Consider the following 1140815-nt stretch of genomic DNA (forward strand, 5'->3'; position numbering starts at 1 on the left):
GGCGACAGAATTTAAGGATTGTGGGGCTGCCCGAAGGAGTTGAAGGGCCGAGGCCGACTGAGTATTTTGCCGCGTGCTGGCGAAACTATTGTGGGAGGGGGAGGATCCCTGGATCGGGCTCATCGGTCGTGGAGGCCTGTACCAAAGGCGAGTGAGCCGCCAAGAGTAGTGACTCTGTGCTTCCGGAGGTACAGTGTGTAAGAGAAGGTCCTGTGCTGGGCCAAGCAGAAGCGGGTGCTGCAGTGGGCTGGAGCTGGTATACGTGTATACCAGGACTTTACGGTGGAGCTGGCGAGGAGGCGGGCTGCTTTCAACCAGGTGAAGAGGGCACTGTACATTAGCAAGGTGCTGTGCGGCATTGTATATCCAGCGAAGCTGAGGGTGACTTACAAGCTCAAGGACTTTTATTTTGGAACGGCGGAAGCAGCGGAGGAGTTTGCGAAGGCAAAAGGACTGTGGCAGAACTGAGAAATGGCCATGTGCCGATGTAACCACATGGCTGTATTTTCTTCTTTTTTGTTTCGCTGCATGCGTGTGTGTGGGCTAAAGGAGCCAATGTTGTATATATTTGGACAAGGGAAGTGATGGGACTTTCACTCGAAGTGAGGGCTCTTTGGGGTGTAGGTGGGTATGCGGGGTGTGTGTGCTAAAAGGAGATTTCTGGGCTTTCCTATGGTTGGGCAAGGGGGATAGGGCCCCGGGCGGGGGCCTCCGCGCTGGCCGGTTTAAACCGGCCAGTGAATGGGAGTGAGGTGGGGAGAGGGGCTGCGGCCATCGGAGCCTGGCAGAACAGGGTCTGAGTGGTCTAGCCAGGGTGGAAAGTTGGGGGGAAGGAACCGAGGTTGGGGGGAGGAGCTTTACAAGAGGCAGTGCATGGGGAGGGGGGGGGTGCAGTTTACAACTCTTGGATATCATGTACGGTACTCTTTCAGAGTTGGATGGCGTTGAGTCTTTGGGGGGGGGGGGGGGGGGGGGGGAGTGGACTCTATGGTGACCATGGGCAGTCCCGGGCTCCTTTTTCTTTTTCTCCTTCGTTTTCAATTTCCACCGTGGGAGGGTTTGTTTTATTGGATGCATATATTGACAGGTGGGCCATTGTTTGGGGTGGTGGGAGAATGGGATCGTTGTTATTGTTAAGGGGATTGATTTTGTATTTGTTACCGTTTACTGTCTGTGGGTGGGGAGTAAATTTTGAACGAAAATGTGAAAATGGAGAATAAAAACATTTTTAAAAAAAAGAGCTTCCAAGTTTCAATCAGGAAATGGCACTAACTTACACATTGCCGCAGCTATTTCTTCTCTTGCAGCAGACAAGAAATAGTCAGCCCCATTAAGCATTTGCTGCAGGTTTTACAGAGTACAGCTAAACATTATTTTGTCCATCTGAGCTTCCCCCTTTCAAGGCCACCTGAGAGCAGGAGTTTGCTTATGAATGTGTAATTGAACTAATCTCAGGAAATATCAACAGATTGGAAGAGTGTAATTTGATCGAGTGACAGGCTTCCTGCTTCAAGGTTCTGCTGCATTATTGCTGGATCTGGAAAATCCCCCTTTCATGTGTGGGAAAGAGATGGCTTATTTGTTATGGACTGGCAAATTCAAGACAGTCGCATAAGTAACTGGTGAAAAATGTGATAAAGGGGGACACGAGTATTGTGGGATTTGGGCTCCTGCCCTCTCTACCCCAATGTGATGGATTATGTTCAAGTAAAATGCTTGTATTAACAAATAATGCAAAATATAATAGTTCACTGTAGGTAAGTGAGGAAAGGAATGAGGGCCAATGTTTTTCAAGCAATCATGAGACTAAGTAGATGTTTAAAATATAGCATGCAATAGTATAAAGTGCTGGGTACCTGAGAACACTTTACAAGGTTGTAATTTAAATAAGTTGTCAGATACTATGATACCACACAGGCAAGTTTGTGCATCAGGGGATGTAATTACAGTGCTTAACTCAGTCCCGGGTTCTTTCTTCTATAATGCAGTTCATTGTACAATTTAATAATAATAATTCTTACCTTTATGTAGTGGCTATGCACTTCTGGCAGTGAAAACGATGAGGTGGCAAGTCCGAGAAGCAAGGGTACAGCTGCCAATTATTTGTTGGACCTGGAAGTATGCATCATATGACAAGACCCATTTTATTCCAAGGTACATTTTAAGTGTTTCACTGGTTTCACATCATTGATTTGCAGGACACAATGATTATATTTCATAGTAACCAATTCTATTATTTTGTCTCAGAAGTTGTCACGTGCGGTGGCATGTGGTGCAGTGGTTAGCACTGGGACTGCGGCGCTGAGGACCTGGGTTCGAATCCCCGCCCTGGGTCACTGACTGTGTGGAGTTTGCACGTTCTCCCCATGCTTGTGTGGGTGTCACCCCCACAACTCAAAGATGTACAGGTTAGGCGGATTGGCCACGCTAAATTGCCCCTTAATTGAAAAAAAATTAATTGGGCACTCTAAATTTTTTTTTAAAAAGTTGTCAAGTGCAAAGAATATGGCCTTGTGGTTAATATTGCCAACAGAACAAATGATTGAAAACAGAATAAAACTGTGACCCCACCAATTATGCATGTACAGAAATATAATTTGTACACTTTATAATGATACCTGAATTCATAATAATGAACTGTGAGTTACTTCTTAATAAACTTAAATTTTTTATTTTTTAAAAATAATTTTTATTGAAATTTTTACAAAATATAAACAACTCAACTCTATTAACAAAACAACCGCGGTATCACCCCAAGAACAATTCCCACCCAACTTCAAAAGCAACTACAAACGAAAGAAAAAAACCCCAAAAGATCACCCAACGACAAAAGGGAAAGAGATAACACCCGCCACATCCCACAGACCCATGTACACAGTTCTCCCTCCCCCGATCCAAACCCCCCCCCGGGTTGCTGCTGCTGCCGGCCTATTTCCCTACCGTTCTGCTAGGAAGTCCAGGAAAGGTTGCCACTGCCTAAAGAACCCTTGTACTGATCCCCTCAGGGCAAATTTCACCTTCTCCAATTTAATGAACCCCGCCATATCATTGATCCAGGCTTCCACGCTTGGGGGCCTCGCATCCTTCCACTGATGAAGAATCCTCCGCCGGGCTACTAGGGATGCAAAGGCCAGAACACCGGCCTCTTTCGCCTCCTGCACTCCCGGCTCCACTGCAACCCCAAAAATTGCGAGTCCCCAGCCTGGCTTGGCCCTGGATCCCACCACCCTCGACACCGTCCTTGCTACCCCCTTTCAAAACTCCCCCAGCGCTAGGCACGCCCAAAACATATGGGCGCGGTTCGCTGGGCTCCCCAAGCACCTAGCACACCTGTCCTCGCCCCCGAAAAACCTACTCGTCCTCGTCCTAGTCATGTGGGCCCTATGCAGCATCTTGAACTGTATGAGGCTAAGCCTCGCACAGGAAGAGGAGGAATTCACTCTCTCCAGGGCATTCGCCCACGTCCCCTCCTCAATCTCCTCCCCCAGCTCCTCTTCCCATTTACCCTTCAGTTCCTCCGCCGAGGCCTCGTCTACCTCCTGCATCACCTGGTATATGTCTGAAATCCTCCCTCCTCCGACCCACACCCCCGAGAGCAACCGATCCCGCAACCCTCGTGGGGGCAGCAAGGGGAACCCCTCCACCTGCTGCCTGGCAAACGCCCTAACCTGCATGTACCGAAACATGTTCCCCGGGGGGAGCCCAAACTTCCCCTCTAACTCCCCCAAGCTCGCGAACCTCCCCTCCACAAACAGGTCCCTCAGCCTCCTAACCCCTGCCCTGTGCCAGCCCAGAAATCCGCCATCAATGCTCCCTGGGGCGAACCGATGGTTCCCCCGTATCAGGGCCTCCATCGAGCGCCCTACTTCTCCCCTATGCCGTCTTCATTGCCCCCAAATTTTGAGGGTAGCCGCTACCACCGGGCTCGTGGTATACCTCGTTGGAGGGAGCGGCAACGGCGCCGTTACCAGTGCCTCCAGGCTCGTGCCCACACATGACGCCGCCTCCATCCTCTTCCATGCTGCCCCATCCTCGTCCATTACCCACTTACGCACCATCGCTGCGTTGGCAGCCCAATAGTACCCACAGAGGTTGGGCAACGCCAGCCCCCCCCTATCCCTGCCTCATTCCAGGAACACTCTTCTCACCCTCGGAGTCCCATGCGCCCACACAAATCCCGTGATACTCCTGTTGACCCTCCTAAAAAGGCCTTCGGGATAAGGATGGGGAGGCACTGGAACAGGAACAAAAACCTCAGGAGCACCGTCATCTTAACGGACTGCACCCTCCCCGCCAGTGACAGCGGTAACATATCCCACCTCTTAAAGTCCTCCTCCATCTGCTCCACCAACCTTGTGAGGTTGAGCTTGTGCAGGGCCCCCCAGCTCCCCGCCACCTGGACCCCTAGGTACCTGAAACTCTTCCCTGCCTGCTTCAATGGGAGCCTACCAATCCCCTCCTCTTGATCCCCTGGGTGCACCACAAACAACTCACTCTTGCCCAGGATCAACTTATACCCCGAGAAACCCCCAAATTCACTAAGAATTCTCATCACCTCCAGCATCCCCCCCACCGGGTCCGCCACATACAGCAACAGGTCGTCCGCATACAGCGACACTCGATGCTCCTCCCCACCCCGCACCAGGCCCCTCCAGTTCCCCGACTCCCTCAATGCCATGGCCAGGGACTCAATCGCCAACGCGAAGAGCTGGTGTGCCAGCATCCTGCTCGCCTTTTCCTGGTATTCATACACCGCCCCCTGTGCTTTCCTCGACTGAGCTTCCGCCTTTCTGGTAGTCAATAGGTCGAATCTGGCCTGAAGGCTCTGCCTCTCCCCCAGGAGTCCCTCCTCTGGAGCCTCCACATATCTCCTATCCACCCGCACCATCTCCCCTATCAGTCTCTCCCTCTCCCTCTGCTCTCCCCTCTCCCTATGGGTTCGGATGGAGATCAATTCCCCCCTCATCACTGCCTTCAATGCCTCCCAGACCATCCCCACTTGGACCTCCCCGTTGTCATTGGCCTCAAGGTACCTCTCGATACACCCCCGAACCCTCTTACCCACCTCCTCATCTGCCAGCAGCCCCGCCTCCAAGCGCCAGAGCGGACGTTGGTCCCTCTCTTCCCCCAGCCCGAGGTCCACCCAGTGCGGGGCATGATCTGAAATGGCAATGGTGGAGTATTCCGCATCCTCCACCCTCGAAACCAACCCCCTACTTAGGACAAAAAAATCAATCCTCGGCCTCATGTACGTGGGAGAAAAATGAGTATTCCCTGACCCTGGCCTCGCAAACCTCCAGGGGTCCACCCCCCCCATCTGGTCCATAAATCCTCTCAGCACCTTTGCCGCCGCCGGCCTCCTACCCATCCGGGACTTGGATCGATCCAATGGGGGGATCCAGTACCGTGTTGAAGTCCCCCCCCATGATCAGGCCCCCCACCTCCAGGTCCGGAATGCGGCCCAACATACGCCGCATAAACCCTGCATCGTCCCAATTTGGGGTGTAAACATTCACCAACACCACCCGCTCCCCCTGCAGCTTGCCACTCACCATCACATATCTCCTGCCACTGTCAGCCACCACATTTAACGCCTCAAACGACACCTTCTTCCCCACCAGGATCGCCAACCCCCTACTCTTCTCATCCAGCCCTGAGTGAAATACTTGGCCCACCCATTCCTTCCTCAGCCGAACCTGGTCCACCACTCTCAGGTGTGTCTCCTGGAGCATGGCCACATCCGCCTTCAGTCCCTTCAGGTGCGCAAATACCCGGGCCCGTTTGACCGGCCCATTCAGCCCCCTCACATTCCAGGTTATCAGCCGGATCAAAGGGCTCCCTGCTCCCCTCCCTAGCCGATTAGCCATAACCCATCCCTTGCCCACCCCCGGCCATCGTCCCCCGCTCTGCCAGTTTCCATTGGCGGCAACTCCCCCCCCCCCCCCCTCCAGCACCCCCTGCGTCCTCCAGCTCCTTCCTGACCGTTTCAGCAGCAACCCGGTACCCCCCCCCCCCCCCTACCCAGGCTAGGACCCCTCCTAGCCGCACCCCTCCCTCCATAGCACTCCCGTGAGCCAGCTAACTTCTGCTGACCCCGGTGACTCCCGCCCTACCTCCGACTCCTCCCCACGTGGGACTACCTCTCCTCCATCGTGTCCGTCAACGGGTCCTCCCCCCCCCCCCCCGCTCTTGCGCGGGAAAAGAAAACAGCCAGCAACGACCCGCGCTTCTCAGCCCCGACCCCGCCCCCACCATCTCCCAGCGCGGGAAACCCGCAGAAAGCCCGCGCTTTCGCCCTGCCCGGCCCCGCCTCCCCCAGGCCTACTCCCATTGTCAGTCCCCCCCACCAGATCCCCGAACTCCCCGTTTACCCCTCTGCCCTGAACCCGTCCACCCGACCCCTGCAGAAAAACCCATATAGAAAAGACAAATCAAAATCACCCCACCCACCCTAAGGCCAACCCACATCTTACATTAAACCAAGCAAATACAAATACAGTATTATACAGCATCCCCCATCTTAGACCCTCAGTTTGAGTCCAATTTCTCGTCCTGCACAAAGGCCCACGCCTCCTCCGAGGACTCAAAATAATGATGCCGATCCTTATAGGTGACCCACAGACGCGCCGGCTGCAACATGCCGAACTTCATACTCCGTCTATGGAGCACCGCCTTCGTCCGGTTAAACCCGGCCCTCTGCCTCGCCACCTCCGCACTCCAGTCCTGGAAGATCCGCACCTCCGTGTTCTCCCACTTGCTGCTCCGCTCCTTCTTGGCCCACCGGAGCACACACTCACGATCCACGAACCGATGAAACCGCACCAACACCGCCCGTGGCGGCTCGTTCGGCTTGGGCCTCCTAGCCAAAATTCTGTGGGCCCCCTCTAACTCCAGGGGCCCCTGGAAGGACCCAGCCCCCATCAGCGAGTTTAACATAGTCACCACATAGGCCGCTAGGTCCGACCCCTCCAACCCCTCCGTGAGGCCCAGGATCCGCAAATTCCTCCTCCTCGACCGGTTGTCCAGCTCCTCGAACCGCTCCTGCCATCTTTTATGGAGTGCCTCGTGCATCTCCACCTTCCCTGCCACGGCCACGACCTCATCCTCCCTTTCGGAGGCCTGCTGCTGCAGCTCCCGGATCGCAGCCCCCTGAGCTGCCTGGGTCTCCATCAGCTCCCTGTTGGCTACCTTCAGCGACTCCAGCAGCTCCAACTTAAGCTCCTGGAAGCAGCCAGCGCAGCAGAGTCGCCTGCTGCTCCTGAGCCCACTGCCTCAGCTCCTCAAGGCCTCCGCCGGCCGCCATTTTGTCTTCCTTCCCCTGCTTTTTCGGGGGTGCTTTCTCCGGTTTTCTCCTTACCCTACTCCTGGTCCGGACCATAGGACCATTGGGGTCGACTCCTGACCTCTTCCCACGTCGGGATTTGCCGCCACAGCTCCGTTGGGGGCCCTGAAAAGAGCCCCAAAGTCCGTTCTCAGCGGGAGCTGCCGAATGTGCGGCTTAGCTCCTCATTGCCGCCACTGGAAGTCCTTAATGAACTTAAATTAATGATATGATCATTAATCCCATAATTATTGCATTTCAATAGTATCGTGCATAGTGATAGCTGGATTCACAATTACTGTCAGTTCAGAAACAATGAGAGACTGTTCTTCTGATGTTTTGTGAGGTGAGGTGTTGTAGTAGCAAAGTAGGATGAGCTTTCCTCTGCATCATTTCTGATGCTTAATCATTGTACTGATGGGAGGTAGCAAGTGTTCAGTTTACCAGCACACAATCCCTTATCTTGATTATCCATCACCCCTAAAAGAAAAAGTATGCAAATTACACAGATATACATGGCTGCAAGTTTTCTTTTCAGGTGTTTGTATCAGGTAGATATGTACATATCTGTACATGTACATAGGTCCCTTAAGGTAGCAGGGCTGGTTAATACTGTGGTTAAGAAGGCATATGGTATACTTGCCTTTATTAGCCAAGGTATAGAGTTTAAGAGCAGGGAGGTTTTTGTGGAATTACATAAAACGTTGGTTAGGCTACCACTAGGAGTATTGTGTGCAGTTCTCGAATCCACATTATAGGAAGGAAATGACAGCATTTGAAAGGGTGCAGAGGAAATTCATCAAGAGGTTGCCTAGGCTGGAGAGTTTTAGTTATGAAGAGAGATTGGATAGGCTGTGGTTGTTTTCCTTGGAGCAGAGGAGACTGAGGGGGGGACATGGCTGAGATGTATAAAATTACGAGGGACATAGATAGACAGGAATAAACTTTTCCCCTTGGTGGAGGGATTAATGACCAGGGGCATAGATTTAAGGTAAGGGTCAGGAGGTTTAGAGGGGATGTGAGGAAAACATATTTCACCCAGAACTCACTGTCTGAAAGGGTGGTGGAGACAGAGACCCTCCGTAGCATTGAAGGAGGATTTAGATGTGCACTTGTGATGTCAAGGCATATAAGGCTGTCGGCCAAGTTCTGGAAAATGGGATGAGAAACATTAGGTAGTTGTTTTTGACAGGTACAGACACGATGGGCCGAAGGGCCTTTTCTGTGCTGTAGACCTCTATGACTCTATAACTGGAAGGACAGGTGTCACAACTTGGGTTGATTTGTCAACATACAGATATTTATTTTATGAATGCATAATTGAACAGTGTTTTTAGAGGGCGTCTTTCTGTTTGTGTTAATCAGAAATGAAATACTAACTGCTTTTAAGATCAGAGCAGCTGAGACAATAAAGCCACTCCTTTTAAACTGATTACTTTTTCAATATGTTTTGCAGGACATTGAATTTTGCAGAAATGACAGAATAAATAGGTACTGCCCGTATGTAAATCAAATACTGCCCCAGGAGGCAATTTGATTGTACAGGGTCCCTGTTCGGAGCAAAACATGCATTTCTGAATGACATTAAGAAGCATATGAGTAACTGTATATGTGCTAATGGTGACTATGGGTGATTCCTGATCCCCTTTTGTCATTTGTTTATGTTAACGTGCAGGCTAATGTTTGAAGTTTGGTGGGAGGATGGGGTCGTTGTTATTGATATGGGGATTGACATTACATTCGTTACTGATTATTGTTTATTGTTGGGTGTAAATGTGGGAGAAAATGTGCAAAAGGAGAATAAAAAAATATTTTAAAAAAAGAAGCATATGAGAAACTTTAGAAGCCTAACAGCCTGTATTTATTTAGTACTCAATATCCTGCATTGTCAATATTTTGTTTTTCATTAAAGCAGCACGCATCCATATTAATTTGCTATGCCTTTTAAACTATTGTTCAATCAGAATAACAAAAATTAGCAAAAAGAGAACAAAATTCTGCCAATTGCAAAGTCAATGACATTCAGAAGAAACATTTTCCACTAAAATATCAACAATGACAATGCTTGGTGGTAAAATAAAATGCAGAACAACCTGGAACTGATTAAGAGGCAACTTTGTAATTTGGTGTCTCCATGTTTCGGATCCTGATTAACACATCAGCATTTTATGATCATATGATCTTGAGTCAGGACAGCTCTGTATTCCCAAATACTGAACACCATGTCCTGCTCACAGATCAGCGAATTTTAAATTTACATACATTGGAGCAGGATTTTTATCTTGGAGGAATAAGCAGACATTCCAATGTTGCAATCGTGCTTCCTAACCTGCAGTACCTACCAAAGGGAACCGAGGAAGGGTTGGTAGAGGCAACAGGCCCAAGGCAGAAACAGAAGCAGGAAAATGCTGAGGCAGCCAGGTTAAAAGGCTCACTTCCCTCTTGCCCTCACCCTCCCTCACTCCACCTCATCCCCATATCTCACAACCCACCACTCAGCCTCCACTATAAATTGAACTCCAGAGCCCCTAATAACATTGGGAAGAACTTGAAAAGCTCACAAATCTGTCAAAATAAAGAGGCATAACTTTAAATCCACTCGAAAAATCATATTCTTCTTAACAGCTCATTAACCTGTCAAAACAATCAAGCCCACATTTCCCTTGACAGTTGTACCAACAACCCCAGCTGAGTTGAATCCAATAGTAGGTTTGGAATTCAGCTAAGCATTCATAATGAAATTCCATTGAACAACTCTGTGAATAATCCTCTTAAATGGATTCTGTTAAAGCCTTTGAAAACAAGCAGAAGTTCAACATCTGTCAAAGATTTGAATCACCCAAACAGATGGCTGAGCTAAACCTCAAGGATAATCTCAAAGGAATGGCCACATTTCATACTATCATCTCCAAGACTTCATGGCTGGATAATGCAGATGAACACTTTTTCCCAGGGATAATATACTCTAATGGATCTGAAAACTTTCCCACTTTCACAATGCTTCATTGGTCTTTGACAACTTCCCATATATCAGAACCTTTCTGGAGATTTCCACCTTGCCATGGTGGAGAGGCTTGAGTGTTCTGTTGATCTTGAGAGCAATGCCATTGAGAGTCTTAAACTCATGGCAGCATCACTCATGACAGTAAGTTTGGTGGGGAGGAACCAGACAAAGCACAATCCAAAACAAGTCCTCCGCAGCGGATCTGGCAGAAGATATTCACATGTTATCAATGGCTGCAGTGGTAGGGAAATCCCCGATCGTCAAGGATCCCTCACCACTGGATTTGGACCTAATTCTGTCGAGGTCCTTCTGTCTACTGATATGCAATGGCATTCCCATATTAAAAGATGTTCTGCACAAGGCATCTACCGAGAGGAAATCAACCCCCCCCCCCCCCCCCCCCCCCCCCCCCCAGAGACACACAAACAAGCCCTGCGGCGATCAGAGAGTGGTGATGGGACAGGGCCATGAGATCTGGAAGTCCCTTGGACTGGCACATAGGCGGTGAAGTTTGATTCAGTCATTGTGCTTTTGGAATAGGAACAGGACAGCGTTCAGCAGCTTTTGTCATGAATGATCAGCCCTCTTTAGGAGCCTCACTTCTCACCCGGCATGGGGAAAGGGCTAGAAAAGGTGCCCTAAAAATAGTCTGTTTCATCTCCAACCTGGCTGGTAAATCACACACAGTGGGTTTGCCTACCTGTGGTCAGAAAATCAAAGTGAAATTCAATTTTGGAACCTGGAATGTATGAATTCTCATGGATAATGAGCAAGATAATTGACTGGAATGGAGAATGAAATGTCAGAAGTGATGTCATAGCAACCACATTACTTAATGATTACAAACCTTTTCAAAACAAAGTTATTCCCCGTTGCTGAAAATGACCAGAGCCAGGAATGGAGGTAGAAATCCTAGATTCAGATCCCACTCACCATTTCTAAAACTCGCCTGTTGAACCTTGCCCCTGTTCTTCAAAGAAAAGGCTCTAGCTTTTGAAAATATGTTCAGCCACTGCAAACTGATTCAGCTCATGGTTACATCACTGATGTGATTAGCAAGGGCATGCATCTCCCATGAAGGAAGCTAAGTCAATGTGCTAATTAGCCTGTGTCTTCCAGCAGAACGCTCTGGAGTGGGCGGCATGGTAGCACAGTGGTTAGCACTGTCACTTTACAGCTCCAGGATCTCAGGTTCGATTCCCGGCTTGAGTCACTGTCTGTGTGTAGTCTCCCTGTGTATGCGTGAGTTTTCTTCGGGTGCTCCGATTTCCTCCAGTCCAAAGATGTGCAGGTTGGCCGTGCTAAATTGTCCTTAAGTGTCCAAAAAAGGGTAAGTGGTGTTACTGGTTACGGGGATAGGATGGAGGTGTGGGCTTAAGTAGGGTGCTCTTTCCAAGGGTCTGTGCAGATCCGATGGGTCAAATTGCCTCCTTCTGCACTGTAAATTCTATGACAATAACAGTAACCTTTTCACACATTGCCTACTCCCTAAGTCATTGGTAAAACATTTTATTTTGCCGGTGCACAAATAAAGGACAAAAACAGTCAATCGATAAATACAAAACCTATATTGTACTCCTTATCTCAATGTGCAAGTGTCACCAATGTTAAGTACATAGATTGCTCTTACTTAAGATTAATAGCTAGATTGATATCTCAAAGATAATTATTCGGTTTATAATACATAGTAATTCAAATACCAATTTTGTAGAGATCAAAACTCCCAATTATTGATGGCAAGGGTGGGAGATTCTGGTGGTGCGATAGTTTTTTGAGAATGGGTCTCTTGAGATCTCTTGGAGTACTAGCAAGAGAGAATTGAAATATTTGTCTCCCAATTTCTGGTTTATATCCGACAAGAAATATTGTTTATATGTTTGATTCTGTTAAATATCCTTTTCAATCTCCTTCATTTTCTCCCATTCTTCTCTGAAAGCACTTGCTCCTGCTTGGAAACATTTGCAGAGGTTTGAGAGAGCGGATGCCTGAAGGCAGTTAGATGATGAAAGAATCCTTTCTAACATTCACGCACACGGGGCTGGATTTTTCTCCATAACATCTGATTAAATGAACCTATCTAGTGGCAGGAGATCAAGGGTAACTTGGTGGGAAAGTTTACTGGTGTGTTCTCGACTCCTAAAATCCTCAATTCTCTTTGTCCTCTGCAGCAGGTTAGGTAGTCAGCTACCCCATGACTTCTCTGTCACATGTAAATATTGTGGGTAGATGAGACCCAGAAACACATTAATTTCTTTGCATTGATTCCAGGAATAACCAAGAGAGGGATATTGGTAGACCATGGGCTGGCAGCAATAAATGATTCACTGAATGCCCCATTTTCAGTTCCACTACTCACCCGATAAAGACCTCAGCCCAGTTTAAGACCTAAAAGGAAAATTGGAATTGTTTGTGCTTCTACCCTTTTTAGACATTCATCCTCGTATTTTTGGTACTGTCATGCATCTCCCAGTGCAATACTACTCGACCTTGTAGCCCGGCAGTGGCTCCCAGTGGAGCAGGCCTCCCCTTGATGGCAGAAATGCCACTGGCAGCCTGTCTTGTACAACTGATGGCCTCCACCCCGAAATTCAGGAACATAGGCTGGATTGCTAGGGTCTGCTCTGTTCCTCTTCCAACAGAATCCCCACCCTGGAGAAAAATCAGGGCAGCATTTTCCAGTGTAGTCAGTGCAGAGTTGTCAGGAGTGGGAAATGCTAACTGAGTTTCCTTTCCTTTGTAGCATGCAGCTCAATTGTGGTATCCTCATTGCTAATCCAGCTAAGATCAGCTAATTCAACACCGATCTGCAATCTGTTAACCTACCTGGTCCAATAAAGTGACACAACAGCTAGTACATTTATCTATTGAGTGATTGGAGGAACTGGTGAAAAATTGCTTTACTGCAAATCAAAATTTGTCAATTGGAGCACTTGCAAGATAGGTAGTTGTCTCAGGAACGGAGAATTCAGCCGATAGAGTATAACATGTGCTTTGTTTGAATTTGGTGATCTCTACACTGTGACATATGCACAGATAATTAAATGGGTTATGTTGGACAAGCTTCTCAATGCCTGCATCTACTATACGAATGACATTTTCTATCCACGCAAAGCATAAAATGAAGCTATTTATGTTATTTCTAACATTTATGACCATTAATAACATGAAATTAAAATACTCTGATGATCTCAGTCCAGCAATGCATTGTTATTTCCACAGTGATAGGGTAATTTGATGCTTCCACATTGCCGATTGAGAGCCACTGGCGAGTAATAAAGATCTGGAATCGAGGCTTGCACAGTATACTGACTTCTGCAGATGGAGTTGTGGAAATGTATCCTGCCCCCAGTAAAACCATCCCACCTAGAGAATCTGTATTGCAGTTAATTGTAAGTATATAGGAAAGCAGGTTCCAATAATGATACAAAACTGTTGACCATTAGCCATGTTTATTCTTTTTTTAAATCAAATTAGTTTATTTTTCATAAGTTGTTACAAAACAGTGACACATTAGCAATCTGAGTGAATAAATAAGCCAAAGTTACTAACAATCAAGCAAGGGTAGTACTTGAAAATACATTTTGTCAAGAAGGTTTAACAAATTTTAATGCGTGTTCACTAAATGGCAATGTTGCTATTTATTACATTCAGTTTTGGAGAAAATATGGAGAATGTCTTCCAAAATGAAGGCACACAATTTTTAATATAGACATCAATAAATGTAAGTTAATTTCGCGCAACTGTGTTTAGTTTAGCTATCTAGGTACACTATCTGTATTAGATTTTGTCTCTTTGGGTGCAAGTTGATTTACATATTCATATACACTTCTCTTTTGAAACCATAATGTGGGAAATAGAAAATTACATTCTTTTGTATAATGTATGTTACATTCAACTGAATTATATATTTTATGAGGCATTCTAATCACTCATTTTCAAACATTAGTTATTGCTTGGGTGGGTTATTATTTTATAAAATTGTTTCAAATAGTAATCTTGTGACAATATTGGAAGAAAACATCATGTCAATAAATTGGAAAATTACCAAACAATCAGGTTTCTCTCATTTCAAACATACTCACTTCCAGGAGACACATTACTTTGAAATGTCAGAAAGAATAAACCACATTCACATTTAATTTAAGAAATACTTTGTCTACCATGTTGTGTTTTGCACATCATATTACGCTAATAACATAAAGCTTCAATGCCATTCAATCTCCTGCTCCATTATACAGAGTATATAATTAAAATATTACAATCACTTCAGCCGAGTTGAGATATTAAATTCAGAACATACTTTTTTTTGTTATTATTTCATGGAATGTGGCCATCGCTGGAAAGGCCAGCATTTGTTATCCATCCTAATCGCTCTTGAACTGAGAGGCTTACTCAACCATTTCAGAGAGCAGTTAAAAGTCAGCCACATAATATGGGTCTGCAGTCGCATGTAGGCCAGACCAGGTAAGGATGGCAAATTTTCTTTCCCAAAGAACATTAGTGAACCAGATGGGTTTTTACCACAGTCGATGATAATTGTCATGGTCACCATTACGGAGAATAGCACTATATTCCAGATTTGTTCACTGAATTTAAATTCCAGCAGAGATTTGAACCCATGTCCCCAGAGCATTAGTCTGGGCCTCGGGATCACTAGTCCAGTGACTGTACCATTATGCCACCAACTTCCCCATTGAGAGAAATTTATATCAGTTCAATATCAATATTAAATCAGTTGTCTGAAATGATGTACAATTGTTGCTTTTATAATTCTACTTACAATTGTCCACCCTGAGTTTAAATGGTATAGTTACGTAATTAACTCATGTCTTTTCATATTAAAATAAATAAAATTATCGTAGTACATCATACTTTTGTACAAAAATATCTACATGCAATTCATCAAAATGATTCAGTTATATATAACTAAAAGCCCAATTTTGCAATCACAGTTAAATTGGGGGCTGTGAGTGCACACACCCGCCAGTAGTGCAGGGATTGGAGTGGGGTGATGAGATTGTGCTGCATTTTGCAATGGGGAACCCTCCCTCTGATTTGATTAGGTTACTGGCACAGGAAAAGGTTGTTCCAAGAGCTTGTTCTGCTGAACTCTGTTGTTGGAGAACAAGATCCAGTGAGACAGCAGTTCTTAAAGGGCCGAGGTTCACGATAAAAGGAAAGGTTGTCCAGAAAAGTAAACTAATTGTTCACAATAACACAAATGGAGAAATGTACACAACACAATTCCCTTTAAATCTAAAAAAAATGGGGCTCTGTAACATGAGGCGCAACACAAGAAGCATGGTAGTAGAAGTAAGATAAAAGTGGGTGCACTCCTCAGTTTTTGCATACATTTCTTTTGGGGCCCATCAACAGCTCTCAAACGTCAATTTGAATTAGAAGCCTGCTCGCCAATTATTTTTTTCACACCATCTTTCATTTTGTCTAAATTGTATAGTATGCCTACATTGAAAGTGACGGCAGCGCAGCTACAACATCCAATAGATAGATGCCCAGACGATCAAAATGTGCTGTTTCTTTGTCATGAGGGACTATCTTACTGGAGTCAACAGCCCTCTCTTAAACCTGCACAGTGGAACAAACTGTACTGATTTCCACCAGCAGACAGCCTTTATAGGACCGAGTTGACTCCCTGGATGACTGAGAAGACAACCTACTCGATGGTTCACAGGCCCTTAACAGGAAGACTGTGACTCCAGTTTTCCACCAAAGGAAACAAGAACACGGTCTGGCAGACTGGTCAAACCACCTTTCTCTGTTGCTCAAGGATGGTAAAAGTGTCTTTGGTGGTGGGCGGAGGGGGGCTATCATCACCCCACCTAGCCTACACACCTTTGGACTGTGGGAGGAAACCCATGCAGACACAGGGAGGACTTGCAAAGCCCACACAGTCACCCAAGGCCAGAATCGAACCCAGGTCCCTGGGTGCTGTGAGGCAGCAGTGCTAACCACTGTGCCTTGTATGTAGCCAATCCCTATATGTAGTTAAATGTTTGGAAGTTCCTAGATGGTTTGTTTCCAGTTAAATACACAAAGAGACTTTCTAGTGATCCTTCATCCGACAATAAGGGAGTGGCACCTGTTAAGGGAGAGGGAGGGTTTCCAAAGATGGAGGAGTCCTCTCAGCACTCGGGGGTCCTGATTGCCAACTGGAAAATTCTGACAAACTGGTTCGCCGGCTGATGATGAGAAATTTTGTCTTGACTGACTTCTGAAAATTCAGCCGAATTCTTCCACTGTCGGCACCAGTCTGGTGGGGTTCTGCAGTGGTTGGCAGAGCAGGTGTCAAGATTCATGCTGCTCTGTTGCATGCACAACCTTGCGATCATGAGGGTACAGGCCTTGTCACCAGCTGTGGCAAAGGATGAGGAAGAGAGGAGGTGGAAGGGAAGGAAGGGGTGCAAATGGAAGAGGTGGGAGAGAAAAAGGGAGGAGGCAACCAATATCGCCCCATTTTGCTCGGGCTGTCTGTGATTGACTCATCCAACTGTAATACTAGCATTTGGTCATTCACAACCGTCTCATACCACTTTCCCTTTGTGACTGACCATTCACTGCATCCGCTTGGCATAATTCAAAAATAAAGATTGAACCAAATGTATAACTCAAGTCCTGCCATGTTGCTCTCAGATGTGCCTTTGCCTATCCTAATGCTCCTGTGCAGTTCTACCTTGGTGGCTGCAGCATAGCTGGTGAAATGCTGCTGATTCTCAGTGGGGAAGGATGCAAAGAGCCTTGGTGGGTGACCTGGAGCATCTTTGGGCCTTGAAAGCCCAGCTTAGGACTGCATCATCTCAGCAAGGGTGGTACCACTCTGGGCTGGCCAGCTGACAAACAACAGCACAAGCACTGGTGGAGTGGCAGTGATAGGAGGACAAGTGTTGACATCCTGAAAAGGGACAGAAGATTGGTGTTCCACAGAGTCACCGCCAGTCCTCCAGTGCACTCCTCAGCAATTTGAGTAAATTGTTCCTGGATTGATATAAGACTCTGCAAGTCCCTTTGAACAGTACTATTTATAGCCAAGATGGCAGCAGTGTGAACCTCCACTGGAGACCCTAGATGTTGGGTGGCTCCTTCATGTTCAACAATGATCAGGTAACAAAGAACAAAGAAAAGTCCAGCACAGGAACAGGCCCTTCAGCCCTCCAAGCCTGTGCCGACCATGCTGCCAGTCTAAACTAAAATCTTCTACACTTCCTGGGTCCGTATCCCTCTATTCCCATCATATTCATGTATTTGTCAAGATGCCCCTTAAATGTCACTATCGCCCCTGCTTCCACCACCTCCTCCGGCAGGAAGTTCCAGGGCACCCACTACCCTCGGTGTACATTGTATCTGGATTCACGAATGTGCTTTGGAATAGGTCACGCTGGAAAGGATAGACTTCAGGTTCAGTGTAAAGCCTTCGACCAAATTGGTGCTGGAGTCCTCATGTTCTTTCCCACTGACCCAGGTTTTCTGGTAGACCTGCCAATTCACCAAGCATTCACTGTACATACCTATCAGCCTTCTTCCATAGGCTGAAGTCCGCATCTGAGTCCTCCACCACAGTACTAGTGTGCAACCTCAGGTGTAAACTGGCACCTTTGTACTCCTTGTTCCTTGCCCTGGCGGCAAGCCATTTATGTTCAGTCTCTCAATAAATACAGAAACTACCTGTAAAGTACAGGCAGCATCAGTATCAGTCCTGGGGGCTGAGACTGTGAAATGAGTGACTGTCTTTGTACTCCTGGACTACTTTCTCCTCTGCCACTACATGGTTAAGTTGTAGTTATTGGGTATTTGAAAGGAGAAAGGCCCAAGGGCAGGGTTGTGGAGCGGGGAGGGGCAGCAAGAGGTGCATGTGTACTTCATCTACATCTTATAAATCAGAAAAGATTGTGGGATGAGGGGAATATAAGAAGAATTATCTCCACTACCCTGTTTGAAGGTCCATTCATGTATGAACAGTTTGTGTGGCAGTGATAGGAGGACAAGTGTTGACATCCTGAAAGAGAGCCTCTTGACACCAGTCCTCCGTTTCCTTTTACGAGATGGAAACTTGTTGCCGTGCAATACTTTTGTTGAAAGTAATTATCTCAATCTGCCTCTTTCGTGACATTCACTGTCTTAATTAATTCTGTAAGAAGTCTTACAACACCAGGTTAAAGTCCAACAGGTTTGTTTCAAATCACTAGCTTTTGGAGTACTGCTCCTTCCTCAGGTGAGGAAGGAGCAGTGCTTCACCTGAGGAAGGAGCAGTGCTCCAAAAGCTAGTGATTTGAAACAAACCTGTTGGACTTTACCCTGGTGTTGTAAGACTTCTTACTGTGCTCGCCCCAGTCCAACGCTGGCATCTCCACATCTTAATTAATTCTGGAAGCTGGTCTACCTTTATTGCTAAATAGTTTATGTACCTGCAGTTTCTCCTCATAATTCACTCCTTTAATGCTGGAGGTTAATTTTGTGGATCTTCCTTAAACTAATTCCAGGGTCCCATCATCTGATGTAAAGGCATCAGAGTGGGTGCAAAAAAATTCATGGGAATGGATCCAGGAATGGGGAACTTCAGTTATGTAAATAAATTGGAGAAGCTGGGACTGTTTTTGAGGAAGAGAAGGTTAAGAGGAGATTTGATGGCGATTTTCAAAATTGAGAGTGCAGACAGAATAGATAGGGAGAAGCTTTTCCTGTTCACAACGGAAGGCTTGAGAAACAAAGGACCTTCCACCATCTTCATTGTTGTTTGCTATAGCCTCTGTCATGGATTTGTCAATGAAGGTAAGGACTGTACCGCATAGGGATACATAATAATAATAATAATTGCTTATTGTCACGAGTAGGCTTCAATGAAGTTACTGTGAAAAGCCCCGAGTCACCACATTCCTGTTCGGGGAGGCTGGAACGGGAATTGAACCGACGCTGCTGGTCTTGTTCTGCATTACAAGCCTTAGCCCACTGTGCTATGGAAAAGCAGCTGTTGTCTGCCTCCTGCTAGTTTTGTTACTGCCACTTTGTCCTACAAGAGGTGGGGAACTGTGTTAGTGACAGTATGTGAAAGCTATGGGCCGGGATTCTCTGAGCCTGCACGTGTGATCGACACGGCGCCGGTCGGGGATGTTGAAAGAGGCCCCTACAGCGATTCTCTGCGATCGACCGGCCGAGTTCCGCCGCCGTTGTTCAAACCTGGTTCCACCTGGCGGGAGCTCGGACCCGCGGCTGCGCTGGCCATCCTGGTGGGGGGGGGGGTCCTCCACGACAGCCAGGCCCGCGATCGAGGGCTACCTATCGGCGGGCGCGCGCGATCCGGGGGGGGAGGGGGCCCAACCTTCTTCCGTGCGGGCCACTATGTCACAACGCCATGTTGCGCAGTGCTGGCGCGGAAACGGCCACCAATTGCATGTGCAGGCGCAGAAATGGCCCCCACGCACATACGCTGACACGCACCGGCAGTGCTGGCCATGCTGGCCCCCTGTGGGCCACTGCATCGATGGGCCAAGAGGCCCGTTGGCACCGGTGTGAAACACTCCGGTGTTTACGCTGGCATCAACATTTCGCTGGGATTTTGGAGAATCCCGGCCATGAGGTGTATGAGGCTTGCAGCAGTGAGTGTGAGTCTCAGGTAAAGGCTATGAATTCTTAGTGTCAATTGGGATCGATGGAGATTGTTGTTGGGTGAATGACAGGAGTGAATTGCATTGAACAGCATGTGAAATTATTGGTGCAGTTGGCGAGACGTAGCATTTAAAGATACATCCACTGACCTTGACCACTTGTACCAGATCACTGACCTTCTTGTGGCACTGCAGCCAGATCTTTTCGGCGGGAATTCAGCTGTCGGAGTGGGCGGAGCTACAGAGTCGAGCGGTGAGTATTTAAACTAGCTGCTTCGAGTCTTTTCGGCGTGAATTCAGCTGTTGGAGTGGGCGGAACTACAGAGTCGAGCGGTGAGTATTTAAACTAGCTGCTTCGCTGCTGAAACAGCGGCCATAGGGTCTTTGGGGATAAATTTGAAGAGTGACATCACAGCAAAGCAGTGACCTGATTGGCTGGTAAGGAAAGTGCTCCAATTAGCAGTAGCTGGGAGAAACTTAACTCTTCGTGTGTTGGTAAGTATTGTGATTGGTAAGTAAAATCTTTATTCCTTTCACTTATTCATTATTTGATATTATGTTTGTAATCAATTAAGGTAAAGTGCAAAAATGGTAGGCGATCCCAGACCCATGTCATGCTCCTCGTGCTCAATGTGGGAGTTCTTCATGTGCGGGAAGTGTGTCCAGCTGCAGCTCCTGTTAGACCGCATGACGGCTCTGGAACTGCGGGTGGACTCACTTTGGAGCATCCGCAATGCTGAGGAGATCGTGGATAGCACGTTCAGCGAGTTGGTCACACCGCAGATTAGGATTGGTGAGGGAGACAGGGAATGGGTGACCAAAAGGCAGAGAAAGAGCAGGAAGGCAGTGCAGGTGTCCCCTGTGGTCATTTCCCTCCAAAACAGCTATACCGTTTTGGATACTGTTGCGGGAGATGACTCACCAGGGGAAGGCAGTAGTAGCCAGGCTCATGGCACCGTGGCTGGCTCTGCTGCACAGAAGGGCGGGAAAAAGACTGGCAGGGCTATAGTCGTAGGGGATTCAATCGTAAGGGGAGTAGACAGGCGTTATAGTCCAACTCGGGAAGGGGCCAGACTGGACCTGGTATTGATCCCGGCCAGGTGGTTGAAGTTTCAGTCGGTGATTACTTTGGGAATAGAGATCACAATTCTATAAGTTTTAGAATACTCATGGACAAAGACGAGAGTGGTCCTAAAGGAAGAGTGCTAAATTGGGGAAAGGCAGAGTATAACAAAATTCGGCAGGAGCTAGGGAATGTGAATTGGGAGCAGCTGTTTAAGGGTAAATCCTCATTTGAAATGTGGGAGTCTTTTTAAAATTTTTATTTTTTAGTGTATCCAATTCATTTTTTCCAATTAAGGGGCAATTTAATGTGTCCAATCTACCTAGCCTGCACATCTTTGGGTTGTGAGGGCGAAACCCACACAAACACGGGGAGAATGTGCAAACTCCACACAGACAGTGACCCAGAGCCGGGATCGAACCTGGGACCTCGGCGCCGTGAGGCTGCAGGGCTAACCCACTGCGCCACCGTGCTGCCCTAAATGTGAGCGTCTTTTAAGGAAAGGTTGATGAGAGTGCAGGACAGACATGTCCCTGTGAAAATGAGGGATAGAAATCGCAAGATTAGGGAATCATGGATGACGGGTGGAATTGTGAAACTAGCTAAGATGAAAAAGGAAGCATACATAAGATCTCGGCGACTTAAAACTGATGAAGCTTTGGAGGAATATCGGGAAAGTAGGACAAATCTCAAACACGCAATAAAGAGGGCTAAAAGGGGTGACAAAATATCTTTGGCTAACAGGGTTAAGGAAAATCCCAAAGCCTTTTATTTGTATAAAAGGAGCAAGAGGGTAACTAGAGAAAGGATTGGCCCACTCAAATACAAAAGAGGGAATTTATGCATGGAGTCAGAGGAAATGGGTTAGATTCTTAATGAGTACTTTGCATCGGTATTCACCAATGAGAGGGACATGACGGATGTTGAGGTTAGGGATGGATGTTTAAATACTCTTGGTCAAGTCTGCATGTGGAAGGGGGAAATTTTGGATATTCTAAAAGGCATTAAGGTGGACAAGTCCCCAGGACCGGATGGGATCTATCCCAGGTTCCTGAGGGAAGCGAGGGACGAAATAGCTGGGGTGTTAACAGATATCTTTACAGCATCCTTGAGCATGGGTTAAGTCACGGAGGACTGGAGAATTGCTAATGTTGTCCCTTTGTTTAAGAAGGGTAGCAGGGATAATCTAGGGAATTATAGACCTGTGAGCTTGACGTCAGTGGTAGGCAAACTGTTGGAGAAGATACTGAGGGATAGGATCTATTCACATTTGGAAGAAAATAGACTTTTCAGTGACAGGCAGCATGGTTTTGTGCAGGGAAGGTCATGTCTTACAAACCTAATAGAATTCTTTGAGGAAGTGATAAAGTTAATTGATGAGGGAAGGGCTGTAGATGTCATATACATGGACTTCAGTAAGGCGTTTGATAAAGTTTCCCATGGCAAGTTGATGGAAAAAGTGAGGTCGCATGGGGTTCAGGGTGTACTAGCTAGATGGATAAAGAACTGGCTGGGCAACAGGAGACCGAGAGTAGTGGTGGAAGGGAGTGTCTCAAAATGGAGAAGGGTGACTAGTGGTGTTCCACAGGGATCCGTGCTCGGACCACTGTTGTTTGTGATATATATAAATGACCTGGAGGAAGGTATAGGTGGTCTGATTAGCAAGTTTGCAGATGATACTAAGATTGGTGGAGTTGCAGATAGCGAGGAGGACTGTCAGATAATACAGCAAAATATAGATGGATTGGAGAGTTGGGCAGAGAAATGGCAGATGGAGTTCAATCCAGGCAAATGCGAAGTGATGTATTTTGGAATATCCAATTCAAGAGCAGACTATACGGTCAATGGAAGAGTCCTGGGGAAAATTGATGTACAGAGAGATCTGGGAGTTCAGGTCCATTGTACCCTGAAGGTGGCAATGCAGGTCGATAGAGTGGTCAAGAAGGCATACAGCATGCTTGCCTTCATCGGATGGGGTATTGAGTACAAGAGTTGGCAGGTCATGTTACAGTTGTATAGAACTTTGGTTAGGCCACATTTGGAATATTGCGTGCCGTTCTGGTCGCCACATTACCAGAAGGATGTGGATGCTTTAGAGAGGGTGCAGAGGAGGTTCACCAGGACGTTGCCTGGTATGGAGGGTACTAGCTATGAAGAAAGGTTGAGTAGATTAGGATTGTTTTCGTTGGAAAGACAGAGGTTGAGGGGGGACCTAATTGAGGTCTATAAAATTATGAGAGGTATGGACAGGGTGGATAGCAACGAGCTTTTTACAAGAGTGGGGGTGTCAATTACAAGGGGTCACGATTTCAAAGTGAGAGGGGGAAAGTTTAAGGGAGATGTGCGTGGAAAGTTTTTTACGCAGAGGGTGGTGGGTGCCTGGAACGCTTTGCCAGCGGAGGTGGTGGAGGCGGGCACGATAGCATCATTTAAGATGCATCTAGACAGGTATATGAACAGGTGGGGAACAGAGGGAAGTAGACCCTTGGAAAATAGGCGACAGGTTTAGATAAAGGATCTGGATCGGCGCAGGCTGGGAGGGCCGAAGGGCCTGTTCCTGTGCTGTAATTTTCTTTGTTCTTTGTCCTTGTTCTTCAGAGGTCAACTCCTGATATTGGGCAGGATCTTACCAGAATTTGGCAAAGTGTCAGACTCGGATAGAAAACAATTGCATTTTCTCACCAAGCCTTGAGCCTTTTAGACAAAAGAATGAGCGTGGTTTACACTGTCACACTGGCAGGGCAGGGCATTATAGAGTCGGAAACCAGGTCCAAAGAAATCGGGTGCAATCTTCAAAGGGTGTCCCGATCAGCACTGCTGCCTAACAGCCCCCAGTCCCCATCACAAAGATCTCGGGGCCAACCCTGCATCACAAATATCCTCTTCCCCTCTCGTCCTGTCCATTGGCAGCATTAAACCCCCTCTGTCAACACCTCAGAAGTATAGCCGGCACCCTCCTCCCCCACCCCCATGGGGCTCCGACTAGAGCCTGCATCTGGCGCTGCCCCTGGCACAGGTTAGCACTGCCCAATTGGCACTATGTTATCCTGGCAGAGAAAACCTGTGCCTGGCATTGCCTGACATGTCCCTCTTTCCGCCCCCCCACCCCCACCCCTGGGGTCTATACCTATCTCTGCACTCCGAAGGGATCATCTTAACTACCTTACGCCTGGCTTACACTGGCTTAAACCTTGTCGACGTTGCCAAACAATGCGGAGCACCAGAGTTCATCCCAAAGCTGGTTATCATCACCCTCCATCCCATGCGCCAGGCCCGCTGTTACTGCCAACCCAGGGCCCGCACCTCGTAGTGAGGCAGGTAGGAATCACAATGGTGGTTTCAATTGGGGGTGGCGCAGGGAGGGTGTTCATGGGAGGGCGTGTTTGGGGGCAGTGGGAATGGGATGTGACGTCCGTGCCCACTACTCGGTGAACCTGGAGGTGATCAGTCCCGTGTTCATTGACCCCGGCGCACAGGTTGAGCAGCCTCCCGTGCCTTCCTGGGTCTGATGTCCTGCCCATCCTCGCCTTCCCCTGCATATTCCTCATTGGATGAGGACTGGCGTCATCCTCCTCCTCCAGCAGGTCGCTCCTCTGCTGCGAAATGTTGTGGAAGACGCAGCAGGCCACCACGATGTGGGAGATCTTCCAGGCGCTACACTGGAGGGGCGCAGACCTCCAGGCACCTGAACCGCATCTTCAGGATGCCGAAGCACTGCTCGATTATGCCCCTAATTGCTGCATGGGTGTCGTTGTCGTGGGTCTCGGCATCGGTCTGTGGCCTCGGATAGGTGTCATCAGGCACGGTGCAGCGGCTAACCCCTGTCGTCCAGGAGCCAACCCTCCAGTCGGGGGATGGTGGAGGGTGCCTCAAAGAGGCAGGGACTGTTGAGTGTGCCAGAATGAAGGTGTCATCCACATTGCCCGGGTATCGAGCGCAGACGTGCATGGCGCGCAGCTCATAGTCAAACTCCAGCTGCACATTCATCAAGTGGAACCCCTTTTGTTTTGTGAAGACTGGCCTGTCATCTGCAGGTGCTCGTAGAGCGCATGCATCCCATCGCTCATCCTTTGCACCCAGGGCATCTAGACAATGGCAGTGAACCCCCGCTGCCCAGGCATCCTGGTGGTCTCGGTCCACATTGAAATGCATGCATTATGCCGCCTGGGCATATAGGGCCTCCATTATGGTGCGGATGCACCTGTGCACCAAACTCTGAGATTCCAGACAGGTCCCCATTTGACACCTGGAAGGACCCCATGGCGTAAAAGTTCAGGACGACCGGCAGCTTGACAGCCAGCGGAAGTGGTGTCCTCCCCCATTCCCCCGTGGTGCCAGGTGCTCCATGATCTGGCAGATATGTTGCACTGTCCCCCTGCTCAACTGGAGTCTTTGATAGCATGCCCGGTCCGGCAGGTTCTCGAATGACAGGCGCTGCTGGTATACACAACGCCTCATGCGGCATCTCCTTTGCACCTGGTCCTCGGCCTGTTGGGCGACCAGCTCTCCATCCTCAGTGGCTGCCTCCTGTTCCTCTGGGGCGGACTCTGCTGCTGCAGCTTCTTCTTCCTTGAACAGCTCCAGCTCATACATACACAGTGCATCCCCCAGGGCAGCGGCGAAGCCAGAGGAATGCCACCATTGCTAGTTGAATTCCACTATCCACTGTCTGCAGAGTGTGAATGGCCGACATGTTAGCAATCTTTCCGGTGAGAATTGCGTTTCCCGAATCTTGTGGGATTTTCAGCTTATGCCGCTGATCCCACTGACTCGAGTGCATGCTCAAAATCTCCCACGACAGTGATCTCACTGTTTCTCCCGAGTCTGTGTAGGAGTTTTCCTGATCCTGTGTGGACAAAGTATCTCTCCTCCTCTCTTTACCTCTTGCAGCAAGATCACCAAGTGCAGTGTTGGAACACTTTGAAGCCTACCCTTTGCCAAATTTTTCATTCTTACATAGGAATTAGGAGCAGAAGTGGACAATTTAGCCCTTCGAGCCTGCTCTGCCATTCAATCAGATCATGGTTGATCTCTTCCTGGTCTCAAAGCCACCTCTCTGCATGTTTTCCATGTCCCTTTAACCCATTTTTAAAATCAAAAATATATCTATCTCTTTCTCGAAGCCATTTAATGATTCAGACTGCACCGCAGTATGGGACAGCGAGCTCCACAATTTCACCACGTTCTGCGAGTAGTTCCTCCTCACCTCAGTTCTAAATCTACCACCTCTCAACCTATATCTGTGACCTCCCGTTCTAGATTGCCCCACAAGGATGGACATTTGGTCTACGTTTACTTTATCAATCCCTCTTAGTAATTTATACACCTCAATTAGATCCCCTTTCATTCGCCTAAACTCCAAAGAGTACAAGCCCAAATTGTTCAATCTTATGTCAACCTTTCAACCCCAGTATCAATCTGGTGAATTTCCTCTGAACTGCCTCCAATGCCACAACATCCTTCCTCAAGTAAGGAGACCAAAACTGGACACAATACTCCAGATGTGGTCTCACCAACACCCCGTACAATTCCATCAACACTTCTCTACTTTTATACTCCAGTCCTTTTGTAATAAACACTAACATTCCATTTGCCTTATTATTACATGCTGTACCTGCAAACAGACTTTCTGCGATTTATGAACAAAGACACCCAGATCCCTCTGCCCAGAAACATTTTGAATCTGCTTCCCATTTAGATAATAATTTGCCTTTCTATTTTTTCGGCCAAATCACGCTTATCTACATTAAACTCCATCTGCCAAATTTTGGCACATTCTCCTAGCCTATCTATATCCGTCCGTAAACTCTTTGTCTCCTCTTCACTACCTGATTTCCCACCTATTTTAGTATCATACGCAAACTTTGTTATGTTACATCCTGTCCCTGCTTCAGATCATTTGTATAGATTGTAAACTGTTGAGGTCTGAGGACTGACCTCCGTGACACCCCACTAGTTACAGTTCACCAGCCAGAGAAGGGACCATTTATCCCAACCCTCTGCTTTTTGTCAGTCAGCCAATCCTCAATCCAATCTAGTACTCTACCCCCAATCCCCTGCAATCCCACCTTCTGGATCAGTCTTTTATGTGGCACTTTGTCAAACCCCTTCTGGAAGTCTAGATATACCACATCCACATGTTCCCCATTATCCACCTTGCTGGTTACATCCTCAAGTTTGTCAACAAGTATTACCCTTCATAAAACCATGCTGACAATGGTGGATTGTGCTTTGTCTTTCCAAATGTTCAGTCATCTCCTCCTTAATGTTTGATTTAGGCAACATCCCCACCACAGAGATCAAGCTAACCAGTCTATAGTTTCCTACTTTTTGCCTCTCTCCCTTTCTGAATAGGGTCTTTCCCAAGTCAAAATCATTTTTATAATGATGTCCAGAACCTGCTTTGGTCAAAATGCTTTTCCCCTTTAAGAGGTGAAGACCGTTTTTTTTTTCTTTGAATTGATGTTGATGGGCCTACGTATTACAATTCCTGGTACAACACATATCTTCTGAAAAAGTAACTACAGTATCACAGTTCGCCTGGTTCGGTCCTTTGAACATCACAATTTCAGACCATGATGTTAATGTAAATCAATCTGTGAAAGAATTCCTTAACTTTCTCCAGAATGACATACCTTCTAAACCTGGACTTGCACCACCTTTTAAGAAATACACCTATCGTGCATTAAAAATCAAGCACATGGAGCAAGACAAATGATCTTGTTGTGAGTTTGGATAATGATGATCAATGTATGTTAAAAGGGACAAGCACACTGAAGGAAGCTGGTGTGGTCCATGAAACTGAAATGGTGTTTTTTAAGAGTGAAGATTATGAAACCTTCAAAAAGAACTCTAGCAATCTGGTGATGAAAGTAATCAGATGATATTCTAAGTTTCTTCAATAATTTTAATGAGCTCAAGTATTATATTCTACAGAATATGTTGAAAAGAAGTATGTTTAACAAGGATCCAATAGAGAAACTCATCTAATAAAATGAACTTTCAATATCTTTTCCAGTAAAAATGTTGACAGTAAAGATGTCCATTTAAATTTGACTGGCCTAATAATCTCTTCCATGATCTTTTTGCCACAGAAAGTGCTGAGCAGTAGCAGTACTTTCCCTGCAATAAAGGGGGAAAATTGAAAGTCTAGTCACCTGCTTGGGATTTCTAACAGAGCAATTTTTGAAGAGGTCCGAGAACAGGTGATCTCCATACTTTCATTGGGAAATGGGTGGGATGTAACTCTTAAATACTAGCTGAAATCAACAACTACGTTTTTATATGCCAACATCAAATTGCGAACATGGTTTCAAATAAATGAATATAAATGAAAAAAAATAAGAGGTAAAGACTGGTTTGAATTCATGACAGTCTCTCATGATTTTGCAACTCCTGCTCAAGTGTGCAGCCAATCAACAATGCACTTAACTGTGACTGCACAATACAATTGTTTAATAAGCAGGGATCAGAAGCAATGAGTGCAGTATAGTTGCACATTGTAATCCTCAAATCTGTCTTTAGGGATTATCAAATTTCCTGGCCATAGAGTTTAGTGTGGGTTATCCATCGTCCATCGTATTCAAACATTAAAATTCAGGCAGAAGTTTTTTTTATATTACAGCCTCATTATCTCCCTGCAAATTGCTGATTACAACATTATAACTAATAGTTTAGTGGAAGGACACTTCATTTTTAACTTTTTGTTGCAACTTTCTCAATTATTTTCTATTTTTTTATATAAATGCTTCCCTCAAAAATGGTCTTTTCATGCCAGTCATCCTCAGGCTGGATTGATGGGGCGAACATTGCTCTACAGTTGGTCAGCCTGTGTTTCCTGCTTACTCCAGCTCAAGAACCAAACTCCATTCTGCATTCAAGGCAACCACGTCAAGGGATTCCAACATTCAAACTGCGGCAAAAACAGGAAATACTGGACAATTGTAGCAGGTCTGACAGTATCTGTGGAGAGAGAGAAGGGAGCTAACGTTTCGAGTCTGGATGACTCTTTGTCAAAACCTTTTCAAACTGCAACAGTGACCGTATCAAACATTTTCATTTACTTAACAATATTGGGAACTTTGATCACATACGTAGAGCAGTACACTGTGCGCATGTCTTTGCTACACATAATCAATTACGATCCTCCAAAAGCACTACATAGTTAAGATTCTCCAATATTTTCATAGCGTAAAATTAAGTGGTTTACAAAACTAAAAAAAATTATGATCCACCTTAATTCATATATCATATATGAAATAAACTTAGAGATTTGTCTGTATATTACCAGACTTCTCTGGTTGCTTAATGTTATATTGTGTTGAGGTAACCAGAGATCTCAGAGCTGAAACATAGGAAGGTCTGTGGAATGGTGCTGGCCACCTGGTACTCACTAACCCAACAGATGGGCTGTCGCCTTCAGCAGACATAAGAGGCTGCAGCTCCTGCTGCTCAATCAACTCCATGGTGTCCTCATCAGTGCTTTTTTCACCAGCTGTACAAGGAAACTGGAAATGGATGGGATGCCGTGGCACTGGCAGGGCAGCTGAAGATGTGCGTTCCTCCAGCATAAAGTTTGAGGTCCTTGGCTGAAACACTGCGTCGGATCCAGGTGGCGAGACCAGGCTCTCCAGTGACGATGTACTTTGCTTCCAGGCATATTGCAAGTCGATCGGCACAATCTTGTTGGTTTCCGAAGACACGCAGGCTGGAAGATCACCCTGATCGCCTTTCCAGGGAAGCTCTTTTTCAGCAGAAGTAGGAGATGGTGGAATAATTCTGGGGCTTTGAGGATATTCAAAATTTCCTGCAGATAGAAAAGTTAATGAAGTGAAGGCAGTGAAAATGGTTCTAATTGCCATTCTAAACTGAAATATATATTCTTACTGCAAAGATTTTGTAAACAAATAAACATACACACTGAGGGTAAAAGCAGGATAAAATTTTTTACAAAGGCATAAATAAGATGGAAAGTTACAGCTTCAGAGTTAAAGTCATGTTGGAGCAAATTAAGATTGAATGAGTAAGACACTCATGAAAGATCAACAGCATTTTACAGAATTAAGGAAGAGAATAAAACATTCAATTGCTACCGATACTGGTGAATCCAAAAAACAACTGTGAATCAAATGGACAATGTAACCTGAAAATTTCAGAATCAGTTCCGAAATGGCAAAACAATAGGGCAGAATTCTCCCACCTGGGACTAAGTTCCGTGGAGGGAGCGGTGTCGAGGATTGCTTCCTGCTGCAGAGACTGACGGGGAAATATGCCATATATTCCAGCTCCAACCTCAATAATTATCCATCCGGGGGTATAATGCCATATTCTGTGGCAGGGCGGCTTCATTGAGTGCGACCCGCCAACATATCTGGATGCCATATTTAAAAGGTGCTCAATATCACTGAATGACTATTGGAGTCAGAAGATGGGCCTCCTCAGGAAAGTGGATGGATCTCTTGGAACAGACTAGGAACATGGATGGCACGGTAGCACAGTGGTTAGCACTGTTGCCAGGGTCCCAGGTTCGATTCCCGGCCTGGGTCACTGTCTGCATCTGCACGTGTCTGCATGGGTTTCCTCCGGGTGCTCCGGTTTCCTCCCACAAGTCCCGAAAGACGTGCTGTGAGGTGAATTGGACATTCTGAATTCTCCCTGAGTGTACCCGAACAGGCGCCGGAATGTGGCGACTAGGGGATTTTCACAGTAACTTCATTGCAGTGTTAATGTAAGCCTACTTGCGACAATAATAAGATTATTATTATTATTACTAAGGTTGCATGATGGATCATAGAATCATAGAATTTACAGTGCAGAAGGAAGCCAATCGGCCCATCATGTCTGCTCTGGCCCTTGAAAAGAGCACACGACTTAAATCCACACCTCCACCCCACCTCCGTAACCCAGTAACCCCACCTAACCTTTTTGGACACTAAGGGAAATTTATCATGGCCAATCCCCTTAACCTGCACATCTTTGGACTGTGGTAGGAAACTGGAGCACCTGGAGGAAACCCACGCAGACATGGGGAGAACAATTAGGACACTAAAATATTTGTTTCTTGGCGGTTGTTTTGCGGGATTTAAGGAGCTGGGAGCGAAGGATGGGCTGGAGCAGGGGGAATATTTAGATACATGCAGGTTCGAGACTTGGTCAGAAAGGAGATACAGAGCTCCCAGTAGAGCCGACTTCCACATTGCTGACGACAGGGGGACTGGAGAAGGGGGTAGTATCGGTGGTTTACGGGGCTATTTTGGAGGAGGAGAAGGCGCCGCTAGAAGGGATCAAGGCAATGTGGAAAGAAGAGTTGGGAGAGGGTATGGAAGAGGGGTTCTGGTGTGAGGTGCTCCAGAGAGTGAACGCCTCCACCTCGTGTGCGAGGTTGGGCCTGATACAGCTGAAGGTAGTGAATAGAGCACACCTTACAAGGGCGAGGATGAGCCAGCACTTTGATGGGATAGAGGATCTGTGTGAACGTTGCGCCGGGGGGGGGGGGGGGGGGGGGGGGGGGGGGGCTAACCACGTTCATATGTTTTGGTCCTGTCCAAAGCTGGTGGATTACTGGAAGGAGGTTTTTAGGGTAATCGCTAAAGTGGTGCACATGAAACTGGATCCGACCCTCGGGAGGCCATATTCGGGGTGTCGGACCAGCCTGGGTTGGAAACGGGTGCGGAGGCAGATGTTGTAGCCTTCGCCTCGTTGATCGCCCGAAGGCGGATCCTGTTAGGTTGGATATCAGCCTCTCCATCCTGTGCCCTGGCATGACGGGGGGACCTACTGGAATTCTTGATGCTTGGAAAGGTCAAATTTGAACTGAGGGGAAGGATGGAGGGGTTCAACAATTCATGGGTGTCATTCATTATGCACTTTCGAGAATTGGATCATATCGAACATTGGGGGGGGGGGGGGTCGCTGGGAGGGTTGGGGGGGAGAGGGACTGTATGTGTTAATGGTGACGATGGGTGATTACTAATTCCTTTTGGTTATTTGTTTATGTTAACATGCGAGCCAATGTCTGGGGTTTGGTGGGATTTTGGGATCATTGTTATTGATATGGGGATTGACATTACATTTGTTACTGATTATTGTTTATTGTTGGTGTAAATTTGGGAGAAAATGTGAAAAAGGAGGAGAATTACAAATATTTTTTAAAAAAGACATGGGGAGAATGTACAAACTTCACACAGCCAGTGACCCAAGTGAGAATCACACCTGGGACCCTGGAGCAGTGAAGCAACAGTGGTAACCACTGTGCTACCAGATCTTCTCGATAACACTGAAACTGGAAGATCTACTGGATAGATGCTCCCCCCTACCCACTTCTCTGGTGTTCCAGGGTCTAGGGTTGTTGGTGGCCTCCATACCAAACTCTGGAGGCAATGCAGAAACTCTTCATGTAAGTCCCGACTTCAGCACACCATGTTGTTCCAGAGGTTCATAAGATATAAGCCGTGATTTTCATGTGAATAGTGGGAGGGGGTGAAAACGAGAACCACGTCAGGCGCTAAATAGTTTGGAATGCAACCGGCCCGCTCCCATAGGTGAAATAGGGATCTCGCCGTAGCGAGGAACCAATTATCACCACTTAATAATCAGTAATGAATGTAATGTCATATTTCCATCCAAGCACACAATTAACGGGAGAGATTTAATATCCAACGACCTCCTGTCATTCATCGGCCGCTGCAACAAGTGGTCACGCTGCCACTAATCAGTAGTACTTTTGAAAAACGTGAACCTGATGGATGGGCTTCTGAGGGGAGCCGAGGAGGTGAGTAGCCATCTTTGCTCTGCTGACAGGCAAAGAGCCCGAGGGGATCGGACTCTTGGGGGGCTGGGCCTCCTTCTGCCCCACCGACCACCCATAACCCTCACAATCTGCCGAGGCCTCTGTCCATGCGGCTGAAGACTATTGCAAATAGGGAATTGGCAATCGTGGTTAAGGGAGCACTTCATACAACCCAAGTGGATTCCTGTGGCATGTGGGAGTCATTGCCTAGCATCCCAATCACACCTTGGTGTCTCCCCAGGATGCACATCTGAGGTGGAAGCAGCCAGCTCATAACCTTGTCCCGTGACCTTCAATGCCCCTGGCAGGCGTCCTCTGGGGGCTCTGGGGGGCGGAGGGCACCGGTGCACCTGTCGATGGCACATGCACAGCTGTGTTGGCCTGTCCTGTGTGCTGACATAGAGATGCAGCCTCATCAGAGGGGTACTCGGAGGAACTGGTGGCCACCATCACCATTCCATGGGACGGGTCTGGGTTGGCACACAGCGCCCACTCCTCTTGGTCGGTGCCCACAGGGCCCTGGGGTTCACCTTGGGACAGAGCGGCAGCTGGCTCGAGCCCTGGCTGTCCATGCATAATCTGACTAGCCCTCGTGGCGCCCCGATGTCTACACCAAGGAGTCGACGCCCTCGACACTGTTCCTCAGTGATTGGGCCATGCTGTGCAGCAACTCAACAATGTCCATGTTCGTCTGGGACAGGCTCCGCAGTGCCCCGGCCATTCCTATCTGAGAGCGGGGCATGTACCACAGTGCCTCATCAAGGTCAGCCTGGTATTGCGTAACATCCCCAAGTGAGTCGGAAATTCTGCCGAGACCCTCAGCCATGGCTGTCACCCTGTGCAACGCCCTGGACACCTTCACTCATGGTGCTGATGTTGTGCACCAGGCTCTCCACTGCTGTCGCCACCCCAGAGCGGTGTTGGTCTCAGTGCCATGCATTGCCAATGATATCTCCTGTGCACGTAGTCTCTGGACTCCTCCAATCGGCTATGGACCAGCTAGAGTGTCGCTAACAGCTTCCTCTGACTGTCCTGACCGCACGCTAACATCTCCATCAGCTCCGAGTATACCTGTACCAGAATCAGGCTGGGACCCGACCGGGTCCTGGGATCCAGCAGACCTCCGACTGCTGTGTCACCTGGGGGTTCCTACCTCCACCGTGATGTACATCAGCAGCTGTGGTGCTCACCAGATTGTGGCCCAGAAACCTGACAAACGTTTCCCGCCAAGGTGCATATATCTGCACTCGTGGAGGGTGGGAATGAAAGCTGTGGCACATCGATCATGTCTTCCTCAGAGCTCTCCTTCTAGGTGTTCTCATAGGAGGCTGGAGAGGGGGCCATTCTGGATGGGCCGGTGCTGCCGACTGGCGGACCTGTGGGAGAATAGATATATGGTCAGTGGGAGGGATGGGTCAGTTAGTAAGGCAATAAAAACTCACATGTGACTGGTCCTCTGGGCGGGGCCCTGGTTCCTCACCTGTGCGGCTTCCTCCAACCTCTTCATTGGTGATCGCTCTGTCCTCGGCAATCCCGTCACCTCAAGGGTCCATTCCTCGAAGGTGGTGAGAGTTCCTAAGTCCAGCAACCCGTCGCCAGTCTGGGCCCTCTCCCGGCGATTGTGGGAGAGCTTCTCCTGCGGAGACACAGAGAGAGCATCATTAGACAAACGCATGGTTCAAAGTGGTGGGGTTGGGAGTGTGAAGGAAGGGCTGGGGGGGTTTGAAGAGAGAAAGGGGGTGAAGGGAGGGCTGTGGAACGCATGCACCGTGGGGTGGTTTTTTGCGTGGGGTGGAAAGGACTCGGGGTGGGGGAGGGGGCATTGGTGTCTCCTCACCCATGTTGCCTGGTGTAGGTTGTTGACTTTCTTCCAGCACTGGAGGCCATCCCTCCTGGTTACGCTCCCAGAGCTTACAACCGCCACCACCTCATCGCAGGCAGCACTGGCTTTCCTGTAGCTCACCCTCCTGGACTCTTAGGGGAACAGGACATCCCTCCTGGCCTCCACCGCGTCTCAGAGTCTGGCCAGGTCCGCAATGCTGAATCTTGGGGCCGGTCTTCTCAGTGCCATGGTTGCAAACTGACTTGGGTCGGCTGTGCAAGAGCTCTTTCAGTGCTTCTGACCTTGTTAGCAGGAGACAGGCAAGTGCAGTCCCGGCCAATCACTGGCGAGTCTTCACGTGCGGTGAGAAGCCCGTGGGGCTTCGTTAAGTGGACCAATTATCGGCCTTGCTGGGCCGAGCACCGGGAAGCTCGCGGCAGTTCACGCTCGCGACCACAATTGGAAATCTTTCCGGAGAATCGTGCCCATAGAAGCAGAATTAGGCCATTTGCCTATAGAATCTGCTTTGCCATTCGATTATGGCTGATCTCATTCTGGTCTGAACTCCCCTGTCCTGTCCGTTTTCCATAACCCTTCAACCCATTACCACTGACATGTATTCCTGCTGGCTTCGTAGAAAATTCGGTGTTCGGAGTCGGGGGCTTCTCGCCAGGCCTTCATCTGTACCCCATTAGAGGGATGCAAATCAGTTTCATGCCGGCCAGTAGAGGCTTTTCTGATCTGCTATGGTGGGCATAAACGGAAAGTTCATCTCGAAATTCACGCTGGTGTAAAGTTGATTTTTCAACCTCTTGCCAAATTCTTGCCCTCACTCCCGCCCGCCATTGAACTCACTGGTAGGAGCATAGTAGAATTCCACCCAGTGAGTTTAAGGTGCACATTGTCATTATTGTGCAAATCATCCATCAATTTGTTGGAAGGAAGTGATACCCCATGAGTTGCAAATTGCTATGAGCCATTGCCGATTTGTGTCACTCCCCTGCAAATCTGATGAAAAACACAAACTTGCATTCAATGCGCATCAATTATCAACTAAATTTGTTGCAGAAAGTTCGGACTGATAATTTAAAAAATAAATAAATTTAGAGTACCCAATTAATTTTTTTCCAATTAAGGGACAATTTAATGTGGCCAATCCACCTAGCCTGCACATCTTTGGGTTGTGGGGGCGAAACCCACGCAAACACGGGGAGAATGGGCAAACTCCACACGGACAGTGACCCAGAGCCGGGATCGAACCTGGGACTTCAGTGCCGTGAGGCTGCAGGGCTAACCCACTGCGCCACCGTGCTGCCCCTCGGACTGATAATTAACCCTTTCAACGGGATTAATTTTCCTGAAATTTGCCACTCCATGGAGATCTTGTAACTCCGTGGACAATGCCTTTGTGACCCACGTCGCCTGAACTTTGTGACCGACCATTTTCGCTTACCGTTAATGCGATAAGTGAGCCTGTTTGATCCTCATGATCTCACTTGCTTTGTTATTCAATGTTACATTTCTGCTCAGGACTTCAGCTGATGATTTAAGATCTCACTGCATCCGTTGAAAAAAAATCAAGAGGTTTGTCCTCGAACTCACCATGTTTAGTCTTCAAATGTCTTTGAAGTTTTGAAGGTTTTAATCTTTCATTTGCTAATACTTCCCTGCATATAACATACATGGGCTTTGTATCCTGATTTTCAGTGGCACAATTAATAAAACCATACTTCAAGAAATCATCTTTATACTGCGGTATTCCCAATTTCAGCTTCTTCTTAATGGGTTGTTCATGAGAGAGCCTGAAGCTCACACCAACACTGCTTTGTCCTGCCGTGGACTCTCCTGCGCAGCTCTCTCCAGCAGATTCAGTTGTGGGATCTTGGCCTGTTTGTGCCTCTGGCCCTCTCTTCCTTATTACAAAATGATTCATCTTCAGCTTTTCACACAGTCCTGTTGCCTTGCTTGCTAGCAGCTACAAAATGGAGCAATCACTCCATCACTGAGACCAGGAGGAGGCAGCCTGCCCCACTGGGGCAGGTTTCGGCTGGCATTTAAAAATGTCGGTCACAGCTGTTGGGCAATTCTTCCCGCGATTGGGGACGCCGCAACCGCTTGCTCCGCGACCCTCCCGAAACCTGCCCATTACCCACCAGTAGGTCGCGACCTTGAGTTTGAAAATGACTGGTCTACTCTTCCTTCCAATTTACGGCCAATCTCCCACTATTTTCCAAACCCACTACTCCAGTCAACCTTGGGGCTGGACCGAGCAGATCGGCAGAAATTGCTCCCACTTGGAAAAAAGGACCAAGAACGACGGTCACAGATTCAAAGTGATTTGCAAAATAAGCAAATATGATATGAGAAACAGGTTTTTCACGCAGCGAGCGGTTAGGGTCTGGAATGCTCTGCCTGGAAGCGTGGTGGAGGCAGCTTCAAACAAGGCATTGAAGAGGGCATTAGGTTATTGTTTGAATAGAAATCATGTGCAGGGGTACGGGGAAAAGGCAGGAGAATGCTCATTTGGAAAGCCAGCGCAGACACCATGGACCGAATGGCCTCCTTCTGCGCCATAACAATTCTGTGAATTGTTGCTGGCCCTGGATGTAGCTCAAAGCTGATCATTCAGTTGCGTTCTGCAAATAGGAATTCTGATTGAACAGAACACTGCGAATTCTCACCGAGAGGTGCAGCCTGAAATCCCAGTGAAAAGCAGCAGTGTCAGCTCTGAGCAGCTTCTGTGACCAGCAGCATGCAAGCCAACCCAGTAAACCACCTAAAGCTGCCAACTCAAAAATAGCCTAACAATAATCTTGTGAGACATATTTTATCAGCCCCATGGCAACCGGCTGGAAGGCAGGAGGAGTCGGAATATAGCAAGGAAAGGCCTTGGGGAAAAAAAAGGCTGACCAGCATGGTGGGAGGACCACACACTGACACGGTGGGAAGGTAATTAAGTCTGTTGAACACGCATTTCACTGAAATGTTATTTCTAATTTAAAAAAAGACTGCACAGGAACAATAGTGCTTTAGAAGCTCAGGTATGAACAAGGCCCAGGGAAATAGCTGCACTCAGTTTCCATGGATCACATCCAGCTGCTCTATTCTAACCACTGCCACCTCAGAGATGGCAGTCAGCACTGACTGGAGTCAGGACTGACCTCCTGCTTATCCTAGAGGTCAGTGCTGACTCCGGTCAGCAGCCATTGTAAAAGCTAGCAAGACTTGCAGATTTAGCAGAAGTGTGGGCATTGGCAGTAGCAGTCAGGAGCAGGGGCAAACTTGCCAACACATACGGGAATTCTGCTTCAGTGCATGATGTGATCCCTGGAAACTGAGTGCAGCCATTTCCCTGGGCCTTGTTCACTCAGGCTTCGAAACCACAGTTAGGAGGATCATTAGAGTGTGAGAGAGCTGCAATCACAGGCTCTGGGGCAGCAGCAACCTGAGGGCCAACGGGAGCTTCAGCCTCAGGGAGAGTGCAGCAGGAGGGCGCAGAACGACAACGCAACCAGCCTCATGTGTGTTGTTACCCATCAGAAAACGTCTGCTATCAGAGGCTCAGCGTTCTTAAAATATTGGAGCAACAGTATCACCGATGACTCTGCCTATCTAGGACAGCAGTCACAGATCTGTATACCACGATACCACGAGGGGCTGGTTTAGCTCACTGGGCTAAATCGCTGGCTTTTAAAGCAGACCATGGCAGGCCAGCAGCACGGTTCGATTCCCGTACCAGCCTCCCCGGACAGGCGCCGAAATGTGGCGACTAGGGGCTTTTCACAGTAACTTCATTGAAGCCTTCTTGTGACAATAAGCGATTTTCATTTCATTTTCATTTCATTTCATTTCATGGAGGATGAGTTGAACCCTATGGGAAATGGTGGCCACCCATGCGTGTGGCACTGATGGCCACTGTGGTATTGAATTTGTACACCTCATCACTGCATCAAGATAGCCATGTTAAAGAAAGCCAGCCAATACGTATGCTTTTATACTGATCCAGATAGTCAGGCTGAGAAAGCTATTTAGAATAGCTTTCACAGCTATTTCTGGATTCTGGGGCACACAAGGTGTCAGCAACTTTAAAAAAAATTAATTTACGGGATGTGTGGGCGCCGCTGGTTAAGCCAACATTTATTGCCCATCCTTAGTTGCCCTTCTGAAGGCGGTGATGAGTTGCCTACTTGAACCGCTGCTGTCCTAGAGGTGTAGGTATACCCACTGTGCTGTTAGGGAGGGAGATGCAGGATGTTACCCCAGCGACAGTGAAGGAATGGCAATATATTTCCAAGTCAGGGTGGTGAGTGACTTGGAGGGGAACCTCCAGATGGTGGGGTTCCCAGGTATATGCTGCTGTTGTCCTTCTAGATGGTAGTGGTCATGAGTTTGGAAGGAGTTATCTAAGGAACCTTGGTGAGTTACTGCAATGCATCTTGTAGATGGTACACAAGACTGCCACTGTTCATCTGTGGTGGAGGGTTTGATTGTTCGTAGAAGAGGGAGCAATTCAGCGGGCTGCTTTCTTGAGTGAAGTTGGAGCAAGTGGAGGGTATTCCATTACACTCCTAATTTGTGCCTTGTAGGTGATTGACAGCCTTTGGGGGGTCAGGAGGTGAGTTACTCGCCATAAGATTCCTAATCTTTGATCTGCCCTGGTAGCCACAGTATTAATGTTGCTAGTCCAGTTCAGTTTCTGATCAATGGTAAACCCCGGGAGTTGGTTGTGGGGGCTTTAGTGATGGTAATGCCATTGAATGTCAAGGGGCGGTGGTTTTAGATTCTCTCTTGTAATAGATACTCATTGCCTGGCACTTGTGTGATGCGAATGTAACTTGCCACTTGTCAGCCCAAGCCTGGATAATGTCCAGGTCTTGTTGCATTTGGACATGGATTGCTTCGTTATCTGAGGAGTCATGAATGGAGCTGAACATTGTGCAGTCATCCGCAAACATCCTCACTTCTGACCTTATGATGGACGGAAGGTCATTGATGAAGCAGCTGAAGATGGTTGGGCTTCAGACACTACCCTGAGGAACTCTTGCAGTGATGTCCTGGAATTGAGGTGATTGATCTCTTAACCACCAAAACCATCTTCCTTTGTGCCAGGTATGACTCCAACCATCGGAGAGTTTCCCCCCTGATTTCCATTGACACCAGTTTGCCTAGGGCTCCTTGATGCCATACTCAGTCAAAGGCAGCCTTGATGTCAAGGACAGTCACTCTCACCTCACATTCAGCTCTTTTGTCCATGTTTGAACCAAGGCTGTAATGAGGTCAGGAGCTGAGTGACCCTGGAATATACCCAGGTTATACTGAGTAAGTGCCACTTGATAGCACTGTTGTTGACTCCTTCCATCACTTTGCTGATGTTGGAGAGTAGACTGAGAGGGTGGTAATTGGCTGGGTTGGATTTTTCCTGTTTCATGTGTACAGAACACACCTGGGTAACTTTCCACATTGCCGGATAGATGCCAGTGTTGTAGCTGTACTGGAACAGCTTGGCTAGGGGTGTGGCACGTTCTGGAGCACAAGTCTTCAGTGCTATTGCTGGGATATTGTCAGGGCCCATAGCCTTTGCTATATCCAGTGCCTTCAGCCATTTCTTGATATCACGTGGAGTGAATCGTATTGGCTGAAGACTGACATCTGTGATGCTGGGATCCTCCGCAGGAAACCGAGGTGGATCATCCACTCGGCACTTCTGGCTGAAGATTGTTGCGAATGTCTCAGCCTTGTCTTTTGCACATATGTACTGGGCTCCTCCATCGTTGATAATGGGGATATTTGTGGAGTCACCTCCTCCGGTGAGTTGTTTAATTGTCCACCACCATTCACGGCTGAATGTGGCAAGACTACTTGCTCCTTATGCTGTTTGACACACAAGTAGTCCTGTGTTGTAGCTTCACCAGGTTGACACCTCATTTTTCGGTATGCCTGGTGTTGTTCCTGGCATGCTCTCCAGCGCCCTTCATTGAAACAGGGTTGATCCCCTGGCTTGGTGCAATGGTAGAGTGGGGGATATGCCAGGCATGAGGTTGCAGATTGTGGTTGAATACAATTCTGCTGCTGCTGATGGCCCACAGCATGGATGTAGAGTCTTGAGTTGCTAGATCTGTTCGAAGTCTATCCCATTTAGCACAGTGGTAGTGCCACACAACACGATGGAGGGTATCCTCAATGTAAATGCCTGCATGTTGTCATCAAAGCTCCCACAGGTCAGCCTGTGGCCTCCATCAACAGGAAGAACTTCCACTCACTTAATATACAACTGATCTGTGACCATCCCAAATGGTTCCTTCTGGTGGGTGCACGGTTCCCAGGAAGCAGTCATAATGCCTATATACTAAGGCAGTCCCAGGGGCCAGACCTTTTAAGGTCTCCTGTGTGACCTCAAGGAGGGTACTGATTGACAAGTGCTACGCACTGAAGACGTGGCTTTAGGAATCGTAGTGCTGCTGCATGGGGAGATTCAATAGGCAGGATTCTTCATTGGCCGATGCCAAAATCAGGAACGGCGATCGAGCGGAGAATTGCTCACGACGCCGAAATCGTGGCAGGCACCAATTTGATGCTGAATCACAGTACTCCGCCTCCTTGAAAATGGCGTCAATGCGACGCATGCTGCGCGTAGATGCAACATCATTTGCATATCATTAGTGGGCCCACCCACGATGCTCCACCTCCGATGGGCTAAATTACCGACGGCACGGTCCATGTGTGATCTCTCAAATCGTGAACCTGGCGTGGTGGCTGCTGAAAGAGAGAGAGGGCACACCAACAGTGTCCAGCCATACTTCACCGACAGTCGTGTCACTGACTGGGGGGCTTCTGCCAGGGCTGGAGGGAGTAGTGGGGGGTAGCTAGGAGATGGGGTGTGAGGTTGGGATTGGGGTGGACGTGTACACAAGACCATTATCGCAGCTGGCAAGGCAGCCAAGCAGCTGTGCATGCCGCTGACAGTCCGCTATAAACCTGGTGCCCTGGGCCGTATAGGTGACTCCCCCCCACGGAGCAACCCACTGGGAGCCCTCTGGCTCTAGCACAGCTTGTCCCATCTTTCCGGCCCTGATCAGTGTGTGTGTGGGGCGTGTATTGTTGAAGCGCGGCTGCAGCTTGACATTCCTCTGAATGTTCATCATGGACCCGCCGATTCCCGCATCATTTTCCATGCGATTTGATGGTGTTCCACGCAGCGCCGATGCGAGCCCCTCACCGGTAACAGAATCGGTGCGAGTTGGTGTCGCTTTTTCTGTCGTGAAAGTCCACGGATTCTCTGTTGGCGTCAACACTTATAGTCTCAGAAACGGAGAATCCAGCCCAAAACCTGTTTTTTTCCTTTATTCTTTTACGGGCTGTGGGCGTCACTGGTTAGGCCAGTATTTACTGCTCATCCTTAATTGCCCTTGAGAAGGTGATGGTGAATCACTGCAGTCGCTGTGGCGCCCATACACCCACAGTGAGAAATGAGTTCCAGGATTTTGACCTAATGATACTGAAGAAAGATGATATAGCTCCAAGTAAGATAGTGTGTGTCTTGAAGGGGAGCTTGCAGGTGGTGGTGTTCCCTTGCATCTGCTGCCCTTGTTCTTCTTGGTGTTTCTGTCCTGGGTTTGGAAGGTGCTTGTCAAAGGAGCCTTGGTGAGTTGCTGCAGTACATCTTTTAGATGCATTAGTGGTGGAGGAAGTGAATTCTGAAGTTTCTGGATGGGGTGCCTATCAAGCAGGCTGATTTGCATTGGATGATGTTGAACTTCTTGAGTGTTATTGGAGCTACACTCATGCAGGCAAGTGTGGAGAATTTCATCACACTCCTGAGTTGTGCCTTGTAGATGCTGGACAGGCTTTGGGGAACCAGGGGGTGAGTTGACCACCACTAAGTTTCTAGCTTCTGGCCAGCTCTTGAAGCCATAGTAGTTATATGGCTAGTCCCATTCTGTTTCTGGTTAATGGTAACCTCCAGGATTTTGATAATGGGGGATTCAGCAATGGTAACACCATTGAATGTCAAGGGGAGATGGTTGGATTCTACCTTGTTGGAGATGGGCATTGCCTGGCACTTGTTTGGCACAAATGTAACTAGTCACTATTGGTGCAAGCCTGAATGTTGTCTAGATCCTGCCGTACATAGACAGACTGTCTGCCATGAAACGGCTCAAACAACTAATTAGTAAACCATTGGGTTTCCAGAGAGGCAGCTCAGATGCCTAGATTGATCTGGTGGAGTCCTTCAGAATGCCCCAATAAGTGTATTGCCTTTTGTGGTGTGCTGTACTCTGCATCAAAGGGGAGATTCTTTGATCAATGAGGATATTGTAGAGTACAATACCTTCTCCAACAATGAGATTAGGGAGGAAGATGCTGATCTGGTGTTGCAAGGTTAGAATCCCACAAGCCACAAGCAGGGCACAGTGAGATATAAAGGAGGCTTGTGACACACTAACACTTTACAGATGACTCTTAAGGATAGATCCATGTATGCCGATAAAGCTGCCTTTTGCAGTTCTGCGCAATTTATTTTATTACCTATACTACTACCTCCACCCACTAAGATATTAGACTGCAACATGGGGAACACGCTGGCCTCACGCAGTGTGATCCTTCACAGTGCACCTTTTGAAGGAACCACAATAAGGCTAAAGGACAAGGAGTCCACAAGAAATAGAAAGAGTCATCTTGCCTTGTAGCAGTCCACATTTTTTGGTGAAAAAGAGACTGCAAAGCACCATGCATTAACAAAATATAAACCCATGAACCCCAAATGCAAAGATGATGTCTCTAAATTTCTTATACATGCCCTTCAATTGTCAGTGGAGGCAGGCTGCTAACCAAGCTACCGGGTGACTTTGCAGGACCTGGGCAGTTGTCTTCTGGCTGTCTGAAGCCTGGAAGATCCGGCATATTGAGACCTTCTTAAACAAGTGCAGGAGGCATCTCAGTCATTACGGCCTCGAGAGGAACTGGTGTCATTGACAGAGAGGCTGAGGAGCCACTGTCCATGCCAGGAGCACCATGAGAGGGCCCCAGTTACATCAGGCGAGCACTCCTTTACCATTTTAGGGCACCTTTACCTCTCTCTGCTCCCTCGAGAACCCTGGGGATCTGGTGGTGAGCTCAGACACCTTGCCCACCTATGCTGCAGGCAGCCTGACCATCCATGATTATGTATTCTGCATCCCACTCAGTAGCAGGAGTCAACTCTGATGGATCCAGGACCTTCTCCAGAAAGGCTGGCACCTCTGACAAGCAATACTGCTGTCTAGCAATTGCTAATGGCTTGGTGGGCATGCCATTTTTTACCAGTCTCATTCACATCAAGTACCTTGTAATGCTGTTGGCTAAGCAATGTGTGATGTGCTCACCACAGCAGAAAGCGTATGGTCATTTACCTTCTTGTACCCCTGCTGCCCAATTAGAGGGACAACTCCACAGCTGCTGACCTCTTGTGCGATCTCGGTTCTGTCTTGAGTGGTCTGCCGGGCCAGGATCCTCCTCCCGTCACAAGGGAAGAGGACCTCCCTCCTTTCCCAAGCAGCTGGCACCTGGCACTCACACTGGCACCTTTTACCTTTGTCTTTCTCTCAAGGTCATCCTGGTATTTTAACCCCCTAACCATTCTCCTCCTTCTCAGTTTATGTTGGCATATTCTACTCTTCTTTCCTTCCTCCACCTCTCCCTTGCCCATTCAGGTACTTTCCCCATTCCACAACCTGTTTGTTTATGCTGACACCTTTCGCACTCCCTCCTGTAGTTCGTCCACTCTTTTCCAACTGGACACAATGCTTCTTTCCCCTGAGTGCCACTGGGCAACTAGCTGCTGCAGCTTGCATATGATCCCATAAAACTGGCTTGAGTATCCCTGGCCACAGCAGTGATTCATTCCTTAGAGCAGCATTAGATTGGAGAGGAAGCATTCTCACTGCACCCGGAGGATCAAATGTATATGCAAACGTGTGCACTCTGGCTTCACCCCTACATTGAGGTTGTTACAAATGCCAACCCTTTTCACTTTCAAACTGCAACCTCATTCTGGGCTGTAATTATACTACAGCTGGTTTGAATTCAAATGGGTGTGAGATAGCCTCCTCCAGGGGGCACGTACCAATTGGCTTGAGTGCACTCTGATGCCAGATTGGAATCTAACATCCAAATTATATTGCTATTTTTCGTGCCAAAATGCACCCAAAAATAGTTTGCATTAGTCCAGTTTTGGCCATGTAACTCTCATCTTAGTCTATTAATAAAATGCATTGAATTTAAAATGCAGCTGTTTGCAAAATGCACAATGAAAAACTGCATATATACTTTCAACTAGGCTAATATGTGAAACATTGGCAAGTCTAGAAAAATCTTAATTTCAGTAAAGATAACTTGGAGTGAAAATAATAATTTCTCGTTTATGACTCTAAGATCACTTAGAGCCATAAAACAGGGTATTTCAGGAATCTAAATGTATAGTCTCCATTTTAATTTGTTTTTAAAGTTCAGATGGTCTTTTCATTCAATAGCCTGATTTAAAATAAAAGGCAGATAGAAATAAAATGGTAAAAATGCTAGTTTAAAAAAAATTGATGTTAGCTCAGTGTTACATATTATGTCTTAGAATATATCACATTTTGGATGCTTCCCAGAGATAGTTGAAGGAGAAAAGCAGAAGAGCTCCAGATTGATGGAAAAAGGAGATGAAGATAATTGACCCGCAGCAGAAGGAAAAATCGATAATTGCATTATTTACTGTTGATGTGTTTGCTGCAGCTCTTTTATTTCGATGGACAACTGCGAGTCTGTTGAATTAGTTCTGATCTTGTGAAGATGAACGAGACCAGGCCGCACTAGCTGAGCGCTCTGTGAGAGGATGGGTTCATCATTCTGAAATTTCCAAGGGGGCTCCTTCTTGAAAACCTCCAATTCTGTGCCATCACTGGTGTGGCTAGTGACTGAAACAAGACTGAGTTATCCTCAAAAGATCTTCACAATATCAGAAACAAAAGGGATACGCAACATGTGAAACCACTTATTTTTCAATCCAAATTAAAACAGAACGTTGCAAGGTTAAATTGACGATAATGATATGTTGAGGTTCAGGAACATAGCTAATGAGAAACTTGCTGTAAATCCAACAGAAGTATAAGTCATTGAGAACTGTGTCATCTCTACTCCCAGTTGCAGAGGTAACCAAAGATAGAATTTAAATACAAGGCTGGTTTTGTAAGGTTGCGACAGAGTCCACACTGAGAAAAACAAAACTTACTTTATTTAACACGTTAACTATGATGTACAGCTCAAGTAGTTCCATTCTGGGTCTTCTCTAGTCGATGCCTTACTGGCCGACTCTATTTATACAAAGACACATGAACCTTGTTAAGGGTCCCCTGCCCCCTTATTGAGGGAGCTTGTATTTTGCAAGCTCCATGCGGTAGTGGATCATCCATACCCTGTACGACCCATGTGGGATATACAGTTGGCAATGACCTTTGACTGGACTTCTTCGAGGCCCATACTCCAGTTCCCGGTGACAAATAGGAGACTTGGAAGCTTTTGAAAGAGTCATTTTTGCTGTTTTCAGGTTGGGAAATCTGGCAACTGCCAGCAGTAGCACGTTTTTAGTTACCACCATCGGGAAATCAGCACTCCAAAGTTTAATGAGGGAATCTAATTCTCAAATGTGAAGAAAGTCTGCCATAATGAAGTTATGATTATGGACTCAGTGGTTTAACTTCAAAAATTAAAAGACTTTTGAAATATCACCAAGGAATGGAGAGAGAAGATTGACATCTCAAAAATCAAAACAAAAGATCATTATTTACATATTTGAGTATTGAACCTAGGAGCAGGAGCATCTGATGCTATATCTGAAGTACTTATATAGCACAGTAAGAAGCCTTCCAACACCAGGTTAAAGTCCAACATGTTTGTTTCAAACACTAGCTTTCGGAGCACTACTCCTTCCTCAGGTGAAGTGCTCCGAAAGCTAGTGTTTGAAACAAACCTGTTGGACCTTAACCTGGTGTTGTAAGACTTCTTACTGTGCTCACCCCAGTCCAACGCCGGCATCTCCACATCATACTTATATAGCAAACAGGGCTATTCTGAAAGGGATCCTGGTGAAGAGTTTATCAGTATGGTTGTCAACAAGATCTAGTGGTTGCAATCTTACCATATTTTTTCAAAGTGTCAGGCTCAAACTGAAAACCGGGGCAGGATTCTCCGAGCCAAAATCATGCTCGGTGGGGGGGTGGAGAATGGGTGTCGATGCCAAAATCCGGAGCGACGCTGCTCCTGCATTTCTCCGGTCACTGGAGAATCGCCACCAATCGCACGCGTGTGGTTAACGTGGCGCCGATCGGGGGCCATTGAAAGAGGCCCCTACGGCGATTCTCTGCCGGCAACTGGCCTGGTTCCCGCCGGCGTGGTTCTAACATGGGTCCACCCGGCGGGTACTCGGAGTGGTGGCTCCGGGTTGAGTCTGCGGTCGCCCTGGCGAGGGATGGGGGGAATCCTTCGCAGCCGGGGGCCCACAGGACGGCCAGGCTCGCGATCGGGGGCCACTGCAAATCATCCCTAGTGGTTATTATGGAACACATAGTGCAGCTAGAAATATCTCCAATCTTATTAATCTCCAAAGTCTTATCAATGTGGCAAAAAAATCCTTGCAGACATGTGAATGGAACATATGAATTGCTCAGTGAGATTGTCATTGATTCTGTCACACAGTGAGGAAGTATTTTTAGTTTGTGAACCAGTATTCATGAAGAACCTCAGGATGCTCAAATTGGATGCACAAAATAAATCTCCTTATTCCTATTTCTTGCAAAGTTAGCTCTTTAATTCATTACCAGCAGCAGAACTGTGCTTACTAATGATAACATCTTGGGATTATACCTCTACAATGGGCAAGAGCGGGTTGTGGGGTAGGAGTAATTAAATACTTATTATTGAGGAATGCGCCCCCAATCCGCGATACATATGTATGCACCTGCCACATTTTATAATGGTGATGAGTATTGTGCCATCTGAGTGCCATGCCGTGGAGAGGTGGGACACTTCATTAGATTATTTAAACTGGGCTCCACTGTACAATTGGATACCCAATTTAAAATTTGTGGATTTCCCAGGGAACAGGAAATCTGGTAGTGAAAGGAAGGCAGGAGCTGTTGGCTCCCCAGGTAAATGCCTTTTCCAGCAGCCCTTGAGGGCCATGGAGGAGGAGCAGGAATGTTCCCCTCAGCTCCTCAAGAAAGCTCTTTAGCTTCCTTTCTGTCAATCATAACATCTTTCTTCCTCCACCTGCTGCATTTCCAACCTGACCACCACTCTTAGCCCTGCCTCGATTGGTGGAATTTTCTTTCTTGATTGCTGGGGGCTGTCCCCAAAGGACCTAGTTGCAGCCTCTTGCATCTGGTTTACCTCCCTGCTCCCAGCCAGGCTGTCAATTCGGCCGGTTGCTGGGCAACAGGTAGAATAAGAAAATGACAATGAGGCTCTGATGGTAAGTTTGGTAGGAGCTCCACCCCCCCCCAGCCCTAGCCAAATCCATCGGTCATTTGCAGCTTCTCTGGCACATTCCCTGCCTCCCCGTAATTATGTGGACTTAACTGTCTAATTTACTTTGCAAATTCATTTCATACCTGAAAATTTTCTTTCTTGTAAGTTCTCATTCGCTGCTCTTGCCATAAAGGTGATGCCCTCATCATCTTCCTGTTCTTTCACCTTTGTAGCTGTATCCTTTTCTTCATCTTCTGAGTCAGCTTCTACAAAAACTGGAACTAGGAGCAGTGGAAGAAAAAATTAGTGGCTCCAATGGCCTGTATATCAGTTTTAAACAAGGAAGAATCGAAAATCCAATTACCCGCACTCATGCAGATGATTAAGGATCAGAGTTTTTAAAGTAAATTTTACAAATAGAGGATCTTAACTACCATCATATGTTTCACTAAAACATTACCTCAAGTTATTGTAGTACTGTTCTGTATGGCTAAGTGTAAATGTATCATCCACTCTAGAGCTAAGCCATAAGATCAGGGAGATGTTAGATGTGACATATTGAGTTACTGATCTCCACAAGGATTGGTGAGAGGAATTGGCTTTAGCACCATCGGTCAGCTAACGTGATACCGGTGCCTCTGGAGCAATCCTGCACTTTTCAGTGCCTGTGGGAGGAGGAGGAAATTTGCAAAAACAATCATATTCTAACTCTTATGAATCCTCTTTCCTTTTGTCATTGCAAACAATTTGAAGCTGAAAGAAGAATTTTCAGTTTTTGCAATACTATGAAACACCAAGAGGCAAATGTCAAGACATTATTTTTGTTGATAATTGACATTTTAAAATACAGGAGTTGTGCTAGATTTGAATACTGCAATCAATATTGAAGGAGTCATTGTTCTGAATCATCATCCTATCATCTCATAATACCATCCTGTGCTGCCTGATTGTTTTATTGCCATGTGTGTTTATAAGAAACACCTCCACATGAGCAACAATTTGGGTAAGTTGCATTTACTACACCATCTCCTCTGGCAAACTTTACTAACAGCTGAGTGACAGTCATTGTAAATCCAAATTGTTAAAATGTCTTAGGTTTTATCGACAAAACATAGAAGTGATGCATACAGACAATAATTGTTTCCAGCAATGGCTTCTTCTGACAGGTGAATGAGTTTAATTATATCCAGTGTAACTGGGAAACACTTCGAAATCACAAGCTGCAATCCAACATCAAAGTGAAATACAGTGTAGCATGTCAAAGATGTCAAAATAGGGATCACTGGGTCAATTTTTAAAAAGGCATTTAATGACCTTTGTCAGGCAGTCCATTACACAAAGAGTGAACAATGTGTGCAATAGACAAGAGACAGCAAAAATCCTGGAATTACTTTTTGAAAAATATATTTATTTTAAACATTTCATATTAAACAAAACCATCCAAAACAATCAAACAGAAATGCACAATAGTCCAAAGAGACCAAAAAGCAAAAGCACTGTGGTAGTATGACTAGGGGTATTACGGTACCTGGGAGTGTGAGCTGCCATTCGTGCAGAGGACTCGCTGCCCATTGGCCCAGGTATCGTGTGCCTCTTAGCCCAATTGGCTAAGAGGAAGGTAGCACCGCCTACGAGGCGGGGTAAAAGAACCCGTGTTCCCCGGCAGCCAGCCATTCTGTACGTCTGCTGCCGGGTTAACTTTGTGCTAATTAAAGACTTTCGTTCGGACTTCACCTACGTTTTGTGTCCATTGATTGTGCATCAATTTAATTAGCAGGATTTTAAAGGATGGAGCTTCGCATCAAGCTGGAGTGTCTTCGCCTCAGTCCGCACACAGCAAATGCAACAGCCGCATTTAAGCATTGGCTGGCTTGCTTCAATAGTTACCTGAGCACAGCCAAAAACGTCCTGACGAGGGAACAGAAATTGCACATCCTCCACTGGTGCGTTGGCACCGCCGTGTACACGCTCATAGAGGACACGACAGACTACGACGCAGCTATGGACTTACTTAAAGAACATTTCATACGGCCGGTTTACCAAGTCTACGCTCGGCACTTACTAGCCACAAGGCAGCAGATACCTGGTGAGTCCCTGGACGAATTTTACCGTGCCCTCCTCATGCTGGGGAGGTACTGTGGCTGCCCACAGGTGTCTGCTGCTGAGCATACCAAACCTCTGATCCGAGACGCCTTAGTTGCAGGTATGCAGTCCTCGCAGATCCGCCAAAGACTGTTGGAGAGAGAAACTTTAAGCCTCACGGAGGCACGGGCCCTCGCCTCCTCCCTAGACATTGCAAATCGTAACGTTCGCGTGTACGCACCCGACCGCCCGGCGGCCCCGTGGAATGTGACCTCTCTCACTCCCACGGACTCGGACCCCCCCAGGCCTGCACAGCAGGGCATCCCGATAAACCCGCGGGGCCCTGCTGCTATTTCTGCGGCCAGGCAAAGCACCCCCGTCAGCGCTGCCCGGCCCGTTCCTCAACCTGCAAGGGCTGCGGTAAGAAGGGCCACTTTGTGGCCGTTTGCCAGTCTAAAGCGGTCGCTGCGGTCCCAAGCAGCGACTGCGGGTCCTCCCCCCTGCTCTCCTCAGGGGCCCCGTGCGGCCCGCGGACCTCGCTGCCCCCACCACCACGTGCGAACCCCGGGCGCTGCCATTTTGGACCCCCAACTCCACGTGCGGGGAACGCGCGCTGCCATTTTGTCCACCCCATCACGTGCGGCCGACGGGCGCCACCATCTTGGATCGGCACCGAGGACCCCACAGGTGACTACTCCCTGCCTGATGACGACTCTGAATTTCTGCCATGACTCGCCTCAGTCACATTGGACCAGTCGCGGCCTCGTACCCTCTCCACAGCGACCACGAAGATCCTCCTCAATGGCCACGAGACAAGCTGCCTGCTGGACTCCGGGAGCACAGAGAGTTTCGTCCACCCCGTCACGGTAAGACGCTGCGCTTTTCCTGTTTACCCGGTTAAACAAAAAATCGCTCTGACCGGTTAAAACAAAAAATCGCTCATAGCAGACCTCACCGTCCAGGGGAGGGAGTTTAAAAACTACAAGCTATTCATCCTCCCTCACCTCTGCGCGGCAGCACTCCTGGGGTTAGACTTCCAGTGTAACCTCCTGAGCTTAACATTCAAATTCGGCGGCCCTATGCCCCCCTCACTGTCTGCAGCCTCGCGTCCCTCAAGGTCGATCCCCCGTCCTTGTTTGCAAACCTCACCCCGGATTGCAAACCCGTTGTCACCAGGAGCAGACGGTACAGTGCCCAGGACCGGACCTTCATCGGGTCCGAGGTCCAGCGGCTTCTGAAGGAGGGGGTCATCGAGGCTAGCAACAGCTCCTGGCGAGCACAAGTGCTGGTGGTAAAGACCGGGGAGAAGAATAGGATGGTCATAGACTACAGTCAGACCATCAACAGGTTTATGCAGCTGGACGCGAACCCTCTCCCAAGTATCTCCGACCTGGTCAACAGGATCGCGCAGTACAAGGTCTTCTCCATGGTGGACCTCAAGTCCGCCTACCATCAGCTCCCCATCCGCGCGAGTGACCGAAAGTACACTGCGTTCGAAGCGGATGGGCGGCTCTGCCACTTTTTAAGGGTTCTCTTCGGCGTCACTCACAAACGGGGTCTCGGTCTTCCAATGAGAGATGGACCGAATGGTCGACCACTACGGTTTACAGGCCACCTTCCCGTATCTTGATAATGTCACCATCTGCGGCCACGACCAGCAGGACAATGGCACCAACCTCCGAAAATTCCTCCGAACTGCAAAACTCCTGAACCTGACCTACAACAAGGACAAATGCGTGTTTAGCACCAACTGTCTAGCCACCCTCGGCTACGGAGTGATAGCCATCCTCGGCGTAACGGAGTGATAGGCCCCGACCCGGAACGCATGCGCCCCCTGATGGAGCTCCCCCTTCCCCACTCCCCCAAAGCCCTCAATCGCTGTTTGGGCTTCTTTTCATATTACGCCCAGTGGGTCCCCAATTACGCAGACAAAGCCCGTCCCCTCATCCAATCAGCCACGTTCCCCCTGTCGATGGAAGGCCTTTAGCCGCATCAAAGCGGATATCGCAAAGGTCACGATACGCGATATCGATGAGTCCCTCCCCTTCCAGGTCGAGAGCGACGCGTCCGATGTAGCTCTGGCGGCCACAATCAATCAAGCAGGCAGACCCGTGGCCTTCTTCTCCCGTACCCTCCACGCTTCCGAAATCCGCCACTCTTCGGTCGAGAAGGAAGCACAGGCCATAGTAGAAGCTGTGCGACATTGGAGGCACTATCTGGCCGGCAGGAGGTTCACCCTCGTCACAGACCAATAGTCAGTGGCCTTCATGTTCGACAACGCACAGAGCGGCAAGATAAAGAACGACAAGATCTTGCGGTGGAGGATCGAACTGTCCACCTACAACTACAACATCTTGTATCGTCCTGGGAAGCTAAACAAGCCTCCCAATGCCCTGTCCCCCGGCACCTGTGCCAACGCACAAGTGGACCGCCTTCGAACCCTCCACGTGGACCTCTGCCACCCGGGGGGTCACCCGCTTCTTCCACTTTATAAAGACCTGCAACCTGCCCTACTCCATCGACGAGGGACCAGACCGATGCTCCCACTGCTCCCACATATCTACTCCATTGCCCCCAGACTCTCAAGGCCGCCACCACCACAGGGCTGGTGGAGTACCGCGCTGGCGGGAACTGCAGAGGCGCAGTTACCAGCGCCCTCAAACTTGTGCCCTCGCAAGAAGCCGCCTCCATATGCACCCATGCCAAACCCCCCGACCAGCCACTTGCTAATCATGGCTATGTTAGCCGCCCAATAATAATTGCTAAAGTTAGGCAGCGCCAGCCCTCCCTCTCCCAACTCCGCTCCAGCATTACCCTCCTCACTCGCATGGACCTGCCCCCCCCATACAAAGCCCGCTATAACTTTATTGACCCGCTTAAGAAAGGACTGCGGAATGAAGATGGGGATACATTGAAATACAAATAGGAATCTCGGGAGGACCATCATTTTCACCGTTTGGACTCCACCAGCTAGAGACAACGGGAGCGCATCTAATCTCCGGAAATCATCTTTTATCTGATTCACCAACCGGGCCAAGTTCAATTTATGTAGCCGGTCCCAGTCACATGCCATTTGGATACCTAGGTACCTGAAACTGTCCCCTACCAATCTAAATGGCAGTTCCCCCAGTCGCCTCTCCTGACCCCTCTCCTGGACCGCAAACATCTCGCTCTTCCCCATATTAAGCTTATACCCTGAAAACCGGCCGAATTCCCCTAAAATTCCCATGATTCCTTGCATCCCCTCAATTGGATCTGAAACATACAGAAGCAGGTCGTCCGCATACAGTGAGACTCTGTGCTTCACCCCCCCCCCCCCCCCCCCCCCCCCCGGACCAGACCCTTCCAGACCCTTGGGGCCCTCAGAGCAATTGCCAGCGGCTCTATAGCTAGCACAAACAGCAGTGGGGAGAGGGGGCACCCTGTCTCTTCCCCCGGTGTAGTCTAAAATAGTCCAAAGTCATCCTGTTCGTTCGTACACTTGCCACTGGAGCCTGGTACAGAAACCTGACCCAGTCAATAAAGCCCCTCCCAAATCCGAACCACCCCAGAACCTCCAGTAAATAATCCCACTCAACCCAGTCAAAAGCTTTTTCCACATCCATTGCGACCACTACCTCCACCTCCCTACTTTCCTGGGGCATTATGATCACGTTTAACAGTCTTCTTACATTGGCCACCAGCTGCCTGCCCTTAACGAACCCTGTCTGATCCTCCACAATGACGTTCGGTACACAATCCTCAATCCTGGAGGACAAGATTTTGGCCAACAGTTTGCCGTCTATGTTCAACAGGGAAATCAGCCTGTAAAACCCACATAGCTCCAGGTTCTTGTCGCGTTTCAGGATAAGCAAAATCGTGGCCTGTGACATCGTCTGGGGCAGAACCCCTCTTTCCCATGCCTCATTAAACACCTTCATCAGTACCGGTCCCAATATCCTGGAGAACTTTTTGTAGAACTCCACTGGGTACCCGTCCGGTCCCGGGGCCTTACCTGACTGCATGGCCTTCAAGTCCTCCACTATCTCTTCCAACTGGATCGGGCCCCATTCCTTCTACCAGCTCCCCGTCTACTTTTGGGAAAGTCAGCCCCTCCAGGAAATGCCTCATCCCTTCCGGCCCCGCAGGGGTTCCGACCTGTACAACCTGCTGTAGAAATCCCTGAACACCCTGCTCACCCCTGCCGAGTCCCCAGCCAAGTTCTCATTCCCGTCAATAACTTTCCCTATTTCTCTAGCTGCCTCCCTCTTTCTGAGCCTCTGCGCAAGCATCCTGCTGGCCTTCTCACCATGCTCGTATATCACTCCCCTCGCCTTTCTGAGCTGTTCCACTGCCCTCCCTGTGGTTAATAAGCCGAACTCCGCCTGTAGCCTCCGCCGTTCCCTTAAATGCCTTATCTCTGGAGTCTCCGCGTACCTCCTGTCGACTTGTAGAATCTCCTTTACCAGTCGCTCCATCTCTGCCCTGTCCGTCCTGTCCCTGTGAGCCTGGATCGAAATCAACCCTCCTCTCACCACTGCCTTCAGCGCTTCCCAGACCACCGCTGCTGAGACCTCCCCCGTATCATTAACCTGCAGGTAATTTTGTCTGCATTCCCTCAGCCTCTCGCCCACCGCTTCATCCGCCAACAGCCCTACATCTAACCTCCATTGCAGGCGCTGATTGCTATCTTTACTAACCTGCAGGTCAACCCAGTGTGGAGCATGGTCCGAGATTGTGATCGCCAAGTACCCCTTGTCCACCACCCCTGCCATCAAGGCCCTACCCAAAACAAAGAAATCGATCCGACAGTATACCTTAGGCACGTGGGAGTAGAAGGAGAACTCCTTCATCCCCGGCTGCCTAAATCTCCATGGATCCACCCCCCCATCTGCTCCATGAACGCTTTCAGTTCCTTTGCTGTTGCTGGCACCCTGCCCGTTTTCGAGCATGATCGATCCAGGCCAGGATCAATAACTGTATTAAAGTCTCCTCCCATGATCTGCTTGTGCGAGTATCTTCCCCAACATCATAAATTCCATGTCATCTCAATTTGGCGCATATACATTAACCAGCACTATCTTCATCCCCTCCAGCTTACCACTAACCATAATATAGCGACCCCCCCACATCTGAAACTATTCTACCCACCTCAAATATCACCCAATTATTAATCAAGATCACAACCCCTCTAGTCTTTGTATCCAGCCCCGAGTGGAAGACCTGACTGAACCAGCCTTTCCTCAATCTAACCTGGCCCACTACTCTAAGGTGCATCTCCTGCAGCATTACCGCCTTCAGTCCCCTCAGGTGCGTGAACACATGCGCCCTCTTAACCGGCCCATTCAACCCTCAAATATTGCAGGTGATCAGCCTAGTTGGGGGGCAAAGTGCCCCCCCTCCGCCGATCAGCCATCCCCTTTCTTGGGCCTGCCTCCAGCCCATGCGCCGCGCCTCCTCCGGCCCGCCCCCCCCCGGCAGCCCCCGTCACCGACCTCCTCTCTGTCCCTCCACCGAAGTCCCTCCCTCGTCAGCAGAACAACTACCCCCCCCCAGCAACACCACTCTGAAACCTAACCCATACAATAAACTAAACATATGCCCACCCCCCCACTGCGCTTCTGTGAGTTATCTCACCCAGCTAGCTTGGTGGCCCCCGCCCCCAGCGCCAGAAAGTCTCCCACCTATTGTTCCCTCACTCCCCCCCCCCGCTCATACAAACAAATTCCCTTATCTAACAATCCCCACACAATCACCCAGCTGAAAAAACAAACAAACACCGAAACCCAAACAAGCACGTCTCCATCCCACAAAAGTGCACATCAAAGAAAAAGACATAGCCAACATCCACCAAAAAGAAAACCCCAAAACGAAAAAACTTTTTTCCCCCTTCTAAAACAGAACTCAGAAACAGAAGAGAAAAATAAACAAGTTCAAGAGTTCTCAGCCCCCCACCAGTCCTTTTTGCGAAGTCCAGCGCATCTTAATGATGCTGGTCCTCATATGTGACCCAGAGACGAGCCAGATACAGCAGTCCAAACTTCATCTGTTTCTTGAAGAAGACTGACTTAACTTGGTTGAAGCCTGCCCTTTTCCTAGCCCCCTCCACACTCAGGTCCTGGTACACCCGCAGGATACTTTGTCCCACTTTCACTTTGACCCACTGAAGAATACATTCCTTGTCCAGGAACCTGTGGAATCTCACCACCATTGCCCTCGGAGGGTCCACCGTTCGCGGCTTCCTCGCAGGTGCTCTGTATGCCCTGTCCACCTCCAAGGGTCGGGAAAATGTTCCCACCCCCAGCAGCTTTTCAAACATACCGGCTACGTATGCCCCAGCACCAGCTCCCACAGACCCCTCCGGGAGCCCGACAATTCTTAAGTTCTGCCGACGGGACCTATTCTCTAGGTACTCCACCTTCTCCAGAAGCCTTTTCTGCTGGTCCCACAGCATCCCCACCTCAAGCTCCACCGCTGTTTGATACTCCTCCTGCTCAGCCAGCGCCTTCTCAACTTTCTGGATCGCCCGATCCTAGGCGTCCAATCTGTGCTCCAGCCGATCAATCGACTCTTTAATCGGGTCCAGGCGGTCCCGTTTGTGCTTGGCAAAGCCGTCCTGGATGACCTGCATCAACTGCTCCATTGATCGCTGTGCCGACATACCAGGGATCCGGTCCTCGGTCATGCTGTCTCCTGCTGCAGCTTCAGCACAGCTCTTGCCTATCTTTCTATTTCTGCCTTTTCGTGCACTTCTGGTTCTTTTCTCTATACACCGATACGTGGAAACGGTGCCCAATTGCCTCAGCCTTCGAATTTACCATTTAAAACCGGAAAAAAATCTGGGGGAAAAGTCCAAAAGTCCGACCAGAGCGAGAGCCACCAAATGTGCGACTTACTCCTTCTTAGCCGCCACCGGAAGACTCACCTGTCATCAAACATGACTGGAGGTTGGACATACGGTTTATCCCCAGCATATAATGAGTATACGAAACAGTGTGAATCAACTGGGTTGATTCATTCTTTTTTAAAAAACCTGAACTAACATTTACTTTAGAATAATATAAACATTATAAATGTATTTATAGAGGCGATGAAAAGACCAATACATTTCCAATATAGGATGATGTAGGACTTTCTAGCTTGCAAATTACCCCATTAATTAATCTTCTGAGGGTTACCCTGCAAAGTTCCTCTTCTCAGAGATGAACAAGCACAACTTTAAAATATCTAATTCATATCAATTAATTACAGTGACTTATTTCTAACATTTGAGCGTGTCTCTAGCATAATCGTTGAATGAATTGTAGGATCCTTCTGGGTGAATTAAGTGGAAAGCATTCCTAATTTCTACTGTATTTAACTTGTGATATCACAAAATTAACACACTTCAACTTCAGGGTGAAAGGAGTACGACAGATGACAGTGCGGAAGTCAACCTTTGAAGCCTCCTGCAATAACCCTCACAAGGCCCACAGGGACAATCCAATAAATCATCCCGTGGTGATCGTAGAATACAAGCTCCCCCACTGATGGATGGAGGCCCATTGTTGAGGCTCATAGAAACAAACCTTGAAAGCTGGCCCAGATTGGAACCGGCATGATCACTAGTCCTGGGATCTTCGTGCTGGAATGTTGCGTTATGGCCTTTTCTTTTGGCTGAAAATAAACTGCCATTTTGATTCACCTTCTTGGGTCTCCTGAACTTATATATTGGCGACGAGGAAAAACTATGGCGATTCTGGACATCTGGGCCGTACTTAAATTCCTCAGCATGAGAGTAAGATTGGGATATTCCGATCCCGCCGATGTCTACGCTGTTTTGTACGGCTCACCCGCCCTGCCGACAGGGAATCCGCCACGGGGAGGGAGGTCACTTTCAGCGGGCTGGAAGAGTAAGGTTGGCGAGATATTTAAAATGCAGCTTTTTGGAAGGCTTGAGGCCTTTGATGCAGGTGTGGAAGATTGGGCCCAGTATGCTGAATGATGTGGTATTTCTTCTAGGCAAATGGTATAGGTGACGATCAGCATAAAGTAATAGTCCTGACCGCTTGCGGAGGTCCAACTTACAGTGTGATCAAAAGCTACACCTACCTGCAGCCCTGATTTAAAGACCTTTAGTGAACTCGTAGAGCTTGTCACAGATCATTACGACCCTTAAACCATGAGTGATCATAGGGAGATATAGGTTTGAGGCAGCACGGAGGCCCAGTGGTTAGCACTGCTGCCTACAGTGCTGAGGATTCGGTCCCGGCCCTGGGCAACTGTCCGTGTGGAGTTTGCACATTCTCCCCGTGTCTGCGTGGGTTTCGCCCCCACAAACCAAAAATGTGCAGGTTAGGTGGATTGGCCATTTGCAGGCTTTTAAGTATTGTAAAATAGAAACTATGGGTGGGATTTTCAGGTCCTTCTCATGGGTTGGATCTTCCGGCCCGCTGAAAGTAACCCCCCTCCCCATGGCGGATTCCCTGTCGGCAGGGCAGGTGAGCCATACAAAACAGCGTAGACTTCGGCGGGACTAGAATATCCCGCCCGCTGGTGGTCAATGGCGAACTCCTCCGCCACTGGATAACACACCGCCGAGTTGGGCGTGGGAGAAGATTGGATCCCAACCTTTGTTAATCCTGGGATCTTAACAAACTTCAAATGTGAAATTGCAGGTTTACTCTTTAGTCGGGATTTACCGGCTGTTTATGCCGGCGGGAATTCCGGTCCCATGCGGCACATGGATTTCCCGGCGACGAGGGGTGCTGTCAACGGGAAATCCCATTGACAACAGTGGGACAGGTAGATCCCGCTGGCAGACCGTCTCCCCCACCGAAAACCCCACAACAGGCTGGTGGGAGAATCCCGCCCTTCGTGTCTCCCAGAGATTGCAAAGGTTAATGCAGCTTTCAACTGCCCTCCAGGCTTTCAGTTTTCCTTTGGGTAGAGATTAACCTGACTGATTCGTGGATCCAACAAGTCTTTCATAATATATCTAAAAGGCTGCTGCTGGAAAGATAGCCCTGGGCTTCTTTCCATAAAAGTTTTTTTCTAAATGGGACGTTGGAATAAATATTTTTAAGTTCAGCACATTTTGTTCATCATGAAACCCTGAAACATTTTCCTTGTTGACTCCTAACTGCAGCAGTATGTATGGATCTATTGAACTATATAGGCCATCTGCCAATTTATCTGCTCTGGTTAAATAAAGTCAGTGAAAGAAGCACTGATCTCATGATGAGCAGTTTAAGAAAAAATCTCCCACAATATCTTAGGCTTCAGGAAGCTACAGAGGAAAGACTTTGAGAAAAGAAAACTTGTACTTTAACCTGTAATAGTATTAAATCACGTATACACCCACCTGTGTCATGCCAACTGACATTTCGCTGTAACTTATCATTAGGTACTTGGCCATTTGTACCTTCAGCATTTCTCTGTTGGAAACCACACAAAGAAGTGAATTAATTTGTCTTCAAAAAGATGCTCACACATAGACACGCACAAATAAAACACATGTAACATTGGGAGCAGAATTCAACCCATTTTACTGTATCAGTGGGTGAGATCTTCTGCTCTCACTGGTTGTGAGCTTGGAGGCAGGTAGGGTCATAGGGCGATGGCATAGTTGATCCTTGCTGCCTTTCAGCTTCAACCAAAATTAAGTTCAGGGCAGGAATGTTCATATCGACCATCCCAACCCACCACCAGACAATTAAAGACAATTGAGGTCCTTAAGTGGTCAATTTAATGACCACTCAACCCTGCTGGGCTTAACTCAGTGATAAGCAGGCCTGTCGCCATGTGATATGTATCGCATGTGAAACTTGTCACTTTGTGGGTAAATCCCTCAATTCCTGATCAAGGAACTGGACATTGGGAAGGGGGAGACCTATTGAAGCCACCTGCCTGCCCTTGCTTCCAACCCTCCTCCCCCCCCCATCCCCCTGCGACTCCCATGCTACAAAATCATCACCCCATCCCACCCCATTACTTACCTGTAGCCGGAGTCCTCTGCAATCCTAGGAGTACAGAAGTGTCCTTCTGCCAGCAGCCATGCCCGCCTCAGTGACGCTGCTGAGCACAAGAACTGCCAGCTTCTGAAAGGCCAGCAGCTCTCACTAGACGGGACTTCAAGCCCGGGTCTCAATTCTAGGGAGGACCCACCGGTGGCCTTGCTGGTTTGTGGTTCAGCGGGCCTTCCCAAAAGAGGCAATGCGAGTCTCTTGCCAGCTCTCCAGCTAGCAGGGCACCTCAACAAGATTCCACTCAGTATCTTTACTTGCAAGCTGTCTGTTCTTGGAGGAAATAGATTTATAAATTACACTTGTTTGGTTAGAATGAAAGGTTGTGCATTGTATAGAGTGGGGTGGGAGCTGCATTGTATAGAGTGGGATGGGAGCTGGTGGAGAGGGTCGTGCTGGAAGCCCCTATCAAAATGTGGAACCTGTAGAGCTAGTGCTTCTAATGGTGAGCTATCACAGTTCTTAAGAGAACATCACACACAAAAATGAAGGAGAAAAGTGAAAAGCTGACTTACACCATGCACAATTCAGGAAACAGACTGAATGCAAATCACTAAGATTCAAACTAAAATAAGACAGCTGGCTAAATATTAACTAACTTACTATAAATAGTAAGAGTAGTTTTAACCTAATTTGCACATCAGGAAACTGATGGGATTGAGTGCATCAATCGTTTTATATCCTGCCTGATTTTATTCTCTATTGAAGTCAATGTAGGACGGCTGTAAATCCAGCGCTCCACACTGTCCCATTGGTTTTCTGCCAGGCCAGTTGGATTAAGATTGCACCCAAAGATTCTCTCCTTAGTGGCTCAAAATTAAGAAATTTGAAACAAATCTGTCTTGACAAAGGTGACCAAAGTTCATAGAATTTAACCAGTTTTGATGAAGGATTAACCCTTTCTTCTTTCCAACTGACCTACTGTGCCTTTCCAGCATTTCCTGTTTTCTGACTCTGCTCTGAGAGCCTCTGGCTAAAAGCAGGCAGAACAAAAGAGCTAACTAACTCTTCTGAGGTTATCATCAGTGCCAAGAATGGCTGCTTTGATCTTGGAAACAGAGGCTCGCCAGTTGAGATTGTTCTTGGGATCATAAGAAAAATACACTCAATGCACAATATGCATTCTTTTTTTTAAATGAATTTAGAGTATCCAATTCTTTTTTTTTTCCCAATTAAGGGGTAATTTAGCATTGCCAATTCACCTTCCCCGCACATCTTTTTGGGTTGTGGGGGTGAGGCCCACGCAGACCTGGGGAGAATGTGCAAACTCCACATGGCCAGTGACTCAGGGCCAGGATCGAACCTGGGTCCTCAGCGCCGTGAGGCAGAAGTGCGAGGAACAATATGCATTCTAACAACAACTGAATAAACCTGAGCAGATTGGTCATAAAGTTGAAGTCACTGACTTTTGCAGTAGCCAATACGCCATTGGAGGAGGACAATGGCTTACTTTATGAATCGAAAGGCTTGATTTAATTGGCACTTACATGATGTCCTTGAAGAAAGAGAGAGAAAGAACTGTGGGCGGGATGCTCCGTTTGCCAACACCAGAATCGCGGTTGTCCGTCACCACGGACGTACAGTAGACACCATTTGCATATCATTAGCAGGCCTGACCTGGTATTCTCCGGGATCTCCACGATTCTCCTCCTCCGATGGATCGAGTTCCCAACGGAGTGGTTCACTTGTGCTTTCAAATATGTAACCGGCGGGGCGACGGATGAAGGAGAGAGAGGAGGGAGGACACAGAGAAGCGCGACTGCAGGCTGCCGGTCCGGACACTGGCCGGGCAGTGGGGGGCCCTGCCAGGGCCAATGTGATGGGGGAACAGGCCAAATGGCAGGGGTGACTGCCCACAGGACTGGGTCAGAGCCCAGGCATGGACTGCCATTACTGCGGCCACCTTGCTGCACTCCCACTGACTACCCATCTTGGCCCTGATTCTGCAAAGTGACACCGGCGTATGGGTGTGCCCACCGTCCATCCTCACCTCCACCGTACACCTCCTCCCCCCCCCCCCCCCCCCCCCCCCCCCCGGCACCACCCATATAGCTCACCCAGGGCAACATCGACAGTCTTCCCTGCGGGGGTCGTGGTGCATATCTCTGGTGAGGGCAGTTCCAGCGACAGTACCCCTCTTTCGCCAGTGCAAGAGGTCCCCAAATTTCCGGCCACCGACGGGGCCAGGGGTGTGGGAATGGGGGGGGGAGGGGGAATGCAGGGGCCAACCAGGGCCACCATGTTGCCGTTGGACCTGGTTGGGAAAGGTGGGTACACGCCATGCTAACATGTCGGCCTTTCATCCCCTGCAGACAATGGATATTGGAATTCAACCAGCAATGGTGGCCTTCCAGCTATTTGCCGCAGCCCTGGCTGATGCCCTGTGGCTGTACGTGCGGGCAGTGCTCGAGGAGGAGGAAGCTGCATCAGCGAAGTGTGCAGTAGCAGAGCGTGCTGCAGAGGGACAAGGGGCAGCCGCCCAGGATGGAGGGCGAGCTACCCAACAGTCCGAGGAGGAGGAGTTGCCAAGGAGGTGCCACATGAGGCCTCGTGTGTACCGGCACCGCCTGACATTCAAGAACCTGCCGGAGGGCATTCCGTAGAAGATACCGGCTGAGCAGAGAGACAGTGCAACATATCTGCCAGATGATGGCCCACCTGGAACCCCGGGGGTATGGGCAGGACATCCACTCCCAGTGGCCATCAAGGTGATGGTCGCCCTGAACTATTACGCAACGGGGTTTCCCCAGGCGCCGAGTGGGGACCTGTCTGGGATCTCACAGATTTAGAATTTAGAACAGTACAGCACAGAACAGGCCCTTCAGCCCTCGATGTTGTGCCGAGCAATGATCACCCTACTCAAACTCACGTATCTACCCTATACCCGTAACCCAACAACTCCCCCTTAACCTTACTTTTTAGGACACTACGGGCAATTTAGCATGGCCAATCCACCTAACCCCGCACATCTTTGGACTGTGGGAGGAAACCGGAGCACCCGGAGGAAACCCACGCACACACGGGGAGGACGTGCAGACTCCGCGCAGACAGTGACCCAGCCGGGAACCGAACCTGGGACTCTGGAGCTGTGAAGCATTGATGCTAACCACTATGCTACCATGCTGCCCGAAATCTCGGCGCACAGTTGCATCTGTGCTGTCACAGAGGCCCTTTATGCAACATGGTAGCACAGTGGTTAGTTCTGTTGCTTCACAGCGCCAGGCACCCATGTTCGAATCCCAGCTTGGGTCACTGTGCGGAGTCTGCATGTTCTCCCGCTGTCTACGTGAGTTTCCTCCGGGTGCTCCAGTTTCCTCCCACAAGTCCCGAAAGACGTTCTGAATTGACCCTCACTGTACCCGAACAGTTACCGGAGTGTGGTGACTAGGGGATTTTCACAGTAACTTCATTGCAGTGTTAAAGTAAGCCTACTTGTGACAATAAAGATTATTATTATTATTCCCAGGCGGGTCAATACATCAATATGGACCGACCCCACCAAGCTGGCCGGGTAATGGGGTTCACCCTCATCGCCGGGATGCCCCGGGTCCAGGTGATGATCGACAGGACACCAGCAGATGACAGGCCGCTCTACACAAACTGAAAGGAGTTCCACTCGATAAACGTGCAGCTGATATGTGACCATCACTTGTGCATCAATCACCTCTGCGCCCGATACCCAGGCAATGTGCACACTTGAGGATTCTTGACATGTTCGAGACGCCCCCACCCGACTAGAGGGCTGGCTCCTGGGTGACAGGGGTTATCCACTGAGGTCATGGCTGATGACAGACCGACGCGGAGACCCGCTACAACGACACCCATGTAGTGACCAGGAGTATGATTGAGTGGTGCTTCGGCCTCCTGAAGATGTGGTTACGGTGCCTGGACCTCTCTGGATGGGCCCTCCAGTATGATGCTGAGAGGGGTTGGGGGGGGTTCGGGGACTGGCCAGGGTCATGGGCACTGCATCCCCCCCCCACCCCACCACCCCTAGTCTGCAACCTCCTCCGTGATACATACCTGTCAGACTACGGGGTGAGGGCCCTGGATTGGCAGTAACAGCGGGTCAGGTCCATGGGATGGAGGATGATGACAACCAGCTCAGTGATGAGCTCTGGTGCTCCACATACTTTGGCAATGTCTGACTCCTGCCCACGGTAGCACTTTCCACCATCCATCTGGGTGATCCCTGCAGGCGAGCTGGCCATTTCATCACATGGTGCCACCGAATCCCTCAGGTGACAGTGGTGAGGATGGTCGTGAGGAGGGGGGGGGGGGGGGGGTCGCTGTAGAGCCCATTCCCTTCCCTCAATGTGCGCCCATTCCCCATGCCCCCTCCCCACCAGCCCAGACCAGCCCACCCTACACACCCATCTGACAGGGCACTGAGGCAGTTTGTAACAGTAATAACAGGTGTTTAATGTGAACAAATATATACAGATTTGTGCCCTAGCCCCTATAACTAAACTGTGTCCTGCACCCGTGCCAACTCAATTCTTATGGGCTCTAATGCTACGTCTAGGTGGTTCCGCAGACAGTACAGCAGGAGTGGAGGTGGCCTACTGTGATTCCTGCCTTGGGACCTGGATCCACATTGGTGAGCACCTTCTGGGGCGACCGGATGGGCCTGACTGCTGCTCGGTGGTCCCAGGTGGCGTGGTGGTGTCCTGTTCTTCCTGCTGCCCACCAGATGCGCCAGGGACAGGAGTGGGGTGGGAAGAGAGTCCAAGATGCTGCGCTGTTCTGGCACCTCCCTTGGCGTGACCGGAACGGGCCCCATCACCTCCTCCTCCCTTGTGGTGCCCGATGGCCCCTGGGTTACTCCATGGGATTGGGGTGCGAGCGGAGCTAGCCCCTGGTGCTTCGCCGGCACCTGGGGCTGCCAGTTCTGGCGGCCCGCCCTGGTTTCAACCATGTCCAAAGATGTGGAGGTTAGGTGGATTGGCCAGCTAAATTGCCCTTAGTGTCCAAAAAGGTTAGATGGGGTTACTGGGTTACGGGGATAAAGGGAATAGGGTGGAGGCGAGAGGCTTCGGTCGGGCGCTCTTTCCAAGGGCCGGTGCAGACTCGATGGGCTGAATGGCCTCCTTCTGCACTGTAATATCTATGATTCTGTTACGCACACTTGGGTCAATGGAACACAGGGAGTGGACCACCGGCGTCTGGGACTGCACCACATCACCCATTGACTGCCATCGCCTTCTGGGTTTATTTCGCATCAGCCAGTGACTGCGCCATCTCCATCTGGGACTGGGCCACCACCCTCTGTGTCATCACGTTGGCCAGCTCCTGAGCAATGCACCGATGTTCCCAACCATGGTTTGCTGTACCTGGGCCATGCTGAGGAACGCCCCTGCGATGTCCAGGTGGCTCTGGCACATGGTTGTCTGTGAGATGGCAACCCTACCTGGGCCTCAGCCAGCGCCTGCTCAGAATGCTCCAGACTTTGGGCATGCTGATCCATAGCCACGACCATCTCCCCTAATGCCTCCACCGTGGATGCTACCCGTGCAGTGTTGGCCTGGGTGGCACGCATTGTCGACACCGCCTCCTGCTGCTGCACACGGTTCGACTCCTCCAACTGCACCTGCAGCTGCTGGATGCTCGCTGACAATTCTCATGTAGTCCCTGGCACTGCGACTGCATATCCACAATCGATCAAACTGTCTGTTCCAGAAGCCCGGGATCTGTCTGGAAAATAGCTAGTTCCTGGGGTCGGCCTGCTCTCCAACCGTCCATTACCTCGGGTGATCCTACCTCCACCTGCTGTTACCGATCAGCTGCGTGGTGAGCACCATAGTTTCCCAGGAACCTCTTCGCTAACATGCCCAACTGAGGTGAGTGTGTCTGGGATGGTGGAGGGTATTGGAGTAGCTGAGATGGAAAATCATTGTCATCCTATGACCTGAGCCCCCTTCCTGGGCCGGGGTACAGTGTCACCCTCTTCTCTAGGAGGGTCTCCAGCTTGGTGTCTGCGAAATGTGGGGCTGCGCGTCTTACTACCATCTTGTTGGTTGGGATGGTGTGTGTGGGGAGTGAAGTGTGTATATGCGGCTGCAGCTTTCAGCCACCTGAGTGTCAATCGCGAAACCGGCAAATTTGTTTCTCATTGGAATTGATTGTGTTCCACGTGGCGCTGGTGCTAGCCCTTCAACAGTAGCAGAATTGGTCCAGGTGTGTCCAGTTTTGCTGACTTGAAAGTCCATGGCTGCGATTCTCCGCAACCACGGTGGGTGGGAGAATAGCGGGAGGTCCGCTCCCGCACCTCCCGCTATTCTCCCACCCCCCCCCCCCCCCCCCCCCCAAAATGGGGTGTCCGGTTTTCAAACACGCCGCTCGGAGAAACGCGGGTTGCCGTTTTTCCTGGCGGCCCGCGATTCTCCGACCCGGATGGGCCGAGCGGCCTGCCGTTCCCGATCTGTTCACGACGGCGGCAACCACACCTGGTCGCTGCCGTCATGAACATGGCACGCCAGGTAAGTGTGGGGCCTAGGGGGGGGGCGGATCGGGGATTGAGCACCACGACCGTGCTCGGGAGTGGCCTGGCCCGCGATCGGTGCCCACCGATCGTCGGGCCGGTGTCTCAAGGGGACGCACTCTTTCCCCTCCGCCGCCCCGCAAGATCAAGCCGTCATGTCTTGCGGGGCGGCTGAGGGGAAAGACGGCAACTGCGCATGCGCGGGTTTAAGCTGTCCAACCCGCGCATGCACGGCTGACATCATTAGGCGCCGTCGCAGCGTCATTCTTGGCGCGCTGAGCCTTGAAGCCAGGGACAAGGCCCGGCCGCCAAGTTTCCGGGTACGGGCGCCTATCCCCCGGGTAGGGGAGAATAGGGGGCCGGGAAAGGCTTCCGACGCCGTCGTGAACCTCTCCAGGTTTCACGATGGCGTCGGGCCTTGCGGAGAATTCCGCCCCATGGATTCTGCGTTGGCGCCAACACTTATGGCGCGATTCTCCGCTCCCCACGCCGGGTGGGAGAATCGCGAGAGGGACGGGCGACTCACGACTCGTCCCCCTGGCGCCCCCCCGCGATTCTCCCACCCCCCGCTCGAAAGAATCTCTGCTCGCCATTTTTCATGGCGACCGGCGATTCTCCGACCCGGATGGGCCGAGCGGCCTGCTGTTCCCAACAGGTTCATGACGGCGGCAACCACACCTGGTCGCTGCCGTCGTGAACATGGCGCTAAAAGCTGGTTTGAAGCTTGTGGGGGGCGGAGAGGGGAGTGAGCACCACGGCCGTGCTTGGGAGGGGACTGGCCCGCGATCGGTGCCCACCGATCGTCGGGCCGGCGTCTCAAAGGGACGCACTCTTTCCCCTCCGCCACCCCACAAGATCAAGCCGCCACGTCTTGCGGGGCAGCGGAGGGGAAGACGGCAACTGCGCATGTGCGGGTTTGAGCCGTCAGCCGTCGTGACGTCAGCGGCGCATGCGCAGGTTGGAGCCAGCGCGGCTGACGTCACTTAGTCGCGCCGGCCGCGTCATTCTCGGCGCGCCGCCTTGACGCAAGCGTCAATGCCTGGCGGCCGAGAGTTACGGAGGGCCGCTCTTAGCCCTCCGGGTGGGGGTGAATAAGGTGAGAGGAGCGGACTCCGAGGCCGTCGTGAAACTCGGCCGAGTTCACGGCGGCCGTCCCGATTTTTCGCGGGAGCAGAGAATTCCGCCCTTAGTCTCAGAAACAGAAAATCCTGCCATTCATAATTTTTGTAGAAGGTATTATCATCTGTAAGAACTATGCTGAAGTAAAATTGAACCATAACTAAATGCAATGTAAAAAGGGTTTCATGTCTTTTACATTCTTTGAGCCTGGAGCTCTGCTGTTATGCATGTTTCAACTTACTACTCATTAAAATGAAAGAAAATATGCACACAGAGAGGTAACATTGTATCATCAAACCTACTTTAAGTTTCTTTCAAATGGATTATTTTTCTTGTAGCAACAACTGTGGAAGACAATTTTTATCCTGAAAAAGTTTTAAGGCTTTAAAATATAATCCCGAGTATGGGGATTATATTAACCGAAAGGGAACTTACCCTTTTTTGACATTTGTGCTCTTTCTTATGTCTGCATTTGATCTTTGAAGAGTATACATTATGCTTGGTGGATTTGAATGACTCAAGACGACTTCTCATGTTTCGTTGGAAAACTTCCCTTTCTTGCCTTTCTTGTTCACCTTGAGCGATGAAGTGCCGGCTATAATTTCCTTGATACTGGTTTAACATGGAACCAACATTAATCATTATAAAAGCAAAAAGTATACATTGAGAGCGGCAACAACAGAAAATATTATTATTATTTTTTTAGATTTTCACAAAGTATCAATAACAGAAAATATTAACAAAAAACAAAAATAGTAACAATTAAGAAAAACAAAAAAGAACAAAGCCCCCCCCCCCCCCCGTTAAATACAAAAAGAAGAAAGAGATTAACACCCATCATAACCCAAGAACACATGTACACGCCCCTTCAACCCAGCCCACCAAAACGAACCCCCCCCCGCCCCCGGGCTGCTGCTGCTGCTGGCCTTTTTTTTCCCTACCGTTCTGCCAAGAAATCCAGGAAAGGCTGCCACCGCCTGAAAAACCCCTGTACTGATCCCCTCAGGGCAAATTTCACCCTCTCCAATTTGATGAACCCCGCCATATCGTTGATCCAGGCCTCCACACTTGGTGGCCTCGCATCCTTCCACTGAAGAAGACTCCTCCGTCGGGCTACTAGGGACGCAAAGGCCAGAACACTGGCCTCTTTCGCCTCCTGCACTACCGGCTCCACGGCAACCCCAAATACTGCGAGTCCCCAGCCTGGCTTGACCCTGGATCCTACCACCCTCGACACCGTGCTTGCTACCCCCTTCCAAAACTCCCCCAGCGCTGGGCATGCCCAGAACATATGGGCATGGTTCGCTGTGCTCCCCGAGCACCTAGTACACCTGTCTTCGCCCCCAAAGAACCTACTCATCCTCGTCCCGGTCATATGAGCTCTATGTAGCACCTTGAACTGTATGAGGCTAAGCCTCACACATGAAGAGGAGGAGTTCACTCTTTCCAGAGCATCCGCCCACGTCCCCTCCTCAATCTCCTCACCCAGCTCCTCTTCCCATTTACCCTTCAGCTCCTCCACCGAGGCCTCGTCTACCTCCTGCATCACTTGGTATATGTCCGAAATCCTCCCCCCTCCAACCCACACCCCCGAAAGCACCCTGTCCTGGACCCCACGTGGGGGCAAAAGAGGGAACCCCACCACCTGCTGCCTGGCAAATGCCCTTACCTGCATATACCTAAAAATGTTCCCCGGGGGGAGCCCAAAATTCTCCTCTAACTTACCAAGGCTCGCAAACTTCCCGTCTACAAACAGGTCCCTCAACCTCCTAACACCTGCCCTGTGCCAACCGCCATCGATTCTCCCTGGAACAAACCGGTGGTTCCCCCATACCGGGGACCCCATCGAGACCCCCACCTCCGCCCTGTGCCGTCGCCATTGCCCCCAAATTTTGAGGGTAGCCGCCACCACCAGGCTCGTGGTATACCTCGTTGGAGGGAGCGGCAACGGCGCTGTTACCAGCACCTCCAAGCTCGTGTCCACACAGGATACCACCTCCATCCTCTTCCATGCTGCCCCTTCCCCGTCCATTACCCACTTGGCAGCCCAATAGTACCACAAAATAGCCCCCCCCCCTATCCCTGCCCCGTTCCAAAAACACCCTTCTCACCCTTGGGGTCCCGTGCGTCCATACAAATCCCGTAATACTCCTGTTGACCCTCTTAAAAAAGGCTTTCGGGATAAGGATGGGGAGGCACTGGAACAGGAACAAAAACCTCGGGAGCACCGTCATCTTGACTGACTGCACCCTGCCCGCCAGCGACAGCGGCAACATGTTCCATCTTTTAAACTCCTCCTCCATTTGCTCCACCAGCCTTGTAAGGTTAAGTTTGTGTAGGGCCACCCAGCTCCTGGCCACCTGGACTCCCAGGTACCTAAAGCTCCTCTCCGCCCTTTTTAGTGGGAGCCTACCAATCCCCTCCGCCTGGTCCCCCGGGTGCACGATGAACAGCTCACTCTTACCCAGGTTGAGCTTATACCCTGAGAAGTCCCCAAAGTCCCTGAGAATCTTCATCACCTCCGGCATTTTTCCCACTGGGTCCGCCACATATAGCAATAAGTCATCCGCATAAAGCGACACCCGGTGCTCCTCCCCACCCCGCACCAGCCCCCTCCAGTTCCTCGACTCCCTCAACGCCATGGCCAGGGGTTCGATCGCCAACGCAAAGAGCAAGGGGGACAAGGGACACCCCTGTCTCGTCCCTCGGTATAAACGAAAGTACTCCGATCTCCTCCTATTTGTGGCCACACTCGCCATCGGGGCCTCATATAACAGCCTCACCCACCTGACAAACCCCTCCCCAAACCCAAACCTTTCCAGCACCTCCCACAAGTACCGCCACTCAACCCTATCAAAGGCCTTCTCCGCGTCTAGCGCCACCACTATCTCTGCTTCCCCCGCTACCGCCGGCATCATTATAACATTCAAGAGCCTCCGTATGTTGGTGTTCAGCTGCCTTCCCTTCACGAACCCCGTCTGGTCCTCATGGATGACCCATGGCACACAGTCCTCTATCCTTGTGGCCAAGATCTTCGCCAACAGCTTGGCGTCTACATTTAGCAGCAAGATCGGCCTGTATGATCCACACTGCAGAGGGTCCTTGTCCCGCTTAAGGATCAAGGAAATCAGCGCCCGGGACATAGTCGGGGGCAAAGCCCCCCCCTCCTTTGCCTCGTTAAAGGTCCTAACCAGCAGGGGACCCAGCAGGTCTGCATACATTTTATAGAATTCGACCGGGAACCCATCCGGCCCCGGCGTCTTCCCCGACTGCATGCTCCCTATCCCTTTGACCAGCTCCTCCAGCTCGATCGGCACCCCCAGTCCCTCCACCTGCCCCTCCTCCACCTTCGGGAATCTCAGCCGGTCCAAGAAGCCAAGAAGCGCCCCATTCCCCCACCCCCCCGCTAGGGGTTCAGACCGATACAATTCCCCGTAAAAGTCCTTGAAGACCCCATTGATGTCTGCCCCCCTTCGCACCACATTCCCTCCCCTATCCTTAACTCCACCAATCTCCCTGGCCGCATCCCGCTTACGGAGCTGATGCGCCAGCATCCTACTCGCCTTCTCCCCACATTCATAAACCGCTCCCTGTGCCTTCCTCCACTGAGCTTCCGCCTTTCTGGTGGTCAGTAAGTCGAACTTGGCCTGAAGACCACGCCGCTCCCCCAGCAACCCCTCCTCCGGAGCCTCCACATATCTCCTATCCACCCTCACCAACTCCCCCACCAGCCTCTCCCTCTCTCTCTGCTCTCTCCTCTCCCTATGGGTTCGGATGGAGATCAACTCCCCTCTAATCACCGCCTTCAATGCCTCCCAGACCGTCCCCATTATCGTTGGCCCCAAGGTACCTCTTGATACATCCTCGAACCCGCCCGCCCACCTCCTCATCTGCCAGCAGCCCCATCTCCAAGCGCCAGAGCGGGCGCTGGTCTCTCTCCTCCCCCAGCTCGAGGTCCACCCAGTGCGGGGCATGATCCGAAATGACTATCGCCGAATATTCGGCATCCTCCACCCTCGAAACCAGCCCCCTGCTCATAATTAAAAAATAGATCCCGGAATAGGCCTTATGCACATGGGAGAAGAATGAAAACTCCCTGGCCCTCGGCCTCACAAACCTCCAAGGATCCACCCCTCCCATCTGGTCCATAAACCCCCTCAACACCTTAGCCGCCGCTGGCCTCCTACCCGTCCTGGACCTGGATCGATCCAATGGGGGATCCAGCACTATATTGACCCCATTATCAGGCGCCCCCGTCTCCAGATCTGGAATGCGGCCCAACATGCGCCGCATAAAACCCGCATCGTCCCAGTTCGGGGCGTATACGTTCACCAGCACCACCCGCTCCCCCTGCAGCTTGCCGCTCACCATCACATACCTCCTGCCGCTGTCCGCCACCACATTTGACGCCTCAAACGACACCCTCTTTCCCACCAGGATCGCCACCTCCCGATGTTTTGCATCCAGCCCTGAATGAAACACTTGGCCCACCCATCCCTTCCTCAGTCTAACCTGGTCCGCCACCTTCAGATGCGTCTCCTGAAGCATGGCCACGTCCGCCTTCAGCCCCTTCAGGTGGGTAAACACACGGGCCAGTTTGACCGGCCCATTCAGTCCCCTCACATTCCAAGTTATCAGCCGGATCAGGGGGCTCCCTGCCTCCTTCCCCCGCCGACTAGACATAACCCTTCACCTGCCCACCACTGGCCAGCGCCCCCCGCTCGGCCCGTTCCCCACGGCGGCAAACCCCCATCCCGACCCCCCCCTGCATACTCCAGCTCCTTCCTGGCCATTCCAGCAGCAACCCTCCCCCCACCCCCAAGCTAGGACCCCTCCTAGCCGCGTTACTCCCTCCATAATACTCCCGTAAGTCAGCTGACTCCTGTTGACCCCGGCAACTCCCGCCACTTACAGAAAATATTATTAACTGTCAAACTGTATTAATAGTATAGAACCTCATTCTTCATGGCCCATTAATTGATTCAGCGTGTGTTATTTCTCTAATTAGATCCTGGATTCATATAATGGGTATTTTCTTTGTTCTTTCATTTTATGCTGTAAAATAGAAGGTCGGCTGGCATAGGCTGTGGGTATCCACACCACTGTGTTGTCCAACATTCCAAAAAGGTTATTCCCAATTCCAATTCATCGAGCAGCTCAAAGGAAGGAGGGAATATTTTCACTGTTGGATGTTGGGGAGAGGGGAAGTCAAATGGAAGAGTCCATTATCTGGCCTTTTTAGAGGAGTTGGTGAGACTCAGCAACAGGGTGTTGATTGGAAGTGAATGGTGACCATGTGCACCATAAATTAAAGGAGAAATATAAAAAAAACATTTATATTCACGGCAGCTGAGTTACCTGCGGATTAAAGACTCTGGGCACGATCCAATGACTACAATGAGCGGGATCACTTTTTGGCAAATCTGCACATTGGAGCGAGGCAGTAAACCTAAAATGGTATCCTTCTTTAATTGGGTGAGCAAGACCCCACGGGTTTGTAGGACATTTCTACAGAGCGAGAGAGGCAGCTGGGAGGGCTTGGCACTACCTAATTTATTATTTTATTATTGGGCTGTAAATATTGAAAAGGTGTGGTGGTGGCTCAGGGTGGCATTTTCTATATGGGGGCAGATGGAGGTGGGCTCATGTAGAGGTTCGAGTCTGAAGACCCTGGTCACTGCCCCGCTTCCGTTTTCCCCTGCAAAATTTACCTCAAGCTTGACAGTGGTGGCCACTTTGAGGATTTGGAGGCAATTTAGGCAGCATTTTAAGGTGGGCTCCATGTCAATGTTGGCCCCTATTTGCAAGAACCGTTTGTTTGCACCGTCTGGCTTGGACCTGTTGTTCAGGGCATGGGGAAGGGAGGGGTTGGAGAGGTTTGGGACATGTTTATTGAAAGGAGGTTTGCCAGTATGGAGGAGTTATTGGAGAAGTTCCAGCTCCCGAGGACTGATGTAATTAGATACTTGCCACCCTCTTGTCTCTGGCCAAGTTGGGTGTGGGAAGGATTTCAGATATATATGGCTGTATCCTGTCGACAGAACAGGTTCATTGGAGGAAGTAAAGAGAAAGTCAGAGGGTAAACTGGGTCCGATGTTTGATGGGGGGGGGGGGGGGGGGGGTGAGGCTCTTCACAGAGTTAACTCAACCTGCTCGTGCTAGGCTGAGCTTGATCCAGTTCAAGGTGGTGAAGACGGCACACTTGACCAGGGCACAGATGAGTGGTTTCTTCTCTGGGGTGGAGGATATGTGTGAACGCTGTGCTAGGGGACTGATACGCATATGTTTTGGTCTTGCCGTAAGCTTCCAATCTTTTTTAGCACCATGTTGGGGATTCAGCTGTGCCGTGCCTGCTGGTGGCTATTTTTGTTGTATCGGACCCGCCAGTGCTGCAGATGGGAGTGTGGGCAGATGTCCTCGCCTTTGCCTCGTTAATAGCCCGGAGGTGAGTTCTGCTCAGGTGGAGGTGCCTGGTACCGCCCAGTGCCTTGGCCTGGCTGAGTGATCTGATGGAATTTTTGTATCTTGAGAAGGTCTGGTATACTATGAGGGGGTCGTTGGAAGGATTCTACTCGAGGCGGCAGCCTTTCATCTCCTTTTTTAGGGAGTTAGTCACTGTCAGTTGCTGGGGGGTGATATGGGGCTGGATTCTCCGATTCTGGGGCTATAGCCCCACACCAGCGTGGGAATGGTGGTGTTTTATGCCAGAACAAATGGCGCAAAACAGCCACCGATTCCCCGTTTTGCTGGGGGCTAGCAGGACGGCAGCGCAGAGCACCTGGCATGCGCATGGCGGCGGCTGCTCGCGGACTCAGCCCACAAAATAGTTCCCCCCCCCTTTGGTTGGCTGGTGCGCCCCGGACCACCCCACCACAGTTCCCCAGCCACGAATAATTTCCCCCCCCTGCCCGTGGATTGGCCCTCCCCCAAACTGCGGCAGTGCTGGACTGAGTCCGCAGCCTCCACGCCGAGTTCCAGACGGGTGAGACCACACTTGTCCCTCGGCGTCGGGAACTCGGACGGTCGAGAGCAGAGCATCGGGGGGCGGGCCTCGGACAATGTCCTGAGGCCCTCGATACGTGGCGTGGCGTACCCGGAGAGTATGCCGCTTTGGAAGGGTGGAGCATCGTAAAAGCGGCGCCGCGCCCGATTTAGTCGGAATCGGGTATTCTCCGGGCGATCGCTGAATGCAATTTCAGAGAATCCCGCCCAGGGTTTTTGTTTGTTCACGGAGGTTGGGGTTGGAGGGGTTTATTTTGCAATGGTGATTTCTGTATGTTATTGTTTGGTTTTACCTTGTTATAATGAAAAACTTTGCTGAATAAAAATATATTTTTTAAAAAGTTTCTTCCTGCTACCACTAACATTTCACCAGCAGTGGGTGTGTCTTCCACAATGTCAGGAGACTGCTGAATCCTTTTGGCCTAGCTCACTGATGATTCAATGTGGGGGTGGGACTCCTAATTGGCTGCTCTCTGTCCGATGGAGTGACCTCCCAATGTCAATGGCACTGCTGCGGCAAACCAGCTCTTGCCCTTATTCCCTGACTGGTCCCGGTGTTCACAAAGCCCTCTCACCAGTTGCAAGATAAACCTGCTTTCCAGGTGTCCTCTCTGCTTAGTGCGGTCCCAGGACTGGCCGCTGCTCCTAGTGATGTTGAGCTGCCAGCCCTCCAATTAACTGGCAGCTCATGGGTAAGTGCCCATCCTTGAAAGGGATGGGAGACAGGTTGACACCTGATTAGTTGCCAATGTCCAAAAAATGCAGCCAGGGATTCCACAAACGGCCAATGCAAAGTTTTGCCCCCGGCTCTAGAGCTCGTTTTAATGGCCCCTGCCATGTCGCCACAATTCCAGCCAGAATATGCATTAATGCACAGCACCCTTTTTTAAAGGGTGCCCTAATTTCAGAATAACCCTACAACACCAATCCCCTCGCCAAACTGTTGGCAAGGCTGCCTCCTAGAATCACTGGCAATACCCCCCCCCCCCCCCCCCCCCCCCCCCCACCAATCGCAAGCAAGTCCCCCACAAGTGAACAATACACCTTTATGGGATCAGCAAATGCCACCCTTCCTTCAGGCCCCTCTCAGTCACCCCTTCAGGCTTGATCCCTTGACAGTGCCAATCAGACACTACCCCCGGCACTGCCAGTTTGGCAGTGCCAGGGTGCCATGGGATGGTGCCAGGTTGGCACTACTGGGGTGCCAGGGGGCAGCGGCAACAAACGCCTGTTCTTTCTAGGAAGCACTTTGGAACAAAGTAAAAGTGTCAATTAAAAAACTGCAGTTAGAAACAACACCTGCTTCCTAGATACTGGGGGGCAGTTTGTTGGCCTGTTCCAAAACCTGTTTGAGGCCAGCAACGAGGAGCAAGTTAAGAATAAAAAAATAAGATAGATGAGGAACCAAAGGACTGCACAACCCGGGGGAGGGGAGGATGGGACAGAGGGAGGGGGGGCAGGGGGAGGGGGGGAGGAGGTGGGACCATAGACCGACCAAGAGGGCGGCGAAATGTATATAGGACCAATTAAAAGAAAGAAGAAATAAACCTTTCTGTTCAATAAAGTAAATTAACGCGGGTAAGAAAAACGTGATGTATGTATACAATTATTTATAAATATGAGAAATGCCAATAAAAAGAATTTAAAAGAAAAGAAACAACACCTGCTCAAATGAAGAAGCACTTCAGAGTTAATGGACCATGAAGAGCCATATGAACAAAGAAAGCTAATACCTTCCTTTGAAATAACCTGGACATAAAACGTGATGGACCGTGAAATTGAATGCAAACAATACAATTCAAAAATTTTAGGCTTCTCAGCAAACACAAAGGCTTGAAAAAGTTAAGGGGAGTGAAATTAAATGTGAAAAAAGCACTTCCAAGCTTTCCAAAGAAGAAACTTTTTGCCTTTATCTGACGGGTCATTGAACTTGACATACTAGGAGAGACATCAAAGGGTTTAAGGCTACAGAGAGAAGACTTTCACCTTCATCTGACAAGACAATTGCACTTGACATGCTGGAAGAGAGTTTAAAAGTTTTCAAGGCTATAGAGGGAAGACTTGCCACATGAATGACCCCTGAACTGAGTCCCTCCAGCCCAAGCTCCCCAATCCCCACCTCCCTTGAAGGATCCCCCTTGACATTCTAGGTGCTCTTTCCAAGGGCCGGTGCCGAATGGCCTCCTTTTGTGCTGTAAATTCTATGATTCTAGACTCACCCCTTTGCTCCCCCACCGAGTCCGGGTGCCTGGTCCCCAATTTTAAGAACCAGTACTAATCGGCGCCGGCGGAACTTTCAGCTGGAGGTGGGCGGTAGCATCCCGGGAGGCCGTAGTGTTCTGCTTCAATCACGCTAATGAGATTGAAATGAATGCTAATGAGTTCTGACCAGGTTCTTCCATTTTTGAGCGAGAATCTGATCTCGCCAGGGCGAAGCGGGCCTGGAGACTCATGACGGGTTTGATGCTGGTGAGAATCCTTTTTTTAGGCCTCACACCTGATTCTACAAGCCAGCAGGAATCCTGGCTAGGGCTGACTACCCTGGAAAATTACTCCCATTATTTTTCTTTCTTTAGTCCTGGGACACTGAGATTCACTGTGATACCCGCAACATCCTCTCGCTAACATCAGGTAACAGGTAACAGGTGACAAACAAGCTTTTAACTATTCCTGTTCTGTATGGTTCCTTACACTACATTTACTAATCAAGGCGTTGGGTGATATGTGTGTCACTGCTATTTCTCAGGATTCCTCGTCTGGGTTATAAAAATGTCTTACTTACCCTTCTCCTTGGCTTGTATAGATTCTCTCTTAAGACATGGTGCATCACTGTGTCTTCACGATCTCTGCCACTCCTCACTGTGTCAATCACTTGTAAATCTAGACACACTGCACTGCCACTCTCCCTCCTGACATATGTAAACACAAATCATGCACTTCAATATAATACGTCTTTAATTAATTAGCATGTTTGTTAATGCAACATTGTAACAGTCAACTGGCTACAGCTCTGGAAGATTCTCAACTCCACTAGCAGCCTCCATGACAGGCAGTGATCGATCACTGCCGGGCAGCAGACATCTGCACTCACAGAGCAGGCTGTGACTTGCTCCTCCAGAGGAGATACAAAAGCAGGAGAAGGAGAAAATGGGTTAATTGGAAATGCAAAATAATTTCTCTAATCCCAGGTAAATTACTATTTTACATTTATATTTAAAAATGATTTGAACACATCCTAAACACTGAATTGCCACTTCCAATCAAAGACTGAAAACTACAAATAAAACAAGAGATTTAAATAACAATGAGACCTTAAAACATTCATTTTGATCCCACATTCACAATGGTTTATCCATTTTATTTTCAGCTTCATTTTACAATGATACAGACTTCCGGTGGCAGCATGTAGAGAGAGAGAGATCGTGCACTAGGTAGCTCCCACCAGGGTAATTGTTTTTTGGCTCTCCTTGCCTAGTTTTTTGTGGAGCCCCTGCAGAAGAAACCTTGGGCGCGATTCTCCGAGCCCAGCGCCGGGGCGGAGAATCGGCGCAACCACGACACGCTGCCCCGACACCATCGCGCGATTCTCCGAGGTGCGGAGAATCGGCGCCATTTGCCGCCAGTGCGTTTGGCCCAACTGCGCATGGGTTGGCGCGGCGCCCATTTGGCCCCCTCTGAGGGCCAGAATCGGTTGGCCCCGTGCCCGTTTTGCGCCGTTGTGAAGCGCAACGGCGTTCATGACGGCGTGAACACTTAGTCTCCATTTTGGAGGATGGCGCCACTTGTATCTGAAGATACAAGGTCCTGAATCAGAAAAATGCCAAGAAAGGCTGGGGTAAAAAGCCTGCATTCCGACATTTGTCAACAGATTCGGAGGCTTTGTGTGGCTCTGGTGACTACGGCTGCTCCTATCACGGCGGACATGCTTGCTGGCCTGCTATGATCAGCAATTTGAAAAGAAGTGGAGAGTGATGCCTATGAAAATTGATCGAGGGGACCCTGGGTCCCATCGATCGAAGGTGGAAAAGACCTCTGAGACAGCGAAGGGGCATGGCAAGGTGAAGGTGGGCGTGGAGAAGGCTTTATTGAGCATAGTGAGCAAATTGCCTCGTTGGAGGCTGAGACCTCCCTGGTAGCTGGTGAGAACAAGAATCTGAAGGCTAAACTTGATGACCTTGAGAACTGTTCGAGGAGGCATAATCTCAGGGTCACGGGGTTCCCCGAGGGTATGGAAGGCACGACTCCCACTGCATATTTCTTGCAGATGTTTGGAAAGATGATGGGGAGGGTGGACTCACATCCCCTCTGGAGCTGGACAGGGCCCATCGGGCACTCCGGCAGAAGTCCAGACTGAACAAACCACCACGGGCAGTCATCATTTAGTTTAACAGATTTCAGGAGAAGCAGCGGGTTCAGTGGGCAAAGGAACACCGAGATTGGAAATGGGAAGGTAACTTCATCAGCATCTGTCAGGACATTGGAACTGAACTGGCGAGGATGTGGGCAACCTTTAATAAGGCTAAGGCTGCCTTATACAAGAACAGAGTTCGGTTTGGGGTAGTCTATCTGGTGAAGCTTTGTGTAACCAACGAGTCAAAATTATTTTGATACACTGGAGAAGGCTGATGCTTTTTTAAAAAGCATGGATTTAGCTCGAGTTAATTGTGCTCTGTGGGGTCTTTGATTACTGTGGATTTGGAAGGACATTGAGGTATATTGTATTTATCTGTTGGTATTTCTTTGTTCTTGGGTGAGATAGAACATAGAACATACAGTGCAGAAGGAGGCCATTCGGCCCATTGTGACTACACCGACCCACTTAAGCCCTCATTTCCACCCTATCCCTGTAACCCAATAACCCCTCCGAACCTTTTTGGTCACTCAGGGCAATTTATCATGTCCAATCCACCTAACCTGCACATCTTTGGACTGTGGGAGGAAACCAGAGCACCCGGAGGAAACCCACGCAGACACTGGGAGACCGTGCAGACTCTGCACAGACAGTAACCCAGCGGCGAATCGAACCTGGGACCCTGGTGCTGTGAGGCCACAGTGCTAGCCACTTGTGCTACCGTGCTGCCCAAGATGGTTTTTCACATGTTGTATGTTTATTGTTGAGGGGTTAATGGTTTTGAGGAGTGTTATTTTATGTAATATTGTTGGAAATATATAGCTCCGGGACTTTGTAGGGGTGCTGGATTATGTTTTAATTTTATACTTGGGTCGGGCAGTAGTGTTCCCCTTTTCTTTCTTTACCCTGGGTGTGGGCTGCCCCGCTATACAAAGGTTAATAGAGTTAACCCGCCCTCAGCGGGGGAGCTCGTACTCCACGAGGTCCACAAGGAACATAATCACTCCCGCCCCGCAAGCCTATGAGGGATATTACATTCCTCTTCCCCAAAGTCCAAAGACCCCTCAACGATCGATGAGGAGAAGAAGGATGAGCAGTTGGAGGACGTCGGACTCTCTTCGGGTCCAGCAAACCGTCGTGTACCTGTTGCGCCGGATCAGCCGGCGTATACCTCACTGGTGAACATTGTCTGCGGCAGGAACGCTGTGGCGTATTATTGGCAGGAAGCGGCTGGAGTGTTGCATTGGCGCCCGAAACCTCAGATGTCTGCATTTCAGAATCAGAAACCACAACGTCGGGCATGTTGCCCTTGAGGTAGACTGGAGGCATCACAGCAGGCTGGCTCGGCAATGGAGCCAGAGGATCCAGGACAGGTTTCTTCCAAGGAACCTCACAAGGGAGCAACCTCAGTGAGCGAATCTGATCCAAATGCCGTCTCATCAGTTGCCCCTGGACCCGATCCTGGTAAGAGACTCTTCCTATTTGACGGATGACAATCCTAAAGAGCCAGCGAGCACCGCGATGTCGGGTGCAAAGTGTCAAAGAGATCGATGTCGAACTGGGCAACCCCCTTGCAAATTTTATGGCGCACCTTCGCATCTCTGCCAATGAAAATCAAACTCAGTCTGGTGCGAAACCCATGACCCATTAACACCTCAGCGGAGGCCATCCCAATTACTATGTGTGGCGTGATCTCACATGAGAATAAAATACACGCCATCTGGTGTCCATTGGGCCTGAACTCTATTTCTTTAGCCCCCGCTTAACCGACTGCATGGCCCCTCTCCCAATCATTCGATACAGGATTGTACAGGTAAGTGCGAACATGACGAATCCCGTTATTTTTCACAAAAGAGACCCAGTTATCCGTTACAAGCGCCTCAGGTATCCCATGGGTGGGAAAAGCAATCACTCGACAGTCGTTCGGGAGGTGATCGTCTCCATCTTGTGGGCCTCCAGCAGCCAATAGGAGTGGGCGCCCACCATGAAGAGAAACATCGAATCCAGGAATGGACCGGCGAAATCGGCATGTACGCGATGCCCAAGGGCGCTGTGGCCACTCTCAAAGCTGCAGGGATGCTGCTTCAGATTGAGCATTGTTCGGCCACCATTCCGATATCAATGTCCAAACCCAGCCACCAGATGTAACTTCCCGCCAGCATCTTCAGTTTGGCACTCCGGGGTGCCTGTTGTGAAGGTCCTTCAAACCCATTGCCTGGCCCTTCGCTGGGAGAACAACCTCGTGACAATAGGAAGATACCATCTTCCATGGCCAGCTCCAAGAACTTTGAGGAGAAAGCCTTCAACTCCCCTGGAAGCCATTGATGCTGCCCATCGTATAGCACCATTTGCCGCACCTTGGCAAAGACGGGGTGTGTTTGCATCCAGTTATGAACACACAATGCAGTGATAGGCAAGGAATCCATAAAATGCAGGACAGCGACCACTTAATCCGCCATAGTAGGTGTTGCGGATTCGGTCTGCAGAAGAATACGGCTCAACACATCAGAATGCATAATCTGGGCTCCTGGTTGGTGTTCGAAAGAGTATTGGTAAGTAGCCAATAATAAGGTCCAGACCTGAATCCTTGCAGAAGCAATCGGTGGTATTGCCTTGTCACGGCTTGTGATCCGTGACGATAAACAAATAGTACTGATGAAACTGCTTTACACCAAATACGACCACTAGACCTTCTTTTTCGATTTGAGCATACTTTCTCTCAACCGCAGCCAGTGTACGTGAGGCAAAGGTGATTGAACGTTCATGGCCATCACACATCTGATGGGGTAGGACTGCCCCAATCACATGCGGCAATGTATCGCATGTGGCGAATAATGGTTTTGAAGGATCGAAATCCGTCAACACCAGAGAAGACAATCGCCGTTTTACCTTCTTAAACTCCTCATCCTGGGCCTTGCTCCACTCCCAGGGTTACTGTTTCTTGAGGAGCAAGTGAAGGGGTCCAGGACAGTTGCCAAATTCAAAATGAAGCTGCCATGGTAATTGACTACCCCAAGAAAAGAACGAAGCTCTGTTGCGTCTCGCGGGGCAGGGGCCATTTTGATGGCTCTCACTTTCTCTGTGACCGAGTGCAGGCCGTCTTGGTTCATCCTATACCCCAAAGAGACAACTTATTTTGCGTGAAACATTTAATCCCTGCAGGGCAGGCAGGCTCCATATTCTGAAAAACCCTTCAACGCTGCTCAGGTTTCTACACATGTTCCTGGTCCATGGTGCCTGTAACTAGCACGTCGTCTAAGTAAACCGCAAGTCGCAGCAATCCATGCAGCATGTTCCCATGATGCATTGGAAGGCTGCGCCTGTCGAGGATACTCCAAACGGAAGCCAGGTATACTCATAGAGTCCCTTGTGCGTATTGATTGTGACGTACTTCCGTGCGGATTTATCAAGCTCAGTTGTAGATAAGCGCTGCTCATGTCCAGTTTCATAAATGTGCAGCCACTGGAGAATGTATCATAAAGATCCTCAATACGGGGTAAAGGATAACGGTCTAACCTCAATGACGTGTTCACCGTCAATTTATAGTCTGCAGAGGCGGACTGTCTTATCCGGCTTCATGATGGGGACCACTGGCGCCACACAACTGGCAAAGCGCACAGGTCTAATGATGCCCAAACTCTCCAAGTGACAAGTTCGGCCTTTACTTTCTCCACTGAAGTGTAAGGAACCCGGCGGGCATGAAAATACTGAGGCTGGTCCTCTAGGTCCATCTAGATCTTGGCCATGGCCCCTTTAATTGTGTCCAAGCCAGGCTGGAAAACCTCAGGGAACTTGCTCTGTACTGCACACAGATCGCCAGAACCAACTTGGAGGATATGTTGCCAATCCAACTGCAGCTGGTATAGCCTATCATGACCCAACAGGCTAGGGAGGCTTCCCTGGACAACAATGAGGAGAAGGTGAACTGATTGGCGCTTATAAACTACCGGAGTAAGGGTGGACCCCATAATATTCAGTCGTTCCCCCGTAAAAATGGCCAAACTAGCCGCTACGTCAGCCAAAGTCAAAGTATGTACACCCTGTTCAAAGTGCTCTGCACCACCACAGAAAAGGCAGCTCCCGCTTCCAACTTCATTTGGAACATATGGCCATTCGCCTGTTTCGGGACACGAATAGGAGCCACAAGGGGTGCTGCTAAACAGTTCAGCTGCATCTCAGCCTCATCCTCAGCCTCTTCTAGATCATCCAGATGCAAGGCCCGGCCCTGGGCTGACTCCTAGTTCGACCGGGGCGCCAGGAGTGCTCGTCCTCCTGTTGCCTGTGGTTACACCTCGACTGGCACGCACACGTCGCACACGGGCCGGAATCGCCTTCAGCCAAGTCAGGGGATGTTCCACATCTCGACAGCTGGCTTTTCGCACCAAGGCCGGAGTTGCTGCAGTGTCAGTCTGGGCCGCGGGGATACCTCCATCCCTTGTATTTCTTGGACGCCATGTTTCATGCTCTCTCAGGACAAAGAGATCTGTAGTGCCTGTTGAAAAGTCAGGGAGGTTTCGCCCAAAAGCTTTTTCTGCACTTCCATACCACCTCCCAAACAATTGCGGAGCATATCCGATAAAGCAGTTCATACTCACAAAACTCGGCTAACTTGCGTAGCCATGATATGAACTTGGTGATGGACTCACCGGGGGACTTCTCCACCGCGTTAAAACGATCACTGACGGGTTGGGTTAAAGTGTTGTGCCACAATTTGGCCAAATGAGTGCGTATCTGGCCTCGCCGGGTATATGAGTTTTCGGATCACCCCGAAGGTGTGCACTCCACAGGCGGTCAGCAGTATGATTGCCTGGTGCTCGTTCTCTTGATTATGTTGGCCCAGAAGAAGTAACACTCCTTTCTGCGTACTGGACCCGGTCTTCAACATGAGGGTCAAATGCATCAAATTGCCCAGACAGATGCATGACAAAACAATTGGTCATAACCTGGATTAGAACATCTGGGCAGTGGCTCAGTCGAGTAGGCCGTTGACAGCAAACCAGTTCACTCCTCGTCCCAGTGTAATAAGGACACGGGAGTCCAAACCGAGTAAAATAAAGAATTTAGCTTATTTATAATGGTATTGACATTACCTGGCAGATCCCTCTTGGTTTCCTTCTCTGGTCTGAGTCTTACTGGCCGATCTTTTATACAAAGGTTAATAGAGTTCCCCCGCCCCTCACCGTAGGAGCTCGTACTTGCGAAGGCCACAGGGAAGACAATCATTCCCACCCCCGTAAGTCCCCTGCAGGATATTACAGGTGGGAAGAGGGGTCTTTTCTTTTTCTTTTGGATGATATTTACATGGTTGGTTGTGTTTTTGTTATAGTGTTGTGTGTTACACCTGCTGTGTGTGATGTTTGTTTGTTATAAATTTAATATAAATAGAAAATCTTCAAAGAAAATATATTTAAAATTTTTTTACAATGAGGCAAACATTGCCACACCGAAGGCATGTCTAATAAAGTCATTTCACTAATTGAAAATAGGCAGAAGTGGGTTAAATAATGGCTGCCATATTTTGTCCTCTGTTGGTTAGCTGCTCTGGGAATTACTGAGATATTAATGTGCTCAAACCTGCAGCAGGAAATTGCTTTTAAACATCCTAACTATTGGCACTGGTACTGGTTCCAAGTAGGAAAACCACACATGTACATTGTGGCAAAACTCACATGATGCCATAAGGTATACTGATTAGTGGAAGGGGCAGTTTTGATCACATTTACATAAACTGTAGAATCGCGTAGTTTTCTTAATGGCTTATTCTTTGTGAAAGGTGGAGATGGAGTCGCAGGTGGACAGGGTGGTGAAGAAGGCATTCAGCATGCTAGGTTTTAGTGGTCAGAATATTGAATACAGGAGTTGGGACGTCTTGTTGAAGTTGTACAAGACATTGGTAAGACCACACTAGGAATACTGTGTTCAGTTCTGGTCACCTTATTATATGAAGGATATTGTTAAACTAGAAAGAGTGCAGAAGAGATTTACGTGGATGCTACCAGGACTTCAGGGTCTGAGTTATAAGGAGAGGCTGGATAGGCTGGGACTTTTCTCCCTGGAGCGTAGAAGGCTTAGGGGTGATCTTATAGAGGTCTATAAAATAATGAGGAGCAGGTAGATAGTTAACATCTTTTCCCAAAGATAGAGGAGTCTAGAACTAGAGGGCATATGTTTAAGGTGAGAGGAGAGAGATACCAAAGAGACCAGAAGGGAAATTTCTTCAGAGGGTGGTGAGCATCTGGACGGGCTTTTGAGGCAGTGGTAGAGGCGGGTACAATTTTGTCCTTTAAAAAGCATTTAGACAGTTACATGGGCAGGGTGGGTATAGAGGAATAAAGGCCAAATGCGGGCAAGTGGGACTAGCTTAGTGATAGAAACTGGTGGCATGGACAAACTGGGCCGAAGAGCCTGTTTTCATGCTGTAAACATCAATGACTCTATGACTCTAAATGGCACATTAAGCAGCTTAATCATTGCTTCAACATCAAAAGCAGTAGTCAATAAAAGCTGACGGCAGTAAATAAATTTTTGCATTTACATGATTCAATAAATCATGAAAACTAGTCACACAACTAATCTGCAAATATTACAAGTAGTCAACCTTAGTCATTAAGTCTCAGCTTCACATAAATAGCAGACACGAAAAAACACAATTATCCAATGTTTCCAATCTTATTATTGTTATGGCTATAGAGATTATTACTATAACAGACTGTAATATTCAATTATATACTATTTGAAACAGAATATTAAAACAAATCACGAGCAAAAAAATATGACAATGTTATAAGAATTGTTTTTTTATATATAAAATACATTTAAGAACATCTATTTCCATCTCCATAAACTCGAGGTCATATAAAACTCTACTGCCTGTGCCTTAGCTCACACCAAGCCTCATTTATCTCTCACCCCTGTTCTTGCTACATCCTTATCTGAAAAGTTTGATATAAATTTGCATTCAACAGCTATCATTTACATTCATTTGTTATCAACTACGCTCAAACGCATTCATTTAACAATTACGGTCAAAACCCATCATTTAGCTGTAATTGAACTTTACATGTTATGATCATAGTGTTTATTTTCCATATTTGTGAATTTTAATACTTTCAAACATTATAAACTGAGCTAACTTCAGGAAAAGCAGACCCTGTTTTAATGAAGTACTTGTTTTATTTATAACTGATAACTCGTGCAGCACAGCCTTGCCACCATAGGAACCACCCCCTCCCCCCTCCCCCTCCTGCTGTGCCCAACTACCCCCTACCCCTTCTGTGGGATTGCAGCGGTTCTCTCCCCATCAGCACCCTCCCTACTCCTTGCTGGAGGCACTTTGTTCCCCCACCAATCCCTGAACACTTTTCTCCGGCATCAGCCGCCCAGTGAAATTTCCCTCCGTCACCAACCCAACCCCACCGTCGGTATTTCAACGATTGGGGTGCCGCTTTTGAAAGATGCCCCAATGTAAAAGAATAAAATTAGAAACACCCCATTCCACGCAATTCCCCCCCTCCCCCCCCCCACTACAGAGCGTTATCCCAGCCCCCCACCAGTGAACTCTATCCTGCACTCTCCCCTATGCTCGACGGGTGCATAGGTGGGGCACCTGTCATGATTCATGGAAGCATGCCCTCAAATTGACATAAATGGACAATTTTACTTGGTTGACTATCAGATATAAAGGCATGATAATTTTTTAAAATTGATGCAAATGGGGATCTATTTGGTCAAACAATGCCATAATTAAAAAATTGTGATCCTCATTTTCAAGTCGCTCCAAGGCCTCACCCTTCCTTGTCTCTATAGTCTCCTCCCAGTCCGCAACCCTCAGATACATCTTGTTCATCCATTTCTAGTATATTCAGCAACCCTCATTTCAATCATTCTTCCATCGATGGCAGTGCCTTAAGTCACCTAGAACCTAAGCTAACAAATTCCAATTCTACACGTCTCTGCCTTTCTATCTCATTTTCCTTCTTTATGTCGCTCATTAAAACTTACCTCTTTGACTAAACCTTTGGTCATCTGATCTAATATTTGTTTATGTAGCATGTTTTATTTTATAATACTCCTTTGAAGCGTCTATATTTAGGGTGCTATACAAATACAAATTGCTGTTGTGCACCTGTCTAGAGAATGAGTAACACACTCTCAAATGCAAATTGTAAAATGCTGAACTCTCCAGCGCTGAAATATAGAAAGAAACTCATGCCAGCAGGATGTCTGTACTCACAGGAGGTTTGTTACAGATGTTTCAGAGAATGACGTTCTACTTGGCATAGATGCAAATGTGAATTTTCCTGATGACATGTGACCTCCCTTAAAAGATAAATCAAAGTTACACTTAATTTCAACAGGTCGCTAAATATATTCACTTAAGTCTCACAATCAAAAGTAAGGAAATAATCATTATGCATTAAATAACAGAACTGAATTTTCCTGAGATTTTCCCACTCTGCATGGCTCAGAGCTATAGTAGGCAATTCATCCATCCATTGTGACAGAATGTAAATTGATTCCTCTTGTTAAAGATGAAAAAGTGATGAAATGGAAAATGAATATATTTCCTGAACAATGTAGTGGGTAATTGCTCAGGGCCATGTGGAGCAGGCAAATAAGGTTCAATCTTGGGTCTGTGCCGGATTATCTGTTCTCAGCTGGGCTAATGATAGCCCCTTAATAAATAGACTCAGTGTTCTAGGCTCGGGAGAGGAAGTAACTCAGTCTGATTCAGAGATTTGTGTCGGAAAATTGATATGTATGAAAATCAGGTGAGGAGAGGTTCCATCTTTCCAATGGTACTTCCCATGATTGAAAACAGCCCACCAGCATTCCATGCACTAATGCACACATGAAGAGGTTAGCTGAGGTGAAGAGATGCCATGCATCTGTAGAATCTTTTGAAGAGAGAAAACATAGGGCGAGAGAGGTGGCATAAACAGTCCTTCTTTTGAGGTTCATCAATGTAACACATGCATTCTTAGTCAAAAGGCAAATGACCAGCCCCACCATACCAAAAACTTTACACAGTAACCTCCCTAGCTGAGTCCAGTATCTGATGGTCGCTCCCCCTCTGTTGGGAAGAATTTGTCAATGTTCAACGTCTCACTTCAACAGCTCACCTGTGATTAGGACTTTTCTCTCTGGAGAGTTCTAGTAGTGGGAGACCAACGTCCAGCGCCTTACCCTAAATTTATCTTTTTAAAATCTTAGTTTCACATGAATGCAATTCTGTTGCAAGTAAGTTCTTGTCAATGTTGTTTCTAAGTCTAGGTTTTGCTCTTTGCACAGTCAGTAATGTCATTGTCACATATGGGTATTTGACAAGTTTTTTTCCTTCACTCTATCTTATACAATGCAACAGGATATCATTAAACATCACATTGAATTTTTGACAACCTGAAAGTTACTTGTAAACACTTAAATTGTTAGTGTTCTAAACAATATACTGTACCATAGACATCTTCGAACAAATTTCATCCAATAAGAAGTGCCAATATTATAAACTATGGCAATTACAAAATTGGCCCAATAGAATGAAAAAATGGCTATTTTTGATGAAACAGAGATCATTAAGTGATTTGAGTATTGCCAAAAAATAGACATGCTGTTGAAGCTTTGTGTCTTGCACTCAACAGGACAGAATTGCAAGAATATCAAATCTCAAAGGGTAGAACAATTTATACTACATGAGAAGAGTGCTGTTTGGTTGGCAAATGGGCACTGATGTATTGACATGGAGAATGCATCAGGGGATAGTTAACTGCCAAGCTTTGGCAAAAAAATCAATGGTCTGACTAGTTAAGGCATTCTCATGGGGAATGAACAACAGAATGGCTTTTATTTAGTTGAAAATGGCACAATGTGTAGACATGTTCTTTCTATTATCAAAGGACACAGCTCTGTGTGAATATATGTACCTTCTAGCACACATAAGTGAGCCACACTGCAAGATAATTTTAAATTGGTTGTTAGTATAATTTGTAACAGAATCCTGATTGTGCTAAGAATTGCGCTAACAACTTAACTCAATGGTAATGGAGTTGTGCAGGAAAGTTGTGGCCATGATGCGGAGCCTCACTGTTTGACAGGAGGCTCCTTAATAGCCCACCTTTAGCTGCAGCATCGTCAGCTGATAGCAGATGGCATCCCTTGCCACAGAATCACATATGTTTCCCATGCATGCTGCCAGTACTTTCAATTAAAATTTTAATTGCAATCACATGTGAAATGGGAAAAAGCAAGAGAGCGGATGTGGTGCACACTTCTGGTTCAGCTGACAGCAAGAGCACACCACTGACAACACCCCACCCATGGCCTTGATTTTAAGGTCCAAGGTATAGGGTGAATCACCCTGTGTCCATTTCAAAGGAAATCCCCTTCACTTGACCCTTTTGAGTATAATCGAATGGACGTCCTGTTGCAAGGTATTGCCTGGTGATCCTGTAGCCTTTAACTCTTCGAGCAGAGATTTTACCCTCACCAGCCCTCCACTTGGTGGTTAACCCAAAGTAGTTATTTTTTCTGCCTGGCATAGTGGTACCAGTTGTGGAACCTCTTCCCCAACGCTCTTGATCTGACAAACCCTGAGAATCTGAGAGTCTGGGTACAGGTAATGCCGGTGGCCTCCTCTTTTGTGTTCAGGTGTTAAAAGTTGTCATCTCATTTTAAATAAGTTTCTATTTGGGCTTCTGTGTCCACAATAAGCAGGTCAGATGGGGTTGGCCCAGGGCGGATTTAGTATAAAATCACATGGCTTGTCTTGGTAAGGTCCCGTCAGATGTCTCATTCCCCTCTCCACACTACCTCCATTTCACTTTCAATAAAATTTTAAAATGTATCCATCTTAAAACATCCAGCAGTCATAACATGGTTAGATAAGTGGCTGAATGCCAGGGGATTATTAGAACTGAGCAGGCATCATAGAAGATCATATAATTTACAGTGCAGAAGGAGGCCATTCGGCCCATCGGGTCTGCACTGGCTCTTGGAAAGAGCACCCTCCCCAAGTTCAACACCTCCACCCTATCCCAATAACCCAGTAATCCCACCCAACACTAAGGGCAATTTTGGACACTAAGGGCAATTTATCATGGCCAATCCACCTAACCTGCACATCTTTGGACTGTGGGAGGAAACCGGAGCACCCGGAGGAAACCCACGCACACACGGGGAGGATGTGCAGACTCCGCACAGACAGTGACCCAAGCCGGAATCGAACCTGGGACCCTGGAGCTGTGAAGCCATTGTGCTATCCACAATGCTACCGTGCTGCCCATATGGGATTAGGTGGAGATTGGGCCATATGGGCCTGTTTCCGTGTCGTAATTTCGATGTAATATATTCAGACATTGTACAAGAACACAAACAAGACACAGAACCTTCATTGCAAACATAGTGGCCAATATTTCAATTTTGATTTTATGAACCAGAACTGAGGTGCTTATATCAGGTTTGGTAAGGGAATGGTGCCCCCTTTCCTGGGATCATCTCAACTGATGCAAAACTGATCTTTTAAGTGTTCCTCACAGAACTGTACTCCTTCCTTGTTTGCTCTGAGTTAAGTTGATGGTGTCAATATTTTGTTCAAACTATTGTCCAAGTCGGCACTGAGATAGCATCTGACTAAAGATGTAACAGTTCCTCTTGAATTCTTTTATCTGATATAGATCTTTTAAAATAATTAAAAGGGGGAAGCTTTTAAGTTTCCTTTGGACAGCTGTCAAAGAAATTGTAATGTAGGTCATATTTAATAATTCCATTCACAAATGTACAATTGGAAATTGCATTCAAATACAGGATAACCATCAAATGAAACAGTTGTGATTTTCACACACTACTGAACAAGGGACACTTAAAAGGCCCCGACTTGCTTGGGCAGTTTCTTAGAAATTACTGATAAAGTAACCAAGGTATTGAAAAGAGAATGCAAACCAATTGAAGTTGTGTCACAAAGGGAATGTCGCCTCTTTAAAAGTTCCCATGGCACAATGATTGTTTTATTTGTAATAGACTTAATAAAATATTTGTATTAACATAGCATTGAATCTAATCTGGATTCAAGATACTGTTTACAACAAATAGTTGCAGGGAGTAGCCAAGCCATTTAGACACTTGGCAGTGAGCTTATTTAAATTACTAAGAGGTCAGTAATAATGTGCAGTTTGGATTGAAATGGATCAGTTTGGGTTAATGTGAATTGCATGGTATGCATTTGCCTTCATACAAGACGGCATCAAGGGTGAGATACTCAAAGAGATATCATTGTGGCTTCTCACTAGTTACAAAGGGGTGGAATCTTCTGGTCCCACCAGTAGTGGTAAATTCAGCGGACTGGGAAACTTAATGTGGCCAAAAATTATTTTCCAATGGTAGGAGGAACTTACTTCTCGGGACTTTAAGGGTAGGGTTAAAGGCTTCCCGAAGAACAATGTCAGGAAGCCCTTTTGTTAAAAATATTTTTTATTCTTTTTTTCACATTTTCTTCAAAACTTACACCCACCAACAAACAGTAAACGGTAACGAATACAATGTCAATCCCCTTCTTAACAACGACGATCCCATCCTCCCACCAACCCCCAAACCCGCATGACAATATAAACATCAAATAAAAAACAAAAAGGAATCAGGAATCGCCCATAGTCACCATTAATATATATAGTCCACCCCACCCCCGCTAATATTCAAGGCCATCCAATCCCCGAAAGTGTATAATGAATGACACCCATGAATTGTAGAAACCCCCCACCCCCCTCCCAGACTGCTGTTCTACCAGGCTCTGATGACCGCAGCCCCGCCCCCCCCCCCCCCCACACTCCCGTTCACTGCCCAGCTTAAACCAGCCAGTGTGGAGGCCCCTGCCCGGCCTTACTGCCTTCCAATCCCCTCCTCCCTGCCCAGTCCCAGGAAAACAAAGAAATCCCCTTTAACACACAACTCCAGTGTAAACACACAAACTCCAAAGAACCATCATTGCAAAAGAAAATCCCAACTCTTACCTTGTCCAAATGGACAACGTCGACTGATTTAGCACAAATACCAACATACAGTGAAAAAATAAAGCTACATACACTCCTGCAAAACCCCAACCCTCAGCACAAGACCAATCCTCAGTCCCATTTCTCACTTCTGCCCCAGTTCTTCTGCCTTCACAAACACCTCTGCCGCTTCCACCGTCTCAAAATAAAAGTCTTTGGACTTGTAGGTTACCCTCAACTTAGCTGGGTATAATATGCTGCACCGGTGCGGTGTTATACATGACAATCTTCATGTATACAGTGCCATCTTCACTCGGCTGAAGGCCGCCCGCCTCCTCGCCAACTCCACAGTAAAGTCCTGGTATATACCAGCTCCAGCCCACTGCACCTCCCGCTTCTGCTTTGCCCAACACAGGGCCTTCTCCTTCTCGCGGTACCTACAAAAACAAATAGTCACTGCTCTTGGCGGCTCATTTGCCTTTGGTAAAGGCCTCCACGTCCTATGAGCCCGATCCAGTTCGTACCGAGAGGGATCATCTCCCTCCCCCAACTGCTTGGCAAAATACTCCATCGGCCTCGGGCCCTCCACCCCTTCGGGCAGACCCACGATCCTCAGATTTTGCCGCCTAGATCTGTTTTCTAAGTCCTCTATTTTGGCTCGCAGACCCTTGTTTGCCTCCACCACCCTCTGCAGATCCTTACCCATTGAGGTGAGTTGATCACTGTGTTGCGACAATGCTGCTTCCACTTCCTTCAGTGTCTCACCCTGCTCCCGCACCTCGGCCGATGTTCTCGATACCACCGCCCTCACGGGGGCAATCGCCTCCTCCACCAGCACCTTCAATGCTGCCATCATCTCCTTCCTCATCACTCCATGTGCTTTGTGAACTGTTTTTCAAGTTTCACGACCATCACCTTGGTCATCTTTTTCGCCGTGAGCCGTGCGGCCTCACCCGACGACCCAGCCTCTGCCTTCCTTCCAGTTCCTGAGCCGACCCTTCCACACGACGGCGAACCTTCATTAGCTCCCTTCTTCACGGCCATTTTCCTTTGGGTTTTGAACATCTTTCTTCCTGATGTCTTCCTGCACTTATTTAACCAAAAATTGCCCTTGCGACCAGGCATTAAATTCTAAAAAATCAAGCCTCGAGCAGGAGCCCTCCAATGTGCAACCTCCTCCTACATGCCGCCACTGAAAGTAGATTCAGGGAGCCCTTTTGTATGCATCTTCATGTCATATAGCCCCATTAAAAAGGGTAGCGCCTTCGTGGCAAGATAGATTACTTCCATGATTAACGATGAGTTGCCGCTGCATTGCCTGTTTGGGGAACATCTGTAAATGCCAGCCTACTCTTTTAAAGCAGTAGAAGATGCTTGGAGGATGACCTAGGAAGGGAGGAAGGGTTAGCGAGGGAGCGTGGAGCAGTAGCCAGGCAAAGGTGCATGCGGTAGTGTAGGCTGGCCTGAAATGTAATGCCCAGCCCTTCGATCCCATGCGGTAATAGTAGGGATGATGATGTCCTGCTTACCCCTGCCACGAGAATCAACAAACTCCTCATGGGTGCATATTTACTGAACAGTGCAAGAACTTGCATGTTCAGGCATCCCACCCCCTCCAGCTGAAATTACCCCCACTTCCGCTCCTACCACCATAGGTAGGCTCCAGAATGGATTATTCTGGCCATGATAACAACAAAGTTTAAGGTTATCAATTGACTCAGTGGGAGCCAATTATCTCAGTTAGCTCGATGGCCAGAGCTTGGTGCAGAATAACGCCAACAGTGTGTGGTGAATGTAACATGATAATTGACACTATGTCTTTGTAAGCGCAGTAGCGTTATCCGACCACTAGGGGGAGTAGCTCTGGGAATGCTCAGGAGCTTGTACAGGGCTCCACCCTTGGCTTCTCCCACGACTCCTCCCCCTAGTGCTGCTGTATAAATACCCTTGGCCAGAGGCAGCCTGCAGTTCACTGAGAGTTCATCAACGGGTAACAGGCAGGCTCTGTAGCAAGTCGATTAAAGCCTAGATTCATATCGGAAACACGTGTCTGGTGAATTGATGGTTCCATCAATTTAATCGACTTAAGAACAGTCAAGATCAATCATGGAATCAGCCCTCAAGCCTGGATGTCTGGAACTCGACCCGCAGGATGCAGAGGCTAAAGAAATCTTCTCCCACTGGCTGAGGTGCTTCAAGGCCTACCTGGCAGAAGCGAGCACAGCCGAAACAACAGAGGAACAGAAGTTAAGTCTACTGCACTCGAGGGTGAGCCACAGAATCTCTACACAGCTAAACTCGGCCGGTTCATATACTGCAGCGCTAGCAGTACTCGATAAGATATATGTGAGGCCCATTAAAGAAGTTTACGCACGCCATGTGTTCACGACTCGCCGCCAGCGGCCTACAGAATCACTCGCCAAATTTCTAAGGGAACTCAATAATTTGTCCAATGACTGTAATTATCAAGCGGTTACCGCGGCTGAACACAGAGAACTTGCTGTACGCGATGTTTTTGTAGCGGGCCTCAGGTCTAATAATGTGCACCAGCGATTGTTGGAAAAGGGGGCCCAAGACTTAGAAATGACTGTGGAAGCTGCTACCACGATGGAGGTCTCCTTCCGCAGCCTTAACTCGTTCCCCGCGGACCCCGCGACCCAATCATGGGTCCCCAACCAGCGACTCCCCCAGGCCTGTGCTACGCGGCCGCTCAGCCACCATGCTGCCCCAGCCAGCCACCATGCTGCCCCAGCCAGCCACCATGCTGCCCCAGCCAGCCACCATGCTGCTCCAGCCTGCCATTTCTGCGGCCAGAACCAGCATCCGCGGCAGCACTGCCCGGCCCGCAACGCGACCTGCAGCAGCTGCGGGCGGAAAGGCCATTACGCAAGAGTGTGCCTCGCTAAAAGGGCCCCAGCTTCCAACTCCCCAGCGGCACGAAGTAATCGCTCCCCTCACCCGCAGGCCTGCGGGGCCCGAAACGCTGCGGCCTATGCCCTGTTCCGCCCCCTCCAGCCACATGCGATCCATGGGGGCCGCCATCTTGGACGCCATCTTCCTCGCCGCCCGCTACGTGCGATCCACGGGCCCGACCTGCATCTCCGCGCTCGGACAACTCATCGGAAGAATACGACTATGAACTCAGAGGGCAGCTGATCGAGCCGCCGACTACCCGCAACTCTGCGCAGTCACTCTGGACCAATCACGCCCGAAGCATCTGCGAAATTCGATGGCAGAGGTCCGAATCAACGGGTACAAAACGCCATGCCTCTTCGACTCCGGGAGCACTGAGAGCTTCATACATCCAGACCTGGTAAGACGCTGTTCGCTCCTCGTTTTCCACGTGCAGCAAACTATCACGCTCGCTTCAGACTCCCATTCGGTCCAGATCCAGGGGCGCACCGCCGCGACACTCACAATCCGAGGCGCTAGCTACTCAAAATTCAAACTCTACGTTTTGCCCGACCTCTGCGCGCCACTCTTATTAGGCCTAGACTTTCAATATAATCTCAAGAGCCTCACCCTCAGCTTCGGCGGGCCCCTGCCCCCACTCACTATCTGCAGCCTCGCTACGCTGCGAATCCCCCCCCCCCCTCCTCTCTTCGCCAATCTCACAAAGGACTGTAAACCCGTGGCCACTCGTAGCAGGCGATACAGCCTGCAGGATCGGGTATTTATCAGAGCAGAGGTCCGAGGGCTTCTCAGTCAGGGGATTATAGAGGCCAGCAATAGTCCCTGGAGAGCTCAGGTGGTGGTCATTAAGACGGGGGAAAAATTCCGCATGGTTGTCGACTATAGTCAGACCATAAATAGATTTACGCTCCTCGACGCGTATCCCCTCCCCAGGATTGCAGACATGGTAAACCAGATCGCCCAGTACCGGCTCTTTTCCACGGTGGATCTGAAGTCTGCATACCACCAGCTCCCAATCCGCCCGGAGGACCACCACTACACGGCATTCGAAGACGATGGCTTCCCATTTCCTCCGGGTCCCTTTCGGCGTCACTAATGGGGTCTCGGTGTTCCAACGAGCAATGGACCGAATGGTGGGCCAGTACGGGCTGCGGGCCACGTTTCCGTACTTGGACAATGTCACCATCTGCGGCTATGACCAGCAGGACCACGACGCCAACCTCCACCGTTTTCTCCAGACGGCACAGAAACTGAATCTCACTTATAACAAGGAGAAATACGTTTTCCGCACAACCAGACTAGCCATCCTCGGCTACGTCGTGGAGAACAGAGTCCTGGGCCCCGCCTCCCCCATTGCCCCAAGGCCCTCAAACGGTGCGTGGGTTTCTTTTCCTACTACGCCCAGTGGGTCCCTCAATATGCGGACAAAGCCCGCCCCCTCTTTAGGGCCACACAATTTCCCCTGTCAGCCGAGGCACGCCAGGCCTTCGACGGCATCAAGGAGGACATCGCCAAAGCGGTCATGTGGGCAAAGCGGATCGAACTCTCCACCTACAATTACGACATTAAGTATCGACCCGGGAAGCTCAACGAGCCTCCGGATGCCCTATCCCGCGGGACATGCGCCAGCACGCAGATTGACCGATTGAAAGTCACCTCTGCCACCCGGGGGTCACCTGGCTCGTCCACTACATCAGGGCCCGAAACCTGCCTTTCTCCAACGAGGAGGTAAAAGCGGTCACCAGGGACTGCCCGATCTGTGCGGAGTGCAAACCGCAATTCTATAGACCAGACAGGGCCCACCTGGTCAAGGCTTCTAGGCCCTTTGAACGCCTCGCGATTGATTTCAAAGGGCCACTCCCCTCAACTAACAAGAAAGTTTACTTTTTAAACGTCGTAGACGAGTTCTCCCATTTCCCATTCGCTATCCCGTGCCCCGACATGACCTCCCACACAGTCATTAGGGCCCTGCATAGCATCTTCACCCTGTTTGGTTTCCCCAGCTACGTACACAGCGACCGGGGTTCGTCCTTCATGAGCGACGATCTTCGTCAGTGCCTGCTCGACAAGGGCATCGCCTCGAGCAGGACTACCAGCTACAACCCCAGGGGGAATGGGCAGGTGGAGAGGGAGAACGCAACGGTCTGGAAGACCGTCCTACTGACCCTCCGGTCTAGAAAGCTCCAAGTCCCCCAGTGGCAGGAAGTCCTCCCAGACGCGCTTCACGCTATTAGGTCGCTTTTGTGCACAGCGACCAATCAGACCCCTCACGAGAGGCTCTTCGTCTTTTCCAGGGGCACTACCACGGGGGTCTCACTTCCGGCATGGCTGAGGACACCGGGCCCCGTACATCTGAGGAAACACGTCAGGGCACACAAAACCGACCCCCTTGTTTAAAAGGTGCGCCTGCTCCACTCCAACCCCCAGTACGCATTCGTCGAGTTCCCTGACAGCCGCCAGGACACGGTATCGCCTCCAGAATCTGGCACCCGCTGGATCCAGCGCCCCCTCTAACCCCATAGAAGGACCTCTCACCCTACACCCCATGCTGCCGCCCCTTCTCGCTCCCGAGCTCGCTCCACCAGTTCCGCGCACCCGCGCCGGCCAGCCCCCAGCGCCCCCAGTCGAACCAGGAGAGTATGAAGCTCGGATACAACCCTCCCTGGAGTCCGCCATCGTACCCCAGCACACAACACCCATCCAGCCACTGCAAGAGGCTGCAACCCCGGTGCTCTGCAGATCACAGCGGACAATTCGACCACCGGACAGACTGACGTTGTAGACCACCACCCCCGCCGGACTTGATTTTTTTGCAGGGAGTGAATGTGGTGAATGTAACATGATAATTCACACTATGTCTTTGTAAGCGCAATAGCGTTATCCGACCACTAGGGGGAGTAGCTCTGGGAATGCTCAGGAGCTTGTACAGGGCTCCACCCTTGGCTCTGCCTACGGCTCCTCCCCCTAGTGCTGCTGTATAAATACCCTTATCCAGAGGCAGCCTGCAGTTCACTGAGAGGTCATCAACGGGTAACAGGCTGGCTCTGTAGTAAGTCGATTAAAGCCTAGATTCATATGGGAAACACGTGTCTGGTGAATTGATGGTTCCATCACAGTGCATATTCAATCCCTGTACTGGCTGAGGTATTTCTTGCAGCCTGCCTTCCCGCCTTGCCCCATAATGATATCGTGGGATAAACTTTTGGACAATAAGGATACTGCATGACGAGAGAGAAAATGATTTCATTTTTAATCTTATTAAGACGGCTGGATTTTCGAATCCGTTGGCTCTTTGTGAATGTTTACAATTACCCAGCATTCAAGTGCCATTGCTCAGAGCCCTGCGTATGTTCCTCGGGCCTTAGGAGAGATGCAGATTTGGCCATAAAACCTGAATCTGGCAGCCTGACATCACTCAAAGTGGACATCATCCTCAAACTTTTATTGATGGCAAACCAAAAAAAAATGTCCACCAACATTTAAACAGTTTCCTCAACATCAATTCTGGAACAAAGCTTGGCAAGGGTCTCTCATGGAACATTTAGTTATTATTTAAAAAAAAGAAGTCTAGTCAACCAAGTATTAACTAGTTAGAGGACAGCAACTCCAATGCCTTTGTATTCATTTCAACAAATCAAAGGTTCAAACCTGATCTTCATTCTTCTTACCAGACTTGATTGTCTTTCTGATTGACTGCTAATAAATTGTAGCTGAAGAGTGAAGAATTAAATAATAGTGGCAAATTTTCCAATCCTGCCCGCCCCACAATTGTCACAGGCGGGAGAGACAATTTAATGTACCATTAATAGGTCCGCTGACCTTGGGCAGGACCGGATAATCCTGTCCATCATACCACATTCTTTCAACAAAGGGCATCTTAATTTCCACTGTAGGCATTTTCGCTATCATTACAACCACAAAATCCTAGCCTCTGAGTGGAATCGTCAGCCCGTACTCCCCATCCATGGGATCAGTGGTGAGGGCAGAGAATTTTGCCGGAATCAAGAAAAAACGATTCTCGCCGGAGAGATCACGTTTCCAGATTTTTCCCCTCGCCTCGCCGCCGATGTCACAGGATTTTAATAGATTTGAACAAATTTTAATTTTACTAATGGACCCCCACTAAATGATCCCTCCTGATTACTGCATTATTCATTCATCACCGAGCTGACAACATGCTTGGCCAGGCGTGTGGTAGTCGAGCGGATTCCTCTAGGGGCGCAGAGATAAATACAGCTGCCAGGGGAGTGTAGAGGGACATTACTGGGCAGTGCCCTGGCACTGCACTGGCCCAGGTTGGCACTGCCAGGTTAGTACTGTCAACCTCTGCCAGGAGGCAGTGCCAGAGATAGACCAAAATGGCAGCCCCATGGAGGTGGGGGTTGCTTTGATGTGTGTTGAGTTTTGGGGGAGGGAGTGGAGATTGAGGGGGGTTTTCTGCTTACGCATGTCACGGGTTGCTGCTGAATGTCGGGGAGTGTTGCCAGTGATCAATGTCGGGGGCATGGCATTGCCAGAGATGAATGTTGGTGGGGGGTGGGGGGGATGTATTGGAAGAGCCCCCAAGACCTCCGTGATGTGGGCTGGGGTCCATTCAATGCAGCACTGATTGTGGCGCCCTCTAAAGATCTGTTTGGCGCTCGTTCCTTACTCTAAGAGGCCCTGCTTCACCAGAGTAAAGGCATAAACCACGGCCACTCTTTTTTTGACAAAGATTCCGTGATAAAACTGGGCTGTGTAACTGCAATGTTGCACATCAGTTATCTGTCTGAGCCTGACACTTTGCCAGATTCTGGTCAAATTCTGCCCAACATCCCTCCTGCCCGCCGCCAGTTGACAGACCTCCCCTTTTGTTTTGTTTTTGTCCCTTCCCCACTTTCCCTGACTTTGTATTTGCTTCAAACCTGTCACATCTCTAACCTTGGCCAGTTATGATGAAAAGCCGCCAATCTGAAAAGGTAACTTTTCTCCCGCTCTCCACTGACACCGAGTATCCAGACTGTTGAATGTTACCAACAAATTTTGCTCTTATTTCCATTTAATACCATGTCTGGGATTCTCCCCTACCCGGCGGGGCGGGGGGGTCCCGGCATGTTGGTGGCGTGAACCACTCCGGCGTCGGGGTGCCCCAAGGTGCGGAAGTCTCCGCACCTTTAGAGGCCAAGCCCTAACATTGAGGGGCTAGTCCCGCGCCGGAGTGGTTGGCGCTCCGCCGGCTGGCTTGGATAGCCTTTGGCGCCATTCCAGCCAGGGCTGAAAGGACTTTGTCGGCCGGCGTAAGTCCGCGCATGCGCCGGAGCATCAGCGGCTGCTGACGTCATCCCGGTGCGTGCGCAGGGGGGGTGGGATCTCTTCCGCCTCCGCCATGGTGAAGACCATGGCGAAGGCGGAAGAAAAAGAGTGTCCCCACGGCACAGGCCCACCCGCCAATCGGTGGGCCCCGATCGCGGGCCAGGCCATCGTGGGGGCATCCCCCGGGGTCAGATCGCCCCGCGCCCCCCCCCCAGGAACCCGCCGCCCCCCCACGCCGCCAATCCCGCCGGTCAGGTAGGTGTTTTGATTCCTGCCGGCGGGAGAGGCTTGACAACAGTGGGACTTCAGCCCATCGCAGGCCAGAGAATTGCCGGGGGGGCCCGCCGTCTGGCGCGATTCCCGCCCCCGCTGAATTTCTGGTGGCGGAGAATTCGGGACACGGCGGGGGCGGGATTGACGCCGGCCCCCAGCGATTCTCCGACCCGGCGGGGGGTCGGAGAATCCCGCCCGATGTCTCAATCTTATCAACAAGCCTCTTATATTATATCTTATCAAATGCCTGTTGAAAATCCATTCACACAATATTTACAGCATTTCTTTTATCTATACGCTCTGACGGTTTCCGAAAGAACTTGACAGATATGCCTTGCCTTTTACAAAGCTTGCAGCCCTTAAGTAACGCATTGCATTTGCAGTATTAATTTAATCTGTAACTGGACTCTAGGAGATCAAAGGAAGGAGTATAATCTAGGTAGTTGTGGACATCAGTGAGTTTGGAACCGAAGTCAGTGAACAGTCCAGGCTGAATTACTTGTTTTGGGATCCCGGACCCAGTGTCGGGTGAACTTCCAGATCTTAAACCAACGTCAAGTTGATGTCAGCGGAGCACTTCCAATGACGGTGGGCGGGAGGCAGCCGCACATTGGAGGGCTCCTGCTCGGGAACGGCATTATCGGGTTCTAACGCCCTGTCCCAGGGGTAACAGGGGCGGCAAAAACAGGGAGAAGGCACAGTAAAGGAAGATGTCGGGAACAAGTAAAAAAATGGCTGTGAAAAAAGCAGCTGAAAGTCCGTCGGGGAGTGGAAAGGTCACCGCGGGGACGGCAAGAAAAATGGAGGCTGGGGCATCAGGGGAGGCCGCATTGCCCACGGCTGAAGAAATTACTAAGGTGATGGCCGAGGAACTCGAAAGGCAGTTCACAAAACACATGGAGGCGATGAGGAAGGAGATGGGGGCGGTATTGAAAGTGCTGGTGGAGGAGGTGATTGCCTTGGTGAGTATTAATTGCAGTGGCGGAGGTACGGGAGCAAGGCGAGGCGCTGAAGGAAGTGGAAGAGACATTATTGCAGCAGAGTGAGCATCTTACCTCGATGGGGAAGGCGATGCGGAAGGTGATATAGATCAACGAGGGTCTGCGAACCAAAATGGACGACTTGGAAAACAGATTCAGGCGACAGAATCTAAGTATTGTGGGTCTGCCCGAAGGAGTGGAAGGCCCGAGGCCGACTGAGTATTTTGCCATGGTGTTGGCGAAGCTATTGGGGGAGGGGGATAATCCGTCCCAATATGAACTGGATCGGGCTCGGTCGTGGAGGTCTGTACCAAAGGAGAGTGAGACGCCAAGAGGAGTGACTCTGTGCTTCCGTAGGTACAGTGTGAAGGAGAAGGTACTAGAACATAGAACAGTACAGCACAGAACAGGCCCTTTGGCCCTCAATGTTGTGCCGAGCCATGTTCACCCTACTCAAACCCACGTATCCACCCTATACCCGTAACCCAACAACCCCCCCCCCCCCCTTAACCTTACATTTTAGGACACTACGGGCAATTTAGCATGGCCAATCCACCTAACCCGCACATCTTTGGACTGTGGGAGGAAACCGGAGCACCCGGAGGAAACCCACGCACACAAGGGGAGGACGTGCAGACTCCACACAGACAGTGACCCAGCCGGGAATCGAACCTGGGACCCTGGAGCTGTGAAGCATTTATGCTAACCACCATGCTACCCTGCTGCCCTGTGCTGTGCAAAGCAGAAGCGTGTGGTGCAGTTGGCTGGAGCTGGTATATGCATATATCAGGACTTTACGGTGGAGTTGGCAAGGAGGTGGGCTGCCTTCAGCCGGGTGAAGAAGGCGCTGTACATCAGTAAGGTGCGGTGCGGCATAGTATATCCAGCTAAGTTGAGGGTGACCTACAAATCCAAGGAATTTGATTTTGGGACGGCGGAAGCAGTGAGGAGTTTGCGAAAGCAGAAGGACTGTGGCTGAATTGAGAAATGGTCATGTACCGATGTAGCCTCATGTAGCTGTATTTTTTCACTGTGGCGGGTGTATGTGCTAAATGAGCCAACGTTGTATCTACTTGGACAAGGGAAGAGAGGGTGACTTTCACTTGCAATGATGGTTCTTTGGAGCTTGGGTGTGTATGCGGTGTTTGTGTGCTAAAGGGGATTTCTTGGTTTTCCTGGGGCCGGACAAGGGGGAAAGAGACCCAGGCGGGGGCATCCACGCTGGCCGGTTTAAGCCGGCCAGTGAACGGGAGTGAGTTGGGGGGAGGGGCTGCAGCTATCGGAGCCTGACAGAATAGGTCCCAATGAGTCTAGCCGGGGTGGAAAGTTGGGGGGAAGGAACAGAGGTTGGCGGGAGGATTTTTGTAAGAGGAAGTGGAGGGGAGGAGCTGGGGAGGGGGGGGGGGGGGGGGGGGGGCTTGCAATGCATGGGTATCATCTACGGTACTCTTTCTGGGATTGGATGTCATTGAATGTTAGGGGGAGGGGGAGGGTGGGAGGGACTCTATAGGTTAATGGTGACCATAGGCGATTCCTAATTCCTTTCTCTTTTATTTCTCCTTTGTTTGTCCCACCGCGGGAGGGTTTGTTCTATTTGATGCTTATATTGTCAGGTGGGTCGTTGCTTGGGGTGGTGGGAGGATGGGATCATTGTTGTTGATAAGGAAATTGACTTTGTATTTCTTACCATTTACTGCTTGTGGGTGGGGTGTAAATTCTGGAGAAAATGTGAAAATGGAGAATAAAAAATATTTTACAGAAGTTGATGTCAGATGCCTAATGGATTTTTTTAGGTTTGACCAATTGGTGTCTGGGGCACATATTCACCATCCAATTAAGACTCCCGAGCTGACAGGCCAATAGAAGGCCCTCCAGCAATGATACATTCGCAGTCTTACTGGCTGAGGTGGGAGCTTTTTAAAAATTCTTTCATGAGATGCCGAGTCCGGAGGTAGCGATTTCTGGAGTGTCGGAAGATCCGGAAGTTCAGGGTGCGAAAGAGACCGACGTAGGGGCTGGTTTAGCACAGGGCTAAATCGCTGGCTTTGAAAGCAGACCAAGGCAGGCCAACAGCACGGTACAATTCCCGTACCAGCCTCCACGAACAGGCGCCGGAATGTGGCGACTAGGGGCTTTTCACAGTAACTTCATTTGAAGCCTACTTGCGACAATAAGCGATTTTCATTTCATTTCATTTTATTTTCTCGGCCTTTGCCTCCCTGGTCGCCCGGAGACGGATCTTGTTAATGTGGAGGGACTTGAAGTCCCTGAGTGTAGAGACCTGGGTTAGTGACATGGCTGGGTTTCTCAGTCTCGAGAAAATAAAGTCCGCCTTAAGAGGATCAATGTTAGGGTTCATCCGGAGGTGGCAACCGTTCGTCGACTTTCTCGGGGAAAAGTAAAATGCCAGCATAGATAGAATTTACAGTGCAGAAGGAGGCCATTCGGCCCATCGAGTCTGCACCAACTCTTGGAAAGAGCACCCTACCCAAGGTCAACACCTCCACCCTATCCCCATAACCCAGTAACCCCACCCAACACTAAGGGCACTTTTGGACACTCAGGGCAATTTATCATGGCCAATCCACCTAACCTGCACATCTTTGGACTGTGGAAGGAAACCGGAGCACCCGGAGGAAACCCACGCACACATGGGGAGGATGTGCAGACTCCACACAGACAGTGACCCAAGCCGGAATCGAACCTGGGACCCTGGAGCTGTGAAGCAATTGCGCTATCCACAATGCTACCGTGCTGCAGATGCAGTATTCCAAGGGGGGGAGGAGCGGGCAGAATGTTGTTGTATGGTTGAGGTGCGTGAAGATTGGGCTGGGGGAGGAAATGTTTATTGTACCATGTTGATGTCATTGTCTATGTTACTGTTCTAAAAATTTTCAAATACCTCAATAAAATATTATTTTAAAAAACCAGATGGATGACATGTGACCTCCAACCAGCAGGTGGCGGTGCCGGCACACCATGCGGTCTCTCGACCAAGGTCACGTGACCAGTGACTGCCACATAACGGGAGACACATCCGGCAATCTTCAGAAGAAGATTGAGAGGGTAATAAGACATACTTGTGAATGGTCAGTGCTAGGTGCAGATTCCAGAGGAATAATAAGCAGTTTCTATGATAACGTGCTCTGTATCAAATTGCTATAAAAGATTCTGGTTTGGACAAGTCAAAGTGTTTGGTGGATTCCTTTGTCAGGTATAAAGGACCAAACACAACACCCCTCAGATGCTATTATGCCTCGTCCATGTTTATGTGAACCAATGTTAAATGACGCCATGCCGATATCTCCCAGGCGTGGGTGTTCATTCCTGGGCCTCGGGAGAATAGAACGGCAACATATTTAAATGAGCCTAATGGTTCACTTAAATATGTTAATCTGGATCTCACCCAGTAAGGGCAAGATTCAGATCGCGACGTCTCACAAGACCTTGTTAGATCTTGTGAGGCATTCCGCGCATTGCAGATCTCGCGATAGGCCTCTCGTGAGGTTTAGCGGCCTTGTTGTGTCACCGACAGTGCTGGGATGGTAGTGCTAGTGGCGGGGCCTCTGGGGAGACCCATTTGGAGGAGGATTCCCCTTATGTGTGCTGGGAGGGGCGATGCTACTGTTGGGAGGGGGGGGGGGAAAAGCCCCGATGCCTGTGGGGAGAGTTTTCTCCGATGTTTGTGCAGTTGGGAAATGCCCTGATGCCTGGGGAGGGAACCCCCTTGTCTGTGAGGGTTGGGTGGTGTTTATTTTTATTGCCCTCTAATGGTTGCATACCGATCTCCGTGGAACTGGCCTTGCTGGCTCTATCAGGCTCCACCTCGCCACAATGACAGCGAAAACCTGGAGAGAGAACTTGGTCATGCAGCTGAAGAGTTACCGAGCAATATTCTCGCCTCAGTGAGCATTCTGTGTACTGAGTGGAAGGCTCCACCCTAGGGGCAAGATTTTCTGTGTCCCCCCGTGTGTGTTTTGCGGCAGAAGCCCGGCAGTGGGGTCTTCTGCTTCCAGCACTGTCAACGGGGGTTTCACGTAGTTTGGGGAACCCTTGGCGGGGGTTTGCCATTGGTGGGACAGGAAGATCCCGCTGGCAGGAACACCCAGAAAATTCCAGCTTATAACTAGCCTCGGCTTAGGGTATTGTAATGCCAGCAGGCCCAATCGTACCATATATATGGCAGCTACATCACATCCGAAAACCAAATATATCTGAATACAGAAACACAATTGACACCAAAGGTTTTGGTTAAAGTCGACTCAACCTGTATATAAATTGCACTGCATCATCCCAGCTTGTGCAATATACCTCACACACATCTACTGTAATAGCATGTTACAGTATAAGGAAGGTGGTGAGCAGGTATATACAAAGGTAGGACTGTCTCCATAACTCTCTAAATTGCTCTTTAATAATTCTCTTTCATAAATGTTTTGAAGATATCAGGCGTTACCACACAGATGTAGCCAGCGTACAGATGTAATCAGGAAGTACATTAAATGAGTGGACATGGAGATAGCAGCTGGATTGGCTTATTCCAGGTCTCAGTACAGCCAGCGGTATTTTGCATAGCAATAGCAAAGACCTCATCAACCTCTGGCAAATGAAATAACGCATGACCCTGCGTCTAGAGTTCAGCACTTAGATTGCTTCAAACTTTCCATTAGAATGATTTTACTGTAAGTAATTTACATTAAAATAGCAAAGCACTTAGAGGGGTTGCCAACTGTTAACTATATAGAAACCATCAGTGATTAAAACAGTCTGTAGGCTACCATAGTATCACTTTACCCTATACTGACATTCACAGATGGGGTGTGCCACTACATCCCCATTACTTAAATGGCAAAACTTTATGCTGATCACAACTTTGAAGTATCCCTTTCCTCAGGGCTCTGCTGAACCTCAACATCAAACAACCAGGTTAATGTACAGGAGCAACTGGCACTCACATGGAAAGCATTGCAGAGAGGGTAGAAGAAAGTTAACTCAAAAACACAAGACATTTCACAAGTTACTGGTAGATTGGACCCAAATTATTACAATAAGCAAAAGATATGTTAGCAAGCAACGGTAAAACAGCAAAATTCTGAAATATACCTGTTATATTTGGCACTTAAAATGTAGAAACATATCCTTACTCATGGAGTTAAATGAACACTCTAATGAGTATTTGAAATTAATCCACTGATGGATGAGAAAATATTCCTTGCCAATTTGTTTGAAATCAAAAGAGGGCATTATGTTTGAGCTTGTAGGTTTTGGTAACCAAGATGGCGCTCAGCATAGGCTGCATTGTAAGTGATCCTGACACTATTTTGCTTCTAAAATGGTACCTGTAGCACTAGGGCAACAGGCATTACAGAGCCAAATTTTGTGGCCCTGTTCTTTACAGTCTGGGAGACATGTACTTAAAAGATTTCCTTTGCTACCTGCCCTACAGTTACAATCTTATCAATAGTGAAAAATCCATCTGCTCGCTTATAGGTTCGACAAGGTCAGAGGATAGAAAGTCCCTCTAGAAAGAGAGGAGGTGAAGGAGGGAGAGAAAGGGGAGGAGTGAGAGGATTGGAGGAGTGGACGAAAAGGGAGGGGGAGGAGTAAAAGGAGGGGAGAAAGAACAAGAGGAGTGAATGGAGGGGAGGTCAATGGAGTTGAGAAGTGGAGGAATCAGAGAAGGAGGCGGAGCTGGAGAGGGCCTCTCAGCAGGAAATCTCTTCCACATTGAGATCACTTCTACTGCCAGATAAGCCAGTGGATTAAAAAAAATAATAATTTTTTATTCTCCTTTTTCACATTTTCTCCCAAATTTACACCTAACAGTAAACAACAATCAGTAACGAATGCAATGTCAATCCCCATATCAATAACAACGATGCCATCCTCCCACCAAAGCCCCAAACAGTAGTCCGCATGTTAACATAAATAAATGACCAAATGGACTCCGGAATCACCCATAGTCACCATTAACACATACAGTCCCCCTCCCCCATCCCTCCCAGCTGCCTCCCGCCCCCCCTAATGTTTGATGTAATCCAATTCTTGAAAGTGCATAATGAATTATGCCCATGAATTGTAGAACCCCTCCATCCTTCCCCCTCAGTTCAAATTTGACCTTCTTAAGAGTCAAGAGTTCAAGCAGGTCCCCACCCACGCCAGGGCACAGGGTGGAGAGGTTGATCTCCACCCTAACAGGATCCACCTCTGGGCAATCAATGAGGCGAAGGCTACAACATCTGCCTCCAACCCTGGCTGGTCCGACACCCCGAATAAGGCCTCCCGAGGGCCCGGGTCCAGTTTCACATGTATCACTTTAGATATTACCCTAAAAGCCTCCTTCCAGTAATCCTCCAGCTTTGGACAGGACCAAAACATATGAATGTGGTTTGCGGGCCCCCCCCGCAACACTCACACACATTTTCTACCCCCTCAAAGAGCCGGCTCATCCTCGCCCTTGTGAGGTGTGCTCTATATGCCACCTTCAGCTGTATCAGCCCCAACCCCGCGCACGAGGTGGAGGCATTCACCCTCCGGAGTACTTCACACCAGAACCCCTCCTCCATACCCTCTCCCAACTCTTCCTCCCACTTTGCTTTGATCCCTTCCAGCGGTGTCTTCTCCTCTTCTAAAATAGCCCCGAAAACCGCCGACGCTACCCTCTTCTCCAGGTCCCCTGTCGTCAGCACTTCCTCCAGCAATGTGGAAGCCAGCTCCACCGGGAAGCTCTGTATCTCCTTTCTGGCAAAGTGTCAAACCTGCATGTATCTAAATACCTCCCCCTGTTGCAGCCCATAATTCGCTCCCATCTCCTTCAATCCTGCAAACCGACCACCAAGAAACAAATATTTTATTGTCCTAATTTCTTTCTCCTCCCATCTTCGAAAGCTTCCATCCCACCTCCCTGGCTCAAATCTATGGTTCCCCCGAATCGGCATTTCCCTTGACCCTGCTCCCAACCCGAAGTGCTGTCAAAACTGCCTCCAAATTCTCAACGAAGCTATTATTACCGATAAGCCAGTGGATTTGCCATCTCTGATTCACAAAGGAGATGCTGACAGCACTCTGTCAACTCTTGAACCAGATCTGCAACCTCAGAGCAGAGAGAAGATGGCACTGCCAGTGGCTATGATGGTAAATGAACCTTGAATTTTTTGCATCAGGATCCTACCAGGCTGGAACAGGCAACATAACTAACAGTTCACCCCCTTCAACCCCCCCACCCCATTGCTGCATCAACGAGATGATCTGGATGAGAGAACCAAATGTAACATTTCTAAGTTTGCTGATGACGCAAAATGGGGAGGAATTGTGAGTTATGAGGAGGAGTCAAGGAGGTTTCAAGGTGATTTCCACAAGTTGAGTGAGTGGGCAAACATATGGCAGATGAAATACAGCATGGCAAAATGTGAAGTTATACGCTTCGGTGCAAAAAACAGAAAGAAATAGTGTTATTTAAATGGTGATATATTTGGAAGTGTGGATGTACAAAGGGATCTGGGTGTCCTTGTAGATCAGTCAATGAAAGTGGAGAGATAGGTACAGCAAGCAATTTGAAAGGCAAATGGTATGCTGGCATTCACTGCAAGTGGATTTGAGTTCAGATACAGATGCCTTACTGCAATCACATAGGGCCTTGTTGAGACCACACCTGAAGTATCATGTACAACTCTGGTCTCCCTACCTAAGGAAGGATATACTTGCCAAAGAGGGAGTGCAGTGGAGGTTCACTAGGCTGATACCAGGGTTAGTGGGACTGTCTTATGAGGAGAGATTAGTTCTACTGAGCCTGTATTCACTCAAAGTTGGGAGGATGAGAGGAAGTCTGATTGAAAGGTATAAAATTCCAATAGGGCTGGACAGACTAGCAGCCAGCAGGGAGGACTATTTCCCTGACGAGGGAATCTAGGACCAGGGGACACAGTCTCAGGGTGTAGGGTAGACCAGAGGTTCCCAACCTTTTCCTTTTTGCAGACCATGGTCATCAAGAGCTTTTGCGGACCACAATGTATGCAGGCTGTTTGTAACATTATTTTTTACATAGTCTAAGGCTGACGGGAGTCAAACTTACATATCAACGGGTATTAAAATTGAGCTATTTTTAATAGTTTAATGATGCACACACACACGTACATTGTGGATTATATTAAACAAGGATGTTTGTGAAGCAAATTACATTGCGAAAAATAATGTGACATCAATTATGACACAAATGAGGTACACGTCAAAGTATTATTCTTTTCCCACAGACCACCTGCAGTACTGGCGCGGACCACAGGTTGAACCATTGGGGTGGACCATTTAGGACTGAAATAAGGAAAATTTTCTTCACTCAAAGAACTTGTGGAATTCTCGACCACAGAAGGCTGTGGAGGCCAAGTCACTGTGTAATAACCTCCATAGAGATACCCTGATTGATCTCCTCGTGTGACTCGTGGAATATGAGCTTCCTCCGTTGTGGGTGGAGGCCCACCCAGCTGGGGCTCATAAGAGCATAGTATAAAGGCTGGTCCAGACAGGGACTAGCATGTTGGTTGTCCGAACGGGACTTCACTCTGTATAAATAATTGCTGCCGCAAGCCCACATTTTGTGACTGTAAATAAATTGGTATTCACCTTACCACTCGGCTTCCTAGGTCTTGATACACTGAATACATTCAAGAAAGAGATAGATCATAACATAAGAACAAAAGAACTAGGAATCTGGCCCCTCGAGTCTGCTCCGCCAATCAACAAGACCATGGCTGATCTTTTGTGGACTCAGCTCCACTCACCTGCCCGTTCACCATAAACCTTAATTCCTTTACTGTTCACAAATCTATCTACCTTTGTCTTAAAAACATTTAACAAGGTAGCCTTAATTGCTTCACTGGGCAAGGAATTCCACAGATTCACAACCCTTTGGGTGAAGAAGTTCCTCCTCAACTCAGTCTAAATCTGCTCCCCCTTATTTGGAGGATATGGCCCTAGTTCTAGTTTCACCCACCAGTGGAAACAACCTTCCTGCTTCTATCCTATCTATTCCCTTCATAATTTTATATCTATCTATAAGATCTCCCCTCATTCTTCTAAATTCCAATGAGTATAGTCCCAGTCTACTCAGACTCTCCTCATAAGCCAATCTTCTCAACTCCGGAATCGACCTAGTGAATCTCCTCTACACACCCTCCAATGCCAGTACATCCTTTCTCTAGTAAGGAGACCAAAACTGTACACAGTACTCCAGGTGTGCACCCCCCCTCCCCCCCAGCACCCTATACATAACGTTCCTGTTTTTAAACTCTATACCTCTAGCAATGAAGGACAAAATTCCATTTGCCTTCTTAATTATCTACTGAACCTGCAAACCAGCCTTTTGTGATTCATGCACAAGGACACCCAGGTACCTCTGCACAGCAGCATGCTGCTATTATTTACCATTTAAATGGTAATCCTATCAAAATGGATGATCTCACATTTACCAACATTGTACTCCATCTGCCATACCCTTGTAGACTCCCTATGCTATCTATATCTCTCTATAGACTTTCAGTGCCATCTGCACATTTTGTTCCATCACTCATCTTAGTGTCATCTACAAACTTTGACAGATTACAATTGGTCCCCAACTCAAAATCATCTATGTAAATTGTAAACAATTGCGGATCCAACACTGATCCCTGAGGCATACCACTAGCCACTGATTGCCAACCAGAAAAATACCCATTTATCTTTGCTTTCTGTTAGCTAGCCAATCCTATATCCATGATAATACATTACCTGTAACGCTGTGCACCTTTATCTTATGCAGCAGCCTTTTGTGGAAATGGAAAGGAGGCCAGAATTAGAGTACAGATATCACATAGGGTTGTGGGGCTAGTGGAAGTTACAGAGATAGGGAGGGGTGAAGCCATGCAACGATCTGAAGGCAAGGATGAGAATTTTAAAATCAAGACATTGCTTGACCAAGACCCAATGTGGGCCAGTGAGTACAGGGATGAGAGGGGAATGGGACTTGGTGCTAGTTGAGATAGGGGCAGTTTTGGATGACCTCGAGTGGAGTGTAGTACATTGGAGATCAGCCAGGAGTTGAACTTAGAGGTAAATTAGCAAGCATTGCAAGTTTGTGTGCTGCCTGCATCACTTTGAATGGGTTTGGTTAAATCTTGTTTTGCCATCCATGCACCAGATTTCATGGGCGAACCAAATCTCTTTTTGTCCCATTTTGAAGTGCATGTTGTATTCGATTGCCATGTAATCGCTTGCATTTTTCTCCAATGAGGTAGGTTTTATTAAGTCTTCATGCTCTGTGAACTTGCAATGCTGGCATCATATTGCCATTGCTATATTTCACCCAGGGATTTCAATTTTACAAAGGTGATGCCGGTTTGAGGTACTTTATGTTGAACCTTTTGATTTTACTTGTTCAACAGGATTGTACCTAACAAATTACACCAATCTACAGTACACCTATATGGGGCCAATAAGTAGGATTGGATGACACAATGTAATGTAATATAATAGTGCCACAAGCAATGTTATACATTTTTCAAACAATAAAGCTGATGAATGCAACTACTTTGGAATAATGCAACTATGGTTAAATTTATCCACAGTTTCTCCTCCATCTCTACTATGACTTTGTGAAAAGATTGGAGCAACAACATTTCTCAGAATGCTTCTTGGCTTGTCAAACAAGGAGCTAATTCCTGCCTACATTCAGGTGAGGGTGAGCCAGACAGCTGCCAGCTTTCCCCAAGCAGGGATTTTCTCCACCTGGGGTCAGTCAGAAATTTCTCATCAAAAACTCATCGAGCATATGGTTGACAGTCTCTGGAAGCTGTGAAGACTGCTTTGTGTGGCCTGATGAGTAATGGTTTTTAACCTATGGGTATGACTCAATCTAGCCATGTGGTTTGCACAAACCCATCATTTGTCCTTGTATGGGTTAATATTTTTAACGTCAGTTATTTTTAGATTTGGTTGTGGGTGGTCTTGCTGCTTCAGCAGTTAAACGTTGACCCCCCTCAAATCAGAAGGTTATGAATGACATTTGTAATGTTACATGGTGTTGAAACTTGCCAAAACTGAGTTAGCTGAGCTTTGTTTAGTATTTGGCAAGGCAGGGGATTAATATGCTTCATCTGGTGGGGTGAGGCTGAAAGGGAGAGAAATGGACAGTGTCCTCAATCACTCTTCCTGTCAGTGCGTGAGTAGGGAGTTCAGGCAGATATATCCCATACAAAGGCTAATAGACATCTGGAGAAGGTTACCAGTGAAGGCCATTAATCCTCAGGCTGCAGGTGGGCCCAGGAGTAAACTAATCTTCCTGGGGCAGGAGAATTTATTTATGTACAACTCATGAACTGAAATCATTGTAACACTAACGTTACAGTAATAAAACCACACGGTGTCAGACATCAATTACTGTGATATCAATTCTATATCTCCAACCTTTAAGAACAATTTTATAGAAAAATTACTTATTTTTGCATGTTTACTTTCTCCTCACCCTGTCTGCCCCTATTCTTCCCAGTCAAAGGCGTATTTTTAACATTCATTGCTTTTCTAATCTTGTTCATCTTTTCTATTTCTTCCCCAAATGTTTAAATCTTTTATGAATTGTGGCTCTGTGGGATCATACTGTATATACTGGACATGGATCCTCCCCACACTAGTCACTCGGCTTGCACAGTAGTTAGCTCTGCTGCCTCACATCTCCAGGGACCCAAGTTCAATTCCGGCCTCGGGTGACTGTCTGTGTGGAGTTTGCACTTCCTTCCCGTGTCTGCGTGGGTTTCTCCGGGTGCTCGGTTTCCTCCCACAGTCGAAAGATGTGCAGGTTAGGTGGCGTGGCAATGCTAAATTGCCCCTTAGTGTCCAAATGGTTAGGTGGGGTTACTGGGTTATGGGGATAGGGTGCAGGCGTGGGCTTAAGTAGGGTGCTCTTTCTTAGGGCTGCTGCAGACTCAATGGGCCAAATGTCCTCCTTCTGCACTGTAGGGTTTATATGATTCTAGTCCTAGTTCATTGAAAGTTACTAATACAGTCAGGAATGTAGCATGAAGATGGAAAGAAGGGATAGTAATTTATTGTCCAAATGCATCTAGACATTGTATGACCAACAAATGGAAATGATGCAACTTGTGTTTGGGGGAAGAGCGTTAGCATGTTTTCCACTTTGTGATAGCTTGCTTATCATTTGCAGCCTACACTACTGGCTAGCAGCAATGAGAAGAATAGAGCAAAGTGTGTGAGCCTCTCCCTCTCAGTACACAGCATCTCAATCGACGAGTCCTCAGCTGTGCCTCCTCATGGTGAAACACAGCAACTGCGTCCCGAGGAGTAGGTTTGGCCCCCTCCCCTACCAGAATGTGGTCATGCCCTGGCAGTCATGAACCTATATCCCACCTGCAAGCGAATAGCTTCATTGCCCTGCGGATGCCTTGGGAGAGTTGAAGGCTAAGGGAGTAAATCCTGACGAAAAATCTGGAGTGGAACCCAAAGGCAGACTGATATCTAAGTTTGTCGGGCGCGATTCTCCGCTGCCCACGACGGGTCGGAGAATAGCGGGAGGGCCTTCCCGACAATTTTCACGGCCTCCCGCTATTCTCCCCCCCCCCCCCCCCTCCGGCCGCCCCCCGACACGAATCGCTGCTCGCCGTTTTTTACAGCGAACAGCGATTCTCCGCAGGCCAATGGGCCGAATACCGCGGAGTTTACAGCCATTTTCACGGCTACGATCACACCTGCTTTCAGCGTTCGTGAAAACGGCCGCAAAGTGCCCGTCCCGGACAACCATGGCACCGATTGGCACGGCCGCATCACGGCCGTGCCAAGGGTGGCATGGGCCTGCGATCAGTGGGCACCGATCGCAGGCAGCGGGTCCGATACCCGCGCACTATTTGTTCTTCCGCCGCCCCGCAGGATCAGTCCGCGGGGCGGCTGAGGGGCATGACGGCCCGAGCATGCGCGGGTTTGATGCGTCTGCGTGATGATGTCATCCGCGCATGCGCGGGTTGGAGCCGTCCAACCCGCGCATGCACGGCTGATGTCATCATGCGCGTCAGCCAGCGTGACGCTTGGCGCGCGGACCTAGCGACGGTCGCTAAGTCCGCGATGCCGTGCTTCACGGGGCCCCGCTGCTAGCCCCGACCGGGGGGGAGAATCGGGTCCCGGGATGGGGCGCGGAGACTGCCGTGAAACACGGCCAGTTTCACGGCAGCCTTTACGACTCGCCGCATTTGCGGTGAATCGCGCCCGTCATCTTTCCAGCAACTTCTGCAACCAAGCTGGTCTCAAACATTGCACTTTGCATATTTGAGAAGACATATTGCTGAAGCACACAACAGGACAAACACAAGAGTGCAACATTTTAAATGATTACAACAATTTGTACACTAGGAGAAAAGTGTGCACTTTGGTTGACAAGTCAACTTTGAAAAACCTAGCAGTTGCTACGGAGAAAACAATGAGGAACTATATGCTCCCCAAGCTCCCGAGTAATTCAATAAAGATGCAAGGCTTAAAATTATCCCTTTTGTTTGCAGAGAATGGGTCTCTGCACATTAATGATAGTCTCTTTTAAACAGCATAAATGAGCCATGTTACGATATCAACTGATTTTCTTAAATTGGGAATTAGTGTAGCTTTTAGCACACTCGGGATTGTTCAGCAAGTGGTGCTCAATCATGTGATCACAGTAGACATTTTGTTTGGGTATTGCATATGGGTTGGTTGATGATGGTCTGTACTCTGCCTATTATAAAAAATCAAAGGAACACGCTGTTTAATTCAATCAGCCAATTGCAAGGATATTACAGGAACGATAGTGGCGTTTGAGGGGCATCTTGACAAACACATGAATAGAATGGGAATAGAGGGATACGGACCCCGGAAGTGTAAAAGATTTTAGTTTAGACGGGCAGCATGGTCGGCGCAGGCTTGGAGGGCCGAAGGGCCTGTTCCTGTGCTGTACTTTTCTTTGTTCTTTGTATACAGCCCACATACATGGTATCACACCGACACTGTAATTCATACACAACATTGTTGAACTGTGTGGATAAGCAAGCTGTTTCACAATGCTACTATGAAGTGGCTACACAGGTGTTGTTTTCCACTAACTGAATGTTGTCGTCAGTCCAAAAAAGCATTCTCCTTCAAAACAATTTCAGTGCCAGATGCAAACGACAAGACTCTGGTGTAGGAAAAGCTGCCCCAAGTAAAGTCCAACAGACTGTTAGGCAGTATGCCAATATGGCTGGGTACAACTTTGTCAGAATATCCAGATGTCCAATTTGCCTCCTCTGGAGTCGGAAAGTAATGTTCCGACTTCCAGTGATGGGGCTGTGCTGAATGGCCGCACGGAAGGGCCAGAAATCTTTATGGGGAGGGGGCCGACGTCCTAGCCTTTGCCTCCCTAATTGCCCGCTGATGAATCCTGCTTGGCTGGCGATCAGCAGCACCACCCAAAGCTGCAGACTGATCTGTCGGAATTTTTCCAACAGGAGAAAATCAAATTCACCATCCAGGGGTCGAAAGAGGGCTTCCACAAGATGTGGAGGCCATTCACCAACCTGTTCTAGGACTTGTCTGTCGCCAACAGCCTATAATGCAAAGGGGAGGGGTGGGGGCACAGAGAGACCACAGAACATCAGAACAGTGGGACTGCTGAAGGGACCGAAGGCAAGAACCCCACTGACTACGCGGCCCAGATGCTGGGAAACCTGGTGGGAAGGAACAGCATCTCCATCAGCCAGAGATAGACAGGACGAACAGTTCACTCTGGCCAAAACCCAGGACCAGGGAACAGCCAAGGGCAATAATTGCGACGGTTCACCAGTACCGAGTGGAGAGAATCCTGAGATGGGCCAGACAGACGAGAACCTGCAACTGGGAGGGACATCAGATATGAGTCTATCAGGACATTGGGGCAAACCTGGCCAAGTGCCGGTCTGAATTCAACAGAGCGAAGGCGGCCCTGTTCAAAGGTGGGGTGATGTATGGGATGCTCTACCCAGCCAAGCTATGGGTAATCTTCTAGGGCAAGCAGCCCCTGCAGAAGTGGACGAGTTCATCCAATGAACGGGCTGGGAAAGCAGCAGCAGAAACAGAGGTGAGGCCGTCGCCCTGAGAGACTGAAAGACAATTTGTGCGGGACTGTATCGCCTTGTTCTCAGGCCAAAATCTAAGGCAGAGAGGAAGGGGCAAGAGCAGCGGGGTGCAGGAAAAAAGGAGAAAGCGGAAGAGGGGATAGGGAAGAAAAACAGCGGGTGAAGGAGAGGCCCAGTCTGATCCTGGGAGGGGGCGACCACCACACTAGCGGGAAAGCTAGCGTCAGGAAGTACGAGCGGGGGGGGGGGGGGGGGGGGGGGGGGGGGGGAGGGGGGGGGGGCGTGGCTCATCTCCCGCATGGGAGAGAGTGCCTGGCGATGGTGGGTGGGGGATAACCATAACAAGAGGGGTATAAACAGAGGGATAGAGAGTGTTGAGGGGAGGTGGGGAGGGAGGGAGGTGCCGAAACATAGGGGGAACAAAGGGACGGGATAGGGGGGAAGGGCTCCACCCTCGCTCTAGGCTGGCTGCAACAGGCCACACATGGCAACAAGAAACAAGATGGCACTTCAAGCAGCCATTTTGGAGGGTCCCCAAACAAAAGGAAACCCAGGATCTCTCCCCATGGAGGTTGGACACGGCCCTACCTGCCAAAAAAGTTTTCTGCGAGAAAATATCATAAGCCATAGACGGGTATATTACCAATAGCCAGAATGGGGAGGTCTCAACTTCCACATTCTGGGAGGTGCTGAAGGCTGTGATCAGGGGTGAGATTATTGCCTATAAAGTACATAGAGATAGGGAGGAGAGCACGGCTAGTTAGCAGCTAGTCAACTCCATACTGGAGACAGACCGAAGATACTCCGCGGTCCCTGGGGTGGAGTTTCTGGCAGAGAGGAAAATGCTGCAAATGGACTTTGACCAGCTCGCCACGAGGAAAGCAGTGTACCAACTCCGCCAGACACAGGGCACCTTCCACGAACACGGACACAAAGCCAGCCGCCTGCTGGTTCACCAACTGAGAAAGCAGACAGCCACAAGGGAAATAGCACAGATTAGGGACAACAAAGGCAGATTGGTATCAGACCCGGAAAAGATCAACGATATGTTTAAGGCCTTCTACCGGGGGCTGTACACCTTCAAGCACCCCGAGGGGAACTTGAGGATGATGCAGTTCCTCGATGGACTGGACATGCCAGTCGTAGGGGAGGATAGGAAATGGGGGCTGGAAGCATCATTAGAACTGGGGCAGCACGATAGCATGGTGGTTAGCATAAATGCTTCACAGCTCCAGCGTCCCAGGTTCGATTCCCGGCTGGGTCACTGTCTGTGCGGAGTCTGCACCTCCTCCCCGTGTGTGCGTGGGTTTCCTCCGGTTGCTCCGGTTTCCTCCCACAGTCCAAAGATGTGCGGGTTAGGTGGATTGACCATGCTAAATTGCCCGTAGTGTCCTAAAAAGTAAGGTTAAAGGGTCGGGGGTTGTTGGGTTACGGGTATAGGGTGGATACGTGGGTTTGAGTAGGGTGATCATGGCTCGGCACAACATCGAGGGCCGAAGGGCCTGTTCTGTGCTGTACTGTTCTATGTTCTATGTTCTATGTTCTAAGTCATGGAGAGCATCAACTATATGCAGGTGGGTAAGATGCCGGACCAGATGGATTCCCGGCAGACATCTATAAAACATGTGCAACGACACTGGCCCCACCTGCGGGAAATATTCACAGCTGTGCTAGCATGAGGCACCCTGCTCCCAATACTAGCACAATCCTCAATCGCGCTGATACCCAAGAAAGACAAAGACCTGTCATAATGCAGGTTTTCCAGACCCATCTCACTGCTCAATGTGTACACGACAATACTGGCCAAATTCCTAGCCAGGTGATTGGAGAACTGCGAACCAGAGAACGAAGAACAAAGAAAAGTACAGCACAGGAACAGGCCCTTTGGCCCTCCAAGCCTGTGCCGACAATGCTGCTTGTCTAAACTAAAATCTTCTACACTTCCTGGGTCCGTATCCTTCTATTCCCATCCTATTCATGTATTTGTCAAGATGCCCCTTAAATGTCACTATCGTCCCTGCTTCCACCACCTCCTCCGGCAGCGAGTTCCAGGCACCCATTACCCTCTGTGTAAAAAACTTGCCTAGTACATCTCCTCAAAACCTTGCCCCTCGCACCTTAAGCCTATGCCCCCTAGTAATTGACACCTCTACCCTGGGAAAAAGCCTCTGACTATCCACTCTGTCTGTGCCCCTCATAATTTTGTAGACCTCTATCAGGTCGCCCCTCAACCTCCATCGTTCCAGTGAGAACCCGCCTCATAGCTAATGCCCTCCATACCAGGCAACATCCTGGTAAATCTCTTCTGCACCCTCTCTAAAGCCTCCACATGCTTCTGGTAGTGTGGCGACCAGAATTGAACAATATACTCCAAGTGTGACCTAACTAAGGTTCTATACAGCTGCAACATGACTTGCCAATTCTTATACTCAATGCCCCGGCCAATGAAGGCAAGCATGTCGTATGCCTTCTTCACGTGTGTTGCCTCTTTCAGTGACCTGCGGACCTGTACACCTAGATCTCTCTGACTTTCAATATTCTTGAGGGTTCTACCATTCACTGTATATTCTCTACCTGCATTAGACCTTCCAAAATGCATTACCTCACATTTGTCCGGATTAAACTCCATCTGCCATCTCTCCACCCAAGTCTCCAAACCATCTACTCTCTGCCTTCTATGACCTAGCCAGTTCTGTATCCATCTTGCCAGCTCACCCCTGTTCCTGTGTGACTTCACCTTTTGTACCAGTCTACCATGAGGGACCTTGTCAAAGGCCTTACTTAAGTCCATATAGACAACATCCACTGCCCTACCTGCATCAATCATCTTTGTGACCTCTTCGAAAAACTCTATCAAGTTAGTGAGACACGACCTCCCCTTCACAAAACCATGCTGCCTCTCGCTAATACTTTCAAATGGGAGGACATCCTGCCTCGAAGAATTCTCTCCAGTAATTTCCCTACCACTGACGTAAGGCTCACCGGCCTGTAGTCCCTGGTGGTTGCAGAGGACCAGACGGGCTTTGTTAAGGGTAGGCAGCTAATGTCGAACATCAGACGCCTGCTAAATGTGATAATGACCCCCATCTGGGGAGAGAACACCAGAGGTGATCATCTCCCTGGACACAGAAGAGGCCTTTGACAGAGTCGAGTGGCAGCACCTCGTCGAGGTACTAGAGCAGTTTGGGCTTGGAGTAGGGTTCACCGCCTGTGTGAAACTCCTGTACAGCACTCCCATGGCGAGCGTGTGGACTAACACCACCAGTTCTAAGTACTTCCAGCTGCACAGAGACACAAGGCAGGGATACTCGCTGTGCCCGCTGCCATTCACCATGGCAATCGAGCCACTAGCGATCGCACTCAGAGCAGCGGAAAACTGGAAGGTGTTCCGGAGGGAAGACAGAGAGCACAGAGCCTCACTCTATGCGGATGACATGCTTCTCTACGTCGCAGACCCCAAAGCAGCATGGTAGGGATGATGGCACTCCTGAAAGAGTTTGGAGCCTTCTCGGGCTTCAAACTCAACCTGAGCAAAATGAAATCTTCCTGGTGAACCCGCAAGGGAGAGGGGGGATTGCCATTTAAACAAACACCAAACCAATTCTGCGCTGGGATCCAAATTGCCCACTACTGGACACGGATCCACAAATGAATCTGGCAAGTCTGGTGGAGGAAGTTAAAAAGGACCTGCAGAAGAGGGACACACTCCCTCTCTCCCTCATGGGGAGGGTGCAGATGATCAAAATGAACGCACTGTTCAGATTCCTCTTCCTGTTCAGATCCATACCAATCTACGTCCCCAAGGTCTCTTTAACACAGTAGACAAAATGAGCATGGCGTTTGTTGTGGGGGGGAAAGAATCCAAGGATCCCCCAAAAAGTCTTGCAAAGAACAAGAAGCATGGGGGGGGGGCCTGGCCCTCCCAAATCTTCAATACTACCACTAGGCAGCCAAGGCAGAAAGAGTGAGAGGATCGGTAAAGGAACCAGCAGCAGAATGGATAAACATGAAGGCGAGTTCCTGTATAGAGACATCACTCCAGGCCCTGGTTACAGCAGTCCTTACCAGCAAAGCACGCAACAAGCTCAGTAGAAATTACCACGCTCCAGATATGGAACCAACTAAGACAACACTTTGGTTTACCGAAATGTCCTCTATGGCCCCCATCTGCAACAATCACAGGTTCGCGCCAGCAGAAATGGACGCCCCATTAAAAGGTGGAGGCAGTACGGGGGGACACTGACAGTTAGTGACTTCTACACGTACAATAGACTGACAACGCTAGAAGAACTGATGGAGAGGCTTTAACTGACAGAGAGGGGGAACGGGTTACGCCACATGCAAGTCAAAAACTTCCTCCGTAGGGAAACAATGGCATTTGCGCTGGGTCAATCATTATTAAAACTGCTGGATGCGGGCAACTTAGTGGGGGTGAAATTGTGGGGACTTGTATGGGCGACTGTTAGGAAAGGCACACTCCCCACTGGCCGAGGCAAGAGAAAAATGAACAATAGCTAATGATTGAAATAGGGTGGGAACTCTGCAGCGAAGCACTGAACAGTGTCAACTCCACCTCCATATGCACAAGGCTAAGCCTAATGCAGTTGAAAGTGGTGCACATAGCACACCTAACTAGAACCCGAATGAGCAGGTTCTTCCCGGAGGTGGAGGACAAATGTGAATGGTGGCAGGGAGGCCCGACCAACCACACCCACATGTCTTGGGCATGTCCCAGACTTGTCAGGTTCTGAACAGTCCTCTTCGAGGCAATGTCCAAGGTTGTGGGTTGAGGGTTGAACCGTGCCCAAAGGTGACACAGTCTTTGGGGTATCAGACAAGCCAGAAATCTTTATGGCGAGGAGGCCGATGCCCTAGCCTTTGCCTCCCTAATCGCCCGCTGATGAATCCTGCTCGGTTGGTGATCAGCAGCACCACCCAAAGCTGCAGACTGATTTGTCGGAATTTTTCCAGCAGGAGAAAATCAAATTCACCATCCGGAGGTCGAAAGAGGGCTTCCACAAGACATGGAGGCCATTCACCAACCTGTTCCAGGACTTTTCTTTAGCCAACAGACTATAAAGCAAAGGGAAGGGGTGGGGACACACAGAGACCACAAGCATCAACGAAAGGGGAGAAGGGGAGAGGAAATAGGGAGGCACACATGCCGATCACACCCTGTGCGGTGGTGGTGGGGGGCACCCCCTCAGACCAAAAATTTGTAAATATGGGGAGCTGACAAGGATTGATTTATCATTGTGTTATATCTGTGTCACTATACCACCTTGCTATGTGTGATAATGAAAAACCAGCGCTGAAGGCCGGGGTTCGAATCCCGGCCCTGGGTCATTGTCCGTGTGGAATTTGCATATTCTCCCCGTGTCTGCGTTGGTTTCACCCCCACAACCCAAAGTACACCTTGCTTTGTATTAGTACCAACATTGAACAGTGATGTTTCCTTACTGATTAATGGTTAGTATGATATGTAGAGTGTTACGTAGTTAATTTTCAAATCTTTGTTACTGTGGACCATTTTTGCCGATAAAATATTACTCAAGTGACTTCTTGTGGGATTCATGCGCTATGTCTCAGATGATGATTATTGCATCACATTTCAATCAAACTTTGAAGCCTGAATTCTAGAAGTGTCAGCACCACAGAGGCAGCAGCCAAAAATCAAACACTCAAGAGCTGGGCTTCAGCACTGGGGTTATCCGCGCGAACAAATAGTGAGTGTGTGGATCAGGGGAGGGCACCTGAGCACGGTCTCCCTCATGTTTCCAGCAGAGGTCTGGAGTCTAGGGGTTCCTGATCTGTCCGGGGTGAGTGTGCAGAGCAACGTTCTCCAGCACAACTGACTCGGTAGATGGCACTGATAGGTGGGACACCTAAGGGTGGGAAAGGCTTTGGGGATTTGAGGGTCTCAGGGTGGAAGTCCTAAGTGATTGTCGGTTCTCTCTCCTTCTTGAATTCCTTACAGATATAATAATATGGCTGATTATGTCGGTCCCACAGAGGATGCCCTCGCGCTGCTGGTGGCAGCCCAGGCGGCCAAATGCCAGAGAAGGCAGCAGCAATGTTGATGCAGGCTGGAAGTGGAACCCCATATGCAGGGGACCGCAGCACACCCTGAAGACCCAGCCACCCATAAAGTCAAAGAGGAACCCAAAGGGTGAAGTCAGTGATGGCCCAAGGTGTACGGGTGTTATTGGTCTTTCGAGTAGATGATGGACAGCATATGCTGCAAGAGACTCCTTCTCAACAGAGAGAGTGCGGCATCTCTGCCGCGTCCTTGCAAACTTGGCACTTCATGGAGGAGGAGGATACACGCTCCTGGTGGCCGTGAAGGTCACTGCATCCCTGAACCTTTGTGCAACCAGTTCATTCCAGGGCTTGAGCATGGACTTGTATGGAATATCACAAGCTATAGCCTATAAGTGCATCCGTGAGACACGTATGTCCTGTACGCCCGGGAGCACATTTGATCAACTTTGAGCTGGACGAAGCCCACCAAGATGGATGCAGGATTCTTCACCATTGACGGGATGCCCCAGGTCCAGGGGGTAATTGATGGCATGCATGCTGCCTTGCATGCATTGGGACATCAGGGAGTATCACTTGAATTTAAATTCCACCAGCTGCCATATCTCCAGAGCATTAGCCTATCCCTTTGTATTACTAGTCCAGTGACATTATTACACAACTGCCTCATCCCTTCTTTTCTGTCACATGCTTTCAGATTATCTACAGAAGGTATCGACTTACATAACATAACTGACATACGAACATAAGAATAAGAGCCAGAGTAGGCCATCTGGCCCCTCGAGCCTGCTCTACCATTCAATAAGATTATGGTTGATCTTTTTGTCGACTCAGCTCCACTTACCCGGCCACTCACCGTAACCTTTTATTCCTTTACTGTTCAAAAATCTATCTACCTTTGTCTTAAAAACATTTACCGAGTTACTTTTTGGCCTTTGCCTTTGCAGGTGGCCCGGAGACAGATTTTTCTGGGATCGAGGGACTCGGAGCTTCCAAAGTCAGGGGTGTGGGTCAGTGTGGGTCATGACAGAGTTTCTCAAGCTAGAGAAGATCAAGTTCGCCTTAAGGGGTTCAATACAGGGGTTCGCTCGGAGGTGGCAGCCGTTCATCAACTTCTTTAAGGAAACTGACCGTCAGCAGAAGAGGGGGAGGGGGAATGGTGGGGGGGGGGGGGGGGGGGGGGCAGAAAGGGGAGGCATGGAAGTGGAGAAGAAAGGCAGGGAATCTAATATCTGGGTAGCTAGGAGTTAAGGCGGGGGGGAAGTCGGGTATGTTACTGTGGGGTTCTTGCGTGTGTCGGACCGTTCTGTTATTTAGAATGTTCATATGTTAAGATATTAAAATTATAAATGCCTCAATAAAATGTTTCCTAAAAATACATTTACCGAGGTAGCCTCAATTGCTTCAAGGTCCATGGATTCTTGAAGCACGTACATCCAGAGTATTGGGCTGGGGGGGTTGGGGTAAGTCAGGGAGAGGGGTGGGATGGGGGTGTGAGAGAGAGGGCTTAAGCGAGCCAGCTGATAGGAAGAAAGGGCGGGGTTGACCTAAGAGGGGGCTGCCCGTGATCGGCAAAGGGTCATCCCCAAAGAGCGGCCTTTCTAAACTTTAAACATCTGATTTTAAAAATTGGACTCACTCTTGCCGCACGGCTGTGCAAGCCAAATGTTTTATGGAGAGGGCAATGTATCATCAGGGCAAATTGTCTTGATAACAGGCCTAATTGACCATTTCAATATGGCAGGCGACAGCTCACCCACCCACCCACACCCCATATTATGGGGAGAGCATTGGGGGGTTGGAAGGAAAGGGTATCTGCAACAAACCCCCCCCCCCCTCCCCCCACCATGTGAAACATGCCTGTCAGTGGCACGGAAATTGTTTAAAATATAACTTTAGAGTAACCAATATTTTATTTCCAATAAAGGGGCAATTTAGTGTGGCCAATCCACCTATCCTGCATATCTTTGGATTGTGGGGTGAGACACGGGGAGAATGTGCAAACTCCACACAGACAGTGACCCGGGGCCGGGATCGACCCTGGGTCCTCGGCGCTGTGAGGCAGCAGTGCTAACCACTGCACCACCCCCGCAGCACGTAAATTTCAATCCCATTTCTCACTTCTACCACTCTGAATTATGAACCTTTACTCTCCCTTTCTGCAATCTATCAAATGATTAGGATTTCTCCTGGGTAAAATGTTATGAGCTGATACCATTTTCTTGCCCATTCTTACATTTTAAAAAAAAAATTGTGTGATGAATTTTGTGCCCGGCCTATAAAAGAGGGTGGGATTTTTTACCAGCCTCGTCTATGCAGCGAGGTCAGGTATTCTGAGGTTAGGGACATTATTGAATTTAAACCAAATTATTTCACTCAAATGACATCACCATCTGTGGAGCATTAAAGGTCATCCGTGTGTCATGGGCATGCTGGCTTTCAAACAGTAAAAAAAAACATGAGATAAGGTTTCAAAGCCTCAACAAAGAGCCAAAAACATAACAGGCTTGTGAGAGAATGCTGCAGGAAATAAATATTTGTTGAATAGTTGCCCAAGTCTCCCTCATGTTTAATTTATAAAACACGTGTGATTTTTCACTTGGTGGAGAGTCTAGCGAGTCATTTTAGTGACTTCATGTTCAAACAACTGATTGCTTGGTATTTCGGAAATCAACCTTTCCAACATATATCGTGTTTATTTTTAATCAAATTTTTAATCAGCATCAGAAATGTCTTCAGTGAAACATTAACTTAAACTCTCAGGTGACTCACATGCAGATATGTTGGCCCACGTGAAATGATGAAGCGATGTCTCTGGCATGGATTCAGGCAGAAAATACAGAAGTCTGAAGACCCGCACATCCAGACATAGGAACAGCTTCTTCCCCACAGCTACAAGACTCCTCAACAACTCTCCCTTGGACTAATCTGTTCCCTGTAAGTCACTATTCACAACGCCCAATGTTGCTCTTGTTCATGCATATTTGCTTTGTTTGGCCCTTGTTCTGCACTGTAACCAATTATTTATTTGTCAATGTATTTGTTGATTATTCTTTTTGTCTACTGTGTACATGCTGTGTACATTTCCTTGGCCATAGAAAAATACTTTTCACTGTACTTCAGTACATGTGACAATAAATCAATCAATCAGTTTGAATCTGGCACCAAGCCAAGAGGATCGCCAGGCACCCAGCAGTAGTGATGCCAGGAAGCAGGGGAAGCAACCAATCGCAGTGCAGTATTCTCACAGACAGCAAACCAGGAGGTAGAATGCATTGGAATTTTCACTTTCAATTATAAATTTTAAAGCAGAAAAATGAAAGATTGGGACATACATCTGTACTTAAGATAGAAGTTGAAAGGGGCGGCACACTGGCGCAATGGTTAGCATTGCTGCCACAAATTGCTGAGGACCTGGGTTCGATCCCGGGTCACTGTCCATGTGGAGTTTGCACATTCTCCCCATATTTGTAGTGGGTCTCACCCCCACAACCCAAAGATGTGCAGGGTAGGTGAATTGGCCACACCAAATTCATCCTTAATTGAAAAAAAAAAATTGGGTACTTTAAATTTATATTCCAAAAAAGATAGAAGTTGAAATATCACAAAAAAACCTCTGAAAAAAATCATTTTAAATATGTGAGTTTTCTTGGAGAAATTTGACATTCCACATAGAGAACATTAATTTTTCAGGGTCAAACTTGATAAGCCGTTAAAAACTCAGTTACACCTCATTCAACAAGATGTAATTCTTTTCAAGGATGTTTACAGCGAGAATAAGGGTGTTATAGGGCAGTTCTCGTCCATTCCGTGATTTCTATTTGATTACTTTTTAGGGAGACTTCAACAGTGCACCCTATAGGGAAATGTGTCATCACTGGCAACGACTACTGGATTTCCAGGTTTAGCTATGCATGGGAGGCCAAAACTTGCTGTCAGTATCAAAGGAGTAACAATGGTGAATACAAAGGATCACCATCATTACAACCTTAAGATTCAGGTTCCCCCCCCCCCAATTCTTACTCCTTTCTGCCAATGGCACGGACTCATGCTGGGTTGTGCTTCTGCACACCAGAAGATCTCTATTCCTCATCAACGTGGTCGCTCTTCACTTGTGATTCAGGAGCCATGGTGAGAACCATAGCAGAATCTGACTCTTATCCTCACATCCCCTTTCAGAGTAAACACTAAGCAGTGTGAAACAGAGCCTAATAGACATTCTTTGTCTATATACTGAGTTAACGTGCCCAAAGCTGGGGCGGAGGTTTGGAGCTACACAGTTGCTCTCAGTGCCCCAAGCTCAGAGACTTCAGTTGCAAAAGTATGCGCATAAGGGTGCTGGCGTGCTGCTGAATTAGACTTGTTATCATGACTTCCCAGTTGATTAGGTTCCAAATACATTATGAACCCTGAGTGGATGATGCTGAGCAATATGGGAGGGGCAGTTACAGATTCAGAAAAGAAAAGGTCTTAACTTGTCGTATAAACAGAACACACAAAAAATCATAGGCATGTGGATAATATTCTTGTCATAACTAACACAACTCAGTTGGGTGAACACACTACTGCCTGGACATGCATCATCTTTTTAATTGCTTTTTCTTTGCGACCTGCCCAACTTAATGTGCTTCAGTAGCAGCTCACAATCTGAAAACTGCAGAAGTTTTTGTGCATGAACTCCGAAGGGCCTTAACCAGTAGGCGTGTGCAACGATATGCGATCTACCTTGAATCAGCCAGGACAAGCGGTGAATGCTGGAAACTATGGATACTGCAGCAACACACACCTGCGATAATAATGGACTTTGGCCCTCGATTGTTGTGGCGTTCAAACAAAGTGAGCTCATGTCACCCCCAGCGAGAAAGGGATCAAGATCAACGATTTGCCAGCAACTTTGAAAAATAGCTGGTGCCCCTTACAATTGAAAATACTTTTCTTTCCACACATACGTGGCATGGTGTAGGTGTAATAATATCAAAGTCACAAATCTGATGTCTAAATAAGTAAGTGAAATTTTTCTGAAATTTTTCACTTCAGATGCATTCTCAAATAATGATTATGAAGGAACAAATTCTACAGCAATCAGTGCCTCATGAGACTATTGTTGACAACATAATAATGTTTTGTAGAACGCAAAGTTCTTTCAATTACTAGTAGATTTCCCACGGTGTCTATGTAAATCAAAGGGTATATCATAACAAGGGTATTAATAAATTGCACAAGTTGAATGAAGTGTTATTGGGCATGACAAGTGTTCATACGTTCACCTTACTTAACGTGATATAAAGTAGCTCTTAATGGTTTGTCTCACTGTGTATGCCTGAGAATATTTGGAGAGATTGCACCAGTCTGCATATAAAAGACATGACCATCTGGTTCAAGTCACAAGGGGTACTGTACACCCTGGTCACATTCATCAGATATGCAATGTGAGTCACAATCCCATGAAAGTAAGATGCTCAGGCAGCATATGGGAGTAATTGTCCTGAAAACATATCTATAACAAACATAATTTGTAACAATCTCTATTTTCCAAAGGTCTTCCCACTCCCTCCCATTTGCAGAGCATGTTCATATAATGAGATTGATGAATAATAAATGAAGAAATTAATCAATTAGAAAGAAGATAATTAAAGGGTTCCAATGAGGACCAAAATCTACAGTTCAATAATCTTGGGTGAGTTGAAAGACATTGGAGTGTATAATAAAAGTGAGAAAATTCACACAGGCATTGGTGCTTCAGATTGTAATTAGCAGTTTATTATAGTGCTTGAGCTCTGGCCAATTCAACAAATTCAGTCATCCGACAGATGTGACTATATCAAATATATTTCCGAGGATCACTCACTTATAATAAATAACCTGTCCTTTTGGATCACTCTTGCATGGAAACTTTAATTTACTGGTCTGAACCAAGAAGCTGTTTGTCTGCGAGTATGTTTTCTTCTTTCCCTTTAAGAATAATCACCATCTATTCTCTTCACTTGTTAGTCAGTTGTTTCTCTTGGGACGCATTCACACACAGCCCCCTTTAAGGTTGAGGGCAGAGGAGAGACAGTTCTCTGGGACTATTAATGGCACTCCATTATGCAGATTTTGCAACTCCCATTCATTTTGCTGATTATACCCTCACTTCTCAACAACCATATGTGCATTTTCTCATATGAGAGACTTATATTGTGTATCAAACAGAACAAATAAAACAAATTGTGCCTAAAAGAGCAAAATTGGACCACCCCATAGCTCATAAATATATAATGATCTCCTTTCCTTAATAACTTTGAAATGTTTTAATAATGGCCGGGCCCATGTTTACTAGAAGGAGCAAAACGACGTGTCAGTTTTAACCTCTTTGTCAAGGAGCCTCTGTCTGCAGTTAATGTCTCCATCTAGCGTCCAAGGCAAGAACTGAGGAAACATACCCGTTTGGTTGGGCAAACAATAATGCTCAGCACCTCTGCTGCTGACCTGGATGAAGAGTTTGAGTAACAGTAAGATTTTTTAAAAAACTGATCTTTTTGATTGAGTTCATCCAAAACTATACCTTACAGGTCAGGCAGGGGAATCCCGAATCAGCTGGCCTGGTCTTAATCCCACTGCAGTTCCTACTCAAAGCACTAGAGCAGAGTGATTGGGAAACTGGGAATATCAGCCACCTGGCCTAACTGTGGGGCTGCAATTCAACTCCAATGTGGCAGTGCAGGCGGGTGATGAATGGAAATCAGGTGGCAACAGATCAGATGCCTGAATATACACCACCCTGAAGTCTGTATAAAAGGAACGTCAGGTTGGTGGGTAACAGGTGGTCCAGTTTCCCAATCACTCTGCTCTAGTTCCAGTGTCTGTCGCAACCTTCAAGTTGGTAGTTTGACCTTCCGAGGCAGAATGGCCGATGAAAGTACCACTTTTTGGTGATAAAGTTCATTAAAATTGCTGAATCTTCAGGCCTGATTGTACATTCATTGGGCTCTGCTACCAGTGGAGAGCTTAACTGGAGTGTGGAGGGGGGGGGGGGGGGGGGGGGGGGGGGGGGGGGGGGGGGGGGGGGGGGGGGGGGGGGGGGGAGGGGGGGGGGGGGGGGGGGGGGGGGTAGGGGAAATGTGGTCATGTCTGCCCAATTCTCAGAAGACATTAAATCCTAGCATCAACTTTTAAGTTTGGCTTGGAAGTTGGATTTCCTTTGCTCATCCCATTGGGTTACTTGACCTTTATTCATGCATTCATTCCTGTTACATGAACCTCATGTTGCAAGACTCCATTCAAGTCAGACTTACACTGGCAAAGGAGTTCCTTTGCATATTTGCAATTGCCTAGATTTGGATGAGGAGCATGTTGACATGTTTTGCCTCGTGGGGGATCTAAGACTAGGGTCCACAGTTTCAAAAGGGGTCTCCCATTTAAAATAGAGATGAGGAGATAATCTTTGGCATTCTCTTCAGAGAGCAGTGGAGGGTGGGCCATTGGATATATTCAAGGCAGAGTCAGACAGAATTCTTGATCCACAACGGTGGAGGTTGTAGGGGGTGGGGGTGGGGTAGAGGCTGTAAAATGGAGTTAAGGCCACAATCAGATCAACCGCAATCTTATTGAATGGCATGGCAGGCTCGAGGGGCCAGATGGTCTACTCCTGCTCTTATTTCTTAAGTAATTTGAGAGGATCAGTAAAGACAGATGTGACAATTACTGTACATGCTACACATACAGGCCTTACTTATTTATCCTCATTTACCGTTTCAAAACAGTCCATTATGGGTAAATTGGAAGTAACCGGTGGACCCATTTCAGCAAGGAAGTTGACAATAGGTGTAAATCAGTAAGTTTCAGAGGAAACTGCACAGGTGTTTGAAGGAGACGTCAACTGGGGGACATATATACAAAACTCTGTGTTCTGTTTTCAAATACTTGAACTGACCAGATAAATTGAAATGGTCTTTCCAGGCCCCATACTTTCCTATGCTACTTATACCTAGGTCAATTCCTGATGGCCGATCTGGAGACCAGCGCTTCCAACAGGTGTGAAGATAATCAGTGTTAATCATCTTATGTCACCAGATCCTTCCTGAAACACAAGTAATACCATAGGCCAGGTGGCTGTCCTTGAGATGGATCAGGCAAGCGATGCGAGGCTTGTGTGCAAGGAGCAAAGGCACCATTATGTCCCCCCTGGAACGATGGCATCCACTCGATAGAACACAGCCTCCACGGCAGAACTCCTGAGAAGGCAGAGGATTGTACTGGCACCATCTAGCACCAGCATGAAGGTCATTAAACCAGGCTGACATTCCTTTAAATGATAGTCCGTGGACCTAGATTTTCCACTTGCTCCAATAGGCGAGCTGCCTGTGTGCAGTCCAAAGTTGTTCTGGTAGTTTCTGCTCTTTATTTTCTAGCCAGAAAGAGGTGAGAATGTGGAAACTGCTACCACAGGGAGCAGTTGAGATGAATACCACAGATGCATTGAAGGATGGGTTGGACAAACACAAGGAGAATAATAAATAGAAGAGCGGAAGGAGGATCATGTGGCGTACCAATGCCGACTTCGACCAGTTGTGCCGAGTGGCCCATTTCCTTGATGTAGATTCTACATAATTATTCAGATGTTCTGTTCACCTATTAATACTGCAGTTTGCGACTTCCGGTTGCGGCTATGCGGAGCTAAGCCGCACGTTCGGCAGTTCCCACTACTTAAGGACTTTTGGGCCTATTTGAGGGCCCCAAACGGCACTGTTTCGACAAATCCAGGTGGGAAGGTGTTTGGAGGAGCATTCCCCACAATTTATGGTGCGCACCCGGAGTGGGGCAAAGGAAAAGGCTGCAGCAGCTCCCCAAGAAAAGCGGGGGAAGAAGGACAAAATGGCAGCCGGCGGAACACCCGAGGACTGGTGGAAGTGGGCGCAGGAGCAGCAAGCTTCTCTTCTGCGCTGTTTTGCGGAGCTGAAGGCTGAGTTGCTGGACTCCCTGAATGCGACTACCAACAAGCTGCTTGAGACCCAGGCAGCCCAGGAGGTGTCCATTCGGGAGTTGCAGCAGCGGGTTGCTGCTGGAATGGCCAGGAAGGAGCTGGTGTGGGCCGGGGGGGTAGAGGAGAGGCGTTATCGCCATGGGGAACGGGTCGGGCGGGGCGCGTTGGCCTGGGGAGAGCAGTTGATAAGATATGGCTAGCCGGCGGGGGAGGGGGGCGGGTTGCCCTCTGATCCGGCTGATCACCTGGAACGTGAGGGGGCTGAATGGGCCGGTTAAGAGAACTAGGGTATTTTCTCATCTGAAGGGGCTGAAGGCGGACGTGGCTATGCTCCAGGAGACCCACTTGAAGGTGGCGGACCAGGTTCGTCTGAGGAAGGGGTGGATGGGGCAGGTTTTTCACTCAGGATTGGACGCGAAGAACCGGGGGGTGGCGATTCTGGTGGGGAAGAGGGTGGCGTTCGAGGCGGCTGAGGTGGTGTCGGGCACGGAGGGCAGATATAGAGGGCAGAAGCAGCACGGTGGCATTGTGGATAGCACAATCGCTTCACAGCTCCAGGGTCCCAGGTTCGATTCCGGCTTGGGTCACTGTCTGTGCGGAGTCTGCACGTCCTCCCCGTGTGTGCGTGGGTTTCCTCCGGGTGCTCCGGTTTCCTCCCACAGTCCAAAGAAGTCCAGGTTAGGTGGATTGGTCATGATAAATTGCCCTTAGTGTCCAAAAATTGCCCTTAGAGTTGGGTGGGGTTACTGGGTTATGGGGTTACTGGGTTATGGGGATAGGGTGGAGGTGTTAACCTTGGGTAGGGTGCTCTTTCCAGGAGCTGGCGCAGACTTGATGGGCCGAATGGCCTCCTTCTGCACTGTAAATTCTATGTAATATATTATGATGAAGGGTAGGCTGCAGGGAGAGAAGGTGGTGCTGGTTAACGTATATGCCCCGAATTGGGATGATGCCGGCTTCATGAGGCGCTTGTTGGGCCGCATTCCGGACCTGGAGGCAGGGGGCCTGATCACGGGGGGAGACTTTAACACAGTGCTGGATCCCCCACTGGGCCGGTCCAGTTCAAGGACGGGTAGGAGACCGGCGGCGGCCAAAGTGCTGAGGGGGTTTATGGACCAGATGGGAGGGGTGGATCCCTGGAGGTTTGGGAGGCCGAGGGCGCTCTCACGTCCATAGGGTTTATTCCCGAATAGATTTTTTCGTCCTGAGCAGGCGATTGATCCCGAAGGTGCAGGATGCCGATTATTCGGCCATAGCAATTTCAGACCATGCTCCGCACTGGGTAGATCTGGAGATGGGGGAGGCGCGGGACCAGCGCTCGCTATGGCGCCTGGATGTGGGGATGCTGGCTGATGAGGAGGTGTGTAGGAGGGTCCGGGGAAGTATTGAGGGGTATCTTGATACCAACGACACGGGGGAGGTCCGGGTGGGGATGGTCTGGGAGGCTCTGAAAGCAGTGATCCGGGGGGAGCTGATCTCCATCCGGGCCTATAGGGAAAGGAGGGAGAGGAGGGAGAGGGAGAGATTGGTGGGGGAGCTCCTGGATGTGGATAGGAGGTACACGGAGGCACCGGAGGAGGGGTTTCTGGGGGAACGGCGTAGTTTGCAGGCCTAGTTCGACTTGTTGACCACCAGAAAGGCGGAGACACAGTGGAGGAGGGCGCAGGGCGTGGTATACGAGTATGGGGAGAAGGCGAGCAGGATGTTGGCGCATCAGCTCCGTAGGCGGGATGCGGCTAGGGAAATTGGTGGAGTGACGGATAAGGGTGGGAATGTAGTGCAGAAGGGGGCAGAGGTAAATGGGGTCTTTAGGGACTTCTACGAGGAACTGTACCGGTCGGAGCCTCCGATGGGTGGGTGGGGGGGGCGGATGGGTTCCCGGTGGAATTTTATAAAAAGTATGCTGATCTGGTGGGTCCCCTGTTGGTGCGAGCCTTCAATGAGGCATGGGAGGGGGGGGGGGGGGCTTTGCCCCGACGATGTCGCAGGCGCTGATCTCTCTGATCCTGAAGCAGGATAAGGACCCCTTGCAGTGTGGATCATACAGGCCTATCTCGCTCCTCAATGTTGACACTAAGTTGCTGGCGAAGATCCTGGCCACCAGGATAGAGGACTGTGTGCCAGGGGTGATGCACGAGGATCAGACAGGATTTGTCAAGGGACGGCAGCTCAACACGAATGTGCGGAGATTGCTAAATGTTATTATGATGCCGGCGGTGGAGGTGGAGATAGTGGTGGCGCTGGATGCAGAGAAAGCGTTTGATAGAGTTGAGTGGGGGTACCTGTGGGAGGTGCTGGAGTGGTTCGGATTTGGGGAGGGGTTCATCAAATGGGTGAGGTTGCTCTACGCGGCTCCGATGGCGAGTGTAGTTACCAATGGAAGGAGCTCGGAGTACTTTCGGCTCTACCGTGGGACCAGGCAGGGGTGCCCCCTGTCCCCCTTGCTCTTTGCATTGGCGATTGAACCTCTGGCTATGACGTTGAAGGAGTCAGGGAGGTGGAGGGGTCTGGTGCGGGGTGGGGAGGAACATCGGGTATCGCTGTATGCGGACGACCTGTTGTATGTGGCGGACCCAGAAGGGGGAATGCCGGGGCTGATGGAGCTGTTAGCGGAGTTTGGGGGCTTCTCGGGCTATAAGTTAAATTTAGGCAAGAGCGAGGTATTTGTAGTACACCCGGGTGATCAAGAGGAGGGAATTGGGAGGCTCCCGTTTAAGAGGGCAGTGAAGAGTTTCAGATACCTGGGGGTGCAGGTGGCCGGGAGTTGGGGGACTCTCCATAAGCTTAATTTTACCAGGCTGGTGGAGCAGATGGAGGAGGAATTTAAAAGGTGGGACATGGTGCCGCTATCGTTGGCGGGTAGAGTGCAGTCCGTCAAAATGACGGTTCTCCCGAGGTTCTTGTTCCTCTTTCAGAGTTTGCCCATCTTTATCCCTAGGGCCTTTTTTAGAAGGGTGACTAGCAGCATCATGAGCTTTGTTTGGGCGCATGGGACCCCGAGGGTGAGGAGGGTCTTCTTGGAGCGGGGTAGAGATGGGGGGGGGGGGGCTGGCATTACCCAATCTCTCGGGGTATTATTGGGCGGCCAATGTGTCGATGGTGCGCAGGTGGGTGATGGAGGGGGAGGGGGCAGCATGGAAACGGATGGAGAGGGCGTCCTGTGGAGATACAAGCCTGGGGGCCCTGGTAATGGTGCCGTGGCCGCTCCCTCCTACGAGGTATACCGCGAGTCCGGTGGTGGCGGCTACCCTCAAGATTTGGAGGCAGTGGAGGCGACGTAGGGGAGAAGTGGGGGGCTCGATGGAGGCTCCGTTAAGGGGGAACCATCGGTTCGTCCCGGAGAACATTGATGGAGGATTCCAGGGTTGGCACAGTGCGGGTATCAGACAGCTGAGGGACCTGTTCATTGATGGGAGGTTTGCGAGCCTGGGGGAGTTGGAGGAGAAATTTAGGCTCCCCCCGGGGAACATGTTCATGTATCTGCAGGTAAAGGCGTTTGCTAAGCGGCAGGTGAAGGGATTCCCTTCGCTTCCAGCGAGGGGGGTGAGCGACAGGGTGCTTTCGGGGGTCTGGGTCAGAGAGGGGAAGATATCTGATATCTACAAGGTAATGCAGGAGGTGGAGGAGGCGTCAGTAGAGGAGCTGCAAGCTAAGTGGGAGGGGGAACTAGGGGAACAGATCGAAGACGGGACATGGGCTGATGCCCTGAGAGGGTTCATTCTTCCTCCTCATGTGCGCGGCTTAGCCTCATCCAATTCAAGGTGCTGCACCGGGCCCACATGTCCAGGTCTAGGATGAGTAGGTTCTTTGGGGACGAAGACAAGTGCGTCAGGTGCTCGGGGAGTCCAGCAAACCATGCCCATATGTTCTGGGCATGCCCGGCACTGGAGGAGTTCTGGAAGGGGGTGGTGAGGACGGTGTCGAGGGTGGTAGGATCCAGGGTCAAGCCAGGCTGGGGACTCGTAATTTTTGGGGTTGGGGTGGAGCCGGGAGTACAGGAGGCGAAAGCGGCCGGTGTGCTGGCCTTTGCGTCCCTAGTAGCCCGGCGGAGGATCTTGCTACAATGGAAGGATGCGAGGCCCCCAAGCGTGGAGACCTGGATCAATGACATGGCGGGTTTTATTAAGCTAGAGAAGGTCAAATTCGCCCTGAGAGGATCGGTACAAGGGTTCTTTAGGCGGTGGCAACCTTTCTTCGACTTTCTGGCTCAACGATAGGGTGCTGAGACAGCAACAGCAGCAACCCGGGGGGGAGGGGGGAAGAGGGGGGGATGATGACTATGTTTGTTTATTTAATTTTTATTTATTTTTCAGTTCTCTTGTTGTTCACTGGGTTTGGGGCGGTGGGGGGGGATGTGATACATGCGTTGATACGGTCTTGGGGGTGTTACAGTTATTATGGGGTTATTTTGTTGCATTTCATTGTTTGTTGTCTTATTTTCTGTAAAAAATTCCAATAAAAATTTTTTTTTTTAAAACCGCAGTTTGCTCTGGGCTAGCTCTACCCCAGCATCCAACCCACTCCCAGCTCAGATTTGAAAAAACAATGGTGTACAGTACCTGGTCAGCAAAGCTGATGGCATCACGAACATTGAGCTTCTGGTACACATCCCAAATATCATCCTTGATTCTATAGGCTGACTTGCGCATCAGGAGCTGGCTCAGGTACTTCTTGTCAAAGTGCTCCCATCTGCAAGAATAATTAATACGGGGTTCATCTATAAATATGTTTGAACCAAGTACTTGGAGTGATTCTTACTAATAATGTTGGGAAATGGAGAATTAGAGGGGAAATTAATGAAAAACAGCCTCAGCCTTTTTTTAAAAACATAGTGCAAGCTAGGACTGCCATATACTCCACGTTTTCCGAGAATCAGGTGGCTCTGGACTTGCACCTTTCCCCTGCCTGACACAGACAATCAAAAAGTGCGAGGCTGGAAGGAAACCCTTATGGCCACAGCGATGCCATTGGAAAAGTTCGGACTGAAGGGTGATATTGGAACCAGAAATTCAACCTTAGTTTTCTGAATAACAACAAGTATCGTAGAATCATAGAATTTACAGTGCAGAAAGAGACCTATTGAATCCACACCGGCCCCTGAAAATATCACCCCACCAAGCACTCACCTCCATCCTATCCCCATAACCCAGTAACCCCACCTTATCTTTTGGACACTAAAGGGCAATTTAGCATATCAATTCCACCTAACCTGCACATCTTTGGACTGTGGAAGGAATCCGGAGCACCCGGAGGAAACCCACGCAGACTCCAGACAGTCACCCGAGGCCAGAATTGAACCCGGGACCTTGGAGCTGTGAGGCAGCAGTGCTAACCACTGTGCCACCCCATATTTCAGAATAATGTAAGTATAGATTTTTGCGCAGATTATTAGTAAAATACTGGGAATTAAAATTATTGCTTTCGACTTTCTTTTTCCTTTCAGTTATATTCGTCCCATGGGCTCAAACTATTTGGATGAGAATGATCTCTGCTCTAGTTGCATTCACTTGAGGTTTATACATGTGATGCAGCAGGATCTCCTTCAAAGATGGCATTGGTTATACTGTGCTCACGTCAGAAACAATTACACTGTGTGTTTTTACTGTGAATTAGCCGCAAGTTTGAAGCAAGTATGAATTAGGAGGGCTGCAAGAGAAAAGTGAGCTTTAGTGACATGATCAAAGGAACTTCTGACATCTGGTCACAAAGTGGCATCAATGAGAGGTTTGTGTCCCACACCACCCACTCCCCCAGCTGCTATTCCCAGTGTATGTGATGGGGGGGATGAGAAAACTGCAGGAATGTTACAAAGACCTTCACTACATAAGCTCAGTTTCTCACTTATGTTGATCAATCTTCAAACAAACAAAATGTCTAACTACCATGATTAAAACAAAATACACATTTCATTTTGAAGTATATTTGCAATATCTTCTATATGCGCTTATTCAGATGATCCATTTTGATGATTAGAATTAATTGCCAATGATGTGGAAAATAAATGAAGTTAAATATAAATGTTGGTGAAACATAGGGCATTAATGCCCTGACACTATGATCTTGGATAAACTAGAGCTGCATGCAGCTGATCTGGTGAAAGCTCATAGACCTGAAACATTAGCTCCAGAATGAATTTTACTGGTACACTGAGGGTCCCACCACGGGGACCAAATCTGTGTGGGCAAATGGGCAAACGCCAGGACCGCAGAGGGGATTTTACCCATGGAAACCAAATAAGAGCTCCTCAGCAGGGGCTGCCATCCCATTAAGGACAGCGACCAGGCAGCTCTCCAGCATTGGCAGTGCCATCAGTAGAGGGGCCTCAAAGGGCTGGGGAGAAATGTTGTTGATATACAACATCATTGTATATGATGGGGGGGGGGGGGGGGGGGGGGGGGGGTGGTGGAGACATTGCCTCTGGGAGTCCCTTAGTGGGCCATTGAGCATCCAGAAAGGAAGGTCTCCTCCACCCCAACCAGATGATCTCTTCACACAGCAAGGGGGCTGTCCCAATACCAATGAAATACTGTCAGGGACAACAGGATTAAATGGCCACCTGCCTCAATTGGATGGGCAGCCAAGCTGCTGTCATGCCTGCATTTTACAATATCCTGTGGCCACCTGAAGATGTCAGACTTCACTCCTGATGCTTTACGCTGCTATTGTGCTTGTTATCCCTGTGCCAACCCATCTCCAGAAGGCTGATAAATTCCTGATCACATCTCTCTCCACAGAGGTTGCCTGCCCTGCTGGGTACTTGTAACATTTTCTTTTTTCCCCTGCATGCAAATGTGCTGCAAAAAAATCTTTGACAGCAATTTTGGGCAGGTAGTGCTGTGTTTCAAACACCCTGTGAGGAGGAAGGTCTGACAGGTAGACACACCAGGAAGCATGACTGGCTGACAATGCCAAAACCTGGCCAGCTCAATAGTATTTTAAGGGATGATTATGGTTGCCAACTGGAGGTTCCCGCCCCAGAACGTCCCTGGAAGATTGGCAACTCTCGCGATGATGCTCCCTCCCAAAGAGAAAACATCTTTCTCTTGTCTCTGTTTAGCCAGTTGAAGAATAACTGCAAGGAGCAACAAGTGAATGATCGCCCATTTTGATGATGTGAAGAACGATCTACATGTATTTAGCACCTTTTGTAGCCTTTGGTTGTAAAGCACTTTGAAGCACTCTATGTTACATGTTAAAGTACAGACACTGTTGTAATGCAGGAAATGTGATAACCAATTTGCACATTGCAAACTTCCACAGACAGCAATGAGATCATGATCAAACAATCTGTTTTCTTTTAAGTAATATTGATTGAGAGTTAAACACTAAATTCAAGAGCTAAACACTGGGAGAACTCCTTTGTTCTTCCTCAAAATACTGCCATGGACTCTTTTTCATCTAACAGACGCACCCCAGTATAAAAGTCTCATGTGAAAGGCTGGCCAGACTATGCTCAAAGGCTTCAAAGATTTGGTGATATTCACTTTAGCTCCCATGACCACTTGGGTAGCCACAGATTAACTGTCACTGCTATGATCTTCACAGAGAACAGGCGATTTAATAGAGGTGTTCAAAATAATGATGTGTTTGACAGACTAGATGGGGAGAAATGATTTTCACTTGCAGAATGTTCATGAGCCAGAGGACACAGATTTATGGATATTGGTAAAATGGGGGAGGAGATTTTTTTTGTTTTGGGCAGCATGGTAGCACAAGTGGCTAGCACTGTGGCTTCACAATGGGTCACTATCTGTGCGGAGTCTGCACGTTCTCCCCGTGTCTGAGTGGGTTTCCTCCGGATGCTCCGATTTCCTCCCACAGTCCAAAGATGTGCAGGTTAGGTGGATTGGCCATGAAAATTGCCCTGACTGACCAAAAAGGTTAGGAGGGGTTATTGGGTTACGTGGATAGGGTGGAAGTGAGGCCGTAAGTGTGTCGGTGCAGACTCGATGGATTGAATGGCCTCTTTCTGCACTGTATGTTCTATGTTCTAAACACAATAAGTCATGATGATCTGGAAAGCGATGTCAGAGAAGGTGGTACAAAGAGATTCAGTAGCATCTTTCAGAAGAGAATTAGATAAATACGTGCAAGGTAAAAAATTGCATGGCTACAGATAGAACAGTGGGGGAACGGGACCAATTGGACAGCTCTTTTCAAGAGTAGCACAAATACGATGGGTCGAATAGCCTCCTGCTCTGCTATGATTCTCCTTCCCAGAGGTTCATTTGAGGGAGAGAGAGCAAATAGAGCTCTTCTTAGGGCAGAGGCAGCAGCTTAAGCTGACTGGTGGATGTAGGTAGCAGAGACACCACAAGCAGTACATGATTAATGAGTTTGTGGAAGGAGCACTAATTGAGACATTATTCACCATGAGGACAGACAAACAGAAGAGGCAGGAAGAAATCTGAACTCAGATCTGGGCAGGTTACACGTCCATACCATGTTGCTAGTGTGTGGGAAGGGACTTATAGCCCTTAATCTTCTTTCAGAGTCGATGCAAGAGCACCAACTATTAGACTAATGTTTACTCATCTCAGATTCAGATATGGGGCCCCTTAAAAACTAACCTGAGGTCTCTTTCAAAATGCAGGGGCGATTTAATGGAAAGGTTTTTTGGAAGTGACTGGTAACTGCCATGAGCTTCCGGACGCTCAACCCAGTGAGGCTGTCACCGGTATCAAACATTCATTGGACCACTTAACGAGGCCCCATGGGCTACACAACACAAATGATGGTCCCGCTGGCTGATTCGCTGGGACCACGCCTGCCAGCAAGAGAGAGCAGCACTTAAACCTATCCTGCAGAGGAAACACCACACAGGCCGCAGCCATGCCACTGATTTGGGGATGCCGACCTGGCCAGATAGTTGGATGTGATCGAGTCCAGACAGGATGCCTTGTTCCCCCAAGGGGCTCAGAGGATCAGCCACAGGGCAGCCTTTGTTGCCAGGGAGAAGGTGGCAGGCTGGCAGCAGCTGTCAGTTCGGCGAACATCACCAGGAGCACCAGCACCTACTGCTGTAAGAAGATCAATGATCTCCACCGGCTCTGCCCATCAGCCCAGCACCATACTGTGCTCCGGCCCACATATGTCCAACAGTGCCGCTCCTGTTATTCCCTCCCATCCCCACTCCTCACATTCTCCTGCTCCGCCCCCTCCCTCCACAATGAACTAAGTGTGCGGCTCACAATTCCCCTCTGTGTACCCGCAAGTGGTCAAGCTGAGTGCCGATTAGTACTCCTTTTTATAATCGTAAACCTACGGTAGGGTTCCTGCGGGGAATCGAGGATGGGATTAGCCATCTTTGTTCACAGGCAAAAAGCCTGGGGGTGCTGGGCTTGCCACCACCCCAACGCTCGACGAGGGAGTGGGGGATCCTCCGCAGGACTGGGCCATCATGGGGGGGGGGGGGGGGGGGGGGGGGGCGGGGTGGCAACCATGTGTGGCACCACAATGACAACCCCTGGATCATGTGTATATTTTCCAGGGGCAACCCTTGTCCCTGCCCATCTGTCCCACCAACCACCCAGAACACCCACAGACTGCCTAGGCCTCTGGCTGTGCAGCTGAAGGCTTTTGCTAATCGGGAATTGGCAATTGTGGTTATGTGAGCACTTCACACATCCCAAGTGGATTCCTGTGGGCGGGTGAGTCAAGTAGCATATGGGAGTCATTGCCTAGAATCCCAATCAGATCGTGATGCCTGGAGGGTGTTTATTCTATTGTCTAATTCCCGACTCACCCGATGGTGCCGCTCCCCCCATAACCCCCACTCCCTACATAACCCCCCCCCCCTCCTTCGGTGCCCTCAGTGATCCTCGATGTACATTGCCCTCCTATCTCTACCGCAGGTTTAGTTGTCTCCCCAGGATGCACATCAGAGGTGGAGGCAGCCAGCTGCTTACCTCGTCCCATGGCCTTTGATGCCCCTGGCAGGTCTCCTCTGGGGGCTCTGGGGCCGGAGGGCCCCGGCGTACTTCCTGGTGGCACATGCACACCATGCTGCTCTGTCCCGTGTACTGACTGTGAGACGCGACCTCACCAGAGGGGTGGAACTTGGGGGAGCTGGTAACCACCGTCGGCACTCCATGGGGCAGGTCCAGGTTGGCACTCAGCGCCTCCTCCCGCTGGTGCCCAAAGGGCCCTGGTGTTCAGCTTGGGACGGAGAGGCATCTGGTTCGGGCCCGGCTGCCCCTGCATCATCTGGCTCTGCCAGCCGTGGTGGCCCCCTGATCCCTGCACCATTGTGTCGACGCCCTTGGTAAAAGCCATGCTCTGCAGTGCCTCGGCAATGCCCACCTGCAACTGGGACATGTCCCGCAGAACCTCATCAAGATCAGCCTGGTACTGGGTCACATCCCCCAGCAAGTCGGACATTCTACTGAGACCCTCAGCCATGACCCCCATGGACCACCTTCACTAAAGGTGCTGACATTGTGCACCAAGCTCTCCACTGCAGTTGCCACCCTAGCAGCCTTGGCCTCAGTACCACACATTGCCGACGACATCTCCAGTGCTCGTAGCCTCTCGGACTGCTCCATTCAGCTATGGATCTGGTTGAGTTTCGCTGACGTCCTGACCTCACCCTAACTCCATCAGCTCTGGGTAACTCTGTACCAGAGGCTCAGCATCAGGCTGGGTCCTGGGATCCAGCAGACATCCAACTGCTGTCTCGCCTGGGGGTTCCTTTCTCCACCTGATGTACATCAGCAGCTGTGTGGTGCTCACCAGATTGTGGCCCAGACGCCTGACCACTAACGTTTCCCACCGAAGTCCCTGTGTCTGCGTTGGTGGAGGGTGAGGATGACAGCTGTGATACCTCGATCATGTCTTCCTCGGAACACCCCTCTGAAGTGGTCTTCTGGGAGGCTGCAGAGAGGGCAACCCAGGATGGGTCGATGCCACTGACTGGAGGACCTGGACATGTGGGCCGTGATTCTCCTTTCCAGAGACTAAGTCCCCACGCCGGCGGGAAAACCAGCACCAACGACTCCGGCGTCACCGGGCCCCCAAGGTGAGGAATTCTCACCTGTCTCGGGAGCTAGGTCGATGGTGGAGGGGTTGGCGCCGCTCCAGCCAAAGGGACTGCGTGAGTTGGCGCATGCACCAAAGGGCTGGTGAGATCTCACGCTTGCGCGGAACCGCCGGCGTGTTTTGCCGCGTGCGCGGGGGCTCCTCTTCTCTGCGGAGCCCTACAGGGGCCGGCACGGAAGGGAGGAGTACCCCCACGGCACAGGCCCGCCCACAGATTGGTGGGCCCCGATCGCGGGGCAGGCCACCGTGGAGGTCCCTCCCGGGGTCGGATCCCCTTGCGTCCACCCCCCACCCCCGAGGACCGCCCCAGCCGACTTACCTGCCAGGTCCATATGTACCCCCCCCCCCCCCCCCCCCCCCCCGCCGGCGGGACTGTCCAAAAACGGACGGTTGCTCGGCTCGTCAGGCCCCAGAGAATTGCCGGGGGGGGGGGGGGCCTCTGCCAATGGTGCGAACCTCGCCCCCACCCGAAAACCGGCGCCGGAGAATGCGCCAGCCGACGTCGGGGCAGGACTCGCGCCGCCCCCCGGGGATTCTCCGACCCGGCGGGCGGCGGGGGGGGGGGGGGGGGGGGGGGGGGGGGGGTCAGTGGAAGGGATGGGTCAGTTAGTAAGGCAACAACAACTCACGTTTGATAGGTCCAGTGGTTCCTCACCTCTGCGGCTTCTGCCAGCCTCCACGTGGGTGACCACTCTGTCCTCGGTCGCCCCAGTCACTTCTGGGCCTGCTCCTCGAAGGGAGTGAGGATTCTTATTTACAGCACGTCAAGCCAGCCTGGGCCCTTGCCCGAAGACTGTAGGAGAGCTTTTTGCTGAGGAGACACTGAGAGGGCATCATTAGCCGCACACATGGTTCACAATGGTGGGAGGGGAGTGTGAATGAAGGATTGGGGGGGGGTTGAAGGGAGAGGTGGGTGAAGGGAGGTTTGAAGAGAGAGTGGGGGGTGAAGGGAGCGCTGGGGGTCGCCCGGCGAGTTGTGGGAGGGGAGGGGTTTGGATACTCGCGTGGAGGCGGAACGTTCTCGGGAGGGGGTGGAGGGGCTTTGGTGTCTATTCACTCGTGCCGCCCAGTGTAGGTTGTTACCCTATTTCCGGCATTGAAGGCCAGTCCTCCTGGTCACACTCACCGAGCTCACAGCCGCCGCCACCACCTTATCCCAGGCAGCACTGGCTGCCCTGTGGCCCACCCTCCGGGACCATTGGGGGAACAGGGCATTTCTCCTGGCCTCCCCAGGTCTGCATCGCCGATTCTTGGGGCCGGTCTCCTCGGCGTCCTTGTTGTGAGGTGACTGGGGTTGACGGAGTAAGTGCTGCTTAAGTGCTGCTCACCTTGTGAGCAGGGGGCTGGCGAATGCCATGCCGGCGAATCAGCTGGTGAGCCTTCATTTGCAGAGAAAAGTCCCAGGGGCCTCGTTAAGTGGACCAATTAACATTGAATAGCATTGCTGGCCTCGCTAGGCCGAGCGCTGGGATGCTCACGACAGTTCCCACTCGCTACCTTACTTAGAAATCTTTCTGGAGAATCGCACCCATTCTTTCTGAATCTATCCTGTTGTTATACCGTCAATTTACTGTGAGACCGTGAGAACGAGTGAACATTAGACTTTATTGTCCATGAACTCGCGTGCCAGAGTCGGCGGTACAAATGAGTGCTGCCCACAGGTGGCCGGTCTATATATAGCCCCGGTGAGGGCGGAGCCCACCTGGGTTCCAGTACAGTACCTGGAAGTAGACCATATCCTCCCTTCCAGGTCATAGGTCACATCGTTATACAGATAGCTCATGCATTAGGTGAATACATTCACCACACCTGTCAAATCCTGTCAGAATTTTACAAGTTTCGATGAGATCCCCTCTCACTCTTCTAAATTCCAATGAATATAATACACCTGATTTATTATCTGAATTTCCTTTCATAAATCCATGCTGACTTTGTCTGATTACACCACTGCTTTCCAAATGCTGTGCTCTGAAATCTTGATAATTGACTCCAACAACTTCCCTACTACCGACGTTAGGCTCACTGGTCTATAGTTCCCCGTTTTCTCTCTGACTCCCCTTTTGAATATGGGGGTTACATTCACTTGCCTCCAATCTATAGGAACCATTCCAAAGTCCAAAGAATCCACCAACGGATCTACTGTTTCTAGGGCCACTTCCTTAAGTATTTTGGGATGAAGATTATCAGGTCCTGAAGATTTGTGCACCTTCAATCCCATTAATTTCTCAGAAAACATTTCTTTACTAACACTAATTTCCTTCAGTTCCTCACTAAAGCTTGTGCTTGTCAGAACTTCCGGTACATTATTCTTGTTTTATTTGTGAAGACCGAAGCAAAGTACAAATTTATTTACTCAACCATTTCTTTGTTCCCTGTTATGAATTCCCCCCTTTATGACTGCAAGCGGCCTACATTATTTTTTTTAAAATATTTATTTATTTAGCTTTATAAATTTAGAGTACCCAATTCATTTTATTCCAATTAAGTGGCAATTTAGCATGGCCAATCGACCCACCCTGCACATCTTTGGGTTTGTGGGGGTGAGACCCACGCAGATACAGGGAGAATGTACAAACTCCATACGGAAATGACCCAGGGCCGGGATCAAACACGGGTCCTCGACGCCGTGAGGCAGCAGTGTTAACCACTGCGCCACCGTGCCGTCCCTACGTTATTTTTTATTAATCTTTTTCTCTTTACATACCTATAGAAACTTTTACAGTCAGTTTCTTGTTTCCCGCAAGTTTACTTTCATATTGTATTTTCTCCTTCTTACTCAATCCCTTGGTCTGTCGTTGTTGAATTTAAAACAGTCCTCAGGTTTATTGCTTTTTCTTGCTAATTTGTATGCCTCTTCTTTGAATCTAATCCTATCTCTAATTTCCCTTGTAAGCCATGGTTTGGCCACAGTTCCCTTTCTACTCTTGTGCCAATTAGGAATCAACAGCCTTTGGAGTTCACTTGCCTGTTCCTTGAATGCCTGCCATTGCCCGTCTGCTGTCCTTCTTTGCAGTAATGTTTCCCAGTCCGTCATAGGCAGCTTGATGCACTATCAATTACGACGAGACGAGAGTAAAGAGTAATCGAGGCTTTATTACGCAGAGATGTAGAGCGAAATGGCTGCAGCTCGGTGAGCACACACATTTATACTCCACCTACTGGGCGAAACCAGCAGGCAGGGATCTACCCCCGTACCTGTAGTACAGGGGCCTTACCGTAATACCCTCGTATGCAGTATACACAATACATCAGTGGTGACTACCACACAGTTCATGCCCCATACAGAATGACCCATCCCTCCACTGACCCATGTCCATTATCTCGCAGGATCTGCATCAGATGGTGCCAGCACATCCAGGGGCCCCCTTCCCCCGCCTCCAACCAAAGAAAAATCAGAGGGGAGCTCCGAGGAGACCTCCGTAATCGTGGCACAGCTGCCATCCCCACCCTCCACCAACATAGAGACACACAGCACGGTGGGTGACAGTCGTGGTCACGCTTCTGGGTTACATTCTGGTGAGCCCCACACAGTTGTTGATAAATATCAGGTGGAGGCCAGAATGCCTCTGAGGGGAGACAGCAGTCGGAGGTCTGCTGGATCCCGGGACCCAGCTGGATTCCAGTACGATGCTGAACCTCTGGACCAGGTTTACCCGGATTTGATGGAGTCAATACAGTGGAGCCATGATATTCAGAGGGGAAGGTCAGCAACACTCCAGCAGGTCCCTAGCCAATAGGAGGAGTCTCAGAGGCTACAGGCATAGGAGATGGCATTGGAAATGCGCGGCACCAAGCCAACACTGCGAGGGTGGAAACTGCAGTGGAGATCCCGGTGCACGACATCAGCATCATGAGTGGAGGTGTCCAAGATGTATTCAGTCAGATACGGCCATGCTGAGCGTCTTGACAGCATGTCCGACTCATGTCGCAATGTCCATTGGGCGGCTCCGGGATGGCACCCAGGTGTGATTGCTAACATGCCCCAATCCCAGGTGGACCTTTCTGAGGCGCTGCGGAGCATGGCCTAGTGGGCATTGCTGAGAAACTTCAGAGCATGTCTCAGTCTCAGGTGGGCAATACGGGAGCATTCCAGAGAATGTACCAGTCACTGAGGAGCATCGTCGAGGGCGTCAACACCATGCTGCAGACATTGGAGAGCCGCCAAGGCTGACAGAGCCAGATGATGCAGGGGCAGCCGAGGTTCCATCCAACTGTTCCTCCATCCCAAGGTGACCCGCAGGGCCCTACGGGCACCGATTGGGAGGAGTGCTGGGTGCCATCCCGGAGCCGCCCAATGGAGATGACGGAACAAAGCCACGTCCTGTGAGAAAGGGGAGAGGATGAAGGCCTGCGTGGTCGGACATGCCGGACACTCGCTGATGCTGCCTGTCTTCCATCCTCCGGCTGGTCCTGTAGGTCCTTCTCACGCTCGTCCTCTAGCTCCTCCTGGTCCGGCGCCTCCTTATAATTCCTTCTCTGAGGTGGCCGCATGTTTCTCCGCCTCCACCCCAGAACGTTGCCCCGCTGCTGTGCCAGGTTGTGGAGTCCCAAACAAAGCTGGTAACCCTCTGGGGGGGGGGGGGGGGGGGGGGGGGGGTCTACTGCAGCGCACCACCAGAGCAGTCAAGGTATCAGAATGCATGTTGAACAATCCGTTGCATGGCTCAATGACAGCCTGGGTGGCCGCATGGGCCTGGTTGCATTGGTTCTCAACATTAGTCACTGGCTTCTGTACTGGCGTCATTAGCCAGGTCCTATGTGGGTACGCCTGATCCCCCAGGAGCCATCCGGCAATCACAGAAATGTCTCCGATGCTGTGACCCAGCCCGAGTGTTCGGATGTTGGCTGCTCCGTCCGTAGTGTTGCTTCCTGCAGTGTTCAGGCACAGTGTCAAGGCACCATGGTCTGAATGGGATGCTAGGCAATAGCTCTCATATGCTACAAGGCACGCCTACACACGAGGATCCTCTTGGGAGCTGTGAAGTGGTCACTTAACCACGATTGTCAGTTCCCTGTTAGCAATAGCCTTCAGCCGTGTGGCTTCAGGCCACTAAGGTCAGTAGAGTTATGGGTGGTTGGTGGCGCAGGTAGGCATGGGTTGGGTTTGTCCCCGTAACAGGTAAACATGATCCAGGGGGTAGCAGAGCGGACCCACAGGCCCACAGGTGCTGAGACACCCCCCTCCCCCAGCCCAGGGGCGACCTTCCCGCTGATGATGTACCCCCCTCCTGCCAGGGCTTCCCCTCCCACCACCCCGAACTGGGGCAGCAACCCCAGTGCCCCCTGGCTCATTGCCCAGGAGCGAAGATGGTCTCTCGCCACCTCAGATCCCCACAGCACCCATTCTGCCAGCTTCACGTTTTTAAGAAGGTATATTAATCAGCGCCCGCGTGACCACGTGCTGGGGAGGCAGTTAGATCACGGGAGACTGTTAGATAGGGGGTTGTTTCAGTTAATTGTATGGAGATTGGCTTAAGTGATGATTATTGGTTTCTTGCCAATAATGCCATGGTGTAGGGTGACCTGATTTGGCCAACGGGATAGGGCCGGTTAAATCCAAACCGATCGGCACCCAGCGCAGTTCTTGATTTTGGCCTTTCCTGCAATCTAACAGCCGTGTTGCATTCTCGCTCAAGCCCACACCTGTAATAGAATCATAGAATGTACAGTGCAGAAGGAGGCCATTCGGCCCATAGAGTCTGCACGGCCCCTGGAAAGAGCACCCCACTTAAGCCCACACCTCCATACCATCCCCGTAACCCAGTAACCCCACCTAACCTTTTTGGACACAAAGGGCAATTTAGCATGGCCAATCCACCTAACCTGCGCATCTTTTGACTATGGGAGGAAACCTACGAAGAAACGAGGAGAATGTGCAGACTCCACACAGACAGTGACCAAAGCCGGGAATCGAACCTAAAGTTTGTGGAGTGTGGCATTTAACAAAGGTTATGGTCAACTGTTTGAAAATTTGATTACATTATCATAGAATGATAGAATTCCTACAGCGCAGGAGAAGGCCATTCGGCCCATTGAATCTGCATCGATCCTCCAAAAGAGCACCCTACCCATGTTAATTTACTGGTATGCTTTAGAATATGGTGGAAGCAAACTCTAGAAATGCTGTTATTTCACCACGTTGATTACGCATTGTCCTCAAGTGTGAATTTGTCCTATTAAACTCTATGTGATACCTCAGCAGTTGTGCCTGTTTAATAATCACCATTTCTGTGGTTCAGTGGGAATAAAAGAGTCCGCTTTTGGGCTCATTTAGCGGGCTGTTTCTCGGCACTTATTCAACGGCACTTTGCCGTTTTTGTTGACCCCGCGAGGCCACACTTACTTCTATTTCCTGCACTGATGAGCTCAGTTCGCCGGTGTAGGAAGACTACTCGCAGATCGGGGAGCCATTTTTAAAGGCAGCTCTGATCTTTTGACCCCCCTCAGCGACCCCACTGCAGCCTCCAGACCCCCCCCCCCCCCCGCACTTCACCCAACTTACCTCTTCCAGGTCCTTGTGACACCCCCTCACCCCAATTCTTATGGGCAAGGCAGCCCGGGGCCAACCTGTGGTAATGCCCCTGCCAGGGTGTCTGGATGGCAGTGCCAAGGTGCCAGCAGGCGTGCCAGGGTTCCACCCTGCTCGGAGTCCAACCGCCTGGGGGTCTCCAATGGCCTTGTAGATCCCTCCAGGTGGCGTTAGGACTGGTCCATGTTGCCTGGACCAGAACTAATGGCTCATTTAAATATGCTGATCTGGATATCCAGATCGCAACGTTCGGTTGAATCTCGCGACACGTCTCAAGCATCGCAAATCGTTTGCGAGATTCAATGGCCTTGTCGCGAGTCGGGCGTGAAGAGGCCAGTAAATCCCGCCCATGATATTCAGTTGCATAGTCTGCTTCTACATCAAGGCGATGACCATTTACAAATCATATGAAGCAGGATTGACCCCTGATCATTATTGAAAAGGTATTGTAGACGAGTCTCTTTAACGTTTCTCACGACAGCACTCACACCACAATAGGAGAATCCAGAAATGTAGATTTCCCTTTGTAGCTCTGTACCTATGAAAATGTAATCTACAGATTCTCACTTGTTTACTGACCGGAAATATTTATTTCTATTCAATGAACACAACAACAAAAATTACGCCGGCAATACAAATACAACACAATTGCATAACTTGTCACATTTCACCTACGTTTTCAATTAGCAAATAAAACTTAACATCATGCAAAGACTAAAATGTCCAGTAATGATGAATTAAAACTGATTAAAATCATTTTCTTTTATACTGAAGCTGAATTGTCCTTCAGGATGAAGGGGGTGTGCTTGGGATGGTTTTGCGGCACCATCTACCAGTCTAAGTTAGTACTGACATTAGACTGTAAACTGCTGCAGATTCACCAAAATGCTGAACAGCGCTCAACAGTATTTTCTAATAATCACATACTTTTTTTCACAACACCCAACACATTATTCCACACAGTTATTTATTAGATTCACTGATTATTTAACAGACTGATGTACCAGTTGCTCTCTCCGATTGTACTGGTTAGAAAGTCAGGAGCAGACAGTCACGCTCCTCACTAATGAGCTTGAGCATTTCTGACACTATTTACTATTTTAAGAAGAAAATGAAGAGTTGGGCCATAAAGCATGATATGCAATACAGTCTATGGATGAATTAATCAGCCAGCAAAAAAAAAGGATAGATCAGGCAGGAGGATAATTATCTATAACAGCACAACTCATTGATAAGCTGGGACGCTATGAAAAAATCTCTCGACATAACATTTATTTTGCCACGAGCCTAATGTTTGCTAATTGTGTTGCAAAAGTAACCAAGCAATTAACCAATCACACAACTAAATTATTTCCCAGCTCATTTTCTCTGTCATTGCAGTTTTACATTTAAAGCCAGCATTATAGCCAGCTGACAAGCATTGGTTAACAGAGGCATCAGTTCTGTCATCAGCAGCACTGCCTGCTGTCCCCTTGTTGTTCACTCAAGAGTTTCAGCCACTCGCCAGTTTCACTCCTCATTCCACTCTGCCCTCTCACTCACTCTTAGCCTCACACTCCCTTATTCCAAATTCTCAGATATTCAGCCTGTGCACAATGCTGCGGAAATATGAAATACACGTAGTACAGTTTAAATAGCAATGTGTCCTGCCATTGTTTATTTTATTCTTGTGTGGAGTTTGCACATTCTCCCCATGTCTGCGTGGGTCTCACCCCCACAACCCAAAGATGTGCAGGGTAGGCGGATTGGCCACGCTAAATTGCCTCTTAACTGGAATTTATTATTAAATGTCTACTATATTCCGTTTCAATCTCTTCGTGCATTTGTTTTCCCTCCTCTTTTTCAGGCAAACATTATCTTTCAGCTGGGTAGGACTCCGCTAATACTTCCCTTGAAGCCAGACAGTTGGGTGTGGACAAGGGCAACCGGAGGTGATCCGTTACATATTGCCCAGTCATATTAAATCAACTCATGTTGCCCTTTAATACTTAAAATAGCTAGAGGAAATATGTAATCACACAATGCAATTAGATAGGAATGGGTTTCATAATAATCCCCTAATATCTTCAAATAGGACCAGGAGGTCTGTAATCCCTCATACAATTAAATAGGAACAGAGATGTGTATTCCTCTAATACAATTTGGTAAGATTGAGTAAAATGAAATCCTCTAACATATTTAAATAGGATGGAGGAATATACAATCCCTGAATATGATTGATAGGACTATGCAATATGTACCAGTAATACTGTAATACAGGAGCAGAGAGTGGGGATAAAACTGTAACTAGTGGAGTGCCACAGATATGAGTGCTGGGGCCTCAACTATTTACAATCTATATTAATGGCTAGGATGAAGGAACCAAGTATATTTCAGCCAAATTTGTTGATGATACAAAGCTATTGGAACCAACAATTCTACGGACACGTGCTTGTAGGATTAGAATAGCGGTTTTAATATACTCACAACAGAGCCAGCCGGTTAGCCATTGAACTTTCGGTGAACTGGCCGGCTGACCATGTGGCACTGACCTTTTATACAGCAGCTTCCGGGGGAGGAGTCCTGGGCAGAGCCAAGGGAGAAGCCCCATACAACTCGAGCATTCCCAGAGCTACTCCCCCTGGAGGACAGGTAGTGCAACTGCACTTACAATACAGACACATGTATATACAGATTATAATCCGGTGTGAATCACATTCACCACAAAAGCTAGGTAGGAAGGCAAGTTGTGAGGAAGATACAAAGAGTCTGCAAAGGGATAAAGATAAGATAAGTGAACGAGCAGATCAAGTATAATGTGAGAAATTGTGAGGTTGTCCACGTTGGTGGGAAGAATAGAAAACGGAATATTCTTTAAATGGAGATAGAGATTGCAGAATGTTGAGGATCAGAGGGATCTGGGTGTCCTTGTACGTGAATTAAAAGACATTGGCATGCAAGTGCAGCAAGTGATAAATAAAGCAGATGGGATATTGGATGGGGATGGAGTATAAAAGTAGAGAGGTCTTGCTATAACTTTACAGGGCATTGGTGAGAATTCACCTGAAGTAGTTCTTATAGTTTTTTTACTGAAAAGTATATACTTGCATTGAAGACAGTTTAAGAAGGGTTCACGAGGTTAATTCCTTGGATGAAGGGGTTGTCTTATGAAGAAAGGTTGAGCAGGTTGGGCCTATACTCACTGGAGTTTAGAAAAATTAGACATGATTTTAAGAAACATATAAAATTCTGAGAGGGTTGACAGGGTTCTGATTGAATATTTCTCCTTGTAGGGGAATTTGGAACAAGCGGAGAAAGTTACAAAAAAAGGGTCTCCCAATTAAGACAGAGATGAAGAGGAATTTCTTCTCTCAGTGGGCTGCTAATCTTTGGAATTCTCTATCCCAGAGACCAGTGGAGGGTGGGTCATTGAATATATTCAAGGCTGAGTTAGACAGATTTTTGATCTACAGGAGAGCCAAGCATTATGCGGGGTAGGCAGATAAGTAGATTTAAGGTCATAATCAGTGGTGGAATTCTCCGACCCCCCGCAGGGTCGGGGAATCGCCCGGGGCCGGCGTAAATCCCGCCCCCGCCGTGGCCGGAATTCTCCGCCACCCAGGAATCGGCGGGAGCGGGAATCACGCTCCGCCGATCGGCGTGCCCCCACGGCGATTCTCTGGCCCGCAATGGGCCGAAGTCCCACCGCTGACAGGCCAATCCCGCCGACGTGGTTTAAACCACGGCGTGAGCGGGACCCCGTGGTCCTGGGGGGGGGGGCAATCGGATCCCGGGGGGTGCCCCCACGGTGGCCTGGCCCGCGATCGGGGCCCACCGATCGGCGGGCGGGCCTGTGCCGTGGGGGCACTCTTTTTCTTCCGCCGCCGCCACGGCCTCCACCATGGCGGAGGCGGAAGAGAACCCCTCCACCGCGCATGCGCCGGTGGTGACGTCAGCGGCCGCTGACGCTCCGGCGCATGCGCGGACCAGTGAAAGCCTTTCGGCCAGCCCCGACGCCGGGCGGCGTAGCGCCAAAGACCGTTGGCACCCCTAAAGGTGCGGAGAATTCCCCTGCCCCGCCAGGTAGGGGAGAATTTCGCCCCAGATCAGCCATGATCTTATTGAATGGCAGAGCCACCGATGGTTAGCAGAGCCATTCAATATGTTTTGCTCTTATACATTTAAGACTCCTTTACCTGAGCCCACTGATTCAAATTGCTTCCAATTTCCCCTTTGTTCTAGCCCTAAACTGACAACCTTCTCCAGATTCTCTCTTATCACTCTTCGCCGTCCCAAGCTCCTGCACCCTTGCCCCTATTCATACTAAATTTCTGACAACCAATGTCAGCAGTTACTGTTAACAGGCTCCAGTTAAACAACAGCCTGATTGTTTTCACATCTTCACATGGCCTTGTCACTCTTGCTCTGCAATCTCCTCCAGCTCCGCAACCCACTGAGATCTATGGGCTCCTCCAATTTTGACCTTTTGTGCACCCCCATTTTTTATCACTTAGCCATTGGCAGTCATGTCTTCAGCTCTCTGTGAACACCTTGGGATCATTCACTAGGTTAAAGGTGCTACCTAAATGCAAGTTATTGTTGCAATCTTCTAATAGAACTGAGAAATCCGTAATACATTTAGATAAGAGAGGGGGATTTCCTAATACAATTTGATGGTTAGCACTGCATTATGATTTAGTACAGCTAGATGAATCTTCATAAAGTTTTAATTCACAAATGTTGAACGGTAATTGGATATTGGATAAAATGTGTTAGGATTTATGTAGATTACTTTTGGTGTTGTTAATAAAATGTTTATTGAATTCTTATAATGCCCTCTGTTACTTTTATGGATCAGTTAAAATAAATGAGTTAATGTCTGTGTTAAAATAATAGATGAATGAATGAAAATAATAATGTCAACAGTAATTTCTAATTTTGTTGGCCTTCCTGTTTTAAAGTAATGTATTCTTGGTTAATTATACTATGCCTTGTGTTATACTTTGCTGCATAATTATTCTGTAATCAAGTTCAAAACAATGTAGTAGTAATTTATCAATCAGATGGCTATAACCCTGTTATAAATATTGCAGTACTATATCTGCAATATATTCTCTCATGTATATTTAAGATGCTTAAGAAAGCTAGCATGCTTACATGTGAAGTGAATTGCTGAGAAAGGGGGCAGATTTTCATCCCTTCCCCTACCATTTTGTGGCAATCTGGCAGAAAAGATCACTCGCCCCTTATAGAACATAAAAATATAAGAAATAGAGCAGGAATTGACCACAAGGACTATGGAGTGTGCTCCGCAATTCAATATGAACATGGATGATCTTGGGCTTCAACACCATTTTTCTGCTCACTCTTCATATCCTTAATTCTCTGAGAGACCAAGAGCGGTGTTGTGTTATGCTGCTTTGGATAACACAGGCTGCTACTTGATGCAGTCTTAACTAAATGATGCTCCAGACTCTGAAATGAGATCAATGTGTTTATTGAACTATTAACACAGTTCTCAAATGAGTTCTACTCTCTGCTAATCTAACTGTAGTAACTCAGTCTAACTGCACCAGCTTGCTCTAAGCCACGTGCTAGGGTGTGATGCTGCTGATCAACCCTGTCTAACTCTCTAGATGTCTGTCTGTGGAAAGAGGCAGGGTGTGAGTGCCTCATCCCTTTTATAGTGTTTATGCCATGCCCCCTTGTGGTGATGCCACCTCTGAGTGTCCTAACTGTCCATTGGTTGTGTCCTATTCTGAATGTTCATTGGTTGCATGTTTGCATATCATGACATCTCCCCCTTTTTTTAATAGATATATATACGTGTGAATGTGTCTATCTAATGTGACTGATTGAGGAATACAGAACAGAACAAACTAAACAAATGCTCATCAGTCCAGTCTCCGAGGCTTGTGTCTGATCCTCATTGACCGCAGTTGAGGTGGTGGAGGGAATGACGGTGTCTTGACAGTCGAGTGGGAGGCACGACTGGTGGCCTCGTGGTTCGAGGTGTCTGGAGGTGACAATTCGACATGTGGAAATGGAGGGGAAAGTGGTTGTGGACAATCAACTTTTTGCAGTGCCCTTCGATTCCTTCGCACAATGGAGGCATCAACCATACGTATGACACAGGATCTGGACACGGCCTGTCGAACAACGACAGCCAGAGCAGACCACCCACCATCCGGTTTCTTTATCCTGACCATGTCTGCCGGGGATAGCACATCCAGATTCTCTGCAGCACCGGAAGATGACCAAGGTTGGGCAGGTGTATGGCTGGAAGCGTCATCCGCAGGTCCCTGTTTATCAGCAGTTGAGCTTGCAACATGCAAGTGGACAAGGGAGCCGCCCGGTACGCAAGTAGTGCAAGGTGTATGTCGGAAACGGAGTCCGGGGCCTTGCGGATGAGCGGCTTAATGATGTGCACCTTTTTTCGACTTTGCCATTGGACTGCGGATAGTGCGGACTGGAGGTGACATGTCTGAAATTGTTGCTCTTGGCAATTGTGGACCATTCTCGACTGTGGGAGCACAGGCTATTGTCACTTATGATGGTGTTCGGGATGCCATGGTGTGAGAATGTCTCTTTACCCGCTTTGATGACGGTCCGGGAGGTGAGCTCTGGCAGCTTCAGCACCTCAGGATAGTTCGAAAAGTAATCGATGATTAAGATATAGTCGCGACCATTCGCATGGAATAGGTCAATGCAACTTTGGACCACGGAGAGGTCTCTAGGTCATGTGGTTGGAGCGTCTCCTTGCTCTGTGCTGGTTGGAACTTGGTTGATGCCGGGCCAGTAGACAGCTTGCCGGGCCCTGCGTCTGCACTTTTCTACGCCCAGGTGTCCCTCATGAATCTGCCGCAGCACCAAGCTCTGGAGACGTAGCGGGATGACTATCCTGTCCAGCTTGAGCAGGATGCCGTCGATCAGCGTCAGGTCGTCCTTGACATTGTAGAATTGAGGGAATTGCCCTTTCTGCCAGCCATTGCTGAGGTTGTGGATGATTCGCAGCAACAGGGGGTCTTTGGCCGTCTCTTCTCGGATGAGAACAATCTTCTCATCTGTTGCCGGGAGAGTGCTTGCACACAGTTGTACCTACAATTCAATGTGCTGGATGATCTCCAGTGGTTCACTGGGTGAGTTGACGGAGTGGGACAATGCATCGGCGATGATGAGCTCCTTGCCAGGTGTATACACCAAATTGAAATTATACCTCTGGAGTTTGAGCAGAATTCTCTGCAAATGAGGCGTCATGTCGTTCAGGTCCTTTTGGATGATGTGGACCAGAGGCCTATGATCCGTCTCAACAGTAAATATTGGCAAGCCGTAGACATAACCATGAAATTTGAGGATGGCGGTGACAAGACCTAAACACTCCTTCTCAATCTGCGCATATCTGATCTCAGTGGGTGTTATTGCCCGTGACACGTACGCTACTGGTACCCAGGATAACGTGTCATCTCTTTGAAGCAACACTGCCCCAATGCCATCCTGACTCGCGTCTGTGGATATCTTGGTCTCTCTGCAGTGGTGAGCTTGGCTTTCAGCTCCAGCCACTCTGTTCGGTACTCCGCCTTCCACTCAAAGGCGGTTGATTTTTTTCCACCAGGTTGCTTGGAGCCATGGTGTGCGTGGCCAAATTCGAGATGAACTTGCCAAGGAAATTGACCATTCCCAGGAAGCGCAGTACTGCCTTCTTGTCCTCGGGGACTTTCATTGCCTCGATGGCTTTTATTTTGTCTGTGTCTGTGTTGCAAAATCTGATAGCCCAGGAACTTCAGCGTGGATGTCCCAAAACAGCACTTGGACCTGTTTAGCTTTTTTTTAATAAATGTTTTATTCAGTTTTCATATTTTATATTGAACAAATTACAAATTGTTAGGAGAGAAAAAGAACAAAAAAACAAACAAACACGCAAAAATTAACATACATATTTACAGGTAAGCATCTTCGTAGTAGTAACTGCGCCCGCCCCCCCCCCCCCCCCCCCCCCCCCCCCCCCCCCCTCAACATGTTTATTTAGTTTGGTTTTGGGCCTTAGCTAGCCATCGAACCCCCGTACCGAACCTGTAGCCCCCCCCCCCCCCTCCCGCTACCTTCCCCCGACTATTCTTCCTCTTGTACATTGGCCACAAATAGGTCCCGGAACAGTTGCATGAATGGCTCCCACGTTCTGTGGAAGCCGTCGTCCGACCCTCGGATGGCAAATTTGATTTTCTCCATTTGGAGAGATTCCGAGAGGTCGGACAGCCAGTCCGCAGCTCTGGGCGGTGCTGCTGACCGCCAGCCAAACAGGATTCTACGGCGGGCGATCAGGGAGGCAAAGGCAAGGGCGTCCGCCCTCCTCCCCAGGAATAGATCTGGCTGTTCTGAAACCCCGAAGACCGCCACTATCGGGCATGGCTCCACCCTCACTCCCACCACTTTGGACATAACCTCGAAGAAGGCTGTCCAGTACTCCACGAGTCTGGGGCAAGACCAGAACATGTGGGCGTGGTTGGCCGGGCCTCTTTGGCACCGTTCACATCTGTCTTCCACCTCCGGGAAGAACCTACTCATACGGGTTCTTGTTAAGTGGGCTCTATGTACCACTTTTAGTTGCGTCAGGCTGAGCCTTGCGCACGTGGAGGTGGAGTTGACCCTATGCAGTGCTTCGCTCCAGAGTCCCCACCCTATCTCCATCCCCAGGTCGTCCTCCCATTTCCTTCTTGTTGCGTCCAGTACGGTGTCGTCCCTATCTACCAGTCGGTCATACATGTCACTACAGTTCCCTTTCTCTAGGATACTTGCGTCCAGTAGGTCTTCCAGTAGTGTCTGTCGTGGCGGTTGTGGGTACGTCCTTGTCTCCTTTCGTAGGAAGTTTTTGAGCTGCAGGTACCGTAGCTCGTTCCCCCCAGCTAGCTGAAATTTCTCTGTCAGTTCGTCCAGTGTTGCGATCCTGTCGTCCGTGTATAGGTCCCTGACTGTCAGTGTCCCCCGTCCTGCCTCCACCTTTTGAAGGTGGCGTCAGTCAGTGCTGGTGTGAACCTATGGTTGTTGCAGATGGGAGCCCTGTTCGACATTTTGGTCCGGCCAAGTTGCTGCCGCAGTTGGTTCCAGGATTGGAGGGTGGCTGTCACCACTGGGCTGCTGGAGTGTTTTTTGGGTGGGGATGGGAGTGCTGCCGTGGCGAGGGCCCGGAGGGAGGTTCCCATGCAGGAGGCCTCCTCCGCACGCACCCACTCAGCCTCTGGCTCCTGGATCCATCCCCTTACTCGCTCGGCTGTTGCTGCCCAGTGGTAGAATTGTAGATTCGGGAGGGCTAGCCCTCCCCTGGTTTTTGTTTTTTGTAAGACCTTCTTTGGGATCCTAGCATTTTTACCCCCCCCATACAAACGCCATGATGAGTTTGTCCAGCGCTTTGAAAAAGGCCTTGGGGATGTAGATCGGAATGGATCTAAACAGGAAGAGGAACCTGGGCAGTACGTTCATTTTGATCGTCTGAACTCTCCCCGCGAGGGAGAGCGGGAGTGTGTTCCATCTTTGCAGGTCCTTTTTAACTTCCTCCGTCAGGCTGGTGAGGTTCCATTTGTGGATCCCTTTCCAGTCATGGGCTATTTGGATCCCCAGGTAGCGGAATTTATGTCGGGCTTGATTGAACGGCAGCCCCTTTAGTGCTGCCCCCCCCCTTGCGGGTGTACTGGGAAGATCTCACTTTTGCTCATGTTGAGTTTGTAGCCCGAGAAGGCTCCAAACTCTTTCAGGAGCGCGATGATTCCGTCCATGCTGCTTTGTGGGTCCGAGATATAGAGGAGCAGATCATCCGCATAGAGTGAGACTCTGTGCTCTCTACCTCCCCTTCGGATCCCCCTCCAATTTTTTGCTGCCCTGAGCGCGATTGCTAGCGGTTCAATTGCTAGTGCGAACAGCAGCGGGGACAGTGGGCATCCTTGTCTGGTGCCCCTGTGCAGCTGGAAGTATTGGGAGTTGGTATTGTTGGTCTGTACACTCGCCATGGGAGCGTTGTACAGGAGCTTTACCCAAGCGGTGAAGGACCTGTTTAGCTTGAGGCCATGTTCATGTATGCGTCAGAATACTTTCTTGAGTCGCGACACATGTTCCTCTGGAGTTGTGGATCAGATTATGATATCGTCAACATAGACATGAACCCCTTCTATTCCCTCCATCATTGTTCCATGATGCGATGGAAAATCTCTGATGCCGAGATGATGCCAAATGGCATTCGGTTGTAGCAGAACTGCCAAAAGGCATGTTGAAGGTGCAGAGCCTTCTGCTGGATTCTTCAAGTTGGATTTGCCAAAATCCTTGGGATGCGTCCAATTTTGTGAAGAAGCACACGTGTGCCATCTCACTTGTGATTTTTTCCCTCTTCGGGATGGGGTAATGTTGCCGCATAATGTTTTTGTTTAGATCCTTGGGGTCAATGCAGATGCGTAGGTCTCCCGAAGGCTTCTTTACGCACACCATCGAGCTGACCCAGTCGGTTGGTTCAGTGACCATGGAGATGATGCCTTTTTATTGTAGACTCGTGAGCTCTGCCTTCAGGCACTCTCTCAGTGGAGCAGGGACGCGTCCTGGCTTGGCATCAAGCCGCAGTAGAACCTTGTACTCGTACGGCAGCGTGCCCATCCAGCGAAATACATCTGGGTACTGGGTTTGGATGCCGTCGATGCTGGCCTGAAGACCCAAATGGGATGGCGTTGTGGTGTAGACCCTTTGAACGAGGTTCAGTTGCTTGCAGGCGTGCGCACCTAGCAGGGACGCCCTGTCTGGTTTAACAATCTCGAAGCGTAAGCTTGCTTATGTGTGTCGGCTGGACACCTGCACATGGCAGGACCCCAGTGCCTTGATTGCCTTTCCATTGGAGTCCAGGAGTTTGCAGGCAGCTGGAAGGATTGTGGGGTCTTCTTGATGCTCTTGAAGTCCACCTGTATAATCAGGTTGGCGGAGGCACCTGTGTCCAGTTTTACCTGGATGGGGCAGTGGTTGACCGACATCACTGCATGCCATATGTCCTCGGAATCCACGGCCAGGATTGATTGGACTCGCGATGTGTCCGATGTGGCATATTCGCACTTCGTAATAATGCCCACTCGGTAAGTGTTGTCCAGGTATTCATCATCTGGATCCATCGCACTGCCTGGATCAGAGTCAGGCATTCGGTATTGCACACTTCTGATGCGCCGCTGTCAGAATTGGGAACGCTGTCTCCTGATTGGTGGTGCAGATCAGCACAGGGCTGCATAGTGGTTGGTTTACCACAGTTTAAACAGCGTTTGCCTCTTGCAGGGCAGTTTTTTTTAAAAAATGGGCGGTGCTGCAGTACGCACACGTCATGATGTCGGCGTCATGATGCTCAATACGTCGTTGCGCATGTGCGGTGCGGTTCTCGGACGTCTGTACCTGCACAGTGCGGTTTTCGGCCGCTTCGTGTTCCCGATCGCATTGCGCATGAGTCGGGCTCCAGGAAGAGCACGCAAAATGGCCGCTTTCGTCAATGTGGAGGCACTGCATCTGGGAGATGGTCTGAACACTCTCCACCTCGTAGGAGGCTTGTTTTTCACTTTCTGACATTTTTTACTGTGAATAGCGATTTTTAGAGTGCTCATGCACAGTACACGTTTCAATCGCGACTGGCAGGGTCATGTGCTTGATTTTCAACAATTGCTCTCGCAGAGGATCAGGATGGACTCCAAAAACGATTTGGTCTCTGATCATGAAGTCAGTGATGTCACCGAAGTTGCAGGGTTGCGCTAGCAGTCTAAGGTTAGTTAGATAGGAGGTGAAAGATTCGTCTTTACCTTGCATCCTCTGCTTGAAGATGTAACGCTCGAAGATTTCATTGGTGTCCACCTCACAGTGGCTGTCGAATTTGTCCTGGATGGTTGGGTACTTCCTTTTGTCCTACCCTTTGGAAAAGTGAAAGGAGTTGAAGATCTCTATCGCATGGTCACCCGCGGTGGTGAGTAGAAGAACTATCTTCCGAGCATCGGTCGTGCCATTGAGGTCGGATGCTACCACGTATAGTTGAAATTTCTGCTTGAATGATCGCCAGTTGGCACGAAGATTGCCAGTGGTCCTGAACTGATGAGGAGCCTGAATCTTGTCCATTGTGCCAGTATTCAGTAGCTGGTCGTCACGGATCTTGCTGAGTTGAACTAAATAGATTGAACAGTCACTCCTGGTATCATGTTGGATTCTGCTGCTTTGGATAACACAGGCTGCTACTTGCTGCAGTCTTAACTAAATGATGCTCCAGACTCTGAAATGAGTTCAACATGTTTATTGAACTATTAACACAGTTCTCAAATGAGTTTGACTCTCTGCTAATCTAACTGTAGTAAGTCAGTCTAACTGTACCAGCTTGCTCGAAGCCACGTGCTGGGGTGTGATGCTGCTGATCAACCCTGTCTAACTCTTGAGATGTCTGTCTGTGGAAAGAGGCAGGGTGTGAGTGCCTCATCCCTCTTATAGTGTTTATGTCATGCCCCCCTGTGGTGATGCCACCTCTGAGTGTCCTGACTGCCCATTGGCTGTGTCCTATTCTGAGTGTTCATTGGTTGCATGTTTGTATATCATGACAAGCGGAACATTCAGATTTTTTGGCTAAGGGTCAATTCGGGCAGGAAAAACAATAATACAGCCCGCCAGTGCCATTGGTGAGATTGCCCGCTGTATTTTTTAGAAACTTTGAGGAAAAGAATTCTTGCAAGAGTTTCACACTGCCTCCGTGGTGGTCGGAATCTGATTCGCCCATCCCACCATCAGCTGAGTGCCTCAGTTTCCGGGGAGCTCATTTAAATGCCACCCCAGCACTTGTTTCACCTCAGGGAACTGCAGCAGTTCAAGAAGGCAACGCACCACCACCTTCTGAAGGGCAACTAGGGATGGGCAATAAATGCTGGCCTCACCAGTGACAGCCACATCCCGGAAATTAATTTTTAAAAAATCCTGCAAGGAGAAAGGCCACAAGAAAGGCTGCTCACAGATTCTCAGAGGGAGCCAGACCCAAACGCTTGATGCTGTGGAGGAGAGGATTTACATCACCAACCCTACATAGGAGGTGGTTGCAGCGCTGGTAACCGCCAGCACCCTGCACAAGGTGACCAGAGTCCAGTGTAGGGAAATGATGAATGGCCTCTTCTGCTCAGCCAGGGTAAATTACTCTTCTTAACGATCTCCAGTCTCCCACTCACACACCCATTGCACATCCTCTGGGAGCTCACTCACTGCACCCTCAAGAGGCACCACCACTTGCTCTCCCACATGCTTTCTCAACTCCTTGGCAGCTCCTTTCATCACATCGCTGACTCCCGCCCACCAGCCATACTAGCCAGGCATCCTTGCCATCTGACCTGCATACAGTCTGTTTACACACTCCCCATATGTTCTCCTGTAGGACAATCTGGCTCACAGTAAAAAGGAGACAGCACAGATGGGCAGAGGAATTGCCAAGCTCAAAATTCTATCGCCACTAGAGGAGAGAGCCCTCCAGCTGGCTGTGGAGGAGAAGGACTGCTCATGCGCCAAAGGGGACATAAGCATTAAAAAGATAAGTGAAGACCCATTACACCAACATCCATCTCACCAACCTCACCTAAGTTTTATCTCTTATATCCTTATGCCATACACGAATGCCACTTCCCTTCTCTTGCAGGCACCACAAGGGGAGTAGCCCAGGGCATTCACCAGCAGAGCAATAGACACCAGCCCAGAGAGCAGCTTGGCCAATCTAGTTGTAACTTCAACCCCACTTTCCTGCCAGCCCACCATAACCTTGTTAATCAAGAATCTATCTAGTTCTGCCTTAATAATATTCAAAGACTCTGGCTGGGAATTCTTGCTGCCCCTAAAATGGAGAATCCTGCGTCGGCCCAAAATTGGGATCAGTGCTGGGCGACAGACCTATTGTGAATCTCCAGTCCCGCTTCACTGGCTCAAAAGGGGCTTACCGCCCAAAGCAGATGGGAAGTCTATAACTATGCACAACCCCTCATTTCCATATCATTAGCGGACCTGGCGTGATGGACCCAGAGGAAGCTCAAGGAGATAGGTCCATTGCCCACGTGCCCCTCTACTGCCACCAGGCTGCAGAGGGAGGGTCTTCCAAGGATCCTGGGGTTGGGTTGGGTTGGCTTGGGTCAGGGTCAAGGGGTTGACCTCAGGACTCTCCCCCATGATGGGGCCATCTCGCCCTGGGAAACCAGAGGATCACTCTTGGTATGGTGATTTCAGACAGGTCTCTGATCCAAATCATCATCCTTGTCTGTGTATCGTGACAACTTTGAAATGGCCTAGTCACTTTGAACTCCTCTGCTTGAGAACTGATGAGCAGATCAAACAGTTCATTGTAGATACAAGCCAGGAAACCTCAAGTACTTTCCCTTTCTCCACATCTTCTCACTTAGCCCCATGCTTTTAACACTGCAGATTTCTGAAGTCTCTGAGCCATCCTAGAATACTCACAACACTTGAAAAGCTTTCAAATCGTCTGAGAGCCTTTCAAATGTTTTGCCTTCATTCAATTCCATGGGCCAGTAACTTTAAGTAGCCCTGACTGACAGCTTAATGGTTTATACACAACAGGCAGGAGATTTGTTTATTTATTGTTCTATGTTCTATTAAGGGAATAGTGTAGATGGGCTTTAGAGTGGTTTCACAGGTTGGCGCAACATCGAGGACCGAAGGGCCTGTACTGCGCTGTAATGTTCTATGTTCTATGTTCCATTCACGGTTGAATCTATCTGAAGTTTCCCCCTTTATTCCTAACCTCAATGTTTATAAACATCCTTGACAATTACAGCCTACTTCAAAAATACTCTAAGTGCTTTCAGTTCCCCTTTTCTAACCGCAGTGTTTGGGTGTTCTCAGAACACTCGGAGATTTTGGGAGCAACTCTCCCAAAACATTTCCAAGTGTCATTTTGGGTGAGTTTGACGGGGTGTTTCCCATTGGTTCTTTGGATGAGATCCAGACCTGGATTCATCCATACTTAGTCGTTGGCCGTGATTCTCCAGTTTCGTTGCGCTCTCACTCGAGCGAAATGAGGCTGGTGATTAGCCGGGAGAGGCAGAAAACGAGAACCACACCAGGCGGCAAACAGTTTGCAATGCAAATGGCCCGCTCCCCTAGGCACAATCGGGATCCCGCCGTAGCGTGGCGAGAAACCAATTATTACCACTTAAGCCCCATATCCAAGCAATTAATGGGAGCCACCCCTTATCCAACGGTGTCCCATAATTCATCAGTCTCCCCAGCAAGTGGTCACGCTGGTGCCGATTAGTACTCCTTTTTAAAAACGTGAGCCTGGCAGAAAGGCTTCAGTGGTGAGCCGAGAAGAGGAGTAGCCATCTTTGCTCACAGGCGAAGAGCCCGGGGGCGCTGGGCTTGCCGTCCTAGTGCTCGGCGGGGGCTAGGAGACCCTCGGCTGGGGGAGAAGGGGAGCCTCTGCAAGGATGGGCTACCATGGGAGGGTGGGGGGGGGGCACTGGGGGGGGGGGGGGGGCAACTGCGCACGGCTCCATCATGCCAACCCCTGGATCGTGAGTGCCCATTCTGGGGGCAACGCTTGTCCCTGCCCGTCTGCCCCACCGACCACCCATAACCCCCACCGACTGAGAAGCCTCTGGTTCTGCGACTCGAGGTATTGCTAGTAGGGAATTGGCAATCATGGTTAAGTGAGTCCCTCACACAACCCAAGTGGATTCCCATGGGTGGGCGGGCCATGTAGCATGTGGGAGTCATTGCCTAGAATCCCAATCATACCTTGATGCCTGGACACTGCGGGAGGCAACACCATGCATGCAGCAGTGATCACGGGAACACCCAGTGGATGGTAAACAGCTCCGGAGACATGGCCAGAGTTGGAGGGTGGGTGAGTGCCACGGGGAGGGCACCATCGCCCAGTCCATGTGATGTTATGAGCAGGTGTCCAGGGTCTGAGGTCTGGTAAGGGGGGCTCGCTGCGGCTGGGTGTGCATGGGCAGGGCATTCCCGGTATGGGTGAGTGGGGGATCAATCAAGGATTGGAGGGTCCCGAGGTGGGAGCCACCGCTGTTCATCAGCCTCACCCCTTCTCCCAATGACTTACAGATTTTGAACGCTATGGCAAGGAATTTGGAATCAGAACTTACCCTAGTTATGCTGCTGGTGGCCTGGACAGCCAGACACCGGAGATGGCAGCAGCAGCGTCTGCATATGCTCAAGGCGGCGGACCATGTGCTGGACCCCGCCCCACACCCTGAGGATCTGGCCGCCCATCAGATTCAGGGAGGGACCCAGAGGGTGAGGCCCACGACGGCCCTGGGTGTCCACTCACTGCTGGTCATTTGAACAGATGACAGACAGCATGTGCCTCAGGGGGCTCTGCCTCAACAAGGAGACAGTGCAGCATCTGTGCCATATTTTTGCGGACGTAGCTCCACATGGAAGAGGTGGACACCTGCACCCAGTGGCCGTCAAGGTCACCGGGTCCTGAAGCTTTACACCTCAGGATCATTCCAGGGCCTGTATGGTATCTCACAGGCCACAGCCCACAGGTGCATCCGGGAGGTCATGAATGCCCTGTATGCACAGGCAGAAAACTACATCCTCTTTGACATAGACCAGGCCCAGCAAGGCACACAGGTTGGAGGTTTCTCCGCCATCGACGGGATGCCCCAGGTCAAGGGGCAATAGATGCCAAGATCATGAATGTGTGTGCATGCTTCCTGGGGAGCATGCACGACAGCTACATCCTGGGGCAGTCGGTCAGCCCCAGCCTTTTCGAGGAGCACCCCAGGTTGGGCGGCTGGCTCTTGGGGATAAGGGGTATCCGATGAGATCGAAGTGGAGACCCGTTATAACGAGGCCCATGTGGCCACCCGGGCTGTGATTGAGCGGTGCATCGGATTCTTCAAGATGCAGTTCCGATGCCTCGACCACTCCTGTGGTACATTCCCGGAGGGTTTCCCATGGTCCGCTGTGCCCTCCACAACCTCGCACAGCAGTGGGATATTGGTGATGGGATGGCCACATCTGAGGAGGAGGGTGAGGATGGTGAGGTCGTGCCGGACCAGCAGGGGCTGGAGGATGAGGCCAGGGAAAAACCGGAGGACCAGTCGGAGACAGCAGGACAAGGGCAGCTGCGAGGATCGGGGGGGGGGGGGGGGGGGTTGTGATGACCCACAGAGTGCCGAGCATCAGCACTCCTCAATCTATGCCAGAGTCTGACCCCTGCCTGTCTGCTGCGTACCCGCTCACACCCATCGTCTGCATGTGATGTGCCCAGGGGGTGGGGTGGGAAGTGTGAGATGCCGAGAGAGAAATGAAATGAAATGAAAATCGCTTATTGTCACAAGCAGGCTTCAATGAAGTTACTGTGAAAAGCCCCTAGTCGCCACATTCCGGCGCCTGTTCGGGGAGGCTGGTATGGGAATTGAACCGTGCTGCTGGCCTGCCTTGGTCTGCTTTCAAAGCCAGCAATTTAGCCCAGTGTGCTAAACCAGCCTCTATGGGCCAAGGGCTAGGAGATCGGTCTGCATTGCGGAAGAAAATGATAGAGGCGTCATACCGGTTATGATCAAGGGTTTTTATTGTAACAATTGCCCACTTTTCCAATGGTGCCGCCCTCCCACCACTCCTACCAGCCCCTCACCCCCTACCTCCCCCCCAATTTGTTCCCTCCTCCCTCTGTGCCCTCACTGATCCTCGATGCACTTTGCCTTCCTAGCTCTACCGCTACGTCTAGGTGTGTCCCCAGGATGAACATCAGAGGTAGAGGCAGCCAGCTACTTACCACCACATCCCATGGCCTTTTATGCACCTGGTGGGCGTCCTCTGGGGGCTCTGGGGCCAGAGGGTCACCATGTTCCGGGTGCTGGCTGCGAGACGCAGCCTCATCAGAGGGGTGGAACTTGGGGGTGATGGTGGCCACCGTCGACACTGCATGGCACAGGTCTGGGTTGGCACTCAGAGCCCTGCCCCCGCCTCCCATTCGGTGCCCGTAGGTCCATGGGGTTCACCATGGGATGGAGGGGCAGCTGGTTCGAGCCCTGACTGTCCCGGCATCATCTGGCTCTGTCAACCCTGGCGGTTCCCCATGGTCTGCACCATGTTGACACCCTTAGCGAAGCTACTCAGTAACTCAGACATACTGTGCCGCGCCTCCCCAATGAACACCTGCGACTGGGACAAGCTCCGCAGTACCTTGGCCATTCCCATCTGAGAGCAGAACATGTCCTGCAAAATGTCATCAAGGTCAGCCTGGTACTCGGTCACGTACCCAGCGTGTCGGACATCATGTTGAGACCCTCAGCCATTGCCATCACCGACAGTGCAGTGTCTTGGACACCTCCACTAATGGTTCTGACGTCGTGCACCAGGCTCTCCACGGCGGTGGCCGGCAACATCTCCTGCGCCCATAGCCTTTGGGGTTCCTCCAAGTGGCTTTGGACCTGCTAGAGTGTCCTTGACATGTCCCTCTGAATATCATGACCGCACTCTAACATCTCCATCAGCTCTGGGATGACCTCTTCCACAGGCTCAGAATCAGGCTAGGACCCTCCTGGGTCCTGGGATCCAGCAGCACTCCGACTGCTGTTTCACCTGAGGGTTCCTGCTTCCACCTGATGTGCATCAGCAGCAGTGTAGTGCTCACTAGATTGTGTCCCAGAAGCCTGTCCACTAAAGTTTCCCACAGAGATGTGTGTATCTGCGCTAGTAGAGGGTGGGGGTGACATCTGTGCCGTGACTATTATGGTGGCATCCTGGGAGCTCTCCTCTGAGGTGCCCTCCTCAGATTCAGGAGAGGGGCCACCCGGGATGGGCCGGCACTGTCAGCTGGAGGACCTGCGGGAGAATGAACATGTGGTCAGTGGGGGGGATGGGTCAGTCAGTAAGCCAATGACAACTCACGCTTGACAGGCCCTCCGGGTGGGGCCCGGTAGTTCCTCACCTCTGCGGCGTTGGCCAGCCTCCGTGTTGGTGACCACACTGTCCTTGGCCACCCCAGTCACCTTCAGGGCCCGCTCCTCAATGGTGAGGATTCTTATATCCGGCACCCCATCGCCAGTCTCTCGGCAATTGTGGGAGAGCTTTTCCTGAGGAGACATAGAGAGGGAATCATTTCTTCTTTTTAAAAAAGTACCCAATTCTTTCTTGTTCCAATTAAGGGGCAATTTAGCGTGGCCAATCCACCTACCCTGCACATCTTTGGGTTGTGGGGGTGAGACCCATGCAGACACGGGGAGAACAGAGAGGGTATCGTTAATCATATGCGTGGCTCATAGTGGGTGGGTGGAAGGGAGAGGGGGTGTGGAGGGAGCGTTGGGGGTTGCATGGAGAGTTGGGGGTGGATAGGTCTTGGGGGAAGGGAGATGGGGCTGATGTCTACTCACTTGTGATGCTCAATGCAGGTCATTGACCTTTTTCCAGCACTGGAGGCCAGTCCCCCTGGCCACACTCCCGCTGCTCACATCTGCCGCCACCACATCCCAGGCAGCACAGGCTGCCATATGGCTGACCCTCTGAGACCCTTGGGGGAACAGGACATCCCTCCATCTAGGAGCCTCCCCAGATCTGCATCCCAGAACCTGGGGGCCGGTCTCAATGGCCCAACATGGGCGCATGCTGCGAACTGGTTGGGGTTGGCTGAGCAAGTGCTGCTTGACCTTGTTTGCAGCGCGGGCTGGCCAGCTCACTGCCGTTAATCAGCTGGTGAGCCTACATTTGCAGCGTGAAACTCGTGGGGCCTCGTTAAGTGGACCAATTAATGTTGAATAGCTGTGCCGAGCGTCCAGAAAACACGCAGCAATTCCCACTCGCTACTAGATTGAGAAATCTTTCCGGAGAATCGCGCCAGTTGATTTGGCCCTTGGAGAGTTTCTCCCTGGTCTGACCCGGCTCCTCAAAGATCGGGGCGCCATTTTGATCTCTAAGTGTGCTTGGCAGTCCCCCACACAGGCAATTGCCCCCCACCCTCCAAGACATCAACATTATCACCTCTCTAGGTGAGGGAACCCCACTAAGGAGCTGCTGAGAGCCCCCCTTTGTAGTGGTCGCACCCCCCCTCCTTTCAGAATCACCCTTCACCCCCGAACTTTGAGGCCCCTTTTTACGCCCACTGTCATGGTCATGGCCTGCCTCAGCCCCCGACGCTTGACAGTGTCAACATGGCACCCTGGCAGTCAGTCTGGCAACCTTTCCTTGACCACCTGGGGGGATCCAATTGCCTCGGAGAACCCCGAGTGCCCATAATTACTGTTCTTCGCTTGTGGAGACCAGTACTAATTGGCACCCAGGTGAGGGCTTACCTCTGTGGGCGGTGACTCCTGGGCACCGGGAGAATACAGTGCTGACATATTTACATTAGTTATCATTATTTGGATCACGCCCAGTGATTTGCGGTCAGATGGGCGCCCAGCATAAAGCCAGATTTGGGCCTCTCCCGGATTCACCCATTGCACCCAGCGCTGCGCTGGACACAACACAGTGGCAGAATTGCGTCTGTGGTGTTAAAAAACCATGGGGAAAGGGAACGTACCTGAGGCTTCCTGGCTTGTATCCTCAATGAACTGTTTGATCTGCTCATCAACTGTCAAGCAGGCCACTTCATAGTTTCAATGGGGGGGGGGGGGGGGGGGGGGGGGGCATTAGTTTTAGTGGTGGGGGGGAAGAAGACCCTCTTTGCTGATGGGTTGAGGATGCTCCCCTTGTCAGCAGGAGTCACCATTTCCATTGTCGGGATGGGGCTGTCGCTGGGATCCTGGCACCCATTAAAAATGACACCTCAAAATCAGTAAGTGCAGGCTGGCTGGCGTGCTACCCCTTATGAAGATTTTAACATACTAAAGGCGAGGGAATCATATCTTGGCAATGCTCCTAGTGCCAGTGGGAACCATTCTGGTTTTCCTGCTGGTGGGAGCACTTTGTTTCAAAATGGGAGATTTACACCCTCTGCTTCCACTGCCATTGAGGAAGAGAGTTCCAGAGTCTCACTCTGAAAGAAAACATTTCTCCTCATCTCCATCTGACATGAGCGATCCCTTATTTTTAAACAGTGACCCCTAGTTTTAGATTCCCGACAAGTGGAAACATCCTCTCCACATCGATCTATCAATACTCCTCAGGATCTTCAAGGTTTCCATCAAGTCGCCTCTTACTCTTCCAGGCTCTAGTAGAATCAATCCTAGGGCTGGATTCTCCGCAGCCAAGCACCAGAATTGCGGAGAATCACGTTTCACACCGAAATCGGGCTCGGCGCTGGTCCGCCGATTCTCCGGGACCCAAGAATCGGCATGATCGCGGAGTATTCCACGTGGCTGGGGGCCCATTGCCAGAGGCCCGGCCAGCGATCCTCCACTCCCAACCGGGCGAGTTCCCGACGGCATGATTCTAACCACCGAGTGCCGTTCGGGAACTTCGCGTCCGCGGCCGCCCTGGTGGGGGGGGGCAAGGGGATCGGGCACTGGGGGGGGGGGGCCTAATGGGCAGCCGGGGGACAGATCGGGCCGGTCGGATGCAAGGGCGTGCGGCCCATCGGGGAGCCTACATTTCGCAGCTGCCTCCGCGGTCCGGGTCTACCATGGCGCTCGGCGCGGCGGGTGGGGGCCACCACCGTGCGCATGTGCGGACTTGACACTGGAAGTGTGGGGGCCCGTATCTGCAGCTAAAGCTGCGTGAATTACTCTGGGTCCCTGCTAGCCCCCTGAAGGTGAGTGAATTAGCTTATGTTTTTTTGAGGAAACTCCGGAACAAAATGCCAGCATTTTTACGCCGGCGCGGGGACATAGTCCCATTTTGGGAAAATCCAGCCCTTAACCTCTCCAACCTTTCCTCATAAGACAACCCATCCAATCCTGGCTTTAGTCCAGTAAACTTTCTATAAACTGCTTCTGACGCATTTACATCTTTCCTCAAAATAAAGAGACAAGTGGCACAAAAGCCAGTTACTACATTTGCTTTGAAGGGCTTTTGGAGATTGTGAAAACTTTATCAAAGGAAGTATTTTCCCTACTCTTCTTAGGAGAACTGCTCTTGCCCTAAAACAAAAATAATGGTAGATTATTAGGAATATGAATAAAAATATGTAGTTTTAAGTGCTTTTTTTCTTAAACAATTAGTTACTGAAATTGCAAATGTGACATTCAGTTGTGGAACCATTGCAATTATAATAAGCAAAGTTTTTGTTTCATAAATTTGAATGTGATTTAGAAATCTTTACACACAGCATAGATAATATTAGCAAAAAGATAATTATGAGAAATCCAACTCAGAGAATTATGATAGTGCAATAAACTACTGAACTGAAAGCAATCCAGTTCTGTTGCACTATCAGTCTCCACAAAATAATAATTTATGGTAAATTATGATTTATAAGAAATATAATTCCAAAGCATTCATATGATCACTTTCCTTCCCTTGAGTTGACGGAATAGAAATTCATGTAAATGAGATGTTTAGTTTGTTACTCACTTGTCTCTCCAATAATGGTAACCATGGTGACCGACAATGTCTTCTACAGCTGCCAGAATATGATCAAAAGCCTTTGAAAATAAGAAGCAAATATGGTGTCAGATTCCTAAGAACGGACTTGCTACTAAATGGTCACAAACCTAGATGAATCCCGCATGAGCCAACTGTCCAAAGTACACAGAGAATCAATGTAGGAGCAAAATACAGTCGCTACACTCGGGAGCAACAGTCTTAATTGCCAATAATCCTGTTGTAAACTCATTATAAACAAAATGGAGATCAGGTAACATTAAAGAAACATGAGATGCTAAGGCAACCTTAGTTTAACAGTGTGTTTCCATAGTGACAGAGAAGGCACTGTTTAACACATAGTTAAACAGCAAAAATGGATTTAAACTGCACGTGTGCTGAGGATTCACCTCAGCTGGTAAACTGAACTGATATCACACAGTTGAGGAGTACCAAATTACCATATTCCAGTCTCTGCTGCAAAGTCTTCCATAAATCATGCCAGACTGGGGACACCACAGAGGGAAAGGCAAGTAAAGGAAGTGACCAAATCCCAATTAAAAATGCGACTGAAGTTCTGTGCTTGTTGTGGAGGATGAGACTCCAGGGTTTGGATTCTCCCCCTGTTGCCAGGTTTTGGCAATGTGGTCCTCATGCTAGTCAAACTGCCTCAAACCTACTGCAATGTCCTTGCTGCACTTTTTATTAACCGTGCAGGTCAGGTTGGGAAACAGAAGACCGTTCTTCATTGTCAGACATGTTGAGGGAATGAATTAAAGCTTGGGCCCTCTGCTGCAGAGTTGCAATGGGGAACTATCACTGCCGAAGGCCTTTCAGCCATTGCGCACTGATAGGCTGGAGATTTTATAGAACACCCCTTGGGCTGTATGATTCACATTGAATGTATAAAGTGAATATTACATGTATGACAATTGTGTTGAAGCACTTCAGAGTGCAACTTGATCCATGTAGAAAATTTGAATATTATTGCACTTTCTTAATGGTAATTTTGAAAATCTTGTACAGAATTGTTAATGTGCAGAAGAAGGCCATTTGGCACGTTGTGTCTGCACTGGTTTAACATTAGCCGCTAGTGCAGTGACATTACCACTCTGCCATCATCTCCCCCTAATGTAATCCTCTTTTAGATATTTTATGAATCATGTATAGTTTTGCAAAGAAAATATCAGGACCCCACCCACCATCCTCATTTGAGGAATGTGCTCTCTGGCCATTGATTGGCTAATGCTTTAAAAATTGTGTTGGGTGAATATTTTCGGCATTGTATATGTTTATGACTCAGATTTGATCTTTGCGCCAAAATTCCTGCCCCCATGTGCCAACATATATGTAGTGCATGGCAGGTTGGAAATCAGCGATTATGAGAACAGAGGAAAATAGATTAATTTTAAATTAACCGGTAAGAAATTAAATTCACACCAACAAAACGTTCGGGCTCCTGGAAGAAAACCGACCAGGTTCTGTATACCTACACGTTCATGCAATTCTTCATTGAGTGTTGGCTTATGATGATCACTCCGCTTTACCTTCAGCCATTTAACAAGGGGTTTAATGGTCAATCCCTGGAAAACAAAATATATAGAGACGGGTTTGGATGGAAATGCTTGAATATGTACAACGTTGATTGTGCCGAAACACTTGTGAAACCACAGCCCATTTCACACAGATTGCTATCATCTGTTTGACGTATCCAGTTGAGACCAAATTCACCCTCTAGTATTTAATGGTAAGTTACTGTACATACTGGGTCATTCACATGGTGCATGAATCATACATGTTCTTTTACTGCTTCTGAACAGAAAATGCATAAGTACATAAGAAAGTAGCAGGCTATTTGGTCCTTTGAGCCATTCAATAAGATCATGGCTGATCTTCTATATTAGCTACACCTTCTTGCATTATCCCCACATCCCTTGATTCTGTTCTATTCTACTCTAATTTATCTAAGTGAGATGTACTGTTTAATCATAAACTGAGGAAACTCATCAGGCATGAATCTGGATGTGATGATTCATACCTGATTAACTCAGTGAGCTGTTACAATTGTTAGTCACTTCTTCCAGAGAAAGTACACATCTCACGTTACTAAACTCGAAGGACTATCCTTTTGTTGGATCCACAATCGTGAAGTGACATATTACTGTAAGAAGTGAATTCCCCACTGACTGAACGCAGGTAATGTACAGATTAGACCACTGCGCTATGCTCCTAACACAGATCAAAATCATTAATGGTAGCAAATGCTTTAGTTGCACTGCAAATATTCATTTAATACTTGTACCCATTTTACAATAGGGTGACTCAACAATCCAGAAGAACACGGCAAACTTCTCACCACTGTCAGATCATTGAGAACAGAGTTGTTGTATTTACCTGTTAACCAGCACCCTGTTGATGGAGGATTATTTTTCTGTATCACTGAGGAGATGCCCATTTTGTTACAAGTTTACAATAGAAACCTCTAAACAATGAAAATTAAAGTATTGGTGCATTTAAGGAAAACCTGGATAAAATTGAAGGGGGGGGGGGGGGGAAAGAGGAATAGAAAGATATTCCAGTTGAGTTTAATGCCCTGTTTATGTGCTGTAAATTCCACGCTTGTTATACTGCAGCTGGTGTGGCACGCAAGTGATGTGGAAATACTTTCAGCTGGTGTGAATCCCCAGCAATGTAAAATTACTTCTTGGATCTCACAGCCTAACAGAAATCCAAACTGAAAGTGTTTCGGCTACAGTCATAGTACATGTTTTGTGTTGCTCCAAAACCAAAACTGTGCTAAAGTTATTCAAAATGTTCAACTTTACTGCTGGAAAATGCTACTTCAATTCTTGAAGTGCTGAAAATATTTTCCAATGGCAATCAACTGGACAGACATTATTATGTCAAAAATAAAATCATCAGGGTTAAATTGATGGGTCAATGAATAAATGATATGTTGAAATCAGAGAGGTTTCTGTCTTGCTGAGCTGGCTGATCGCAACCAGAAACTGGCATTACAATTAGCATCAGAACCAGAGGGCAAAAAACATCAATCTTTTTTTTAATTATCCTGGACCCCTGAGAGAAAGTTGCACTTGTGGATGTCAGTTTGAATCATCTACAGTCCTCCGCACTACCAGCTGAACTATCGAAGGGTAGTACTTGTGGATGTCTAATTACAATTAGTACAGGCTTGACTTTGTTGCCTTCCACTGCTGAACAGCTTAAATGCTTCAGATGGCCACGCAAGCAAGCTACTCTGGAAGATTTCTGTGGCTCTGGGACAGTAACACATTAGAGATCAATATAAGAGTGGAGGAAGGGAAGAAAATCCACATGATCCTGAATCTCGTTTGTGTTCAGTGTCATTGTGAGTTAAGTCACGTTGGGAGCAACTATTTTAGTTTTGACTAATCACTGAATCATTCAGTGACTCATCTGTGTATCTGCAACGTGACAGGGCCTTCGAACAGGCACCATAGCAGCCAGGGCACCTGGCTGCTTTATGCTGTTGTCTGTTAGAAGAAATCTGGTGTGAATGGAACTTTAGTAATGCTTTTGGCTGCTTGATGCACATTTCACTTTCAATAAAGCTTAGTCCCGCATACAGTTAACAGGACAATGAACCCACAAACAGATGCTTGCTTATCTGCCCTTTCCATCATCCAATTAATGCCTTAAGTTTGCCGAGCTAATTGCAATATACAAGATGGCTATTTTTGTTTGTTTCTATGGAGATTCTTTAAGCTGCTGCACAGACCCACAATATTTGGAGCAGTTAACTCTGCAAATTGTTGAATAAAGTAATTCACATCAGAAATAAAACACCATTTGGCAAAAATGGGTAAGCAAACTGAAGGTTGACGTCAAGTACATTTTTAATATATTCAATATTTTCTGCTCCACTGCACGGAGCAGCATCGGAGACCTGGCGCCATGTAAATGACGCGGCGCCGTGGCGCACAACAGGTGACGCGGGCACACAGGTCGCCGACGGGGGACCATGGCGCCATGCCGAGCAGCACCCAGGTTCACACACCACGACCTGGAGACGCTGCTTGACGCCCTCGAGGAGAGGGTCTGTACCCCGGACCCGGCCGGAGGGTGCCAGCCAACATGGCCCGGCGTCTGTGGAGGGAGGTGGGCGCGGACATGAGTGCCACTGCGGTGACACCCAGGACTGGCGAGCAGTGCCGCAAAAAGCTCCACGACCTACTGAGGGCAGCCAGGTTGAGTACCCAGCAGTGAGCCCATGGCACCAACCCCCCTACCCCACACAAGTGTGACACCCATCCCCTCCCCAGGGGGATGGTACAAGCACAGCCATGAGGCACATGGCTGCAGCCACCCATACAAGCCGCGTTGGCCCTATGCACCCATGCCAACATAGACCCAACTACATGCAGTGGACCGCCTAACAATCCCCCCCCCCCCCCCCCCCCCCCCCCCCCCGAGGAAAAGAGTGGCTACTGTTCTATGATTCTATAACCAACGGGAGCGAGCCCGAACCGGAGGGGGTGAACCTGACCTGTGCCAGCTCACCGTGCACGAGCAGAGGGCACTGGACACCGCCGGTGCACCCGAGAACCGGGAGATTGCCAATGCCGAGGTCGGGGGCGCGCCACCAAGTGAGATCCCCCCCCCGCTGCCTGGCCCCCTTCCCCTCAGCCCTCTCCCCTCAGCCCTCTCCCCTCAGCCCTCTCCCCTCAGCCTCCTCACCCCGTACCGCGAACCACAGCCCCCTGCACCTGGCTGACAATGATGGTGTACTGTGTGTCACAGGGCCACGCGATAACCGACCTGGAGCACCCGGCAGACACCACCTGCATCCAGCGTCTGGACGGCCAGCCGACACAGACCAACCTGGAGCACCTGGCAGACACCACCTGCATCCAGCACCTGGACGGCCAGCCCACAGGGTCTCTAGCAGCGACGGGGAGGGCAGCTCCAACAACAGCCCCCCGGCCCAGTCCAGTGACAACACAACCACACAGGGCACCAGCACACAGGGGACAGACAGACATGAAAGACCACAACACGACACCAACACGGAGGGGACGGACAGACAGGACACGGCACCCCAGGGGACCCCTGACCACAGGTCTGATGAAGACACTGAGGTTGCGTCACAGCCATCTCCTCCACCCCCCGCCATCACAGAGACACTCACCTCGGTTGTCCAAGTTAGTGGTGAGGCATCTGGGACACTGTCTGGTGCGCACCACACAGCCGCTCCGGTACAGCAGGTGGAGGTAGGAGCAGCCGAGGGGCCAGGCGGGGAGGGGGCCCAGCCCAGCCACGGCAAACACCTGTCGCCCGGATGGGTCCCGGGTCCCTGGAGTTCCCCCGCCCACCCGTAGACCCGATGCAGTCAGGGACCCAGGGGCATGAGAAGGTGACGGCCGGCTTCCAGCACCTGCAAACGCAAGTGCAGGATCGCATCCACGTCCAGGAGCAGGAAATAGTGCCGGTCATGAGTGCCACACAGGCCAACACCGCACGGGGTGGCGTCCGCGGTGGAGACAATGGTGGCGACGGTGTCCGGAATGGGTTTGAGCCTGCAAGGCCTGGGGCTATCTCCGGGCACAAGGCCTCTGTGACCTGGGACAGGGCTGCCGTCGCACAGGAAGCCATGGCCCAGAGACAGCTGAACATCGCAGAGGCGCTCAACAACCTGGCCCAGTCCCAGCAGGCCACGGCCCAGTCCCAGCAGGCCATGGCCCAGTCCCAGCAAGTCACGGCCCAGTCCCAGCAGGCCATGGCCCAGTCTCTGCAGGCCACGGCCCAGTCCGAGCAGGCCATGGCCCAGTCTCTGCAGGCGACAGCCCAGTCCCAGCAGGCCATGGCCCAGTCTCTGCAAGCCACGGCCCAGTCCGAGCAGGCCATGGCCCAGTCTCTGCAGGCGACAGCCCAGTCCGAGCAGGTCACAGCCCAGTCCCAGCAGGCCACGGCCCAGTCCCAGCAGGCCATGGCCCAGTCTCTGCAGGCGACAGCCCAGTCCCAGCATGTCACATCCCAGTCCCAGCAGGCCACGGCCCAGTCCGAGCAGGCCATGGCCCAGTCTCTGCAGGCGACAGCCCAGTCCCAGCAGGCCATGGCCCACCATCTGCAGGCCACGGCCCAGGCCCAGCAGGTCACAGCCCAGTCCCAGCAGGCCATGGCCCAGTCTCTGCAGGCCACGGCCCAGGCCCAGCAGGCCATGGCCCAGTCTCTGCAGGCCATCACTGACAGCATCAGCGCCATTGGCTGGGTGATGGATGGCATTGTACAGAGCCAGACACAGATGGTGCACTCCCTGAGCTCCATGGCCATGAACGTCCAGACCCTGGTTGATACCAGTGGGGCCCCTCCAGGACTGGCAGCGCCAGGTGATGCCGGTGCCCCAGGTGCTGGATCCGCCTGCGCCCCCATCCCATGGAGAGCCCCGGGGGCAACCGGGCACCCCGGGGGTAGGAGGTGCTGGGGCCCCTCCCGGGTCCCCTTGCAGAGGGGTCCCGGAAGCCTGCACCACTTACCGCCCACCCACCGCCCCTGGTGCACCTGGTGGGTAGCGGGCAGAACAGGGTGGCACCACGCCATCGCAATTGCCTGAGGTGCGGCCTGGCCCATCCAGGCCAGGCTGCCCCAGGAAGCGGCCGCCGACGGGGACCCCAGTCACAGGGCAGGAATCACAGGAGTCCACCTCCAGTTTTGCTGTACCATCTGGGGCAACACACAGTCGTAGTCATAGGGCCCATAAGCCAGAAAGGTAGACACGGATGAGTGAGTTGACATGGGTGCAGGGCACAGATTAATTAGATGGGCTAGGGCACATATACAGGACGCCCGTTATTAAACACATTCCACACCTATGCGAACGGCCTCTGTAATCTGTCCAATGCGTGCGGGTGTGGGGCGGGGACTGTGTGCCAGTGTGTGCGAGGGGTGCTGCGATAGAGCTTGGGCTCTGGTGCGCATGACCACCCCCCCCCCCCCCATCCCCCACGGTTCCCCGACGCCAGCCCGCCCCCGGCCATACGACAGGGCCATGAGATGCAGTGTCAGGGCTGCGTGCAGAGTCCGCCCAGGTGGAGGGTCATGATGTGGCCATGAGTCAGACATTGTCGAATGATGAATGGCTTGGAGCCCATCGCAGGGCAGACTGTCATTATCCTCCATGCTTTGTAGCAGACCCGCGTACACCATCGACTGTGCCCCCATCCCATTGTGCCACAGGCAGATGTGTCGTGGAGGGGTAGTGTGCATGCGGGTGTTGTGGTTGTGGGGGGATTGGTGGGGGGGAGGTGAGGGTATTGTGGTTGTGGGGGGGTTGATGGGGGGGTGAGGGTGTGTTCTGGTGGGGTTGGGGGTGGGGGAGGTGAGGGTGGTCGTCCGTTGGGGAGGTGCCGAACCCGCTGCTTGTGCGCATACCCGTCACTACTGCCGCCCACCTTGGTCGCCGAAACGGGCAGCTACCAACGCCTCCTGTGCCTCCTGGCCCAGCCGGCGGTGCTGGGCAGCTCCGTGTTCCTGTCCATCCCCCATGTCCCGTGCATCGGCCTGGTCGCTGCATGGGTATTGTTGTAGCATTGCTCTGCGTAGGTGTGAGGCCTCCACATAGGCGTCACCAGCCACGACTGAAACGGGCAACCCCTGTCGCCCAGCAACAAGCCCCACAGCCAAGGGGGTGGGTGTCCCTCGAACAGGGCAGGGATGAACGATTGGGCCAGTATAAAGGAGTCATGCACACTGCCAGGGTACCTGGCGCAGATGTGCAGGATTGTCATCCTGTGGTTGCAGGCAACCTGCACGTTTATTGAATGTGTACCCTTCCTGTTTGGGCACATGGTCCTTTCCTCCGAGGTGGGCTGCATGGTGATGTGCACTCCATCGATTGCCCCCTGCACCATGGGCATCTGGGCAACAGCGGCGAACCCCACTGCACGGGCATCCATGTGGGCATGGTCCGCAAGAAACTGTATGTACCGGTCCGCGATGTCATACACGGCCTCGGTGACGGCCTGGATGCACCTGTGCACCGATGGCTGGGAGATGCCAGACAGGTCCCCACTCGGCGACTGGAACTGCCCCGTCGCGAAGAACTTGAGGGCGACTGTCACCTTGACGGCCACCGGGAGGGCATGTCCACCTCCGGTCCCGCATGGTTCCAGGTGTGTCATCAGGTGGCAGATGTGGGCGACGGTCCCGCGGCTCATCCGCAGTCTCCTCCTGCACGCCCTGTCCGGGAGGTCCTCGAAGGACATGCGGAGCTGGTACACATGGTGTCGCATCAGACGCCTCCATGGCCGTGGCACACCCTCCTCCTCATCCTCCACCTCGGCATCCCCGTGCTGTGGCTCCCGCACGGCGTGGTGCCCCTCCTGCGCCTCTTGGGCATATGGCCCTGCGGCCTGGGCGGCTTGCATGTGCCCCACTGCAGCCCGCTGCTCAACAGCAGGCTCCACCACCTCCCTCTCACACCCGTGCTCCAGCCACCCCGCCTCCCCCCCCCCCCCCCCCCCCCCCCCCCTCGGGCCCCCCCCACACCGCAGACACGGTCGACCGACTCCCTGTCCCGGGGTCTCCACCCCCAACGCCGTCGCACTCCCCTGCCCCCCCCAACACTGCCGCACACCCCCCCGCCCCCGGGGGGATCTCCCCATGCCATCACCCACCTCCTCCCGCAGTGTTAGCCAGCACGACTGGCTGATGCTGTTTTATAGCATGTTGGAACGGCGCCGGTGGGACATCCGGTAGTGCCGGCTGAACTTCGGCCCATCCGGCCCGGAAAATTGCTGGACCATCGGAGAATCGCCGCTACGGTGGTTTGCGGCGATTCTCCGTGCGTCCCGGTGCCATTCGCGCACGGCCGTTTTCACAAGGTTGGGAGAATTGCGTCCCGGCGTCGTGGCGCTTTGTGCGCCGATTCTCCCACTTGCCGTGCGTTCAGATAATCCCACCCCAGGATCTTCTTCAGGATGGCAGCCTGTGACTAGTAGTATTCTGCAGGGGTCAGTGTTGGAACCACAACTATTCATGATATACATTAATGATCTGGAAGAAGGAACTGAGGGCACTGTTGTTCAGTTTACAGATGATACAAAGATGTGTAAAGGGACAGTCAGTGTTGAGGAAACGTGGAAGCTGCAGAAGCATTTGGACAGGCTAGGAGAGAGTTCAAAGACGTGACAGATGTGATACAATGTTATGATACAATGCCCTTGGTTGGGAAGAATAGAGGCATAGACTGTTTTTAAATGGGCAAAGGCTTCGGAAATCTGAAGCACAAAAGACTTAGGAGTCCTAGTTCAGGATTCTCTTTAGATTAACATGCAGGTTCAGTTGGCAGTTAGGAAGGCAAATGCAATGTTAGCATTCATTTGACAGGGCTAGAATACAAGATAGGGATGTACTACTAAGATTGTCTGAGACTCTGGTTGTGAGGAAGTGAACAAACGAACAGGGTGGACTTTAGGACCATGAGGGTACTGTGTTCACAGACAGAACAAAGGAAAGCAGAAGTTTCATAGCTCGGGAGAGGGGAGCTTTGCCTCGTGGTGAGCATGGTGCAAAGGATGATGGGATTACAAATGCAAAGTGACCAATTAGGATATAGGGCCAGGTCAGGAGGTGTATAGAATGACCAATGGGAAGCTTATATGTGAATCTTACTGTGATTTTGAATATATCAGCAGAAGCTTCTTTGTATTCTGTCTCTCTTTATTCTGGGCTCTCAGAAGAGATTTTGAATCCATCAGACTGACCTTTGATTTCGTCGAGGCAATCGAACCTAATCAAATGCGAGTGATTAGACTGTTAGCAGAATACGAGACAGAGGAAAAGCGATATAAAGATATCGTGGGCCCATAATTCCTCTCTCGCCGTCTGAAAGCATTCCAATTCTGATTTCGCAGATGAAAGGCAAGATAGTCGAGAAATCCCGATTTCGGCACCAAATGTAGATTCCTGGTTAATTTGCTGTCAGTCTAGATTCAATAAAATCTGAGATGGATTTGCAGGTATCATATCATTTAATAATAACCAACTTGCAAGGATGACTCAATCCATAGGACCTCAGGACACACACACTGTCTTCTGAGAGCCCAGAATAAAGAGAGACAGAATACAAAGAAGCTTCTGCTGATATATTCAAAATCACAGTAAGATTCACATATAAGCTTCCCATTGGTCATTCTATACACCTCCTGACCTGGCCCTATATCCTAATTGGTCACTTTGCATTTGTAATCCCATCATCCTTTGCACCATGCTCACCACGAGGCAAAGCTCCCCTCTCCCGAGCTATGAAACTTCTGCTTTCCTTTGTTCTGTCTGTGAACACAGTACCCTCATGGTCCTAAAGTCCACCCTGTTCGTTTGTTCACTTCCTCATTCCCTCCTTTTATCATTTCATGATAACCCATCATTCCACCTCTGCAAAGATGACGTTCTTCGCTGCCATGACAGCAAATTAACCAGGAATCTACAGTTGGACCCCATTTGGAATATTGTGAGCAGTTTTGGGCCCTGTATCGAAGGAACGGTGTGCGGGCCTTGGAGGTGGTCCAGAGGAGGTTCACAACAATGCTCCCGGGAATTAAGGGCGTGTGTTGTAAGACAGCCACTAAAATCTCCAATGAGAATTAAAAGAGCAACATCTTTATCAAGAGAGTAGTTAGAATGCAGAACTCGCTATTGCAAGAAGTAGTTGAAGTGACTAGCAAAGATTAACTTAAGGAGAAGCTAACTAAACATGTGTGAGAAAGCAGTAGGGAGATATGTTGATGGCATGGGAAGGGGCTGAAATGGAACATAAACACTGGCATGTACCTGTTGAGCAGACTGGCCTATTACAATGCTATAAATGCTATGTAATTGTTATAACCTGCCTGCTTACCATTGGCTGGGGACTAATGACAATCCCACAATCCTATGGGAGTATGAGCTTCCCCAATGAGGGGGGCGGAGAAATCATTAGCAGACTCCCTGCATAAATAGAGCTGGCCAGTTTGGAACCAGAGGGAGAGAGGAGTTGGCAGCAAGGGAAATTGTTGCTGCTGTTGTGTGTATATATGTTATTGTAAATAAATGTTATTTCTTTGTATCCTGAAAACTCGTGCTGGATTCTTCGTGGCCCTCACAAAAGTAATACTATGTATGCGCGAAATAAGTAAATAACAATCAAATGAAGGATGAAGCGAGACAGCCGTAGCTGCAAACTAGCCCCACACATCCGCTGCAAAGTTTCCAACATCACATTGGCCAGGTAATACAAAAATAAGGACAAAAAGGGTAAGGGTTCTTTGAAGGGCAAACCTAGATTCCAATCAAATAATGCATCTCAATGGAAACATCAAAACGCTGTTGACAAATTGAAGGACTACTGCCAGTGCCACTGAGGAATATGAAACATATAACCAGACACAACTCTCACCTGAATTATCACTGTGAAAAATATAACTGTGATGGTCGTCGCAACAAAGTAGTCCTTTGCCTTGATAGTCTGTTCGTTGAGAAGAATCACCAATGCGAATGCTACTGCACCACGCAAGCCACCATACGTCATAACCACCTGGTCAATTCTGTCCAGTGGGACCAGACGGAAATGATTTAATATCCAGCTCTGCAGAATTACCCCTAAGAGTGAGAGATCAGTCAAATTAATCATGATTTTCTTTAATTGAGAATATGAACCATACGGATAAAAGTTACAAGATTCTTAGTTTCAAGGGTAAAGAAGATTACTTGTTATGGGCCAGGTTTTAGAGAACGCCAAGGTGTATCATGGAGTTCACCTGACCCACAACTTTTAATAGATTGTGGTATGGGGAGCATATGGCCCACTCTACAGGTGTGGTACAGCAGAAATGGAAAAGTATTTTTTAAAGCCAAACAATGTTTATTCTATGAACTCAAGTTAACCTTTTTGAAACATAGTGAACATCTTAGCAACCATTAATTCAAATACAACCCCCAAAGAATACAACACTAAGTAAACCATTAAACCTCCCTTTTTAACATCCATGCAACTTAAAAACAAAACCTTTCAACAGAAGCACATCAGGTTAAAGTCACTACTGTTAGTTTTAAACCAGGATCGATTTACAGTCTTTAGATTACAGAGAGAGATTCATACACCTTCTGGCTGCAGTTTGTGACCGCAGCTATCCAGCTCTGAAAACGAAACTAAATGAAACTAAAACACACCCTGCAGCCTGCTCAAAAACAAAAGTAAAAAGCTGACAGCCCAGCTCCACCCACTCTCTGACATCACTGCAGTAGTAAACACCCATTTCTTAAAGGTACTCTCACATGACACCACTACAACAGTTGAGTTAATATTTAGAAGGTTTACACTAGAATATGGAAGTTTGAGATTTTACCAATTTGTCCTAGAACATATATTGGTTTAAATGTTGCTGATATAAAGGCAGGTTTAGCTCACAAAATGTTAAATTTCAAAAGAGACTAAGCATCCAGGATATTGATATGGACTAGTAGTTGGGCTTCAAACAAAGCAGCAATTAAAAATTGTGTATTTTTACATACTACATCAGTATTGAAAAAGTGAAGGCCAGAGAAAATGTAAAGCTGAGCAAGGTTCAGTACCACTGAAATATAACATTCCCCACCCTCCTGAGGTAAGGGCCAATGCTCTATTAACCTTGTTGGTTGTGTATGGACACCCCGATTATTATTGCTCCTTCACACGTGTTAATTTCTCACGACTAAGAAAAGATTCTGAATGATCTATCATGGATTTGAAATGGAGGACCACATACTTCCCTACACTGAACTTCAACTGTTTCAGTTTTGCCTGCTCACTTAATGTTTAGACCTTTTTAAAAAGAATTCCTACTCACCATGCCTCCTAACCTCTTTCATCAAAAAACTGCATTTTATTCATTCTTTTATCTTATGTAATATTAACTATTGATTTATGATTGATCTCAGCACAGGAGAATACTTCCAACTCTCTTTCTGAATAGGAGATCAAACATGGTAATGAAAACAACATCCAGTATGCAGAGGCATTTTACAATCCTGGGCTATTCCTGTGATTTAACTAGAAAACAGGTCATAAGGGTGCTCTTCAGTTTGTGAGGGATGCAAGATCCACTCACAGGAGTGACCAATAAGGCTGAACCCAAACAAAATAGCGATCACAGATGAGTAAATTTATATGAGAATCATTACTGATGGTGTTTGTTCTTAGAACATTTCCTAAATGTTTCATTTAAGTCATATGTCTAAATTGTTCCATATCTTTCAGTCACAATTATTTTACAGAAAATAAACACTAAATGTTGCATCACTGATGGCAACTGTAAATTATAAACTGAATGAGTTTGTGACAGGCACCCCAGATTTTACAGTAAATAATTTGAAAACACATTTTCAGACAAACAGATGAACAATGAAATGGATTGAAAGCCACAATTGGACTAATCACATGCTGCATGCCTATTAGTTCCAAAACCAACCAACAAGCTGTTCTCTGCCTGAAAGTTAAAGGATAATAATTCTGACATCTACATTATGTATTAAAAAAACACTCACAAAAGAACTTCAGTCCATATTTACTGGGCGGGATTCTCCCAGCCCTGTGCCGGGCTGGAGAATCCCCACGAGTGGGCCACGCCGCCCCGACGCCGGCACGCAATTCTCCGCAGTGCGGAGATTCGGCGCCATTGGCATTGGCGTGGTTGGCGTGGTTGGCGCGGCGCCGGTCACGGGTCGCTCTACGCAGCCGGCCCGCCGATTCTCCGGCCCAAATGGGCCGAGCAGCCGTAGGAAAAGAGCCAAGTCCCACCGGCGCCGTTCTAACCTGCTCTGGGCCGGCGGGACATCACCGTGTAAGGGTCGGGTGGTGGCCTGTGGGGGGAGGGGAGAGGGGTGGGTCCGACCCTGGAGGGGGCCTCCGATGTGACCTGGCCCGTGATCAGGACCCACCGATCAGCAGGCCGGCCTCTATGGCTGGGGGCTGCCTTTCCTATTCGCCGGCCCGTGGAGCCCTGCCCCATTTTGCGTCACGGCCGGCGCGTTGAAGGAGTCCACTGCACATGCGCACGTTGGCGCCGGCGCCACTGTGCATGTTCTCGTTGGCGCTGACGCAACTGCGCATGCGCGGATCCCGTGACGCACAGTTTACGCCGGGATCTGCAGCTGGAGCGGCGCGAACCGCTGCAACGCCGTGCTGGCCCCCTGTAGGGGCCAGAATTAGACGTGGGAGCGGCCCGTTCACGCCATCGTAAAACACGACAGTGTTTACGACGCCGTGGACACTCTGCCACGGGATTGGAGAGTCCCGCCCACTGGAATCAAAAGTAGTAATAAAATCATAGTTAAGGGACATTAGGGGAAGTCCCAATACTCATCATAATGTCACATCTGTTAGGATAATACCCTATTTAAATATTGCTGGTGGGTATCTGTGTCAATGGAAGGAAAATACAACCTAGCTACCTTAGCTGATGGGGTACAGATGCGACCCCTCAGAAACAGTTCGATTCAGCACACACCCAATGGCCCCTTTTGAAACATGGGCACATTATAATCACGACAGAAATGTGAATCTTTGCGATGTAGACCACTTCCCTGGTCTTGATCTCCAAGCTGATCCACACTACTCTTGACGAAAAGGCATACTGACCTCCCAAGATGCCTCCAACCTCTCCAAGACTGAGGTTGCAGGGTATCCCAGCCCCACCCCTTCCACCACCCCCACCCACCCGGTATCAATCACCTTGCCAGAGCAGGTGATAACCTTAGCTTTTACAAGGGTGAGTGGGAATTCCAATGAAATACTTTTTTTCAATGCAAAGTCAAACTAAGACACTTTGGGCGCGATTCTCCCAAAGGGAGACTGAGTGCCGACGCCGGAGTGAAACCCGGAGTGTTTCACTCCGACGTCGGAGGCCGCTCCTCAGCTCCTCACCCCCTATTCTCTCTCTCCTCCCCCCCCCCCCGGGCTAGGAGCGGCGTTGCGAGAAACTCGGCCGTCGGGCCTTGACGCTTACGTCAAAGCGGCGCGCCGAGAATGTCGCGGCCGGCGGCGCCTAAGTGACGTCAGCCGCGCATTCGCAGGTTGGCTGGCTCCAACCTGCGCATGCGCGTTTGCCGTCTTCCCCTCCGCTGCCCGCAAGACATGGCGGCTTGATCTTGCGGGGCGGTGGAGGCGAAAGAGTGCGTCTCTTAGAGACACTGGCCCGAAGGGGAGGGTAGAGTCTCTGGTATTTATAAGATGCTCACGCGGGAGGAAGGGTCCCAGACGGAGGAACTGAAACTTAAATGGGAGGAGGAGCTAGGCGGGGAAATGGAGGACGGGCTGTGGGCAGAGGCCCTGAGTAGGGTAAATTCGACCGCGACATGTGCCAGGCTCGGGCTGATTCAATTTAAGGTCGTTCACCGGGCCCATATGACGGTGGCTCGGATGAGCAAATTCTTTGGGATAGAGGACAAATGCGCTAGGTGCGCGGGAGGACCAGCGAACCACGTTCACATGTTTTGGGCATGCCCTAAGCTGAGGGGGTACTGGGAGGGATTTGCGGGCGTCATGTCCAGGGTGCTAAAACAAGGGTGGCAATTGTTGGGGTTTCGGAAGACCCGGGAGTCCAGGGGGAGAAAGAGGCCGATGTTTTGGCCTTTGCTTCCCTGATAGCCCGGCGACGAATACTATTGGTGTGGAGGGACTCAAAGCCCCCGAAGACTGAGTTGTGGCTTGCGGACATGTCGAATTTCCTGGGTATGGAAAAAATTAAGTTTGCCTTGAGGGGATCTTTACAGGGGTTCGCCCGGAGGTGGCAACCATTTATTGACTTCTTTGCGGGAGAGTGAGCGTCAGCAGGGGGTGGGGGGGAGGGGGGGGTAGAGTAGAGTAGAGTAGGAGGGATAAAATGGCAGGTAGTACCGGTGGGAGACGAGCGGGCTTGTGCAGTATGTTACGATTGAAGTATTGAAAGTACATGGATGTTTGCACATTTTTGCCTTTTTTGCTTTCTTTCTGTTGATGTCTGTAACTGTTTACAAAGCCAAAAACTACCTCAATAAAATTGTTTATTTAAAAAAAAAAGAGACGCTGGCCCGACGATCGGTGGGCACCGATCGCGGGCCAGTAACCTCCTGAGCACGCCCGTGGTGCTCGATCATCCCTCCGCCCCCCCACAGGCCCCACACTTTTTTTTTTAAATAATTTTTATTCAGATTTTTACAAAATATCAATAACAGAAAATATTAATAACTGAGAAAATAAAAGAGAGCAACCCCCCCCCGTACATGCAAAAAAGAAATAGATTAACGCCCGTCATAAACAAAGAACACATATACACGTCCCTTCAACCCAACCCACAGAAACGAACTCCCCCCCCCCGGGCTGCTGCTGCTGTCGGCCTTTTTCCCTATCGTTCTGCCAGGAAATCTAGGAAAGGTTGCCACCGCCTGAAAAACCCCTGTACTGATCCCCTCAGGGCAAATTTCACCCTCTCCAATTTGATAAACCCCGCCATATCACTGATCCAGGCCTCCACGCTTGGGGGCCTCGCATCCTTCCACTGAAGAAGAATCCTCCGCCGGGCTATTAGGGACGCAAAGGCCAGGATGCCGGCCTCTTTCGCCTCCTGCACTCCCGGCTCCTCTGCAACGCTGAATATTGCGAGCCCCCAGCCTGGATTGACCCTGGATCCTACCACCCTCGACACCGTGCTTGCTACCCCCTTCCAAAATTCCCCCAACGCTGAGCATGCCCAGAACATATGGGCATGGTTCGCTGGGCTCCCCGAGCACCTAGTACACCTGTCCTCACCACCAAAGAACCTACTCATCCTCGATCCGGTCATATGAGCCCTATGTAGCACCTTGAATGTACGAGGCTAAGCCTCGCACAAGAAGAGGAGGAGTTTACTCTTTCCAGAGCATCTGCCCACGTCCCCTCCTCAATCCCCTCACCCAGCTCCTCTTCCCATATACCCTTCAGCTCCTCCACCGAGGCCTCGTCTACCTCCTGCATCACTTGGTACACGTCCGAAATCCTCCCCTCTCCAACCCACACCCCCGAGAGCAACTTGTCCTGGACCCCACGCGGAGGCAACAGAGGGAACTCCACCACCTGCCGTCTGGCAAACGCCCTTACCTGTATGTACCTAAAGATGTTCCCCGGGGGGGAGCCCGAACTTCCCCTCTAACTCACCCAGGCTCGCAAACTTCCTGTCTACAAACAGGTCCCTCAACCTCCTAACACCTGCCCTGTGCCAACTCAGGAACCCACCATCCATTCTCCCTGGAACAAACCGGTGGTTCCCCCGTATCGGGGACCCCATCGAGACCCCCACCTCCCCCCGTGCCGTCTCCATTGCCCCCAAATTCTGAGGGTAGCCGCCACCACCGGGCTCATGGTATACCTCTTTGGAGGGAACGACAGCGGCGCCGTTACCAGCGCCTCCAGGCTCGTGCCCACACAGGAGGCCCCACACTTACCTGTCGCGCGATGTTCACGCCGGCAGTGACCAGGTGTGGTTGGTGCCGGCGTGAACCGGTCGGGTTCATCAGGCCGCTCGGCCCATCTGGGCCAGAGAATCGCCGGTCACCGTGAAAAACGGCGAGCGGCGATTCTCTGAGCGGCGTCACGCAAAACGTGACACACCATTTTGGGGGGGGTGGGAGAACCGCGGGGAGTGCCAGGGCGGCGTGTCGTGATTCGCCTGGCCCTCCCGCGATTCTGCCACCCGGCGTGGGGAGCGGAGAACATTGCGCCCAATGTGCCTGTTTGGATGGGTGTAAAAACCCCTTTGCACTATTTGAAGCAGAGTTATCCTTGTGTCCTGACCTGCTGCTCTCTCTCCAGTCGCAACATCAAAAACAAATGAACTGCCCGTTCATTCACTTATTGTTTGTAAGAGCATGTTGCGTGAAGACCGACTGCTGCATTTAACTACATAGGATTAGGGATTGTACTTCAAGGCTAATTCATTGGATGTAAAGCACTTTGGGATGATAAGCACTAAATAAATAAAATATTCTCTTTCTATACTTAACTACATGGTTTGGAGTGGCTGTCTGAGAGACTTGATGGAAGGACGAGGAAAGACAAGAGTACTTACCGATTGCCCTGAAGGCAAATGTGAAGAGAAGTGTGAAGAGCACTAAACCTGTGTCCCAGGTCCACTTCGAAGTGTCAACAGCTGAGATTCCCAACAGCATGAAGATGATTGTTTCTGAACTGCTGGCTAAAGTCTTCATTGTATACTTGACAGTCGTACGGGATTTCTGTGAAATGTTAGCTTCCACATACTTTTTGCAACACAGACCACAGAAGGTGACCCTAGATGTAGAGACAAAAGTTTAGTTAGGCATAGCCCTCCAACACTCTGAAGTTATATTTAAGTGTAACATTGATATTTAAGGGGACCACAGTTTTGTACTACCAAACAACTATTTATATTTTACTTTACCATATTGTTTTCTCTGGAGAAATTTTGGATCTCACCTATTTGGAATTAAATTATGACCCTTCTTGATTCCCTCACCAGAGGAAACAGTTTCTCTCTATCTTATTGAATATTTTAAATGTTTTGCCCCCTCACTCTGACCATCCTTCAATATTCCATCATCCACGGAATACAAGCCAAATTCACCTACCCTTTCCTCATAATTTAACCCTTTAAAAAAAATTAATTTTACGAGATGTGGGCGTCACTGGCTAGGCCAGCATTTATTGCCCATCCCTAGTTACCCTTCAGAAGGTGATGCCTTCTAGACTTGTGCCTTGTAGATGATGGACAGGCTTTGGGGTCAGGAGATGAGTTACTCACCGTAGGGTTCCTAGCTTTTGACCTGTCCTGGTAGCCACAGTATTAATATGGCTAGTTCAGTTTCTGATCAATGGTAAACCCCAGGGTGTTGATTGTGGGGGATTCAGAGATGGTAATGCCATTGAATGTCAAGGGATGATGGTTCGATCCTCTCTTGTAGGAGATGGTCATTGCCTGGCACTTGTGTGGCACGAATGTAACTTGCCACTTGTCAGCCCAAGCCTGGATACTGTCCAGGTCTTGCTGCATTTGGACATGAACTGCTTCATTATCTGAGGAGTCATGAGTCATGGGGATGTTTGCACATGACTGCCCAATGTTCAGCATCCCCATTTCTGACCTTATGATCGAAGGGAGGTCATTGATAAAGCAGCTGAAGATGGTTCGACCTAGGACACTACCCTGAGTACATCCTGCAGTGATGTCCTGGAGCTGAGATGATTGACATCCAACCACACAACCATTTTCCATTGTGCCAGACCAACCAGCGAGAGCTCCCCCCCCCAAATTCCCATTGACTCCAGTTTGGCTAGGGCTCTTTGATGCTATACTCAGTCAAATGCTGCCTTGATGTCAAAGGCAGTAACTCTCACCTCACCTCTGGCATTCAGCTCTTTTGCCCATTTTTAAACCAAGGCTGTAATGAGGTCAGGAGCTGAGTGACCCTGGCGGAACCCAAACTGAGCATCCATGAACAGTAAGTGCTGCTTGATAGCACTGTTGATGACTCCATCCAGCACTTTATTTTTTTTTTTTTAAATAATTTTTATTGAGAAATTTTGATTTTATACAGCAATAACGCATCTTAGTGACTTCCGGTTGCGGCTATGACCAGCTAAGTCGCACGTTTGGCTGCTCCTGCGAGGAAGGTGTTTTCGGGCCGATTGGAGGGCCCCTAACGGCGCTGGAACGACGATTCCCGGTGGGGGAAGGTTCCCAGAAGAGAACCCTGCAAAATTTATGGTTGTCACCCGAAGTGGGGCAGAAAAAAAATTGGCAGCAGCTCCCCGAAAAAAGCGGGGGAAGAAATCCAAAATGGCGGCCGGCGGCGCACCCGAGGACTGGAGGAAATGGGCGGAGGAGCAGCAGGCCGTTCTCCTGCGCTTCTTCACGGAGCTGAAAGTGGAGCTGCTGGAGTCGATGAACGCGACGACCACCAGGCTGATGGGAGCACAGGCGACCCAAGAGGCGTCAATTCGGGAGCTGCAGCAGGAGATGGCTGTGAGGGAGGAGGAGGCCACGGTCCTCGTGGGAAAGGTGGAGGTGCACGAGGCACTCCACCGGAAATGGCAAAACCGATTGGAGGAGATGGATACCCGCATGAGGCGGAAAAACCTGAGGATCCTGGGCCTGGCAGAAGGGCTGGAGGGGTCGGACCTCCCGGGGTATGTGGCAGAAATTCTGGGCTCACTGATGGGGGCAGGGGCCGTCCCTTCGCCCCTGGAACTGGAGGAGGCCTACAGAGTAATGGCCAGGAAGCCAAGAGCAAACGAACCCCCGAGGGCGGTGCTGGTTCGGTTCCAGCGATTCAGTGACCGGGAGAGGGTGCTGAGGTGGGCCAAGAGAGAGAGGAGCAGCAAATGGGAGAACTCGACGGTGAGGATCTACCAGGACTGGAGTGCGGAGGTGGCAAAGCGGCAGGCCCGGTTCAACCGGACGAAGGCGGTGCTGCATGCCAAGAGAATCAGATTTGGGATGCTGCAGCCAGCGCGCTTGTGGGTGACCTATAAGGACCAGCACCACTATTTCGAGTCCCCAGAGGAGGCGTGGGCCTTTGTCCAGGAAGAAAAGCTGGACTCGAACTAGAACCAGGGGATACTTGGCGGTCGTTGCCGCTCTGGTACTTTAAGCTGGACACGTGGCTTTCGTTTGGTTGGATTTTCACTTGGCTGTATTTTTGGACCCCTTTTTTTTTCTCTCTACCAGGTTTTTTTCTTTTTTCTGTTATTTATAATGTTATGTTGGGGGGGCGGGGTGGGGGGGGGGGAGTGCCGGGGGTATGTGTTTCTTGTGGGGTTTCTTTTTATCGGTGTGGGATCGGGGACGGGGGTGGAACTGAAGATGGAGGGGTGGGGAGTGGCAGGGCGAAAGCGCGGGCTTTCCTCTGGTTTCCCGCGCACGGGGCAGAGGAGGGAGGAGGGTGGGAGGAAGGGGCGTGGTCAGCAATGGCTCCCTTTCCCGCGCTGGAGCGGGGTCAAGGAGGGGTGGTAAGGGGGGGGATGTCCCCCATGCCGGGAGGAGTCGGATTGTGGCAGGGGCAGCCGGGTCAGCGTAAACCAGCTGACTTACGGAAGTACTATGGAGGGTGCATCGCGGCTAGGAAGGGTCCTAGCCTGGGGGGGGGAGGGGGGTGGGGGGGGGGGGGAGGGGGAGGGGGGAAGGGGGGGCGAGCAGGTGACAGGATATGGCTAGTCGGCAGGGGAGAGGGGCGGGCTGCCCTTCGACCCGGCTGATCACTTGGGATGTGAGGGGGCTGAATGGGCCGGTCAAGAGAACGAGAGTAATCTCGCATTTGAAGGGGCTGAAGGCGGATGTAGCAATGCTACAAGAGACCCATTTGAAGGTGGCGGACCAGGTCCGCCTGAGAAGGGGGTGGGTGGGACAGGTGTTCCACTCAGGACTGGACGCAAAGAACCGGGGGGTGGCGATCCTGGTAGGGAAAAGGGTGTCGTTTGTGGCGGCGGAGGTGGTGGCGGATAAAGAGGGTAGATATGTCATGGTGAAGGGTAGGCTACAGGGGGAGAAAGTGGTGATGGTTAGTGTGTATGCCCCGAATTGGGACGACGCTGGCTTCATGAGGCGCCTACTGGGCCTCATTCCGGACCTGGAGGCAGGGGGCCTGATCATGGGGGGGGACTTCAACACAGTGCTGGACCCCGTGCTGGACAGATCGAGTTCAAGGACGAGTAGGAGGCCGGCAGCGGCAGAAGTGTTAAAGGGGTTTATGGAGCAGATGGGAGGGGTAGATCCCTGGAGGTTTGGGAGGCCGAGGGCGAGGGAGTATTCCTTTTTCTCCCATGTCCACAGAGTCTATTCTAGAATTGACTTTTTTGTATTGAGCAGGGGACTGATCCCGAAAGTACGGGAAGTGGAGTACTCGGCCATAGCGGTCTCAGACCATGCGCCACACTGGGTAGATTTGGAAATGGGGGAGGCGCGGGACCAGCGTCCGCTGTGGCGCCTGGATGTGGGGTTGCTGGCGGATGAGGAGGTGTGTAAGAGGGTCCGGAAGAGCATTGAAAGATATCTGGACACTAATGACACGGGGGAGGTGTAGGTGGGGATGGTCTGGGAGGCCCTGAAGGCGGTGATCCGGGGGGAGCTGATCTCCATACGGGCACATAGGGAAAGGAGGGAGAGACAGGAGAGGGAGAGGCTGGTGGGGGAGCTTTTGGACGTGGATAGGAGATATGCGGAGGCACCAGAGGAGGGGCTGTTGGGGGAACGGCGCAGTTTGCAGGCTAAGTTCGACCTGTTGACCACCAGAAAGGCAGAGACACAGTGGAGAAGGGCGCAGGGCGCGATTTATGAATATGGGGAGAAGGCGAGCAGGATGTTGGCGCATCAGCTCCGCAAGCGGGATGCGGCTAGAGAAATTGGGGGAGTGAGGGAGAGGGGTGGGAACGTGGTGCAGAAGGGGCCAGAAGTAAATGGGGTCTTCAGAGACTTCTATAAGGAGCTGTATCGGTCAGAGCCGCCGACGAGGGGAGGGGGGATGGAGGGCTTCTTGAACAAATTGAGGTTCCCCAAGGTCCAAGAGGAGCTGGTAGAGGGGCTGGGGGCGCCGATAGGGTTAGAGGAGCTAGTCAAGGGGATTGGGCATATGCAGACGGGGAAGGCGCCGGGGCCAGACGGGTTCCCGGTGGAATTTTACAAAAAATATGCGGATTTGGTGGGCCCTGTGCTGGTACGAGCCTTCAACGAGGCATGGGAGGGGGGGGCTCTGCCCCCGACAATGTCGCAGGCACTGATCTCTCTGATCTTGAAGCGGGACAAGGACCCCGTGCAGTGCGGGTCATATAGGCCTATCTCGCTCCTGAATGTGGACGCCAAGTTGCTGGCAAAGATCCTGGCTACCAGGATAGAGGATTGTGTGCCAGGGGTGATACACGAGGACCAGACGGGTTTTGTGAAAGGGCGGCAGCTTAATACGAACGTGCGGAGACTGCTAAACGTCATCATGATGCCGGCAGTGGAGGGTGAGGCGGAGATAGTGGTGGCATTGGACGCGGAGAAAGCATTTGATAGGGTGGAGTGGAAGTATCTGTGGGAGACGCTGGAACGGTTTGGATTTGGGGAGGGACTTATTAAATGGGTGAAGCTGCTCTATTCGGCCCCGACGGCAAGTGTAGTGACGAATGGTAGGAGATCGGAGTATTTTGGGCTCCACCGGGGGACCAGACAGGGGTGCCCCTTGTCCCCCCTGCTCTTCGCACTGGCAATTGAACCGTTGGCGATGGCACTGAGGGGCTCAGGGGGGTGGAGAGGGCTGATAAGGGGCGGGGAGGAGCACCGGGTATCGCTATACGCGGACGACCTGCTGCTATACGTGGCAGACCCAGAAGGGGGAATGCCGGAGGTGATCGAACTGCTAGCAGAATTCGGGGACTTTTCGGGGTACAAACTAAACTTGGGCAAGAGTGAGGTATTTGTGATACACCCAGGGGACCAGGAAGAGGGAATCGGGAGACTCCCGTTTAAGAGAGCAGGAAAGAGTTTTAGATATTTAGGGGTGCAGGTGGCAAGGAACTGGGGGACTCTCCACAAGCTGAACTCCTCCAGGCTGGTGGAACAGATGGAGGAGGAATTTAAAAGGTGGGACATGGTGCCGCTGTCGCTGGCGGGCAGAGTGCAGTCCGTTAAAATGACGGTCCTCCCGAGGTTTTTGTTCTTATTTCAGTGCTTGCCCATCTTCCTCCCTAGGGCCTTCTTCAAAAAGGTGACGAGTAGCATCATGAGCTACGTGTGGACGCACGGCACCCCAAGGGTGAGGAGGGTCTTCTTGGAGCGGAGTAGGGATAGTGGAGGGCTGGCATTACCCAATCTTTCGGGGTATTACTGGGCGGCAAATGTATCGATGGTGCGCAAGTGGATGATGGAAGGGGAGGGGGCAGCTTGGAAACGAATGGAGAGGGCGTCCTGTGGCAACATAAGCCTGGGGGCCCTAGTAACGGCGCCATGGCCGCTCCCTCCCACGAGGTACACCACGAGCCCGGTGGTGGCGGCCACCCTCAAGATCTGGGGGCAGTGGAGGCGACACAGGGGGGAAGTGGGGGGTCTGATGGAGGCACCGTTAAGAGGGAACCATAGATTCATCCCGGGGAACATGGACGGGGGATTTCAGAGCTGGCACAGGGTGGGCATCAGGCAGCTGAAGGATCTGTTTGTAGATGGGAGGTTTGCGAGCCTGAGAGAGCTGGAGGAGAAATTTGGGCTCCCCCCGGGAAACATGTTTAGACATTTGCAAGTGAAGACATTTGCTAGACGCCAGGTGGAAGGGTTTCCCTTGCTCCCCAGTAGGGGGGCGAGTGATAGGGTGCTCTCGGGGGTCTGGGTCGGAGGGGGGAGGATATCGGACATCTACAAAGTAATGCAGGAGGCGGAGGAGGCATCAGTAGAGGAGCTGAAAGCCAAGTGGGAGGGGGAGCTGGGAGAACAGATAGAGGATGGGACATGGGCTGATGCCCTGGAGAGGGTTAATTCTTCCTCCTCGTGTGCGAGGCTTAGCCTCATTCAATTTAAGGTGCTACATAGAGCCCATATGACGGGGACAAGGATGAGTCGGTTCTTTGGGGGTGAGGACAGATGTGTCAGGTGTTCGGGAAGTCCAGCGAACCATGTCCATATGTTTTGGGCATGTCCGGCACTGGAGGAGTTCTGGAAGGGGGTGGCAAGGACGGTGTCAAGGGTGGTGGGATCCAGGGTCAAACCAGGATGGGGACTTGCGATCTTTGGGGTTGGGGTGGAGCCGGGGGTACAGGAGGCGAGAGAGGCCGGAGTACTGGCCTTTGCGTCCCTAGTTGCTCGAAGAAGGATACTAATACAGTGGAAGGACGCGAGGCCTCCAAGCGTGGAAACTTGGATTAATGACATGGCAAGCTTTATTAAGTTGGAAAGGGTCAAATTCGCCCTGAGAGGGTCGGTACAAGGGTTCTTCAGGCGGTGGCAGCCTTTCCTCGACTTTTTGGCTCAGAGATAGGGTGCAGAGGTCGCAGCAGCAGCAACCCGGGGGGGAGGGGAGGGGGGGGGGGGGAGGGGGGGGGGGGTGGCAACAACGGTTGTGGTGGGTTATGTACGGTTGAAATGCGGGCAAATTTGCTCGCAGTTCATGTTTGATGTTGATTGTTGCTTTGTTTGTTTTTGGGGGAGGGGGGAGGGGGGAGGGACAACGCGCGTGCGAGTTCGGGCGGGGGGGGGATATTTGTTAAGAGGGAATATTTTGTAATATCCTATAGTTAGTTGGGGTAAATATCTTCATGTAAAAAATTCTTTCAATAAAAATTATTTTAAAAAAAAATAACGCACCTTAGTAAAATACCGAAAATAACAATAATATTAACAATCATATACATTCGCCCCATCCCCATGAACAACCCAGCATTTTAACAACAATGCAAATTAACACACTATAAAGTTACAGAATAAACACTACAATAATGCACCCCCCCCCCCCCCCCGGGTTGCTGCTGCTATTGACCCAGTTACCTATCTCTGAGCCAGGAAGTCCAGAAAAGGCTGCCACCGTTTATAGAACCCTTGTGTTGATCCTCTCAGGGCAAATTTGACCTTTTCCAATTTTATAAATCCCGCCATGTCACTGATCCAGGTCTCCACGCTTGGGGGCCTCGCATCCTTCCACTGTAGCAGAATCCTTCGACGGGCTACTAGGGACGCAAAGGCCAGGACCCCGGCCTCTTTCGCCTCCTGCACTCCCGGCTCCACCCCAACCCCAAAAATCACGAGTCCCCACCCTGGCTTGACCCTGGATCCAACCACCCTCGACACCGTCCCCGCCACCCCCTTCCAGAATTCTTCCAGTGCTGGGCATGCCCAGAACATATGGGCGTGGTTCGCAGGACTCCCCGAACATCTGGTGCACCTGTCCTCACCCCCGAAGAACCTACTCATCCTAGTCCCGGACATGTGGGCCCGGTGCAGCACCTTAAATTGGATGAGACTAAGCCTCGCACATGAGGAGGAAGAGTTGACTCTCTCCAAGGCCTCCGCCCAAGTCCCGTCCTCTATCTGCTCCCCGAGTTCCTCCTCCCATTTAGCCTTCAGCTCCTCCACTGACGACTCCTCCACCTCCTGCATTACCTTATAGATGTCAGACACCTTCCCCTCTCCTACCCACACCCCCGAAAGCACTCTGTCCATCGTCCCCTACGAGGGCAGCAAAGGGAATCCCTCTACCTGTCGCCTAGCAAACGCCTTTACCTGCAGGTATCTGAACATGTTCCCCTGGGGAAGGCCAAATTTATCTTCCAGTTCCTCCAGGCCCGCAAACCTCCCGCCAATAAACAGATCCCTCAATTTGCTGATGCCCGCCCTTTGCCATCCCCTGAATCCCCCATCCGTGTTCCCCGGGATGAACCGATGGTTGCCACCCAGTGGAGCCTCCATCGAGCCCCCTGTTTCCCCCCGATGCCGTCTCCACTGTCCCCAGATTCTTAGGGTCGCCGCCACCACCGGGCTCGTGGTAACCCTCTTGGGGGAGAGCGGCAACGGTGCCGTTACCATGGCACCCAGGCTCGTACCTCTACATGACGCCATCTCCATTCTTTTCCACGCCGCCCCTCCCCCCCTCCATCACCCATTTACGCACCATTGACACATTGGCTGCCCAATAGTACCCCAGAAGGTTGGGCAACGCCAGCCCGCCTCTATCCCTTCCTCGCTCCAGGAACACCCTCCTCACTCTCGGAGTCCCATGTGCCCACACAAAGCTCAGAATACTGCCGGTCACTCTCCTAAAGAAGGCCCTGGGGATAAATATGGGCAGGCACTGAAAAAGGAACAAGAACCTCGGAAGCACTGTCATTTTGACGGACTGCACCCTCCCCGCCAACGACAATGGCAGCATGTCCCACCTCCTGAACTCCTCCTCCATCTGATCTACCAGTCTGGTAAAGTTATGCTTGTGGAGAGCCCCCAGTCCCTGGCCACTTGCACCCCCAGGTACCTAAAGCTCTCCCCTGCCCTCCTAAGCGGGAGCCTACCAATTCCTTCCTCCTGGTCTCCAGGGTGCACCACAAACACCTCGCTCTTGCCTAAGTTTAATTTATAACCTGAGAAGGTCCCAAACTCGGCTAGTAACTCCATCACTCCCGGCATCCCTCCCACCGGGTCCGCCACATACAGTAACAGGTCGTCGGCATACAACGACACCCTATGTTCCTCTCCACCTCGCACCAAGCCTCTCCACCTCTCTGAATCTCTCAATGCCATCGCCAGCGGCTCGATTGCCAGTGCAAACAACAAGGGGGACAAGGGGCAACCCTGCCTGGTCCCTCGGTAAAGCCGGAAGTACTCCGACCTCCTCCTATTCGTGGCCACGCACGCCATCGGGGCCTCATATAGCAGCCTTACCCATCTAATGAACCCTTCACCAAATCCAAACCTCCCCAACACCTCCCATAGGTACCCCCACTCCACTCTATCGAAGGCCTTCTCCGCATCCAGCGCCACCACTATCTCTGCCTCCACCTCAATCGCCGGCATCATAATGACATTCAGCAATCTCTGCACATTCGTGTTCAGCTGCCTTCCCTTCACAAAACCTGTCTGGTCCTCATGCACAACCCCTGGCACACAGTCCTCTATCCTGGTGGCCAGGATTTTTGCCAGCACCTTAGCATCCACGTTGAGGAGAGATATGGGCCTGTATAAACCACACTGCTGGGGGTCCTTGTCCTTCTTTAAAATTAACGAGATCAGTGCCCGTGACATCGTCGGGGGCAAAGTCCCCCCTTCCCACGCTTCGTTGAGTGTCCGCACCAGCAAGGGGCCCACTAGGTCCACGAACTTTTTATAAAATTCCACCGGGAACCCATCCGGCCCCGGTGCCTTCCCTGACTGCATCTGCCCGATCCCCTTAACTAGCTCCTCCAGCTCAATCGGCGCACCCAGCCCCTCCACCTTCTCCTCCTGCACCTTCGGGAAAGAAAGCCCGTCGAGGAACCTCTTCATTCCCCCCCTCTCCCCCGTTGGCTCCGACCGGTACAGTTCCCCGTAAAAGTCCTTGAAGACCCCATTCACCTCTACCCCCTTCCGCACCACATTCCCACTCTTGTCTCTCACTCCAGCAATCTCCTTAGCCGCATCCCGCTTACGGAGCTGATGAGCCAGCATCCTACTCGCCTTTTCACCATGTTCGTACACTGCCCCTTGTGCCTTCCTCCACTGTGCCTCCGCCTTTCTAGTGGTCAGCAAATCAAATTTAGCCTGCAGGCTGCGCCTCTCCCCCAACAGTCCCTCCTCTGGTGCCTCTGCATACCTCCTGTCCACCTCCAGCATCTTTCCCACCAGTCTATCCCTCTCACTCCTCTCGCTCCTCTCCCTGTGTGCCCGGATGGATATCAGCTCCCCACGAATTACTGCCTTCAGGGCTTCCCAGACCATCCCCACCTGAACCTCCCCCGTATCATTCACCTCAAGGTACCCCTCAATACTTGCCCGGACTCTCCTACACACCTCCTCCTCCGCCAACAACCCCACATCCAACCGCCACAACGGACGTTGGTCTTGCACCTCTCCCATCTCCAACTCTATCCAATGCGGAGCGTGGTCGGAGATTGCAATGGCCGAATACTCGGCCTCCTCCACTCTCGGAATCAGTCCCCTACTCACCACGAAGAAATCTATCCGAGAGTAGACCCTATGTACGTGGGAGAAGAAAGAGTACTCGCGTGCCCTCGGCCTTACAAACCTCCATGGATCCACCCCACCCATCTGGTCCATAAACCCTCTCAGTACCTTGGCCGCCGCCGGCCTCCTACCCGTCCTAGAGCTGGACTGATCCAGTGAAAGATCCAACACCGTATTAAAGTCCCCCCCTATGATCAGACCTCCCGCCTCCAGATCCGGGATCCGTCCCAACATACGCCTCATAAAGCCCGCATCGTCCCAATTTGGGGCATACACACTAGCCAGTACCACCTTCTCTCCTTGTAGCCTGCCCCTAACCATCACATACCTACCCCCCTTATCCGCCACCACCTCCGATGCCTCAAACAACACATTTTTCCCCACCAGAATCGCCATCCCCGTTTCCTCACATCCAACCCCGAGTGGAAAACCTGCCCCACCCATCCCTTCCTCAGGCGGACCTGGTCCGCCACCCTCAGGTGGGTCTCCTGAAGCATTGCCACATCCGCCTTTAGCCCCTTCAGGTGAGCCAGTACCCTCGACCGCTTCACCGGCCCATTCAACCCTCTCACATTCCAGGTGACCAACCGGATCAGAGGGCGTCCCGCCCCCCTCCCCCGTCGGCTAGCCATAGCCCGTTGACTGCCCGCCCCAGGCCAGCACCCCCTGCTCGACCCCGTCCCCATAGCGACAACCGCTCACCTCTGTCCCCCCAGCCCCACCAGCTTCTTCTTGACCCTACCAGCAGCAACCTGGTATTCCCCTTCCCCCCCCTCCCTTCCCCCCCAGGCTAGGAACCCTCCCAGCCGCGAACCGTCCTCCATTGTACTTCCGTGGGTCAGCTAACTTCTGCTGACCCCGGAAACTCCCGCCAATAGCCCGACCCCTCCCGAAGTGGGATCATCCCCCAATCTATCCCCCCTCCTGGCACCGCTCCAGCGCGGGGAAGAACCAGTTAAGGCCCCGCCTCCCCCGTCACCATCTCCACCCCCCAGCCCCGCAGCACGGGAAACCAGAGGAAAGCCCGCGCTTTTGCACTGCCCCACCACACCCTTGTGATGCAGCTCCCAAATATCAGCCCCACTCCATACCCCCACTCCGGCATAGAATACAACATATCCCCCCCGACCCTCCCCTCAAGATACACAGCCCAGACAATGTCCCACAGCACAAAAACAAAAACATAGCAGAACACCCCCTCCGTAAATAACCATATCAAAATTGCTAAAGTACTAAAACAAGAAGAAAACAACAGAAGAAAAAGAGAACACAGCAACAGCAGAATCCAGCACTAATATCTTACAGCCGACCTCGCAACCCCCAACCCCTAGTTCAAGTCCAGTTTCTCCGTCCGCACGAAGGCCCACGCCTCCTCCGGGGAATCGAAATAATAATGCCGGTCCGAATAAGTTACCCACAGGCGCGCGGGCGGCAACATTCCGAACTTTATCTTTTTTCTATAAAGCACGTCTTTCGTCCGATTAAATCCGGACCGCCGCTTAGCCACCTCCGCACTCCAGTCCTGGCAGATCCGCACTACCCCATTCTCCCAATTGCTGCTCTTCACCTTCTTGGCCCAGCGCAGCACGCACTCCCGATCACTGAACCGGTGGAACCTCACCAGCACCGCACGCGGGAGTTCATCTTCCTTGGGCCTCCTGGCCAGCACCCTGTGCGCTCCCTCCAGCTCCAAGGGCAGATGGAGAGATCCGGCCCCCACTAGCGAATTCAGCATTACAGCCACATCGGCTGTCAGGTCCGATCCCTCCAGCCCCTCTGCAAGGCCCAAGATCCGCAGGTTTTTCCGCCTCATGCGGTGATCCAGCTCCTCAAAGCGTTCCTGCCACTTCTTGTGGAGTGCTTCGTGCCCCTCCACCTTACTCACGAGGACCACGGCCTCCTCCTCTCGTTCAATGGCCTGCGTCTGCAACTTCTTGATGGCAGCACCCTGGGTGGACTGAATCTCTGACAGCCTTCTGTTTGTTTCCTGCAGAGAGCTCAGTACTTCATCCTTGAATTCTTTAAAGCAGCGCAGGAGATCAGTTTGTTGTTTCTGGGCCCAGAGTCTCCATTCCTCTGGAGCTTTGTCGGTGGCCATCTTGGATCCCTTCCCCCGTTTTTTCTGAGGAGCTGCTGCTGTTTTTTCCACCTTTCCACTCCGAGTTCGAGTCATGGACTGCAGGGAAAGTCGTTCAGCACACCTTCCCCCACCGGGAGACGTTGAAAAATTTCCGTTTTGGGCTCTCAAAAGAGCCGAAAAATCTCTTTAAAACGGGAGCTCCCACATGTGTGGCTTATTGCTGCATAACTGCCACTGGAAGTCCATCCAGCACTTTATTGATGATGAAGAGTAGACTGATGGGGCGGTAATTGGCTGGGTTGGATTTGTCCTGTTTCTTGTGTACAGGACACACGTGGGCAATTTTCCACATTGCTAGGTGGATGGCAGTTTTGTAGCTGTACTGGAACAGCTTGACTAGGGGTGCAGCAGGTTCTGGAGCACAAGTCTTCAGTACTACTGCTGGGATATTGTCAGGACTCATAGCTTGTGCAGTATCCAGTGCCTTCAGCCATTTCTTGATATCAGGTGGAGTGATTGGTATTGGCTTCAGCCCTCTTTTCATTCTGCTGAATCTGCTTCCCCTCCTGGAAGGTCAATATATCCTTTCTGAGGCACAGTGACCAAAACTGAACACAGTGCGTGCGACTTAATGGCGTCATTGGTCCGAGGTGGTGACGCGACAAGGCCGTTAAATCTCACCAGAGGTCTCTTGCGAGATTTGCGACGCTCAGAACGCTTTGCAAGATCTAACGAGATCCGGATCTCACTGGGTGAGATCCTGATTAACGTATTTAAGTCAGCTCATTTAAATATGTTTACGCCGGATACTTCTGTGACCCAGGAACTAATGGCCTCGCCTGGGAGATCTTGCCAAAGTGCCCTTGAGAGCACTGGTCCACACACAACGTGGGCCAGGCGTAACGGCACTGCGGGGTCTCCCAGGCCATTGGGTGGTTGGGCTCTGGGTAGGGTAGTATCCTGCTACTCCCACCTTGACACTGCCATCCTGGCACCTTAGCACTGCCACCTGGGCACCCTTAGAGTGCCACCTGGCACTGCCAGAATGCCTGAGTGGTACTGCCAGGCTGGCAGGGGCACTGTCAGGGTGCCAGCACCAGGGATCGGGCCCTAGGGTGCCCTGCCCTTAAGAGGTGGGGGTGAGGGGGGTCTCGAGAATGTCCTAAGCAGTAAATTGGGGTAGTGGTGGTGGTGGGGGGGGCCGGGGGGGGGGGGGGGGGGGGGGAGAAATCGGGGGATCCAGAGGCTACAGTGGAGGAGCAGAGGGGCATCGAAAGATTGGGGCACGATCTTTTTAAAAATTCCAATTAAGGGGCGATTTAGCGTGGGCAATCCACCTACCCTGCACATCTTTGGGTTGTGGGAGTGAGATCCACGCAGGCAGGGGGAGAATGTGCAAACTCCACACGGACAGTGGCCCAGGGGCGGGATTGAATCTGGATCCTTGGCCCTGTGAGGCAGCAGTGCTAACTCCTGCGCCACCGTGCCGCCTTTTCAATACGGGAAATGAGGTAAGTGTGGCTTTGGCGGGGCATTCCCGACCGAGGCCCAAAAAAACAGCAGACTCCCGATAGATTGGGCGTTAGATCACGCCTGTATTCCAGCCAAGAACTAAGGTTCTAAATAACTGAGGCATAACTCTCCCCCCTTTATTTCCAAGCCCTTGAGATGGTGGTCAAAATTTCAATCTTTTTGCACCTGTCTATCAGCTTTGGCTGATTTGTGCCCATGAATCCCCAAATCTCTTTGCTCCTTCATTGTTTCCAGCTTCTCATTGTTTAGAAAATATTCTTTTGGGTCCAGAGACCTCACATTCAATTGAGTATTTTAAAAATTGCAAATAGATTAAAAAGGAAATGCAGATAGTGACTACCAAATAGATTGTTATGTTGACAATGGATTATGAAGACCTCGTTCACATGAAAATAAAAATGAGTGTATTTTCAGCCTGTTTTTATTTATAACCTACACTAGTGATTGTTAGTGATGACAAGTTGCACCATTAAGCTACGATAGGCACTACTTCCCTTGATTACATCATTGCCAAATCGGAATTAAGAGTGGTAAGAACACCGAGTAACTCTTCTGTCCCTCTTCAAGTTGGCCCAATAGGACATTTTACATCCACTTTGATAGGTGTGACCTGAGTTTAAGTTCTCATGTGACAGACAGCACTTCTGACAGTGCAGCACTCATTCAGAATTGTACTGAGATGTCACTCTGCCTTGGGCCTTGAACTCATAGCCCTCTAACTCAGAATCAAAGTCACAATTCAACTGAGAAAAGTGTTGGAAATGAAAGAGACTGTCCCTGGCGCTGTGAGGCAGCAGTGCGAACCACAGTGCCACCCAATTGCTGTTTTATTCTCTCTCCTTCCCTTCTTTTTTTGTTTTTATTTTACCTCCTTTTCCACTCAGGGTTCTCTTGTTACTCTTCTCCTTTTGCTTCTCTTTTCTTTCCTTACTCTTTAATTTACCTCTCTCAGTTGTGTGTCTGTTCCACAACTTTGTGTCTCAGTTTCCTCTGAGTTTGTTCCCTTCCCTTTATCCCCACAGCATCAAGCCTGAATGTCTTTCGAAGGCAAGCATTTAAAACACAATTCTCAAAAATGGGAGAAAAACTGTTACTGCATATCACAGGAGCTGCAGTCCAGTTCAGGTGCAACCGAGAGAGATCTCCAACTGGGGGATTGGTAAATGAGGCAGGAACAGTGACTTCCATCCTGTCTTTTAGCTCCAGCCATTTCTATGGCAGGGCCAAGGACAAGTTCATCTATTTTTCTCTTCCCTCGCCCCGCTGAGGAGTTCCAGGCCTCCTACCCTTAAGGTTAATAAGGTGGCCTCCCACAAACTCTGACAGGGGCTGTGTGTTGAACAACATGATTCTGGCATGATTAAATGTGAAGAAATTGAAGCAAGATCGACTTACGCCAAGATGGAGGAGAGAGAAACCATTTCAGCGGTGAGATGGGCCAGGTAAACAATCAGGAAGACGAAGAGTGGCTCAATGATGCGAACCCGCTTGGTGAAACGGCTGATGAGAGCCAGCACAAAGGCAAACACAATTCCTACAGCAGTTCCACCCAAGCTCACCACAAAGATTGAACCTAGAGAAACAAACAGGAACTGAAACACTTGTCTTGCCTTTTTAGTTTTCTAGTTTGTACTTTCAGTAACATTCAACTGCTTCTTTCCTGAGCTAAATAATTTTTAGGCAGTAATTAATTTCATGCTAACATGGCAAAACATTTTTTCCCAGGTGTACTATGATTAATGATAGACACTGCTACAATGGTTGTCTCTTTTTCTTGGATGATATCCAACATCTCCATGGTGACGTGCACAAAAGGATTTTATTTTGATGCTCAGTTAATTGTGTCACATCCTGACACTAACAATGTGTGAAACTCAGGCAATTGTCTTTTAATAGTTGGGAAAGTGGTCATCACTATAAACAGTCATGATTATTGTATCAGGTGGATTTTGTATTTGGTCATCAGATTTTGAATGGTGAAAGTGACTGGCCAATATGCATAATGAGCATTACATCTAGATTCCACTCATCAGGTGGTAGGAATTGCTGTCCTCTCTCTGTTTCTCAGAAGGCATGCATGCCCCTTCGCTCAGTCATTGATTCTGTCACAGATCTCAATCCCAGATCGGATACCTCCTGTGGCAGATAGTCAACCTGCCCCCAAGTCTAAGAACCGGCTGTTTTGAAATATACAAGAATCGCCCATTAACATTTCCCCCTTTGATCTCCTGCCATCTGTCCCTCTCTGAAATAGCTGACTATTTCATTCATACAGTGCATAAAATTAACTGGATTTTCTCACCTACACCCTTGACGTAATCCAAAGCCTGTATATTTTCTGAACCAATTCCAGCAAATGAATTAAACACTTTATAGAGCACCTGTGAAAAGAAAAGGAGAAAGAACAGATTGATAAGCCATCAGGTTCTCCTGTTATATTTGCCGTGAATGGAAACAATTAAGTGTCGTGTTCAACCATTTCTTTTGCTGTGCTTTCCACCTGTATGGGACTCCTGACCAGATGTGGAAAAATCACCTCATTAATGTTCATTCACACCACACAAATTAAAGAAACATACCTTCTGTGGATTTCTGCAAAACTGATGTCAAATTGCTCTCTAATTTTAAAAAACAGCTGAATTTACTGTCCATGCAGAAAGAGAAATCAAGGCTGGAAAATATGTTCTTGTTCACTCACGCTGGATTTTCTACCTCTGTTTATTGGCAGGGGCGGGAATGGCAGAGAGGGCGAAGAATCCCATGGGATTGATTGTCTCCACCTCCCGTCAATGGCCTACATGTAACGGGTATCCCAATGTTGAATGCCAGAATCCCCTTTTGAATATATTTAAATGCTATTACCAGACCTGTACACCTGATAGTCTTCCCATGTTAAATTGTCCATTCACATCAACATACGGGCATGCCAACTGGAATCACAACAAGTCTCCCACGGAATGCACCTCACAAGCAGAGCCCATGAGAAATGCACAGGTGAGTAGAGCCACCGGGGATAGAGGGCTATGCTCGGGCAATGTCCGCCCCAGCACCTCCAACAAGTACGCCCACTGCATCCTTCTCCGCATCCATTGCCACTACTACTTCTACCTCCTGCCCCTCTGACAACGTCATAATAACATTAAGCAGCCTTGCACACTCGCCGACAATTGCCGGCCCTACACAAATCCCGTCTGGTCCTTCCCTCTCAACCCCGGCACGCAATCCTCTATCCACAACGCGAACACCTTCACGAACGTCTTTGCATCAACATTGACCCATCCTGCTGCGGTCCTTTCCATTCTTCAAAATCAGCAAAATGGTGCCAGCGACAATGAGGGGGGGATGAGGAGAAGGAGCTCACTTCATTGTACATCCTCACCAACGGGGGGCCCAACTTTGCACCGAATGTCTTGTAAAACTCCACTGGGAACGTTTCTTGCTCCAAGACCTCCTCAGCCTGCATCACCCCAATGCCGCCCATCAACTTCCTCAGCCCACTTGGGGCCACCAATCCCTGCACCCTCTCCTCCTCCACCCTAGAGAACTGAAATGAAAATCGCTTATTGTCACAAGTAGGCTTCAAATGAAGTTACTGTGAAAAGACCCTAGTCGCCACATTCCGGCGCCGGTTCGGGGAGGCTGGTACGGGAATTGAACCGTGATGCTGGCCTGCCTTGGTCTGCTTACAAAGCCAGCGATTTAGCCCTGTGCTAAACCAACCTGTCCAGGAACTACCTCATCCACCTCCCCAGGCGGCTGTATGACGCCTACATCCTTCTGTAGAAGGCCTCAAATACTCCATTTACCCCCTCTGGGTCCAACACCACCGTGCCCCACTCATTCCTCACCCTACCAACCTCCCTTGCTGTTGCCTGCTTCCTCAACTGGTGGGCCAGCATCCGACTCGCCTTTTACCTTTACTCGTACACTGCCCCTTCCCTCTGTAATTGCCCACTGCCTTCTCCATGGACCCTTTATCAACTCCTCCTCTGGTGCCACCAAGTATATCCTATCCACCCTCAAAATTTCATCTACCAGGCTTGCTCTCTCCTCCCGTTCTACCCTTTCTCTGTGTGTCCGGATTGAAATAAATTCCCCCAACTTCCGCCTTTAGTGCCTACCACAGCGAGGAAGCCGTGACCTCCCCTGCATCGTTTTGCTCCGTATAAGCTCGATTGGCAGACCTCACTCTCCCGTACATGCCTTCGCTCTGCCAAAAACCCCACATCCAACCTCTGCTGTAGCCGTTAGGCCTCCCCTGGTGTCACTCGCAAATCTACCTAGTGCGGCGCGTGGTCAGAAACCACAATCGCTGAATACTCCAAGCCAGACACCCCTGCCAACAGCACCTTATCCATCACAAAAAATAGATCCGGAAGTAGACCCGGTGCACATGGGAGTGGTATGAAACCTCTTTCGCCCTCGGCCCCCCAAACCTCCATGAGTACTCCACCCCCATCCGTACGATCCATGAATTCCCTTCAGCTGCCTAGCAACTGCAGACACCTTCGACGCCTTAGGACTCGGCCGGTCCACCCTTGGATCCAGAACCGTGTTAAAATCACCCCACGTTATCAGCCAGTGCATGTCCAGGTCCAAGATCTTCCCTCACACCCACCTCATGAAGTCCATATTATCCCAATTTGGGGCATAAACAGTCACCAGGACTATCGACATCCCCTCCAGCTTCCCACTGACCGTCAACTACCCACCCCCCGGATCAGCCAACAGTGCTACCGACCTCAAATGCCACTTTCTTATTAACCAGTACCGCCACCCCCCTCATCTTCATGTCCAACCCTGAGTGGAACATCTGTCCCACCCATCCCTTCCACAGTCTCATCTGATCTCCCAAATTCAGGGCGTATCCTGCAAAAACACAACTTCCGCTTTCAAACTCAAGTGCGCAAAAACACTCAACTGCTTAACAGGCCCATTCATCCCTCGCAGATTCCAAGTAACGAGCCTGGTCAGGGGGCTCCCCTCCCCCCATCACCTACCGATCAGCCATATCCCTTTTTAGCCAGCTCCCCCCGGCCCACGCCAACCCCTCTTCAAGGCCCGCCCCAAGAAGTCTGCCACCATCTCTCTCTTCCCAACTGCGCCACATCAACCCCCCACTTCACTCCCGTTAACTAGCCCACCCAGCTAGCATGGTGGCCCCTGCCGGGGCCCTGACTACCCTTCATCCCCCCATAATAATAATAATCGTAATCATCTTTATCAGTGTCACAAGTAGGCTTACATTAACACTGCAATGAAGGTACAGTGAAAATCCCCGAGTCGGCACACTGTGGCGCCTGTTCGGGTACACAGAGGGGGAATTCAGAATGTCCCATTCACCTAATGGCACGTCTTTCGGATTTGTGGGAGGAAACCGGAGCACCCAGAGGAAACCCACGCAGACACGGGGAGAACATGCCGACTCCTCACAGACAGTGACCCAAGCCGGGAATCTGGTGCTGTGAGGGAGCAGTGCTAACCACTGTGCTACCATGCCGCCCATAGATGAAAGGTTCCAAGGATTCAAACTCGGATGGCTGAATTCAAAGTCCAGAGTGCTCACTATTATACCATGGATGCAACGGTCCACCCCTTCCCTGCAAACCTCCCAACCACCGGCAAACAAAGAAAAATAGAAGGCACACTCACCATCACTATTCCGCCGTCGTAACCTGCCCCAATCCACCCACCCAATGTGACCCGGAATTTACGCCGAACTCCTCTCCAAAGTTCACTGTCCTCACAATTCTCCCAGACCATGGTCTTTCATGACGTTTATCGCATTCTCCAGCGAGTCAAAATAAAATTCCTGCTTTTGGTGAGGCCTTGGGTGGCACGGTAGCATTGTGGTTAGCACAATTGCTTTACAGCTCCAGGGTCCCAGGTTCGATTCCCGGTTTGGGTCACTGTCTGTGCGGAGTCTGCACATCTTCCCCGTGTGTGCGTGGGTTTCCTCCGGGTGCTCCGGTTTCCTCCCACCAGTCCAAAGATGTGCAGGTTAGGTGGATTGGCCATGCTAAATTGCCCTTAGTGTCCAAAATTGCCCTTGGTGTTGGGTGGGGTTACTGGGTTATGGGGATAGGGTGGAGGTGTGGGCTTGGGTAGTGTGGTCTTTCCAAGAGCCGGTGCAGACTCGATGGGCCTAATGGCCTCCTTCTGCACTGTAAATTCTATGAAATTCTATGAAATCCTTCCTCTGCTGCTGAAATTTTGCCATTAAAGAATTCCACCAGCTGCTCCATCAACCACAGGGTGGTCAGCACTGCCTCCTTACTCTCCACCATCTTCTCCTGTGTCACACCACAAAACCTTTCTTCCTCCAGTTGCTGTCTTTTCCTCATGGCGCTGCTTGTCCGATGAGCCATACACCAGTCCAACCAGAAGAGTATTGCATTCCCTGGACACTTGTGATAGTCACCACTAGCTGTATTATATGTATTATGGTAAGACACATATACTAGAGGTACATGGGAAAATCCCTGCCTGGTGGCTCCACCCAGTAAGCGGCGTACAAATGTGTGTGCTCGCCGGTGCTGCAGCCATTCTGGTTCCAGCTACAGGAGGCACAACATCTTTGCTCAATAAAGCTTTGATTATTCCACTACTCTCGTCTTTGTGGTAATTGATAGTGCATCAACACTCATGCACGCTTTGCCATCAAACACCACACAATTTGGTGGGGAAGGACCAAAAAAAATCCACCTCGAGTGGGAGCCAAATGTGCGACCACTTACTCCATGGTCACCACTGGAAGTCTACATTTATCTTTCAAAAGCATCTTTAAAAACCTAAGTTACGGGCGTCAGTGTTACGCTGTGGAACCCACCCTTTAAAGTTTTTCCCATCAGTGAGGAATGACGGGAATGCCTTGGACCTTGGTGGGACCGGAAGATCCCGCCAGTGGCCAATGGTGAGCCTCCTCTGCCATGGGGTGGAGGGGGGACGGGGGGGGGGGACTATCTTTTAAACCTCAAAGTTAGAAAAGCCCCTCATGCTGAAACAGTATGGTATTTACAAATTCTTGAAAGTGAGAGGAACAATTCAGTGCTGAATTATGGGCAGTGCTGTGCTCTGAGTTCGGAACCTGATGTACCAGGTCACACAGAGACTATCCTGATTTTACTGACATCAACCTTGCAGGATATTACTCCGTTTGAAACTCTATAACACTCAAACGCCCTGATTACCTAGCGATGATCGCATTTCACAAATGTTAAATTCCAATCCCAAACCTTGTGACACCTGTGTTAGCACAACTGGTCCTTCAGCCATAGCTCTTGAATAACCTCAAAATAAAACACGGCTCTTAACAACAACCAGCTTAATGAATGCTTCAGGTTGCAGCTGACTACACAAGAGTCGTGTCAGAGCAGCAGAGCTGACATGGGATTGTGGAATGCCGAGAGCTCCAGAATAAAGCAATTTATTGACCAAAAGCTTGCTTAAAATTAAAGTCCTGTATCAGAGAAATTGTAAAACACCCTCAATAAGTATTTAATAACAGGAACCCCTCCTGGGAATTTTCAAAGTTATTTTGTTTACTGCATTTTTGGCCAATAGAGGGATTTATGAAAGCAGTCCTGGAGCGTGTCTTACAATAGCATGTAGAAGCTCTTAGTACAGAAGGTCTGGAGGCAAGAAATGACCATAATATGTAAGGATTTTCATCAGGCTTCCGCTCTGATAGGGATCAGAATGGGATGCCTTTTTCACTGTTACCTGTTCATCTTGATTCAAGGAGCTATAGATGTGTTCATAAAACTAGCCCATTCACACTTGATGGCCGGGAAGTGGTAACAAAGGGCACGATTTAATGGAAAACTTTGTAAGCGTGGTCGGGAACGAGAACTGCCGCGGGCTTTCCAGCGCTCGACCCGCGAGGCCTTCACCAGCAACAAACATTAATTGATCCACTTAACGAGGCCACACAGGCGTCACGCCGCAAATGAAGGCTGATTCTCCAGCACTGCGCCTGTCAGCTCCTCACCAACAAAGCAGCAATTAAACCAATCCCGCAGAACAAACCCAACACAGATCACAGCCATGCCACTGAGACCAGCCCCACAATTCGGGGATACCAACCTGGCCAGATTTTTTGACACATTTGAATACAGTTGGGTTCCCCCAAGGGACTCGGAGTGTCAGTCACAGGGCGGCCAGTGTCGCCTGGGAAGAGGTGGCAGCAGCCGCCAGCTTGGGGAACATCACCGGGAAAACCGGCACCTAGTACCACAACAAAATCAACAACCTCCACCGGGCCGCATGGGTGCATTGGCACCCCTTCCCTCACCATGCACCTGGCACAATCCCCGCCCGGCACCATATTGTGCCCCAGCCTATCCATGTTCAGCAGTGTCGCCTACTCCTGCCCCTCCCCACCCCACCCATACCCTGCTCAACCTCCCCAACCACCCCATTCCCCCTCCCTCCACGAGGAATGAAGCGTGCAGTTCACGGTGTTCCCACAGAAGAGGTTGGCCCACAACAGTTGGGAAAGGGCCCTGACGGGTGGCGGGGTGCAGACATCAGAGTCCTCACCCCCTACAAGGAACAGCCCTGGAGGTCGCAGGGCTGACCGAGGGCAGATTAGTCACCGAGATAGAGGTTGCCATATGGCGCAGAGGTGAGGATCCACTGGCCACCAGCCAGATGACCTGTCACCAGCGAAGAGACGCACATCTCAGTGGGCGACAGTATTGGTCAGGCTTTTCGGGCACATTCTGACGAGCACCACAAAATTGCTGAAGCACATCAGGTGGAGGCATGAACGCCCAGTCGCGACAGCAGTTGGAGGTCTGCTGGATCGCAAGACCCAGCTGGGTCCTAGTCAGATGCTGCACCCCTGGACCAGGTTTACCTGGAGTTGATGCAGTTGATAGGGTGCAGCCATGATATTCAGAGGGGGATGTCAGCGACACTCCAGCAAGTCCATAGCCGATTGGAGGAGTCCCAGAAGCTACGGTCGCAGAAGGTAGCGTCGGCAATGCGTGGCAACGAGGCCAACATTATTAGGGTGACAACCACAGTGGAGAGCCTGGTGCACGATGTCAGTAGCATGAGTCGAGGTGTCCAAAGCGTGGCTCAGTCAGTAACGGCATTGGCTGTGCGGCTCGACAGCATGTCCCAGTCGCAGGTGGGCAATGCCGAAGCGTTCCAGAGCACATCCCAGTCAATGAGGAGCATCGCCGAGGGCAGTGATATCATGCTGCAGACACTGGGGAGCTGCCAGTGTTGTCAGAGCCAGATGGCACAGGGGCAGCCAGGGCTCAATCCAGCTGTCCCTCCTTCCCGAGGTGACCCAAGCGCTCAAAGGGACCTGACCGGGGGAAGGCACAGAGTGCCAATCCGGAGCCACCCTACAGAGTGGCAACAGCGGTCATCAGCTCCCCAAGATCCTCTCCCCCTGATAACGGTGCATCTCAGAGGCAGCCCTGGAACATGGCGAGGCATATGCCACAGGGCCCCCAGAGGATTCCCATTAGGGGCAACAAAGGCTATGGGACGGTTCAGCAGCAAGCTGCCTCCACCTCTGATGAGCATCCTGGGGACACACCTAGACGCAGTGGTAGAGCACAGAAGGCTAAGCAGGTCAATGATCACTGAGAGTCACTGGGGCGGGGGGGGGGGGGGGGGGGGGGGGGGGGGGGGAAGGCTGGGAAGGGGGGGGAAGTGGTGGGGTGAGGGGTAGGGGTAGGGGAAGCGGGCAGCACCATCTGGGGCTAGGGGCAGTTGGGGAGACACATGTACAGCATTACAAAACATTGCACCGAGGAATATGACGCCTCGAGCACTTTCCTCCGCAATACGAACAGACCTTTAATCTCCTGCCCCAGCCCCCAGGGCAGAGTGGTCCTGGCTATTACCCCCAGGCAGCAGGCGATGGGTGTGAGCACGCACTCAGCATACAGGAGTCAGACTATGGCATTGATTGAGGAGCAACAGCGCTCAGCCTTCAGTGTGGGTTATCATCACCCCCCCACCCCCCCCCCCCCCCTCTCCCATCAGCAGTGACCCGTTGACAGACACAACACAGTCCCGTCACCCTGGGTTGATATGACACAGACCCCGGTAGGGTGGTGAGAGAGGGGGTGATGAGCGGGGGAAAGGCGGAAGGGGGGGAGAAGGAGGTGAGATGAAGGACAAAGCCATGTCCAACGTGAAGCGGCTGAGAATGAAGGTCTCTAGGGCCCTCTGGGCTTGCCGGACCCTCACTGCCCCCGCCTGTCCTCCATCCTCCAGCTGCAGGCCCTCCCGGAGCTCGTATTGCAGCCCCTTCTAGTCCGGAGTCTCGTTGTTCTCCTCCTTAGATGTGGCTGCATGTTCCTCTCCCTCCAGCATATCACCCTGTCGCTGTGCCAGGTTGTGGAGGGCGCAGCAGACCACCATGAAGCGGGCGGCCCTCTGGGGGCTGTACTGCAGTGCACCACCAGAACGGTCAAAATTGGAACAACATTTTGAGGATCCCGATGCACCGCTCAATGACAGCCCGGCTGGCCGTATGGCCTCATTGTATCAGGTCTCCACATCGAATATCCACATCAGCCTCCATTAGCTCCATTATTCCCCAAGAGCCAAACGGCCATCCTGGAGTGGTCCTCGAAGAAGCCGGGGATGTCCGACTGCCCAAGGATGTAGCTATCGTGCACACTCCCTGGGAAGTATGCACACCCGTGTATTATCTTCATGTGGTGGTCACACACGAGCTGGATGATCAGGAAGTGGGACCCCTTCCTGTTGATTTAGGGTACTCTGTGACAGCCTGGTGAGCCATCTTTTCCCCCCTGGATCTGGGGAATCCTGTTGATGGCAGAGAATCCTGCTGCCTGGCTTCTTGTTGGGCCTGGTCCATGTCAAAGTTTATAAAGTTTGCTACCCGGGAAAACAGGGCATCCGTGATGTCACAGATGCACTTGTGGGCTGCGTCTTGTGAGATGCCACACAAATCCCCGCTCAAGCCCTGGAATAAGACCCTAAGACCATAAATCATAGGAGCAGAATTAGGCCCCTCGGCCCATCGAGTCTTCTCCGCCATTCAATCATGGCTGATATTTTTCTCATCCCCATTCTCCTGCCTTCTCCCCATAACCCCTGATCTCCTTATTGACAGATATGTAAAATCAGGATCCTGATATGGCAAAGTTCTGACCACCGGGAGTGGGTATCCTCCTCTGTAGTGATCTTTACATGGGTACGTACATAGGGGTTAATGGGAAATTGAAAGATCACTAGGGGGCAGCACTGGCGGGTATAAAAGCAGATGCAAGCGGCTCTCTGCCCCTCTTGGTGATTAGACTGTGACGAGAGCAGGAACATTGATCTAGCTCAGGGTGACTAGTGTGGTCAGACATAGCTACTGTATATAAATGTTGTAACCTTTCAACTGGTATTGATTTTAAAGTAAGAACTCATGCAGTTGTTAAATTCTGTCACTCAATAAACCTTTCAATACCTCTGGACGACTTTGAGCCTTTTCATCAATGTGCAGAAAGCCTCTGCAGCAACTGGACTGAGTAACGCATGTTACATTCAGTAGTGTTACCAAACACACTACAGTAAGGTAACAAAAGATGGTATCAGGCTGGCTTTAAACGAATAATACTAGCTAGATTAGGTTAGAGAAAAGAAAGAAAAAGTACAGAAATTAAAGTACCGACTGCTCGACTGTGGAAGACTTCGCAGCATTTGGATCCTAGACAACCAACCGACGCGACGGAACACGTACAAGCTCCACATCAGCTGAAAACTATCAGTGACTTAAATAGTAACTGGACAATGTTTAAACAACAGTTCCAAATATACATGGCAGCTACTGACTTAGACACAGCCTCCGACGAGAGAAAGATTCCGTTGCTACGAGGAAGGGCAGGCCAGCAAGTTATAGACATTTATAACTCTTTCACTTACGTTGAAAATGAAGACAAAACTAAATTTCAAGTCATACTCGCAAAATTTGAAGAACACTGTAAAACAGTTTAATGAAATCCTGGAAAGATTTAACCTACGCAACAGGTTCCAAAAAAACGGCGAGACAATCTCTAATTTTGTTACAGATCTCAGATTAATAGCACAAGGCTGTAACTATGCTGACGTAACAGATTCCATCATCAGAGATCAATTAACCTATGGACTCTCTGATGAAAACTTAAGGGAATCACTAATGCAACAAAATGATCTAACTCTAAAAACCACCACAGCAAAGTGCACAGCGCAAGAACAAAAGAAACAGCAGTACCTTGAATTTCTTCAGAAAGAAAACGGGGAGAAATTCCTCCACGAGGTGGAAGAAGTTAAAATGGTGTCCTCTCCTCACAGGTATCTTGTTCCGGCCGCCAGCTCCAATTCAAATATGTACGCGCACAGTCAAAAGAGACGCGACCCGGCGAGATCCGTTTCTGCGCATGCGCAAGAAGCGGCGCATTCCGAACCCGAATTCCTAAAATACCGAACTCAGCCAGAGGAGCAATTTGCGCGTGCGCAATCGCTTCCTACGCATGGCGTCACAAACATCATGACATGCTACCGCTGTGGCAACGCCCACTTAAAAGGGAAATGTCCTGCACAAGGGAAAAGATGTTTAAAGTGCTCCAAACTGAATCATTTCACCTCCCAGTGTAAGCCAAAAGCAAAATATCACATAGTTACAGCCTTGTGCTATTTATCTGAGATCTGTGACAAACATGGAAACTTCAAGGTTCGCACAGTGGATACAATGAAAAAAACCAAACACCTGAAGAAAATGTTTCCGACCACGAAGATTTCCACTCCTGGGAGAACGCACACTTCATCGGAATAGTAGATTCGGCAGAGGAACTTCAAGCGCCGACCACGAATCATCAATATGTTAATGCCATTGACTCCAAAAGTGAATGGAGTGCCACGGTATAAGTGAACAACTTCCCAATTACGTTCAAGCTTGACACGGGGGCGTTCGCAAACTTGTTGACAAGCAAAGATCTCGCATCCATCCCAGGGACATAAGAGATGATACCTGCTGCATGTAAGTTAAAAGACTACAATGGCAGCCAGATCACCTCAAGAGGATCATACCACCTACAAGTAGTCAATAAGAGGGTCACGAAAGGACTACGCTTCAAGATCGTGGACGACAAAAAGACATTGCTGTTAGGTGCTCAAGCCTGCAAGGACTTGCGGCTGGTCCAGAGAATAATCATGCACACGAATGACTCATCACGACTAGACAATGACATCCAGCTGCTGCTCAACGAGTATCCTGACGTCTTTCGTGGCATGGGTACGTTACCATACAAACACAAAATCCTGCTCAAGGAAGATGCAAAACCTGTCATTCATCCACCTAGGAGGGCACCAGCTCCCTTGCGGGACAGGTTAAAATCAGAGCTCCTACGCCTACAATCTCAAGGCATAATATCAAAGGTCACACAGCCGACTGACTGGTTCAGCTCACTGGTGTGTGTCAAGAAGCCATCAGGTGACCTCAGAATCTGTTTAGATCCCAAAGATCTGAACAAAAATATTCGCAGGGAACATTACCCCATCCCCAAGTGAGAGGCGATAACATGCGAAATGGCAAACACTCACATCATCATCAAACTTGATGCTTCCCAATACTTCAGGCAGATGCAGCTCGATGACCGCCACAGAGTGCAGGTATGCACAGATAGAGAAGGAGTGCCAGGGGCTGATCACAGGTATAACAACATTTCACCACGATGTGTACAGCCTTCCCACGTTCCTAGTTGAGACTGATCATAGACCGCTGGTCAACATAATTGAAAAAAATCTCAATGATATGATGCTGCGCCTACAACACATGATGATGAAGCTGAGGAGGTATGACTTCCCACTGGTCTACACTCCTGAGAAGAACCTCAACATAGCTGACACACTGTCCCGAGCTATTGTCACTGACAGCTCAGCTCCTGCATCCATTGATGATGTGGAAGCTCAAGCACAGTTGTGCAGAGAGACTCTCCCGGCATCTGACGAGAAGCTGCAGCAAATTCGCCTGGCGACACGAGAAGATGTAACCGTGCTCCAGGTCATGCACAACCTTCAGCATGGCTGGCCCAAAACATCAAAACTGAACTGTTAATAGTGGACGGATTAATATTAAGAAATGACAGAATTGTCATTCCACTAACGCTCAGGTCAGACATGCTCCGCAGGATTCACGAGGGACATCTCGGAGTTAAAAAATGCAAAAGAGCAAGGCAATCCATATACTGGCCTGGGATAAATGCGGACATTACAAACATGATACTCACATGTGACACGTGTCAAAAACATCACCTGGCACAATGCAAGGAGCCACTCCAGCAGCATGAGATGGCTACGTCACCGTGGAACAAAGTTGGCATAGACTTAGAACATAGAACATAGAACAGTACAGCACAGAACAGGCCCTTCGGCCCTCAATGTTGTGCCGAGCCATGATCACCCTCCTCAAACCCACATATCCACCCTATACCCGTAACCCAACAACCCCCCCCTTAACCTTACATTTATTAGGACACTACGGGCAATTTAGCATGGCCAATCCACCTAACCCGCACATCTTTGGACTGTGGGAGGAAACCGGAGCACCCGGAGGAAACCCACGCACACAGGGGGAGGACGTGCAGACTCCACACAGACAGTGACCCAGCCGGGAATCGAACCTGGGACCCTGGAGCTGTGAAGCATTTATGCTAACCACCATGCTACCCTGCTGCCCCCAACTTGTTTCACTACATGGGTCGAAACTATGTTGTTATCATTGACTATTACTCCAACTTTCCGGAAGTAATGAAACCCCCGGATCTCACGTCGCGTCAGTTATCAAAGCCTGCAAGGAAACATTCTCGAGGCATGGTATTCCAAAAACAGTCATGTCCGATAATGGTCCTTGCTTTGCAAGGTGGGAGTGGACGGAATTCTCCAAGAAATACATCTTTAAACACATGACATCGAGTCCACACTTTCCCCAATCCAATGGCAAAGTAGAGAAAGGTGTACACATTATCAACCAACTCATGAACAAGGCTACTGACTTGAATTCCGACATGCACTTGGCTCTATTATCATACAGAGCATCACCGTTGAGCTCAGGGCTATCACCAGCTCAAATGCTTTTCAATCGAGATGTGAGAACAACGCTGCCAGCGTTACACTTCAGCAATCCGGATCACTCACAAATGGTTGACAAGACACAACACCAACGTCGCAAACAAAAGCAGCACTATGACCGGCATGCAAAATTGCTGCAACCATTAGCGGTCGATGACATGGTTCGACTGCGACACCCAGGTGGAGGATTGTCCAATGCGGCAACAGTGCTACGACAAGCAGCGCCACGATCATACACTGTAAAGTCCAATGAAGGTGTGCTGTTCAGACGCAATCAATGAGACCTGCTAAAGGTTCCACTTCCTGAACCTGTCTTTCTGACGTTAAATCTACAGGACTCACTCACTCGCAACACTTGACACCATCAGCCGGTGAACAGACAGACATTAAAACCTCAGTGTCTCCATGCCCGTTTAGGAGATCAACTCGAATCAGACACACACCCAACTGTCTGAACCTGTGAACATTGGACTGATGCAATCATTGATTTCTGTAATGCATTATTACGCGATACCAACTATGTTTGTTCCATTCTAGTAACAACACTGAAACTATGTTTAAAAAAAAGAAAAAAGGGGGGTTGTAATGACATGGGTATGTACATAAGGGGTTAATGGAAAATTGAAAGATCACTAGTGGGCAGCACTGGTGGGTATAAAAACAGACGCAAGCGGCTCTCTGCTTCTCCTGGTGATTAGACTGTGACAAGAGCAGGAGCATAGATCTAGCTCAGGGTGACTCGTGTGGTCAGACATAGCTACTGTATATAAACGTAACCTTTCTACTGGTATTGATCTTAAAGTAAGAACTCATGCAGTTGTTAAATTCTGTTACTCAATAAACCTTTCAATACCTCTGGATGAATTCAAGCCTTCTTCATCAAGGTTCAGAAAGTCACTGCTGCAATTGGATTGAGTAATGCATGTTACATACAGTTGTGCTACCAAACACACTACAGTAAGGCAACAAAAGATCCTCCTCCATGTGATGCCATGTCCTACAGATGTCACACCATCCCCTTGTTGAGGAGCTTCCTGCAGCACATGCTGTCTGTCATCTGTTTGAAAGACCAGTGACGCCTGTACACTTTGGGTCACCACCGGTTTCCCCCTCTTTGTCTCTCCCTGGCCTCATGGGCGGCCAGCCGGGTCCTCAGGGTGTGGGGTGTGTTCCTGCACCTGGGCCGCCACCTTGAGCCGACCAGCAGCACCGCGAGAACAGCCTCCAAGATATCATCTGTAAGGAATTAGAGAGGGTGAGAGACTGACAATCAGTGGTGTCTTCTACCCCGGCACCTTCCATTCCCCCATTGCTCTCCCCCCCTCCCCACATCCCCTGCCATCCAATACGCCCGGACCACAGACCGTGTACTCCAGACTCCAGCATGTAACATTATCTGGACTAGGCGCTGGTCTCCTCTCCGCTACACACACCCACCCTCTGGTCGTGGAAATGTCGCCGGTGCTGGGGCCCAGATCCTGGGTGTTCAGATGTTGGCCGCTGCGTCCCTGGTGTTGCTTCTGGCGTAGTGTTCTGGCACAGTGTCCAGGCATCGCGGTCTGATTGGGCTGCCAGGCAATAATTCCCTCATCGTCCGGGAGCCAAGATGGTTACCTCATCGGATCCCCAGAACAGTCATACCATCAGCTTCACGTTTTTAAAAAAGGTGTACTAATCGGTGCCCGTGTTACCACTTGCTGGGATGTGGTTAGATGACGAGAGTCTGTTAGATAGGTGGTGGTTGCCTTTAATTGTATGGAGATTGGCTTTAAATGGCGGGATCCTCATTTCGCCACCGAGAGGGCTGGTTAAACCGCAAACCAATCGGCGCGGTTCGCGATTTTGGCCTCCCCACAATCTAACAGCCTTATTGCGCTCTCACTCAAGCGCAACGCGGCTGTAAAATCGCGCCCAAAGTCTGGCTCCAAGGCCAAGCAGGAAGTAGCGTGGAACCTTGGAAAATAGCAAAAGGAAAGGGGGTGGGAGAAGAGGAGGACGTGCACAATGCTTACCCTAGATAAGTTATTCTATTGCAGCTTTAAAACTTGTATCAACCTGCCCAATGTGGAAAATTGCCCAGTCGATCCCACAAGGAGAAAACCCATTACCACCTGTTCAGAGACACTAGGGGTGGACAATAAATTCTGCTTTGCCAACTATTGAGCTGACGTACTATTCTTGTAAATGGAGAATCAGAATAAAATCCCCTCCAAAGGAGATCTGTACAAGGTTCTAAACTTTATTTGATACATTTTTTCTCCACTAATTTGAAGATGAGTTTTTTTTTGGAAGACACGACTGAATGTATGAAAATTAGCCCAAGTCATGCTCAGGAAATGCCTGGCATACGGGAAAACTGCAGAACAGTGAATAAGAGAAATTTTAAAATTGTATCTTGTACTGTTCCCCAATCCTCTACAATGATTGGCTGCTCAGCGCATGTTTACTTTGCTATTTTGCCTGTCAATATGGCCTGCAGTAAGCACAGGCTGTATGCTGGTCTCCAGTTAAGCAGAGCTTTGAAGTATCCCCATCATCCGCTTACTTTAAAGTATATCTGATGTCTCGGTGACATGAATCAGCGATTTCATATCCAGCTCAAAAATGGCATTTTACTGCTGCACTCAAACCAGGACTGACACTACTAATAGCTGCAAGGATCAAACACCTGTGATCGATGTGCAGCACAACTGGAGCATTCATTCGTGACTTTTGAATTCCATCCCTTTTGCGATAAAAGCAAACATTGCCACTAGTCTTTGTGATTGATTTTTGTACCTGTCCCCCAGCTTTTGAGCTGTGCACCCAAATGTCTTTGTTGTTCCACGTAAACTCCAACTGTTTGAGTGGAAGCTTCAGATTTCTCGAGATGAGCAAAAGATTATATTGTGAGCACATTTGTGCCAAAGATTAGAACTTTCCTGCTTCCGGCAGCTCGTCTGAGCAACTTCCACTGCCAGTTCATATAGCAGAGTTTAGCTCCTGTTTATTCCAGATACATTTTAATGCTGCCCCCTCTAAGTTTTTCTTCCTCCCCCACCCCAAGAGCAGACATTCTCTCCCTTTATCTTTATAATAAAATATCTGATGCTGGAAGCTCATTTGGCTGAAAAATCAGGTTCATAATGATGAAAAAGAATGCATTCTGCCACCATTTACAGACTTGCAAGATCTAACCCTGACCTCCGCAATCAGTCAGCTTCTGCTACCCTGAATAGATCAATTTATACTGGAGCATCTTCACCAAACTTCCATTACCGCTCCAGCTCTGTGGCTGAAACTGATTCAGTCAATTTAGCCTGCGCTATTTTTTTTAACTTCTGTTTACTGGAGTTTTTTCAATTGTCTGCACAAATTTGCACAAAACAAGCCAAAGCGAACAGACAGCTACAGGTGTCAACCTTCAATAGGTACAGCCCAGAATGATGGTCACTACAGTGTTAGGAATAACATGACCTGATGAATCGGGGACAAAATCCCCAATAGGTTTCCCCCACAAATAAGTGATCTGCCTGCACCAGAACAGGATACAGGCAACAATTTAGACCAGTTATTTTCAAACTCAGGGTCGCGGCCCACGGGTGGGTGTTGGGAGGCTCACAGGGCCGTCAGTCACGCCGATCCCGATCGTGGGAAGGAGTGCTTAATGGCCGCGACCGGCTTTTAAAAGACAAATTCAAGGACAGCACCTGATACAACCAGACCCATGTTAACAATCCATGGTTCTCCCACAGAGAAAGTAAAAAGAAGGCAAGAACAAGAGCAAAAAGTTGAACTCGTATAACCCCACTTCCCAGCCCAGAACCAAGGACAAAACAGATCATCAGATCAACAACACCGCCCTCCAATAGGGTAAAAGGCCACCTTGGGGGGGGATCCACCATATTACGACAAAACAAAGACCGGCCAACCAACCACCACATGGGCGTGCCTAACTCTCCGGAGGAATTAGCCAAGGATAAATCGTGGCTGGAGACTTCAACCAGGCCAACCTAAGGAAGGTCATACCCACACTCCATCACATATCCCCTGCCCCACCAGAGGTGCAAACACCCTGGACCACTGCTACACGAGATTCAAAGGAGCCTATCTCTCCATTCCCCGACCACACTTTGGCAAATCCGACCACAAGTCGGTATTCCTACTTCCGGCTTACAAACAGCAACTCAAGCTTGCTGAGCCAGTCAAGAAAACCGAGCAGTGTTCGAGGAATCTGAGGACATCCTCCCCGATTGCTTGGAGTCTGTGGACTGGCCCATATTCTAGACCGCGGCAGCTAACCTGGATGAGTACGCAACCACCGTCACAGACGTGTCGAGGACTGCGTACCAAAGTGTGGTACCTAAGTGTGTCGAGGACTGTGTACCAAAGAAGACATTACGGGTATTCCCCAATTGGAAACGCTGGCTTAACCAAAAGGTTCACTCCCTGCTGAAGTCCCGGACGGAGCCGTTCAAGTCTGATGACCCTGACCTATAGAAATCCAGGTACGACGTACGGAAAGCCATCAGTGATGCAAAAGACAATACCGCATCAAACTAGAGTCCCAGGCCAACGTCACTAACCCACGACAACTATGGCGCGGCCTGCACAAGATCACAGGCTATAAAGCAAGGCCAGGCGGAATACCTGGGACTGGAGCATCCCTGCCGATATCTGAACAAGTTCTATGCCCGCTTTGAGCAGTCAGCCAATGTATCAGTTCCACCTACCCCAACAGCCCTGGACACACCCATACCCACGATTACAGCCTCAAGAGGTGAGAGCTGCCTTCTTGAAAGTGAATCTGCAGAAAGCGACAGGTCCCGACGGAGTCCCTGGATGAGCACACAGAGCCTGCGCAGACCAGCTGGCGAGTGTATTTGCAGATATATTCACCACTTCACTCCTCCGCTCCGGGGTCCCCACCTCCTTCAAGAAGGCCACCATAATACCAGTACCAAAGAAGAACAAGGAAGCCTGCCTCAACGACCACCGACCGGTAGCCCTAACGTCTGTTATCATGAAATGCTTCGAGTGACTAGTCATGAGACGGATCACTGCCAGCCTCCCAGACGGTCTCGATCCACTGCAGTTTGCTTATCACTGCAACTGGTCCACAGCAGATGCTATCTCCCTGGCTCTGTAATTTGCACTCGAACTCCTCGACAAGGACATCTACGTGAGACTGCTGTTCATAGACTACAGCTCCGCCTTCAGCACCATTATCCTAACAAAACTAATGACCAAACTCCGCAATCTTGGACTTGACTCCTCCCTGTACAGCTGGATCATCGACTTCCTCACCAACAGACCACAGTCTGTTAGGAGAGGCAACAGCACCTCCTCCACAATAGTCCTCAACACCGGAGCCCCGCAAGGATGTGTGCTCAGTCCTCTACTGTATTCCTTATACACACATGACTGTGTGGCAAGATTTAACTCCAACTCAATCTATATGTTTGCAGATGATACGACTGTGGTGGGCCATGTCTCAAACAACGATGAATCAGACTACAGGAGGGAGATAAATCACTTGGTTGCATGGTGCACCGAAAACAACCTCTCTCTAAATGTTGGAAAGACCAAGGAACTGATCATGGACTTCAGGAAGCGTAGCACGACACACACCCATCTGCATCAATGGCTCTGAAGTGGAGATGGTCGATAGCTTTATGTCTCTGAGGGTCACCATCACCAACAGTCTGTCCTGGTCCACTCACATTGATGCAACAGTCAATAAAGCCCAACAACATCTCTACTTCCTACGGAAGCTAAAGAAATTTGGCATGTCTGCATCGACTCTCACAAATGTCTACAGATGTGTGATTGAGAGCATCCTATCCTGCTGCAAGACAGGCTGGTATTGCAACTGCTCGGTGCAAGATTGCATGAAACTGCAGACTGTGGTGAACTCAGCCCAACGCATCACACAAGCTTGCCACCCCCACAATGATTCTGTATACACCTCCCGCTGCCACAGGAAGGCAGACAGCATTATCAGAGACGCCTCCCACCCAGGAATTGTCTTCTTCCAGACCCTTCCATCAACCAGAAAGTACAGAAGTCTGAAGACTCGCACATCCAGACATAGGAACAGCTTCTTCCCCACAGCTACAAGACTCCTCAATGACTTCCCCTCGGACTGATCTGTTCCCTGTAAGAACACTATTCACGATGCCCTATGCTGCTCTTGCTCATGTATTTGCTTTGTCTGGCCCCTTGTTCCGCATTGTAAGCAATCACTGTTTTGTCGATGTAGCATTTGTCAATGTTCTCTGTTGATTATTCTTCTGTCCACTATGTGTGTACTGTGTACGTTCCCTCGGCCGCAGAAAAATACTTTTCACTGTATTTCGGTACATGTGACAATAAATCAAATCAAATCATGAAAGCTGGGCCCTACCTTCAGACCTACCCCATCTCAACATCACTCCGAATGTGGATTGTCCACTTCAGCACCTCCCACCGCCCAAGGAGCAACACAATAATGAATGCGACATCGGACCTGCCCTAGCCCAGCACCACCTCCACCTCAACAATAAAGACATGAAAGAACTAACTCCTAGGACTACCATGACCACTCTATCCAACACCTCCCCCCACCCCCCCTCCCCAACCAATGCGTGGCCTATCCAGTCCCGTGAGAAACACGGCAATAAAGAAAAACTCCAGAGAGGGATCACACCACCAGACTCACCACCACCGCCAAAAAAAGAGGATATTAAGGATGACCTCGCCACAAACATTCTGATAGCAGAATAACAGTCAAAGAGGGAAATCCAATTCAGGATAACTGACCAACCCCCCCCCCCCCCCCACAAAAAAGGTACGCTCAACAAATCCTAGTCCTCAACAGGATAAAATACAATCCAACTGGGCCCAAAGAAGAATAAGTGCAGCCAAAATAAAAGGATTAGATTGGACAACGAACATAGCGAGGACAAAACTAACCTGACCACCGACACCCACCACCCCTCACCCAGCTCCGGCTCTGCTCATTCCCCCATCAAGGATACAAAAGCATAAAGAAACTGCACACTCTTGCATAAAATATCCAGCTTAATGTTATACAGCCGTATTAATGTAGGATAATTGACGGTGCAAGGGCAGCACGGTAGCATGGTGGTTAGCATAAATGCTTCACAGCTCCAGGGTCCCAGGTTCGATTCCCGGCTGGGTCACTGTCTGTGCGGAGTCTGCATGTCCTCCCCGTGTGTGCGTGGGTTTCCTCCGGGTCCTCCGGTTTCCTCCCACAGTCCAAAGATGTGCGGGTTAGGTGGATTGGCCATGCTAAATTTCCCGTAGTGTCCTAAAATGTAAGGTTAAGGGGGGGGGGGTTGTTGGGTTACAGGTATAGGGTGGATACGTGGGTTTGAGTAGGGTGATCATGGCTCGGCACAACATCGAGGGCCGAAGGGCCTGTTCTGTGCTGTACTGTTCTATGTTCTATGTTCTAAGACATCACCACAAAGAATTCACTCTCTGGAAGCAGATAAAATAACCACATTAACAGACAGCATCGTTATCAAGGAGAAACGGCCAGAATCACAACTGAGAAGTGAAGCAGTCATTGAATAAAAGGTCACTTCACTAGTTCACAAAAAAAGCAGACACCAAGGATAAAGCAGGATCTATAACGGAGGCCATCCTTCAGGATCTTCAACAATTGGAATATGAGCTTCAATACTTCCAGCCTGCTGACTCGACCGGACCCAGGCAGTCAACAACCTTGGCTCCCGAGGGGGGCTGGTGGGGGGTGATAGCACAGCCGGCTCAGGCAGTCCCTACCCCTCTCGGCACCTGGAACAGGACCACACAGAGCCAGAGGTCGGAAGGCTACCTCGATCCCAGGCATCAAAGACAGGTTTAAATGTGCTCCATCGAATTTGAGCTGCCTGCCCTCCAGGATAAGATTCTGTAAACATAGCGGTCAGTTCTCAAACTCGGCCGGGAACCTCTCCACCATCTCACTGGGACCACTGGCTCATCAGTTTCGCCTCGTACACACCCCTCAGGAATGACGACAGACCGTGCAAAAGGACCCCAGCCGTGCGGAGGTAGGCTTCCACTAGAGATAATGCTCTCTCTATTTAAGAACCCCCCAGGCACCAGCGGTGCCTTCATAATGACACCTTGCAACTCCTGAAACTGGGGTTTGAAGTCCCGCATCACGGAGTCAAGCCATTCAGGCAGATTTAACTTCATCACTAGCAGCCATGATCCGCCAATGAACATCGCACCTTCAGGGCAGGATTCCTCTCAAAAGTATCTATGCCACCAAAGACAGGGCCTCACCCCAGCTGCTGCGAATCAATGAGGATTGAAGACTTTTATCTCAACTCAGTAAAACTGGAACACTAACCAACAACTCTTGATACATTACACTAATCAAGTTGAACAAGAAAAGACAAAAAAAAATATGCAAAAGGATAAAAGTAAAAATTGAAAGATGAGCAGACCTAGGGCTCGTGAAAACACAGCCGCTTGTGCACTCACATCACCTGATCCCGTGGCCTGCATTTTTATCCTCGAGGCAGGTCACAGGATCACCCTATAGTGACAGTAGGGTATGTAAAAATGGCTTCTTAAAATAAACTTTTTCATTAATAACTTTCCATTTCCTTTAAAAAAAACTAACTTTCACTACAGGGCAATAAAAATGTTAATTATTCAGACTCCTAAAATTTCAAAAGTTGAAACCGCAAGCAATCAAAGTCTCTTAATTTTGTACATTTATACACTGAAACTGACAGCAGAGATCAGAGAGCTAGTGTTGTCATTCAAGCAATGCTTTCTTTGGGGCTCAAGCGTTTTTGAAGGCTGATGGGTTTCTGGGATCCCAGTCAAACCTCATCATGTATTCTTGGCTGACAGCCCAGACATCCATTAGAGTATTAAAACACCTTACCCTTAGAGAAAATAACACTTGATTGATGGCTCTCGCTGATGATTGGCGTATTGATTGATTCTTTATTCTTAACAGTTCTTGTTTCATTTTGCTCTATCATATAAGGGGTTTTATTTATTATACTGTATTCCATCCCTATAAAAGGCCTATAGTCTAAATATAAGTCAAACATGGGGGGGGGGGGGGGGGGGGGTACACCCGAGCAACAGTCGGGCCCATCCAGGCCCGGTTGCCCCAGAAGACATCCGCCAACGGAGACCCAGGCCGCAGGGCAGAAATCACAACAAGCTGCCGCCACTCCTGCTGTATAGTCTGCGGACCCACCGAGATGTAGCGTGAGGGCCCATGAGGCCAGTAAATTAGATACTGGTTAAGTTGGCATGGGTGCAGGGCACAGTTTATTTACAGGGGCTAGGGCACAAACCTGTATATATTTGATCACAATAAACAGTTGTTACCATTGTTACAACCTGCCCTGGGTCTCTGTCTGATGGGTGTGAGGGGTGGGTTGGTGTGGGCTGGCCAGGTTTGCGGGGGGGGGGGGGGGGGGGGGGGGAATTGGCTGACCCATGCTTCTCCCCTCGAATGTCCCCACCACCACTACCCCAGGTATCTGATGGGATCGTCTGATGGAATGGCCAGCTCACATGCAGGGATCACCCAGGTGTATGGTGGAAAGTGCTACCATGGGCAGGAGTCAGACATTGTCAAACAAAGCGGAGCATCAGAGCTCATCACAGAGCGGGTTGTCATCATCCTCCATGCCATGGACCTGACCTGGTGTTACTGCCAACCCAGGGACCGCACACTATAATGCGGCAGGTATGTATCACTTGTGCAGTGGCACAGCCAACAATTCTGTGCAGCTCGCTTCTACTGTCGGGTGGGATTCAACCTCACTTTGGTGGAGCTTATGCAGTAGAGCATCCGGGTCTTTAGCATTAAAGGGAGCCTCTGTTTTCTACGCATCCTTACTGTTCCACTGTGAAGGGTAAGTCCAATTTCCTGCACCACTGCAATTGTCTTTTTGAGAGGTGCTGCCTTGCTGAATTCTCTGCTCCCCAAACAAGTTGCTCCATGTCAAGCGTTTTTTGAGTGAGCGACCCATCTAAATTAGTGGGAGGTGGTGGGGTGAGAATCCCCCACCTCCCCTCACCCAATCTGTGGGATGCCAGCGGGGCCACCAACAATACCACAACTGCGTGCCTCACTAGACTGGGGCTGTTGTCCTAATATGTTTAAAGGGCAAATGGAGTAAATGTTATTGCAGTACAGGGAAAAGCGAATCTCCTCAGGCAGAAATACATACCTTACATTTTAAAGCAGAATTGGAGTTGTCCAGTATCCACTTATGTAGTGCTCTAGCATGGTGGCCAATGAATATATGAAGTATTAACAAGGTCAGCAATATTTCAGACTTGGGCTGAAAAGCTCCATGGAACATAATTAATGGTTAGTTTGAAATGGAAAGAGAAGAATGTCAGACATACTGCTGAGCCTATCTACATGAAAGCAGTGAACTGTATGAATATTTTTCCAGTTGAAAGATTGTGTTTAATTAGATCTCTACAGAAAACATTGCCGATAATAGTGTAGCAGAGCCCTTGGCAACAAATGCAGAGTGAGGTGGAAGTGGATTTTAACATTCTTTCAGGAGAGTTTTTGATCTTGAAACCAAGTATTCAGAATCTGTAATTGGAATGCAGGCAGTTTGTGATAATGTTGCGAAATGAAAAGTCAGGAATATCTTTCATGGGTAATTCTTTCCTTTAATGAAAGCAGAACATGTTAGAAACAGAGAACATCTCTATTAGTATCTAACAAGAGAAAAGGCACACTTACAATAATATACTTTTATTGTCACAAGTATGAAGTTACTGTGAAAAGTCCCTAGTCGCCACATTCCGGCGCCCGTTCGGGGAGGCTGGTATGGGAATTGAACCTGCGCTGCTGGCCTTGTTCTGCATCACAAACCAGCTGTTTAGCCCTCTGAGCTAAACCAGCCCCTGGGGGCAATTCTCTGAGCCCCGCGCCAAGCCGGAGAATCGGCGCAACCACGCCACGACGCCCCGACGCCGGCACGCAATTCTCCGGGGTGCGGAGAATTGGTGCCATTATCGTCGGCTCGTTTGAGGCGGCGCCGTCCACGGGCCACTGGAATCTGCGGGAGAGCCAATTCTCAGGCCTGGATGGGCCGAGCGGCCACGCGGATACGACAGTCCCGCCGCCGCCGTTCATCCCTGGTCGCTGCTGGCGGGAACTCTGCGCGAAGGGCCCGGGGGGCGGCCTGTGGGGCAGGGGAAAGTGATCCTTTACTAGGTGGGGCCTCCGATGGGGTCTGGCCCACGATCGGGGCCCACCAATCGGTGGGACAGCCTCTCCCTCCCGGGCCTACTTTGTTCTGCGGCCGGTCCCTGAACACCGATGCCATGTTGAGTCGGGGCCGGCGCGCAAAAGTCCCCCGCGCATGCGCAGGTTGGCGCGGCCCAACTGCACATGCGCGGGTTGGCGTGGCGCCCATTTGCACCGGGAAGGGAGGCTGGAGCGGCGTGAACTGCTCCAGCGCCATACTGGCCCACTGTGGGGGACAGAATCGATTGTACTCAGGCCTGTTTCGGGCCGTCGTACTGCAGGTTCGGCCGTCCCCCTTCTGTCTTTTCCTGCTCCAGACGACCTGCTCCTGGGGGGGGAACACATAAAACGACAGTGTTAGACAGTCAGACTCATGCAGCCCAGGACGTGAGTAGGTGATGGCCTCAGTGAACATGGTGGTCAGTATGGGTGCTGGCATGTGGGGCAGGGTGGAGGTTTGGCTGCCCTGCAAGGGAGGGGGTGGGGGCTTACGGGTGTGTGGGGAGGGGTGTTGGTGTCAGGGGCACACTGCTGCCTCCTCACCCTGGTCACCCTGACGAGGTCAGGCAGTTTCTTTCTGGCACTGCTGGCCCGTCCGGACGGTGTTGCCCACAGCACTCATGGCCACTGCCATCTGCGCCCAGGCCCAGCAGACACTGACAGCTGGCAGCCTCCTTCTCGGGCCGGGGTACAAGGTCATCCGCCCCTCATCCACCACGTCCACCTGGGTCTCCAGCTCGGCATCGGTAAACCTCGGGGCTGTTCTCCTCACTGCCATCTTGTTGGTTGGGATGGTGTGTGTGGGGGGAGAATTGTTTATATGAGGCTTCAGTTTGTCAGCAAGTGGTCACGCTGGCACCGATTAGTACTCCTTTTTAAAAACGTGAACCTGGGGGAAGGGCTTCTGTGGGGAGCTGAAGAGGTGAGCAGTCATCTTTTCCCACAGGCAAAGAGCCGGGTGAGGGGTGGGGGGGGGGGGGGGGGGGGGGACCCGCAGGGCTTGCCACCCTAATGCTCGGCGGTGAGTGGGGGACCCTCCACAGGGGTGGGCCGTCATGGTAGGGTGGGAGGGGAGGCGCTGGGGGGGGGGACTGCTTGTGGCCAACATGCCAACTCCTGGATCGTGTGTACCCGTTATGGGGCAGCCTTTGTCCCTGGCCGTTTGTCCCACCCACCACCCATAACCCCCACAGACTGCCGAGGCATCTGGCCATGCGGCTAAGGCTTTTTAAATTCTTTTAAAATAAGTTAAGAATACCCCATTATTTTTTTCCAATTAATGGGCAATATAGCATGGCCAATCCACCTAACCTGCACATCTTTGGGTTGTGGGGTTGAGACACACGCAGACACGAGGAGAATGTGCAAAATTCAGTGACCCGGGGGCCGGAATCGAACCTGGGTCCTTAGCGCTGTGAGACAGCCCCAACACCTGTGGCCATTGCTAATAGGGAACTGGTAATTGTGGTTAAATGAGCACTTCACCCATTCCAAGTGTAGCATGTGGGGGTTATTACCCAGCATTCCAATCAGATCATGATGTCTGGATACTGTGCCTGAACACTCTGGGAGCCAACGCCACACGCGCAGCAGCCAACATTGAAACACCCAGGGAATGGGACACAGCTCCGTGGACATGTCCACATCTGGAGGATGGGTGAATGCCACAGGGAGGGGTCCAGGTGACGTTATGAGTGGGTGTCTGGGGTATAGGGTCTGGGGTCCGCTGCGGCCGGATATGTGTGGGCAGGGTGTTCGGGGTGGGGGGGGGGGGGGGGGGGGGAGATCAATGGGGAATGGAGAGTCCTGGGGTGGGAACCACTGCTGTCTGTCAGTTTAACACTCTCTCCCAATTCCTTACAGGTATTGAACGCTATGGCAGGGTTTTGGACCCAGAACTTACCCTAGTGGTGCTTCTGCTTGAGGAGGAGGACATCCGCTCCCATTGGCCGTCAAGGCCATTCCAGCTCTGAACGCTTAGGCCTCAGGATCATTCCAGGGCTCGAGCGGGGACCTGTGTGGTATCTCACAGACAACAGCCCACAGGTGCATCCGACAGGTCACAGATGCCACGGGTGGGAAACTACATCATCCTTGACATGGACCAAGCTCAGCAAGATGCCTGGGCAGCATGGTTTCCTTTTAATTACCAGACGATGACGTATGTGAGGACAGGGGTAGCATCAGCAGTACTGCTGATGGGCCACAGGCTCAGGACTTGGTTAAGCTGGACTTTTCCCAATTGGGTGGGAAAGTGGAAGTGCAGCAAGAAGTGCAGAAATGGCTCCATGACCGTCGGGTACCAGGGCGGAAGTTCCAATCAGGGGCCATAGTCTATGCCCACGACTTTGGAGATGGGGCACTCTGGCACACTGCATATTTGTCCTGTCTGCGCTGCTCAGGTTATTCATTGCAGCCAAAGAAGAAGCTGCTAAAACAAGGTAGCTTTTATTTTAAATTAGGCTCTTTTGTTAACCTGTTACCCACCCGACAATTTTAACACAAAATTAAAATAGCGTCTAACATCATTAAAAATTAAATGGCAATATAGCCATTTGTTTTCCCATTGTAACAGTGCGGATTGCTTGTTACAAAAAAGATCCTATTGAACCATTTATTATCAACAAATCATATCAACCCACTCAGCATATGATGCAAAGCCATCTCTCGCTACCATTCGCGTTGTCCGCTTTAATGGACTTATTTGAGTGAACAAACTAAAACCCTCCTTACACTTAACCTCATAAATTTTAATTTGGGGCCCCATGATTTTTAAACTCTTAACCAGTCGATCATTTTCCTGAACAATTGATCAGACCGGAAAAAATGTAAGAGGTCCTAAGATTTTGAGCTCCCCCTGCTGGCTTTACAACAGATATGAGTTGGGCAGATGCAGAAAGAAACTCTGGACTGTCTGCTGTTTAATCATAGGGTGCCCTGTCGAGTTACTTTATCTGAATTGCAAAGGGAAGCAGGCGAGGGCGCCTGATAAAGACATTCATCCAAACAGCCCAGAACGAGAAACCCTGAAAACTTATAAACGTTCTGTGCATCCGAAAGTTCTTCAAAGCCAATGCCAATGTGAACAAGAACAAAGAACAAAGAAAATTACAGCCTGCGCCGATCCAGATCCTTTATCTAAACCTGTCTCCTATTTTCCAAGTATCTACTTCCCTCTGTTCCCCGCCCGTTCATATATCTGTCCAGATGCATCTTAAATGACGCTATCGTGCCCGCCTCTACCATCTCCGCTGGTAAAGCGTTCCAGGCACCCACCACCCTCTGCGTAAAAATCTTTCCACGCACATCTCCCTTAAACTTTCCCCCTCTCACCTTGAAATCGTGACCCCTTGTAATTGACACCCCCAATCTTGGAAAAAGCTTGTTGCTATCCACCCTGTCCATACCTCTCATAATTTTGTAGACCTCAATCAGGTCCCCCCTCAACCTCCGTCTTTCCAACGAAAACAATCCTAATCTACTCAGCCTTTCTTCATAGCTAGCACCCTCCATACCAGGCAACATCCTGGTGAACCTCCTCTGCACCCTCTCTAAAGCATCCACATCCTTCTGGTAATGTGGCGACCAGAACTGCACGCAGTATTCCAAATGTGGCCTAACCAAAGTCCTATACAACTGTAACATGACCTGCCGACTCTTGTACTCAATACCCCGTCCGATGAAGGCAAGCATGCTGTATGCCTTCTTGACCACTCTATCAACCTGCGTTGCCACCTTCAGGGTACAATGGACCTGAACTCCCAGATCTCTCTGTACATCAATTTTCCCCAGGACTCTTCCATTGACCATATAGTCCGCTCTTGAATTTGATCTTCTAAAATGCATCACCTTGCATTTGCCTGGATTGAACGCCATCTGCCATTTCTCTGCCCAACTCTCCAATCTATCTATATTTTGCTGTATTCTCTGACAATCCTCCTCGTTATTTGCAACTCCACCAATCTTAGTATCATCTGCAAACTTGCTAATCAGACCACCTATACCTTTCTCCAGGTCATTTATGTATATCACAAACAACAGTGGTCCGAGCACGGATCCCTGTGGAACACCACTAGTCACCCTTCTCCATTTTGAGACACTCCCTTCCACCACTACTCTCTGTCTCCTGTTGCCCAGCCAGTTCTTTATCCATCTAGCTAGTACACCCTGAACCCCATACGACTTCACTTTTTCCATCAATCTGCCATGGGAAATTTATTAAACGCCTTACTAAAGTCCATGTATATGACATCTACAGCCCCTCGCTCATCAATTAACTTTGTCACTTTCTCAAAGAATTCTATTAGGTTTGTAAGACATGACCTTCCTTGCACAAAACCATGCTGCCTATCACTGATAAGTCTATTTTTATCCAGATGTGAATAGATCCTATCCCTCAGTATCTTCTCCAACAGTTTGCCTACCACTGACGTCAAGCTCACAAGTCTATAATTCCCTGGATTATCCCTGCTACCCTTCTTAAACAAAGGGACAACATTAGCAATTCTCCAGTCCTCCGGGACCTCACCCGTGCTCAAGGATGCTGCAAAGATATCTGTTAAGGCCCCAGCTATTTCGACCCTCGCTTCCCTCAGTAACCTGGGATAGATCCCATCCGGTCCTGGGGACTTGTCCACCTTAATGTCTTTTAGAATACCCAAAACTTCCCCCTTCCGTATGACAACTCGACCTAAAGTATTTAAACATCCATCACTCGCCTCAACATCCGTCCTGTCCCTCTCCTTGGTGAATACCGATGCAAAGTACTCATTAAGAATCTCACCCATTTCCTCTGACTCCACGCATAAATTCCCTTTTTTGTCTTTGAGTGAGCCAATCCTTTCTCTAGTTACCCTCTTGCTCCTTATATACGAATAATAGGCTTTGGTATTTTCCTTAACCCTGTTAGCAAAAGATATTTCATGACCCCTTTTAGCCCTCTTTATTGCGCGTTTGAGATTCGTCCTACGTTCCCGATATTCCTCCAAAGCTTCATCAGTTTTGAGTTGCCTCGATCTTATATATGCTTTCTTTTTCATTTTAGCTAGTCTCACAATTCCACCCGTCATCCATGGTTCCCTAATCTTGCAATTTCTATCCCTCATTTTCACAGGGACATGTCTGTCCTGCACTCTAATCAACCTTTCCTTAAAAGACTCCCACATTTCAAATGTGGATTTACCCTTAAACAGCTGCTCCCAATCCACAATCCCTAGCTCCTGCCGAATTTTGTTATACTCTGCCTTTCCCCAATTTAGCACTCTTCCTTTAGGACCACTCTCGTCCTTGTCCATGAGTATTCTAAAACTTACGGAATTGTGATCGCTATTCCCAAAGTAATCACCGACTGAAACTTCAACCACCTGGCCGGGATCATTCCCCAATACCAGGTCCAATATGGCCCCTTCCCGAGTTGGGAACACGTGTAGTGTCTCGGGTTTAGCCGCTGCCCAAATATATCAGTTCACTCACCCTCCCAGAGCGCAATTCGGCCGCTCCTGCTCAGCTCCTCCCACACACTGCTCCTGCAAGGTAAGGTTTTAAAATAGGAAAACTTACTGCTCCTGCTCAGCTCCTCCCACGCATTGCTCCTGCAAGGTAAGTTTTTAAAAATAGGAAAACTTACCGCTCAGCTCCTCCCACGCACTGCTCCTGCAAGGTAAGTTTTTAAAAATAGGAAAACTTACTGCTCCCGCTCAGCTCCTCCCACGTACTGCTCCTGCAAGGTAAGTTTTTAAAAATAGGAAAACTTACTGCTCCCGCTCAGCTCCTCCCACGTACTGCTCCTGCAAGGTAAGTTTTTAAAATAGGAAAACTTACCTTTCCAACAGCCCCCTGGTTACTGCTCTTGCTGTGGGCACTGTTACTTTTGTAGGCAAACATAGAAGTCATTTATTTTTACACAGCAAAGACTCACAAATTGCAAAAAGCACAGAATGTCTTTGTGACATTGAGCAAGGGACTAATATTGCTCTTCTTCAAAATAGTACCATGGGATCTTTTATCCATACCTGAGAGGGCAGGTTTAATACTGTGTCTGAAAGATGGCACTTTGACAGTGCAGCACTCTCTCTGTGTAACACTTAGACATAGTCCTCAATTAAGTGCTCGGGTCTGGGGCACAGTAGGTAAATGAAACTTTCCATAGCACTGGAACCCCCCCCCCCCCCCCAAAGATTTAAAAGAGCAAAAAGTTACAAGTGCTGAAAATCTGAAACGGCAGCAGGGAGGCTTGAATTTTCACCCCCGAATCTGCAGCATGGAGGCAGGAAAATTGCTCAAACCTGACTCAGGGAAAAGTGCCCTAGATGGTCTAATTTTCATTTTGGAGTGGAGTGGTGTTGTAAGGAAGGCAGCAGTGGGGCTGAGCTGTGCAAAATGCATGCCTTGATGATCTAGGACTTCATCCCAGTTGTAGAGAAAACAATAAAAAGAGAAACAATCCTGCAGCCCTGCCCTTCACACCCCTCATTCCCCCAACCCTGCTACTCCCATCTCTCTTATGCCCTCCATGCCAATCTATCCCCCCCCCCCAAGCACCCCCATGGTCTCTCATACCCTCCATATCAACCCATACCTCTCTACCCACCCCAGGTTCCTTTATAGGTCCTATATCAACATAGTGCCAACTGATGCAAATCTATGCCTCCCCCACCCACCACCTTTTGATCTTACACACTCCATGCCCATATCACCCAGTATCATTCAGCTCATTCCCCCTCATAACATATTTCATTCAAGTGCTTAATACCATATGAACACAAGCATTTGCATCCATAGCTCCACATCAAAGAATTTTAATCAATTAGAGCTGTCAACCAACTGTTAACTGACAGTCCCACCCCACTGTGATAATGATAGGTTGCAAATTCAGTCAAATATTACTAATGCTATAATTATAGCCAATAGTTTTATTTCAACAAACAGAGTTGAATGTAGACAGTTCCAATGCGGTTGACAATTCCATAGAGTTTGACAATTCTAATGAGATTTAAATTTACTGAGTGAGATGCTCGCAGCAATGCCATGGAAACCGATGACAGCTCGTCATCTGTCTCATGAGAAAATACCGTCACAGCATTCAGATTAGATTTTTACAGAGACAACGACAGTGTGTCACGAAGCTGACGTCACAATAATTGAATCAATTTGCAGCAGCATTACTGGTGAGTTTACCCCCCCCCCAACAAACAGTGATGTAGCAAGATCAGGTCAAAGTGCACAAACAATTCCAAAAGCTAAACAATGATATAAAAATGGCAGTCGCGCTAACATAGAATCAAAATAGCTAATTTTCTGTTTCTGTCACAACGGCAAGTAAAAATGATTATACTATACAAGATAACAGATATTGAAGAGGAAGGCAAAAGCCTGTTTTTACCAATCCAGGAGTTCTGTGAAAGGGTGTGATTCGATGATCCTGTTGCACACAGTGTGGATCCACCTTCCGGCTTATTTAAATACACAGACGCTAGATTCACCCGGTGCCTGGCCTCACCGGCTACTCCTGGGAGACCTCGCCAGGGTGCCGTTTAGTACTGCTCCACACAAACATGGATCAGTAGCGTCACCTGGGTGGTGTCTCCCAGGTCATTGGAGATGCCCAGGTGGACAGGAACAGGGCAGGTGGCACCCAGGCACCTTGGTACTGCCAGTGCCAGGGTGCCCAGCTGCCAGTTTGGCATTGCCAGGGGTCGGGCTTGCATATGGCCTTGCCAGGTGGGGGGATTCCTGATGGCGTCCCCAAGGTTGGGGTGAAGAGTGGGGCAGCCTTTCAAAATGGCACCCCGATCGGCGAGGAACCTTTTCTGCTGGCGAGCAATCCCTCTAAGTACAGCTTTGGTGGGAGAATCTCCTTGTGGTGAACCACTGTGTGCACCTGTATTAGGGGATGTAAGGTAGGACCTGCACTACAGGTTCGCCGGTAGCCCCTGCCGGCTAGCTCCGCCCACAAGGAGCCGTATAAATATGCATGTCCTCCTCTGATCTGCCATTTCGCCAGCTGCAGTAGGAGGCCACGTATCTGACTGCAATAAAGCCACAGTTGTACCAATCTGAGTCTTTTGTGCAATTGATCGTGCATCAATTTATTACAGTCAAATTTTCTAAGAAATGGATATCAGAATCAAACCAGATCGCCTGCAGCTGGGTCCGCACTTGCCTGATGCCAGAAAGGACTTTAATCACTGGTTAGCTTGTTTTGAGGCTGATTTAGGGGCTGGGTTTAGCACACTGGACTAAATCGCTGGCTTTTAAAGCAGACCAAGGCAGGCCAGCAGCGCGGGTTCAATTCCCGTACCAGCCTCCCCGAACAGGCGGCGGAATGTGGCGACTCGGGGATTTTCACAGTAACTTCATTGAAGCCTACTTGTGACAATAAGCGATTTTAATTTCATTTCATTTCATTTCATTCATCAACGCTGCAACCCCCACGCCGATGGAAGCTCAGAAGATTCAGGTCTTATACTCCAGGTTGAGCTCCAACGTGTTCCCGTTGATCCAGGATGCCCCGAATTACGCGGAAGCGATGGCACTCCTAAAAGAGAACTACGCACAAAAAGCAAACATGCTCTTCGCCAGGAACGTACTCGCCACTCGCTCTCAACTCCCTGGTGAGTCTATTGAATACTTCTGGCGGGCCCTTATCCCACTCGTACGGGACTGTGACTGTCAGGCCGTTCCGGCCACCGAATATTCCAATTTCCTCATGCACGACGCGTTCGTAACGGGGATTCCGCCGGACCCCATTCGACAACGACTGCTGGAAGGGGCCACGCTCGACCTAACGGAGAGGAAAAACTTTAGCACTCTCCATGATGGTCGCATCTCGTAATGTCCAGGCCTAACCGGCTCGCCGCGCGGCCCGCCCGTCCTACCCCTCCTGGACCCCGCAAACGACCCCACCGGCTGGGGCCCTGCCTAGTCAATACGTCTGCACCGCCCACCAATCCACGCAGCCCGGGGTCCCCACTGCTACTTCTACGGTCAGCAGAAGCACCCCCGCCAACGCTGCCCAGCCCGCACTGCTACTTGCAAGTCCTGCGGTAAAAAGGGCCACTTTGCAGCTGTGTGCCAGGCCCGTGCAGTCGCCGCTACCGCGCCCGCAATCACCCCTTTCCCCCGGCCGAACGCACAATGGGCTCCGCCACTTTCTCCCGGGGCCACATGTGGCCAGTGGGCGCCGCCACCTTCTCTTCCCAGGGCCACGTGTGGCCAGTGGGCACCGCCATCTTCTCCTCCCAGGGTCACGTGTGGACAGTGGGCGCCGCCATCTTCTCCTCCCAGGGCCACGTGTGGCCAGTGGGCACCGCCATCTTCTCCTCCCAGGGCCATGAGCGGCCAGTGGGCGCTGCCATCTCCCCCCCCCCCCCCCCCCCCTCAGTCCATGTGTGGCTCATGGGCCCCGCCATCTTGTCCCATCCCTGCAACATGTGCCCCATGGGCGCCGCATTTTTGTTACCCACAGGACCTCCGGACGCCGCCATCATGTCTCTCCCATGGGGCTGGAACATCAGACAGATCTGGGTCGCTGACGCTCCCCATCTGAAACCTCGGACGACCACCCGCAGCTTGCCTCGATGACACTGGACCAGTCTCGTCCTCACAACCTGGCCACCGCTTCGACGACGGTGAAAATCAACGGCCACGAAACCTCTTTCCTACTGGACTCCGGGAGCACCGAAAGCTTCATACACTCAGATACGGTAAGGCGCTGCTCCCTCGCGGTCCACCCCACCAATCAACGGATCTCCCTGGCCTCCGGATCCCACTCTGTCCCGCTCCGAGAGTTCTGCATGGTCACTCTCACTGTCCAGGGCGTAGAATTCAGCAGTTTCTGTCTCTACGTCGTCCCCAACCTCTGCGCTGCACTATTGCTGGGCCTGGATTTCCAGTGCAATCTCCAGAGCCTCACCCTCAAATTTGGCGGGCCCCTACCTCCACTCACTGTTTGCGGCCTCGCGACCCTCAAGGTTGACACCCCCTCCCTCTTGCAATCTAACTGCGGATTGCAAGCCCGTCGCCACCAGAAGCAGACGGTACAGCACCCAGGACAAGACCTTCATCAGGTCTGAAGTCCAGCGGCTGCTTCGGGAGGGTATCATCGAGGCCAGCAACAGCCCCTGGAGAGCTCAAGTGGTAGTAGTAAAGACGGGGGAGAAACACAGAATGGTCGTGGACTACAGCTAGACCATCAATCGGTACATGCAGCTTGACGCGTACCCCCTCCCACGCATATCTGATATGGTCAACCAGATTGCACAGTACTGGGTCTTCTCGACGATTGACCTGAAACCCGCCTACCACCAGCTCCCCATTCATAAATCGGACCGTCCATACACTGCCTTCTAGGCGGACGGTCGGCTTTATCACTCCCTTAGGGTTCCCTTCGGCGTCACTAACGGGGTCTCGGTCTTCCAAAGGGAGATGGACCGAATGGTTGACCGGTACGGTTTGCGGGCCACGTTTCTATACTTAGATAATGTCGCCATCTGCGGCCATGACCAGCAGGACCACGACGTCAACCTCGCTAAATTCCTCCGCGCTGCCACTCTCCTCAACCTTACGTACAACAAGGAGAAATGTGTGTTCCGCACGACCCGCCTGGCCATCCTCGGCTACGTAGTCCAAAACGGACTTCTGGGGCCCGATCCCGACCGCATGCGCTCCCTCATGGAGCTTCCCCTCCCCCACTGCCCCAAGGCCCTCAAACGCTGCCTGGGGTTCTTCTCCTACTACGCCCAGTGGGTCCCAAACTATGCGGACAAGGCCCACCCACTCATACAGTCCACTCAATTCCCCCTCGCGGCCGAGGCACAACACGCCTTCGCCTGGATCAGAGCGGATATAACCAAGGCCGGGATGCACGCAGTAGACGTGACACTCCTCTTTCAAGTAGAAAGCGATGCCTCAGATGTCGCTCTCGTCGCCACTCTAAATCAGGCAGGCAGACCCGTGGCATTCTTTTCCCGCACCCTTCATGCCTCTGAAATTCGGCACTCATCCGTCGAAAAAGAGGCCCAAGCTATCGTTGAAGCTGTGCGGCATTGGAGACATTACCTGGCTGGCAGGAGATTCACTCTCCTCATTGACCAACGGTCGGTAGCCTTCATGTTCAACAACACGCAGAGGAGCAAGATCAAAAATGGTTAAATTCTTGCAGTGGAGAATCGAGCTCTCCACCTATAATTACGAGATTTTGTATCGCCCCGGCAAGCTCAACAAACCCCCAGACGCCCTTTCCCGAGGTACATGTGCCAGCACACAAGTAGACCAACTCCGGGCCCTACATGGCAGCCTTTGTCACCCGGGGGTCACACGACTGTAACACCTCGTCAAAGCTCGCAATCTGCCCTACTCTGTCGAGGAAGTACGGACAGTCACCAGAGACTGCCAGGTCTGTGCGGCGTGCAAGCCGCACTTCTACCGGCCAGACCGCGCGCGCCTGCTGAAAGCCTCCCGCCCCTTTGGACGCCTCAGCGTGGATTTCAAAGGGCCCCTCCCCTCCACCGACCGCAAGACATATATCCTCAGTGTGGTTGATGAGTTCTCCAGATTCCCCTTCGCCATCCCATACCCGTATATGACGCCTGCCATCGTCATCAAGGCCCTCAACACAATCTTTGCTCTGTTCGGATTCCCCGCCTACATCCACAGTGACAGGGGACCCTCATTCATGAGCGATGAGCTGCGTCAGTTCCTGCTCAGCAGGGGTATCGCCTCCAGCAGAACGACCAGCTACAGCTCCCGGGGAAGCGGACAGGTAGAGAGGGAGAACCGGACGGTTTGGAGGGCTGTCCAGCTGGCCCTACGGTCCAGGAATCTCCCAGCCTCTCGCTGGCAGGAGGTCCTCCCTGATGCACTATACTCCATCCGGTCACTACTGTGCACCGCCACAAATAACACACTCCATGAACGTGTTTTTACCTTCCCCAGGAAGTCCACATCTGGGGTGTCGCTCCTGACTTGGCTCGCAGCTCCAGGACCCGTCCTGCTCCGTAGGCACCTCTGACTCCACAAGGCAGACTCCTTGGTGGACAGGGTACACTTGCTCCACGCCAACCCCCAGTATGCCTACGTGGAGTTCCCCGACGGCCGCCAAGATACTGTCTCCCTCAGGGACCTGGCTCCGTCAGGTTCCACTCCAACACACTCCCCCACCCACGCGCCACCCTCCCCTCCCCCGGCGCTCCCAACATTAACCCCACCAGGTCCATCCCTCCTTCCCCTGCCACGCAAGAGGACGATTAAGATTTTGGCACGCTCCCAGGGTCATCCGACTACTGGCCAGCACCAACACCGCCAGCGGCGACACCAGCACCGGCAGCACTGACATCGCTGCCACCGTTACCATCAAAGCACCGGATCGACTGAATCTCTGACGGGCACTGGACCGTCAAAATGGACATTTTTTTCCCTCCCCACTGTAAATTATTTGCCACATTGTATATAGTTCTACGCCACCCCTGCCGGACTCATTTTTAACAGGGGGTGAATGTGGTGAACCACTGTGTGCACCTGTATTAGGGGATGTACAGTAGGACCTACACTACAGGTTCGCCGGTAGCCCCTGCCGGCTAGCTCCACCCACAAGGAGCCATATAAATAGGCATGTCCTCCTCCGATCTGCCATTTCGCCAGCTGCAGTAGGAGGCCATGCATCTGACTGAAATAAAGCCACAGTTGTACCAATCGGAGTCTTTTGTGCAGTTGATCGTACATCACTTCTTGAAGGCAAATAAAACAGCAAAGTGCCATTGGATAGAAGGGTGTTTCTCGGCATTACAGCCGCCGAGACACACCTGCCAAACGCGTCGTTCAGTGGACTTTAACTTGAGTCTGTTGAATCACGGCCAGTCTTTCAATTAGGTCATATAAACTCTCCATAGCCTTCTATATCTCAACTAACTGTGGTTTATATTTTATAAATATAAAATGATACTTGAGAGTAGGACATGACACATGGGCCAGGAATTTCTGCCCTCGCACGCGTTGGGCAGGTTTGGTGGCGAGAGCTGAAAATATCACAAGATGGCCTTAGGTGCGTTTACTGTCGAGGTAACTGCGGGACGCGATCGTCCCCTCAGTCCGTCAGTGGTGAGCAGCATTTCCTGCCTTTCAATGTCGAGAACCACATTGCAATAAATTAGCATATCATTATCGGGGCCATCTGCTGGAATCAAACCCCCCACATCAAATAATACATCCACGCCGGTGTGCTGTCAGAACAGCGAGATGTACGTCTGGTTTCAAACAGCGTGCACCTAGCGAGCAGAAATCCAAAGGGATCTCGGAGGCGAGTACAGTCAAGCTGGCACAGCGCTTGTAGAGTAGCTCCATGTCTTCAGACAGAGGGGGGGATGGTGGTGAGTCTGGGGGCTGGGGATTAAGTGGAGGAGCAAGGGTGAGAGGGGAGAGGACAGAGGGTGAGTGGTAGGGGGCTGAGGGAATAAGGTGGGTTGGACAGGGGTGGGTTTGGGATAGGGGTAATTAGGAGGCTCAGGGGATGAGTGGGGGAGGAACAGGAGGTGAACTCTGTTGCTAAATGTTTCCTGGGTCTGGCAGGCATAACAATAATCTGTATTAGCAAGTAGGTTTACATTAACACTGTAATTAAGTTACACATTTCTCGGCACCAGTACTCAGAACCCAGTGCAATCATTCAATTTACTGTTTTGACCTGATGGTGCAGGTGTAATTTAACATCTCAACCCTTTGGGAAACAAACCTGGGCCAATTCATCATCAGCTCAGCGGAGCACCATGCAAAGCATGTTTTACCCTATTTTGAAATAATGTGGGATGAAGTGTCTATTTGTCGACACGGAAGTGTCAGCTTCTGATATACTACTCAGTATGAAGAACGAGCCCTTCCCGCGATAATCCTGAATAGAAAAATCTGGAATTTATACTAGTCAGCAAGCCCAGCACAAGGAAGACCAGCAGCTGTGTGACAACTGTTACCATTTAAATAATACCTGATTACATTAGATTGAAACATTGCTGTTTGATGTTCACTCCAGTTATTTTTGTGTCCTGTATTACAGCATTCATTTTAAATAGTTGGCAGCATCTGTACCGTATAACTCTCAGAACTTCAGCAAAAAAGCAGTAATCAGCTGAAACTGGAAATCTAGCCCAGCTCAACACAAGTCAAACTAAGCACATGCAAAAATCATACTGCCTAATTTGTGTTGGGATGATCAGGGGGTGAGACCATATGAAATAGGAGCAGAAGTAGGCCATTGGGCACCTTGATCCTGCTGTGTTTATTAATAAGATCATGGCTGATCTGTCTGTGATTCAAGTTCTGCATTTCATCTACATGAAATACATTATCATTTCACTTGTTCCCTTTCTATTGGTATCAACAGTGCTGTTTGTGCAAAATTCAATAAATAATTCATAAAATTGAGAGCATTGACCACATTGTTGACAATATGGAGCAAAGTAAACATTGAACATATTCAGCACCAGAGCTGAGTGGTCTTTGTGGAGGAACATCCGCTTAATCCCCATGAAAATAATTCAATTTAATCATGGCTGCCACTTCTCTGTTTTGCCTTTACCTTCTCTACATACTCATTCTTTCCCAAAATAAACAAGATCTTCCTTTTGAAAATCCTCCATAACTAGTTTCTATGCTGTTACCACTTCTGACGGCAGCATTTTCGACCACCAGGCAGATTATAATCAGATTCTTGAACTGCAACGGTTCAGGAATCAGCTCACCGCCATCTTCTGAAGGGCCATTACGAATGGGTTATAAAATGCTGGCCTAGTCAGCATCTCAAGAATGGATTCTTACACAACTGTACAGTCAAAGCGCAAACAGAACGGTAGCACAGTGATTAGCACTGGTTGCTTCACAGCGCCAGGGACCCGGGTTCGATTCCCGGTTTGGGTCACTGTCTGTTCGGAGTCTGCACGTTCTCCCCGTGTTTGCGTAGGTTTCCTCCGGGCGCTCTGGTTTCCTCCCACATGTCCCAAAAGGCGTGCTTATTAGGTGAATTGGACATTCTGAATTCTCCCTCGTGTACCCGAACAGGCACCAGAGTGTGGCGACTAGGGGATTTTCACAGTAACTTCATTGCAGCAGGCCTACTTGTGACACTAATAAAGATTTTTTTTTTAAATGAACAATGCCAGTCATTATTAAAACTCGCTACGCACAGGGTTGGAAAAAATCCGGAGCTCGTGACCAGATATTGATCCAAAAATGTACAGGGGCCAAGATCAAAATGTTTCCCTGCACATAAAAATATTTTGCATTGTCCACCTGACATCAGCACTTTGATATGTTGGCACGGTGAGATGAAGTAAGCCGAGAAGAAATTTATGTGGAACATAAACAACAGCGTAGATCAATGGAGCCTGGCCTGTTTCTGTACTGTATACATTTTACAATATGGTACTATCTAATGAAAATTAATTTCATAATATCGTGGCAAGTGAAAGGCTGAGAGATTCATGGAAGGCCTTCTTGAACTTAGCACAGCTGACAATGAGGGGGTGATACATATCAGAGATGCGGAGCAAGCCTGAAATGAAGGAGCCCCAAGATCTCAAGTGTTTTATCGGGCTGGAGTGAGTTACTGAGATAGGAAAGAGTGAGGCCATGGAGAACTTTGAAAAAAAAGAATGACAATTTTTAAATTGAAACATTTCTCTCACTGGAGCCAATGTGGGTTAGGGAGCAATGGGGTGATGGGTGGATGGTACTTGATGCAAGTTAAGCCACGAGCACACAGTGATCTGAATAAGTTTATGGAAAGTACAAGATTGGACGCTGAGCAGAAGAGCCTCAGTGAACCCATTCTTTTTCTTTCCTCTTACCACATCTGGAGGCACATGAATCAATCAAAGCATGTGTTTCCATTTGTTTCTATTCTTTCATGGGATATGGGCATTGCTGGCTGGTCCAGCATTTATTGCCCATCCCTAATTGCCCATGAACTAAGTGGTTTGATTGGCCATTTCAGAATCAACCACATTACTGTTTCCAGAGATAATTTATTTCTGGAACAGGTCGCTGGCCTATCATTAGAGGCTGTAGTTTAAGAGGTGGCACTTCACATTAAGCATGGCTGACCAGGTGACTCTCCCGCCCTAACCACCTGCCATAGGCGCATCAGAAAGATTTTCAGTATGACAGTCAACCTGTTTGGCCACATTACACATGCACTATCTGAGGCCATCAGGCCCTGGAGTGGGACCCAAATGCAGTGCTCTAGCGCAGAGGTAGGGTGGTTACCCACTATGCCACAATACTTTCGCAGTAAACCCATTAGCGGCGGTCAAAAGTTAAAAGCACAAATTTGGATACAGTTTTCCTCAGGCTTAAGTGGGTCGGTGCAGACTCGATGGGCCAAATGGCCTCCTTCTGCACTGTATGTTCAATAAAAATATCCAGAAATATGTAGCTGGTTGATTTTTCTTAGAGATGTGAGGGTTTCTTCCATCCTACTTCAATCTTTCTATCACTTTCAGTTGCGAAATGGTGTGAGTGAAATGGAATGAGAGCGGTTGCTGTTATTTCAGTGTGGTCTGACCTGGTTAATGATTGGAGGTTATGCAGACCAGGGAAGGCACCTCACATTGTACAGCTGCTCACTCTACCCATGCCCGCTTCTCAAGGTTGGGTGTCTCTTTTTGTAATTCAGTCACTCCTGCCGTGCATCTGATCAACAGATCTTTCTGTTTGTTCTCCCCTCCATGCGTCCCAGTGCCTTTTCCCTGCTTCTGAACTTAGCAAAAGCCTATTACGTATGTTACATTTTCCAGTTCTGACAAAAGAGCTGTAGCAATCTCAGATGGCCACCTGCAAAGGACCATGGGAATTATGGCCAACCCAGAACTCAGACAGATACAGAGCCTATGGTAACCAGACAGGTAACCAGACCTGATCGAAACCCCCCGCTCGTTTGCATTTTAATGGACCATTTTCCCAGGACAATAGAACTCCAATCAAGCAACCGGTACAGTCACAGACTGATCGGCGCCACTCCTTTTACTCAGAAACGTCAATTACCAAGGTCGATGACCGCTCAGGACCCCCACCCGCCCCTTTATTGGCCGAAATCGAAGACAATGATCAGAGCCCTGTCGAACTATTGGGTCCAAGTTTAAGGACCAACCCAAAGAGCGTGAAATCCCAGAGAGATAAAAGCGAGCACAGCCATGTGTTCAGTTTCTTTTGGATCCGGCCTGTGCAAACCAATTGCAGCAGGAACAACCAGCCAAGTTCAAGACCAATGATCGCTACCTGAAGGATGAGCCCAGCAGAGACAGAGCCACTTTCTTCAAACCAGCCAAGTGAAATCCAGATAAAGGCCTTATCCATTTGCACAGTGCCGGTCGCCCTGAAGTTAAGTATACGTTATTGTAGCTGATAGGTGTAGTTTAACTCGTAGTAGATATTGTGTTTGCATATCGAGGTAACTCTTGTGTATGTAAATAAACCATGTTTTGAACTAACTAACTGGTTGTGTGGTCATTTGATCGATATAAGGGAAGGCTTGTGGTTCACCAACATCATTAATATTAGCAACAGATCACAGCTCTAAAACAAGCAGCCAAATCTTCAGGACTCTGGGTCATTCGAGGCCAGATATACAACCGAGGGTGCATGTAGGAACTCTGCAGAAACTGCGATGTGCCCTTTCGCATGGAAATTGCCTGGGAAATTTCAACTTCCATTGGGTAACTCCCTACTCCCAGGATCCTCTGTGACCATCTCTGACTCGGAGCTAGAGTCAGGGACTTTGGACAATTCTGAGGAACTCACCTGAAAGTTAACCAGAAATTGTTAAACAAATTCAAACACAGGGAATGATTCTCAGGCCTTGTTATGCTCCCGCTCAAGTGAAACGAGGGTGGTGTGTTGCGGGAAAGGCCAAAAACGAGAACCGCGATGCAACCGGCTCACTCCGGTCGGTGAAATTGGGATCTCACTGTAGTGTGGCGAGAAACCAATTATCACCACTTAAACCCAATTTCCATACAATTAGTGAGAACCACCCATATCCAAAGGCCTCCTGTCGTTCAGCGATCTGCCCAGCAAGTGCTCACGCTGGTGCTGATTGAAAACAGTGAACCTGATGGAAGGGCTTCTGTGGGGAGCCGAGGAGGGGAATAGCCATCTTTTCTCATAGGCAAAGAGCCAGGGGGCGCTGGGTTTGCCATCCCAGTGCTCAGTGGGGGGGGTGGGGGACACTCAGCTGTGGGTGGGGGTCCGTCCGCACGGGTGGGCCACCATGGGATGGTAGGGTGAGGAGGCGCCGGGGGGGGGGGGCAACTGGGGGGCAACCGATCGGGGCACCATCATGCGAACCCCAGATTAATTTACCCATTCCGGGGACAACACTTGTCCATGCCCGTCTGCCCCAATGACCACCCCTAACCCCCACCAACTGCCAAGGCCTCTGGCCGTGCAGCAGAAGGCTATTGCGAATACGGAATTGGCAATCGTGGTTAAGTGAGCACTTAACACATCCCAAGTGGATTCCCATGGGTGGGTGGACCATGAAGCATGTGGGAGTCATTGCCTAGCATCCCAATCTTACCTTGATCCATGGACACTGTGCTTGAACACAACAGGAGGCAACACCACACATGCAGCAGCCAACATCCGAACACCCAGTGGGTGGGATACAGCTCTGGGGCCATGTCCACGGCTAGAGATAAGGTGGGTGCTACGGGGAGGGGGAGATGCCTGGAGAGAGATGGGTCAAGGGTTCGGAGGTCGGCCTACATTGCAGAACAAAGTGACGGAGGCATCATAATGATTGTGCACAAAGGTATTTAATGTGTTTTACAATTCCCCATTCTCCCAATGGTGCCGCCGCCTCCACCCCTCATCCACACCCCCTACCTACCCCCCTGACCCGGTGCCCTCAGTGATCCTCTTCATGCATTGCCCTCCCAGATCTACCGCTACGTCTAGGGTTACTCCCCTGAATGCACATCAGTAGTGGAGGAAGTCAGCTGCTTACCACGTCCCGTGGCCTTCGATGCCCCTGGCGGGTGTCCTTTGGGGGCTCTGAGTTGGAAGCACATGCACAGCGGAGCCACCCAGTCCTGTTTGCTGACTTCGAGGCGCGGCCTCATCAGAGGGTTGGAACTCAGGGAAGCTGGTGGCCATCGTCGCCATTCCATGGGTCTGGTCTGGGTTGGCACCCAGCGCCTCCTCCTCCCGGTCGGTGGTTACAGAGCCCCTGGGGTTCACCCTGAGATGGAGGGGCAGCTGGTTGGAGCCCCGGCTGCCCCTGCATCATCTGGTTCTGCCAGCCTTGGCGGTTCCCATGGTCTGCACCATTATGTCGAAGCCCTCGACAATGCGCCTCAGTGACTGGGATATGCTCTGCAAAACTGTATTAAGATCAGCCTGGTACTGGGTGACATCCCCCAGCGAGTCGGGCATTCTGCCGAGACTGTCAGCCATGGCTGTCACTGCCTTGGACACCTTCACTCGTGGTGCGGTGGCCACTTAGCAGTGTTGGCCTCGGTGCTACGCATTGCCGGCATCATCTCCTGCGCCTGTAGCCTCTGGGACTCTTCTAATCGGCTATGGAACTGCTGGAGTTCCGCTGACATCCCCCTCTGAGTGTCCCAGGCGCTCCCTATCATCTCCATCTGCTCCGGGTAACCCACTTCCACAGGCTCAGCATCAGGCTGGGACCCCTGGGTCCTGGGATCCAGCAGCCCTCCGACTGCTGTCTCGCTTGGGGGTTCCTGCCTCCGACTGCTGTCTCGCCTGGGGGTTCCTGCCTCCACCTGAAGTACATCATCAGCAGCTGTGTGATGCTCACCCGATTGTGTCCCCGAAGCCTGTCCACTAACATGTCCCACCGGGGTGTGTGTATCTGCGCTGGTGGAGGGTGGGGATGACAACTGTGCCGCAACTATAATGGTGGCATCCTCGGAGCTCTCCTCCGAGATGGTCTCCTGGGAGGCAGGAAATTTTGCTGCATGGGATGGGCCGTCAGCTGGAGGACCTGCCGGAGAAGTGGTCAGTGGGAGGGATGGGTCAGTCAGTAAGGCAATACCGACTCACATTTGACAGGTCCTCTGGGTGGAGCCCGGTGGTTCCTCACCTCTGTGGCGTCCACCAGCCTCCGTGTGGGTAACCGACCTGTTCTCGGCCACCCCGTCACCTCCAGGGCACGAACCCCAAAGGAGCTGAGGGGTCTTACGTTCGACACCCCTCCGCCAGTCTGGACCCCTCTGGACGATTATGGGAGAACTTTTCCTGAAGAGGCACAGAGAGGGCATTGTTAGGCACACGCGTGGTTCACAATTGTGGGAGGGGTGGGAGTGAAGGGAGCGTTGGGATGGGGTTGTGTAGTTGAAGGGGGGTGGGGGTAGAGGGAGGGTTGGGGGTTGCATGGGGCGTGGATGCTCCCTTGACAAGTGATGGGCTCAGGTTTGGTGCAGCAGCTAGAAACAGGGAAACAAATTACGTAGGGTTGGTTACATAACAAGGTGTTATAACTGTCTCCCTTGTGGGCTATATTAAGGGTTAAGAATGTAAAGTTTTGGTTTCAGTTTAAGGTGATTTGGGGGTTGTTCAGTTTAGTCTGCCCATGTGTGTTTCCAAACAATGCTTGAACTTTTGACTCAGTTGAAAGACTTCTCAAAGCAAGAATACACAGAGGTTACTGTGGAGAAAATTGCAGAAGGTGGAGCTATACTTGAAAAGGAAAATTGGTAGGGGGGCCTTTGAGAAAATAAGTGTAAGAGAAGCTAACCTGGAGGCTGTAGTCATTCTGTCTATTGTGCTTAATCATATGACTTGGTACTTTCTGCATCTTGAGGGAGGAAAAGAGGGAGTTCTGGAGAATTGGGTAAGACCAAGAAGATCTGTAAAGAGAGGACAAGTCCAATTACGGAGCAGACGTCAAGGGATTGTCTATGGGTTGGATTTTACAAGCCCCTGGCGGGCATGTTTCCCATGGGGCACACATAAAATAAGAGGGGAGCTAACAACGGGGTGAGTCCGCTGCTGCCTCCTTTGTATTATTCAGCCCTATTGGTGTCTGTTAGGTTGTGGCATGTGACCATCAACAATATCTATACTTGGATCAGCAGGTCATGTTGCTGGGGATATAGCACAGACCTGAGCTGTAACATATGTAGCCCAATCCAGAGTAAAAAAGGAATTGCCTTCCAGTGTACGGGCATGTTTAAAAGAATGATAGCCACAGTAACAAGATTAAACTGGACTAAATCTGTTGGATTGAGTTTAAGGTCAAAGCTCATGTTGTTTAGAATCTTCTTTGCTCAGTGTATCTGTTTAGACATTATTGCTTGAGTTTGTTTTCTTCAAATATATTTGGTAAATATTCTTTTGGTGTTTCAATTTAATTTTGGAACCATGCTGTTTATTACCTTGCCCCCCTTTACCCCAAGTTCTTCCACACATTATATTATTTAAATGATTAAGGCCTATCAAGCCAGATCCTAACAAATATGCGTCTTGACCAGTATTAATATAACTGGGATCATAACAAAGCTTAGGATAGATATGTCCTGGTGTTAAGCAAGATACAGAGAGGAGACAATAAGAAGAAGTCCATCGTTAAAGGCAGAGATCCTGTGGTGGGTTAAAGTTCACTTAACTAGGGTGGAGTCTGTTTGGAGCATGGGGAAACTGATGTCCAGGTTTCATGACAGGTGCGGAGAGTATGTGAGTCAAAAAGCTCTTTCAAAGGAAGAGTAACACAAGTAACTTTCTGTAGATTACAATGTGCAATATGCAATATGTAATTATAAAATAAATGTTTACTTACAACAGTTACAGCATCATTAAGGAGCGACTCGCCAAACACAATGATGAATAGAGTTTCATTAACATGAACTTCCTCAAACACAGCTATTACTGCCACTGGATCCACGGCAGATATCAGACTGCCAAAAAGCAGGAAATCAAGCAAATCTGCTTCCACTTTAGGATCTGAAAAAAATGAGCGAGGTATTGGAGAAAGTTACTTATACAATAAGTGATGGTGTTTCACAAGATATTCTACTACAGCATCTCATCATTCAAATAGAAAAAGAATGCAGAATAATGGGCAAGCTAATGGGGCTAAAGGTAGACAAGTCTCCTGGCCCTGATGGAATGCATCCAGAGTACTAAAAGAGATGGCTAGGGAAATTGCAAATGCATTAGTGTTAATTTACCAAAATTCACTAGACCCTGGGATGGTCCCGGCAAATTGGAAATTAGCATACGTGACACCACTGTTTAAAAAAGGAGGAAGGCAGAAAGTGGTAACGATCAGCCAGTTAGCTTAACTTCGGTAGTAGGGAAGATGCTGGAATCTATCATCAAGGAAGAAATAACGAGGCATCTGGCTGGAAATTGATCCATTGGACAGATGCAGCATGGGTTCATAAAGGGCAGGTCGTGCTTAATTAATTTAGTGGAATTTTCTGAGGACATTACCAATGCGGTAGACAATGGGGAGCCAATGGATGTGGTATATTAGGATTTCCAGAAAGCTTTTGACAAGGTGCCACACAGAAGGTTGCTGCATAAAATAAAGATGCATGGCGTTAAGGGTAAAGTAGTAGCATGGATAGAGGACTGGTTAATTAATAGAAAGCAAAGAGTTGGGATTAATGGGTGTTTCTCTGGTTGGCAATCAGTAGCTAGTGGTGTCCCTCAGGGATCAGTGTTGGGCCCACACTTATTCACAATTTACATAGATGATTTGGAGTTGGGGACCAAGGGCAATGTGTCCAAGTTTGCAGACGACACTAAGATGAGTGGTAAAGCAAAAAGATACTGGAAGTCTGCTGAGGGATTTGGATAGTTTAAGTGAATGGGTTAAGGTCTGGCAGATGGAGTACAATGTTGACAAATGTGAGGTTATCCATCTTGATAGGAATAATAGCAAAAGGGATTATTATTTTAATGATAAAATATTAAAACATGCTGCTGTGCAGAGAGACCTGTGTGTGCTAGTGCATGAGTCGCAAAACGTTGGTTTACAGGTGCAACAGGTGATTAAGAGAGCGAATGGAGTTTTGTCCTTCATTTCTAGAGGGATGGAGTTTAAGACTAGGGAGGTTATGCTGCAATTGTATAAGATGTTAGTGAGGCCACACCTGGAGTATTGTGTTAGTTTTGGTCTCCTTACCTGAGAAAGGGCGTACTGGCGCTGGAGGGTGTGCAGAGGAGATTCACTAGGTTAATCCCAGAGCTGAAGGGGTTGGATTACGAGGAGAGGTTGAGTAGACTGGGACTGTACTCGTTGGAATTTAGAAGGATGAGGGGGGGTCTTATAGAAACATATAAAATTGTGAAGGGAATAGATAGGATAGATGCGGGCAGGTTGTTTCGGGTGAAAGCAGAACGAGGGGGCAAAGCCTCAAACTAAGGGGAAGTAGATTTAGGACTGAGTTTAGGAGGAACATCTTCACCCAAAGGGTTGTGAATCTATGGAATTCCCTGCCCAGTGAAGCAGTTGAGGCTCATTCTTTAAATGTTTTCAAGGTAAAGAGAGATAGTTTTTTGAAGAACAAAGGAATAAAGGGTAATGGTGTTCGGGCCGGAAAGTGGAGCGGAGTCCACAAAAGATCAGCCATGATCTCATTGAATGGCGGAGCAGGCTCGAAGGGCCAGATGGCCTACTCCTGCTCCGCGTTCTTATGTTAATGAATACAAGTAGGGTTGCAGTCTCCAACTACTGAAGATTAATCTCACAGATCCTGCTGCAAGAAAACTGCGAAAGGTCTCGGGCTGTTTGACTGCCAATTATCCAAAATATTGAAGGTGGTTTGCTGTGTTGAAGGACTCATCAGCTATCCAATGATGAAAATGTGACAGCTGGAGTTGGAAGGTCATTTGCTGAAACCTCCTGGAACCTGTACAATCTTAAGTATATCCTCCTAATAATCTGTCTTTATTGTATAGAGTTCTGGTTTTGGTGCTCAGCAATTGTTTAAAAGAATGATAAACAAGGGAAGAGTTGCATTTATTTGGTACCTTTCACAACCTCAGGAAGTCCAAATGTGCCTTGAAGCAACAGTCGCTGTTGTCGGGTAATAAATACGACAGCCAATGTGTGCACAGCAAGTTCCCGCAAATTCAGTGGGATAATCAGGCATTCTGACTTTGATGTTGATTAAGCAATAAGTATTGGTCAGGATATCGGGAATAACATCCTTGCTGCAGTTCTGATGAAAGGTGATCAACTTGAAATGTTAACTCTGTTCCTTTCTCCACACCTGCTGAGCATTTCCAGAATTTTCTGTTTCTGTTTTTATACCAAGCGGAACTTGCCTGTTCTTCTTCAAAATCGCACGATGGGATCATTTACATCCACCATAGTGGGCAAACAATTTAATGTTTGAAAGACAGCACCGCTGTTAGTGCATGGTTCTCTAGGTACTGCACTGGGATGTTAGCCTCGATCTTTGCTGGAGTGGGATTCGAATCCTGAACTCTTTGCCTCAGAGGCAAGAATGCTACCATTGTCATGGATTGACACAATGACATACCGTAGCAGAAAATCTCTTATTGAATAATTCCATTTCTTTTTTCATTCTTTTCTTTGGATGTGGGTATTGCTTTAAGGCTAGCATTTGTTGCCTTTCCCTAATTTCCCATGAAATGAGTGGCCATTTCAGAGGCAGCTAAGAGTCAACCACATTGCTGTGAGTCTGGAGTTGCATGTAGGCATGATGGCAGATTTCATTCCCTTCCCTAAAGGACACTACTGAACCAGGTGGGGTTTTACAACAATTGATGATAGTTCCCCTTGGGTATGCTGGCGTTGCCGAATATGATAAATTATTATTGGGCGGTGAATATTGCAATGGTGAGGAACAGGGCAGTGGGGGAGGGGCGGTATGGGAATGGATGGAGGTGGCGGCATGTAGGGGAACGGGTTTGAGGGCGTTGTTGTTGTTGGTGCCTTTACCGTTCTCAGGTACTCTATGAGGCCCAGTGGTGGTGTCGGCCCAAAGGGTGAGGGGACAGTGCAGGTAGCATTTGGGGCTGGAAGGTGGCTCGGTGTGAGCACCTATCTGCGACAACCATAGGTTTGTGCTGGCGGGGCTGGATGCAAGGTTTCGGGGGTGATGGCAGGTGGGGATTAAGCGCTTTGCGGACTTGTTTATAGTGGGCAAATGTGCAGGGCTGGAGGGCTTGGAGTTGCCCGGGGGAATGGCATTTAGGTACCTGCAGATTCGGAATTTCATGAGGAGGAGGTGCCGTCCTTTCCTGGGCTGCCGCCCCTGGGGTTGCAGGACACGTTGCTGTTGAAGGATCATATAGGGAGGGGAAGGTGTCAGATATCTATGAGGAATTGATGGAGTAGGAGGGAGCCCTATTGAGGGATATTAAGCATAAATGGGAGGAGGAGCTGGAAGGGAGGTGGGCGCCAAGATGTGGGCAGAGGCCATGCGGAGGGTGAACGCGTCCCTGTTGTGTGCGAGATTAAGCTGTATCCAGTTAAGGTGGTGCGTAGGGCCCACATAACGTGGATGAGTAGGTTCTTTGTGGGGGTAGAGGACAGGTATGGGCGGTATGCGGGGCGGTCCACGAATCATCTCCAACATGTTCTAGGCGTGTCCAAGGGGGTTCTGGCAGGGGTGTTTAGACGTGATGTCTGAGGTGTTGGGTGTGGGGGTGGTTTCGAGTCCAGAGATAGCGATATTTTGGGTGTCAGAACACCCGGGAGTCCAGAGGATGAGAGAGGCCGACGTTTTGACCTTTGCCTCCCTGATAGCCCGGAGACGGATGTTTGCCAGGGTGGTGGGACTCGGAGCCGTCGAAAGTGGGAGTGTAGGTGAGCAACCTGGCAGAATTCGTGATGCTGGAAAAGGTCAAGTTTGCTCTGCGAGGGTCAGTAGAGGGGTTCACCCAGACGGAGAAGCCGTTTATTGATTTTTTTAAGGAGGATTGAGGGGTCAGCAAGGGGGGCGGGGGGGAGGAGGTTAAAATGGGGAAGACGGCATGTGGCAAGATGTTGGCGTCTGATGGGCAGGTGGGTTGTGGTTGTTTTATTGAGTTGCTTTGTTCTTCTGATATTTTGTGTATATATGTGAAAATGCCTTAAATAAAAATATTTTAAAAATAAACGATGATAGTTGCATGGTCACCATTATAGAGATTAGTTTTCAACTCCAGATTTTATTAATTAATTTATTTTAATTTCCACCACTGCTGTGGTGGGATTTGAACCTATGTCCCACAGAACATGAGCCTGCATCTCCGGATTACTAGCCCAGTGACACAACCCCCATGCCACCATCTCCCCTCAAACATTGTAGTGTTTCAATTGAAATCCATAAAAAATACCCCACCTGAAAAAATGTTTTCACACATCTGTTCTTCAATCTTAGCTTGAGCTACAACTTTGCCTTGGCTATAATTCAAAATAGGGGTGAAGTGCTGCATTTGTCTGTTCCCTTGCCTCTGCAGCGTGCTCCAGCTTCGATGCCAGTGCATTGTACCAAACATGATTCCCCATTAGTCATAGCACCTGATTCCGGTTAAAGTATCAATGTCAGTGCGAACAATGCATGAAGGAGGCAATCATTTAAACTGTACATTAGAAATAGAAAGGATTTTAAAAAATTGTTACGGAATTGTTTTATTTGTTTTACAAGTGTAAGATATTAGTTTGACAAAATGGACCATGTAAAAAGTGCTGAGTCTGAATGATTTATGATTGGGTCATGTTATTAAGCACACATACTACATCAAAGTCATCTTTCAGTTGAGAAAATTCAATCACAGCACCAGCTGCCGTTCAATATTTGCAACAACAAACATGACGTTTGGGCTGAAGACAAATTTGAACTGAATTAAATCAGTCAGCAATCATGTTAATGCACAACATTCTAAACTAATAAACTTTTAAAAATTAATTTGCGGGACTGGACCAGCATTTATTGCCCAACCCTAATTGTTCTTGAAGAGGTGGTAGCGAGCTTCCTTCTTGAACCGCTGCAGTCCCTGTGGCGTAGGTACACACACAGTGCTGCTGGGGAGGGAGTTCCAGGATTTTGATCCAATGACAGCGAAAGAAAGGCGATATATTTGCAAATCAGCATGGGAGTGACTTGGTGAGGTACTTCCAGGTGGTGGTGTTCCCATGTGTCTGCTACCCTTGTCCTCCCAGATAATAACAGCCGTGGGTTTGGAAGGTGCTGCCTAAGGTGCCTTGGTGCCTAAGGTGCCTTGGTGAGTTCCTGTACATATTGCTGCCACTGTTGGTCGGTGGTGGAGGGAGTGAATGTTTGTGTAAGGAGTGCCAATCAAGCTGGTTGCTTTGTCCTGGTTTGTATCAAGCTTCTTGAATGTTCCTGAAGCTGATTTCTAGCCTCTGGCCTACTCTTGTAGTCACAGTATTTATATGGCTAAGTCCAGTTCAGTTCTGCTCCAGTTCAGCTTATTGGGTTACCCCAGGATGTTGATAGTGCGGGATTCAGCGATGGCAATATCATTAAATGCCTCGGGGAAGTTGGTGAAGGAGGTGACTAGAAGTCAATCTTTACACAGTTTTGGACTTATTCACAAAGTATAGTTGCTTCCCTACTCTCCAAGCCACCATCAGCGTCAATTGTGCAAAGGTCATTATCTAATGCATGCCCCACCTGCAGGCACTTAAATTAATTTATACAATTCGCAAAATATTGCCTGGTTACATTTTATAATTGCTTTGAAATAATTGTTTTCTCTACCAACTGCTATATTTTAAGCCCATTTGGTGATTTCATACTGAAACAGGTAAAAGGATTGCAGGAGGAAGTTAAAGAAGATGAATGAGAAAAGAAAGGCGAACCACAAGAGAAGCGGAGGGGGGAAGGGGTGGCAGAAGGGGGTGGGGGGAAGAGGGAAGAAGGAGGAGACAGGGAACAATAGAGGGGAACTAGAGGGGGGGAGGGGAAGCAAAAATGATAGCCGGAAGGAGAGCACGGGAAACGACAACAAACTCGGCAAATACAGTAACAGAGAGCAAGGACAATACAGACGAAAGACGGGATGAACGGCCGAAGCGAGGTGAACGCGCAACAACAACGGCAGCGAAAACCGTCCTGGAGAAGCAAGTAACAACACCAACACCAGATCCATTCTTGTATTGCTCTCTCTGTGTTGGACATTGCTTTGCGCAAGTCGAGAAGACACAGCCGGAGTGAGGCACATCCAGAGTGGGAATTGCAACTTGGTAATTTGGTGCAGTGAGGTAATTTGGTGCAGAGTGGGAGAAGGTGCTTTTTCTCTACTGTTTTGTTCTCTCTCTTTCTTTGGTCTGTAACTTTTAATCTGCAGGGAGAGAACCAGAGAGCATCTGAGACCCTGGGTGAGTTCTCCCAATGAGCCAAAGAAGACACAGCCAGAGTGAGGCACAACCAAGAGTGAGTTTGGGAATTCGAAGCTGGGTGGGGAGGAGGTGTTTTTTAACCCTGGTAAGTGACTGGTAAGTAGTTTTTCTTTTCATTGTCTAATTTATTTATTTTTATTTTGAAATTGTCGTTGTATAAGTTTACCTAAGGTTTAAGACATGGCAGGAGATCCCAGACCCATGTCATGCTCCTCGTGTGCGAAGTGGGAGCTCAGGGACACGTCCACTGTCACTGGCACCTTCACGTGCAAGAAGTGTGTTCAGTTGCAGCTCGTGTTAGACCGCTTGACGGCTCTGGAGCTGCGGATGGACTCACTTTGGAGCATCCGCGATGCTGAGGAGGTCGTGGATAGCACGTTTAGCGAGTTGGTCACACCGCAGGTGAAAGTTACTGAGGGAGATAGAAAATGGGTGACCAAAAGACAGAGCAAGAGTAGGAAGGCAGTGCAGGTGTCCCCTGCGGTCATCTCCCTGCAAAACAGATATACCGCTTTGGATACTGTTGGGGGAGATGGCTCACCAGGGGAAGGCAGCAGCAAGGTTCATGGCACCATGGCTGGCTCTGCTGCGCAGCAGGGCAGGAAGAAAAATGGCAGGGCTATAGTGATAGGGGACTCGATCGTAAGGGGAATAGACAGGCGGTTCTGTGGACGCAATCGAGACTCCAGGATGGTATGTTGCCTCCCTGGTGCAAGGGTCAAGGATGTCTCGGAGCGGCTGCAGGACATTCTGGGGGGGGGGGGGGGGGGGGGGGGGGAGAGGCGGGGGGGGGCGGGGGCGCGCGGGTAGGAGGGTGGCGGATTCTTTGTTAAGTAGGGGGGTTTGACTTTGTTTTGATATAATTCAAATGTAGGGGGGGTTAAAATGTTTGTACTCTGAAAAATTTCTTCAATAAAAAGTATTTTAAAAAAAAAAGGATGTCTCGGAGCGGCTGCAGGACATTCGGGGAGGGGGATGGTGAACAGCCAGCTGTCATGGTGCACATAGGCACCAACGATATAGGTACAAAACGGGATGAGGTCCTACAAGCTGAATTCAGAGAGTTAGGAGTTAAACTAAAGAGTAGGACCTCAAAGGTAGTAATCTCAGGATTGCTACAACTGCCACAAGCTAGTCAGAGTAGGAATGTCAGGATAGATAGGATGAATACATGGCTCGAGAGATGGTGCAAGAGGGAGGGATTCAAATTCCTGGGGCATTGGGACCGGTTCTGGGGGAGGTGGGACCAGTACAAACCAGACGGTCTGCACCTGGGCAGGACTGGAACCGATGTCCTACGGGGGTGTTTGCTAGAGCTGTTGGGGAGGGTTTAAACTAATGTGGCAGGGGGATGGGAACTGATGCAGGAAGTGGGAAGATAGTAAAACAGGGACAAAAACAAAAGGAAGTAAGGGGGAAAGTGCAAGGCAGAGAAGACATAGTCAAAATCAAAAAGGGCGACAGTACAAGGCACAGTGACTGAGGGAAGCTCAGTGAATAGGCCCAGTAATACTAAAAGGAATACAACTGCAGATGTTAAGATTCAAAACAGAGGTATAAAAACCAACATAAGTGTACTTTACCTGAATGCTCGTAGTATTCGGAATAAAGTAAATGAGTTGATGGCGCAAATCATCGTGAATGACTTTGATTTAGTGGCCATTACTGAAACATGGTTAAAGGATGGTCACGACTGGGAGTTAAATATCCGAGGGTATCAAAGTATTCGGAAGGACAGAGTGGATGGTAAGGGATGTGGTGTAGCTCTGTTTTTTAAGGATGACATCCGGGCAATAGTAAGGGATGACATCGGTGCTATGGAGGATAAGGTTGAATCCATTTGGGTGGAAATCAGGAATAGTAAGCCAAAAAAGTCACTGATAGGAGTAATCTATCGGCCACCAAATAGTAACGTTATGGTGGGGCAGGCAATAAACAAAGAAATAACTGATGCATGTAGAAATGGTACAGCAGTTATCATGGGGGATTTTAATCTACATGTCGATTGGTTTAACCAGGTCGGTCAAGGCAACCTTGAGGAGGAGTTTATAGAATGTATCCGCGATAGTTTCCTAGAACAGTATGTAATGGAACCTACGAGGGAACAAGCGGTCCTAGATCTTGTCCTGTGTAATGAGACAGGATTGATTCATGATCTCATAGTTAGGGATCCTCTCGGAAGGAGCGATCACAATATAGTGGAATTTAAAATACAGATGGAGGGTGAGAAAGTAAAATCAAATACTAGTGCTTTGTGTTTAAACAAAGGAGATTACAATGAGATGAGAGAAGAACTAGCTAAGGTAGACTGGGAGCAAAGACTTTATGGTGGAACAGTTGAGGAACAGTGGAGAACTTTCCAAGCGATTTTTCCACAGTGCTCAGCAAAGGTTTATACCAACAAAAAGGAAGGACGGTAGAAAGAGGGAAAATCGACCATGGGTATCTAAGGAAATAAGGGAGAGTATTAAAATTGAAGGAAAAAGCATACAAAGTGGCAAAGATTGGTGGGAGACTAGAGGACTGGGAAATCTTTAGGGGGCAACAGAAAGCTACTAAAAAAGCTATAAAGAAGAGTAAGATAGAGTATGAGAGTAAACTTGCTCAGAATATAAAAACAGACAGTAAAATTTTTTACAAATATATAAAACAAAAAAGAGTGGCTAAGTAAATATTGGCCCTTTAGAGGATGAGAAGGGAGTTTTAATAATGGGAGATGAGGAAATGGCTGAGGAACTGAACAGGTTTTTTGGGTTGGTCTTCACATGCCAGTGACTGATAGAAATGAGGCTATGACAGGTGAGGACCTTGAGAGGATTGTTATCACTAAGGAGGTAGTGATGGGCAAGCTAATGGGGCTAAAGGTAGACAAATCTCCTGGCCCTGATGGAATGCATCCCAGAGTGCTAAAAGAGATGGCTAGGGAAATTGCAGATGCACTAGTGATGATTTACCAAAATTCACTAGACCCTGGGGTGGTCCCGGTTGATTGGAAATTAGCAAACGTGACACCATTGTTTAAAAAAGGAGACAGGCAGAGAGCAAGAAATTATAGGCCAGTGAGCTTAACTTCGGTAGTAGGGAAGATGCTGGAATCTATCATCAAGGAAGAAATAGAGAGGCATCTGGATAGAAATTGTCCCATTGGGCAGATGCAGCATGGGTTCATAAAGGGCAGGTCGTGCCTAACTAATTTAGTGGAATTGTTTGAGGACATTACCAGTGCAGTAGATAACGGGGAGCCAATGGATGTGGTATATCTGGATTTCCAGAAAGCCTTTGACAAGGTGCCACACAAAAGGTTGCTGCATAAGATAAAGATGTATGGCATTAAGGGTAAAGTAGTAGCATGGATAGAGGATTGGTTAATTAATAGAAAGCAAAGAGTGGGATTAATGGGTGTTTCTCTGGTTGGCAATCAGTAGCTAGTGGTGTCCCTCAAGGATCCGTGTTGGGCCCACAATTGTTCACAATTTACATAGATGATTTGGAGTTGGGGACCAAGGGTAATGTGTCCAAGTTTGCAGATGACACTAAGATGAGTGGTAAAGTGCAGAGGATACTGGAAGTCTGCAGAGGGATTTGGATAGGTTAAATGAATGGGCTAGGGTCTGGTAGATGGAATACAATGTTGACAAATGTGAGGTTATCCATTTTGGTAGGAATAACAGCAAACGGAATTATTATTTAAACGATAAAATATTAAAGCATGCTGCTGTGCAGAGAGACCTGTGTGTGCTAGTGCATGAGTCACAGAAAGTTGGTTTACAGGTGCAACAGGTGATTAAGGAGGCAAATGGAATTTTGTCCTTCATTGCTAGAGGGATGGAGTTTAAGACTAGGGAGGTTATGCTGCAATTGTATAAGGTGTTAGTGAGGCCACACCTGGAGTATTGTGTTCAGTTTTGGTCTCCTTACTTGAGAAAGGACGTACTGGCACTGGAGGGTGTGCAGAGGAGATTCACTAGGTTAATCCCAGAGCTGAAGGGGTTGGATTACGAGGAGAGGTTGAGTAGACTGGGACTGTACTCTTTGGAATTTAGAAGGATGATGGGGAGATCTTATAGAAACATTTAAAATTATGAAGGAAATAGATAGGATAGATGTGGGCAGGTTGTTTCCACTGGCGGGTGAAAGCAGAACTAGGGGGCATAGCCTCAAAATAAGGGGTAGTAGATTTAGGACTGAGTTTAGGAGGAACTTCTTCACCCAAAGGGTTGTGAATCTATGGAATTCCTTGCCCAGTGAAGCAGTTGAGGCTCCTTCATTAAATGTTTTTAAGGTAAAGATAGATAGTTTTTTGAAGAATAAAGGGATTAAGGGTTATGGTGTTCGGGCCGGAAAGTGGAGCTGAGTCCACAAAAGATCAGCCATGATCTCATTGAATGGCGGAGCAGGCTCGAGGGGCCAGATGGCCTACTCCTGCTCCTAGTTCTTATGTTCTTATAACTAATGTAATTGTTTCTCCGGCACCCAAATGTATATGCACCTCCCCAGTTTCCCCCCCTCCCCCCCAAAAACAGGTGCCTACTCATTTGTTAAACGTAATATTGTTAACTGTACAGAGTCGCTGTTTTTGAGCCAGTGTACAATATCCTACCAGTTTTTTTCTTCTTTATATATACATTTTAATCTGTGTACAAAACTGTAAATATACCATGTTCAAAAACCTAATAAAAAGCATTTATATTAAAAAATAGAGGAATGAGTCCTCAATACAAAGGGTGATTTTGCAATCCTGCAGTCACAGTCGGTGGGCTGTACTCATTGGTGCCACAGCAAAAAAGTAGACCATTCAGACTACAGTGCAGGTGCCAGCTCTCTGCAAGAGCAATTTAGCTAGCCCCATTCCCCCTACCCTCTTCTGTAAGCTCTGTAAAGTTGTTTTTTCCCCTTCAAGTGTGTATCCGACTCCCTTTTTAAAGCCATAATTGTGTCTGCCTCCACCATTTCAGGCTGAACATCCTAACTATTCAATGTTGAAAAAAGTACATCCTCATGTGTCTTTGGTTGTTTTGCCAATCAGCTTAAATCTGTGTCCTCTGATTTTCGATCCATCCACCAACGTAAATCATGTCTAGCTGTTCTGTCTCGACTTCTCACTGTCAAATCTCTCTTCAACCTTTTCAGAGGAGAACAACTCCAGCGTCTTCAATCTATCCATATAATTGACCTTCTCAGCACTGGAACCGTTATCATAAATCTTTTCTGCACCCTTCACATCCCTTCTAAAGTGTGGTGCCCAGAGTTGGACACAATACTCCAGTCGAGGCTTAACGATTGTTTTAGCAAGGTTTGCAATGATCTTAGCAGGAGAAGCAGAACCACAAGTCTACAGCTCTATATATCCCCTATGCCCCTTTGGGTGCAGTTTCCCTGCAGAGGTCATTTTCATCTTCAATGATAATGTGAAACTTCTCAGCATACAAGCTAAATCTGAGTAGGAGTGAAGTCCTCCCAGTTAATCCCTGTGGTGGGGAGACGGAGCTGACAGCACTGTCATTCAAGTTGTCCCAAACTAAGTGAAGGTACTTGAGGATCCAGATGGCCCACGACTGGGCCCGGCTCCAGAAATTGAACCTGGCTAGTTTGGTGGAAGAGGTGAAAGGGGACCTGAGAAGGTGGGACTCACTCCCGCTCTCCCTGGTGGGGAGAGTGCAGTCGCTAAAAATCAATGTCCTTCGAGATTCCTTTTTGTGTTTCGGTCTCTCCCGATTTTTCACCCAAATTGTTCTTCACCAAGGTGGATAAACTGAAATCGGCTTTGTGTGGTCGTTGAAGAATCCTAGGATTCGTAGAACCGTCTTGCAGGGGGGGATGGCACTCGGGAGGTCTGGCACTGCCAAACGTTGTGTATTATTACCGGGCAGCGAACATGGAAAGGGTGTGGGTTTGGCTTGGGGATCCAGGGGTGTAGTGGATGTAGATGGAGGAAGCATCATGTGTAGGGACGGCCTTGCAGGTGCTGGTTGCTGCCCCTCTCCAGTGCTCTCTGGCCAGGTTCTCGACGAGCCTGGTGGTGGTAGCATCATTGAAAGTCTGGAACAAATTCAGACACCATTTCAGGTTGAGGAGGATGTCCGTGTCTGCACCAATTTGTGGCTACCATGGATTCATTTCGGTGGGAGTGGACACTACCTACAAAACGTGGAAGAGGGAGGGAGGGGGTGGTGAGGTTTAGGGACATGCATGTGGAAGGTAGATTTGCCAGACCACTGGAGTCTGGAGGAGTAAATGAAAAACAAAATGGTGAAAGATATATAATGTGTGATATTGCCTATTTCACACAATTGCCAAGAATTAAAAGTCACCCCGAGGAGAGTAAGAGTGTGGAATTATGCATGACAAAATGAGACAAAGGACTGCCAAAAGGCAACTTGCTAAATTCCTTTTCTACCTGTTTCAGGGTTCTCTATTATCAAGAATTGAATGAAGCAGACTAACACTAACTGCAGCACAGTTCAGCATCTGTTAATAGAGCTCTTTCCTCAGTGCTCCGGCTCAAACCCGTCTGACTGACACATGATCAGATACCAAGCTCAATTCAATAAGAAACAGTGACAATTACTGGAGTAAAGGAGCATGCATAAATCCATTCCATAAACTTTATTTGCACAATTCTGATAAGAGAACAGGCAAAATGATGGACTCAACTTTATAAAGTTGATGAAAGAAAAGATCCCAACAGCCTGTTCTGGAAAGATGCAAACTTTTGGAACTATTAGTCCATTTACTGTTTAAGGCTCTAACATTGCCCTTTTTATACAGTGCAGATCTACCAGTGTGAATTGATCCATAATGGTCAATGTTATATTACTGGGTTCAGTAATATATATCGTTACTAGTTGCTAAATGTCCAGAAGGCCTGATGGTGTGATCCTGAAGAACCACGGGCGAAATTCTCCGACACCCAGCAGGGTCGGAGAGTTGCTCGGGGCCGCCGAAAATCCTACCCCCGCCATGTCCAGAATTCACCCACCTGCAAAAAGTCAGTGTGCTGCCAATCCCGGCGCCTGCCTCGGAGAAGACGGGGGCCGGCGGGAGGCTATGGGTTTCTGTGCTGCCGTTATTCTCTGGCCCGGATGGGCCGAAGTCCCGCCACTGAGAGGCCTCTCCCGCCGCCGTGGTTTGAACCACCTCTGTGCTGGCAGATTCGACGGTGCGGGCGGGCCCCCGGGGTCCTGGGGGGGGGGGGGGGGTGCGCGGGGTGATCGGACCCCGGGGGGTGGCCCCACGGTGGCCAGGCCCGCAATCGGGGCCCAACGATCGGCGAGCGGGCCAGTGCCGTGGGGGCACTCTTTTTCTTCTGCCGCCGCCACGGCCTCCACCATGGCGAAGGCAGAAGAGAATCCCCCAGCGCGCATGCGCCGGTGGTGACATCAGCGGCAGCTGAGTCACCGGCGCATACGCGAACCGGCGAAGGCCTTTCGGCCAGCCCCGGCGGCGGGCGTCAAAGGCTGCTGTTGCCGGTTTTGGCGCCAGTCGGTGTGGTGCCAACCGTTCCAGCGCGGGCCTAGCCCCTCAATGTGAGGGCTTAGCCCCTAAAGGTGCGGAGAATTCCGCTACACCGGGACTCCCGCCCCGCTGGGTAGGGGAGAATTTCACCCCACAAGTCTTCAACTTAAAGCAAACTAATTTATTAAGTAACAATTAATTATAATTGAGTTTGGCACTCTGTCGAACTATCACTAGCAATCAAGTAATTAAAAATTAATGTATTAACTAATTCAAAACGACGTGTGCTAACTATGCTGTGATCTATCTCTCATACGCTAATGCTGTCTAGTCACTCCTGGGTGGAAAGAGACCAAGATCCTCTGGGAGCTGATTCTTATAGTGGGATCTAGTGGTGCCCTCTAGTGGTAGTATTATAGTTAGATGTTATAATTAACCCTTTAGTTATCTACATATATACATATCATTACAGTAAACAGAGCAAGAGTCATGATAGACTGCAACTTACCCATGAGGCCAGCTAGTTTGACAGCCCAAAGCGCTGTTCCAGTTGTAAATGAATTCCAAAGGGTGCCGATTACTGCATACATCAGAATTGCACCAAAGTTGTCAAAGAAGAGTCTGCTGGGCATGAAGTACCCCGAGTCTAGCACAATGGGCGGCAGAAGAAATAGAAAGAATGTATCTGGGTCCAGCTGGTACTCTGGTTTCTTGGCAGCTGCAAGGACAATACCACCAAGGCCCAAACCCAGAAAGATCAGCAGGCAGCTTTCTGGCACCACGGTTGTCACTTTGCTTGAGAGATGGAACACTAAAAATGAACACACAAAGAAAGGTTAGTATGCATGTTTGTTGATTATCGATATAACCATTTACAAATGCAAGTTGTAGTCAGTGTAACTATAGTCTGAGAGGGTAGGAGTTGCATTCAAAATCGTTTCAGTTGTTATTTACAGCACAAAATGAGGCCATTCGGCCCATCATGTCCGCACCGGCTCCCAAAAGGGCTAACCAGCTAGTCCCATTCCTCAGCCCTTCACGTGTGATGTTGTAAAAACATCAATTTAAAAGGAACAATTTTAACATGTACCAAAAGTAGATGGGCGGAATGACCCCCTTTTGCACTGTAAGGATTCTATGAACTGCCTGATTCCTCGGGTGCTGTCCACATGGAGTGGTGTTAGTGGGATATGGGCATTGGGGCACAGAACAAATGAGCCATAAAGGAGGAGAAAAGTCACATTTGCACAGAGAGCAGAAAAGCTACATTGAGGGAACAAAAGTCAATGCAGTTGAGATGAACAAGGAGAAGAATGGAAGCTCAGAAATAAAACAGAAGGTAAGCCACAGCTAGTAAGACAGGAAAGATCTATGGCAGTGAAGGTTAGCAAATCTACTGTTTATTTTTTAGAATGCTTTAATATTTTGGGTATCCATCCTACCATTATTTTCCCATGGCCATTTATGGAGAGTGGATGAGGAAGCTTCTGATGTCAGCTTTGGATCAATGGTAGTCAGTGACTACCTTCCCTCATGCCTCGTGTCTTGTGAGACTGAAATGCTCTGTGATCAAACCTCTCTCCAGGGGCTTGAGCATATAATCTTAGCTGGCACTTCAATGCAGAACTGAGGGAATGCTGAAGTATTGTGGATACTGTCTTTTAGAGGAGCTGTAAAATGGACTTGTCCTCTCAGGTTGTGTAAAAGGTCTCATGGCACTAGGGGCTGTTTAGCACACTGGGCTAAATCACTGGCTTTGAAAGCAGACCAAGGCAGGCCAGCAGCACGGTTCGATTCCCGTAACAGCCTCCCCGAACAGGTGACGGAATGTGGCGACTAGGGGCTTTTCACAGTAACTTCATTGAAGCCTACTCGTGACAATAAGCAATTTTCATTTTTCATTGAGGAGGAGCAGGGTGTTCTCCTGGTGGTATAACCAATATTTATCCTTGAACCAATATCATTAAGACAGTTTGTGTGATTATATATCTCATTGGTGTTTGTGGGAGCTTACCGTATGCCAGCTGACTGTCATCGCATTTCCCAACTTTACAACAGTGATCACATTTCAAAAGATTACTTTCTAGGCTGAAATTCTCTTTGGGATGTGAAGGTCATTGAGAAGTTGCAGAGTAGATTTACCAGAGTGGTTCCAGGGATGAGGGATTTTAGCTGTAAGGTTAAGTTGGAGAGGCTGTGATTGTTCTCCTTAGAACAAAGGAGACTGAGAGGAGATTTGATGGAGGTGTACAAGATTATGACTGGTTAGATAGGTAGAGATGTGCGAAAGGGAAGAGTTTCAGATTCCTGGGACATTGGGACCGGATCTGAGGGAGGTGGAACCAGTACAAACTGGACAGGTTACACCTGGACAGGATTGGGTCTGATGTCCTAGTATTTGGTAGATTGTTTGTGGAGGATTTAAACTACATGGCAGGGGGATGGGAACCTATGCAAGAAGTCAGAGTAGGGGGAAACACGGACAAGAACAAAAGACAGAAAAGGGTTTAAGAGAAGTGATAGGAAGAGAAATCAAGGGCCTGAATCAAACAGGGGTCACAGTTTGGTTCCATCTTTAGGAGGACAAAATAATATACCAGAAATGATGGGGATGATGGTGTTTAGTGAGAGGGAGGAATTGAAGGAAATCGGTATTAGTAGAGAAATGGTGTTGGGAAAATTGATGGGATTGAAGACCAATAAATCCCCAGGACCAGAATAATCTACATTCCAGAATACTTAAGGAAGTGACCCTAGAATAGTGGGTTATCATCTTCCAAGATTCTATTGACTGCAACAGTTCCGACAGACTGGAGAGTAGCTAATGTAACTCCACTATTTAAAAAAGGTGGAGAGAAAACAATAAATTATACACCAGTCAGCCTGATGTCGATAGTGGTGAAAATGCTTGAGTCCATTGTAAAAGATTTAACAGAAGAGCACTTGTAAAACAGTAGCAGGGTTGGGCAGAGTCAGCATAGATTTACAAAAGAGTTGATTAATGATTTGAAAAGGGAACTGGATGGGCTCTTTAAGGAAATAAACTTTCAGGTCCAAGAGGATGGAGCAGAGGAATGGGACTGATTGGATTGCTCTGCAGTAAACCAGCTTGGGCTCAATGGGCTGAATGGCCTCCTTTTGTGCCATAATGACTCCATGGCTTGTGACGAAAAGTACTATGTCAATGTAAGTTCCTTTTCCACCAGTAAGTGAATCACATGTTTTTTTTTTACCCTGATGGTATAGCATATTCCTGCATTATTGGCACAGTTAAGATGCAGAACATTCTACATGCAAAACACTCAACTGTACCGAGAAGGTCATAGTGGATGGCAGATATGATAAAGATCTCCATTCACCAGGGAAATGGTAACTCATAAATTTGACACTTGATGGCTATCAAGTTAGCCTCACTTGCAGACTCACACAATGTAGTTGTCAAGATCTGGTTATATGTATTGAGATAAGACCTGTGTGAAACACGTTGCCGGGCACTGGGCATTACTCAGTTAACCTACAGGTTTTTCATCACGCATTCTGCCTTCAAAGCCAGCTGAGGTTGAAGGAAGGAAACATTTCCTCTTTCTTTTTAGTTTTATGGATCTGATGAGTAAACAGTTTAGAGAGACTCAACCTAGCTTTTAAATATAAAAAGAGTAAAAAGTAACATTAACTAAAATGGAAAACAGGTGGAGAGAAAAGGCAGAATGCAGGGTGAGCAGAAAATAAGCTTTTATTATTTTTAACTTTATTTTAATCATATAGGAATAATGTCACGGTGAATGAACTACTTCTGACATTTAACTAACAACATCCACTTTATACCGGATGATTCATTTATTAAACGTCACACTCTATTGTGAAAGCTCCATTCTCAAACTACATCTGAAGAGACATTTTAATATGGCCTATAATCCCTGTATTAATTTAAAAGCACATTGTTGTCTTGGTAACAGAATTTTAATGTTAAACATCATGTCACTTTTGCAGTCTGACAACGTTAATTGGCAATATGACAATATTGTTGTATCACTGCCTATATGTGCCACTAAAATTTATATACTTGACTAAAACCCCTACAAACGACACAAGGGTTCCTGTTACTGATTGCACATTCCAGAAGGTACCACTCCATATCAATCAGAGGTAACAGGTGAGGGCAGATGCAGGTTTAACCATTACCCCAAAGTCAAATTGCTGAACAGCATTGTCTCAACACATGTTGAATACTGCAGTTGTTATATTAAGAGAAACCAATCACTTAGGTAAGGTGGCTACCATTACCTAACACAAACTGCCACAATCAGATGAGGAGAACTTTGAGGAGGGTGCCAAATATAGCAAAGACTTTTCCGGGCAAACGGAGATGACTCAAGTCTGAAGCAACATCCTTCCACATAGTCCCACTGGACAACAGGTATTTTGTTTGTATACACAGGAAAGTAAATGTGAAAGACCTGCAGCTAAGTGTGATTTTCCTCAACATTACCCAGAGAGAGACAGTCAGGTTGGTGTTGCAGCTGCTTAACTTCAGTACTTCCCCTCATCCATTGTCATCCCGGTCCTGGTATCAGCCAGTCCTACACCTTATCTGGCGGCTACCACTTACTCACATCTCAGATGCCATTCCATCTCCAGTATGCCTTCAGAGTCGCCTCTGGCCTCCCGTATGATTGTTCCCTCCCTTAATCTCTACATCACAGGGGATTCTGACAGGAGGTTTCAATAGTCTACCATCCCTCATAGCCAGGGTCAACTGAATGGTTCTATCCACCTTGAGGGCTAATGGATCCTCAACGGCAGACGCTGGGGTCCGGTATTTATGCGAGACAGACTCCCTCGTGATCCCATGCACCCAAGCATTTATCCTTGAATCATAGAATTCCTGCAATGCAGAAAACCATGAGCCATGAGTTATAATAATCTTTATTTGTGTCTCAAGTAAGCTTACATTAACACTGCAATTAAGTTACTGTGTGTGGTAGTATGACTAGGGGTATTACGGTACCCAGTGGCGGACTGGGTCTAAAAATATTGGTTGCCAGGAGACAAAGGGGGCCCACCCACAACTACAATGCTATCATTTAATTTTCATAACGAATAAATAACATTTTCAAAAAATACATATGGAAAAATGGGTACAATTAAAATGTTTGTGGAAAAAATGTGTATTTCTTAGTAATTACAGTGTACATGTACTGTACATATTACTGGCAGTAGATACCAAATGTAAATACAGAATGTTATAATTGAATTTTTTATTTATTTTTTTAAATTTTAAGTAATTGGTTGATATTTTTAAATAGTTTACTGCACAATTTACACATTAACAGATAGTTCAAAAGCACAATAAAGCATTGCATGCAGTCCACTATATTAAGAGCAATCGTTTGTGTTCGCTAGATGATTGTGCAAATCTGCCAATAATTGCTTCTGCGTCCAATTCATCTAACAATTCCTTTTCAATGGATAGCAACATGTATGATTCCAAATTCCCCTCAGACAGCGAATTTCTTAACCTTGTCTTTATGATCTTTAGCTTTGAAAATGTCCTCTCACATTGGACTTGAGTAACTGATAGTGTGCAGATGACTTTATAAAGTTCATAAAGGTTATCATATGCCTTGTCATGAAGTCTGTTGGATGCCAGAATTTTTAGTACACACGATGGGCAAGTGCTGCAAATTTTACAATTGTTGCAACTGGAATCCATATTCTCACCATCATTAAGCAATAGCTTTAATACGTCAAAGTTTGATGCAAAAGAAAACAATTCCAATATTACTTGATCTTTGCTAATTTGTGGAAACAGCTTAATAATACCTTCCAATGCTTCATCTTCAAGGCCCTTCTCTGCAATAGTTTTAAACTTTGCTGGGTCCAAGCAGGACAAATCTTTATACAACTGTTTGTGATGTACAAAGCGTGATTCTAGTGACTGGACAATGCGATCCATTATTAGGTTAAACACATTTACTCGAAAATCAGCTAGAGAATCTGAAGAATTTCTTTCATCATCAATAAGCTCATCTGCCATTCTTTTCTTCTTCCTCTGCCTCTTAACTGGCAATGCTGTTTCCAACGCATCAATTTCCAATGTTTGATTTTCATCCATATTCATCTGTGAAATCCTGTCATTACATTTATTTACAAATTCCAAAGCCTTGCTCTGAACATTATCAAATGTTCTTGTCTGTTCCTTCAACTTTGTTGTAGCTGAATCTACCAAACTCCATGCAGTAAACATATCTAAACCACTTGTCTGTAGATAACTTGATAACAGGGTTGTAGTTTCAAATATATACAAGTAAATGCTGTCAATATGGTTTCAAACTTTAGAAGACTTTGAAGTAAAACATTTGCTTCATGTTTTGTTTTTGCATCAAACTTTTCTGAATCTTGTATCATTGATAAGCATGTCAATAGATTTACGAAAGTACTGGCTGCGGCATCATCAAAACGTCCAAATATAGTTGTTGCTGCATTGGATTTTCCTGACCATCTGGTCTCACCAATTAGCTTTAATCGTTTCATTTTTTCTTGTCCGAGATGTTTTCCAACAACTTCTATCCACACAGCCATTCTCCTGTATGATGCTTTCACAAAAGTTGCTATATTCTGGAGCAAATTGAAAAAAGAAACTGCAGGCACACAACATTTTGTTGTTTCAGTTATCACCAAATTCAAGACATGGGCAAAGCACAATATATGAACATGTTGATCAGCCACATCAGCAATTTTACTTTGTAAACCATTATACTGGCCATGGTAGCTTGCAGCGCCATCTGTGCTATCAGATAAACATTTTGGGGGGTCAATTTTAAGATGCTGTAATGTTTCAATCAATAGATCAAAAAGTCCCTGTCCTGTACCATCATTACTTGGCACAACTGAAAATAGTCGCTCACAGATAATACCTTTAAGCACATACTGAATAATAATGCTAAACTGATCGATGGATGAATTATCTTGTGTTGAATCAACCTGAATAGAATAATATTTTGCTTGAGAAACTTCATGACTAATTCTTTCTTGTATCATATTCCTCATAATTTTGATTAACATGTTTATAGTTGTTTTACTCAGGTATGTAACAAGTCCACCACGGACTTTACTTTGAGCCTTTCCTTGTTGCTTTAATCATTTTATTCTTTGTTTAGGCTTGTTTTGCACTGCAGAAACGTGAGCTGCCATAATGGGGTCATATTTTGCCATCAACTGCACTGTAGCTAAAAAATTGCCATGATTCAGAACCTGATTATCTAGAGTGTAGGCCGATTCATTTCTGTGACCTCGAAAAGGAAGTGCTTGCTTGCCTAACATCTTTATGATGTCTATAATCCTCATGTCAATACTTCTCTGCTTCAATACGTCTTCTTTCCTTTTAATTAGTGATGCTGCAAAAAAGATTTCTAAGATGCCATCATTAGCCACACTGATATATTGCTGAGCATTTCTGACATGTGTTGTTGTCGATTTATGTAAAGTCAAGCTCTGGCTAATACGCCTGTAGTCACTAAAGCCACGTACAAAGGGTGATGGATTACAAGTGTTGGGAAACTCAAAGGCTAAGCAGTATGAACAATATAAGCATCTATTTTCTTTGTTATATGTTAGCCATTTTCTTGGGACTGAGTCATTCATAATTTTCCTCTCATACAAACGAGCATCAAATGGCAGATCATCAAGTGGCTGAAGTGGATGTTCAGCAAAAAACTGTTTTAGCTTTGCTCGTGATGGACATTGGAAGATTCCAGTAATTGATCTTTCATTTTCTTGCGTAGGTTCATTTACAGGACGTGCTTCAGAAACCAAGTCATTTATGCTTGAAGGAATATCTGATTCCCTGTCACTAGTTGAAGCTATGTGTTCAGGTGTTGCAACTACAGGCAGTACAGATACCGGAACAAGGAAGCCAGAAAAAATATTGGGCCTGGGTTGATTAGTAATGGATGCACTTGTATTTGTCTCTACATTCAAAGTAGCTCTTCTCTGTCCTTGTAACTCGCATGTCATTGCTTCTTGATTATTTGTTGCAGAACTGGATATTGATGTGGATTGTGCTTGTGGTATTATAAACTCTGTAATAGGCCTGCATTGCTTGGCTGACTCCTTCCTTTCTGCTTCTTTTTGTTCATTGCGTTTTAGTGACCCAGATTTATGCTTTTTCTTTTCCATGCTGGTAGGGGTAATATTCCTGAAATAAAAACTTAATTAAAAATAGCCCACATTGGGAAAAATTAATATTGATGATTGCAAGAATAACTTGAAGGAACGCCAGATAAACCCCTACTTGATAAAAAATATAAAATAACTTACTTACACTTCAGTAGGCTATGTTCATTAGTCAATACTACTGTGGCCTATGCAGCTTCAGAAGAGGAGACAATCCACTGTCCAGTGTGCACACCAGCAAGCAACTGAGACAACTTTTGAAACTTAGAAGTTTAGTCCGACTATAGTAAGACATTAAGAATGGTCCCACGACCAAATTTAACATGTCCAGTTTGATACCAGTGTAGTGTTACAAGTCGCAACCCTTTGAGTTTACCGATCATGGCTTATCACATCAATATCTTTGACCTCATGATTCACGGTCAAAGGTACCGCTTCTCCTTTTCGGTGACCTCATGACCCTATGTACTGCTTGATATCCTTTCAAGTTGCCGACCATCTCAAATCACGAACTGTAACTTTATCTTTAAATTCACACACTCTTGCTGAAAACGTGGATTTCCAACTATGTCCGACCTGGGTGAACCAGCCTCCCCCCCCCTCCACTCCTTTTCACATCCGTTTAACACTGCTTCCTTCCTTCATACACTGAGTGATTATTTGTTTGTTTCTTTATTGCATTTTTATTTGGTATTGCTCTTTTTAAAAACAATTATATTTTATTAAGTTATAATACAAATCTCAGGAAAGAAGTTGGAGATTTATTTATCTAATTAATTATAATTTTTAAGGGCCCTTCAGAGATTCATGGGCCTCTTCTTGGCTCTCCGGGCCCCGGACCGATGTACCGGCTAAACCAAGACTACTGCTTGATATCCTTTGAAGTTACCGACCATCTCAAATCACGAATTGTAACTTTATCTTTAAATTCACAAACTCTTGCTGAAAACATGGAATTTCCTTAATTATGCCAGACCCGGGCCCCCCTATTCCACATCCTTCCACTACCTCCCCTGCTTCGTTCCTTTTCATGCACTGCTTATTTGTGTCCTGTTCTCTTTTTTTTCCTTATTCCTTTTATTACTAAAACAGTTGTCTGTGTTTGTTTCTTTATTGCATTTTTATTTGATATAGGGGGCCCACTTCATCAGGGGCCCACTTGCCATCGGGCATCTGACACCCTGGCCAGTCCGCCACTGACGGTACCTGGGAGTGTGAGCTGCCATTGGTGCAGAGTGCCTCTCAGCCCGATTGGCTAAGAGGAAGGTAGCTCCGCCTACGAGGTGGAGTATAAGAACCCGCGGTTCCCCGGCAGCCAGCCATTCTTCTGTACGTCTGCTGCCGGGTTCACTTCTTGCTAATTAAAGCCTTTCGTTCGGACTTCATCTACGTTTCATGTCCATTGATTGTGCTGTGAAAAGCACATTCTCCTTCACTTTGAGAATGTGGCAACTGACATTGTTAAGGGTTAACTCATGAGAGCCAATGAGTTTGACGGGAATGAGTTTCGGGAATGTTACATGGCACAATTACATTCTGCCTCAGGGATTGGCAAGGCTAACAGGAACCCTTCTTGCTCTGGTTGCATCATCCTGAGATCTCATCGCTGTCGGGCTTCCATAAATCTTTTCGACGATTGTAAACAGCATGAAAGAAATAATCAAACTTGAGGCCTTTTCTGGCATCAATCAATTCTCCACTGAGCAATGAGGTATCCCTATCTGCGGAGCTGAGCTTGTGTTAAGAAAATGAAAAGCTGGAGTAATTATTTTGTAAAAATACCCATCTCTCATGTAAGGCGGTCTTTTGGGGATCTCATCCAGCTAGCCCCTTAAGTCCACCTCCTTCAGTCTCATTAAACCTTCCCCCCACCTCTTGAGCCCCGCACCCACAGGCGCCACATACCCCCATGCCACTAACAGCTGACCAACTCCAGCACTCACTCAACTTTACTGACAACACAGGCAGCAGACTGAGACCGTGCTCTAAAAATGTTTGAATGACACAGGCAGCAGGTGTCAGGGCTACACACACCAGCCGTGGCCCCGTCCGGAGGCCCTCAACCAATTCCCCCCACCTGACAGCCTTGAAACCACCCCCACCGCAGTGCCCCCCCACCCCACCTCCGAGCTGGTTCTATCGGACTTTAAAGTCCGATTTGACTAAAGATTCAACTTTAACCTCGCTCAGAACATTATAATGCATTAAAATTAGTAAAATTAAAGCTTTTTCAAGGAACAGCTACTGCGTGTCCTTGATAAGTATGTACCTGTCAGGCAGGGAGGAAGTTGTCGAGCAAGGGAACCGTGGTTTACTAAGGAAGTTGAAGCACTTGTCAAGAGGAAGAAGAAGGCTTATGTTAGGATGAGACATGAAGGCTCAGTTAGGGCACTTGAGAGTTACAAGTTAGCCAGGAAGGACCTAAAGGGAGAGTTAAGAAGAGCGAGGAGAGGACATGAAAAGTCGTTGGTGGATAGGATCAAGGAAAACACTAAGGCTTTCTATAGGTATATCAGGAACAAAAGAATGACTAGAGTAAGATTAGGGCCAATCAAGGATAGTAGTGGAAAGTTGTGTGTGGAATCGGAGGAGATAGGGGAAGCATTAAATGGATATTTTTTGTCAGTGTTTACACTGGAGAAAGACAATGTTGTCAAGGAGAATACTCAGGTTCAGTCGACCAGGCTAGATGGAATTGAGGTTCACAAGGAGGAGGTGTTAGCAATTTTGGGAAATGTAAAAATAGATAAGTCCCCTGGGCCAGATGGGATTTATCCTAGGATTCTCTGGGAAGCCAGGGAGGAGATTGCAGAGCCTTTGTCCTTGATCTTTATGTCGTCTTTGTCAACAGGAATAGTGCCGGAAGACTGGAGGATAGCAAATATTGTCCCCTTGTTCAAGAAGGGGAGTAGAGACAACCCTGGTAATTATAACCTGTGAGCCTTACTTCGGTTGTGAGTAAAATGTTGGAAAAGGTTATAAGAGATAGGGTTTATAATCATCTTGAAAAGAACAAGTTGATTAGCGATAGTCAACACGGTTTTGTGAAGGGTAGGTCATGCCTCACAAACCTTATTGAGTTTTTTGAGAAGGTGACCAAACAGGTGAATGAGGGTAAACCGGTTGATGTGGTGTATATGGATTTCAGTAAGGCGTTTGATAAGGTTCCCCACGGTAGACTATTGCAGAAAATAAGGAAGTATGGGATTGAAGGTGATTTAGCGGTTTGGATCAGTAATTGGCTAGCTGAAAGAAGACAGAGGGTGGTGGTTGATGGCAAATGTTCATCCTGGAGTTCAGTTACTAGTGGTGTATCGCAAGGATCTGTTTTGGGGCCACTGCTGTTTGTCATTTTTATAAATGACCTGGAAGAGGGTGTAGAAGGATGGGTTAGTAAATTTGCAGATGACACAAAGGTCGGTGGAGTTGTGGATAGTGCTGAAGGATGTTATAGGATACAGAGGGACATAGATAAGCTGCAGAGCTGGGCTGAGAGGTGGCAGATGGAGTTTAATGCGGAAAAGTGTGAGGTGGTTCACTTTGGAAGGAGTAACAGGGATGCAGAGTACTGGGCTAATGGCAAGATTCTTGGTAGTGTAGATGAACAGAGAGATCTCGGCATCCAGGTATATAAATCCCTGAAAGTTGCCACCCAGGTTAATAGGGCTGTTAAGAAGGCATATGGTGTGCTAGCCTTTATCAGTAGGGAGATTGAGTTTCGGAGCCACAAGGTCATGCTGCAGCTGTACATAACTCTGGTGCGGCCGCTCCTGGAGTACTGCGTGCAGTTCTGGTCACCACATTATAGGAAGGATGTGGAAGCTTTGGAAAGGGTTCAGAGGAGATTTACTGGTATGGTTTACTGGATGGTGCCTGGTATGGAGGGAAGAACTTACGAGGAAAGGCTCAGGGACTTGAGGTTGTTTTCGTTAGAGAGGAGAAGGCTGAGAGGTGACTTAATAGAGACATAAAAGATAGTCAGAGGGTTAGATAGGGTGGACAGTGAGAGTCTCTTTCCTCGGATGGTGATGACCAACACGAGGGGACATAGCTTTAAATTGAGGGGTGGTAGATATAGGACAGATATCAGAGGCAGGTTCTTTACTCAGAGGGTAGTAGGGGTGTGGAATGCCCTGCCTGCAACAGTAGTAGACTCGCCAACTTTAAGGGCATTTAAGTGGTCACTGGATAGACAAATGGATGAAAATGGAATAGTGTAGGTCAAATAGGCTTCAGATGGTTTCACGGGTCGGCGCAACATCGAGGGCCGAAGGGCCCGTACTGCGCTGTAATGTTCTATGTTCTATGTTCTAATTGATGCAAATCAGGTTTGCGTCTCTCCTGGTGTGAATCTGATAACATCATCGTGGAAGGCTTGGGAACATCTCACCAGCGTAAATTCCGTTTCTGGCCTCTCACAATATTTTGCGGCCATGAGGAGATTTGTAGCAGCGGCTAACGGGTCAGTTAAATCCTGCCCTATGTGTCTGAAGGTGTTGGTTAAAGGAGGAAAATTGGTCAGGACCACGAATTGCACCTGATTCTGGTTGTTTCTTGGTGGCGAACGTAGGTTCAAAATTGTTTCCAATCACTTTTGGATTTGAAGATTTAGAATGTGAGTAATGCACTGTCACTGCAGACAGGGGGCAGTATTCTTTAGCAGTTGGGGCTGAAGTATATTCCACGTGCTATTATTCTGACTGGATTACTGCATGATTCATGACTGCACAGCAGATGGAGTACAGAATAGAAACAAAATAGAAAATATGGAGTTACCAATTGTGACTACTTCTCTTTGCAATGGTTCTACATGTACATAAAAAATACTTTTGTATTTAAAAGAAAAAGCTTATTTATGTTTGTAGAATTACAACACATGGTGAATTAGTTCCTGTAACTAAAGGGATTATGACTTTTATGCCACTTTGCAGGTTTAATTTGTTCAATCTCCTCAACCTTTATAATCAGCTGCAAAGTGCACTGGGCGAGATAACACGGAATATTTTCAAAAGTAAAGCAACTTGCAGAGCAGGTTCTCTGTTGACCTACCCACCCCACAGTGTACACATGTACACTAAAAGCACAGGGATTCCATCAAAGAAGACCTCATGTCAGCCATAGAAATTGCGCTGGCCCCCTTCAGAAAGGCACTTGAACAAATGGAGCGGAGACTGGTGAGCCAGGAGATGACAGTGCGGGAACTGGAGAGGCCGCCACAGACCAGGGCGATCGTATAGCCTCGCTTGAGGCAGAAGTTGCAACGTTGGTGACGACATAGAGAACATAGAACAGTACAGCACAGAACAGGCCCTTTGGCCCTCAATGTTGTGCCGAGCAATGATCACCCTACTCAAACCCACGTTATACCCGTAACCCAACCCAACCCCCCCCCCCCCCTCCCTCTCTTAACCTTACTTTTTACACTACGGGAAATTTATCATGGCCAATCCACCTAACCCGCACATCTTTGGACTGTGGGAGGAAACCGAAGCACCCGGAGGAAACCCACGCACACACAGGGAGGACGTGCAGACTCCGCACAGACAGTGACCCAGCCGGGAATCGAACCTGAGACCCTGGAGCTGTGAAGCATTTATGCTAACCACCATGCTACCGTGCTGCCCATACGCTTGAGGGGAAGGTGGAAGATTAGGAGAACAGGTCTCGCCACCAGAACCTAAGGGTCGTAGGACTACCTGAGGGCACAGAGGGCGGAAACCCGACAGAGTATGTCGCGCAGATGCTTGGAAAGTTGGTGGGAGGCACTTGCACCCGGCAAAGGCCCAAAGACAGAGAACCCCCACAGGCGATTATCGCTAAACCCCATAAATATCAGGACAAGGACCGAATTCTTAACTGAGAAAGAAGAACGTGATCCTGAGGATGGGAGGGACATATAATCCACATCCATCAGGACATTGGGGCCAATAAGGAGCATTATTTTAACACGCCAGAGGACAGACAAGTTCACCCAGAAAAATGGGCTGGGAAGATAAATAGATATATATGGGGCGCGATTCTCCGCCCCCCACGCCGGGTGGGAGAATAGCGGGAGGGCCTCCCGACATTTTTCACGCCCTCCAGCTATTCTCCCCCCCCCCCCCCCACGCCCGACCCACGCCACGAATCGCTGCTCGCCGTTTTTTACGGCGAGCGGTGATTCTCCGAGGCCGATGGGCCGAGCGGCCGGGCCTTCACACCCGTTTCAACACGGCAGCAAACACACCTGCTCACTGCCGTCGTGAAACAGGCGGCAGATGCCCGTTTGGGGCATCTGGGGGCCTGATTGGCATGGCAGTACCTCGGCCGTGCCAAGTGGGCCATGCATCCGTAACAGGCGCACTCTTTTCCCTCCGCCGCCCCGCAAGATCAAGCCGCCACGTCTTGCGGGGCGGCTGAGGGGAAAGACACCAACTGCGCATGCGCGGGTTGGCGTTGTCCAACCTGCGCATGCGTGGCCAACGTCATCGGCCGCGTCAGCTGGCATGACGCTTGACGTGCGGCCTTGACAACCGTCGTCAAGGCTGCGCCGCCGTGATGTACGGGGCTGCGCTCCTAGCCCCGCCCGGGGGGGAGAATCGGCCCCGGAAGTGGGCGTGAAGGCTGCCGTGGGTCACGGCCTGTCCCACGGCACCTTTCCGTTTTGCGGAGAATCTCGCCGATGGATTGTTAACAATGTGTCTTCATTCCGGTGGCGGCCATGCAGGAGTAGATCGCACATTTGATAGCTCCTGCCTGTGACGGACTTTTCGACCTTTTTCCCCCAGTTTTTCCAGATTTTCTGGGATAAATTGGTGAAGAATGAGACAGTGAGGAGAAATCCCCTTCCGGTGTGTGGAGAAGTGGCCGTGTGAGAAGACAAAGTCCTATAAGGAAAACGCAAGCAGAGCCGGTAACGCGGGAAAGCATGCCGAGAGCAAGGGCTGTGGGGAGATGGAGCAGTAGTGGTCGACGGAGCAGCTGGTGAAGTTTTTCGAAGATTGCTTTGCCAAGCTGAAGAAGGACACGCTGGACCCGATTAAGGCTTTGATTGATCAAGTTGTGCAGAATCAAGAGACCACGAAAGAGCGATCCAGGAGGTGAAGAAAAAGGTGTCCGAGCACAAGGAATATATAACCGTGCTGGAGACCAAGGTGGAGATGACCACCAGAAAGGAATGCAGGGGAAACTGAAGGACCTGGAGAACAGGTCCAGGAGGCAAGATGTTAGAATTGCCGGCCTCCCTGAAGGCAGTGAGGGATGGAGGCGAAGACTTATGTGACAGACATGTTGGAGAAGTTGATGGGGGCTGAGGTGTTTCCTCGGTCCCTGGAAGTGGATAAAGCGCACAGAGCCCTCGCGAAGAAGCCCCGAGCGAACGAGTCGCTGAGGTCAATGGTGGTATGCTTTCACCGATTCCTGGACAAAGAACACGTTCAGCGGTGGGCCAAGAAGGAATGGAGCAGCAAGTGGGAGAATTGTGAGCTGCGCATTTATCAGGACCTGAGCGTGGATTTGGCCAAGAGGCAAGCTGGGTTCAATCGGGCAAAATGACCCTCTTTAAGAAGGGGGTGAAGTTCGGGATGTTGCACCCAGCCCATCTGTGGGTCACACATGAGGAACGGGAGTTCTACTTCGAAGTACTACAAAGTATGGACTTTCATTAACGAAGAGGCTGGAGGCGAACTAAAAGACATGAGCCTTGAGAGTACTGTGTGGTGCGATTTGTTGTGCTGGGCTGTATAAGTATGAGTAGTGTTATGTGTAATAAGGGGCTGTTTGGATGGCTAAAGGTAACTTTGTCTTGCAGGGAGCTGGTTAGAGGGGGGGGGGGTTCTTTGGAGCTGTTTCTGTTTTTGCGTGTTTTTTATTCTAAAGTGGCTGTTTCTTCACTGTTTTTTCTGATGTTTGTTTAATGGGGAATGTGATGCTTTTAATATGTTTGACCAAGTGGGGGAAGAGGGGAGAGAACAATGGGGAGACAGACTGCTTGGTGCCAGGGGCGGGCGCTATCAAGTCAGCATGGGTCAGCTGACTCACGGAAGCACAGTGGGGGGTGCGAGCAGGTGTTAAGCTGGAGCTTGACTTGGGGGGTTGGGTTGCTAGTGTTGTTGCGAGGGGGGGGAGGGAGAGGGGGTGGGGCTGCTTTGCTGACAGGGGAGGAACTGTTACTAGGGGACAAATGGGAGGTCAGGAACGGCGAATGCCCGGGGGGAGTGCTAGAGGAGGCGGAGGGCGCGAGCTAGAGGCTGGCCTAAAAGGGGTGATGGCTAGGCGGCGGGGAGGGGGGGGGGAATTACATGGTACGTTTGAGGGCTGAATGGGCCGGTCCACAGGGCTCGCGTGTTTGCACATTTGTGGGTGCTGAAGGCAGACGTGGCAATGTTACAAGAGACGCACCTAAAGGTTACAGACCAGATGAGATTGAGAAAGGGGTGGGTTAGCCAAGTATTCCACTCAGGACTGGACTCAAAGACTAGGGGGATAGCGATCTTGATCAGCAAATGAGTGGCATCCGAGGCAGGTAGTATCGTGTCAGACAAGTGGGGTAGGTACATAATGGTGAACGGGAAACTGGAAGGGGATGCGGGTGGTACTTGTGAACATATATGCTCCGAATTGGGACGATATGGAATTTATGAGGCAGGTTTTAGGTAAGATACCAGGCTTATAGTCACATAACCTGATCATGGGAGGGGACTTCAATACAGTCATTGATGCGGAATTGGACCAGTCAAAATTCAGGACGGGGAGGCAGCCGGCTGCGGCAAAGGAATTGAAGGTGTTTCTGGAACAGATGGGGGGAGTAGACCCATGAAGTTTTGCACGGCCGAGGACGAAGGAGTTTTCCTTTTTTTCTCTCATGTCCACAAGGTATAGTCTTGCATCGACTTTTTTATTCCGAGCAGGGCGCTAATACCAGAGGTGGTGGATACTGAGTACTCGGCAATCGTAGTGTCGGATCATGCCCACATTGGGTGGATCTACGGGTTAGTGTAGAGAGAGGACAACGCCCGCTGTGGAGACTGGATGTGGGGTTGCTAGCGGACGAGGCGGACTGTGGGCGGGTTAACAAGTCCATCCAGAACTACCTGGAAACAAATGATACTGGAGAGGTCTCTGCAGTGACGGTTTGGGAAGCTTTTAAAGGCAGTGGTCAGAGGGGAATTAATCTCGATACGGGCCCACAGAGAAAAGGCGGGACTGGCCGAGATGGGTAGGTTAGTTGAGGAGATACTCTAGGTGGACAGGAGATACTCGGAGGCCCTGGACTCGGGGCTCCTGAGGGAGCGGCGTAGGTGACAGGCGGAGTTTGGGCTGTTGACTACAGGGAAAGCGGTGGAACAGTTGAGGAAGGCAAGGGGGGCGATTTATGAGTACGGGGAAAAGGCAAACAGAATGTTAGCTCTCCAGCTCAGGAAAAGGGAGGCGGCCAGGGAGATAGGTAAAGTAAAGAGTAGAGGCGGGAATACTGTCCTGGACCCAGTGGGGGTGAATGAGGACTTTATAGTGTAAGGACTTTATAGTAAGTTATATAAGTCAGAACTCCCGGCTGGGATGGAGGGGATGAGGCAGTTTTTGGATCAGTTGAGGTTTCTGAGGGTAGATGAGGATCTGGTGGAATGGCTGGGAGCCTCAATTGAGATTGAAGAAATAATCGAGGGGCTGGAGGGATGCAGTCGGGCAAGGCTCTGGGGCCTGACAGCTACCCGGCGGAATTCGCTGGTCCTCCCGCACACCTGTCTTCACCACAAAGAATCTGCTCATCCGGGCCACTGTCATGTGAGCCCAATGAACGACCTTAAATTGTATCAGGCTGAGCCTGGCACATGTTGCGGACGCATTGACTCTACTCAACGCGTCCGCCCATAGACCATGCTCTATCTCTCCTCCCAGCTCCTCGGTCTGCGTTTCCTCTGACCCCATAAGTTCCTTGTAAATGTCCGAGACACTCCCTTCTCCTACCCACCCTCTGGAAACTACCCTGTCCTGAATCCCCCTTAGCGGTACGAGCGGGAAGGTTGACACCTGTTTACATAGGAAGTCCCGCACCTGCAGATACCTGAATTTGTTTCCCCTCGCCAACCCAAACTTCTCCTCCAGCGTCCTCATACTCGGAAAGCTCCCCTCTATAAACATATCCCCCATCCTCTCAATCCGTGCTCTCCACCATATCCGGAACCCTCCATCTATACTTCCCGGGGCAAACCGGTAATTACTACAGATTGGGGACCACACCAATGCTCCCTCGGATCCCACATGTCTCCTCAATTGCCCCCAGACTCTCAGGGCCGCCACCACCACGAGGCTGGTGGAGTACCGTGCCGTGCAGGAATGGCAGAGGCGCAGTTACCAACGCCCCCAAAACTGGTGCCCTTGCATGAAGCCGCCTCCATAGGCTCCTATGCCGACCTCTCCCACACCACCCACTTCCTGATCATGGCTATATTCGCCGCCCAGTAGTAGTTACTAAAATTTGGCAGCGCCAGCCTGCCCTCTCCCCGACTCCGCTCAAGCAATACCTTCCTTACCGGTGAGGTCTTGCCTGCCCAAACAAAGTCAGAGATCACTTTGTGGACCCGTTTAAAAAAGGACCGCGGAATAAAGATGAGGAGACATTGAAACACGAACAGGAATCTCAGGAGGACCGTCATCTTCACCGTATGTACCCACCCAGCTAATGACAACGGGAGCACATCCTATCTCTGAAAATCGACCCTCATTTGGTCTACTAATCGGGCCAGATTTAATTTATGCAGCCGGTCCCATTCCCGCGCCACTTGAATGCCTAGTTACCTAAAGCTTCCCCCTACTAATCTAAACGGCAGCTCCCCCAATCGCCTCTCCTGTCCCCTCGCCTCGATCGCAAACATCTCACTTTTCCCCATATTTAGCTTATACCCCGAAAACCGGCCAAATTCCCCTAGAATCCTCATGATTTCTTCCATCCCCTCTAATGGGTCCGATACATACAGAAGCAGGTCGTCGGCATAGAGCGAGACTCTATGCTCCACCCCACCCCGGACCAGCCCCTTCCAGCCCCTTGTGGCTTTCAGAGCAATTGCCAATGGCTCTATAGCAAGTGCGAACAACAGTGGGGAGAGGGGACATCCCTCTCGCCCCCGGTGCAGTCTAAAATAGTCCGATATTGTCCTATTCATCTGTACACTTGCCACAGGAGCCTGATACAGCAACCTGACCCAGTAAATAAAGCCCCGCCCAAATCCGAACAGTTCCAGTACCTCCCACAGGTAATCCCATTCTACCCAATCAAAAGCCTTTTCTGCATCCATTGCGATCACTACCTCCACCTCCCTACCTTCCGGGGGCATCATGATCACATTTAACAACCTTCTTATAGTGGCCACCAACTGCCTACCCTTAACAAACCCCATCTGGTCCTCCCCAATAACACCCGGAACACAATCCACAATCCTGGAGGATAAAAGTTTGGCCAGCAGTTTGGCATCCACATTCAACAGGGATATCGGCCTGGAGGACCCACACAGCTCCGGGTTCTTGTCCCGCTTCAGAATCAGCAAAATCATGGCCTGTGACATCGTCGGGGGCAGCACCCCTCTTTCCCTTGCCTCATTGAACATCCTCAACAACACCGGCCCCAATATCCCAGAGAATTTTTTATAAAACTCCATTGGATACCCGTCTGGCCCCGGGGCTTTACCCGCCTGCATGGCCTTCAGACCCTCCACTATCTCTTCCAACCCGATTGTGGCCCCCAGCCCTTCTACCAGCTCCCCGTCTACCTTTGGGAAATTCAGCCCCCGCAAGAAGTGCCTCATCCCCTCCGGCCCTTAGGGGGTTCTGACCTATACAGCCTACTGTAGAAATCCCTAAACGCCTTTTTCGCCCCTGCTGAATCTCCAACCAGGTTCCCATCTAAGTCATTTACTTTCCCTATCTCCCTGGCTGCCTCCCTCTTTCTAAGCTGCTGTGCAAGCATTCTGATGGCCTTCTCTCCATACTCATAGATTACCCCCCTCGCCTTTCTCAGCTGCTCCACTGCCCTCCCTGTGGTTAACAAGCCGAACTCCGCCTGCAGTCTCCGCCATTCCCTTAAAAGCCCTGCCTCTGGTGTCTCCACATACCTCCTATCGATCTGTAATATCTCCTTTACCAGTCGGTCTGTCTTTGCCCTGTCCACCTTCTCCCTATGGGCCCATATCGAGATCAGCTCCCCTCTGACCACTGCCTTCAGTGCTTCCCAGACCATCGCTGCTGAAATTTCCCCCGTGTCGTTGACCTGCAGGTAGTTCTGAATACATTTCCTCAGCCGCTCGCACACCCCTTCGTCAGCCAAAAGTCCCACATCTAACCTCCAGTGCGGGCGCTGGTTACTGTCTTTACTAACCTGCAGGTCAACCCAGTGCGGAGCATGGTCTGAGATTCTGATCGCCGAGTACCCCGTGTCTACCACCCCTGCCAGTAAGGCCCTGCTCAAAATGAAGAAATCGATCAGGGAGTACACTTTATGCACGTGTGAGTAGAAGGAGAATTCCTTCCCCCACGGCTGCCCAAATCTCCATGGATCCATCCCCCATCTGCTCCATGAACCCTTTTAGTTCCTTTGCCATTGCTGGCACCCGGCCCGTTTTCAAGCTTGATCGGTCCAAGCCAGGGTCAATAACTGTGTTGAAGTCCCCTCCCATGACCAACCTGTGCGGGTCCAGGTCCGGTATCTTCCCCAGCATCATCTTTATAAACTCCACATCATCCCAATTTGGCGCATTCACATTTACCTGCACCCCCTCTAGCTTCCCACTAACCATAATGTAGCAACCTACCACATCCGAAACTATTCTACCCGCCTCAAACACCATCCGCTTATTGATCAGGATCGCGACCACTCTAGTCTTTGAATCCAGTCCCGAATGAAAGACCTGACTGACCCAGCCTTTCCTCAATCTAATCTGGTCAGTTACTCTAAGGTGCGTCTCCTGCAACATTACCACGTCCGCCTTCAGTCCCCTAAGATGCGCTAACACACGTGCCCTCTTGACCGGCCCATTTAACCCTTGAACATTCCAGGTGATCAGCCTAGTTGGGGGGCTCATTGCCCCCCCCCCCCTTGCCGATCAGCCATGCCCTTTTTTGGGCCCACCTGCAGCCCATTCTCCGCACCTCCACAGGCCAGCCCCCAGGCAGCCTCCGCCCCCAATGTCCTCTCTGTCCCTTGGCCCAAGTCCCTCCCTCGTCAGCAGAACATCCCCCCCCCCCAGTAACAACACTCTGTAACCCAACCCCTTTAATAAACCGAACATATGCACATCCCCACTGCGCTTTCGTGAGCTAGCCTGCCCAGCTAGTTTGGTGGCCCACATCGCTGGTGCCGGATAGTCTCCCACCTATTGTCCCCTCCCCACTCTTTCCCCCCCCCCCCCCCCCCGCTCATACAAACATACTCCAACATCAAATAATTCCCACACAACTGCCCGACAGAAACACATCAAAATCTAAACAAGCACACCTCCATCCCCCAACAGTGCAAATGAAAACCTTAACTCACTCAGCTCTGTCACTGGTCCCAAATCAATACAGAAAGCATTACAAAATGCTCCCACAAAACGAAAAACGAGAAACTTTTTTTTTAAAGAACAGAGAAACCAAAAGAAAAAAACATGAACGTTGCAGCAAAGTTCAAAAGTTCTCAATCTACCACCAGTCCTTTCCTTTTCACAAAGTCCAGCCCGTCCTCAGGCGACTCGAAATAAAAATTATGTTTCTCGTATGTGACCCAGAGACGGGCTGGTTACAACAGTCCAAACTTCACATTTTTCTTAAAAAGGATCGACCTAATCTGGTTGAAGCCTGCTCATCCCCTGGCCACCTCCACACTCTGGTCTTGGTAGACCCGCAGGATACAATTGTCCCACTTACAGCTCCGTGTCTGTTTGGCCCACTGTAGAATGCGGTCCTTATCCAAGTACCTATGGAATCTCACCACCATTGAAATGAAATGAAAATGAAATGAAAATCGCCTATTGTCACGAGTAGGCTTCAATGAAGTTACTGTGAAAAGCCCCTAGTCGCCACATTCCGGCGCCTGTCCGGGGAGGCTGGTACGGGAATCGAACCGTGCTGCTGGCCTGCTTGGTCTGCTTTAAAAGCCAGCGATTTAGCTGAGTGAGCTAAACCAGCCCCTGGGGGCCTCCCGTTCGCGGCTTCCTCGCGAGTGCTCTGTGAGCCCTGTCCACTTCCAAGGGTCGGGAGAATGCTCCATCCCACAGCAGATTCTCAAACATACCTGTGATTTATGCCCCAGCGTCCGCCCCTTCGGACCCCTCTGGGTGCCCAACGATTCTCAAGTTCTGCCGGCGGGACCTATTCTCTAGGTCCTCCACCTTCTCCAGGAGCTTCTTCCGCTGGTCTCTCAGCATCCTCACCTCCAACTCCAGCACAGTTTGATGTTCCTCCTGCTCAGCCAGCGCCTTCTCCACCTTCTGGATTGCCCGATCTTGGGCGTCCAATCTAAGTTCCAGCCGCTCAATCGACTCTTATCGGGATTCTGTTTAGCAAAGCCTTCCTGAATAACTTGCATCAGCTGCTCCGTTGACCACTGGGTCGACAAACCAGAGGTCCGGTCCTCTGTCATGCTGTGTCCCACTGCAGCTTCAGCCCAAGCCTCCTCTATCTTTCTGTTTCTGCCTTTATGAGCATTTATAGTAGTCCTTCTCTCCATGCACCGATGTGGGAATTCAGTGCACAATTGCCTCTGTCTTCATTTTTACAGTTCAAGTCCGGTAGAAAATCGGGGGAAAAGGTCCAAAAGTCTGTGAATCTTGGGTGAATTTGGCAATTTTTCGGGGTATAAATTGAACATAGGGAAAAGTGAGATGTTCGCAATCCAGGCAAGAGGGCAGGAGAAGAGACTGGGAGAGCTACCGCTTAGAGTGGTAGGAAAGAGCTTTTGGTATCTGGGAATCCCGGTGGCCCGGGAATGGGAGGCAGTGCACAAGTTAAACCTATCCCGACTGGTAGAATAAATGGAAGGGGATTTTAAGAGATGGGACATGCTCCCGCTATCACTGGCGGGGAGGGTACAGACCATGAAAATGACGGTCCTCCCCAGATTTCTGTTTGTCTTTCATTGCCTCCCCATCTTCATCCCAAAGGCTTTTTTCAAGCGGGTGAATAAGGATATTTTTGACATTGTGTGGGCGGGTAAAACCCCGCAAGTGAAGAAAGGGTTGCTGGAGCGCAGTCAAACTTCTGCAATTACTACTGGGCGGCTAATATAGCCATGATTAGGAAGTGGGTATGGGGGAGAGGTCGGTGTGGGAGCGGATGGAGGCGGCGTCATGCAAAGACACAAGTTTGGGAGCACCGATAACGGTACCTCTTCAGTTCTCGCCGGCCCGATACTACACAAGTCCGGTGGTGATGGCACCCCTGAGAATCTGGGGGCAGTGGAGGAGATATAAGAGAGTGGAGGGATCATCAGATTTGACCTCGATTTACAATAATCATCGGTTTGTACCGGGTAGGCTGGATGGTGGGTTCCGGAGATGGCAAAGAGCAGGAATTAGGAGGATGGGGGATCTATTTATAGATGGGAGCTTTCCCTGCTTGAAAGCTTTGGAGGATAAATTTGAATCGCCAGCAGGGAACGGGTTTAGGTATTTGCAGGTGCGAGACTGCCTGAGAAAGCAGGTTCCAGCCTTTCCGCTGCTGCTGCCACGGGGGATACAGGATAGAGTAGTCTCCAGTACCTGGGTGGGAAAGGGGAAGGTATCGGATATTTACCAGGAGCTTTTGGAGGCAGAGGAAATCCCGGTGGAGGTGCTTAAGGGCAAGTGGGAGGATGAGCTAGGAGGAGAGGTAGAGGCGGGTCTATGGGCGGATGCTCTAAGCAGGGTTAATACCTCCTCATGTGCCCGGCTTAGCCTGATACAATTTAAGGTAGTCCACCGGGCACACATGACAGTGGCCCGGATGAGCAAGTTTTTGGGGTAGAGGATAGATGTGCGAGGTGCGCAGGAAGCCCAGCAAATCATGTCCACATGTTTTGGGCATGCCCGAAGCTTGGAGGGTTTTGACAGGGTTTTGCTAAGGCAATGTCCACGGTGCTAAAAACATGGGTGGTGCCGAGTCCGGAGGTAGCGATCTTTGGAGTGTCGGAAGAGCCGGGAGTTCAGGGGCTGAAAGAGGCTGATGTCCTGGCCTTTGCCTCCCTGGTAGCCCGAAGACGGATCTTGTTAATGTGGAGGGCCTCGAAGCCCCCGAATGTAGAGACCTGGGTTAGTGACATGGCTGGGATTCTCAGTCTTGAGAAGATAAAGTTTGCCTTAAGAGGGTCAATGGTTGGGTTCGCCCGGAGGTGGCAGCTATTCATCGAAAATGTCAGCAGATGGGGGGGGGGGGGGGGGGGGGGGGGGATGTTGTTTTATGGTTGGGGTGTGTGAAGATTGTGATGGGGGTGGAAATGTTTATTGTAGCATGTTTATGTCATTGTTATTGTTATTATTATAAAAAGTTTCAAATACCTGAATAAAATATTTGGGAAAAAAACAATGTGTCTTCAATCTCTAGGCTGAACACTTGCATGACTTGAGAGGGACAGCAGAGGCACATCAAAACGAGAAGTTGAATGGGGGGGGGGGGAAAAACGAAACAGGAGGAGGGCAGTGGGAGCTGCTCCCGGCAGGTAACCACCCCATAGGCGTGCATGCAAGTACATGGAAGAGAAGGGGGAGGGCAGTGGCGCAGCTTCCGAAAGGGATGGAGTGCCTGGAGAAGAACTGGGGACCAAACCAACAAATCGGGGCGAGGGAGTGGAAGGATAAAGGGGGGTAAGGCAATAGGGGTACGGGGAATGGCAAGGGTAGATTTGGGGGAGGGATGGGGGGTGGGGAGGGTAGAAGGCTGGTTACAACAGGTCGCACATGGAGGCGGTCAGAATAAAGAAGACAATGGTGGCCATCTTGGATGGCCCACAAACAAAAGGGAAACCCTGGTGTGCAGGCGCACATTCAAATGGTAAGTATAGCTGACCCCACAGGAGAGGGGGGGGGGGGGGGGGGGGGCGAACAGAAACCCCCAAACAGACTATTCGCATGAAACGTGAGGGAACGTAACGACCCAGTGAAAGGATCTATAGTCGTTGCCCGTCTGAAAAGGGCTGACATAGTCTTCTTCCAGGAGGCACACCTGAGGGAGAAGAATTGACTGAGGGTAAGAAAAAGCTGAATAGAAGGTCTGAATAGAACAGACCTACCAAGTATGCTACGGAATGAGGGAGGCGGAGTGGGGGGAGGGTCGCTATACTGTTCAGTAAATGGACGACCATTACACCATCACAGGGATGAATATGGTGAGGGACCGAGGGGGGTTGGAATGTAATGGTCAGCGGTATCCTGGAAGGGGCACCAGTGGTGCTTGTGAATGTATAAGCCCTCCGAGGGAGAAGGAGTTCTCCTTCTTCTCCCAAGTCCACATAGTATACTCCAGTTTCAACTTCTTTTTAGTGAGTAAATCGGTGCTTGCAGAGGTGATCGGGGCGGAATACTCCACAATAGTAATCTCCAATCACACTCCATGGTACGTGGATGTGAGGTTGGAGATGGACCGGGCCCCCCCCCCCCCCCCCCCCCCCCCCCCCCCCGACCTCTCTCCCATGGAGGCTGGACTCAGCCATCCTCACTGACAAGGCTTTGTGAGAGAATGTCACAAACCATCGACAGGTAGGTAACCTGCAACCAGAATTTGGAGGTCTGACACCCTACATTCTGGGAGTCACTGAATATGGTGTTAAGGGTAGAAATAAAGCGTACACAGCACTCAGGGACAGGAAGACGAGGGTCACTAGGCAACGGCTGATTGACTCCATACTGGAGGTGGATTGGCGAGCGCGACCGTAGAACTACTGCAGACAGGAAAAAGCTACAAATGGAATTTAACCTGCTCTCCACCAGGGGACCAACTCCATCAGACACTGGGGACTTTCTCCGAACACGGGGACAAGGCTAGCCGCCTGCTGTCCCACCAGCTGAGAAAGCAGGCAGCCAGAAGGGAGATAGCACAGGTGAATGACAGGAACACTAAACTATTCACAGCATCAGATAAGATCAATAAGGTCTTTGCGACCTTCTTTCAGGAGCTGTACACCTCCGAAACCCCAAAGGGGGACTTGAAGATTAGGCGATTTTTCGATGGGTTGGAATAACAACTGTGGGGGGAGGAAAAGAAGCAGGGATTGGAAGCACACTAGAACTGGGGTAAGCCAGGGAAAGCATTAACTCCAAGCAGTCGGGGAAGGCACCGGGTCCGGATGGATCCCAGTGGCTTCTATAAAAAATTTGCGTCAGCACTGGACCTGCACTTGCAGGAGATATTCAATGACTCGCTATTGAGAGGGACCCTGTCACCCACGCTGGAATAGGCCTCGATATCACTGACCCCTAAAAAAGACACGACAGAATGCAGGTCATTCAGACCCATCTCACTCCAGAACACTGATGCCAAAGTCCTGGCGAAGGCCCTGGTTAAGCGGCTGGAGACCTGTCTGCCTGAGGTAGTCGTGGAAGATTAAATGGGCTTTCTCAAGGACGGATAATTAACAGCAAACATCAGATGCCTGCTGAACGTGATTATGACACCACTTGAGGAGGAGACACCAGAAGTGATCATCTCCCTAGATCATCTCTAGATGCAGAGAAGATCTTTGACAGAGTCGAATGGAGGTACCTCATGGAGGTACTGGAACAGTTTGGGTTTGGGCCAGGATTCACCTCGTGGGTGAAACTACTGTACAGCACTCCCATGGTGAGCGTCTGGATGAACATCACCAGCTCTGAATACCTAACGTAGCTAAAGGCAGTACACAGGGAGCACTTGGCCAGGACATGCATGAGCGGGTTCTTCCCGGAGATGGCTGAACAAATCCGAATGGTGCCAGGGAGGCCCAGCGACCCACACCCACATGTTCTGGTACTGGACCGCCTTTTACGAGGAGGCCAAGTCCAAGGTTGTTGGGGTGAGGGTGGAGCCCTGCTCACTAGTTGCAGTCTTTGGGGCATCGGAACAGCCAGAACTCTTTGCGGGGAGAAGGGAAGATGCACTAGCCTTTGCCTCCCTAATCGCTCGCCGGAGACTCCTGCTCAGCTGGAGATGAACAATGCCACCGAAGGCCACAGACTCAGTGGAATTCCTTAAACTGGAAAGGATAAAATTGTCCATTTGAGGATTGGAGGAAGGCTTCCACCACATGTGTAAGCAATTCACCAGCCTGTTCCAAGACCTGTTTTTGACCAACAACCAACAAGGGAGAGGGATAGGAGGGAGGGCCAGGAAAGAAACAGGCAACAGAAAAGAAAAGAGGGGTGTGGGGGCAGGAAAAGGGGAGGCGGGGGGACACCAACCAGGATACAGGGCAAGCAAGGCAGAGGAGCCAAGGGAGGGACAAAGGGCATGGAAGCACATGAGTGCGATCACAACAACAGCACCAAGGTATGCCTGGGTAGCACCAAACACACCCCTAGTATGTTTTAATACCAAGAGGCAACATATATAAAGTTAATACAGCATGGTTGTGGTAACCGATCACTGGAGGCCCAAAGTTAGGGCCCCTGCCTCTGTATACACGTTACCTTTGTATACATACCTGTTTATATTCCTATTTTTAAAAATTTTTTCCCATATACCCACTATGAAAATATCTCTTTATTACAGTGCGATATTCCTTGCCACTTTGTTATAAATACAAAACCAACAAAAATACTTAAAAAAAATAAAGCAACTTAATTTTTCTAAGGCTGTTTGAGCATTTAAAAAAAGCTTCGGGAAGTGCAAGCATTTTTACTTTGGATGTAACCTGCCATACTCTCAGTCACATTTTGCATTGTGCCATGAGGTGAAGTGATACTATGATAGTGAACAAGATCCCTGTCCAGTGAAGAGCAACATATCTTGTTTGGCTCTCAAAAGGCACAGGGCGAGATTCTCCGCAAATGCGGAGAATCGCAAAGGCTGCCGTGGGACAGGCCGTGACCCACGGCAGCCTTCACGGCCACTTCCGGGGCCAATTCTCCCCCCCGGGCGGGGCTAGGAGCGTGGCCCCGTGCGTCACGGCCTTGACGACGGTCGTCAAGGCTGCACGTCAAGCGTCACGGCGGCAGACACGGCCAATGACGTCAGCCACGCATGCGCAGTTGGCGTCTTTCTCCTCAGCCGCCCGGCAAGACGTGGCGGCTTGATCTTGCCGGGCAGCGGAGGGGAAAGAGTGCGTCTGTTTTGGACGCTGGCCCGACGATCGGTGGGCACCGATCACGGGCCTGTCCCCTCCCGAGCACAGTTGTGGTGCTCCCGTGCCAATCGGGTCTCTAGATGCCCCAAACGGGCATCTGGCGCCTGTTTCACGACGGCAGCGAGCAGGTGTGTTTGCTGCCGTGTTGAAACGGGCGAGAAGGCCCGGCCGCTCGGCCTCGGAGAATTGCCGCTCGCCGTTAAAAACGGCGAGCGGCGTTTCGTGGCATGGTTCGGGCATGGGGGGGGGGGAGAATAGTGGGAGGGCATGAAAAATGTCAGGAGGCCCTCCCGCTATTCTCCCACCCGGCAGGGGGGGGGGGGGGGGGGGGGGGGGGGGGGGGGGGGAATCTCACCCACAAAGTATAGAATCGTTCAGACTTGGAAACCAATTCTGTCCACAACTATTTTGATTAAATCAACCAATTCTGTCTTCAACCTTTGGTAATGTTACAAAGACAGGAAATGAAACATTGTATTCCTCACGAGTCAGAGTTTAATTACCTGTGATGCATTCCCAGCAGGGGTTATGGTATGGTGCCTTAGGACTGCTGCAATGACCTGTACCAAAGATGATCTAAAATCACTTTATCAATGTTCTGTTCTAAAGTGCTCATAGGGGGGGGTCAGTTAGCTCAGTTGGCTGGGCTGCTGGTTTGTGATACAGAGCGTTGCCAACAGCGTGGCTTCAATTCCCATACCAGCTGAGGTTATCCATGATGGCCCCGTCTGCTCGACATTGCCCCTCGCCTGAGGAGGGGTGACCCTCTGGCTAAAGCACCACCAGACAACACTCAAAGGGAAGAACAACCTATGGGACTGTGACAACATTTTCATCTCCCACGATGGAACCAAATTCAAAACCTGTGCATTCATTTTTTGATATTATAAAATAGTTTATTTCGGCACATTTATTTTAGAATTGTAATCAAATGTTCCAGTCCAGTTCATGTTTGGTATATAAAAATGACTCTTTCTTTAAGTGGGTCTAAATTGCCATATTAAGGAAAGGGAAAGAGATGGTAGGCAAAAGTGTAGTTGGATACACAGCATCGTTGAGGTTAATGAGGAGTGTAGAGCAATAAAATTAGGCACAATTCTTTACCATGGTAACGCTTTTGCGTTAAGAGGATTTATCACCCACACATCAGCATGGAACATATTGAGCCTCAGCTCCCCAAAGAAATATCCTTTTACTGTCAAGAGTCAGTATGCAACTGCAGAAATTATAATCAAGGATTGTAAATACCACTCAAGTATTTAAAGATAAAGGTTTTGCTCTTCAGTATTAACCCTCTAAGCACCCAAGGACATGTTTGCTCATCTGGATACTAACGGACTGTTGGATCTAGCAGTATTTTGCAGGTTTGGACATGTTTTCTGTTTCACAAATCTGATCATGCAAGACTTCTAAACCTGGCGTCCTTCTGGGGAAAACAAACAATCAAAATATTTTTGGGCCAATGAAAACACCTCAGTGAAAATATGTCCAAAGTAAGGGCAATGAGAGGAAGAATAGAAGTTAGATGAGGAGTTCAAACTGTAAGAAACAAAGGTTAAAAGGGTGGAATGGAGCAACCCAATTAGAAAAACAAAGCATAAAATTAAAAGGAGGATAAGAGAATAGTAGGGAATCAGAATGATATGTTGCCTGTATAAAAGTTTAATATTTAATAGTTTCAGGTTATTACAGTAATAAAATTATTCTTGATATTTAAATGACTTTATTAACACTCTATTCATGAGGCAAGATTTCCTTTATGAGTTACGTTTGTAGAAAGTATAAATCTCTTCCAAATAGTGTCCCATGCAGCCCATTGAGCCAATACTGACAGTTGTAGAGTGGTGGTCTCCAGACCCCCAGCTGTATGTTTCTCGTCGGCATGCTGGCCGCTGGCGGCAGGATTTTATCTTCCCACTGCTTGTCAATGGGATTTCCCATTGTAATCACCCCGCACTGCTGGGAACCGTAATGGCCGGAGAATTCCGGTCATAATCTCTCAGTTCTGGGGTGAAATTATCCGTCCTTGATGGCAGAAACGTAATTCGCGATCTGTCTGAGAATCGCGCGCCCAGCCAAATATGAGGTGCGTGCCCAGCTACCTACTGCTGGGGACAGGGGTGCAGTATGGAAGGCAACATATCGGGGGTAGTGGCTGAGAGGTGGGGATGGGTTTGGGGAGGAGGCATGTGGAGGGCAGAGCTGGGAGTGCAACCCAGGATCACGACATAATCTGTTGGATCTGGAAGGGCAAGGGGAAACTCATCTTGCTCTTCTCTTTTCCCCCTTGCAGAAAATGAATTTTGGTGCACCTGGCTGTTGCAAACGCACTGAGGCTGGAGGCACAGGGCCTGCTTGGCGAGGGTTTTTCACAAGAGGAGCCTGTCCCAGTAGAACAGGGCCCAGCTGGTGATGCTGGAGAGCCAGCAGTCCAACAGACCGAGGAGGAGGTGCAAAGGAGACACCTCATCAGGCCACGTTTATGCCGTCAGCACCTGTCCTTCAAAGACCTGCCATATCGCGTGTGCCACCAAACACTCCAGTTATCCAGGGAGACCGTGCGCCCCAGTGCTAGATGGTGGTACACCTGGCACCGCAGAGGTTTGGAGGAGGACATCTGCTTCCAATGGCTGTCAAGGTGGCGGTCGCTATGTACATTCACGTCTCTGGGTCTTTCCAGCCGCTGAGTGGAGACCTGTCTGGGATACCACAGACATCCGTATACAGGTGCATCTGGGCTGTGATGGATGCCTTATTTGCCTGAGCAGCGGACTATATCAACTTCGATCTTGACCAAGTCCACCAGGAATACCGGGCAGCAGATATGCCCCAAGTCCAGGGGGTAATAAATGGGACACATGGCTCCCTACAAGTGCCAGCTCAACAGCGGGTGCACTTCATCAATAGGAAGGGCGTTCACTCCCTGACTGTGCAGTTAGTATGTGACCACCAGCTACAAATCTGCACCTGATACCCAGGAAGCACCATGACTCTTACATCCTGGCGCACATGTTGGTTCCCGGCACCTTCGAGGCGCTCCGTTGGGTGAGGGGTTGGCTGTTGGGCAACAAGGGTTACCTGCTGAGATCTTGGCTAAAGACACCTCATCGGAGGCTCCTGACCGATGTAGAGACCCGTTATAACAATGCCCATGCATCAGCCAGAAGCCTAATTGAGCGGTGCATTGGTGTGCTAAAGATGCGCTTCTGATGCCTGGACAGCTCTGATGGGGCGCTCCAATATATCCTTAGGGGGTGTCGAACATTCTGATGGCTTGTGCATCCAACATAACATTGTGCAGCAGAGGGGGTGGGGGTGACATGCTGGAGGAGGAGGAAGAATGCCAAGCCTAATGTGACATGGAGGATGGCCAGGATGAACCAAGCATGGAATCTGGGCTGGCAAGACAGGCCACCCAACATGTGCTCCAGGGCCTCCGCTCACCATCACCTCCAGCTTTTCCAGCCTCCTACCCCACAGTCCCACACTTCAGGCCCCATGCCTTGGCAGTGTCAACCTGGCACATTGCACGCCAAGGGGGTGGAAAACTGGTGAGTACCCTCCCCACACCTGCCTCTAGGGTACAGAAGGGGGATCTTTCAGTGGAGGTGGGGTGGGTGGGGTTTAGGCTGGGCTGGAGGGACTCAGGGCAGGGGTCGTACCTGGGATGGGAGTTGTTTGGCTGGTCTTCCCATCTGTAGCCGTTAAAACCTTTAAACTGTCTTTCAGCTTGTAAATATCAAAGATTTCAGAAGAAAGTGAAAGTCTCTGTAGCCCTAAACTCTTTAAACTGTTTTTCAACTTGTCAAGATCAAAATTCTGTGAGATGAAGTTAAAAGTCTTTCCTTTAATATGGTGGAAACCTTTGAAGTGCTTTAATCACAGTTAATTTCATTGCCCTTTAACTTTTTCAAGCCTCAGTGCATGCCTAGAAATCTAAAAGCTTTGAGCTGCATTATTTACGTTCAGTTTCATGGACCATTGCCTTTTAAAAACTTGATTGATAGGTCCAGGCATTTGTTTTGTAAATTTAAAGTGTCCAATTCTTATGGGCAGCACTGTGGCATAGTGGTTAGCACTAGGACTGCGGCACTGAGAACCCGGGTTCGAATTCCATCCTGGGTCACTGTCTGTGTGGAGTTTATGCATTCTCCCCATTTCTGCGTGGGTTTCACCCCCACAACCCAAAAGATGTGCACGTTAGGTGGATTGGCCATGCTACATTGCCCCTTAATTGGAAAAAAAGAATAATTGGGTACTCTAAATGTTTTAAAAAGTGTCCAATTCTGTTTTTTCCAATTAACGGGCAATGGAGCATGGCAAATCCACCTACCCTGTGCATCCTTAAGTTGTGGGGGTGAGACCCATGCAGACAGAGGAAGAATGTGCAAACTCCACGTGGACAGTGACCCGGGGCTAGGATTGAACTGGATTCTCGGCGCCATGAGGCAGCAGTGCTAATCACTGTGCCACCATGCCATCGAGGTACAGGCATGTTAAAGGAAGGATTACCGTTGTTTATTTATATAGCTCTACAGGGGTCCATTAACTCTGCAGTGCTTCCCTTTTGAGCAACTGTTCTTTCTAACCACAGTTTTTTTTAAAAAGAGGCTGCCTCTTTTTTCTGAAGAACTTCCTAGAAAGACCACGGCAAAGAAACAACACTAACCTTCCTTTGAAATTGCCTGGACCTGTCAATCAAGAGTCTTTTAAAAGGCAATGGTCCATGATATTGAATGTAAACAATTCAGTTCAAAGTTTTTTTTCCCTCGCAAACAGAGAAAATAAAATGAAATAAACCAGCTAACAAGCAAATTTAGATGTTCACAAAGCAAGTCAACAAAATGAATTAAATTGGAAATCTTGCAGTTGAATTTGATTCAAAAGAAAGCTTGCAATAATAAATGACGGACAACTAGAAAGAAATATGTCCACTCAACCGGGACCAAAACACCGATGATTCCTTTGCTTTGCGTTTGAGAGAGAAATGATCCACCCTTCTGTGTTGGCCATATGTGGGAACATGTCTCAAGCTTAAACTGGATCACCTATACGTTTCACATCCATTCCAATTTTACTTTCCTGCTGAAGCCAATGGAATTTAAAATTGAGCAGCGAATAAAATCGGGAGTGATCTGATGCCTTCAGATTCCTGCCGGGCTAGTGGAGGAGATTTGGATTAAAATTGTCTCCTCGTGTCTTTTCCTTCCCTCTATTCCAAGTCCTATCTTGGGTGGCACGCTGGCACAGTGGTTAGCACTGCTGCCTCACAGCACCAGGGACCCGGGTTCGATTCCGACCTCAGGTAACTGTGTGGAGTTTGTACGTTCTCCCTGTGCCTGTGTGGGTTTCCTCCGGATGCTACGGTTTCCTCCCACAGTCCAAAGATGTGCATGTTAGGCGGATTGGCCATGCTAAACTGCCCCTTAGGGTGGGGTTACAGGGCAGGGATTGGGCCTAGCTAGGGTGGTCTTTTGAAGTGTCAGTGCAGAATCAATGGGCCGAATGGCCTCTTTCTACACTGTGGGGATTCTCTGATTCTATCGCTAGTCCAAGTCCTATCGCCAGTATTTTTCTATTTTAAACAAACCAATTCCAGAATGTTGCTTCCGATTACCCCGAGTGATTAACATATTCATCAAGCCTCCTCATGTCTTATTCACATTGCAACTTCAAGGCTGCAGGAAGAAGAATGAAAGGAGAAAACTGTGGGAAAGGAAAGAAAATGAGAAAAAGAGAGATAAAAGGAAGTTAAAAGTGGAAAGTGTCAAAAGAGGGGGAATAATAAATAATCGCTTATTGTCACAAGTAGGCTTCAATGAAGTTACTGTGAAAAGCCCCTAGTCACCACATTCCGGCGCCTGTGCGGGGAGGCTGGTACGGGAATTGAACCCGCGCTGCTGGCCTTGTTCTGCATTACAAGCCAGCTGTGTAGCCCACTGTGCAAAACCAGCCCGGAAAAAGCAGAGTGGGAGAGAGAAGGTCTTTTTAGGTCTGAAGAACAGTGCAGTTGGGATTTTCCAGCTGCGTCCACTGCCGGGATCTTCCAATCCTGCCTCAATAGACATTTGGCTAGTGCACCATGTCACCCACAGTGGGTCCGGCCATGGTGGAGCCGGAAACTCCTGGCTTGAAGAGAAATACAGCACCCTCTCTCCTCTTGCCAAAGCTTTCCAGCACCAACAAAACGACTCAGATCCGGGAGAATGCAGTCAAACATAAATTGGTAGGCTTTGGCTGAGGCAGAGTGTACACATAAGGAGATTCACTCTTTAGATTCATGTTGACTTGTCGGGCTGAATGGCCCACTCTCTGGGCTGTACCATAGCGTGTACTGAGATGTGTGACCTGTTTGTCTGCTTTGCTGGTGGCGCCATTTGAGGGAGTAATGTTGACTTTATTCTTTTTCCAGCAACCCCATGTGATCTTTATCATCCACCTGAATGGACACTTGGGGCTTTAGCTTAACATTCTGTTGCAGAATGATGCAGCATCTGTGATAGTGCAGCACACCCTTACTAATCCACTTTAGCATCAATTACTTGGTGCTCAGGTTCGTGAACACATAGTCTTCTGCCACCGAGACTGGTACTTTAGATATCTTATGACCACTCAGCCTTCAATTGCCATTTTCTGAGGAAATGCCAGCATCAAATGAGGGCATAAAGTCAATTGTTGTGCAAAATATGTACAAGTTCTTTATTTGCCCACTGCCACCTATTGTCTCACATTCTACAAATCCGGGTGACCACAAAAATGGCCTGAGCAGTGTGGTGGCCTTGCAGCAGAGGGTGAGGTGGAGGCAGACTGCTTGCTCATGCCTGTCTGAACTGGAGATCCACTGGCGGCCATCTCCACTGCAGCATTGCTAGGGGCAGCACCTCCAATACAGAGCTTGACTCTTCAGGTTCCATACCTGTCCATGGGGGAGTGCCTTGGAGGTAGATGATGCTGACTGAGTCACTCGAGAATTGGCCCCCTCAACACCATTTCTGGTGGCCTCACTCTTTTCTTGATGCTATTGATCGCAGGAGGGTCCACCAGAAGGGGAGCATCCACTCCATCCCTCTGTTCACCATGAATGCCACTGGCTGGTCTATGCTGTTGAGTATGTGATGAATGCTCTGCATATCAGTGTGTTGTTTTCACATCCGTTCTTGAGTGTTGCCACACATAGCTTTCGGCGAGGTCTGACAATCTCTCAATGGGTGAGTTCATGCACTCAAAGCACAGTTATTGTGGAGCACATGATGATTAGACTCCATTCCTATCCTCGGCAGTGCCTCAGGTAACATCGATATGCGGACTCACTCTGTCTAGCTTGTGAGATACAAGGCTCAGCATTTTCACCCTCTTAAGCCGGTCTGCACGAGAGGTGCTACATTCTTAAAGGAACACTGGCCACGGCCAGATTTGTCAGCCCTGAATCTTCCTCCGAGGTGATGTGCGCCTCACCATGTCGCACAACTCTACTAACATGAGGTGCAAGTATCTGAGCTGGTGAAGGGTGTGCTGATGAGATGCAAAGGTGGTCTCATAGCTGTCTTCCTCCTCAGAGGACTCAGAGACTTGATTCCCACATGGCAAACTGCTGCCCCTCTGCACGTGACCCTGTGGTGGACATAAGAGAGGATTGTGAGGAAAGATCAGTGCACACAGCAGATGTTAAGGCAGTTTACATGGAGGACAGGTCAGCTTCTGAAATGACAGCTGGTTGCATGGTTAGCATCTCCATGCAACCCCTGAACATGGAGATGTTGAGATGTTATCACCTTGTGTGCTGTGGAATCCCACCTCCCTGTCCCCTGCCTCCTTGCAGATGGACACTGGCCACAAAGAACGCTTGCTTCATGCAGCGAGTGACAACTGTCCGCTGCACCTATCCCTCTTCCAGACATGGCGTCTCCATTTTGGCAGTGTACATCTCCTGTTGTGCCTGCAAAGTTGGGAACAATGGCATAGCACAAGGACTAGCTCTCCACCTGAAACCTTTCACTTGCTGATAACATTAACATCATGCATTCCACTCCTATAACCCGTGCCTTTGAATCAGCCAAGCTCAACTGCACACCCCATTCCCATGGTGATTTGTCCCGCTTGTCACCCAAAGAATGTCCCTCTCTGACATTTTAGTGAGTGTTGACAGGGAAGCATACTATCTGTGCCTCCCCATTACTCACCCTGCCATATCTAATGAGGTACTGGAATTGGTTTTGACATTGAAGCAATGTCCTCTACACCGCATCTGCCACTGAACCTCAATCCATGCCCTCTCACTCTGCTGTGGGGCCCTCCTGTGATTGCCAGCAGGACTGCTCCTACGGGTTGTTACAACCACCAACATCATCCAAAAAAACAGGGAAATGCCACTGGAACAAATTTGGGACCCGGATGTCTTGCCATTGATGGGATTCCAATCCGGAATTGAAATTCCCAGCCATAAGAAACCAAAAAACATCATCTTAGGAACATAGGAAAAAGAGTAGGTCATTCAACCCTTCCAGCATTTTCCATCATACAATCAGAGTATGACTGAACTGATTCCCAAACTCAATTTACCCACATATTATTTGAATCCTTTAGCAAATAAAAACCTATTGATTACAGTCTTGAACATTACAGTGAGTCTTCACTTTATAAGTTATTTCTGGTTTTCCGGTTTGTGTTCGCCTTTATGTCATTTGCACTCTGGCTCCTCATCTACCGTGCACTGCACTCTGGGCCAATCATCACCAGGTTTTGATGCCAAAGCCACTGTCGTTGTCACAGAAGTTTAGGCTGTAGGGAGAAAGTTAAGCCCAAGAACCAGGAGCAGGCGCGCAAGACAGGAAGCCTGACCCAGAGGCTTGGCCGGGATAGTCACCGCCACTCTGCGATGCCCTGCTGGGTTCGGGATGGGAAGCTGCCAATCGCATAATGAAATGTGAGTAATCCTGTGGGGTGTGGGGGGGGGGGGGGAGAGAGAGAGAGAGAGAGAGAGAGAGAGAGAGAGAGAGAGAGAGAGAGGGAGAGAGAGAGAGAGAGAGAGAGAGAGAGAGTGGGTCAGCTGGTTAATCTGTGGCCACTCTGGCTCAATCCGCACACAGCCCGTGGCTCAATCAACATCCCCCACCACCAGCAGCCTGGCTTAATCTATGGTAACCCCCTGTGGCTCAATCAATGGGCAGGGAGAGTGGTGCGGCCCCCTGCAGACTGTCAGGAGGGGGTCCAGGCTCTGGGCCAAGGTGCTGCCTCAGATTGGGAGTTGGCCAGGAAGTGGGAAAGAAAGAGAAAGAGAGGGGGAAAGGAGAGAGCAAGAGAAAGGCACATCCATCGTCCTCTATGCCAGGTATGACTCCAACCATCGGAGGGCTCTCCTCCTGATTCCCATTGACTCGGGTTTTGCTCGGGCTCCTTGATGCTACACACAGTCAAACGTGCCTTTATGTCAAGGGCAGTCAATCTCGCCTCACCTCTGTAGTTCAGCTCCTTCTCCATGTTTGAACCAAGGCTGTAATAAGATCAGGAGCTGAGAGACCCAGGCAGAACACAAACTGAGCATCAGTGAGCACGTTACTGCTGAGTAAGTGCCATTTGGTAGCGCTGTTGACCCATTCTGTCATTTTGCTGACGACTGAGAATAGACCTCTGCTGGGTCTGCCCTGCCAATGGGACAGGACATACCCAGGGATGGTGATGGTGGTGTCTGGGGCATTATCTGTAAGGTATGATTCCATGAGTATGACCGTGGCAGGTTGTTGCTTGACGAGTCTGTGAGACAACTCTCCCAATTTTGGCACAAGCCCCCAAGATGCAGGGTCGACAGGGCTGGGTTTGCTGTTGTCATTTTCCGTGCTGAGGTAAATACCAAGTGGTCCATCCCATTTTATTCCTTTTTTGTTCCCTTTGTAGCAGTTTTACCCAACTGAGTGGCTTGCTAGGTCCTTTCAGAAGGCATTTAAGAGTCAACCACTTTGCTGTGGGTCTGGAGTCAAATGCCGGTCAGACCAGGTCTCCATCGCTTCAGGACATTTGAACCAGATGGCTTTTTACGACAATTGACAATAGTTTAATGGTGTGATTCCCTGAGCAGTAACCTGGGTCACTGGATTACTGCACCACCGCCTCCCATCCCTCTTCCCATCATGGGGAAAGAGGACCAAGACCAATACCATTGAAAATCAAATGATACGTTTCACATCTCGAAACGAAAGAGGGGAAGCTGTTTTTTGTGGACATAGTGGGTGAAATTCTCCTATGTCCCCTTTGGAAGATTCAATGGCTGACGGGTGGGGGTAGAATTCAGCGGGATGGCCAAAATTGATTTTCCACTGGCATGAATTCCCCATGTGATCTTCCCCTGGTGTTCCCCATGGCAGATTGGGAAATCTGTTGGTGTCCAACATGAAACTGATGTGCATCCAGCTAATTGGATGCAAATGAAGGGTTGACCACCCACACCTGATTTTCAGTGATGCCAATGGGCTAACACGCCATTTTAAAACACATCTGAAACAACATGGTGTGCAGATGTTAGGATTCACCTGAACAATATGTGGGGCTGCTTCCACGTTTGGGAAGGAGGCCGCTGGCAAGTCTGGACCCCGGAAAACCACAGCAGTGGGTGGGGGGAGCACCTACATGTGCACCCTCCAGATTTGGTGTCCTGGAGCCAGCCCACCTTCCAGCCACAGAATGTTCCTGGTGATCCGTCTTCTTTTTCAGGAGGTCCATCTTCTTTCTTCAACAGTGGGTCAGTGACGATGGATGCCTTTTCAATATGGCTCCCATGATGGCGGACTATGCGTCTTCAGGCTTGCCCTGCCACGGAATACAGTGCAAAACCTCCAGTTGCATATTTAATGAGGTTGGGGCTGGAAGATATGGTGTGTTTGCCACCAGCCTCTGAAAGGGGAAACACACCACCTTTCTGCCCTCGCCCCAGGACTTAGGCCCAGGATGGGAGAATTCCACCCAGGGATATGCAGAGGAAAACATAAATAATTGGTACTGTGAAAAACAGAGGAAAAGACTGCTTTGGTGACAGCCTCCAAGAGGGATGCTGATGAGAACTGGTTCCTTGTCAGAGACAAAACTTTGTGGCGATTTAAGGACCAAGGTATCGCTCGAATGGGCCTTGCTGTTCGAAGTCAGTTCGGAGATACTCAGAAGACTGAGTGAAGCAATTTGAAAGGACATTGGAAGACTCACCCTGCTATGACAGGGAGAAAGGGATCTCCTGAAAAGCCAGAAGCAGTTTGGAACTGAATCTTCAAGGCTATGAAATGAAAATTGCTTATTGTCACGAGTAGGCTTCAAACAAAGTTACTGTGAAAAGCCCCTAGTCGCCACATTCCGGCGCCTGTTCGGGGAGGCTATTATGGGAATTGAACCATGCTGCTGGCCTGCTTGGTCTGCTTTCAAAGCCAGCGATTTAGCCCTGTGCTAAACAGCCCCTGTGCTAAACAGCCCCTAAACATCTATGTATCTGCTGGGAGCATGATGTTACGGACAAATGGGTCATAAAATATTTTGGTTGTTTTAGTTAGTTAGTGGGGAAATACTTTTGCTTTAGTTTGGTGTATTCGCTGCCTGTTAAGTTAGTCGATGTTGATTTTAGCTTGTTTTAACAGTAAAATACTTGTAATGTGAAATCTTGACCTGCGGTTCTTTCTGTTGGTGACTGGGAAATTCATATATTTTTAAAGTTAGCGGTCTGTATGGGGATCATAACAAAGGCTGCTTCCTGATATCACTTCCAAATAGTCCAGCTCTAATTTTAAGATTGTTCCATTTATTCCCCATCAGAGAAAATAGTTGCTCCATGTTGAATCATATTGTCATTTTAAATACCTCTTCAAGCGTTATGATTTGTCAAATCTTTTGCTTGCAAACATCCAATTTATTGATGTAAATTATGTCAAATTACATTGATTATGCATTACGTAACTGTAACAACCAAAAGATATTTTGTCAAATACTGATGAAGAAAATAATTCATTAAAGTCAAATGGATTGATACAATAGAATCAGATAGGTGGAGAACCCAGAAAAATGATAATCTGGTGGAAATAATGGAGGGGATTTTCCAGCTGTTGTCGCCAGGGTGATCTTCCAGTTCTGCCGATGGCAAAAACCCACCATCTTGAAATGGATGGGAAAGCCCATTGACAGCAGCGGGACTGGAAGGTCCTGCCACCAACAGTGAGCAGTCTCTCCCTGCCGGGAAACCCACCTTGGGGAGAGTGGGAAATCCACACCTCCCCCCCCCCCCTATGTCTTTAGGCTCTACTGCAAACCTTGTTCCCTAGCCACATCTACCAACCCTCTCCCTGGCTAAAACAGATTGTTTGCAACTTTGGTCTCATACCTCTGCCTAAAATGAGCTTCCAACCACAGATCTGCCTATTTCCACCTCCATATAATCATACCTCTGGTGTGGGAGTTGAACTCATATCAGCTGGGAAAAGCTTATAAGAGAGGCATCATCTTTGAATAGTAGTAGGGTGGGTTCTCCATCCTGGGACGCCCAAAAGGCGTTCCCCAATGGGATGGAACATCAGGCGTCGGAGGGGAGCGGGGAATAGGGATCGGCGCCAGGCACCGATCTGAATGCAATGCTCCAACACTCCGCTGGCAGCGGGATCAAGGGCCACTATGCACGCTGGCGAGGGGATGTAAATAAATGCAAATGACCTATTGACCTATTTGCATCTATTTAGTGGGCCTGGCGCTTTATGCTCCAGTCTCCTGTGATTCTCCGGTCCCTGTGACTGGGAATCCCGTGGGCGCGGATCACTTATTGTCTCGACTAGTGTGGCCCTGGCGTAGTGGACCAAAGGGGCAATAGTTACCCACTTGGCCCACCACCATGTCCACCATGCCAGGGCCACGCTGGTATAGACCATCTGAGGGCCAACCTCCCAACAAGGCACAGCATGCCCACATCTCCTCTACCAGAATCCACCCCCTATTCTCCCCACCCCACTCAAGGGGCCCCTGAAATAGTGGGACCACCAAGGGGCCCATTAGGGTCCCCTGTAATAGGGGACCCCACAGGGGGCCCAGGTAGCCATGTAATAAGGAGACTCTGCACAGGGACCCCTGTATTAGAGGGAACCGCACACTTAGTGCATTCCATGCACTAAGTGCATTTCAATCACTCACGTCTGTGGTTCCACCGTACTTACCTCTCTTTGATGTGGTCAATTTTACAAACATTGGGGTTTCACCACTTAGGCCACTAAACCATGAAAGGAGATGAATGGATCAAAGCTGCAGATGGTTTGTAGAAGCTGTCAATCACAGACCACTATGAGAAAAATATGAATGACTTGCAGCTAATGGATCTGTGAGAACCAGACGCAGCTCAGAGCTGCTGTACTTCGAGGAATGTACATGTGTAACTTCACGTAAACTGTTACAGCTGTAATTCCTCTCAATGCCCTGTCTGAACTTCTCTCACCCCACCCTTCCCCACATATTAGCACCTATGCAAGATGCCATGGCCGGATGCCCTGGCCACTGAGGACACCATCCACCCAACCCCTGGGCTGCATGCGTCAGACTATCTAACGGTGTCGTTGTAAGTGTCCCCCACCCCCAGGAGAAGGCCGCACACAACCGCCAGGAGTGGTCGAAGATCGGAGGGGCACCAGCAGAACTGCGGCCCTTCACCATGCCCAAGCAGAGGGCACTGGACGTGGTCGGCAGCTTAGAGGAGAGGGAGGTCACCGAGGTGGAGTTCGGCGGCGGGCGAGAAAGTGAGACCCTGCTCAGTTGCAGGTTTCCATGACATGTGTGGATTACCCCCCACCTCTCACCCCCTCAACCCACACCTCCTTCACCCCCCCCCTCCCCCCCACACACCGGCCCGCTGTCTAATCATACATGTCGCCTTGTGTCTTACTGGACCTGCCGGAGATGGCGTCGGTCCAACCGGAGCCCCGGCCCCTAGCCAGAGCTGGTGCGCCCCCCCAGACAGCCGAGCACTGATGGAGAGAGAAGCCTGAATACCAGCCCTCCGCCCAAGACTCAGGACACCCCGGAGCTCGGGTCTGGGGATGACACTGATTTTCTATCACAGCTGTCTCTTAACACCCACCACCATCCCAGAGACTATCACCTCTGTTGGGCACATTAGTGAAGAGGCTCCTGGGACACTATCTGGTACGCACCACACATCGCATCCGATACAGCAGGAGGAGGTAGGAGCAGCTGAGGGGCCGGACAGTTGGAGGGCAGCCCAGCCCCAGGAACCAGCTGCCGCCCAAACGGATCCCGAGCTTCTGGAACACCCAGTCCCAGTTCAGGTGCAGTCAGAGAGCCAGGGAGTACAAGAGGGATTCACATTGGGCATCCAGCACCTGCATGCGCTGGGGGAGGAATCCATCCACATGCAGGAGCAGGTGATGCCGACAATGCATGCCGCCCAGGCCGACACCGCACGGGTGGCATCCACGATGGAGGCAATGGGGGCGACACTTTAGCTGTGGATCAGTGTGCCCAAGGGCTGGGGCATTCTGTACAGGCGGTGGCCGAGGCCCAGGACAGGCCTACCCTCTCACAGGCAGCCATGTGCCAGAGTCATCTGGACATTGCAGCGGTGCTCCTCAGCGTGGCGCAGTCACAGCAGGCCATGGCTGGGAATGTGGGCGGCATTCCGAGGCGCTGGCCGGCGTTACGCAGACACTGGGCGGGGTGGCTCAGTCCCAGAGGGAGGTGGCCCAGTCACTGGCTGATGTGGCACAGTCGCAGTGTGAGATGGTGAAGTCCCAGATGCCGATGGTCCACTCCCTGTGCTCCATGGCTGGGAGTGTACAGACTCTGGTTGAGACCACAACCGGTGTCACTGTGTAGAACCAGGAGCCAAGCTGCAAGGCCAGTGGGTGGTCAGCAAGATGGCCACCATAATGGCGGTCAGTGCCTGGGCACTGCCCCAGTCCTGTGGGGGGGCACCCGGCTGCTCGGCCTGTTTCCCCCCTCTCCTCTCCCCCAGCCCTGGCAGGGCTCCCTCCCATCGCAGCCACCATGGCCGGTGTCCGGGCCAGCAGCCCGCAGTCACTTCACTCCATTTCCTACCTTTTCTCTCTCACTTAGCAGTCACGACACCAGGTTCTCGATTTTGGAGACCACAAGTGAACCACACTGTTGGCCCATCGGAGGCGGTGAATCTCGGAGGCCCTGGAGAATAGGGGGCTGGATTCTCCGCGGCGCAATCGCAATCAGCGTGGGGGCGGAGAATTGGCGTCAATGACGAAATCCAGTCCGACACCGCTCCCACGGTTCTCTGGTCCCCAAAGAATCACCACAAATCGTGCGCGTGATCTATGCAGTGCAGTACGGTTAGGGGGCCATTGACAGAGGCACCCCGTGCGGTTCGCCGAGGAAAACTGGCTGAGTTCCCGACAACGTGGTTCTAACCACGTTTTGCCTGTTGGGAATGGCCGGTGGCAGCTGCAGACTCAATCCGCAGCCACACTGGTGAGGGGCGGGGGTGGGGGGGGGGGGGGGGGGGGGGGGGGGGGGGGGGGGTGGGGGATCCTTCACCGGGGGGGGGGGGGGGCAAGCGATCGGGCAGCACCGATTCGCAAGTGTGTACGATCTCGTGGGGACCTATTTCTTGCATCAAGGTCCACGGTACGAATCTGCCATGTCACTCGGGACGGCTGCCGCAGGTCGCCGCCGTTCGCATGCGCGGACTCCCGACCGGAAGTGCAGGGCCCCAAATCCGCAGCCCCGAGAAGCAGTCCAGGGCCCTGCGATAAACCTGCAGAATGCATGTTCAGTTGTCAACTAACCTAGTTGTAGATGAAAGAGGTGGGGCATTTTGATAGGAAGAATAAGGAGGCCACTTACTGCTTGGGTAATAAGAGTAATAATAGGGTAAAACAGCAAAGGAATCTAGCGTCTGTTAATGCTGAAGGTAAGTATATGAACTTCAGGCTGCACTTTCCTGGTGAATTAATGTCTGCAAATTTTTGACTTTCTTTTGTTGAACTTTAAGAATAGCTGTCAGTATCTTTCATGTTGACGCTAGTTCAGCACTATTACTGCAGCTGCCATTAAGCTGCCAGCGGCTCAGTGCATCAGCCAGTATCTAGAATATAGAGATCAGTTTAAGAGCGTGAAGCCTGCAATTAACGCCCTTCACAGGAAACAAAGAAACAAAATACCTCCATTGACGCTTTAGCACTTCATTCCAGCTGAAGTTCAATAATGAGAAATACAGCAACAGAAATGCAAGAGCATGGAAAGGTTGCGTAGAAACCACCCTTAATATAAAAGCAAATTACTGAGGATGCTCGCTATCTGAAATGTAAAAACAAAATGTGCTGGAAAGTATCTGGGGAGAGAGAGAAAGAGTTAACATTTTGAGTGCAATATGACTTGTTCAGAACTCTTCCAAAGAAGAGTCACATTGAAAGCAAAATGTTGGCCAAGAATTTCTGCGCCCATTCTTCTTGGGCAGGTTTAGTGACAGGAGTGGAAAATATTGCGAGAGTCCCAAATCATGTTTTGTCAGTGTAAAGACTCGCTGCAATTGTGTGTCTCCTTCTTCTCTCAATACCCCCCACCCCCCAATATATAATCAATTCATGTTGATGTGAGGGCACTCCAGCATGGATTATGATTGGTCTCCTGCAATGTGAACCTGATGGCCAGACCCACTGGGGGAGCTCAGTCCAAAGATGTGCAGGTTAGGTGGATTGGCCATGATAAATTGCCCTTAGTGTGTCTAAAATTGCCCTTAGTGTTGGGTGGGGTTACTGGGTTATGGGGATAGGGTGGAGGTGTTAACCTTGGGTAGGGTGCTCTTTCCAGGAGCCGGTGCAGACTCGATGGGCCGAATGGCCTCCTTCTGCACTGTAAATTCTATGAAATGTAACTGTATTTCACCAACCATCTGGAAAAGCACCGTACCGAGGCCCACTCTAGCCCTGTAACCAATCCAAACCTGCACATCTTTGGACACATAAGGGTCAATTTAACATGGCCAATCCATCTAACCTACACACATTTGGACTGTGGGAGGAGCACCCAGAGGAAACCCATGGAGACATGGGGAGAATGTACAAACTCCACACAGTCTCCCAAGATCGGAGTTGAACCCCGGATCCCTGGTGTTGTGAGGCAGCAGTGCTAACCACTGTACCACTATACCACCCTTGAAGGATGTAGTAGCCAAAAGCTGCATTTGGTTTCAGTGTTGAGCAAGATATAAATATAATTGCATTGTAGTACTAAGGTAGGCCATATAGAGCATGGATGCTACATTCTAGAGGATAGAAGAGCCCCAAGGTGATGAAGTGAATAGATTGCGTTTGTTAAGAGAGTTTGAATTAACTAAATAGTTTAGGGAAAATCAAAGGTTACAATTTTGAGTTATGGAAGGGTAGAACATGGCGAGATATTCGGAGGTGATTCTTTACACAAAGCATAGTGAACACTGGAACAGGTCTGTCGTCAACACCAATTTGCTGAATTTCTTCAAGTAAGACCTGAACCTGTTTCTTCAGGAGACTACGGTCACCTCCGCACAAAAGGCAGCTACTGTGAGAAATATCAGAGTGGTCTGCTCGAAATTGCATTAAACGACTTCCGGTGGCAGCGATGTCCGGGTGAGCCGCACATTCGGTGGGCTCTCACTCCGGCCGGGCTGAACAGCTGTTTCCCCGCGATAGCGGGACCACGGAGGCGGCAGAAAGGCTGCCGGGAACAGAAGAGGAGAGCGGGCTGCAGAAGATGAAAGTGTGGGAGGCCAGCAGGTGAGGAGGAAGGAGAGAGAGACGGAGGAAAGGAGGAAGCTGACCAGCAGGGTAAGATGGCGGACCCACGGACCTTCCTTCCTCCAGGACAAAGGGAAAAAAAAAAAGTTTGGAGTTGCTGAGGAGGGACAGCTTGGACCCACTTCAGATGCCCAGGAGGTAAAATTGAAGGAGCTGGGCGAAGGAAAGCGGCAGCGGAGGCGCTGAGGAGCGGGCTGCGGCACATGGAACAGCGGGATTCCAGAAAGCAGAAGAAGAAGGAGAAAAAGGGACAGAGACAAGGACCAGAAGAAAATTACCTGGGACCTAAGATGGCGGACACACGGACCCCGGACTCAGCAATCCAGCTGGCGCTGGATAACATGCTCCAGGTAATGAAGTCCAGTTTTGAAGCGCTGAAGCGGGACAGCTTGGACCCAATCCAGAAAGCGGTGGATCAGCTGAACCAGAGGCTGGACGCCCAGGATGTTAAAGTTAAGGAGCTGGGAGAGGCAGTGGAGGAGCAGGCGGATGCGCAAACGGTTGCAGCGCTAGAAGTGGACGGCCTGAAAGAGCGGCAGAGAAGACTGCTGGACAGAGTGGAGGAGCTGGAGAATAGAGTCCGCAGGAACAGTCTGAGGATGGTCGGCCTCCCGGAGGGGGCGGAGGGAGCTGATGCTGCAGCGTTTGCAGCAGACCTGCTGAAGCAGCTGATGGGGGCCGAAGCCTTTCCGCGACCGCTGGAGCTGGAGGGGGCACACAGGGTGCAGGCAAGGCAGGGGCGGCCGGGCGGACCCCCCCGCCCGATGGTGATTAGGTTCCACAGGTTCGTGGACAAGGAGCGGGTGCTGCAGTGGGCAAAGAGCGCCAGGAGCAGCACGTGGAATAACAGTGTTCTCCGCATCTATCAGGACCTAAGCCAGGAGGTGGCTCGGCGGCGAGCAGCCTTTAAGAATGTCAAGGAGGTGCTGTTCAAGAAGCACGTGAAGTTTGGTCTGCTGTTCCCAGCTCGGCTATGGGTCACGCACCAGGGTCAAGACCACTACTTTTCCGAGCCCGAAGAAGCGATAGATTTTGTGAGGGACCTGGGGCTGGTCCCGAAAGGAGGCCCCAAGGACGCGAGTTAGGGCCCGAGGATTTCTGTGGGGAGGAACGCCGAATGTGCCTGGACTGCTGCTCAACGGTTTGCTGGGCCAAAGGGGCCAAGCGGAACATTTGGGACTCTTTCCTTTGTTCATGGACATTTATGTGCTTTTTCTCTTTTTTCTGTGGTTTTTCCCTTTTTTTTTCCTGTTTGGGCTTTTTGTGCAGCTCGCGGAAGACACTGGAGCCGGCTTGCCCCAGTGGGTGGGGAGGAGGGCGGGGAAACAAGGGGAATGGGACAGGAAGGCGCCGGAGTGTTGAGTCACCGGGCTAGCAGATTGGTTAGTCAAGGAAGTCAGATGGGGGGGGAAGTTACAGCCAGTAGATGGCAGGGGTGGGGGTATCGGGGGATGGGGTTAGGGGAGGGGGGGGTTGTTCTGCTGACGGGGGAGGGACTTGAAATAGGCACTGGAAAGGAGGTCGAGGGTGGAGGCAGCTATAGGGCGGGCCAGGAAGGGCGCGACGCACGGGTCAGGGGCCGGCCCGAGAAAGGCTATGGCTGACCGGCGGGGTGGGGGGGGTGGGATGTGCACCCCGACCAGGCTGATCACCTGGAACGTCAAGGGACTGAATGGGCCGGTTAAGAGGGCGCGGGTGTTCGCGCACTTGCGGGCCCTGAGGGCGGACGTAATTATGTTGCAGGAGACACATCTGAAAGTGTCAGACCAGACCAGGCTAAGGAAGGGCTGGATTAGCCAGGTCTTCCACTCGGACTTGGACTCGAAGTCCAGAGGGGTGGCAATCATGATCAACAAGCGCGTGCAATTTGAGGCAGAGGGCATATCCGCAGACAGGGGGGGCAGATACCTGATGGTACGGGGCAGGCTGGAGGGGAGAAGAGTGGTGCTGGTGAATATATATGCCCCGAACTGGGATGACGTGGACTTCATTAAAAGAGTGCTGGGGAAGATCCCGGACTTGGATTCTCGCAGGCTAATAATGGGAGGGGACTTTAACATGGTCCTTGACCCGACTTTGGATCGGTCGTGTCCCAGAACGGGTAGACTCTCAGCAATGGCAAGGGAGCTGAAAGGGTTTATGGAGCAAATGGGGGCAGTGGACCCCTGGAGAGAGGGACAGCCAACAGGAAGGGGCTACTCGTTTTACTCGCACGTCCACAAAGTATATTCCAGGATAGATTTATTTGTACTAAGCAGGGACTGTATGGGGGAGGTAAAGAACACGTAATAAAAAATTACCTGCAGGTGAATGACACTGGGGAGGTCTCAGCGGCGACCGTGTGGGAGGCGCTAAAGGCAGTAGTGTGGGGGGAGCAGATTTCAATTGGGGCCCATAGAGCCAAGGCAGACCGGGCAGAGATGGACAGATTGGTCAGGGAAATGGGTCGGATAGATGAAGAGCACGCGGAGTCCCCGGGGGAGGTTTTACTCAGGGAGAGGCAGAGGCTACAGGCGGAACTGGGGGCACTATCCACGAGCAGGGCCGTGGAACAGCTTAGGAAGGCGAGGGGAGTGGTGTACGAGTATGGGGAAAAGGCTAGCAGACTGTTAGCGCAGCAACTTAGGAGGAGGGAGGCGGCCAGGGAAATAGATAGAGTGAGGGACGAGGGGGGGCGCAAAGTGGAGGATCCGGCAGAATTGAATAGGGTATTCCAGGACTTCTATCGTAAGCTGTATACTTCGGAGCCGCCAGAAGAACCGGAGGGGATGAAAAGGTTTCTGGATGGGTTAACATTCCCAACAGTTGGGGGGGGGCGAGTGGAAGAGCTGGGGGCCCCGATTAGAGTAGAGGAGATATTGGGGGGCCTAAAGGCCATGCAGTCGGGGAAGTCCCCGGGGCCGGATGGATACCCAGTAGAGTTTTATAGGAAGTTCTCGGAGCTGGTGGGCCCGGTCTTGGCGAGGGTTTTCAATGAGGCAAGGGACAGAGGGACCCTGCCGCCGACAATGTCACAAGCCACCATATCTCTGATATTGAAGCGGGGTAAAGACCCGGAGGTGTGCGGGTCCTACAGGCCAATCTCCCTGATTAATGTAGACTCCAAGCTCCTGGCAAAGGTACTGGCGGGTAGAATGGAGGACTGTGTACCGGAGGTGATTGGGGAGGATCAAACGGGGTTCGTGAAAGGTAGGCAGCTGGCGGCCAATCTGAGGAGATTGCTCAATGTGATAATGATGCCCCCGGTGGGTAGAGAGGTGGAGGTAGTGGTGGCTATGGACGCCGAGAAGGCCTTTGACCGGGTGGAGTGGGAATATCTATGGGAGGTGCTCGGACGGTTTGGGTTCGGGGAGGGATTGGTGGATTGGATCAAATTATTATATCAGGCCCCGAGGGCCAGCGTCAGGACCAACAGAGAAGTGTCGGAGTACTTTAGGTTGTACCGAGGGACCAGGCAGGGCTGCCCGCTCTCCCCGCTGCTGTTTGCGCTGGCCATAGAGCCGCTGGCGATTGCGCTGAGAGCCGCAGAGGGTTGGAAGGGGATGGTGAGGGGCGGGGTTGAACACAGGGTTTCTCTTTATGCAGACGACCTGCTCCTGTACGTGTCGGACCCAGTGGCCGGGATGGGAACTATACTGGGAATGCTGAGGGAGTTCGGCCAGTTCTCAGGATACAAATTAAATACGGTCAAGAGTGAAATGTTTGTGGTACAGGCAAGGGGCCAGGAGAACAGATTGAGAGGGCTACCGTTTAGGTTAGTTGAGGAACATTTCCGGTATTTGGGAATCCAGGTGGCACGAGACTGGGGCAGGCTGCATAAGTTAAATTTGGCCAGGGTGGTGGAGCAAATGAAGGGAGAGTTTCGGAAATGGGATGCACTCCCGCTGTCACTGGCAGGGAGGGTGCAGACTGTAAAGATGACAATCCTCCCTCGATTTTTGTTTATTTTTCAGTGCCTCCCGATCTTTATCCCACAGTCCTTCTTCAAAAGAGTTAACGGGCTGATCATGAGCTTTGTCTGGGCGGGAAAGTCTCCGCGGGTGAAGAAGGCGATGTTGGAGAGGAACCGCACCGAGGGAGGGCTGGCTTTGCCGAGTCTGGTCAATTATTACTGGGCGGCCAACATCGCTATGATAAGGAAGTGGATGGTGGGTACGGGGTCTATTTGGGAGCGGGTGGAGGCGGCTTCGTGCAGGGGCTCCAGTTTGGAAGCCCTGGTCACGGCTCCTCTACCGCTGCCGCCGGCCAAGTACACCACCAGCCCGGTAGTGGTGGCGACCCTGCGGATATGGGGCCAGTGGAGGAGGCATGTGGGGGAGATGGGGGCGTCTGTCTGGGCGCCAATCTGCGACAACCATCGGTTTGCCCCCGGCAGTATGGATGGGGGGTTCCAAGTATGGCGGCGAGCAGGGGCGGGAAGGGTGGGTGATATGTTCCTGGAAGGGAGCTTCGCGAGTTTGAGGAGCTTGGAGGAGAAATTTGGGTTGGTAAGGGGAAATGATTTTAGATACCTACAGCTGCGGGACTTTGTTCGTAGACAGGTCCCATCTTTCCCGCGCCTCCCGCCAATGGGGATCCTAGACAGAATAGTCTCTGGGAGGGACGAAGGGGAGGGTAGAGTCTCGGGTATTTATAAGGTGCTCATGAGGGAGGAAGGGTCCCAGACAGAGGAACTGAAACTTAAATGGGAGGAGGAGCTAGGCGGGGAAATGGAGGATGGGCTGTGGGCAGAGGCCCTGAGTAGGGTAAACTCGACCGCGACATGTGCTAGGCTCGGGCTGATCCAATTTAAGGTCGTTCACCGGGCCCATATGACGGTGGCTCGGATGAGCAAATTTTTCGGGATAGAGGACAAATGCGCTAGGTGCGCGGGAGGACCAGCAAACCATGTGCACATGTTTTGGGCATGCCCTGAGCTGAGGGGGTACTGGGAGGGATTTGCGGGGGTCATGTCCCAGGTGCTAAAAACAAGGATGGTGATGAGTCCAGGGGTGGCAATTTTTGGGGTTTCGGAAGACCCGGGCGTCCAGGGGGAGAAAGCGGCCGATGTGTTGGCCTTTGCTTCCCTGATAGCCCGGCGACGAATATTATTGGCGTGGAGGGACTCAAAGCCCCCGAAGACTGAATGGTGGCTTGCGGACATGTCAAGTTTCCTGGGGATGGAAAAAATTAAGTTCGCCTTGAGGGGATCTGTGCAGGGGTTCACCCGGAGGTGGCAACCATTCATTGACTTCTTTGCGGGAGAGTGAGCGTCAGCAGGGGGGTGGGGGGAGGGGGGGTGGGTAGAGTAGAGTAGGAGGGAAAATATGGCGGGTAGTACGGGTGGGAGGGTAGCGGGCTTGTGCAATACGGTACGATGGAAGTATTGAAAGTACGTGGATGTTTGCACATTTTTGCCTTTTTTGCTTCCTTTCTGATGATGTCTGTAACTGTTTATAAAGCCAAAAACTACCTCAATAAAATTGTTTATTTAAAAAAAAAGAAATTGCATTAAACAGGGAGTCACTGAAAAGGTAGGGAGCATAAAAATCAAATGTGAGGATATTGCCTGATGAACAAGAACCAATGGACAACAACCTCCGATGTATGGAAGATACTAACGACACGTGCGCTGCCAGCAAATGGTAACTAGGAACTTCTTGTTCACCTCTTTTCATGGGTTCAAGTAGAATTGCATTTATACAAGTCTTGTATTATACATCTCATAATGTCTTCAAATGCTAAGGCGTGACTGAACTTGAAATAGGCCGAATGGCTTACTCCTCCTCTTCCAAATGTTTTGGAATGCTGTGACTGTTGCACAGCGAACACGCAGAAACAGCAACAGGGTGAACTGTTCATTTTGTGGTGATGGTAGAATATGTTTGCCAGGATTACAGTGAACTGCCCACTCTACGAGGAATGGTTAGGTCTACCTGAAGAGACAGGTGGGGCACTTTAAACCTCTGCTGAAGTGTCAGCCTAGATTATATGCTAAAGTAGGGCTTCAACCCACAAGCCAATAAAGGTGAAGAATAGATTGCAGTACACAATCACAACAGCTCAGTTGGCAAATGCACTAACTAACGAGGTACAAAGCCATCTCATCCAGAAAGATTCCACGTTTAATCACCAGTCTGCGATTGTAGTAAATGTTTGGTTCCTGTCATGTATTGTTATACTTATCACCTGTTGGAAAACATATGTGCAGACCAGGTCAGGGAGGTTTGGCAGTGATATTCTCATTGATGAATAAACTATCTAAATGCACCATCTGCGCTCACACAGAAGGAATAGGCGCTTGGGTGAGATTTCAATGTAGACACTACCTGTGGAATTGTACGGGCTGGTGACAAAATAAGCTTACAGTTCAGGGTGAATCAGTTATATTAGGTACGGAGAATGGGACTGGACAGCAGATTCGGTGGAGACATTAGTTAGCAATGAAAATTGATCTTTCTATCTCTGTACAATCCTTCTTGTTCTTGTGTCAACTGTGCCTCCCCTATCATTTGCTGAAGTGTGTTTGTTGAGGTCTTTCTCAATGCGGAATAAACCCCTGAGAGCTCTGACCTTTAATGAGATTGGAAACTGAAATGATTAAAAGCTCATCTCCAAACAAAGGTTATGCCTGATAACTATCAGGAGAACACGGTGTGCGCACACACAGACTTAACACTGAGAAATACACAGGCTGCTGTGACCTCAGCAACAGCCAATTAATAACACTGGAAGAGAATGGGGATTCTATCATACATCTCTATCGCTGCAAATTTTACATAAAAGCTTACTTAAAACAAAAAGAATTGAACCTATTCCAAATTTCTGTAAAGAAAATAAATATGACTTACATATGATTTATCTGTAAGCTTTACAATGGTGATGCAGGTGTACAAATCACAATTTTTTTTTTTAAAAAGCAGATTTATTACACAAAGCTCAACTACCTTTTGTTCAGTTAATACCTCCTAGAAACCACAGTACAGATCCCCTCTTGTGGGATTTATTTTTCACTGGTTTCCCACCTGCCACCTAATGGACATTTCACCTTCTTGTGTCTGTGTCACACACTCAAATAGTTTAACCACAGTGAAACAAGTGTTTGTGGCTTTCTGAGTGGCAAATGCAATCCAAAATCTGAGTCCGACAGCAGCCAGCACGGTACAGAGTGACAAATTGATTTTGTAGGAGTTGGCCATGAAATGATTAATTTCCAATGTTCCAGTGAATGGGCAGGCCATTAACCTGGAGAAACACTTTATTAATGCTTGAAATACTGATCATCCTCGCCACTGTACTATCAGAAATCAAATTAACACTCCCGATGACCTACTTCGTGTCACTTGGCAATGGCAGATTAGATCTATAGATTTTTGTGGTCAGCAGCGACGCATTAATGCTTGCCGCTGACCTTGAATAATGCTGCCCACAAACATCTAGCAATCTCTCGGCTGTCGTTTTCATCTTTTTCAATGGCAGTTTAAACTTTGTTTTAGTGTTCTCAAGGGCAATTAGGGATGGGAAATAAATGTTTTTTTTTCATTAATTCCAAGTGATGTGGGTGTCACTGGCTGGGCCAAATTTTATTGAAGGGAATAGCTTGTTCGGCCATTTCAGCCAGCAATTTTAAGATTCAACCACATTGCTTGATCTGGAGTCATATGTAGGCCAGACCAGGCAAGGAGAGCAGATTACAGTGGGATTTGAACCCAGGGCCCCAGAGCACCACCCTAGGTCTTTGGATTATGGCTCCAACAACAATACCACTACGCCACCTCTCCCCTAACTGGCCTAGCCAGCATCGCCCACCTCCTGTGAAAATAATTTTTTTTTAAATCTGGCGCCAAGTCAAGCAGATGCCTTGACGCGCTTTAGCAGTGATGGCAGCCAGCATGTATCCAGTCAATCATATTGGACTGTTTTCAGTCAGAAAACCTGGAAGTTAAAAGCACCTCATTCTTCACTTCTAATTACATTTTGAAATAGTGAAATAGGATTTTGATTGGATTTACACAGAAGTTAAAATAAGGATCAACAAGATTACAAAAACATTGGCCGGAGTTTTCCGGCCATGCGCGGTGGGTTCTCCCACTGCGGATGCGGCCAGCCTTTCAAATCTGCGTTGACTTCCAGGGCACTGGAAGATCCTGCTGGTGGGAGGGTCCACAAACGCTGCCCATTATTTGTTTTCAAATGTGGAAGTTGTTTATCATTGTGGAGAAATTTGGCATTCCATAAATATAAAATTAGCCTCTGGGGCTAGTGACGGTGTTCAACAGTAATTATCGAAGTTAGCAACAGTGGCTGCCCTGAGGGTGTGGAGACAGTACATGAGGTTAGAGGGGGCATTGGTGTGGGCACCGATATATGATAAACACCAGTTCACTCCGGTGGGGGGGGCGCGGTTTCGGAGGTGGCAGTGGGTAGGGATCGAGAAATTTGAAGATCTCTTTATTGATGAGGGTTTCCCGAGCCTGGAAAAGCTGGAGGAGGAGTTTGAGTTGCCAGGGGGAAAATGGGTTCCAGTATTTGCAAGTGAGGGATTTTGTGCGGAGGCAGGTTTCGACCTTCCCGCACCTGCTGCCCCAGGGGCTACAGGATAAGGTGGTGTCGAGAACAGGAGTAGGAGAGGGGGAGGTCTCAGATATCTATAAGGATCTGATGGAGTTGGAGGGAGCCCCGAGATGGGAGGTGAAGAGAAAGTGGGAAGAAGAGCTGGGTGGGGAGTTGGAGGCCAGGTTATAGGAGGAGGCGCTGAGGAGAGTTAATGCATCCTCGTCGTGTGCCAGGCCTCAGCCTGATACAGTTTAAGGTGGTCCATAGGGCACAGACTATGGCCCGGATGAGCAGGTTCTTTGAGGGGGTGGAGGATAAGCGTGGGCGCAGTGCGGGGGGGGGGGGGGGGGGGGGGGGGGGTTCTGCTAACCATGTCCATATGTTTTGGGCGTGTCCAAGGCTGAGGGGTTTTTGGCAGGGTATTTCTGACGTCATGTCAGAGGTCTTACAAGTGAGGATGGTTCCGAGTCCAGAGGTGGCGATCTTTGGCGTGTCGGAAGACCCGGGAGCCCAGGGGTTGAGAGAGGTCGACATCCTGGCCTTTGTGTCCCTGGTGGCTCGGAGACGGATCTTACTAGGGTGGAGGGACTGGGAGCCCCCGAAGTCGGGGGTGTGGGTTAGCGACATGGTAGGGTTTCCCAGACTCGAAAAAATTAAATTTGCCTTGAGAGGTATGCTCGGAGGTGGCAGCCATTCATCGACTTCTTTCAGAAAAATTAAGCTGTCAAGTAAGGATAGGAGAACCTTTGGTTGGAGAAGGTGGCATTGTTGGTGTAAGCCATGTTGGCTGGGGTTTGTGCCCGGGGGAGTTTGTTGGTTATGTTATTGTGTTTTTGCTTTTGTTGAAATTTGATATTTAAAATTGATTAAATTATAAATGCCTCAATAAAATATTTTCTAATAAAGATTATGGAAGTTAGAATGCTGTTAACAGCCCAGTTACATCTGATTCAGCAAGGCCTAATTTTTTCAAGCTATTTTACAGAGACTAACATCGTAATAATGGATGTTTTTATTAATTCAATTGATTTCAGTATTGTTGAGAGGGAGTGGGGAAGTGCTTAACAATGCATCCTCAGGTGGATTTTCCAGCTTCAGTGACATCGAGAAGGCTCATCTTCCAGTCTCAGACTGTTCCTGGAGATCCATCGTCTTTTTCAGGAGGTCCGTCTTCTTCCTTCAATAATGGTCAGTAATGTTGGCCACCTATTGAATATGGCACCCTCAGATATGATTGAAGGATGCACTCAATCATGGTGCTTAACTCTTGGATGCATAATTAAAGAGGTTGAGGGCGGAAAATATGGCTTGGTTTCCTGTCAGCCTCCGCACTGGGTAATGCTCCCTGCCCCCGCCATGTAACTTGGACCCAGATGGCAGAATTCCACCCAGTGATATTGTTCACAGGCAGGTAGGCAAAGTACAGGTTAATGTCCGAATGATGACAACAAGTTAAGAAAGCACTGAGACGATGGATACATCTTCACCAGCACTGTGGTTCTGCATGTCGTCTTGGTCTGCTTGATTTTCACCAGTTGAGCACCAAATCAAAATCCTAATTTAGTAAGACCATATCCATTTCAAAGCTTTTATTAAATGAGTTTTCAGTGCTGTTCATATATTGGCCCAAGTATAAGTGCAGCAAAAGGATCATCATCAGTAAACTGAATGATACAAATTTCATTTGGTTTGGATTGAATAGAAATTACTCAACATAATCTTGATCTTCACCGTCACCATTGTAATACTACATAAATCCCAAGAACTCATTTTTTATAAATGTAAAAGTCTATTCCATTGCAGCTATATTATCAGCTGAACACATTTCATCCCAGTGATGGGCAGCTCACATTAATCAATGCAGCTGCAGTTAGTTTAAATATTTGATGACTCAGACCAAAGCTGAGTCACACAAGCTCAAACATAAGTAATAGGTGTTTTTTGGTGAAGATTGTAAATGCGAAATTGTAACAGCTACTTTCAATGATTTTCCTAGTTCGTGTCAGCTTGCCTGGCTTCCTATCCCTGTCTCCAACCTTCTGTCTCCGCCTCTTGCAACTAATTTCCATTACAGTTTGCTGTTTATTGTAGAATGAGTTCAGGGCTGCATTGCACTGTAAGTGCTGTGCAGCCCTTGATTTGGATTTATAAGGAGCAATTCCAGCCCAATTCTTAACTATGAGGATCTGGATCCAATAATGCCAATAGTCGCCAACTGTAATTTCAACTGTGATTGGAACAGTGAGGGGAAGAGTGTGGAAAAAGGATACTACAAAGGAATTATGAATTTTTCTCATGGAACAGATGGAATAGAAGTGCTGCTCCAGGCCAGTATGAGGACAGTTTAGATCTTCCCTGCTCCATGCTCTCTCCACTTTGTGTCCCATGAGATCCGCCAGAAACCACATCCATCCCCACCCTTCCCCGCCCCAGATGTGATTGCACTGGAGAGGGTGCAGAGGAGATTCACCTGGATGTTGCCTGGGATGGAGCATTTGAGCTGAGAAGAGAGACTGGATAGGCACGGGCTGTTTCTTTAGAGACCGAGGAGAGACCAGATTGAGGTGTGTAAGATTATAAGGGGTCTGGACAGGGTGGATAGGGAGCAGCTGCTCCCCTTAGTTGAAGGGGGGGGGGAGGGGGGGGGGCATAATTTTAAGGTGAGGGGCAGGGGTTTAGAGGGGACTTGAGGAAAATATTGTCATCCATAGGGTGGTGGGAATCTGGAATGTACTGCCTGGGAGAGTTGTAGAGGCGAGAAACCTCAACCTTAAAAAAGTAGGTGGATGAGCACCAGAAATGTCATAACACTTGAGGCTACGGGGAAGTACTGGAAAGTGGGATTAGTGTAGATTTAGCGTAGTTTTGTAGGTGCAGACTCGATAGGCCGAAGGGCTTCTTCTGTACAGTATGACTCTATGACATATACCTTGTTGCCGGTGGCATTTGGTGCTTCCTGCTAAGGGAGAATTCCCATTATTGTGGCATTTCAAATGAAGCTTTATATACATTCTTCATCTATGCATTTAAGATGCAGTGAATAGCATTGGCCTGGATTAGTGGTTGGCAGGTCAAGTAAAGAAACAAGATGAGGAACCTAGGGGCACTGTAACTCAATGTTGAGTCCAGAAGGTTATTAAAATGACAAGTGACCTGAAGCTCAGGGTCACACTTGTGTACTGAGTGACACCCGGTCCACATTTGATCTCACATTGTAAAGGAGACAACATAGTAAGCAGTGAATATGGTATACTAAATTGAAATAAATAAATATATCACAGTTTCACCGAGGAGGTGGTGTTTGGGGTCATGCACGATGGGAAGGGAGGAAGGAGGTGAAAGGCAGATGTAGCATCTCCTGCACTTGCACAGGAAGGTACCATAGCAAAGGGAGTGGGTGTTCAGGGTGTCACTGGCTACACTGGTCAAGACTTTGTGGTCAGCACTGAAGTGATCCAAACTATCTTTCCCAAAAGTTTGGATTTGTTATCAAGTTCATGGGGTCTCCAGGCATCCAGCAATCACAGTCATCAAGCTAAGTAGCCAATCAGATTGAAGTATTCTCACATATGGCAAACCAAAAATCAAATGCACCAATTAACCTCTACTTTTTATAAAATTTACAGAGACTGAAATAAATGATTGGGGCATTAAAAGCTGAAATATCATAAACTTAAAACATATCTTGGAATTTTCAGAATGGAGGTATTTGACAGTACACAAATATAAAAAATAATTTTCCATGGCCAGAGAGCTTCTTTCGCAGTAGTTATGATATAATACTCTGTTAAAAACCCAGACACACCTCATTAACAAGGAACAACCTTTTAGAGTTTTTTAAATAGTGACGATAGTAAAAGGGGATGTTCTCGTCCGTTCAGTGATTTCTCATAGATTGCAGTTCATTAGAACTTCAACAATGCATCCTGTGGAGAAGTATAGAGTCACTGACAGCGACTTCTGGTTTCTGCATTTAATTGCGCATGTGAGGGCTTCAGAAGTTATTGCCAGTTTCAAAGGAGTAATGATGACTAATACTGACAATTTTACTGCCATTGCAAATGCAAAATCCAAGCCTATAATTCTCCTTTCCTGACTCACTCTGGCCTCAGTAGCTTACACTGATCCTTCTTTTGTTTATTTCCTTGTCCCTCTCTCTCTCCACTGGTGCTGCCAGACCTGCTGAGTATTGCCAGCATCTGCAGTATTTTGCCTTTGTAAGTCAATGCAAGTGGTGATGGTGTGTGTGTGTGGGGGGGCGGGGGGGGGGGGGGGGGGGGAGGGGGGAGGTTGTAGCGGGGAGAGAAAGTGTCAATGCAAACAATCAGGAGACTGATCAGGTGCAAAGGGATCAAGGTGAAATAGGAACCTGGACTGAGAAATTGAAAATGCACGACAGTGCTGGTTGGCTGAATTTTATGCGGAGGGCATCTGCCAGACTCGGAATTCTTGCCCTATTTTCCCAACCCTCTCCCCACCTGCTCTATCAGAGGACCAGGAAAATTCACTCCATTGTGTCCTTAATGCTCACAGCTTTCATTCCTTTCAGAAATGTGATGGTTAAATGACTGCATTTTGACCTCCTTCATTCACCACGTGATAAATAATTTTCAGCACATTTCTTGCAAGTCTAATGGGCGAGATTCTCCGCACTCCCGACGGTGCGGAGAATAACGTGGCTCGTAAAATTTTACGGCCACGCTGTTCCGACGCCCTCCCGCTATTCTCCCCCCCCCCCACGCCCAACTCCCGACACGAATCGCTGCCGCCGTTTTTTTACGGCCGGCAGCGATTCACAGCTGATAGATGGGCCGAGTTCCCAGCCCTTTACGGCTGTTTTTACGAACGGCAAACACACCTGGTCTGGCCGTTCGTAAAAACGGCCGTAAACACTCGCATTTTATAACCATGGCACCGATTGGCACGGCAGTACCACGGCCGTGCCAAGGGTGCCATGGGCCTGCGATCGGTGCCCACCGATCGCGGGCAGCGGGCCCGATGCCCACGCACTATTTGTCCTTCCGCCGCCCCGCAGTATCCATTCGCGGGGCGGCTGAGGGGCATCCCGGCCCGCGCATGCGCGGGTTGGAGTCTTCCAATCCGCGCATGCGCGGCTGACGTCATATGACGCGTCAGCCGGTGCTAACTCGGGCAAGCGGGCTTAACGAAATTCGTTAAGCCCGTGATGCCGGAGCTTACGGCGTCGGGCTGCTAGCCCCGACCGGGGACCAGAATCGGTTCCCGGTCGGGAAGGGGGGGGCTGGCGTCAAACCCGCCCGGATTTGATGCCAGCCTTACGATTTCTCCCCATATGGGAGAATCTCTCCCAATATGTCCAATTGCAAACAGAAACCAAAACCGGAAACTGAGAAAGAAAACTGATTGTTCCACTTTCTAAGGAAACTAAGAGTGAAACCAGGATTGAAAACCAAAACATCTGGGAAGACTGAACATACAGTTGAAATCCTGTAAAAAAGACACAGAACCGTTAACAGGCTGATAATAACCCCAGGCAGGCTGAAGAAGACATAGGGTAGATCCAAAGTTTGAGAATAGGCAAATACACAGTTGCTGTAGCAGTTTCTGTTACTTGAAAGTAACATTGGTTGATCTACACCATCTGTAAGCAGAGTTGAGGAGGTTCTACAGACATGACAGGATGGCACAGTGGTTAGCACTGCTGCCTCACAGCGCCAGGGACCCGGGTTTAATTCCAGCCATGAGTGACTATCTGTGTGGAGTTTGTACATTCTCCCAGTGTCTGCGTGGGTTTCCTCCTGGTGCTCCAGTTTCCTTCCACAGTCTAAAAATGTGTTAGGTGGAATGGCCGAGCCAAATTGCCGCTTAGTGTCCAAGGATGTGTAGGTTAGGCTAAGCTATTATTGGGATAGAGCAGGGAAGTGGGCTTGGGTGGAGTGCTTTTTCAGAGGGTCAGTACAGACTCGATGGGCCAAATGGCCTCCTTCTGCACTGTAGGAATTCTATGTGCCATTTTTGCTGAAGACCATGCACATGAACATTGGGTTGGTTGTGCACTGCTGTTGGTTGAGAATTGGGCTAAATCCTAGATGAGGAGAAGCTGACATTTTTCATGAGGAAGAGAGATGCCGAGATTGTCCATTTGGGAAACATTGGGCGGGATTCTACGCTTGCCGATGCTGATTTCGTAATTGGTGATTGGGCGGAGAATCCTTTTTTACGACTGAATCGGGGCGGTGCCTGTATTCAGATGCTCCGCCCCCTCCAAAACGGTGTCATCGGGGAGTACGCCTCATGTCGTTGGGACGGCCTCAGGACGTTACCTGAAGGCCCTCCCCCGATGCTCCGCCGTCGATGGGCCGGGTTCACGATGGCGCAGTTCACCTGGATGCTGCGGACTGTGTCCAGCGTCGCCACAGTTGGGGGAAGGTGTGCCACTGGCCGGAGGGATATTGTAGTTGTAGGTGGAGAGTTCGATCCTCCACCTCAGAATCTTGTCATTCTTGATCTTGCCCCGCTGTGTGTTATTGAACATGAAGGCAACCGACCGTTGGTCAGTGAGGATAGTGAATCGCCTGCCGGCCAGGTAATGTCTCCAATGTCGCACAGCTTCTACGATGGCTTGGGCTTCCTTTTCGACGGAGGAGTGTCGAATTTCGGAGGCATGGAGGGTACGGGAGAAGAAAGCCACGGGCCTGCCTGCCTGGTTGAGGGTAGCGGCCAGAGCAAAGTCCGACGCATCGCTCTCCACCTGGAATGGGATGGACTCATCCACAGCGTGCATCGCAAGGCAATATCTGCCTTGATGTGATTGAAGGCCAGTCGGGCTTCAGCCGTCAGGGGGAAAATGGTGGATTTGATAAGTGGACGGGCCTTGTCCGCATAATTGGGGGCCCACTGGGCATCGTACGAGAAGAACCCCAGAAATCTCTTCAGGCCTTGGGGCAGTGGGGGAGGGGGAGTTCCAGGAGGAGGCGCATGCGGTCGGGGTCGAGCCATAGGACTCCGTGTTCCACAACGTAGCCGAGGATGGATAAACGGGTTGTGCGTAAAACGCATTTTTCTTTATTATAGATAAGGTTCAGGACTTTAGCGGTGTGTAGGAAGTGCAGGAGCTTCTCGTCATGGTCCTGCTGGTCATGGCCGCAGATGGTGACATTGTCTAAGTACGGGAACGTGGCCCGCAGCCCGTATTGGTCAACCATTCAGTCCAATTCTCTTTGGAAGACCGAGACCTCATTGGTGACGCCGAAGGGGACCCTGAGGAAGTGGTAGAGGCTGCCAAATGCCTCAAAGGCAGTGTATTGGCGGTCCTCCGGGCGGATAGGTACGCGGACTCCAAGTCAACTGTGGAGAAGACTCGATACTGCGCAATCTGGTTGACCATGTCAGATATGTGGGGGAGGGGGTACGCATCGAGCTGCATGTACCGGTTGATGGTCTGACTGTAGTCGATGACTATCCGGTGCTTATCCACAGTCTTGATGACCGCCACTTGGGCTCTCCAGGGGCTGGTACTAGCCTCAATAATTCCCTCTCGCAGGAGTCGCTGTACCTCCAGCCTGATAAAGGCCCTGTCCCGGGCACTGTATCATCTGCTCCTGGTAGCGACGGTGAGATTTGCGAAGAGCGAGGGTGGGTCGACCTTCAGGGTCGCAAGGCTACAGACAGTGAGGGGGGGCAGGGGTCCACCAAACTTTAAAGTAAGGCTTTGGAGGTGGCACTGGAAGACGAGCCCCAGTAATAGGGCAGCGCAGAGGTGAGGACGTAGAGTTTGAAGTTAGTGTACTCTATGCCTTGTACAATAAGGGTCACGACACAGTACCCCCGGATTTCTACTGCATGGTATCCGGAAGCCAGGGCAATTTTCTGGGTCGCGGGTAAGATTGGGAGGGAGCAGCGCCATACCGTATCCGGGTGAATGAAGCTGTCTGTGCTACCGGAGTCAAAAAGGCAGGTCGTCTCATGCCTGTTGATCCGGGCGGTCATCATAGACTTCGCGAGGTGGTGCGGCCGGGACTGGTGGAGTGTGATGGAGGCAAGCTTCTGAAAGCGGTTGGTCGGCCGGTCGGAGGTAGTGGCGGCCAGCGTACGGTCGGGTGAGCCAGGCTCCCGGGAGGCTGCGGAGTGGTCCCAAGATGGCGGCGCACATGAATCACGCGTGGCGGGAGGCATCGGCGATGGCATCCAAGATGGCGGCCCACGTGGGTCACAGGTGGCAGCGGCGATGGCATCCAAGATGGCGGCCCCTGTAGGTCGCTCATGGCGGTTGGAGGATGCGTTAAAGATGGCGGCCCCCATTGGCCGCACGCGGCAGCCCCCATTGGTCGCATGCGGCGGCCGAAATTGAAGATGGCAGCGAAAATGGCAGTGCCCACGGGTCGCACATGGCGGGTGGCGTGGCAGTGGGGGTATCCCAACAGGCAGCAGGCAACGCTGCTGGGCCTAGAGGTTTTAGCGGGAGATCGGGCCTGGCAGGCTTTAGCAAAGTGGCCCTTCTTCCCACAGTCACTGTAAGTTGCATTCCGTGCAGGACAGCGTTGTCTGGGGTGGTTGCCCTGGCCGCAAAAGTAGCACCTCCGCCCTCCGGCATTGGCGAGCCGCTGCGCGGCACAGGCTTGCGTCGCACCCAGGTCGGATGATGGCTGCGCTCACAAGGTCCACGAGGGTGTTGGAGGTGTAGGCCTCCATGTTCTGGGAGGCCACCTCCAGTGAGTTGGAGAGTTGCACTGTCTCTGGGTGGCCGAGTGTACCAGTAATCGCTGGTGGATATAATTTGATTTCATGCCCGCGACATAAGCGTCCCTGATCAGCAGGTCCACGTGCTGGGTAGCCAATATTGCCTGGCAATCACAGTTCCGGCAGAGTACATGCAAAGCACGCAGGAATTCTGCAAGTGATTCCCCAGGACGTTGCCGTCTCGTGGCAAGGAGGTGCCTAGCATACACCTTGTTAACCGACTTCACATATTGTCCCTTCAGCAGCATTATTGCCCCCGCATACAAGGGGGCATCCCTGATGAGAAGAAAGACTCTTGGGCTCACCCGTGCGTGGAGGATCTGCTTCTTCTTGAGGTCTGTGAAATCTTCAGTGAAGGATGCGAGGTACGCTTCGAAGCAGCTTAGCCAGTGCTCAAAGGTTTCTGTGGCGTCGGCTGCCTGTGGGTCCAGCTCCAGGCGATCAGGCTTGAGTGATGAGTTTATCTTAGAAGTTTAGTGTATTAAATTGATATGCCATCAATAAACACACGATGAGTGATGAACGTAACTGAGGCTTTAATACACTAAACAGCAAGCCTCCTGGCCTCTGGTCCAGAACTGGGTCGGAGACGGAGACTAGCCACCTTTACAAATGAGCCCGAGGGGAGGAGCCACAGGCGGAGCCAGTCAGGACAAGCCCAGGCATGTAACAACACAAGACAATACAACACAATGCAATACAGTGGTTTACCACAACCTACAACTCCAAAGACTTTTACTTCAAGACGGTGGAGACGGCGGAGGCATTTGTGAAGGCAGAAGGACTGGGGTAGAAGTGAGAAATGGGACTGAGGATTGGTCTTGGACTGAGGGTTGGGGGGGGGCCGAGGATTGAATGTAGCTCTACTTTTTATTTAATGTTTTTGTTTGTGTTAAATGGGGTGAAGTTGCCTATTTGGGTAAGGTAGGAAATGGGATTATTTGCAATGATGGTTTTTCTGGGGTTTGTGTGTTTGTACTGGGTTTGTTTGTCTGAAGGGGATTTCTTTATTTTCCTGGGACCGGGTAGAAGGAAAGGGATTGGAGGGGAGTGAGGCCTGGGCAGGGGTCTCCTTACTAGCAAGCTCAAGCTGGCTAGTGAACGGTAGTGTGGTGGGGAGGGAGGGGCTGCGATCATTGGAGCCTGGTCGAACAGGTTTCGATGGGTGTAGGAGGTGTCAAAAGTGGGGGCAGGGGACCGATACGGGTGAGGTGTTTTTGAGAGGAACTGAATGTGGGGATTCTGGGAGGGATTCAATGGCAACAAAGGGACAAGGCGGGTGCAGGGCCCGGAATTATGATGATAGTAGATAGGAAAGGGAGGGGGGGAAAGACCCTAGTCTGGATAGTTTCATGGAATGTGAATGTGAGGGGTTTGGGGGGGGGCACAGTGAAAAGGTCAGGAGACTCAGCTGAAGGCTCAGGAAGGGCTGGGCCAGTCAAGTATTTCATTTGGGGTTTAACAGCCGGTTTTGGTCAGTAAGGGAGTGAGGGTCTAGATGGAGAAGATGGTGGTGGACCGGGGGATAGATATGTGATAGTAACTGGAGCGTTGGAGGGAGGTTGGTGGTGTTGACAAATGTGTATGGCCCCAACTAGGATGATGCAGGATTTATGAGAAAGGTGCTTGGGCCCATTCTGGACTTGGATTCGCACAAGCTAATCATGGGAGGGGTTTGGAATCTGGTGCCGGCCAAGGATGGATAGGTCGAAGCTGTGCTTGCTTGTCCAGTCGGGGGGGGGGGGGGTGTAAGCTGCTGACTGGGTTTATGAGGGAAATGGGAGGGGTGGACCCATGGAGGTTCTTGCACCCGAGGGAGCGGGAGTATTCATTTTTCTCCTCGGCCCACAAGGTTTATTCGAGAATAGAGTTTTTTTGTAGTGGGGAGGCACTGCTGGCAGGGTTAGGGGATCAGAGTATTTGGCGATATTTTGGACATGGTCCTGGAGAAGGGGGTAGTGCAGAGACCGGGGTGAAGAAAGGATGTGGGGTTCCTGGAGTACCGAAGCTTTTGTAAGAAGATCGCGAAGGTGATTGAGGAGTACGTGGGCTTTAATTGTATGCAGGAAGTATCACAGACGATGGGGTGGATTGGATTGGATTTTGTTTATTGTCACGTGTACCGAGGTACAATGAAAAGTATATTTCTGTGAGCAGCTCAACAGATCATTTAGTACATGAGGTCTTCAGGGAGACCCTGAAGGCGGTAGTGAGGGCAGGAGGTGATATCGTTTAAGGTCAAGGCGGATAAAGAGGAGAGGGAAGAGCATCAAAGCCTCATAGAGGAGATGTTGGAAGTGGAGAGTGTGATGATATATCTGTGAATACGATTGTACACAGATAGCAATGCGACCTTCAACCAGCTGGTGGCTTCACACCTTGGTCAGGATGTGGCAGACTCATCAGTTGGTAGTAAGGCGTACACAAGGACAGTCGTACTTTGGGTAGTTCCAGAGAAACCTAGTCTGTGTAGCGTTCTGCATGTTATTCTTCCACATGTTAAATCATAAATCATCATTTTAAGAACTCATCAACAGTTCTGAGTGTCATTGCTACAGCAAGGCCACAGTACGCAACAGACAGGAGGTACGCGGGGGATGCAGATTAAGCCCTTTTGGACAGAAGGAGGGATCTTCGGGCTAGCTTTGATCGGTTATCCACGGGGAAGGCAGTGCGCCAACTGAAGCCGGCGAGGGGAGCAATTTACAAATATGGGGAGAAGGCGGGGCACATGCTGGCAGGCCAACGTCAGTGTTGGTGGCGGCGAAGGAAATTGTCCAGGTGCGGGATAGGACGGGAAAATTGGTGGTGGCCCCCGACCAGATTAATAAGGTGTTTGAGGAGTTCTATGAAAATTTGTATAGGTCGGAGCCACCGGGGGAGGATCAGGGAGTGCGGGAGTCTCTGAATGGATTCGAGTATCCGAGGTTGGAGGAGAAAGACAGGGCCACACTGGGGAGGTCGGTGGGAGAACAGGAAGTAAAGGTGGCAATTGGGAAGATGCAATCGGGGAAGGGGGCAGGGCCAGATGGGTTCCCAGTGGAGTATTACAAGAAATTTAGAGACATATTGGCGCCACTAATGGTGAGGATGTTTGAGGAGGTGATAGGAAAGGGGGTGCTACGACAAACACCGGGGTAGGCCTCAGTCTCCCTGCTGTTAAATAAAGATAAGGACCTGATTGAGTGTGGGTCGTACAGGCCTATATCGCTACTGAATGTTGACGCAAAGATACTGGCAACTAGGTTGGAGGGGTGCCTCCCGCAGGTGATAGGGGAGGACCAGATAGGGTTTGTGAAAGGAAGGCAGCTATTTTCAAATATTAGGAGGTTATTAAATGTAATCATGACGCTGGCTGAGTAAAAGGAGACTGAAGTGGTGGTTGCGCTAGATGCGGAAAGGCATTTGATCGAGTAGAATGGGGGTATTTGATGGCGGTTCTTAAGAGGTTTGAGATGGGGCCAAGGTTTACGGAGTGGGTACGGCTATTATATAAGGAACAGATGGCAGGTGTTCGTACAAACAACATGGGTTGGGGGTACTTTGCTCTGCACCGGGGGACCAGGCAGGGTTGTCCTATGTCCCCTCTCCTATTTGCATTACTGATGGAGCCTTGGTAGTCAGAGTCTGGAAGAAGATCCTGCAGAATGGACGGCAGGCGGGGAGGTTGGGACTCCCGAATTTATTATATTACTATTGGGCTGCGAATGCCAAAAAGCTGAGGAGTCAGGTTGGAGGGGTGAGTCCTGATGGGTTAGAATGGAGGGACTGTGTAGAGGGTCGGGGTTGAGGGCGCTAGCAACGGCACCACTGCCGATGGCCCTGGGCAAGTACTCTGGGAGTCCGGTGGTGGTGGCAACACTGAAGATTTGGAGGCAGTTGAGGCAACCGTTTAAGCTGGGGGCTGGGTCAGGGGAGATGCCGATCAGGGGGAATCATAGGTTTGAGCCGGGGCGGCCAGATGGGAACTTTCGGAGATTGGAAGAGAGAGGGATCAGGATATTAAAAGACCTGTTCCTGTGCGGACATTTTGAAATGTTGGAAGAGTTGGGGGAGAAGTATGGACTGGGGCAAGGGGAAGGGTTTAGGTACCTGCAGCTCTGAGACATTGCTCGGAAGGAGGTTCAGAGCTTCCCTATACCACCGACCCCCTCATTGTTGCAAGAGGTGTTGACAGGAGGGGGAATGGAGAAGGAGGTTGTGTCGGCGATCTATGGGAAGATTTTGGGGAGGACCAGGTGAGGACCAGGTGAGGAAGGTATTAAAGCCAAGTGGGAGGAATAGTTGGGGGAGGTTATGGAAGGAAGTTTTCAGTATCATCTCGGGGGTAATATACACGTGAACCTGGAACCAGGGCCCCTAGAAACCATTTTTGGGGTGTCAGACCGGCCTGAACTGCAGGGGGGTGCGGGGGCAGATGTTTAAGCCTTCGCCTCGCTGATTGCCCGGAGGCAGGTCCTGTTGGGGTGGAGGTCAGCTTCTCCACCCTGTGACTCAGCTTGGCGGGGAGACCTACTTGAATTTCTGACTCGCGAGAAGGTGAAATTTGAGTTCATGCGGATGAAGGAAGGGTTCTACAATTCATGGGGACTGTTTATAATGTACTTTCGAGAATTGGTTGCCATTGAACATTAGGGGGTGTGGGAGGTTGCGGTTATTGTTGTTTCTGATTACACTGTTTACCGATTGGCTGTTAATTTTTTTCCTGGAATGCATGGGTGGATGTTTTGGTCTGTATATTGAGGGTTTTTTTTTTCGGGGATTGTTATTGTATTTGTTTTTTGTTTGTCTTTTCTTTTGTAGTTTATTTGATGAAAATTTTGAAAATGAGGGAAATAAAAAGATTTATTAAAAAAGTCAAAACACATCACATGGTTTTAAACGTCCTCAGATCCTTTGATCCGCTGGCTTCAATTTATTTTAAAAGAAAAATAGCTTATAGTAGGCTATAATTGATAGGGTAATTGCTTCCAGGTAGCCAGATGTCTGGATTGTTTAGTTTCATTTCCCTTCACATTTTAATGCACCTCATGTATCCTGCTGTGAACTTAACTGCAATGTTTATAAACATCTAGCCATGATTGACAGCTCCTGGCCACATCAAAAACAGTCAAGTGCTTTCTGCTGAGAAAAAGGGAAAACAAAAGCACTTAACTCCGAGATATTTTTAAATATTGTATCCAGGGGGGATGCCCCTACTTTTCAGCAGGGGGAGAGAACCAGGCTTTGCATTGAGGGGGAGGGGGAGGGAGAGTAGCCACCAGACCTCACTATCGGGTCGCATGCTCAAAATGGCAGCCCAATAGTGGGCAAGGGAGAATGAATCACTTCTGGCCGCTGCTTCCAGTGGCAGTGCAAACCAGAAGCGATTGCGCTCCGGCGAGAGAACATAGTCTCCCCAAAACAGAGAATTCAGCCCCTTATATTTTATTGTTTCATCCAGGTACTTCATCTTAACATTCTTAGCTTCACAATCTTCTAAATCCGAATCCTTACATTTTCTCTATTGCTCAACTGTCTCCAAAAACCATGACAAGCTCTTTTCCCCTTCAACAGCTCCAAAGGAACTGAGTCCTTTTCTATTAGTATCATATAAGGTCTTAAATTCTATAACTTTACACGCAATCTGTCAAATGTAACTCCAAATTACACTGCAGCTGAAATGTGTAAGAACCTGGGGCGGGATTCTCCGCCCCGCTGCATTTATGCCCTGACCAGCCGGCGGGATTCTCCGTTCCACCAACCGGTCAATGGGGTTTCCCATTGCGGGGCAGCCCCACGCCGTCGAAAAACCCCTGGGCGCTGGCATAACGGAGAATCACGCCGGCGGAGAATCCCGGCACTGATTACCTTTTAAATTCAATCTCCTGAATGCAATGTGCTTTTCGTAGTAAAATCAATAAATAATTACAGACTCTGGGTGGCCAACGCCATTGGAAAGAAATTCTGCATTATTCAAAAACAGCTTCTCAAAACAAACAGTCAATGCAATGTTTCGGCCTTTTAATGCTTTTCTTGCCTCATTATGGGACCATTTTCATTTTATGAAGTTGCATTATAAATCTTGAGCGAGTGCTGAGGTTATTTTTGATGTTATTGTTGGAGAATGTGATTAGAAAACTGGGTCTTGCCAATTTTCAACCATCAGCAAGGGAGTGAGATTTTAGAAGTCGAGTGTGATGTTTTCTCTGCCTCACACGGGGTTGGAAAATCTGGAGCCCACCATAAAGCTGCTGTTTAAAATCTTCCACAATTTTCTAATTCAAGGAGTGGCATATTTCAAATGCTGCTTATTCTCCAGAAAATGTGTGGAATTCCAATTATTGCAAGTGCAACTTGCTACTACTGCACATAATCATTCAGCTTCTTGGAATGATGTCCCCAGGTCTTGTTTAATGTAAAGAAAGATATTAAGGGTTAACTCAAGTTGACAAGTCTGTGCATTGTACATGGTGCTTTCCTCTGGAGCCCTTGCTTGTCATTACGTAGCAGCAGTATTGCTCCTGACAAGTGGAATGGTAATTCAGAGTTGGCGCAGCCTTTGAAAAGCTACAGACAATTCCTGGAGGCATCACTTTTTTAAGCAGAGTGGGGTGGGGGTACAAGGTCGTAAGATCGAGCGAGTCGCAGCAACAGGAACGACGTCCAAATTCACTGATGCATCCATGGAGGTATTGCTGGATGAAGTCAGAGCAAGAGAGAAGTCAACTGCTGGACATTAAGGACAGGAAGCCCCAAAAGAGGTTAGCCCAGGCTGTGTGGAAGAAGTTTGCAGAAGTTGTCAGTGCGACCTCCAACACCTCAAGAACTGCAACACAGTGCAGGAAGTGAAGATAAGTCAAGGCACTGTACTAATTTATATTCTTTACCACTGATATGTATCATAAACTTCTTCTATTAGCACTTGAACGTCAGAGACTCTCACCTTAGTTTCGCTGAATTGTCACTTTCTGCCACTTTATACAATGGGACAAAGCACCAGAACACCCATTATGGGATGCATGTGCTTCTCCAGCATTATATGACATTCAATATTAAAACACTCCCCTCGATTTCTCTTAATTCTGCTTTTACTAAAATGTTGCCAAGAAACAAGAAGTAAATCAGTGAATTCAGTTTCCACCCTGTAATAGCCCTTACGAGACCCAGGGTGATACATGAATCAATCTACCCGGAGGACTGGTGGAATCCGGGCTTCCCCAGTGGTGGGCGGAGGTCCGCCCAGCTGGGGTTGGTTACCTTGGGGTTGGTAAAAGTCGGCTTACTTTCTGTAAAAGTTACTTACCTTCTTAGATCTCCTGGGTCTTCATACACCCCATGAAGATCACTTAAAATAAATAGATTTGAAAGGTTCTAAATTTTGAAATGTAGCAAGGTAGAGGGGAAGATTCAAGCCTTCATTCACTGCAAAGTTATCATTACCATAGCCATAGATATTAATGGCCAAATTACTAAATTGATAAATAAAATAACATTGAAGGATTAAATGGACCTTGAGCTCTGTGCCTGATTTTGTTCAGCCAACATAATAAATCTAGATTAAATGTGAAATAAAAATGTCATGATCAAGAAAGCAGTGACTCGGTTGGGGGGAGGGGCTTTGAATGGAACATTTACACGGTAAAATTTATTCTAAGCTTCATGGTAACACATTATTAAATTGCAATCACTACTTAACTGGCAGCTTCAATACTGTTTGATATTCAGAAGACATACTTGATTGGAATAAGATCATTTGAATAATCTAACACAAATTGGGGCAATGAACTTCAAAATGAGCCATTAAAATGTAGTTGTACGACAGGAAACTCAATAAGAACCCGAGTCAAATTGCAAGGACATTTCACGGTGGGACAGCGGTTAGCATTGCTCCTCACAGCTCCAGGGACCTGGGTTCAAATCCTGCCTTGGGTGACTGTCTGTGTGGAATTGTCACTTTCTCCCCGTGTCTGTGTGGGTTTCCTCCAGGTGCTCCGGTTTGCTCCCACAGTCCAAAAATGTGCAGGTTAGGTAGATTGGCCATGCTAAATTGCCCCTTAGTGTCAAAAAGGTTAGGTGGGGTTACTGGGTTACGGGGATAGGGTGGAGGTGTGGGTGCTTTTTCCCAGGGCTGGTGCAGATTCGATGGGCCGAATGGCCTCCTTCTGCACTGTAAATTCAATGATTATGCAAACATTTGTCATTACGTACACAGGTCACACATTAGCTTTTGAGATGCTTTGGGAACAATCAATCATCCACAGGGTTGCTCTTGTGACCAATTGGCCTATCAAATGAGACTCCAAGATTGCTCAGCTGGAGGTTTGACTAGGACCAACCTGATAGGGTAGGGAGGGAGACAGATGAAGTCCCACCATTTCATGTACATTCTGAAATGGACAAACACCGCAAGATGGTGGAACACTTTTGTTTCCCACGTACGTGAATGAACCGAGGGTACCTAATCATTGACATATGGTGCTCAATTCTCTATAGACATAACAACTGTACAATGATGCGACAATATTATACACTTTGAATAATATGTCCCTCTAGACCAGGGGTGGGCAAACTTTTCCGTGCAAGGGCCACATTCAGAAATTCACAATTCACAAAGGGCCGCATAGTATATTAAGTAAAATAATTACTTCACCCGGTTATGATTCTGGGCGCCTCATATAGAACATAGAACAGTACAGCACAGAACAGGCCCTTCGGCCCTCGACGTTGTGCTGAGCAATGATCACCCTACTCAAGTCAACGTATCCACCATATACCAGTAAGTAACCCAAAAGCCCCCCCCCCCCCCATTAACCTTTTTAAAAAAAAATTTATTTAAAAAAAAAAAATTTTTTTTTAAAAAATTTTTTTTTAATGACTTGGTGGGCCGCAGAAATACCTTTGGCGGGCCGCATGTGGCCCGCGGGCCATAGTTTGCCCACCCCTGCTCTAGACCTTTATATGAGAAATTCTCTCTCCCTGCTTTTCCCCGGACAGGCGCCGGAATGTGGCGACTAGGGGCTTTTCACAGTAACTTCATTGAAGCCTACTCGTGACAATAAGCGATTTTCATTTTTCATTTCATTTTCGAGTACAACTTTAGACTCTTTGCTCCCCATCAAGACCTTGAGCTGCCTCTTGGTACCTAAACTTTCTTGGGCTTGTAACACGTCAATGCTCTTCCTTGTTCTGACCTCAAGGAGGTGAAATGAGGTGAATTACTGCAAAGATACAATGATCAATAGATGACTATGTCATCACTTAACAAGAATTAACATCAGAAAAAATACTGAACGGAAATTTAAGCAGAAAAAAAGGATAGATCTGAACTACTTAAAAAGCTTTGAACAAACTTGTACACACCATTGCAATGCACATTGTACAACAGGTTGCACTAATGAAGAGGTTACATTAAAGCAAATAGTGGAACTTGTCATAAGTATATACCCCTTAATTTTTGAATGTATGGGGCTGGATTCTCCGATTTTGAGACAAAGTGCTGACGCCGGCGTGGGAACGGAGGCATTTTATGACCGAAAAAACAGCGGAAAATGGCCACCTATCCCCATCTGGTGGGGGGCTAGCAGGCATGCAGCATAGAGCCCCTGGTTGTAGCTGCAGATACGGCTGGAGAATTGGCGGATCCGTGGCCGCACATGCGCACAGCGGCGGCCTGCAGCGGCCGTGCCGTGCAACATGGCGCTAGCTGCGTCTGGACCCAGCCTGCTAAATAGTGACACCCTTTGGCCAGGCTCGCCACCCCTGGACCAGCGCCCACCAGTGCCCACAGCCCCCGCCAAAGCCCTCCCTGCCCGCGGACCGGCACTCCCGTGACAAGGCGAGACATAGTTTGCAGCCGCGATGCCGAGTTCCCAAAAAAGAATACCACACGCGACCGCTGCTGTCAGGAACTCGGTCCATCGGGGGTGGCGCATCGGGGAGAGGGCCTCAGGTAGCGTCCTGAGGCCATCTCGACGGTGTGCGGCGTACTCCTAGAGTACGGCATTTTGGAGGGGGCGGAGCATCGCAAAAGCGGCACCGACCCCGATTTCGCCACCAACGTGGATTCTCCGGCCGATCGCCGATCGCAATTTCGGCATCGGAGACCAGTGAATCCCGCCCATCGTTTTTCAACTTGCTACAAAACAAAAATTCAAAATGCAAGGCCACCTTCCAAGGCAAAGGTGAAAAACAAACTAATCACCGTCAGGGGAGTGCGAAGAGAGAGATATTTCCTTTATTTCAGAGCCACATTGAAACTCCTCACTGTCTCAGGGACAATTAAAATGCAATGCATGGATAGTGAAACAATGGGCATGATTTAATGGCCTTGCCGCACCCGACTTGGTGAGCAACCAGGCCATTTAATCTTGCAAGATTTGCGACGCTCAGAACGTCTCGCGAGATCGAATGAGATCTCACGAGATGTTGCGATCTGGATCTCACCCTCTCTGGGGAAGGTCCAGATTAACAAATTTAAATAAGCCAGTAGGCTGATTTAAATGTGTCTACGCTGGATTCTCCCGAGGCCCAGGGAGCTAACGGCCTCATCTGGGAGATTTTGCCATGGTGCCGTTTACCACTGTGGCGATAGGATGTTTTGCCGCTGTCGTTGGCTGAAAGAGTCCAGACAGTTAAGATGATGGTGCTGCCAAAGTTTCCCTTTGTCTTCCAAAATCTGCTGGTTTTTGTTGCCCAAAACTTTTTTTGGTAAGGATGATTTTGGAGTTTATATGGGTGGGTACGATACCCTGATCAGGAAAATATTTTGGAGAGGGACAGAGGAAATGCCAAACCTGCCGAATTATTACCGGGCGGCGAATGATGAGAAGGTCAGGAAGTGGGTAAAGTGGGGGAGAGGTCGGTGTGGGGGCGGATGGAGGAAGCCTCGTGTAGACAAACGAGTTTAAGAGTGTTGCATTGGCACCTCTTCTGTTCTCGCTGGTCGGTACTTCACGAGTCCGTGGTATCACGCTGAAGATATGGAATCAATGACTTCATTATGGGTGCCAATTTGTGACCTGGATTTTGTATTTAGAGTGCGGGAGAGGGCGGAGGGTGTGGATCGAGTGCTTTAGGGACTTGTTTGTGGTGGGGGTGGGGTGGGGGGAGGGGGCGTGGAGGAGAGAGTTGGTTACATTTCTGAAGCTACCATCCCTGCGCTGCAAGATAAGATTTTGTCCGAGGACGAGATCAGGATGGAGAGAGAGCGGTCTTCAGTGGAGGAAAGGAAATAGGGAGAGGAGCAAGGGGGGCTTGTAGAGGCCGGGCTATTGGATGAGGTCCTGCGGGTAAACGTGTCCTCCTTATGTGCGAACTGAGTCACAACCAATTTAAGGTGGTGCACAGGACGTGCCGGAAGATGTCAAGGATGAGTTGGTTCTTTCCAGGATTAGTAGATGCGGGTGGTGCACAAGGGAACTGGCAAATCATGTCCACATGTTTTGGGCATGCCCGCAGTTGGAGGAGTTTTGCGAGGCCTTTGCTGGAACTATGTCAAAGGTGCTGGTGATGAAGGTGGCTCCAAGTCTGTGGTGGCAATATTTGGAATGTCAGAAGATGCAGGAGTGCAGGTGGGGAGAGAGCCGACATGTTGGCCTTTGCCTCCCTGATAGCCAGGAGGCGGATACTGTTGGGATGGCGGGAATCAGAGCAGCCTAAAACAACAGTGTGGCTGAGCAACTTTGCGGTCTTTCCGCACCTGGAAAAGGTAACGTTTGCGATTAAAGGGGCAGATGAGGATTCTTCTCAAGGTGGAGGTTGTTCATCAACTTGTTTAACGAGTAGTTAAATGTCAGCCGGAGGGTTGGGGGGAGAGGGGGGGGGGGGCGTTGGGGGGGTTTCTTTTGTTGCTATAGTTGGAAGACAGGGCGGGGTTGGGGCAGCGAGGGTTGGGTGTTTGGAGTGTGATTTGTGAAGGTTGATTACTGATATTAAATTTCTTTTGATTTCAGTATAAAACTGAAAATGCCTTGAATAAAAATATATTTTTTAATTAAGTGCAGCGGCCGCGCCGTGCAACATGGCTCCGGCTGCCTAATAGTGACCCCCTTTGGCCAGGCTCGCCACCCCCGGACCAGCCCCCACCAGTGCCCCCAGCCCCCGCCAAAGCCCCCCCTGCCCGCGGATCGGCTCTCCCGTGACTGTGGCGGCATTAAAAAATATATTTTTAAAATAAGTGCAAATGAAAGTATTGGCTTTCAGTAGCTTTCTTTCCAAGAACGTCTTCTCCTTTCGAACTAAGATGACTCCTGTTCACTTTTGCAGCGCAAACAAGTCAGAATGCGTTGGTGAGATGCAAGATTGGAAGGCACGGTGAGATTCCGGTGAGCAGCTGTTTTAATGAACACCCATGAGATGTTAATTAATGCAAATGGCGTTCAGGCCACGGGGCAGCGGGTTCACTGACCTCCCATTAACCCACCATCGGGAGAATTGTAAACATTTTTTTAGACTGCTGGGTTCCTGACTTTTTAATCTATCGCTGGATTCTAGCCCCCCCCCCACCCCACCCCACCCCCCCACCACCCACCCCCCCCCCCCCCACACCCACCCCACCCCTCACCCCCCCCCCACCCCCACCTTTTTATTAATAATAACTAAGTAAACAGGCAGCAAATACAACTGGTGAACTATTATCTAATTCCTAACCCCCCCCCCCCCCCCCCCCCCCCCCCCCCACAAACACACACGATGGACAAACACAGAGGGGAAAGAGGGGTGTAAAGAAAAAATATCTTCAGATAGATGTCTTCCAGTGCATCTTTCTTCAGTCTAGACCTTCAGTTGGAGGTTTTGCTTTCAGTCTGCAATGGTTTTCACAATAGATTCTTCACGTTCTCAAATCTTCTGAGAGAGAGAGAGCAAGAGCAAGTGGGAGACCCAATCACTGCCTGACACTGGGCAGAATATGGCATTTGGCAAAGTCATTGGTCACCAGCCAACCAATCGAACCAAATCCCTCCAATCTCTGAGGTGCCAGAAAGTCTAAGTTCTTCTGTCAAAAGCTAAATCTCCGATAGCACAGTATACTATTTTGCAACTTTGAGTTCCTCACTTCCTCTGCTCTACTTAAAGATATATGTCCATTAAATATCTATGGATCAAAAGGATCACCACAAAGTAAAAGAAATGGGAAATAAGGGAGTCAACAAGAAGGTCCCTTAAAGCGGAAATTATATGTAAACATTTGCTGGCCACAACGATGTGTGTGACGAGTCTTAGTTACACTTGCCAACTCCTGCCTAAACTATTACCCCCGCACTCCTCAATGTTTAGGGGTATAAGATGGAGAAAATTATTTTCCCCACCTGACAAAGCAGGGCACATGGTATGGTTAGGGATCTTATCTTCACTCATTCCATTTCAGTCTGGGGCCAACCCAAATACCACCTGCCCTGTTTGAGTTCCCCAATAGTACAATAGTTGGTATTAAACCTAACATTCTCTGACCTCCTGCCACTCACCCTCCCTCCCCATTGACCAACAGCTTCTGATCCTCATTTACCCGCTGGCCTTTGTGCCTCACTTCACAACTTGCAACCTCTGACCCTTACACCCCCCCCCCCCTCCCCAACTTTATTAATTAATAAGAGTGTCTGTTGCACTGTGAATTTATTACTGACGGTCTTTGCTCCATTAATTAATTGATCTATTTGCACCTGCAGACCAATACATTTGTTCATTCACTGCTGATTACATGTCAGTCAGTTTTAGTGATCCCTTTTTAAATTTGCTAGTCTTGTCACATTTTGATTTTAGTAATGTTACCAGTGCTTACTTCATTTTGAGGTGATGCATTTTGGCAGCAAGGATAAGAAGAGGCAGTACACACTTCATCGTAAAGAGAATGCAGTGACGGAAGGACATGTGGGTTTGAGTTCATGTGCATGGTGAAAACAGCAGGACATATTGAGAGGCTTATCATTAGAAAAGCATGTGGGACCTTGGGCTGCATAAATATGGGTGCTGAGTGCTAAAGCAACAAGTTTTGCTGAACCTGTATAAAAATCTGATTGGGCCACGACGAGAGGATTGTGTCCAATTCAGGTCATCACAAGAAGGATGTGAGGGTCCTTCAAGGGTGCAGAGGAGATTTATCAGAATTTTAGCTACAAGGTTAGTTTAGAGAAGCTGTCATTGATCTCCTTGGAGCAAAGGGAATTGGGGGGGGGGGGGGGGGGGATCTGATAGAGGAGTAGAAGACTATGAAAGGTTGAGATAACATAAGCAAAGTTATTCCTATTGGCTGATAGTACCATGACTTGGGGACACCAACTTAAGGTTTTGGACAAGAGATTCAGGAGGGGATGTGAGGACGAACCTTCTTTGCACAACGAGTGGCAATGATCTGGGACTCATTGCCCACAAGGATGGTGGAAGCAGAAACAATTCATCATTTCAAAAAGGAAATTTGATAGGAACTTGAGGGAAATAAACATTCAGGGCTGCAGGGATACAACAAGGGAATGGGACTGATTGGATTGCTCTCGCAAGCCAGCATAGAGCCGATGGGTTGAATTACATCCCTTCTGTGTTAAATGACTTGACTGTTTTTTGCCTATATCCTCTTTCGATGTCAATGAATTGGGTTTAGTATTGGCATCTCTAGCTTTCGTTTCCCTGCTGTAATTTGATATTAAAACAATACATATTTGTTCTGTTTAAATTCTCCAGTTCATTTAGTGTTGGTAGCCTCCATTCATTGCTTTGCCATCATAAATCTTTGGGAAATTGAGATCTGGGAATGTGAATTCTGTGCATAACTGAGAGGCAGATATAGATATAATGACATTAAATATCAGAAGATGACTTGGTCAAATAATTATTGACACTCTGTTTTACACTATTATTGGGCTGAAACTACAAACTTCTACTCGGGGCCCGGCTAAGAAGCACATACAAGATGTATGTTTATTTAAAAAGCCAGAATCATAGAAACATGACAGAGTTTGCTGCATAAAAGATGGAAAAATAAATACTGAGCACAAGTATTTATACCTCCAATAGCAGAATTAAAAGGAAGCAGCATTCCTTATTTAAGATTTGCAGCAGTTTGATGAAAGTGCTTTTTTTTTATTATTGATGAGAATTTGTACCTGGGCTGAGAGTGGGAAAAAGCCAAAAGACTGAGAGAAAAGGAGAAAATGCAAGCCCTCTTCGCTCTGTGGTGCAAAGAGATTTCAGAACATGCAGGAAAGTTAGCAAAATATCAGTGTTTATCTAGCACCCTTTGCCTATCTCTAATTGTCCTCGAGAATGTGGGGTTGAGCCGCCTTTTTAAGCCGCTGCAGGTGCATCCAAAGTGGGGCCAGGAAGTTCCAGGATTTTGATCCAGCGAGAGTGAAGGAATAGTGATAAAGTTTCCAAGTCAGGATGGTGCGTGGCTTGGAAGGGAACCTGCAGGTGGTGATGTTCCCATGATGTTCCCACTTCTAGATGGTAGAGGTCATGGGTTTGGAAGGTGCAGTCGAAGGAGCCTCGGTTAGTTGTTGCAGTGCATCTTATAGTACACACTGTGTGTACTACACACATACAGCGGGATTCTCCAATAATGGGGCTATGCCCCCACCGGCCGGCGTGAAAACCGGAGCCAACCATTCCGGCGTTAACGACCCCCGAAAGTGAGGAATTCTCCCATTTCAAGAGGGCTAGGTTGGCGCCGGAGTGGTTCCCGTAGCTCCAGCCAGCGGCGAACGGCCCGGGTGAGTTCGTGCATGCGCGGAATGGCCAGCGTATTTCAGCCCACGCGCGGGGCTTCTCTTCTTCGCGCCAGCCCCCGGACAATATGGCGGAGCCTTACAGGTGCCCGGCGCGGAGTAAAGTAGGCCCCCACGGAACCAGCTTGCCCGCGAATCGGTAGGCCCCGATCGCAGGCCAGGCCACTGTGAGGGGCCCACCACTCCTCCAGGATGGCCCCTGCACACTCACCTTCCAGCTCCCGCCGTGTGGGAGGTGAGTAATCCACGCCGACGGGACTCGGCCAAACTCGTCGGCCACTCAGCCCATCGGGGCTTGGAGAATCGCCGGGCCTCAACCGGCGCCTGGCTCCCGACCGGCGCAGCAGGAATCCCGCCGGCGCCCGAAAAACAGCACCGGAGAATAGGGAAGCCGGCGTCGGGGCAGGATTCGCAACTCCCCCACCGGGGATTCTCCGACCCAGCGCAGGGTCAGAGAATCCCGGCCATAGAAGCTATACTATGTGTGGTGAAGAGAGTGAATGTTTAAGTTGGTGGATGAGGTGCCGGTCATGTGAACTGCTTTGTGTTGGATGGTGCTGAACTTCTGGAGTATTGTTGGAACAGCGCTCATCCAGGCAAGTGGAGAGTATTCCATCACACTCCTGAGTTGTGCTTTGTAGATAGCGGACAAGCTTTGAGGAGTCAGGAGGTGAGTTACTTGCTGCAGAATTCCCATCCTCTTCCCTGCTCTTCTAGCCACAGTATTTATGTGGCTGGTCCTGTTCAGTTTATGGTCAATGTTAACTGCCAGGAATGTTGATACTGGGGGATCCCATAGAATCCCTACAGTGCAGAAGGCCCATCGAGTCTGCACTGACCCTCTGAAAGAGTTCCCCTACCTAGCCCACTTCCCTGCCCTATCCCCATAACCGTACCTAACCTACATATCCTTGGACATGAAGGGACAATTTAGCATGGCCAATCCTCCTAATCTGCACATCTTTGGACATGAAGGGACAATTTAGCATGGCCAATCCACCTAATCTGCACATTTTTGGACAATGGGAGGAAACTGGAACACCCGGAGGAAACCCAGTGATGGTAATGCCATTGAATGTTAAGGGGAGATGGTTGGATTCTCTTTTGTTGGAGATTGTCATTGCCTGGGATTTGTGCAAATCTTACTATGAATATTTACTGTAAGCAGTGTTCCCATTCCCTGCAAAACATGATCATTCATTTCAGATCACTTCATGCTTTCGATTGATTGATTACAGAAGATGGCATATTTTCCTGCCAGCCTTCACAATGGGAAGCATTTCACATTCCCACCCCTGCCACAGGACGTAGACCCCAGATGGGAGAATTCCAGCCAGGGTGTTTGTCTGCCACCGTGCCACTTTCAGACCTCTTCTCATTTGCTGATCTATAGGTTTAGAGGTCCCATCACCTCCAAGGGGACAATTTTGCATGTGCAAGACTCAAAGGTGAGTGTTGGCATTCCACATGAACATATGAAATGAAATGAAAATCGCTTATTGTCACAAGTAGGCTTCAATGAATTTTCTGTGAAAAGCCCCTAGTCACCACATTCCGGCGCCTGTTCAGGGAGGCTGGTACGGGAATTGAACCGTGCATCTGGCCTGCCTTGGTCTGCTTTAAAAGCCAGCTCTTTAGCCCTGTGCTAAACCAGCCCCTTATGGAACAATCACAGTCCTGTCCTACTCTGCACCACGCAACAGAGGTTAACCGTACCTGCCATCAACCCTGTTTCCCCCATTCAATCTGATCATGGTGATCTTTGGCTTCAACTCCAATTTCCCGCCTGTTCCAATATCGCTTGATCCGAGACACCAAAGATTTGGCTAACTCAATCTTAAATATATTTTAATGGTGGAGCATCCACAACCCTCTGGGGTAAAGATTTCCAGGGTTCACAAGGCTTTAAGTGAAGACATTTCTCCTCATCGCTGTCTAAATGATTACTCCACACGTGCTCACTCTAGCAGGAGTCACTAGAATAGAAGCTTTAGCTAGCTCTACCAGGAAGAATGACTAATTACGATCCTCCTCTCAAATCAGAGGTCAAACTTGGAGAGCTTAAGATATAGTTGGATGCCATGGAGGACACCCTGTTCCCTGGAGGGACGTGGCACAGTCCCAGATGGACGTGGCACAGTCCCAGTGATCCATGGCCGCGTGCATCGAGACTCGGCCTCCAGGACTGGCAGCACCAGGTAATGGTGGAGCCCCCGGAGATCTCTCCGGCTGCATCCAAGGAGTAGCTCGGGGGCTACCCACCATCCGATGGGCAGCTGGCAGAACAGGGTGGCACCATGCCACTTGTGACACCTGGAAGATGGCCGAGCCTATCCTGGCCGGTTGCTCCAGAGGACAGTCATCAAAGGGGACCCAGGTCACAGGATGGGAAACACAGCAGGCTGCCTCCACATCAGATGTATCACCTGGAGACCCATCTGGATACAGCATTAGGACATGCAAGATTAGAAAGGTAGACAGCAGTTAGATTGGCATGGATGAAGTACACAGGTTAGCGTTAGGGGCGAGGGCACATACTTGTAGATATCACAGTAAACACCTGTGCATCGACGTTCTGAACTGCCTCGGTCCTCTATCTGCAGGGTGTAGGGATGGGCTGTGCTGGGTTCAGGGGATGTGCCAGGTTGGGGAGGCCGGTTATGTGGGCTGCGGATATTGGAGGACAGCATGGGTCAGAGCCCCCAGGACAATCGGAGCTACCCGCTCACCACCCCCAGAACCGCACCTCCACCCCAGACCACATCCCCACTCCTGCCTTTCCTGAAGGTCTGTGGGCCCCGTGTGATGGAGTGGCCAGCACACATGCAGGGATCACCCGGGTGAGCAATGGAATGTGACACCGGGGCAGGAGTCAGACTCTATCAAATGATGTGGAGCACCAGAGTCCATCGCACTGTGGGGCGTCTTCATCTTCCATCCATGGACCCGACCCACTGATACTGCCAACCCAGGACTAACATCCTGTGGTAAAGCTGGTGGGAAGCTTGGAGAAGGGTACAGTATGCGGGGTTGGGTCGGGAGGCTGAGCTGCCGGTGGCCAGGCCGGCTATTCAGTGAAGCTGGAGGCGATTAAGTTATCCTGTGCGCCTGCCCGGGCCGCATGCCCTGTCCATCCTTCATTCCTCCAGGTCAGGCAAGGTCTGGTGTTCCTCCTCCACCAGCATGTCACCCCTCTGCTGCACGATGTTGTGGAGAACGCAGCAGGCCACCACGATTGGGAGACCCACCTAGGGCTAGACTGGATTGGCCAGAGCAGGGCAGTCCAGGCACCTGAGCTGCACCTTCAGGGCACCGTTGATGATGCTTCTGTTGCTGCATGGGCATCGTTGTAGCGGTTTGCCACATCGATCCGGGGCCTGCGGACAGTTTCATTAACCACAACTGCAGTAGATAGCCCCTGTCACCCAACAGCCAACCCCTCACCCGAGGGAGTGCCTCGAAAGTGTTGGGCACCATTGAGTGCACCAAGACAAATGCATCATGCACGCTGCCTGGGTATCGAGCGCAGACGTGCATGATGTGATCAGCCAGTGGTCAGACACCAACTGTACATTCATTTTATTTTATTTTTTTATTTATTTTTTATTTTATTTATAAATTTAGAGTACCCAATTATTTTTTCCAATTAAGGGGGCAATTTAGCGTGACCAATCCACCTATCCTGCACATCTTTTGGAATGTGGGGGCGAAACCCACGCAGACACGGGGAGAATGTGCAAACTCCACACGGACAGTGACCCAGGGCCGGGATTCGAAAACTGTACATTCATGGAGGGAAATCCCTTCCGGGATTTGGAGGGCACCTTCTCATGCGCCAGTGCTCGTAGGGGGACATGTGTCCCACCGATCACACCCTGGACCTGAGGCATTACTGGTGATGAACCCCACTACCCGAGCAACCTCGTGAGCTCGGTGCATATTGGAGTTGATATAGTGTGTAGCCTGGGCACATAGGGCATCCGAGACAGCACAGATGCACCTGTGCATGGACATTTGTGAGATCACAGACAGGTCCTCATTCAGCACCTGGAAGGACCGGGTGACATCTGTCACCTTGATGGCCACCGGGAGTGAGTGATATCGCCCCCCAAACCCCCACTGAACCAGGTGTGCCATTATTTGTCAGAGATGACGCATGGTCTCCCTGCTTAGCCGCAGTCGGCGTTGGATGGCCAACTCTGCATCCTCACCAGCTAGCCCCTGTTCTGCAAGATCCTCCCCGACCAGCTACTGCTCGTACAGCCCTCAATATGTCTGCAACGACCACCATGGCCAGGCAGATGCCAACCATTCCTGGCTGGACTCCGAAATCCATTCTCTGCAGGGGGGTAAAGGACAGACATGTTAGCATGGTTGAGTAGGCCTGTGCCCACCCAGATCCAACGGGCTACACGGTGGCCCTGGTTTGCCCCGCCGCGCATGCCTCCCCCTCACCCATGTCCCCCTCCCCAACTCCCCCCCCCCCTCCCCAACCACCGCTTTCCCGACTCTGCCTTCTGCTCCCCTGGCCCCACTGGTGGCTGGCATCGGGGCGGGCCTCTAGCCGTCCCTGTCAGTAATGGTACCGATGGATGGCGCTACCGATGCCAACGATATGCTCTACGGCCCCTCTCCTGTGCCCTCCTGTGGATGAACCCTTGGGTGGGCCATGAGATACCCACCAGCAGGGTGGCACCTGTATGTGGGTTGGGGGCGCACCTTATGACACCAACTGGCACTGTGCTAGGTGGCATACATTCAGGCAGGGCCAATGGATGGGGCTGGGCGAGGGGATGGCCACTTGTTGACACTGTAGCTGCGTTGTGCTGTGGGTCCCGTGTGCAACGCATGGGTTGTGCCTACCTGTCCGGGGGCAGAATGAATGGGGGCAGGGAAGCAGTAGACAGGCAGTGTGCCAAGGTAGGTGATGAAGGCCATGGTGCATGCATCCGCTGTTTGGTGTGCGCTCTGCTCCCCCCCTGCAGTGGGGCAGAGCCTTGGATTGGGTGTCAACACCTGGTGGGCCACTGGCTGTACTGGACTACGCCCATTCCGTTGATGGGTACGGCTGGAGTGTCACCCATACAGCCTGTGGCATTCTGCACATTTACACAGTGGACTGTCGGAGTGTGCAGCCATATGGCTGCCCTGCAGGCAGCAGCAATGGCAGTCCACGGCCCATCTCCTCATCGCCCCCCCCCCCCCCCCCGCCCCTGGCAGACGCCCCTGCAGCCAAAGGCACAGCTGTCAACGACACCTTTGGGAACTTTTCTTACCTCCTCTCTCTCTCTTGGCAGCCACAATGCCTGGCCCCCGTTTTTAAATACCACAACTGAACTGTAGAGGCGTCACTTCTGCCTGGCAGAGACAGAGCATTGCAGGAGCCTGGAGAATACTGGGTCCCGGCCATTAATGATATGTTAATGAGTGCTACTGTACGTTTTGCATAACCCAAGCCGGCGCGGGGTGTGGAACACCACCATCAAGGCATTCCGTTGGGCGTCTGGCACTGACCTCGATTTTCGGCTGACGCCTGATTGCGATTCCGGTATCACAGGACGGAGAATCCCACCCGGGATCTTTGTGGTTCAGCATCATTCCAGTTGTAGATGTATCTCCCTGTTAGTGGGACCCTGCTCTACTCTCAGTGATCTAGTGATGCATTCATCTCAGACATTTTGGGAGCATCTGAAGGATGCTCCCAAAATTCACTTTTATTCATTGATTGATCTACGAGAGGCAGAGTACAGACTTGCAATTGAAATCCCAGTACTGACATAGCACACAAACACTTGTGTGCCAATGCATATTAGTAACTGTTTAAAATTCAGAGGCAACACATTTAGTGGCTCCCTGATCCTTTTACAGTCGATGGTAACAGATAAGATGAGTTTGCAATTGCTTCTAATAAATGGGCCCGTAACACAAACAATCCATCTACTTGGAAATCTTTCAGAGCTCAAGGAAAAACAAGTGTTTCAATAAAGAATGCTCCTCAGAGACTGTTTGCAAACCCCAAATGTTGGAACAATATTAAATAGAGTTTTACTCTGCATCCAGCCAACACGATGTTTAATGCCAAATATGCCGGCGGGGGCGGAGGGGGCACTGACATTTCTTTCCCACTCCTACACACATCACTGGGCTAAGCACAATATAGCTCTCAAATCTTGTTAGGTTTAGACTTGTCCACTTACCTGACATACTGTTCGCCCAAGGTGAAGCATAAAGTAAACAACACCCCCTTCAAAGTAGCTTATCATTTTCTACTCTCACCATCACAACACCAGATCTTGTTCCAATCCTATTCCTTTGCTTAACTTCTTCAGCCACTTTTATGGATAGGAAACATTCTATATAATTACTTTACAGTGTGTGTGTGTGTGTATGGAGATGCACCTAACATTCACATTTTGTACGAACTCTCTCACTTTTGATCATCCCTGGTGGTGCTAAATGGTGGTCTGGATCTGAAACATAGATCAAATTTGCCTAATCAGAGACAGGGATATTAATAGAGGGTATTTTTAATTGTGGCTGTCAGTCTCATTCGCAGGTTAGATATAACCAGTTCCTGAACAAACGTTCATCTCAGCTGCAACCGGTAAATAATACTGCGCAAGTGATATTTTTTTACATCCTCCAGGTGAGATTCCCAATTTAGTGGTACTTTTGTGCTGAAGATCTGCGCATGAGAAATTAGACTGAAGTTCAACTAACCCACATTTCACCCCCCCCCCCCCCACCTAAATGATGATATAAAAATAGAAAATCCATTCATTTCAATTTTGTAGATCACAACCAATGGTTTCTCTCTTGTACAATGTTATTGACAACCTTCACCAACTTGTTTGCCTTTTGGCTCATTATAAGTTAATGCACAATATATTTTGTAGCTGTTAAAATCTGAATCAGAAATTGACTCCATGCTTCAATATCAATAGCCTTATTGAAAAAAGAGGTCACAATTGGAAATGTCATAGTGCCTTCATTGCCATGTTAAGTGTTAAGAGTTGAGGAAAATTAAGATGAAAAAAAGAAAGTAAAACAGGGAACTGACTAGAGGCAGATGTATGGAGAAATGAAGAGATGCAAATTCACCTAACAGTGGAAAACAAGTATTTTACTTATGGGATTAGAGAAAACAATGGGGCGGGAGGTAACTTCAAAGTGGGGAGATAAGGAAATGGTCACGCACCTGCCAAACGCCAATTCCACAGGGTCAATATTATCAAAGGGACGGAAACAGTACAACTGTAAATCCCTAACCAGAAAGAAGAGGGGGAGAGAGAGAGAGAGAGAGACAGAGAGAGAGGACAGCTAACACCAGAACTGCATCAAGTTGCAGATATAGAGAGCTATTTTCTCATCGCGATGTGCATGGCGGCGATCCTATTACGCCAGGTGCATAGCAGGAGAGGCCAAAAACTGGTTTCGTGGCCAGAGCCAAGCCGCGCACAGTACGCCTGACCCGCTCCAACTGATGCGATCTGGATCCTGCCCTTGCTGGGCATGATCCAGATAAACATATTTAAATGAGTCATTTGGTTTATTTAAATTTGGGCAGCCCGTTTGAGGCTGCAGTCTCCCAGCTCTTGGTATTCACCGGCCAGGGGTGTGGGGGACACTCAACCGTACTTTGAGATCTGGGCATCCTTTAAAGATGGCACTCCAATCTCTGAAGAGCCGGTTTTACTGACGTCTTTAGTTTCCCCACTGTTGCAGGAAGAAAATTCTAAGTGTGGAATTTTTCAGTGAGTAACTCCCCAAGCTCCAAACAAAAACAGCATGGTAGCACAGTGGTTAGCACTGTTGCTTCACGGCGGCAGGTTCGATTTCCAACTTGGATCACTGTCTGCGGAGTCTGCACGTTCTCCCTGCGTCAGTGTGGGTTTCCTCCGGGTGCTCCGGTTTCCTCCCACAGTACAAACATGTGCAGGGTTAGGTGGATTGGTCACGCTAAATTGCTTCTTAGTTTCCACAAGTTAGGTGGGGTTGCTGGGTTACAGGGATAGGGTGCTTTTTTCAGGAGCCGGTGTAGACTCGATGGACTGAATGGCCTCTTTCTGCACTGTAAATACTATGATGCTTCCATGTGGGTGAATATAAATCTGGATCGCGTCCAAAGGCACGGCGGGATCACCCCACAAACCCACCCAAAATGATTCATACATGGAATTCCTCGTCGGCGCGATCCTCCGGTCTGCTGGCAGCGCACCCATTTCCCCGGGTTTCCCAATGGCATGGGGTGGCCACAATGGGAAACCCCATTACCTGTCTATGGGAAGGAGAATCCCGCTGCTGGTGGGGGCGCACTGCGCCGGACAACGCGTCTGGCCGACTGGAGAATCCCACCCGTGGTAATTCTTTGGGAGAATTGTGCCCATAGACTCTCAAAAGAGGCAGCCATTTTCTGCCTTCGCTGAACCTGAAGACTATTTCCCGGACGTGGCCACCTTAACTTGGTTGTGGTAATTACTCACTTAAAATTGGATGCTGTTTGGGAAAATGAGTATCTGAGAGTTCAGGTAAAGTTAGGTTGTTGGGCACCAAGGAATAGTTTCATGTAAAATTGTGTGTGTAGAGCCATCAGTATACTTAAGTGTCTTAGCGTATTATAACCCTTCTTGTCATGTGTGTCTTTGTCTTTCTTTCAAGTTAATAAATACTATTTAATTGTTCACCCAATGACTGGACTGTTTCCCACTGGGTTGTACACCATTCCTCACATTATACCAGAAAAACACATACACCACTACAAACCAGTGTTCCAAGTTACACTTCTGGGTTTTGGGATAGCTTAACATCAGCATGATTCGTAACAACTGCCAAAGGATTTTACAACTTCAACATAATTTCAAAGTTCAATAAGAGTCCCCCTATAAGGATGAGCTGCTGAGCAGGGTTGGGGAAATAGCTTATGTGTGAATCCTTGACAGCTGGTGGTAATGGAGACCAATCTAGAGATTTGTAACATTCAATGTTTATCCAACCATTACAAACAGAGTGACGTGAGCTCATAATAATCAGCCAATATATACTTTATATATTTTTTAATTCAACAACGTTTATATACAAAGGATTATTTCATAATATATTTCATTCACTGCAAATGCACAATTGGTTTATGACCGAAATGTTCCACAGAGAGGTGCAGTACTGACTGGCCCCATCATTTCATTAATGGTAGTTTCCGAACCTTAGCTTGGTAAAGATTTAGAGGCTTTAGACATGAAGCAGACAAATCAGGTGCTTGTATCTATTTCTGATATACCTTCAATTCACAGTGAGGCAGAGAGAGCGAGTGAACAGTAGGCTTTATTAGTCATGAACTTGCCTAGCCAGAGTCAGTAGTACAGATGAATGCCGCCCACAAGAGGCCGGCCTATATATGGCCCTAGTGTGGGCAGAGGCGAAGCCATACCAGGTTGACAGTACAGTACCTGGAAGCAGTTCATATCACCACTTCCAGGTCATAGGTCACAGGTTATGGTATCATGCATGCATTATGGTGAATACATTCACCACATTCACCCCCTGTTAAAAAAATCAAGTCCAGCGGGGTGACGTGGGGTCATTACATATTCAGTCTATCTGGAGGCCGGATCGTTCTCTTCGACCTCCGCAGCTCTGGCGGTGCGGCGGGCACAGTTGTCGCAGGTGGTGACTCCAGGGGCGTTGTGTCTGGAGCTTGAGCCTCAGTCCGGGGTGCTGGAGACGGTTGGGGTGCAGGGGTAGGGTGAGGGGGGTAATGGGTAGCGGCAGTGTCAGCGCGGGACAATACAGGAGACCCAGGGGGGCATCTGGGGTGCTGTGAGAGGCGGCGGGCAGCGGGGGGGGGGGGGGGGGGAATGTAGGCGGGGAGGGCGTGTTGGCAGGGGAACCAGCTGGCGCCAGGTCCCGTAGGGAGACCGTATCGTGCCGTCCGTCCTGGTGCACGATGTAAGCGTACTGGGGGTTAGCGTGGAGCAGCTGGACACTCTCGACCAGGGGGTCGGTCTGATGGCTCCTCATGTGCCTTCGGAGAAGGACTGGTCCCGGGGTTTGCAGCCAAGATGGAAGCGAGACCCCGGAGATGGACTTCCTGGGGAAGATAAACAAACAATCGTGAGATGTCTCGTTCGTGGCCGTGCAGAGGGGAGATTTGATGGAGTGGAGGGCGCAGGGAGGACTTCCTGCCAGAGGGGGATTGGGAGACTTGTAGACCCAAGGGCCAGAAGAACGGCCTTCCATACCATTGCGTTCTCCCTCTCCACCTGCCCATTTCCCTGCCGGTTATAGCTCGTAGCCCTGCTCGAGGCGATGCCTTTGTTGAGCAGGTACTGACGTAGTTCATCGCTCATGAACGATGTGCCCCGGTCACTGTGGATGTAGGCAGGGAAACCGAACAGCGTGAAGATGCTGTGCAATGCCTTTATTACGGTGGCTGAGGTCATGTCGGGGCAGGGGACGACGAAGTGGAAGCGGGAGTACTCATCGATGACGGTGAGAAAGTATATATTCCGGTTGGTGGCGGGGAAGTGGCCTTTGAAGTCAATGCTTATGCACTCAAAGGGCCGGGAGGTCTTTACCAGGTGGGCCTTCTCTGGCCGGTAGAAGTCCGGTTTGCACTCCGTGCGGACTTGGTAGTCCTTGGCCATATCCTTGACCTCCTCGGAGGAGAAGGGCACATTGCCGCGGGACAGAGCATCTGGGGGCTCGTTGAGCTTCCCAGGACAATACTTGATATCGTAATTGTAGGTGGAGAGTTCGATCCTCCACCTCAAGACTTTACCATTTTTTATTTTGCTCCGTTGTGCGTTGTCAAACACGAAGGCTACCGATCATTGGTCGGTGATGAGGGTGAACCTCCTACCGGCTAGGTGGTGCCTCCAGTGCCGCACGGCTGCCACTATGGCTGTGCTTCATTCTCAACCGAAGGGTGTCAGATTTCGGAAGCGTGGAGGGTCGTAGATAAAAATGCTACTGGCCTGCCCGCGTAGTTGAGTGTGGCAGCCAGTGCGACGTCTGATGCATCACTCTCTACCTGGAAGGGGATGGACTCATCCACCGTGTGCATTGCGGCCTTGGTGATATTGGCCATGATGCGGCTGAAGGCTGCACGGGCCTCATCCATCAGGGGAAAAGTGGTTGTTTGAATAAGTGGGCGGGCTTTGTCTGCATAGTTGGGGACCCACTCGGCGTAGTAGAAGAACAGTTCCAGGCATCGTTTTAGGCCCTTGAAGCTGAGGGGAGGGGGGAGTTCTGTGAGGGGGCGCATACGGTCGGGGTCAGGCCCTAGGACTCCGTTCTCTACGAAATAGCCGAGGATGGCTAGTCGGGTAGTACGGAAGAAGCATTTTTCTTTGTTGTATGTGAGATTGAGGGATTGGGTGGCCTGGAGGAGCCTCTGGAGGTTGGCGTCATGGTCCTGCTGGTCATGGCCACAGATGGTCACATTGTCCAAGTACGGGTATGTAGCCCGCAATCCGTACTGGTCCACCATTCGGTCCATCGTTCTCTGAAAGACCACGTCTCCGTTCGTGACGCTGAAGGGGACTCTGAATAAGTGGAAGAGCCGGCCGGCTGCCTCGAAAGCAGTGTACTGGCACTCTTCCGGGCGGATTGGGAGCTGGTGGTAGGCCGACTTCAGATCGACCGTGGAGAACACACGGTACTGTGCGATCTGGTTGACCATCTCCGCTATGCAGGGAGGGGGTATGCATCGAGTTGCGTGAATCGGTTAATTGTCTGGCTGTAGTCCACAACCATCCGATTCTTTTCCCCGGTCCGGACGACCACCACTTGTGCTCTCCAGGGGCTGTTGTTGGCCTCGATGATCCCTTCACTCAACAGTCGCTGGACCTCCGACTTGATAAACGTCATGTCCAGCGAACTGTACCGTCTGCTCCTGGTGGCGATGGACTTACAGTTAGGAGTGAGGTTCGCAAAGAGTGAAGGGGGTCGCAAGGCTGCACACCGTGAGAGGGGGGGCAAGGGTCCACCGAAGAGTAGGGTCAGGCTTCGTTGGTTACATTGAAAGTCCAATCCAAGCAGTAGGGGGGCGCAGAAGTGGGGGAGGACGTAAAGCTTAAAACGAACGTACTCTGCGCCCTGCATCGCGAGATTGGCGATACAGTACCCCCGGATCTGAACCGAATGGGACCCGTAGCAAGGGAGATTGTTTGGGAGGCTGGTCGGTGTAGAGGGAGCAGCGCCTTACTGTGTCGGAGTGGACAAAGCTCTCTGTGCTCCCAGAGCCGAAAAGACATGGGACGCGATTCTCCGCAAATGCGGCGAGTCGTAAAGGCTGCCGTGAAACTGGCCGTGTTTCACGGGAGCCTCCGTGCCCCCTCCCGGGACCCGATTCTCCCCCCCCCGGGCGGGGCTAGCAGCGGGGCCCCGTGAAGCACGGCATCGCGGGCTTAGCGACCGTCGCTAAGTCCGCGCGGCAAGCATCATGCCGGCTGACGCACACGATGACGTCAGCCGCGCATGCGCGGATTGGACGGCTCCAACCCGCGCATGCGCGGGGCCGCCCCGCGGACTGATCCTGTGGGGCGGTGGAGGGAGAAAGAGTCCGTCCGTTACGGACGTACTGCCCGCGATCGGTGGGCACCGATCGTGGGCCCATGCCCCCCTTGGCACGGCCGTGGTACAGCCGTGCCAATCGGGGCCCTGGATGCCCAGAACGGGCATGTTGCGGCCGTTTTTACGACGGCAGCAAGCAGGTGTGTTTGCTGCCGTAAAAATGGCCGTAAAGGCCTGGGCACTCAGCCCATCGGCCTGGGGAGAATCAGTGTTTGCCGTAAAAAACGGCGAGCAGCGATTCGTGTCGTGGGGCGGCCGTGGGGGGGGGGGGGGGGGGGGGGGGGGGGGGATAGCGGGAGGGCGTGAAAAATGTCGGGGACACCCTCCCGCTATTCTCCGACCCATCGTGGGCAGCGGAGAATCGCGCTCCTGGGGTCTCGTGCCCGTTGACCCTGGCGACCATCATGGAGTTCTTCAGCTGTTTTGGCTGTGACTGGTTGAGGGTGACTGCGCCCAGCTGTGGGTAATCTGTGTGGTCGGTGGAGTCACAAGGTGGCAGCCCCCATGAGTCGCACGTGTCGGGCTGGGGCGAAAATGGTGACCAAGGTGGCTGCCCACATCGGTCGCACGTGTCGGTCGGTGCCGGGGCCGGCAGCCAAGATGGCAGCCCCCATGAGTCGCACGTGTCGGTCAGTGTTGGGGCTGGCGACCAAGATTGCGGCCCGCACGATGTCGATGACGCATCTGACGGGGGCGTTCCGGGCAAGCACGCAGCCGCATTGCGGGGTCTGTGGAGCTGCGAGTCCATGGGTCAGGCCTGGTGTGTTTTTGATTTCTGGGCCTTAGGCCGGCCCAGACAGACTCTAGCGAAGTGTCCCTTTTTCCCACAATTGCTACACATCGCTTTGCAGGCTGGGCAGCGCTGCCGGGGGTGTTGCCCTGGCCACAGAAGGAGCACTGCGGTTCCCCGGGCTGGGCTGGTAGACGCGCGGCACAGGCCTGCGATGTAGTCGGGTCCGATGGGGGTCGTGATGAGGGTGTCCACGAGGGGTTCAGCAGGCCCGCAGGGAACGCGCTGAGGTTCTGGTAGGCCACCTTTCATGAGGTCGCTAGCTTTACTGTTTCCCGCAGGTCGGAGGTCCTGTTTTCCAGCAGGCGCTGCCTGATATAGTTCGAGCGGACCCCCGCCATGTAGGTGTCCCGGATCTGTGAGTTCATATGTTCCCCGCCGTCACATCTCGATAGCTGCAGTTCCTTGTGAGTAGAGTCAGGGATTTTAGATACTCGTCCAGTGATTCTCCGGCACATTGACGGCAAGTGGTGAGGAGGTGTCTGGCGAACACCTAATTTACGGATTTCACGAAATGTGCCTTCAGAGTTGCGACCGCCACCTCGTACGTGGCCGCTTTCTCGATCATTACAGAGATTCGATGGCTCACCCGGGTGTGGAGGAGTCGCAGCTTGAGAGTCTCTGTGGGAGGCGTTGAGGAGGAGTCGAGGTAGGCCTTGAAGCATTGGAGCCAATGTTCGAATATTTCCTTGGCTTCGGACACGCAGGCGTCGAGTTCGAGCCTGTCTGGCTTTAGAGCAGGTTCCATAGTGCTGTTTAGGACTAATAAATTGATATACCATCAATTCACAGTGAGGCAGAGAGAGCGAGTGAACAGTAGGCTTTATTAGTCATGAACTTGCCGAATGCCGCCCACAAGAGGCCGGCCTATATATGGCCCCGGTGTGGGCGGAGGCAGAGGTGGAGCCATACCGGGGTTACAGTACAGTACCTGGAAGCAGTTCATAATACCACTTCCAGGCCATAGGTCACAGGTTATGGTATCATGCATGCATTATGGTGAATACTATCACCACAATTTCCATAGCTAGTTTCTCCTGGGATAGGTCGCAGCCTGTTTCAGAGACCATCAGCAGAATTCTCCATCGGCTAGATCCTCCGGTGCGGTGGCAGCGCATCCACGCCCGCAGGTTTCCCGATGGCATGGGGTGGCCACAATGGGGAACCCGCATTGTCCGGCTGCGGGAACAGAGAATCCCGCTGCCGGTGGGGGTGCGCAGTGCTGGAAAACGCGGCTGCCGGATCGAATAATCCCGCTGTATAGATTGATGGATGTCACACCGCATCAGGCATGGTTGACCAGGAGACTCTCCTACTCTTACTCTCTGCCATTGGCATTTTGGAAAGATTTACAGGGTGATAATCCACCAGTTTCGTCATGTTATGAACGCAGTGCACCCTCTGTGACCATCAAGTCCTGAGGTGGTGAGGTTCTGGCTGAGGAGGCAGTGGCACTGCCCTCTGTGCCACAAGACCTCCCAACTTGGCAATGGCAGACATGAATTTTATTTATTTCACTTGCTTTTCTATCGTACAACAGTGACAATACATTCAAAAGTACTTAATTGGCTGCAAAGTGCTTTCAGATGTCCTGGGGTTGTGAACGGTGTTTTATTAATGAAAAACTTTTCCTTTCTTCAATCTCATTGGTTTTCTAAGTGTCAGAGGGCTTCTCTGTTTTGCGGAGTTCTGGGTTGTCAACAGTTCATTATTAAGAGCCTAGCCTATTAATATATTTCAGAAGTTATCTCAACAACAGGTGAAAATACAGACTCCAGTTGAGCCAATGAACAAAGTTTCGGTGTCCTTATCTGGGCAACATGACCTGACTTGTCAGGTGCGTTGGACTCAAACTGCTGTGCCAACAGATCTTGCTTTTCCTTCTGAATATCAATTACATTTCCCGCGCACCTGAATTTTCAAACAGACTTTATCTGAGATACCATGTCAAATGCTTTCTGAAAATTGATGCACATTACCTTCTACTGCATTCCCTTTATCTATACAGTCTCTGCTTCAAAATTTGCCATACAGGACTTGCCTTTAAGAAATCAATCTAAGCACCCTTGATAAGCCTGTGTGTCGCTGCAAATGCTCCCTCATTCTATCTACCATTATAGACTCAAAGTAGGCCTATTAATTGCATTAGACTAACTGGTTGACATTGCCCAGTATATCTGTCTCTCTCTTCTTGATAAAAGGTGACTACTTTCCCATTCCATGGGAAGAATTTAAGAGGAGCATTGAAAATAGTTGTTACTAGAACCTCTATTAATGCCTCCCTGATCTTTATCAGCTCCCTATGTTAAGTAACCAGGACTTAATGACTGATCACATGGAATTTCAGAATCAATTCATTTTTACACTCACTTCTAATAATTATTCCGTATCTTTCTCACTTTTTTCTTCTACTTTACTATATATTAAACACTTTCTCTACCATAATTTCATCCTCCACAATTAGACTCCCTTCTTCATTTGGTCCTTGTCCAACTATTATATTACTCTATATGTGATTATTTTTAAAAAAGCATAGGCTAGTTTTTATTCCTCCTTAGCTCATTTTCACCTCACCACAGCACTTTCTATATTCTTCAGAATTTTATTTAATATTATTGAGCACGATTTTCCAGAAAGATTTCTTAATGCGGATGCGGGCGGGAACTCCCGCAAGTTTCCCGGCGCTCGTCCGGCAACACTATTCAATTCGTTAATTGCTCCATTTAAGCAGGCCCCATGGACTTTATGCCGCAAATGAAGGCTCGCCAGCACCCTGCTCACAAGGTTGAGCAGCACTTAAATAGCGCTTGCACAACCAAGCCCACTCAGCTCACAGCCATGGGGCCAGGATGACCGGCCCCAAGGCTTGGAGACGCAGACCTGGGGAGACTCCTAGATGCGGTGGAGGCCAGGAGGGATGCCCTGTTCCCCACTCCCGTCACCCCAAAACTCCCTTTACATCAACCCATACCCCACCAATGTGTGCTGCACATGCAGCTAACGATGCCCTCTGGGTCTCCGCAGGAGAAGCTCTCCCACAATCGTCGGCAGAGGGCCCAAACTGGCGGAGGGGTGCCGGACATAAGAATCATCACGACCTTTTGAGGAACGGGCCCTGGAGGTTACGGGTGTGGCCAAGGACAGAGCAGTCACCAATGCGGAGGTCGACGTACGCCATAAAAGGTGAGGATCCACTGGGCCCCAGCCGGATGGACTGTCACACTTGAGTTGTTACTGCCTTACTGACTGCCCATTGCCTCACACTGACCTCATGTTCATTCTCCCGCAGGTTCTCCAGCTGACGGTGCCTGCCCATTCAGGGTGGCCGCTCCCCTGCATCCCATGAGACCACCTCGGAGGAGAGCTCTGAGGATGCCACAGTTGATAAGACCATAAGACCATAAGACATAGGAGTGGAAGTAAGGCCATTCGGCCCATCGAGTCCACTCCGCCATTCAATCATGGCTGATGGGCATTTCAACTCCACCTCCCAGCATTCTCCCCATAGCCCTTAATTCCTCGCGACATCAAGAATTTATCTATTTCTGCCTTGAAGCCATTTAGCGTCCCGGCCTCCACTGCACTCTGCGGCAATGAATTCCACAGGCCCACCACTCTCTGGCTGAAGAAATGTCTCCGCATTTCTGTTTTGAATTTACCCCCTCTAATTCTAAGGCTGTGCCCACGGGTCCTCGACTCCTCGCCTAACGGAAACAGTTTCTTTGCGTCCATCCTTTCTAAGCCATGTATTATCTTGTAAGTTTCTATTAGATCTCCCCTTAACCTTCTGAACTCCAATGAATACAATCCCAGGAACGCCAGCCGTTCCTCATATGCTAGACCCGCCATTCCAGGGATCATCCGTGTGAATCTCCGCTGGACACGCTCCAGTGCCAGTATGTCCTTCCTGAGATGTGGGGCCCAAAACTGGACACAGTACTCCAAATGGGGCCTAACCAGAGCCTTATAAAGGCTCAGTAGCACATCGCTGCTTTTATATTCCAACCCTCTTGAGATAAATGACAACATAGCATTCGCTTTCTTAATCACGGATTCAACCTGCATGTTTACCTTTAGGGAATCCTCGACTAGCACTCCCAGATCCCTTTGTACTTTGGCATTATGAATTTTCTCACCGTTTAGAAAGTAGTCTATGCTTGGATTCTTTTTTCCAAAGTGCAAGACCTCACATTTTCTCACGTTGAAATGCATCAGCCATTTCCTGCACCACTCTCCCAAACTGTCTAGATCCTTCTGCAGCCTCCCCACTTCCTCAGCACTACCTGCCTGACCACCTAACTTCGTATCATCAGCAAACTTCGCTAGAATGCCCCCAGTCCCTTCATCCAGATCATTAATATATATGGTGAACAGCTGCGGTCCCAACAGCTGTCACAGCTGTCATCTGTCTCCAAACCTTGGGGCCGGTCACCCTGGCCCCATGGCTGTGAGCTGAGTGGGCTTGGTTGTGCAAGTGCTGCTCAACCTTGTGAGCAGGGTGCTGGCGAGCCTTCATTTGCGGCATAAAGTCCATGGGGCCTCCTTAAATGGAGCAATTAACGAATTGAATAGTGTTGCCGGACGAGCGCCGGGAAACTTGCGTCCACCCCCGTAACCTCCAGGGCCCGTTCCTCAAAAGGTCGTGAGGATTCTTACGTCCGGCACACCTCCACCAGCGTAGAGACACGCACTGCACATTAGTGGTCAGGCTTCTGGGGTTGAATCTGGTCGGCAGCACACAGTCGCTGATGCACATCAGATGGAGGCATTAATACCCCGGCAAGACAGTGGTGGGCACCGATCGCGGGCCAGACATCTCCTGAGCACGCCCGTGGTGCTCGATCCTCCCTCCGCCCCCCACACACAGGTCGCGCGTTGTTCACGCCGGCAGCGACCAGGTGTGATTGGCGCCGGCGTGAACCGGTCGGGTACAGCAGGCCGCTCGGCCCATCCGGGCCGGAGATTCTCCGAGCGGCCTGTCGGAAAAGGCCATTTTGAGGGGGGTGGGAGAATTGCGGGGGGTGCAAGGGCGGCGGGGCGTGATTCGCCCGGCCTTCCTTCGATTCTCCCACCCGGCGTGGGGTGCGGAGAATCGCGCCCAGTGTCCATGCATCAAGATGTGATTAGGATTCAAGGTCATGAGCCCCATAAATAGCTTTCAGCCGCAAAGCCGCGGGCCTCCGCGCTCAGTGGGAGTTATAGGTGGTCAGTGGGGAACACATGGCCAGGGCTTGGCATGGCGGACCCGCGTAGGTCCAAACCCTCCCCCCCCCCAGTACTCCCATGGTGTCCCCCTCTCAACCCGAGCTGCACCCTCCCCAATTGCCCCCCCCCCCCCCCCACGCAGAGCATGTTGCAAAGGGACAACATGCCCAGTGCCCTCCGGGCTCACTGCCCGTGAGCAAAGATGGCTGCTCATCTCCTCGGCTCCCTGCAGCATCCTATGCACCATGCTCACGTTTGCTGGGGAGGTCACTGAATCACAGGAGGCGATTGCTGTGGGGTGGCTCTCATTAATTGTATGGAAATGGGGTTTCAGTGGTGATAATTTGTTTCTCACCACGCTACGGCAGAATCCCGTTTCACCTACGGGAGCGGCTGATTGCATTGCAAATAGTTTGGAGCCCAGTGCAGTTTTCGGTTTTGACCTCTCCCACTTTTCACCGGCCTTGTTTCGCGCGAGAGCGCAACGAAGCCGGAGAATCGCGCCCGTTATCTCTAACTTATCACGTACCTCCTTTTTTACTGTTCTGAACAATATTTAAGTTATTCTCTATCTATCTCATATTTGAAGATTTCGGACTTCCTGTTGCGGAATGTAGGTGGAGGTCGGTGTTTGGTGGCTCCTGCCAGAGCAGTCTTTTTTAGGCCATTTACGCCTAGTTTTCAGGGAACATTGGTTGATGAGAAGCTGTGGGAAGTTTTAGGGAATTTATAGAATGTCAAAACCCAGAAAGAAGAATCTAGGGAAAAAGGCAGCGAGCGAAAGTCCGCCGCAGAGCGTGGTGAGGGGTGCAGTCAGAGGAAAGATGGTGGGAGAGAGTCCATTGGGTGGGGCCACGCCCATCACAGAGGAAAAGATGGGTGAAGTGTTCAAGGGGTTGTTTCAAAGCATTTCGAAAGGCATTGTACGGAGCTGATGGTCTCGCTTAAGGAGTGGGTGGGTGAGAACCTTGCCCGGATGACAGAGGAGTTGGTAAGAACTTAGATGGCGGTGCAGGAGCAGGGGGAGAAAATGAAGGGGGTGGAGGAGACATTGTTGCGACACAGTGAACCGTTCACCTCAATGGGTGAGGAGCTGCGAGGGTGGCAGAGATTGACAGGGGACCGAGAGCCAAGATAGAAGACCCAGAGAACAGGTCACAAAGACAAAATCTGAGGATCATGGATGTGTCTGAGGGGGTGGAGGGGCGGAGGCCTACAGAATACCTTAGTGACATGCTAGTGAAGTTGAGGATCCCTCCCAAATTGGACAGGGGTCGGTTGAGCCAAGATGACATTGTATATCCGTAACGTGCGATTTGGGGTGGTCTACCCAGCGAAGCTATGGGTCACGCACAATGGCAGAGACGTATTTCGAGATGGCGGAGGAAGAGGAGTTTGTGAAGGCAGAGGCCTGCGACTGGACTGAATTTGGACTTTCATGATTTTTGACTGAGACTTTCCTTGGGTTTTTTCTCCTATCAATTTTTCCTTGTATGGGTGCTATGGTTAACTTTTATGGGCGTTGGAAGGGAGGTTAGTGGTGTTGGGTATGCCCCAAACTGGGATGATGCAGGGTTTCGCTGTTGGCTGGGGTGAAGAAAGCAGAGTTTTCGACGATCGTGATATTGGACTATGCTCCATATTGGGTGGGTGTAGTCTTGGAGAAGGGTCTGATCCAAAGGCTGGTGTGGAGGGTGGATGTGGACTTGTTGGCAGACCCAAAATTTTGCATCACGATGGGGAAGGTGATTAAGGAGTATGTGTAGTTTAACGGCAAGGGGGAGGTCTCGTCTTCGGTAGTTTGGGAGGCGCTGAATGCAGTAGTGAGGTCATCTCATTCAAGTCGAAGGCGGATGGGGAGGAGCGGCAATGGCTGTTAGAGGAAATTTTGCAGGTTGATCGAAGATATGGAGGAGGATCCCGGGCCGGGGCTATTGGTGAGGAGGAAGGGGTTGCAGGTGAAGTTTGATCTCCAGTCCACAGGCAAGACGGTTCGGCAGTTGAGGCGTGCAAGGGGGGTTGTGTATGAGTATATTGAGAAGGCCAGTTGATTGATGGGACAGGTCCGTCGGCAGGCAGCTGCGAGGGAGATTGTGTGGATTAGGGATGGAACGGGTGCTGCTGGAATAGGTCAACAAGATGTTTGAAGACCTTTACAGGGGTTTGTATAAGTCGGAGCCACCAGAGGATGAGTCGGAAATGAGGGAGTTTCTGGAATAACGAGTGGCCAGAGGTGGGAGAGGAGGAAAGGGTGATGTTAGAGGAGACATTGGGGGTGGAGAAAGTGCAGGCAGCGATAGGGAAGATGCAGTCGGGCAAGGCACTGGGGCAAATGGGTTCCCGGTGGAGTTTTATTTATTTATTCGAGTACTATAGATGGGTCAGTTTTTGTGCAGTGTGTGCAGGAGGGTTTTCTGACACAGTATGTAGACAGGCCAACAAGGGGCGAGGCCACATTGGATTTGGTACTGGGTAATGAACCCGGCCAGGTGTTAGATTTAGATGTAGGTGAGCACTTTAGTGATAGTGATCACAATTCGGTTATGTTTACTTTAGCAATGGGCAGGGATAGGTATATACCACAAGGCAAGAATTATAGCTGGGAGAAAGGCAATTATGATGCTATTCAGCAAGATTTAGGATGTATAGGATGGGGAAGGAAACTGCAGGGGATGGGTACAATCGAAATGTGGAGCTTTTTCAAGGAACAGCTACTGCGTGTCCTTGATAAGTATGTACCTGTCAGGCAGGGAGGAAGTTATCGAGCAAGGGAACCGTGGTTTACTAAGGAAGTTGAAGCACTTGTCAAGAGGAAGAAGAAGGCTTATGTTAGGATGAAGGCTCAGTTAGGGCACTTGAGAGTTACAAGTTAGCCAGGAAGGACCTAAAGGGAGAGTTAAGAAGAGCGAGGAGAGGACACGAAAAGTCATTGGCGGATAGGATCAAGGAAAACCCTAAGGCTTTCTATAGGTATATCAGGAACAAAAGAATGACTAGAGTAAGATTAGGGCCAATCAAGGATAGTAGTGGAAAGTTGTGGGTGGAATCAGAGGAGATAGGGGTAGCGTTAAATGGATATTTTTCGTCAGTGTTTACGCTGGAGAAGGACAATGTTGTCGAGGAGAATACTCAGGTTCAGTCGACCAGGCTAGATGGAATTGAGGTTCACAGGGAGGAGGAGTTAACAATTTTGGAAAATGTAAAAATAGAGAAGTCCCCTGGGCCAGATGGGATTTATCCTAGGATTCTCTGGGAAGCCAGGGAGGAGATTGCAGAGCCTTTGTCCTTGATCTTTATGTCATCTTTGTCGACAGGAGTAGTGCCGGAAGACTGGAGGATAGCAAATGTTGTCCCCTTGTTCAAGAACGGGAGTAGAGACAATCCTGGTAATTATAGACCTGTGAGCCTTACTTCGGTTGTGGGTAAAATGTTGGAAAAGGTTATAAGAGATAGGGTTTATAATCATCTTGAAAAGAACAAGTTGATTAGCGATAGTCAACACGGTTTTGTGAAGGGTAGGTCATGCCTCACAAACCTTATTGAGTTTTTTTGAGAAGGTGACCAAACAGGTGGATGAGGGTAAAGCGGTTGATGTGGTGTATATGGATTTCAGTAAGGCGTTTGATAAGGTTCCCCACGGTAGGCTATTGCAGAAAATAAGGAAGTATGGGATTGCAGGTGATTTAGCGGTTTGGATCAGTAATTGGATAGCTGAAAGAAGACAGAGGGTGGTGGTTGATGGCAAATGTTCATCCTGGAGTTCAGTTACTAGTGGTGTTCCGCAAGGATCTGTTTTGGGGACACTGCTGTTTGTCATTTTTATAAATGACCTGGAAGAGGGTGTAGAAGGATGGGTTAGTAAATTTGCAGATGACACGAAGGTCGGTGGAGTTGTGGATAGTGCTGAAGGATGTCATAGGATACAGAGGGACATAGATAAGCTGCAGAGCTGGGCTGAGAGGTGGCAGATGGAGTTTAATGCTGAAAAGTGTGAGGTGGTTCACTTTGGAAGGAGTAACAGGAATGCAGAGTACTGGGTTAATGGCAAGATTCTTGGTAGTGTAGATGAACAGAGAGATCTCGGCATCCAGGTACATAAATCCCTGAAAGTTGCCACCCAGGTTAATAGGGCTGTTAAGAAGGCATATGGTGTGCTAGCCTTTATCAGTAGGGGGATTGAGTTTCGGAGCCACAAGGTCATGCTGCAGCTGTACATAACTCTGGTGCGGCCGCTCCTGGAGTACTGCATGCAGTTCTGGTCACCACATTATAGGAAGGATGTGGAAGCTTTGGAAAGGGTTCAGAGGGGGTTTACTAGAATGTTGCCTGGTATGGAGGGAAGGTCTTACAAGGAAAGGCTCAGGGACTTGAGGTTGTTTTTGTTAGAGAGGAGAAGGCTGAGAGGTGACTTAATAGAGACATATAAGATAGTCAGAGGGTTAGATAGGGTGGACAGTGAGAGTCTCTTTCCTCGGATGGTGATGATCAACACGAGGGGACATAGCTTTAAATTGAGGGGTGGTAGATATAGGACAGATGTCAGAGGCAGTTTCTTTACTCCGAGAGTAGTAGGGGTGTGGAACGCCCTGACTGCAACAGTAGTAGACTCGCCAACTTTAAGGGCATTTAAGTGGTCACTGGATAGACATATGGATGAAAATGGAATAGTGTAGGTCAGATAGGCTTCAGATGGTTTCTCAGGTCGGCGCAACATCGAGGGCCGAAGGGCCCGTACTGCGCTGTAATGTTCTATGTTCTATTATAAAACTAGTGTACCCAATTCTCAAACACGGGGAGAATGTGCAAACTCCACAGGAACAGTGACCCAGAGCCGGGAGCAAACCTGGGACCACGGCACCGTGAGACAGCAGTGCTAACCACTGCGCCGCCGTGCTGCCCCCTGGTGGAGTTTTATAAGAAGTTTAAGGATACACTTCTTATCCTTAAACAAGGATATGGGTTGTTGATGGTGGAAATGTTCGAGGATGTGATGGTAAAGGGAGTGTTGCCGGAGACAGTAAGGCAGGCATCCATTTTGTTGTTACTTATAAAGGAGAGGGACCTGGTGGAATGTGGGTCATATGGGCCCATTTCTCTATTGAACGTTGATGCCGAAATATTGGTGGTGAGGCAGGAGGAGTATCTTCCAAAGGTGGTAGGGGGAGGATCAGACGGGGTTCTTCAAGGGCAGGCAGGTGCTGAATGTGGTGCGTTCTCTGGCAAACGGGAAGGAGTTAGAGGTGGTGGTGTCAGATGCTGTGGTAGTCGCCACTGATTGTATAATAGAGGTAATACGATAAGGCTCCTGTACTACAGGTACGGGGGTAGATCTCTGCCTGCTGGCTCCGCCCATTAGGCGGAGTATAAATGTGTGTGTGCACCGAGCTACTCCCATTCTGGTAGCAGCTGCAGGAGGCCACACATCTCTGCTTAATCAAGCCTCGATTACTCTCTGCTCTCGTCTCGTCGTAATTGATAGTGCATCAGATGCGGAGAAGGCATTTGACAGAGTGACTTGTTAGCAGTGTTGGAGAAGAAGTTTGGGATTGGACCTAAGTTTGTGGCTTGGGTGAAACTGTTATATAAGGATTCGACAGCATGTGTGCGGACGAATTATATTTAATTCATAGATTTTACAGTGCAGAAGGAGGCCATTCAGTCCATCGAGTCTGCACCGGCCCTTGGAAAGAGCATCCTCTCCAAACCACACTATCCCCATAACCCAGTAACCACACCTAACCTTTTTGGCATTAAGGGCAATTTAGCATGGCCAAGCCACCTGACCGACACATCTTTGGACTGTGGGAGGAAACCGGAGCACCCGGAGGAAACCCGTGCAGACTCTGCAGACAGTGAGCAAAGCCGGGAATCGAACCTGGGACCCTGGAGCTGTGACGTAACTGTGCTAACCACTATGCTACCGTGCTGCCGATATGAAACCCCCTTTCTGTTCACGTTGGTGATTGAGCCCTTGGCTATTGCGCTGAGGGGCTCGGACCTATGGAGGGGTATAATGGGGGGGGGGGGGGTGAAGAATAGGGTGTCTCTGTACGCAGATGATCTGCTGCTGTACATTTCGGACTGGGGCTCATCGGTGAGGGACATAATGGCGCTGCTTGCGAAATTTGGGGCGTTTTCGGGGTCTAAGTGTAATTGAGGGAAGAGTGAATATTTTGTGGTGTCTTCTCCAGGTGCAGGGGCAGGAGTGGAAGGGTTGCCATCTCAGGTAGCAACAATTCACTTCAGGTATTTGACACTGCAGGTGGCATGGGACTGGGCACAACTTCGTAAGCTAAATTTCACAAGCCTGGTGGGGAGGGTTTAGGGAGGATTTGGGGAGATGGGACAGTCTCCCTTTGTCAATGGCTGGCTGGGTGCATGCGGTCAAAATTAATATTCTGCCATGGGTTTTGATTTTGGTTGAGTCTGCTGGTCTTTTTCAAAAGTAATTCTTTCGAGGAGTGGATAGGCTGGTCTCGTTGTTTACGTGGGGAGGGAAGGTAGCCAGCATAAGTAAGGCAGTACTCCAAAGGGGACGGCAGTCAGAGGGCTTGGCTCTTCCACATCTGTTTCACTATTACTGTGTGGTGAATGCGGCGCTGGAGTCAGGAGACGGAGGCTCTGTGGGTGCAGATGGAAGCAGGTTCTGGTATAGGGTTGGGGTTGTGGGCGCTGGTAATGGCACCGCCACCATTCGCCCCGGGGAGGTATTTGGGTAATCCTGTCGTGGTAGCCACGCTGAAGATTTGGAGGCAGTTTCGGCAGCACTTCAAGTTGAGGGAAGGGTCGAGAGTGAAGCCGATAAGAGGGAATTACTGGTTTGAGCCAGGGAGGATGGATGCGAGGTTCCGGGATGGTAGAGGAGAAAGGGGTAAAGGAGAAGGCGGATTTTTTATTCGGAGGGCTAATTTACAAAGTTTGGAGGGTCTGGGGTGAAGTATGAAGTGTGAAGGCGGCTTCAGGCATATGCAGATGCAGAATTTTGCAAGAAAGGTTTCCCCAACCTTTTCGGTGGCATCGTCCTACTCGTTGCTGGAGATGAGTGGGGTGGGGTTGGAGAATGTGGTTGTTTCAGCGTTTTACGGCAGGGTTATGGAGGAGGATTACGAGTCTGTGGAAGGGATTAAGGCCAAGTGGGAGGAAGAGTTGGGCATGGGGCTCGAAGAAGGATTATGATGCAAAGTGCTGCAAAGGGTCAATGCCTCGACCTCATGTGCAAAATGTCATAATATACATCCAGGTATATGATGGTGTGCAGACAGGCAGTGATTGACACACAGGATGACCAGTGAACACACAGAACACAGCAGCCAATCATCAGACAGGACACGACCACTATAAAGCCAGAGGCACTAGTTTACCTGCGCTCTCGGGATCCAGCCTCTGAGACAGTCAGAGCTCGTGAGCAGCAACTAGAACAAACACCATGTGGTAGTAAGATAGTCTGGTCAGGTTAGCCTCAGGTCTCCAGTCAAGTCAGCATAGTGTCAACCCACAGTTAAAGCATGTATTATAGTTCAGTGTTCAATAAATTCGAGTTGCAATTCTTCAAGTGTTGGAAGCCTGTCTCTCTCACCACTGCAGTAAACGCACTCCTCTAGACCCAGCTTACCCAACACATCATGGTACCAGTGAGTTATGCTTGAGTTTGACGGACATACCTTGAGATAATCTGCCTTTGACCAGCGATCAGCTATCCGTTAACATGGCCAGCGTCTGCCCTCCTCCGCAGCGCCGGCAACCTCGGTGCAAACTGAAAGATTTTCAAGCAGAAGTTCCAGCTGTATCTTGAAGCCACCGACCTCGAGGCCGCATCGGATGCCAGGAAGATCTCTCTCTTCCTTTCTACAGCCGGGGACCACGCTATCCACATCTTCAACTCCCTCACCTTTGCTGAAGGCGAGGACAAGACGAAGTTTAAAACAGTCCTGCTGAAGTTCGACAGCCAGTGTGACATCGAAGTCAATGAGAGCTTTGAACGCTATGCGTTCCAGCAGAGGCTTCAGGGTAAGGATGAACCTTTTCAGTCCTTTTTAACCCATCTCCGCTTCCTCGCGCAGTCATGCAACTATGGCTCCACTTCTGATTCCATGATCCGGGATCAGATCATTTTCGGGATCCACTCCGATCCCCTTCGCCAGCAGCTCCTCAAAGTTAAGTAGCTCACCCCTTACCATCGCCATCAAGACCTGCATCCTCCATGAGCACGCTAACAACCGGTACTGCCATATCAAGGCGGCAGAAACGGCACGGCAAAACCCCCACGATGCAGAGCGGGTACAGGCCATCAAACAAATTTAGCGGTTTGGATCAGTAATTGGCTAGCTGAAAGAAGACAGAGGGTGGTGGTTGATGGCAAATGTTCATCCTGAAGTTCAGTTACTAGTGGTGTACCGCAAGGATCTGTTTTGGGGCCACTACTGTTTGTCATTTTTATAAATGACCTGGAAGAGGGTGTAGAAGGATGGGTTAGTAAATTTGCAGATGACACGAAGGTCGGTGGAGTTGTGGATAGTGCTGAAGGATGTCATAGGATACAGAGGGACATAGATAAGCTGCAGAGCTGGGCTGAGAGGTGGCAGATGGAGTTTAATGCGGAAAAGTGTTAGGTGGTTCACTTTGGAAGGAGTAACAGGAATGCAGAGTACTGGGTTAATGGCAAGATTCTTGGTAGTGTAGATGAACAGAGAGATCTCGGCATCCAGGTACATAAATCCCTGAAAGTTGCCACCCAGGTTAATAGGGCTGTTAAGAAGGCATATGGTGTGCTAGCCTTTATCAGTAGGGGGATTGAGTTTCAGAGCCATGAGGTCATGCTGCAGCTGTACATAATTCTGGTGCGGCCGCACCTGGAGTACTGCATGCAGTTCTGGTCATCACATTATAGGAAGGATGTGGAAGCTTTGGAAAGGGTTCAGAGGAGATTTACTAGGATGTTGCCTGGTATGGAGGGAAGGTCTTACAAGGAAAGGCTCAGGGACTTGAGGTTGTTTTCGTTAGAGAGGAGAAGGCTGAGAGGTGACTTAATAGAGACATATAAGATAGTCAGAGGGTTGGATAGGGTGGACAGTGAGAGTCTTTTTCCTCGGATTGTGATGACCAACACGAGGGGACATAGCTTTAAATTGAGGGATGGTAGATATAGGACAGATGTCAGAGTAGTAGGGGTGTGGAACGCCCTGCCTGCAACAGTAGTAGATTCGCCAAATTTAAGGGCATTTAAGTGGTCACTGGATAGACATACGGATGAAAATGGAATAGTGTAGGTCAGATAGGCTTCAGATGGTTTCACGGGTCGGCGCAACATCGAGGGCCGAAGGGCCCGTACTGCGCTGTAATGTTCTATCTATCTAACTAAATGCAGGGCCTGAGTCTGGATGAGGGCGGCCATTTCGCGCGCTTTTCCCGGGCTCCAGCGCATGCGCGCCATGACCGAGGGGACGGCGAGGCCGATGACCAAACCACGCAAGTGCGCACGTCGTTCGACCGCACTGCCCATGCGCGGTGGCGCACGGAATGTCCTGACGGCAGCGCCATGACGTGTTCCAACTGTGGCTCTGCCCATTTAAAGCTGCAACGTCCCGCAAAATCTCACGCTGTCTCCAGTGTGGCAAGCTTGGCCACTACGCAGCCCTTTGCAGATCTGCTTCACTGCCCAACACACAGCGATCCCAGCCACAGCGCAGGAGCGTCTGGTCTGTACAGCAACCGGTCACAGACTCCGACCCCGACAGTCTACCAGATCCCGACACTGAGGGCCTCACATCCCCATTCCAGGTGAGCATCATCACCGCATACGCTGCCTTTCTCAACGATGGTAAAACTCCCAATAATGAGCATTGATTCGGACGACGAGTGGTGTGCCACCCTTACGGTCAACAAGGCTCGCATATGCTTCAAGCTGGACACCGGCGCTTGAGCAAACCTCATTTCAAAGTCTGACCTTGACACCATCTGTGTCAAGCCAAGCATTCTTCCACCGGCCTGCCAGCTCCTCGACTACAATGGCAATGCCATTGCTGCCAGTGGCTCATGCCAGCTTGCGGTGTCCCATCGTTCTTCAAAAGTAACGCTGCGTTTTGAAATTGTAGGAACCAACAGAGCTTTCCTGCTCGGTGCTCGGGCCTGCAAACTCCTGAACCTTGTACAGCGGGTTCACATCATGTCGTCTGCTGAGGCAACGGCCTCGCCAGATGTTAACTTCCAGGCCCAACTCGATGACATCATAGCGCAATACCATAGCGTGTTCGAAGGCATGGGCACACTCCCTTACCGATACAAAATCCTGTTGAAGCCAAATGCCACCCCTGTGGTTCATGCACCGCGTCGGGTGCCGGCACCCCTTAAGGACCACCTCAAGCAGCAGCTGCAAGACCTCCAGGACCAGGGCTTCATTTCTAAGGTCACGGAACCCACGGACTGGGTTAGCTCCATGGTTTGTGTCAAAAAGCCGTCAGGGGAACTTCGAATCTGTATCGACCCCAAAGATTTGAACCGTAACATCATGAGGGAACACTACCCAATACCTAAATGAGAAGAGCTAACCAGCGAGATGGCTCATGCCAAATTCTTCACAAAGCTGGATGCCTCCAAGGGGTTTTGGCAAATACAGCTGGACGCGTCCAGTCGAAAGCTGTGCACATTCAACACCCCGTTCCGTCGCTGCTGTTACAACCGAATGCCCTTTGGCATCATCTCCGCCTCAGAGGTGTTCCAACGCATAATGGAATAAATGATGGAGGGCATCGAGGGGGTGCGAGTGTACGTCGATGATATTATTATCTGGTCCACAACTCCTCAGGAGCACATCGATCGCCTCAGGCGGGTGTTCCACAGGATCCATGAGCATGGCCTCCGACTCAACAGAACCAAATGCTCGGTCGGTCAATCAGAAAATAAATTCCTTGGCGACCATATTTCGCAGTTCGGCGTGCAGCCAGATGCAGACAAGGTTTCGGCGATCAACACCATGAAGACCCTGGAGGACAAGAAGGCGGTCCTCTGCTTCCTAGGGATGGTCAACTTCCTTGGGAAGTTTATCCCCAACCTTGCACACACACCACAGCTCTCCGCCATCTCGTTAAAAAAACTAAGGACGGGGCACTGGTGACAGCACCGTTGCCAATTCCGCCGACGCGGTACACTACGAGCCCGCTGGTGACGGCTGTCTTGTTATGCTCTAAGCGTAGCATAAGCGGCTTCCTTGTGGTGCACTTGACAAAGGAAGGTTCAGACGTGGAGATAACTTCAAAATGTTTATTAAATTATTTACTCTACTATTACTCAGTTCGCCACTACTGTTAATCCTTCTATAGCTACTCAGACTGACTAACCAGTCTGCTACAATCCACATGGTGGGAGTGATATTGAATCAACCCTGTGTCTGTACTCACTGACTGTCTCCACTGGAAAGAGGAAGATCATGTGTGTTGTGTCCTTTATATATGGGTTGGTGTAATGCCTTCCTGTGGTGGTGTCACCTCAGTGTGTATCGTGAATGCCCATTGGTCGTGTCCTATCTAACTGATCTATTGGTTGAGTGTCTGTGTGTCATGTCTCTGGTGCTCCCTCTAGTGTCTAGCTAGTCTACATGTATTTACATTAACCCCTTGTGTATTTACAGTGATGCATATCACCACAACGGCGACGCTGAAGATTTGGGGGCAATGGAGGCGGCACAGGGGGGAGACGAGGGCCTCAGTTTGGTTCCCGATACGGAATAACCATAGGTTTGCCCCGGGCAGGATAGATGGTGGGTTCCGAAGCGGGCGGGAATTAGAAGACTGGGGGATCTATTCATTGACGGGACTTTTGCCAGCTTAAAGGCACTGGAGGAGAAATTCGGGTTACCCCCGGGGAATGCCTTCAGGTTCATGCAGGTTCGGCCGTTTGTCAGGAAGCAGGTAGAAGAATTTCCATTGCTGCCTGCCCAAAGGATACAGGACAGGGTGATTTTGGGTATGTGGGTCGGAGAGGGTAAGATTTCGGAGATATACCAGGAGCTGCAGGAGGCGGAGGAAGCCTCGGTGGAGGAGTTGAAGGGCAAATGGGAGGAGGAGCTGGGTGAGGGCCTGTGGGCTGACGCCCTGGGCAGGGTCAATTCCTCCTCATCTTGCGCCAGGCTCAGCCTAATCCAGTTTAAAGTGTTACACAGGGCGCATATGACAGGGGCAAGGATGAGTAGGTTTTTTGGGGTGGAGGACAGATGTGTGAGGTGTTCGGGGAGCCCAGAAAACCACGCCCATATGTTCTGGGCGTGCCCGGCGCTTGAGGAGGTCTGGAAGGGTTTTACAAACGTCATGTCCAACGTCTTGGGCACTCGGGTAAAACCGAGTTGGGGGATAGCGTTATTTGGGGTATCGGAGGATCCGGAGTGCAGGAGTCGAAAGAGGCCGGAGTTCTGGCCTTTGCCTCCTTGGTAGCCTTGAGAAGGGTCTTGTTATTGTGGAGGGACGTGAATCCCCCAAGCGTGGAGGCTTGGGTCAGTGACATGGCGGGATTTCTTAGGTTGGAGAAGATAAAGTTTGCCTTGAGAGGGTCCTTGCAGGGGTTCTCCGGGCGGTGGCAACCGTTCCTTGACTGTCTTGCGGAACGTTAGGTGGAGGTCAATAGCAGCAGCAACTCGGGGGGGGGGGGGGGGGGGGCTGATTCCTTTGAAGGGGCGCTTGCCCTATTTTGTTTTGAGTTGGGTGTTAATTTGTTGAACTGTTTATCGTTTAGAGGGTTAAGTTGTTCTGTTTGGTTGGCATGTTGCCCTTTTCTCTTTGTATTATTTTCCTTTTTGGAGTGTTCTGTAAAACTTTTTGAAAAACTTTGAATAAATACATTTTTTAAAAAACTATGGACTTCCAGTGGCTACCCGCTCATGAGCGAGAGTGGCGTGAGCTCAGGGCGGACCTCACCAAGGCCCCGGTGCTGGCGTTTTGACCCCGCCAAGGAGACGGAGATCTCCACCGATGCGAGCCAGGCTGGCATTGGGCAGTGCTCCTCAAGCACGACGAATCCTCCTCCTGGGCCCCTGTCGCATATGCCTCTAGAGCCATGACACCTACTGAGCAACGGTACGCTCAGATTGAAAAAGAATGCCTGGGCCTCCTCACAGGGATCGACAAGTTCCCTGATTATGTATATGGCCTCCCCAAATTCACGGTCGAGACGGACCACAGGCCATTGGTTCACATCATCCAAAAAGACCTCAATGACATGACGCCACGGCTACAACGTATCCTCCTCAAACTCCACCGCTATGATTTCGACCTGGTGTACACCCCAGGCAAAGAGTTCATTGTGGCCGATGCACTCTCCAGATCTATCACCACACCGTGTGAGCAGACTGACTTTGTCTGTCAAATAGACGCGCAGATGCAATTCTGTGCCTCCAACTTTCCGGCCACTTATGAAAGGGTTGTGCAAATTCGTCAGGAGACAGCCAGGGATCCTCTACTCCAGTGGGTCATGGAACACCTCATGGATGGTTGGCAAAAGGGGCAGTGCCCCCAGTTTTATAATGCAAAGGACGATCTAACGGTGATAGACGGCATCCTAATGAAGCTTGACAGAATTGTGATCCCACAGAGCGTGCGAGAGTTGGTCCTCGGCCAAATCCACGAGGGTCACCTGGGGGTCGAAAAGTGTCGCCGTCGAGCCCGAGAGGCAGTATATTGGCCAGGCATCAGCCAAGATATCGTCAACACGGTCCTCAATTGCCCAACGCGTCAAAGGTTCTAGCCGGCTCAGTCTAAAGAGACTCTACAGCCGCATGAAATGGTGACCTCCCCATGGTCCAAAGTTGGTGTTGACCTGTTCCTTGCCAAGGGCCGAGACTATGTCCTCCTAGTGGACTACTTTTCCAACTACGCAGAGGTGATCAAACTGACTGACCTCACGTCAGCAACGGTAATCATGGCATGCAAGGAGACTTTTGCCTGGCATGGCATCCCACTCATGGTGATGAGTGACAACGGCCCCTGCTTCTTCAGCCACGAGTGGACAGATTTTGCCCGACTGTACAATTTTTGGCACGTCACATCCAGCCCCCATACCCTCAGTCGAATGGGAAGGCTGAAAAAAGGGTCCACATCGTTAAAAGACTGTTGTGCAAAGCTGCTGACTCAGGTTCGGATTTCAACCTGGCGCTGTTAGCCTACAGGGCAACTCCTTTGTCCACTGGGCTGCCCCCAGTGCAGCTCCTAATGAACCGCACACTGCGAACGACGGTGCCGGCTATCCACATTCCGGACCTTGACAACTTCCCGGTCCTACAGCTAATGCAACAGTCTCGGGTCCAATGCAAGTCGGCGTACGACGCCCATGCCACAGATCTCCCCGACCTGGTCCCTGCTGACCGAGCTCGTGTTCAGCTACCTGACAGTGGCTGGTCTGCCACAGCTGTGGTGGTCAAGCAAGTGGCCCCTAGATCGTTCCTCGTTCGCATGCCTGATGGCTCCTTTCTTCGGCGTAATAGGCAGGCACTGAGTCGACTTCCGCGCCCGTCACCTAACCGTGATGTCCTGCCTCACACACTGCTTCCTCAGGACGTGCCCTTCCACGATGCCACCGATCTGCCAGTTATTCTACCGACCTCTACATTGGCAGCAGTTCCGCCTGTTCAAGTGCAGGCGGCCCCTGACCCACCCTTGAGGCTGTCAACCAGAATTCGTCGCCCGCCACAGAGACTGAATTTATAGACTGAATGTTGCATTTACCTTGTTATCTCATCGTTTACACATCCGTACATATCGTTTTTTTCTCATGTGTTATCTGCCCTCTATCTGCACTAGACACCTTCCCATGTAAATACGTTAGCATATTCTGTATATAGTCAGGCTCCCATACACACACTATTTATTGGCCTGAACACATTTTTTTTTAAAAAAGGATCCAGGTATACATCCAGGTATATGATGGAGTGCAGACAGGCAGTGATTGACACACAGGATGACCAGTGAACACACAGAACACAGCAGCCAATCACCAGACAGGACACGACCACTATAAAACCAGAGGGCACTAGTTTTCCCGCTCTCTCGGGATCCAGCCTCTGAGACAGTCAGAGCTCGTGAGCAGCAACTAGAACAAACACCATGTGGTAGTAAGATAGTCTGGTCAGGTTAGCCTCAGGTCTCCAGTCAAGGCAGCATAGTGTCAACCCACAGTTAAAGCATGTATTATAGTTAAGTGTTCAATAAAATAGAGTTGCATTTCTTCAAGTGTTGGAAGCCTGTCTCTCTCACCACTGCAGTAAACGCAGTCCTCGTAGACCCAGCTTACCCAACACATCACAAAGCTGGGGTAGATTCAGTTAAAAGTGGTGTATAGGGCGTACTTAACAAAGCTAAAGATGAGCCAGCTGTTTGAGGGGGTGGAGGATAGTTGTGAGGGCTGTGGGAGGGGCTCAGCGAATCAGTTTCATATGTTCTGGTCCTGCCCGAAGAAATAGTGAGGGTCATTTTTCAGCACCACGTCCGAGGTTTTGCATATGCAGCTGAAGCTGGGCCCTTTGGAGGCCATATTCGGGGTGTCAGACCTGCTGGAGCTGCAGACGGGGCAGCGGTTTTAGCCTTTGCCTATTGATTGCTCGCAAGATGGGTTCTGTTGGGGTGGAGGTCAGCTCTCCACCCCCATGCCTTGGGAACCTAATAGAGTTCTTGTATTTAGAGGTGAAATTTTCTGAGAGGGGCGGACGAGGGTTTCCACCAGAGATGGGGCCCGTTTGTTTTACATTTTGGTGACCTGGTTGCTGTCACGGGGTAGGGTGTTGTGTGTGTTTTTGTACAAATGTAGAAAATTTTATATTTTTCAAAAAAATATTTGAAGGTTTCTCCTCACTGATATACTGATCGTTTGACAAACATTAATAGTGTTAATTTAGGTCAAACTTATTCTCGTCCCACACCTCTCCGACTCCTTCACTCTTGCTTCCTTTGGCGCATTTATCTTTGATCCCGGTGATGTTGCCTCACTTCATTTTTCAGAACTAAATCAAGCAATACTTTCCTTTTTGGAATTTACACCTCATATTTGCAAGTGCCAGGATGCATTCTAAATGTATTTCCCTCTTTTAGCACATGCACAAAAATATATATTCATGTATACCTTTTGTGGAAATGCTGGTTTCCAAACACTGACAACAAGCACCTGTAACAAATAATACTTTATTCACTAGCTGAGCAGCTCCTCCATGCTTCTCTTCTGCCCGTGCTCCAGGGACAACACCCACACTCCCGTTATGTGATCCTTTTTGAAGCCACATCAAGTGATCACTCGGCCTTCATATTCCCCATTTAAAGTTGGGTGATACCGAGATGTAATAGTGTATGGAAACAGCGTGTGTATGAACAGTTATATAACATACAGATTGAACTGGCTAACAATAATTAGATATGCTGAGACACAGAACATAGAACATAGAACAGTACAGCACAGGACAGGCCCTTCGGCCCTCGATGTTGTGCCGAGCAATGATCACCCTACTCAAACCCACGTATCCACCCTATACCCGTAACCCAACAACTCCCCCCCTTAACCTTACTATTAGGACACTACGGGCAATTTAGCATGGCCGATCCACCTAACCCGCACATCTTTGGACTGTGGGAGGAAACCGGAGCACCCGGAGGAAACCCACGCAAACACGGGGAGGACGTGCAGACTCCACACAGACAGTGACCCAGCCGGGAATCGAACCTGGGACCCTGGAGCTGTGAAGCATTTATGCTAACCACCATGCGACCGTGCTGCCACAGGTTAGGTTATTGCAGCTGGGGACATCCGTTGATGGGTATGTGCTGAGAAGTCGCACATGAGGGGCTCTCCTCCCACCAAAAAACATCCCCACACCACTACCACAACACAAAGAGGAGAAAAAAATTCCAAACAGCAGCCACTTCAGAGGATGGGCGGATAAAGCCCGGACAAGCAAGCAACGGCTCTGTGTGTTGTGGTAATGCTGTGGAGATGTTTTTTGGTGGGCGAAAGCCACCTGATGTGCGACTTCACAGCACATCCCCATCACCAGACGTCCCCCGCTGCAATAACTGGAAGCCCAGGAGGAAACTATCAAGGAGCTGGAAAAGACTGCCACAGTCCAGGGCAACCGGGTCATAGCCCTGAAGAAGGAGGTGGCAAGGCTGGCCAAAACTTGAAAGGAAAAATAGAGGACCAGGAGAACTGGTTGAGGCATCAAAACCTCCGAATTGTGGGCCTACCAGAGGGGATCGAAGGTAGGAACCCCACAGACTATGTGGTCCAAATGTTGGATAATCTGGTGGGGTGGGAGGCAGGAAGACACAGAACCCAACCATGCCCAACAAAAGAAGCAGTATCACACCAACATAACAGGAGCAGGGCACAAGCACAGATGAGGGAAGAAGGCAAGACAAATGACTGGGATGTGGGGGAGGGGGCCAGCAGGGGAAACAGCCAGAACCAAAAGAAACAACGGAATAAAAAACAGGAAATCATAACCACCACTGTAAGTAATGCAAAAAAAAAGAATGATGATGTATGTAAATAATTGAAACCAAACGAAATGTAAATATTTTATTTTATCCTCTGTCTGCAACTTTTTGTCCACGCTTATCCTGGTTTTATATACCACAAAAAACTCAAAAACATTTTTAAAGTTATTGCAGCTGGTGCATAGCTCATCGCGTCTCCTTTCCCCCGTCCCCCTTTTTATGTTGTGCAAAGATGGGATTCGAAGGCCAGCTCCAGACTGAGTGGTGACATAGTCCTGGAATCTGGTGTTCGGTTTGATCATGCACCCAGACAGAGTGTGTGGTTATGCCAATTAGTTGTGTTGTAGTTTTTCTCAGACTGGTGTCCTCGGTGTGGACTATCTGGGGCGTTCCATCAGGGTACTCAAAGGGTGCCAGGCTCTCCGCGTAGGCCTCTGGAAGAGTCTCCATGTCTACTAGTGTAGGGGGTCTATGCTGTTGGCTGGATGTCTGGAGTACTGTGTCATCGGAAACCTTAGCATTTGGCATGTCTGCTATCACTTGTTCCTCTCATCATATGAAGTCTGCGCAATACCTTATTGAAGTGTATTGGGTCAATGCATCTCCTGACCATGCCATCTTTCTTTACTGAAGCTATCATTGCTGAAACACATTCTGTGGCTTCATCTATAGCAGCTGTGACACCTAATGCTGTCATCCGACGCTTCATGGCTCTTGGTACTCTTCTTGGAACACAAACGTTTGTTGGTACGGAGTCATGTGTCTCGTATGGCATACAACTGGTTGCTTAACAATCGCAGTTGAAGAGGTCTTCATACTCTAACCTTTCTGGGGCCTGATATTTTAAAGCACGCACCTCTGACTGACCCAAGTTGGATGAACGCCAGTGCGATGTTGTCCCAAAGACTTAGCAGTGGCCTTACATTCTGGTTAACGATATGAAACTTGAAATTGCCCATTGTGCAGTGCAGAGTGGCCACATCTTCGGTGCGGACAGTTTGTCTGTCATAGGCCATGAGGTCCCATTACAGTCTGGTGCTGCAAATGGGTCTAGTTCCTGTAGCATTTGGCTGGGTATTACACTTTGTCAATCTTTACCTTCAGTTTACGTTGCTGCAAATCATGTTGAGGGTAGTGAAAATCTCAGTGTCAACACTCTCAGGGTAGAATGTTGTTGGAGGCTCAGTGGTTTCACCGATTTGGCTGATCTTCAGTTTGTTCACCTTTCTCACGCTACTAACCTTGGACGACTGACCTACTGCAGTGTGACTGGTGGCAAAAGAATGTTCCTGTGGTTTTGATCTGCAGCATTTTGCAAAATTATTCTGGGCTGGATTCTCCCCTACCCGGCGTGATGGAGGGGCCCAGCGTAGGGGAGTGGCGCCAACCACTCAGGGGTCGGGCCTCCCCAAAGGTGGGGAATTCCCCAAAGGTGGGGAACCAAGGTGGTTTCAATTTGACTGGCGCAAACAACCGGTGCCCCCGATAGCGGGGCTGGCCGAAAGGCTTTCGCCGATCGGCGCATGCGCCGGTGGTGACGTCAGCATGCGCGGAGGCCGTGGCGGCCGCGGAAGAGAAATAGTGCACCCAGGGCACTGGCCCGGAGTCGGAGCGGGGGGCCCCGATCGTGGGCCAGGCCACCGTGGGGGCACCCTCCGGGGTCCGATCGCCCCCACCCCCCCCCAGGACCCCGGGGGCCCGCTCGCGCCGCTGATCCCGCCATTACAGAGGTGGTTCAAACCTCGGTGGCGGGAGAGGCCTCCCAGCGGCGGGACTTCGGCCCATTCGGGCCGGAGAATCACTGCAGGGGCCTCTCCGATCGGAGTGGCGAGATTCCTGCCGCCGCCATTTCCCGGGTGGCGGAGAATATCTGCCACGGCGGGGGCCGGATTTTCGGCGGCCCCAGGCGATTCTCCGACCCTGCTGGGGGTCGGAGAATTTCGCCCTCTATTTGCCACATTGATTGTAGCATTTACCATACACACAGGTTGTTCTGAAGGTGATGGCTGCCAGTGGGGAAGGGCGTGCCCTGTACTTCAAAAACTTCTGTTTCCCACCTAAAATCGCTGCTGTTTTTTTTCTGACTGCTCTTTTAACAGATGCAGATGCTAAAGGCTGTTTGTAGTGTTAAACCTGTCTCTCGCAGCAGCTGCTTACAGACAAGATAGTCGTGGAACCGGCTGACTACTCGATCTCTGACTAACTCATCAGTCAGGGTGCCAAATGCACATTTCTTCATTAAGATTTTCAAGGGGGCCATATAGAACTATAGGCATGATCTACCGGTCTGTAGCACAGCGAAAGTGCAGCATGGCTGCTCGATCCCGGAAGAGGTCTCCCGCAGGTCTCCTGGTCTGTCCTAGGCCCCTGGGTGGCCAGGGATCGTGCAGAGTGGCCCTCTCCCCTGGATTAAGGCACATTGGCCCTGACAAGCTGGCAGCACCTGCATGGCACTGCCAAAGTCCCCAAGTGGCACTGTCAAGCTGGCAGGAGCACTGCCAGGGTGGCACTGCGAAGGGTCAGGTCCTAAGGGGGTCATGCCCATGAAAGGAGGGTGGGGGGTTGCAGACTTCTCAATGGTCTCAGGGCCTGCCAAGTAAAGGACTATGTAAACTTGTACCATTCTTGATTTTTCAGAAAATGCAGAATCGCAGTAAATATGCCACTCCTTCTCAAACTTTTCCCAACTGCCTGCAGTGTTTTTGTTACAGGTGGACGAGGCAAAGCCTTTGTGCCATTCTGCCAACTCCAGGTAGAAGTGCTGGATTCCTAAACACTGACAACAAGAACTTGTAACAATACTTTATTCATTAGCTGAGAAGCTACTCCATGCTTGTACTCTGCCCACGCTCCCGTCACATGACCTTTTTATAGCCATGTCATCACGTGACCATTTGATCCACACCTTCGACCTCAATACTACCAAGAGGGACTGGTGTTCTCATTGCATACCACTACCCATCAACACTAACTAGAAAAGTTGATGAACTTGCACTATATTGGCCAATAGCATGATTGACTGTGTTGACCCCCAAGCAAAGTGTCAGCAGTGACCCATCAAGATTCATTACTGAATAATGACCACTTGGCCAACGTACCAGGGCCACTTGATCTTAAATAATTTCACATGCACTGATAAGAAACAAGCATCACTTTATCAGATTAGGTGGAATTTTATCGTTGACAGAATAGAATGAAACAACTCGCCAAGCTCCACAGGAAGATGTATTACATAGGCTTGACTATTCCAACAAATTCCTGGCTGGTGTCCCATGGAGGGATTTGAAATCCAGGGAAAGAAAATAATCCCTGTTCAGGATTTTAGGCATTCAATTCATTCTGTCTAAAATGCTATTTGGAACATTAGAAAATAAGAAACTAGCTGGCTCCAATTAATTGGAAAATTATGTTACATGATTAATACTGTGGAATTCCAAACATCAGCATAGTGGGAATGCAATGAGAAATAAAGGGTTGTCGTAATCGTTTAAATCGATTGTAATGGTAATATTAATTCCATCAAATGGTCATTAAAAATACTCACGCATATATTTGTTTTAAAAAATCTTTTTGTAATCTTTTATTTTCTAAACCCACTCCTAATATGCACATGAAACATTAATTTCTCCTCAGTTTGACACCTAACCTAACAGACATTTCAGTCAGCAACTAATCTCCAAACACCACCATTTTGCATTAGATGTCTGATCAGGCACAACTTTAGGGCGCGATTCACCGGAAGTATTTCCAAATCCGGCTTTGGCACTTAGCTGTACTTTTGGGCCTCAGGGAATTTCTCCCCGTCGAAGCCACACCTCGGAAGATTTCCTGCACTGGAACTCTAAGCTCGCCAGCAGGACCGACTCCTCAGAGATCAGGGCGCCATTTTGAAAGGTTGACCCAATCTCCACAGCCTGCAACCTCCCTCAACATTTCTATGGCCCCGTCGGACCCTCTCAGCACCCCTTTCGTGGGCATGGACCTCCAGGCCCCAACCCGTGGCAGTGCCAACCTGGGCAATGAGCATTAGAAAATGAGAAGAAACTAGCTGACAGCAGGTAGATCAGAAAGGGACGCAATGTAGTGGGAAAATCGTGCCTAAACATGCAAGTGCAAAATGTAATATTAAAATAGTAGTACTTCTGATCGTTAGATTATTAACCAAAGGCATTCATCAATTGGTAACTGAGAAGTGCAGTGCTTTAAATCAGGTATCTTCAAAGGCGGGGTCACGACTCGCGGGTGGGTGTTAGGAGGTTGGCGGAGCCGTCCGTCACAGCGTTCCCGATTGCGCAAATCTGCGTGCAAATCCGCGCGCAACAGCCGGATTTTAACAATGCCGGCTGCGAGAGGTCTTCAAAAAGGCCGCGACCATATAAAAAAATGCGGCCGCATTTTGAAGGCCTCTCGCAGCCAGCATTGTTAAAAGCCGGCTGCTGTGCGCGGATTTGTGCAAACGGAAGCGCCACGAAGGACAGAGAGGCTTAAAGGAAATGAGAGAGAGAGAGTTAAAGAGACAGAGTGGTTTAAGGAAGCTTCCCAGAGTTTAGGCCAATAGCAGCCGACAGTACAGTGCCGCCAATTGTGGAGCAAAGGAAATAATGCACAAAAGGCCAGAATTGGGAATACAACAAAAGAAGGCTAAACGGCAGCTGCTGCGGCTGTTGTCAGCACATTTGCGCAATTGGAGACGCAGACGATTTTTGTAAAAGTTCTATGTAATCGTCCTGCCTGAAGGGAGGTAGAGAGCAGGTCACACCCCCCCGAACATTGACATCACATGCTTTGGGCGCGATTGTGATTCCTCCATTTTGTCAGCAGCAAACAAAGTAAGGGAAAATGGTGGGTGGTAAAGGTCAGCCGGCGTGGGTTGCAAAGGTCGGCCGGCGTGGGCTGCGAAGGTCGGCCGGCGTAGGTCGCGATGGTTGGCCGGCGTGGGCTGCGAAGGTCGGCCAGCGTGGGTCACGAAGGTCGGCCGATTGGTAAAAATGGGGCCCTGGAAAAAAGTTTGAAAAAGACTGCTTTAAATCACACTTATACAAACCTAATCATGAAGGAAACCCAATCATTTTGGAGAAAGTTCTCCTCGTTAAGTGTGTATACGACCATATTTGAGGTGAGATGAGGGGTCACCCATGAGCATCTTTCCTATTTGTACCCAGATGAACAATGCCTGTGGTGCTGCAATGTCGACCCCAAACAATTACAAAGTAGGAAACAGCTGGCGGTGTTGTGAAATGGAAAGTTTTTTTGCATTGATTAATGAATGATTACCCTATTAAATAAAAATAGGATCTGCAGCATCACAAGGCACAATTCAATAAATAGCCAGCAGCGGCAGAAGCACTATTCCTTGCACAGTGTAATCGCATGAGTGATTAGAATATTATTGCTGAATCTTTAAAACAAAGAAAATGGACAGAAGACTCAAAGGATTGTTTAGCAACTGGATGCAAGGGTGAACTGGCTCAATTGTCCAGCAAAATAGAAGACTGAGCACTGCCTAATGTTCCCTGCCACCTGCATTCAAGGTTCACTCTGTGTATACGATCTACTGTTTTCTAATCAATTCCATTACTCACGCATCAGATTGCATTTTTTAATAGCTTCTCACAGCAAGATTATAAAACTCATGCCCAAGTCATATTGACTACAAAAATCGTTTAGAATGATTAGATTGACAAGATGCAATTTGACACGTTCACATCACTTGTCAATAACTTTTCCATTAATAGCACGGTCTCAAAGCAAGATTTGCACAATAGCCGAGCATGTTTGACCTTTTTTGAATTCAGTATACCAACTGTAGCCACCTAAAATGGACGCTGAGCTACAAAATAAGCCAAGCGCTAAGACTGCTGGGAAACAGACAGTTTAGCCAGACCAGCAGTCTGCAAAGAGAGCATTTTGCATTCTGCAAGCAGCAGAAACCAGTTTGGGCTCAGGTGAGAAGACCTTAGCTAGGTGCAAATGGCAAAACGCTTTGCATGCTAATGAGGCAATCAGACCTGAACACCCTCACAATAGATACATTTGATTCTGAATGGACACATTGGAATCAAGGCCCAGACATCGAGGCACCAGAAACCTCCAAACAAAAGGGCATAAGAAACGCCCCCCCCATCACGGAGACCCCCTCGCATTGGGGAATTAAAACAGTATCGATGAGGAATTGACCCAATAGGTAAAGCCCGCCCAAGAAGAGGGAAGGACAATGGGATCCCTATAAAAGACAGGGACCTCGTGTTGTCCGGTCTGTTTTTGTGCTCCGGTTACCTGTGATCCTGAACTTGACTCCTGACTCCAGCCGTCAAGCACCAGCCGCCGAACCGTAAGTGCCAGTACGACGCTCGCTACGCGAACTAAGCCCGCTAGAACCCCCAGTGACCAGAACGCTTGCTGAAGGTTGCAGCCCAAGACCAGGATGAAGGCCTCGCTCCCTGACCTTGCCTGTTCCTGTTAGATAAGTATTCTGATTACTTTAGTTTAGTCATAGCTTAGTCTCTTAGTGTGTGCATGAATATTTATTATTACTGTATAATAAATATTATCGTTTGGACCTTACTAATCGGTGTATCGTCTTTATTACTTTGAACTTGACCTTGGAATACTCGTGACGTTGTCTATACGGCAACTGGCGACTCCTAAGCTGAATAAATACATAAGACAGAGCCTAGTGGTGTTAAGCACTTGGAAGTTAATACACCCCAATAAACGCGTTTTACGCCCAAAGTAAAACGTGTAACATTAGGTTACTCAGGCAGTGGACAAACGGCACTGAGGACCCGCCCTGTCTGAGAACCCACTTTGGTCAGCCAAGCTCGGGTATGGCACAGCACGCCCTACCCGGGGACCCCATCCAACTCGTACCCGTAGCGGCCCATACGCAACTCATTCGGACGTTTCTTTCAAAATTTTGTTTTCATTTTTCGTTAGGCAGCCCTTCGGCCGCCATCCCACATGCTATTTACATCCAGGAACATTTGGATGGTAAACTAGCAAAGCCTGCGAGACGGCTCGCAGGAGAAGGATTGTTAGGTGTATTCTGGTCTTCAAATTCGCTTTTGAAAAAAAAAAAAATGAGGGGAGTCACAGGGTGTGACTTGGCCAGTCATTTTTAAAGGGTCAATCGGAATATAAAAGACAGATGCACTAACAGGTAAAGATCTTAAACTGTGTATTGACAGATACTGTGCTTGATCCCATAGCTTTCGAAGGAAGAGACAGGGATCGAAGCAAGGATTGTCCATACAGGAGGAAGAAAGAAGGAAAACCAAGTTGAAGATGATGGAAGCTCACCTATTGTTGTTAACTGTTATATCTGTTTGTGTGGAAGCAAGACACGTTTCCCCCACAACCCCCACAGTAAATGTTTCCCTTACAACCACTCCCCAGTGCTCAGCTCTGATCAGTGAGGTTCAGACCTGGTGCACTAAATTTATGACATGGTACTCCATGTCATACGTAATCGAATCACTACTGGTGATTGCGATCCTCGTTATCCTTGTACAGACCCTCAGGTTGAGGAAGTGGAAGAGGAGAGCCTCCCGTTCTTGCCCTTCCGTCTATGGAGTTCGATCTCCGATTTTCCGATTTCATCAATCCCCTCTGCCCCATGATGAATAAAGAACTGTGCAATGAATAAAAATTCGACCCTGTATTGTATTGTCCTATACTCGACTGCCGAGTTAGGAAATGTGATGTTGTGGTGTGAATGGTTAAGGTTTTAGAGTGTGAGGAAATGTTTAAGTTAAGTTAAGGATAATTGTGATAGGTAGAGGTTCCCAGTTTATGGTAATGCATGTCCCCTTTGACATAGCGCCAAGTAGAGATGTTAGGTAAAAAAATTTTCTTCCCATAGTTTAAGATAGAGTAGCCCAGGAACTGGCAAGAGGTCAGGGGACACAAAGAAGGCAACCCAGATGCACTCAAGGCGACGTACATAGGTGATCCTTCACAATATTTTGATTGTGAGGATCACAAGGAGGGAATGTAGCCACCTAAAATGGACGCTGAGCTACAAAATAAGCCAAGCGCTAAGACTGCTGGGAAACAGACAGTTTAGCCAGACCAGCAGTCTGCAAAGAGAGCATTTTGCATTCTGCAAGCAGCAGAAACCAGTTTGGGCTCAGGTGAGAAGACCTTAGCTAGGTGCAAATGGCAAAACGCTTTGCATGCTAATGAGGCAATCAGACCTGAACACCCACACAATAGATACATTTGATTCTGAATGGACACATTGGAATCAAGGCCCAGACATCGAGGCACCAGAAACCTCCAAACAAAAGGGCATAAGAAACGCCCCCCCCCATCACGGAGACCCCCTCGCATTGGGGAATTAAAACAGTATCGATGAGGAATTGACCCAATAGGTAAAGCCCGCCCAAGAAGAGGGAAGGACAATGGGATCCCTATAAAAGACAGGGACCTCGTGTTGTCCGGTCTGTTTTTGTGCTCCGGTTACCTGTGATCCTGAACTTGACTCCTGACTCCAGCCGTCGAGCACCAGCCGCCGAACCGTAAGTGCCAGTACGACGCTCGCTACGCGAACTAAGCCCGCTAGAACCCCCAGTGACCAGAACGCTTGCTGAAGGTTGCAGCCCAAGACCAGGACGAAGGCCTCGCTCCCTGACCTTGCCTGTTCCTGTTAGATAAGTATTCTGATTACTTTAGTTTAGTCATAGCTTAGTCTCTTAGTGTGTGCATGAATATTTATTATTACTGTATAATAAATATTATCGTTTGGACCTTACTAATCGGTGTATCGTCTTTATTACTTTGAACTTGACCTTGGAGTACTCGTGACGTTGTCTATACGGCAACTGGCGACTCCTAAGCTGAATAAATACATAAGACAGAGCCTAGTGGTGTTAAGCACTTGGAAGTTAATACACCCCAATAAACGCGTTTTACGCCCAAAGTAAAACGTGCAACACAACCCTGCTCTGACATACAACACATCGGGCTGGATTCTCCGATTTTGAGACTAAGTGCTGACGCCCGCGTGGAAACAGTGGTGTTTTACGACGGCAAAAATGGCGCAACAGGTACACTGATTCAGCAACTCTAAATGGGATAGCACCATTGCCACGTCGATCGCAACCGGTTCCAAGCAAAATCGCCAGGTCCTATGGTGATATACATCACTGTAAATACACAAGGGGACTAGATAGACACTAGAGGGAGCACCAGAGACATAACACACAGATATTCAACCAATAGGCCAGTAAGATAGGACACGACCAATGGGCATTCACAATACACACAGAGGTAACACCACCACAGGAGGGCATTACACCAACCCATATAAAAGGACACAGCACACATGATCTTCCTCTTTCCAGTGGAGACTCTCAGTGAGTACACAGGGTTGAGTTGAAACGCATCACACCCATCACGTGGATTGTAGCAGACTGGTTCGTCAGCCTGAGTAGCTATAGCAGGATTAACAGGAGACTCGAATCCAAGTAGGAGAATCGTTAACAGTTTAAATAAATGTGTTAAAGCTATCTCCAAGTCTGAACCTTCCTTTGTGAGAGTGCACATCAAGGAAGCAGCTTATGCTACGTCAAGAGCATAACAAAACAGGTCCGGGATTGGTGCACATGAGGCTCACACGCCGCAGCAACACTTAAACAATCCTTTCCCCCACACACACCATCCGAGTCAACAAAATGGCTGGAAGGAGAATAGTGCCATGGTTCAGGGACGCCGAGCTGGAGACCCTCCTGGGCGCCATGGAGGAGAGGTGGATGACCCTGTTCCCTGGCCTGGGAGAAAGGCCATTAGGCGCCGCCGTTCATCGTGCCTGGATGCAAGTGGCAGACGTGTTCAGCGCCATGGGCAACATCGCCTGGATTGCCGTGGGTGTGGACCTGGGTGGTCCCCCAGTGGGTGGCGGGCGGTTGGGTGTTCGGGGTCGGGAGGTCACGTCCATGCGGCCGGTGTCACTGTGTAGAACTAGGAGCCGGGATGGTGGTCAGCAAGATGGCTGCCGTAATGATGGTCGGTGCCTGGCACCGTCTCAGTCCTGTGGGGACTGCTCATCCTGCCTTCCACCCCCCCCCCCCCCCCCCCCACACACCCGACACACACAACCTGGAGATTTACATTGGGCGAGGCAATTGCCGGTGTCGAGGACATGGTATGGACGCGCTGGACCAGATTTAGGAGTTTGCATGCGCGAGCACCGAGCAGGGATGCCTGGTCAGGCCGGACGATCTTGAATCGTAACGTCACTTTGATTGCCTTGTGAGATACGCCTAGCTGACACGATCCACTGGCAACTATGGCATTGCCATTGTAGTCAAGGAGCTGGAAGGCTAGTGGAAGAATGCTAGGTTGGTCTCAGATGCTGTCGAGGTCCGACTGTGATATGAGGTTTGCAGATGCGCCAGTGTCCAATTTAAATCGGATGCGAGACTGGTTAACTGTGATGACAGCACACCACTCATCGTCAGGATCCACAGTGAGGATTGAAAGGCGGTTTGCAGGCACGGTGGAGGCCAGCTTGCGCGTGGCGATTATGCCCGCCCGGTATGGAGACCCGAGGCGGTCAGCATTGGGGTCCGTTGGGCTCTCGGGATCCGAATCCTTCATGCCACGTCTGCGCTGCAGCTGGGATCACTGGCTGTTGGTCGGTGGAGAGGGCCTGCATAAGGCCGTGTAATGCCCAGGCTTTCCACACTGTAGACATTGCGTTCCTTTGGCTGGACATTGCCGCTTTAAGTGGGCGGAGCCACAATTTGGACACGTCATGATGCTGACGTCAGCACGTTCCGTGTGCCATCGCGCATGCGCAGTGCGATTGGCTGCCGTTCGCACATGCGCATCAGGGTCTTTGGCCAAATCGTCCACCCGGTCGTGGCGCGCATGCGTGGGGACCCGGGAAAAGCGTGCGAAATGGCCACTCTCCTCGATGCTCAGGCTTTGCATTTTTGCGATGGCCTGCACCCTTTCTGCTCGTGGGGGACTAGTTTTGCATTTTCTGCCGCCCTGATGTGGGAGTAACGATTCCTGGCATGCTCATGGACAACGCACGTTTCGAAGGCGACGGAGAGGGTCAACTGTTTGATTTTGAGGAGCTGCTCCCGCAGGTAGTCGGACTGAACCCTGAAAATGATCTGATCCCGGATTATGGAATCAGCCATCGAGTCATAATTACATGACTGCGCTAGGATGCGGAGATGGGTCAAAAAGGACCGAAAAGGTTCATCCTTATCCTGAATCCTCTGTTGGAAGATGGACTGTTCAAAGATCTCATTCACCTCAATGTCACAGTGGTTGTCGAATTTCAGGAGAACCATCTTCAACTTCGTCTTGTCTTCGCCATCGGCAAACGTGAGTGAGTTATAGATGTGGATGGCATGGTCCCCCGCAGTCGACAGGAACAGCGCGATCTTTCGGGCATCCGATGCTGCCTCGATGTCGGAGGCCTCGATATACAGGAGGAACTTCTTTTTGAAGACTTTCCAGTTGCCGCCGAGGTTGCCGGAGATCTGGAGTTGCGGAGGAGGTTGGATCTTTTCAATGCTGCTGGATGGCTGCGTGCTGGTCATTGCAGATTCACTCGAGGTAGGTACGTTAGAGTTAATAGCTCTCTGGTACCATGATGTGTTATCTGTGCTGGTCTAACAGCGACTGCAACTGGATGCAGTAAAACGAGATACAGGCTTCCGACACAGGAGATGGTCCAACACTGTTTTATTGAACCTATTGATTGCTGTACATAATCTGCTGTGGGTTGACACTCTATTAACCTAACTGATAACCTCATACTGGCTTGACCAGACTAGCTCTCTATCACATGGTGATGATGTTCATTGGCCTGTGGACTGCGACTATCTCCCTAGCCGTGTCCTGGGAGACAGGGAGAGCCTTAATGCCCTGTGGGCTTTATAGTGGTGGTGTCCTGTCTGGTGATTGGTTGTTCTGTATCGTGTGTGTTCATTTGTTATCCTGTGTGTCAATCACTGCCTGTCTGCATCTCATGATATGCGTGAGTGGATATTATGACTGCAGTCACTCCACACCATTTCCTACCTCCTCTCTCTTGCTCAGCAGCCAGAGTAACAGGTTCACGATTTTTATAACCACATTTGTCTTAAGGATCAACCACTTTGCTGTGGGTTTGGAGTCACATGTAGGCCAGACCAGTATGGATGACAAATTTCCTTTCCAAAAAGGGCATTAGTAAATCAGATGGGTTTTTATTCTTGACAATCAATGATAGTTTTGTGGGGCAGCACGGTGGCCTAGTGGTTAGCACAGCTGCCTCACGGCGCTGAGGTCCCGGGTTCAATCCCAGCTCTGGGTCACTGTCCGTATGGAGTTTGCACATTCTCCCCGTGTCTGCGTGGGTTTCACCCCCACAACCCAAAAAAATGTGCAGAGTAGGTTGATTGGTCACACTAAAATTGCCCCTTAATTGGAAAAAAATAATTGGGTACTCTAAAATAAAAAAAATAAAAAACGATAGTTTTGTGGCCACTATTCGTGAAACTAGCTTTATATTCCAAATTTATATTCATTGACTTCAAATTCCACCAGTGAGACATCCTCAGAGTCTGAAAAAATAAACACTCTCTCCCTCTTCCTGTCCTCCCTTTCAGTCTCTCTTCCCCTTTTCCTGTCCTCCCTTTCAAGCTCTCTTCCCCTTTTCCTGTCCTCCCTTTCAGTCTCTCTTCCCCTCTTCCTGTCCTCCCTTTCAGTCTCTTCCCCTCTTCCTGTCCTCCTTTCAGTCTCTCTACCCCTCTTCCTGTCCTCCCTTGCAGTCTCTCTTTCCCCATTTTACCCACCTCAAGTATTTGGTTTGTTCCTCCCCATTGTGTGTGTGTATATGTGCATGTGCCTATGTGTGTGTATGTATGTATATGTGTGTCAGTGTGTATATGTATGGGTATGTGCATATATGTGTGTGTCCGTGTGTGTGTCCCCGTATGTGTGTGTGTCCGTGTATGTGTGTGTGTCCGTGTATCTGCGTGTCCGTGTATCTGTGTGTGTCCATGTAGTGTTTGTGTGTGTCCGTGTATGTGTGTGTGTATCCATGTATATGTGTGTGTGCCCGTGTATATGTGTGTGTCCGTGTATATGTGTGTGTGTATATGTGTGTGTGTATATGTGTGTGTGTCCATGTATATGTGTGTGTGTCCATGTATATGTATGTGTCCGTGTATATGTGTGTGTCCATGAATATGTGTGTGTCCGTGAATATGTGTGTGTCCGTGTATTTGTGTGTGTGTGTCCGTGTATATGGGTGTGGCTGCGTGTCAGTGTATGTGTGGCTGCATGTCCGTGTATATGTGTGTCTGCGTGTCCGTGTATATGCGTGCGTATCCATGTATGTGTGTGTGTCCGTGTATGTGGCTGCGCATGATGTGGATGTATGTGCCTGTGCCTATATGTGTAGTGGGCTGGTTTAGCTTGGCTAGACAGCTGGATCGTGATGCAGAGCGAGGCCAACAGCATGGGTTCAATTCCCACACCAGCTGAGGTTATTCATGAAGGCCCTGCTTTGCCCCTCACCTGAGAACATAGAACATAGAACAGTACAGCACAGAACAGGCCCTTCGGCCCTCAATGTTGTGCCGAGCCATGATCACCCTACTCAAACCCACGTATCCACCCTATACCCGTAACCCAACAACCCCCCCTTAACCTTACTTTTTGTAGGACACTACGGGTAATTTAGCATGGCCAATCCACCTAACCCGCACATCTTTGGACTGTGGGAGGAAACCGGAGCACCCGGAGGAAACCCACGCACACAGGGGGAGGATGTGCAGACTCCACACAGACAGTGACCCAGCTGGGAATCGAACCTGGGACCCTGGAGCTGTGAAGCATTTATGCTAACCACCATGCTACCCTGCTGCCCTAACCTCAGGTAACCTCAGGTTAAATCACCACCAGTCAGCTCTCCCCCTCAAAGGGGAGTCTCTCCCCTCTGGTCATCTGGGACGACAGTGACTTTACCTTTTTCCTGTATGTTTGAGAGTGTTTAATGAGAAATTAAATAAAATATTTGGGTTTCTGTCCAGTATCCTAGTCACCTAGTATCATAGCGTTCAATTTCTAAGACTGTGAGGGAAGGATAGCTCACTCCAGGAGCGATTCCACACATGAATAAGGATATGGTACAATAAAACAAACTTTGTTATTAACAGTCTTCAAACTAGCCTAACATCACAGTTAGATTACAATTACCAGTTAAACAATGCTCATGAATGACAATGAAACAATCCTAACGGCCATCTTTATCTCCACTCAGACAAAACCCAGCTTGGGTCAAAATCCACTTTTAAATTCAGGTTGCAGACTCAGTAATACTTGCTGCAAAGATGCTCCACTTTGAGAAAATGAGATCTTTTGAGACTGCATTGAAAGAGAAAGACCTGAACCTCCCACCTACTCGGCTCGCCTTCCAGCCAAAAATTAAGCTCTGCTTGCCTGCGTAGGTGGGCCTGGTTACAGCCCTGGCTCCTCCATGGGTGACATCATCTTTCCTAAGCCGAAGACCCCATCTACAGTGAATGGTAGAACCCTCAAGAGTATCGACAGTCAGAGAGATCTAGGTGTACAGGTCCACAGGCCACTGAAAGGGGCAACAGAGGTGGAGAAGGTAGTCAAGAAGGCATACGGCATGGTTGCCTTCATTGGCCGGGGCATTGAGTATAAGTATTGGCAAGTCATGTTGCAGCTGTATAGAACCTTAGTTAGGCCACACTTGGAGTACAGTGTTCAATTCTGGTCTCCACACTACCAGAAGGATGTGAAGGCTTTAGAGAGGGTGCAGAGGAGATTTACTAGGATGTTGAATGGGGGAGAGAATGCTGGAGGGTCTCAGCGGGTTTGGCGCCATCTGTGGGGGGTGGGGGGGGGGGGAGAGCTAACGTTTCGAGTCCAATGACTCTTTCTCAAAGAGTTGGGGTTGGCTCTTTTCTCTCCCTGCGGATGCTGCCAGACTTGCTGAGATTTTCCAGCATTTTCTCTTTCGTTTCAGATTCCAGCATCCGCAGTAATTTGCTTTTTACCAGGATGTTGCCTGGTATGGAGGGCATGAGCTATGAGGAGAGGTTGAATAAACTCGGTTTGTTCTCACTGGAATGAAGGAGGGGTGACCTGATAGAGGGCTACAAAATTATATGGGGCATGGACACAGTGGATAGTCAGAGACTTTTTCCCAGGGTAGAGGGGGCAATCACTAGGGGGTAATAGGTTTAAGATGCGAGGAGCAAGGTTTAGAGGAGATGTACGAGGGCAGTGGGTGCCTGGAACTCGCTGCCGGAGGAGGTGGTGGAAGCAGGGACGATAGTGACGTTTAAGGGGCATCTTGACAAATACATGAATAGGATGGGAATAGAGGGATACAGACCCAGGAAGTGTAGAAGATTTTAGTTCAGACTGGCAGCAAGTTCGGCGCAGGCTTGGAGGGCCAAAGGGCCTGTTCCTGTGCTGTACTTTTCTTTGTGCTTTGTTCTAATTATCCCATGGGAACCCTCTTTATATAAACAAATGTTCATTCACCCAACTTTTACGAAGCTTTAATTGCACCTATGTGCCCCCCCCCCCAGAAGGCCTGGCTGCCTTGCAAACCAGAACTGCTTTTTAAAAAACGTGACTGCAGTAGTCATGCGCACTCTATCCCAGGCTTTTAAACCCTTACTGCACCCAATACATACAATACAATATATCTCAAATTCCAACATTCATCACCTACAAGATCAGGCATAGGAGGTCCCCTATTAAGGGGATTACAGGGTCAACGGCAGGGTTCTGAGGAATGTGGAGGAACAGAGAGATCTTTGGGTTCATGTCCACAGATCTCTGAAGGTTGCCACTCAAGTCGATAGAGCAGTGAAGAAGGCCTATTGTGTGTTAGCGCTTATTAACAGGGGGCTTGAGTTTAGCCCCGGAGGAGGGATTGTGGGGAACGGCGTAGCTCGCAGGCCAAGTTCGACTTTCTGACCACCAGAAAGGCGGATATACAGTGGAGGAAGGCGCAAGGCGCTGTTTATGAGTATGGGGAGAAGACGAGCAGGATGCTGGCGCATCAGCTCCGCAGGCGGAATGCGGCTAGGGAAATTGATGGAGTGACGGATAAGGGTGGGAATGTGGTGCAGAAGGGGGCAGAGGTGAACGGGGTCTTTAGGGACTTTTACGAGGAACTGTACCGGTCGGAGCCACTGGTGTGGGGGGGGGGGGGGGGGGGGGGGGGGGGGGGATGGAGAGCTTTATGAACAGGCTACATTTCCCAAAGGTGCAGGAGGAGCTAGTGGAGGGGCTGGGAGCGCCGATTGAATTGGAGGAGCTAGTCAGGGGGATTGGTCAAATGCAGTCAGGGAAGGCGCCGGGGCCGGACGGGTTCCCGGTGGAATTTTATAAAAAGTATGCGGACCTGGTAGGCCCCCTGTTGGTGCGAGCCTTCAATGAGGCATGGGAGGGGGGGGGGGGGCTTTGCCCCCGACGATGTCACGGGTGCTGATTTCTTTGATCCTGAAGCGGGATAAGGACCCCCTGCAGAGTGGATCATACAGGCCAATCTCGCTCCTCAATGTTGACGCTAAGTTGCTGGCGAAGATCCTGGCCACCAGGATAGAGGACTGTGTGCCAGGGGTGATACACGAGGATCAGACAGGATTTGTCAAGGGAAGACAGCTTAACACGAATGTGCGGAGGTTGTTAAATGTTATTATGATGCCGGCGGTTGAGGGGGAGGCGGAGATAGTGATGGCGCTAGATGCAGAGAAGGCCTTTGATAGAGTTGAGTGGGGGTACCTGTGGGAGGTGCTGGAGAGGTTTGGATTTGGGGAGGGGTTCATCAAATGGGTGAGGTTGCTTTATGAGGCCCCGATGGCGATGGCGAATGAAAGGAAGTCAGAGTACTTCAGGCTCTACCATGGGACCAGGCAGGGGTGCCCCCTGTCCCCCTTGTTTTTTGCACTGGCAATTGAACCTCTGGCTATGGCGTTGAGGGAGTCGGGGAGGTGGAGGGGTCTGGTGCGGGGTGGGGAGGAACATCGGGTATTGCGGACGACCTGCTGCTGTATGTGGCGGTCCCAGTGGGGGAATGCCGGGGGTGATGGAGCTGTTGGCTGAGTTTGGGGGCTTCTCGGGCTATAAGCTGAATCTGGGTAAGAGCGAGGTATTTGTAGTGCACCCGGGTGATCAGGAGGAGGGAATTGCTAGGCTCCCGTTTAAGAGGGCACCTGGGGGTGCATGTGGCCAGGAGTTGGGGGACTCGCCACAAGCTTAATTTTACCAGGCTTGTGGAGCAGATGGAGGAGGAATTTAAAAGGTGGGACATGGTGCCGCTATCACTGGCGGGTAGAGTGCAGTCCGTCAAAATGACGACGCTCCCGAGGTTCATGTTCCATTTTCAGTGCCTGCCCATCTTTATCCCTAGGGCCTTTTTTAGGAGGGTGACTAGCAGCATCATGAGCTTTGTCTGGGCGCATGGGACCCAGAGGATTAAGAGGGTCTTCTTGGAGCGGGGCAAAGATGGTGGGGGGCTGGCATTACCCAACCTCTCGGGGTATTATTGGGCGGCCAATGTGTCGATGGTGCACAAGTGGGTGATGGAGGGGGAGGGGGCAGCATGGAAAAGGTTGGAGATGGCGTCCTGTGGAGGCACAAGCCTGGAGGCCCTGGTAACGGCGCCGTTGCCGCCTTCTCCTACGAGGTATACCACGAGTCCGGTGATGGCGGCTACCCTCAAGATCTGGGGGCAGTGGAAGCGACATAGGGGGGAAGTGGGGGGCTCGATCAAGGCCCCGTTGAGGGGGAACCATCGGTTCGTCCCGGGGAACATTGATGGGGGGTTCTAGGGTTGGCACAGAGCGGGCATCAGTAAGTTGAGGGACATGTTCATTGATGGGAGGTTTGCGAGCCTGGGAGAGTTGGAGGAGAAATTTGAGCTCCCCCCGGGGAACATGTTCAGGTACCTGCAGGTAAAGGCGTTTGCTAGGCAGCAGGTGGAGGGATTCCCTTTGCTGCCCGCGAGGGGGGTGAGGGACAGGGTGGGGAAGGTATCTGATACCTACAAGGTAATGCAGGAGGTGGAGGAAGCGTCAGTAGAGGAACTAAAGGCTAAGTGGGAGGGGGAGCTGATCGAGGATGTGACATGGGCGGATGCCCTGGAGAGGGTTAACTCTTCCTCCTCATGTGCGCGGCTTAGCCTCATCCAATTCAAGGTGCTGCACCGGGCCCATATGTCCGGGACTAGGACGAGTAGGTTCTTTGGGGGCGAAGACAGGTGTATCAGGGAGTCCAGCGAACCATGCCCATATGTTCTGGGCATGTCCGGCACTGGAGGAGTTCTGGAAGGGGGTGGCGAGGACGGTGTCGAGGGTGGTAGGATCCAGGGTCAAGCCAGGCTGGGGACTCGCGATCTTTGGGGTTGCGGTGGAGCCGGGAGTGCAGAAGGCGAGAGAGGCCGGTGTTTTGGCCTTTGCGTCCCTAGTAGCCCGGCGGAGGATCTTGCTACAGTGGAAGGATGCGAGACCCCCAAGCGTGGAGACCTGGATCAATGACATGGCGTGTTTTATTAAGCTGGAGAAGGTCAAATTCGCCCTGAGAGGATCGGTACAAGGGTTCTTTAGGCGGTGGCAACCTTTCCTCGACTCTCTGGCTCAGCGATAGGGAACTAGGTCAGCAGCAGCAGCAACCAGGGGGGAAAGAGGGGGGGGGGGGGGGGGGGGTTGACTATGTTTATTTAATTTAAATTTATTTTCAAGTTCTCTTGGTGTTTACTGGGTTTGGGGGGGTGGGGGAGTTCGATATATGCGCTGCTACGGTCTTGGGAGTGTTATGTTAATTATGTTGTTTTATTGTTGCTTGTTATTGTTTGTTGTTATATATTTTGTAGAGAATTTTCAATAAAAATTATTTAATAAAAAAACAGGGGGCTTGAGTTTAAGAGCCGCAGGGTTATGCTGCAACTGTACGTGACCCTGGTAAGACCACATTTGGAGTATTGTGTGCAGTTCTGGTCACCTCACTATAGGAAGGATGTGTAAGCATTGGAAAGGGTGCAAAGGAGATTTACCAGGATGCTGCGTGGATTGGAGGGTAGGTCTTATGAGGAAAGGTTGAGGGAGCTAGGGCTTTTCTCATTGGAGCGAAGGAGGATGAGAGGCGACTTAATAGAGGTTTATAAGATGATGAGGGGGATAGATAGAGTGGACGTTCAGAGACTATTTCCTCGGGTGGATGTAGCTGTTACAAGGGGACGTAACCTGAAGGTTCAGGGTGGGAGATATAGGAGGGATGTCCGAGGTAGGTTCTTTACTCAGAGAGTGGTTAGGGTGTGGAATGGACTGCCTGCTGTGATAGTGGAGTCGGACACTTTAGGAACTTTCAAGCGGTTATTGGATAGGCACATGGAGCATACCAGAATGACAAGGAGTGGGATAGCTTGATCAAAGCTCGGCACAACATCGAGGGCCGGAGGGCCTGTTCTGTGCTGTACTGTTCGATGTTCTATGTTTGCCCTTTTTAGCTGCCATTGTGGGGTTTGAAGCCGTCTCCAAAGTCTCTGGATTACTAGTACAGTGACATTGCCACTACACCACTGATTTGCAAAACTGTCCTGGAGGTTAATCTTTAATTTCTCAAGACCCCAGGCCAATCCTGCAGGATTGGCAACTTTATTACAGTAAGGACTCCCATTCCCTTTTTTTAATATTCTTTGACAGGAAAATACCTCCCTTTGGGAGTTTCATTCTTTAAAAACTTAAACAAGCAAGAACGTGTGCCTCCAACTAAAACGCTGTCACACTGATAAAAATGTAGAGATTGTGTTTATGCTCATCTCTGTGCAGCCAACTGGCTGCAGCTGACAGGTGGACAAATATTTATTAACCAAAAAAAAATTGATATAAATTATTCATGGTTTGTTTGAATTAGACTCATTTCCAGTTTTAAATAAATACATCGTGCAATTATTTAGGTGACCTCATTCCTGATTAAATAGACCATTGGGAAGATCACTTCAAATTTTACAACCCAATACTGACAGACATTGGATTTTGGTGTGTAAATGCCATTTACCATGAATCAATCATCCAGCCTAAAATAAGTAACCCAGTAGAATGACAGCCCTGTGGTTTCCCAGCACTGTAATAAGTCCCAGCCACCGTAATAACTTGTAGACCGAATCAAGATGTTCATGGAGTTCCTCAGGGTAGTTTTCCAGGCCCAACCATCTTCAGTTGCTTCATCAATGACCTCCCTTTCATCAGAAGGTCAGAAGTGGGGATGTTTGCGGATAACTGCACAATGTTCAGCACCATTCGCAACTCCTCAGATAATGAAGTAGTCCATGTCCAAATGCAGCAAGGCATGGACAGTACCCAGGCTTGGGCTGCCAAACGGCAGGTTACATTCGCGCCACACAATTGCTAGACAAAGACATCTCCTACAAGAGAGGATCTAACCACCTCCTCTTGACATTCAATGGCACTACCATCGCTGAATCTCCCACTATCAACGTCCTGGGGGTTACCATTGATTATAAATGCTGAACATTAATACTGTGGCTACCAGGGCAGGTTAAAGGTTAGGAATCCTACAGTGAGTAACTCACCCCCTGACCCCCCCCCCCCCCCCCCCCCCCCAAAAGCCTGTCCACCATCTACAAGGCACAAGTCAGGAGTGTAACAGAATACTCTCCATTTGCCTGGATGAGTGCAATTCCAACAACACCCACCATCCAGGAGAAAACAGCCCGCCTGATTGCTCCCCCTTCCACAAAAAACATTCAAATACTCCACCACCAATGTGGCAGCTGTGTGTACCATCTACAAAATGCACGGCAGTAACTCACCAAGGTTTCTTAGACAGCACCTTTCAAATCCACGACTGCCACTTTTTTTCCGGGGACCCATTTTTACCAACCGGCCAACCTTCGGGACTTGCCTACCGAACTTCGCGACACACGCTGGCCGAACCTCCCCACTCACGCCGGTAACCTTCGCAACCCACCATTTTCTCTTTATTTTGAATGCGAGAGGTGAGCCTGCATGGTCCTCATGATCTCCCTCCAATCAGGTTCACAGGAGGAGAGTGTGGATTTCATAGCTCAGTTTGTAAACTCTGAGTAGCTCCCCTGTTGACTGATCACTACAGTAACTCTTCAAACATATGAAGTCCACCGTCATTGGGATTGACTGGTCACTGTTTCCAGTCAATGCTTTAATGTAGTTTAAAAGGTCAGCAAAAGCCTTATCGCCACCCTTCGGCACACAGAGGGCGACGATGTGATGATTTTCCAAGGTTTTCCTTATATCCCTTGCCAAATGTTCAGTTCTGTCCACGATTAAAGGAATCTTGAGGAATATATACTCTCTCCAGATCATTGCAGTAATGTTTAGGGATGCAAAACAGATCGAGGTTATAGCCTTGTTCATCATTGGTGATCACCGCGCAGTCAGCCGTTACCATGCCGCGATCGCACTTTGACCCTGGGTTCAGGTCCCAACACGCCCGGGCCACATGCGCACTGATGAGCATGTCCAGTGCGCCTGCATTTTTTTTAAGCCGGTTGCGGCTGCCATTTATGAAGCTGACCGCAGCCGCCATTGTTAAAAGCCGGCTGCTGCACGGGAATTCCCGCGATCCGGAATGCCGCGATGGCGCGACCCATGGGTCGCGACCCCCACTTTGAAAATGCCTGATCTAGAAGGACAAGAGCAGCAGATACCTGGGAACCCCACCACCTGGAGGGTTCCCTCCCAAGTCACTCACCACCCTGACTTGGAAATATATCGCTGTTCCTTCACAGTCGCTGGGGCAACATCCCGGAACTCTCTCTCTAATAGCACAGTGGGTATAACTATACCTCAAGAACTGCAGCAGTTCAAGAAGGCAACTCATCATCACCTTCTGAAGGGCAACTAGGGATGGGCAATAAATGCTGGCCTAACCAGCGAAGCCCACATCCCGTATATGAATTTTAAAAAGGAATCTTCTCCAGAAAGTAACTTGAGGTTTACTTTTTTTTTAACCTCCATTTGTTCTTCAACTCTCTTTGCACGTGATGGCGAGGCCTGTACGTGGCCCTTCAACCTGCATTCTCAATAGTTAAAAATATCTGATCAAAATAATTAGTAACATTGAAACAAATCCTGACAGCATCTAATGGTGCTAAAGGACCAGTGATATTTAATATTTCACTGTTCAGTGATTTCAGTTAGATTGATCCCATTTGTTGGTTCATTAACTAGAATTTAAAAATAGCGCCCAAGCTCAATATTTTCACATATTCTGAGGAAGAGAACAATAATTGTTTTTTTTGCAGCCTGTTCCATTCCACCCCCCACCCCCCCCCCCCCCCCCCCCCCCCCCCCCCCCCCCCCCAAACTCACCCTTATCACCTGGGGAGGAATTGCTAATTTATTCACACAATGTATCCAGGGAAACATAAGAAGCTAAGTACTATAATGCTATGCCCATACGGCAAGATATAACAGGTATTTGTATTTCAATAAGCAAAAAAAATAATGCATCCCAGCCTGGATTAACTTTTAAATTATAGTTGCGCTGAGAAAGTTGGATGGAGGAAAGGCAGCAAATCCCCCTAGTGGTGGAAACTGGTATTAACCAGGTACACCTCTCGGTGTCCCAGCCGCATCAGATTCTGAATAGCCGTATATAAAGCCGTCTTGCGCCGTGCAAAGTGTTGCAGACTTGTCAATTTTGAAGGAATTAATCAGATGGTGGAACGAGAGACAAAAGATTTGTGCTGCCATACAATAAACTTTCATTCTCTTCAAATGCATTAGGGGCAGCATGGTGGTTAGCACTGCTGCCTCAATTCCAGAGACCCGGGCTCAATTCCAGTCTTGGGTAGCTGTCTGTGTGGAGTTTGGGCTTTCTCCCAGTGTCTGTGTGGGTTTCTTCTGGGTGCTCCAGTTTTCTCCCACAGTCCAGTTATCCACCAGTTAGGTGGATTGGCCATGATAAAATTGCCCCTTACTGTCGGCAGATTAGGTGGGATTTTGGAGACAGGGTGGGAATTAACCTAGATAAGGTGCTCTTTCAGAGGGTCGGGGCATTCCAGATGGGCCGAATGGCCTCCTTCTACACTGTAGAGATTTTATGAAAGCAATTATGGTATTGTTTAAAACTTGTACTCAGTGTTGATATACAGAATAGAAACATACAAGTTTAAAAGTCACAGATCGGCAAATTCTAGGTTATTCAATCATCAGGTAGAATTAAGATCTGAATTGCAATCCTTTAATAAGCTTCATCCTTAATACATGTGCTCTGCCACCAAGGGTACACGTGTGGGGGGGGGGAGAAATTAACATACAGCCAGATTTGAATAGCACAAAAGCTTACATTTGAATAGCTAGGAAAGCTTGCAATTACCAACAGCAAGAATAATTGGAAATATAATGGACACTGCAACTGAAAAAAAGGCACATACCTCAGAATTCATGATCACAGACAGCCAACTAGAATTTCAAACCTATTTGGCATAGTTACAGTCCCCGTGGAATGGAGAGTGAGAAATCCAACAATAAATTGACTATTGTTACGCAAATTGTACCTTCTGTTTCATTAAATAAAAGATTTAAATGACCGTATCCAAGTCATTAAAAATAATGATACTTTTCACACCACACACACAAGACAAAACAGACAAACCCCCCCAAAAAACAGCCAGTTAGTTATTGGTCATTATTCACAACAAATTTAAGTGGTAACTTCCAATTTTTTCCCCAGTTGATGGGATGAACTGATACCAGTTCAGGGTTTTTCATTGATTTAATTGGTAAATTGAGGTTCAAGCTGATCCGCAAATCTGGCTGCACTCCAGCACGGATCTGATTAATAACCACTGCATTGCTTTGTCAGTTATTTTGCCTGAGAATATCTTTGCTATCCAATCAGGCTGTCAAATCAATGAATAGTGGAGCAAACCTGAAGGGCCGAATGGCCGACTCCTGCTCCTAAATCCTATGTTCCTATGCGAGAGAGAAAATTAAAACATCGGACAATAGAAGTTTATCTCTCCTGTATGGAATCTGTATGTGAAGTTACATTTTTAAATGATTTTGGGGGTACTAGATTTTAGGGTACTTCATGCCACATTCCCACATGACCCTTCAGATGCTTGCTTTAGCAATTCCAATGAATCATAGCTCTGATACGGAAACTGAGGTGAGTCATCAGTTCATTACTTGAAAGAATGATAAGCTAGGACAGCAACAGACTAAACAAAAAAAAAGTGTAAACCAAGACATAAATCTATATGTCGGAGGCAACATATTCACCTCTATTTAGTCAGTAACAGAATTCAATGTTCGGTTTAAAATTAATAATATATACAGGTCAGAAAAAATCAAGTTGGAATTTAATTAAAGGAAAGCTTGGTTGCCATAAACATGCAGTGCAAGGCTCGAGGGATTTATAAATAAAGATGCTCTCCCAGCAACTCCAAAGATAAATAAGACATCTCATTTTGTATTGGAGCCATTGGGGATGATTCTCCGGCCGTATTGCGCCAGGCCCACATCCTACTATGCTGGGAGAAGAGGGAGAGCCACTAAACGTGGTTAACAACGTGGTTCATGCCGGGTGCTGATCAGTGCGCAATGCTCTGCGGCAGATGTAGTGCTGGCTGTGAACCAGATTAGCACATTCAAATCAGCATTTAAATATGCTGGGCATGAGCCTCTGGCCACGCTGCGGCAGAAACCCAACCCGGTGCAGCTTGGCTGTTGAAAGCCGGGAGACCCCGCTCTCGGGATCCACCCGGCTTGCACGCCTCGTGAGATTTAATGCAATCTCGTGAGATGTTGCAAGGTGAATCCCGCCCACAATAGGCTGGATCACGTTTTAGTACATCTACATGTTAGACTGAGGCAGTAGGCCTTACTTTAATGTGCAGATTCCCAAGGTACCTGAGTCTTTGGGATTCAATCCTGTCACGTCAGGGGGGTGCTGTTTGGTACTGATCCCCACAAACAGGGATCAGACAGAACGGTACTCGTGGGGGTCTCCAGGGGTATCGCAGGCCCACAGCTGCATATCCAGTGGGCAGGGTGGTGCCACCTGGGTACCCTGGCAGTGCCACCTGGCATGGGCACTGCCAAGGTGCCAAGCTGGCAATTTTTCTGCGTGCACAATTGGGCTGGGGTTGCCCGGTGTGGGGTTGGGAATTCTTTGGGTGGCCTTGGAGATCAGGATGCCTTTTAAAAATGGTGTCCCAATGCCTTGTTACAACGGGGAGTTCAGGTGAGCAGAGCTCTTCATTGTAAAAACGGGGCAACATGCAGCCTCGGCCAGTTTCACATTCAGGCCCCCTTATTGCGAGTATCGGGAAACATAACTGACCTCATTAACACTACACCCCTGTATGGTTCACCTGATGCCAGTGTTATGTAGTTACATCGTGTACCTTGTGTTACCCTATTGTGTGTTTTCTTTCATTCCCTTTTCTTCCCATGTACTTAATGATCTGTTGAGCTGCTCGCAGAAAAATAATTTTCACTGTGCCTTGGTACACGTGACAATAAACAAAATCTAGATCCACACACGGCTAAACGTGCTCGCTTGGGGACTTTGTGCCCTTTTGGGAAGAGTGTGCCCGCTGTGTCAGTTTCAAGCCGGATTCTCCAGCTCCGTGAGGCTTGCAGAAATGACGATTGGTCTGCACCACCAGAGACCAGACACGATCACCACGCCAGGCGGGCTCGGAGGACATTGGAGCCCTAGGCTGGCATTGCCAAAGGGCAGCAGCCTAAAAGAGGCAGGGTGTGAAAGGGCGAGGGTGGCATGAAGTGGGGGGGGGGGGGGGGGTGCCTTTGGTGACCCCACTGTGGGGTATCACTCACTTGGGGGATGGGGGGGCTAACCGTCACTTGGTAGATCGGGGCACCCTTTTAAAAAATGGCTTCCCGATCTCGGTGGTGAAGCTGGGCTTACCAACGTGAAGAGGCCCAACCTCTGTGCCTGTGCAAATCATGCCATCCTCCAAAATAAAAAAAGCCTAAGTGCTGAAAGATCACAATGTGAATGGTGCTGAAACAGCCGACACGATTTGCACCAATTTTCTGGCCCGGAATGACATTGGAATCATTTTCTTGGAGAATTCCACCCATTAAAAAAAAACTAAATTTTTTCTTAGACATAGACTCGTTTCCCTTTGCTGTAGGGACTTCAGATCGAGTCAGTTGGCTGGACTGCCACCCAGCACTCCTTTCAAACAAGAGGCATGTTCACAATAAACAGCAGAGGGGAATTCTACAAGGGAGCATGAAGCATTTTTGAAAGCAGCATTGATTTCAAAGGCTGCTTTTGAAGGGTAGAAATTACAAACACATTATTCCCTTAGTCTAAATTATGCACTCGTGTGCATTGGGTAGGATAATGTGAGCACAAATGCCTATCATCACATCCTATACTGAAAATTCCTGTGGAATTCACCGAAATGAAATGAAATGAAATGACAGAGAACAGTGAAGAAAGCAATGAATCTTCAGAAGGCTAGAAAATCTATTAAAAATAAATTTATAAGGAAAAACAAGGAAGCATAAAAAAAAGAATTCTCTATGTATAATTCTGGAAAGAAGAGCTCACTTAACATTTTCTTGGAGACACAATGCTTCATTTCTATACCTTCCTAAATATTTACACTTTGTTTGGTTTCATTTTTACTAATCACTATCTTTCTCACCATCTTTGACTCATCCTTATTACCATGTCATTAAACCAAAGATTTTGGGGTCCTTCATACACTGCATTTTTAAAGTCACTTTTATTTTACAGTGTTCTGATGATTTTTAGTTGAATTTGGAGCATAGGAACAAGCATGGAAAGGGGAGCAGATTGCAAGATATATCCGAGTGAGGTTCTTCGAGTTGGGAAAGTTGACCAGCTAACATTGCTGATTTCTATTACTAGATAGTCGATTGACAATAATATAATCGTTAGGCTTTCCGTGTCTATTTCCATGCGCTCTATGGCCGCTCTACATCAGGGCTCATTTTATTATTTTCCCTCATTCTTTTCTCACTTCCCCCATCTTATGACATAATGCCTCCTTTCATTTTGCCTCTCTTAGGTAATCCACCTTCCCCAACCCTTCAGTATACCCTGACCTTCCTATTTACCTCTGCTCCCATGACATGACTCCCTCTTGGATAAATCTAGTTCCCCTCTTTATCCCTCTTGGCATTCTCCAAAGGGCCCATTCCTCATGAGCAGCAACTCCAACTGCCCCATCATACTATTATGCCAATGTTCCTGCTCAGCCATGTCAGCCGGGGGCAAAGAAGCGGTGTTCTTTGCAGAGGTCAATGGGACACCTATTCCACACATTATTGATCCACAGCTTTCCTCCATCCTCATCCACCCAACCGTCATCACTGGATTGCACAAAAACACCAGCAAGGAACTGGATTTTCAGTATGGTTTCATGTTTGAAAATTAGCATATTCATGGGTGTTTCATCCACGTTGTCAATGTGACATAATGGGTACGGTCATATTTGCCATGGTCTGATAAAGAATCGCTGGAAACTAGTCATTATTCTGATGAAGAATCATCACTCGAAACTGATCATTTTGTAATGAGGTCTTTTGTTATCCCTGTACGATGCTGCGTATATACACACAGCATTCTACCACAACATTTGCCGTTTTTGTTCGATAAAATGGCTACGTTAACCAGCTGGTGCTCTGAATTCTTTGCTGGACTAATTTGACCCACTGAAGTGTGTATATACGCAGTCTGGTGATAATTGGAGGATACACTCTGATACATGCTTCTCAGGATCAAGCCAGTGGCTGGTCCCTGTACACATGGCACATTTGGTCTTGGGCATGGTCTTCGGGGCAGATTCCTTCTTCTTCCAGTCTTGCACCAGTTGTTCATTAGCACTGATTTCTCTCACTGCATGACAGCTAATTGGAGAGTTGGCAGATATTCCGACTTGTAGCTTGAAAGTATCTTCTGCTATGGGTCCAAGGCCTATGTCACCAATTTTGGGTGAGATCCTGGTTAGAATTGCATTTGGTAAAACTGAGGGGAAATGTTACTGCACCACAGGGGTGATAACAGCCTCCAGCAGACAACTTTTACATTAAAACAACCTTTAATTTGAACACAGAAATAAGCACATTCACAACAAAGAAATAGCTTTACAGTTAATAGGTACAACATCTTAACTTGTTTCCTGAAACCTGCCTCTACATTCCAATTAAGCAACCCAAATATTTCAAATACCACTATATATAAAGTTGATAACCCAGTTTTACTTGCTTATCTTTGGAGGAAAAAAAACTTTTTTTAAGGACCAAGCTGAAAACCTTCTGTTCAACTTAGAGCCCGAGAAGCAACTCCTTTGTCCAATCAGACCTGCCTCCCATTAGCTACACTAACTGCATTCAATGCACACAGCATTCTTTTGTCTCTTGTAACAAGATGTACCTTGATTTGTTTCGCCAGACTCAAATAATTACAACATTCCATTAGCTCTCTACCTGCAAACAGGACAAATTACTTTTAAATATCTATCAGCAAAACACTTCCCCAGCAAAAAGCACTGATTACCTCACCTTTAATCACAGCCCTAGCAGATGTACAGGCCTGAATTCTCTGGTCTTTGCGATTCGTTTTACCCACTGGGAGCGCAGTTTCGCGGTGGCATGGGGTGGTTACATTAGGAAATCCCATTGACAAGTGACAGGAAGGTTGAATCCCGCAGCTAGCGAATGGCACACGGCAGAGAAACACGCAGTTTGGGGACCGGAGAACCCCGCTCACTGTCTGTAAGCATTTTAACCTAGGTTTGAATAACATTACTGTAAAACAAATACAAACTATAAAGTATGACAATTTTCAAATATAATCTTTTTTGCCAGAGGGTGCCTTTTTATTTATTGTTCACCATGCATGGTTGGTTCCTTGTGGGCCCATCTTCAACACCTGTGTATCCTCTTGGCAACATGGTCCGTATTGCCTGCTTGAACCCACATGTCAACTTGGAAAGTGAGCAAAGCATGTAATTCTGAGGTGAAGAACAGAGGCTGACTCCTAATGAAAGTATAGCATTTCTTATGCATTGAGTATAGGCTGCGACATGATTTCTGGTGCCTAACAAACATGGTAGGTCAACTTGGGCGCTGTGATTTATGGTAGCTTTCTGGCATTGGCTATTCCTTTAAGCATCCTGCCTTGTTCCACCCCTTGCATCTCTCATTGCGCTCAAGTGTAATGAGGCTGGTGAATAGCAGGAGGGGACAAAAACGCGAACCGCGCCAGGCTCCAAACAGTTCGCAACGCAACCGGCCTGTTCCCGTAGATGAATGCGGAACCTCGCGAGAAACCAATTATCACCACTTAAGTCCCATTTCCACACAATTAACGAGAGTCACCTGTCATCTAATGGCCTCCTGTCAATTGCCAGCCTCCCAGCAGGTGCACACGCTGGCGCCGATTAGTACTTCTTTTTTAAAAAGTGAACATGACGGAAGGGCTTCTGTGGGGAGCAGAGAAGGTGAGTAGCAATCTTTGCTCACAGGCAAAGAGACCAGGGGTGCTGGCCTTGCCACTGTGCTCGGCCGGGGGTGGGGGGGGGGCATCATAATGGTTGTGCAAGAAGCTGTTTAATGTACTGTACCATACCCCATTTCCTTTTTAAAAAAAATTTAGAGTACCCAATTTTTTTTTCCAGTTAAGGGGCAATTTAGCATAGCCAATCCACCTACCTTGCACATCTTTGGGTTGTGGGGGTTAAACCCACACAAACATGGGGAGAATGTGCAAACTCCACACAGACAGTAACCAGGGCCGGGATTCAAACCCGGGGCTTCAGCGCCGTAGTCCCAGTGCTAACCACCGCTCCACATTTCCAAGAGTGCCACGTTGGACACCTTCACTCATGGTGCCAAAGTCGTGCACCAGGCTCTCCACTGTGGTTGCCACCCTAGCAGTGTTGGCCTCGGTACCACTCATTGTCGGCGCCATCTCCTGCGCCGTAGCCTCTGGGACTCCTCCAATTGGCTATGGATCTGCTGGCGTAACGCTGACATCTCCCTCTGAATGTTCAGGCCGCTCCCTATCGTCTCCATCAGCTCTGGGCAACTCTGTTCCAGAGGCTCAGCATTAGGCTGGGGCCCAGCTGGGTCCTGGGATCCAGCAGCCCTCCGACTGCTGTTTCACCTGGGGGTTCCTGCCTCCATGTACATCAGCAGCAGTGATTTGCTCACCAGATTGTACCCCCAAAGCCTGTCCACTAACATTTCCCACCGCTGGTGGAGGGTGGGGATGGCAACTGTGCCACAACTATACCAGCTGCATCCTCGGAGCTCTCCTCCGAGGTGTTCTCCCCAGAATCAGGAGCGGGGACTGCCCGGGATGGGCAGGAGAATGGACATGTGGTCAGTGGGAGGGATGGGTCAGTCAGCAAGGTAATCACTACTCACGTTTGATAGGTCCTCCGGTTGGAGCCTGGTGGTCCCTCATCTCCATGGCATCTGCCAGCCTCCGCGTTGACGACTGCCATGTCCTTGGCCACACTTTTCACCTCCGCGGCCCGCTCCTCGAAGGAGGTGAGGATTCTCAAGCCCGGCACCCTACCACCAGTCTGGGCCCTCTCCTGCCGATTATGGGAGAGCTTTTCCTGAGAGGACACAGAAAGGGTATTGTTAGCCACATGCGTGGTTCACAGTTGTTGTTGGTGGTGGGGGTGGGGGTTGCGGAATTCTCCTCTGTGCGGTTGGGGGGGGGGGGACATTGGTGTCTACTCACTCTGGCTGCCCGGTGTAGGTTGTTGGCCTTCTTCCGACACTGGGGGCCAGTCCTCCTGGTCACATTGCCCGAGCTGACTGCTGCCGCCACCTCGTCCCAGGCAGCACTGACTGCCTTGTGGTTCACCCTCCGGGACCCCCGGAGGAACAGGACATCCCTCCTGGCCCCCACTGCGTCTAGGAGCTTCCCCAGGTCAACATCCCAGAATCTTGGGGACTGTCTCCTCGGCGCCATTGTTGCGAGTTGACTGGGGTTGGTTGAGCAAATTACAAGGCAAGTCTGAGCTCATCCAAAACTCTGCTCCCTGCACCGAACTCACACCAAATGCCATTTATCCCACTGCACACTAATGTACACAGGCTCCCGGTTGAGCAATGCTTGGAGTTCAAGTCCCTCTATAGCTTGACCACTTATCACTCTGTAATCTCTTCCAGCTAGACAATCCTCAAATTCCGACAACTTGAGCATCCCCAGGTTTAACCTCTTCACCATTGGCAGCTGTGCCTTCAGCTGCTTAGGCCCCTAGCTCTGGAATTCCCTCACTGAACCACTCTGGCTATCAACGTCACTTTCTTCCACCAGAACACTCCTTAAAACCCACCTCTCTGATCAAGCTTTTGGTCATCTGACCTAATATGTATGCCCTTCTGGGTCTCAATAATACATCCCCAAGACGTTTCACAAAAGCTCATTATAAACCAAACTTTATATTGCTATGGGCATTTTTCAGGCTCAACTTACCCAACATTATACGAGTCCATCTATCTTTATTTTGCGGTGGGTGATTAGTGGACATGTATCTTTATGTCAGGCAGCAGAACGAATGAGGAATTCAGAAATAACGGGAGAAGAGCTTCAGACTTTTCGGCACGTGTGAGAGAGAGAGAGAGAGAGATGGGGTGGGACTCCGTTTCATTGATTGGTTGGGGGTAGCAGGCAATGGCTGGATCCTGTCCCAGTGGAATGATTGAGTCCCAAGGAGCCCAGTTTGACTCTTGAAAGCACAGGGGTAAGGCACTCTCTCTCCTCTGTGATTTCTCCAGGAAGGATTTCTGGAACTGGAGATAATCTGAATGAATGAATCTGCAGGAAAACCATTACAGGCTACAACACAGACCAGGACCTCTCCCTCGAGAAAGGCTGGGAGTGATATATATTTCTGAAGCTACAGAGGCCTGAACGATTCTACAGTAACGCCTTTGATTGAAAATAGAGTTTCAAGAGGAGCAAAGTGCTGGAAACAACCATCTGAAGCAAAGACTCTTTTTCCTGTTTGCTTATGATTTTTTTTTTCCCCTTTCTCCCCCCTGCATCTGTTGTGCGTGTGGGCGTATACAGGGCGAGGGACAAGTTAAAGCGGAGAATTAGGAATTAGATAATAGTTAACCAGTTGTATTTGCTCCATATTTCATTACAGTTCTTGTTATTAATAACAAGTAATTGAATTTTCATTTAGAAACCTGGTGACTGTAATTATTGGGCAGCCAAGGGCCAAATACTTCAGATATTTTTCTAAGAATTATTGGTTAATTGACTTGTGTTTTGACTTTGGGTCAAGTGGGGCGGGAATTGACCGCGAACTAGCCCAGGTTGTTGCAACAACATATACACTTGCCGGTTTCCCATTATTTAAAACTAATTGCTTATCCATCAGCATGGTACACTTTAGAAACCTGTGGTTTTTAGTTTAATTAGAAATCTTTCACATGGAACCAAATCCTTTCTGAGGGTCTAATTACACCATTATTCATTCCCAAGTTCTACCCTAGACTTTTGAAGCCTCTTTGATGGAAACCTTTTTGAAAGTATCCAATTAAATCATGTAGAGAATGTTATCATCTCATTCTCAAGGTGAAAAGAGGAAGAGGAGATGCATCTTCGGCTGCTGTGCGAGGCAAGAGGAGATTGCAGGGGCTCTGACATCAATTTTCAAATCCTCTCTGGCCATAGGAGAGGTGGCATAGGACTGGAGGACAGCTAATGTGGTACCATTATTCAAGAAGGGAAGTATGGAAAAAACAGGTAATTACAGGCCAGTGAGTCTAACATCAGTGGTAGGGAAATGTTTGGAAACAATTCTGAGGTACAGAATTAATCTCCACTCGGAGAAGCAGGGATTAATCATGGACAGTTTGTGTGGCTTTGTCAAGGGTAGATCATATCAACTAATTTGATTGAATTTTTTGAGGAGGTGTCTTGGTGTGTAGATGAAGATACTGCAGTTGATATAGTCTACATGGACTTCAGCATGGCTTTTGACAAGGTCCTTCATGGAAGACTGATCAAGTAGGAAAAGCCCATGGGATCCCGCAATTGACTTAGTGGCAGGAGGCAAAGGGTGTTGGTCGAAGGTTGTTTTGTGTGACTGGAAGCTCTGTGCAGTGGTGTGCTGCAGAAATTGGTGCTGGGACCCTTGTATTTGTAGTGTACATCAAAGATGTGGAAGAGAAAATGCACAAAAATTGGTGGTGTGGTAAATAGTGTGGAAAGCCTTAGATTACAGGGCGATATAGACAGGTTGGTTATTTGGGCAGAACAGTGGCAAATGGCATTCAATCCCAAAAAGTGTGAGGTCATGCATTTTGGGAGGACTAACAAGGCAAGGGAATACACAACGAATGGTAGGATGCTAGGAAATATAGAGGCATCTTGGGGTGCATGTCCTTAGGTTCCTGAAGGCAGAAAGACCGGTAGCTAAGGTGGTTGAAAAGGCAAATGGGCTACTTGCCTTTATTAACCAAGGCAAAGAGTATAAGAGCAATATAAAACGCTCGTCAGGCTACAGCTACAGTACTGCATGCAGTTCTGGTTGCCACATTATAGGATGTGATTGCACTAGAAAGGGTGCAGAGGAGATTCACCAGGATGCTGCCTGGGCTGGAGTGTTTCAGCTATGAAAGGTTGGTTAGGCTGGAGTTGTTCTGCTACGAGCAGAGAAGGCTGAGGGGGACTTGACTGAGGCGTACAAAGCTGTGAAGGGCATAGATGTGGTAGATAGGAAGAAACACTTCCCTTAACTGAGGAGTCAATAGGCTTAAGGTAAATGGACAGGTGATTTAGAGGGGATTGAGGAAAAACATTTTTGCCCAGAGGATGGTGGGAATCTGGAACTCATTGACTGAAAGGGTGGGAACCCTCACAACGTTTAAGAAGTATTTAGATGAGAACTTGAGATGCCGTAGCATCCCAAGGTAACAGACCAGGTGCTGGGAAATGGATTTAGAATCGATGGTTGCTTGATGGCCAGCACAGAGACGATAGGCCAAAGGGCCTTGTGTTTTTCTGTGATGTAAAACCCTGAGAGAGAGAGAGAGAGAGAGAGAGAGAGAGAGAGAGAGAGAGAGAGAGAGAGAGAGAGAGAGAGATGGGGTGAAAGATAAGTCAGAAAGACACAGGTTGAAGGCAAGATAAGAATAAAAGTGAAAAAAAGAGAAGATAAAAGACATTGGGTGAGTGTGTTTCAGCTATGGGCTGATTATACATATTACAGGAAATCTATGACCAGATTTGGAGATAATGTTGTGGCAAATGGAAGAAACAATAATTCAAATAATCAGATATGAACTATGTAAATGTAAGGATTGGGGAGAAAATAGTCAAGGTCAACAACCCATTCCACAGAGGAGTGAGGTTTAAGCAGTTAAACCGGTACATGCATCTGTGGATTGAAGGAAAAGGCAGAACTCTTGACATGACGAATATAGAACAAGACAGGCAGATGCTGCTTCCTAACAGGATACAACTTTTGAGAAAGTATGCGTGGGGAATTAGAGAGAAGCTGTTCGGTGCAAGGACAAGATTAGCCAAGCAGAGATAGGTTGGCACATCACAGGAAACTATAGTCTGGAAACTAGGAAATGAACGGATGAAGTTGGAGCTGATTAAACTATCAAAATAACGGAACACTAAAGTAGTAGTAGGTGACGGTCAACATAGAGAGAGAGGGCAGCACAGTGGTTAGCACAGTTGCTTCACAGCTCCAGGGCCGCAGGTTTGATTCCCGGCTTGAGTCACTGTCTGTGCGGAGTCTGCACGTTCTCCCCGTGTGTGCGTGGGTTTCCTCTGGGTGCTCCGGTTTCCTCCCACAGTCCAAAGATGTGCAGGTTAGGCGGATTGGCCATGCTAAATTGCCGTGTCCAAAAAGGTTAGGTGGGATTACTGGGTTACGGCGATAGAGTGGAGACGTGGGCTTAGTAGGGTGCTCTTTCCAAATGCCGGTGCAGACTCGATGGGCCGAATGTCCTCCTTCTGCACTGTAAATTCTCTGTTCTAACTGACTGGTGGGGAGTTCGGAGGGTCATCACACTGTAGGTGAGGGACAAGGCCGAGAAGGTTTATGCTAACCTCAGCCAGTACGGGAATTGAACCCATGCTGTTGGCATTACTCTGCATCATGAACCAGCTGTCCAGCCAACTGAGGTAACTGGTCTCCTAAGAAGTTGGTGATCCTTATCGATTTGACGAGAGAGAGACAGAGAGAGACACACACACAGAGAAACAGAGAGAGAGAGAGAGAGAGAGAGACACGGACAGAGAGAGAGAGAGAGAGGCAGAGACAGAGGCACAGAGAGAGAGATACACAGACAGAGAGACAGAGCGAACTACATGTAAAACCAATGAATATAATAAAATCAGGTGTAATGGCTATCTCTTTAGCAGATCATATTACATCATAACAGGAGATCTATTGCATGTCCTCCTAGTTGAGCAGAAAGAAGGATCGTGTGGAGAACCATACAGCCAATCACTGAGCTGCTCTTGGTTGCCTGAAGGGCAAAAGCACACAGCTGTTTGTACATTGAGGTACATGTCAACTGACCATCTATTAGACCAAAGTTCAATATTTTGCTCCTAGTGTCAACTCATACTTCTTTATAGTCCTGAAAGATGTGTTGCATTGGACATTCTGGGCTCGATTCTCTTGCTGCATTGTGTTTAAACAAGAGCACAATGTGGCCGGAGAATCCTGGGAGAGGTCTGCCGTTAGCCTTCCCACAGCCTCCGCGCCTCGCGAGGTTCACTGATGTCCCCCGAGACGTCGGAGTCGCAATTCTGGCCAAAAGGGGCGGAACCACATGACGCTCGCAGAAGTAGATCATAAACCTACTTACGACCTACCTGCCCAGGATCCACCAGCCTCCCTTGATTCTCCGGCCTCCCCAGGTGGCCTGCAGCACCAGTGCTGGTCCACACAAACGTGGACCAGGTGGAATGGCACGGGGGGGGGGGGGGGGGGGGGGGGGGGGGGGGGGTTCTACAGGGCCATCAGAGACCTCTGGCTGGTCAGGGTAAGTGCAGGGTGGCTCCCTAACCCTCCCCATGTAATGTGGCACCTTGGCACTGGCCATCTGGCACCTTGGCCCTGCCATCCTGGCACTGCCAAGGTGACCAGATGGCACTGCCAAGTCGGCAGGAGCACTGCCTGGGTGCCAGAGTGGCAGTGCAAGGGTGCCCGAGTGCCTGGGTGGCACTGCCAAGGACCAGAGGCCAGGCCCATGAAATGAGGGTGAAGGTGGGGTGTCCTCATTTGAGGGGTGACATTGCCCATGGGTAGGGGGGGGGGGCACAAGCTCACTTAGAGATCGGGCCGCCATTTTGAAAGGGTGTCCCGATCTCGTAGTTCAGCTCCCCAGTGTTAGAAAAACGTGCGCTAAACCGGTGAGAAACTCCCCAGGACCCAAAGTGTCATTGAATATCGGTGGAAAACATGCCGGCCACAAATTAACTTAGAAATTTTGGGGTAGAATTGCGCCCTCTGAATTCTCCCTCAGTGCACCTGAACAAGCGTCGCAGTGTGGCGACTAGGGGATTTTCACACTAACTTCATTGCAGTGTTAATGTAAGCCTACTTGTGACAATAATAAAGGTTATCATATTGCTTCAGTAAATTTCTCAAGATTTCAGCACTTAAGAGGTACAAATTGGAATTATCAGGTGGAGAGAGATTGAAGAAAGGTATCCATTTCAGGTATATTGCATAGTGGATGGCTTTGCTGGTACCAAGAAGAGAATGTGCTCTGTAACATGCTTTTTATCATCTTGGTTTATTGTGTCACTTATTACTTGCAAAAAAAGCATACAAAAGTGGTACATGTGAACAGCGGGGTGCAAGAGAAAAAAAGTATTTGCGTTATGTCTGATACCTCAAGCCATTCCAAAATGCTTCATATAGAATGAAATACTTGGTTAACTCAGTGAGTGACTAGTTACTCCATGCTGGACATCTTCCAAGAGTTAAGGATTATAAGCAAGTTGCCCTGTATCTTAGGACAACACGCACGCACTAGAGAAGCAACAGTGACTTATCTTTTGCTCCAAATGTCCAAGTATTAACCACAAGAAAAATTTCTGCTCTCAAGCTGTGCCCAATTGAGTGACCAGGAATTGGAAAAGAGGCCACAGGAAGACACCTCCATGTTCTTGCTGTCCACCTCACCCGTCTCCTCACTGGGTCCCCCTATCCGATTCCAGAGGACCCATCGCCAATCCTCTGTGGTGGCCGCTGTTTCCAATCATGCACCCAGTACAGCAGAGCTGTCGGCCTCTTATTGGCTGGAAAGACTTGGGAGTAACACTTGGGGGTGAGAGGAGAGCAGGAAGAGTCCCAAACAAGGAGACATTTATCTTTCCCTGGCTGGAGTATTCCCACTGCCAAGTAAGCAGTTCATGCGCATGGGGCTTCTGAAACTCAGATTGGTGGGGGTGCCACTAGTTTTTTTTTTTTAAAAAGGAGTTCAGGCCCTCAGCTACACACAAAATTCACTCTATGGTCAGTAAAACAACTCTTCAGAAATATTAAAGAACAGATAGGGCAGGAAGTCTTGTTTGAGGAAAGTATCTCTGAAGTAAACAACTAAGATTGCTCATGTAAATATTGTTCTCAAAGGGAATAAACAAATTTACAACCAAGATGCAATTATAGGCGGTTGAAGGAGACAAACACTTTTATAAAATCATTTCACATTGCATATATTGTGCTGTCAATTTCAGTTTGCATGGTGTGCTTACATTATATGTACCATTGGCGATATATGTGAAATACCATTGCGGGATTCTCCATCGACCAACCCCAAAATCGGAAAAGGCGATTGGGCGGAGAATGGCTTCCGATGCCAAAATTGCGGCAGGCGCAGGTTTGACGCCATAACGTGATTCTCTGTCAGCCTGAAAATGGTGTAAATGTGACGCGCGGAGTTCAAGCAGTGTATGCACCTCATTAGCAGGCCAACCCATGATTCTCAGGCCCCGATGGGCCAGGTTTCCGACATCACGGTCCACGTGTGCTCTCAAAAGTCGTGAACCTGGTGTGGTGGCTGCTGAAAGTGAGCGAGAGAAGCAAAACGACGGTGGCAGCTGCCCAGGTTGGAGAGCCAGCTGCCCAACAGGCCGAGGGGGAGGAGGTGCCAAGGAGGTGTCGCATGAGGGCTCATGTGTACCGGAACTACCTGACATTCGAGGAGCTGTTGAACCGGGCATGCCATCGAAGACTCCGGCTGAGCAGGGAGACAGTGCGACATATTTTCCAGATGATGGCACACCTGGCATCTCAGGGGTATGGAGGAAGAACATCTGCTCCCGGTGTCCATCACGGTGATGGTCGCCCAGGCGCCAAGTGAGGACCTATCCGGGATCTCACAGACCTCGATGCACAGGTGCATCCATGCCGTCACGGTGGCCCAATATGTCCAAGCGAATAAATACATCCATTTTGATGTGGACTGCGCCACCAGGATGCCCGGGCAGCGGGGTTCGCCGCCATTACTGGGATGCAAGGGACGATCGATGGGATGCCTGTCGCCCGACAGGCACCGGCGGATAACAGGCCGCTGTACACAAACTGAAAAGGGGTACGTACCATTGAATAAACATTCAGCTGGTCTGTGACCATCAGCTGCGCATCGCTCACCTCTTGTGCCCGATGCCTGGGCAGTGTGCACGATTCCAAAAGAAAAAATGCTGGAAAATCTCAGCAGGTCTGGCAGCATCTGTGGGGAGAGAAAAGAGCTAACGTTTCGAGTCTAGATGACCCTTTGGGGGAGGGGGGAATCGTTTATGTGCGGCTGTAGCTGGTCAGCCTTTGAGTGTCAATCATGAACCCGGCTAATACGGCACCGTTTTTCATTACAATTGATCGTTTTCCACGTGGTGCCGGTTTGATTTGATTTATTATGGTCACATGTATTAGTATACAGTGAAAAGTATTGATTCTTGCATGCTATGCAATGCAGACAACGCATACCGTACATAGGGAAGGAAGGAGAGACTACAGAATGTAATGTTAGTGCTAGCCCATTAGCTTAGCGGAATCAGTGCAGGTCTCGCACCAATGTTTCAGTCTACATTTAGTCTCGGAAACGGAGAATTCCACCCCACATAAAACTGAAGTGAACTTCATAAAATACAGAAACATTAAAAAAAATACACTGGAAATAAAAAGGGTCAAAAATCGAAATCATTACAGGGGTCATGCACCACGCAGCACCCGTAGTCTCAACAACGACTATCCCTCCACCCAAACCTCTGATAATGTTCTATTATCAATTTTGCTATTGCTCAACTCTCTGTCAGTTTTGAACACACTATTCATTGCACATTTTTATAAACAGGATGTTTCTTTTTAGCAGACAAAATAAGTTTATTTTCTAAGTCTTTGTTTCTTCGTCCATGCAGCAGATCTCCGACATATACTCCAAAGAATTCCATACAGGATTTCAAATGTAAAATGATTATATATTTAAATTATTGTCTTCAATACTTTTTCTCTTTCATATATTCCATTCCATTGAGCGTAAATGCAGTGCAATGTGAACATACACTAGAATTGCAAGAGGATAGGGCAGCACGGTGGCGGTGATTAGCACTGCTGCAGAAGACCTGGGTCGCTGTCCGTGTGGTGTTTGCACATTCTCCCCATGTCTCACCCCCACAATCCAAAAAGATGTGCAGGATAGGAGAATTGGCCACGCTGAATTGCCCCTTAATTGGAAAAAATAGGTACTCTAAATTAACTTTTTTTTTTAAATTACAAGAGAATGTATTCTACTTAATTTACAATGGTCTATAATGGACATATTCTAACTTCCAAGCTTTCATAATTCAAAAAGGGTTTTTGGTGGAGGTGTTAGCATAGTTGTTATAACCTGCCCAGATCCTATTGGCTGGGGACAATTCCCCATCTTACTTGGGGAATTTGAGAGGGGGTGGGGCAATCATTAGCAGTGCAGCTGTATAAATAGAGTTGGCCAGTGTGGTAGTGGCTAGAGAGGGCCACAGTAGTGTACTGGCCCTGTGTACATATTCTTGGAAATAAAGATACTTTCTGTTTGACTCCACAAATCATGCTGTATTGTTTTTGGCCATCACAAAAGTGGCTTTCAGTAATTGCATGGATGGCTAACAGCACATACCCAACATCTCAGCCTCCTCCATCACTATCTCAGCAGGATAGGTTCCCCAGCACGACATGCAGGTGTGAGAGAGGTTGTGGGAGTATCAGCACCTCATGAAGTATCTCATGGTTTTTGCTCAGCAAAGTGAAGAAAATCTCCTCCTACTCTCATCTCAATTGATACTTCAATAATCTGTGTTGAATACTTTGGAGGAAGCTCAATGGGGAGAAGTATGGGCACAGAATAGTCACTGTGGTGTTGTAGGGGCCAACACAATGAACAAACCTACTTTACTTTAAGCTCAAACTTTACAGATTGGAAACATGGCTGTCTATTATAGTACAAACACAAGGCGCGAAATTCTCCGACCCCCCGCAGGGTCGGAGAATCGTCCCGGGCCGGTGAAAATCCCGCCCCGCCATGGCAGAAATTCTCCACCACCCGGGAATTGGCGGGGGCGGGAATCACGCCCCGCCGATCGGCGAGCCCCCTGAGGCGATTCTCCGGCCCGCGATGGGCCGAAGTCCCACCGCTGGGAGGCCAATCCCGCTGCCGTGGTTTGAACCACCTCTGGTGGCGGCGGGAGCGGGCCCCCGGGGGGGGGGGGGGGGGGGGGGGGGGGGGGCGCGGAGCGATCAGATCCCAGGTGGTGCCCCCATGGTGGCCATGCCCGTGATTGCAGCCCACTGGCGGGCAGGCCAGTGCCGTGGGGGCACTCTTTTTCTTCCGCCGCCGCCACGGCCTCCACCATGGCGGAGGTGGAAGAGAATCCCCCAGCGCACATGCGCCGGTGGTGACGTCAGCGGTAGCTGACGCACCGGCGCATGCGCGAATCGGCGAGGCCTTTCGGCCAGCCCCGGCGCCGCGCGTCAAAGGCTGTTGGCGCCGGTTTTGCCGCCAGTCGGCGTGGTGCCAACCGCTCCGGCACGGGCCTAGCCCCTCAATGTCATCTGTTGGTGCACCAACTGAGGGACAGGAAGCCTCTTGGGTGATTATGCAGATCAGGAACTTGAGGGGTGGTTTAGTGGCAGCACCAAGAGAAGTCAATGGGACATTTGAGGCTTTCTACAGGGATCCGTAATGGTCGGAGCCACTGGACGGGGTGTTTCTACAAAGGTTGTACTTCCCCAGAATAGATATTGGTTAAGGTCAGCTCTGCGGTTAGAGCCATATGTCCTGGATATAGTGGTAGAGGGCTAGATGGGACCTGTGAAGGTGGTAGGCAGCTGTCAACTAATATGCGATTCTTAACGTTGTCCTTCTTCGGCCCCCGAGCCAGAGGTAATTATAGCTAGAGGTACAGAGAAAGCATTCAACAGAGTGGAGTGGAAGTACCTCATTGAGGTGGAGGTTTGGTTAGAAATTAATTTCATGGGTTTGGCTGCTGTACAAGAACCCCATGGCTAGTGTTCGCACCAATGCATCAAGTTCAGGATACTTCCCTCTCTGAGCAGGGGTGCAAGACAAGGATGCCCACTGTCGCTGCTCCTTTTCACTCGGGCAATAGAACCTTCTGGCGATGGCACTATTGGCTTCTGGTGGATTAATCGGGGGTAAACATATGGGTCCCTGCTAGCCGCCTGCAGGTGAGTGAATTGGCTGATCTTTTTCATAGGAAACTCCAGAGTGAAATACCAGTGTTTTTTCGCCAGCGTCGGGACATAGTCCCATTCATGCAGCTTTAGCTGCGGATACGGGCCCCCCGCACTTCTGGTTTTGAGTACGCGCATGCGCACGGCAGCAGCCTCCAGCGGCCGCAACGAACGCCATAGCGGACTCGGGCCGCGGAGGCAGATGACAAATGTAGGCCTGCCCGATTGGCCACGCGCCCGAAGATCCGACCGCCCCAATCTGTCCCCCAGAAGGCCCCCCCTGGTGTCCGATCCCCCCTGCCCCCCACCAGGGCAGCCGCAGACCGAGTCCGCAGCCCCACAGGAGCTTCCTGAATGGAGGAGATAGGTGGTTAGAACCCCACTGTCGGGAACTCGGCCGGTCGGGAGCAGAGGATCACTGGGTGGGCCTCTGGAAATGGGCCCCCAGCCGCGCAGAGTACTCCGGGAACACGCCGATTCTCAGGTCCCGGAGTATCGCCGGACCGGCGCCAGGCCCGACTTTGATGTGAAATTGGATTCTGCTCCGCCGCGCCAAATGAGATTTCGGCACGGGGCTGCGGAGAATCCAGCCCACGGTGTCATTTTATGCTGATGACATGCTCCTAAATATCACAGATCTGGTCTCCTCTAAAGATGAAATTATAAGACTGCCCAGGGGCTTTGGCTCCTTCTCGGGCTAGAAGTTAAACCTGGGGGAAAAGTGAGTATGTTCCCGTTTACTCCCAGGGAGGGGAGCCAATCTGGGAGTATTACCCTTTCACCGGGCCAGAAGTAGCTTTCAGAGTATCTTGCCATCCAAGCGACATATGATTGGCAGTGTCTTCATAAATTAAACTTAAATTTGTTACATAAGGTGAGACTTCATTTGCACAGATGGAGTAGTCGCCCGTTATCCCTGGTGGGCAGAGTTCAAACCATTAAGATGAACATTCTATCATGGTTTTGTTCCAATGCCTTGCTATCTTTCTTTGTTCTTAGCCAGGGTTGGATTGGATTGGATTTTGTTTATTGTCATGTGTACCAAGGTACAGTAAACAAGTTAGTGAATTCCTTTATATGGATGGGTAGGCGCCGAGAATTCACAGGGTGTATGTGCAGAGGGGCCGGCAGTTAGGGGGTTTGGCACTACCCGATTTCCTTATGTATGACTGGGCAGCCAATGTGGAGAAGGTGTTGGGATGGTATAGAGAATCGGACACCCGTGGGAGGAAAGTTCACCTGAAGGGTCGAGCCTCCGGGTCCTAGTAATAGCACCACTCCCTCTCTCTCTCCAATGAGATATATCTCAAACACAGTGGTGATGTCCACTCTGATGATATGGAAGCAGGTCAGATCTGAGTGCCATGCTATTACTGGCTCCTATAAATGGTAACTATTTGTTTGCGCCATCAAGTTTGGATTCAACTTTTTGCATGGGAAGGGAAGTGTGTTTTAGAGACCTGTTTATCAATGGATGGCTCACCAGTTGGGAGTTCTTGGCAAAATTCTAACTGACAGGGATACGCCTATTCCGATATTTTCAACTGTGTGACGTAGTTCGCAGGTTTTGCCCTGCGTTCCCCTAGGCACCACAGCCTTCCCTGTAGGAGAAAATCTTATGATTCTCAAGAACTGGAGGGAGAAGATCTTAAATATCTATGAGCGGACCATCTCTTTGGAATCAATTCACTTGATTGTTCGAAGGCGAAATGAGAGGAGTTAGGAACCACCTAACTAGATGAGGGTGTCTGGAATGAAGTCCTCGGTGAGGAAAATGTCACCTCACTCTGCACGTGGCTCAGCCTCATCCAACTCAAGGTGGTTCATAGAGCTCATCTATCAAAAATGAGGACGAGCGGGATCTTTAATAATGTGGAGGACATGTGCGAGCAGAGTTCTCGTGAGCCCGTGAGCCGCACCCACATGTTCTGGTCTTGTCCAAAGATGGTGAGCTTCGGGTCTCCTTCTTCATCACCATGATATGTTGCTTTGGAGCCTTGTCCATTGTTGGCCATTTTCGGGGTGTTGGACTCGCTGGGGCTACAGACGTGGCTGAAGGTGGATACGCTCGCCTTTGCCTCACTGGTAGTCGGAAGAAAGAGCATCCATTTATCCCTCACTTTAAAGAGTCAATTACCATCAGTTGTTGGGGAGGGTGGTGGGGGAGGGGGGGGGAGGAGGTTTGGTTGTAGCCTGTGTGTTTTTCTATATTTCTGGTTTCTTGTGTAGTTAACACGACAATTGTACCATGTTTGTACAATTTTCATAGTTGTGTTGTAGTTCAGATCGTGTTTTAAATATGAAATCTTTAATAAAAGTACTATTTATTTTAAAAGTAGCTCAAACCCAATTAGGACAGGGCAGTTAGTCTTTGCAGCTGGGCTTGGTATCAATCTAACATTAAATGTTACTCCAATCATTTTGAATGCACCTCCATCCTTCTGACCTCTTATCGCCAGTGAGAGCAAGAGCAGAAATGTCATGGTTTCCCCTCCAAGTCACACACTATCCCCAACATGGGCATACATCATGGGCATATCATCAAGCCCAAATCCTGGAATGCCAACCAAACACCATTATTGTAGCACCATCACCACATGGACTGCTTTGGTTCAAGAGGGCCACTTTCTCAGATCAACTAAGGATGGGGAATAAATCCAGCGTCACAATATGAACTATTTTGTTAAAATCCACATTAGCGGTCCTCAGTTTCCAGTTACTGTACATATCTTGGTCTTATAATGCAACTGGGTGGCACAGCACTGGGGAGAAAAGTCATCAAAATTACTCTGGATGCAAAAGAAAGTGATTCACTGTGGGAGAGCAGAATCAGTGAAATCTACAGAAAATGAAATGTTACAGGCTATATCTTTTAGCAAAAGTTACAGATTTGAGATAATTCCTGAATGGCAATTGAAGAAGCAATTATTCTTCCACTTGGTGTTGGCTTACTGCTCTAATAACAAGGTGTTGAGCGATGGGTGTTACTATAAAAAAAAGTGATGAAGAATGATTTTGTGAACACAGTGTTGTGGAAACTAAATGGAAATGTCAGGCTGCTGAAATCAGAGGGCCAACATTTCAATGTGGACTGGAACACACAGACAGTGCAAAGATCTTACACAAGTGGGTGTTCCTAATTCAGCATTTTCATGGGGATAAAAAAAAAGAGCTAGATCCAAAGTTGGGCAGCACGGTAGCATTGTGGATAGCACAATCGCTTCACAGCTCCAGGTTCGATTCCGGCTTGGGTCACTGTCTGTGCGGAGTCTGCACATCCTCCCCGTGTGTGCGTGGGTTTCCTCCGGGTGCTCCGGTTTCCTCCCACAGTCACAAAGATGTGCAGGTTAGGTGGATTGGCCATGATAAATTGCCCTTAGTGTCCAAAATTGCCCTTAGTGTTGGGTGGGGTTACTGGGATAGGGTGGAGGTGTTGACCTTGGGTAGGGTGCTCTTTCCAAGAGCCGGTGCAGACTCGATGGGCCGAATGGCCTCCTTCTGCACAGTAAATTCTATGATAATCTATGAAACCTTTTCTTCACCACCCTCCCTACCTCCAACACATTTCCTTGTGGTGCACTACATCACAATACATTGGTTCACGTTTCACCGACTCATCTGGAGACGACACAACTAACAGGCAACATCACACCTTGTGTGGTCGTCTCCATATACGTTTGCAGATACGCTTTTGGACCAGCACTTTCCTGGGGGAGGATAAAAATATACATTATACTGTTTTTCAATTTTAAGTCAGAGGTGACACTTACAAATTTATATTGATTTAAATTTTTCTTTCCAAACTTAAAATGTCACAAAGTTGTGGGAGAGGCAAGGGAAACAAATTCAGTTTTCCACGATGAAAATAATAACTTAAAGGTGATATCTTTGTAGAATAAAATTACTTTACTCTAATAGAGGGATACGGAATGTTTTAGTTATTCACAACCTGCAGCTAAGTTCAAGTTTCTCCACAGTGACGTCACACACACACACACACACCCCCCACATGTGAAACATGCAAGATCTTAAGCACGGATCTCCCAGCTGGTTATGCTGCTATGTATCCAAATTCCCATCCATGTACTTCAGTCTTATTTTTTCCCCACTGGTCAATGTTGTCTTCGCGGCATCTACCTCTTGCAGTTCCTTCTTAATTGGAATATTGAATGAATAATTTGCATTTATATAATTTCTATTAATGCAAGTGGTACAAACAGCAGTTTGCTAATGATCATCTGTTTCCATGATGCTGATGGGGGAAAATAAATATTAGTCAGAACAGTTGAGATAACTCCCCCACTGTATTTTAAAATAACACCATGGGATCTTCGGTTTGGCATCTTAACCACAAATCAGCACCTGCAGAGGTACAGCACTCTCTCAATATTGTGGAGAATCAGTCGCGATTTTTGTGCTCACGTCCTGGAGTGGAATTTGAACTCAGAATCTTGTGACTCAGAGGCAAGAGAGTGTTACCAACTGAGCCACATCAGACACTCTTACTGGCACCCAAGTGCTTTTTTCTCTTAACAATGATCGCACGTCCAACGGCTCCTCAACATCAATGGATCTCCTTGTGTTATGTCACTCCAGTTTTTTTCCAGAGGTGTCTCACTCCTGGTTCCTTAATTCCTCTCCACCAGCTTTACCTGCCATTGATCTACTATCTCTCCCATTCCCCCTTAAATTACATCTGTTTCCATCAATTCCTCCATAGGCTGGAAGGTCGATTTGGTCATGTCATCATTGTTAATTATTTAGAACTGTTTGCTCCAGTCTGTTTCTATTCTCCTTTCCTCAGGAGCATTTGTACCCAAATTCCTCTGTAATTCTTGGTCAGGTCTTTGTATAAGACTCCAAACAATTTTGGGCAAGAGGCAGAAGGGTTTAAACTGGGCTTTGAAAACCGTTAGAAAGCTGGAAAAGGAAATGTGCATATTGCTAGAAGATTTTTTGGGGATTATTGACAAATATGGACCAAATTATCTGTTTTAGGATGTGAGAGGGATTGTATCAAAATTATATGGCTATAATACTTGGCTTAAATGAATAGGAGATGTTTACATGGTCATGATTTTTTTTTTTTTTACACAAAATATTTGGTAAAAAATGTGAATAAGATCTCAATTATAGTCTGTAAACATTTAAAAATAACAGGAGTATTTGACCCACTGGCCAGACTACTCGTCCGCAAGATGGAATGAGTTGTTTGAGGGAGCAGGTGGCTGTGAAATATTTGCATGTGTTGATTTATCAATTGACAGCAAACCAAGTTAGCAAATGTTACTGTTTTTTTTAAGTTATCAAAATTAAAAGATCTTTGTTTAAGTATAAATTACACTCCACCAAGTTACTAAGGCTTCAATCCTTCGTTTAAAGAAGTGCAATGTGTAATTGTTTTTACATAAAAGGTAGCAAGCAGTAAAAAACAGCAAGCTTGAGGGATATTATGGATTAAACAGATCAAGATTTAATGTAATGCTAAAGCCCTACCTGGTCCAGTTTGAGAAAGTAAAATTCAACAACCCCAGTGATTTGAAAGTGTGTCACGTTGTAAGTGACACAGTAAAAGACTACAAACTGTTGCATTTTCAGGAGAAGGGAGGATGGTTGGCAGTGGGGTAATTGTTCAATTAAGATAATTAGAGAAGGAAGACCTATGCTCCACCTCTGTAGATTATCACTGTTCCTTAAATAGCTTCAGGATTTTCGTCCTCTAAAACCATTACATGTTGATCACGGTGTTTGAAGCATTTCGATCAGTCCTAGAATTACCTTTTATTAATTTGAAGCGGAGTCCCCTAGTTGTATACCTGTTCTGCACTTTCAGTAATTTGGTATTCTCTTTCATCCCGCCTCTTTTTCCAAACTGAAAATTTCAAGGGGGGGGGGGGAATTCAACCCTGGTGTGGGTGGAAAATGGCAATCACTAATTATCTATCCACATTTTATTTTCTATTTTAAGTCAGTGAGAAGCAGTGTGGCATTGAGAACTGCCGGCTACTTCGCTACTAAATGTTTTACACCTCAAAAGTTCAACTACACTGCTGTAGTGTTGGACACTGTGCAGTGAGGCTTAATTAAATCTTCCTAGATTGAAGTAGGATAACTGTATGTATCTATTAACTACAAGAACTATGTACAGTAAAGGGTTCAAGCTAGAAGCTGTCTCCATGTTTGCTTATGCACACGGCTGTGTTCAACATGAGACGGATTCCTAAGTGTGGGTCATGTGCTCTCTTGCATCACATGGTGGTACTGTGCTCCGTCTCATGTTAGCCCCATCTCCCCCCTTCAAGTCTCTGGGCTCATAGGTTCAGACAGTTTAGCAGCCTAAAAGCCTCTCCATATGCATATGCGCTACTGTCAGAGGAGTGGTAGGATCTCTTGTTGTAGTTGTCAGCTGATTAGGAGGCAGTTCTGACACCTCAATATCTTTTTATCGTTTTTCCATTCCTTGGTATTGAACTCCTAGTTATCGATTTGGCAATGGCTGTTTAATCTTCTTTCTTGCGAAGTGAACAAATGTTGTGCTTGTCCCAGTGTTGTTTTTTTTCCCCCTCATGTGGATCATCGCGATGTTCTCTGTGATAGAAGATGGCCATTCCTGTTGTGAGGGTTTTTTTTTTAAAAAGGAAGCTTAAGTTCACATTTGGCTGTGTGATTTGCTGTCAGTAATGGACAGTTGCTACTTGCTTCCAGAATTGTCTGTGGGCTCTGTCATGCTACTCAGGAATTGCAGCGCTTGTTCGCGGAGGGCAATGTTGACCTCAGTCGCCACAGGTTGAGGCTTTTCCAATTGTTGGTTGCTCTTGTCTATCCTCCACAGAAGGCATCATGATAACCATTTGAGTGGTTGGCTGGTCTGACCAATGAGGGCTTTCCAGCACCTGCAATGAAAAATGGACAAAAACTGGTGTGCAAAGAGAGGAGACAGTTCAGAGTTGAAGCTCCAGTCAGGATACTCTTTCATGCATGTCACAGTGGTTAGCATTGCCGCCTCAAAGCGTCAGACACCCGGGTTAAATTCTGGCCTTGGGTGACATCTGTGTGGAGCTTGCACATTCTCCTAGTGTCTGTGTGGGTTTCTCCCAGGTGCTCCAGTTCCCTCCCACAGTCCAAAGATGTGCAGGTTAGGTGGATTGGCCATGCTAAAATTGTCCCTTATGTGTCCAAAAGATTAGATGAGGTTATAACGATATGGCAGATGAGTGGGCCTAGGTAGGGGGCTCTTTCAGAGGGTCAGTACAGACTTGATGGGCCAAATAACCTCCTTCTGCACTGTGGGGATTCTATGGATTGATTCTCTATTAAAGCTCTCGGGAACTTGCAATTCTGTATAATTTGCAAGAGTTGTTGCCTTGACATCACCTGCCATTTTGAAAGAGGTTCTGGGCTACACAGGGATCTCTGCTCAGAGAAAAATACTGGTTACAAATTAAGTATATCAGCTTGAAGATTTGTTTTGTTGCCATTCCTTAGTAGTTCCAGAATCATGGCCATGAACAAAACCATTTGAATTTTTATGACAATACAGTAGTCAATTTGTTACTATTTCTTAGGCTATTTTTTATTCATTTTGGATTGATTTAACTGAACGTGAATCCCCCAGCTGTCATAGTGAGATTTCTTCAGAGCGTCAGTCCAGGCCTCAGGATTTCTAGAACTGTAATCCAGCCATATACTTTTACAATGTTCCAGCAAAGCTGAATGCAAGCTGGAGGAACAGCACCTCATCTTCCAATTAGACACTTTACAACATTCAGAGCTCAACAACATGAGACCATGAATTCTGTCCTCCGTTTTGAATTTTTTCCTCACAAGGGCCAGCATAAGTATGATCATGTTGTTGCTTTCAAACAAGAGCCAGTCTAAATATGATCAGGATTTTGCTTTCAAACAGCACAGACCTTTATTCTATGAGTAGCAGCATGGTAGCACAAGTGGATAGCACTGTGACTTCACAGCGCCAGGGTCCCAGGTTCAATTCCTTGCTGGGTCACTGTCTGGGTGGAGTCTGCATGTTCTCCTCGTGTGAGTGTGGATTTCCTCCGGGTGCTCCGGTTTCCTCCCACAGTCCAAAGACGTGCAGGTTAGGTGGACTGGCCATGATAAATTGCCTTTGGTGACCAAAAAGGTTAGGAAGGGTTATTGGGTTATGGTGATAGGGTGAAGTGAGGGCTTAAGTGGGTCGGTGCAGACTCGATGGGCCTCCTTCTGCACTGTATGGCCTATGTTCTATGTATGAGTAACAACTTCAGCTATTTTGCTTTCAGGCAGTGCTGACCTTTATTCTGCTATTAATACCTACACTGGATCAAGGTCTTGTGCCTTTAATACTGCACAATGTGAGGCCGACCCTAGATCGTTACCACTTCCTTAGTCTTGTGTTCCATAACATCTTTGTCATTTAGTCTTCCCTGCCCTATCTCGCTCCACATGCCCCTTTCCCAACAGCATAAAACCCACCAAATTCCTACCTCCCTTCAGCCATAAACATACAATCCCGATAGTGCACTAAGAGCCCATTCAGCCCATTGTGTCTGCACTGACCCTCTGAAAGAGGGCCCTACCCAAGCCCACTACCCTACCCTATCCCTGTAACCCCCATCTAAACTGCACATTTTTGGACACTAAGGGGCAATCTTGCATGGCCAACCCACCTAACCTGCAGATCTTTGGACTGTGGGAGGAAATCCACAGAGACATGGTGAGAACATCCAAACTCCACACACAGACAGTCATTCAAGGCAGGAATCGAACCAGAGGCAACAGTGCTAACCACCTTGCCGCCCAGAAGAAGTCATATCGAACCCGAAACATAACTCTGGTTTCTGTCCCCATAGATTTTGCTGTCAGAGTTTTTCTGGCACTTTTCCATACTGCTGGGGCAACATGCTTCATTTTTCTTAAGAAAAGCTCATATTTAAGAGGTCAGCCTTGATGTGGTTACACTCTTGACTCTGTGGTTACACTCTTCTTGAACAATTCAAAATAATTGAGCACATAATAGGTTAACACTTCAGTGTGGTACTAAGGGAGTGCTGCACTGTCGGCAGTGAGGTACTAAGGGAGTGCTGCACTGTCGGCAGTGAGGTACTAAGGGAGTGCTGCACTGTCGGCAGTGAGGTACTAAGGGAGTGCTGCACTGTCGGCAGTGAGGTACTAAGGGAGTGCTGCACTGTCGGCAGTGATGTACTAAGGGAGTGCTGTACTGTCGGCAGTGATGTACTAAGGGAGTGCTGCACTGTCGGCAGTGAGGTACTAAGGGAGTGCTGCACTGTCGGCAGTGAGGTACTAAGGGAGTGCTGCACTGTCGGCAGTGAGGTACTAAGGGAGTGCTGCACTGTCGGCAGTGTGGTACTAAGGGAGTGCTCTACTGTCGGCAGTGATATACTAAGGGAGTGCTGCACTGTCGGCAGTGAGGTACTAAGGGAGTGCTGCACTGTCGGCAGTGATGTACTAAGGGAGTGCTGCACTGTCGGCAGTGAGGTACTAAGGGAGTGCTGCACTGTCGGCAGTGAGGTACTAAGGGAGTGCTGCACTGTCGGCAGTGAGGTAATAAGGGAGTGCTGCACTGTCGGCAGTGAGGTACTAAGGGAGTGCTGCACTGTCGGCAGTGATGTACTAAGGGAGTGCTGCACTGTCGGCAGTGAGGTACTAAGGGAGTGCTCCACTGTCAGCAGTGAGGTACTAAGGGAGTGCTGCACTGTCAGCAGTGAGGTACTAAGGGAGTGCTGCACTGGTCGGCAGTGAGGTACTAAGGGAGTGCTGCACTGTCGGCAGTGAGGTACTAAGGGAGTGCTGCACTGTCGGCAGTGAGGTACTAAGGGAGTGCTGCACTGTCGGCAGTGAGGTACTAAGGGAGTGCTGCACTGTCGGCAGTGAGGTACTAAGGGAGTGCTGCACTGTCGGCAGTGATGTACTAAGGGAGTGCTGTACTGTCGGCAGTGATGTATTTCAGGTGAGATATTAAACCAAACTCTTTCAGCCCAAAGTGGATGCAAAAAGATCCCATGGCACTATTCAAAAAAACAGGGCAGTTCTCCCAGTGTCATGGTCAACATCTGTCACTCAAATGAAAAAAAAACATTTGTTCATGTAGGTCATTGGTATTGGTGGGATCTTGTGGTACGCAAATTGACTGCCATATATCCCTGTATTAAAACTGACTCCATGTCATTAACTGGAAAGCATTTTGGGATAACCCAAGCTCATGAACAATGCGATTTGAATGCAAGTAATTTCTTTTTTTCTGTGAGGAGCAGACACTTCAGATATAATATGGTGGGCATATTTTAGACTCAGGGAAAAACACGTTTTTTTCTCTGGCAACTTTGCCATACATCAGCTTGTAACAGTAAAGCTACTTTAACAAAAAAAAGGCACGTTTGACTAAACAGCAATTCTCTGCACTTAACATCTCAGTTCCTGATTTATGGATAATTGGAAACTGCAGGAGCTCCACTAGAATATTTATAACCACATTATGGTGAACTGAATGCTGAATTTCCCGTGGGGACCCAAATCCCTCAACCCACCATAGTTTCTATTGATAATCACTATCCAGTGATTCCTTATGGGCTCGACCACAAGATTCCCTTTGCTGCAAGGCAGATCAATGAAGGATTCGATTAGGGCTTCAAGAGCTTCAAGGACGGGGCTCCACCTTCAAATGGGATAAATAAATTGGTATAAATGGATGCGAGTCAACATGGTGAAAGAGTGTGGTGAATGTATTCACCCAAGTATGAACTGTCTGTATTGTGCTATGACCAGGAAATGATAATATGGTCTACTTCCAGGTACTGTACTGGAACCCCGGTGGGCTCCGCCTCTGGCTCCGCCCTCCCCGGGGCGATATATAAACCGGCCACCTGTGGGCGGCACTCGTTTGTACAGCAGACACTGGCAGGCAAGTTCCTGGATAACAAAGCCTTATGTTCACTCGTTCTCACAGTCTCGCAGTGAATTGATGGTATATCAATTTATTATCCAGCAACATCACCATGGAAGCCGCTCTAAAGCCAGATAAACTCAAACTTGATGCACAGAGGCCAAGGAGATCTTCTCCTACTGGCTTCGCTGTTTTGAGGCCTACCTCGACTCCTCCGCAACGCCTCCCTCCGAAACCCTCAAGCTGCGCCTCCTCCACACACGGGTGAGCCATCGAATCTCCGTAATGATAGAGAAAGCTGCCACGTACGAGGCGGCAGTCGCGACCCTGAAGGCACATTTCGTGAAGCCCGTAAATGAGGTGTTCGCGCAAAACCTCCTCACTACTCGCCGTCAACGCGCCGGGGAAATCGATGAATGAGTACCTAGAGAACCTGACCCTACTCGCAAGGAACTGCAACTATCAGCTATGACGGCCGAGGAGCACATGAAGCTGCAGATCCGGAAACCTACGCGGCTGGGGTCCGGTCTAACTACATCAGGCAGCGCCTGCTGGAAAACCAGAGCCTCAGCGCTTTCCTCGCAGACCCGGCAAACCCCTCGTGGGCACCAACAATGGGGCCCCCACCACACCCAAATACGTCACAGGCCTTTGCCACGCTGCTGCCCGTCAAGACCGGAGAACCACAGTGCTACTTCTGCGGCCAGGGTCAACACCCCCGGCAACGTTGCCCAGCCCGCACAGAGACGTGCAGCAACTGTGGCAAAAAGGGACACTTCGCCAGAATCTGTCTGGGCCGACCTAAAGCCCAAAAAACTTACCAGACCGGACCCATGGACTCACAGGCCTGCAGACCCCGCAATGTGGCTGCGTGCCTACTGGGAACGCCCCCTTCAGATGGGTCATCAGTCTCGTGCGACTCGTGGGGGCCACCATCTTGGCTGCCAGTTCAACACCGACCGACACGTGCAACCGATGGGGGTGGCCATCTTGGTCACCATCTTCAACCCAGACCGACACGTGCGACTTGTGGGGGCCGCCATTTTGTGACCCCGATACCTCCAACCATGCAGGCTACCCGCAGCTTGGCGCAGTCACCCTCGACCAGTCGCAGCCAAAGCACCTGAAAAGTTCTATGATGGCCGTCCGGGTCAATGGGCACGAGACCCCCTGTCTTTTAGACTCCGGGAGCATGGAGAGCTTCGTTCACCCTGACACGGTAAGGCGCTGCTCCCTTCACATCTACCCCGCATCCCAAACAATCTCTCCGGATCCCATTCGGTACAGATCCGGGGGGTACTGTATCGCGAACTTCGCGATGCAGGGTGCTGAGTATGCCCATTTTAAACTGTACATCCTCCCTCACCTCTGCGTCCCCCCTACTGCTTGGACTCGACTTCCAATGTAATCACTGAAGCCTGACCCTACAGTTCAGCGGACCCTTAACCCCCCCTCGTGGCATGTAGCCTCGCAACACTTAAGGTCACCCCCAACTGTAAGCCTGTCACCACCAGGAGCAGGCGGTACAGTGCACAAGACATGATTTTTATTAAGTCAGAGGTCCAGCGACTCTTGAGGGAAGGGGGGTCATCATGGCCAGCAACAGCCCCTGGAGAGCACAAGTGGTAGTTGTCAGGACTGGGGAAAAGAACCGGATGGAGGTGGACTACAGCCAAACCATAAACCGGTCCACGCAACTGGATGCATACCTCCTCCCTCGCATTGCGGAGATGGTCAACCAGATCGCACAATACCGGGTTTTCTCCACGGTGTATCTGAAGTCTGCTTACCAACAGCTCCCGATCCGCCCGGAAGATCGCCAATACACTGCTTTAAAAGCAGCCGGCCGACTCTTCCACTTCCTCAGGATCCCTTACGGCGTCACCAACGGAGTCTCGGTCTTCCAGAATGCGATGGACCAAATGGTGGATCAGTACAGAATGCGGGCTACATAGCCGTACTTGAACAATGTTACCATCTGCGGCCATGATCAGCTGGACCACGGCGTCAACCTCCAGAGGTTCCTCCAGGCCACCCAATCCCTCACATATAACAAAGAGAAGTGCGTTTTCCGCACAACCTGGCTAGCCATCCTCGGCTATGTCGTGGAAAATGGAGTCCTAGGGCCCTTCCCCAACCATATGCGCCCCCTCACGGAGCTTCCCCCTCCCCACAGCCTCAAGGCCCTCAAAAGATGCCTGGGGCTATTCTACTATGCACAGTGGGTCCCCAACTATGCGGACAAAGCCCGCCCACTTATTAAAACCACTACATTTCCCCTGACGGCTGAGGCTTGCTCGGCCTTCAGCCGCATCAAGGCTGATATCGCTAAGGCCGCAATGCACACAGTGGATGAATCCATCCCCTTCCAGGTAGACGTCGCACTGGCCGCCACACTCAACCAGGTGGGCAAGCCAGTAGCATTCTTCTCTAGAACCCTCCACGCTTCAGAAATCCGAAACTCCTCGGTCGAGAAGGAAGCACAAGCCATGATGGAAGCGGTGCAGCACTGGAGGCACTACCTAGCCAGTAAGAGGTTCTCCCTCGTCACCGACCAGTTGCCTTTATGTTTGACAACGCACAATGGGGAAAAATTTAAAATGACAAAATCTTGAGCTGGAGGATCGAACTCTCCACCTACAATTACGATATCAAGTATCATCCTGGGGAGCTCAAAGAGCCCTCAGATGCCCTGTCTCACGGCACATGCAGCAGCGCGCAAGATGACCGACTTTGGGCTATCCGCGATGACCTCTGTCACCCAGGGATCACCCAGCTTACCCACTTTATTAAAGCCCGCAATCTGCCCTTCTCCACCGAGGTCAAGGCCATGACGAGGGACTGCCAAGTCTGCGCGGAGTGCAAACAGCACTTCTATCGGCCAGATAAGGCCCCTGGTAAAAGGTCTCCTGGCCCTTTCCGCGGCTCAGTATTGACTTCAAAGGGCCCCTCCCCTCCATCAACTGTAATATATACTTCCTGACCGTCATCGACGAGTACTCCCGCTTCCCCTTCGCAGTCCCCTGCCCCGACATGACCTCGGACACTGTGATAAAGGCACTGCACAGCATCTTCACACTGTTCAGTTTCCCTGCTTACATCCACAGCGACCGGGGCACATCGTTTATGAGCGATGAGCTGCGTCAGTACCTGATCAGTAAAGGCATCATCTCAAGCAGAACTACGAGCTATAACCCGCAGGGAAACGGGCAGGTGGAGAGGGAGAACGCGACGGTATGGAAGGCCGTCCTTCTTGCCCTCCGGTCTAGAAGTTTCCCGATCCCCCGCGGGCAGGAGGTCCTTCCCGATGCTCTCCACTCCATTAGATCACTCCTCTGCACAGCCACGAACGAGACCCCTCACGACTGTTTGTTTGTCTTCCCCAGAAAGTCCATCTCCGGGGTCTCGCTTCCATCCTGGCTGACAACTCTGGCATCTGTCCTTCTCCGGAGGCGTACGAGGAGCCATCAGACCGACCCCCTGGTTGAGAGTGTCCAGCTGCTGCACGCCAACCCCCAGTACGCTTACATTGTGCACCAGGACGGACGGCACGATACGGTCTCCCTACGAGATCTGGCGCCAGCTGGTTCCCCTGCCAACACACCCCCCCCCCCCGCCTACAGCCACCCTCAGTGCCCCTTACTTCTCCTATATTGTTCCACGCTAGCACTGCCGCCACCCACCACCCCCTGCCTACCACCACCACCCCTCAACCATCTCCGATACGCTGGACTGAAGCTCCAGACAGCACGCCCCCAGAGTCACTAACTGCAACAACCATGCCCGCCGCATCGCCAGAGCTGAGGAGGTCTAAAAGAACGATCCGGCCTCCAGACAGACTGCATATTTGATGACCCCACGTCACCCCCGCTGGGCTTGATTTTTTTTAAACAGGGGGTGAATGTGGTGAATGTATTCACCTAAGTATGAACTGTCTGTATAGTGCTATGACCCATGACCAGGAAATGATAATATGGTCTACTTCCAGGTACTGTACTGGAACCCCGGTGGGCTCCGCCTCTAGCTCTGCCCTCCCCGGGGCGATATATAGACCGGCCACCTGTGGGCAGCACTTATTTGTACAGCAGCCAAGTTCCTGGATAATAAAGCCTTATGTTCACTCGTTCTCATAGTCTCGCAGTGAATTGATGGGATATCAAAGAGGATGGAATTTCATCTCTTTCCCCATTACAACAATGTTAACATGTAAAAACAGCGATTGAGAATGCATCAATTCCCAATGGTGAAATCAGGAAGAGATAAAAAGTTCTGATTCCTATCCACTATTTGGCAAGAGTATTGCATTCTTAAGCCCATACACTGAGACAAAGATTTTACTGTAGCACAAAACCTTAGATGTTGAAGCAGCACGGTAGCATAAATGCTTCACAGGTCCAGGGTCCCAGGTTCGATTCCCGGCTGGGTCACTGTCTGTGCGGAGTCTGCACGTCCTCCCCGTGTGTGCGTGGGTTTCCTCCGGGTGCTCCGGTTTCCTCCCACAGTCCAAAGATGTGCGGGCTAGGTGGATTGGCCATGCTAAATTACCCGTAGTGTCCTAAAAAGTAAGGTGGGGGGAGGTTGTTGGGTTACGGGTATAGGGTGGATACATGGGTTTGAGTAAGGTGATCATTGCTCGGCACAACATCGAGGGCCGAAGGGCCTGTTCTGTGCTGTACTGTTCTATGTTCTATGTTTCAAAAGGAACCTCTCTTTCTCGCCATTTGCTCACTTGAGAATCCAAAAGTAGGAATAATCAGAAAACATTCACTCTCTGTCCCATTTTGATTCAACATGTTCCAACATCCTCATTGAGAACAAACTGATACTTCATAAGACAACAATATTTCATGTCTGTAGTTCTACAATGTGTTATTGTATATTGCAACAGTTTGCATGTTCAAATAAAATGCGAAATAAATCTTTAAAGAAGGCATTTGCCAATAATAGAACAGAATTTCAGAACAGTACAGATGTAAAATAAGAATACATTTCAGTCGAAAAATTTCCTTTGTGATTTTACCCATGAACAATCCAGGGCACAAGTTGCAGAATAGCAATGTCCATTGAGAAATAGGGTATGGGAGCAAGGCCAGGATGTGGGGAGGTCAGAGCAACGTCCAAGGTAGGGCTAATTTCCTACCGCCTGGAAACTAGATGTGGAATGCCTTTGAATAGGGCAAAAATAACCTTTAAGGTTGGGTGCGAAGGGAAGAGAAAGAAACACTGATTTAAAAGGTGAACAGTTGACAATGTCAATGAGCATTGTGTGGTGGAAAATTAGCCTTGTGCTTATGAGTTGAATCAGAAAGGAGTTACAGAATAGGTGTTGATTTTAATCAAAACACATTTAGAGGAGCCTTTCAAAAGAGGGAATCAATTGCGGTTTTCATAGGGTTGAGTGCATATTTTGGATGAGACATAAAACAGAGCGCTTTGTGGCATTATTTCGCAGAACAGCTGCTCTCCCCCAATGTCTGGCCAATATGTATTCCTCGGCTAACAGATGACCTGGTCACCATTATTTTGTTGCTCGCATTGCTGTGCGAAAATTGTCTACTTCACTTTCTGCATTACAACAGTGATCACACTTCAAAAGCACTTAATTGGTTGTAAAGTGCTGAGATAGTGAAAGGTGCTACATAAACATCTCTCTTACTTTGTGAAGAAAGGGTGCAGTCAATACCATCACCATTACCTTGGTTTAGGATTAAGAAGATCGTCTTGTGTGTCCTCAAAGGTTAATCCTTTGTCCTGCATCAAAACTGCCTCCTTCCCCTCACTTCTTGAACCTAATGCAGGGAGGTCAAAGATAGTATCCTCTGCCCAACTTCCCTCCTTCCCACTGTCTCCTCCATTTGACCGCATCCTCTGTATGCACACACTCACAAAATCCCTAGAGGATGCCTTCAACCAATACAGATAATGTTAAATCATTTTAATTAAACACAGTAGAGGAGAGCATCACTGATGTCTAGGAGCAAATTTAGTTAGAAAACTGCCAACTCAGATCATAGTACGAATACAGTATCCAAGTATCTAATTGTCAAAGCTACCCAACTGGAAGATCACTCTGCCAGGCACAAGATATCCTTTACTTCGATCCCAATATGTTAATTTTCTCACCCACTGCCAGCCGAAGACAGGTAATCTCCATGAAACCAATCAGTGCCACACAAGTTATGAAAATGAAGCTGAATGGGGTATAAATTCATGGATTTTTTTTGCCGGGGGGGGGGGGGGGGGGGGGGGGGGGGGGGGGGGGGGGGGGCAGATTTGTAATAATCAAGGCATTCCCCATTCAATACCTCTCGACAAACCACAGCATAGCAACAACTCCCTTCTTTCAGGTAATACCTCTATTTCAAAGCTGCGATCAACCCCTCCCTCATAAAGACTACTCCAGGGGTCAGGCCTTTACGATTTCATCTCAAATGTATTATCAGCACCAATTCTATACCCATGCTTCTCAATACTCCTTTCAGTCCTGTACAAAGCACTGACACAACATAGCTACAGTCATCAATGTCCCGTGACTGTAGTCACGGTACATTATTCCTTTTCAACCTCTGCGTGACCTTCAATACAGTCCATCATTTCTTCTCATCCACTGCTACCTGTTGTTATCCAAAATGTTAAGGGATGTAGAGTAACGGTGTATATATGGGGTTAGGCTTCAGATCAGCCACGCTCCCATTGATTGATGGAACAGGCTCAAGAAGCCAAACCCATTCCTGTTCCTATGCCTTTCTTCAGAGGCACCACTCTCATGGTTTCATTTCCACCTCTCCTAATATAACCAGCATGCCCACAACAGCTTGTCCTTCCGCACCCAGAGTTACCCTCAGCATGTCACAAGGTAAAATCAATCATTGCCGGCCTTCTACTCATCATCTAATTACTATCCCAGAGCAAGATTATCCAGAAGCGTGGGGTCAACTTTTATACTATTGGCTTTTCTTCAAAAAATGTAATTTGCATCTTTAAAGCCTTCCACCTACCTCATCTCTCTGCAATCTCCTCTAGTCCCAAATCGCCCAGTTCTCCAAATCTAGTGCTCTGTGCTTTCCTTGCAATTCATTCCATGAATTCTTCTACCTTTAGAAAACCTTTCCAAAATCAATCAAAAAGTGTTGCTACAACCATACATGGTCAGAGACCATATCCAGCTTATTGTGTACAGTTTTTGTCTCCTTACTGAAGAAAGGGTATAATTCCATTAGAAGCAGTCGAGAAACCCTGGGATGAAGGGGTTACCTTATGAGGGAAAATTGAGCTGGTTGGACCTGTATCCATTGGTCTTTAGAACACAAGATCCAGAGGGAACGTTACAGGATGGATGCCGAGGGAATGTTGCCCCTCATAGTGGGGTTCAGAACTAAGGGACACAATTTTAAAATTAGAGGTCTCCCATTTAAGATTGAGATAAGGAGAGCTTATTTTCTCGGAGGGTTGTCAGTCTGTGGAATTCTCTCCCCCAGTGTGCAGTCGTGGCTGGATCATTGAATATGTTCAAGGCTGAATTAGATAGATTTTTGATTGACAAGAGAGTCGAGGGTTATATAGGATGGATAGGAAAGAGGGGTTGAGGTCTCAGTCAGACCAACCATGATCTTATCAAATGGCAGAGTGGGGTTGAGGGGCTGAATGGCCTGCTACTGCTTCAAATTCTTGTGTGCGTGCTCCAACAAAACAACACAAGAACATAGCTTCTAGTTACCCTCCTTAATCACATTCTTTAAGGCATAACTTTTGTTTCCTTGTGTCTATTGGAGAAGCATTTTGGCAATTTCCTGACATTAAAGGCACAAAAAAAATGCATGTCATCATTATGCCAAAAATGTTCATGACCGTAATGGTTCATATCAGAACTCTTGCCATTAAAAAAACTAAACAGATTAGCTCAAGTCCAACCAGAAACATCACACCATAGGTTCGCACCCCTGCTCAGGGTCTGGGCCCAATTCATTTTAGTAAAGTATTTCTCAACTTCATGAGATGCTTTCACAAGCTGGCATGTGTGTCTCAGTTTGAGTGGAAGCATGAGGTGGAGATTAGGATAATTGACAGGCTGGTGAGGAGACAAGGGATCTTGGGGCTGTTAAAATTTCTGTATTACAAACTGCCCCCCCCCCCCAAAAAAAATCCATGAATTTAAACCCTATTCAGCTTCATTTTCATAACTGAAACATGATATATTTTGGTGCTGTGCCACATAATTTAATTGATATTAACAGATGAGAAGACCCATCAAATCACTATTAAATATATCATTAATTTTTCCATTTGAATTTTATACTGGAGCCCAAATCACCTGGCAATTTGGTGCTCTAATTGTTTATACAGTTATAGACAGGGGAGGCCTATAATGAGACAACATCCAGACAGCACAATTAAGATGAGAACAGGGTTAGGAGGGAGGCGAAGGTAAGGAGCATCAACAGTCACATTACTACAAAAACTCTAATTCATGAAGCAATTCAAATCCATGGCTCCAGAAATCACTTCCCAGACAGGCTGACTTCAGGGAAATCATACCAAATAAATCGGATTCCGAAGAAGAATAATATACGATTCCAACCAATAACTGTTTCACTGGCCACAAATGCTGCCACCTACTGAGTTTTTTCTCTGCACTTTGTTTTTATTTCAGACCTAACATCCGCAGTACTTTGCTTTTTATCAGATGGTCAGAAGACCCAAACAGAAATGTACATGATTGGTATAGTATTGACATCAACTTAAAACGCGTCTCTCAGCAGTGAAACATTTTGCTGGGAGCCTAGATATCTTGAGAAATTATGGCAGATAAACTGTAAAAAAAAATGTTGCATCAATTGTAGGGACTTCCATCACCCCTCACAAATCTCATGCTCAATAAGTGATCAGAATATGTGTGTCTCTAGCAGGAGCTGATCATTTTCAGGCTGCATTGCTTTGGGTGTGATATCATCTGCCTTGCCAAACCAAAGATTCAACATTTCATCATTTCCAGGTAGCACTGAGATGCATCCTAGTTCTCAATCGAACACATGTTATAAGCAACAAAATCAACTATATCAACATGTGGTCTTCAAAAGCAACACACATTTCAATTTGTTGCTGTGACTGTTAATCTTGGGTTTTGGAAATGTAATGGAAAGACCTGTCATTCAAAAGGGCAAGAAGCAAAGGGAGAGCCAGATAGCACTCCAGCTGAACCCTTCTGTGCTCTAGCCATTATTTGGCTTAATCTCTGTTCTAGGGCCGTAACCTCACCCAGGGTGCACTCATTCCAAATACATCATATAGATGCATACATCCCCTCACTTCTGTAGCACCTGAGTGCAGAACAGTCACACAGGCCACTGCAGTTCTGCTCCACAGCATCTCAGTGGCATTCACATGCTTTTAATACAACTATTACAAATAAAAGCTCAACACAAGCACAGGCAGCCAGACAGGTGAGCTCTGGGAGATATTTAGATTCAGAAACACGATCATTTCTTCAAGAATTTTCTCTCTTGTGCACGCACACACACCTTCAGATAGAACAATAAATCGCACTCAAATTAGCGTGTAGGAACTAGAACGAATGGATTTAATTGACAATCATAATTGTACTAATTGCTTTACATTTCTGTATATCTCAAAAGTTGCTCCCAGGAGGGAAAAGCGAATGAAATTACATCAAACTGAAGTATCCCAAGTTCCTTGAACTGATGTATCTGGTTAGTGGCTAGAAGAGTGTCGCTGTGCTTTACTGCGAGCAATGTCACCGTCCCGATGGACTAACCTACCGCCTCTCAAAGCTCTGAGCATAACATGTGTACTCACAGATTTTGGCCAGGCTGGCTACCAGTATCCACACTGCTATCAGGTAGGGTCCTTGGACATGAACCCATTGCCACTTAACCATCTCGAAGCCCGCGATGCCGTGACCTTGAGCACCCGTTTCATCCTCAGCGCTCTGTATTTCTGCTGGGTGGCTGGTCGCCTGTAGCTCCGGATGGCTGCCGATGCCGGTGAGCTGATGCAAAGGTGAGATTCCAGCCTCTTCCAGTAACTCTGTCAGCACCGAGGTCCCATTGCTGGCAAGCAAAGCCCGAAGGGCACACAGCAGCAATAGCGCTGTGGCCGCGGGTAAGCACAGGCGAGCAGAAGGCATTCTCTCCCGCCCGGCCACCCCGCCCCCGGCGTGTCCTTCACCTGCAGCCGGAGCGATCAGCAGCTCCCAACCTGGCTTCGTACCTCAGCCTCCCTGGACTGACTCTTTGCCTTTTAATTGGGAGAGGCTGGCCTGGGGAACGCGTGACGAGAAATGGTACCCAATGACGGCGCTCGGTGTCAAACTGTCACTCACAAGGGAAAGTGGAACCCGAGGTCCCTGGACCCCAACTCCCTCATCCGCCTTCCGCTTAAATCTACCACTACTGGTGTAGGGGCACATATTTCATCTAAATGTTGAATACTGTGGAAAAAGTATTTCAACTCATTTTGAGTCTCCTTGGCATAAAGAGACATTGTTTTAAATATATAATTCAAAATGAAATCAAATTTTATATTTAAACAACGTCCTCCTGAACATCTAGAAATATCTAGCAACGTATACCGGCAATGTTTTGTTCTCAACGAGGCTATGCTAACCATTTGTAACTGTGCAATATTGTTAAAGAGATCGTGCTCACTGGCTATGTTGTAGCTGTGCAATATTGTTAAAGAGGTCGTGCTAACTGGCTATGTTGTAGCTGTGCAATATTGTTAAAGAGGTCGTGCTCACTGGCTATGTTGTAGCTGTGCTATCTTGTCAAAGAGGCTGTGCTCACTGGCTATGTTATAACTGTGCTATATTGTCAAAGAGGTTGTGCTAACTGGCTATGTTGTAGCTGTGCTATATTGTTAAAGAGGTCGTGCTAACTGGCTATGTTGTAGCTGTGCTATATTGTTAAAGAGGTCGTGCTAACTGGCTATGTTGTAGCTGTGCTACATTGTCAAAGAGGTCGTGGACACTGGCTATGTTGTAACTGTGCTATATTGTCAAAGAGGTCGTGCACACTGGCTATGTTATAACTGTGCTATATTGTCAAAGAGGTCGTGCTCACTGGCTATGTTGTAACTGTGCTATATTGTCAAAGAGGTTGTGCTCACTGGCTATGTTGTAGCTGTGCTATATTGTTAAAGAGGTCGTGCTAACTGGCTATGTTATTACTGTGCTATATTGTCAAAGAGGTCGAGCTAACTGGTTATGTTGTAGCTGTGCAATATTGTTAAAGAGGTCGTGCTCACTGGCTATGTTGTAGCTGTGCTATCTTGTCAAAGAGGCTGTGCTCACTGGCTATGTTGTAACTGTGCTATATTGTCAAAGAGGTCGTGCTAACTGGCTATGTTGTAGCTGTGCTATATTGTTAAAGAGGTCGTGCTAACTGTCTATGTTGTAGCTGTGCTACATTGTCAAAGAGGTCGTGGACACTGGCTATGTTGTAACTGTGCTATATTGTCAAAGAGGTTGTGCACACTGGCTATGTTATAACTGCTATATTGTCAAAGAGGTCGTGCTCACTGGCTATGTTGTAGCTGTGCTATATTGTCAAAGAGGCTGTGCTGACTGGCCTTGTTGTAGCTGTGCTACATTGTCAAATAGGTCATGTCACTGGCTATGTTGTAGCTGTGCTACATTGTCAAAGAGGTCGTGGACACTGGCTATGTTGTAGCTATGCTATCTTGTCAAAGAGGTCGTGCTCACTGGCTATGTTGTAACTGTGCTATATTGTCAAAGAGGTTGTGTTCACTGGCTATGTTGTAGCTGTGCTATATTGTCAAAGAGGCTGTGCTGACTGGCCTTGTTGTAGCTGTGCTACATTGTCAAATAGGTCATGTCACTGGCTATGTTGTAGCTGTGCTATATTGTCAAAGCAGTTGTGCACACTGGCTATGTTATTACTGTGCTATATTGTCAAAGAGGCCGTGCACACTGGCTATGTTGTAGCTGTGCTATATTGTCAAAGAGGTTGTGCTCACTGGCTATGTTGTAGCTGTGCTATATTGTCAAAGAGGTCGTGCTAACTGGCTATGTTGTAGCTGTGCTATATTGTCAAAGAGGTCGTGCTCACTGGCTATGTTGTAATTGTGCTATATTGTCAGAGGTCGTGCTCACTGGCTATGTTGTAGCTGTGCTATATTATCAAAGAGGTCGTGCTAACTGGCTATGTTGTAGCTGTGCTATATTGTCAAAGAGGTCGTGGACACTGGCTATGTTGTAGCTATGCTATATTGTCAAAGAGGCTGTGCTCACTGGCTATGTTGTAGCTGTGCTATATTGTCAAAGAGGTCGTGCTCACTGGCTATGTTGTAATTGTGCTATATTGTCAGAGGTCGTGCTCACTGGCTATGTTGTAGCTGTGCTATATTATCAAAGAGGTCGTGCTAACTGGCTATGTTGTAGCTGTGCTATATTGTCAAAGAGGTCGTGGACACTGGCTATGTTGTAGCTATGCTATATTGTCAAAGAGGCTGTGCGCACTGGCTATGTTGTAGCTGTGCTATATTGTCAAAGAGGTCGTGCTAACTGGCTATGTTGTAGCTGTGCTATATTGTCAAATAGGTCGTGCTCACTGGCTATGTTGTAGCTGTGCTATATTGTCAAAGAGGCCGTGCACACTGGCTATGTTGTAACTGTGCTATATTGTCAAAGGGGCTGTGCTAACTGGCTATGTTGTAGCTAGGCTATATTGTCAAACAGGCTGTGCTAACTGGCTGCATATGTTATTATTGTGCTATTTCTTTGAAAAGGTAATGCTGCTAATTTAGCTTTAGCCTCAAAACAACACCACCAGTTCTGGATGGAAATTATTCTATTTCAGGCAATTAAATGAGTGAATTTTACAGGTTTGCTGTCCAGCAACAGTCATTCATTGCTCTCATGCCCCATTGTGCTTATGGTTAATATTCGCGGGGAGGGGAACGGTGGGTCGTCCTCGTTCTTGCACTGTTAAGTGATTTTAAACACAAATTGGGAGAAATCCAAAAGCACCTCCCAATCTATAAAGCTCACATGTTCCAGAAGACGCCTGTAATTTTACAGTTATGTTTACCATTAGGCAAAAGATGATTAAACATTACAATTAATATTCAGGCAATTTGTTCATTACAGTTTAACTCCGGCAGGTGCACGATAAGCCGAATGGCCTCTTTCTGACCTGTAACTTTCCCTGGTTCCGATCTCGATCGTGTATTTGTCTGATACTGTTTAACTGGATTTAAAGAAACCTGTTACTTTTTAATCCCTCGTTGCAAATATTTGCATATTGTCACATATTCTGGATAGGAATTTGTTTAGTGGGCCAGGGAATCCAGACCTTAGACTGAAATTCAATTGATTTTCCCCGAGGTTAAGTTTTAATCATTTTCATGATTTTATACCCATATGAAAAAAAAACATGCTAATCTTTTTCTTCAGTTTTCAAACTAAGCCACTTCCCTGTTTTACACTGAGGAACCCACCTTAACAGACCGACAAACCCGTTTCCCATCGAGTCCTGGACACCTCCAAACACAGACTGTGAAAAGAAGCGGGAAATAACGGAATTGGGTTGTTGTGAGCCTGACCTTTTATCCTGACGTTGTCTCTCACCCAGAGCGCGCCTCCCTTCTCATCGCAGAGACTGGCCGTCAACCGAAGGTCTTATTGGTAATTTGTCACTCGACATTCATGAACTTCCTCATGTCGTGTATATGTCGACCCCACCCTTCTCTGTCTCATAAAGTGAAAAGATCATTTTTTTGCCGCCATCATCTTTACGTTCTTCAACAGGGAAAACAGAAAATGGTCTTATTTTACTTTTCTCAAATCGCCCTTTCTTCACGTCACTAAAGTCCAAACAAAAACTATGACCCCCTGGCATCGATGACAAATTACAGACAGCTGAAACCTACCCTCATTATGAGACCGTGCGCTTCCCCCACCCAAATCTGTTGAGATTATTGGCTTCGATGTCCCTTCAATACTCAAATTGAATTCCCTCATCTTCTTCATTCTTAAAACAGCCTCTAAGGTTTCTCTTTGTGCCAAGCAACTCTTTGCCCCTCAATAACTTTGGGGTTTCTATAAAACCCAAATGCTTGAATATTGCTCTACTGCCCAGAGAAGGATATTTTGACACTTACATTCCTAACAAAAACTCCGATCTGACACATAACTCTGGAATGAAACCACTTCTTTCTCCTGTCCAAAGTATGAGTACTTCTCCCTATAGAAATCATATTTAGAACTTTTCCAGAACTTCAGAATTGTAGAAATCCTTTAAAGATTTTAAAACCCCTTCACCTAATTAATTCGACTTGCTGTATTGAATTATCTCTCTTAATATTCATAGCATTGATGGTGTTCCATTCAATGGGGTTTCTTCCTTCTCCTAGGGTTCTCTATTTTTTCAAAAGATGAGGAATTTAATGTTGATGGAGAAAAGGGATTACAAACTTTGAGGATGGCATTCCTCCCTTCTTTCTCATTCTTAGAGCAACAGACCCAAAGGAATATTTGATCACTTGCTATCTGGTTCTGCAATCACAATCCTGTTCACAGCCTGATGTTTCCTAGATCATTTAAAAAATAATTCATTGGCATAACATTAATTACTTTTTGCTGAACTTTCCAGTATTTTTAGTGGGAGGGGAAGCAAAGAGAAAGCTTACAACTTCTATCCTATCTTGCTAATTTTTGAAAGTAGAAGTCACTTTGTTAATGGAATTGATAAGCACAACATTGCACCATTTCCAATAACAGAAACAACACTGGTGAAGAAAAATTTTGATAAATACCCCAAATCTAGTAATGTTGAATAATGAAAAAATCCTTAAATGCAATGTAATCTCCATTGAGATGCTCCCGTATGGGAGTATCACAATGTGCCCCAATCTAACATATAAAAGTGAGGGACTAGCAAAGCCCATTGACTTATATTTCAAGTTTGTCCTTCAATTTTCCAGCAGTTTTCATAATCAGGCTCCATCTATTATGAACTAGAATATGCAGCTTTCAAACACTAGCCTTATGGAATGTATTGAGCCCAGACTTCCCATTTCTCAGTTGTAGCAACTACCCCAATTGCACAAATCTACATTCTGGAAGTTGCTAAGTTTTGTACTACAGTTCAGTTATGACAGAGTATTTCTCAAATATTTATGATTAAATTATATATTGAGGAACATAAAATAGTCATAGGATATTTACAGCACAGAAGGAGGTCATTCAGCCCATTGGGTCTGTGCTGGATCTCTGCAACAGCAACTCACCTAGTCCCTATCCGCTGCCTTTTCCACAAAGCCTGCAAATCTTTTGTCCTCAGATAATGATTTTGAAGGCCTTGAGTGAATCTGCCTCCACCTCAGTCTCAGGTAGCATATTCCAGATCCTAATTACTTGCTGTGTAAAATAAAATTTGCAGTTCAGCGTTGCTTCTTTTGCCAATCACCTTAATTTGGTGTCCTTTGGTCCTCGATCTTTCTGCCAACAGGAACAATTTCTCCATGTCTACTCTCTCTGCACCTCTCCTAATTTTGAAAATCTCGTCTTCCGGTGGCGGCTATGAGGGAGTAAGTCGCACACTTGGTGGCTCCCGCTCTGGCCGGGTTTTTGGACCTTTTCGCCCGACTTTTCCGTGGTTTTGAGTTTTGGTTTTGAAAGTGTAGACATTTAGGCACCGGATCCACACAGTGGTGCATGGAACAGAGAACCCCAAGGGACCTTAAAGGAAGAAGTAGAAAGATAAGCAAGGGCTGGGTCGAAGTGGCCACTGAAGATAACATGGCCAATGATCGGACCCCTGCTGCGACGACCCAGCCATCGATGGAGGAGCTGATGCAGGTAATCCAAGAGGTCTCTTGAAACGAGATTTTCTCAACCTGATAAAGGAGTCGATCGATCGGCTGGAACGCAGGTTGGATGCCCAGGATCAGACGATCTAGAAGTTAGAGAAAGCGCTGGCGGACCAGGAGGAGCACCAAACGGTGGTTGAGCTAGAGGTTAGGGATGCTGAAGGATCAGCAGAAGAGGCTGCTCAAAAGGTGGAAGATCTGGAGAACAGACCCCAGCATGGGCTGGGGGTGGGCCCATGAAGGGGGATGGCTGATCGGCGGGGGGGGGGGGGGGGGGGGGGCATGCCCTCCAACCAGGCTCATCACCTGGAATGTTAGAGGGTTCAATGGGCCTGTCAAGAGGGCCCGTGTGTCCGTGCACCTGAGGGCTCTGACGGCGGAGGTGGTGATGTTGCAAGAGACACACCTGAAAGTAGCGGATCAAGTTAGGCTGAGGAAGGGCTGGGTGAGTCAGGTCTTCCATTCGAGACTGGATACCAAGACGAGAGGGGTGGCGATTTTAATTAATAAGCGGGTGCAATTCCAGGCGGGTAGTATAGTCTCAGCCGGGGGGGCCGTTATGTCATGGTGAGCGGTAAGCTAGAGGGGAGGAAGGCGGTATTGGTTAACGTGTATGCGCCGAATTGGGACAATGTTGAATTCATAAAGAGGGTACTGGGGAAGATACCGGATCTGGACTCGCACAAGTTGGTGTTGGGAGGGGATTTTAATATGGTTATCGACCCCGGCCTGGACCGGTCGTGCTTGAAAACGGGGAGGGTGGCATGATAGGGTTCATGGAGCAGATGGGAGGATCGACCCAGGGAGGCTTAGGCAACCGACGGTTAGGGAGTTCTCTTTCTACTCGCATGTACACAGAGTGTATTCCCGGATTGATTTTTTCATTCTGAGCAGGGATTTGCTGACGGGGGTGGTGGACTCGGGGTACTCGGCCATCACTGTTCCGGATCATGCCCCACATAGGTTGGAACTGGTCAGTGAGGAGAGCTTCCAGCGCCCGCAATGGCGATTGGACGTGGGCTTCTTGGCGGACGAGGTGGTGTGCAAAAGAGTAAGGAAGTGCATGCAGAGCTACCTGCAGGTCAACGACACGGGAAAGTCTCAGAATCGGTGGTCTGGGAGGCGCTGAAGGCAGTGGTGAGAGGGGAGCTGATCTCAATCCGAGCCCATAGGGACAGGACGGATAGGGCAGAGACGGACTGACTGATCAAGGAGATCATACAGATAGATAGGAGGTATGTGGTGACCCCGGGGGTGGAACTGTTAAGGGAACGTCGGAGGCAGCAGGCTGAGTTTGGGGTGCTGTCCACGGGCAAGGCAGTGGAGCAGCTTAGAAAGGCGAGGGGGACGTTTTATGAATATGGGGAGAAGGCCAGCAGTTGAGGAAGGGGGAGGCAGCCAGGGGAATTGATAAGGTGGTCGACGGAGATAGGAACCTGGTAGGGGATTTGGCTGGGTTAAACAGGGTGTTCAGGGACTTTTACAGCGGACTCTATCGCTCGGAACTCCCCACGGGGCCCGAGGGGATGAAACGCTTTCTGGACGGGCTGAATTTCCCAAGGATGGGCAAGGTGCTGGCGGATGGGTTGGGGACTCCGATTAGGGCCGAATAAATATCTGAGGGCTTGAAGGCAATGCAATCGGGTAAAGCCCTGGGGCCAGACGGGTTCCCGGTGGAATTTTACAAGAAATGTTTGGGGATATTAGGATATTAGGGATATGCTGGTCAAGGTTTCTAACGAGGCGAGGAATAGAGGGGTGCTGCCCCAGACGATGTCACAGGCCTCCATTTCATTAATATTGAAGCGGGGCAAGAACCCAGAGCTGTGTGGGTCCTATCGGCTGATCTCGTTGCTTAACGTGGACGCTAGGCTGCTGGCCAAAGTGTTGGCCTTCAGGATTGAAGATTGTGTGTCTGAGGTGATTATGGAGGACCAAACCGGATTTGTCAAGTGTAGGCATTTGTGGCCAATATAAGAAGTCTGCTCAATGTGATTATGATGCCCCAGAGAGAAGTGAAGTTGAGGTAGTTGTGTCCATGGATGCGGAGAAGGTGTTCGACCGGGTGGAGTGGGACTATTTATGGGAGGTGCTGGGACGGTTTGGGTTTGGTAGGGGCTTTATCGACTGGGTTAGGCTGTTGTACCAGGGCCCGGAGGCTAGTGTAAGGACAAACAGGACGACCTTGGACTATTTTAGGCTGCACCAGGGGACAAGACAAGGGGACATATCCCCTCTCCCCACTGCTGTTTGTGTTAGCCATAGAGCCGCTGGCAATTGCTCTGAGAGCTTCAATGGGTTGGAAAGGGCTGGTTAGGAGGGAGGTGGAGCATAGGGTATCGCTATACGCGGATGACCTACTCATATATGTAGCAGATCCAGGGCAGGGATGAGGGAGATTATGGCGATTCTGGGGGAATGTGGCCGGTTTTCGGGATACAAACTGAATATGACGAAGAGTGAGATGTTTGTAGTCCAGGCAAGAGGTCATGAGGGCCGGCTGGGGGAGTTAATGTTCAGGTTAGTGGGGGACAACTTTAGATATCTGGGGATACAAGTGGCGCGCGATTGGGGCCGCTTACACAAGTTGAACCGGTTTCACAAAGCCATATTTTTTCCTGCCTCGATCCAGCACGATCTTTAATAAAGAACTCGCTCACTAGTTTTATTTTCCATTCCAATATTTTCCATTTGCTGTTGGAATCAGCTAAGTATTGACATAATGAGCCTTCATAAGTACAATTAATAGTAAGGGTAAATTATCAGCCATAAGACAAATTTACATCAAGGCAATAATTAAGAATGCTCAATGAAACAGTGCTTAAACTATACCAACAGCTTCCAAATATCAAAGTTCAAAGGCAATCTCCCACAAATTGGAAGGACACATTTGCTTGTAGGTTTGACACCATTCCTGTAATGTAAACCCATTTTCAACCTCAGAAATATTTTATGTAGTGAGTTGTATTGAAACAGTCATTAAATGTTTTAAAATAATAATTGGAAGCAAGAAGGATTTGCTGGGTCTGCCTGCATTCAAGTTTAATTTTAAATGAAATGAAAATCACGTATTGTCACAAGTAGTCTTCAAATGAAGTTACTGTGAAAAGCCCCTAGTCGCCACATTCCGGCACCTGTTCGGGGAGGCTGGTACGGGAATTGAACCGTGCTGCTGGCCTGCCTTGGTCTGCTTTCAAAGCCAGTGTTTTAGCTCAGTGAGCTAAACCAGCCCCTAAACTAACTGTACATCCCTTTCAACATTCATCAAGCATGAGGCAGCCTCACCGTCTGTTAATTTGATTCAGTGCTCTGCATCGCTCTTGTTCAATTAATATTTACAATTATATTCACACACAAAATGTTTATTCTCCTAGTCATATTCTCTTTCCCATATTTTTGAGTTTCATTAGTGCATACTCACCTTGCTCCATTAGTAAACATTTGCAATCTAAATTGAAACATTATGTTTTAGCTTAGTAGCAGTTTCTTTCATTCATTAACAAGGTGTTTAAAAAATAGTGCATTCAAAATGATGTTTCCACTGAAATCTAAACAAATGTTGTGAAAATTTTTTGTTATCTTCAAGGTTATGTGAATGAGCCATAGTATACTGGAACAAAAATGTATTGTGCGACTTGTTGAGTTATCGGTATGATTGACAGCTGTCAGTTTTTCAGATCCATAGCTGTTGAGGGCATATTTGAGTGCGGATTGCTCAAATCATTAAGGTGGTAAGAAAAATCCAGACCTCAAGCCCTCCATCACATGAATGCTCGAGTTGGCAGTACAGAATGGAGTTCTATTGTAGAGAATCCCATGTGATTATTCCTCCATGCCTGTGGAGTCCTTGACCTGCCTGAGGGACATCCTAATGTGGTAAGGATAAAGGACTTAACACGCAGTTATTTTTGGTGGCCAGAATTAGATGCTCAAATTGAACAGAAAGTAGAGCATTGTCCAAAAATGTGCAGGTTAGGTGGATTGGGAATGCTAAATTGCCCACAGTGTCCAAAAGGTTAAGTGGGATTACAGGGTCACAGGGATAGGGTGGGGGCCTGGCCCTAGGTAGGGTGCTCTTTCAGAAGGTCAGTTCAGATTCAATGGGCCAAATGGCTTCCTTCTGCACGGTAGGCATTCTATGATTCAATGAATGCCAATCTTGTGCAAAGATAAGGAACACTCCACCATTAGGACCATTAGATCTGTGGGAATGGCCGACACAGCCGTGGCAGAGGGTCGATTATGCTGGCCCACTGACGGGTCATATGTTCTAGGTAATTGTGGATGCGCACTTGAAATGGCCAAAAGCCACGATAATAAGTCAATGATATCTAAGCGGACCATTGAGAAACTAGACAAAGTAGTCACAAGATTTGGGCAGCACGGTAGCATAGTGGTTAGCACAATTGCTTCACAGCTCCAGAGTCCCAGGTTCAATTCCCGGCTGGGTCACTGTCTGTGCGGAGTCTGCACGTTCTCCCCATGTGTGCATGGGTTTCCTCCGGGTGCTCCGGTTTCCTCCCACAGTCCAAAGATGTGCAGGTTAGATGGATTGGCCATGCTAAATTGCCCTTGGTGTCCAAAATTGCCCTTAGTGTTGTGTGGGGTTACTGGGTTATGGGGATAGGGTGGAGGTGTGGGCTTGGGTAGGGTGCTCTTTCCAAGAGCCGGTGCAGACTCGATGGGCTGAATATCCTCCTTCTGCACTGTAAATTCTATCATACTTTCTATGATTCGGAACACCGGAACTTCATATCATCCATCAATGAATGGATTGGCTGAACATTTTGTGCCATCATTAAAAGCATTCTATCAAAGCATCAAAGGACCAGGGAACATTATCAAGCAGAGTAAACAAATTGCTAATTTTGCAAATTGCTAATTGCTAATTATCGGAACACTGTACATGCTACCATGCAAAGTTCACTGGCAATGCTGTTGCTCAAGAGAAAACTATGAACATCGCTTGATTGGTTAACTTCACCTGATATTTCAAAGATTGTTAAACGACAACAAGAAACACAAATTGCTAGGAGGGAGATAATCTCTAAAAGACAAGTATTAAACCAGGGAGAGAGAATGTTAGCTCGGAATAACACCACAAACCAGAAATGGGTACCAGCTATGTTCCTAGCAATATCATACACTGTACATTGTGGACGAAAGTGACAGAAGCGTCATACTGCTTGTGGTCAAGGATTTTTAATGTGTCACAGGTGTCCAACAATGCCCCACTCTTGTGATGGTGCCACCCCATTCTCCCCACCGCCGGCTCAGTCCCCCCACCCTCTGCCTACCTTCCCCCTCCCTCTCCCCCCTCCTCCGATTCCCTCAGTGATCCTCAACGTGCTTTATGTGCCTTACTCTACCATTAAGCTTAGGTGTGTCTCTAGGATGCACATCTGAGGTGGAGGCAGCCAGCTGCTTACCATGTCCCGTGACGTTCAATGCCCCTGGCGTGCGTCCTCTGGAGGCTCTGGAGCTAGAGGGCCTGGGTGCACTTGTCGACGTCCCATGTCCTGCGTGATAACATCAAAACGCGGTCTCATCTGAGGGCTGGAATGCGGGGGAGCTGGTGGCACCATCTCCACTCCATGGGACTGGTCTGGGTTGACAACCAGCACCCTCTCCTACTGCTTGGTGCCCATAGGGTCCTGGGGTTCACCTTGGGCTGGGGCAACATTTTAACCCAAACCCGTGCACGATAGTCCAGCGTTACCTGTTTAATACCGCTGAGAGGACCCCAGGAGAATCCCTTGCAGAGTTTCTATCCAGGCTATGCAGGATTGTGGAGTACTGTGACTATGGTGAGACTTTGTCAGAAATGTTACACGACCGTTTGGTTTGCGGTATTAACAATGCAGCCACCCTGAGAAAGTTGTTAGCCGAGCCAACGTTGACTTTTCAACAGGCCATTCAAATAGTATTGTCCTGAGAGAGCGCAGAACGGGGAGTGCAGGAGCTACAGGGAATAAAGGTGCATGCCTTGGGGCGCAACCCCTTCCGTCCAAAAGCGTCTCCCCGCACCCCTGATGTACCTTGGACGGGGCGGAATCCTGATCGACACCAGTGGCCGCTGGACGTTCCTCCCTGAAGGGAACCGATGGATGAGGAGCCATGTCAGTGTCGGACTTGTGGGCAGTGACTCCATTGCGGACGCCGGTCCTGGAGGCACCAGAAACTGGGGCCAGCCCAGGGGCTGCACCTTCCATTTGGATGAACCTGCGGTGACTACTCCCAAGGATGTGGAGCCAGAGGATGACTGCCTGCAGCTGCACTGTATAGCAGCTCCCCGTCTGGCCCCCATTAAAGTGACAGTACGGGTCAATGGTCACCCGCTTGAGATGGAGATGGACACTGGCGCAGCGATCTCCGTGATTGCCCAAAGGACATTCGACCGCATCAAGCAGGGTATACAGACCCTTACATTAACCAACACGTAGGCCAGGTTGGCCCCCTACACGGGAACCATTGGACATTGCTGGACTACGATGACCGCTACGATGATGCCAGGAGGGGCGTCTCTTGATTATCGTGGTGCGTGGCCATGGGCCCAGCCTGGTGGGTCGGGACTCATTGCGCCATTTGCGGTTGAAGTGGCAGCACATCCTCCAAACAGGTTCTGGAGGGTTGACGGAGGTACTAAGATGGTACCCAGATGTATTTCAGCCCAGTTTGGGGAAGATAAAAAGGTCCGCAGCCCATTTCCAGGTCGAACGAGGAGCCACGCAGCTCTATTTCTGGGCACGCCTGGTGCTTTACGCCTTGCTCAAGAAGGTAGAAGGGGAGCCCACTCGTTTGGAGTCCTTGGGTATTATCAGGCCCGTCCGTTTCGCTCACTGGGCAGCGCCAATTGTATCTGTAATGAAGCCAGATGCCACAGTTCACTTGTGCAGCGACTATAAACTTACGGTGAATACGGCTTCCCGACTCGACCGATATCCAATGCCCCGCATAGAAGATCTCTGCGCAAAATGTGCAGGCGGACTCTTGTTCACAAAATTAGAAATGAGTCACGCCTACCTACAGTTGGAGCTGGACCCTGCTTCCCGGCTATATGTAACTATTAATACACACAGGGGCCTGTATGAATATACACAGTTGTCCTTTGGGGTATCCTCTGTCTTCGCTATCTTTCAACGCATCATGGAGGGCATCGTGAGAGGTTTACCTTGTGTTGCTGTCTACTTAGACAATGTTTTGATTACAGGGACGCCGGGGCAGGAACATTTGCAAAATTTGAAGGCTGTCCTTAGACGCTTCTCAGAAGCTGGAGTCCGTTTATGTCATACAAAGTGTGTCTTTCAGGCGAAGGAAGTGGTCTACCTGGGTTATCGGGTGGACTGCGAAGGTTTGCACACCATTGCAGAGAAGGTGGGCGCAATTCAACAGGCCCCCGCCCCGCCTTTGCATCTTCGTTCTTTTCTCGGCCTCGTAAACTATTACGGGAAGTTCCTCCCCATCTTCCGCTAAAGAAGAATCACACCTGGGTTTGGGGTCAGCCGCAAGAAACCGCTTTCCGGAAGGTGAAACAACAATTGTCGTTGTCTGGGTTACTAACCCACTATGATCCTGCAAAGCCTTTGCTCGTCACATGTGATGCATCCCCGTATGGTACTGGGGCCGTCCTGTCCCACAAGATGGAGAACGGGGCCGAGCGGCCGATAGCTTTCGCCTCCCGCACATTGACTGCAGCAGAAAAGAAGTATGCGCAGAAGTATGTGCCTACCACAGGGGCTTCCACCAGTATATGTATGGCCGCCACTTCACTATTGTGACTGATCATAAGCCTCTGCTGGGACTTTTCTGATCGGATAAGCCAATTCCGTCCATTGCTTTCGCACGGATCCAGCGCTCGGCTTTGTGGCTCGCTGCCTACGAGTATTCTCTTGAGCATAAACGAGGGACCCAGATAGCGAATGCCAATGCACTGAGCCGATTACCTTTGTTGACCGGCCCCATATTGACCCCCATGACTGGTGAGGTGGTTGCAACCCTAAACTTTATGGACTCCTTGCCTGTCACAGGATCACAGATCTGTGAGTGGACCCAGATGGATCCAGTCCTATCAAAGGTACGGCACATAGTCCTGTATGGTAGGCAGCATAGGCAGCACCCAGGCGAGTTGCAGGCATTTTACTCCAAGCTGTCAGAATTTAGCGTGGAAGATGCTATCCTCTTGTGGGGGAACGTGTGTAGTCGTCCTGGAAAAAGGACAGGAGCTGATACTACAGGACTTGCACAATGGGCATCCGGGTGTGACCAAAATGAAAATGTTGGCCCGGATTTATCCACCTCAGTCCAAAGATGTGCGGGTTAGGTGGATTGGCCATTCTAAATTGCCCGTAGTGTAAGGTTAATGGGGGGATTGTTGGGATACGGGTTACGTGGGTTTAAGTAGGGTGATCATTGCTCGGCACAACATCGAGGGCCGAAGGGCCTGTTCTGTGCTGTACTGTTCTATGTAAATCTATGTTATGTCTGGTGGCCAGGCCTCAACGACAACATTGAGAAAGTGGCCCATTTGCCAGGATCATCAGAAGCTTCCGCCGTCCGTGCCCCTACATCACTGGGAATGGCCAGGGCGGTCTTGGGCGCACTTGCATGCGGATTCCGCCGGCCCTTTTCAAGGATCCATGTTCGTTCTATTAATCGATGCCCAGTCGAAATGGCTAGAGGTGCATAAGATGGTAGGCACAACGTCCTGCACCATGACCGCGAAGGTGCGTTTGTCTTTCAGTGCGCGTGGCCTCCCCGAGGTGCTCGTCACGGCACTCCTTTCACAAGTGAGGAGTTTGCAAGGTTCAGGAAGTTGAAAGGCATACGCTATATCTGCACCGCTCCATACCACCCGGCTTCCAATGGGTTGGCGGAGCGTACAGTGCAGACATTCAAACGGGGCCTAAAGAAACAGTCTTCCGGGTTTATGGACACTAGACTGGCTCCACATGCGGTGACTAGGGTAGCTCCCGCGGAACTCCTAACGGGCTGGAGACTTCGCACCTGCCTTAGCATGGTTTTCCCGAACATTGGCGGAAAAGTACGCCGCACTCAAGAACGGCAGGGGCAAGGCCTTTCTCAGAATCGGCTGGTTTGGCAGTTTGCACCCGGTGACCCAGTGTTTGTTCAAAATTTTGCTGGTGGTGCCCAGTGGGTCCCTGGCATTATATTTCGCTGAACGGGCCCTATCTCTTACCAGGTGCAAGCCTAGGGTCGTCTCCAGCGCAAGCATGTAGACCACGTTCAGTCCAGAAGGCCGCCTCTTCCAAAGATTCCCTGCCCCCTGAGCTCACTTCTACAGCCACAGAGACCAGATACAGTGGAGGGTATTCCTCACGATCTTCCTCTGGCGCCCCACGCAAAGCCTGCGCAGGTCGTTGCAGAACCGCGTGGAGATAGGGGCGCCGAGATGACAGAGGCAGTGGACTCCGACTCTGAGGTGGAGACACAGGGTGCCTCAGAGCGGGAGTCCTCAGGCCTCACGGAAGCGCCGTTCTCTGTCTCGTTACACGCTGCCCGATCCAGCGCCTCGTGCAAATGGTGTCCGGCCTGCGGCAAAACAAGTCCGATGACCTCCTTCACCAGGGTCTTCGGTGGATTCCTTGGACTTTGGGGGGGGGGGGGGGGGTGGGGGATGTTATAACCTGCCTGCTTACCACTGGCTGGGGACTAATTGCAATCCCACAATCCTTAAAGAGTATGAGCTTCCCCAACTGCTCACTGTGCAAGCAAGATGCTGAAATAGGGCACATCAAACCATCCTGCAGGACAATGGCTAGCCTGATCAGATCATTACTCGCTGTGTATTGAGAAAATTCATGAATGGGTCTAAGGCCACCACTTTCGGATTTTAAAAATGGCCACAAACAACCTCAAATTACCTTGGAAGGATAGGGCATCTCACAAATATGAGCAACAGGTGAAGCTAGCTGTTTCATGCTGTTATATGCAATAGCAACACAAGTTGTATTTTTCACCAACAGGATGCGGCCAGTAAGGCAAAAATACTTCTGCCTACCACAGAATTGTGTAACATACATTAATTTACGTGCTCAAAGCTACATAAAGTCATGCGTAGAGATCTCTCCTCTGCCCGCAGATATGTGCAGGTGTCCTTTTTCTGAATTAAACAGAAACATGGGGGACAAGAGTTCCCTGGTGCATTCTCCATGGCAACTCCTTGACCAGAGTCAACTGATTTTTATGCTGTATAAATTGTTGCTTCTTTGAAATTTGGCATTCTTACATCTATCCTGATGGATGCAAAATGAAAAAGTTTGACCACATCTCTTTATTCAGCAATACAAAGTTTGTACGACAAACATCTACTTTCTCATAACTGACAGAAGATAAACTATCCAATCATCTTTGTTATTTAAATGTAACTTATCCTCCATCAAATTATCATTCAATTTTGAAAATGTGGCACGATTAGATTTTTCATTCTTGATGAAGCTATCGGAGGAATGTCATTGCTTCATCCTACTGTGTGCAATAATGTCTTATTGGAGATTTGCACCTCAGTTTTTGTGGGAAAAGACAGCAGAAGATATTTAATAGTTATTACAAGCACCCTAACCCAAAAATGGTGATGCTCCAAACATTTCACAAAATACAGAACTGAGAAATCTGAGCATTAGAATACCCCAGTTCTTTAAAAAAAAAATTTAGAGTACCCAATTATTTTTTTAAATGAAGGGGCAATTTAGTGTGGCCAATCCACCTATCCTGCACATCTTTGGGTTGTGGGGGTGAAACCCACGCAGGCACGGGGAGAATGTGCAAACTCCTCACGGACAGTGACCCAGAGCCAGGATTCGAACCCGGGTCCTCAGCGCCACAGGCAGCAATGCTAACCACTGTGCCACCGTGCTGCCCCAGAATACCCCAGTTCTGTGTACTAGACATTTACAGAACTGGTATTCTGGTCATTCTTGTTGGACTAAAAACATACTTTGTTTCTACAGCGATGGGAATGTTTGACATGAATTGACAATGCTGAGTGGAAATCCATTTCCTTCCATATTTCTGCTATATATCTGATATAAAGCTCCAATCTGTAGGTAATAGCACATTTGGCTCAAGCCGGATTTCTCCAAAACTATTTGGAATAATACCACCTGTACTTGTTTTCTAGACCCTGTCTGTTTGATAATTCTTGGGCTATTAATTCAAAAATATGATAATGCATACGTGTCTTTCAACCAACATGATCCAATGTATATTTTAGGATGAATAAGCCTCTCTTACACAACATATGTAAGCTCGGTAGCAGAGGTTTCAATGTATCAAATACGATGATTGAAAATACGTGCATCATCTGCAGTGGTTTGTTTGGTGAGGCACAATTTTATAATCACGTACATCAGCACAACAACCAAGAGTATACTGCAAGTTCAACATGAAGACAATGAATGAAACCATCACAATAGCAACCAACCAAGACAACCACAGCATCAACTTGAAATAATAGTTGATTCTTCTGCTTGAAGGTCTTGGAAGAAACATAAACAGCAGAACACTCAGAATAAGGCCATTACATTTTCTGTAGTTCACATCATCCCTGCCATTGTGCTGCAATGGGTAGTGTCCTTGCCTCTGAGCCAGAGCCTCCAGCTTCGAGTCCCGCCCCAGGACTTGATGGCCAAGGAAGATGTGTTCATAACTCAGTTGAACAGGTCGAGTATCAGCCATCCAAATTTCTTCCATCGGGCAGGAGATTCAAAAGTCTGAGAACACGCACGAACAGACTCAAAAACAGCTTCTTTCCCGCTGTTACCAGACTCATAAACAACCCTCTTATGGACTAACCTGTTCAATGCTACACTCCTGTATGCTTCACCTATGTATTTACATTGTGGACCTTGCATTTCCCTTTTATGTATTTTCTTTCTATTTTATTTTCATGTACTAAATGATCTGTTCAAGCTGCTCACAGGAAAATACTTTTCACTGTACCACGGTACACATGACAATAAACAAATCCAAATCCTTGCAACACACGAATGGTTGGTGGCAAGAGCAGGACAAACTCCTGGGTAGCATGGTAGCATAGTGGTTAGCACTGTTGCTTTACAGCGCCAAGGACCCAGCTCCGAATCCCGGCTTGGTCACTATCTGTCCGGAGTCTGCACGTTCTCCCCGTGTCTGAGTGGGTTTCCTCCGGGCACTCCCGTTTCCTCCCACAAGTCCTGAAAGATTGCTTGTGAGGTGAATTAGACATTCTGAATTCTCCCTCAGTGTACCCGAACGGGCGGTGGAGTGTGGCAAGTTGGGGATTTTCACAGTAATTTAATTGCAGTGATAATGTAAGCCTACGTGTGACACTAATAAAGATGATGATGATTATGGTCGGCCATGCTTGATGTGGAGTGGTGCCCTCTAGCAACAGACTAATGGTTTGTCCCAGGAATAACTGGCTGTGGAAACAGACCAAAGTCCACCTTAGTGCACCATTAGGTGCAGGAAGAGACTTGGAATGGACATCATCCCCAAGCCCCTAAAAACAAACCTAGTAAAATAAACTGGTTCTCAAATGGTTTCTTAAACCTAGCACTCTAGGTGCATTCAAATCCAAACATCAGAATTGAAAGCACAGCACTCTGTGCATCATTACTACTTCATTACATCAGCCAGGCTCCTTGATTCAATAATAACTGATCCAATGTGTAGTGACAGTGCTCCAGTAACTTTAATTGCCACCAAACAGGTTCCCAGTTCTGTGGCAGGATTGGAGAATAAAAGCCAATGCTATGAACACTCTGAAGTAATGGAGGAAATGGAAGGAAGTCTATTGGAGAATGTTTTGATAAAGGTATAACATTATTAATGTCAATGTTTTTTATTGTCACTTGTATTAACTCTCTCCTGTTTTGATGGTATTGTTGGTTGGTTGAGAAGTATTCGGACTCCTGTACAAGAACCCAATAATTAGCAATTTGTAAGACTGCGAGGGAAGACTAAACCACAGGAGTAATAAGACTGATGAATAGGTATGTTCCATGTTAAAACAAACTTTAATTTAAACAAACAATCAATCACATCAGCAACACAGTACTGTAATAGCTTTCCAAATAGCAGTTCTTAAATAAAAGGGGGAAAAAAAACTTTACCTGTCACTATATATTAAGGGGCTCGTTGGTGTAGGGGTATGATTCTTGCTTTAGGTGTTTCGTTGTCGAAGTTTGCAAGAGGTCCCGGGTTCAAATCCCGCGCGAATCCTTTGATGATGTTTTCTGTTGGCCAAGCAACACGTTTGGTGGATTTCTTAGGGCAGCACGGTAGCACATGTGGCTAGCACCGTGGCTTCACAGCGCCAGGGTCCCAGGTTTGATTCCCCGCTGGGTCACTGTCTGTGGGGAGTCTGCACGTTCTCCCTATGTCTGTGTGCGTTTCCTCCGGGCGCTCCGGTTTCCTCCCACAGTCCAAGATGTGCAGGTTAGGTGGATTGGCCATGCTAAATTGCCTTTAGTGGCCAAAACATTTAGGAGGGGTTATGGGGATAGGGTGGAAGTGAGGGCTTAAGTGGGTCGGTGCAGAATCGAGGGTCTGAGTGGCCTCCTTCTGCACTATATGTTCTAGTATATTCCAATTAAGCAACCCAATACAATTCAAATGCCACCTATAAATAAAGTTAACCATCAGGATTACTTGCCTGTCTATGCAGACCTTTGGAGAGAGACATCCTTTCAGGAACAACTTGAAAATCCTTCTGTCTGGTCAGACTAAAATCATATGGCAAACTGCAAAACTACAGACAGACCTGGCTCCTCCCATTAATTGCATCACCTGTATCCCAAGTATAAGGCATTCTCCAGACTCCTGCCACTGAGATGCCCCACGACCTGCTCAGCTAATACTAAACACAATCCCTCATAAATGATTTATATGCCAGGGAACCTACTAAGCATGAACAATATTCCATTAGCCAGCTCTCTGTAAACAAGTAAATGGTTAAAATCAATGATTTCCTTACCTTTACAACCTGTTTATCACAGCTTTAGCAGATATACATAGAACAGTAGAGCACTGAACAGGCCCTTCAGCCCTCAATGTTGTGCCAAGCATTGTCCAAAACCAAGATCAAGTTATCCCACTCCCTGTCATTCTGGTGTGCTCCATGTGCCTATCCAATAACCGCTTGAAAGTTCCTAAAGTGTCCGACTCCACTATCACAGCAGGCAGTCCATTCCACACCCTAACCACTCTCTGAGTAAAGAACCTACCTCGGACATCCCTCCTATATCTCCCACCCAGAACCTTATAGTTATGCCCCCTTGTAACAGCTACATCCACCCGAGGAAATAGTCTCTGAACGTCCACTCTATCTATCCCCTCATCATCTTATAAACCTCTATTAAGTCGCCTCTCATCCTCCTCCGCTCCAAAGAGAAAAGCCTTAGCTCCCTCAACCTTTCCTCATAAGACCTATCCTGCAAACCAGGCAGCATCCTGGTAAATCTCTTTTGCACCCTTTCCAATGCTTCCACATCCTTCCTATAGTGAGGTGACCAGAACTGCACACAATACTCCAAATGTGGTCTCACAGGGTCATGTATAGTTGCAGCATAACCCCGTTAACACACTATAGGTCTTCTTCACGGCTCTATCCACTTGACTAGCAACCTTCAGAAATCTGTGGATATGAACCCCACGATCTCTCTGTTCCTCTACATTCCTCAAAACCCTGCTGTTTACCCTGTAATTCGCATTCAAATTTTTTCTACCAAAATGAATCACCTCGCGCTTATCAGGGTTAAACTCCATCTGCCATTTTTCGGCCCAGCTCTGCATCCTATCAATGTCTATTTGCAGCCTACAACAGCCCTCCACCTCATCCACTACTCCACCAATCCTGGTGTCATCAGCAAATTTACTGACCCACCCTTCAGGCCCCTCCTCCAAATTATTGATAAAAATCACAAATTGCAAAGGACCCAGCACTGATCCCTGTGGTACACCGCTGGTAACTGGTCTCCAGTCTGAAAATTTTCCATCCACCACCACCCTCTGTCTTCTATGTGATAGCCAGTTACTTATCCAATTGGCCAAATTTCCCTCTATCCCACACCTCATTACTTTCTTCATAAGCCGACCATGGGGAACCTTATCAAACGCCTTATTAAAATCCATGTATATGACGTCAACTGCTCTACCTTCATCTACACACTTAGTTACCTCCTCAAAGAATTCAATCAAATTTGTGAGGCAAGACTTACCCTTCATGAATCCGTGTTGACTATCCCGGATTAAGCTGCATCTTTCCAAATGGTCATAAATCCTATCCTTCAGGACCTTTTCCATTAACTTACCGACAACCAAAGTAAGACTAACCGGCCTATAATTACCAGGGTCATTCCTATTCCCTTTCTTGAACAGAGGAACAACATTCGCCACTCTCCAGTCCTCTGGCACTATCCATGTGTACAGTGAGGACCCAAAGATCAAAGCCAAAGGCGCTGCAATCTCATCCCTTGCCTCCCAAAGAATCCTTGGATATATCCCATCTGGCCCGGGGACTTGTCGACCCTAAGGTTTTTCAAAATTGCTAATACATCCTTCCTCAGAACATCTACCTCCTCTAGCCCTACCCACCTGTATCACACTCTCATCCTCAAAAACATGGCCCCTCTCCTTGGTGATCACTGAAGAAAAGTATTCATTCAACGTCTCTCCTTTTTCTTCTGACTCCATGCACAAGCTCCCACTACTGTCCTTGACCAGCCCTAACCTCACCCTGGTCATTCTTTTATTTCTCACATAACAGTAAAAAGCCTTGGGGTTTTCCTTGATCCGACCCGCCAAGGACTTCTCATGCCCCCTCCTAGCTCTCCTAAGCCCTTTTTTTTAGCTCATTCCTTGCTACCTTGTAACCCTCAAGCGACCCAACTGAAACTTGTTTTCTCATCTTTACATACGCTTCCTTTTTCCTCTTGACAAGACATTCAACCTCTTTTGTGAACCATGGTTCCCTCACACGGCCATTCCCTCCCTGCCTGACAGGGACATACCTATCAAGGACACGCAGTATTTGTTCCTTGAACAAGCTCCACTTTTCATTTGTGCCTTTCCCTGACAGCTTCTGTTCCCATCTTATGCTCCCTAATTCTTGCCTAATCGCATCATAATTACTCCTCCCCCAATTATAAACCTTGCCCTGCCGTATGGCCCTATCCCTCTCCATTGCAATAGTGAAAGACACCAAATTGTGGTCACTATCTCCAAAGTGCTCTCCCACAAACAAATCTAACACTTGGCCAGTTCATTACCCAGTACCAAATCCAATGTGGCCCCACCTCTTGTCGGCCTATCCACATATTGTGTCAGGAAACCCTCCTGCCCACACTGCACAAAAACTGCCCCATCCGAACTGTTCGACCTATAGAGGTTCCAATCAATATTTGGAAAGTTAAAGTCACCCATGACAACTACTCTGAGACCTCCACACCTATCCATAATCTGTTTTGCAATTTCTTCCTCCACATCTCTATTACTATTTGGGGGCCTGTAGAAAACTCCTAACAACGTGACCGCCCCTTTCCTATTTCTAACTTCGGCCCATATTACCTCAAATCCCCTTCGAACAGCCTTTCTGCAGCCGTTAAACTATCCTTGATTAAAAATGCTACTCCTCCAGCTCTTTTACCACCTTCCCTACTCTTACTGAAACATCTATACCCTGGAACTTCCAACAACCATTCCTGTCCCATGTTCTAACCATGCCTCCGGATTGGCCGCAACATCATAGTCCCAAGTACCAATCCACGCTCCAAGTTCACCTACCTTATTCCTGATGCCTCCCTGTATGTATTTGAACTCGGGGGTTTTTAATAACATTACTACAACAAAATGTAATTTAACAATATTTTACATTCATCACAGAAAGGTTTAAATCTGAAGGGTAATGAGCGTTCTGGGGTGAAAGGATGAAAATGGGGCTGAGTAGTAAGATTGGTGGAGAGACGATTGTTGGATGGCACATACTTGACAGAGTCTTGATTACAATGTTATTGTGGTGCATTACCTTCTGAAGCATAGCAACAGCAGGATAGGATTTCTTGCGTGAATACAAACTCCGGTTTTATATTATGAAGCTTTGTCTTTTCTATATTAGGCTGTCATAAATGAAAGTGAGTTATAAATGCAAGCTGACGAGTAATGATGCTGAAACATCTGTGCAGTTCTACTGCTGTAATTGAAGGTCAGCTTGAGGGTAAAAGCATTTGCAACCACCACTGCCCTCATGTGGACCAACTTTGTCAAAGAAATCAGAAACGACAGGAGCAGAAAGTAAAAGCTTGAGACTTCATACATCTTTAATGTTTGGTTTGTGTCTGTAATTTGTAACCTGTAATGAAATGAAATGAAAATCGCTTATTGTCACGAGTAGGCTTCAATGAAGTTATTGTGAAAAGCCCCTAGTCGCCACATTCTGCCGCCTGTCCGGGGAGGCGGTTACGGGAATCAAACCGTGCTGCTGGCTTGCTTGGTCTGCTTTAAAAGCCAGCAATTTAGCTGAGTGAGCTAAACCAGCCCCTATGTTGTAATTAATGTTGTAATTAGCTACCATTTATCATTGCAGACATAATCCCTAATTAGTTATTTACATGCCTAGGGCACAGAAAACATCTCTCGGTCCCAGACTGGTTCAGTCACCTCACTTTTCACTGAACACATCTGCATGGACCTACTTTTTCTCTCCCTGGACGGGATTCTACCCCGGCGACACCAGAATCACGAAACGCGATTGGGCGGAGAATCATGCATGAGGAAAGAATCGTGGCTGGCGCCAGGCACTTGACAGAATGTCACGCTCCGGTGTTCTGACAACGGCGTGAATGCATTCTACTCCACCCGTACAGTAAACACCATTGGCATATCATTAACGGGCCCAATCTGGTATTTTCCGGCCTCCCACGAAGCCTGCCTCCACCGGGTGGAATTACCGATGCCGCGGTTCTCTTGTTGTTTTAAAAATCGGAAACATGTGCCCAGAGATGCAACCGTGGGCTGCTGACTCTGCCACTGGAATGGCTGGCGGGGGGACCATCTTTTAGGGCCGGGGGGTGGGGGGGGGGGGAGTAGAAGGGGGTGACCAGGGGTAGACTGAGGGGTTGACACCTGAAGCTGGGATGTCCAGGCATGGACTGTCACTGCCGTAGCCTGCAAGGCAGCCGTGGTTGTCCAGAGTGACACCAGCAGTATGGGTGCCCTCCCCCCCCAACCTCCACCTCATCCCCACCCTCCACCCCACCCCAACCCCTCCCCACAACACTACCAGAAGTCACCCTCCAGTGGGGCAACACATGGCCCACGTAAGAGTAACGCCCATGGTAACCCCTAAAGGAGAGAACCGGATGGGGCCCAGAGTTCCTCTGGCATGGATAGTGCCGGACACCGGTACCGCTGCCAGTAGGGACGGGTGCCGGGGCCAGAGGCCCCTGCGGTACCTGGTTGCCTACGGGGCCAGAGGTGCGGTGCAGAGAACCAGGGGAATGGCCAGGGATGGGTGTGGGGATGGGGGGAGGAGTTGGGGGGGGCAGGGGGACATGTGGGGGCAGGGGTAGCAGTGCAGGCTGGCACCACCGTGTAGCCCGGTGAACCTGGTTGGGCACGCAGGTACACTGTATGCCAACATGTTTGACTTTCACCCACCGACAGACAATGGAATTTGGAATCCAACCAGGAATGGTGGCCTTTATCCCGGCCACCACAGCCCTGACGGATGCACTGATGCTGTACGAGCAGAATCTGCTCGGGAGGAACCTGCAGCAGAGGAGCTTGCCCCAGACGAATAGGAGGTGGCCAGTGAGAATGGCGAGCCGGCCGCTCAACTGGCCGAGGTATCTCTTTCCACCGTCCATCTGGGTGATTCCTGCATGCTGGCCATTCCATCACATGGTCCCACTGAACCTTGGGGTGGCGAAGGTGGGGACGGGGTGTGGGGACAGGTAGTGAGGGGAACATAATGGGCAAGAGGGAGATTGAGAGGCAGGGTACCGGAGTGATGTACAGGATTTGATCGGGGGTCCCCGGCCCATGACCACCTCCACAGTTTGCCCATCTCCACCCCCCCCCAGCACCCCTTCTGCAGCCAGCCCAGACAGAGCACCGAGGCAGGTTGGAACTTTTGTGCACAGGTGTTTATTTTACAAAGAACATGTGGACATCTCTATAATGGTTTGTCCCTAGCACTATCAATTACAATGAGGCGGAAGTAGAGAGCAATCGAGGCTTTATTACACAGAGATGTGTGGCCTCCTACAGCAGCTGGCGAAATGGCTGCTGTTCGGACAGCCTACTGGGCAGAGCCAGCAGGTAGGGATCTACCCTCGTACCTGTAGTACAGGGGCCTTACCGTAATACCAATATATACAACATAATACAACAGTGGTGACTATTACACTAACGCAATCCTATGTGCTGCAATGCCATCTAAACAGGTGTCTACCCTTCTGGCCTTACGGGCCAGAACGCTACATTTAGGTGGATCGCCAGGTGGCACATCAAACGTGGAGGCGGCTGAAGGCGCTTTGCCACCCTGTGATTTGGGTCCCCTTTTGCAGCTACCTTCTGTAGCGACCAGGCCCGGGTGGGCCCGGCTGTCACTTAGGTGTGGTGCCACCCTGTTCTGCCCGCTGCCCGTCGGATGCGGCCATCGATGGGGAGCAGTTGGAGTCTGAGAGTCCGAGGCGCTGTGGTGTACTAGCACCTCCCCTGCGGGAGTCACTGGAATGGGCCCTATTATCTCTTCCTCTCTTGGGGTGCCAGATAGCCCCCGGACTACTCTGTGGGATCGGGGTGCGACTGGAGCAAACCCCTGGGGCTTGTTGTGTTATGTAATTTAGAATAACACAAGCTGCCACTTGATGCAGTTTTGAGTAAAAGATGCTCCAGACTTTGAAGTGAGTTCAATGTGTTTTATTGAACTATTAGCACAGTTCTCAATGAGTTCGACTCTCTGCTAATCTAAATGTAGTAACTCAGTCTAACTGAACCAGCCTTGCTCTAAGCCACGTGCTGGGGTGTGATGCTGAGGATACACCCTGTCTGACTCTGTAGATGTTGGTCTGTGGAAAGAGGCGGGATGTGAGTGCCTCATCCCTTTTATAGTGAGATACCAGCCCTGAGTGTCCTGATTGCTTATTGGTGGTGTCCTATTCTCTGTGTTCATTCGCTGCAAGTTTGCATATCTTGACATCTCCCCCTTTTAAAAAATGTTTTGTTGGCGTATGTGAATGTATTTACATGTGAATAGGTCTGTCTAACGTGACTGACGGAGGACAACAGAACAGAGCAAACAAAACAAACGTTCACAAGTCCAGTCCCTGAGGCTTGCGTCTGATCCTGGTCAACCGCCAGAGAGGTGGAGGAGGGGGCGACAACACCTTGACAGGCGGGATGGAAACCTGACTGGCGGCCTCGTGATACGAGGTATCAGGAGGTGGCAATTCAACATATGGAAATGGAGGAGAAAGTGATTGCGGGCAGGTAACTTTGCGCAGTGCCCGTCGAGTCCTTTGCACGATGGAGCCATCAGCCATACATACAACATAAGAGCGGGGCGCTGCCTGTCGAACAATGACAGCCATGGCAGGCCACCCACCATCTGGTATCTGAATCCTGACAGTGTTTGCCGGGGACAGCACGGCCAGATCGGTGGCATGGGCATCATAGCCCTGCTTTTGATGGTCGCTGAGCTGCTGCATCTTCTGCAGCACCGGGAGGTGATCCAGGTTGGGCAGGTCTATGGCTGGAAGTGTCATCCGCAGGTCCCTGTTCACCAAGAGTTGAGCCGGTGACATGCCAGTGGACAATGGAGTTGCCCTGTACGCGAGCAGTGCAAGGTGTATGCCGGAAGTAGAGTCCGCGGCCTTGCAGATGAGTTGTTTCACAATGTGCACCCCTTTCTCGACTTTTCCATTGGAATGTGGATAGTGCGGACTGGAAGTGACATGCTGGAAATTGTATGACCTGGCAAACTGGACCATTCTCGACTGCAAAGCAGGGGCCATTGTCGCTCTTGACAGTGATTAGGATGCCATGCCTTGAGAACGTCTCCTTAAGGCTTTGATGATGGTCTGAGAAGTGAGGTCCGGGAGCTTCAGCACCTCAGGGTAATTCGAGAAATAGTCGATGATCAATACATAGTCGCGACCATTCGCCTGAAAGGGGTCGATGCCAACCTTGGACCACGGAGAGGTCACTATGTCATGCTTTTGGAGCGTCTCCTTGCTCTGTGCTGGCTGGAACCGCTGACAGGTAGCACAGTTCAGGACCATGTTCGTGTTGTCCTGGCTGATGCCGGGCCAGTAGACAGCTTGCCGGGCTCTGCGTCTGCACTTCCCGACGCCCAGGTGTCCCTCATGAATCTGGCGCAGCACCAAGCTCTGGAGACTCAGCGGAATGACAATCCTGTCCAGTGTTCTGGGCGGCACGGTAGCACAAGTGATTAGCACTGTGGCTTCACAGCACCAGGGTCCCAGGTTCGATTCCCTGCTGGGTCACTGTCTGTTCGGAGTCTACACGTTCTCCCCGTGTCTGTGTGGGTTTCCTCCGGGTGCTCCGGTTTCCTCCCACAGTCCAAAGACGTGGCAGGTTAAGTGGATTGGCCATGATAAATTGCCCTTAGTGACCAAAAAAGGTTAGGTGGGATTATTGGATTACGGGGATAGGGTTTAAGTGGGTCGGTGCAGACTCGATGGGCTGAATGGCCTCCTTCTGCATTGTATGTTCTATGTTCATATTCTATGTTGAGGAGGATACCATCAATCACCGTCAGGTCATCCTTCACATTGTAAAATTGTGGGCACTGCCCTTTCTGCCAGCCAGTAGTGAGGTTGTGGATGACATGCTGCAAGAGGTGGTCTTTGGTTGTCTCATCATGGATGAGAACTACATTCTCAACTGTCGCCGGGAGAGTGCTAGCAAACAGCTGCACCTGCGATTCAATGTGCTGCATGATCTCCAGCGGCTCACTGGGCGAGGTAATGGAGCGGGACAATGCATCAGCGATGATGAGCTCCTTGCCAGGTGTACACACCAAGGTGAAGTCATACCTCCTAAGTTTAAGCAGGATTCTCTGCAACCGAGGCGTCAAGTCATTCAGGTCCTTGTGGATGATGTGGACCAGAGGCCTATGATCTGTCTCGACAGTGAATACAACATAGAACATAGAAAAATACAGCTCAGAAAAAGCCCTTCGGCCCATGATGTTGTGCCGAACGTTTGTCCTAGATTAAAAACAAATTAATCTACACCCCATCTCTCTGCTCCTCCACATTGCCAAGAACCCTACCAGTAACCATGTATTCCGCATTCATATTTGTCCTTCCAAAATGGACAACCTCACACTTTTCAGGGTTAAACGCCATCTGCCACTTCTCAGTCCAGCTCTGCATCCTATTTATGTCTCTTTGCAGCCGACAACAGCCCTCCTCACTATCCACAACTCCACCAATCTTCGTATCATCTGCAAATTTACTGACGTTGCAGGATTGCACTAGCAGTCTAAGGTTAGTTAAATATGAGGTGAAGGATTCATCTTTACCTTTCAATCGCTGTTTGAATATGTAGCGCTCGAAGATTTTGTTGGTGTCCACCTCACAGTGGCTGTCAAACTTGTCCAGGATGGTCTGAAACTTTGGCTTGTCCTGGTCTTCGGCGAAGTAAAAGGAGTTGAATATTTCCAAGGTGTGATCACCCAGTGTGGTGAGGAAAAGAGCTATCTTCCATGCATCAGACACACCATTGAGGTCTGATGCTTCGACGTAAAGCTGCAATTTCTGCCTCTATGTCAGCCAGTTGGCATTGAGATTGCCGGAGTTCCTGAGCTGGTGAGGAGCCACAATCTTTTCCATTGTGCCGGTATACATTCACTGGTCGTCACGGATCTTGCTGAGTTGAACTATCTAGATTTAGCAGACTCCCGGTATCATGTTGTGTTATGTAATTTGGAATAACACAAGCTGCTACTTGATGCAGTTTTATTGAACTATTAGCACAGTTCTCAATGAATTTGACTCTATGCTAATCTAAATGTAGTAACTCAGTCTAACTGAACCAACCTTGCTCTAAGCCATGTGCTGGGGTGTGATGCTGAGGATACACCCTGTCTCACTCTGTAGATGTTGGTCTGTGGAAAGAGATGGGGTGTGAGTGCCTCATCCCTTTTATAGTGAGATACCACCCCTGAGTGTCCTGACTGCTCATTGGTTGTGTCCTATTCTATGTGTTCATTAGCTGCATGTTTGCATATCATGACAGGGCTCCGCTGCCATTCAGTGTTGGCCTGGGAGGCACACATTGTCAGCACTGCCTCCTGCCTCTGCAGGTGGTTGGACTCCTCCAACTGCCCCTGCAGGTGCTGAATGGTTGTTGACAACCCCTCATGTAGTCCTCGGCTCTTTGTCTGTCTCCATTATCAATGGGACTGCTCTTTCGAGATGCCCGAGACCTGACTGGCTAGTCCCTGGGGTCGGACCACCCTCCGACTGTCCAGCCCCTTGGAGGTTCCTACATCCACCTGATGTACCGCTGCACGTGTGTGCTGTGCACCGGACAATGCCCCATGAGCCTCTTCACTAACATGCTCAATCGAGGCGAGTATCTCTGGGATGGTGGAGGGTGTTGGCGACAGCTGTGACGGGAAGTCAGTGTCGTCCCCGGGCTGCTGCTCCAAGGTGTCTCGGGCTGGCGTTTGTGGGGTCTTCTCGCTATCGCTGACTCCAAACCCACAGCAATGTGGTTGACCTGTAACTGTCCCCTGAAATGGTGTGGCAAGTCACTCGGTTCAAGCGTAATTGGGGGTGGGGAGCAAGTGATGGCCTTGCCAGTGACACCCATATGCCATGAAAGAATGAAGGGAAAAAAAGCAACCCCTTGCATGTCGTTTAAGTATTTCCACAGAAGGGTGGCACGGTGGTGCAGTGGTTAGCACTGCTGCCTCACGGCGCTGAGGACCCGGTTTCAATCCCGGCCCCGGGTCACTGTCTGTGTGGAGTTTGCACATTCTCCATGTTGGTGCATGGGTCTCACCCGCACAACCCAAAGATGTGCAAGGTAGTGGATTAGTCATGCTAAATTGCCCCTTAATTGGAAACATTGAAAAAAAGATTAATAAGAAAGTATTTCCAAAAATGCTCATCTTGCTTTTCTTCTGCCATGATCAATCCTCTTTTCAGAGAAGTATCTTGATACCTGTCGAAGGATTGCAAGCAGACAGTCCTTGCTCCAGCTCCAAAATACTGGTCCATCAGTTGACTATTCCCTGAGAAAGGAGTGCTTTTCACATTCAACCTCACTTTAGCTTTCTTCGTTCAAAGGATTGGCTGCTGGGTTTTTAATGCCCCCCAGAATTTTAAAGACGTATTGGTAATCGGTCAGACTGTGCTTGGAAGATGAGGAGGCAGTGTGAACTGCTCAGTGTGGGTCCTGCAAAGGACTTACTGTTTTCCAATCTATATGAAAACTTGGATACCCAAACCTTAACTGTAGGACAGACATGAGAATAAGATCTGTCGTGGATGCAACTAAAGATTTGCAAAACAGATTGGGCAGACACATCGCAAATCAATGAATATTGGTAACTGAAAAAGAAGTACATTTAGACTGAAATAATGGGGGACAGTTGTGTACAATTAACAATTAATTGGATTTATGCAGAGACATTTAGAAGGAGCCCAGGCAATAATAGTAGACAGCCATTTTCAATACCAAGACAATGAGCCAAAGCAAGTTGAAAAGTATGCAGACTACAAGCCTACATAAAGCCAGAACAAGAGGTTATGCAAAAATGTAATAGCTTCCTGGATAACACAAAGTACTTTATTCACTTTTAGACGCGATGCCAGAAACATTGACAGCGAGGACACAGAAAAGAACAAGAACATCTCATGTAAAAAGGAGAAAGGATTTGAAGTTTAAATGACCTAATTGAAAGATATGGAATTTATTTTATATACAAGATAAACTGAGATTATTACTTCAAAATACCACTGAAGAGTATAAATAAAAGTCAACGAGAAATAAATTTAGAAGTTATATCGGTAAAACTTATTCGTTCAGAGCAAAACATTTTTGGAATAATCTAGCAAGAACCACCACTCTCCCAGCTTAAGGCACTCCACAGGAAGATTATTAAAAAGAAACATTTGAGTCACATAAGATGACATTAAATGATGTAAAGTTTGGCCGAAGCCAAGTGTGAAGATGTGCCTTAAAGAATGAAAGTAAGAGGCTGAGAGGTGGGGAGGGAATTCTGGAGTTTAGGTTGAGGCAACTGAAGGCCTGGCCACCAACAGTAGAACAATTAAAATTATGGGGAGGCGGTGATGTAGTGGTATTGTCACTGCACTAATAATCCAGAGACCCACAATAATGCTCTGGGGATCCAGGTTCAAATCCCACCACTGCAGATGGTGAAATTTGAATTTAATAAAAATCTGGAATTAAAAAGGACCTTTGTCGATTATCTTAAAAACCCAACTGATTCACTAATGTCCTTTATGGAAGCAAATATGCTATCCTTACCCCGGCCTGCCTGGCCTACATGTGACTTCAGACCCACAGCAATGTAGTTGACACTTAGCTGCCCCCTCAAGAGCAATCAGGGATGAGCATTAACTGCTGTGACAGCCTGTGACAATCCACGTCCCACAAACAAATAAAGAGAACAATCAGTGCACTTGAATTTTGTTATTCTCCATTCATCACTTTGCTCAGACACCTGCAATCAGATTCTCCATTCCTGAGATTAAGTGTTGACACCGGGTTAGATTCGCGGACTTCTACGACAGCACAACTGGCGCCACCTCTGGGCCGATTCATTAACCGTTAAGGGGCTAGAACCGGCGCCACGTGGAACACAATCGATTTCAATGAGAAACGATGCCAGGTTCACTGGGTCCGTGATCGATACTCAGGAGTGAGTAGGCAGCCAAATATACACACTTCATTTCACTCCCCACATGCACTATCCCAGCCAACAAGACATGTGGCCCTGACGTTCACCGATGCAGAACTGGAGACCCTGCTAGACACTGTGGAGGAGAGTCGGGCGACCCTGTACCCTTGGGTGGGAAGGAGGCTACCAGCCGCTGCCATTCGCCAGGCCCTGATGCAAGTGGCAGAGGTGGTCAGCGCCATGGGCAACACTGTCTGGACTGACCAGCATCTACGGGAAAATCTGCACAACCTCATCAGGGTGGCCAGGCTGAGTAGGCAGCACTGTGCCCCTGGCACCAACCCCCGTCCTACACGCCCATAAACAATCCCCCCTCCACCTCCCCACCCCCACTCAGAGGGCGACCGTACCCCCACCCTGCACCACATGTGGGTACCCATACCGGCCTCCATCGCCGGGTGCCCCGGAAACCACCAGCTACCCACCCCCGGGTGAATGCGTCGGACTGTAAACACTTTGTGTTTTCTGTCCCACCCTAGTCCCCCAAGGAGCAGACCGCTCATAACCGCCAGGAGCTGGAGAAGACTCGAGGGGACTCCCAGACCTGCAGCCCCTCACCTCAGCAGAACAGAGGCCACTGGACATGGTCGGAGGGCCTGAAAAAGGGCAATCGCCAGGGTGGAGGTCGACATTGGGCGAGGAAGTGAGACCCCGCTGAGTTGCGGTTCCCTCCACTGTTGATGTACCGCCTGGGAATCAACCTAGGCATAGTGTTAGGGTCCGAAACATCATAAAATAAATACACCAGTTAAGTTGGCATGCGTGCAGGGCACAGTTTTGCGATAGGGGCTAGGGCATGAATCTGTAAATCGGTTTTCACATTAGACACCTGTGTACAATGTTACAACCTGCCTCGGTGCTCTGTCAAATGGGTGTGAGGGGTGGGCTGGTATGGGCTTGCCGCACAGGGATCTAGGGTGGGGGGAGGAGGATGGGCAGACAATTGGGGTGGGCTTGGCCCAGGGACCGCAATTCAGCCAGCGCTTAGCGCTCCAGTGGCCCTTCACCTCATCGTCCCCACCTCCACCACCCCAAGGATTTGATGGGACTGTGTGATGGACTGGCCAGTTTGCATACAGGGATCACCCAGGTGAACGGTGGGAAGTGCTACCGTGGGCAAGAGTCAGACGTTGTCAAACAATGCAGAGAACCAGAGCTCATTGCAGAATGGGTTGTCATCACTTTTATCTTCTCTTGCAGGCTTGAAGATCCTCCGAGTCCCTTGGAGACCTTTTGACCCGACCCAACCTGACCTCCGTGACCTGGAAGAAGATCGGGCCCAAACCGGAAGTGAAGCCCCGACCTCGATTTGGAGCCGACCCGGGCCTCGGAGCTCCAAACCCGGCCTAACAACCGACGCCAGCCCCCGGATCGCCCAGCCTTGTCCCCGGAGCTCCCGACCCGACCCCCAACGGAAAGACACGGCTCAACGCGACCCCGAGAGACCCGCAAAGCGACCCGACCCGGAGAGGCCCGCCCAGCAACCCGACCTACCTGGTGATGGAAGAAAGAAAAATCCACATGGAGGCCCCACCGTGCCGACTTCAAGATCCCACCCCAGGAGCGCCCAGGAAGGGAACAGACCATGGGACCTAGCCCAATCTGCCCCAGGAAGCGCCTGCCAACGACCCAGGACCCCAAAAACAACGGAGACCGCGCGCGAGGACCCGAACACGCTGCAAGGTATTCCCGCGCCCGCAGAACGCCGGGACCCATCCGGATCGCAAACTCACCCCCCCAGCAACCCCACTACCTCAACCAGCGCTCGGGGCCCTGCCAGATGCGACCCCGGAAACGTAAACAGCGCCCTGGACCTCACTGGTGCCCTGGACCCCGCCAGCGCCCTGGACCCCGCCAGATGCAACCACCTACCTTCCACAAGGGCGGACGTCTCCCATCGGATCCCAGGATCATCCTGCAGCAGCCGCCGACCGAGAAAGCGAGGGAAACGCAGCGGTCTGCAGGTTAGACTGAAGGAACGCGGTTTCAAGACCCCCTCTACCCAGCATACTCCTGGCAAACGTCCAAGCGATTGAAAACAAGCTGGATGAACTTAACCCCAGACTTTCCTCTCAGAGGGAAGTAAGAGACTGCTGTGTGCTCTGTTTCACAGAGACATGGCTCACCCCCGCCTCACCGGACTGTGCCATACAACCTGAAGGCTTCTCTATTCACCGGGCGGACCGCACGGCATCTTCAGGCAAAGCGAAGGGTGGAGGGGTTTGCCTCCTCATCAACTCCTCCTGGTGCTTGGATGTGGTGACCCTGGCGACCTACTGGTCCCCAGACCTGGAATACTTGACCGTAAAGTGGCGCCCATACTATCTTCTACGTGAGTTCACTTCAGCCATTATCACAGCGGTCTACATCCCACCCCAGGCAGAAGTGAGGAAGGCGCTGGATGAACTGTACACAGTCATAAACAACTATGAAACAGAACACCCGGAGGCCTTGTTCATTGTGGCCGGAGACTTCAACAAAGCCAACCTCAAGAGTATACTGCCAAAATTCCACCAGCACATCTCCTGTCCCACCAGGGGCGACAACACTCTTGACCACTGCTACTCAAAAATCAAGGGCGCCTACCGTTCCATCCCCCGACCGCACTTTGGGAAATCAGACCATAGGACTGTGCTCCTTCTCCCGGCTTACAAGCAGAAACTCAAGCGGGAGAATCCAGCTAAGAAGGTTGTGCAGTGCTGGTCCGAGGAGACAGAAGAGCTCTTACATGACTGCTTGGAGACAGTGGACTGGTCCATATTTAAGAACTCAGCGACTAACTTAAATGAGTATGTCACCACCGTCACAGACTTCATCAGCAAATGTGTGGACGACTGCGTGCCAAAGAAAGCAGTACGTATGTTCCCCAACCGGAAACCATGGTTCAACCGCAAGATTGACTCCCTACTGAAGAACAGATCTGAGGCATTCAAGGCAGACGACCCTGTCCTATACAAGAAATCCAGGTACGACCTCCGCAAAGCCATCCGAGATGCCAAGAGAGAATATCAAACTAAGCTAGAGTCACAGACAGACTCTCGGCGGTTGTGGCAAGGACTAAACAACATAACAGGCTACAAAGCGAAGCCGAGCAGTATCTCTGGCAGCAGCGCACCCCTCCACGATGAACTTAATGCATTCTATGCTCGGTTTGAGCAGGTAACCAACAATCCGCTATCGAGTGCCCCAGCAACCCATAATTCACCCATACCCACCATCACAGTTTCCGAAGTCAGATCGGCGGGATCCCTGGTCGGGCACTCAGAGCCTGCGCATACCAGCTGGCAGAGGTATTCACAGACATCTTTAACCTATCCCTACTCCATTCCGAGGTCCCCACCTGCTTCAAGAAGACCACCATCATACCGGTACCAAAGAAGAACCAGGCAACGTGCCTCAATGACTACCGCCCGGTGGCCCTGACGTCAGTTGTAATGAAGTGCTTCGAGAGGCTGATCATGAAGCGCATCACCCCCATACTCCCGGAACGCCTTGACCCACTTCAATTCGCATACCGTCGCAACCGGTCCACATCAGACGCCATTTCCCTGGCCCTACACTCATCCCTAGAGCATCTCGAAAACAAGGACTCCTACATCAGACTCCTATTTATTGACTACAGCTCCGCCTTCAACACCATAATCCCAGCCAACCTCACATCAAAGCTCCAAAACCTAGGACTTGGCTCTCCACTCTGCAACTGGATCCTTGACTTTCTGACCAACAGACCACAGTCAGTAAGGATGAACACCAACTCCTCCTCCACAATAGTCCTCAATACCGGTGCCCCGCAAGGCTGCGTACTTAGCCCCCTACTCTACTCCCTGTACACACATGACTGCATGGCAAAACTTGGTTCCAACTCCATCTACAAGTTTGCTGATGATACGACCATAGTGGGCCGGATCTCGAATAACGACGAGTCCGAATACAGGAGGGAGATAGAGAACCTAGCGGAGTGGTGTAACGACAACAATCTCTCCCTCAATGCCAGTAAAACTAAAGAGCTGGTCATCGACTTCAGGAAGCAAAGTACTGTACACACCCCTGTCAGCATCAACGGAGCTGAGGTAGAGATGGTGAGCAGTTTCAAATTCCTAGGGGTGCAGATCACCAAAAATCTATCCTGGTCCACTCACGTCGACGCTATCACCAAGAAAGCACAACAGCGCCTATACTTCCTCAGGAAACTAAGGAAATTCGGCATGTCCACATTAACCCTCACCAACTTTTACAGATGCACTATAGAGAGCATCCTATCGGGCTGCATCACAGCCTGGTATGGCAACTGCTCGGCCCAGGACCGCAAGGAACTTCAGAGAGTCGTGAATACCGCCCAGTCCATCACACGAACCTGCCTCCCATCCATTGATTCCATCTACACCTCCCGCTGCCGGGGGAAAGCGGGCAGCATAATCAAGGATCCCTCCCACCCGGCTTACTCACTTTTCCAACTTCTTCCATCGGGCAGGAGATTCAGAAGTCTGAGAACACGCACGAACAGACTCAAAAACAGCTTCTTCCCCACTGTCACCAGACTCCTAAATGACCCTCTTATGGACTGACCTCATTAACACTACACCCATGTATGCTTCATCCGATGCCAATGCTTACGTAGTTACATTGTATATATTGTGTTGCCCTATTATGTATTTGCATGTATTTTCTTGAATTCTGTTTAATTCCCTTTTCTTCCCATGTACTGAATGATCTGTTGAGCTGCTTGCAGAAAAATACTTTTCACTGTACCTCGGTACACGTGACAATAAACAAATCCAATCCAATCCAAATCATCCTCCAACCCATGGACCATACCCGATGTCACTGACAACCCAGGGTCCCCATCCTGTGTTGCAGCAGGTATCATGGAGGGGATTGCAGGCGGGGGAGGGTGGGTTGGGGTGGGGTGTGTGTGTGGTGGGTGGGATGCGGTGTACATGCCCCTAGTCAGTTCAGCCGGGGGGGGGGGGGGGGGGGCCTCGAAGAGGCCAGGAACCACCAAGTCTAACAGGATGAAGGCATTGTGCATACTGCCGGGTATCGGGCGCAGACATATTCACACACCAGCTGCATGTTCATTGAGTGGAACCCCTTTCAGTTTGTCAAGATCGGCCTATCATCTGCAGGTGCTTGTAGGACTATATGCATCCTGTCGACCACCCCCTGGACTGGAGGCATCTCTGCAATGGCGGTGAACCTCACTGCCCGGGCATCCGGGTGGGCACGGTCCACATTGAAATGGATGTATTGTGCCACCTGGGCATATAGGGGCTCCGTGATGGCACAGATACACCTGTGCGTCAAGCTCTGAGAGATCCTGGGCAGGTCCCTAGTCGGTGCCTGTAAGGATCCCGTGGCATAAAGGTTCAAGGCGATCGTCACCTTGACGACCACTGGGAAGGGTGTCCTCCTCTATGCCCCGCGGTGTCAGGTGCACCATGATCTGGCAGATATGTTGCACTGTCCTTTTGCTCAGAGGGAGTCTTCGGTGGCATACCGGTCCAGCAGGTCTTCGAATGACAGGTGGTGCTCGTACACAAGGCCTCATGCAGCGCCTCCTTAGCACCTCCTCCTTCTCCTCCTCGGCCTGCTGGGTGGCCGGCTCTCCATACTCAGTGGCTGCCTTCTGTTCCTCTGGGGCAGGTTCCGCTGCTGCAGCTTCCTCCTGCTCGAGCAGCTCCAGCTCGTACAGCTGCAGTGCATCCCCACGGCTGAGGCGACTAGGAGGAAGGCCACCATTGCTGGTTGTATTCCAATATCCATCGTTTGCAAGGGGTGGAAGGCTGACATGTTGGCATGGTGCGCACACCTGTGCCCAACCAGGTCCACTGGGCTACATGGTGGCCCCGGTTGGCACTGTGGACCCTGGGGGACTCTGGCCCTGGTGCCTGACCCTGCTAGAAGTACGCTCCGTGGCGCCCGTTCGGCGCCCCCTATAAGGGCTACTGTGGGCATTGCCCTTGGAAGGGCCTCGTGATGCCCTGCTGTCTGGTGGCGGCCAGTTGGAGGGGGCTGGAGTATGGGTATAGTGGGGTGGGGGCACCTATACAGCCAGTGGAACTTTTCAGAACGAGGGGCCAAGGTGGGGTGTGCAGCCAGATGGCTGGCTTGCAGACCACGGAAATGGCGGTCTGTGCCTGGACACTGCCCCAGTCCTGTGGGGAGGTCAGCCCGGCTCCATGGCCCATGACCCCCCCCCCCCAGCCAGTGTCAGGACCACCAGCCCACGGTCACGCCTCTACATGTCACACCTCATCTCTCTCCCTCATCAGCCACGTCACCTGTTACCTGATTTTTAAAAGCACAAGTGAACCTCGTCGGCGGGAAAATCCGCCGGTGGAGGCAGAGAATCACGGAGGCCCCAGAGAATACCGGTCCGGCCGGCTAATGATATACAAACAGCATTTACTCTATGTGCGGAGTAGAACGCATTGATGCCTCTGTCGAGGCACCAGAGAATTGCGATTGGGCGTGACCCAGCGCCCGCCATGATTTTGGGGTCAAAATCGATTCTCCGCCCAATCGCCTTTCCTGATTTTGGCGTCAGCCGACAGAGAATCCTGCCTGTTCTTTTTCTTGGTGACAGTCAGTGCACCCTGATATCATTCTATCTCCATTAAAAAAATATACAACTTTCAAGCCTAATTTTCTGACCTCTTTCACAGAGATTACACAATAATTGTTTCTCATAGAAAACGATTCCACATCTCTACAACATAACCATGAGTTCAATGTGTAAATTGTCCAGCACGTGTGGTGAGGAAGAGAACCTCATGGTTATTGGATGATATGTGGTGAGCCCCATGATAATACAGTAGTAACTCACTCTCAATCTCACTGAGTTTCAACAAATTGCTGCATTTGCACAATAATTGACAATTAAACTCACAACAGAACGTTAGGGCTGCTTCTTAAAAACACAAGAACCTTGTTAATGAGATGTATTTTTCAGCAATGCCTCTCAACGTCTCTGATCCAGAAAAGGAAACAATTTAAACTGTAGGGTCTCATTTCAACAGGTATTAATTGTTTTTGGAAAGCTTTTAAACTTTAAACATTTTATTACTTTTCTGGCTCTTGGTTCTTCTCTCACTTAATCCAGTCTCTTACCTCTCTTTCAGGATTTGATTTGACTTCAATTTGCGCTATTTCCTTCTCTGTTGTCCCTCTCTTTCATTCTCTACCCGTAAACCTCATTGGCTAAGGAGATGGACTGTTGGTCCCATCATTCAGCAAAGTCCCTGGTGTTCCATCGCCCTCGCCATACTGTTGTCCACCCCCACTTCCAGCAAATTGCCAGGCAAATAATTTAGAAGTTTGCGGGTTGATGCCCTCAACATCCTAATCAACACAAAGCTGAGTTTCAGGCCCCATATATTCTCTGCGCTCTGTAACACTTCCTGCCTCTGTTTCACCCCATCTGTTGCAGAAACACATCCAAGCTTTGTCACTTCCAGGCTCAACTACCCCAATGATCTCCTGGCTGGTTTCCCATTATTCATGATTTCTGCTATTCATATCCTACCCTACACAAATTGAGGAACCGATCATGATAACTTTATTGAATTTGGGGATATCACACTGGATTGGAAAGAATGATGTATTTAGTTCAGGATATGCCAGAATTGTTAATTTTAGACCAGCGATTTTAAATTAATGGTACCAATCATTAGGAGTAAACCTGATTCTAGGCCACTTACTGTGCTATTATTGTACAAACTATATGACAAACATCATTGATTTTTGTTTTGAGGAGCTAATATTCATGGCAGGCTCATGGATTTAGACTTTCAGTGAACTTTTTATAAAACCCCCAATGAGGAGGTTCAAAGCTAAGTGGCTTTTAAGTGAAACGTTGAATTAAATAAGAAACTGAATGAAGCAAAGGAATTGAAGGGTACTGACTACAGGGCTAATGTTGAAGAAGGAGCATGTGGAAGTGTTGAGTGTAGTACCTCAGAACTTGGTGCTGTGACCAGTAAGGATTAAAATTTACATTAATTACTTGGATTGGTAAACTGAAAGCAATTTGGCAGGTTCACAAAGCTGGGGTGGAAGCCGGATACAGTCAGTGAGTGCAGCCATGAATCAAGAAGTTCAAGTTAAAAAATCTACAAATGGGACGATTAGTGACTGGCAAAATAAGAGGAACCATCCATCGTAAGAAAATATGGACAACATGCATAATGGATGATACCTGAATATGAGGGTGAAAGCAAGTTGTGGATGTTAACAGACCTGGCACATAGTGCATTGAGCCAATGTGTAGTAGCAACCAAAGTGTACAAAATATACTGCCAAATAAAAAGTTGAGTCAGAAAATGTAATGTTCTGGTCAGACTGCACCGAATGTATTGTTTCAGATTTGGCGACCAGTGCACAATTGAATCATTCCAATCCTGGTGGCAATGTTGAGGAGAACTAGGAGTCTGGCTATGAATACAGTAAGAAGTCTTACAACACCAGGTTAAAGTCCAACATGCTCGTTTTAAACACTAGCTTTCGGAGCACTGTTCCTCCCTCACCTGAGGAAGGAGCAGTGCTCCGAAAGCTAGTGTTTGAAACGAACATGTTGGACTTTAACCTGGTGTTGTAAGACCTCTTACTGTGCTCACCCCAGTCCAACGCCGACATCTCCACATCCGGCTGTGAATGACATCGGACCGAATCTGGAGGGAAGAGTCGAGAAACTGGATCTCTGTAGGTTTGAAAGGTGGTAAAGGGGCACTTTACAAAAGTATGAGACATTGAATAGTATAGAAAGAGTACACCCGGAATTCTACTTTAAGGTAATCATAACACTCGATGCATGGGCTCATAGCCATGAAGGATGAACTTAAGGAACAAATATATTTGTTATTATTCGCACATCATCAGGATAGTGCAAGTTGCTTTACAACCAATTAATTATTTTGACATGTAATCACCGTTACTTTGGAGGTAAACACATAGGGCGAAATTCTCCCAAAACGGGAGAAATCGTCAAACTGCCGTAAAACCCGGGCGGGTTTTACGGCATCGCGCCCCTTCCCGACGGGGGACCGATTCTGGTCCCCCATCGGGGCTAGCAGCCCGACGTCGGAGGCTCCGACAAGTCGGGCTTAACGAAAATCGTTAAGCCCGCTTGTCGGATTTAGCGCCGGCTGACGCGTCATATGACGTCAGCCGCGCATGCGCAGGTGGGAAGACTCCACCCGCGCATGCGCGGGTGACGTCATCGCGTTTTTGCGCGAAACCCGCGCATGCGCGGTCCGGGTTGCCCCTCAGCCGCCCCGCGTATTGATACTGCGGGGCGGCGGAAGGACAAATAGTGCGCGGACATCGGGCCCGCTGCCCGCGATCGGTGGGCACCGATCGCGGGCCCATGGCACCCTTGGCACGGCCGTGGTACTGCCGTGCCAATCGGTGCCATGGTTATTTTTTTCCAGGTGGTCACGACGTTTTTACGAACGGCAGGACCAGGTGTGTTTGCCGTTCGTAAAAAGGTCGTAAAGGGCTGGGACTTCGGCCCTTCTAACAGCTGTGAATCGCTGTCGGCCGTAAAAAAACGGCGGCAGCGATTCGTGTCGGGATTTCGGCGGGGGGGGGGGGAGAATAGCGGGAGGGCGTCAAAAAAGTCGGGAAGGCCCTCCCGCTATTCTCCCACCCGTCGTGGGGGGGGGGAGAATTTCGCCCATAGTTTTCACAACTAAGCACCATAAAGATCAATGAAATGAAAGTAAATTTGAACAAACATACAAAAATGACAAGGGGAAATCAGCTGGGTCCATCAAGAGAAGCTCATAGTAAAGGTGAATGCAGCATCATGGCTATGTACTTCCTATTCCTCTGTATCTTAGTTTTGTGGTTCAGATTTTAACGATGAATATCACTAGGAAGAACACTCTGATCATTAAACCAGTGCCATGGTATCTTTTATGTCTTCCCATAATATGGAGATGCCGCGTTGGACTGGGATGGGCACAGTACGAAGTCTTACAACACCAGGTTAAAGTCCTTCAGGTTTGTTTGGAATCACTAGCTTTCGGAGCACTGCTCCTTCATGAGGAGCTCCGCTCTGAAAGGTAGTGATTCCAAACAAACCTGTTGGACTTTAACTTGGTGTTGTAAAACTGTCTTCCTATAAAACAAAGGAGTCCTCAGTTTAATGTATCATCTGAAATATATCTGACTTTAGACATGGCAGAACTCCCAATGCTTTAGGAATCATTTGGAGTTGTTTGAAGTGGCCCTCAAATGGTGATGTGGCCAAAAAAACCTTGAGAGTTATTCAAGAGCATGTAGGATGATTTAAATGGAGTAGACTTAATTTTTTAAACAAGTCTTTATTAAAGTTTTTCATTTTATACATTGTATAGCAGACAAGGGTATGTGGATCAGGTACAATATACAAGAACTCTCGATTGACATCGCCCCCCCTCCCCCCCCCCCCCCCCCCCCCCCCCTCCTTGTTACCCAACCCCCTTTTTTGATATTTTAGCATATTTTATTAGATCACATATTTACAGTAGGTGATTGTTATTTATTTCCATATGTGTAGCTTCCTTCCCCCTGTCAATTGGCCATCCCCTCTCTCCCCCCACCCCATTTTGTTTTTTCCTTTGGGGTCCCATTCTTTTTGGCCTTGCTCTAGACACCCTATTATCTATTCTGTTCTCAAACCTCACCCTCCTCTATTCCTGGCCTCCCATCCACCCTCACTATATGCTTACTGCTGATTGTTGTTGGCTCCCTTGTTGCCCACTTCTTCTCACTCTAATGGCTGTTGGCTTCGAACACGTCCTGGAACAAGTTGGTGAATGGCCTCCACGATTTGTGGAAGCCCTCCTCTGACCCTTGGATGGCAAATTTGTTTTTCTTCAGGTGGTGAAGTTCCGACAGGTCTGCCAGCCAGTCTGCAGCGGTGGGTGGTGCTGCTGATTGCCAACGGAGCAGAATTATTCGGCAGGTGATTAGGGAAGCAAAGGCAAGGGCATCCGCCCCCTCCCCGTAAAGAATTATGGCTGGTCTGATACCCCAAAGACTGCCACTCTTGGGCACGGCTCCACCCTCACCCCCACAAGCTTGGACATCGTCTGCTGTCCAGAACCCAAGTCTGGGGCATGCTCAGAACATGTGGGTGTGGTTAGCTGGGCCTCTCTCCACCGTTCACATTTGTCCTCCACCTCCGTGAAGAATCTGCTCATTCGGGTTCTTGTCAGGTGTGCTCTGTGCACCACTTTGAGCTGCATGAGGCTTAGTCTTGCGCAGGGCGAGGAGGTGGAATCGGTCCTGTTCAGTGCTTTGTTCCAGAGTCCTCACCCTATTTCCATCCCTAGTTCTTCCTCCCATTTTCCTCATGTTGCGTCCAGTGGGGAACGTGTCCTTTCTAATAGTCATCCGTATGGATTCCCGCAATGCCCCCCCCCCCCAACAACATCCAGACGTTCTTCTAACATTGTGCGTATCAGAGTCCGTGGCTATGTTGCAGGGAAAGTTCTTAACCGGCCGGGGTCAGAGTTCGTTCCTGTTGGGCAGTTGTAGTCAGTTTTTCTTTTTAGACAGATGGGCTAAATGGCCTTCCTTATCGGTCTTTATCCTGTGAAATAACAGCACAGCTTTGGAATTTTCTTGCTAACGCACCGGAGTTCACCTATGCTGAAATACCACTTTGTGTTTAATGAACTGCAGGGTAGAATGAGCAGAAATTGATTTGCATTTATAATTCCTCAAATGCAGAATAAACTGTAAATAAACAGCTGGGAATGCACAAGTGGTACACCCATACTTGGAAAAAGTAGCAGGGGTTGATTTTATGTAACTGCTGGTGTTATCAGCAGAGTGTGATGCACAGAGGACCTAATAGAGCACAGTCAATGACAAAGACCTGAAACGTTTTTGTATTGGATGAGGGAAGATCTTCAATCCCATCAACCCAAGGTCTTGGTTTCAAATACTGATACCCGAGGCATATTTGAAGAGATGGAAGAAACATAAGCCAAGAGCTATAATTTTTCACTATCTCCACAGCTTTCAAGGAAAAGGCAAAGAAACACGAGAAAAACGTGAAACATTTAATTGTTGCAACAACCCTTATACAAACATTCAAGAAAACTAAATCTTATGGATAAAAATATAAAGCTCATGAAAATACATCACACAATCCTGAAGGACCTTTGATCTTCTCGTTTATTTGAAAAGTAGAATGATATGTATTTGTAACACTTAGCATAATATTATATTTCTGCATATCTCTTGAATTCAGCAACCTTCCAAACCATTTGCAGAAAAGCACTTTTGGATCATTATAGATAGGTGTTGGAACAATGCTGCGACTACTCTTAACTGAGTTGTCAATTAGTGGTTTTTAAAAAATGTGATCTTAATACTGCCTCTACATGGTCACTTACAAGAATAACGTGACACCCAGTGCAAATCTGTATCCATAATATGGGTTGCACACAAGTATGCTGATCTGTCTGCCAGCAGTTTGTATTACGCTGCATGAAGACAATTCCAAATATGTGTTTGTTGTAGCCTGACAATTGAATATACTTTATTTGCTTTTATACAATGTAGTCATCATTACTATTGATATCAATTCTCCACCCTGTCAGATTAAGATATCTTTACAACGTAGTGCTAGTTAAAGACCAGTATTTTACACAATTTAAATACTTTTGGATATTGACATGACAGGTCCACTAGGTCCATAGCTAGTTAAAGTCCATAGTATTTAAAATAGTTCAGTGGCATCTCCTGTTGGCTCAGTGGGTAAGTGCACCATGAGTGGGTGAGCCATATATGTCTGGGAAGTCCCAAGTTCCTAATCGGTGTGTATTGAATTTGCCAACTACTGACAGAGCACCAGTGGGAAGGGTCTTAGTGTCTCTGGGTTTGGGTGGGGGGGTGGGGGGGTGGGGGGAAATTTGGCCAGTGTTTCTACACCTGATCACTATCCACTGAATCCTCCCAGAAGTGCGCTGTGCACAACGAATGAGGTTAACTGGGTTAATTTCCACTGTGAAGCCCTTCATGGTCCAGCAGCGTACTTGGAAATATTACTGGGGGATGAATGACACCTGCACAATTACTGCAAGAGTCACTGCCTTCAAGAGAGGATTGGAGACAGTTTATTGGGGAAGAAAATAGGTCTGTGTTTTCAGTTGAACGCCAGTAGTTTTGAGAGAAAACATCATCATTCAGCTTAACTGGAGAAGGGAACATTTATGGTTGTTTTGGCTGAACTCCTATTTGCCCTCAGAATCCGTTATGTAGAATAAATTGAGCTGTCAGATTTAATGAGCCCTCCTCATATGATTTGAGTTCAACACATGATTCCTTCCAACTATGTGCTAGTACGAGATGCAGGCCACTGTAACAATTTGAAGTACTTGTGATGTCCTGGAACTTGTCAGGAATCTGGAAGGATATGAAAATACATTGTCCATCTTTCCATGCTGTCAGCGTAGATGCCTCAGATACTGATGGCTACTGAGCTTCGCTTGCATCCAAGGTGTCTTATACTTCTACTTCTGGCGCTTTGGACAAACCCAAGGCTTGGACCACATCAGGGGTCAGACCACTCTTCAAGGTTCTTCGCACTGCGCATAAAAAGCAAATCCCCATTAGTACAGGTAAACTGAACACTCTTGTCTCCCACCCTGGTCACTCCAACCCAATTCCTAATGGGATGCAGCCATGGTCTCACTCAGGGAGGTAGTAAATATGGCGGTTATGGGAGATATCACAATTCACGCTGATGCAATGGGAATTTTCTTCCCAGATGGAGAGGAAGTTATGTCACTGGGACAGGAGAAAATGGAATTTACTCTGCAGCTGGTTGCTCGATGACTGGAGAAATAACTTATATCAATGGAACAAGTTTAATAATCTCAGCTTTTTTCAAAATGTAGTCACTATTGCAATATAGGAAACACAGCAGCCAATTTGCGTACAGCAAACTCCATCAATGCTAATGTGATAATGACCAGATAATCTGTTTTTTTATTAAATTATGCTGACTGAGGGATAAACATTGATCAGGACACCCGGGGGAATTCCCCTACTCTTCAAAGTAATGCCACTTTTACATCCAGCTGAGGGGGCGAGTTTAATGACCCATTTAAAAGACAGGACCTCTGACAGTGCAGTATTTCCTTAGTACAGCACTTGGAAAATCAGGCTTGATTTTATGCTCCAGTCCCTGTAGTGAGACTTGAACCCACAACCTTCTGACTCAAGGTAGAGCGATATCAACTGGACCATGCCTAACATCTGACTTTTATTGGTAGAGGGATTGAGTTTCGGAGCCATGAGGTCATGTTGCAGCTGTACAAAACTCTGGTGCGGCCGCATTTGGAGTACTGCATGCAATTCTGATTGCCGCATTATAGGAAGGATGTGGTAGAGGAGATTTACCAGGATGTTGCCTGGTATGGAGGGAAGATCTTATGAGGAAAGGCTGAGGGACTTCAGGCTGTTTTCGTTAGGGAGAAGGTTAAGAGGTGACTTAATAGAGGCATACAAGATGATCAGAGGATTAGATAGGGTGGACAGTGAGAACCTTTTTCCTCAGATGGTGATGGCTAGCACGAGGGGACATAGCTTTAAATTGAGGGGAGATAGATATAGAACAGATGCCAGAGGTAGGTTCTTTACTCAGAGAGTAGTAGGGGCATGGAATGCCCTGCCTGCAACAGTAGTGGACTCACCAACATTAAGGACATTTAAATGGTCATTGGATAAACATATGGACGATAATGGAATAGTGTAGATGGCCTTTAGATTGGTTTCACAGGTCGGCGCAATATCGAGGGACGAAAGGGCCTGTACTGCGCTGTAATGTTCTATTGACCTAATGGCACTTTGTAAACAGGGTGAGGAATATGGGGAGGGTAGGTGCAAAATTAGAAAATTATTGCAATTTTTAGTATTGACAGTTCGCTTAGCTGATGAAAACATTCACCACCTCCCCTCTCAAATAACAAAAAAATAATAAATCATTTGTAACAGGAAGCGTTGATGTCTCTTTACAATCCCATTTCTCAACATGTTTGTAACATGTACCACTTGGACAATAAAAGTACTCCTAAAAACAGCTTCAAGTTTAAATGGTTCCCCAAGGAAAAGAAGAGTCACATGCTGAATGTTGAGGGAAAATGTAAAAATTGCGACATCCCTATCAGAATTTAAATGTAAGTCACCACTTTCATTTTCTGGCATTTTCATTGGTGCAACCAGTGTGACAGTAATTCATCTGAAATTTTGTTGGGGCCAGCAACGAGTCTCAGAAAAGGGAATGTTGCAATCTCCAAGTACAGGGCTGTTCTGACCGATTTTCTTGCAATCCAAATACTATTGTATCATTCTTGTATATTAGATTCATAACACAAATTTAAAATTGATACAACTCTCCATTGACCTGGAGGTGCACAGTGGTATGTCAGTACCATGCTGAGCCGACACATTTTATTTAGATTACATTTGAGGAACTCCTGTGGCATTGCTGATGGATAATCTGGTCATGAAGCTTAGCTGATGACCAGGTCGTCTCCTTTCATGTCATTGTATTAGGTGAGCAAACGATTCTTCCCAATTGAATATTGGAAAGACCAAAGTCTATGGGCAGGATTTAACTAAATATGAGCGCGTTTGCCGTATGTTTCCTGGAGCTCGTATCGCCAAGAAAAACGCTATAAAATGGCACACAAGTTAGCTAGGGGTCTCAGCGGGGAATGTGCGGCCAACCTTGTTTTGTGGACGGAGGAGCTCCGCTCGACAGAACTCCTCTGCACAGCGAGAGAAGGATGCCATTATTTTTTTACTATGGAACGTGCACGCAGAGCATCTTCGGCCCGATCGCTGCCGCACAAAGAAAAGCCAGCTTGGCACCTTGGCAGTGCCAACCTGGCACCCTGGTGGTGCTCCTGCCCACTGGCAGGGTCACTTGGGCACCCTGGCAGTGCCAGGCTGGCACAAAGGTTATACAGCCAGTATACCAAGCTGGCACTGCCAGGGTGCCCGGGGTGGTACTTGTGTCAAGGTACCATCCTGCCCAAAGGGCATGCACCTGGGGCCTCCAATCCTGTGGGAGACCCTCACGAGTGCCCTTCCATCTTGCCCCCGTTTGTGGAGACCAGTACTGAACAAGGCTCGCCGGAGGGCTCCGAGGCGAAGGGGATAGATCCCAATGCCTCGGGTACCTTGGGAAACTGTATATTAATGTGAGACTAGCTGTCTCTGCATTAATATGCAGATTTGCCAAAAAGTGTTCCCGCCCACAATGAGTAGATCCCAGGAGTGGGGTCTTCTGGCTTCCATCTGCCACGTTGCACCACGGCAAGCTGCTTTTCGGGCGAAGCGTGGCTGTTCAATCGAGCCCATTGTCTTTGGTCACCAACTGAATTCTGTTCCTACATATTGACTTCAACCCTCTCCCTGGCAGAGGTTGAACCAGGCCACTCATACCATGTCAGCCTATTTAACCCTGAACTGAGCTTCCAAAGCCTCATATTCTCCATGAGCAAGACTTCTACATTCACCTCAACAACATTGTTTAACTCCATCCTGGTCTTAGTTCTACTGCTGTTGAAACTTCATTCGTGCCTTTGCTGGATCTAGACCTGGTTATTCCAATGCTCTCCTGACTGCCTCCCTTCTTGCACCCCCCGCAAACTTGAGCACATCCAAAACTCTGCTGAAAGAATACTAGATTGCACCAAGTCTTGTTCCCCCATTTGCCCTGTGTTCGCTGACCTACACTGGCACCTGGCCTGGCAAGACCTTGATCTTAAAGTTTTCATCCTTGTTTTCAAATCCTTGCAGGGCCTCATTGCTCCCCATATCTGTAACCTCCTCCAGCCCTACAACCTTTTGACACCTCTTCAATTACCCAATTCTAACCTTTTGCCTGATTTCCATTGCTTTCCCATTCGTGGCTGTACCTTCAGTTGCCTATCTTCCAAACTCCAAAATTCCCTCCCCAATGCCTCACGGTGCCGAGGACCCGAGTTCGATCCCAGCCCCAGATCACTGTCCATGTGGAGTTTGCACATTCTCCCCGTGTCTGCATGGGTATCACCCCCACAACCCAAAGATGTGCAGGGTAGGTGGATTAGCCACGCTAAATTGCCCCTTAATTGGGGATTTTTTTTAAAGCTGTGGGCAGCACTGTGGCTTCACAGCGCCAGGGTACCAGGTTCAATTCCCCACTGGGTCACTGTCTGTGCGGAGTCTGCACGTTCTCCCAGTGTCTGCGTGGGTTTCCACTGGGTGCTCCGGTTTCCTCCCACAGTCCAAAGACGTGCAGGTTAGATGGATTGGCCATGATAAATTACCCTTAGTGTCCAAAAAGGTTAGGAGGGGTTATTGGGTTACGGGGATAGGGTGGAAGTGAGAGCTTAAGTGGGTCGGTGCAGACTCGATGGGCCGAATGGCCTCCTTCGACATTGTATGTTCTACGTACACTAAATGTTTTGAAAAAATAAAAAAATTCCCACCCCCAAATCCCTCTACGTCTTCATTCTCTCTTCTCCTTTTAGATACTCCAGGAAAACCCACCTCTGTGATCAGCTATGGTCTCGTTATGTGGCTTGATGTAAAATTTTGTTTAACAATGATCCTGAGAAGCACCTTGACATGTTTCACTATGTTAAAGATGCTATGCAAATGCAAGTTGTTGTTATTGCTTTCTGAGAGAATTGAAGTCGTGTCTAAATTGCTCGGATCTATTAGTAAATTTCTTATAAATGTCATGCTCAAGGTCAATGGCTGGCTTTCTTTCTCTATAACAATGGTACAGTTGCATTAAATATGCCAATTTCTGTTGGCAGTTTCAAACTGATAATTAATTGGCTTACCCCAACAGTCAGTATTATGTCACTTATCTTGAAAAAAGGCTTCCTTCAAAGAAAATCGTATTATTACAATGCAATTGATTTTTTTGTATGATTAAAAACTAGTGAGTGTCGCGCCCATAAAACTGAGAGGTGGCTGGCAAAAGGTCAATCGTATTAGGGAATTAATCACATTATCACAACAAGCTAGACAAAGGTGTGAGCTAGTCGCTGCATGCCATGGTACTTTTTATAATCCTGAGTGACAGTTTTCTGTACCCTGAGGAATTATAACAATATGAATAATGCAATGTGCGTACATTTTTTGTTATAAATGCCTCACGAGGTCAGATACTTGGACAGTGAAACATTACCACCACAAGCCAGAATGTTCAAGTCCTAGGGCTGTCGATCACAACAGCTCACATTCCTCAGTGAAAAGAATTCATAACCAAAGTAGGGTAAAAATTGGACCTTGCTGAGAGACATTCCTCTTTAAAGGAGGGAAGATGAAAAAAAAACTTGCAGCACTTTCTGCCTAAACTGTGCCCCTGTTGCAATCCCCTCAGAGGCCCAGCACTATGTTGTATCCAATTCCCCTCAGCGATTGAGGAGGCAGAGCCTCCCCCCTGACTGAGGGGAGCTTCACAGTGTCTCAACCCCAGCCTGGGTGCAGGTCGGGGAGGGTGTCCTTCGCATGAGGAGTTCTAGTATTTTTGGTTATTGAATAGTGTAAATAAACCTTTTTCTTACCCAGTCTACTGTGCGTTCCATGAAGTCTCTTCCTTCGGCTACTAAACTCCCCTGCCAAATGATCACCATTTTAGGACATTGCAAGATATGTAATAGTGAGCGTTCATTGAGGAGAGAAATTTGAGTGTGCTGAGTGCCTGTACCTGAACTTCACTGATTCAAAATGAGAGTGAGCGTGTAACAAAGAGAGGACAAAACTCAAAAAATTCAAGAAGAGACACCTCCTTTGTTGATAATTGGGAAACATCTTTGTAATGAAAGTTACATGAAAATGGATGAATTTAATGCAATTTACATGACCAGCTTACAATGATCAAATTTTCCTATGCCTTAACACATTTTAAATTAGAAGTTTTTCTCAAAATATCAATCTGCATTCATCGACGAGGAATGAAGTCAAACACTATTCTGTATCGGGGACCCACATTCACTAATCCCACATGTAGTCCCAATCTTTATTTTGCATCCAGTAGAATGATTTAAGTGTGGTTTCTACGTCATGGATTTTAACTTCCTACTTTGCTGTCTGTGAGAATTCTTCAACACGATTGGCTGATTAGACTGCCTGTACTGTTGCTGAAGATTGCCACGAATCCACAAAAATGGCACCAAATACATGGTGTTGGAATGGAGGAAATCTACGCTCAAGAATTCGGTATGTTGGCAGCACGGTTGTGCAGTGGGTTAGCCCTGTTGCCTCACGGCGCCGAGGTCCCAGGTTCAATCCCGGCTCTGGGTCACTGTCCGTGTGGAGTTTGCACATTCTCCCCGTGTTTGCGTGGGTTTCGCCCCCATAACCCAAAGATGTGCAGGCTAGCTGGAATGCCCATGGTAAATTGCCCCTTAATTGGGAAAAATGAATTGGGTACTCTAAATTTATTTTTTAAAAAGAATTCACTATGTTTGCAACTTTGCTCCAGGTCAGCAGTGAATGCCAACCCTTCACCAATGACTGCAAAACCTGGGCCGATATTCTGAATCAACTAATGTAAGTCTAACAACTTGCAATTATACAGCACCTTTAACAAAGAAAAATGTCCCAAAGTATTTCACAGAGGTATAATCGAACACAATGGGCTGGATTCTCCCAAAATGAGACTATGTCCCCACGCCTGCGTAAAAACGGTGGAGTTTTACTCCCGAGATTCCTAGAAAAAAGTAAGATGAATTCAATGCCCTTGCGGGGGCGAGCAGAGACCTAGAGTGAATCTCGCAGCTCTTGCTGCGGATACGGGCCCCCGCACCTCCGGTTCAGAGTCGGCGCACAGCGGCGGCCTCCAGTGGCCAAGCCGTGCTCCATGGCAGACTCGGACCGCGAAGCTGGACCCTCCAAATAGTGCCCCCGGTCATCCGCGCACCGGAGGCTCAAACTGTGCACATTTCATCCACGGCCGCCTATAAAGCCACCCCCGGTCTCCGATCCCCCCGCCCCCGACCAGGGCGGCCGTGGATGAAATGTGCCAGCACCCGACCGGCAATAGATGGTAAGTTCCACGCCGTCGGGAACTCAGCCGGTCAGGAGCGGAGAATGGCTGGGCGGGCCTCTGGAAATGGTCCCCCGACGGCACGGTGTACTCCACGGTCGCGCCGATTTTTGGGTCCTGGAGAATCGCCGCCCCGGCGCCAGGCCCGATTATGGCGTGAAAGTGGATTTTCCGCCCTCGTGCCGAACGCGATTTCGGCACGGGGCTGCAGAGAATCCAGCTCAATGTCATTGGCTGTGCAGAATCTACACGTTCTCCCTGAGTCTGCGTGGGTTTCCTCTGGGCACTCCAGTTCCCTCCCACAAGTCCCGAAAGATGTGCTTGTTCGGTGAATTGGACATTCTGAATTCTCCCTCAGTGTACCTGAACAGGCGCCGGAGTGTGGCGACTGGGGGATTTTCACAGTAACTTCATTGCAGTGTTAACGTAAGCCTACTTGTGACAATAATAAAGATCATCAATGGATAATGATGTGTGCGCAGGAAGCATCTCCAGCTGCAGCTCCTAGAAGCCTAAGGTTTGGAAGTGGAGCGACAGCTGAGGCAGAGAGTATCGTGGATAACACATGTAGAGAACCCAACAAGGGAACAGGCCATCTTGGACTGGGTGTTGTGCAATGAGAAAGGATTAGTTGGTAATCTAGTTGTGAGAGAATCCTTGGGGATGAGTGAGCATAATATTATAGAATTCTTTATCAAGGTTGATAGTGAGGTAGTTGATTATGAGACTAGGGTCCTGAATCTCAATAACAGTAACTACAATGGCATGAGGCACAAGTTGGTTGTGATGGACTGCGAAACATTATTGAAAGGGAGGACAGTGGACAGGGAATGGCAGGCATTTAAGGAACGAATAGGTGAACTCCAAAAGTTGTTTATCCCTATTTGGAGCAAGAGTGGGAAGGCAACTCTGGCCAAACTATGGCTTACAAAGGAAATTAGAGATAGTATTAGTTTCAAAAATGAAGCATAAAAATTAGCAAGAAAGAGCAATAGATCTGAGGAGTGGGAGCAGTTTAAAATTCAGCAAACGCAGACTAAGGGATTGAATAAGAAAGGAAAAATGGAGTATGAAAGTAAGTTAGCAGGGATAATAAAAACTGACTAAAAGTTTCCATAGGATAAAGATTGACAAAAACTAATGTCGGCCTCTTATAGTCAGAAATCGGGTAATCCATAATAGGGAACAAAGAAATTGCTGAGGAACTAAATTCTTACTTTGCTTCGGTCTTCACAAAGGAAGAAATGAGTAATGTACCAGAAGTTCTGAGTATTACAAGTTTTAGTGAAGAGCTGAACAAAATCAGTATTGGTAGAGAAATGAATTGGGGGAAATTGATGGATTAAAGGCTGATAAATCTCGAGGGCCTGTTAATCTTCAGCTGAGAGCATTAAGGAAGTGGCCCTAGAAATAGTAGATCCATCGGTGGTCATTTTCCAAAATTCTTTAGCCTCTGGACCGTTTCCTACATATTGGAGGGTAGCTAATGCAAGCCCGCTACAGGTATTCAAAAAGGGAGCAGCCATATAAGACAAAGTCAGCATGGATTTACGAAAGGAAAATCATGTTTGGCAAATCTACAGGAATTCTTTGAGGATGTAACTACTAGAGTTGACCAGGGAGAACCAGTGGATGTGGTTCATTTAGACTTCCAGAAGCCCTTTGACAAGATCTCACATAGCAGATTGCTATGTAAAGTTAAAGCGCATGAAATTGCGAGTAGTGTCTTGAGATGAATAGAAAGCTGTTTAGCAGACAGGAAGCTTTTGTAAGGGGCAACAAAAGAAGTCCAAACCGTGTTGTACAGAAAACAAAACATTTTTATTTAATATGTTAACTATTATGTACAGTTCCAGTAGTTCCCTACTGGGTCTTCTATAGTCGGTGCCTGACTGGCCGACTCTATTTATACTAAGGCACGTGAACTGTGTAAGGGTCCCCCACCCCCTTATTGGGGGAGCTTGTATTCTGCAAGTTCCACGGGTTCATCCCAACCTGTGAGACCCGTGCGGGTTATAACAGAAGCAAAATTGGGCAGCAAGGTGGCGCAGTGGTTAGCACTGCCGCCTCACAGCCGCCGAGGTCCCAGGTTCGATCCCGGCTCTGGGTCACTGTCCGTGTGGAATTTGCACATGCTCCCCATGTTTGCATGGGATTTGCCCCCACAACCCAAAGATGTGCTGGGTAGGTAGATTGGCCACGCTAAATTGCCCCTTAATTGGAAATAATGAATTGGGGATTCTAAATTTAAAAATAAACAGAAGCAAAGAGTTGGAATAAATGGATCTTTTTCCAAATGGCAGGCAGTGACTAGTGGGGTACCACAGGGATCAGTGCTAGTACCCCAGCTGGTCAAATTATATGTTAATGATTTGGACGAGGGAACGAAGTGTATTATCTCCAAATTTGCAGGTAATAATTAGTGTCTAATGTTAGTGTCTCAAGGAGGCTTACATTACAATGAAGTTACTGTGAAAATCCCCTAGTTGCCACACTATGGCGCCTTTTTGGGTACACCAAGGGAGAATTCAGAATATCGAATTCACCTAACGAAACAAAGCTGGATTGGAGGGCGAGTTATGAGGAGGATGCAGAAATGCGTCAGCGCGATTTGGGCAGGCTGAGTGGGCAAATGCATGGCAGATGCGTGTAATGTGGATAAATGTGAGGTTATCCACATCAGTAGAAAAAATAGGAAGGCAGGTTATTGCTTTAATAGGTATGAATTGAGAGGGGTGGATACTCAGTGAGATCTTGGTGTCCTCGTGCATCAGCTGATGAAAGTAGCCCGCAGGTACAGCAGACAGTAAAGAAGGCAAATGGTATGTTGGCGTTCATAGCAAGACGATGTGAGTGTAGGAATAGAGATGTTTTACTGCAATAATACAGGGCATTGGTGAGGCCACACCTGGAATATGGTGTGCAGTTTTAATGTCCTTATCGGAGGAAGGATGCTCTTGCTATGGAGGGAGTGCAGTGAAGGTTTACCAGGCTGATTCCTGGGGTGGAGGGACTGTCATATGAGGAGAGATTAAGTCAGTTAAGATTATATTCATTGAAGTTTAGAAGAGTGAGACGGGATCTCATTGAAACTTATAAAATTCTAACAGGATTAGACAGGGTAGGTTCAGAAAGAATGTGCCCGATGGTGGGGGAGCCCAGAACTAGGAGTCTTAGTTTGAGAATAAGGGGTACATCTTTTAGGACTGAGGTGAGGAGCAATTTCTTCACCCAGAGAGTGTTGAATCTGTGGAACTCGCTACCACAGAAAGTAGTTGAGGCCAAAACGTTGCGTGATTTCAAGAAGGAATTAGATATAGCTCTTGGGACTAAAGGGATCAAAGATGGGGGGGGGGGGGGGGGGCGCAAAAGAGGTGGAATTAGGGTATTGAATTTGATGATCAGCCATGGTCATATTGAATGTTGGAGCAGGGTCAAAGTGCTGAATGGCCTCCACCTGCTTCTATTTTCCATGTATGTTTGTGTATATGAGCCAAACAAGGTGCTATCAGTAGGAGCAGGAAGAGAAGCCATTGGAGGACACATTTTGCCTGTGATTGAACAGATTAAGTGGTATAGTCTAAAACAGCAGAAGAACACTAGACTCAAATTTAGCTGTAAGGGATATTTTAATAAAAACAATTTAATAATTTATGCGCTCGAGTACTTAGGTGAAAATATTACCATTATTACATCAGGCTGTTTTTGTATAGTTGGGGTTCTGATGAAAACAGCCTTATCCCATTCGGAAATAATGGTATAAGAGTAGGTTTGTTTCATTTTTCTAATCTGACAAAGTTTTGAAGAAACAGGGCAGCACGGTAGCACAGAGGTTAGCACTGCTGCCTCACAGGGACTCCGGTTCGATTCCAACCTTGGATTAAAGTCTGTGTGGAGTTTACATATTCTCCCTGTGCCTGCATGGGCAACCTTAGGGTGCTCCGGTTTCCTCCACAGTACAAAGATGTGCAAGTTAGGTGGATTGGCCATGCTAAATTGCCCCTTGTTGTCGAAAGGTTAGGTAGGTTTGCGGGGATAAGACAGGGGAGTGGGCCTAGGTAGGATGCTCTTTCAGAGAGTCAGTACAGACTCGATGGGTCGATTGGCCTCCTTCTACACTGTAAGGATTCTATGTTTTTTAACAAATTTAGAATGCCCAATTCATTTTCCCCATTAAGGGGCAATTTAGCATGGCCAATCCACCTACCATGCACATCTTTTGGGTTGTGGGGGCAAAACCCATACAAACACGGGGAGAATGTGCAAACTCCACATGGACAATGGCCCAGAGCTGGGATCAAACCTGGGACCTCGGCGCCGTGAGGCAACCGTGCTAACCACTTACGCCACTATGCTGCCCTGGATTCTATGATTCTATTATCACTCCTCTCATAGTACCCATCCACCACTGCAGCTCCAATCAATAGAGATAAAGATACTTACAAGATTTCCTATTTGCTCTTGATCTCTTGCGCTCCTTAGGGGTAGATGGCCTCTGGTTGGGATTCTGTGTGACTGATTTTACCAGGCGGTCCATGATTTCATCAGTTGCATCATCGGCTGGACTTGCTGCATCATCCTTTGGAACGGAAGGATTTGGTGGACTAACTCTTCCAATAGCTGCAAAAACGAAAGAGGGAAAAACAAACATTAGTGACAACAGACACTGCACTGTAAATGCAGATTTTTGTAGCATAGTGTGATCAAGGAGATGGCAAAAGTACATTCTTGCTAATCTACTGTGTCTGTATTGTTATATATTGTATTTGCTTCAAATATGTTTAAACTGGTTCACCTGTCGTATCCAACAAACACCAAAACGAGATTCTCATCCCTCTAAAACATTAGTAATTAAGATTAATACGCCTCCAGCATGGATCTGTTGGGAAGTAACATGTCCAATATTGAGTTGACTGAATATAAGGTGGTTCTATTCTCATGCTTAGTCTGTTTGGAATTAGCAAATCTCAGCTATGGTGGCAGTGGGCAGCCACTGTTGGCCTCAGGGCCCCTGTGCTCGGGGAAATTAAAATCAACCCTGCTTCTGGCCCCCAATCACTGTCCACGAATCCTGTTAGCAAAGTACATCTTGTCCCAATGTCAGATGTCAAATAGCCAGCCCAAACTCTCCATTTTGATTCTAAAATGAAAAGTCTCCAATTACACATGACTCTGGAGGGTAACCGTTATCTATGGACCTGTGCTATCAGGTGAGAAAGGTGGGAGCTAAAAGTTTGAGGGAAATTCAACAGTTGCTTCAGTGCCTTAGTGTGGGTCTGACCTCTACAGCTCTGAATCGCATCCAGTTTTAAACTTTCTTAAAATAATCCAAGAAGATGCAATGGAACTGTGCTAAACCCTGAAATAAACCCCACGAATGTTGCCTCAGGGCAGAAAACCAGGGGGGATTTCACCTATATTCACACTGTAAATTGGTGAGCGTACTTGTGCTGGATTTACACAGTCCACGACACGGAGAATGCTAAAATACTCTGCCCGAGTGCACTGAAAAACGCAACATGGACTATCTCACTCCCAATGAAAAATGAGAAACAAAGCTCACATCTGTTGCCTCTACTCCTTCGAGTCTGTGGCTCTGGTACAGTCAAAATATTTTTCATGTTCTCGTGCTCCTCATCTGCTTGCAGGTGGCGATCTGGCGTTTCAACAGTTGGGCTGCTCTCAGTACTACCAGCTGCCGTAGAGAATTTTGCTGTCTGCAATTATTGGCAAAGAAAACAATGGCTTTGTTAGACATTGGCGCATAGTTAGCATGGCAGTGGCTCAGTGGTATTATCTCTGGACTAGTAATCCAGAGCCCCAGGGTAAGCTCGGAGGACCGGGGTTTGAAACCCAACATGGCAGATAGTGCAACTTGAATTCAATACAAATCTGGAATTAAAAGTTTAATCACCATGAAACAATTGTCGATTGTTGTAAAAAACCACCTAATTCACTAATATCTGGTCTGGTCTACATGTGACTCCAGACCCACAGTAATGCTGTTGATGCTTAAAACGCCTTCTGAAATACACTCAGTTCAAGGACAATTAGGGCCAGGTAATAAATGCTGGCCCAGCCAGCGATACCCACATCTCCCGAACGAATAAATAAGTTAACTTGTTTAGTTTCAACATAAAATAGATTTACTCAACATCAAGGTCAAAATGCTTTGGTCTCTTCTTGACACATAAAATAACAATAAAGGGATGGTAAATAATATATATTTTTCCCATAAATTAGAAATATTTGAGGCTTGGAGACTCCATGGCCTTAAGTGGATATAATGTACAATGTTACTTGACTCTTCATTGATAGGTGATTTGTACAAAGAGTTTAAGTTTCAATAGTATATTATGAATATACATGCTTCTTTGTTGTTGTTTTAGTGTGATTCCGCATTGCTTTTAGAGGGAAATACCCGACACTCAGCTTGTTCAAACAATGCAAACGAGTAACAGGCATAGCCAATATATGTAGCTGAAATAGTAGGCTACAAGTCAAAAGGAGATTGTGATCAAACCACGGTACTCTGGTCAGATTGCTGTCCCTGTTCTGATTGCCAAGTCACAAGGGAAAGACTCCAGTCTTGGAGACAGTGGAGAGAAGGCTGATAATATGCCAAAAGAACCCTCGGCTGTTTGGCCTTAAAAGGAGGCATATTGCAGTAAACTTGGGAGTTATTTTTAAGATGGTTAATGGTATGGAAAAGTTAATGGAAACCAATATTGCAAGATTTGGGCAGCGAACACAAGTTCAAACCAACAAAAGGAAATTTAACACCAACAAATACCCATATACATATCCACACACACACTCTTCCCCTCCCCCACAGTGATGGAGGTAAAAACATGATAATTCTTCAGAGCAAAATGCAATGGGGATACACAAGGGTTTTTCTCGATGGACTTGCTAAGACAGTCCAAATGGCCTCCCTCATTCACAAGTACTTTGTGACCCCTGAAAATCAAAATCTAATCTCCACTGGGATTTTCCCTCATCACACAATCAAAGTCCACACATCATATTTTAATTCATTGGTCTGTTTAAATTATTTGTTAGCGACATGTATTTGCCTTTGTGCCCCCTGTTCGGTTGCCTCGGTCTCTAGCCCTTGAGCCTGCCTGCCTGCCCTGCGACCTCCTGCTCTCCAGGTGCTGGGTGTTTCCTGGGTGCCGCCGTTGGTTGCTGCTGGAGTCTGTGCTCCTCCAGCACTGTAATAAGCAGAATTGCCAGCTCCACTGGCACAATACCGATCTCAATTGGTAAACTGCAAAGGATGAGAAAAAGAGAGATACCTCAACTGCTTAACTTCAGTAACCTTCCCATACCCATTGTTCTCCCGGTTCTGGAAGCAGCCAGTTCTACACCTTGTCCGGCAGCTACCACTCACTCACATCTCAGGTGCCCTTCCATCTCCATTGCTTGATCAGCCCAATCAATGCCCTCGCCCCTTCAGAGTCGTCTCTGGCCTTCCATCTGGTTGTCTGCTCCCTTAATCTCTACATCACTGGGGACTCTGACAGGAGGTTTCAAAACTTGCCCATCCCGCAGGGCCAGGGTCAACTGGGTGGTCCTGTCCACCTTGAGGGCTCCTGGATCCTCAATGGCCGGCGTTGGGGTCCGTCACTTATGCAGACAGAGCCCTCTCGATCCTGTGCATCTAAGCGTTTACCCTTGAATGATGAGGTAAAACCCCTCTTCTTGACTTTGAAAACATGAGCTGCTGACGTTGTTAAGGGTTAACTCATGAGGGCCAATTAGTTTAACGGGCATGAGTCTCAGGAATGTTAGAGAGCACAATGACTTGCTGCATTAGGGATAGGCAAGGCTCATACGCACCCTTCTTACTCAGGCTGCATCATCCCAAGGTTCAGCACTGTCAAGCCTTTACACTTAAGACTCCTGGACAGCCACCCCAGGGGCCCCTAATCCACTCCCAAGCCCCACCTAACTCCTCCAGCACCCCCTTCCCATGGTGGAGCTGTGCAGCGGGCTCTGTCCCCTTGGACTTCCTGGTGTTAGGTGGAGAGCGGTGCTCACCTCCTTCCTCACTCTTGGATATTATCTTGCCTGGTTTCCGTTTTTAAGAACCAATAGTAATTCATGCCCATGTGACATTACCCCTGTTGGTTAGGAAGATTTGATTTTAACCTCGCCAAGTACATTATAATGCATTCAAAGAGGTGCAAATCAGTTTGCGCCCTGGCCTGGTGTGAACCTGACCATGTCTCCGGCGAGGGCCTGGGAACATCGCGTTGGAAATCTTGCTGGTGCAAATCATGACAGGCGCTCGCAGTTAACAGACCCGTTAAATCCCGACCACTTTCAATGTTCCACTTCGGTGACAACGCTCCTTTAATCTGACAGGTTTCACTTTTCCTAATTGCAGTGTGGTTTCATTTGATGAAAGGGAATGGAATAGCCCCATAACTATGGGAGCGAACTGTGCATCACGCAACCCTCCCCCCCCCCCAACCCCCGCCATCCCCCTGCCCATCATCCACAGACCCTGCAAACAGAGGGCCATTGGTCAGGCAATCAGTGCTACAATGTGGTCGCCCTTTTTCTGAATTGTGCTTCTTGCAGATATGCAACACCATTTGGTCTCTGATACATGTTCCCGCAGTTTGGACGAACCAAACATATTTTCTGGGTATCTAATGTTTTGCAAGCATTTGCATTCCTGATATGTAATTAACCAAAGGCTGCATGTGCAGTGGCAAATGTATTTGGAATAACTGAAACAGATCAAAAGGTATAAGCAGTTCAAATATAATCTTGTATTGAACTCAGCACAGCCATTTGATCTTTTAAAACAAACAAACAAACAAACAAAAACTCTCTTTTAGGTCAGACTGACCTCACCAGAATAACTCAGCCTAGAGCCAATGTTAAAACAGAGTCGGACATTTTGCTATTTGGTGTCTAATTAAAAAAGTAATCAGACATGGCACAGGTTCCTCAGTTTTATAGCCAGAAATCCCTCGAGTGCAGCAGGAAAAGTTAAAATACTGTGTTTGTCACCCTGACCTACACACTTATCGGAGACCCCACAGTTCTTGTTGAATTTTTTCTGGGTATAAAATTAAAATTGTTTGAATGTCAAACTCAATTCAAATTACACAACGAACTGAAATTTACAATTAATTTTGAAGGAAAAAAAAACAACTGGAAGGAAAAGCGGAAACATCCGAGCCAGATGAAGAGTTAAGTTTGGGGAGAGTTCATTAGCCAAACCATGAGACGAGCGCTCCAAAGGTTTCAGCCTGCTCCACAACAATCTCAGAGGGAAAAACACGCAAGGAATTACATAACCAAATCACTGGTCTCTCTGGGCATTGGCCTCGTGCGGCGTAATACAGTGTTAATTGGTCCACTTAAAGAGGCCCCATGGATTTAAGTCATAAATGAAGGCTCGCTCGCTGATTCGCCAGTACCGCGCTCGTAAGGTCGCATAGCACTTAAACATCTCCTGCACAGCCAACCCGCCTTGCAGCCATGGCACCAAGATGACCGGCCCCAGGATTTGGAGACACAGACCTGGGCAGGCTTGTAGAGGTGGTCAAGGCCAGGAGAGATGCCCTGTTCCCCCGAGGGTCCTGGAGGGTAAGGCACAGTGCAGCCAGTGCCGCCTGGACTGAAGTGGCAGTGGCCATCAGCTCAGGCAACGTGACCAGGAGAACAGGCCTCCAGTGCCACAAGAAGGTCAATGACCACCATCGGGCTGCACGTGTGAACTGGCACTGCCCCCCCCCCCCCCAAAAAAAAACCTTCCCATCCCCATGTGAACCACTCCTCCAACCCTTCCTTCCCACACCACCCCCCCACCACCACGGTGAACCATACGTGCAGCTAACAATGCCCTCTTTGTGTCCCCGCAGGAAATGTTGTCCCAGAACTGTCGAGAGAGCCCAGACTGGTGGCGACGTACCGGACATCTGAATCTCCACCACCTTCGAGGAACGGACCCTAGAGGTTCTGTGGGTGGTCGAGCACCGAATGGTCACCAACGCCTATGTCAGCACAAGCCCACCGGGCCCTATCCAGATGGACTGTCAAACGCGAGTTGCTCATGCCATTCAGAATGATCAATCCCTCCCACTGACCACGTGTCATTCCCCCGTGGGACCCCCCGCACAGCCCATCTGGGGTGGTTCCCGCCTCCCTGCCTCCCATGAGACCACCTCAGAGGGGAGCTCCGAGGATGCCACCATCAATGCGTCACAGCTGTCATCCCCACCCTCCACCAGCGCAGAGACGCACACCTCAGTGGGAAACATTTGCCGGGCTTCTGGGGCACATTCTGGTGAGCACCGCACACTTACAGATGCACATCAGGTGGAGGCAGAATCTCCCAGGTGAGAGAGCAGTCAGAGGTCTTCTGGATCCCAGGACCCAGCTGCATCGCAGATGCTCAGCCTCTGGGACAGGTTTACCGGAGCCAATGCAGACCTTAGGGTGCGGTCGTGATATTCAGAGGGAGATGTCAACGATACTACGGCAGGTCCTAAGTCGACAGGCGGAGCCCCAGAGGCTACAAGCATAGGAGATGGCGCTGACAATGCATGACACCGAGGCCAACACAGCTAGGGTGGCGACTGCAGTGGAGAGACTGGTGGATGACATTGGCACCATGAGTGGAGGCGTCCAAGGTGTGGCTCAGTCAGTGACAGCCATGGCTGAGGGCTTTGGTAGACTTTCCCACCCGCTAGCGTAGAGTTTTTCAAACTCAGGGTTTCGACCCGCAGGTGGGTCATGGGCGGGTGTCAGGAGGGTCACGAAGCGATCAATTGTGGCACTCCCAATCGTGAGAAAAGCGTCCAAGAACCGCGACCGGTTTTTAGGTTGAGAATGGTGCCCTCGTCTGCCAGCAGCCGCAGCATTTTGTCTTGCTCCTTCTGATTGACACCCACATTATCCAATCGGCGATTAGCTTTCGTAACGTCATATCCGACGTCTAACTGTTCCGCTGACCAATTAGGAGGCGGGGGCGGTGAGGGACACGGAGAGCGGCCGAGTGAAGTTTGTGTGAGGGGTGAGAATAGCGGATCGCGATACTGGGTGTTCACTTGGTTCCACAAGTACTTCACAGGGAATGTTTGAATGTTTGAAATCTCTGCAATCTTGTCACTATAATGGTGTATTATAAGTTATCAGTCTTCACAAATAAAACTCATGGGACACCATGTGCTGTTTAAACAAAAAGGAGAATGCTGTCCACATGCACGCCCCCTCAGGCAGATCTGGTGCCCAGCATGGCAGACTGCCACCTCCCAACGTCAGTGCGCTGTCCCAGTACTGCCACCTCCCAACGTCAGCACGCTGTCCCAGTACTGTCTCCTCCTGACGTCAGCGCGCTGTCCCAGTACTGTCTCCTCCTGATGTCAGCGCGCTGTCCCAGTACTGTCTCCTGACGTCAGCACGCTGTCCTAGTACCGTCTCCTCCTGACGTCCGCTCGCTGTCCAGGTACCGTCTCCCCCTGACGTCAGTGCGCTGTCCCAGTACCGTCTCCCCCTGACGTCAGCTCGCTGTCCCAGTACCATCTCCTCCTGACGTCAGCGCGTTGTCCCAGTACCGTCTCCCCCTGACGTCAGTGCGCTGTCCCAGTACCATCTCCTCCTGACGTCAACTCGCTGTCCTAGTACCGTCTCCCCCTGACGTCAGGTCGCTGTCCCAGTACCGTCTCCCCCTGACGTCAGTGCGCTGTCCCAGTACCATCTCCTCCTGACGTCAGCTCACTGTCCTAGTACCGTCTCCCCCTGACGTCAGTGCGCTGTCCCAGTATCGTCTCCCCCTGACGTCAGCGCGCTGTCCCAGTACCGTCTCCACCTGACGTCAGTGTGCTGTCCTAGTACCGTCTCCCCCTGACGTCAGTGCGCTGTCCCAGTATCGTCTCCCCCTGACGTCAGCGCGCTGTCCCAGTACCGTCTCCACCTGACGTCAGCGCGCTGTCCCAGTACCGTCTCCCCTGACGTCAGCGCGCTGTCCCAGTACCGTCTCCACCTGACGTCAGCGCGCTGTCCCAGTACCGTCTCCTCCTGACATCAGCGCGCTGTCCTAGTACCGTCTCCCCCTGACGTCAGCGCACTGTCCCAGTACCGTCTCCACCTGACGTCAGTGCGCTGTCCCAGTACCATCTCCTCCTGACGTCAGTGCGCTGTCCCAGTACCATCTCCTCCTGACGTCAGCTCGCTGTATTAGTACCGTCTCCCCCTGACGTCAGTGCGCTGTCCCAGTACCGTCTCCCCCTGACGTCAGCGCGCTGTCCCAGTACCGTCTCCCCCTGACGTCAGCGCGCTGTCCCAGTACCGTCTCCCCCTGACGTCAGCGCGCTGTCCCAGTACCGTCTCCCCCTGACGTCAGCGCGCTGTCCCAGTACCGTCTCCCCCTGACGTCAGCGCGCTGTCCCAGTACCGTCTCCACCTGACGTCAGCGCGCTGTCCCAGTACCGTCTCCCCCTGACGTCAGTGCGCTGTCCCAGTACCGTCTCCCCCTGACGTCAGCGCGCTGTCCCAGTACCGTCTCCACCTGACGTCAGCGCGCTGTCCCAGTACCGTCTCCTCCTGACATCAGCGCGCTGTCCTAGTACCGTCTCCCCCTGACGTCAGCGCACTGTCCCAGTACCGTCTCCACCTGACGTCAGTGCGCTGTCCCAGTACCATCTCCTCCTGACGTCAGTGCGCTGTCCCAGTACCATCCCCTCCTGACGTCAGCTCGCTGTATTAGTACCGTCTCCCCCTGACGTCAGTGCGCTGTCCCAGTACCGTCTCCACCTGACGTCAGCGCGCTGTCCCAGTACCGTCTCCACCTGACGTCAGCGCGCTGTCCCAGTACCGTCTCCCCCTGACGTCAGCGCGCTGTCCCAGTACCGTCTCCCCCTGACGTCAGCGCGCTGTCCCAGTACCGTCTCCCCCTGACGTCAGCGCGCTGTCCCAGTACCGTCTCCACCTGACGTCAGCGCGCTGTCCCAGTACCGTCTCCCCCTGACGTCAGTGCGCTGTCCCAGTACCGTCTCCCCCTGACGTCAGCTCGCTGTCCCAGTACCATCTCCTCCTGACGTCAGCGCGTTGTCCCAGTACCGTCTCCCCCTGACGTCAGTGCGCTGTCCCAGTACCATCTCCTCCTGACGTCAACTCGCTGTCCTAGTACCGTCTCCCCCTGACGTCAGGTCGCTGTCCCAGTACCGTCTCCCCCTGACGTCAGTGCGCTGTCCCAGTACCATCTCCTCCTGACGTCAGCTCGCTGTCCTAGTACCGTCTCCCCCTGACGTCAGTGCGCTGTCCCAGTATCGTCTCCCCCTGACGTCAGCGCGCTGTCCCAGTACCGTCTCCACCTGACGTCAGTGCGCTGTCCTAGTACCGTCTCCCCCTGACGTCAGTGCGCTGTCCCAGTATCGTCTCCCCCTGACGTCAGCGCGCTGTCCCAGTACCGTCTCCACCTGACGTCAGCGCGCTGTCCCAGTACCGTCTCCACCTGACGTCAGCGCGCTGTCCCAGTACCGTCTCCCCCTGACGTCAGCGCGCTGTCCCAGTACCGTCTCCACCTGACGTCAGCGCGCTGTCCCAGTACCGTCTCCTCCTGACATCAGCGCGCTGTCCTAGTACCGTCTCCCCCTGACGTCAGCGCACTGTCCCAGTACCGTCTCCCCCTGACGTCAGTGCGCTGTCCCAGTATCGTCTCCCCCTGACATCAGCGCGCTGTCCCAGTACCGTCTCCACCTGACGTCAGTGCGCTGTCCCAGTACCATCTCCTCCTGACGTCAGTGCGCTGTCCCAGTACCATCTCCTCCTGACGTCAGCTCGCTGTCCTAGTACCGTCTCCCCCTGACGTCAGTGCGCTGTCCCAGTACCGTCTCCCCCTGACGTCAGCGCGCTGTCCCAGTACCGTCTCCCCCTGACGTCAGCGCGCTGTCCCAGTACCGTCTCCCCCTGACGTCAGCGCGCTGTCCCAGTACCGTCTCCACCTGACGTCAGCGCGCTGTCCCAGTACCGTCTCCACCTGACGTCAGCGCGCTGTCCCAGTACCGTCTCCCCCTGACGTCAGCGCGCTGTCCCAGTACCGTCTCCCCCTGACGTCAGCGCGCTGTCCCAGTACCGTCTCCCCCTGACGTCAGCGCGCTGTCCCAGTACCGTCTCCACCTGACGTCAGCGCGCTGTCCCAGTACCGTCTCCCCCTGACGTCAGCGCGTTGTCCCAGTACCGTCTCCACCTGACGTCAGCGCGCTGTCCCAGTACCATCTCCTCCTGACGTCAGCGCGTTGTCCCAGTACCGTCTCCCCCTGACGTCAGCGCGCTGTCCCAGTACCGTCTCCACCTGACGTCAGCGCTCTGTCCCAGTACCGTCTCCACCTGACGTCAGCGCGCTGTCCCAGTACCCTCTCCTCCTTACATAACCATGTTGTCCCAGGACAAAATTTCTTTTTAAAAACGGCAGAGTCTTCGCAGCAGAAGTGGTGAGAGTGAGCAGGTGACGCGCCCAGCATCTACACTGACATCACGCGATCCGTGTCTTGGCCGCAAAATTATGGGGGAGAGATTGCTCCATTTTGTAGCTGCCAGCAAGCAAGCAACAGGAATATGTGAAGAACTAAAGATGGATCACCGTTTGTAATAAGGAAGAGAGGGCCAGAGACACAAACAGGCCAGGACCTCACAACTGAATCAGCTGGAGAGAGCTTCACAGGAGAGTCCACGGCAGGACAAAGCAGTGTTGGTGTGTGCTCCAGGGCCTTCGATGAACAACCCATTAAGAAGCTGAAATCAGGGCAGCACGGTGGCACAGTGGGTTAGCCCTGCAGCCTCACGGCGCCGAGGTCCCAGGTTCGATCCCGGCTCTGGGCCACTGTCTGTGTGGAGTTTGAACATTCTCCCCGTGTTTGCGTGGGTTTCACCCCCACAACACAAAGATGTGCAGGTTAGGTGATTGGCCATGCTAAATTGCCCCTAAATTGGAAAAAATTAATTGGGTACTCTAAATTTAAAAAAAAAAGCTGAAATCAGAAACAAAGCAGTTTGAAGATCTTGAGGTATGACTTTATTAATTGTGCCAATGCAAATCAGGATTCAAAGCCCATGTGCGTTATGCACAGGGAAGTACTGGCAAATGAAAGATTAAACCCTCAAAACTTCAGAAGCATTTAAAGACAAAGCATGGTGAGTTCAAGGACAAACCTCTTGACTTTTTTTCAAAGGATTCAGCGAGAACTTAAATTATCAGCTGAAGCCCTTAACAGAAATGTAACATTGAAAGACAAAGTAAGTGAAATCATGAGGACCAATTAGGCTCAACTGTCGCATTAAAGGTAAACAAAACTGGTGGGTCATGAAGGCCGGCCGGCTTGGGTCACAAAGGTTGGCTGGCCTGTGTGTGTCTTGAAGGATGGCCGGTTGGTTAAAATGGGTCCTGGGCAAAAATGTTTGGAAAAATACTGCGCTAGGGGACATGACCCAGTTCCAGGCGGATCTTGTTGAGTCGCTGCAGGACATATCCCGGTCTCAGATGGGAATGGCCGAGGTGCTGTGGAGCTTGTCCCAGTTGCAGGTGGGCATTGCCGAGGAGCTGTAGAGCGTGGCCCGGTCACTGAGGAACGTGTCCCAGTCGCTGAGGAGCATCGCCGATGGAGTCAACCCCATGGTGCAGACATTGGGCAGCCGTCAGAGGCTGGCAGGGCCAGATGACGTAGGGGCAGCCGGGGTTCAATCCAGCTGCCCCTCCATTCAGAGGTGAACCCCAGGACGCACGGGTACTGACCGGAGTGCTGGGTGACAACCTGGACCCATCTTATGGACCCAACTGACAATGCTGTGAGATCGCAGCACATGGGACAGGGTGGCTTGCCTGTGCATGTGCCACTGGCAAGTGCGCTGGGCTGTCAGACCCGAGAGGCTCTAGAGGACAACTGACATCGAAGGCTATGGGGCGTGGTGAGCAGCTGCCTGCCTCCACCTCCGATGTGCATCCTGGCGATACACCTGGACAGAATGGTAGAGTACTGAAGGCCAAGCACGTCAAGGATCACTGAGAGGGCGGGGGGGGGGGGGGGGGGGGGGGGGGGGGGGGGGGGGGGGCACCATTGGGAGAGTGAGGCAGTGATGTACACTTGTCTGAGAAAAATTAATAAACTGCCATCACAACCAGTATGTCACCTCTGGCTCTTTGTTCCCCAATGCTGGCCAACCACCAATCCCATGCCCATCCCCCCAGACATAGGGTCTTGGTTTCCCTCCCATTCACTCACCCTACCCGACACGCCCTGCTCACGCACACCCGGCCACATCGGAGAGGTGACTCTGCTCACCAGACCGCACATCCTGCATCCCAGACACCCGAACAGAATGTTGCCATACCCCGGCCGCGGACAAGTGCCCGGGGCTGGGACCCATCCCCTGGGTGTTCGGAGGTTGGCTGCTGCGTCTGTGGTGCTGCCGCCCACAGGATTCAAGCACAGTGCCCATGCATCAAGGTTAAATTGAGATGCTAGGCAATGAGGCCAATATGCTACATGGCGCCCTCACATCCAAGGGGGATCCACTTGGGATGTGTGAAATGCTCACTTAACCACGATTGCCAATTCGCTGTTAGCAATGGCCTTCAGTCGCATGGCCAGATGTCTCCGCAGTCTCTGGGAGTTCTGGGTGGTCGGCGAGGCAGACAGGCAGGACTAGGGTCGCCACCAGAACAGGTACACACAAACCAGGGGTTTGCATGGAGGACCTGCGCATGGTTGCACCCCCCCCCCCCCCCCACCCCACTCAAGCCCCGATACCCCCAAGGCGGTCCACCCCGACCGGGCTGCACCCCTTCTGTGGGCTGCACCCCCTCTGTGGGCCCTCCCCCCTCTGTGGGCCCCCCTCCCCCCTCTCCGAGCACAGGGGCAGCAAGCCCAGTGTTCCCGGGCTCATTGACGGGTAGCGAATATGGCTACTCACAACCTAAGGTCCCCGCAGCAGCCCTTCCACCAGGTCTATGTGTTTAAAAAGGAGTATGAAAAGGAGCCAGCATGACCACTTGCTGGAGAGGCCGCTGGATTACAGGAGGCCGTTGGATATGGGGTGGCTCCCGTTAGTTGTACGGAAATAGGGGCTTAAGTGGTGATTATTGTTTTCTCGCTACGCTACGGCAAGATCCCAATTTCACCTAGGTGACGGGCTGGTTGCATCATAAATAATAAGGCGCTGGCATGTTCTCGTTTCCGGTCTCTCCCAATATTCACCGGCCTTGTGCACTCTCGCTCGAGCGCAATAAGGCCATTGAATCGCGTCCTTTATATGATTGCTTTAGTTTTTAACCAATCATGGTTTGTTATCTGCTTTATTCTCTGGATTGTAATGCTCCCACAAAAAATTTAAGGTGAACTATAATCAACTGTATATTTGTAATGGAAGGGGTTTGTCAAACAGTGATTTATTGTTCCTTGAGATTTGTTACAGGATTTGTGCATGTTTCTCACATGTAATTGCACTAGAATTGGGTATGTACCTATTTCCTAGAGATAGGAAATATTTTAACAGTTTGATAATTTGTAAGTGCAGATGGATAATGCTTGCACAAAATTGAGTCAATAAAAATGTTGCTCAAGCATGTAACTTTGAACTAGTTTGACAGAGCACAGTGTTGTATCCAATCTTGTGCGTGGATGACTGCAGTATTCATTCAGAAAAAGAAAATAGAACCAATTCAGCGATACAACAACATTTTCAAAGTTATTTTTACTCCCTACTTTAGCAAAGTAGAAGCATGTCTCCAGCTTTAGTTCACCCTTCTTTTCCGAATAAGTCTAAGTTGAGAAGTTATTTTATGGACCGGGAGATGGAAAGGCCCACAAATTGAGAAGCCTTAATGAATGACCAAAGTTACGGCTATTGATTGTTAATTTCAATGCTAACTCATTTAAAATGAATGAGTTTGTGTTGATCGCAAGGTAGTGACGAGGCAATGTCGAACTTGGCTTTTAACAGCTTGTCGATTATTGAAGTCGGGAGGGTTGAGGGAGGTATGGAGATGAATATTTACAGGTTCTGGGAAAGAATATTTTACTGTTCTTGATTGCAACTGAGGATAATGAAGGTGGAGGACAGTACCTGTGAAAATTTGGAGGTACAAGTGAAGAAAGTTCAGAGAACTACTGAAAGAGATTTTTTTTAAAAAGAGAGCCTAGAAAGGTCCCTAGAAAGGGAAGACAGATTCTGAGTTATTTAATGACCAACCTTCTCATTTACCAATCCAGAGGATGGGAGGGGTGTTGGGAGGAATAATCATGTGCTAGAGAATGTAGCACTTACAAAAACATTTCTAAGTTATTACATGGAAAAATAAATTAGCGTGAAAAATTACATTCCATTTTGCTGGAGTTAGTGAGTAATGGATATCTGTGTGATGAGGTCAAAAGTTTTACCATGGGGCAGCACGGTGGCGCAGTGGGTTAGCACTGTTGCCTCACGGCGCCAAGGTCCCAGGTTCGATCCCGGCTCTGGGTCACTGTTCGTGTGGAGTTTGCACATTCTCCCTGTGTTTGCGTGGGTTTCGCCCCCTACAACCCAAAGATGTGCAGGGTAGGTAGATTGGCCATGCTAAATTGCCCCTTAATTGGAAAAAAATTAATTGGTTATTCTAAATTTATAAAAGACAAAAAAAGTTTTACTATGCGAGGTCAAAGGACTACCTTGAAACGAGTCAAAGGTCATGATTCAGGAGCAGCAACGACCATTTTCCAGCTCATAATACAAGAAACTGCTTCCATTGCTCTCCAGAGCAGACAGGAACAGCTTTCAGCAGTTACTACTGCTTATGTAGCTTCTGAATGATATAGCAGTGGTCGCCATAGTATTTCAGTCACTTGCTGAAATTAAGCATGATGAATTAAGCATCCAGTCCTTGACACTGGCAGCTGTATCAACTCAACAGATTTTAGAAAACACAAAAAAAGATTTCACCGAAAATTTGTTAACTGGAGCGGGTTTAAAAAGTAAGCATGATAAATAATTATTAGCACATCCATTGCTTTAATTAGATGACCATACCGATAGCCTTAATGCATTCAACTGGGATGTAATTGCAATGCAATTTACGTGACTTCCTTCGCAAATTAATCTTAATTTCTGTGGAAGACTTGGCACTGAGAGTGGACACTTATCTCAAACTAATTTGCTCTGATCTTTTATGTTTTTGTTACAAAATAATGGGTGGACCTCGTTCATGTTGCTTTGGTTTCCAGTTGTTTTGTCTCAGTTCCCTCGAATCCTCCTTGGTGCTATTCCAAGGAATATTTCAGACATCACCGCGGTCCTATACCTAAACCAACATTGGCACATAGAGAGTTCAGAGGTTCAATTTTGATCGTGTCTGGGGAGAAAGGAAGCTTGGACTCCAGTCATGACATTGCCAGCCAGGCTCGAATCGCAGAATTTGTAATTATTACATGTTCCTGTGGCACTAACTTGCCTTTCACTCAATTTTCATCTTACCAAGACATTATAATCTGATAAGGTAACCCTGGCCTCTTGAATATATACTCAAGCCCTCAAGAGAGGAAATACAAGCCCATAATTCACCACTTAGAAGCTCACTTTGATCTACAGTGCCAAGCTACTATGTAGACCTCTGCTGTGCACATCCAGAATGTCAGTGGTACTTGGAGATTTTCCGAGATGACCTCATACAAACCATGAGGCCAATGGCCATAGAAACATAAACTTGCACAGGTCAGCCTCCCGCATTGCACATTCATTCCTTTCAAGTGCTGTTTGATTACAAACTTTCCAAGAACTCGTCAAGCGTGTCAACTACAGTGATTCAATTCATTACAGTTAGTGATAGCTGAACTGACTTTCCAAAATGGAAAAAGGTTCCTCAGATAGTAAAATCGATGCTAATATTTTCCATTTGAATCATAGTAGATTGCACAACATATCGCAATATCTCTTTATTCCCAATCTAACTGGGCTACAATACAGACCATATTTTTTAAAAACTCAAAAGAAAAATTCATGCAATTTATTACAAAACGATTTTACATTTCAAAACCCAGAGTTTGTGCATCTATATTGCATACACCTGACCACCTGGACTTAGGCCTTCAACCTACCTGACAATATTTTGCAGAGATTCTTCCAGTATGTTTAGGTTTACTGTCTCAAGGATTAGCCTTGAAACATCTAGGGCGAGAAGAATTTCTACAAGGTTCCGAAGAAATAATACAGGAGTTGTTTTGAAACAATAACCCATGTTGTCCCGACACAAGGTTTTCATTGTCGTACAGCAAAGCTCACATGCCTTAAATGAATTTAAATCCATAAATTGATTACAGCTCAGGAGACAACCATTTGCCTTGTCCTGTTTATGTTAGCTCTCTGCAAGAGCACCACAGCTAGTCCCACTCCTAACCTTTGATAAAGAGTCATCGGACTTGAATCATTAGCTCTTTTCTCTCCCTACACATGCTGCCAGACCTTATGAGATTTTCCAGCATTTTCTCTTTCATTCCACTCCCCACTCTTTTGCCAATCACCTTAAATTGTTCTGGTTCTTTACCCTTCCGCCACCAACAGGAACAATTTCTTCCCATCTACTCTGTCTAGACTCCTCATGATATTGAATAACTCCATCAAACCGGGCGGCACAGTGGTTAGCACTGCAGCCTCACGGTGGCGGGGACCCAGGTTCAATCCCAGCCCTGGGTCACTGTCCGTGTGGAGTTTGCATATTCTCCCCCTGTCTGCTTGGGTCTCAACCCTACAACCCAAAGTTGTGCAGGGTAGGTGAATTGGCCATGCTAAATTGCCCCTTAATTGGAAAAAAATAATTGGGTACTCTAAATTTATAAAATAAACTCTGTCAAACATCCTCTTTTCCAAGGAGACACTCCTAACTTCTCCAATCTAACAATATAACTGAAGTTCCTTATCCCAGGAAGAAAATCTTGCAAATTCTTTCTGCATCTTTCCATTATCTTTCTGCACCTTTCCATCATCCTCACATTCTTTCTAAAGTGTAGTGCCCAGATTTGTTTTTTCATTTTTTAAATTCATTTACAGGATGTGGGCATCGCTGGTTAGGCCAGCATTTATTGCCCATCCCTAGTTGCCCTTCAGAAGGTGGTGGTGAGTTGCCTTCTTAAACTACTGCAGTCCTTCAGGTGTAGGTACACCCACTGTGTTGTTAGGGAGGGAGTTCCAGGATGTTTCCCCAGCGACAGTGAAGGAAGAGCGATATATTTCCAAGTCAGGGTGGTGAGTGACTTAGAGGGGTGGAGTTCCCAGGTATTTGCTGCTCTTGTCCTTCTAGATGGTATGGTGGTGGGTTTGAAAGGTGTTGTCTAAGGAATCTTGGTGGGTTACTGCAGTGCATCTTGTAGATGGCACACATGGCTGCTACTGTTCGTTGGTGGTGGAGGGTTTGAATGTTTGTAGAAGGGTGAGCAATCACTGCTTTTTCCTGGATGGTGTCAAACTTTTTGAGTTGTTGGAGCTGCACTCATCCAGGCAAGTGGAGAGTATTCCGTTACACCCCTGACTTGTGCCTTGTAGATGGTGGACAGGCTTTGCAGTTACTCATCGTAGGACCCGTAGTCTTTGACCTGCCCTGGTAGCCACAGTATTAATGTGGCTAGTCCAGTTCAGTTTCAGATCAATGGTAACCCCAGAATGTTGGTTGTGGGGGATTCAACAATGGTAATGCCATTGAATGTCAAGGGGTGGTGGTTAGATCCTCTCTTGTAGATGGTCATTGATTGGCACTTGTGTGTGTGCAAACGTAACTTGCCACTTGTCAGCCCAAGCCTGGATATTATTCAGGTCTTGCTACATTTAGACATGGACTGCTTCATTATCTGAGGAGTCGTGAACATTGTGCAGTAATCCGCAAACATCCGCACTTCTGACCTTATGATGGAAGGGAGGTAATTGTTGAAGCAGTTGAAGATGGTTGGGCCTAGGACACTACCCTGAGGAACTACCCCGAGTGATGTCCTGCAGATGAGATGATTGACCTCCAACCACCACAATCATCTTCCTTTGTGCTAGACATAATTCCAACCGGCGGAGAGGTTTCAACCTGATACCCATTGTCTCCAGTTTAGCTAGGGCTCCTTGATGCCACACTCGGTCAAATACTGCCTTGATGTCAAAGGCAGTGACTTTCACCTTACCTCTGGCATTCAACTCTTGTCCATGTTTGAATCAATGCTGTAATGAGGTCAAGAGCTGAGTGACCTTGGCGAAACCCAAACTGAGCATCCGTGAGCAGGTTATTGCTGAGTAAGTGCCACTTGATAGCACTGTAGATGACTCCTTCCATCACTTTGCTGATGTTGGAGTGTAGACTGATAGGGTGGTAATTGACTGGGTCGGATTTGTCCTGTTTCTTGTGTACAGGACACACCTGGGTAACTTTCCACATTGCCAGATAGATGCCAGTGTTGTAGCTGTACTGGAACAGCTTGGCTAGGGGTGCGGCAAGTTCTGGAGCACAACTCTTCAGTACTATTGCTGGGATATTGCCAGGTCCCATAGCCTTTGCAGCATGCAATGCCTTCAGCCATTTCTTGATATCACGTGGAGTGAATCGTATTGGTTGAATTTGGACATCTGTGATGCTGGGGTTCTCCGTAGAAAACCGAGATTTCGACTTGGGTCACTGTCTGTGTGGAGTCTGTACATCCTCCCTGTGTGTGCGTGGATTTCCTCCGGGTGCTCCGGTTTCCTCCCACAGTCCAAATATGTGCAGGTTGGGTGGATTGGCCATGATAAATTGCCCTTAGTGTCCAAAATTCTATGATTAACCTAGGACAAAAGTTCGGCACAACATCGTGGGCCGAAGGGCCTGTTCAGTGCTGTATTTCTCTATAAAATCCACTCAGCACTTCTTCTCTTTTCCACATATGATCTGAGCTCCTCCATCATTGAGGATGGGGATATTTGTGGAGCCCCCTCCTCCAGTGAGGTTTTCAATTGTCCACCACCATTCACGGCTTGATGTGGCAGGACTGCAGAGCTTAAGACATGATGCGTTGATTGTGGAATTGCTTAGGTCTGTCTATTACTTGCTGCTTATGCTGTTTGGCACACAAGTAGTCCTGTGTTGTAGCTTCACCAGGTCGACACCTAATTTTTCAGTATGCCTGGTGTTGCGCCTGGCATGCTCTCCTGCACTCTTCATTGAACCAGGGTTGATCCCCTGGCTTGCTGGTAATGGTAGAGTGAGGGATATGCCGATTCATGAGGTCGCAGATTGTAGTTGAATACAATTCTGCTGCTGATGGCCCACAGCTCCTCATGGATGCCCAGTCTTGAGTTGCTATATCTGTTTGAAGTCTATTCCCATTTAGCACGATGGCAGTGCCACACAACATGATGGAGGGTATCCTCAATGTGAAGGTGGGACTTTTTCTCCAAAAGGGCTGTGTGGTGGTCACTACTACAGATATTGTCATGAACAGATACATCTGTAGCAGGTAGATTGGCGAGGAGGAGGTCAAATATGTTTTTCCCTCTTGTTGGTTCCTTCATCACCTGCTGAAATCCCTGTCTGGCAACTATGTCCTTGAGGAACCGGCCAGCTGGATCTGTGATGGTACTATCGAGCCACTCTTGCTAATGGACAATGACGTCCCCCACACAGAGCATATTCCGCACTCTTGCCATCCTCAATGCTTCCTCCAAGTGGTGTTCAACATGGAGGATTACGGATTCATCAGCTAATGGTGGCCGGTACATGGTAATCAGCAGGAGCTTTCCTTGTCCATGTTTAACGATGGGACATCATGGGGTCCAGAGTTGATGTTGAGGACACCCAGGGCAACTCCCTCCCAACTGTATACCACCATGCCACACCACCTCTGCTGGGTCTGTCCTGCTGGTGAGACAGGACATACCCAGGAATGGTCATAGTGGTGTCTGGGACATTGTCTGTAATGTATGATTCTGGGATTATGACTATGTCAGGCTGTTGCTCAACTAGTCTATGAGACAGCTCTCCCAACTTTGATACAAGCCCCCAGATGTTAGTAAGGAGGACTTTGCAGAGTCGGCAGGGCTGGGTTTGCCGTTGTCATTTCCGGTGCCTGGTTCGATGCTGGGTGATCTGTCCAGTTTCATTCTTTTTTTTTGTGTTTTCGTAGCAGTTGAATGCAACTGAGTGGCTTGCTCGGCCATTTCAGAGGATATTTAAGAGTTAACCACATTGCTGAAGACAATATTCCAGCTAAAGCTGAACTGGTGGTTTATAAAGGTTCATTGGAAAAAAAAAATCATTCATGGGATGTGAGCGTCGCTGGCTGGATCAGCCTTTGTTGTCCTAATTGCCTTTGAAACAAGTGGCTTGCTAGGCTCTTTCAGAGGGCTCCCTTGCTTGTCTACCCTATGCCTGTCCATACTTATGAAGCCCAGGTCCCACGTGCTTAATTCCTTCTCAACCTGCCCTGTATCGGGGACTTCGGAGGTGAGCCACTTACCGCAGAATACATAACCTCTGGCTTGCACTTACGTGACTGGTCCATTTGAGTTTCTGGTTAATGACAAGACCGTCAGGATGTTGATAGTGGGAGACTCATCAGTCTGATGTTGTTGAGGCCCCATGTCCAATATCAATAAGCATCCAATATATTCGTCCCAACATGGAGACTGAATTTGTCTCAACTCGACATACCAGTTTCCAGCATTTACACGACTAAATCAGTTGTCTTAGCCCAGCGGCAAACTGAGACTCATGAATAACTGGGGAGCAAACATCCTGCCATGTGCTAGCATTTTCTTCAATGGGTGAAAAATCTAACCCGTCAAATATGCATTGCAGGCAACAATGCTAAGTTATAATAAAATGGCATTCGTTTGCATATGCCTTTGCATTTTTGGTGAGAGAAAGTTAATCCTGTTAAACAATCATACCTCTGTAATCATTTTGCCCCTCGTCTTGTTCCGCTCTCGATATGCTGCCCGTTTCTGTTTCTGCTGCAGGACCCGTTCTCTGGTGGTTCGATATTCCAGTGCAAACTCGCTAATTATTTTACAGAACCTGGTAATCCTCAGCTCGCGGGCAGTGTTAGAAGGATGACCCAGGTACAACAGAAAAGAATGGAACCTGCAAGAAATGGTTAAGTGTATTAGGGATTTCTGACAAAAATAGCTGATTCGGCAAAGATATTTCCATCACTTTTCAACTTAGTCATTGTGGTGATGGGCAAATGGGACCTCGTGGGCTGCAGGCAAAGTGGTTTTTGCTTTCAGTAATTAAGGATAAACGTAGCAGCATTCCCAGGTCAAATTCCTCCACCAGAGTGCACCAAAGCACAAGAATACATCCTGTGCTGGTGCTGCTCTCTTCGACTGGTTTGAGAGTACTGCTGATTAGGTGGAGCGTGTGTGCCAGGGCCAAGAACCTTTACTGACAGACAATGGCTCAACAACACACGATGACCTGTAAGAGAGTTGCCTATCACAAGTTGCTTTATTTTAATTTTTTTTTTTTTTTAAAAAGAGTACCCAATTATTTTTTTTCCCCCCAATTAAGTGGCAATTTATTGTGACCAATTCACCTGCCCTGCACACCTTTGGGTTGTGGGGGTGAGGCTCACACAGACACAGAGAGAATGTGCAAACTTCACAAGGACAGTGAGCCGGGGCCGGGATAGAACCCGGGTCCTCGGCGCCGTGAAGCAGCAGTGCTAACCACTGCGTCATTGTGCCATCCTCACAAGTTGCTTTATGTAAAGCATTGGCCCTTACCGAGTCTAATCCTTAAATTGCTGACAATTCCAAACAATTATGTGATCTCTGGGCTATCGATTTTTTTTTGTTGAAAAGCTGCTTTTATCGAATGCTGTTAGGGGCTTTTCACAGTAATTTCATTGAAGTGTTAATGTAAGCCTACTTGTGACAATAAAGAGTATTATTATTATTAATATTATTATAAACTCCACTAACATTTTGAACACTTTGTTGTGGGGGGAAATAGAGAGAAAAACAGGGGGAAATAGAGTGAAAAAAAAGTTGAGGGTTGTTAATACTGGCAAATAGAACACTTCTTTTTTGCATTCAGACAATTTTCATCTGCATATTTTCCCTTGATGAGACACCTACTCTCAACACACTGCTCCAACCTTGGGACAATCTGGTGTTTCCCCTTTACCCACACCAGCCATCTATGGGGACTTTGAGTGAAGTTGTGAATTTAGTGCCAATTGTACCAAAATTAGTGCCCGAGGGGGTCAATCAGTCTAGGAGGAGGGCTGAGCCTACTGAGGGACTCTTATAAACCGCAGAGGGAGATGTTTTTCATCCTGTGTGACTGGTCTGGATTTTTTGCCATCTATTCATTGAAATACCCTCCCACCAAAAGTTTAAAACTTACTCTTCATCGTGGAGGAATTGGTTCCTCAAACAATTCTACCTCCTTCCTGCAATTTTTGTTTCTTATTCAGCCATGATTTACCTTATGGCTGACAGAGTGGGCACAGAATGATCACAAGTGGTCTCTGGAACTGACCACTCGGAGGCATCAGGAAGCCTCCAGAGATGACTGGGAGGCAATGAAACCTCTTAGTTAGCTAATCTCAGAACCCGAGAAAACCAGGCCCATTTCCGCCTGTCCCCACCCCACAGCACTGATTGTTAGTGCAGTAATGTTCAATACAAATACATGATTCGTAAAAAGGTATTCTGCTGCCCCAAAGATGAATTGGAGTCTCTATCCGGCTCACTGCGAGATGCAAATAGAACATAGAACAGTACAGCACAGAACAGGCCCTTCGGCCCTCAATGTTGTGCCGAGCAATGATCACCCTACTCAAACCCACGTATCCACCCTATACCCGTATACCCTATGCCCGTAACCCAACAACCCCCCCCCCCCCCCCCCCCCCCCCCCCCCTAACCTTACTTTTTACACTACGGGCAATTTAGCATGGCCAATAATGCGATGGAACCTCTTTCGAGAAGGAGTGTGAAAAAGATGGCTTTAGAGCAAGTTTTCTGTTGAGCCTGGAATGTTCTGATGAATTTGTTGAATGGACACTGTCCTGAAACATCCTTTACTTCCCTGGAACCTTATTATGCTAGATATTTTCTTTTTTTAAATTCAATCGCAGGATGAGAGTTTCATTATCAAGACCAGCATTTATTGCCCATACTTAATTATCCTAAAGAATGTGATGGGGAGCCACCTTCTTGAATACAACAGAGTTGCCTTCTAGTCCATTAGAGGGGACATAGCTAAGATTCTTGGTTCACAGCCCGACCAGACATGATGGTGCCTTTTCTTCCTCAGGCATAAGATGTTTTTTCACGATAATTCAGTAGTTTCAAGGTGCCCCATTTCTGGGTCTAATTTTTTGTTTTAGATTTTTGAATTAATTGAATTTGAATTTCATAGCTGCCGTAGTGGGATTTGAACTCTAATCTCCAGATCATTAGCCCAGGCCTCTGGATTACTAATCCAGCAACATTACCACTTTGCTAATGTAGCCCCACATATTCTCCACTCCTCTCCTGATTGCGTTGATTCTTTGCTGGGCTAGTTTCACAGTGCTGGTTGTCTTCCAATGGTTCACTTAAATTACAATTCTCTACAGGGAGTATCAGTGGGCTGTTCAACCTTGGAATCATCACAGCTGCAGTTCCAGTTTAAATTGTGACCATTAATCAAGGGCGTGAACTGTGGCTGATTCTCTGTTCCCCATCTAAGTAATGCTTTATTAATTTTAGCGTCTGAATACCACTCAGACCAGGATCAGCTGACTGTGTACATTAGGAATGTCCGCTCTGCTCTGCATGGTGCAGTTACTCAGCCAGTGCTTGATATTTGTTGCTAAATGATTAGAAGGGAACATTTCAGGGCCTGCGGTACAGTTTCTGATCCACGTTCAATACAATAGAAGACAGCAGCAGGTTTTCCTCTGCTTTCTATAACTGTTGTACAGAGAGATAGGCAGAGTGAGAGAGAGAGGCAGCGTGACAGAGTGAGAATGAAAGAAAGTGAGAGCGTGCGTGTGAGAGTACGTGAGGGTGAGAGCGCGAGTGTGTGACTGTGAGAATAAGAGAGTCAGCGAGAGACAGATCGAAGCTGGATTTGCCAGCTCCGCTGGAGCGGATGCGGCAAAAATATTAAAATCTCTGTTGACTTTGGTAACATACTCAAACCAAAATCAGGCACTTTTCCCACACGCAAGGTAGTAGAAATGTAGAACCATCCGCCCTGGAAAATATGGATCCTGGGTCAATTCGAATTTTCAAGACTGAGTTCAATAGATTTTGTTTTAAAGAGGTAAGGGCATTAACAGATATGGAGCAAAGGTGGGATAATAGAGATTAAATCGAGCATACATAGAAACACAGAAGCAGGAGGAGGCCATTCAACCCTGCTCCACCATTCATTATGACCATGGCTGATCACCAAGTTCAATATCCTGATCCAGCCTTCCCGCCACCCCAGATCCCTTGATCCTTTTAACCCCAAGAGCGATATCTAATTCCTTCTTGAAATTACACAACGTTTTGTCCTCAACTACGTGAATTCCACAGATTCGTCACTCTCTGGTGAAGACATTTCTCCCTACCTTAGTGCTAAAAGATTTACCCCTTATCCTCAAACTATGACCCCTAGTTCTGGACTCTCCTAGCATCGGGAATATTCTTTCCTACCATCGGGAATATTCAATCTGAATCTATCCTGTTAGAATTTTAATAAGTTTCTATGAGATCCCCTTTCATTCTTCTAAACTCCAACTTCTAAACTGTAACAGATTATATGACCGTCCCACCACCTCGGGGATCAGCCTGGTAAACCTTCGCTGCACTCCCTCCACAACAAGAACATCCTTCCTCACACCAAAACTGCGCACAATACGCCAAGTGTGGCCTCACCAATTCCCTATACTATTGCAGTAAAACATCCCATATTCCTATACTTATGATGTGATATGATTTAATTGAGGTGCAGAACCGAGGAGCTGAATGACCTATTCCTAATGTTTCTAGGCTGTTCTGATGTTGATTGTAGCAGGAAGAAAGAAAACAGGCCAAAACAGAAGCAATTCGTGGATAAACACTTGGATGCCAGTTCATTTTAGGGTTACTGGGTATATTTATAGAATGTGTTTTCATTTTCAACAGGATTCTCACCAATGTACTTTTTTTTTTAAATCCTAAAACTCCAGGCAAGGAGACAGAACCTCCAGAATGAAGTCTGACCTGTTTATAATTCTACGATGTACCACTTTGAGGATTATGATCCTTTCCGTGCTGTCCTTCAGAAATTCTGTCATTTTGTTTTTTAGAACGAGTTTTGTTTCGTGCTTCGCTATGACCTTCAGATAGTCCCACGAGGATTTGCATTTTCTCTCCAGCTGAACAAGGCTTTCTGCCAGTTGATCGAAGTCAACCTGTAAACACAGACAAGCGGATATATGATGAGAGCAGCCTCGGAACAGTTTCCCATCACAAATGATACCAATACATTTAAAAGCAGGAAGGAAACATTATGGCAGCACCAGTAATGAATTGTAGCAGCTACCGTCAAACGTGGCCCATTGGCCAGAAGAGTTTTCCATTAGATTTATTACATTGTCAGTGTAAACAGAGAAAGCTTTTCAAATCAGTTTGTTCCTGGCACTTGTAAAGGTCCTAAATATAGAGAGCCCAATTTATCACTTATTTCATTTTCTATGAATAACGTGGAAATATAAATTCTACTTTCTGGTAGGACTGTATTCTTGCTGTTTTTGAACCTTGAACCTTGTTTGCTGATCTGCTAAAATTTAAAAAAAACCTTGACGAAATCTTGGACAACAGCTAGCGACTTCCATTAAACTGCATTTTAATATCTGCTCACAGATCTCGAGACAGGAGGGTGATTTTGCTGTATCTCAGGGTTTGAGTTTGACCATTTTGCTGCTTTAGTTCTTCATTATTGCCTTGTCAGGTGCACAGGGATGGTAGGGAACATACCACTTGCCTGCAAGGCCAACTGCAGTAGGCATCACTGATGTGCTGAAAATTGTAACACTGGAACTTGCATCAGGGGCAGTGCAATGCCACCAACAACTTGCATTTACATGGCACTCTCACATACCACAATGCCCTAAGATGCTTCCAAAGGAGCATCATCAGACAATAATGGACATTGAGACAAAGCAGGCGATATTAGGTGACCAGCTGCTTTGTCAAAGAGCTGTCATTAATATTGTCTTAAAAGAAGGACAAAGGACACAGATTGGGCATAGAATTCCATGGCCCGGATTTTCTGGTTCCAGTCCTCGTAGCATATCTCACCTGGACAGCCGCAGGGCAACCTGCCACATGGGGGGGGGGGGGGGGGGGGGGGGGGGGCCTTCGGCAGGACCAGAAGGGCTGCTGGTGGGAAGAGCTGGAAAATTCTGTTCCATGTTTATGATCAAGTTGGCTGAAGGGCACAGTCACCAATGTTAGGGTAAAGGAGATGGTGTCACACAAAAGGTTATGATCACAAGGCGAAGGTGACTGTAAACCAGCTACCATATTGGTGCAGTAGTGGATGTGCTTCTCGGGTGGGGTTAAGCTATTGATGGGAGTAGTGTAGCAGAAACCTCACACTGTACCTAACCTGTATGAATCATTTTCTTGGAATATTTGATGCTACTGGGTACACAAAGCGGAAAATAGCACATTTCTCAACATGGCCATGATCCCACACGCAAATGATGTATACCTTCCTGGTACTTACTTTAGCAGACCTGGTGATTGCTGCAATTTCTGAATACACGTCTGTCGTGTCATATTGTTAGGGTAAAGGAGATGGTGTCACACAAAAGGTTATGATCACAAGGCGAAGGTGACTGTAAACCAGCTACCATATTGGTGCAGTAGTGGATGTGCTTCTCGGGTGGGGTTAAGCTATTGATGGGAGTAGTGTAGCAGAAACCTCACAATGTACCTAACCTGTATGAATCATTTTCTTGGAATATTTGATGCTACTGGGTACACAAAGCGGAAAATAGCACATTTCTCAACATGGCCATGATCCCACACGCAAATGATGTATACCTTCCTGGTACTTACTTTAGCAGACCTGGTGATTGCTGCAATTTCTGAATACACGTCTGTCGTGTCTGGGAAGTTCTCCACTACAAGATTACATGTATGATACAGCAAAGACTGCCTCTGAATGGTATCTTTTACCTCTGACACTTTCTCCAGGTAACTCAGTTCAAATCCTTTGGCCTAGGGGGAAAGCAAGTCCTAAAATGTAAACTTCAATTTGGGAGCTTAAAAGTTTCAAATAGCAATTCCATCACCATGAAACAAGAATGCTTTCTTACACTAGAATTGTTCAGAAAATTCCCAATCGCAAGTAGAGTTGCCAAAAGGGATTTAAAGGTTTTATTCTTTGCAAGCTGTTCCATTCCGAGCTTCAGGTCAAACAGTGGTTCTGCAATTTCCTACAACAAGAATGTAAAACTTTGATTTCAGAAGTTTATATGTGAAGCTTCTTCAGAGTCAATTGTGAAGCGACTTAGTCAGTTAAGTATTAAGCAGGTAATTTGATACATTTAAATGATTTAGCAAATGGATAGATTCACAATCTTGTTGAATTATAGTACTCTACTAAAAGCATAAGGCTGCCAGCAATGAACTTTAAAGTTGCAGATCCAATTGGCAGATCAAAGATCATCATGTTCTATAATGTACTGTGCAAATTCTGAGGTTTGCTAAATAGCACATGCATGTCAATTTAAATATTTAAATGTTCCTCGTAAACAGCAAATAATGATTACAATATACGCTTTTAAGCATCTAAGATTACACAAGTTGCCCATTATCTGTCTAATTGTCTGGAAGAACATACCAAGATTTGGTTCCTTGACAACTGTTCATATGAGGAAATTGAATTGCACTGTGTTTTTGTATACAAAATGTATTTTTAATTATATATAATATTTAATATTTATGTAACTATATATATATTTATATATCCATTTCATTGGGGAAGACTATAAATAAATTTATATTATGTACAGTGGTTAGCACTGCTGCTTCACTGCGCCAGGAACCTGGGTTCAATTCCGGCCTCGGGTGACTGTGTGGAGTTTGTACGTTTTCCCCATGTCTGCATGGGTTTCCTCCAGGTGCCAGTCTCCACCCACAGTCTCAAAGATGTGTCGGTTAGGTGGATTGGCCATGCTAAAATTGTCCCTTAGTGTCACGGTATGCGCAGGTTAGGTTACGGTTATAGGGAGGGGGGGACAGGGGTTTGGATATAGGTAGAGTGCTCCTTCAAAGAGTTGGTGCAGACTTGATGGGCTGAATGGCCTCCTTCTGCACTGTAGGGATTCTATGAAAATATATATTTATTTATAGTCTTCCCCAATGAAATGGATTTCAATTGTACGCATTGCACAAAACCCAGTTCTCTTTATGGAAAATCCAGTTAGGTCATGTCTTTTAGATTATATTTATCTAAAAAGCTGCACCATTCCTTTGCAATCTACCACGGAGACTCTATGACAATTCCCACCTTTTCCATCAGTTCGTAATCTAATTTGAAGGCCCAGAGCTGCAGCCTGGCTGCAATCCCATTGATCGAGGACAAGGTTAAAAGGAACTGCTCAGCTGTTCCCAGTGGCACATCAGGATTTGCCAGCTGAGCTTCTTGGATCTTCTGCTTCTCCTCTTCTGTGGGGATCATGGTCAAGATTTTCTGTTGAAAAATAGAAGGGGAAGGTGATGGCAGGGTCACCCAGTGGAAATTACAAACAGCGCAGTCATTTGACATGTTGACCAAAAACTCACCATTAAACTAGTCTGAAAACATCACCCTTCAATTACTTGGTTTGCTTTTGAATATATAAATTTAAATTCAGGCTCCCCTGTTTGAAAAACCTTGAAGTGTCATCATGGGGAGCCCAGTTAGTTCAGTTGGCGAGACGCTAGCGTTGGGGGTCAGCTTAATACCAATAGCATGGGACTTAATCCCCATTCTGGCTGAACTGACTTCAGGCCTGCCCCTTTGTGCTACTCTTACCCCTAGTAAAACAAAATCATGGCACGTAGTAAGTGATTTGGTGAATATTCACCAAAGGCCTGCCCTCCTTTTCTCTTCAAAATGAACCCTATCAATTTTAAATGGATTTTTTCTAAAAACAAAAATGTTACATGAACTGAAATCGACTGAAATTGTTAGGTAAGACATGGAGCAAAGAAGTGGAATTAGGAGACAGATCAGCCATGATCTGCAGAACAGATTCGAGGGACTGAAAGTCCCGTTCATGATCCTAAATGATTGATACGATCCTGGTTAAATACAATGATGTATCATGTTCTTATTAAACCACAATCATAGAATACATTCAGAATGAATTGACAACAGAAGTAGCCAAGAGCGCCCAATGGCTCACAGTTGGAGCATCAGGAAAATTGAAGATCATTTTCACAATGAGTTGATTTACGATCTGATGATACTGTGCTTTTACAAGAGTGCTTGGGGTAGCTAACAAATCATGTCCTTACTGTTGATGTCACACTCTATCGTAAATTACATGATCTGTGACAACCCAAACTTTTTTGGCCACAAGAGCTACCATTTAAAGCTAAACACATGGAAACAGATCACCTCACTTTTCGCAATGAGATTTGTGGACCCCCAGTTTGCAACCAACCCGGCAGGACCAACAAAAAATAAGCAGCAAGGAATAACACCCGGAGATGATCACTATTTTCCTGATGATAAGAATACACAAGTAGCGACAGATAATCAAGGTAAGAGGTGAACATTTGGTCTCAGTCAGATTACAATGGGCCTATAATGGATGTACCACCCTTCCCCTTCAAGATGTTGGAGGTTTTCAGGGAATTGAATCACCAAACCTCAGCAGGACTGGTTTGATATACTAGTATAGGAGTGACGATAACTACATTACAAACAACAATAATAGAATTTCATCTTTCTTGGGTTGAGGAGTTGGCATACACCCAGCAGGAAGAGAATGATGTTGGTAGATTATATCCATGAGCGAAAATCTAATGCTCTCCTTCAAAGATTCTGGAAGATAAAGAGACCAGGAGTCATGGAGGCTCCACTGGATCAGAGTATATTTCCAGAAGCCACTGAGAGAGGAAGAAAAAGGAAACGATTGACCAATCCAATTAGTCCTTTCTGTCTCCCAATGAGGAATGGTAAATAATATTGGCGGATTGGGGTGCGGAATTTGCAAAGGAGAATTCCTGTTTTGCACAAAGCATTGGAGAACCGCTGGACTACATCCATTATCTTTTAATCAAGGGAATATTACTCGACTTGGCAGATTTGGATGTAGTTTTATAATATAAATCAGCAGTGAAATTAGATTTAATTTTTAAAAAATAAACAATTTCTGGCTGAATTTCACGCCAGTACACCATATTCAGTAACATTTATTATATTTTTAAAAACAACACTTTTGTTTTCCATGTAATGTCATCAGCCTAATAACTGCCACAATGAATGTGCTGGAATTTCCAAGACAACGTAGACATTTGTTATAGAAACAACAGCAAACATCTTTTTGTTAGAGAGGCAGCTCAGGGCGGCACAGTGGTGGAGTGGTTAGCACTGCTGCCTCATGCCTCACTGTCTGACTGGAGTTTGCACATTCTCCCAGTGTCTGCGTGGGTCTCACCCCACAACCCAAAGATGTGCAGGGCAGGTGGATTGGCCACGATAAATTGCCCCTTAATTGGAAAAAAAATAAGTGGGTATTCTAAATTTATTTTAAACAAAAGAGGCAGCACTGTATTTAAATGTTGATCTGGTTTTGTTGCACTTAACTTTGTTAGTTGCTATGTGATTGAAACCTAGCATGATATTCAGCTGCAGGGGGCTGGCTTGAGGGAGTGCGTTGGTGTTTATTCATGATGCTGTGGCCATCACGGTGTGGGGACAGCTTCTTGGAATAGCTTGGAATTTCTTGCCCGTCAATCTTGAACATCCATATAAAATGTGAAGGGAAGTGCTAACTGGTACATGACAATGCTGAGGCACGGTGAGGGTTTGAACTAAAATGAACTAGGTGAAGCGAGCAACGAGAATCATAGAATCCCGACAGTGCAGAAGGAGGCCATTTGACCCATTGAGTCTGCACCGAACCTTCGAAAGACCACCCTACCTGGGCACAATCTGCCACCCTATCCTGCAACCCCATCCTAAAGGGATAATTTAGCATGGCCAATCCACCTAACCTGCACAACTTTGGACTGTGGGAGGAAACCAGAGCACCCGGAGGAAACCCACGCAGACACGGGGAGAGTGTGCAAACTCCACACAGTCACCCGAGGTCGGATTCGAACCCTGGTCCCTGGTGCTGTGAGGCAGCAGTGCTAATCACTGTGTCACTGTTGTAAACGTACGTTCCCATTCTTGTTCTTTTTCTAAATTCTTGTCCGCACACTAACATGAGCCCGCAGTTTCAATTTTGGATCTCTTACCTCAATGCCTTCCTTGTTGATTGCATATTCATCAAAGTTAAGAATGGCATTTTTGATGATATGTACAGGAGGCAATACTGTAAGTCCAATGTTGATCGCATTACTCCTCTTTGGGTCCAGCACGATTAATCCTTGTCTCTTGGCATCTCCTCCTTTCTAGAAGTTAAATTAAGAACACGGTTTTGAAGGTAAGTTGTTCCATTTAAAATATATTTGAAGCACCATTTGCTGCTGTAGTGTTAGGCCACTCTTTAGACTTGCAGCTGTAAAATGGATCAACCATTTGTACCTACATTCACCATCCATATCCATCCATTAATGAATAGATTCAGACGGAAAACAATTATAAGCGGTATTGTGGAGAGGAAGCAAGTGTGTTCTCATCTCACAATTCCCTGCATTTCAGTATCCTTTTATTGCGTTTGAGGGAGATTACGGCTATGGAATAATTCATTGGTATAATTGGGAAATCTCTCAAATTTCCACATGCGAGTCTACCGCTGCTGAAAACAGATCACAAATTACTTCAATGTCTAGAATTCAATTTGGCATTTATCAGGACCTATATTTAAAAGTAAATAATGAAAATTTTGCAGATTGCCCATGCAACATTATTTTGCTGCTCATCCAAGTACAGAATTGTAGACAAGTCAGAACCAACAACCACCATTCTTCAGAAATAACATAACTATGGAATCTCAAATATCCTACAAGGCTCGACGACTTTGATTACATGGATCATAACATAATTATTCCTTCAGGTGTTGAACATTGTTTCCATATGTCCGTTAACCATTCTACATTCCATAAAAATCATAAAGAGATTTCTGCCCAGAAACAGGTGATGATTGAGTTCTGCCTGAGTGGGATGATTTTCAGAGAACCAGAGGAATGCCAGCTGGAGACCTCGTGTTTTCTCCAAAGATTCTGGAAAACTGCTGTATTTCTGAAACTGCAGAGACCTGAATGAATCTACAATGAAAACCATTACAGACTGGGAAGCAGAAATCTCAAACTGAAAGCCTAAAGTGAAGGAAGGTGTACTGGAAACAACCATTTGAAACAAAGACTCTTATCTTTAACTTTTACTTATTATTTTACCCCCTTGTCTCCACTCTGTGTTTGTCTGTCTTGTGTGCGTATAGAGGGTGGGATGAGAATGGGGGGGGGGGGGGGGGGGGGCGGTTAGGAATTGGATCATAGTTAACCTTTAATCTTTGTTACATATTCAATTAGAGTTATGGCTATTAATAATTTTAATCGTGCTTAAATTCACAACATCTACAAAAGCAAAACTACATTCACTTTTAGCAGCACCGGAGAATTCCAACCACGAACAAGGATGGAAATGTTCGATGTTTGTCTCAGGCTAACTTCTCACAATTCAAGTTTCTCAGCAGCGAGGAATTTATAAATAACGAAACCCAAAGCTGCAATGTTGGCCAGTGTGATTATTTTCTGCTGGTTAGTTTTGCTGGAACTATTAACAAATATTGCCTAAAATCTCCTGAACCTGTCAAAAGAGAACTGGGTTACAGGTTGGCACGCACACTTCAGTTACTGCAGTGCAATTAATTCTTCATTGTTTGAATCATTTCTTGTTTAAATTAGGGAAACGTTTTTAAAGCCACAATCTGGAATGGAGATTTTTCTGATTGTGTTGTTTCAGACCCTTGGGAAACTTAAAATTCGATGATTTTTATGTTCAAGGCAGCAATAAGATGTCATAATAATTATTACCAGACTTTATAATTGTTTTAAATGTTTAACCAATGAATCTTTAATAGTGCCTGAAAGAATTAAAACGACCATATCAAAATAATAAATATATTTAAGTAATTTACCAATTCCCTAGATTCTAGAACTGTCCCAATGGATTAGAAGTTTGCAAAATGTTACACCACTATTCAAGAAAGGAGTAAGAGTGTTACGACACCCTGGACTAGAGCATGGTTAATTCCAGCCCAACTGAAAATGAAAATCGCTTATTGTCATGAGTAGGCTTCAATGAAGTTACTGTGAAAAGCCCCTAGTCGCCACATTCCGGCGCCTGTCCGGAGAGGCTGGTACGGGAATCGAACCGTGCTGCTGGCCTGGTTGGTCTGCTTTATAAGCCAGCGATTTAGCCTTGTGAGCTAAACCAGCCCCTAGACCCGGAATCACAACAAAATTGAAATTAATGGATATTTATTGGAAAAACACCTGCTGCAGGATTGTCCATCGGCTGGATCCTCCGCTTCATCAGCAGCGCATCCACCCTCGCAAGTTTCCCGACGGCATGGGATGGCCACAATGGGAAACCCCATTTACCAGCTGCTGGTTTGGAGGATCCTGCTGCCGGTGGGGTGCGCCGTACCGGAAAACGAGGCTGGCAGGACGGAGAATCCCACCGTTGACGTCTTTGACCCTTAGCTGCCCATCTAAAATGTAACATCTAAAATGACAGGTAGACTTGGCCGTTGTCAACAAGGGAAACGTACAAGTATTTGTTGCTGGCACAAGTGTTGGGCACATTTGAAGGCCAAACGTTTGGTTGGGATGCAAAATTCTCCATTCCCATTTGCAGTGGGTCAGCCACCGACGAGATTGGAGAGTCTCACGCAAGGTGTCTCAAGGTTAATCACTGTTCCATGACAATAGGGAAATACAGATCAGTGACTCTCTCTCAGGAGAGGAAGTGCATGATCTCCATTTTGTATCTCCCCACAGTGGGATGGATGAAACTACTGAGTCAGCAACTGAAGGTTCAATGAACTTACAACTCTTGTGATAGAGTACATTGGCACCAATGTATGATTTAGTGCCATGCTACTACTGTACATAGTTTAGTTTAGGCCGGTTTAACAGCTAGTTTGTGATGCAGAGAAAGGCCAACAGTGTGGGTTCAATTCCCGTACCAGCTGAGGTTATTCATGAAGGCCCCGCCCCGCCTTCTCAACCTTGCCCCTTGCCTGAAATATGGTGACTGACCCTCAGGTTAAATCACGACCAGTCAGCTCTCCCCCTCAAAGGGGAAAACAGCTTATGGTCATCTGGGACTATGGCGCCTTTCTTACTTACTTTTACATAGTTTAGTGGTTTCAAACATTTACATACTGTGATGATAAGTAGATTGTCATCTATATTATCATCTGTATGCAAGTAATAATATGTTTAACTGTTGTAGTTCCAGCATCCGACCACCAGGTGGTGTGAATATGCAGACACGTAACCCGGATACATCATGTGTTCCAGTAGAAAGTGTTTGTAAGGAGTTTGCAGCAGTCGCATATTAGAGTAGCTCTAGAGCATCTGAGTGTAAGTTAGTGTTAGACCATTATTTTCAACTGTATTAATCTTAGACATTTTAGTAATTCGTTATTGTAATGTTAGTAATAAATATCTTTGTTTATAAAACAAAGTCTAATGTTCTTTGTTCAAACTACAATATCAAGATTCAGCATCAGCCCAATCAAAGAACATTACACATACCATAAGATAATGCAGTTTCTTTGCAACACAGTATATTAAGCACAGAATCAGTAATGTGATACAGCAACAATTCGGTAGGTCATATGAAATGTCAGGTGGTTGAATGGGCCAGTGAAAATGTTGAGGGTATTTGCTCATCTTAAAAGTTTGAATTCAAAAGCGAGATGTTTGTGATCCAGGCAAGAGGGCAGGAGATTAGACTGGGAGAGCTGCCGCTTAGAATGGTAGGGAAGAGCTTTTGATAACTGGGAATCCAGGTGGCCTGGAAATGGGAGGTACTACACAAGTTAAACCTATCACGACTGGTAGAACAAATGGAAGGGGACTTTAAGAGATGGGAGGATGCAGACCGTGAAAATGACAGTCCTCCCCAGATTTCTGTTTGTCTTTCAGTGCCTCCCCATCTTCATCCCCAAGGCCTTTTTCAAGCGGGCGAATAAGATTATTTTGGGCTTTGTGTGGACGAGTAAAACCCCACGAGTGAAGAAGGTGTTGCTGGAGCGCAGTCGGGGGCAGGGTGGGTTGGCACTGCCGAACTTCTGCCATTACTACTAGGTGGCTAACATAGCCATGATCAGAAAATGGGTAATGGGGGAGGGATCGGCATGGGAGCGGATGGAGGCGGCGTCATGTAAAGACACCAGTCTGGGAGAATTGGTAACGGTACCTTTGCCGTTGTCACCAGCCAGATACTCCACAAGTCTGGTGGTAGTGGTGGCTCTGAGGATCTGAGGGCAGTGAAGGAGATATAAGAGAGTGGAGTGAGTATCGTTTTGGACCCCGATTTATAACGACCACAGGTTTGTACCGGATAGGCTAGATGGCGGGTTCCAGAGTTGGCAGAGGGCAGGAATTAGAAGGACATCTATTTATAGATGGGAGCTTTCCCAGCTTGAAAGCCTTGGAGGATAAATTTAAATTGCCAGCGGGGAATGGTTTTAGGTATTTGCAGGTGCGAGACTTCCTGAGAAAACAGGTGCCGGCCTTTCCGCTGCTGCCGCCACGGGGGATACAGGATAGAGTAATCTCCAGTACCTGAGTGGGAGAGGGGAAGGTATCGGATTACCAGGAGCTTTTGGAGGCGGAGGAAACTCCGGTGGAGGTGCTTAAGGGCAAGTGGGAGGATGAGCTAGGAGGAGAGGTAGAGGCGGGTCTATGGGCGGATGCTCTAAGCAGGGTTAATACCTCCTCATGTGCCCGGCTTAGCCTGATACAATTTAAGGTAGTCCACTGGGCACACATGACAGGGGCTAGGATGAGCAAGATTTTCGGGGTAGAGGATAGGTATGCGAGGTACACGGGAAGCCCAGCAAACCATGTCCACATGGTTTGGGCATGCCCAAAGCTTAGAGGGTTTTGGCAGGGTTTTGCTAAGGCAATGTCCACGGTGCTAAAACCAAGGGTGGTGCCCAGTCCGGAGGTAGCGATCTTTGGAGTGTCGGAAGACCCTGGAGTTCAGGGGGCGAAAGAGGCCGACGTCCTGGCCTTTGCCTCCTTGGTAGCCCGGAGATGGATCTTATTAATGTGGAGTGACTCGAAGCCCCCAAATGTAGAGACCTGGGTTAGTGACATGGCTGGGATTCTCAGTCTTGAGAAAATAAAGTTTGTCTGAAGAGAGTTAATGTTAGGGTTCTCCCGGAGGTGGCAGCCGTTCATCGACTTTCTCGGGGAAAATTAAAAATGTCAGCAGAAGCAGTATACCAATGGGTAGGGGCGGATTGTTGTTGTATGGTTGAGATGTGTGAAGATTGGGCTTGGGGGGGGAATGTTTATTTTACCATGTTAATGCCATTACTTTTGTTACTGTTGTAAAAAATTTCAAATACCTTAATAAAATATTAACAAAGAAAAAAGCTTGAATCCTGATGTGGTGTTTCTGCCGGAGACTCATTTGTGGGTCAGGGACCAGAAAACATTGCTGAAGAGTTGGTTGGGACAAGTACTTCACTCGGGCTTTGATGGTGGGGTCCGGGATGCAGCAATTATGAACAATAAAAGGGTTCCACTAAGACCTTGGCGGATCCCAAGGCTTGTAATTGTTACTGGGTCCTTGGTGGGCACATCGGTGGTCCTGGTTAATGTCTATGCACCAAATTGGGATGATACAGGTTTTATTAATAAGTTGCTAGCCTGCATTCCTAATTTGGACTCGTATCAGCTACTCTTCGGGGGTGATTTAAACTGTGTTCTGGATCCTAGGATGGATCGATCCAGAATCAAATCTCTGACTCCATCAGGTGTGGCCAAGGCGTGGTTAGCTTTCATGGAGCAGATGGTGGTGGCAGATCTGTGGCATTTTTTTCACCCCAGGGATAAAGATTTTTCTTTTCTTTCCCATGTCCATCAAATTTACTCACATATTGATGTTCTTGTGGGAGGTAGGTCTCTCCTCCCTTGGGTAAAGAGGGCGGGATATTCAGTGATTGTGATCTCAGACCATGCCCCACATTTTGTGAATTTTATACTAGAGTCAGGTCTGTCCCAACAGCCGCCATGGAGATTGGATACAGTGTTGCTGACGGACAAAAGATTTTGCGAATGCATGTCCTCCGCCATGACGGAATATATTAAATTTAATAAGTGTGAGCATATCTAACTTTTTACATTGTGGGAAGCCCTTAAGGTGGTCATCGGGGTGGGAGGGGAAGATAGTTCCCTACAAAACACACATGAAGAGGACTGCGAGAGTGGAGCAGCAGAGCCTTGTGGACTCTATCCTGGAGGCAGACCATCAGTACTCGCTTGTTCCTACCTTGGAGTTGCTTGCAAGTAGGAAAAAAGCTGCAGACGCAATTTGAATTACCATCAACAGGTAAGGCAGTGAGCCAGCTGCGACATTTGAGGGGGGGCAATTCATGAAATGCAGGGAGGATATTTGTTAAGAGGGAATATTTTGTAATAGTCTATGGTTAGGTGGGGTAAATATTTTCATGTAAAAAATCTTTTCAATAAAAATTATTTTAAAAAAAAAATGAAATGCAGGGAGGCCATTCGCCTTTGAGCTCATCAGCTGAGGCAACAATCTGATTCCCTTGTGATTGTGAAGATAAGGGGCTCTGGTGATAGTTCGGTTTCTGCCCGCCTAAGGTCAACGCAGCTTTTGAAACATTGATCGGGATCTCTACAGATCGGAGCCCCAGAGACTGTGACTGAGTTTTTGGATGGGTTATCCTTCCCATTGGTGGAGAGGGGCAGGCAGGATAAGTTGGAATCCCTGTTGGGCCCAGAAGAAATTATGAAATGCATTGGGTTAATGCAGACAGGTAAAGCTCTCGGCCCTGATGGGTTCCCCATTGAGTTTTCTAAGATGTTTGCAGGACAATTGATTCCTTTAATATTAGATATGTTTAATGACTCCTTGCCCCAGGGTTCATTGCCCATTAAACTTGTGCAGGCCTCTATTTCCCTGATCCTGAAGAAGGACAAGGACCCTCTGGAATGTGGGTCGTTTCAACCCATTTCGCTTTTTGAATGCACACGCTAAATTATTCGCAGAAGTGCTGGCACCGAGGTTGGAGCCCTGCTTCCCAGAGGTGATCCCGGAAGACCAGACTGGCTTTGTCAAGGATCGGCATTGTCGGCCAATACACGTTGGCTATTAACTATTGTTCTTTCCCCCTCTCTCGTGCCTGAACCGGAGGTGATTGTTTCCATGGACGCCGTAAAAGTATTTGACAGAATAGAGTGGGGATATCTCTGAGATTCTTGGGGAATTTGGTTTTGAGCAAATGTTCATATCCTGAATTTGTTTACTGTATAGGGCCCCCTCTCCCAGTGTTTGCACAAATGCCTTAAGCTTGGATTACTTCCTGCTGAATAGGGGAACGAGGTAGAGATTTCCATTGTCTCTGCTTCTATTTGTTTCAGCAGTTGAACTGCTGGCCACAGAGTTAAGATCTTCCAGTGAGTGGAAGGTAGTGGAGGGGGGGGGGGGGGGGGGCATAGACATTAAACCATTGATTGTATGTAGCTCCACAATGTCTAAAGGAGCAGATCTGAAGTACAATATCTGCTGGAAGGGGCAGGGATCTACGAATGGGATGCCTCCGCATTCCAGAAACCTCCAGGAAGAAATTTCAAGCATGTGTGTCAAAGGGGAAATCATATCTCGTGGTTCTAATTAATTACTAGAATGCCAATACCATAATTCCATTGAATGCAAACTTTTTGTGGCCTTGGTGGCAAGTTGTCACCTTCATTCCAATTCATTTAAATTTATACATAAGCTGAATGGTCCTATACAGCAACATGTGGATACATATTGTAAAACAAAAAATTAGGTAATGAACTGTGTGGATTTATACTGTGAATTTATTCAGACTTGGGTTCCCGCTTCCTCTGGTGGTCATTAGAACAGATAGATTACATTTGGATCTGAAAGAAATCTGGAGCGAATTGCCCATGTTGCAGCAGACTTTGAGAAACATGGTTAAGATGAAGCAAGGTAAATTCAAGCACAACATTGCCCTCAGAAAAGGTATATAGCAATCCAGTGCAGTTTGTGCATGAGCAAGATGCTGAATAGAGGCATTTTAAAAATGATGTACTTCTTTGTGAATTGACCCATTTGCTGAGTTAATCAGAAACATCAAACAGGTAGGAAGTATTAAATCTGCTTCTGAGAAAAATACGTTATTTTCCGCCAACCACCACATTCAACCATATACGCTACCAGCCAGTACAGCTTGAACATCATCCATCAAGTGTACATAATGATAAACTCGACACTGGAACAGGCATTGAGTGGAATAAGACAAGGAAGAGTCAGCAACTTTACCTGATCACTTTATTATCTTCGTCGTGGCTGAATTATCACCAGCTGGCACTGTGCTCCATTAGTGCGACCTTCTAAATATAATGGGTGCGATTCTCCCAAAAGGGAACAAAGACCCCTAGTGAGCGCATTTAGCTACGTGTTTCACAGCGTCCACAGTGCCGAGAAACACATGGCTATTAAACATGACCCGCATTTAATAGGGAACACGCGGCCGAGACGGCACATAGCCCCGTTTTGTATAGTGGGAAGCTCAACTCGCCAAAACTCCCCAGAGTAGCGAGAGGTCGGGACGCCATTTGGCTGGATACATGTAGAAATATTAGGGTTGTTGTGGTGGGAGACTTTAATTCTCCTTATATTGACTGGAAATACCTTAGGGCTAGGGTCTGGATGGTGAGGAATTTGTTAAGTGTGTCCAGGAAGGCTTTTTGGAACAATATATGGGTAGTCCGACTAGAGAGGGGGCTATACTAGACCTAATACTAGGGAATGAGCCAGGTCATCAAGGTTGCATGGGGAACATGTGGCGAACAGTGACCACAATTCGGTAAGCTTTCGGATACTCATGGAAAAGGACGAGTGCTGTCCTAGGGTCAAGGTGCAAAATTGGAGGAAGGCTAATTACAACCAGATTAGGCAGGATTTGGAGGCTGTTGTTTGGGACAGGCTGTTTGAGGGTAAATGCACATTTGGCATGTGGAAGTCTTTTAAAGAGCAGTTGATGGGAGTGCAGGACAGGCATGTGCCGATGAAAAAGAAAGATAGGAACGGCAGGATTTAGGAACCGTGAATGACCAGGGAAATTGCGCGTCTAGTCAAAAAGAAAAAGGATGCACACATAACTCCCCGCTTGAGCTCTTTTCTACTTTCCTTGTATTCCTTGAAGAGTACAAGGAAAGTAGAAAAGAGCCCAATCAGGGAGTTAGGAGGGCAAAAAGGATCAGAAAATGTCCTTGGTAGACTGGATTAAGGAGAATCCCAAGGCATTTTATACGTATATTAGGAACAAGAGGGTAGCTAGAGAAAGAGTTGATCCACTCAAAGACAAAGGAGGGAAATTATGCAGAGAACCAAAGGAAGTAGGTGAGATCCATGATGAGTATTTTGCATCAGTATTTACAAAGGAGAGGGACACTGTTATGGGCCAGGGTTTAGAGAACCCCAAAGTGTATCATGGAGTTCACCTGACCCACAACTTTTAATAGACTGTGGTATGGGGAGCACAGGGCCCACTCCACAGGTGTGGTACAGCAGAAATGGGAAAGTATTTTTTAAAGCAAAACAATGTTTATTCTATGAACTCAAGTTAACCTTTTTAAAACATACAGTGAACATCTTAGCAACCATTAATTCAAATACAACCCCCAAAGAATACAACACTAAGTAATCCTTAATAATTTCCCAAACAGCATCCAGAAGACAAAAGAAACACATTTTAACAGAAGCACATCGGAATTATATTCACTGCTGAAAACATTTATAATTCCGAATTCACCAAATGATCAAGAGATAGTCTTTTCATGGCAGAGAGATCAACAGTAGACCTGCTCTGTCTGGCCTCAGCTCCAACACTGAAAAAATGAACCCAAAAAAACACAGACACACCCAAGCTTTTCTCAAAGTAAAACTAAAAAGCAGAGCCAGAACTCAGCTCCACCCACACTCTGACATCACTGCAGTAACATGAGCAGACAGACATTTCTTAAAGTGACATTTTCATGACAACACATTGATTGTGGTGTCTCAGAGGGATATGTAAATACTTTAGAACAGGTTGTTATTACGATGGAGGAAATGTTAGGTGTGTTAAAAAGCATTAATGTAGACAAATCCCTGGGGCCGGATGGCATCTATCCCAGATTACTGAGGGAGACAAGAGATGAAATCGCTGGACATCGAACAGAAATCGTTGTGTCCTCGTTGACCACAGGTGAGATCCCAGAGGTTTGGAGGATAGTCAATGTTTTCCGGTTATTTAAGAAGGGTGGCAAGGATAACCCAGGTAATTATAGGCCAGTGAGCTTGACATCAGTGATAGCAAAATTGTTGGAAAAGATTCTCAGAGATAGGATCTATACACATTTGGAAGCGAATGGTCTTATTAGCGACAAACAGAATGGTTTTGTCCGAGGGAGGTCATGTCTCACTAATTTAAGTGAGTTTTTTGAAGAGGTGACAAAAATGATCGATGAGGGAAGGGCTGTGGATGTTGTCTACATGGACTTTAGTAAAGCATTTTACAAGGTCCCACGTGGCAGGCTAGTGCAAAGGATTAAATCAAATGGGGTCAGGGGTGAGCTAGCTAGATGGATTCAGAACTGGCTTGGCCATAGAAGACAAAGGGTAGCAGTGTTTTTCCGAATGGAGGTCTGTAATTAGTGGTGTTCCGTAGGGATCAGTACTGGGACCTCTGCTGCTTGTAATATATATATATATAAATGATTTGAAAGAAAATGTAGCTGGTCTGATTAGCAAGTTTGCGGATGATACTAAGATTGCAGGAGTTGCAGATAGTGAAGAAGATTGTCAGAGAATACAGCAGGATATAGGTAGGCTGCAAAATAGGGCAGAGAAATGTCAGATGGAATTTAACCTGGGAAAATGTGAGGTGATGCATTTTGGTAGATCCAATTCAGGTGGGAGCTATAAAATAAATGGCAGAACCATCAGGTGCATAGAGAGATCTGGGCGTGCAAGGCCACAGATCCTTAAAAGTGGCAGCACAGATGGAAATGGTGGCAAAGAAAGCATATGGCGTGCTTGCCTTCAAAAGACGGGATATCGAGTATAAAAGCTCGCAAATTATGTTACAGTTATATAGAACGTTGCTTCGGCCACATTTGGAATACTGTGTCCAATTCTGGTCACCACACTACCAGAAGCACGAGGAGGCTTTGAACAGAGTATAGAAAAGGTTTACCAGGATGTGGCCTGGTATGGAGGCTATTAGCTATGAGGAGGGATTGAATAAACTGGGATTGTTCTCCCTGGAGAGATGGAGACTGAGGGGCGAACTGATAGACGTTTATAAAATTATGAGATATAGATAGGGTGAACAGTTGGAGGCTTTTTCCAAGGGCAGAAATGACAATTACAAGGGGGCACAAGTTCAAGGTGAAGGCGGATAGGTTCAGTGGAAATGTGCGGCGAAAGTCTTTTACACAGAGGGTGGTGATGGCCTGGAATGCACTGCCAAGTGTGGTGGTTGAGGCAGATATGTTAGCGACCGTTAAGACTTATCTGGATAGACAAATGAACTGACGGGGTATAGAAGATACAGGTGGTTGGTCCAGATAGGACACATGATCATCGCAGGCTAGGAGGGCTGAAGGGCCTGTTCCTGTCCTATTACGAAAGGATTCATTTTGCTATGCATAACTTTATGCTTTGTACCACCTCTTCAATTGCAGATTCTGAACAAAGACCTTTCTGGAGTCAGGCATGCAGAATATTCACTATAATTGATCCTTGCATGAAGATGCTTTAAAATATTGCAGCAGGTGAAATTGGTAGCTGCACAATCCAACCCCTGGCCAGGGAAAGAGTCGGGAATCAAGCCTCCAGATTCTTGTGGATCAGGAAATAATGGAAAAAAGCACATATACTGAAGGCTGGCTGGTAAGGTGTTGATAAACTGAAAGGGACCCACGATAAGTTAGCTTAACAATCGAACGCCCAGGATCAGTACACACATCCGTCTGGTTCAATGCCAAAAACTGACCAAAACCACATTTATTTTAACCAACTAACCAGCCGACAGCATCACGGGTTGTTTATTACCTTATTTGCAAGGAGCAAAATAAGTTTAGTTGGATAAATGAAACTTGCCTTAACTGTTGCTCATTATATTCATTTAGCAATTGGAAGATAAAGCAATAAACTGGCCTCACTCACTCATCCCCTCCGTCCACAAGATTCCAGAAATCCACAATGCACACTTGAGGGATACAGCATCCCACTTCAGGCATTTAAGATCATGTTCCGCCCATCTAGTTAATTCTTGAATATGACAAAGGCCACTGCGACAGAGAATTTCTACAATAGCACCTCGCACCCAAATTTGTAACATCTCCCTCCAATAAACCCCCCAATAAACTTGCATCATTGTGACAAAATTGAACAAAGTGCTCCAGTTGCGGTCTCACCAAGGCCAGAGATAACTTGGACATCTAAATGATGCCGGTAGTTATACATCTCAATATTGCCGTTGCCTTTTAGACCAATGGAAACCATATGGGTTTAATAATATCCAGGTCTCTTGCCCACACTGTTACTTCAAGCACACTTGTACTGCATACTGCCATCCAATTGTGCTACCCAAATTTGATCATTGTTGAATTTAATTTGCCCCATCCCCGCTCTTTCCATTTATGTAGGGCTGGATTCTCGGTTTGGGAGACTAAGGGCTGGATTCTCCGATTTTGAGGCTATGTCTGCAGGAAGAGTCTAGTTTTACAATGAAAAAAATCGGCGACTCCCCCACACCGATGCTCCGCCCGGTGGGAGGCTAGCAGTGGCTAAAACCCCCGACGTTCCCAACATAAATGGCTGGAGAATTGCTAGGTCCGTGGCCTCGCATACGCACGGCGACGACCTGCAGCGGTCGCGCCATACAACATGGCGCAGACTGCACACGGACCCGGCCCGCCAAATAGTGTCCCCCTTGACCCATCCTGCGCCACCCCCGGACCACCCTCCACCAGTTCCCCCAGCCCCTCTCCAAAGACCCCCTGCGAGCAGCAGGGAGGAGGTGGAAGAGGCAGTCAGTGCTGCCAGCCTCACCAGGTGTAGAGAGCTTATGATCCTTTGTGTAGGTGTCCTTTGATTGGGGCGAACTCTGCTTCCTCTGTAGTGGGGCTGCGCCACTGAGGAGTGCCAATACCTGATGGAGCATGAAGTGTCCACCCCACTAATGCGATTTAAATCCATGCAAATTATGATTTTGCATGGGCCCACCTGTGCAGGGAACGAACTTCACTATCGCCGCCAGTGGGGGACATGGCGTTGGAATCGGCGCCATGTTTGCTATTCTCCACCCAATCGTAATTCTCGCTGCTGGCAGCAGGAAGCAGGGAATTCAACCTATAATCTCTCAATTATTGTGCATAGATTAGCATAATTGGGCACAGTATCCAACTTGCTGTTATCTGTAAATTTAAATCAGTTAGACAGAATTCCATCTTTCAAATCATTTACTCGACAATTGATTCCTGTGACCTTCACTGGTATCTATCTCCTGCAGCATCACCTTTTGCTGTCTATCTTTCAGCCAAAGATTTTGTCACCTGTCTCATGGCCATGTGTATTGGATATCAATCTATTATGTGATGTGGTTCAATTAATACTTATGATTCTTCACTCACATCCACCAGATGTGTAACATCCTCAAAGAAATTCAATAAATTGATGAGCCGTAACCTGCCTCAACAGAAAGCGCAATCTCATTGAATTGGAAATAGTGTTATTAATTAGTCATGCAACGCTTAGGAATGCTTAGGAATCAAAAGCCAGATCAATTCTTACCTTTGTGGGTAATTCCTTCGCTTTAGATTCAAATAGATGTTCCAATTTGGTGGTGTCCACTTTCACTTTATCTAGGGAAGCCCAGACAGTGCCCCGGCCAAATTTACAGCTCTTGAAAGGACCCTCTGGCTGCTTTAGTTCCTTCCAGAAGAGCTTAACAGTCTTTTTCTTCCTTGTTAATGCAGGGTCTGCTGCTTGGGAAGGTGATAAGTTAGTAGGTGGAGGTGGGGGAGGTAGAGGAGGGCCAGAAAGTTGCCCAAAAGATGGTGGCGGTGGTGGAGGGGGAGGAGGTGGGCATCCAGGGGGTAGGGGAGGTGGTGGGATAGGTGCACCCATTGAATTATTAGACATTAGAGGATGATCATGTTTAACAGCTGCCTTGGCCATGGAGGAGTCAACATCCAATACATCTATGTCCTCCTCCTCACGGAGATCTGTGAAGTCTAAATCTTTAATTTTCAGCACTCTTGGACTTGATTCTAGCTGATCCCACATATGTTCAGAGTCTTTCTTCAATGGTGTACTTGTGGACGTTTTCTCTGCATTTTTCTCATTCAGTTCAGCCTCAATGCTGAACTGCTCCTTCAAAACCTTAACCTGAGGTTCAGCAAATTTCTCCAACGTAGCTTTTACATTCCCCGGGGTACTTGCAATTTCAGGTTTCCTTTGGCTGTCCTCATTCTGGCGGCTGGCCTGCCTGGAAAAACGTTTTATCAAACTCTCCGTCGATTCTACCAGAGCTTCTTCCGTGACTTTTCTCTCACTCTCAGTAGGACTCTCATCCTTGGTTACTTGGAATTTGCTGACCTTGGTTTTTGCATAAAGCATGTCAAGCATGAATTTCTTGTCGTTGGAGATGGCACTGCACTGATCCAAACTGGACTGGCGGGAAATGCACCGACCTGCTGCCAAACAAAATATCAATATTTGAACAAAACATAACAATGCCCTGCATCTATTTAAGAAGCTAGTTAAACAATTGGACAATTTCTAAGCTTTCTATTGTACAAAATTAACATTTCACAATGAAAAGGCAAAACCAAGGGTAACAGTGAAACAAGCCTCTGTGCTTACTTCCATGTTGTCCAACATTGGGGCAAAAGCCTGAGTTTCCACATGCCACCATTCTGAATTCGGAATTTGAGAAAGCAGAATTATGCTACTCATCGACACAGGGAAAGCAAACTTGGAGCTTTGCTGCCAAGTCTCTCTCTGTGCACTGTGCTGGACAACAAACTGATTAGAAACGAAGCAAGAGCACACATTTGTTTTGCAGCAAGTGAGGAACGTGACCATCTGGTCTAAACAATTTACATCCCCTTGCATTTAATATAAACGGCAAATTACAAATAATTTACTCTCTCCGGGCAAGGCAAGGGAGTGGATACTAAGTGTGTAGTCTGGCAAGTAGCCCAGAGTTCTGTCGATCATATCAGAAACCTCCGAATACTTTTAAAAAGCAATCAGACTGATTCCAACACTTCTCTCCTATTGAACAAAGAAATTAAAGCAGTCAGTTCGTTTTTCAGGTGGGGGAGCTAGGCTGGTAAACCACCATCTTACTTTCCTTTGCTGGACATAACGTTTCTCACTGTTAGTCGAGGAACGGGTACCCTTTCTGTTTGTTGCACGGTCATTAGCAGATGTTCCCCCAGATTTCTCTTGGGGATTGAACGGATAAGAGATTAAATCTTTCTTGCCTGTCCCATTATCACCCGTCTGTCTGTCTCCCCTCTCTTCCCTCTCCAATGTGCTGCTGGTGGACGAACTGCTGGAGGCTGAACATGGCTCTCTTTCATTTAATGCTTCATTCTGTTGCTCCTTTTCACTTAGCACCTCGACTGCAAGGAATAAGAATGATTCGGTTTAGAGAATATTTCCATGCCAATTTGTCTCTGGACAACATCTTTTTAGCAATAGTCATCCTCCTACTAAAATTAACAGTGTGGAAAAAAATATCAATGATAAACGTATGCAAATCAACATCCCGGAAAGAGAAAAATGTCCCACTGATTTCTTCATTCCAAGATATAATAACCCAGGAAGTATTCATCTCAACAAGTACTAAAATAGCTACTGAATAGTTCACTGTAAATTTCCTCAATTGGTGGTTGCAATGCCCAGGGTGGCACTGGGTCATACAAACCAGGTTCTCAGTTTACTGGCATCAGTGAGTTAGTCAGGCTTAGTTGTGGCTACAGTTTGGGTGCAACAATTGGTCTCAACGTCAGTATTAGGTGATATAAAATGTCGGCCAGGGTTTATCTAAAAGAGTGCGGAGATAAGCAAGGAGAAGTGTCTTTATGGCACAGCAAGAAGTGGAGGCAAAGGCCGTAAAGCGGTTTTGATGGAACAGCAGATGGTCATTTGCAGCAGCTGGTGATAAGAGGCTAAAAAGCCATCACAGTTATGATGTAAAGTTAACATGGTTCACATGAGCGGCTAAGTGGCACAATAGCTAGTGCTGCTGCCTCACAGCCTTGGCTGACTGACTGTGTGGAGTTTGCATGTTCTCCCTGTGTCTGCATGCGTTTCCTCCGGGTGCTCTGGTTTCCTCCCGCAGTCCAAAGATGGACAGGTTAGGTGGACTGGCCATGCTAAATTTCCCCTTAGTGTCAAAAGGTGAATTGGGTTTACTTGAATGGGGGCCTAGGCTTAAGTTTTTAAAAATAAATTTAGAGTACCCAATTATTTTTTTTCCCCAATTAAGAGGCAATTTAGCGTGGCCAATCCACCTACCCTGTACATCTTTGGGTTGTGGGGGTAAAACCCCTGCAGACACGAGGGGAATGTGCAAACTCCACACGGACAGTGACCCAGGGCCGGGATTCGATCCCGGTTCCTCAGTGATGTAGGCAGCAGTGTTAACCACTGTGCCACGTGGCGCTTCTGGCCTAGGCTTATGTAGGGTGTTCTTTCAGAGGGTCGGTGCAGACTCGATGGGTTGAATGGTCTCCTTCTGCCCTGTACGGGTTCTACGTATCTAGCTCACAATTACATTGATGTGGCCAAATATATAATGACTTCATTCATTTTTGTGATACAATTTCACAACTTCTTCAAGGGAAGATTCCACTGATGTTTGGAATTAGAGACACACTTTTTCCAACATGTGTTACTTTCTACATTGCTAAGTTCAAAGTAAATAGCAATCGGAAGGAATCTCATTACCATGCTTACAAGCTTAGAATGATGAAAGGTGGAGTGGGAAGGTGGCGGAGGCATAGTGGTAGGGGCTGGTTTATCACAGTGGGCTAAACAGCTGGCTTGCAATGCAGAACAATGCGAGCAGTGTGGGTTCAATAACCATACCAGCCTCCCTGAACAGGCACCAAAATGTGGCGACTAGGGGCTTTTCACAGTAACTTCATTGAAGCCTATTTGTGACAATAAGCAATTATTATTATTATCTGGACTAGTAATCCAGAGACCCAGGTTAATGCTCTGGAGACCTGTGTTTAAATCCCACCATGAAGTTTAAATTCAATAAAGATCTGGGCCGCGATTCTCTGCAAATGCGGAGAGTCGTAAAGGCTGCCGTGAAACCGGCCGTGTTTCACGGCAGCCTCCGCGCCCCCTCCTGGGACCCTGATTCACCCCCCCCCCGGTCGGGGCTAGCATCGCGGCCCCGGGAAGAACGGCAGAGCGGGCTTAGCGAACGTTTGCTAAACCCGGCCGCCAAGACTCACGGCGGCTGATGCGCACGATGACGTCAGCCACACATGCGCAGGTTGGACGGCTCCAACTCGCGCATGCGCGGATGACGTTATCGCGCACATGCGTCAAACCCGCGCATGCGCGGTCCATCATGCCCCTCAGCCGCCCCGCGGACTGATCCTGCGGGGCGGCAGAGGGACAAAGAGTGCGCGGGAATCGGACCCGCTGCCCGTGATCGGTGCCCACCGATCGCGGGCCCATGCCACCCTTGGCACGGCCGTGGTGCGGCCGTGTCAATCGGTGGCATGGTTGTGCAGAACGGCACTTTGCGGCCGTTTTCACGAACTGTGATAGCAGGTGTGTTTAAATTCGTGAAAACGGCCGTAAAGGCCTGAGAAATCGGCCCATCGGATAGGGGAGAATCGCAGCTCGCCGTAAAAAAACGGCGAGCAGGGATTCGTGTCGTGGGGCGGCCGTGGGGGGGGAGAATAGCGGGAGGTCAGGAAAAATGTCAGGAAGGCCCTCCCGCTATTCTCCGACCCGTCGTGGGGGGCGGAGAATCGCGCCCCTGGAATTAAAAGTCAGATGATGACCATTAAATCATTGTCGATTGTCGTAAAAGCCCATCTGGTTCACTTAATGCCTTTTAGGTGAAGGAAACAGGCATCCTTACCTGGCCTGGCCTACATGTGACTTCATTAAAGTGGGTTGATTCTTAAATGCCTTCTGAAATGGCCTAGCAAGCTGATCAGGGTAATTCGGGATGGCACTAAATGCTGGCCCACATCCCATGAATAAATAGGATAAAAAGCCTCATTATTTAAAAAAAATTAATTCAAGGGATGTTGACTGGATGCTGTTGGCAAGGGCAGCATTTATTGGTGTTGAACTGCTTTCTTGACTGCTGCAGCACCCACAAACATGCATAATCTATTTTATCTAATCTCCTACAGTAAAGTCTCCTCGAACTCTGAAAAGGTAATGAAGCAAGATATTCTATGTTGTCATGAGAATGTCGCTTTAAGAAATGTTTGGCTACTCATATTACTGCAGTGATGTCAGAGTGTGGGTGGAGCTGGGCTGTCTGTCAGCTTTTTACTTTTGTTTTAGGCTGTTTGCTGCAGGGTGTGTTTTAGTTTTGTTTTCAGTGTTGGAGCTGAAGCCAGACAGAGCAGGTGTACTGCTGATCTCTCTGCCATGAAAAGACTATCTCTTGATCATTTCGTGAATTCAGAATTATAAATCTTCTCAGTAGTGAATGTAAACCTAATTGGCTTCTGTTAAAAAGTGTTTCTTCTGTCTTCTGGATGTTGTTTGGGAAGTTATTAAGGATTACTTAGTGTTGTATTCTTTGGGGGTTATATTTGAATTGATGGTTGCTAAGATGTTCACTGTATGTTTTAAAAAGGTTAACTTGAGTTCATAGAATAAACATTGTTTTACTTTAAAAAATACTTTCCCATATCTGCTGTACCACACCTGTGGAGTGGGCCGTGTGCTCCCCATACCACAGTCTATTAAAAGTTGTGGGTCAGGTGAACTCCATGATATACTTTGGGGTTCTCTAAAACCTGGCCCATAACAAAGTAAAAACAGAGAATTCAATACACCGTGAGTCTGACACTATTTGTAAAGGGAAACAATTAATGCAACTTGTCAGAATATCTATTCTTACACTTAACTTGCTCGACAAGGTTCCACAAACACAGGAACCATTGAGAAATTAACTATTAAAACAAAAGCTAAATACGGCAAATGCTGAAAGTCTAAAATTAAAACAGAAAATGCTGGAAATATTCAGCAGGTTGAGCAGCATCTCTGGAGAGGGAAACAGAGTTAATATTTTAGATCAAGGAAACTGAAGATCCTAGACTTGAAACATTAATTCCGACCCAGACTTTTGCTACACAGAGAGGTTCTCCGTCATTGTGAAAATCCAAGAATGTGTTGGAAATCTTAAGTCCTGCCCTCAAACCCGTTATTTCCCACCTTCGCAGGGCTGGGACTGGAGTTGGGCCAGGGGTTCAAGCATGCGCAATTCCTGGAGTCAGCTGATCATGTAAAATACCAGCAATCTTCACTGAAGTGGGACTTTGGAAGATCAGAAGTGTGGAATCTGGAGTGTGCGGATTAGAACAAGTGAAAAGGAGGTCCAAACTTAGTGGATTCTTAGGGATAGGTTTCCGGGAGACCTTTGGGAGAGGCAAGTCACAATTGGGATTATTAAAAGTGAACATGATTGTGCAGTTTGTACCACAAACTCATTTGCACTGTCAAGCTGTAGAAGAGATGTCCAGCTGTCAAGTAAATATCCAGCTATCAGGAAATGTTAAAGGAGTCCAGCTGTCAAATCTATCAATGAAGTGTCAAAACCTGTATATGTCACCCAGGAGTGTCAAAGCTGTCAATAATCTGTCCAAGGATACTAGATAAGTTGGCATGGAGGGGGCAAGGACAAAAGAGGGGGGCATAGGTTGGGACTAAGTTAGGGATAGGGGGGCAATGAAATTGGTGGAGGGTCATTACGTTGGCAGACTTGTGAAGGGCCATGGGGTGTGGGTAGAGGGGCACCTTGTTGGCATAGCGATTTGAGGGGTCACGGAGGCAGAAGGCAACTAAGTTGGCAATGGGGCTGTCTGGGCCATGGAGCGGGGAGCTCATAGGGAACGTTGGGGATGTTGAGGTGTGAGAGCTGAAGGAATGTTTCTTGTATTATTATTTTTTATTTATTTAAACACTGTGCCGAGGCACAGAGGCAGACCTTGCATCTAGCCTGCTTCAGTGTCGAGCAACCTGCGGATTCATTCCAGAATCTTCTTTCAAACCCCTGTTTCACCCCTTGACTTGAAACCCCACCCATGGGTGCTGTTTTTAAAGGTCAGGTTCACTGAATCGGGAAAACTCCCAACTCGGTGAACCGGACCTGGGGACGATGGTTTGGATCAATGTTTCTCTCTCCACAGATGGTGCCAGACCCGCTGAGTATTTCCAGCATTTTCTGTTTCTTTTTTGAATTATAAAAATGAACCCCAATAAATACCAATCTTTTTAAAGCTGGCCAGATATTTGAACAAGTGAACAGACACAGAATTAGCCGCTTTTGCTGCAAGTCCCTTCCACATAGTGGGGGGGGAAAGGAGTGAGGGGCGAGAGATCTCCAAATGTCTAGTTTAATTGAACCTATGATAATGTCACACATCCATCCTCTAGTTCCATCTTTGTTCGCCAGCCTACTTAACCCTCTTACAACTATGATATTGCAGCATTCAATAACCTGAAACATACCCTATTGCAGTTGGAGGACAGATTTGCATTTGGGGCCTCTTGGGTAGCTGGCAGGCCTTCTTGATGCTACCCGAGAGCAGCATTCAAAAGCATCCCCCCAGGCCTGAAAATTAACTGGGGTTGGGCCAGAGATTCAAAAGAGTTTTCAGAAATCTTGAAAGTCCATTTCAGGCTCCATCTACGATCTGCACAGACCCTCTGCTCCGTGAGCATCCCAGGACAATCCAAGCTAACAATTTATTTTTGGTGCAGCTCCATGCGAGCACCTGATGCTCAGCCATTGTCTCAGATATCCTTAAATATGTAAAGAAAACTCTGTTTCTATTGGCTAATGAAAGTGGCACTTGTTAAAAGGGTTCATAAATCATTGGCATCAGGGTAGCATGGTGGTTAGCATAAATGCTTCACAGCTCCAGGGTCCCAGGTTCGATTCCCGGCTGGGTCACTGTCTGTGTGGAGTCTGCACGTCCTCCCCCTGTGTGCGTGGGTTTCCTCCAGGGGCTCCGGTTTCCTCCCACAGTCCAAAGATGTGCGGGTTAGGTGGATTGGCCATGCTAAATTGCCCGTAGTGGCCTAATAAAAGTAAGGTTAAGGGGGGGGTTGTTGGGTTACGGGTATGGGGTGGATACATGGGTTTGAGTAGGATGATCATGGCTCGGCACAACATTGAGGGCCGAAGGGCCTGTTCTGTGCTGTACTGTTCTATGTTCTATGTTCTATGTTCTATCAATCATCTCTTGTAATTTTATCAGCACCCAAACCAATGAGGGCCGGTACCTAGACATCCAAGCCAGTCGCTTACCCCCTAGTGCTGAGGTCTTTTCTCGCAAAGGGTTCTGCACAGGTACTGTGACGAAGTATTTCTTTATGTCCCCCTTCACATGCTTTCTGCGAACCTATGCCCTTAATAGCTTATCATCTGTCCCTAGTAAGATATGTTTCACTTGTGTTAACCTTTGTGGTTTAATTAACATTATTTCTTTCCTTTTCAAGCATTCATTCAGTCTGATGACTAACTTTATTTTGAAGACATATTTAAGGAAACTATTATGGCATCTTTCATAAAATAGGCCTCACCTTTTGTTTACTTAATGCTAATCTGATGTAATGTCACATATATAGATCTAGAGAGAGAGACAGAGAGCTCCTCAAAGTAAATGTAAATTTTTTGTAGTGCTTAATTTGCAGTTTGTTCTGTTTTGTCAATTTGATCTTACAGAATAAAGATTAAGAGGTCTGCACATTTACTGCCATTATAAGGACACCAAATCTGGTTCTTAACTCTTTTCTGCCTCACTTACCTTGGTACATAGGTGTGGGGGGGGGGGGGGGGGGGGGGGGGGGGTCTTACGTTTATTGATTTTTTTATTCTTATGATTCACATCTGCCTCAGTAACTATTTGGTTGGTCGTACAGACTTGAGTATTAATGAAAAAAGGAACTTGCTGTTGAAGAATTTGCTTAGCTGAAAAAGGAGCAATGTGTGGGCATATTCCTTCTATTTGCAAAGGACAGGGCCCTTTGTGTGAGTATATGTATCTTCCAGTGTAGTTTGTAACACAATCCCAATTGTGTTAAGAAAAGCTTTGATTGCATGTATATTTAATTATTCTGCATTTAGGAATTTAGCCGTCAGTTATTGCCATAGACACTAGTTATTAATAATTACATCAAGTCGAATCAGACTCACAAGATAATTTTCATAGTTCAGAACATAATATATCTTTTCTCAGGTTATAATCATAAATAATGTATCATCGAGAATGTGACATTCATATTGAGATTCAACTCAATTATCCTCCATACATAGACAGTTTCCAGCATGAAATTAAGTGAATGAAATGAAAATGAAAATCGCTTATAGTCACAAGTAGGCTTCAAATGAAGTCACTGTGAAAAGCCCCTAGTCGACACATTCCGGCGCCTGTTCAGGGAGGCTGGTACGGGAATTGAACCGTGTTGCTGGCCTGCCCTGGTCTGCTTTCAAAGCCAGTGATTTAGCTGTGTGCTAAACCAACCTCTGCATAGATATTGCTCCAACTGAGGATGAAATAACTTTGATATTTATGTTTGTAGCCAATCAGAGCAACACGGTGGCGCAGTGGGTTACTGCTGCCTCACGTTGCTGAGGTACCAGGTTCGATCCCGGCTCTGGGTCACTGTTCGTGTGGAGTTTGCACATTCTCCCTGTGTTTGCGTGGGTTTCGCCCCCACAACCCAAAGATGTGCAGGATAGGTGGATTGAACACGCTAAATTGCCCTTTAATTGGAAAAAAATGAATTGGGTACACTAAATTTATTTTAAAAAAAGAAGACAGATTGCAACATCCTGTGAGCTTCTTTGAGCACTGTAATCTACAGCAATGTTGACAGCAGTTGGAGCTTCCACTACAATGCTCAGCCATTAAGTGGCTACTGATTGTGGTGCAATGGGACATGCAACTTCAGGCACTCCATCACGTTTGGGTCCACTAGTATGCAGATGGATATGGCCACAAGTTCCACAAAGATGGGCTCCAAATCTGTGTAAAGCCCTATGCCACATGGCTGCTGGACTCCTCCAAGCTCTTTGACATAGACTACAGGCTTTCTGGCAGACCCACCAATGCTTCAAGTATTTGTTGTGTATACCCATCAGTGATCTGCTGTAACTAGCCCATCGAAGTGCTCATCTGAATCTTCTGCAGCAGAACTCATTCTTCATGTGCGAGGATCTCGGCAAGCCTTTGCTCCTTCCCTGGCTACAGACCAATCTTGCACACAGTCTCAGGCTGTGTAGGTATTGACTCTAAGCTATCCTTTAATTTATGCAGATCAGAGTTGGGGGTTGTGAGTGGAAAGTCAAGTGATGGTGTGTCGTCAACATCACTTTCTTCTTGCTGTTGCCTGGCCAGGTTGCGTTTCTTGGGTATCGGGTGGCGGTGTGCTGTGGGAGGAAGTAAGAGGTGCATTTTTATCCCAGGTACCGACTGTGGGAGGAAGGGGAAGTGAGATGTGAGAAGGACCACTAGGTATATGAAGACCACCACGCTCAATAGGTTCAACTCCACTGATCGTCACTAGTCCAGCAATGGCTATCCTAGTAATGGAAAGCCCAGTCTATCCAATGGAGTCTAGGACATAAAGTGTGCCCATCCTCCTCCAGTTAGCTCCAATGCCTCATGTTTTGCACCACCTCATCCTGAAACACAGAGAAACGAATGTCAGTGAATGTTGTTTAGGTGATGTTACTGGCATGGTGAATTGCCAGCAATGTACGCTACCTGCGTGTGAGATTTGCAGCAATACTAAGTATATGAGGGTACAGTGAAGCATGCGAGTCCTGATTGATAGAGATCGTTGCTAAGTGAAGATAAGAATTGAGCAGTGCCTGAAGCGGATGGTGCTGCTGGTAGGATATGGTACTTGAAGATGCATTGATTGCTTGTGTGAGATCATTGAACTTCTTGTGACACTGAATCTAGGTCCTTGGGGCCTGATCCCTGGAACTGACCTTCATGGCCATCTCCTCCCGCTGCCTTCTGATCATGAGTCTAATGGGCCTCCTACTGCTACAAGCCATCTCTTCTTCTTTCTAGTTCCTGCATCAAGGCCTCCAGTGCTGCTGTCTGATGTGTCAAACTGCACCGTTTTCCAGGTCATATTCACTCCCTGCACAACTGTCAGCACCTGCTCCAGCCACACGGACTTCCTCTTTAAGCTGCATGGGCTCGTCTTATTTGGTGCTAACCAGTCAAGATATTGGTCTCCTGCTAATGTGCCCAGCTAATCAACAGGCCACTTAGGATTGGGCTGGATGCTGAAATAATTGAAATGAGCTGGCATGACAAAATTGGCACCCTACCTCCATCACAATCAATGGGTACAGGTTAATTGTATACTGTGATCCCAGCACTTATTTTTAGGGGCAATCTTCCAAATAGCCCCTTCCAAATTTTTAAAGTTGTAAAATGGACTATGAGGCATCTAGATTTAAAGGTGTAAGAAAGAAAATGAAATCAAGTTGCAGCAGTTAAGTAACTCCAACATTTCCTTCGAAAGTTCTATGGGTTGCAGGAAGAAGGGAAGACAGAGGTAGATAGGAGCTGTGCAGTTTACACTTTCAACTATTTAGGATTTAGGGAGGAGGAAGAGTATTTAAAATTATGTATTTGGGGCGGAGGAGGAACAAGGGAGAGAAGTTCAGAAAACAACTCTATAAATGTCAATAGTTGGCTTGAAAAAGCCCTGAACAAATGCTTTGAATCAATTGATCCATTATAGAGAAATTCAACATGAAATGTGATATATCCTCATTATCAACACTTCTCCTGTCACTGCTTTTTTTCTACGCCTAGATTGGACCTCCTTTTCTAGAAGCTCGGCACATGGAAAATATGTTTTATTAAGGAGCTGCAGAATGAATTCCGTTTGGCTTGATGTTTACGGTTTGTAAATCACCCAACTTGTTGTCCCTTGGATTTATTCTGTATAAAAGTTTGGCTCATTAATTCCTTTCTAAGTGAGACAGTGTTCTGTGAAAAGCAGCAGAGTAACCTACAGAGCTCAAGGCAGTGACGTACTGTATTTGAAACCAAATGCATTTGACACTGAAGAAGAGTAAGGACATCCGTTTAAGTGGAAAATGCACCGTCGTTCTCTCTATTATACAACACTTCGATGACAACATCATTTGGCAAAGAGTTTTGTTTACATGACAATAGAGAAACTCAGTAAAGTAATACTGTCCATTACCAGCAAAGATTGATGAATAGTTTCTTAAACCCTTACATTGCTGATGATAATACCTTAATGTCATAATTCTCACATCCCTGTGCTGCTGCTTAATGATCCTGTCAGGCATTCCAAGGATTTGAGGATCCCAAGTAATGGCCTAAAGGGCTCACCAGTCAGTCAGCCACGATAATTAGTCTTCCGGTAGCTTAGAAAAACAACTCCGCCTCTAAACAGGCTTCATTTTTTTAAGCAATCAAGCCATGTGTAAATAAGGCAAAGCTTCAATAAGTTGAAGTGAAACAAAATTAAAATAAAGTAGCTGATGTAACATATATGATAGAGGGAATAGGGAATAATTAATACTGCAGGATGAAACCTGCTCCTGACCATGAGTGACATTATTAATTATTGAGTTCAACATTGGGACCACTACAGTTGCTAATTTACATCAGCGACTTGGATTCTGAAGATCAATGCAAATGAACTAATTTACAGATGATACTAAACTTGGAAAAGCAGTGGAATATAAGGAACCAGCCCAGGTACTACAGAATGTGATAAACAAATATATGTTAGCTGCAAGAGAATAGCAGCTAGAATTTAATACGAGCACACATAAAGCATTGTACACAGAAAGGAAATAGGCAATGTGTATGCTTTACGAATGGTGCTGCAATTGTTAAATATGAAGTTAATAGAGATCTAGAGGTCATAATACACTTAACATGTTGAACCAAGAGGAAGCATCAATTAACAAAGCCAACTGCGCATTGAAGTGCGTCGTCAAACTGAAGTTGTTGAAGTTTTGATAAAACTGAGCAGTTTTTATAGACCATATATTGACTACTGTGCCCAGTTCTGTCACTGAGGTACAAAGGAGGCGTTAAACGACCAAAGGTATTATTGTGTTTATCCCTGGTGCCAATTTTCAGAGTTATGAAGAAAGAATGGAGAAACTTTAGCTTTTCACCATGGAAAAGAGGCAACTTAGAAGTGACATTTAAAAAAAAATAAATTTAATATTTTTCTCCCCCAGTTAAGGGGCAATTTAGCATGACCAATCCACTTACCCTGCACATCTTTTGAGTTGTGGGGATGAGACCCACGCAGACACGGGGAGAATGTGCAAACTCCGCATAGACAGTGACCTGGGGCCAGGATCGAACCTGGTCCTCTGCGCCATGAGGCAGTGATGCTAACATTCTCAATTTGAGAAGTGACATTCTCAAAGTACATCAGATAGAATACAGCAGGGAAAAGATTAACCTGGAATACTACATTAACTGAAACAGAAGCAGTACGACAGGTTGTAAAATGAACCAATATATGAAGACTGTATGATGCCGAGGACTTCCAAAATGAATTTAATAAAGTACCATACTAAAGGATTGCTAATTAACCTTAAAAGCTGGGCAAAATGAAATGAAATGAAATGAAATGAAATGAAAATGAAATGAAAATGAAATGAAATGAAAATGAAAATTGGTTATTGTCACAAGTAGGCTTCAAATGAAGTTACTGTGAAAAGCCCCTAGTCGCCACATTCCGGTGCCTGTTCGGGGAGGCTGATACGGGAATTGAACCCACGCTGCTGACCTGCCTTGGTCTGCTTTAAAAGCCAGCTATTTAGCCCTGTGCTAAACCAGCCCCTTAAAAAGCATGATCAATGCTTGGAATGACTTCTGAGCAAGTTGGAGATTTAAGTAACAAATTGTTTTAAGTAACAGATTGACACAGTTACGGGAAAAGTGTAGGGTTGCTCTGGATGGATGTATAATGATGGGCTGAATGGCCCTCTTCATTCCTAACATGTACAAATGAGCAGAAAAGAATAACTTACCATCAGGGGGTCGGTCTGTGGGTATGGAGGCAACATCTCTGGAAAAGCTTGACTTGCTTAAATCTCTCTCTCTTTGCGTTGCAACGAGATTTTCTAAAAAGCGATTTCTGAAAGAGTTGCAGCAGAAACTCAGCACCATACATTAAGCACCCCCAAAACCATTCCACCAATTTGGACTCAACAGAGGTTCCAGCAAACTGATATTCCACAGCACACCACACCAAACATGCAATTAAGAAAACAAGTCATTCCACAGGAAAGTTTAATTTTTGTGGACATCACAAATTGAAAGCATTTTGCATCGATACTTCATTTTTATAATTTTAAAGCATTGTCCCCACTTCATCACTTCTGCATCAGCCCCAAAAAGCCAAAATCAATCCGGATCAAACTTCAGAATTCATCTCATGGAAGGAAAACTTCATTCAATTTCCAAAATAAGGTGATAACCCAGCCACACTCTTCCCTTCCCCCTTCACCCCCCCCCCCCCCCCGGCCCAGCACCATGTCCCAACCACCATTGCATCATTCCAATTTAAGATACTTCACTTATCATAGGCCTGTCAATTTTTAAATAAGTGCACTTGTACATTGGGGCAGCAGTCTGACCTCTTAAACGCCTGCAGTCTCTTAAAAAATGCTGAGACAGGAACGGAAGTTCAGTTTGACAATATTTCATCCAAGGTGAGAAACTGACAATCAAGTTTTAAACATGAATTGGAACTTGGTTTAATTACAACTGAACTTTTTTTTTAAATAAAAGCCCAAAAATGTGATTTTATTTTACACAATGTAGGGATTGTCACTGGATTCATCAGATACAAAGCACCACCAAACTCTAACTAAGAGGAAGAGTTGACCAGCCATCAATCAAGAGAGTATCTATTATTCTAATGGAAGAGGATCAGCTCAAATGCCCCAACATCCACTCAGCTTGTACAGGCCTATAATAAAATTTGACTCTGAACCTAGGACCTGGAGCAGAAAGGAAAGATCACAAAGAAAACCCAGTACAGATCATACAGTCAAAATTTCCAATCCGAACCCAATACTTACTCATACTTTCTCAGAACTGGCTTATCCCTAATAGAAATTCTTTCAGCCCTGAGAAAAAGGATCAATTTCAGTACAACAACAAGCTGTATTTATATTGTGCCCGTATCATTGTAAAATGTCCCACGGCACTTCACATGAGCATTAACAAACACAATTTGACATAGTAATGATGCAATTTCAGAGACTTCATTAGAAACATAAAATGTATTTATTAATAAGAAAAGTTGTACAGCAGCCAGCATGGCTGCCCTAGTTCCCTACATGCCTAAGAGAAGACTCCACCCCACTGGGGTGATTACCCACTCTCAGTCCCAATTGGTCCTCATGCCAGGTTACTTTTATTTCGCTGCGTTGCCCTTAAAGGGACAATCACAACAGACACCAAAACACATTCAGAGATAATCAGGCAGATGACCAAAAGCTTGGTTATAGAGGTAGCTTTTTAGGAGTGTCTTAAAGGAGGTAAGAGATGGAGTGAGGCAGGGAGGTTTAAGGAGGGAATGCCAGAACGTAGGGCCCAACATGGCTGCCAATGGTGCAATTAAAATTGGGAATGGTCATGAGACCTGAATTATAAAGGAATGCAGAGACCTTGGTGGGGTTGCAGAGCTGGAGGAGATGACAGAGACAGGGAGGGGGGAGCAAGGCCATGGAGGGATTTGAAAGGAAGGATGGGAATTTTAAAATTGGATGTCCTGTTTAACTAGGAGCCAGTTTAGGTTACCGAGCACAATGGTAATGGATATACAGTCATAAAGTATTCGATTTCCATAGGAGGTGCTAGGAAAAAAACAGATTTTTAAATTTCAGTTTTATATAGCTAATCATAGAATCATAGAATTTACAGTGAAGAAGGAGGTCATTCAGCCCATTGGGTCTGCACCAGCCCTTGGAAAGAGCACCCTACTTAAGCTCATGCCTCCATCCTATCCCCATAACCCCATCTAACCTTTTGGACACTAAGGGGCAATTTAGCATGGCCAATCGACCTAACCCGCACATCTTTGGACTGTGGGAGAAAATTGGAGCACCTGGAGGAAACCCACGCAGACACGAGGAGAAAGTGCAAACTCCACACAGACAGTCACCCGAGGCTGGGATTGAAGTCAGGACCCTGGAGCTGTGAGGCAGCAGTGCTAACCAGTGTGCCCGCCCCAGCTAATGAATGAACCATTATAACATTAAATGAAAGCTTCTATGCAACCCCTGATGTATATCCACAACAACTATTGTGGCAATTGTACACTATTTGTTTACCTACCACTGTAACTGTTCATTGGCAAAATGCAAATGACCTTTGTTTTACGTTCAATGTAAGACTTCAATCCTTACCTTTATCGAGATACTTATACGTTTACCTCCCCTACCCTCTTACTTCATTATACACAAGATATTGACCCAAAACTTCCTGGTTCCCCAGCGTCGTATTTAGGGGGTACCCAAATGATGCAAAAATAATTGTCTGACAATAAATTGTTTGGGCTATTTTATTGCCCAACATGGGAGCCATCAAGAGTTTCCCACTTTGCAAGATTGGATGATGTCATCAATTGAATATAGAAAAAAATAAATGAAAATTATGGTTTGGATTTTTGTTTGTAAGGATCGTGGATTCACAGCTTTGAAAGGTTAGCATGAAATACAATAATTTGAAGGCAAAAGTAAGGACAGAGAAATCAGTCAAGTGTGAGATTAGTTTTGAGGGTTCTTTGAGAATTGAATCCACCTTTAAAAATACAAAGAGAGTCATGATGACATTTAAAGTTAACATTTCAGGGTACACTTAGGCGTGAACTACATTGAAGTGGAGAAAAAGAATCACAAGGTTGTACAGTACTGGGAGTTACAGATTAAATGGTAAATTAGAATACAACATTTACAATAGGTTGTGTGGAATCAAATGCATAACTTGTAGCTCCTCTTACAAAGTAAAGCAGACCAAGATATTACAGGAGTGTTGGCAAACAAAGTTATCAATGTGCAGAATAGATTCACAGAATGCCTACTATGCAGCAGGAGACTATTCGGTCCATCGAGCCTGCACTAACCCTCTGAAACAGCACTCTACATAGGCCCACTCACCCATCACATCCCTGTGGCCCCACGCATTGATCTTGGCCAATCCACCTAACCTGCACATCTTTGGACTTTGGACTGTGGGAGGAAACCGGAACATCCGGAGGAAACCATGCAGACACGGGGAGAATGTGCAAACACCACACAGTCATACAAGGCCAGAATCCCTGGCGTTCTGAAATGGCAGTGCTAACCACTGTGTTTCCATGCCGCCAGATGTCATGTGCAGCCTCAATGACCTTTACTGACCAGAACTATTCCCTCCAATGATTTATGGAATTTTACTGCATAATAGATAAGCTTTAAATTTTGGACCCAAGCACATGGTATAACAATGTATTAATGGAGAGAAGGCTAGTACAATACAAATAATAAAGGAAAAGTTATTACAGAAAAATAGATGAATGGGGCGAGGCACTGGAGTGGTGGTAATATCACAGGACTGGTAATCTAGAGGCCCAACCTAATGCTCTTGGGACAGTACCCATGAAACCATTGTCAATTGTCGTAAAAACCCATCTGGTTCACTAATGTCCTTTAGGGAAGAAAATCCAGATTTACAGCAATGTGAATGACTCTTAAATGCCCTCCGAAATAGCCTAACTCAGTTTATCAAACTGGTACAAAGACAACAAAAGTGAATGAAACCAGACAGATCATTGTGATTGACCTAGGCATTGGAAATGATATTCCAGCCCTGTTGGCTGTGTGAAGTACCCCTTACTCTGTGGGCTTCAGCCACATTAGGATAGCTGCCCCACAGATTTGTCAAAGATCAGCCAAATATGGTCATACTCAGAAAATCATACCTTACAGGCAATGTCCCAGTCACTACAATCACCATCCCTGGGTATATCCTGTCCCTACATCTGATCAAACCCACCAGATGTGGCAGCACGGTGGTATACAGTTGAGAGGGAGTTCCCTTGGGAGTTCTCAATGTCGACTCTGAACCCCATGAAGTCTCATGGCGTCAGATAAAACATGGGCAAATAAGCATCCTGCTGATTACCACCTATTGCTCCCTCAGCTAATGAATCAGTACTCTTCCATGTTGAATATCACCTGGAGGAGCTATGACAGAGGCGCTGACAGTATCAAGGGTGCAGAATGTAGTCTGGGTGGGGCATTTCAATGTCCATCGCCAGAAGTGGCTCGGTAGCACCACCACTGATCCAGCTGGCCGAGTCCTGAAGGGCATGCTGCTACATTGGGACTTCAGCAGGTGGATAACCAACAAGGCAGAAAAGCCTACTTGACCTCATCCTCACCAGTCTACCAGTCACAAATACATCTGTTTGTGATAGTATTGATAGGAGTGATCACTGCAGGGGCTTTTCAAAGTAACTTCATACTTGTGACAATAAAAGATTATTATTATTATCATTATTATTACCTTGTGGAGACAAAATCCCATCTTCACATTGAGGGTACCCTCCATTGTGTTGTGTGGCACTACCACTATACTAAATGGGATGGATTTTTAACAGATCTAGCAATTCAAAACTGGGCATCCATGAGGTGCTGTTGATCATCAGCAGAATTGTATCATCACAATCTTTCACCTCACGGCCCAGTATACTCCCCACTCCAGTACTACCATCAAACAGAGAGATCTGTGCAAAAGAAAAGGCTGAAATATTACAGATGCCAGTCTTCGACCAATTCCATTCGATTCACTCCACGTGATATCAAGAAATGGCTGAAGTCACTAGATACTGCAAAGGCTATGGATCCTAACAACAATTGGCAATAGTACTGAAGACATGTGCACCAGAACTTGCTGTGCTCCTTGTCAGGCTGTTGCAGAACAGCTACAACACTGGCATCGACCTGGCAAATATGGAAAATTGCCCATTATGCCCTGTACACAAAAAGCAGGACAAATCCAATCCAGCCAATTACTGCCCCATCAGACTACTTTGAATTTTTTTTTCCCATTCATTCATGGGATATGGGCAAACGCAGGCAAGGGCAGCATTTGCTGCCCATCCCTAATTTCCCTCGAACTGAGTGGCATTTTAAGAGTCAACCACATTGCTGTGGATCTGGAATCACATGTAGACCAGACCAGGTAAGGATGGCAAACTTCCTTCCCTAAAGGACATTAGCGAACCGAATGGGTTTTTACAACAATCGACATGATCTCATGGTCATCCTTAGACTTTTAATTCCAGATTTTGTTTTTGTACTGAATTCATATTTCACAATCTGTCGTGGCGGGATTTGAACCCGGGTCCCAAGAGCATTAGCCTGGGTATCTGCATTACTAGTCCACTGACAATACCACTATGCCACCGTCTCCCCTAATCATCAGCAAAGTGGCAGAAGGGGTTGCAGCAGCACTATTGAGTGGCACCTACTCAGCAATAACATGCTCACTGAAGTTCAGTATGGACTCTGTTAGGAACACTATACTCCTGACCTCATTATGGCCTTAGTCCAAATATGTGCAAAAGAGCTGAATTCGGGTTAGAGGGATGGGGCGGGGGAATGGGCCTAGGTAGGGTGCTCTTTCAGATGGTCGGTGCAGACCCGATGGGCCAATTGGCTTCTTTCTGCACTGTAGGGATTCTATGATTCTACGGTGAGAGTCACTGTCCTTGACATGAAAGCATTTGACTGAGAGTTGCATCAAGGAGCCCATCTAAACAGAAGTCAATGGAAACCAGGGGAAAAGCTCTCCACATGTTGATGTCACAGTTAGCGTAAAGGAAAATGGTTATGGTTGTTGGAAGTCGATCGTCTCAGCCCAGGACATCACTGCAGGAGTTTCTCAGGTAGTGTCCCCGGCCCAACCATCTTCAGCTGCTTCATCAATTACATCCCCTCCATCACAAGGTCAGAAGTGGGGAAGTTCACTGATGATTGCACAATGTTTGCATTCATTCATAACTCCTCAGATACTGAAGCAGGTTGTGCCCATATGCAGCAAGACCTGGACAACATTCAGGTTTGGGCTACATGGCAAATGTTTGTACTGCACAAGTTCCATGCAATGACCATCTTGAACAAGTGAGAACCTAGCCATCACCCCTTGACATGCTGTGGTTACCACTGACAGAAACTGACCAAGCCGTATAAATGCCTTGACTACAAGACCAGGTCAGAGGCTGGGAATTCTGCAGCGAGTAACTCACCTCCTGACTCTCCAATGCCTGTCCACCATCTACAAGGTACAAGTCAGGAGTGTGATAGAATACTCTCCACTTGCCTGGATTGAATGCAGCTCAAAACGACACTCAAGACGCTTGACACCATCCAGGATAAAGCAGCTCCTTGATTGGCACCCAATCCATCACCTTCAACATTCACTCCCTCCACCACTGGATGCATAGTGGCAGCAGTGTGAACCATTTACAAGATGCACTGCAGGAACTCACCAAGGCTTTTTGACAGCACCATCCAAACCCTCAAGCTCTACCACCTAAGAAGGACAAGGGCAGCAGATGCATGGGAACACCACCACTTGAAGTTCTCTCCAAGCTACTCACCATCCTGTCTTTGAAATATATCGCCGTCCCTTCACTGTGACTGGGTCGAAATCCTGGAACTCCCTCCATAACAGCACTGTGGATGCACCTGCACCCCATGGACTACAGCTGTTCAAGAAGACAGCTCACCACCACCTTTTCTTGGACAATTAGGGATGGGCAACAAAAGTGATGGCCAAGCCAGCAATGCTCACATCCCATGACGGAACTTTTAAAAATTAAAAAAATATAAGCTTTGCAATGGGACAATATCTTACACAAGGTTTTATCCAGTTACAATTATGCCAGGAAATCAGTTTAACGGATGATGATATTGTGAATAATTAAAATTCCACCACTATTGTAATTATTCCACTTCTTTTCTTTTGTCAAAATGAATTTTCATACGCTAAACACAGACATCCAAATTTAACCGTCACCCCTTCACACTGCTCTGACTTACTTGAAAATACTTTTTTCTCCAGGCCCTGTTTTCATTGTTGTCTCCTCTGTCGATGAGTTTAGCAGCTCGGGCTTACTGAACGAAGAATACAATTTTCTAGGAGCAAGGCTGTGGACAGATAGAAGATCAATTTTTTTTTAAAACTTGAAAAAGACAACAAAGATAACTTGAAAATAAGACAACAAAACACATTAAGATTTTCCAACGTTCTTACAGAGAAGGCCCACACCGATCTCTCCTAGTGTTGCCAAATTCAATCATTAAGCCAATGTCAGCAGCGTCTGCAGACTAAACAACTTCTTGACAGTTTCCAAACTTAAGTACCAGGCTGATATACTCTGAGTCACTGCGATGTTGCAAGAAAGTCGAGAAGTACTTTTCTCTGATGCAGGAAAGCAATTCTGGAATCTTCCAGTCTTGCCGAAGGCAAACCACCGCCAGTCCCACCGCGCCCCCCCCCCCCCCCCCCCCCACACCCAGTCCCACCGCACGCCCCCCCCCCCCCCCCCCTCCCCCCCGTGGTGGGTTCCCCACGGGTGAGCCTGGCAAAATGCCTCAGACATTGGTGGGACCAGAAGATCTGACCAGCAGCCAATGTCAAGCTTCCTCCACTGCCGTAAAATGCCACAGGGTGTGGAAGGTGGAAAAATCCCACCCTGCTTCTATCAATGCCTGTGTATAAATTTTATTAAAATTTGTCCTTAACATAGTGTATTATAATATTTTCAGGAGAAAAACACCGGAATGCACCATAACTGTTAAATATTGGTATGAGAATCTTGCAATACAATATATATATAGAATTTATCAGTCACCTGACTAATATGACAAACAGCAGAGTGAAAAAAATAATTGAGCCTTAAATTGGACAGATGCACATTTTAAAGAATAAATATTATGACCCAGCACTTAGAAAATCAATGTCTGAAATAATATGCAGGCCACAAAAATTATAATGTGGAGATGCCAGTGTTGGAGTGGGGTGAGCAAAGTAAGAAATCTTGCAACACCAGGTTAAGGTCCAACAGGTTTATTTGGAATCACGAGCTTTCGGAGAGCAGCTCCTTCATCGAGTGAGTGAAGAGGTAGGTTACACAGATACAACATATAAAGACAAAGCCAATGACGCAAGATGATACTTTGAATGTGAGTCTTTGCAGATTAATAAGCCTTTACAGGTCCAGACTGTGCAACTGGAGAAAGGGATATTCACAGGTGAAAGGAGGTGTGAATTATCTGAAGCCAGGACAGTTGGCAGGATTTTGCAAGCCCAGGCCATATGGTGGGGGTTAAATGTAGTGAGACATGAATCCAAGGTCCCGGTTGAGGCTGTACTCATGTGTGTGGAACTTGGCTATCAGTTTCTCCTTGGCAATTTTGTGCTGTCGTGCGTCCTGAAGGCCGCTTTGGAGAACACTAACCCGAAGTTCAGAGGCTGATTGCCCTTGACTGCTGAAGTGTTCCCCGACAGGAAGGAAACCGTTTCAACAGTGATTGTACCTAACTCTATGAGAAATGTTAATCCAGTAATTAAATATCAATCTGTGAGCCTATTACTGGCACTTACGCATTTGGAACATAAAACACATAAATCACCCTGAGCTCACCATCTTTAGCTGCAAGTGAGACACTGAGAATGTTTGAGGTGACAATATAAAAGTAGCACAAACCTGGTGGGGTTTAACGAGTTCTCGTCTGACGCTTGATTAGCAAGCCCAGTTCTCGATGGAAAGGTGAAAGAAGTTGCTGCATAATAGCTGGTGTAGGAAGGAGCCCTAATAAAGGACCAGAGATGTAAGAAAAAGATGTAGGCATAGAGCTGCTGAAGAAAGTCATCCAACAAGTTGTGCAATATTAATACAGACTGCATACTTAGCAAGCCACTAAAGTTGTTAAATTCCTCAATGAGAAGCATGAGTAAGTGATATACTTCAACACTGCAAATAATCTGCATTTCATACAGACTGAAGGCATTAAAATACACAGCTTAAAGCAAGTAATTTATCTTTCAAAAAGTAGTACAGAAGTTACAAAGAAGAATCTTTTATACATCAGCGATAGTGAAATCAATTTCAAGGCATGAGAGAAGAAATTGTTGTTTAATCCATGAGTGTGAAGGTAGTTTAAAGAGTACAGGATTTAGTCTTCAAAGGATTGATGAGATACAAGGGTGGATTTTGCGCTTGGGTGCTCCCAGCACAAATTGGATCATCAGAAAAATCACAGCTCAGAAGATGTCTGATTTTCTGTCTGCTTAAAGTAATGGACAGAAACTCCACGCAAGTTCTGAACCTATTGTCTCTGTAAGCATCATGTGTACCTTGCTACTGAATAAACCCGACCAATCTCAAAGATAAAAGCTGCATCCTCCTAATGCTGAGAGCACTGTCTCAACACATTTTAATCTTTTGGCCAGCAGAGATCATTTCAAAGAGCATTTCAATTCAATTTTATCGAATATCTCACTATAAGCACAGTGGTTAGCACTGTTGCTTCACAGTGCCAAGGTCCCAGGTTCGATTCCCAGCTTGGGTCACTGTCTGTGCAGAGTCTGGGTCTCTGTGGGTTTCTTCCGGGTGCTCCGGTTTCCTCCCACAAGTTAGGTGAATTCTCCCTCTGTGTACCTGAACAGGTGCCGGAATGTGGCGACGAGGGCCTTTTCACGGTAAATTCACTGCAATGTAAACCTACTTGTGACAATAAAGATTATTATTATTATGAGGAACCAGTGGTGAATCACTGGAGATCTTGCTCATCTTCTCGTTTGTACAAATAATCTGCTGAACTCTTAAAAGGCCTGTTTAGTCCATAGAGAACACCCAGTTTAATGGGCTCAAACTTTCTTCATTACACCCAGGTGAAATTCTTTGGTGTTCTCCATGGTATTGGATAGAGATCAGTTTTTTTAAAAAAAACATGGATTCTTCATGGAGCATGGTTAAGAATTTTTAAAAGCAGATGTGGAGCGGAACCAGCCAAGCTGTCTCATTTGATGGAGTGGGGAATGTATCTGTTGCCTGGCTGTTGGTTATATAATAGTTTGTTGCTCATTTACTTTCTGTACTGGACACCACTGGGCTCCATATGCCACCCGTGATGACTTTTGGCTGAACCTTTTGGTGAGACTAGCTGTCTCACTCTAATGAATGGGGATCTGTAACTAGTGGTGTTCCACATGGATCAGTGCTGGGACCACTGTTGTTTGTAATATATACATATATATATATATGATCTGGAGGAAAATGTAGATGGTCTGATTAGCAAGTTTGCAGATGACACTAAGAGAAGTGGAGTTGCAGATAGTGAAAGGGACTGCCAGAGAATACAGCAGAATATAGATAGATTGGAGAGTTGGGCAGAGAAATGGCAGATGAAGTTCGTAATAAGTCCATGGAAGCAGAGGTCCCGTCACCAGAATTCCTTATTTACACAGAAAGGGGTTCCCTGATTGGCCACTAATCAGGGAACTCGTATTCTAATTGGCCAATCTCAAAGGCCTGGCCTAAGTCATTACAAAGTTCAATATGGACAAATGCAAGGTGATGCATTTTGGAAGATAATATTCAGGTGTGAATTATACAGTAAATGGCAGAACCGTTAGGAGCATTGACATGCAGAGGGATCTGGGTGTTCAGGTTCATAGTTCCATGAAAGTGGCAATGCAGGAGGATAAGGTGGTCAAGAAGGCATACGGCATGCTGCCTTCATCGGCCGGGGCATTGAGTACAAGAGTTGGTGGATCATGTTACAGTTGTATAAAACTTTAGTTAGGCCACATTTGGAATATTGTGTGCAGTTCTGGTCACCACATGACCAGAAGGATGTGGAGGCTTTGGAGAGAGTGCAAAGAAGGTTTACCAGGATGTTGCTGGTCTGGAGGGTGTTAGCTATGAAGGGAGGTTGCATATACTCCGATTGTTTTCATTGGAAAGATGGAGGCTGAGGGGCGATCTGATTGAGATCTACAAAACTGGCCCAGATAGGGTGAATATTAAATAGCTTTTTCCCAGGGTGGAAGACTCAATTATAAGGGGGCACAGGTTCAAGGTGAGATGGGGAAAGTTTAGGAGAGATGTGCAGAAGGTGGTGGGTGCCTGGAATGCATTTTCAATAGAGGTGGGGGAGACAGACATGATAGCAACATTTAAGATGTATCTTGATAGCCACATGAATGGGTGAGCAATGTAGGGATACAGATCGTTTGGGCAATAATAGTAAATCTAAATAAGGAATCCAGATTGACGCTGGCTTGGTGGGCGGAAGGGACTGTTTCTTTGCTGTAATGTTCTTTGTTTTCTTGGTTCTAATATGCAGATTTTCCAAAAGGTAATCCCACCCACAATGGGTGGAATTTATATTGCAACGCCTCACGAGATTGGGTTAGATCTCACGAGGCATTGTGAGCGGGTAGATCTCTGGAGCGGGGCCTCCTGGCTTTTATCACCACGCTGCGCCATGGCGAGCTAACTTTCAGGCGCAGGGTAACAATTGGATTGCGCCCTATATGGAAAAGAGAACTGTCTCCCATGTTTTGTAATGATTACAGCTCATAAATGAACAGAATGGGGCTGAACTGTTACTACACAAGTCTTTTGAGGCGCCAGCTGTGGCTCAGTGATAGCACAGTCTATGTCCTACTCACAAGATGTAGCTCCTACAGTGCATCATACAATGTCAATTAAGTGTCAGCTTTTCACAAAAACATCATACTGATGGATTTGCGCCATAAATCATATTGTGCAGCTGCTTTTGCAAAAAAAACCCACATTGGTCACCTAATTGCTTTATAAGGATTAATATAGTCTCGACTGTTATATCATCAATAATACCAGAGGTTCCGTCTTTCAGACAAGACAATGAATCAAGATTCCATCTGCCCTTTGAAGAAGTGCAGAGGATTTCTCTCGTGTTTTGGTCAGTATTTATGCTTCAGTCAACATCACTGTCGGCCTCGATCACATTATTTGCACCTTGTCCCATACAACGTTGGGTTGTTCCGAGATGAAAAGTGCTATTTGAATGCAAGTCTTTTTTTCTTATACTATTAATGTGTAAAACATTGCACATCCATCCTGGGTAGAGTTAACAGAAAAATAGTGACTTCTAGTAAGAAGCACTCGCTGCTGAATCAAGCAAACATCTAAATAAAGGGCCACATTTTTAATCAGAGTTGAAGGAAAGAAAATCTGTTTGCCTTCAAGTTTCTATGATGACTATGTTGAAATGTTAGCCAATCATTGACATTTTTCCCACGGAAGTATCTGCTTGTCATGGGGAGGATTTGACCTGTCTGCATAAACTTGATGACTGCTTGTCTGCTTGCTACAATCTTGGGCTACAGGAAATGAATAACACAGTGAATGCAGACGGAGAGGTTGAGGTTAACACTTAATGCTTTCGCATCTAAATTATCATGCATGATACAAATGGGAAATACAGCTACTCGTCATATCAGCATACAAGTACGAACTTGATACTAATTTATGAGTTGACTCAATGTAAAAACACGCCATGATTGTGCCACAGCTCACTGATTCTGCCCCTTTTGAAATTAATTGAATTCTATTTCCTATTTCAGAGAAACCAATTCAATTAAAAATTTAAAGATTGACATTTTTTTTTAAAGCCGTAAAAGTAACCCAAATATAAAAATGACTTCTGTCCCCTTGGATGGATGTAAAATATCCCATGACACCATTGTGAAAAAGAGAATGCGAGTTTGTTCTGGTGCCCTGACCAATATTTATCCACCAAGCAGCATCATAAAAAAAAGTCATAATCTCACTGCTGTTTGTGGGGCCTTGCCATCCGCAAATTAGTTTAATTAGGAGTACACTACATCATTAACCACACTTCAAAAGATCTTAATTGGCTATAATTTTGCCTCTCCTGAGGTTATGGATCCATAGAATTCCTGAAGTTCAGAAGGAATCCATTCGGTCCATCGAGGCTGCACCGACCCTCTGAAAGAGCACTTAGAACATAGAACATAGAACAGTACAGCACAGAACAGGCCCTTCGGCCCTCGATGTTGTGCCGAGCAATGATCACCCTACTCAAACCCACGTATCCACCCTATACCCGTAACCCAACAACCCCCCCTTAACCTTACTTTTTAGGACACTATGGACAATTTAGCATGGCCAATCCACCTAACCCGCACATCTTTGGACTGTGGGAGGAAACCGGAGCACCCGGAGGAAACCCACGCACACACGGGGAGGACATGCAGACTCCGCACAGACAGTGACCCAGCCGGGAATCGAACCTGGGACCCTGGAGCTGTGAAGCATTTATGCTAACCACTATGCTACCGTGCTGCCCTAGCAGTCTACCTGGGCGCACTCTCCCACCTTGTCCCCGTGACCCAATCCACCTAACCTGCACATTTTTGGATTATGGAAGGAAACTGGAGCACCTGGAAGAAACTCACACAGACATGGGAAGAAAGTGAAAACTCCACACTATCAATCACCCAAAGCCGGAATTGAACCAGGGTCCTTGGCGTTGTGAGGCTGCAGGGCAAATACTGTGCCACCATGCCACCCTGTGGTGCTACAGAAATGCAAATCTTTATTTTGCTTTAACGAAGCTCACAACATTTTCTTTGATGCGCAGACCATTGTGCTATCTCATGAAAAATGCTTATTTTGTGATACTGAAGTGGACAATACATTAATTCGACATCTATGACAAAGCTGAAAGTTGACAACAAACAGGCAGGACCAAGAACGCTCATGATTAACTATGCAGCTGATCGATAACCTTGACCAGGCTTTCCAATGAGCAGCCGGAGGATCGAATGTGACCCTTGAAGGCCCTTTATCTGGCCCCTCGAGCCAGTTTGTAAAATGCTGGCCAACCAGATATTATAATAATAACCCTTTTATTGTCACAAGTATGAAGCTACTGTGAAAAGCCCCTAGTCGCCACAATCCTGCGCCTGTTTGGGTAAGCTGGTACGGGAATTGAACCCACGCTGCTGGCCTTGTTCTGAATTACAAACCAGCTGTCTAGCCCATTGTTAGTCTGAATGGTGGATTCGGCATGGAACTGCTCCTTCAATCACAGGATGTTTCTTTCCCATGTTTACTGTTGATAGCCAACCAGTGAGCCTATCCTAGACCACCTTTGAATATACTTCATAACTCACTTCAAAAGGATGGAACATGGTTCTCTCCTATCGTTCTCCTAGTTTCAGGTGGGACATAAGGTCACAGGAACATGGTTTTCCCTGTTTTCATTTCCATAACATTCTTTTGGTTTGTTATCTGTGGAAATGTTTTTGATAAGAACAGTATTCGGTAATTATGTAGAAAAACAATTTAAAAACTGATTTAGCCACATCAGACAAATGGAACTCTATTTACTAGGCCATAAAAATCCTTGTTTGATATTGCAAATAAATACCCAATAAATTAACCTCAGAGGGTTCAGGCCTGCTGTCAATTTGTGAGGACAATTTATTAGTGCCAGCTCTGGCTCAAGCTTATCTATTTAATCTGCCTTCAGAAGTTTTAGAATGATTTTGTTTGAAGTTACCCTTTGTACCTTCAGTCTCTAATTCTCCCTTCGTAAACTACGAAGATCACATTTTAATTAACATACAACATTTCTAATTTTCAAAGTAAGTTAATTATTTCCTTTGGTGATCTGTCTAGCTGTCAAATTAATAAATTTGCAAGCCCCCTACAGGTACAAGTCAAAATTACAAGAACACTGGTTTGCTATATCTTCTTTCAGCAAATGTTGATGGAAACCAGAGTGACATTTCTTTCCTCACTGACAATGAACAGGCATTAGAGAAGTCTAGAGAAAATAGGATTGAGGCAATTCTTAGAAGTTGGAAGATTCTGGATGAAAGACTGGTCCTAACTGGCAGCTGTGTGCGACAGGTACATAATTTCAGTACAGTTGTGAGAGAGTGCTGCACTGCCTTCTGGAGGAGTGTTGGAACAAGGCCCCTTCTGCCCTTGCAGTGGACCATTTAAAGAGCAAGGGGATTTTCCTGGTGCCCTGGCCAACACTCTTCCCTCAACCAAGACCCAAAACAGGTAATTTGGTCAGTTATTTGACTGTTATTTGTAGGAGCTTTCTTTGATTTATGATTTGGCTATGTTAAAGTTGTAATGGAAATAGAAATTGTCGTTGCGCTGCAGCTGAAGAAGCAACAGGGACAAATTACTGATTAAAAAAATAAATCACTCATCAGTAAGAGACATGCTCCACAACCATTTCAGAATTGTTCATTTTTTAAACATACATCAGATATCTGTCCACCGCAGTAGCTCTATGTTTTGAACCACCTACATAAGGGAGCTCGTTAGCTTGCTTTCATTGATTTCTAACCATCCATGTGTCTTTCTCAGTGATTGTCACTGTAAAGATTAATCACAAGATGCCTAGGGGGCAGCGCAGTAGCACAGTGGTTAGCACTGTTACTTCACAGCTCCAGAGTCCCAGGATCGATTCCCGGCTTGGGTCACTATCTATGTGGAGTCTGCATGTTCTCCACGTGTCTGCGCGAGTTTCCCTCCGGATGCTCCGGTTTCCTCCCACAAGTCCCAAAAGACGTGCTGTTAGGTGAATTGGACAATCTGAATTCTCCCTCTGTGTATCCAAACAGGCGCCGGAATGTGGCGACTAGGGACTTTTCACAGTAACTTCATTGCAATGTTAATGTAAGCCTACTTGTGACAATAAAGATTATTAATTATTATTAGTTTCCCATTCGCTTCCAATTTGGGAATGGAATGAATTTTGTTGCACAACACAGTGCTTTGAGATAACCCAGTTACCACTGATATTGCGTACTGATGGAACATCTTCCATTAAAGTCAGTCAGGTAGACCCCGATAAGTGTCAAACAGGTAATAGCACTTGCTCATTTTATGTGAAATGGACAGCCAATTTGCTGCCACCAATTTTACACCATCACAAAGTCAGAATTTCCTCCAGTGAATGAACACATGAGGGGAAGGAGAGAATTTTTTTTTTTCCAAAAGTTATTCACAGACTCAATTAACATTGCAGAAGAACAGCCAGTAACAAATCTAGCTGGGATAGAAGCAGAGAATGATATGGTTCAAATACGGTTCAACACAGAAATTCCAGCCCTTGCGCATGGAGTTCAAAGTTCTGAGCACTGAATAACCATTGTGATTTTCAACTTCATGTCTTTTCCGATCCTATTAGGCTTGCGTACGTGATTTCACACTGTTATGAGGTAGGATGACGGAAGTGTGCACAACCAAAAGGAAGGGGTTATGTCAGATACTTTGCACTCTGATCAATGCCAGTGTGTTGCACAACATTCATAAGATAACCTTTGCTACACTAAAAGTAAAGTATACCTGGGGACATGATGAGAACAGAACGTCATCGTCACTTGAGCCTCAGGAATTATTTTACCATTAAAAGTGGTATTCTTTACAAAATATTTCAATACAAGCTTTTAAAAAAATATAAATACACAAAAAGTAATTGAGTCCCAAATGTGACAGAATGTTTACTGCCTGAGGGCACAAGTTAAATTACTCAATAAGTATTTAAGGAAGCATTTAGCTTAGGAACAAATTCCACATTTTCCCAAGGAAATACAAGGCAGTTCTTCGAAAATTCTTGCTGTCCTTAGCCACAATTGCCCAGCAAACAGTGCATCGTATGCTATAAATAGTCAGGGGATGTACTGTAAAGGAACCAGTTAGTGGGAATCAAAGGGCAACTAAGTACACTTTGATTAAACTTCACAGTGCCAATGAATTGGCAGAAAAAGAAGCTTCTGTGCAGTAAGAAATCAATTAAGTTAAATTAAAGAGACTTTCCTTTCTGTGTTTCAGAAAACAGTCAACAAATTGGGCAGAAGTCTGATTAATGCCAGTGTTTGGACAACATTCAGGAAGATAAGCCCTGCTACACTGAGATTAAAGTACTAATGAGGCATAATGAGAATGCCATTGGTCCAGAATTTACTTAAAGGGGGGCATCTAACAGTGTGTCCTGTTAGTTAGACTTGTTCCTGTGCTCTTCAGCTAAAGATATTTCCGCCCATGAGAGTTGCAGGAAGTGCGAGCTGATAACAATGCAGTAACGGCAACAGGACATCTGGGACCTTGGTGAACTAGGGGTCAAATGGTACATCTCTTTAACCATTGAGATTAAAGCATTGATAAGTAAACAGAGAAAGAACTGAGCAGAAGTGGGTGAATTCAATGCCAAATCTGATACAGAAAGAAAATAATTAGAAAGGGAAAGAAAAATTGCTTTAATAGAGAAAAACAAGAGACAGAAAGGAAAAGTAGGATTTAAAAAAAGGTTGACCAGCCATAATTCATCAACTGAAGGAATAAGGCTCCACACTTTTACCTGTTTACTTTCTGAGTCAGAGAGGTTGATTGGCAGTCATTCAACAAGGGTACTTACACTATCTTCCTCTACTGTGTTTAATGTGCAAATTCAATACCATGACAATCACAGGGAGATTAAGGGTGAGATACTGTAGTCTCAGAGCCTAACAGAGCTGTAAATGTATCTACCCGATATGGACTGCAGTGGTCAAGCAGGTAGCTCATCAGCCCCTTCTTGGGGTTGATTGGGATGGACAACAAATGCTGGTGATACTCATATCCAAAAAATAATTTAAAAAATTGAAAAATGGCAGAGTATTTTAAATTGTCCAGCTGGTTGTGACAATTCGCACAGTATCTCTTCCTCATTAAAAGTTGCTGACTGATTTATACACTAATAATGTGTTCATTGTTCACACCCCATAATTCTTCTCTGGAAATTCTAGGATGATGTACAGCTCCTTGTATTTATAGAATGCCTTTAACATAATAAACTATCCCAAGGCGCTTCACGGGCGTATAATAAAACTAAAACGTGGTTTGAGTAGGGTGATCATTGCTCGGCACAACATCGAGGGCCGAAGGGCCTGTTCTGCGCTGTACTGTTCTATGTTCTATGTTCTAAATATGATATTGAACCACATAAAAAGATATTAGTGAAGCTGACTAGAAATTTGGTCAAAGAGTAGCTGCGAAGGAGTGTCTGAAAATTATAAATGCCTTAATAAAATATTTCCCCCCCAAAATGGAGCGTCTGAATGGAGGAAATTAAGTAGAGAGGTTGAGGAAGGAAACTCCAGAGAGAGGGCTAGGCAGCTGAATATTTTCTAAAAGATGTGAAACATGTAAATGTTGATGTTGAGAGAGACTTGAGTATCTTTGTACTAGGAACACAGAAATTTGCCATGCAAGTAAGTGGGGTGCCAAATAGCCTGTTGTTTTTTTACTGCAAAGGGATTGGAGGATTGGAGGCCAAGAATAAGTAAGTGTACAGGGTTTTAGTGAGGCCACACCTGAAGTACTGAGAGCCATTTTGGTCCCCTTATTTCAAAGAGGATTTGTTTGTCTTGGAGGTGGTTTAGAGAAGAGATTGACTCCTGGGCTGAGAGGCTGTGTAAATTGGGCCTATCTTTTCCGGAGTTTAGAAGAACAAGCGGTGATTTCATTGGAACAGACAAGAGTCTAAAGGGATGTGACAGGGTAGACACACGACAGGGCACAGAATGTACTTTGGGTGCGAAACTTCAATGTTCATCACCCCGAGTGGCTCGGTCGCACCACTATGGACCAAGGTGGCAGAGTCATAAAGCATATAGCTAATAGACTGGGTCTGCAGCAGTTGGTGAGGGAGCCAAGAGGGAAAAACCGACTTGACTTTGCCTTCACCAATCTACCCCCTGTGACTATATTGGTAGGAGTGACTACCACACATTCCTTAACACAGCACCTTAGACCGCTCGGCCATCCTGACTACTATAGTAATCCACGGGAGGCAGGAGTTCCGTCACCACACCAATATTTATTTACAATAACGATATTACAGGAGCAGCTACAAACAGTGCTGCTAGCAGTCCAGTCAACTTAAGACTGGCTCACAAAGCCCACACAGGTGATTATATGGGCCCCCTCAATGAGCTCATTACACCCCTCCCTCTCTCCCCCCCCCCCCCCCCCCCCCCCCCCCCCCAAGGTCCAGCATTCCTCTGAGCTTCTTCCTGCTCCTCATGTCTGGGTCTGTCACCTCTGTGTCGTCCGCCGGGTCGTTCTCCGAAGTGGGCGGGGTGTACCTTATAGGTGCCCGTCTTTTCCTTGACGACCTCCTTGGAAGTTGTTCTTCCTCCTCCTTGGGGAGAGGTGTCACGGCGGCCTCGTCGAGCGTGTCCATCTCCGACTCCGACGACTGGATCACGGGGTCTGGAGAAATTGCTCGGGGCTGGGGTGTGGGTATCCTTTCCGTCTGGGCTATCCCAGCTTGAGGCGGTCCTGCTTCGCCTGCCTCCAGGTGTGGTTCTGCTGCCCTTATTTGGTCTAGGTGTTTCTTCAGCACCTTACCTCCTATTGAAACCTCATAGGATATGGGCCATGTTTGGGACTCTACCGTGCCTTTGACCCACGTTGGTCCATTCCCATAATTCTTGACCAAAACCGGTGCCCCCACCTGGAAATGTCTCTGCTGCCGACTATTATCATGCCCCCTGCGTTGGGCCTCCTGTTGTCTCTCCGTTAAATTTGGGAAAAGGAGACTCAGCCTCGTTCGCAGCCGCCTTCCCATTAAGAGTTCAGCTGGCGGTATGCCCGTTGTGGAATGCGGTGTGGTCCTGTAATCAAACAGCCAGTGGGAGAGCTTTGTGTCCATTGACGCTGCCGGCTGCTTCTTAAGTCCTGCTTCAAGTGTCTGGACCGCTCTCTCTGCTAGGCCGTTGGTCGCTGGATGGTAGGGGGCCGTTTCGATGTGACGAACTCCGTTTTCCTTCAGGAATTTTCCAAATTCCCCACTTGTGAATGCCGTTCCGTTATCCGACACCAATACCTCCGGAAGTCCATGTGTTGCAAACGAGGCCCTGAGCTTTTCAATTGTCGATGCTGTGCTTGCCGTGTTTACCCGGTGGACGTCCAACCATTTGGAGTGGGCATCCACTATCACCAAAAACATTGAGCCCATGAAAGGGCCGGTGTGGTCAATATGCAGGCGGGTCCACGGTCTGCCTGGCCATTCCCACGGGTGCAATGGCACCGCTGGTGGCACTCTTTGCCCCTGTTGGCACTCCTGGCACCAACGTACCAAGGCTGCTAAGTCTGTGTCCAAACCTGGCCACCAAACGTAGCTTCGAGCTAGCATCTTCATTTTAGACACCCCTGGGTGTCCGAGATGTAACTCAGTGAAGATTGCCCTACGGCCCTGAGCTGGGACGATTACCCGGGCTCCCCATAATAGGATACCGTCTTCTACGGTTATTTGGTCCCTTCTGCTCCAGTATGGGTGCATCTGGGGCTCCACTGGTCTTTCCAGTTCCCCTGTTAGCAGTAAATGCTTCATCTTGGCTAAAACTGAGTCTTTTTGCGTCCACAACCGAATATGTTGTGCGTCTACTGGTAGGGTGTCCAAAAAATTTAGAGTCATTACTGTCTCCTCTACTTTTGGTATTTGTGGCGGAGTGTCCGGGAGGGGAAGTCTGCTCAAAGCATCTGCATTTGCTACTCGCGTTCCCGGTCTGTGCTCCAGAACTATCTATACGCCGCTAGTAGCAACGCCCAGCGTTGGATTCTAGCTGATGCAATCGGGGGTATTGACTTGTCTTCTTTTAATAACCCTAATAACGGCTTATGGTCCGTCACTATGGTGAATTTCTGCCCGTACAGATACTGGTGAAATTTTTGTACTGCGAATATCACCGCCAGTCCTTCCTTCTCGATTTGGGCTTACTTCTTCTGAGCCATCGCCAAGGTCCTCGAAGCATAGGCTATTGGCCGTACATCCCCATTCCTTCCTCTATGGGCTAAGACGGCTCCTACCCCATAGGGGGATGCATCACAAGTGACCATCAACTCCTTCCTTGGATCATAATGCTCTAGGACATTTTCGGATGACACTGTTCCTTAATGTCCCTAAATGCTCGGTTTTGGCGGGTGAACCATTTCCATTCTAGCCCCTTTTTTAGTAGCTGGTGGAGGGGTTCTAGGATGGACGCCCTATTTTCAATAAATTTTCCATAATAGGTTACCAACCCTAGAAATGATCGTAACTCCTGGACCATGGTGGGAGCTGGGGCTTCTTTTATTGCCCTTACTCAGTTTTCCAATGGGTGTAAGCCTGACTCGTCTACTTTATATCCCAGGTACATCACTTGTGGGGCCAGAAAAACACATTTTTCCCTTTTTAGCCGTACGCCTGCCTTTGCGAAACGCCTGAGCACTTCCTCCAGCTTCCTTAAGTGTTCCCTGTTTGTCCTACCCGTGATTAAGACATCGTCCAAATAAATCTCCACCTGCGGTAGTCCCTGCAGAATATTTTCCATCGTACGCTGGAATATAGCACAGGCTGATGACACTCCGAAAGGTTGCCTAGTATAACAAAAAAGGCCCTTCAGGGCGTTGATCGTAGCGAATTTCTGGGAGCCCTTGTTCAGTTTTAACTGCAGGTAGGCGTGGCTCATGTCCAGTTTCGTGAACAAAAGCCCACCTGCCAATTTGGCATATAGGTTGTCTATTTTCGGGATTGGGTATTTGTCCAGCAATGCGTATTTGTTTACTGTCTGTTTGAAATCTCCACAGAGACGTATCGAGCCGTCTGGCTTCAAAATTGGTACCACCGGCGCTGCCCATTCCGAGAACTGTACTGGTCTGATAATGCCGTCGCGCCGTAACCTTTCTATTTCGTCATCTACTTTCTTCCTTAATGCAAAAGGTACCGGCCTGGCCTTACAAAATTTTGGAAGGGCTTCTGGGTCCACATGCAAAGTTGCTTTGGCGCCTATGATTTCCCCCAAACCTTCCTGGAAGACCTCCGGGTATTTTTGGAGTACTCCACTCAACTGCCCCGCTTCCACTCTGGAAAATTTTCATCCAATCTAATTTTAGGTCTTTCAGCCAGTTCTGTCCAATTAAGCTCGGTCCGGAGCCCTCTACTATAGTTAACGGTAATCTGAGCAATTGTTTCTCATATTCCACGGGTACATGAGTCGTGCCTAGAACTTCCAGGGGTTCCCCCGTGTAGGTTTTAAGTTTCGTCAATGTTTTTGTTAGGGTTAGTGGCTGGAGTCCATCTTTGATTTTTCTAAATGCTGCCACTCCCATTACTGATACGGCCGCACTCGTGTCTATTTCCATTATTGTCGGCCGCCCCTTCACCCGTGGGGTAATCCTAATGGGTTCTGCTTTCTTCGTTGCAATATTATATAATTGTTCCCCTTCGGAGGAGGATGGGGCGTCTAGGTTGTGTACTTCCCTGCGTCCCCACCTGCTATTCCTCTTTTGCCACCTCCTTCTAGGGTTTCTATCGCTGTTACCCCACTCTGTCTGGTGCCAGAAACGGTCCTTCTCTGTTGGGGGAGCCTCAGCCGGTACTTCCCTCTGTCTCCAGTTAGTCCTGGCAGACTTAGGGGCAGTTCTGGGGTTTTCCTTTTTCCCTCTATTCCTCAGGTTTTTCCTGAGAGCAGCTATCTGGTAGCAGTACCCGTTGTGGTAGTCCCTCTCACAGGTATCTACCTCCATTGGCGTGCCCTGTAGTTCCTGCGCCCCACTTGCTGCCTTTTCTAGGGACAGTGCGAGCTGTAACGCCTGCCTGCAGTCTAGCTCTGTTTCCGCCAACAGGCGTTTCTGTATTGTGAGGTCGTTTATACCACACACTAACCGGTCCCGAAGCATTTCATTTAGCGTCGGGCCGAACTCACATTTTTCTGCCAGCCTTCCCAGGCGGGTCAAGAAATTCGTGACTGACTCCCTGTCTTCCCGCTTCGCTGTGTAGAATCTGTACCTACGCAAAATGAGGGGTGGTTTTGGGTCGTAGTGCTCTTTCACCAATTCCGTTACTTCTTGGAAAGTTTTTGTGTCCGGCGCATCGGGATACGTCAGACTACGTATAATGCCAAAAGCTGAGGGTCCGCACGCCGACAGCAGGATAAGCCGTCTCCTTTCGTCCGTCAGTATATCATTTGCCCGGAAGTAGTAACACATTCTCTCCACATACTGGGACCAGTCCTCAATAGCCGGGTCGAATGCCTCTAACCTTCCAAAAAATGGCATTTTTAAAATGGCAAGGCTTACCCTCCGAGTGCGGCAGCTGGTCTCCGCAAAATTCTTAGTTTACCTCGTCGCCACTGTAGTAATCCAAGGGAGGCAGGAGTTCCGTCACCACACCAATATTTATTTACAATAACGATATTACAGGAGCAGCTACAAACAGTGCTGCTAGCAGTCCAGTCAACTTAAGACTGGCTCACAAAGCCTACACAGGTGATTATATGGGCCCCCTCAATGAGCTATCATTGAGGGAGCTCATATTCCAATTGGCCAACCAATAAAGCCAATTGGAGTTCATTACACCCCTCCCCCCAAGGTCCGAGGAATTCCTGCCAGCTGGCATTCCTCTGAGCTTCTTCCTGCTCCTCATGTCTGGGTCTGTTACCTCTGTGTCGTCCCCCGGGCCGTTCGCCGAAGTGGGCGGGGTGTACCTTATAGGCGCCCATCTTTTCCTTGACGACCTCCTTGGAAGTTGTTCTTCCTCCTCCTCGGGGAGAGGTGTCGCGGCGGCCTCGTCGAGTGTGTCCATCTCCGACTCTGATGACTGGATGACGGGGTCTGGAGAAATTGCTCGGGGCTGGGGTGTGGGTATCCTTTCCGTTTGGGCTATACCAGCTTGAGGCGGTCCTGCTTCGCCTGCCTCCAGGTGTGGTTCCGCTGCTCTTATTTGGTCTAGGTGTTTCTTCAGCACCTTACCTCCTATTGAAACCTCATAGGATATGGGCCCTGTTTGGGACTCTACCGTGCCTTTGACCCACGTTGGTCCATTCCCATAATTCTTGACCCAAACCAGTGCCCCCACCTGGAAATGTCTCTGCTGCCAACTATTATCATGCCCCCTGCGTTGGGCCTCCTGATGTTTCTCCACTTTCCCCGTTAAATTTGGGAAAAGGAGACTCAGCCTCATTCGCAGCCGCCTTCCCATTAAGAGTTCAGCTGGCAGTATGCCCGTTGTGGAATGCGGTGTGGTCCTGTAATCAAACAGCCAGCGGGAGAGCTTTGTGTCTATTGACACTGCCGGCTGCTTCTTGAATCCTGCTTTAAGTGTCTGGACCGCTCTCTCTGCCAGGCCGTTGGTCGCTGGATGGTAAGGGGCCGTTTTGATGTGATGGACTCCGTTTTCCTGTCACTATCACACATTCCTTGTGGAGACAAAATCCTGTTGTCACACTGGGGATACCCCCCATTGTGTTGTGTGACACTACCACTGTAATGATAAATGGGATAGATTTTGAACAGGTTTGGCTGCTCAAAACTAGACATCCATGAGGCGCTGTGGGCCATCAGCAGCAACAGAATTGTATTCAACCACAATCTGCAACCTCATGGTCTGGGATATGCCTCACTTTACCATGACCATCAAACCAGGGGGATCAACCCTGGTTCAATGAAACATGCAGGACGTTATTCCAGGAGCATCACGAGGCATACCTAAAAATGAGATATCAACCTAGAACCCTACTTTGAGGAACTCCTGCAGTGATGTCCTGGGACTAAGATGATTGATCTCCAACAGCCACAACCATCTTCCTTTGAGTCAGGTAAGACTCAGCCAGTCAAGATGTTTGTTGATGATTGCACAATGTTCGCAACTCCTCAGACACTGAAGCCGTCCGTGTCCAAATGTAGCAAGGCCCCGAACAACATTCAGCATTGAGCTGATCAGTGGCAAGTAATATTCATGCCACTCAAGTGGCAGGCAATGACCATCTCCAGCAAGAGAGAATCCAGTCATCTCTCCTTGACATGCAACAACATTATCATTGAATTTCCCACTATCCTGGGGATTACCATTGACCATAAATTTAACGGGATCAGCTACATAAATACTGTACTGACAAGAACAGGTCAGAGGCCAGGAATTCTGCGTTGAGTAACTCACATCTGAACTCCCCAAAGGTTCTTCACCATCTACAAGGCACAAGTCAAAAGTGGAATACTCCACTTGCCTGGATTAGTGCAGCTCCAATAATATTCAAGAAGCTCAACACCACCCAGGACAGAGCAGCCAGCTTTATTGGCACCCCATCCACTGCCTTCTGCATTCACTCCCTTTACCCCCAATGCACAGTGGCAGTAGTGTGTATCATATACAAGATGCTTTGTAGGAACTCACCAAGGTTTATTTGATAGCACCTTCCAAAGCATGACGTCTACCACTCAGAAGGACAGGGGTAGCACATAGATGGGAACTCCACCACCTGCACCTTCCCGTCCAAGCTGCACACCAACCCGAGTTGAAACTATATCGCCATTCCAGCACTGTTGCTGGGTCAAATGCCTGGAACTCTATTCCTAACAGCAATGAGGGTGTACTTACATTAGATGGACTGCAAGATAATGGATCATCACCATCTACTCAAGAGCAGCTAAAAAATGGGCAACAAATGCTAGTGACGCTTACACCCTGTAAAATATTTTTTAAAAACATGCAGCATTTCTATATGATGTATATTATGCAGTATTCCAATTTAGATTGTGGTAATCTGTGATTAATAATCCATTTGAAAATGGATCCTTCAACCAAAAAGTTTCCAGAACAACTGACTTAAATGAAGGACTAAAGGATGCTATTTTAAGGATCTGCCTCAAATTACCATAAAACAATAACTTTCATTTCAATGTTATCCGACTATGGCAATAGCTTGGAAAGACATGAACCCAAATTAAAATCTCCAGATACAAAGAAATGGTGCTATATTACTTTCATGTTTTCATATTTGTTCCGGCCTCCTAATCACCATTAAGCTAACTTTCATCTTTCTGTAATCCTCTACATTAACCCCCATGGGACTATTATTGTGCTGTGGATTGGCGAGACACTGGTTAGTAAACAGGAAAAAAAAACTTAGCCCACACGAAGGGTCAGTGTCAGTGTCAATGATAGGTCATGCCTTATCCGTACAACTCACTGAGATTGTTCATGTTCATTGCAAGCGATAAAATAAACTGATTCATGATTCTCAAAGCATGGTTGAGCGTTCTAAATTTTAAACCAGTGGGCCGACAGCTGACAGTTGCTATCCCCTGTGTGCAATGTACTTTTGAAAAGGCTGCCTCAATTAGATTTTTCAGATAGTGTAAACAAATGGGAGCCAAAGGTAGAGAAAAACTAGATGGGCAGACAGTTTTTGGAAGAATAAGAAAAGTTAACTGAACTTATCACATTATAACTGCCAATTACTTTAATGGTGAGCACATGACAATGCTCTTTATTTTGAAGGTACCAATTTGAGACTGGTCCTGTTTTAGAGGAAGATGAATTAGCAGCATTATGTTGTACTGCATCTCCACAACATTCTATGCGCAAAGTGATTTTATGTCAAATATACAGATAGATCAACACTCGGGCTAAATGTCTCAAGTCACTAAGGAGCGAATTGCCCCGTCAGTTTGTTCATAACACTAAAAATTAAAGCTGAAGTGATTGATAAATTTTCAACTTTTTCTTTTAAAGTTGAAGAAATTTTCTTAAATTTGGATTGAACAGCGAGTCAGCACAGAAATTAAGCAGTGGGAGGGCCCCTCCCAAAGTGGTGCTTACATTGCTTTTGATGAACTAATAGGAGATTTTAAAAAATAAATTTAGAGTGCCAATTTTTTTTTTTCCAATTAAGGGGCAATTTAAGCATGCAGACACGGGGAGAACGTGCAAACACCACACGGACAGTGACCCAGGGCCAGGATCGCACCAGGTCCTCGGCGCGGTGAGGTAGCAGTGCTAACCACTGCACCACCATGCTCCCCCTTTACACAGGAGATTAAAGTGAAGCTATGCACCAGATTCCAAATTAGCGCTGAGGAAAAAAAACACAAATCCACAATAGGACAGTCTCTAGTTTGAAGCTGTGAAACTATAAATATCCCTACTCTTCCCACAATAGACTTACTGCTGTAAAGGTGATATAGCTTCTCTCTGATTATGAGTATGTCTTCATAGAATCCACAGAATCCCTACGGTGGAGAAGGAGGCCATTCAGGCCATCGAGTCTGCACTGCCCTTTGAATGAGTACCCTACCCATTTAAACTCCCCCATCCACCCTATCCTATCCCTATTCGCGTAACTGCGAACCTGGACATTAAGGGGCAATTTAGCATAACCAGTCCACCTAACCTGCACATCTTTGGACTGTGAGAAGAAACTGGAGCACCCGGAGGAAACCCACGCAGACACAGGGAGAATGTACAAACTCTACACAGATAGAGACCGGGATTGAACCTGTGACCCTGGCACTGTGAGGCAGCATGCTAATCACTGTGCCAATGTGCCGCCCTTCTAATAGGTAGCCCTGTGAGGATGGATTAAAACTAAATGCTCATACATCTTAACTACTGACTGCTTCTAAAACAATCACGTTCTATATTCGGATGACTGTCAATTTACCAATGACTTCAATAGTGATGGAATAGAAAAATAAAATGTGAAAAAATGTAGCAATGGATTGAATACACGTCTTACAGTCATGTACTCAAATCTGGAACATTCCTTTATTTTTCCCATTTCTCATCCAAAATATTAGCTTTGTTGCGAGAATTGAGTAGCAGCAATAACCAGAGTTCACATTCAGTACTAGTTTAAATCTACAAAAAAGATTCCACCAGGCTACAAAGTAGTAAACGCAACTGGAACAAACCAGCTATAGCCCAAACGTTATCAATTAAAGTCTCTGACCTGTATATGCATAGAATCCCTTCGTTCTCCTAAGGGCTGCTTATTTTAAGAGACCTTTAAAACAGTAAACTGAGGTTATCAATGCTGATAGCTCCATGGTCTGACTAGCCAAAGTGGGTTGGTGTGAAAGGAGTAGGGAATCTCTGCCCAATGGAATGGCTTCATTACGTTTCACATCTAATTAACAGTATAAACCAACTTGACATTAATGTCAAACTGCAGAGAAATTTAATTCCTACTTGTCTGGAGTGTAGAACTGTCTGAAGCTGTTCCATGTTTACCTTTTGTTATTATTACTGTCATATATAAACAGTACACTGCTGAAGTCACCATTCAGATGTGATAGAAGAGCATTAAGAAATAGAATGGGGACAAGTAGGTATTCTACAAGCGTGTCAAAGTTATACTAGGAAGAAAAGAAACCATTCGCTCCACTGTTACTCATGGTAACATGATGGTACACCTGGATCAGTTGGTAGCACACTCACCTCTGAGTCAGGAGATTATGGGCAGGATTCTGCTGTAATCAGTGGGGCGGGCAACTCCGGCAGGACGGAGTGACGTGAACCACTCCGGTGTCGGGCCGCCCCAAAGGTGCGGAATCCTCCGCATCTTCAGGGGCTAGGCCCGCCCCGGAGTGGTTTGCGCCCCGCCGGGCGGCGTGAAAGGGGCTTGGCGCCACGCCAACTGGCGCTGAAGGGTCTCTGCCTGCCGGCACGAGTTGGCACATGCACGGGAGCGCCACCGTGTGCTGGCATCATCCCCGCGCATGCGCAGAGGGCTTAGTTTCTGCACCGGCAATGGCGGATTGCTACAGCTGCCGGTGCAGAAAAATAGAGTGCCCCCATGGCACAGGCCCGCCCGTGGATCGGTGGGTCCCAATCGCGGCCAGGTCACCGTGGGGGCACCTCCCGGGGCCAGGTCCCCCCACGCCCCCCCCACCCCCAAGAACCCCGGAGGCTGCCCGTGCCGCCAGTAAGGACCTACTCCAATTTACGCTGGCGGGACTGGCAAAAAACGGGTGGGCCTTCGGCCAGCCCTGGGGCCCATTGAGTCGCACCAGTCCCCGCCATTCTCCGAGGCGGGCGGCGCGACTCACACCAGGCCAATTTTTGGGGGGTTGGAGAATTTGGAGGACGGCGGGGGCAGGATTCACGCCGACCCCCGGCAATTCTCTGACCCGGCGGGGGGGGGGGGTCGGAGAATCACGCCCACTGGGTTCCAGCCTCACTTTAGAGACTGGAGCACATGATTGAGGCTGATACTTCAGTGTAACATTCTTTTTGGTTCTTCACTGTCAAAGGCATTCTTTCAGATGAGTTGCTAAACTGAGGCCTCGACTGCCCTCCCTGACAGTATACAAGATCTTATATCATTAATTGAATAAGGATCAACTCTCATGAGAGTTCTAGTGCCCTGGTCAAAATTTATCCCTCAACCAATACCAAAAAAATGGTGATTTGGTCATCTATTTCATCGCTGTAACCTTGCTGTTTGTCCTCTAATAGCAAATACTCTTCAAAAGCGTTTGAATGGGTGCAAAGTGCTTTGAGATGCTCTCAGGACATATATAAATGCAAGTCTTTCTTTTCTTTGTTAACTATGGGAAAATGTTAATGATGTGGGGAAGTTGCTGATGGTGAAATATGGCAGCACTATGTTGGTTATAATAGATGCATTTTGTGAAAACTATGAAGGGGAATCAGTACCAAATGGGTTAATGTTTTGCTCTATTGGGTACAGTCATCATGTTCCAACTACCAATCCTATAAACATGTGTGATGGCCAGATATAATAGCTTTCGACATTTACCATGGTTCCAGCTTAGTTTGGCACCATTGTAGTCTCCTGGTGTTTATTTATTCTTGGTGTTGAATCATTACTTTCAACCTCACATACACTTACTCAAGACAAGTCTCAGGAACATTTGTTTTTCTGCAGCAGCAAAATTACTAACCAACTTGTCAAGAAAAACAGAAATATTTGTCAATCGGCCCTGCTTCCTCACAAATATATAGTTTGTAAAAATCAGTCTCGCTTAATTCTCATCATTATCAAAAGTGCATGTTGCATTAATTGTTCAAGGAGTTGGGGAGGGTGGGGTGGGGGGGGAGGGGGGGGGGGGGGGGGGAGAGAGAGACGAAATAATGGCCCATGAACACATGAAGCAAATGTTTTGCAGGAAGGAGTAAGGTTTTTCTCATCATTAAAATAATGATAATCTAACTCCTTCAATCACATGCTCAATTAATTTCAAGAAGCAGCTTTATCCTCTGGTAGCAGTTCTATGAAAAGCAAGAGGATCCAATATGACTTGTGTTCTCTGTATTGACTTGGTTTATCACAATGTGGTGTTAATGACAGTAGGTAATGAAATAGGAGAGAAGGAGGATAACACGGGAATCAGACTGATTGTTTACTGGTGCACTTGGGCTGCAACCTTTATAAGGTGCACTACAATAACTCACCAGGAATTCTGGGATAGCACCGTCCAAATCCTAAGCAGGACAAGGGCAGCAAACACATGCCACCTGCAATTTCCCCTCCAAGTAACACCAACCTGCTTTGGAAATATATCATCGTTCCTTCATTGTTGCCGTGTCAAAATCCTGGAACTACTGCCCTCACGGCACTGTGGTTATACCTACATCATATGGACAGCAGCAGTTTGAGAAAGCAGCTAAACTTCACCTTCTATAGGGCAAGTAGGACTGGGTGGTCTTGCCCATGATGCTCATATCCCATGAAGAAATGAAAAATGGTTAAAGGCAGGATAAAGCCACAGAAAAGACATTTGATACATTTAAAAGCAAAGATCAAACACCAACTTGGTGCAGACTAGAAAAATCTCATGCTTAATTTCTGTTTTTTCTCTTGAGGTACTTGTAGAATAATTTGATGCTGAGACAGTGGCCCTTCCCTGTTGTGCCATTAATTGGCCGAGGGCGAGAATTCTGCCCCTATTTGGGAGGAATTCCCACATTTGTGAGCTTCTGGTCAATCAAATGGTGCCAGCACTTCTCTGGTTCTGACAGCATTACTGGAGAAGTGGCCGTTGCTGACTGCAGCCATTCTCCAACAAATAGAGTGCAGCAGGAGTTGGACATCCAGATATGTAGAGCGGTTTTCACTGGGGACAGTCCGTCTGGCCCTGACGAGGGGATGGGGGTTGTGACGATGAGCACAGGAAGCTTTTGGAAATGTCTGGGAATAGTGTGAAGGGAGCCTCTGTTTGCCACAGGATGTCTGAACAACAAGGTCACCCTCGCAAGCCCACACAACTTACCTCTGGTGTCCTTGCCAAATGGTATTGGCACCACTTGGGTGGAGGCTGTAAAGTGGCCATTAATAAGTCACTTAAGGCCTCAATTGGCACAAAGGTGGGTGAGCCACCAGGTGCCTCATTGGTAGATTATGCCCCCACCATGCTATTGGACTTTCCGTCCCCCCTTCCCAGCCTGCCTCGGTGGTCCAACTTTGAGCTCAGTCACTGTTGTGCACTTCAGAATTGATTTGGCACCCGTGTTTGAGACGGGGAAAACTGGCCATGGTTCTCATTTCCAATTGATAATGATAATATTTTTTATTGTCACAAGTAGCTTACATTAGCACTGCAATGAAGTTACTGTGAAATTCTCCTCGTAGCCACAGTCCGGCGCCTGTTCGGATACACTGAGGGAGAATTCAGAATGTTCAATTCATCGAACAGCACGTCTTTCGTGACTTGTGGGAGGAAACCGGAGCACCCGGACGAAACCCATGCAGACACGATGAGAATGTGCAGACTCCACACAGACAGTGACCCAAGCCAGGAATCGAACCTGGGACCCTGGTGCTGTGAAGCAACAGTGCTAACCACTGTGCTACCATGCCGCAGCTGGAAGCTCAGATGCAAACGTCAGAGTTGCAACAATGAGTGAATGGTCTGCCAACATTCATAGTCAAAGCTCCATCATGAATAATGGGCACTTGAGGAACGATCCAGTGGGACAAGATGCAAAACTGTATCCCAGCATGGGTACAGACTTTGAAAAGGGAGGCAAATGGGGAAAAGTCCTAATCTGGTAGAAGGCACCTATGACCAGAGTACCCTTGAACCAAGTTGTCTCAATATGGGTGCTCCACCCTAGTGAAACACATACAAGTAAATAAGGTCTTGGTTAGATATTTGCACATAATACTACCTATTGCAGCTTATAAATGAAGAAATCTACCAACCTGTTACAACTAATCTTACCTGCAGTAGCAAAGAATAAACTTCTATTGTTATCATCTTTATAAACACAGAATTGTTACTCCTGAATGCACCGCAAACCATCTTTTAGCTTAATTCACATCACAAACCACTTAAGTATGCCTAGTGTTAAAGATGTTGCAGATATCTTTAGATATCGCAACTTAAAGATATTGGAACTGATACTGCGTGGCCTGGATAGAGTGGACAGAGTGGACGTGGAGAGAAAACCTAGATACAGAGGACACAATCTCAGACAAAAGGGGTGGTGGGAAGTTCACAGTAGAGGTCACATGCTGAGTGCAAATCACTCATTGCCAGTACCTTGGGGGAAGGTCTGAGATAAGAGCTAATCACTGCCCTTGCAGGGTGTCACCTGATGCAGATGAGGAAGTTACCAGGAATATGGTTCAGGCAGTAACAGTGAGCAGGAGAAGCAATTCCAGGACTGCAGATGCAGTTGTTTTCTGGTATGGAAATGGCTTCTGGCTGGCTTGGTGAGCCCAATGTGTGAGGTTGAGGTAAAATAAGTCTTCAGACTAAAGGGACCATCCTTTAAAACAGAGATGAGGAGGAATTTTTTCAGCCAGACAGTGGTGAATCTGTGGAAATCTTTGCCGCAGAAGGTTGTGGGGCCAAATCACTGAGAGTCTTTAAAATGAGTTAGATAGGTTTTTGATCAATAAGGGGATCAGGGGTTATGGGGAGAAGGCAGGAGAATGGGGATGAGAAAAATATCAGCCATGACTGAATGGCAGAGCAGACTCAACGGACCGAGTGGCCTAATTCTGCTCCTATGTCTTATGGTCTTAATTCCAGGAAGAGGCCTGAGGCATTCAATATTACCCACTAATAAACGTAACATAACCAGGCACAGAATGAAGAGGCGTTTAACCATATTGAGAAAAGAGGAGTTGTATGATAGGGTACTCATCCCAACACAAGGAACAACTCAAAAACATTTCACACACTGAATTTTTTCCGTCAGCTGTGAGTGAACAGCCATTTTATGCATGTAGTCCAAGAAACGGTGGCAAGGTTTTATTTCTCTTGCTGATTCACGAATGGGGAGTGAGCTACCACTCATAATGAGCTGACATTGACATTTGCAATTAGTTACTTAAATCTAAAAACACATAACTGGCAAATTCAAAGTTTGTCATGGAGACCAAAAGTTTCCAGTCAACAATACAATACAAAGTAACAAGGGGCACGATTTCGCCAAAAAGGAACAAAGTCCCATAGCGAATGCGTTTAGCCGTGTGTTTCCTGGTGCTCATAGCGCCGGAACTCCTCAGGTTAGGAGAGGCTCCCAACTCAATCCCCACCCACCCACCCATCCCCACTCTCCAAATCACAACACACAACAACCTGGCATCCTGGCAGTGCCCCTGCCAGCTGGTCGTGCCAAGCTGGCACCCAGGGGCACTGCCAGGGTGCCTTTCCCCATCTGTTGAGACCAGTACTGAGTGCCGCTCGCCAAAGCCTTCCGAGGTGAAGAAGATTGATCCGACGCCTCGGGTAACTCGGGAATCTGCACATTACATCGAGACTAGTTGTCTCGTTGTAATGTGCAGATTTGCTGAAACATTATCCCGCCTACTTATATCGTAACATCTGTGAGATCGCATTAGATCTCATGAGATGTTGCATGCTAGGTAGATCCCAGGAGTGGGTCTCCCGGCTTCTAACGGCCACCCTGCGCCACGTGACCATAAAATTGGGCCCAACATATTGTATTTACATGGTGCCTTTAACATAGCCAAAGCTCTTTGGGAATGTTATCATACATAAATTGACACCAAGCCAAAAGAGATATTAGGACAGACGCTTTATCAAAGAGGCCCATTTTAAGTAACCTCTCAAGGAGTAAAGATTTATGGAAGAAGTGTAACTATTACCAAGTGCATAGAAGATGCAAAACATGTTCGCTCCACAAAGAACAGGTGATGTGGTTTGTTATTTTTTTCACTCAATCTTTTGAATTGGGGGTGGAGGAGGGAATGATGTAGAATTATTTTTCACAAGGTGAATTGTGGGGATCTGGAATATCTGCCTGAAAGGTTGCAAAGAGATTAAAGAAGAACTTTCAAAAATGGTGCTGGATATATTCTTCAATGTGGAAATATTTGCAGGACTATAGGGAGAGCCAGGGAATGGAACTAATTGGACAGCTCGTTCAAAGCGATACCACAACCATGTGAATGGGTGAATAGCCTTCTTCTGTGCTGTATAATTCTACATAATTCTGCATAATGACTGCATGGCAAATCTTGGTTCCAACTCCATCTACAAGTTTGCTGACGATACGACCATAGTGGGCCGTATCTTGAATAACGACAAGTCAGAATACAGGAGGGAGATAGAGAACCTAGTGGAGTGGCGTAGCGACAACAATCTCTCCCTCAATGCCAGTAAAACTAAAGAGCTGGTCATTGACTTCAGGAAGCAAAGTACTGTACACACCCCTGTCAGCATCAACGGGGCCGAGGTGGAGATGGTTAGCAGTTTCAAATTCCTAGGGATGCACATCTCCAAAAATCTGTCCTGGTCCACCCACGTCGACGCTACCACCAAGAAAGCACAACAGCGCCTATACTTCCTCAGGAAACTAAGGAAATTCGGCATGTCCACATTAACCATTACCAACTTTTACATCCTATCGGGCTGCGTCACAGCCTGGTATGGTAACTGCTCGGCCCAGGGCCGCAAGAAACTTCGGAGAGATGTGAACACCGCCCAGTCCATCACACGAACCTGCCTCCTATTCATTGACTCCATCTACACCTCCCGCTGCCGGGGGAAAGCGGGCAGCATAATCAAAGATCCCTCCCACCCGGCTTACTCACTCCTCCAACTTCTTCCATTGGGCAGGAGATACAGAAGTCTGAGAACACGCACGAACAGACTCAAAAACAGCTTCTTCCCCACTGTTACCAGACTGCTAAATAACCCTCTTATGGACAGACCTCATTAACACTACACCCTGTATGCTTCATCCGATGCCAGTGCTTATTTTTTAAAAATAATTTTTATTCAAGTTTTCAAAAAATTTTAACCAACAAGAACAGAAAAAGAAAAAACTAAGAACAGTAACCGCCCCCCCCCCCCCCACCCCCCCCCAATACACAAATAATAAATTAACAGAAATAATTAACATGAGAGCAAATATACACGCCGCATAAAGGAAAAAACAAACAAACCCTCTCCCGCCTGTCCCCCCCGTCCCCCCGGGTTGCTGCTGTAACTGACCATCATCTAACACTCCGCCAAAAAGTCTAGAACGGTTGCTGAAAGAACCCTTGCACCGACCCCCTTAAGGCAAATTTGTCCCTCTCCAGTTTGATGAACCCAGCCATATCTTTGACCCAGGATTCCGCTCTCGGGGGCTTCGCATCCTTCCACTGTAGAAGAATCCTGCGCCGGGCTACCAGGGACGCAAAGGCCTGAATACCGGCCTCTTTCGCCTCTTGCACTCCCGGCTCCACTGCTACCTGAAATATCGTGAGCCCCCAGCCTGGCTCAACCCTGGTACCAACCACCCTTGACAGCATCTCCGCAACTCCCCTCCAAAAACCCTCCAGCGCAGGGCACGCCCAGAACATGTGGGTGTGGTTTGCTGGGCTCCCCAAACACCTGACACACCTCTCTCCCAAAGAACCAGCTCAGCCTTGCCCCAGTCATGTGCGCCCTATGCAGCACCTTAAATTGAATTAAGCTGAGCCTTGCGCAAGAGGAGGAGGAATTCACCCTCCCCAGGGCATCCGCCCACGTCCCCTCGTCGATCTCCTCTCTCAGCTCCTCCTCCCACTTACCTTTCAGCTCTTCCACCGAGGCCTCCTCCCCCTCCTGCATCACTTGATAGGTCATCAAGATCTTCCCCTCCCCAACCCACATCCCCGAGAGCACCCGGTCCTGAACCCCTCTTGACGGCAACAGTGGAAACTCCGTCACCTGACAAACGCCCTTATCTGCATGTATCTGAAGGTCTTCCCTGGGAGAGGCCAAACCTCCCCTCCAACTCCCCCAGGGTCACAAACTTCCCATCTACAAAGACGTCCCCCATCCGCCTAATACCTGCCCTGTGCCGGCTCAGAAACCCTCCGTCCATTCTCCCTGGGACAAACCGGTGCTTCCCCCGTATCGGGGACCACACTGAAGCCGTCACCTCCCCACTATGCTGCCTCCATTGCCCTCAAATTTTGATGGTAGCCGCCACCACTGGGCTCGTAGTATACCTCGTTGGGGGAAGCGGTAGCGGCGCCGTCACCAGCGCCTCCAGACTCGTGCCCACACAGGACGGCGCCTCCAATTTCTACCATGCCGCCCCCTCCCCCTCCATTACCCACGTACGTATCATCGCCACGTTGGCAGCCCAGTAGTACCCACACAGGTTAGGCAGTGCCAACCCCCCCCCGCCCCCCCATCCCTGCCCCGCTCCAGGAACACCCTTCTCACCCTCGGGGTCTTCTGCGCCCACACAAACCCTATAATGCTCCTATTGACCCTCTGAAATAAGCCTTAGGAATCAGGATAGGGAGGCACTGGAACAAGAACAAAAACCTCAGGAGCACCGTGATTTTGACTGACTGGACCCTACCCGCTAGGGAGAGCGGCAGCGCACCTCACCTCTTAAACTCCTCCTCCATCTGCTCCACCAGCTTCGTGAAGTTAAGCCTGTGCAAGGCCCCCCAGCTCCTGGCTACCTGCACTCCCAGGTACCTAAAACTCCTCTCCGCCTTCTTCAGCAGGAGCTCCCCAATCCCCCTCTCCTGGTCCCCTGGGTGTACTACGAACAGCTCACTCTTCCCCACATTATACCCGGAGAAATCCCCGAACATCCTAAGGATCCTCATCACTTCCGGCATCCCCCCCACCGGGTCCGCCATGTACAACAGTAGGTCATCCACGTATAACGACAGCCGATGCTCCTCCCCCTCCCCGCACTATCCTCTTCCAGTTCCTCGACCCCCTCAGCGCCATAGCCAGAGGTTCAATCGCCAGCCCAAAGAGCAGGGGAGACAAGGGGCACCCCTGCCTCGTCCCCCGGTACAGCCGGAAATTCTCCGACCTCCTTCCATTCGTAGCCATACTTGCCACCGGGGCCTCATATAGGAGCCTCACCCACCTAACGAACCCCTCTCCAAACCCAAAACTTTTCAACACCTCCCATAGGTATCCCCATTCCACACTATCAAAGGCCTTCTCCGCATCCATCGCCACCACTATCTCTGCCTCTTATTCCACTGCCGGCATCATTAAAACATTTAACAGCCTCCGTACGTTAGCATTCAACTGCCTCCCTTTCACAAAACCCGTTTGATCCTCATGTATGACCTGCGGCACGGTGTCCTCAATCCCCATGGCCAATATCTTTGCCAGCAACTTTGCATCTACATTTAGGAGTGAAATCGGTCTATATGACCCACACTGTAGGGGATCCTTATCCCGCTTCAGGATCAGGGAGATCAGCGCCCTAGACATCGTCGGGGGAAGAGCCCCCCCTTCTCTTGCCTCGTTGAAGGTCCTAACTAGCAGCGGGCCCAGCAGGTCTGAATACTTCTTGTAGAATTCAACCGGGAACCCGTTAGGCCCCAGTGCCTGCCCTGTCTGCATGTTCCCTATCGCTTTGACCAGCTCCTCCAGTCCAACTGGCGCCCTCAACCCCGCCACCTGCTCCTCCTCCACTCTCGGAAACCTCAACTTGTCCAGAAAGTGATCCATCCCTCCCTCCTCCACTGGGAGCTCTGACCTGTATAATTCCTCGTAAAAGCTCCCCATTGATGCTCATCGCGCTTTACCCCGTTGATGCCCATCGTGCTTCCCGATGCCAGTGCTTATGTAGTTACACTGTATATCTTGTGTTGCCCTATTATGGATTTTCTTTTATTCCCTTTTCCTCCCATGTACTTAATGGTCTGTTGAGCTGCTCGCAGAAAAAAACTTTTCACTGTACCTCGGTACACGTGACAATAAACAAATCCAATCCAATCCAGATCATCCAAGTGTCTCAGTCTCCCTTCGGAAAGATAAGAGAAGCACATATCAGGATATGTGCAAAACTGTGTTGAGTGTAGATCACAAGGGGTTTCTATTGTTCCAATCCCAGTTTATACTATGGTATGAACAGATATTGGGGCACACTCCTGAGTAGGAGATGCTCTGATGACTTACAGGAAAGGCCACTCTGCATTGCATTTCTTTGTAAAAGTAGTTGGCAAATATCACCACCTGATTCTCCCCTCTTGGTTTTAATCAGTCATATGAAAGGAGTTTCCTTCTCTCCGGCCTGGTCCCTTTTGATCCGCTAATCTCTCCTTCTCTGTTGGATGCTGCCATTCCCAGAACGTTCTGTTTTGATTGCAAATTTCGGTGAGCAGTGAAAGGAAATTAAGGCAAGCCACAGGCTGACAGATCCTTACAAATATTTGGCAATCATATCAAGTACATTTTAAAAGGTACCAGATTTCCGGTTTAGCCCCAGCTGAGGCCACAGCTAACATGTCAACTCGTCAACTCTTGAGGATGCAATGTGCCCAATATAATTGGAATCACATTTCACTGCTTTCTATCAACACACTGTATGTCGATTGATAATTCTGAGAGCCTTGCACAGATCAGAAAAACTACACAGATGAATTAAAATATGTTGAGAAAATGAATGATGAGTTAAACATTTCTGTGGCATAAACCACTGACATCTTTTACGTGCAACGTTATTAACACAGCAGTTAAATTGTAATTGATTAAATGTGCAACGAATACTTCGAATGTCATGCCTGATGTAGTTGGCATCTAAGGGAGATGATTCATTTACCTCTGTCCCTACATTTCCTCCATTTTTCCAAGTAATTTCCAATGATAACAGTCAGGAGAAGGCACCATGCCCATTCAATCATTCAGCAAGCAGGGTACCAAACAATTCAGTGTTCATTGGATCACCATGAACATCAACCATCATACACATAGGGAAGAACGTCACCATCTCTTTGAACTGGAATCAGGTAGGTAACTTTGGCTCCCTTTGGCTGAGGAGGTTTCAAATTCCAAAATTAGATTCACCATGTTTCAGGAACATCAACCCACCTTCCAGGAAAATGGAGTGCTCTGATAAAAGCCTCCATTGTAACTGCAGAACTAATTTGGATCCTGAGAGTAGCTGTTTAGAAGTTGAGGACAAACCCGTAAAGCTGTTAAAAGGCATTTGGGATGCTCAGGTTTATAAATAAAGGATAAATTACAAAAGCAAAGACACAGCTCTTAATCTTAACACACTTGTGCCTGGTGCAAACAAGGCTAGGTTGGAGGCCAGCTAAATTGGAGTGGGGTACTTAACCATTTTTTTCTTACTTCGATCTGGTTGCTTGCAGCATTACATTGCAGAGCAGCAATGACACATGCCTGAAGGCAGAGTGGGAACGGGGTGCATCCTCTTTAAAATGCAAATCAAGCTCTGTGACATCATCAAGGTCTGATCTGCCGCTTTAGCTGGAGGGCTGAATGGCTGGAAGAAAGTTGTCAACCCTGAAAATGTAGGTTCAGGCGATAGAAACAGAGACCCATACTATTGACTCTTAGTGAGAAAGAATATAAACAATGTGGTCAACAATACTTCCTGAAAAATAACTGGTAGAGAAGTGAATTATCTCTTCAAAGAAGCAGAGAGTAGGATGCTTTGTAGTTAAAATACTGTTCCAGCCTTTCTTTCTCCTTTAAATAAAGTCTTCAAGCAAATCTCATGAGTGTTCATCTGACGACTTTGTTTTAAATGAGATAAAAACAATGATAAAATAGCCTTTGGGTGACCACACCACAAGTCAAACATTATTTTTGAGGCCAATTGGTGTTAACCAGATAGTGCAAGTAAAGGTCCGGCTTCAAAATCCTTTTGTCAGACAATTAATTGCCTTACGGATAATTGCTAATGAATGATACAGATAGGACTAAAATTATAAAGTGGCAGTAAATAAGTTCATAAGATATAGGAGCAGAGTTAGGCCATTCGGCCCATCAGGTCTGTTCTGCCATTCTATCATGGCTGATATGTTCTGCTACCTATAATGTAACAGAACAAGAGCTGGATTGCAAAAATCAGCCAGAGCATCTCCTCCCTAGAACACATGACCTAGGAGCAGGAGTAGGCAATTTAACCTCCCAAGCCTAAACACCCTCAATGTGATCATGGCTGATCCCATCCTGGCCTCAACTCCACTGTCCTACCCGTTCTCCATAACCCTTCAACCCATTACCAATTAAAAATCTGCCGAACTCCTCCATAAATTTACTCACTGACCTTGCATCCACCGCACTCTGGGGTACGGAATTCCACAGATTCACAACCCCTTGGGAGAAGTAGTTTTTCCGCAATTCTGTTTTAAATTTGCTACCTCTTATTCTAAGATTATCACCTCTCGTTTTAGAATGCCTCACAGTTATCCATTTATCCAGACCTCTTAGCATCTTGTATACCTCAATTAGATCTCCCCTCATTCTTCTAAACTCTAGAGAGTATAGGCCGAAACGGTTCAATCTCTCGACAAACCCCTCATCTCTGGAATCAATCTAGTGAACTTGCTCTGAACTGCCTCCAATGCCACTACATCTTTCCTCAATTAAGGGGACCAAAACAGTGCACACTAGTCAATGAGCTCTGTTCAAAGGCAAAGGGCGGAATTCTCCGCAATGCCCTACGCCGTTGTGAAACCTGGAGAGGTTCACGACGGCGTCGGAAGCCTCTCCCGGCCCCCTATTCATCCCCTACCCGGGGGGATAGGCGGGCCGTACCGGGAAACTCGGCGGCCGGGCCTTGTCCCTGGCTTCAAGGCCCAGCGCACCAAGGAATGACGCCGCAGCGGAGCCTAATGACGTTAGCCGTGCATGCGCGGGTTGGACAGCTCAAACCCGCGCATGCGCGGTTGCCGTCTTTCCCCTCAGCCGCCCCGCAAGACGTGGCGGCTTGATCTTGCGGGGCGGCGGAGGGGAAAGAGTGTGTCCCCTTGAGACGCCAGCCCGACGATCGGTGGGCACCGATCGTGAGCCAGGCCCCTCCCGAGTACGGTCGTGGTGCTCGATCCCCGATCCACCCCCCCTAGGCCCCACACTTACCTGGCCCGCTATGTTCACGACGGCAGAGACCAGGTGTGGTTGCCGCCGTTGTGAACAGGTCGGGAACGGCAGGCCGCTCGGCCCATCCGGGTCGGAGAATCGCGGGCCGCGGTGAAAAACGGCGACCCGCGTTTCTCCGAGCGGCATGTCGGAAAACCGGACATGCCATTTTGAGGGGGGTGGGAGAATAGCGGGAGGTGCGGGAGCGGACCTCCCGCTATTCTCCCACCCATCGTGGTTGCGGAGAATCGCGGCCAAAGCATTTGCCACAATTCAGTGCACATTCATTAATAAAACACCAGTCATGTAAAACACCTTCAGCACCACCCAGCCCTGCATGTAGATTAATGTAGACTGTGGAGCAAAAGGTCTATCTCAGTATGTCACAGGATCACACAAAACAGAAAGGGCAGCACGGTAGCATGGTGGTTAGCATAAATGCTTCACAGCTCCAGGGTCCCAAGTTCGGTTCCTGGCTGGGTCACTGTCTGTGCGGAGTCTGCACGTCTTCCCCGTGTGTGCGTGGGTTTCCTCCGGGTGCTCCGGTTTCCTCCCACAGTCCAAAGATGTGCGGGTTAGGTGGATTGGCCATGCTAAATTGCCCGTAGTGTCCTAAAAAGTAAGGTTAAGGGGGGGTTGTTTGGGTTACGGGTATAGGGTGGAGACGTGGGTTTGAGTAGGGTGATCATTGCTCGGCACAACATCGAGGGCCGAAGGGCCTGTTCTGTGCTGTACTGTTCTATGTTCTATGTTAGAAAGAGGCCAATCAGCCCATTGTACCTGTTTGTAAACAATTAGTTCCATTCCCCTTCTCTTTCCCCACAGCCCTGAAAAATGTTCCTTTTCAAGTACATACTGAATTGCCTTTGCTATCTCCTGATAAATCTATTTCTACCACCCTTTCAACTCTTCTGACTTGGTGTCATGTGGGTTTCATCAAATGAAAAATGAAAATGAAATGAAAATCGCTTATTGTCACGAGTAGGCTTCAATGAAGTTACTGTGAAAAGCCCCTAGTCGCCACATTCCGGCGCCTGTCCGGGGAGGCTGGTACGGGAATCGAACCGTGCTGCTGGCCTGCTTGGTCTGCTTTAAAAGCCAGCGATTTAGCTGAGTGAGCTAAACCAGCACCTGCAAAGGAGCAAAGGAGAACATTTATTTTTAAGATCATAAGAAAAAACATAGACTGTGATCTAATGGAAAACTTTCTAAGTGTCATTTGTGGTGGGTTTTCATCGACACCTTACAATGCAGAAGGAAGCCATTTGGCCCATCTTGCTCGAGCACAACATGGCCGGCAGATCGCACTCATAGGCAATACATAATTACAATTGTCACCATTGCTATGGTCTAATATTCAACCTTTATCTGCCAGGGGTCAAAGTTCACAGAAGACCATTGCTATGGAATATTATACAATCTACCAAATCTTGAACATGACTCTAGTGCAGCAAATAAACTGCTCATTTCAACCAGAGACTGTCTCTCCTGGTTTAGTCAGACCACACATACTGGGTGGTGATGAGAACAATGCAGAATACAAATGGAATTTTTAAAGAATGAAATAAAAAAAACATTGTGGAAGACAAATTTATTCCCAAAGGGACTCTTAAGGCATGCAACGATTACTTGGATAGAGCGGGACATATTAAGGACACCCACCGTGGCTTCATGAAATGGAGGTCATGCCTTAAAAATCTAATAGTGTTTTTTGAAGAAGTTCTGAACAGGGTGGATGAGGAAAACACAGTAGGTTTCCAAAAATATTTGGGTAAGGTTTGGCACAGGAGTACATGATCAAAGCCTTTGTTACCGGTGGTAAAATTTGAGCTGGATTGAAAACTGGCAGGCAGGATGTGGCAATAGGAATTTAATCATGGCTTTAGGTCTGTTTGGAAACCACTTACCTGTGCTGACCCACAGCAAACGGTGTTGCATTTTGCCATTTTAAATTAATCAACTAGATATAAATGTGGAGGGAAACAATCTGAAAACCTGCCAACAATTGGGAATCTGTGAGAGTGCTAGTACTGTAAAAGATACTCAACTACTTCAGGTCGCTGTTAACATGTTGCGAGATTGAGCTTATGGCTGACAAATGATGTTTAATTTGGCACGAACAGTGGAAAGGCCTATTATTTTGTCCTTGTACAAGACCTTGATCAGACTACACTTGAGATATGGTGCCTAGCTTTGGTCTCTTTACATTGTGGACCTCTGAAGCTTCGGAAAAGGCACAGAGGACAATCACAAGAATAATTTCCGGGATAAAACATCTTAGTTATCAAGATGGACTGCAAGAGTTGGGACAATACACTTTAGAGAAAGGCAGTCTTTGGGGTGATCTGAATGACATTTATGATATTAGGGATAGGTTGTGTTCCAATTGAGTGCTTGTCCCAAGTAAATATGTTCAGAGATCACAATTCTGTGATTCTGTGAAGGCAGGCGAATGGCACTAAGCCATGATGCTTGTTGGGAGAGCTGATGCTGACATGATGGGCCAAATAGCCTCTTTCTGCGCCATGGCAATTCTGTGATCACAATTTTAAGTTGTGTAAGGCCGGATCAACTCAGTGACAGCATTGGTTTAGTTGGCAGCACACGTGCTTTGAGTCAGAGGTTTGTGGGTTCAAGACACCTCCTGAAGAGAGCTGCACCATCAGAGATGCTCTATTCTGAATAAGACTTTAAACCAATGTCTGCTGTCTCAAGAGGACATAAAAGATCCCATGGCACCATTTGAAGAAGAGCAGAAGAGGTGGCCTGGCCAATATTTAGCCCTCAATCAACATCACTATAATGGTTTATATTGTCATTATCGTGTTGCTGTTTATGGGTGCTTGCTGTGCATAAATTATCTGCCCTATTTCCTACATCACAACAGTCACCTTCATTTCAAAAAATAATTTATTGGCTGGAAAGCATCCTGTGACATGCAACTGTTGTGAAAATGTAAATCTCGCTCTTTTTATCTAGTTACATATCAGGAGATAGTTCTTTTCCCAGAGAAGGATTGGTGGGCCTCTGGAGCAGTTGTCTCATGTGGTGGATGCTGATTTGCTGGATTCCTTCAAGTGAGAGGTGAATTTGTTTCAGCTTCAGTGAAGATCATACCTTACAATTGGGTAGCTTCTTCAGGGAATTTAGGGCCAGAGATCGTCTGGACAATTTTGGAATGCTTAGATGGATGGGCGAGACATTTCTCAGATCTTACCTCTCCACCGTGGCCTGGGTTTACTGTCTCTCTCAAGAGATCACAGAGGTTTTGTTTGGCAGTCAACAAGCTCTTAACATTAAGATTCGAAGAGCATGCCCTACATCTCCAGAAAGCCAGGAGGTTGCTCAGTGTTGAGACAGCTGGTTGGAGAGGAACTTGGATTCTTTCCTAGTTTGGGACATTGCATCCTTCTACACTCTGGACCAGACCCTTAAGCTACAAAGTTGATGGACTACTCCAGCACATGGCATCTCTTGCTCTATCCCTCCAAAACCATACCCAGTGTACTCTACCTCCACAATGCTAGTGCTAAAAATGGATATCCAGAGACTAAAGCATGATCCAAATACAACAAACCTCGGAGAGACTCTAGACAGGACTTTGCCCTTCCGGGAACATCTGAAGAAAACAGCAGCAAAGGGTAAAACCAGAAACAATCTACCAACCAAACTTGTTGGATCTATATGGGCTGCTGCTGGCACACTCGTGATAAGCCCTTACCGACATCAGCACTTGCCCTACCATACCCCGCTGCAGGGTACTGTACATCTGTCTGAAAAAGGTCATTACACACATATCTTGCGGGTACTCAGTTGAATGCAACAATGTGCACCATATCTGGAATCCTCTGTTTAACGTCCATCCCCTGGCTTCCTGTCCACATAAATACCACTGCCCCAATATATCCTCCCCCGACTTATGAAAACCCACAAGCTGGTTAAAATCATCCATGCTGCACCTCAGTTACCACTCCATGATGACCTGTTCAACCCACCTACTGACCGCTTTCCAGCCTGGCACCCGAAAGGACAAAAGAGTAAACCGGGAAATAAGAATACTGGTCTGAACTGGTTTTGCATACTTTAAAATTAAACCAGTAGAAATGGGGAATTAATACTGGTTCAAACCGTTTTTCCTTCTGGGCACCCCTTCCTGACAAAAAGTCTACTGAAAAACATACTCTGGATCAAGGAAATTGAAGTCACTAACAAGTTCCTTGTGACAGACCCTATCTGTCGAATGGCAAGCTTTGAACCGAACACAGCACGAGTGGTCCTTGCTGAACAGGTGCAGAACAAACCAAGGCCCCTGTGCAGCCAACCTCCACCACAGGGGCCTCAGTACAAATCCATTATTACACTTATGGAGAGACACAAACAATGCTGCACATTACCGAGGAGTGTCTCCGCTTAGTGGCGGACCATTCACTTTAAACTCAGCAACTGCCACTTGGCTTCGAACATTTGTATTCACTCAATACTAACAAAGATATTGCATGGTTTCAAGTTGGGTGCAGACATATAATATATATATATATATATTATATAGCGATATACAAAATATCACAATTGTATGGGACAGGCTGCGTGAACCAAAGGGTCTTTACCTGTCTGTCATCATTCATTTGCTCAAAACAGATCAGAAGCTGAAACCGGTACCTTCGTGGTCAGTATGGCTCAACTGGATAAACTGGCTGGACCACTGGGGGAGTTAGGAATCCTCAAGCATTATTACAGTAATTTATAGGCCTGTCTCTTTTTTAGTGCTTGTTTCGGTGTACTGTACTTTGTTTCCTTAATAAGTTTGGACAGTTACTGCATCTGCTTTACAGATACACAATTTTAAAAACTGATTTTCAGTATTTCTGTGATCTCCGCACTAACATGGTAAAATATGACCATTCCAATAAAGTTCATATAATTGTGGCTCCCCATGAGCTAATTGCTCGTCATCCTCTTTAAATCAGGAATATTAAGCAGGCTTCCTTGCTGAGACAATGCTGCTACACGGAGGAGCTGGGTAGTGTGATTGTTTCTACATGACACACCAGATGGAGGTGAATTTATCTGGTCAAATACAGATGCACACGTCTGTTTTCGGTTCTGGGTTGGATTCGGCACTGGGCAGCGGAGCACAAAGCAAGAATATGCAGCTCTAAAATACCAAGACCACTCCAATGTAACTTGACAAGTATGCTTTCAGCAGAATAATGTAGCTTGTTGGGCCAGAAGCTAATGTACCATTTTGCTGTTGGGTGCTGCAGAACAAATGGCAATCTACAGTTAAAAGACAAGGGGCCAAATATTCCAAAATCAGCATAGTCGCTTGAGAGAGAGTAACTGAGATAAAAACATGTTTGTACTGTCATAAGATCTCTGGTTACATCTCTGAAGCTTGACATAAAACACAACTTGAAATACAAGGCAGCCAGCGTCATGCATCATTCCACAAATTAAAGACTTATTGAATTATTCTTAGGTGGTAATACAAATGGCAATCAATAGACTCCCCTCTTCTTCATAATGGAACTGAATATTTATGAAAACGCATGATTAGAACAAATTTAAAAATCAACAGCTCCATTGAGGCCAGCTGCAGCCTGGATGTTGAAAGGAAGAAATAACTTGCATGTGTAGCCCCTTTCATGACCGTGGGATGTCCAACTTGCTTCACGGCCAATGAAGCACTTCCTTTTCAAAAATCGTCGCTACCTGTTATGCTGGAAATGCTTCACTGCAGCTCACTCAATCATTTCAGCTCAAATAGGTCTGTTCATATATTTGCTATTGTTGTTTTCTATAACTGTACAGAAAGACAAAGCCAGCGTACCGGCTATCTCATAGCGTCCAACATTAAACAATTCATTTATATTATACACGCCAAATCCAATGTAACAACTTACTCTGTTGAAGGTTTCACTTGGTCTATAGATGATGAGTTTATGTCACTTGCAGACGTGGTTGAAATTATTGCAGAATGACGTTGCGAGTCAGGCTGCGCTGGGTGAATGGAAGTCACCGTTGAATTCTTTACATCAAACCTGGTAGGACTACTGGGGCTCAGTCTTTCAGGGGTTGGGCTGTGTGGTCTTGCCGGTGCTGGACTGGTTGATCTATTCGCTGCTGGTACCTCAGCCATGTTCTGTCCTGAAGATCGCCTGTTTTTCCGTCCTTCATCTCCATTGGGGGTCAGCTTCCTCCTGTCTCTCCGTGCATTTGCCATCTGTCCATCATCGTCACCGTCTTCGTGCTTCAGTGCGTTCTGAGTACAGGAAAATCAGAGTGAGGTCTGGAACACATTTATTATTTCTACTAGCAACACAAACCTTTATGCACAGAGGAATTGGAAACCATGGAGCAACATTTGTACTGTCAAATCCCGAGTGAAAACAACAGAATAATTTCCCAACCAGAGCTGACGATTATCACTTTGAAATGAAGGAAGAATCACAATCTAAGCAGTCCAAAATCTAGGTAGTTCTTCAATATTGATACACCAAGATACAAGCTTTAAATAGTCTATATTTACTTGGGATTTAGTAATGGATGTGATCTCGCTCGCACCTCGTTTTCATTGCTCTGCTATTGGCAGCAGTGCTGGAGCTGCTTAGGCCTTAAGCTCTGGAGTTCCCTTCTTAAACCTTTCTGTCCTCCTTTAAGGTGTTCCTTAGACCCAAATCTTTGGCACATGTCCTAATATTGTCTTTTTTGAGTTGGTGTCGAATTTATTTTGCTAATGCGCAGGTGAGGCCTCTTGAGATAGTTTACTACACTATATAAATGAACTCTAAGATGCTATACAAATGAAAATTGTTGTTAGATTTTAGGTAGAGTAAAAAAAGTGGAGTAGCAAAGTCTATAGCCATTTATAATGGTCGGACTCTGAATGGATGTGAAGGGGCTTATGTGCAGACTTAAGCTATGCCAATAAAGTTCAATTGAATTTTTAAAATGCATTTTTGTGTTACTGAAATCAGAAATATTTTCAAATTAAGCCAGGAACTCTCTCTTCTTTTCACTGGACATGTTGCCAGGTTTCCTCCACAGTAGGTTATTTTGCCCTTCACATTGCCTTGAGTCTACCATCAGCCGTGGACCAGAACATTCTAGTAAGTCAGCTCTTAAAGGGTTCATTATAAAGACAAAAATAGAGGAATGGGGAGAAGGTGGAAAAGTGCTCTGACAGAAGGCATTGGAAAACAAGACACAAACAACAGCAAAAAGCAGATGAAGAGCAATGCATTAAATTTAAATACTCTATATACAATTTACTTGCCCTGTAAACTAAACATTTCCCCCAGTACTTTCATGTTGATAATCCATTTCTCCACAGCCCAGGAAAGCTCAACAATTTTAAAGATTTATTTTTGTAACTGTGTTTGTATAAATATGAAAGGGGGGGGGGGGGGGGGGGGGGGGGGGGGGGGAGGAGAGAATCTGCTTCAAAACAAATGGTCATTTATACAAAAACCCCGATCATAATCTGGAATAATGACAAAACTGCATGATTATGGATGAACTCAGCATTACCCAATACTTTGTAAATGGGCTTTTAGGAAAAAAAAAACCTGAGATCATTCTCAAGAACTCTATAAATAACTGTTATGCCTTATAAGGAACCAGAGATCCAACCACAGCTACACAGTTAATCTGTCTACAGCCAAAGCTTCAAAAGCATTATCACATTACACAAACGGACAGGTTTCCTATTTTACCAGTGCCATCTGATTTTATGTCAACTATCTGATTTATTTTGGGGATTTTACACCCAAATTTCATATGACACTTAACATAAAAAGTACAGCATTTTTGTACGTACTTAGTGTAGCAAGAGAGAAAAATGGAAAATCTGAGGAGTGTTCGGCATGCAGCTAATTATGGAAAAGCACATTGATTTATCAAACCCTACACACAGGCGAATCAACAAGGAAATATGAAAGGAATGAAGCTCGGTGTACGCATTTCAAAGTAAATGAACAGCCTCTTACAGCTGGTAATGGCAAACTGCTTCACCTTTTTAAATGCCATCCATTCCAATTAAAAACTGCATGAAATCATTTGTTCTTTGCTAAAACAAACCTGTGCATGCAGCTGAAAATTTAGTTCCGAGTAGGAGACCTTGAGGAGCACTCATAAAGGAGGTGTCCGCCAAGGGAGAAAATTAAAATGAGAGGGTTGGAGAAGCCCCTCCTGATAGTTTATTGCGTCTGCAGAGGCTGACTTTCCTGTCTCTGAGCCCCTCTTTGGAGGGTGGAATCTCTGACTCCAATGGTCTCCTGATCAACCACAAGGAGGATGACTGAATTACCCTGGCAGTCTCTGAGCATGCCGGGTATTGCTCCACTGCCAGCAAAATGCCAGCGAGCTGGTAATATCACTCCTAATTGAGGCCTTGATGACCGCATTGGCTGACTGCCTCCATACTTGCTGGAACTGTACAGTGTATTGGTGAGACCGCACAGGGAGTAGTGTGTACACTTTTGGTCTCCTTACTAAAGGCGCTAATATACTTGCATTGGAAGCCATTCAGAGGTTCACTAGGCTGACTTGTGGTATGAAGGGATTGACGTATGGGCTGGTTTAGCACACTGGGCTAAATAGCTGGCTTTGAAAGCAGACCAAGGCCAGCCAGCAGCACGGTTCAATTCCCGTACCAGCCTCCCCGAACAGGCGCCGGAATGTGGCGACTAGGGGCTTTTCACAGTAACTTTATTGAAGCCTACTTGTGACAATAAGCGATTTTCATTTCATTTTTTCCATTTCACTTAAGAGGGAAGGTTTAGCAGGTTGGACCGGTATCCATTGGAGTTTAGAAGAATGAGAGGTGATCTTATTTAAACATAAAATTATTATTTTTTCATATTTTTATTGAACATTTTATAATGAATACAGAACAATAAAATAAAATAACTAACACCCACAATCAAAACCTCCTACCTCACCCTCTAACAGCTGACGGTGACTAGCTCTTTAAAAAACAGAATGAAAGAACGCCATCAATGAAAGGGTGTTTCACCATCACCCTCCATCATGTTGTGTGGCATGATCACCATGTTAAATGGGATTGATTTCAAACAGATCCAGTAACTCAAAACTACACATTCATGAAGTGCTGTGAGCCACCTGCAGCAACAGAATTGTACTCCACCACAAGCTGTAACCTCATGTCCCTCATATCTCCCACTCTACCATTGCCACCGAGCTAGGGGATCAACCTTAGTTGGATAAGGAGTGGGGGAGGAAACACCAGGTGCAACAGGTACCTACAAATGTGATGTCAATCTGATGGACAGAGAAGGCATTTGAGCGGGTGGAGTGGGGTTATTTAATGGTGGTATTGGAAAGATTCAGAATGGGGGGTCAAGGTTCATGGCGTGGGTTCGCCTGCTGCATAAGGAGCCGATGGCGAGTGCTTACACCAATAATATGAATTCGGGGTACTTTGTTCTGCACCGGGGTGTCCGATGTCCCCCTGCTGTTTGCACTGGCTATAGAGCCTTAGGCCATCGCACTGAGGAGCTTGGGGTTTTGGAAGGGAATAGTGAGGAGGTGGTGGAGCATTGGATACCCTTACATGCTGATGATCTATTATTGTACATTGTGGAGGCAAGCATGTGGGCAGGGAGCATAATGGGGTTGCTTCAAAAATTTGGGACATTCTCAGAGTATAAATTGAACAAAGGAAAGAGCGAATAGGCCTCCCAAACCTACTGTACTATTACTGTGCGGCGAATGTGGAGAAGGTGCAGGGCTGGGCTAAGGAGGGGGAGACCTGATGGGTCAAGATGGAAGAGGGCTGATGCAGGGGGGTCAGGGTTGACAACGGCTCCGTTCCTGATGCCACTGTATAACTACTCGGTACTTTGAAGATCTGGAGGCAGTGTAGGCAACATTTTAAGCTGGAGGCCGGGTCAGGGTGGACACCGATTAGGGGAGTCATGGGTTCGAGCAGGGGAGGATGGATGTGAGGTTTCGGATTAAGGAAATGGAGGATGTTTCTTGGCGGACGATTCGCAAGCTTGGAGGAGTTGGGAGAGAGGTATGGGTCGGCGCAGGGGAAGGGTTTAAGATACCTGCAGGTTTGAGATTTTGCAATCTCCTCCTTGTTGCTGGAGGTGGTGCTGTCAGTGGGGTGGGGGGGGGGGGGGGGGTTGGAGAAGGGGGTGTGGTGAATGTAATATGATAATTGACACTATGTCTTTGTAAGCGCAGTAGCGTTATCCAACCACTAGAGGGAGTAGCTCTGGGAATGCTCAGGAGATTGTACAGGGCTCCACCCTTGGCTCCGCCCATGACTCCTCCCCGTAGTGCTGCTGTATAAATACCCTTGTCCAGAGTCAGCCTGCAGTTCACTGAGAGTTCATCAACGGGTAATAGGCTGGCTCTGTAGTAAGTCGATTAAAGCCTATATTCATATCGGAAACACGTTGATGGTGAATTGATGGTTCCATCAATTTAATCGACTTAAGAACAGTAAGATCAATCATGGAATCAGCCCTCAAGCCTGGACCCCTGGAACTCGACCCGCAGGATGCAAGGCTAAAGAAATCTTCTCCCACTGGCTGAGGTGCTTCAAGGCCTACCTGGCAGAAGCAAGCACAGCCGAAACGACAGAGGAACAGAAGTCGAGTCTACTGCACGCGAGGGTGAGCCACAGAATCTCTACACAACTAAACTCGGCCGGTTCATATAATGCGGCGCTAGCAGTACTCGATAAGATATATGTGAGGCCCAAAAATGGAGTTTACGCACGCCATGTGTTCACGACTCGCCGCCAGCGGCCTACAGAATCACTCGCCGAATTGCTAAGGGAACTCAATAATTTGTCCAATGACTGTAATTATCAAGCGGTTACTGCGGCTGAACACCGAGAACTTGCTGTACGCGATGTTTTTGTAGCGGGCCTCAGGTCTAATTACGTGCACCAACGATTGCTGGAAAAGGGGCTCCAAGACTTAGAAACGACTGTGGAAGCTGCTACCACGATGGAGGTCTCCTTCCGCAGCCTTAACTCGTTCCCCGTGGACCCTGCGACCCAATCATGGGCCCCCGACCAGCGACTCCCCCAGGCCTGTGCTACGCAGCCGCCCAGCCACCATGCTGCCCCAGCCAGCCACTATGCTGCTCCGGCCTGCCATTTCTGCGGCCAGAACCAGCACCCGCGGCAGCACTGCCCGGCCCGCAATGCGACCTGCAGCAGCTGCGGGCGGAAAGGCCACTACGCAAGAGTGTGCCTCGCTAAAAGGGCCCCAGCTTCCAACTCCCCAGCGGCACGAAGTAATCGCTCCCCACCCCCGCAGGCCTGCGGGCCCTGAAACGCTTCATACATCCAGACCTGGTAAGACGCTGTTCGCTCCCCGTTTTCATCGTGCAGCAAACTATCTCACTCGCTTCAGGCTCCCATTCAGTCCAAATCCAGGGGCACACCGCCGCGACACTCACAATCCGAGGCGCTAGCTACTCAAAATTCAAACTCGACGTTTTGCCCGAACTCTGCGCGCCACTCTTATTAGGCCTAGACTTCCAATGTAACCTCAAGAGCCTCACCCTCAGCTTCGGGGGGGCTCCTGCCCCCACTCACTATCTGCAGCCCCGCTACGCTGTGAATCTCCCCCCCCCCCCTCCTCTCTTCGCCAATCTCACAAAGGACTGTAAACCCGTAGCCACTCGTAGCAGGCAGTATAGCCTGCAGGATAGGGTATTTATCAGAGCAGAGGTCCAAAGACTTCTCAGTGAGGGGATTATAGAGGCCAGCAATAGTCCCTGGAGAGCTCAGGTGGTGGTCGTTAAGACCGGGGGAAAATTCCGTATGGTAGTCGACTATAGTCAGACCATAAATAGATTTACGCTCCTCGACGCGTATCCGCTGCCCAGGATTGCAGACATGGTAAACCAGATCGCCCAGTACCGGCTCTTTTCCACGGTGGATCTGAAGTCTGCATACCACCGGCTCCCAATCCGCCCGGAGGACCGCCACTACACGGCATTCGAGGCCGATGGCTTCCCATTTCCTCCGGGTCCCTTTCGGCATCACTAATGGGGTATCGGTGTTCCAACGAGCAATGGACCGAATGGGGGTTGCATTGTCAATTGATGAGAGGATCCTGGAGGAGGGCAGGAGTCTATGGAGGGAATTAAGACAAAGTGGGAGGAAGAGCTGAGGGGGCGATGGAAGACTGTGGTGTAAGGTGCTGTGGAGGGTGAATGCCTCAACCTCGTGTACGAGGCTGATACAATTGAAGGTTGTGCATAGGGCATACCTCACAAAATCAAGGCTGAGTCGGCTGTTTGAGGGGGCGGAGGATGTCGGTGAGCGATGTGTGAGGGGCCCTACAAATCATGTTCACATGTTTTGGTCCTGCCTGAAGCTGGAAACGTATTGGCGTGTGGTATTTAGCATTATCTCGGGGGTGTTGAATATGGATGTGGAGCCCGGTCCCTAGAATCCGTTTTCAGGGTGTCAGACTAGCTCGAGTTGCAGGCGGATGCGGGGGCAGTTGTTTTTGCCTTCGCCTCGCTGATCACTCGTAGGTGGGTTCTGTTGGGTTGGAGGTCAGACACTCCGCCCTGTGCCTCAGCGTGGTGGGAGGACCTGCTGGAGTTTTTGACTCATGTGCTGGTCTTCAAATACTGACCCAGACCCGGACTGGAGAGATCCTGATGGCCCTGGGCTGGGATGCCTGTCCTGTACGCGGTGACTGAGGTCTTATTTTTGTTGTGGTATAAACCTTTCCTTCTAGCTTGGGTTCGCCTGGAATTATTCCATTGGTGATGAGGATCAAGCACAGGATTCTGGGCAGCCTTTAAAGTACAGAATAAAAACCCGGAATTGCCCTTTGGCAAACTGGAACTGTACAGGGTTGATAAATTATTATGGGAAATTCATCCGAGATCGGCCCACGGCTAACCCGTTACTGAATAAACACCAGAGGTTGCACTGGCAGGCACCGCATGTTGAAGCCTTTGTGAAAGTAAAACAGCAACTGCTGTCATCGAATATACTGTTCCACTACAATTCCAGAAAGGAAACAATATTGGCATGCAATGTCTCTCCCAATGGAATGGGAGCAGTCCTCTTGCATCATTGGGAAGATGGCACGGAAAGGCCACCCGTCCTGGACCCTTACAGATGCAGAGTGCCGCTATTCATAATTCGAGAAGGAAGGGTTGCCTGTTATTTTTGGTGTACAAAATTCCACCAGTGTGCCAAAGGCCAGCATTTCATAATAATAACATAACAGATCACAAGCGTTTGCTGGGCCTTTTCAAAGAGGATAAAGCAACTCCCATTCCTTCGGCCCAGATCCAACATTGGGCCTTGTTACAAGTGGCCTACGAATATTCCCTCGGGCATGGCCTTGGAGCGCGTACTGCCAACGCGGATGCTTTGAGTTGCCTCCCGCTGCCTACGAGTTGGCCACTTTGCCAGCGTTGGAAGAGGTTGTCAAAACTTTCAACTTTTTAGACACCTTGCCAGTATCTATGCATCAAACTAAGGCTTGGACAGAGAAGGACCTCTCATTATCCAAGTTGCAACACATAATTCTCGACGGCAGAATCGGATAACACCCCATTTATAACATGAAGCTGTACCTCACAAAGTGAAAAGTGTCAAGGACGTTATTATCCTGTGGGGACTGGTTCCATGGACACAAGGTTGGCTCAATTCCTGCTCGACTATCACACCACGACAGGAGTCGCCCTGGCAGAATTATGTACGGGACGATGACTTCACACCAATTTGAGCCTGCTATTTCCCAATTTAACAGTAATGTGGAGTCCACACAGGAGACCCAAAAGTGAAATTACGATGCCAGGAGACCCAAGAGGGGAGAGACATTGCATGCCGTATATAGAACTATAGAATCATTACAGTGCAGAAGGAGTCCATTCGGCCCATCAAGTTGGCACTGATCCCTCCTCCCCCGAAAGAGAACCCTAACCGAGGCTCACTCCTCCGCCTTATCCCAGTGACCCCATCTAACCATTGGATACTAAAGTGGCAATATAACATGGCCAACCCACTTAACCTGCACATCTTTGGACTGTGGGAGGAAACCGAAGCACCCGGAGGAAATCCATGGAGGCAGAGGGATAACGTGCAAATTCCCGCAGAATTTCATTCAAAACTGTGGGCATGTCTCCAGTTCGATCCCTGGAGTCATCTTTGGAGAAGTCAGGACCCATCTCCTATAAAGTTACGGTCCAAGAAAAAGTCATTAAAAAAACCCTATACAACCTTAAAAGTAGGGAGCCTACTCCAGTTAAAACCACATCCTGAACTCCAGTTGTGACAGTCTCTGGTACAGGGCTTTAACCAGCGGGGGACCTTAGGGTTGTCTCCCCCGACAGTGAAGACTCCAGATCCCATATGGAGGCTGAAGAGTCTGCTCTGCCTCTGGGGGCCAGTATCAAAGACAAACCACCTGCGGTGACACTCAGACACTCTTTGAGGAAGTGAATGTCACCTGTCTACTTCGCACCCCCTGATCTGGCTCCACCTGCTACAGACTCGAGGCCGAGCGCTTAAAAGGGATAGAGGCCTCATCATTGGGAGAACGACATTGAAATGGACTTATAGGGTAGGGATGTTATAACCCCCATGAAGACCACCCAGGACATGAAGACCACCCAGGATCGCTGATTGATCTTAGTTCCCAATGGTTCCGGGCTGGGAGACTTGTAAGCTGCAGCTGCGGTTTTATTTTTATTGGGGAATAAACTTTCTTTCTGCCTATCCTGGGTTCACCTGGAATTATTACAAACAGCAAGCTTCACATATTTATCTGTAAAGGATGGACTGACTCTGGGTGCTGATATGAGAGGAGTCCATTACAGTGTTTGTTTCTTTAAAAAGAAAGGACTGTTCAGCTGACCAGCTCTTAACTTCTTGTTATGTAACCAATGTTTTGCATCTCATCAGGTGTCGCTTCCAATATGGTCAGGAGGCCAGAACTCAGTGTCTAAATACATTAATAGGCTTTGGTTTAGAAAATGGACCATATGGAACAAGTAAAAGTGGTAAATAGCATTATGAGATGGAACAGGAGTGAGCATTGAAGTGAGTGCCAAGTGTTTTAGAACTAGAGATCAGCAGGAAACGAATATCTAACTCCTAATCAAGAGGAAGTGAAAATCTGAGTTTATTAAACCTTATGTCACCCTCCTCCACCCAAGATACCATACAAAATTAAGGAGAGTTGTGCCACAAACTGATTGAACTACTCTCCAGACAATCTTCAAGCCTGGAGAGTGCAGCAGCAGTCCCCCATGTGGCATCATGTTGACAACATTGGATCAATAAATATACCGATGAATTTGATACAATTATGAGCTTTATAAGATGGTTATGTTTTGGGATTGTGTCTTTAATTTAAGGTAAAATGAAGGGGGTCATGTGACTTGTTCTGAACCCTTCCTAACAGCAAGCCTAGGTGATTTGATTGTTAGAGATTAAAGGGGCCAAAGCTAATTCATTGGGAAGAAAGTGCAAGATGTTTACACTTGGAGACAATGGCAACAGCCTCAGTGCTAACAGTGGATAGACTGTGAGTCTCCCAAGTCTCTGGAAAACGAGAATGTCAGGTTGTAAACTTGTGCTTTAAACTGTCCAATTACCTTGAAGATAAAATAAAGCGGAGGTCTCAAGCTTAGCTAAGCAGCACCTCTACCCCACCCTCCCCCCCAAAAGTCCTTAGGTCTCTCTGTTGCTAGATGCAGAGGACATCTCCTTTGCCGCTTTGCCCATGGTTGTGCTTCCAACAGCTGAGGGGCTGGGTCGGAGGGTGTAAAACACGTCGGGGAGCATTGCTTTCACGCTGACTGTCAGAGGAGTCCTGTCGGAGGTTCGTCTCTGACCATGCTGTCCTCCGAAAGTATTGAGGATTCCGTATCCACATCTGATGCTCAGTCTTCCATCTCATGCAGACCTGGGCCCTAGTTCACGGATGTTAGGCAAGGGGGACAAGGGACCAATTCATCTGGCGGGGTTACCTCTGGTGCAGGCTTTGTGGTCGTCCACATGTTTGCGTCGAGTCCGATTCCTGGTTTTGACCATGTAGGAGAATGTCTTCTCCACTATGGTCCCCGGTATCCACCGGGCGAAGTCCTCTAAATTCCAAATGCATACTGTGTCCCCTGGCTTGAACGCTCTGATCAGCTTCCGGTGGTCATCATATCTCTTCTGGAGGTCTCATTTCTTCTCCACCTTCCCACCAAGGTTGGAAAATGTTAACCTTTAAAAGGCTCGGAGCTATTGGCCCATCATAGCTCTGCCGGAACCAATCAGGTAGTAACATATGGAGTGGTCCAATAATTTAATTTAAAAAGTGCCAGTTTTGTTTCAATTGACCTCGTGGTTTGTTTTCACATGTTCCTCTTAAAGGTTTGTATTTTCCACTAAGCCAGACCGTTCGAAAAAGATTGATATGGGGTGGTTTGAATGTGCTTCACCCCTTTCGGCTGCACGAACCCCAGAAATTCCTCACTAGCGGAGGGGGTGCCATTATCGGTGACAAGCACCGCTGGAATACCACAGCTGCTGAATGATTGGTAAGCTTCGCTATGGTGACTCGTAAAATGGTGGAAGGGATATGGATACATCCATCCACTTTGAGTCGGCATCAATCAACAGCAGAAAAATTGACCTACTTCCGAGAATCGGTGGAAAACTTTTTCTAGGTTGTCTCGGTGTTGCTTCTTGGAGGCTCCTGTAGTCAACATGCCAGCCAGGTAGACAGCCAGCCTAGGGAGCCCTTGAAGACTGCCTGCCATAACCCACTGGAAAATTGCACATGCAGATGATACCCCAAATGGGAACATGGTGTCTACTCATACAATCCCCTTTGCGTATTAATGGTTATGTATTTTCTGGACGCTGTATCCAACTCCAGTTGGAGGTACACATGGCTCATGTCCAGCTTCGTGAAAGAATGGCCCCCAACCAACTTTGTGTATAGGTTTTCCACACGTCACTTGTCCAAATGGGAGGCCTTGTTGACCGTTACTTTATAGTCATCACACAAGCAGACTGGCTTCAGCACCAGGACTAATAGTGCTGCCCATTCTGCGAATTGGACTGGGTGAATAATCCTGAAATTCGCCAGCCGGCTCAGCTCATTGTCCACCTTTGACATCAGGGCGGGCCCTATCATATTTGAGTTGGACATCCGGATCAATGTAAATTGTAGCCGTGGTCCCAGTATCTTCCTTGGGCCTTCCTGGAAGACTTCCGGGTATTTCCCCAGGACTTGATACAATCCACCTGTACCCAGTCTAAAGATCTGTTGCCAAACTAGATGGAGTCTCTGTAACCAGTCATGGCCCAGAAGACTGGGTCCAGACCCATGCACTACGACCAGTGGCAGTCGAACTGATTGTTGTCCAAGGGTAACCGGGGTCATCGTTGTCCCAATAATTGTTAATGGTTCGCCACTATACGTTGCCAATGTCCTTCAGATTTTGCTTTTTAAAATATGTTTATTAAGGATTTTCCATAATAAACAAAACCACACAACACAATTAACCAAAATTACATAATAGAAGAAAGAGACTAACAAGCAAAAGCACATATTAACTTTAACTCCAAACGAAACCCCTAACAGCTGACGGTGACAAGCTCCTTAAAAAAGTAAATTAATGGCTGCCATCTTAGGGAGAACCCACACCGACCCTCTAATGGCGCACTTAACGTTTTCCAAAAAAGACATGAGGTCACCCAACCAAACCAAGGCATTGGGTGGAGTAAGAGACCCCCATGCAAGCAGAAATTGTCTCCAGGCTATCAACAAGACGAAGGTGAGGACATTCACCCTTACCGCTGTCTGAAGCACTGGTGAGTCTGATACCCCAAATATGGCCACCAGCAGAGATGGATCCAAATTAACATTGAGTATCTCTGACACAATGCTGAAGAAAGAGACGCAGAACCTGGGACAAGACCATAGAAATGTGGTTGGCCATTTCCCCAGAGCAGCGCTCACACATCCTCCAACCCAGAGAAAAGTCCGCTCATCCTCACTTTAGCCAGGTGCACTCTATGCACCCACCTTGAATTGAATCAAACTTAGCTGAGCACTTGAAGACATGTGATTGATCCTGCAAAGGGCCTCACTGCACACCTCACCATCCAGAATGGGAGCCAATTCATTCTCCCATTTCATCCTCACCTCATTTAACAGAGCTGACTCCATTGAAAGGATATGGCCATATATGCCCAAAGGAGTACGCCCCATCAGATTCGGCCAAAGACAAAATCCTCTTCAACAGGTGCCAAGGGAAAGGATGGGAAAGCCTTGCACGAAAAATTGTGAATCTGAATATACCTGAAAAGACTGGAACCAGGCAGTTGGAATTTCTCCAACAGTTCCTTAAAACCAGCAAATCTCCTCTCCACAAACAGGTCTCCAAAACTCTCCAAGCCCTTCCTCTCCCATGGTTTAAATGGTGAGTCCAAACCCGCCATTTAAATCATGGGAGAGGAAGGGTTTGGAGAGTGCACATCACCACTGGATTCTAGGAAAATCTTACCAGAGAGAAAGCAACAGTGCAGTAACTATTGTGCAAAGGCTAGAAGCAGTGCAGGAGCTCGCTTCAATTTGTCCCCATATGGAACCAGGATCGCTGAACCACAATATCTTCTGAATATTGGCTGCCCTAAAGTAAAACAATAAATTGGGTAGAGCCAAGCTCCCTGATTGTCTGTCTCTTTGGAACAAATCCCCATGCATCCTTGGAGTCTTACCCACCCAAATAAAGGATATTAGCCTCACGACGCCGAGGTCCCGGGTTCGATCCCAGCCCTGGGTCACTGTCCATGCGGAGTTTGCACATTCTCCTTGTGTTTGCGAGGGTCTCACCCCCACAACCCAAAAGATGTGCAGGGTTGGTGGACTGGCCACAATAAATTCCCTCTTAATTCAAAAAATAATAATTGGATACTCTAATTTTTTTTATTTTTTTAAAAACATTTGTTGATTTTGACAAAAAAGGACTTGGGGCAAAAAATGGGGAGTTATTGAAAAAAAAAAATTTCAGGAGTAGGCTAATTTTAATACTCTGAACCCTGCCCGCCAATTACAGGGGGAGGTTATCCCACCTCTGTAAGTTGACTTTACATGCTCAATCAGATTTAATTTATGAAGCGAGGCCCAATTGTGTGCCACCCAGACAACGAAAGCTAGTCTTGACAAGGCAGAATGACAGCATCCCAATTGGTTCTCCTCCCCGGAAAGCACTCACTCTTGACCAAGCTCAATTTGTACGCAGGGAAGGAGCCAAAACTCCGAAGCAACTTCATTATCTTGTCCATAGAGGGTACTGGGTCCGTAACGTAGAGAAGTAGATCATCCGCGTAAAGGGAAACCTGATGCCCCACCCCTCCCCGATTTATCCCCCTTCACTTAACAGAGGACCTCAACGCTACAGCGTGCGGTTATATTGCCAAAGCAAACAGGAGTGGAGACAGGGGAGACACCTGTTTCATGCCCCTATTTAACGGTAAGTAACCAGAGTTCAGATCATTTGTATGAACACTAGCAGTCGGGGGCCTATACAATAGTCAAATCCAGGAGATAAACTTGTGGCCACACTTCCCAAGAATCTCAAACAGATATTCCCACTATCAAATAAATACCTTTTCGGCATCGAGGGAAACAATTACCTATGGTCCGGGCACCAAGGAGGAGAGGACAACGTTTAGCAGGTGATGTCTATTGGCCAACAATTGTCGCCCCTTAACGAAGCCTGCCTGATCCTCTGAGATCACCTGTGGGAGTCAGGGCTCCAGCTGGAGAGCCAGCTCTTCGGCAAGTAACTTAACATCCACATTTAAGAGTGAGATAGGTTGATGTGACCCACAATCTGCTGGGTCTTTGTCTTTCTTGAGATGCAAGGAAATCAAGGCCAGTGTGAGTGCAGAGGGCAACGAACACTGGGATAAGAAATCATTAAGCATATCCAGAATTAAGGGCACAAAAATAAAATTCAATGGGGAAGCCTTTCACCTGGGGCTTTATCAGTCTGCTTCAATCCAATGCATTTCACAATTTTAATGAACATCTCTGCAAAGTACTCTATGGGCCATCCATCCCTTCTGGTAGCCCCACAATTTGAACATTTTGCCTCCAGGACCAATTCTCTTAGCCTTTAATTATTTATTCACTTTGTTCACCAAAGACATCTCCAGAGAGGCATTGTGATCACTTTCATATATTTTATCATGGCTCTATTGGCTTTCACAGTCTTCCCCAGGGCCACTCAGATGGGGGCCAAGACCTCCTCCAATGATTTATGGAGGTCTTTCGACACAACCTGCCAATGTTTATCAAATTCCTTCACCAAGGTACTCAAAAGCACCTCAGCCGTTAGTGGAGTAGCCGGAGCCCCAGAGGCTGTCTCTGCCATTTTATCTGCCGAAGAGCTGAGAGGCCTCCGACTCCAACATCGACAACCTTCCACCTTCTTTCCCCTGACTTTTCTGGGCACTTCACTTACACGGGTTCCTTATCCCATTAATTATTTGGGTTTTCCAAAGAAAGTACCCCATGAAATTGAGAGAAAAGAGCAAAATGTGCAGTACTCTTGTGGGAGCCACCTCGTGCACGTCTTCCCCCTACATTACATCACTGGAAGTTCCTTAGTGTCCTTTAGGTCCAGGTGTTGGATCTCCAAACAAATCTTCCAGAATGCCTGTTGTCCAACGACCGAGACAGCAGCCCCGTCTCTATTTCCATATCCAAGGGGTGGCCATTCACTTGGAGGGTTATCTCAATTGGGGCTGAAATGCAATTTAGTTGCATGCAATCATCCTCATCGGCCTGGGCAATATGTAGAGCCCTGGCTCTTGTGTCACCTGACCATGGCGATGTATTTGTTGTTGATTCTGGTGCCCCATGCTAATCTGAAATATGGTAGTTTTGTTCAGCACTCCTTTTCCTTTTCCCATGACTCCTGCCAATTCTTCGTAGACTGCAACCCAATGGATGCATTGAAACAGAGACACATGCATTTATTCTGCGGGGAGAAAGGAAAGTTCACCTAATGGTTTAACTAAATATCATCAGTTAACAAGAGGTGTGATTGGAGATGACGTCTGATTATGCCAATATGAAATTGGGCCAGAAGATAGACACAATGGCCAGAATCTTCTGACAGTGGTGGGAACAGAACTTCCCGCTGCAAGCCAATGGCGGGCCACCTCTGCTGTGGCGGGTGCAAAAAGTCTCGCCCAATATTGGATAGTATTCCAATTCGAAAAGTCACCCCACATCCTTTACAGTCTGTAAATAGAAAATGCTCAACAGTACTCAAACCCAACAGGGAAAATATTTTTTTCCTTGATGCACAATCAATTTACATTGCATTTATCAGATGGTCATTACTTAACAATGTTTCTTATGTGGACAATCATACTCGTTAGCGAGTGGTCGCCAAAAAAGATGATTTAAGGATGAGGCTTCACCATCAGCACTTTGCTGGACCAAAGGGCCAAATGGTTTAATATGAACGCAGAGTTGCTAACATTCCAAATAAACCTAGATTGCTACAGCTAGTACTAAAAAAAGTATCAAAGAATGAAATATTTCAAAAACTTGGATAAATTTTCAACATACTCAGTTTAGTTTTGCTCAGTTCTCTAAAGATATCAACATCCAGGAAGTTCTTCGAGCTTCAATGTATGAAGGAGGTGAATTGACACACAGTTCAGTGCTGTAGAAGACGCAAAGCCAGGATTCTAGCTGCAGGTGTATCAGGGTATTTACTTGTAAACAATTTATACCACTAACGTTGCATTATCGGAAAGGTACTTCTCCCCTTGGTGCTACCCGTCTGCTCCCTGCAGTATCTTGCATCCATCTGCCTGACATCCGTGCCACATCATCATGTACCCCATACATTAGCATTTACATTCTATTAACCCCTTACACTAAATCATGTCAAATTAGCTATGCCTCCTGGAGATCTGTACAAATGAACGCACCTCATATAGAACTTTGTCTTTCAGGCAAAGCACCTCCAATTAAATTATCAGTTTTATCTGACCCATGAAGAGAAAATATGAAAAACTCTACGGATGCACAACAAAACAGTATCTGAATAAAAATGGCAAGTTACTGCTTCAGGTGACAGCATCAACAACAATGAGAAGTGACGCCAAGGTCGTTTTCTTCCTTTTTCCTGCATTTTTCCTTTTAATCTTAGATTTTCCTATTTATCAAAAGCAGGTTAAAGTTAATTCCAAATCTTTTCAAAGCTACCATAAATGATGAGAATCTCTCTTCAATAAGAATTTGTACCACTGAAAAATAAATACTGATGATTAGATACGCTATTCTTTCAAGTATGATAGGGGCCCCAAATAATTTAGAGGGAGTGGAGCTGTAACCAACTTTGCAATTATTTTCAAAGTTTTGAAGAACAATCGCAGCACATCAGAACCTGGTGTGAGATTCTGTTTATATTCCATAGCTTCCTGGGGAGGTTTAGGAGGTAAATAGCCCTAAAATATACTATACTTTGTTACAGCTGCAAAACATCTGTGGAGCAGGTGTGTAAGTCATGCTTTGACATATTTTGTTCCTGGCAAGCGTGGGTCAGCGTCTTTTGTACGCTGATGTGATCTCTACATTGGAACAATTTGCTTCACTGCGTCAGGAAGAACAATGTTATTCGTAAAACTGCAGGCCCTGTTCTAGGGGATTTTCACGGTAACTTAATTGCAGTGTTAATATAAACCTACTTGTGACAATAATAAAGATTATTATTACTACAAAATGGAGAACTGCCCCCTCCCCCACTCCCTCCAGAGCTTTGCTTGACTTGCAGATTGACTCCACTCTCCTCCTGATCCAGTGGTATTCATGGAGCAGCCATTATAAATCAACCACCGGGCATGAACAATATAGTTTAGTCATCACACCAATTGGTGTTATGATGCACAAAGCATCTAGTGCAATAACATGTTACATCTTGACATCAATCCATAAGTGGTGGCGTTTTATCAAAATCGTGCTGTCACAAGTACAGCGCATTCAGTGGCCAGACTTCAGCCCCCTGTACTCAAACTAAAAGAAACACAATTTTTACAGATTCCTGGTCGAACAGAATGCGATATTTTCAGTAAAAGCAAAATACTGCGGGTGCTGGAAATCGGATACAAAAATAGGAAATGCTGGAGAAACTCAGGTCTGGCGGAAAGAGTCAAAGTTAACGCACCGAGTCCGTTTGACACTTTCAGAGCTGAAGAGAGGGAGAAACGTGATGTGATTTAAGCTGCTGAAGAGAGGGGGTGGAGTAAAATAGGTCAGGGATAGGTTGAAGTTCAAGAGAGATTACATGACAAAGATGTGATAGCCACATGACAAAGCGAGTGGCAATGATAGTGTTAAAGCAGGGGTGGGCAAACTTTTCCGTGCAAGAGCCACATTCAGAAATTCACAATTTTAAAGGGCCGCATAATATATTAAGTAAAATAATTAATATTTTAAATAGCCAAAATAAAAGGTCTTTAAAGAAAAAAAAGCACATTTATTTGAAAAACAAAGTAATTCAGTAAGTAACAGAACAATGTCAATGAAAATGATGCATCTGACTGCAGTCATTTACCAGTTTGTTGAAATCAGGTGTCAAGTTGCTTGTGCTGATCCTTAACACTGACAGAAGCACAGCCTGGCCGAGTCAACGATAAAAACGCGCGTAGTGGGGTGGATGAGTGGGGCTGCCTTATTGGTCGGTTTAGTTGGGTGTGCGACCAATAGGAGTCCAGGTTACAAACAATAATAAGGCTTATTGTTTGTAACCTGGACTCCTATTGGTCGCACACCCAATTAAACCGACCAATGAGCCAGCCCCACTCATCCACCCCACTACGCGCGTTTTTATGCGGCCTGCCAATGAGGTGCCCGGAATCATAACCGGCATTTTTGAAAAGCTGCCGGGGAAAAGCCGCTGAAGTAAATGCGCTTATTCAACAAGCGCATTTACTTCAGCGGCTTTTCCCCGGCGGCTTTTCAAAAATGCCGGTTATGATTCCGGGCACCTCATTGGCGGGCCGCATAAAAACCTTTGTCGGTCCGCATGCGGCCCGCGGGCCGTAGTTTGCCCACCCCTGTGTTGAAGTCTAAAACAGGTGCTAATAGTGGCGTAAGGGCTGGGTGCAGAGCGTTGATAATAGAACAAAGGTCAGCACTTTCCAAAAGCAAATCATGACAACAAGTTCAAGCTGACCCCTTGGGGGAGGGGGAAATGGTGAATTGAAATGGCGAGTGGCAGGAAGGTCGGGATCGCGCCGCTTGCAGACCGAGTGAATATTGCTAGCTTTGCCTAACCGACAATGATAAGAATCCTGGACAACAAGGGATGACAACCAAAGGCCTATAAAAAAATAGTTGCCGTTCATCAAAGGATTGTGTTCCGTAGTGTACTAACAGCCCAGGATTAATCAACATTAACAGAAACAAGATCAATAAGCAAAATGAAAGCAGAATTTTACTTCAGAGTGGTGCAAATAGAAACAAAATAGAATCACTTCAGAAATCTTGCTAACAGTAGATTTTTGACTGTATGGAAACCATTCATTTTGTTCTAAATCACCCAACAGTAATTCTGTTTGGATCATGCATGCTTTTGTGACCTCCCAGGCGCAACTTTCCCAGTGTTCCCACGGCCATCTTCTCATCATCTGCCCTCCATAAACCTGAGCTCAGCCAAAGCACTGCTGCCTGTATCCTAATTTACAATCAAATCTCATTCACCCATCATCCCATCTGGTCCAGTGCAGCCTCAATTAAAAAATTCCCATCATTGTTTTCAAATACCTTCATGGTCTCGCTGCTCCCTTGTGATGAATGTAGGAATTTCAGATATTTTGTATTATATGTAGTTGGTGCAGTAAGCGTTAAAAGTCTGAGTTATATGACTGCTGCAGTCACGTTTTTAAAAGCCCTGGTTTGAAAGGCAGTTTGGCTTTTTGGAGACGGTGGTGCAATTAAAGCATTGTAAAAGTAAGGTCATAATTCAAGTTGGGCTAATGGAATTTTGGTTATAATAAAGAGGGTTACCTGGAGAGTAGACAATTAGAGACATTGTGTTCGGCTTAGTGAGATGATGCAGTTAATGGGAAGAGCCAGGGGCTGCAGCAGGCAAGTGGAGTTTTAGAGTTTCAGTTCAGTTAAGGATTTGTCTGGGTAGACTAGAAGCAGCTGCTCTCAAGACAGCGAGTTGTAAAAAGATTTTGCCCATGAATAGAACAGCAATTTCTCAAGCTGGCAGCTTAAACAGTACTTTGAAACAGGCAAGAATCTGCAAGCGGTTTCCTGGAGGAAATCTCAAAGTAGTTTAGGCAAGACATCGCTTTACAGCAAGTATTCCTGCCTTGGCTAACTGTTTTTAACAGTGGACTTTGACCTGAGATGGGTTTTGTTCGAGTGGAGATAAAGATAACATTAAGGGTTATTGTTTCATTGTATTTTTAAGCATTCTTTAATGGGCAATTTTAAGCTACTTTTCTTCCTGGTGCTAAAGTTAGTAATATCGTATTAATAATAAAATTTGTTTTAATATACCATATCGTTTTTTTCTGTGTGGAATCACTCATGAAGCAAAGTGTCCTTTCTTCACAGTCTTAAAACATTGGGGTTGTCGCCGGTATCCTAGAAACTGTTGGGGTCGGCCTTCCGGTTGCGGTGATGCGGAGCTAAGCCGCATGTTCGGTAGCTCCCGCTTTTTTCGGTCTTTTGGGCTCTTTTAAGGGCCCGTAGCAGTGCTGGTTGGACTTTTCCCCGGTGTGGGAACACTCTCGCTACAATTCTCCGCCGGTGGATGGCCTGGACTAGGAGCGGAGCGGTCAGAAAATCGGCTTTGGAGCAGAGAAAGGTCCGAGGCAGAAGAAGCAAGGTGGCGGCGGGCGGGGAAGCAGCAGTAGCGTGGCAGCAGTGGGCGCGAGAGCAGCAGGAGCTGCTTCAGCGTTCCTTTAAGGAGCTGAAGGCAGAGATTCTGGAGCCGTTTAAGGCCTCCCTGGACAAGCTTATGGCGACCCAGACGGCTCAGGGTGCGGAGATCCGAGAGCTTCGGCAAAAGGCCTCGGAGGGCAAAGACGAACTCCTGTGCCTGGCAGTGAAGGTGGAGTTGCACGGGGCGCTCCATAAGAAGTGGTCAGCGAGGATGGAGGAGATGGAGAACCGGGCCCGTCGGAAGAATCTGCGGATCCTGGGCCTCCCACAGGGGCTGGGAGGTTCGGATTTGGGGTCCTATGTGGCCATGATGCTGAACACGCTAATGGGTGCAAGGTCATTCCAGGGGCCTTTGGAGCTGGAGGGTGCCCATCGGGTGCTGCTGAGGAAACCCAGGCCAAACGAGCCGCCTCGGGCGGTGCTGGTCCATTTTCACCGCTTTGTAGTCCACGAGTGTGTGCTGCGTTGGGCGAAGGAGAGGAGTAGCAAGTGGGAGAATGCGGAGGTCAGGATATACCAGGACTGGAGTGCGGAGGTGGCGAAGAGAAGGGCTGGCTATAACCAGGCGAAGGCAGTGCTTCACAAGAAGGGGGTCAAGTTTGGCTTGTTACAGCTGGCACGCCTGTGGGTCATGTATAAAGATCGCCAGCTACCGGGTTGCTGCTGGAATGGCCAAGGCACAGCTGGGACATGTAGAGGGGTCGGGATGGGGGTCTGTCGCTGTGGGGAACGGGCCGAGCGGGGGGCGCGGTCACGTGGCGGATTGCGGAAGGGTGATGGCTAGCCGATAGGGGAGGGGGGCAGGCGGTCCCCTGATCCGGCTGATCACCTGGAATGTGAGGGGACTGAATGGGCCGGTCAAACGGGCCTGAGTCTTTGCTCACCTGAAGGGGCTGAAGGCGGATGTGGCCATGCTTCAGGAGACGCACCTGAAGGTGGCGGATCAGGTTAGATTGAGGAAGGGATGGATGAGGCAAGTGTTTCATTCGGGGCTGGATGCAAAAAATCGGGAGGTGGCGATCCTGGTGGGGAAGAGGGTGTCGTTTGAGGCGTCGAATGTGGTGGCAAACAGTGGCGGGAGGTATGTGATGGTGAGCGGCAAGCTGCAAGGGGAGCAGGTGGTGCTGGTCAATGTATACGCCCCGAATTGGGATGATGCGGGTTTCATGCGGCGCATGTTGGGCCGGATTCCAGATTTGGAGGCGGGGCATCTGATAATAGGGGGGATTTCAACACGGTGCTGGATCCACCACTGGATCGATCCAGTTCCAGGACGGGTAGGAGGCCTGCAACGGCTAAGGTGTTGAGGGGGTTTATGGACCAGATGGGAGGGGTGGATCCATGGAGGTTTGCGAGGCCGAGGGCCAGGGAATTTTCATACTTCTCCCATGTGCATAAGGCCTATTCCCGGATTGATTTTTTCATTATGAGTAGGGCGCTGATTGCGAGGGTGGAGGATGCTGAGTATTCGGCGATAGCCATTTCCGACCATGCCCCAGACTGGGTGGACCTCGAGCTGGGGGAGGAGAGAGACCAGCGCCCGCTCTGGCGCTTGGAGGTGGGGCTGCTGGCGGATGAGGAGGTGGGGGGATGGGTTCGAGGATGCATTGAGAGGTACCTGGAGGCCAATGACAATGGGGAGGTCCGAGTGGGACGGTCTGGGAGGCGCTGAAGGCGGTGGTTAGGGGGGAGTTGATCCCCATTCGAGCCCACAGGGAGAGAAGGGAGCAGAGAGAGAGGGAGAGATTTGTAGGGGAGATGGTGAGGGTGGACAGGAGATTATGCGGAGGCCCCGGAGGAGGGATTGCTGAGGGAGCGGCGCAGCCTCCAGGTTGAGTTCGACTTGTTGACCACCAGAAAGGCGGAAGCTCAGTGGAGGAAAGCACAGGGGGCGGTTTATGAATATGGGGAGAAGGCGAGCAGGATGCTGGCACACCAGCTCCGTAAGCGGGATGCGGCCAGGGAGATTGATGGAGTTAAGGATCGGGGAAGAAATGTGGTGCGAAGGGGGGTAGACATTAAGGGTCTTCAGGGACTTTTATGAGAAACTGTATCGGTCCGAACCCCTAGCGGAGGGGGGGGGGGGGGGGGGGGGCACTTTTTGGACAGGCTGAGATTCCAGAGGGTGGAGGAGGGACAGGTGGAGGGACTGAGGGCGCCTGTTGAGTTGAGCTGGAGGAGCTGGTCAAAGGGATAGGGAGCATGCAGTCGGGGAAGGCGCCGGGTCCGGATGGGTTCCCGGCTGAATTTTACAAGAAGTATGCAGGCCTGTTGGGTCCCCTGTTGGTTTGAACTTTTAACGAGGCAAGGGAAGGGGTGGCTTTGCCCCCGACGATGTCTCAGGCGCTGATCTCCCTGATTCTTAAGCGGGACAAGGATCCCCTGCAGTGTGGGTCATACACGCCGATCTCACTTTTGAATGTGGATGCCAAGCTGTTGGCAAAGATCTTGGCCGTGAGGATAGAGGACTGTGTGCCGCCGGTTATCCACGAAGATCAAACGGGGTTTGTGAAGGGGAGGCAGCTGAACACCAACATAAGGAGGCTCTTGAACGTTATAATGATGCCGGCAGTAGAAGGGGAGGCGGAGATTGTGGAGGTGGCGCTGGACGCGGAGAAGGCCTTGATCGGGTTGAGTGGGGATACTTGTGGGAGGTGTTAGAAAGGTTCGGGTTTGGGGAGGGGTTTGTTAGTTGGGTGCGGCTGTTATATGAGGCCCCGATAGCGAGCGTGGGCACGAATAGGAGGAGGTCGGAGTTTTTTCGTCTTTTCCGAGGGACAAGGCAGAGGTATCCCTTGTCCCCTCTGCTCTTTAGCAGCCCTCATAGCGCCCTGGCTATGGCGCTGAGGGAGTCGGGGAGTTGGAGGGGGCTGGTTGGGGTGGGGAGGAGCACCGAGTGTCGCTTTATGCGGATGACCTATTGTTGTATGTGGCAGACCCCGTGGGGGGAATGCCGGAGGTGATGGGGATTCTCCTGGAATTCGGGGATTTCTCAGGATACAAGCTCAACTTGGGGAAGAGCGAGCTGTTTGTGGTACACCCAGGGGATCAAGAGGGGGGAATTGGCAGGCTTCCACTGAAAAGGGCAGAGAGGAGATTCAGGTGCTTGGGGGTTCAGGTGGCCAGGAGTTGGGGGGCCTTGCATAAGCTTAATCTCACGAGGTTGGTGGAGCAAATGGAGGAGGAGTTTAAGAGGTGGGACATGTTGCCGCTGTCTCTGGCGGGTAGGGTACAGTCAGTCAAAATGACGGTGCTCCCGAGGTTTCTGTTCCTGTTCTAGTGCCTCCCCATCCTTATCCCGAAGGCCTTTTTCAGGCGGGTTAATACGAGCATTACGGGGTTTGTGTGGGCACAAGGGGCCCGAGGGTGAGAAGGGTGTTCTTGGAGTGGGACAGGGGGGGCTGGCGCTGCCCAACCTCTGTGGGTACTACTGGGCTGCCAATGCAGCGATGGTGCGTAAATGGGTGATGGAGGGGGAGGGGGCAGCATAGAAGAGAATGGAGATGGCGTCCTGTGTGGGCACGAGCCTAGAGGCGGTGGTAACGGCGCCGCTGCCGCTCCCTCCAACGAGGTATACCATGAGCCCGGTTGTGGTGGCTACCCTCAAAATCTGGGGGCAATGGAGACGGCACAGGGGGGAGGTGGGGGGCCTCGATGGGGACCCCGATACGGGGCAACCACCGGTTTGTCCCAGGGAGAATTGATGGCGGGTTCCTGAGTTGGCACAGGGCAGGTATCAGGAGGTTGAGGGACATGTTTGTAGACAGGAAGTTTGCGAGCCTGGGTGTGCTGGAGGGGAAGTTCGGGCTCCCCCTGGGGAGCGCCTTCAGGTATATGCAGGCGAGGGCTTTTGTCAGGCGGCAGGTGGCGGGGTTTCCTCTGCTGCCGCTGTGTGGGATCCAGGACAGGGTGCTCTCAGGGGTGTGGGTTGGTGAGGGGAGGATCTCGGCAGCGTACCAGGAGATGGATGAGGCCTTGGTCGAGGAGCTGAAGGGTAAATGGGAAGAGGAGCTGGGTGAGGAGATTGTGGAGGGGACGTAGGCGGACGCCCTGGGGAGGGTGAACTCCTCCTTTTCTTGTGCGAGGCTTGGCCTCATACAGTTTAAGGTGCTGCATAGGGCTCACATGACGTGGACAAGGATGAGTCAGTACTTCGGGAGTGAGGACAGGTGTATCAGGTGCTCAGGGAGCCCAGCAAATCATGCCCATATGTTCTGGGCATGCCCAGCGCTGGGGGAATTTTGGAAGGGCGTAGCGAGGACGGTGTCGAAGGTGGTAGGATCCAGGGTCAATCTGGGCTGGGGGCTCGCAATATTTGGGGTTGCAGTGGAGCCGGGAGTGCAAGAGGCGAAAGAGGCTGGTGTTCTGGCCTTTGCGTCCCTAGTAGCCCGACGGAGGATTCTTCTTCAGTGGAAGGATGCGAGGCCCCCAAGCGTGGAGGCCTGGGTCAACGATATGGCAGGGTTTCGTAAACTAGAGAAGATGAAATTTGCCCTAAGGGGATCAGTGCAGGGGTTTTTCAGGAGGTGGCAGCCATTTCTGGATTTCCTGGCAGAACGGTAGAAAAAGGCCAGCAGCAGCAGCAGCCCGGGAGGGGAAGGGGGTTGTTTCGTTGTTTTGGACCGGAGGGACGGGCTTAGTTGCTCTATGCTAATGGCGGGCGTTGATTTATTTCTTTCTCTACGTATACACGGGGATGGGGGGCTTGTCGAAGGGGCGGGCGCGTGTTTTGTGCGAATAGCGGGTGTTAATTTACCTCTTCCTTTGTGTATGTTCTTTGTAAAAAAAAATTACTTTTTGTTGCTATTTTATGAAAATTTTGAATAAAAATTATTTTTAAAAAAAGAAACTGTTGGGGTCTGGCCTGGGATAATAACCCCACGTTGGACACAGGCAGCACCAACCGGCGACTCCGTGCCGGTGACCCGAGGTTCTTGGCAGCGTTGTTAAAATATACATAGGTGATGGATATTATTTCATTAAGGACTGGGATCACACATCAAGAGTGTCAAGTCAGAAACTGGAGTATTAGTTAAGAGACAGAGACCCTCATGGCTGCACTGCGAATAAACCTACTATCAAGGAAAAGAATTGTGTCTTGTTTCGTACTTCACCATCTTGCACTTGGATCCATTTAACAGCAAATAAGCAAACATGTTTCAGTTGTATCAATGAAAGACTCTCTCCCCCTGACATTAATGTCTGCTCTCACTTGTGATATCATTTCCATGAAACGTACAAAGTGACATTAAGTTATGTAAATATTTGTCTTCAGTGTATTCCAAACTCATCTTGTAAACTGTGTATCTGTACAACCCAATTATGAAAGCAATTGGTTTTGTGTGGGCACAGGTCTACCAATCACTTTGGTGAAGGTACAGGCAACCAATCTCTATAGTATTTAGCCAGGAAGATAAAACAAGATTGATGTTCACAGTACAGCTGCCTGGGATCCGCTTTACACTGCAGCTACCAGTTTCAGATAGTTACCTGCTTACAGAAAGAAGATCGGGAGATAAGAGTTTTACTCAATCTGTAACATTCTCTCAACAAGGAAAATTAATCAGTGTTGATGTGTGAATCTGAAACAACGTGATACTGGCTGATTACAATTGCCTAAAGTAAACTTAGATGATTTCATAATCGAATCACACTGTCAGTTATGTGTTGGTACAAATCTGAAACAGTTCCACATTGTTGCAAGCTGTATAGTGTAACTAGTAAATAAAGTTCACATAGAGAGACAATTTCACTTGTGGCAATGTGGTGCTCACCACTTCACAGGATCCCTACATGCAAAAGGAGGCCATTTGGCCTATCAAGTCTGCACCGACTCTCCGAAAGAGCATCCTAACCTAGGCCCATTTCCCCACCCTATCTCCTTCATCCCACTAAATCCGTTCATCCTTGGACACTAAGGGGCAATTTAGCATGGCCAATCTACCTAACCTGCACATCTTTGGATTGTGAGAGGAAACCGGAGCACCCGGAGGAAACCCTGGGGATACCCACGCAGACACAGGGAGAATCCACACAGACAGTCATCAAGGCTGGAATTGAACCCAGGTCCCTGGTGCTCTGAGGCAGCAGTGCTAACCCCTTCTAGCAGACCCATTGGTTATTTATGCGATTTCCTGCTATACATGGTTGGCAGTAAATCAAAAATCTACATGACAACTGCCTCTCCTAATTGTTAGCAGAATCTCAACACTGAGGTAATCGTACATTTAATGAGGTGCGAACAACTGATTGAAACAGCTTCAAGAGCCAACGTTGCCTCAAATTAGCAGAGCCTTTTAAATTGGTGAGTACTTATTGACCTTCTCAAGGTATTCAGTGTGCTTAATAGGCTGTAATTTGTTGGGGGCAGGACAGTTAATGGCATTTTCTATTAGTTGGATATTTCAGTTTAAAATGTTTCTGCAAGGAAACGTATTGAAAATGTATGGTAATAACGTCACAGCAAGGGGAACCGGGTATCTGGGATCTGAGTGAACAGGACAAGCAACGGTGTATTGCCTTAATCAATCAGATTGATGGATTGCGAAAAACTGAGGAGGAAATGTAAGTTAGAGTGGGTGAATTCAATGTCAAAGAGAAGTCAAGAAAAGGAAAGATTGGATGAAGAGAAAGGGGGGAAAGAAACGGAAAGGAAAAGTAAGCATAAATAAAATCTCCAACAATTAAAGCCTGAAGGAACGAGACTTCAAACTTGGAACCATTCATTTTCAGTGCCGGAAAGGTCAACTCACAGTAATTGATATTTCCCAGATCATTAAACTGAAATGAACAAAGCATAACTTTCTGTAGTGTGCTTATCTACCATGTAATTGTAGCAACTTCCCACTGTATGATGCATGTTCATGATGAGGTATCCAGTCAGATGTTATTTCCATGAAGTTAATGATGAAGCAACACAACTGAGGTATCGTGTTTTTTGGATATCCATGTTTAACCTCACATCTGCCTCACACATGAGCATTTTCACACAAAGTTGTGTTGCTTTATCATTAGCTTCATGGAAAAACATATGATTGGCTGCATCACCATTATTTTGACCCAATATGTTACAAGTAGCACATTTCTAATCGACTTTTATGGTGATAACAAATGGTCATTGCTGTCTTCCCAATATAGGAAGTAGATAAAATTAACTATGCAAAATCAAGAATCATTCATCCATCCATCTGATGGCAAGTGATTGTTAATTAATCTGTACTGAGCTGAACTGTCAGACTACAACAGCAAATCAGAAACTACAAACTTTCTGCTCTTTCAAGAGTCTCAAAATAAAGGGTGACAATATAAAAGAAGGGGTACAATTCTAAAGGGTGTACAGGAGCTGAGGGAGTTGGGTGTTTATGTACATTTATCATTAAAGGTGGTAGGACAAGTGGAGAGCGTAGTTAATAAAACAGAGAGTATTCTGGCCTTTATTTATAAGGGCATAGCATACAAGAACTAGGAGTTGGTGCTTAACTTGTCTAGGACATTAGTTAGAGATGGAGTATTGTGAATAGTTCTGGCCAACACAACTTAAGAAGGATGTGAACACACTGGACAGAGGGTTTACAAGAATGATTTCAGGTGATAGAAACCATGAGGATAGATTGTAGAGGCTGGGACTTCTCCTTGGAGAGAAGGTGTCTAAGGGCAGATTTGACAGATGTTGAAAATCATGAGGGGACTGGACAGAGTTGTTGAAAATCCTGAGGGGACTGGACAGAATAGACAGGGAGAAACTATTTCAATTTGTAAAAGGATCAAGATCAAGAGGACACAAACTTAAAGGGATTTGTAAAAGAAGCAAATGTGACATGAGAAAAAACATTCATCACTCAGCAAGTAGATTGGCTCTGGAAGTGCGGTGGAGGAAGGTTCCATTCAAGGGGGCATTGGATGATTATTTGAATAGAAACAATGTGGAGGGGTATGGGGAAAAGGCAGGAAAATGGCACTGAGGTATAATGCTGATTTGGAGAGCCAGTACAGGAACATTGGGCCAAATTACCTGCTTTTGCACCATAACAATTCTGTGAGAAGGACAATGACAATAGAAAAAGCTAGTTGAAGGTTCCCCACTAGAGAGATCATTAAAATGAAACAATTAGGATCTGGTTATTAAATACATCAGGCATGTTGGGTTCAGTAAAACACAGTAAATTAAATGTCTGAGTGCAAGTCAAGTTAGGTAAATAGTGGATCATTCGTGGAGAAACCAAAGAGGGACACAGAGTTGAGCAGACAGCATAAATCAGCACGGTTTACAGAATGCTAACTCTGTTTCTTTGTCTTAAATCCATACCCAACGATTAATTGAAGCTCTTTGGGATATAAGATCACCATAGCATTAAACCAGGTTGGCACAGCATGAAAAAAGCCAGGCATTAGCAAGACAGTATGAAAAAAATGGCTGGATTGAAAGATGCTGGCAATAAAACAATTCAAAAATAGCCAAATCAAACAAATGCACAGCATTTAGAGATTCCCAGCCAAGCCCACAACTGCAAAAAATTTAGGCAGTACAGTTACAGTATTGTTAAAATTCCTCTTTGTTGGCAATGTGAGACAATTACAGAAATTCATATTCAATTCTCCATATTTCACTATTCTGTCCTCTCATATGCTGGGTGATATTGTGGCCTTGAAAAAGGTTCAGAGCAAAGACACAAGAGTGATCTCCAGCTTAAAGTAATTTAGTTACTCAGATAGGCTTGAAGAACTGGGCCTATTTACTTTGCAGCAGCATAGACAAGCAGGCAGCCTGGGAAAGGTATATAAAATAATAAAAGGGCTGGATTGCGTAGCTCTTGATGGATTTTTTAAGTTTAACAGACTGGGGAGAACAGGGAATATGCACTTAAAACTGTGCAGGAGAATAGACGAGATCTGCAGCCCCAGCGAATGGCATCGCAAGAAATAAAATCACATTAATCCCCCGCCACCCTGCATTGTCCCAGAAGTGGGAAATTATCAATCAGAAGACAAACTGCTGATGTTGGATACTTTGGCTGTGGTGACTCTGACCAGGCCTATTGTGACACAACTCTGCATAAATACGTCAGGGGCTGGATTCTCCGGACCCCAGAAGCGTGTTTCTCAGGGTGAGCTGTTTCGCTGCCGATGAGATCGTCTCTTCCCACTACTTATTGATGGAATTTGCCACTGAAGCCACCCCATGCTGCCGGGAAACCCAAAGGTGGCCGTGCGCTGCCATCGCAAAAAGTGAATCGCAATGGCCAGAGAATTCCGGCCCAGAGACTCAGTGGAGGCAGACGAGGACTTAGTGACCATAGACAGCACAGTCGCCGGGAGCCTGTGATTTTCTTTTTGATATGACATATTGCATGTTCGTGGTCTATAATCATATATTGAATTTTATAGTGCTGCTTTGTTTTTGTTGGTATCTGAGATCACATTCATTTTCAAGTGTAAAAGTGGTGTTGCATTGGAAAATAATTGGGAAGTGCTAAGCTAGATGTTAGCTGGTCCTTCTCTTCCCAGTATTTAATGACCCTCTGGAATATATTATTGGTTTATGTGGTTTGTGCCGACTCTCTGCTCTTTTTAAATTTAGCTGGGCTGGTTCATGGCTGGGGTAGAGATCATATTAAAAGGTGAATAATTTGAGACTTAGCACACATCCCGTCAATGTGATCACCTGGACTGGTTTTGATTACCCAACGTGGGTAAGGAATTTTCCAGGTTCTTTTTTACCCTTTTTGTCCTTTGTCTCGGTTTCGTGGCCTTTTTCCAGGAGATTATGTTGCTGCAGTGTTTGCGATGGTTAGATCGGGGAGAAAGTGACTTGTTGGGAATCGTGCGTGGCATTTTGTTGCTCACATCTTTTCATTTTCTCAGATTCACAATATTTTGTATGTAATCTTCAGTCAAGTGACTGCTTTGTCAACCTACTTCACAGTTACATAGGAGAGGAGAATAGGGATTTAGAGGTAGCTTTCATCAGAACGATGAGTGAACACCAAAATGTAGTTATGGAAGAATATACCATCTTCTGGCCCAGCAAATTGCCAGATGCAAAATTCATTTGAAAAGATGGAAATATGAGCAAAGCTCATTTAAGATGCTTTCAACATTCAAAGAACAGAATCAATGCAAAACAAATATTTTTGAAATCTATTTCTCCAAATCGGCTGGTTAAAAAGGGGAGTCAGGCCATTCATACTCTATGGTAAACCGGCATGAGCAGTAACAAACAAGTTTGTACTTTTGATACCTGGCATGAGAAGAGGCTGTCGCTGCTGGATTGTAAAGACAAGGGAGTGAGTTTGAGCTTGGTACTTCACCAAATTAAATCAAAGGCCAAGTCAAGTAAGATATTGAGCATTCATTTCTCAAACTAAATCCCAATGCAGTTGACTTGGATTTGATTTTTGATTTGATTTATTGTCGCATGTACTGAAGTACAATGAAAAGTATTTTTCTGCGGCCGAGGGAATGTGCACAGTACGTATATAGTAGAGACCAAAGAATAATCAACAGAGAACATTGACAAATGGTACATCGATAAACAGTGATTGGTTACAGAGGGGTCAGTAATGATTCCTGTGGCTTCATTTCAGTGCTATCTCAAGTCTCCTTCTTAGATCCTGCATTTGGATTTCCTTTTGAGGGTCACAAGTATTGATGCCAAGTCAATGTTTCAGACATCATTATAAATCTCCAGCAAGTTAACAAAGCAGACAAGAAGCCTGGAGGTGAATAGGCCCTTGGAAAGGGCCCATTCCAGTCCCATAATGGAAGCAATAAAAATAACAGGCACCGTGAGCAGTCAGAAACAAGGTCCTACACACTGCACCTCATGCTATACATTCACATTAAGTCACTGTGATTGTGTTTTTTATGTAGAATACCCACCGCCAGACAATTTATCAACAGTTGTAATTGTTTTAAGCACGAAAAGCAGGAAAATCCAGAAAACAATCAGCGAGCAGGAAAAAGTGATTCATCAGCAGGATTTGTTTTCCAGTTAACTCTCATACCGTCTGGATGTGTTCAAAATTATGAAGAGCATTGATTGAATAATAAGAGACTTTTTCCACCGTCACAGACACAATGGACTGAATGACCTTTTTATGTTCTATAACTCAATTGTCATTATTAGACCACCAAGGTGTACACACAGCAGTGGGAGACATGCACAATGCCTTTGTTTACTTTGCCACCAACCTATCCCATGCTGTGTGGATGTACCAAACAGGATAAGGATCAATGAATAGTTGAGTACAGTACTATAGGTGTAAGACTTCCATTAATTCCTGGACCAGATTCAAGATAACACAGCTTGGTTTAGCTCACTTGGCTAAATCGCTGGCTTTTAAAGCAGACCAAGCAGGCCAGCAGCACGGTTCGATTCCCGTACCAGCCTCCCCGGACAGGCGCCGGAATGTGGCAACTAGGGGCTTTTCACAGAGCTTCATTGAAGCCTACTCGTGACAATAAGCGACTTTCATTTTCATTTTCATAACAAGTAATCTGATAAAGCAGTACTTGTATCTCTCACATACTTGGATCTAACGTTCTAAACTTTCTGCTGTCTCTCCACTTTATCCATCTTATCTGCCGTCTGAAATGGCCTAGCAAGCCACTTAGTTGAAGGGCCCTCAGGAATGGCCAACAATACCCACATGTTGAACAAATAAATTATAATACTGTGGTCATTGTTGTTTCCTTGAATTTTCCCATTTCTCCAAAGCTCGAAGTACACCAGCTTACACACCATGTTGACACATCACGTTCTGCTCCAGCTCATTCTTACCCATAATCTTTCTCACTTCTCTCAAGTCTTCTGCTATCTACCTCAAAGATGTCCAACTTATCGGGTTTGATAGGTTGGAAGAAGCATTTCATGTAGCTTGAGAGTGCACTACAGGGCAGCGTTTGGACAAGTGACAAATTTGCCATCACTAGTTCTTCATTCATTGTGCAATTTCAACCTATGTGGCAGCCCACACTTAATGGACTCTAGGACTTCTCCTGGGTTCTCAGTGTTGAAAAAAAGGTCAACCATCCTCCTGCATGTGTTGCATTACCTGGTGAAGAGTGCAGTTACTGCGGAAATAAAGAATAATTCTTTTTTTTTTTGGAAAATATTTTTATTCAAGTTTTTTATACTTTAACATTTGAAACACACATTACAAAGGAAAACCAAAACAATCCCCCCTGCCCCCTAAAACAAACACCCTGCTTTCCCCCCCCCCCCCAACCCATTCCTCCTTAGCAGTTGACTGAAACCACCTCCTTGAAATGTAGCACAATCAAACCCCATCTCTTGTGGAATCCCTCACTCGTCCCCCTCAAAGCAAATTTCACCTTTTCCAAATATGAGAACCCATTTAGATCCCCCCCACCACACCGATTCACTGGGTGGAGAAGCTGACCTTCACCCCAACCGGTCCCGCGATCAATGAGGCAAGGCTAAAACATCTGCCCCTGCTCCCGTCTGCAACCCTGTCCATTCCAACACCCCAAATATGGTGACTGGGCTCTAAGTCCACATTCGAGACTGCCGACATGGTGCTGAAGAAAGACCTCCAAAATTTCTCCAACATCGGGCAGGACCAAAACATGTGCACGCGATTGGTTGAGTCCCTCCCACACCATTCACAGGTATCCTCCACCCCCTGAAACAACCTAAATTCACCTTACCGATCTGGGCCCTATCCCGTGCCACCTGCACTCCCAGGTACTATCTTTAGTTGTATCAGCCCCAGCCTCACACACGTGGTTGAGGAATTCACTCTCTGCAGCACCTCACACCATTGTCCCTCTGCCAACGCCATCCCCCAGCTCCTCCTCCTCCTTGGCCTTAACCCCCTCCAGAGACACCATATCCTTCTCCAAAATCCTCCCATAGATCACTGAGATGAATCCCCCACCCCCAACAGCACCCTCTCCAACAGCGAGAAGGCCATGCCACCGGAAAAGTCAGGGAAACCCATTATCGTGAAATCCCACACCTGTTTATACCCAAAAACCTCCCCCTCAGGACCCCAAACCTCTCTCCCAACTCCTCCAAACTCGCAAACCCCCCAACACCAAAACCTAGCACCCATCCTCACTTCTACGACGCCCCAACCTAAAGTGCTGCTGAAATTGCCTCCATATGTTCAGCGTAGCCACCACCACTGGACTCCCCGTGTACTTTCCTGAGGCAAACGGGAGGGGTGCCATTGTCAGCGCCAGCAACACCGACCCCTTACAAGCGCCAGCCTCTATCCTCACCCACAAACCCTCCAGCTCCACACCTTCTCAGAGTTCACTGCCCAATAATAATACAACAGGTTTGGAAGGGTCCGGCCCCCTGACTGTTGCCTTCCAAAAATGTGCAGGTTAGGTGGATTGGCCATGATAAATTACCCTTAGTGTCCAAAAGTTCCCTGAGTGTTGGGTGGGATTACTGGGTTATGGGGATAGGGTGGAGGTGTTGACCTTAGGTAGGGTGCTCTTTCCAAGAGCCGATGCAGACTCAATGGGCTGAATGGCCTCCTTCTGCACTGTAAATTCTATGATAATCTATGATTAATCTAGGGCAAAGGTTCGGCGCAACATCGTGGGCCGAAGGGCCTGTTCTGTGCTGTACTTTCTATGTTCTATGTTCACTGAAAAACCATCCTTACCTGCCCACACAATTGATGAAATCTACCATTCCACACCCATAAAAAATGACTTTGGCAAAAAGACTAGTGGGCACTGAAATAAAAATAAAAACCGCAGCAAATGTTCATCTTGACCGCCTGCACCCATCAAGCCAAGGATAGACGAAGGATGTCCCACCTCAGTAAATCGGCTTGACCCTACCCACCAGACTCAAAATTCACCTTACCGATCTGGGCCCTATCCCGTGCCACCTGCACTCCCAGGTACCTAAAGTGGGTTGTTGCCACCCGAAAAGGCAACCCCACCCCCCCCCCACCCCAACTCTCACCCCTGGAGAAAACACCGCAAAATACTCACATTTTCCAAATTTAACTTATAGACTAAAAAAGCCCCAAATCTCCTCAGCAGTCCCATTATAGCCCACACTGAAGAGCCTGGTTTGGAGATATACAACAACAAATCATTAGCATACAGGGACACCCTGGGTGGGATTCTCTCAGCCCACGCCGGACCGGAGAATTGCCGGGCCGGGTGCGAATCACGCAACGCCGCCCGATGCCGGTCCGCCAATTCTCCGGAGAGCAGAGAATCGGTGCCAGTCGGGGGCCGTTCTACACCCCCCCCCCCTCCCTCCCTCCCTCCCCCCCCCCCCCCTTCTCCCTGTGTTTACCTGAACAGGCGCCGGAATGTGGCGACTAAGGAATTTTCACAGTAACTTCATTGCAGTGTTCATGTAAGTCTATGTGCGACAATAATAAAGATTATTGCTATGTTATTATTAGATGAACCCGCCCCTCACTAATGCTTCCCATACCACTCATGGCAAAACCTCCCCGTTTCTATTAAACTCCACACACTCCTCCATCACCTTTCCCATTTTTGTACAATTATTTGGGTCCACCAACAACCCCACATCGAAACTCCACACAGGCCTCTGTGCCAGCCCCTTCTCCAGGACCACATCCACCTAATGTGGAGCATGGTGCGAGATAACAATCGCTGAGTATTCTGCCTTCCTCATACTGGCCAACAGCGCCTTCCCCATTACAAAAAAGTAAATCCTTGAACACACGTTGTGTTCTGATGAAAGGAACAAGTACTCCCTTTCCCGCAGATGCAGAAACCTCCACGAGTCTGCCCTTTCTCCATCTCCCTCATAAATACAGCCAACACCTTTTGTAATTTAGGGCATAAACGCTAACCAGCACCACCAAGCTCCCATTCAAAGCACCCGTTATTATAACGTACCTGTCCCCTTGATCCACCACCACCTTCTCCACCTGGAACCTCCCCTCTTACCCAACAGTATCGCATGAACCCGGGCCCTACTATAAAAGCCTGGGTGGAATACATGCCTCACCCAGTCCTTCCGAAGCATCAACTGGTCCTTCACCCCCAGGTGGGTCTCCTGCAACAGCACCACGTTGGCTTTCAAGCTCTTCAAATGTGAGAAAACTCTCGCCAGCGCCCCCAGCCCTCGTATGTTCCACGTTACCACCCGGACCGGGGAAATCTCACCCCCTTGCCCCTCCCATCAATCATAGCCACTACATCTGGCCCCGCCCGACTAGCGGGACCCAGCCCTACCTTTAGTCATCGTCAGCCACCCACCCCTTCCCCCTTCCCAGAACCCCCAGCCACTTCATCTCAAAACCACCTCACACCCAATATCGTCCCCATCCCCCCACCTCCCAGGCCCATCGAAACCTATCCATACAGGTTCCAACAACCGGGGGGGCTCCTCCCCGTTCACTTTTCAACTTAAATTTGCTAGCGAGGTGGCCCCTGCCAGAGCCCCCTCCCCTACATATCCAATATCAAAGAGAAAACCAACACAAAGACCCCCACCACCACCACACCCAGACCTTCCAAACTCCCAACACAGTATTCCCTCAAACCAAAAATAAATAAATCCCAACAAATCACCCCTAAGTCCCCAAACCATCCCCTCCCAAACACAAACTGATAGAAAGAAAAAAGATAAAAACAAAGTCCAAACTCAACTCAGTCCCAGTTCTTCACCTTTCACGAAGGCCTCCACCTCCTCCGACATCTCAAAATAGTAGTCTCTGGAGTTACGCATGACCCTCAGCTTCGCTGGTAGACCACCTCAAGCCTCACGTTGCTTTTATACAACACCACCTTCACCCGACCAAAGGTTGCCTGCTTACATGCCAGCTCCGCCATGAGATCTCGGTATGTACAAATACCACTGCCTTCCTATCTCACCTTTCGATTCAGCTTCGCCCATCTCAGCATCTTTTCCTTTACCTGATAGCTGTGGAAGCACACTATTACAGCTCTTGGTGGCTCATTCATCTTTGGTTTCGGTCGGAGCGGGCAGTGAGCCCTTTCCAGCTCGTGGAGGGAGGGGTCCTCCACCTCTCCCAACAACTTGGCGAACATCTCCGCAAAGTACTCTGTCAGCCTCTGGACCTTCAGCTGCCCCACGATCTTTAGATTCTGCCTTTGTGACTTGTTCTCCAGGTCCTCCACTTTGGCTGTCAGCCCTTTGTTACTCTCCACCACCCTCCGCAGATCCTCACTCATCGAGGTGAACTGGTCGCTGTGCAGCAACAACAATGCCTCCTCCATCTCCTCCACCTCTCCTTGCTCCCGCACCTCCGTAGACGTCTTTTCTAAAGCCTCCATCATTGTGGCAAGAGTCTTTCATCCACCCACTCCTTGAACGAGGCCATCATCTCCTTTCGATGCCTGTCGAAATGCTTGGAAAACAACTACTCCTCTGCCATCACTTCGGCCATCTTATCCACTGTAATCGGCGCGGTCCCACTTGTCGAGTTAGCTCCTGCCATCTTTCCTCCCACTTAACTCCCCACCAAACTCGCCGACAGACCTTCCCGGATTCTCTTTCTGGTATTTTGACATCCTTTGGTTGTCTGCAACCTTCTAACGATCAATCATATAAAAATTCTCCCCAAACTCTGGGTGAAAAGGGCCAAAAAATGAAGCTCCTACAGGAGCCACCTGACGTGCGACCTCCACCTACACGTCGCCACTGGAAGTCCAAAAGAATGAGGTTCAAACACATTTTTAAAAAAATATTTCAACATTGCACCTAGAGTTGAAAGAAAAATACTTTTTTAATAATGTAATTAACGCGTACATAAAAGATTATACATCTAATTTACAGGAATCGGGACAAAAGAGAATGAAAAACAAATTCGCAAATTTGCCTGACTGGAAATGCAAACTATTCAAAAGGCAGGGAGGGTGAACCACATCACTGATTATTCTCTGATTGTTCCTAGTTCTCTGAAGTTTTTACCATGTGTTACTCATCAAAGCCAAGCTATATTACAGACACTCTGCCAGACCATAGACCAAAATGTTGAAGCTTCTACTTGATTAATTCTGTTATCCATCTGATCTGGCTTAAAATAAACATTAATAAAGAGCAGGTTTATGGTTGCATCATGTGGGGCAAAATGTACTTCTTCCTTGTGGAAAATGAGAAGGCATGAAATTATATTACTGCAGTATTTTACTTCAAAAATAAACTCCGGGGGGGGGGGGGGGGGGGGGGGAGAGGGGGGGGGGGGGGGGGGAAGAGAGAGAGAGAGAGAGAGAGAGAGAGAGGAGGAGGAGGAGGAGGGAATAGGGAGAAGAGAGAGAGAGAGAGAGAGACGACGGCTTATGAGGCCCTGGACTCCTCACTTTCCAATACACTATAATCTGACCATTAGCTGGTGGCCTGGATGTCGGTGCCTCCTTTTAACATCTTGAAACAAAACCTGCAGCAAATCCATTGGTTGGCTTCACATATTATACAGATACCATTAATATTTTGCAAATATACAACTAACAAGCAAGACAAATCATTTGTCTAATCTTCCCATCTGAGGGTCAAAAGGCCACATATGGACAGAGAACGGAAAAATATTTTACACGATACCTCCCATTTCTGAGTCAAATTCATTTACGCACATGGTTAACAACAGTGGTCCCAGCACAGATTCCTGTGGGTCACCACTTCCCACTTTCAGCCAGTCTGAGAAATTTCCTCTAATTGCCCTCTGCTTTTGGTTTTGGAGCCCTCCTTCAGTTCACATGGTTGCTGACTCCACACAATTCCACACATCCTATCCTTGTCTTAGGTGCATCTCATCAAAGTCCTTCTGAATTACCATGGTGTGGGATTCCCCATTATCCGACGGCAAAATCGGGAAATGCGATTCGGCAGAGAAAAGCTTCCGACAGGCACAGATTTGACACCAAATCGCCATTCTCCGTCACCTTGAAAACAGCTACAATGCATTTCTCTCCGACATACAGTAGACACCGTTCGCATATCATTAGCGGGCCCGGCCCGGCACTCTCCAGGGCCTGCGCAATTCTCAACCTCCAATCGGCTGAGTTCCCGATTGGGTGCTGCTTTTACAAATCGTGGAACCGGCATGGCGGCTGCTTAGAGAGAGGGCCTAATATGCGTCTAGTATGGGCATAGTTTGCTAAAAGTTGTGCTGCTGGCCGGGGGGCATCTGCCAGTGCTGGTGGGAGTATTGGTCCCCCCCAGGGCACCGCCTCCTGGGTGCCCTCTGACCCCGGACAACCCATTAGCTGTAAGAGAGTGCTCCAGCACCACCAGTGCCACCATGTTGGCTGGCATAAGTGTGTGTGGGGAGTGTAATGTGTATGTGCAGCTGCAGCTCGTCAGCCTCCCGAGGGTCAATTAGGGATCCGGAAAATCCCGCACCATTTTTCAGTGGAATCGAGTGTGTTCCATGCGGCACCGGTGCTAGCCCCTCAATGGTAGCGGAATCAGTCCAGGTGCAGCGCCGGTTTTTCTGTCGTAAAGATCCACAGATTCTCTGTTGGCGTCAACACTTAGTCTCAGAAACAAAGAAACCCGTCCCATGTCTTTGAGCGCAAGCCATTGGACTCAGGTTTTTAATCCTCTTTAAGATTAACTAATTTCTGTAATGTCTCCTTTCTTAACTGCAAAAATATCCATTTTGACATCTCCTGCAGCTATTTCTTCTTTGTTAACATCTTCAGCATAAACTGAGGCAAGGTATTTATTCAGCATCCCTGTCATTTCAATAAAATCGTCCACGAGTTTATCTTACTTGCCTCTTTTGGGCCCTTTCCCTATCTTCTGTAAATTCTCCTTTAATACTTATGTGCCTTAGAATACTTGCTATTGATTTCTATATTTCTTGTTATTTAAATTTCAAATTTCCTCTTTATTTTCCTGATTCATTTAGCCTCTGCCCGAAGCTTATCCTGTTTCCTGTCCAATCCCCTTTATTGTTTACGCACTTTCTGTACACTTTTTCAACCAGAATTAATTTTATCTTCACTTAATTGATCCATGACCATCTCATTCTTGGCTAGTCTGTTGTATTATCTAATGGTTTCTATTTTTCTAACTCCCCCCATAGTATTGCTCTACTTTTTAGTCGATATTTATTCTAGTTTATCGTTTTTCTTGTGTAACCCGCATTTTTTTTTTCATGGTTTTCTTTTTACCCCCAGTCTATCAGTTTGGTCTTTGAACTCTATATATTGCTGTCAATATTTATTCTGAACTTAATTGTATTGTGGTCATTATTCCCAGATAATCTCCTGTGCCTTGGATCAGCAAGGAGTCTTGTGCACTTTGTAGAAACCCTGCCCGGGATTCTCCGAAATCCCGGCCAAGTGTTGACGCCGGTGTAAACACCGGAGTGGTGTACGCCGGCGACAGCAAGCTTCCTGGCTCAGCAATTCAGCGGTCTTCAGGGGGCTAGCACGGCGCCGAAGGGTTGCACGCTGCTCTGGCGCCAAAAGGCGGCCCTGCATGGCTGGTGCGGCTCAACACATGCGCATGATGGCCGGATCAACACCGGTGCATGCGTGTGGACATTGTCTCCGCTCCGGACAACATGGTGGAGACCTACAGCATGCGGAAGGAGGTAGGCCCCCTCCAGATCGTGGGCACCCACCGATCAGAAGCCCCCAATCGCGGGCCTGGACCCCATGGAGGCGACCCCCCTCCCCCCGGAGTCAGATCCGCCTGCCCCTCACCAGGACGTCCACCGCAGCCGCGGGTCCGAGCTCCCGCCGGGTGGTACCAGGCTGGAACCACGCCGGTGGGACTTGGCGGAACTCAGCGGGAGTTCGGGCCAGTCGCCCGCGGAGAATCGCCGCGGGGGTCTCTTTCAACGGCCCCCAACCGGTGACCGCGTTGGCACAATTGGCGCTGATTCTCCGGAGAATTACGTCCTGGTGTCGGAGCGGGAATTTCCCGTGTCCCCTCCGATTCTCTGACCCGGCGCGGGCTCGGAGAATCCCCCCCCCCCCCCCCCCCCCCCCCCATCTCCTTCTCCCTTTCCACTGCCTCCACCAGTGTATTTGGACTCAGTTGAAGTCCCCATGATTTTGATTCTTGAATTGGGTAGTCATTTCATAGATTTTTCTTCATAGATTTCTCCATCCACATCTTTTCTACTGACTGACAGTCTGTGTTTATCCATCTGCCAAATCAAATCTTCTTTGCCTAGTTCAAGGAATGTTTCTGAATAAGGGGAGTACAAAGGAAGAGCTTCGAAGACACCCTGAAGTCTTACCTCAAGAAATGCAACATAGATGTCAATGCCTGGGAGACTCTTGTCCAGAAGACACTGACTTGGAGGAATCTCCTGATTGAAGGGACATACTTCATTGAGAACACTTCATTGAGACGGCAAGGAGGAAGCCCGGAAAAGAAGCCTGAGAAAGAAATGCCAGTGATCTAGAGTCCAGGGATCGTTCCCAACTCCCAGAAACACCTGCCAAGTGTGTGGGCAAAGACGCGGCTCTAGGATCAGGCTCATCAGCCATGCAAGAACTCTCAGAACTCATGACCAGTAACACTGAGTTTCTCAGATGAACAATCATACACAGATGATGATGATTTGTCCCTAATAGTGTGACTGATTCCTTCCTGTCCTTTTTCCTCAATCCATATGGATTCCATTTCTATCTCGTTGGTTATGACCTTTCTTACTACTGCCATTATGTTATATCTGATTAATATAGGTAATCCCTTCTCCTCTTTCCTATGTCATCATTTCCAAATACATTATAACCTGCAATATGTAGCTGCCAAACCTGTCCTGCATGAAGCGATTAGTTACTTGATGACTACATCCTCTTAGTGCTCTTTTGGTGATGATTTGGAGATCCTCGCTGATATCTGGAATGACTCTCAGCGCCAATAAACACAACAATCACTTCAGAGCCATTGACAGGGCAATGTGGGCTGATGAGTGAGGTTGCAGGCTCTCGCGCACCAGGTGGCAAAGCTCTTGGGGGAAACACCTTTTTCAAATACAGATTAAATTTCTCATCAAGCCTGTGTTACCTCTCTATTCCTTGGGAGGTGGGTAATAGATGGGAGAGTGCATGCTCCCTAAATATAGCATGATTCCCCTTTCCTCCATCTTCCGCTATTGCTGCTGCCACTGACCCTCTTCTTTTCAAAAGTGCCATATAAAAAGTTAGCCCTTGGAGGATGTCGCAGCTGCTCATTTCGGGTTGGGAGTCAAAAATCTCCCGGGGGTCTCAAACAAAACACAGACAGAAATTGTTCCTTAAACTTTCAGCAATCCTCAGTCTCAAAAACCCTTCTCTCCCATTAGTTTAACTGACTCTGGCAAGAGCTGCAACTTATATTTTCCATTCTGACTTTCCAATCGTTGATTCCAATTCTAAGGATTCTCCATTGGCATTGGTGTTATAATCCCATTGGGCACTAATATGCCTCCTCTCAGTGAAAAAGATCACATGTAAGATAATATACCTTAATGTTATTAGACATACTTCTGGTTCAATGGCATTAATTGATCACGTCAGCACAGTCAACACCAATGACAAACCCAGAGTCATCAATACTTCACTCTAGAATTAGTGAGTTCACAGTACTCTGTCTAGACAATCAAATCTTTGAAGGGCAAAATCGGATTGCCCTGCTGTAAAGGTGAAGGTTTGATACAAAATCTCAGAAATGCATTAATTTTTCTTTCACTAAATTGTAATAGCAGCAATAATCACAAACATTTATCAACAGAATGTCACTTCTGTTCCATTCATATTTTAACAAGAGAGCGATTTTACCTCATAAATGGTAAACTGATGCTTTAAGTCTGGGTCAGTTCCTTTATTACTCATGCGCCGTTGGATGAGTTTTTCCATCCCCAGTTGCTCAAGACAGTCTGTAACATCATAGAATGAATCCTGGTCTGGAAGAGCTCCTAGGGTCTGTCAAAAAAGAAAAACGTTTCAAATCAATTTAAAACTTATCAGAAAAGCCACTCAGCTCAGCAAACCTCAAGCCTCCAGTGCTCAACTCTCCCTTTTCTTGTTTGACAATTTTCAATGATTCTTTGGTGTCTCATACCATATGCCAAGTATTACTGTAAATGTTATGATGCTGAATATAAATTTACTTTTCACTAATTCAAATTTATGTTCATTGGTCCCATTATCTGGCTTATTTTGAAGTATTAATATTTATTACATCAACGTTCCTTAAGGATTTGTTTATTGCCATGAAGTTTCTTCCTTAATCGCCTTCTTTCTAGATTGTAGAGGTTGATTTTGTCTATTCTTTTGCGATATTTGACCTTTTCATAATTAGAATCCTCTTTGTACCCCTGTCAATACATGAATATGATTCTGTAGTATGATGACCAACTGATTTCCCGACAGCACAATCTGTTGCCTCGCCGCTGACCTCAACCTCTCCCGACACACTGATTTAAGAAGAATGCATCATGTGACTCTGACCTGATCTTAAATAATCTCCATTAATAAGACTGCCCACTTCTGCTTCCGTAAAGCTGTCCGTCTCCATCCGCCCATCTCCTCTCAGCTTCTTCTGAAACTCTAAACTGTGTGTTTGTTACTTTCTATCCTTCATTAAGCTTCGCGAGGATGATATTAATTGACTGCAACAGGACATATATAGGCCAACAGAATGGGCAGGTAAGTGGCAGATTGAATTTAATGCAGAGAAGCATGAAGAGATATGGAGAGGTAACAGTATAATTCCAAACAGTGTGCAGGGTAAGAGCAACCTTGGGGTCTATGTGCACGCAAGGCGCCATGCGTGCCACCTATTAGCCCCTGGACCTGGGGCATCCCGGTAATGGCAGAGAATTCTGCTGCCCAGGCATTTTGTTGGGCCTTGCCAATGTTAAAATATATATACTGCCCGGGAAAACAGGGCATCTGTGACCTCATGGTTGCACTTGTGAGCTTTAGCTGATGAAATCCCCGCTCTAGCCCTGGAATGATCCTGAGGTGTAAATATTCAGGGCTACGGTGACCCTGACGGCCACTGGGAGCGGATAGCCTTCTCCTTCACGTGGTGCCAAGTCTGCAAGCACATGGCACAGGTGCCACACCATCCCCTTGTTGATACAGAGCTAAGGTGTTACTGAGAGAGATAGAAAATGGGTGACCAAAAGACAGAGCAAGAGTAGGAAGGCAGTGCAGGTGTCCCCTGCGATCATCTCTCATCTCCCTGCAAAACAGATATACCGCTTTCGATACCGTTGAGGGAGATGGCTCACCAGGGGAAGACAGCAGCAGCAAGGTTCATGGCACCATGGCTGGCTCTGCTGCACAGCAGGGCAGGAAGAATGGCAGGGCTATAGTGATAGGGGACACAATCGTAAGGGGAATAGACAGGCGGTTCTGCGGACGCAATAGAGACTCCAGGATGGTATGTTGCCTCCCTGGTGCAAGGGTCAAGGATGTCTCAGAGCGGCTGCAGGACATTCTGGGGGGGGGGGGGGGGGGGGGTGTTGAACAGCCAGCTGTCGTGGTGCACACAGGTATAGGTATAAGACTATATAGGTAAAAAAACGGGACGAAGTCCAACATGCTGAATTTAGAGAGTTAGGAGTTAAACTAAAAAGTAGGACCTCAAAGGATTGCCACCAGTGCCACGATCTAGTCAGTGTAGGAATGTCAGGATAGATAGAAGGAATGCGTGGCTCGAGACATGGTGCAGAGGGAGGGATTCAAATTCCTGGGATATTGGAACTGGTTCTGGGGGAGGTGGGACCAGTACAAACCGGACGGTCTGCACCTGGGCAGGACTGGAACCGATGTCCTTGAGGGGGGGGGGGTTGCTAGAACTGTTGGGGAGGGTTTAAACTAATGTGGCAGGGGGATAGGAACCACTGCAGGAAGTCGGAACGTAGTAAAACAGGGACAAAAACAAAAGGCAGTAAGGGGGAAAGTGTAAGGCAGAAAAGCCATAGTCAAAAATCAAAAAGGGCGACAGTACAAGGTACAGTGACTGAGGGGAGCTCAGTGAATAGGCCCAGTAATACTAAAAGGAATAAAATGGGAAGTAAAAACATAAATGGTAAGCGATGCACCAGGTTGTTACATGAAAATATGGGTTCAACGACAAGGAAAATTAGGAGAAAAGGTAAGAGGAAATATAACTTAGGAGAGGTTACTGATCGAGGTGTTAAGATTCAAAACAGAGGTATAAAAGCCAACATAAGTGTACTTTACCTGAATGCTCATTGTATTCGGAATAAGGTAAATGAGTTGATGGAGCAAATCATCGTGAACGATGATGATTTAGTGGCCATTACTGAAACATGGTTAATGGATGGTCGAGACTGGGAGTTAAATATCCGAGGGTATCAAACTATTCGCAAGGACAGAGTGGATGGTAAGGGAGGTGGTGTAGCTCTGTTATTTAAGGATGACATCCGGGCAATAGTAAGGGATGACATCGGTGCTATGGAGCATAAGGCTGAATCCATTTGGGTGGAAATCAGGAATATTAAAGGTGAAAAATTCACTGATAGGAGTAAAAGAACAAAAAAATAACGGATGCATGTAGAAATGGTACAGCAGTTATCATGGGGGTTTTTTAATCTACATGTCAATTGGTTTAACCAGGTCGGTAAAGGCAACCTCGAGGAGGAGTTTACAGAATGTATCCGCGATAGTTTCCTAGAACAGTATGTAATGGAACCTACGAGGGAACAAATGGTCCTAGATCTGGTCCTGTGTAATGAGACAGGATTGATTCATGATCTCATAGTTAGGGATCCTCTCGGAAGGAGCGATCACAATATGGTGGAATTTAAAATAAAGATGGAGGGTGAGAAGGTAATATCAAATTCTAGTGTTTTGTGCTTAAACGAAGGAGATTACAATGGGATGAGAGAAGAGCTAGCTAAGGTAGACTGGGAGCAAAGACTTTATGGTGAAACAGTTGAGGAACAGTGGAGAACCTTCCAAGTGATTTTTCACAGTGCTCAGCAAAGGTTTATATCAACGAAAAGGAAGGACGGTGGAAAGAGGGAAAATCGACCATGGATATCTAAGGAAATAAGGGAGAGTATCAAATTGAAGGAAAAAGCATACAAAGTGGCAAAGGTTAGTGGGAGACTAGAGGACTGGGAAATCTTTAGGGGGCAACAGAAAGCTACTAAAAAAGCTATAAAGAAGAGTAAGATAGATTATGAGAGTAAACTTGCTCAGAATATAAAAACAGATAGTAAACGTTTCTACAAATATATAAAACAAAAAAGAGTGGCTAATGTAAATATTGGTCCTTTAGAGGATGAGAAGGGAGATTTAATAATGGGAGATGAGGAAATGGCTGAGGAACTGAACAGGTATTTTGGGTCGGTCTTCACAGTGGAAGACACAAATAACATGCCAGTGACTGATAGAAATGAGGCTATGACAGGTGAGGACCTTGAGATGATTGTTATCACTAAGGAGGTAGTGATGGGCAAGCTAATGGGGCTAAAGGTAGACAAGTCTCCTGGCCCTGATGGAATGCATCCCAGAGTGCTAAAAGAGATGGCTAGGGAAATTGCAAATGCACCAGTGATAATTTACCAAAATTCACTCGACTCTGGGGTGGTCCCAGTGGATTGGAAATTAGCAAACGTGACACCACTGTTTAAAAAAGGAGGTTGGCAGAAAGTGGGTAATTATAGGCCTGTGAGCTTAACTTTGGTAGTAGGGAAGATGCTGGAATCTATCATTAAGGAAGAAATAGTGAGGCATCTGGATGGTAATTGTCCCATTGGGCAGATGCAGCATGGGTTCATAAAGGGCAGGTTGTGCCTAATTTAGTGGAATTTTTTTGAGGACATTACTAGCGCGGTAGATAACGGGGAGCCAATGGATGTGGTATATCTGGATTTCCAGAAAGCTTTTGACAAGGTGCCACACAAAAGGTTGCTGCATAAGATAAAGATGCATGGCATTAAGGGTAAAGTAGAAGCATGGATAGAGGATTGGTTAATTAATAGAAAGCAAAGAGTGGGGATTAATGGTTGTTTCTCTGGTTAGCAATCATTAGCTAGTGGTGTCCCTCAGGGCTCAGTGCTGGGCCCACAATTGTTCAATTGTGATTTGGAGTTGGGGACCAAGGGTAATGTGTCCAAGTTTGCAGACGACACTAAGATGAGTGGTAAAGCAAAAAGTTCAGAGGAGACTTCCGGTGGCGTGGGCGAGCAGCAAGAAGAGCTCCCGCCGGTGGCCACAGTTTGCGGCGATTTCGGGGATTTCCCCGGGTCATCACTGACCCCTCGACTATCATCGGCCTTTGGAGCCGTCACGGGCAGCTAGCGGGGCCGGTTTTAAAAACCGGCCAAGAATCTCGCGCGGGTGTCGGGGGCTTAGACGCTGGGCCCAGCGCGGCGTGGAGGTCGGAGCAGCGGAGGCAGAGCTACAAGGAGGCCGAGGCGGCAGGCCCGAGACCAGGGCACGACCCAGGTGGGGTGCTCCACATCGGATGGCTCCCACCTAGGATGAAGAAAGAAGGCTGAAGTCTGGTCCCAGGGGAGCTCTGGGGAATGTAGAGGAGAAAGAAAGAAGGTTTAAAGAAGTTTGATGAAAGTTTTTTTTTCTCCCCTTTTTCCCTTTTTTTGTGTGTGAAGGAAGAAAAATTGTTTTTTTCAAAAAAAAAAGAATAATTCAGATTGGTGAAGGACAGGAGGGTGGAAGGGGAGAGAAGAGAAAAGAAAGAAAAAACAATAAGCTGTTAGAGGATCCGAAGATCAGCATCGAAGAAAGGAGGAAACGCGGGTTTGCCGCTGAACGAGAGGACGAGCAAAAGTGCTGACAAGGTGGCGGAAGCCGAACCGCAAGGCGGGGCCGCACAACCTACAGTGGAGAAGATGACCGAGGTGAGGGTGGTGGAGCTGGAAAAGCAGTTCGCGAGGCACATGGAGGCCTTGAGGAAGGAGACGGTGGTCGCATTGAAGTCATTGGCGGAGGAGGCAATTGCCCCAGTGAGGGTGGCGGTGGCAAAGGCATCGGGCGAGGTGAGAGAGCAGGGCGAGAAGATGAAGGAAGTGGAGGAGGCCGTGTCACGACACAGCGACCAGGTCACCTCGATGGAGGACGAGCTGAGGAGGGTGGTGGAGGTCAACAGAGGACTCCGAGCAAAGTTCGAAGACTTGGAGAACCGCTTAAGGCGGCACAATTTGAGAATTGTGGGCTTGCCCGAAGGGACAGAGGGCCCAAGGCCAACACAATACTTTGCTAAGAAGTTGGCGGAGCTGATGGGGGAGGGTGAGAACGTCTCCCGGTATGAACTAGACCAAGCTCATCGGTCATCAAGGCCGAAGCCAACGTGAACGAGCCGCCAAGAGCAGTAATTATCTGCTTCCATAAGTTTTGCATGAAGGAGAAGGTATTAAGCTGGGCGAAGCAGAAGCGGGAGGTGCTGTGGGATGGTACTGCGGTTCGGATCTACCAGGACTTGACGGTGGAGTTGGCAAAAAGACGAGCGGCGTTTAGGCGAGTGAAGGCGGCATTTTACAAGGGGGTGTGATTTGGTATGGTGTACCCAGCGAAGTTGAGGGTAACGTATAACACCAAAGACTTTTATTTGAGACAGCAGAGGCGGCTGAGGCATTCGTGAGGGCAGAAGGCTTGGGACAGACGTGAGGAGCGGAACTGGAAGAGAGACTGTGGACTGTGTTTGAGCAGCTGGAAAACGTATGAATGCTACAACTTTCTTTTTACTGATGTGTATTGTAATTTACTTCTCTTTGCATTGTTAATGGTGGATTGATTGGCGTTCTGTGTTGCGACGGTTAAATGTTATGTTAGTGAATTGCATGGGTTGGATTGTTGGTTTTGCTTTTTTTTTGTTTTTTCTTTCTCTGGGACTGGGTGGAAGGGGAAGATATGTCTTGGCGGGGGGAGCCACCCGCGCTAGAAACTAAAGTCAGCTAGTGAATGGAGGTGAGGTGAGAGGAGGGCTGCGGACGTTGGAGCCTGGATAGCAGGCTTCAGTGGGCATATGAGGTGAGCGAGGGGGGGGAAGAGATGGATGCTGGGAGATCTTGTCTCAGGGGGAAAGGTAGGGGGAGTTCTTGAGAGGGGGGGGAAGGGGTTCGATGTTAACAATGGACAGGGGCGGGTCAGGCTTGTGGGGCAGGGCCCAGTGGTATGATGATGGTGGATAAGAAAGGTGGGGGGGGTGAGAGACCCCCAGTAAGGATAGTCACGTGGAACGTGAGAGGGCTAGGAGGTCCAGTCAAGAGGTCAAGGGTGCTTGCGCATCTTAAAAGTTTGATAGCCAATGTGGCAATGCTGCAGCAGACTCACTTGAGGGTGAAGGACCAGGTGAGACTTAAAAAGGGCTGGGTCAGTCAAGTGTTTCACTCTGGATTTGATGGAAGGGCTCAAGGGGTAGCGGTGTTGGTCAGCAAAAGGGTAGGCTTCCAGATGGAGAAGGTGGTGGCAGATCAGGGGGGTGGATATGTGATTGTGGCAGGGGTGCTGGAGAGGAGATCAGTGGCGCTGTTAAGTGTAAACGGTCCCAATTGGGACGATGTGGGATTTGCGAAGAAGGTGTTTGGGGCCATTCCCGACTTGGACACACACGAGCTGATCGTGGGGGGGGGGGGGGGGGGGGGGGGGAGACTGGAACTTGGTGCAGGAGCCAAGGTTGGACAGATTACAGCCGCGCTCGCTGGTCCCATCGGGGGGGGGGGGGGGGGGGGGCGAAGGCGCTGGCTGGGTTAATGGTGGAAATGGGAGGGGTAGACCCTTGGAGGTTCCTGCACCCAAGGGAACGGGAGTACTCGTTTTTCTCAGCAGTCCATAACGTATACTCGCGGATCGACTTCTTTGTGGTGGGAAAGGCTTTATGTTCTCATCGGGTGTCCTTATATGCCGCGACTTGCTGCTGTATGTGTCGGAACCAAGTGCGTCGATAGGAGGATAATTGGAGCGACTGCGAGTATTTGGGTCTTTCTCGGGGTACAAGCTGAACCTGGACACGAGTGAGTATTTTGTGGTGTCTGCCGGGGTTGGAGGGGGCTGCCATTCCGTACGGCAGGGAGACTCACTTTAGGTATCTGGGGGTGCAGGTTGCCCGGGAGTTGGGGAGGCTTCGCAGGTACAACATCACTAGTTTGGTGGGGAGAGTGAAAGCCGATCTGGCAAGGTGGGATGGTCTCCCTCTGTCATTGGGGGGTCGGATACAGGCGGTTAAAATTAATGTGTTGCCGCAATTTCTGTTTATTTTTCAATGCCTACCGATTTTCCTCCCAAAGGCTTTTTTCAGGGAGATTGAGGGAAGGATTACCTCGTTCATATGGAGAGGGAAGGTGGCCAGAGTGAGAAAGGTGCAGCTACAGAGGGGAAGCAAGGCAGGGGGTTTGGGTCTTCCGAACCTGATGTACTACTACTGGGCGGCGAATGTGGAGAAGGTGCGGAGCTGGGTCAGAGGGGTTGATTCCCAATGGGTCAGAATGGAGGAGAGTTTGTGCAGGGGTCGGGAGTGAAAGCACTAGCAACAGCGCCGCTCCCGATAACTCCGGGGAAATACTCGGGGAGTCCGGTTATAATAGCTTCTTTGAAAATCTGGTGGTTGTTTCGGCAACACTTCGGGTTGGGGGCAGGGTCAAGGGAAATGCCGATTTGGGGGAACCACAGATTTGAGCCAGGGAAGTGGGATGGCAGTTTTCGGAAATGGGAAGAGAAGGGGATTAAGACGCTAAACGGTTTGTTTCTTAGGGGTCGGTTTGCAGGATTGAGTGAGTTGGAAGCGAAGTATGGGCTGGAGCGGGGAGAAATGTTTAGATACATGCAGGTTCGAGATTTTGGCAGGAAGGAGATACAGAAGTTCCCGGAGGAACCGGCCTCCACATTGCTGGAGGAGATGCTGACGGCAAGGGGACTGGAGAAGGGGGTAGTATCAGCGGTGTATGGAGCTATTTTGGAAGAGGATAAGGCACCACTGGAAGGGATCAAAGCGAAATGGGAGGAAGAGTTGGGAAAGGTTATAGAGGAGGGGTTCTGGTGTGAGGTGCTCCGGAGAGTAAATGCCTTCACCTCATGTGCGAGGTTGGGGCTGATACAGCTGAAGGTGGTATACAGAGCGCATCACACGAGGGCAAGGATGAGCCGATTCTTTGAAGGAGTAGAAGATGTGTGTGAGCATTGCGGGAGGGGCCCGCTGTTCACGTTCATATGTTTTGGTCCTGTCCAAAGCTAGAGGGGTACTGGAAGGAGATTTTTAGGATAATTTCCAAGGTGGTGCACGTGAACCTGGACCCGGGTCCCCGGGAGGCCATATTCGGGGTGTCGGACCAGCCAGGGTTGGAAACGGGTGCAGAGGCAGATATTATAGCCTTCGCCTCGTTGATCGCCCGGAGGCGGATTCTGCTGGGATGGAGAGCAGCCTCTCCACCCTGTGCCCTGGCATGGCGGGGGGACCTGTTGGAATACTTGACCCTTGAGGAGGTTAAGTTTGAACTGAAGGGAAGGACGGAGAGGTTCTACAATTCATGGGCATTATTCATCATGCACTTTCAAGAACTGGATAACATCGAACATTAGTTGGGGGGGATGGGTGAGAGGGTTTGGGGGGGGAGGGGGGCTGTGTATATTAAGGATGACTGTGGGTAATCCATGATTCCTTTTTGTCATTTGTTTAGATAAACATGCGGGCTGATGTTTGGGGGTTGGTGGGAGGATGGGATTGTTGTTATTGATATGGGGATTGACATATCTGTTGCTGATTATTGTTTATTGTTGGTGGGTGTAAATCTGGGAGAAAATGTGAAAAAGGAGAATAAAAATATTTAGCAAAAAAAAGTGCAGAGGACACTGGAAGTCTGCAGAGGGATTTGGATAGGTTAAGTGAATGGGCTAGGATCTGGCAGATGGAATACAATGTTGACAAATTTGAGATTATCCATTTTGGTAGGAATAAAGCAAAAGGGATTATTATTTAAATGATAAAATGTTAAAACATGCTGCTGTGCAGAGAGACCCGAGTGTGCTGGTGCATGAGTCGCAAAAAGTTGGTTTACAGGTGCTACAGGTGATTAAGAAGACAAATGGAATTTTGTCCTTCATTGCTAGAGGGATGGAGTTTAAGACTAGGGAGGTTATGCTGCAATTGTATAAGGTGTTAGTGAGGCCGCACTTGGAGTATTGTGTTCAGTTTTGGTCTGCTTACCTGAGAACGGACGTACTGGCGCTGGAGGGTGTGCAGAGGAGATTCACTAGGTTAATCCCAGAGCTGACGGGGTTGGATTACAAGGAGAGGTTGAGTAGACTGGGACTGTACTCATTGGAATTTAGAAGGGTGAGGGGGGGATCTTATAGGAACATATAAAATTATGATGGGAATAGGATAGATGCGGGCAGGTCGTTTCCACTGGCGGGTGAAAGCAGAACTAGGGGGCATAGCCTCAAAATAAGGGGAAGTAGATTTAGGACTGAGTTTAGGAGGAACATCTTCACCCAAAGGGTTGTGAATCTATGGAATTCCTTGCCCAGTGAAGCAGTTGAGGCTCCTTCATTAAATGTTTTTAAGTTAAAGATAGATAGTTTTTTGAAGAATAAAGGGATTAAGGATTATGGTGTTCGGGCCGGAAAGTAGAGCTAAATCCACCAAAGATCAGACATGATCTCATTGAATGGTGGAGCTGGCTCGAGGGACCAGATGGCCTACTCCTGCTCCTAGTTCTTATGTTCTCTGGCTCTGCTCGTCTTATAATTATGACCTGGGTTGGAGTGTGTTTGACTGCTGCAGTCATTTTTTAAAAGAAATCCCAGCTTGAAACGCAAGGATATTGTGGGAGTCAGGGGTGCAATTAAAGCCTTGTAAAAAGCGTGGGCCGATGATGTGGGTGGAGGCCTTGCGGAGGGTGAACGCGTCCTTGTTGTGTACAAGGTTAAGCCTCATCCAGTTTAAAGTGGTGCATAGGGCCCATATAATGGCGGCGAGGATCAGCAGGTTCTTTGCGGGGGTGGAGGATAGGTGTGTGCGGTGCACGGGGTGGGAGGGCGCGTATCATGTGCACATGTTCTGGGCATGTCCAAGACGAAGTGGGTTCTGACAGGGGTTCTCGGATGTGATGTCCAAGGTATTGGGTGTGGGGGTGGTTCCGAGTCAGGAGGTGGCCATATTTGGTGTGTCGGAAGACACGGAAGTTCGGGTGATGGGGGGAGAGGTTGATGTTTTGGTCTTTGCCTCCCGATAACCCAGAGACGGATTTTGTTGGGTTGGAGGGACTCAGAGCCGCCGAAGGCAGGGTTGTGGTGAAGACTTGCAGAATTCCTGTGCTTGGAGAAGGTCAAGTTCGCTCTGCGGGGGTCGGTAGAGGGGTTCACCTATAGGTCGAAACCGTTCATTGATTTCTTCCAGGAGAATTGAGGAGTCAGCAAGGGGGAGGGAAGGTTTGTGGGTGTAAGGGGGTTGAAATGGGGAAGGCGTGACATGGGCAGTGTGGTAGCATAGTGGTTAGCACAGTTGCTTCACAGCCCCAGGGTCCCAGGTTCGATTCCGGCTTGGGTCACTGTCTGTGCGGAGTCTGCACATCCTCCCCATGTGTGCGTGGGTTTTCTCTGGGTGCTTTGGTTTCCTCCCACAGTCCAAAGATGTGCAGGTTAGGTGGACTGGCCATGATAAATTGCCCTTAGTGTCCATAGAACATAGAAAAATACAGCACAGAACAGGCCCTTCGGCCCACGATGTTGTGCCGAACTTTTGTCCTAGATTAAGAACAAATTAATCTACACCCCATCATTCTACCGTAATCCATGTAGCTATCCAATAGCCGCTTGAAGGTCCCTCATGCTTCTGACTCAACTACTTCCACAGGCACTGCATTCCATGCCCCCTCTCCTCTCTGGGTAAAGAACCTACCTCTGACATCCCCCTCGATATCTTCCACCATTCACCTTAAATTTATGTCCCCTTGTAATGGTTTGTTCCACCCGGGGAAAAGGTCTCTGACTGTCTACTCTATCTATTCCCCTGATCATCTTATAAACCTCTATCAAGTTGCCCCTCATCCTTCTCCGTTCTAATGAGAAAAGGCCTAGCACCCTCAACCTCTCCTCATAAGACCTACTCTCCATTCAAAGCAATGGTAAAGATCATTCCTGGTAAATCTCCTTTGCACCTTTTTCCAAAGCTTCCACATCCTTCCTAAAATGAGGCAACCAGAACTGCACACAGTACTCCACAGTACAAATGTGGCCTTACCAAGGTTTTGTACAGCTGCATCATCACCTCACGGCTCTTAAATTCAATCCCTCTGCTAATGAACGCCAGCACACCATAGGCCTTCTTCACAGCTCTATCCAATTGAGTGGCAACTTTCAAAGATCTGTGAACATAGACCCCAAGATCTCTCTGCTCCACATTGCCAAGAACCCTACCGTTAACCCTGTATTGCGCATTCATCAGAAAGGTTTAGGTGGGGTTACTGGGATAATGGGGATAGGGTGGAGGCCTGGGGCTTAAATAGGGTGCTCTTTCCAAACGCCAGTGCAAACTCGATGGGCTGAATGGCTTCCTTCTGCACTGTATATGCTATGCTATGACGTGGGATGGAGATCTGTGGTTGTTTGTTGGGTTGATGTGTTGTTCTTCTGATAGTCTGTGTATATATGTTAAATGCCTTGAATACAAATATATTTTTAAATAAGCTTGGTCTAATGGAATTTTGTTTTGAGGGGATTCCCTGTGGAGTTAATTAGTTTTCAGCTTGGTGAGATGATGGCATTTCTGGTTGGAACGATGGCCTGAGGTGTTTTTGAGAAAGTCATTTGTAGTTCTGATCTGGCAGAACGTGTACACAGTGAAACTGTTAGTATCATAGTATCATAGAATTTACAATGCAGGAGGCCATTTGGCCCATCGAGTCTGCACCGGCCCTTACAAAGTGCACCCTACTCAAGCCCACGTTTCTACCCTATCCCCTTAATGCAGTAACCCCCACTTAACCGTTTTTGGACACTAAGGTGAATTTTTGCTTGGCCAATCCACCTAACCCGCACATCAGGCAGGAATAGAGGCGCCAGCCACCTGCCTGCCCAGAAGGGAAAAAAAACAGTGAAACAGGGAACTAGTAATACTGTCCAAACTGTTTTATTCCCTTCTGGGTGAGTTCAGCGACACCCTTGCATCCTGCCCACTCCATCAGCCTCTGGTGGCAGACTGGCTTTTATTTTTAATTGGGTCTCACTGTAAGAGATTAATTGTATTTAAAGCAATGCCGACTTCTCGGAGGACAAGGGGGAGCTGAAACAAGCCAGTCAAAAAGAACTTTTGAAGACATCCAGCCAGAGTTTCTGCAGGTGTTCGGATCAGAGTCAGATTTATTCTGTGAAGAAGTGTCCCAAGATCCCTTTCTCAAAGAATAACTCTGTAAAACAAGTATTACTCTGGGTCTTGATACTTAAGGTGGATTGAGAGCCGAGCTGGTCTATTTTCTGTTGTTAAAGTGAGAATAAAGATAGCAAAGTAAGGGGTATTGTATTCACTGTGCTAAATAGTATTGTTTAAGGGTAATTGTAAGCTATTTGTGAGTGTGATGTTAAAGATTTTAATACTATGTTAGTAATAAAGTTTTGTTTAAAAATACCACATCCCTAGTTCTTCATGCAATCACTCCTGGAATGAAGTATCCTTTCCTCAGTTTTACAAAGTTAAAATATTGGGGTTTTAATCCGGTCTGGGGTCGTAACATGGTCCTTTATTTTATCCTTGTGCACATTTCGTAATTGTCTTTTCTTGGGACATATTCATGGTACTATGTCCCTGGACGATCCTGATTGGAGTTTTGAAGGAGGAGTAGAGTGAAATGGTAAAGAATTCTCGTGCGATTGAGGCGGTTGGAATTGGCTGGGGTGGAGCCCAGTTTGCAGTGGTTCTCTTGCTAATGAGCGGGCCTGCATCTCGGCGGCGCAGTGGGCATCGGGATGATGATCACCTCAGAGTGTTGTTCTGAATGGTGATTTCAGCTCTGTGTTGCAGATCTTTGGAGTTCACCTTGAAGAACCATGAGGTGTCCTTGCAAGAATGGTAGAGGTGCAGGAGAGAAACTGTGCATTTTCTCGAGGACTTCTCCTAGTTAAGGCCTGCCTTCTGTTCATTGAGATTCTGCTGCATAGTGCGTCGCATATCCTGATAGTTTCAGGAGGCAGGGGCCGGACCAAGAGTGTTCATCTGTCTGATTTCTGGCAGGAAGTGAGAGGCGAGTTCCTGACTGAGTTTGAAGATTGGTTGCCGTGCTTTAGTAATCTTGATCTGGAGGCTGGGTGTATCAGGTTCAATGGAGCACAGAGAATCTGATCTTCAAGGCCTGTGGTCAGTTGCCCCCCCCCCCCCCCCCCCCCCCCATCTGCTGGCCTTGTATTATCCTGTCTTTGATGATCGTCATGAGGGTATAGAGGTGGCCGGTTGAGTCAAGTCATTCCCCCCCGCCCCTCAATCCACGCCTAGGCTGTTGGTCACTTGGGAGCCGGGGTGACTATTTGGCGGAAATGAAGGTGCTTTGTTATAATCCATGAGAAATCCTTTCTTTTTCCCCCAATTCATTTTTTCCAATTAAGGGACAATTTAGCGTGATCAATTCACCTACCCTGTAAAATCTCAATATATATAATGTTTTTAAAAAGGAAACTGGATGGGCACCTGAGGAAAATAAACATGCAAGGTTAGAGGGTTAGTGTGGGAGAGCAAAGGTGCCATAGTCCCAGATGAACATAGGTTGTTTTCCCCTTTGAGGGGGACACCTCAGGCGAGGGGTAACGTTGAGAAAGCGGGCCTTCGTGAATAACCTCAGCCAGTACGGGAATTGAAACAAACCAGTTGTCTAGCGAAGTGAGCGGGAGAGTAGGATTGAGTGGAGTGCACACAGAGTTGGTGTGGACTCAATGGTCTAAATTCTGTAAAAAGGTTTTTTTCTCATGTTGCCTTTTGTCAATCACTTAATTCTGTGCCCCCTGGTTCTTGACTCATCCACTGATGGAACAGCTATCTAATTTGCTCAGATCCCTCATGATTTTGAACATAAACTTTCTCTACTCCAAGGAGAACAGCCTCAGCTTCTTCAATCTATCCATTTAAATGAAGTGTCTCACCCCTGGAGCAATGCTCATAGTTTTGTCGTGTTCTCTACAAAGCCATCACATTCTTTTGAATGTGTGATTCCCAGAATTCAATGCAATACTCCAGTTGAAGCCAATGTGGTGTTTTCTTAAATATAAATTTAGAGTATCCAATTCTTTTTTTTCCCCCCAATTAAGGGGCAATTTAGCGTGGCCAATTCACCTACCCTGCACATCTTTTTGGGTTGTGGGGGCGAGACCCACGCATACACGGGGAGACTGCAAACGCCACACGGACAGTGACCCGGGGCTAGGATCGAACCCCAGTCTTCGGCACCATGAGGCAGCAGTGCTAACCACTGCACCGCCCCTATCAGGCTTTCTAACTCCTCTTGTAGTCTACCACTAACTTCCTCTCAGATCACTGTACTTCCAAGTGTTGTGTCATCTGCAAATTCTGAAATTGTCCCCATTACACCCAAATAAAGGTTATTAATAGATCAAGAAAAGCAAAAAATCTAATACTGATGGTCTAGAAATGCTCACTGTATACCTTCTGGCAGTCCGAGAAACAACCATTCACCACCACCCTCTGTTGTATATCACTCAGCCAACTTTATAGCTATGCCACGACTGCCCCTTTTATTCAATGGGCTTCACCTTTGTTGACAAATCTTTATGTGACTCTTAATCAGCTGCCTTTAGAAGCCCAAATTATCTCACTGAATGGCAGAACAGGCTCAAGGGGATAAATGCTTACTCTTGTACCCATGTTCCAACGTTTCATAAGCAGCAAAGAAATTAATTATCGTTTTTTCTAATTCTGCTAGTGTTGAGTAAAGAAGCAATGTTGACCGGGAACATTGAGATATTCCTTATTCCTTACTCTTATTTGAACATTGCTGGGTGACCATCCACCTGCACTACCAGAACAACTGGACGTGACTTGTTTGTAGTGCAGTACTGCACTGAATTGTTCACTTAGATTAACAGCAACAACAATTTGCATTTCTATTTCACCTTTGACATGGAAAAAGTACCAAGATGCTTTGTAAAGCCTCAAGAGAAAAATGGACACCAATTCATAGAAATCAGGAACACTTAACAGGCATTTGGTCAAGGAGGCACTTAAGGAAAATATAGGAATCGAGAGAGGAGGGAGTCACAAAGAATGGGCCTAGGGAGCCAAAGGCCCAGTCATCAATGATGAGACCAAGGGAAAAGGCCTCTCAAAAGTATTGCACTGTTCAAGAGGCCAGAACCAGAATAATGATGGAGGGGTTTGTGATGATATGCATAAAGCAATTCTGTTCATAATGATATGCATGACCTCTGGTCACTAGGTGGCAGTGCAAACCCACCAAGTGACCCTGTGGCTGGGGAGGTGGGAGTAGGACCTGCTGGAGGATAGACGTATTTTGCAGTAGCCCTACAATAGTTAATTAGTGTTAGTAGTTTATTATTTTCTTTATCATAGTTATCTTTATCTCGCGTTTGTTTCTTAATTAATTATTTAAATTAGATGTTCTGTAGTTCATCATTCACTTTGGCCAGTCTACAGAAAATGAAGGGTTGTTGCACTGGAGGAGGTTATACATAGCAAAGGTGAACTTATGGAGACATTTAAGCACAGGAATAAAAATTTTAAATTTGAGGCATGGGGCACTGGGTGACATCATTGGTCATCAAGGACAGGGATAGTGGGTGAATGGAACTTGCTGCAGAATATGAGACAGGCAGCAGAGCTCAGTACTGAGGTTACAAAGTTTTGTTCAGCCCGAGATGGTTGCCTTGGTGTGCGAATGGAGTAGGGGGCAGCAAAGGTTTAGCCTGCCCAATTTCTACCCGAATCAAACTGCGGCACATCCAACACTGAATATCAGACAACTAGGCCAGGATTCTCCCCTACCCGGCGGGGCAGGGGGTCCCGGCGTAGCGGAGTGACGCCAACTACTCCGGCGTCGGGCCTCCCCAAAGGTGCGGAATTCTCCATACCTTTGGGGGCTAGGCCCGCGCTGGAGTGGTTGGCGCCACGCCGACCTGCCAGCCGGCATCGGGGCTGACCGAAAGGCTTTTGCCAGTTTGCGCATGCGCTGGTACGTCAGCTGCCGCTCACTGTATACCTTCTGGCAGTCCGAGAAACAACCATTCACCACCACCCTCTGTTGTATATCACTCAGCCAACTTTATAGCTATGCCATGACTGCCCCTTTTATTCAATGGGCTTCACCTTTGTTGACAAATCTTTATGTGACTCTTAATCAGCTGCCTTTAGAAGCGTCACCACCAGCGCATGCACGGTAGGGGGGGTTCTCTTCCACCTCCGCCATGGTGGAGGCCGTGGCGGCGGAAGAAAAAGAGTGCCCCCATGGCACTGGCCCGCCCGCCGATCGGTGGGCCCCGATCGCGGGCCTGGCCACCATGGGGGCACCCCCCCCCCGAGGTCCGATCGCCCCGCTCCCCCCTCCCCCAAGACCCCGGGGGCCAATCCCACCGCCACCAGAGGTGGTTGAAACCATGGCGGCGGGAGAGGCCTCTCAGCAGCGGGACTTCGGCCCATCGCGGGCCGGAGAATCGCCGCAGGGTGCTCGCCGATCGGCGCGGCGCGATTACCGCCCCCGCCAATTCCCGGGTGGCAGAGAATTCCGGCCACGGCGGGGGCGGGATTTTCACCGGCCCTGGGCGATTCTCCGACCCTGCGGGGGGTCGGAGAATTTAGCCCCTGGTCTGACAACTCGGAAGCAATAGAAGGGTAAAGGCACGTAGTGCTGGTTGTCATCAGTGTATACATGAGAGCTGACCCCACGTCTGTGGATGAGGTTACCAGCAAATAGACAAGGACAGGGAGAAGGCAAAGGGTAGGTTTATGGGGGATGTTTGAGGTGACAATGCAAGGGTGCAAAGAGAAGCTACTGCTGCAGGTCCTCTGCTGATGATCAAAGAGAGAGGAGAAACCAAGAGAGAATTTCCACTGAGCTGGACATTGACAGGCATTGCAGACGATGTGGGTGATTAAACTTGCCAAAAACTGTACGGTTATAGAAGGATGAGAAGGGATAATGCATCATGACCACGTTCACAGAGTGTGGCATTTGTGACTTTTAAATAAAGCTGTGGTGTAGGTAGAAACCTGATTGGAGAGATTCAAGCAGGAAGCTGTGGACAGGCGGGGGGGGGGGGGGGGGGGGGGTGCGCGTGCGGCATAGATCTGGGAGGTGACAGCACATTAAAGAACTTTGGAAAGAAAGGACAGAGGAATTGAGAAGGAGATGGTGATTTTGAAAATGAGCAAGACCCAAGGAGTGGGAGTCATTTACAATATCAGTTAGTATGGGGGTGCAGGTGCTGCAGCAAAAAGAGCCAGGTGGTGAAGGATAGAACACTGAAATCTAGTCTTTAGATATATATATAAATAAACGTTATAACATTATCAAGGGAGCAAGTTTCAACTGCTTTCTTAATTAAAGAAAATCACAAAATGTCATCTCATGAATATACATTAAATGAGATGCTCGTAATAATGCAAAACAATTAATATTTTAATTTCATACTTCTAATTTTGCACTGTGTTGATGCCTGCATTTTGTTACATGCCAGTCTGAATAAAGGACAACCCCCCTCATTCATTCTCTGCAGATTCAATGGTTTAGTCTTTAATTGAAGGACCAGCAGGATTTACACAAGAAGTCAAGTAGTGTTTAAGTTACACTTGCCAGCAGACTGTTGGAAGTCTCTTGCTGCAGCCAAGCTTAAATATTTACAGAATAGCTGGAGTTACACAGTTTAAAAATAATCCCCAGTTTAACAGGCCTATTTTTTTATTAAATTATACTACCCAGTCTTCAATGAGCATAAAAGAACCCTGGTTTTAGTACAGACCAGTCATGCAACATTGCATACCTTTAGATCTACATCACTCTTATCTGTAAGGTTCTATAACTCTTATCTGTAAGGCTCTGTCACCTGATCATTTGCAGATTTAGTCCTCATGGGATAAAGAACATGACCAAAAAGAACAGCCAACACCACTAAGCAATTGAAGTAAACATTACCAATAAATCAAAACCAACTGGTATACACATTAAAGGTCCTAAAAGCATTCAGCAGGTGCACAAGTTCAGATAATATTGAAAGCTACTTAGACCTTATGTCATCAACAATGTCTTGGAAAATCAGACTAACCTGTTTTGAGGTCTTTAATAGAACGCATATACTTCAGTGGGAAAATTAAAATGCCACAATCATTACTTCACTTAAAGAACACGTAATTAAAAATAGAAAACATTGTGGGAAATATCATATGTCTAAACAAAAGTAAATCAGTCATTGAGCGCGTGCAATGGTTTTGTCATGTTACTCAACAATCTGACGTAACAACTCAACTAGCCATGTTTAAATGTGAACATAGACATGACACAGGCCTGAAAACATGGAATAAATGCAGAAAAGCTGAAGTGGATTGGGATACTTCAACAAACCGTCAGCTCAGCTTCTCCTGGCTGACTCAAATGTCCGGCCACCCATCTACTTTGAGCACATTAATCATCTCAAGCAGCAGGTTTGTTTGACTAAATTACGATTACTGATGACCAACTCATGAAATTAATTGAATGCTTAAAAGATGTTGCATGCTCCTCTACTCAACATTAAAATATTATGGTTTAATTAACCATGGATTCATTTTCCGTAAAATTGCGTTGTGCATTTGCAATTGGCACATTTTAATTCATCACTTCACGGATACCAAGTTCCTTACTCAAATCATAAAGTCATAAAAACCTAAAGAAATATTTTTCAGCAGACAAACTTTACTTGCTGGATTGTCAAAGAAAACCACTTTGATGCAAACATACAAAGTTGATGTGTGGGGAAAAAAAAGTTGGTCCATTAAATCTGCCCCTTACTCATATGGCTGCGATGTTGTAACCAGACACTTCTCTATCCAACAGTCCTGGCATCTCCTTTCTTAAAGTCGCAAAGCCAAAGCTCAGAGTGGACAGAGAGGACAGGCAAAACCTAAATCCATCTCCTGGAAGAGACAAAAAAACCCAGGTATTCCAGAAAAATTCTCCTGACACCCTCGGGTGATCACATGGACCAGGTGCTATTTAAAAAGACACTTGCTCTCTATATGATACACTATTCTACACTATGAACAGTTTTTTTCTCTTTAAATAACTTTTTTTTTAAATAATTTTTTTTGAAAATTTTTTACAAAATATATAACAGCAAACAGTAACAAGCAACAATAAAACAACATAATAAGCATAACACCCCAAGACCGTAGCAACGCATATATCGAACCCCCCCCCCCCCCCACCCCAGTAAACACCAAGAAAACTTGAAAATAAATTAAAATTAAATAAATATAGTCAACGCACCCCCCCCCCCCCCCCCCCCCGGGTTGCTGCTGCTGCTGACCTAGTTCCCTATTGCTGAGCCAGAAAGTCGAGGAAAGGCTGCCACCGCCTAAAGAACCCTTGTACCGACCCTCTCAGGGCGAATTTGACCTTCTCCAAACCCGCCATGTCATTGATCCAGGTCTCCACGCTTGGGGGTCTCGCATCCTTCCACTGTAGCAAGATCCTTCGCCGGGCTACTAGGGACGCAAAGGCCAAAACACCGGCCTCTCTCGCCTCCTGCACTCCCGGCTCCACCGCAACCCCAAAAATCGCGAGTCCCCAGCCTGGCTTGACCCTGGATCCTACCACCCTCGACACCGTCCTCGCCACCCCCTTCCAGAACTCCTCCAGTGCCGGACATGCCCAGAACATATGGGTATGGTTCGCTGGACTCCCCAAACACCTGACACACCTGTCTTCGCCCCCAAAGAACCTACTAATCCTAGTCCCGGACATATGGGCCCGGTGCAGCACCTTGAATTGGATGAGGCTAAGCCGCGCACATGAGGAGGAAGAGTTAACCCTCTCCAGGGCATCCGCCCATGTCCTACCCTCAAAGGCCTTCTCTGCATCTAGCGCCACCACTATCTCCGCCTCCCCCTCAACCGCCGGCATCATAATAACATTTAACAAACTCCGCACATTCGTGTTAAGCTGTCTTCCCTTGACAAATCCTGTCTGATCCTCGTTTATCATCCCTGGCACACAGTCCTCTATCCTGGTGGCCAGGATCTTCACCAGCAACTTAGCATCCACATTGAGGAGTGAGATTGGCCTGTATGATCCACACTGCAGGGGGTCCTTATCCCGCTTCAGGATCAAAGAAATCAGCACCCGTTGCATTGTCGGGGGCAAAGCCCCCCCCTCCCATGACTCACTGAAGGCCCGCACCAACAGGGGGCCCACCAGGTCCGCATACTTTTTGTAAAATTCCACCGGGAACCCATCCGGCCCCGGCGCCTTCCCTGACTGCATTTGACCAATTCCCCTGACTAGCTCCTCCAACTCAATCGGTGCCCCCAGCCCCTCCATCAGCTCCTCCTGCACCTTTGGGAAACGTAGCCTGTTCATAAAGCTCTCCATCCCCCCCACCCCCCACCGGTGGCTCCGACCGGTACAATTCCTAGTAAAAGTCCCTAAAGACCCCGTTCACCTCTGCCCCCTTCCGCACCACATTCCCACCCTTATCCATCACTCCACCAATTTCCCTAGCCGCATCCCGCCTGTGGAGCTGATGCGCCAGCATCCTGCTCGCCTTCTCCCCATACTCATAAACCGCGCCTTGCGCCTTCCTCCACTGTTTCTCCGCCTTTCTGGTGGTCAGCAAATCGAACTTGGCCTGCAAGCTACGCTGTTCTCCCAACAATCCCTCCTCCGGGGCTTCCGCGTACCTCCTATCCACATCTAGGAGCTCCCCCACCAGTCTCTCTCTCTCCCCCCTCTCCCTCCTTTCCCTATGGGCCCGGATGGAAATCAGCTCCCCCCGGATCACTGCCTTTAGAGCCTCCCAAACCATCCCCACCCGGACCTCCCCCGTATCGTTGGCCTCAAGGTACCCCTCAATACTTCTCCGGACCCTCCTACACACCTCCTCATCGGCCAGCAGCGCCACAGCGGGCGCTGGTCATGCACCTCCCCCATCTCCAGATCGACCCAGTGCGGAGCATGGTCTGAAATTGCTATGCCCGAATACTCGGCATCCTCCACCCTCGGGATCAATCCCCTGCTCAGAATGAAAAAATCAATTCGGGAGTAAACCCTATGCACATGGGAGAAAAAGGAATACTCCCGCGCTCTCGGCCTCCCAAACCTCAAGGGATCCACCCCTCCCATCTGGTCCATAAACCCCCTCAGCACCTTGGCCGCCGCCGGCCTCCTACCCGTCCTTGAACTGGACCGGTCTAGTGGGGGATCCAGCACCGTGTTAAAGTCTCCCCCCATGATCAGGCCCCCCGCCTCCAGGTCCGGAATGCGGCCCTACATACACCTCATAAAGCCAGCGTCATCCGAATTCGGGGCATACACTTTTACCAGCACCACCTTCTCTCCCTGCAGCCTACCCTTCACCATAACAAACCTGCCCTCCTTGTCCGCCACCACCTCAGACGCCTCGAACGCCACCCTCTTCCCCACCAGAATCGCCACCCCCCGGTTCTTCGCCTCTAATCCTGAGTGGAAAACCTGCCCCACCCACCCCTTCCTCAGACGAACCTGGTCCGCCACCTTCAAGTGGGTCTCCTGGAGCATAGCCACGTCTGCCATCAGCCCCTTCAAATGAGAAAATACCCTAGCCCGCTTAACCGGCCCATTCAGCCCCCTCACGTTCCAGGTGATCAGCCGGATCAGAGGGCACCCCGCCCCCCCTCCCCCGCCGACTAGCCATAGCTCATCGACTGCTCTCCCCAGGCCAGCACACCCTGCTCGACCTGTTCCCCATGACGATAGCGCCTCTCCCCTTCCCCCCCGGCCCACACCAGCTCCTTCCTGGCCATTCCAGCAGCAACCCGGTATCCCCCTCCTAGCCGCGATGCACCCTCCATGGTACTTCCGTGAGTCAGCCGACTTCTGCTGACCCCGGCAACTCCAGCCAAAACCCGACCCCTCCTGACATGGGGTCATCCCCCCTCCTTGGCACCGCTTCAGCGCGGGAAAAACCAGTAGAGGCTACGCCCCCACCGCCAGCTCCACCCCTCCTGCCCCGCAGTGCGGGAAACCAGAGGAAAGCCCGTGCTTTCACACTGCCCCACCCCACCCTTCTGACGCAGCTCCCAAATTCCAGCTCCACCCCATCCCCCAGCCCCGTACAGAAAAAAAACAAACCCCCAACATTCCCCACATAACACAAAACCATACCCAACAGAACCACCCGGAAACAGAGCAAGAACCAGCATAAAAAAACATATCAAAATTACAAAAACAGCAACAGCAAAAACAGCAACAACCGTAGTATCAAGACCCCGCAGCCCCCAAACCCTAGTTCGAGTCCAGCTTCTCCTCCTGCACAAAGGCCCACGCCACCTCCGGGGTCTCAAAGTAGTAATGCCGGTCCTTATATGTTACCCACAGACACGGCATTCCAAATTTAACCTGCTTGTTATGCAGCACCGCCTTCATCCGGTTAAACCCGGCCCGCCGCTTAGCCACCTCCGCACTCCAGTCCTGGTAGATTCGCACTACCGAGTTCTCCCACTTGCTGCTCCTCTCCTTCTTGGCCCAGCGCAGCACACACTCCCGGTCACTGAACCGACGGAACCGCACCAGCACCGCCCGCGGGGGTTCATTCGCCTTAGGCCTCCTGGCCAGCACTCTGTGGGCTACCTCAAGCTCCAGGGGCAGATGGAAGGACCCCGCCCCCATCAACGAATTCAGCATCGTGGCCACATAGGACGAAAGATCCGACCCCTCCAGCCCCTCCGCAAGGCCCAAGATCCTCAAATTCTTCCGTCTCGTGCGAAAGTCCAGCTCCTCCAAGCGGTCTTGCCACTTTTTGTGAAGTGCCTCGTGCATCTCCACCTTCCCCACGAGGACCACGGCCTCCTCCTCCCGATCAGCGGCCTGCTGCTGCAACTCCTGAATGGCTGCCCCCTGGGTTGTCTGGGTCTCAAGCAGCTTGCTGGTAGTCGCATTCAGGGAGTCCAGCAACTCAGCCTTCAGCTCCGCAAAACAGCGCAGAAGAGCAGCTTGCTGCTCCTGCGCCCACTGCCACCAATTCTCGGGTGCTCCGCCGGCCGCCATTTTGTCCTCCTTCCCCCGCTTTTTCTGGGGAGCTGCTGCTCCCTTTTTCTTTGCCCCACTCCGGGTGACTAACTTGATTAGTCTCACCACCCTTCCCCTGCAATTATTTCCCTTCAGGTGGGTATCCAATTCCCTTTTGAAGGTCCACATTTACTCTGCCTCCAACATACTCAGACAGGGTATTGCAGATCCTAACCACTCGCTGCTTAAAAGAGTTATTCCTCATGTTGTCATTAGTTATTTTGCCATTCATCTTACACTAGTGTTCTCTGGTTCTCCATCCTTCCAATAGGAACAGTTCTCTCTCCATTTCCTTTGTCTAGACCCCTCAAGATTTTGAAGACTGCCATCAAATCTCCTCGCAACATCTCAATGGACAGGCAAATACCAGTTGCTGATAATAATCTACGTGCTTGCATGAGAAATTAGTGGGGTCTGGAGAGATGGAGGCACACTTTCCCTTCCAGACGCACTCATACCAAGTAAACAGGGGGATTTGAGTGTCTGCTATCATATGTTGATGCAGTCGTCTATTAAGTTCTTGCTGTGCTGATTCAAAATGTTCCACTGAACTTGATAATGGGGTAATCAAATTTTAGACTGGGGAAAATTTGGCATACAGAATTTCAGGTTGGCAGCTTCATACCAGGATATTCTTGTTGAGTTTACATTTTGCCACACAAGTTACACTGTTATAAGAGCATAATGAACTAGAGGAATTCCTGACAGGAGTTGGCCAGTACAGGCCTATTCCTTGTTTCAAATCGGTTATTGTAATAGTCATGGTTTTGTATCCCTACTTACTGTTTCAAGCTAAGATTTTTTTTAGAAATGCATTTTGACGGTATTAGTTTGCACTAAATGGCTTTCTAACCAATCTATTCTTGACTTCCGTGCAATTAATACATTAAAGTCTTTTTAGAGCTAATCCACACTAATGGAAGGGAACTCCTGCACATAAGAAGGACCAATAAAGATCACTGAAATATAATAGTTCACAAAGAAAATGACAGGAGAGGTTCTTAACTAATTATTTTACTGCAAGACAACTTTCTGCTCATCACCGTACTCGACGCCAACGAGGTCAGGAAAGGAGACTCTAACAGAATGACACAAAAAATGCAACATCTTTTCATATTTAAAAAAAATCAATGAAGTGAAACTGGAATGAATTACTTAGCAGTTCTATAAGGGACAGTCAATGCTATAAAGCAGGCAACATTACAGAATAAAATATGCTTTGAGAACTAAGATGAAAGATTTGATTTACAATGGCTTACATTCTGATGATATACTGGAAACAATCAAGTAACAAGAATTTAAGATTCCAAGCTGGCTGGATTATAGGAAGTAATAATAGGTACAGGTTATTGAACGAGATTTTGGTAGTAGGAGGAGAGAGACTTCAAGATGGACTGTTATGACCCTTCCTGCTCCAAGTCAGTAACTTGGGTTTGATTTTTAGCCCCAACCAGGGGTGGTTAGGCACTAAAAATAGAGGCCCGAGTCGGCTTGCGGGTTTTCTCTGGCTCCATCCCACACATGGACCATTCGCACGGAGACAGGATGGGGAATACGCAGCCACATGCAGCGGAAAGCTGATCTGGCTTCTAAAGGGCCACTTAAGGCCAATTAGAGGAGGCTTTTCCAGTCAACCACCAGTTTGCTGCAGGCAGCCAGGGCCAGTGTAGCCACCTCGAGGCAGCCTCCTGACAGCAGTCCGAGGGACCAGTACTCCTTGAAGTCCACCTGCCTGCCTGGGTATAGCAACGCCCACGGGCTCCCTCAATAGCTTTCCTTTGCAGACTGCCGCTGCTGTCACATTGGCCCTCCAGCTTCAAGTGCCTACCTGCTATCTTTAATTGGTTGGCAAGCCCACCTACCCCGGTCCATAATTGGGCATTCTGCTGAAAATGACTGAGTGGCTGGTTCATACAGTGTGGGCTCTTGACAGCCAATGAGCCTGAAAGCAGGGATCAGAATCCCACAGAAGACCTACTTCTGGGTTCAGCAACCCATACAAGTCAGCCAAATATGCAGACAACTCTAACCCTGACAAGGAAAGGGAATAACGAAAGGAAGAAACAATCAAGTTTGACAAGACATCGAAGATACACAAGAGGAACTGGATAAATCCCATAATTGGGAGAAATAGTAGCAGATAAAATTTAGTCAATGGGATTACATAGATTACATAGAATTTACAGTGCAGAAGGAGGCCATTCAGCCCATCGAGTCTGCACCGGCTCTTGGAAAGAGCACCCTACCCAAGGTCAACACCTCCACCCTATCCCCATAACCCAGTAACCCCACCCAACACTAAGGGCAATTTTGGACACTAAGGGCAATTTATCATGGCCAATCCACCTAACCTGCACATCTTTGGACTGTGGGAGGAAACCGGAGCACCCGAAGGAAACCCACGCACACACGGGGAGGGTGTGCAGACTCCGCACAGACAGTGACCCAAGCCGGAATCGAACCTGGGACCCTGGAGCTGTGAAGCGACTGTGCTATCCACAATGCTACCATGCTGCCCTCCTGATGCCCAGGAAGGAAAACAGACATCAAACATACTCTTGTGAATGGTGTACTAGCAAGAGTGATGTTGAAACAGCTTTACGGGAATAATAAAGCTCAGCATTGGGCATTTTTCATCATTTTGAAGCAGCAAACAACAAAGTAAATGTGGTCACCTTGCTAAATCAGCAGAGTATTCGATGGAGAAGTTATCCTGGAGCCGTACACTGCTCTGCTCACACCTACCTGTTAGATCCAGGTTTTAGCTCAGAAACACAAGGAAGCTACTCAAAACCCGAAGGCAACATAGAGAAAGACCAACAGGCTGATTGCTCGTTTCATAGAATTAAGAACAAGTTTAGCAAAACTTTGAAAGGTGACCAAAAGTGTACTTTATTAAAGTTATACGGCAATAAAGATTTGGAAAAAGTAAACCATGAGCACAAAGTCAAGGCATATTATTAAAGTAGGGCAAAGAGATACAAATTCAAACACTGGATAATTTAGGATTGACGTCAGGTGATTTGTAATGACCCAAAGACTCATTAAACACTTAGGATGACCTTTCAGGTGCAAAAAACTTTGGTGTCTAAGTTTTTCTAGAAGGACAAGTTAAGGTAGCCCATAAAATTGTGAGTCCATTATTTATCACGTGTAACCTGAAAATAATATTGAACAGTGACAGACAGTTGATTGGAACCAGCAGTAGAGTAAAATTTAGATACCGTCTTGGCCATAAAAGTTGTATAACTAGCAACAGTCTACAAGTATTATGTTTCAGGCTTTCTGTTGTGAATTTTGATGTACCCAGCGCTAAGAGATAGCTTTTGCAGAATAAACAAGGATCCCACTGTATTATCATGATATTGTCAGCATTTTGTTAGGAGGAAAAATAAGCGAGACAATTTGCGCTGTCTTCAAAGGGATAAGTAACCGGAACCATAGCAAATTTGGCAAAATAGATTAGAAAGAAATAACTCTTACATGCAAGTCAAGGATTGGCAAACACGTATCCACATGAACATTCCAAGGTGTCTGTGTTGAGGCTATTCTTACTAACCATGTACATTAATGACTTTATTTAAAACTTGGGTGAACAGCGTTGGAAGTTACTGACTGCACCAAATTGGGAGCATTGACAACATTGTAACAAGAATCATGAAAGGCCACAAGAGAACTTAGATGAGACATCAGGGGCAAATTGGACAATTAGTGATGGGCAACAAATGCCGGCCTTGCAAGCGATGTTCACCTGCCATGAAAGGATAAATTAAACGGCAGATAGATAGTTTACAGGTGCAGCATATTATAGTAAAACATGGAATAATATATTTTAGAAATAATGAAAAGAGTGACATTTTCAACGGCAGTACTGTAAATCATGATGTGCTAGATTGCCAGGTCATTAAAGGTAGCATCACAAGTGGTTTGATATCTTCAGCCACAGAATACAAAAGCAGGGAGATAATGTTGAATTTAGACAGACCTTAGTTAGGTTGCATATGGAGTATTACGTGCCGTTAGACAATCCTGTAGAGGAAAGATATAAAGTAACGGATAAGGTGTGACGTGCCTTAACAAGGAGACTTGAGAAGTTGGTGCTTTCTTGAATAGACGTTTATAGGTTGACTCAATTGATGTTTTCAAAATGATGAAAGATTGTGAGAAGAGAAGTCGTAATAGATTGTTTTTGCCAGTCAGTCAGTAAGGTGCCAAAATGAGGACACAAATTTAAGATGATCAAAAAATGAATTAAAGAAGCTTGAATAAAATATCACGTCACAGCAGCACGTTGGTTAGAATGTGAACCTCTTGTGCCATAAAGCAATGGTTAGGCAGAGTTCATGTTACATTATTTTAAAAGATACTTAAGGTAGCTGCATCATAAAAGGAATTATCAAAGGGGGTCGAACCAGAGAGTGGATGACTCATTTTGAGCCAAATACAACAGAAATTTGATGGAACAAGTAACTATGAATCTGTGCTATACAATTCCAAAACTGCACGACGAGGTTCATTCTAATGAATACAAGAGTCTGCATGAAGTCCTGAGTTTCTTGTTTGGTAAGCATTGGAATATTGACAGCCCTATCTACCTGCTCCATTACTGCAAATTATGACTATTCTCTTCAAGACAATCATTTATTTATCTTCAAAAAAACACATAAACGCAAAGTCAATTAAATTATATAACATTTAAGTTTTTAAACATTATTCTGCTTGCAGTGAAAACAAAGCATAATTTATTCTAAACATCAGGAATGGTCAGACTTGCACCGCAGCCAATATGAATGACATTTCCGACAAACATTCTTTTGGTTGGTTCTCGTCAGTACTCTAATTTCTGGAAAATGGTTTAAAAATATCACAACCCAAAATGCTACTTCTGTAATTAGATACATGAGTGTTTGTAAATTAATTATTAGTAATCTCTGACAACATTACTCGTGAGCCAAGAGTCAATCTAAATAATTGTCTCGAAATGCTCTGTGCAACTGGACTTCCAGTCCAGAAGACTGACTTTTCCCAGTAGTCGGGGAAACTTATCATCTTTGTCACAGAAGATTATTATTTTGCTTACAAAGAAATTTGTTTTGCCAATGAGCCTGAGAGCTTGTCCAGTGGGCAGAGAGCAGAAAGGCCGAAGGTTCAATCCTTGGCTTTGCCAATTGAGACGAACTGGTCTCAGTGTCCCCCTCAGTTCGAGATTAGGAAATAAATTCAGCCAACATTGCTGGAAGCGCATGTGTATTAATGTGGGGTGAGACCAGAATCAGGCTCGGCTGTTATGCTCCTGGTTATTGACTAACTTCCCGATACTCTCAGTGAAGTCTTGCACATGAATGATAGCTACTCCATCACACTGGGTTCCACTGGCATCAGAACCGTACCCCGTCAAGAGGTCATTCCTTCAGATCAAAGAATAAAACTGGCAAGATAAAAAAGATAATTGATTATATCTAAAAGACTCTCCGCACCCATTTTCATTCGCTGTTGTGTGGAAAAACAGGGAGGATTACTCAAAATGTACCTCAATGGTAGCAAACTACTTTGGGAAGTCCTGGCATGAATGGTGCTAATAAAAATTCAAGTTTTTTTTCTTTAAATATCAAATGTTCATTTTCTCAGTAAGCTTATGTATAAAAATATTGTTTGAAGACTGTACTTGTTGCATTATGATTTCTCTGTAAAAGGATATCAATGAAGACAGTTGAGAAGAAAAATTGGATCTTGAGAACTTGACCTCTATGCTTACATCTTAAAAATCGAGGAGGCTAACCTGGCCAGTGTTGCAAGTGAAATACAGCACCCAGACTTTGTTGATGGAGATTGATTCATGCAACAAGATTTTACAGGATTAAACAAAATTGCAGAAGAATCACAAACAACTTTTACCTTGTTAATAAGGGTCATAGTAAAGACAAGCAGCTCGGAATCAGCTCCATTCTTCTCCTCCAGAATTTCAACTAAATTTGTCCATGTCTTTGTGTCTGCAGAAAGAAAGGATTTAAAAATAGTTAGATGTCAGACTAAAAAGTTTGAAGAGAAATATGGTCGGCAATGCTTTTTATTTTGATCACAGTGGAGGCAGTGGCATAGTGGTCACTGGACTGGGAATCCAGAGACACCGGGTAATGCTCTGGGGTCCCTGGTTCAAATTTCCCCAAAATCTGGGATTCAAAAGGCTAATGATGACGAGTCAATTGTGGTAAAAACCCACCTTGTTCACTAATGCCTTAAGAGAAGGAAATCTACCATCCTTATCTGGTCAGACCTAAACAACCATAGTAATATGGTTGACTCTTAACTGCCCTCTGAAATGGCGGAGGAAATTATGGACAATAAATGCTGGCCCTACAAATCCCATGAATTAAAAAGCATCAGAATAAATTACAACGGCAGAGCTGTTTTCAAACCATAAATTTATTCACACATTAATAGCACATACAACGTGGAAGGTGTCCACATTCTCTATTATTGTAAATGTTTCCCTCCCTGGTATTTATCCCTTTTGAAATTCTGAATTTGCTTCCACTGCACTTTCAGGCAGTCGATTGCAGAACAGATAACAGATTTTTTTTTTTTAATAAACAATTTTATTGAGGTAGTTTTTGGCTTTATAAACAGTTACAGACATCATCAGAAAGAAAGCAAAAAAGGCAAAAATGTGCAAACATCCACGTACTTTCAATACTTCCATCGTAACATATTGCACAAGCCCGCTCCCCTCCCACCGGTACTACCCGCCATATTTTCCCTCCTACTCTACTCTACCCCCCCCCCTCTCTCCCCCCCCCCCCCCCCCCCCCCCCCCCCCCCCCCCATCCCCCTGCTGACGCTCACTCTCCCGCAAAGAAGTCAATAAATGGTTGCCACCTCCGGGTGAACCCCTGCACAGATCCCCTCAAGGCGAACTTAATTTTTTCCATCCCCAGGAAACTCGACATGTCCGCAAGCCACCACTCAGTCTTCGGGGGCTTTGAGTCCCTCCACGCCAATAATATTCGTCATCGGGCTATCAGGGAAGCAAAGGCCAAAACATCGGCCTCTTTCTCCCCCTGGACGCCCGGGTCTTCCGAAACCCCAAAAATTGCCACCCCTGGACCCATCACCACCCTTGTTTTTAGCACCTGGGACATGACCCCCTCAGCTTAGGGCATGCCCAAAACATGTGAACATGGTTCGCTGGTCCTCCCGCGCACCTAGCGCATTTGTCCTCTATCCCGAAAAATTTGCTCATCCGAGCCACCGTCATATGGGCCCGGTGAACGACCTTAAATTGGATCAGCCCGAGCCTAGCACGTCGCGGTCGAATTTACCCTACTCAAGCCTCTGCCCACAGCCCATCCTCCATTTCCCCGCCTAGCTCCTCCTCCCATTTAAGTTTCAATTCCTCTGTCTGGGACCCTTCCTCCCTCACGAGCACCTTATATATACCCGAGACTCTGCCCTCCCCTTCTTCCCTCCTAGAGACTATTCTGTCGAGGGTCCCCATTGCCGGGAGGCGTGGGAAAGATGGGACCTGTCTACGAACAAAGTCCCGCAACTGTAGGTATCTAAAATCATTTCCCCTTACCAACCCAAACTTCTCCTCCAAGCTCCTAACAGATAACAGATTTAAAACAAAATCCTCATCTGCCCCTCATTGGAAGTACAGTTTACCACATTAGAATGAGTCAAGGGAACACAAACATTGCTCACCACACTAACACAGACCAAGTGTATCATTTACCCTGAAAGTCAGAGGGCCCATTCCAGAGTCAGATGTTAGGCAGCATTTGATTACTTGCATTTTTCTAACATTTGGCACACACATGTGATGCATCACAAATACCTTGATTTACTTAATAGCAGCAAAAGTCAAAGTACACAAATCACAATTATTGTCAATTGAGCAGACTAGTCTTTGCCACCTTGCAAGGGACGCTATTTTATATTTGTAGCATCATTTCCATAGTTTTTAAGACACAGGCATACTGTTTGATTACGTATCTTCCATTTTTAAAAAATGCTAAACATGATACAAAAAATTAGGTGCCACAGTAATCCAGTGCATGTCTATTCCAATGGACTATGTGATAGAATGGTCAGTCACAGATGTGTAACAATGATTCCCTGCACAACAAGCATGAAGTTTATGCCAAAGAGCCAGAGAAATTCAAAACTTTGTCCTGAGGGGTGAGGGGAAATAATTAGAAGGCATACCATTGCTAGACCTGCTGATGGTGACGGTCCTTTGTTTTTGCACTGGCTTTATGGGGGGGGGGGGATGTAGTGGCCACCTTGGGTGGGCCCGGAGTTGGCCCACTGCTGGATTGTCTCACAGGGAGGATATGGCTGATCCAGGGTCAGGGGGGTTGTCCAGTTGGTAACTTGGAATATGAGGGGTTTAAATGGCCCAGGAAAAAGATCCCGGGTGTTTGTGCACCTGAGAAAAGTTTGAAGGCTGATGTGGATTTTCTACAGGAGACCCACTTGAGAATCAAGGATCGAACAAGGTTACAGAAGGGATGGGTGGGGCAGGTATATCACTCAAGATTTGACTGTAGGGTGTGGGAGGCCGCTGTGTTGATTAATAAGAGGGTGGCCTTTTCTGCAGTTGATATATTGGCAGACGCAGGTGGGAGATATGTAATCATCAGTGGGTTGCTGGTCAATGTGTATGCATGAACTGGGATGACACAGCATTCAATAATAAAGTGCTTGTGTCTATTCCAGATCTTTATTCACATCAGGGGGATTATTAGGGGCAGGTAATCTCTTATAAGACAGAGGAACAAATCTGGGAAGGTGGAGAGGCAGAGGCTGGTGGCCTCCATTCTCAAGGTGGACCACCCTGACACTGGAGTTATTGGCAGACAGAAAGAAATTGTAAATGAATTTTGAGTTGTTGTCAACGGGCAAGGCTCTGAGAGCCAGCTGCGATGCTCGAGGGGGACTTTTTAATGAGTATGGGGAGAAGGCCAGTCATGAGTTGGCTCACCAGCTGAGATGGAAGGCTGCTTCTTGGGAGATAGTGCAGGTTAGTACCAGGATAGCGGGTTTGTTTCTGCCCTACAGAAAGTTAATGTGGTATTTGAGACCTTCTATCATGTCTGAGTCAGAGTCTCCGGAGGAGGGTTCAGCAATAAGGGACTTTTTGGATGAGGGAAGGCAGAAGCTGGAGTTGCTGATAGGACCAGAGGAGATCATGTGCTGTATTCAGTTAATGCAGACGGGCAAAGCACCAGGTCTGGATGCGTTCCTCATTGAATTTTACAAACAGTTTGCTGGTCAGTTGGCCCCACTGCTGCTGAATATGCTTAATGATTTTGTGTCCCAGGGGTGCTGAGGCAGGCATCAATTTCTTTGATCTTGAAGAAGGGCAAGGATCCGGTGAAATGTAGGTCGTTTCAACCTATTTCGTTGTTAAATGTTGCGCTAAGTTTTTGGCATAGGTGTTGGCAATGCATTTGGAACCCTGCCACCTGGGGTGATTTCAGAGGAGCAGACTGAAGTTGTTAAGGGTCGGCAGTATTCAGAGATTGTTAAATATTGTGTTGTCGCCCTCCTTAGGGAACGAGCCAGAGGTATTATTTTAATGGGCGCAGAGAAGGCGTTCAATGCAGTTGACTGGAATCCCTGGGCGGTTCGGCTTCGGGCCAAAATTTATTTCATGGATTAGGCTTTTGTATAGGGCGTCCACTGTGTTTCTGCATGGTTTTGGCAGGAGTCAGGGCTTTTCTTTAAAACAGTGTTAAAAGATCTGTCTTTCTTAAAGAACAACTCTATAAAGCTGATATTCCTGAGTTAGTTAAAGTGGATTGAGAGCTGAGATTTTCTTTTCTTGTTCGAGTGGGAATAAAGATAGCAGTTAAGGGTAGTGTATTCACTGTATTGATTAGCATTGTTTAGGGGGTAATTGTAAGCTATTTTCTGGTGTGACGTTACAGATATTTTAATACTGTGTTTGTAATAAAGTTCATTTTAATATACCATAAACCCTATTTCTCTGCGAGATCACTCCTGGAGCGAGATATCTTTTCCTTACAGTCTTAAAAAAAAATTTTTTTAATTTTAGGGTTTCTAACCTATATACTAGCCACTGTTGGGGTCTGATCTGGGATCATACTAGTCCCTCAATCACAAAGCTCCCAGAGGTTTGATTTTTTTAATATGCTGAACTACTTTTTTTATGCTTTGGATAAACTTTGATTTTGCACAGGTTTTCGGCGGAATTCTCCGATCCCGCGAAAAATCGGGAAGGCCGTCGTGAACTCGGCCGAGTTTCACAACAGCCTCGGAGGCCTCTCCTCTCACCTTATTCACCCCCACCTGGGGGGCTAGGAGCGGCCCTCCGTAACTCTCGGCCGCTGGGCCTTGACGCTTGCATCAAGGCGGTGTGCCGAGAATGACGCGGCCGGTGCGCCTAAGTGACGTCAGCCGGCTCCAACCCGTGCATGCGCGGCTGACGTCACGATGGCTGACGGCTCAAACCCACGCATGCGCGGTTGCCGTCTTCCCCTCCGCTGCCCCGCAAGAAGTGGCGGCTTGACCTTGTGGGGTGGCGGAGGGGAAAGAGTGCGTCCCTTTGAGACGCCGGCCTGACGATCGGTGGGCACCGATCGCGGGCCAGTCCCCTCCCGAGCACGGCCACGGTGCTCACTCCCCTCTCCGCCCCCCACAAGCTTCAAACCAGCTTTTGGCACCATGTTTACGACGGCAGCGACCAGGTGTGGTTGTCGCCGTCGTGAACCGGTCGCGAATGGCAGGCCGCTCGGCCCATCCGGGTCGGAGACTCGCCGGTCGCTGTGAAAAACGGCGAGCGCCGATTCTTCCGAGCCGGGGAGGGGGGGGGGGGGGGGGGGGAATCGCGGGGGGGTGCCGGGGGGCGTGTCGTGTGTCGCCCGGCCCTCCCGCGATTCTCCCACCCGGCGTGGGGAGCGGAGAATCGCGCCCATTATTTCTTGTGTTAAATTGTTGTACTTTGCTCTGCTGTCATTGGTCTGAACAAATAATACCCACTCTGAATATTTCCCTCTTTTTTGAGGTAGCAAACAAGGGTGCCCCCTTTCCCCTCAACTCCTTCATTGTGACCCATTGTTATCACACATCGCAACAGCCAGTGTATGACTGAAATACATAGGGGGGGATCATTGAACAGAGGGTTTGACTTTATGCAGATGACCTTCTCCTTTGTATTACAGAACCTGCCACGTCTTTACCGAATGCTTTATCTACTCTTGGTAAATTTGGTCGTATTTCTGGTTATAAACTCAATTTAAATAAGAGCAAACTTTTCCTTTAAATACAGCAGTTCATAACTTTCCACTGCACACACTATCTTTTAAGGTCTCCTTTAATAAATTTACTTAAAAGGAGGTGCATGTAACAGGGAAATTTGATAATCTCTTGAAATGTAATATTGCCCTTCTCCTTGTACATGTACAACAGGATTTAAAGTGCTAGTCTATCCACCCACTGTCTCTAGCAGGCCGCATTAACCCTGCTAAAATTAATTCCCTTCCCAAATTTTGGGGTATCCCAATTTGATCCTTAAATTGTTCTTCCATAAACTCGATCGTCTTGTCTCAGACTTTATTTGGAATACAAAGATCCCAAGACTTCATAGAGCAAATTTTGCAAAGACCAAAATCTTTGGAAGGCATTGGTTTACCCAATTTCCAATGTTATTACTGGGCCGCCAACGTTCGGGCTGTCCTATATTGGTAATGGGCAGTCACTCAACACGTCGTCCCAGTCTGGCTGCACTTAGAATCATGGCAGCTGTAATTTACTCTAACATTATTTCAACTGCCTCTTTTCATACCAAGAATATTATTATTCAGTCAAACCTTAGAATTTGGATGCAATTCAGACGGTGGTTTGTCTGGCAAATATTCTCAATGCTCTCCCCACTTTCAACGAACCACTTCTTTTTACCCTCTATCCTGGATGAAGCTTTTAATATTTGGCCCACTTAAGGTATCAAAAAACTTAAAAGATCTATAAGTTGATGATACATTTGCGTCATTTCAACAGACTAAGGACAAATATTCCCTCCCCAGGACCCACTTTTTCAGATACTTGCAGGTATACAATTTTGTAAGCAATATGACTCCTCAGTTCCCTACACTTCCCTCAAACTGCCCAATGATGCATTTTTGACTCCAGTCCCAACTATGAGAGGAGTTATATCTAGTCTGTATGCTGAACTTTTTCTCTTCATGGTCCTTCATTATCAACTGTAAAGTCCTTATGGGAACAGGATTGAACAGAATAAGGAATTCACAGTGGGATGCTCTATTATATCACATTCATTCCTCATCCACCTGCACTAAACACAGTGTGACACAATGTAAAATATCCCATCTAAAGTCAGACTTTCTAGGAGTTATCAAGGTATTGACCCCACCTGTGACAGGTATCACAGGCCCCTGCGACCATGATACACATGTTTTGGCCTTTCCCATCCTTATACAGTTACTGGACAGCTATCTTTAAAACTATTTCCGAAATTTTGCAAAAACTTGTTGACACAATTCCACTGACTGAAGTTTTCCGTCTGTTATCAACAACCCTTACTTCGGCTAAATACAAGACTGATTTCATAGCCTTCCTGACTCTTCTGGCAAGAAGCTTAATTTTACTCCGATAGATGTCATGTGCTCCGCCATCTCCCTCCCACTGTAACACTGAAGATGTGTTACATTTCATTAAATTGGAAAAAGTAAGGTGCACGCTATATGGATCTACTACAAACTTCTACAAGATTTGGCATCCATTCTTAGCATATGTAGAGAAATGACAACTCACCCCACACCACAGCAGATTGCCATTGTTTTCTTTTTTCATTTAAATATTATTTAATTAGCCTGATTTCCCATTTAAATGTTTTCTTTGTTTACTCAGGAGACCAGTATGCATGTTTTTTTAAATCTCTCTCTTCACTAGTGTGTGCTTGTGTTTAGAGGGGACGTTGAACACAAGGTTGCTTCTTCTCGATGATCATTGTCCTCTTTCCTCTCTGTATCACAATATATTAATGCAACCTGATGTTTACATTTTATGTTTCTGTCTTTCACACAAGATGGGAGGTTAAAGAACAGGATTCACTCCTGCCGTTGGCCGCAGAGTCACATGAGCAAGACAGCAAGCTCATCACTGACTCACTGGGAGAAAATGTAGACAATCAACTCAAAGAGAAAACAAGGCAAAACAAAAAATTCTATAAAATGTCAGTTTTTGGGGACATGCAGGTTCATTAATCATAGATTATCATAGAATTTACAGTGCAGAAGGAGGCCATTCGGCCCATCGAGTCTGCACCGACTCTTGGAAAGAGCACCCTACCCAAGGTCAACACCTCTACCCTATCCCTATAACCCAGTAACCCCACCCAACACTAAAGGCAACTTTGGACACTAAGGGCAATTTATCTTGGCCAATCCACCTAACCTGCACATCTTTGGACTGTGGGAGGAAACCGGAGCACCCGGAGGAAACCCACGCACACACGGGGAGAATGTGCAGACTCCGCACAGACAGTGACCCAAGCCGGAATCGAACCTGGGACCCTGGAGCTGTGAAGCAATTGTGCTATTCACAATGCTATCATGCTGCCCCAAACACTCGTTCATTCACAGAGCTGAAGAAATAATGGAATTCACGTATTTTCCTTTTGCATAATTCAAGGCTTACAAATCAGGTTTGATACTTGTGTGTATAACAGGATAAAAAGACTGAATGGCAAAAAAAGCAGACAACCTGGGCGTGTCAAGTTGATCGATACAGAAATCAATGCTTTACAAGAACACAACAGCAATTTCATTGTTAATACTTCATTTCTTGCATGGGACTCCGAGGGTTAGAAGAGTGTTCCTGGAACGAGGCAGGGATAGGGGGGGGGCTGGCGTTGCCCAACCTCTGTGGGTACTATTGGGCTGCCAACGCAGTGATGGTGCGTAAGTGGGTAATGGACGAGGCGGGGGCAGCATGGAAGAGGATGGAGGCGGCGTCCTGTGTGGGCACGAGCTTGGAGGCGCTAGTAATGGCGTCGTTGCCGCTCCCTCCAACGAGGTATACCACGAGCCCGGTGGTGGCAGCTACCCTCAAAATTTGGGGGCAATGGAGACGGCACAGGGGAGAAATGGGGGGCTCGATGGAGGCCCCGATACGGGGGAACCATCAGTTTGTTCCAGGGAGCATTGATGGCAGATTTCTGGGCTGGCACAGGGCAGGGGTTAGGAGGTTGAGGGACCTGTTTGTGGAGGGGAGGTTCGCGAGCTTGGGGGAGTTAGAGGGGAAGTTTGTGCTCCCCCCGGGGAACATGTTTCGGTATATGCAGGTTAGGGCGTTTGGCAGGCGACAGATGGAGGGGTTCCCCTTGTTGCCCCCACGTGGAGTACGGGACAGGGTGCTCGCGGGGGTGTGGGTTGGAGGGAGGATTTCGGACATATACCGGGTAATGCAGGAGGTAGACGACGCCTCGGTGGAGGAACTGAAGGGTAAATGGGAAGAGGAGCTGGGTGGGGAGATTGAGGGGGGGACGTGGGCGGATGCCCTGGAGAGAGTGAATTCCTCCTCTTCCTGTGCGAGGCTTAGCCTCATACAGTTCAAGGTGCTGCATAGGGCCCACATGACTGGGTCGAGGATGAGTAGGTTTTTCGGGGGCGAGGACAGGTGTGCTAGGTGCTCGGGGAGCCCAGCGAACCACGCCCATATGTTTTGGGCGTGCCCAGCGTTGGGGGAGTTTTGGAAGGGGGTAGCAAGGACGGTGTCGAGGGTGGTGGGATCCAGGGTCGAGCCAGGCTGGAGACTCGCAATTTTTGGGGTGGCAGTGGAGCCGGGAGTGCAGGAGGCGATAGAGGCCGGTGATCTGGCCTTTGCGTCCCTAGTAGCCCAGCAGAGGATCTTGCTCCAGTGGAAGGATGCGAGGCCCCCAAGCGTGGAGTCCTGGATCAATGATATGGCGGGGTTCATTAAATTGGAGAGGGTGAAATTTACCCTGAGGGGATCAGTACAAGGATTTTTCAGGCGGTGGCAGCCTTTCCTGGACTTCCTGGCGGAACAGTAGGGAAATAGGCTGACAGCAACCGGGGGGGGGGGGGGGGGGGGTTATTGTTCTCGGGGTGTTACCGCGGTTGTGTGTTAATAGAGTTAAGATGTTTATATTTTGTTAAAATTTCAATAAAAATTATTTTTAAAAAAATACTTCATTTCTTTTGGATTTTCTGTTTAAATATTACTGACAGCAATAAATAGTAATTTGGTAGTACGGAACCTGAGCCCAATGCATCACACAAGCTTGCCATCCTCCCATTGATTCTGTCTACACCTCCAGCTGCCTCAGGAAGCAGACAGCATTGTCAGAGACCCCTCCCACCCAGGCTTTGCCCTCTTCCAGACCATTCCATCATGCAGAAGATACAGAAGTCTGAGGACCCGCCCATCCAGACATAGGAACAGCTTCTTCCCCACAGCTACTAGACTCCTCAACGACTCTCCCTTGGACCGATCTGTTCCCTGTAAGACACTATTCATCTTGCCCAATGCTGCTCTTGCTCATGTATTTGCTTTGTTTGGCCCTTATTCCACACTGTAACCAATTACTTATTTGTCAATGTACTTTGTTAATTATTCTTTTTGTCTACGGTGTACGTGCTTTGTATGTCCCCTTGGCCGCAGAAAAATACTTTTCATTGTACTTCAGTACATGTGACAATAAATCAATCAATCAATCTTGCAGGAAAAGGGCATTTTGTCCAAGCTTTTCATCTTGCACTCATCAGGACAATCACAAGAACACAATATCAGGGGAAACAACTAATTTATACCACATGAGAAGAGTGCACTGATTGGTTAGCAAGTGGACTCTGATTGGTAAAGGCTTTGCCCTTGAGAATGGCTGGCAAGTGGACTTTGATTGGTAAAGATGTTGCTATGGAGAATGCACCAGTTAATGGTGGCTGACAGTTAACTACCAAATATTGTTTGAAAATTTAAACTAGGTAGCTTGATTCCAATTGGTCAAGGCATTGCCTTGAGAAATGAACCAGCAAATGGCTATAACTGCTTGAGTATGATGTGTGGTGCAGGGCATAAAAACACATGGGGTGGGGGGTGGCAGATATATGGAGAAGCAGCATTATAAAACAATGCACTCTTGCTCCATTGCTCAGCTCCACAGTCAGAGCTTTCAAACAAGCATCAAGACGTAACATGGCTGGTGAGGAGAAATGCCCTCCCCGTCAGGTCCTTTCTGCAATCGTAGAGCCTCACCAGCTCTGCACACTGCCTTTTGAGATAGACACATCCCATGAAAGATTTTTTTTTAAAATTACATGGCTGTTCGGAAGTACGCTATGAAGGTGGGGAAGGTCTGTTTCTGTCTGTCATTCACATACCTCATAAAAGTAAATCAACCCTTTAAGCCTGTTACACTGCTCAATTAGATCATGATTTGCACCTTGAACTCCATTCAATTGCCTTGGTTGCATATTCCTTCATACTTTTTCCTAACAAAAGTCTATCAATAAGTTTTTTCATTGCATTTGTACACCAGTCAGCAGTGCTCTGATCATCTATGCAAATTAACCCACATGGTGTTTCAAGTCACACCACTGTTCTCCCCAACATATACCCTCCTACCACCCACAATCCTGATATTAAGCGATACAAGTCTGTGCCGCTGACCCATAATCACTGTCAAAGTGCGGCCTGCATTATAAAATGGTTTTTAAAAAGTACAGAATTCCCGTTGCCTGCCTGTACAGATGGTATCTGGTTTTAACAGCTGGACAGATAAACAAATGATGTAGTCAACATTGATTAAAGTGAGTCAGAGACAGAGATCTAAAGAACGTGTCGAATTAACATCTGTAGTTGTGGCTGGTTCTTACAATTCGTTGCTTTTATCCGAACTGGTTGCACAAGTTCAAAATGTTTGATAGGTCGCAGATTTTTGAGGTCTATCCGGTTTAATTAACCATAACCTTTTCTTAAAATTGGCAAGATATTTGTAAATTCCAGCAATTGGGATTTGGTTAGTAACTCACTCCTACATTTAGTTTAGGTTCCAAGTATTGCTTTGGGAGGATGTGAATGGTGTTTTCAGGTCTGCTCAGTGAGTACAATATTTATAATTAATTACTGGAATGGTATAAGTGAGACAGCAGCATTTGAGTTCAAGAGGGCTATTAAATCATTGCGAAGGAGTCAGGTACAGTGGGGAAAGGTCAGTCCTTGTTCATGCTGCACAACTTTCAAAATGTCAATTCCAATAGACTTTAAGCAATGGGAAAATTTAGGTCCTAAAAAAAAACAATAGGGTCAGAGATTCCTGCCATATCTTATTTTACGCATATTTTAATAGCCACTTTAAGTGTCACAGTGTTTAGCACTGCTATTTCACGCCGCCAGGAACCCGGGTTCAATTGCGGCCTTGGGCGGACTGCCTGTGTGGAGTTTGTACTTTCTCCCCATGCCTGCGTGGATTTCCTCTGGGTGTTCCGGTTTTCGCCCACAGTTCAAAAATGTACAGGTTAGGTGGATTGGCCCGGCTAAAATTGCCCCTTTGTGTCAAAAGGTATGTAGGTCATGTCAGGTTATGGGGATTGGGGGGGAGGGGGGACTAGGTAAGGTACTCTTTCAGAGAGTCAGTGCAGCTGTGATGGGCCAAATGGCCACCTTCTGCACTGTAGCAATTTTATGGTTCTAATTCTACTAAGTGTAGATTTAAGATAATCATAGAATTTACAGTGCAGAAGGAGGCCATTCAGCCCATCGAGTCTGCACTGGCTCTTGGAAAGAGCACCCTACCCAAGGTCAACAACTCCACCCTATCCCCATAACCCCATAACCCAGTAACCCCACCCAACACTAAGGGCAATTTTGGACTTGAAGGGCAATTTAGCATGGCCAATCCACCTGACCTGCACATCTTTAGACTGTGGGAGGAAACCAGAGCACCCGGAGGAAACCCACGCACACACGGGGAGGATGTGCAGACTCCGCACAGACAGTGACCCAAGCCGGAATCGAACCTGGGACCCTGGAGCTGTGAAGCGATTGTGCTATCCACAATGCTACCGTGCTGCCCAAATAATGAAATCCCCGACTCCTTTCTGCACTGTCACTTTCCTCATCAAGTCTGCCACATCACTTTTCTCATGTGACTCTCGTTAGCCATCCTTTTGGTCAAACTAGTGGAGTTCAGACACTGATCTCCTTGTCACTGCGGCTAAGATCCAATTATCATATTCCAAACAATTCAAAGGACATTCAGAACAGATCAGCATTCGAATTCTTGACACAGGTTCAATAATACCCTTGCACAGAAACCCATTTATGCCGTTAACATTGCTTTTCCCAATCACTACCCTCTCAGAGCAGTTATAAAACTCTTCCTACGAGCAACTATTTAAAGTTTGCTTTTACAGGCACGGCCCCTTTGTTTCCTCTGATCTTCACCTTCCTCAACCACAGCCTCAAATCCAGGTTTCTTACCATTCTGTGGTTAGGTGGGCTTAGATTGATTGCATTCTGTCATATGTATGCTGTAAATTAGTGGCATGGTTTGTTTTCGCCTTCTGTACTTTCTATATAAGTTTAGAAACTTTTTTTCAGCAAAGGCACTAAATTCAATTTGTTTTTTTGATCTCAGCGGGATCTCAGGACAAGGCAATGTTCAGTTCTACATCTCATCAGTCACAAAGCCCCAGAATCAAAAGTGAAGAACAGAAATTAGTACCATAAATAAACCACACACTTCAACATGTGAATTCGTATTAAAGATACATTTGATTTACTTTAAAGCATTCAAGTTGAAAGTCTTTTAAAAAATCATATAGTCAACAGCAAAAAAAAGCCACTGTCACATTTAAGTATATTTGCACATTTGGTTGCATATTTGCCTGCAAGTCACCACTAGTTTTGATTTTGTCCAATACACATGACTTTGATGTTGTGCCTTGAACAATTACACTGCTCGTTACTCTCCCTGACCCCATTAGAATAGCACTTACTTCTTTTATCATCTACAATGTTGACAGACTGGATCAGGAGAGCTGCGTTGTTCTCGGTGTATTCCACAAACACTATCAGGAGTTTCAGTGCAGTCTTCACCACCAAACGGTACTGGGATTGAGGAACAGAAGAGTAGGCTGTAAGTAAATGTCACGTTTGCCAGCTAACGAGAGAGAGAAAGTATTTCAGGCTGAATGCTCTGATCTCACCAGAAGATGTCACCGTAGAGTAGTGAGAGTTCACAGTTTGAATGAAGCCACTGCTCATTTGCCTTCAATTAAACTGTTCATTTGTAATGGACATTGTTTTTTCTCGTTTTAAAATGCACTTTCATGTGGGACAAATCTTGCAATTATGTGCAGCTTCATACAGATTGTTGTTCAAGTGGATTATGGTTTTTTCAGACAAAGATTTCTGCTTATTGACTTGCAATATTGCACGGACACGTTTATGCTAACAAATTTGAAAAAATTAATCTAATTTCGAAGATGAACAACAAAGCAATTCCCACATAGAATCATTGAATTTACAGTGCAGAAGGAAGCCATTTGGCCCATTGAGTCTGGACCGGCCCTCGGAAAGAGCACCCTACCTAGCCCTGCACCTCCATCCGATCCTCAAATCACAACCTAACCTTTTGGACACTAAGGGCAATTTATCATGGCCAATCCACCTAACCTGCACTTCTTTGGACAGTGGGAGGAAACGGGAGCACCCGGAGGAAACCCATGCAGACACGGTGAGAAAGTCCAAACTCCACACAGACAGTAACCCGAGGCCGGAATTGAACCTGGGAGCCTGAAGCTGTGAGGCAGCAGTGCTAACCACTGGGACACCGGGGTGGCATCAAGTTAAATACGTCAAATGATCAGTATTTTCTTCTCGGAGCGTGGTGGCTGGTATCAGGTCATCTAAATTCCTTGTATATAGATTTATGCTCCATAACGGTGACCTCCCTCCCACTTTCCCACCACCAGAATAAGGAAATAAGTCAGAATCACCCGATCACCCGCAGTACGAGGGGCAAGAATTGAAACCCCAGAAAAGAAGATTGCAGCAGGCAAGCCCCTTCACCTGTTTTGATTTGATTTATTACTGTCACATGTATTAGTATACAGTGAAAAGTACTGTTTCTTGCATGCTGTACAAGACAATGCATACCGTACATAGGGAAGGAAGGAGAGACTGCAGAATATAATGTTACAGTTATAGAAAGGTGTAGAGAAAAGATCAACTTCATTCGAGGTAGGTCCATTCAAAAGTCTGATTGCAGTAGGGAAGAAGCTGTTCTTGAGTCGGTTGGTACATGACCTCAAACTTTGGTATCTTTTTCCTGCATCCTTTCAACTGTGCCCCAGGAGCTTGACCGAATAAACTGTCTGCACCCTCCGACTCTCAGCAACTGCTGAGCCATCCTCATGCTACCCTGGCACCATTCCTTAGAAATGCCACCCAGTCAGAGTGCACATCGGAGTCTGATTGGTTAAGTCCACAGAAAAAAATTGGTTTTAATGGGTGAAACAGGCTTGCAGTTTGAAATAGAATTTGAATGTGAGATTGCGTGCCTCATACCCGGATTATTTTTTACTTTAACAGTGCATTTTTAAATTTAAAAAAATCAAAGTATTCAAAATAAATCCAGTTAAAACAATAAACCAAAAGGAAGAAGCTCGAGTTAACTCATCTAAATTGTTGAGATTTCTGGAAATCTGACAATATAGGATTAACGTTTCTTCTGTTTCCAGCCTCTGCTCTGGTGTGCTCTATGGACCTCTGCTGGCAGACTGGATGAACTGCACATTTCTAACGTTATGTTTGTTGATCGAGTGACAAATTACCACATCGACACATGATTAAAAACAGGGCTCTTTGTTGATAACTGCTGAAATAAATTGTAACTCAGCAATCTGGTGGTAGCTGCTTTGTAAATGGAATGGCTAGTCTCAAAAACTAATTGGCAAATTTAAATTCTGTGGCAAAACAAACAAAATTGGCCTGTGTGTTGTGGCAATATTCATTGTATCTCATTAATATATATTTTCCCATCTCTTATACAGATTGTCTTCCATTGATGCCAAAAGTTTTCTATTAATGCCAAACATTAAAAAAGAAATCCACAATCATTATTAGTGGCCCCTTCGTCGCATCACACGTCTATTGAGTTTAAAGCAGGTGCTTAAAAGTTAGCACCTTGTAAACATCTCTATAAAAGGACGCACATGTGCAAGTTAAGATGAAACGGCTGCTTCCTGTTCAGCTACAGGCCATTAAAAAAATCCGTCAGTTCAATGCAGCTCGAAATATTAGTGCGAGTCAATGGATTGTTGAGGTTCTGCGAAAGTGAAAGCAGCTGTCCTTTGATTCATTCCACTTGCGGTTTAACCGATACAACATGTTACACGTTGCCTGGGGAAATGGAGGTTACATTGGGCTCTAGTTTCCTGTAACATTGTTCTCATTACTTACATCTTACCTTGACTACACTGGGGAAAAAGGTACATCACTAGCATGTCGTTCTGAATTTCGCTTCATTAAATTGAAGCTAATCAGGCTATAAGTTGTGACGAGTATAAATGAGGCTATCATTTCAAGAATTAGAATAGATCGCAAAAGGTATTGCTCATGGCAAGTCAGTGAATGTACTCCTCATAACGATAGGATTTTAATGACAAGACTGTCAGGCTCCCTCTAAGAATTCTACATCTTTCCTGTAGTATGTTGAACACTCTGGAAGCAGCCTCGCCTCGAAAACGCAATGCAACTTTCAAATCACATGGAAATGAGTTCCGAAGAAGACATATTGGACTGGAGACATTAGCTCTGCCTACTGAGTTTCTCCAGCATGGGCCATGGAAGCTCAATCATTGAGCATGTTCAAGGCAGAAGTTGATAGATTTCTGGAGACTAATTACCTCAAGAGATAAGGAGACAGTGTTGGAAAGTGCCATTACTTTCATTTAAAACAGGGGTGGGCAAACTTTTCCGTGCAAGGGCCACATTCAGAAATTCACAATTTTAAAGGGCCGCATAGTATATTAAGTAAAATAATTAATATTTTAAATAGCCAAAATATAAGGTCTTTAAAGAAAAAAAGCACATTTATTTGAAAAACAAAGTAACTCAGTAAGTAACAGAACAATGTCAATGAGAATGATGCATCTGACTGCAGTCATTTACCGGTTTGTTGAAATCAGGTGTCAAGTTGCTTGTGCTGATCCTTAACACTGACAGAAGCACAGCCTAGCCAAGTCAACGATAAAACCGCGCGTAGTGGGGTGGATGAGTGGGGCTGCCTTATTAGTCGGTTTAGTTGGGTGTGCGACCAATAGGAGTCCAGGTTACAAACAATAAGCCTTATTATTGTTTGTAACCTGGACTCCTATTGGTCGCACACCCAACTAAACCGACCAATGATACAGCCCCACTCATCCACCCCATTATGCGCATTTTTATGCGGCCCGCCAATGAGGTGCCCGGAATCATAACCGGCATTTTTGAAAAGCCGCCGGGGAAAAGCCGCTGAAGTAAATGCACTTATTCAATAAGCGCATTTACTTCAGCGGCTTTTCCCCGGCGGCTTTTCAAAAATGCTGGTTATGATTCCGGGCACCTCATTGGCGGGCCGCATAAAAACCTTTGTCGGGCCGCATGCGGCCCGCGGGCCGTAGTTTGCCCACCCCTGATTTAAAATCACCTATGTTGACTTACATCATATCTTTAACAGGTGTGTTCAATTTTATTCACGGCCTAACATTTTGGACAACCAACCTACCAAACTTCCCAGGTCACTTTCCTGCTCAAGTTCCCCAAACACTTTGCCATTTAATAGCATTATCCACATTCTCACCCTTTTTGGTTATTCATACAACCTTCAAATCCTAAAGCAATTAAATCCTGTGGGGGGGGGGGGGGGGGGGGGGGGGGGGGGGGGAGAGAAATTCCCATTACCCATGGGAGCATGGATTGTCAGCAGGCAATTCGCCCATTGTGTGTATCGCAATCCAATCCCACACTCGCTCTGCTTCTATTCACATGCACTTTCCAGCTATGTTCCTTGGGAAATGCTTTGAATTAGGAACCTGGACTATTTTTTTTTCCATCTGTAGGCTTGACAACCAAGTTCAATTGCAATAGGTTGGAAGATAGGAACAGGATTAGGCTATGCAGCCCATCAGAAGGCACTTTCCAACACTGATTCTTTATCTCTTGAGGTCATTAGTCTCCAGACTCAAGTTCTGCCTGGAACATGCTCAATGATGGAGCTTCCACAGCCCTATGTCTGGGGTAGAGAATTCCAAAAATTCACTATCTTCCGAGTAAGGAAATTCCTCCCCATCTCAGTCTTCAATGGCCTATCCCTTACTCTGAGAAAATGTCCCTGGTTCTGGACTCATCAACTCTACATCCATCCTGTCATGCTCTACAAGAATTTTATATGTTTCAATAAGATCAGCTCGCATCCTTTGAAACTCGGGGGAATTCAGACCCAATTTCGTCAACCTCTCCTCATAAGACAATTCTGCTATTCCAGGGGTTTGTCTGGTAAACCTTTGTTACACTCTCTATGACTTCCCTAGATAAGGGAACCAAAACTGTCTACAATACTCTAGGTGAGATCTCACTAAGGCTCTATACACTCGCAGAAAGACATCTTTACCCCTGTACTCAAATCCCTACATGATGAAATTGCCTTCCTAATTGCTTGCTGCACCTGCATGCTCACGTTTAGTGACTCATAAACATAGTTCCTTTGGACATCACCACATTCCAATCTCTCCCCATTTAAGAAATATTCTATCATTCTGTTTTCTACCAAAGTGGATAACTTCACACTTATTCACATTATATCTGCCATGTTCTTGATAATTCACTTAGCTGTCCAAGTCTGCTGGAAGCCTCTTTGTCTCCTCCTCAGGACTTAACATTCCCACCTAGCAAATCTGTAAATATTACACTTCGTTACCACATCCAAGTCATTCATGCAGATTATAAACAGCTGTGACCCGAGCACTGATCCTTGCGGTACCGCACCAGTTAAAGCCTGCCATCCTGAGAATCAATCCTGCTTCTGCTTTGTGCCTGTTAACCAATTCTCAATCCAAGGGCTGTTTAGCTCACAGGGCTAATCGCTGGCTTTGAAAGCAGACCAAGGCAAGCCAGCAGCACGGTTCGATTCCCGTAACAGCCTCCCCGAACAGGCGCCGGAATGTGGCGACTAGGGGCTTTTCACAGTAACTTCATTTGAAGCCTACTCGTGACAATAAGTCATTTTTCATTTCATTCATAGTAGAATATTGCCCCCAATCATATGTGCGCTAATTTCGTTTACTAGCTTCCTGTGTGGACCTCATCAAAACCCTTCTGAAAATCCAAACACATCATAGCCACTGGTTCTCCTTTATCTATGCTACAAGTAACACCCTCCAAAAATTCCAACAGCCTCACCAAACATGATTTCCCTTTCATAAATCCATGTTGACTCAGCCAATTTTAGCATTACTTTTTAAAGTGCCCAGTTATCATACCCTTTACAATAGATTATAATAGACAATATCCCAGGGCAATCTGGAAAAGAGTTACCCAGTTCAGGATCTTCCCGTGAAATTCATACAAAAATAACCATCCTCATCATAACTTAGTATTCATCTACAGGAAACTTAACTCACCACGCTGCCAGTCAGAGTGTACAGCCACTGGACACTCTCATTATGACCAATGACGCCATTCATTCCATCCACAAACAGCATGATCTGGCTCAGAGCTGTAAATGTAATAAAAAAGACTGTTAAGTGTGTCCTTTTATAGGGCGACGGCGAGGACCCAGGGTCGATCACGGCCCTGGGTCATTGTCCATGTGGGGTTTGCATGTCTCCCCGTGTCTGCATAGGTCTCACCCGCACAACGCTAAGGTGTGCAGGGTAGGTGGATTGGCCACGCTAAATTGCCCCTTAATTGGAAAAGTGTCCTTTTATTTAACAAATACAGAAAGGGTGGTGACATGATTTGAGCAAGGGAGCGCTGTATTTCCGCGAGCTTGGCATACATATGTCCTGAGATTTGTTGGTCACTATTGAACAGAGATAAAATGCTTAAAACCTCATTGATTTGTGGCAGCTGGAAGGAGTTGGGATGGTGCTTTCTGATTAGTGCCGCTGTTGCTGTAGGGAGGCTTCCCGCCTTGACTGTGCAGTGTGTTCCGACGGATGACGGCTGATAGCAAAGATGTTGATCCATCCAAATATCTTGGATTGGCAGTACAGGCCATCAAAGCCCAAATTAAAGAGGTGTAAGGTGTTTTTATGGAGGCGTTGGAGGCACGCTAGGATGTTCTTGCAGAGAGAACACTGTCCTTGGAGCAAGGGAACTCATTTAATCCTGTCTCCAAGGCCTGGGATTGGGTTGGCCTTCTGACCCCAGGTCCAATGTTGTCTTGTTCCTGATGTCAGGCTGCAACCGGGGTTGTTGGCCGCGTGGGTTCGGGTGAGATAGTGTGATGGAAGCAATGAGCTTTCATGCTTTAATCGTTTGAATCCTTGGAAGGTCCTGAAGAGTGCTCAGTGTCTTTGAGCCTGCTTTATCCTGGATTTCTGCTTTCTTCTTTACCAGTGGAGAAGTTTTTAACCTGATAACGGTCCGCATACCAGTTGTTTATCCTGGACTTCCTAATAATTATGTTGTTGATGTTGCCATTTTATTTGCTTGCGGGGAAGTGAATAATTAGGGTATGATGTGCCACTTGTTAACCAGCTTATGTCATGCTAAGCTTTTGGGGGGGGAAAGAGTGCTGTACGGGTCCTTAAGGCAGAGGCCAAGAATGGGAGAGCCGCCATGGATGGTGATTGTGCAGATCACAAATTCATGGAGAAGGAAAGGACCTTATAGAATCATAGAATTTACAGTGCAGGAGAAGGTCATTTGGCCTATCGAGCCTCCCTTGGAAAGAACACCCCACTTAAGCCCGCGCCTACCACCCTATCCCATAACCCAGTAACCCCACCCAACCTTTTTGGACACTAAGGATAATTTTTCCTGGCCAACCCACCTAACCTGCACGTCTTTGGACTGTGGGAGGAAACTGGAGCACCCGGAGGAAACCCACGCAGACACGGGGAGAACGTGCAGACTCAGCACAGACAGTGACTCAAGCCAGAATGGAACCTGGAACCGTGAAGCAACTGTGCTAACCACTGTTCACCGTGTTGACCTTGCGATAGGCCAGGGAGAAGCGAGACTGTGAATGGGAGGGAAACTGTGTCCGAATATACCAAGAAATCGAGGCGGAGTGGTGAAGAGGCGCGCAGGATTCAAGGCAGTATTGTAGCGACAGAAGATTTGGTTTGGGGTTCTGTACCCGAAGAAGTTTGTGCGGGGTAATTGTTTAATGAGTCACTGGAGAAGTGGGAGCCGCAGGAGACACTGATGCAGGCATCAATTATTTCCGAAAAAGGGGAAAGATCCACTGGAGTGTGGGTCACATAGGCCCATTTTGTTGTTGAACACTGACGCGAAGGTGCTGGCTAAGTTGATAGCGGGAAGGATGGGGGTATGGGTGCCAGTGGTGGTGGCAGAGGACCAAACGGGTTTTGTAAAGGGCAGGCAGCTCTCCAGTAATATCAGGAGGCTGTTGAATGTGGTAATGACACTGTCGAGGGGGGTGGGGCAGGATGTTGTTGTCTCCATGGATTCAGAGAGGGCCTTTGATCGGGTGATGGAGGTATTTACTTGAGATCTTGGGTAGGTTTGGGTTTGGTTCAAAGTTCTCGGCTTGGGTGCGCTTGTTGTACACAGCTCCGGTGGCATTTGCAATCACGAATGGGACGAGCTCATGACATTTTGGGCTGCGCAGAGGTATGAGACAGACGTGTCCACTGTCGGCGTCGTTGTTTGCGCTAGCGATTGAGCCTTAACAATGGCTCCCAGGGGCTCAGTTGAGTAGTGGGAGATTGTCCGGAGGAGCAGGCAGCATCGGGTGTCACTGTTCGCAGACGATCTGTTGTTTGTGTCAGATCCGCTGGAGAGTATGGGTAGGACCATGGGAATACTGGAAAGGTTTGGGGCCTTCTCGGGGTATAAGTTGAGCGTTTGCAAGAGCGAGGTGTTCCGGTGAACACGGCGGGGCTGGGGGTCAACTTAGGGGTGCTAATATTTAAGGTGGCTAGGGAAGGGTTTAGGTATTTGGGGATCCAGGTGATGAACGAATGGGCTATGATGCACAAGTGGAATTTGACAACGTTGGTGGAGGAGATTAGGGGAGACTTCAAGAGATGGACCATACTGCACCTGACACTGGCAGATAGGGTGCAGGTCGTGAAACTGAATGAAATGAAATGCTACCAAGGCTCCTGTTTGATTGCCAGGCCCTCCCAATCTTTCTCCCGAAGGCCTTCTTTTAGAAATAGGAGACGGTGATCTGAGTTTGTAGGGAGGGTGCCGAGGGCCCTACTACAGAGACAGAGGCAGAGACAGAGGCAGAGGCAGAGGCAGAAAGAGGGGGTTGCCGCTCCTGAACCTGCTATATTATTCTTGAGTAGCAAACGTGGAGAAGGTGAGGGAGGAGCAGAGTGGGTTAGAATGGAGGAGGAGTCCTGTAGTGGATCCAGCTTGAGGACCATGGTGACGGCTCCACTGCCATTTGTTCTGGGGAAGTACAAAGAGATCCCGGTGGTACAGTTGATAGTCAAGGTGTGGAATCAGCTGAGGAGGCACTTTAAATTGGAGGGGATATCGGCGTTGATGCCACTGTGCGGGAACCATGGGCGCGATTCATCAATCGCGGGATTAAGTGTCTGCGCCGTTGTGAACGCAGCCGCGTTTCATGACAGCACGAAACGGGCGGGGGCAGTAAGGATTCTGGCCCCCAGAGGGGGCAGCACGGCACTGAGCTGTTCACGCTGCTCCAGCCTCCCTTCCCGGTGCCAAATTGCCGCCTGCCTATCCGCGCTGGCGCAGTTGGGCCGCGCCGGCCCCGACACAACATGGCGTGGGGGGTTCAGGGGCCGGCCGCGCAACAAAGTAGGCCGGGGGGGGGGGAGATTCAGGCCTGCTGACCCCATCGGAGGCTCCCCCCCTCCCCACCCTACAGGCCGTCCCCAACCCTTCGCGCAGAGTTCCCGTCGGCAGCGAACAGGGGTAAACGGCACCGGCGAGACTCTGCTTTTTCCGCGCGGCCGCTCGGCCCATCCGGGCCGGAGAATCGGCGGCCCTACGGCGTACAGTGGCCCGCGGCCAGCGCCGCGTCAAACGCGCCAGCGCAAATGGCGCCGATTCTCCGCACCTCAGAGAATTGCACGCCGGCGTCGGGGTGGCTTGGCGCGGTTGTGGCGATTCTCCGGCCCGGCGTGGGGCTTGGAGAATCGCGCCCCATAGGTTTGAACCAGGGGAGATGGATGGGATGTACGGGAGGTGGGTCTGGAGAGGGTGAGGGATTTGTATCTGGAAGGGCGGTTTGCGGGATTGAAAGAGCTGCAAAAGAGATTTCAGTTGCCGAGGGGGAATGAATTTAGGTATGTGCAGGTGCGGGACTTTGCAAGATAGGAGTGGAGGACGTATCCCAGGTTGCCGGGGTTTACTGTGCTGAAGCAATTGCTGCTCCAGGATTAGTCGGGAGAAGGTAGGATTGGAGATATATATGAGTGATTTGGGGAGCGGGGTGGAATGAGCTTGATTCAGTTCAAGATTGTGCACAAGGTGCATATGACTTGTGCAAAGGTGAGAGGGTTTTTTCATGGGGTGGCTGACAAGTGCAAAAAGTGTGGGCGGGCGCCAGCGAACCCCACGCACACGTTCTGGGGCTGTGAGAAGCTGGAGAGGTACTGGCAAGTGGTGTTTGGGACGTTGTCCAAAATTATAGGGGTGGAGGTCAGGTCGGACCCAATGGTGGCGATCCTTGGGGTATCGGAAATGCCGGAGCTGATGAAGGGGAAGGGGGCAGATGTTGTGGCCTTCGCCTCTCTTATTGCCCGGCGAAGAATCCTGTTAAATTGAAGGGTGGATATGTCGGCGGGAGTGGCGGCCTGGCAGGGGGATCTGTATGGCTTTCCACGGTTGGAAAAGATCAAATTTAAATTGAGGGGGTCAGAGGAGGGCTTTGCGGCATGGTGGGGGTTGTTCATGACGATGTCTGAGGAAAATTTCGTTGCGGTGAGGGAAGGGGGTAAAATGTGGAAAATTGTACGAACTATAACTTATTGAAGCGTTATTGTGTATGTTATTGTTCTTTTTTTATACATGATTGTCGTAAAATACATTTTTAAAGGAAGGATATTGATCCTTTAGGAAGGATAAAGAAAAGGGCAAAGGTGCTGTTATCAGGGATGAGTTCAGTACATTAGTGAAAGAGGATCTTACAAGATGTGGAATTAGTTTGGGTGATATTAGCAACAGGAAAGGGGCAAACATTGGTGGGAACTATTTATAAGCCACCATGTGTAATAATGGGCAACTTCAATTTACAAAAAGACGAAAAGACTGGTGGGTGAACCTAATTAGCACTAATGCTGTGGAGGATGAATTCCTGGAGTATGTACAAGATTGATTTCTGGTGCAGTGCATTGAAAAACCAATTAGGGATTCAGCTATTTTAGATTTGATATTAGGCGCTGAGAAAGGGCTAATTAATAACCTTGCTGTAAAGGAGACTTTAGGAAATAATGACCATAATATGATGGAATTTTACATTAAGTTTGAAAGTAATGGATATCCATCATATTATTTTGGAAACTAAGGTTTTAAGGTGTGAAACAAAAATGAACAAAAACTGGACAATCTCAGCAGGTCTGATAGCATCTGTGGAGAAAGAACAGAGCTAACCTTTTGAGTTTGGTTGACTCTTTGTCAAAGCTAGAGAGAATTGGAAATGGCATGAGATTTATACTGTTATTGGGGGGGGGGGGTGTGGAGCAGTGGGGCTAGATAGAGGGCCAGTGATGGGTGGATATTGACAAAAATGGCACGGACAAAAAGACAATGGGAACATAAATGGTGGTGCTAATGACTAAGAAGGATGCTAATGGTGGCACATTAAGAGATTAGAATGTGTTAACGGCAAAACAGAGGTAAAGCAGTGTGTCAAAGGACAACTTTGAAAAGGGAACTGATGAGTCTGGAGAGCGGAGACAATGGTGAGGAAAAATGGATCAATGGAAGAAATGAAAATAAATTCATAGAAATAAAAATGGGGTGAAAGTGGACGAGAGAGTGCACAGTCTGAAGTTGTTGAATTCAATGTTAAGTTTGGAAGGTCTAATTGGAAAATGAGGTGCTGTTTCTCCAGTTTGTGTTGGGCTTTACTGGGACATTCCAACAGGTCAAGAATGGACTTGTGGGCATTGGAGTAAGACGGTGCGTTGAAACGGTAAACAATAGCACAGTGGTTAGCACTTTTGCTTCACAGAGCCAGGGTCCCAGGTTCGATTCCTGGCTTGGGTCACTGTTTGTGTGGAGTCTGCACATTCTCCCCGTGTCTGCGTGGGCTTCCTCCAGGTGCTCCAGTTTCCTCCCACAAGTCCCGAAAGATGTGCTGTTAGGTAATTTGGACATTCTGAATTCTCCATCAGTGTACCCGAACAGACGTCGGAGTGTGGCGACTACGGGACTTTCACAGTGACTTCATTGCAGTGTTAATGTAAGCCAACTTGTGACAATAAAGATCATTTTTTAAAAAATAAATGGAAGGTCAGAGTCCTGCTTGCGGATGGACCGAAAGTGTTCTGCAAAGTGGTCGGTCAATCTGTGTTTAGTCACTCCAACGTAGAGTAGGTATGATGGTGTAAGAGACAAGCTGGCTAAGATGGATTGACAAAATACACAAAATTATTTGATGGTTGCCAGGCAATGGCTAGCATTTAAGGAAGTATTACATGGGTTCTGACAAAAATAGATTCCTCCAAGACACAAAAGCCAAACAGGAAAGGTGAATCGACCAAGACTAACAAAGTAAGTTAAAAATTGAATTAGATCAAAGGAAGTGGCTTATAAGGTTGCCAGAAAAAGTGGTTAGCCCCAAAATTGAGAGCAATTTAGAATATACGGAAATATGAAATTAGGAGCAGGAAGTTGGCCTCGAGTAGTCCTCGAGACTGCTCGCAATTCAGTAAGATCATGGCTCATCAGTTTGTAACTTCAACCCCACATTCTGCCTATAACCTTTCACCCCTTGTTGATCAGAAATCTATCAAGCTCCGCCTTTAAAATATTCAAAGACTATGACCACTGCCTTTTGAGGAAGAAATGTTCCAAAGACTCAAAGTCTTCTGAAAGAAAAAACATTTCTCCTCATCTGTCTTAAATGAACAACCCCTTACTTTTAAATAGCAATCCCTATTTCTAGATTCTCTGACAACATTCTCTTGGGGGGGCACGGTGGCACAGCGGTTAGCACTGCTGCCTCACTGTGCCAGGGACCCGGGTTCAATTGCAGCTTTGGTTGACTGTGTGGAGTTTGTACATTTTCCCAGTGTCTACGTAGGTTTCCTCGGGTGCTCCGGTTTCCTCCCACAGTCACAAAGATGTACAGGTTAGGTGGATTGGATTTGCTAAATTGCCCCTTAAGTGTCCAAATAGTTAGGTGGGATTACTGGGTTATGGGGATGGGCGGGGTGCTCTTTCAGGGGGTCTGTGCAGACTTGATGGGCCAAATTACCTCCTTCTGCAAATGTAGGTCCATTACAGATCGAGACCGGAGAAATTACAATGAAGATTATGAAAATGGCAGAGAAACTAACAGTTACTTTGTGTCTATCTCCACAGAGGAAGATACAGAAAATCTCGCAGAAATACCAGGGAACCAAGGGCTTTGTTCAAATAGGGAACTTAAAATAAATTAGTATCAATAAAGATGTAATGCTCAACAAATCAATTAGATTGAAAGTTGATAAATCCCCTGGACATGATGAGCTACATTCAAGAGTATTGATGGAAATGGCTATAGAGGCAGTGGATGCATTGGCAGTCATCTTACAAAATTCTATAGATTGTGTGAAGGTTCATGTGGGCTGGAAAACAGAAAATATAATCCCACTATTTAATAAGGGAGGGAGAGAGAATATGGAGAACTATAGACCTGTTAGTTTGACATCAGTAGTAGGGATAATGTTAGAATCTATTATGAAGGATGTGATAACTAGGCTAGAAAATAATTATATGATTGGGCAAGGTCAAAATGGATTTAGGAAGATGACTTCCAGTGGCATAATGTAAGGGGAAGACAAGCACGAGGTGGCTCCCGCAGGAGTACTGTACTTCTGGCCCCTTTTTTTGGTTCCACGGATTGTTTATTCTTCGGAAACCCATATAGTTATCCGAATAGAAGTCATTTATGACTGAAATGGCCAAAATAATCAGGGAAAAGAAAGCGGAGAGCAGAAACTCACCAACACAGTCTGAGGCCTCTCAGAACTCAACAGCAAGTAAATTTGCAGAGTTGGTTTCTGGTTCGGCATCCACTCCACTGATGGTCGAGGTTCTTTCTAATACCTTGGCGAAGGACTTTGAAAAGCACCGACAAATTGTGTTAGAAGACCTCAAAAATTCAATTGTGGAAACCTTGGCCCTGATTCGTGCGGCTCTGGGTAAAATTAAACAAGACCGTTGAGGTCCAGGGAACCACAATCAAAAATATGGAGATGGCCTTATCGGACCACAGTGATCGTACTACCATGCTGGAATCCGAACTGTCTTTGGTGACCGAAACAAATAGATCGTCGAGAGCCAAGATGAATGACCTAGAAAACAGATCCAGGTGGCAAAATATCCGGTTGTGGGGTTGCCAGAGGAGATGGAGGGCCCTATGCCCACAAATACTTCTCGGGCATGTTCTGCAAAATGGTGGGGGAGGGTGGATTCACATCCCTGCCAGATTTGGAATGAGCCCATCACTCATTTCAGCCAAAGCTTTGTCCTGAAGATACAGTGCGTGCGGTGATAGTGAGATTCCATAGCTTCAAGGAAAAGGAGATGGTTTTACGATGGGCAAGGGAATAATTCAATTTTAAGTGGGAAGGCCACTCCATCAGGTTTTATCAGGATATGGGTGTGGAGTTAGCAAAGAAAAGAGCCATGTTCACTGAGTCAAGGCTGCTCTGTATAAGAGTGGAGTCCGTTTTGGGTTGGTCTACCCAGCTTGCCTCAGAGTAACCTTTGAGGGAAAAGACTATTTCTTCGATGTACCAGGAGAAGTGGAGTCTTTTGTTAAAAGACACAAGTTGGGCACATTGTAATTGGTTTTAGCTTTGTCGATGTGCATGTTGTCTTCTAACATTGTTGGAGTTTCACGTTTGCTCTTGTTTTGTCTTGTTCGTGTTGGGGTTGAGTTCTTATAGATCTTGATTAGAATTGGGGTTTTACACCATGTGGGGTTCTGTTATTTGTATTAATATATAGCTTCCTTTCGGTACTCAACTTAAATGGGATTTTGTTTTTTTATTGTGTATATCTACTTTTTTCTTTCTCCATTTGGGAGTCTCCCTGCTAACTAAGGGATTAGCTAACAGGAGCGGTTTTGGAGGGTTAGCTGCAGCTCATTATAGTAGTTTTTCTTTAGATGACAAGCAGAGAGTTCTTGTTTGGGGTTTGTTAAATGTAGGCTTCAGTACAAGAGGGTACGTTTTTATTGGCCTAGCTCCTACTTGCATTTGTACTTGGGTATGGTCGCATTCAATGGCAATTGTGTTGGGGAGAGGGGGTTGGAGATAGTTTGCTGATGGTGTCTGTTGATTTTCCTTTGTCCCGTTTTTTGACTTGGTTTGGTGGCCATCTTGGGTGGATCTTTAATTATAGTCGCCAGGGATATGGCGACTATAATTAATAAAAGGGTTTCATTTTCCACCTCCAAGATTATAGCCAACCCCAACGGTTGATATGTTATTGCCTGTGGCTCCCTGGTGAACACCTTGGTTAACATTTACACCGGAACTGGGACGATGCGCATTTTATTAATTCCCTGTTGGCCTCCTTTCCCAATTTAAACTTGCATCAACTCATGTTAGGTGGGGATCGGAATTGTCTTGGACCCTAGATTGAATTGTTCCAAGCCTAAAACTCTATCGGGACGACCGGGGGGGGGGGGGGGGGGGGGGGGGTGCAGATCCTTGTTCCACCCTAGAAATTAGACACACCATTATTAGCGGATAAAAGGTTTTGTGAGCGTATGTCCACTGCCATAGAGGACTATATAACATTTTACAAACTCGATTCAATCTCATCTTCCATGTTGAGGAAGGCTCTTAAGGTGGCCCTCAGAGGGGATATTATCTCCTACAGAGTGTATTTGTTGAGGACAACGAGTTTGGAGCAGAGGCTGGTGGACTCCGTTCTTGAGGGGCATCACCAGTTCTCGCTTGATCCTATTCAGAAGTTACAGGCAAGTCCGGAAAAAACTGCAAACTCAGTTCGAACATTGGTCGACTAGCAGGGCGGTAAGTCAGTTATAACGCTCAACGGGCACTTTTTATGGGTACAGGGAGAAGGCTAGTCACCTTTTGGCTCATCAGCTTCAATGGTAGGGGGCCTTCCAGGGGATCAGACAGATACTCAGTTTGAGCGGCAACCTCATTTCCACCCCGCCTTGGTTAATGTAGCTTTTGAATCTTTTTACTGCAATCTTTATAGATCAGAGCCTCCTACGGATGGGACCAGGCATATCTGACTTTCTGGGCGGCTTACCCATCTCAACGGTTGAGGTGGATAGGAACAGTGAGTTTGAACCCCCGTTACACCACGGCACGGTAGCACAGTGGTTAGCACTGTTGCTTGACAGCGCTAGGGTCCAAGGTTCGATTCCCAGCTTGGGTCACTGTCTATGCGGAGTCTGCATGTTCTCCCCATGTTTGTGTGGATTGCCTCTGGGAGCTCCAGTTTCCTCCCACAAGTCCCAAAAGACGTGCTGTTAAGTATTGTGGACATTCTGAATTCTCCACAAATCTATTTCTTAGATTTGTCTGTTGTGTAAAGCCCCCACTGCCAGTTTTCTTACGAACAGATTAAACTCTGACTATTTCCCTTTGAATAGGGGCCCCGAGGCAGGTCTGTCCACTGTCCCCACTCCTGTTTGCTCTGGCAATAGGGTCATTCACTATAGCACTGAGGTCCTCTGGTAAGTGGAGGGGGATTAGATGGGGAGATGTGGAGCATTGAGTGTCCCTTGATGTGGATGACCTACTTCTTTATATTACAGATCCAGACCCTTCCATACACGGCATAATGAAGTTGCTCAACACCTTTGGCTCCTTTTCTAGGTACAAGTTGAACTGAGGCAAGCATGGGTGTTTCCCCGTCAACCCCACTGGGAGGCGAGCCCAACTGGGGATGTTACCTTTTCGCCTTGCGAAGACAAGCTTCTGCTATCTGGTGGCCCATAATGGGACCTCACTTCGTAAGTTGAATTACACCAGCCTGATTAACAATGTCAAAGCAAGGGCAGCACGGTTGCACAATGGCTAGCATTGCTGCCTCATGGTGCCGTGGTACCAGGTTCGATCCCGGCTCTGGGTCACTGCCTGTGTGGTGTTTGCACATCCTCCCCGTGTTTGTGTGGTTTTCGCTCCCACAACCCAAAGATGTGGAGGGCAGGTCGATAAACTGCTTCTTAATTGGAAAAAATGAATTGGGTACTCTAAATTTATTTTAAAAAACAATGTCAAAGCAGATTTGCAGAGGTGGAATGGCCTTGCCTTATCCTTGGCAGGTCGGGTTCAGATGATTAAAATGGATGTCCACCCGAGGTTTTTATTGTTCTTTCTCCCCAAATCCTTTTATCTCAAGGTCACCAAACTGATATCCTCTTTTATTTGGGCAGAAAAGACTCCTAGAATCTATAGTGTTCTGCTCCAAAGGAACAGACAGTGGGGGGGGGGGGGGGGGGGGGGGGATGGGCCCTCCCCAATTTATTGTTTTCTTACTGCGCAGCTAACATTCAAAAAATATTGTCAAAAAAAGCTCGTTCCTGCACTACATCTACTCATCTTGCATAAGTACTGCACCGTTGCCTTTGTCCTCTGTTAGATTTTCCTCAAACCCAGTGGTAGTCTTCTCCCTGGATTTGAAAACAGTTTGGGCAGCATTTCAAGCTCCTCTCCCTCTCCCTAATTGCAATAACCACCTCTCCCTTCTTTCTGGTTTGGACTCGACATTTAAATCTTGGGAGGCGAAAGGTGTTGAGCTGTTTTGGGACCTGTTTGTGGAGGGAAGGTTTTGCCAGTTTTGGGGAGTTATGAAATTCCAGCTGCCCAATTCCAGTCTTTTTCGGTATTTCCAAGTTCGCAATTTTTCATGTAAACTTTGTCTTCCTTTCCTTTGATGCCACCCTCTTCCCTGAGGAAGAAGATTCTGTCTCTGGCTAGAACTGATGGGGGTCTGGTGCAGATATATATGGTCATATCCTTTCAATGGATTATGCTCCGTTGAGTGGTGAGAGGGCGAAATGGGAGGGTTAATTGTGATCCATTCTTAAATGGTGAGGTGTGGAATGAAGCCCTTCATAGGGTCAACTTCACGTCTTCATACCTGTACGAGAGGTAAATAGCTTTTGCACTATGTTTATGGTTTCATGTATATTGTTTATTTTGTTGTTGTTACTATACCAAAAATACCTCAATAAAATGTTTATTAAAATAAAAAATACTTCACGACTTCATGTGCTCAGCTGAGCCTGATTCAATTTAAGGCATTGCATAGGATGCACTTGACTAGGGAAAGGAGGAACGGGTTCTTCCTTGCTGTTGAGGATAGGTACGAGTGCTGTTCTCTTGGGCCGGCTAACCATACTCATATGTTCTAGTCTTGCCCCAAACATTATTTTTAAAATTTAGAGTACCCAATTATATATTTTTTCAATTAAGGGGCAATTTAGCGTGGCCAATCCACCTAAATATCTTTGGATTGTGGGGGTGAGACCCACGCAGACACGGGGAGAATGTGCAAACCCCACACGAACAGTGACACAGGGCCGGGATCGAACTGGGGTCCTCAGCGCAATGAGGCAGCAGTGCTAACCACTGCCCTACCGTGCCACCCAATACTGCCCGAAACTGAAAGGTTACTGGGCTTCATTCTTGAACACCGTGTCAGAGATAATCCATTTGGTCTGGATCAGTGTCCACGGGTGGCCATATTTGGGGTGTCAGATTCACCAGTGATACAGTCTGGGGTAGGGGTGGATGTCCTTGTCTTTGCCTCGCTGGTAGATCAGAGGCAAATATTGCTTGGTTGGAGCTCTCCCGCTCTGCCCAATGCCTCTGCTTGGCTGGGTGACTTATGTCATTTCTGCATTTGGAGACAGTCAAATTCACCATTACAAATTCATCATCATTAAGGCGGCAACCATTTATTTAGTTTTTAAAGAGTTAGTCACCATCAGTTGTTCAAGGGTTTAGGTTAGTTTTGGTATTGATCAGGTGCTGTGTGTTGTTCTCCTTATTTTTTATTGTGATGTTTTGCCTTTTTTTCTTTCTCTGTTTGATTGTTCTGGTTTACAGCGACTATTATGAAAAATATTTTAATTAGCATATTTCTTTTTAAAGGATTTATGAAAAGGAAATTATATTTGACAAACCTGTAACCTAGATAAAGGAGAACTAGTGGATGTGGTGTATTTGGATTTTGGGAAGGCTTTTGATGAAGTCCCACACAGAAGTTAGTAATCAAAATTAGATCACATGGTATTGGCGGTAATGTACTGGTATGGATTGAGAATTGATCAACAGATAGAAAGCAGGAGTGGGAACAAACAGGTCCCTCTCAGGTTGGCAAGCTGTAACTAGTGGCGTACTGCAAGGATCAATGGTGGGGGCACAGCTGTTCACAAACTGTATGAATGATTTGGATGTGGGTGCCAAACATAATGTTTCCAAATTTGCTGATGGCACAACCCAGGTGGGAATGCAAATTGTGTGGAGGGTGCAAAGAAGTTTCAAGAGATTTAGACGGGCTAAGTGAATGGACAAGAACATGGCAAATTGAATATAAAGTGAATAAGTGTGAAATGATCCACTTTGGTAGAAAAAAAGTGGAGTATAATATAATAATTATTTTTATTGTCACAAATAGGCTTACATTAACACTGCAGTGAAGTTACTGTGAAAAGCCCCTAGTCGCCACATTCCGGCGCCTGTTCGGGTACACTGAGAGAGAATTCCGAATGTCCAAATTGCCTAACAGTATGTCTTTCGGGATTTGGGGTGGAAACCGGAGCACCCGGAGGCAACCCACGCAGACACAGGGAGAACGTGCAGACTCCGTACAGACAGTCCCAAGCCGGGAATCGAATCTGGGACCCTGGCGCTGTGAAGCAACATTGCTAACCACTGTGCTACCGAGCCGGTGAGAGATTGGGAAGTGTTGAACCTGGGTGGCCTTGTATCATGAGTCACTAAAAGCTAGCATGCAGGCGCAGCAAGAAATTAGGAAGGCAAATGGTACAGGAAAATATAAAACCTGGATAAACTGAGCAGTTCTGGCAGCATCAGTGCAGATAAACAGAGTAAAATTTTCAGATCCAAATGATCCTTTGACAGAACTGAAAAAAGGTAGAAATGTAAGGAATATATAGTTGGAAAGGGTGGAGGAGGTGGGGCAAAATAGAAGTCCGGGGATAGGTCGGGGCAAAGGATATATGGACAAAGTTGTCATGGACATAAGACAAAGTGGAGTGTTGGTCACAAATGGTATGATGCCCTTCATCGCAAAGGGTTTAAGTACAGAAGTAAAGATGTCTTTCTGCAGTTGTATATAGCCTTGGTGAGACCACACTAGAGTACTGTGTATAGTTTTGGTCTCCTTATCTAAGGAAGGGTATACTTTGCATGGAGGGAGTACAATGGAGGTTCACCAGATCAATCCCTGTAATAGCAGGATTGTCTTGTGAGGAGAGGTTGAGAAACTAGGCCTGTTTATTCTACAAAGTTTTGCAGGATGAGAGGTGATCTCACTGAGACTTACAAAATTATTACATTGCGTGACTGGATAGGTGTAGATGGGATGCGTTGCATGGTTGATCAGCCTAGAACCAGAGGGAACAGTCTCAGAATAAGGGACCATTTAAGACTGAGATGAGAAGACATTTCTTCACTAAGAGGATGGTGAATCTTTGGAATTCTCTATCCCAGAGGGCTGTGGATGCTCAAACACTGAACATGTGCAAGATAGAAATTGATAGACCTCTGGATACTACTGGCATCAAGGGATATGGGAATAGTGCAGCAAAGTGGCATTGGGGTAGATGATCAGCCATGATCAAATTGAAGGTGGAGCAGGCTCGATGGACCCAAAGACCTACTCCTGCCTGCAATGTTCCGTTGGAGCAGTGTTCACCATGAGTCAGTTTTGAGCCGATTACTCTTTGCAATTGTTGTTAATGACCAGACTCAGGTGTAGGGGGCAGCATTATAAAGATCATGAAAAACTTAGGGCGCGATTCTCCGCAAATGCGGCGAGTCGTAAAGGCTGCCATGAAACTGGCCGTGTTTCACGGCAGCCTCCGCGCCCCCTCCCGGGACCCGATTCTCCCCCCCGGGCATGAAGCACGGCATCGCGGGCTTAGCGACTGTCGCTAAGCCCGCGCGCCAAGCGTCACGGCGGCTGACGCGCACGATGACGTCACCTGCGCATGCGCGGATGACGTCACCTGCGCATGCGCGGATGACGTCACCTGCGCATGCGCGGATGACGTCATCGCGCATATGCGTCAAACCCGCGCATGCGCGGGCCGTCATGCCCCTCAGCCGCCCCATGGACTGATCCTGCGGGGCGGCGGAGGAACAAATGAACAAATAATGCGCGGGTATCGGACCCGCTGCCCGCGATCGGTGGGCACCGTGGTGCGGCCGTGCCAATCATGGTTGTCCGGGACGGCACTTTGCGGCCATTTTCACGAACGGTGAGAGCAGGTGTGTTTGCGTTCGTGAAAACGACCGTAAAGGCCTGGGAACTCGGCCCATCGGCCAGGGGAGAATCGCTGTTCGCCGCAAAAAACGGCAAGCAGCGATTCGTGTCGTGGGGCGTCCGTGGGGGTGGGGGGGGGGGGGAGAATAGCAGGAGGTCGGGAAAAATGTCGGGAAGGCCCTCCTGCTATTCTCCGACCCATCGTGGGCAGCGGAGAATCGCGCCCTTAGTCAACTAGTAGTTAATGGTGAGGGTAGTTAAAGGTTTCAGGATAATATTGACAGGGTAATGAAATGAGCAGAAGCGCAGAAGATGGAATTCAATATGGAAAAGTGTGAAGTGATGACCAGCATGCGCGTTTGCCATCCCAGGCCAGTTTCCCAAATGTGGGATGGGGGCAACCTGCCCCTAATTAGCGGAAGGCCAAAAGAGCTAGTTAAGGGCCTATTGTCAGAAGATTTGGAGGCTACCTGGAATTTTCTAATTGGCTTTCAGGCCCGTGGAGGTGTCGGGGACAAGGCCAGCTGCCTGGAGGTGGGCCCTGATAGACCTATCGGACTGCCAGCACTCCAGGCAGATTTTAATGTGCCCCATGCTTATCTTGTCACAGCTGTGGTCACAGGCTGGCCTGAAGAGGGACACGGTGATGGCCCTGCTGAATCCATTTTTAGATTTAAAGCTTAAGAGGTCACCTAAAAATAAAAACTCCCTCTCTTTCTTGCCTGAGCTGGAGGGTCTCCAACTGGCCCTCCAGCTTCGAGAGCCTACTCTCTCTCTGATCACCATCTGGCCACTTGCACCATTGGCCAATTTGAGGAAAATCACTGCCAGGTGACCATTTCCCACACAATGAGGCTCATGACCACCATTTAACCTGGACATCAGGGTAACAAACCAAACAGGAAAATCCTGCCCCATAAATCATTTTGAAGAGAGTTGGACAAATACTTGAGCATTAGGAACTTGCTAAATTGCAGACAGAAAGCAGAGATGTGAAATTAAAAGAGCGATCTACCGGCCATGCTGCGCCCAAGAAGCAGCGCGCCGCAATGTAACGTGGCCGGTAACTGGCAGGAGACCCCGCTCCCAGGATCTAACCAGCTCACCACGCCCCGTGAGATCTATTGCGAACTGGCGAGATATCGCAATGTGAAGCCCGCCCTTTGTGGGCGGGATCACTTTTTGGCAAATCGGCTTATTAGAGCAACACAGCTAGTCTCACTCTAATATGCGGTTCCCTGAGGTAACGAAGGCGTTGGGATCTATCCCCTTAGTCATGGAGATCTCGGGTGAGCACCGTTCAGTGCTGGTCTCCATAAACTGAACCAGACGGAATGGCACTGGTGGGGGTCTCCCAAGGAATTGGAGGTGTCCAGGTGCATGCCCTCTGGTCAGTGTGGTACCCTGGAACTGCTGGAACCCTGGGAACCTTGGCACTGCCAGCCTAGCACCCTGGCATTTTCTGCACAGCGGTGATTGGGCTGGGGTGCCCTGAGTGGATGTGTGGGGGAGAGCATGGGGCCCCCCTTACAATGAGTTGGGGCTTAAGAGTTGTGTCGGGGGCTCGAGAGATTGGGATGATATTTTTAAATGGCATCCCACTCTCTCCCTGCCCTGAGGAGTTTTAGCGAGCGGGGCTCCGCAGTGCAGCAAACGGGACTAAGTGCAGCCTTGGTCACGTGTTCCCTGCTGAAGCTCCATATCTAACCTGAGTCATGTTAGATAGCGTGTGTTTCTCAGTGCTGTGAACACTGGGAAACATGCAGCTAAACGCACTTGCTATGGGACATAGTTCCCATTTGGTTCGATCGCGCCCCAAGTATGTCTACCCTTGCAAAAAGGCAGCAGATGGTGAATGGAGAGAAGAATCTCCTTTTACAGAAATGATGGTACTGTGATGTTATATGAGATTGCTAACGATGGTTGAAGAGTAGAAAGGAAATAGTTGTCAATGTTTGCAGACGTATTAATAAACATGGTAACTGGAGGCGGTTTGAATTATACAAAAATAGACTTGAATTGGAAAATCTTTGTGGTGAAAACATTTTGTGCCTGTTTCCAATTCCAGGTTGGTTTGTCACTCAATACATAGTAACAGAGGAGTTAGGGACATTCGGCCATTCAGCCCTTTAAGCCTGCTCAACCATTCAAAAAGAGCATAATTGATCTGCTTGTGGTCTGAACTCCACCTTCCTGTCTGCACACCCCACCCTGCTCCCCAATATAACCATTGACTCCCTTGTCTATCACAAATCCCTGTAATTCTACCCTGAAAATATTCAGTGATTCACTTTCCACTATTTTCAGGGAAGAGAATTCCACAGATATACAACACTCCCAGAAGGGGAATTACAATATAGCCCCTCTTCTGGATAATGAGGTGGAGCACGTAAATGATGCAAAGATATGGTTTGTGAAACTGGGACCACTGTATCATTAAACACAGTGTAAGGATATAAAAATGGAAGGTATTGATATGCAAATCAGAAGAAACAAATGATCACATTGAAAAGCTAGCAAACGGAATTGTAGATTAACAATAGGGAATACTTAACCTGGAGCTGAACATATACGAGACAGGAGACAAGGGAAAAAGGTAAGTAGAAAAGCCTGGAGCTTCCTGAATGAATAAGAAGATTCGATCAAACTCAAAACTGCTAAAAAAAAAGGAACTGCTAAGTCAGGAAAAATGCCCGTCAAAAAAGGGAGTTTGGAAAACGGATGAGGATAGAAGCGGAGCCCAGAAAGTAACACAAAAAGCAGCATAAAGACTTCATTTTGGCACACTGGGGAAGATCATTAGGATGGTGAGCTTGTAGCAGAGGTGGAGGCAACGGCAGGATCTTAAAAAAAAACTACAGAGGTAATGCAATGGTAGAACATTAGAGGGAGCTGCAGAACTGTTACAGGAAGCTGTTCAAAGATGAAACTCAAAGAATTCCTGAAACTTCAGCACTGGAGCTTATGGTTCATCAGAGGATAGCGGGGTGTGGGGAACAACTACAAAGAACAACATTTTGTGGAAAAGAAAGTTGAGCGTAGAATACCATAACACACTTCTTCAAAAAGGGAGTAGGGAAGAAATAAGGGAATTAGAGATACAAATGTAAACCCAAATGCAGGAAATCTGGAAAGGAAATTCAAAACTACAGGAAATATTGGCAGGTGAATGCGACTGTGGCAAAAGGGCAGTTAAAGTTTTTGCAGAACGCTCTTCAAACCCAAGGATCGATAGCTGGGATATTGATTTAATAACGATCAATAGACAAGTAATCAGTTTTGTAAAGTTTGACAGATTGGTTTAACAGAATTAAATAAAGAGGCGGCAGGAAGGGGGAAGTGAAATGCAGAGATGGAGTTCAAGGGTTCGATGTTCACAGCCAAATTAAAAGGAAAACTAAGATGTAAAAGACCATCCCAGCCAATCAATGGGAAGAAATGTTTAAAAATCATGCAAATAGCCCACTCAAAGAAAAAACCAAGCAAACAGGCAAATTTTTAAATATACAATGAAAACCTGCAAATGCACAAAATGCTGGCAAAACACAATGGTCAAAATGTCCTGAAAAATTAAAAGGAAGATTAACGCTAAGGATGCAGACCAACCGACAACACCATTTACTGAAGGGCTGATCGGCATGGTGGTGGACACTGGTAATGAAAACAAGAATTACTTCTACATGAAAAGAGAATAATGATCAGGATATAGGACGTATTGATGAAAAAGTTCACATTTATTAGGCCCAATGTCGGTTCCAATCTAAAACTTTGTCATTGGGTCTCCGGAGAACCTGACTATACCAAAAATTCGGATTGGTCTAGCCTTACTATAAATGATGCAGGAAGCTTGGACATGAGTAATAAATGTCACAGACATCTGTTCGAGCAAGCTTCTATCCATAAGTCTGTCACCTCAGCTCCAAATTCATTCTGAGGTGAAAAATACTAAGTCCTGGTAATCATGAGATGAATAAAATTGGAAACCAAGGAAGAAAAATAAATAATTCAGCGTGCAAACTATAAAGCTGCAGTATGAACTTGCCGCTTTGGATCCAGTACAGAACTCCCGCGAGCATAATCTCCAACTACAAAATCTGGCAAAAACAAAATGGTTGCCTCCACCTCCTGCTGTGTGATTCTAAGCAGGTGGTCCTTAAAGAAGCCTTCTCCTCTGCCTGAATTTAAATCTGGAGGGAAAGCTGGGTCTTTTATTGTTAAAACCTGCTCATGTTGCTCATTACTCCTCATTTGAGCACACCCAAAAAAAATAGACTGAATGACTGCTATACTCACTGAAGTTGCTATGCTCACTGAACAGGAGGCATTGAATGGTTATGGAATGGAGGGGGCTGCTAAGAGAGTGCTTTTGATGAAATTTCTATATTTACCCCTTAAGTCACACAAACTGCCCCCAGAAGGAAGTTACAACAAATAGGTTGCCTCCAAATGCTCAGATTTACTTGCTGACTGTAACTCTTGAGCTTAATTCATGAGACTATGCTTTGTTGGATTTAATGTGGTGGGTGTTTCTGAATTTAGTTTTTGAGATATTTAGAGCAGCACTGGATGTCTTGCTGATCCGGAGCTGAAAGATTAGTATACATTTTACCAAATTGCAATCTTCAATTTACATTGTAATCAGAATAAATGGGAGATCGATTTAAAAGACCACGATCAGGGTCAAACTCAGTGGGACAATGACTTTCAGAGACATTAAACAGGGATCACCAAATGTTGCAGTTACAATTCAATGTATAGTACAGGTATTTTTAAAAATTCATTTGTGGGATGTGGGTGTCACTGGTTAGGTCAGCATTTATTGCCCATCCCTGGAGGCGTAGGCACACCAACTGTGCTGTTAGGGAGGGAGTTCCAGGATGTTTCCCCAGCGACAGAGAAGGAAAAGCGATATATTTCCAGCCATGGTGGTGAGTGACTTGGAGGGTGTAATAATCTGTACTAACCTGCACAGGACTCATCCAGCTGGGGATGATTGTTCCCCGTGCTCAATTGGACTGTGTTAACCCAGCACTAGCATAAAAGGCAGGCAGCTGCAGAGCCAGCTAAAAAAGGAACAAGAACCCTGTGAAAGGTAACCAGACCCTGTGTACGTATGATGCTGTTGCTGAAATAAAGGACTTTTAAGAAGCTGGGTGGATTCCCCTGGCTTTATCACACTGGCGACGAGGATGAATTGGAGCTGTCGGTGTGCTGCTTGTTCGGCTGAGCTACCTCACCAAATTTTTTTTGTGGAATACAGTACAGAGTTTATTTTATGGGGGTTTTTTTTTTTTTAGGAGCCTGTAATGCCATGGAAGGCGAGCGCTGGGTCGAGTTTTTGCTGCCGGCTTATGAAGTGTGTCCGTTGGGAGTGATCTGGAATCTGACGTGTTCCGCATTACCGGATGCGGTATCTTCTGAGCGACTTCTGGTGTTGGTCGCATTGCGTTTTGTCCGTCTCTGTCCATCATTGTTTCCTGATGCTGGCAGAGTAGTCCACTGGGGAGTCCGTTCTCGAATTGGACGCTGTCCTTGCGGAACGCCATTCTGGTCGTGAGTGCAGAGCTGTGTTTGGAAGACTGTTCTGCGGCTGCTCGGACTGTGGGATTTGCAACAGTGATGTTTTGCCTGCGAGTTGACAGTTACTATACGACTGCAGGTTTTGTGCCTAGAGACTCTGTTGGCGTCGAGTTGACCGGGCATTCCATATGTGACTTCTGGTCCTGTGGCAATGTGCGCAGGCCCTCCTGGGGTTTTTTTTATTTGAGCTGTGGGTTTATTTGCCTGTGTCGAGGTACTGTAAGAATGTAGGGGCGACAGCTCCCTGGGAATTTTGGTAGGTGATTTAATTTCAGGTAAACTTTAGAGTGCCTGATTTATTTATTTTTAATTAAGGGGTGTTTGGAAGTTACAGGACATTGTCCAATGTCCCCCCCCCCCCCCCCCCCCTCCACCCTGTTCCATCTGTGGCTGGAACCATGCTAAGCCGATTGGACCTTGGGTTCGGCTGTTGGCAGCTTCACCCACTGTGTGACTGGCGAGGGTGTCGGGCTGGACGTGATTCTTGGTGGAGTAATTCCCTGTTCAGTAACGCCTTATCCGAAACATGTTCAGTGGCGCCTTATCCAAACCAATATGTTTTTTGGGGAGTTAGTTGTCTGGCCACTGTGCGGTTTGCACCCGTTTGGCCCTCTCCTATCCTTTCCTCCTCAACGGCCATCTTTGAGAGTGGTTTTGGACTTGGGGGATGGGGATTGGGGGGGAGGGGGGGGGGGTGTAGTAATCTGCACAGGACTCATCCAGCTGGGGATGATTGTTCCCGTGCTCAATTGGACTGAGTTAACCCAGCACAAGCATAAAAGGCAGGCAGCTGTAGAGCCAGCTAAAAAAGGAACGAGGACCCGGTGAAAGGTAACTGGACCCTGTGCATGTGTGCTGCTGTTGCTGAAATAAAGGATTGTTAAGAAGCTCGTTGGACTTCCCTGGAATTATCACAGAGGGGAACCCCCAGGTGGTGGGGTTCCCAGTTGTGTGTGACTCTTGTCCTTCTAGATGGCAGTGGTTGTGGATTTGGAAGTTGTTGTCTGAGGAACCTTGGTGAGTTACTGCAGTGCATCTCGTCGATGGTACACAAGGCTGCCACTGTTCTGCGGTGGTGGCGGGTTTGAATGTTTGTGGAATAGGAAGAAATGAAGCAGACTGCTTTGTCCTGGATGGTGTTCAGCTTCTTGAGTGTTGTTGGAGTTGCACTCATCCAGGCAAGTGGAGAGTATTCCATTACATTCCTGACTTGTGCCTTGTAGATGGTGGACAGGCTTTGGGGGGTCATGAGGTGAGTTAGTCGCCATAGGATTCCTTGCCTTTGACCTGTCCTGATAGCCACAGTATTAATATGATTAGACTAGTTCAGTTTTCTGATCAATGGTAACCCCCAGGATGTTAATGCCATTGAATGTCAACGGGCGGTGGTTAGATCCTCTCTTGTAGGACTGGTCATTGCCTGATATTTGGTGTGGTGCAAATTAACTTGCCACTTGTCAGCCCAAGCTTGGATATTGTCACGGTCTTGCTGCATTTGGAAATGGACTGCTTCATTATCTGAGAAGTCGCAAATTGTGCTGAACATTGTGCAGTCATCCACAAGCATCTCCACTTCTGAACTTATGATGGAAGACAGGTCATTGATGAAGCAGCTGAAGATGGTTGGGCCTAGGACACAACTCTAAGGAGCTCCAGCAGTGATCTTGGGATCAATGGAATGCTCAGGCCTCTCCATCATAGCAAGATGGCAACCCATGGAATGGATTTTCTCCATCTTCTTTGCCATCATCCTTCACCATGTCAAGAACAAGCTTCCCAGTGGAGTGGACATCATCTGCAGGATGAATGAAAACATTTCAACCTCAACCGGTTGAAATCTAAGAAGAAAACAACACTTTCATCACTTGTGGAACTTTATTATGTAGATGGCAACTCCATCTCCACTCTCTCAGAAGAGAATCTCCAACCCATGTTTGATGCCTTCAATGAAACATACCGAAGAATCGGTCTCAGCCTCAACCTGAAGAAGACTCAGGTCCTTTATCAACCCGCCCCAGGGCGAGATCCGGTCTCTCCCTCCATCGAGGTCAACAAAGAAATTCCCTCAAATGTGGACCATCCCCAACCTCGGGAGCCACCTGTCATCAAAGGCCGACATCTATGCAGATATCCAAGATCCTATCCAATTCAGCACTTCCTTCGGATGCCTAAGCAGGACTGCGTGATCCGTGCTGAAACCAAGATCTCTGTGTACAGGACAGCTGTCCTCCCAACTTTTCTATACATCTCAGAAACCTGGACTATGTGCAGACGCCACCTCAAGGCCCTGGTGAGGTACCATCAACGCTGTCTGTGAGGGATTCTCCGCATCAGCTGGGAGGGCAGACGTACTAACATCAGTGTCCTTGAAGGAGCCAAGAGCACCAGTATTGAGGCCAGTTTAATCCGAAATCAACTCCTCTGAGGCTGGCTATGTGCTGAGGATGTCAGAGTCCCGAATGCCAATGAAAACCTTCTTCAACCAGCTCAAGGAAGGCTACCGCACAAGAGGAGAACAAAGGAGGAGCTTTAAAGACACCTTGAAGGCTTACCTCAAAAAACTCAACATAGATGTCAATGCCTGACAAAGCCTTGCTTAGAAGAGACCTACTTGGAGGAACCTCCTGATTGAAGGAAAACAATTCTTCGCGAACACTCAACGGCAAGAGGAGGCCCAAAAACATCATGCTGGTTAGTGAGTGATCGCTAAGGAAGATAGTAAAGGTTAAAGGATAGCACTGCCGATCCCCAAACAGGCATGGATAACAAATATGAAGGAGTACAAAAACGTAATCTCAATCCCAATTTGTGCTTCCGAAATCCCTTTCTCTTAAAAAGTCATCTGAGAACAAAATGACCCTGGAGCAAGAATGTAACAGACCAAACCTCTGTATAGAGGCAGAGTACTTACTAACCTCTCAGGATGTAGTTCTGATAGTTCTGGTCAGCTTCTGCTCCAACCTTGATTAGACATGTCAATCCTTCGGCATTTACAAACTCAGGCACCAGATCTTTGTCATCCTACGAAAGAAGACAAACATCAGCAATGCGCGACTAACAATGTTAATTATGGTCATTACAAATAACCTTGCAATGACGAGATAGCAATTTTTAGGATCCGCTGACCGACGTTTTAGTGACAGACGTTTAACTTCCACCAAAACCAGAAAAGTGCAAAACAGTGACATAGTGGTCGGCACTGCTGCCTCACAGCGTCAGGAACCCAGGTTCAATTCTAGCTTTGGGTGACTGTGTGGAATTTACATGTTCACCCTGTCTGTGAGTGGGTTTCCTCCAGGTGCTCTGGTTTCCTCCCACAGTCCAAATTGATTAAGTGAATTGACCTTTCTAAAATTGCCCCTTCGTGTCTAAAGATATGTATACGAAGTGGGATTACGGGGATGGGATAGGGGAGTGGGCCTGGGTGGGATTGGTGCAGACACGATGGGACAAATGGTCTCCTTTGGCCATATAGGGAATCTAACAAAGAGAAACTGGCAAATGAGGAGTATAAAGCAGCCCCATTGTGGCTCGACAGGGGCTCATCGGTCTTATTGGACACATCGTGGGGTTTGACTGTGCTTTGTTCATTTTCTCAGACAAAAAGAAAGACATAGGGTGGGAAGAACTTGTATTTATGTAGCACCTTTCACAATGTCCCAAAGCATTTTACTAATAAATTAAGCATCTTTGGAGTGCACTGGCTGTTGTTGGAAATAAATGGCGCAAGATAAATTCATGAGATGAATCACACGAGCAGACAATACAGATGGGCTGACCATGCAACAGTACTGGGTGAAGACTGGGATCATGGTTACCAGCTAGATGTGAAATGATTGGGAAAGGAATTCAGAGCAAAATAAATAATTTAAGAAAGATACAAGATAGCTGAACTGTGCTTTGGTGGATGTCTCTCAGGATTAAAGAAAGACAAAGTAAGCAATGATGTACAATCTCTGGGATCAAGCCAGTGACGGCCACATCCCGTAAAATGAATTAGAAAGTACGACGGCTACAAAATGATTGAATTAGCTTTAAAATTATTTGTAGGATTATTTTATATGTTAAAAAATGAAAAGTAGGTGCAATTCGACTGTCCCCTTTCAGATAATGTACATGTGGAAAACATCCCAAAAAAAGACACGATCCAACCCAACAGTGACACCTTGTATAGCTGAATAGCCTATCAAAACACACTATCAGGAATGGAGAATGGTTTGAGTCAAAGATCTTCAACCTGAAACATCAAAACATCAACACGGTTTCTCTCTCCGCAGATGCTGCCAGGCCTCTTCAGTATTTCCAGCACTTTATGTTTTTATTCATGGGGAGTATTCCATTGGGCAAGGTATCCAAGTTCTCTAATTGTAGCTCAGCAACAGTCAACACCTGAGAGAGAGAAAGGGAGGAGACATACAATATTTGGCTCAGAAACAGGCCACTTGGCCCAATCAGCTCATGCTGACATCTCTGGTCAATCCGAGCCACCTCCAAAATTTCCTCATCCCAATCTACCACCTATTCCCATCTCCCTCATTTGCTGCCTCCCTTCCCCTCCAATGCATCTATACGATTTACTTCAACCACTCCCAGTGGGAGCGAGGTCCGCAACTCCACATTCTCACCACCCTTTGGGTAAAGAAGTTTCTTCTGAATTCCCTATTGGGTTTCTCGGTAACTATTGTATATTGACGACCTCTAGTTAAGCTTTCCCACATAAGAGGAAACATTCTCTCTGTATCCGCTCTATCGAACCCTTTAATAATGTTAAAGACCTTGATTGGGACCCCTCAACCTTTTTTTTCCAAGAGAGAAGAGATCGAGCTGGTCAGTTCCTTCCTGATATGTATAGAATTATTTTCTGGTCTCATCCTTGTTGATTAAAGTATTTTAGTTTGGTAGGGAGAATGGGGAAACAAATAACAAACTGTACGGGCAGCCAACAGCCTATTTGTAGCAGCTGAATAGAGCTCCACTTCAAGGCTTCATTGCCATGGGAAATCAAAACTGTGGAGTGTGTGGGCTGACATCCTGGTTTCAAAAAAGATCAAAGTCATTGGAGCTGTACGACAGCAGAACTCAGGGGACGGAAAAGAGAAGCAGATTTTACAAATAAAGCTACAATTTACATCAATAGTCATTTGAAACTAGAGAAAAATGCTAGAAAGAAACTAGAACAAAACACATTTGATTATGACATTATGCACATTTCACATGCAGTTTAATCGGCGTCTGAATTGCTGTGGAAATATGCAATTCATACATTATAATCTGCAGCTTATGGATAGTGATGATGGAGGCTCGAATTTTCTTTCCACCACTTGGCTGACCAAGAATCTCTCCTGCTCTTATCACCTGCCATTGGTGTGTGTTGCAAGGATTTGCAGGTTGATAATCAACCTGTTTGGCTGCATTATGAACGCGCCTTCCTTGGCCATCAAGTCCCGTGGTGGGACTCAAACCCGGATCTTCTGGCTCAAAGGCAGTGATGCTACCCACTGTGTCACAAGATCTCGTCATACTTATTTAGGGAGAAGGAATTAAAATGCATAAACTAAAAGAACAAAAAGGCGATTTTCATCTATATGGCATTTTACCTTATTTCTTGGAAATGACACAAAACCTTTTCACAAAGATGCATTACTCTGAAGTGTAGTATGATGCACAGGTACATGCAGCAGCCATTTTGTACATCCCAATATCTTACATACAGCAGTGAGATAAAATGTTCAGATAATTGGCGACATTGGCAGAGGGAGGAATATGGACAGACGAATGGGAGAACTTCCAGGCTCTTTGAATAGTCAGAATATTTTATGTTCAAACATGCAGACAGATTTGATGGAATTTAACAACACTTCAGACAGTGCAGCACCCCCTCTGTACCATGCCAAGTGTCAGCCTAGACAATGTATTCAAATCCTGCAAACTAATTTGTGTTTATTTTAATTCATTCACATGACGTAGATGTCACTGGTCAGGCCAAAATTTATTGCCCATCCCTAATTTCCTTTGAAGGTAATGATGAGCTGCCTTCTTGAGCCACAACGATCCATGTGGTGTAGGTACATCCACAGTGCTGTTAGGGAGGGCGTTACAGGACTTCACCGCAGCAACAGTGAAGGAACGGTGATATAGTGTCAAGTCAAGATGATGAGTGACCTGAAGGGGAGCTTGCAGGTGGTGGTGATCCTTTGCCTCTGCTGCCCTTGTTCTCCTAGGTGGTAGAGGTTACAGGTTTTGGAGGTGCTGCAGAAAGACCCTGAACAAGACTTCAGATTTACACTTCTTGAACATCAATGCACAACAATACATGATCTTTGCTTAAAGTACATTATAGAACATAGAACAGTACAGCACAGAACAGGCCCTTCGGCCCTCGATGTTGTGCCGAGCAATGATCACCCTACTCAAACCCAAGTATCCACCCTATACCCGTAACCCAAACAACCCCCCCTTAACCTTACTTTTCAGGACACTACGGGCAATTTAGCATGGCCAATCCACCTAACCCGCACATCTTTGGACTGTGGGAGGAAACCGGAGCACCAGGAGGAAACCCCCGCACACACAGGGAGGACGTGCAGACTCCGCACAGACAGTGACCCAGCCGGGAACCGAACCTGGGACCCTGGAGCTGTGAAGCATTTATGCTAACCACCATGCTACCGTGCTGCCCATTATGAGTTTAAGTTTTAAAGCGCTCAAACATTGTTGCAAATCAAGAAACTTAAATTGGTAAATAAGGTTTACTAGATTCACGTCCTTGGAATTTACTGCACAATTACATCATTTGCAGCAAAGATTTCAGCATAAGAATTTGATGCAAAGTGGTCACATAATATGTTTAATATATGTATCTATTCAGGTTCTCAATATTGTACCAACAGAATATTATCACTAGGTGGCATTGCAAATTCATCTTTCACAAGGCATTAAAGTGATTCCCTCAATAACATAATTTTTCCACATGGAAATGCAATAACCAGTTTGATTCTTTTAAAGACATTGTGAATTACTGCCCTTTGAATCTTTGATGAGGCTCACTTCCTGCAATACTTCAGGCACTTTTATTTATTCAATCACTGGTTGTTTCTTCAACAGAAGTGCAACTCCGATCTTTTATATAAATTTAGAGTACCCAATTATCCCCCCCCCCCCCCCCAATTAAGGGGCAATTTAGTGTGGCCAATCCACCTATCCTGCATATCTTTGGGTTGTGGGGGTGAGACCCACACAGACACGGGGAGAATGTGAAAACGGACAGTGACCCGGGGCCAGGATCAAACCCGGGTCCTCGGAGCCATGAGGCAACAATGCTAACCACTGCGCCACAGTGCTATTCAACCCCAATCTTAAAGAGTTTTAAAAGTTTCTACAATTACGGGAGTGGGTGTTAAATCTGCCAAATGCAAAGTAATCAAATGAAACAAGAGTGTCTGGTCTTTGATATATTTTAATCAAAACTATGGCGTACCTGGGACAATATTTGGACCTAATTTTGTACTTATTAGGCACGACTTACCCGCTGCACCCGAAAAGGAGCACGTCACACATAGCGTGGCTAGTAAATTACGGGAGATCCCACTCCCGGGATCTACCCGGCACGCTGTGCCTCGCGAGATCTAAACCGATCAAACGCGATGTGAAGCCCGCCCATTGTGGGTGGGATCACATTTTGGCAAATCTGAATATCAGAGCTAGACAGCTGGTCTCACTGTAATGTGCAGTTCCCCGAGGTAACCAAGGTGTTAGGATCTAGCTCCTTGGAGACCTTGGGCGAGCGCCATTCAATGCTGGTCTCCACAAACAGGGACCAGATAGAACGGCACTCTTAGGGTCTCCCAGGGGATCGGAGGCCCCCAGGTGATTGCCGTCTGGGCAGGGTCACCCTAACACTGCTGGTGCTATCTGGACACTAGCTCTGCCAGCCTGGCACTGCCACCTGGGTGCAACCTGGCATTGCCAAGATGCCCAGGTGACACTGAAAGCTGGCAGGGGCACTGCCAGGCTGGCATTTTTTAATGTGATGGTGATTGGGGTGGGGGTTTTTTTTGGGGGGGGGGGGAGGGAGTGGGTGCCTGGCACGGGTACGGGGGGGGCCTGGGACCCCATATATTGAGTTGGGGCTTGGGTTTCAGGGATCTCGTCGGTGGCTGGAGAGATCAGGACGCCATTCCATTTTAAAATTGATTCCGATCTCTTGCTGAACTGAGAGTTTGGGCAAGTGGAGTTCCTCAGTGCAGAAAACAGTGATAAATGTGCCCTTGGGCGAGCGTACCCTGCTGAGGCCCTGTATTTAACCGGATGGGTGATAGATAGCGGCGTATTTCTCGGCGCTGCAAGCACTGAGAAACATGTGGCGAAATGTGCTCGCTCTCGGACTCTGTTCCCATTTGGTTAGATCGGGTCCATTGCCTCCATCAGGTCAGCTGGGATTTGGCTCCCACTGTGTACTGATAGGTTCAAACAGTTTGCTGGGCTGGACGTTATAAAGTGGGACACCTCACATATATACAATTAGCTGGACCTTTTTCTGCACACTTCAGGTCACAGGGCGAGCTGACATTTGGATCTCATGTAAAAGAACATTTCAGAACTATTACTTGCAAGATTTATGATTTGTAAATAATAATGCAAAACTGTAAGTGAGGTTTTTTCACACAGAGAACAAAGGTCACTGTATGTTTTAGAAAATGTAAATTGAACCAGAGTTTAACAAGTTGTCTGACCACAGAGGATTGAGTTTCTCATCTCTGTTGCAGCGCTGGGGAGGAATTGACTTGTGGTTCATTTCCCTATAGGAAGGCGGAATGGAATCATTGGATTAGTCACAGCTCACAATGGCCTGCTGAAATGTTGCTCTGCTAAAAGTCAGGGAAAGGAACAGGTAGCATCCTACCTTCTAGTTTAGGAAATAAAGTACAACTGGTAAAGGACAAAGAAGGATAGCATAGGGCAGCAGGGTAGCATGGTGGTTAGCATAAATGCTTCACAGCTCCAGGGTCCCAGGTTCGATTCCCGGCTGGGTCACTGTCTGTGTGGAGTCTGCACGTCCTCCCCCTGTGTGCGTGGGTTTCCTCCGGGTGCTCCGGTTTCCTCCCACAGTCCAAAGATGTGCAGGTTAGGTGGATTGGCCATGCTAAATTGCCCGTAGTGTCCTAATAAAAGTAAGGTTAAGGGTTACGGGTATAGGGTAGATACGTGAGTTTGAGTAGGGTGATCATGGCTCGGCACAACATTGAGGGCCGAAGGGCCTGTTCTGTGCTGTACTGTTCTATGTTTTATAAGGAGCAAAGAAAATCAAAAATACAACCTTAAAAAAACAGCGGAAACAAAGTGGCCAATACCAAACACCACATAAAAGAGCCATTTGCTTCCCATCTCCATTTAAATTCACAAAGATGCGCAAATTAATTCCATGCGCTCAGATTCAGAAGCATCCGAATTGTCAAAAGTCATGTTTGCAATGTGAGTCATTTGCCCCATTTTCAAAGCTTTCTTTACTTTGTATGTGTGAAATGTCCTGATGTCAGGTTTCCATTTACAATGTGATCTATACCAACCATTTTGTCCATCAAAGAATTGGAAACCACAATGGAGGCCAGCTTAAAACTAGCGTGAAATTTATATACACATACACACACACACACACACACACACACACACACGTGTATACAAATATCTCGTGAATAGATTTCAAAAATTATTTTTCAAAGCCATGCATTTACTGAAGTTTTAAAAAATCCAACTATATGGTTTGAAAAATATCTTTACTTTATTCAATCGATACCATGTGTAGACTGCCTGTGCTGTGGTAGATTTCTCATGTGCTGCACCATGTATAGACTGACTGCCCAAACAGATAGTACTGTAGGCTTAGTGATAATGCATGAATTCTCTGGGTAGACTCAGGATGCATTACTACAAGAGGCTACAAATTTGTCTCAGGTAGCAGCGCAAAACAAATGGCATGGGATCGACCTCCAATAATAGGCAGTGCCAATATTCAGCTTCTGTTGGAGTTAATGGAATTAAGTAAGCGGGTGCTATTTAGAGTGGGCAGTCAATCAGATACTACCTGTTTTTCACCACCGCACAGGGGCCTCACGGTAGCATGGTGGTTAGCATCAATGCTTCACAGCTCCAGGGTCCCAGGTTCGATTCCCGGCTGGGTCACTGTCTGTGTGGAGTCTGCACGTCCTCCCCGTGTGTGCGTGGGTTTCCTCCGGGTGCTCCGGTTTCCTCCCACAGTCCAAAGATGTGCGGGTTAGGTGGATTGGCCATGCTAAATTGCCCGTAGTGTAAGGTTAATGGGGGGGATTGTTGGGTTACGGGGTTACGTGGGTTTAAGTGGGGTGATCATGGCTCGGCACAACATTGAGGGCCGAAGGGCCTGTTCTGTGCTGTACTGTTCTATGTTCTATGTTCTATGTTCTACAAGACCAACGTCTAGCCCATTGGATCATGGATAGACCAGTGGTGGACAGTGTAATAAGCTACAAGGTGGACTTCCGGTGGCGGTCATGGAGTAGGAGGTCGCACATTCGGCAGCTCCCGTTCGTGACGGACTTTTTGGACCATTCTCCCTGACTTTTTTTGAATTTTATTTGAAAAATCGGGAGTGGATGGGACAGTGAGGAGGAATCCCACACCAGTATATGGAGACGTGGACCAGAAGTGGTCGTATAAAAAGGAAAAATAGAGTAGAGAAGGCATGTATAAAACCCACAGCACAGAAAAACATGGCGGAGGTGCAGGGTACTGGCTCAGCGGCCCAGTGGTCAACGGAGCAGCTGGTGAAATTTATTCAGGAGGGTTTCGGCAAACAAAAGGAGGAAGGTCTAGACCCGATCAAGGCATCGATCGACCAGGTGGAGCAGGGGCTGGAAGCCCAAGGTCAGGCAATTCAGAAGGTTGAGGAAAAGGTGGTCGAGCACGAGGAACACCTAACTGTGCTGGAGTTACAGGTGGGGCTGATGAGGGATCAGCAGAAAAGGCGGCAAGAGAAGGTAGAGAACCTGGAGAACAGATCCCGTCGACAGTACTTGAGGATCGTCGGACTACCTGAGGGCTGCGAGGGAATGAACGCAAGGGCCTATGTGACAATTATGCTCAAGAAGTTAATGGGTGATGGGGTGTTTACTGGACATTTAGAAGTGGATAGAGCGCACAGAACGCTGGCGAGGAGACTGCGTGTGAACAAGCTGACGAGGGCCATGGTGGTGCAAATGCATCGGTTCCTGGATAAGGAACAGATTTTGCGGTGGGCCAAGCAGAAACGGAGCTGCAAGTGGGAGAACAGTGAGCTGCGCATCTACCAGGACCTGGGTGCGGATCTGGCCAAAAGAAGAGCAGGATTCAACCAAATAAAATCAGCCCTTTACAAGAAGAATAAGCTACAAGGTGTTTAGTGGTGCATTTGCACACTTACACATGATGAGAGAAGCCAAGCATTCTGTTATGAAATGCCAATGCACGCCTCCCACTGTCAGCCAGGGGAGAGATGCTGAATGGGGCCGAGATCGATTCCTTCAGAGGTGACAGGCAAACTTGAGCCAAATTGGAAAACAGTTCTGGTGGACGGATGGAACTTGGAGAAACACAGCAAGTCGATTTTAATTCCATCAGCCTGAACTATGCATCGCCTGGTAACTTGGGAATAAAGTTACCTGCCTTTCCTTTTGGTTCGAAAACTGGAATGGGTAACGGTGTTTGTGGTGTTGCTAAAGGAGGAGAAGAACATCAAATAAAACTGACGGAGGAATGAAAGAAAATTCCTCCAGGACAGGAGGATTATAATGTCCTCCATTGACTGTAAATAACAAGCTTTTACATGATCAAATTAATGAGCTCCATATGTCCCAACCAGCAATTGCAAAATACAGGGTCAGTACACTTTCTAAACATGTTGTTTCTACCTTCCCCAAAATTTAACAAACAGGAAGAGGTATCAGTAAGCCCAAATGAATACCAGATGAATGTTGAACCCGCTGCTCTAATGCAGATATTTATGATTACACGAGGAAAGTGATGAAAAATGGGAAATGCTGACTTCTCAGCATTTGTGGAGCGAGAAATAGAGCTAACCTTTCAGGCTTTGGAGCTCCCATCGGAAACTGGGAAAAGTTAGAGATGGAATAGGTTTTGAGAAAGGGGTAGCTGGTACACGGTTAAAAGGAAGATGTGCGATAGGGTAGAAGACAGGCGGGAATAAATGACAGAAAAGCTAATCCCTATAGGGCAGTGGCGGGCAACCTGAGTCCCCCGGGCGGCATTCTGAGTGTGGCCCGCGAGACATTTTGTTGACTTGCCCACACGCAGGTTTGCCAGATTCCGCTGGTTTCCAGCTGCGCAGTTTTTGTCCTACTGCATGACCAAAGTGATATACACATAAAGAACAGGCACGTGAAGTGATGTGTGTGCTGATGACACACACTGACTGTAAAAGCCGGACACTCCCTCTGCATTTAATCAAAGCATAAATACTTCTTTGTTTACACCACTTGAAGTTGATGGTTCTATTAATATATGAATGATAAAGCATTTTCTCCAACCCGTTGTGAAATATTTGCTGCGTGTTCAATGTATTCTATCTTATTGATAAGGTCACGGTTTGTTAACAAGCCCGATTTCAATCTCGTGGTTCATTGAGATGATGGAGGACCACTCATGCTGCCCACTCACTAGCTTAGATTGCCCATCACTGCTCTCGGGTCAAAGAAAATGGTGAGAGGAAGGGGTAAGAAAAGAAGCAAAGAAACAAAAATGTGCTTCGAAAGCTACCTCAGAACAGCCGCCGAAGAACCCTCGGACTCGCAGAAGCTACAAATCCTCTATTCACGGGTGAGCCCTGACATTTTTCCTCTTATCCGGGATGCGCCCACCTACTCCGAAGCGATGGAGCTCCTGAAGGGACATTACGTTCGACCAGTCAATCAAGTATACACCAGGCACCTCCTGGCCAGGAGACAGCAACTCCCCGGGGAGTCTCTGAACGATTTCTGGCGTGCCCTGCACATCCTAGGTAGGAACTGTGACTGCCAGGCAGTGTTCGGAAGTCCGGAACACAGAACTTTGAATTAGAGACCCTTACGTCACGGGCATGAAGTCTGCATACGTCCGCCAGCGGCTACTGGAAGGGGGTATGCTCGACCTTGCGGGGACTAGGCAGCTCGCTAATTCATTAGAAGTGACCTCCCGTAACGTCCAGTCATACGCCCCCGACCTCGCGGCACCCACATGGGCATCGTGGGCCCCACCAGCTGCCGACTCCAGTTAACCGCAAGCCTGCGCCATGCGGCAGCCAGCCACCTCTGGGTGACCCCAAGTGTTACTTTTGCGGACAAAACAAACACCCCAGGCAGCACTACCCGGCGCGGAGCACGACCTGCAACAGGTGTGGGAAGTAAGGACACTTCACTTCTGGTTGCCAGGCCAGGTCGGTCGCCGCTGTTTCCAGGCCCCCACATGCGACCCAGGGGCGCCGCCATCTTCCTCATGGCAAGCCACATGGGCGCCATCATTGATGCCGCCCGCCATGTGCGCCCATTGGGCGCTGCCATCTTCGACGGCATTTTGGACGGCGCCTCAGGACCCCTGCTCGTCTGGCCGTTCATCGCCTGCCGCTACCTCCGCCACCGCTGACCAGCCCGGGACCTCTCAGCATCAGCCGCAGCTTTCCTCCATCACCCTGAATCAGTCCAGGTCCCGCAACCTCGCGACCGCGATGACGGCGGTGAAGATCGATGGGCACGAGACGATCTGCCTTTTTGACTCCAAGAACACAGAGCTTCATCCACCCCCACTACAGTAAAGGCGCTGCTCCCTCCCAGTACACCCCATCACCCAGAAAATCTCTCTGGCCTCCGGATCCCATTCTGTGGAAATTCGAGGGTACTGCATCGCGACCCTCACCGTCCAAGGCGTAGAGTTCTGCAACTTCCGGCTCTACGTCCTCCCCCACCTCTGCGCTGCCCTGTTACTCGGCCTGGATTTTCAGTGCCATCTCCAAAGCCTAATTTTAAAATTCGGAGGACCCCAACCCACCCCCTCACCGTCTGCGGCCTCACGACCCTTAAGGTCGATCCACCTTCCTTGTCTGCGAACCTCACCCCAGATTGCAAACCCGTCGCCACCAGGAGCAGATGGTACAGTGCCCAGGACAGGACCTTCAACAGGTCGGAAGTCCAACGGCTCCTGCGGGAAGGGGTCATTGAGGCCAGCAACAGCCCCTGGAGAGCTCAAGTGGTGGTATTGAAGACTGGGGAGAAGCACAAGATGGTCACTGACTACAGTCAGACCATCAATCGGTACACGCAGCTCGACACGTACCCCCTCCCACGCATATCTGACATGGTCAATCAGATTGCACAGTATCGAGTCTTTTCCACAGTGGACTTGAAGTCTGCCTACCACCAGCTCCCTATCCGCCTGGAAGACCGCCAATACACTATGTTCGAAGCAGATGGCTGCCTCTATCACTTACTTAGGGTTCCCTTCGCCATCACTAATGGGGTCCCGCTCTTCCAGCGAGAGATGGTTGAATGGTTGACCGGTACGGACTGCGGGCCACCTTCCCATACCTAGATAACGTCACCATCTGCGGCCACGATCAGCAGGACCATGATGCAAACCTCCAAAAAGTCCTCCAGACCGCCAAATTCCATATCCTCACATACAATAAGGAGAAATGTCTGTTCCGCACCAACCGCTTAGTCATCCTTGGCTATGTTGTGGAAAACGGATTCCGAGGGCCCGACCCCGACTGCATGCACCCCCTCCTGGAACTCCCTCTCCCCCACTGCCCCAAGGCCCTGAAACGATGCCTGGGGTTTTTCTCCTATTATGCCCAGTGGGTCCCTAATTATGCGAACAAGGCCCGCTCACTCATTCAGTGCACAGTTCTCCCCCTGGCGGCTGAGGCCCGGTGGGCCTTCAACTGCATCAAGGTAGACATCGCCAAGGCCACGATGCATCGGGCGTAGCTCTGGCCGCCACCCTCAACCAGGCGGGCAGGCCTGTGGCCTTCTTTTCCCACAACCTCCATGCCTCTGAAATACGGCACTCCTCTCTCGAAAAGAAGGCCCAAGCCATTGTGGAAGCTGTGCGATACTGGAGGCATTACCTGGCCGGCAGGAGATTCACTCTCCTCACTGACCAACGGTTGGTTGCCTTTATGTTTAATAGGTCACCCGGTTCTTCCATTTCTTCAAGGCCCGCAACCTGCCCTACTCCATTGAGAAGGTCAGGACCGTCACCAGAGACTGCCAAGTCTGCGCAGAGTGCAAACCGCACTTCTACGGCCAGATCGAGCGTACCTGGTGAAGGCCTCCCGCCCCTTTAAACGCCTCAGCGTGGACTTCAAAGGGCCCCTCCCCTCCACCGACCGCAATACGTATTTACTGAACGTGATTGAGGAGTACTCCTGGTTCCCTTTCGCCATCCCGTGCCCCGATATTATCTCTGCCATGGTAATTAAAGCCCTGCACAGCATCTTCACACTGTTCAGTTTCCCCACCTACATCCACAGCGATGGGGGATCCTCTTTTATGAGCGATGAGCTGCGTCAGTTCCTGCTCAGAAAGGGCATTGCCGCAAGCAGAATGACCAGCTACAATCCCCGGGGAAACGAGCAGGTGGAGAGGGAGAATGGGACGGTCAGGAAGGCCGTCCTGCTGGCCCTGCGGTCTAAAAATCCCCCAGTCTCCCGCTGGCAGGAGGTCCTCCCCACGCGCTCCACTCCATCCGATCACTCCTCTGCACCGCGACTAACAAAACCCCTCACGAATGTGTGTTTGCTTTCCCTAGGAAGTTCACCTCCGGGGTCTCGCTCCCAACAAGGCTGACAGTTCCTGGACCTGTCCTCCTTCGGAAGCATGTGCGGACCCACAAGTCGGACCCCTTGGTCGAAAATGTCCACCTCCTACATGCAAACCCGCATTACGCCTACGTGGCGCACCCCGACAGGCGCAAAGACACAGTCTCCCTCCGGGACCTGGCATCCGCTGGATTCCCACCCACGACCTGGCACTGCCCATCCCCCCCCCCAGTTGCCTCATTCACCCCTGCGCCACTCACCCTCCTCCCTCCAGCGAACCTCACCGCGCCCCCCACCCCAGCGGGATCCGTCCTCCGACTGGTTCCATTCAGGGGTGATGAAGACAGGGACAACACGCTTCCGGAGTCTCAGGTGACTAAGTCGGCGCCCACATCACCACCAGGACTGAGACGATCGCAGTGGAGGGTCAAGGCCCCCGACAGACTTAACTTATAATGTTTTCCACCACCCCCGCCGGACTCTTTTTTAACAGGGGGTGAATGTGGTAGTCACCACTAGTAGTATATTACATGTATTATGGCGCTGCCCGTATATTAGAGGTACAAGGGGAAATCACTGCCTGCTGGCTCCGCCCAGTAGGTGGCGTATAAATGTGTATGTTCTCCTGTGCTGCAGTCATTCTGGTTCCAGCTACAGGAGGCACAACATCTTTGCTCAATAAAGCCTCGATTGTTCCACTATTCTCGTCTTTGTGGTAATTGATAAAGCATCACAGTCAATTAGATGTTTCTGAAGTATAGTCACTGTCGCAATGTTAAGAGCCAATGTGTGCAAACAGCAATATGATAAATAAACTGATCACTTATTTTTTGATGTTGGTTGAGGTGTGCATGATGAATGGCAGAACCTTCCTGCTGTTACTGAGAATGCCACATGTAAACTGTTGTGGCCCTGTGAGGATAAGACAAAGTTCCATATCAGTGTCCCAAGTGAAGACAGAAGTACCTTGAATTGTGCAGCTAAAATATGCAGCTCACCTTACATTCCTATTCAGTGCATGGTGAGCAATGCAAAGGCAATGATTATATCAGGAATTCATAACAAACTATCATCGACGTATTTATTACATTCAATAGGCTCCCACACCCACCTAGTTTCAACATTTTTCATACAGTGCCACTAGCGCAACACAGGAGCCTGCTGTTTGCAATATACACACACACAGGTCCTCACAAATAAACTACTCCCCCCACCCTCCGCCCAGCCAATACACACAGATAGGTCGCCACATATAACCCCCCCTCCAATACACAAATAGGTCCCCACACATAAACCACCCCCCCCCCCCCCCCCCCAACACATACACAGGTCCCCACAAATAAACTTCCCCCCCCACCTCCCCATACACTCACAAAGGTCCCCAAGCATAAATCACTCCTACCCCCCCCCCCCCCAAATTACACACACACTCACACAGAATGACATTTAAGTAGAGATTGATCCTCCTCTCCCTGCTTAGCAACCCAACCAGAACATGTTGGGACGAAAGACTCTCTTTTCTAAAACTGCCTCAGTCCCTCCATGTGCTAACTTATTACACACTTGGTTTTTATTTTCCGAGACATGCACTGGAAAAATAGTTGTCAAACTGGTTGAGTAGGTAAATGTCTAAAAATGCATTAAGCTATATCCCTCTTTGATATTTGGAGTTGACTATATATTACATCATCGCAGTGTTCCTATTCATGACGGTGAAAGCCTCCACAACCACATTATATCAATTGATCCTCCTTTAATCAAATTTGAAGTGAGGCCACAAAATGTGCCTTTTCTTTCTCCCTTTGTCTTCTAAGTAGGGCAGCAAGGGTAATCAGGACCTCGAACAAACACAACTTAAAGTAGAAGAATGAGGACAAGCTATGGGGAGAAAGCTACAGAGGAGTGAGAGAAGGAATGAGTGAGAGGGGTAGAAGGGAGAAATTGGGGTAGAAGACGAGCATGGATAAAAGGGGCGGGGGGGGAATCAATCACTTTCTCCACTTCAAACTACCTTGTGTTGCTTTCCTCATTGGTATCACTTGACAATTCTGCATGGGCTGCGCAGACAGTGGCCCTCTGCGCTACACAACTGAATGTCTGCCCTCAGCATGGAGGAAGAGATGAGAAGAGGCTGACAGGAAAGGGCAGAGGAGATAAGGGGAGAGAAGTCGGGGAGGAAACGGGGTGTTCTGCAGTCGGTAAAACTAAAGAAACGGTAGGATTCTCCGGTCTTGTCCGCTGCAAGCGAGAAGGGAAAATCTGGCATTCCAGCCAAAACTCCATTCACTTGCACCGTAAAATCCCAGCCTTGCACCGGAAAATCACAGCCATGAACGAGGGGGGAAAAGAGTTTGCCCATAATTTATTTAGAAAAGATGGAATGGGAAACCCTTCCTTATCTGAGGGTTCGCTAGATCAGCGTACTGCTTTCTGAGGCACAAAGGTGAGGAGAATGGCTGGCTCAAACCAAGGTCTGTGCTGAATTGGGGGCAGGGTGGAAGAGGCAGTTAGGGTGGGGCAGGAATTGTCATATGATGACATGAAATTAAGATATGTGGGATGTCTATCAAGTAAACACTGTGCGGACAATCACTGCCGGCAAAATACATGCGTGAAAAATGTCACTCTAATAAGGCATCCAAGTTTAATTATACTCCAATTTGCGTCAGTAATCAGCATCCGGGCTGAGAGGTGGGGCTGCAGAGGGCATGTGCTGGTGAAAACAAATTCTGGAAGAATTTTCTTTGATGTTCTTGTTTTCATTATTGTTAAGTCCAGTGGCTGCCTTCATGATTACCTGCTTCCCAAGCGACTCTTATTGTCTGACTGCAGCTGTTCATTGGCATTCCAACTGAGAATTCCCAGCAGGTTCTCTAGGAAATGGTCCCATTTTCTCAGAAGACGCAAGCCTGTCCTTCCATGCACAGCACACCAAGTATCAAACCTTCTTTGTGCATAAGGTGCCAATAAATGTACGCAGGCAATGAAATAATGTACGCACACAATAGCTGGCAATTTACTGCACACTTACTTTGAAAATTGCCACTAAAAAAAATCAATATAAGCAATGGTCCAAATCAAAGAACCCTGTGGTTTTACAGAGGATAATCTCTTTAAGATGTTGAATGCAATGCTCAAATAACTTATTTGCTTTATTTCTCGTCAGTTCTGCACCTTATAAATCTTTCTCAGTCAAGTGAACAGGGTGCTGACCTTTGGTTTTGAGCCTCTACCACTCAGTAATCACTTCAAACACTGATGACAATATTATCATTTTGTTTTCAGATCACCTTCTTTAGCTTTGTTAAGTTTCAGGTCTTACACCTTAAGAGTCATGGACAGAGGTCAGAACTCTCAGTGCCGGATGTCAAACAAAATGTACCACACCAGGTTGTACCACAACACTTAATAAGACTTGTACTTGTGCAGGGCCTTATCACTTTACAACTTCATAAAGTACAGGCACTTGTTAGGTTGGCACTTGCCCAAAGGAAAGAAAGAAATTGAACCTAACAGGCACTACAAGGAGGCAGTTGGATGAATATTTGACAGGAGAAATATTTGGGGGAAGTGATAGAGTGGCATATGATCTTTTCTGGACTTTTGGAGCATGTGCATCCTGCGTACTGCAAACAACACATATAATAATTTTGTACAATTAGACCGCATAGAAATCTCAAAGACAATTCTGTAAATTGACCTTTATTATGCATGTATAGAAGTTCAATCCAGGGAATGGGATGGGGAATTAGGATTAACTTGGCAGTATTCTAAATTGCAGATTCACAGACAATTTCAATACAGCTTCTTAAATGGTACGGGAAAGGCGGCGGCGTATCCAGCTGTACGCGTGAAAAGTAAACCTGCTGGCTGCCTCAGAGCACCTGGCTTCAACATTGATGCAGCATGGTTAAAAAATACCATGGAAATGCTTTTGTTTTTAAATTGAATCTGTTCCACAAACCAAAGGCATTGTGCTACCTCACTGCAACATCCTTTTTATTAAAGCAGTTAAAATCAGAAATTAAATGCAGGAGAAATAAAATAATTAATACACGATATTAAACTGAAGGAAGAAATGGTAAATTGTGTGGGTTTTTCCAGGAGAGTCCAAAATTCAATTTCTGACGTGCTGCTGACCGCAAATCTGGCCACAGTATGGGGGGGGGGGGGGGGGGGGGGGGGGGTGACAATCAGCCACAATCCTCATTCCTGATCAATAACCAGTGCCAGCGGAAGGAAACAGCACCAGTGTGGGAAAGCACTGAAGATGGAATTCAGCCATCATTCCGAGGCCCTCATTGCAGGAATAAAACTCAGTGATTAGGCTTGTGCATAATGAATAGTTGCTTGTGTCAGGGAGCAGAAGGCGGCCAGCATCTGCGACACTGTGGCCCACTGTGTGCGGGTTCACTTCATGAAATGGCAGGAGGGAAAACAGAGCTATCAGCACGTGTCAAATGCAAGGTGGGATGTTTTCAGTTTCTACTCGTAACATACTTAAAAATTGGCAAATTGTGCTGGTTGGAAATAGCTAATCAGGTCGATTCACCAGTCCCTCTCTAAAAGTACAACTGAAGAATCAAGTAAAAATTTTAATATTCTTATCCAAGATGTAGATACTCTTATCCAAAATCTGGCTAACAACATAGTGATTGAACTAATTTAGACCAACAGGATTGACTTGACAGTCTGCAAGTACAATAACTAAAATCCTCAGCAAAAGATCTTGGCTTAGCCCCTTTATCGCCCACCGCCCCCAAGCTCCCAATAAATTTTAAGCTCAGCATTTCTTTTGAGTCCAGCATTTGTTGCCCATCCCCAATGATCCTTGAACTGAGTGGCTTGCAGGGTCATTTCAGGGGGTAGTTAAGAGTCAACCACATTGCTATGGCTCTGGAGTCGCATGTAGGCCAGACCAAGATGGCACCGGAGTATGGTGACTCTCTGCGAGTTCTCTCCCACAGATCCTCTTCCGACATCTCTTATAACTGTACGAACCTCTATGTGCTATGTTTGTCAAGTACAGAATGAACTGTCTGGACTGGACTGTACACAGAACAATACTTTTCACGGTATCTCGGCACACGTGACAATAAACCCAACTCCAAATCGAAATCCATGGAAGGAAGATGGATTCCCAGATGGGTTTTTACAACAATCAATGACAGTTTTGTGGTCACTATCACTGAGACTATCTATCAATTTCAGATTTAGTTAATGGAATTTAAACTCCACCAATTCCCATGGTAGGATTTGAACCCGTGACCCCAAAGCATTAACCAGGGCCTCTTGATTACTAGTCCAGTGAGAGCAGCACCATCTCTCACACTCTCTCTTTCCCCCCCCCCCCCCCCCCCCCCCCCCCATCAAAATTGAATATGAGCTCTTCTGTCACCCTTGCCACTGGGCTCATTTTTTCCGTCAGAGATACCGTGCACAGCGGCCACTCTCCCTCTGGTCTTCAACACCCTTGTTCCAGCTGGACCCTTCCCTCTCGCCTCTTACCCCTCTTTATATCTTTTTATTCAGAACTGTTGGTGTGATAATGATCATCACAATTTCTCTGCTCGCCTTTCTCATTTTAATCCAGCTCTGAACTAGCAGCACTATTTTAACCAGCTCCAACACCACCATTGGTGGCAGAGGCAAACTCACCACCTAGTGGAGGCTGAACACTAACTCTTTGATATCTCCTACCCCCACAGAGAGCCTCGGAGATTTGGACAGCATTTTAAAATCTCTCCCTACACTGGGGAGTTCCCCACTGTACAAAATGGAGCTGTGCGCGGCCTCAGCCGTGTATTTCCCGTTCAGGCCCCTTATACAACGTGTTGAATAGCCATATGTTTCTCGACACTGCGAGCGCCAGGAAACATTAGCTAAACGTGCTCGTTAGAGGACTTTGTTCCCATTTCGGAGAATCGTACCCATCATTTCAGCCTGTTCTTGCTCCACGGAACTGATTTCTTTCCATCGGAAATATTTTTTTCCACCCACATCTATAGCTTTTCCAACAGCTGCCACACTTTTAATTGTTCAGTTTCTGGCCTCGGGAGGTTCACTGGTTGTCATTAACAATAACTGGATCTTTAAAAGAATACTTAAAGCCATTTGTTACTACGGTATGCAACTTTCTGTGATGAGTTTAATAGGTAATCAATAGTTAATCAAATGCAGAAACGTTATGAAAGTTAAGGGCAAGGTATCGTTTTTGCAATGCAAAGTGGTGCAAATCACCCATCAATTTAAGAATATTCACATTTCATGAGGTATCTCCTCTTCACCACAAGTCGTTGACCATAATCAATTGGCTCATGCCTGCAAAACTCAAGAGCATAATGTCGACCGTTATTTGCGAATCCACAATTGGGCAGCACTGACTGAACAATCTTGAGGGTGCTAAGAACTGCACCAACAACATCACTGATGTATTTTATTCCCATGCACTTTAACAATTTTCAGGCACATGTTCCTTTCACCATGGATGTCTAACCCCTCCACATCTCCATCGCCCATCAGGACAATCTGACGGCCCTTCATTTCTTCCTTAAACGGAGGCGCAAACAATCACTTTCCACTGTCTGGCTGACATTGTTCCCACATTGAACAACTTGTCCTTCAATTCCACTCACTTCCTCCAGCTAAAAAGTGTTGCTACGATAACTTGTACAGTTCCGGCTATGTCTTCCTTTTATGACATTCCATTCTTTGTTCCAGTCCTACTCTGGCTGCCACCCTCATGGTCAAAAACATACTGGCAAGAAAGATATCAGTGTTCTTAGTGCAATTTTTAGCACACTTGGGAAGTGCTGTCCAATTGCGGAATCACATCTAACATTAGACATTACTTTCTGAGTATTGCAAGCACAAGCCAGTTGTATATGACCAGCAACTTGTAGTGAGGAGGAGATACCTAGTGAAATGTGAATACACAGAGGTTGATGCACAATTGGTACCACTTCACTGTTCGTATTGCAAAAATGATACCTTGCCCTTAAGTTCCTCCACTTTTCTTTTATTCATTTATGGGATGTGGGCATTGCTGGCTAAACCAGCATTTATTGCCCATCTCTTGTTGCCCTTGAGAAAAGGAGGTGAGCTGCTTTCCTGAAGTGCTGCAGTTCCTAAAGTGTAGGTGCACCCATGGTGCTGTTAGGAAGGGAGTTCCACGATTTTCACCCAGCGACAGTGAAGGAACGGCGATATATTTCCAAGTCAGGATGACGAGTGGTTTGGCGGGGAATTTCAAGGTGGTGGTGTCCCCAGATATCTGCTGCTCTTGTCCTTCTGGATGGTACTCATTGTGGGTTTGGAAGATGCTGCCTAAGGAACCTTGGTGAGTTCCTGCGGTGCTTCCTGTAAATGGTGCACACGGCTGCCACTGTTCGTCGGTGGTGGAGGGACTGATGTTTGTAGAAGGGGTAGCAATCAAGTGGGCTACTTTTTCCTGGACGGTATCAAGCTTCTTTAGTGTTTAGGAGCTGCATCCATCCAGACAAGTGCAGAGTATTCCATTACATTCCTGACTTGTGGCCTTGTAGATGGTGGACAGGCTTTGGGGAATCAGGTGGTGAGTTACTCGCCGCAGAATTCCCAGCCTCTGATCTGCTCTGGTAGACACAGTATTTATTCGGCTAGTCCAGTTCAGTTTCTGATCAATGGTAACCCCCAAGATGTTGATAGTGGGGGATTCAGCAATGGTAATGTCATTGTATGTCATGGGCCGATGGTTAGATCTGCTCTTGATAGAAATGGTAATTGCCCAGCAGTTGTGTGGCACGAATGTTACTTTCCACTGGTCAGCCCAAGCCTAGATATTGTCCAGGTCTTGCTGCATTTGGACATGGACTGCTTCGGTATTTGAGGAGTCATGAATGATACTGAAGGCAGCACGGTGGCGCAGTGGGTTAGCCCTGTTGCCTCACGGCGCCGAGGTCCCAGGTTCGAATCCCGGCTCTGGGTCACTGTCTGTGTGGAGTTTGCACATTCTCCCCGTGTCTGCGTGGGTTTCGCCCCCACAACCCAAAGATGTGCAGAGTAGGTGGATTGGCCTCACTAAATTGCCCCTTAATTGGAAAAATGAATTGGGTATTCTAAATTTATAAAAAAAAAAAAATGAATGATACTGAACATTGCGCAGTCATTCGCAAATATCCCCACTTCTGACCTTATGATGGAAGGGAGATGATTGACGAAGCAGCTGAAGATGGTTGAACGGAGGACATTGCCCCAAGGAACTTCTGCAGTGATGTGATGTCCTGGAGCTGAGATCACTGACCTCCAATCACAACAACCATCTTCTTTTGTGCCAGGTATCACTCCAACCCTTGGGAGAAGGTGATGGTGAGCTGCCTTCTTGAGTCGCTGCAGTTGCTGAAGTGTAGGTACACCCACAGAGCTGTTAGGAAGGGAGTTCCAGGATCTTGATCCAGCGACAATGAAGGAATGGCGAGTGGCCTGAAGGGGAGTTTGGCCCCCCCCCAATCCCCATTGACTCTAGTTTTGTTAGGGTTCCTTGATACCATAATCAGTCAAATGCTGCCTTGATGTCAAGGGCAGTCACTCTCACCTCACCTTTGCCATTCAGCTCTTTTGTCCATGTTTGAACCAAGGCTGAAATGAGGTCAGGGGCTGAGTGACCCTGGTGGAACCCAAACTCAATGTGCGTGAGCAGGTTATTGCTGAGCAAGTGATGCTCAAGAGCACTGTTGATGACCCTTTTCATCATTTAACTGATGGAGTGTAGACTGCTAAGATGGTAATTGTAAGGGTTGGATTTGTCCTGATTCTTGTATACAGGACACGACTGGGCAACATTCCACATTGCCAGGTAGATGCCAATGTTCTAGCTATACTGGAACAGCATGGCTGGGGACGCGAAAGTTCTGGAGCACACGTCTTCCGTACGATTGCTGGAATATTGGAAGGGTCCCTAGCCTTTGCAAATATCCAGTGCCTTCAGCCATTTCTTGATACCATGTGGAGTGAATCGAATTGGCTGAAGACTGACATCGGTAATGCTGGGGACAGAGAAGACTGAGATCGATCTAAACATTCTGCGTTTCTGGCTGACAATTGTCGTGAATGCTTCAGCCTCATCATTTGCACTGATGTGCTGGGTTCCACCATAAGAACATAAGAACATAAGAACTAGGAGCAGGAGTAGGCCATCTGGCCCCTCGAGCCTGCTCCGCCATTCAATTAGATCATGGCTGATCTTTTGTGGACTCAGCTCCACTTTCCGGCCCGAACACCATAACCCTTAATCCCTTTATTCTTCAAAAAACTATCTATCTTTACCTTAAAAACATGTAATGAAGGAGCCTCAACTGCTTCACTGGGCAAGGAATTCCATAGATTCACAACCCTTTGGGTGAAGAAGTTCCTCCTAAACTCAGTCCTAAATCTACTTCCCCTTATTTTGAGGCTATGCCCCCTAGTTCTGCTGTCACCCGCCAGTGGAAACAACCTGCCCGCATCTATCCTATCTATTCCCTTCATAATTTTAAATGTTTCTATAAGATCCCCCCTCATCCTTCTAAATTCCAACGAGTACAGTCCCAGTCTACTCAACCTCTCCTCATAATCCAACCCCTTCAGCTCTGGGATTAACCTAGTGAATCTCCTCTGCACACCCTCCAGCGCCAGTACGTCCTTTCTCAAGTAAGGAGACCAAAACTGAACACAATACTCCAGGTGTGGCCGCACTAACACCTTATACAATTGCAACATAACCTCCCTAGTCTTAAACTCCATCCCTCTAGCAATGAAGGACAAAATTCCATTTGCCTTCTTAATCACCTGTTGCACTTGTAAACCAACCTTCTGTGACTCATGCACTAGCACACCCAAGTCTCTCTGAACAGCGGCATGCTTTAATATTTTATCGTTTAAATAATAATCCCGTTTGCTGTTATTCCTACCAAAATGGATAACCTCACATTTGTCAACATTGTATTCCATCTGCCAGACCCGAGCCCATTCACTTAACCTATGCAAATCCCTCTGCAGACTTCCAGTATCCTCTGCACTTTTCGCTTTACCACTCATCTTAGTGTCATCTGCAAACTTGGACACATTGCCCTTGGTCCCCAACTCCAAATCATCAATGTAAATTGTGAACAATTGTGGGCCCAACACGGATCCCTGAGGGACACCACTAGCTACTGATTGCCAACCAGAGAAACACCCATTTATCCCAACTCTTTGCTTTCTATTAATTAACCAATCCTCTATCCATGCTACTACTTTGCCCTTAATGCCATGCATCTTTATCTTATGCAGCAACCTTTTGTGTGGCACCTTGTCAAAGGCTTTCTGGAAATCCAGATATACCACATCCATTGGCTCCCCGTTATCTACTGCACTGGTAATGTCCTCAAAAATTCCACTAAATTAGTTAGGCATGACCTGCCTTTTACGAACCCATGCTGCGTCTGCCCAATGGGACAATTTCTATCCAGATGCCTCGCAATTTCTTCCTTGATGATAGATTCCAGCATCTTCCCTATTACCGAAGTTAAACTCACTGGCCTATAATTTCCTGCTTTCTGCCTACCTCCTTTTTTAAACAGTGGCGTCACGTTTGCTAATTTCCAATCCACCGGGACCACCCCAGAGTCTAGTGAATTTCGGTAAATTATCACTAGTGCATCTGCAATTTCCCTAGCCATCTCTTTTAGCACTCTGGGATGCATTCCATCAGGGCCAGGAGACTTGTCTACCTTTAGCCCCATTAGCTTGCCCATCACTCCCTCCTTAGTGATAACAATCCTCTCAAGGTCCTCACCTGTCATAGCCTCATTTCTATCAGTCGCTGGCATGTTATTTGTGTCTTCCACTGTGAAGACCGACCCAAAAAACCTGTTCAGTTCCTCAGCCATTTCCTCATTTCTCATTATTAAAACTCCCTTCTCATCCTCTAAAGGACCAATATTTACCTTAGCCACTCTTTTTTGTCTTATATATTTGTAAAAACTTTTACTGTCTGTTTTTATATTCTGAGCAAGTTTACTCTCATACTCTATCTTACTCTTCTTTATAGCTTTTTTAGTAGCTTTCTGTTGCCCCCTAAAGATTTCCCAGTCCTCTAATCTCCCAGCAATCTTTGCCACTTTATATGCTTTTTCCTTCAATTTGATACTCTCCCTTATTTCCTTAGATATCCACGGTCGATTTTCCCTCTTTCTTCCGTCCTTCCTTTTTGTTGGTATAAACCTTTGCTGAGCACTGTGAAAAATCGCTTGGAAGGTTCTCCACTGTTCCACCATAAAGTCTTAGCTCCCAGTCTACCTTAGCTAGTTCTTCTCTCATCCCCTTGTAATCTCCTTTGTTTAAACACAAAACACTAGTATTTGATTTTACTTTCTCACCCTCCATCTGTATTTTAAATTCCACCATGTTGTGATCGCTCCTTCCGAGAGGATCCCTAACTGGATCATTACACAGGACAAGATCTAGGACCGCTTGTTCCCTCGTAGGTTCCATTACATACTGTTCTAGGAAACTATCGCGGATACATTCTATAAACTCCTCCTCACGGTTGCCTTGACCGACCTGGTTAAACCAATCGACATGTAGATTAAAATCCCCCATGATAACTGCTGTACCATTTCTACATGCATCAGTTATTTCTTTGTTTATTGCCTGCCCCACCATCTCATTACTATTTGGTGGCCGATAGACTACTATCAGTGACTTTTTCGCCTTACTATTCCTGATTTCCACCCAAATGGATTCAACCTTATCCTCCATAGCACCGATGTCATCCCTTACTATTGCCCGGATGTCATCCTTAAATAACAGAGCAACACCACCTCCCTTACCATCCACTCTGTCCTTCCGAATAGTTTGATACCCTCGGATATTTAACTCCCAGTCGTGACCATCCTTTAACCATGTTTTAGTAATGGCCACTAAATCATAGTCATTTACGATGATTTGTGCCACCAATTCATTTATTTTATTCCGAATACTACGAGCATTCAGGTAAAGTACACTTATGTTGGTTTTTTTACCTCTGTTTTGAATCTTAACATCTCCAGTTTTATTCCTTTTGTTATTACTGGGCCTATTCACTGTGCTCCCCTCAGTCACTGTACCTTGTACTGTCGCCCTTATGGATTTCTGACTATGTCTTCTCTGCCTTGCACTTTTCCCCTTACTTCCTTTTGTTTCTGTCCCTGTTTTACTACCTTCCAACTTCCAGCATTGGTTCCCATCCCCCTGCCACATTAGTTTAAACCCTCCCCAACAGCTCTAGAAAACACCCCCCCAGGACATCGGTTCCAGTCCTGCCCAAGTGCAGACCGTCCGGTTTGTACTGGTCCCACCTCCCCCAGAACCGGTCCCAATGCCCCAGGAATTTGAATCCCTCCCTCTTGCATCAGCTCTCGAGCCACGCATTCATCCTATCTATCCTGACATTCCTACTCTGACTAGCTCGTGGCACTGGTAGCAATCCTGAGATTACTACCTTTGAGGTCCTACTTTTTAGTTTAACTCCTAACTCCCTGAATTCCGCTTGTAGGACCTCATCCCGTTTTTTACCTATATCGTTGGTGCCTATGTGCACCACGACAGCTGGCTGTTCACCCTCCCCCCCCAGAATGTCCTGCAGCCGCTCCGAGACATCCTTGACCCTTGCGCCAGGGAGGCAACATACCATCCTGGAGTCTCGATTGCGTCCACAGAACCGCCTGTCTATTCCCCTTACGATCGAGTCCCCTATCACTATAGCCCTGCCATTTTTCTTCCTGCCCTGCTGTGCAGCAGAGCCAGCCACGGTGCCATGAACCTGGCTGCTGCTGCCTTCCCCCGGTGAGCCATCTTCCTCAACAGTATCCAAAGCGGTATATCTGTTTTGCAGGGAGATGACCGCAGGGGACACCTGCACTGCCTTCCTACACTTGCTCTTTCTTTTGGTCACCCATTTTCTATCTCCCTCAGTAACCTTCACCTGCGGTGTGACCAACTCGCTAAACGTGCTATCCACGACCTCCTCAGCATCGCGGATGCTCCAAAGTGAGTCCAACCGCAGCTCCAGAGCCGTCAAGCGGTCTAACAAGAGCTGCAACTGAACACACTTCTTGCACGTGAAGGAGCCAGGGACAGTGGACGTGTCCCTGAGCTCCCACATCGCACACGAGGAGCATGACACGGGTCTGGGATCTCCTGCCATGTCTTAAACCCTTGGTAAACTTAAACAACTAGAATTTCAAAATAAAAATAAATAAATTAGACAATGAAAAGAAAAAGAGAGACTACTTACCAGTCACTTACCAGGGTTAAAAAGCACCTCCTCACACTCTGCACCGAATTACCTCACTGCACCAAATTACCAAGTTTAAATCTCCCACTCTGTAAGAGTCTCACTCCGGATGTGTCTCCTGGAAAAGTGCTCGCTTACTGTGTGCGCTCTCTGTCTGTCTTTTATACAGACCTCAGCTAACCGATGACTCAAAAAAAACCTTAACTTCAAAGAGAATAATACAATGTGCCTCTAAACAGGCCTCAGGTGATTGCCAGATAACTGCCTCTCAGCAATTAGGGTGGGGGCAGCTTCAACCAATCAGACACTAAGCTCCACACTGCACGTTTAACTGAAAAATAGCAGAATTAGATTTTCCACTTACCTTTGCTGATTTACCTCACTGCACCAAATTACCAAGTTTCAATCCCCCACTCTGTAGGAGTCTCACTCCGGATGAGTCTCCCGGAAAGTGCTCGCTTACTTTGTGCGCTGTCTGTCTGTCTTTTATGATTGATGATTGGGGATATTTGTGGAGCCTCCTCCTCCAGTGAGTTATTTAATTGTCCACCACCAGACTTTCAGTGGCGACATGCGAGGGGAGGTTGTTCACTAGGTAGCTCCGACCAGGATCTGTGTTTTTAAGGTCCTTTACTTTCCAATTAAGGGGCAATTTAGCATGGGCAATCCACCTACCCTGCACATCTTTGGGTTGTGGGGATGAGATCGACGCAGACACGGGGAGAATGTGCAAACTCCACAGTGAACGGGGGCCAGGATCGAACCCAGGCCCCCGGCGCCAAAAGCAGCAGTGCTAACCATTGCGCCACCGGACCACCCTTCAAGGCCCTTTTGCCAGATTTTTCAGGAAATTATCCCTGCACTGAACACATGTAAACAATCCAGAAATCCACAGAAGGTGGGGTTATGAATGCAGGGTGGGTTGAGGTTAGGGTGCTCTTTCAGAGGGTCAGTGCAGAAGTGGCCTCCTTCTGCACGGTAGGGATTCTATAATTCTATAAGGTCATTCTTTGGTGTACTCAGAGACTTTGTGCAGTTCGCTGACAGAGAAAGTGGTGGCGCAACATTGTCAACGACGGGCACCCCAATAACAGCGGACATGCTCTCAGGTGCACTTGCAAAGGAGTTTGATAAAGACATTGACAAGCAATGGAAGCTGGTGCCGGAGAATATATGAAAATCGATTGAGGAAGAGCTGGGCCTGGTTGGGTGAAATTTGATAATTCTATTGAGGCAGTAAAGAAGCATGGCGAGGTGCTAGATAGTGTGGAGAAGGCACTGACAAGGCAAGTTGGCTAGTTTGCTTTGATGGAAGCCGAGATGGCTGTGGTGGCCAATGAGAATAAGAGATTCAAGGTTAAGGTTGATAATCCCAAAAATCAGTCAAGAGGCAGAATCTCAGTCACGGGGTTGCAGGAGATGGTGAAGGGCTGAAATTCCACGGAATATCTGTCGCAGATGTTTGGGAGGATGATGGGAGAGGGTGGTCTCAGGTCACCCTCCAGAGCTGGACAGGGCCCGTCAGAAACTTCGGCAGAAGCCTCGACCAAACAATTCCACAGCTTTAGGGAGAAGAGGGTCCTGAAGTGGGCCAAAGAACAAAGAGGGAAGGAGACCTCATGAGGATTTACCAGGACATGGGGACTGAGCTGCTGAGGAAGCGGGTGGCCTTTAATAAGGTTAAGGCCATTCTATATAAGAAAGGATTTTGGTTCGGGGTGGTGTACCCAGCAAGGTTGCTGGTCACATATGAGTCTAAGGACATCTACGTTGAGGAACCAGAGGAAGCGGACACCTACGTTAAAAAGCATGAGCTTTGGTCTAGTTGAATGTGTTGTTTAAGATATTTGATGTATATAGGATGCAGAGCTGGGCCAAAAAGTGGCAGATGGAGTTTAACCCTGATAAGTGCGAGGTGATTCATTTTGGCAGAAAATAATTTGAATGCCTCGCTAGCAATAAATAAGGCTGGTGAATGAGAGTGAGATGGAGAGAGAAGTTGCAGCCATTGAACTAGCTGGTCAGATTTGGTGGGCTTAACTTGGGGGGAGGGGATGTGGCTTCAGTTTGTGTATTTCGGTGGGAGTGCAGGGAGGAGTTAGTTTTCTGATGGTGATAGTATGACTTCCTTTCGTTTTTAAAAATTTATTCATGGGACGTGGGCATCGCAGGCTGGGCCAGCATGTATTGCCCATGCCTAATTGTCTTTGAGAGGGCAGTTCAGAGTCACCCACGTTGGGGTGGGTTTGGCAGGCGTGTTGGGAGGGCCTCTGGCCTGTACCTTTTAAGCATTTACCCAATAGCCCCTGATGGTGAAAATTACTAATTCTGGGATGAGGGGTGAGAGATCTCCCCAATTTGGTTGGTCACCTGGAACATAAGGGGGTTGGGTGGCCCAGTAAAGAGGCTGGGGTTTTTTGCTCACCTAAGGAATTTAAATGCTGATGTGCTGGTTTGCAGGAGACTCATTGCGGGTAAGAGTGCAGACCAGACGGGGGGTGGGACATGTAGTTCACTGGGGCTTTGATGAAAAGCCCCGAGGTGCGGTAATTCTGGCGAGTACGTTGGTGGTATAGGTAAATGGCTATGCCCTCAAATGGGACAATTTTCCATTGATTAAAAATCTGTTGGCTTCCATTCCCAATCTAGATATGCACCAGCTGGTTCTGGGACTTTAATTATATAGTGCAGACTTTAATTATGTAGTGGAGATTTTAATTATGTGGTGGATCCTAAAGTGGAGTGTAGGTCCTTGCTCCTGTGGGTGACATATTCAGCAACAATAATCTCTGGCCATGCTCCACACTTTCTGGACCTGGTGGATTCCATTCAGCGCTCGCCGTGGAATTTAAATGGGCGTTACTAGAGAAAAGGGGTTTTGTGAGTGAGTGACTGCAACCATCGAGGAATATATTAGGTTTAACAGGAACAACTTTGTTTCTTCCTCCACGCTGTGTGAGGGCCTTAAACTGATTGCAAGAGGGAAGGTCATCTCCTAGAAGGCTCATTTAGATCGGACTGCGAGGGTGGAATGGGAGAGACCATTGAGTGCGATTTTGGAGACAGATCGTTGCTATTCGGAGGACCCTACTCCAGGGTTGCTGGCGACTAGGAAACAGCTGCAAATGCAGTTTGATCTGGTGTCCACGGGAAGGCGGTGGGCCAGTTGCGGCGCTCAAGGGGGGTGGTTTATGAGTACTGTACAGGGAAAAGGCAGACCATCTTTGGGCTCATCAGTTCAGGCGGAAGGCAGCTTTCCAGGAGATTTTACAGATTAGGGACTCGGGCGGCAGCTTGGTTTCTGTCCCAAGGGAGGTCAACGCAACATTTGAGGTTTATTTACATGATCTCTATAGGTCAGAGACCCCATGGAGTGGGTCACAGAATTGTCATAGAATTTACAGTGCAGAAGGAGGCCATTCAGCCCATCGAGTCTGTACTGGCCCTTGGAAAGAGCACCCAACTAAAGCCCCACGCTTCCACCCTATCCCCTTTATCCCCCTAACCCAGTAACCCCCCAAACCTTTTGAACACTAAGGGCAATTTATCATGGCCAATCCACCTAACCGGCACATCATTGGACTGTGGGAGGAAACCAGAGCACCCGGAGGAAACCCACGCACACACAGGGAGAACGTGCAGACTCCACACAGACAGTGACCCAAGCCGGGAATCGAACCTGGGACCCTGGAGCTGTGGAGCAACTGTGCTAACCACTATGCTACCGGGCTGGAGTTCCTAGATGGGCTGCCTTCCCATCAAGGGGGAGGGAACATAGGGTGTCTCCATATGCTGATGATCTACTCTTTTATGTTACAGATCCAGTCTCCTGGATGAATGAAATATTGAAGCTACTAAGGATCTTTGGCTCCTTTGCAGGGAATAAATTCTGGAGAGGAGTAAATATTTTCCGGTTAACCGTTGGTGAGAGGAGTCAATCTGGGGGTATTGCCGTTTTGTCTTGCCAGAGGTTGCTTCCAATATCTGGGTATCCGAGTGGCCCATGATTCATAGGTTAAACTACACAAGTCTGATGAGCAGAGTGAGGCCTGACTTACAGAAGTGGGATAACCTTTCGCCGTTCTTGGCGGGCAGAGTCCAGACTGTTAAGATAAACATTCTCCCAAGGTTTTTATTTCTTTTTTTTTTTAAATTTAGAGTACCCAATTCATTTTTCCAATTATGGGGCAATTCAGTGAGGTCAATCTACCGAGCCTGCACATCTTTGGGTTGTGGGGCAAAACCCATGCAAACGCGGGGAAAATGTGCAAACTCAACACGGACAGTGACCCAGAGCTGGGATCGAACCTGGGACCGCGAGGCTGTAGGGCTAACCCACTGTGCCACCGTGCTAGGTTTTTATTTCTGTTTCAATGTCTTCCTGTTTTCCTTGCCAAGTTGCATTGACCTCCCTTGAGGCAGAAACCAAGCTGCCGCCCGAGTCCCTCTTTCTTTGTCAAGATTAACAGGGCCAACGCCACCTCCGCTTGCGCAAGGCTAAGCCTCATGGAATTGAAAGTGGGGCACAGAATGCACCTAACAAGAACCCGAATGAGCAGGTTCTTCCGGAGGTGGAGGACAAATGTGAACAGTGCTAGGGAGGCCCGGCCAACCACACCCACATGTTCTGGGCATGCCCCAGACCTGTCAGGTTCTAAACAGCCTTTGTCGACGCAATGTCCAAGGTTGTGGGGCTGACAGTGGAGCCCTGCCCAAGAGTGGTAGTCTTCGGGGTATCGAAGCAGTCAGAAATATTTATGGGGAAGGGGGCCGACACCCTTGCCTTTGCCTCCCTAATCGCACGCCGAAGAATCCTGCTCCGTTGGCGATCAGCAGCACCACCCACAGCTGCAGACTGACTGATAGACTTGTTGGATTTTCTTTACCATCCGAGGGTCAGAGGAAGACGAGGACTTGCACAAAACATGAAGGCCATTCACCAATTTGTTCCAGGATCTGTTTGAAGCCAACAGCCAATAGAGCGAGAGGTGAGGGGGGTGGAGGGGAATAAGTGAGCCAATGAGACAGCAGGGAGCAGACAGGGAGGGGGAGGGGGAGGCCACGGGGAGAGGACGGGGAGCCTGGAGATGGCCGGAACGGATAATAGGGACCCTAGAGCAAGACCACAAGGAATAGGACCCCCCAAAAATACACCAAAAACAAATGGGGGGGTGGGGGGGGGGGGGGGGGGCAGGGGCAATCGACAAGGGGGGTAAGGGATGGGGAAAGAACCGCATATATGTGAATAGATGACAGTCGTCTGCTGTACGATATGGGACCCAAGAAAGTATCTTCAAGCAACAAAAATGGGGTGGGGGAATGGGGGAAGGGTTTACAGATACCAACGGAAAGGTTCCAGAATATTATACTCAATGCACGTATACCCATGTCTATTGTACAGTGTATAAAATTAATAACTGGATTAAAAACATTTTCAAAAAAGGGAAGAGGTTGGGGGTAAAGGGGTGGAGTTTGGGGGTTTTGTAAATTGTACTTGTTTGTACAGATTTGTTTATTCTATTTTGTAGAGTACAAAATGAAAAACTCTAAATAAAAATATTTTTTAAAAAATCAATGCTATAATCTCATTAGTTATAGAGACGCTATACATCCTCTTGTTCAGGGAAGGTGCAATAAGAAAACAAATATTTTCTACTAACCTTGGAATCTACTGACAACTAGTACTCAATGCGCGGTAAGAGTTCAAAGCCCTAGATTGAAGGTCTGAAGGCACCTCAACAGCTTTGGCTCACCGATAACATGGACAAGAATTGGCTGGTGTTCAAGCAAGAGTTAAACTCTTATGTTGCAGCCCTTGGTCTGCCAGCATAGCCTGACGAGAGGTGCATCGTGTTGCTGCTCACTGTAGCAAGCTATTGAAATTTTTAACATGTTTGTCTTCGATAGCAAGACGGACAGCAAGAACTTCGATGAAGTTCTGAAGCAATTTGATCGGCATTGCTCTCCTAAAAAAAAAATGACACCTTCGAGCGCTATATATTCGCACGCGCACCCAGAAATTTGATAGTTTTCTCACCGACCTACGGTTGAAGGCACAGGGTGTAATTTTAGTACCTTTCAGTCGTCAATGATCCGCAATCAGATCTTGTTCAGTATCTCTAACGATAAGGTACGCGAGAGGCTTCCTGGAGAAAATAAGCTTCAGCTCGATGACGCTATCAAAATATGTCACGTTAACGGGCTTGCAGCAAAGCAGATCAGCACATTGAATCTCCGACATTTTGACATGAAGGTAGAAGAGGCAGCCAACGCCATTCATGTAGTGACGCACTCGAATAAAAAACATGGTCCCAGCGCAGGCAGCCATTTTAAGTGGCCGACTCGATCCTCCATTTCATGTCCCTGATGCGGCAGACAACATTTGCCATGACAATGACCAGCGTTTGGAAAGATATGCTTCAACTAACGGCAAACATTATTTTGCAATGCAATGCTTTTCCAGGAAAAAAGCGGAAGAAACAAAAGTTGTCATGTTGATGATGTTGATGATGTCATGTGAGAGTACCTTTAAGAAATGGATGTTTAAGCAATGTACCTTTAAGAAATAGAGCGGCTGATATTACTGAAGTGATGTCAGAGGGTGGGCGTAGCCGAGTTAAGCTCACTTCTGCTTTTAGTTTCAGTTTGAGAGAGAGCAGCTGAAAAGTGCCTGGCTGGTTTGCTGTGAGCTGTTTGAAAGAAAAAGCTAGTTTTGAGGAAAAGAGCTTGGGTGTGTCTGTGTTTTGCAGTGAGCTGGATCTGCCGTGATCTCTGCCATGAAAGACTATCTCTGAATCATTTGGGTGATTTAAACTCATAATAGTAATGTCTTTAACCTGATGTGTTTCTGTTTAACGGTGTTAAGTCTTTTGGAGGTTTGAAGGTACATTTTTAGGGATTATTTAGCGTTGTATTATTTTTGCGGCTAATTTTGAAGTAAGGGGTGTTAAGGGGTCCAATGTTTATTTAAAAAGCTTAAGTTGAATTCATGGAATAAACATTGTTTTGTGTTTAAAAACCCACGTGTCCATAATTGTAATACCACACCTGGAGACCAAGCCGTGTGCTTCAAAAGCAACAATACATTAAAGGGAGAGGTTGGCTGAACTCCATGATACAGTTTGGGGTTCTGAAAACTCCGCTCCCATAACAATGAAGCGTGCTTAGAAGACACGTTTTTTGTCGACATGATTTCTAGTGAAAATAAGGATAGTCAAGTCTTGTCAAATGACGATGCTTTCTTGGCAATTTGCAGCAATAGTGAATTAAATGCAAATAATCCAAATGACAAATGGACAGTTCCATTAATAATTAATTACACACTAATAACCTTCAAACTTGACACAGGCGCGAGGGCCAAATTTATCAATTTGCCAGATTTAAAAGAGCTGAGAATTAAACTACAAGTAGTAAAGAAAACTGTATTATTAAGAGATTACAACAGAAATGAAATTACAACTTTAGGAGCCTGCGAGCTCGAAGTAAATGTGAAAAACAGAGTTTTTTCCATTGTTAAAATTTTCCATTGCAGTGGTGGAACGCCAATCTCTACTATTAGTAGAAACATCTCTACTATTAGCAGAAACATGTGAGGAACTTCAGCTAGTTAAGGGGGGTTAAAGGCAGCACGGTGGCGCAGTGGGTTAGCCCTGCTGCCTCACGGCGCCGAGGTCCCAAGTTCGATCCCAGCTCTGGGTCACTGCCATGTGGAGTTTGCACATTAGAACATAGAACAGTACAGCACGGTACAGGCCCTTCAGCCCACAATGTTGTGCCGACCATTTATGCTAATCTAAGATCAACCTAACCTACGCCCCTTGTCCATGTGCCTGTCTAAGAGTCACTTAAAGAGTCACTTAAATGTCCCTAATGACTCTGGCTCCACCACCTCTGCTGGCAGTGCATTCCACACACCCATTCCACACAACCACCACTCTCTGTGTAAAGAACCTACCTCTGACATCTCCCCATACCTTCCTCCAATCACTTTAAAATTATGTCCCCTCGTGACAGCCATTTCCATCCTGGGGAAAAGACTTTGGCTATCCACTCTATCTATGCCTCTCATCACCTTATACACCTCGATCAAGTCACCTCTCTGCCTTCTTCGCTCCAGTGAGAAAATCCCTAGCTCCCTTAACCTTTCTTCATAAGACATGCCCTCCAGTCCAGGCAGCATCCTGGTAAATCTCCTCTGTACCCTCTCCAAAGCATCCACATCCTTCCTATAATGAGACGACCAGAACTGGACACAATACACCAAGTGTGGTCTAACTAGAGTTTTATAAAGCTGCAGCAAAACCTCACAGCTCTTAAGCTCAATCCCCCTCTTAATGAAAGCCAACACACCATACACCTTAACAACCCTATCAACCTGGGTGGCAACTTTGAGGGATCTATGTACGTAGGCCCCAAGATCCCTCTGTTCCTCCACACTTCCAAGAATCCTGCCTTTAACCCTGTATTCAGCATTCAAATTCGACCTTCCAAAATAAATCACTTCACATTTATCAAGGTTGAACTCCATCTGCCACTTCTGAGCCCAGCTCTGCATCCTGTCAATGTCCTGTTGTAACCTGCAACAACCCTCAACACTATCTACAACTCCACCAACCTTTGTGTCATCGGCAAACTTACTAACCCACCCTTCCACTTCCTCATCCAAGTAATTTATAAAAACCACAAAAAGCAGAGGTCCCAGAACAGATCCTTGCGGGACACCACTGGTCACCGACCTCCAAGCGGAATACTTTCCATCCACTACTACTCGCTGCCTTCTTTCGGCCAGCCAATTCTATATCCAGACAACCAAATTTCCCTGTATCCCATGCCCCCTAACTTTCTGAATGAGCCTACCATGGGGAACCTTATCAAATGCCTTACTGAAATCCATATACACCACATCCACTGCGCGACCTTCATCAACGTGTCTCGTCACATCCTCAAAGAATTCAATGAGGCTTGTGAGGCATGACCTGCCCCTCACAAAGCCATGCTGAATATCTTCAATCAAACTATGTTTTTCTAAATAATCATAAGTCCTATCTCTCAGAATCCTTTCCAATATTTTGCTCACCACAGACGTAAGACTGATGGGTCTGTAATTCCCAGGGATTTCCCTATTCCCTTTCTTGAATAGAAGAACAACATTCGCCTCCCTCCAATCATCCGGTACTACTCCAGTGGAGAGTGAGGACGCAAAGACATTCTCCCCGTGTTTGCGTGGGTTTCGCCCCCACAACCCAAAGATGTGCAGGCTAGGTGGATTGGCCATGCTAAAGTGCCCCCTAGTTGTAAAAATAAATTGGGTACTCTAAATTAATTTTTTTTTAGAAGTCAAGCGGGTTTACTGAGCAGACAGCACTGTGACCAGACAACATGTATCGGTAGATTCCATAATGAAGAAATTTCTTTAAATATTTCAAGGCTTTGGCACTTTATCTTACACGTATAAAATCCAATGTAAAGAGAACACAAAGTCTGCAATACACGCAACGAGATGTGTACCAGCTCCATTAAAAGACAAATCGAAGGCCGAGCTAGAAAAGATGACAGCTTTAGGCATAATTAAGCGCATAGAAGAACCTACAGACTGGATAAACTCTATGGTTTGTGCCAAAAAGAGAAATGGCGACCTACAAATCTGTATGGACCCTAAAGATCTGTACCTCAACATTAAAAGAGAGCATTATCAGATACCAAAAAGGGAGGAAGTAACATACGAGATGGCAGGAGCAATTTGTTTCAGCAAGTTAGACATGTCACAAGGCTCTTGGCAGCTTAAATTAGACAAAGAAAGCACAAAGCTATGTACATTCAACACACCTTTTGGAAGATATTGCTTCGTAAGGTTACCATTTGACATAATTTCTGATTCAGAAATTTTCCATCGTGCCAAGGAACATATAGTTAAAAGGATTCCAGGAGTCTGGGTTTATGTCGATGACATAATCATCTGGGGACCAACACGAGAAGAACATGACAAATAGTTTCTCAGGGTCCTGAAATAGCTTAAAATTGAACAAGACGAAATGTCAAATTGGTGTGGACAATATCACCTTCCTCGGAGATAAGGCGTTCAGCCTGATCAAGGTAATATATAAAGGCAATCCTGCAGATGCCGCGTCCCAATGACAAAAAAGCTATATTAAGAATGTTAGGAATGATAAATTTTGTTGGAAAATTCATTCCCAATCTTGCAGCTAAAACTGCACACCTCAGAGAAACTATCAAGAAAGACACACTATTCCAATGGTCTCCTAGCCATAAGCAGGAATGACAAGCATTGCAAATATCATTGACAACAGCACCAGCCCTGACATTTTTTGATCCAGCGAAAAATACAAAAATTTCGACAGACGCATGAAAGGATGGTTTGAGAGCAGTCCTTCTACAACAAGATCTGGAAGAAACTTGCTTCTAGTAGCATATGCATCCAGATCAATGTCGGATACAGAACGCAGGTTTGTGCAAATTGAAAAGGAATGCCTTGGTCTAATCAATGGTCTGAATAGGTTCCATGACTATGTATATGGTCTTCCAACGTTTGTATTGGAAACTGACCACAGTCACTACAATTTTAAAAAGTCTTAATGAGATGTCCCCGAGAATTCAGCAAATGATCATGAAGCTGCAACATTATGACATTGAGCTGATTTACAAACCGTGAAAGAATCTCACTGTTGTTGATACACTATCGAGAGCCACAGGCATAAAAGAGTCACACCAGTTGGATGAGGACGTACAAGTCCATGTGAACCTTATCACGGAGTCTCTGCCGGTAACTGATGCTAAGTCAAGGCTCATAAGGAAGAAACCACCAAAGACACAGTCTTGCAAAAGGTGATGACATATCTCCACTCGGGATGGCCTGAAGGTTCCTGCTCAAGTTTCTATAATGTAAGAGCAGAGTTAAGTGACGTAAATGGATTTTTACTTTGAAAACAAAGAATTATAATTCTGCACTCATTAAGGTCGGTGATTCTTAGCAAAATCCACGAACGACACACGGGAAGAAAAAAGTGCAAGAAAAGAGCCAAAGACACAATCTATTGGTCTGGGCATCAACTGGGATGTTAAAGCAATGGTAAAAAACTGCACACAGTGCAGGAAGCTTCAGTTCAAAATGCCGAAAGAGTCCATTACTCCAGGTTTAGGAAGGAAACCGATCTTTCAAAAAAGGAGGCAAAGGAGATTTGAAGATAAATACACAAAGAGATTTGACGATAATTCTGCAAGAAGACTCCAACCATCACAGCCAGATGACACAGTCAGACGGGAAGATTCCAAAAGGAATGGATGGTCAAAGTATGTGAAGATGCTGCGGCAAGCAGGTCCAAATTCATATCTCATCATTACGGATGACAGCATCGCCTTAAGGAGAAACAGAAGAGCTCTGCTGAAAGTTCAGCAATCTTTTATAATGCAACCGCAAGAAGAAGTCGGTCGCAGGCCTAATACAGCTGAAGGAGAATAGAGCATATAGAGCCAAAACAACAAGACGAAGACACAACAATACAAAAAGAACAACAAGCATCATCCACAACCACAAAGGAAGATGGAGTAACTTCACAAATTTAGCAGCCACTCAGATGATCTACAAGGCAACATGTGAAGCTGAGAGACTGAATTTGTGAGACCGTAATAGTTGAATGTTATAAAAATGTATGCCTATCACATTGAATTGTAAAAATTAAATAATGAATTTAAATAACTACATTTCCAAAGAAAAGGGGATGTGATGATATGCATAAGTATTGGGGTGTGGCATCTGCAAGATTGCCTTTATATTACCTTGACCAGGTTGAGCACTTTGTGCAAAGAACTTATCTCCTACAAAGGTGATATTGTCCACACCAATTTGACATTTAGTCTTGTTCAATTTTAAGCCATTTCAGGACCCTGTTTTAGGCATTGAGATTTACACAGATATTAAGAGGCAATGATATTTTCTTTCTTACTGTAATCGCACTCTAACTATAGTGCTATTGAATGCTGCATTCACAATAGGCAATGTACATCTTGTATGACATCCATCCACTGGATATTTAAGAATACTTTGAGAGTGATCCCTAATGACTTGCTCCAGCTAGTGACAACTCTACCTATTGGCTGAATGTTGTGTTGACCTCATTGTGTAATGTTCTTTGATTGGGCTGATGTTGAATCCTGATATTGTAGTGTGAACAAAGGACATTAGACTTTGTTTCATAAACAAAGTTATTTATTACTAACACTACACTAACGAATTACCAAAATGTCTAAGTTCAATACAGTTGGAAATAATGGTCTAACACCAGCGTATACAGGGATACTACAGAGCTACTCTAATATCCGACTGCCATCAACACCTTACGAACATGGTATGTCTGGGTCACGTGTCTGCGTATTCACACAACCTGGTGGTCGGATGCTGGAACTACAGCAGTTATACATATATTATTATTTACAGATGACAATCTACTTATCACACATTGCACACCTATAGTTTTATTCATGAAAGCTGTTTGACATATATCCCCCTATTCCTCGACGTAACAGGTGATAGTAGTGGTCATCTGTTGTAGAATTGGCTGGGAGACCAACGTTAGAAAGTGGCTCTGGGATCAACGAATACACTATTTCTCATACAAATTCCAAACTGACCCCACCTAGAGTTGGGGCAAATATTTTTAGGAGGAAGTTCCAGAATGTATATCCATATGTGGGGAGGCCCCACCTGGCAGCTTACTGAATCTGATTTGATTGTGACAAGCAGGGAACATAGTGTTCCATTCAGAGAGCTAACGTGTTAGGTAATTAGTTCTAAATTGTGCACCACACGCTCTGCCAAAAGGGATGGATCTTTGCAGACGTCCAGCTGTCAAAGATTACATTTTCTATGCTGCTCTGCATAGCTGGGCTGTAGCAGCCAGCTGGGCAAAAGAGAGGGGAGGCGGTGTCAATGATAATTCATCCTTCTTTTCATTTAGTGCAGGCCAAAAATGCGCAAAGTCTCACAGTGGGATTCCGCTTCATCATCAGGAGATTTTTGATGCATTTTTACTTATAACGTTTCGATTCCCCAGCACCTGATTTGCTCCGCATTCTTCCCGAGAAAAGAACAGTGCAGCTGAGTAATAAAGAGAGCGGAGAAATAACAAATAATAAAACGGAAAGGTAATTTGAGACGCACAACCATAGAGTCCCTACAGTGGCTTCCAACAATTGAAGAGTATAGAATGGGGAGCCACAAGATTAAATGTAAGTTAGAACAGAGAACAAGAGAAACTTCTCCAGACACTGGATTGTGAGGCTCTTTAATTAATTCCAGAGTCAGGGGTTAAGGAAGAAATGACATCAATATCCAAATTCAATCTGAACAGTCTGTGCCCACATGCAGCAAGACCTGGACAACATTCATGTTTGGCAACTGACATTTGCTCCACACAAGTATCAAGCCTTAACCATCGCCAGCAAAAGAGTACCTACTCTTCTCCTCCTGACATTCAATGGCGGCGGCACGGTGGTGCAGTGGTTAGCAATGCTGCCTCTCTGCGCCGAGGACCCGGGTTCGATCCCGGACCCAGGTCACTGTCCGTGTGGAGTTTGCATATTCTCCCATTGTCTGCGTGAGTCTCACCCCCACAACCCAAAGATGTGCAGGGTAGGTGGATTGGTCACATTAAATTGCCCCTTAAATTGGAAAAAAAATGAATTGGGTACTTTAAATGTATTTTTTAAAGGACATTCAAAGGTCACCAGATCCTCCATCTTCAACATCCAGAGTGTATCAATTAAGCAGAAACTTAACTGGGCCAGTAACATAAATACTGTGGCTCCAAGAGCAAGTCAGATGCTCCTTGACAAGTAGCTCACCTCCTGACTTTCCACCATCTATAAGGGAATACTCTCCACTTGGCCGGATGAACGCAATTCCAACTGCGCTTTATAGGCTCAAAAATATCCAGGGTAAATAGGCTGCTTGATTTGGTACCCCACCCACTAACTTAAACATTCAATCCATTCACCACTGGCACACTATGTTCTGCAGCGTGTACCATCTATAATATGCACACAGGTTTTTTCAACAGCACTTCCCCAAACCTGGGACATCTACCACCCAGAAAGACAAGGGCAGCAGGCACATGGGAACACCACCACTTGCAAATGATAAACCATCCCGAGCTGGAAATAATCACTGTTCCCATCATTGCTACCTCAAAATCCTGGAACTCCCTGCCTAACAGCACTGCTGGACCACTCACACCACGTTAAATCCAGTGGCTCACCAACAGCTTCTCAAGGGCAATTAGGGTTGAGGAAAATAAATGCTGGCCTCACGAGCAACACCCATTTCCCATGAACGAATACGAAAAAAGGGAATGGGAAAAAAAAAAAAGAGGTCAGGAAATAGCTCGAGTAAATAGAATTATTCGTTCACAATGACTGGCTAGGCCCAATAGAAATTACACAAATATAAAAAACTACCAATTTCCAAGTAAATATTAACAAATAGGTAGATTTATTTCAAGTATTGGACTGTTACAGTACCTGGAATAGCTGTTTCAAAGAGAAAAGTGATCTTCTTAAATCAGGGCCTGTCGAGTTGTACAGCTTTTCTGTAAGCAAAATTAATAAATGTTAAGCTATAGCAAGTAAATGGCGCTATAATTCTGAACAATTGAATCATAAAAATAAGAGATGTTGCAAATAGACAAAACAACAGTAACCCTTCCACCCTGCATCACATTCATCCTACTAATGAAATGAATATACGTCTATATCAAAACCTATAAGCAGAGTTGGTGGCAGAACATGGCCTGTTTTGATGAACAGATCCATGAAAAATCACTAATGAGGATCATCCTGCACTGCTCCCTAAATCATCTTCACTGTCACTGCTGTCTCTGGGAGATTGAACTCTACAACATGCTGCAGGTGGGTGGGAGTCAAACAGTATTCTGAAAGCATGTATAAAATGAACTAAGGACTCCAGGCTGGGAAGAGATCAGGAAATAGTTTGAGTAAATAGAATTATTAGTTCACAATGACTGGCTAGTCCCAATAGAAATTACACAAATGTAAGACAGTTCATTGAATCACTACTGTACAATGACACAGTTCAACAACCTCTGCATCATTATTTTTTGTTGGATGCAGTTCAGTTATCTGTTTTCTTTATGCACACTCCCCTCGATACACAGTGAAGGCCAACAGGAAGAGGAATGTACAATTCCATATGCTCTGAAACACATTTGTTAAAAATACATCAATGGAGGGCAGCATGGTGGCACAGTCGTTAGCACTGCTGCCTCACGGCACCGAGGTCCCAGGTTCGATCCCGGCTCTGGGTCACTGTCCGTGTGGAGTTTACACATTCTCCCCGTGTTTGCGTGGGTTTTGCCCCCACAACCCAAAGATGTGCAGGGTAGGTGGATTGACCACGCTAAATTGTCTCTTAATTGGAAAAATGTATTGGGTACTCTAAAAAAAATTTTAAAACATCAATGTGACAATTTGGGTCACAGTAATTACAAGCTAGGATTCCTTTCACATCCGCAGTATTTGAACAACTCTGGTTTAAATGTGCTGCATTGCCCACAAGTGGTTTCTTCACAAAGAAAGAACAGTTTAAATTAGAAGTGTCCGAACTATAACCTTGTGCCCTTTCTGATCCAAAAAACCCACAGCAACATGACCAGGTTCGGTTTCCACTTTTACGATTGATGCAAGGTCATTGACCTGAAATGTTAAACCCTATTTATGCACGCAGATGCTGTCTGAACAGAGTGTTGAATTTCAAGGGGCTCTTCTCAGTGTTTGAATAATCCAAAATTAGCAGCGGTGAATAAATGCACCTACTGGGAGCCTGGAATTAAATTCTCGAAGCTGCTCTCAAAGCTCCACAGTTTGCACCCACGTGGAATACAAGACCGCAAAGCTTGCACAATCAGTAGGAAAAAAAAAAGCCAGCAGCACATTTCAGATCAATAAGTTTTCAGAAATTTCAGTGGATCAGAAGAAATGCCACCATGAGAGGAAGTCAATCTGATGTTCATGCTATTTCCCCTAGATTATCAATTGATCCTGCAAAATCAATGTTTGGGCTAAACAACATTGACAGCCTTTTCGACATTGAGACAAGATTGTGTCCCATTTCCAGGCCTTCGCCAAGAATGTTTTCAGTCCCCTCTGGAAATACAATCCCATCCTTCATTCAATGCTGCTGAAATCCTGACCCATAATGTCATCACCCCAAGAACTGATTTCTCCAGTAAGCCCCAAGTTAAACTCCCAACTCTTGGAAGTTCACATTTTGGTCCTACCCAACACTACTGGCACTTTATACATGAATCAAAGCATCAAATCCCTCCAGAGCCGACCTCTGCACTGTGACATTATGTGAAATGTTCACAATACAAAGGGTTAAAGTCATATCAAAATTAACTACTAGATGGAGCGAGATGCAGAACTATATAAAGCACTGAGTCACAGGCTTCTGGGAGAAGGCTGGGGAGGAGCAGTCACAATATGTAGTGTACAGTTATAGATAGAGTGTAGAGACTAGTAGTAGTAAAGTGTAGATTACTAGATTATTGTACACTATAGGAGTAAGTTAAAAGGAGCTTTAATAATTAGGAAATAAAAGTTAGCTTTGGAAATGAACTTAACTTCTGTGGTCTTTGTGAACACTACAACATCCATCCTGGTAACAGAGTCACAAAGAACACCACATGCACCATGCAAATCATTTTCCCTAACCCTATATTTCCATATCTCTAATACCAATTTACTTGTCACTGCCATTGCTGATCCTTCCTTCTGGAGTTCTCTCCCCAAACAGTTGCCTTTGCTATCATCCTGGATCTTTAAAGTCTCTTTAAAATCAACCAACCCCAAAATGGTTCCTTTTCTCTTGGTTCCTCTTATCTTTCCTGCCCATAGGCCAGCTTGTCTACTATATATTCTAGTCAAAAGTTCTTTATTTTATGTGAAGGATCTCAATACAAGACAGTTCATTTGGAAGAACACTGGAAATGAAAGCATGCATATGTCTCCACGTGCATTATTATACGTGCGGGCGTATCAGAACACACATTTAGTTCAGAGTATGCTGGTTGCAAGTTCTGTAGTGGGCATGCCTACCCTTTGTTTCTAGTAAACCAGGGGCAGATTTGGAAAAATTCAATTACAGCAAAGCTACCACAGGTAGTCTGTTGGAAGGTAATTGGAAACGGTGAAAGATTAAAAAAAACATGCAGGTAGCTCAATTATTTTCAACTGTCCAAATGAACCACAAACTAGATTGTTCCAGATTACGGAAGGTTTTTGACTAAAAATGGAAGAACAATGCAGTGAGTAAAAGTGAACCCAAAGAGACAGTGGTACACCATGGACTTGGGACTGAAAATGAAACATCCTTGTACAGTCTGCTTGGAACACCAGTAACTGAATCTGAAGGTTTGCACCTGTAAACGATAAACTAAAATGGAGCTTGTAATGATGACAAGCTTGTAAATTGATGATTTCTCCAAATCACTAGCTGTTTTCTGGAGCAACCAACACTAATTGCAGTGTCCTGCTCATTCCAGAGCCCTGTCTGAAACAACCATCCTTTTTTCCCCTTAAAAGTACAATAACATCTACTTCAACCACTCCCTGTGACAATGCATTCCATGCCCCAACAACTCTGAATAGACATTTTTCCTAACTTGTCTCCTCATTCACAGTGACCATCTTAAATTAATGATCCAATGCCACACAAATCAGAGGACCTAGTCTTTCTCAGTGCTATCCAAAAATAAGGTTAGAGATCAGAAACACGGTTCGTTCTGCACCCCACCAACATCTTCCATTCTATCCACTATTACACAGTAAGGACATGGAACAGGGTCTGGTTTAAAGGACCTCCTCATCATCAATTGACACCTTATAGAGGGTACTTAATCCATATGAGTTTTTAAAAAAATAAATTCAAAGTACCCAATTCTTTTTTTTTCCTAATTAAGGAGAAATTTAGTATGGCCAATCCACCTAGCCTGCACATCTTTGGGTTGTGGGGGTGAGACCCACGCAGACAGGGGAAGAATGCGTAAAGTCCACACGGGCAGTGACTCGGGGCCAGGATCAAACCCGGGTCTTCAGTGCCGTGACATAGAAGTGATAACCACTGCGCCACCATGCCACCCCAATCCATATCATAGAATTTGCAGTACAGAAGGAGGCCATTTGGCCCATCGAGTCTGCACCGGCTCTTGGAAAGAGCACCCTACCCAAGGTCAACACCTCCACCTTATCCCCATAACCCAGTAACCCCACCCAACACTAAGGGCAATTTTGGACACTAAGGGCAATTTATCATGGGCAATCCGCCTAACCTGCACATCTTTGGACTGTGGGAGGAAACCGGAGCACCTGGAGGAAACCCACGCACACACGGGGAGGATGCGCAGACTCCACACAGACAGTGACCCAAGCTGGAACCGAACCTGGGATCCTGGAGCTGTGAAGCAATTGTGCTATCCACAAGGCTACCGTGCTGCCCGGTTGAGTTGAGAAGGGTTGGGGATTGGCATTGAAGGATGCAGTAGTGTTATTTGATTATTTTTTTCACCAAAGATAGGAAGAGGAACTTTGCATTCCTTTGGTTGGGATGAAAGACGTCTATGATGCAATATCCATAAGTGGACTCTGGATAGATTGAGCTTGTTGGGACCATCTGTTTCTCTTCCCTCGATCTGAGAGTTTTTGACATTCTAAAAATCTCTTCATGTTTTTCTGCTCATTTGTGTCTCATAGACATCTCAATTGCTATTTTGTTTCTTAAAAATTTAGAGTACCAATTCATTCTTTTCCATTTAAGGGGCAGTTTAGTGTGACCAATCCACCTAACCTGCACATTTTTGGGTTGGGGGGCGAAACCCACGCAAACACGGGGAGAATGTGCAAACGCCACACAGACAGTGACCCAGAGCCTGGATCAAACCTGGGACCTCGGCACCGTGAGGCTAACCACTGCACCACCGTGCTGCCCCTCAGTTGCCATTTTAAATGAGCCCTTAATTCATATTCATGAGCACTGATCTTCGCGTTGACTGCCTTTGACCCAGGACCAATAACAGTAAGGGAAATTTGTAATTACTTTAAAATGTTTGCACAATTTGTAATTGTTTTAAAACATACTTGGATGTTTGCATCAATTCTAAAGGGATCAATTATCATTTTTAGATAACCTGGAGACCCTTGATCAAGAGAAAAATGAGAATGGATTTCTGAGCAGTGGGGATGCATGGGAAGGACTACTGCCACTGTTCACTTCCGAGAAATTGTATGCCGAGAATCAGCCATACCATGGAAAGGTGAAGGCGGTTCCAGTAGATCTATGATCTATGATCTACTGGGCAGCAGGGTAGCATGGTGGTTAGCATAAATGCTTCACAGCTCCAGGGTCCCAGGTTCGATTCCCGGCTGGGTCACTGTCTGTGTGGAGTCTGCACGTCCTCCCCCTGTGTGCGTGGGTTTCCTCCGGGTGCTCCGGTTTCCTCCCACAGTCCAAAGATGTGCGGGTTAGGTGGATTGGCCATGCTAAATTGCCCGTAGTGTCCTAATAAAAGTAAGGTTAAGGGGGGGGGTTGTTGGGTTACGGGTATAGGGTGGATACGTGGGTTTGAGTAGGGTGATCATGGCTCGGCACAACATTGAGGGCCGAAGGGCCTGTTCTGTGCTGTACTGTTCTATGTTCTATGTTCTATGACACTACGACCGAGGGGAGCAGAGTGTTGTGAAGGTTCTGAAAAGATGTGTGTCATTGTGTGGAAGATTGCATGAGTGGAACCCAGTTTACATGAAAGATCATGTATGTGGAGCATCAGTTACGTAGTTGAAGGAAAGGGACTAGAATTCTGTTCGAGGAAGATTGCCGCTGGAAGAATTGGTGCCATAAAGATGGAGTGAGCTGCCTAGAAAAAATTAGATTCATCTTTGTTGCATTTTCTATTCTTCATGCAATTTATAGTTCATAGCAACCGTGAACCACCTGTTAACTTATCTTTAATTTACGTTGATTCTGAAGATGTGAAAGTTAGAAAAAAATTAAATCTTGTTTGGTAATTTTTTCATTTGAGAATGTTTGGTAAATTTAGTTCTTTTAATTTATGGACCCTCATGTGGATTGTTACAGAATTTTAGGACACATATTAGGGTCCAATCTGCATAACCTGCAGTCAGAGCAGAGGGTGATTTATAATGGCACAGAACGTCTTGTAGAAATTGTACTAGGGAACAAAGTGGTAAGCTTGTACCTTCCCATAGCCTAGCATGTGTTCCAAGAACCCTGAAAAGGTTAGTGTGGTAAACATGTACTTCCTTCACATGGCCACAATAAGTCTTGACCATAAACAATGTTAGAGAATGAGAGTTGGAAGGGCCGATATAGGAATAGCAATCAGTTCAGCCTTGGGATGCAAAAATGCTGAGGGGCAAACAAACTAGACAGACACTAATGGATGGAAAAGGAAGGAACTAGCAAATGAACCAACCCTATGAAGCAGAAATTAGGGCAGCTAGCTACAATCACACAATAGAAAAAAGTCAAACTGAAAGACTCACAAGAAATCTGATTCACATCTGGTAACAATTCAAGGAATAGGTTTACATGTGAAACAGGAAAAATGATTCAATGACACTCCCATGTAGACCTGCCCTCTACCACAGCTAATTACCCAAATTAGTGCAAAGTAATTGTACTAGACTGTGGTTGCACAATGTGAAATTACCACTTTAAGTGCCCTCCCATCTCAACCATCTCACCATTGGCAGCTGTGCCTTCAGCCGTACAGGCCTTAGGCTCCAGAATCCCCTTCCAAAACCTCTGCCTTCCTCTCAGCATTCAACCTGTTACTTCAAAACTACAAGTTTAACAGAATTTCCTTGCTTTTGTACTCTCCTCGTCTATCAATAACTTCCAGGATGCTGTGGGCTTTATTAACTGTTCTCTCAACGGGCAGCACGGTGGCACAGTGGTTAGCACAGCTGCCTCACGGCACTGAGGTCCCAGGTTCGATCCCGGCTCTGGGTCACTGTCTGTGTGGAGTTTGCACATTCTCCCCGTATTTGCGTGGGTTTCGCCCCCACAACCGAAAAGATGTGCAGGGTAGGTGGATTGGCCATACTAAATTGCCCTTAATTGGAAAAAATTAATTGGGTACTCAAAATTATTTTTTTTTTTTAAATTCTCTCAACTGGTCCTGACACCTTCACCGATGTATGCATCTATACACCAAGGTCCGTCCCCTCCTGCACCCCCTGTCGAATTGTAACCTTTATCTTTTATTGTCTCCCTGTGTTCTTCCTGCCAAAATAGATCACTCACTCTTGCCCATGTTAAATTTCACCTGCACTTGTCTGCCCACCAACTTAGTTGCTCTACACTACTCTCATCGTAGTTCACAATGCTTCCAAGTTTTATATCATCCACATGTGTTGCCCTGTTCACCAAAGTTCAAGGTCACCAATATATTTCAGGAACAGCAAGGGTTCCAACACTGACACTGGGGAAATCCACTATAAACCTTCCTCCAATCCAAAGAAATGTCCCAAGAAGGTGGGAATTGCATTTCAGTTGAGCTGCTTTTTACAAAAATATCCTTTTATCGATGACTAGCAGGTTGTTTGCTGAAGTAATATTTAATGGTACCAGCTGAATATAAATAAAAACTCAATTCAATTTCGACCTTAAGCCTCATGGCATATAGCTGCAGCTGATTAAGTGTAGAAGCTGTATGGAGAACATGTTTGTGTCATCAGCTGATAGCTCATTAATTAGTTCAAATAATAATGACTTAACACTGTGAGGCTCCACAGCTTCTGGTTTTATGATTAATTTTGCTGCAGATTTTGAAATAAAAATGAATGCTTAGCCGGTGAACGAATAACACTAAGAGTATGAAATGGTACGAGTCCAACATAACAAAGAGTTTTGTAACCTTGTATTGTGTCAATTTCTCATGCTATCCTGAAGCTGAAAATCTAATTGAAGGCGCCATCCAGCCTCTTAATATTGCGTAGAAGGGAAGAGGAACAACATTTTGTGTAAAGCATTCACGAGATCTTTTGTAGCTGCCTTCTCAACTTTTTAATGGAGGAAGCTTTGATTTCACCCCATAATCATTCCAGGACACTTGGCAAGTCAGCCTTGAATGCTGGCTGAGAACTGCTCAAGTCAGCAGTGGGTCAGCCCACGAGTGTCTCCAATGATGATGCACCAGCCAGCAATTCTCTCAGATCCAATCCAGAGGGACTAGCAATTTAAGAATTCAGTAGCAACATAATACCAGCAGTGCTCAACTAGTGTATGCCAGACAACAGAGATAGCTAGCCAGTACAAACCAATCCAAAAGATGCATAATATTTCAGATTCTTATAACGCCATCATGTTAGTAATACAGTCAAAACTGGATCAGGGCACATCATCTATATCATTATTTTTTTTTGGAAACCACAGTTATTCCAAAATGACAGCCACAGAATGCACAGGAGATGTGATTTTGCTGTACATAATGCAAAGGGAATTATCGGAATTATTGTCACCCTGACTACGAAGAGAGTGACTTATTTTATTTCATGCTAAGATAGCAATGTCACCTTACTGGGTTTACAGTTATAAAAATAATAACTGAAATCGGGGTCGGGCGTTGGCCAGAGTGTTTGAAAAGTTACAAAAGGTTGAAATTCCCCAAATTAAAGGCTATCTGTATTATTATAAGGTCACTGTGACTGCTGGAATCAGGAAGATGTAGAGGTGGGGGGTATGGAAGAAAGAGAAAGATAGATACAATCATATGTTCCCCTTTAATTCACTGTGCCAATCATTCATAATGCGCAGGTGCCAATAATTCATAATGGGCAAGCAAAGGGCAAAATATCTCTGCATATCCTGACTCCTCATGGCTCATTAAAAGTGGGCCGCGCCCACAATGTCACACCACGTCACAGTTCTTCATCCTCATTGTGCAATATTAAGAATACCATAGGAAAACTAGCAGTGGTTCAACACAGCAGCTTCCTCTTAATGACAATTCGTCAACATAACTTTCTCACAGGTTATCGTTCTTCTGAGAAATCGCAATTACCATCTCTGCAAAGGGTAAAATTGACTGACAACGGTGTTGAGCCTCCCAAGTGGATGACAAAACTGAACCAAGCCCTAAAATAACAGAAGCAAAGGTTAAAGGTAATTTGTTACCATCAGCCGAGCAGCGAATTCACACTGAGTTTTATAACCGCTCTGAGGATTTTTCAAAGATTGCAATGTTCAGAAGGCACACGGTATACCATTAACATGTGGTGATGTCTCCAATGAGACATTAACGATTTTGACGCAGTCACGGCAGGTTTATTAGACAGCAATTTTCAGAGGTCTAACACCCCATCAAGACGGCCAGTCCACATTACATTTATTTTTAATGCAAGGTATGTGGTGGGGGAGGGAGAAATCTTCAAGTTATGAGGTATGAAAACAGCTGCATCTTAGCCATGTTCTAGGTGATAGGTCGTCTGACACCACTGACCCCAGAGGGGAGTCACTCGCTGCGGCACATTGATAACTTTTCATGCCAACTTTCGATATAGAGCTCTGCGAGTCCTTATAAGGCAAATTCACTAAACTAGATCATTGCAACATTAGCACGGATTGCACTTCAAAAAAAGCAAACAACACATTCCTACACATGCTGCCAGGCGTAATCTTGCCATCTGGATAATTTACAGTATAAACAGCTCGTTGATTATAATGCCACAGTGGCCAATTTGCACAAACTGATATTTTATTGTGACATGGCTGCATCATTAAAACGGAGACATCTCCTTTTTATTTCCACTCCACAGTAACCATGCAAATCATTTGGTTTACCCATTCAACCTTTAAGTATGGACTGTCATGCAGCCCTGGCTTGGTGAGCTGATGGTGAGGGAGCTGTGGTCCAACTCCACTTCATCAAGCCTGCTGCTCACTGCATGTCTAGGTCTCGACTTACACACATCAACAACACCTCCCTTTATGTCCTAAAAAACATCCATCAAGGCACTTCACAGCAGTGGTGCTAGAATTTCAAAAGATTTCTCATTGAAACAGATAAAAGAGATATTTGGAGCAGTGATAAAGAAGCTTAGTCGAGAGGTAGGTTTAAAAGAGTGCCTTACAAGAGGAGAGAGACAGTTGAAAGCATGGCCATCAATGATGGAACAACTAAAATTGGGAATGCTCGTGAGGTCACACATGGAGGAGCGCAGACATCGTGAGAGGATTTTGGGGCTTGATGGGATTACAGAAATAGAGAGGGGCAAGGCCATGGAGAGATTTGAAAACAGAGGCGAGAATTTTAAAATCAAGATATTCAAGGTCAAGGCAAGTAATTCTGGAATGTCATTTGAACAAGGGTTCAGGGGTCAGGGGAGTCAGCTGAATGGGAAAGTTGAGGTGGGAGCATGGAGCTGCTTTGCCAGCAGTTTATCAGAATGGTTCTTGAGCAAGTCTCTGAACAGTATTCTGTCTCTTGGCAAAAAAAGAAGATAACAAATTACAAATACTTATCATTAACAATACACTAATGATACCATGCAACTTATTAGAGACCAACAGATAAAATATAAATTAAAACACCATTTATAATTGCACTGTAAAACACTATACAATGTGAAATATCACATGGGATTGTTTTAAGATGACCATGTGACAAAGCTCAGTTCCTGAAGAGAAAAGAGGCTTTACCATGTGACCCCTGAAGTAGCTAATGGCAACTGCAGGAAGTCTTCATCGATTGCCACTTCCTTTTACTAACCCAGCCTTCCAAAGCAGTTTATAGAAACAGTCACTTTTCTAATTATTCTTGCTCTATCTAGGAAAATATAAAGCCAAGAACGTACTCAAAAAATTATATTGTACTTGTCGTCGGAATAGAGTGTTTTTTAAGTGAGTCCACCAAAATGCTGGGAGACTAAATGAAAGGTGTCAAATCAATGCTTTCCTGGAGTAAGGTGTGATATGCCTTCCAAACACAGGTAGAAAATAAATTCCATATCTTCAGTTACTTTGAGTTCTCATCAATAGTTTCCACATTTACAGTTGAACTTGGTGAATTTCAATGAAATTGACTGGGTTCTTAATTATTTCTTCGTTTGTTTAAAAAGAGGAGCAAGGATTGACTTTATAAACTGAAGCTTAAACAATGAAGCTGCTTCAAAGATGAACAAGAGTTGACTTTACTGAACCATGTTTTCTTTATGAGCTAGTTCTTTTGAATGGCAGAGCTTTAACAAATATACATTTGAACAAAAAAGTTTGTTCCTTAAATGGTTGGAAATAATTACCTGCCCCAAGCCATCTGGTTTGGCTGGCAAGACAGTGTGTGCAATCTGACCAGAGAGACAGGAGATTCCTAGTTCAATTCCTAGCGGCTCTCAGTTCATCTCAGTTGGAGTGTTACTACACACAGCCAAAAGTGTTGTGCATATTTACTGATGTTGTATTTTCCGATCGTGTCTTTTCCCAGTTCTGAATGGGAAATAATGGGTGTGATTTGGAACAAAGTCCCCTCGCAAGCGCGTTTAGCCGTGTTCTTCCTGGCGCTCACAGTGCCAAGAAACACATGGCTATTTAACTCGAGTCACATTGAATAAGGGGCCTGAACAGGGAACACGTGGCCAAGACCTCATATAGCCCCATCTTGTACAGTGGGGAGCTCTGCTCGCTGGACATCCCTATTGTAGCGAGAAATTGGGACCCCATTTTTAAATGGCATCCCGATCTCCAAGAGGCCCAAAACAATCCCGACCTCCCCCCACCAAGCCCAAATGCACAATGGGTTGGTCCCTACCCCCTCGGCATCCATGGAAGTTGGCAGTGCCACCTAGGCAGTGCTAGGCTGGCACCCAGGTGGCACTGCCATGGTGCAAGGCTGACACTAAGGTGCCAGGTTGCCCCTTGGGCACCATCCTGCCCAAAGGGCATGTAACTGGGGCGCCTTCGATCCCCTGGGAGATCCCCCACGAGTGCCGTTCCGTCTCAAGGAACAAAGAACAAAGAAAATTACAGCACAGGAACAGGCCCTTTGGCCCTCCCAGCCTGCGCCGATCCAGATCTTTTATCTAAACCTGTCTACTATTTTCCAAGGTCTACTTCCCTCTGTTCCCGCCCGTTCATATACCTGTCTAGATGCCTCTTAAATGATGCTATCGTGCCCGCCTCTACCATCTCCGCTGGCAAAGCGTTCCAGGCATCCACCACCCTCTGCGTAAAAAACTTTCCACGCACATCTCCCTTAAACTTTCCCCCTCTCACTTTGAAATCGTGTCCCCTTGTAATTGACACCCCCAATCTTGGAAAAAGCTTGTTGCTATCCACTCTGTCCATACCTCTCATAATTTTGGAGACCTCAATCAGGTCCCCCCTCAACCTCCGTCTTTCCAACGAAAACAATCCTAATCTACTCAACCTTTCTTCATAACTAGCACCCTCCATACCAGACAACATCCTGGTGAACCTCCTCTGCACCCTCTCTAAAGCATCCACATCCTTCTGGTAATGTGGCGACCAGAACTGCACGCAGTATTCCAAATGTGGCCTAACCAAAGTCCTATACAACTGTAACATGACCTGCCAACTCTTGTACTCAATACCCCGTCCGATGAAGGCAAGCATGCTGTATGCCTTCTTGACCACTCTATCAACCTGCGTTGCCACCTTCAGGGTACAATGGACCTGAACTCCCAGATCTCTCTGTACATCAATTTTCCCCAAGACCCTTCCATTGACCATATAGTCCGCTCTTGAATTTGATCTTCCAAAATGCATCACCTCGCATTTGCCTGGATTGAACTCCATCTGCCATTTCTCTGCCCAACTCTCCAATCTATCTATATTTTGTTGTATTCTCTGACAGTCCTCCTCGCTATCTGCAACTCCACCAATCTTACTATCATCTGCAAACTTGCGAATCAGACCACCTATACCTTCCTCCAGGTCATTTATGTAGATCACAAACAGCAATGGTCCGAGCACGGATCCCTGTGGAACACCACTAGTCACCCTTCTCCATTTTGAGACACTCCCTTCCACCACTACTCTCTGTCTCCTGTTGCCCAGCCAGTTCTTTATCCATATAGCTAGTACACCCTGAACCCCATACGACTTCACTTTTTCATCAACCTGCCATGGGAAACCTCATCAAACGCCTTACTAAAGTCCATGTATATGACATCTACAGCCCTTCCCTCATCAATTAACTTTGTCATTTCCTCAAAGAATTCTATTAGGTTTGTAAGACATGACCTTCCCTGCACAAAACCATGCTGCCTATCACTTATAAGTCTATTTTCTTCCAAATGTGAATAGATCCTATCCCTCGGTATCTTCTCCAACAGTTTGCCTACCATTGACGTCAGGCTCACAGATCTATAATTCCCTGGATTATCCCTGCTACCCTTCTTAAACAAAGGGACAACATTATCAATTCTCCAGTCCTCCGGGACCTCACCCGTGCTCAAGGATGCTGCAAAGATGTCTGTTAAGGCCCCAGCTATTTCGAACCTCGCTTCCCTCAGTAACCTGGGATAGATCCCATCCGATCCTGGGGACTTGTCCACCTTAATGTCTTTTAGGATACCCAAAACTTCCCCCTTCCGTATGACAACTTGACCTAGAGTATTTAAACATCCATCCCTAGCCTCAACATCAGTCTTGTCACTCTCCTTTGTGAATACCGATGCAAGGTACTCATTAAGAATCTCACCCATTTCCTCTGAGTCCACACATAAATTCCCTCTTTTGTCTTTGAGTGGGCCAATCCTTTCTCTAGTTACCCTCTTGCTCCTTACATACGAATAAAAGGCTTTGGGATTTTCCTTAACCCTGTTAGCCAAAGATATTTCATGACCCCTTTTAGCCCTCTTTATTGCGCGTTTGAGATTCGTCCTACTTTCCCGATATTCCTCCAAAGCTTCATCAGTTTTGAGTTGCCTCGATCCTATGTATGCTTCCTTTTTCATCTTAGCTAGTCTCACAATTTCACCCGTCATCCATGGTTCCCTAATCTTGCCATTTCTATCTTTCATTTTCACAGGAACATGTCTGTCCTGCACTCTAATCAACCTTTCCTTAAAAGACTTCCACATTTCAAATGTGGATTTATCCTTAAACAGCTGCTCCCAATTCACATTCCCTAGCTCCTCCCGAATTTTGTTATACTCTGCCTTTCCCCAATGTAGTACTCTTCCTTTCGGACCACTCTTGTCCTTGTCCATGAGTATTCTAAAACTTACGGAATTGTGATCGCTATTCCCAAAGTAATCACCGACTGAAACATCAACCACCTGGCCGGGATCATTCCCCAATACCAGGTCCAGTATGGCCCCTTCCCGAGTTGGACTATTTACATACTGCTCTAAAAAACTCTCCTGGATGCTCCTTACAAACTCTGCTCCATCTACGCCTCCAACACTACACGAATCCCATTCAATGTTGGGGAAGTTAAAATCTCCCATCACAACCACCCTATTGCTCCTACATTTTTCTATAATCTGTCTGCATATTTGTACCTCTACTTCATGCTCGCTTTTGGGAGGCCTGTAGTAAAGTCCCAACAATGTTACTGCACCCTTCCTATTTCTCAGCTCCACCCATATTGCCTCAGTGCTCGAATCCTCCATCGTGCCCTCCTTAATCACAGCTGTGATATCATCTCTGACGAGTATTGCAACTCCTCCACCCCTTCTACCTCCCTCTCTATCCCTCCTGAAGCATCTATACCCTGGGATATTCAGTTGCCAGTCCTGCCCTTCCTTCAACCAAGTCTCAGTAATACCAATAACATCATATTCCCAGGTACTGATCCAAGCCCTAAGTTCTTCTGCCTTACTTGCTACACTTCTCGCATTAAAACAAATGCATCTCAGACCACCTGTCCCTTTGCGTTCATCATCTCTTCCCTGTCTACTCTTCCCCTTAGTCACATTGTGTTTATTGCCTCGTACCTTACTGGCTTTAGTTGCTGCTTCTTTACTGACCTATAACTTCCTAATCTGGTACCCATCCCCCTGCCACATTAGTTTAAAACCTCCCCAACAGTGTTAGCAAAAGCACCCCCTAGGACATTGGTTCCAGTCCTGCCCAGGTGTAGACCATCTGGTTTGTAATGGTCCCACCACCCCCAGAACCGGTTCCAATGTCCCAAAAATCTGAACCCCTCCCTCCTGCACCATCTCTCAAGCCACGCATTCATTCTAACTATTCTTGAATTTCTACTCTGACTGTCCCGTGGCACTGGTAGCAATCCTGAGATTACTACCTGTGAGGTCCTACTTTTTAACTTATCTCCTAACTCCCTAAATTCTGATTGTAGGATCTCATCCCTTTTTTTTACCTATATCGTTAGTGCCTATATGCACCACGACAACTGGCTGTTCACCCTCCTCCTTTAGTATGTCCTGCAGCCGATCGGAGACATCCCTGACCCGAGCACCCGGGATGCAACATACCATTCGGGAGTCTCGTTTTCGACCACAGAAACGCCTGTCTACTCCCCTTACAATTGAATCCCCTATGACTATAGTCCTGCCAGTCTTTTTCCCACCCTTCTGTGCAGCAGAGCCAGCCACGGTGCCATGAGCCTGGCTACTACTGCCTTCCCCTGGTGAGTCATCTCCCCCAACAGTATCCAAAACGGTATACCTGTTTTGGAGGGAGATGACCGTAGAGGACACCTGCACTGCCTTCCTGCTCTTTCTCTGCCTTTTGGTCACCCATTCCCTGTCTCCATCACGAATCCTAATCTGCGGTGTGACCAACTCACTAAACGTGCTATCCACGACCTCCTCAGCATCGCGGATGCTCCAAAGTGAGTCCATCCGCAGCTCCAGAGCCATCATGCGGTCTAACAGGAGCTGCAGCTGGACACACTTCCTGCACATGAAGGAGTCAGGGGCATCGGCCGCGTCCCTGAACTCCCACATTGCGCACGAGGAGCATAACACGGGTCTGGGATCTCCTGCCATTTTCACCCTTTACCTTAACTGATTACAAATATAGTATCAAATAATTAATAAGTGAAAGGAATAAAGATTTTACTTACCAATCACAAAACTCACCAACGCACGAAGAGTTAAATTTCTCCCAGCAACTGCTAACTGGAGCACTTTCCTTGCCAGCCAATCAGGTCACTGCTTTGCTGTCTCGTCTCCGTTTGTGGGAACTCTGCTGAACGGCGCTCGCCCGATGCCTCTGATGCAAAGGGAATGAATCCCAAGGCCACAGGTACCTCACGAATCTGCACATTAGAGTGAGACTTACTGCCTCACTCCAATATGCAGATTTGCCAAAACGTGATCCCGCCCACAATGGGCGGGATTTACATCGCAATGTCTCGCCAGATCATGTCGGATCTCACGAGGCATGGTGAACCGGGTAGATCCCGGGCGCGGGGTCTCCCGGCTTTCATCAGCCAGGCTGCACCGTGGCGAGCTGTTTTCTGGGGCAGTGTGGCCATTGCATCGCACCGAATGCCCTTTGAGTATGTAGAATAGACTGATCAATACGCATTATAGCTCAACCACTAATATTATCATAATTTATACAATGCTGCCACAATCTATCCTCCTTCGGGAAAACATACACAAATATATGGGTAATACTTCAGCAGCCAATTTTACATTTTTATCCCTGAACCCAATAATTCCAAGTCAAAACAAGAAATAATTATTTTCAGATGGGAAAGGGTTAACAAGAGTGAAGAATCCGGTTTGTGAAATGCAAGCTACAATAAAGTTCAGTCTTTTAAAAGTTATAAATTGTCTTTCACTAAAGTCTCCCACAGGAAAAGTCACGACCTTGGCATGTATGCAGCTCTTTCCACACAGTGCCATACCTTTAGACATCAGAACTGAGCCAATCAAAACAGCGTTCCAATACACTTATTCTGGTCTTTTGTGCTGAAAAAACATTAACCCACAATCGAGAATTCTATACCACTCCAAAAAAAGAGTACTCTTTCTTGTAAGATATGTATAGTTTGGTAGGTCTCGTGAAGAGCTGGTGTGTCTCAAATAGTTCAACAGTAAGTATCTGTTAACTGCAGGTAACTATACAATATATACAATATAAGGACTAAGTTAGAAGTTGTCCCCATGCTTGCCTCCCCACATCTCCAATACACAACTGCATCTGGACTCGGATCATGTGTTCCTTTAGAAATATAGAAAAAATAAGAGCAGGTGGCCATTCGGCCCTTCAAGCCTGCTCTGCCATTCATTGTGATCATGGCTGATCATCCAACTCAATAGCCGAATGCTGCTTTGCCCCAGATCCTTTCATCCCCCGCACCCGAAGTGCTATATACAACTGCTTCTTGAAACCATACAATGTTTTGGACTCAACTACTTCCTGTGGCAACAAATTCCACAGGCTCACCACTCACTGAGTGAAGAAATTTCTCCTCATCTCTGTCCTAAATTGTCTAGCCCATATCATTAGACTGTGCCCCCTGGTTCTGGACACACCCACCATCGTGAGCATCCTTCCTGCATCTACCCTTGCCAGTGCTGTTAGAACTTTATAGGTTTGAGATCCCGCCTCTTCTGAACCCCAGCAAATACAATCCTAACCTATTCAATCTCTCCTCGTAGGTCAATCCTGCCACCCCAGGAATCAGTCTGGTAAACCTTCACTGCACTCCCTCTATAGTTAGAACATCCTTCTTCAGACATCCCTGCTCCTGTACTCAAATACTCTCGCAATGAAGGCCAGTATACCATTTGCCTTCTTTACCGCCTGCTGCACCTGCATGCTTACCTTCAGTGACTGGTGTACGAGAACACCCTGCTTTCGTTGCACTTTTCGTTTTCGTTGTACAAGGGACTGGTTTAGCTCACTGGGCTAAATCGCTGGCTTTTAAAGCAGACCAAGGCAGGCCAGCAGCACGGTTCGATTCCCGTACCAGCCTCCCCGGACAGGCGCCGGAATGTGGCGACTAGGGGCTTTTCACAGTAACTTCATTGAAGCCTACTTGACAATAAGCAATTTTCATTTTTTCATTTTCACTTTCCACTCTCCTAATTTATGGCCATTCAGATAATAATCTGCCTTCTTGTTTTTGCTACAAAAGTGGATAAACTCACATTTATCCAAATGAGACAGCATCTGCCATTCATTTGCCCACTTACTCAACTTGTCCAAATCACACTGAAGGATTTCTGTCTCCTCCTCACAGCTCACCCTCCCACCCAACTTGGTGTCATCTGCAAATTTGGAGATATGACATTTTGTTCCCTCATCTAAATCATTAATACATATTGTGAATAGCTGAGGCCTAGAAATGATCCCTGCGGTACCTCACTAGTCAATGCCTGCCAAATTGAAAAAGGTGCATTATTTCCTACTTTTTGTTTCCTGTCTGCCAACCAATTTTCTATCTATCTCAATACATGACCCCCAGTCCGTTGCGCTTTAATTTTACAAGGTAATCTTTTATGCAGGACTTTGTCAAAAGCCTTCTGAAAGTCCAAATACACCACATTCACTGGCTCACCTTCATCAATTCTACTAGTTACACCCTCGAAGAGTTCCAGGAGATTTGTCAAGCATAATTTCCCCATCATAATCCATGCTGACTCTGTCCGATCCTGCCACTGTTTTCTAAGTCTATAAAATCTTTGATATTGGAGTCTAGAATCTTCCACAGTACTGATGTCAGGCTTACGGATCTATAATTCCCTGTTTTTTCTTGACCTCCCTTTTTAAATAGCGGAGTTACATTAGCCACCCTTCAATCTGCAGGAACTGTTCCGCAGCCGATAGAATCCTGGAAGATGACCACTAATGCATCCACTATTTCTAGAGCCACCACCACCAGTACTCCAGGATGTAGATTATCAGGCCCTGGGGATTAATTAGCCTTCAATCCCATCAATTTGCCCAACACCATTTCTCTACTGATATTGATCACCTTCAGTTCTTCCTTCTCACTAAACCCTGCATTCTCCAACATTTCTGGTATCTTATTTGTGTCCTCATTTGTGAAGACAGAACCAAAGTATGTATTTTGTTGCTCAGCCATTTATTTGTCCCCTATAATACACTCCACTGTTTCTGACTGTAAGGGACCTACATTTGTTTTCATCAATCTTTTTCTCTTCACGTATCTATAGAAACTGTTACAGTCAGTCTTTATGTTCCCTGAAAGCTTACTTTCATACTCTATTTTCCCCTTCTTAATCAATGCCTTGGTCCCTCTTTGCCGAGTTCTAAATAGTTCCCAATTCCTAGACCTGTCATTTCTCTTGGCCAATTTATATGCTACTTCCTTGGATCGAATACTATCCTTAATTTCCCTTGTAAGCCATGGATTGACCACCTTTTCAGTTTTACTTTTGTGCCAGACAGGAACGAACAATTGTTGCAATTCCTCCATTTGAATGTTTGCCATTGCCAAGCCACTGCCATCCCTTTAAGTAACATTCCCCAATCGATCATAGCCAACTCACTCCTCATGTTATTGTAGTTTCCTTTGTTAAGATTCAGGACCCGAATCTCAGAATCAACTACTTCACTCTCCATTTTGATGTACAATTCTATCATATTATGATCGCTTGTCCCTAAGGGTTCACACACAACTAGATTGCCAATGATTCCGTTGTCATTATACAGTTCCAAATCAAGGATGGCCTGTAGTCTAGTTGGCTACTCAACCTATTGATCCAGAAAACCATCCAGTATAGACTCCAGGAATTCCTCCTCTATGTATTGTGGCTAATTTGATTTTCCCAATCTATGTGCAGATTAAAATCACCCATAATTACAATTGTTCCTTTATCACCCGCATCTCTAATTTCCTGTTTAATGCCATTCCCAGCAATATCCCTGCAGTTTGGGAATTTATATATGGCGGCCGCTAACGTATTTTGCCCCTTGCTGTTTCTCACTCTCCCCATACAGATTCTGCATTGTCGGAGCTAATATCCTCCCTCACTATTGTGCTAATTGCCTCCTTGGCCAGCAATGTAACCCCACCGTCTTTTCCTTTTTGTCTTTCTTTCCTAAATACTGATGATGTTGAGATGCCGCCGTTGGATGGGTGAGGACAGCAAGAAGTCTCACAACACCAGGTTAAAGTCCAATAGGTTTGTTTCAAACACTAGCTTTCAGAGCACTGCTCATTCACCTGAGGAAGGAGTAGTGCTCCGAAAGCTAGTGTTTCAAACAAACCTGTTGGACTTTAACCTGGTGTTATAAGACTTCTTACTGTCCCAAATACTGGTTACCCCTGGACAGTCAGTTCCCATCCCTGGTCACCCTGCAACCATGTCTCCATAATCCCGACTATATCACACCCGTTCACGTCTATTTGTATGATTATTTCATCCACTTTATTGCAAATGCTCTGTGCATTAAGGCACAAAGCCTTGAAGCTTATCTTTTTAACATTATTCGCCCGCTCCCAATATCTTTCACTGCGGCCCTGTTTGAATGTGGCTCATGGTTTATCTGCCTATCACATTTCTGATTCCCCTTTGTCTTTTGTTTTTGTTGTTATTTCCTTCTCCTTTGACTCCTTGCAGAGGTTCAGATCACACTGTGGCCGGTGCTGTACCCAGTCCCACTTTAACCCTTTCTATGTCGGACTGTAATGCGACAGTCTTCTCACTCCACTCCCGCACCCTTCCCCCCCCCCCCCCCCCCCCCCCACCCACTCCAACAAAGTCCAAGCCATGTCCAATGGGCTGCACAGTGGCCCCGGCTTACACTGCAATACCTGGCCACGCACGTTTCACCCCCCCCCCAACAATGCCCCCAGCCCCACACCCGGCCATTTCCCCAGCATTCTGCCCTCCATGCCACACCCCTGGCCCCGTTGCAGCCCGGCAGCATGGGGACCTCTGGCCCCCACAGCCGTCTCTGCCGGAAGTGATACCGGTGGCTGTCGCTACCCATTGCCAGAGGTAAGCTGTGTGGCCCCTATCCGCTGCCCACCGTAGGGACTACCATGGGCATTACCATAGGGCGGGCTATGTGATGCCCTGCCAGTGGGTGGTGCCCAGTTGTGGGTGGGTAGGGTGGAGGGAGGAGTTAGGAGATGATTGGGTGGGTGCACCCATACAGCCAGTGTCACTCAACGTAACCACGTGCCATGGTGGACTGACCGTCCACCATGCGGGGTGTGCAGCAAGATGGCTACCTTACAGAATGCAGAAATGGTGGTCCATGCTCGTCCAGTCCTGGGGGTCACCCCGACGTTATGGCCCATCCCCTGGTCACCCCCTGCTCTCTCCCGGCCCTGGCAGATGCACCCTCCCCCAGCCAACCATGTCGGTGTCAGGTCCGGCAGCCCATGGTCATCTCTGGGGACATGACCTACCTCAGCCCTCTCCTTCAGCAGCTACCGCACCTGTTTCTCAATTTTTGAAACCATGAGTGAACCTTGCTGCTGGTGGAGGTGGAGCATCGCGGGAGCCACGGAGAATACCGGGATCGGCCCACTAATACTTTGTCAACGGTGTTTATTGTACATGTGGTGTAGAATGCATTTACGGCACTATCGAAGTACCGGAGCATGGCATTCCGTCGGGCACCTGGCGCCAGCCTCGATTTTCAGCTGATGCGCGATTCTCCGTCTGATTGCGTTTCCCCATTCCGGCGTCGGCCGACGGAGAATCCCATCCAGTGTTTTAGAATCACATTTGTGCGCTAAAATCTGGCCAGAATTTTACTTAGTTAATTTTGAAATTCTGATGATGACTGATCCTTCTCAGGTGAAGATGCTGGACTTCAGATGAAAGGCTACAAAATCAGAAACAATAATGGAGCTGATTTAACACATAATGACTGAACACATAAACACTTATTAACATGTCTCATGTATGGTCCATTAATTTTTAAGATGGCAAAGCCCAGTGGAGTTATTGAATTAGGCAATCCTGATACTGAAAAATACAAAGAAGGTAAACATGCTTACAACAAGATGAATATTAACATTAATGTTGGCTCTCTGACTATGTACACATTGGACAAGTCAGGAAAACTAACATTCAATTAATGGGCTTAATTGGTCAAATGACCTTTTCTGACTGCTTTCTTACGTTCCTTCAGCAGGATCTGTTGCCAGCAACAAATGCACACCCTAATATTGCAACAAGAGCAATTGACAATTCAGAGTTTAATGTCCTATCTCCAAATATTGATTTTCACAGCTATCACTATTTAAAGTGTATCATCAACTTAATGAAAATATCCTGTTTATAAACTAGGTCACCCTCAAGACAAGGACTGCTTCCACTCAGAATGATATACTGGAGTTAACTGCAAAGTTGACTCACTGAAATTCAATGCCCAGTTATTTTGGAGCCCAAAATAAAAAATCTGGCAGCACATCATCATTCCAGATATGAAATTAAAACATGCAGCGCATGGCTATTCCCAGTGGGATAATATTTGGACTCAGTGCTGTGCAGGAATGAAACTCTCATCAAGGAAAATACAGCTTCTCATCAAAGACATAAATAAATATAAACATTCGGAACATATTTATGGAGGCTGACTTAGGAACAGTATTCCCTTAACTCGGAGGACATTACTGCCATATGACGTACAGTGAAGCAAGAAAAAAAACGGGACAATTTATTAATTTATTACCCAATTTACAACACACGGGAAAGCAAAACAATCATAAAAACACATCTGTGTATTTTATTTATATATATACACACACACACAGAGATATATGTACAAAAATACAATACACATGCAAACACACTCTTAGTTCTGTGAAACATGGACACAAGCAAAATGAACTAACTAGCCAACAGGTACTGTAGTATAATGGTTTTATACTGTACTAATAATCCAGAGGTTTGGACTAATAAATCCAGAAAATATCAATTCAAATCCAACTGTGCCTCCTTGAAGAATTGAAATTCTTGGATTCTCCAGCCCGCCGCAAGAACGCCACGGGTGAGCCACAATGGAGAAATCCATTGACCTCTAGCGGGATTCTCCAGTCGCCGGGCGAACGCGGGTGGAGAATCCCGCCTTCGGTCTAAAAAGTCTGGAAATTTAACATTACCATTATCATTGTCAGTAAGAGAGACCATCTAACTTGGATTTTCATGAAAACCATGCTGGTTTATGATCGCCCTTTTGAAAGGAAACCTGCTATATTCTTAATCTGTCTGACACCCGTCCTTAAACTCTTCCTTAGGTCTATGGAAATGATAATTTGAACCCCAGAGCATTAGTGAGAAAGCTGATCTGGTAATTGAGGTTATATTATTTTACCATCTGAGGTCCTGGGAGAAAGTTATTGTGGATATTCCGAGCACATCAATGCAATGATCTGTACTCCAGTGCTGGACGACATCAATTGTGACCAAAGTTTTAGCTCAGTGCTACAGGGTGATGCAGATGTCATAGAGGATCTTAAAGCTTCCTGTACAATAAATCCTATATATGACTTTTGATGAGGAATAGACTGTATGACTGCTTCTTTAAGCTGTGCTCTGCTCTTCATTTTACCCAAAAAGTGAGCCCCTGTGTTTCACAGAAGCGCTGGACCTCGAGTCCTGATGCTGAAATGAATAATAAGTGAAGCTTCAAGATTATTCTAGATTGAATAACAGTTGAATCACTGGAAAGCAAAGTGTGTGTATGTGACTTTGAATGATGTGCAAAATTGAAAAGACAAAGCAAGCATCAATCTAGTATATCACGGGCAGCCCGGCGTCGCAGTGGTTAGCATTGCTGCCTCACGGCACGAAGGTCCCAGGTTCGATCCCTGTCCGTGTGGAGTTTGCACATTCTCTCCATGTTTGCGTGGGTTTCGCCCCCACAACCCAAAGATGTGCAGGGTAGGTGGATTGACCACACTAAATTGCCCCTTAATTGGAAAAATAAATTGGGTACTCTAAATTTTTTTTAAAAACAATTTTCTTTTTAAAAAATCATGTATATCTGACCGAGGGACATATTGGCGGCTGCACAAGTCATGAACTTGGACCTTAGCATCATTTGAGACCAACAGCTCTGAAAGATTTGGCTGGGTGAACATCACCCACTGACTTGTGTTCACTACAATACTGAACAAACAAAACACACAAAACTTGCAGCAAGACCCAAGTAACAATGTCGCTGAAAACTATACAAAATAATAATCTTACTTAGCACTGAACTTTAGTTTAAAAAAAAGGAGTTGTTAAAGCACAAGCAAATGAGTCAATTAACTTTGGTACAGGAGGACGGCATGGTGGCGCAGTGGTTAGCATTGCTGCCTCATGACACCGAGGATCCGGGTTCGATCCTGGCCCTGGGTCACTGACATTGCGGAGTTTGCACATTCTCCCAAAGATGTGCAGGGTAGGTGGATTGACCTTATTAAATTACCCCTTAATTGGAAATAAAAATGTTAAACAGGAGATAGGACATAGAACATACAGTGCAGAAGGAGGGAGGCCATTCGGCCGATCGAGTCTGCACCGACCCACTTAAGCCCTCACTTCCACCCCTATCCCTGTAACCCAATAACCTCTCCTAACCTTTTTTGGACATGAAGGGCAATTTATCATGGCCAATCCACCTAACCTGCACATCTTTGGACTGTGGGAGGAAACCGGAGCACCCGGAGGAAACCCATGCAGACACGAGGAGACCGTGCAGACTCCGTACAGACAGTGACCCAGCGGGGAAGCGAACCTGGGACACTGGCGCTGTGAAGCCACAGTGCTACCCACTTGTGCTACCATGCTGCCCATACTAACTAAGTAAGATAACTAAGATCAGCACCAGAGTGAGCCTTTGTTTGGAGCTGGAGTTTCGAAGTCCAGCTACCTACCTGCCTATATGGAGACACTGAACTCAAGGGGCTCATTTTCTATCACTATTATTTGATCATTATAATTCGAGTATTACCAGCCAAGTAACAAAAACAAAGAGAATTGCAATTAGTACTTTTTTCTCAAAACAAAAGGGAGATAACATAACTGCAGATTAATCATCTTAAAGGAATTATTAACCCAGGCAATGCAAGCATTGTATATGTTGCAATTACAATTGCCAATGACTTCTAGATTAATGGTATGGCTCAGTTTGTGTCTCTGTCTCAAAAGGGAATGAGCTCAAACCCCACTTCAGACTTGAGGACATAATTCAAGCTGATACTTCAGCCCAGTGTCAATTGCCGAGTGGCATATTATCCTGGATTTTCCAGGACCTGTCCGTAATTTGGCCAGAATTGATCTACCTCTGCTAGTCAATGTTTGCAAATGCATCGATTAGTCTTCAAATTGCACATGCATCACTTAAACTTTTATCTGGGCAAACGTTGCCCAATTGTTTTTGCCTAGCATTGGCCTCGAATGTGCAATGATTCTGTGCGCGGCGGACCTCACTCCAAATGTAATTCAATGCCTGAAACGTTTTGTCATATTTGGAGAGAAAAGGGCAGCACGGTGGAGCAGTGGGTTAGCCCTGCTGCCTCACGGCGCTGAGGTCCCAGGTTCGATCCCGGCTCTGGGTCACTGTTCGTGTGGAGTTTGCACATTCTCCCCGCGTTTAGAACATAGAACAGTACAGCACATTACAGGCCCTTCAGCCCACGATGTTGTGTCGACCATTTATCCTAATCTGAGATCAACCTAACCTACCTCCCTTCAATTTATGCATGGGTTTCGCCCCCACAACCCAAAAAGGTGTGCAGGCTAGGTGGATTGGCCATGCTAAATTGCCCCTCAATTGGAAAAAATTAATTGGGTACTCTAAATTTAAAAGTATATATATTTGGAGAGCAAGAAAGGTGCTATACAAATGCAAATTGTTTCAATTATACTAATTCCTGGCTGTAATGATGAAAGAAGGCAAACTATTCCAGTGCTGCTTAGCCACGTGCATCTATTTGACAATATGGAAATATAGAAAAGCCCTAGCTCCCTCAACCTTTCCTCATAAGACCTATCCTTAGGCTGTGGGAAGAAACCGGACGAAACCCACGCAAACACAGGGAGAATGTGCAAACTCCAGCAAAATATCAAGATTGAGATTGTTTGTTGATTCCATGGTGGTTAGCTTTATTCAGAACTCTTCCAATAATGAAACAGCACATCCCAGTGCACATCTGGCCTCAGACAAGATCCAGTTTCAGACTTCCAAATGCTTGACATCACAAATGTAAAAAGACAAAAGGAGAAGATGCAAGGAAACACCACCAACTGCAAGTTCCTCTCCAAGTCCAGGACCATCCTGACTTGGGAACTATATTGCTGTTCCTTCAATGTTTTGTGTCATAATTCTGGAATTCCCTTCCAAACAGCAGTGTGTAGAGGAAAGGGTTAATATCGGAAGCAATTGATGCTGCTGTAACTATGGTGCGATAACATATGACTAAGTTACAGAGAGCTGGAAGGAGGAGAAGACCAACCTCATGCAACGTTCCGAAGATATACATAGAGCTGTAAATAAGTAATAATGCTTTTAACTAACAACAGTCTGGAATAGCTTACTTGTGGAAACTAGACAAGTCCTAAAGAGCCCCATCTGGACACCAAATACACGATAAAACAGTACAGCACATGAGCTGCAGCAGTTCACATGGTAGACACACTGCCAACCACTTACAGAAAATAAATGCCAGTTCCCCACATCCAAATGACTAAAATACCCAGCTCCTTCACATGGTTGATATGTGCTCAGCACTCACTATTCAAACTCTAGTATTCCGCACACATAAAAACACATGAGTAGGTAGAGGGTGGTTGTTGGGGAGGGGGGGGGCTTTTTTTACAAACACAACTGCCTGACCAATCAGCAATAAAATCATGTCCATATTTAACATCCTCCACGATGTGTAACTATCTTTTTCACCTGTCCCAGTCATTCTTCCAGATGACGGGCAGAGTAGGCTCCCTGAAACTTACCTGTTCGTCTAAGGAACTCTTTTAAACTAACAACTGCTCTTTTCAGAGCAAATGTGACCACAGTTTAACGGTAAAATTGATGTACTCAATGTAACTTGCAGAGCTGTCAAGCGATTGTGTTTTGTGCCAATGATATAGTTACTGTATAATCGCAGCCTGAATCTGAAGTGTGTTCTGCAAGTCCTTTCACTTTGTGCCACTGCTGCGAACATAACTGTGCTGTTTTTTTGGTAATACATAGTTGAAAGAACTTTCTAAAAATCTACGTTGCCCGCTATGTCTACCAATTTTAACTGAAAACACAGACTAGGGATGTCAAAGTATGATTAATGTAACGCAAAGCTTGGGGCATGTAAAACTAGTGATTTATTATATCACTGATGACAGCATTTTAGTAGGAACTGAGTTCTTGGACTCCTTCAGTTATCACAAAAATGTGGAATTACTTTTCATGAAGAAGTTGTCATGTAAGCTTGCACACATACACATACATTGAACATGAAGCAAATGAGGCAGGTGTTGCAATTTTGTACATCACCTACATTTCACATTGAAAATCAGTCTAAATGTAGGTGCATTTAGCATTCTTTTTACAAGTATATAAAAAGTGTGGAGATTGAGATATTCCTTTCGCGGCTGAGAATAAGAAAATTCAACTCCTTGCATTTGCTGTCGGTCAAACGTATTAATCAGTGGGCATTGGGAGATTCTGCTTCACAAAGGTTCTGGTGTTTTCCACCAAGATACACGTTCTGTGGTTCTCCGAGACACCTGCTAGATGTTCTGTTAAAGACAGTGCAAAATATGTCCGGTCAGGTCTGGGCTGCAAACTAAACCTCTTGTGGTTTTATTCCACAGAGATATACTCATCAGGGATGTGATGGGTAAAGCAGTAACAAATACCTAACTAAGCATGCTGGGATAATTACAATGAATTAGTTTCCAATAATGAAACAGCACAGAACACCATCTAATTTTACATCCTACTCCCTAACCTTTCTCCGATATAACAACAAAACGTCACAAACAATTCACTGCCTTCATCTGTTACAAATTCATCTAAGAATAGAGAACCAAAACACTTTTTAAGGCTAATAATCAATTTCCATTTCTTGACCATCCCACGAGCGATTGCAAGGCCCAATTCTAATGTTTCCCAATTTACTGGCCAACAATGGAAAATGAGATTCAGACAGTGTAACTGACCAGGGGTGCAAAATGTCAAAGGTCAAAGTCATAGTTGCGCTCATCATGCTCAGATCAAAAAGTTATCATTTAATGTCCACACTTCAATTTTTCTTCCAGTTTTATGCATTTTACACCTAATGTTAATAGAATAGTTGACATCTAGGGGATTTTTACAGTAACTTAATTGAAGTCTACTTGTGACAATAAGCGATTATTATTATTATCTGGGATGAGAAAGTAGACTAGGTAAGTGCATGTTTATACTTAACCAGCAAAGTACCTGTTTTGCCAAGTGATAGGGTGGTTTTGAAAATAAGTATCATTACCACTAAAACAGGACTAAATATGCTCGGGGTTTTTGAAGAAGCATCAGGACTGTGGACCACAGCTCAATATTCCAACTGGAAAAAATGCACTTGATTTCCCATCATATGTTGGAATTGACTACTGCCGACATCAGGTAGCATAGCTAGTACTTTAGGCACGAGACCTGACTTTTATCAGCAAGTGGTAGTAACAGGTTTTATTGAACAACAATAGGTTTAACATAAGAATAAATATAATTGGGGTAGAAAAATATACAGAGGCCAGTGTGTCTCAAGCATATGCAAAATCAGTCTGTATGCAAGTTTTCTCTTGTTTCCTTTAGTACTAAATATACATTTGTTATCTGTCCTTAAAGCTATAAGAAGGTTATCTATGAAAGAAATGGAAGAAATCATGGATGCGATTCCCTGAAGTACCAGTAGAAGTCCCAAAATACCATATACCAAAATAATAAAAATAAAATGCTATTTATTCAGACACTGAAAATTAGCATCTCCTTCTCATTCTTACAATTTATTCGATGCCTTCATTAGGCTGACAGTTCAAATATCTGCATTTGTCGAATTTAACTAATTTACCAAATGATCAAGACAAAGCATTATCACCAATTTTTAAAAACCGAATTATAACCTAATTATGGGATTTCTGCCCGACATTTCAGAAGTAATAGTTCAACATAATTAAACTGTCCATTAAATCTACTTGACTTTGCAAAGACAAAGGACTGAATTTTTAATCAGCTCCCAAGGTGGGACAGGAAGTGGGCAGGCCCAGAATTTCACACCACTGACCAGTATGCCTGTTAGCCAAAACGGTCCTGCCTCTTGTAGTGATATGCATCACTGTAAATACACAAGAAGTTAATGTAAATACACTACAAATAAACACTAGAGGGAGCACCGGAGACGTCATGACATGCAGACATACAGCTAATGAGCACATAGAATAGGACACGACCAATGTGCAGTCAAGACACCCAGAGGTGACACTACCACAAGGGGGCATTACACAACCCATATATAAGGACAGGGCACACATGCTCTGTTTCTTTCCATAGGTGACACTGAGAGAGAATGACAGGGGCAGATCAGAAGCATCACACCCACCACGTGGCTCAGAGCAGACCGGTTAGTTAGACTGAGTTACTATAGCAAGATTAGCAGGAGAGTCAAACTCAGAGAACTGTGCTAATGGTTCAATAAATCACATTGAACTTACTTCAAAGTCGGGAGTATCTTTTGGTCAAAGCTGCATCGAGTTGCAGCCTGTGTTATCCCAGAGTACATAACACAACACCTCTTAATCATTAACCGGGAGGTTGGTTAAGGTCGCAAGTGGTGGGTAGCCACTTGAATTAATTCAGGGCCCTTGCCCTAATTCAGGGGTCTTGCCCACATAGACTGGAATTTTCCTCTCCTGTGGCCGAAAAATGGCCAGGGGAGGAGGTGTCCTCCCACCAATCAATCTGGGACCCTGCACACGGTTTCGCAATTTAAGCAGACCCCACCCACTCACAGCCAACTCAGGAATGGCTTTTTCAGTGCTGTAGAGACTCCTTTTCACCCTGCAGCTTCTGGAACTTGCTCGCCATCCTTAATTGGATGGTGAGCGTGTCTTCTAGCCAAATGTTGACCTCTTAATCCAAAACATGGTGTGGGCTTTATGCTGAGGCCATGTGGGCTTTGGATGCAGAAACAATCCTAACATTGGGGCCCCTGAGCCCAGAAATTCAGCCCAAACCCCATTTTCCTGGTGGGAACATTAAGGTGCTCAAAAGATTTAATGCCCATGTTTTAATATTTTCCCTTGGTTTATTCCACTAATTTCTGTGCTGTGATCTGGCTCCACAAGAACGGGTGCATCCTGGTACCTCATCCAAATAACCATTCTTCATTTGTCACCATGAATAATGAGAATCATAGAATTATAGAATTTACAGTGCTGAAGTAGGCCATTCGGCCCATCATGTCTACACCGGCCCTTGGAAAGAGAACCCGACTCAAGCCCACGCCTCCGTCCTATCCCCGTAATCCAGTAACCCCACTTAACCTTTTTAGACACTAAGGGCAATTTAGCATGGCCAATCAACCTAACCCGCACATCTTTGGACTGTGGGAGGAAACCGGAGCACCCGGAGGAAACTCACGCAGACACGGGGAGAATGTGCAGACTACGCACAGTGACCCATGCCAGGAATCAAACCTGGAACCCTGGAACTGTGAAGCAACTGTGCTAACGATGCATCAGTGAGTTATTCACCATGGGGCCCATCAGATAGATTAACCTGACAAGATCCACATTCAGCATCCCTGCCATTACCATAGCATCATTGGTTACGGATCAGAAGCAGGGAAGCCAACTGATTTTATGCATGATGCTGCACAAAGTTTAAACACCAAAGCCCAGATTTTGCAACAAGAATTCACTGCTCACTTTTGTTATGCAGTAAATTGAACACAACTTCCAGAGTCAGCACATGCAAACTTAATCATGCAAAATCCAGAAGTTGCTCTCTGATTTATCCTGCTCCTCCACTAGCTTTGCACACCAATACGTCACTAATAGGCTCAGCATTTCAATTCCTTCACGGGCAAGTAGTTGCAGTATTCACCTACTAAACACGGTAGAAAACGTTGTGATTGATGCATTCAGGTGCAAGTGAATACTTAACTGCAAATTATGTCCTAATTATTGGCAAACAATCACTCTGGCATTGAAAATGTAATTTGACAAGTGTGGACTCTCATTCCTTCAGAATCTAAATCTATGGCCTAATTTTGCAGTCAACTTTGAAAGAAATGTTCTCTTTTACAGCTGCCAACAGACTTTGTAGAGTTTGGAATGGAAACTTTACCCTGACTCATTGCAGCATTCTCCACAGCGAATCTGTGCTGTGTGAGAATATGGTCAGCTACAGTATTCATTTCAAGCAATCAGATTGGACAATCTCCACTGTGAGTGATGAGGGTTTAGGTTTTTCCTGCTGGTTAGGTGGATTGGTCACGCTAAATTGCCCCTTAATTGGAGAAAACAAATAATTGGGTACTCTAAATTTCTAAATGAAAAAAAAAGTTTGGGTTTTTCCCCAAGATTCTAGAGTCGAAAACCTAGAAGTGGCCTTGGTGGAGGTCATTTTCTTGGAGGCAGCTATTAAGAAACTGTCTTGGTGAACAACATCCAATTAAGGGCAGTGAGTGGACCAGGGAAATGGCAGGCCCATTAGGATTGCTTATAGCCAGCACCCTTTGAAGGATTATGAAATGGTAAAATGATGAGTCCACAGCTGCAAGGCGATCAGGATGGAGGGTGAACCCTTCTACAGGGTGAGCAGCTGCCCCAGCTATGGTCCTCTGGTGCCTGCAGTTCCATTAGGAGTCGGGGAAAATTAAAGGAGACCTCCCTGGTCCTCCGGCTTACTGCCAACGTGCGGTTTCCAGGCAACACCAGGCTTCGGCCTGTGTGGGACGCACACCCGCCATTGGGTAGAACCCAATGTCATCAGGAATTAAACCCCAAGCACGGGCTTAATTGAGCCAACTGAGCTGCATGTTCCAAATAGACAAATGGTTGATCCCAGTCAGGTGCCCCCATCTGGCAACTTTCTTTTTGTCCTCTTCTGACTCTCTCTCCATCACAGCCCTCTTTCTCTCTCCTGCCTGCACGAGATCTTACGGTAAATTAAATATTCTAATTTACACTTCCTGATTTGATTCTCTGGGCCTGATATTAACTTTGCATAAATGAAAGAGCTTTGAGCAACTTAAAATCGGGCCTGGTGTGTCTTACTAAAGATTCTTGGTCGAAGTGCATAGTTGTTGTTTGCTCTGCTCGCACCTCACAGGTTCCCTGAAGAGGGTACCGGACTAGATCTGACCCAATGACGGCAAGCTGCTGCTCAAAAGTCCGTGAAGTGTGTCTCTGTGGGCAGCTGTAAGGATAATGAACAGCAAAAGCCGATCCTTTGCTCCTGATCATAAGACTTTGGCTACTGTCATCAAGGGAGGGCATCACAACTTGCAAGAAATTTTGGAAATAAGTTACTTTGTTTGCAGAATCTAGGCCAAAAGATCCAGGGAGGACATTGGGGGAAGAAAAACAAAATGGCCAATTAGCCAACTGGTAATGTAGCATATTCAGCAATGGATTGAGATTTGAAGTAAACTGCACCTATGCAAATTAAAAGTAGCACCAAACAACACCTGGATCACTTGATTACTTTGCCTACAAGAAAGGGATTCAAATCAAGCTCCAATACTCTTGTAACTGAATGTGAAAGTGAACAGGAGATTCTGTCATCGCAGCTCAGCCCATTTCAATCCTTATTCAATGTCTATATATGTGCACATTCACAATGATTTGCTTCCTAGCCGGCAATAGAAAACCTGCCTAATTAGACCTAATTAACTCCCAACAGTATGTGGAAGTGAGAGAGAGAGTGAGAGAGAGACAAAAGCGAGAAAGAGCGTGAGAGCAAGAGAAGGTAAGAGAGAGAGCAAGAGAGAGCACGAGAGAGCGTGAGAAAGCGAGAAAGAGAGAGAGAGAGAGAGGAAATGGCAAATTAATGGCAAGAAGGGATGGAAGACTTCCTAGGATGACATGTAGGAGGAGGTCATCCGTTGGATAGCTCCTGCTGGAATCCTGGGTTTTTGGTAATTTCCACCTGCTTTTTGGGGGGAAAACCTTCAGAAATTTTTTCCCAGAGGAAACGTAGTTGGCAAAGAATATGCAAGAGCCAGCGAAGGAATACTGGGAAGGAGGATTCAAATGCCAGTCTGTCGGCAGGGTCAAGCACAGCAAAAGGTATGTTGCCAGGTGAGATGGCGGAGGCAAGCTTGCCAGATGGGACTGCCTTTATAATGGTAGAGACACTGGCTGAGGTAATGGCAGCAGAATTTGAACAATAGTACAACAAGCATTTCGAGAGGCATTGGAGAGAGATGCTGGAATCGCTCAAGCAGTCAGTGGAAGGTTTGCTGGCCCTGATCAAGAAGTCGCCTGGAAGAACCTCAGAGGCAGTACAGGAGTAGGGTGAGGTGTTGAAAGGGGTGGAGGAGGCACTGTTGAGGGACAGTGACCAGCTTGCCTCACTGGAAGCTGAACTGGCCAGATGGAGGGCAGAGATAAGGACCTGAGAGCCAAGGTGAAAGACCTGGAGAATAGACTGCGGTGGCAAAATTTGAGGGTCGTGGGGCTTTCCAAGGGAGTGAAGGGCTCAAAGCCGACAGAGTTTATTGCAATGCTCTCCCAGTGTGTGCGTGGATTTCCTCCGGGTGCTCCGGTTTCCTCCCACAGTCCAAAGATGTGTGGGTTAGGCGGATTGGTCATGCTAAATTGCCCTTAGTGTCCAAAAAGGTTAAGTGCGTTTAGTGGGTTATGGGGATAGGGTGGAGGTATGGGCTTGGGTGGGGTACTCTTTCCAAGGTCCGGTGCAGACTCGATGGGCCAAGCGGCCTCCTTCAGCACTGTAAATTCTATGATGCTGAGGAAGCTGATGGAGGAGAGGACAACATCTCTCCCGAGGAGTTGTATTGGGCCCACCGGTCGCTTCAGCCAAAGCCACGGGGGAATGAGCTACCAAGGGTGGTGATGGACTGATACCTATGGAAGCAGACTTAGAGAAGGTGCTGAGATGGGCCAAGTAGGCACGAGAGATGATGTGGGAAGGACCGGCATTCGTATTTACCAGGATCTTACAGTGGACCTGGCAAAGAGGTGGGTGGCTTTTAACAAGGCAAAGGCGGCATTGTACAAGAGTGGCGTACTCTTTGGAGTGGTCTACCTGGAAAAATTGAGGGTTACACACAACTCAAGGGACCATTTCTTTGAGACGGTGGAGGTGGCAGGGACGTTTGTAAAGGCAGAAGGACTGGGACTGGATTCAGTATGGTGGATGAGAGACTTTGTCGCTGTTGGGGGGTTGGGGACAACTGTTTTTTCTGTTAGTCTAGGTGTTTTGATTCCCTTGTGCTGAACATGGGTACTTGGTGGGGATGGAGGAGTGTAGGCAGTTGTGTTTTGGTGAGGTGCTTTGCGGTGAAAAGGTGGGGTGGAGAGGTTTTGATTTATTTTGCTTGAGTCGGGGAGGAGGACTCTGGTGGAGGGAAATTATCCAGGTACAGGAGAGGGGCGTGGGAGCTGATGCCAGCAGCGGAGAAGGTGAACGGAGTGTCTGAAGCATTTTATAAAACGTTGTACAGTTCAGAGCTGCCGGAGGATGATTCGGATATGGTGGAGTGTCACAGGATGGAGGAGGAAGATCAGAAGAGTTGGAGGAGCCATTGGGAGTGGAGAAAGTTAGGACGGCAATATGGTGTATGCAGTCAGGGAAGGTACCCAGGCTGGATGGGTTTCTGGTGGAATTTTATAAAACATTTGCAGAATGATTAGTGCCATTACTGGTGGAGGCATTTGAAGACTAAGTCGCCTGGGATTCGCTCTCAGAGACAACGAGTCAGGTGTCCACTTCACTGTTGTTGAAAGAGGACAAGAACCCGGTGGTGTGTGGGTCATTCTGGTCAATTTCATTGTTAAATGTGGATGTAAAGATTGTGGCGAAGGTGCTGGCTCGGAGGTTGGAGGCGTGTATCCCGCAGGTGGTTGGGGAGGATCAAACAAGTTTTGTGAAGGGTGCTTATCTTCCAATGTGCGGCCCCTGCTGAATGTGGTCCTCTCTCATGTAGGGGGGGGAACAAGAGGTGACAGTGGCATTGGATACTGAGAAGGCTTTTGATAGGATAGAGTGGGGGTACTTGTTTGCTGTGTTGGAGGGTTCAGAATAGGGCCTAAGTTTGTGTCGTGGGTCAAGCTGTTGTACAAGGAGCCAAGGGCCAGTGTTTGGACAAATAATGTTAGATTGGGTTATTTTCAGTTCTATAGACACGAGTGCCCTTTGAGCCACTGGCCATCGCATTGAGAATTTCGGGTAAGTGGAGGGGAGTAATGAGGTCAGAGGGTGGAGGAGCTTAGGGTGTCGCTTTATGCCGACGATCTTTTGCTGTACATTACGCCATGGTTCCCACGGTGGGGGACATAATGGGGCTCTTGAGGCAGTTTGTGGCTTTCTCTGGGTACAAACTGAATTTGGAAAAAAGCAAATATTTTCCAGTTACTCCGCCAGGGAAGAACGTTAACTTGGGGGTACTGCCGTTTTGTTTGACGAGCTCTCATTTGAGGTACTTAGGGGTTTAGGTGGCTCAGGATTGGGGGCGACTCCGGAAGTTAAATTTTACAAGTTTAGTGAGTAAGGTTAAGGCTGATTTACAGAGGTGAGACAGACTTCCTCCTGTCTCTTGCTGGACAAGTGCAACCGGTGAAGATGAATATTTTACCACAGTTTTTCGTTTTATGTCAGTGCCTGCCAGTGTTTCTGCCAACGGTGTTTTTTTGTGGGGGTGGAAGGTTTAATCTGATTATATGGGAGAGTAAGGGGGCAAGGATTTGGAAAAGGGTTCTACAGAGTGACCGGCAGTCTGGGAGTTTAGCGGTGCTCAACCTGATGTACCATTACTGCGTAGCGAACACGAAGAAAGTGTTGGATTGGTGCGGGGATCAGGAGGTAATCTGGGTGAGGATGGAGGCTAGATTGTGTAAAGGGATAGGGCTACGTGCATTAGTGATGGCTCTGCTGCAGTTTGCTCCTTTCACGGAATCGGTGGTGGTGGTGGTGGCCACATTAAAAATATGGAGGCAATTACGGCAGCATTTTAAAGTGGGGGGAGGGTCAAAGATAACTCCGACTAGGGACAATCACATGTTTGAACTGGCTAGATTGGATGCCATGTTTAGAGCTGGAAGGAGAAGTGGGTAGCAGTGATGGGGGATTTATTCCTGTAGGAGCGACTTGGGTGTCAGGAGGAATTAGTGGAGAAGTATGGGTTAGCGCAGTTGGAGCGGGTTCAGATACTTGCAGATTCGGAATTTTGTTCGAGAGATTTTTACGAACTTCCCGGTGTTGCCGCCATAATCGTTGGTGGAGACGGTATTATCCCATGCGGGGGTGGAATTTATGGTAGTACTCTGGCTGAGGACACAGCACCGCTGGAGGGGACTAAGGCCAATTGAGAGGAAGAACTGGGGAGTGGGAGGGGGAGGAAGAGAGTGGAGGAGGGGGTGTAGTGTGAAGCTTTGCAGAGGGTGAATGCCATCTCATCGTGTACAAGGTTTGGGCTCATATAACTAAAGGTGGTGCATCGGGCACATTTCACAAAGGCAAGGATGAGTCGAGGGTTTGAGGGGCTGGAAGATAGGTGTGAGTGGTGTGGGGTGCGCCCAGCGAAACATGAGTATATGTTCTGGACATGTCCTAAGCTAGCAAACTTCTTGGGTTCTTTCTTCAGCACCATGTCTGCGATCTTACAAAGGGAATGGACACCTGGTCCCCTAAAAGCCATTTTCAGGATGCCAGACCGGCCGGAGTTGCAGACGGGTGCTGGGGCAGATGCCTTAGCCTTTGCGTCGCTGATTGATCGCAGGCCAGTTCTGTTGGAGTGGAGGTCAACTTCTCCTCCAAGTGTCTTGGTGCGACTGGGGGAATCTCATGGAGTTTTTGTACCTTAAGAAAATTAAATACACGTCGAGAGGTTCGATTGGGAGGTATTACACAAGATGCCAGTCATTTTTCATGTATTTCAAAGAAATGGTCACCATCAAAAGATGGCTTGGGGGGGGGGGGGGAGGAGAGTTGGGGTGGTCGGTTTTTGGGGTTGTTTATCCGTTTTGGATTTATATATTCAATAAATGTTCAATAAAAATATATATATTTTTTTTAAATGGGGTGGAATGTGAAGACAGCCAATTTATTTAGGTTGGAGGAAAGAGAGAATGCCACTCTAGATCAACAAACTAAATAGATCAAGTGTACCTAGTTGATCTAGAAGTGCTGGAGGTGAAGGAATGCTGCTGAAAAAGATTAGGACCTGGACATGTTGCAGTGTCTGAACTCAATTCAGAGGTGGGCTGTGGGGGAGTGGCTGGAAATGGGAAGGGACACGTTCCCTTCCGAAATAATTGCGATGGGATTGCATGCAGGTTTGGAATGGGATTGCAAAATCTAGATGTCACTTAGCTTTTCCTTTTTATGATTCTCAAACAATCATCTCATAGAATCATAGAATTTACAGTACAGAAGGAGGCCATTCAGCTCATCGATCTGCACCAGCCCTTGGAAAAAAACACCCTGCTTAAGCCCATGCCTCCACCCTATCCCCTAACCCAGTAACCCCACCTACCCTTTTGGACACCAAGTGCAATTTAGCATGCCCAATCCACCTAACTTGTACATATTTGGACTGCGGGAGGAAATCGGAACACTCGGAGAAACCCACGCAGACACGGGGAGCACGTACAAACTCTATTCTAACCCTATCAATTATGAAACACAAAAGTACTTGAAATAAATCAGAAAGTATTATTAACATTTTTTTCAGGAACACATGCCCCGAACCTCCCTAAGAATACATAAGATTTGTGTCAACAGTTGAATTTTTTAAATCTTGTATTTATTCCTCCTCCAATACTAGTGAAGGATATTCAGTGTAGCTTAAGTTGAGGGCTTGCATAGAATTGCCAGTTTATCAGTAGTTGTTCAGTTTTTTCTAGTGTGTATGATATAAATTTATTTTAGAATCAGAGATTAAGACAAAACACCAGATTGTTTTAAAGTGGTTCTGGAATTATTGAAAGTCTTGTAGGATCAGCTAGTCCTTTATGAAAGACTCCACTAGAAAACCATGAGAACTTAGTCTGTCTTCTGTTCAATAATTTAATCATCTTTATTATTGTCGCGAGTAGGCTTACATTAACACTGCAATTAAGTTACTGTGAAACTCCCCTAGTTGCCACACTTTGGTGCCTGTTCGTGTTCACTGAGGGAGAATTCAGAATGACAAATTCACCTTACAGCACGTCTTTTGGGACTTGTGGGAGGAAACTGGAGGACCTGGAGGAAATCTACGCAGACTCGGGGAGAACATACAGACTCCACACAGACAGTGACCCAAGCCGGGAATCGAACCCAGGTCCCTGGTGCTGTGAAGCAACAGTGCCAACCACTAGGGTGCTACCACGCTGCCCATAATAACTCATCCATTCCAATGTTCTAAGCCGTTATAAAACTGCCGCAAGGGCAGCAATGGCAACATCGCTGCAGAGAATTGAATAAACACCAGTTTTACTCGATTCCTCACTAGCTGGGCCACAGGAAAAGGAATGACTCAGTGAACAAGGCTGGGGAAGAGCGAAAAGAAAATCCATAACAAAGCACTCTATTGGGATCTGATGTACCCCTCTTCTCTCCTACTCCCGAAGGTAGTGGAGAGAATTTCCTGAAAGCTTTAGTAAATGGCATTGGTATTCATTCTTATAAAGCTAGATTTGATACATCTATTGATATATATCTATTGCTAAGGCAATGGGTTTCAATACCCATGCTCTCTTTTCAAATCTCCCCCCCCCCCATTAAACACACACGTTAGAATCTAGGAACACAAGTCACTCTCATTGATCATCCTGTCCTTCAGCTTTTGTGACAAGATGCCATGAGATGAATAATTGTGTCCCGAGGGCAACCATAAACCGAACTAGAGAGCACTTGGATTCGGATTGTAGGGTGGGTAGCTCTGCAATTTAGAAACAACATGTCACTTTGTCCCTAATTTATGGATTCCATACCACTATTTGAAGAACAGGGAGTTTTCCTCAAGCCGAAACCACCAGCACCAAAGGCGTTTTTACATTTTTTTATATTTATCTCAATGCTGTTTGGGGGGACTTTGCCATGCAGAATCTGTCTACCGCACCTCCTCATATCACAACACTATCTACACTTCAAAAGTATTTCATACAAAGTACTTTGGAATGTCTCAAGATCATAAAATGTAACACATAAACCCAAGTTTGCTTGCTCTCTCTTCAATAGATAAACTGTTTGATACTACTAATTCAAACCACCACTGTCCCATTGCGGGATTTACTGGCTCTTCACGCTGGCGGGAAATTCTGTCCCAGGGGCGAGGGGTGCTGTCACTGGAAAATCCGGGATCAGTAGATCCCGCTGGGAAGCCATGAAAAACACACGGTGGGGTGGTCGGTAAATCCCGCCCTACATGTTTTTATCCAGACTGTAGTAAGAAACTATACTTTACAATGTGATTATTTGAAAGATATGCACAGTGTAATCTTTAAGCAGAGCATTGAAAACAGAACCAATAGTAAATGTGATTTTGTAAAGACATGTTGTACTGTTATAACGTTGCTACTTAAGAAAAGGTTGACTTTACCTTGAAGCTAGCTAAGAGTGGGCAATATACGCTGGCCTTCCCAGCAACGCTCACATCCCATGAATAAATAAAGAAATTCAGCTATTGAGTTAGTCGCTGCCGTGGTTTATATTTGTCTCGTCAATTGGAGCCGAGAAACTTTCTTCCTGTCCCTGGCGATTCCAAAACTTCCAGCCAGATAAGCTTAGTAACAATCTGCTGTTTGAAGCATTGTCTGCAAATAGGATATTTAACGTTCAAAGGGGTTACAGGGTTATACTTCAGATTCTTTGTAACGTATCCTGGATCTACAATGTTATTCAAATACATTTTCTGATTGTCAAGAGTCCAAATCCTAATTTAGTTCAGTTTAATGACAGGAAATGAGAGCCAAGATGAGGCAATGTGACTAAAGTAACAATTAATGATGGGCAGCATCATTCTATTCACTGCTTTGTCTCAATCTGGATTCAAAGATAAATTGTGATAGATCTGGGCCTTGGATAAATCCAAATCTGATCCATGGATAGATTTTTTAAATTGCAGGTTCAGTTTGAAGAGGTTTTCAAAAATCCAAGATTGTGCTCCTGTAGGCTTCTTCGCAAAGGGTTTTCCCACTCACGCTGGTTTTGCTCGTGACCCACAGTAATGGTGTTCATGATCTTAGCAATTAAATTCTTTCATCAATGGCTTCACGGATCGACCAGAGAAAGAGATTTCTTAGATATATGATTGCTTCAGATCTGGACTAAAGGTCAGTGGGTGGGATTCCCCCCGTGCGAAGGAGGAGGAGATAAAAACACTATAGAGGCAAGGCCAGAGTTCATCCACTCCTTAAAGTGCAGGATAAACCCACTGCAACCTATCACTACAATTGGGGAATTGACAAAGAGTGATTCAATGCCAAAGGTAAAAGAGGATAAAAAAGACACGTTGATGCTATAACAACCTCCGATTCAATAAAGTTTACTTGCAGCAACACAGCCTACCACTTCTCTGACAGAAGTGAGAATGAGATATGGAAGAATTATAAGATCTCCAGACCACCTGAATCTATAAACTCAGAGATTTGAGGGTGGGAGATCAAGTTATATTAGTGATGCAAATACATGGGATAAGACCATAAGACCATAGGAGCTGAATTAGGCCATTCGAGTCTTCTCTGCCATTTGATCATGGCTGACGTGTTCAACCTCCCCATAACCCTTGATCCCCTGATTAATCAAGAAATCCCCTTATTAATCAAAAAACAGCAGATTTGTGCTGGAGGTGCTGTTACCCACAGAGCTACAGACCAATAACTGGAAGGTGGAATGAGACAGAATAGTTATTTCTTAGAAAATGAGAACTAGGAGTATGAGTAGGCAATTTAGGCTCTCAAGCGTGATCCACCATTCAATACGATCATGGCTGATCCTCTCATAGCCTCAGCTCCACACCCTTCCCATTCGCCATAACCCTTCAACCCGTTACTAATTAAAAATCTATCTGACTCCTCCTTAAATTTACTCACTATCCCAGCATCCACCACACTCTGGAGTAACAAATTTCACAGAATCACAACCCTTGTCGAGACCATGACCGCTTGTCTAGAATGCTCCACATGAGGAAGCATCCGCTCCACGTCTACTTTATCCATACGTTTTATCATCTTATATACCTCAATTTGATCGCCCCTCATTCTTCTAAACTCTCGAGAGTATAGGCTTAAACTGCTCAATCTCTCTTCAGAAGACAAACCTCTCATCTCTGGAATCAATCTAGTGAACCTGCTCTGAACTGCCTCCAATGCCACTACACCTTTCCTCAAATAAGGGGACCAAAACTATGCACAATACTCCAGCTGTGATCTCACCAATCTTTTGTACAGTTGCAACACTTCCTTACCATATACTCTATTCCTTTAGCTATAAATACCAACATTCACTTTCTTTATTATCTGCTGCAGCTGCATGCTAGTTTTCTGCGAATCATGCATGGGGACACCTAGATCCCTCTGCACCGGAGCTCCCTGAAGTCTCTCCCCGTTTTGAAAATAAGTTGCCATTCCATTTCTCAAACCAAAATGGATGACCTCACACTTATCTATGTTAAACTCCATCTGCCACATGTTGGCCCACTCACCTAACCTATCTGTATCCATTTGTAAGGTTCTTATTTCCTCATTGCAACTTACTGTCCCACCGATTTTAGCATCATCTACAAGTTTGGATACAAAATCTTCTATCCCTGTATCTAATAAACTTGGATAACTTGTAAATATTTTGGATAAAGACTTTGGGGGGAGTTATAGTATAAGGGTCTATTGCATAATGGGTTAACATGGGACTGAGTATAGTTCTGCCCACACAGTGATGCAAGAGAAAAAATGACCCACACCTAGCAGTCAGCATAGTGTTGGACAGAGCCAAATGCAGAAACAGGCACGAAGATAGCTCCTAGCTTGGAGCTTTTTGTACTTATGTATGTCGTTTCTAGTAGTTAATATATTCTTACTGTTGAAATACACAAGACTACAACTACCTTAATATGACATACAAAACTATGCCCAACACCTCATAATAAAAACAGACATTGGGCCAGATTCCGAGACTAAGTGCGGAGGATTCGTGGCGTTTACTTGGAAAAAAAATCAGCGGCGTCCACTCACTGATGCTGCGACCAGTAAGGAGCTAGTAGCCACGCCATGTAAAACTTCTGGGCCTCCACAAAATAAATGGCCTGAGAATGGCCAGGTTCTTGGCCAGGCCTATGCATGGCGACGGTCAGCAGCGGTCGGTGCCGGCCTTGCGCGGACCCGACCTGCCAGATAGTTCCCCCTGGACACCCACCCACCACCCCTCACCAGTCCCCCCAGACCTCATGGAAGCTCTGCCGGTCACCAGCACGACCGTGGCGGCGCTGGGCACAATCCGCAGCCGCCACGCCGGGTTCCTGCACAGCTGAGATCAGATGTGAACTGTGCCATCGTGAACTCGGCCCATCGGGGGCAGAGCATTGGGGGGTGGGGCCTTCAGGCAACGCACTGAGGTTGCCCCAATGGCGTGCAGCGCATGCCACGATGATGCCATTTCGGAGGGAGCAGGACATACGTCAAACAGGCGGCATGCCCAATTTTGTCGTAAAAAGGGATTCTCCGCACAATCGCCAAATACGAAGAATCTCTCCCCTGATCTCTTTCACAAGAATCCTTCCTTCAGTAGACATCTGCCCTCCAGTTAAAATCCTCTGCAGTTAATTATAGAGACATATACTTTTTCTTCATAGAACATACAGTGCAGAAGGAGGCCACTCGGCCCATCGAGCCTGCACCGACCCACTTAAGCCCTCACTTCCACCCTATCCCCGTAACCCAATAATCCCTCCCAACCCTTTTTGGACACTAAGGGCAATTTATCATGGCCAATCCACCTAACTTGCACGTCTTTGGACTGAGGGAGGTAACTGGAGCACCCGGAGGAAACCCACGCAGACATGGGGAGAATGTGCAGACTCTGCACAGACAGTGAATCAGCGGGGAATCAAACCTGGGACCCTGGCGCTGTGAAGCCACAGTGCTATCCACTTGTGCTACCGTGCTGCCAACTAAGAACTCTGTGAGACATCCTTCTCATGAACTGTTCGCCACACTCATTTCCTGTGAGCTATTTACCTCAGGGTCTTGCTGTAATAACAGTAACACAGGTATCAGCTCAATTTCAGAAGCAGGCGTTACTCAATCTCAAGTCAAGGGTAATTAGGCCAGTCTTCTCTGGAAGCTATCCATTCAGTGGATACAATAATCTGTGTTTTTGTCAACAGACAGCAATGATGTAACAGATATAAGATATGGGTAATCATAGGCCAGTTAAGTTAACTTCAGTAGTAGGGAAGATGCTGGAATCTATCATCAAGGAAGAAATAGCGAGGCATCAGGATGGAAATTGTCCCATTGGACAGACGCAGCATGGGTTCATAAAGGGCAGGTCGTGCCTAACTAATTTAGTGGAATTTTTTTTGAGGATATTACCAGTGCGTAGACAACGGAGAGCCTATGGATGTGGTATATCTGGATTTCCAGAAAGCTTTTGGCAAGGTGCCACACACAAGGTTGCTGCATACGATAAAGATGCATGGCATTAAGTGTAAAGTAGTAGCATGAATAGAGGATTGGTTAATTAATAGAAAGCAAAAAGTGGGGATTAATGGGTGTTTCTCTGGTTGGCGATCAGTGGCAAGTGGTGTCCCTCAGGGATCAGTGTTGGACCCACAATTGTTCACATTTTACATAGATGATCTGGAGTTGGGGGACCAAGTGCAATGTGTCCAAGTTTGAAGACAACACTAAGGTGAGTGGTAAATCATCATAAAAATGTGCAGAGGATACTGAAAGTCTGCAGAGAGATTTGGATAGTATAAATGACTTGGCTAGGGTCTGGCAGATGGAATACAATGTTGACAAATGTGAGGTTATCCATTTTGGTTGGAATAACAGCAAAAGGGATTATTATTTGAATGATAAAATATTAAAACATGCTGCTGTGCAGAGGGACCTGGGTGTCCTAGTGCATGAGTCGCAAAAAGTTGGTTTACAGGTGCAACAGGTGATTAAGATGGCAAATGGAGTTTTGTCCTTCATTGCTAGAGGGATGGAGTTTAAGAATAGGGAGGTTATGCTGCGACTGTATAAGGTGTTAGTGAGGCCACACCTGGAGTATGTGTTCAGTTTTGGTCTCCTTACCTGAGAAAGGAAGTACTGGCCCTGGATGGTGTGCAGAGGAGATTCACTAGCTTAATCCCAGAGTTGAGGGGATTGGATTACGAGGAGAGTTTGAGTAGACTGGGACTGTACTCGTTGGAATTCAGAAGGATATGGGCAGGGAATCTTATAGAAACATATACAATTATGAAGGGAATCGATAGGATAGATACAGGGAGATTGTTTCCACAGGCGGGTGAAAGCAGAACTAGGGAACATAGCCTCAAAATAAGGGGAAGTAGATTTAGGACTGACCTTAGGAGGAACTTCTTCACCCAAAGGGTTGTGAATCTATGGAATTTCCTTGCCCAGTGAAGCAGTTGCGGCTCCTCCATTAAATGTTTTCACGATAAAGATAGATAGCTTTTTGAGGAATAAAGGAAAGGGTAATGGTGTTCGGTCAGGAAAGTGGAGATGAGTCCACAAAAGATCAGCCATGATCTCATTGAATGGAAGAGCAGGCTTGAAAGGCCAGATGGCCTACTCCTGCTCCTAGTTCTTATGTTCTTATGTTGAGTGACATAACCATCAGTGGAAACTTTACCAAGAGTCGAATCTACAAAACTGGCATTCTTTTTTTCCTTAAAAAGCATCACAGTGACAATGTCACCTGATCATCAGTTGTGTTTGTATGGCAAAAGGTTTAAAACCCAAACCATTTCTTCATAGGAAAACCAGAGTGTAGGTTTCCATTGTAATTTATCCTCCAAATGCAGTCAACACACTGCAGACAGCTTCATTGTGTTATAAGTGGTTTCAGAACAAAGCCAAGTACAGTAATCAGTTTCCACCGATTGAGAATCTTTTGACCTCAGTACCTCCGGCAGAAAGATCGGTTTTAAAATAAAGAGAGTGGCTTGTGTAATCCTGGTTTGCCTTATCAAAATGCAAACACTTACTCAAGACCCTTTGATGATTCCCGCCTCAATGACACGGGATATTTAAGATATTAAATACCGTTAGCAGTTCAACTGTTTGGGGCAAATGTAACCCGCAAAATGCACCCCCACCCCCGCAACAGCACTGTAGGTGGTTCAAGAATGTGTTCACCACCACTTTCGCAAGGGCAATGAGGGATGAATAATAAATGCTGGCCTTTCAAGCAAAGTCCAGGTCTCAGAAATTATTTTTTTTAATTCCAAAATTGTACCAGATATATTACTTATAATTACCATGGATACACACATTTTTAAAGTTACGAAAGGGAAACGGGATTATATTTTGTAGGTAATACAATGAATGTTAATTACTGTAACTAGATGTTCTGTGCCTGTAATATTCACACAACATGACATGATAAGCAGGGCGGATACATAGCTCAAATTCTTCAAATAACTCCAACTTAGCTGACCTGCCAGTGTTTATCTCTAAAATTATGAACATTACCAGACTATATGAAAAAAAATCTTCAACTAAGCCTTGGCAAGATGTTGTAAGGAAAAAACTTAGAATTTCTTTGGTTTCCTCAAACTGAATAGTGCAATTAAACCGGGGAGGAAAATTATGGGTTCAGTGGGCTTCCCTGCAGTATTCTGCAGCCTTTTTAAAACCGCAGAAATCAACTTTGTATACATACAAACTGCACGATCCTGAAACAGTGATCCAATGTGGCTTCAAAAGGATGTTTGGGTGATAGGAGGAGAGGGGAGGGGGAAAAAGTCTCAGGAGAGAAACTGAGAGATTCAGTACACTGAAATACGCTGCTTCCATCCAGAGAATGTAGCTCTGAAACTAGGAGGGACTGATGGGTTGAAAAGCACCAGAACGTCGTTTGACCTCATGCAGTTCCTAATAGCCAATATAGCATGTTCTGTGAATACCAATATCATGTCACATTTTGCTCAGCAAGAACATAGGATTAACTTGGAAAACGTCAGCTTCAGATAGAAAGCGATGTGCTTCTGAAGTGAGAATTAGTAGAACTCTGCTGGAGGAGGGTGGAGAGAGCTTTACTCTACATCAGTCATATTCAAACCCAGGGTCGCAAACGGGTGTCAGAAGGCGATCCCCATCGCAGGGCCATGCATCATGGCATTCCAGGCTTTTAAAAATGCAGGCCGTGACCGGCTTTCTGAATGCCGGCCGTTCCAGACATGCATGCCCCCTCAGTGGTGCGCAGGCCCGGAGCCCGAACGGGGCAGAAAGCCTCCTCCCGACATCAGTGCACTGGCCCAGGTGCAGATTTTGCAGCTTCCTCCATTTTGCAGCTGCCAGCAATGCTGGTATGAACTCCAGGGCTTCTGGTGAACAACCCATGAAGAAGCTGAAAACAGGAACAAAGCAGCTTAAAGATGGGTTTATTAATTGTGCCACTGCAAATCAGGATTCAAAGTTCATGTGTGTTATATGCAGGGAAGCACTGGCAAATTAATGTTTAAAATGCTCAAAACTTCAAAGACGTCTGTCTGGAATTTGCACATTCTCCCCGTGTCCGCGTCTGTTTCACCCCCACAACCAAGGATGGCTGGTTGGTAAAAATGGGTACCATGCAAAAAGTTTGAAAACACTGCTCCATATGACATCATGCTGTGCCTGAACTGGAAGTCATAAAATGGTGACACCTGGTGCCAAAACACAGTCCCTTTAACAAACACAAGGGTTGACCAAAACTCAAAAAGGTTTATTGGCCAGGAAAGATAAAATCTACCATTCTTAAAATCTGAGAATGGAGTCCATGATATTGTCAGAAAGTATTCAGGAGGGTGGAAAGTCATTCACATTCTTTGGCCAAATGCCAACACTGCACTCATACTCGACATGGCAGTGTAGCAATGATGTCACTCTCCAATAATGAAGCATGCTGAATGCAGTTCCTTTCTTTCTTAAATAGGTCCAAGCTCTAAACAATGAGAGAATTCTTGCTTTCCTGTTCAGAGCACCCATGTGTTGGTGCCATCCATCTAATTGCAACATTTACATTTGTTAAAATCAGCAAGTACTTTGGTGTTAATTTTCTGTGCTGGTTGCCTGAAAGCAGCAACTTCTTGATGGGAGTACAAGGCACCAGTTTTCCCTCTGGTACCCCCTGAAGAGAAACATGGAAGCTTCATCAATGAGAACAGGCAGTTTCTTCAAAACCCCAACTTAACAGTTTGATTCTGTCCTGGGCCACTGTCCACTTCAAATGGGGTATTAACTTAGACCGTTGTTAGCTGATGATCAGGAGAAAGAATTCTGCCCCAGCTTTCTTCTCACCAAATAAGAGAAATTAAGGCCAACTTCAGCATTCGTACCAATTCCTCCTCTGGAGATCAACTGACTCAGCAAAAATTGTAGTTGGGACCTTTCAGTCTGGATGGTCAGTGTCACTTCCAATTTGCTCAATTGAAAATTGATTGTACATTAAAAGAACATTTAAATTAATCTGAAATGTACATTTACCCCTGCTCACCTGCTTTTATATGGCACCCAACAAGTCTAGGTTCAAATAAAATAAAATCTGTATTTGTCTTCTACTTTACGAACAGTGTAAGGATATGGGGAGCTATTTGCACCAGACAAGCCATTAATACAAATACAAAAACATAAAACAAAAACAAGAACAGACCCCCACAACCCCCCCCCCCCCACATTGCCCCCACGTAACAGGTGACAGTGCCCAGCTGTTTAAAATGCATAACAAACGGTTGCCATCCTATATAGAACCTTCCAATCGACCCCCTCAGCATGTATTTAACTTTCTCCAAATGCAAAAATTCCAGGAGCTCCCCCAGCCACACCGAGGTCCTGGATGGAGAAGCTGACCTCCACTCCAGCAGAACCCGCCTACGAGCATTCAGCGAGACAAAGGCTAAAACATCTGCCCCCTCTCCCGTCTGCAACTCCGGCAGCTCTGACACCCCAAATATGGCCTCTTGGGGACCCACTCCAGCTGCCTGCCTGAGATCGCCTACAAGGTGCTGAAGAAAGAGCCCCAAACGTGTGCAAGCTTAGGAAATGCCCAGAACATATGTTCGTGATTCGCTGGGCTCCTCTCACACCGCTCACACTTATCTTCCACCTCCTCAAACACCCGATTCATTCTTGTCCTTATTAATTGTGTCCAATGCACCACCTTCAGTTGTATGAGCTCGAGCCACGCACACAACGCACGGCATTCACCCTCCATAGGGCCTCACACCACAGCTTCTCATCCACTTCACCTCCTAACTCTTCTTCCCATTTTGCCTTAATCCCCTCCAGCGAGGCCCCATCCTCCTCCCCAGCAGCTTCCTCCAACCCGGACAGTGACAATGCCCTCTCCTCCAACAATGCGGGTGGCGCAACCAGAAAACGCGAATAAACCTTCCTCGCAAAATTCCAGACTTGCAAGTACCTGAACGCCACCGACTGTGCAAATCCGTATTTCTCCACTATCTCCCCCAACTCACAAACTGTCCCTCCAGGAACAAGTCCCCTAATCCTCCCATCCCCTAAGCTTAGCATCCATCCTAGCCTAGCGCCCACCCTCGCTGGCTCAAACATCCGGTTGTCCCTGATCAGTATCATCCTCGACCCTCTCCCAGCTTTCAATTGCTCTCGTTGAGACCAGTTCTCAAGGTCCCCTACCCTTGCTCTCAGGCCCCTATTCCAATCTTGCATGTTGGCCATTTCGGCTTCAAGCGAGGCGAGCCGGTCACTGTGCCTCGACAGTGCCTCCTCTACTCCTTTCAATGCCTCACCTTTCTCCCACACGGTCTCCGAAATTCTTCCGTGCGTCTCCCTTATCAGGGCCAGCTGGTCCACCACCGAATGCTTGAGGGTCTCCAGCATCTCCCTCCCTTGCAAAAGTAGAGTACTCAATAATTTTATTTCCAATTAAGGGGCAATTTAGCATGGTCAATCCACCTATCTTTTTGTGTCGTTGGAGGTGAGACCCACCCAGACACGGGGAGAATGTCCAAACTCCATACGGAACAAAGTGCTTATTGATCTGCCATTCAAACTCCACAGCCATCACCGCAGTGCACCTCTCGACTGTTATACAGGCAACCCCTCCCAGCCCACTCGTCTCTGCCATCTTCCCTGCACCCTTCATTGTATTCTACTCCTGGCGGACTAGCGCTTGAATCTTTCCTCCCGATTTTTCAGCAGCTTCTTGGCCATCCTCTGCCAACTTCTCTCGATTGGGACAATCTTTCATGCAATTTTACCCACAGGAAACAGGTGAAAAGGGGCTCAAACTCAGGACTCTGGCAGGAGTAACCCAACGTGCGACCCCCTTCCTACATGTCACAATTGCAAATCCCAGATAAGCCCGTTTCAACCTGAGAGGGTCTCTTAAAGGGGACAGCCTTGCTGGCAAAAATAATTTCCTAATTGTATTTGCTAACCATTATTTAGAGAACTGTGCATTATTGTCATTATGATAACATTTTGGGTTTCATGGAATTTACTCCCTCATTCTGCTTTTAAATTCACCAAATACAACAATGAGGGCAGTGCCCCTTTTAAATTTTCCTATTGATAGGCCAGGCAATGACAGCTTATGTTTGGAGGCGGGGAGAAAGAAAGTGTTTCCAACTGTGAGGCTATTCACTTTTAAACAATCAAATCAACAAACCCCAGTTCAGCAGCTCACATCCATTTTCTGCCTAAATTTAGGGGCAGGAAGATAACAATAATGAAAAGTTTTGATTCATGGTCACGAGCAGGGCTGTGGCTGTAATCCACAACACAAGCAAGTGAAAATCATTGTTACTTCCAGATACTTAAGCATTCCAATGTACCTCTGATCGACCTCCCGCGTTCTGCACTCTGTAAACCTCACATTGTTCCATGCTGGCTGACCTCCACTGGCTTCCAATTGAGCAATGCCTTGATTTTAAAAATCTCATCCCTCTTTCAAATCAGTCCATGGTATTCCCTATCCCTGCCTTATAACCCAGACCTCTAGATAGCCCCTCCCAAAATATCTGTGCTCCTCTCATTTTTGCCTCTTGCGCATTCCCAATTTTGATCTCACCACAGTTGGTTGTCATGCCTAAACTTTGGAATTCCCTCCCTCAACTTCTTTATTTTCCCGCCTCTCTGTCCTCCTTCAAGACGCCTCTAAAACCTACCTCTTTGACCAAGCTTTTGACCATCTGCCCTATTACTTTCTTATGTGGCAGGTGTCAAATTCTGTTTGATTACACTCCTGTGATGCGCCTTGGAATGCTTTCCTATGTAGAAATGTGCAATACAAATGCAGGTTGTTGTTCAAAGAGTCCCTTCACGCATCCTCCACCCCCCCCCCCCCCCCCGTCCCCCCAACAACAGTTAAACCAGACCAGACCAAGTACTGCTAACTTTCAGATATAATAAATGTCTTCAAAACTACCAAGTTAATTCACAATTAGCTTAGAAGGTGGAAAGACTATCTCTTTGCCATATAGAACATTTTAAACATACATTAAAAATACAAAACAAGCTTTTAGAAAACCGCAGTTGTAACAATATTACAAGTGTTGACAAACTTGCCATTTCTGAGCTACTTGTGTGAAAAATAGAAAGCCAAGGCCCACAGAGGTTTCACCGACAGCCAGTGCAATGACCACAACAGTAAATCAAGTGCACACACAGCCGTAGAATCTTGTTTGTCCAAAGGCAGAATTCCTTGGATTAGCACCATTTATTTTGTTACCTATACAAAAGGATATTCCCAGAAGACTGCTAATGTTTAACATTCACCAACGTCTAATCTCAGTTGCTATTCGAAAAGGGTTTGAAAAACTCTTGGTTAGTATAGTTGCTTGTGGGAAATAGAGCATGCATGTCCCTTCGTCATAGACACTGCCTATTTCTGAAACTCAGAATTAATTTATTTATAGTGGATTCTCCATTATTCATCCTAATAGAAATTGGTGGATAGTTGACATTCTCCCGTATTTTGTCTGGCACTGTGTATTTGCTTTTATCATTCTATTTAGATTGCCTAATGAAGTTGTCAACGTGTGTAGATAAGACCCAGATTCTTCATTTTAAGAGGAAGATATTTTTGAACTAATGTTGGCAAACCACCTTCCTGTACTGTTGATTCCAAGTCCTCAACATCCGTTGGTCTGCTGATCTGAACGTAAATCCAAGGGCCCCATGTATAGTTGAACCTGCTGGATTAGGATCTGTGGAATACCCATTTAAAACTCACAGCTGCATTTCACCTCATCCATGTAAAAATAAGCCCCAAATTCCACCAGCATTCTGGCGGATAATTGGCAACATATTTAAAGTGAGTGCAGATCATTGAAATCGCAACATACGTAAAAGTTTATGTAAAAGTTATTTTAATATCCAACCAGTTACCATAGTATTCTACGTTCTGTGCGTCACATCTGCCTTCTTTTTTGGTGACAAACTCCCTCAAGATTTATACTATTAGACACACACAAGCCTTGAGAACCACAAGTGAATTCAAGAACACAGGAAAGAATGGTGTCAAAAAGTCATGTACAGGGCAACTATATAATTTATATAGATTTCTGCACACCTCCCTCAAACAACTCAAGTTCACAAATACATAAGAGAGAGAGTGATGTATAATTATTTAAAAGCCTGAATTTTAAACTTCAAAATTGTATGGATAATCAAACCTTTTTAAAAAATGAGCACATTGTGTTCAGAGTATTGGTCAAACTTACACCTTTTTGGCTAGTTTGCATCCCAAAATCACGGAATGGATGTAAACAGAAACATCTTGAAAGTACTGAAAAAGTATAATGGATGCAAAATGGGACAGAGCTAGAGTTAAGTGCATTCCTCTTAGCATCTGCTAATACAGTGCCATTTCTTGTTAAGAGACCACTTGTATTCATGTTTATATTATAATCTAGTATCTCAGAGAAACAAATAGTATCTCATAGAAACGTAGAAAATTAATGGCACAGAAGAAAACCATTATCGTATCTCGGTCAGCTGAAAAAGAACAATCCAACCTGGTCCTAATTTCCAACTCTTAGTCCACAGCCCTGTAAGTTACAGCACTTCGAAGTACACATCTAAATGGTTTTTAAATGCAATTAGGGTTTCTGCCTTCACCAACCTTCCAGGCAGTGAGTTCCAGAGTCCCACCGCTCTCTGGGTGGAAGAAATTTCCAATTGACCTCTATTCCTTCTGCCAATTATGTAATATGTCTGGGTAACTGGGCTAGCTGAAGAATCATGCGCGTCCCAGAACAACATGGTTGGTCTACGCATCAGCTGAGATGGCCGGGACAATGATAATAGACAGCAACAAGGCCTTCCCATTACCATTGTGCAACAAAACATCAAGGACGTCAACCATTTCCTCAACCTAGGAAGCAACATCTCCAGGGAGGGTGATGTGGAGATTGATGTCCATGCAAGAATTGGTAAAGCTGCATCGGTCATCCAGCGGCTCCTCGTTATCTGGGCATCCAACACCATCAACGCTGTCACAAATCTGTGACTCTGCATTTCCATAGTAGTGCCAACTGAAATCTTTGCTAGCGAGGCATGGAAGAGAACAACAAAGGTATCATCTAATGTGGACATCTGTTACCAGCGATGCCTATGTAAGACCCTGGGCATCACTTGGAGAGACAATATCAAAAATAAGGAAGTATTACAAAGAACAGATCCTGATCAGGGGTGTCTGTGGTACATCATGACAGAGACATGACTTATGCAGGCAGGAGACCTCCTTTGCCTCCCAGACATACGCCCTGCTAGCATGGGCACCACCAGATGGAAAAAAGGTGGGGCCAGCCAACAAGGACCTGGCAAAAGTTAAGGAGGATTTCCAGAGCAAAACACACCTGACCTGTTGCAAAAGATTTTATGATAGACAAGGGCCAGTTCTTGCCGTCCATTGTCCAGTTAAGGATGGAAGAACTAACAATGGAATTCTCCCAATTGGGACGAAGTCCCCTGACAGGTGCGGGTATGGGAAGTGTTTCACACTATGGAGGCTAACTGGAAACTATATCGCTTCTTCCATCCCTGGTGTAATTAATTGTGCATCTGGGGGTTTTGTGCCACCTCTGCGCCATATGCCAACCTCTACATAGGTGACTGATCTGCCCTCGCCTACCCCTTGACCTCCAGAAACAATCCCCGTGGGGACAACGTCTCTGATGTATAGCACCCCACTGCCCGTCTGGGCCAACTTCTCCAGTGGGGACACAGAGGAGGCATTGTGGGGGCAGGGAGGAGGGGGGGGACATGGATGGGAGTGGCAAGCATGGGCGGTTTTGAAGTGTGGTAGCGCCACGAGCTTCCTGGCGGTCAGCCAGGCGAGGCCATCACCGGTATCTAAAGTTAATTGGCCACTTAACCAGGTCCTAAGGGCTTCATATCCCATGTGATTGTCCCACCGGCTGACTCGCCAGGACTGTGCCCACCAGCCTCACACTAACAAGAGGGAGCAGCATTGAAACCAATCCTGCAGAGCAAACCCCAGACAGCGCCCTGCCACCGCCCAGACCAGCTCCACGATTCACCAGGAGGACCGTAACTCAATACCAAAGAACGAAGAACAATACAGTACAGGAAATAGGTCTTAATTCTGCCATAAGTTGATCAACGACTTCCACCAGGCTGCACGGGTGAGTTAGCATCGGCCCCATGACTGGTGCCGCCTGCCTCCCCCACACCCCCCCCCCTCTCCCCAAGACAAACATGCGCCTGGCACCACCCCCGCCCAGCATCATACCATGCCCCAGCCGACCCATGTCCAACAGTGGTGCCCATGCTTGCCACTCCCATCCATGTCCCCCTCCCCTCCCCGCCCCCACAATGCCTCCTCCGTGTCCCCACTGGAGAAGTTGGCCCAGACGGGCAGTGGGGTGCTATACATCAGAGACGTTGTCCCCACGGGGATTGTCCCTGGAGGTCAAGGGGTAGGCGAGGGCAGATCAGTCACGTATGTGGTTGGCATATGGCGCAGAGGTGAGGATCCACCAGCCGCCACCCATATGGCCGGTCAGACACGAGTTGTTAATGCCACACAGAATGATCCATCCCTCCCACTGATCACATGTCCATTATCCCACATGATCTCCATCTGATGGTGCCTGTCTCTCCCCCCGCCCCCCCATCAGCAGCATGAGTGGTGGCATCCATGGCGTGGCGGCTATGACAGAGGCCCTCGGCAGCATATCCGAGTTGCTGGCGGACGTGTCCAAGACCCAGGTGGACCTTTCTGCGGCACTGCAGAGCATGTCCCAATCTCAGGTAGACATTGCCGAGCCACCCCAGAGCATGTCCCAGTCACTGGGGACGTGTCCCGGTCTCAGGTGAACCTTGCTGCAGCGCTCCAAAGCATGTCTCCATCACTAAAGAGCATTGCTGAGAGTGCAGACATTGGGGAGCCACCAAGGCTGGCAGAGCCATATGGCGCAGGGGTATCCAGATGGCTCAATCCAGCTGCCCCTCCATCCTGAAGTGACCCCCCCAGGGCCCTAAGGGCACCGACTGGGAGGAGTGGGTGCTGGGTACAAATCTGGAGCCTCCCTATGGGATGGTGATGGCGGGCACCAGTTCCCACGAGTTTCTCCCCCCATGGTGCATCTCAGAGTGACCTCCGTAACAGGATGACATGGAGAGGCATGTGCCATCAATAAGTGGACAGAGGCCCTCCGGCCCCAGGGCCCCCAGAGGACGCCTGCCAGGGACATAAAAGGCCACAAGTCATGATCAGCAGTAGGCTGCCTCCATCTCTGATCTGCATCCTGGGGCCACATGTAGATGTAGCAGCAGAGCACAGAAGGCGAAGCAGGTCGACGATCACTGAGAGGGCATTGGGGGTGGGGGAAAGTGAGAGAAGAGGGGAATGAGGAATGAGAATGGGGTGGGCACTATCAGGGGTCTGGGGGCAGTTTCGGGGTCGGTCACAATTGTACAGCATTAAAACATGTTGTACCTGAGACACATGAAGTCTCTGGAACGTTATTCAGCAATGCAAGCCCATTCCCAAGCTCCTGCCACTGGGCACGAGAGTAGGCAGGGGAGGGGGGAGCAAGGAGGTAAGGAGGGGCGTGGGAGGGGGGAGGGACCATAGACCAATCCAGAGGGTAGCGAAATGTATATAGGGTCAATTAAAGGAAGGACAGGGTAAACCTTTCTGTACAATAAAGTAAATTAACACGGGTAAGAAAAATTTGATGTATATATACACAATTGTTTATAAATATGAGAAATGCCAATAAAAATATTTTTTTTTAAAATCTCTCAGGGTGCCATCCGGCCACCCTGCCCACGCAGCCCTGGCCGCAATAGGGGCCCCTGGGCACCGCACCTCAGACCCTGTATCCCAGGCACCCACTGATAATGTTACCTGGACTGGACGCTAGTATCCTCACCGGTGAACTCATCCACCCTCTGGTCAAAGGAATGAAATGAAAATGAAATGAAATGAAATGAAAATCGCTTATTGTCACAAGTAGGCTTCAAATGAAGTTACTGTGAAAAGCCCCTAGTCGCCCAGTGCTGAAGATCAGCAGCTGGATGTTTGGATGTTGGCTGCTATGTCTGTGTCGCTGAGGCCCCCAGTGTCCAGGCCTCATGGTCTGATTGGGATGCTAGGCAATAACTGTGACCTGTGACATGGCACGCCTACCCATGGGAATCCACTTGGGGGCAGTGAAGTGCTCACATTACGACACTTGCCAATTCCCTATTAGCCGAACATGCAATGGCTGCCACGGTCAGTGGGAGATATGGGTATTCGGTGGGAAAGAAAGGCAGGAGCTGGAATTGCCCCCGATATGGGTACACACGAACCAGAGGGTGGCATGGTGGACCCGGGAGTGGTGAGAGCCCCCCCAGCTCAGGGGTGCCACCTCCCCATTCCGTACGAATGTGTCTCCCCCCTGACCGAGGTCAGGTCTCACCCCCCGCCCCCCTCACCACGAGCACTGGGACAACAACCCCAGCGCCCCCGGGTTCACTACCTGGGACTGACGATGGCTACTCAGCGCCTCAGATCCCCCAGAAGCTGTTCCGCTTCACATTTTTAAAAAGATGTACTAATTATCGCCCATGTGACCGCTTGCTGGAGAGGCGGTTAGATCACGGGAGGTTGTTAGTTAGGTGGTCATTCCCGTTAATTGTATGAAGATAGGCTTGAATTGGTGATTATTGGTTTCTCGCAACACCATAGCGGGATTGGGTTCTTGCCAATGAAGTAGGGCCAGTTAGATCGCAAACCGATCGCCGCCCGGTGCGGCTCCGATTTTGGCCTCTCCCGCGTTCAAATGGCTGTCACACTCTTGCTCAAGCGTAATGCAGCTGTTAAATCCGCCCTACATTTTAACTTTGAAAATGTAAACACTTGTCTCACATTCAAGTGTTACTAATTTGAAAATTTATCTTTAATAGAGAAACGTTTGAAAGGAACATTATTTGTACGTCTATCATGGAGCAAGAGCTCATATTTAGATATATATTTATTTCAGAGTAAGATTAATTTTTTTTTAAGTCTGAGGATTATTGCCATGTATATTCCTCCCTGCCCTGTCTGTTTCACATCTGCGATCAATGTTGCATCATAGTTAGGAGACAGATTGTTTGACTTTTAATCCTGAGAAGTGGATACTCCATTATGTGAATAGACCTTTCAGCCTTTGGTTTCTGTGATGATGGGTTAAGGTGAGTGATGGCGAGCAGCCCAATTTGAAGAACTGGATTTTTAAACTGCTGAAATCAACTTACAATCAGATGCTGGATCATAGAAATCACCAGGTTAACCCCAAGATCTACCTGATCTGAAAAAGCTTTCAAGAGCATTTGTTTACAAGATACTTGCGGTAATATAATTTCTGGCAAAATGCCTAGACAATGCAATGTAAAGTAGAAGCTAGATAAGCAGGTGAGGGACGGGAAGAGAGGGTTATGCTGATCGTGCCAGATAAATGAGGATGGGAGAAGGCACGAATGAAGCATAATCACAAATTATTTGGGCTGAATGGCCTCTTTCGATGCTGATTCTATGTAATATTCTCATGAGGAATTCAAAATCTTCCAACATATATTAGAACTGAACTACTGTTTTGGTGAGATTCTATTCCCAGATAAAGCGGATCAGACTGCTGGTTGCGCTGTAGACTTCTCCCATTAATTAAGCTGGAATTCTGTTAATGCAATATTTAAACTTGTACGCAGTCAAAACTGTCTTTATTCCCTCTTTCAGTCTCCTTTACAAACAGTTGATCTGTTCTCAGGTGTTTGTATTCAGACGTCACCTTGAATCGATCACAAAGGGGTGGGTTTTGTTCTTGGGTCCTGAGCATATGCTTCGGGATGCAATGTGGGACAGGAACCCAGGGAATGCCAGTGGCTGGGCACTGAGTGGGCTTTGCAGGAAGGGGCCCAGGTAAGGACGGGTCCTGTCCATGTAAGTGTGTCGGACAGGTTCCATGGCCCACGGGTATGGGGGGTGGCGGGGGGGTGGTTGCTGCTGCTGCATGCATGCGTGTGCATGTGAGACGCACGGGGGGGGGGGGGTAGAATGAAATGAGGAATCACTGACCCCAACTTGTTACCAGCAGGCTGCCTCCCTCTATCTGGCAGGCTTCGGCCTCAGCACAGGGGCTGATATTCCAGATGACCTCTGAAGAGTGCCCTCAGTAGTTAGTTTAATTGCACTCATTGATTGCCAAGATTAGATGGTTAGAAGGCCTACTTCGGCTCGGGACTAGCCCCAGTTTTCAGAAACTGTTCGGCTCTCTAGCCATTACCGTTCTCACCATCTCACCCATCTCCCTCAGACACTTTATGCCAACTCAAGCTCCCCACAAACCCCATAATGCCCCCCTCATACTCTTATTGCTATCTCCACAGCTATTCACCCAGTAGCCACCAGACCTCAGAAGCCATTTGGAAATTAAAATAAATTTCTAACAGCTCTCACTCATATATACCTGACAGTGAAAAACTCGCATTTGTAAATCACATTCAAAGCTTTTAAATTCTCAAATGATTGATCACAAAATAAATAAACTTCTTTCAGACTCTATATCAAACACAGCCAAAACTTTAAAAGCCTTTTTAAATCCATTACAACTGTGAAATTAGAAACCCCTGGTGAGTTAATTGGAGCATTTGAAACTCAGCTGAGCATTCATAATGGTACAATAATAACAGCCTTTGGAAAAGATCAATAAAGAACTCTATTGAAACTACATGAACAGATGCTATCGGTCTTTTTTAGCCTGCACCAGATGATCTATCAATCAAGCAGTCTAACAGAGGGTTTTTAAATAAAGACTCACACAGATAACTGCAGCTCTTTTAATAGAAAAGGGCAGTGAATTTTAAAAACTTCAGTTCATGACAGTTCTACAGAGCTTATTTGGCCTTCAGGAGCACTTCCATCTAGTCTATTAATTTGTGATTCCCACACTGCAGTCGAGGCCCTGGCAACAGCCCGGAGGGTGTGCGTGGCGGGGGGTGGGGGGGTCTGTTTCAACTCAAGACTAAGTAAGTTCAACTGGCCCTGCTGAGTTCAGGTTTCCCATCTGCATGAATCACAACCCACCCTTTTTTCCCCTACCAGTAAAAAACGGTCGGAAATGGGATTGGGACTTCCGCACCTGGGTTCTTCCCCCACCCCCCCCCCCCCCCCCCCCCACCACCATTTTGCAGTTGCAGAGTGTTTCCAACTCTCCGAAAATCCAGCCCTGTCCCCAGTATTGTTCGAGCAATGTCAAAGCCAATGATCACCAAAGGGGCACCAATCACCTTTCATTACTTACAAAAATAGACTTTCAGAGAGAAGGTTGGCGGCGCCAAGTCAAACATTGGTAATACTCCAGCATTTTAAAAATCTGCCTCTTTTGGCTAGTATTCAAAACACAATCTACAACATATTTGATACAGATTTGTTTTTATCCATTTTAACAGTATATGCACATTTGATATAAATTAACAGAAAGTATGTTTTCAACTTCAACATCACGCAATGTAGCCATCTAAGATGGTCACCTGCAAAGAACCATGGGAATTATGGCCAACCCAGGACTCAGACAGATACAGAGCCTGTGTGTATCAGAAACACAGGTAACCAGGCCTGATCGAAACCCCCGCTCGTTTGCATTTCAATGGCCCATTTTCCCAGGACAATAGAACTCCAATCAAGCAACCAGTACAGCTACAGACTGATCGGTGCCACTCCCTTTACTCAGAAAGCCCAACTGCCAAGGTTAGTGACTGCTGAGGACCCGCCCAGCTACCAAGGCACTCGCCCCTTTATTGGCCGAAATCGAAGACAGTGATCCGAGCTCTGTCAAACTATTGGGTCCAAGGTTAAGGACCGCCCCAAAGAGCGCAAAATCCCAGAGGGATAAAAGAGGACATAGCCATGGGTTCTGTCTCGTGTGGATCCAGCCTGTGTCAGCCCAATTGCAGCAGAAATAGCCAGCCAAGTTCAAGACCAACGATCACTACCTGAAGGATGAGCCCAGCAGAGGCAGAGCCACTTCCTTCGAACCAGCCAAGTGAAATCCAGATAAAGGCCTTATCCATTTGCACTGTGCCGGTCGCCCTGAAGTTAAGTATAGGTTATTGTAGCTGATAGGTGTAGTTTAACTCGTAGTAGATATTGTGTTTGCATGTCGAGGTAACTCTTGTGTATGTAAATAAACCACCTTTTGAACTAACTAACTGGTTGTGTGGTCATTTGACCGATATAAGGGAAGGCTTGTGGGTCACCAACATTATTAAAAGAGCAACACCAATTCATTTTTTCCAATTAAGGGGCAATTTAGCATGGCTAATCCACCTACCCTGCACATCTTTGGGCTGTGGGGGCGAAACCATGCAAACATGGGGACAATGTGCAAACTCCACATGGACAGTGACCCAGAGGCAGGATCCTTTGAGGAGGTGCGCCAACAAAAAGTTATGTACGGCCTAGATGAGAGGGAGGAAGTAAAGCTAATAGTTATGAGCCTTAGCCAGTCCTTAAGATCAGCCTTGCCAGAACCCCAAAATGTAGCAGGAGGAATCCTACAGAAAATGAAAACAGCCATATCAGATGCCATCAGGTATAACAAAGGAGATCCAGTTAAGGGTTTAAATCACTGCAAGCAAAAGAAGGGAGAACATCCGACTGCCTTTGCCGTTCGCCTCTGGATTCATTTTATGGCAGTCTACGGACAATTGAACCGCGCACACCTAAATGAGGAGGACACCACTAAATAGTCCCGCACCATAGTCTCGCATGCCACAGACGCAGGTGAAAAGGCTTGTGTCAACTACAACCCCGCAAACCACACACACAATGAAGTTTGGGTGTTGAAACAACTTTCCAGAGCATGGGAACAAACCCTACACCGACAGACAGATCAGGACGAGATGGAAGCAAACATGCACCCAGTTAGGACTAGCCAGGACCCAGCATGGATAACGAGGGTAGACACAAGGGACAGCACCCCAGAGCACAGGCACCATGAGGTTGTTACAACTGTTGCCACATGGGACATTACGCCCGCGACTGCCAACAAAACCCCCCGAACCAGCACCGATATCAACAACCAAACTCCCCACCTAGGAACAATGTTAGGCCCATGGATAATGTTAGCACCCGTTCAGACGATTTAGGGTTTACTTCCACAGATTGAGGGTGTTCGGACTCCCCAACTTGGGTCTGTGACACACACTGGGACAAATCAGGCAGACCAGTAGTTACAGGCACAGTCCGGGGACATGCAGTCTATTTTCTTTGGGACACAGGAGGATCCCGCACCACTTTGTACTCCATACCATATTTCAACAGGACAAATGGCCCACCACAGACACCATCACCCTGAGTGGATTCACCGGCCACATGCAACAAGGATATGTCACAGCTCCCGTACCCATTCAGATAGGGAACATTAGCACCAGACACCTCGTTGTTTTAGTTGACTTACCCCAAACAGCAGAGCACATTTTCGGCATTCATTTTATGAGCTCCCATCACATTTCATTTGACCCAGTAAACTAATGTGTATGGCGAATGGACAAAACAGCTAGGGCTCCCGCTATGCTCACAGTCGGGAGTATGAAAACAGGATTTGCTCAGTAGGGCACTATTGGTTTAATCCACAAACAATTAGTGCAGACCAGACAATTAGAGAGGTCCTCATAAAACACAAAGCTTTGTTCGCACAACACAAACATGATTGTTGGAAGACCCCAGGTACAATAGATTTCAGGTCCCGATCTAAAGCCGCAAAAGCAATATGGTTTCCCACAGCAAGTCGAGGGTGATATTTCAAAGGTTATTAACAGTTTGCTAGACCAAGGGGTTATTCGACCTGTAGCATCCACAAATATTGCCCCAATTTGGCCGGTAAAAAAGCCCGATGGTTCATGGCGACTAACAATCGACTACCGAGAACTTAACAAGGTAACCCGTTTAGCAGCCCCCACTGTTGCCACGAGTCCCGAGACCATGCTCAAACATGGAGTACAGGCAAAATACTTCACAGTGCTGGGCATCAGCAATGGCTTTTGGTCCATCCCGTTAGACAGGGCCTGCCAGTATAAATTTGCATTTATGTTCCAAGGGCAGCAGTAGTACGTGGACATGCCTCCCACAAGGATTCCATTACTCCCCCTCCATTTTCCACCGACAATTGACCAACGGACTTTCTAAATTTTCCCAACCCGAATGCCTCATACAATATGTAGATGATCTGCTCTTGCAAACAGACACAAAAGAGGAACAGGTAGAGCTCTTATCTGAATTACTAGGCCTACTGCAATCCATCGGATGCAAGATCAACCCCAAAAAAGGCCCAGATTTTAAAGGAAAAAGTTTTTTATTTAGGCACCATCATCACCCACGGGAAGAGAGAAATTGAGCAAAAATGGATCGAATCCATCGTTAAATTGCCCCTGCCCCAAAATGTCACTGCACTCCGGTCATGCCTAGGTTTGGTAGGATATTGCAGAAATCATATAGATGATTTTGCCACCAAAGCAGCCCCACTCTCAGAGCTCCTTAAAAAGAACGCCCCATGGGAATGGCTTCTGCCCCCGCTTTACAAGTTCCAGACCCAGACTTGCCCTATGCCAGAGAAGTAGCAACCACCGACCAAACCCTATCAGCAGTACTCCTGCAAGAACGACACAATCACTTAGGACCCGTAGCCTATGCATCAAGAGCATTAGACCCCGTAGAGCAAGGATTCTCAGCCTACGAATGGCCGTTGCTTGCAGTCTTTTGGGCAGTACAGTACTTTGCGTTCATCACAGGCCTCAACCCAGTCACGATCTTGACCGAGCACACCCCCACTTAACTATTACTAGACGGTAGATTAAAGGACGGTTCAGTCAGCCAAATCAGAGCAGCTCGCTGGACACTACTGTTACAAGGCAGGGACATTACAGTAAAACGCACCAAGACCCACACATTCCTGGCCGATAATCTCCAATATGCAGGGACCCCACGAGTGCCAGATCACAGCAGCCCAACACCACACAGGACTCTTTATCCCAAAGTCACTACACACACGAGCAGGCAGTAAGAAACAGAATTCCCAAGCCACAGGGGATGCTTTAAAAATTTATGCAGACAGTTCCTCCACAATCGAAAATGGAGTTAGGATTACTGGTCGTGGAATTAACGTAGAAGACGCGCAGGGACGCCCACTAGAAGAGATCTCTTTAAAATTGCCCGGCCACCAAGGTTCACAAGCAGCAGAACTCGCAGCCATAACCTACGTAATTCAGCATCCCGACTCTTTTCCAACCCCCGCAGACATACACTCGGACAGCCTGTATGTATGCAACAGCTTAACAGAATTCTGCCCGTGGGAAACGCGAGGTTTTGTTTCAGCCGATGGAAAACCCCTACCCTCTGCCCCGTTGTTAAAGCACATTCTCAAGACAGCCTCAGACCACACATACGGTATTATTAAAGTAAGAAGCCATCATCGCTTGTCTCCACCAGTCTGCCATGAGGGACCTTGTCAAAGGCCTTACTGAAGTCCATATAGACAACATCCATTGCCCTACCTGCATCAATCATCTTTGTGACCTCTTCGAAAAACTCTATCAAAACGATGCTGCCTCTCACTAATACGTCCATTTGCTTCCAAATGGGAGTAGATCCTGTCTCGAAGAATTCTCTCCAGTAATTTCCCTACCACTGACGTGAGGCTCACCAGCCTGTAGTTCCCTGGATTATCCTTGCTACCTTTCTTAAACAAAGGAACAACATTGGCTATTCTCCAGTCCTCCAGGACATCACCTAAAGACAGTGAGGAACCAAAGATTTCTGTCAAGGCCTCAGCAATTTCCTCTCTAGCCTCCTTCAGTATTCTGAGGTAGATCCCATCAGGCCCTGGGGACTTATCTACCTTAATATTTTTCAAGACGCCCAACACCTCGTCTTTTCGGATCTCAATGTGACCCAGGCTATCTACACACCCTTCTCCAGACTCAACATCCACCAATTCCTTCTCTTTGGTGAACATTGATGCAAAGTATTCATTTAGTACCTCGCCCATTTCCTCTGGCTCCACACATAAATTCCCTTGCCTATCCTTCAGTGGGCCAACCCTTTCCCTGGCTACCCTCTTGCTTTTTACATACGTGTAAAAAGCCTTGGGATTTTCCTTAACCCTATTTGCCAATGACTTTTTGTGACCTCTTCTCGCCCTCCTGACCCCTTGACTCAAGAGATTGGTGGTTCCTTTATAGTCACACCATCAGACCATTCTGGATTAAGAAGAAAAGAGTAATGACATATTACCACAAAGTGTGATATAACAGAAGCCATTTTCAGGGTGTCGGACCGGCCTGAGTTGCAGGCGGGTGCGGGGATAGACATTTTAGCATTCACTTTGCCTCGCTGATCACAGGTCTTGTTGGGGTGGAGATCAGCTTCTCTGCCCTGTGCCTCGTCCTGGTTGGGGGACCTGCTGGAGTTTTTGACCCTGGAGAAGGTGAAGTTTGAGTTGAGATGGGCGAAGAAGGGGTTCCAAAATACTTGAGTTTGTTCATTTTGCACCTTTGGGAGTTGGCTGCCTTTGAATGCTAACCGGTGGTGGTGGTGGTGGGGGGGGGGGGGGGGGGGGGGGGGGGGGGGGGGGGGGGGGGGGGGGGGGGGGGGGGGGTCTGATTCCGTTTTTATCTATGAGTCTATGCTTTAGGTTTTATATTGTTGAGATTTTTCTGGTTTCTTTTCTCTCTTAGTATGGTGCAAATGATGAAAATATGGTGAATAAAAATATTTTTGAAAAAGTGTAAAAAATGAACCACCTTATCGGTGTGGGTGGGTGCCATTTTGAAATGTCACGGGCTTCGGACACAAAGAGTGTGCGTGCCTTAAATTCACATGCATCTTTGCAATGCAGCCTGCTACTGCTTCCTCCCCTGTGCCCAGTTATAGGATACCAGTACGTACAACAGCATAGGTGTGATTTTGCAGCAGCACCCACCCGGCGATCGGTAACTCCTGCCAGAGGTCAATAGATTTTTACATGGTCCGCATCCCTCCTGTAGCGATCTTGCGGTGGGCAGCAGAAGAATCCAGCAAGTATAGCATGAACTAGCTGAAAAGGGGGACTAATTCATAGAACCATATGGCGCGATTCTCCGGAGAAATGTCTAATGTCATTTTTGCCGGGTTTTTCAGGGAATTTCCTGCCGGCGGGTTTCCCACGGCTACCCAATGACACTTAGTCACTATTTTGGCCCCAGGGGAGTTAGCCCACACTTAGAATTTTTTTCAGCACTGGGGAGCTGAATTCAGAGATCGAGCCGCCATTTCGAAATGGTGCCCCGATCTCTAAGTGAGCTTGTGGGTCCCCCACATCCCCCACCCATGGGAAATGTCACCTTCCCCCCCCCCCCCCCCCCCCCCCCCCCCCCCCCCATATTCAGGCCATCCCAAGTCCCTTTACAGCATGCACCCCCCATTCCAGGACTCCCACCCATCAACCCCCCAACCTCCCAGAGGCCCCGACTTAGCTGCCCTGCGCACCCCCCACCCGTCAAACCTCCCTCCACCCTCCTTTCATGAGCATGTTCCCACTTAGACCTAGACCCTTGGCAGTGCCACTCTGACATGCAGGCACCCATGCACTACTACCCTGGCATCCAGTCAGTGTTCCTGCCAGCTTAGTTCCAGAATGGCAGTGCCAAGGTGCCAGCTGGGCAGCACCAAGGGTGCATGTTCCAGGGAGAGGGCCAGGGAGCCACCCTGCACTATCCTGAACACAGAGGTCTCGGTTGGCCTGGAAGACCCTCGGGTGCCGTTCCGCCTGGTCCACGTTCATGTGGACCAGCACTGATTGGCGCCCAGCTGCAGTCTATCTGGGGAGGCTGGTGAATCGAATGGGGCCACTATATCCTGGGTAGTAGGCCTTAAGTAGGTTTACGACTTACTTTAGCGAGTGCCGTTTGGTCCTGCCTCTTTTGGGCGGAGTTCGGATTCCAACACCCCATGGGACTTGGTTGTATCCCGTGAGGCGCAGAGGCCTATGAGAAGCCCGCGAAAGGCTTCACCCGGGATTCTCCAGTCACATGGCGCTCTCGCTCAAGCACCACACAGCCAGAGAATCAGACCCATAGAATCCCTACACTGCAGAAGGAGGTCATTCTACACCTTCAGCTCACACGCAAACCCGTAACCCCACCTAACCTTTGGACGCTGAGGGGCAATTTAGCATGGTCAATCCACTTAATCCGCATATTTTTGGACTATGGGAGTAATCCGGAGCACTCGGAGGAAACCCATGCAGAAGAGGGGAGAATGTGCAAACTCTACACTATCACCCAATGTCGGAATCAAACCCGGGTCCCTGGCGGTGTGAGGCAGCAGTGCCAACCACTGCGCCGCTCATATAAGCATATGCAACAAAATGATTTACAGGGCTGGAAAATGGAGTCTGCTTATACGTTGGGTCGACTCATACACCACGATTTATAATAGATACTTATTTGAGAGCTAATTAAATGAAAGCATCAGAAACTGATCAGGGCTCAAAGGTTGATTTTCTAGAACCTATGACTGTGATCTGCTGTTTTGTTATATAACACAATTAGAAAACTAGAGCCGTTACAAAAAGTACATTGTGATCCAGTCTTTCACACAGCGACATCAGTACCTCAAAGATGCTTTATACCACCGTGAAATATGCATGAATGCAAAGAGCTATCAGCCGTGACATTGCAGTCATTCACCTTCCTAACTAGTGAATTCTCCATCACAAAGATAAGGTTGCAGCCCTATAAGCAAAGTCAGGTTTTGTAATAATTAGTGAAGGATAAAATCCAAAGTGTAGCTTAGTGACTGATCTCTCTCCAAATGGCCTGGAGAGATTAGAGTTAAGATTCCTAGATGTCTAAATAGATTAATCATCTTCCTTAGCAGCATGAATGCCAACTTGGTTAAGGTTATGCAACATGCAGCATATTTCTAAGATTAAATATCAATCCAAGGTACGTGAAAACTAAAACTCGTAAATGCAAATCTGAAGTGCTATAGAAGCAGGAATACTCGTGCAGTATCATTTTACCAAATTGGCCCTGATTTGACGTCGTCCTTCCTTGAAGTCAACTAATTGAAAACATCTTCATTTATTGGTAGAGTTTGCTGCAGAGATTGCTCCCCAAGTGGGGAGCTGCAGGGCTGTACGATGTCCAATCTACCAGGATGGGTAAACATCACTCAATGGAACTAGAGGAGTGATATGCTTTACCTGGGATTTGAAGATTTGCTTCCCAGGTTTATCTACCCACGTTCAAGGAACTTTGGCGAGCAACACAGTGGTTAGGATTTTGGATTTGGATTTGTTTATCGTCACATGTACCGAAGTACAGCGAAAAGTATTTTTCTGCAAGCAGCTCCACAGATCATTAGGTACGTGAAAAGAAAATATATAATAGGGTAGCACTATTGTATCACAGCACCAGGGTCCCAGATTTGATCACCTGGGTCACTGTCTGTGCAGAGTCTGCACGTTCTCCCTGTGTTTGCGCGGGTTTCCTCCGAGTTTCCTCCCACTCGTTCCGAAAGATGTGCTGTTAGGTAATTTGGACATTCTGAATTCTCCTTCTGTGTACCCGAACAGGCGCCGGAATGTGGCGACTAGGGACTTTTCACAGTAACGTCATTGCAGTGTTAATGCAAGCCTACTTGTGACAATAAAGATTATTTTTTTTAAAAACAGGAAACAATCTTTCCCCAGCTACACCAGCTGGCACCAACCTGGCAGGACACTCTGCGCCAAGCACTGTGCTCACTTCCGAGTATCTGTGAAAGTATTGCTCATCAGGTGCACGCCTTCGGAGACCGTTATGTTTCATGACTTTCTGACATCATGCCACCATGACATTTCTTTGTCATGGGGGTATGACTCTGGCATTTGGGCCCAATAATGAGATACCAATTTAATTCAATGATGTTCCGGAGCTGAACAACAGGAAACGTGGCCTGCCATTGACAGGGGAATGAAACGTTGCCTGCCATTGACAGGGGAGTGAAACGTGGCCTGCCATTGACAGGGGAGTGAAACGTGGCCTGCCATTGACAGGGGAGTGAAACGTGGCCTGCCATTGACAGGGGAATGGACGATTGCTTATTGCCTTCGCATCAGCGTGAAACATGACTTGGATCACCTTGCGATAATTTCCTTTCTTGTCGCCACACCCGCCAGACTTGAAAGGGAGCAGAACATCCCCAGGACAGAGGTAGATTCTTTACTCAGAGAGTAGTACAGGCGTGGAATGCCCTGCCTGCAACAGTAGTGGACTCGCCAACACTAAGGGCATTCAAATGGTCATTGGATAGACATATGGATGATAAGGGAATAGTGTAACATCGGCGCAACATCGAGGGCCGAAGGGCCTGTACTGCGCTGTAATGTTCTATGTTCTATGTTCTAGTACAAGACAATCAAGGAATCGCACTTCAGATTTTATTTTTCATCCACTTGGGGGCTATTTTGCTCTGTGGAGTACAAACACCGAAATGGTGTACGTAATCCTGAGATTACATAATTCACTGAGATGATAGTGGGACAGGTGAATCAGTGGCCACCTGCCAGCGATATGACGTGGAACACTGCCTGCCTTGCTCTTCAAAGTCCCGCACTATATGATGGAAAAAGTTGCCATTGCCATCAGTGGTCTCAAAACATTGCCAATATCGGAGAAAACATATTTCAGGTGTCACTGTACTTTGATGTATAGAAAACCTACATGCACATATATATTTTATTTGGACTTGTAAATACCACAATTTTCAGCCAATACAAAAAAGTAAGGAGTTAATCCAAAAAATTCAGGGGAATGTAAATAGGTTAATGGGCTTGGCAGACAGGTAGCAGATGCAGTTGATAAGAAAACCAGTTAAAGGAGTATAAACGCAATAGAAAGATTAAAAGTTCAGGAAAAAGCTTGACCACAGGATTCAGACCTTTAAAGTATGAATACAGGTATGTAAAGCCATTGGAAGACCAATGCCATGCAGTTTTTGAAATAAGGGAAATATAGCAATCGAATTTGGCTATTCGGCCTACTGAGCCATACAATGAGATCATGGTTATCTGTACCCTCTACTTTATTTATCTACGTTTAATCCATATCACTCGATACCCTTCCCTAACAAGCATCAGTCTCCATCTTGAAGCATAGTACGAGACTAAAGATGCTGTTGCACATTGTCCAAAGATATGCAGGTTAGGTGGACTGGCCATGATTAATGTGTGGGATCACAGGGATAGGAGTAGTGGGATTAGGTAGAGTGGTCTTTCAGAGGGTCAGGGATGGGCCAAATGGCCTCCTTCTGCACTGTAGGGATTCTATGGATTTGTACAAGGCAATGGTTATGCCACAGTTATACCCGAGTACTGTGCACAGTTTTAGTTATCCTCACCATCCAGAAGAAAGTGCGGATGAAACCAAAGATCAGCGTAATGAATGGCAGAACAGGCTTGTATTGTCTACTCTTGCTCCATTTCTTAAATTTCAATATTCTTAACACTTTTTCAGCAGGCAGCTGGCTGGCTGCCAGGTTGCAAAGATTGGCTATCCCGGCAGGGACCCATCAGCAATTGGGCACAACCCTGAGGGAGGACCCGAGTGGCAGAGTTAGTCTCAAAATTTCTTTGTGGTGAAGTTCTCTCATTTTTTTTCTTTTGCTCTTAACGTTTGGGAGACTCCACTTCTGCTCCAGCAGGCTTTTGCCAGTCGGAATGCCCATCGTAGGCACTTTGGCTGCAGGCAATTTAAACTGCCTCAGGGTCCCAGCTGAATGATAGCGCCCCGATTGGCATACGTTAATGAGGCATCCACCCAGGGTGGCATTTGGCGCAGTGGATCGCACTGGGACTGCAGCATTGAGGACCCGGGTTCGAATCCCAGCCCTGGGCCACTGTCCGTGTGGAGTTTGCACATTCTCCCATGTCTGCGTGGGTTTCACCCCTACAACCCAAAGATGTGCAGGTTAGGTGGATTAGCCACGCTAAATTGCCCCTTAATTGGGAAAAAAAAATAATTGGGTACTCTAAATTTATATTTTTAAAAAAAGAGGTATCCACCTGAGTCAGGGGAACACCTCAAATCACCCAGTCTTTAATCATTCAATCAGCAATAAGCATTGCACAGTCTGAACTATTGGCCCATTCAGTTTCTGCTGGGCGGAGGGAGCCAAATATCTCTCCAATGGATCAACTGACCTTCTCTGTGCTACAAATACCAACATGGATCAGCTTTATCAATATTCCCCACAACGGGAAGGAAGGATGATGAGCTTTGGAAAGCTGCAGATCAAATTGTACTCAAGTGGATATGAGCTAAGATGGAAATTAGGAAATGTGGCAGCTCTGTGACATAATGACAGCCAACACCACCACATGGAAATGTTTCACAAAATTAACTTGGTTGGGCAAATGTGAAACGGACTTGTCGTTGTTCACTTATTTGCCATTCCGAATTTAGATTATGGTGAGGTCAAAACTGAATTCAAATAATGGAAGACAGAAGTTGCACTAACTAGAATTAATGGAATAATACCAATGTGTTCTTTTTAATTGTATACTTTAATCTCATCACTTGGAATTTTTTAAATTAGGTTTTTTAAGTGAGCAACTCCCAAACAAGTTTAGCTAAGCCAAGCTGAACTTCACAGACAGCAGCCAGTCTATACTGCTGGAAAATTCAATCTTTGGATTTAAAATTGGATTTTCTACCAGAAACAATTTGCTTGTGTATAAAGACTTCAATGTAGCTTTAATCTGTAAATTAAATGTTGCATTCTGGAAGACAGCCTGAGCTGTTAAAACATTTTAAAGCTAGAAACACGCACGTAAATAAAACACATATGGATGGAATATGACTGTAATTCTTGTTAATAATAAATTATCCCAAAACCCCGGGCGAAATTCTCCCCTACCTGGCGGGGCGGGGGGTCCCGGCGTAGCGGAGTGGTGCCAACCAATCCGGCGTTGGGCCTCCCCAAAGGTGCGGAGAATTTAGGGGCTAGGCACACGCCAGAGTGGCTCCCGCTCTGCCGACTGGCATCAAAACTGGCGCCAACGGCCTTTGGCGCTACGCCGATCGGTGTCGGGGCTGGCCGAAAGGCCTTCGCCGGTTGGCGTGAGTCCGCGCATGCGCCGGAGCGCCAGCGGCCACTGACGTCACCACCGGCGCGTGGGTGGTGGAGGGGGTTTCTTCCGCCTCTGCCAAGGTGGAGGCCGTGGCGGCGGCGGAAGAAAGAGAGTGCCCCCACGGCACTGGCCTGCCAGCCGATCAGTGGGCCCCGATCGCGGGCCAGGCCACCGTGGGGGCAGCCCCCGGGGTCCAATCGCCCCCAGGACCCCGGGGGCCTGCTCACGCCGCCAATCCCGCCGGCACAGAGGTAGTTTAAACCATGTCGGCGGGAGAGGCTTGACAGTGGCGGTACTTCGGCCCATCGCTGGCTGGAGAATCGCCGTGGGGGGCACGCCGATCGGCAGGGCTCGATTCCCGCTCACGCCGATTCCCAGATGGCGGAGAATTCCGGCCACGGTGGGGGCGGGATTTAGGCCGGCCCTGGGCGATTCCCCGACCCTGCGGGGGGGTCGGAGAATTCCGCCCCTCAACATTACTTACAGTCATTACCTTTTGCCAGCTAAGGTACATCTGCAACAACAGAACTGCATTCAACCACAATCTGTAACCTCACTCTCTGTAACCTCACTCTATCATCATTACCATCAAGTCAGGAAACCAACCCTGGTTCAATGAAGCAAGGAGGAGCACATGCCTGGAGCAGCACCATGCTGAACTGAAAATGAAGTGCCAACCCAGTGAAGCTGCAACACAGGATTACATACATGCTAAACAATGTAAGCAGTATGTTATAGATGCAGCTAAATGATCTCACAACCAATGGGCTAGATCAAAATTCTACAGTCCTACCACATTAGTACAACATGAATGGCGGTGGACAATGAAACAACTAACAGGAGGAGGAAGTTCCACAAGTACCCACAACCTCAGTGATGGGGGGGTTCAGCATGCCAATGAAAACAACAAGGGTGAAGCATTTTCAACCATCTATAGCCAGAAGTGCTGATTGGATGACCAACTCAGCCTCCTCTCAAGGTCCCCAACAGCACAGATACCAATCTTCAGTCAATTCAATTAATTCCACGTTGACAACACGAAATGGCATTGCTGCAGGAGTTCTTAGAGGGTAACATCCTCGGCCCAACCACTTTCAGCTGCTTTATCAAAGGCCTTTCTTTCAGCATTTGCAATTTCTCAGTTACTGAAGCAGTCTATGTCTGCACGCAGCAAGACTTAGGCAACATTTAGGCTCAAATGATAAGTAACGAGTTACATTAATGCCACACAAGCACTGGACAATGATGATCTCAAACCAGAGAGAATCTAACCATCTCCCCTTGACATTCAGTGGCAATACTGCTAAATCTTCCACTATCAACATTCTAGAGGCAATTATTGACCAGAAATTGAACTAGACCAACCATATAAATACTGGTTGAATATCTTGCCTGATGCATAATGACGCTAATTCTCAGGATTTGTTGTTAGTTTGTAACATCAATAGATGTTATTGTTAACCATTGTGTTATGGACACCTGGCCAGCTCTCAACAGTGGCTAAGAGACTGAACCAGAGCCATAACTTTAAATTTTATGGCGGTGCAGAAAGATCGGTTCGTTTCAGGGGTGATGTTATAAGAAATAGGGCTTGGTTATTTTTGAGACAAATTTTATTAGAACAAAGAAAAGAAACAATATTTAAACTTCAACCCTAATAATAACAGATTACATGTAGTTTCTTAATCTCTCCCTCCCTTTCCCTTCCTCCCTCCTTCATTCTCTTCCTCCTTCTCCCTCCCTCTCTCTGATTAGAGGTTGGTCACCTCCTGACTCCCCAAAGCCTGCCCACTGGCTACAAGACACAAGTCGGAAGTTGGATGGAATACTCTCCATTTGCCTGGATGAGTGCGACTCCGCCATACTCAAGATATTCAACACCATCCAGGACAAAGCAGTTCCCTCGATAGGCATCTGATCCACCAACTTAAATATTCACTCCCTCCACCACCAATGACTAGTGGCAGCAGTGTGCACCATCTGTAAGATGCACTGCAGCAATTCGCCAAGCCTCCTTCGACAGCACCTTCTGAACCCAAGACCTCTGCCACCTAGAACAACAAGGAAACCAGACATGTGGGAACACCTGCAAGGTCCCCTCCAGGTCACACACCATCCTGATTTGAAATTATATCACAATTCCTCCCATTCTACAAAAATTGGGGTCTACCTGCAAGACATGGACTATAGCTGTTGAAGGGATGCACCGCCATGTCCCTAAGGGCAATTACGGATGGACAATAAATGTTGGACTTGCCAGTGATAGTCACATCTCCTGGATAAAAAAAAACTTCAATGCTAATAAGTCCATGATGTTCCATATCTTCTTCTCAATAAGATAACATTATCTTTGATAAAGCATTTTGTTCCTGCACTCAGTAATTGTACCACAGTATCGATATACTATGTAGACAATCAGATTCAAAACTAGACCCACTCAAGTTGTCAATGCAACATGACTCGCAAGAGCAACTGCGGACCGATAAAGGTCAGGGCAACATCAACAGACAGTATGGATAATATTAAGGATCTGACTCTCCTTTTCTAGGGGGCTGAGATAACTCACGGCTAATCAGGATGCTCTCAGTCTCTGTCATTACAGAAAATTGGGGGCACTGCATAGCGCTAGTTCAAATCACAAATACTAAACTAACAAGATGACAACACTGCAGATGGTGAAATTTGAATTCAATAAAGAAGTCTAATAATGCCCATGAAACCATTGTCCATTGTCATAAAAACCCATCTGGTTCACTAATTTCCTTTAGGGAAGGAAATCTGCCGTCCTTACCTGGTCTGACCTACATGTGACTCTAGATCCACAGCAATGTGGTTGACTCTTAACTGCCCCCACAATGGCATTTAGGGATGGGCAATAAATGTTGGCACAGCCAGCGCGCCCACGTCTCATAAACAATTTTTTAAAAACTTAGCAGACTGACAAATGGATTAGTAGCTTTATTACGAGTGCATCGTGATTGGTTTATATTTGGTTGCTACACCTGCCAAACAAAGGCATGCAGCAATCCTCAGGGAGTTTACGTCTCATCCACCTTCACAGGAGTGAGCTTCTCAGTTATTTTTCATAATTCCATTTTGAAAAAGAATCAGATGGACTCAATTCTATGTTGAGCTCTCTTGTGAATAAATTAGAACTTGCGAAACCTTTGATCGGCCTGAACCAAATCATGTATGGGTGTATCGAAGCTAAAAGTGGAAATCGCGGAAACACCCAGTGGGGCAGCGCCTGGAGAAGAAGGAGAAAGGCTTGGTTCACATTTCAGATCCGTGTCTCTTATTGTCAAGCAGCTTATTTGAAAGAAAAGAGCAAGGGTAAAGGGTACAAGGTAAGGGAGGGGGGGGGGGATGGTGAATGACTTGCTACACAAGAAAAGCAAAATAATTATTTGTAAAGTAAATAGAAGAAAGGAAGATGGCTACATAACAGACATAATAATAGCATTGGTCAAATTGAGGCACAACGTCTGAAATTTAAGAAAGAAGTTATGTTTGAGACCTGGAGGGGGACTTCCGATGGCGATAAGGAGGAGGTCGCAGGTTGGGAAGCACCGACCAGATCCCCTGGGTTTTTGCCTGTTTCACTTGTTTTTTGGGGAGAATTTGCATGGAAACCTGTTGGTTATGAGAGAACAAGAACATAGAACATACAGTGCAGAAGGAGGCGTGCAGAAGGAGGCCATTCAGCCCATCGAATCTACACTGACCCACTTAAGCCCACACTTCCACCCTATCCCTGTAACCGAATAACCCCTCCTAACCTTTTTATGGTCACCGAGGGCAATTTATCATGGCCAATCCACCTGATGTCCAAGAACCATGGAAGAATATTTTGAAGAAATATTAGCCCGTTGGCAGGGTCGAGTTCAGTGAAGAGTGCTGTGGGAGGAAAGATGGCGACGATGGGCTCTCCGGGTGGGGCTTCTTCAGTAATGATGGATGTGTTGATGGAGGTGACGGCGGCTACATTTGAGAAGCAGTTCAGTAAACATTGAGCGGTATGGAAGGGAAATGCTGGAAAGTTTTAAGCAGGAGGATACATTGGCCCCGATAAAGGAGGCGGTTGGAAGAATGTCAGAGATGGTGCAGGCGCATGGTGAGGTGATGAAGGGGATGGAGGCGGCACTGTCAATGCACAGCGACCAGCTTGCGTCTCTGGAGACAGAGCTGTTGAAGGTGGAGGACAGTAATAAGGGTCTGAGAGCGAAGGTTGAGGACCTGGAAAACAGGTTCCGGCTGCTGAACTTGAAAATGAAAGTCGCTTATTGTCACGAGTAAACTTCAAATGAAGTTACTGTGAAAAGCCCCTAGTCGCCACATTCCGGCGCCTGTTCGGGGAGGCTGTTACGGGAATCGAACCGTGCTGCTGGCTTGCCTTGGTCTGCTTTCAAAGCCAGCGATTAGCCCTGTGAGCTAAACAGCCCCTTTGCAGATTGTGGGGGCGTGCAGAGCCCGAGGCCAACAGAGTACTTTTCGACAATGTTTGGGAAGCTGTTGGGGAGGATGAAGAACCCACACCCTTCAAGCTGGATAGTGCACATCGACTGTGCCAACGCGCCACCTCGAGCTGTGATAGTCTTCTTTCACAGCTACCAGTTGAAGGGGAAGGTGCTGCGATGGGTGAAGCAGAATCATGAGGTAAGGTGGGAAGGCAATGTTATTTAGATTTAACAGGATGTCACAGTGGAGCTGGTGAGAAGGTGGGCGGATAGGGCGAAGGCAGCTCTCTACAAAAGCAAAGTGCACTTTGGAGTGATCACCGGCAAAGATGAGAGTCACGCACAACTCTGGGGATCACTTCTTCGAGACGGCGGAGGAAGTGGAGGCGTTCATGAAGGCAGAGAGCCTCGGACTCAGCTGAGAATGGTGGAAGTTGGACGTTGTTTTAAAAGGGGGGGGGTGCTGGAAAGCTATGTGTTTTGTATTTTCTTTGTTTGGTGGAGATATGAGCAGTTTCTAAAGGAAGTGGTTGGAGGGGAGTTTTGGGTTAGGGGAGTTTTGGTTTCGGGGATGGGGAAGTTGCTGGCAGTGACTGAGGTGTGTTCTTTGTTCCATCCGATGGGTGGGGCTAGGTGTCAGCTTGGGTGGGGGCTGCTGGTTGATGCATAGCGAGGGGATGGGAGCATCCTCCGTAGGGGTGATGGTTCATCCAAGGGGTGGGGGGGGGGGGGGGGGGGGGGGCAGACCACTGATTCAGTTGGTGACGTGGAATGCGTGGGGGCTGGGAGCCTGGTAAAACAATACACAAAAAGAAACAGGAGGTGGGTAGCATGGATAATCTGGTGGAGCTGAGTGTGTGGAAGCTGGACGAGTGGTGGAAGGAAAAGGCAGGCAGAAACTCGAACCCAACCATTAGCCAAGAGCAGGTCCACACTCCAACCCATACCCTCCCCCCCCCCCCCCCCCCCCCAATTCCAGGAAGTGCAGCGACACCCATTTTCTTCGAACCAGGACTTTGTTGTTGTCATAGAGACAAAGGTGAAGCACATAGTGGAAGGATGAGGTGTTTTACTTTGAGCTTGCGTTGAGCATGCGTGAACAGGGCTGTCTATGGGTGCTTTCGTGCTGCAACAGGCTTGCATCTGCAGCATTGGGAAGACTCACACAACTGGCTGCATACCAATTACAAAACTACGAGGACCACCTTTGATCAGCTACCAAGAAGAGACTATTTCTTTCCCAGATCCCCAGGCTGTTGAAATCAGCATGTCCAAATAGGTTTATTCCTAATTTTGTCATGACATGCTGATGGATAGGCAGACTGTATGAAAAATGAAACTTAAGTTAAAAGGAGGTTCGAATCAGCTTCCTTTAATGTGATTAATTTCAGTATTTAACTCACAAATACAAGACCTCACTGAGTGTTCTGCAAAGTCCAGATTGCAACTACATTTCTGGAGCAAAGATCTCTGACATTCAAGTCTAAACTGGGCATACGTGTAACACCTCAATTTGTATTCCAAGTCTGTTTAGCTCTGGCCCATAAAGAATGCAAGAAATATCAATTATATTTTTGAAGCTATAACACAACAAAACCTTCCAGTAAATAAGATTAGCCCACATGTATCAGTACCAGTGACTTCTCAATAATAACAATCAAAGTATTTAGACACTTACCAATGTCCTTCTCTCCATTGTGCACTGCAGAAAGAAGATACATGGAATTTCTAATTTGCCCAATCCATGATGGAACACGTAGAACTGTTGCAAATCAGACTTTGCCAGGCTATTTGGCGGTGATATGTCAATTAAATTATTGGCTTAATTTTCCAATCATGGAACCGAGAAGGTGCAGGGATGGCGGCAGCTGTTACAATTAGTTTCAAGTGGTAAACCACACATCATTTGAAATTAAATTTGTTATTCATGCTCTCAATCGTTAAAGTACAGTTTAATTAAAGCACTCTGTTCCCTGTGTTGTGAAAGGTGGGCCTGACCACATTGCCATGGAACACTCCATTCAGTTGGACTGTGACATACTACCTGTCCCTCATGGAAAGGTTATGCCAACAAACAACTTTGGCAAGTCCATCAAGCAGTGATCCACACAAAATGTCATCAAGGAAAAGGAGATGGAGGGTCCTGTTGCATGGTTCCCCGAGGAGACTGTCAAAGTAATTTGGCAGAATGCCTCATCGACAGAACTTTCCAACAAGCAGCAAGACTTAACTTGGATGGTGGCGAGAAGGACCTCCCTGCACATTTGGAGACTCACCACTTCTGCGTGTTGTCCCCAATGTGGCTTGTTGGGGTAGCAAACATTGTCCACCTCCTTCTAGAAGGTACTGTTACAAAGCAGATCTGAATAAAGATGCAGTGATCTTTGCCACGATTCATTCCAACTAGTTCTGTGACACAGAACTCAGACAGGGCTGTTCCCAGGGACGCACGCTGTAATAACTATGAACTGCAGCTGTAGCGCTATCAATTTGATGAAATATTCTTTGGCCTAACCTAAAACCTGTGGTCATCAAGTGCAAAGTACTATCCATGTCTGAGGGCTGCAGGTTGGCATATTCCAAGGTTCAGGACTATTCGGAGGACGCACAAAAAATTGTGGTGCTACTGCAAAGGTGTAATGGGGAAAGCCCATTGTCTGAGGTCCTTCAATCATAGTACACTGAGAGGCTGGAATGTGTGAAAAACACCATGAGCAACAAGTTTGACATGTAATGAACATTGTAAAGAAAGACTAATTTTAAATGTAATAAGTAACATACACTATTGAAAGAAACCAAGTTATTTTGTACTTTATGCCACGTCAACATTGAAAGGTCATGCAATGTACTTCTAGAAATTTTATGAATAAAGTATATTTCTGAGAGGAAACTCTGGACCTCAAAGGGTATTTTATCGCCTGTAACATTTGCTATATAAATACAAGTTATTTCCTTCACTGTAAGAGAATAATCGTAAAACTGGCTGACCACATAAGAACATAACGAGGAGGAGTAGGCAATTCAGCCCCCCAAAAATGCTCTGCCATTCAATAAGATCGTGGCTGATCTCATCTCGGCCTCAACTCTGCTTTCCTGCCCGTTCTCCATAACCCTTCAACACATTACTAATTAAAATCTATCTATCTCCTCCTTAAATTTACTTAATGTCCCGCATTCACCGCAGGTCTGGGATAGTGAATTCCACAGATTCATGACTCCGAGAGAAGTAATTTCTCCTAATCTCTGTTTTAGATCTGCTACCCGTATCCTAAAACTATGACCTCTCATTCTAGATTGTCCCACTAGAGAAAGCATCCGCTCTACATCTACATGCCAATATCTTTTATCATCTTATCTACCTCAATTAGATCTCCTTTCATTCTTCGAAACTCGGGAGAGTATAGGATTAAACTGCTCAATCTCTCTTTATAAGACACACCCCTCATCTCTGAACTCTATCTAGTGAACCTTCTCTGAACTGCCTTTAATGCAACTACATACCCTCGCAAATAAGGGGATCAAAATTACACACAGTACTCCAGGTGTGGTCTCACTATTGCAGCAACACGTTGCTACTTTTATACTCTATTCCTTTAGTTTTAAAGACCTAAATATCATTTGCCTTCCATATTACCTGGTGTACCTGCATGCTCGTCTTTTTTCACCAATGTTCAAGAACAGAAATTGTTGGACAGAAGGGAGAACATTTGATATTTGCAATGTGACATCAATGCTAGCGTCCAAGATGTTTCGCCACCCCCCCCCCCCCCCCCCCCCCCCCTCCTGTAAATTTCTGGCATCTTCTGTTTTTGTATTTCTATCATTCCTGTTTTACCAATATATTTATGTAACTTCTGTACAAAAAGTGCATTTTTAAAGTATTTTCCTTTGTTGTAAAGCATGTCCTTGCAAATGTGTTAGTGGACTGAAAAGTATTTGCTTGGATATTATTTCATAGCAACATTAAATGTCTGCAGCAATTGTTCGTATTTCAGTCAGAAAATATGGAGTTAATCTTGCACCTTCTTTTTTAATATAAAAGTTGGAGTGATTATTTTGGGCCATCTAGGCTGGTTGCCAGTCATGTAACTATTGATCAAACAACTTTAAATTGCTTTGCCTGCAACATAATACTAATTCATGCTGAAAGAATAAAAAACGGACTCTTCAATATATTCATGCATAGCTTTGCTTGAAGCCTGTTTGCAATTTAAGATGACACGAGAAGTGTTGGAAATAGTGTGGTGTTTATCTTAGGAGAACACTCTCCCTAATTAGCTAATTCAACTCTGCAGTTAGGTTCTGAAAAAACGTCCACCTCCCATTTTCACAGGGACCCATGTGCTATTTCTATCATTGTATACTTCCTTCCTCGCAGAGTACAAGCAAGCAGGACGGGTAATCTTCATCGCCTTTTTGTTATAAGCTTCCTGCAATGCATACCACAGGCTTCCTCTGCACATCACATCACAACACTACAATAACTTTAGTCCAGCTACAGTCATGATGATAATTGTTTCGACATCGCATAACAGGGGCTCATCTAATGTTTGGAGACTTATTGCACAGTACAGGTCATGGGAGTCAGATTAGCTTGAAGCAAACGGTTGTGTTATTAAAAGTACAGAGTGAAGGGACGTCAAATTGCACCTTCTATTTGGTGGCCAGTCATTAATTACATGCAGCACTCCAAGGCAAATTCATTACGATTACCATCCTGGTGATAAGAGAAAAACAATTACACAGACTTAAAAATAAACTGTTGGCAATTTAACGTATTTGTGCTTCAAACATTGACATCTATTTACAATGAAGCTCTGCCAACTAATAGGGTACGGGACATGGCTCCCATAAAGAAATTTCACAATCCCAGTGAAGAAGGTAGGTTGATTTTAATATTACATGTTGATCACGATCATATTATCTTCCACAAGGTCCATATCCAATAACAAATGTCAATGGGAGAAAATTTAACTAAAGCTTTTTAAAGTAATTTAGATAAAAGCACATACTTCCTGTTATCATTCCTAATTGAGACATGGTTTGTATACACCAGAATGCAATTTAGTTCAATTAGAGCTGGTTGATGTTACAAATTATTTTGGTGCAACAGATAAAATGAAAAAGCCATCTAGTAAAACCTGTACTCGTTTCTGTGGCTTAAAAGGTTGAGAATAGGTTTCAAAGTCAAGATTTTAGTGTTCTTGTTTACACCGAATACTGGAAAATATAGAAAACAGAAGATCAAATCTTCATCCATTTTAGGGAAAAGTGAAACAGGCAAAAAAAAATTAAGTTCTACGCGAAGAAGCAATCGCAAAAATATCACCCTGAAAAATTGACTGGTGGTCTTCTTGCATTGGTTTTGTTCTTTCTTCAATATAAGCAACATAGAATTCAAACTCTCCATGGTAGTTGACGGAGCTGTTGAAACAGATCAGTGTGTTGGACTTGGGTTTAGCGTAGCCATAGCAACTTGGCAAAATCCACAAATTTGGATAAAATTTAAAAAAAATTTTAAAAATATTTTTTCTTTTTCTTTTTTTAAATTTAGAGTACACAATTATTTTTTCCAATTAAGGGGCAATTTAGCATGGCCAATCCACCTATCCTGCACATCTTTGGGTTGTGGGGGTGAAACCCACGCAGACACGGGGAGAATGTACAAACCCGGCTCCTCAGCACCGTAGGCAGCAAAGCTAACCACTGTGCCACCATGCTGCCCCTGGATAAAATGAAAATTAATTGTCCTTTCTTAACAGGTACATGTGCCAAAATTACAGTCTATGAAAGAATGAGAAACTACAAGGTTTCAAGTGGCAGCAGGTTTTTGAGCATTGTGCGGTGTGGAAGCACGTCTGCATCTCCCCCACATATCAAACACACTACCTCACGTCATACAATAACTGAGAACTCCTCTTGCCTCCCAGAATCATAGCTTGTCACAGCAACCTGTATATGGGTCACGATGTCAGAGGCCTTATAGATACTAGCACGTGAAAAGTGGGAGCAAAGTTTTTTTTCATGTTGAGAAAAGCAACAAGGGAAATATTTTAATCTTATTTATTTTCAGGATATAATCATAAAATTGCAGAGCTTGCATATTCATTTGGAAATGTCTTCGGCCATATGCAACTATCAAAATGCTACTGTAGAATCAGCATAAAAATAATGCTCCTCAAGTTACACTGAATAATGAGAGCTCAGATGAAGTGATATATATTTATAACTAAAGAAAAATACTGCACAAGTTGATAATCTGAAATAGGAACAGAAAATGCTGGAAAATATCATCCGAGCAGGCAGCAACTGCAGAGAGAGAAACCACGTTTATGGGCAGAATTTAATGTTCTCTTGGCAGAGAATATGAAAGCGGGGAGTATGGTGTGATCAGGTAAGAGGATGCAGTGTGGAGACACTGTCATTTTTCATAGAATTTACAGTACAGAAGGAGGCCATTCGGCCCATCGAGTCTGCACCGGCTCCTGGAAAGAGCACCCTACCCAAGGTTAACACCTCCACCGTATCCCCATAACCCAGTAACCCCACCCAACACTAAGGGCAATTTTGGACAATAAGGGCAATTTATCATGGCCAATCCACCTAACCGGCACATCTTTGGACTGTGGGAGGAAACCGGAGCACCCGGAGGAAACCCACGCACACACGGGGAGGATGTGCAGACTCCACACAGACAGTGGCCCAAGCCGGAATCGAACCTGGGACCCTGGAGCTGTGAAGCGATTGTGCTATCCACAATGCTACCGTGCTGCCACCTTCCTCAGATTAAACCTGGGACGGGAAGGCTGCAGGTGGCCTTCCCACCCAGAAACAAATCAAAGCCATGCAGCTGCCACTGGTACTCAACCAGAGGCAAGCGAGAGACTTTCCACCCGGGGAGGCTGCTCCTGTCAGGTTTGTTTGCAGCTTTTTGTGGTGGGGGCATAACATGGCATTGGTTAGCATGGATGGAGCACACAGAGTGTGTGGTGGGGATGAGGAGGTGTGGCAGGTGATGGCTGTAGGATTGTCTTTTAATTTCCTTTTTACAGCTATTACAAAGTCCCAGAACACAGAGGTTGGCCTTTCTCGCACTTTGCCTCAGCATTGTTTACGGGGCTGATGTGCCCCGACTTCCATTCACACCTGTGCCCAGGAATGAAAACGAGATCATCCAGGGCACTTTCTTCCAAGTAAGGTTTGAGGAGCCAGGAACTTTCCTGACTCTGCGTGTGAAAGTATAAGCCTTAGTCAACCCTGAACCCCACAGCAGCGGCAGCCCAGGAAACATGGTCTCTTTACCACATGTCTAAATCAGCAATCCTTAAAGAGATCACTGGGAGTCACCATCTCCTGAATGCTTCTCTCCTTCCAACACCAGGCACCGAATTGTAGCAATTATATAAGCCTAGGAGAGGCAGAAATCCTGATGGCAGGGTTCCTACTTAATTCCACCAATGCTCCAGGAAATCGCAATGCAGGGGATGGGGGAGGGGGATCTCGGAGCAGGTGATGGGCTCTCCCCCTATTAATCTTCACCCAGGGTTTCACGTTTGTTGACCTCTCATCACAACAGCTCTGATGAAATGGTCGACAAACCATTAATACCCATTGATCACGTCTCAGCGAACTGTAGGCAGCCAATGAAATGAAAAATGAAATGAAAATCGCTTATTGTCACGAGTAGGCTTCAATGAAGTTACTGTGAAAAGCCCCTAGTCGCCACATTCCGGCGCCTGTCCGGGGAGGCTGGTACGGGAATTGAACCGCGCTGGTGGTCTGCTTTAAAATCCCGTGATTTAGCCGAGTGAGCTATACCAGCCCCATTCACTAAATGCGGACTTGGCATCCAGTTAACTCCAACAGTCAGGATATTTCCTGTCAAATGGGAACATGCTCTGCCTGTGCAATTTGGAGTGCCCATAAAGTTCAGCACTCTCAGCCTCCAGTGTTATATGACAGCATGACAATGGGGTGGGATATTTGATATGCACACAAGGTGAATACCAGGCAAAGATACATGAAGAGCCAGCTCAAGATTCAGCTTCATAGTTTTAAATTGCTTAGCCCATGATGAGTTTACAGTGAATGCATTTATATTGCTCTTCTTAATTACAAACAGACTTCAGCAAAAGGGCTCTTTACGCATTTTGCAATGGTCACTTTTCCAAGAACAAATGTTTGGAACTACTCATATTTGGCAAACCTGTTTTGACTAACTAACCAAACACAGTATATGCTATATAGGGAATCATTACGGGTGACGTGCTGTTAAGCCTGCAATTGATTCTTTCCATCAAATCACAAATGAAACAGCTAAATTACATCCCACAGGTGCATTCTTGGAATTTTAAAAAGACCTCCCACCTGCCCCATTGAATACGTGCACATTCCTGGGTGAAGTATTGGATGAAATCCATTTCCAGGTCTCTGTCTCTCTGAGCCCAGTTCTCCATGTTCGACCTGCACCCCACACCTAACTCTTGGCACTCTGCCGAACTCATACAGTTGCTTCACTTGGTGCTCTGGCTGTCCCACTCTGCCCAGTGCCCACTTCCTCTACCTCCATTTCTTTGACTGCCTCTATTTGAACGTCTCAAATACACAGTTGTTGAAACAACAACAGAGCTGGGCGCTGATGTGTTAACTGTGTTGGTCTAACATCGACTGCAACTGGGTGCAGTAAAACGAGAAACAGGCTTCCGATACAGGAGATGGTCCAACACTGTTTTATTGAACCTATTAATTGCTGTACATAATCTGCTGTGGGTTGTCACTCTATTAACCTAACTGATAACGTCCTACTGGCTTGACCAGACTAGCTCTCTATCACATGGTGATGATGTTCTTTGGCCTGTGCACTGAGACTATCTCCCTAGCCAGTTCCTGTGAGAGAGGGAGAGCCTTAATGCCCTGTGGGCTTTATAGTGATGGTGTCCTGTCTGGTGATTGGTTGTTCTGAGTCATGTGTGTTCATTTGTTATCCTGTGTGTCAATCACTGCCTGTCTGCATCTCATGATATACATGAGTAGATGACATCGCCCCCTTTTAAAATAAAATTTGGATCGTGGCTGTATTGCATGCATAACTATGTACAAGTGGGGAATGAATGAACATATGTCCATGGGAAGGTGTCTTTCGTGCAGATACAGAGCAAACTGAACAAAATTTACAAGATTTAAGTCTATAGATTCAGTCTTTGTGGTGGGCGACAAATTCTCGTCGATCGCCTCAGAGGTGGAGGGGGGGACGCCAGCACCTGGACAGGCGGGATGGCTGCCATCTCGGTGGCCTTGTGGACAGGTGGGATCGCTGCCAGATCGGTGGCCTTGTGGACAGGTGGGATCGCTGCCAGATCGGTGGCCTCGTGGTGCAAGACGTCCGGAGGAGACATGATGACATGTGGAGAAGTGCGGTCGGGTGATGGGCAGTAAACTTTACACAGCGCCCTCCTGTTGCGCCGTAAAATGGAGCCATCAGCCATTTGGACAACGAAAGACCTGGGAGCAGTCTGTCTGACGACAACAGTTGGGGTGACCAACCTCCCTCAGGCAGCTGAACGTGAACAACATCGTCTGGAGCCAGCCCAGGAATCCGTGGCATGAGCATCATACGGGATCTTTTGCTGGTCCCTGGATTGCTGCACCTTCTGCAGCACCGTGAGGTGGTCAAGGTCTGGAACATGGATGGCTGGAACAGTCGTCCTCAGGTTGCGGTTCATGAGCAACTGCGCCGGAGACAAACCAGTAGACAGAGGGCTTGCCCTGTATGCCAATAGTGGCAGGTTGAAATCCAAGGCCGAGTCTGCAGCCTTGCACAGCAACCGCTTGACAATATGGACCCCTTTCTCGGCCTTCCCGTTTGATTGCGGGTAATGGGGACTGGATGTGATGTGGCTAAAGTGGTAGGCCCGTGCAAAGTCGGACCACTCTTGGCTGTAGAAACATGGACCGTTATCACTCATCACCGTGAGTGGTATCCCATGCCTGGCAAACGTCTCTTTGCAGGCTTTGATGATGGACTTGGACGTGAGGTCGACAGTTTCACCACTTCCGGGTAGCTGGAGAAGTAGTCGACCAGGAGCACATAATCACGCCCATTGGCGCAAGAGAGGTCCATACCCACCTTGGACCACGGAGAGGTCACGATCTCGTGCTGTTGCAGCGTTTCCTTGGGCTGAGCTGGTTGAAACTTCTGGCATGTTGTGCAGTTGAGGACTGTGTTGACATTGTTCTGGCTGATGCCAGGCCAGTAAACTGCCTGCCGAGCTCTGCGTCAACATTTCTCGACCCCCAGGTGACCCTCATGGATCTGGCTGAGCACCATGTTTTGCATGCTTTGGGGAATGATGATTCTATCTAGTTTAAGAAGGATCCCCTCAACAACCGTCAGTTTGTCCTTAACGTTGAAGAACTGGGGGCACTGCCCCTTTTGTCAGTCATGGGTGAGATGCTTCATCACGTGCTGCAGTAGGGGATCTTTGGCAGTTTCTTCACGTATTTGTATAACTCGTTCTTCAGTGGCTGGGAGGTTGCTGGCACACAGCTGCACCTGTGCCTCAATGTGGCGAATGAAGTCGCCCTGTTCACACGGCATGGGGACGGATCGGGATAGGGCATCCGCAACGATCAGCTCCTTACCCGATGTTTAGACGAGTTCAGAGTCATATCGGCGGAGACGAAGAAGAATTTGCTGCAGCCGAGGTGTCATGTCATTTAAATCCTTTTGGATTATGTGGACTAAAGGCCTGTGGTCTGTTTCCACCGTGAACTTTGGCAGGCCGAATACGTAGTCATGAAACTTGACGATTCCTGTCAGGAGACCCAAGCACTCCTTTTCAATCTGGGCATACCGTTGTTCGGTCGGAGTCATGGCTATGGAGGCGTATGCCACTGGAGCCCAGGACGAGGAGTCGTCTCGCTGGAGGAGCACCGCCCCAATGCCGTCCTGGCTTGCGTCTTTGGATATCTTGATATCCTTGGTTGGGTCAAAGAATGCCAGTACTGGGGCTGTGGTGAGCTTCGCCTTCAGCTCAAGCCACTCCACTTGATGTGCGGGAAGCCACTGGAACACTGTCGACTTTTTTTACGAGATGCCGGAGAGCTGTGGGTTACCATGTTGGGAATGAATTTCCTGAGAAAATTCACCATCCAGAGGAAACGGAGGACTGCCTTTTTGTCCTCTGGGGTCTTCATGGCATTGATTGCCAGCACCTTGTCAGCATCAGGTTTCACACCCTGCTGTGAAATGTGGTCACCCAGTAACTTGATAGCGGACCTACCAAATGAGCATTTGGTCCTGTTGAGCTGGAGGCCGTTTTCATGTATCCTCTGGAAAACTTGTTTGAGGCGAGCGACGTGATCCTCGGGCGTTGTGGACCAGGTGATCATGTCGTCCACATAGACTCGCACCCCCTCGATGCCCTCCATCATTTGCTCCATTATGCGATGAAATACTTTGGAAGCTGACGATACCAAAACGCATGCGGTTGTAGCAATACCTGACGAATGGAGTGTTAAACGTGCACAGCTTCTGACTGGACTCGTCCAGCTGTATCTGCCAGAACCCACGGGAGGCGTCCAGCTTAGTAAAGAATTTGGCATGAGCCATCTCACAGGGTAACTCTTCACGCTTTGGGATCGAGTAGTGCTCGCGCATGATGTTGCGATTCAGGTCTTTGGGATCAATGCAAATGCAGAGTTCACCAAAGGGCTTCTTGACGCAGACCATGGAGCTGACCCAGTCTGTTGGTTCCGCGACCTTTGAGATGATACCCTGGTCTTAGAGTTCTCGTAGCTGCATTTTCAGACGATCCTTGAGAGGAGCCGGCACCTGGCACGGTGCATAGATGACTGGGATGGCATTCGGTTTGAGCAATATCTTATAACGATATAGGAGCGTGCCCATTCCATCAAACACGTTGTGGTATTGCGTGAGAATGTCGTCTATCTCAGCCTGGAGATTTACATTGGGCGAGGCAGTCGCCGGTGTCGAGGACATGGCACTCACGCGCTGGACCAGATTTAGGAGTTTGCATGCGCGAGCACCGAGCAGGGATGCCTTGTCAGGCCGGACGATCGTGAATCGTAACGTCATTTTGATTGCCTTGTGAGATACACCTAGCTGACACGATCCACTGGCAGCTATGGCATTGCCATTATAGTCAAGGAGCTGGCAGGCTGGTGGAAGAATTCTAGGTTGATCTCGGGTGCTATAGAGATCCGACTGTGATATGAGGTATGCAGATGCGTCAGTGTCCAATTTAAATCGGATGCGAGACTGGTTAACCGTGACGACAGCACACCACTCATCGTCAGGATCCACAGTGAGGATTGAAAGGCGGTTTGCAGGCACGGTGGAGGCCAGCTTGCGCGTGGTGATAGAGACTCGAGGCAGTCAGTATCGGGGTCCGTTGGGCTGTCGGGATCAGAATCCTGCATGCCTTGTTGTACGCAGCGGACACGTGTGCACTGCAGCTGGGATCGCTGGCTGTTGGTCAGTGAAGCAGACCTGCATAAGGCCGTGTAATGCCCAGGCTTTCCACACTGTAGACATTGCCTTCCTTTGGCTGGACATTGCCGCTTTAAATGGGCGGAGCCACAATTTGGACACGTCATGAAGCTGACGTCAGCGCGTTCCGTACGCCATCGCGCATGCGCAGTGCAGTCGGCCGACGTTCACACATGTGCATCGGGGTCTTCGGCCTCGTCGTCCACCAGGTCGTGGCGCGCATGCGTAGGGACCCAGGAAAAGCGCACAAAACAACCACTCTTCTCAATGCTCAGGCCTTGTATTTTTGCGATGGCCTGCACCCTTTCTGCCTCGTGGGAGACTAGTTTTGCATTTTCTGTTGCCCTGATGCGGGAGTAACGATTCCTGGCATGCTCATGGACAATGCACATTTTGATAGTGACGGAGAGGGTCAACTGTTTGATTTTGAGGAGCTGCTCCCGCAGGGAATTGGACTGGACCCCGAAAATGATCTGATCCCGGATCATGGAATCAGCCGTCGAGTCATAATTACATGACTGCGCTAGGATGCGGAGATTGGTCAAGAAGGACTGAAAAGGTTCATCCTTACCCTGAAGCCTCTGTTGGAAGATCAACTGTTCAAAGCTCTCATTCACCTCAATGTCACAGTGGTTGTCAAATTTCAGCAGAACCGTCTTGAACTTTGTCTCGTCTTCGCCAACGGCAAACGTGAGCAAGTTATAGATGTGGATGGCATGGTCCCCCGCAGTCGACAGGAACAGCGCGATCTTTCGGGCATCCAATGCTGCCTCGAGGTCGGAGGCCTCGATATACAGGAGGAACTTCTGTTTGAAGACTTTCCATTTGGCGCTGAGGTTGCCGGAGTTGCGGAGGAGGTTGGATCTTTTCCATACGGCTGGATGGCTGCGTGCTGGTCATTCCAGATTCACTCGAGGTAGGTTCATTAGAGTTAATAGTTCTCTGGTACCATGATGTGTTGTCTGTGTTGGTCTAACAACGACTGCGACTGGATGCAGTAAAACGAGAAACAGGCTTCCGACACAGGAGATGGTCCAACACTGATTTATTGAACCTGTTGATTGCTGTACATAGTCTGCTGTGGGTTGACACTCTATTAACCTAACTGATAACCTCCTACTGGCTTGACCAGACTAGCTCTCTATCACATGGTGATGATGTTCATTGGCCTGTGCACTGCGACTAGCTCCCTGGCCGTGTCCTGTGAGAGAGAGGGAGCCTTAATGCCCTGCGGGCTTTATAGTGGTGGTGTCCTGTCTGGTGATTGGTTGTTCTGTGCCATGTGTGTTCATTGGTTATCCTGTGTGTCAATCACTGCCTGTCTGCATCTCATGATATACATGAGTTGATATTATGACAGGCGCATTGTTTGAACCTGCCCTATCACAGCAAGTTAATTCAACTGACTAAAGTGTCTGGTCTATCGAGTAAAACACCGTCTGAGGAAATCTGAACTGCAGCAACCTTGCAAAACAGTCAGGGGGACTGGCAGATGGAAGGACAATCGGGGCATCAGCCAGCAAAGAGCCTGCTAAGCAAAGGGAGTCATCATCTCAAGCAAGATTTCAAGGTTGAGGTCAGATTTGGATGCAAATCATGCTGAGGCCATCAGTGAGATAGTGAAGTTTAAACAAGTCTAAGTCCTGGGAAGCAAGGACCTTAAACAGCAATTCAGCTTTACCCCCATAAGTAAAGGGCACTCACTGCAGAGATGTGGGGAGCATCCAAAATGGTTTATCTGTGTAGTTGCAATTACTCACATCAAAAGTTGTTTATAAACCTCAACCTCATTCCGTCTTGCATCTTCTAAACATCATTATATCATAGCTGTAAATCAGTAGATTAACAGTCATCACACAAGTTGAAATACAAGACATGTCTTTCCGGAGCAGATACCATATCAGCTTCCTAAACTACAGGTCACTTCCGCCAACAGTTCCCTTCATCCCACCGTCACTCAAAGCCCCCTCGCCACCCAACACCTCTCCGCTCCCAAACAAACAATGAAGAATGAAATGATGGTGTCGGATAGGAAATTCGAGCTCCAGTTACCAAAAGCTCCAACCGCCTGTATCTTACTTGAACTGAGGTTGCCAACCCTCCAGGATTCAGGATTGTCCTGTAGTCTCCAGGAATTCAAGATTAAATACTGGTGAAAGCCAGGAGTATCATTGGGACAGTTTTTCTTTTCATTTTCTTTGAACATTTATTCAAACACTACCAGAGACAGATGTAAAGGCTGTTTGACAGACAGTCGAGCAGTAGCCAATCAGGTGATCATGGATTCTGAAGATGAGTCACATTGGGATACGCAATGTTGACTGTGTTTCTTTCTCCACAGATGCTGCCAGACCTGCTGAGTTTTCCAGCACTTTCTGTTTTTGTTTCAGATCATGATGTTTTGGTGTTGGAAGGGACTGCAAGGATAAGTCAAAGGTCATGAGGGCGGAGTGGTTGGAATTCAGAGGTCATGTGATAACACCTCCCGGAATATGGCCAAAATGAGTTGGCTACATTTTGTACTGGATTAGATACCGAAAACAAAACAAAAATACATCATTCCAAGATGAGGAAATGGATCATTACACGAGTGCGTCTTCTGTCCAAAATTTCAGCTGAGCTTTAAATGTGCACATGTCTGGACTATTTCAGGTAGTGCAGGGAATTTTGGCACCCCGTCCCTCAAATGGATTTTGCAACTCTGCAATTTCTGTGCTTAAAACAAAAAGCAGTGTTTCAAAGATTTTGAACGTATTAAAAGTTGCTCGGCTAGCTGACAGGGTTGACAGACCCTGGTTAACGCTCAGATACGGGAAAACAGGAAAAAGAACTTCAAAAGAATGCCGCAGTGCAATGTAAACACAACATGGCAAGCCCAACTCTAATTAGGGGAGAAATGTTCAACACCAAATTTAGATGTGACAATTTGATTTTCCATTGAAATCTCAATGCTAAAGAGATAAAGTACGCACAGGGAGACCACAGGAACAGCCAAAGATGCTCCAATCAGTTAATCTATAGAGTTCCTTGAAATGATAGCTCTACCACTTTTTTTATTCTTTCATAGGTGTCACTGGCAAGGCCAATATTTGCTGCCCATCTCTAATTGCCCCTTTAACTGAATACCTTATTCGGCCTTTCCAGAGGGCTGTTGAGAGTCAATCACATTGTTGTGGGTCTGGATTCACATGCAGGCCAAACCAGGTAAGGATGGCAGATTTCCTTCTCTAAAAGATTAGTGAATCGGATGGATTTTTTACAACAATTTGTGATGTTATTCTTGCTAAATTACTGAGACTGGCTTTTATTCCAGATTTTTTTTTTTTAAATTGAGTTTAAACTCCATCAGCTGCCATGGTAAAATTGGAAGCCATGTCCCCAGAGCAGCAGCCTGGGCCTTTGGATTACTAACGTTACCACTGCATCACCGTCTCCCCCACAATGGTGCCTCATTGAATACTAACTTACCAAACAGTATGGATATGTGCAAAAGTATATGAAAGTTATTTTGTAACTTTCCTGTGCATTTGCTTTTCTGAGTTACTTTAAATGTCAATGAAACTGGTCTTCAGTTTAGCATGTACAAAATGATTTAGCCGTATGATATTTTCCAAAGTCTGAATTGGCAAGAGATACAGCAGGCACCCTGTGAATTCACAGTAAGCAATTTATAGTGATTGCCATGGCAACGCAATACAGCAGAGACTAAAGACGCAAATGTCTGTTCATAGTAGACCGCTATGGAAATTTCTGGCTTTACAAGACAAAATAGCTACTGGGAAAATTCTAACAACTGCAAGTTACTGCCTAGTTTCGACTACCTTGACCAAATTTAAATCTCTCGCGGTCATCAGGCAGTGTGTCAGACAGGTGACCTACTCAATATAGCTGAAATCAGGATTAAACCGATGACTAACCACTGACTGGATTGAAGCACTGGTACTTTAAGAACCACTAGTCCTTATTTTCACTTTTCCTTTGCCATCACTTCCATTTTATTAATTGGGACTAAAGGCAATTTAAATGTAAATGCATGTAGAAAACAATATCAAAAGTGGATCAAATTTACAGGCGTTTCAACATTTACCACTGCGAAATTCAGCTGCGACTATACTAAACTTCACTTATCTCAGCTCCTCGCCAATTTCAAAAGACTCTTGAGCACGTTGTGTGAAGATATTTCCTGTAACGGTCATCACCTTTAGTGAATTGGAATCATTGTCATATGATCATTCACAGTTAACCCCAAATCCAGGTTAGGTACAGAGTGAAGTTCTTTGTGCTCTACCCCACAATGCGAATTAACCCTCAACATCAGGAAAGCATCACTTATTGCCTCCACTTCCAATCTTTCTCATTTCCCATGCCAATGGTTCTTGGGGCCAATATTCTCTGGTTTACTCATTTATCCAAAACTTGCATCCGGCAGCAACATGATAGAGGTAGTACTGGGCAGCAACATGATAGAGGTAGTACTGGGCAGCAACATGATAGAGGTAGTGCTGGGCAGCAACATGATAGAGGTAGTACTGGGCAGCAACATGGTAGAGGTAGTACTGGGCAGCAACATGATAGAGGTAGTACTGGGCAGCAACATGGTAGAGGTAGTACTGGGCAGCAACATGATAGAGGTAGTACTGGGCAGCAACATGATAGAGGTAGTACTGGGCAGCAACATGGTAGAGGTAGTACTGGGCAGCAACATGGTAGAGGTAGTACTGGGCAGCAACATGGTAGAGGTAGTGCTGGGCAGCAACATGGTAGAGGTAGAGCTGGGCAGCAACATGGTAGAGGTAGTGCTGGGCAGCAACATGGTAGAGGTAGTGCTGGGCAGCAACATGGTAGAGGTAGTACTGGGCAGCAACATGGTAGAGGTAGTACTGGGCAGCAACATGGTAGAGGTAGTACTGGGCAGCAACATGGTAGAGGTAGTACTGGGCAGCAACATGGTAGAGGTAGTACTGGGCAGCAACATGGTAGAGGTAGTACTGGGCAGCAACATGATAGAGGTAGTACTGGGCAGCAACATGGTAGAGGTAGTACTGGGCAGCAACATGGTAGAGGTAGTACTGGGCAGCAACATGATAGAGGTAGTACTGGGCAGCAACATGATAGAGGTAGTACTGGGCAGCAACATGATAGAGGTAGTACTGGGCAGCAACATGGTAGAGGTAGTACTGGGCAGCAACATGGTAGAGGTAGTGCTGGGCAGCAACATGGTAGAGGTAGTGCTGGGCAGCAACATGGTAGAGGTAGTGCTGGGCAGCAACATGATAGAGGTAGTGCTGGGCAGCAACATGGTAGAGGTAGTACTGGGCAGCAACATGGTAGAGGTAGTACTGGGCAGCAACATGGTAGAGGTAGTACTGGGCAGCAACATGGTAGAGGTAGTACTGGGCAGCAACATGGTAGAGGTAGCATTGGGCAGCAACATGGTAGAGGTAGTACTGGGCAGCAACATGGTAGAGGTAGTACTGGGCAGCAACATGATAGAGGTAGTACTGGGCAGCAACATGGTAGAGGTAGTACTGGGCAGCAACATGATAGAGGTAGTACTGGGCAGCAACATGGTAGAGATAGTACTGGGCAGCAACATGGTAGAGGTAGTGCTGGGCAGCAACATGGTAGAGGTAGTACTGGGCAGCAACATGGTAGAGGTAGTACTGGGCAGCAACATGGTAGAGGTAGTACTGGGCAGCAACATGGTAGAGGTAGTACTGGGCAGCAACATGGTAGAGGTAGTACTGGGCAGCAACATGGTAGAGGTAGTACTGGGCAGCAACATGGTAGAGGTAGTACTGGGCAGCAACATGGTAGAGGTAGTACTGGGCAGCAACATGATAGAGGTAGTACTGGGCAGCAACATGGTAGAGGTAGTACTGGGCAGCAACATGATAGAGGTAGTACTTGACCTATCAATTTGTCGTGGAGTCAAACCCAGAACTCAGTACGATGTAGATAAATAGACTGATCAGATCCAACGAGTGATGTATTTTTCTATCTGCCATTTAGAACAGAGCATATGGAATGCTCAATACCCTCATTGTCTGGTTTAGCCCAAGCATGCCTTTTGCGTGCAGGTGCAAAAACAAATCCAGCCTCCTTATTAACACCAATGCCACAATATATCATGATCGCATAACCGTTTTTTGTCCAGACATGACTTCATGTCCTGTTAGGGAATGACCTAAAGATGGCCAAGCTATTGGCTGGAAGAATCGCAATTACAATTAACTTGATGAGACCTGGGGCAGCGCGGTGGCGCAGTGGTTAGCACTGCTGCCTCACGGCACCGAGGTCCCAGGTTCGATCACGGCTCTGGGTCACCATCCGTATAGTTACGTATACTATGTATATTATAAAAAATTTTATGAGACATGTATCCAAGAAAATAGTGTAATGTATACGTAACTATGGGCACAAGACATAGGGTGCGGTGGCATGGAGTAACAGCGGCATTTTAGGTGGCTCTTCCGCAGGCCCCGATACTTCGGACTTTTCTGTCCATTTCTCGTGATCAGCCAGACAGAACAAACAGCTGTGAATCAGGTGATATCGAAATCGACATCAAAGAGGGGTGGAGGAGTGAAACTTCCAAGCATCGAGCCCGAGCAAGGACTCATCAAAGATGGCAGGAGAAGCGGCCATGCCCATCACCCTTAATATGATGGTAGGGGTGATGGCAAAAGAATGAAAGAAATTTGATGGGGAGATGGACGAACGATTCCAGAGGCTTGGCCAAGAATTGAAGGCATAATTTAAAACTTTGCTGGAGGAGCTTTGGGCCCAGTCAGGAAGCAGCTAAGCAAGATGACCAAGGCAGTAGGTGAAGAAGCAGAGAAGTTGAAAACCGTGGAGGAGGCTTTATCGGAACACAAAACCGACTCACTTCACTGGAGGCCAAAATGCCGATCATTGGGGGCAGGATTAAAGGCCTCAAGGCAAAACTGGGCGATGTGGAGCAGTGCTTTTCACACTTTTATGCCTGGGACCCATTTTTACCAACCTGCCATCATTCGGGACCCACGCCAGCCGACCTTCGCAGGCTATCTGCTAAGTGGGAGAGGGGAGGGAAACCGACAGTGACCAGGTAATATTCTCTGTCCACCATTTAGGTGGGGCGGGTCACTATCTTAGGTGAGCCTGTGGTCGAAAAATCATCGGTGAAGCTATGACCTATCACAGTGGTAATGACTGATTCGAGGTGGGGGGGGGGCTTTAATGGAAGTTTGAGGGGGGGGGGGGTGGAACAGACCGTTGGCAGTTTGGGCATCCGGGGGGGGGGGGGGGAAAGAGTTTTCGTACTTCTCCTCAGCACATAATGTATTTTCCAGGATTGACTATTTTGTCATGAGCTAAGCGCTATTGGCAGGGTTGAAGAAATCGGAGGATTCTGCGCTGGTCATTTATGACTCTGCCCTACATTGGGTAGACCTGGAGTTGGAGCTAGGCCTGGGACTTTGCAAGGGATGGCGATTGGATATGGGTCTGCTGACACACCCGAGTTCTGTTCAAGGACCCCAGGAGCTATACAGGATTATATTTTGAATAGTGTTAATGCGCAGGTCTCACCCATGTTACTATGGGAAGCGCTGAAGGTAGTAATTAGGGGAAAAATCATGGGTGGGATTCTCCGGCCCACCAGAAGTGTTTCCCTGGGCGGCACGCCCTCGCCAGCAGCAGGATTCTCTATTCCCATCCCGTGCCGATGGGATTTCCCATTGTGGCCATGCCACGCCACCGGGAAACCTGCGGGCGTTGGTGTGCTGCCGGCGCAAAAGGGTCCAGCGGTGGAGAATCCCGCCCCATGTCTTTCAAGGCACATGTAGAGCTGAAGGCAAGGAAGGAATGGGAAAAACTGGTAGATGATATTATACAGATGGATCGCAAGTATGTGGACAGCCCATCCCCAGAACTATTAGCAAAAAGAAAAAAAACGGCAAATGCACTTCATCTGATCTCTACAGATAGGGCGTTACAACAGCTGAGGTGAGCTAAAGAGTCTATTTATGAACATGGGGAGAAAGCGAGTCAGCTCCTGGCAAATCAATTGATGAAACAGGAGGCAGAGAGGGAAATTGCCCAGATTAGGTCATGGGATGGGGGCTGGTCACGGACCAGGAGAAGGTGAATGAGGTATTTAAGGCCTTCTACGAAAATTTATACAGGTCCGAATCGCCACGGGATGGGTGAGATATGGTGGATTTCCTGGTGGAGTTGGAGTTTCCCCAAGGTGAAGAGGGGTAACAGTAGGACCTAGATGCTCCCCTGGAGTTGGAAGAGGCCAAGAAGGTGCTAAAATAGATGCAGTTGGGGAAGGAACCGAGGCCCGATGGAATTTAACAAAAGATTCTTAGATCCGTTGGCCCCTCCATTGTTGGGGATGTTCAGGGATTACTTGGAGTGAGGTGCTTTGCCAGAGATGCTGAGGCAGGTGTCGATTTCCCCCTCCTGAAAACGGACAAAGGCCGCGTCACATGTGGGTCATATCGTCCGGTCTCCCTGTTATGTGGATGCAAAGCTGTTAGCTAAGGTGTTAGAAAACTGGAGCCCCATCTTCTGGAGGTGATGAGGAATGATCAAATGGGATTTGCTAAGGGGAGGAGGTTGAGGCAAACGTGAGACGGCTGTTCAACGTGGTGCAGACCCCGGGGGAGTGTCGGTTTCCAGAGAACATAATTTTGCTTGATGCGGAGAAAGCATTCGACTGGGTAGAGAGGAACTATCCATTTGTGGCATGAGAAAAAAAAATGGGTTCGGACTGGGCTTTGTAGCATGGGCGCAGTTTTAAGCAGCCCCATTTGCCGATGTTTGCACTAACAAAGTGACTTCTGACCCCTTTCGTCTACACCGGGACACCCGGCAAGGACGTCCGATGTCTCCTTCGTCATTTGTATTAGTAATAGAGCCACTAGCCATTGTCCTGAGATCCTTGAAAGCATCAGAAGGAATAGTTAGAGGAATAGCTACATGCCGATGATTTGCTATTATACATGAGGATTCGGAGGTATCAACGGGTAACATTATGGGGATCTTGCAGCATTTTCCAGGATTGACTATTTTGTCATGAGTTGAGCGCTATTGGCAGGGTTGAAGAAAGATCTTTGCTGATTTGTGGAAACAGTTTAATAATACCTTCCAATGCTTCACCTTCAAGGCCCTTCTCTGCAATAGTTTTAAACTTTGCTGGGTCCAAGCAGGACAAATCTTTATACAACTGTTTGTGTTGGACAAAGCGTGATTCTAGGGATTGGACAATGCGATCCATTATTAGATTAAACACATTTACTCGAACATCAGCTAGAGAATCTGAGGAATTTCTTTCATCATCAATAAGCTCATCTGCCATTCTTTTCTTCTTTCTCTGCCTCTTAACTGGCAATGCTGTTTCCAACGCATCAATTTTCAATGTTTGATTTTCATCCATATTCATCTGTGAAATCCTGTCATTACATTTATTTACAAATTCCAAAGCCTTGCTGTGAACGTTATCAAATGTTCTGGTCTGTTCCTTCAACTTTGTTGTAGCTGAATCTACCAAACTCCATGCAGTAAACATATCTAAACCACTTGTCTGTAGATGACTTGATAACAGGGTGGTTAGCATAAATGCTTCACAGCTCCAGGGTCCCAGGTTCAATTCCCGGCTGGGTCACTGTCTGTGCGGAGTCTGCACGTCCTCCCCGTGTGTGCGTGGGTTTCCTCCGGGTGCTCCGGTTTCCTCCCACAGTCCAAAGATGTGCGGGTTAGGTGGATTGGCCACGCTAAATTGCCCTTAGTGTCCTAAAAATAGGGGGGGTTACTGGTATAGGGTGGATATGTTGGCTTGAATAGGGTGATCATTGCTCGGCACAACATTGAGGGCCGAAGGGCCTGTTCTGTGCTGTACTGTTCTATGTTCTATGTTCTATAAACCTCATGACAATACTTCTCTGCTTCAATACTTCTTCTTTCCTTTTAATTAGTGATGCTGCAAAAAATTTATCTAAGGTGCCATCATTAGCCACACTGATATATTGCTGAGTATTTCTGACATGTGTTGTTGTCGATTCATGTAAAGTCAAGCTCTGGCTAATACGCCTGTAGTCACTAAAGCCACGTACAAAGGGTGATGGATTACAAGTGTTGGGAAACTCAAAGGCTAAGCAGTATGAACAATATAAGCATCTATTTTCTTTGTTATATAATAAGAACATAAGAACTAGGACCAGGAGTAGGCCATCTGGCCCCTCGAGCCTGCTCCGCCACTCAATGAGATCATGGCTGATCTTTTATGGACTCAGCTCCACTTTCCGGCCCAAACACCATAACCCTTAATTTCTTTTTTCTTCAAAAAACTATCTATCTTTACCTTAAAAACATTTAATGAAGGAGCCTCAACTGCTTCACTGGGCAAGGAATTCCATAGATTCACGACCCTTTGGGTGAAGAAGTTCCTCCTAAACTCAGTCCTAAATTTACTTCCCCTTATTTTGAGGCTATGCCCCCTAGTTCTGCTTTCACCCGCCAGTGGAAACAACCTGCCCGCATCTATCCTATCTATTCCCTTCATAATTTTAAATGTTTCTATAAGATCCCCCTCAACCTTCTAAATTCCAATGAGTACAGTCCCAGTCTACTCAACCTCTCCTCGTAATCCAATCCCTTGAGCTCTGGGATTAACCTCGTGAATCTCCTCTGCAGACCCTCCAGTGCCAGTACGTCCTCGTGATGGACATTGGAAGATTCCAGTAATTGATCTTTCATTTTCTTGCGTAGGTTCATTTACAGGATGTGCTTCAGAAACCAAGTAATTTATGCTTGAAGGAATATCTGATTCCCTGTCACTAGTTGAAGCTATGTGTTCAGATGTTGCAACTACAGGCAATACAGATACCGGAACAAGGAAGCCAGAAGAAACATTGGGCCTGGGTTGATTAGTAATAGATGCACTTGTATTTGTCTCTACATTCAAAGTAGCTCTTCTCCGTTCTTGTAACTCGCATGTCATTGCATCATCACCATGAGCATTGTTTCTTGCTTCTTGATTATTTGTTGCAGAACTGGATATTGATGTGGATTGTGCTTGTGGTATTATAAACTCTAATAGGCCTGCATCACTTGGCTGATTCCTTCCTTTCTGCTTCTTTTTGTTCTTTGCATTTTAGTGACCCAGATTTATGCTTTTTCTTTTCCATGCTGGTAGGGGTAATATTCCTGAAATAAAAACTTAATTAAAAATAGCCCACATTGGGAAAAATGAATATTGATGATTGCAAGAATAACTTGAAGGAACGCCAGATAAACCCCTACTTGATAAAAAATATAAAATAACTTACTTGCACTTCAATAGGCTATGTTTATTAGTCAATACTACTGTGGCCTATGCAGCTTCAGAAGAGGAGACAATCCACTGTCCAGTGTTCACACCAGCAAGCAACTGAGACAACTGTTGAAACTTAGAAATTTGGTCCGACTATAGTAAGACATTAAGAATGGTCCCACGACCAAAGTTAACATGTCCAGTTTGATACCAGTGTAGTGTTACAAGCCGCAACCCTTTGAGTTTACCGATCATGGCTTATCACTTCAATATATTTGACCTCATGATTCACGGTCAAAGGTACCGCTTCTCCTTTTCGGTGACCTCACGACCCTATGTACTGCTTGATATCTTTTCAAGTTGCCGACCATTTCAAATCACGAATTGTAATTTAATCTTTAAATTCACACACTCTTGCTGAAAACGTGAATTTCCCACTATGTCCGACCCGGGTGAACCAGCCCCCCCACCCCCCCCCCCCCATTCCTTTTCACATCCGTTTAACACTGCTTCGTTCCTTCATACACTGAGTGATTATTTGTTTGTTTCTTTATTGCATTTTTATTTCGTATTGCTCTTTTTAAAAACAATTATATTTTATTAAGTTAAAATACAAATCTCAGGAAAGAAGTTGGAGATTTATTTATCTAATTAATTATCATTTTTAAGGGCCGTTCAGAGATTCACGGGCCCCTTCTTGGCTCTCCGGGCCCCGGACGATGTACCGGCTGAATCAAGACTACTGCTTGATATCCTTTGAAGTTGCCGACCATCTCAAATCACGAATTGTAACTTTATCTTTAAAATCACACACTCTTGCTGAAAACATGGAATTTCCTTAATTATGCCCGACCCGGGCCCCCCTATTCCACATCCTTCCACTACCTCCCCTGCTTCGTCCCTTTTCAACTGCTTATTTGGTGTCCTGTTCTCTTTTTTTTATTATTCCTTTTTATTACTAAAACAGTTGTCTGTGTTTGTTTCTTTATTGCATTTTTATTTGATATAGGAGGCCCACTTCATCAGGGGCCCACTTGCCATCGGGCAAGCTGACACCCTGGCAGTCCTCCACTGCATAGGATCATTGAATTTGCAGTGCAGAAGGCAGCCATTTAGCGCATCAAGTCTGCACCGGCCCTTGGAAAGTGCATCCTTCCCAAGCCCATGCGCCTCCACCCTATCCTGGTAACTCAGTAATCCCACCTAACCTTTTGGACACTAAGGGACAATTTAACATGGCCAATCCGCCTAACTTGCACTTCTTTGGGTAGTGGGAGGAAACCGGAGCACACAGAGGAAACCCACACAGACATGGGGAGAAAATACAAACTCCACACAGACAGTGACCTGAGACCGGAATTGAACCTGGCAGCCTGGAACTGTGAGGCAGCAGTGCTAACCAGTGTGCCACCGTGCCGCCCCGATATACAAGGGATATATTGATAAACAGTTAAATAGAATAGTACATGTGATACCCTCAATTACAACTCGAGAAAGATAGTTGGTAATACAAAGGCTTCAACTAGCAGAGAACCAGACAGCTACCGAGAAGTGTGCTCACTGCACACTGCCCACTGGACAACACCTTATATATGGCTCCCTGGAGGGTGGAGCCGGAGGCGTAGTCCCGCAGGGTTCCAAACCCGGTCTTAAAGGGATCATTACATTAAAGGTGCAGTAACTATTCATCGCAGTATACTTCTACAAGTCATAAACAAAAGCAAATAATATGTAATTCATGTGTTTCGCTCATCGTAGGACAAAAACATGTGTTGTAGGACTGGCGAAGATGTTTCACTGCTGAAGGGTAGTCTAGGTAGATTCAATAATCAGAGTCATACATTAGGATTATTGCAGGAATCCCACTCAAGAAGCCATCCCCTACAGACAAGCCCTCCGTATACACGAGACCTTTTCGGACGCGGAGGAACTCAACAGACACCTACAGACACTGAAAGACGCCCTCTTAAGAACAGGATATGGTACTCGACTCATCGATCGACAGTTCCGACGCGCCACAGCGAAAAACCGCACTGACCTCCTCTGAAGACAAACAAGGGACACGACCGACAGAGTACCCTTCGTTGTCCAGTACTTTCCTGGAACGGAGAAACAACAGCATCTTTTTCAGAGCCTTCAACATGACATTGATGGCAACGAACATCTCGCCAAGGCCATCCCCACAACTCCACTACTTGCCTTCAAACAACCGCCTAACCTTAAACAGACCATTGTTCGCAGCAAACTATCTAGCCTTCAGGAGAACAGTGACCACGACACCACACAACCCTGCGACGGCAACTTCTGCAAGATATGCCAAATCATAAACACAGATATCGCCACACAAGAACACCATCCATCAGTTACACGGTACATACTCACGCGACTCGGTCAATGTTGTCTACTTCATACACTGCAGGAAAGGATGTCCCGAGGCGTGATACATTGGCGAGACTATGCAGACGCTATGACAACAGATGAACAGACACCGTACAACGATCACCAGGCAGGGGTGTTCCCTTCCAATTGGGAAACACTTCAGCAGTCAAGGACATTCAGCCTCCGATCTTCGGGTAAACATTCTCCAAGGCGGCTTTCAAGACACATGACAGTGCAGAATCGCCAAACAGAAACTAGTAGCCAAGTTCCGCACGCACACGAACAGCTTCAACTGGGATCTTGGGTTCATATCACACTGTATTTAACCCCCACTATACTGCCCGGGTTTGCAGAACCCTACTAACTGTCTTGGCTTGAGCCAATCCATACCTCGATTATCTGTGATTATCACTCACATTGTTTGTTCCTGGATAGACTTGTTTATCTGTAAAGACTCGCATACCAAACATTTTTCACATTCCAATAAGTAATTATCTTGCAATTGTATCGCTCCTATACATGCTGTGATTGTAAATCTGCCTGCACCTCACCTGTTGGATTTTAAGCTGGTGTTGTGAGACTTCTTACTGTGCTTTAATTACCTGACTACTCCTTACACGTTCTGCTATCTGTAAACTGGAGGTCATCCAAATTGCTGCTGCCTGTGTCCTAACTCGCACTATTCCATTCACCTATCACCCCTGTGCTTCCAGACCTACATTGGCTCTGAGATATCAGTGCTCCTCCGATTCCGACATTCTGAATATCCTTCATTTTAATTGCTCCACCCTTGGCATCCAGGCTTTCAGCTGTCAGGGTCACAAGCTCTGGATAATTTTTCTCATGTGACTCAATATCAAATTGTGTTTTATATGCTCCTGTGAAGTGCCTTAGAGCATTTTACGATGCCAAATTAATATAGCTTGTTGCTGTTCTTGCGCTCGTGACATTATTAATTGTTAGGTAATACCTCAAAGCTTTGTGATATAAGTGCATCATGTGATAAGTGATGTCAAAAATGCCAAACCACCTGAGAGAAGACCTTTGTCAAAAATGAACTTTCTAGGGATTAAAGAAATTCATATTAAAACGTTAACAAACATTTATATGACTGAACAACAAATGGATTTAAATTTGGGAGACTATCCAAAATATAAGTCAAAATGTGAGCATGAAATAAAAATAAAATAGAAGGCTAGCTATAATTGCTGAAGCTGTTTTCACAACGATATGATTGTACCATTTTAAGAAATTTTCCAAAATGTCCATTATTTTTTTAATTCATTTACGGGATGTGAGCTTCGCTGGTTAGATCAGCATTTATGTCCATCCCTAGATACCCTTCAGAAGGTGGTGGTGAGTTGCCTTCTTGAGCCGCTGCAGTCCTCGAGTTATAGGTACATTCACTGTGCTGATAGGGAGAGAGTTCTAGGATTTTGCCCCAGCGACAATGAAGGAGCAGCGATATATTTTCAAGTCAGGGTGATGAGTGACTTGGAGGGGAACCTCCAGGTGGTGGGGTATCTGCTGCTCTTGTCTTTCTGGATGGTAGTGGTCGTAGGTTTGGAAGGTGCTGTCCAAGAAACTTTGCTGAGTTACTGCAGTGCATCTCGCAGATGGTACACACGGCTGCCACTGTTCGTCAGTGGTGGAGGGTTTGAATGTTTTTGGAAAGAGGAGAATTCATGCGAGCTGCTTTTTAAAAAATAAATTGAGTATCCAATTCTTTTTTTCCAATTAAGGGGCAATTTATCCATGCCAATCCAACAACCCAGCACATGTTTTTGGGTTGTGCGGGAAAGACCCATGCAGACACGGGGAGAATGCGCAAACTCCACACGGACAGTGACCCAGGGCCGGGATCGAACCCCAGTCCTTGGGCATTACGAAACGGTCTTCTTGAGTGTTGTTGGAGCTACACTCATATAGAGTCATATATGTTTGCAGCATGGAAACAGGCACTTTGGTCCAGTTTGTCCATGGTGCCCAGTTTCTATCACTAAGCTAGTCCCACTTGCCTGCATTTGGCCCATATCCCTCTCTACCCACCCTGCCCATGTAACTGCCTAACTGCTTTTTAAAGGACAAAATTGTACCCGCCTCTACCACTGCCTCTGGCAGCTTGTTCCAGGTGCTCACCACCCCCTGTGTGAAGAAATGTCCCCTCTCGTCTCTTTTATATCTCTCCTCTCTCACCTTAATCCTATGCCCTCTAGTTCTAGATTTGTTTACCTTCGGGAAAAGACGTTGACTATCTACCTTATCTATGCTCCACATTATTTTATAGACCTTTAGAAAATCACCCCTAAGCCTCCAATGCTGCAGGGGGGAAAAGTCCCAGCCTATCCAGCCTCTCCTTATAACTCAGGCCATCAAGTCCTGGCAGCATCCACGTAAATCATGCATGCTTTCTAGTTCAACAATATCCGTTCTATAATAGGGTGACCAGAACTGAACATAGTATTCCATGTGTGGTCTTACCAATGTCTTGCACAACTTCAACAAGACATCCCAACTCCTGTATTCAATATTCTGACCAATAAAACCTAGCATGCTGAATGTCTTCTTCACCACCCTGTCTACCTGCGACTCCACCTTCAAGGAGCTATGAACCTGTACCCCTAGATCTCTTTGTTCTGTAACTCTCCCCAACTCCCTACCATTAACTACCATTAACTATCCTGCCATGATTTGATCTACAAAAATGCATTACCTCACATTTATACAAATTAAACTCTATCTGCCATTCATTGGCCCACTGGCCCAATTGGTCAAGATCTTGTTGCAATCTTATATAACCTTCTTAAAGGCAAGTGAAGAGTGCTCCATTACACTCCTGACTTGTGCCTTGTAGATTGTGGAATGGTGCTGGACATTGTTCAGTCATCCGCCAACATCTCCACTTCTGATCTTCTGATGGAAGGCAGGTCATTGATGAAATAGCTGATGATGGTTGGGCCTAGGACACTACCCTGAGGAATGCATGCAGTAATGTCCTGGAGCTGAGATAATTGTCACTACACCTGCAAAATTAACGGTCTAAATTTATTTTGCCCAGTGCACATTTCCTAAAGGTTCACTTTTCCAAGTTTGTTGACACAGAGCCTCTTCAAACTAGCCAATTAGGTATTTCTACATCATGACCAGGTATTTGTTGTGTGCCCTATTTCTATCACTAAGTATTCACAGATTGCAAAACTTTGCAATGCATTGGGAATGGATCTACCTTTGGTCTTAATGGGATTTTCCAGGTTATTCAGGGAGAGGGATGAGGAATAAATTACATGTTGGAAGGACAAAACTTAATAGAACATGATGCAAGAGGGTATTGCACCCTCGTTTGACAAGCAGCATAGTTGAATTGTTCAAGTCAACACCATAGCTCCAAGAGCAGGGCAGAGAATCTAATACCTCAATGCCTCTTCACCAACTGCAAATCTGAAATCACTTATCTGTATGAATGCACTCAAGAAATTCAATACTATCCATCTTTTTATTGGGATTCCTACCACTGGACTCAATATGTGACTGATTCACCACTGGTGCAGCCTGCTTGCAGATGGACTGCAGCAACCTATCAAGCTTTCTTTGACAGAATCGTCCACCAGTCTGGCACAGAGGACAAAAGCAGCAAAATTATGGCAACACTATTGTCATAATATACATCCAGGTACATGATGGAGTGCGGACAGGCAGTGATTTACACACAGGATGACCAGTGAGCACACAGAACACAGCAGCCAATCACCAGACAGGACACAACCACTATAAAGCCAGAGGGCACCAGTTTTCCCGCTCTCTCGGGGTCCAGCCTCTGAGACAGTCAGAGCTCGTGAGCAGCAACTAGTACAAATACCATGTGGTAGTAAGTTAGTCTGGTCAGGTTAGCCTCAGGTCTCCAGTCAATTCAGCATAGTGTCAACCCACAGTTAAGCATGTATTATAGTTAGTTGTTCAATAAAATCGTGTTGCATCTCATCAAGTGTTGGAAGCCTGTCTCTCGCTACACTACATCAAACGCAGTCCTCGCAGACCCAGCATACCCAACACATCAACTATCACATCTAATTTCTTGTCCAAATCACACAGTGTCCTGATTGAGATTAGTGCCATTTCTTCAGTATCACTAGGTCTGTAATTTCTTACCCAAAACCGCCAACCCATGGCCTGCAGCAGCCTAAGGTGGCAAACAATCACCATCATCACACTGCAACCAGGTAATAAAGGTGGCTTTGCCAGCATTCCAAGATGAAATATTTTTTAAATCCTAAACACATGACCTTCCGAAGTTTGATAGGTATTTCCATTCCCACCCCTGTCATTTTGTCATTTTATATAAATTTAGAGTACCCAGTTCTTTTCCAATTAAGGGGCAATTTAGCATGGCCAATTCACCTACCCTGCACATTATTGGATTGCAGACATTGGGAGAATGTGCAAATTCCATCACACAGTGACCCAGGGCTGGGATCAAACCCGGGTCCCCGGCGCTGTGAGGCAGCAGTGCTCACCACTGCGCCACCGTGCCGCCTTTACCCGTGTCATTTCCGGGACTGGATTACAACAGTGTACAAGGATCCCCATTGAGGTGGGCATATTGGCAATGACATCACACATTAATTTTTTTAAGAAAATATTTTATTGAGGCAGTTATAATTTTAACAATTTTAAACAACAAATTTCAACAAAAACACAACAACATAACCAACAACCCCCAACCCCCACCACAAACCCCAGCCAACATGGCTTACACAACAGTGCCACCTTACCCAGCCACCAGTCCATTGTTTCTCCTACCCTTACTCATGTTTCCCACGCCCTTCCTTCACCCCCCCCCCCCCCACCACCAAGCTGGCAGCTTAATTTTTCTCAAAGAAGTCGATGAACGGCTGCCACCTCTGAGCAAACCCCTGCAACAAAGCCCTCAAGGCGAATTTGATTTTCTCTAGTCTGAGAAACCCTGCCATGCCACTAACCCATACCCCCAACTTCAGGGCTCCGAATCCCTCCATCCTAGTAAGATCCGTCTCCGAGCCACCAGGGAGGCAAAGGCCAGGACCGCCGGCCTCTCTCACCCCCTGGGCTCCCGGGTCTTCCGACACACCGAAGATCACCACCTCTGTACTCGGCACCACCCTCACTTTTAAAACCTCTGACATGACGTCAGCAAACCCCTGCCAGAAACCTCGGACATGCCCAAAACATATGGACATGGTTCACAGGTCCTCCTGCATAGCGCCCACACCTATCCTCCACCCACTCAAAGAACCTGCTCATCTGGGCCACAGTCATGTGTGCCCTGTGGACCAACTTAAACTGTATCAGGCTGAGCCTAACGCACAATGAGGATGCATTAACTCTCCTCAGGGCCTCCACCCCTAAACTGGCCTCCAACTCCCAACCCAGCTCTGCTTCCTACTTTCTATTCACCTTCCCTATTTGGGCTCCCTCCCATTCCATCAGTTTCTTGTGGATCTCTGAGACCTTCCCCTCTCCTACTCCTGTTCTTGACACCACCTTATCCTGCAGTCCCCGGTGCGGCAGGTACGGGAAGGTCAAAACTTGTAAATACTGGAACCCATTCCCACCTGACAACTCAAACGCCTCCTCCATCTCCTCCAAGCTCAGGAAACCCTCATCAATAAGCAGATCCCCAAATCTCTCGATCCCCACCTGCTGCCACTTCCGAGAACCCCCCATCCAGCCCCCCTGGGGCGAATCGTGGTTATCACATATCGGTGCCAACACCGACGCCCCCTCCAACCCCATGTACTGCCTTCACCATCACCACACCCTCAGGGCTGCCACTACTACCGGGCTTGTGGAGTACCGAGCCGGCGAGAACGGCAGAGGGGCCGTTAACAATGCCCCCAAACCCGTGTCCTTACATGATGCTGCCTCCACCCGCTCCCACACCAACCCCCTCCCCCACTACCCACTTCCTGGCGATCGCAATATTCGCCACCCAGTAGTAATTAATGAAATTTGGACGTGCCAGCCCCCCAACATCACACATTAATCTAACTAAAATACTAAAATTCAAACAAAATAGTCCTTGGAAGATACAAGCTTTTTTACGCCACATCAATCCCAGGATTTCTGCCAAGCTAGTTCAACTTGATGCCAGTGCCCTATAAACTGCAAACTGCAGAGAGGTCCATTAACAGTTTGTTTTCAAATGCCAAGTCCATTGCTTCTCAATGTATCCAACCTATTTTGGAGAGGAGAACACGAAGGAATGGCAGTGGACACCAATGAGGAGAAAACGCAGTGGTCAAAGCCCAAAAGTGTCTCCATGCTCTGCTGACATTGCACAAAGAAACCCTCAGAACATCTGCTGTGAATAGCTTAAGATGTCAAACCAAGGGTGAATTATTCCTCTGTGATGTGACTGAGTTTGATTACCATCAGATTTTGCTCCTGTATACAAACTACTCAGTTAATAACCTAAACTGAATGATTCACAGATACACGTAGCTAAGCAATTTAGTAGCATCACAGGAGATTATCTATTTGATTTGATCTCTTTCAGAAGTTTGTTTTTGCACAAAATGATTAACTTTCATAATTTTTAAATCAATAGGTTAAGCAAGTGTTTTACCCCAGAGAATAACATGGTTGAGATTATCTAAACCAATGAGTATAGAATTAATCTTGATCCCTCACTAAATGGCATGCTATGATTGCAGTGAGGAAACGAAAAGAAAATGCACTGGATGTGAAAGAGACCGACATGTACAATGTAAGTGTCAAACTTTCAACACTGTTTAATGAAACGTTTGACTAATTATACTATCGCAGTAAAACAAGAGGCGCTGGTGGTAGTTACTAACATTATACCTCTCCCCTTTTATCTCAGTTGATGTCTGCAGTAAGATTTACACATTCCCTATAATTATCATGTCATCAATAAATGTAAATAAAGAACCGCCTCCTCTCTCAATCAGAGAAATCACAGACCTTTACAGCACTGGAGGAGGCCATTTGACTCATCATGTCTGGACCAGCTGAAAAGGTACTGTCCAGCCTATAAATCCCACTTTCCAACTCTTGGCCCATTGCCTTGTCCAGGGCAGCAGGGTAGCACAGTGACTAGCACTGTTGCTTCACAGCACCAGGGTCCTAGGTTCGATTCTCGGCTTGCGTCACTGTCTGTGCGGAGTCTGCACGTTCTCCCTGTGTCTGCGTGGGTTTCCTCCGGGTGCTTTGGTTTCCTCCCACAAGTCCCGAAAGACGTGCTGTTAGGTAATTTGGACATTCCGAATTCTCCCTCCGTATACCCGAACAGGCGGCGGGCGGAATGTGGCGACTAGGGGCTTTTCACAGTAACTTTATTGCAGTGTTAATGTAAGCCTGCTTGTGACAATAAAGATTATTTTTTAAACGTTACGGCATGGCAAGTGCACAGCCAAATACATTTTATCTGTAGCAAGAGATTCTACCTCTATCAGGCAGCGACTCACCGATCCCTAACAAATTCCCTGTGAAAACATATTTTGAACTCCCTTCTAATCCTCCCAGCAATGACTTTAAATCTTTGCCCATTGGATTGTTGACTTCTTTTTATAGTGGACAGCGAGACCTATTTACCTTGTCAAGACCCTTTATAATTTTATACATCTCAACTGAATCTCTCCTCGCTCTCTTCTGTTCCAAAGAAAACAACCCTAGCCTTTCCGATTGTTGGAAAAAATTTCCATTCCTGTCAACATCCATTGTAAAATCACATTCCTGTAGCATGGTGACCAAATTGTACACGTTGCTCAAGTTGTGGCTTTAACTATTGTTTTAGACTGTCCAAGCATCACCTCCAACATTTTGTATTCTAACCTCAGCTAAAGGAAAATATCCCGTATGCCTTCTTAACCATCCTATCGGCATTGTCATGCTACCTTAAGAAATCTATGTTGCAGCACGGTAGCACAAGTGGATAGCACTGTGATTTCACAGCGCCAGGGTCCCAGGTTCGATTCCCCACTGGGTCACTGTCTGTGCGGAGTCTGCACGTTCTCCCCATGTCTGTGTGGATTTCCTCCTGGTGCTCCGGTTTCCTCCCACCGTCCAAAGACGTGCAAGTTAGGTGAATTGGCCATGCGAAATTGGCAAGAAAAAAAAACCTATGGACATGCACTTCACAGTCCCTCTTTTCAATATCCTTTTGTTTGTGTATTGCCTTGCCTGATTTGCCCTACCCAACTGCATTACTTCACATTTCACTGGATTGAATCCCATTTGCCAACATGATCAGTCCATTGTTGTTATCTTCCTACAATCTACAGCTTTCTTCCTTACTAACAACGACACAGTCAATTTCTGCAGCATCTGCAAACGTCTTACCACATTACAGGAACGATCTGAAATCTTCTTAATGTCATTGATCCAGGCCTCAACGTTTGGGGGCCTCGCATCCCTCCACTGAAGAAGAATCCTCCGCCGGGCTACCAGGGACGCAAAGGCCAGAATACCGGCCTCTTTCGCCTCCTGCACTCCCGGCTCCTCTGCAACCCCAAATATTGCTATACCCCCAGCCCGTTTTGACCCTGGACCCTACCACCCTCGACACCATCCTCGCTACGCCCTTCCAAAATGCCTCCAGTGCTGGGCATGCCCAGAACATATGGGTGTGGTTTGCTGGGCTCCCTGAGAACCTAACACATCTGGCCTCACCCCAAAAACACCGGCTCATCCTTGTCCCGGTCATGTGTGCCCTATGCAACATCTTGAACTGTATGAGGCTGAGCCTCGCCCACGATGAGGAAGAGTTCACTCTCCCTAGGGCATCTGCCCAAGTCCCCTGCTTGATCACCTCCCCTGGCTCCTCCTCACACTTATCTTTCAGCTCCTCCATCAAGGCCTCCTCCTCCTCCTCCTGCATCACCTGGTATATTGCCGAAATCTTCCCCTCTCCAACCCACACCCCCGAGAGCACCCTATCCTGTACCGTGCGTGGCGGCAGCAGCGGAAATCCCACCACTTGGCGCCTAACAAATGCCCTTACCTGTAGGTACCTAAAGGCGTTTCCCGGGGGGGAGCCCATACTTCTCCTCCAGCTCACCCAGGCTCACGAACTTCCCATCCACAAATAGGTCCCCCAACCTCCTTATCCCTGCTCTGTGCCACCCCGCAAACCCTCCATCTATCCTCCCCGGGACAAACCGATGGTTTCCCCGTATCGGGGTCCACACCGAGGCCTCCAACTCCCCCCGTGACGCCTCCACTGTCCCCAGATTTTGAGGGTAGCCGCCACCACCGGGCTCGTGTACCACGTTGGAGGGAGCGGCAGCGGCGCCGTTGCCAGCGCCTCCAGACTCGTACCCTCACAAGACGCCGTTTCCAGCCTCTTCCATGCCGCCCCCTCCCCCTCCAGCACCCACTTGCGCACCATCGTCACATTAGCGGCCCAGTAGTATCCACAGAGATTGGACAGTGCCAGCCCCCCCCCCCCCCTCTCATTCCCTGGCTCCAGGAGTACCCTTCTCACCGTCGGAGTCCCACGTGCCATACAAAACCCGTTATGCTCCTATTGACGCGTCTAAAAAAGGCCTTCGGGGTGTAAAGGGTGAGGCACTGGAATAGAAACAAAAACCTCGGGAGCACCGTCATCTTCACTGACTGCACCCTACCCGCCAAAGACAGCGGTAGCGCATCCCCCCTCTTGAACTCCTCCTCCATCTGCTCCACCAACCTCGTGAAATTATGTCTATGCAGAGCACCCCAGCTCCTGGCCACCTCGACCCCCAAATATCTAAAGTTCCTCTCCGCCCTTTTCAGTGGGAGCTCACCAATCCCCCTCTCGTGGTCTCCTGGGTGAACCACGAACAGCATGCTCTTCCCCATGTTGAGCTTATACCCTGAAAATTCCCCAAACTCCCGGAGGATCCTCATTACCTCCGGCATCCCCCCCCCCCCCCCCCCCACCGGGTCCACGACATAAAGTAACAGGTTGTCCGCATAGAGCGATACCCTATGCTCCTCCCTGCCCCGCACCAGCCCCCTCCAGTTCCTCGACACACTCAGTGCCATAGCCAGGGGTTCAATTGCCAGTGCGAAGAGCAGGTGGGACAGGGGACACCCCTGCCTCGTCCCTCGATACAGCCGAAAGTACTCAGACCTCCTCTTGTTCGTGGCCACACTCGCCACTGGGGCCTCATACAACAACCTGACCCACCTGATGAACCCCTCCCCAAACCCGAACCTCTTCAGCACCTCCCACAAGTACCCCCACTCTACCCGATCAAAGGCCTTCTCGGTGTCCATCGCCGCCACTATCTCCGCCTCCCCCTCACTTGCCGGCATCATAATGACGTTCAGGAGCCTCCGCACATTCGCATTCAATTGCCTCCCCTTCACAAACCCAGTCTGGTCTTCGTGAATGTCCTGCGGTACACAATCCTCAATTCTCGAGGCTAAGACCTTCGCCAGCACCTTAGCATCCACATTTAACAGCGAAATCGACCTGTAAGACCCACACTACAAGGGGTCCTTGTCCCGCTTCAGGATCAGGGAAATAAGTGCCCTGGACATAGTGGGGGGGGGGGGGGGAGGCAAGGACCCACCCTCCCTTGCCTCATTGAATGTCCTGACCAACAGCGGGCCCAGCAAATCCACATACTTTTTGTAAAATTTGGCCGGGAAACCATCCGGCCCCCCCTACCCTGCATGCTCCCTATTCCTTTGGCTAGCTCCTCCAGCCCAACCGGAGCTCCCAAACCCACCACCAGTCCCTCCTCCACCTTCGGGAACCTCAGTTGGTCCAGAAAGCGGCCCATTCTTCCCTCCTCCTGTGGGGACTTGGACCGATACAGTTCCTCATAAAAGTCCCTGAAGACCCCATTGATGTCAACCCCACTTCACGCCACACTTCCCCTCCTGTCCTTAACTCCCCCAATCTCCCTAGCTGCGTCCCGCTTCCAAAGCTGATGCGCCAGCATCCGGCTTGCCTTTTCCCCATACTCATAGATTGCCCCCTGCGCCTCTGCCTTCCTGGTGGTCAACAGGTCGAATTCGGCCTGGAGGCTACGCCTCGCCCTCAACAGTCCCTCCTCTGGCTCCTCCACGTACCTCCTGTCCACCCTCACCATCTCCCCCACCAGCCTCTCCCTCTCCCTCTGCTCTCTCCTCTCCTTATGGGCCCTAATGGAGATTAGCTCTCCCCTGATCACCGCCTTCAGCGCCTCCCAGACCGTCCCCACTCGAACCTCCCGGTATCTCTCTATGCTGCCGTGAACCTGCTCGCTCACCTCCTCATCTGTCAACAGTCCCACATCCAAGCGCCACAGCGGGCGCTGGTCGCTCTCCTCCCCCAGCTCCAAGTCTACCCAATGCGGAGCGTGATCTGAAATGGCTATCGCCGAGTACTCCCCTACCCTCGTGATCAGCGCCCAACTCACAACGAAGAAATCGATCCGGGAATAGGCCTTATGAACATGTGAGAAGAATGAGAATTCCCTAGCCCTCGGCCTTGCAAATCTCCAAGGATCTACCCCTCCCATCTGGTCCATAAACCCCCTCAGTTCTCTAGCCGCCGCCGGTCCCCTGCCCGTCCTGGATCTGGAGTGATCCAGTGTCGGATCCTACACCGTATTGAAGTCTCCCCCCATTATTAGGCCCCCCACTTCCAGGTCCGGGATTCGGCCTAGCATGCACCGCATAAACCCCGCATCGTCCCAGTTTGGGGCGTAAACATTAACCAGCATCACCCTCTCCCCTTTCAACTTACCACTTACCATTACATACCTACTGCCATTACCTGCCACAATGCTCGACGCCTTGAACGAAACCCTCTTTCCTACCAGAATCCCCCCCCCCCCCCCCCCGATTTTTTGCATCTTGCCCTGAAAGGAACACCTGGCCTACCCACCCTTTCCTCAATCTTACCTGGTCCGCCACCTTCAGGTGCATCTCCTGTAGCATTACCACATCCGCCTTCAGCCCCTTCAGGTGCATGAACACACGAGCCCGTTTAACCAGCCCATTCAGTCCCCTCACATTCCAGGTTATCAGCCGGACCAGAGGGCTGCCCGCCCCCCTCCCCCACCGAGTAGCCATAACCCCTCCGCGGCCAGCCACGCGCCCACACCCCACATTCAGCCCGTTCCCCACGGCAGCAGACCCCGTCCCGACCCCCTCTACTCGCTCCATCTCCCCCTTGACCATACCAGCAGCAACCCGGTCCCCCCCCCCCTCCCCAGCTAGGACCCCACCTAGCTGCGTTGCTCTCCCCATTGCATTCCCACAAGTCAGCCGACTCCTGCTGACCCTGGCCGCTCCCGCCCCTCCTTCGATTCCTCCCCTTGTGGGATGTCTCCTTCCCCTCCATTGCCCACCCACAGGGTCCCCGCCTCCCCCTTCATCCCAAGCGCAGGAAAAAGCCCGCGCTTCCCCACCCCTTCCAGCCTTCAGCCCGGGGAAAAAGCCCGTGCTTTCCACCTGCCCGGCCCCGCCTCCTCTGGCGCAGCTCCTGTTCACAGGCCCAGTCCTCTCACCCCCATCTCGGGCTTTGCCCTCCCCCGCGGGGGCCCCGTCCCCCCTGCCGACCCTCCACCCCCCCCACTCCATTTATTTGCCTCCCTTCACTAACCCACCCGACGGATCTAACCAAATCACTGCCCAACTCACCCCCACCATCCACCCTAAATCGCAAAAAAACAAGAACAGAGAACGAACAAAAAGAACCCCCACTCGAAGTGTAGCACAACCTCAGCACCCCGACCATCCCAATGCACGGCCCCCACCCCGATCTTCAGTTTGCGTCCAACTTCTCGGCCTGAACAAAGGCCCACTTCTCCTCCGGGGACTCGAAATAATGATGCCAGTCCTTGTAGGTGACCCACAGACATGCCGGCTGCAACATGCCGAACTTCATCCCCTTCCTGTGCAGCACATCCTTTGTCCGGTTGTACCCGGCCCGCTTCTTCGCCACCTCCGCACTCCAGTCCTGATAAATTTGACCCTCCACGTTCTCCCACCTGCTGCTCCACTCTTCTCTTGGCCCACCTGAGGACATACTCCCGATCAGCGAATCGGTGAAACCGCACCAGCACCGCCCGTGGCGGCTCGTTAGCCTTGGGCCGCCTCGCCAGCACTCTATGGGCCCCTTCCAGCTCCAGGGGCCCCTGAAAGGACCCCGTTCCCATCAGCGAGTTTAACATAGTGACCACATAGGCCCCCACACCCGACCCCTCCTTCTCGAACCGCTCCTGCCATTTCTTGTGGAGCGCCTCGTGCGCCTCCACCTTTACCGCTAGGCCCAAGATCTCGTCTTCATGCTCCGAGACCTTCTGTCGGACCTCGCGGATCGCCGCCGCCTGGGTCTCTAGCAACTTATCAATGGAAGCCTTCATCGGCTCCAGCAGGTCCGCTTCAAGCTCCCTGAAGCAGCGCTGGAGAGCCTCCTGTTGCTCCTCCACCCACTACATCCATGCTGCTTGGTCTCCGCCCGCCGCCATCTTGCTTTCCTTCCCTCGCACTTTCTGTGGCTTCATCACCACTTTTTTAGTTGCCCCGCTCTTGGTCCAAGCCATACACTTTCGGGGGAATGCTGCAAACTCCTTCCCACACCGGGAAATGTCGAAAAATAGCCGTTGGGGGCCCTGAAAAGAGCCCAAAAGTCCATTCTAAGCGGGAGCTGCCGAACGTGCGACTTAGCTCTGCATAACCACAACCGGAAGTCCCATTGACCTGTACATTTAATGCTACATCATAGATGTATACCAAAAAAAACAAGGGACCTATTATTGAGCCCTCTGGGGGCCCACTAGAAACAGCCTTCCAGTCACTAAAACACCCATTGATCATTACACTGCATCCTGCCACTGAGCCAATTTTGGATCCAACTTGCCATTTTCCTTTGGATTCCATGGGCTTTTAATTACCTGACCAGTTTGCCAATGTGGAGCCGTGCAAAGGCCTTGCGAACATCCATGTAGACTATATCCAACCCATTACCATTATCCGCCCTATGCAACCAAGTTATTCAAACATGACCTTCCCAGAACATATCTGTCCTTAATCAATCCGTGCCAAAAGACAATAATACTGTTCCTCCAAATTTTCTTCCAATAATTTTGCCACCACCGAGGTTTGGCTGACAGGCAGTAATAATTCAGGCTATCTCTTTCTTTCATTTTAAACGACAATGCAATGCCAGCAGTTCTCCAGTCCTTTGGCACGACGATGATACCCACAGAGGATTGGAAAATTGTAAGCACGAAAGCCTCTGTCGTCTGCAACATGAGTCACAGATGTTTCACTGAACACAATGCAACGAATGAAATACCCTGGGGATTGCTCTGTGGCTTTGAGAAATTGAGTAGCATTTTTAAAAACTATTTGTCGAAATGCTGGAATGTCTGCTGTGGACTGATTTACAATCTCCACCAAACTGGCTTTTGACCATAATATTCTGACAGTGATTTGGCAATGCTCAGGATAGCTCCCATGTTGCCTAAGTATAGGTGGTGGGTACTCAGGCGTACAGAGCAGGAAGGACCCAGCTTCATTTCCTGTCACTGCTGAGTCATCTATCGCAGCTAGAGTAACAGTACGTAAATTGCAGGTGATGGTGTTGCCAAGCATCTGCTGCCCTTGTCTTTCTAGGTGGTAGAGGTCGTGGCGTTGGATGGTGCTGTTGAAAGAGCCTCGGTGAGTTGCTGCAGTGCATGTTGTAGATAGTACACACTACTGCCACAGGACACTGGTGGAGGGAGTGGATGGTGAAGGTGGTGGATGGAATGCCAATCAAGCAGCCTCTTGGTCCTGGACAGTGTTGAGCCTCTTTAGTGTTATTGGGGCTGCACTCTTCCAGGCAAATGGAGAGTGTTGCATAATACTTCTGACTTGCACCTTATTGATAGTGGGAAAGATTTTGGGGGGGGTTCAGATACTCTTGCAGTCACATTTCTTCTATGGCTCCGTTTCTGATCAAAAGTAACCTCCCGGGTGCTGTTAGTAGGGAATTAAGAAATGGTAATGCCATTGAATGGCATGGGGAAGTGGTTGGATTCCCTAATGTTAGAGATGGTCATTATCTAGCACTTGTGTGGTGAGAATGTTTCTTCCCACTTGTCAGCCCAAGCCTGGATATTGTCCAGGTCTTGCTGCATTTGGACACAGACTGCTTCAGTATCTGAGGAGCTGCGAATACTATTGAATATTGTGCAATCATCAGTGAGCATCCTCACATATGACCATAAGAAGGTAATTGATGCAGCAGCTGAAGATGTTAGGGCCCAGGACAATACCCTGAGGAGCTTCTGCACTGATGTCCTGGGATCGAGGTGATGAACATGCAACATCTTCCTTTGTGCTGGATATGACTCCAAGCAGTGGAGAGTCCCTCCCTACACCTCCAACTACCACTGACTCCAGTTTTACTTAGGCTCCTTGATGCCACACTCAGTCAAATGCTGCGTTGATATCAAGAGCAGTTCCTCTCACCTTACTTCTTGAATTCGGAGTTGCAATGTTGTTTCAGGCAAATAGCCCACATTCACTGGCAAGCTGTGGGGGTCTGTCAGCACTGTACTTCAACAGGAGTCAATGATAGTGAGGAACAAGGGGTGGAGAAAAAGAGCTCAAGATAATGGTGGTCAAGAACTGAAATAACAATATCAGGATCAGTTGATAACAGACGAGGACTTCATTCAAAATGTGATGTTCAATGTGCTGTTAAATATTTCTCTGTCTATTTGTTGATTCTATTGCTTCAATGGAGAAAGATTATTGTGAAACACAGGAGGTTATAATGTGCATCAGCATCTGTGCCTCATTAAGTATCAAGAATAACTTGTCTTGGACAGAAAAATTCAAAACTAATAATGGTGCCTCACAGAAAGAAAAAGGGTGTGTACTGTATGTTACCCACTCTTGTAATAGCAGTTTTCCTGCAATAATTTCCAGTCTATGTACACATTTAGTCAGAGCACTCCTTCTCTCATCGCAATCCATTCATTGATATTAATTTTATATTACATACTATTGAACAAAGTATAGAATATAAACACAATAGGGGCGATTCTCTGCTCCGCGGGCCAAGTGCCCGCGCCGTCGTGAACACCATGGTTAACGTCATCCAGCGTTCCTACGCATGCGCAGTTGGGGCAGCTTATTCCTGCGCATGCGCAGTTGGGGCAGCTTATTCCTGCGCATGCGCGGGGAACTTCTTACACGTGCTGGCCCCAACGCAATATGGCGTGGGTGTTTAGGGGCCAGCCGTGGCGGATGTAGGCCGGGGGGGGTAGGGGGTAAGAGGCTGGCCTGCCGATTGGTGGGCCCTGATCGCGGACCAGACCTCTTCGGAGGGGGCCCCCCGGTGAAGGAGTCCCCCCCTCCCACCCCTCACAGGATGCCCCCCCCCAGCGTTCCCGCAGAGTTCCCGCCAGCAGCGACCAGGAGTGGACGGTGGTGGTGGGACCCTATCGTGTCGGAGCGGCCGTTCGGCCCATGCGGGCCGGAGAATCGCCACTCTTGCGGCGATTCTCCGAGCGGCCCGGCGCGATATGTGCGGCGCTGGTTTCGGGGGGGGGGGGGGGGGGGGGGGGGGGGGGGGGGGAGAATCGGGTGCGGGGGTCGGGGCGGCGTAGAACAATTCGCGCAGCGGCCTGGCGATTCTCCCACCCGGCGTTGGGGGGGAATACCGTCCAATATTCCACTACGAAATTTATATATCGATTCAATGTTACAGTGCAATGTACTTTCCTTAAAAAAGGATCAGCCGACAAAACTACCCTTCTTTGTCTTTCCAAGTTAACAGAGATTCTAGGAATGCCAATCATGAGCAGGAGCTACGCCTGAATTTCTCAGTCACTTGCTCCAGCAATGGCATACCCATGGAAACAAAGCTCACAATTGGCAGACAACAAAAGCCTGTTGAATTGACATAACAGAAATTTTCAATACAAAAGTATTAAAAATGTATCACTATCGCATCTGTAAAAATGTATCACATGTTTGTCATCCTCCTAAGAGTTGTTAGTAACCACTCAAAGGCAGAGTTGGCATTTCACTACCATGGCCCTTGATACTGGGGAATGAGAAGCATCGCTATGGAGACACTGGCATAATGAGCTTTTCTATCAAACCGCCAAGTGTTCTCACCGGCTGAGCACCTGATATGCTGATTGTTTTCTCATGTGTGATGGTTTAGAATTCAAGTTGCAAAGTCTGATAAACAATAATGAAAAATGTTATCTTTGTTAATTTCACAAGACATCTGAAGACGGAACATTTTTTAATTTGCAAACAGCAATAAAAAGGGAAGTTGGCAGTTTTTGCATGCAGTAAGTAAGTCAAAGTGTATTTCCATGTAAACTACAAGTGCCAAGTTATGTGTCAGAAGCAGTCTCAGTGCCACAAAGGGGGGAAAAAAAGCACTTAAAAAAACGCACAACATGAAACAAACAGGAAGTATTGACTAAACGGACAAGCCCCAGACAAATGGCGCTGATGGGAAAAGGGCCTGTTCGACTGATTTGGCGCCAACTTCCACAGAGATACTGCTCCTCCTGCCGATTTTCAATCATTTACTAAACCAAATAGCAGATTGTACTTATTAATAACTGTGTCCTTTCCTTTTCACCTTCACAACTGGAGTCTACAGTTAATTCCAAGTATTTTTAATTTTAAAAATAAATTACTCAATCATTTAAAATAAGCAATGTACATGATACAGCGAAACAGGAATGTAAAGCGAGAAACAGAATTGCCAGATAGGATTTCCCTTTCAGATGAACGGGAGGAGGATTTTTTTTTCCTGAGGGTCATTAGGCTTCCCCAGAATATAGTGGAAGCCGGGCCGTTGAATTTATTCAAGGCTGAATTAGAGAGTTGTTTTTGACAGACAAGGGTTACGTGGGGGAGGGGTGTGCTGACAGGAAAGTGGAGTTGAAGGCACAATCACATCAGTTAGAATCTTAACAAATGGTTGAGCAGGCTCAAGGGTCAAGTGTCCTCCTCCTGCACCCATTACCTAACTTCCTATCAAATTTGAGCAACTTTGAAATCCAACAAAGCGCGCTGCAGAAAAACCTTTTCAAGTGCCTAAAAGTGATAGAGAGTCAGACTTTACACGTTAACCTCCTTGAATACTGATCAACCCCACTGTGGATCACCTGCACTTTATTTCAGAATTCAAATCACTTTTTAAAAACACTGAACTGATGATACATAATTGTCCAAAAAAAGTTTAATTTAGCATTCAAAAAAATTGCACTTTGGAAAAGGCTGCAGGATTCTAATTAGCATTGTTGATTCAAACTAGCTGTACAGGGGGTGGCTACTTGCAAAGCACAATAATCTTAATTAGGTATTCCATTGATCTAAGTGTTGAACGATGCAACTCTACCTTTGGATTGGCCTTTATAAAAAACTATCGGGGCGATTCTCCAATATTGAGCCCAAGTGTTCGCGCCGTCGTGAACGCCGTCGCGTTTCACGACAGCGCGAACCGGGCCTGGGTACGACAGATTCTGTCTCCCACAAGGGGCCAGCATGCGCTGGAGCGGTTCATGCCGCTCCAGCCTCCTCATGCGGCGCCAATTGGGTGCCGCACCAACCCGCGCATGTGCAGTTGGGCCGTGTCAAACTGCGCATGCGTGGGGGACTTCTTTAGCGCGCCGGCCCCGACCTAGGGTCGGTGTTCAGGGGCCGGCCGCGCCAGGAAGTAGGCCTGGCGGAGGGGGAAAGAGGCTAGCCCGCCGATCGGTGGGCCCTGATCGCGGGCCAGACCCCATCGGAGGCCACCCCGGTGAAGGAATCCCCCCCCCCCCCCCCTCACAGGCCACACCCGACCGTTCCCGCAGAGTTCCCGTCAGCAGCGACCAGGGGTGAACGGCGCCGGCGGCACTCTGTCGTATCGGCACGGCCGCTCGGCCATCCGGGCCGGAGAATCGGCGACCCCGCTAATTCCAGCAGCCCACGGCCAGTGCCGCAGCAAACGCGCTGGCGCACATGGCACCGATTCTCCGCACCTCGGAGAATCGCGCGCCGGCGTCGGGGCGTCGTAGCGTGGTTGCAGCGATTCTCCGGCCTGACGCTTAGAGAATCGCCCCCTATATTTAGAGGACATTTGCCGCACAGAGAACAATAATATTGAATATGAATATTTTGCTTCTGTATTCACTAGAGAAGGGGCCTTGTTGCTTGTGAGAACAGCGTAAATCAGGTTAATAGGCTCGAACAGGTTGATATTAAGAAGGGGGATGTGCTGGAAATGTTGAAAAGCATCAGGGTAGCTAAGTCCCCTGGGCCAGATGGGAAATACCCAAGTTTACTACGGGAAGTGAGGGAGGAGATTGCTGCACCCTTGGCGATGATCCTTGCGTCCTCACTCTCCACTGGAGTAGTACTGGATGATCGGAGGGAGGCGAATGTTGTTCCCCTGTTCAAGAAAGGACATAGGAAAATCCCTGGGAATTACAGACCCATCAGTCTTACGTCTGTGGTGAGCAAAACACTGGAAAGGATTCTGAGAGATAGGATTTATGATTATTTGGAAAAACATAGTTTGATCAAAGATAGTCAGCATGGCTTTGTGAGGGGCAGGTCACGCCTCACAAGCCTCATTGAATTATTTGAGGATGCGACAAGAGACATTGATGAAGGTCGGCAGTGGATGTGGTGTATATGGATTTCAGTAAGACATTTGATAAGGTTCCCCATGGTAGGCTCATTCAGAAAGTTAGGGGTCATGGGATGCAGGAAAATATGGCTGTCTGGATACAGAATTAGCTGGCCAAAGGAAGACAGCGAGTGGTAGTGGATGGAAAGTATTCAGCCTGGTGGTCGGTGACCAGTGGTGTCCTGCAGGGATCTGTTCTGGGACCTCTGCTGTTTGTGGTTTTTATAAATGACTTGGATGAGGAAGTGGAAGGGTTGGTTAGTAAGTTTGCCAATGACACAAAGTTTGGTGGAGTTGTAGATAGTGTCGAAGGCTATTGCAGCTTACAACAGGACATTGTCAGGATGCAGAGCTGGGCTGAGGAGTGATAGATGGAGCTCAACCTAGATAAATGTGAAGGGATTCATTTTGGAAGGTCAAATTTGAATGCTGAATACAGGGTTAAAGGCAGGATTCTTGGAAGTATAGAGGAACAGAGAGATCTTGCGGTCCACGTACATAGATCCCTCAACATTGCCACCCAGGTCGATAGGGTTGTTGAGAAGGCATATGGTACGTTGGCTTTCATTAACAGGGGGACTGAGTTTAAGAGCCGCGAGGTTTTGCTGCAGCTTTATAAAACCCTGGTTAGACCACACTTGGAATATTGTGTCCAGTTCTGGTTGCCTCATAGTAGGAAGGATGTGGATGCTTTGGAGAGGGTACAGAGGAGATTTACCAGGATGCTGCCTGGGCTGGAGGGCATGTCTTATGAAGAAAGGTTGAGGGAGCTAGAGCTTTTCTCACTGGAGAAAAGAAGGAAGAGAGGTGACTTGATAGAGATGTACAAGGTGATGAGAGGCATGGATAGAGTGGATAGCCAGAGACTTTTTCCCAGGGCAGAAATGGTTGTCACGAGGGGACATAATTTTAAGGTGATTGGAGGAGATTCATGCAGCCCGGGCATCTTGTTGGGGCTGGTCCAGCTCAAAGTTGACATTGTTTGATGCCAGGGCATATAGGGCATCGGTGACCTCATGGATGGACTTATGGGCTGTAACTTGGGAAGCAGCACACCCCCTTAGCAGACCTACGTCGGTGGAAAGGCGCCCAATGTGTGTATGGAAAAGTATGTGTGTGAACATCAGTGCGTGCATATTGGTGAGAGTGCGCATGGAAAAATAGGATATGCGTGAATGCCTGTTAAAAGTTTGCACGTGTGACAATGAGCTGCACATACTAAGTTCACGCCTACACAGGGCACAGTGGAAGGAGAGCAAAAGAAGAAGCGGCAACACCCCACCCCTATCGGTAACATGCACAGAAGGAAAACTCAAAACAGGCAGACCTTAAGAAGGACACCAACTGCCCCCCCCCCAACCCCCACCACCCCCCCCCTCCCACCACCACCACCACCACCCCCCCCCCCCCACCACCACCACCACCCCCCCCCCACCACCCCCCCCCCCCACCACCACCACCACCACCACCACACACACCCCCCAAACACCTTCAGCCCGGCAGTAGGTTTTTGCACCCACCAACAAGCAGCAAACCACAACCTGCAGCTGGGAAGTGTTCTCACAACCACAAAGCCAATTCCTCATTAGCAATACCCTGCAGCTGTGAAACTAGAGGCTGCTCACAGTCAAAGGGAGTTAAAGTAACCTTCAGCATAGAGCCAAGAGCAGGGCTCTGTCTGGAAGTATTTGGTTGGTGTTATGTGAGAGTACCTTTAAGAACTGGGTGTTTATAAATGGGTGTGTGTATAAATATCTGTAGTGAGAGTACCTTTAAGAAATGAGTGTTTTTTACTGCAGTGATGTCAGAGAGTGGGTGGAGCTGGGCTGTCTGTCAGCTTTTTACTTTTGTCTTTGACCAGGCTGCAGGGTGTGTTTTAGTTTAGTTTCCAGAGTGGGAGCTGAAGCCAGACAGAGCAGCTGTACTGTTGGTCTCTCTGCCATCAAAAGACTATCTTTTGATCATTTGGTGAATTCAGAATTATAAATGTTCTCAGTAGTGAATGTAAACCTAATGTGCTTCTGTTGAAAGGTCTTTTAAGTCTTATGGATGTTAAAAGGAAAGCTTAAAGGATTACTTAGTGTTGTATTCTTTGTGGGTTGTATTTGAATTGATGATTGCCAAGATGTTCACTGTGTTTTAAAAAGATTAACTTGAGTTCATAGAATAAACATTGTATTGTTTAAAAAAAATACTTCTTCATTTCTGCTCTACCATTTGGGCACGATCCGGAACTTGCCATCAGGGGCGGGCTGGTTAGATAGCTAACTGATTTATGCTGGTGCAAATTGCAATTTTGGCCTTTCCCACTATTTAACCGCAATCGCGCCCCTAGTCTCTAAACTCCCTCCAAACTTTACTTCAACTTGGTCTCTCTCAATGACTGCTTACCTCTCAAATCTCATCTCGCAAGACTCCATTCCCCTCGATTCCCATGTCTGCACTCCAGTACTAACGCACAGGCACAACTCCATTTCTTGAGTCAGGCTGAGCAGAATGTCATTTCTCCAAAGGGTTACTATTGCTTCAACAGCCTGCAGCACAAATTCACCAACTTTGCAACCCTTCAGGCTTCTCCCAAACCCTCACTAGATGTCGACTGCAGCACTTTTACTGCTTGGAGCGTCTTCCTTCGTTCCTCTCCCTGGTGGTTCCTATCAGTGGTTTCCTCACCCCTTGGCTCCTTCCCCAGTTCCCTCTCTCGGGGCTTCTCTTTGGTCTCTTCTCTTGCATCAACCCACCTTTGGGTCCCATGAGTGGGTTTTCCAGCTGTTTTCCCCCCCTGAAGGCAGCTTGAGGGATTTTCACTTTCAGGGCTGTGCACACACTGCCTGGTCCCGAGCCATGCATTTGCAGAAACTCTCTGGGCACCGTAGTACTTGTAGCTCCCAGCCTCTGCTCTGGAATCAGGTAAGTGATTTCCTCACAGTTTGAAGACACTGTCAACTAAGAATAGTCAAGTTGCCCATCATAAATAATGCCAAGCTAGCAGCCCCGCTCTGTAATGTAAGCTTAGGTGAACTACACAAAAAAAACAGGTAAAGTAACAGACAAACAATGGAAATTGAGAAAATAAACAAAATAAACTCAATCAACAATCGATTGATCAACAATGCTCATTAAATCAGGCCTGATAGCATGTCAGCTATTCTGATCATGTTGCCAATCCCACTCCATAACCTAGTGCGGGTTTGACTCGAGCAAACTGGTAGTATCAATATGACAAAATCAGGCACGGAATACTCGAGAGGTAGGTTTCATATGATAAATGTCCAGAGCACATGTCAATTTCATAAACAGTCAAGAAACCCAACACCTTTGGATAAATTACCCCCACCCCAGGAAAGGAAACCGAGCCATGCTATTTAATTTTGCACTGTAAAGTATTTTCACTCTGGCAATGGGCAGCACAGTAGCACAGTTGCTTCACAGCGCCAGGGTCCCAGGTTTGATTCTGGCCTGGATCACTGTCTGTGCGGAGTCTGCACGTTCTCCCCATGTCTGCGTGGGTTTCCTCTGGATGCTCCAGTTTCCTCCCACAAGTCCCTAAAGACGTGCTGTTAGGTGAATTGGACATTCTCCCTCTGTGTCCCCGAATAGTTGCCGATATGTGGCGACTAGGGGCTTTTCACGGCAGCTTCATTGCAGTGTTAATGTAAACCTACTTCTGACATTAATAAAGATTATTATTATGAGCATGAAGAGTTGACTGCTATTTGAAGAGCAATATTAGACTCAAATGATTTGTGGAAAGGAACCTCAAGATGAATTCCATCACAAATTATTTAATGCTTCTTATGAGATATACTCATGTGCAACCCAATAACAGCATCAACCCCCGCCCCCCCCCCCCCCCCCTCCTCCATCCCCCAACCTCACAAAGTCAAAACAACATAACAATTTGTCAGTATATATCATCCTTTTACTAAGGACATGGGAAGTCTACTCCAAGTAGAATAAAGAACTTGGGTCTATTTACAGTCACGTTATATATAAATCCAGTTATATCCTTCTGGGTCGCTCCATGGTCGGTGCCTTACTGGCCGACCATTTTTACATAGCTGAATGGAGTTCCCTCACCCCTCAGCGGTGGAGCTCGTACTCTGCGAGAACCACGAGGAAGGTCATCCTTCCCACCCCGTAAGCCCCATGTGGGATAATGACAACCCTCACCAGCAATCTTCTACTTTCCCTTCTCTCCCAGGTTGGAGGTCAACCAATTGAACTCGTTCCAAATTCTTCCGTTGCCACCATTCCAACTGCTCACCAGATGTCCAATACTGAACCCTTCTTTCTTGCACTATTAATACACTGACCCAGAAAGCACACTGCAGAAACCTACTTTTTTCCTTGCCTACGGTGGCACGGTGGTTAGCACTGCTGCCTCACAGTGCCACGGACCCAGGTTCAATTCCAGCTGTGTGAAGTTTGCACATACTCAGTGCGTGCGTGTGTGTGTGTGTGTGTGTGTGTGAATTTCCTCCGTGTGCTCCAGTTTCCTCCCACGGTCCAAAGATGTGCAAACTAGGTGGATTTGCCATGCTAAATTGCCTTGGTGTCCAGGAATGTGCAGGTTGGGTTGTGGAGATAGGGAAAGGTGCATGGGGAAGTGGGCCTTGCTAGAGTGCGCTTTTGGAGGGTTGGTGCAGACTCGATGGGCAAACGGCTTCCTTCCACACTGTAGAGATTCTTTGGATTGATTCTATGGATTCTACATTAGTCTTCCTCTAAACTATCTCTTGGATTTAATTAATGTTAACTGCCTTGAGGCAGCAGTACTAACCATTGCTCCACCGTGCCACCCCTCGATATATTTTACTTTTAACATAAATCCAAACAAGGCAAATTAAACACGAGTCGACAGGCAAATTATTCTTGAAATAAAAAAGGTAAATTTCACTTAAAAATAACTGATACCACAAACTTGCACCTTAAGCACCTTGCACAAGCACCTCCAACATACCTTGTATAAATGTGGCACTGGGGCAGCACGGTGGCACAGTGGTTAGCACTGCTGCCTATGGCACTGCGGACCCGGGTTCAAAGCCCGGCCCTGGGTCAATGTCTGTGTGGAGTTTGCACATTCTCCCCGTATTTACATGAGTTTCACCCCCACAACCAAAAGATGTGCAGAGTAGGTGGATTAGCCACGCTAAATTGCCCCTTATTTGGAAAAATATATATAATTGTGTACTCTAAATTTTTTTTTTAAATAAATAAATAAATGTGGTGCTACGTAGCTGCACAGTTCCACAATGTGCTGTTCTTTATTCATGCAGGACATGTCAGGTGCACTGTCCAGCAACAGCTATCATCTTCGAGATGCACGAGTACCACCATCAGCAAGGGACACTTCTACAAACTCTCTCTCTCAGGTCACTATGATCTGTAGCTTTACAGAATTCCTTTTCAACTGACCAACCACCATTGTTCATGGTTTGGCCACTTCTGAGAAAACACATTAGCATCTCCAAGCTATTCACACAGGTTTTCATAGTTTAGATTTTTTTAGCCAACTCACATGTTGCCTTGGAGAGCTCCTGTCTCCTTTTCTGCCAAACATAAAAATTGTTCTTTTCCTGAGACTGATTTGCCTCTTCTGCTCATAAATATTCAGCTTATTCCTCTTCTGTCCCTTGCCACTTTCTCTTTTGTTTGATAATTTAACTCCCATACTTGTCAATCTCCTTTGTGTCTACCAATTGTCTGACCACATGGCGTCTGCATCTTGATGGTACTGCTTCCAGGTCAAGAGTTACCAGGTCACATGGACCAGCATTTATTATCCAAGGGAGGTACAATTGATGCAAGCTTTTAAGTCATTTGTGGGCAGCACGGTGGCGCAGTGGTTAGCACTGCTGCCTCGCAGCGCCGCGGCGCTCGGTTTGATCTCGGCTCTGGGTTACTATCCATGTGAGGTTTACGCATTCTCCGCGTGTTTGCGTGGGTTTCGACTCCACAACCCAAATATATGCAGGGTAGGTGGATTGGCCACGCTAAATTGCCCCCAAATTGGGTACTCTAAATTTATTTTAAAATTTATTTATTTTGCAAACATTCTTAAAACTATCACAGATACCACAGAAAGTCAAAGAAATTGCTAATTTTCCTTACTGTACTGCTTCAGGGTCAAAGATCGTCATACATGCTTCAATGCAGAACTGTTTCTATTTTTTTTTTAAATGGGTTGTTTGGTATTTCATACTAACCAATGGGCAAGAAAAACAATTTAGAAATTTACTAAACTAAGGTGCAGCGCGGTGGGACAGTGGTTAGCACTGCTGCCTCACAGCTCCAGTGTCCGAGGTTCGATTCCAGCCTCGGATGATTGTGTGTGTGGAGTTTTCACTTTGTCCCGTGTCTGCATGGGTTTCCTCCGGGTGCTGCGGTTTCCTCCACAGTCCAAAGATGTGCGGGTCAGGTGGTTTGGCTATGCAAAATTGCCCTTTGGTGTCAATAAGGTTAGATGGGGTTACTGGGTTACGGGGATTGGGTGGCGGTGTGGGCTTAAGTAGGGTGCTCTTTCCAAGGGCTGGTGTAGACCCGATGGGCCGAATGGCCTCCTTCTGCGCTGTAGGGATTCTATGATTATAATTGTGGACATGGCAACAGTTCAAGTTCCATATTCAAGCTTGATATCCCTGGTTTAGGGAACATGGGAAAAAGAAAACCAGCTGGGGTTTCCAGCCCCAATTGCCATGGAGTGACCTTGCTGGAAAGCGCACGAAGGGTGGCTATTGGATGACAGTGTGATCAGGTTTTGCCCCAATACCATCCATGAGTAAAACGTGTCGTAACACTGACAGCTTGAGCTCATGCATGAGAAATGACAACAGGGTTGTTCCATCATAGCTCACCTTGTAAAAGCTGCAGCTGTTACGTTCAAGTGAGTATGAGAATGTGGAATAACAGCAAACAGTTTCCACCTTTGTTGTCGCAGACGAATCTTCGGCATCACTTGTCACCAACTCAGGGGTCCTGGATGCACACACTCATTGCTAAACCAATGAGGTCTGCCCTACTTTGGCCATGTTCATCGGATGGATCACGGTTATACACTCCTAGACCTTCTGTATGGTGAACCGGTCACTGGATGATGACCTCCTGTGCACCCATACCTGAACTACATGGATACCTGCAAGCAAAATATGAACACTGACAACAGGGGACAGACAGCTGTGACCTCTGAAGCTGACTGTTTGGAAGGACATTGGAAGTGGCTTGGAGAAACAGAGAGCTCAGCTGACCAGGAAGAAGCCCCAGAGACAACTGAGGCCCGAGAATCTTGCAATTTCTCAGCCCACTGCCTTCCTCTGCAGCAAACGTGGCAGACACTGCCATGCCGCAGTGAGACTCCTGAGCCACACCAGGCAATGCTCTCCACAGAATTCACCAACACAACGGGGCAAACGTATCATTTCATGAAACGGAAGGCTGCCACTGATGGAAGTGGGTAACAGTCTCATCTCAAAGTCAGAAGGCTGTGGGTTCAAGTCACCCTCCAAAGACTTTTCAGCACAAAATATAGGCTGGCATCCCACTGCAGTACTAAGGGACACTGTTGATGTACAAACTTTCAGATGAGCCACTAAGCCAAGGCCCTGACTCAGGTTGACATGGAATATCCACTGGCACTATTTTAAAGAAGAGTAAGGGATTTCTCCCAGTGCCTGGGCAAATATTTATCCCTCAATCAACATTGCTAAAACAGATAAACTGCTCTTTATCTCATTACTGTTTGTGAGACTTTGCTGTCTGCATCTTGGTGCCACATTTCTAGCCTTACAACACTGACTGCAGCTCAAAAGGACTTCATTAGCTATGAAGTACTTTGAGATGTCCTGAAGTTGTGAAAGACACTCCCATAATTGTAAATCTTTCTTTTAAAGTGTCACAGAGTTTCTGTTCAACTGTGCCCCAACAACTGTCAGTGCCGTGAGAATTGAAATGGAGAAAATTGGAGACACGCACAAGTTAAACTACATTCTCTTATTGGCATACCAAGTTGACATACATTCAGGGGAATGAGTTTCATCCATGGAAACCGATAAATGAGACCAGTGAGCAAGACCCCGGCTGCGTTTTCCGGATACAGACAGCAGAAGCAGCCAAGACAAAAAGTCAAATTGTGCAAATGGAAAAACTCAACCACTCTTTATAAACAGCAATATCTTACATGCCTAGATAATACAGTAATGCATAAACTTAGCCCTCAAAAGTAACATTGCCCCGCCGTTGGTATTGCAACAAAATCTCTGAAGCATACTGATGCCAGTCATTATAAAATATAGCCATATTAGAACCAGCTGCTGAATAAGTCATAGGTACCAAAATAACTAATTTTAATGGTTACTCAATTGAGTACATTATACTCATACAAGGATTACAATCAAAAATGCCCTTTCAGCTACATACTATCAAACAGTTTCCAAACATTCATGGGAGGGATGGGAACCTAATTCGGGATATTATGATTTTTCTTTTAATTTTATTATTAAAAAACTACACCACTAAAGGATTTGACACAGATGGATCATGATTCTTTTATAAGCTCCAACACCTGGAGAATTAGAATATTCCACTCACCTATAATGGCATGAACTCGTACAGACAGCTGGGTCCGAAGGAGTAAGGTAGGTCGTCTCCCTTTGCTGAGTGAGAAAGAAATGTTTCATTAGTCAACTAGAACTTCAATGCTTTCTGCCACATCTTGTTTGAGGTATAATACTGTAACAAACTCCTCTGCAGTGAAAACATGCACCAGTTTAGCTACAAACTCATGTTAATATGACTGGAAACTATTTAGAGACAAGGAATTGTCTCAGATACTTTGGTGTGTGCAGCCCTTCAAACCAAAACATCAGAGAGTTGTCACTAAGTGTACACCGCTCTGCCAATGGATTCCACAATAACTGTTCCTCTTGTCATTAAGGCCCCCAAGTTCCAACTCCTGTGAAAACGATGGCAGCAAAACATTTCAGAATTAAACGGTTTTAAATGTTGCGTTCTAAAAGAGTGGAACCTGAAATGACCATGGGCTGCAGGGTTTGGAGATGGAGATCAGGAAGGAAAGCAAGTTCTGCCTCAGCTCAACATACTCAATTCAGGGCTTCGCAATTTCCCTTCCGATTGAACTTTACATTTAATTTTAATTGGGTGGCTTGGCCGGGGGGGGGGGGGGGGGGGAAGAGAGAAGAGAGGGGGTGCAGCAGCCATCTTGATTGGCAGCTCTTCTGAGAAACCCACGACTACAAGTAGAACAGGACATAAAAGACACAAAGATTTACAACTAGACCATAAAAAGTTGGGAAACTAGCCAGGTATCATAAATGAGTTTTAAAGGCACGCTCCAGCCTGGCACAGGAGTATAAAGCAGGTAAGTGTTTAGGAGTTATTATGGAAATCAAGCAAGAAAACCCACTTATGTCGGCAGCAAAATATATTAATTATTCTGGATTATCATGTGTAAGAGTCCTTCATGATGATTTCCTTATTTACCTTTATTTTTAGCCATTATCATTTTGATCCATGGATGCTTAATGGACATGTATCTTTAAGTCAAGGAACAGAGAAAATGAGGAATTCAAGAAGTTGCAACATAACATATGATGCTAGTTTTCGAGCAACAGAACTCCGGCTTTATGGAACCGGAAAAATGGGGTGGGACTCAGTTTGATTGGTTGGCTGGCGGCCAGTGAATTGCTAAAAAGCCGTGTTCTGCCCGGTAACAGGTGGTGATTAGATCTTGCCCGAGAGGGATGATTTGCAGAGCCCTAAGGAAATCACCTTTGGGGCGCTGAACACTCAGGGGAAAGACCCAGGGACGGCATGGTGACACAGTGGCAAACACTGCTGCCTCACGGTGCCAAGCACACGGGTTCGATCCCAGCCCTGGGTCACTGTCCATGTGGAGTTTGCACATTCGCCCCATGTCTGCGTGGGTCTCACTCCCAGAACATAAAACAGTGCAAGGTAGGTGGACTGGCCACACTAAATTGCTCCTTAATTGGGAAAAAAGAATGGGGTACAGTAAATTTATACAAAAAAAGGGGAAAGGACCTGCTCTCTCTCTCTCATGTTTTCGCCAAAAAAAGGTGTTACAGTTTCAGAAATATCAAGGCCTGAATGAATCTACAGGGAAAATCTTTAAGACTGGAAAGCAGAAATCTCCAGCTGAAAGCCTGGTTTGAAAGAAAATGTGAGAAACAACCATCTGAATAAAGGACTCTTACCTTTTACTTATTATTTTCACCCCTCTCTTCCCCTGTATGTGTGTGTTTGTCTTGTGTGTGTGTATACATTAGAGGGTTGGGAGCAAGTTAAAGTGGAGGATTAAGAATTAGTTAATAATTAACCAGTTGTATTTGCTTCATTACAGTTCTTGTTATACACAAAAAATAATTGTGTTTAAATGTGCAAACGTGGTGACTGTAATTAACGGGGAGCCAAGAGCCAAAGACTTTGGGTATTTTTCTAAGAATTATTGGTTAATTGGTGTTGCACCCCTGGGTCAAGACAGGCTGAAATTGACCGCTCCGTAACCGTGGGTGCCATAACACATGGGAATACAAATCATACTGATGGAGTGGAGTGGTGACTGATTATAACTGTTGCTCATTACGTTTTCGCTATACTGGTAAATAGCTTAATTTTTACCTGACCTCGTCTTACCAGCTGTTTTCTTAGTCCACTTTAAAGTATTTGGGGGTGCATATGGAGCCACATGCAAGATATGACTATCTGGTTCAGATCACAAGTGGGGGGTGGAAGGGGGATATTATCATAATATCTACCACTCATGATCACATCATTGGATATTGGACAGAACAGCTACCCTCTAAATTCAAGTTGCTCCAATGTATTCGAGGACTCACTGGTACCAAGGGAGGATATAAGAAACAGACTTAACTTGTCTAAACTTGTCCCAGAACCCTTAAAGATTGTGCTTAGAATAGTCAGTTGCAGTGACCTATAAATCAGCAGGCTGCTTCTCAAATGCAATATCATCCTCTTGGATCTGAACACTTGTGTTATATACAAACATACAAAGTAGGAGCAGAAGTAGGCCATTTGGCCCATCGAGCCTGGTCCACCATTCAATAAGGTCATGGCTGATGTGTTTGTGTTTCAAGTTCTACATTCCCATCTACCCCCAGATAATCTTTGATTCCCTGGCCAATGAGAATCTATCTACCTCTGCCTTGTCTTTAGGAATCAGTGGCAGAAGATCTTGATTAAATATAGATGGAGAAGGAAAATAAAGAATTAACTTAATTTTATTTCTCATGTCTCCTCAGACCCCACCCCAATATAGATAAGTTCCTTCTAATTGCGTGAGAAGGAAATCTGAACCCACAGGAGATCCAGCCTGCAGATAACAGAGTCAACTTTCTGGTTTTGGCACAATGTGCATAATGCATCCGGAACTGTAGTAGTCTTTAGAAGTGAGATTTTCACTCAGGTTGCATGCAGCTGAATGCAAAATCTGCCATGATTGAACATTTTAGAATATATTTCTTCTTTTAAATACATGTTTTTATCCTTGATATTTTTACAGTGGTGCTTGATATAGTCTGATTATCACAGTTGGAATGGGGTTATCACAAAAAGTATTATCATTCTCAATCCACCACCATTGAGCAATCTGATATTAAATAATTGGGATTTACTTTGTTTTTAAATATACAGTAACATATGCTCATACAATTCAATTCAAACTGTCCATCAGAAATTGGTTGTGGACACAAAAATCTCATGTCGCCACATTGAAATGAAAATCGCTTATTGTCACGTGTAGGCTTCAATGAAGTTACTGTGAAAAGCCCCCCTAGTCGCCACATTCCGGCGCCTGTCCGTGGGGGGGGGGGGGGGGGCTGGTACGGGAATCGAACCATGCTGCTGGCCTGCTTGGTCTGCTTTCAAAGCCAGCGATTTAGCCCAGTGAGCCCCTCTGTATAGTAATCAGTATTTTAGTAAATTAGAGGTTATACTTAAAATCTTTTTAAAACGTGCCTATTAGCGCTTGCTCCAAAAAGAACAAATTAATTTGTGGACCTTCCCTTGAAGGCCTGTAAATGGGTACAATTATTGAAGATTCAGCCTGGTGATTAATTTAATCTGGGATGTGGTCAGTTGTGTGTTTGGGAGAGTGCTTCTAGCACATTGTGTTTTAAACCAGCACAAAAGATCACAGAGGTTGCACTGAATGCAATCTGTGCTTAAAATTTCCTAATCCAGGGCGGCGCAGTGGCGCATTCGTTAGCACTTTTGCCTCACGACGCTGAGGACCCGGTTCAATCCCGGCCTCAGGTCACTGTCCATGTGGGGTTTCTACATTCTCCGTGTCTGCGTGGGTCATGCCAACAACCCAAAGATGTGCAGGGTAGGTGGATTGGCCATGTTACATTGTCCTTTAATTGGAATTGTTTTTAAAATCCCTGATCCTTTGCTGGTTGCACTGAAAAAAACAGGCACACAAAAGGGGAAACTTCAGGTGTTCTTGATGTGCAAACAACCAGGAAAGTCATAGATGACTGCACTCAATTTCCCGACAATGCAATCCCAGTTCATGATGTCCTGAGGACCCAAATTCAATCCCAAACACTCTTCTCATTGGGCTCCATTTCGCCTGACAACAGCCAGGGTGGAAAATGTGCTATTGGAATAGCCAGATGTTTCTACTCAAAGTGATTGGTGTTGATATTCAATGATATGTTTAATATTTAATGATAAGTTTCTCACTGAACTTTGTACTGCAGCACAGTTTTGTTTTTAAAATAGAAAACTGATGTAAAATTTCTCCCAAATTAATGGCTTCTACAAAACCTGTCTGGGACTTCGTTCCGAAACCAACATATGAAAGTACAGATGGAGACTGACTGGAAAAAGACAGGTCAGCTTCACCAATCATGCAGCCGTCAATATTGTTGTAAAGGACACAGCATACTCGGTATTATAGAACATAGAACATTACAGCGCAGTACGGGCCCTTCGGCCCTCGATGTTGCGCCGACCTGTGAAACCATCTGAAACCTATCTGACCTACACTATTCCATTTTCATCCATATGTCTATCCAGTGACCACTTAAATGCCCTTAAATTTGGCGAGTCTACTACTGTTGCAGGCAGGGCGTTCCACACCCCTACTACTCTCTGAGTAAAGAAACTGCCTCTGACATCTGTCCTATATTTACCACCCTTCAATTTAAAGCTATGCCCCCTCGTGTTGGTCATCACCATCCGAGGAAAAAGACTCTCACTGTCCACCCTATCTAACCCTCTGACTATCTTATATGTCTCTATTAAGTCACCTCTCAGCCTTCTCCTCTCTAACGAAAACAACCTCAAGTCCCTGAGCCTTTCCTCGCAAGACCTTCCCTCCATACCAGGCAACATCCTAGTAAATCTCCTCTGAACCCTTTCCAAAGCTTCCACATCCTTCCTATAATGTGGTGACCAGAACTGCACGCAGTACTCCAGGTGCGGCCGCACCAGAGTTTTGTACAGCTGCAGCATGACCTTGTGGCTCCGAAACTCAATCCCCCTACTGATAAAGGCTAGCACACCATATGCCTTCTTAACAGCCCTATTAACCTGGGTGGCAACTTTCAGGGATTTATGTACCTGGATGCCGAGATCTCTCTGTTCATCTACACTACCAAGAATCTTGCCATTAGCCCAGTACTCTGCATTCCTGTTACTCCTTCCAAAGTGAACCACCTCACACTTTTCCGTATTAAACTCCATCTGCCACCTCTCAGCCCAGATCTGCAGCTTATCTATGTCCCTCTGTAACCTATAACATCCTTCAGCACTATCCACAACTCCACCGACCTTCGTGTCATCTGCAAATTTACTAACCCATCCTTCTACACCCTCTTCCAGGTCATTTATAAAAATGACAAACAGCAGTGGCCCCAAAACAGATCCTTGCGGTACACCACTAGTAACTGAACTCCAGGATGAACATTTGCCATCAACCACCACTTCTTTCAGCTAGCCAATTACTGATCCAAACCGCTAAATCACCTTCAATTCCATACTTCCGTATTTTCTGCAATAGCCTACCGTGGGGAACCTTATCAAAAGCCTTACTGAAAACCATATACACCACATCAACCGCTTTACCCTCATCCACCTGTTTGGTCACCTTCTCAAAAAACTCAATAAGGTTTGTGAGGCATGACCTACCCTTCACAAAACCGTGTTGAGTATCGCTAATCAACTTGTTCTTTTTAAGATGATTATAAACCCTATCTCTTATAACCTTTTCCAACATTTTACCCACAACCGAAGTAAGGCTCCCAGGTCTATAATTACCAGGGTTGTCTCTACTCCCCTTCTTGAACAAGGGGACAACATTTGCTATCCTCCAGTCTTCCGGCACTATTCCTGTCAACAAAGACGACATAAAGATCAAGGACAAAGGCTCTGCAATCTCCTCCCTGGCTTCCCAAAGAATCCTAGGATAAATCCCATCTAGCCCAGGGGACTTATCTATTTTTACACTTTCCAAAATTGCTAACACCTCCTCCTTGTGAACCTCAATCACATCTAGCCTGGTCGACTGTACCTGAGTATTCTCCTCGACAACATTCTTTCTCCGGTGTAAACACTGACGAAAAATACCCATTTAACGCTTCCCCTATCTCCTCTGATTCCACACACAACTTTCCACTACTATCCTTGATTGGCCCTAATCTTACTCTAGTCATTCTTTTGTTCCTGATATACCTATAGAAAGCCTTAGGGTTTTCCTTGATCCTATCCGCCAACGACTTTTCGTGTCCTCTCCTCGCTCTTCTTAACTCTCCCTTTAGGTCCTTCCTGGCTAACTTGTAACTCTCAAGTGCCCTAACTGAGCCTTCATGTCTCATCCTAACATAAGCCTTCTTCTTCCTCTTGACAAGTGCTTCAACTTCCTTAGTAAACCACGGTTCCCTTGCTCGACAACTTCCTTCCTGCCTGACAGGTACATACTTATCAAGGACATGCAGTAGCTGTTCCTTGAAAAAGCTCCACATTTCGATTGTACCCATCCCCTGCAGTTTCCTTCCCCATCCTATACATCCTAAATCTTGCCGAATAGCATCATAATTGCCTTTCCCCCAGCTATAATTCTTGCCTTGCGGTATATACCTATCCCTGCCCATCGCTAAAGTAAACATAACCGAATTGTGATCACTATCACCAAAGTGCTCATCTACATCTAAATCTAACACATGGCCGGGTTCATTACCCAGTACCAAATCCAATGTGGCATCGCCCCTTGTTGGCCTGTCTACATACTGTGTCAGAAAACCCTCCTGCACACACTGCACAAAAACTGACCCATCTATAGTACTCGAACTATAGTATTTCCAGTCAATATTTGGAAAGTTAAAGTCCCCCATAACAACTACCCTGTTACCTCGCTCCTGTCGAGAATCATCTTTGCTATCCTTTCCTCTACATCTCTGGAACTATCCGGAGGTCTATAGACAACTCCTAACAGGGTGACCTCTCCTCTCCTGTTCCTAACCTCGGCCCATACTACCTCAGCAGATGAGTCCTCAAACGTCCTTTCTGCCGCCGTAATATTTTCCTTGATTAACAATGCCACACCCCCCCCTCTTTTACCATCTTCTCTGTTCTTACAGAAACATCTAAATCCTGGAACCTGCAACAACCATTCCTGTCCCTGCTCTACCCATGTCTCTGAAATCGCCACAACATCGAGATCCCAGGTACCAACCCATGCTGCAAGCTCAACCACCTTATTCCGGAAGCTCCTGGCGTTGAAGTAGACACACTTCAAACCAGCATCTTGCTAGCCGGTGCCCTCTTTCGAACTTTTAACCCTATCCCTGACCTCACTACTCTCAACATCCTGTACACTGGGACTACAATTTAGGTTCCCATCCCCCTGCTGAATTAGTTTAAACCCCCCCGAAGAGCACTAGCAAATCTCCCCCCCAGGATATTGGTACCCCTCTGGTTCAGGTGAAGACCATCCTGTTTGTAGAGGTCCCACCTACCCCAGAATGAGCTCCAATTATTGCTTGCCTGCAAGATGTTCTGCATCAAACCATAAAATGCAAAAGCAGAAGTAGGTCATTCAAGTCTGTTCCATTCAATGAGATGACAACTGATCTGATACAATCCTCAACTCCACTTTCCCGCCTTAACCCCATAACCCTTGATTCCCTTATTGATTTAAAAATCTCTCTATCTCAGCCATTGAACATACTTAATGCTCCAACCACTACAGCCCTCTGTGATAAAGAATCCCACAGAATCACCACCCTCAGTGAAGATATTCCACAATAAAAGTGCAATGTTTCTTTAACACTTTACCAGGTGATTCTGATACAAGGGTGTTTTGTAGGATGTGGATGTGAAATGACAAGAGATCCAATACTCATTAATAATCATAAATATGTGTGGCACAAAACGAGGTGACTCAGCCTGTCAGGCCAGTGCGGACTCTTTGAAGGAACTATTCTATTAGTCCAATTTCTTTTCTCGACACCCTTGTAATGGTACTCAGAATCTGTATGTCCTACTTTGAGTGGCCACTGAAGCTTTCCTAGATTCGTTAAAGTAGGGGTCACACTCCCAATTCAGATTGCATGGTTCAGGATCCGTTTTACAAATGTCCCTTACACAACATCATATGTAAGGTTTTAATTTCATTGAATGTTTCCTCCTCCCTCAGCAGCCCAATCATAGAATCATTATCATAGAATCATAGAATCAGAATCCCTAAAGTGCAGAAGGGGGCCACGGTCCTTGTTCCCAATCACCAACCAACACCTCCTGCCAGACAATATCACCCCAGGACTTTGAAACCCGGAGTAGGTTGAACTCGGAAAGGTTTTGGCGAACGCCCAGGATCACAGCTGATATTCACCAGCTAAGGTCTGCAGACGTAAAGAGCGGCCAATTGGACAGAGTACTGGAAAGGCTGCTAAAACCCAAGGAAACATAACCCAACACGACTCAGTGCCAGAGCAGGGGAAAAAAGTGAAAATAATTGCTTTGTAGAATTGCACACACCCCAAGCAACCTCTTAAGGATAAGTGCTGGGCCTGGTTCTGGAGTATTGTTGTACAATTCAGAATTATGATCAAAACTGGATTTAAATCGTAATACTGTGACAGATCACATGCAGAAATGAATAATCCCCATATGACTTGGTTGAAGTAACTTTAAGCTAGCCACAGCTTTCAGACTTCCTTGTCAAACCTTGAAAAATGTGCTTGTGCAGCATCACTTCTGGTAACCCATGGTATTTTACTCTCCAGTCTCGTCTTTGTGGTAGCACTTCATACCATTATCCAACCCAGTCATTATCAACCTTTTTATAATTATACCAACACACATAACCAAACTATTCCAGTTTAAAAATATTTTGCTGCCCTGTTCCAAATTTGTACATAAACCTTAATAAATATCATTGCAGATTCAACTTGATAATCATTTATTTGATATTCCACTCTGCCTTGAAGGTAAACGGCAGCCTTGTATCAGAATGGGAAGAGTCCTATAGCGCGACTATCTGGAGGTTGCTCAGAGCGTCATGAAACACCACATTATCAAACCATCATTCGTGTAGATCGTGGGCATCAGTGGGGAACGTGTGCCCCGAATCACCTATCAGGGGTCCTCATCACCCCCCCACCCCGCAGGGAATCCCCGGTGTGAGGTGTGACAAGCCGGATAGAGCCTGGAAGTGGGATCTCCCAGCATCTACTGCCCGCGCCACGCTGCTTTTCGGGCACAATGCGACATGTGGATCGCGTCCAGAGTTTCATTTTGCTCGAGACAGAGTTTCAAAGAAAGTCAATTTGATGGGTTTGAAGCACGAATGAAAATCAGAGTATAAAAGTAATATTTTCCACCTGTTATTGCCAACCATACTTCACGTTTGAACCCCATATACCTGTATAGGGAGTCCTTTTCAGTACACGTTGGGCTGAATTCTGCACTTCCCGTCGCTTTCAGCTAGAATTGCGATCGGGCGGAGAATATCGTGCAATACAAAAAGCACAATTTGTGCCCAGTGAAGATTCCGTTGCTCTGGGCCCCCGCTGGCGGCAGTAGTGAGGTTCACGTCCAGCACCGGCAGGCCTATGAAAAATCGTCATTTGCATGGATTTAAATCTCATTAGCCAGTTGGACACTGCATGCTCCATCGCTCGACGATGCTCCACTTTCTCAGACCGAGGTCACACAGATACGAATTGCTGCAAGACAAGCGGGGCCTGGGTGTCATGGCTGTTCAGGGGGAGCAAGGAGGTGCAAAAACTCTTAAATATCCTCGAAACATGTCAGGCTGCTGGGTGTGGCTGCCAGGGCCGGAGAAGGACCAGGAACCACTTGGTGCCACGTCCGTGGACTCCGGTTGTCCCCCTCGAGACCGGGGTGGCCTGGTTCAGACTGGCATTGCTGAAGGATGTGATTGAAACACACCCCTTTGGTGCTGCTACAGGCTCCTGGCTGTTCACACTGCTGCCTGTTTCCTGTAAATGATCAGAGACCCTTTGATCATTTGGGAATCCACCCAGGCCATCCCTCTGGAAACCTTCAGATGCCAACATTGGGATGGGTGTGGCCATGTTCAATCACTGGCCCACCAGGCGCTGGCACTCCTCAGTGCACTCATCAGAAGCACAACCCCACTGTAGGGATTTAGCAGAGCTCATCCCAAACAAAGGACACATGTACTGTGGCCTATGGCACCGTCCCTGTCACACAACCCCTCTCAGTGGAAGCCTCTCCAGTGACACTATTAGCTAGCCCACCCCTCAGGACCACAAGCTGTCTCCAAGCCGTGCCTATGCACCGTGCCCCTATTCCCATCCATCCTGCCCCCCAGCCAGGAAACCTAACCAGCTCTCTGTCACAAACTGCATGTTACACCCAGGGCCCCACATCACACTGCAGCTTAATTCCCAGCAGACTCACACTTCCCTCGCTCACCCCTATCTGGACCTAGCCACACACAAGCCTCTAAGTATGGAGGTGTTTGGTGGCACACGGTGACATTCTCCACTGCACAACCAGTTGCTACCCTGCTGGCAGGATAACACACAGCCAACCCAGTCCGAAGACCCAAAGTGGACCCCATTGAGGGAAACTGGACAGGTGCCACAAAGCCTATTGCTGATATGGGTAGTGGCAGCCAACAGTACCCCCGTTGAAAGGGACAGATGGCAAGGTTAGAGGCTCCACACATCACAAGCTGGTAGCCACTCACTGAAGGGTACAGGAGTGCTGTGCGGAGGACAACATTTTGCGGGACGGCACTTGTGGCACAGTGGTTAACACTGCTGCCTACGGCGCTGAGGACCCCAGGTTCAAAGCTCGGCCCTGGGTCACTGTCCGTGTGGAGTTTGCCCATTCTCCCTGTGTGGGTCTCACCCTCCACAATCCAAAGATGTGCAGGGTAGGTGGATTGGCCACACTAAATTGCCCCTTAATTGGAAAAAAAATAATTGGGTACTCTAAATTTATAAAAATAAAACATTTCGAATGGGCTGGGTGAGGGGTAGAGGTGGGGTTGGGGGACACACGTGTTGAAGGTGGCGCAGTAGTACAACACCGGGTAACCATGTAACCTGATGGGAATACCCATCTTCCTTACATTCTCTGCCTCTTTTCTCCCCCTGCAGAGAATGAATTTCGGAGTATAGCCACGAAATTCATTCTCTGCAGGGGGAGAAAAGAGGCAGAGAATGTAAGGAAGATGGGTATTCCCATCAGGTTACATGGTTATGCTGTGCTATCTACCTGGCCCATGCTGCTGTTGCAGATGCAGAGGCTGGAAGAGCAGGGCCAGCTCAGGGAGGGCCTTACTCAAGAGGAGCCTGTCCCCTAAGAGCAAGGGCCAGCCAGTGAGGCTCAAGTGCCATCCATTCAACAAGCTGAGGAGGAGGTGCGAGGAGGCACCACATCAGGGCACACGTATATATTGTAGGTGCCTGTCCTTCAAGGAGCCGCCGGACATCCTGTGCTGATGCTGACTCTGGCTCACCAGGGGAACCATGCATCACCTGTGCCAGACGGAGACGCACCTGTCCCTGCAGGAGTTTGGTGGAGGACATCCTCTCCTGGTGTCTTCATGGGAAGAAAAGGGAATAAAAGAAAATACATAATAGGGCAACACAAGGTATACAATGTAACTACATAAGCACCGGCATCGGATGAAGTATACAAGGTGTAGTGATAATGAGGTCAGTCTATAAGAGGGCCATTTAGGAGTCTGGTGACAGTGGGGAAGAAGCAGTTTTTGAGTCTGTTCGTGCGTGTTCTCAGACGTCTGTATCTCCTGCCCAATGGAAGAAGTTGGAAGAGTGAGTAAGTCGGGTGGGAGGGATCCTTGATTATGCTGCCCGCTTTCCCCAGGCAGCTGGAGGTGTAGATGGAGTCAATGGATGGGAGGCAGATTTGTGTGATGGACTGGATTCACGACTCTCCGATATTTCTTGTGGTCCTGGGCCGAGCAGTTGCCATACCAGGCTGTGATGCAGCCAGATAGGATGCTTTCTATGGTGCATTTGTAAAAGTTGGTAAGGGTTAATGTGGACATGCCAAATTTCCTTCGTTTCCTGAGGAAGTATAGGCGCTGTTGTGCTTTCTTGGTGGTAGTGTCGACGTGGATGGACCAGGACAGATTTTTGGAGATGTGCACCGCTAGGAATTTGAAACTGCTAACCATCTCCACCTCGGCCCCGTTGATGCTGACAGGGGTGTGTACAGTACTTTGCTTCCTGAAGTCAATACCAGCTCTTTAGTTTTGTTGGCATTGAGGGAGAGATTGTTGTCGCTGCACCACTCCACTAGGTTCTCTATCTCCCTCCTGTATTCTGACTCGTCGTTCTTCGAGATCCGGCCCACTATGGTCGTATCGTTAGCAAACTTGTAGATGGGGTTGGAACTAAATTTTGCCACGCAGTCATGCGTGCACAGGGGTAGAGTAGGGGGCTAAGTACGCAGCCTTGCAGGGCCCCGGTATTGAGGAATATTGTGGAGGAGGTGGTGTTGTTCATTCTTACTGATTGTGGTCTGTTGGTCAGAAAATAGAGGATCCAGTTGCAGAGTGTGGTGCCAAGTTCTAGGTTTTGGAGCTTTGATATGAGATTGGCTGGGATTATGGTGTTGAAGGCGGAGCTGTAGTCAATAAATAGGAGTCTGATGTAGGAGTCCTTTTTGTCGAGATGCTCTAGGGATGAGTGTAGGGCAAGGGAAATGGCGTCTGCTGTGGACCGGTTGCGACGGTATGCGAATTGCAGTGGATCAAGGCGTCCTGGGAGTATGGAGGTGATGCGCTTCATGATCAACCTCTCGAAGCACTTCATTACGACTGAAGTCAGGGCCACCGGACGGTAGTCATTGAGACACGTTGCCTGATTCGATGGCACACATGTCCCCCTCCGAGCACCGGTCCAGCAACAGGAAGGGTTCCACTCTGAATGTGCAGCTGGTGTGCGACTCCCAGCTGCTCATCATCCACTTCTGTACCCAATACCCAGTCAGCAGGCACAATGCTTACATCCTGCTGCACTGAGGTCCCGGCGCCTTCGAGATGCTCTCTTGGGTGAGGGGTTGGCTCTTGAGCGACAAGGGTTACTCGCTAAGGTAATGGCTGATGACAAGTGTGGGGAGGCCCCAGACTGACATGGAGACCCATTATAACGATGCCCATGCAGCAACCAGAATCGTCACTGAGCGATGCATTGGCATCCTCAAGATGCGCTTCCAATGCCTGGTCCACTCTGGTGGAGTTCCAATACAGCCCCAAGAGGGTCTCTAACATCGTGCTGGCCTGCTGCATTCTTCACCACATCGTGCCGCAGAGGGGCGGCATGCTGGAGGAGAAGAAGGAAGAATACAGGAGGATAGGCCTCTTCTAACGAGGAGGGTGTCCAGGAGGATCGGGGCATGGAGCCCAGGCTGGTATGGCAGCCGCCCAACGTATGCTACAGGACTGCCGTACATGGGACAACCTCATCATCTCCCAATTTTCCACCAAGGAGGCCTGGCCATCTGCAGCTCTCCAGCCACTCCACTCATCCCTGCACTTCAAATTGAAACCTCATTCCCCAAAACCACTCACCCCTTCCCTCTCCCTCAGTCCTTCACTCCAACATCTCTCTCTGCCAGTCCTTCACTCAGAAAGGCTGAGGTGTTCCTGCACCTTCCCTGCGGGAGGGACCAGCATAGGCCACATCAGTTCTTCATCCCTCAGGGTGCTCATTGGCCCCTAGGCTACTCCATGGGGTGAAGGTGAAGCCAGAGTGAGCCCTGGAGGCGCCATCGTCATCTGGCACTGCCAGTCCTGGAGGCCTGCCCTTGTCTGAACCCTGGTTTCGATGCCTTCAATCATCGAGCGCTGAGACTGGGCCGTGTTCCTCAGCGAGTGAAACATGTCCCTCACTGCCTCGGTCATGTTCCTCATTCCCTCTGTCCTGTCCCTCGGTGACTGGCTGAGGTCAATCAGCACCCGGTCAATGATCTTGATGCCCTCAGACATGACCGCTTGTGAATAAACCAAGCTCTAAAATAGAGCGCTGCAGCAATGTCCATGTGGTCCAGAACATGTCTGCCTTTGACTGGGCTCCCCTGTCCGACACCTCAGCCATCACCGCACAGTGTGCCCCAAGCCTTGGACATGCTGACCTATGGCTCTGACTTTTTCCTCCCAGGCCTTCCATTGCAGACACTAACCGTTCAGTGTTGACCTGGCTACCATGCATTGTCGGCACCATCTCCTGCGCCTGAAGGTGGTTGGACTCCTCCGGCTGTACCTGCAGGCGCTGGAAAGCTGACTGACTCTTCTGTAAATCCTGACTCCGTGTTTGCAACTCTGCCCGTGATGGGATCATATATTCCAGAAGCAAGGGATTGTTTAATCGGTTTTGTATTTCTGTGTTTATATATTCAAAAAAAATGTTCAATAAAAACATACATTTTTTAAACTTTACAGAAGTGAGACACTTGTCCGGACGACAGCTGTTTCCTGGGACCACGCAGCCCTCCGGCCACCTTCTCCCTGGGGACCCCTGCCTCCACCTGATGTGCTGCATTGTGTCTGGTGCGCACCAGAAGGTGACCCAGGAGCCTCGTCATTAAAGTGTCCCAGGAAAGTGATAATCACTGCAATGGTGGAAGGTGCAAGTGACAGCAGTGATAAGGAAAAGGTGTCTTCCCCAGACCGGCATGCTAGGCATCTGAATGGGGGGGGGGGGGGGGGGGGGGGGGGGGGGGGGGGGCGGCGACCCCAGACGGCCATGCCTCATCTGATGTTGGTCCTGCAAGACAAAAGACATGGTGAGATCTTGGGTAGGAGTGGTTTGTTGAAAAGGGGTGACTCACTTGCTATAGGGACATCAGTCTGGAATTGGACTCTCACTTATTTGTCACATGTCGGCCTCCATGCCATCCACTGTCTTTCCTTGGCTTCACCCGCTAGCTGCATTGCCCGCTCCTCCACAGGGGTGTGTACCCCTATGTCAGGTATATCCCCTTTGGTCTTCTGCCTCTCACGCCGGTTATGGGTCGCCTTATACTAGGGGGCACAGAAAGGACCTAGTGAGACACTGGTAGGAAAGTTCTACGGCGGTGGGGGGGTTTCTGTAGCTGGTGGGCTGTGTGTGCAAGGCTCCTGGACACTAGGAGATTAGGGGGTTTATGAGAGGAGTGAGGTACAGGAGTGATGCCAAGAGAATAGAGGTGGTCATTCATCTTTTAACAGCACTGCGTTCTCGTCCTTCTTTTGAGGCTGACAGCACTGACCTCCTCTGCCACCTCCTCCCAGGCGCTGTTAACTGGCGGGCTCGAGTCTAGTGACCCACCATGGGGAAGAGGGTGTCCCTGCTCTTCTCTATAGCATCCAGCAGTCTTTCCATCGCAGATTGCCGGAATTGTGGTGTTGGTCGTCTCTCGGCCGTCTCCTTGGCTGGAATGAGAATGTGGGCGAGTGGAGCATTTAGAAGCAGCTCCAGCTAGTCAGGCTCCTTGGCTCAAATTCCGGCACCAGCAAATCAAATGCCAGCAGAAATGGGATTCGTTCTAGATTCATGTGGCCAGAGTGCTGGCCCATTTGTATGTCCTGAATAGGGGAACAAATAGCACCCCCAATGGGAATGTGAATCGCACACTACTCAGTTCTAGTGGGAACACAGTCTCCCAAATGCAGAATCTAGCTCGTTGTTTCCATAATCATTCATTCTAATTAGCGACTGCACTGGGGATTCACTGAATATCTAACTTTAATTAGACAGGGAAACAGACATAAACAACACTAGTGTAATCTTGGCACCATTTTTTGCGTGTTGCCAAATGCAAAATTGGCACATCTAGAAAATTACAATGTTTCGCTACTGCAAGAGCTTGGGTAATCCCTCATCTGCAGCCAAATAAAGCCAACAGATCTGAGCTAGTTTGCCCGTTCGGTATGGCTCTCTAGTCAGGCAAATCTCAACTCATTGACCCACAAATGGCAAGTTACCTGTTTAGCACTAACGAACAGGCAATGGGAAGGTTGGTCCTTGACCAACATTTTGTTTCTAATTCACTTCACAGCAATTGTGGTTTTTCTTCAAGTGGTATGAAGCGAGAGCGATGAAAAAGCAAACTCTTCAGGGTGCTCTCGCATGATATCAAATCCAATAATGTAGAGATGGATATTGCCTGTGGGGGAGATGGAGGAGGGGGGGGGGGTATGCTGGAACTGTGCAAAAACACAAGTTAATTTGCAGCTAGAGCACAGCATCGAATTCTGCTCACTCTATTATAGGAAAGATGTGATCACACAGAGAGGTATGAGGAGATATACAAGGATGTCACAAGGCGTGAAGAATTTGAGGAATGAGTACAGTTTGGATAGGCCGGGGTTGTTTTCTTTGGAACAGGGGAAGCCGGGGGAGATTTAATGACGGTGCATGGAATTATGTGCAGCCTCGTTAAAATGGATAGGAAGGAGATCAATAACCAGGGACATAGATTTTAAAGTTAGTGATTTGAAACAAACCTGTTGGTCTTTAACCTGGTATTGTAAGACTTCTTACATAGATTTTAAAGTAATTGGGTGAAGAATTGAGGGAAGTTTTTTTTTAAATTTAGATTAGCCAATTTTTTTTTTTTTTCCAATTAAGGGGCAATTTAGCGTGGCCAATCCACCTACTCTGCACATTTTTGGGTTGTGGGGGCGAAACCCACGCAGACACGGGGAGAACGTGCAAACTCCACACGAACAGTGACCCAGAGCCGGGATCGAACCTGGGACCTCAGCGCCGTGAGGCGGTTGTGCTAACCACTAGGCCACCGTGCTGCCCTCATTGAGGGAAGTTGAAGAGTATTATTTTTCACCCAGAGGGTGGTGGGAGTCTGGTTCTCTCTGCCTGAAAGGGTGGTGGAAGCAGAAACTCTCATCACATTTAAATAAAAAACATTTGGATACACTGTACAGTGCAACTCTCCAAGGGCTGGAAGGTGGGATAAGGCTGGATTCTGCACTGTAAATTCTATGGATAGCTCTTTTGCAGCTGACACAGTCACAATGGGCCAAATGGCCTCCTGTTATGCTCTAATTGTTTTCTATGTGTGTCAGCAAACAATGGTTCAACTATCTAACGATAGAATAATTTCAAATATTGATAGTACATAGCAGATCAATTATTTTGCTGGAGACGAAAAGTAGGCAGCCAATGAGTTTTACAAATTGGAAGAACTCTTTTGATGTCATTGCTAGGGTTCCTCAGTGCAGCCTATTTCAATTTGTTTCATGCCCCAGCAATCAGTTGGAATGTACAGATGTGGCACAATACCAGGGAAATTGAGAGTCACCGGGCTTGGACTGCACGCTTTATTCCTGTACCATACCCAGTTTCTAACAAATATTTGCTCCAATTTGCAGTTTTGAAGACAAATACTACAAGAGCTGTCAAAAAGCTTGGCAGGTGCCTATAAAGACACAGTGTACAGTAGAACATTAACATGGAGCTGCTGGGTTAAGTGGCCTGTGTGTGTGCTACATATACTGCGTAACATAACATAAGGCAGCCCCAGCAGGCCCACGAGGAATGACATTGCAGCAATTCAGAAGTTCTCCTGGCAGTTTCCAATACTAGAACTGGGAGAAGTCAGAGATCAAACAGCTTTTAAAACAAACAGAACCATCGAAGAAGCAGGGTCGGCGAAAGAAAGGATGGGTTTGACATTGGGTGGGAGAGCGGGAGCAACCAAATAAAAAGGGGATAATGGTGCGAGCAGAGACGGGGTGGAATTGTAACAAATGGGTGGAGGGGCGGGGGGGACGAAAACCACAAAAGATAGTCTGGAAGAAATGAACAATTCTTGAACTCAAGGGCAAGGAGGCTGTGAAAGGGCAAGGAGGCTACTAAATAAATGAGGCACTGAGTTTGGCAACACCAGCTATTAGTAATGGCTGTACCTATTCACTTGTCCGGTTACCACCTCTTTAGCCTTTCACCGTCATCCTTTTCTGGTTTTAATGGAGAATAAAATCATTAAAGCTGGAGAAAGCAGTTCTTCCTTTCTAAATCAGGTGGCACAGTCGTTAGCACAGTTGCTCCACAGCTCCAGGGTTCCAGGTTCGATTCCCGGCTTGGGTCACTGTCTGTGCGGAGTCTGCACGTTCTCCCCGTGGGTTTCCTCCGGGTGCTCTGGTTTCCTCCCACAGTCGCACTACTTTAGACATGTTGACAAATGGTGGGCATGTTAGGACTACTCCCAGCCACATTGAATCACTGACCACACTGGGTCAGGTAACACATTTTAGGACTAGTATTTAAATGGTGGTGGCCAAGTTGCATAAAACGTGGTTTTATTTCAGCCTGATGCAGTTTTTTTTGGGGTGTTGCTGGCTGGGCCAGCATTTATTGTCCATCCCTAACTGTTCTTGAGGGACAGTTAAGAGTCAACCACATTGCTGTGGATCTGGAGTCACATGTAGGCCAAGTGAACCAGATGGGTTTTTACAACAATGGTTTCAATGAATTCAAATTTCACCATCTGCCATGGCGGGATTTGAACCTGTGTCCCCATGGCATTACTCTGGGTCTCTGATTTACTAGTCCAATGGCAATTCTTCGGCGCCACTACCTCCTCTGCACATCAGCATTTATTTTCAGCTTTAGTTGTTTCTGTTCTTCTACCTTCATGTTTTCCCCACCCGCAAATTAAGCACCAAGGACACTATTTGTTTTTCTATCTCTATAATTGTGAAAGAGAATTCAGACTGGTGGATCGTGCAAAATAATTAATTGAGTAGCATGAATACCATCATACAATATCCTGAATTTGTTTTCCCATCCATTTTCTTCCCTTCCCTTAGAAAGGTAGATTTGAATTTCCATTTGAAGCTAGTGGAAAAATCAGGTGGTGTCCACAAAAATACATTGAACTTGAATACCCCTGGTCATTACAATTAACAGGGGATCGAGGTGTTTACTTCATCTAACACCAAATCAAATCTCTACTTTCATTGATTAATACGGAATATATGGAAATGATGCAAACTTGCCTCATTTCATCCCATTAAATTGCAGTTGTCAAAAAAGTTAAATTGTTCGCAAATACACAAGTTGTATGAACAGATTCTCAATACTGTCCTTTACAATGGGCATAGGGATTGCAATTAGTTGAGGCACTGTGCCATGGTTACAGCTTGCACCCAAAACGAGAGGCCGAAGACCAGCCCAAATTTGGGCCTCGAGCCTCATACAAGTTATCAGGATGAGCTGCCACCAATCAGTGAAAATAATTTGGGGCCATTTTTCCTCACCTGTAGCGGCCTTCAAGTAGGTCGGGGGAGGATGGAGGGAGCTGTTTGCAGGCTGGAAGCGCCTTCAGGAGAGCTGTGAAACTGAGCAAAGCACCTGGTCTGCCTGGTTCCACAGCAACGTTTTTGATAAAATACTGTCAACTTTTAAAACTAGTCAATTCTGTTCAAAGACAGATGTTCTGCGACTTTGGAATTCATGAAGATGCACACGTCACATCTTCATTTTGAAAGTCAGAAACGCTACAGGAAAATACAACTCCTGCACTGAAAGTTACGGTTAAGCCCACTCCCCACAAATTCTCACTACGCCACCATAGCTCAGGTGGTAAATTCAGGACCTGGTGCCATCCTGAGCATTGTGGATCAGCAGGTCTCAGATTCCACCTCCATAGTTTGAGCTGATCTCTGACAGAGAAGTAGGAGCGAGGCTGGGGCGAAGGGTGAAAAACTTCTAAATGTTGCCAGTTCCCATTGCCATCTGACCCGGAGTGAAAAACCTCATGGATATGGCGACTGGATTTCATGCCTTCCTTTGCGAAACCGCCTCCAAACATCCACATCCCAAACAAAGCCACTGTGCTCAAGTTGCACATGTCAAGGCATCTCCTTGGGAACAAGCAGCAATGTTAATTCATCTCCGATTTCCCTTTCCACTTTTAACTGAAAGTCCTTGACTGTGTTGTCACCTCCCAAATGCATGCTCACCTGATGCTTCAATCCCTCCAATCAGATTTCCACCCCATCAATCTACAAAACAGTTTTTATCAAAGTCACAATTGGCATCCTACGTGACAAATATAAACTTTGTCTCCTCATCCATCTTGACCTGTCTGCAGCCTTCTGATACAATTATCACACACTCCACACTCCGATAACACCTCTCCATTGTCATCCAGCTGAGTGAGATTGTACTCGCCTGGTTTCCATCTTAACTAATCGTGGCCATAGTATTACTTGCAATGGCTTCTCTTCCTGTTTCTGCACTGTTAGCTCTATTGTTGTAAAAGATCTACACTTGGCTTTTGCTATTTCTCATCAACATGCTCCCTCCTTTGTGACATCACCTGAAAGTACATCATGAGTTTCCACATGTACATTGATGCCACTCAGCTCTACTTCTCCATCACTTCTCTCCACCCTGACACTCTCTCAAATTTGTCAAACTGCGGCTGGAATTTACGACTGTTCATGCAGGATCTTCCAGTCCCGCCAACACTGCATCCCCATTGTGGATTTCCTGATGGCAAGAGCTTTATTCAACGGGAAACCCAGTTGACAATGGCTGGAGCAGAAGAACGCGCCACCGGCCAAGGCAGACGCATGGCAGGTTGCACAGAAAATTCCACCAATGTATGACATTCAGCACTGGATTTCATCCTATTAAATATCGGGAAAACTGAAGCCAATGTCTTTGGTCCCTGTCGTAAACCCCTCTCCCTGGCTGCTCACTCCTTTACTCTTCTGTCTGAAGCTGAATCTGTCTGTCCACGATCTTGGTGTCATACTTAACCCAAAAAGAGCAGTTAACTATTGTCAGCACTGTCACTAATATCACCTATTTCCAATTCTGAAATATAGTTCAACGGCCCGAATCCACCACCCCACCCAAAGTTCCAACTCATGTTGTTGTTGAAACCCTCTTCCATGCCTTTTTCACCTCTAGATTTGACTATTCCAACACACTCCTGGCTGGTTTCCAACAATCTACCTTCTGTAAACTTGAGATCAACCGAAACACTGCTGCCCGTGTCTAAACATGTGCCAGGTCCCCTTCACCCATTATCTTGTTCACAGTAACTTCACTGCAGTGTTAATGTAAGCCTACTTGTGACGCTAATATTTATTTATTTATTTATTTTAAATGCTGCTGCTTAAGCAGTGCCTTGATTTTAAAACTCTCATCATTGTTTTTAAATCCCTCCTTATCTGTAATCTGCAGTCTCACAACCATTCAAGATACTTGCGTTCCTCCAATTCTAGCCTCCTCGGCATCCCTTTTTTAAAATTGCTGCACCACTGGTGTTCGTGCCATCAGCTGCCTAGGCCCTCAGCTCTGGAATTTCCTCCCTACACCTCTCTGTCTCACTAACCTTCAACCAAGCTTTCAGTCATCTTCCCAATATCGCTTTATATGGTTGTGTGTCAAATTGTGTTTTTATAAAACTATGTGAAGCATCATGGGATCTTTTATTATGTTAAAGGTGTTATGTAAATACAAGTTGTTGCTGAGTCAGTCGGCTACATTTTCAACTTGCCGCTTGACTGCAGAGTGCTTAAATTTCCTTTCCATTGGCTTCAATGGGAGTTCCTAATCCACTCTTCATATGAGAAGAGAAGGGAGGAAAATGGGTGGGAAAACAAACTGAGGACACCGAGCGATGGAATGAATTATTTTGCACATTCCACCAGTCTGCATCCTCTTTTACTATTATACAGACAGAAGAACAAACAGTGTCATTCATGTTAAATTTGGGGGTGGGGAGAAATGAAGGAAGAAAGACAGAAACAACTAAAGCTGAAAATAAATGCTGATGTGCAGAACTGCATCAGGTTTAAATAAATAGACATCTTATGCAATTTAGCAACCACCATTTAAATACAACCAGCCCTAATGTCTCTTTATCTGGCTCAGTTGTGGTCTTGGATTCAATACGTGGCTGGAAGCAGTCCTAACGTGCCCACCGCTAATGTATAAAGTGGCCAGTTTCATTACTTTTAAATTAGTTACATAGTCTTTGGCACTTATAGCCATCATTCCAGATATTTTTTTAAAAATCATTGCCTTTTGAAGGACATTTTTCAACACAATGAAGTCCTAGTCAGAGTTCCTTTCAGTGTCGCAGTTTACCAAAGTTACTGAGAAACGTAACCTGACAATCAATGTTCTTTACAAGGTAGGATTCAGATGTTTTATTGTTGCAATTACTCAACTTAAACCATGTCTAAATAGAAATCACTGCACAAGGCACACTAAACTCAGCTATTTAAAATGCAGGACAGGGATTTTCACTTTGCATTCCTAACCTTGTATCGATAGAAACAGTAGTCATGCAGAGCTTGTACAGATACCCCACTGTTTCCTGCAGCTAACAAGCCTTAAGCTTTATAATGGGAAGGGCAAGTGATTCACCACAGCACAACATGCTATTATCTTTACTTATTGCACATCAGAGGATGAGGTCGTTGTAGTTGGGAGTGTGTTGTGGCAAATGAAAATGGTTACGTCGGAGCAGGTTTAAGGGCCGACAATTCCCTTGCCCTAAAAGTAGATATAATGAAATTGTGACATATTAATGGGTGCTTAGCAATACTGTGTTTCAGATCTTCAGGGTGCGACTTCACAGATTAACAAACATGTTTCCAACCACATGGTCATTTCCAGATCCCAAATGTGTCGCCATGTGTTAATGCTCTTGGGAAGCTGAGGGAACTGCATCGGAAAGGGGACAAGGGTGAGGAAAACTGAAAGAAAATCAAAAGGTTAATCTCTTGAAGGCATTTTGCCATAACCTCCCACAGCTGGCTACAAGTGAGACTGATGAATCTCTGGATTCCTCTCTTAGCCAGGGCAGGTTCATGCTGTAAAGAGGCTGTGGAACGGAAATCAGGGAAGGTAAAAAATAAAGTAACCATAAGCTTAATCCAACCAAATCTTATGTTGGAGGAGAGAGGGAATTGAAAATGCAAAGTTAAAAAATAAACACTGTAAAAATTAATCCTGGTTACCAGAAATAGATGAAATTTGAGTGAAAAGCTACACGTAGACTGATTTGCACACAACAGGTTGGTTGTAACATTAACTCATTTGAAAGGGGACACTTCTAAGCCTTCTAATCATTAGGTTGTAACAAGGACTTGCTTACATCACTATTACCCTTCCATCCAGCAAGTAGATTTGATATTGTTCCAACATTTAAAGTTCATCAGTGGACTGCTCAAGAAAAGCCACATTCAAGCCATTCCCATATGTTGGAATATTTTGTTACTGCAGCAACTGCAAAATATTATAACTCAACGCAATTTAAAAATACAATTCCATTTGAATGAAAAGCAGAAACCAGAGACCAATGCAGAGAGGGTGCCTGCTTGAGCTCAGTTTGGTAGCCTACCAAACCTTCATATTTTGCTTGCACTTTTGTTCATGTCAGCAATTCTGATTGAACAGCAGCCTGATTAGCTTCAGTTTATTAAATATTTTATTGGCAGTGGAATTTATCACTGAAGTTGTCTCACTATCCCCTTTTTGTTGCTAGGTCCAATATAATTTATTCTTTCATGGGGTGTGCGCATTTCTGGCAGTGTCAGCATTTTTTGATCATCCCTAATAGCCCTTTAACTGAGTGGCGTGCTGGACCATTTCTGGGGCCAGTCAAGAGCCAACCATATTGCTGTGGGTTTGGAGTCACATATAGGTCAAGCCAGATAAGGATGGCAGATTTCCATCGTGAGTGAACCAGGTGGCTTTCTATTACAATTAATGCGAGTTTCTTGGTCAACATTGCAGACACTAGCTTTCAATTCCAGATTTCTCTTATTAATTGAATTTAAATTCCACCAGAAATTTGAACCCCTGTCCCCAGAGCATAAGCCTGGCTTCAAGTTACTAGTCCAAGGACATTCCCATTTATGTTACAATCTTCCCATATTCCTGGTATTTGCCAACAAATATCATTTTGGACGCATCGTTAGTACAAGGACTGCAGCGGTTCAAGGAGAAGGCACACACAAGGTTGTGCAGAATGTGCCTCCTTGCTAACATTGCCCTCATCTCAACAGCTAATAAATAACATGAATCACTGCCAGCTTCCATGGCTTTCTATTGTCCAGTTTCAACTCCATAATTCAAACAAATTAATTACAGGCACCCCAAGGTATTTCCATTGGTGGGGTGTGAAGAAACTTAGCTATTTACAAGTGTGTAAATCAAACAATTATACAGACTTCAGATTCGATTACATATATACTGCAAGAAAGCAGCTTTAACCCTGTAAAAAAAAAAGAAAAATGGCTGCGCTCTGAGTCATATTGGCACAGGTGGTCATAATTTGGTCCATCAAGTCCATGCCATCTGTAAAGTACTGCGGTTATTATTTCTTTCTTTTAAACAATTTATTTATTGCAGTCACAAGTGAGAACTTCTCCATCTTATTGCAAGACTTCAGTGTGCCGAGTGTTCAATGAGGTAAGCCTGTTATTAGTGCAGTATTATGCCAGGAAATAGTCAGTCATTACAAGGGAATTCCTCATAAACAACATTGAGCTGACTCTCAATTGCCACCAGTGTGAAATGGGATTCTTAACAGATATTAACAAGAGCTGCCGAACGGTCATGAGCGAATTGGACACTGGGCACAATTCTCGCATCTTACCAGTGGCTGGGGAGGCGGGCGAGAGGAGAGCAGAGAATCTGGCGGATACAGAAGAGTCAGAAACCCACCTGTGTAAAATCATGTTGCAATTCTCCCAATGGTGGTCTTCCCGCTAGCTGGTGGCATGAATTTGCATCTCATGAATGCTCCACAAAACAGCAGGCCACCAGAATCCTGACAGGCCTTCCAAACTTGCACCACACCAGTGGGAAATTAAGTGGGTTTAAACCCCAATTTCTAATGAGTGGGGTGCGCAAGGTGGTCCTCGTTTCAACAAAGCCTTTCTGCCATAGTGCCACACTGCTTCTGATGCGCTGTACACCACTCTGTCAGAGAAGACCAGATCCTGCACTACAACTCCATGCCGAGCTGTTAGTCATGGACCCTTTTGTGTCACTGAAAAGGACCAGTACAGGCCCTTAGGTTGGGAGCAAAGGGGCTTCAGGACAACACTGTGTTGCGGGATTCATTCAGTCACCATGACAAAGATCTAAAGTTCAAATGGAGGGGAGGCTGGCGGGGGGGCATTGTCTAACAAAGACAAGTGGGGCAATGTGGAAGAAGGAAAGCTGTGCAAGGAGGGCTTTGGCGAAGTCGATGGCTCACAATGGTGGGTAACAGGGAAAGGATGATGAGCATTGAAAGGTAGAGGAAAGACTGAGTGGAGGGAAGCTGGTTGCCAACAAGGCTGCACTGAACGCTCACGGACAAGGGGGTCAAAGGAATATCACACCGTTGCCAGAAAGGGATGCACAAAGACTCCAGTGGCAGTGGATACAGGTCCAGGTGAGTCATGGGTGCCTCGCAGGTGATGGGCCTGGGGGAAAGTGGTTGATTAGAGGAAAAGCTGTCTTCTTGAAGCTCCTAGCTTTTTTCCTCCGGATTTTTGATATCATGCATGGTGTGATGAAGACAGGTGGGCTGGAGAGAGTGATACCAGTGTGCTGGACCAATATGATGCCAGGACCTTTGAATCAGTCAGTGGATGGCAGATGGACGAATCAGCTGCCAGGATTTTCGAAGGGAATTCGCTTGTGCATTATAAATGAAGCTTTAAGTGCAGAAGCAGGCACAGAATCCCAACAGAAAAGGGGAGTGCTGGAGCCACCCGCCACTGCACTCAAGTCTCAAAAATGGATAATGACACCCGTTATTAATCTGGTCATTTATTTTCATGTATGACACTTAAGTTGTTTCCTTACCCAACTTCTTCATAGAATCCTTCAAGGTCATCCCTCTGTTCATCCAGTGACAATTCCAGATCCAGATAATTCCCATTTGGAGCTAGCTGTAGTGCACAGTCTTCCAACTTGACACAAATGGGAAACATAAAAATTTTAATATTTTATTTTTACGGCCAAAAAATCCATACTCAAGAAAAAATAAAAACTTGCATTTATTTAGCATTTTTTCATGGTTTCAGAGCACCTCAAAATGCTTTACAGCTAACAAAGTAATGTGCAACACTGACGCAGAATTCCAACTAGATAAAGGCAACCTGCACCATAAAAACTTCCTCCAGAAAGAGACAAGGACATACCCGCGACCAATGTCATAATATCAACTCATGTATATCATGAGATGCAGACAAGCAGTGATTGACACACAGGATAACCAATGAACACACACGACACAGAACAACCAATCACCATTCAGGACACTACCACTATAAAGCCCACAGGGCATTAAGGCGCTCCCTCTCTCACAGGGCACAGCCAGGGAGATAGTCGCAGTGCATAAGCCAATGAACATCATCACCATGTGATAGAGAGCTAGTCTGGTGAAGCTAGCTGGAGTTATCAGTTAGGTTAATCGAGTGTCAACCCACAGCAGATTATGTTTAGCAATCAACAGGTTCAATAAAACAGTGTTGGACCATCTCCTGTGTCGGAAGTCTGTTTCTCGTTTTACTGCATTCAGTTGCAGTCAATGTTAGACCAACACAGATAACACATCAACCACCACGACAGACACTATTGGAAGAGCTACTAGGTCGAGGGAACTTTAGTGACATGTACGAACGACTGCTAGAGAGGACCGATACCAAACTGAACATGAGAAGGAAGAAATGGGAGGAAGACTTGGGGTTCGAAATAGGATGGCGATTCTGGAGCGAAGCATTGCACAGGGTTACCTCTACTCCACATGCACGAGGCTCAACCGAATGTAGCTAAAAGTGGTAATTAGAGCCCACTTGACGAGCACCCGAATGAGTAGGTTCTTCCTGGAGGTGGAGGATAGATGTGAACAGCGCCAAGGAGCCCACATGTTCTGGTCTTGCCCAGATTTGCTAGGTACGGGACAGCCTTCTTCGAGGCAATGTCCAAGGTAGTGGGGATGAGGTGGAGCACTGCCCGAAAGTGACAGTTTTTGGGGTATCAGACCAGTCAGATCTCTTCATGGGGAGGAGGACTGACGCCCTTGCCTTTGCCTCCCTGATCGCCCGCCGTAGAATCCTGCTCGGCTGGTGGTCAGCAGCACCACCTAAAGCTGCAGACTGGCTGTCCGACCTATCAGAATTTCCCCAAATGGCCAAGGTGCCCGCGTTCCAGGAGGGGTGCCAGGGAACCATTCTGCACAGACCCTGACCACCCAGGGGTTTCCAATAGCCCTCCCCACGTCTGTGTGACCAGTGCTGAATGGCGCCCAATTGTGGCCTCGCTGGGAAGGTTGGAGAATCAAAGAGGCCAGTGGACACTGGGTAAGTCAGTTGAAAACCGGCTTTGGCGTGAGATGTTTAGTCTCACCCCCTGGGATTCTGACTCCGATGACTTACGGGACTTGGGTGAATCCCACGAGGCATGAAGACTTCTAGGAAGCCTACGAGAGGGCTCTCACGGCATTCACCAGCTGCACTGCACTCAAGGATGAGCGCAACGCAGCCGGTGGGTCGCAAACTGAGAATCCTGCCCATGCAGTTGCAATGTTGGAAATGTGGAAGCCAATTTTCACGCAGCTAACACCCAAATCAGCAATGACCTGACAATCTGTATTCATCATGCAGATTGAGGGATAAATACTGGCCAGGGAACAAGAGGGAGAACACCCCTGCCCTTCCTCAAATTGTGCTGCGGGATCTTATATCCAGAACCGGGAAGGGCCTTTGTTGAACATCTCTTTAGAAATATCTCCCATGGACATTTTGTTCCTTACTGAATACAATGACAGTGTTCCCTCAGTACTGCACTAAAGTGTTAACCTAATTCAGTGGTGGGGCAACGGGTGGCCCAACGGCCCCATGTGGCCCAACATGGTACTGGTGCAGCCCAGAAGGCACTTTGTTGAACGCTGATCACATTCAGATTTGCCGGATTCCACTGGTTTCATTCACATGTTTTTTATCCCCCTGACTGGCATGACTAAAAAGTGATGCACATGCAAAGCAAGGTCACGTGACACAAGGTGCTCGCTGACTACACACAACACTGACTGTGAGAGCTGTGTGCTCCCTCTGTGTCCACAATGTAAACCACCTTGATTTTACCATTTGAAGTTAATGACAGTTCTGGTGATAGGTAAAGGATTCACATTTTATATAACTCATTATTAATATGTTGGCATGTATTAAATTTATTTAACCTGAGGCTATGATTAGGGAACATTGCTCAATTGCAATCTTGCGGCCCACTGAGATGAAAGGGGGGGGGGGGGAAGGAGGAGGAGGAGGAGGAGGAGGAGGAGGAGGAGGAAAAAGAAACAGTCCACACATGAAGCCCAGAGGTAGCTCATCACTGGCCTAGCTTTTTGTGCTCAAGCTCTGGAGTGGGACCTAAACTCATGGCCTGGCTCACAGGCGAGAGTGTTACCAATGGAACCAAGGCTGATTGAGATGACTTTTGTGGAATTACAGTGAAGTTTGATTTGGCGAGAGGCAAGCCATTAGTTACAACAGGGAACTGAGAAGCCAGAATTTCAGCAATACGGAAGTGATCACTTAATTTCAACCAGGCCATGGTTGCCCAGGACATTTGATGGTCTGAGCCTTCATGGTCATGGGCAGCACGGTAGCATTGTGGATAGCACAATTGCTTCACAGCTCCAGGGTCCCAAGTTCGATTTCGACTTCGGTCACTGTCTGTGTGGAGTCTGCACATCCTCTCCGTGTGTGCGTGGGTTTCCTCCGGGTGCTCCGGTTTCCTCCCACAGTCCAAAGATGTGCAGGTTGGGTGGATTGGCCATGATAAATTGCCCTTAGTGTCCAAAATTCTATGATTAACCTAGGATAAAAGTTCGGCACAACATCGTGGGCCGAAGGGCCCGTTCTGTGCTGTATTTCTCTAATGCTAATTCATTACACACAGTTCTCATTTGAATCTTATTCGAAACATGCTGTCCCAGGTTAACGAGAAGTTGAGAACCCAAGAATTTCCTAATCAATTTGCTCTTACATTGGTTTGCAGTACTCAATTTGACATAGTAGTCTGCGCACTAACATGGAACAATTCCACGGAGTTTAACAGGAGTGTGGAGGAACAACGGAGTTTCCTAGCTAGAACCACGTCATAGACTAGTTCCCATGACGAAGGGACATGGGAAAATCTAATTCAAAGTTGCTCATCGGTGAACAGCTCTTCAATATTGCAATGTGGCTAAAATTGCATTGCACACATTGCTATCCAAAAAGAAGCGATTTTAGCATGTTAGTCAGGAGATAACACATAGGGGTCAATCTTCCCGCCAGTTTGCTGATCCTGACAAAGGACTGCCCGACCAGCTTGGAAGCTCTACCCTGATCCCATCCAAATTAAAACTATTCTCCGCATGACCTCAGGCAGCTCATTTTGAGAAGAAATTGAATATTTTCTAGGGTAGGCCTTCACATCTTTGACAAGGTAACACCTGTGGCAAACAATGACTCAGCAGTTACAAGATAGCTATCCAATTAGGAATGAAAACCTACCTCAGCCTCTCCCTGCTGCAGGGAATAGCAAGTAGGTGATACCATAGCTAGAGTTTTAAAAATTTACAAATGAGAGGAGGGTGAAGGAGGTCCCAGGACATTGAGTGTGAAAGAAATAGTGGGATGAGTTACATATTTTAACACAGTAAGGGCGAGGGGAGAGTGGAATGAGAGAAACAAGCAACAAAAGTTTAGAAAAACACCCACAGTAGCCAAGATTACATGGAGACAAAAAAAAAAGTAGCAGCTAGAGAAAATTCCATGCCAACTGCTGACAGTTAGTTGGCTGGCACTTTTGTGTTTGGTCAACATGGCTACTGGCTCCATTTCTGGTCCCCAACAATGTTGCTGCAGCTCCAGATTATGGAATCCTGCTGCCTGCTCTGGAATTCAGGAATGTCCCCCATGCAGAATTCCAGAAGCAACTTGGAAGAGCTGGAATGAGGGAAAGATGGATACCACTCATGAGGTGGTGGGAAGGAGGGAAAAAGAGAGGAATAAGGATGCTAGTGTGATTGATGGAGAAGAGGAGTGTCAGTGAGCAAGGGGGAAATGGGGAAAGAAAGGGTGCTGAACTGAGTAGAGTTACTCACAAGCACGACTTACAAGATCCAGAGCATTTGCTGAGAAATGTGCAAGCTCATGATCGAAAGAATCATTATCCCTTTCACTGTAGCAAAAGTGCATTATTAGGGTATTCTATCCCACTCTTTCAAAATCCCCTCCAAATAGTTTGATATTACTCTACGCATTTATCTCTCTATTTTTGTTTACTGTACCACACATCAGCAACCATTCTGTACAACATTTATGGAAACAACAGCCACTAAAGAGTAAACAAGTTTTTTTTCAAATCATGACGCATAGGTATATTAAAATTCAGAAATCCTTGGGGCCAGGAACCCCAGTATTTATTCTGGCAACTGAACAAAAGACAGTTGTACCGAACCAAATGTCACAATTCCTTTTCAAATTACTCAAACTGTGACTCAGTATCCATCGCATTTTGGAGGAAAGAATTCCAAATGTCCACAGCCATTTGTATGAGCAAGTGTTCCCGGATTTCACTCCTGAATGGATTGGCTCTAAGAAGATTGTGGGTTCATTGGTCTGGATTTCCTCACCAGAGAGAATAGTCTTTTCACGAATCCCTAATCAACTCCCTTTCATCAAATTTTTAACACCTTAATTAGATCATCTTTCAACCTTCTAAACTCATGGAAATACAAACCAACTTTATGAGACTTGTCTTCATAATTTAAAGCCTTCTGCCCTGGTATAATTTTAAGTTCACGTTATGATCCTGGTCATTATGCTGTTCTTGAGAAATGTGGTGTCCAAAACTAAGTACATACCACTGATGAAGGCACAGTGCAATTGAAGAATCTCCTTTGTTTTTCCACCTCCTTAAGATAAAGGACAATATTCCACTACCCTTTATCGATTACTTTTAATGCAAGTTTATTCATCTTATATTTGCCTTTTTATGGATCCAAATTGGTGATCTCACACATTCCAATGTTGAACTCCATCTCCAACAATTTTGTCCACTCTCTTTATCTATGCACCGTCAGAAATTCCTCCTCTCATCTACGCAACTAACTATCCATCCTGGCTTGGTGCATTTTTCAAACTTGGACATAGTTCCTTCATCCAAGTTATTTACTTCTATGGCAAAAGGTTATCACAGGTTGCAATCAAATTGCTGCTCTGCCCACTGGCCTGGTAGTGGATGTGGCTGAGTGTCAGGCAGAACAGGAAATGAGTCCCTGCTGTTAAGATTGTTGGATCTCCATGCTCCCCAAATCCCTGGAGTATTACCAGGCTTGTGCCATGCCACCTCCCGCAAAATCAAAACCAATGCCTCCAACTATTGGGAATGATGTATTTGATCAAGATTTCTCCTTTCCCTCTCACTAATTATGTCATTACTTTGGGCTCCTTTCAATTTTTTTTTATCTGATGCAGATTCTTCCTCATGCTCCATGTTGAGAGCTGTCATAACGTCTTGTACCACTAATAAGCCTACAATTGATGTGTCTTTCCTTCCATGTTCTAAATAACCCTTGATCCTACTTTCACTTCCAACTGTGTTTGTTTGAATCTCAGTCCATCAGCAATGCTGTCCTTTCTTAATCCCCCTCATTCAGGTGGGCACGACCTTCAAATTCATGCGTTCAAAATGATGGACTCAATATGCAACCGATGAGTCCTCTGCTCGTGGCAATATAATTATTAATGAGGCTATTCCTCCTGTTTGGTTACATGACCAACTAGCATTCCACCACAGATCACAGACAAGCCCTGAGCTGTGACTACCCGGAAGCCATATTTGTGTATTTCCAGCAGATGCTTCTTATTTTATTTTTTTTAAATTTTGAGTGCCCAATTCCTTTTTTTCCAATTAAGGGGCAATTTAGCATGGCCAATCCACCGACCCTGCACATCTTTGGGTTGTGGGGGTGAGACCCACGCAGACACAGGGAAAAGGTGCAAACTCCACAGGGACAGTGACCCGCAGTCGGGATCGAACCCGGGTCATCAGCGCCGTGAGGCATCAGCGCTAACCACTGCACCACTGTGCCTCCCTAGCAGATGCTTCGTAAATTTCACACAGGATCTATTATTTGCTTCTTAATCCATTTGTTATTTAGCCAATTCAAGCACTGCAGTTCAGTCCTGACCCTGGACAGTTAAATGGAAGGGCCAAGTGGTTCTTCCACCCCTCATTGGGGCCCACCCTCTGGATTGGCCGCAAATCCACCAGCATCAGCAGAGCATCAGTGGCAGCTGCCAGGACTGCAGCTGAAAAGAGGAGCCCAAGACCCAAGATCGCAGGGCCTTTGGAGGGGCCTGGAAGTCGGTGCTTGTTTAGGACAGGAACAATGGAGAGGGAAGAAGAGGGTGGGTTTAAGAGAGTGAGAGTGGGTCGGAAGGAAGTGGAGGGGTTCAGTCTAAGTAGGGCAGCCACGTAATTGGAAAAGGGCAGCCCCCGAAAAGTGAGCCCCCCCCCCCCCCCCCCCCACGTTTCATTTCCGACTGTTACCCATTTGAGGATAAAACTCAGATCCCCTATTCCTGTCTTGCTGCCAGCACCAAACATATTATGGCGTGGACAGCAAGCCGGAATGTGGCGACTAGGGGCTTTTCACAGTAACTTCATTGACGCCTACTTGTGACAATAAGCGATGATTATTATTATTAAGGCCAACAGGCTAGATATCAAGTTGAATTGGCCCTCAAAATCATCATTCTAAAATATCGAGTGGACTGCAGATTTTGACACCCGCCCACATTTTATGAGGGTGGACGTGAAAATAATGGGATGAGCCCCCCCCCCTCCCCCCCCGCCACTCAAACAGGAAACACACCATTGAGGATTCGCAAAATTCAGCCCTACTAGTGAGTCTCACCTCTCCTACTCACCCGTTTTAAAATTCCATTGGAAGGGTTCAGAAAGAATGCCTCTGCAACCTTCCCATCAGAAAGAGAATGCAATTGCTTCTCGGCCTTTTGGCTCAGATCAAGTGTAGTATCTGCTCTGCCTTTTGGCTCAGATCTGGCATGTCTCTCTAGCGGGGACCATGAAATGGATTCAATTTGAATTTGCTTTGGTTTTTGGAGCAGGCAATGAGCTGGATTAGGGGTTCGTTCGCCCCTGTCCACACTGAGCCCTGGCTTTGTAACTCAGAAAAAGAAATTTTTTTTAAATTTAAAAAAAAAGAAAGAGAATGCAATACAGCAAGGAGGCCTTTAATTTTACAAGGAAATTAAAGACTACATTTTGCAAACCAGGCAATTTTACCAGATCTTTTTGCTTAAAGCATTCAGGATGTATGTTGGGATACTGTTGAGTTACAAAGTAAAATCCGATTATGTACCGGATGTCCACCTTTATCTGTCTTTGCAAATATATTACGTTTTCTTCCTCTGCAAGTAAGCCGTAATATACATAAATAGATTGTCATTTTAATCATATACATACATAGATAATAGGGATGATTTAAATAATCTGTGCTGCTGTGGTGTGTTATTAGAGGTTTGTACACAAATCAAAGACTGTATTAAGTCAGCTACTGCCATTGCCAAAGCCACAAATATGGGACAATTACATTTGGGCAGTAAATGCAGCATCATTCACATTTCAAGTTTAAGAAAATTAAAGCTGTAAAGGGTAAAAAAAACCCAAAATATTTTGCTAATTTATATGAACTTTTATATCTGTTAAAACACAAATATTAAATACACTTTGGTATCATATAATATTGCAGCAATTTGCAGGCTGCACAGAAATATATTTGGACTGTTACTGCTCTGGGCAAATGAAGCTCCAAATAGACGATATTACAATGCAAGCCATTGATAGAGAGTAACAAAAGGTTTTCACACTCGTTGTATAAATATATATATTTTTTTAAATCCTCCTTTTCTTTTCGGTTTCCATCCATGATTTTCCATTTTAAGTTAAAGGGAAGGGGGAATCACTTAATGTAAATGTAGGAGCGGCTGCATTTTCACAAACTCTGGCTCTGCTCATCTTTCAATCTTTATTTTTATCCTTGTGTACATCTTTTTTCGGTTTATATGATGATCAATGATCCAAGCAATTTTCAGTCGAGACATCATACTTTAATCCTCATTGATTCGTGGTGGCTGAAAGGAGTTGGAGGTAGTACAGTTGCCTTGGAGAGGTTTCCCAGCCTGATAATATGGTGTGCAGCAAGGGGTGATTGCTGCTAGCGGTGAAGGTAGTAAGAAGTCTTACAACACCAGGTTAAAGTCCAACATGTTTGTTTCAGAGCACTGCTCCTTCCTTAGGTGAATTTAGCTGAGGAAGGAGCAGTGCTCCGAAAGCTAGTGTTTGAAACAAACATGTTGGGCTTTAACCTGGTGTTGTATGGTCTCTTACTGTGCTCACCCCAGTCCAACGCCGGCATCTCCACATCATAGTGATGAAGGTGATCCGCTTGATAGTCTTGGCTCTGCGGTGCACGATGTTAAAGCCAAAGTTCAACAGTTGCAAGGCGTCTTTGTGGAGATGACGGTGGTGCATGAGGAGGTTCTTTGTGACAGAGATAGCACTGTGTCGGGTGGAATCCTTCCTGCATACTGTTGAGTTCCTGTTGTATAGCCTGTCATCCCTCCTGGGTAGTTCAGGTGAGGACAAGGGGAAACCTATGGGGAGCCTGGGTTGTGCCTGGTGTCTTTGGTGAGGTGGTGGTGAAATTCCCAGCCAAGTTTGAGAACTGGCTGCCATCCGAGGCGGACTTATAATGAAACACACGGTGCTGCAGGGAGAGGCACTGGCCAATGGGGGGAGCCCATTCTGAAAGGTGACTGTTGTGGTGGGAACACCAATCAGAGCCGTCGTAGCTCTAAATTTGCTGGTAAGTTAAGCTTATCAGCAGGCAATATAGAACAAATCGGGCTCCGATTGGTGGACTCCCATTTAGAACAGGAAAACAGTTTGCCAGATGTTGAGAGCAGTTCATGCGGATCTCCTGAATTGATGTGATGTTTCTGAACTTTCATTGAGTGAAGCCGCAGCCCTGATTTCTGACATTTGGCCGGGTGGGCAACCGGAGGTAAAAGTGAGGTTGACCACTTAACTTTGGGGTATGAGCCTGCAAAACCTTCAACTAGATGAGGCAGCGATGCTGGCCAACAGCCATCCAGGAGAGCAGCAGGGCGCCTCTTGACCTCCAGGCCAGGGCTAAGGAGGGCAGGTGGTCAACCAATCAAAGAACAGAGGCCAGACCAGATAAAACCAGCACACAGCAGCAGCCAGCCAGGAGCATACGTGGTGGAGGAGACCCGGCCACCTGAGTGAGATCCAAGAGGTGAGCAGTTGGGAGGTGAGAAGGCAGGCAAGCACCAAGTGGTTTTCAGAGAGTAGTGGCCAGCGGGGCGGCTTGACCAGAGATCAAGGCTGAGAGTGAGAGGGGTGGGTGGTAACTGTCCGGGCAGACAAGGCAAGAGAGCAGAGGCTAGGACAGATAGCCAACTGCACCAGCGATGAACTCAGCCAGGAACACACGTGGTCATCGAGGCTCGGCCACCCACGCAAAAAGGTGCCAGCGCTGTGGTTTTCATGGAGCAGTGGGGCAACTTAACCAGAGGCCAGGGTTGAGTGTGAGAGGACTGGGGGGCAATGGTGGAATATCGACTTTGAATTCAGTTATTAAACATAAGATTCAGTTGCTACTGTCTGCAAATCAACAATACCATCCGTGCCGTGATCCAATTCCATGAATTCTCCAATTTGGAATTCTGCAGGGAAAGATTTTATGAGGCATCCTACTTTTAACACTTTGATAAAGACCTTCCAGTTTTGTGTCAAGGCGTGATGTTTCTTGAGGAATAATTACAGTTCCCTCTGCTGGGGGTTAACAACCCCAGACTTTAGAGGTGGTTTAGTCATCTAAGAGGAGCTGGAGGACCAAACATTTGACACCAGTCAGGAAATACCATTCCTGGTCCAGCATGCTGACCGTTCGATCTTCGACCGGTGATTGTGTTGCTTTGAATTCACACTGGGATTGTTGAGGCCACCGATTTTCAAGTTGTCTCTCTGTTCCATGCAGTTGAATGGGGGATTTCACCAGCTGGCTTTCACCCAGAGAGTCCACTGTTGGAAAAGCAAGTGGAATTTTCACTTTTTGAGACTTGTCCGAGAATTCTGCCATTTGGAGAGTCAAAGTCAGATTCTACTACCAGGCAGTCAAGAGAGAATTCCAGTACCACTTCCGTCCCGGTTTCTTCCCAACAAACAATCCATCCTCTTGGGAGTCGACATACAATTCCATCTGGCATTCCTCAAGTTTGCAGTTGGATGGGGATTCCTGTGGTTTTTCTGCTGGGTGCTCCATTATATCAATACTCACCAAATGACATTCAACTGGTGCGGACCCGACTCGAGACTCAGCGGCTCAGTCCATTTGGGCATTTCAACTGAACGATTCATTGCGCAAGATTTCAATTCTTGGAATAATTTGGGTTTGAATGCACATTCGTAGCTTTGCATGATGACAAAGTGAGGGTGTATTTTTGGCGTAGCATTTTGAAATTGGTTGGTTTTTCTGGAGGCCAGTTCTTCTTCTGCAGCTCTGTTGGGAGTTCTGGACATGTGTAGTTTGCTCGTTTTTGCTGGGCTGTCTAAAACTTGGACTTGGCCCACCTTTACAGTCATTTCCAACAATGGCGCAGAACTATCAACAATTTCATTTCTTTTTGCATGTTGAATTTACAGCCTTTTTGATGGGTAGATCCCCCATCACTCCCAATATTGGCCTCCAGAGGCAGCACGGGGGAGCGGGGGTGCAGCACGGAGGTGCAGTGGTTAGCACTGCTACCTCACAGCGCCGAAGACCCGGGTTCGATCTCGGTGTGGACTTTGCACATTATCCCAGTGTCAGCATGAGTCTCACCCCCACAACCCAAAAAGATATGAAGGGTAGAGGTGGAGCAGCTACGCTAAATTGCCCCGTAATTGGAAAAACAAAATAATTGGGCTGGACATTCCACTTCATTGGAGTATTTGCTCCTACACTGAACTTTTCCTGGCTCATTCTGTCCTGCACGGGCCTGTGCTGCAGTCATGTCATTGACTGATTTCTCCACCCCATTGCTCATCAGCCAGTTCATGTTTGCTTGCCTCAAGACACATTGATCACAATATTTACCAGCTCTAACATCATGCTGAAAACAGGTAGGTTTGAATTTCAATTTATTAATTGCAGTACAGGCTTGTTGTTGTCCTAAGTTGAAGAGCACTACAGCAATTAAGCAATGATTTTGAGCTTCTGTGCCTTACATTGTGTGAGCTAAGTGTGGGCAGGGTCAGGAGAGCATTGATATCATTGGGGGTAGGGTGCCACATCACCACAGAGTAGGGCATGATGTAGGGGGCCCGCAAAAAAGGAAGAGTGTAGGGTCCCCAAAAGTGTAAGTCCACCTCTGGCTGCCATGTTTCAGGAATATCGATCCGGATGTCAGGCATTTAAAATTTGATGGTGCACATTGAATCCTGTCTCCAAGGCCTGGGGTGGGGTTGGCCTTCCAAACTCCAGTTGTGTGTGATCTTGTTCCTGTTGTCGATCGATCATTCTATCCTTGCTACAGTCGAGGAAGGTTCTCCCATAGATAGAGTTGGTGCTACCTTTTTCTTCTCAAGGCCCAGGCAGATTGTACATTTGACAAAGGGTCATCTGGACTCGAAACATTAGCTCTTTTCTCTCCCTACAGATGCTGCCAGACCTGCTGAGATTTTCCAGCATTTTCTCTTTGGTTTCAGATTTTCCTGTAGATTATCCTGTTGACTCCCTTTAGGGGGCAGTCGGTTGCAGGGCCGGCTCAAGGCACCGGCAACTCGGGCTGTTGCCCGGGGCGCCATGTGCTCGGGGGTGCCAGACCCGGGTCCCGCGCATGCGCAGTTGGGCCGGCGCCAACCAGCGCATGCGCGGTGGCCGCATTCCCCGCGGTCCGTCCCCTCGGTCCGCTCGCCCGCTCGGTCCGCTCCCCCCCCCCCGCCTCGGGTCCGCCCGCCCCGCCCCCCCCTCGGGTCCGCCCCCCCCCGTCCCCCCCTCGGGTCCGCCCCCCCGCCCCCCCCTCGGGTCCGCCCCGCCCCCCCTCGGGTCCGCCCCTCCGCCCCTCCGCCCCGCCCCCCTCGGGTCCGCCCCCCCCTCGGGTCCGCTCCCCCACCGGGTACAGATTTTAAACTGTAATATTTTTTCTCTCCCCTGTTTAGTATGTGATGCGGGCAGATGCTACAGAGCTCACTGCGTGGCTGCTGTTCTGAGACCTTAAGATCTGTGTTGGAATACAGCCATTTTATGAAGCAGTGGAGTGCCCATTGAGCAGTGGTAGTTCGTTAAGGCCTTGGGCAAAGCTTATGGGTTTAACAATATCGTCAGAAGCCCGAGACACAAACGTCTGACGCCCTGATGTAAAGTCTTGCCACATTTACTGAAGACATTCGCTCACCAGTTCCCCACACACCCGCACCACCCCCCCCCCCCCCCCCCCCCCCGCCATGTGTGCGAGAATAAAGATAGAAGTAAGGCATTACTTGTTTGTATAAGTGCTCTTCAACTGTGGATTTATTAACAAAAGTAAATAAACAGACTCCGCCGCGGTGCTGGGAAAATACTATTTTTGGACGTAGGGTTTTTCTTTTCCTATTTTTACTAAATGGGAAAGTAAGTGAAGGGTTATTATTGTAAACTGGCAGATGTTTTTATGTCATAGACAGGAAGTCACCAACAGTCATGATGTTGTCAACAACCGCTTTCATTTCACTGCATCTTTAAAGTCGAGGGTGCTGCACAGAATGGTTATCAAACAAAATTTGACATCAAGTCACATGAGGATCAGGTGACAGGAATCTTGGTCATTCATCAAAAAAGTAGACTAACGGAGTGTCGTAAAGGAGATTTGAGGAGAGCATTCCGGAGCTTCAAGTCCTGGACAACTGAAAGCGGGTTCGACGTTGAGAATGCGGAAAAGGTCGGAGGCCCTTTCGGCCCCGCCCCCCCTCTCGGCCCCGCCCCCCCTCTCGGCCACGCCCCCCGCCCCCCCCGGCCACGCCCCCCCCCCCCCCAAGGGCGCCGAAGCTCAGCTTGCCCGGGGCACCAGCAACCCTAGGGCCGGCGCTGGTCGGTTGTTTCTCCTGATGTGGTCCGCCCTTCTTTCTCCTGATGTGGTTCGCCCTTCTTGACCATTCTCTTGGTCTGGCTGAGGTGGTGTTGGATAGCAAGCCAAGGTATTGAGTCACGGACACTCAATCTATGTTGGCTTTGGGATGGCCATATGCTTTTTTCTTTTGTGTAGTTTTGGTTTTGGGGTTGGGTGTTATTGGGCCCTCCCTTCCAGGGCGTTCCCCAGTTTGGGGGTCGCTCTTCTGGCCCTCCTCTCCTGGAGTGGGTTTCTCCCCTGTTCAACAATTGGAGCCAGTTTATATTCATTTTAGTTCTTGGTCCCACAACATCCTGTTGTCCTCTTGAGGGCTGTGCTGGTAGTCCAGTGATCTGTTTGTCCTTTGGTCTGGGGCTGAGAGATGGGAGTATGGAAGTTCAAACTCTTGCTCTTGGCTTTTGTTCTTGGTCTCTTCACTTTCTCTATGGGAGACCCTATGCTGCGTAATAAGGTTTGCACACAGTCCTTTCTGTTTTTGCTATCTTGATGGCGTATGATGGCTGTCTTTCCCGGTCTGGATCTGGAGAAGAGTTTAAATTGAGCTGTAAGAGTCAGTCAATTCCCCTTAAAACTGGGGTTCTTGGGGTACTGTTTTCTTCTGTCATTTCATTTTGTAGCTATGGGTGAGATGTAGGTTTATAAAGTTGCCTGTATCCTGTTTGGGTGCACACAGGTCATTTATCCGTGGAAGGGACTTGTTGGGGATTCTGTGCCTGATTCATCCGGTTTCATTTGTTCCCATTTATGGAAGGATTGTTGTTGTTTTATCGTACCTGCTGTACATTGATACCTATAGATAGCTTTCTGAGGCAGATTTTTAGTTTTAAAAAATGGAAAATCTCAATAAATATACATTTTTTTAAAATCAAAAGGTGGTTTGTTAAGAGATGCATTTCTACAGAACAGGATGATACTAGATTCTGTTTCTGACTCCATCCCCTCAGTAGACCAATCTCATTTGGGTAGGAGTTAAAGCTTGGTATTCAGTGCAAGGGGTGTGAAGAGTCAGGCCAGGATTTTCATTCCCAATTGTTATCCTGCACACCTACCTGAGGTTGTCCTACCTGGAGGTCCAATAAAGATAGCACTGGCCTCTGCCCCATTTGCACCTTTTTTTAAAAAATGTCTTCTTTTCATGGGATGTGGGCATCACTGGCCATCACTAGCATTTGTTGGCCTTGACCTCTGGGTGCTGGTGCACCCAGAGTGGCAGAGCTGTGTGCCAGTCATTTCTGGCACCTAACACGATGCCAGGTGTCCATCCAGTATTATTCATTTTTTTACTTTACCCTTGCAGTTTGGCACACCTGAGTGACCTGACAATGTGGTTAACCACTTTGCCGAGGGTCTGGAGTCACATGTAGGCCAGACCAGGTAAGGACGACAGATTTTGTTCCCTAAAGGGCATTAGATTAACTTTTAATTCCAGACTTTTTATTAATTAATTGTATTTATTAATCAAATTTAAATTCCACCATCAGGTGTGTTGGGATTTGAACCCGCTTCCCCACGACATTTGCTTGGATCGCTGGATTACTGGTCCAGTGGCGTGACAACGATGCTATTGAAAAGGCCGGCAGTGTTGAATTGAATCTCATGGTTGAATAGCATGAACAACAGGAAGTCCACATCCTCAGGTGGAGGTGGGGAGTGTAGAAAATATTCAAGGAATAATACGGAGTGCAGAACGTGGCTTGTGCACTCCCTTAGGAGAGGCGAGACGTGTGAAACAAGCTCAACTTTGCTTTGGGCATATGGCACTTTGGAATAACATGTAATTACCTGTTTGTGCTTCTGTTACGCTGTCTGTGTCTGAATTGAACAGATACACAGATATAAAGTCTGACATTCTGCACATGTTTACAGACCCCAACCCAATTTCTTTTCACACTGCTAAAGTCAAATGAACCTATACAAAAGAGAACCGATTCCGTTTCTACCCAATATATCGCAAAAGATACATTTGATAAAGATTAGTTCATGTAGATTTTGTATGAGAAATGACTGCAATTGGTATCCAGAATAACTCATACTTATGACATTACCTTGCATGTGGTCCTGAAGTCAATTTTCAGCTTTAACCTATGATGACTGTTTTATTGAGTTTCATAATTAAATATTACCACCACTAACCAGAATAATGTGAATGGGATAAATATTCTATAAGACAGTGTTCACCATATCGTAGTTAAAACTTTTACTGTCCCAATAAACAGTTAAATGGAACAGCTGACAGAATACAGCTAATATATAAAAACTACCATTTTATTGATCATTCAGGCCACGCTGTCTTCACCATTACAGTTTAATGACAAATAATTATGGTGGTCAGATGTTCAAGTTCTAGAGGAGCATCCCAAATTTTCATTAACCATTCGGTGTCCCAACTATTTGTTCAAACTAACTCAATGTTTCAGTTTGCAGATTTTCCCTCTTCACATGGACCACATCATGTTCCACCCTTTTGTGCAGAATCAGCATCTTTTGACTTTCTCCCAGTGGGGGAGAGTCAGGGAAGAAAGAGCCAGAGGCCAGTCTTGAGGAGAGAGAGCGCGCTGAAGGCCAGTGGGGGAGAGGAAAGAGAGCATGCCGGAGGCCAGGAGGAGGGAGAGAGTGCACCAGAGGCCAATGGGGGGGGGGGGGGAGATGGCGGTAGGGAGGAGGGACTAATTTATAAATAGCACTTGAGGCAATTTATCAGTCATCATGGGGGTAATTTATAGGAGGTCTGAACACCTGGAAGGTGCAAATATAATCTCCTACATTAGTTAGTTTAAAATCTAAATTTTGGTTGAAATAACCCAGTGTACGAATGAAAATAAACAAGGCTTTTTAAATGGGGATTGGTCTTGCCATTGCACAGTAAAATGGAGTGGAATAGAACAGTGTCTGTCAAACCTTTTTTCCTGGGGACACATTTTGCCAACCAGCCGACCTTTAGGACCCACGCCGGCCAACCTTGGCGACACTTCCCTTTATTGCGGAAGGTGAGCCTGATGTGCCATGCAGTGGGCAGAGCAAGTAGCAGTTTTGGTTCTGTACTTATCAAACTTCTTTATAGGCTGTTCACTGGAGGCCCTAAAGCTCTGTACAGTAAGAGAACTAACACTAATTACTCTGTCCTATTGTAGACTCTCCAGTACAGCTCTCCCCATTAGATTCCGATGCGAGATCCACACCAGTAGGTACACTGTCGATTTGTCTCTCTGACTATCTCTTTCTGGCAACAAAATGATCCATCTTCACAGTCCTCGAGCCTTGCTTTCTAGCAGTTAGAGAGTGGAAGATGCTCACCTACATTACTTTGCATCAAAAGTCCATACAACAGCGCGTTTGGCATCAAGTGCACATGCAGGACGCATGACTTGCTCAACATTGCCTCTTATGATTGAATGACGGCATGGCTGATAATGCCGGTAGTGACCCTTCTTTCAGAATGGGAACACCGCAACTGATTGCTCCGCAACCCTTCCAACACCTGCCTGCGGGTCGCGACCTGCACTTTCAAAAACCCTGGAATAGAGGAATCTCACTGGAATCTCGTGAAAAAACAAGTCTTGGTTCAATTTTTCTTCAAGAAAATTAGGCAAAATTGCAATTGAAATAACAGTGGTCTTCAATAATTGGGGCTCTTAATAGTGTTGACAACTCTCCAGGAGATGTAGGAATGACCTCCTGCCTTCAACTGCCACCCCTCCCCCCAACTCCTGCCATTGGTCCAACTTGGCAATCATCACAGAGCCTCATCTTCCCAAGGCTTTTCAATGGGGCTTTGTTTATTGACTTTTGAAAACCTAGTCATCCTTCAAGTAATGGCACAGGTAATAAAATCAAAAAATGGTGGAAATATTCAGCAGGTCGGGGAAGAGAATCAGAGCTAAACATATCAAATCAATGACCCTTTGTTCATTTCTAATGTGTCCATGCCTGGCCTGCTGAGTATTTACAGAATTTTGGGCTTTTATTTCAGGTTTCCAGTGTCCACAGCATTGTACTTTTATAATGACATAGTTAAGTTGCTTTTATGGAATCATTGGTTTCCAAAACATGCTTTGTGCAGCTGCATGGCAAACCCACAGGAATTTGTTACGGCTATGTCTCTTAAAAGTTCCCTGAAACCAATACATTTCAGGTCAACATCAAATACAGCATTAACTAACCATAACTAATGCAGAGCTATCATCACTGAATGAAGTCAGATCCCTTGTGAGGGGAGATAGGAGCGGGGGGGGGGGGGGGGGGGGGGGGGGGGGTATTGTGTGGAAATAAGTCTCTATTAACCTATCCGCACTCATTGAACGCTTGAGACAAGTTAAGCATATTAAATAAATGAACAGGAGCAAGAAAAATTAAATAATTATTATGTCGGTTGAATGCTGCATTACGGAAGTTATTTCTGTAAAGTACTTCACTGCTCAAAGAACTATTTGCAAAGACATTCCATAAAGTTCAGGGGTCACGAAAGAGAGAGAAAGACTGACTGAGTCTGGAATTTCAGTAAATAGCAGAGGTAATGGAAATTAGAAGAACAATTAAACTGACACACATGTAAGTGACAGAGAAATTATCTATAGGGAGCTTAAACCCCCAAGTTATAATAATGTTACCTACAAAACCCACAACTTTAATCTGAAAATCTACATTATTTGGTGCATTGCATACAAGTCCAGATTTTTGAGAGTGTAGTTTTCATTTCTAAACTTTAATTTCCCACACTGTTTTAAAATTAATACAGGGCGGTCCCATCACGCAGCAGCACTGACTGTACAGGGTGCATGTGCATAATGCTGTGCTACAGATCAGTTTTACTAAAGGAACAGACCAAATAAACAGGTATATGGTTAAGCAAGGCTACAACTGAAGTGATTTAAAATTTCTTCAAAATTATTAAGACGCCATCAGAATTGAGAGACAACACAACTGAAGAAATTGCCAGTGCAGTTACCTTAAAAGCACAAAAATATTGTGATTGAACGTTGATTCTGAAGCAGAGTAAACTCTAAGAGACAGGGGGGGGGAGGGAGAAAGAAAAGGTCTTAAATATCACCCCGCACATCTTTGTCAAAAGCTGTTTCCTCGTGATTCTGTCAAATTGTTTCATGAAGATTCCTAGCTACATTAGATTTAACTACAGAATGCCCTGCCTCCCCACACCAAAAATATTCTTATTGTGTGAAATCTGCGCCGAATGTGTACAATGAGGTGAGTTCACTGACAGATGAAAGGACTTATATAAATTAGCATAAGTAAGCTTGTAATTTTCAAGCGTTTCAAAAAACAAATGGTAGGAACACATTACACATGTGCAATTTTGTAGTCAAAAATCAGGCTTGAAAGGATCTGGCCTTCACAATGTGAACTCTTTGTTAAGATTGGGAGTTCTGTGTGGCGATATAAACATATGCATATCTGTATATAATTGCACCAATGTATATAACTGTATCTAACAGTACCAATGTATATAGCTGATGATCAAGACATGTAGCGACAGTTATGACCTCCTGCCAGTAGGTGGAACCAGACACACATGGAGCCAATTATATATGTCAGATGACGGATGAGACGCAAGCACTTGGTAGCAGGACGGACAACAAGACAGTCACATCTCACCGTAGCTCTCAAGTAACTTAGATATAATTGTCTGTACATAGGTTTGTTGGTTAACCCTGACGTGTCAAGAATAAATACTTGCTATAACCATACATTCATGTTCTATGCATGTCTTCATGATCAGTGGAGCCATAGAACACAACATTCTGGTTTTGAGGTAGCAGAAATGTTAAAATAGACTTGCATTTATATCGCAACTTTCTGGACTCCAAAACATTCCAATGTGATTTACAGCCAATTAAGTACTTCTGAAGCATAGTCGCTGTCATGTTATCAGCCATTATCATATTGAATGGAGGAGAAGGTTCGAAGGGCTGAATAGCATACTCCTGTTTTCTGTTTCTATGTTAGAAATTTAACGCCCACTGTATAAACAGAGGGGACTGGTAACTCAGACAGGTCTTTTCTTCAATATCAGCCTGTTGCAACAGTCAGTACTTACATAGTCACCACAGATGATGACATTGGCTGTGTGTAGGAGATGCTAAGGAGAGGTGAGTCAGCAAGGTATCCAGATAGATAGTTTCCCAGTAAAACTTTACAGAACAAATATCTGACAGAAGCAGAGCGCTCCTGTAAGGTTAGTTGCTGAAGGTAGCCAGGGAAAGGTTTTCACAACTGTACAGAGATGCTCCCTTCTCTTCTGAGGCAGTCTTTCAGGATCGAGGATGACCTGCTTCCACTCCAGTCCAATGAGCTCTGAAATGGCTGATCAGTCCAATGCATGATGTGCAGATTCTCCCATATGTGGCAGGTAGTGTTTCAAGGGTCAAGCAGAGGAGTTGTTTGGAGGTTTGTGTGCCCGCTTCAATACTTCCTCCTACACTGTAAGGATTCCATGATTTTATGATTAATCCTTGGATTCCTCCTCCAATGCTACTTTCTAAAATAGCCAACACCAGATGGGTTTATCATTCATTCCTTTCACTGATACTTATGCTGCATTTAGCTCCATCACAACCATGGGTAACTTAGTGTGTGTGAACCTCAGATGTTTGACTGAAATGCTGTGATGAGGCACAGCACAATTACACGCCTCCACTGTCTTCCAGAGGAGAATGCATGACAGTCAACATTCCTCTTACTTATTTCTTTTGAAAATAAATGTTTAAAGATTTTTCAGAATAAACAAAATCATATAATAATAATAATAATAATCTTTATTAATGTCACAAGTAGGCTTACATTAACACTGCAATGAAGTAACAGTGAAAAATCACCACATTCCAGCGCCTGTTCGGGTACACAGAGGAAGAATTCAGAATGTCCAAATCACCTAACAGCACATCTTTCAGGACTTGTGGGAGGAAACCAGAGCACCCGGAGGAAACCCACACAGACAGTGACCCAAGCCAGGAATCTAACCCAGGTCCCTGATGCTGAAGCAACAGTGCTAACCACTGTGCTACCGGGCCGCCCATAAAATAATTAACCAAAGTTACACAATAACAGAATGAGACTAACAAACAAAAGCACATCTTTTTTCTAAAAAAAATTATTCTCCTTTTTCACACTTTCTCCCAAATTTACAGCCAACAATAAACAATAATCATTAACGAATGTAATGTCAATCCCCATATCAATAACAACAATCCCATCCTCCCACCAAACCCCTAAACATTAGCCTGCATGTTAACATAAACAGTTGACAAAGAGGAATCAGGAATCACCCATAGTCACCATTAACACATACAGTCCCCCTCCCCCCAATCCTCCCAGCCCACAACCCCCCAATGCTCGATGTGATCCAATTCTCGAAAGTGCATAATGAATAACGCCCATGAATTGCATAACCCCTCCATCCTTCCCCTCAGTTCAAATTTGATCTTTTCAAGCGTCAAGAATTCCAGCAGGTCCCCCCGCCACGCCAGGGAACAGGGTGGAGAGGTTGATCTCCACCCTAACAGGATCAACCTTTGAGCGATCAACGAGGCGAAGGCTACAACATCTGCCTCCATGCCCGTTTCCAACCCCAGCTGGTCCGACACCCCGAATATAGCCTCCTGAGGGCCCGGGTCCAGTTTCACGTGCACCACTTTAGAGATTACCCTAAACATCTCCTTTCGACAGGACCAAAACATATGAATGTGGTTTGCAGGGACCCCACCGCAACGTTCACATACATCTTCAACACCCTAAAAGAGCCGGCTCATCCTCGCCCTTGTAAGGTGCGGTCTATATACCACCTTCAGCTGTATCAGCCCTAACCTCGCACACGAAGTAGAGGCGTTCACCCTCCAGAGCACCTCATACCAGAACCCCTCCTCCATACCCTCTCCCAACCCTTCCTCCCACTTTGCCTTGATCCCTTCTAGCAGCACCTACTCCTCCTCCAAAATAGCCCCGTAAGTCGCCGATACTACCCCCTTTCCGGTCCCCCTGTCGTCAGCACCTACTCCAGCAATGTGGAAGCCAGCTCTACTGGGAAGCTCTGTATCTCCTTTCTGGCAAAGTCTCGAACCTGCATGTATCTAAATATTTCCCCCTGCTCCAACGCATACTTCGCTCCCATCTCCTTCAATCCTGCAAGACAACCCCCAAGAAACAAATCTTTTAGTGTCCTAATTCCTTTCTCCTCCCATCTCCGAAAATTTCCATCCCATTTCTCTGGCTCAAAACTATGGAACAAAAGCACATCTTAACTTAACCTCAAAAAATAAATAAACTAAATCTTCCAACAGCTGACGGTGACTGGTTCCTTAAAAAAAAGGAAATGAATGGCTGCCAACTTAGGTAGAACTCCTCCTCCGACCCTCTAATGGTGTACTTAACCTTCTCCAGATGTAAGAAGACAACCAAGCCAAGGCACCAGGCAGAGTAGGAGACTTCCACCCAAGTAGAACTCATCGCCTTGATATCAATGAGGCAAAGGAAAGGACATCCGCCTTTACCCCTGTCTGAAGCACCAGCGGGCCTGATACCCCAAAAAATGGCCACCAGCGGACATGGATCCAAATCAACATTGAGTATCTCCAACATGGTGTTGAAGAAAGAGGACCAAAAGCATACCAACTTGGGACACCAGAGCATAGAAGTGTGGTTAGCCAGCCCCAAGAGCAGTTAGCTGGCCCCTGAGAGAAATGGTCACACTTGTCCTCCACCCCACGCATCCTTCCTTTGTTCAGGTGAGCCCCGTGTACCAATTTCAATTGGATCAGACTTAGTCGAGCATATGAAGCCGTGGAGTTGACACTGTGAAGGGCTCCACTCCATACTTCATCATCCAGAATGGGACCCAATTCACCCTCCAGTTTCGCCATCACTTCACTCAACGGAGCTGACTCTGCTGAGAGAATATGGCCATTTATGCCCGCAATGGTCCCCCAGAGCCAGCCAAAGACAAAATCCTCTTCAACAGGGAACAGGGTGGTGCCCAGGGAAAGGAGGGAAAAGCCTGCATGAAAAATCGTGAATCTGAAAAGTATCTGAAAAGATTCAAACCAGGCAGCTGGAATTTCTCCGTCAGCTCCTTAAAACTGGCGAACCTCCCCTCCACAAACAGGTCTTAATCCTTCCGCTCCCATGACTTAAACGCTGAGTTCAAACGCGTTGGCCAAAAAAGGTGGTTGCTGCAGATGCTGCCTAGACTGCTTCCAAATTCTTAGGGTGGACACCGCCACTGGATTCAGGGAAAATCTTACCAGAGAGGAAGGCAGCAAAGCAGTTATTATTGCACCAAAGCTGGAAACCGTGCAGACGTTCGCTGCTCCTCCCTCGTTGTCTTCACCATGTATAAATTATAGGCGATAATCTCCCCCTGAGGACCACCTCAAGAGCTTTCCACAGTACGGAAGGTGAGAATCGATCCTGGAGTAAACCTGATGCGCACGTGGGTGCAAATGGTGCCAAGGATCTCCCCCGTATCTGTTCCACGCTAAACAACAAAGCTCTGGCCACCCCTGTTGGAGTCAGGTTCAGAACACAATTCAAGTCCCCACCCAAAATAAGCTGATGCGAATCAAATCAGGGAGGACACCAGCAAATTACCAGTAAAATTTGTTTTGTCCCAGTTTGGAGCATAGATATTAACCAGAACGACTGGAGAACCACAGACAATAACAAGTCTGTCATTGGGGTCGGCCAAGATTTTAGCAACAGAACACTGAACCCTTTTATTAATTAATATTGCCACACCCCGGCCCCACCATTGAAGCCTCAAAGAAAGACTTGTCCCACCCACCCCTTCCACATCCTTGTCTGATCTCTGGCCCGTAAAGGAGTCTCCTGCAAAAACACCAAGCTGGAATTTAAACTCTAAATACTCGCAACCTTTTCACTGGCCATTCAACCCTCTGACATTCTAGGTGACAAATCGAATAGGGGGTCTCCCAGCCCCCCTCAATCTGGAGTCAGCCATTGCCACCAAGAGAGGTTACCCAACAGACACATAAAAGATACAGCAACCAGGCCCACCCAAAATGCAAACCCCAAGACTAACACAAAGAAAAATCTGCAGTCACCATCAGCAAACTACTCCTACCCCCCTTGCCACCCTTGGATACTACCACACCCAAAGAGCAGCAAGGTGAACATAACTGAAATCTACTTCTAACAAACCTAAACTTAACAAAAACAAGAACTCTTAAGCTCATTATCTAAAAATCTACTATAATGAGCTGCAGTCAACCCTTCAACACCGTTCCAGTTAGCCAACTCTTAGGTTACACCACTGGAAATACCTCTTACTTATTTCAATTGACAGTCTTCACAATTTTGAGTCCAAAGGCTATAGATTCAAGTCCTAGAAATTTCCTCTAAAAATTGGGCTGACGCTTCAGTTTATTGTTGTTAGAACGTGTGGTCTTTCAAATGAAATATTAAATAGTGGACAAGTCTGCCTATCCAATTGGACACCAAATATCCCTTGGATATTCAAAGAGCATAGAAGTCTGCCCTTGTCCTGAAAAACATACCCTCTCTTCAATGAGTACTTCTAAGACAATATTTCTTCATCTTGGGTGTTGCTTAAGGGAATTTGCTATTTACAAATTAAATTGCCGAGCTTGACTAAATAGCAATAATGACAGCATTTCATGAGAGAACTTGTTGAATATCCTGACATCCTGAGCACGTGGCAAAACTCTATAAATATGGATTTTCAGTCTTGCAATCTGAAACAGAGTTTCTTCCCTACAGTCCAAGTGTAATTCATGGTCTTAGTTTGGTGAATTGGTTTGGATTTATATTTCTAAACAAAATGGCCAAATGTTACAGATTATAAAAGAACCTTTGGAGCAAATATATCTTTATAATATGAGACGATCTCAAAGGCATAATTTTGCTTCTCCCTCACGTAGTTATCAAATAGGATTCTGCGGGCAAGAGTTTCGGGCCTGGCTGAGGGTGGAAGTGGATGTGGATGGGGCAACAAAATTGGTGGCTGGCATGATGGTTTCCTGACCCTGTTCCCAGCATTGACTATTTTTGCTGAGGCAGGATCAGGACCTGCAGAGCCACATGTATCACACACAAGGTAGCCGATTAGGCTCATAATGTTAACTACAGTTAAAAGGACTTTTTAAAGTCGGTCTCGAGTTTGCTGCACTGGTGGGGGACATTTTAAGAACCTGTCTATGCCAATGCACAGCAGCTCCATGGAAATCTCAATATTTAACTGTTTCACACTGAGCAATGCATTCAGGAGCAGCAATAATGTCCTGGCATCTGTGTCCTGACCCCAGAGGGAAATTCACTTGTATATCGAAGGATGTGTTTTGGATGATCATCTACAGCTCTGCAAAACTGTGCCACCCAAAGTCCCAATTAGAACTTTGGACTTAGTACTTCCCAGATTTTGATAATTTTCAACGAAAATGGGTGGTACAGCACACACCTGGTACCATTTATATGTATCAAGCCGTAGCCAGAGAACCATCTGCACCCGCACTGGTACCTCTGCCATACCACATGATTCTTGGGCCCCTCCTATTTCCAATACTAACCCTCGCGACAGCACCCCAAAATACAATGTCAGATTCCATATGAATACCAAGGTCAAATTCCTCACTACCTCTTGCAACCATAATATTGTCTCAGATTTGTACACTGCTTCTCTGGCATCCAGTCCTGCATCAACAGAAAATGCCTCCCAACGAAATACTGGGTTGATCAAAACCAGTCATTCAACCACAAATGTCACTCCCTCATTATAGAAACATAGAAAATAGGAGCAGGAGGAGGCCATTTGGCCCTTTGAGTCAGCTCCGCCATTCAATATGATCATGGCTGATCAACTAACTCAGTAACTTGCGGCCTCTACCCCACCCCCCCCCCCCCCCCCCCCCCCCCCCCCCCCCCCCCCCCCCCCCCCCCCCCCCCCCCCCCCCCCCCCCCCCCCCCCAACATATCTTTTGATCTATTTAGCCCCAAGAGCAAATCTAACTCATTCTTGAAAACATACAATGATTTGGCCTCACCTGCTTCCTGTGCTGGCAAATTCAACAGGTTTACCACTCTGGGTGAGGTAATTTCTCCTCTACTCAGTCCTAAACGGTCTACCCCGTATCCTCAGACTGTGACTCCTGGTTCTGGACATCCCCACCATCGGGAACATCCTTCCTGCATCTCCCCATTTTATAGGTTTCTATGAGATACCCTTTCATTCTTCTGAACTCCATCAAATATAATCCTAAGCGACTCAATCTCTCCTCATACGTCAGTTCCGCCATCACAGGAATCAGTCTGGTAAACCTTCTCTGCACTCCCTCTATAGCATGAAGATCCTTCCCGAGATAAGGAACCCCAAACTGCACACAATATTCCAGGTGTGGCCTCACCAAGGTCCTGTATAATTGCAGCTAGACATCCCTGCTCCTGTACTCCTTTCGCTATGAAGGTCAACAAACCTTTGCCTCCTTTACTGCCTGCTGCACCTGCACACTGACCTTTGGTGACTAGGTGTACAAGGACACCCAAGTCTCTTGCACATTCCCCTCTCTAAATCTATATTCATTCAGAAAGTAATCGGTCTCCCTGTTTTTGATACCAAAGTGGATAATCTAATAACCTAACATTTATCCACATTATACCATTTATAATGTATAAATACACTTGCCATGTATTTACCCAATGCAGGTCCAAATCACACTGAAGCATCTCTGCATTCTCTTCCTTTGTCAAGCATGATTTCCTTTTATAATCCATGCTAACTCTGTCTGAATCTGCCACTGTTTTCAAAATGCTCTGCTATTAAGTCTTTTATAATGGGCTCTAGAATATTCCCCGCTACCAGATGTCATACTGACTGGTCTATAATTCTCTGTTTTCTCTTTACTTTCCTTTTTAAATAGTGGGGTTACATTAGCTGCTGTCCAACCTGTAGGAACTGTTCCAGAGTCTATAGAGTCTTACAAGATGACCTCCAATGCATCTAGGGCCACTTCCTTAAGTACTGTGGGGTGTAGATTATCAGGCCCTGGGGATTTATCAGACTTCAATCCCATCAACGCCATTTTGCTACTATACTGATCACCTTCAGTTCCTCCCTTTCACTAAACCCTGTGTTCCCAATATCTCTGGTTTGTTAATTGTGTCCTGATTTGTGAAGACAGAACCAAAGTATGTATTTAGTAGATCTGCCATTTCTTTGTTCCCCATTATAAATTCCCCTGTTTATGACTGTAAGCGATTACATTTGTCTTCACCAATCTTTTTCTTTTCACGTACTTGTAGAAGCTATAGAATATATGGGCAGCAATGTAGCATAGTGGTTAGCACTATGGCTTCACAGTGTCAGGGTCCCATCTTCGATTCCCGGCTTGGGTCATTGTCTGTGCGGCGTCTGCATGTTCTCCCCGTGTCTGCATGGGGTCCCTCCGGGTACTCCAGTTTCATCCCACAAGTCCCAAAAGACATGCTGTTATGTAATTTGGACATTCTGAATTCTCCCTCTGTGTACCCAGACAGCGCTGGAATGTGGCGACTAGGGGCTTTTCACAGTAACTTCATTGAAGTGTTAATATTAGCCTACCTGTGACAATAAAGATTATTTTCAAAAAAGCTTCTCGTCAGTTTTTATGTTCCCCACAAGCTTACTCTCGTACTCTATTTTTGCCTTCTTAATCAATCCCTTTGTCCTCCTTTGCTGAATTTTAAACTTCTCATGTGTGTTGTTTTTCCAGGCCATTTGTGCGCCTCTCCTTTGGATCTAATACTATCTCTAATTTCCCTTGTATGCTATGGTTTGGCCACCTTTCCAGTTTTACTTTTGCGCCAGACAGGAATGAACACTTGTTTCATTTCACCCAAACGCTCTTTGAATGTTTGCCATTTCCTATCCACGTTATCCCTTTAAATAATGTTTCCCAATCAATCATAGCCAACTCGCAACTCATACCATTGTAGCTTCCTTTATTAAGTTTCAGGATCCTAGTCTCAGATTCATCTATGTCACTCTCCATCTTGATGAAAAATTCTGCCATATTATGGTTGCTCATTCTGAAGGGGTCTCACACAACTAGGTTGCCAATTATTCCTTTCTCATTACACAATACCCAGCCTAGGATGGCCTGTTCTCTAGTTGGTCCTCAACTTATTCGTCCAGAAAACCATCTCGTATACATAGAACATAGAACATAGAACAGTACAGCACAGAACAGGCCCTTCGGCCCTCGATGTTGTGCCGAACAATGATCACCCCACTTAAACCCACGTAACCCGTATACCCGTAACCCAACAATCCCCCCATTAACCTTACACTACGGGCAATTTAGCATGGCCAATCCACCTAACCCGCACATCTTTGGACTGTGGGAGGAAACCGGAGCACCCGGAGGAAACCCACGCGCACACGGGGAGGACGTGCAGACTCCACACAGACAGTGACCCAGCCGGGAATCGAACCTGGGACCCTGGAGCTGTGAAGCATTGATGCTAACCACCATGCTACCGTGAGGCCCCAACACTCCAGGATTTCCTCCTCTACGGTATTGTGACAAATTTGATTTGCCCAATCTGTATGCATATTTAAATCACCCGGAATTACAGATGTTCCTTTATCGCATGTGTCTCTAATTTCCTGTTTAATGTTATTCCCAACATTAACACTACAGTTTGGGTGTCTATATACAATCCCCACTAACTTTATTCCCCTTCAAGTGTTTCTCAGCTCTACCCATAGATTCCACATCATCTGAGCCAATATCTTTCCCCTGTAACCATTAATGCAACTCTACCGCCTTTTCCTTTTTGTCTGTCCTTCCTAGAATCTGAAAACCCTTGGATGTTTAGTTCCCATCCCTGGTCACCCTGCAACCATATCGCCAATATCATAGCCATTTACACCTGTTTGCATGATTAATACATCCTCTTTATTGCGAATGCTTCGCGCGTTAAGGAAAAAGGCCTTACGGCTTGTCCTTTTAATATCACTTGTCCTGCTCCCACTATTTTTCACTGTGGCCCGGTTTGATTCTGGCTCTTGATTTCTCTGCCTATCGCTTTTCTTATTCCCCTTTCTGTCTTTTGTTCTTGTCTTTGAACCCTCACTCCTCTGACTATTCGCTCAGGTCCCACCCCTTGGCAGTGGGAACTCTAAACCCTCCCCAGCACGGTAGCATTGTGGGTAGCAATTGCTTAACAGCTCCAGGGTCCCAGGTTCGATTCCGGCTTGGGTCACTGTCTGTGCGGAGTCTGCACATCCTCCCCGTGTGTGCGTGGGTTTCCTCCGGGTGCTCCGGTTTCCTCCCACAGTCCAAAGATGTGCAGGTTAGGTGGATTGGCCATGATAAATTGCCCTCAAGTGTCCAAAATTGCCCTTAGTGTTGGGTGGCGTTACTGGGTTATGGGGATAGGGTGGAGGTGTTGACCTCGGGTAGGGTGCTCTTTCCAAGAGCTGGTGCAGACTCGATGGGCCGAGTGGCCTCCTTCTGCACTGTAAATTCTATAATAACCACTTCAGCAAATACATCATTCCCGGTCCTGCCCAGGTGCAACCCGTCCTGTTTGTACTGGTCCCACCTCCTCCAGAACCAGTCCAAGTGCCCCAGGAATCTGAAACCCTCCCCCTCACCATCTCTTCAGCCACATATTGATCTGATATAACCTGCTATTTCTGCCTTGATTAGCATGTGGCACTGGTAATATCCTGAGATTATACTTTTGAGGTACTACTTCCTAAATTATGCTTTTAAGAGGGTCCTTCAAACCAGAATTGAACCAGTAACATAAGGATGTGAGCTTTAGTCATCTACAGCAGGCATTGTCAAACTCAGAGGCGCGACCCACTCGCGGGCGGGTGTCGGAGGGGTCGCGGAGCCGTCCATCAGGGCGCTCCCGATCGCGCAAACCCATGCGCAACAGCCGGCTTTTAATAATGCCAGCTGCAAGCGGCCTTCAAAATGGCCAGGAACAGAAAAAAATCTGGCGAACTGCACATGTATGCCCGATCATCGGTGCGCATGTGCAAAACTATGCGCACCGATGATCGAGCACGCATGCGCAGTGCGGTCGCATTTTAAAAATATGTTTGCAACCTTTTTTTTAGGGCCTCTCCTGCGGACGTGGGTAGACTGACGCCCTATAAACCACAAAAAAAGACTTTACAAACTGTAAGCGATAAAAGTGGTCAACGTTTACCCAACCTTACACGCTACTTACAAATCAGCTCATGTCCTTGTCGTCTCTCTTGCTGCAGATTGAAAAAAGTTAGAAAGCAAAGGGAAAAAAAAGAAAAAAGCACCACTTTCCCTTCTCCACCGAATTTCCACTGTGCGCCATGCTCCAAATTCCCGATACCAATGCTCAAGATGTGCTCCCTCACACTGCTCGTGCACAATGCTCAATAACGCCATTCCTCTTCCTGGCAATGCTCCAGTAGATCTTACTCTGTTTGAATAGCACACTTTGACAAAAGAGACATGCAACTACACATCATTTAATACGCCTAAAATTAGGGTTTAATGATGTTTGTGGTACATTAGTTCATATAATTATATGCCTTTCCTTGATGTGACAATTTATTACTGCTTTAAAATCTTTGTATTCCAAGTTGTTAGTTGCTGATTAATTTAAACATTTGCGGCGCGCGAGCACACACACACGCGCACACACACGAGTATGGTTTGAACAGAATTAATTTCCTGTGAAGCACTGAGGGAATCCCAATAACGTGAATGATGCTCTAAAAACACTAATTCTTTCATTATCTTCGAAAGGCAGGGAGGATCTTCACAAAAAGTTTACCTTTGGTTAGATACCTCACACAGAAAGTGGAGAGAATTAGGCCCTATTATACGTGACCCATCGATGGAACGGATTTAATTGGCTAATAGTTTCGCTCACTTGGCTAGACAGCTGGTTCCTGGTGCAGAGCAAGGCCAGCAGCACAGGTTCAATTCCCATACCGGCTGAGTAAAGTTATTCATGAAGCCCTGCCTTCTCAACCTTGCTGTGGTGATCCTCAGGTTAAATCAACACCAGTCAGCTCTCCCCCTCAAAGGGGACAGCAGCCTATGATCATCTGGGACTATGGCAGCATTAGCCTCATAATCTTCCAAACTTTCTCCTGCTCCAGTTTGCTGAAGATTGGCTCTTCAGATAAATGGGAGGTTTGGTGGAGGGTCACTTGCATGAAAACTCTCCTCAAAGCATTGACTGCTGTGCAAGAGCCCCAGGGAACGTTCACACAGTGGATGTTACACCTGCACGAGCATTTTATAAAAGGAGCTGTTGCATATTTAACAATGAGGTGATGTTGCTTCACCGAACACCATTCACAGTGTAAAACATTTTGTTCAATCAATTAAACCAGGAATGCGAGACACAACTAAATTAGAAGTGGATTCTCAAGGGAAAAGTACCCCAGAACAAAGCCCATTTTCACATGCATGCTCCAGAACCCAAGCAGCGAATGCCTCATCAATAACCATTTGGAGATAACACCTGCAAACTCACATCTACAGATTCAACAACTGCACTGAGGCTCCCAAACCACTTTTAAACAGTTTAATATTTTGATAAAGTCCAAACAAACTTAGAACACGGCTGATTGAGTCAGAAACTAATATTTATTGAAAGGATTAGATTCCCACGATTGATATTCTCCAGAGAGAGAGAGACAGCACTAATTCAAACGCTGCTACCATGTGTTTAAAACTCCCAAGATGGGAAAACGTACACAGAGCAATTGTTGCCAGATTTGATGCACATGATTCCTTTGAAAACCGTAACTACCTAAATACTTCATGCCTCTAGATTTGAATGATTTGATAACTTTTTTTTGAAGAAGCTCCTAAGTTCCACATACTGGGTCATTTACATTGTTATGCCCAAATTAAAAGATAAAGCTCTATCTCAGTGTGCTTTGTTACACCCCCAACTCAATCTTCAGGTGTCACCGATAGAATCAGGTTTTCCATAGAAAGGCAGCATCTGAATGGATGCAATCACGGCACCTCCTGGATTTGATGGCACATCTGCTTCGGTAAATCACAAATCCAGTGAACACAACATCCGGCTCTGGTTTACAGCTGGAAACAAATTCTAAGAAGTTGACACACAAGAGAAGCTGACCTCTGTGGCTGTAGGTGAAAGAGTCAGGCAAGGCTTTTAACTGTTCATTTTCTGGCACTTGCTATTGCAGACACAAAAAGTGAACATTTCTATTTCAATCTAAGGTTCTACGGTTACAGTCCTCATACACAATATGCATAATTTTTTTAAAAAAAAATTTAGAGTACCCAATTCATTTTATCCAATAAGGGGCAATTTAGCGTGGCCAATCCACCTAACCTGCACATCTTTGGGTTGTGGGGGCAAACACGCAAACACGGGGAGAATGTGCAAACTCCACACGGACAGTGACCCAGAGCCAGGATCAAACCTGGGACCTCGGCGCCGTGAGGCTGCAGGGCTAACCCACTGCGCCACCGTGCTGCCTACAAGATGCATAATTGACCCAATGATTACCAAACAACATTGAAGTAACTGCTCAACGCTTCAAAATCCTTTCTGAATCAAAATAAAGCAACATTGACAAAATGTGAAAGCCTTGAACAGCAGCTGTGAAATTAAACAACTGGGTACCCAGGTTTTTGTAACAGTGGATCACCGCATATTTAACACTTTAAAAATAAACATGATTAATGATTTACCAAATTATATATACTTCCAACCACACTGCACAGCCACGTGTGAGTTACACACTGGTGATTGTAATCTCACCAAGATCTAGAGTATTAATTTCTGCAGCCAAGCCAAAAGTTTAGCTAGCTTGAAATAGTGAGTTGCTGCGTGCACTTTATGCTTGTTGCCACAATATTGTGAAAATGTGGTATAGCAGGATGTTCCAAATTATAATAATCTTTATTAGTGTCACAAGTAGGCTTACATTAACAATGCAATGAAGTTACTGTGAAATGGCTGACAGCATATTATTCAAAATTCATAGAATTTACAGTGCAGAAGGAGGCCATTCAGCCTATTAAGTCTGCACAAGCCCTTGGAAAGACCACCCTACTTAGGCCCACACCTCCATCCTATGCCCGTAACCTGACCTAACCTTTTGGACACTAAGGGGCAATTTAGCATGGCCAATCCACCTAATCTGCACATCTTTGGACTGTGGGAGGAAACCGGAGCACTCAGAGAAAACCCACGCAGACACTGGAAGAAAGTGCAATCTCCACACAGTGACCTGAGCCCGGAATTGAACCCGAATCCCTGGAGCTGTGAGGCAGTAGTGCTCACCACTATGCCACCATGCCACCCTTTTTTATTTTAAGTGACAATAGATAAATCTTCCAGCACTTAAGAATTCACTGGAGCAAGTAAGTGATTGGCACAATACAGTCCAAAAACAGGTACTAACTGGAAATGTTACAATTTTCCCTTGGTCTGACAGTCGCCCTGCAGTTAAGCACTATATCCAACATTGTTGCAACTAGGATAAATTCATGACTTTAAAGTTGATTTAATACTTATATTTATATTCCTAATTTCTTCACTTTCTTCCATAGAGTGCACTTTCACAGGTGTTGGCTTCTGCCTAGCATTGAGACCCAAGTGGCCAATCTTTATGTATTCTGTTCCCCCTCAAACAGTCACAAGTGCATATTTTCCTGCTGGAAGTGTATCAGAGATTTCCCTTTTCTAACCCAAGGTATGATAGCAAATCTTTCAACATCCAAAAAGGGATCAATTAACCTGGCACAGACCCGTCTGTGGGAAACATTGCACATCAGAAATGAGGACAGGTGTAGGCCATATGGCCTATCCAGCCTGCTCCGCCATTCAACCTGATTCTGGCTGATCTTGGGCTTCAACTCAACTTTCTTGCCCGCTCTCCTTAATTCCACGAGACCCCAAAAGTCTGTCTGTCGCAGCCTTCAATGTATTCACTGATGGAACAATCCTCTGGGGGACAGAATTCCAAAGATTTATAACACTTTGCGTGAAGTAATATCTCCCCATCTCTGCCCTAAATGATAGGCCCCTTATTCTGAGACAGCACCCTAAGTTTTAGATTTTTTTTTAAAAATCTTCCAACATCTGCCTGATCAAGGGAGACAAGAATTTCATACAATACGGAGCCTGCAAAGGGACCCACAAGCTTTGTATTTTTTATGTTGAACTTGTCTCCATTTTCTTATCTGTTTGTGGTGTAATCCATCCACCATGTCACAAGCTACACACATTTCTTTCCTTTTCAGCTTGTATGTGTTATCTCAAAACTTTGGTTAATAACCACCATCACTCTCATTTTCCTGACTCACTGTCATATTCTTCGCAGACCTGTCAGTCAGTAATTGTCCTTGCTCATCCCTCCAAATCTCACTGCTCTACCAATTAAAAATTAAAAATGAAATGAAAATCGCTTATGGTCTCGAGTAGGGTTCAATGAAGTTACTGTGAAAAACATTCCGGCGCCTGTTCGGGGAGGCTGGTACGGGAATCGAACCGTGCTGCTGGCCTGCTTGGTCTGCTTTAAAAGCCAGCGATTTAGCTTAGTGAGCTAAACCAGCCCCTGGTTTGCACCTGGTTTGCGCCTCCAATTGCTGGATTACTGCGACAGAATACCAGAGGATAATCTTGAATTGCAAGTTAATTACAAGTCAAGAAGGCCATTTATTAATTTTAGCTCATCTGCCCAGAATGGCACTAAAGTCCTCTCTACAGAATCTAATTGTTATTCAAAGGCTAGGAATCCTACATCGAATAACGTCAGTATTGGAACAAGAGGGATCTGTACCATTGGGGAGGTCTCCATCTGAAACAATCTGGAAGTAGCATTCTAGCAAAAAGGATAAATAGGGTGGTCTCAAGGACTTTAAACTAGCAAGTGGGGGATAAGGGAAAGGTAACACTATGGGAAGCAAAATGGTTAATGGAAAGCAAAGCAGCAAGTTATCACGTGGGAAGGTGGGTTCAATTACATCGAACGTTATGAAAAAAGATAAAGGGAAGAACTCAGGAGATGTTACTAATGGAGGTGTTAGGATTCAAAAAGGTATTAAAACTAGCATAAAGGCACTTTACCTGAAAGCTCATAGCATTCAAAATAAGATAAATGAGTTGACGGCACAAATAATCGCAAACGACTATGATTTAGTGAACATTATAGAGACATGGTTGCAGGGTGGTCACAACTGGGAGTTTACCAGGGGTATTGACTATTCAGAAGGACAGACAGAGAGATAAGGGATATGGTGTAGCTCTGATATTTAAAGATGACAACAGGGCGGTAGCGAGAGGTGATGTAGTTCTATAAAGAAAAAGATTGAATCCATTTGGGTGGAAATTAGAAATAGTAGGGAGAAAAGGTCACTGATAAGACGTAGTTTATAGGCCAACAAATAATAACATCACAATGGGACGGGAAATAAACAAAGCAATAACTGATGTATGTAAAAATGGTAAGGCAATTATCAAGATTTTAATCTACATGTCAATTGGTCAAACCAGGTTGGACAGGGCAGCCTTGAGGAGTTCATAGAATGTAACCACGATAGTTTTCTCAAACAGTATGTAATGGAGCCTACGAGGCAGCAAGCTATCCTAGATCTGGTCCTGTGTAATGAGACAGGAATAATTAATGATCACCTAGTTAGGGATCCTCTTGGAAGGAACGATCATAGTATGGTTGAATTTAAAATACAGATGGAGTGTGAAAAGGTAAAATCCAATACCAGTGTCTTATGTTTAAACAAAGGAGACTACAATGGGATGAGGGAGGAGTTGGATAGGGTAGATTGGGAGCAAAGACTTTGTGGTGGGACAATTGAGGAACAATGGAGGACTTTCAAAGAGATTTTTCACAGTGCTCAGAAAACATTTATACCAATGAAAAAGGACTGTAGGAAAAAGGATAGTCAGCCACGGAAATAAAGAAGGGTATCAAATTGAAAGAAAGGGCATAGAAAATGGCAAAGACTAGTGGGAAGCTGGAGGATTGGGAAATCTTTAAAGGTCAACAGAAAGCCACAAAAAAAAACAATCAAGAGAAGTCATATAGATTATGAGAGTAAATTAGCTCAGAATATAAAAACAGATAGCAAAAGTGATCTACAAACATATAAAACGAAACAACGAGTGGCTAAGGTAAACATTGGTCCTTTAGAGGATGAGAAGGGAGATTTAATAATGGGAGATGAGGAAATGGCTGAGGCATTGAACAAGCATTTTGTGCCGGTCTTCACAGTGGAAGACACAAATAACATGACAATAATTGTTGACAAGGGGGCTATGGCAGGTGAGGACCTAAAAACAATCATTATCCCTAAGGAGGTAGTGTTGGGGAAGCTAATGGGGCTAATGGTAGGCAGGTCTCCTGGCCCTGTGGAATGCATCCCAGGGTACTAAAAGAAGTGGCAGGTGAAATAGCAAATACGCTCGTGGTAATTTAACAAAATTCACTAGACTCTGGGGCAGTTCCGGCAGATTGGAAAACAGCAACTGTGATGCCGCTGTTTAATAAAGGAAGTAGACAAAAGGCGGGTAACTATAGGACAGTTAGCTAACTTCTGTAGTGGGGAAAATGCTTCAATATGTTGTTAAGGAAGAAATAGAGAGACATCTGGACAGAAATTATCCCATTGGGCAGGTGCAGCATGGATTCATGAAAGGCATGAGTGTCTCGGGTCCCTCTGCACAGCAGCATGCTGCAATTTTTTACCATTTTAAATCATCCATTTTGCTGTTATTCCAACCAAAATGGATGACCTTGTGCATAATCACAAAATGTTGGTTTGCAGGTGCAGCAAGTAATTAGGAAGGCAAATGGAGTTTAGTCCTTCATTGTTAGAGGGTTGGAGTTTAAAAGCCGGGAGGTTATTTTGCAGCTGTATACGGTGCTAGTGAGGCCACACCTGGAGTACTGTGTCCAGTTTTAGTCTCCTTACTGGAGAAAGGATGTACTGGCGTGTGTGCAGAGAAGATTCATTTGATTGATTCCGGAGTCAAGAGGATTAGCTTATGAGGAGAGACCAAGTAGACTGGGACTATACTCAATGGAATTTAGAAGAATGAGGGGGGATCTTATAGAAACATATAAACTTATGAAGGGAATAGATAGGATAGAAGCTAGCCTCAAAATAAGAGAGCAGATTTAGGACCCAGTTGAGGAGGAACTTCTTTAACCAAAGGGTTGTGAATCTGTGGAGTGTCCTGTGAAGCAGTTGAAGCTACATTGTAAAATGTTTTTAAGGCAAAGGTAGATAGATTTTTGAACAGTAAAGGAATAAAAGGTTACAGTGAGTGGGTGGGTAAATGGAGCCGAGTCCATAAAAAGATCAGCCATGATCTTAATGAATGGCGGAGCAGGCTTGAGGGGCCAGATGGCCTACTCCTGCTCCTAGTTCTTAGGTCTCACCTGACCTCCAAAGCCTATCCACCATCTACAAGGCACAAGTTTGGAGCGTAATGGAATACTCTCCACTTGCCTGGATGAGTGTAGCTCAAACACTCGAGAAGCTCAACACCATCCAGGACAAAGCAGCCCGCTTGATTGCTCCCACTTCCACAAACATGGCTTTTCACAGTAACTTCATTGAAGCCTACTCGTGACAATAAACGATTTTCATTTTCATTTTTCAAACATTCAAACCCTCCGCCACTGACGAACAGTGGCAGCCGTGTGTACCATCTACAAGATGCACTGCAGTAATTCGCCAAGGTTCCTTAGACAGCAACTTCCAAACCCATGACCAGTACCATCTAGAAGGACAAGAGCAGCAAATACCTGGGAACCCCACAACCTGGGAGGTTCCCCTCCAAGTCACTTACCAACCTGGCTTGGAAATATTCCTTCCTGTCACAGGGCAAAATCTTGGAACTCCTTCCCGAACAAAACAGTGGGTGTACCTACACCTCATTGACTACAGCAGTTCAAGAAGGCAACTCACCACCACCTTCTGAAGGGCAACTAGGGATGGGCAATAAATGCTGATCTAACCAGTGATGCCCACATCCCGTAAATGTTTTTTTAAATTTCAATTGCACAGGTTTCTCACTTGCATGCCAGAGGTCACGGCCAGAATTATCCATCCATTCAGGCCGACGGGATTCTCCATTTCTGTTGTAGTGAATTGAGTTTTGGCTGAGCGCCAAATTCTCCGCCCTCACTGGCAGGGCAGACTTGGTTCGGAGAATCTAGGCCCACATGTGAGACTTTCCTCACTCAGGTCCTGAATTTGTCTTTTACGAGTGCAAGCCCATGTTGCCTTGACCTCGGTTTGCAATTTGGTTTTAAATATATATTTTTTTTAAATTCCTTTTCCATTCCTTTAACTTTGCCCTAGTTTTTAATCACCTGTTCTTAAGATTGACAACACAATATGAAAATATTCTGGGACACTTTGGGCTGGATTCCGGCTGTTTTACACGCCAAAATCAGCACCGGACCTTCACCAATTCCAGGACCGGTGAGAGGCTAGCAGCCGCACTGAGTAAAACTCCCTGCCCCTGTGCCAAAAACAGCCAGAGAATGGACGGGTCCACGGCCGCGTATGCGCACAGCGACGACCTGCAGCGGTCGCGCCATACAACATGGCAACGGCCATGCGCGGACCCGACCCACCATCCCCAACCTCACAGGCCACCCCTCACCAGTCCACACAGCCCTTTGCAGAAGCCCCTCCCAGCCAGCGGCATGACTCCCGCCAACAATGGCAGCGCTAGACACAGTTTGCGGCCACCACACGGGGTTCCCAACCACTCAGACCACACGTCATCGGGGGAGGGCCTTCTGGTGACGCGCCAACGGCGTTCCAATGGCGTGCAGCGCGCGACGCAATGATGCCATTTCGGAGGGGGCGGAGACTCGAAAACCGGCATCAAACCGACACAGCCCCTGATTTGGGCATTGGAAAGGATTCTCCACCCGATCACCAATTACGCACCCTCCATGCCTCCAAAATTCAGCCCTTCTCTGTTGAAAAAGGAGGCCCAAGCCATCGTAGAAGCTGTACGGCATTGGAGGCATTACCAGGCTGGCAGGAGATTCACGCTCCTCACTGACCAGCGATCAATTGCCTTCATGTTTAATAATACACAGCGGGGCAAGATCAAAAATGATAAAATCTTGAGGTGGAGGATCGAGCTCGCGACCTACAATTATGAGATTTTGTATTGCCCCGGGAAGCTCAACGAGCCCCCCGATGCCCTATCCCGAGATACATGTGCCGGCGCACAAGTGGACCGACTCTGGGCCCTACACGATGGCCTCTGTCACCCAGGGGTCACCCGGTTCTTTCACTTCATAAAGGCCCACAACCTGCCCTACTGCATTGCAGAGGTCAGAGCTGTCACCAAAGACTGCCAGGTCTGCGCGGAGTGCAAACCGCTCTTCTACCGGCCACACCGTGCGCGCCTGGTGAAGGCTTCCTGCCCCTTTGAACGCCTCAGCAGGGACTTCAAAGGGCCCCTTCCCTCCACTGACTGAGACACGTACTTCCTGAACGTGGTCGATGAATACTCCTGATTCCCCTTCGCCATCCCATGCCCCGATATGGCATCTGCCACAGTCATTAAAGCCCTCAATAGCACCTTCACCCTGTTCGGTTTCCCCGTTTACGTCCACAGGGACTGGGGATCCTCCTTTCTGAATGATGAGCTGCGTCAGTTCCTGCTCAACAGGGGCATTGCCTTGAGCAGAACGACCAGTTACAACCCCCGGGGAAACTGGCAGGTGGAGAGGAAGAATGGATGGTCTGGAAGACGGTCCTGCTGGCCCTGCGGTCTAAAAATCTCCCGGTCTCCCGCTGGCAGGTGGTCCTCCCCGCGCACGCCACTCCATCCAATCACTACTCTGTACTTCGACTAATGAAACCCCCCATGAAAGTCTCCTTGTCTTCACTAGGAAGTTCACCTCCAGGGTTTCGCTCCCAACATGGCTGGCAGCTTCAGGACCCGTCCTCCTCCGTAAACACAGGCAGATCCACAAGAAGGACCCATTGGTCGAGAGGGTACAACTGCTGCATGCGAACCCGTAGTACGCCTACGTGGCGTACCCCGACGGCCGCCAGGACACGGTCTCCCTCAGGGACCTGGCACCAGCTGGATCCCCACACCACCCGACACCCCCCATCCAATTGCCCCGGCGCCACCCACACTCCCCCCAGCGCACCTCACTACAGCCCCCACCCCAGGACGATCCATCCTCCCACAGGTTCCACCCAGGGATGAAGATGAGGGCAACACACTCCCAGAGTTACAGGCGACCAAGCCAGCGCCTGCATCACCACCGGGACCGAGGCGCTCACATCTGAGGATCAAGGCACCCGACCGGCTAAATTTGTAAATTTTTACCAGACTTTAAACCTTAAATTCTCACAAACCTGTAAATAGTTTTCCACCACCCCCGCTGGACTCTTTTTTTAAACAGGAGGCGAATGTGGTAGTCACCACTGTTTGTATAATACTTGTATTGGAGGTAATACGGTAAGGCTCCTGTACTACAGGTATGGGGGTAGATCCCTGCCTGCTGGCTCCACCCAGTAGGCAGAGTATAAATGTATGTGCTCACCGAGCTGCTCCCATTTCTGGTAGCAGCTGCAGGAGGCTACACACCTCTGCTTAATAAAGCCTCGATTACTCTCTACTCTCGTCTCGTCATAATTGATAGTGCATCAGAGGGGTCTTTGATTATGCTGCCCGCTTTCCCCAGGCAGCGGGAGGTGGTTAGATGGAGTCAATGGATGGGAGGCAGGTTCGTGTGATGGACTGGGCTGTGTTCACGACTCTCTGAAGTTTCTTGCGGTCTTGGAGGGTGAATCCGGTCGGCTCCCAATTATAGGGGTTGGCAACGCAACTTATTTTATGTCTCGGTCACCTCAAGGCTGGGATAGAAGTTTAGGTTTCTCTCACCTTCTCCCCTTATACTTTCGACCTCTGGCACTCGGGGTGAATCCTCTCTACACTACCTCCAGTAATTCACTGTCTCCCTTACATCTTTTAGACCAGAAACAGAACTTAGCTGACCAAGTGTGATACAATTTCACAATGCCTCTCACTTTGACTCTACTGTCTTGGCTCTAGTTGAGCATAGAATTCATAAACACAGAAGTAGGCCATTTGGCCAATCAGGTATATGTATGCATTTATCCTCCACACAAGCCTCCCCCTGCACGATAATTATTTTGCTCCCTCGACTCTCCCTCCATTTTTCTCTATTTACTCGTGTCTCCATCAAAAATCTACTCAAGTGCTTCAGTGTCTCTGCTTCAACCAACAGTGAGTTCCATGTTCTTACTATTGTCTATGTAAAAGGAATTAATTCTAAATGTCATATTTAATCTGTTAGGAGCCATCATATATGTATACCCTCTCATTCTGGCCTCACCCAACAAAGCTTTCTATTTGCTTCAGTGATTGTTGCTCCAGTGTTTCAACATGTTGACCGTCAAACCTATTCACCCTCATAGAACATTCACGGAATAAATGCATTGTTCATATTTTTTCCTTATCTGCAGTACTTTACGCTTGCCTGCATTGAAGTACGTCTGTCATACTTCCGCTCACATAAATATTTTGGCCAGCTTTTTATTTGGATTTCCCAAGCTGCTTCCTAAGAATCAGTCTTTCCTCCTATTTTTGTATCATTCCCGCAACTGTGCGTGCTGGTGAAGGAAAAGACAGACTTGTATTAATATCACACCTTTCATAACCTCAGGATATTCCAAAATGCTCTCCAGCCTATTTTCTTGAATTGTAACCATTTTTAGAATGCAAGATGTGCAGCAGCCAATTTGCACACAATCAAACAGCAGTGGGGTAATGTCTGGATAATCTGTTTTTAATGGTGCTGGTTAAGGGATAAATGGCCAGGCCACCAAGGAGAACTCTTCTTCCTACGATGCCATGGGATATTTCATGTCCACCCGAAAGGGCTGACGGTACCTTGGATCTAATGTCTAATCTGAAAGGTGACACCTCCAATAGCGAATAATTACAACAGTCTACATTGCGTGTTCACAGGCCCAGCATTTCAGACATTGCGGGCAGAACAGAAAATTCAGCGGATCAGCAAAAGGTGCATTGACTTTTGGGATGGGGCCAGAAACCCCTGGCCCAAGTGTCTGGAACAGAGGCTAGAACGTGCAACGCAAGGCTAATTCCACTGAGCTGCTGTTGACACCCAATTAGGATAAATGTCTCCTGTCACATTGGTGAATTGGCAAACAACTTGACACACAACCTGTTAAAGTCCGACTGGCAGGGTACCTTTCAAATCAAGGGTAATTAGTAATCTCTATCCTACCATCTTTGATCTACCAGGTGCAAAGTGGGGAAACAAGTCATCTTGGTCTTCTATATTTCAGTCATTGAAACAGGATGCTCCTCATGTTATGGATCTTGGACCTATCCATTGGCAAAGCTTTGCCAAATTCACTTCCTCATGAAACAAAGACAAAATGACCATCTCCCAATGTCATGTAAAGTACCACAGTTGTGCTATATGTTAGCCTTCCAATCATATGGCAGTTTAAAAAAAAAAAAGAGTTTAGGCAAGAATCCACTTTTAAAACAATCACTCCCCTCCCCTCCGATTTCACTCCCCTCCACTTTCACTCCTTTCTGCCTTTACTTTATTTCTGCACTGACACCTCCAGCAATGGGAGAAAAGAAACCTAACAAAGGCGAAGGCTAGAAAATATTCTTGGTGAGAATCTTTGATGTTTTCTTGAATTGTTTTACGTGCATCATTTTAAGATAGGACGTGTTTTAATACCTATGCTAGAATTAGTTGTAGATTTTCTTCGGTGCCTCTCAAAAGCCAAACATCTATACTATCCAATTCAGTTGCAAGAGTTGGACAGTCCAGTTCAACGTTCAACAGAGGCCAGCAATGTCAAACCTTGGGCAAGGTACAAAAGAGGAATGGGCCACCGCCACAAGCAGTGGGCACCTTCTCTCAATCGAACATGGTCGACTAAAATTGTCGTCACTATTATGTCTACAAAGTACAACAGCAGACACACAAATTATTTACCTGAAAAATGGTTAGCTGTTCATTTATAGAAGCATTTGGAGAAAGCATTCTGAACTACTAAAGTTCAGTGTCTTTACAGAGAATATTTGATCTCTTCGACTAGCTTTGATTTCTTGAGGAAATTAGAGAACAGTTTTCCAGAGTAATTTTTTCCTGTATTTCATGCCTTATCCAAGAGATTAAAGAGCTGTTTGGAAGTCAGTGCGGAGAGAAGAAGTGTATTTTTGATGGCCCAGCATGGGTTCGGACTTGATATCTTATATCTTGCAAATATACCACAAGTTACCAGAGTGCAGTACAGGGGGTACTGATAGTTACAGGGGGTAAATGTGCTGGGAGCAATTTAAGGTGATAAATATTACACAAACATATTGCTACAACTGTTGAACATATTCGCTTAAGAAGTATTCCAGACAAACATTGATCGACTCTGGCAAACTTAACAAATCAGTATCAACAATAACAACACAAAGTGCATTGTTGCCACCGTTAAAAGGTACACCTCATGCTTGGTTGAAAGAAAAAAAAACATACAGTTTTAATTGAAATGGTGCTCTAAAGAGAAGGGTTGCATATCTCACAAAGGATTAGTCAGTCTATTTGGTACATGAGACATGCCATTACTTGCCTTACTCAGTCCCAAATTCCACAGAAGGAGCAAACACGATGCCCAACTCGGGTAAATATTTATTAAGTACAGCTGAAGTAAACATCAGAATTTAACTGTGAACTTTGATACATGTTGCGCCCTGATTGACTTTGTATAATGGACATTTAAAGAGACTGAGTTCAGATCTGTGCCAACACACAGCTGACTTTGGGCAATTTAACAAGACAAGTTCAAAGTGCTTTGGCGAGCGAGGTTTCCCAGGAACTCCTCGACGGCCACATTGGCGAGCTCCTGGCCACTGTGTAACTTAGTTACTTTTTTGTGCCCCTCACACTCACCCTTCAACCCCCACCTCCCATGCGCCCCCTCATCCCTCCTTTCACAGGCATTGCTCCCCTAAATGTATTTTATTCCAAACGAATATGAAAAGTTACAACATATAAACAATTCGGGAAACAAACTTCCCAACACACAACTATGCAGTTTATACAAATTTTTCCCCTTTCTCGCCCTCCCCCGTAACAATCAACTCTCAAACACGGTCAGGAACATCCCCCACCTTGCCTCAGAACCCTCCGCTGAACCCCTCAACTCTTATTTGATCTTTTCCAGTCGAAGACAAACATATAATTTACCCAGCGAGGCTGATACTCCCGGTGCCATTGCTGACCGCCACTCCAATAAAATTAGTCGCCGGGCAATCAGAGAGGCGAAGGCCACAACATCGGCCTTCTTCTTCTCCATCAGCTCCGGCTTCTCCGATATCCCAAATATGCCACCAAAGGGTCTGGCTCAACCGTTTTCCCCACTATCCTTGCCAGCGCCACAAACACTCCCGCCCAGACTCTCTCCAACCTTTCCCAGCCCCAGAACATAAGTGTGTGGTTTGCTGGTCCCCACCCACACTTCTCACATGCATCTGCCACCCCCTGAAAAAAAACACTCATTCTTGCCCATGTCGTATGTACCCTGTGTACGACCTTGAACTGTTATCAGGCTCATCCCTGTGCACAATGAGGTCACATTTACCATTCGTAATGCCTCACTCCATACTCCCCAGTTTATCTCCCCTCCCAGCTCCCCCTCCCACTTCACCACCCGCTCACCTCCTTGTTCTCCCAGCCACCTGTATGGGTCTCCGATCCTGCCCTCCCCTTCCACATCCGGAAGCAGCAGTTGCTCCAGCAGGGTGTACCTCGGAAACCTGGGGAATTCTTTCCAAACCTTCCGTGCGAAGTCCCTTATCTGCAGGTATCTAAACTCACTTCTTCTCGGGAGCTCTACCCTCTCCTTGAATTCATCTATACTGGCAAACCCTTCTTCCAGGTACAAATCCCTCATCTTAACCAGCCCCACTTCTCTCCATTTCCTATACATGCCATCTATCCCCCAGGCTCAAAACCATGGTTTTCACACAACGCCGTTAACTACCGACATCCCCTCCATCCTAAAATGCCTCCTCAGCTGGTTCCAGATCTTCACCGTGGACTGCACCACCGGGCTCCCCGAGGATCTGCTTGGTGCCATTGGCAATGCTGCCGTGACCATAGCCCTTAAACTGGATCCCCGACAGGATTGCCCCTCCATCCAAACCCATTCTACCCCTTCTCCTTCCCACCATCGCCACACCTTCTCCACGTTTGCTGCCCAATAGCAGGTTCAGCAATGCAAACCCTTCCTGCTGCCTTGCCTCTGTAACCGGGTTCTCTTAACCCTTAGCACCTTCCCTGCCCATACAAAGTCTGAAATAATTGTGTCCAGTTTCCGAAAGAAGACCTTCGCTATATAGATCAGGAGTGTCTGGAATATGAACAGGAACCTTGGCAGAATGTTAATCGTCACCACTTGGACTTTCCCTGCCAAAGTCAAGTGTAGCGTATCCCACCTCTTGAGATCCACCCTAGCCTCCTCCACCAGTCTTGTTAAATTCCATTTGTGAAGCATCCCCCATTCCCTCGATACCTGAATCCCCAGGTATTTAAACCTGTCTTTGGCCACCTTGGCATCCCCCCTAGATTGAGTCGCCGACCCAACCCGTTCACCGAGATCACTTTGCTTTTCCCTACATTTAACTTGTATCCTGAGAACGCCCCAAACTTCCCCAACAGGCCCGTGATCCTCTCCATGCTTTCCAGCGGGTCCGAGACACACAATAGTAGGTCGTCATCATAGAGCAACACCCACTTCTCCCTTCATCCCCTCGTAATCCCTTGCCACTCTGCTGACCCCTTAAGAGCCATTGCCAGGCTCTATAGCCAGTGCAAATAGCAGCGGCAACAGCAGGCACCCCTGCCTGGTTACCTTGTGTAGTTCAAAGTTCCATGAACTCATGTCATTGGCCCGCACACTCGTCCTTGGTGCCACATATAATCAGCGCACCCATGCCACAAACTTCAGCCCAAACCCCAACATTCTCAAACATTTATCATCACTCCACCCAGTCAAACACCTTCTCCGCATCCATGGACACCATTACGTCCAGTACCCAAGCTCCCAAAGGGGTCATAATCACATTTAACAGCCTCCTTATTTTGCTAGAAAGCTGCCTGTCCTTTACGAAGCCTGTTTGGTCCTCCGCAAAACATCCCTGGGACATAGCATTCCATCCTTCCTGCCACCATCTTAGCCAGCACTTTCACATCTGTATTTAACAGTGATATGGGCCTATATGACCCACATTCCAACAGGTCCTTCCCCTTTTTTGGCATTAACGTAACCATTGCCCGTGTCATTATTTCCAGCAGTTCCTCCTCATTATTATTATTCTCCAACCCCTCATTAAATACCCCCAAGTGATGTGGTGCCAGGTCTGTCATGAACTCCTTATAAAATTCTGCCAGGTAGCCATCGGGCCCTGGGACTTTCCCCAACTTCATACCCCTTACACTGTCCAATATCTCCCTCAGCCCCGGGGGCTCTTCTAGCGCCTGCCTCTTCTCTTTCTCCAGCTGTGGAAACTCCAGTTCATCTAAGAACCGTCCCATGTCTCTTTCTGAACCCCTCTTTCTCCCCCCCACCCCCCCCCCCCCCCCCCCCCCCCCCCCACCCCCGGATCCGGCTCGTCCTTATAATAACGCATAAACACCTCATTTATCTTTCCCGTCTCCGACACCACATCCCTTGCCCCAGTCCGTATCTTTAATATTTCCCTGGACGCGGCCTGTCTCCGTAGCTAATGTGTTAACATTCGACTCACTTTCTATCTGTATTCGTACTGCACTCCTTTCAAATTGCCTCTGTAATTCTTTCCTCCTCGCCAATCCCTCCGTGGTGGGCACCCTTGAGTACGCCCTATCTACCTCCACTATCTCGTTCATTAGCTGTTCACCTTCCTCCCTCCTTTTCCTATCTGCAGGAGCCTTGAATGAAATAATTTCCCTTTGGACAACCATCGCTTTTAGCACTTCCCAAAAAAGTGGTCGCTGACACCTCTCTGTTTTGGTTCAATTCTACATAATCTTTTTTTTAAATAAATTTAGATTATCCAATTATTTTTTCCAATTAAGGGGGCAATTTAGTGTGGCCAATCCACCTACTCTGCACATTTTTGGATTGTGGGGGCGAAACCCATGCAGACATGGGGAGAATGTGCAGACTCCACACGGACAGTGACCCAGAGCCGGGATCGAACCTGGGACCTCAGCGCCGTGAGGCAGCTGTGCTAACCACTAGGCCACCGTGCTGCCCCAATTCTACATAATCTTTAACCAGAACCTGCACTTTGTCACAAAACCCTCTATCTGCTGAATTGAGCCTCCACCCCGGCCTCTGCTCCCGTTCCGAGCATTGCTCCCCTCAGCCCCTGACCCATGGCAGTACCACCCTGGCACCCAGACATCCTGGGCACTGCCATCCTGGCAGTGCTCCTGCCAGCACCAAGGGGAAGAGCCAGAGTGCCACCCTGTCATGTTGCTGAGCACCCCGGGGCCTCCAATGGTCTGGGAGACCCCCCACAGGTGCTGTTCAGCATGGTGCATGTTTGTTTAACCAGGAAACATCATTGCTCGCGGGACCTCTCGCAGGTGATCTGGTTAGATCCCAGGAGGCTGTTAGATACGGCAGCCATCTCGTTAATGAAATGGAGATTGGCTTTTAATCAGTGATTATTTGTTTCTTGCCATGCTAGGCAAGATCCGGAATCCACCAATGGGAGCGAGCCTGTTAGATCGCAAACAGTTTGCCTCCAGTCGGGTTCCCGATTTAGCTCGCTCCCGTGATCTAACCAGCTCGCACAGATTCACACCAGGCACAACAAAGCCATTAAATTGCATCCTTTATTCTTGACCTCAGTAGCAACCACTTGCATCATTTAAGAGAAGGCAGTGACGCAGTGGTCAATGGATTAGTAATCCAGAGACCAAGGTAAATTCTCCGGTGACCTGGATTCAAATCCCACCATGGCAAATGTGCATTCAATAAAAATCTGGAATTAAAAAATCCTGTGATGACCAAAAAACAATTGCCAATTGTCATTAAAAAAAAGTCATTTGGTTCACTAATACCCTTTAGGGAACAAGAGCTGTCACCCTTATCTGGTCTGGCCTATATGTGACTACAGCAGAGCAATATGGTTGACTCTTAAATGGCCTCAGGGATGTGCAATAAGTGCTGGCGTAGCCAGCGACTCCCACAACCCGTGAACAAATTTTTAAAAATCATATCAGAGATCTCTCCACAAATGGCACCACCAACTGGGTAACTGTCATGTCTTCCAGGTGATGGGATTTGGTTGCACCCCACATGTTCAGGCACTGCATTAAGATCATGGGAAGGAAGGCAGCAGGTTATGTCTTCCCTTCCTTCGTCCAGGAAGGCAGGGACCAATTGTACTTCTCCCACTAACTAACTTGGTACAGGTCAAGTCAGAGATTGAAGTCAAGGTCTTTTTGTCCTGGATAATTCAATATCACACATGACAGAGTTCAAACCGCTTCAAGTGACTGATTATAATATGGCTAAGTTCCCTCTTGTTGGAGATGATCGTTGTTCGGCACTTGTGTTGCGTGAATGTTGTTTGCCACTTATCTGCCCAAGTCTGAATTATAAAATCACTAACTGATCCTCTGTTCCCAGTGTACATGTACAGTGTACATTGAGGAGGGTGGGAATATATCACAAATTTAGTGCAAATATAACAGGGTGCTGTTAATTTAATGAGGGAATCACCTTTTGTGTAGGTTTGTAGATAATTTCCAGGAAAATGTGGTTTAACCACTTTATTTCAGGTACCAATTTGTAACATTCAGACTAGGGCAGATAAGTGGCAAACAACATTCACGCAACATAAGTGCCGAACAACGATCATCTCCAACAAGAGGGAATTTAGCCATCTCACCATGATATTCAATGGCATTACCTATACTGAATCTTCCATTGCCAACATCCTGGGGGTTGGCCTTTGACCAAAAACTTAACTGTGCCAGCCATATAAAAACTGTGGCTATAAGAGCACAACAGGGGCTGGGAATCATGTGGCGAGTGACTCAACCCCGATTCCTCAGAGCCATCCAAATCTACAAGTCACAAGTTAGGAGCATTATGTAATACTATCCATTGCTTGGATGAGTGCAGCTCCAACAACTCTAATGAAGCTTGACATCATCCAGGACAAAGTACCCGTGTGATTGTGACTCCATCACCACCGTAAACTTTCACTCCCGGCACCATCAATCCACAGTGGCAGCAGACTGCACTATCCAAAAGATCCACTGCAGCAACTCACCAAGGCTCCTTCAACAGCGTCTTCCAAACCTACAACCTGTACCACCTCAGAGGGCAAGGGTAGCACATGTATGGGAACACCACCACCTGTAAGTCCTCTCCAAGTCATTCACCACCCTGACTTGGAACATTATCACCGTACCTTCGCTCTCATAAAGTAAAAATCCTGGAATACCCCTCCCAAACACTATAAGTGTGCTTACAACGTATCAACTGCAGTAGTTCACAAAGGCATCTCACTACCATCTTCACAAGGGCAGTTAGGGATGGGGAACAAATGCTGATTTGTTCAAGCCCGCAATATCCACATCCCAAGAATGTTTTTTTTTTAAACTGAGTACCCTTAGCAGAGGGATTAATAAATGTGTATCATTCTAAAGTATTCAGCAGAAGGATTACTGCAAAGTGGAGTTTTGTTCCACCCAGGAAGTAGGTAGAGCTTGCGTATTAACTTTCTATAAAATAACTTTAATGCAATAAAATGCCTCAAGGCTCTTCACTGAAGTTTTATAAAGCAAAATATGATGGTGTTGCAACCTACATGGTAATGGACCAAGAGCTGGAAAGTGGAATGAGGACAGATAGCTCTTCCGCAGCCAGCACAAGCACAATGGGTCAAATGGCCTCCTTTGGTGCTGAAAATGTTCTGCTTCTATGTTTCTTAAAGACAGCACAGTGCTCTAAAAACTCTGCACCCTCCTCTTGTTATGAGAAAGCAGCAGAGGTTTGCATGCACATAACACACTTGCTCCTTGGCCTCCAACTACCCATAGCAGAATAGTCAGCTCTAATCTAATGTGAGAAATTTAAAAGCAGTTCATTTAGTTTATTTGTGGTCACAATGATACCAAAGTTGAGGCTCTCTCTTCTGGCTTGATTTACAATTTTCACGGTCTGATTCTAGTTATGTTCACCATCTTACATCCGTGCATCATAAAAACCACTAGCAGCAAGATGTGAACCTGTTTGAAGGTTAGAAACTAGTCTTGACAACAATGTTTATGGGTCCACAAATATATTGATGATACACAGTTGCTAATTATAGAAGGGCACTAATGACAGAAAGGCACTGGCCAGCAAATAGGACAGATTATTAGTGTGGCTAAAGTATTATATCAGAAGTACAAAGCACTACCTCATAAGAGGAGGGACATTGAATCACACTTGACAGCAAGCAGCCCACTCAACCATTTTATCACAGGTAAGTGCCATGGGAAACAGTTGTATTCCAGGGGATGGGTGAGGAAAGTCACCTTGGCTATTTACAACACCACATAATTCTGAACAAAACGGTCAAGAGCCAGAAGCAGGTTACATTATCTCTTCCAGTATGGTGCATAGAGAGCGAAACAAAGAAAAAGACTTGTAGTTATATGTCACAATGGGTTTTACTGCTAATAAATACTTTATAAGCATAGTCACTATTAGAAAGTAGGAAACACAGCAGTCAATTGCACTTGGCAAGGTCCCAGAAATAGCAATGAATGAATGAATAGTTATATTGATGTTGACTGAATGATAAAGATTGGTTTGGACACCCTGGGAACTTCCTTGCTCTTTCTTCAAATGGTGGCATAAGGTGTTTACATTCCTCTGGGGGTACAAACATACTTCCGTTTAATAGCACAGCCAAACAGCAATACCTCTGACAGTGCAGCACTTCTTCAGTACTGCACTGAACTGCTCCCAATGAACAACCTGAGTACAGTGCTCTTTAAGAGGGCCGGTGTAGCCTTGATGGACCGAATGCCTCCTTATGCAATGTAGGGATTCTATGATTATGTTCTTTTTACTTTAGAGTGCCCAATTCATTTTTCCAATTAAAGGGCAATTCAGTGTGTTCAATCCACCTACATCTTTGGGTTGTGGGGACGATACCCATGCAAACACGGGGAGAATGCACAAACTCCACACGGACAGTGACCCAGAGCTAGGATCCAACCTCGGACCTCGGCGCCGTGAGATGCAGTGCTATATGATAATGTTTTTGGGCAAGTGTTTAAAAAAAAGCCCAGGAGCATGGAAGTGATTCCACAGGAAAACAATGGGCCGGATTCTCCAGTCGCCAATGCCGAAATTGCATTCAGCGAACGACCAGAGAATCCAAATTCCTGGCGAAGGGCGATGTGCCATCCCTTCCAAAGCGATGTACTCTACAAGTACGCCGTGCCACGTATCGACAGCCTCAGGCCATTGCGTGGGTCTCTCATGGTTTCACCCATCGGAAACTCAGCGTTGCGGCTGCGGACTCAGTCCAGCTTTGCCACAGTCGGGGGAGGGCCGATCCGCGGGCAGGTGGGGACATTATTCAGAGCTCGGGGCACTGTGGAGGGGTAGTCCACAAGGGGCAGACTATTTCTTTTTTTTTTAAATAATTTTTATTGGAATTTTTTACAGAAAATATAAAAATATAACAACAAGTATAGCAACAAGCAGTAATATGCAACTAACAGCCCCATAACACCCACAATTCTCCCCATACCGTAACATCACATGTATCACACTCCCCCCACACCACACCCCCCCCCAACAAGAGAACTTAACCATAAATTAAAATTAAATAAATCAAATTTAAATAAAATAAGCAAACATAATCAACTTCCCCCCACCCCCCCAACCCCCCCGGGTTGCTGCTGCTACTGTCCCAGTACCCTATCATTGAGCCAGAAAGTCGAGGAAAGGTTGCCACCGTTTAAAGAACCCTTGCACCGATCCTCTCAGGGCGAATTTAACCTTCTCAAGGTTAATGAAGCCCGCCATGTCATTGATCCAGGTCTCCACGCTTGGGGGCCTCGCGTCCTTCCACTGTAGCAAAATCCTTCGCCGGGCTACTAGGGACTCAAAGGCCAGCACACCGGCCTCTTTCGCCTCCTGCACTCCCGGCTCTACCCCAACCCCAAAGATCGCGAGTCCCCATCCTGGCTTGACCCTGGATCCCACCACCCTTGACACCGTCCTCGCCACCCCCTTCCAGAACTCCTCCACTGCCGGGCATGCCCAGAACATATGGGCATGGTTCGCTGGACTCCCCGAGCACCTGACACACCTATCTTCACCCCCAAAGAACCTACTCATCCTCGTCCCAGTCATGTGGGCCCTATGCAGCACCTTGAATTGGATGAGGCTAAGCCGCGCACACGAGGAGGAAGAATTTACCCTCTCCAGGGCATCAGCCCATGTCCCGTCTTCGATCTGTTCCCCCAGTTCCCCCTCCCACTTCGTTTTCAGCTCCTCTACTGACGCCTCTTCCACCTCCTGCATAAGCTTGTAGATATCGGATATCTTCCCCTCCCCGACCCAGACCCCCGAGAGCACCCTGTCACTCACCCCCCTCGCGGGGAGCGCAGGGAATCCCTCCACCTGCCGTCTAGCAAATGCCTTTACCTGCAGATATCTAAACATGTTTCCCGGCGGGAGCCCAAATTACTCCTCCAACTCCCCCAGGCTCGCAAACCTTCCGTCGATAAACAGGTCCTTCAGCTGTCTAATGCCCGCTCTATACCATCCCCGAAATCCCCCATCCATGTTCCCCAGGACGACCCTATGGTTCCCCCTTAACGGAGCCTCCATCGAGCCCCCCACTTCTCCCCTATGTCGCCTCCACTGCCCCCAAATCTTGAGGGTAGCCGCCACCACCGGACTCGTGGTATACCTCGTGGGAGGGAGCGGCCACGGCGCCGTTACCAGGGCCCCCAGGCTTGTATCCCCACAGGACGCTCTCTCCATCCGTTTCCATGCTGCCCCCTCCCCCTCCATCACCCACTTACGCACCATCGACACGTTGGCCGCCCAGTAGTACCCCGAGAGGTTGGGCAACGCCAGCCCCCCCCCCCATCTCTACTCCGCTCCAAGAAGACCCTCTTCACCCTCGGGGTGCCATGCGCCCAAACAAATCCCATGATGCTGCTGGTCACCCTTTTAAAAAAGGCCCTAGGGATAAAGATGGGCAAGCACTGGAAGAGGAACAAGAACCTCGGGAGAACCGTCATTTTGACGGATTGCACTCTGCCCGCCAGCGATAGCGGCACCATGTCCCACCTTTTAAATTCCTCCTCCATCTGTTCCACTAGTCTGGTGAAGTTAAGCTTATGAAGAGCCCCCCAACTCCTGGCCACCTGCACCCCCAGGTACCTGAAACTCTTCACTGCCCTCCTGAAGGGGAGCCTCCCAATTCCCTCCTCCTGATCTCCCGGGTGCACTACAAATACCTCGCTCTTTCCTAAGTTCAGCTTATAACCCGAGAAGCCCCCAAATTCCGCTAACAGCTCCATCACCCCCGGCATTCCCCCCTCTGGGTCCGCCACATATAACAGCAGGTCGTCCGCATACAGCGATACCCGATGCTCCTCCCCACCCCGCACCAGACCCCTCCACTTCCCTGACTCCCTCAACGCCATGGCCAGCGGTTCAATCGCCAGTGCAAAGAGCAGGGGGGACAGGGGACACCCCTGCCTGGTCCCACCCCTGCCTGGTCCCACGATAAAGCCTAAAATACTCCGATCTCCTTCCATTTGTGACTACACTCGCCATCGGCGCCGCGTAAAGCAGTCTCACCCATTTGATGAATCCCTCCCCAAATCCAAACCTCTCCAGCACCTCCCACAGGTACCCCCACTCAACTCTATCAAACGCTTTCTCTGCGTCCAGCGCCACCACTATCTACGCCTCCCCCTCCACTGCCGGCATCATGATAACATTGAGCAGTCTCCGCACATTCGTGTTGAGCTGCCGCCCCTTGACAAATCCTGTCTGATCTTCATGAATTACCTCTGGCACACAATCCTCTATCCTGGTAGCCAGGATCTTCACCAGCAACTTAGCGTCTACGTTAAGGAGCGAGATAGGCCTATACGATCCGCACTGCAAGGGGTCCTTATCCCGTTTTAAGATCAAAGAGATCAGTGCCCGCGACATCGTCGGGGGGCAAAGCCCCCCCCCTCCCACACCTCATTGAAAGTTCGCACCAGCAGGGGACCCACCAGGTCTGCATATTTTTTGTAAAATTCTGCCGGGAACCCGTCCGGCCCCCTGGCCTTACCTGACTGCATTTGCCCGATCCCCCTGACTAGCTCCTCCAACTCTATCGGCGCCCCCAGCCCCTCTACCACCCTCTCTTGAATCCTTGGGAAACATGGCCTGTTCATGAAGCTCTCCATCCCCTCTCTCCCCCTCAGAGGTTCCGACCGGTACAATCCCTCGTAAAAGTCCCTAAAGACCCCGTTAAGGGGGCAGACTATTTCATGGGACGGGTCTGCGGGTAGCCTCAGCCATATTGCACAGCGCAGCAGCTGCAGGCCGCCACCATGCACATGCGCGACCACGGTCCCAGCAATTCTCCATGGCGTATCAGCAGCTAGACCCAGGTGCTCTACGCTGCCGTCCTGCTAGCCCCCAGCAAAACGGGGAATCGGTGGCTGTTTTGAGCCAGTTTTCCTGTTCCCACTGTTCCCAAACCGGCATGGAGACATAGCCCCAGAATTGGAGAATCCTGCCCAATATATTTTTGCACATCAGTGTCATTCTTTTATCAACAGTCCTGTGGGATCGTACAATTTACAGTGTAGAAGGAGGCCATTCAGCCCATCGAGTCTGCACGAGCCCCAGGAAAGAGCACCCTACTCAAGTCCACACCTCCACCCTATCCCCATACCCAGCAACCCCACCTAAACTTTTTGGACACCAAGGGCAATTTTTTTTTAGCATGGCCAATCCACCTAACTTGCACATCTTTGGACTGTGGGAGGAAACCCATGCAGACACACGGGGAGAATGTGCAGACTCCGCAAAGACAGTGACCCAAGCTGGGAAAGAGAACCTGGGTCCCTGGAGCTGTGAAGCAATAGTGCTAACCACTGTTCTACCATGCTGCCCACATATATTCACCATTTGGTTATTAAAAAGATTCCTTGCATATCACCATTGGGCCAGGAAATGACAGTCTAGCCCTGCCACTCATACATTTAAAAAAAACATTGATATGGGACTGGAGTCACATATAAATCAGACCAGGTGAGGATGGCAGGCTTCCATTCCAAAAGGACTTGACTGAAACAGTTGGGAGTTTATAACAGTCTCCCAAACTTCATGGAAACTATTACTGATATCAAAGTGAAATTAAATTCTCAAACTGTCAAAATGAGATTTAACTCATATTTTGGGCATGAGATAGCGTGTAATCCAATATTGTACCATCCTATTCACTATCTCGAACGACAGCAGGATCTTACGTACTGATTAATGCCAGAAGCTTTAAGTAACATTAGCAAATTGGTGCTGACATCAGAGGGAGACAATTCACACTATCACTTACACAGGAGGCATTTGATTCCAGCCGCCAGTCCTCAATGTATGAACATTAATAAGTTTTAAAGGGGTCCACAATTATCTTGGAGGAGAGGACCCTCCAATAATTCAACAAAGCTGCACATTTCAACACAGGAGAGTGTAAAAGAATCAAGGGGTAGAATTGGAAACCACATTAGCCTGAAGAATACCCCCTTCAAAACAAGTCTGACAGATGCTGTCTGCTGGAACTTTTGAAACGGTAATTGCACATTCCTGAATGTCCAAACAATTTTGGAATACCTGAGGAAAGGGGGAAAAATCCCTTTAATGTTAAGTGTTTATGAACATTGACGCCACCTCGACGTTCAGAAGGAGCCCAACGTCCAATGAGAGGAAGCCATTTAAAACTTAAAATCGGATGGCACTTTAAAAAAAAACACGTTATTTGAGGATATGAAACTTTTGATCCCGGATTGACAATGAAAGAAACTCGAGTCAGAAAGCCCCGGGGCCGGAGGCGAGGATTAACCCTTTCCCTCCACACACCTGTGAGAATGTGGAGCACTTTTACTGCACGCAATGTTGGGGGGGGGGAGGGGTTACATTTTTTCCCCACAAGTGTTCAATGATTTGTCCAAAAAGCAGAGAGAAGTCGACCACGAGACATCTTCCCGCCTCACAATGAAGTAGTTGGAAAGACTCACCTTCAGTGGGGAATCCAGCAGCTTGTGAACGCCTGCCACTTGGGCTATTAAAGGGATATTCTCGTGGAAATTATAAATCGGCGGTCTCCTGGGTTCGGGGAAGTTGGTGCAGACGAACGGGTCCATGTCATCCAGATACTGCACCCTGCACATTACCGTCGCCATGGTCCCTGAATTAAATCCGCAGCCGCCTTCCTCCTGGCTCCTCTTCTGCTACAGGGCCAGCCAGTAAACCAGCGGGAGCTAGGGGGGAGGGAAGTGCCACTCAGTTTGGCGGCCGTATGAAAAGTTGCCCCGGGTTCTACACGCTGCCCTTTGCAGCAGATGCTCGTTAGCATTGAACAGATTGGAAGGACGAGACGGACCAGGAAGTAAAGAGTCAGTCATGCAGCAGCGTAAAAAGGGGAGGACGGCTCCCTGAGCCTGTGTGTCACTGTCTACACTCACAATTGCCCTCCTCTTCACATCTCGGGCAGCTGGCAGGCTCGTGATGTTTTTTTAAATTTAGCTTGTGTTGCTATTGTGACCGGCAGTCTGAAAATAAACAAGGCGCCGAGTCCAACAAGCCTGTTGCGTCCCCAGCTCCGTGGTAAATAATGAGTCATTGAGCGATGTTAAAGAATAACTGCGTGCGGCTGGAACTTCCCTCGGTGCCTCGGGAGTCCTACCTCAACCGGCAAGAGTCCATCCTTCAATTGAGGCACCGAAACTTGTGGGACAGAGAGGATGTATGTAAGAGGAGATGGGTGTTCTCCCGGTGTCCCGACCAACTATCCTTTCAACAATACCGCCAAAAACATTTGATCATTCACCTACTCGATCTTTGTGAGATCTGGCTCTGCACACAATATTGTTCCCACATCATTGCATTCAATAAATTAATGTAAATGAAGCAGTCTGAGTTTTGTTTTTAAAACTGTGATAAGAAACTCGAGAAATGCAATTTTTTTCCGGTCAGCTGTTATTTTTTTAAGTTTGTGCCATTTTTCTTATTTTTAAATATCGTAACGTGGAGACTATTATGAGAATGCCGGTGTTTTGGATGTTTATTATCCCAGGTATCCTGACTCTCCCCTTCTTTCTAGAAATGACTGGTCATCGCCCTGTCAACTCCATAATTAAAATGAAGTTAACAGTTTAAGTGCAATGCCCTTTCCACATCTCGCTATCGCCACCCCCATCCCGCTGAATATTTAATGCTGATTATTATAAATCCACATCTCCACATCATGATTATTATAGAGTTCACTTAAACTTCAAACTGTGACTTTTTAAGTTTTTTTTTAGAAAGGTCAGCATGGTGAGTTTAGACATTTCGATTAGGAGGCACGGTGGCACAGTGGTTAGCGCAGTTGCTTCACAACACCAGCCTCCCAGGTTCGATTCTGGGCTTGGGTCACTGTCTGTGTGGAGTCTGCACATTCTCCCTGTGTCTGCCTGGTTTCCTTCCACAAGTCCTGAAAGACATGCTGTTAGGTGAATTGGACATTCTGAATTCTCCCTCTGTGTACCGAACAGGCGTTGGAGTGTGGCGACTAGGGGACTTTCACAGGAACTTTATTGCAGTGTTAATGGACGCCTACTTGTGACTACGAATTGAGATTATTATTATTCCTGGTTATCCTATTGAATGCACGTTATTGGGACAGTTCCATCGTTGCACGTTTATAAAGATGTTCAGAATAGAATCCTATTTCACTTCTGAGTAGGGCAGCACTCAATCCTAACTAGTGTAATCTACCCGTGACTGTATAATTCACCCTATGTGATTTACAGGTAATGTTCCATGAAGTGGTTTAGCAAGCCGAACAGTTCTAAAAACCAATCATGATATAAGAAGGCCCATTGCCACCTTGTCAAGATAATGAGTGGTGGCTAAGAATTGAAGCATTGCCCGGGTCACCCACAACCTGTGAACAACCTTTCTTTAAAAATAACAAAAACAGGAAGCGCTGGGAAAACTCACTGGTAGCATCTGTGAGAGAGAGAGAGAAAGAGGAGTTAACCTTTCACTCCAATATGACTCTTCTCCCAGTCATCGGGCTCGAAACGTTACCTCTGTTTATCTCTCCACAGCTGCTAGCAAACCTGCTGAGCTTTTCCAGCGCTTTTTGTTTTTGTTTAATATTTCCAGCAAAGGTAATATTTTGTTTTTAAAATGTCATTAGTTAATCAGCTCTCTCAGAAAGTTGATCATAAGTTGATATATATGTTTCAGAGATTCTGCACTTTGTGACTCAGTGAGTTAGAGGCCAGGAAGGTCTGTGATCCCTGGTCGGTGCTGACCACAACCTCAACACCTCTGGTTGGGTTGGGCCAAGTTGCCTGGAGTTTTTCTGGTATCTAGTGACCCCTGCTGGGAGGTATTAGACTTGGCTGTAGTGCGCTTTTTGCTCAAATTGCCAGTAAAAAACGTGGTATGAAATAATCTAAATATTAGCCCCTTGTACAATGGACCGGAGGGTGGCTGATGCACAAGTAATTGTAACAAAATAACTTGCATTTACACAGCACATTTCATGACATAAGGACATCCCAACCAAATGGAGTACTTTTTGAAGTGTCATGAAGTTGGCAGTAATAAAGTACGCACAAAAATAAGCCAATTTGAACACAACAATATCCCAAAAATGGCAACTAAATAAATAAGCAGACAATATTTTTTGTGATTTAAAAATTATAGAAAATGCTGGAAAATCTCAGCAGGCTTGACAGCATCTATCAACGAGAACAGAGCCAAAGTTGTTCGTCAGAACTGCTCTGAAGCCTTTCGTGAGCACTGGTCAGTGAGTGACTTTTTAATGTTTTTAAATTTTTACATAGAATACACAATCAGTAAGGATAACTGTGCCAATTACAATGTACATGTCATTTTTCTTTGCATTGATTCCCACCCCCTCCCCTCCCCTTAGTTGTTTCAGGGTCCTTTCCTGGGCTCTTCATCGTACAATGGATAGTTAACTGCTATTTACAGAGCCCTCGCCTTCTCTCCAACCCCCTTTTGTTGTCGGCCTCTCCCCTTTCTCTTTCTCCCCCACTCCCCCCTCTGTGTCGGTTGTTTTCCGGCCTCCCCCTCCATTTTTCTGTAGCCCCCTCCCCCCACCCTTTCCTGTCTTCCCTGCAGTCCCATTGGCTCCTGCATCCCCCCTCCCCCCCATTCTATTGGCTGTTGGCTTCAAACAGGTCCTGGAACAAGTTGATGAATGGCCTCCACGCTTTGTGTAAACCATCCTCTGACCTTCGGATGGTGAACTTGGTCTTCTGCAGGTGGAGAAATTCCTATAGGTCTGGCAGCCTGTCTGCAGCTGTGTGTGGTGCTGCTGATCACCAGGATTCTCCGGCAGGCAATTAGAGAGGCAAAGGAAAGGGTGTCGGCCCTCTTCCCCATGAATAGTTCTGGTTGGTCCGATACCCCGAAGACTGCCACTCTTGGGCACAGCTCCACCTTCACCCCCACAACCTTGGACAAACTCGACAAGTCTGGGACATGCCCAGAACATGTGGTTGTGGTTGGCTGGGCCTCCCTGGCCCCATTCACATTTGTCCTCCAGCTCCAGGAAAAACCTGCTCATTCGGGTTCTTGTCAGGTATGCTCTGAGCACCACTTTCAGCTTAGCCTTGCACATGTCTCACGGCCTCACGGTAGCATGGTGGTTAGCATCAATGCTTCACAGCTCCAGGGTCCCAGGTTCGATTCCCGGCTGGGTCACTGTCTGTGTGGAGTCTGCACGTCCTCCCCGTGTGTGCGTGGGTTTCCTCCGGGTGCTCCGGTTTCCTCCCACAGTCCAAAGATGTGCGGGTTAGGTGGATTGGCCATGCTAAATTGCCCGTAGTGTAAGGTTAATGGGGGGATTGTTGGGTTACGGGTTACGTGGGTTTAAGTAGGGTGATCATTGCTCGGCACAACATCGAGGGCCGAAGGGCCTGTTCTGTGCTGTACTGTTCTATGTTCTATATGGAGTGCAGTTGGCCGTGCACAGTGCTTTGCTCCAGAGTCCCCACTCTATTTCCATCCCTTGCTCTTCCTCCCAATTTTCCCATGTCTCGTCCAGTGGGAGCGCATCCCTTCCAAGACCCGTCCGTACATGTCCCCAGTTTCCAGACTGTCCGTGTGCAGTCTCGCATTGTGCTTCTTAGTGTTCGTGGGCATGTAGTCGTCTCCTTGTGGAGAAAGTTTTTGACCCGCAGATGTCGGAGTTTGTTCCCGTTTGGTAGGTCCAGTCTCTCTCCATTCTCTCCTCTAAAGTCGTTAGCCTGTAACCCGTGTAAAAGTCCCTAAACATCAGTGTCTCTCTCTCTCTCTTCCCCCCCCCCCCCCCCCCCCCCACCTTCCTGTCTCCATCTCTTGAAGGTGGTGCCGAACATGGCTGGTGTAAACCTATGGTTGCCGCCGATGATGGACACCTCGGTCAGACCAAAATGTTACCTCATCTGGTTCCAGGATCGCTCCCACCACTGGGCTTGTTGAGTGTTTTGGCGGGGATGGGGGCGCTGCCGTGGTGAGGACCTGGAGGGTTGTTCCTGCACAGGAGCTCTCCTCCATCCTCACCCATTCTGTGTCTGGATTCTTCACCCATCCCCTCACTCTATCTTCCCATGGCTGCCGGTGGTAATATTGCAAGTTAACACCCCGCCCACCACCATGTTTCTTCTCTTTGTCGTACTGTTTTGGGGATTCTTCCACCCCCTGTCAAACGCCATAATTATTTTTTCGAATGAGTTGAAAAAGGCCTTGGGGATATAGATCGGTATGGATCTGAACAGGAAGAGGAGCCCGGGCAGTACATTCATTTTGATCATCTGCCTCCTCCTTGTCAGGGAAAACTTCCTCCGCCAGGTTGGTCAGGTTTCACTTGTGAATACGTGTCCAGTCGTGGGCAATCTGTATCCCCAGGTAGCAGAGTTTGTTTCAGGCTATTTTAAATGGTAGACCCTCCAACTCTGCCCCTGCCCCTTTTGGGTTCACCAGGAAAACTTTGCTTTTGCCCAGGTTGAGTTTGTAGCCCGAGAAGGCTTTGAATCTCCCAGGAGCTTCTTAATATCTTTCACGCCGCTTTGCAGGTCCAAGATGTAGAAGAGTAGGTCATCCACATAGAGTGAGACTCTGTGCTCTCTTCCCCCTCTTCAAATTCTCTTCCAAGCTCTTGCCGCTCTCGGGGCGATCACCAGCAGCTTGATTGCCAGTGTCCCTAGCCCAAACCACTTGAGAACGTCAATGAGGTATTTCCACTCGTCACTGTCAAAAGGCCTTTTCTGCGTCCAGGGAGACGATCACCTCTTGTGTTCTCTCCCCAGATAGGGTCATTATCACGTTCAGCGGGCGCCTGATGGTCACAGTTAGCTGTCTACCCTTCACAAAGTCCGTCTGCATACCTCTGGTATGCAGTTCTCCAGCAGGACGTATGAACACATTGAGCATCAAAATGGGTCTGTAAGATCTGCACTCCGTTGGGTCTTTGTCCTTTTTGGGTATCAGCGCTATGGTGGCCTGTATTAGTGTAGGCAACAGGATGCCTATGAATGCCTCACAAGTCTATGAATATCTCCCACAGGTGCGGGGCCAGTGCCGTCATGAATCTTTTCTAGAGGTTCGCCGGGAACCCATCGGGTCCCAGTGCCTTCCCCACCTGCATGGAATTGATGCACTCCATGATCTTGCCCCTGCTTGTGGTGCTTCCAGCCCCCTCCATCTATCACCCCCCATGACTGAAATGTCCAGGCCATCAAGGAACCGTTTTAGCCCGATTTTCCGCTGGGGGGGTTCAGAGGTGTACAGTCCAGGGTAGAAGGTCTCAAATACTTTGTTGACCTTTTTTGGTTCAGCTACCAGTCTGCCCCTGCTATCCTTTACCTGGGTTATTGTTGTAGTATGACTAGGGGTATTACGGTACCTGGGAGTGTGAGCTGCCATTGGTGCAGAGGACTCGCTGCCCATTGGCCCAGGTATGTCATGTGCCTCTCAGCCAATCGGTAGCTCCGCCTACGAGGCAGGGTATAAGAATCCATGTTCCCCGGCAGTCAGCCATTCTTCTGTACGTCTGCTGCCAGGTCCACTTCTTGCGTATTAAAGCCTATCGTTCGGACTTTATCTACGTTTCGTGTCCATTGATTGTGCATCAGTTATTAACTTGTGGCTACCTGCTTTCCCAGCTGGTAAGCCAGCAGGCGGCTAGCCTAGTCTCTATGCTCATAAAAGTGTCTAGCGGAGTTAGTACACTGCTTTCCTGGTGGATAACAGGTCAAAGTCCATTTGTACCTTTTTCCTCTGCGCCAAAAGCTCTACAGTCGGGGCCTTGCAGTACCTTCTGACTCCCTCCAGGATGGAATCGATCAGTTGTTGCCTAGCTGCTCTCTCTTCCCTGTCTCTGTGAGCCTTATAGGCGATAATCCCTCCCCGAATCAGATCCTTTAGTGCCTCCCAGAATATGGAAGATAAGACTTCCCCATTCCAATTGATAGTAACGTACGCCTATGGCCTGTGATATTTTGTGGCAAAAGACCTTGTCAGCCAAGAGGATTGTGTCTAACCTCCATGTGGGGCATTGGGCATAGCTCACCTCCGCCCTCACATCCTTGTAATGTGGAGCATGGTTGGAGATTACAATCGCACAGTATTGCGCTCTTACTATTTCTGGAAGCATCAATTTCCCCACTACAAAGAAGTTGTTGCAGGTATGGACTTTGTGTGCTGGTGAGAACAATTAGAATTCCTTGTCACCTGGGTGCATGAACTGCCATGGGTCCACTGCCTCGAACTGCTCCATAAACGTTCCCAGTTCTCTAGCCATGCCTACGGTTTCCCTTGATCTGTTTGTCAGTGGGTCCTGTACACAGCTGAAGTGTTGTTTCCCCCCCCCCCCCCCCCCCCCCCCACCCCGCCCATGATCAGTCAGTGCACATCTACGTCGGGGATTTCTGCCGTGGTCTTTTTTATAAATTCCGTGTCGTCCCAGTTGGGGGTTTACACGTTCACCAGGACTACTGGTGCCCCATCTAGGATACCGCTGACCATGATGTACTCTCCCCCTTGGTCCGTAACCATCCTTGTTGCCATAAACATCGTCCTCTTACTTATGAGCATGGCAACCTCCCCTAGCCCTTGTCCCATAGCAGGAATGGTAGGCCGGTCCCACCCAGCTCTTCCTTACCCGCAGTTAGTCCTTCTCCCTCAGGTGTGTCTGTTGGAGGAAGATTATGTCAGCTTTCATACCTTTCAGGTGGGCAAAGACTCTGGATTTTTTCACTGGGTTGTTCAGTCCCCTGACATTCCAGGTGACTATCCTGATGGGGTTCAGGATCAACTATACTTAGCCTGTGGATGCGCCCTTGCACTCCAGGGTTTCCCTTTGTTAGGGGGGGCCATCCAAAATGGCCACAGACACTGTTCTCACCATGAGGCCAGACCCCTGCGCTCTGGCCCTTTAATTAGGGACCCTCCAAAGTGGCTACTTGCGGTGCCATCTTGTTTTATGTTTCCGATATCGACCTGATTCCCCCTTCTGGCCCCCTCACTGCCCCCCCACCCCACCCACCAAATGCGCCACAACATCCTTCTTTCTCATGCTCCCTGGCTCTAGCTTTCCCGCTAGTGTGGTGGATCCCCTCCCAGAGTCGATCTGACCCCCTCCTATTCCCTCTCTGTTAGTATCCCTTCTATTTCCTCCTCGCCCTCTCCTACGCTCTGCTGCCCTGGCTCCCTCCTCCCTATGAGCTGTTCAGATCACACTCAGTCACAAAATCCTTCAAAACTCTGTTTTCATCACAAAGAATTGCAGCTTGTCTCCTTCCAGGAGCTAGTTTTACCCCCAGCCGACAGCAGGGCACAATTAACCTGATTTCCTCAGACATGGACTTCACCACGCATGGTAAACCTTTGCAGAACCTGCTCAACTCAATTTGGATGGGGTGGATCCACCAATGTTATCTTCAAGTAACAGGAACAACTGCAGCAACCTATTCTCAGCTTCTGAATCTGCCTTCATCAGATTGCCTGTCTGCACCACTGGATTCATCAACTTCTACTACCCGGCTTGGATTGATTTGTGACCTTTTATATCTTTCAACCCAGTTCAACCTGCCCAGAAGTTTTGGTTTCTAAATTTCAGTTTGCTTGTGTTTCCTTAGAAACTGAAAGACTCAGTTCACTTTCTAGCTTTCTCTTTTCTGATTCCTTTGAGTTTCGTTTCTGTTTTTAGTTAGGGTGTGCTTCAGAAAATACAAAATTTTAAAACACAGATTCCCTCACAAACTGTGCCATGGCATGGATCTTAAGGATGTTATAATCCCCATAGAGACCAAAACTTTTAAAAAAAGAATTCCGAACATCCAGTTGGTAGCTGAAAGGATGACACCTCGAGATTTAACATTTTAAAACTTACGCTATAACAACCAAACTAAAATCACAGTTTTTTAAAATGTTGAAGTTATTTATCACATCCTTAAAGTTACAAAGTCAATGCACAGAGTGGGCACAGCAAATCTCATTGCTTGCTCCAAAAAACAATTCAAGTTCAAATTGAAACAAATTCATGGCTCCATAAGGGAGACATACAAGATCCAAGTTGACAAGAAAATACATTACACATCATCTTGGGCTTGATCTGACGCTTGATCTTAGCCAAAAGGCCAAGAAGCAATGACTGGAAGCACTATTAACTAAACACTATTCTTGAAGAGAATAAGACCATGGATGTACTTCTGAAACGGTATAAGCTCTGGTCAGACCCCATTTGGAGTGTGGTGAGCAGTTTTGGGTCCCGTATCTACGGAAGGATGCGCTGGTCTTGGAAAGGGTCCAGAGGAGTTTCACAAGAATGATCCCTGGAATGGAGAACTTGTTGTACGAGGAACGTTTGAGGACTCTGGGTCTGTACTCGTTGGAGTTCAGAAGGATGAGAGGGGATCTTATTGAAACTTGCAAGATACTGCGAGGCCTGGATAGAGTGGACGTGGAGAGGATGTTTCCACTTGTAGGAAAAACTAGAACCAGAGGACACCATCTCAGACTAAAGGGGCGATCCTTTAAAACAGAGATGAGGAGGAATTTCTTCAGCCAGAGGGTGGTGAATCTGTGGAACTCTGTCGCAAAAGGCTGTGGAGGCCAAATCACTGAGTGGGCGGGATTCTCCGACCCCCCCGCCGGGTCAGAGAATCGCTGGGGGTCGGCGTGAATCCTGCCCCCGCCGGCCGCCGAATTCTCTGGCCCTCCAAAAGTTGGCGAGCCGTGAGTCGCGCGCCCGCCCCGGAGAATGGCGGGGACCGGTGGGACTCAATGGGCCCCGGGGCTGCCCGAAGTCTCCGGCCCGCGATGGGCCGAAGTCCCGCTGGTTTTTTGCCAGTCCAGCCGGCGTGGATCAGAGGCCGGCGGGACCTGGCGGCGTGGGCGGGCTCCGGGGTCCTGGGGGGCGCGGGGTGATCTGGCCCTGGGGGGTGCCCCCACGGTGGCCTGGCCCGCGATCGGGGCCCACCGATTGGTGGTGGGCCTGTGCCGTGGGGGCACTCTTTTACTACGCGTCGGCCGTGTCAGCCTCTGCGATGGCCGACGCATAGGTGACTCCCGCCCTGCACATGCGCGGGAATGACGTCAGCAGCCACTGACGCACCCGCGCATGCGCAGGCTCTCGCCGGCCGGCGGAGTCCCTTCAGCCCTGGCTGGCGTGGCGCCAAAGGCCTTCCACGCCGTCCGGCGGGGCGCAAACCACTCTGGCGCCGGCCTAGCCCTGAAGGTGCGGAGGATCTCCCACCTTTGGGGCGTGCCAACGCCGGAGTGGTTTACGCCACTCCATCCCGCCGGGACCCCCCGCCCCGCCGGGTACAGGAGAATCCCGCCCAGTGTCTTTAAGACAGAGATAGATAGGTTCTTGATTAGTAAGGGGATCAGGGATTATGGGGAGAAGGCAGGAGAATGGGGGTGAGAAAATATCATCCATGATTGAATGGCGGAGCACACTCGTGAGCCAAGTATTATCGACTTATGGTCTTATAAGAGAACTTATAGATTAAACTGCAGAACACAACTCACCTGTTTTTACTTTTAAACTCACTTCAAATGTATATTTTATGCTGTCCCTTAAGGAGTCGTTCAATTTTCCAGGACCCAGTCCAAAGTGATTTTCAGCTCCCAGGATTTACTTCACTTCCTTTCCCAGCGTGGAAACGTCTAACCCAAAACTGACTTTCATGGTGAGGGTTTTTTTCCTGGTGATCCTCCCTTAGTGCATGTGAGACGAATCTTCCAGCCTTGTTTCAAATCCTCAAAGATTTGCTCTTTTCCATCTGAGCTCCCACCTGCTTCCCTATGCAGTGAACTATAGAGACTTGTGCCTTCCAGCTCCTCGCTCTCTCTTGGATCCTGGCAGACTAACTTCACTGAGTTTCAGGGATATCTTAGAAACTCTCCTCCTCTCCATGGGCCTTGTATCGAATTAGAAATGCTGAATAGCTATTCTTGAGAACACAGCTCTTTTTTATATGAGAAGCAATTGGACAGTTTAAAGCATAACTGTTTACAACATTCTCAACAGCACCTTCTTGGGACTTTGGAGACCAGCAGTAAACATGGATGCTGCTGCCATTGTCTCCAAGTATAAGCACCCTACACCTTTCCAGCAAAACAGCTTGGGCTTCCACTTAATCTTTAATATCCCTCTCACTCAGGCCTGTCGTTAGGCAGACTTCAAAACTGGTTACATGACCCCTTAATTCTGTCCTAAATTAAAGACACAATCAAAAACATTACAACTTTATGAACTCCCTAATTGTAACAAGGAAAGGAGAAGCGAGGAAAGTAACAACAAAATAAAAAGGTTAAACTGAGTTCTGAACAATACAAGTTAGAGTTCCCCCGATGACTAGGCAGTTAAATGCATGGCTTGGTGTGATTACGAGTCACAAGTACAAGAAAGTTTCAGTCTTAATTCATGGTGTTATTATCAAGAGACAGCTGTAAGGGGCACCACAGCCAATTTTAGTGATACTTAGCTGTGGCTCAGTGATCGCACTTGTGCCTCAGATGGTTGAGAGTTCAAGTCTGGCTTTGCAGGCTTGAATATAAAATCTAGGCTGATCCCCTCAGTGCAGCCCTGACGGGGTGCTGTACTGTCAGACATGATGGGCGCGATTCTCCGCACTCCCGACGGTGCGGAGAATAGCGTGGCTCGTAAAATTTTACGGCCACGCTGTTCCGACGCCCTCCCGCTATTCTCCCCCCCCCCCCCCCCCCCCCCCCCCCCCCCGCCCGACTCCCGATACGAATCGCTGCCGCCGTTTTTTTACGGCCGGCAGCGATTCTCAGCTGATGGATGGGCCGAGTTCCCAGCCCTTTACGGCTGTTTTTACGAACGGCAAACACACCTGGTCTGGCCGTTCGTAAAAACGGCCGTAAACTGTCGATTTTTAAAACCATGGCACCGATTGGCACGGCAGTACCACGGCCGTGCCAAGGTTGCCATGGGCCCGCGATCGGTGGGCACCAATCGCGGGCAGCGGGCCTGCTGCCCGCGCACTCTTTGTCCTTCCGCCGCCCCGCAGTATCCATTCGCGGGGCGGCTGAGGGGCATCCCGGCCCGCGCATGCGCGGGTTTCGCGCAAATGCGCGATGACGTCATCCGCGCATGCGCGGGTTGGAGTCTTCCAATCGGCGCATGCGCGGCTGACGTCATATGATGCGTCAGCCGGCGCTAACTCTGGCAAGCGGGCTTAACGAAATTCGTTAAACCCGCGATGCCGGAGTTTACGGCGTCGGGATGCTAGCCCCGACCGGGGAACAGAATCGGTTCCCGGTCGGGAAGGGGGGGGCTGGCGTCAAACCCGCCCGGATTTGACGCCAGCCTTACGATTTCTCTCCATATGGGAGAATCGCGCCCGATATCTTTTGGATGAGATGTTAAACCAAAGCCCTGTCTGCCCTCTCAAGTTGGTGTAAAAGGTACAATGAATGACACTAATCAAAGAGCCGAGAGGTTCTACCCGTGTCCTGGTCACGCCTCAAACAATATCAGCAAAACTATATGTGCTCATTGTCACATTGCTGTTGGTGGGAGTTTGGTGTGTGGGAACAGCTGTTTCCTACATTAAAATGTGACTGTGCTCCAAATGTTCTTCATTGCCTGTAACACACATGGGGACATCCTGAGATTGTGAAACATGCTATATTTAAAAAAAATTAATTTAGAGTACCCAATTCATTTTATTTTTCCAATTAAGGGGCAATTTAGCGTGGCCAATCTGCCTACCTGCATATCTTTGGGTTCTGGGGGCAAAACCCACGCAACACGGGGAGAATGTGCAAACTTCACATGGACAGTGACCCAGAGCTGGTTTCGAATCTGGGACCTCGGCGCCGTGCGGCAGAAATGCTAACCACTGCACCACCGTGCTGCCCTGAAAGATGCTATATAAAGGCAAGTCCTATTTTCATTAGGCTAGGCCAGGGAATAGTCAGCCAAAGTTTCTACCCCTGGGTAAGAATGGTATCTGACTCAACCGTAATGCTCTGTATAGAATAGATAACCGACATTAACTGCTTGGCTATCACTGGATTTCCAGCACATTGCAGTATAATTCAGCATTGACAAGAAAAGAAGAGAACAATAACAAAAAAAGGTAGGAAATGGTGCAAAAAAGACAATTCACCTAGTTCCCCATTTCTGTCACGTTTCATCCAATGGGGTCCTGACCTCTCAAAATAGGGAGGTCGGTGAATTTTTAAAAGTATATATTTTTATTGGACTTTTAATTTTTATATCAAAAATGTACTGAACGTAAGAAAACTAACACGTGTATCAAAAACTACAACAACAGTACCAGTAATCCCAGTAACAGAAACATTGGCATTTGTTACTTACATTAGTGTGTACAGAACTTATTGAAAAAAACCATGGTATTTACAGTAACAGAGAGAAACATAACAATACTCTGATCGTCAAATACAGAGGATGGAAAAAATGAAATAAGAGATACATGGGACAGGCTAGTAAGCTATTAAACAAATATTGGTGCCTCTACTAAAGCCATGCGTGACCTGTGGGCTACTATTTACGTTCGCTCGATTGGCTACGGTGCAGAACTGGGAATATGGCTTTATTCTCTGAGTCCTCTTTCATTTCTTAGTGTTTCCTGGGCCAATCTACCATTCTGCTGTTTCTCCAGTCTTTTATGTGTGTGGTCCAGTCTTTTATGTGTGCGCCCTCATAGTGTAGGGCCGATTTTCTTTTTTCTTTTCTGTGGTGTGGGTGCTCCCTCCACGCCCTGGTTGCTCCTCCCCCCCCCCCCCCCCCCCCCCCACACACACCCACTCCCTCCCCTAGCCACTGTTTACACTGTTTTCGAAGAGGCTGATGATTTTTTTCCACATGTAGTAGAAACTCTCATCAGATCCCCTGATTGTGAATTTTATTTTTTCCGGCGTCAAGAGCTCAGCTAAGTCGGAAAGCCAGTCCGAGGCCCTGGGTGGTGTTGCTGACTTCCATCCAAGCAGAAGTCTCCGCTAGGCGATCAGGGAGGTGAAGGCCAGGGTGTCTGACTCTCCCCCCATGTAGAGCTTTAGATGTTCTGGCACCCTGAAGATCGCCACGAATGGGCATGGCTCCATCTTCATCCCCACCATCCTGGGCATGGCCACAAAGAAGGCTGTCCAGAACCCATTGAGTCTGGGACAAGACCAGAACATGTGGGTGTGGTTGGCCAGTGCCCCCTGACACCGCTCCCACTTGTCCTCCACTTCCGGGAAAAATCCGCTCATGCGTTTCTTGGTTACGTACGCTCTGTGCGCCACCTTGAGTTGCATTAGCCTTAGCCCTGCGCAAGAGGTGTAGTTGATCCTGTGCAGCACCTCAATTCCAAGGCCTCCTCGAATCTCCATGCCTAGTTCCCCATTTCTGTCAAGTTTCGTCCAATGGGGTCCTGACCTCTTCCAAAAGTCATCCGTATATGTCGCCACATTTGTCTCCCCAAGCCAGTGCCATGCTAGCATCCTGTCCAGTATGGTGTGAATGGGTAGCTGGGGAAACGTCTTGATCTCCTTGCGGAGAAAGTTCAGCAGCTGAGGGTATCGAGTTATGTTCCCTTTCGAGAGTTGGAACTTCTCCGATAGATCTCCCAGGGTTTTTACTCTACCACAAACATACATAATCCCGCACTGTCAGCACCCCTCTTCCCATGTCCTAAATGTGGCGTCTATCCTAGCCGCTGTCAACTTATGGTTCTTGCAGATGGAGGCCTCCACAGACATATCACTGAGTTTAAAGTGACATTTGAACTGGTTCCAGGTCTTTAATGTGGCTCCTATTACCCTGCCCCTAGAGTATGTGTGCAAGGAACCGCGAGCAAAGTGGTGGCTAGTGCCCAGAGAGACATCCTCGTACAGAAGGCCTCCTCCATTTGGATCCATTCTGCCTCTGCCTCTCTCAGCCACCCCCTCACCCTCTCTGTGTTTGTCACCTAGAGGTAGAATAAGGGATTCAGCAGGGCCAGGCCTCCCCGTGTCGCCCTCTCTGCAGGATGGCTTTTCGTACCTTGGGATTCTTTCTCTCCCAAGACAAAGGCCATGATTAGATTATCCACCCTTGTGAAGAAGGATATCGGGACAAAGATTGGGGGTGTTCTGAATAAAATGATGAACCTGGGCAGTATGTTCATTTTAATCGCCTACACCAGTGCTTCTCAAAGTGTGGTATGCGTACCGGTGCCGGTACTCGAGCCATCGTCTGCCGGTACTTGGAGTGTTTCCAGAAAAGAAAGAGACAGTAATCCTGGATTGGCTTGTTTCGCTTACCGGTCCCTGGCACATTGAAAAAAAAAACTGCCGGTACACCACATCAGATAGTTTGAGATGCACTGGTCAACACCCTTCCCACTAGCGATAGCGGGGTGAGCCCTATCTTTGCAGACTCTTCACCTCCTCCACCAGGCTAGACAGGTTCCACTTGTCGAGCCTTGTCCAGTTGTGAGCAGCCTGTATCCACGGTTGGGGCTGCCGAGTACTGCCGATTCACTTCCATTATAGAGTTATTCTGCCACTGCCTTCTCCGTCATCTGGCCACCTGGACCATGAGCACCAGGAGGGTAGTTGCTGCAGGGTTCACAACATCCTCCAAAATGTGAATGGCCGGTTAGATTGGAAACCAATCCCGATTTCGGTGTCTCCCGCGATCTATCTGGATCGCTCGCATGGATCCGCATCAGGCACAACGCGGCTGTTAGTTCGCTCCTGTAATAATTTTCGTAACATAGCCATTGAAGGTTGCCAACACTTACAACATTAATGATACACATGACTGGCTGATCCAATTTGCTGGTTATGGTTGAGGGATGAATGTTGACCAGATAACTGTGAGAACTTTTCTGTTCCTCTTAGCATAATGCCATGGGGTTCTTTCCAGCTCTCTGACCAGGCAGATGGGGCTTCAGCTTATCCATATGCACCTCAAACACAACAGCACTCCCAGCCTGGATTGTGGGATAAAGCCCTGCAGTGGGGCTTGAACCTACGTCTTAAGAGGTAAACTAAAGATGTTATCACTTGGCCAACGTTCAAAGGTTTGATACCTAAAATTAGAGTTACCCACAAAATTGCCAGAATTGAGAGAGCACAACTATCTGAAAATATTCAGCAGGCCAGGGTTCCTAACTCTGGTAAAGAAAACAAAGAAAGAGACCAGGGGCTGGATTCTCCCCCCCCCCCCCACCCACCGACCCGCCGGGTGGGAGAATTGCCGCGGCACCGCGCGAATCGCACCACGCTGCCCCGGCCCCTGTACGCGATTCTCCCACCCCCCTCCCCCCCCAAACAAGCGGCAGGCGAATCACGCCACGCCGCTCGGAGAACCGCCGCAAACAGCGAGCGGCGATTCTCCGGCCCGAATGGGCCGAGCGGCTGGCGAAAAAAATGACAGTCTTGCCGCCGTCATTCTAACTTGCTCTCGGGCCGGCAAGACCTGGGGCTTCAAGGGCCGGGAGCAGCCTGTGGGGGGGGGGGGGGTTCTAACCCCGGGAAGGCCCTCCAGAGTGGCCTGGCCCACGATCGGGACCCACCAATCGGCGGCCGGCCTCTCTGTCGGCGGGCCTCCTTTCTTCCGCAGGCGAGCCTGGATCCATGCGTCATTTTTGTGCGGGGCGGCCTGGGGGAGGACGGCCACCACGTATGTGCTAGTTGGCGCCAGCCCAACTGCGCATGCGCGGGACCCAAGGCGCCGCGTCTTGACACGAGTCTCTGACGCCGTGCCGAGGCCCCGCCCCCGTAAATCACGCGACGCCCCTGCTAGCCCCACGGAGGGCGGAGAATAGGGTCTGGGAACGGGCGCCGACTTTTACTCCAGCGTCAGCACTTAGACTCCCGTTGGGAAAATCCCGCCCCTAAACCTATTTTAAAATTAAAATTATGAGGGGCTTCTAGTGACTGGATGTGGAGAAACGTTCCTTACTTGTGGGTGAGACCAGACAAAAATAAATATAAGCTAGCTTCTGACAGATCAAAGGGGAAAATGTATGGGGAATTCTTTCCACCATGAGTAGTGCAGTTGTAGACCATGCATGCGGCATGGAATGGTTGAAGGAGGTTGCAATAATATATTTAAGAGCAGGCTGGATGCATTCACAAAAGAACAGAAAACAGAGGTATACAGAGGCAGGGTTGCAAGAGGTTAACAGATTGGGAGGAGGTTTGTGTGGAGTATAAACACCGACATAGACCAGTTAAGTTTCTGTGCCCTGGTTCTTATGCAATTCCGTATAGCAAAGCTATAGTTGCAAGTGAGGAAAATCATTCAGTCTGTGAAATTCATCAATCCAGAATCACCCTTCCTCCCCCATTGCTGCATCTAATTACTTTTTTTAATGATTCCATAGCTTGGGCCCCCCCTCCCACTTCATAATCCGTGTCATTAAAATAGAATGTACATTTTTCTTTTCACCCAGAAATAGGGGCTGGTTTAGCTCACCAGGCTAAATCGCTGGCTTTTAAAGCAGACCAAGCAGGCCAGCAGCACGGTTCGATTCCCGTACCAGCCTCCCCGGACAGGCGCCGGAAAGTGGCGACTAGGGGCTTTTCACAGTAACTTCATTGAAGCCTACTCGTGACAATAAGCGATTTTCATTTCATCTCATTTCAGTTCCATAACAGATTCCACTCCATTCTATCTAACCGCTTGCAACTCTGCCTCTGTATCCCTCCATTTTCTGTTATTTTGTGAATGCACCAGCCTCTTCTCAAATATATAAATGCAACCTCCTTCGCATATGTGGGTGGTTTGCTGGTTCCCACCCACACTTCTCGCACTCGTCTGCCACTCCCTGGAAGAACCCACTCATTCTTGCCCGAGTCCTATGCACCCCGTGTACCATCCAGGGGAAGGGGGGGGGGGGGGGGGAAGATTCACTGTGGTTGCTGTTCTTGATAACAATTCCTATTGACCTTGATTTCTCTACCTTGTGGCTAATCCAGGGCGTGAATGTCAGGTGAGATGAAAATTTGAATTGTTTACCAACAATCACAGGGACACGGGTAAAATATCAGATAGAGTTCATGGAAAAAACTGTATGAATTCTCCAGATCATCGTCGAAAAATGGATCTTTCCACCTACCCGAGAGCCTAAGATTAACATTGCACAGAAAGATTGCATCTCCATCTTTATTCAATAAAGTTTCACTTAAGCATCTTGCACACTTGTAATTCATGAAATCCACGGAATTGTGATCAGAGATTTTTTTGCCAGCTATTGAATGAAAAGTGTAAAGCAGGACAGGTTAATGTGCAGATGGATGGCACGGTGGCACAGTGGTTAGCACTGCTACGTCACGCCACGGAGGACCCAGGTTCGATGCCGGCTCTGAGTCACTGTCCATGTGGAGTTTGCATATTCTCCCCATGTGTGCAAGGGTCTCACCCCACAACCCAAAGATGCGCCTGGTAGGTGAATTGCCCCCTAATTGGAAGAAAAATAATTGGCTACTCTAAATTTTAAAAAAAGAGGTTAGTGTGCAGATTTCTGTACCATGTTGTGGCAAGATCTGAAATCTCCTTATGGCTTGATAGCATTGTTGCCTTCTGCTTAGATCTGCTGTTGGACCACAAGTTGATGTTCATCTGTGGCCTATTCAGGTTTCTTCAAAACAAAAGTACTTTTTTCATAACAGCTGTACAAGAACCTTATGTAATAGTCCAAATTTGAGGTTACACAAGTTGGAATATAGTCTAATTTCTGACTAGACAGTGTGTGAGGCTGAGATGTCCCATTTCTTTCTCTCTCGGTAATATTCTCCATTATTGCAGGGTTACTGAACTGCTGCTAAGTGTTGTGGTTTTGTTACTATGTGTCAGGCGAGGAGGCAGGCCCCAAGTCCACCTCAGCCAGAACAAGGATCAAATGCTATTGGTGTTATCCTGAACCGCATGCTCGGCGTCTAGACAACTAAGCTAACCAGTCCACCTGATGCATAGATTAAATCTGCCAATAATGTTTTTGATAGCTTGAATAACCATTACACTGAGGCAAGCCATAGTTTCTGATTTGTCATTGAACGGAAAAGTTACTCAATTACTCCTTCCATTTCATATAGTGATGCAGCGAACCTTGCGTCAACTGCAACTTGGGACGAGCTGAAGTTATTCTTCGTTATTTTTAAATAACTGCCCAAACACTTGAGCTCTCAGAGTAATAAGTAGGTTTGAGTTCTTTAGTGTCTGTTGTGTGAAACAGTAAGCCTGTGGTTATTTAAGTTACACTTCAGCAGAGGTTGTTGAGTAGAACTGGTCCGTGACTTGGCCTTAGTGGGCCTCTCCAAAGTTGTTGTTGATCGCTTCATGATCAAACAAAAACCACACAAGCTCGAGAGACATGATTAATCATTTCCTGATGATTATCCATGTCCCTCACCCATCACAAAACAATGAATAACACCAATGTTGTTTCAACACTGATATTAGAGCAAAGTAGTCATGGCAGCACTGCGAGAGGTGACATATCATCAAACGAAGTAGAGCTAGCTTATGGTCCTGACAACTATCAATAGCAGCATAAAGGATTGTAATCAGACATGTTTTCAGCTCCCACAACTGCTGATCAAGACATTGAACCTTGAGCCATACAGTCCAGTGAAGTGATTCCATTCTTACTACCCAGAGACAAATCGATCACATTAACGCCCCAGCACCAAAAGCAATGAAACTTTCCTCAGAACAGGGATCTTGCAGGTTGTCTCCAACTGGCAAGAAACAAATTAGTTAATCCTTGCCCGAGCCAGCTACCTGTTCCACAGGTCAATTATTCAGAGAAACAAACTACCTCCCAGTATCTAAACCAGTTTCTTAATATTTTACAGTCTCCAACGTTTATTAAAATGATTGGAAAGGGAACTGAATTTGAAAGTAACTAATTATCATAATAACCCTGAATGTCTTATTCAGTTGGGGAAAGAGTTGCCAACCTTCCAGGATTAGCCCGGAATCTCCAGGAGTTGAAGATCAATCTCCCGGACGCTGCTGTGTGGAACCCTGGAGAAAAATCACAGGGACATTCAAAAATAATGTTTCCCCCTCATTTCCTTTGAACATTTATTTTTAACCACATATAAAAATATTGAAAATGGAGGTGGAAAAAAGCTGTTCGGTTGACAGGCAATCATCATCCAATTAGGTAATGAATCTTTTGTTTACCAATTAGCATGGGACGACGTCACAGGGACAGATATGTTGGCCGACTACTGGCTGGAGCATGGGGCAAGTCATGTGATGAAACCGCCAGGAATATATTTAATCACAATTGACAACCCTATTTATGGACAGGAGGACTGCAGTAACATTTAGAATATAGAACATAGAACAGTACAGCACAGAACAGGCCCTTCGGCCCTCGATGTTGTGCCGAGCAATGATCACCCTACTCAAACCCACGTATCCACCCTATACCCGTAACCCATATGTTGCACTTGGACTTCAAAAAGACATCTGATATGATTCCAAATGAAAGGCAATTAGTTAAGTTTAAAGCATGCAGGAAATCAGGGTAAATCTTGGAAATGGATAGAAAATTGATTGGAGGATAGAAAGTAACTAGCCATTTGAGGGTGTGACTGAACAGTATACTCTAAGGAACAGTGCTGGACTCCCTATTGCTTTCAATTACATAACTGTGATCATAGAATTTACAGTGCAGAAGGAGGCCATTCGGCCCATCGAGTCTGCACCGGCTCTTGGAAAGAGCACGCTACCCAAGCCCACCCCCCCACCCTATCCCCATAACCCAGTAACCCCACCCAAAACTAAGGGCAATTTTGGACACTAAGGGCAATTTAGCATGGCCAATCCACCTAACCCGCACATCTTTGGACTGTGGGAGGAAACCAGAGCACCCGGAGGAAACCCACGCACACACGGGGAGAACGTGCAGACTCCGCACAGACAGTGACCCAAGTCGGGAATCGAACCTGGGACCCTGGAGCTGTGAAGCAATTGTGCTAAACGCAATGCTACCGTGCTGCCCGTGATTCAATGCCAATTGTTTGCATTTGAGAAGGACATCAAATTAGGAAAGATGATCAAAGTTGACAGTTCAGGATAAATGGGCAAAACAATTGCAAATGATATTTAATGCATCCATCGTAAAGTGTTACACGTAGAAAGGAAGAACAGATTCCCCATGTCTGCGTGGGTCTCACCCCCACAACCCAAAGATGTGCAGGCTAGGTGGATTGGTCACGCTAAATTGCCCCTTAATTGGAAAAAAAAGAATTGGGTACTCTTAAATTTATGTAAAAAAAAAGGAAGAACAGGAAACACATTCCAAGAATATTGCAAAAATAGCCATGGATTGAAATTGAAAACGAATCCACAATAGTCTCAACATGTCCAGCCAAATCAGAGCAGCAATTGACATTGCAAAATCAATAAAGGTCAGGGAGGGTGATCAAACTGCATTGTACTCTGTTCAGATTATACAGCGAGTACTGTGTCCAGTTCTGGGCACCAAAGGACAAGGGAGATGTTGAACAATTGGAGACAGTGCAGAGAAGAAGCATGAGATTGGTCCACAGTATCAGGATCCTGAGTCATATAGAAAGATTGGAGAAACCTGGGATTTTGATCAGCACATCCCAAAGTGATTGTAAAGAAGAACACAAGATAGTTCGCAGTATGGCAAAAATGCCAATCCAGAAACTTACTTTGAAATAAGTTGTATGAGTAAGGTAAGTGGACGCAGGTACAAATTCATAAAAGGGAAATTGAGGATAATTACGAGGAAGTTCTTGCTCACACGAAGAGTGGCCAGAATGTATTTCCCTGATAACCATTGTTACCAACCATCCACTCTTTGTGCAGATCTCAGTATTTCTTGCCCCCATTTACACTGTTTGTTTGGAGTCTATAAACACCAGTTCTGAATCATTTTAACATGAGCACATATTTAATCTCTTGAGGGTGATTCATGATCCATGTGTCACAACCTAAACTGTCGCAGGATCAGCTGTTTACTCGATAATGTGACCAGATGTTTTGTGAAAAGGAAAGTGAGTCATAGTACATTTGGTTTACACACAAGCATCTCAACACTGCTTCAGTGTGTATATCAAATTGCTCATATCTTGAAATGCTGAGAGTTGTCAGTCTACTGCTCATTTACAAAATAACTCAGGTTGTGGATAATTGGAGACAATTTTATATGTCAAAGAAATCAAAAAGTTTACCTTCACTGTAGCTTTGATCGCCATGTCGTGAAACAGTGCAACTGATGAATTCACAGATGTCAGTACTTTATCACATCTTAATTGTAAAAATTAGTTTGTAGTTGGGGCAGTTCATAGGCTGCCTGTTTTGTTCTTGCATGATGTTGAAGGTATTTGTGTGGTGTCAATATCTCCAAGAGAGGACTCAACCAAGAATAATGTGGAAAGGAGTTTGTAGAATTTACCAGAAACACTAATGGTAGAAATTCATTAAATGTTGACTTCCTGTCAAAAGCGATGATTAATCGGTCATGCTAAATGGATTTAAATTGTTGTAGAACATTGCAATAAAGTATTATGTAAACTAGGAAACTTCTAAACTGCCTGTCAAAAGGTAGCTCATACGAAAAAGTGTATTGGATTTTTAATCTTGTGTTTGCACTATCCTGCAATTATTTTTTCTCGAGAGATTTGTTGAAGCTTTTTCCTGACTGATCTTTGTTTTATTAATATTTTATTCAAGCATTTATATAAACAAACAAAACAAATAAGAGAGGAAGTAAAATTGTACAACATAATAAATAACCAACAGTCACCCCCACTGCCCTACCTCTCCTCCCTACCTGTCCTCTGTCTCCATTTTAACCCCCCCTCCCACTCCACATATTCCCCCACCCCCTGCTAACACCTCAACCCCCCCCCCCCCCCCCCCCCCCACCCCCAGGTCGCTCAGCCACTCCCCGCTTTCAGCAGCTCCGAGTCCCTCCACCCAAGCAAAATCTGTCTCCGGGCTATCAAAGGCTTCTCTCGCCCCTTGGACTCCCTGGTCTTCCAACACCCCAAATAACGGTACATCTGGACTCGGGCCACCTTCACCCCCAGCACATCAGACATTACGTCCGCAAACACCTGCCAGAACCCCTTCAGTTTTGTACATGCCCAAAACATGTGGTCATAGTTCGCAGGTCTCCATGCGCACCACCCACACCTGACCTCTACTCCCTCAAAGAACCTACTCATCTTTGCCACCGCCATATGCGGCCTGTGAACTATTTAAAACTGAATAAGGCTGAGCCTTGCACGTGACGATGCTTGCCTTCACTGGCCGGGGCATTGAGCATAAAAATTGGCAAGTCATGTTGCAGCTGTATAGAACCTTAGTTAGGCCACACTTGGGAGTATAATGTTTAATTCTGGTCGCCACACTACCAGAAGGATGTGGAGGCTGTAGAGAGGGTGCATAAGAGATTTATCATAGAATTTACAGTGCAGAAGGAGGCCATTCGGCCCATCGAGTCTGCACCAGCTCCCGGAAAGAGTGCCCTACCCAAGGTCAACATCTCCACCCTATCCCCATAACCCAGTAACCCCACCCAACACTAAGGGCAATTTTGGACACTAAGGGCAATTTATCATGGCCAATCCACCTAAGCTGCACATCTTTGGACTGTGGGAGGAAACCGGAGCACCCGGAGGAAACCCACACACACACGGGGAGGATGTGCAGACTCCGCACAGACAGTGACCCAAGCCGGAATCGAACCTGGGACGCTGGAGCTGTGAAACAATTGTGCTATCCACAATGCTACCATGCTGCCCATTTACCAGGATGCTGCCTGGTATGGAGGACATTAGCTTGTGAGGAGAGGTTGAATAAACTTGGTTTGTTCTCGCTGGAATGAAGGAGGTTGAGGGACAACCTGATAGAGGTCTACAAAATTATGAGGGGCATAGATAGAATGGATAGTCAGAGACTTTTTCCCAGGGTAGAACGTCAATTACTAGGGGGCATAGGTTAAAGGTGCGAGGGGCAAGGTTTAGAGGAGATGTACGAGGTCAGCCTTTTTACACAGAGGGTAGTGGGTGCCTGGAACTCGCTGCCAGAGGAGGTGGTAGAAGCAGGGACGTTAGTAACGTTTTAAGGGGCATCTTGACAAATACATGAATAGGCCGGGAATAGAGGGATACGGACCCCGGAATTGGAGATGATTTTAGTTTAGACGGGCAGCATGGTCAGCGCAGGCTTGGAGGGCCGAAGGGAATGTTCCTGTGCTGTACTTTTTTTTTTCTTTGAGGTCGCATTCACTCTCCGGAAGGCCTCTTCCTATGTCCTGGCCTCCACCAGCACCCCCCCCCCCCAGCTCCTCCTCCCACTTCCATCTCCCATCGGGGCTCCCTCCCACTCCATCAGCTTGTTGTAGACTTTGGGTACCTTTCCTTCCCCTACCAGCTCCCTTGACAGAACCATATCTTGCAGCCCCAGGGTCGGCAACCGGGGGAAAGGAAGGCGTCTCCCTCCTTACGAAATCCCGGACATGCAAGTACCTGAATCCATTCCCCCTGGGCAGCTCTTATTTCTCCTCCAGGTCCTCAAATTTCGCAAAGCTGGCCCCTATGAACAGATTCCAAAATCACTCAATCCTTGCCTGCCGCCACCCCTGAAATCTTGCATCCAACCCCCCAGCAAGTCCCACCTCTTAAAATCCTCCTCCATCTGCTCCACCAACCGAGTCAAATCTAGCCCAATGCAGCCACGCCTAACCCCACTTGGATGCCCAACGACCTGAAACTCACCCCCACCACCTGAAACAGCAGCTCCCCCAACCTCCTCTCCTGCCCTGTGGTCTCAATTGAAAACACCTCGCTCTTTTCCATGTTCTGCTTGTACCCGGAAACCGACCAAAGTCCTCTAAAATCCCCATAATACTGCCAATGCCCCTCAATGGGTCTGAAATATGTATCAATAGTTCATCTGAGTACAGCGGAACTATGTGCTCGACCCCGCCCCTCCTGCACAATCCCTTTACAATCTCTCGACACTCTAAGCACCATAATAAATGGCTCTATAGCCAAGGCAAAAGGCAACAGGGAGAGCGGGCACCCCTGCCTTGTCCCACGGTGCAACCCAAAATATCCTCAGCTCACCCGGTTTGTCCACACAGTTGTGGCATGGGTTGGTACCTGGGACTTTGATGTTGTGGCCATTTCGGAGACATGGATAGAGCAGGGACAGGAATGGTTGTTGCAGGTGCCGGGGTTTAGATATTTCAGTAAGCTCAGGGAAGTTGGTAAAAGAGGGGATGGGGTGGCATTGTTAGTCAAGGACAGTATTACGGTGGCAGAAAGGACGTTTGATGAGGACTTGTCTACTGAGGTAGTATGGGCTGAGGTTAGAAACAGGAAAGGAGAGGTCATCCTGTTAGGGGTTTTCTATAGGCCTCTGAAAAGTTCCAGAGATGTAGAGGAAAGGATTGCAAAGATGATTCTGGATAGGAGCGAAAGTAACAGGGTAGTTGTTATGGGGGACTTTAACTTTCCAAATATTGACTGGAAACGCTCTAGTTCGAGTACTTTAGATGGGTCCGTTTTTTTGTCCGACGTGTGCAGGAGGGTTTCCTGACACAGTATGTAGATAGGCCAACAAGAGGCGAGGCCATATTGGATTTGGTACTGGGTAATGAACCAGGACAGGTGTTAGATTTGGAGGTAGGTGAGCACTTTGGTGATAGTGACCACAATTCGATTACGTTTACTTTAGTGATGGAAAGGGATAGGTATATACCGCAGGGCAAGAGTTATATCTGGGGGAAAGGCAATTATGATGTGATGAGGCAAGACTTAGGATGCATCGGATGGGGAGGGAAATTGCAGGGGATGGGCACAATGGATATGTGGAGCTTGTTCAAGGAACAGCTACTGCGTGTCATTGATAAGTATGTACCTGTCAGGCAGTGGTCGAGCAAGGGAACCGTGGTTTACTAAAGTAGTTGAAACACTTGTCAAGAGGAAGAAGGAGGCTTATGTAAAGATGAAACATGAAGGTTCAGTTAGGGCGCTCGAGAGTTACAAGTTAGCTAGGAAGGACCTAAAGAGCCAGGAGGGGACATGAGAAGCCTTTGGCAGGTAGGATCAAGGATAACCCCAAAGCTTTCTGTAGATACGTCAGGAATAAAAGAATGACAAGGGTAAGAGTAGGGCCAGTCAAGGACAGTAGTGGGAAGTTGTGCGTGGAGTCCGAGGAGATAGGAGAGGTGCTAAATGAATATTTTTCATCAGTATTCACGCAGGAAAAAGACAATGTTGTCGAGGAGAATACTGAGATACATGCTACTAGACTAGAAGGGCTTGAGGTTCATAAGGAGGAGGTGTTAGCAATTCTGGAAAGAGTGAAAATAGGGGCACCTTTTCAAAATGGCAGCCCGATCTCGGAGTTCAGTTCCCCAGTGCTAAAAGAAATTCTAATTGTGGGCTAAACTGGTGAGAAACTCCCCAAGGCCCAAAAAAGTGACTGTATCATTGAACTCCCTGAAAGATACGCCAGAAATTAACTTAGAAATGTTGTGGGAGAATCACACCCAAGGCCTCCCATGCGATTCTCCAAGCCCGCAGCACTAAATTCCGTCATGTGTCAGATGTCTTCACTAAAGTTGTCCTCATCAAAATTTGCCACCCAATGCAGCCTCAGAGCAAAGCAAGGTCGGTATAGTCAGTGACTGTGAAGGTGGCTATGCCCATGAATCTTTATGAATCTGTCTCCTTCCGGCTCATTCATCATCTGTTTTTTACTGGTACAAGGTAATAATGCTACTGGTTGGTAAGACCCAAGCATGTGACTGAAATTCCCACGATGTTGAATTCTCACTCAGTTGTGTTGTCTATAATGATAGGAGCCCAGCGTCTGCCACAGCGATGGGTTGCTTTATCCTTTGTAGGCAGAATTCAAATGTAAAGTTAATCATGCGAGGGAGAAAGGATGTCTCTTCAGACCATTTTTGTTCCCTCAGTAATTAGCTGGGCAAATATCATAAAGACTTTGCAATTACTTCTTGAATTATGTTTAATTTACAAATATATGTGAAAACATTTTAAACTGTTTTTCCCCAGAGATACTACCTGCAAAATAAAAGTTTTAAACCACTCAGAAAGCACCTTACTTATAGCAGCATGACATGTTGAAAAATCTGCTAATAAGGACGTTGATAAGACTTCCGTATTTTGGTGTTTGTATTGGTCACATGTATTAAAGTAGCCAGCTTAATATCGAGACACGACTAGAAAATTTGATTCATGCTTGAATAATTAAAGCTGCACAATCTACTGAGAAACATTATTAGTAACATAAAATGTGAAGGGAAATATTTGCTGGGCTATAGGTAACGGGCAGGGAATGGGACTAGCGAAATTGATTTTTCAGAGCTGGCATGGACTTGAATGGCCTGATGCGGATTTTTCCACGGACTGAAATACTTAATAAAATGGCAGTGACCTTTTGCTAAGCCCGTCTGACAATAATGTTGGTGGAACCTTTAACATCGCGGAGTCTGTTGCTGTCGAAATCCACCATCAGTTTCCGTAAGCCAGTCTTGCTTGGTTTGAAGGAGACCTTGACCACAACCTCTTGTCCAGGATGGATTGCTGCACTACTTTATTTATTGAGAAAAAGACAAAAATAAACAGAAACAACAGGAATGTAAAAAAGGTTTCTTCCAATAAGTGGTTCTATTACAATCCAATTCATATAGAATGACCAAATGAACTACATTTGATTTGTAGAAATGTATATATATGCGAGTTCAGATACCCATAAAACTCTGTGCAGGACTGCTTACAGTTATCCGATTATCATTAGATTGAAACATGGGGCTGGATTAAACAGTTTCCAGTGATCTGGAGAGGCATAACGGAAGCACATGGTCCACTTACTCCCCCTCCTGCCATCTCACAACCGCAGATTAAGCATTGGCCAGCAAATTACCATTGGGAAGGAAACCTCCATGCCAATCAGGTGTCTTGCACAGGTTAGGCCATGAACCGGAAGTCGATCATCGTCACCTATTTAAAGGGCCCTTGCGACTTCCGGTGATGGCTCTGAAGGAGCAGGTCACACATTTGGTGGCTCCCGCTTGGGTCGGAACTTTGGATCTTTTTCCTCAATTTTTGTCGGATCTGAAGTGGAAAATCGATGTTGGATAAAACTGTGACGAGGAATCCTACATCAGTGCATGGAGAAGCGGACTAGGAGTGCTCGCAAAGGAAGAAATAGGCAAACGGAGAAGGCTTGGGCTGAGGCTGCAACGGGAGAAAGCATGGCGGAGGACCGGAGTTCTGGCTTGACACCGAGCGGTCGACAGAGCAGTTGATGCAGTTTATACAGGAAGGCTTTGCCAAGCAGAAACAGGGCTGCTTGGTCCCGATTAAGGAGTCAATTGCGCAAATGGATCTCAGGCTGGATGCTCAAGATCGGGCAATCCAGAAAGTGGAGAAGACACTGACTGAGCAGGAGGAACACCAAACTGCAGTAGAGTTGAAGGTGGAAATGTTGAGAGACCAACAGAAAAGGCTCCAGGAGAAGGTGGAGGATCCAGAGAACAGGTCCTGCCGGCAGAACCTGAGAATCGTGGGTCTCCCGGGGGGATCCAAAGGAACGGACGGAGGGGCATACATAGCAGCTATGTTTGAGAAGCTACTGGGTGAGGGAACGTTCTCCTGACCCTTGGAGGTAAACAGGGTGCACAGAGCACTAGTGAGGAAGCCGCAGGTGACCCCCCCTCCCCGAAGCAATGGTGGTGAGATTCCACAGGTACCTGGATAAGGAGTGCATTCTACGGTAGGCCAGGCAGACACGGAGCTGCAAATGGGAGAACAGCGTCCTGCGTATATATCAGGATCTGAGCGCAGACGTGCACAGGAGAAGAGCAGGGTTCAACCAGATAAAATCTATGACAACCAAGAAATGGAGGGGGGCGACAAAAAATTGCAGTGAATTGGGTCTTTAACAATAGCTTGTTAATGTTTTAATTTTCAAAATGGTGGGTGGGCTTCTGATTTTGCCGCCTGCTCACCTTCCATATTATCAGAGACTAGCAGGATAATGCCATTTGCTGACTCCATGTCATCACACTATAATTTACGTAATCCGGCTGCCACCCTGATTTGAGGCTATAAAATCATGTCCATGCAGCTTTCATCCAAAATAACTAAATTCTATGATCTATATAGTGGGAAATAAGTAGGAAGAGAAATCCACAAAGAATAGAACATAGAAAATACCAAATGGAAATATTGAAAGCCCAAGGTGCAGCCAAAGGCCTCTTTCTGGATAATTCTTGAAAATCTAATGGTGTGGCATTCCTGGAGGCTGCTGCAAGTAAACAACCTTGAGTGAAATTGTTCAGCATTAGATGCATTCTGATTTAAACTGGATTCTCACCTTGACAAGAATTGGCTAATTTTTAAACATCTAAAATCATGTATTATTTTAATTCTTTCCCAGACCGATTGGAAGTACTGATGTTATCAATGCAGCAGTGAATACTGTATTTTGATTGGCTGTCTTTAAAGACAGGATCTGGGGCGAAGGGGTAAGGATCGAAAGAGACACAGCAATTGAATCAGGAATAAAGATGATGAGTAAATAAATAGTATCCAAGGATGCTTTGGCCTTTCTTCTCATTTTTAGTGCATCTAGTTGTATGTTGGTTTTATAATTTAATTTTTGCAGAAGGGCAGCACGGTAGCATGGTGGTTAGCATAAATGTTTCACAGCTCCAGGGTCCCAGGTTCGATTCCCGGCTGGGTCACTGTCTGTGCGGAGTCTGCACGTCCTCCCCGTGTGTGCATGGGTTTCCTCCGGGTGCTCCGGTTTCCTCCCACAGTCCAAAGATGTGCGGGTTAGGTGGATTGGCCATGCTAAATTGCCCGTAGTGCTCTAAAAAGTAAGGTTAAGGCGGGGGGGGGGGATTGTTGGGTTACGGGTATAGGGTGGATACGTGGGTTTGAGTAGGGTGATCATGGCTCGGCACAACATCGAGGGCCGAAGGGCCTGTTCTGTGCTGTACTGTTCTATGTTCTAGTGTTGCCTTGCTGGGGCACTGTGTGTGTGTGTGTGTGTGTGTGTGTGTGTGTATGTGCGGGGCGGGGGGCGGGGGGGGGGGGGGGGGGGGGGAGTTATTCAGCTGTTCCAGCCCTTGGGTTTAAAACATAATTTTGCAGCTACAGTTCTTCCCTCACGGCTTGCACAATGTCCCTTGTGACAAGAAATGGTATTTTTTAAAAGGTGGAATTTTTCAATTAGATTGTGAAAACAGCTCAAAATAAATCATTGGGAAAATGTGAACCTTTGTCAGCATGTCACCAGCATACACTGCAACCTGTTCAGCTGGCATAGGGTTTCACTGACCTGTTGCAATGTGTGGCACCGAATCACAATGCTCCCACTATGTGTGCAACACAATGCCATCCAGGATCTTGAAGCCCCATTGCAATGTGTGCAGATTGAAGATGGTTCTGGTATTCAGTGCCTCATTGCAAAGACGGTGGGTAGGATAAAAACGGTTCTGGTAACCTGCTCAATTGCACTATGTGGCAGAAGACAGATGGCACACCAGTATCAACTACATGACCACAACAGCAAGTGGTCAGCACTTATCGACAGAAACAATAAAAAATACTGTTTCTGTATTCTGTGGATTGAATCATGATAATGTTGTGAAAGTGCAGTATGATGTAACTGAAGAACAATTAAAGACAATATGCGTGCTACAAGTTAAATATATTTACACATAGGACCCTGTACTTTGTAGACAGAAGGAGTATGTCCACACATTGCACCTTTTTCAAATAAACAAAAGCTTGGGGGACAGCAATTCACTGGTTTATCTCCCATGGCAATGTCTTGATCAATCAGAGTCAACCTGTCTGATTTGAATTGAAACAAAAGCTTGGCAGTTAATTGTTCCCTAGTGTCTTCTCCATGACACTGCCCCTACCAATCAATGCACTTTCCAACCAATGAGCACTCTTCTCTCATATTTTTTCCTTTGCAACTGGTATTCTTGTCCTGATGAGCGCAAAATGAAAAGCTTCATCGGCATATGTTTGATCAGTAACACTCAAGTTATGTATTATCAAACAACTATTTATAATACTCAAAAACACACTTTCTCGAGGCCAACCACAAAATATAATTGATAGCTGCACAGAGATAAGCAATCTATTTAATGACCAAAAGAGGGTGCTATTAACTTGCACAATCTGCAAAATATCAAGAACTCATGAATAGCAACAGTCCAGTGACACACAGGGATTCTTAATCTGAGACATATGGAAACTGTTAATCTGCAACATTCCAGAGTCACACGGGGACTGTTAATCTGCAACAGTCCAGAGTCACACGGGGACTGTTAATCTGCAACATTCCAGAGTCACACACAGGGACTGTTAATCTGCAACATGCCAGAGTCACACAAGGACTGTTAATCTGCAACAGTCCAGAGACGCACAGGGACTGTTAGACTGCCAAATCCCAGATATACACTTGGACTGTTCAATGTAAGCATCCCAGAGACAGGGGGGTACTGTTAATCTGCAACATCTCAGAGACACACACAGGGACTGTTAATCTGCAACATCTCAGAGACACACACAGGGACTGTTAATCTGCAACAGTCCAGAGACACACACACGGACTGTTAATCTGCAACATCCCAGAGTCAGAGACACACAGGGACTGTTAATCTGCAACATCCTGGAGACACACAGGGACTGTTAATCTGCAACATCTCAGAGTCAGATACACACACGGGGACTGTTAGTCTGCAGCATTCCAGAGACACACAGGGACTGTTAATCTGCAACAGTCCAGAGACACACGAGAACTGTTAATCTGCAACAGTCCAGAGACACACACGAGAACTGTTAATCTGCAACATCCCAGAGTCAGAGACACAAAGGGACTGTTAATCTGCAACACACCAGAAATACAGGGACTGTTAATTTGCAACATTCCAGAAATACAGGGACTGTTAATCTGCAACATCCTGGAGACACACAGGGACTGTTAATCTGCAACACACCAGAAATACAGGGACTGTTAATCAGCAACGTTCCAGAAATACAGGGACTGTTAATCTGCAACAGTCCAGAAATACAGGGACTGTTAATCTACAACAGTCCAGAAATACAGAGACTGTTAATCTGCAACAGTCCAGACTCACACAAGGACTGTTAATCTGCAACAGTCCAGAGACACACAGACCTGTTAGACTGCCAAATCCCAGATATATACTTGGACTGTTCAATGTAATCATCCCAGAGACAGGGGGGTACTGTTTAATCTGCAACATCTCAGAGACATACTTGGACAATTAATCTGTAACATCCCATGTTGGGCTGCAAGGTAGCACACTGGTTAGCACTGTTACTGCACAGATCTAGGATCCCAGGTTCGATTCCCGGCTTGGATCACTGTCTGTGCGGAGTCTGCACGTTCTCCCTTGTCTGTGTGGCTTTCCTCAGAGTGCTCCAGTTTTCTCCCACAAGTCCCGAAAGACGTGCTGTTAGGAGAATTGGACATTCTGAATTCTCCCTCAGTGTAACCGAACAGGCGCCGGAATGTGGCAACTAGGGGCTTTTCACAGTAACTTTATTGCAGTATTAATGTAAGCCTTTATTATGACAATAAAGATTATTATATTTTGAATTTTTTGACTGATATTAAAAAAGGTGGTCATTAAAAATATTTTCCAGGGCAGCACGGTGGCGCAGTGGTTAGCATTGCTGCCTCATGGTGCCGAGGAACCGGGTTCGATCCTGGTCCCGGGTCACTGTCTGCGTGGAATTTGCACATTCTCCGTGTGTCTGCGTGGGTCTCACCCCCACAACCCTAAAATGTTGCAGGCTAGGTAGATTGGCCATGCTAAATTGACCCTTAATTTAAAAAATATATATATTATTTTCCATCACTAAACATGAGCAACATTGGTAACTAATGGCAAGCATCTGATCATGAATCGTACTGCACAATAACCAGTAGTCACATTCTATAACAACTTCTTAATTTACTGAAATTTCCAAGTATGTTACTCACGGAGATTTAATTTCCTGTAGATCAGTAAGTCCAGTGCCTTCCACACTGAAGATGCCTCCAGTTAAGGTGATCGGAAGAGGATTTGAAAACTTTATTTGGACAGTTAGATCTCGATGCAGGATCGGTTCACCAACCACCTAGAATGAAGCATCATACTGGTAATGCATTCAGGCATAACCAATAAATATTATATTTTACAATCAATATCCAATTTTCAACACATAATTCCTGGATTTTGTTTTGTGTATGATGAATAGTTTAGAACAGAGTTCTTCACAAATTTGAAAAAAATCCTTACGTTTGATATTATTTTCCTGATCGGAAAGTAAGTTCCCATGTATGCATAGATCACCTCCATAATTCAGAACATATATTAAAAGATCTTTGATAGTGACAGCAGCTGTGTGTTGTGAAAATAGATACACAACATACAATTGTCATAATATTCTGTTCAGAGCATATACTGAAAAAATAAATTCGAGCATTAGCTATTTCACATTTCAATCAGCGTTAAAGATGAATTGATGAGATTTATGCTTGTTCATACTGCCACGGTGATGTGTTCCTTAAACAGAAATAAAAGGACATAGCTCATTCTCAAATATTAGAAATTACTTTTACTACTAATATAGCTCATCAATATTTTAATGAACAAGTAACTACCCTGGCCTGAAGATCCATATATGTACTGTTACGTGAGGGAGATATTAGGAAATTGGGTCCAGAAATGTGACCCCCAATGTAGTAGGCAATTTAGGGCTTAAACCGACTTGGGGAAAATACTGCTAGCACAGAGTCAGAGGGATACGCCACACCTGGCTGAATTACATTGTCCCAGTCAGACATAAACTCGTTAGTGGGAATACACAGCATTCCCTGAGATCCATTATTCTTTGAGACACTCCTGTCTGACCACCTGTTAGCCCATTACAGAGTCTGGTGGTCTCTTTGTCCATAAATGGGAGGTTAGTCGCATATCAATAGCATGGCTCTTCTGTATAAACAGGAAACGGGCAAACAAACAGCCATGATAACAATGATAGGTTCAAGTCTGGAAACCCCACGGAAACTTTGTTTGAGAGGCTGGGCAGAGCTTAGAGAGAGAGAGAGAGAGAGAAAAGCATGGAGTGAGGCACTACGTAGGGAGCATGGAGTGAGGCACTGCGTAGGGAGCATGGAGTGAGGCACTGCATAGGGAGCATGGAGTGAGGCACTGCATAGGGAGCATGGAGTGAGGCACTGCGTAGGGAGCATGGAGTGAGGCACTGCATAGGGAGCATGGAGTGAGGCACTGCGTAGGGAGCATGGAGTGAGGCACTGCATAGGGAGCATGGAGTGAGGCACTGCATAGGGAGCATGGAGTGAGGCACTGAGTAGGGAGCATGGAGGCACTGCGTAGGGAGCATGGAGTGAGGGACTACATAGGAAGCATGGAGTGAGGCACTGCGTAGGGAGCATGGAGTGAGGCACTGCGTAGGGAGCATGGAGTGAGGCACTACATAAAGAGCATGGAGTGAGGCACTACATAAAGAGCATGGAGTGAGGCACTGCGTAGGGAGCATGGAGTGAGGCACTACATAAAGAGCATGGAGTGAGGCACTACATAAAGAGCATGGAGTGAGGCACTATGGAGGGAGCATGGAGTGAGGCACTACATAAAGAGCATGGAGTGAGGCACTATGTAGGGAGCATGGAGTGAGGCACTGCGTAGGGAGCATGGAGTGAGGCACTGCGTAGGGAGCATGGAGTGAGGCACTACATAGGGAGCATGGAGTGAGGCACTGCGTAGGGAGCATGGAGTGAGGCACTACGTAGGGTAAACAGGACCTCCTCATGTGCAAGGATGAGCCTGATACAGTTTAAGGTGGTGCAAAGGGCGAGAATGAGTGGGTTCTTTCAGGGGGTAGCAGATGAGTGTGAGAGGTGTGGGCGGGGGCCAGAGAATCACACGCACATGTTTTGGGGTTGCGAAAAATTGAGAAGATTCCGGGCGGGAGTGTTCGCAGTCTTAGCCAGGATAGTGGAGAAGGAGGTGGAACCGGACCCTTTGGTGGCGATATTTGGGGTTTCAGAGAAGCCGGAGCTCATGGAGAGGAGGAAGGCCGATGTCGTGGCCTTTGCCTGTCTGATTGCGAATTTTGCTGGAGTGGAGGTCGGCATTGCCATCGGAAGGTAGCGGCTTGGTTGGGTGGCCTGTACAAATTCCTGTGTTTAGAGAAGATAAAGTATGAGTTAAAGGGCTCTTCAGGGGGTTTGAGGAAAGGTGGGGGATGATTGTGACCATGTTTGAGGGGCTGTTCATCGCAGGGGATCGGGGGTGAAAAAGAGGAAAAATCTGTGCAAACTGTATAGTTTTTTAGAATAATTTTATTCTCCTCCTTTTTCACATTTTCTCCCACATACCCAACAATAAACAATAATCAGTAACGAATGTAATGTCAATCCCCATATCAATAACAACGATCCCATCCTCCCACCAAACCCCCAAACATTAGCCCGCATGTTAACATAAACAAATGACAAAAAGGAATCAGGAATCACCCATAGTCACCATTAACACATACTGTCCCTCTCCCAACCCTCCCAACACCCCCTCTAATGTTCGATGTAATCCAATTCTCGAATGTGCATAATGAACGCCCATGAATTGTAGAACCCCTCCATCCTGCCCCTCAGTTCAAATTTGACCTTTTCAAGCGTCAAGAATTCCAGCAGGTCCCCCCACCACGCCAGGGCACAGGGTGCAGAGATTGATCTCCACCCTAACAGGATCCGCCTTCGGGCAATCAACGAGGCGAAGGCTACAATATCTGCCTCCGCACCTGTTTCCAACCCCGCCTGGTCCAACACCCAAAATATGGCCTCCGAGGCCCGGGTCCAGTTTCATGTGCACCACTTTAGAGATTACCCTAAAAACCTCCTTTCAGTAATCCTCCAGCTTTGTACAAGACCAAAACATCTGAAACCCCCCCCCCCCGCAACGTTCACACACATCTTCTACCCCCTCAAAGAGCCGGCTCATCCTCGCCCTTGTATGGTGCACTCTATACACCATCTTCATCTGTATCAGCCCCAACCTCGCACACAAGGTGGAGGGGTTCACCCTCCGGAGCACCTCATACCAGAACCCCTCCTCCACACCCTCTCTCAACTCTTCCTCCCACTTTGCCTTGATCCCTTCCAGCAGCGCCTTCTCCTCCTCCAAAATAGCCCCGTAAACCGCCGATACTACCCCCTTCTCCAGTCCCCCTGTCGTCAGCACCTCCTCTAGCAATGTGGAAGCTGGCTCTACTGGGAAGCTCTGTATCTCCTTTCTGGCAAAGTCTTGAACCTGCATGTATCTAAATATTTCCCCCTGCTCCAGCCCATACTTCGTGTGGTGATATGCATCACTGTAAATACACAAGGGGTTAATGTAAATACACTACGAATAAGCAAACACTAGAGGGATCACCAGAGACGTCATGACATGCAGACATACAGCTAATGGACACATAGAATAGGACATCACCAATAGGCAGTCAAGACACGCAGAGGTGACACTACCACAAGGGGGCATTACACAACCCATATACAAGGACAGGGCACCGACCCCCAAGAAACAAATCTTTTAGTGCCCTAATTTCTTTCTCCTCCCATCTCCGAAAATTTCCATCCCACTTCCCTGGCTCAAATCGATGGTTCCCCTGAATCGGCATTTCCCTTGACACTGCCCCCAACCCGAAGTGCTTGCGAACTGCCTCCAAATTCTCAACGAAGCTATTACTACTGGACTCCCTGTGTATCTCCCCGGGGCCGTCAGGAGTGGTGCTGTCACTAGCGCCTTCAATCCCATCCCCTCTACCCAAACTGTCCTCCATTCTGACTCATTGGGAGTCAACCCCTCTGACCCAGCTCCGTACCTTCTCCACATTCGCCGCCCAGTAATAATACATCAGGTTCGGAAGACCCAAACCCCCTGCCTGCCTTCCCTCCCCATATGAACGAGGTAATCATCCCTTTAATCTCTCTAAAAATGCCTTTGGCAGGAAAATCGGCAGGCATTGAAAAATAAACAGGAATCGCGGCAGCACATTCATTTTAACTCCCTGTACCCGACCCGCCAGTGACAGAGGGAGACCATCCCACCTTGCCAGATCAGCTGCAGGCTTCATAATTGATTGTAGGGAAGCATGTTTCCCAGGGTGTTTGTTCACTGTAACCTATTTTGATACATGTTTGTAATAAAATACATTTAAAAAAGAGAAAAATAATCCTGTTTGAGTAGGTACAGGAAGAAGTCTTTGGGAAATTAACCGAGAAAAGTCATGAAAGTTACCAAGGTAGGCTTTGGAAAAGAGTACTGAAGAAAAATTGGTTGTTAAATGGAAGTATTGCCATTGCCTGTCTATGTAAGTGGATTGAATGCTGCATGGTTATTTAAAGTGCTGTTTAACAGGAACTAGTGTGTTAAGGTTAAGAAACTACACGTAAGGGCAGCACGGTGGCGCAGTGGATTAGCCCTGCTGCCTCACAGCGCGGAGGTCCCAGGTTCTATCCCAGCTCTGGGTCATGGTCTGTGTGGAGTTTGCACATTCTCCCCGTGTTTGCGTGGATTTCTCCCCCACAACCCACCCAAAGATGTGCAAGGTAGGTGGATTGAACACGCTAAATTGTCCCTTAATTGGAAAAAAATGAATTGGGTACACTAAATTTATAAAAAGAAAAACTACATGTAATCTGTTACTGTTATGGGTTGAAGTTGAAAAGTTTAAATATTGTTTTATTTAAATAAAAAATTTATTTATGAAATTCCCAAGCCTATTTCTTACATTACCACTTCTAGAACATATCGATCTTTCCACACCATCTTGAAAGTAATGGTTCTGGTCCAGTCTCTTACCACTGTTGAGAGCTGACCAGGTGTCTGTGCTGCAGTCTGTGCTGTGCAACAGTGCTGCTTGTGAACTGTGGAAATAAATCTGCCTGTCATTTAGCTTTCTGTGCCTTGCCTTGTTTTCTTGAGGTTTAGCTGAGCTCTAAATTATACTGATAGTTTTCTCTGATTTTACTGAGGTATTTTTGGATTATAATTTTTTTCCACCTGAATTTTCAACAACCTTTTTACATGCTAAAAATAAAAACTGGAGAATGCCTCATTAAAACCCAGGATATTAAAATCAACAATAACAACTGACTTCAAAAGTATTTTTGTTTAACGAATTTTAATTGAAATGACTTTACTACTATAGTACATAAGAGACAAATGTCCCTTTATCTAAAAAAAACCAAGGAACAAGCAATGTTGAAACATGCAATCCCCAAGAATATTATTTCATTATTATTAGGGAAAAAGAAGAGCTTACAATGGGATTGTAGAAATCATCTTCCTACCACATCTCAAGTAGTCTATGACCACTTACCTGCTATTCATAAATCTCCCAGAATTCATTAGCTCTACCATGTATTGGGAAATATTTGAGACAAATGGTTCAACAAAATTTACAAGATCCTAACTTAGCCATGGTCATGTTTGTGTGTGTGCTTTTACATTGACGGGGAGGGGGCGTTGAGTGGTGCATGCATGCACGTGTGTGCAAATTGAGTTTAAAAGCACAGATTCTAGCTTTCAAAAAAAACAGTGCATAATATAATCCTGTATGGACATCATTAACACCTCTTTCTCTTTCGTAATACCCCTGATATCTAATATGCTATGATCACAACCTAGCAACACATAGCCTGAGTGGAAGACTTCTACAACTTCTTTCTTTACTAATTTAAGCTCATGGGGGAAATGGATGCTGATGCTTCTTCATATCACATGTATCAATCCCTTGTGTGTTTTCCTTTAGCTTTGGACTCTTTAGTCCTGTTTAAAGTAACTTAAATGTGCAATAGTTTAATGTTTCATGCATGTCTGTGGAACCATTTTCTTACCGTTCTTATCTTTCACCTGAACCATTATACTTGTGCAACAGGAAAATGTAAATGACAAAAGTGCCGTGGAGCCAGGCACTAAAATCACCGGCACTGCTCTGATCAGATTCTGAAAAGTTGCTAATATAAGTAGAAGAGAATTCCACTTGTCAATACAAAGCCTTGATTCTGTATGTAAACACCGTTAGCAAGAAGAATGCCTTCAGTGAGTCAAGAGGGAAAATGTCCTCTCTGCTCAGTTTAAAATAATCACACTTCAAATCCAAAGCTCACGTCTCGTTTCCTTCAGTGACAATACAAATCTGCTTTACTGACAACACTGATGGGTCTCGCGTTTACCTTTACAGTGAGCCGAGGCAGGTTCAAAGCAATGTCACACTCCTTAAGACTTATTTCAGATGTGCCTTTACATCTCAGCATGGCCGTCAGGCGAATTAAATTGTGCTCAGAGAGATGTTCACCATAATCTTTGTACTTCAGTCTCAGAACTTCTTTCTGAACTATTAAAAGCAAAAACAAATAACCATAGTTTGTTCCACATAATCACTACAGCTTTCTTTTGAAGTAACTGGATGGAGTGAAACTTTAAAAAAAAGTGAAGTACAATTTTGCTGGGATCCTAAGCTATGTGCTCTGGGATGAGAGAGGTGGTGGTGAATTGCGGCAGCTTTGAAACTAGGTGATAGAGGTGCACCAAAACTGCCACCACTTCCTTCTCCAGTGTGGAGAACTGTCTGGCTTCTTCCCAATAGCACTCATAGAACCATTACCATGTGATAGAACAAGTATTTGAAGTAGCATCCTATCATTCTGTGGTAAAATTCACTGTGATACTGGCACAGCTAGACTTCTTCTCCATGTACTAGTTTTTTCAAGTCAGTAGTAATGCATACTGATTGCATCTGACATTTGTTAAGCAACTTAGTCAATTCAAAGCCATCCATTTGTGACCTTGTTTGCAGCTTAGAGGATGAAGTATGCTTTTAGTAGAAGAGTATATATATTGGGCGGGATTCTGCGACCCACCGCCGGGTCGGAGAATCCCCGGGGGGCGGCGCGGATCCTGCCGCCAGCTGCCGTATTCTCCGGCGCTGGTATTCGGGCGGGTTTCACGCCACGTGAGTCGGGGGCCGTTGACAGCAGCCCCCCCAACAATTCTCCGGGTTCCGATGGGCCAAGCGGCCGTCGGTTTTTGGCCAGTCCCGCTGGCGTGGGTTACGTATGGTCGAACACAGCGGGATCTTGCAGGTAAGTCGGCGGGGGCAGTCCTTGGGGGGGGGGGGGGGGTCAGCGGGTGTTCCGATCCTGGGGAGGGGGGCCCACAATGGCCTGGCCTGTGATCGGAGCCCATCAATCTGCGGGCGGGCCTGTGACGTGGCGGCAATCCTTCCTTCCATACCAGCCCCTGTAGGGCTCCGCCATGACCGGCGTGGAGAAGAGAACCCCCTGCACATGCGCCAAAATACGCCGGCTGGTCTGCGCATGCACGGAACCATGTCGGCGGTTCCGCGCATGCGCGAGATCACGTCAGCCCTTCGGCGCATGCGTGACCTCCTGCAGTCCCTTCAGCGCCGGCTGGAACGGCACCAACCCCTCCGCCATCCATCTAGCCTCCGGAAATGCGGAGAATTCCGCACTTTCAGAGGCTGTTGATGCCGAAGTGGTTGGCCCCGGTTCTCCCACCGGTATGGGGACTTAGTCCCCAGAAGGGAGAATCCCGCTGATTATCTTTACATTAAAACAAATTTAGTCCAATTATGCTCAAAAAGCAGTCACTAGTAGCTCCCTCAGGATACGCTCAATTCTGAAGCTTGTTTTAACCCGACAGAAAATAGTAAACCAAGATGGGTTTAAAATACAGTGCAGTTGTGCGATCTGGTTCAGAGCTATGTTGAGGTTCAATACTTAATCCGGGTGGGCGCTAGGTTAAATAAAGTTCACAGTTTTATTGTAAGACGACCTGAAAAGGAAATAAAAACCTTTTTTTCTTCTTCAAGTCCTTCTCCAATTTCTCCCCATTAGCTATCCTCTCCTGAAGGAAGTCACTCAAGCTGGGTCTGGGATTCTGGCAACCCAAGTTCTATTCTTCAAGTGTGAGGTTAGACAGTGATTATTCAACCATGCACCATTTTTCAGTTAATTGTCAAATGTGATAAGTGAGCATCATGACAGAGCAATGAGAAGTATTGTACCCATGCAGAGGCACAGTAATTGTGTTACAGAGTGGTACGGTTCCTCTCAGGCCAGTAATGGAACTCAATACCTTAATTCTCGGCCAGCACTAACTTCAGAACTGCCCTCCACAAGATGCAAGAGAATGGCTATTGTGGCTTTTCCCTCCAAATTGTCCCTTTCTCTGTTGGGATACATTGGTCGTCAGTGCTCATTACGTCCCAGGCACTATAATAATTAGTAACTCACCACATCTTGCAACCTTACAGGACTTCAGGCTGATGTTCTAACCCCATGGCACTACCAAAGCGATACAGGCGTTTTATAATAAGAACCGACATTTTGTAGAAAACTGCAATTACCTGTGGCAGCTTTTAACATAAATGTAGTCGACCTCTTGCTGAATTCCGTTAAAATGAAACCATTGTATGTTACAGTGGTTGCAGCTAGTGTTAAATGGATATCTTTGTCCATAAAACCATGGTTAACAATGCTGAAATAGACATCAAAGTCGCTTCCAAGGATGGGCTGAGCATACTTAATACTGATCTTTAAATTTTTCTGCTGTATGTTGGCAGATCTGATTTTCATTCCTGCTTTGTTGTAGACTTCCCGTTCCTTTGTAGAACCTGTGAAAATGAGGACGCTATTAATTCTACTGGGTAATGGGAAATGGGTTGAGGCAGAGGGACAAGATTAAGAGTTCTGTGATGGAAACAGTCCCGACATAACTTAAATAAGGTGCATTCTCAACATTGTTCAGAACACAGTGATACAATGACCCTGCAATCCCAAAATGTGTACTTGTTAGTGATTTTGAAGACTATTAAGAAACAACACTGCACGTAATTACAGCTAGTTTGTAATCATAATGAAACATGCAGCTCAGTTGTTCCTTCAACTCCTGAAGCCTAGTCTTCAAGTCACTTTAGCCTCATTGACTTGTGAATTCAGGTGATGGGATACGACAATTACAATTACAATGACAGTGATGGGATACTACAATTACTTCCATATTATTCTGCTTCTGACATTTTGTCATCACTACCTTTTAGTTTATACAAGTCAACCAATGATTCACTGATGACAGACCCCGGGTGATTACCAGCCAAAAAATCGAGGATTTAAAAAGGATCTATAAAATCGAAGAAAGATATTAATTCAATCAAGTTCAGCCAATATGTTGATGAGAGCACTTTCTCCCCAGTTTCCATCAAAATGAAAGTATTGAAGGGCAGCACGGTAGCCTAGTGGTTAGCAAAGCTGCCTCACGGCGCTGAGGTCCCAGGTTCGATCCCGGCTCTGGGTCACTGTCCATGTGGAGTTTGCACATTCTCCCCGTGTCTGTGGGGATTTCGCCCCCACAACCCAAAAATGTGCAGATTAGGTGGATTGGCCATGCTAAATTGCCCCTTAATTGGAAAAAATAATTGGGTAATCTAAAAAAATTTTTTAAATGAAAGTATTGCACAAACACTCATTATAATGAATAGCATTTATTTAAAGGCATCTGATTTGATGCAACAACAACTTATATTTATATAGCAAAATTAGCATAGTAAAGTACCCAAACTGCTTAATAAGTACCAATGAATATATTTTTAACACCAAGTCAGCAAAGTACATGTCAGGACAAGTGGCCTAAAACTTGGTCAACAGAGTAGATTTTAAGGAGCAAAGGAGATAGATAGAGAGAGAGAGAGAGAGATAGAAAGGCTCAGAGGTTTAGGGAGGGAATTGCAGAGATTGGGGCCAAGGTAAGCATGACAGTCAAAGGTGGAGCATTTAAAATCTAGGATGTGCATAAAGCCAGAAATAGTGAATTAGAAAGATCTTGAAAGATCGTAGGACTGGAGGAAGTTACAGCGATAGAGGGGAAGGATTTGAAAACAAGGATAAAGATTTTGAAGTTGAGGTGTTTTCAAACTGGGAGCCAGGGCCAATGAGCACAGAGATAATGAGCGAATGAGATATGGAGCAATTTAAAGGTATGGGCAGGAGATTTTTGGAAGAGTACAATTTATGCAGGATGGGGGGCCAACCAGAAGAGCGTTTGAATAGTCAAGTATAGACAATATAGTCGATGGACAATGACAATTAGCTTTTACAACTGAAGAGAGCCCATGACCCAAAGAGAGAGAAAAATCTCTGGCCTGGCTGAAAACATGGCAAAGCTGCTCTTTGCGGGTTTAAAAAAAAAAAATTAATACTGCTTATTTTTATTTATTTCTCTACTTTGGAGCTTGATAATAATTCAATTATAACATGAGCAAGTATTCATAAAATCAAATTCATTTTATTTGAGAGCTGAGTGGGTTGATCCACCACTTTGTGTACAACTGGTCTACAAACTCCAGAGAGCCCTGGATTTGACGTCCAGCCTGAGCTGATTTAGTTTCAATATCAGGTCAGGATTCTGCAACATTGGTGTCAGTGTCTTGGAAGGGGTAATAACTCAAAGCTAACTTTGCCATTGAAACTAGTCTTGTGGAGTTCATGCGAAGTTTGGACTCGGTTGCTGTTATTGCAAACGTTCCCATTGTAGAATCGTACTGGGAAAAGTAGCTGTGGCCACTTGCCCATAATGATGTTGGGCCTTTTGGGAAAAAAAGTGGCAAGGGATGAATTTCATTGAGAAAAGATTGAAAAGCAGAGCTTAAGAGTTGTGTGCATTTGTTGAGGCTTCATACTGCGATAATGAACACACCTGCTGGGAAACTGGTGGGATTGGGTGTAATTCCGGTTTTGAACCCTGTCCGGTTTAATTTCTCATCATTGCCAGTGGAGCATTCTTGGGAGGGATGTAAAACTAGCATCCCATCTAATCCCACCGATTTCCAACCCAGCAAGTTAGGCTCAAATTAGCCCCAAATGTCTCTCAGATGTTGTCGCACCTGAGCAATGATTCAGAGCAGAGCCTCCACCACATGGAAGATACGGAAAAGAAGCCAGTGGTATCTTACTGGGAAAAGAAAAGCAATCCAGAGACAAAGTAATTGCGGAGCCACATTTTGCCATCTCCTCATAACAAGGTTTGGAATAACATTGCCAAATCTCTGAGAACATGTTGGCTAACCACGTAAATGGCAGTGGTGGCACAGATGAGGGACAAAAAGATGACAAACCTGCACTAAATATTAACTCATGCATTTCCATTTCATTATTAATGGGAGCAGTAAAAAAATCCCCTACCCTCTGGATATTTATAATCATTTGTTAAATCTTCTCGTTCATCTGCGTAAGCACTTTTTGTAATGATTTGTTTTCCAACTTGGTGCTGTTTAACTCCTAGCTCTTTTTTCGATCCATCTTTATTTACTAGCCAGTAAACCACATCCGCATTGACCTCGGCGAAGATGAACACAGCATCGTATTTCACATCCACATGACCTTCCTTTATTGCTTTGACAGGGCAAGGGCCGCAGCAGTATACACCTGAAGGGGCAAGGACACTACTATAAGATACTGGAGGAATATCGTCTTGGGCTATATTGTAATAACATTATTTCCTGGTCCTGCCCTGAGGACTGTAACTGGTGATGCAGTTTGCTTTCCACTGGCTCCCCCAAGTGGCCATTCTTCACAGTTCGGCCTAGACTGTGAGTATGAAATATGCCCAAAAGTATCCACATCCAAACGCCACACAAGTGTTTTCAAGCAGGGGTTGCTATTATGATGTGGAATAGGAAGTCATGCCGACTTCCCTCTCATCCCGCAGTTCAGGGATTTTGTGGGAACCTAACTGCAACACAAATGGAGATCACCTCACATCTAAATAAAGGCCAATTGGTAAGATACTGGAGTGCTGCTGATGTCTATAAACCTGTACCCAATACATATCTTCAGGAGATGGAAGGAGAAATTAGACATAAAGATCATAAGCAATGCACTTTAATACTTCAAATTTGAAACCATTCCATATGATTTCAAGTAGTTGAATCACAGCTGTAGTTACTTAACACTAACCAAAATGTACAATATTATGATAATATTTTAGGTTAAATAGTGAAAGATAATTCTAATGGTAGCCAAGGGCATAAATGCAATAAATGTACCAAGACAAAAGTGGAGACTGGAAGTTTAATCATTTGTGATTGATGTAGCAATTTCAGATCTATTGTATTATATGTATTTGGTGCAGTAAGGGTTAAAAGCCTGGGTTAGTGTGTTTGACTGCTGCAGTAGCGTTTTAAAAAATCTTGATTTGCAAGACAACTCAGCATTTTGGAGAATGGGTGAAATTAAAATATCGTAAAAGTTTGGGCTAATGGACTTTTATTTACCTTAAGAGGGTTTCCCGCGGAGTAGTTAATTGGAGACATTGCATTCAGTTTAGTGAGAGGAGGTAATTAATGGGAGGAGCCAGGGGTTGAAGCAGTCAGTTGGAGGTTTTGAGTTTTAGTTTTGGCTGGAAGGTGAGCTGAGAAGCAGTTCCTGAAGAAATACAGCCAAAGAGTCTGAACCATTCTGACAGGGGGCCAGATCTCTTTCGTTAAAGCAGTCTCAAAAGATCGCTCTTTCTCAAAGTGGAGTATTCAAGACAGTTTGATATAGCAATATTCCTGAGTGCTAACGTATTTAAAAGTGGATTGGGACCCAAGGTGCTTTTGTTGTTTGAGAGGAAATAAAGATAGCAGTTAAGGGTTATAGTATCACTGTATTGATTACCATTGTTTAAGGGGTGATTGTAAGCTATTTACTTGCGTGTAAGCTATTTACTTGGTGTTCAAGATATTTCTATACTGTGTTATGTTGGTCGTTCTGGGTGAGTGTGCTTAACACTCAATTTGGCTCTGTTTCTGTTCTAAGCTCTGGAGTCGCCAGGTGTCGTTAAGACACCGCCACAAGCTTCAAGATGAAGTTCAAAGCAATAAAACCGTACACCAATTAGTAAGTCCACACAACTGAGTTTATTATAATACAATTATAATAACTACCCATGCACACGCTAAAAGGATTAAACTTATTCCTACCGTTAAATAACTAATACTTATCTCGAAGGAACTGCTGGGTCAGGGAACAAGGACTCTTGCTCTGCTCTGGTCTGCAGACTTCAGGTTGGTATCAATTAAAAAGGGAGTCAGGAGTGCCTATCTCTGGTAGCGGTCGTTGGGAGGCACTTACTTGTTGGCGGCTGCTGTCCGAAGGCTGGATCAGAAGACTGAACCATGTGTGGGACCTGTCTTTTATAGGTCCCAGGGGATCCGCGCCCCTTTGGGCGGACTCCCATACCTGCTTGGAATCGATTGGGTCTCTTCCCAATCGATATGTTTGAACCCCCCAATCATGGGGCAGTTCCTCGGTCACTGGGGCGGTTCTTGGGACTTATTGTTTTGGGCTTCTCTGGCGCCAAAGGGTCTGGCCTTCCATTGAATGTATCGATCTGTGTTTAACTTGTTTCCATTGTATCTAGGGATCGCCCGGTATTGCCTCATTAGTATGTTAACTGGTTTCTTTTCACAGTGCTGTCTGGTTTCTGCAGCAGCCAAAACTGGTTTCTGCAGCCGTCCCAATATACAATCGCTTTGCAAGCGCTTGCTTTACAACATGTCCGTTTTCCCTGCATTCCTTGCAATCTTCCATTTTGTGTTGGGCAGTGGCCACCCCGGGTGGCTACTGTTAGTAATAAAGTTTGTTTTAATATACCATATCCCTATTTTGCATGAAATCACTCCTGGAGTGAGGTATCCTTTCCTCACTGTCTTACAAAATTAAAATTAAGTATTGGCGTTTCTGTCCAGTATTCTTGCCACTGTTGGGGTCTGGTCCAGGATAGTAATATATTATAGTATGGAATTTACCATAAAAGTGTCCCTAAAGGCAAGACAACCATAATACTCAAGAGAAAATTAGATAAATACTGAAGAAAAAAGTTCAAAAAAAGAGCAGTTAACTGTGATGAACGTCGAGCATTAACAGATGACCCAAATGGCAGGTTCTCTGCCAGAATTTCTATGATTCTGTAATCGAAACCACGATCTTGCCTATCTAGAACAAGGACAACAGGCCCATTGCAACACCACCACTCCTGTAAGCTCTCCTTCAAGTCACAACGCATCCTGACTTGGAAATGTCATTACTCCTTCACCTTTGTTGGGTCAAACTCCTGGACCTCCCTCCCTAACACCACCTGCACTGGTTGGTTCAAGAAGGTGACTCTTCATCACCTTCTCAAGGACAAATAAGGATGTGCAATAAATGCTGGCTTTGCTAGCGATGCCCACATTCCATGAATTAATCTTCCAGATTTATCACTGCTGACACACTGAGGCCCTTTCAAGTACTGGTGGTGTTCTTATTTCAAGCCGAGTGCTTTAATTGGTTTCAGGCCACTTTGATTTCAGGTCACAGCACTTCAAATAAAATTGTCATTTAAATAAATTGTTATCTATATACTCCAGATTAATTTTCTCAATAGGAAGAGGACCCTTTACATTTCAGTTAGTTGACAGTGTTCCCGAGTCAGAAAAGAGGTGGAGAAAAACATTATCTAGGGTTTCAGCTACTAATTGCCTCCAGTGAACATGGCTGAGAAAGTGCACATGTGTAAATGACTGAAGGGAGACGGGATTGGTTTCGTTCTGATTTCTGCAGCCTGAAGACAGTCGATGTATTGGTTTATACTTGAACAATGACTACTTGGGAAAGATGCCAGAGGACCACTGGTCTCTGTTGTCCCATCTCAACATAGGTCAGTGCCTTCAACAGAAAAATGGAGATGTACATAAACTTTTAAAATTCATCAAACTGCAATATGGAGTGCGGCACAGATTCATCAGATAGCTACCGAGGTGAAAAGGATTAATTTATATGGACAGGTTGTATAAGTTAGGCATGCATTCCCTCGAGTACAGAGTATTAAGGAATGATTTAGTTGAGGAGCTCAAGGTGATTACAGAATTCGGAAGGGTAGATAGAGAAAATGTACTTCCTCAGGTTGGAGGATCCGGAAACAAGGCCACTTAACATTACAATTGGAGCTGGGCCATATAGGACTGATGTCAAGAAACACCTGTTCAAACTAAAAGTAATGGAAATCTGGAACTCCGCCCCTCCAAAACTGCTGAGGCTGGGAGTCAATTGAACATTTCAAAACTGAGATTGCTATATCTTTGTTGGAAATTATATCAAGGGTTATGGAACTAAGGTGACAGAGAGATGGAGTTAAGATGTGGGTCATCCATGGTCTGACTGAATGGCGGAACAGGCTCAAGCGACTGAATGATCTACTCCTGTTCTTATGTTTCTAATATCTCGAGGGATTAGACTGGAGATGCAGAATTGATTCATTCTTTAGAATTAATTATTTCATGGGATGTGGTCGTCCCTGGCTTGGCCCGCATTTGTTAAACTGAATGACATGCTAGACCACTTTGGAGGTCAATTAAGAGTGGTGGGTCTGGAGTCACATGGCCGATGGAGTGTACCAGGTGGTGTTGTTCACAATCAATGACAGTTTCATGGTCACCATTACCGAGACCAGCTTTCAATTCCAGATGTTCTTCTTTAATTGGAGTAATTTTATTAACCCATGTCCCCAGAACATTAACCTCAGTCTCTGGATTACCAGTCTAGTGATATTATCACAACACCACCATCTCCTCCGCTATGAATCAATGTGATTTTACTTGAATCTCACATTCAGAGCTGAAGCAGGTATCAGAGCTCTGAGTCTACTCTGCTGAAGCATGATCTTCTTCTGACCAAAGGGGGGTCGTATCTGACAAATCTGTTCGAGTGCTTTGAGGCGGTAGCAAGAAGTAAGATAAAGGAGAACCAGTGGACATGATTTACTTAGATTTTGAGAAGGCCTTTGACAAAGTGCCGCATAGGAGACTGTTAAATAAGTTAAGAGCCCATGGTGTTAAGGGTAAGATCCTGGCTTGGATAGAGGATTGGCTGACTGGCAGAAGGCAGAGAGTGGGGATAAAGGGGTCTTTTTCAGCATGGCAGCCGGTGACTAGTGGTGTGCCTCAGGGGTCTGTGCTGGGACCATAACTTTTCACAATTTACATTAATGCTCTAGAAGAAGATACTGAAGGCACTGTTGTAAGTTTGCAGATGATACAAAGATCTGTAGAGGGACAGGTAGTATTGAGGAAGCAAGGGGGCTAGAAAAGGTCTTGGACAAGCTAGGAGAATGGGCAATGAAGTGGCAAATGAAACACAATGTGGAAAAGTGTGAGGTTATGCACTTTGGAAGGAGGAATTTAGGCTCAGACTATTTTCTAAATGGGAAAATGCTTCATCAAAAGCACAAAGGGACTTGGGAGTCCTTGTTTTTTTTTTTGTTTTTTTAAATAAATTTAGAATACCCAATTCTTTTTTTCCAATTAAGGGGCAATTTAGTGTGGCTAATCCACCTAGCATGCATATCTTTTGGGTTGTGGGGGTGAAACCCACGCAGACACGGGGAGAATGTGCAAACTCCACACGAACAGTGACCCAGGATCGGGCTTCGAACCCAGGTCCTCAGCGCCATAGGCAGCAATGCTAACCATTGTGCCACCGTGCTGCCCTGGGAGTCCTTGTTCACGATTCTCTTAAGGTTAATGTGCAGGTTCAGTCGGCAGTTAAGAAAGCAAATGTAATGTTAGCATTCATGTCAAGAGGGCTAGAATACAAGACCAGGGATGTGCTCTGAGGCTGTATAAGGCTGTGGTCCAGACCCCATTTGGAGAATGTGAGCAATTGTGGGACGCGCATCTAAGGAAGGCTGACCTTGGAAAGGGTCTAGAGGAAGTTCACAAGAATCTTCCCTGAAATGAAGAACTTGTTGTATGAGGAACATTTGAGGACTCTGGGTCTGTACTCGTTGGAGTTCAGAAGGATGAGAGGGGATCTTATTGAAACTTGCAAGATACTGCAAGGCCTGGATAGAGTGGACGTGGAGAGGATGTTTCCACTTGTAGGAAAAACTAGAACCCAGAGGACACCATCTCAGACTAAAGTGACGATCCTTTAAAACAGAGATGAGGAGGAATTTCTTCAGCCAGAGGGTGGTGAATCTGTGGAACTCCTCACTGAGTGTCTTTAAGACGAGGGAGATAGGTTCATGATTAATAAAGGGATCAGGAGTTATGGGAGAAGGCAAGAGAATGGGCTTAAGAAAATATCAGCCATGATTGAATGGCAAAGCAGACTCGATGGGCCGAGTGGCCTAATCCTGCTCCTATGTCTTATGGTCTTCTCACAGCCACATACTGACTGATGTGAAGTCAATAATAATAATCTTCATTAGTGTCACAAGTAGGCTTTAGCACTGCAATGAAGTTACTGTGAAAAGCCCCAAGTCGCCACACTACAGCGCCTGTTCGGGTACAATGAGGGAGAATTCAGAATACCCAATTCACCTAATCTTATTCAATTCAACTCAGCTCATCTTTCGGGACTTGTGGGAGGAATCCAGAGCACCCATATATATATATATATTATATACATATATATTTAAAAATTATACCAAATATCTATATTTTTAAAAAAGACAATTCAGTTCTTTTTTTTTTATAAATTTAGATTACCCAATTATTTTTTCCAATTAAGGGGCAATTTAGTGTGGCCAATCCACCTACTCTGCACATTTTTGGGTTGTGGGGGCGAAACCCACGCAGACACGGGGAGAATGTGCAAACTCCACACGGACAGTGACCCAGAGCCGGGTTCGAACCTGGGACCTCAGCGCCGTGAGGCGGTTGTGCTAACCACTAGGCCACCATGCTGCCCTGACAATTCAGTTCTAACGTTACCGTCACTCCGTTCTTGTGGAGTTGGATCCAAAACTTGCCATCCATCATAGCCAGGAGGAAGGTCAGGACGGGTCATCCATGCTTCCAGCCAGCAGTGGTAATTCCTGTGTGCAACAACGTAGTAATATAAAATAGTTAGAATGAAATTACTCAACCTGATTGATCAGACATACAGCAATGAGTATCAAAATATGAACACGTGACCAGGCATCAAACAATAAAGGATGTTGAATTTGGTTTCTGGTGTTGGGGATTTGTGATCTGCATCAATATTCTTAGAGTGGCTCGACCAAGGCACATTTGTTTCAAAGACAGGTGCAACCATGAGTTGTTACAGCAGAGGCATTAAGGCCATGATTCTCCAGAACCATGACTATGTGCTCGCGTCAGCAGGAAAACTAGAGTAATTCCTGTGGACGCTAGGAGTGACCCTAACGTGCTATGCTATGGCACATGGATTTTTTTTAATGCTCTATTTGCTTTTCCATACCATTCCATGGCACACTGGGATCTGCCCTCGTCTGAGAGGGATTGGGTCCAATCTCTTTGACAGGTCCCGCACCTCTGAGATTGGAATGCCCCACCTACAGCAGCGCACAGCTCCCCCCCACACCCCCCCGGTTTGCAGGCAGGGCCCCCCCATTCCTCCTAAACCCCCACTCTCCAATTCAGTCCCGCCCTCCAGCACCCCCTTCCTGGCCAACCTGGCACCTGAACCTGCACCACGAATGAAGGACCTCCCTTGGAACCCTGGAGGGAATTCTTGGGAGGGTACTTACCCCCTTGCCACCCCTCAGACTTTAAGCCACCAGGTCCACATTCCTCATTACTTGCACCAAATCACACCCGAAAGACCCCAGCTTTGGGGGTGGTGGTGGAGCATCACAGGCAGGAGGTGAATCAGGCTTCCAGCCTGTTAATCACATGCTTGTTAGTACTTTGCACGTTCTCACTGGAGCGGGACAGGAATCCTATTATGGCCGGCGGGATGGGCCACGAGACTCATAACGCGTCTGACGCCGGCGCAAATCCCGATTTTGGCCTGACGCGCTATTCTGGGGCTCCATTGTGAATCCCGATTCTAGCAGGCGGAACCTGGGAACTCTAGCCTAAATCACCAGCAGCAAAGCCAGTGAAGTCTTATAGAATCCCTACAGTGCACGAGGAGGCCATTTGGCCCATCGACTCTGCACTGACCCTCTGAATGAGCACCCTACCTAAGCACACTCCCCAATCCTATCCCCATAGCCCCACCTAAACTTTGGACATCAAGGGGAAATTTAGCATGGCTAATCCACCTAACCTGCACATTGTTAGACTGTGGGAGGAAACCGGAGCACCCGGAGGAAACCCATGCAGACACAGGGAGAACATGCAAGATCCACACAGTCACCCAAGGCCAGAATTGAACCCGGATCCCTGGTGCTGTGAGGCAGAAATGCTAACCACTGTGTCACCCACACCATAGTCAGACATCTCTCCAACGTGAAGGTAATGGATCTCTCCTATGCCAAGGTGAGGGGTGGGATGGGAGTCCATCAAACAAAGTGGGAGAGACAGGAGTCACACTTTTCCCAAGGCCAGAGGGAGTCACTCCAATAGGAAGGCATTGACATGGGCAGCTAGTGGCAGTGGTGGTTTTGGGGTTTCGGGGGGATGCAGTTTCTCGAATGCTAATACCAGAGGATGTCTCTCTCTCTCTGATGACAAAGCCAGTCACTATTTTCATCTGGTGGTAAGCCAGCGAGCCTCATCTACTGGATTGTCACCAAATATTCTTTTAAGAACAAGGAGGAGACAACAGAATAGAAATAGAGATTGAGCAAGGAAGAGAATATGAAAAACAGGGGGCGAGATTCTCCGGTCTGTAAGCCACGTTTCCCTGCCTGGCGCATCCTCACTGGCACCGGGATTCTGCGTTCCCGCAGCCGGCCAATGGGCTTTCCCATTGTGTCCACCCCACGCCATCGGGAAACCCACAGGCATGGGTGTGCCCTTGGTGGACCAGAGAATCCCGCCGACGGAGCATCCCGCTGAGGATTGCGCAAGTCAAAAACCCAAACCAAGTAATACGATAGACATCTGAACTAATTTAATGTTCTTTCAGAATTGTCACACAGCCATGAGTATATGTAGTGTCCGTGACCAAGCACTGGAAGGGAACTATTCCTAACACCTACCACACCATATCTTTCCTTTTTGAAGGCATGCGTGAATAATCTTCACTACTATAATACTGATCCACTTTGAGATTGCCATCTGTGTCATGAGCAGAGGAATAGTTTGTAACGCAACGGGTCGGAATCCCCAAGCACCTCAGAACTGGAAAACAAAATGCAAATGCATCGATGAATGAATCTATTTTCAAGTAAGCAATTCAAGGCACTGCCAAATTTGGAAGTGCTTATTAATTTTCCCCTATTACTCATTCAGTCAAGCCATTGCCAATGAGCAACTCAGCCATAAAATCCAGGGAGGCCCAATGTTTATTTTCTAGTCTGCATTTCTTGCTGGTCTCAGCTGGGGATGCTACACATTGGTCTCAACAACCTTGGGGTAAGGAAAAGGGAAAGAAAAGGTTCCCCACTCCTGATCACCATTCCTTGAATTCCCTCAGGAGAGAGTCCATGTCTGGCTATATGGGACAGGACTAACTTTTTTTTTTATTTCTTTTTTAAAACTTTTTTAAAATTCTCCTCCTTTTTCACATTTTCTCCCAAATTTACACCCAACAATAAACAATAAGAAGTAACGAATGTAATGTCAATCCCCTTATCAATAACAACAATCCCATCCTCACACCAAACCCCAGACATTGGCCCGCATGTTAACATAAACAAATGACAAAAAGGAATTGGGAATCACCCATAGTCACCATCAACACATACAGTCCCCCTCCCCCCAACCCTCCCAGCCTACAACCCCCCTAATGTTCAATGTAATCCAATTCTGAAAGTGCATCATGAATAACGCCCATGAATTGTATAACCCCTCCATCCTTCCCTTCAGTTCAAATTTGACCTTTTCAAGCGTCAAGAATTCCAGCGGGTCCCCCCACCACGCCAGGGAACAGGGGGGAGAGGTTGATCTCCACCCTAACAGGATCCGCCTTTGAGCGATCAACAAGGCGAAGGCTACAACATCTGCCTCCTCGTCCGTTTCCAACCCCGGCTGGTCCAACACCCTGAATATGGCCTCCCGAAGGCCCGGGTCAGGTTTCACGTGCACCACTTTAGAGATTACCCTAAACACCTGCTTCCAGTAATCCTCCACCTTTGGACAGGACTAAAACATATGAACGTGATTTGTGGGGCCTCGCATGCAACGTTCACACACATCTTCTATCCCTTCAAAGAGCCGGCTCATCCTCGCCCTTGTAAGGTGCGCTCTGCACGCCACCTTCAGCTGTACCAGCCCCAACCTCACATCCGAGGTGGAGGCGTTCACCCTCCGGAGCACCTCACTCCAGAACCCCTCCTCCACACCCTCTCCCAGCTCTTCCTCCCACTTTGCCTTGATCCCTTCTAGTGCCGCCTTCTCCTCCTCCAAAATAGCCCCGTAAACCGCTGATACTACCCCCTTCTCCAGTCTCCCTGTTGTCAGCACCTCCTCCAGCAAGGATTGACTCTTTATCTTGACCTGAATATATTAATAGCTGCAATTTTAAAATATTAACACAAATATGTGAAGTATTCCCGGGGGCCAGTCAGATTAGGACAATTGATTTGTTACAGAGTAGCATAACTAACAAATTCAGGGAATTTTGACACTCTGGGTGTGATCAGAGGACAGTAATTTTACAAAAAGAATCCTAGATTAGGTGGAACATTGCCACATCTGAGCAGGTCCAAACAATTGCTTCTCACTTGCCACACTTACCCGGTGTAGAAATTTATCTTGGGCAATAGTTTAAAACAGGTTGTATTGCATGGACTGCCTGTTATATACCCTGTGCAATTTTCGGTTCTATTGTCTCCGACAACGGAATATCAGATGGGGCATATAACTTGCGGCCAGTGGTATTGTGCCTGCTTTACGCAACTTCTACTCTATGGTGTGCATGGATGAAGTGAGCAATAACAGATACAATAGTGTGATGTGGTAATAGGATGGCCTTTTGTTCAGCAAGCTGATGGTTTGGGTCATTGTGGTCAATTTATGTTAAACATCACTTGGTGTGGCCTCAGACCCCATTATGGTATGGTCTTCTCTGCTGCATTTTGACAGAAGTCAGTGGACCGAGAAGTGTACAATTAGCCTCTTTTCTCTGGGCCCTCTTCTCGGTTAACTATGCATAATGGTTATGTGACTGGATCAGTAATCCAGGAAGCCAAGCTAATAATATGGAGACAGAAGTTCAAATCCTACTGTGGCAACTGGGAGATTTTACGTTCAGTTAATTAAACAAATCGGGAATAAAATGTCAGTATTAGTAATATTGAGCACGAAACTACCATATTATTGTAAAAACTAATGTTCTGTATGGAAGGAATTGTGCCATCCTTCCTCTGTCCGCACTTTATGTAATTCCGACCCACAACAATGTGGTAGACTCTTAACTGCCTTCTAAATAGCCCAGAAAGCCACCCGATTGGGCCATTAGGGATGGGAAATAAATGCTGGCCTAGCCAGGAACACGTACATCCGAAGAATGAAAAAAAACACAAAGTAGTCAGTATCACCACAAATCTATGCCATGCGTCATTTGATTTAAATGCTCGTGTTGGGATGCTAATCCCAAAACGATTGGGCGCACAGCTATTCAGAGATTCTGTCTGTGTTATACATTCCATAGACTCCATTAGTTCTCACTTGTGAAGTTTCTTTAGGGAAGAGGAGGAGGAAATAACCAAAGTAATCCGAGAGGATTTTAAAGTGAACAAATGCCCCAAAAGCAACAAACAGAGCGTACAATTCTAAAACATCTTTAACACAGAACAATATCCAAGGGTGCTTCACAGAGGTGTGAAGGACCTAGTGGGACTTTACCTGTGCAAGCTACAGCAGCAAAGACCCAGCACTGCCCATATCGTACTTTTTCAGCCCCAGAACTGCTCCACAGACGCAAAATTGGGAGACTTCCGGTCCATCTGGTGGGGGCGATCCCATCAAAGTAATTACCATCCCACCTTCCCAAAAGTACACCTTTATCATCATTCGAATTCACCTTTTGGAGGGGGGAAAATAAAGCATCTAGTCTTCCCTTCAATAATAAATTAATAAATAGCTACAAGTATGCATACAATCGTCTGCCAAAGAAAATATCTTTTGATGAAGACAGAGCTCCGCTTAAGCAAATTCAATATGTAAATCATTTTGACAAAGAGATTGTTTGTGCAAGGAAAGGTAAACTTGCCTGGCTTGTTCTATACTGTGCCAGTGTTGGGTAGTGTCCAAGGCCAGCTTCTGTTGGCTCCAGTCAGTCTCAGACTGTGTATTATGTGCAATGCATGCCAAATATCAAAAAGGACCTTGTATGCTTAAAGGACATTCTATGCTTCGTTCTTTTGAACAAATTTACATGATGGTTAACGATTGGGAACAGGTTGCAAATTCCATCTGAGTCAAAGAACCCTTACCTTATTTGTAGCTGATCTCCCACATAGTTGAGTGGTTACCAGGCTCGTCATTGATACAAATAAGAGACAAACTTGCCTCTGGGTTATTTTTAATAAATTGTTTCCTTGTTATGTTAGATTTAATCTATAATCAATATTAGAGTGAACACAGAGGAATCCATCAGGGCTAACGGTCAAAAGAATGCAGCAAACACTGCTTTAATTGGCTTATGAACAAGACTCATTTGTTCAACATGGTCCTGTGCTATTGAGTGGTAATTCTCCACAACAGAGAGATCCATCTCTCAGCTATCCCATTGGGAAGTGATAACAATGGTAAAAAGGCACTTCACAATGGGAATAAGGGGAAAAACAAACAGATTTGACAAGCTGGGCATCATGTACAGACAACTGTAGCTTGGCATTGGCAAAGACCTTTTTGATAAGGCCAGCTGCTGGGGAATGGTCTGCATTAGTGTGGTCAGAGGGGGGGTAAATGAGGTGGGGGGGGGGGGGGAAGCACAGAAATGGGGGCAGGGTAAAGGGTCAGGGGTATCCCACACCCCAACCAAATTTTATACACATTTTTAAAATGTCAGATTCAATTGTTTTTGCAGTCAGCTGAAAATCAATACTATACCTGTGATAGATTGAATGAGGTACGGTTGCATTGTGAACAGAGACCAAAACAAGACTTCATAAAGAGTGATTTGTAAGTAACTTACCGAGTAATTAAAAACAGAAAATGCTGTATAAACTCAGCAAGTCTGGCAGCATCTGTGGAGAGAGTCCACATGACTTCTTCAGAGTCTATGGACACAGAATGTTAACTGTATTTCTCTCCCCACAGATGCTACCAGACCTGCTGAGTTCATCCAGCATTTTCTGTTTTTATTTCAGATTTCCAACACCTGCAGCATTTTGCTTTTATCCAGGTAATAATATCCCCTACAGGAGAAATCTCAGACATCTCCGAACTCACCATAGCAGTCACTGTTCTGCTGATATGTACAGGATCATTTCTTCTTGGAGCGTCAGCCAATGGATTTTTAAGAGCAGATGGACTGTTGTCCAAAATTTGAAAGCAAATGTCGATTACATCTTTTTCAAGCTGTTTAAAAAAAAACACAAAACGATACAAAGTCTTGGAACAATGTGCTAAAATTAGAAAAACAATCGTGAGTATATTGTGAAAACCGAAAGGATATATTACTTGTCCAAAATTCCAGGGTAATGTGTAGATGTTGGCATATGAGCCGTGGTACAGCAGTCCGTTCTCATTCAGGATGTACTCCTGCAGTAGGTCTTCATCAGGCAGGTACACAGCATCCTCTGAGGGGATAGATAACTTAAATTCCACAAGATGCTTGATTCTCCTTTTAGCTTCACTTCATTTGTACTTTATTGTGAACAAACATGTATTAAAAGTATACTTGGAGATCAGCTCCCCAGTGACTCACTGGGTTAATAACACATCAGTATTCAACTAGGTTTAATTGCACCTCCTGATTACCATCGGAGAGTGTTACAATTGAACAAAGCATTCCAAGGCTGGATGGAGGGTGTGCTGAAGAAAGGTCACTGACCTGAAATGTTAACTCTGTTCCTCTCTCCACAGATGCTGTTAGACCTGATGAGCATTTCCAGCATTTCTGTTCTTATTAGAGATTTCCAGAATCTGAGTATTTTGCTTTTACAATCAGCTGGGTTCCTCTCCCTTTTGTATCTAATGGCACTAACTCAAACACATTCTTGTCCACCCAGTACATTTGTTTCTTTGACAAAAGAGTAATTTGGACTGGAAACATTAGCTCCCTTCTCACTCCACAGATGCTGTCAGACCTGCTGAGACTGGCCAGTATTTTCGGTTTTTGTTTCAGATTCCAGCATCTGCAGTAATTTGGTTTTGTTTACATTTATTTCAAGGTCCTCCTCAATGTTTTGAAATGCCTCCTTTCTCTTACTTCATTTTGCCTTTGCAAACTCTTCCCGACTTATTTTGGCCTGAAAAGTCTGATGCACTGCACTCCCTCCTTCCCAATAAGACAGAGCTTCAGCTATCTCACTCCACACACTCAAACTTCCTCCCTAAAACCCTTGCCCTCAGGTTTGCCAATGTCTCTCCACATGCAAGAGCCTCCCTGAAACATGCCTTTTCTGTCATGCTTTTAACCACTTCTGCTAAATATTCTCTTCCTCCAGCTCAGGTTCATCCTACACTTTGTCAAGTATCTTGGAGCATTTTACTACATTAGAGGGGATATACAAACATAACTTACAGTGTTGTTTGGATTGGATTTGTTTATCATCACATGTACAGAGGTACAGTAAAAAGTATTGTTCTGCGTGCAGCTCAGACAGAACATTCTGTACATGAAAAGAAAATACATAGGGCAAACATAAAATACACAATGTACATAAAATACACAATGTAAATACATAAACACAGGCATCGATTGAAGCATGCAGGAGTGTAGTACTCCTCAGTGGAGAAGATGTGTGGAGAGATCAGATCAGTCCATAAGAGGGTCGTTTAGGATTCTGGTAACAGCGGTTAAGATGCTGTTTTTGAATTTGTTAGTGCGTGTTCTCAGACTTTTGTATCTCCTGCCTGATGGAAAAAGTTGGAAGAGTGAATAAGCCAGGTGGGAGGGGTCTTTGATTTTGCCGCCCACTTTTCCAAGGCAGCAGGAGATGTAGACAGAGACAGTGGATGGGAGGTGGGTTTGTGTGGTGGATTGGGCGGTATTCACGACGCCCAGTAAGTTTCCCCATTTTTAAGCTCAATAAATGCTTTTTTTTTAAAATAAGGAATTCCTCCTGAGCTCAATAATTTATCACTGCAATCAATGTTTGCATATTTATATTTGACAGATTTGTTGTATAAGAAACAGTCATCATATGAGTGGCGTGGTAGCATGAGCGGCACGGTCGCAATGGGCGGCACAGTAGCACAGTGGTTAGCATTGTTGCATCACAGCGCCAGGGTCCCAGGTTCAATTCCCGGCTTGGGTCACTGTCTGTGCGGAGTCTGCATTTTCTCCCCGAGTCTGCGTGGGTTTCCTCCGGGTGCTCTGGTTTCCTCCCACAAGTCCCGAAAGATGTGCTGTTAGGTAATTTGGACATTCTGAATTTTCCCTCCTTTTACATGAACTGGTGTCGGAATGTGGCAAACTAGGGGCTTTTCACAGTAACTTTATTGCAGTGTTAATGTAAGCCTACGTGTGACAATGAAGATTATTATATTAAATTCCTTCCCCAATTCAGAAAGTAAACGTGCTCATTGATAGCACTAATGATGTTAAGGCTTTGCTATGTCTCAAAATGGCAGAGTTGCTCAAATTAACAGGATCCAAATGCCTGAATGATTTGCTATTTACTCCACTAATGGTAATAATTTACCACTGAATTAAACACGTGATCAGAAAATGTAACGTGGCATTAATATCATCAAAAAAAAACTTGATGCCAAGATTCATTGCAGGTCTGGCATTATAATGAGAGTTAAAACATTTCAAAAGTTGGAAAATAAAGCCCTTCAGTAAAGTGAGGACTCTCAAATAATCTGAGTATTCACCGTTTCTTGCTGTGTATATTCTCTATGTAAAAGATATTCTCTATGTAAGAGGTAATAAACTGAAAACTAGGTTATAGTCTTGGCACGGCCAGGCCATTTTTCAATAAATGAAATGTGTAGAATGGCTTATTTTTATGGAGAACTGCAATATATGAAAGAGTTTGCAGTGCAAGTTTGATTGCGAGTACATTTAGAGTCTAATATATTCCAGCACACAGTTATGCTCTGTCTAATGACCTAGATGTGGTTTCCAGGGCCATTTAACAGCACACAGTGAACACTGTGCTTACATTCTCTGAAGATATGCACATAGATGCCAAATAACTGGATTGCATAACTCTTCTCTCAGTAATTTCATCAATGAAGAAAATAAACTCCAATAATCTTATGCAGTTCTCATGAAGCTAAATGGACCAGTGAAATTTATTTTCACACAGTGGTCACTCCCGTTAGATAAGTCACAAGCTTCTGACATTTTTTTCGCTTGTCTGAAGATCTTATTTATCTAGAAACGCTCAAAGAGTTGCGCCTCAGCATTTTAGAGAAGCATAGACTTACGAAAATAGAATGTGTTTGTGTAGACAGTTTGTTTAAACTAAGTAGATTAGGAAGGACCAATCTCATGTTATGCACAACAAGAGCCAAGTTAGATGTGGCTCTTTTCGCAGAGACATGCACACCAGGCTGATGAACTGAAGGGTCATTTCCTGTCCATGATTATTCCTATGTTTTTTAATATTTATATTTTTTAACTCTCATTGTAATAACTTAATAGTTATTAAGACATAATAACTATGTCTTGCATAGTTATTAAGGGAATCCATAGACTAGAGAATGCTTCAGTAAGAAATAAGCCATGTGCTTTTTGAGGGAAATAGAATGCTGGTTGTGTGACAAAAACAGATTCTAAATGTCAAGTACATGCTACACCTTCTGGCAGATTCAGTCTCATTTAATTCTTATTCGTCAATCTCCCGTGGCTTGGCACATGAAGAGTCAAAACCAAGAGATGTCTCAAGCGAATTGGGGTTAGAGGCTGGAGATAATTTGACCAGGATATGTAGACAGTCAGTCCTCACTTTCAAGTTCCAGTTGTCATCATTATATTTCTTTATTATTCTCAATGACCACATTTATAATGGACAACCATTTATAATGGACAACCCCCATGCAAATTTGTGTTAAAAGTACAATCTCCAACCAATGGTGGTGCCAGAGTGCACTCACAAAGGTAGAGCACTCAGGAGTGTAATTACAATGTGACAGGATATCATAGGCCCCATTATAAAAGTGGATGTATAACTTAATTTTGGTTGAAGTTGGCAGAATGGCTACAGCGACGTAAGATTTTTATTGAGAATAAACTATATTACAATCCCTCCAAGCATTGCACGTGAAGTAGAAACACCAGGAGTCACATTTGAGGAATGATTGTGCATAAGACTGAGAGAGGCAGTGAGAACAGTCTAGTGGATTTAATGAACAGGTGAAGCAAAGTTTAAAAATCGAGGTGACATCATAAATAGTCAATAGAAAATGTCAAAATAGATAAGTCCCCTGGGCCAGATGGGATTTATCCTAGGATTCTCTGGGAAGCCAGGGAGGAGATTGCAGAGCCTTTGTCCTTGATCTTTATGTCGTCTTTGTCGACAGGAATAGTGCCGGAAGACTGGAGGATAGCAAGTGTTGTCCCCTTGTTCAAGAAGGGGAGTAGAGACAACCCTGGTAATTATAGACCTGTGAGCCTTACTTCGGTCGTGGGTAAAATGTTGGAAAAGGTTATAAGAGATAGGGTTTATAATCATCTTGAAAAGAACAAGTTGATTAGCGATACTCAACACGGTTTTGTGAAGGGTAGGTCATGCCTCACAAACCTTATTGAGTTTTTTGAGAAGGTGACCAAACAGGTGGATCAGGGTAAAGCTGTTGATGTGGTGTATATGGATTTCAGTAAGGCGTTTGATAAGGTTCCCCACGGTAGGCTATTGCAGAAAATAAGGAAGTATGGAATTGAAGGTGATTTAGCGGTTTGGATCAGTAATTGGCTAGCTGAAAGAAGACAGAGGGTGGTGGTTGATGGCAAATGTTCATCCTGGAGTTCAGTTACTAGTGGTGTACCGCAAGGATCTGTTTTGGGGCCACTGCTGTTTGTCATTTTTATAAATGACCTGGAAGAGGGTGTAGAAGGATGGGTTAGTAAATTTGCAGATGACACGAAGGTCGGTGGAGTTGTGGATAGTGCTGAAGGATGTTATAGGATACAGAGGGACATAGATAAGCTGCAGAGCTGGGCTGAGAGGTGGCAGATGGAGTTTAATGCGGAAAAGTGTGAGGTGGTTCACTTTGGAAGGAGTAACAGGAATGCAGAGTACTGGGCTAATGGCAAGATTCTTGGTAGTGTAGATGAAGAGAGAGATCTCGGCATCCAGGTACATAAATCCCTGAAAGTTGCCACCCAGGTTAATAGGGCTGTTAAGAAGGCATATGGTGTGCTAGCCTTTATAAGCAGGGGGATTGAGTTTCGGAACCACAAGGTCATGCTGCAGCTGTACATAACTCTGGTGCGGTCGCACCTGGAGTACTGCGTGCAGTTCTGGTCACCACATTATAGGAAGGATGTGGAAGCTTTGGAAAGGGTTCAGAGGAGATTTATTAGGATGTTGCCTGGTATGGAGGGAAGGTCTTACAAGGAAAGGCTCAGGGAATTGAGGTTGTTTTCGTTAGAGAGGAGAAGGCCGAGAGGTGACTTAATAGAGACATATAAGATAGTCAGAGGGTTAGATAAGGTGGACAGTGAGAGTCTTTTTCCTCGGATGGTGGTGACCAACACGAGGGGACATAGCTTTAAATTGAGGGGTGATAGATATAGGACAGATGTCAGAGGCAGTTTCTTTACTCAGAGAGTAGTAGGGGTGTGGAACGCCCTGCCTGCAACAGTAGTAGACTCGCCAACTTTAAGGGCATTTAAGTGGTCACTGGATAGATATATGGATGAAAATGGAATAGTGTAGGTCAGATAGGCTTCAGATGGTTTCACAGGTCGGCGCAACATCAAGGGCCGAAGGGCCCGTACTGCGCTGTAGTGTTCTATGTTCTATGTAGTATCAGAACTAAAACCTAAAAGGGCAGGCCCTCGAGCACAAAATGTTTCGGATAGATTGCTAACATGTGGTGGGTACAGTAAAATAATTGTTCCGAAAAATTATTTCCAGTTTCATATTGTCCTTATCTCATGGATTGTATTTTTCAGGTTTGTGTTTGTATGATAAAGAAACAATATCCAAAAGAATTTAGGAAAAAAAAATAATTTGGAATGATTTGATTGGATACTTGTAAAACACGTGCTGGATTAGGAATAGTAGCTTTAAAAAATAGATCAAAAGATCAGTGGATAGCACTGTTGCCTCACAGGGCCAGGACCCAGGTTCAATTCCGATCTTTGGTGACTGTGTGTAGTTTGCACATTCTCCCTGCGACTGCGTGGGTTTCCTCCAGGTGCTCTAGTTTTCTCCCAGTCCAGAGATGTGTGGATTAGGTGGTTTGGCTGTGGTAAAATTGCCCCTTAGTGTTCAGGGTTAGGTGGGGTTTCAGGGATGGGGCAGAGGAATGGGCATAGGTATGGTGATCTTTCAGGGGTCAATGCAGACTCGATGGGCTGAATAGCCTCCTTCTGCACTGTAGGGATGTGATTCTATCCTACGAAGGGTCTGATTGCTTGATTTTCTGACTACGGATTCCTGATTAGTACTTTTAATTTGATCATATTTAGTCACTGATGGGTAATTGATAACTTAGCAGATAAGTGGTTATTTGAGTCACTCACCATTTTTGCTGTACAGCTATGTAACACTTGGAAGGTTAGGCAAAGGCTTTTAATTCTATGGATACTCAAGTTTTTCCTTTTCCCTCATTGGCGAATTCTCTCATTTGGAGTCTGCATGTTCCATTGCTGCTCCGAGATTTTGTTGTGTGGGTTTATAAAAACATTCCTTGATTGTGACGCCAAGCCTCAGTTCTATAGCACATCATTGTGTGTCAGTGGCAGTTCCACCTCACCCAGTCACGTTTTTGGTTAAAGCCCTATCTACTGAGGGGTTAAGCGCACCATCTACACTAACAGTTAACTGTCGGAGGTGCTATCTTTCAAAGGCGCTGTCTACGATCAACACCAGATGGATTAACTAGTCATTGCTCCTTGTGGAATTTTGCAAAGCACCAATTTGCTTCCATGATAAACTTATAAAACAGTGAGCCTACTTAGAAACACCATTGGCTGTGAAATGTTTTGGACCAACAAGAATGTGAAAAATGCAAAGCAAGAATCTATTTATGCGTTTTACTTTCTTTACAGGAAAAGGGCGTTTTACCAATGCAGCTATATTCTGTTTTTACTGGATCCACATCACCCAAGGGCCCATTCATAGAGCATGCCATATGCTTCACAGGAATTTCATTGCAGACGCCTCCCATTTCAAACTGCATCAATATTTTTGAATCATTCATCTCCACCAGCCAGTTTTTTTTTTCGTTTCAAACTTTTCCAATTAAGTCTTTGCTTATTTGAAGAGAAACTCAGGCAAAAATGCCGAAGCTTTATTTTGCACAGATTATTATAAATGCGCTGGGCATTTTGGTCCCACAACCCACACTGGAACTTTAAGTTATATGAATTAGATATTTAGTTATGAATACTTGCTTATTATCAAATAATAGAACAGTGAACGTAATTATGCAACGATGAATATTAATTAATGCAAATTTTCAGTCAATAAAAGTGCTATTAATATTTTGATCATTACCCTAGGTGCTAACAGGTTACCAGATTAAACTAGAACAAAACATTTCAAGTCATATGCTTTCCAGAGTTGTTGGGGTGCAGAGTGTCTGTAAGCTTATCAGGCTCCATTTGGCAAAAGCAACACTCTTATATGGTCTACTACGTTGTAAGGACAATGTTTGGAGAATTCTGTATTACTGCTTTCCTTTGGGCAGTTGACACCTCTTTGCAAAGTTAAGTCGTGGTTTCTTGGGAGAGGGTGACTATTTGGAGGGGTCCCTGGCAATGTGTCACTACTCGAAGGGAGTTTCGCCCATACATTTGAGGGAGTTTCGCCCATACATTTGGGGCTGTCCCTACAAGAAAAATGAAAACTACTGAATTACATTTTAAGAAAACTTTTGCACATACGACAGAGCAGTATTCACTGGAGATCAACATCACTTTGTTTAAAAGTACATATTTAAAAGATAAGCACGCATATGCTTTAAGTGAAGGCTAAGCGCGCAGTTTACCTGCACACCAAGGGTTGAAGAGAAGGCGAAAATCTCCTGCACTGATCCGTTGAATAGTTTCGCCTCCGCTCGGCTGCAGTGACAGATAGATTTGATAGTGGCCCGTGCAGGCATTGGCTGGACTCTGCACGGTCAGGTGAATAAGTGCTGGAGTGGACTGTAGACGGAATGTCCATTTATCCCATTTTACCCTGGAGTTCAGCACTTTAATGCGAGTGCCGTCGGCTTCTGAAGGTGCGGGTCCTGCACAGATGGTTACATATCTTAATCCGAGTGGAAGGTAATCGGCCATTACAATGTTTAAATTAGTCAAATCTAAATTTATAAAAATTCGATCAAAAATTGGGATTCGAAATTAAATTTAATGCAATGATTCGATTTGTATACCTTTCTTTCACGTGTATTTTAACTTAATGCTGTCATAATTTCTTTATCCAGATATTAAATATGCCCATCCTCCAATTTTCACTGTCTGCAAGAATCGGGAAGTCTGTCAAGTGGCTGCAGGGCGGGAGAGATGGTCTCCAAACACGAGGAGCCACAGATTGAACCACCAGCAAAGGTTTCCCTAAACTCACTCAGAAATCCAAATACCTGACAAACTCCGAACCAAACGGCTGCACAGAACGTTATGCTGTGCCCATCGAGTTTGAAACAACAGGCGCAAAAAGCCTGAATCGACCCAGTGCCGGGTCTCGCCACCAACCTGTGTCCAGCAGGATTGCGAGCTGGTCTTCGCCCTCCACGAACGCTCGGTCTTTGAATTCCACGTTCAAGCGGAATTCCTGTCCTCTGCGGACCAGGAGCCTGTCCTGGTCAATTCCGATGGTGTGGTGCTCAGTGTTGTTGGCCTCGCACCGTAAATCCACCGCCCCCAGGGACAACAGGTCTGCAATCGGGAAAGCATTCAATATTCACATTCAACAATTCCGTCCACTAGATCGGACGGAAGAGCAACAAAGGACCATTTTAAAGGTCTCCTTTACAACAAATTATTGCCAACCTTTAGTTTAATGCATTGAATTATTCGCGCGCATGTTCCCCCCTTGCAAAATTATTATTTTTTTCACCGAGTCCTATTTTAAGCCTTACCGTTTGTTGTCATATTTAAGTAGATCGCCACTCTCTAGCTGTTCTTCACTTTTCAGTGAAGAGACGACTGTTCCAGTCAAATAGTAACACAGGCCCTCCAGTGATAAACTCCTCGGAATATATACCCATCATTTCAGCACAAAGTAGCCCAAGAGTCATAATCACCTCATTGGCTAATACAGGAATTCCCCCGGGTTGGGGAGGCAGGGGGAAGCCAGCGATTTCCCTCCTTCCGAACTCAACTGGGAGCCAATGAGGATAGAATAACACAGCAGCGAGAAAGAAAAAACTCCAGTCACACACAAAAACCTACTGAGCAATTCTGCCGCTCCCTGCACACCGAGAGGTAGCACCTACTCCCTTTGCCAGTTGGGGGAAGAGATTAACCACTGACCCTGGACAAAACACCCACTGAATCAAATAATATTCGCAATGAATTGAGAGTAAATAAATCTCAGGGTCACTCGGGGTAGTGAAAACCACGATTACACACAGTGGTCAACCAACACATCTGCAGTTTGGATTTAAATCTCCCAAATAGGGAGGGGAATGAAAAAGGGAATTCCACTTTTCGGTTTTCAGTGCAATGGGAAAACTGGTGGACCACATGACCACCCACACTGACATTGCTTCACTGTAAGGTTGAAGCTGATGTGTAAATTACTATACCCGGTCTGAGAAATATGAGGGGGCACAGGACAAAATGAGTAGCGATAGATCTGAAACTGTTAGCCCGCCACGACTTTGCACCATTTGTAAATGACCATTTAAAAAATGTCTGTAACGTTTCTTTAACTAGTGAAGCACCCCAAAGTGCAACATGATACATGGGGAAAACCTTAATATCACTGCACTGTGTGTAATGGCCACTTTGAAATGTTTGTACTGTTCTCCCAGATGTTTTACAAATGAAGTATATTTTCAAAAAAAAAGAATTTTGGTTTTGATTTCAGGCTTTTACTCTTGCAAATTACCCTTATAAATGGATGGGACCTGGGCCACTGTCTGTGAGGAGTTTGCACGTTCTCCCTGTGTCTGCGTGGGTTTCGCCCCCACAACCCAAAGATGTGCAGGTTAGGTGGATTGGCCACGTTAAATTGCCCCTTAATTGGAAAAAATAATTGGGTACTAAAAAAATAAATAAATGGATGGGAGTTAGACACGGGGCTGTTTAGCACACTGGGCTAACTCGCTGGCTTTGAAAGCAGACCAAGCAGGCCAGCAGCACGGTTCGATTCCTGTAACAGCCTCCCCGAACAGGCGCCGGAATGTGGCGACTAGGGGCTTTTCACAGGGGCTGGTTTAGCTCACTCAGCTAAATCGCTGGCTTTTAAAGCAGACCATGCAGGTCAGCAGCATGGTTCGATTCCCGTACCAGCCTCCCCGGACAGGCGTCGGAATCTGGCGACTAAGGGCTTTTCACAGTAGCTTAATTGAAGCCTACTCGTGACAATAAGCGATTTTCATTTCATTTCATAATCCCAAGTTAACCATCACTGCTCTCTTAAAACATCTTTAGCTCTTCTCTTGTAAGAAGAGTAAATGTTTAAAAACCCTCAACCTTTCCTTATCATCTGAGCGTTTGACTTTATTAACTCCAGCCTACACCCTTCAACTCAACTTTCCAAATGGCTATATGGGTAATAAATCCCATTTTGGAAATAGAATACACTATTCTGTTTTGGTAGAATAAAATTTATTAATCTTTAAACAGGGAAAAGACAAGATTCCACAGGATAAAATAACCACCAAGTCCAAAAATTCTGATAACATATTTGGTTCGCTGTTGAGCTTTACATCTAACCAATCCAACAATGTCTCTCTGATGAAGTGCTAGATTTTGCTTTTGCCTAAATTTTAGATTTGGTCTGCTTATTCTACTTCAACCCCGGTGCACAAAAGGCAGTCTGCATTCTGTACCAAAAACAACAAAAATAACAAGTATTCTTGAAACTTTGCATCTTGCACTCATCAGGAGAGATGCAGGATTGCCAAATTTCAAAAGGAGCAACAATTTATACTGCATGAGAAAAGATTGATTGGAAAGTCGAGTGATTGTTTGAGGTGTTCCATGGAGAATTGATCAGGGATCTAGTAACCCCAGGCTTTTGTTTTAATTCAAAAAAGGTGCAATGACTGGACATATTCCTTTTACTTCTGGAGGTCCTGCGTATCGAATATATGTAGCTTCTAGTAAGTGTAAGTGAGCCACACTGCAAGCCCAACTGGCCATTTTAAATTGGTCATTAGTGTAATTTTTAGCACACTCAGGTTTGTTCCGCAAGTGCTGTCCAATTGCAGAATGACATCTAACGTAGACACTTTGTTCTGAATTTTGCAAGCACGGATGGATTAGTATGGTCAGTACTGTACCTATTGTGAACAGCTGAAGGGACGTGCTGTCTAATAAGATTCGCAAGTTGTTGGGACGTACGGTTAACATACCTGGCAGCTAACAGGCACTGAAATTCACATGCCTCACCACTAATTTGAGTGGTAAGCAGAATCTTTTTAGCTTCATGGCAGCACCTTGTTTTTGGAAAATAGCAACTATGTGGCTATCTCAAAATTTGACCAACAGATGAATCAAGCTGTTTCACACTGCTTCTACACAGCAACAACAAAATTGGTATTTTCCAAGAACGGGATGCTGCCGTCAAGCCAAAAAAACAGTCTGCCTCTCAAATGAGTAACGGGTTATATGAACTTCAGTGCCAGTACATTGCCAGAAATACAGGTTGTACGTCCCAACAGTCGGGGGAACATATCAAACAGCATGTCCCATCAACTGTTCACAATAGACAAAGTGCTGACCATACTCAACCATCACGTGTTTGCAAAACTCAAAACATGTCTACAATTAGCTGTAATTCTGAAATTGGACAGAACTTGCTGAGCAATCCTGAATGTGCTAAGAATTACAAAAAAAACTCATTTAAAATGATCATTTGGACACACAATATTGCTCACCATGACTTGCTAGAAGCTATATATTTATACGCAGGGAACTGCTCTCTGTCGGCAAAAGGAACATGTCCAGGCTTTACATCTTGTTGAATTCAACAAACGTGTGGAGGCAATAGTTCCTTGGTGTATTCTTCATGATAACGCCTCAACCAGAGTCTACTTGCAAGCACGGATGGATTAGTATGGTCAGTATTGTACCTATTGTGAACAGCTGAAGGGACATATTGTCTAATATGATTCACTAGTTGTTGGGACGTATGGTTAACATACCTGGCATTTCACAGGCACTGAAATTCACAAGCCACACCACTAATTTGAGTGGTGAGCTGAATGTCTTTTTGGCTTGATGGCAGCACCCTGTTTTTGGAAAATAGCACCCTTTTCCCATGTAGTACGAGTTGCTGCTCCCTTTGGAATTCAGCATTCTTGTACCTGCTGATTGCAAGAAAAAAATGTTTTGGGAGTGTGCCTCTTTTTTTGAAGCAATACTCAAGTTCTGTACTTCATCAAGAACACGGTTGATTTAAAAACAAAGTGTCTCTTCCAAAAAGTAACAGTTGGCTGATGGTGAAAGGTGTAATATCCAAAATATTTGCCCAGTTTTTCCACTTCCACTTGTCGTGGTTTTGTGTATTTTGGTTTATCTCATATTTACATAATTGCTGTTTCTCTTTTTCTTTTAAATTAAGCTTATCCTCCCCACTCCTTCTGCCAATTAACTAAACTGTTGAAAATTAACAAAGGATTAAGTCTAATCAATTCAAATCTGCATCCTTGAAATTAGCTGATAATTGGTCACTGTCCGTGTGGAGTTTGCACATTCTCCCCGTGTCTGTGTGGGTCTCACCCCCACAACCCAAAGATGTGCAGGTAGGTGGACTGGCCACGCTAAATTGCACCTTCATTGAAAAAAAAAAAAATTGGGTACTCTAAATTTATTTAAAAAAAGAAATTAACTGATTCACTTTTTTAGGAATAATTTCTTACTTCAACTTGCGTAGTTCAAATTATTGGATAATTCAATTTTAAGCATTTTTGATACTAAATTTAGAGTACCCAATTGTTTCCAATTAAGGGGCAATTTAGCATGGCCAATTCACCTACCCTGCACATCTTTGGGTTGTGGGGGCGAAACTCACGCAAACACGGGGAGAATGTGCAAACTCCACACAGACAGTGACCCAGAGCCGGGATCGAACCTGGGACCTTGGCGCCGTGAGGCAGCAGAGCTAACCACTGCGCCACCGTGCTGCCCATCTGCCCCACTTTTAAGCATTTTGCAGTAAAAACTTCAAGTGACCTGGATTAGATTTCTTTAAATTGTTTTCTAGGACTTAACCCAGTTGCAGAGAGCTGCGCGTTGCATTTAAAAGATCAGATTTCCACAGGCTTTCTGCTGAATTTTGCAAGCAACTGCAAACTCCATCAGGCACCAAAAGAGGTAATATTTGGTAACCCTACAATAGTTGGTCACACATAAATCTATCTAAAGCGGAAAACACTTTCGGAACACAGCCTATCTTCATCAACAAAAAAAGTGGCATTACAAAAATTCTCCAAAAAATCTGCAACAATAATTCAATGTTAACCGGTTTTAAGCATGAAAAGTATTGCAAATTTGAATAAATTGCAAGGCATTCCTCAGAGATTGAAATACATTCAATTATTTACATACCCACTATCAAACAATGCAGTAATTAAGATCACATCATGTTGAAGAATTCACAAGATTACCAATAATTTAGTACATTAATAAACTACAGTAACAATTGTGGTGATTTCAACAAATATAACATTTCTAAGAGAAATTGACAGACAAAACTATGGAACAAAATGCTTTCAATTTAACTTGGATTCTAATGGAAGTCAGAAAAGTGAGAATTTTAAAAAAAGCAATGCACAGAGGGATTGTATTTTGTAACAGGCACTCAAAACCGTCCATTGATTTTTGAACAGTGTGTCAGTGCACGAATTGGATGCAGCGTCTGCCACACATTCAGTTGCTGGTCTCAGCATGCTGCTGCGGATTGGCACAGTGTGAATGGAGACTGGACAGTCATTCATGGGCCCTGTTCAAGCAATCCCCAAGTTATCAGTCGAGGAGCCACTCTCACCAATACAGGTCACTCAGGTCGCCAGGAGCCCACAAAAAGTATGTAAATGTAAATATGATCAGCAGTGCTGCTTCTTACCCTTGCCCTCCCATTGTTGTAAGGGGTCGATCTTCCTGACAAAAGTACAGTAATTGGCAAAATGAGTATCAATCTACTAAAAAACAATTAACTCTGGTGATTTATTAATCATACAAGCAGATTACCTACTCATTCTTCAAATTCATTGCCCAAAATACACCAATGTGCAGCATTCATGATTCTTAAAAGGAGGACCTGCAGAATGATAACCAGTTCATCCAGTCTTAAAGATAATTTCTGTTATCTCCGCTCTGCTTCCAAGTCTCATTGGAATCCCGTAGAAAATTGTCCCAGGAGTTACGTAGACTAAACTGTTCTCACCAACTTTGTAAAGACCTTCAAAATATGGATTCAAAAAATAAGCAACAATTGCCAGAGGAAAAATCTGCCCAGCATGGGTATGACCTGTTGAAAGGAAGAATAAAAATAAATTAGACATTACCTTTGCACTAATACTTTTGCACAACACAAGGCAAAAAGAACAGATTACAAAGCATCAAGAGATCCAAGAAATATTTCCTACATTATAACAACCTCAACATTTCAAAATATACTTCACTGGTTTAAAGCACCTTAAGGCTCTTTATGAATGAAAGTTCTTTCTTTAATACAAGTGCAACATTTAAACTAACAATGTAGTCAATTTCATAAATTCTAAGCCAGATGCTCATGGGGCATAAACGTAGTAAAGAATTGTTCTCCTCCTGATTAGGAATACAATTTTTATTTACTAACAGTGATTCCTATCTGCACATGACAAAAGAATAAGTGGGAATAATTGTGGCTTCAACAAAGCTATATTCCAACCATTCCAAAAGAGCTACCTTATGTAGTTTCTTCCTATTCACAATACCTTTGAACATAGTTCCCTGATGTGGATACAGGATCAAACAATAAGAATTGAAATGGAGGGGGGTGGGGGGGTAAATTTTCCGGTCCTGCCCATCACAGGAATTGCCACGGACATGATGGGAAATTTGGTGAACCATTTAAAAGTTCTTTGACCTCGAGCGGGAATTTCCAATCATGGGGTGGGAGCAACTGGAAAATTGCGCTTGGGATTTATTTTGCCAAGTGGTTGTATGCTCCGATACAATATCAACTGCATGGTACTAAAATAAAGAGCACCTGAGGAAGTCTGTGAATGTCTTACCCAGCAAACAAAATTTCATGAGCATTTTAATCACCAAAAGAAAGCAAATTCATTAATTTTGTCCGACTAACCCTCTGGAACTAATGGAATCACTAAAAGGCTTTCCTGGAACCTTTGTACAGTCAGTTCGCAAGATTATAAGCCATCTTTACTTTCTGATCTAATATTTTGCTCATATTCTCTTTTGGTCTGGAGGCAGTGGCATACTGGTATTATCAATGGACTAGTAATCCAGAGACCCAGGGTAATGGTCTGGAGTCCTGGGTTCGAATCCCCCCATGGCAGATGGTGAAATTTGAATTTAATAAAAATCTGGAATTAAAAGTCTAATGAGGACCATGAAACCATTGCCGATTGTCGTAACAACCATCTGGTTCACTAATGTCCTTCAGGGAAGGAAATCTGCCGTCCTTACCTGGTCTGGCTTCCATGTGACTCCAGACCCACATAGCGATGCAGTTGACTCTTAACTGCCCCACTGAAATAGCCTAGCAAACCACTCAGTTCAAGGGCAATTAGCAATTAGAATGGGCAACAAATGCTGGCCCAGCCACCCAGTGACGCTCACATCCCAAGAATGAATGAAAAAGATGATACATCCTGGAGTACAACTTCCACAGTGCCAGTTGTTTCCAATACCTTAATATCATGCAGAACTTGAGGGTGAGGGGTCATTGCAGTGGAGCCTGCACCTGCCCTGACCTAATACTCAAACATGGAAAACACATTGGACAATATGCAGGAATGGGACCTTTTACTGATTCGCCATGACTTCACCCAGGGATGATGAGCATTTCCATCACTGTCCTGGCTTAAATCAGCACAACAGCCATCAAGCCCAGGATCCTCAGGCCTATGCAGCTCAGCAATACATTATTTAGTGCATTTGGTTACTTCAGTTTATCAATCTGCATAATCCTGTGTCTTACATCTCCAGTCCAAGAAGACAGCCTTGAGTTCCGCACTCAGACCTTCACTGTTGCTGCTCTGCAGACAGAAAGTATGCAAGACTGGCATTCCCCCAATATCAACTCCATCTTTGTATAAAGTCACTGCTCACATTAGAGGCCTAAATCTGAAAATTACTGGGAAAAAAGTGTGCATGCCTGTATCCTAGCTGTCCATGACAAATTATCCACAGCTAACAAGCTGCCCAGTAATCAGAAGCATTATATTTCCTATGCTAACTGCACAATGAGAGAGAGGGGGATTAATTAAATAATAGATCTTTGGGGCAGCACGGTGGTGCAATGGATAGCACTGCTGCCTCACGGCGTCGAGGTCCCAGGTTCGATCCCGGCTCTGGGTCACTGCCCAGATGGAATTTGCACAGTCTCCCCGTGTTTGCATTGGTTTTGCTCCCACAACCCAAAGATGTGCAGGCTAGGTGGATTGAACATGCTAAATTTACCCCTTAATTGAAAAAAATGAATTGGGTACTCTAAATTTAAAAAGAAAATCTTTGATTATATGGATTGTTCAGCAATATTTGGAAACATATCTATAGTCTTGAATATAGGCTGGATGGGTGGACAAGATTGCAGTTCTTCAATACATTTTTAGCGCAACAGTCACTTGGTGCTAGTGTCTGACTGCTGACAATTATAGATAAGTCATTATGTCAGTATGTCTGAAATCAGTGTGAGGAATGGATCCTTAAACAAGCGCCACATACCCAGCAGTCTGTAACCTACCATAGTTTCTGTCACATTTCAGTGCAGAGAAATATTGTAACATTATTGGATTCTATTATTAAATATGAGACCACGTCAGCCTGTCAAGACAGTGCAGCAACATCCTGCATTTCAAGGCAGCTATTCCTAGCAATCCAGAAGTCAGCATCAGTATTTTCAGTGGAAGGCAGCTGGTGATTTTGGGGTGATGAAGGGGGCGATTGTAATCAATTTGGCCTGTTTACGGAGTGACCTGCAATGGTCTGGATTGCTGGTTATGCTCCTACATGTCAAGGACAAATGATACGCCCACTTATTGGTCCAGAGAGGTTGTGTAGGGCCCAGTTTGAGTGTGGAATAAGTCTCTCACTGGTTTCATACAGAAGCATTAGAGCCTATTTAAAGTTGCTCACTGGACTTTGGGTGGAACAATCCTTGGTTTAAAACAAAAATATATTTACCTACCATCCCATTTCCAGTATAAAAGAAAATGGAAAAAATGAAATGAAAATCGCTTATTGTCACGAGTAGACTTCAATGAAGTTACTGTGAAAAGCCCAGTCGCCACATTCCGGCGCCTGTTCGGGGAGGCTGTTACAGGAATTGAACCGTGCTGCTGGCCTGCTTGGTCTGCTTTCAGAGCGATGGGCATACAAATATTGTCCACATAAAGTCAGCTTTTCAGAACACAGTTCGTTATTAACAGATGTTCCTCTCGATTTTAAATTTCAAATACCATATTCTAGCTCTCCCCACTCTGCTGAAATCGGAATTGCACTGAGTCCAACCATAGTTCATTCTTTATCAGATGCTTGAAATGTGGAAGTCTCTGCTTCCTTCAGTCTTTCCTTTGCCCCAAATTCTACATTTAAAAAGCCAAACTTAGCAATGATCAGCCAATGCTAATGAATTATTTTCTTTTCCCGCCTACTCTTTTAACCTTGGTGTACTTGGGCCTTGCAGCTTAACTTTGATTTTTCAAAAAACGTTTCTTTGCCTCACTGAAATGAGTAGCACCTAACTTTAAAATGCTGTAAAGCTGTTTAGGACCTCTCTCCCCACCCTATTTTTCCCGAACTGTCACTGGCTCAATATTCATGTTTCTAAACTCAATTAATGACTCAAAGCTGGAAATAGCATCTTAGTGAAATAAAAGAATGGACCCTCCCTCTGTACAAGATTTACCACAGCAGCAGAAAACATTTGTGGCATTTTATTCTGAAAGGCTACACCCCAAAGACTGCTCGCTATAATATCTCTGATCAGCTGCCTGAGCGTTCATCATAGCATGGTTCTGGGAATCATAAATTAAAGCTATGAGTATCTTGCGCTTTAATATCAATTAATATCACTGCTCTTTCAAGCTGTTTGTACCTCACCAGCTTTTCTGGATATCTGAGAAACACAAACTGATCAATAACCAAGGATGCAATAGTAGATGCCACCAGAAGCGGCATTTCAATGTTTAACTCTACATTCAAAGGTAAAGCAATGTCCAGTGTACGGTGACTGTTATGTATCCTATCTGGATACAGTGATCAACTAGGAGTTTACCTTGGCCAATGAAAAGTCAGTCAAACATAAGGGACTGCAAAATTGTGTGACTTGTGGTTTAAGTTGAGTGGACAAACTCTTAGTTACAGGCCCTGAAACCCTGATTAAATTACATGGAGGTAAGAAGGTTGCGAGGATTACTGGAAAGGCAGGAGTTGGATGGGGATGGGGGATGGGTGGGAGGGGTTTGGGGCGTCATTACCCAGGTCCGAAGCAGGTACTCCTTATCCCCCAACAGCCAACTGGCTATCCTGAAATGGTCCTCAAAGAGGTCGGGGATCTCCAACTGCCCCATGGTGTAGCTGTCGTGCACACTCCATGGGAACCATACATACACGCGAATGATCCGGAGGTGGTGGCCGCACACAAGTTAAAAGTTCAGGGAGTGGAACCCCTTCTTGTTGATGAAGGGCACTCCCAGACCTCCTGGTGCGCACAAGACTACATGGATGCCATCAATCGCCCCCTGGACCTGGGGCATCCCGGCAATGGCAGAAAGTCCTCCTGCCCGGGCATCCTGTTGGTCTTGGCCCAGGTCAAAGTTTATATAGTTAGCTGCCTGGGCAAACAGGGCATCCGCGACGTCACAGATGCACTGTGGGCTGTAGCTTGTGAAATGCCGTATAGGTCCCCGCTCGAGCCCTGGAATTAACCTGAGGCATAGATGTTCAGGGCTGCGGTGACCTTGACGGCCACCTGGAGCGGGTATCATCCTCCTCCACGTGGTGCAAAGTCTGCAAGCCATTGGCACAGGTGCCACACCGTCCCCTTGTTGAGGCGGAGCCCCCTGCAGCACACGCTGTCCATCATATGTTCGAAAGACCAGTGATGCCTGTAAACCATGGGCTGTTGCTGGCCTCCCCCTCTAGGTCCCTCCCTGGTCTGATGGGCGGCCGGGTCTTCAGGGTGTGGACAGGCCCCTACACATGGGCTGCCACCTCGAGCCTCTGTCGACGCCTATCAAAGATAGCTATTCACCGCCTCCGATCCCCAGGCCAGCCATTTCGCCAGGTTCACGTTTTTAAAAAGGTGTAGTAATCGGCACTTGCATGACCGTTTGCTGGGGAGGCGGTTAGATCACAGGAGGCCATTAGATAGGGGGTCGTTATCGTTAATTGTATGGACATTGGCTTTAATTAGTCATTATCGGTTTCTCACCATGTCACAGCATGATTTGGATTTTGCCAATGTTGACGGGCCAGTTAGATGGCAAACCAATTGGCACTCAACACTGATCCCAATTTTGGACCCTTCTGCGATCGAATGGCCGTGTCAAGCTCTCGCTCAAGTGCGATGTGGCTGCTAAATCACACCCATGGATTCGCTGAAGTCCTTTACTCCATTCCCTCCAACACTAAACATTTGTGGCTTGGGGCAGTACAGCAGGGGTCTGTCAGCATTTAAATCAGATGGTTCTGCAGGATCAATAGGACCAAAGCTTCTTACACGTATTGTCTCTGACTTGATTAAACATGGTCTTCGGTAGCGACCTGAAAATGCTGTCGGGACCAATAAATATATAGATATATAGATCATATATAGAATTTACAGTGCAGAAGGAGGCCATTTGGCCCATCGAGTCTGCACCGGCTCCTGGAAAGAGCACCCTACCCAAGGTTAACACCTCCACCCTATCCCCATAACCCAGTAACCCAACCCAACACTAAGGGCAATTTTGGACACTAAGGGCAATTTATTATGTCCAATCCACCTAACTTGCACATCTTTGGACTGTGGGAGGAAACCGGAGCACCCCGGAGGAAACCCACGCACACACGGGGAGGATGTGCAGACTCCGCACAGACAGTGACCCAAGCCGGAATCGAACCTGGGACCCTGGAGCTGTGAAGTGATTGTGCTATCCACAATGCTAATAAGAAGCATTTAATTTATGCTGGTGCTCTGCTGGTACCATCTTGGATAGGACCCTGAGAAGAGTGACCACAAAATGGCCACTTGTTCCAGATGGGATGGTACTTGTAATATGAAAAGCAGCATTATATAAGATAACATAAGACCATAAGATGCAAGAACAGAAGCAAGCCATTTAACCCATCCAGTCTGCTTTGCCATTCAATGAGATCATGAATGATCGGAGTAAATTTCAACTCCGTTTTCCTGCCTTATCCCATAACCCTTGATTCACTTACTGATTAAAAATCTGTGTATCTCAGCCTTGAACATATATCCCGGCCTCTGCAACCCTCTACGGTAAATAATTCCACAAATTCACTACTCTCAGAGAATAAATCCCTCCTCATCTCACTGTGAAGCCATAGTGCTAACCACTGTGCTACTGTGCTGCCCAACTTGCGCTACCGTGCTGGCCTTGTGAAGTGGGGCTTAATGAACAGGATGACAAGTGCAAAGATTAGACAAACTCACCATTTGGTGACAATGTTACTGCTGGCATGGAATGCATACTTGGCTCAGCAATGTACTTGAAGTCCACAGGAATGTCCCACTCCTTCTGCACTGTATGCATGTTCTATGTTCTTAAATGGGTGGCCCCCCTACTCTGAGATTATGCCCTCTGGTCCTAGACTCTCCCACAAGGGGAAACAACCTTTCAGCAGCTACCTTGTCAAGCCCCCTGAACATCTTATATGTCTCAAAAAAGGTCACCTCTCATTATTCTTTTTTTAAAATAAATTTAGAGTACCAATTCATTTTTTCCAATTAAGGGGCATTTTAGCTTGGCCAATTCACCTACCCTCCACGTCATTGGGTTGTGGGGGCGAAACCCACGCAAACACGGGGAGAATGTGCAAACTCCACTTGGACAGTGACCCAGAGCCGGGATCGAACCTGGGACCTCGGCGACGTGATGCAGCAGTGCTAACCACTGCACCACTCTGCTGCCCCACCTCTCATTATTCTCAACTCCAATTTAAATCTTTTTTTTTTATAAATTCAACAGAAATGGGAGGATAACCTTGAGAATGTGCTATCATGTCCAGAGCTTTATCATAGAAATGATCTGTCCATTAATGCGTTACTTGTTCCACCTATCAGTGCCATTCTCTGTCCAGGAGCCGCAGCTGTGCAGAGCCTTCCATACATCCCAATCTCACCAGAACCAAATCCTGACATCCACATATTCCAATGGCGCTCAAGGTACAGTTGAACATCCTTCACTTCCAGTGTGTTTAGCCCGTGGTGACGTGCCAGTATCATGCAGCACTCACCAGAACACAGAAAGTTCTGGCCATTGTATTTATTTCTTTCCCCCTTTTGCCCCCTGATTTAGTATCTTTGGAATGTTATTAGTGTCTTCTACCGTGAAGTTGATGCAAAGTATTTATTTAACTCCTCTTTCATTTCCTGGTTCCCCATGATTATTTCCCCAGGGGCATTCTCCAAGGGGCCTATATTCACTTTGGCCTCTCTCTTACTTTTTATATATTTAAAGAAGCTCTTATCTGTCCGTTTTTATGTCACTTGCTAGTTTACCATCATGGTTTATCTTCTCCCTCCTTTTTTGGTCATCTTTTATTGGTTTTTAAAAACTTCCCAATCCTGTAGCTTCCCATTAATCTTTGTCAAATTGTATGTTTTTTCTTTCAGTTTATTACTCTCCTAACCTCTCGGTTAACCATGGTTGATTTAACCCCTCCCTAGAATCCTTCTTCCTCACTGGGATATATCTTTGCCTTGAGTCACAAATTACTTTCATAAATGTCTGCTATTGCTGATCAACTGTTTTTTCTGCTCAAGTCCACTCCAGCCAACTCTTACATCTTCCGATCCAAGATAATTTCTTGCTATTGAACTAACAAAGCTAACCCATCACCGTTTTGGTCCTGCCTGTCCTTACGAAAATTTGACCTCATTGTATCGTATACAGATCAGCTCAATTGCAAACCTGAAGGATAAATGGGAAGAGCAAGCTCAACTTACTCTCCACTTATTTGCAGCTTCATTGACTTGTACCCTTAAAGGGACTGTTGGAGGCTGTGGGCGGGGTGGGGAAGGCAGGAGGAGCAGGGGTGAGTCCTTTAGAGATCAGAAAAGAACGCTCCGGCATACTGTCAGCAGGCGCAATTCATAGTCATAGTGGTCCACAGCACAGAAGAGGCCCTTCGGCGCATTACCACCTCAGTATTCTAATCCCATTTCCAGCACTTGGCCCATAGCCTTGTATGCATTGGCATCGCAAGTGCACACTAAATACTTCTAAAATGTTATGTGGATCTCTGCCTCCACCACCCTTTCAGGCACCAAGTTCCAGACTCCCACCACCCTCTGGGTGAAAAGGTTTTTCCTCACACCCCCTCTAAATCTCCTGCCCCTTACCTTAAATCTACACCCCCTGGTCATTGATCCTTCCACCAAGGGGGAAAGTTTCTTCCTGCCTACTCTATCAATGCTCCTCATAATTTTATACATCTCAATCATGTCCCCCCCTCGGTCTCCTCTGCTCCAAGTAAAATATCCCCAGTCTATCCAATCTCTCTTCATAGCCAAAACTCCCCAGCCCAAGCAGCATCCTGGCAAATCTCCTCTGCTCCCTTTCCAGTGCCATCACATACTTCCTATAATGCTGACTCCAGGACAGCACACAATATAGTACTGCTGCCTCACGCCGCCGAGGACCAGGGTTCGATCCCAGCCCCGGGTCACTTTCCATATGGAATTTGCACATTCTCCCCGTGTCCTTGTGGGTCTCATCCCCCAACCCAAAGACATGCAAGATAGGTGGATTGGCCACGGCAAATTAGTAAAAGTTTCTGAAAAAAGAAAAATACTCTAGCTGTGGCTTAACCAACCTTTTCTAGAGTTCCTGCATAACCTCCCTGCTCTTAAACTATGCCTTGGCTAATAAAGGCAAGTATACCATATGTCTTTTTACCACTGTATCCACCTGCCCTGCGACTTTAAGGGACCAGTGTACATGTACAGTAAGGTCCCTCTGATCCTCGGTAGTTTCCAGGGTCCTGCCATTTATCATGTATTGCCTTGCCTTGTTTATCCTGCCCAAGTTCATCACCACATACTTATCTGGATTGAATTGCATTAGGCCATTTGACCAGCCCAACTATATCCTCCTGTAATCTAAGGCTATCCTCCTCACTATTTACCACCTCACCAATATTCATATCATCCGCGAACTTACTGATCAACTTTCCTATATTCATGTCTAAATCATTTATATAAACCACAAACAGCATGGTCCGCAACACTGATCTCTGCGGCATCCCACTGGACACACACTCCTTGGCTATCACTCTCTGCTTCGTGCCACTCAGCCAATTCTGGATCTAATCTGCCAAATTTCCTTGGACCCCATGGGCTCTTACCGTCGCTATCTGTCTCCCATGTGGGACATTATCAAAAGCCTTACTGAAGTCCAAGTTGACTACATTAAATGTACTTCCCGCATCTACACACGTGGTCACCTCTTTGAAACATTCAATCAAGGTGGGCAGACATGACCTCCCTTTAACAAAACCATGCAAACTGTTCTTGATTAATCCCTGCTTCTCCAAATGCAGGTTAATTTTGTCTCTCAGAATTGCTTCCAATAGTTTCCCCACGACTGAGGTGAGACTAACTGGCCTGTGGTTTCCTGGTTTATCTCTTCCTCCCTTCTTGAATAATGATACCACATTGGCTATCCTCCAGTCCTTCGCCACCTCTCCTGCGGCCAGAGAAGAACATGAAAATTATTACCAGCGCCCCAACGATTTCCTCCCTTACCTCATTCAACTGCCTGCAGTACGTTTCATCTGACCCTGGATATTTGTCTACTTTTAAGCATGACAGACCCAGAATCGCCTCGCTGTTTCTGTTCATTTCTTTAATTTTATCAGCTCCTTTCCCCATTTCTATACCCACACTTGCCCAACTTTCATTCGTGAACATCAACACAAGGTATTAGTTCAGAACCCTACCTACGTCCTCCGACTCCACACACAAATTACCACTGTGGTCCTTAATGGGCCGTATTCCTTCCCTAGTTATCTTTAAATCTAATGGCGTTATGATCACTGTCTGCAAAATGTTCCCCCACTGATACTTCAAATATTTGCCTGGCTTCGCTGCCTAAAATTAAGAACCTCCTCCATACTGGCTTAAAAGGTTCTCCTGGATGCATTTTAAGAATTCCACTCTCTCAAAACCTTCCACATATGACTACCCCTCTTAATGTTGGGGAAGTTGAAATCTCCCACTATCACTACCCTATTACTTTCATACTTCTCTGAAATTTGCCTTCATATCTGCTCTTTTATTTCTCTTGAACGGTTAGGGGGCCTATAAAACACTCCCAGCAATGTAATTGCTCCTTTTTGGTATTTAAGTTCTACCCTTATGTCTTCATTTGAAGAGACTTCTAAGACGTCATTCCTCCTTACTGCTGTAAATGATTCCCTGATCAATATTGCGACACCCACTTTCCCCTACCCTGTCTTGCCTTAAGATCCTATATCTTGGAACATTGAGCTGCCAATCCTGTCCCCCTCTCAACCATGTCTCAGTGACAGCAATGGCATCTTACCCCCATGATTTGATTTGTGCCCCCACCTCATCTGCCTTGTGCGTCAGACTCCTTGCATTAAAATAAATGCCATCCAATCCTGCTAAACTCCCTTGTGACTGAACTGGTCTACAAATTCTATGCCTTCCTGACTCACTTATTTCTCCCTAATTTAAAAAAAATAAATTTAGAGTACCCAATTCACTTTTTCTAATTAAGAGGCAATTTAGCATGGCCAATCCACCTACCCTGCACATCTTTGGGTTGTGTGGAAACCCATGCAAAAAAGGGGAGAATGTGCAAGCTCCACACAGACAGTGACCCAGAGCCGGGATCGAACCTGGGACCTCGGTGCCATGAGACAGCAGTGCTAACCAATGTGCCACCAAGCTGCCCATATTTCTCTACTAATTTTGGCTGCACATCTCTCCCTGCTGAAACTTCTCTCAGGATCCAAGTCCCCTGCCAAATTAGTTTAAATCCTGCCCAATAGCACTAGCAAACCTCCCCGCAAGTACGCTGGTCCCATTTTGGTTCAGGTGCAACCCGTCCACCTTGTACAAGTACCACTGTCCCCCAAAACCGTTCCAGAAATTTAACGCCCTCCATCTTGCACTCTCTCTCCAGCCACGCATTCATCTGGACTAACCTTCTATTTCTATGCTCACTAGCAATTCTCCCCCATCCCTAGAATATATTTTGCTCCCCAAATAGCTATTCATTCTCCCTAATCGCTTTGTTATGTGGCACTATGTTGCTTGGCATTGATAATTCATCCGCAGCGTGCAATGAATTGGAAGCGGGATTGCTCTGCCAGCTCATGTGCACTGGGAGGGAGACGCATCTCTGGTTATAATTCCTAGCTGTGGGACACTTCCCAGACAGCATTAAAGCCTAGACCCGTTCCTGCTATAGTAGGTCCAGCTCCATAACCTAATGTTAGGCCACCTGGTAATAAAACATTGCTATAATCTCAGGGATAAGCCAGCCCTTCTTCAGGATACTTGCCTGTTGCAATCTAGAATAGATATAGAAGTAATGAAAGGTTGTCTTGAGCAGAAGAAAGGAGATTGCCTTTAAGAACATTGCCTAGATTTTACAGGCAGTGGTGAAGGATTCACCATTCCTCATGCTTACAGCTCCCCGCAGCCTTTTGTGGGCTTCCGAGCAGCAGTTTGATAGAAGTATTCAAAATCATGAGGGATTTGGACACAGTAGCTGGGGAGAAACTTGTTCCCACTCATGAACATATCGAGAACGATAAGGCACACATTTAAAACACTTGGGCAAAAGCAACATGATGAAAAACTTAACGTAAGTTGTTAAGGTCCAGAATGCACTGTCTGAGAGTTTGGTGAAGACAAGTTCACTGAAACATTCAAAAGGGAATTGGACTGTGTCATGGGAGTGTCCCTTTAAGAAAAGTTTTTGTCTTGTCACATGGTTTCAGTGATGTTATTGTGTGGGTGGAGCTGGGCTGTGGCTCTCTTGAGTTTTACTTTCACTTTGAGTTTGGACTGGTTTGAACTGCAAAGGTAGAAAGAAGTGTTTTTCTCTATCTTAATTTTAAAAGCTGTTCCAGACTGCTTGGTAACTTAAAAGAGATCATTGCTTTCTGGAAGGAATTCAAATCTGCTGTTTGAAAAGGGGAATAGAGTATCAATAACAAGTCTTATACCAGTGAGAGTGCCATGTGCTGAGCCACACCTTTGAAAAGGAGTTTCTGGTTTTACTTGGATTTTGTTATTGAACTGGAACAGTTACGGTGGTACTCATTAAGCATTATACATAGATTACTGTAGCTGTGTCGTGTATTTATGTTTGTAATTGATAAAAATTCTTGCTGTGTGTGTTTATACAAATGTTAACTAAACTCTTAGAATAAAGCTTTTTTTTATTAAAAGCATCTAAGAAGTCCGTTGAATAACACCTGAAAGGCAGGCTCTTGTGCTCATCCTAGCCAAATTCAACAAAAAGTTATAGATCAGGTGACCTCCATAATATACTTTGGAGTTTTTTAAAACCCTGGCCCATAACAAGGGTTATCCAAAAAGAAAGAATGTGCAGGGTTACGAGGAGAAGGCGGGGGAATTGCACTCTGTGAATTGCTCATTCGGAGAGCTGGTGTATACACCATCAGATGAATGGCCTTCCTCTGCGCTGTAACAATTTTGTATTTTCTGGCTCCTCAGTGTAGCATTTTCAGTCCAGTGCCACATCCTCAACAGGGTGCTTGTAGCATGTATGAGCATGGTAAGCAATAGTGTGGCTCTTTAACCAATCAGATTTTAAAATCCTCACTGAGTCACCAATCTTGTCCAAACCAGGAAGTATATATTAGAATACTTAGTTCATAATAAAAATCATGTTCAGAAAGTGAAATAAAGGGAGCGAAAGAAAGTAATTCCTCAGAAATGCCTTGATATTTTATTATGTGAAAGGTGCTAAAAATACAAGTTGTAGTTAAGTGACAGAAAGAGAAAATAAAGATTTTAAAAAAATTTTTGCAATGTACAAAATGATTAAATTATGAAGAAAAGAGACTCCACACTGGTAAAAACAAAATTTCAGTGCCAGTGAGGTTATTTGGCAGTAATTAAGATTGACCATAGCACTAAAAATTCAGTTATGCGTAAATGCATCAGTCCTATCTTTTGCTGGCATGTTTAGTAAATTAGTAGATAAGAACTGAAATCTCCGGTCCTTACATGGATTTCAATCCAGAATCTACTAGCAAGGTACTGGTGTAGCAAAGCTTGTGGCAGAGCAGGGCAAAGCAGACAGCAACTTCTTGATTTCTGTGGTTAACCGCAGACGTGCGGACTCGGGAAGTTGTTTTCTAATTTACCCCATAACAGTTGTTCCAGAAAGCCTCAGTATTATTCTTCATGGTAAATCTGGACCATAACTTTTCTGACTAAGAACAATATCTCATTAATAATACGTCTCACAGACTTCCGGTAGCACCCTCGAGGAGGCAGGTCGCAGGTCGGATCGCTCCCGCCCGCGATCGGCAAACAGACCTTTGTTAACGGACATATTTTGGGACCTGGCAGCCTGAATCGGTGGAGGAGACGATAGGGAAGAGGCTTCCTTTCCGGGGTATGGGCAGCTGGACTAGAAGTGGTTGAGTGGAGCGGCAAGGATCGAAGCGGAAGCAGCGGGGACCCAAGGCCGGGCGGCCAAGCATGGCGGACGGCGGGGACCGGGGAGCGGAGGCTCACTGGCCAAGGGAGGAGCAGACGGAGTTCTTCAAGAACTGCTTCGCCGAGCTGAGGGGGGACACGCTGGACCCGATGAGAGCGGTGATGGACCGAATGGTCGAGACACAGGCGATCCAAGGGAAGGCACTCAGGGAGGTCGAGGCGAAGCTCTCCAGCCAGGCGGGCACGATAACGGAGCTGGAGCACGAGGTGGAGGAGCTGAACGCCCGTCAGAGGAGGATGCAGGAGCAGCTTGAAGAGCTGGGGAACAGAGCCAGGTTGCAGAATTTATGAATCATTGGCCTCCCCCTGCGAGGGGTCAGATGTGGGCGCATACGTGACAGGTATGCTTGAGGCGCTGATGGGACTGGAGGCCTTCCCCCAACCCCTGGAGTTGGATGGGGCACATAGAGCCCCCGCAAGGAAGTCCAGGACGGGACCCGACCGAGGGCCTTGGTGGTCCGCTTTCACCGGCTTGCTGACAGGGAACGTGTGCTGCGATGGGCCAAGGCGGAGAGGAGCAGCAGATGGGAGAACTGCGAGGTGCGCATTTACCAGGACTTGGGAACGGAGCTGGCCAAGAGGTGTGCAGGATTCATCAAGGTAAAGGCAGCTCTCTACAAAAAGGAGGTGAGGTTTGGAATGCTGTATCCTGCAAAGCTCTGGGTTACGTTTGAGGAACTCCACTACTATTTTGAGACACCAGAACAGGTTTGGACCTTTATTAAAGATAAGAAGCTGGACTTGAACTAATGGGCGCTTGGTTCTTTCAGTGCTGTACAGTGGCGGCGGCCTGTTAACCCAAAATTGCTCTGATTAGGTGTGGACTTTTATTAAAAGAAGAAGCTGGACTGGAACTAAAGGACTTTGGGCTCTCAGAGCTTTTGTATGGCGGCGGTTTGTTAAACTATCCTGTACTGTAATGTTTTATCCAAGATTGTTTTCAGCCTGGACAGAGAGTGGGGCCTGGAGGGCTAACTGTTTAGGGTGTTTTGGGGGGATTGCAATGGGGGGGGGGGGGGGGGGGGCCTGCAAAGGGGGCCCTGCACTTGGTACCTTTTGGCAGGAGATCTGATACGGGGGATGGGCTAGGGGCTGGTTACGGGACTTGAAAGGGCACGGTGGGATACGATTAGGTTAATGGGTCCCTGGCGTGTGGGGGGAGGGCCCGAGCGCTGGGACGGGAGACAGGTAGGCGCTAAGGGCAGGGGTCAGTGTGGCTAGCGTAGGTCAGGGGGCACCAGGGAGAGTCGGAGGTGGGGCGGGCTAGGGCCAAGCGCAGGGCTGACCTGGCAGGTCAGGCCTTGGGGGGGCAGGGGAGGCCTGGGGGGTGGGGGGGGGGGGGGGGGGGGGGGGGGGGAGAGAGAAGAGGGTTAGGGCCACGTTAGTTTAGTTGAATATGTGAGGCATGGGAAAACAGAGCTGGCAGGGGAAGTGCCTTATTAACATGTTTATTCTTTCCCACTGTTCGTTTTCACTATGTTAAGGCACTTTGCACAGGGCCATTTTTCTCTCTGTAACTGTTACAAATTTGTGTTAAATAAAAAACTTAAAAAATAAAAATTTAAAAAAATAAAAATAATACGTCTCACAAGCAGACAGCTTGGAAAATAATGATAGACTCAACAAATCCTGGTGTCTAAGCAATAAATGTCCAAACAAAGGCAGAGTTTTTGTGTGAAAAAAGCACAAACTCTAGTGACCATATCAGAGAAAGATGTGGAGATGCCGGTGTTGGACTGGGGTGAGCACAGTAAGAAGTCTTACAACACCATATCAGAGAAAAGCATTAAGAATTTTACAGGCCCAAAAGTAAATTTAATTGTCAAAGTCTTTACAAAAGCTTTGACACTTTTTATGGATTATGACAGCATAATCAGAGGTCCAGATCACTTTTGAAGGCTTTGAATTTTACAATGTTATAGGAAGCAGATAGAAACATCACTGAAAGTAATACTGAGTGGAATCTCTAACTCTAATAAACATTATTTTAGGCGTTGCTCGAACAAATTCCCATTGTTACATCAGCTACTCTTTCATTAAATGATAAAATTAAACAGGTAATAATGGAGGGTGTCCATACCTGAGAGAACCAAGCTGATGTCCGGCCTGCTTTGTAGAGCACGTTTAGCAGCTTTTGGCTGGTGAGCTAGCAACACTACAGCATCTTTAGTACTGCAACCATCCAATGCTTTCTTTAAGTCCATACCATGTCCAGGATACCTACATGGAAAACAGCATCAGTCAGGCTATGAGTTTATGAGGAAGTGGTCAATATTACACGGGTGGAATGATCTAGCCTGTTCCTTTCGTGTTCCCATTTCTATAGCAGGATGTAGAGAGAGATGGAGTTTGTTCATCGTCTCTCAGCTCATTCAGAGCCAGTTCCACGCTGTTCACTTTCAAGTTCTTTTGAAATACTAAATGTCATATCTCATTATGCCAAGGAGTTTCTAGCAGACCATCTGGGACCATACAGACCATTTGCAAAAGGAGCTACAGAAACGCTATTTGCATTTGATAAGCCAACCTCGACAATGGCTTCCCAAACACTAGATCCTTAACATGAATGGCATCCCTTTCAACCCATAATGGCTGAGACACTATCAGTCCAGAAAACAAAGCCAAATTCTAGACACTGGAAAAACATCCTTTGTTGAAGTCACTGTGGCGAAGGAAGGTCACATGATTCAAGATTCTGGACTTTTGAGCAGTTTAATATTACTTTTATGAGCTGTGCAGCCAGTTTACTATTTTTAAAAAAAATTTAGAGTACCCAATTATTTTTTTCCAATTAAAAGCAATTTAGCATGGCCAATCCACCTAGCCTGCACATCTTTTTGGGTTGTGGGGGTGAAACCCACGCAATCACGGGGAGAATGTGCAAACTGCACATGGACAGTGACCCAGAGCCGGGATCGAATCTGGGACCTCAAGCGCCATGAGGCAGCAGTGCTAACCACTGCGTCACCGTGCTGCCCTCCAGTTTACTGTTTAACATCCTGATGGCAGGCCACACAGAAGCAAGCTCTGTCTAGTTTGGACCACCTGCCCACCTGACCTGACTTTGCTGGAACCTTTTGTCTCATTGGCTACAGAACCGACACAATTGCTGCATGCCCACTTCATCTTCATCCACTTCAAAAGCGAATCTTACAACACCGGCCCCCAGCAGCCGACCACCGAATGCCTCTGTGAAAGACATCCTCATTTTACTCGGAAACTAATGTTTCCCATGTTCATTTTCTCTTGTGTCCTTATATTGCAGACATCCTTTTTTCTCTCCCTTCCTTTACTGTATGAATGCAGATTGAAACATTGTGGGCACTTCTTCTCGCGGGTTTTGAATGTGTGATACGAATTAATCTTCTGAGTTAAATCCAATTTACATTTTCTGTGGGATTGTTTGTGAAATTGGATCACACAAAAACCGAGGGATTGGGAGGTATACCACCCACCCCTTATTATTAGAAAAAAATTCAATCTCCTTCTGTTTCTGGGCAATCATTATTTTAAAACTGCCAAAAAATATTGCCCATATCAATCACTGACTGGTCCAGAGAAAAGTAAAGTCTTTCTCCTGATTTCATGGTAAAATGACAGCTTTCCAAACCACTTTCAAGAAAACAGTGTTTTCGGGCCTTCTTGAATGCTAAATGACATGTTCTTACTCCTACATTATTTATTAACATCTCTTTCTCTCCTTCCCGCCAATATTCTTCCCACCACCACCACAAACCATTCAGATGTGGAACTAGGAAGTCCGACAATGTCCCACAGACTGATATCACCACTGCTCCGAATGGATTCCTGGTGGAGACGATTTACACTGCATGGGGTTATATTCCCCATTCTCTCAAGCCATTATTTAATTTAATGCCATGACAGATCTAAAACTCAACAGGCTGGGGAAATTAAACCTGCATCCAAATATCTCACAGCCAGGGAAGCACTCTGGCATTATATCATATAGCCCTATGATGCGGATCTGATTTGCAGGTTGGGAATTAGTGCTAGCGGCCGGGGTTCCCCCTTCCCAATGTTGGGTTCTTCGATTGGGCACTGAGCATCTGTCAATTAGGGATATCATACCCCCCCCACCCCCCACAATGAGGCCATAGGAAAACCAGACAAGGGCTTGCTGGGCAACCTTCGGGAGCCACTGGAAACCTGTAAAATCTCTGACCCTCCACTAAATTCCAATGGGCTCAGGGACAATTGGTGTCAAGAGGCTCATTAATGAGCTTAACAGACATCATACTGGCAGCAGGGATTTCCACACCAGGCCCTTACCGCCCCCAACCTAACTGAGGACTGTTTCTTAATGCCAGAAATCAGACAGGAGAACTCCCTCCCAATTCTCTCCGGTCGCCGTCCCCACCCTGCTATCAAGCCTGCTCTGGTGAGCTCAATTAAATTCTCCTCCATATTTTTAATTAAATGTTATCACATAGTTTCAGCAGTTACCTGCTTCTTCTTTAAAAATGAATTTAGAGTATCCAATTCATTTTTTTTTCCAATTAAGGGGCAATTTAGCGTGGCCAATTCACCTAACCTGCACATCCTTTTGGGTTGTGGGGTTGAGACTTGTAGTAATCCACGGGAGGCAGGAGTTCCGTCACCACACCAATATTTATTTACAATAACGATATTACAGGAGCAGCTACAAACAGTGCTGCTAGCAGTCCAGTCAACTTAAGACTGGCTCACAAAGCCCACACAGGTGATTCTATGGGCCCCCTCAATGAGCTATCATTGAGGGAGCTCATACTCCAATTGGCCAACCAATAAAGCCAATTAGAGTTCATTACACCCCTCGCCCCAAGGTCCGAGGAATTCCTGCCAGCTGGCATTCCTCTGAGCTTCTTCCTGCTCCTCATGTCTGGGTCTGTCACCTCTGTGTCGTCCGCCGGGTCGTTCTCCGAAGTGGGCGGGGTGTACCTTATAGGTGCCCGTCTTTTCCTTGACGACCTCCTTGGAAGTTGTTCTTCCTCCTCCTCGGGGAGAGGTGTCGCGGCGGCCTCGTCGAGTGTGTCCATCTCCGACTCTGATGACTGGATGATGGGGTCTGGAGAAATTGCTCGGGGCTGGGGTGTGGGTATCCTTTCCGTTTGGGCTATACCAGCTTGAGGCGGTCCTGCTTCGCCTGCGTCCAGGTGTGGTTCCGCTGCCCTTATTTGGTCTAGGTGTTTCTTCAGCACCTTACCTCCTATTGAAACCTCATAGGATATGGGCCCTGTTTGGGACTCTACCGTGCCTTTGACCCACGTTGGTACATTCCCATAATTCTTGACCCAAACCAGTGCCCCCACCTAGAAATGTCTCTGCTGCCGACTATTATCATGCCCCCTGCGTTGGGCCTCCTGATGTTTCTCCACTTTCCCCGTTAAATTTGGGAAAAGGAGACTCAGCCTCGTTCGCAGCCGCCTTCCCAATAAGAGTTCAGCTGGCAGTATGCCCGTTGTGGAATGCGGTGTGGTCCTGTAATCAAACAGCCAGCGGGAGAGCTTTGTGTCTATTGACGCTACCGGCTGCTTCTTGAGTCCCGCTTTAAGTGTCTGGACCGCTCTCTCTGCCAGGCCGTTGGTCGCTGGATGGTAAGGGGCCGTTTTGATGTGACGGACTCCGTTTTCCTGCAGGAATTTTCCAAATTCCCCACTTGTGAATGCCGTTCCGTTGTCCGACACCAATACCTCCAGAAGTCCATGTGTTGCAAACGAGGCCCTGAGTTTTTCAATTGTCGATGCTGTGCTTGCCGTGTTTACCCGGTGGACGTCCAACCATTTGGAGTGGGCGTCCACTATCACCAAAAACATTGAGCCCATGAAAGGGCCGGCGTGGTCAATATGCAGGCGAGTCCACGGTCTGCCTGGCCATTCCCACGGGTGCAATGGCGCCGCTGGTGGCACTCTTTGCCCCTGTTGGCACTCCTGGCACCGATGTACCAAGGCTGCTATGTCTGTGTCCAAACCTGGCCACCAAACGTAGCTTCGAGCTAGCATCTTCATTTTAGACACCCCTGGGTGTCCGAGATGTAACTCAGTGAAGATTGCCCTACGGCCCTGAGCTGGGACGATTACCCGGGCTCCCCATAATAGGATACCGTCTTCTCGGTTATTTGGTCCCTTCTGCTCCAGTATGGGTGCATCTGGGGCTCCACTGGTCTTTCCAGTTCCCCTGTTAGCAGTAAATGCTTCATCTTGGCTAAAACTGGGTCTTTTTGCGTCCACAACCGAATATGCTGTGCGTCTACTGGTAGGCTGTCCAAAAGATTTAGAGTCATTACTGTCTCCTCTACTTTTGGTATTTGCGGTGGAGTGTCCGGGAGGGGAAGTCTGCTCAAAGCATCTGCATGTGCTACTCGCATTCCCGGTCTGTGCTCCAGAACTATCTATACGCCGCTAGTAGCAACGCCCAGCGTTGGATTCTAGCTGATGCAATCGGGGGTATTGACTTGTCTTCTTTTAATAACCCTAATAACGGCTTATGGTCCGTCACTATGGTGAATTTCCGCCCATACAGATACTGGTGAAATTTTTTTTACTGCGAATATCACCGCCAGTCCTTCCTTCTCGATTTGGGCGTACTTCCTCTCAGCCATCGCCAAGGTCCTCGAAGCATAGGCTATTGGCCGTTCTTCCCCATTCCTTCCTCTATGGGCTAAGACGGCTCCTACCCCATAGGGGGATGCATCACAAGTGACCATCAACTCCTTCCTTGGATCATAATGCTCTTGGACATTTTTGGATGACAGCTGTTCCTTAATGTCCCTAAATGCTCGGTTTTGGCGGGTGGACCATTTCCATTCTTGCCCCTTTTTTAGTAGCTGGTGGAGGGGTTCTAGGATGGACGCCCTATTTTCAATAAATTTTCCATAATAGGTGACCAACCCTAGAAATGATCGTAACTCCTGGACCGTGGTGGGAGCTGGGGCTTCTTTTTTTGCCCTTACTCTGTCTTCTAATGGATGCAAGCCTGACTCATCTACTTTATATCCCAGGTACGTCACTTGTGGGGCCAGAAAAACACATTTTTCCCTTTTTAGCCGTACGCCTGCCTTTGCGAAACGCCTGAGAACTTCCTCCAGGTTCCTTAAGTGTTCCCTGTTTGTCCGACCCGTGATTAAGACATCATCCAAATAAATCGCCACCTGCGGTAGTCCCTGCAGAATATTTTCCATCGTACGCTGGAATATAGAGCAGGCTAATGACACTCCAAAAGGTAGCCTAGTATAACGAAAAAGTCCCTTCAGGGTGTTGATCGTAGCGAACTTCTGGGAGCCCTTGTCCAGTTTTAACTGCAGGTAGGCGTGGCTCATGTCTAGTTTCGTGAACAAAAGCCCACCTGCCAATTTGGCATGTAGGTCGTCTATTTTCGGGATTGGGTATTTGTCCAGCAGTGCGTATTTGTTTACTGTCTGTTTGAAATCTCCACAGAGACGTATCGAGCCGTCTGGCTTCAAAATTGGTACCACCGGCGCTGCCCATTCCGAGAATTGTACTGGTCTGATAATGCCGTCGCGTCATAACCTTTCTATTTCGTCATCTACTTTCTTCCTTAATGCAAAAGGTACCGGCCTGGCCTTACAAAATTTCGGAAGGGCTTCTGGGTCCACGTGCAAAGTTGCTTTGGCGCCTATGATTTCCCCCCAAACCTTCCTGGAAGACCTCCGGGTATTTTTGGAGTACTCCACTCAACTGCCCGCTTCCACTCGTCAACGGTAATCTGAGCAATTGTTTCTCATATTCCACAGGTACATGAGTCGTGCCTAGAACTTCCAGGGGTTCCCCCGTGTAGGTTTTAAGTTTCGTCGATGTTTTTGTTAGGGTTAGTGGCTGGAGTCCATCTTTGATTTTTCAAATGCTGCCACTCCCATTACTGATACGGCCGCACCCGTGTCTATTTCCATTATTGTCGGCCGCCCGTTCACCCGTGGGGTAATCCTAATAGGTTCTGCTTTCTTCGTTGTAATATTATATAATTGTTCCCCTTCGGAGGAGGATGGGGCGTCTAGGTTGTGTACTTCCCTGCGTCCCCACCTGCTATTCCTCTTTTGCCACCTCCTTCTAGGATTTCTGTCGTTGTTACCCCACTCTGTCTGGTGCCAGAAACGGTCCTTCTCTGTTGGGGGAGCCTCAGCCGCTACTTCCCTCTGTCTCCAGTTAGTCCTGGCAGACTTGGGGGCAGTTCTGGGGTTTTCCTTTTTCCCTCTATTCCTCAGGTTTTTCCTGAGAGCGGCTATCTGGTAGCAGGACCCGTTGTGGTAGTCCGTCTCACAGGTATCTACCTCCATTGGCGTGCCCTGTAGTTCCTGCGCCCCACTTGCTGCCTTTTCTAGGGACAGTGCGAGCTGTAACGCCTGCCTGCAGTCTAGCTCCGTTTCCACCAACAGGCGTTTCTGTATTGTGAGGTTGTTTACACCACACACTAACCGGTCCCGAAGCATTTCATTTAGCGTCGGGCCGAATTCACATTTTTCCACCAGCCTTCTCAGGCGGGTCAAGAAATTCGTGACTGACTCCCTGTCTTCCCGCTTCGCTGTGTAGAATCTGTACCTACGCAAAATGAGGGGTGGTTTTGGGTCGTAGTGCTCTTTCACCAATTCCGTTACTTCTTGGAAAGTTTTCGTGTCCGGCACATCGGGATAAGTCAGACTACGTATAATGGCGAAAGAGGAGGGTCCGCACGCCGACAGCAGGATAAGCCGTCTCCTTTCATCCGTCAGTATATCATTTGCCCGGAAGAAGTAACACATTCTCTCCACATACTGGGACCAGTCCTCAATAGCCGGGTCGAATGCCTCTAACCTCCCAAAAAACGGTATTTTAAAAATGGCAAGGCTTACCCTCCGAGTGCGGCAGCTGGTCTTCGCAAAATTCGTAGTTTACCTCGTCGCCACTGTAGTAATCCACGGGAGGCAGGAGTTCCGTCACCACACCAATATTTATTTACAATAACGATGTTACAGGAGCAGCTACAAACAGTGCTGCTAGCAGTCCAGTCAACTTAAGACTGACTCACAAAGCCTACACAGGTGATTATATGGGCCCCCTCAATGAGCTATCATTGAGGGAGCTCATACTCCAATTGGCCAACCAATAAAGCCAATTGGAGTTCATTACAAGACTGATGCAGACATGGGGAGAATGTGCAAACCCAACACGGGGCCGGGACCGAACCTCGGACCTCAGCATCGTGATGCAGCAGTGCTAACCATTGTGCCATCCGTTGAGGTTACCTGCTTCTACTAGATTTCTTTCTCTTAAATTATACTCATATTATTTTCAAAGTGCACACACTAAAAGTCCAGAATTCCCGGCCAAATTTAAAACTGAAATGTCCACCGTATTTTGTCATGAGAATATCACTTTAAGAAATGGTAGTCTGCTAAATTTACTGCAGTGATGTCAGAGTGTGGGTGGAGCCGAGCTCTGGCTCTGCTTTTTAGTTTCACTTTGAGAAAAGCTTGGGTGTGTCTGTGTTTTTTTTGGTTTCGTTTTAGTGCTGGAGCTGCAGCCAGCCAAAAAATGTGTAATGTTGTTCTCTCTGCCATGTAAAGACTATCTCTTGATCATTTGGTGAATTCAGAGTGATAACTGTTCTCAGTAGTGAATTTAAACCTGATGTGCTTCTGTTTAAAGTTTTTTTTAAATGTCTTATGGATGTTAAAAGGAAAGTTTTATTACTTAGAATGTTGTATTCTTTGGGGATTGTATTTGAATTGATGGTTGCTAAAATGTTCACTGTATGTTTTAAAAAGGTTAACTTGAGTTCATAGAATAAACATTGCTTTTCTTTAAAAAAACACTTTTCGATTTCTGCTGTACCATACCTGTAGAGTGTTCTCCCCATACCACAATCTATTAAAAGTCATGGGTCAGGTGAACGCCATGATACACTTTGGGGTTCTCTGAACCCTGGCCCATAACAATTTACACAGGTTTTCCTCGATTTGAAACAGCACCAAACTGCCTCTGAACTGAGCAGGAACCCCCCATGAATAGACTGGGGGCTACGGAGCCTCAACGCTAACCATACGTGTCTATGGCTGCAGCTAAAATTAAAGGCTCATCATGACTTTTGCCACTTTTCCATTTACTATTTTCACTCCAACCTGGAAAATAGCAGCACTTTAAAAAAAAAAGAGTACCCAATTCATTTTTTCCAATTAAGGGGCAATTTAGCGTGTTCAATCCACTTACCTTGCATATCTTTGGGTTGTGGGGGTGAAACCCACGCAAACACGGGGAGAATGTGCAAACTCCACACGGACAGTGACCCAGAGCCGGGATCGAACCTGGGACCTCGGCGCCGTGAGACTGCAGTGCTACCACTGCGCCACCGTGCTGCCCAAATAGCAGCACTTTTGTCTTGCCCTTTAACCAACCTCTAGGACGTTGATACTATAAACAGAACCCTGAAAGTGGTGTACTATTTTTGCAATGTTTACCTATGATTAAAAGTAGAGGTCTGAATCACACATGAATGCTTGGCTTAAATGACCAGGAAAAGAAAGTTTGCAAAGTTCCACTTTTACAAAATCTGTTGCGATTAATCTTACACAATCCTGCATTAAGATTCATTGAACAAATCACTGATTTTTGTGAAAAGGGAAAATGTTAAAAACTTCCCATTTGCTTTTTTGATAGTTCTGAGAAGGGAGGAGACTGGCTAGAATATGCCAGATGTTTGACTTTCTCAGAAAAGCTGTGGCATTCTAAGCCTTTGGACCACATTCCACAAGGGCTGAGTACACAGTGCCAAGATGGTAAATGAAGAACTTACCGTAACATCTCTGCTTCGATGTCATCAACCCCAGCCAGACAGAACCAGTCCTTGTTCTCACTGGGGCTGTAAATCTTGACGTGTTCATTGTGGAGCGGCCGGATTTTTAACGTCTGCAGATGTTTAAACCAGTTAGTGATGTCAACACTGTAATAGTCGTGGTTGCCTAGGAGTCATTCAGAAAGATGGCATGCACATTACTATTGCTTGTTTAGCTACATTTCCAACAACTGCCGCGATTAATGAGGTCAGAATGCTAGAGAGAAAAAGGAGAAAATGTCCGTCCATATTGCAAAATCTGAATGAATAACAGCAAAAGCTGGAAATTCCTAGTACCTGGCTGAAACTAAACACAGAAATCCTTGCAGCATTAGCGTCATCTAAACCTGAGGATCCCTAACCTGTTTTGATACATGTTGGTAATAAAATACATTTTTTAAAAAAAATAATCTTGAGGATCCCTGTCGAACTGGATGCACACTAAAGGTGGAAATGTTTCTTATTCATTCATAGGATGAGAACAGCACTGGCAAGGCGAGCATTTGTTGCCCATATTCAATTGTCTTCTTGAACCGCTGCTGTCCATTTGGGTGTAGGTATACCTACAGTGCTGTTAGAAAAAGAGTTCCGAGTTTTTGACACAGTAAAAGTGAAGGAACGGTGATACATTTCCAAGTCAGGATGTTACATGACAGAAGAACTTGCCGGTGGTGATGTTGCCATGTATGATAGTCAGTGAGGAGTTCTGAAAAGGTAAGTCACAGAAATATATTTCTTACTCAGTGGGGAAGAGAACACCTAGTCCTGGCTGGGACCATCCAAAGATGCCGATTCCTTTCTGGACCGGCTTTTATCTCAGGGAATTAACAAACTCCATTGTTGGGCCTCTGCCCCTCAGCGGGGATGCTCGTATTTCACACACCCCACAGGAAGATCAATCAAGTCGTCCACTGGGTCTCATGGGGGTTACAACATCTCTCCCGCAAAGTTCGCAAGTGCCCCTGATGTAGAGGCTTCCTTCTCCACTTTGCCTGCAGGTGCACCCCCGGGTCGGGGGTATGCAATATATTGGGGAACATCGATTTTATGCCAATTGTCCGGGGGGAGGGGGGCACACGCAGCAGCAACTGTTGCCTGGCAGAGCCATTGTCCCAAACCACGGCTGTTTGAGTCTCCACGCCAGACCCTTAGTCCTCCACCTCATGCATCTCTGTATCAAGGCCCCCCGGGGGGTGTTGCCCCCAGGTCCTTTCTGACGGGCAGGCTGGGCGAAAGGACGGCTCATCAGATGGGGCCGGTCCTGAACCTGGCTCCCTGCTCCGGTGTGGTCCACCTGCTTTGGCACTGTTCGCTCCACTGTTTTCACCGTGTACGATACCGGTCCAGTTCATTTCACCACAGTCCCTGGTATCCACTGGGCACTGTGTCCAAAGTTCTGGACATAAACCATGTCCCCAGGTCAAAAACCTCGGTCCTGCGTCCGTCTGCTTCGGTACTGCCTGTACAGATCCTGTCTCCATTTCCTGCCAATATCAGGGAACATCAAGCTAAGGCTGGTTCTCAGTCTCCAGCCCATCAGCAGTTTCGCCGGTGCCACCCCGGTTGTAATGTGTGACGCAGTATGGTAGTTGAACAAGAAAATGCATCAATCTCGTCTCCCTGGACCCCCTGGCCTATTTCCTCATGACCCTGTTGAACGTCTATACCGCTCGTTCTGCCAGATCACTTGAGGATGATTGGTATGGGGCGGCTGGATGTACTTCACCCCAATTGACATCATGAAATGCCCGAATTCCTTGCTATTGTCCGTGAGCAATACATCCAGGATGCCATGAGTTGAACGAGATGAAGCTCCTTGATGGTAGTCTTCAAACCGGTGGGCAACATTCGATGGATGTCTAACCATTTGGAATGGTCTTCCACTATCAGCAAGAACATCAAGCCTTGAAAGGGTCACTTTAAACTAGGGGCCAGGTCTGGAGGGATGTTGACCGGGCGGGAATCATGGGTTCAAGCCAAGAAGGATAGAGGTGGGTTTTTGGGAATGGGACGGGTGGGGACGTTAAGGAAATGAAGGATTCATCCTGGGGGGGGGGGGGATTCACGAGGATAGAGGAGCTGAGACAGAAGTATGGGTTGGCGCAGGGGCAAGGGTTTAGTTACATGCAGGTTCAGGTCTTTGCAAGAAAGGTTTTCCCGACCAACCCGATATAGCTGGCCTCCCAGTTGCTGGAGGCGGTGCTGTCCGCAGGGGGAGTTGGAGAGAGGGACCGTTTCGGCAATCTGCAGGAGGATCCTGGAGGAGGATATGGAGGGGTTTAAGGCGAAGTGGGAGGAGCTGGGGGGGCACGGGAAGAGGGACTGTGGTGTGAGGTGCTACGGAGGGTGGATGCCTCAACTTTGTGTGCGAGGTGGGGGCTGAAAGAGCTGAAGGTAGTGTACAGGGTGCACCTCACAAAATCAAGGATGAGCCAGCTGTTCAAGGGGAAGCATAAAAACATAATAAGAACTAGGAGCAGGAGTAAGCCATCTGGCCCCTTGAGCCTGCTCCGCCATTCAATGAGATCATGGCTGATATTTTGTGGACTCAGCTCCACTTTCCAGCCCGAACACCATAACCCTTAATCCCTTTATTTTTCAAAAAAACTATCTATCTTTACCTTAAAAACATTTAATGAAGGAGCCTCAACTGCTTCACTGGGCAAGGAATTCCATAGATTCACAACCCTTTGGGTGAAGAAGTTCCTCCCAAGCTCAGTCCTAAATTGGGCAGCACGGTAGCATTGTGGATGGCACAATCGCTTCACAGCTCCAGGGTCCCAGGTTCGATTCCGGCTTGGGTCACTGTCTGTGCGGAGTCTGCACATCCTCCCCGTGTGTGCGTGGGTTTCCTCCGGGTGCTCCGGTTTCCTCCCACAGTCCAAAGATGTGCAGGTTAGGTGGATTGGCCATGATAAATTGCCCTTAGTGTTGGGTGAGGTTGCTGGGTTATGGGGATGGGGTGGAGGTGTTGACCTTGGGTAGGGTGCTCTTTACAAGAGCTGGTGCCAACTCGATGGGCCGAATGGCCTCCTTCTGCACTGTAAAATCTATGAAATCTAAATCTACTTCCCCTTATTTTGAGGCTGTGCCCCCTAGTTCTGCTTTCACCCACCAGTCGAAACAACCTGCCCGCATCTATCCTATCTATTTCCTTCATAATTTTATATGTTTCTATAATTCCAACGAGTACAATCCCAGTCTTCTCAACCTCTCCTCGTAATCCAACCCCTTCAGCTCTGGGATTAACCTAGTGAATCTCCTCTACACACCCGTCCTTTCTCAGGTAAGGAGACCAAAACTGAACACAATACTCCAGGTGTGGCCTCACTAACACCTTATACAATTGCAGCATAACCAACCGAGTCTTCAACTCTATCTCTCTAGCAATGAAGGACAAAACTCCATTTGCCTTCTTAATCACTTGTTGCACCTGTAAACTAACATTTTGGGACTCATGCACTAGCACACCCAGGTCTCTCTGCACAGCAGCACGTTTTAATATTTTGCCATTTAAATAATAATCCCTTTTGTTGTTATTCCTACCAAAATGGATAACCTCACATTTGTCAACATTGTATTCCATCTGCCAGACCCTAGCGCATTCACGTAACCTATCCAAATCCCTCTGCAGACTTCCGGTATCCTCTGCACTTTTTGCTTTACCACTCATCTTAGTGTCGTCTGCAAACTTGGACATATTGCACTTGGTCCCCAACTCCAAATCATCTGTGTAAATTGTGAACAATTGGGGGCCCAACACTGATCCCTGAGGGACACTACTAGCTACTGATTGCCAACCAGAGTCACACCCATTAATCCCCACTAATTAATTTGCTTTCTATTAATTAACCAATCCTCTATCCATGCTACTTTACCCTTAATGCCATGCATCTTTATCTTATGCAGCAACCTTTTGTGTGGAACCTTGTCAAAAGCTTTCTGGAAATCCAGATATACCACATCCATTGGCTCCCCCTTATCTACCGCGCTAGTAATGTCCTCAAAAAATTCCAATAAATTAGTTAGGCACAACCTGCCCTTTATGAACCCATGCTGCATCTGCCCAATGGGACAATTTCCATCCAGATGCCTCACTATTTTTTCCGTGATGATAGATTCCAGCATCTTCCCTACTACCAAAGTTAAGCTAACTGGCCTATAATTACCCGCTTTCTGTCTACCTCCTTTTTTAAACAGTGGTGTCACGTTTGCTAATTTCCAATCCGCCGGGACCACCCCAGATTCTAATGAATTTTGGTAAATTATCACGAGTGCATTTGCAATTTCCCCAGCCATCTCTTTTAGCACTCTGGGATGCATTCCATCAGGGCCAGGAGACTTGTCTACCTTTAGCCCCATAAGCTTACCCACCTTTAGCCCCATAAACTTGCCCATCACTACCTCCTTAGTGATAACAATCATCTCAAGGTCCTACCTGTCGTAGCCTCATTTCCACCAATCACTGGCATGTTATTTGTGCCTTCCACTGTGAAGACCGACCCAAATAACCTTTTCAGTTCCTCAGCCATTTCCTCATCTCCCATTATTAAATCTCCCTTCTCATCCTCTAAAGGACCAATATTTACCTTAGCCACTCTTTTTTATTTTCTATATTTCTGGAAACTTTTAGTATCTGTTTTTATATTCTGAGCAAGTTTACTCTCATAATCTATCTTACTCTTCTTTATAGCTTTTTTAGTAGCTTTCTGTTGTCCCCTGAAGATTTCCCAGTCCTCTAGTCTCCCACTAACCGTTGCCACTTTGTATGCTTTTTCCTTCAATTTGATACTCTCCCTTATTTCCTTCGATATCCACGGTCGATTTTCCCTCTTTCTACCATCCTTCCTTTTTGTTGGTATAAACCTTTGCTGAGCACTGAAAAATCGTTTGGAAGGTTCTCCACTGTTCCTCAACTGTTTCACCATAAAGTATTTGCTCCCAGTCTGCCTTAGTTAGCTCTTCTCTCATCCCATTATAATCTCCTTCGTTTAAGCACAAAACACTAGAATTTGATTTCACCTTCTCACCCTCCATCTGTATTTTAAATTCCACCACATTGTGCTCGCTCCTTCCGAGAGGATCCCTAACTATGAGATCATTAATCAATCCAGTCTCATCACATAGGACCAGATCAAGGACCGCCTGTTCCCTCGTAGGTTCCATTACATACTGTTCTAGGAAACTATCGCGGACACATTCTATAAACTCCTCAAGGCTGCCTTGACCAACCTGGTTAAACCAATCGAAGTGTAGGTTAAAATCCCCACAATAACTGCTGTACCATTTCTACATGCATCCGTTATTTCTTTGTGTATTGCCTGCCCCATCATAATGTTACTATTTGGTGGCCTATAGACTACTCCTATCAGTAACTTTTTCGCCTTGCTATTCCTGATTTCCACCCAAATGGATTCAACCTTATCCTCCATAGCACCGATGTCATCCCTTACTATTGCCCGGATGTCGTCCTTAAATAACAGAGCTACACCACCTCCCTTACCATCCACTCTGTCCTTCTGTATAGTTTGATACCCTTGGATATTTAACTCCCAGTTGTGACCGTCCTTTAACTATGTTTCAGTAATGGCCACTAAATCATAGTCATTCATGATGATTTGCACCATCAACTCATTTACCTTATTCTGAATACTACAAGCATTCAGGTAAAGTATACTTATGTTGGCTTTTATACCTCTGTTTTGAATCTTAACACCTTGACCAGTAACCTCTCCTAAGTTATTTTTCCTCTTAACTTTTCTCCTAATTTTCCTTGTCGGGGCAGCACGGTGGCCTAGTGGTTAGCACAACCGCCTCACGGCGCTGAGGTCCCAGGTTCGATCCCGGCTCTGGGTCACTGTCCGTGTGGAGTTTGCACATTCTCCCCGTGTCTGCGTGGGTTTCGCCCCCACAACCCAAAAATGTGCAGAGTAGGTGGTTTGGCCACGCTAAATTGCCCCTTAATTGGAAAAAATAATTGGCTAATCTAAATTTATAAAAAAAAAAGTTTAAAAAAAAAAAAAAAAATTTTCCTTGTCGTTGAACCCATATCTTCATGTAACAACCTGCCGCGTCACTTTCCATTGATGTTTTTACTTCCCGTTTTATTCTTTTTAGTATTACTGGGCCTATTCACTGAACTCCCCTCAGTGACTGTACCTTGTACTGTCGCCCTTTTTCATTTTTGACTATGGCTTCTCTGCCTTACACTTTCCCCCTTACTGCCTTTTTTTCTGTCCCTGTTTTACTACCTTCCGACTTCCTGCATCGGTTCCCATCCCCCTGCCACATTAGTTTAAACCCTCCACAACAGTTCTAGCAAATAGCCCCCCTAGGACATCAGTTCCAGTCCTGCCCAGGTGTAACCCATCCAGTTTGTACAGGAACACCTCCCCCAGAAGCAGTCCCAATGCCCCAGGAATCTGAAACCCTTCCCCTGACACTATCCCTTCAGCCACGTATTCATCCTATATATCCATGTCTATGAGCGGTGTGGGAGGGACCCTGCAAACCATGTTCATATGTTTTGGTCCTGCCCGAAGCTGGATAGATTTTGGAGGGCGCTGTTCAGTACAATATTGGGGGTTTTGCATGTGGATGTGGAGCCCGGTCCCCTAGAAGCCATATTCGGGGTATTGGAATGGCCTGAGTTGCAGGCGGGGGCAGATGTCTTTGTCTTCGCCTCACTGATCGCTCGTAGGCGGGTCTTGTTGGGGTGGAGGTCAGCTTCTCCACCCTGTGCCTCAGTGTGGCGGGAGGATCTGCTGGTGTTTTTGACCCCGGGAAGGTGAAGATCGAACTGAGGGAGGTTCTACACAACTGTTGGGGTTTGTTCATCATACACTTTCAGGATTTGGTTACCGTTGATTATTAATGGGGGGGGGGGGGGGGGGGATTGGGGTCTTCTCGTTGTTTGGGTGGGATTGTTTTTGTTTTGCTGGGGCTGTTTTGCCTTTTGTATGGCGAAAGTGGCGAAAATTTGTCGAATAAAAATACTTTTTTAAAAAACACTAACAGATCCAGTGAAGTCCAGGGTCGGCCCGGCCATCCCCATGGGTGGAGGGGCGCGACTGGTGGGAGCTTCTGATGTTTCTGACATGTGGTGCATTGCTGGGCCAACCGCTCGATGTCGCCATCAATACTTGGCCATCATAGGGCGGCATGTGACGCATTGGTTAGCACTGGGACTGCGGCGCTAAGGACCCGGGTTGGAATCCCGGCCCTAGGTCACTGTCCGTGTGGCGTTTATGCGTTGTCCCCATGTCGGTGTGGGTTTCACCCCCACAACCCAAAGATGTGCAGGTTAGGTGGATTGGCCACACTAAATTGCCCCTTAATTGGAAAAATAATAATTGGGTACTCTAAATTTACCCCAGAACTGCTGGACTCCCTTCTCTACACTCTCCTGTAAGAGGGAGATCTCAATGGCCCTTTTTAGGTCCAAAGACAGTTCAGCCAGCAAATTTTGCTGGGTCATCATTTTGGTAACTCTGCACACAAGGTGATCCTGTAGCATCTCTAGTAGAGATGGTCCATAATCGCAGTGCCTAGCCAGTTTTCATAAGTGTGCTAAAAACTCAGTAACAGGCTAGGTTCTCTCGGCCGTACTGAACTGGTACCTTTGAGCAATGGCCGATAGTTTGGGGTCATAGTGGTTCCCCATGGGCACCACCAATTCGTCAAACGTCTTGGAGTCTGGGGCCGCATTGGTGAAGAGCGCATCTAGTCCCAGCCGGGACCATTTGAAGATGCCAGCTCACTTCTAGGCCAGCTTTTATCTCGGGGAAATAATGAGCCCCACGGTTGGGCCTCTGCCCCTCAGCGGGGGAGCTCGTATTCCATGAGGCCCACGTGGAGATCAATCGGGTCATCCCCATGGATCTCGTGGGGGTTACAACTCTATGCATCTGTTGTCCCTATCCTTCTAGGTTTGGGGGGGGGGGGGGGGTGGGGGGGGGGGGGGCTCGTCGTCAGTTTGGAAGGCATTGTCGTCGGAGCCTTGTTGAGTTGCTTCAGTGCATCTTGTAGATAGTAAGCACTGCTGCCACAAGTGGGGTGCAAATATTTAAGGTAATGGATGGGGTGCTGATGAAGTGGGCTGCTTTGTCTTGGATAGTGTTGAGCTTTTCAGTGATATTGGACTGTAATTCATCACAGCAAGTGGAGGGTATTCCATCACACTCTTGACTTGAGCCTTGTAGACAGTGGACAGTTGGGGAGTCAGGAAGCAAATTACTGGTCATAGGATTCTCAATCTTTGTCCTGCTTGTGTCCACAGTACTTGTGTATGGCTGGTCCAGTCCGGGACCAGATTCTGATCAAGGTTAGCCTCCAAGATGTTGATGATAGGGGATTCAGTGATAGGAATACCATTAAACATCATGGGGAGATAGATGATCATTGTGTTCAAGACTGAGGAATACTGATTCATCAGCTGAGGGAGTGCATTAGGGGGCAATTAATCAACAAGGGGTTTTGTTGCCCTTGTTTGGCCTAATGCCACGAGATTTGTTCAGGGGTCCATGGGTCATTCCTTCCCAACTGTATACCTCTTTACTGCCACCTCTGCTGGGTCTGACCTGAAGATGGGACAGGCTATACATACAGATGGATGGTCATCAAGAGATCTGGGACATTGGATTTAAGGTATGATTTGGTGAGAATGGCTATGCAGGCTGTTGCTTGACTAGTCGGTGAGCAGCTCTCCCAAATTTGGCACATGTCCCCAGATGTTAGTGAGGAGGACTTTACACGGTCGACTGAGCATGGGTGGTTGGTCAATTATATTCTTTTTCAACTTTTCTGCAGAACGGTTTGGTATTTTGTCTGTATCTGTATTTGCCATGCACATCTTGTTTTAACACATATTCAACACACTTGTATAAAAAAATATGCTTTACAAATTACTCACCGTGTTTGGCGAGTGATAATTTTTCTAGTTAAAGTAGTTTGTTTTGTTTCACCCTTAGACTCAGGGAAAATTCTGCCTTCCCAGACTAACTGGTTTTGCAAATTTTCATCTTGCATACTGTTCCATTGAAAATTATAATCCAAATGCTTATTTCCTCCAATTCCCAATGATTCATTTTTATCAAGTACACATATGCATGGTTACAATAGTTATCACTTGTTAAATAATGGGAAGTTTTACCTGTAACAAAGTATGTCCCTAATTTTGGTGTCAGCAGTCGCAGTGGCTCCGTGGCTTTTCGGAGGTTGACTACCTGAGAGTCTGTGAGGTCACCAACAATCACAATGATATCTGAAAATCACGCAGTTATTTAGATTACCGTTGCTTTTTCCAAAATGTAAAATCAATCTCAATTATAGCTAATTACAAAAAGTTGTCAGCGAAATGACAACACTGTCATTATTTTTTTGTTTTACTTTACTTCCCAGCAATAAATCCAACAATAAAACTGACTAGTCAGCCCAGCCAGTTCATGACAACAACTACCTATTCACCTTGAGGAACTGGCCCGAATCACAGTTGCCCACCTTGTCCCATATCCTTTCACTCGCTGATCCAATCTAATGCTCAATGTCGACACAGCTTCTGTCTCAACCACTAGCACTAGAAGTGAATTCCAGATCCTCACAACTCACTGTGCAAAGAAATTTATCCTTAATTTTTATCTGAATCAGAGTGGAACTGTGTCACACCAGCCAGGGTAGTCTCGTATTGACCCCAGATGCATCCAAGTTGATCTCAACTTGGGTCAGAAAAGAGGCAGCACAATTGGCAGCAGGGTACCGGAACAACGGAGGAAGGCAAAAAGCAAAATCAAGATAAGTAACATTTGCACCACACAAGTGCCAGGCATTGACCATCTCCCATAAGAAAGAATCGAACCATCACCCCATGACATTCAATAGCATTGCCATCACTGAATCCCCCACTATCAACATCCTGGGGGTTACCATTGACCAGAAACTGAACTGGACCATCCATATAAATACTGTGGCTACCAGAGCAGGTCGGACGCCAGGAATCCTATGATGAGAAACTCAAATGACACCGCAAAGCCTGTCCACCACCTGCAAGGCATACGTGCGATGGAATAATTGCCTGGATGAGTGCAGCTCCAACCCCACTCAAGAAGCTTAACACCATCCAAGACAAGGCAACCTGCTTGATTGGCCCCCCTTCCACAATTATCCACTCCCTCCATCCCCGATGCACAGTATCAGCAGTGTGTACCATCTACAAGATACACTGCAGGAACTCACCAAGGCTCCTTCGGCAGCACCTTCCAACCCACGACTGCCACCATCTATAGAAGGACAAGGCCAGCAGATACATAAGAACAGCACCACCTGGAAGTTCCCTCCAAGTCATTCACCATAATTCATTGTCTTTCCTTCACTGTCACTGTCAAAATCCTGGAACTCCCTCCCTAATAGCACAGTGAGTGCACCTATACCACATGGACTGCAGCAGTTCAAGAAGGCAGCTCATCACCACCTTCAAGAGCAATTAGGGATGGGCAGAAAAATGTTGGCCGAGACAACAAAGCCCACATCTCGTAGGCGAGGACAGAATTAATTTGGTTTCTGATATGCCTGCACACAAGGACATTCCTGCCACTTCCTCTGCAGTGACACCCCTCCGATAAGCCCTGAAAATGGCCTACTCCCCAGCTTGGGTTACATGCCTAAACTACAACTCAACTCGTATCCCTCAGCCAGGTGGACTGTAAGTGTTGGTCAAGACATAGAACAGTGGCGGCGGCGGCGCTGCCGGGAGCTGAAGTGAAGTCCGCCCGGCTGCACCCTCGGAGCCGGAAGCCCGATGTTTCAGAGCCGCCCTGTGCTGCTTTCTTTCTTGTTTTCTCCTCCTCCCCGCGGATGTCGAGCGATCGATAGATAAATAAATAAATAAATATAAAGTTCCACCCTTAACCCCACTGGGGGGGGGGGGGGGGGGGGGGGGGGTGGATCACGTGATTGTGTCGGCAGATGGCGGCGGCGGCCATGGACGAGGAGTTCGAGGATGCCATTGACATGGAGCCCCTGGAGCCCACCCTGACCAACATCATCGAACAGAGGTCCCACAAGTGGATCTTTATGGGTGGGAAAGGTGGGGTGAGTAAAACCACCTGCAGCTGCAGCTTGGCTGTGCAGTTAGCGGAGGTTCACGAGAGCGTGTTGATCATTTCCACAGATCCTGCCCATAACATCTCAGATGCGTTCGATCAGAAATTCTCCAAAGTACCAACAAAAGTGAAAGGCTACGACAATCTGTTTGCTATGGAAATTGATCCGAGTTTGGGAGTCTCCGAGTTACCCGATGAATTTTTTGAGGAAGACAATATGTTGAGCATGGGTAAGAAGATGATGCAAGAGGCGATGAGTGCGTTCCCAGGCATCGATGAAGCTATGAGCTACGCTGAGGTCATGAAGCTGGTGAAAGGCATGAATTTCTCGGTGGTGGTGTTTGACACGGCACCAACCGGGCACACACTACGACTCCTGAACTTTTCAACTATAGTTGAGAGGGGACTTGGGAGACTAATGCAGATTAAGAACCAAATCAGCCCTTTTATCTCCCAGATGTGTAGTATGTTTGGACTCAGAGACATGAATGCAGATCAACTTGCGTCGAAGCTAGAGGAGGCCTTGCCCGTCATTCGTTCAATCAGCGAGCAGTTTAAAGACCCGGAGCAGACCACATTCATCTGTGTATGCATTGCAGAGTTTCTGTCCTTGTACGAGACAGAACGACTAATTCAAGAGTTGGCCAAGTGTAAAATCGACAGCCACAACATCATTGTAAACCAACTGGTGTTTCAAGATCCTGGGGAGAAACCATGTAGGATGTGCGAAGCCCGACACAAAATCCAATCAAAATATCTAGACCAGATGGAGGATCTGTATGAAGATTTTCACATAGTGAAGCTCCCACTGTTACCTCACAAAGTCAGGGGCACCGACAAAGTCAACACCTTCTCCAAGCTCCTGCTTGAGCCTTACAAGCCACCCAGTAAATGAACAGACTTCCCTCATTCCGTTTTGAGACTGGCACAGAGAAATGTGACACTTGTAATTTATTAACACTACGTTTATAGGAAGGAGCATGGGAAGTGCAATACGTGGATGTTATTTATTGTTCTGGCCAGATTTTTTTTTGGTTATTAGTAATTTCAAGGAGGTGATTTTGCATTGCCTAAATGTGATCTCGGAACAGGTTGTGTCAAAATCCGGGGTTGTAGAGTGAGGCATTGGAGATTTGAAGCTTTATTCTGTGATTGATGACTTTAAAGGACCACCAACCCCTTTCCACTGTTGCTGTACTGGAGGATATGACCTCAGTGTTGTGAAACTAGCCCATTAAACAGTTTGACACAGAAAAAAAAGACATAGAACAGCAAACACCAGTGGCCATGATGAAGAAAGATGAAACATGGCACCCTATGTCCTATGAAGCATATATTTCAAGCATTTACCAAAAGAGAAAATGCTGGAAAATTTCTGCAGGTCTGGCAGGATCTGTAGGGAGAGAAAAGAGCTAACGTTTCGAGTCCAGATTACCCTTTGTCAAAAGAGTCTCCCCTATCAAACCGCTTCAGAATCTTGTACGTTTCATTGAGATCACGTCTCATACTTCTAAAATTTAGTCTAGAAATACAGACCCAATTTACTCAGCCTCTCATCATAGGAGAACCCTCTCATCTCAGGAAGCAATCTTAAGAACCTTTGTTGTACAGCATCTAATACTAGTACATCCTATCTCAAATCTGAAGACCAAATCTGCACACAGTACCCCAGGTGTGGTTTCATCAAAGCCCTGTACAATTGTAGCAAGACTCCCTTATTCTTTACTCCAATTCGCTTACAACAAAGGCTAACATACCATTTGTCTTCCTAATTGTTCACTGTACCTGCATGCTAACTTTTTGCATTCCTTGGTCAAGTACATTCAAGTCTTTTTGAATATCAACATTTAGAATTTTTACACCTTTTAAAAAGACTCTTCTTTTCTATTCTTCAACCAAATTGAATTACCTCACATTTCTACACATTATACACCACTTGCCACCTTCACTTAACCTGTCTATATCACTGTGTATTCTCCTCTCGCCTTACATTCCCACACAGCTTTGTATCATCAGCAAACCTGGATACATTATTCTCGGTTTCTTCATCTAACCAATTAATATAAATTGTAAATAGCTGAGGCCCCAGCACTGACGCTTGCAGCGTTCTACTAGTTATCACCTGCCAACTTGAAAATGCCACAATTATCGCTACTCTTTGCTTTATAACATTAACCAAACCACTGTATGTACTAATATTTGATCCCCAACTCCATGAACCCTTATCTTGCATATTAACTTTTTTATGTGGCACCTTACCAAATGACTTTTGGAAATCCAAATACAGTGCATCGGCTGGTTCCCCTTTACCTACAAAAAACCCTAAGGAATTTAACAAACATGATTTCCCTTTCATAACGCCATGTTGATTTTGTCTGATTGTGCTTTGATTTTATGAATGCATTGTTAAGATCTCCTTTCTAATAGATTCCAGCATTTTCCCAATGATTGATGTTGGCTAACTGGTCTGTGATCCCCAGTTTTCTCTCTCCCTCCTTTCTTGAATAGTAATGTTGCATTTGCTAACTTCCAATCTGCTGGGACATTTCCAGAATGCATCCACTATCTCTTGCAAAACCCTCAGATATAGGCCATCAGGTATGTGATTTGTTGGTTTTTAGACCCTGAAGTTTCTCCAAAATTCTTCCCTCAGCTGACATTAATTATCTTTATTAGCCCCTTGGTTACCCTGAATGGCTAATTTAGTTCCTTCCACTGTGAAAAGAGACATAGGGCACAATTCTCCCAAAAGATTTCTAAGTTAATTTGTTGCAAGTTTTTCAGGGAGTTTCCTGCCGGCTCTGCTGGTGCGTTCCCCACCACTATTGAATGGCATTTAGTCACTTTTTGGGTCCCGAGGAGTTTCTCACCAGTTTAGCCCACACTTCAAATTTTTTTTAGCACTGGGGCGCTGAACTGAGATTGGGCTGGCATTTTGAAAGGGTGCCCTGATCTCTAACTGAGTTTGTGGATCCCCCCACACACATGGGACACTACGTCTCACCCCGTAAGTGAGGACACCCCACTCTGGGATCCGTGGGGGTTCCCCCTCATCAGGCCGACCCCCAAGTCCCCTTACAGCACCCCTCCCTTCTAGGACCCCCCCCCCCCCCACCATCTCCCAGAGACCACTACTTACCTGCCCTGCATTCCCATGTCCTTCAAACACCCCCTCCACACTAATTTAATGGACATCCCCCCCCCCCCCCCGACCCTTGGCTGTGCCACCCTGGCACTTGCGCACCCTTGCACTGCCCTGCTGGCACACAGGCAGTACTCCGGCTGCTTGGCAGTGTCATCCTGGCAGCGCTTGGGTGGCAGTCCCATGGTGCAAGTTGGGCAGTGCCAAGGTTCCCACATTCCAAGAGGAGGGCCAAGAGGGTCACCTTGCCCTTACCTGACTACCCAGGGGTCTCCAATAGCCCGAGAGACCCCCCTCACCCACCCACCCCTGGTGCCGTTCCATCTGGTCCACATTTTGTGTGGACCAGCAGAAATCGGCGCCTAGCTGCTGCCTCCCTGGGGAGGCTGAAGAATCGAGGGAGGCCGGTGGATCCCGTGTATATAGGTCGTAAGTAGGTTTAAGATCTATGTCCACGAGCGTCATTTGGTCCACTTGGGGCAGGGTTCTGACTCCAACATCTCACGGGATTCCGGAGAATCTCACGAGTCACGGAGCCTGTCAGGAGGCCCACAGCAGGGCTTTCCCTGAGATTCTCCGCCCGCCTTGCGCTCTCTCTTGAGCACAACGCGGCCGGAGAATCACGCCAATAAACATTGGTTCAATGTCTATCATTTCCCATAATCATTTATTTGGTTCCTAGCTCTAAAGAACCAATGTTTACTTTGGTTATTCTCCTTTCGATATGCTCGTAACAAACTCTTACAATTTGTTTTAATATTCCTGACACTTTTTTCTCATTCTATTTTTAATTCCCTTTTTATCAATTTTTTGCCACCTATTGCTGGTTCCAAAAATTCTTCCAATCCTCAAGCTTAATACTATTAATTGCAACATTCAAAACCTCTCCTTTTAATACAATACTATCCTTAACTTCCCCAGTAAGATCTGTGGCTTTCTCACTGAACTTTTGTTTATCAGCGGATGTTATTTTAGTTGAACATTTTGAATTATTTCTTTAAATGTTTCCTACTGTTTATTTGCCGCCTTTTCCCCCCTCAAACCCATGTAATTTGTTTGGTTTAAGAATCTTCTTTGGGGGTGGCAAACGTTGCTCTCAAACTTAACATGGAATTCAAATATATTGTGTCCATCCTCCCACCCCACAAAGGATATTGTACTGTGATGTCACTAATTAAATGTGCCTCATGGTACAATACTAGCTTTATCCCCAGTTGGTTCCATGAGAACATAAAAAAATAAAGACAGAAGTAGGCCAGTGTATTGTTCCAGGGAATTGTCATGAAAGCATTCTACAATCTCATGTTCCAGATTTGATTTGTCCAGACTTTGTGAAGGTTAAAAGCCTTTCAATTGCTGCATTGCCTTGGACACATGCTCCAATAATTTCTTACTTATGCACTGTCCAACTGTATAACTACTATACAAAGCTATGCCGAACAGCGCTTTCTAACCCTTTTTGTTCTAAATTTCCATCCATGCTGATGTTTCCTCCTGATCTTCTGAGGCAAGATCCTTTCTTACTGCTGTCCTTATATCATCCTTTATTATCAGGGTGGCTACTCCTTAGTTTCCATTTAGCCTGTATTTTCAAAATTTTTTAAATTTCCCATCCTTGGTTACCTTGTAACAATGTCTTTTTATTGGTGACAACATCAAAACCATTTACTTCTATTTGTCTATCTTCTGAATGCCTTGTGCATTCAGAAAAAGGGGAGCTTTGAATTAAATTTTATTTTTAAACTATTATTCTTTGAATGGACCTTATTCGCTGATGCACTATGATTGTTGAAAACACTCTGTCCTTCCCTGTTCCGCTGTTCTTTACACTGCTCTATTATTTTGACTTTTCTCTTTCGATTTTGAAATCTCCCTTCTTCCCCAGCTTTTTACTCCAAAGCTCCACCAGCAACACTTGTTACTGTATACAATTTGCCAAGACACTGGCCACAGCCCATTTATATGGACCCCATTCCAATGGAATTGATCTCTTGCTACACAGTGCCCCTAAAATCTAAATCACTTCACCCCACACCACCCTTTGAGCCACATGTTTAATTCACTAATCTGCTTGACCCAATGCCAATTAACAAATGTTGCTCAGGTAATGATCCAGGGTTGATCACATTTGAGATTCTGCATTTTAATTTGAACCCTAGCTCCTCAAACATTCTCAGAACGTGAAATCATGCTAACTATAAACAATGTGGATGGAAATCAGGAACAAAAAAGGGGTTTATTTCAAGTCTCCATTCTTATTGAAAATTAAGTCGTTTAAGTGACTCCAGTCACTTTTATGCAGCATACCTGGATTTAGTTCATTAACCATCTTTACAACCATTTCAAGTTTGGTCCTTCCTACTGTCGGCCCTAAATGAATGTCAGCCAATAAAACCATCCTCAAATTGTGGAATGACTGAGGTAGCTTGTGTACAGGTATTTCCACCTGTTTGACGAGAGGAGGCTGGCGTGCATTGTGAAGCCCCATAACAGTGCAGGCAATGGTGAACAGGAAGACCAGAAGCAACTTGACCACATTCCGACTGTGGCTAGGGGCAACCCAGCCAAATGGCACCAGCTTATGGCAATGTTCCAGGAGCCCTAAAACAAGGAGGCCGAAAATGAGGAAAATGTACATCCCCAGGCAGGTGTAGGAGACCAGGGAGAAGACATGAGGCTCCTCTGACACCAGCGTCAGCAGGGTGAAGAAGCTGGAATGAGCAAGAAGGAGAAAAATCGAGACGGTGACCTTCCAGGCGGCGAAACAGCGGGAGCCACTGCAGGGATGTGGGCAGGAGGTCTGCAGGCTGGACACGGTCCTTTTCCAGATGTACCTAGAGCCGATTGACACGAGGCAGTTGGCGAAGAGCAGAAACTGCACACGGAATAACTTCACCAGGGTCTGTTGAGCAAAGTAGTCCCCCAAGCTTCTGGAAATGGCCATGGAGCCCAGCACGGCAGCAGCTGCCAAAGAGACCCGGACCTCCCAGGACAGTCTGCCCAAAGACAACATCTTCCAATCCCCAACATGCACCCACTTTTTCCTCTTTCAAGTCTTCCTGGGGTGGGTGAGGCTTGCGTGCATATGCGCAAGGGGAATTTTTTATTGGACCGGGGCTAAATCCAGCGCAGGCCGTTTGCTTCACAGGCCTGCATTTACGCAGCGCCACTCACCACTCACGTACTTGAGAGGGAGGGGCGGGACTTGTGCAGCCAATGGCGCGGCCCGTGGCCACCCCAAGTGGCAATCCCCGGGGAACGTTCCATTGGAACTTGGGTCTGGGGATTCCACGTTCCAAAAGGTCGCGCGCCTCTGTTCCAATTGCCCCGAAGCCGCCCCATGTCCAACTCAATTCCAGTCTGCAAACCAGCAACCAGCGCAGATCAGAGAAGCTCGCTGGACATTTGGGGTAACAGACACTGGCCCCTTATAAAGGACTAATAAAACTTAAGCACGCACGTCGTAGAGGGAAGTCGTGTAATTTGTATAACGGCTCGGGTTTGATTTTCGTCAATGGATTTCAAAGGGTGTTTGCATAACTAGTCAGGATGGCCGAGCGGTCTAAGGCGCTGCGTTCAGGTCGCAGTCTCCTCTGGAGGCGTGGGTTCGAATCCCACTCCTGACAGTAGCATTTTTTCCTCTTTTTTTTTCTTTACACCTTCACTCAAATGCTGCTCACAACCCTGCAATTATTCATAAACGTGTAAAATATACGCAGTAACCTGTTGACAAATATTTCACCATTTTTAAAAATAAGTTTAGTGTACCCAATTCATTTTTTCCAATTAAGGGGCAATTTAGTGTGGCCAATCCACCTAACCTGCACATCTTTGGGTTGTGGGGGGTGAAACCCACACAAACACAGGGAGAATATGCAAACTCCACACAGACAGTGACCCAGAGCCGGTATCAAACCTGGGACCGCGGCGCCAAATATTTCACTATTAATGGCAAACATCACAAATTCATTACTTTTTTATAACTATATATGTACCCATTTCCATGAAGCACAGAAAGTAGGCCATGTCAACCATCACATCTGTGCCATTTCTTTTAAATAGTGGCCCAGAGGGCCCAACACAAGGCCACACAAAAAATAACCCTCAAAATGCAGGCAAACAGGACGTGAAGAGCAGAAGGGAGGGGAGAGCAAACAACAGGGAGAGGGAGGGCACTGCCCGCAGACAAACAACAAACTTCCACCCAAGGTGAAGTAAAGGGCCTAGAATAAGACCCTGAAACAGCGAAAGAGGGCGAGAGGGGTGCCGAAAAGGAACATGTAAACTAGCCGTCTCAACTATCTCTAACGAATGTACAGTGTAAATATGTAAAACTTTTAATAAAAATATTTTTAAAAAGAGAGATCCAATTAAATCCACTCCCTGATCATTCTCTATGTCCCTTCAATATTTTCCTTTTTAAGTCCGAATCCAATATGGCGCTGCCTTCTCAACGTTGCCCCTTGCCTGAGGTGTGATGATTCTCAGGTTATATCACCACCAGTCAGCTCTCCCCCTTAAAAAGGAAAGCAGCTTATCTGGGACTATTGCGACTTTACTTTATAGATCCAATTCCCTTCCGTGAGTTATGACTGAATCTACTTCCATCACCTTTCTTTCAGGAGATCTTTTTTTTGCAATTCCGACAATGACTAGGGGCAGTTCTGAGCTTAGTTTTAAGGAATTATTCTGGGCAGGTGAAAGGGGTGCCAATGAGAGAGCATTTTAGTGGCAGTGATCACAATTCAGCTTGATTTGGACCAGTTATGGAAAATGATAAAGATAGATCAGAAGTAGAAGGTTTAAATTGGGGAAAGGCCATTGTTATTAATCAATGGCCCGAAAGGCCTCGTTCTGCACTGTAAATTCTATGATCTATGATCTAAGATGTGATTTGGCGGAAATGGTCTGAAACAGCTGCTTCAAGATAAATCAGTGTCAGAGCAGCCAGAGGCATTCAAGGATAATGGTAGATTGCAGAGCAAATATGCTCTGACAATGAAAAAGTGTAGGATTTCCAAATCTAGAACAAACAGCAATCAAAAATAAGTCAAGGTTTGGGGATTTGTTTATAAATGGGGGCTTTCCGTGTTTGGAAGAATTGGAGGAGGAGTTCGAACTGCCAAATGGGAATGGGTTCCGTTACCTGCAGGTGAGGGACTTTGTGCGGAGGCAGGTTTCGACTTTCCTGCACCTGCTGCCCCAGGGGCTACATGATAAGGTGGTGTCAAAAACGGGAGTGGGGTGTTGTGTTATATAATTTGGAATAACACAAGCTGCCACTTGACGCAGTTTTGAGTAAAAGATGCTCCAGACTTTGAAGTGAGTTCAATGTGTTTTATTGAACTACTAGCACAGTTCTCAATGAGTTCGACTCTCTGATAATCTAAAAGTAGTAACTCAGTCTGACTGAACCAACCTTGCTCTAAGCCATGTGCTGGGGTGTAATGCTGAGGATACATCCTGTCTCACTCTGTAGATGTTGGTCTGTGGAAAGAGGTGGGGTGTGAGTGCCTCACCCCTTTTATAGTGAGATACCACCCCTGAGTGTCCTGACTGCTCATTGGTCGTGACCTATTCTATGTGTTCGTTAGCTGCATGTTTGCATGTCATGACATATGGGAAGGGAAAGTATCGGAGATTTATAAGGAGCTGATGGGGTGGGAGGGAGCCCCGGTAGGCGAGGTGAAGAGCTGGGTGGGGAGTTGGAGGCTGGGTTGTGGGAGGACACCCTGAAGCAAGCCAGTGTATCCTCGTCGGTGTGCCAGGCTTGCCTGATAAAATTCAAGGTGGTCCACAGGGCGCACATGACTGTGGCCTGGATGAGTAGGTTCTTCGAAGGGGTGGAGGATAGGTGTGTGCGGGTGGGCCTGCGAATCATATCCACATGTTTTGGGCATGTCCGAGGCTTAGGGGATTCTGGCAGGGGTTTGCTGACATCATGTCGGAGGTGCTGAAGGTAAGGGTGATTCCAAGTCCAGAGGTGCCGATTTTTGGTGTGTCAGAAAACCCAGGAGTCGGGGGGAGGGGGGGGGGGGGGGGGGGGGGGGGGGGGGGGGGGAGAGAGGCCGATGTCTTGGCCTTTGCCACCCCCCCCCCCCCCCCTCCTCCCCCAGTAGCCTGGAGATGGATTTTATTGGCATGGAGGGACTCGGAGCCTCCAAAGTCGAGAGTGTGGGTTAGCGACATGGCAGGGTTTCTCTGGCTTGAGAAGATTAAGTTTGCCCTGAGGGGATTTTTGGTCTAATTAATTTGATTACATTTTTTGAGGAAGTAATAAGGAGAGTTAATAAGTCGTAGAGTCATAGAATCATACAGCATAGAAAAGGCCCTTTGACCCATCTCGTCCACGCATCAGCAGTGCACATGTAAATACCACTTTTTAAAATTTTATTTATTTATTTTTTAATTTAGAGTATTCAATTATTATTTTCTTTCCAATTAAGGGGCAATTTTTTAGCATGGCCAATCCACCTAACCTGCACATCCTTGGGTTGTGGGGGTGAAACCCACGGAGACATGGGGAGAATGTGCGAACTCCACACAGACACTGACCCAGGGCCGGGATTCGAACCCAGATCCTCAGCGCCACCGTCCCAGGGCTATCCACTGTGCCACATGCTGCCCAGATATCTAAATACTTCTTAAATGTTCTAAGGGTCTCTGCCTCCACCACCCTTTCAGGCAGCGAATTCCAAACTTCCACCACCTTTTAGGTAAAAAGGATTTTCCTCACATCCCCTCTAAATCTCCTGACCCTTACTTAAATCTATACCCCCTGGCCATTGACCCCTCCTCCAGCGGTAAAGGTTTGTTCCTGTCTACGGTATTCTTCTTCAGTGTAACCGAACAGGCACTGACTGCAATGTGACGACTAGGACATTTTCACAGTAACTTCATTGCAGTGTTACTGTAAGCCTACTTGTGACACTAATAAATATTATTATTATTATTGCTCTACTATGCCCCTCATAATTTTCTACATCTCACTCATGTCCCCCCTCAATCTCCTCTGCTCCAAAGAAAACAATCCAAGTCTATCCAATCTCTCTTTATAATTAACATTCTACAGCCCAGGCAACATCCTGGTAAATCTCCTCTACACTCTTATGAGAATATCTTGTTTGGTGTAATCTAAATGGCAAGCATTTCAAATGTCAAGGTCACAAAACCCCACATGGCAGACTGGTCTCTGTGATTGACAGGTGCTCTGACCAATCTGCTTCAATTACGACTTAAAGGACACTGCCTGAAACACATGTGATGATATGAGCAGTGCCATCTTTGGTCCTGGCCACTGCTGATCCTGTCACTCACAATGACATAAGGGAGTAAAAGACTGGAACAGCACGTGCTTGGCATTGGTAGCAAATGCAGCCAAAAGTCCATGGGATCCAAGGGTAAGTGGCAAGTTGTTCCAAATTTACTTCAGTGGAAGGATGCAGAGGGTCAATGGGTATTCGTGTTACTATAAGACCATAAGACATAGGAGTGGAAGTAAGGCCATTCGGCCCATCGAGTCCACTCCGCCATTCAATCATGGCTGATGGGCATTTCAACTCCACCTACCAGCATTCTCCCCGTAGCCCTTAATTCCTCGCGACATCAAGAATTTATCTATCTCTGCCTTGAAGCCATTTAGCGTCCCGGCCTCCACTGCACTCCGCGGCAATGAATTCCACAGGCCCACCACTCTCTGGCTGAAGAAATGTCTCCGCATTTCTGTTCTGAATTTACCCCCTCTAATTCTAAGGCTGTGCCCACGGGTCCTCGTCTCCTCGCCTAACGGAAACAGTTTCTTTGCGTCCACCCTTTCTAAGCCATGTATTATCTTGTAAGTTTCTATTAGATCTCCCCTTAACCTTCTAAACTCCAATGAATACAATCCCAGGATCCTCAGCCGTTCATCATATGTTAGACCCGCCATTCCAGGGATCATCCGTGTGAATCTCCGCTGGACACGCTCCAGTGCCAGTATGTCCTTCCTGAGATGTGGGGCCCAAAACTGGACACAGTACTCCAAATGGGGCCTAACCAGAGCCTTATAAAGACTCAGTAGCACATCGCTGCTTTTATATTCCAACCCTCTTGAGATAAATGACAACATTGCATTCGCTTTCTTAATCACAGATTCAACCTGCATGTTTACCTTTAGGGAATCCTCGACTAGCACTCCCAGATCCCTTTGTATTTTGGCATTATGAATTTTCTCACCGTTTAGAAAGTAGTCTATGCTTGGATTCTTTTTTCCAAAGTGCAAGACCTCACATTTTCTCACGTTGAATTGCATCAGCCATTTCCTGCACCACTCTCCCAAACTGTCTAGATCCTTCTGCAGCCTCCCCACTTCCTCAGCACTACCTGCCTGACCACCTAACTTTGTATCATCGGCAAACTTCGCTAGAATGCCCCCAGTCCCTTCATCCTGATCATTAATATATATGGTGAACAGCTGCGGCCCCAACACTGAACCCTGTGGGACACCGCTGGTCACCGGCTGCCATTCCGAAAAAGAACCTTTTATCCCAACTCTCTGCCTTCTGTCAGACAGCCAATCCTCAACCCATGCCAGTAGCTCACCTCGAACACCATGGGCCCTCACCTTACTCAGCAGCCTCCTGTGTGGCACCTTATCAAAGGCCTTTTGGAAATCCAGATAGACCACATCCACTGGGTTTCCCTGGTCTAACCTACTTGTCACCTCCTCAAAGAATTCTAACAGGTTCGTCAGGCACGACCTCCCCTTACTAACTCCATGTTGACTTGTTCTAATCCGACCCTGCTCTTCCAAGAATTTAGAAATCTCATCCTTAACGATCGATTCTAGAATTTTACCGACAACCGAGGTTAGGCTAATTGGCCTATAATTTTCCATCTTTTGTCTTGATCCTTTCTTGAACAAGGGGGTTACAACAGCGATCTTCCAATCGTCCGGGACTTTCCCTGACTCCAGTGATTTTTGAAAGATCTCAACCAACGCTTCCGCTATTTCTTCAGCCACCTCTCTCAGAACTCTAGTTACTGATAGGTTGTTTCTGGTGGGGTTTCACAGGCTTCAGTATGGGTCCTGTTTGTGATATATTTCAATGTTTTAGACTAAAATGGCACCAAAAATAAGAAGGTACAGCAGGTGGTAAAGAAGGCAAATGGTATGTTAGCCTTCAGAGTGAGAGGATTAAGTACAGAAGCAGGGATGTCTTGCTTCAATTATGCAGGGCCTTGGTGAGGCCATACCTGTGTCCAGTTTTGTCTCCTTATCTGAGGAAGGATGTTTTGACTGTAGCAAGAGTGCAGCAAAGGTTTACAAGACTGATTCCTGGGATAGCAGGACTGACCTTTGAGGAGAGATTGAATTGGTTAGGATTGTATTCGCTGGAGTTCAGAAAAATGAGAGGGGGGGACCTCATAGACACCTATTAAATTCTAATAGGACTAGACAGGGTAGATGCAGGAAGGATGTTCCCGGGTATGTCCAGAACCAGGGATGACAGTCTGAGGATACGGGGTAGACCATTTAGGACAGAGAGGAGGAGAACTTTCTTTGCAATGTGAGTGGTTGGCCTGTGGAATTCGTTACCACGGGAAGTAGTTGAGGCCAAAACATTGCATGTTTTTAAGAAGCAGTTAGGTGTAGCACTTAGGGCGAAGGGGGAATCAAAGGATATGGGGGGGAAAGCGGGATTAGGCTATTGAGTTGGATGATCAGCCATGATCATCATGAATAGTAGAACAGGTTGGAAGGGCTGAATGACCTCATCGTGCTCCTATTTTTTATGTTTGAAAATTTGTTCTGTTGTTGATAGTGCAGAAGAAAGATATGGATAACAGAAATAAACCAATGGACTGAACTGGTCTGGTGGGCATAAACATGGCAATTGGAATTCAATACTTTTGAGCAGGACAGGGCTGCTCAGTGTAACAGTGGTTAGCACTGATGCCTTATGGTGCTGAGGACCCGGGTTCAATCCCACCCTGGGTTACTGTCAGTGTGGAGTTTGCACATTCTCCCTGTGTCTGCGAGGGTTTCGTCCCCACAACCCATAAATGTGCAGGCTAGGTGGATTGGCCATGCTAAATTGCCCTTTAATTAGAAAAAAATAATTGGGTACTCTAAATTTATATATTAAAAAAATTTGAGCAGGACAAACAAGGCAAGGGAATACACAATAAATAGAAGCTCCGACCACACACTTTTCAATTCTGTGGGCATGATGCCAGATGACTGGAGGAGTGCTAATGTTGTACCAGTGATTAAAAAAGGAAGGAAGGGATAACCTGAGCATTTACAGGCCAGTCATTCCAATCTCGGTGGTGGATAATTAATTGGAAACAAATTGTGAGACTATATCATTTAGAAAGGCATAGATTAATTAAGGACAGTTTGATGGATTTGTTAAGGGAATGTCATGTCTAATTTGATTACATTTTTTGAGGAACTAACAAGGAGAATCGATGAGAATAACTTGTTTGGTATAATCCAAATGGATTTTAGCTAGCCAGAGAAGAATAAAGGAACAGAGGGATCTTGGAGTACATGTCCATAGATTCCCTGAAGGTGGCAGGGATCCGGTTTCCTCCCACAGTCCAAAGATGTGCAGGTTAGGTAGATTGGCGATGATAATTGCCCTTAGTGTCAATAAGCTTAGGCGGGGTTACTGGGTTACGGAGATAGGGTGGAGGCGTGGGCTTAAGTTGGGTGCTCTTTCCAAAGGGCCAGTGCAGACTCGATGGGCCAAATGGCCTCCACCTGCACTGTAAATTCTATGATTCTATTCTATGAACAGAACAGGGAGATAATGTAGTGAAGAAGGCACTTCATAGATTTTTATTGAATTCCTACAGTGCAGAAGGAGGTGATTCAGCCCAGCAAGTCTGTAACAACCCTCTGAAAGCATGCTCCTCCCCCCCCCCCCCCCCCCCCCCACCGGGTCAAGCCCTATCGCATTCCCATAACCCAGTAGCCTCAATTAGCGTTTTGGACACTAAGGGGCAATTGATGATGGCCAATCCACCTAACCTGCACATCCAGCATATTTTTCTTTATTGATTTACGGTTCTATATGATAATCTATAGGAACATTAGAAATAGTTGCAGGAGAACAATATTGAGAACAACCCATTGAGCCTGCTTCATCATTCAATATGACCATGGCTGTTCTTGTGCTTCAACTCCACATTCCCACCTGCCCCCCCATTCCCTTGATACTGTGATGGACCAAAATTCTGTTTATCCCAGCCTTAAATATATACAATGATGGTCCATCCACAACCCTCCGTGGTAGAGACTTCCAAAGAGTCACAAACTTTTGAGTGAAGACATTTCTGTTCATCTTAGTCCTAAATGATTGCTCCTTTCCCTGAAACTGTGCCCCCTTTTTCTAGATTCCCCAGTCAGGAGGTACAATGTCTCAGTATCTAGCCTGTTAAATCACTAGTTCATCTTTCTTATTGTGGATGCTCTGCACATTCAGATGAAGTGACTTCCATATTTTTACCACTATTCCCTGCATGTACCTGATGCACCATTACTGAAAACTCTCTGCCTCTTCTTGTCCCACTGTTTGTCTTTATACAACTTCAATAAACTTTTCTATTGACTCAACTTGTCTCTTTGGATTTTAAATCGCCCTTCATCTGAATCCCACTCCCCCCCCCCCCCCCCCCCCCCCTTGTTTAAAGCCATTTTTTCCATAATCTGGTCATTGTACTGGTACACTCTTAAATTTATATGATCTGTCATGCCCTGTCACAATCTGATTACCCGTATCGTTATCCCTGTACTGTAACTAGGTGAGTTACACTAGCAGAGAGCCTGAGAGGCCAAATATCCTCTTTCTTTTATGATTCAGTGTAATGGTACGTGTACATGGAACCCTTCATCTCTTTGGATTGCCACCTGTTCATTTTATTATTTTTATCCAATTAGAAAGATTTTCCAAAGGGAAATGTAGGAATTATTTTACTCCCCACCTCAGCTATATGAGCATGACCTATTAATAATTACATTACAATGAGAAGCTAGAACTTTCAAACAATATTACTGAAGAATCAGTTACATTTTCAAGACACGAGATTTGACAGTTATCAGTTTATTGTTTATCTCTGATTTTATTAGTTCTGTTGTATTAGAGGGGAAAAATATAATTTCAGGACAATATTGAAGGGACACAGAGAGAGGAGAGGTCAGGGAGTGGAACTAATTGGATATCTCTTTGAAAGAATTGGCACAGATATGATAGTCTGAGTGGTCTCCTTTGTGTGCTTAATGCATATGGGCATATACAAAGTAGAAGAAAAATAATGGATTTGTGATGTTTTCCATCAATAGTGAAATATTTGTAAGCAGACTCATGATACTACCTATATTTTACCCATCTGTGAATAATTGTAGGGTTCTGAGCAGCAAAAAAAACAACTGTCAGGAGTGGGATTCGAACCCACGCCTCCAGAGGAGACTGCGACCTGAACGCAGCGCCTTAGACCGCTCGGCCATCCTGACTGTGGCGGCTTTGTCGGGCGAGGCGGCTCTTGTTCGGGACGGCAGCTGTGTGTGATTTGCAGACAATAGGTGTCACCGTCATTGCCGCACCGGGGCAGCAGCTCTGATCATTATATTAGGGCCACAAATAGGCGCTGAGGGATTGAATTGAAAGGCGGACTGGAAGCCTGTGTTTTTGCCTCTCTCGCAACCGCGGTGGTCGGACATTTTTTGTTTGGCAGGGTGAACTCCCACACCCCGCCCCGGCGGGGTCAGTGACATGGCGGCGGCAGCAGCAGCAGCTCGGAAACTGAGTCGGGAAGAGGTGGCGGAGCTGGTGGCTCTGGCCCTGCGCTCCGGCCTCAGCGAGCGGGACATCGCGGGGCTGGCGTCGGTGCAGAAGCTGCTGGGCCGCTGCCGCACCCGCCGCCGAGGCCTGGGGCCTACCGCCGCCGCCCTCGTCCTGCTGCTGCTCCTCCTGCTCTGTACCCCGCTCCCCCAGCCCGCCCTCCGCCTCTGGTTCTGGCTCCGCGGCCTGTCGGCCGACAGGCAGATGTGCGTGCTGGGCTTGCCCGACCTGCACAACACCTTCCGGCGGCCCCTGGACTGCCGGGTCTGCCACAACATCACCGGCGTGGACAGGAAGAGCAACCTGAGCCACGAGGAGTTCCTGCGGGCTTACGCCTACTCCATGCAGCCGGTGGTGGTGGAGGACGGCCAGAGGAACTGGTCGGCCCGGGAGGCCTTCAGCTTCGAGTTCTTCACGCGGATCTACGACAACGACAGCCGGGCCCTGGACAACAGCGGCAGCGAGTGCCAGTTCTTCCCCTACGACACCGAGTTTCTGAACCTGGGGGATGTTTTCAGTATGGAGGCTGGCCGTGTTGGCATGCACAGCAATGCCAAACCTTGGTACATTGGATGGTGTGTGTGAGACCATTCAGCAATTTCAATTTCCTTGTATGGTTCGGGGAGAATTACACACACAGGAGAGAGGATAGTGGAGTACCAGTCAGTAATCTGAGCTTTTTCCTCTTCCGCGAGGAAAAGAACAGGACCTTGGAGAGCCCTCCATTTAACATTGAGATCCAAAAAGACGAGGTGTTGGGCGTCTTGAAAAATATTACGGTAGATAAGTCCCCAGGGCCTGACGGGATCTACCCCAGAATAATGAAGGAGGCTAGAGAGGAAATTGCTGAGGCTTTGACAGAAATCTTTGGATCCTCATTGTCTTCAGGTGATGTCCCGGAGGACTGGAGAATAGCCGATGTTCCTTTGTTTAAGAAGGGTAGCAAGGATAATCCAGGGAACTACAGGCCGGTGAGCCTTACGTTAAATTACTGGAGAGAATTCTTCGAGACAGGATGTACTCTCATTTGGAAGCAAATTTACGTATTAGCGAGAGGCAGCACGGTTTTGTGAAGGGGAGGTCGTGTCTCACTAACTTGATATGGTTTTTCGAAGAGGTCACAAAGATGATTGATGCAGGTAAAGCAGTGGATGTTGTCCATATGGACTTCAGTAAGGCCTTTGACAAGGCCCCTAATGGCAGACTGGTACAAAAGGGGAAGTCACACAGAATCAGGGGTGAGCTGGCAAGATGGATACAGAACTGGCTAGGTCATAGAAAGCAGAGTAGCAGCAATGGAAGGGTGCTTTTCTGATTGGAGGGCTGTGACTAGTGGTGATCCGCAGGGATCAGTGCTGGACCTTTGCTGTTTGTAGCATATATAAATGATTTGGAGGAAAATGTAACTGGTCTGATTAGTAAGTTGCAGACGACATAAAAGTTGGTGGAATTACGGATAGCGATGAGGACTGCCGGAGGATACAGCAGGATTTAGATCGTTTGGAGACTTGGGCGGAGAGATGGCAGATGGAGTTTAATCCAAACAAATGTGAGGTAATGCATTTTGGAAGGTCTAATACGGGTAGGGAATATACAGCGAAGGGTAGAATCCTCAAGAGTATTGACTGTCAGAGAGATCTAGGTGTACAGGTCCACAGGCCACTGAAAGGGGCAACACTGGTGGAGAAGGTAGTCAAGAAGGCATACGGCATGCTCGCCTTCATTGGCCGGGGCATGGAGTATAAGAATTGGCAAGTCATGTTGCAGCTGTATAGAACCTTAGTTAGGCCACACTTGGAGTACAGTGTTCAATTCTAGTCGCCACACTACCAGAAGGATGTGGAGGCTTTAGAGAGGGTGCAGAAGAGATTTACCAAGATGTTGCCTAGTATGGAGGGCATTAGCTATGAGGAGCGGTTGAATAAACTCGGTTTGTTCTCACTGGAATGACGGAGGTTGAAGGGCGACCTGATAGAGGTCTACAAAATTATGAGGGGCATAGACAGAGTGGATAGTGAGAGGCTTTTTTCCCAGGGTAAAGGAGTCAATTACTAGGGGGCATAGGTTTAAAGGTGCGAGGGGCAAGGTTTAGAGGAGATGTACGAGGCAAGTTTTTTTGCACAGAGGGTAGTGGGTGCCTGGAACTCGCTGCCGGAGGAGGTGGTGGCAGCAGGGACGATAGTGACGTTTAAGGGGCATCTTGACCAATACATGAATAGGATGGGAATAGAGGGATGCGGACCCAGGAAGTGTCGAAGATTTTAGTTTGGACGGGCAGCATGATCGGCGCGGGCCTGGAGGGCCGAAGGGCCTGTTCCTGTGCTGTACTTTTCTTCGTTCTTTGAAAAGGAAAAAGTGCCAAGGGCCACGATAAGTTTGGAAGGATATGAGCGAGTTCCCTTGATTTGCTGTTATCACACATGTGGACTTCAGCGGCTAAAGATTATAGGAACATGGAGAGATGTAAATGAACAGGACCTTGGAGAGCCCTCCATTTAACAGAAAAGGGGGCATGTGACAATCATCAACTACCGTGTAAATTGGGGCGAATGTCATGTGAACAAGGAGCAGGAGTAGGCCATTCTGCACTGCGAGCCTGCTCCACCAGTTAATAAGATCGTGGCTGATCTGATAGTAACTTCAAATCTGCACTCCGCCTAATCCTGATAACCTTTGCCCCCCCGCCTTGCTTACCAAGAATCTATCCACCGCTGCCTTAAAAATATTCAAAGACTGAGTGGGATTTACTGGCTGACGGGGAAATTCTGGTCTCACGCCAGTGCATGGGTTTCCCGGTAGCGAGGGGTGCTGTCAACAGGAAATCCTGTTGCAAACAGTGGGACCGGTAGATCCCGCTGGCGAGCTGCCTTCCCAGTGCTGAAAAACACGGTGTCGGTAAATCCCACCCTCTGTTTTGGGAAGAGAGTTCAAAGATTCTCAACACTTATGGCCTCAGCTCCATTTTTGAATGAGCATCCCCTTATTTTAAATAGTGACTCCTAGTTCTAGATCCTCACACAAGAGGAAACATCCTCTCCACATCTACACTCTCAAGACCCCTCATGATCTTGTATGTTTCAATCAAATCGCCTCTTATTCTTCTAAACTCTAGCATATAAAAACCTAGCCTGTCTAACCTTTCTTCATAAAACAATCCACCAATATACCAAGTATTAGTCTGGTAAACCTTCTCTGAGCTACCTGCAATGCATTGATTGACATTTTTCTTTAAATAAGGTGACCAGTACAGTACTCCAAATATGGTCTCACTAGTGTCTAGTACAACTGAAGCATAACCTCTATTTTTGTGTTCAATTCCCCTTGCAATAATGATTACATTTTATTAGCTTTCCTAATTACTTGCTGTACCTGCACACTAGCCTTTTGTGATTCATGCCCTAAGACACCCAGATCCCTCTGCATCTTGGTGCTCTGCAATCTCTCAATGTTTCGATAATTTGCTTCTTCCTGTCAAAATGGGAAATTTCCCATATTATACACTCAATTAGAGGAAACTTTGGCATTGCACAATTGTTTTAGTTAGAGGCCATGTGACAGCAACTTATTCTGAAACCGAGAAATTCAAGAGTATGGTGGTGATTCACAAAACATATGAATCTGCCATTAGCCATACTGATGGCGATGGATTAATTAAAACTTTCAAGGTGATGAATGATTTGAAAAGTGGAAACTTAATCCATAGCTTTAGAAAGGATGAGATGGATGGACAATAGAAAAGAAAGTTGGAGATCGTCTTGTGACCAGATTAATGCATGCACATTTAAATTCCAAAAGAAAGGCAGACCAACAGTGAGATTTGAGAAATTACATTAGAAAATGTTGGAGAGGGGGAAATTTACCAAAAATGGTTCACCTAATAAGGAGAACGGAAATTGAGCAATCAGTTCGGAGGTGAAATAAATGGAAGATTCACAGACTACAAGGGATAGCTTTAGAAGTGATCTAAAGGAGTAGTGATTGCAGGGCAGGAAGGCAATAACCTGCACTTGAAAGAAATTAATTAGCAACAAGGTAGGAGGACCACAACCTGTAATCTGCCAACCATTCAAGAATTTTTATATTCCATGCATGACATTAGTTTTGAGTTTATGGCAAACCTTGGTTTTGGTATTGTGGACTCGTATTCAAGAAGGTGAGTTACTGAAGAATATCCTGTATAACAATCTTGCACTAAATGCAGTTGTGAATCATGTTTTGGGCCACATCTAGAAGTGTGCATCCTCCAAATTATCAAAGAAGAGGAAATCAGCATATATCTACAATTTTCCATAAAGCGCTGTTTTGATATTGCAAGCTGGTACTGATACTGTTTCGTTAGAATTGCCTGTTTATTGAACAGCAGGTGATCAGCATGTTAGATTGGCAGCATCTGTTCTCACTGTACAAGGTCACAGTGGTATATGCGCTGTTTTGCCCAGCTGTTTTATTTAATTTTTTTCCCTGGCCTCAGCATTGAAAAAGGGCCAATGTAATATGTAGTTAAGTGAAAAAACAGAAACTGCTGGAAAAGCTCTGGTTGGGCAGCGTCTGGGCAGAGAGAAACAGCTTTAAGAAGCCGGGCTAAAATATTAAATGGGAATTGTGAATTAGGATAAAATTTCCAGGTGGTTATAAAGAGCAAATAAATTGTACAGACAAATTATTTTTTAAATTATTCAGGAAATGAAGGCATCTGCCCCATTCCTTGATTATGACTTTCAAGTTGAAAGATAGTGGGGAGAAAATTAAATACTCCAGCTGCACCAATTGTTTAAAATTGAACCTGTTCCAACATGAATCTGCAGTTCTTTAGGATATGTAACCTGCAGTAAAATGCTGCGTGTTTGTAGTCCGTATTAAGATGTCATTTACATAGGATACAGTTTAGATTGGAATGAAGAAATAGGGCCATATTTTCTGGTCTCCAGATTGACCCAGACTGAATGTATGACTGAAGATGGGCATCAGGACCCTGTGGAATACCTGACAGGTGGATCTACATGAAAAATTTGTAGCTCAAACCACGCTCCCCCACCCCTCTTGTGCGCTCGCTGTTTATTACACCACCAGCGAGTTATTGCCGACAAATGTGGTGAAATTTGCATCTGTGGGTGTGTGGTGGCAGGAGAGGAGGGGGTGAACTAATCCCATGTGATAATGTTGACTTCTGCTTTCATCTCACAGGAGTAACTGTGATTCCAGTGCAGCAAGTGTCCTGAGGCAGCACTACAAGCGACCATATTTTATCCCAGCCATTTCTGAATCTAGTAAAATGGATTGGATATTCATGGGAGTACCAGGACACGGAGCCCACATGCACGTAAGAGTGAGAAAGTGATTGCTCATTTGTTCTAGCGAATGGCTGCATAATGTCATTGCTATAATGTAATGCCAACACAAACTGGAGCATCTCCCTTTTGCTTTGTAGCTGCATCCTGGGCTTTAGACCGACACGTTCGAGACAGTTGTGAAACCAGAATAGGGACTGCTTGCCACATGCCACCATTCCCAATAATGTTGAAAGTAATCTCGTTTTTAAAATAAATTTAGAGTACCCAATTAAGGGGCAACTTAGCTTGGTCAATTCACCTACCTGCCCATTGTTTTAGGTTGTGGTGGTGAGATCCATGCAGACACAGGGAGAATGTGCAAACTCCACGTGGACAGTGACCGGAGGTCGGGATCGAACCCAAGACCTCAGCGCCGTGATGCAGCAGTGCTAACCGCGGTGCTGCCCCAAATAAACCCATTCTAATGAATCTTGTACACCAATCCAGCCGAAAAGTTTGGAATTTGTCTTCATGCCAAACCTTACTGTACTTCCCAATAATTAATTGTAGGTGATGATCTAAGGTACCTGAGATATCTTGGAGCTTTATAATTCAAGAATTCTGGTAAAATCCAGCAGAATGTGCTCCTTTAACAACTTAAAAAGAAAGCATCTTATTTTACAAATTTGTTCCAATAAAATGCCATTTCCACAAGCATTTTTCTTTGCCATGCAATCCAATAGATTATATAGCAGTTGTCTGCTGTTACAAGCATAGTGTGCGGATTGACACCTGTGGAAAGGCCGTACTGTGACAAGCGCGCATACTTTATAGCACTTCCGCAGTCAAATCAACTCCAGGGTTTCAGCCCATAGCTCTGTCGAGTAGGCAAGAGTGGAGCAAAAGAAAAGGCAGATGCATTAACTTGAGCAGTGGAGGAGAGGCATTGGAAAAATGGTCAATGGTTACAGAGAGGGTGAGGAGGACAAGATGGGGTACCACAACATGGTTACAGTCACAGGATGTCATCTGTGACTTTCAAATGGGTCCATTTTCTATCAGGGACGGAAACCTGATTGGACAAAAATAAGGAGTTGCAGAAAAGATGGACACAGATTTGGAGGGTGATACCACTCTCAGGAATATAAAAGGAGTCATAATCATAGAGGGCTGCAGCACAGAAAAGGACCTTAGGTCCATCACATCTGCGCCAGTCAAAAACAACCGCCTAACTATTCTAATCCCATTTTCCAGCACCTGGCCCAGAGCCTTGTAGGCCCTGAGATTGCAAGTGCACATCTAAATACTTCTTAAATGCTATGAGGGTCTCTGCCACCACCACCTTTTCAGGCAGTGAGTTCCAGACTCCCACCAGCCTCTGGGTGAAAAAAGGTTTTCCTCACATCCCTTCTAAACCTGCGCCTTACTTTAAATCTATGCTCCCTGGTCATTGATCCCTCCACCAAGGGGAAAAGTTTCTTCCTGTCTACTTTATCTATGTTAATCTTTTACATCTCAATCATGTCGCTCCTCTGCTCCAAGGAAAATAACCCCAGTCTATCCAATCTCTCTTCATAACTGAAACTCTAGCCCAGGCAACATCCTGGTAAATCTCGTCTGCACCCTTTCAAGTGCTATCACATGTGGATTCAGAACTACTCCCCATGCTCCAGCTGGGGCCTAACCAACATTTTATACAGTTCCAGCATAACGTCCCTGCTCTTAAACGCAATGCCTCGGCTAATAAACGCAAGTGTACCATATGCCGCCTTAACCACTGCATCCGCCTGCTCTACTACCAAGGGTCCTCTAATTCTCTGTACTTTCCAGGGTTCTGCCATTTGTATTCCCTTGCCTTGTTTATCCTGCCCAAGTGCATTACTCATACTTATCCAGATTGAATTACATTTACCACTGATGAGCCCATCTATATCCTCCTGTAATCTAAAGTTATCCTCCTCACTATTTACCACTCCACCAATATTCATATCACCCGCGAACTTACTGATCAACCCTCCTACATTCATGTCTAAATCATTTATATAAACCCCAAACAGCTCAGGGCCCAACACTGATCCATGTGGGACCCCACTGCCTCATGCTTCTGCCACTCAGCCAATTCTGGATCCAGTTTGCCAAATTTCCTTGGATCCCATGGGCTCTTACCTTTGCTTTCAATCACCCATGTGGGACCTACGTCAAATGCATTTCGCTCATCTACACACCTGGTCACCTCTTCTAAAAAATTCAATCAGTCATGACCTCCCCTTAACAAAACCATGCTGACAGTTCTCAATTAATCCCTGCCTCTCCAAATGCAGATTAATTCTGTCTCTCAGAATTGCTTCCAATAGCTTCCCCACCACTGAGGTTAGACTGACTGGCTGTAGGAAAGGGTATATTGGAAGATCGAGCAGGATTTTATAAAGACAATGGGACCAAAAGCAATTTTGAGCTGCCCAATGTGAGGAGGATGTCCTCCACGTGAAGATGGAACTTCGTATCCACAAGGACTGTGGATGATCACTCTTAACAATGTTATCATGGACAAGATGCTTTTACGGCAGGTAGATTGGCAAAGAGGTTTTTCTCTGCAGTTGGCCCTTTCACTACCTGATGCATGCCCAGCCTGGCAGGTATATCCTCAGGTCTTGGTCAGCTTGGACAAGAATGATGCTACCTAGCCACTATTGGTGATGGATGTGAATCTCTTATCCGGAGTACATTCTGTGTCCTTGCTACCCTCAGTTCTTCCAAGTGGTGTGTAACTTGGATAGTATTGATTTGTCAGCTGAGGGAGGGTGATGTGTGGTAATCAGCAGAATATTTACATACCCATAAAATAGGCAAAATACCACAGATGCTGGAATCTGAAACCAAGAACAGAGGATGCTGGAAAAAACCAGCAGGTCTGGCAGCATCTGTAAGGAGCACAGTTAAAGCTTCGAGCCCGCTTGACTCTTTTTCAATTTCAATACCAACGTTTGATCTGAGTCTTCAATGGGATATAGATCAATGAAGTGAGTAGGCAAACAATTGGCAGATGAAGTATAATGTGGGGAACATGTGAGGTTATCCACTTTGGCAGGAAAAATAGAAGAGCATAATGTTATTTAAATGGTGAGACTATGGAATGCTGCATGAAAGAGGGATTTGAGTGTCCTTGTACATAAAGCACAAAAGGTCAGCGTGTAGGTATAGAAAGTAATTCGGAAGGAAAATAGAACGTTGGCCTTTATTGCAGGGGGTGGAGTATAAAGGTAAGGAAGTCTTGCTGCAACTGTACAGGGAATTGGTGATACTACACCTCAAGTACTATGTTGATCACCTTACTCAAGGCGTGTTGGGGGGGGGGGGGGGTACCTCCTTTGGGAGCAGTTCAGAGAGGGTTCAGTGGGCTTATTCTGGGATGAGTGGTTTACCTTGTGGGGTTTGTCCTGTGAGGAAACTTCAAGTAGGTTGGGCCCATCTCCATTGGAGATAGAATGATGAGAAGTGATCTTATTGAAGCATATAAGATTCTGAGAGGTCATGACATGCTCGATGCTGAGAGACTTTACCCTTTGTGGGAATCTAGAACTAGGCTGTACAGTTTAAAAATTAGTGGCCTTCCATTTAAAATGGAGGTGAGGAAGAATTACTTCTCTTAAGGGTTGTTAATCTTTGGAATTATTTTCCCCAGAGAGCAATGGAGGCTGGATCATTGAATATATTCAAGGCACAGTTGGATAGATTTTTAATTGACAGGAGTTGAGGGTTATGATGAGAAAGCAGGAAAGTGGAGTTAAGATGACAGTTGGAACAGACATTATCTTACTGAATTGTGGAGCAGGTTTGAGGGGGCAAAATGGTCTACTCCTATTACGTTCTTGAGAGCCATTATACTTCATGGGGTCTGGTTGCCATGTATTAAAAACAATTTAGAGTCACTGGAGAAGGTGTCAAAAGATTTAGAGATGTTACAGAAATACAAAGTTATGCCCATCAGGAAATGAGAAACAGACTAGCTCTCTTTTCTCTTAAAAAGAGAGGCTGCTGGTCTGCCAAATAAGCAATTGGACATTTTGAAATTAAATGAAGTGAAAATCGCTTATTGTCACAAGTAGGCTTCAAATGAAGTTACTGTGCAAAGCCCCTAGTCGCCACATTCCGGCGCCTGTTGGGGAGACTGGTACGGGAATTGAACCGTGCTGCTGGCTTGCCTTGGTCTGCTTTAAAAGCCAGCGATTTAGCCCTGTACTAAACCAGCCCTGTGCTAAACCAGCCCCATGAGACTCGTTGAAGTCTCCCACGGCTGTTCCCCACTGTGTCACTCGCTCTTGTGGGTCTGCCCTGTCAGTGGCAGCCAAAACTGATGACAAGTACCCCAGGTATGGCCTAACCAAGGTTCACTACAATTTGAGCAGAGTTTCTCTACTTTTCAATTCTACCTTTCCAGAAACAATGCCAGTGCGGGTCAGGGGAAAGCTCTTCACTGGCTGGAGTCATACCCAGCAGAAAGGAAGATGAATGTGAACATTGGAAGCCTATCATCTCAGCCTCAGGAGTTCTTCATGGTAGTGTCCCATCATCTCCAGCTGCTTCATCAAATAACTTCCATTCCATCATAAGTTTGCGTCAGGAGTCATTGTTGAAGACTCCCAAGAGCATTCCCACTGAATGTCCATCACTATGTCATCACCTTTTGTAGGTCTGCCCTGTCAATGGAACTTGTACTGACGAGGAATCCAGAGTATAGGAAGTCCTATGTACTTATTGAAAAAAAAGGTTCCAAAGACACGGCATGGAGATAGTCTCTCCTATGCCTCCTATTTTACCATGCTGTTGAGTCAGTTCTTCTAAAACGTCATCATCACTCCATAATCAAATAAAACCAATTTAAAAATAATTTTCAATCGACAAGGACTGAACTAGAAAGACTGTTAAGTATACTTCATGGAATAACAGTACAAAAGAAGAGATTGGGCTCAGTACTAACTCTGAAGTGGATACTATCTGTTCTAATCCTGGTTCTCTTCCCTTTCCCTGTTTCCCTTTTATAATTTTCCATTTCAAATACTAAGCCATTTTTCTTTTCAACGGTGACTGTGTCCTGTCTCAATAGCCACTTGTTTTTATATTTCAATAACCCCTCTATGAGCAAAACATTATTTTACATTTCCCCTTCATTCTTCTAACTAATGATAGTCCTGACTGTTGCATTTGTTATTGATTCATCAATCAATGGGAATAAGTTTTCTACCGCTCTCAAACCTTTCATGATTTTTAAAACCCTTTGTTAGGCCCCGTCTCAACCTTCTTTGTCCGAATTTGTAAAAAGCCATAATTTTTTGAACTTCCTCAAATATTTAATTCCTGGTATTAATCTTTTGATTCATTGCTGTATTTGTTTCCAGGGCTGAAATAACCTCCTGCACAAAATACTCTATTCTGTGCCTTAACCAATGTCTTGCACAAATTCAGCATCTCTTCCCTATTTTTTTATATTCAGTGCCTATTTAGTGGTTATTTACAATAAAGGATTGTTAATTTGGTGACTGTAATTCCACTTATGGTCCATGCAGTGTGGTTTTTGTCATAACAACCTTTAAGCTGATCAATTTGGTTATGCAAATAATACAACTTGGTTCTCCGAGTCCAACAATGTCATAGCATGCTCCAATCCAAGAGAGACAAAACAAGACCTGGAGCAACCTGTTCTGGCCTTCCAGGTCCTCTGCAGGTGTGTGGCACTGGAATTTAAGCATACTTTGCCTTTAAAAGAAAATGGGTTCTGTTGTACGGTTATACAGCCTGATTTACATCAACTGAAGTCTGCCACCTCACAAGGACCTTACCAATCCACCTGCTGCTCGCCTCCCATCACACCAGCCTATATGACTAAGACCACCGTGGGAAGGAATAACAGCAAAGACCTGGTGGCAACAGGAATGGACCCAATGCACTACCTTAAAAACCACTTCCTCATCACAGATCCCGTAGCCCACCCAGCATTGGGCACTCCTCAGCCGTTTCCACATTGGAGCCTTTGTGCAGGAAATTGGCACAAGTGGGGTCTTTCAGGGAACCCGAACTGCAGCTGTGGTGCACCCCAATCAATGACTCTCATTGAAGACTGCCCCTGATGAAATTCAGTAGCAGGCTCCGAGAGCTCCATTTAGGGTTCAGATTTTTCTTTCCCTTTTGCTCCATCACTAAAATGACTATAGAATAGGAATGCTGGAATTGACATTTTAAATCATTTTAAGACATTCTAATTGTGTCCTTGTATGAAGCTCATTTAATTATATTGCTGGTTTTAAGATTTAAAACTGCCATACAGAAAGGTTAAGTGGAAATAGGAAAAAGGAGTCAAAGGGATAGGCAGGAAAGGAGAGTTTGAAGCGACAATCGTATCAGCCGTGAATTTATCACAGAAGTCTTACAACACCAGGTTAAAGTCCAACAGGTTTGTTTCGAATCACTAGCTTTCAGAGCACAGCTCCTTCCTCAGGTGGTTCACCTGTGCTCGCCCCAGTCCAGCGCCGGCATCTCCACATCATGAAGTTATCAAATGGCAGAGCAGGCTCGAGAAGTCGAATGTCCCACTCCTCCTAATTCGTATGCTCATATGAAAGAGCTTCATCTTGAAGGTGAATATGAAGCTGTCTCTTTAATTCCCCAGTTCTATAATATTTGTTTAGGGAATGGGTTTTAGTGGGTTTTTACAGTACAGCTGTTGGTCTGAAGCAGTTATTACGCAAATGAAACCTGACTGTGGAGTTGGAGCCTAGACTGACACCACTGGAAGAGTGGGGGTGGTTTGCTTAGCTGTGTTTGAGTCAGTTTTGGCCTTCACACCCAAATTGCACTTTCTGAAGCCGTTTTAGGTTTCAATAATTCCAAACATGCAGATTATGAATACATCACACAAGTTTATTTTCCTTCACCTGCCTCACATTACAAATATAGGCCGAGTCCAAGCCTATCATCTTAAGCTATCTGACCTGTTACTACGTACAGATCATGACCGTTGAACTTTAACCATATGCGTTCCTTACATTTGATGTTAAAATGATTTAGTAACTTTTTTTTTCCTTTTAGATTGATGATGTTGATAATCCCTCATGGCAGGCCCAAATCAGAGGCATCAAACACTGGAAACTAGAACCTCCAGCAGAATGCTATTACGAATGTTCTTCTCTGGAAGCCATTGTGTACCCTGGGCAGATCAGTAAGTACTATATACACACTCGCAACTCTCCCAAATATTTATAACATTGGAAAGAAGTGATGACTCCTAAACTTCACGTTACAGCTAAATTTTACAGTCTTATTCTTCGGGACCAAGATTATACATTGAGTCCAGGGTTCCCACAGGACTATACTTGTATCTGATTGCATTAAACAATTCAGGCTTGTCACCAAACACTCTGTGCTGCTTGGAAACGGAACATTACAATTTAGTATTATGCAATCAGTTGTCAGTCAGGGATTAATGTGCACGCTGAATTTCGATTGGCTGTGTCCCAAGCCTCGCTTTGACAGTGGTTGAACTGCTATTGAAAACCAGCCCAGTGAGCTATTGGAGTTTAATACTGGATAATTCACTTTGTGCATCAAAAATAAAGGCAGTCTGTCAGTGGTGTTAGCTGGTCCCTCAATGCGGCATTATATTTGAATTGCACATTTATTGTTGGGTTGGAGATCAAATGACCACAACAGACAGGAGATCTGATTGTGTGTGCACCGAGTCATTTCAGATAGTTTCTGAACAATGGAATCATTTTATACCATCGTCTTCTGACAGAGTCTAATATTTTGAACTAAATTTTACAGCTGGACCCCCAACTAAACAGGCCATGTTTACCTTGTACAGAGTGATTGTGGAAAGAAGAAATAAAGTACCCTTTGTGATCTTAAAACCAGGACAAGTTATATTTCAGATTTTGCTTTTTTAAAATGTCTCTCAACCATTATAGGATGTAGAAGTTTCACAATAGAGGGTGGCACGGTGGCGCAGTGGTTAGCACTGCTGTCTCACAACGCTGAGGACCCGCGTTCGATCCCGTGTCCGTGTGACGTTTGCCCATTCCCCCCATGTCTGCGGGAGTCTCACCCCCACAACCCAAAGATGTGCAGGGTAGGTGGATTGGCCATGCTAAATTGCCCCTTAAGTGGAAAAAAATAATTGGGTACTCTAATTTTATTAAAAATCAAAAAAAAGTGTCAGATTAAATCAAATTTAAGGGCAGCGCGGTAGCCTTGTGGATAGCACAATTGCTTCACAGCTCCAGGGTCCCAGGTTCAATTCCGGCTTGGGTCACTGTCTGTGTGGCGTCTGCACATCCTCCCCGTGTGTGCGTGGGTTTCCTCCGGGTGCTCCGGTTTCCTCCCACAGTCCAAAGATGTGCAGGTTAGGTGGATTGGCCATGATAAATTGCCCTTAGTGTCCAAAATTGCCCTTAGTGTTGGGTGGGGTTACTGGGTTATGGGGATACGGTGGAGGTGTTGACCTTGGGTAGGGTGCTCTTTCCAAGAGCCGGTGCAGACTTGATGGGCCGAATGGCCTCCTTCTGCACTGTAAATTCTATGATATCTATGAAATCCAAAGGCGGTTACACCATGACAATGTCCAGATTTAATCCTTCGTTAAATTTGTTGTGAATTAACCGATTGGAGGAAACATGAAGAGGAGGAGGAGGGCAGAAATAATTTCCACTGTTGTGAGTGGCACGGTCGCACAGTCGCTTCACAGCTCCAGAGTCTCGGGTTCGATTCCTGGCTTGGGTCACTGTCTGTGCGGAGACTGCACGTTCTCCCCGCATCTGCGTGGGTTTCCTCTGGGTGCTCCGGTTTCCTCCCACAGTCCGCAGTGCAGGTTAGGTGGACTGGCCATGCTAAATTGTCCTTGGTGTCCAAAAGAAGGTCAGGTGGGGTTACTGTGTTACAGGGTGGGGTGGTGGTGTGGGCTTGGTTAGGGTGTTCTTTCCAGGTGCTGGTGCAGACTTGATGGGCCAAATGGCCTCCTTCTGCACTGTAAATTCTATGATATTCAATGAATGATGGGTCAGGCACTTGTGAGTTTGAAAGTATGAGTAACCTTGGAGAGCTTTTCCCCAGAATGTGTACTTAGAAGGAGCTAGACAATTGTGAGTGGCAAGGAAGACAAGAAAATGGTTGGAAATGTCCTTGTGTTTGGACCCCCCCCCCCCCCCCCCCCCACTGAGAAGTATGTGTAGATGCCCCGTGTCGTGGGCAATTCTATCTCTCCCTATTTTGTTGCACACCATCAACAATGGGTGAAGAAGGACCGTGGGCATTGTAGCAAAAATAACCCAGTGTGAGACACTGCTTTAATAGAGGAAGGGGCAAAAAAAAAAATTGAATAACATATATTTAAATAATTGATAGTCAATCTAGTTGGATCCTATAGATGGTTAATTGAAGAGAGAACCTCAATAGCACAGAGGCCAACAAAGAATCCAAGTTCATCAGGAATTCAGCTCATTGATTGTAGTGGAACTGCAGTCAAGTATTTGTTAGTGCATGTAGGAAAGGCCTGATGTTTTTAAGTGTTAAGTGGGCGTTTCTCTGCTTGTTAAAGATAGTACAGTTTGAAAAGCCACAGGCACTGAGCCAAACCTGTACTATTATAGAATAACACATTACTAGTCAACCATTAACCCATGTGTATCATGCAAAGCAAAGGTACCAATCGCATGACAGATGGCTGAAACATTTGGTCCCAGGACACCACTATTATTTTAGAAGGCACCTGAAGAATGCAACAAAATACTAAACTGGAGCTTAACTTTTATTTATAATATCACACATACAGCCATGCCTTGGCACACAAATCATGGAACTTTCATCATTTACAAAATAAACATGGTGTACTGCTGCTATAAACAGAGATTCATTAGAAAAAAAATTGCATTTATTCAAGAGCCTGTGTCATGTACTAGTTGAACAATATGAATTGTTATTTTAAAAAATCCAACAGAGCAAAACCCAGACCGTGTTGCATTTCAAGTAAATTGTTTCTAAGTTATGGTACTTTTAAAACAAAAAGAGAAATCATTGCATCAATTAGTAATTGTCAATTTTTTAATTGACTATGTGCGGTACTGTACTGTTCCTGCAAGAGAATTATTTCAGTGCAACTTGGAGTGCACTCTCTGTTATTGCATTATAGTATATTTAATCTTTTTACTTGGGAACATGCAAAAAAGGCTGAATAAAATCAGTCAACCCATCCACCAGGTCCCATCCCGATTATACCACAACCTCCAGGTAAATTAACCCACCCTTGGAGACGCACAATCTCCTGGGAGAGAGACACAGCCGGAATGAAAGTTTTGTGCCAATGTCGAGGGGGCAAAAACGTTTGGGAAACCCCTCTCCAAAAAATGCAATCCAAGAGACAGCTCCAAGAGATTTTGATACCTGATATTGTCCACCACCTTGTTCAAATCCCTTTAAAGGCTTTTAGTGAGTCCACACTCGTCACATGTATAGGCAGCCTATTCCAAAGATCAATTATTTTCTGGGTGGTGTTACTTCCTGGCAGCTAGCATCAAATTCTTTCCTAATTTATACTAAACCTAATCCTTTAGCACAGAAGGTGGCTATTCAGACTGTCATATCTGTATTGATGCTTTGAAAAGCTGACCAATTTAGTTCCTTTACTCTACAAATTAATTCTCTTCAAGTAACATGTCCAGTTGCCTTTTGAAAGTTCCCATGGAATGTGATTCCACCACCTTTTCAGGTAGTATGTTAAAATTTTAATAATACTTTGCTTCATTTCACCTTTAACTCTTTTATATCTGTGACCTCTGGTTTCTGACCCATTTGCCAGAGGAACCAATTCCTCCTGACTTCCCCTTCAAGTATTTCTGTAATTCTCTTTTGTAAAATCCTATTTCATCTGTTTCCACTGACTTTTCTTGCAGTGTATTCCAAATCTTGCTGTGTAAAAATAAATAAATAAAATATCCTTGCCTCTGGTTCTTTAGCAGTTATCTTAAATCTGTGTTCTTTGGTTACTGACCTTCCTGCCAGTCGATCAAGACCTTTAACAATTTTGAGCACTTCTATTTGCTTCCCCCTTACCATCACCACTGTTGTCAGGAGCTTCTCCAGTCTCTCCATATAACTGAAATCCCATGTCTCTGGTACCATAATGGTCAGCTTCGTCAGTAGTATCCTTCCTAAAATAATCCAGAATTGTATATAATACTCCAGCTGTGGCTAACCAGTTACTTTTAATTGTTTAGCAAGACTTCTTTGGGTTTTTTTCTATTCAATTTCTCAGTTGACAAAAATGTTCCGTGCTTTCTTTACTGCCTTATCAGCATGTCCTATCACTTTCAAAGATATGTGAATGTGCACCCCCAGGTCGCTCTGTTTTTGCACTTCCCTCAAAATAGCATAAATCTAGACATTGTAGTGTCTATACATGCTGATCATTCCCAAAATGCATTACTTCACATACACCCACATTAAATTGCATCTGCCATATGTCTGCCCATTTTACATGTCCTCCTGAAGTCTGTTAATATCTTCACTATTTACTACATTGTCAATTTTTGTAAAATTATATCGCCCACAAACTTCAAAATTGTGCAATTAATGCCTAAATCCAGTTTGTTTATACAGGGAAGCAGTGATCCTAATAGTGACCACCAGGGAACCCCACTGAACATTCTACAGTCAGAGAAGCATCTGTTCACACAAGAAGGCTGCTCACCGCCACCATTTCCAAGGGCAATTAGGGTTGGACAATGGTAACACAGTGGTTAGCACTGTTGTTTCACAGTGCCAGGGACCTGGGTTCGATTCCCAGCTTGGGTCACTGTATGGAGTCTGCATGTTCTCCCTGTGTCTGCGTGTGTTTCCTCTGGGTGCTCTGGCTCCCTCCCACAAGTCCTGAAAGATGTGCTTGTTAGGTGAATTGGACATTCTGAACCTTGAATACACAACCTCAGCCCAAATGCTTTCTGCTGTTATTGATTTGAAAGTGATCTGCCAGGCAGGGGCCCAATTCCAATTCCCCCAATGTGTGTGGATCTGCTGGCAGACAGGACCCAAATCCCACACATCCTGGTTTCATCCAATAAACCTGCAGACTATTCCGTGATGCCTTTATCCAGATCATTATTGTATGTCTTTATCCAAACACTTTTAAGCTTTTCCTATATGATTTCCACTTTCAAATTATTATAAATGAATTTTGTTTTAAAGTCAGGTGCACTCGTTTCTTAATTCTCAGTTCCTTGCCTGAATTTTCAGACTGCCCACTGAGCGACCAAACTGAAAAATAATTAATAGGGTGGGGGATATGGTTTTGTGTTTCCCCTTACCCCATGTACTATATCACTGCAGATGTGCAGGTTGCAAGTTAATTGATCCACAAGTGACACACTAGGACAGGAGAGAACATTTTAGGAGATATAGCTCCAATCGCTCCTCCCCCCGGCTGTTCTGGGTTTACTGATGTAGTGTTACCTTCTACAGCCAGTCATGTTTTGTCAGAACCAGAGATTCTTTCCTTTCCCACTAGTTAAACTTTATTTTTTTTGTAAATTTAAAGTACCCAATTCATGTTTTTTCCAATTAAGGGGCAATTTAGCGTTTCATATCCACCTATCCTGCACAACTTTGGGTTATGGGGGTGAGACCTACGCAGACACAGGGAGAAGGTGCAAACAGAGACAGTGACCCGGGGCCTGGACCGAACCCAGGTCCTTGGCGCCATGAGGTAGTAGTGCTACCACTGCACCGCCGTTCCATTATGGGAGTTATACGCACAAATGTTTGTGTAAGTTGGGAGCTAGACAAAAATGTGACCAGCTTCACAATGTTTGCATTTATTGGTGACGGTGTTGGTACTTGGTTGATTCCAGCCTTGCTTTCAGTTGCCCATCATACTGGGGAAGATTGCAGGGGAAAGAAAGAATATCATTTAACTAGAATATCCTTCCTGGTTTGCCTTGGAGGGAATTATTGGTGTTCAACAAGTCTGCTGCGGTTTGTCTAGCCTAAGAGATAAAGACTAAAGTAAACTTGTTTTGTTGCCTGGTTACCAGTCAAATTCTACACAAAGTATATGACATGGGACTTTATGCCTTGAAGTGGAATCAGGTGGAACACTCAGAAAATCCAGCCGAAAAAGCAAACTGCGACATTATCCAAAAACATAGACAAATGTCACATGAATACAGACCAAGCTCTACCTCGGCACCACTTACCAAACCCTCCACCTCTGATTTGTCACACTGTTTCTCTCCTATCTGGCATTACATGACCAGAAACGTCCATTAATTAATAAGTGGGAAGACTGAAATAATTGCCTTCAAACCATGCTGCAAACGCCATTCCCTGAACACCAGTTCCCCCCCCCCCCCCTTCCTGACCACTGTCTGAGGCTGAGCTAAAGGATCTGCAACTGTGGTGACCTATTTGATAGTAAACTGAACTTCTTTTTTTATATTTGTTTTTTTTTAAATAATTTTTATTGAAGAGATTTTTTTTACATGAAAATATTTACCCCCCCTAACCATAGACTATTACACAAGATTCCCTCTTAACAGATATCCCCCCCCCGCCCGACCCCCCGCGCGCGCTGTCCCTCCCCCCCCCCCCTCCCCCCCCCCCAAAAAACAAACAAAGCAACAATTAACATCAAACATGAACTGCGAACAAATTTGTCCGCATTACAACCTTAAATAACCCACCACACCCGTTGTTGCCCCCCCCCCCCCCCCCCCCCCCCCCCCCGGGTTGCTGCTGCTGCGACCTCTGCACCCTATCTTTGAGCCAAAAAGTCGAGGAAAGGCTGCCACCCGCCTGAAGAACCCTTGTACCGACCCTCTCAGGGCGAATTTGACCCTTTCCAACTGGATAAAGCTTGCCATGTCATTAATCCAAGTTTCCACGCTTGGAGGCCTCGCGTCCTTCCACTGTATCAGTATCCTTCTTCGCGCAACTAGGGACGCAAAGGCCAATATTCCGGCCTCTCTCGCCTCCTGTACCCCCGGCTCCACCCCAACCCCAAAGATCGCTAGTCCCCATCCTGGTTTGACCCTGGATCCCACCACCCTCGACACCGTCCTTGCCACCCCCTTCCAGAACTCCTCCAGTGCCGGACATGCCCAAAACATATGGACATGGTTCGCTGGGCTTCCCGAACACCTGACACATCTATCCTCACCCCCAAAGAACCGACTCATCCTTGTCCCCGTCATATGGGCTCTATGTAGCACCTTAAATTGAATGAGGCTAAGCCTCGCACACGAGGAGGAAGAATTAACCCTCTCCAGGGCATCCGCCCATGTCCCATCCTCTATCTGCTCTCCCAGCTCCCCCTCCCACTTGGCTTTCAGCTCCTCTACTGATGCCTCCTCCGCCTCCTGCATTACTTTGTATATGTCCGATATCTTCCCCCCTCCGACCCAGACCCCCGAGAGCACCCTATCGCTCGCCCCCCTACTGGGGAGCAAGGGAAACCCTTCCACCTGGCGTCTAGCAAATGCCTTCACCTGCAAATGTCTAAACATGTTTCCCGGGGGAGCCCGAATTTCTCCTCCAGCTCTCTCAGGCTCGCAAACCTCCCATCTACAAACAGATCCTTCAGCTGCCTGATACCCACCCTGTGCCAGCTCTGAAATCCCCCGTCCATGTTCCCCGGGATGAATCTATGGTTCCCTCTTAACGGTGCCTCCATCAGACCTCCCACTTCCCCCCTGTGTCGCCTCCACTGCCCCCAGATCTTGAGGGTGGCCGCCACCACCGGGCTCGTGGTGTACCTCGTGGGAGGGAGCGGCCATGGCGCCGTTACTAGGGCCCCCAGGCTTATGTTGCCACAGGACGCCCTCTCCATTCGTTTCCAAGCTGTCCCCTCCCCTTCCATCATCCACTTGCGCACCATCGACACATTAGCCGCCCAGTAATACCCCGAAAGGTTGGGTAATGCCAGCCCTCCACTCTCCCTACTCCGCTCCAAGAAGACCCTCCTCACCCTTGGGGTGCCGTGCGCCCACACGTAGCTCATGATGCTGCTCGTCACCTTTTTGAAGAAGGCCCTAGGGAGCAAGATGGGCAAGCACTGAAATAAAAACAAAAACCTTGGGAGGACCGTCATTTTAACGGACTGCACTCTGCCCGCCAGCGACAGCGGCACCATGTCCCACCTTTTAAATTCCTCCTCCATCTGTTCCACTAGCCTAGAGAAGTTCAACTTGTGGAGAGTCCCCCAGTTCCTTGCCACCTGCACCCCTAAATATCTAAAACTCTTTCCTGCTCTCTTCAACGGGAGTCTCCCGATTCCCTCTTCCTGGTCCCCTGGGTGTATCACAAATACCTCACTCTTACCCAAGTTTAGCTTATACCCCGAAAAGTCCCCGAATTCTGCTAGCAGTTCCATCACCTCCGGCATTCCCCCTTCTGGGTCTGCCACGTATAGCAGCAGGTCGTCCGCGTATAGCGATACCCGGTGCTCCTCCCCGCCCCTTGTCAGCCCTCTCCACCCCCCTGAGCCCCTCAGTGCCATCGCCAACGGTTCAATTGCCAGTGCGAAGAGCAGGGGGGACAAGGGGCACCCCTGTCTGGTCCCCCGGTGGAGCCCAAAATACTCCGATCTCCTACCATTCGTCACTACACTTGCCGTCGGGGCCGAATAGAGCAGCTTCACCCATTTAATAAATCCCTCCCCAAATCCAAACCGCTCCAGCGTCTCCCACAGGTACTTCCACTCCACCCTATCAAATGCTTTCTCCGCGTCCAATGCCACCACTATCTCCGCCTCCCCCTCCACTGCCGGCATCATGATGACGTTTAGCAGTCTCCGCACGTTCGTATTAAGCTGCCGCCCTTTCACAAAACCCGTCTGGTCCTCGTGTATCACCCCTGGCACACAATCCTCTATCCTGGTAGCCAGGATCTTTGCCAGCAGCTTGGCATCCACATTCAGGAGCGAGATAGGCCTATATGACCCACACTGCACGGGGTCCTTATCCCGCTTCAAGATCAGAGAGATCAGTGCCTGCGACATTGTCGGGGGCAGAGCCCCCCCCTCCCATGCCTCGTTGAAGGCTCGCACCAGCACAGGGCCCACCAGATCCGCATATTTTTTGTAAAATTCCACCGGGAACCCGTCTGGCCCCGGCGCCTTCCCCGACTGCATATGCCCAATCCCCTTGACTAGCTCCTCTAGCCCTATCTGCGCCCCCAGCCCCTCTACCAGCTCCTCTTGGACCTTGGGGAACCTCAGTTTGTTCAAGAAGCCCTCCATCCCCCCTCCCCTCGTCGACGGCTCTGACCGATACAGCTCCTTATAGAAGTCTCTGAAAACCCCATTTACTTCTGGCCCCTTCTGCACTATGTTCCCACCCCTCTCCCTCACTCCCCCAATTTCTCTAGCCGCATCCCGCTTGCGGAGCTGATGCGCCAGCATCCTACTCGCCTTCTCCCCATACTCATAAATCGCGCCCTGCGCCCTTCTCCACTGTGTCTCCGCCTTTCTGGTGGTCAACAGGTCAAACTTAGCCTGCAAACTACGCCGTTCCCCCAGCAGCCCCTCCTCTGGTGCCTCCGCATATTTCCTATCCACGTCCAGAAGCTCCCCCACCAGCCTCTCCCTCTCCTGTCTCTCCCTCCTTTCCCTATGTGCCCGTATGGAGATCAGCTCCCCCCGGATCACCGCCTTCAGGGCCTCCCATACCATCCCCACCTGCACCTCCCCCGTGTCATTAATGTCCAGATATCTCTCAATGCTCTTCCGGACCCTCTTATACACCTCCTCATCCGCCAGCAACCCCACATCCAGACGCCACAGCGGACGCTGGTCTCGCACCTCTCCCATTTCCAAATCTACCCAGTGTGGCGCGTGGTCTGAGACCGCTATGGCCGAGTACTCCACTTCCCGTACTTTCGGGATCAGTCCCCTGCTTAATACAAAAAAGTCAATTCTAGAATAGACTCTGTGGACATGGGAGAAAAAGAAATACTCCCTCGCCCTCGGCCTCCCAAACCTCCAGGGGTCCACCCCTCCCATCTGCTCCATAAACCCCTTTAACACTTCTGCCGCTGCCGGCCTCCTACTCGTCCTTGAACTCGATCTGTCCAACACGGGGTCCAGCACTGTGTTGAAGTCCCCCCCCATGATCAGGCCCCCTGCCTCCAGGTCCGGAATGAGGCCCAGTAGGCGCCTCATGAAGCCAGCGTCGTCCCAATTCGGGGCATACACATTAACCATCACCACTTTCTCCCCCTGCAGCCTACCCTTCACCATGACATATCTACCCTCTTTATCCGCCACCACCTCCGCCGCCACGAACGACACCCTCTTCCCTACCAGGATCGCCACCCCTCGGTTCTTTGCGTCCAGTCCTGAGTGGAACACTTGTCCCACCCACCCCCTTCTCAGGCGGACCTGGTCCGCCACCTTCAAATGGGTCTCTTGTAGCATTGCTACATCCGCCTTCAGCCCCTTCAAATGCGAGATTACTCTCGTTCTCTTGACCGGCCCATTCAGCCCCCTCACATTCCAAGTGATCAGGCGGGTCGAAGGGCAGCCCGCCCCTTTCCCCCGCCGACTAGCCATATCCTGTCTCCTGCTCGCCCCGGGTCAGCCCTCCCTTTCTGACCCGCTCCCCATGGCGATGGCCCCCCCCCCCCCCCCACCCCTCCAGTCCTCAACTTCTCCTCCCTGGCCTTTTCAGCAGCAACCCGGTGGCCCCCCCCTTCCCCCCTCCCCCTCCCCCCCCCCCCCCCCCCCCTCCCCTAGGCTAGGACCCTTCCTAGCCGCGACGCACCCTCCATAGTACTTCCGTGAGTCAGCTGGTTTACGCTGACCCGGCTGCCCCTGCCACACTCCGGCTCCTCCCGGCATGGGGGACGTCCCCCCCTTACCACCCCTCCTTGACCCCGCTCCAGCGCGGGAAAGGGAGCCATTGCTGACCACGCCCCTTACTCCCACCCCCCTCCCTCCTCTGCCCCGTGCGCGGGAAACCAGAGGAAAGCCCGCGCTTTCGCCCTGCCCCTCCCCGCCCCTCCATCTTCAGTTCCACCCCCGTCCCCGATCTCCCACTGATAAATACAAAACAACCAAAAACCCCACAAGGAACACATACCCCCGGCACTCCCCCCCCCCCCCCCCCCCCCCCCCCCCACCATAACATTATAAGTAACAGGAAAAAGAGAGAAAAAACTGGTATAGAGAACAAAAAGGGTCCAAAAATACGGCCAAGTGAAAATCCAACCAACAGAAAGCCACGTGTCCAGCTTAAAGTACCAGAGCGGCAACGGCCGCCACGTATCCCCTGGTTCTAGTTCGAGTCCGGCTTTTCTTCCTGGACAAAGGCCCACGCCTCCTCCGGGGACTCGAAATAGTGGTGCTGGTCCTTGTAGGTCACCCACAAGCGTGCTGGCTGCAGCATCCCGAATCTAATTCTCTTGGCATGCAGCACCGCCTTCGTCCGGTTGAACCGGGCCCGCCGCTTTGCCACCTCCGCACTCCAGTCCTGAAAGATCCTCACCGTCGAGTTCTCCCATTTGCTGCTCCTCTCTCTCTTGGCCCACCTCAGCACCCTCTCCCGGTCACTGAATCGCTGGAACCGAACCAGCACCGCCCTCGGGGGTTCGTTTGCTCTTGGCTTCCTGGCCATTACTCTGTAGGCCTCCTCCAATTCCAGGGGCGAAGGGACGGCCCCTGCCCCCATCAGTGAGCCCAGCATTTCTGCCACATACCCCTGGAGGTCCGACCCCTCCAGCCCTTCTGCCAGGCCCAGGATCCTCAGGTTTTTCCGCCTCATGCGGGTATCCATCTCCTCCAATCGGTTTTGCCATCTCAGGTGGAGTGCCTCGTGCACCTCCACCTTTCCCACGAGGACCGTGGCCTCCTCCTCCCTCACAGTCATCTCCTGCTGCAGCTCCCGAATTGACGCCTCTTGGGTCGCCTGTGCCCCCATCAGCCTGGTGGTCGTCGCGTTCATCGACTCCAGCAGCTCCACTTTCAGCTCCGTGAAGAAGCGCAGGAGAGCGGTCTGCTGCTCCTCCGCCCATTTCCTCCAGTCCTCGGGTGCGCCGCCGGCCGCCATTTTGGATTTCTTCCCCTGCTTTTTTCGGGGAGCTGCTGCCGCTTTTTTTCCTGCCCCACTTCGGGTGACGACCATAAATTTGACGGGGTTCTCCTCTGGGAACCTTCCCCCACCGGGAATTGCCGTTCCAGCGCCGTTAGGGGCCCTCCAATCGGCCCGAAAACACCTTCCTAACAGGAGCAGCCAAACGTGCGACTTAGCTGGTCATAGCCGCAACCGGAAGTCGTAAACTGAACTTCTAACCCCATGTCCTCTCTATTCCCAAGGCTGCCACTTCCACCTTTGATATGGTGAATTTCCATCTCTGCCTCAGCCCACCTGCTGCTGAAACTCTCATCCATGAATTTGTTCACTCTGGACTCAAGTATTCCAATCCTCCCCTGGTCAGCCTCCCACTTTCCACCGTCCATACACTTGGGCTCAAGCAATACTCTCCTGCCTGTATTCCAACTTGCACCAAGCTCCATTCATCCTCACCCATGTTTACTTCATCCCCATTGGTTCCAGTCTGCATCTGTGTGTTGATATCCCTCCATGGCCTTGGCTCTTCTCATCTCTGGCCCTGTAAATCTTCGAGATCTCTGCCCTCCAATTCTTTTCCACCCCCTCCATTTTCATCATTCTACAATTGCCGACTGTGCCTGCAGCTGCTTCCCCCTAAATTCTGGAGTTACCTCCCTAAGCCTCTCTACTTCGCATGACTTTAAATTGCTCCTTACGAACTATCACTATGACCAAGCTTCTGGCCATCTGTCCTAAATTCTCTATGCATCTCAGTAATCATTTTTTTCTGCTAACACTCCTGCAAAGCACCGTTGGACATTTTACTATGTTAAAGGTGCTATAAAAATGCAAATTTTCGGTATTGGATATACTGTCTTTCATGATGAGACATTAAATTGAGGTCCCATCTGTCCATGCAAGTTGATCTAAAAAAAATCCTGGAACAATATTCAAAGAAGAGCAGGGGAGTTCTCATGGTACCCAGGCTAATAGTTCTCCCTTAACCAGTAAATTTGTAATGCTATATTTCCTACACCACAACAGCAAATACACTTCAAAAGTATCTCACTGGCTGGATAGCTCTTTCTCATGTCCGCAGATTGTTGAAATCTCTGTGTAAATGCAAGTTCTTTCTTTCTGACATACAAGAATTTAGTGTTAAAGAGTTTTGGTACTGTTCTTTTTGAAGCCCCTATATGCTCAGATGTTTATACAACTTTATACGATAAATGTCCTATGGTTTCAACTGATACGTAATATGACAATTTACTGTTGCTGGGAAGCTTATACCAAACAGCACATTTAGAAAGCCATTTGTGCACCATAAGTGCAGACTTCCTTTTCGACGGATTATTTACATTGTAACTGAGAAATACAGATTTGAAGAAGTTTTGACTGGAAGTCCCAAAAACCTATTAGGTCTCCACCAGAGATCTTTACTGGACAAACATTTGGTGTTACTCAGTGGTGTACGGCCACTTCACAGTGAACTCCTGTTTATGATGATCACGTATCAGAAAGAAAAATCCAGAGAGCTGTGATTTCTAGTTTGTTTAATGATGCCTCTATTCACTACAGTTGTTCCTAGTAGCAGTTGCATCTAAAGGACTCCTTCACTCTCCCTGCACACATTATTAGATCAATGCCACAATGTAATTTGTCAGATTTGCTGTCAGGAAAATCACTAATTAGGCGGTTCAGTAACTGTAGAGTGCTTGTGTTATTCTCATTTATAGACTTCTGAAGTCCCCCATTATTTTTAGACTGAAACATTGAACCGTGGATTTAGCAGCAACATGAATTGAGTGCAACAGTTAATTTCTCTAAGTTATTCAGTTGAAGTTATTCAGTATGCCCGCCTCAAAATCACTTGGCTGAAAATGTGTAAATATGTGAGTACAAAGTTACTCACTAATTATTTTAGCTTTTTATTCCTGTTAACTCAAGTGAATACACGATAGTTGGAGGAAGCAAACAATTTGAGATTTGGGTTTCTTTTTTTAAAATAATTTTTATTGAAATTTTTACAAAATATAAACATCTTAACATACAACCGCGGTAACACCACATGAACAATAACCCCCCCCCCCCCCCCCCCCCCCCCAAGCTTCAAGAGCAACTTCAAACAAAAGGAAAGAACAAAAACAAAGAAAAAGAAAAAAACAAAAAAGAGAGAGATAGCACCCTCCACAAACCCATGTGCACAGTTCTCCCTCCCCCCAATCTTCTCCTCCCCCCCCCCCCCCCCCCCCCCCGGGGGTTGCTGCTGCTATCGGCCTATTTCCCTACCTCTCCGTCAGGAAGTCCAGAAAAGGCTGCCACCGCCTGAAAAGCCCTTGTACTGATCCCCTCAGGGCAAATTTCACCCTCGAGATTTGGGTTTCTAATCATATGGTCACTGATACACTTTTACTGATGTGCTTTGATGGAATGAAGAGTAATACTGAAGAACAAAGGATTCGCCGTAGAGCTGTTGGTTTCCGTGCTCGATTTGAACTCTTAAGGTGTTTAGAACAAAGCGCTTAAATAAATTAAACTTCAATTATGTTTCTTTGTTTAATTTTTCCGGGATGTATGCATAGCTGGCTAGGTCAGCATTTATTGTCCATCCCTGATCATCCTTGAGACGATGATGAGCTACATTCTTGAATTGCTGCAGTCCATGTGGTGTAGGTGCACCCACAATGCTGTTCGGGAACTCCATAATGTTGACCAGTGACATTTGATTTGATTTTGATTTTTTGACTTGATTTATTGTCACGTGTACCAAAGTACAGTGAAAAGTATTTTTCTGCGGCCGAGGAACGTACACAGTACGTATGTAGTAGACACAAGAATAATCAACAGGGAACATTGACAAATGGCACATCGACAAAACAGTGATTGCTTACAATGCGGAACAAGGGGCCAGACAAAGCAAATACATGAGCAAGAGCAGCATAGAGCGTCGTGAATAGTGTTCTTACAAGGAACAGATCAATCCGAAGGGGAGTCGTTGAGGAGTCTTGTAGCTGTGAGGAAGAAGCTGTTCCTATGTCTGGATGTGCAGGTCTTCAGACTTCTGTACTTTCTGCCTGATGGAAGGGTCTGGAAGAAGGCAATGCCTGGGTGGGAGGGGTCTCTGATAATGCTGTCAGCCTTCCTGAGACAGCGAGAGGTGTATACAGAATCAATGTGGGGGTGGCAAGTTTGTGTGATGTTGTGTGGCTGAGTTCACCATCGTCTGCAGTTTCTTGCGATCCTGGACCGAGCAGTTGCAATACCAGGCTGTGATGCAGCCGGATAGGATGCTCTCTATCACACATCTGTAGAAGTTTGTGAGAGTCGATGCAGACATGCCAAATTTATGTAGCTTCCGTAGGAAGTAGAGACGTCGTTGGGCTTTCTTGACTGTTGCATCAACATGAGTGGACCAGGACAGACTGTTGGTGATGGTGACCTCCAGGAACTTAAAGCTATCAACCATCTCCACTTCTGAGCCATTGATGCAGACGGGAGCGTGTGTGTCGTGCTGCGCTGCCTGAAGTCAATGATCAGTTCCTTGGTCTTTCCAACATTTAGAGAGAGGTTGTTTTCGGTACACCATGCAACCAAGTGATTTATCTCCCTCCTGTAGTCTGATTCGTCGTTGTTTGAGATACGGCCCACCACAGACGTATCATCAAACTTCTAGATTGAGTTGGAGTTAAATCTTGCCACACAGTCATGCGTATAGTTTTTTTCCTTTTAGTTTTCCAATTAAGGGGCAATTTAGCATGGCCAATCATTCTGCTCTGGGGGTGAGACCCATGCAGACACTGGGAGCATGTGCAAACTCCATAATGACAGTGAACCGGGGCCTCAATGCTGTGAGACAGCAGTGCTAACCACTGTGCCACCATGCTGCCCTGTGGTGATATGGTTCTGAGTGAGGATGGTGTATTATTTGGAGGGGAACTTGCAGGTGGTGGGTAGTGTTCCTATGCATCTCCTGCCCTTGTCCTTTTAGGTGGTAACGGGGACGAGTTTGGAAGGTGCTGCCGAAGGAGCCTTGGTAAGGTGCTGCAGTGCATCTTATAGATGGTACACACTATTGCCACTTTGGAGGGAATGAATGTTTCGGATAGTGGATGAAATGGAAGGAGTGAATGTTTAAGGTGGTGGATGGGTTTCCTGCCAAGCGGGCTGCTTTGCCTGGATGGTATCGAGCTTCTTGAGTGTTGTTTAGAGCTGCTCTCATCCAGTCAAGAGTATTCCATCACATTCCTGACTTGTGCCTTGTAGATGGTGGACAGGCTTTCATGAGTCGAGAGGAGGTGAGTTACTTGGTTAGGTTTTAAAAAGGAATATCAAGATGTCATTATCCAAATAAGTGCAGGCATTTGCATATTCCAGTTCATTTTTATTGTAGGGAGGATCTGGCAGAAAGACTGTACTTTGTATTCTATTGATCATTTTCCAGGGCATCAAGAAGTTGATCTATGTCGCAGGTGATAAATTGCAATTATTGTACAGCGCCTGCATAGATACACATAGTCTCTAGACCTTGCATGCTGCACAGAATCCCTGGGCAATTAGCTGTAATGTTGTTCTAACTATTACACCCTGTTAAATAAATAAGCCAGTGGTACAGATTGAAATAGCTTGGCTATTGTAACTTTGCTTTCCTCTTCCTTTTAGTTGTGCTGGACACGAATAAATGGTTTCATGAAACGCATATTTTGGGAGAAGATCTCAGTATTACTATTGGTTCGGAATATGACTGACTTCTGACAGGCCTTCACCTCAGGGAAACAAAATGCTTAACGCCACATTGTTCTGGCATCGGTGGAAGATTGGAGAAAGGATGCAGGGTGGGTTACTGACTCCATTCTAGTTTGGGTGTAATCCCAGCTGTGTGCATGAGAGGACAATTGTTCACCACCTCAAATGATGGTCAACTGAAGGGACTGTTAGATTGCATGTTTCTTTTAGCTGGCAGTATTTGAAAGGTTCATTTAATAACGTTAATTATTTGATATTTCTGAACATTGAAACCGGAGCAATAGGGGGGGTGAATGTGGCTCATTAATACCCTATTTCTGTCACTATATGTTCTTACAAAACCCTCAGCAAGTATAATGCACTTTCCCTTTGGATAACTATCTGTCAGAAAGTAAGACTTGAGTGACGGGGAGGGTGTGTGTGTGTGGTTGGGGGGGGGGGGTTCATCCCCATCGCCCCCCCCCCAAAAAACATCTGTTAATATTTCCTTAGAGGTCTGCACACAAAGTCAAAGTTACAGTCATAAAATGCTGCAAACCAAATTCAACACGGGTGTCAAATAATCATGCTTCAGTCCCTGCCCCAGCCAATATTTTTTAGATCTCTGGTCTGAACACTGAAACAAATTTCAGGCGGTAGCTATCTTTCTAGGTTTCCTGCTAGATACTTCCCTTTATTTGGCTTTTGTTCAGGGGCCAATTTACCCATTGGTTTCACATGGTTGACCACAGGGTCTTTTGCAAAGTATACAGAACTCTTCACATCTCAGTTCAACGTTTTGAAATCGGTTCACAGGTTATTGATCCCATCACTTTTGTCTTCGTGAACATGAAGCATTTCATGTATCTGGACTGTTGATTTCTCTGTTCTTCTCCCCTTTTTTCTTGCTGGTCAACAATGACTGTGAAGGACCATCAGTTCTAATGAGGGAATCATACTAAACCGAGTGTTAACTGAGCTTTTGGATATTGAATTGAATTACCTGGAAATTGCAACATGGGAGGCAGTGCCTTTGACCTGATTGTGCTGGTAATAATCCTCCACATGAACAGTGACCGTACAGCTCTGTGCCCGCACTATTCCCATGGCCCAGCTACTAACTGATCTCTTCACTTCACTTCAGTTTAAGCAATGTGCTTGTCAAATATTCCAGGATATTATTGGCGTCCAATGAGATGAGTTTGCAGCTAAGAGCTTTTTGTTCCAATTCTTGAAAACGATTATAAAATGGCAGCTCTGAGCTTTTGACTCCATTGACATAATTGCAACTTTCAATTTGAGCGGTAGCTGTGAATAATATGGCTAATTTCATCAATATATTTTGCAGCCAGCATTAGCTTTTCCAGATATTTCTAACTTGATGTCAGAAATATTTATAGTTTGAAAGAAAAGATAGTAACAGGAAGACTTTTGCTATTAAATACAATTGAAATATCAGCACAACATTTAAAAACTAAAAGGCTTAATAACATAATCTAGCTCATTGATACACTTACACGGTCAGGCACTCTGCAATGTGACTCGATGGATCAGCTGTATACTGTGGCACAGAGCCATTCAGACCATGAAGGACCAAGGTTTGAGCAGTGATCTATGGAGAGTTGAAAAGTCATGTCAATGACCTGTGTATGTCCAGGCTTTGGGAGAGACATAGTGTGGTTTGTGGGGAGGGAATGGAAAAGTTGTGGGTGGGTTCTATTCCCGATTGTTATCCAGTGATCCCTGCTCTTTGGACTGAACCTTTGACTTACTGGTAGGATCAGAAGGTGCAAACTTTGAAATCCACTCCATTCCTTATGAGTCGTGACCTAAGCTCTGGTTGAATTCCTATGGAATTCTTGGGTTTGAGTGGGTTTATGGGAGCCTGTAAAACCCTCCCACTAGATAGGACTAATCACCGTATCAACTGGTAGTAAGTAGAATTCACATTGCAGCCTTTCAAACTGTTAATCAACCTGCATGTCTTTCCACTGCTTCATACTCTTCTCCAAAGGAAGGAAACAGCCTCCCTGCCTGTGATGTGTATGTGGGCACAAGAGCAGGTTCTGTTTAAATAAAATTTCCAGGCTCATCAATCCACAGTGCACTTTGGGCTAGGCTTATATGCAAAGTAATTGAGAGTTGCTTGCATCTGTGTACCTGGAGCTGCCTTTAATGAAAGAAAGGCAAGTGTATAACTAAAGTGAAGTTGACCTTTGTGGAAATGCAAACATCAATGTTCCTGGCCAAACACGTGATGATTCTTTACTGCCCATTCGGACGAGTCATATGTTCCCTTATTTCCACTTTTCACCGGAAAGAGAAAAACTTTTGCTGCCTTTTCAAAGGATGAGATTGTGGTGTCCATTTTTCATGTGAACCTGGCTATTTAACTGCAGATTTCACAGTTGGTGTCCACACTCAGGCTGCTGGATAGTGATCCAGAGCTCATACCCTGACAACATTTTGCTTCCCTAATCCAAGGGACTGAGGTCTATTTTAGCACCCCACTCCCCACATCCCTTTTTGAATGTAGGCACAACACCAGCTGTCCACCTGTCCTTTCCTATGGATGTTGATTTATGTGTATTATTTATACCTAGTGCCTCTGCTAACTATTCTCTCGCTTTCTTGAGATTGCATGGGTGCACATCATTCAGACCTGGAGTTCTATCCTATTTTAGTTTTACGTGTTGATCATTCTTTTTCATGATTCCATCTCAATACTATTATTTTTGAGCTCAGCCTCCCATGAAGTGTCTATGTTGTAACTAATGTTTAGCCTATCTAAAGAGGGGGAAAATATTGCCGAAAGGAATTTAATGGCATAACTGCTATGGAGGAAACATAGAAAGCACAATGCTGAGTCAGCGAAAATTCCTATGGCATTGCTTTTGGTTGGACATATTCCAAAACTATTTACACACATGTAGTAACCAAACCATGTTAATCTGTAAATTAGCTCTGGTTGAATTTTCCCATCCAGCATAATACCTCAAAACTAAACTTGGCATGCCCAGCTCAGGAGTGTAAGAAAATGTTAAAACTCCATATCTGTGGTGTTTGGGTGCACATCATGAATAAGTGGGAAAATGTTATTGTCTGTAATTTATGCTTGTCTGATCTTATCTGAACTTGAGGATTACGGAAAAAAAGTTTGTCAAAGCTTTTCAGCTTGCGCTCATCAGGACAATGACAAGAATACCAATGTCAGGAGAAGCAACAACAACTTTATACTGTATGAGAAGAGGATGCTGATTGGTTGGAAAGTGGACTGATTGGTGGAGGCATTGCCATGGAGAATGCACCAGTTGATGGTAACTGATAGTTAACTGCCAAGGATTGTCAAACTAGACAGCTTAACCCTGGTCAAGGTATTGCCAAAAGCATTATTTCCCCTGACACTAGTATTCTTGCAATTGCCCTGTTGAGTACAAGATGAAAAGCTTTGACAAGATGTCTTTTTTCAGCAATGCTCAAATTCTGTACTACCAAATGACATTTGTCTGAATTCCTAAGTTTGAGCCCCTAATTTCCATCCACACCAATTATTCCATAATTCACTCTACAAATGCTGAGCTTTTATCAGCTGTTGTCTTTAAAGTATCACTTTTGAAGCAGTGAATGCCAAGTCTTTTTGAAGTTGGGCATATTACATGTAGCATCTGTTAAACTCAGTTACTATTTGTGTCCAAATTCCTTTGTTTCACTTGTCTATACTTCTGTGAGGTTACTTCTGTACCTGCAGTGTTTGTATGTGTACAGTGCTTAATGTTTGAAAGGCATGCGGTTACCCTGGCCTTGTATTATTTATAGTCCTGTGGACACCTCTTGTCAAAATTTCTCAAGTTACTTGATGTAACCCATCTATGTAATGTTTTATATGGAAATAAAGCATTTCTGTGGTAATGGAGTTATATTTTTCTCTTTATTAATGTTGTCTGGTATTATATTTAAACCTGTCATAAACTGTGCAGAGTCATTCTGCTTCCAGAGACTATATTTGACAACAAGGTTAAAACTCCAACAGAAATTTACCACGCCGGGCACCATTTCATCTACTTACACTTGCAAATCACTATTAATGTAGCAATTTGCTCTCAAAACGCTTCATATAGCTCAAGATGGCCTTAACAGGAGTCTGTGAATGAAAAAGGATAGATTCAAAGGGTGCAGACCTCTCTTCCAGTACAGTGTTCCAGTTTGAAGCCTCCAACACAAGCACCCACACCCACCACCCATTTCTGTCTGAAGACAGGGTTGAAAGCCAATCTGGAAAAAATCAATTCCTCAAGCTTAGAAGTCTTGCTTCACAATCTGTTGCCTCCTTTAACCTCCCTGAACCATTTCCAGATTCATCCAGGCCTGCCCCAAATTCCTGATGAAACTTACCTGAGTTAAGTGTCAAAAGCACATTCAATTTTACCTATTCTGAGAGATGGCTGATCAAACTTAATTTTTTTTCTTTAATCACTTCGATATAAGAAAGTACAATTGGTAAATGTTAATTACTTGATTGAAACCATGCTTATTTGTCATTTGGTAATTCCTGATATTTTTATGGTATGAAATCATGGAAGCAAAACAGTACAAGGGTAGCTTTCTGCTCGGTTACCTTGGGTTTTTTTTACCACATAGTAGAACTTCCCATTAGCTCTGGCCACTAATTGGAATCCGCTACTATCTGTGAAAGGGCAATTGTTATAAGAATTCTTTGGTGCTTAGCAGTAACTCATCTTCAGGCTTCCCAGATGGTCATTGTTAATTTGTGAACAATGTACGAATGTACAACAGCCAAGCTTGACGCCATCATCGGTCAGCATTGACAATCTGGGAAGAGTCACTGGAGAGGCGCCAGAAGTAGGAGTTTCTCTGCAGAGCCCAGGAGCCAAGTACCAGAATTGGAGCACTACAATGGTCACCCTAAGAATCAAGTACCTGAAACCCTGTATGGCTCAGTTTTCACATACAACCTGTAACAGAACCAATGGAGCAAGTGCATCACTGTGGTTGAATTAAATGTGTTTTCAACTATGTAAAAGTAAACAAATTGAAATTTTTACACTGAATTGTTTGACTAAGTTCAAAAGTAATCACAACCATGAATAGGAAATTCCAGAAAGTTCCCCCCCCCCCCTAGTCCCACAGTTACGGGGAAGTAACTGCTTTTGATTTTCTTTATCATTGCTATCTGAATGATTAAGGGGTCATTGTTTCATTCTTGTTTGTCAAATGTTCAGTTCTTTGGGTTGGAGGCTGCCTGATTTATTACGTTTTCTGATTAAACATCAAGAAGAATTAGAAATTCACTGCATCTCAAACTTGTTGAAAATATATTTTCCATAAAGTGTCCCCATTTTAGTAGATTGAAGTAGTGCGAAGCTGACCACCTTTCTTAAATTATTTTGCAATGGTTTTTCCCAACTCTCAAATTGGAACAGCAAATCACGCAAATGAAAACGTCACACTACTGAAACATTTTGCGCATGTGGAGGTTTCGATAAACAGTAATAAATAAGATGCAGTCTGATGTGACATCAGAATGTACCAATGCACTTTACAATGAATGAGGTTATGTGGCACGTTGGCACAATGGTTAGCAGCACTGCCTGGCAGTGCCAGGGACCCAGGTTCAATTCTGACCTTGGGTGGCTGTCTGGAGTTTGTGCGCGCGCGCACACACACACACACACACCCCCCCCCCCCCCGGGCCTGCGTGGGTTTCCTCCAGCTGCTCCGGTTTCCTCCCATAGTCCAAAGATGTGCAGGTGAGGTGGATTGGCCATTCTAAATTGCCCCTTAGTATCCAATGGTTAGGTGGGATTATGGGGATAAAGTGTGGGCCTAGATAAGGTGCTCTATCAGAGGGCAGATGTAGACCCGATGGGCCGAATGGCCTCCTTCTGCACTGCAGGGATTCTGTGCTTGATTACTTTTAAATTGTAGGTACTCGTGCAACATAATGAAGCACTGCAATCATTTAGATTTTGATTGAAGGATAAATATTGGCTTGGAGAATTCCCCTGCTGCTCTTCAAATGGTGTCACCTGAGAGGAAAGGTAGGTCCTCGGTTTTCCATCTCATCTGAAAGGCTATACCTCCAACAGTGCCATTCTGCCTCCACAATGGCCGTGAAGTGTCATCCTAGATTCTGTGCCCTGTCGAGTGAGACTAGGGCCCCCAGCCTTCTGATTCAGAGGCAAGAGAGCTACCGCTGAGCCACAACTGACTCCAAAATAGTCACTCAACTGTTTCTATTGGTTTAATGGCTCTCGAGCTTTTTTGTTTTTTGTTGCCTCTTTGAATCACAAACATTTCTGTAACGAGAAGTATATTTCTGTATTAAATTAATTATACGATTTGGTATATATATCACTTTTGTTTCATTAAATGTGAACCTTGTTGCTGTGCTGAGCAACAAGGGCATACCTTCAACAAGCACGATCACATGTTGCGTGCAATATTCATTCTGGCTCAGTACTTTGCTTTCAGAGTGGAAGGTCCAGCTTCACAGAAGCGTGTTTTACAAAATGGGGCCAAGACTTGTATAGCTGCAGAAGAAGCAGGCCTAAATAAATCAGCGCATTCACAATTGGGTGTATCTAAATGTTCTTTCACTGAACTTGTTTCCTGTTTAAATATTATTGAGCACTTCTGAGAGCTCTGGGACAAAGAGTGGCAGTTTAGCCTCAATAATCTCACTAAAGGAATTTGTATCCTGCAAATGTGTAGCAGGTTGCCCCATTGTGAATTGTGCAAAATAAGTATTGCATTTGTTCAATCCATCAGAAAGATGTACCACTGGCTCTAGTTTGATCATGTTGATGTCAGCTTTTTTTCTTGAATTTGTGAGCTCAAACATTCCCCCATGAGACAGGAACATTCCAGATTTGTGGTTTATTTTTAAATGCATCAATTCTTCATGGGGACAGAAAATGTCCCACCTTCTCCCACCTTGCATAGCTTGATTCAGCTTATCTATTTCACTGAACACATCTATAAGTTTAGCCAGTTACACGTCATCATTCAACACATAGGCAGTTTCCCGTTGTATATACCTCTCCCTGGAAATCAAATATATGGGGGGAGGATTCTGCCCCAAAATAGTCATTTTGCCTCCATGTGCATCAACATGGAAATGTACTCTGCATCCACAGAATCAGAATTGTTGCAGTGTAGAAGGAGGACATATGGCTCATCACATCGACATCAGCTCTCCAAATTAGCAATTCGCTTAGTTCTATTCTTAGGGTGGCACAGTGCCTCACTGCTGAGTCACAGTGCCAGACACCCGGATTCAATTCTGACGTTGAGTGACTGTGTGAAGTTTGTACTTCCTCCCTGTGTCTGCGTGGGTTTCCTCTGGATGCTCCAGTTTCCTCCCACAGCCCAAAGATGTGCAGGTTAGGTGGACTGGCCATGCTAAATTGTCCCTTAGTGTCCAAACGGTTAGGTGAGGTTATGGTGATAGAGTGAGGGCCTGACCCTAGGTCGGGTGCTCTTTCAGAGGGTTCGTGCAGGCTGAATGGGCCGAATGACCACCTGCCATTCTCTCGGGATTCTATAATTCATCCTCTTGCCTTCTCCCCATAATCCTGCACGTTCTTCCTCTTCAGATAACAGCTAATTTCCTCTTGAATGCCTTGATTGAATCTGCCTCCACTACAAACTGAGGCAATGCATTCCAGATCTTAGCCACTCACTGCTGAAAAGTTTTTTGTTCTCGTATTGTTTTGTTTCTTACACAAATTACTTTTGTTCTCGAGCATATCACCCATGGGAACAGTTTCTTCCTATCTACACTATTCAGACTCCCTCATGATTTTGGATACCTCAGAAAATGCTGTAACCTGGTGTTTGTTGCTCTGGATTTGATAAAATTAATGGGTGTTACCATTGTGTTGGAAACACTGTAGAAAATACAGCAAGTTCATCTCAGTGCCACAAGCCATGTGTCCAAGTAGTATGAAATGGAGCAGCTTTTCTTTTTTACGCACAGCATCCAAAATCTTTCCAGCCATTGCTGCAGCTCCACTAGTACCAAACCCAGTGCAATTTGTCCATCTGGAGCTGTGAGATCATCCAACAATTCAAAAACAGTGCGATTGTCTTGAACTGTTTACAAAACAAAACATTCTATTTTATTTCCTTATGCCACACAAAGGAAATGGGATATTTTAGAAATGTCGGTGGATTCTTCAAGTTGTATAGCAAAGGTATTGCCTCACAACTAACCACTGCAAAACAAAGTCTTCTGTGACGGTAAATCAACCCATTGATGGTGTAATTAACATTGCTAATTTTAAATGTTCCTTGGATTTAGATGTTATTACTCACACATCCGACCTCTCCAGCCCTTAACCTGGTAAAGGATGCCCTGTTACCGTTTCTCTGTGGATTTTGTTGCTTTGAAGGTGATGGTCATGTTAAAAATGTATCCATGTCTGGTATCCTCCCAGTGCTCCGGTTTCTTCCCATAAGTCCCGAAAGACGTGCTTGTTAGGTGAATTGGACATTCTAAATTCTCCCACAGTGTACCCAAACAGGCGCCGGAGTGCGGCGATGAGGGAATTTTCACAGGAACTTCATTGCAGTGTTAATGCAAGCCTACTTGTGACACTAATAAAGATTATTATTTGTGTTTACAATTATCTTTCTCAGCCTCCAAATATTTCCATTCGATTTCAACGGCTCATTGTATTATCAACTACTCAGCAATCAGATGTGATTTTTCTTTTGCTTTGGGAGTTTTACTCATCACTGAGCAGGATGAGACTACAAACTTTTTATCCGTGATGGTTTTGGATTTCACCACTAATAAATTCCTTACCCTTACAAATAAACTTGTCCGTACATATTTCATGCTTGGTAATTAAATGTCTCTGTAATTTGGAGCATTTGAAAGATTTCTTGGACAGTCCTTTAGCACAAATTACACCCAGTGGTTGTGACATGTTTTACTTCCTAATGTAAATAAAACCAATATTCAAGAAGCCATCTTCATATTACCTTACTTTTGCGGGGTGAATTGATATGTTTTAATCCTTGGTGTTCTTCAGCCCTTACGGTTAAACCTGATGAAGGAAGTTCTGTTAACATTTCTCAGTTGGGACTTCCGGTTGCGGCTATGCCTGGCTAGGTCGCACGGTCGGCAGCTCCCGCCGATAACGGACTTTTGGGCCCTTTTAAGGAGCCTCAGCGACATTTCTTAGATGATTCCCGGTGTGGGAAGGCAGCAGTGAGGTTCCCCCAGCACTGTATGGAGTGGACCAGGAGCGGAGCGGTCAAAAAAGTGGCTTTAGAGCAGAGAGGAGAACGGGCGCGAAAAAACAAGATGACGGCGGGCGGGGATCAGGCAGTGTGGGCCCAGTGGTCTCGGGGGCAGCAGGAGTTTTTAAAAAGCTGCTTTGCTGACTTGAAGGCAGAGATGTTGGCCCCTATGAAGGCGTCGATTGAAAGGTTAGTGGAGACCCAGAAGATGCAGGGGACAGCGATTAAGGAGGCGCAGCAGAAGGTCTCTGACAATGAGGACGAGATTCTGGGCCTGGTGGTTAAAGTGGAAGCGCACAAGGCGCTTCGCAAAAAATGGCAGGTGAAGCTGGAGAATAGGTCGAGGAGGCAGAACCTGCGGATTCAGGGTCTCCCTGAAGGCGTGGAGGGGTCGGATGCTGGGGCGTATGTGACCACGATGCTGAGCATGCTGATGGGTGCGGGGGCCTTCCCGAGGCCCCTGGAGCTGGATGGAGCGCACAGAGTCCTGGCCAGGAGGCCGAGGGCGAATGAACCACCGAGGGCTATGGTGGTGAGGTTCCACCGCTTCACCGACAGGGAGTGTGTCCTGCGATGGGCGAAGAAGGAGCGGAGTAGCAGGTGGGAGAATACCGAGATCTGTATTATAGGACTGGAATGCAGAACTGGCCAAGAAGCGGGCAGGATTCAACCGGGCTAAGGCGATCCTCCACAGGAAGGTGGTGAACTTCGGGCTGTTACAGCCGGTGAGGCTGTGGGTCACATACCAGGACCGACACCACTATTTTGATACGCCGGATGAGGCGCGGACCTTTATCAAAAGCGAGAAGCTGTACTTGAATTAATGGTTTGCATTATGTTATGGGGATGTTGGTGAGGGAGTGGGGGCGATACTTGTTTGGGTGGGGTTTTTTTTTCTTCCCCGCGTTTTCTTGGGAATGGGTGGGCCTGTAGCCAGAGGCCCTCCGGGACTGGGGTGAGGTCGTAGTTGAAAGGAGCTGCGCCACAGGGGGTGGGGTTGGCCCAGGCAGGGAGTGTGGCTTCCCGCGAAATGGTGGGGGCAGTACCTGAAGCGGGGGGGGAGGCGGTACTGTGTTTGATGTCCGCGTTGGTCTACATGGGGTGCGGGGTGGGGTCTTTCACTACCCCACTTTGGTGGGGGGAGGGATGGTGATCTGGATGGGAAATCCAAAAGGGGATTGGAGGCAGAGGTGGGAGCGGCCGGGGTCAGCTTGAGTCAGCTGACTTACGGGAGTGCAATGGGGGGGGGGCAGGGGGTTAAGTAGCTGCTTGGTCGGGGAAGAGGGGGTTTGGGAGGGGGGAACTGGGTTGCTGCTGTGCTGATTGAGGTGGAGTTGACGGTAATAGGGAGAGTCGGGGCGGGGAGCCTCCGCCTGGGGGGCTGGAGAGTGCGGGAGGCGCGGGCACGTGGCTGGCCTAAAAAAGGAGATGGCTAGTCGGCAGGGTGTTTGGGGGGGGGGGGGGGGGGGGCAGGTAGCCCCCCGATCCGGCTGATCGCGTGGAACGTGAGAGGCTTGAATGGGCCGGTCAAGAGGGCCTGGGTGTTTTCACACTTAAAGGGGCTGAAGGCAGACGTAGCCATGCTACAGGAAACACAGCTGAAGATCGCGAACCAAACTAGGCTGAGGAAGGGATGGGTGGGACAGGTTTTTCACTCAGGGCCGGATGCAAAAAACAGGGGGGTCACAATCCTGGTGAGTAAGCGGGTGGCATTTGAGGCAGTGGGTATTGTGGCGGATAAGGGGTGTCGATATGTTATGGTGAGTGGCAGGTTGCAGGGGGCCCAGGTGGTGCTAGTGAACATGTATGCCCCAAAGTGGGACAATGCAGGGTTCATGAATTGGATGTTGAGTCGGATCCCGGATCTGGAGGCAGGTAGTTTGATAAATGGGGGGGGGGACTTCAATACGGTCCTGGACCCGACACTGGATCGGTCTAGATCGAGGTCGGGTAAGAGACCAACAGCAGCTAAGGTTCTGAAGGGGTTTATGGACCAGATGGAGGGAGTGGATCTGTGGAGATTTGCCAGGCCAAGGGCGAGGGAGTTTTCCTTCTCCCATGTACACAAGGCTTAGTCGCGGATAGATTTTTTTCATGGTAAACACGGCGCTAATCCCGAGAGTGGAGGGGGTGGAGTACTCAGCCATTGCGATCTCGGACCATGCCTCGCACTGGGTGGTGCTGGAGATGGGGAAGGAGAGAGGTCAGCGCCCTTTGTGGCAAATGGACATGGGACTACTGGCGGACGAGGAGGTCTGTGGGCGGGTCTGGGGGGTGCATCCAATGATATGTGGAGGCCAATGATAATGGGGAGGTGGCGGTGAGTGTGGTCTGGGAGGCGCTGAAGGCAGTGGTTAAGGGGGAGTTAATCTCAATCAGGGCCCACAGGGAGAGGATGGAGAGGGAGAGATTGGTGGGGGAGATACTGAGGGTGGATAGGAGATATGCGGAATCCCCTGAGGAGGGGTTGCTGAATGAGCGCCGGAGCCTCCAAACGGAGTTTGACTTGCTAACCACGGGGAAGGCTGAGGCCCAGTTGAGGAGGGTACAGGGAGCAGTGTATGAGTATGGGGAGAAGGCAAGCCAGATGTTGGCGCATCAGCTGTGGAAGAGGGAGGTGGCTAGGGAGATTGGGGGAATTAAGGATAGGAGGGGGATCACGGTGCGGAGTCCAGCTAAAATAAACAAGGTCTTTAAGGACTTTTATCGTGAATTATACGAATCAGAACCCCCGGAAAGGGGGGGGGGGGGGGGGGTGCGACAGTTCCTGGACCAACTGAGGTTTCCAAAGGTGGAGGAAGGGTGGTTACAGGGATTGGGGGCTCCAATTGGAATGGAGGAGTTAGTTAAGGGGTTGGGGAGTATGCAGGCGGGTAAGGCCCCGGGGCCGGATGGGTTCCCCGTTGAGCTCTATAGGAAGTTCTCGGAGCTGTTGGGGCTGCTGTTGCTGAGAACCTTTAACGAGGCTAAGGAAAAGGGAATCCTTCCTCCAACGATGTCGCAGGTTTTGATCTCGCTTATCCTCAAGCGTGATAAGGACCCTTTGCAATGCAGTTCCTATAGGCCGTTTTTGCTTCTTAATGTAGATGCCAAACTGTTGGCCAAGATCTTGGCCACTAGGATTGAGGATTGTGTCCCGGGAGTGATTCAGAGGATCAGACCGGGTTTGTGAAGGGCAGGCAGCTGAATACGAATGTGCGGAGGCTCCTGAATGTGATCATGATGCCCTCGGAGGGGGGGGACGCAGAAGTGGTAGCGGCAATGGATGCGGAGAAAGCCTTTGATCGGGTGGAGTGGGACGACCTGTGGGAGGTGTTAGGCAGGTTTGGGTTTGGGGAGGAATTCATAGGGTGGGTCAAATTGTTGTACCAGGCCCCGATAGCGAGTTTCAACGAACCGGCTGCAGTCAGAGTATTTTTTAGGTTATATCGTGGAACGAGGCGGAGGTGCCCTTTGTCCCCCCTGCTGTTTGCCCTGGCGATTGAGCCGCTGGCCATGGCGTTGAGGGAATCCAGAATCTAGAGGGGATTGGTCGGGGGGGGGGGGGACCCCGCATTTCACTGTATGCGGATGACCTGCTTTTGTACATTGCAGATCCGGTGGAGGGGATGAGAGAGGTTATGCAGATTCTTAGGGATTTTGGAAATTTCTCGGGATACAAGTTAATTGTGGGACAAAGCGAGCTTTTTGTGGTGCATGCGAGGGGCCAGGAAAAGAGGTTGGGGGAGCTACCGCTCAAGATGGTGGAGAGGAGCTTTCGGTACTTGGGTATCCAGGTGGCCAAGAGTTGGGGGTTTTGTATAAGCTCAATTTAGCGCGGCTGGTGGATCAGATGGAGGACTATAGGAGGTGGGGCATGTTGCCACTCTCCCTGGCGGGTAGGGCGCAGTCCGTAAAGATGACGGTTCTCCCTAGGTTCCTGTTCAACTTCCAGTGCCTGACCATTCTCATGCCCAAGTCCTTCTTTAAGCGGGTAAATAGGAGTATTACAGGATTTGTGTGGGCAAATAAGACCCCGCGGGTTAAGAGACTGTTTTTGGAGTGCAGTCGTGAGGGGGTGGGTTGGCGCTGCCGAACTTGTGCAGCTATTACTGGGCAGCGAATGTGTCTATGATTTGGAAATGGGTAATGGAGGGAGAGGGTGGTGGCGTGGAAACGGCTAGAAGCGTCGTCCTGTATAGGCATTAGCTTGGGGGCACTGGTGATGGCACCATTGCCGCTTCCGCTGACGGGGTATACCACGCGTCCAGTGGTGGCGGCGACACTGAGGGTTTGGGGGTAGTGGAGACAGCATAGGGGAGAGGTGGGGGCCTCAGTTTGGACCCCAATACGGAACAATCATAGGGTCGTTCCAGGTAGGATAGATGGTGGGTTCCTAAGCTGGCATAGGGCGGGAATCAAAAAGATGGGGACTTGTTTATTGATCGGACCTTTGCCAGTCAGTGGGCGCTGGAGGAGTAATTTTGGCTACCCCCAGGATATACCTTTAGGTACATGCAAGTTTGGGCGTTTGTGAAAAAGCAGGTGGGGGAATTCCCGCTGCTGCCTCCCCGGAGGATACAGGACAGGGTGATCTCAGGCGTGTGGGTAGGGGATCGCAGGATATCGGAAATATATCAGGAGCTGCAGGAGACGGAGGAGATCTCAGTGGAAGAGCTGAGGGGCAAGTGGGAGGAGGAGCTGGGTGAGGAGCTGGATGAGGACCTGTGGGCTGACGCCCTGGGCAGGGTCAATTCCTCCTCTTCTTGCGCCAGGCTTAGCCTGATTCAGTTTAAAGTGGTGCATCGGGCGCATATGACAGGGGCGAGACTGAGTAAGTTCTTTGGGTTAGAGGACAGGTGTGTGAGGTGTTCAGGGAGCCCAGCAAACCATGCTCATATGTTCTGGACATGCCCAGCACTTACAGAATTTTGGAATGGCTTCGCAAAGGCTCTGTCCAAGGTCTTGGACACTCGGGTAAAACCGAGCTGGGGGACAGCGATATTTGGGGTGTCAGAAGACCCGGGAGTGCAGGAGTCGAAAGAGGCCGGAGTTCTGGCCTTTGCCTCCTTGGTAGCCCGGAGAAGGCTCTTGTTAATGTGGAGAGACACGAATCCCCCAAGCGTGGAGGCTTGGGTCAGTGACATGGTGGGATTTCTCAGGCTGGAGAAGATAAAGTTTGCCTTGCGAGGGTCTCTGCTGGGTTTCTCCGGGTGGTGGGAACCGTTCCTTGACTTTCTCGCGGAACGATAGGTGGAGGTCAGCAGCAGCAGCAACCCGGGGGGGAGGGGGGGGTTGTTTTTACGTTATTTGTTAGGGGCGGATGCTCCATTTTGTTTTGTTTTGTTAAAAAAAATTTTACCCAGTTAGAGGGTTAAGTGGTTTTTTGTTGATATATTGCTTTGTTCTCTTTGCATTATTTTCCTTTATTGTAGTGTTTTGTAAAAAAAATTATTGAAAAATTTGGAATAAAAACATTTATAAAAAAAAACATTTCTCTGTTGATTTTGTTATTTTGAAGGTAATGGTTATGTTAATAACGTAGTCATGTCTTGTATGTTTGCAATATTTCTTGCTCTTTGTGTAATTTATCTTGGTCCCACTGACATAGCTCGACTAAACGTTTCATGAAGAAGAATTCATAAAGTCCTAAATTTGCATTAAGTGCCCATTTGCAGGTTCAGCAAGTGAAGTGCTCACTACATACACATTTTGTGTATACTTCATCTGATTGAATTAAAATTCCAGGTCCACATCCTCTTGGAAACACAGCTTCCATCTTATGTTGATGCTCTATCCCAACACAGTGGTGAAAGCCAGCACTTGAACTAACAGCATCAGTAATGGTGGATGACACATGAGAGGAACAAATAAATTAATTGGCCCAAAGCAGTATAAATCTATTTATGACAAAGCCATTCACTGCCCCCATGTTTCCTCTTCCCAAAGAGCCGGCAGTGTTGAGCAAATGGAATGAGTGTTCAGCATTGGCGGATCCTCCCATTAGAGACGCAAAACATGGCCTTGAAGGCCCGAGTCTAAAGAAAATTGCGTTAACATCTTTTTATTAAGTTTAATTAGCTAATTAACCTCAATGGGGCAAGAACTCAATCTAACTGCAAAGGTGCCAAGAGGGGTGACGAGGCCCAATTTAGAGTAATTCTAGAAATGTTTCTGTGAATAGGGATGACCCCAGTATAAGTCTGTCCCTTTAAATATTTTGAACAGGTGTCAATAACCTATTGTGCATTTGTAATGTTTTTAAAAATTCTGTTTCACGTTTAATTCACCAGAAGTGTAACAGAGACAACATTGTATTGGGGCAAGACCCGAGTAACATTGGTTTGCAATATACCCTGGCAGGCCTTCCCAGTGAGCTCAGAAAGATGGACAAAACTCAAAGGGTGTGAAGGGTAGTGGCTGGACTTCCACCCCATAGTTTACATAATTAATGCACGTGGCGTAAACCTAAAATGCGGGATAGACATTGATTTAATAAGGCTTAAAATCTGATGAAATACTATCCAGGTTATTTATAGAGAAAATTTCTAGAAAGCAATGATTGGACGGCAGTGGACAGGAAATAATTGTCAAGGGGGTTGGATGTGTTTTCAGCAGCCAAGTGGTGTCAGATGGTGTCAATGTTTAACTCGCTGGGTAACGCCCTCAGCCAGTGATCAGGCAGGTTCTTGATAGAGACACAGGCTGTTTACACTCTCTGGACTAGTGCGAGAGGATGTTTAACAGCACTGCGTTGACTTTCAGTTGAAGCAATCCACCACGTTTACTTTCGGACGTTTACGGCCAAGTTATCACTATGGCAGACTTTCCAGATAAAGTGAACACTCAGACCAGTACAAGGACTGCCAGCAACACCATTAGCTCCAGGTTCTCCCCAATCGGACTGGATATCCAGTTCCTCAAATCCTCCATTGGAATATTGATGATAGTGGAATTGGTAAGTTTATTCATTTGAAATCTTGCTTTCCCTGTAATTAAATATGTGGCTGGTTAGAAATGCTTGCTGGACTGTTGACAGCTAGATTTAATCTTTTGTTTCACACATTTTGAATTTGTATTTTTGGTCCTGTTGCCGGGTAATTTGCATATTGTAAAGCATCAGTGAGTTTACTATCGCACAGTAACCGGAATTTGGTATTAAACAGTGCAGGTGGCCCGCCTTGGAAACTATGTCTTACTATCAAGGCATCCTTTTAAAACTTAGTCAAAGTGCTTATTTTGGATACATTACGTACTGGTAATTAACAACTAGGATACAGGTGCTGCAGACAATGCATTGTAGATGAACTAAAGGGTTAAAGGAGAGGGTTCCAAATGAGTTAGTGGGGATGCTGTGAAAGGCTATAATCTAGTATGTGTAAACAGCGGTAACTGGGCAATGTAACATGTGAGCAACCATAAAGTACACCACTTGAGGGGAGCACTTCAACAATCAACACTCTACTGTTTGAAACCTGGCTATCCTCCAACAGCTCTGAGCCTCTGAGCATAAGCAAAGTCTTCCCAATACTGTAGCCAAGTTCTTCAGAGCACAAACCTATTTGGTGGGTGGGGGGGGGGGGGGGGGCAGGATTCTGCACAACCAGATCAGTGGGGGTGAAGAATTTCTAAAATGTGTGGGAGACCCTTCCCACCAGCAGGTCCAGTGTGCTTTCCTTGTTAGGTGGTAGGAGGTACCCCAGTCTTGTTGGTCATGAGTTTTGAAGACATCAAAGGGAAGTGGTGGGAATCTGGTGAGGGAGCTCCAAATAGCAGTGATGTACTGGTATCAACCGTAACATGTGCTGGAGAAGGCAACATGCTGGTATCGGGCAAAGTGGATAGCGCATGCCTGGTTGTACTGACTGGAGTGTATATCTTACTGGGGCTGATATATTTCTCCCACTTGGATGTAAATAATTTCTTAATAGTCAAAGAGCACAAGTAGAAACTGGGAGGAAGCATTGTTTCCACATCCAATCCATATTTCCAGCAAGCCCATGCCCCAGTGTACCTTGATACAGTTCTCCTGACACTGAGGTTCAGACATTAAATAGTACACAAACCTGTGCACATCTACATCTATCATGGCTCTATAGTTTTTCAAACTGCCTGTCATCCAATGAAATACTTTTGAGGTGTAATTACTGCATCTTTATAGATAAACACAACAGTAATTTTGCAAATAGTGTGGTTATGACTTACTGGTCTACAGATAAGAGGTAGAGGAGAGGGACATGCCAAATTGTCCTTGTAGAGAACCAGCAGAGGCTTGGCTGAATGGTGATTGCACAGGAGGAGGCCATTCTGAGATTCATCTTTTCCTTGGGTGTTGGTTGAGGGATAAGTGCTGGGAACAGGAGTATTCCTTCAACATTTTCAAAGAATGCCAAGGAATCATTTGGGTGTTGCCTTCCCAACAGAGCACTTTTGACAATACAACATTCCTTTAGTACTGAAAAGTATAAACTCAGATGAAGTGCTTAAGTCTTGCAGCGACATTTGATCCAGCATTTTTTGAACCAGACATGAGTAGCAAATTGTTTAGCAGTGGGTAAAAGGGATGCGAGTGTTCTTGTCGGATGGCCTGATTTATATTACAAGAACACTTGTAGCTAAATGTCAGATGCAGCCAACCAAGTAATGGATGGAAGTGAATACTTTATATCTGTTTTCACGAGAGGAAAGGAATACAGTTTTTTTTTAAAAGCAATATATAAAAGCAAAAATGTCTGTATTTGTCAAACTCTTCCAAGATCCTTGAGCCAAACTTGCATCTAACTGCCCCCACCATGAGGGGAAAGGTCTCAATGTAGGGGATCCACTGGCTCTGCCAACAGTGTCCATGCTGACACCACAATCCTGATGCGCTTTAACCAACATTAACCATGCATTCCAAGAAAGAATGTGACAAATTTACATCATGAACCCCAACTTTCTTCCATGTTTTATTTTTTTTTCCTTGTTT

At 47.2% G+C, this 1140815-nt stretch overlaps 7 protein-coding genes and 3 non-coding genes across 20 annotated transcripts in view; 5 read left to right on the forward strand and 5 right to left on the reverse strand.

Moving 5' to 3' along the window:
- Positions 1 to 27898: 27898 nt before the first annotated feature.
- Positions 27899 to 444057, reverse strand: LOC119971383 (sodium/hydrogen exchanger 5-like). Of its 3 annotated transcripts, none has more exons than XM_038806843.1 (17): positions 443657 to 444057; positions 266552 to 266854; positions 252040 to 252203; positions 206223 to 206301; positions 205316 to 205493; positions 189730 to 189950; positions 183069 to 183271; positions 173149 to 173238; positions 171647 to 171717; positions 136206 to 136335; positions 87352 to 87437; positions 77550 to 77676; positions 68201 to 68377; positions 59505 to 59577; positions 48244 to 48381; positions 29403 to 29811; positions 27899 to 28967 (listed from the first exon to the last, which is right to left on the reverse strand). In XM_038806843.1, exons 1-17 carry the CDS (start codon positions 443985 to 443987, stop codon positions 28913 to 28915), a joined length of 2835 nt encoding a protein of 944 aa, XP_038662771.1. In that variant the 5' UTR covers positions 443988 to 444057; the 3' UTR covers positions 27899 to 28912. The 3 variants fall into 3 exon arrangements, with proteins under 3 accessions (XP_038662771.1, XP_038662770.1, XP_038662772.1); XM_038806844.1 differs by lacking the exon at positions 27899 to 28967 and adding an exon at positions 45351 to 45552 and having other exon boundaries at positions 29669 to 29811; XM_038806842.1 differs by having other exon boundaries at positions 27899 to 29811.
- A 43630-nt stretch (positions 444058 to 487687) lies between these two features.
- fhod1 (formin homology 2 domain containing 1) lies at positions 487688 to 971231 on the reverse strand. 4 transcript variants are annotated; one of them, XM_038806846.1, is made up of 25 exons: positions 970532 to 971231; positions 914786 to 914892; positions 889011 to 889075; positions 759737 to 759804; positions 719027 to 719132; positions 695324 to 695418; positions 689657 to 689768; positions 676548 to 676642; positions 647242 to 647385; positions 605476 to 605834; positions 567146 to 567250; positions 565476 to 565583; positions 559464 to 559511; positions 558408 to 558514; positions 546610 to 546750; positions 544910 to 545811; positions 531139 to 531294; positions 528194 to 528376; positions 526998 to 527117; positions 526738 to 526899; positions 524893 to 525083; positions 520594 to 520786; positions 501272 to 501425; positions 500152 to 500328; positions 487688 to 489238 (listed from the first exon to the last, which is right to left on the reverse strand). In XM_038806846.1, the coding sequence occupies exons 1-25, from the start codon at positions 970694 to 970696 to the stop codon at positions 489156 to 489158; spliced, it is 4146 nt and encodes a 1381-aa protein (XP_038662774.1). In that variant the 5' UTR covers positions 970697 to 971231; the 3' UTR covers positions 487688 to 489155. The 4 variants fall into 4 exon arrangements, with proteins under 4 accessions (XP_038662774.1, XP_038662773.1, XP_038662775.1 ...); XM_038806845.1 differs by having other exon boundaries at positions 544910 to 545814; XM_038806847.1 differs by lacking the exon at positions 559464 to 559511 and having other exon boundaries at positions 544910 to 545814.
- Positions 921981 to 922165, forward strand: LOC119972038. The gene has a single exon (XR_005461973.1). It is a non-coding gene; the product is annotated as a U2 spliceosomal RNA (small nuclear RNA).
- Positions 971232 to 996400: 25169 nt separating the features above from the next.
- tgm2l (transglutaminase 2, like) lies at positions 996401 to 1036632 on the reverse strand. 3 transcript variants are annotated; one of them, XM_038806850.1, is made up of 13 exons: positions 1036413 to 1036630; positions 1036027 to 1036209; positions 1035321 to 1035563; positions 1027665 to 1027783; positions 1027434 to 1027562; positions 1025883 to 1026060; positions 1023074 to 1023215; positions 1020894 to 1020997; positions 1014340 to 1014582; positions 1011510 to 1011776; positions 1009315 to 1009475; positions 1003057 to 1003193; positions 996401 to 997612 (listed from the first exon to the last, which is right to left on the reverse strand). In XM_038806850.1, exons 1-13 carry the CDS (start codon positions 1036423 to 1036425, stop codon positions 997462 to 997464), a joined length of 2070 nt encoding a protein of 689 aa, XP_038662778.1. In that variant the 5' UTR covers positions 1036426 to 1036630; the 3' UTR covers positions 996401 to 997461. The 3 variants fall into 3 exon arrangements, with proteins under 3 accessions (XP_038662778.1, XP_038662779.1, XP_038662780.1); XM_038806851.1 differs by having other exon boundaries at positions 996401 to 997609; positions 1036413 to 1036628; XM_038806852.1 differs by lacking the exon at positions 1014340 to 1014582 and having other exon boundaries at positions 1036413 to 1036632.
- Positions 1036633 to 1038091: 1459 nt separating this feature from the next.
- On the reverse strand, positions 1038092 to 1084065 carry tmppe (transmembrane protein with metallophosphoesterase domain). 2 transcript variants are annotated; one of them, XM_038806853.1, is made up of 5 exons: positions 1083002 to 1084063; positions 1075608 to 1075718; positions 1066418 to 1066583; positions 1057716 to 1057855; positions 1038092 to 1041976 (listed from the first exon to the last, which is right to left on the reverse strand). In XM_038806853.1, exons 1-5 carry the CDS (start codon positions 1083705 to 1083707, stop codon positions 1041786 to 1041788), a joined length of 1314 nt encoding a protein of 437 aa, XP_038662781.1. In that variant the 5' UTR covers positions 1083708 to 1084063; the 3' UTR covers positions 1038092 to 1041785. The 2 variants fall into 2 exon arrangements, with proteins under 2 accessions (XP_038662781.1, XP_038662782.1); XM_038806854.1 differs by lacking the exon at positions 1075608 to 1075718 and having other exon boundaries at positions 1083002 to 1084065.
- LOC119971388 (ATPase GET3-like) lies at positions 1077385 to 1078584 on the forward strand. The gene has a single exon (XM_038806855.1). It carries the CDS (start codon positions 1077416 to 1077418, stop codon positions 1078445 to 1078447), a length of 1032 nt encoding a protein of 343 aa, XP_038662783.1. The 5' UTR covers positions 1077385 to 1077415; the 3' UTR covers positions 1078448 to 1078584.
- A 172-nt stretch (positions 1084066 to 1084237) lies between the features above and the next one.
- trnal-cag lies at positions 1084238 to 1084320 on the forward strand. The gene has a single exon. It is a non-coding gene; the product is annotated as a tRNA-Leu (tRNA).
- Positions 1084321 to 1093110: 8790 nt separating this feature from the next.
- On the reverse strand, positions 1093111 to 1093193 carry trnal-cag. Its single transcript has one exon. It is a non-coding gene; the product is annotated as a tRNA-Leu (tRNA).
- Positions 1093194 to 1093203: 10 nt separating this feature from the next.
- LOC119971389 lies at positions 1093204 to 1126511 on the forward strand. 3 transcript variants are annotated; one of them, XM_038806857.1, is made up of 4 exons: positions 1093204 to 1094084; positions 1098706 to 1098841; positions 1105875 to 1106004; positions 1122536 to 1126511. In XM_038806857.1, exons 1-4 carry the CDS (start codon positions 1093453 to 1093455, stop codon positions 1122619 to 1122621), a joined length of 984 nt encoding a protein of 327 aa, XP_038662785.1. In that variant the 5' UTR covers positions 1093204 to 1093452; the 3' UTR covers positions 1122622 to 1126511. The 3 variants fall into 3 exon arrangements, with proteins under 3 accessions (XP_038662785.1, XP_038662784.1, XP_038662786.1); XM_038806856.1 differs by having other exon boundaries at positions 1093206 to 1094096; XM_038806858.1 differs by lacking the exon at positions 1093204 to 1094084 and adding an exon at positions 1095750 to 1097674.
- Positions 1126512 to 1138401: 11890 nt separating this feature from the next.
- LOC119971390 (plasmolipin-like) overlaps positions 1138402 to 1140815 on the forward strand; it is a 34725-nt gene continuing 32311 nt past the window's right edge. Inside the window, exon 1 of the mRNA XM_038806859.1 lies at positions 1138402 to 1138805. Coding sequence (XP_038662787.1) covers positions 1138665 to 1138805 — 141 coding nt within the window. The 5' untranslated portion in view covers positions 1138402 to 1138664. The remainder of the gene's footprint in view (positions 1138806 to 1140815) is intronic.

Source organism: Scyliorhinus canicula, chromosome 9 (genome assembly GCF_902713615.1).
Source record: "Scyliorhinus canicula chromosome 9, sScyCan1.1, whole genome shotgun sequence".
Taxonomy (NCBI): Eukaryota; Metazoa; Chordata; class Chondrichthyes; order Carcharhiniformes; family Scyliorhinidae; genus Scyliorhinus; species Scyliorhinus canicula.

Excerpts from the sequence above, each read along its gene's own strand:
- fhod1 (XM_038806845.1), bottom strand. The coding sequence starts at position 970,696 with ATGGCGACGGTAATGTGCAGGGTGCAGTATCTGGATGACATGGACCCG. Across the intron at positions 759,805-889,010 it reads ACGAGTTCATGCCATTATAG|AAAAGCTGTACAACTCGACA; the intron begins GTGAGTGGAATA and ends TTTTGCTTACAG. Across the intron at positions 558,515-559,463 it reads CCAGTTCTGAGAAAGTATGA|AAATCGCTTTTTAGAAAATC; the intron begins GTAAGTATTGGG and ends CAACTCTTTCAG.
- LOC119971389 (XM_038806856.1), top strand. The coding sequence starts at position 1,093,453 with ATGGCGGCGGCAGCAGCAGCAGCTCGGAAACTGAGTCGGGAAGAGGTG. Across the intron at positions 1,094,097-1,098,705 it reads AAACCTTGGTACATTGGATG|GAGTAACTGTGATTCCAGTG; the intron begins GTGTGTGTGAGA and ends TTCATCTCACAG. Across the intron at positions 1,098,842-1,105,874 it reads GACACGGAGCCCACATGCAC|ATTGATGATGTTGATAATCC; the intron begins GTAAGAGTGAGA and ends TTTTCCTTTTAG.
- tgm2l (XM_038806850.1), bottom strand. Across the intron at positions 1,027,563-1,027,664 it reads TACCCTGGAATTTTGGACAA|CTTGAAAAAGATGTAATCGA; the intron begins GTAATATATCCT and ends TTTTTTAAACAG. Across the intron at positions 997,613-1,003,056 it reads CTACAGGAAATTAAATCTCC|TAGTGCAGCAATCCATCCTG; the intron begins GTGAGTAACATA and ends CAATAAATAAAG.
- tmppe (XM_038806853.1), bottom strand. The coding sequence starts at position 1,083,707 with ATGTTGTCTTTGGGCAGACTGTCCTGGGAGGTCCGGGTCTCTTTGGCA. Across the intron at positions 1,075,719-1,083,001 it reads GGTTAATGAACTAAATCCAG|ATATCATTGTGATTGTTGGT; the intron begins GTATGCTGCATA and ends CGTGATTTTCAG. Across the intron at positions 1,041,977-1,057,715 it reads CATCAGCTTGGTTCTCTCAG|GTCATACCCATGCTGGGCAG; the intron begins GTATGGACACCC and ends TCCTTTCAACAG.
- LOC119971388 (XM_038806855.1), top strand. The coding sequence starts at position 1,077,416 with ATGGCGGCGGCGGCCATGGACGAGGAGTTCGAGGATGCCATTGACATG.
- LOC119971383 (XM_038806842.1), bottom strand. The coding sequence starts at position 443,987 with ATGCCTTCTGCTCGCCTGTGCTTACCCGCGGCCACAGCGCTATTGCTG. Across the intron at positions 206,302-252,039 it reads TTAATGATGCTGTAACTGTT|GTGCTCTATAAAGTGTTTAA; the intron begins GTAAGTAAACAT and ends TTCTTTTCACAG. Across the intron at positions 173,239-183,068 it reads TTTTCACAGTGATAATTCAG|GGATTGACCATTAAACCCCT; the intron begins GTGAGAGTTGTG and ends TTTGTTTTCCAG.